The sequence below is a fragment of the Eubalaena glacialis genome, chromosome 13 (genome assembly GCF_028564815.1).
Source record: "Eubalaena glacialis isolate mEubGla1 chromosome 13, mEubGla1.1.hap2.+ XY, whole genome shotgun sequence".
NCBI classification, from domain to species: Eukaryota; Metazoa; Chordata; class Mammalia; order Artiodactyla; family Balaenidae; genus Eubalaena; species Eubalaena glacialis.
In genome coordinates, this window is record NC_083728.1 from 17601354 (window position 1) to 18697500 (window position 1096147).

At 43.5% G+C, this 1096147-nt stretch overlaps 3 protein-coding genes and 1 long non-coding RNA gene across 4 annotated transcripts in view; 1 reads left to right on the forward strand and 3 right to left on the reverse strand.

The window, feature by feature from the left end:
• Positions 1-175411: 175411 nt before the first annotated feature.
• Positions 175412-187653, reverse strand: LOC133104139 (COX assembly mitochondrial protein homolog). The gene is made up of 2 exons (XM_061209811.1): positions 187589-187653; positions 175412-175738 (listed from the first exon to the last, which is right to left on the reverse strand). The coding sequence occupies exons 1-2, from the start codon at positions 187651-187653 to the stop codon at positions 175507-175509; spliced, it is 297 nt and encodes a 98-aa protein (XP_061065794.1). The 3' UTR covers positions 175412-175506.
• Positions 187654-189643: 1990 nt separating this feature from the next.
• Positions 189644-965928, forward strand: PTPRT (protein tyrosine phosphatase receptor type T). Its single transcript, XM_061209812.1, has 31 exons — positions 189644-189833; positions 272297-272568; positions 284736-284817; positions 293125-293240; positions 312964-313138; positions 385480-385773; positions 559050-559346; positions 582970-583079; positions 689577-689778; positions 691113-691215; positions 727931-728204; positions 763084-763120; positions 805689-805824; positions 817625-817654; positions 845379-845527; positions 878810-879000; positions 897382-897469; positions 913390-913466; positions 923039-923075; positions 924426-924523; positions 926826-926885; positions 927594-927710; positions 931702-931856; positions 935291-935426; positions 936586-936735; positions 938251-938424; positions 941901-942032; positions 961449-961574; positions 962463-962626; positions 964203-964338; positions 965124-965928. Exons 1-31 carry the CDS (start codon positions 189644-189646, stop codon positions 965175-965177), a joined length of 4362 nt encoding a protein of 1453 aa, XP_061065795.1. The 3' UTR covers positions 965178-965928.
• On the reverse strand, positions 507359-508791 carry LOC133102997 (hsc70-interacting protein-like). The gene is given in 3 exon segments (XM_061208190.1): positions 507359-508410; positions 508412-508645; positions 508647-508791. Coding segments are annotated over 3 exon segments (1110 nt in total). The 5' UTR covers positions 508761-508791; the 3' UTR covers positions 507359-507648.
• A 68746-nt stretch (positions 965929-1034674) lies between the features above and the next one.
• Positions 1034675-1096147, reverse strand: part of LOC133103593 (uncharacterized) — a 330085-nt gene continuing 268612 nt past the window's right edge. The window contains exons 8-9 of the long non-coding RNA XR_009703328.1: positions 1037620-1037736; positions 1034675-1034932 (exon numbers count right to left, since the gene is read on the reverse strand). This is a non-coding gene — a long non-coding RNA (uncharacterized LOC133103593). The remainder of the gene's footprint in view (positions 1034933-1037619; positions 1037737-1096147) is intronic.

Below are 1096147 nucleotides of genomic sequence, written 5' to 3' on the forward strand. Positions count from 1 at the left end.
CATTTGTTCAACAAAGATTTATTGAGCATTTATTGTATGCTTCAGCTAAGCTAGGAAGATGGAGTGGCCATTAATTAGGCCAAAGGGTGGGGGTTGTGAATGGGGAGGAGCAGTTCAGGAAGAGAGAACAACGTGGGCAAAGGCCCTGAGGTCTACTGCCTTGTATATGCTCACTTTCATAGGTTTCTCAACACTGAAAGCCAACAAGGGATAGGAATGGTGCTTGGTGAGCATGGGCCCATCAAAAGGGTTACTGGGAGGTGGAATCCTTCAGTGTATTTTCTCCCTCTGCATATACTCAGGGATGATTGGGAAAGGGAATTGGAGTGGGTGCATTTTTAAAAAATTTTTATTGAAGTATAGTTGATTTACAGTGTTGTGCTAATTTCTGCTCTACAGCAAAGTGACTCAGTGTTACACATATAGACATTCTTTTTTAAATATTCTTTTCCATTTTGGTTTATCCCAGGAGATTATTCCAGGTATATCCCTGTGCTATACAGTAGGACCTTGTTTATCCATTCTAAATGTAATAGTTTGCATCTACCAACCCCAAATTCCCAGTCCATCTCTCTCCTTGCTGCTTGGCAACCACAAGTCTGATTTCTTTGTGAGGCTGTTTCTGTCTTGTAGATAGGTTCATTTGTGCCATACTTTAGAATCCACATATAAGTGATATCATATGGTACTTGTCTTTCTCTTTCTGACTTACTTCACTTAGTATGATAATCTCCCGTTGCATCCATATTGCTGTAAATGGCATTATTTTGTTCTTTTCTATGGCTGAGTAGTATTCCATTGTATACGTGTACCACATCTTCTTTATCCATCCATCTGTCGATGGACATTTAGGTTGTTTCCATGTCTTGGCTATTGTGAATAGTGCTGCTATGAACATAGGGGTGCATGTATCTTTTTGAATTATAGTTTTGTCTGGGTATATGCCCAGGAGTGGGATTGCTGGATCATATGGTAATTCAATTTTTAGCTTTCTGAGGAACCTCCATACTGTTTTCCATAGTGGCTGCGCCAACTTATATTCCCACCAACAATGTAGGAGGGTTCCCATTTCTCCACATGGAATGGATGCATTTTAAATTGCATGCATGGGTTCAGCCTGGCCTCCTCCACTTTAGTTGGAGACTTCCTGATGTCTTCTGGACCTTCTCAAAACCAAACTCTTAGCTTCAGCAAGGGGCTTCCCCGCACACATTTGGGGGTTTAGCTGAAGTGGGTATCATGAGTAGTGCCTTGGTATTTGCAATAAAATTTTGATCCACACCACCAGGTCCAGGTCCCCCATACCATCAGTGTTGACATCATATGGCAGACAGTGTGGCATAGTGGGGAAGGATGTGGGCTCTGTCACCTCTGCCTCTGCTACGTAATGAGCTGTGCAGCCTGTTTCCTGATTGACAAATAGCATAAATAATAATACCTGCCTTCTTGTTATGGAGAAGATTAAGTGAGATAATACACATAAAGCCTTTGACACTACTCCCTAGAGGAAGCATTTTGTAGATTGGATGTGATTGCTGTTATTATCTTTCACTCCTTTTCTTCAATACCTCAATCTCTGTATTCATCAAGTCCCACTGAACCTCTCCATTAATGGAGTGGAGTTGGAACCAGAAGGTGATCTGGACCAGATCACGTTGGCCCTCATAGTCATGCTTGGCCTTCTGAACCTTATCCGTTGGCCGTGGGGATCCAGCCCATGTTTTCCCAGCAGGGGCTGATGTGATCCCATGTGTGGTTTAGAACCATCACTCTGGGGACCCTGGGGAGGGAGGACCAGAAGTCCCGTTTGGAGGTTGGTTGGGATGGTGAGATGTACAGCTGAGATGTACAGAGGGCTTAAGTGAAGGCTATGGCTTGTAGAGGAGAGGAGAGGAGGGGATGGTGATTAGAAATGTTTAAGAGGTATGGTCATGGGGATCAAATGATGTGGGAGGTGTGAGGCAGAGAGGAATCAAGCTGGCCCCGGGACCTGTGTTGTGGATCTGTACCAGGCGGACAGCAGCACCATCACAGAGTGAAGGGAGGAGAGTGGGTGGAGGCGGTGGTGAGGGCTACTACGGATTTTTGTCTCCTCTTGGTCTCAACTAGCAGGTAGCTCCTGGGTTCTGGGGTTGGGAGTATATCCCTTGGGATCTTTTTTAGGGGACCCGACAAGACTCTTGAGAACATTTTTTCTCTTCTCCAATTAAGACCATATATTTACAGTAAAAGGTCAACTGAAGACCACATCAAAGTAAAAAGCAGCCTCATTAGTAGTGTTCTTTTCTAAGAGTGTTTTTTTTTTCATTTGGTTTGCATTTAAAATCAAGGATAATGAGATCAAATCCTATTAAACATATCACATGGTAACATTTTAGTTTAATTTCATGTTGTGCATCGTTAAGGAGACTTATGGTATCCCAGGTGAATCAGAGAATGTAGTGCTAGATTCCAGGAATCTTAGCCCTGGACCCCAGGAATCATGAGGAAACTGAGAAAGTAGGGATTTTCTTGGAAATATAGGAGGGAAAGATGTGCACAGAAGAAAAAGGCATTATCTGCCCACCCAAGAGGAATTTAGTTATACTCTGGCCACTGTTGGGTTAAAAAAAAACTCTATTGTATTTTTCCCAGTTAAAATAGTGGAAATGATTTTTAAATAGGGGATTTAAGATCACTGATAGAAGTGGATGTTTAGAAAACTTGCTGAGGGCCAGATAAAACTAAGCCTCTGGCCAGAGGTTCTTCAACTTTGTAGTTCATGGGATTCTGGAGTTGGTGAGTGAAAAAGGGGTTTCAATGCTTCGAGACCTGAGAACGTACAACTCTTGCTTTGCAAGTGAGCATAAAGCTCACATCACTGCTTTATGCAAAGGCTTGCAAAATCCTAACTGTGTACGCACCTGTTCTGTTAGCAGTTTAGGTTCTGCACATTTATTTGTCTTCCACATTCAAAGACGTGCTTTCCATTTCAGATTTTATTTGCTATTGGGTCTTCCCTGGGTCCATGCAGATTTAGCCCACAATGTAGCTGTAGATTAGTCAGGGGAATGACCCAAGTTGCCTGCCCAAAGTCAGAGAGGATTTATTGTGCTTTTACCTTTAAATTGAGTTGTTCACGTGAAATGAGAATGATTTCCAGTTGGGCAACACATGTCACATTTCCCTTCTGCTGGGGCACATCCGCGCAGGGATCCTGACTCTGTTGAGATGTGGCAACCAGTGGGATGGAAACTGACACACGTATATTACAGCAGAGCCTGGCTGCAAAATGAATTGCAATAGAAGAAATGCAACCAGCCATCCGGCCTTTCCAAGTGCATGCTGCCTTTTAGCTCCTTGTTAAGCTCCCAATATCTGGGTGTGTGTCTGGACAGGAGAGCATTCCTCACGGTGCCAGATACATCAGGAAAGATAGAGTGGGCCATATGCACTTGAAACGATGCCATCCAAGGATACCTTCTAAAATATGCGTGTTCTTTCAGCTTAGGGATGCTCACACTTTGCTGAGGAATCCCATGAGGGCTCGTAGTTCTTAAAACTTTCTTTTAATTAGTGGTCTTATGATGCTGATACATCTCTGCTGTTCAGTGTGAAAAAGCAGGACGATGGCCTGAAGAAAAACAAAACACTGTTCATTAAGGGCTGGATATTTATCTCCTTGCATCCATGCTGAGCTCTCCCCAGAGGCTCTGTGCTGGAAGTGAGCTTGAAAAAAAAGCTGGGGAGGGGCAGAGCAAGATGGGTGCTTTCAGAGTTGAAGTCAGCACAACCTTTCTGGAAAGCTTTGGCTCTGCAGGCGGAACCTCAATGGTGAGGACATATTACCTTCAAAATATGGCAGGAGGGTAGAAAAAAGAATGCTGCTGTTCCATTTTCTGGTGGTTTTGACAGCCTGGTGTTTGACCTGTGGACCCAAACGCTTAGCTACTTGATTATCTGGAAGCCTGGAATTGCAAGCCCCAATTAGAAATCAAGTCCAACCCTCTCATTTTAAAGATGGAGAAACTAAGTTCTAGAAAGTTCCAAGAGCAACTTCACTAAGGTTCTGTGGGACTGTGGAAAGAAGAGTGATGTTAGGACCATATCTGGGCTCTGTCTCTGATAAATGTATGACTTTGAGCAAGAACTTAAGTAAAAATTGGAGTCAGTGCACAGGCAAACTTTGTGGAGTTCTGCTAAGGATTCCCGGAGGCTTTATTCAGCGTTACTTTCCTTCCTGCTGAGTTGAGTTAAATGGTGGACATATGGAACTTGGGAAGTCCTTACCCAGATTGCCAACAAGTAGATCAGTTTTCATTTTCCCTGCTTTAATGACTCAGATTGTTGGAGGTCCAAATCATAGGGAAACGTATCTTTTACACTGAAAAAGAACATATGGTCATTAGCAGACGTTATAAAATTTTGTTTAGTTTTTGCTGTTAGTTAACAGTCTAATATCAAGCAGTAGTTTGTGTGTGTTGGCAGGTTTTTGAGAGGATTGGTTAAGTCACTTATATTCTAGTCATTTTCTACAGAGTTCCTCAACCTTTTTTTCCATGATCATCCCCCTAAGGAGCCTTTTAGACATGTTCCCCCTAATTACCACTGCTATATACAAATTTAATATGACAGATATACTGTATGTATGTACGTCTGTGCTTTATACATAAAAAGAATAAGATATTTTCGCTGCCACCCCCCACCCCCTGCAAGATTTGAGAATACTTGATCTAGAGGAAAAGCCCAGAAAGGACTGAAGTCAACCTCATCAAGTTCTTATTCTTGCTGGAATAAGAAAGAGACACATGCAAACAGTTTTGAACAATATGGGAAAATGTTGTACTCAGTGAGGGAAATGAGGGAAACGGACACAAAATATGATCTACACTGTAAGATATCCATTGTATATTCAGCATTAAAAAAATGGAAGTCTATGTTAAGAGTAGTTATCACTAGGTAGCTGATTTTATTCTTTTCTGCATTATATTAATCTGTATTCCCCCCCCCCACATTTTCTACAGTGAGCATGGTTTCCCTTTACAATAAGACAACTATCATTTTGCAAAGTAAGCAAGTAGTATTTGCTCCTCTTTGTGGACTTGAAAGGATCTTAGTTGGTGGCAAAAAGGCTGCCTGGAATCTAGGCTGTAGGCTGATGCCTTTTTGAACACACAGATGGTCTTTCATTCCTCTTGACTTCTTCAAATCTGCTTCTGCCTTGATCTTATGGGAAGGGACCACACCTGGACCATTTTTTGAGCTTGGTGGAAACTTAAAAGGATGTGGGCTTAAGAAGATACAAATTCCAGAATTAAGTACTAATTAAGTTCTTGGCCACAAGTCACTTCACACACTCCACTTCGATGATTTGTTTAATTGACTGAGGAAATAGTTTGAAGGGAAAGAGCATTTTTTTTCATTAGTGTTCAAATGAAGTGCAAATTATAGAACTTGGGCTCCATATTTACTAAAGATAGAAGCTTTGGAGAAAGGAAGAAAAATTAGGAATGGAACTTAGTTTAAAATCAGAAACAAATGCATTCCGGGTAGAAAAGTTTGGGCAATTTTCTGCATGGGTAATTTGAGAGCAGGCGGCTAGTGCTGGGTTGGCAATGACTTTTTGTTTTCTTCCAGAGCTCAGGTTTGCAGCCAGATTTTATTTTGTGTTTGTTTTATTTCATATTAAGCTTGATTCTTTAATAAAAAATGCCTCTCTGGGCTAAGAAGACAATGTGAATATTTGAACCATGTGTTAGGGGCCTGCAAACCTACTTTGAGGAATTAGATGTTAAATGAGTAAAGATGGCACCTGCAATTACATGAACTGGGATGAAATTACAAGGGTTATTAATCTGCATGCTTCGGGGCTTAGGATGACTACCAGGTGAATCAGTAACCAGTTTCTACTGCATATTGCATCCTTACACAGCTATAGCCAATGCATAACTATAATGTCTATAAGGTCATTATATTAATTTGTCGCAGGAATTGTTTCTTGGGTTCTTAATTGCATGAATGTTGCCTCGGAGTCTCAGAAATGTTGGCCAGTTTCAACAGACAGCATTGGTTCAGTTCACTTGAACTCAATAGAAATAAATGAGTGCGAGCTATGTGCCAGGCTATGAGGATACAGAGATGAGAAAGGCAAGTCCTGGTCTAAAGGAGCTTATAGTCTAGAGAACTAGATCAGATGTCCAGACTGGTCCACACAGACCAGACCAGTAGGCATGAGATAGGCTGGGGATAAACCAGTGGAGATCCATGGTGACTGTTTCAATGGGGCAGCAACTCTTCCAGGTCAGCTAATGGTTTCCCTGTGGGAAAGGAGCAATTTTCAACAGGAGCTGGAAAGAACAGATTTTTTTTTTAAAGTGAACTTTCCCGTTTGGGGTTGAGTTCCCTAGAAGCACACCCAAGATGGGGGCCCATGTGAAGGTAACTTAGTTGAGGATACACTCCGAGGCTGTGCTTTTCAAACCTTAGCATACATAAGAATCATGGGGATGGCTTGTTTATTTTTTAAATTAATTTTTATTGGAGTATATAGTTGATTTACATGTTGTGTTAGTTTCTGCTCTACAGCAAAGTGAATCAGTTATACATATACGTATATCCACTCTTTTTTAGATTCTTTTCCCACATAGGCCATTGCAGAGTATTGAGAAGAGTTCCCTGTGCTACACAGTAGGTTCTTATTAGTTATCTATTTTATATATAGTAGTGTGTATATGTCAATCCCAATCTCCCAATTTATCCCTCCCCCCCCACCTTGGTAACCATAAGTTTGTTTTCTACATCTGTGACTCTCTTTTGTAAATAAGTTCATTTGTACCGTTTTTTTAGATTCCTCATATAAATGATATCATATTATATTTGTCTTTCTCTGTCTGACTTCACTCAGTATGACAGTCTCTAGGTGGGAATGACTTGTTTAAACCCAAATTGCTAGTTTCAACCCCCAGAGTTTCTGAATCGGAAAGTCTCCAATGGGACTTGAGATGTGCTTGTCTCAGAAGTTGCCAGGAGATGCTGACGTTGTTGGTCTGGGGACTGTACTTTGAGAACCACTGCTCTGCGGAGAAGGGAGGTGAAGGAAAGGACTCACAGGGGTAGGAGCAAAGCAAGGATGTGACCTTGGCTAGTGTCCAGCTTCAGCCTGACCCTCCCAGGGCTTCCGGAACACAAACTGTGGCGAACTTGGTCCCACCTCGAGGTGATGTGGGCAGTGGGCAGGCCTTTTGTCCCCCTACATCCTCATGTTTGTCAGTCATGGGCCGCTGCTCTGTGGTGGCTTTGGGTGGCCCTAGTTTAGTGGAGGTCAATTTGGAGAAGGTGGCAGCTGTGTGCCATTCATATCTAGGGAATGGTCACCTCCTGGTGAAGAGGATCTGGGTAGTGGTGCCCCAGCACCGGCAGCATCCACTGTATCTCTCAAGTTTGAAGGGTTGGGAACACATTCAGATATTAAAAAAAAGAAACCAAAAACACTAAAATACTAGACTGGGCTACTAAAACACATCTGTAGCCCAGGTATGATCTGGCATATAGGCTGCCGTTGGTCACTTCTGGGCTAAAGGTTTTTCTAAAAATTTTTTCTAAGAAGACATATTCACATATTTGGTGAATTTCTTCCAAATAGCTACCTGAAGTTAGCTTGAAGTATTCACCTTAAGAGCCCACGATGAGCTTGGTTCCCCAGAACATTTTCCCTGGCAAAATAGGATGCTTTTCTAACTGATATTGTATAAATCGCAGGAAGGCTGTCCCAAATCTTCCAAACTGGAGGAACCATTATGCAAGTTGTCATACATGACTAATCCATTTTTATAGCCCTAGAGAAGCTGAGGGACTCCCACCTCATTTCTGGGGGAGCCCAGTTCACACCTGAATAGCTCTTATTTTAAAAAGTCAGCCCAATCCTCATTACAAACTTGACTTTGCTAAAAGACATCCCACTACTTCTACTTAAGCGCCTCCCTCCACCAACAAAGTCCCTTCCTTGTCAAACCAGAAATAATTCTTCCTCCTCATGGGGCTTACCTCTTTAGTTAATGTTATAAAGGAGAGATCAAGGGTGAATAAATAGAATGTAGTTATTTATTATAGCCTCTTTGGACTCCCACTTATGATAATAATGGCAAGTAAAATTCATTTTGTTTCTAAGGAATCAGTTTGCTATTATATGCCAAATGTCATCATTTTGAAGTTAATGTAATATTGTAGATGATTTGTTGCTGCAAATAGAAACAGTTATAGCACCGTCTAGTCGGTAGCTGCTGATGCCAGAAGGGTAGTGGTAACATCAAGCCATGACTATGAAGTATACCAGCTGGATTTACCTGTTCACCCAGGGGCCCTGGGGTATGTTGAGTGTGCCAGGGTTAGAGAGGTCCTATGCTTTGGGGATGAATTCAGTCTTGCAACTGGGGCCCTAGTTGGGACCAAGTATGTGTTGGAGGCTGCCTGTGCCGTCCCTCTAAACATGGAGCTGAGGGTCAGGGGAGGGCAGAGCTTACAGCCTTGGAGTCTTATTTCCCTTTGGGTGCTAAGCTGCATCCTCGTCATTTATTCTTATTCATAGCCTCGTTATGTGTGGCTAACTTACCCAGCAACCTCAGTTTCTCAGAAGAAAAATCGAGAATGAGGGTTTTGAGCAGTACTGCTACGCTGCAACTCCAGTGACCTTTCACCTCTTCCCCCTCCTCCCCCTCACTTTAATTGCATTTGGGGCCACCAGTTGCACCCTTTCCATGGCTCTTCTCACCTGGCCTTCTCCTGACCCTCTGCCCACACCTTTTTGATATTATTTCTGGCTGCGCTTTATCCCCCTGCCCTGTAAATATGTAGATTCTCCCATGTTTGCCCCGGTCCTTTCTCCTCTCTTCTCTCCTGGCAACACCACCGCCTAAGGATGACCCCCCGTATCTCTTTCTCTGGCCTTGATCTTGCTCTTAAATCCCAGTCCAGCACTGATAACTTCCTGTTAGGATTCCTCCCCCTTGTCTCACAGGTACACAAACTCAACAGGTCGCAAACAGAGAGCCTGCTTTCATAGTTTGCTGCTTCTCCTTCATTTCTAACTGTTAGTGGTGGTGCCCTCTTCCAAGGTACTCAAGGGTAAACTGAGGACTTCCCTTTTTATAAATATTGCTAGAGTTCTTGCCTGAAAGCAAATCTCGGATCATGTCACTCCGCTGTTCCAAAATCTCCTGACTCCTTCAAAAAAAAATGTTTTTTGAATTTAAAACATTTATTGAGGTGAAATTCCCACAACCCAAAATAACCATCTTAAAGTCAGCCATTGAGTGGCATTTAATACGTTCACAGTGTTATTAACCACTACTCTGTATAGTTCCAAAACCTTTCCATCATCCTGAAAGGAAATCTTGTACCCGTTAAGCAGTTTTTCCAATCATTTAGCCTTTTCCCAGCCCCTGGCAACCACCGTTCTGCATTCTGTCTCTATGGATTTACCCATTCTGGATATTTCATATAAATGGAATCATAAAATATATGACCTTTTCCATCTGGCTTCTTTCACTTAACATGATGTTTTTGAAGTTCATTCACATTACAGCATGTATCAGTACTTTATTCCTTTCTTATGGCTGAATAATATTCCTCTGTATGTATATACCACAGTTTGTTTATCCATTCATCCTTTGATGGACATCTGGGCTATTTCCACCTTTTGGCTATTGTGGATGGTACTTCTGTGAACATGTATGTATATGTATTTGTCTGAGTAGACACTGACTATTGCCGTAGAACTCGGTGTTAGGGCTTAACAAATATTTCTGTGAATGGCCAGATAGTAAATATTTTAGGTTTTGGGGGCCATGGGAGGTCTCTGTCTCAACTACTCAGCTCTGCCATTGTAGCGCAAAAGTAGCCATGGAAAATATGTAGACAAATGGGCTTGGCTGTATTCCAATAAAACTTCATATATCAAAAGAGATGATGGGCTAGATTTGGCCCACACGTTGTAGTTTTCTGACCTCTGCTGTAGAACAAAATGAAGCCTCTCACACTAGAATTCAAAGTCTGTCCTGATTCTGTACCCTCCGCAACTTTCCACTACTCTCTGCCAAGTCTCACGGTTCAGATGGAACAGGGTAGAAATGACCACAGGAGTGGAGGGTGGGTGGACAAGAGGGAAGTGTGATTGGTTGAAGTATGAAGGGGCCAGGAAGAACCCCAGGAGGAAACTCTGCTTTCAGCCCCTGAGGGCTTGAGTGCCAGGTTGATCAATTCTTATGAATTGTGCTTGTCTGCTATCCTTCTTCAGGCAGAGCATGGGCTTCCAAGCTATCTCAGTTGGGTAAAATGGTATGGAGATATTCCCACACCAGTGGGAATAAGAGAAAAGCTGCTGCTGCTTTTTTTTTTTTTTTTTAAACAACTTTACTCGAGTATAATTGCTTTACAATGATGTGTTAGTTTCTGCTGTATAACAAAGTGAATCAGCTATACATATACATATATCCCCATATCTCCTCCCTCTTGTGTCTCCCTCCCACCCTCCCTATCCCACCCCTCTAGGTGGTCACAAAGCAACGAGCTGATCTCCCTGTGCTATGGAAACGCTTCTTATTGGAAGCCCTTCACAGAGCCTCTGCAGTGTTCTTGGGTTAATCTCATTTTAAAAGGTGGAAGGAAAAGAGTTCATTGTCTGGAACGTCTCCTCGAAAAGAGTTGTAATTCTCCAAGCTTGCAGAGAAGTGCTCCTGTAGGTGAGAGGAAGGCCTCCGAGGACAAATAAAGAAGCGTTTATAGATGGAAACTGAGCTGAGTCCTTCTTGCATGAGCAGAAAGCTATCTGGGTGACACAGGCACCTGCCGCGCGTACAGTTGATGTAATTTTGGAAGGAGAGACTTTGGAAGAACAAAATGTCAGGATGGGAAACATGGTTTCCAGAGATCTTTTGTTTGAGAGAATCTTCTGGCTAGTCGTATTTGTTTTTAAGGCCCCCACTTTGGCAGATAAAGGGATATATAGACAACTGACAAGGTGGACTTTTTTTTTCCTGCTGGCTAGACTAGAAATGCTTTACCTCTCTGAACACCTCTGTAAGTGAGAGGTCCCCTACTCTGAGCCCTTTGATGTCTGCGAAACCATGAGTCTGCTGGTCCCAACCAGCTGGAATATCTGAGTCAACACAAGCTGTTTTCCATCTTCGGACCTTCTTGGCCCACTTTGTACACACATAACCCCTCCACTCAGATACCTTGCTCCCAACATGTGTGAGTTCCCACCTCACATCGGGCTCAGGCTGGTGGACATCATCCTGGTTTATTGTGCAAAGGTAACATCTCTTTTTGTGCATAGCTCTGGGAAGTACCGTTTTTCTCTCAGCAGATCTTTGGATTAAGTCCTTGAAAGCTGGCTAACTGCCTTCTGGGAGACATTCTCTTCCCCCACTGGGTTGTATACAGCTATGGGATCACCAAAATCCATTTCCTTTTTCCTTTTGAGCCACAGTTGTTAGTTGTGGTCTAGTCATTTCCTAGTCCCTCTTGTTGTTAGATGTGGGCCTGTATTGAATTCTGGCCAGTGGAATGTGGATGACCATGATGTATATTTACCACTTTCAGGCCTGGCCCATAAATGCCTACCACATATGACTTTTGTTCTCTTCCCTTGTCTGTGGAAGACTGAGGCCGTAGGACTTGGTGGAACTATAGGAGCCCGGGTCCGTGAATCTTTGTTATACTGTTGCATGAGTGCAAAGAAGATGTTCTTGTTATAAGCTACCAAAATGCTGAGATTATTCGATATAGCAGCTCGCCGATGCTGACTAGTACACCTAGTGCTGGGGATGCAGAAGGGAAGGAGGTGGTTTCTCCCTTTGGAGATGCCCCCAGTCTAGAGCATGGCTATTCAGGAGATGGCTTGGAGGAAGTCTTGGCCCTGGGTGGAAGGATCATCTTCAACAATGAAGACAAGCCATGTCAGCATGAGAGGAAGAAGCAAATGTGAAGACAGGAGAGAGCCAGGGTGATGTATGCTAGCTTCCAGAGCCATGACTGAGTCTAGAAATAAACTCTTCTATTTTCTCAACCGAGTGCTGAGATTTTCCTGCCTGTTGGCTCCTGACACATCCCATTAACCTTTTCTTGGGAGACAGTGGAAAAAGCTGTACTGAGAACCTTATGATGAGTAGGTGGTGGGTTATTGAAGTGTTACCAGGGGCAGCCTGAGCCATGTGGGCTTGCTGTTCGACACCAGCCAGCTCCTGTGAACTCTTGACTTCTAGAAGACTTACTTGAACTTGATGTTTGTGGGGAGTCTGGCATGAGGACACCGTAGACCGTTCAGAGCCTGAAGCTGCAGCTCGCAGGCCGACTTAGGGTGGGATTTGATCAAGTACTGTTTGTCCTACATAAGCTAGATGTCAGCATCCTTTTGTTGTTGTTGTTTTTCGATTTGAAATCATTTAATGGAGGTTTTGAGGGGATAACTATATAGGAGGAAGGTGTGTTTAGTCAGGACAGGATAACTCTTGGACCAATCAACTCAGCATGTCGTTGCCTTGAGACAATACAAATTTGCTTTTTTCACCCCATCCTGTGTGGGTCAACAGAGGAGCTGTGTTCCTCACAGTCATTCAGGACTAAGGATTTTTTCATCTTGGGGCTCTTCCATCTTCTAGGCCCATGGAATCCTTTCCATTCAATTGGTGGATGGGAAGAGAGAGGGTGTAGGATGGTGTGGGAGGTTTTTATGGACCAGGCCTAAGAATTGCTATTGTTATATCTATCTACAGTTCATTGGGCAGCATTCAGTTACATGGCTGCACCTAAGTGCCTGACTGCAAGGGATCCTGGGAAATGCGGTCTCACTGTGTGCCCAGGAAGAGGAGGAAATGGGGTAGGATGAACACGTAGCAGTCTCTGCCATAGCAGGGAAGTCATTTTTAAGAGTTGTCTGGGCCTCTTGAAAAGCTGTGGTTCACAGGTAAATACAAGGAAAGCCAAATCATAAAACAAAACTATCATGTGTCAACAAGTTTATTTCCTGAAGAGTCCACGTGGGGCTATGAGCCAGTGAATCTTTATTCCCCGAGACCTCTGGACAGTTAGGACCTGACTCGGGCTGGTGATGGAGCATAACACCTGGTGTCTTGCATAGTTTGCTCTTGGGTTGAAGAGCTATGTTTCAGTGGCCCCTGTCTGGGTAATAACTGCTTCCTTCTTTCTCTGGAGCCTTCCATAGGTCTTTAGAAGGCCCTCGATCCCCCAGTTTTCCTTATGGCATGATGGCACTGAGGGATTTCTACCAGAAGGGAGACAGGTCATGACATTGAGCTGATCTGTCCTAAGACTGGCACAGTGTTTATCGACAGAAGTTGGCTCTTCGGCTGGCTAGAGGCGGGACAAGGATGTTCCCCAGATGAAGGCTGGTTGGAGGCCTTTATGGAGGATGGGTTGACTAACACCTTTGCAACTCTGAGCACATCATTGTGTGGTCTCTCATTTCACATAGAATCACTATTATTGTTCAGTCTTCTGCAGCCTCACACTGAGAGTCTCCATTCTCCTGAGGCTCTGTAAACTTTCTAATTCACCTTTGCTCCAGCTCCAGGGAAGTTATTTGTAAACCTAAATAGCACTAACGGTTTCCTGCAAAGCGATTTCCTGAAGGTGGAAGGAGGTGACCAAAAAACAAGGTGATGTGCTCACAGCTTCTAGCTTTAAAACCCACCGAAACCAGATTGCTGTACGTTTGAAATTTGCCATGCTGACCTCTGTCTCGTCCCTAAAGAAAGACACTCTCAGGAAGAAACGAATACAAAAGGACTGTAGAGTCCAGAATTCTTTTTTTTTTTTTTTTTCCCCTAATGACCTTATTAGAGAAATTACACCCTGGATAACAATATAGTAGAAAACTCCCCATGGAGTGACTTAGAATGAAAATCTGATTCCTTGGAAAGAAAATGGTAACTGTCAGCAATGTTCAGGTTTGAATTAATCTAAGATTCCATGGCCCACATTCATATATAAACATGAATTCTTTCATCTACATACATTTGGTATTCATTCTTGGTTCTCTCTCCTGGTATAACATTAAAATGATTGCATGCCACAAAAGAGTATGTGTTGGTTTTTAGTGAGAGCTAATAGCAAGGAACATTTAGCAGTTTGAGATCCACCCAGCAAAGTGCAGTAGAGAATTGAAGCTGTTACTCAGATTATTACTTCTCATTATTATTAATTAACGGTAATAATAGAAACTGCAGTTTATTGAAGGCCTACTCTTTCCCCAGATGTTTGGCATGTATTATCTCCAACCCTGACAGCAGCCTGAAATCAAGGTTCAGATGTGTTAAGTGACTTGTCCGAGGTCACCAGCCAGGAAGAGACAAAGGGAGATTGAAAGCAAGGGCTGTTGGCTCCAGAGACTTTTCTTTGCTTCTGCATAAAAATATCAGCTTTAGTCACATACAGTACATGCACACTTTCAAAGGGTACAGATTGAATTTTGACAAGTGTGTACACCCATGTAACCACTGCTGGGATCAGTGTCCTACACTGCTGGTGTAGGACATTTTCATCACCTAGAAATTTCCCTCATGCCCCTTTATAGTCTTTCCTCTCACTCCCAGCCCCAGGCAACTGATGACCTGATTTTTGTCACCGTAGATTATATTTGTATTTCTAGAACTTCATAGAAATGGAATCCTATAGTATCTACTCTTTTATGTTCGTCTCCTTTTGTTTTGCAAATTGTTTTAAAGCATCACCCATGTCGTTCTGTGTATCAGTTGTTTGTTCATCCAAGGCTCCACTGTCAAGCTTTAAATTGAGCTCCTGTTCTGTATATACTGGACAAGAGTTATTCTTCCCGAGTTGTGGCAGCTCCTTTACAGTGAAGGGTGGGACAAAGATGTGGAGATCGGATTTGCTGATGGGATTTTGTGGGATCTGAAAAGACTGGGGTGAAGGGATACCTTGAAGTTCTGCTAGCTCATCTGTAAAACAGTGCTATGGATAGACTTCTTTACGGATTTATTGTGAGGACTAAAGGAATGAAAATATGTAGCAGCTAGAACAGTGCTGGGCATGTAGTAAATGCTCAGTAGATATTAGCAGTTATTGTGTTCCAAACCGAAGGCATGAGCTCAAGATGGCGGACACCATTTCACCAAGGCCCATGAGTTGAGTGGTGCATCCAGGACACACCCTCAACAGATGACATCTGGCAGACCGTCTGGGCTCATGGTCCAAGGAAGCATTGAGTGTGACTAGTACAGTGAAGGACTTAGAGATGCTTAGATGGAGGAGGCAGAGTAAGTTTGATGGTCAGGACCTCTGGGCTCTGTCATGAAGAGGAGATGGGCAGATTTCATCTGCCTGGCCCCTTGGGTGGGAGTGTCAGGGACCAGGATTCAGGAAGAGAGAAGGAAGCAGTTTCAGAACTGGCTGTGCCATGCATGCCACCGTAGCATGGGTGGTCTCTGGAGGAGAAAGAGTGGGAATGTTCATGTTGATTCCAGAATTCCACACACATATATTGAGCCCTTAGCATGAGCTACGTGCTGTGTAAGGTACTTTCACTGGTTTCTCTCTCTCTGTCCCCACACTTCCCCCCTTTATCTCTAGCTGTTTAACTGCTAGCTGTCTAGATATGTAAATATTATTTTATAATTAAAAATGTTTTGACGTATAATTTATATACTGCAAAGTGCATGGATATTAAGCATATGATTCAATAAGTTTTGACAAATGCATACAATCCTGTAAAACCTGTATCTTATCAAGATACAGAACATTTCCATCACCCCAGAAAGTTCCCTTATGCCCCTTTGCACTCAGTCCCCCTCCTTCCAGGAAACAGTTAATCTGATTTCTCTCTGATACGTTATGTCTATTCTAGAACATCATAGGAATAGAATCATAGAGTGTGTACTGTTTTTGCGTCTAGCTTCTGGGGAGAACGTGGAAGCCCTTGCTAAGTGCTGAATGCATGGTGGGTACCGTGCTGGTGAAATTTGTATGGATTATTTCATTGAATCTTCCCAATAACCTCACAAAGTATGTGTTTTTGCCCTTGAATTGCACATGAGGAGGCTGAGGTTCAAAGATATTAAATAACTTGGCCATGGTCACATAGATGAAAAGTGGCAGAGCCTGAATGCAAATTCGGATCTGTTGGCTACACAAGCGTTGCTGTTTCTGTAATAACACAACCCAGGTTTTCTCGGTCTTGGTGTATTGCAGTTTACACTCTATCATGTTGTACTGCAAACTGCAGCACCTTCTCAAGAGGTGAAAAGAACCTCTGATCACAGTCGGATAACTGGAGCATGGCAAGTGTGGAGCACAGTTTCCCTTGGTTATTCCTCATTTACATCTCATTGCTGACCATTTTTTTTGGTTTTGTTTGCATGAAGTATTTATTACTTAATGATAGCTTGTTCACATTGCAGTACCATTTCACAGCAAAGGCCTGGGTCTATGGAGTATGGCCATGTTGAAATTTGGAATCTGTTTGTTCAGTGTCACTCTCTGTGTCGAGGCAGATTTTCTCTTTCCTTCCCTTCTCTCCCATGCCCCTCTCCCCTCTCCCCTCCCCCTCCCCCTCCCCATCCCCTTTCCTCTCCACCTCCCCTTTCCCCTCCCCCATCCCCTTTCCCCTCCCCCTCCCCCATCCCCTTTCCCCTCCCCCATCCCCTTTCCCATCCTCCTCTCCCCTCCCCCTCCGCCATCCCCTCTCCCATCCTCCTCTCCCATCCCGTCTTTCTCCCTTTTCCCCTCTGTCCCTCCCTTGCTCTTGTTCTCTTTCCCTTGACCTCTCTCCCCCGCTCTCTTTCTCCCTCCTTCTCTCTCACTGTCACTTCTCTTGCCCTTGTTCTTATTCTCTCACTTTTTCTCTCGTGCTCCTACTCTTTATCTCCCTGCCCTTAACTCTTATTTCCTAAGATAAAGCAGCTATCAGAAATCTGAGCTGTTGAGAGACACATGGTGCTATGGAAAGGCCATCGGACCCTCCAGAGCCCTGAGGATTTTGCACCCATTCTGCCACTCTCCAGCTGTGTGCAAGAGGGTGGGGCACTGGAGCCTCTGCACACCACTCTTTCTTTGCAAAACGTGGGTAATGATTCCTTTCTCGTCTGTTGCTTCGTTCATTCATTCAGTCATTCACACAACAGAGATCTACTGAGAGTGTTCTTTGTACCAGATGGTAGGTTAGGCATTGAGTGGGGAACAAAACAGACATGGTCTCTGACATTTATATTTTAGAAGGGAGACAAAGAATAAATAGATGATCATCCAGGTAAAGGTGAGAGTCCTATAACTAGCTCCTAAACTCTCTGCAGGTATCACATTCACGTTGCCCAATCATGATGCCTATTTCCTGACTCAGAACTTCAAAGTCCAGAACTTAGGCTATCACTTAAAAATTCTTTTTAACTTTTAATTTTGAAGTAGTTTAAGATGCATAGGAAGTTGCAAAAATAGTATAGAGAGTTCCCTGTATCCTTTGTCCAGCTTCCCCCAAAGATAATATCTTATGTTACCTTAGTACATTGTCAAAACCAGGAAATTTTTAGTTCATGGAAAGACCTTATTCAGACTTTACCAGTGTGGACGTGCGTTCTTTTCTCCTCCTCCTCTTCTTCCCCCTCCCTCTCCTTCCCCTCCCCTTCTTCTTCTCCTTCTCTACTTTTTCCTCTCCTTCCTCCTCTTCCTCATTCTTTTTCGAGTATAGTTGTGTGAAATTTTATCACATGTGTAGATTCAAGTGACCATCCATCCCCACAGTCAGGAAGCAGAACTGTTCCAAAACCACAAGGAAATTCCCTTGAGTTACTCCTTAATAGTGACACTCTTCCCCCACCCCTAACCTGTGGCAACTACTTATCTCATTCTCCATCTGTAATTTTGTCATCTCAAGAATGTTATATAAAAGGAATCAGACAGTATGTAACCTTTTGAGGTTGGCCTTTTTTTCCCCTCAGCATGATGCCCTGGAGAGCCATCAAAGTTGTTGTGTGTATCAGTAGTTCATTTTGTCATCGCTTTTAAGATAAAAGTACTCATTTTGTTTTCAAGGCTAACCTTTACTAGGTTCTTTTCCGCCTCAGAGACCTGGAACAGTTAATCTATTTGAGTCTGATTAGCAAGTTGGCAAGTTGTTAGATGATTAACTTTATTATTAGATTTGTAAATGTTTTTCCCACTCTTAAAAGTTTTTTTCATGGGCCCTAGGTTTTGCTTTGATCTTTATGTATTTGAGAAACTCCCTTCAACTATAAAGTGTTCCTTGTACTTTTGAGGTTAATGCTAGGCGCTGTAATGAACAAACCCCCGAAGTTCAGTAGCTTTACACAGTAAAATTTTATATCTCACTCCAGCAACAGACCATGTATGGTTGCCTTGTCTTTAAAATGCTTTTCTCCATAAGATGATTTGGAGACCTAGGTCACTTGTGTCATGAACCTCTGCTATCGCTTAAGACCTTGAAGTCCCCTGGATCCAGCCATCAGATAGAGGCAGAGCCGTGGAGGTCCACCAGATTGCAGGTTTGCATAGGTCATGCTTGGATGTGGTGTCCTCCATCTCGTCCATTCCCGGTGTCTTTGACTAGAACGCAGCCCGATGGCTGGACTCAGCTGCTAGGTAGTAGAATACGAGCAGGTGGAAGGATGGGAAGATGTAATTCCTGGTGGCAGACACATCTTAAGGCAGCACTACACCCTGGAAGAGGGAAACCACAATTGTTGGTGGATGGCTGTCTCTGCCGCCATCCCCAGTTAAAGACCCCATTTCAGGTTAACAATACCAACAGCAGCGTAATGGGTGGGGATCTAAGAATTCAAGTTCTAGATCTGACTCTTCTTGAGCAACCAAACAAATCATTTCCCCTCTCTGGATCTCAGTTTTCTTATCTACAAACCATGGGTTAAGTTAGATATTTCCAAAGGTTCCTCTCTCACATGTAATGGTTTTACCATTTACTGGTCTTGGACACATTTGAAAAATCTCTCTGAGATCTTGGCTGAAGGGGGAGGTTCAGTAAACCTGGGCTAGTCTGTTCCGCCAACCCCATGTTTACCTCCACCCCCTCATCTTTAACCTACAGGCCAAGGGAAACATAAGAAACCCTGGGACCACACAGCACAACTGCTATTGGAAATGGGAGGGTTTTGACAGTTTAGTCATGAGGGCAGTAAATTCAGCTCCTGATAAATAATTTACTTTGAGGACAGGGAAGCTGGTCTCACTGTGCTTGCCTAGCTCGCTGCTTGAGAAATAACAAACAATTCTGGTCATGCCAGGAAGGAAAGAAAAATAAAATTGATCTTCTTTGGTGCCTGACTGCCTATCCTCCGTGCTTCTACCACCATTTCAGAGGAAGCCAGAGATCGCCCTTTGTGAGAGCAGCGAACATCTCACGTTTCCAGTTGGCCTGTCTCTGCCCAGCCCACAATCACCCATGGCTCTATCCCTCAAGAGTCACAAGAGAGACTTCGTATTAGTGGCAGTTGTGCTGATCGATACTGTGTTTACGTCTGGGTGAAAAAGATGAGGAAGAGCTAAAGTCAAAGTGCCTCCTGGACAATTCCCCTCCCCCTTAATGGACAGGATCTGGAGGAGGCGTGGCCACACTTGTATGTTTCCAAGTCAGGTTGCATTCTGGGCTGTACATTTCGTTTCTTTCATGTCTCTGAAGTTGCTTTTCTGCATACCTGGGGAACAGAGCAGCTCGCATTTAGTTCTCTTGCTGTCTGGGTTTTCAGGGGTGGATGAAACTTAGATGCTCATTAAGATTACTGCGCCTCATCATTTTTAATGTGAGGCCCAAGGTAATATTTAATGAGGCTGAAAAGTATATTAATAAAATTGCTTGTAGTAATTAGCAGGAAATTATAACGGTAGGGTGATGGGGAGATTTTAGAAATCAGTTAGGAGTGATCAAGACCAATCTCGAACGTCACTGCTTATTATTTTTTGCTTTCAATCATCATGAACTACACCTTTGCATTTTTACCTTTGAAAGGAAAGTCTTTGATGGGGCTCATGCATATTGTTATTATTTCATGTTATTTTGTTCCTTGCTGAGTATCATAGAGAGAGCTAGCAGGGTCTTTAGAATTACTTGTAAACCATCGTATTGCCCCATAATATTCTGCCTTTACGGCATCTTACCTGAAAGAGAGGCTATCCAGAGACCAGAGTCCACAAGGCCTTCTTTGAACATGAGATGAGAGCAAGAGTCAGCTGTGGGGCTTATCAACCCAGAAAATGTAAATGAAGGCAAAAACCAAAAAGCTCACAGATTTGGGAGGAAGATTAAGATCGAGGTCCCGAAAGCTCTGTAACATCTTCAGGTTTGACTGTTGTTTAACCCTTCTCTACCAGTCCCTATTTTGCTTTACAAGTAGGTTTGGAGGTAAAACTTCGAAAACGAACAAGATTCCAGGAAGGCAGGTCTTCTCATGATTACCCTGACTGGGATTTGAGCTGGGGTGTGTTGAGGGTTTCCTTGTTGATGCTATTGTTGTTATCAACTCTGATCTTTTATTTTATTCCTACTCAGTCTTGGAGGATCTGGGGAACACACCTAAAGAGGGCAGAAGCTTCTAATATCTGAGACAATAGTTATTTGTTAATTCATAAAATAGGTACCTAGAGGACTGAGATCTATGTATTCCTTTCCTCTGTCCCTTTCTCCCTCTCTTTCTGCAACACCTTTTTTTGTTGAGAACCTACTGTGTGCCAGGCAGGCTGGGTGCTGGTTCCTGGAAATATGGCAGGGAGCGGATACAGCTCCTGTCTTTCACCGGATGCTCACCCAGCAGTGGTCAATGAACAGTCCTCTAATGGCGTGAGGGCGTGAAGGTCGTGAAGGTGTTGGACAAATCATTGTTGGAGGAAGAGTGGGAAGGCTCGGACTGTGTGGAACATGGAATGCTGTTTCTGGGCAAGAAAGGTAAGGGCAGGCATTCCAGGCAGGAGGAGGAGCGCAAACAGAGGCGAGGACAGAGGTGTGTGAAAGAGTGCAGCATCCAAGGAGCTTTGCATTTCTGGGTAATGTTCGATCCCTGGGTATCTGTAGTGTAAATGCTGGGTGATGGAGCCTGGGAGTTTGTGTGTGATGCCAAGGGGGTTGCCTTAGTGTGATTGATGATGGGGATGCGTCTGAAGGGTTTTAATCAGCTTGGCCAGGTGTATGTTTAGAAAGACCATGCTGGCAGCTGGTGCATGGGATGGGTTGGAGGGGAAAGCCCAGGACCAGGGGACCAAGGAGGAGGCTATAGCAGTCACCAAAGTGAGAGCCATACTGAGTGGCCCTGAGGATAGAAGGGAGGGGGTGGGTGTGAGACATTGGGGATGGGTGGATGCTGGGGTTGAATGGAAGGGGACACAGGAAGATAACTTCTAAGTCAAAAGGAAGTCGATATAAATGGAATCATATAATATGTGGTCTCTTGTGACTGGTTCCTTTCACTCGGCATGTTTTCAGGGTTCATCCATGTTGTAGCCTGGATAATTTCTTTTTTTTTTTTTTTTTTTTTTAACTGATTCTTGTACTTTATTTTTTTCCCCATGGAAAGGCATTTTATTTTATTTTTTATTTTTAAAAAATTTTTTATTGGAGTATAGTTGATTTACAATGTGTTAGTTTCAGATGTATAGCAAAGTGAATTAGTTATACATATATCCACTCTTTTTTGTTTTTAGATTCTTTTCCCATATAGGCCATTATAGAGTATTGAGTAGATTTCCCTGTGTTATACAGCAGGTTCTTGTTATCTATTTTATATATGGTAGTGTGTATATGTCAGTCCCAGTCTCCCAATTTATCCCTCCCCCCACCTTATCCCCTGGTAACCATAAGTTTGTTTTTTGTTTTTACTTTTTGGCTGTTTTGGGTCTTCGTTGCTACCTGCGGGCTTTCTCTAGTTGCGGCGAGCGGGACCTATTCTTCGTTGCAGTGCGCGGGCTTCTCTTTGCAGTGGCGTCTCTTGTTGCGAAGCACGAGCTCTAGGCGCACAGGCTTCAGTAGTTGTGGCACGCGGGCTCAGTAGTTGTGGCTCATGGGCTCTAGAGGGCAGGCTCAGTAATTGTGGCGCATGGGCTTAGTTGCTCCTCAGCACGTGGGATCTTCCTGGACCAGAGATTGAACCTGTGTCCCTTGCATTGGCAGGCGGATTCTTAACCACTGCACCACCAGGGTAGTCCCATAAGTTTGTTTTCTACATCTGTGACTCTATTTCTGTCTTGTAAATAAGTTCATTTGTACCCCCTTTTTTTTTTAGATTCCACATATATAAGTGAGATCATATGATATTTGTCTTTCTGTGTCTGATTTACTTCACTCAGTATGACAATCTCCAGGTCCATCCATGTTGCTGCAAATGGCATTATTTTGTTCTTTTTTATGGCTGAGTAATATTCCATTGTATATATGTACCACATCTTCTTTACCCATTCCTCTGTTGATGGACATTTAGGTTGCTTCCATGTCTTGGCTATTGTAAATAGTGCTGCAGTGAACATTGGGGTGCATGTATCTTTTTTTAAAAAATAAATTTATTTATTTATGGCTGTGTTGGGTTTTTGTTGCTGCGCATGCGGCTTTCTCTGGTTGTGGCGAGCAGGGTCTACTCTTGGTTGCGGTGCGCGGGCTTCTCACTGCAGTGGCTTCTCTTGTTGCGAAGCACGGGCTCTAGGCGTGCAGGCTTCAGTAGTTGCGGCACGCAGGCTCAGTAGTTGTGGCTCGTGGGCTCTAGAGCGCAGGCTCAGTAGTTGTGGCTCACATGCTTAGTTGGTCCGTGGCATGTGGGATCTTCCTGGACCAGGGCTCGAACCCGTGTCCCCTGCATTGGCAGGCAGACTCTCAACCACTGTGCCACCAAGGAAGTCCCTGCATGTCTCTTTTTGAATTATGGTTTTCTCAGAGTATATGCCCAGTAGTGGGATTACTGGGTCATATGGTAGTTCTATTTTTAGTTTTTTAAGGAACCTTCATACTGTTCTCCATAGTGGCTGTATCAATTTACATTCCCACCAACAATGTAGGAAGGTTCCCTTTTCTCTACACCGTCTTCAGCATTTATTGTTTGCAGATTTTTTGATGATGGCCATTCTGACTGGTGTGAGGTGATATCTCATTATGGTTTTGATTTGCATTTCTCTAATAATTAGTGATGTTGAGCATCTTTTCATGTGGGTTCATTTCTTTTTATGGCTGAATAATGTTCCATTGTATGGATGTACCACACTTTGTTTATTTGTTCTTCCACTGATGGACATTTGGGTTGTTTCTACCTTTTGGCAGTTGTGAATAGTGCTGCCATGAAGATTTCGTGTACGGGTTTTTCTTTGAACATCTATCTTCATTTCTTTTGGGTATATACCTAGGAGTGGAATTTGTGGGTGATATGGTAATTCTATGTTTAACTTATTGAGTAACTGCCAGAATAGTCAAATCTATAGCAACAGAAAGTATATTAATTGTTGATTAGGATTGGGGGAGTGGGGGGGATTGGAGAGTGATAACTAATGGTTACAGGGTTTCTCTTTGTGGTGATGAAAATGTTCTCAAATTAACTGTGGTGACCACTGCACATATCTGGGAATATACTGAAAGTCATTGAACAGTACAGTTTAAATTGGTGAATTGTGTGGTATGTGAATTACATCTTAATAAATCTGTTTAAGAAAAGAAATAGAAGGATTTCATCCTTTTTGAAGTTCCTCACAGGGCATTAATGAACTTGGAGATTCAAATGTAAAAACACCCATTGCAGTTCAAAATTATACATTTGTTTGTACATGTTTGTTGTACCATAAGATTGAAAGCTCCATGAGGTCAGGGATCACACCTAGTTTTGTACTGTGTCTCCAGCCACTTGTATGGTGCTTGGCACATGCTAAATACCCAGTAAACATCTGTTGAGTCAGTGAATGATCTACTTTTGTAGTCCAGGGAACTGGTTTATTACATAAGAACATGACGCTTTTTTTTTTAAACAGAGTAGCCAGTTTCCCTGGGCTTTGGGTTCAGTAAATGTGTTCCTTTGTTCATTTATGCTACATTTTGAGTCATTACCCTGTTGTGTCTCCATATTTCCTGCCAACCTGACCACTATAAAGCTAATGGCTTTGACCTCATGCCAGTAAGGGAGGTGAGGCTGCCAAAGACTGGGCTTCCGGAAGGGACATTGGGGATCCAATGAGGGGGACCCAGGACTCTTGTATTATATGTACTCTGTTTAGCTCACCTCTTATTATTTTGTTTCCAGTAGACCATTTGTCCAAGTAGCAAAAGAAATTCCAGGGATTTTTCACTCATTCATATTTATTCTTTAAAATATAAAATCAGAGTTACCTTTAAGTATTTAGTTTTTTTAAAAAGTTCACTACGTTTCATGTAAAATATTTTTGGGTAATTTTTTTATTCTGCTGGAGGCATATAATTCCAACTTGATGAAAAAAGTCATTAGTGAATAGGACATATAGATTGATTTTAGTTATGTATATTTATATAAGTATACATATCTCTGTATCTGTGTCTATGTATTGATATATAAAAATTTTCCTTTAACTGTTTGGTTGTTTTAAAATTTGCTAAGTTTTATGGTAAAATATTGTCTTTAATAATTTTTCCCCTCTAGGGAGATATAGCTGCAGTTTAATCAGAGTTGCTTGAGAAATTACATTTGAAACACAGGAATTGGATTTATTTTTAAAAAGTAGTAGTCATTTTCTCTTTGATAGAGTGGCTGGAAGGATGATAAGTGACCAAGGACTGGGGCAGTTTCTTGGAACAGGTGGATTCAAGCAGAATTTTAAGAAATTCAAAGAGATGATTTGGCTTAATATTGTCTTACTCGTTCAACTGAATGACTTAGTTGTGTCTGTTAATAATATCTTGATGGCAGTTTAGGTTTCTACAGATATTTTATAGTTATTACTGGTTCTCAAATGCCATCCACATTTTCCCAGGACAAGGAACCTGCAACAAAAGGAAGGAGCATTTATTGAAAATGCACAATGTGTAGTGGCCTTACCACTTAATTGGGTCTCACTTAATCCTAGCAAAGTTGTCTTTCAGGACTCTGTTACAAATGTCACACACTCAATTCAGACTGAAATTAGCAAAATAAGGGCACTATTATTGGTATACATATCTAGGGAGTTTAAGCAGTGGCTTTGGTTTCAGGCATAGCTGGATCCAGGAGCTCAAAGAATGTCACTAGGAGATGCAGACATTCTTTCTGCTTCTCTCCACCTCTTCATGTCTTGTTCTATTATACTTTCTCTCTGTTGAGTGTATTCTCTAGCAATTTCTATACATACCTGTGTCACTTGTCAGTTTGTCATCCCAGAGAAGAGAGCTACTCTGTCCTGATAACTTCAAAAAAGTGCCCTGGGAGGATTCACATTGAGGGAAGTTGGGTCATTTGCTCATCACTGAATGTCTCAGTGTAGTTAGGGAATGAAATATGCTCTGATTGGTCAAGGATGATGCCTGTGCTCCTGCCAGGGGTAGGAGTGGAGGAAAGGAGTTAGACCTATCTGTATCCTATGGGATGAGTTCCCACAGCAGAGGGGGTTCTGTTACCAGAAGGAGTGAGTGCGTAGTTTGCTATTGAGATGAATCTTTTGGTTGTAAGAGTCATATGATTCCCATTTTACAAATGGGGTTCAGAGAATCTAGACCCAGGATCAAAGCTTAAGCCCCCCTAGTGTCAAAGGTCAAGCACCCCACCATTATTGGTTTTCTATAATGGATTTGGACCCCCTGTTATGAGAGAAAATCCACCAGCACGGGGCTGGGCCTGTCAATGGGCAGAAATGCAGTGACCGGGAGAGCTGGCCTCATATGGCCTGTGAATGCCCTGCTAGGGTGACCACGACCTCAGCAGTGATTGTGTGGGCCAGACCTCTGTACCTACAGTTTCCCTCTGCCTGGGCCTCCTTTCCTATCCTCTTCTCCAGCTGAAATTCTGCCTGAACTTTGTGAAGCAGCTCAATGCCATCCCCGGTCGTGGTCTTTCTTGTTAGCACAATCCTCCTGGAAGCCAGAGACTCGCTTTCTCTCCCGGTTCTCAACGGGGTCAGTGCAGTGCCTGCCATGTGGTCAGGGCTGAATGAACCAGCCCCACTGTGGGCTGCTTGTTAACTTGTGCCTGGTGCTCTGCAGCTCAGGGGCTGCCGCGAAGACGCCTGGGCTCAGCTTTCCAGCTCTCCCACTCATCGGCCTCCCTTTCCTCACCCACAAATTGGGAATCATAAAAGATCAGGAGGATTGGCTGAATTAACCTGTGTAAAATGCTTAGCAGAAAGCCAGTGACACAGAAGTAACTCAGTAAATATTAGCAATTATTGTTATCTGTAGACACTGGCTCAGGGAGGTTTCATGACTAGTCTAAGTTCATACCATCAGATAGCAGGTCTTCTGGCTCCTGTCTCACTTAGCAGATAGGAGTGTTAGTTAACAGGCCTCGTGGTGCTACCTAAAGCATATTTAAATCCAAAAGAAGATGCCAGTTGCTCCCAGGAGAGCGAAGCTTACTTGTCAGAGCGATTTTCCCAGAACACACTTGGGCAGAGGATACATAGGTTGTGAGAACTGAAATCCTCATGCCAGTGGTATAATTTAGGGTTTAAACACAGATCCAGTCTGGCCTTGATTGTCTGTGGCCCTGCTGGCTCTGGCGGGAATTCAGTTGCACATGAAAAGCACGTTCTGCAAAGCTCTAGGTTTACCTGTGTCTGCGATGGTTGGATGCAAGATGATAACCGGGCTGCATACTGCTGTTTATACTCCTATTACCGACTTCATTCCTCTTGGGAAATACATTGAAAAGATAATTTTTTTAGACACTGAAGTAGAGAGATGGGTTTGTGTTCTGAAATTTCAAGGTATTAATGTGTATAATATGTATGGATCTCTAATTTTTACCAGACCTTTCATGAATTCTAGAGATCGTCAATTAGACATATAAATTGATTCTTCTTTTTCCAAAGAATATTCCTCTTTTCTCGTTGCAAGACGGATGGAGAGGAAGCTGTGACTCTTAGATATTTGGATGTTAACCCTACCACCTGCTCTGTCACCGGGGCGTTTGGTAGGAGCAGAGAGGCGACTGGTTGTCTTTCCCGTGTTCCTGGGATTGAGGGGAAGACAGGACACACACAGGGTGACGGCCTCGGAGGCAGAGCAGCTACTGAATATTCAAGCCTTGTTTCTTTCTCTTGTTCAGCCATCAGGTATCAGTGTTGACGGCTGCCTCTGACCCTCCCCCTGCTCTGTGGAGTCCGGCCGGTGGTGTTGCAGGGGAGCAGCAGGGGCAGGGGTATCACCTGCAAGGGGAGGGTTTATGGCTGGGCAGAGGGGAGCCGGTCCTTCAGAGAGGGTCACTTGCAGAAAGACTGCTGTTGGTCAGTACCCCCTCTCCCACTCCCCCACCCTGCACTGTGGTGTCAAGACTGGGACGGGGCTTTTCGGCATGTCACCCACTTTGTCACTTTGTTGATCTTGTATCCCTCTCACTTGTAGAGCAGAGGGCAAAAATACGTTAGGAACTCACCATCACCAGAAAAAGAAAAGTAGAAACATTTTTTCCCCCAGGAGAATTTGGAGAAATAATGGCAAATATTCCTAAATGCCTCTATGGGCGTCACCAGCACCTGCTGTTTCTACCTCCTAATGTCTCTCAAATACCTCTGTTTCCTCCCCCCCTGGCCATTGCAGAGGGTCAAGCCCTCATCCTCTCAAGCCTGCCCAGACACCCATCAAACAACCTCCCAGGTGGGCTCCTCTCCCTGCATCCCAGATCCTAGCTGTGGGCTCACAGCTGCCACAAGGCTGCCTCTAAATTCTGTGGCTGGCTGTGCCACTCTGGTGCTCACACCCTTCCCTGGCTCTCCATGACCCATGATCCTTAGCCTCCCTGATAGGGTCGTCATGATTGGTTGGCACCTGCCGGCTCCCCAGCCAGCCTCCTGGACCATCTGTCCACCTACTGCTGGCCCAACCTCTTCTGCATATTTACGCTTCCCCAGGGACGGCTCACTGTCTCAGGATACCCCCTCGCCACTTTCTTTCCTCTGTCTGGAGCCCCCTTTCTCTGCAACCCCACCCCGTCTGCCTCGCCAGCTCCCGTGAGTTCTTTACTCCCTTCTGGGAGTGCATCCTCACGTATCCTCCACTTCCAGACTGAGCCCAGGACCTGCCTCTGAATTCCCAGATTCTCCTTCATTGCTTTTCGCAAATGATTCACACCATCGATTACTTGTCTGTTTTGCCCAATACACACAGTAAGTTCCTTGCCTCTGTACCTCTGAGAAAAAGAAGCAGTATGTCATGGTAGTGGTGAGACAATCTTGAGTTCCAATTGCACTTATGTCTGAGTGACTTTGGCTAATTTGGTAACTTTTCTCAGTAGTTCTGCAGTAGGGATGAAACAGCCACTATTTTACAGAGTTACCGTGGGGCTTAATTAAGGTAATGCTCGTAGAACTATACCTGGCACAGAGTAAGTGAGCTAAGTAAATGCTAGATGCCATTATTACTATTATTATCGTCATCATCATGATTAATACTAGCCTCTGGAAAATGCTGGATACTTGTTGAATAGAAGGACTAAACAGATGAGTGAGACGAATCATTTTGTTGAATTCTGACTCTATCTGAAATGGATTTAATGAAAGAATATTAATTCTCTCATGTCTCTTTTCTCTCTAAAGTTTATTTTTCTTTCCCCCCAAGAGTGAAGTTTTCTCAGACATTAGCAAAACACTTTAACTCGCTTAAGCGACCCAAGGATACTTGGAAGAGAGCGATTTTGCCCAGCAAGCTGATAGCTTGAGTCAGGATTCATCTCCCTGCTGGTTGAGTGACACCCCATTTTCCCCTCTTAAAAGAACTAAATCACCTATATTTCTTTTTTAAATTAAAGTGAATGAAAATGAATTTCACAACTCCCCTGGAAGTGCCTGGAGACACACTGGAATGTCAAACAAAAAAGTTGGGAATTGCTGTGCTCAAGCACATCCGGTCCTCGTGGGCTCCCCAGAAAGATGAAACCGAGAAGCATCAGCATGCAGGAGGAAGGCAAAGGGAGAATCAATGAAAACAGCGAGATTATGAGGCATTATGTGGGGGGAGGAGGGAGGGGAGGAAGGAGGGAGGACTGTATTGAAAAGAAACTGTTGGGTGACTGATCTTCAACTTTGGTGAAAAGAAGCAAAGCACATCCAAGATGTGCTGAATAATTGCCCAAGAATTATTCCTAGCCACCTTAGAAATGATTCCTCACTATGCAAAAATATTGAAAGCAGAAGGGAAATGATTGTTTTGAGCTCGGAAATTTCTCACTTCTCTGACTTTGCTAACGAGATTTGAACTCCATTATCCTTGTCTTGCTGTGAGCCTTCATCAATAGCAGAACTTGTATCTCCTAAGGGATTGTCTACTGAGTTCATTTCAGTTTAACAAGTGTTTATTGAGACCTGGGGTATGTCTAGAGCTGGGACGGGGACCTCGCGGCATGCTGGGGTTGTAATGACTGGTTCTGGCAGCCCGAGGGGATTCTGGGCAAGATGAGGGGAAACTATTTGAGAATTCATGTCCATGGGCCCCACCTCAGCCCCAGTGCTCGAGCCAAGCTCATCCAGGGAGGATGTTTTCCAGTGGCTTTTGGAGGCCTTCTGGTGGGATGGACAAAGCAGGTCAACTGGTCCGGGCCCCTGAGCGCTTCTCCCTGCGTTCCCACCACCCGCAGCTTTCTTTGTTGACAACTGCAGTGATCGCCTTGAATCATAAAACAGGACACATCACCCTGTTGACTCTGCCTTGCGCCTGGCTTCCCTTTGCACCTGGAATAAAATCCAAACTCATTATCATGGCCCACGAGGGCTCTGCATGACTTGGCCCCTAACCAACCCCTCATCCCCTGTTCTCCCCTGTTCCTGAATTCCACGTGGCGTGGTCCTCCTGAGCTCCCAGAGTTTGGCTTAGGCAACATCTCTCAGCCCCAGAATCTAAATTTACCTCCCCCGGCACCTACCCTCCTATATTCTCCCTCTCATCTGTAATTGCTATTTGTAATGAGTCTTTGTTTTCTTACTCTTTCTTCTCCCATGAAATTGTGAAGTCAAGTGGACAGGGCCTTTCTCTGTCTTGCTTGCTTCTTTGTCCCAGTGCCGGGCACACAGTAGATGCTCGATAAATACCTGACCTGCCTACAGCAGCTGAGCTGTAGCACTAATGAGATGAGAAGAGGGAGGGAATTTTAGGGACAGGAGGTATTACAGAAGGAGTGCTATTAACTTGGGAGACTTGGACCACATCCCCTGGCCTCTTGGGACCTGGAGAGCCTTGTCTCTAAAAGAAATTATGCTCAAGGAGCCTCCCTTCTGGCTCTCAAAATTCGTTGAGTGTAAAAGCTCTGAGACAAAACAGTTTATTGATTGACAGCTCTTTGGCCTAAGCCTGCCCCAGAAACGTTTTCATGAAGAGACGTTGCTCACTGCCTGCCTGTCTCACGCTGACATTTTCAGGCTTAATTAGAGGCTGTTACCCCTCCTTAAGCAGCCACATACCAGACACGCCACATAACCTTAGCACCAAGTGCTGGAGTAGGAGAGTGGCATAACAATTTGATTTCAGGGAGTTTAAAGCCAAAGGGCTCTACCCACAGTTGTTGGCTTCTCTGCTTTAACAAGTTAAGTGAGTTCGGTATGAGATTTTTAAATTTGTTCAATAATGTTTGATTGAGTCGTCTGCACTGGCTCGGACACCACGGGAGGTACCATTGAAAAAGGCTCCCCACCACTTAGAGCGGTTGTTGAGAACACCTGGCCGAGCATTTTACACACTTTGCTGCATCTCATCCAACAACTCCAGGGGGCAGGTGCGGTCAGCATCTGAGTTTTATAGGTGGTGAAACGCAGATTTGGAGAGACTGCCTTGGTGGTAAGGCCCCACGTCAAGCACATGCAGGACTCGAATCTGGGTCCATGATTCCAGTGCCAACAACCCTTGAAAGAGGGGATTATTAGATGGTGTCTGCTTCCGAGGAATTGGTTACGTGCTGATTGTAGTAGGAGCGCCCCTCTGGAAAGAATTAGCAGCTGTGCAGCCCACTCTCTGCATCGCTCATGTTTTCCTCTCTGGAGGGTTAGACGGCAGCCTCCCCAGGCCAGTCTCCTTGACCGGCACTGTCACCTCCAGGCTGCAGGGATCACCCTATCCCCAGGGTCTTCAGGTGGTCACCCCTGGTCAGCAGCCCTCCGGTCAGCCCTGCCTTCTTTATTTTCCTAGCCTCTGCCCGCCTGTGGGTGCACCCTTGTGCTGGGCTCCCTGGATGGATTTGCTTTCTGGTCTCCTTCCAGGATTAAAGGCTATTCTGGGCCCTGGATTCTGCCTGGGCCTTATCACACCCTGGCTCTGAGGTCTGGACTCCTGCTACTCTCCTGGGTCCTGCTTCAACCCCCATGGACCACCTGAGCCACAGTGGTGCCATCTCTTAGGCATTCCTGCTGGGCATCCTTTGAAAAGACCCCTAAGATCCCCTCAGCCCAGCATCGAAAGAGGCTAGACTTGGGCACATGAGTCGTTTTTGGGGGTGGAATTAGTGGAGGAAGAAGGACGTGTGGGTCCTGAAACTTGAGGAGTTGTGAGTCTGACAAATCTTACCCATTTTCCAGCCCTGTGATGTGAAAGTGCTTTATAAAAACCACATTCTTTGCATTATTCGGGCCACTAACTCACTGGGTGACCCTGGGAAGGTCATGTTCTCGCCTGGCCCTCCATGTACCCATTTGTTAAGTGGGAAGGCTGAACTGGATAATTTCACAAGTCTGTGGTCTGGGGTCTCAGTGACTGTTTTCTGGCCTCTGTCCTTGAACTCTCACAGACTGTCATGTAAAGGAACCTAGTAATTAGGATCCTTTCGAGGCATGGAGACTTGAGATGGGGTTGGCTGCCTGTAGGCTGTGTGACCTGAGGCCAGCCAGTTAATCTTGCCAAGCTTTGAGTTCTCTATCTGTAAAATAGGGTCAACCCTGGAACCTTCCTCAAAGGTTATTTGTGAGGATTGAATAGCATAATCCAGACAAGTTACTCAGCTTGTCTAGCACACAATGAAATCTGATTAAAAATTAGCTAAATGTTAGATACTATTTATTCTTTCTTTTTCCTTCTTGCCCTGATTCCTGACCTGCTTCCCTTTGGTTTCTCTGGATATGGAGCCCTTCACTGTTCTGTCTTTGACCTTGTGGGCTAAAAGTAATCAATCCATCACACAACTCTCCCAGTGCCTCCCAAGGCTGAGGGAAGGTGTCCATGGCTGACCTTTCAGACCTCTGCCAGGCACTCACTGTGCCCTTTGCTGTCCGCACCAACCCTGGAGGTACCAGGTGCCTGGCAGCTGGCAGGCCTGGCTCTGGCAGGAGAAGGCTCACCTGTCACTAGGACCAGTGCCCTAGAGGTTAGAGGTACATGGGTTTATCCCTTACAGGATGTCGCCCTTCCTTGTGATTCCGCTGGGCCACATGGGACCAAGGGCCACTGCCCAGCAGACCTGGCGTCAGGGTATTTGGCACTGATGATTGTATTAGTTTGCTAAGGCTGCCATAGCAAAGTACCACAAACTGAGTACCACCAATTTAAGTAACAGAAAAGTATTCTCTCACCATTTTGGAGTCTAAGAAGTCCAAGGTCAAGTTGTCAGCAGGGCCACACTCCTTTTGAAGGCACTAGGCAGGGATCTGTTCCACGCCTCTCCCCTATGTTCTGGTGGTTTTCTGGTACCTTTGGCATTCCCTGGCTTGTAGAAGCATCACCCCAATCTCTGCTTTCATGCTCACTTTGTGTTCTCCCTGTGTGTGCCTGTCTCTGACCAGATTTCTCCTTTTTATTAGGATGGCAGTCCCAGTGGATTAGGGCCCACCCTCATGACCTTGTTTTAACTTGATTGTCTCTGTAAAGGCCCTATTTCTAAATAAGGTCACATTCTGAGATACTGGGGGTTAGGACTCAAAACTCTCTTTTTGGGGGGTGACACATTCAACCCATAACAATGACCAATGATTCCACATGTGGATAGTAACATCACTGGGGTACAGGCAAATTAGGGGGAGAGGCCAGCAAAAACTAGGCATAGAACACCCCATTGAGATAGGATAGAAGCTCAGACTGGAAGGAGGAAGGGAGTGGCTTGGACCATTGGAGCTTGGGAGACACGTAATCCTGGAGGCACGAGCAATGGGCTGTCGAACAAATGTGTGGTCGCTTGGGTGGAAGAATACCTCCCCACACCCCCCCCACCCTGCTACTACCTTGGCCCAAGGCAACTCTCCTTGTGTGGTTGTTCTGGTATTTGACCAAGAGGCAGATTTAGTTCTCGGTTCTCAGACAGCTGGGGGTTATAAAACCTCCACTTGTGAAAGATCCTAAGGTCACCAAGGGGGACTCTTTCTGAGTCAGAGATTTCTGGGGACAGAGTGCTTTGTAGTTAGGGCGCTTTCTCTTTCCCTCCTGCAGCCAGGATCTGCTGTCCCTGGGAGCCCATTTTTCATTTCCAGGACTGAGCTGACTGTTGGCTCTGGGCAGGACAGGCTTGGCTTAGGAGATGATGTATGCTCTCTAAGTGTGCTGCCTGGTTAGTAAATTATCCCCAGGGTCACTGGACCAGGAGACATTTTAAACCACAGCCTGCGGGCTTTGTGGAACCTCTGCCTTCTGAATTTGCAATTTGCAGTGGGAATTGGCCTTGGATGATTAGACAGTGTGCCTGCTATGTGCCAGAGCTATGAAACTCACTGGTCTTGAAGAATGTCTCTACCTAAAGAGGAGAAGGAGGAAACTAGCCCTTCGTGAGTACCTACTGTGTGCCAGCCCTTTAGCATGTTCTGTTCCATCTCATCCTTACCCCAATCCTATGGAGCAACCATTATACCAGTGAAGAAACTGAGGTTAAGGACTTGTTGGAGGTAAGACTCCGGAGTTTAACAGACCTAGAATTTGAACTCAGCCATGACTGACTGCAAGTCTTTTCTCTCTCCATTGAGTGACAAACATGTGGACCAGGGGTTGGCATTCATTTTCTGTAAAGGGCCAGGTCGTAAATATTGAGGGACATATGGTTTCTGTCTCATGGACTCAACTTTGCCTTTGGATCATGAAAGCAGCATTGATGATACATCAACAAATAAGCTTAACTACGTTCCAATAAAACTTTATTTACAAAAACAACCAGTGGCCAGATTTGGCCTGTGGGCCACGGTGTGCCAACCCTTGCTTTAGAATATGTGGCATGACACTAAACACCTTATTGGCACAAGTAACCACGAGATAGTCAGGTTTACTTTTTAGAATGAAAATGATTCTCTTAGAAGAAGTAGGTCTTTGTGCAGCCATCTGAGGGTCAAAGGAGGCAGGTGACATGTTACTGCCATCCCTCCAGGGTGATGAGGCTCTTTTAGGTGCTTTTTGACAACCACATGTTGCTGTTTTGGGGAAATGAGGAGACTTATCCCCATGGTCTAAACAGGAGGCTTATGGTGTAGATGAAGTTAAATTAGAGAGAGCAAGATTAGCCTAATTTTCTGCTCTGTTGTCATCTTCATAACTTTTGAAAAGTCAATTCTAAAGCTAATCATAGCAACATTTAGGAACATTGTCTTTTTAAATGAAAACTTGTATTCACTGGCTTAATATCGAACGGGCAATACATAAGGAGATGGTATAGCAGTGTGTAAGAATATGGCTTTGTAATCAGAAAGATCTGAGTTCAAATTCCAGCCTTGCAACATTCTAGCTGCCCTGAGCAGGTTAAGCTCTGAGTCTTGGTTTCCTCAACTGTTAAGAGGCTTGAGAGAGGTTCTTAATCTTTCACACATTAGAATTACCTGGAGGGCTTGTTAAAGCACAGACTGGGGGCAGGGGTGGTCGGCTGTGCCCAGAGTTCCTGATTCAGTAGGTCTGGGGATGGGGCAGAGCCAGGAATGCATCTCTAACAAGTTCCCAGGTGGTGGTGACCCTGCTAGCCCAGGGACCACACTTTGAGAACCACTGGGTGAGAGGATTCTAAGTGTTCCGGATTCTGACTCCTGTCCAACGGACACGGGTTGTCAGAGGAGCATCTGAGTGGGATTGGGAAGTAAAGAATTGACTCCTGCACCTTCAGGAAGCACAGGCAGGGGCATGGAGACCCTTCCAGCTTTTGAAGCAAAGTAAAACCACCCATGGCTACCTGGAGGTGGCCTTGTGCAGGCCCAGCTCTCAAAAGTTCCTTAAGAGAAGTTTCTTTGAAAGAAGCTTCTGGGAGGGTTGGGTATGGGAAGGAGAGAGGGACAAGGCTTTCTCTTCTGCCCTCTCCAGATTGGGGGAGGAAACGAGAGTGGGAGTTTTTTTCTTTTAGGACCAAAGACAGGAAGGGAGACTGTTAACTCCCGGCGCAGAACTTGCCTCAGGGGTTATTGGGTGGTGTTGACGACTAAGGTAAAGTGCTTCGTATCACCGTGGCTGGTTCTCTGGGTTCCTCACCCAGGATGTGGGCTGTGGGCGCACTGACTGTACTTGCCATTTCATATAAGGGATTTGAGCATTCTTGGATTTTGGTGTCCGTGGGGTGGTCCTGGAATCAATCCCCCATGGATACTGAGGCATGACTGCATTAGCCATTATGATTTTGTGTATTGTAAAAAAAAACAAAACAAAACTGTTGCTTCTGGGATTTCCCTGGTGGTCCAGTGGTTAAGAATCCGCCTGCCAGTGCAGGGGACACGGGTTTGATCCCTCGTCCGGGAAGATCCCACATGCCGTGGAGAAACTAAGCCCGTGCGCCACAACTACTGAGCCTGCGCTCTAGAGCCCGCGAGCCACAACTACTGAGCCCGCGTGCCACAACTACTGAGTCCGCGCGCCTAGAGCCTGTGCTCCGCAACAAGAGAAGCCACCACAGTGAGAAGCCCGTGCACTGCAATGAAGACCCAACGCAGCCAAAAATAAATAAATAAATAAATAAATAAAATTAAAAAGCAAAACCAGAAAACTATTGCTTCATAAATGTATATGTGAAAGATCCTCTCCTTCCTCCCCAGTTCTATTTTGTATTGGTAACCACTATTGACAGATTTGGGTGTATCTTTCAGGCATATTTTTTATTGATACTCAAAATTCATAATTCTGAATAAGGCAAACAGCCATCTAAAAGAGTGGGCATTTTAATGCTCCCTTCCTAGTATGGTTGTCATCAGCCTTTTTGACCTTTTTATTGCATAGAGGAAAACATATTTTAAATTAGCATTGAGTTATTCGTGACATAGAAAAATATTTCCAAATATTTATTGAAGTTTTTTGCATTTTTCTTCCCTTCCTGTGACTTGACTTAGCTGGTTATACCTTTCACACCTTTTCCTTTCAGGTGGTTTTCTTCTTTTTCATTTGTTTGTTAAGTGCTCTATGGATATCAGAAAGAGTAGTTCTTTCTGTATCTATGTTGCATTATTTTTTTCTAGGTTGTTTTCTTTTTACTTGGTTATGGGTTATGATTTTTTTTATCAGACAGAAGTTTTTTTTATTGTTTGTTTTCTTAATTTGTAGGTGGTGAAATTGATCAGTATGCTGTTGTTTTTTGGTTTCATGTCACCATCAGAAAGACTTGCCTCACTATCATAAAGGAGATTTTCCTTTTTTCTCTGGTACCTTTATGGTTTCTTCTTCTTACCCTCCCTCCTTCCTTTTTTAAAAAATTCAAATCTTTAATATACCAGGCACTTATTTTGATGTAAAAGGTGAGGTAGAGATCTTGCTTTATTATTATTTTATTGCATGATGACAGCTAGTTGTTTCAATATCTTGTATTGAATAATCCTTATGTTCCCTACTTGTAGGAAATGCAACCTGAATAGCATATTCCCATGTATTTTGGAGTCTAATTAGCTTCTATTTATTTGCCTTCCTATTTATACAGTGGTACCATCTTGCTTTACTACTGTAACTGTTATATGTTTTAATATCAGAGAGGATTATTCCCCCCATTACCCTGAAATATCAAAAGTTTTCCTGGTATTTTTGCATGTTTATTCTATTGGAAACATTTTAGAATAATTTTGTCAAATGGTCCTTGTAAAATCCTGTTTGGCTTTTGGTTGGCTCTGCATTGGATTTATAGATTAATTTAGAGGCCACAGACATTTTTACATTGTGCAGTCCTCTTATCTAAGCATAAGATAAGTTTCACCACTTACATCTCTTGCATTATGTCCCTCAGTGGAGTTCTGTAGTTTCATCTTTTAGGTCTTGCACATTTCTTGTTTATCCCTACATCTTTGTTTCTTTTGTGTATGGGATAAATGTTTCTATTGTTTTTTAATTGGCTATTGCTGGTATGAAAAGATATGTTTTTTAGGCATGTATTTTGTATCTGGCTCCCAAACCAAAACTCTCCTATCAGTTTTAATAGTTTTCTGTTATGCCCCCAGGTTTTAAGGTAGACAATAATATCATCTACAAACAGTGGTGCTTCTGTTGTCTCCCTTTTAATACTTAATTGCTCTGATTTTTAATTTTTTTTTTTGCTTGTGCTAGAAATTCCAGAATGAGGTTCAGTAATAATGATAATAGCAGATATCCATTTTCTTTTTCCTGATTCAGTTACAATACTTTCTGGGTTTTATTAAGTATGATGACTTTTTTTGAGATAAATGTTCTTTATCATTTTAAGAAACCAGCATTCTATTATTAAGAGTTATTTTTTTGCATCAGGAATAAGTGTTGAGATCATCTGTGGTTTCTACCTCATTGACCTATTATTTTATAAAACTGTATGACTAAATTTCCAAATATAAAACCATTATTGTAATTAACTTTAATTGGTTATGGTTTATTATTCCTTTCATATAGACCTGGATTTGATTTGCTAGTATTTTATACAGCACCATAATCCCTTATCTAAAACCCTTTGGGTGAAATGTGTTTGCAATTCGTATTTTATTAGATTTGAGGAAGGTAATATGATGCATATACTGTGAATGTTATGTAATAACCCCAGGGGAGTCTGGGGAAGTACCCCTTAATCAAACACATTAATATTTATGCAGCCAAACATAGGAATGCAAAACTAAGTCAGATAAATAAATGCTAGAAATAGTCTCAGGTCAAGAGTGGCTGCAAAGAAGTTGAGGTCAGGTTTTCTGTCTTAGGATGGGTTCCCCAGCAGTGGACCCCCAGACAATGGATCAGGAAGTTTTCCCAGGAAAAACAGATGGACGAGTGGACAAGTGTGACCAGAAAGAGAAGGAGGCCAGTGATGTCCTTGTGGGGGTGACTCTGGCTCCATTTCTCAGGGGAGTTCTGGGAACCGGGACTCTTGAGCTGCCCCCATGGGTCAAGGGACGTACCCTGCAGTCAACAGTGTGCCCTCAAATGGATGAGAGTCACAAGGAAGGGAAGGGAGTTTTGACAGCACTCTCTAGTGCCACCAAATGAGTTAAAAAAAACCAGGTTTCAGAACTTTCTCACTTTCAGAATTCTAGATGAGACATTGTTGACTTGTATTCGATTTTGGCCTCAATATCCCCAAGTGATGCCGTTTTGTTGTTTCCAAGCTTGGTAGCCGGGTCTTCCCAGCTGCTTAAGATGCACGGGGAACCCTTCTCCCTTTATCTGGGCTGTGGAGTAGTTGATAAAGCATTGGAATCATCCGTTCTCTGAAGGCTTTTCAGAACTAGCCTGTGAAGCCAACTATCACGGCACAGGTTTTGGAGGTAAATTTTGACAAATAGTGAAGTTTTAAAGTAAGTGTTATTGATTTAGTCAAACTAGTTCTTGACTTTATATTCTCCTGAAAAATAATGCCTTTCATTGCGATTTGGTTTCCTGGTGTCGTTTCACAGAGTATAGTCTCTCATAAAATTTGCATGTTTTTCATAACATACCATCAATGCAATTACTTCTCTCTTCTCCTTTATAGTGAGTTAAGTTGAAGCAGAGATTTTGTGTAATTCATTGTTGTGTCACCAATTCCTGACATTTAATAAGGTCTCAATGAATATTTGCTGAATGAAAGAATCCATGAATGAGGTATATTCACTTTCTCAATTCCTAATTTTGCATGTTTATCTTTTTCCCTCTTGCCAAAAGTTTATTTTAGGGTCTTTGAAAAGAACCAGATACTACTTTGATCAATCCTATCATTTAAAAACTTTTCTAGTTCATTAAATACTTCTTTTATGTTATTAATTCATTGCTCTTTTTTTGAACTTATAAGTTGATTTATAACTTAATAGGAAAATTCAAGGTATGCATTTTCGTTTGAATACAGCTTTGGCTTCATCCTGAAAGTTTTAAAAGGTAGTTATTTTTTTTCTATTTTTCTAATTAGCCTATACTTATATTTTACTTCCTCTTTAATGTAATAGTTTAGCATATTATTTTAAAATTTTTGAATAGTTAGTTTTTAAATATTTTATATTTCATAACTTCAGATTTTATTCCACTGTGATCATAGACTATGACTGTATGATTTACTCTTTGGGAGTTATTTTTATGTTTAGTTCTTGTAAATTCTTAAATACAAAGTTAATTTTTCTCTTCCTTTTTCCTCTTTTATCTCTACCACACACCTACAAAAGTGTATGAGAAATTGGAGAAGAGTTATTCCTCCCACCAAAATTGAACAACATGGATTAGTTTGCATTTATTTAATTATTATGTGCCAGATTCTGTTATTCTTGTTTTTCCTTTCCTTTTGCGGGGGGGGCAATATAAAAATAACATAACACGCGATCCACCTTGACCAGCTTATTCAATTTTGTAGTACAGGTTATGGCATGAAATATCAATATAATGTCCTCTTTTCTTCGCCAACTCTGAAGGAAGCATTCTAGGAGAAGCTTTTTCTCCTAGCCCCATTTGCCTTTGTCCTTGGGGTCAGGCCCCTTACTGGATGTTGGGACAGACCCACTGGAACTCACAGGAATGGGAATTACTGACCTGTAATCACTGGTCCAGAGGTAGCACTCATTGTACATTTACGGTTCTGAGCAGACCTTTTCCACCCTCAGCTTCCAGACGTGAGCATGAATGTTACTCCCTTAAGTTATGGTGATGCCATGTAAATTTCCAATAAATATGCCTTATCTGGACTTTCTCTCAGCTCGGCAGCCTGCTGTGAGTGTGGAAAAGAGAGATTTGACACAGGAGAGCAATTAATCTTGTTCAGTGGACTTCAAATTCAGTTTTCTTGAACTGTTATAAGCTTCTTTGCACTCAGTTATTGGGTTTCAGCATCCAGGCCCACACCTAAGGATGCATCAGGCCTTATCAGCTATCTTCATTTATTTATTACCCCAAACAGAGTTCTGTCCATTATAAGAATATCATGTATTCTAACAATAATTAATCATTTTAAATTTATTATTATTATTATTATTTACCTTTTAATCAGTTTAAGCAGTTATCTTTAATCATCCAGTTCTTGACCACAAATTCCCCCCATCTTTCCATAAAGGGTCATGGAGCACCTGCAATGTTTAGAGGCAAAAACAAGGATGAATCAGACAGAACCCTTGTCCTCTAGAACAGGGACCAGAAAATTCCAGCCTCAGGGTCAGATTCAGCCCTGGGGCCATATCGGCTTAGCCACCTGAAGTTTTATTGGAACACACCCATTCGTCTGTGTATTGTCTGTGTCTTCTATGCCACAACGGCAGAGTCTCGAGCATTTGCCACAGAGACCATCTGGTCCACAAACTCTAAAATATTTACTATCCAGTCCTTTAAAGAAACAGTTTGCTGACCCCTGATGTAAAAGTCAAGGCAGAATTTACAATAGCCAGGACATGGAAGCAACCTAAGTGTCCATCAACAGATGAATGGATAAAGAAGATGTGGCACACGTATACTATGGAATAGTACTCAGCCATAAAAAGAAACAAAATTGAGTTATTTGTAGTGAGGTAGATGGACCTAGAGTCTGTCATACAGAGCGAAGTAAGTCAGAAAGAGAAAAACAAATACCGTATGCTAACACATATATATGGAATCTAAGAAAAAAAAAATGGTCATGAAGAACCTAGGGGCAGGACGGGAATAAAGACGCAGACCTACTAGAGAATGGACTTGAGGATATGGGGAGGGGAAAGGGTAAGCTGGGACGAAGTGAGAGAGTGGCATGGACATATATACACTACCAAATGTAAAATAGATAGCTAGTGGGAAGCAGCAGCATAGCACAGGGAGATCAGCTCGGTGCTTTGGGACCACCTAGAGGGGTGGGATAGGGAGGGTGGGAGGGAGACGCAAGAGGGAGGAGATACGGGGATGTATGTATATGTATAGCTGATACACTTCGTTATACAGCAGAAACTAACACACCACTGTAAAGCAGTTATACTCCAATAAAGATGTTAAAAAAAAAAAAAAAAAAAAGGCAGAGAGAGAACACAGCTCCCAGAAGCACTGACGTGCCTGGAAGCTCCACGGGCTCTTAGAGAGGGTTGGGCCCACTTCCTGGGTGATTTGGAGCAGGAGGTATTCTTGCTGCCTCTTGGGCTTTGTTCCCAGGGTGACCCGCTGGAACAGCCTGCTCTGATCTGGATAGCGAAAGGGCAGGTGTACCCCAAGGAGCTTGCTCTCACTTTCCAGGGGCCTCAGGGCTGCAGTTGGGTGCCTAAGCCCAGCCAACCAGAGAGTGGTACTCTGCTTTCCGTTGCCCCTACTGATATTTGCAAAATATCAGTGCCTGTTCTAAGCACAGAGACAGGGCTATGTGAAGTAAGTGAAAGTCTTCGAGGCCCATGGGGGCCATGGCAGAGGCCAGTGGCAGCCTCGTGTGCCCCCTTTCTTGCCCAGACTTAGGGGATCTCTTCCAGCAAACCCCACCCTGTGCCAGCCCACTTGGCCTCCTCTGGCGGTAAGTGAGGGCACGTGGGATGGTCAGTGACCAGCTTTTCTTCCTCTTCCTTCTAGTCTGCTGCTTTAGCTATGGGGCTGGGTCCATCTGCCTCTTACAGCTTGATGACCTTGAACAATAACACTGGTAAAATGGTAATAATAATAGTAACAACAACAACAGTAATAGCATAATTATTATGAGAGTAGCTATTATTCATTGAGGCTTAGTATGTGCCACTTACTTTGCCTCCATCATGGGTTGGCTTGCAGGCCAAATTCAGCCCATTGCCTATTTTTTATATAACATTTTATCAGAGCACAGCCATGAGTAGCCTGTGGCTGCTTTCATGCTACTGGGGCAGAGTCAGGTCATTGTGACAGAGACCTTATAGCCTGCAGAACCTGAAGTCGTTACTATCAGGGCCTTTACAGAAAAAGTTTGCTGATCCTTGGCCTACATTATCTCATTTAATCCCCCCACACACCCTCTGTGAGGTAGTACTGCCCTCAGCCCATTTTACAGATAGGAAAGCGAGATGCAGAGGTTAAATGGCTGGCCCGCGTCATAGAAACTCAGGGTCTTCATCTCTAAATTGGGTATGAAACTCTCTCTCCTTTCCAGGTTGCTCAGGGTGTGGCGGTGTCTTGGGAGGAGAGTGGCACAGGCAGAGGGAGGGACACTGAAGGGAGGGGTCAGGTTGTGGAGGTATCTGGCCCCTGTGTAGCCGTTGCCTCACACTGTGATGATTTTTGGCACCATGAGTGGGCCAGACTGGGGGAGCTCAAAGCCCTTCCCTTGCTGACAGGCTGGAGTTTCAAGCCAGGGGCCGGGGAGCGCCTGAGCTCTGGAAGGAGGGTCAGCAAAGCGGAGGCCTATCTAAAGATGGTGTGGTGGGTGTGCCCCAGGCAGCCTGTGGTTTCCGGGGGGCAGAGCTCAGAAGTCTGGTCTTGAATCTCATTTCCCCTCTTCCAGGCTGAGGCCTTGGGCGTGTTCCCTACCTCCTGTTGTGAACCTCAGTTTCATGCTTTGTAGAATGGGGAGTGTCGGGAGGGGGACATTTCCCCTTCTACCCATCTCGAGTTCTTGTGGTTGGACTAATAATAAAACTAACACAAGACAGATTCACAGGAGAAAAAGGAACGCATTTCAATTCATGAGCATGGAGGTCTCATGGAAATGGGAAGTCTTCATAACAAGTGGCCAAAGCAGGCAACTTTTATACCGAACAGTAAATTTGGGAGGAATTGACAGGACAAAGAAACTTAGGTCGTGGGTGCTCAATGAGTAAAGAATCTGAACAGAGTGTGGGTTTCGGGTAGTAAGTTAAAGAAGTAACAAGGTGTATTATGTAGGCTTCTAGGCCCAAATTCCTTGTCTCTGGTGATAAGGCTGTCCTACCTCCAGATGCAGGGAGAATACCTTTTTCTTTTTCCTTATTTTTTGTGCTTGTGACTTTTAAAATTTATTTATTTTACTGAAGTGTACTTGATGTACAATATTATATGTTACAGGTGTACAATATAGTGATTCGCAGTTTTTGAAAGTTATACTCCATTTATGGTTATTATAAAATATTGGCTATATTCCTCGTGTTATACACTATATCCTTGTAGCTTATTTTATACCTAATAGTTTGTACCTCTTAGTCCCCTCCCCCTATATTGCCCCTTCCCTCTTCCCCCTTCCCTCTCCCCTCTCCCCACGGGTAACCACTAGTTCTCTGATTTGTGAGTCTGCTTCTTTTTTGTTATATTCACTAATTTGTTGTATTTTTTAGATTCCACAGGTGATATCATACAGTATTTGTCTTTCTTTGTCTGACTTATTTCAAGTCCATCCATATTGCTGCAAATGGCAAGATTTCATTCCTTTTTTTTATGGCTGAGTAGTATTCCATTGTGTGTGTGTGTGTGTGTGTGTGTGTGTGTATACACTACATCTTCTTTATTCATTCATCTGTTGGTGGACACTTAGGTTGCTTCCATATCTTGACAATTGTAAATAATGCTGCCGTGAACATTGGGGTGCATGTATCTTTTCAAATTAGTGTTTTTGTTTCTTCTGGATACATACCCAGGAGTGGAATTGCTGGATCATGTGATAGTTCTATTTTTAGTTTTTTGAGAAACCTCCATACTGTTTTCCACAGTGGCTGCACCTTTCACATGAGATGTATTTCCTGCTTTCAGGGAGACAGGATGGTCAGAGTGTCCTTCTTGCATTGGCTGTTGCTTAAGTAACTTTAATTCAAAATAATCAATATGCCACTGTGGCATATTTTGGGGCAGCCCGCCCTGAGCCCCAGCAGGAGATTGGTATGAAAGCTGTCTTTCCTTTCCCTGGCCTTCTGCAGGTTCAGGGAGAGGTTAGTCCTTCACACAAACAAGGTACCCTGAATCCTCCCTGCAGGTTCACAGGGAGGACTGTCCTGCTCAGGTGGCAGGGCGTGGGTGAGGCAGGGGTTGGGTGGCAAGTCGGAGGGGTACCCTGGGATCCTGCCCAGGGACCAGCAGGTGAAATGGTACCCTCTGTGTATTTGTTCCAACACCTGGCTCTCAACCACTAGGGAAAACTACTGGAGACCAGGAGGGGAATGCAGGCGCCCTCCCTCAGCCTTCCCTTACATGCGCTGCATCTGCTGAGCTCTTTGTAGATTTGGGGGTAAAACTACCTTAATAATCTTTCTTTTGTAAATACCACTGTGAAAGAAGGGGATTTTGCATTCACTCATCTTTCCATTATTATGGTAATAGCTTTCAATTTATAACTAATTAATGCTGCTCCTTCCTAACCCAACCTTTATTAGGAGAAGCCAGGAGTGGATTCCAGCAGGTGGGAGTCTGGGTGTGGGTGATGGAGTAGTTCCCTGAGGCAGCTTCTGAGGGTGTGACCCAGATGCCTTTGTTTATGGGTCCTGGTGGCATGGGGGTCTGTTCCCATCCACCTGCAGGCTGGGATTCAGGCTTGGCTGTCCATCTCTCAGGAGGAGATTGGCACAGGGGTAGAAGACAGCCAGGGCAGGGGAGCAGGGAAACATCCAGAAGCCACCCTTGAGAGGACCAGGAGAGAGATCCGGAGACATTCCAAAGGGGAAAAGGAAGGCTCAAGGGGACATAACTCATGTCTTCAGAATAACTGCCATGTGAATCTGGACATGTTCTCTGGGTCCCCAAGGAGAGACCCAAGAGAAATGGGCAGTGGTTACAAGGAGGCAGGCTTGGATATGGTGTAAGAAGTGTGCCCATGTTGTGACATTCATAGGTATCTGAAAATAGAGCTGTCTTCTTTGGGAGGTCTCAGGTGGCCCTCTACACACACCCAAACATGCACTACTAGAGACATTCCATTTAGTTCAAGTTTAAAGACAGTGGCTTGGCATGAATTTTATAGATGCACAGTTGGATCAAGGCCTCTGTGATTCTGCACCACACACCAAGAATTTATGTTTGGGGGAAGGTGACTGGAAAGGGAGTTGGATATCTAGCTGTAGCTGTTTTGCTTTTATTTCTTGGTATCATTGTTGAATGAAAGCCTCGCTCTTTCCTGGCAGGCTAATGTAGGCCAGTCTTCTGAAATGAGAAGACTTGAAAACACAAGAGGAAAGGGGAGGAAATTTGGTAATGACATGCACGGATCCTCTTTGATCTCAGGCGTGGTTCAGAGCACAGGCCCTCCTGCTCTGCAGAGGAGGCTCAGATAAGAGATTCCAATTTCCCTGTGGACTTTTCTGGAACTACAGTCATTAGCTTTTCCCTGTTTATCAAGTGAACATAAATAGGTACAAAAAAGGTTTCCCTTCTCCCTTATGGATTAATTATATACATTCCCCACCCCCTTCAGATTCATTAGATTTATTTGCTACTGTTTTTTCCATGAAAAGATTTGGGACAGTGGGTGAGGGGCATGGAGAACATTTGGATCATCACTGAGGCCGCGTTGCTTCCTCCAGGGCTCCAAAGCAGCCCCCTTTCAGCAGTGTGCAATGGAGTGTTCCGCAATGATGGAAATACTCTACATCTGACCTACCCAATATGGTAGCCACCATAGCCACTAGCCACGTGTTAGTGGATGGGGTGGGGGGAAGTAAAGCTGTACCAGGAAGTGTTTTGAACAATAATAAAAAAAATGCCACAGAATGAAAAGGGAAACACAAGTTAACTGCCCAAGGGTCTTGTGGAGTCAGTCAGCGGAATACATGGCCACTGAAGGTAGGAGAATGAAGGCCTACATGGTGCATCTCATTTGTTTCTGGAAGCTGTCATTCTTGGGTGTGATGCCACAACCTCCTCTGCTGACGCTAGTGATGACAGCCAAAGCACTTCTAATTACGGCTGCCCATTGGTGGCCTGTAGGCACGACTTAACTGTATCTCACAAGCAGTCAGTGGACCATGGAGACACCTGATGGATGGCTGCTCCATGTAATTTCTGGGCCTATAACTTGTTGGGAGCTGTCAGAGCCAAGACAGCATGATTACTGGACCATCATGACTTTGAAATATGCCCTTTTGAAGACTTGTTCTAATCAGCCACAGGATGCAATAAGTAGTGGCAGGAGCTGAGAATCCTGACAAGATAGATCTCATGGTCTGGAGATAGAATTCAAAGCTTGCACCTCTGTGTAGGCTGCTGAGAGGAGGAACTGATGGATGACTGCCCCACTCTCATCCTTTCCTTCTCTGACCTGAAGATGCACAGCTTTGTTGGTTGGGGGAATCAAAGGGGTGATGCATAGAAAAATGGCCATGAGATGCCTGATCCTATGTCTTCCTGTCTCTCTGCACCCTCTCACACCATCCATTGCCTCCCTCTTGTTCCATTTCACCTATTCCTTCTACCCTGGCCCCTGATTTCAGTTCTCTTCTTGCTCTCAGACTTGGCATTTGCTGGAGGTTTTCTCAGGCTTAGCCCTTGCTGCTTCTAAGGCATTTAGACCAGATGTGATTCCCTCTGCTTTCAGCCCCTAGGGATCCGTACCTTTCCTTGCGCTGTAGGATGCTGTAGCCAAAGGAAGGAGCACTCAGCATCTCCTTTGGTGGTCCAGGGCCTTTTACTGGCACTTCATCCTTAAGGACACTTCATGACCCCAGCTTGGCTCCCCTGCAATATCAGACCTCTGGAGGGTAAGACCGTGGTGTGAAAGTTATTTTAAAAAGGGATCAATTTTATAGCACTGAATTCCTTCTTTCAGGGCTAAGATAAACCATGAGTGATGCCAGTGTGTACTGGATGGTGGAGGCTTCCAGAACTACATTGAAGAAGAGAGGGTATTTTGCTTGTGACAGTTTAGGGGAGCTTGGGTGTGAGATTTGTTTCTAGGGAAATATTACAGTGCATCAAGTTCAAAGGGCAAAGCAAGGGCAAAAGAGAAAATCTAAGAAGGGATGCTTGTGTCCTACAGCATCTGAAGGAGCGTGAGGTGGGCTATGTGAGGAAGGACAGCAGCTCCTAACTTAAGTCCATGTGTGGTGACTATGGGGCATGACCTCTGTTCTCTATTAGACTTAATTGGCGCTGCAGGAACAGGGATGATAGTTTAAAGCACAGAAACAGTGACCCTTGTTGCTTCAGGGTTTGCTAGTCTTGCTTCCCTTTTGTGTTGCTTTAAGAACAAAGATCTTAATTTGGAAAATTTTGGCCCAGATCACGTAAGGGACTTTCACTTTTCGTTTTAACAGAGAAATCACCGTTTCTTAAAGAGATGGACAAGATTGGAATGGAAATGATGATGGGGCTGTGTGCCATTCTTGGGAAGTTCAGAAAAGGAGCAGACCTGGCTCTGAGATTTATTCCAGAAAGCGTCTTGTCACTCACCTCTTGACTGGAGAAACTGGCAACTTAACATGCTTTTGGGGCTGAGTAGACAATATAAATGAGTTCTGTATGTAGTTAGTGTATGAATCTGCTAGGCCTGCCAAAATAAAATACCCCAGACTGGGTGGCTTAGACAACAGAAATTTATTTTCTCACCATTCTGGAGGGTAGAACTCTACAATCAAGGTATGGGGAGGTTTGGTGTCTCCTGAGGCCTCTCTCCTTGGCTTGCAGACGGCCACCTCTTCGCCCTGTGTCCTCACATGGCTCTCTGCTCTGTGTGCGTGCACCCCTGGTGTCTCTCTTTGTGTCCTAATGTCCTCCTCTTATAAGGACACCAGTCAGATTGGATTACGTCCCACCATAACGGCCTTATGTTTAACTTAGTCCTCTCTTAAAGGCCGTGTCTCCAAATACAGTCACATTCTGAGGTTCTGGGAGTTGGGGCCTCAATATATGAATTTCGGGGGACACAGTTCAGCCCCTAACAGTTAGGCAGTACAGAACTGTACTCTGGAGGACTGAAACACCCACTGGAATGACACCTGTTCTCCTGGACAGGCTCCTACGGTATACAGTCTCCTCGGCCTGGCTGGCATTCCCCCTAGGAGGGCAGCAGGGAGTCCTCCCAAGGGGAGGGTGCCAGAGTGGTGAGAGGACTGGGTCCCAGACAGAGGAGAGGACGCTGACGTGCTGGGTTGGGTCACGTCAAGGAGAGAAGGCTGGACAGGACATTGTCATTGTCAGTAGAATTTTGACAGGCTGCCGCTAGAAACCTTTGTGTGTTCCCGATAGGTGAGAGTCCTGGGTAAAATCACCTTCTTGAGAAGCAAATTTTAACTCAGCCTAAGAAGGGAATGTTTGACTGGTCAGAGATCTCTAGAAATAGTACAGACAGAAGATAGGAAGGTATGTATTCAGCCAAGGGGCTGAAGGACCCTGAGGTGGGGATTTTGCACAAGAGATTCCCGTCTCACCTGGGGAATTAGGCCAGGTGTTGCGAAGGTGTCTCCCCACCCTGGGAGTCTCTCTGTTTCCAGGTGCTTTGTAAACTAAGTACCACACAAGCCCAAGTGTTGCTAGGATTTTCTCCATCAGTGTAAAAGGATGGGCTACTTTCTGCAAAATTATGTTCTCTTTCTAGTTTGCTGTTGCTTTCAGATAGTCATTCGGAGGCCGTGTGCAGGCATGCGCGTGTATGTACATGAGAATGAGATTTCTCTCTAATACATCTTGCTTTCACTCAGCAAACCTCTGTAAAGTCTCTGAGAAGTGTCAGGCATGGTGAGCTGAGGATATAGCTCACTCGAGCCCCACTGCCTGACAGGAGAGCAGGTCACCTGTAATTGCGGTATCTGTGGATCCAGGTGCCAGCAAAGGCTCTGGGAACACAGAAGGTTCTGGCTGTGTTGGTAGCAGTCAGGGAAGGCAGTGGAGGGGTGGTAGTGTTTGGATGATCTTTTAAAAAGGTTTTAAATTTTTAGGGTGGCAGAGAAGGACAAGAGAACAGCATGCACAAAAGGTCAGAGACAAGAATGTCTGTGTGAGGTTCTAGGTATGCAGAGCAGCCCTGTGAGGCTGCAGAATCGGTTCTCCTGGGAGTGGGCTGGGGACTGAAGCTGGAGCAGTTGGCTGGTGCGAAGTTGTGACAAGCCTTGTAAGTGCCAGTTTGAGAAATGGCCATGCAGACGTTCTGAGAGGAACCTCATTCCCAGCTCTTGGGATCTGACACTGGTGACACTGGACACTGGGCAGGTCCAGCGGCACAGAGGCCAAGCCAGCATTTCTGTTAACGTCTATAATTTTATTATGACATAACGCATTTTACTTATTTACTTATTTACAAATTTACTTACGCATTTTCAGTTGCGTATTTGATTCACATGGGAATGCTTTGGGAGTGTTGTTTATTACCTATAGTAGTACTAATACTAATTCTAGTTACTCATACTAGCACTAATAGTGCTGAGATCGTGTGCCAAGCACCGCGATGAGTAATATCTACGCATTAGCTCATTTAATCTTCATGATAACCCTGTAAGGTTGCCCATCATACAGAGGCAGCCATCTTCAGAGAGGTTAATTAATTTGTCCACATTCTCACAGCCAGCTGTTGGCAGAGCTGGGCTTTGTCACCAGACATTGGGGTCGTGACCACGCTGCTCACTCTCCGACTCCCTGCACCTTGTTGCTGCAAAGACTGTGGCTTGAGGAGCTTGCTGGCCCCCGGGGCCCTGTCTGCTGACAGGCAGCAGAGCTGAGATGCCAAGTGATCCAGGGGCATTAAGCATTCCTGAGAACAAAATGCCAGGAAAAAACGGTACTTAGCAGAATACTCGTCTCTGGGGGGAAGCTCTGTGGGGTTGGAAGGGGGCACTTTGATAAGACATCTGGGGTAGAGGGTGAGGCTGAGAGATGATCTCAAGTAAGAAGAAATAGCCTTTGAAGTTGCCCTTTAAGGAGAAGGGTCGGAGTAATTGCAGGGCTTGCTGTAGAGGGAGGGATGGGGGTTTGCGCTGGAGCCGAAGTGCTCTGGGGGGTGGGGGGAGAGGGAGGAGAAGGAGCCTGTAGCCACCAGCTCCTTGCTCAGGTGGCTGTCTGCCTCTTCACTAAGTAAACGTAGACAGATATTTATAGAACATCAGTAAGAAGAGGTGCCAGGTAGCCAGTCGGCCTGGTGCCCACGTGTCTCTGTTCCACTCAGGAAGGCAGGGGATGCAGTTGGGAAGTCAAATTGGCTTTCTGGGGCTGGCGTGAGCAGGAAGGCAGGCAGTGCAGGCAGCCGGTTTGTCCCCCAGAGATGCGTCCCTCTGGTGGGTTTGTCAGAATGGGACGGGCACTTGGTTTTCTTCCATGCGGTTCAGTCTTGGATCTGGCACCTCTTCCCAGCGCACAGACGTGCCCAGAGCAGCGCGAGCTGTGTGCTACAGCCTCCCCGGTGTGGGCCATTGCAGCCCTCCATCTGGAGCATGCAGCCAGCAAGCACTGGGGAGGACGATTCAGGTTGCATCAAAGTCGCGATGCAAAGTAGGTCAAAGTTATTCAAGCAACAGACGCCGAGCGGTCCACCCTGTTTGGGAAGCTGGCTCCCGGCAGAGGTGTAGGGCAGTGTTCCCGCAGGGCGGGCACTGGTCCTGCAGACTCAGAGTGGTGGAGATCTCGGTAATCATCGGGCACAGAAGTGGTTCTCAGTGTGAGGTTGTTGATGTCAGGGTCAAAGTATCATTTCTCCTCCTTTCAGAAGGGACAGGCTGCAAGGTTGCAGGGACCCACCCTTTGCCATGAGGGGCTATGCCTCTGTGCCATCTTGCTGTGGCTGGGCATCTTTAGTGCCTTTGGGCAACAGAGTCCAGTTACATCCTGGTCGTACCTTTAAGTAACCCCCGCCTGGGTCCTGTGATGCCATGTTGCCGACTCTTCCGAAACAGCCCTAGCCAGGCAGAAGTCAAACCCTGGAATTTCTTACCTCCTGGCATCTTTTCTCCCAACAGCTGGCCTCTTCTTCCCCTTCTAACCTGCCCTGATACCTACCCCAGTAGAGGCTTGATGCCACATAACTCTATTTATGCTCCTTGCTTCCGGACTGCTGCTTGATAGGATGGGACAACCCCTGCTTCTTTGGCAGGGCAGCATGCTGCCTGTCCTCCCTGCCATGCCTCTGTTGTGGCCAGCCAGTGAGATGCCCTGGCACAGACTCCCCTCTTTCCATTGGACTCTGCTCTAGGAAACGACTCCCCCTTCAGGCATAGGATAAGCCATCTGACCTACTCAGTCCTTCGTAGGTTGCTGATGCACCCTCACCTTAAGTGATCTTTGAACTTCAACTGAAGGAAATGTACTCAGTATTGTCCTTCCTCAGTTCCTCCTCAGTATCCAGCCTTCAGGAGGACAAAGACAGACTGTTTGGGGAGACCACAGAAGCCAGAGCACAAGGTTTCCTTGCCCTCCTTGTGTTGGAGGACTCTCATGAGATTTCCCTCCAGTGCAAATATTGAGCCCATGGCCCCCAGCTCTGAAACTTTCTGTGCTGTGTGCCACCCATTCCATCATTTGTGCACTGAGGAATTCACAAAGTTTATTTCCCTAAGTTATCTGATAAAGTAGACTCTGCTAGTTTCTTCCCCAATATCCATTCTTCTCTTACTCCTCACTAAAAAGTCCTAATGTGTTTAGCTTAAAAACTACATTTCCCAGCCTTCTCTGCAGGGGAGTGACCATGGGACCCAGCTCTGGCCAATGAGGTGGAAGGAGAAGCTGTTGGGAGAGGCTTCCAAGAGAGACCACTAAAAGGGAGGCCGGCTCAGCCAGCTCATGCAGCTTTTGTCCTGTGTCTGTTCCTTCTTCCTGAGTGGAACAGGAGCACCATGCTGGAGGTGGAGTGGTGCCCAGGGACAGTGAAGAAACCACAGGGATAAGAGAATTGCAGACATCTCAGCCTGACGACCTTAAGCCTTTGACTCAAAGGCAGCAGAAATTTTTTTCTACACTTTTCAGTATGGGAGAAAAATCAAACCCTGTTTAACAGGCCGCATTATTTTGGTTTGTGTTAAAACCTGAGTGCAGTTGTTGAGATTTATATCTAGTGACACTGCTTCTCTTATCTGAATCTCTTAACTGTGCATGTCTCCTCTGTTAGGCATAGATTTGAAAGGGCTCTGGCCAGGATGAGTTAGGACACCCCTCGCACCCCACCCCCGCCCCTGAGATGTGCCCCTGCACCCGGCACAGCCTTCTCACATCCATCCAGAAGGATCCAAGTAGAACCTACTCACCTGGTCCTGGTCCCCTGCCCTTCTGGGAGTATGACTGACTCCATTCAGCTGAATTCAGATCTGTTCTTGGGTCACACGTGCTGGGTGGGCTTTAGGCAAAAGTGAACAGGTTTTTGCCTTTGAGAGAAAAGTGTGGAATTTTCTATAGACACAGGCTCGGCATTTACAGCCATGTTTTGTTTTGTTTTTTTCTCTCAGCAAACTGAGCTAAAGTATTTTTAGTGAGGGTTCTCCTTAGGACCTCTTTCCTCAGCCTCTTGGATCTGAACTTGGCAAAGGCATGATGTGTATGAGAGGAGTGTTTTCTCTCTGTTGCTTACTTTGTCAGGATCTTACAGTTTCCTCTGAGTAGATATTTACTGTGTGTTCTTGATTTCAGTAGTACTCTGGGTAAGTGGCTTTTGCACAACATCCTTGAATCTGGTTCCATCAGTGGCATATTTGGTCATCTTTAGGGCTCCCCAGCAGACTTGGGTTCAACTCCCAGCTGTGTCACTTAACCCTGAGTGGGTGCCTAAGATTCTTCAGTAAAATAGACATCATCATCCTTTACAGGACTGTTGCGAGGACAGGAGAGGTAGAGGCTTAAAAGCACAAAAATGAAGTAGGCATTCAGTACATAAATAGCAGACCCATCTAACTTTGGTTCAGAATGGGTCGTGGTTTCTTGAAAATCTCAAAACATAATTAAACTTAACTTAATTATAAATAACTGTATGCCAGGTGGGAATCTGCCTGCCTCAGACAGGCTACTCTCTTTGATCAGAGGGAATGGTGGGGCACAGCGGGGTTGAGGTGGGAAAGAGTGCTTTCCGTGTTCAAAACTGTCCTATTTCAAATCATGGTTGCTGAATACTTTTTTGGGGGTTGTTGTTGTGGAAATATCTTTTTCTTCTATGAAAATAGAAGTAGCAGGTACTCACTGTTTGCAAGTTGTAGGAAAATGCCCGAAGGGAAAAGTGAGTCTTCTGTAATCTCTCCCTCTCCTAGTGCAACCACTGTGGCCTATTTATATCTGTACTTCCAATCCTCTTTCTCTCTATACAAATACACACATATACACTCACACACTCTCACACTAACAAACAGGCACATGCAGTCTTTTAAGGGATCATGATATCTGTATTTTTGACATTTTTTTCCTTTGAGTACCTTTCCACCATAGTTCATATAGATCTGTTTCATTCTTTTTATTGGCTGTTGTCTTCCTTTGCTTGGAGGTGCTGTAATTTACTCAGTACCCAGTTGTAGGACATTTGGAATATTTCCTTTTTTTTTTTTGCTCTTTCAAACAATGTGGTGATGAATAACCTTGTACTCATGTCTGTGTGCAGGTGTGCATGTATTTCTGTAGGATAAGTTCCTAATAGTGGAATTCATGGGTCAAAAGTAATGTGCATTTGCAATTTTGATAAGTATTCACAAATTTTTCAATAGGAGATTGTAACCATGTCCACTCATATCAGTTCTGTAGGGAATTCTCAGCTCTTTAAACTCTTGATGACAATGGGTATTTAATTTTGCTAATCTAACAGTTGATAAATGATGTTTCATAGTTTTAATTAAAATTTTGAATAGTTGAGGGTATTTTTTTGCCTTTTTTCTTGTTTATTTGTCTTGTGGAAGTGCTTTTCCACTAATTGCTTGTTCAAGTTCTTTGTTCGTATTTTCTTTTAGGTTAAGACTTTTTGTTGATTGACAGGCATTCTTCACATTTTAAGGACATTAACCTTTTGTCATATAGATTGCAAATGTTTTCCCCATTTTTCATTTGTCTTTCAATTGTGTTTTGCAATACAAAACCTCTTTTTTTTTTAAAGTGTGAAAACAATCAACCTTTGCCTGTGTGAGTTTCATGTCATACTCAAAATAGTCTCCCCATCCTTCAGATCAAAGGCATACTCCTGTATTTTCCTCCAGGAGTTCCATGTTTTTCTTTTTTGCATTTAATTTTTTAATCCATTTGTAATTTATTCTGAGTGTGGTGTGCTCTGGGGATTGAACTTGATTTTTGTCCACATCATTTAGCCAACTGTGAATGTTTTCTGAAGAAGAATGGCCATGGGACCATTGGTCTGCCTTTATTTCTTAGTCTTTGGTGTATGTGAGAGGAAGTCAGCTCTTTAAATAGATAAAGTGGTAGAAGGAAAGGACTCTGGACCAGGAGTTCAATGTTCTAAATTTGAGTCAGGCTGTGAGCCCTTGGGCTAATCACTCAGCCTCTCTGAACGGCAGTTGCTTCAGTTGCAGAAGTAATCATACCTAAGGTGGAGTGTCGGATTAAATTAAATACAGAACATGATAGTCCCTGGCACATCCAGAGATGTTAGGCAAATCCTTTCTGCTTCACTTTTCTAGCTGCTGTTCTGAGAAGGCCATGTGGAGAGTGAATTGCCCTGTCCTGGGGAATCTGGGTCCTCCCCAGCCTCAGTGTCTCCAATTCTGCCAGCAGGCTTCCTCTGCTGGGGTTTTGCCCCTCGCTGTGCTCCTGTCTCCATCCTCAGTTTGGGACTCTAGCATCAGCCAGCTGCCTACTCACCTATGTCTGGGACACAGGACATTCATTGCTCAAGACGGGGTTGACAGGAGTGCCGGCAGATGGTGGCAGATCTGGAGGTCTGAGTTCAGAGCTCTTTGAGTCCTGCTTTCCTGCCAGGAGGAATCTTGTCTGTCCTTCCTTTGTACTCTTGGCAGTGTTCGGGCTTGATGGGTTGGCCACAGGTGCAGGCAAGATGAGGAGGGACGGGGAGAGTGGGAAGGGAAGGAGAGAGAGAAACTCAGAGAGACACAGAATGAGATAGAGACAGAGAGGTCCAGGAAAGAAAGAGATGTGTGCAAACACATGTCAGAGGAGGGGTGGGAGTGGGACAGAGACAGATACAGACAGACAGACAAAGGGACAGAGGGCAAGACTGGGGTGGGCAGAAAGGGGGAGAGAGAGACAGTTCTACAGAAATAGAGAAAGGAGGAGGAGGGGAGAAGGATAAACACAGGGAAAAAGAGAGAGGAAGAGACAGAAAAGGAAATACATAGAAAGGAGCAGGCAGGACCCCAACAGAAACATTCCCAATCCAGGGCAACAGCATTTAAAGGGATGCACAAACCTTGATAATCAAATAAATAATATTTTAATGCAGTGTTTAAAAAAAAAAATCAAATTGGCAAATTCCAGCCCTCAGGTTGGCCATCTGTTCTAGTAAATCAAGTTTTAGAGCAGAGATGGGTGAAGGTGAGGCAAGGGAGGGGGCGGTCCAAGTGCTGGGTCAGATTCTACCTTTACACAAATTTTTTTATTCTTTCTTCAACATGGATATTTTTGGCATTCATTTGGATTTTTAATAATATTACATTAAGATAATATTTATTTTGATGACTGAGTTGTTTTTTGTTTGTTTGTTTTTGGTACCTGCTTAAATTCACGCCCTTTATGCTAGTCCCTGCCTTGAAAGAGAAAGGGAAATACATGGGGAGAACGGGAGAAAGTGAGAAAGCGTGTGAGAGCCTGATGGGAAGAGAGGAAAAGAGAGAACTATAAGAGGGGATATTGTAGGGAGAGCAGTCGAGTGATGAGAGAGACATAGGAGAGAGAGAGTGAGAGGGGAGGGAGGGTGGAGGGAGCCTGCATTAAAGCAGTTGTAGAAATGAGCAGAGAAGCCAAGCAAGGCAGAGCTGGGGTGGGGGAGGGGAGGGCAGGCTGACCTAGGCAGAGGGAAGGGAAAGGAAAGACTGATGTCAAGCGAGAAAGGACAGAGACAGACAGGGGAGATGGAAGGAGAGAGAGGCAGGGGAAGGAGAGGGAACACGTGTCCAGGAACACGTGGAGAAAAGGCTCGTGGGGGGCAGTGAAAAGAGGCTGAGGCTGGTGGCAGGGTAAGGGATGGTTCTCCTGGGCAGTGAAGCCAGCCAGCCTCTGGTTCAGCAGTGCCCCAGGCTTTAGAGGAGATGCTGGGCAGGAGAAGGGGAGGCCATGAGGGCAGCTGTCCCAATGTGGCCCTTACCTCCCTCTACCCCGACCCTTGGACACTTAGCTGATCTGCAGACCCCCTTGGACAGGAACTAAGAGAGAAGGGGACAGGGGGCTGTCAGGTCTGACGATCCTCAGGAGGGAACAGGGGGGCACTCTCAGCTGGGGGATGGGCTAGATTCTGGCAGAAGGGACATCTCTCAAGGCTGGTGTGCAATGACTTCTTTTCCTTCTGGGGGAATGTGTAGTGTGCATGTATTTATTCTGTGAATCTTTCTGATTTGGGTGTCATTCCCCAGGCTTGTTCCCCTATCATATATATTTATGTCCCCAAAGGAATCTAGTGACAAGTGGCTTATAGGAGCTGCAAAGCTGGGGAGGTTGGTACAGTGGTTGTCCCCAGTTACAGGTGAGAAAACCAACGCCCTGGAAGTCACTTATAACTGGCAGAGCCTGGAGTCCAGCCCAGGAGGTCTGATTCCACAGCCCCACACCCAATTTTTACTTAGCGCTGGAGGTCTGCCAGGTTGTAGCGTATGCCTTACGCCAAGGGGAGCAAGCCAGAGAGCAGCGTAGTTCAGGACACCCGTGCTTATGTCTGTTCCCATCCCAGTATCTATCCTTGTCCCTAAACACCCCCTTTGGGGTCTTTTTGATTTGTGTCTTTCTTTTCCTGCAGACCTAGACCATAGAAAATTGGGAGTTGGGTTATTCATTGAATTATAGCATCCATAAAGTACTGCTTGGTCTTCCTTGATTTATTACTGCTCCCAGGAAAAGCAAAGAGAATGGAGGTAACACTTTGGAATACCTACTATGTTCTGATACATAAGTTTGACCTAAGAGATAGGAATTATCACTCTATTTTGCAGATGCAGGAAGTGAGGCTAGGAGAATTGGAGTAATTTGCAGTCAGTGAGAGGCAGGGCTGGGATTTGAACTCGGATCTATCAGATTTTGCATCCAGTGTTGGCTTCCCTCTACCTCTCTGTTTCCTAAGAACCAAACACTCCTGGGTCTTTGTGTACAGGTTCCAAGACCACGACCCTTATGGCACCCAGTGTTCTTTTGGTAGTGTTACAGCGGGACCAGACAAGGAAAGGTTATGTAGGTTATAAAAGAGAAAAATTATATGGTCATAGTGGAGACCCATTGTTGTTCGCTCACTGAGTAGGACACAGGTGACTGTAGAGGGATGTGTACTGTCAAAGTCTTGAGTAGGAAATGGAAAATGGTCCCTTCCCTTTCAGAGATCTTAGGCCCTGTAACTTGTGTGCACATGCTTTAAAATGCCTCCCTAGGCCCCCATTTCCACATCCCTTGTACTGTTTGACGTGCAGAGTGTCATATTCAAAAGCAAATTAGTCTGAAATGAATCCTCTTTTACCCTTTTTATTTCCAAAATCCAGATTTAGAATTTAGGTTCATTAATATGCACAAAACACTGCTTGGTTGAGCCTGTTTTGATTTCTCTCTGTGCTTTGTAAACAAGGATTACAAAGACGTTTGAATTTTCATGGCAGATTTTGGAGTAGTGTATACATTTGGGCCATTATCACATAATAAATAAATAACCCCCTGAAACTCAATGTTGATGATGCCATTCCCGGAATGTTGATTTTTTTATTCTCCTCATTGGGTCCTGTGAATATGTGGCTTTGGCTTTAGAAGTCACGGGGCGGGGGGGGGTCTGAATGGGGCTGAAAAAATACTGCTTTGCCCCTTGGTGTCCATTTGGCGGGCATATGCCAGCGTTAACACTGAGGGGAATGAAACCTCAGCTTGTCTCGCGAGGCTGGACTTGGAAAAACACCCCGTTTATGAAATCTCTCACTAAACGGTGACGGTGGTACGCATTAGTTACTCATGGTGTCTGCCAAATGAGCTGGAAGTGTAAGCTTATCTTGTTCTGTGCAGATAACAGAGCCTTGTAGAGGGAGGTTCCAGCCATCAGAGTGAGTGGCCAGGAGTCAGGACGGGGTAGTGCCCGCACAGAAACTGGGTCCTCAAAGATAGCTCCTTTCCCAAAACTGAGAGGGACAAGGTGCATTTTCCCGTGATGCAGCATGGCACTAGGCTTTAATCATTCTCTCTGCACCGGGTTCTTGAGGGAAGGAAATGTGTCCAGTTGGTAACAAAAGAAGCAATAACTAGTATCTGTATGGAGCATTTTCTGTTAGACAGTGAGCTATTGCCTTATCTTCGTTATCTTACTTAATCCTCGCAACAGCCCTTGAGCTATTTGCTGTTACTCTCCTCACGTCACTGATAAGGAACATAAGGGCTTAAGGAACTTGCCCAAGATCACAAAGCCATGGAGAACTCAAACCCAGCCGCTCTGCCCAGAGCCCATTCTTCTAGCCCTCTCTCTTCCTGCGTTTATGTTATATCCCCAGGGTTGACGCGGTGGTAAGTGATGGGAAATTGTTGCTGAGTGAACGAATGAATGAACAAATCAGAAAAAGCAGTAGATCCCCTTCTTTTCTTCCAGCCATGCTTACCCTATGATATCTCACTGAATTGATGTGTGTCTCCCTAGAGGATCTACAGGCTCCAGAAAGGGTAGGGTCTCTGAGCAGGGTGACCCACTCCCAGATATGTACCGTCACCTGCTTTATGCATTATCTTAGCTCTTGCAGCACCTGTTTGTTTAACTCTTAGCCGGCACACGAGCAGACTCAAGATTCTAACTTATTCATGATTTTTATCTATCTCCATGATCTAGCGTAGCTCCTGGGCACATAGGAGGTGGCAGATTGTATATTTTCTTGCGCTAGCTGGTTTGAGGTTGCTTGTTGTGAATAAAATCCATTAATGGTAGCAGAAATCATTTCAAAGCACTCCATGCTTTGGGGGAGAATTTCCTAGCCCACACATCAGTCACTTAGGTGTATCCACACTGTGTTAGGTCAGGTTTTCTAGAACATGCATTCTCAACAGGGGAGATCATGCCTCCGAGAGGGTGACATGGGGTATTAGTGAAAAGTTCTTACTCTTTTTACGTAAAAGGTACAGATATACATACAGTACCTAAACAGATGTACAGTGTATCTGTGTTTTTAAAGTATCGTGGGGGTGATTAGGAAAAAAAAATATTGAAAAAGGCTCCTTAGCCGGCACAGTCATGCAAAAGAGTTTGAGAAGCTCTGTTCTACATGCAGAGCCTGAGATGGGTTCATGTGAAAGTGATTTACCGAGGGATGGCCCTCAGGAGAAGAATGAGGGAAATAGGATGGGGCAGGAAAGAAAGTTAAGCAAGGAGGTGTTCTTAGCTGGAGATCAGCCTCAGCCGATCCCACAGGGAGCCCTGGAGTATGAATTGTACCACGGAGTTGGTTCCACCTTGAGGCAAGTGGCCTTTTGTACCCCACATCACTCAGCCATTGACTGCTGGCTGTCTACATGGAGGTGGGTGGGTGAAGGAGTAATCTCTCAGCTACCCCTGTAGCCAAGGAAAGTTCTCTAGAGAAGGCAGCAGCGGTGGGCCTTTAGCAGCCAACCCATAGAGGCCGGGGGTGGAGTACCCCAGCCCAGTAGAGGGGATCTGGGCAAATGCCTCCAGCCTCCTCTACAGCACAAAACCTTCCCCCCCATGGCACTGGAGAAGTCCTCTGATTTCTTCCTCTGATTTTTAAAGTAATCATTTTTAAAATAAACAGAAAATTTACCATTTTAACCATTAAGTGCACAGTTCCATGGCATTAAGTACATTCCCATTGTTGTGCAACCATCACTACTCTCTCTCCATTTCCAGAGCTTTTCTCATCCTCTCAGACTGAAACTCTGTCCATTAAACAATTCCTCATTTCTCCCGCTGCCGAGCCCCTGGCCACCATCATTCTACTGTCCATCTCCATGAACCTGACTACTCTAGGTAACGCATAAGAATGCAGTCATGTAGTATTTGTCCCTCTGTGTCTGGCTTATCTTACTTAGCATAATACCTTTAAGGTTCGTTCATGCTACAGTGTGTATCAGAACCTTCTTCCTTTTTAAGGCTGAATGATACTCCATTTTGTTTATCCATTTATCCATCGATAGACACTTAAGTTGCTTCCATCATTTGGCTATTACGAATAATGCTATGAACATGGATGTACAAGTATCTGTTTGCTTCCTCTCATTTTATGCTCAGATGCATTGTTGTCTTGGGTGGGGGGGGGGGGGCGGTACAATTGGAGGCTCTGATTCATCGTTGCATCCTCACCCCAGGCATAAATCTCCACCTGTCATTGATGTCTTGGTTGTGGAGCATGATGGCTTTGGCAGGGGTGGGTGGGGCCTTGCATTTAGATAGGAAAGACACCTGTTTGGGAGGATTAGCATTTTGGAAGTATTTATAGTAATTGAGTTGAATTTTTTATTCCATTTTGTAAACAACTGCAAGAGGAGAAAATTAAAATTGGTAAGGTTTTAGAAGCAGTCTGTCTTCGTATTCAGCACTCAGGACAGACCCTGGCCATTTATTGCCTGGGGTATTTTCTTAGGAGGCTATACTTGACTCTCTGGCCCCTCTTATTCTCCAGAACCTGCTTGGCGTTTACAGGGTATGTGGGAACATAGGCTTAGCAAAAGATTTTGAATGGATGAGTAAGTGAATGAATGAGTCTGAGAGTATGTGGAAGGTGACTACCCTGGATTTCAGCCAGCAGCCTGCAGCACGCTCATTTGCTTTCAGAGTAAGCAAAGGGCATCTGCCCGAGGAATAAGCAGAAGGGTGGTCCATGCTTCTTTAATTCCCCAGGTCTGGGGAGAGGGCAGCCTCCAGCTCTAGGGACAGCTGCCTTGCTTCTTGTCTCCGTCCTCACACAACCTGAGGACAATGGAAAAGAGATGCTTACCTGTTGCCTCTCTCTCAGGGGACTTGTGAAGCCAGGTGGAATGAGATCTTCTCAGCTCTTTAGTCTCTTAGGAAGAAAGGAATTTTATGAGGATAATCATATGCTGTCCTTGATACGTGAAAAACCGGCTCAGTACTCATGGTTAGTGGGGGCATTAATTTTGAAGAGTTTTTTTTTTTTTTTTTTGCTGTTTCTTTTTTTTTTCCTCCCTCCCTTGCAAGTGATGACTTGTTCAGCTCTGTGTTCCCAGCTGATGCAGTGCATTTGAAAATAAAGTTTGATGATGCTGATGATTGTTGATGATGATACTGTCCACCAATATACAGTGAGTGTAGCTAAATTTGAGTCTCTGTGCCAAATGCTTTACCTGCATGATCTCATTTAACCCTCATGACACTATGTGGTCAATGCTATAGTTATACCAATTGTATAAATGGGGAAACTGAAGTCCAAAGAGGTGAAGCGATTTGCTCAAGGTCAGGTCCCTGGTAAGGTGCAGAGTTTTATGTACATGGTTACAACCATGCTCACGATAAGAATACCGTAATGTAGACGTCAGCTGAGCTCTAACCAATCATACAGGAAGGGAGTAGATTTCCAATGGCTTGTGACGAAGAAAGACCTTTTGGAAAGGGTGTCATTGGAGTCAGCCTTGAAGGGCTAAAGGATTTTAGGGGATGGAAAGATAGAGAAGGGCAAACCTGCATGCGTGTTGAAGTGGGAGGTGCAGGGTTTATTTGGGATTCAGATGTGGCTGGATATTCACATTTGTTAGGATGGGTGGGATGGTACAGTGGATGGTGTGAGGATAATAAATGTAGAAAGGGAGGTTGGGGTAAAACGATGGAGAGTTGGAATACTGTGTATCTGTCTTCACTGGTGACTGCAGATATTTGGGTAGTGGTGGCTGACATTAGGAGGGAAGCTTGCGGACATAAAATAAAGCAATGATTAGCCTTGAAGAAGATTAACCAAACGCCTTCACTGACCCTCATTTGCAAGAGAAACACATCAGGAAGCTCATCAATTAGTAATTCAAAGGTGATCAAACTTGTGGCCTTTGGAACGTACAGCCCCCAGAAACCCAGGACTGATGAGACATGGCAGAGTTTTTATCAGAGGAATGGGAGAGCTCCACGGCTGCCTGCAGGAGCATGAGGAGTTTGAGGTGGGCCCTTGGGGAAGGTCCCATTGGGTAGGTAAATGGACAAACACTGACAATTCTAGGTGGTGGCCCAGGGCACTGTGTATCCGTTTCCTAGGGCTGCCATAACAATGTCCCAGTTTCTGCATAGAACAATAGAAGTGTGTTCTCCCACAGTTCTGGAGATCAGGCCTGCGATCAAGATGTTGCCAGAGTAGGTTCCTTTTGCAAGCTCTGAGGGAGAATCTGTTTTATGACTTTCTCCCAGCTTCTGGTGGTTGCCGGCCATCCTTGGCAATCTTTGACATTCATTTGCATCCTTGCCTTTTAGACACATGGCTCCAATCTGCACCTCCATGGTCCCGTAGCCATCTTCTTTTTCTTTGTGTGTCTTTGTCTCTCTTTGCTCTTCCTATGAGGCCAGCGGTCATTAGATGAGGGCCCACCTTCATCCAGTGTGACCTCACCTGCACTGGTTACATCTGCAAAGACTATGTTTCCAAATAAGGTCACATTCTGAGGTTTGGGGGGCACTATTTGACCCAGTCCACACTGTGAGCAAAAGGCAGAGTAGGAAGTGCCAGGTGGGTTGGGTGGTTTATTCAACAGGAGGACTCAGCAAGGTGAGTGTGAGGAAGGAGTCGGTGCTGGAAAGCATCGCTGGGGCCCAGCTACCTTGGGCCTGAAGGTCTTACCAACGATGGTCAGTCCCACACGGCTGGGAGTTTGGAGTCAGGAGTGAGTTGGCAGGGAGTGAATTGGTAATGCGAGATGGGCTGACAAGAGGCGCGACGGGTGGCAGAGCGCCCAGGTGGGTCAGAGCGGTGGGAGATCATGGGTGAGGTCACTATGGTCTCTAGGGTAGGGGCCGTGGGGCTGGGCGGGAAGTGGGGAGGTGGGGACATTTCTGAAGGAAGACACAGTACGCCTTGGTGGGAGGTAGGATGTATCGAGGAGTGAAAAGGAGTTATGGAACCTGGGTGACCAGAATGCTAAGAAGGAAGAGCTAGCTTTGTGGGAAAGATGATACTTTTGGTCTCAGATGCGTTGCGTGGAGCTGCCTCTGGGAGGTGGATGGGAGATGGGTATCAGCAGCTGGAAATGTGGTCTGCAGCTGGGAGATGCTTCTCCTCTCCACTCACGTAAACCTGGGGTGAAGGGACTGAAGCGTAAGGAGCCTCTGCGCTCTGAGGGGGTCGGATGATCAGAATTTATGTAAATGGAGCCACAGTCACAGATGCCCAGTGAATGGGATGAGTCAAGAGCGCACAAGAGGCAAAGATGGCTGGACAACCTTTCTAAAACACAAACCTGAGCATGTCACTCTCTTGCCTGCCCTCCAGGGGGTGGTCCCAATTGCCCTCAGGGTGACGTCCAGCTCCTTAGCTTGTGCACGAGGTCCCTTGAGGCCCGGATGGCATCTTACACTATTCTCCCATCTCCTCGCCACAGCCTCTCTGGACCTTGTGCAATTGGAAGGATGCACGGTGCCCCCCTCCCTCTGCCATTCATACCTGCTGCTCCCCTTTCCTGGAGCCTCCTCTTCATCCCCCTCTCTCCTGTCCTTCAACACCCCAGTCAGCATCTCATGGCCTGTAACACTCTGGGCTAAACGTGTCTCTTGACAGACCAGTCCTCCAATAACTTGTCGGTTCCCCAGGGACAAGGGATACCTCCTGGGCACCTCTGTGTCTTCACCTGCTCTCGCAAGGCTGGGCATGGGGTGTGCAGATGTCAGTGAATGAGTGACGAATGAATGGGTAGGTAAAGAGATGAAATGCCATCTGTGTTTAGTCTTTTTTTCGCGACAGCTCTTCTCAAGTTCTAACTTTTTTTTTGAAGAAATATTGGAGCTGCAGGAGATGAACACATTCAGGGACCTTGAGGCAGTCTCTGCCCTCTCCCTGACCTCTTGTTCTGCCTTGCCATCAGCTGTCCAAGGTATCAGGGTCACTAGCTCAATCACAAGATGCTCATGGGTCACCTGATAGGTTCCTGAGTGACTGGAGTAGCTTCCTGTTCCCTCTGACCATCACAGAGCACAGGAAATGAGCAAGGCGTGGCGGCATGTGTGGTCAAGAGAGACGTCAGCCTTTGCTTCTTTGTTTGAATGTAGCCACGTGTTGACCCCATGACCTCACCAAGAGACTGTATGGCCATCTCTCTGTCTTTAAGAAAAGTAATTCCTTAAGTCTTAAGAACATGACAAAGCTGTCACTGCAGCATTCTGCCTAAGGAAGTATAATCGACTAACATTTATTGAGTACTTATGTGCCAGGCGCTGGGCTAAGTCAGCACTTTTACTTGGATTATTGTATTTCATACTCGTGACAGGTTCTATGTCTTCACCCATTTTACAGTTAAGGAAACCCAGGCAAAGAGAGGTCATAACTTGGCCAAGGTCACACAGCTGCTAAGTGCAGATAAATCCCAAAGTATCAACCACTCTACTTAATACTTTTTTGAGCCTAAAGACTCAGAACTTTGCAAATTGGGTTGAGGAATGATTCTTCCTGTATTTTATACAGAACATTTGATACTAGTGTTAAAGTTACTAGACAATGTGCCATGATGATAAACTGAGAAGCATTTATGATAAAAAAAATCTTCGATTGGTGCATTTGGATGGTAAGTGGTTTTAAAGGTCTACAGAGTTCTGCCCAGATATTGTCCCTACCTGGTTCAAATTGGGCAATTCTGTTGGATTCAGTTGGATAAGCAAAAATCCATAATGAAAAATATTAGTGTTTCTAGATCTTTATCGAAATCATAACATTTGGTACAGTGGCTTTAATTTACATATCAAAGCCATTGAAAGTGAAATGATAAATAACTGATGAAGGCAAAAATGACTAAAGATAGAAGAATAATAAGATCTGATGCTGCATGTATTTAAAGTCCAGAAGCCAATATTTCCATGCTGAGAACTGTTAAAATTAGTTTCTCTGTTTCCAAGTAAAAGATCAGTTCACCCCACCACCACCACCAATACTTTTTCTTTTTGAGATGTTGTTCCCTCCGAACACTTTAAATTGTCCAAGGGAAGAGCAGAAGTGCTTAGCTAACAGACGTCTTTCACTTTTCCTCTGCTGGATGCTTTATTTTCTACTTAAGTGATGATGTTTCCAATCTTGTTTAACCTTTAGACTGACTGCATGATCTCATGAGCTGTAATCTGCTCTCTTTCTGGACTTCTCTTGACGCTGCTGTTGATGTCAGATTGTTCCAACTGCTATGATCGTCTGAGCAAGACTCATCTGGGTTCAATTCATGCTGATATGCAAAGGATTTGTTCCCCTGAATTAGAATAAGATACTATTTTTGCGGCCTCCCAGGAGCTTCACACTTCACTGTGGTCTACAGATTTCTGGGCAGACTCTGAATTGCCAAACCACGCCTTACCTCACAGCTTTTTTCTTAAGATAAGTTTTAATCAGCTTATCATCAGTGTCTGCTTATGTGCCGAAGTGCTAGACTTCTCAGCAAGGGCGAGTCTCTCTTCCCGGGGGGCCTCTCTTGAGGGGTGCTGATGGGCTACTGAAAGTCAATGACCTCCCGAAACAAAAATAATTTGATTTAGTTCTTTTTGAGGGAGATGTAAACAGATGATTTTGCTCCTCTGATTTTATTTTAATGGGAGGAAGCCATGAGAGTTTAGTAAATGCTTCTCATATATTTTCATATTGTGGCCAATAAAGGAAAAAAAAAGTAGCCCTGGGGAGAATCAGGGTGACAAGAATGCCAAGTTCAAAGGGAAGTCGAGGGAAGCTGAGCATGAAACATACACGCGAAGAGAGATGTAGATGGAGAAACCAGAGCATGGTGAAGGGATATTCTGAGCAGACAGTAAAAGGGGGATGGAGAGATGCAGGACTGAGAATTTCAGGATGTGGTGCGTTTCTGTAGATTTTGAGGTGGAAGAGTCCATGTTAATGATTTTTTTTCCTTGGGTTTTAGGAATCAGAATAAATTATTTTATGCTGTTACCATGCTTTGCATGCTGATAGAATCTCACGCAATTTTAACTGGAGCAATCTTCCTTGATTGGGTATAGCCATTCTGCTGTCTCTTCGAGTGTATTTGACAGTAAAAGTTTTTCTTTTTTCTTTTGGTGGTGGTTGTTGTTTTCAATTGTTTTTTTCTGAATAGATATTATGTTTACAAATACATCGTGATACCAGTACAAAACTGAAAAGATACAGAAAGACTTAGAGTGAAAAAAGACTCTCCCCCTCCTCCTACCTGCCAGGGCAGTAGATGTTGTGTGGTAGGCTTCACTCCACCCCCTTCCCCTTGCAGGACTGAGACTTTCCTTCTCAGAGTTGCCGGCAGTCTTGGCTGTTGACAGTTTCCTTTCCCATGAAACCTAAAGTTATACTCAGGGAGGAACAACTTGTTTTTAAAAAAAAAATTTTTTTTAAATGATGTTTACTTCGCATTTCTGTTTTAAAAAATGTATCCTGTTGCTCAATGTCAAAAATTAGAAAATATGTAGAATTAGAAAATGTAGGAAATAAATGGAAGAAAACAGTCATGACTCACGTTTTGGGCTATTTCCTCCATTTTACATGTGGAACTGTGTGCTCTGTTTTTATAAATTTAGGGTTCAACTGTATATTGTTTCGTACTCTTTTTTAAAAATTGACCACATTATCGTATACTTTATAATTGACTTTCTCATTCCATATATTAACTTATTTAAATATTTCCCTCTTGCTGGGTCTGTGGGTTGTTTCCAATTTTTGCTATTAGAAGAATGTTGTAATGAAAATCTTTGTGTACTTCACTGATTATATCCTAAGGATCGAGTCCCAGAAATAGAAAAAGAGAATCAAAAACATTTCTTTTAAACAGGTTTAAGGTTCCTGATGCACTGTTCAAAGCGGTGTTCACATTCATTTATTCATTTAACGGCATTTGAATGCTCTCAGAATGGTAGCTTCTGAGCTAGACTGCTGGGGATTCACTGAAGAGCAAAATAGACATAAGGTCTGCTTTCTGGAACATGCATTCCAATGGAGGAGACAGATAGTGAATAAGTAAACCAATAATTAATTTAAAAATTAGTCAGTTTCTTCCCCCCCCCCCAAAAAAAAAATTGTATTAAGTGTAGTGAAGGAGACAGGCAGAGAGTTGTAATACCTGATAATAAGAGGGCAGGTTAGTAGATGCTACTTGAAGGATGACAAAACCTGCTCTGAAAAGGAGGAGGGAGGAACATTGCAGGCAGTGGAGAACATCATGTGCCAAGGCTCTGAGGCGGGACAGAGCCTGGAAAGTTCTGGGAGTGATTAGAAGGCCTGTGTGCCCAGAGCACAAGATGTGAAAGGAAAGATGGAATGAAATAGGGTTGGAGAATGGGCAGTGGCCTGTCACCACGATGCAGGGCTTTGTGGGCCATTTTTGTTGGGAGTTTGTATTTTTGTGGTAAGAGCACTGAGAAGCCAATTGGATTTAAGGCACATTTTTACAAAAGAGCCCTCTGGCTGCTGTGCGAATGGGGACTTAGGAGGATGTAAGTATCAGGAGGAACAGTGATAAAGGCACCTGGGCGACCACCTGTGTATTTGAGTATTGTCCTGAGGACTTTTGTACTAAAGCTGTCAGAGGCACCTAGGCCTTGGACCTCACTTTCAGAAAGCTTCGAGTGATATTTACATCCCTAAATCTGTGTGTATTTTACATACAGGACTGAATCCTCACATAAATTATTCCATTATCATCATTTAAAATGTATTAGGGTTCCTGTTGCCCCTATATGTCTTGTCTTTATGCTGCAAAATAAATGAAATATTTCAAAATTATACTTTATTCTGCTATTGATATGATAAAAATAATACATGCATAATACATGAACAAATAATACATGAACAAATAATAACAAGCTATGTTATTTGACATTATTATGCCATTCTTCTGTTGATGGACATTTAGGTGTTTTCACTATTGTAAATAATGCTGTGATGAGGTCTTCATACGTATTTGTCCACTTCTTGTGGGTATATTCTGTTTAAAAGTATGCCTTTAAAAAAAAATTTGGCAAATTAAATGCCAGCAGAATTGTGTACTAGTTTAAACTCTGTCGTTGATATATGAGGGTATCCATTTCCTGACATCCTTGTCAACCCAAGATATTAACCTGTCTTTTTAATGTTTTCCTGTTATTTAGGTGAATATATGTCATTTGGCATTTCTTTGAGTATTTATTTGTTAAGATCATCTTGTAGGAAGTTACTTTGTTTCATTTGCTAGAACAGAACTTTGAATGTAGTACGCAAAGAGTAGTACTATGCTCATTTAAAGATTGTTGGTTGAGCAAATGAAGGCATAGACCTATTGTTTTGCCATTTGCTTTTCTTTTGTGAACTGGTTAATATCCTTCATCCATTGTTTGTTGGAGTGGTTGTCTTTTTCTTGGTAAGTTTTAGTAGCTCTTTATACATTGTAGATAATAACCCCTTGTCAGAGCTTCAAATATATTTTCTGAGTTAGTCATTTCTCTTTAAACCTTGTTGGTGATTTTAGTGATTTTTGCAATAGAGAATAAAAAAAAAAAAACAGCTTTCATGCCATTGCCTTGATGATTTCTGACTTGGAAATCATATTCAGAAAAGCCTTCCCCAGCCTAAAATTATTTTTTAAATGTAAGTTCACCCATGTTTTTCTTTTCTGTTAATAGATTTAATAATAAACTATTGTCCTATTCCTGGAATGAGCTCCACTTCTTTGTTGTATGGTATTTATTTAACAAAATGTGGATTCTTTTTGTTAGAAATTTTATTTTAGAATTTTGAATCTATATAAATAAAATAATCTGTAGATTTTTTGTGTATTATCTTAAAGAATTGTACTGGTTTTCTAAACATATCTCTGAGAATTGTGATCTCTTTTCTCTAGATCTAAAATCATGATGCTCAAGCTTTAACTTGCCTATGAATCACCTGAGGAGGTGGTTCAAATGTAGATTTAGTACATTTGGGGTCATCCTTTCCAATAAGCTTCCAGGTGGTGCTATAAAAATTCATTGAGCTGTACCCTTAGGATGTGTTTATCATTATATACATTATGCTTCAAAAAAAGTGTACTTACAGAACAATAATAAGCAACATTTAGAAATATTTAATGTGTGTCTGGAGTTACGCTAAGTGCTTTCATTTAAGCCTCTAACCTACTTCATGGAGTAGGAGGTTCTGTAATTACTCAAAGTGGACTACACTTTGAGTAGCAAGACCCTAAGGGATTTAAAATACCAATGTTTGGATCCTGTGCTCTTTTGAGAGGTATATGTATGCATGTTGTATATATTTAATTTTATTCAAGTTCTCAAATGTGTTGGCAGATGAATGAGTCTCTAACTTTTTTTCTGTAACTATATCGCCTCATTTCTGTTTTTTCTCATTTTTATTTTTTCTTTGATTACACTATTTCATGGTTTATCTGGTTTATTGTCTTTTTCTCAAAGGAGCAGCTCTTGAATTTATTTATTAATTTTGGTGTTTTACTGTTTTTTAAAATGAATTGATTTCTACTTTTACCTTTATGAAGCCCACCTTGCTATTTCACTCAACTTTTTATTTTCTAGCTTCTTGAGTTGATTTCTTAAATAATTGATTTATTTCTTGCTCAATTATTAAAGTATTTATGGCTATGAAATTTACTTTTAGAATACTGGTCACTTTCCATGTATTTTGATATGAGTTGGTTTCATTATTGCTATTCTCTAAAATTCTGTAATTGCTATTTTGGTTTTATTTTTGACCCAAGAATTATTTCCAAGCTGTTGGCATAATTATTTTGTTCTATTTGTGAGATTAATTTCCTGTTTATTATAGTCTGAGTAGAGAATATAATCTATATTATTAATTTCTTTTTGGGGCATTTAATGGGATTTTCTTGGTTGTTTAATATTGGTTGATTTTATAACTGTTTAATGGGCATTAGAAAAGGAACTAAATTCTTTATTTGTAGTATACAAAGTATGAATAAAGCTTTTACATTGACTTTAATAATATTAATCAAAGCCCCTACTTTCATACTAATAATAAGCCCCTACTTATTATCTTCCTGAATTAGTTGCTATTATTTTCTTTAATCTCCAACAGTTTTTAAAAACTAATGTTTGGTGCTATGTTATTCAGACCATGGATGTTTTGACAGTTATAGTCAGCTGTCTGTATTCATGGGTTCTGCATCGGCAGATTCAACCAACTGTGGATTGAAAATATTAGAAAGAAATTCCAGAAAGTTACAAAAAGCAAAACTTGAATTTGCCAAGTGCAAGCAACTATTTACATAGCATTTATTAGGTATTATAAGTCATCTAGAGATGATTTAAAGTATACAGGATTTGCAGATATGCCATTTTATATAAGGGACTTGAACATCCGTGGATTTCGGTATCCATGGGGGTCCTGGATCCATCCCCTGGAACCAGTAAATCCAAAATTTAGCGTGGATTGTGCCATTTGTCAGTTTAAAAAATGAATTTTTGGTATAAACTTTAATACTATTCCCTTCAGTGAATTCAACCCAGTTGTCTATAAATAGAGTAATCTCTGCTTTCATTTTCTTTGAATTTGCTTCTGGTATATTTTTGTCTTTCTATATATTTTTATCTTTATATTTTTGTCTGGTATATTTTCTATCTTTGAGTTACAGCTTTAGTCTTCTTCCTGATAAACATCATATACTTGTTTTTATTGGTTTTGGATTCATTTTTGAGAATCTCTTACTGCTGAGTTCATCCTTTCTGTGCTATTAGTTTTAATTGATGTCTTTGCCTTTAAATCTCTTTTCCATTTGTTGGGAGTATTCATCTTTGCTACAGGGAAGACCTATAATCTACTTTCATTTTCAACTACAGCTTATTTTTTATATTTTAAAAATAATAAAGTTTTATGATTTAAAATGTGATAACTATATTTACCACAATCATTTAGACTTAATTCTATTTTTGTATTTCATCAAGAATTTAAAATACTTTCATATCACTACTTACTTATTTTTGAAATCTATATTTTGATCAAGATTTTGGTTGTTTAGAGCATGTCTTTGAGTTGTTCTTTTCTGCAATGGTGCATTAGTATGAGCCTTCTCGAGTCCTTGTGTGTTTGAGAATATCATGATTTTCCTCTTCGTCTCTGCATTTTCTTCTTTCCTCTCTCCTTCCTCTTTCTACATGATCATCTTTCTCCCTTTTGCTCCTCCTCCTTTTTCTCCCTTTACACATGAGTAACTGGTTGGCTGGGTGTAGAAGAATACCTTCTTCCTTGCATCTCTGTGGACATTGCTCCATTGTCTCCTGGAATCTGTGATGCTAAGGAAAAGCCATCCCCTTTTTTCCTTGTATGTCACTCACTGGCCTGCATGCTTGTGCAATTCTGTCTTCATCCTTGATATGCAAGAATTTCACTAAGATATTTCTCCATACTGGTCATTTTTTCTGTAATTTTTTTTTCTAATGCTTGTGAGTCCTGTCAATAGTTGGGTTTTCTTTGAGATCATGAACCTTTTCCTCTGTCATATCACTGAATATAGTTTCTATTTTGCTTCCTCAATTCTCTTTTGAGCCCACTCATCTAGATCCCTAGTGTTTGTCTTTCACATCTAACATTTTCTCCCTGATTGCTTTTTATTTATTTATTTATTTATTTATTTATTTATTTATTTATTTATTTATTTATTTATGGCTGTGTTGGGTCTTCGTTTCTGTGCGAGGGCTTTCTCTAGTTGCGGCAAGTGGGGGCCACTCTTCATTGCGGTGCGCGGGCCTCTCACTATCGCGGCCTCTCTTGTTGCGGAGCACAGGCTCCAGACGCGCAGGCTCAGAAATTGTGGCTCACGGGCCTAGTTGCTCCGCGGCATGTGGGATCTTCCCAGACCAGGGCTCGAACCCGTGTCCCCTGCATTGGCAGGCAGATTCTCAACCACTGCGCCACCAGGGAAGCCCCCCCAATTTCAGTTTTTAATCACCAATTTTCCCAGTTGAAAAGACACTTAAGGAAGGTACATAGAGCAAAAATCACAAAATGCAGAAATCTGTCTACTCTTCTGCTGTTAAGGAATTCGTTGAGGGAGGGAGGGAGGAGGATATGGCTGGGGAAGTAAAACTGAGCGTCTGTGAATAATAAAAGCAAGCGGGAAGGATTTGCGTTGATTTGTGGGAGCCTGTGGGGTTTTGTGTAATAAGAAACAGGCACTTGTTTCTAGGGAGGCACACCCCCTCCTCCCATTCCATCTGGGTGCTCGCTGTCAGCCTCACTGGGAAAGCCAGCCTCCCAGCTCACCTGCTTGGACTCAGAAGGGCACTAGCCAAAGGCCAAGGTGTGCGCTGAGGACTCTGGCAAATGACTAAGTTGATACCCCTGGGTCATCCTCCCAAACCACAAAACTGTCAAGTTTTCTTATCTCTTACTGCCCACAAATGTTTTCTGGTCTCTGTATTTTCATGAAGAATCATGTCATATAGCATGCATATTGGAGGAAATCTACTAATTGTGCTTGCACCCGTGTGCAAGCCATTTAAAGGTGTGGTGTAATGTGAAAAGTGTCTTGGAATCAGACAGTTGAAGGTTCAAACCGAGCTCTACTCAATATAGCCCACGTGACTTTGAGCAACTATATAGACCTAAGTTTTCTATTCTGTAAAATGGGCATAATAATAACCATCTCATGGTATTCACCCACTCACTAATTCATTTACACAGTGGTTCCAGAGGACCTACTGGATGCCAGACACTGGGGGATGATGTCCTGAGACCTTATGGCTCATGACAGATGTGGATTTACTGTCTAGTAGGTGTTGCAGGGGTTAGGGATAAAGGATATAAAGTGCCCGAATGCATTAGGTGCTTCATACATGGTAGCTTGTTACTATTCCATTGGGATTATGCTCACTGGTGTTGGCAATCCCGGGTCACAGGGGACACGGTTGCCTTGTTAGAGGGCTGCCCTCATTCCTAACACGTCCTGCCAGTTGACCCTTTTACCTTTTACCCGCTCCAGAGATTGACCCGATCACAGGTTCTGACCAGGGGCTCCTGTTTCCCTGCAGCCACTGTCTCTCCCGGTTTATTGCCTGGGAGAAGCATTTAATAAAAAGTCAATGGCTCTGCTGGTCTTTTGTGAGTGTGTGCTTCCCTGCTGCATGGGACATATAATTTCACTGACTGTCATGAACCTTTCTGTCCCTGTGTGATGTAAGGCAGGGCTGCTGGCAGCACCTGGGCACCGGGAACCCTGGACTAGACTGAAGTCAGAGGGAGGGAAGCCTCGTGTGTTCCTCCCACCCCAGACCCTGTCCCTGAGAGAGCAGCCCTGTGGACCACACATCCACACCGCTTCATCTTCATGTCACCAGTGTAACTGAGAGCAGCACAAGCTCAGAGACTGTGCCGTCAAAATGGATGTTGTAGAAGGGAAGGAACATGAAATTTTTTTCAGGCCTGATTACTTGGTTTTGTAGATGAGGTAAGAGAAGGGCACTCAGTCATTCTTTCTTCATATTTACGGAGCACTTAGTCTGGTACCCAGCACTCTGGGGACATGGTGACAAGCAGCACACACAGCCTATGGTAGCCAGTCTCCAAGATGGCTCCCAAGGACCGTTGCCTTCTGGTCTTCGTATCCTCGTGTGGTCTCTTCCCACACTGTTGCAGGCCTGGTGTGCGTAACTGATGGAATTCGGTACAAGTGATGAGATGCCACTTCCAAGGTTCAGTTGTAGTAAAAGATTCTGCAGTTTGCATCTTGGCCTCCCTCTCTGTCAGATCCCTTGCTCTGAGGGAAGCCAGCTGCCATGTTACGAACCGTCACATGGAGAAGCCCTCGTGACTTGCAGCCAACAGTCACATACGTGCTCTTGGAAGACAGGCCCCAGCACTAGTCAAGCTTTCAGATGGCTGCTGCCTTCCGATGTGACAAACGTAGCAAGTGCCATGAAAGGAGAGACAGGCAAGAAGGAGAGATTAGAATAACTGCTGTGATTATGTGTGTGTGCATATATATGTATATATGTAAATTTAGGTTTTGGTGGGGTGTCAGGAATGATGCCTTGGAGGAAGCGAAGTTCGAAGCAGCTCCTGCAGGATATGGAGCAGTTAGCCTAGGGAGACATTACAGGGAGGGGCAGACCCCAAGGTGGGCAAGAGTGTGGTATGTTTAAGGAACTGGAGAAAGGACAGGTAGCTGGAGTGTGACAAATGGGACAAATGTTCCATCAGAGGAAGTTGGAGGGGCGAGCAGGGGCCAGACCCCGTGCGCCTTGTAGGCCTTGGTGAGGAGGTGGGATTTTACTATGTAATCCAGCTCTGCCTGGTAGAATGTTCTGTGCTCATGGCCATATTCTCCATCTGCACTGGCCAATAGGATAGCCACTAACCGTAGGTGGCTATTTTGCACTTGAAATGTGGCCGGTGCAACTGAGGCACTGAATTTTTAATTTTATTTAATATCATTGGACTTAAGGTAAGCCACATGTGGCAGGTGGATATCGTGGAGAAAGTGCAAAGAAAGGGGAGGTTTCCAGCGGGGCAGTGATGTGATTTGAGAGGAGCCTGTAGGACGAGCTCACTGGCTGTCCTGGGGAGAATGGATGGAAAGTGGGTACAGGGAGGAGTGAGGAGGCATATGCAGGGGTCCAGGTGACAGGTGGTGGCTGCCTTACCTGCCCCCCTAGGTTCTGTGGCCTTTTGTGTACTCTTGTAGCCTCAGGACTACAGGGGGTTGGAGACACCGAAGCTGGGGTGTCAGTGTGGGATCTTTCCCACCTAGTCTGATGCAGGGGCATGGCCTTCAAGACACCTGTGTCTTAGATGCTTAGAGGACAGACAGGTTCCTCTCATAGAGAGGGTCTGTCCCCAGGCCCTGGCTCCTGCAGAAGTCCCTGTTGTACAGCTCTCTTTCCAAGGCTCAAGCATCTTTAGGTGTCTGCATAGTCCTCCATTGCACGCTACTTATTTTCTGTGCTTTAGTTTCTTCATCTGCAAAATGGGATACTAATACTGTCTGTCTTTAGGCATCTCAGGAGCCTCAAATGAGATTAAATCCACGTAAACCACTTACCTCCATGAGTGGTACATGGTAGAATTGATACCTGTTTGTGTTGTTTGCCTTATCATCATCACCTGTGTCTTCTCTGAACTAGGCATCTCTAGCTCCATGTGCTAATCTCATCCGACCTCATGTGAGCCCTAAGGCTGGACAGGGCCTGATTCAGAAATTGCCTCTTAAGCTGTTATTAAGGGGGCTTCTGGGATTGGACTCAAGGGTCTGCTGCAGAGGGGAACAGATGACCCAGGATGAGCTCAGGTGGTGGGGAGATACCTGAATGTTCTGGTCCATTTTCATCAAATGCCGGTCATTGACCTGAAATGGACAGGTGGAAGTCCCAGGAAGCTGGCTGGCTTTGGGGACAATGGATGCTCTTTAGTGAACCACAGAGGAGCCGGGAACCCCCCAGATCTGTGCTCTCACAGGTTCATGCCTGTGATGCTTTCAGGACTCCAAGCATAACAAGAGGGCAAGCCCCAAGCACAGGTACTTTTAAAAGCCTCTGCTTGCAGCATGTTTGCTGGTGTCTTACTGGCCAAAGCAATTCACATGGCCAAGCCCACAGTCATTGTGGAAGGGAATGACCCAAGAGTGTGGTTACAGGGAGGTAGATCTTGCAAACAGTTTACCACTCTGGTTTATGGCAGGTAGTTGCATGCGCGATTTGATTCTTTTCTTGAAGATCTCATTCACTTCTTAAAATAAGGAGTTTCATTGTTGTTTGTCTTTCAGGGATAGAGTCTCTGAGGTTCAGGGAAGTTGAAGGAGGTGCATTCACACAGTTGGAACTAAGTATAAATTGTAGCTAAGTATAAATTGCACTGGATGAAGTTAAACAGTCAAGGAAGACATCATTCAAGACTATTGCAATCAGGGAGAGAGACTGAACTCAACGCTGAAGGGCTGGAGAATTTTTATGAGCTGAAATGGGGGAATTGTTAGGCTATCTGTGTTTGCTAATTGGTCTTACCAACTGAAAAGTAAGCTTTCTTGCATCTTCACAACAGGAGGTAGTTTTATGAGTTGGAGCAAGGTGCCCACTGAAGTTAGGCTCCTACATTCCCTCAGAGACTGGGAGAGAGGGACTTATCTCCTTTGCTGCTTACATTTCAAGGAGATGGTCCCCATGTCCTTGAGAAAGACATTTTGTTTCTTGGGTTGTAAAACTGGTAAGACCCTGGGAGAAAATTTCCATGCATTTCAAAGAGGCAGAGAAAGAATTTAAAAATTACAAGTTTTCTAAAGTAAATGCTCTAGGGAAAGGGAGATGGGAGGCATATAGTCAGTAAGAAACTTGTATAAAATTCAGTCAAATCCAGGATAACATTAAGACCATCTGGGTCAGAACTGACATTTGAACCCTGGTCCATCTGATTCCCGCACTTATGCTCTTTCCCCCATGATTCACGGTGACCACACACAATACAGACTGTAGTTTAAGAGGTAAACTTGTCACCCTATAGAGGCAGCTTGGGCAGCTTCTGAAGAATTTGAATAAGAGAATGTATTTAACACATCGATGGCTCCTATAAAATTGCAGATGCAACATATAGAACAAGGCGATCTTAAAATAGTTGTACAATTCAGATCTACAGTGTCAGAGCCCAAAGGGCTCAGGAATACAAGGTAATCCATTCTCCTGGCAGCACAGGTGGGAGAAGAGGTCTTGCCCAAGGTCACAGAGTGAGTAGGGGTCAGACCTGAGACTGTGCGTCCAGATCTCCTGAATCCCAATCCCCAACGCCAAGTTCTTTTGGCCCCATCCTCCAACGCTTTGCACCAGCGGCTTTTCCTGGTTTTTTTTTTCTTTCATTTCTTTTTAAAAGCTCACTGGCAGCTACTGCTCCAAGGCAGAAAATGTATTCATTTAAATGACTTGGTGTGGAAATAGAAGCTTGAATAATGATGTTACCATTTATAATTGCTCTGATTAACCACACCACATTTTGCAGTTCAGAATAAAAAAAACCTCCTTCCTTTTGTGATGTGAATTTTAATTGCTTTCTTTCAGGAAGACCCTTCCAGGCTTACCTGCCCATTCCCCAGCTCTTGGAACCTCAGAAGGACCCCTCTAGGCATACCTCTAGGCTCCCTGGGTTCTCTGGTGGAGATTTGGGGCTGGGCACAGAGCAGATATTCTGGGAATACCTGGTTGGTTTGAGATTTGGGGACAGAAACTACCTGCTTCCACACTGGAATGAAGTTTTATACTCCCTTGGGGGATCACAGCATTAGGGACTTCCCCAAGGCCCAGACTGAAGATCAGGGATAAGGGAGCTTCTCTAAGGTGTTTGATGCTCCCTGTGGTTGTCATTCCTGAGATCACAAAGGGGAGAGAATCATCCATAATTTATCTGCCAGTGAATGTGTCTTTTCAGATGGATTTACTTTTCTTTTTTTTTTTTTTACCTTAAGGATATTTTCACTTATTTTTCTATTCTTATTTGAGATTTCACCCATATGAAATAAGAACCAGCACAGTGCAGTGGAAAAGGAAAGAGTTTAAGAAAATATAGGTGAATATTTATTTGATCTTAGGAGGAACAAGGGCTTTCCAAGTGTCAGAGCCAAGAAGTGAACTATAAGGGGAAAGAATGATCGATTGGGTTACATAAAAGTCATAAACATTTTAAAGTAAAAATAAAATGATAAAAAAGTTAAAAGACAAACAGCCTGGGGAAAATATTAACAACATATACGATTCACAGTGGTCAACTATCTTTAATATATAAAGAACACTAATAATCAACAACAAAAAAATGGTTTCTTGGTAGAAAAAGAACAAAAGGATGTGACTGGACAATTAATGTAAGAAAAATTGCCACAGTCAATAAAAATCTGAAAAAAAAAATGAGCTTCACTTGTAGTTACTGAAATATAAATTAATACAGAATAAAGGTACCATTTTTCTCTATTTACATTGACAACAATTTAAACAGGGATATTGGTGAGGATGAGATGATATAGTTGTCAAAAGAGTATAATTTCTGCAGTCTTTCTGGAGAGCGGTTTGAAATGTGGTTTGAGAATCTTAGATAGGCATACCCTTTGGACTTGTAATTCCATTCCCAGGAATTTATTACTTCAGAGAAATAATTAGAGATGTACATAAAAGATAAGAGGATTTTTATCAGAATGTTATTTGGGATGGAGAAGAATGAGGAAAACAAATTTAAATGCCCAGTAATAGAAAGTAGCTAAAATAATTATGTGACTTTATGTAATGGAATTATCTGTAGACATAAAAGAAATGATAGTATCAAGTACTCTTGAATGCCATGTGAAAAGTCTTACACTAATGGTAGTCCTAGATTACTTACTGATTTAAAAAACAACTAAAACCCACAGAAAAATAGTAAAATATAAAAAATTAATGTTTTATAGACCCTGGGAAAAAGAATTTTCAACAAAGTACAAAAATTTAAATCATTCCTTTAAAATTTTAAAGCATAACTAACCTTCATATGCACTCTATTAATGATTTTATTTAAATTATATATTAGTCCTACATAAATGAATGGAAGAAAATGAACCCAAGTGTAGGCAATTCTTGTGTTTGAGTGATAGATTGTGGGCAATTCTTAATTTCTTCTTTAAAAGAACTTCCAAACTCTCTTTAAAATTTACTGTAGTAAACAAGTGTTTCTTTTAAAATCTGAGAACCTAATAAATGATATGAAAATCACTAAAATAAAAACAGAATGAGAAAGAATCAAGAAATTTAGGGTAGATAAGTTTGGGTTTAAATCTGAACTTTGGATTGAGTAGCTAGTTGGCCTTGTGGATGTTTATGAACCTTTTTTTCCCTGTCTAGAATGAGGATAAATGAAGCTCTGCAAAAGTTGGTTCTAAGGGCTAATTCAGAATGTAAGTACAGAACGTGACACTGAATAGACTCTTAGTAAATGTTACCTAGGGTCCTCCATTCTCTCTGTTGGTCTGTTTGGCATTTTGGATTTGATCTAGGGTCTGGGTTGGTCTTTGAACTCTCCTCTAATTTTGGGTTTCCGAATTTAACCACAGGCACTTTTTTCCTTTTCCCAAAAGAGGACTAAATTGGGCTGGTTGTCTAGCCTTGACATTGCTGTGGCTGAAAATTTGAATGGGCATGTTTAGATTCTATCATGCTAGGATATGGACTGACGTTTCTTTCCGCTTTCTCTTGTTAGTTTGACAGAGTATTCTAAAATTGCAATTCCCAGTGGTGGCAAAGATGTGACTAAATGGTTATTTGTATACCATGTTCATCGATGTGTAAACTCATACCACCTTTTTAAAGGAATTTTTGGGAATATATATCAAGAGCCTTTAAGCAGCTTCATATCTTTTGGTTTATTATTTCCATGTTTAGGAAATATTGTTTTAAGATCATAAACAGATACACAGCATAATTTATAATTCATTCCAACCCTGTGTCCTTTTTAGAATCTGAGGGGATAAGGCATAAATCTGGATGCTTGTGTTCATGAAACCCATAGAGTTTGGGTCCCTTTGGCAGGAGGCACCATGCAGGTGGTGTGCAGGGTTCCATGTATCAGACACAGTTCTTTTAATCATTTCAGTCTCGATAAAAGAAGCCGTGTGGGGTAGTGCAAAGGGTCTGATCATTGGCATCAGCAAACATGGATTTGCATCCAGACATTGATAGATGACTGACTTGGGACCTTGAACAAGGTGCCTTCCGTTTCTGTGTGTCCATTTTCCTCACCTGTAAAATGGGTATGATAATGTTAGCCTTGCAGGGATTTTGTGTGTAGGGGAGAAGAGAATGCATGCAGTGTGGGGCAGGAAAGACCAAGTGCTTTATGATCATATCTAAGTCAGTCCCCAACCCTTTTTTGGTGAATTAGACTGATAACTGTGGGTATGGTAGCTTTCTGTGTTGATTCCCTCGGGCTCCCTGGGGAACAGGCAGGCTGCCAGACTCCCCAGTCGTCTGTAGCCCCCATGAAGTAGTAGCTAGATCCTTAGCCAACTCTCCTAGAAATTGGGGGTGAGTATTGGCCTGGGCGCAATTCTGTCTTCTTTCCTCAAACATCATAATGTCACAAGGACACTTTAAGACAGAAGCTTTTGTAGAAAATGTTTTCACAAAATCAAAGGGGTTTACACATTTTAGATAAACTGTATTTTAAAATAAATATTTGCTGGATGAAAACATTTTGTTAAAAAATCATATGTACCTACTACACAAAGTTTGGAAAATACAGAAAAGTAGAAGGATTAGGAAAAGAAGGACGCATATATTTTCTAACTACCCAAAGATAACCATTGTTAGTATTTTCATGTATCTCCCTGTTGGGTTGTCTGTGCATTTTCACATAATTGAAATCATGCTGTATGTATTGTCATGCATCTTCCTTTCTTTTTTCATTTGACCCTATAATAAGCACTTTCCTCACGTTATTAAAAAACTCTTTGTAAAAATAGCTCTGAATAGCTGCATCTTATTCAGTGGATATTAGATAGAACAATTATTCATTTCAGTTATTTTCAAATCAATGGCAAACAATATTGTTTTCCATATCTGATGTTTTCTGTCTCTTATCCTTTATTCTGTATCAGATATTCCTCAAATTATTTCCTTGTTCGAAATGTCTGTATATCAGGCTCAGGGCTGGCAGAATTACACCTTCTTTCAATGTCTGTAATGACTCACCATTAAATCTTTAATACATTCTAGCTGTTTCTTTAATGTTGTCTGTAATTTCCATTGGAAATCGAGATGTTGCAGCTGCTCTGAGGAGGAATAATGCTTCAAAAAGTGAAGAGAATGGTGCATTCCTGATTTGGAATGATTGCTGATGGCAGATAGAAAGTGACCATTTGTGCCAGGAATAGCTTTTGTTTTAATTTTTGGGAAGAATTGGAATTAGTGAGAAAAATGAGAGTCGTGTTCCATTTTGTGGATAATGTGAATACAGTCGAAATTGAACAGATTTTTCTCCTCTCTGTCTCCAGCCTTAGTGGAACTTGTACTAATTTTCTGGAGTTGTTCACCTGGCGCTTAGGATTGCTTTTAGCGAAACGGTCTCATTTTGGGAGCCTGTGAAGAGGAAAAGGAAATGTGTTCTCACGACTGTGAGTCAGTGTAGAGTGAAAGAAGCTGCAGAGAGCTCTGCATGTGTCTGTGGGTGTGGAATTGTGTGTGAGTGTGTGTGTTGGATTGCAGAGAGAATGAAGTCTGTGAGGAAAGGAGAACGTGCGAAATAATGACCAAGTTGTGTGCAACTCCTGCTTGCCATACTGCAGTGGGAAAATGTGAAGATCTACTCCGGGGTTCAAAAGTTTTGGGGTGATATGGCTTACCTGGGGTTGCTGAGCAAATATCTAGAGGTCTTGGTTGACAAGGATTGCAGGGTCACCTGGCGTATGCAGGGCAGGGGGTTGGGGAGTGGAGACCAGAGAGGCTACTTGATTTTGTCAGGATTGCACAGCTCAGTTCAAATCAATATCTGCTTAATTGCAGTACTCCCCCCGCCCTCACCCCCCACCACTGCACCCTGCCACGTAGCACCTGTTCAGCCAGGATACAATCTGCCGCTGGTTGACGGGATGTAGGTGGGCAATGATGATGGATCCTGCTCCTAAGGACACTCTGAACTTTAAAAAATGGCAGCCCGGATTTACCCTGTTTTCATTTTCCACACCCTCTGCCCTCTCTCCAATAACTCTTGAAGAGAAACAAGACTGCAAAACTGGGAATCATGTCCAGATAAGCTTCTCACTTTTGCACCTGTCAGAGGAGGTGGATCGTTACCTGGAAATTATACTCAGTTTTCTGTATGAAAGGAATACTGATAAATAACCCCGAACAGAATTTATCCGGTTATACCTGGGGCAGGTGTGTGAGTACACATTGTTTTCTACTGTTTGATGTTGTATAAAGTCATGCTGGAAATGTACCTTTTTGTGACTTCGGCCCTATTTTTTGTTTTTTGCAAGATAAAGATATTTGTCTCTTGAATTAATTCAACACATATTGAAGTACCTGCTGTTTGCCAGGTGCCATTCCAGGCAAGTGTGTCGGATGAGGACCCATGTGAAGAGAGTTTACAGTTTAGAGAAGAGGGAGGCAATGCTTCAGTCAAATGATCAAATAATTTTAGATAGTAAGTGCGGAGAAGAAGGCGCCAGGACTGTATGAGAGAGAGAGTGATGTGGTGAAGGGGTGGGGTGGGTGTTGTGTGCAGCGTCTGAGGAGGTGACGTTGGAGCTGACATTTGAGACCCAAGTGTCAAGAATAACCTGCTGCATGAAGAGTTGGGGGGGGGCAGTGTTTTGCTGTTGCTGAGTTTTTGTTTCCTCCCCTAAACTTGCTTCTTCCTCAGCCTTCCCCTTATCAAAACGGTGCTACCATCCACTCAGTTGTTCAAACCAAAAATCTAGGAGGATCTCTGATTCCTCACTTTCCCTTTCTCGCTCTCACCCTTCTAGCTCCACCCCGGAAAGATATTCCCAGCTTGCCACTTCCTTCCATCTCTACCTCCAGCTGTCAATCATCATCTCCCCCCCGGACCACTGTAAGAGCCTCCCGATAAATCTTCCTGCTTCCCCTCGTCCTCCAGTAATTACAGTTGACCCTTGAACAACATGGGTTTGAATGCGAGGATCCACTTATATGCAGATTTTTTCCAATAGTGAATACACAGATAGTACTACATGGTCATGGTTGGATCCGTTGATGCAGAACTGTGGACACGGAGGAACTGTGGATACAAAGGAACCAAGGATACAGAGGGCCAACTATAGGTTACATGCGGATTTACAACTGTACGGAGGGTCGCAGGATCCTAGCCCCTAACCCCTGTGTTGTTTAAGAGGTAACTGTATTCTCCACCCAGCAGTTAAGGTATGTGGACCAGTGCAGTAGCTACCAGCTCTGTGTAGGTATTTAAATTTATGTTAATTAAAATAGAATAAAATAAATTATTTAGTTTCTCAGTCACACTGTCCACCTTTCAGGTGCTCAAGAGCCACATGTGGCCAGTGGCTCTTGCATTTGACAGTACAGATATAGGACATGTCCATGATGGCAAGAAGTTCATTTGGATAACTCTGAGTTAGAGAATGGTCTTTCCACAATACACACCAGATCACGACACTCCCTGCTTGAAACCTCAGATGGTTTCACAACTCACTGGGAATAAAATCCAAACTCTTTATGCTGAGTCTGTACAGTTTCCCACCTGACCTGGCCCTTTCCCACCTGTCCAACCTCATCTCATCCCTCTCCCCTCTTTGATCACTGCTTTCTAGCCATACCCCGACTTCCTGTTTCTAGAGCACAAAGAACTTGTTCATTCCTTGGGGTATTTTATAAGAGTTCACACCTTGGATTCCCTCTGAATGGAATGCCCTTCCTTCCCTCCCTAACCCAAACAAATGCTTTGTGTTGATGGCTCCTTGTTGCCATTTGGATCTCAAAATGAACATCAGCACCTCCAGAGGCCTTCCTTGACTACCCAGTCTAAGGTAATCATCCAGTCACTGTCACAGAACCAAGTCCAATTGTCTTGGCACTCTGGTTACTATTTGATGTTTTGCCTAATCATTTCTTGCTGAATTACGTGTATCAGCCCGCTAGTATATAGGCTCCCAAATGGCAGAAAGCTTGTCTATCTGATTCAAGGCTATAATCCCAGTGCCTAGGACAGTGCCTGACTTATAGTAGGTGCTCAATTAATGTTTGTTTTAGGAATGAATGAGTCATCACAGGGAGACAGGATGGCTGATAGCTCATATGGCTCCTTTGTATGAATTAGAAAAAGGCACCCTTTGCTCTGGCTGACCTTGTGTAGTGAACATGCTGGTAGCTGGGGAGGGGGTGATCTTCCCAGGCAGGAGGAATAGCAAATGCAGAGAACCTGGGGCAGGAATGTTCTTGAAGTGTTTGAGAAAAAGAAAGAAAGAAAAAAAGACTGGTATGTTTCAAATATAGTCTGTAGAAGGGAGAACAGAATGAAAAACACTGGGAGAGTTGGGTAAGGGACAGGTCGCCTGGGGCCCAGAAGGCTGCGGAAAGGAAATTATATTTTATTCCAAGCAGAGTAGGAAGTCACTGGAGGATTTTAAGCAGGGGAGAGGCATCGGATTTACTATTTATTTATTCTTACGGTTTTATTTCTTTGCCTCTATGGATAAATCTGTTTTAACATTTTTCTCAGATATATGATTTAGGGAAACTTTGAGTTTTGAGACTAGTTTTCACAAGGGGTGGGGACTTGCTTCTCGCAAGACTGAAAAATCCTCAGACAGCGCTTTCAGGTACTACAGTTAGATTCCAGACACATGTTGACTCTTCTTTGAAATACTTTCTGGCATGCACGGCTGCTAATTTTGAAGGTTAAAATCTTCAGCTTTCTCCGAAAGGTGACAGAGGCACAGAGTAAAACTAATTAGGAAAAATCCCAAGTAGTTGATTGTGGCCATTTGTTAGAGTTTTGAAATGCAAATAAAAATTTGCTCAGCTCTTTCTTTGGAATGCGGACACTTGTTCAGCCTGGTGTTTGGTTTTAGAATTCATCTGCCTGTGAACGGAAAAGTGTGACCTCTCTGCGGAGACACGGTGAGCACAGCTTGAATCTATATCCTGCTCTTGTCGCAGGTCTTTCTCTTGAGAACAAAGGAAGAATGCATTCAGTTCTTCCAATAATATTATTCACCATATTCTCTCAATTCTAAAATGTGGTAAAGAAAAAAGAGAACAAAGAAAAAATGCATTCAGTTCTTCCAATAATGTTATTCACCATATTCTCTCAATTCTAAAATGTGGTAAAGAAAAAAGAGGCACCATTGGTTAGATTGCTGCTTTCTGGGAACAACAACAACATACACATTGTACTAAAATTACACATCAATGGTAAGAAGGACTCCAATTTCAGAGAAGTTAAAATGTGAAGCAAAGTATCTTTCTCTATCATCATCTTTTTATGAATGAAAGGCTAATAAAGGACTTGCTGTTTTCTAAGTGCTTTAAATGCAGACTCATTTAATCCTCATGGCAACGCTTGAGATAGGTATTATTATTACTCCATGTTCTTGTTGAGGAAACTGTAGAACAGAGAGGTTAAGTAACTTGGCCAACCTCACACAGCCATTGAGTGGCTAAGCCAGGATTGGAACATAGGCTGTCTGGCTCCAGGGACTGACTTGACCTCTGTAGTATGAGAACATGTGATAATTTGGTGTGGGGTGGCCATCAGCAAAATGATGGATGTCTTTCTTTGCTTCTCAGCATAAAAATTTAAGTATGGATCCTGATCGTTGACAGGTAGTTACCTAATTATGACTGATGCTGTCATTGCATTTGACTTTAGATTCGAAACACAGGTCTTTATCCCAGGATTTGCTTTTTTTAAAAATTATTATTATTTTTTATATACATTTATTTATTTTATTTATTTTTGGCTACGTTGGGTCTTTGTTGTTGTGTGCGAGCTTTCTCTAGTTGCAGTGAGTGGGGCCTACTCTTCGTTGTAGTGCACGGGCTTCTCATTGCAGTGGCTTCTCTTGTTGCGGAGCACGGGCTTCAGTAGTTGTGGCTTGTGGGCTCAGTAGTTGTGGCTCGTGGGCTCTAGAGCGCAGGCTCAGTAGTTGTGGCTCATGGGCTTAGTTGCTCCGCAGCATGTGGGATCTTCCCGGACCAGGGCTTGAACCCGTGTCCCCTGCATTGGCAGGCGGATTTTTAACCACTGCGCCACCAGGGAAGTCCCAGGATTTGCTTTGATAAAACATTTTAATGATGGTCCTGTTGCTCTGGGAATCATCTTGCAGCTCAACTAAGACAGGAAATCCTGCCTTCTTGCCCAAGAGCAAGCAGGGGCTGGACTTCTGGGCAGAGAGGGTGGGGAAGGGCATCTGTCAGAGGTAGCAGAGCACAGTGGTTAACACACCAGCTCTCGGGGAAGACTGTCGATTCCAAACCCACATCTACTGTTTTTGAGCTGTGTAACCTCATGCAAGTTCTTTATCCTCTTTGAGCCTGTTTCCTCATCCCTGAACTGGGTTGAACAAGTTCTCAGCCCCTTATCTGCAGCCTTTGGGGCCAAATGTGTCTCTGAATTTAGATTTACTTTAGGAAGGCATTATAGTCCATATACTGTCGAATAAATAACACCCCCAGCCGGGTCTGGGATTGCATCCCCAAATCAAGCATGTTGATATTTTTTGCAGCAAAAAGTATAGATATGACCACTAAGAACGAGATGGAAAAACTACAAACAAGTCTACATCAGTTTAACCTAAGTCTTAGCACCAAATACGTTTGTACCAAACTTAGGAAAAAATCGTTTGGTTTTCAAAGCTTTGGAGAATTCAGAATTCTCAGATCAGAGTTGGTGGATCTGTCCCTCCCTCAAACAGTGATTGTCAGGCTTACAGGAAGGTAAAGTATTTACTCAACACATTCCATTGTCCAGAGTGAAGTGCTCACTAGTATTATCTGTTATTTGTATTTTCAGTCATCCTCATTGAACAGAGGTGAGCCTAGCTCAGCCAAGAGCCTGGTGGTCCTGGTTGAACTCTGAACACCTTCTAGCTGTGGCTGTTGGATTCTCAAGTTCTGATCTAGAGTCCAGGGTGCTTGGCTGCGTTCAGAACCCAGGTCCATCCTCTGACTTCCACCAGCATTTGGACCGGCTGTTGGTTGTTCCAGTCAAGAAAGAAGGAAATAAATCAGAAGGATGCCTTCCCTTTCTACCCCTAGGTAGCATCATCCTTTCTGCTGAATCTTTTCTTTTTTTATGGCTATAAAATGAGGGGAAAATTGAGGACAACCACAACAACAACCAAAAGAACATTTTCCTTTAGGCAAGCGTACGTCGACACGCCATTAACGATAAGTGACATCTTCTTCCGTCTAGCAGGAATCAGCACAACATTCACGTTAACCGGTCATCAACAGTGCCAGAAGTGGATGATGACTTGTCAGTTTCCATCCTGTCAGTCATTTTCAGGCAAACAGTGTGTGTCTCTGGGTTCCACATGGACACAGTCAAATATTCACTCCTGCCTTTATTTCTCTACAAGTGCTTGATGGACGGTCTGCGACTTAAAGCAGAGAGCAGGTGGGCCCCTCACAGAAAGAACATAGACTGAAGAGCTGCACAGACCTAGGTCCTGGGGTCCTGACCCGGTCCCTCACTGACTAGGAGACCTAGGCTAATGTCCACAAGCTCTATGGGCTTTGGCTTCCTTTTTGTGAATAGAGATAATAGTAATTCCTTACCTCACCAGGTCACTGAGAGGAGTACATGGCTTGAAGCATATGAAAGGGATTTATAAACTGAGAAGCTCCAGGAAATGCCAGTCTTGTTATGATGTATTTATCTTCAGTGAACTTTTGATTTGCCACCTAGAGTTCATTTGTGTAACTCCCAGCTAGTCCTCTTGAGTTCTGGCACCCTTCGCAGTTAACTCCTCTTTCAACAAGTTGTCCATATATTGATTCATTTGGTACTTTGCTAGTTGTTACATTCATCCACATACCCATGTCTCCACCCACCCACCCATTTCTCTGTTGGATCCCTGTTGTGTGCAGGTACCAGGCTAGGTTCTGGGATACGAAGACGAATCAGATAAGGATGGACCTGGCCCTAAAGGGGCTCATAGGCTAACAGGGAAATGGACAAGTCCACAGATGAGTATTAATTGGCTGCGGTTGATGCTGTAACTCAGGAGTGGGCTGCAGACAATGAGGACACGAGGTATGGGAGCTCAGTTCTGTTGTGTTGGCAGTAGAGGTAGAAGGAAGGACTAAATGAAGTTCTCGAATATGAGATGACACTTGAGCAGTCTTGACAGACAGACAAAAGAGAAGGGTATACCTGGAATAGCAAGTGACAGCCTTGCAGTCCTGGCTGGAGTAGAGGGTGTTCAGGGAGTTGGTCTTGGCAGATATAAGGTGCAAGAGACAAGCTGGGGCCAGACGGTGGTAATCCTCATACATCAGACTGAGCATCTTGAGTTATCTCGATGTCCATGATTGGGTTGCCAGCCATTGACTGAAGGTAGGAGAGTATCAGTCTTTGGTTTACATTTATGGAAGCTCTTCCTGACATTTTGTGGAGGTGGGGGGTTCGCTTGGAGGGGGCAAGGCTGAAGGCCGGGGGACCACGAGGAGGCTGCTGCAGTGGTCTGAATGACAGTCTAGGAGCGAAGGAAGAAGTGGGGGGATTGGGGAATATAACAGATGCCACAAAAGTATTCAGGCACCAATGAACAAGACTGGCCACTGTATAGATTGCCAGGGCTGCCGTAACAAATGACCATGAACTTGGGCGCTCAAAACAGTAAAAATTTATTCTCACACAGTTCTGAAGGTCAGAGTCTGAAATCAATATGTCATTGGGGCTGCACTGCCTCCGAAGTCTCTAGAGGACATTCTGTTCCTTGTCTGGTGCTGCTGGTAGCTCTTGGCATCCTTAGTGGCTGCATCACTCATCACACATAATTCCAGACGCTCTCATCTCCAGATCCTTAAATTATCAATAATTACATCAGTAAAGACCTATTTTCCAAGTAAGGTCACATTTACACTTTTTTACTATATATTTTTAAATATTTTTATTTATTTATTATTTATTTATTTCGGCTTCACTGGGTCTTAGTTGAGGCATGCGGGATCTTTAGCTGCGGCATGCGGACTTCTTAGTTGCGGCATGTGGACTCCTAGTTGCGGCATGCATGTGGGATCTATTTCCCCGACCAGGGATCGAACCCAGGCCTGCATTGGGAGCGCAGAGTCTTACTCACTAGACCACCAGGGAAGTCCCACATTTACACTTTTGAGGGATTAAGACGTACACATATATTTTGGTGGAGGGGAACCATTCCATCCACTACAGATATTGAGTGGGTTAAGCAGCTCCTGTTTTCAGGGTCCCCTTAAATAGCTGTGGAAGGAAGGGCTGGGCTCTTAGACGCATGTCCCAGCAAACTTGTATAAACTCATCGTCTGCTGAAGTGTCCTATCATCTCCCCATGGTGCCTTCCCACTGTCTGATGAGTAAATAATGCCAGACCAACTGCCTTTCTGAAAGGAGGTGCTGTAAAGACACAACAAATGGAAGTTAAAGAGGGGAACTCTAGAAATAAAGTAGAAATTCAAGTGACTGTTATTTGCGGAGAATCTAATTTTCTCTGATAGTTCCGCAGGTACCCTGGAACAGTCTCTTAAGCAAAACGTATTTTCTGAAGACAGTTCTCCTTGAATTTTACAGACTTTTCCCTGCCTGATGATCACATGCAATGGGATGAACTACAGCCTTGTCTGTTTTTGTTTTTCTCCTTGTTTGTGCCCAGTTGCTGTTAAATAATGTTGGCAGAACTGTCTCTGGGAAAGCAGCACCATTTTTCTGTGGTTCCGATATGGCCACTGCTGACACCCCAGTGAAGAAGTACCAAGGGCTCCAGAACCTGCTGTCTTGTTCATTTGGCACATGATGTCAGAGCATCAGTGCTTTGTGCTGCAGATACAGGGATGAAATAGACTCTACTCCTGACTTGCAGTCTTGTGGGGAAGATGGACATACACATGGCCATGACACAGTGTATAAGATACACTGTGGGGTGTAAGATACACTTGGGGGTTATAAGATAGCACGAGGGTCTGAGAGAGCATGGAGGAGAGACGGATTTCCACAAAAGTAGAACTAGAAACACCCTATGAGTGTATGAAATATTACCAGCCTCATTAGACATCAGGCATGGTAATTAAGATAAGGTACCATTTCCTGTCAAACTAGGCAAGATAAAATAAAAAAGACATAATACCCAGTGTTGGCAAGCATGTTAGAAAATAGGCAGTCTTACACACTTGAATTGGTACAAACTTTCTGGAAAGCAGTTTGATGAAAGATTCAAAGGACCTGAAAAGGCAAATCTATTCAGATGTCACTTCCTTTCTGTGACATTCCCGGGCACTTCAGTTCCCCAAAGTCCTCTTGGTTACCATCTTGGCACTTGCCACATGGGAGTGGAATTACCTGTTTGGGTATCTTTCTACCCCACTGGACTGAGACCACTGCCTCTGTTTCTTCAGTGCTTGGTCCCATGCTTTTCTGAACATTCTAGCCTAGTAATAACTTTAAGATCAAGTGCCTGCTGAATGTTGTCTTTGTAAGATTTTCCTAGGTATTCTTTTTCTTTTTTTTTCCACTTTTGAATATATTTTTTATTATGAAACATTGTAAAGTAGAAAAGAGATTATAAATATATATGTGCAGTTTAAACAACAATGATAAATTAAGTACCCACAAACCACTACCCAGCTTAAGAAATAGAACAATGCCAATATATTTATTATTATTATTTTTTAATTTATTTTTTTATACAGCAGGTTCTTATTAGTCATCCATTTTATACACATCAGTGTATACATGTCAATCGCAATTGCCCAATTCATCACACCACCACCACCACCCCCGCTGCTTTTCCCCTTGGTGTCCATACGTTTGTCCTCTACATCTATGTCTCAGTTTCTGCCCTGCAAACCGGTTCATCTGTACCATTTTTCTAGGTTCCACATATATGCGTTAATATACGATATTTGTTTTTCTCTTTCTGACTTACTTCACTCTGTATGACAGTCTCTAGATCCATCCACGTCTCAACAAATGACCCAATTTCATTCCTTTTTATGGCTGAGTAATATTCCATTGTATATATGTACCACATCTTCTTTATCCATTCGTCTGTTGATGGGCATTTAGGTTGCTTCCATGACCTGGCTATTGTAAATAGTGCTGCAATGAACATTAGAGTGCACGTGTCTTTCTGAATTATGGTTTTCTCTGGGTATATGCCCAGTAATGGGATTGCTGGATCATATGGTAATTCTATTTTTAGTTTTTTAAGGAACCTCCATACTGTTCTCCATAGTGGCTGTATCAATTTACATTCCCACCAAGAGTGCAAGAGGGTTCCCTTTTCTCCACACCCCCTCCAGCATTTGTTGTTTGTAGATTTTCTGATGATGCCCATTCTGACTGGTATCAGAATGAGGGGATACCTCATTGTAGTTTTGATTTGCATTTCTCTAATAATTAGTGATGTTGAGCAGCTTTTCATGTGCTTCTTGGCCATCTGTATGTCTTCTTTGGAGAAATGTCTATTTAGGTCTTCTGCCCATTTTTGGATTGGGTTTGGTTTTTTAGTATTGAGCTGCATGAGCTGTTTATGTATTTTGGAGATTAATCCTTTGTCCAATGATTCATTTGCAAATATTTTCTCCCATCCTGAGGGTTGTCTTTTCGTCTTGTTTATGGTTTCCATTGCTGTACAAAAGCTTTGAAGTTTCATTAGGTCCCATTTGTTTATTTTTGTTTTTATTTCCATTACTCTAGGAGGTGGCTCAAAAAAGATCTTGCTGTGATTTATGTCAAAGAGTGTTCTTCCTATGTTTTCCTCTAAGAGTTTTATAGTGCCCAGTCTTACATTTAGGTCTCTAATCCATTTTGAGTTTATTTTTGTGTCTGGTGTTAGGGAGTGTTCTAATTTCATTCTTTTACATGTAGCTGTCCAGTTTTCCCAGCACCACTTATTGAAGAGACTGTCTTTTCTCCATTGTATATCCTTGCCTCCTTTATCATAGATTAGTTGACCATAGGTGCATGGGTTTATCTCTGGGCTTTCTATCCTGTTCCATTGTTCTATATTTCTGTTTTTTTGCCAGTACCATATTGTCTTGATTACTGTAGCTTTGTAGTATAGTCTGAAGTCAGGGAGTCTGATTCCTCCAGCTCCGTTTTTTCCCCTCAAGACTGCTTTGGCTATTCGGGGTCTTTTGTGTCTCCATACAAATTTTAAGATTTTCTGTTCTAGTTCCATAAAAAATGCCATTGGTAATTTGATAGGGATTGCATTGAATCTGTAGATTACTTTGGGTAGTATAGTCATTTTCACAATATTGATTCTTCCAATCCAAGAACATGGTATATCTCTCCATCTTTTGGTATCATCTTTAATTTCTTTCATCCGTGTCTTATAGTTTTCTGCATACAGGTCTTTTGTCTCCCTAGGTAGGTTTATTCCTAGGTATTTTATTCTTTTTGTTGCAGTGGTAAATGGGAGTGTTTCCTTAATTTCTCTTTCAGATTTTTCATCATTAGTGTATAGGAATGCAAGAGTTTTTCGTGCATTAATTTTGTATCCTGCAACTTTACCAGATTCATTGATTAGCTCTAGTAGTTTTCTGGTGGCATCTTTAGCATTCTCTATGTATAGTATCATGTCATCTGCAAACAGTGACAGTTTTACTTCTTCTTTTCCAATTTGTATTCCTTTTATTTCCTTTTCTTCTCTGATTGCCATGGCTAGGACTTCCAAAACTATGTTGAATAATAGTGGTGAGACTGGACATCCTTATCTTGTTCCTGATTTTAGAGCAAATGCTTTCATTTTTTTGCCATTGAAAATGATGTTTGCTGTGGGTTTGTCATATATGGCCTTTATTATGTTGAGGTAGGTTCCCTCTGTGCCCACTTTCTGGAGAGTTTTTATCAAAAATGGGTGTTGAATTTTGTCCAAAGCTTTTTCTGCATCTATTGAGATGATCTTATGGTTTTTATTCTTCAATTTGTTAATATGGTGTATCACATTGATTGATTTGCATATATTGAAGAATCCTTGCATCCCTGGGATAAATCCCACTTGATCATGGTGTATGATCCTTTTAATGTGTTGTTGGATTCTGTTTGATAATGTTTTGTTGAGGATTTTTGCATCTATATTCATGAGTGATATTGGTCTGTAATTTTCTTTTTTTGTAGTATCTTTGTCTGGTTTTGGTATCAGGGTGATGGTGGCCTCCTAGAATGAGTTTGGGAGTGTTCCTTCCTTTGCAATTTTTTGGAAGAGTTTGAGAAGGATGGGTGTTAGGTCTTCTCTAAATGATTGATAGAGTTCACCTGTGAAGCCATCTGGTCCTGGACTTTTGTTTGTTGGAAGATTTTTAATCACAGTTTCAACTTCATTACCTGTGATTGGTCTGTTCATATTTTCTCTTTCTTCCTAGTTCAGCCTTGGAAGGTTATATCTTTCTAAGAATTTGTCCATTTCTTCCAGGTTGTCCATTTTATTGGCATAAAGTTGCTTGTAGTAGTCTCTTAGGATGCTTTGTATTTCTGCGGTGTGTGTTACAACTTTTCATTTTTCATTTCTGATTTTATTGATTTGAGTCCTCTCCCTCTTTTTCTTGATGAGTCTGACTAATGGTTTATCAATTTTGTTTATCTTCTCAAAGAACCAGCTTTTAGTTTTATTGATCTTTGCTATTGTTTTCTTTGTTTCTATTTCATTTATTTCTACTCTGATCTTTATGATTTCTTTCCTTCTGCTAACTTTGGATTTTGTTTGTTCTTCTTTCTCTAGTTCCTTTAGGTGTAAGATTAGATTGCTTATTTGAGATTTTTCTTGTTTCTTTAGGTAGGCTTGTATAGCTATAAACTTCCCTCTTAGAACTGCTTTTGCTGAATCCCATAGGTTTTGGATTGTCATGTTTTCATTGTCATTTGTCTCTAGGTATTTTTTGATTTCCTCTTTGATTTCTTCAGTGATCTCTTGGTTATTTTGTAACGTATTGTTTAACCTCCATGTGTTTGTTTTTTTTACGTTTTTTCCCTGTAATTCATTTCTAATCTCATAGCGTTGTGGTCAGAAGAGATGCTTGATATGATTTCAATTTTCTTAAGTTTACTGAGCCTTGATTTGTGACCCCAGATGTGATCTATCCTGGAGAATGTTCCGTGCGTACTTGAGAAGAAAGTGTAATCTGCTGTTTTTGGATGGAATGTCCTATAAATATCATTTAAATCTATCTGGTCTTTTGTGTCATTTAAAGCTTCTGCTTCCTTATTTATTTTCTGTTTGGATGATCTGTCCATTGGTGAAAGTGAGGTGTTAAAGTCCCCCACTATTATTGTGTTACTGTCAATTTCCTCTTTTATAGCTGTTAGCAGTTGCCTTATGTATTGAGGTGCTCCTATGTTGGGTGCATATATATTTATAATTGTTATATCTTCTTCTTGGATTGATCCCCTGATCATTATGTAGTGTCCTTCCTTGTCTCTTGTAACATTCTTTATTTTAAAGTCTATTTTATCTGGTATGAGTATAGCTACTCCAGCTTTCTTTTGATTTCCATTTGCATGGAATATCTTTTTCCATCCCCTCACTTTCAGTCTGTATGTGTCCCTGGATCTGAAGTGGGTCTCTTTTAGACAGCATATATACGGGTCTTGTTTTTGTATACATTCAAGCAAGCCTGTGTCTTTTGGTTGGAGCATTTAATCCATTCACGTTTAAGGTAATTATCGATGTGTATGTTCCTGTGACCATTTTCTTAAATGTTTTGAGTTTGTTTTTGTAGGTCCTTTTCTTCTCTTGTGTGTCCCACTTAGAGAAGTTCCTTTAGCATTTGTTGTAGAGCTGGTTTGGTGGTGCTGAATGCTCTTAGCTTTTGCTTGTCTGTAAAGCTTTTGATTTCTCCATCCAATCTGAATGAGATCCTTGCTGGGTAGAGTAATCTTGGTTGTATGTTCTTCCCTTTCATCACTTTAAGTATATCATGCCACTCCCTTCTGGCTTGTAGAGTTTCTGCTGAGAAATCAGCTGTTAACCTTATGGGAGTTCCCTTGCATGTTATTTGTCATTTTTCACTTGCTGCCTTCAATAATTTTTCTTTGTCTTTAATGTTTGCCAATTTGATTATGTGTCTCAGCGTGTTTCTCCTTGGGTTTATCCTGTATGGGACTCTGTGCGCTTCTTGGACTTGGGTGGCTATTTCCTTTCCCATGTTAGGGAAGTTTTCTACTATAATCTCTTCAAATATTTTCTCTGGTCCTTTCTCTCTCTCTTCTCCTTCTGGGACCCCTATAATGCAAATGTTGGTGCGTTTAATGTTGTCCCAGAGGTCTCTTAGCCTGTCTTCATTTCTTTTCATTCTTTTTTCTTTATTCTCTTCTGCAGCAGTGAATTCCACCATTCTGTCTTCCAGGTCACTTATCCTTTCTTCTGCCTCAGTTATTCTGCTATTGATTCCTTCTAGTGTAGTTTTCATTTCAGTTATAGTATTGTTTATCTCTGTTTGTTTGTTCTTTAATTCTAGGTGTGTGTTATTTAATTCTTCTATATCTTTGTTAAACATTTCTTGCATCTTCTCTATCTTTGCCTCCATTCTTTTTCCAAGGTCCTGGATCATCTTCTCTATCATTATTCTGAATTCTTTCTCTGGAAGGTTGCCTATCTCCACTTCATTTAGTTGTTTTTCTGGGGTTTTATCTTGTTCCTTCATCTGGTACATAGCCCTCTGCCTTTTCATCTTGTCTGTCTTTCTGTGAATCTACCTGGGTATTCTTGCATGTTTATTTTTACAGATCAAATTTAAGATAGCTTTGTTAGCCCCTCTCCCCTCCCCACAGCCATTGCCCCCAAAGCAAATTAAATCGGGATATTGTTTGTGATTTCTTAAATACATAGATGAATCTAAAGAGAGTCAGTATTTTGAGCATATTAAGTCTTCCCATCTATGAGCATGATATGTTTCTGTTGTTTTATTTTATGGCTCTCAGTGAAATTTAATAATATTTTTTACAAGTACTGAATCTTTCTGGTTGAGATTATTGGTTGTTTAAAACAGTGATGTGCTGGAGCCAGTCTATACCTGCTTGTAAGAGTTGATTATTAAAATTTCAGAACTTTGATAAGATGGTTTTTAAACACGGCCATTCTTAAAACTTAAATGATATAAAATTACAATCATATAAATTATATCAGAAAACAAAGGTAATAAATACTCAAACCTCATGACTTTTTATTATTATTATATGTTTATTATTATCTATGTTCTCAGAATTGTTTATGTTTATTGTATATCAGTAAGGTAGAAATACTGTATAATGGTATCCCATTATACCTGTCTTCCAAGTTCTACATTCACTGGTACCATGTTGGTCATTTTTAATCCATCATGGTGGGAATATTTAAACCAAAGAAATCTATAGCAAATGTGATAAGCCAGGACTTTTTTCCCATGAGAATCAGTTGTTAAACATTTGCAAGCACACTGTGTATATCATTTTGTGTGTACGTTTATTTGCATGCATTCAAGTGTGTATTTATACATGGATGTATGACAAATGGGATGTCTTCTTCCCCAGCTTTGTATTTTCTTATTGGTTGATCACGTTACATGATAAAGCTGTGAGTTTGTTTACTTTTATGCTGGCTATCTTGTTGAATTTGTGTGTAAGTTATAATGATTTTCCTATTGATCACCTTGGCTTTCCTAGGTAGATAATGACTTTCAAATAATGATAATGCAACTCTTTTACTAAGAATTTAAATCAAGAATGGATATTTATTCTAATCAGATATCTTTTGGCATCTATTGATTCACTTGTATAATTTTTAATTTAAAATTTATTTCTCCTTGGATTAAATATATCAGTTGATTTATTAATGTTGAAATATCCTTGTGTTGTGCAATGAAGTTTACTTAGTCATGTTACATTATTGTTTTCGTATATGATAGGACTTGGTTTCTTAATTGTTTTTAAAATTTTTGTTTGTACACATGATATTGGTTTATAGTCTTATACTTTTTGCAATTTTGGTCAGATTTTGTGTCATTATTATGGAAATTTTTGTGAAATGAATAGTGGTGTGTTCCCTCTTCTCTGCTATTTTAAAATTTATCTGTGGTTAAGTGTTACTTAATCTTTGGCCTTGTGATCAGATAATGCAGCTTATAAAGCACTTAAAAATTATCTGCTGAGGTTCTTCTGGGGCATTATTATCATTATTTTTAAATCATCATTTGAAAAATACTCAAAGCACAGTAAAAAGAATTCTCTGTAGGAAAAAAAGGTTTTGTTTATGTCTTTTATATCAACGTTAATAATTATACTGGTTACATTTCGTTATCCTTATTTAAATTTTGCCTTTTGGATTGGGCAAAGTCAGAGAGGTATGATAAACTGCCTTACTCATATTATGTTTCTGTTGATTTCTTGATTTCTAACAGTTTGCTTCATATATTTCAGTGCAGTGTTACTTGCTTCAGAAAATGTCATGATAGGATTTCTTTGTGAATTACATCTTTTATCAGTGTAAAATGACTTCCTTTGTATTATTTAATGCCTTGTCTTTGAATTCTACTTTGATATGGATATTGCTACACCTGCATTTTTTCCACTGATAGTTGCCTATTAAACCTGCCCATTCGTTCACATTTAACCTTTTTTGAATCTAATTGCTTAAGATTGTGTCTCATGGAAAATATTTAGCTATACTCTATTTTTGGACTCAGTCTGGGAGTCATTGTCTTTTACTAGGGAAATTGAGGCCATTTATACTGAATGTCACAACTGCTCTATTTTGTCTGACTTTGATCATCTCTATTTGATGCTTTCTGTTTCTTCTGCTTGTTTTTAGATTTTTCTTTCTTCCTACCTCCCTTCCTTTTTAACCCTAGTGCAGGGCTTTCCAGCCTACAGCCTATTTTTGTACAGCATGCACGCTGTGAATGGCTTTTTCATTTTTAAATGGTTGCAAAACAAAACAAAATAAAGAATATACAGACAATAACTGTATGTATCTCAGAAGCCTAAAATATTTACCAGCTGGCCTTTATAGAATGAGATTGCTGATTCCTGGTTTATCAATTTGGTATTCCTGTTACATCCTGCTTTTAGTCTCACTATTGGATACATTTAGCTGTGTTTAAAACAAACCTAAATTTAACTTTTCCTAAAACTTATTTCTAATAGGCTTCAAAATACAAAATGTTTTGTTGGCTTTCCCTGTGCCGGACAGGGCAGGTAGTGTAGTTTTCTATACTCTTATCTAATCCTTATTCATTTCCTCAGTTGCTGAGGATTTGGGATGCCATGTGGGATTTTTATCCATGTTTCTAATTTAATCATTATTTTTAAAAATTATATGTCTGTATATCTTTTTGAAAAGAATTAGTAATAGCATTTATATTGTTTATAACTGTATTTACATCATTTTTAAAGAAAAATCCCTATTTAGCTTGTTTTGGTGCTCACTACCAGGCCTTTGAAAATATAACTACCCATTCTCATTAAAAAAAAAAATATTACCCCTATTTGGTTAGGGTATTTATTTTAGTACTTTCCTGAGGAAAGTTAATTGGCAGAGGGAATGGGTGGATGGTGGTGGTGGTATTTCTGCATGTTCTTTCTGAGTCCTTTTATGTTTGTAAATGTATTTTTGCTTCTGACATATATGAACAAAGAGTGCTTCAAACCCTGTGGATATTTAATCATTAGCTTTTGCAGCCTAGTATTGTAGAGGAGAAGTCTGACATTATCATTTAATTATATAAATGTTTGCCCATATAGATACCTTGTTTTTTCTTCTTTTATGCTTGAAAAATTATTATTTAGGATATTTAGGACATTCTGTGCAGCTTATTTTTTAAATCTGATCTATGTTTTAGGAATTCTCATTATCCATATATCTCTCTTGTTTTTCATATTCCTCATTTTCTTTCTGGTAATTTTATTATGGGAACTTTCCATCTATACTGGTACCTGTAGTGACAGGCTTACCCAATATGCCAAAGACTCAGTCCTCTTTGAACTCTCTTTATGGAAATTCTACATTTAATATCATAGTCAATGTTAGTTCTTCAACTGATGATAGGAAAGTATCGAGCCTGTAAGTTAGGTATAAAATATAGAGGCTGGAATTAATTCTGCCCTCTATTCCTCTTTTCAGTAAAGCACCTGTATTAGTTTCCTAGGGCTGCTGTAACAAATTACCAGAAGCTTAGTGACTTATTATCTTAGAGCTCTGGAGGTCAGAAGCCTAAAATCAAGGTGTCAGCAGGGCTGTGTTCCATCTGGAGGCTCTAGTGGGGTTCTGTTTCCTTGCCCTTTCAGGCAAGGTGGCTCCTCTAGGCCTTGGTGCATGGTGCCACCATATTCAGACCTCGGCGTATGTCATCACATCTCCTCTGACTCTCCTGCTTCTCTCTTTTTCTTATAAGGATCCTTGTGATTACATGGGGCCCATCAGATAACCCAGGAGAATTTCCCCATCTCAAGATCCTTAACTTGATTACAGCTACAAAGTCTCTTTTGCCATGTAAATAACATATTCACAAGTTCTAGGCATTAAGATATGGACATTTTTTTTGAGGGGGGCATTATTCAGTCACCACAGTACCCTTCCCTGATGCATGCAGGGCCCTCTTCACCCATGCTCCCCTGGAGAAGGCAGTTGAGTTGGTCTGTTTTCCTCTCCCTGTCTCCTGTCCCCTCTCCCGCCCTGCACATCTTTTCTGATTTCTCTCAAGTGTCTGCTGTGTGGATACATGTTGTGCTAACCCTTTCTTCTACCCAGGACACCCATTCTACTCCCTTCCAAGCATCATCCTATTGTATAAAATAACTAAAATATCCAGTATTTCTGAGCAAGGATACTGTAATACATGGAGACTTGCTTTTAATGGGGGATAAAATAACGTTTTATGTTCCTCGAGAATCAGAAACACTATAAGGGTCTTCATCGACTTCTTTTTTTCTTCGTTTCTGGAAAGTTTTATTCTGCGTATCACTGCTTCAGGATTCCACAGCCTCAGTTCTGAGACTCATAGCTTTTAAATACATTAAAGTTCCCTGATCAACTGTTGAATTTCAGAACACTCTTTATTTTTAATTACCTGTATTTAAATTTTTTCTAGCCTTTTATTTATTTTTAAAAATATTTTATTTATTTATTTATTTGGTTGCACTGGGTCTTAGTTGCGGCAGGCGGGCTCCTTAGTTGTGGCAGGTGGGCTTCTTAGTTGTGGCTCGCCAGCTCTTTAATTGCAGCCCGTGTGCTCCTTAGTTGTGGCATGCAAACTCTTGGTTGCGGCATGCACGTGGGATCTAGTTCCCTGACCAGGGATTGAACCCGGACCCCCTGCATTGGGAGCGTGGAGTCATAACCACTGCGCCACCAGAGAAGTCCCTCTAACCTTTTAACTAGGTCCCTTTTTATCTCTGTTTATCTCAGTTTTTTAAATTTTTTTTTTCGTAGAAACCAGGTTTTCTTGAATTTATGGAGAACACAAAGCAGTTAGTCTGAAATTTAATGGCATTTCACACAACAAATCATTTTAGAAAAGTCTGTTTTCCCTGCATACTTTATTCTTTCTTGTTTAATTTACAGAATATCTTTCTAGGCACCATATTGGTTATATTTTTCTTTTGTAGTCATTTATAAATGGGGGCCTGTTCTACCTGTCCTGGTATGTTCTCCAAAAATAGGGAAATGAGTTATTTGGGATGCTGTTTGAGACATTCTATTATCCAGGCAGTGGCTGCTTGTGTCACTGTATTACCTGCTGCTTTTTCAAGCCAGCTGTTTAAGAGATGTGTATGCATGTGTGTGTGTGTGTGTGTGTGTGTGTACATGTGCATGCACATTAGTGTGTGGGGGAGGGGGCAGGGTGACAGGTGTTGTCTGATGACTACACCTACCTAGAGAGGGGATACTTCTATTGGTTTGACTAAATGCAGTACTTTCCTAACATTATCAAAATATACATGAATATACATTAAATGTACACATGACCTGGTCAGTGACTGTATCTGCATCACCTCCTGGTAGGTAGTAAGTGGATTGGGTGGCCAAGGTTCAGAGGTGCTCTTAGTTACCTGGGAACTGGAGATTTTTATCAGTGGAGGGGGATGGACCAGGTGCCAGGAAGTGGGCCAACCCTCGGAGGTGAAAGCCACACCATCCCAGCAATGGGGTAGGCCGGTGTGGTCTAGGAGTGAGCTCCCCGTGGAGGATTGAGCACTGTTCAGTGGCAGTGGTACCAGTTCTCTGCCTCCTGTGCTTGATCCCTTTAGATTTCTCCTTGGGGCTCAGGACATCTTTCAGAAAGTTCTAGCCAGTGTCAGCTCTTCACAGAGCCAAGGAATGGCTTGTCCAGGGGTCCTGGCTTTAAAGGGACAAAGCAGGGCCCTCTGGGTATAGGTGTTGATAGATGCTAGGAACAAGGAGAGTGCAAGCAGGTGAAAGTCAGCCTGACACTGAGGTTGGTTTTGCTTTTTCGTTTTTTAGGTTTTTTTTTTTCTAGTTGTCCCATCTGGGCTCAATTCTTGGGGGCTTTGGTTTTGTGGTATGGTGGAGGCCAGTCACTGCATCTGTCTGAGCCCCTTTTGCCTCATCTGTAAAATGAGGATAATAACAACTCCTACCTTCCAGGGCTTTTGTGTGGATTAAATAAGATGATGCATTTAAAGTACTTACCTTAGTCCTTGGCACCAGAAGCTGTGCTTAACCAAATCTGGTTTGCTTTTCCTTTGTTCTCCTTGAATAAGAGATACTCTGCTTGATTTAGGGTTAGAATTTAGTTTAGGGTTATTTCTTTTGGTCATCACTGCTTCTTTAGCTTTTTATTACAATTTTAAATTTAGCAAGTATGTATGTAGCACTTTCTATGAGCCACCGGTTTGTTTTTTTTTTAAGATTTATTATTTATTTATTTATTTATTTTATTTTATTTTTGGCTGCCTCGGGTCTTAGTTGTGGCACGCGTGATCTTCTTTGAGGCATGTGGGATCTTTCGTTGCAGTGCGTGGGCTTCTTTCTAGTTGCGGCGCCCGGGCTTCTCTCTACTTGTGGCGTGCGGGTTTTCTCTTCTCTAGTTGTGGCGTGGGCTCCAGGGCGCGTGGGCTCTGTAGTTTGTGACACATGGGCTCTAGCTGAGGCGCGTGAGCTCGGTAGTTGTGGTGCCCGGGCTTAGTTGCCCTGCGGCATGTGGGATCTTAGTTCCCTGACCAGGAATAGAACCCGAGTCCCCTGCGTTGTAAGGCGGATTCTTTACCACTGGACCACCAGGGAAGTTCTCAGCCGCATGTTCTTTTAAGCACTGTGTGTATTAACTCATCGAATCTTTGTAAGAATCCTTGGAGGTAGGTGCTATTTTATCTCCATTTTACAGATGAGAAAATTGTGACACAGACAGCTTAAGAAAACCTGCTCAAAGATACCTCGCTAGTAAGTTCAAATCCAGGTGTTTTACTTCAATTCACTCTTAACCATTAGGTTAATCATTAGGGGAAGAAGTTTGGTGCAATTCAGTAACATTTTATAAAATAATCGTTGGAAATGGTAAAATATACCATGAAAAAAGATACTTGGTGAACTAAAAAGTCTGAGACAGAAAGTGGGAATGCTTTGCATTTCCCTGATAATTGGTGAAATTAAACATCTTTTCATGGGCTTTTTGCAAATTTGTACATGTCTTCTTTGGAGAAATGTCTGTTCAAGTCCTTTGCCCATTTTTTTTTTAACATTTTTATTGGAGTATAATTGCTTTACAATGGTGTGTTAGTTTCTGCTTTATAACAAAGTGAATCAGTTATACATATACATATATCACCATATCTCTTCCCTCTTGCGTCTCCCTCCCTCCTACCCTCCCTATCCCACCCTTCTAGCTGGTCACAAAGCAGGGAGCTGATCTCCCTGTGCTATGCGGCTGCTTCCCACTAGCTATCTATTTTACATTTGGTAGTGTATATATGTGCATATATACACTACCACTCTCTCACTTTGTCCCAGCTTACCCGTCCCCCTCCCCGTGTCCTCAAGTCCATTCTCTAGTAGGTCTGCGTCTTTATTCCCGTCTTGCCCCTAGGTTCTTCATTTTTAAATCGTTTTTTTTTGTTTTGTTTTGCTATTGAGTTGTAGGAGTCCCTTATGTATTTTGGATATTAATTCCTTATCAGACATATGTTTTCCAAACATTTTCTCCCATCCTGTAAGTTGCCTTTTCACTCTGTAATTGTTCCTTTTGCTGTGCAGAAGCTTTCTAGTTTGATGTAGTCCCACTGGTCTAATTTTGCTTTTGTTACTTGTGCTTTTGGTGCCATATCTGAGATATTGCCAAGTCCAATGTCATGAAGCTTTCTCCCTATGTTTTCTTCTAGGAGTTTTACATTCTAGTTCTTATGTTTAAATCTTTAATCCATTTTGAATTGATTTTTGTGTATGATGCAATATAAAGTTCAGTTTCATTCTTTTGCATCTAGGTGTCCTGTTTTCCCAATATCATTTGTTGAAGAGACTGTTCTTTCTCCATTGAGATATCTCCTCACGCCCATTAGGGTGGCTATTATCAAAAAATCAAAAGATAAGTTGGCAAGGATGTGAAGAAATGGGAACACATGTACATTGTTGGTGGGAATATAAAATGTTGTAGCGGCTAGGGAAAATAGTGTGGTGGTTTCTTAAAAAATTAAAAACAGAATTACCGTATGATCCAGCAATCCCACCTCTGGATTTATATCCAGGAGAATTGAAATCAGGATCTCGAAGAGACATATGTGCTCTCACGTTCATTGCAGCATTATCCACAATAGCTAAGATATGGAAACAACCTAAAGGTCCATTGAAAGATGAATGGATAAAGAAAAAGTGCTATGTACATACAATGGAATGTTCTTCGTCCTTAAAAAAGAAGGAAATCCTGCCGTATGTGACAACATCATTGTATGGAAAGGACATTATGCTCAGTGAAATAAGCCAGTCAGAAGAACAAATGCTGCGTGATTCCAATTACTGAGGTGTCTAAAATAGACTCATAGAAACAGAGATTAGAATGGTGGCTGCTAGGGGTTATGGGGAGGGGATTCTGGGGGGTTGCTCTACAACAGACATAAAGTTTCAGTTATGCAAGATGAATAAAGTCTAGAGATCTGCTGTACAACGTTGTGGCTGTAGTTAACAATACTGTATTGTGCACTTTTATTTTGTTTCTCCTGTTAAGTGTTGTTAACACACACACACAAATGACAGAAAGGGGGAAGAGTAAGAGGTCAGAAGTTGCAGATGTATCATATTATTATCATGAATCGATGAGTGTTGGTGTTTCAGGCAAATATGGGCTCTATTAAGGCAGCAAAGGCAGAGCTGCCACCTTGAAGAAATGGTTCTCTCTCAGGAGATTTACAGGCTAACAGCCAGGGGAAGAGCGAGCTGGCATGGAGGTGATGGGTTGGGTGACAGTATGTCCCGGTGTGCTGAGGACAGTCCTGGTTTGCGTCTATTGTTGCCCAGCATAATTATTATTATTATTTTTTTGTCATATAGAGCTGGTTATTTATTTAGTCCAGGACCCAATCAAGGTGTACACATTACATTTTTTTTTTAAACATCTTTACTGGAATATAATTGCTTTACAATGTTGTGTTAGTTTCTGCTGTATAACAAAGTGAATCAGCTCTATGTATACATATATCAACATATCCCCTCCCTCTTGCATCTCCTTCCCACCCTCCCTACCCCACCCCTCTAGGGGGTCACAAAGCACCCAGCGATCTCCCTGTGCTATGTGGCTGCTTCCCACTAGCTATCTGTTTTACATTTGGTAGTGTATATATGTCCATGCCACTCTCTCACTTCATCCCAGCTTACCCTTCCCCCTCACCGTGTCCTCAAGTCCATTCTCTACATCTGCGTCTTTATTCCTGTCCTGCCCCTAGGTTCTTCAGAACCTTTCTTTTTTAGATTCCATATATATGTGTTAGCATATGGTATTTGTTTTTCTGACTGACTTCACTCTGTATGACAGTCTCTAGGTCCATCCACCTCACTACAAATAACTCAGTATTGTTTCTTTTTACGGCTGAGTAATATTCCATTGTATATATGTGCCACATCTTCTTTATCCATTCATCTGTCGATGGATACTTAGGTTGCTTCCATGTCCTGGCTATTGTAAATAGTGCTGCAATGAACATTGTGGTACATGACTCTTTGAATTATGGTTTTCTCAGGGTATATGCCCAGTAGTGGGATTGCTGGGTCGTATGGTAGTTCTGTTTTTAGTTTTTTAAGGCATGTCCATACTGTTCTCCATAGTGGCTGTATCAATTTACATTCCCACCAAGAGTGCAAGAGGGTTCCCTTTTCTCCACACCCTCTCCAGCATTTATTGTTTGTAGATTTTTTGATCATGGCCATTCTGACCCGTGTGAGGTGACACCTCATTGTAGTTTTGATTTTCATTTCTCTAATGATTAGTGATGTTGAGCATCCTTTCATGTGTTTGTTGGCAATCTGTATATCTTCTTTGGAGAAATGTCTATTTAGGTCTTCTGCCCATTTTTGGATTGGGTTGTTTGTTTTTTTGATATTGAGCTGCTTGTATATTTTGGAGATTAATCCTTTGTCAGTTGCTTCGTTTGCAAATATTTTCTCCCATTCTGAGGGTTGTCTTTTCGTCTTGTTTATGGTTTCCTTTGCTGTGCAAAAGCTTTGAAGTTTCATTAGGTCCCATTTGTTTATTTTTGTTTTTATTTCCATTTCTCTAGGAGGTGGGTCATAAAGGATCTTGCTGTGATTTATGTCATAGAGTGTTCTGCCTGTGTTTTCCTCTAAGAATTTTATAGTGTCTGGCCTTACATTTAGGTCTTTAATCCATTTTGAGTTTATTTTTGTGTATGGTGTTAGGGAGTATTCATTCTTTTACATGTTTATTTTTGTGTATGGTGTTAGGGAGTATTTCATTCTTTTACATGTAGCTGTCCAGTTTTCCCAGCACCACTTATTGAAGAGGCTGTCTTTTCTCCACTGTATATTCTTGCCTCCTTTATCAAAGATAAGGTGACTATATGTACGTGGGTTTATCTCTGGTCTTTTATCCTGTTCCATTGATCTATATTTCTGTTTTTATGCCAGTACCATACTACTTGATTACTCTAGCTTTGTAGTATAGTCTGAAGTCAGGGAGCCTGATACCTCCAGCTCCGTTTTTCTTTCTCAAGATTGCTTTGGCTATTCGGGGTCTTTTGTGTTTCCATACACATTGTGAAAGATTTTTTTCTAGTTCTGTGAAAACTGCCATTGGTAGTTTGATAGGGATTGCATTGAATCTGGAGATTGCTTTGGGTAGTATAGTCATTTTCACAGTGTTGATTCTTCCAATCCAAGAACATGGTATATCTCTCCATCTGTTGGTATCATCTTTAATTTCTTTCATCAGTATCTTGCAGTTTCTGCATACAGGTCTTTTATCTCCTTAGGTAGGTTTATTCCTAGGTATTTTATTCTTTTTGTTGCAGTGGTAAATGGGAGTGTTTCCTTAATTTCTCTTTCAGATTTTTCATCATTTGTGTATAGGAATGCAAGAGATTTCTGTGCATTAATTTTGTATCCTGCTACTTTACCAAATTCATTGATTAGCTCTAGTAGTTTTCTGGTACCATCTTTAGGATGATCTATGTGTAGTCTCATGTCATCTGCAAACAGTGACAGCTTTACTTCTTCTTTTCCGATTTGGATTCCTTTTATTTCTTTTTCTTCTCTGATTGCTGTGGCTAAAACTTCCAAAACTATGTTGAATAAAAGTGGTGAGAGTGGGCAACCTTGTCTTGTTCCTGATCTTAGTGAAAATGGTTTCAGTTTTTCATCATTGAGAACGATGTTGGCTGTGGGTTTGTCTTTTATGGCCTTTATTATGTTGAGGTAAGTTCCCTCTATGCCTACTTTCTGGAGGGTTTTTATCATAAATGGGTGTTGAATTTTGTCAAAAGCTTTTTCTGCATCTATTGAGATGATCATATGGTTTTTCTCCTTCAGTATGTTAATATGGCATATCACATTGATTGATTTGCGTATATTGAAGAATCCTTGCATTCCTGGGATAAACCCCACTTGATCATGGTGTATGATCCTTTTAATGTGCTGTTGGATTCTGTTTGCTAGTATTTTGTTGAGGATTTTTGCATCTATGTTCATCAGTGATATTGGCCTGTAGTTTTCTTTATTTTGTGACATCTTTGTCTGGTTTTGGTATCAGGGTGATGGTGGCGACTTGTAGAATGAGTTTGGGAGTGTTCCTCCCTCTGCTATATTTTGGAAGAGTTTGAGAAGGATGGGTGTTAGCTCTTCTCTAAATGTTTGATAGAATTCACCAGTGAAGCCATCTGGTCCTGGGCTTTTGTTTCTTGGAAGATTTTTAATCACACTTTCAATTTCAGTGCTTGTGATTGGTCTGTTTATATTTTCTATTTCTTCCTGGTTCAGTCTCGGAAGGTTGTGTTTTTCTAAGAATTTGTCCGTTTCTTCCAGGTTGTCCATTTTATTGGCATATAGTTGCTTGTAGTAATCTCTTATGATCCATTGTATTTCTATAATGTCAGTTATTACTTCTTCTTTTTCATTTTTAATTCTGTTGATTTTAGTCTTCTCCCTTTCTTTCTTGAAGAGTCTGGCTAATGGTTTATCAATTTTGTTTATCTTCTCAAAGAACCAGCTTTTAGTTTTATTGATCTTTGCTATTGTTTCCTTCATTTCTTTTTCATTTATTTCTGATCTGATCTTTATCATTTCTTTGCTTCTACTAACTTTGGGGTTTTTTTGTTATTCTTTCTGTAATTGCTTTAGGTGTAAGGTTAAGTTGTTTATTTGAGATGTTTCTTGTTTCTTGAGGTAGGATTGTATTGCTCTAAACTTCCCACTTAGAACTTCTTTTGCTGCATCCCATAGGTTTTGGGTCATCGTGTTTTCATTGTCATTTGTTTCTAGGTATTTTTTGATTTCCTCTTTGATTTCTTCAGTGATCTCTTGGTTATTTAGTAGTGTATTGTTTAGCGTCCATGTGTTTGTATTTTTTACAGTCTTTTTCCTGTAATTGATATCTAGTCTCATTGCATTGTGGTTGGAAAAGATACTTGATACGATTTCAGTTTTCTTAAATTTACCAAGGCTTGATTTGTGACCCGAGATATGATCTATCCTGAAGAATATTTCATGAGCACTTGAGAAGAAAGTGTATTCTGTTGTTTTTGGATGGAATGTCCTATAAATATCAATTAAGTCCATCTGTTTAATGTGTCATATAAAGCTTGTGTTTCCTTATTTATTTTCATTTTGGATGATCTGTCCATTCGTGAAAGTGGGGTGTTAAAGTCCCCACTATGGTTGTGTTACTGTTGATTTCCTCTTTTATGGCTGTTAGCATTTGCCTTATGTATTGAGGTGCTCCTATGTTGGGTGCCTAAATAGTTAACAGTTGTTATATCCTTTTCTTGGATTGATCCCTTGATCATTATGTAGTGTCTTTCTTTGTCTCTTGTAATAGTCTTTATTTTAAAGTCTATTTTGTCTGAGATGAGAATTGCTACTTCAGCTTTCTTTTGATTTCCATTTGCATGGAGTATCTTTTTCCATCCCCTCACTTTCAGTCTGTATGTATCCCTAGGTCTGAAGTGGGTCTCTTGTAGACAGCATATATACGGGTCTTGTTTTTTTTTTTTTTTTTAATTAATTTATTTATTTTTGGCTGCGTTGGGTCCTCGTTTCTGTGCGAGGGCCCTCCCTAGCTGCGGCAAGCGGGGGCCACTCCTCATCGCGGTGCGCGGGCCTCTCACTGTCGCAGCCTCTCTTGTTGCGGAGCACAGGCTCCAGACACGCAGGCTCAGTAATTGTGGCTCACGGGCCCAGCTGCTCCGCGGCATGTGGGCTCGTCCCAGACCAGGGCCCGAACCCGTGTCCCCCGCACTGGCAGGCAGACTCTCAGCCACTGCACCACCAGGGATGCCCGGGTCTTGTTTTTGTATCCATTCAGCCAGACTATGTCTTTTGGTTGGAGCATTCAATCCATTTACATTTAAGGTAATTATTGATATGTATGTTCCTATTACCATTTTCCTAAGTGTTTTGGCTTTGTTATTGTAGGTCTTTTCCTTCTCTTGTGTTTCCTGCCTAGAGAAGTTCCTTTAGCATTTGTTGTAAAGCTGGTTTGGTGGTGCTGAATTCTCTTAGCTTTTGCTTGTCTGTGAAGTTTTAATATCTCTGTCGAATCTGAATGAGATCCTTGCTGGGTAGAGTAATCTTGGTTTTAGGTGTTTCCCTTTCATCACTTTAAATGTGTCCTGCCACTCCCTTCTGGCTTGCAGAGTTTCTGCTGAAAGATCAGCTGTTAACCTTATGGGGATTCCCCTGTATGTTATTTGTTGCTTTTCCCTTGCTGCTTTTAATATTTTTTCTTTGTATTTAATTTTTGATAGTTTGAGTAATATGTGTCTTGGTGTGTTTCTTCTTAGATTTATCTTGTATGGGACTCTCTGCACTTCCTGGACTTGATTGACTATTTTCTTTCCCTATGAGGGAAGTTTTCAACTGTAATCTTTTCACATATTTTCTCAGTCCCTTTTTCTCTTCTTCTTCTGGGGCCCCTATAATTCGAATGTTGGTGTGTTTAATGCTGTTCCAGAGGTCTCTGATACTGTCCTCATTTCTTTTCATTCTTTTTTCTTTATTCTGCTCTGTGGTAGTTATTTCCACTATTTTATCTTCCAGGTCACTTATCCATTCTTCTGCCTCAGTTATTCTGCTATTGGTTCCTTCTAGAGAATTTAATTTCATTTATTGTGTTGTTCATCATTGTTTGTTTGCTCTTTAGTTCTTCTAGGTCCTTGTTAAACGTTTCTTGTATTTTCTCCATTCTATTTCCAAGATTTTGGATCATCTTTACTATCATTACTCTGAATTCTTTTTTAGGTAGACTGTCTGTTTCCTCTTTATTTGTTTGGTGTGGTGGGTTTTTACTTTGTTCCATCATTTGCTGTGTATTTCTCTTGTCTTCTCGTTTTGCTTCACTTACTATGTTGGGGGTTTCCTTTTGACAGGCTGCAGGTGCGTAGTTCCCGTTGTTTTTGGTGTCTGCCCCCAGCGGGTAAGGTTGGTTCAGTGGGTTCTGTAGGCTTCCTGGTGGAGGGGACTAGTGCCTGTGTTCTGGTGGATGAGGCTGGACCTTTTCTTTCCGGTGGGCAGGACCGCATCCGGTGGTGTGTTTTGGGGATGTCTGTGAACTTATTATGATTTTAGTCAGTCTCTCTTTTAGTGGGTGGGGTTGTGTTCCTGTCTTTCTATTGTTTGGCATGGGGTGTCCAGCACTGGAACTTGCTGGTCGCTGAGTGGAGCTGGGTCTTAGCGTTGAGATGGAGATTTCAGGGAGAGCTTTCGCTGACTGATGTTACGTGGGGCCGGGAGGTCTCTGGTGGACCAGTGTACTGAACTCGGCTCTCCCACCTCAGAGGCACAGGCCTGACACCTGGCCGGAGCACCAAGACCCTGTGAGCCACACGGCTTACGTGTAAATGGGTTAAATTCTCCAACCAGAGGCACAGGGTGGCCGGCCTTCTGCTCTCTGCTCGGTCCTCCAGCAGGGCGTTGTCTTCTGGGCCTGGTCGATATGGAGAGCCTGCTTTGGTTCTAGGTCCAGCTGCATTCCCTAGCATCTAGAAGAAGCAGCCGACACCCCCATCCTCCCTTATCCCTGCTGCAACTCATTACAATCCTGGAGCGCCCCTATAGTTATTAATAACAGTTCTCTTCTCTCTCAGAAGTGTCCTGTGAAATATGATAAATTATATATTCACCTTAGTAATGAGCTTGGGGGAGGTACAGGGAACAGGTGATGGTGAGACAAATATTCTAGATGGACATTCTGAGAGGTTGGTGAGGCCGCTTTCCTCTCTGGGCATCAGATCGCTATCTGCAGGTGAGTTGGTTGGACCAGCTATCACCTTTGCTTCTTTCTTTTTATTCGCAGCTTGCCTAAACTTTCATATTTTGGGGTGAAACACGCCCAAAGGGTGACTGATTAACTGCTTGACTGATTACAATGAATGATGTGTCATTTAAGAGTGGGTGATGTGGAAATTGCACGTCTTGGGCTGAAAGAACAAACTATTAATTGATTAAAAAAAGTAATTAATGAAAACCTAATTAAAGCAGACATTCTGAGCAGGGCACTCCTGGAATCCTGGGACGGTCTCAATTACCAGCTTTCCTCTGAGCTTATAATGCATAATTGGGAGGTATTAGGTGCTAATGGATGAGATTAATACAAAAATTAATTAATGAAAAAGGAAATTAAATGTGAGCTTGTTAAAAATTTCCAGAGGTGGGTATATTCCAGAGGAACAGTAGCTGGTAGAAAGTTTATTAATGAAAGTCTTCACAAGTGACAAAGTCTCTCACATGGGACTGACATTGGAGGCCCCCTTTCCATGACAACCTCACCCTGTGTCATTTGTCTCCATTAAGTGGCATTTGATGTCAGCTAGGGCTGTGAGAGCCAAGGGACAGTCTTACTGGAGAAGAATCAGAAGTTTGTCATTATCCCCGAGGAGAGAAAGTTCACTCTGGCCTTTCTTGGCTACAGCATCACTCATACAGAAAAAGGTAAATAGAGACGGAGTCTTTTGGTTGCTCAAAAAAGAAATAGAATATCAAATCGATGTAGAGTATGATATTAAAAACAAATTTAGTTTTCCTACAGCTATATGAAAAATTAACTTCCTTTCGTATCCAGGAGACCTGTTTTTATAAATATTTATGGGCAAGTGACGTTTGCTAGGGCCCCTAGTTACGTTGGCTTGCCTCGTGGACCGTCCTCTCCTGCGTGCTTCCGTGCACCATGGACTTGACCTTCTGTGTGGTACATTGCTCTGTTCTATTGATCTGTAGTTAATCCCTTCTGGGTTTCGATTTTTCTCCCTTGAAACGAGTCGGGGAGTTGAGGCATGCCCAGGGCAGTTCATGGTGCTGTTCTAGCTGCTTCTGGAATTTAGTGTGCACAAAAGTCTCTCTGGGAGCTTGTTAAAAGTACATGGATTCCATGGTCCCATCCCTGAATGAAGCTGCTCCTTTAGTTCCAGGGTGTGGCCGGGGGAATCTGCATTTTCAACGGGTGGTTTAGATACAGGTGCCGGGGTCACTGGGATCTTTGATGAGTCGAATGTTTTTTGCCACTGAATGAGGGAGCGCTTGCTCTTAATTCAAAGGCCTGGGTGCTGTGGACTGAATGTTTCCACCCAAATACATGTGTTGAATCCTGCTGTCCAGTGTGATGGTGTTTGGAGGTGGGGCCTTTGGCAGGTGATTAGGTCACCCTCATGCGCTATATAAAAGAGGCCCCAGAGAAATCCCACACCCCCTTCTGCTGTGTGAAGTTACAGTGGGTTCTCACCATACACAGAATCTGTCGGTGTTCTGATCTTGGACTTCCCAGCCTCCAACACTGTGAGAAGTTGATTTCTGTTGTTTATAAGTCATCCAGTCTGTGGTATTTTGTTATGGCAGCCTGAATGGGCTAAGACAGTGGGTGTCCTGGACTCAGTTTATGTGTCTACCACATTCTCTTGGGCCTGTCTGGCCCCCTGGCCTTGACTTCTTGCTCAGTGTACTGTACCCACCATGGTGGAAGGTGCAGCATCTTTGGTGCCCAAGTTTGAGCAGACAGGGCTTGGATGAGCCCTCTACAGTGAAGTGTGATCCTCTTTTTCCAAGGGCTGCCTGGAGGGACTTGGGTATCACAGCCTGTGCATCCAGGAGTCAGAACTCTCTGCAGGACAGACTTCAATGAGAGAGCCCGGAAACAGGGCAGCAGATCAATTCCTCTCCCTTCCTTTCTTGGAAGGAACTTTCCAAGGCAGAGTGGCTCCACACAGCTGCACCCACGCTACTGGCTGCATTATCTTGTGAGGCTGTGGCCCGCTTAGGGATGCACCGTTCTGTGTTGGTTTTCCCTCCTTCCCTGCTTCACTTCTCCTTTTCTCTCGCTTTTGTTGCCCTGGCATTGAATACAATCTTAGTGAGAGTGTGTTACCTCAGCCTTCGTTCTTGGGCCGGCCCTATAGCTTGCTGTCTGGGATCCTGAGCAGGTCAGATAATGTTAGGGAGCCTTCACCTCTCCATCTGGTAATTGGGTACAACAATCTTAGTACTTTCCTTATGGGGACATTTCATAGCTCAATAATATTTATATGTATTAATTTATATTTTAACTTATTATAATATAAATTTGTTATAATATTTAAAATATATAATTTAAAATTATATAATGTGTAAAAGTAAGTAGAATATAAATTATATTTTATTTTAATATAAATATAGTGTATTTTAATATACATATATTTTCATATGATTTATAATTATTTATAATTATAAACTTATAGTTTATATTTATCAATACAGATTTATGATTTATAAATACAAATTTACGAAATTTAAATGTAGAATTTAAATACAAATAGGTTGATGAGATAATAACCAAATGTTAATAATCATCATACTAATTAGAGTTATGCCTTTAAGTTACGACAGTTTAGGCTTATTTTATGAAGGCATCAGATATGCAGGTAGTAGGGTGAACCAAAACCTCCATTGTTCTAGAGCGTGCTTTCTAGAATGTTCTACAGCCTGTTAAACGGTGCTGCTTGCAAAAACAAGAACTGCAACAACAACCAAACAAACACAAAAAAGCAAGGGCGGGAAGTTCTGGTACTGTGGGCTTTTGATGCAGGACTTCTCAGGGTCTGTGAATTGCCTTGTTTCCCTGCCCTGCACCTTGACTAACTGGCTAGTCACATAGAGTGACCGAGTTATTTAATGTCTCTGTGTCTCATAGAGTCATCGGTAAGGATTAACGGTGTTGATACACATAAGTGTGGAGAATAATGTGTGGAACACACTAAAAGCTCAGTAAATGTTAATGGCGATTATGCACATGATTTATGCTGAAATGGCCATGTGCGTTGTGACTTGTTAAGAGGGGGACAGAGTATGCAGCGTGTCTTAGGCTCCTGTTGTCCGTAGAGAATGAGCTTGTGTGTAGAGGCCCTCTTTCCTGTTCTTCCTTATCCTCCACGCTCTCTCTCTCTCACATCCTACCTTTATCCCCTTCCACTCTCCTCTCCTCCCTCCTCATTCCCTTCCTCTCGTCTCTTCCTCCATCTTCTTCTCCTAGTACAGTGATTCCAAGATCTCCTTGGACAAAGGTGATCCAGAAAGAAGTGGGTAACTAGCATCATTCGAAGCCTGGATCCATTGCCCAGCTCAGGCCGGATTCGAGGGAGATTTTGCAGCCTCTCTAGAGCCTATTCTGTTTTCCTTCTGTAGCGGGAAGTCTCTTTTGCCTCCTTTCTTCCCTCGCCGACCCCTTTCTTTCAAGAAGGAGACTGCAAATGGTAAAGGAAGCAAACACACATGGACTGTGCATCTTCTGAAGACATGTATAGCATGCAGCCCTCCCCTTCCTGGAACCCCCAGGCCGTAAGACCTGTCTGATCGGCAAACTGTTGCCTGTACCACTAGGTTATCATTTAACAATGGGAGATACAGAAATGAATACGGCATGCTAGGATGCTTGCTCCCATCCCCAACCAGGGGAGGGAGCTTCTGCCTAGAAGGACTCCTGCATGTCTTCCAACAATCCCTCCTTCAAGTTCTTCTCACCAAACAGTGGCCTCGTCATGGTTCTGTTTCCCCATAGTTCTCTCTAGGGAAGAATGTGCTGATCAGATAGTGTGAAAATCTGGTGTGCTTGAAAGGTCTGTTTCTCCTGGAAAAGTAGTACCCTGGAATCTAAGTTATACATCAGCCTCTTGTGAGTTGGATCCATTAAGTTAGTCCCGCTGAGACCCACCAGCTCTGACAGGCTTGGGTTCACAGTGTGCAGTGCAGAAGGCCTAGCGTCAGCCTGCGTGACCACACCACGGTACAGCCATCCTATCCTATGCAAGAGGTCTTGGAGGCCCCATGGCCCCTGTGATATTTGTCTGGTGCAAGTGTGATCTCTCAGGGTGTGATACATCCACCCAGGGCAGTGGTTCTCAACTGGGGACAGTTTTGTCTCAGGGGACATTTGGCAATGTCTGGAGAGATTTTTGCTTGCCACAACTGGGAGAAGTACCCGTAGCATCTGGTGGGTACAGGACAGGTGTGATGCTCGACATCCTACGAAGCACAGGACAGGTCTCCACAACAGAGAGTTATCCAGTCCAAAACGCCGCAGTGCAAGGTTGAGAAACCCTGGTCTAGACAGGCTCAGTCATCTGGGGTCTGCCTTGGAGGGACAGTAAAACGTCACTAAGCGGGAATTCTGCTGTCTTTGCAGAAGCCAGAAGATTTAGCTTCTCCATGGGCTGGGAAGCCTCAGATTGATGACTCCTCTGAATCCTGGGGCCAGAGCATCTTTTAGGAGTCTGCTAGACTCTATTCGACAGTGGCTCACTGCACGTGGAGGTGAGAGAACACTTGCCCCACAGAAGCAGAGGCCGTTCAAATTCTCCTTCAAACAAGCAGTAAACTGTGGTTTAACTGCTGACTCACCGATGCTTTTATCCTGCATGATTTAACTGGGGACGGCAGTGCGTGTGGACTCAGATAAACCTGCTTTCGAATCCTGGCTTCACCTCTTACTGAGCTGTGTGACTGTGGGTAAGTTTCTTAACATCTCTGAGCCTAAGTCTTCTCATCTACACACTGGAGGTGGCCATGCCTGCCTTGCCGTGGGCTTGCTAATGGAGAGCTTGGCACTGGAGGAGAGGACGGCTCTGTCCACCCTTCCCCACCTTCATGCAGCCTCCCAAATAAGGGAACTGCTATTTGGTTTGGATTTTCTTTTTTTCCCTCCACCTCGTACTCTCTTTTGGGTTGGCTCCGTCCAACTGTATTTGTAGGTTCTGCAGAGGAAGGAGTGGTGCTGAAAAGAATAAAGCTGGTGGAAAAGGGACCTATTTCAGTCGTGAGTTGGAAGGCCATGAAAGTGTCTACCAAGGCACTATTTATCCAGCCCAAGATTTTTAAAAAGTTGAATTTTTTAAAATTTAAAGAAAACCTACCCTCTCTTTAGGTGCCTGCAATTTGTGCTTTTGTATCCATTTGAAAGGTAAGAAAGGAGATCTTCAGAGAGGTTCGGTCTACCCAAGGTCATACAGCAAGGTACTGGCAGATCTGTTTCCAAACCCCTTGTTCTGTAACCCACTCTCAGGTTTGTCCTGTGGACCAAATGGAGTAGCACATCTAAGATCTTAGTGAGGCAGCTGGGGTGTGTTTTTGTTCTCTGTTTGCTTTGTGGCTACATAAAAAAGCAGGACATGAACTACCTAATTTGGTCTGTGCAGCCTCATGATTCTGGCTCCATGGACGTTCTGGTTTGGTGATTGCCCCAAGTGGGATGGATGGGTCCCAGCGTCCCGGAAAGGCTTCACTGGTTAAGGAGGGTGGCGTGATGTGTGTGGAGCGGGCTTGTGGCAGCAGCTGATTGAAGCCTTGGGGGAGGAGAGGGACAGCGCTGGACACTGCGTGGCCAATGACCCTGCTTGCTCTGCCTTTGTGTCCTCTCTCTTGACCTTCTGCCTCCTCGTTACCCCTGACAGCTTCTAGCGTTCCTCATGGCTCATAGTCTGGGGGCTAGAACCAGGTGTCTGAATGTCTTTCCCTAAAATGAAAGTTTGGGGTCTTAAAAATGTTCTCTTGGCCAGACCCCGCCTCTGGCTCTTTCATCTCATCTGTTCCTCATAGCAACTTTAGGAGGTTGGAGCGATTATCTGCCATCTACAACTGAGGAAATTGAGGCTCCTACAGCCTGTAAGTGGGTGAACTGAGATTTAGACTCAGGGCTGTGTGACTCAGTCAGTCATCAAGGCCTGCTGATAACTCTTGAATCTACCTCTGCCTCCCTGTATCCACTGCTGTCATCCTGGGCCAAGCTACCGTCAGCTGTCACTGGGACCATTGTGAGAGACACTGCCTGACTGTCCCTGCACTCACTCGTGTTTCCTTCAGCCCATTTCCTACTCCAAAGACATTGAAATCAAGGATTGGGACCTTATCTCAAATATCCACTGCTGAACATCATGCCTGGCACATAGTAGGTGCTCAAAAATGTTGTGAGTGAATAAATGGTTGATTATATTTATATTTTAGAAAAATTATCCTGGTCAACGTGATTTGCTTATCCATCCATCCATCCATCCATCCATCCATCCATCCATCCATCCATCTATCCATCCATTCCCCATCTCTCCATCCATCACCCATCGCCCCATTCATCCATCCATCTACCCATCCATTCATCCTTTATCCCCCTCATTCATCTGTCTCCTTATTCTTGTCCATCTAATCGATCACTTATCAGAGCAGAAAAAAGGCAAAACACATTTAGTGCTATTAGGTCAGACTCAAATAAGTAATGTAAAAGGGCTCTTTGATGCAGAAAACATCATATGATTTCTTTTTCTAAGAGTGAATCAAGATAAAAGTAGGCACTTTTCATGAGTTAACATGTGTCTCAAAATTCGGACCTTCATCTAAAATATTAAAATACAACCTGTGCTTTTTCTAATTTTCTTCATAGATGATCAGAGACAGCATGATTAATTCAAATACAAGCTAAGTTCTAATCCCTTGCCTGTTAGAAAGCTACGTGCACTTTGGGGTGCAAAACAGAGATTGCAGACATATTAATATTTAAGAGCTTGGAGACTGTCTAAGCTAAGGTGTAGGCATGTAAAACAAGTACCCGATTACAGAGCGATTTTCATAAGGTCCAGTTGGGGGGCTGTAGAGCCTCACCTAGGGTCTCTGTCCACCATCCCAGGTGCTACCCAGCACACCAGTCAGCCTGGCTCTGCCGCTGAGCTTGGGGTTTGGAGCTATTGGTACCCCCAAAGGGATGCTGGGGATTCCACACTGCTTCCACAGACTTTTCTGCCTGTGGTCATAGTTAACAAAAGCAGCTAGGCGAGGAGGGACGAGATTACCAGCGCAGGAGCCTCATAAATATGAGATGAAATGGCTGGGATGGAAATGAAAGTTGAGATGCTCAAAAATAAAGCGTGAAAGAGTCCTGGCCCCGTATAAGAGCAGGACTGATCTCTGTACGCTGACAGAATGTATGATTTTCCCTTTGCTTTACTACAGTGCTTCTGTTTCTATAGAAACCACCAATTTTATAGACAGAGAGGCTGTGTGAGAAGGCGTGGGGAGTTCAGTTTGAAGCCAAGTGCCATCAGGGCACCGGCACTCCCAGCCCCGGGGAGGGGCCTTTCTTCTTTGCTAGGTAACTAGCTCTCCTGGGGATAGTTAATGATTACCAGGCTTGGAACCTGTCGCTATTATTATAATAACACTTGCAGTCCTTCTTCCTTCCGTGGAGCCCCCGAAGACTCGGCTAGTTCTAGGGTTCTTAGAGCATTCCTGCAGAGGGCAGTGGCACACAGCTCTCCTGGCTTTCATTCATTCATTTCTTCATCAGATACACACTGATATCTTAGCACCAGACACTGTGCCGAGCCCCGGAGGAGTACGTGCTATGGTAAGTAAGGGAGTCAGACAGGCAACATGACAACTTCATTTCGGTTCTACGAGAGAGGTTTTTCTGGCCAGGGCTCCCTTAGAGAGAAGAGGCTGGAGTTAGTTAGATCTCAGGGATGGCCTGGCAAAGGTAAGCAATATCTGAGTGGTTCAGTTAGTTTTTGCTGCATAACAAGCTACCCCCAATCTAGTAGCATCAACCAACAACTGCTCTATATGTTCGTGATTCTGTGGGTTGGAAATTAGGGCAGGGCACGGTGGAAAGGTGCCACCTTTCCATAATGTTTGGGGCCTCAGCTGGGGTGGCTCAAAGGTTAAAGATGGCTGGGTCCACATATTTTGAATGTTGGTTCTTCTCCATTTGTTATCTGCTGGGGCTGGGATGTCCAAGAATGGCTTTTCTACCCATCTGTCTAGCACCTGGCTGGGATGGCTAGAACAGCTGGGGGCTAGTTGGCATCACACCTTCTCTTCATTAGCTTGGGCTTCCTTACATCATGGCCTTCTCAGGATAGTTGGACTTCTTCCATGACAGTGGATGCTGCAAGGCTTATGATGACCTTAGCCTCAGAATTCCTAGAGCATCACGACCCCTGCATTCTATTGGGAAAACTAATCACTAAAGCTAGAGCAGATTTAAGGGGAGGGGAGGAATAGGCCCCACCTTTCAACAGGGGAATGGCATGCATGTCTGGGGAGGGAAGGAATTGATAGCAGACACCTTGGACATGAGCTTCCCCACTGAAGCTTCCTGAATTTCTGTTTTCAGGAATCAGGTGGGACCCTAATGGAGAGGAAGTCAAGGTTATAATGTTACAACAATGTGGTTGTTGGACAGTGGGTCTAACAGGTGGGCTGAAAACAGTGTGTGGGAGGGCGTTGGCTGGTCATGCACATGATGAGGGGCTCTCGGCTCAGGTTTTGATTCAGTGTGTTCCAGCAGCGTGTCCATGTGGTAGAGGTCATAAAAAATGTCCATAGGCCATTGTGGGTCTGATGCTGAGGGTGGAGTTAGGCCTGGTGACATAGGCCTGGGAGTGATTATTCTAGCTGGGGCTGCTGGTTATACACAACAGACTCCAAAACAAACTGGCATAAGAAAAAATGGAATTTATTGGGTCGTTTAATTAAAACCTCCTGGGGTTGGGTTCTTCAAGCATAACTGGTCCGAGGGTCTCACATGAGTCATTAGTTCCTGGTCTCCCTCATCTTTTTACTTTGCTTTCTTATGACCTGGCGGAACTCCTAAGCATGCTTTCCTCCTAGGGAAGGAAGAGGGCCACGTCCTTATAACTCTGAGTTCAGTGGAAGAGGGAGAACTGCTCATTGCCAACCATTCAAAGCCTGGGCCAGACTTCTACTGGCTTGTATTGGGTCCAGGACCATCCCCGAACCATTTACTCTGGCTAGGGGCATGTGGGGTTCTGATTGGCTGACCCTGGGGCAGGGTAGGGTGGGGAAGGGCAGCTCTCCAGAGGGTGATCCAGATGTTCTTAGAGACAAATGAGGAATGGATATAGGGCAGCCTGAACAGTACTGCTGTCTCCAAGGGGTAGCTGAGGCTTAGGGAATAAATGAGATGGTCCAGGAAGAGAGTGTTACGAATGAGAATGAGGCCCAGGACAGGGCCCTGAGGAGCATCTGATGGACGGGCTAAGAAAGTAGATACCATAAAGAAGGTGGAGATAGAGTCCCCAGGAGGGGTAAGGAGTGGTAGGAGAGCCAGTGATATATAGCTTTCTAGAAACCAAGTGAAGGATGCATTTCAAGAGGGAGGGAGTGGTCAGTAGTGAAAATGCCTTGCTGAAATCAAGTGAGATTCACTCACTCACCCATTCATTCAACAGATATATACTGAGTACCTACTATGTGCCAGGAACTGTTCTAGTAGTGGGGATGCAAAAGCAAAAAACCAGACAAATTCCCCTGCCTCGGGGATCTTACATCCTTGATGAGGATGAAGGGTGGTCATTAGATTCAGTGACAGGGTGGACAAGTGTTGGGGACCTTGGTGAGAACAGTCTCAGTGGAGCTCTCGGGTAGCGTGGCTGATTGCACCATGTTGGAGAGTGAGAAGAAGGTGAGATGATGGAAAAGGTAAGTGAGGGCAACTCTTTTTTTTTTTTCCTTCTGTATCTATTTTTTTTAAACAGCAGGTTCTTATTAGTTATCTATTTTATACATATTAGTGTATATATGTCAATCCCAATCTCCCAATTCATCCCACCACAAGCCCCGCCCCCTGCTTTCCCCCCTTGGTGTCCATACGTTCTCTACATCTATGTCTCTGTTTCTGCCTTGCAAACCTGTTCATCTGTACCATTTTTCTAGATTCCACGTATATGCGTTAATATACAATATTTGTTTTTCTGACTTACTTCACTCTGTATGACAGTCTCCAGGTCCATCCACGTCTCCACAAATGACCCAATTTTGTTCCTTTTTATGGCTGAGTTATATTCCATTGTATATATGTACCACATCTTCTTTATCCATTCGTCTATTGATGGGCATTTAGGTTGCTTCCATGTCCTGGCTATTGTAAATAGTGCTGCAATGAACATTGGGGTGCATGTGTCTTTTTGAATTATGGTTTTCTCTGGGTATATGCCCAGTAGTGGGATTGCTGGATCATATGGTAATTCTATTTTTAGTTTTTTAAGGAACCTCCATACTGTTCTCCATAGTGGCTGTATCAATTTACATTCCCACCAAGAGTGCAAGAGGGTTCCCTTTACTCCACACCCTCTCCAGGATTTGTTGTTTGTAGATTTTCTGATGATGCCCATTCTAACTGGTGTGAGGTGGTACCTCATTGTAGTTTTGATTTACATTTCTCTAATAATTACTGATGTTGAGCAGGTTTTCATTTGCTTCTTGGCCATCTGTATGTCTTCTTTGGAGAAATGTCTATTTATGTCTTCTGCCCATTTTTTGATTGAGTTGTTTTTTTTAATATTGAGCTGCATGAACTGTTTATATATTTTGGAGATTAATCCTTTGTCCGTTGATTCGTTTGCAAATATTTTCTCCCATTCTGAGGGTTGTCTTTTTGTCTTGTTTATAGTTTCCTTTGCTGTGCAAAAGCTTTGAAGTTTCATTAGGTCCCATTTGTTTATTTTTGTTTTTATTTCCATTACTCTGGGAGGTGGGTCAAAAAAGACCTTGCTGTGATTTATGTCAAGGAGTGTTCTGCCTATGTTTTCTCCTAAGGGTTTTATAGTGTCCAGTCTTACATTTAGGTCTCTAATTCATTTTGAGTTAATTTTTGTGTATGGTGTTAAGGAGTGTTCTAATTTCATTCTTTTACATGTAGCTGTCCAGTTTTCCCAGCACCACTTATTGAAGAGGCTGTCTTTTCTCCATTGTATATCCTTGCCTCCTTTGTCGTAGATTAGTTGACCATAGGTGCGTGGGTTTATCTCTGGGCTTTCTATCCTGTTCCATTGATCTATATTTCTGTTTTTGTGCCAGTACCATATTGTCTTGATTACTGTAGCTTTGTAGTATAGTCTGAAGTCAGGGAGTCTGATTTCTCCAGCTCCGTTTTTTTCCCTCAAGACTGCTTTGGCTATTCAGGGTCTTTTGTGTCTCCATACAAATTTTAAGATTTTTTGTTCTAGTTCTGTGAAAAATATCATTGGTAATTTGATAGGGATTGCATTGAATCTCTAGACTGCTTTGGGTAGTATAGTGATTTTCACAGTATTGATTCTTCCAATCCAAGAACATGGTATATCTCTCCATCTGTTTGTGTCATCTTTAATTTCTTTCATCAATGTCTTATAGTTTTCTGAGTACAGGTCTTTTACCTCCTTAGGTAAGTTTATTCCTAGGTATTTTATTCTTTTTGTTGCAATGGTGAATGGGATTGTTTCCTTAATTTCTCTTTCTGATCTTTTGTTGTTAGTGTACAGGAATGCAAGGGATTTCTGTGTATTAATTTTGACCAGATTCATTGATGAGCTCTAGTAGTTTCTGGTGGCATCTTTAGGATCCTCTATGTGTAGTATCATGTCATCTGCAAACAGTGACAGTTTTACTTCTTCTTTTCCAATTTTATTCCTTTTATTTCTTTTTCTTCTCTGATTGCCGTGGCTAGGACTTCCAAAACTATGTTGAATAATAGTGGCAAGAGTGGACATCCTTGTCTTCTTCCTGATCTTAGAGGAAATGCTTTCAGTTTTTCGCCATTGAGAATGATGTTTGCTGTGGGTTTGTTGTATATGGCCTTTATTATGTTGAGGTAGGTTCCCTCTGTGCCCACTTTCTGGAGCGTTTTTATCATAAATGGGTGTTGAATTTTGTCAGAAGCTTTTTCTGCATCTATTGAGGTGATCATATGGTTTTTCTTCTTCAATTTGTTAATATGGTGTATCACATTGATTTGCATATACTGAAGAATCCTTGCATCCCTGGGATAAATCCCACTTGATCATGGTGTACGATCCTTTTAATGTGTGGTTAGATTCTGTTTGCTCGTGTTTTGTTGAGGATTTTTGAGTCTATATTCATCAGTGATTTAGTCTGTAATTTTCTTTTTTGTAGTGTCTTTCTCTGGTTTTGGTATCAGGGTTGTGGTGGCCTTGTAGAATGAGTTTAGTAGTGTTCCTTCCTCTGCAGTTATTTTGGAAGAGTTTGAGAAGGATCGGTGGTAGGTCTTCTCTAAATGTTTGATAGAATTCACCTGTGAAGCCATCTGGTCGTGGACTTTTGTTTGCTGGAAGATTTTTAATCACAGTTTCAATTTCATTACTTGTAATTCGTCTGTTTATATTTTCTATGTCTTCCAGGTTCAGTCTTGGAAGGTTATACCTTTCTAAGAATTTGTCCATTTCTTCCAGGTTGTCCATTTTATTGGCATAGAGTTGCTTGCAGTAGTCTCTTATGATGCTTTGTATTTCTGTGGTGGCTGTTGTAACTTCTCCTTTTTCATTTCTGATTTTATTGATTTGAGTCCTCTCCCTCTTTTTCTTGATGATTCTGGCTAAAGATTTGTCAGTTTTGTTTATCTTCTCAAAGAAACAGCCTTTAGTTTTATTGATCTTTTCTATTGTTTTCTTTGTTTCTATTTCATTTATTTCTGCCTGATCTTTATGATTTCTTTCCTTCTACTAACTTTGGGTTTTGTTTGTTCTTCTTTCCCTAGTTCCTTTAGGTGTGAGGTTAGATTGTTTATTTGAAATTTTTCTTGTTTCTTGAGGTAGGATTGTATTGCTATAAACTTCCCTCTTAGAACTGCTTTTGCTGCATCCCATAGGTTTTGGATCATCGTGTTTTCATTGTGGTTTGTCTCTAGGTATTTTTTGATTTCCTCTTTGATTTCTTCAGTGATCTCTTGGTTATTTACTAACGTATTGTTTAGACTCCATGTGTTTGTGTTTTTTACATTTTTTTCCCTGTAATTCATTTCTAATCTCATAGTGTTGTGGTCAGAAAAGATGCTTGATATGATTTCAGTTTTCTTAAGTTTACTGAGGCTTGATTTGTGACCCAAGATGTGATCTATCCTGGAGAATGTTCCATGTGCACTTGAGAAGAAAGTGTGATCTGCTGTTTTTGGATGGAATGTTCTATAAATATTAAGTAAATCTATCTGGTCTATTGTGTCATTTAAAGCTTGTGTTTCCTTATTAATTTTCTGTCTGGATGATCTGTCCACTGGTGTAAGTGAGGTGTTAAAGTCCCCTACTATTATTGTGTTACTGTCGATTTTCTCTTTTATAGCTGTTAGCAGTTGCCTTATGTATTGAGGTGCTCCTATGTTGGGTGCATATGTATTTAAAAGTGTTATATCTTCTTCTTGGATTGATTCCTTGATCATTATGTAGCGTCCTTCCTTGTCTCTTGTAACATTCTTTATTTTAAAGTCTATTTTATCTGATATGAGTATTGCAACCCCAGCTTTCTTTTGATTTCCATTTGCATGGAATATCTTTTTCCATCCCCTCACTTTCAGTCTGTATGCTTCCCTGGATCTGAAGTGAGTCTCTTGTAGACAGCATATATGTGGGTCTTGTTTTTGTATCCATTCAGTGAGCCTGTGTCTTTTGGTTGGAGCATTTAATCCATTCACATTTAAGGTAATTATCGATATGTATGTTCCTATGACCATTTTCTTAATTGTTTTGGGTTTGTTTTTGTAGGTCCTGTTCTTCTCTTGTGTGTCCTACTTAGAGAAGTTCTTTTAGCATTTGTTGTAAAGCTGGTTTGGTGGTGCTGAATTCTTTTAGCTTTTGCTTGTCTGTAAAGCTTTTGATTTCTCCATTGAATCTGAATGAGGTCCTTGCTGGGTAGAGTAACCTCGGTTGTAGGTTCTTCCCTTTCATCACTTTAAGCATATCATGCCACGCCGTTCTGGCTTGTAGAGGTTCTGCTGAGAAATCAGCTGTTAACCTTATGGGAGTTCCCTTGTATGTTATTTGTCATTTTTCCCTTGCTGCTTTCAATAATTTTTCTTTGTCTTTAATTTTTGCCAATTTGATTACTATGTGTCTCGGTGTGTTTCTCCTTGGGTTTATCCTGCCTGGGACTCTCTGCGCTTCCTGGACTCGGGTGGCTATTTCCTTTCCCGTTTTAGGAAAGTTTTCCACTATAATCTCTTCAGATATTTTCTCGAGTCCTTTTTCTCTTTCTTTTCCTTCTGGGACCCCTAAAATGTGTTTAATGTTGTCCCAGAGGTCTCTTAGGCTGTCTTCATTTCTTTTCATTCTTTTTTCTTTATTCTCTTCCGCAGCAGTGAATTCTACCATTCTGTCTTCCAGGTCACTTATCCGTTCTTCTGCTTGAGTTATTCTGCTATTGATTCCTTCTAGTGTATTTTTCTTTTCTGTTATTGTATTGTTCATCTCTGTTTGTTTGTTCTTTAATTCTAGGTGTTTGTTCTTTAATTCTTGTAGATCTTTGTTAAACATTTCTTGCATCTTCTCGATCTTTGCCTCCATTCTTTTTCCGAGGTCCTGGATCATCTTCACTATCATTATTCTGAATTCTTTTTCTGGAACGTTGCCTATCTCCACTTCATTTAGTTGTTTTTCTGGGGTTTCATCTGTTCCTTCATCTGCTACATAATCCTCCACCTTTTAATTTTGTCACTCTTTCTGTGAATGTGGTTTTCATTCCACAGGCTGCAGGATTGTAGTTCTTCTTGCTTCTGCTGTCTGCCCGCTGGTGGATGAGGCTATCTAAGAGACTTGTGCAAGCTTCCTGATGGGAGGGACTGGTGGTGGGTAGAGCTGGGTGTTGCTCTCGGGCAGAGCGCAATAGAACTTTAATCTGCTTGTCTGCTGATGGGTGGGGCTGAGTTTCCTCCCTGTTGGTTGCTTGGCCTGGGGTGACCCAACACTGGAGCCCAAAGGCTTTTTGGTGAGGCTAATGGCGGACTCTGGGAGGGCTCACACCAAGGAGTACTTCCCAGAACTTCTGCTGCCAGTGTCCTTGTCCCCATGGTGAGCCGCAGCTGCTCCCTGCCTCTGCAGGATACCCTCTAACACTAGCAGGTAGGTCTGGTTCAGTCTCCTATGGGGTCACTGCTCCTTCCCCTGGGCCCTGATGTGCACACTGCTTTGTGTGTGCCCTCCAAGAGTGGAGTCTCTGTTTTCCCGAGTCCTGTCAAAATCCTGCAGTCAAATCCCACTAGCCTTCAGTGTCTGATTATCTGGGAATTCCTCCTCCCGTTGCCAGACTCCCAGGTTGGGAAGCCTGATGTGGGGCTCAGAACCTTCACTCCAGTGGCTGGAGTTCTGTGGTGTAATTGTTCTCCAGTTTGTGAGTCACCCACCAAGCGGTTATGGGATTTGATTTTATTGTGATTGCGCCGCTCCTACCGTCTCATTGCGGCTTCTCTGTCTTTGGATGTAGGGTATCTTTTCTGGTGAGTTCCAGTGTCTTCTTGTTGATGATTATTCAGCGTGTAGTTGTGATTCTGGTGAAGAGGGAGTGAGTGCACGTCCTTCTACTCCACCATCTTGAACCTGAGGGCAACTCTTATAAGAAGTTTGGCTGTCAAGGGGAGGAGAGAAAAGGATCAATGGCTAGAGTGGATGAGACATTGAATGAAATTTTAGGTTAGTTTTTTTTTTTTAAATGAGAGTGGGGCTCTCCCTTTCTGTGCGTATGTTAGTCTTCTATTGCCTCAAATATTGTGATACTGTGTATGGGCTAGTCAACCACGAGAAGACCTCTCTACTTGTTTATTTGCCTGAAGGAGATACAGGTAGGCACTTGGAGGGAGATTGGTAGTATTAGAATTTTCCCTGCCTCATGGAGAAGGCCAGGGTTGTCCTGCCATCCAGAGAGGACAGGAAGAGACCCATTCCCACCTCCCTTTAGTGCCTCTGCTCCGAGGGGATGGGGGAATGGGCAGCATTAAAGCACCCACAAGATGCAGGGAGGATGCATTTTAACATGTTCAAGTCTCGGCGTCCTAAACAAAACAAAATAAATTATCCAACTTCCTCGTGAGTCTGCATTCTTGATTTTTAAATTCCTCCTTCTTCCCCATAGTGCCAGCTGTTGTGATCCTGAATTGGGCAGACTGCAGGTAGTGTGGGGACAGGGGCAAGGGTAAGGTGGATAATTGGCCCCTGGATAATTGAGAGTTGTTTGTAATTAACCTGTTTTGTAAGCACGGCACAAGATCCCATACCTACCATTCTCAGACAACCCGGTCAGAACCCTGTTTGTTGCTGCGCGTGGGCTTTCTGTAGTTGGGGCGAGTGGAGGCTACTCTTTGTTGCGGTGCTCGGGCTTCTCATTGCGGTGGCTTCTCTTGTTGCAGAGCACAGGCTCTAGGCACGCAGGCTTCAGTAGTTGTGGCACATGGGCTCTAGAGTACAGGCTCAGTAGTTGTGGCGCACGGGCTTAGTTGCTCCACGGCATGTGGGATCCTCCCGGACCAGGGCTTGAACCCGTGTCCCCTGCTTTGGCAGGTGGATTCTTAACCACTTCGCCACCAGGGAAGCCGTCACCTGACTTTAAATCTGTGGTTCTCAGCTGAGGTTTGTTTTACCTCCCAGGTAACATTTGGCAAAGTCTGGAGACATTTTTTGGCTGTTATAACCGGGGAGGGGTGCTGCTGGCATCCAGTGGGTAGAGGCCAGGATGCTACTAAACATCCTACGATGCACGGGGCAGCCCCTCCCACCCCCCTCAGGACAAGGAATAACCTGCTCAAAATGTCAGCAGTGCTGAGGTTGAGAAACCTTGCTGGTTTTTTTGGCAGAAGGGAGTGGCCATGATGTTGGGGGAAGAAAGAAAGGAAAACTTGGAGCAAGAACTAGATAAGTATGTACCGCAAATGATGCTGAGGCTTCCGCTAGAAGATAATGGATGTTCAGCCCTGGGACTGATTTTTTTGCCAGAGAATTCAGCGGTCGCATTTATAGCCACAACTCGAGGCTCTTGTCTAAAGAACTGATAACATTCTGACCCTGTGTCATGTTCTCTGCTGATGCCACAGTGGGATCAGGCCACAATATGTTATACTAGCAGCTAAAATACAGCAAAATTTAAACTCTTGTTGTTGCTTAGTTCTTGGGATTGCCGGGTTTTGTTTTGTTTAGCAAAAGCGTACAGGCACATACATTTTTTTTTCTTTTTTCTTTTTTTTTAAACATCTTTATTGGAGTATAATTGCTTTACAATGGTGTGTTAGTTTCTGCTTTATAACAAAGTGAATCAGCTATATGTATACATATATCCCCATATCTCCTCCCTCTTGCATCTCCCTCCCACCCTCCCTACCCCACCCGTCTAAGTGGTCACAAAGCACCGAGCTGATCTCCCTGTGGTATGTGCAGGCACATAAATAGTAATGTTCCCCTTCCTCTTTATGATTGCTGGACCTTCCAGGGCTGGGCAAGGCTGGACTCTGGTGTCCCTAACTGGTCTAGCCCTGTCACCCTGTGGCACTCCCCAGGGTGATGCATGGAGGTGGGATGCATTTCCCCCCTCTGGGCTTTTGCAGATGGAGAAAGTTTCCAGGTGAATATGACTCTGATTCTCCCACTTCTCAGCAGGTCAGGGGAGGGGAGACAGGCTATCTCCTGTGCATTATCTGTACCCCTCACCAGACACTTTGACCTCTCCAACTGGCAAGTTGTCCAAACCCCAACGGACATACCGATCCATGCTACAACATGGGTGAACCTCTAGAACATGACGCTAAGTGAAAGAAACCAGACACAGAGGTCACACATTATATGATTCCATCTATGTAAAATGTCCAGAATAGGAGAATCCATAGAGACAAAAAGCAGATTCGTCGTTGCCAGGAGCTAGGAGGAGGGGGATAGGGAGTGACTGCTTAATGGTGGTGGTGGGGGTTCTTCTTTGAAAGTGATAAAATGTTTTGGAACTAGATCAAGGTGGTGGTTCCACAACGTTGTGAAGGTACTAAAAATGCCACAAACTGTACATTTGTAAATGATTAATTTTATGCTATGTGAATTTCATCTCAATTGAAAGAGAAAAATAACCCGACGGACAGAGAGGCGCGGTGGCCCATCTCTAGACCGCAGAGCTCTGGACCCACTGCAGGGTGTGTGGGCACCGGGGAGGGGGGGAAGCCCTCCCACAGGGGAGCCGGCCCCTCAGAGGCCCTGGTGGGAGAGGCCCTGCCCTGTGGGACACGGGAAGCAGGAAGCGTCTGCTGGAGTTTTGTCTCTTTCATGTTGCATTGGGAGTGATAAATGAAGCTTTGCATCTGCTTCATGGCAGATTAGCCCCAGGAGAGGCAGCAGACGCTCTGGCAGACACGTTTAAATCCTCCCTGGTAGCCGGCTTCCTGCAGGATATAAAATAGAGCTGGGGAGAGGGAGTAATTTGCCAGCGGCCATCACAGGGGCAGGGTGGCCAGCACGCCTTCTCCCTGGGCTCTGACACCCGAGTGGCCTAGCAGATGCAGGGGTGCAGAAAACAGACCTTTTCACTTACCACATGGCCCTGTGCTCCACCTTGGGGGACGTGCTTAGTTCCAGATCTGAGATCTGGAACTATCCACCAGAGGTGGTTACTGATCACAAAAGTCAGATTGTTGTCATTTATTAGCTATGTGACTTTGGCCAAATTATTTAACCTCTCTGCGCTCCTGTTTCCTTATCTGTAAAATGGTGATGATAATGCCTGTCCCACAGGAACCAGTGAGGCTTAGTTGAGCACATATAAACGTATGTACTTGTATGTATATATACACACACACATATGTATCAATATATGGTATGTAAATATCATACAAAACAATATATAAATACATTTAACAGTGTATTTATATGTTATAATTATTATAATATATAAAACCAGAAATATTTATAATATATACGTAGTATTTATAATATGTATTGTATGTAATGTGATACATATATGCATAGCTCCTTCTACAATGCCTGGCTCACAAATGATGCCAGTGAATATTCATTTCATCTGCAAAATGGTGGGTGAGCTCATTCATTTATTCATTCATTCAGCTAGTTTATTGAGCTCCTACTGTGTGCCAGACACAGGGACTAAACAGTGACTAAGATGAAAGATTTTCTGCCTTCATGAAAACTTATATGCCAGTGGAGAGAGAAAAACTAAAACATCAAAGGCAAACAAATTGCAAATTATAGTGAATACCGTGACTAAAAACAAGCAAGCACTCAAGGTAAAAACAGCCCTGTGTGGACTTTATATATGGTGGGTGGGAAAGGGTTCTCCAAGGAGATGCTATTGGGACTTGACCAAAGAGAAGGTGCTCGCCCGTGAAAAGTGGGGGGCTTCTTGGGTAGAGGGCACAGCAGGTGCAAAGGCTCTGAGGTGGGAGAGAGCCCGGTCTGTTCAGGGAACAGAATGAAGACCAGTGAGGTGGGGTTAGGGGCGGACAGCACACAAGGAACGTGGCTCCGGAGAAGCTGGAGGAGTAGAAGGGGTGCTCTCCACGTAGGGCCTTGTGGGCCATCTCCAGGGATACGGCTTCTATTCTAAGTTTCAGGTGAAGCCAGTGCAGGGCAGCGGTGTGGCTGGATTTGTGTTTTAGGAAGGCCGTGTTGCTCTTGTTGGGGAGGATGGTTTGGAGAGCTCGGTGGCGGAATAGGAAGAGCAGCTCGCAAGTTCTTGCATTTATCCCCAGGAGGGAAGAATCCACTCTTGCTTTTCTTGTCTGCTTGGGAAGACAGACATTCCAGCAGAAGCCCTTTTGGGTCCTCCAGCTCTGAGATTCTAAACTGGAATCTTCTCTACACTCTCATGTTTGCTTTTTAGAAATCTTCTTGACTCAGTGGGGAGGTAGTGGGCATAGAGGTGTGGAAGGTGTTTTTGGAGGTGGACAGGACCCAGATCCTCCCTTATTTTGACTGCTGTTTTCACCCATGGGTTGACCCTAATGAATGAGGTTCAACTCATGACCAGACTCCCCTGGAGCGAAGGGGGCTTAAATAATGGCAGTGAGGTTTCTTGTTTTGAGCTCTATGGTGAGAGAGATTAATTGGCCGCCTTCAGATCTTTTATGCAAGAAGAAGGGAATGCAGGGGATGTAGCAGCAGGGAAAGTGGGAGATTCTGGCCAGGGTGGAGGTTGTGCTTCCTGTTTCCTCTGCCTGTTTGCATCCTTCCAGAGAACTGAAACCAGTTGTTGTTGTTGGTGGTGCTCTCCAGTGCCTGGAGGAGGGGAGGAGTAAGCTGCTGAGTCTTCAGTGGGCAGTACTGTTCATTAGGCTGGGCTTTCTCGTGCCAGCTCAGCTCCAGGCATTGGGCAAAAGTTGCTAACCTGAAGGCTCTGCATACCCAGCCACAAGCCAGTCCCCCAAAAGGTTGGCTTTAGAGTGGTTGATTAAGTTCCAGCAGCTGGTGAGCTCTGATCTTACTATGGGCTGATAACCTCTGGGTGTCTGGGGACTTCTTGGTACCCCTTCTACAATGTCACATTTTCCTAACCTCAGCCTGTTTGGCAGCCAGGCATCTGGGCTTCTGCCTGTATGTCCTTAATACGAGAGTTTTGGCTGAGCCGGGAAGCCCTGTTGAAAGACCTCTTTCCCCTTCAAATCGTGTCTGGGTTTTGGTCTAAATAAATGGATGATTGAAATGGATGCTGCAGAAAAACATCACATGACGACGAGCCATGAGCCCTTCTCATGAAGAGTGGAAGTGCTAAATTTTAACCTCTGTGGATGCCAAGGCTCTGTTGCAGAGCTTAATATGCAATTAGTGTAAGCGTTTCTCCATTTATGCAACAAGCCTTTATGGACCCCTGACCAAAGCAATCAAGTAATGATAGACATTTATTGAACACTTCTTATAGGCCAGTGAGGACCAAAATATTCTATGCATTTTATCTCTTGGAGTCCTCTGTCAAATTTGAGGATGGTACTTACAATATCCTTTTTGGGCATAAAATAACTGAAACTCAGAAGAGGTGGACCCTGAATAAAAGTCATTGAGCCACAGCTAGTGGCGGTACTGAGTACTGGGGATGTGAGAGAAAATCAGAAAAGGCCCCTGGTTTTCTTTCACCCTTAGACTAGTGCAAAGAGGCACACTTTAGACAAACACTTATACAACTACAAAAATGATAAAGACATTGAAAGCAAACTACAGTAAGAGGGTGTGTTGAGGACCTAGCCTGTTCTTTTTTGGGTGGGGTTTGATCAAGAAAGGCTTCCATAGGGAAAAGTCATTGTAGCCTAAGAACATTCCCCATCTAGAAATACACACTTAGGCTCTGCTATTGGTTTGTACATGCTCTTCTCTGGGATCTGTGACTGGGGTGGGTGGATAGGGACCTGTCTTTTTTCTTGCTTGCTGACTGCCCCATCCTCCCCTTGTCCCACTTCGCCTCTGGTCCCTCTTGTTCCTCACCAACCAGTGTGGACATGCCACGCCCATTTCTCTTTGCAGAATGTCTTTGGTCTGGGCATCTGCAAATCCTCTGTGGTACCTTTGGAATTAGGTCCCTATCAGCTGATGTCTCAGCACAGTGGCTCCCCCTGGGTGGCCTGCATTTCTCTCCAGTCACAGCCACAGTGTTTCTGCAGCTTGAGTGTTCTTCTCCTGGGCTCGGCTCCTGCCTCCATCCCTTGAAGAGAGTTGTATTTTGCTGTTTTTGGTGAGAATAATGCCTTCTCAGATGAAATGTGCTAAGGAAGGGCCACTTTGGCATGGCCTCTTTCATGTCACTCCCTGGATTGTGCCTTTTAATGTTGCAACTACAGGGGCCACCGAGGGCAAGGCTGTTTGGGTGTGTCCCATCCGATATCATGGAGCCTCTCCTTCACGAGAGGTGTATGGACTTTTCCGATTTCAACATAATTTTCTTCTTGGAGGATGTTCCCATTTTACTAACACTTCCTTCCCTTGCCTCAAGGAGTTCAGGGCCAAGTAGGGCATGTGAGAGTGGCCCGTGACGTTTAAGTCCCACCTCTTTCTTTCTGGCATCTCGGGGAGTGACATCCCTGAGATGTGTTTTAGTAAGAGTGATCTGGGGCTCAGAAGGGCTGGAGGGTACAAACATGAGGCCTGGAGACTGGTTAAGAAGCCATCGCATCCATGTTACTGCACGTGGCACTATTTCATTCTTTTTTATGGCTGAGTAATATTCCTGTGTGTGTGTGTGTGTGTGTGTGTGTGTGTGTGTGTACATACACATGCATACTACATCTTCTTTATCCATTCCTCTCTTGATGGACACTTAGGTTGCTTCCATGTCTTGGCTATTGTAAATAGTGCTGCTATGAAGATTGGGGTGCATGTATCTTTTCAAATTAGAGTTTTCATCTTTTCCGGATATATGCCCAGGAGTGGGATTGCTGGATCATATGGTAACTCTATTTTTAGTTTTTTAAGGAACCTCAGTACTGTTCTCCATAGTGGCTGCACCAATTTACATTCCCACCGGTAGTGTAGAGGGGTTCCCTTTACAGAGAAAGAAAAATATCATATGGTATCATTTATTTGTAGAATCTAAAAAAATGACACAAATGAACTTATTTACAAAACAGAAACAGACTCACAGACATGGAAAACAAACTTACGGTTACCCAAGGGGAAAGTGGGGGGGGGAGGGATAAGTTAGGAATTTGGGAGTAACATACACACACTACTATATATAAAATAAACAACAAGGACCTACAGTATAGCACAGGGAACTATGTATATAACTGAGTCGCTTTGCTGTACACCTGAAACTAACACAATGTTGTAAATTAATATACTTCAGTAAAAATATTAAAAACGAAGCCATCATAGTCCAACCAGGTTGGAAGTTGTGGGAATAAAAGGAAGAATTGGATGTGAGAGACACTATGAACAGGAGAATTGGCAGGACTTGATGACCCATTGGATATATGTATTGAAAATGGTATAGGAAGAAGCAGGATGGTTGCAGGGCTTCTCGACTACTGTATACCTTTTATAGAAAAGGAGAGACAAGGGAGGCAGGTTGAAGCTGCTATTTACTGAGCATCTGGCATGGGCCAGGCACTATGCCAAGTCCTTTGCAGGATGACATCTTTCAATCTTAACAATGACTTTTGAATTCTTTGAGTCATCATCTTATTTTACTGATGAGGAAGCCAAGGCTCTGAGAGGTTAGGCTGTTCCCATCTAAGTGGGCTTTGGAGCTCTTTTCTGAACTTTTATTTTGCTGAAGGCCAGGCTTACCTAGAAATACAGATAACATTTGTGGTATTCAATGAAGCCAAGGTAGAAACCCACTACAGAAATCCTATTTTTGTGGTGAAATGTACCCAGCTTCAAGAGAAGAGAAAACCATAGAGTGGAGTCTTCATTTTCTGAGCGCCCTTATGGCTCTCTGGGCTCTACCCAAGGGGGATGCACATCAGGTTCTGGTCCCCTGGTGTCTGAGCTAGAAGTGAGCTTGTCCTTCGGCCCAAAGGCACGTGTTACATATGTTTTTGCATCTCCTATATGTCTAACGCATTGGGGATGCTCAATGGAGTAAATAGTCTCCCTTCCCTCATTCAACTTCATCTCTAATTTGTAGATCTATTCTGCCTTTATGAACCCATTTTAACCTTTCATGTTGCTTCCTGGGTCATTCCAACTCATCCCTTTTTCTTGTTCTTCAAATACATGTCCTCTTTGCCTTGGTTGTGGCTATGTGAATATATCCCATTTCTCCGGTGGCTTGCGATCTCTTTGACAAGGTCAAAGGCTGCTGTCTGACCATTTTACGTCTCCCATAGTATCTGGCATGATGCCTCAGGTCCAGAGCTGTTACAGTATGACACACAAAGCATGCATTTTAGAGGTAGAGGAATCTAGACTCAAATCTTGGCTCTACATTCTGTAGGTAGGTGATCTTGGCCAAGGTACTTGAATGACTTTTAGCCTCTGTATCCTCCACGGTGGACCTCAAGTAATAAGGACTGTCTCCTGGGAAGATTATATTTTAAGGATTAAATCAGATAACTGTGTTTAAAAGGTCTGACGCCATATATGACATGCTGACATACAGTAGACACTCAATAAATGCTAGCATATTCTTGTCCGTTGCCCATCAAAGAGTGACAGAGTAGTGGTGTTGAGAGGGGAGATAATTTGCTTTACCTTTAATCTCTTTGTCCAACAAGTCTTCCCTGAGTGGATAAGAAAATGCTCAGTGAGTTTTTGTTAGATGGATGGATGGATAGAAGGTAAAGTGAATTATCTCCCCTCTCAGCACTCTGTCACTCTCTGTGACTTTACCCTGCCTTTTTTCTTCAGAGCCCTTATTTCTACATGAAACGTTATGATTCATTAATGATATCATGTGTCCATGTATTTGTTTATTACCTTTCTCTCTCACTAATAAGCCTTTTGAAAGCCAGAACCTTATCTGATTCACCGAGACGGCCCCAGCTCTTTGTGGAGAACATAGCTCATAACAGGTAGCAAGTGAATATTTGATGAGTGGATGAAAATTGAACCAATGGATTGATTTCCATTTGATTTAGTGAACACTGTCTCAGCACCAGCTTTGAGCCAGGTACTGATATAGATGCTGGATACAGAGATGAACAAGACAGACCCAGCTCTCAAGAAGGAAGGGAGACGAGGAGAAAAGAAAAGGGGAAAATAGACAAGCTCCATTCCCCAATCAAACAGAGAAGCTGTGTCCAGCTTTTCCAATTTCTGAGCTAGTGCTGGTGGAAACACGGGCTGAATGGAAGGAGTAGGCATAAGCAACATCTGGAATGAAAGCTGTACGTTTTCAGAGTCACATTCCACTCTGGAATTGGCTCCCCTCCCTCACCCCGCAGAAGCCTAGAAGGCCACCTTGTCTGGCCGGAGAAATTGACATCACATTGAAATTGATGAAATATTTAAGCATTTTCCATCAGAGTATGCTAAGCATAGCCATTTGGGAAAAACGCACTTAAATAAGAGGCCCTGACGCATGCACATGTGTGAGAGCTGGTTGGTGTGTCTCCTCTTTCTGTGGATTATACAGAAACCAGCGCCGGTTAAGGGGGCAAGTGAGTTGATAAAAGCATCTCTGGAGAACAAGTACTAAAATGGCTGCTTTATTGCTCACCTCTCAAGGAAGCTTCTGTTTAAACTGCCGGCAGTAAGTGCAGGTTACACCTGTGACGTTATTATAAATGCCGTTCTTAAGCCTTAGAACTTTATTTTTTTTTTTCAAAGTACTAATGCAATAGGAAGAATGAAATTTTGTAATTTCTTAAGACACAGGAACTATTGAGAGAGAGAACAAAGAGGCTATTGAAACACTATAGACTTTCCCTAACACCCAAACCAGGCAGAACCCTTTACCTCCTTTTGCTGCACAATGGAGCCCTCTCTAAGGAGCGTGCAGGAGGGGACTCAGGCTGGAAATACCCAGCACAACATGTTATTGAATAAGAAATAGGCTGCTGGAAAGAGGAAGGGAAAGGCTATTCCTGACAAGGAAAAATGAGGACAGTCAGAGATGTAATGTTGTTACTGAACTCATTCTTTTTCGGAGCCTTTTCCTGCACCTTCTCTCCTATGCTGCCAGCAATTTAAAGTCTAACCATTTTATGATTGAGGCTTAAAAAAAGTCAGTGAATGTTTTAAACAGCTTTTCTTAGAGGACACTGTGATGAAGTGGAAAGAGTCGTAAAGAACCAAGTTCAGATCCCAGCTGTGCAAGGGTAGGGAGGAAATTTGTGCTTCAGTGGAAAGCTATGATTGTCTAGACCCTCCATTCTAGAGGATACCCCTCCGGGTCACCCGATTTTGATTTTATGGAACCTATTTTATAGGTTGTAGACACCTGATAGATACACACATTCTGAACTATCAGGAAGAGGTTCCGGTAACCCATGCAACCTCCCCCAAATAATTTTACCTCCATTTGCACGATTATTTGAATATTTCTTGTCTGTGGTTGTGGTTGTTCTTTGGGTTTTCTTTTGAACCAGTTAGAGTATCTTCCTAATCTTCATTGATTAATGATAGAATAAAATAAATTACTGATAGAATAAAGCAAGTCATCACATGTTCATTTTATGTCTGTATGATTTTACGTTTTTGGATTATCTTTTAATACTAGTTTACTCAGATATTCTAAGTGGCTTAACTTCTGGGTCTTGATGTCTCATCTAAAGAATTGGAATAATCATACAGGGTAAAATCATCACAAATTTTATCAAGGGTTTTGCCGTTCATTGTCCCATTTGGTACTGAGAGCTGAATAATATTTAGCAATTAATTTTTAGCTATTATGGATGGCGAATGGGATAATGTCTGTGAAAATACTTTTGTCAAGTGTGATTCATAAAGTATGATTCAGACGTTAGCTAATGCTATTATCATTGGCATCAAATGAAGATTTAAGGGTTGCTTTTAACTCTCTGAAAACTTGTGATTTGGAAAGGAGAGGAAATTTTCCTGGTGGCTCCAGAAGTTGAATGGGGGCTACTGGAGAGGAACTGTAGGATCAGATTTTGGTGAAGGCTTCCTACCACCAGCTGTAGTGATGGCATGGGCTGCCTCATGGGATAGGGAGGTTCTCATCACTGAAAGTACACAGGCAGAGACTAGGTTGCTAATGGTAACTGTTGTACTACAGAAGAGTCCCAGACTTGGCCTCCACTTCTGAGAAGCTTAATGTAGAGAAGGGACATATGGGGCAATAACCTCAGCACACAGCCAGGGAACCCAACAACTTCACAGTCCCTAGAGACCCCGTGAGCCCCATGCCTGTGTATACGTGTGGATAACATAGGAGCAGTGCCTGGAATAGTGCCTGGAACACAGTAGATGTGCCTACATTGAATGTTGGCTTTCAGTAATCTGTCCTCTTGGGATAGTTTGCATCATCTACCTGCACAGTAAGCCATGGTGTTTTTCTACAGCATCATGATATGCAGAGATGACCTGTAGAGCTGGAATTCCCACTTCACAGGTTTGGGCTGTTGACTGAGTCTGTGCTTTCTGAAGGACTGGGCATTGGCAGGTAAAGGGAGAAACCAAGGCCAAGGGTACTGTGTGAAGCACGCTGGACCACCCAGGTCAAGCTGATGCTCAGTCTCAGGGGCTCTGACTCCAAGTCTGAAGGTCTCCCTTGTTTTCTGCCACATCCCAGACAGCTGCTGACCTTCACTTCTAACTCGCCCTTCCCTCAACCTTTAATTCCATTCTTCTAGTTACTAGGCCCAAAGCCTTGAGTTGTCACTGATTCCTTTTTTATCACTCTCTCCATTCAACACATCAGCAAATCCTTGGCTGCACCTCCAAATATATATATGTATATATATCCATGTAGAATCTAACCTCCTCATCTCTGCTGCCACCACCCTGGGTTAATCCATCATCAGCTCGCATCTGAATTAGAGCAGCAGCTCCCTAACTATCTCCCTCTTTCTGCCCGTGTCACCCTACTAAAATTTGTTTTCTACCCACTATTCAGAGGAAGCCTATTAAGCTGTAAGATATTTTATGTCACTCCTCTGTCCCAGGTCTCCAGGAATTCCTCAGCTCATTCAAAGGAAAAGCCAGAGTTCTTACAAATGCCTCCAAGGCTTTATGTGGTCTGCCCCTCACACCCCTCTTGTCTCATTCTTACTCTCTCGTTCTCTTTCACCTAGGCCACCCCATCCCCACTGGCTTATACTCCTGCCTCAGGACCTTTGTACCTACAGCTTCTGGAGTGCTCTTCTCTCAGATAGCCAGGTGGCTTGTTCCCTCGTCTCTTTCATGATTTTTCTCAAATATCACCTTCTCATGGGGACCCTTCCTACACACTGTATATCTCAGCCCATACCCCTCCCCCCTTCCCTGCTTCGTTTTCTCCATAGCAGTTAGCTCTGTCCAGCACATTACATATCTTGTTTACTGTCTTTCTCTTTCCATTCGAATATAAGCTCTCTGAGGACAGGGATTTTTGTTTTGTTTACTTCTGCATTTGTTCACCTACCATTTAGAACAGTGCTTTTTCCATAGTGGACACTCATTAAACACTTGTTGAAAAATGCATGAATTTCCCAAATACTCTTATGTGCCAGGCCTTAGGCAAGCGGCCCTGGTGATACCTTTCTGGGGTTTATTGGGAATTTCTGTGGTAGGCAGTTTTTGACATGGTTCCCAGTCATTCCTATCTCCCAGTATTTGTGCCCTTGTGTAATCCCTTCCCTTCAATTGTGGGCTGGACCTAGAGACTTGCTTCCAAAGAGTAAAATATACCAAATGTCATGGGATGTCATTTCCTTAATTAGGTTACAAAAGACTATTTTGTATCCTCCTAGCACTCTTTCTTGGCTGGTACTTTCTCTTGCCCATCACAGTGAGTAAGCAAGCTGGCATGTTGTGAGATACTCTGTAGGAAGGCTCAGGAGGTAAGGATCTGAGGGAGACCTCCAGCTAATGGCTCGTAGAGAACTAAGATCTCAGGCTAACAGCCCATAGAGACTGAATCCTGCCAACCACCACCTAAGTGACCTTAGAAACAGGTCCTTCCCCAACCAAGCCTTCAGATGAGACCACAGCCCTTGCCAACATCTTGACTGCAGCCTTATGAGATGCTGAAGCAGAAGACCCAGTTAACCTGTGCCTGGATTTCTGATCCACAGAAACTGTGAGACAAGAAAAGTATATTACTTAAAACTGCTAAGCTTTGGGGGTAATTCGTTACATGGCAGTAAATCACTAACACACTTCTGTTTTATGCCTGCCCATTGGAAACTATATTCCTTTATTAGAGTTGAATTCTCCTTCCTGTTTCTCTCCTTGGCTAAGACACACACACACACACACACACACACACACACACTTTAGCTTGAAGCATTCCTGACAGTGATATTTGGCACAATTTCAAGCCCAGCAGACTGCGTTAGCATACCATAATAAGATGGGTGAATTCTCAGTACCTTCAGACACTGCTCAAAGCAGAGGCATAAGCGATGCTTGTTTGATAATGCAGAGGTGTGCCTCTGCCTCGAAGGCTGTCTGGTATTTATAGGAAGCTGAAAGTTAGGCACAGGGGAAAAATGAGTTCCAGACTGTTGCACTTACTTTCAGATAGCATCACACTCTCTGAAAAATTGCATAGGATGTTGAGCTGATAGGGAATGCACCATGATTGTATGGCTCACTGGGCTCGTATTGTGGTGAAGAAAAATCATCGTGTCGGGTTGGGTAGATGACAGTCACATCTCCTCAACTGGCAGGTGATTGATGTCTGGGGACAGGCTGAAGATGTGGCTGCATCCTCCTTCTCACTTGAAGCCACTGAGTTGCATTCTAAAGTAAATCAGTAGAACGAAGGGTGCTTTGACAGAACTGTGGTGAGGCTCACCCCATTGACGGCACAAACTGGTAGGCACAAACAGAAAGCTTCGTGATAAGCACTTGGAAATTTTTTTTTAAAATAAATTTATTTATTTTATTTTATTTTTGGCTGAGTTGGATCTTCGTTGCTGCGCGTGGGCTTTCTTTAGTTGTGGTGAGCGGTGGCTTCTCTTGTTGCGGAGCACGGGCTCTAGGCATGCGGGCTCAGTAGTTGTGACCTGCGGGCTCAGTAGTTGTGGTGCGTGGGCTCAGTAGTTGTGGCACGCGGGCTCCAGAGCACAGGCTCAGTAGTTGTGGCGCACGGGCTTAGTTGCTCCGCGGCATGTGGGATCTTCCTGGACCAGGGCTCGAACCCGTGTCCCCTGCATTGGCAGGTGGATTGTTAACCACTGCGCCACCAGGGAAGCCCAGCACTTGTAAATTTAAAGAGGCACTTTGTCTGTCATTAGTAATGGCTAAAAACTTGGAGGGAAATACAGTGTCACATGGAAGAGTTTGGGGGAGGTAAGCTTAGTCAGTCAATCAGTCAGTCAGTCAACCAGCAAACACCTACTGTATGCCTGTTTTGTGCCCAGAACCATGCTTAGTGATGGGAAAATGTAGTTCAAAAAGACTCAATCCCTGTTATCAAGGAGTTCATGGAATCATGATGGGCAAGATGCATGTAAACATAAAAATATTACAATATAGTGAAATTAGGGCTCAGGCTCTGTGGGAGGCCAAAGAGAGAGGAGCAAATGGATGACTAATAAGAACCTACTGTATAAAAATAAATAAATAAATAAAATAAAATAAAATAAAATAAAAGAGAGAGGAGCAGTTGGTCCTATACACGGGGAACAGGGAAGGAAAAGTGAAGGTTTTTTCTGAGCAGGCAAATAAACCCAGTTGGTAAGTGCAGGATGAGGATCTAGGGAAGCAGAGGGAATTCTACATTGAAGGGCCAGCCTGTGCAAAGGCCTGCAGGTATGGGCTAGCTTGGCTGAGTTCGGGAATTGAAAAGTTCATCAAGGCAGACGTGTGCAAGGCAGGAAAGAGGCCAGAGGGATGGGTGAGGCTGGTCTAGGATGGCCTTGTGGGCCAGGCCAAAGCTTAGATTCTCTTCTAAGGGCAACAGGGAGCCCAGGTATGGTCTCCAAAGGGGTGGCCTCATCAGATTTGGAGTCTGGAAGGGTTACTTTGAGGTTGCATGTGGAGCAGGGGTTGGGAGAGCAGGGGGCAGATAGACCAACGAGAGCAGAGATGAGGACATTGGTTTCTGTGCCTCTCTGAAACACACTTATCATTTGCCTTTCTGTGTTTTCCTCCTTTTGGATCAACTGCGGCCATCTCCAAGTGGCAGTAGATGCCTGCTTAGGAGGTAACTCAGGTGTAGGTAGTCATTTCAGAACTAACCGAAGTGTCTAGGGCAGACACAAGGTTTTCAAGGTCCTTCTCAAAGAACACGGTGAGGCCCCAGCTTGAGGGCAGGCTGGCAGTGGGGTGACTGACTGTCCCGGTTTGCCAGGATGCAGGACTTTCAGTGCTGACGTCAGGAATGTCCTGGGCAAACCAGGACGCGTTGGTTACGCGATTCAGCAAGGTGCCGCTGACCAGGCTGCCTGGTGTGGGAGATACAGTCCCTCCCCTTTTGCCCCTACCTCCCTTCTCAGCCAGACCTTCAGATACCACCCTCTTCTAAATTTTTGAGCTTCCTTGTCTGCATCCCATCTCAGTCCCCTGACCTTTTGGTCACAGATGTGCACTGGACACTTCTAAAGACCCGTGCCTTCACCTGTAACCTCAGCTGCAGCTGGGCCCTGACCTCTTTGTCCAGACCAGGCATGCGCCCCACTGGAAGGTATGGCTGCTTTATTGGAGCTGCCTCTCATCCAAGACCCTCTTGGGGGGAGCCCACATCTCCCTCAGACTCAGTTCTAGCCCTGGGCCTGGCTTCCAGCCTCCATCTTCTGCCCCCTAGAGAGTGAGCCCTGCCTTCACTCAACCCCAGGCTTATCACAGGCCCTGTGTTCCCAGAGTCACCCATCCCTGGTTTGCCTCTCTGCCCCCGGTTTCTTTCTCTCTGAGAGGATGGACTCAGTAGGACCGGTGCCCAAACCAGGCCTGTGTGTGGCATCCAGGGGGCCAGGAGGCTGCAGTGACCTCAGACAGTGGTTCCCAAGCTGCACGTGAGAACTGGGAGGAATACCATCAGGAACAACGTTGACGGGATGAGTGCTCAGTGCCGTGTAGCTAAGATGGAAGCCACCGGACGTGACCTTCACTCTGTGCATTCCAAGGCCACGGCTCACTCGTACCAGCATTTTGTCTGCCCTCATGGCTCCTCCTGCTAAATACTGTTAGTTGGCTCTGTGCATGCCCACTTTCCAATTAGAAGGAAAAAATACTCCACAAATATTTACTGAGTGCCTGTGCTGTGTTCTATCAGCTAACTCCCACCCAGTGCGGAGGTTTGTTTCATGGTAGAGAAGGCCAGTCCTAGGAATTGTCTATGAGAGTAGAGGAATTGGGGCGGTTACATAGGACATTACTGGTACCCATCACATTGTCGGGGTTCTCAGGGGAGTTTTGTCGAATGAATGATATGGGGCCAAAGGCCCAGGGACACATGGCAGTAGAAGCAGATCCTTAGTGGATGGGCAGACTTCTGGCTCCCTGGGGGAAGACTTCATAAGGTGACAGAAGGATTTGGCCCATGTCCTCCAGAATGTAGACCTGGAATAGTAGTGATTGGCCCCCTCAGCTGATGTTGTTGTTGGCCCCAGGAGAAACCTGGGAGGGCACCTTGGTGGTTTTCCATTGCACTGATGCTGGAAGCCTGGTGTCTGTGGTCGTGGGTGTTCTCAAGCAGGGCTCATCTTTCTCACCATCCACAAGCATCACCAAACCTTTGTCCTGATTTATCAGAAACAAGTACAGGGAGATGTTGCTTAAACTTTTCCCAAGTGACTGCTTCCTTGAATGGGTACCAAGTATGCTGATGGCAGGAGCGTAGAGCCAAGCTCCCTAGTTTGGGGACCATTTGTAGTCAGATTAGGCACTGATGGGACACACAGCTGGCAGTGATGAGTTACAGGACCATTCCAATACCCATTTACTAATCAGTAGTGGAGGAGAAATTTCAAGTACTTAACAAATTGTTTGCTAGCAGGTTGCCATGACAACTGCTAATCCTTGAGAGTCCATTCAGGAATGGGTTCTTAAGGCATTTTCTCTGACATATGCTTTCTAGGGCTGAGAACACTTGTATTCCTATGAACATCAGGCCAAATATTATCTGGTAGAATTGATTTAAGGGGAAAAGAATGTCCCCATCATTTGGCTCTGAGGGCTGTGAGAGAAAGGAAAGGTTTGCCCGAAGTAGGATTTGGGCTGTGTTAAGTCCAAGCATTCTCTCTCCTAACTTCTCTATTCTTTTTTACTAGTTTTTAAACTTTTTTTATTGAAAAAAGATTTTTTTAAAGTTTTTAGTAATGCATATTTTCTGTAGAAAATGTAGAAAAAATGGAAAGTATACAGAAAAAATAATCCTTAAGAAGAGAGGTGATTAATGTTCTATTCGGTACACTTCCTTCCTGTCTTTTTTTAATACTCACATTTATTCATTTGTATATTTTAAACGTAGTTGGAATAATTATGTATGTGACAGTCCATTTCACGTCCTGCTTTATTACTTAATGTTTTATCACGTGTCCCCCCCACTTGGGTTATTTAGTACTCGAAATTATTGAATTGTTGAATGGCATGCCCTTCAGCTGCTTGAGTTGACCATGCATATTCAAGTAGTGTCCTGTTTTTGAACACTTCTGAATTCCTTTGTATGAATTCATTGGTATGAATAGCCCTTTCCTGAGTATCCTTGCCTTCAAGTCATAAAATTCTTTGCTAGGAGAGAACTACTTTGTCCAGCCTGCGTCCCAGACTTCTTTCCTGGAATGTGGTAGCAGCTTAGACGCCCGATGGCAGTAACTCTTCCACTGCCATCTTGCCAAATTGATGGGCAAAGCAAAAAAGAGCACAGTAATGTATTCTGTTCTCCTGGACGTTTTGTTATTCTAGTATTTCCAGCTTGGAGTTATCCAAAGTCACTGATGGGAAAGATGTTAGATATGAAAAGAATCAAAAGATATGACAAGGTCAGTCCTTGGAGAGGAACTGTGTTTCTCTTCAGTATTGAGGCAAACGGGGAGAGGCTTTTGCATTGAGTGGCAATACCTGGAATGGCTGTGGCATCGGGGATGTTTCTCACCTGGAGAAGAGAAGGTGGTAGGGATGGGTAGAGGCCCTGTTACCTGATACCTAGGAGTTAATGCCACAGCGGAAGCCTTGAAGCCACTGTCACATGCTGTCTCTTAGCTGGCTGAAGGCCATTGCTCTGACACCTGCTTCCTGCCCCGCTGACCCCTTCTTGGCCCCCTGGGCAGCTGTGCCCACACTCCTGCCCTACCCGCCAGACACACCACCGCAGGACATCCCCACAGTCCTTGCTGTCATCCCTCCACCTTGTCACTTTCACAAGACATACACCAGATGCACAGCTTCTGTGGCACAAGGACAGGTGCACCCCAGAGGTTCCCTCCTCCTCCTGCCTCTTCCCTGTCCGTTTCATCCACCCCACAGCTCACAGCTGCAGGTGCTGGGGCTCCCTAGACAGCTGCAGTCATCCGCGTCCTGTCTGGACTGTGTCCTCCCTTCCCCGCCCTCTGCCCCTCTCTGGGCATCTCTGAGGGCCGCCTTGCCGGGAGCAGCTGTTGATTCAGATTTTCATCAGGACTTTGATAATTAAAACTTGAAGCTCTTCAGACATTTGTGTTCCATTACATTGAAGGAGCAGCTGTTTAAATTTGGGGCAGGGAATCAGAGCCTTGTGCAGTGGGCTTGGGTTTAGGTTAATCAAGTCTGTAGATTCGCTCCCCTTCTCATCATCCAGGTAGAGGCTTTGGGAAAGCAAACCCCTGCCCTCTGCCCCTGCCCCCGTTTATATGAACAACTGCCATGTTCCAGGCAGCATGCTGTGATGCTTATGGCTAACAGCAGGTGGCTTGGAGGCAGACTGCGTGGGTTCAGATCCTAGCTCTGACCTTGACTGGCTGTGTGACCCTGAGCAGGTTACTTAACCTCTCTGTCAAATAAGAGAACTCTAGTGATGGCTTGAGGACGGAGTGAAATGCACAGAGGCCTGAGCACAGCATAAATGCCTAATTAGTGTTTTAGACTATTAGATGCCTATTAGAATTTTATTTAATGCCCCTGACAGCTCAGTTCACCATATCATACTGGTTTACGCAAGAGGAAACAGAATCCCTTGGGGGTGAAGTCGTGGATGTGAGCATTTGCAGGAGGCGAGTGGGGCGTGACTTTGAGCCTTGGTCTGCTGGACTGCAGGCCGGGTCCATCATGCCGCATGCCTGACTCCCTTGCCTTCTTCCTCCCCTGCCCTCTCTGTGCCTTTTGCTCCTTTGCTCGACTTACGAGGCAGTGGCTTCAGCTCTGGGACTTGCCATACCCTACCCTGTTTCTGCAGACAAGAAGTCCTGGATGAGTGGAGTTTCTTCTTCCTGCCTTCTTATTGCAGGCCTTCAACCATTTCAAGAGCAACATGACGACACCACATGCACATCATAACCCATGTTGTTTTAGCTTCCACGGCTGTTGGGACCTTGAATGAGTGTGTGTGTGCACGCACGCGTGTGTGTGTATGTATGTGTATGTGTGCGTGAGCATGCAGACACACATGCACACACACGTGTGCATGCACCAGCAGGAAGACATCCCTTCCCTGGTGTTAACAGTCTCTGGGTGGCCTGGAGCAGGAGTTGAGATCACCCCACCCGGAGTGCTTGTTCCATCAGTAATAATAGTGCTGGTGTTGGCAGCAGCTGCCGTCCTTTCCTGGGAACACACTGTAAGCCTGGCTGCCACCCTGCTGGCGTTTGACATGCATTATTTAATTCCATTCCCACAACAATCCTGTAGGTAAATATGATTTCCTCTGTATTGAAGAGGAAGAAATGAGACACGTGGAGATCCAGAGACCCCGGGACACACAGGGAATAAGTGTGAGGCTGTGTCAACCTGGGAGCCCTTGTTCATTGAACGGGCTCTGACACACCTGGTGAATTCTTTCCTCGGGGATGTGGTCCCATTGGGGTGCACGGCCAGAGGTCAGGCCCAAGGTTTCCTGGGAAGTGCTTCCAGTGGGACATTTCTATCCCCCTCGAAACTGTTTTTCTTGATCCCTTAGTTCATTCTATAAGCTCCTTAAAAGCACCAGGTGCAGGGGAGTGAATTGCAGTAAGAGTTGTTTTGAAACAATATTTGTTCTTTGCTACCTGAACCTAACAGTTAGTGGAGAGGAGCCCGGAGTGGGGTCCAGGCTAACACAGCTCATTGCTGGGGTCTGTGACCTGGGGAAGAGCTGTGCCGGGGGTCCAGGCAGGTCCAGGAAGTGAGGAGAAGAAGGATGGGGAGGGACCCGGGGCGGGTGAGTCATGTGGGTTCATCAGCTCAGGCTTGATCGGAGAGGGAGGGCAGACCAGAAATGGTCCCTCAGGCAGGTGCAAAAGCCACATGATGGAGACAACAGGGTCTGAAGCAGGCACGTGGGCTGCTGGAGGTCAGGTTCGCAGGCTGGCCTGATCTGCTGTTGCAGCCCCAGGGGTCAGCGGGCATCACGGTAGCCAGACTTCTGTCCCCCACCCATCAGGAGTGACCATGAGTGGAGATAGCGCATCTGAAAGATGTAGCTGGTGGAGTCTAGTTCCCCCTGAGAGGAGGCTTCTGGAAGAATATTGGAGTCAAGTAATTGAAAGCTTTTGGATAACAGGTTGTCTGATGTTGGGAATCTACAAAGAGACTATAGAGATTACGAGTACCTGGTACCCACATGCAGGTGACAACCCCTCATCAGTGTTTGGGAGAGCCGGGAATTAAGCCTTCCTTTCCTCAACTGCTCTGCTCTCCTTAAAGTGGGGTCCCTAGAGCAGAGGCAGCAGCATCACCTGGGAACTTATCAGAAATTCAAGTTATCAGGCCCCACCCCCAAACCTACTGAATCAGAAACCAAAGCACGTTGTGATTCTCCAGGGGATTCTGATTTACCCTCAAATCTGAAAACCACCACATTAGGCCAATTACAACCAAATTATGGCACGTGGTGGTTAGTGAAATTTTAGGTGGTGGGTGGAATGGGCATCCCAGAGCATTGAATTACATAGAGAAAGCTCTTTTCGTTTCTTTTGCTATCCCTCCTCTGCAAGGAGAACCTCTCAGGTTAGGGGTGTCTGTAACGCCCTGCCCTACTAACACTTACTAATGCCCATTTTTATCTAGAAGAAAGCAGCTCTCAGAATCAGAAACCTAGGTGAGCAACAGTATCTAGCCAATATTTACTTACTGTTTTAGGGTTTCTGTTAATTTTGCTTTTAACCTCATTATGTGTTTATGGCAAATGAGAATGGGTTTCTATTTTTGGTAGTGCTATGGGGTTTCTTTTTAAAGTAAGTTAAGAAAAAGTGAGTCATTAAAAAATATTAACTAAATATTAGTACAGGTGGTACTAGGATTTATCAGAGCTTGTGCTGGAGGCATGGAAGAGTTTGGGAGGCTCGCTTAGAAGCCAACACTGCTGGAGAGACTGAGCTTATGGACCTGGCAATGAGCTCGTGGGTGGATTCTCATCATTTTTTGCATTGTGTTCATCTTGGAGGGTACTTTTCTCTTCCGAAAGGCAGCACGATATGGCCACAGTAATTCTCATATTATGGACAGGGAACCACCTGCATTGGATTCACCTGGGAGGCTCTTTAAAAGTAAGGATGCTTCAGTCTCACCCTTGAACTACTGAATGAGGATTCTGGAGCACAACCTTGAGAATCACGGGTGAGGTTGAAAGAACAGATTTGTGAATTCAGCAACCCGTGTTCACATCTCCACTCAGCCTCGTCAACTCACCTAACCTCTTAGAACACTATTTCCTTACCTGTAAAGCGAGGTGAGCAGCAATTGTTTTTCAGGATTGGGGTGAGGCTCAGGCAGTTTACCAGCTATGATATTCTCTGCCCCTATTAGCTGTTTCGTGTGAGCTCAGTTTTCTTCACCTTGAGGATGTAATTCAAAGCTATTTCATTTACACTTAAACCATCCTGGCAAAGACATTGAGATATTTGTGTGGGATTTAGGACAAGTTTGTTCCTCTTGCCAGTTTTTTGCTCCTGTAGGTGCGCTTTTGCACATCAAAAAAATTTTTTTTCCCCAAATTGTGGCTTCAGATGCTAATGAACACTGCATACCCTGTGTATCAGACCATGGCTGCTTCTGTTACCACAGTGAAAGGTGTCTTTCATGCAAATGCCACGGCCTTCCTCAGCTAGCTGTGTGTTGTTTTAACGCCAGAGATCTTCCAGGGCTTTGCAGCATAAGCTGTAATGGAAGAAAAAAAAAAATGGAGGGTTAAAAGGCAGGTTTAAAGTGGTGTTAATGAGAGTTCTTTCACAGGTCCAAAGCTTGTATCTGACTGCACCAACCATTTTGAAATGGGTGGGGTATTGCAACACTGGACACTGCTGGCCCAAGGGAACCCTGGGTGTCCCTCAGCCTGTGAAGTGTCTTCTGGCCCAGCAGTGCACTCGGGGACCAGGGATTGGTGCCAGGGTTTCGGGATCTTTCAAGTCCTCGTTGTGTGACCTTGTTAAATCATCTACCCTCTCCAGGCTTCAGTTTTCTCAAAAGCAAAATGGGGATGATAAGAACTTGCCTCCTGGGGCTATTAGAGGATGGACTGAGAAGAGATTTGTGAAAAGTGTGTTGTCACCTAGATGGTGATGTGTGGACCTTGTCTGCCCATCTGTCACCTGAAAAGTTATGTGCAGGCATTTTCTGTCTGTCAGGAAGCCGTCATTCAGTATTAATCCCCATGGTCTTGCACATTTAGGTAGGGACTTTGGATGTCATTTGGTTTAGAGATAGCAAATTCATGGACCATAAGCCCAGCTCATTGCACAGGCCTGAATTCTTCTGAGTACACAGTGTTCTTTAAAAATTGCTTCAGGATGCCTTTAGATAGGCACTGTGTTCTTTGGCTTGCTGAACATCCCACATCTCTCTATCGCTCCATTGGTGGCTTTGTGCATTTATGTTACCTGCGGACCCAGAAATTCCTGGAAGTGACCTCTAAATTCTCGATGTCCAGGTGGAGTCCCCAGGTGTAGGGGATGCCACAGATATGACTGGTCCTCCTGCAGCCGTGATTTGGCATCAGTAGGGCCCTTCCCCAAATAGCCCTGAGTGAGGTGTAGGGAACCACAGGGTGAGATACCAACCCAGCGTAGGGTGGGGGCGGGGGGGTGGTCAGAGAAGGCTACCCTGGGGAAGCCTGGATGCTGGAAGGACATCTCCAGGATGAGGAAACAGTGGGGGAAAAGGTGGCCTAGGCTTCACTTGCCTACGAAGATAAGGACACAAAGGCATTAAATGCTACTGTGTGTTTGGGTGACCCTCAGGTAAGGTAGGCTGAGATGAGGATCATTAAGTGGGTGGTGGCAAGGGAGGGGACTCTCCTCTCCAGGGACGTCGTGACATCCTAGTCGGTGTTCCTGCAGGAAAACGAAATTCTACTCAAAAGTGTGTAACTGGAGAGAATTTCATGAAGCGACTCCTGGCTGTGTAGACAAGACTAAGGAAATCTACAAGAGGTGCTGAGGCACCAGGGGAGCCTCGAGGAATAGGTTTGGAGGAGCATGGGGAATATTTGCTTTGGACACGTAGGCTTGACATATCTGTTGGACATCCATGTATGTATGTCAGGCAGTTAGAGACACAAGTCTAAGAGTCCAGGGGACAGGTCTACAGTAGACATGTAAAATTGGGAGTAATCAGTGTATAGATGATATTTAAAGTCACGGGCCTGGATTGAGATTCTTGAGGAAATAGGGAGAAGAGAAGAAATTCAAGGACTGACCCTGAGCGCTGCAACATCTAGAGATCAAGAAGAGGGAAAGATTCCAGCCTGGAGGCTGAGAAGAGAGAGGTGGAAGGGCAAGAGACAAGAGTGTCTGGAATCGGGAGAGGGGAGGAGGGAACATTCAACTGCGTTAGTATTGCTTATAGGGCCAATGAGTTCTGAGAAGTGACCTTTGGATTCAGCAGCATGGAGGTCATGGGTGACCTTGGGGAGTGTGGTTTCACTGTCCTGGGGGCAGCAAGAGCCTGAATGGAGTGGGTGCCAGATACAATGCCATGAGATCGGACACAGCAACTAGAGAGAACTCATTCCAGTTTTGTCTTGTTCTAAGGGGGAGCAAAGAGATAGTGAACCTGTGTGCCTTTACATGCCTGCAATAGTTTTTTATTTTTAAATATTTATTTATTTATTTATTATCGTTTTGTGGAATATCTTTTTCAGTGATCTCTTTATTCATAGATCCATAGATGTATAGACAACATGCATAATGTTACATAAGCCTGACTGTATTTTTTATTTAACTTTAATTAACTCAATATTTCATAATCTTCTTTCCATGGGAATAAATTTGAATCTACTAATTTGATTCTACTAAGCAATTTCTTTCTTCCTTCCTTCCTTCCTTCCTTCCTTCCTTTCTTTCTTTCTTTTTTTTCAGTGTTTTTATTTTGAAAGGAAGAAAAATACTAAAGAAATTTTGGGAAACGGAGAAGATGAAAATAATACCCTAGATCCACCTTTCTTGTACCATCACTAGTAGAATATATTTTATCTTGAGCCCCCCATCCCCCCACCTCCACCAGGCTTATAATTTTTTTTAACCACTTGTAATGTTAGTGCAGAATCATTTTTATACCTTGATTTTCTCACTTAACATTTCATCGTTAAGTGTTTTTCCGTGCTGTCTCTTTGCCACTGTAACCTCGGTAGTTAAAATTTGCATGATCTCATTAGGACCTGTTCCCAACCTCCATATTTCCTGCGGAGTCTGAAACTAATGAAGGGGATGAAGAAAATGTCTGTAAATATTTTGTTGTTTAACAAACACAAGCACTCTTAAATCCAGTTTAATGATTGCTCAGTTTAATTAAACACTCTTGGTATAACTTGTTACCCACTTCTCTGCCCTGATTACCGCCCTGATATGAAAGGAAAGATTCAAATGCACCTCTCACGTTTTCTTTTTTCTTTCTTTCTCCTTCCACAAATGAGAGAGGAGAAATCTGAAGGGAAGAATCTGATTCTGCTTTGTGCAATCTTCTGACCCTTACTGCTTAATCGTTTTGTTTGGGATAAGGTTCTCTAATCTTTTTGTGGGGGGATCGTGAGCTTTTCCCTTCCCCTTTTAAAAAATGCATTAAGATACAGTATTGCCAGACTATAAAATTTTTAGTGTACAGCATAGTGAATTTTGATCACTGTATACAATCATGTAGCCACCATCCCATCAAGATACAGAATCATTCCCTCATCCCAAGAAGCCCTCCTTCTGATGCCAAAAGCTCAGCTTCTCTGTACACCGGTGCCAAATCGAATCTCGGAGACAGAATTTTGGGTGAAGTAGAAAAGAATAGCTTTACACATAGTTTTTTGAGGCAGGAGCCCGCTGTGTCCCCCTTTGCCTGACAAAGTAGTAAAGCTATCTTTTTCTACTTCACCCAAAACTCTGTCTCCGAGATTCGATTTGGCACTGGTGTATAGAGAAGCTGAGCTTTTGGCATCACTTCCTCTCTATCCCCCTCTTTGCCTCCTATCATGTTCCCCCAACTCCTTGCCCCAGGAAACCACTTATCTGCTTTTTGATACTCTAGCGTGTCCATTTCTACAATTTTATATAAAAGGAATAACACGGTATATAGTCTTTTGCACTTGACTCTTTCACTTAAGTCTACTGTTTGTGAGCGTCATCCATCTCGTTGTGTGTATTAATATTTCATGCTGAGAAGTGTTCCATGGCAAGGATCTACCACAATTTGTTAATCCATTCACTTACATTTTGTTCCCTGTCTCTGACTCAACTCACTCACTTTATTCATCCTTAAATTGCGAGTGGCAGAGACAGCTCGAGAGCTTCTGTTCATATGTTTTTATCACCTAGGACATTCCGAATGCTGATGCTCTGCCTGTACCTGTGCTCCCTGCGCTTCCCCTTCTGTGATGATCATAAATTGTAACTCAGCGGACTGGAATCCTAGGTGGGGATTGGGTTCTGAAGTCAACAGATAAATTGGGTCTTGCGTATCAAGATTACCCTTGGAAAATCCCTTCAGGTGCTCGTGATAAAGTACGTTTGGTTGAGTAATTCTTATGCACACTGCAGTTTAAGATCCCTTGAACTAGACTCAAGGAAAGAACAAAAAGAAAATAACTATGCAGATGAGTAGACAAGGAAGGCATTCTGCATATCCTGGTGGAAATCTAAGGTCTATCTGTTGTTCTGTTTTAGTATTAAGTCCCTGTGACTTTAAATTAAATGCTTTTATTTATTTGTTTGTTTGTTTGTTTGGTGGAGGGGGATTTAATGAGATAACATTGGTAAAAACAGCCCAGGGGTTGGCACACAGTGTGTACTGCAAAATGTTTCAAGGATTTGTTAAAAAAGTTCGGCACTTGGCCCCCTGGTCTTGGTCTTTTGTAGCTGCCAATCTCTGCTGCAGCCCCACAGACCAGCCATAACTCTCATGCCTTTGAGCACTGGTCTCATAATCTGATGGTCATATGTCTGTAGATCAGTGTTCAGTCCTCAAAGGGATCTCAGGTGGTGGGGCCCAGCCACCATCGGTCACAGAGCTTTCCTGCTGCCCAACGCCCCCAGCAGCTGAGTTTCTTAAGACATGTGCTAACGAAACTGAGTTATTTGTAGCGAGGTGGATGGACCTAGAATCTGTCATGCAGAGTGAAGTAAGGCAGAAAGAGAAAAACAAATACCGTATGCTAACGCACATATATGGAATTTTAAAAAGCGGTACTGATGAACCTAGTGGCAGGGCAGGAATAAAGACGCAGATGTAGAGAATGGACTTGAGGGCACAGAGCGGGAAGGGCAAGCTGGGATGAAGTGAGAGAGTAGCATGGACATATAGACACTACCAAATGTAAAATGGATGGCTAGTGGGAAGCTGCTGCACAGCACAGGGAGATCAGCTCGACGCTTTGTGACGACCTAGAGGTGTGGGATAGGGAGGGTGGGAGGGAGGCTCAAGAGGGAGGGGATATGGGGATATATGTAAACATATAGCTGATTCACTTTGTTGTACAGCAGAAACTAACACAGCGTTGTAAAGCATTTATACTTCAATAAAGATGTGGAAGAAAAAAAAGACATGTGCTGTTTATATTCTCAGCTGCCTGGCCAAATCAGAGGGTGTCCCCTGATGTCTTCCTGGGGGGACCCTAGCCCTGAAGGGGCTGGAGAGATGATGGGTACCCCTGTAGCTTACAGAGGAGAACACTTCTCCAGAAGTGTTTTGTTTTATGCACAGGAGAAGCATCCGCTTTCATGTGCCTGCTCTGTCTCCGGGTGTCATCCCTCAGTGCCTGAGAAGTCGGAGGAGTCCACTCTTTGCCTTGGGACGTCTTGTTTTACTTTTAGGGAGTTGCATGGTGGTGTGGTGTGAGCTGAGAGGGTCTCTTCCAGTGTTCAGGAGCAGGAAGAGAACTGAAGAGGGAGACGGACAGAGTTCAGATTCTTGCTCACCTTTCCTCAGAAGTCTAACTGACGGAGTTGTCAGAAAGGTAGAGGTTTCCCACTCAACCCCTCTTGAGTTCTTGTGGCTGGACTAATAATAAAATCGACGAGATGGAGGGGCAAGATGGCGGAAGAGTAAGACGCGGAGATCACCTTCCTCCCCACAGATACATGAGAAATACATCTACACGTGGAACTGCTCCTACAGAACACCCACTGAACGCTGGCAGAAGACGTCAGACCTCCCAAAAGGGAACAGACGCCCTCAGGCAACCTACATGCAGAGGCGGGTCCAAATCCAAAGCTGAACCCCGGGAGCTGTACGAACAAAGAAGAGAAAGGGAAATCTCTCCCAGCAGCCTCAGAAGCAGCGGATTAAAGCTCCACAAACAACTTGATGTGCCTGCATCTGTTGAATACCTGAATAGACAACGAATCATCCCAAATTTAGGAGGTGGACTTTGGGAGCAGGATATATTAACTTTTCCCCTTTTCCTTTTTTTGTGAGTGTATATTTGTATGCTTCTGGGTGAGATTTTGTCTGTATAGCTTTGCTCTCACCATTAGTCCTAGGGTTAGGTCCGTCCGTTTTTTTTTTGTTTTTTTTTGTTTTTTACTTAAAAAAAATTTTTTTTCCCTAATAAATGTTTTCTTAATAATTTTTTCCTTATTTTCTATTTTTAAAAAATTTAAAAAAAATTTTTAATAAGTTTTTTCATATTTTTTATTTTAAAAAATTAAAAAAAATTTTTTTCTTAATAAATTTTTTCTTAATAATTTTTTTCTTATTTTTAGTATAAAAAATTAATAAATCTATTTTTAAAAATCAAAAAAATTTTTTTTCTTAATAAATTTATTCTTAATAATTTTTTTTCTTATTTTTTATTATAATTGCTTTATTTTATTTTATTTTATCCTCTTTCTTTCTTTCTTTCCATTTTTTCTCCCTTTTATTCTGAGCCGTGTGGATGAAAGGCTCTTGGTGCTCCAGCCAGGCATCAGGGCTGTGCCTCTGAGGTGGGAGAGCCAACTTCAGGACACTGGTCCACAAGAGACCTCCCAGCTCCATGTAATACCAAAGGGCGAAAATCTCTCAGAGATCTCCATCTCAACATCAAGACCCAGCTTCACTCAACGACCAGCAAGCTACAGTGCTGGACACCCTATGCCAAACAACTAGCAAGACAGGAACACAGCCCCATCCATTAACAGAGAGGCTGCCTAAAATCATAATAAGGCCACAGACACCCCAAAACACACCACCAGACGTGGACGAGCCCACCAGAAAGACAACATCCAGCCTCATCCACCAGAACATAGGCACTAGTTCCCTCCACCAGGAAACCTACACAACCCACTGAACCAACCTTAGCCACTGGGGACAGATACCAAAAACAACGGGAACTACGAACCTGCAGCCTGTGAAAAGGAGACCCCAAACACAGTAAGATAAGCAAAATGAGAAGACAGAAAAACACACAGCAGATGAAGGAGCAGGGTCAAAACACACCAGACCTAACAAATGAAGAGGAAATAGGTAGTCTACCTGAAAAAGAATTCAGAATAGTGATAGTAAGGATGATCCAAAATCTTGGAAATAGAATAGACAAAATGCAAGAAACATTTAACAAGGACATAGAAGAACTAAAGAGGAACCAAGCAACGATGAAAAGCACAATAAATGAAATTAAAAATACTCTAGATGGGATCAATAGCAGAATAACTGAGGCAGAAGAACGGATAAGTGACCTGGAAGATAAAATGGTGGAAATAACTACTGCAGAGCAGAATAAAGAAAAAAGAATGAAAAGAACTGAGGACAGTCTCAGAGACCTCTGGGACAACATTAAACGCACCAACATTCGAATTATAGGGGTCCCAGAAGAAGAAGAGAAAAAGAAAGGGACTGAGAAAATATTTGAAGAGATTATAGTTGAAAACTTCCCTAATATGGGAAAGGAAATAGTTAATCAAGTCCTGGAAGCACAGAGAGTCCCATACAGGATAAATCCAAGGAGAAACACACCAAGACACATATTAATCAAACTATCAAAAATTAAATATAAAGAAAACATATTAAAAGCAGCAAGGGAAAAACAACAAATAACACACAAGGGCATCCCCATCAGGTTAACAGCTGATCTTTCAGCAGAAACTCTGCAAGCCAGAAGGGAGTGGCAGGATATACTTAAAGTGATGAAGGAGAAAAACCTACAACCAAGATTACTCTACCCAGCAAGGATCTCATTCAGATTTGATGGAGAAATTAAAACCTTTACAGACAAGCAAAAGCTGAGAGAGTTCAGCACCACCAAACCAGCTTTACAACAAATGCTAAAGGAACTGCTCTAGGCAAGAAACACAAGAGAAGGAAAACACCTACAATAACAAACCCAAAACATTTAAGAAAATGGGAATAGGAACATACATATCGATAATTACCTTAAATGTAAATGGATTAAATGCTCCCACCAAAAGACACAGACTGGCTGAATGGATACAAAAACAAGACCCATATATATGCTGTCTACAAGAGACCCACTTCAGACCTAGAGACACATACAGACTGAAAGTGAGGGGATGGAAAAAGATATTCCATGCAAATGGAAATCAAAAGAAAGCTGGAGTAGCAATTCTCATATCAGACAAAATAGACTTTAAAATAAAGACTATTACAAGAGACAAAGGACACTATATAATGATCAAGGGATCGATCCAAGAGGAAGGTATAACAATTGTAAATATTTATGCACTCAACATAGGAGCACCTCAATACATAAGGCAAATACTAACAGCCATAAAAGGGGAAATCGACAGTAACACAATCATAGTAGGGGACTTTAACACCCCACTTTCACCAATGGACAGATCATCCAAAATGAAAATAAATAAGGAAACACAAGCTTTAAATGATACATTAAACAAGATGGACTTAATTGATATTTATAGGACATTCCACCCAAAAACAACAGAATACACATTTTTCTCAAGTGCTCATGGAACATTCTCCAGGATAGATCATATCTTGGGTCACAAATCAAGCCTTGGTAAATTTAAAAAAATTGAAATCGTATCAAGTATCTTTTCTGACCACAACGCTATGAGACTAGATATCAATTACAGGAAAAGATCTGTAAAAAATACAAACACATGGAGGCTACACAATACACTACTTAATAAGGAAGTGATCACTGAAGAAATCAAAGGGGAAATCAAAAAATACCTAGAAACAAATGACAATGGAGACACAACGATCCAAAACCTATGGGATGCAGCAAAAGCAGTTCTAAGAGGGAAGTTTATAGCAATACAAGCCTACATCAAGAAACAGGAAACATCTCGAATAAACAACCTAACCTTGCACCTAAAGCAGTTAGAGAAAGAAGAACAAAAAAACCCCAAAGCTAGCAGAAGGAAAGAAATCATAAAGATCAGATCAGAAATAAATGAAAAAGAAATGAAGGAAACAATAGCAAAAATCAATGAAACTAAAAGCTGGTTCTTTGAGAAGATAAACAAAATTGATAAACCATTAGCCAGACTCATCAAGAGAAAAAGGGAGAAGACTCAAATTAATAGAATTAGAAATGAAAAAGGAGAAGTAACCACTGACACTGCAGAAATACAAACGATCATGAGAGATTACTACAAGCAACTCTATGCCAATAAAATGGACAACCTGGAAGAAATGGACAGATTCGAAGAAATGGACAGATTCTTAGAAATGCACAACCTGCCGAGACTGAACCAGGAAGAAATAGAAAATATGAACAGACCAATCACAAGCACTGAAATTGAAACTGTGATTAAAAATCTTCCAACACACAAAAGCCCAGGACCAGATGGCTTCACAGGCGAATTCTATCAAACATTTAGAGAAGAGCTAACACCTATCCTTCTCAAACTCTTCCAAAATATTGCAGAGGGAGGAACACTCCCCAACTCATTCTACGAGGCCACCATCACCCTGATACCAAAACCAGACAAAGATGTCACAAAGAAAGAAAACTACAGGCCAATATCACTGATGAACATAGATGCAAAAATCCTCAACAAAATACTAGCAAACAGAATCCAACAGCACATTAAAAGGATTATACACCATGATCAAGTGGGGTTTATTCCAGGAATGCAAGGATTCTTCAATATACGCAAATCAATCAACGTGATACATCATATTAACAAATTGAAGGAGAAAAACCATATGATCATCTCAATAGATGCAGAGAAAGCTTTCGACAAAATTCAACACCCATTTATGATAAAAGTCCTGCAGAAAGTAGGCATAGAGGGAACTTTCCTCAACATAATAAAGGCCGTATATGACAAACCCACAGCCAACATTGTCCTCAATGGTGAAAAACTGAAACCATTTCCACTAAGATCAGGAACAAGACAAGGTTGCCCACTCTCACCACTATTATTCAACATAGTTTTGGAAGTGTTAGCCACAGCAATCAGAGAAGAAAAAGAAATAAAAGGAATCCAAATTGGAAAAGAAGAAGTAAAGCTGTCACTGTTTGCAGATGACATGATACTATACATAGAGAATCCTAAAGATGCTACCAGAAAACTACTAGAGCTAATCAATGAATTTGGTAAAGTAGCAGGATACAAAATTAATGCACAGAAATCTCTTGCATTCCTGTATACTAATGATGAAAAATCTGAAAGTGAAATTAAGAAAACACTCCCGTTTACCATTGCAACAAAAAGAATAAAATATCTAGGAATAAACCTACCTAAGGAGACAAAAGACCTGTATGCAGAAAATTATAGGACACTGATGAAAGAAATTAAAGATGATACAAATAGATGGAGAGATATACCATGTTCTTGGATTGGAAGAATAAACATTGTGAAAATGACTCTGCTACCCAAAGCAATCTACAGATTCAATGCAATCCCTATCAAACTACCACTGGCATTTTTCACAGAACTAGAACAAAAAATCTCACAATTTGTATGGAAACACAAAAGACCCCGAATAGCCAAAGCAATCTTGAGAACGAAAAATGGAGCTGGAGGAATCAGGCTCCCTGACTTCAGACTATATTACAAAGCTACAGTAATCAAGACAGTTTGGTACTGGCACAAAAACAGAAATATAGATCAATGGAACAGGATAGAAAGCCCAGAGATAAGCCCACGCACATATGGTCACCTTATCTTTGATAAAGGAGGCAAGCATATACAGTGGAGAAAAGACAGCCTCTTCAATAAGTGGTGCTGGGAAAATTGGACAGGTACATGTAAAAGTATGATATTAGAACACTCCCTGACACCATACACAAAAATAAACTCAAAATGGATTAAAGACCTAAGTGTAAGGCCAGACACTATCAAACTCTTAGAGGAAAACATAGGCAGAACACTCTATGACATAAATCACAGCAAGATCCTTTTTGACCCAGGTCCTAGAGGAATGGAAATAAAAACACAAATAAAGAAATGGGACCTAATGAAACTTAAAAGCTTTTGCACAGCAAAGGAAACCATAAACAAGACCAAAAGACAACCCTCAGAATGGGAGAAAATATTTGCAAATGAAGCAACTGACAAAGGATTAATCTCCAAGATTTACAAGCAGCTCATGCAGCTCAATAACAAAAAAACAAACAACCCAATCCAAAAATGTGCAGAAGACCTAAATAGACATTTCTCCAAAGAAGATATACAGATTGCCAACAGACACATGAAAGAATGCTCAACATCATTAATCATTAGAGAAATGCAAATCAAAACGACAATGAGGTACCATCTCACACCGGTCAGAATGGCCATCATCAAAAAATCTACAAACAATAAATGCTGGAGAGGGTGTGGAGAAAAGGGAACACTCTTGCACTGTTGGTGGGAATGTAAATTGATACAGCCACTATGGAGAACAGTATGGAGGTTCCTTAAAAAACTAAAAATAGAACTACCATATGACCCAGCAATCCGACTACTGGGCATATACCCTGAGAAAACCATAATTCAGAAAGAGTCATGTACCAAAATATTCATTGCAGCTCTGTTTACAATAGCCAGGACATGGAAGCAACCTAGGTGTCCATCATCGGATGAATGGATAAAGAAGATGTGGCACATATATACAATGGAATATTACTCAGCCATAAAAAGAAATGAAATGGAGGTGTTTGTAATGAGGTGGATGGAGTTAGAGTCTGTCATACAGAGTGAAGTAAGTCAGAAAGAGAAAAAGAAATACAGTATGCTAACACATATATATGGAATCTAAGGAAAAAAAAAAAAAGGTCAGGAAGAACCTAGTGGCAAGATGGGAATAAAGACACAGACCTACTAGAGAATGGACTTGAGGATATGGGGAGGGGGAGGGGTGAGATGTGACAGGGTGAGAGAGTGTCATGGACATATATACACTACCAAATGTTAAGTAGATAGCTAGTGGGAAGCAGCCGCATAGCACAGGGAGATCAGCTCGGTGCTTTGTGACCACCTAGAGGGGTGGGATAGGGAGGGTGGGAGGGAGGGAGATGCAAGAGGGAAGAGATATGGGAACATATGTATATGTATAACTGATTCACTTTGTTATAAAGCAGAAGCTAACACACCATAGTAAAGCAATTATACTTCAATAAAGATGTTCAAAAAAAAAAAAAAAAAAAAAAAATCGACGTAAGAGAGATTAACAAGAGAAAAACAAGTTTTTTGTTGGTTTTTAAAAAAAATTTTTTGGAGCATAGTTGATTTACAATGTTGTGTTAGTTTCAGGTGTACAGCAAAGTGAATCAGTTATACATATACATATATCCACTCTTTTTTAGATTCTTTTCCCATATAGGCCATTACAGAGTATTGTATAGAGTTCCCTGCGCTATACAGTAGGTCCTTATTAGTTATCTGTTTTATATATAGTCGTGTGTACATGTCAATCCCAATCTCCCAATTTATCCCTCCCCACCCCTTCCCCCCGGTAACCATAAGTTTGTTATATCTGTAACTCTGTTTCTGTTTTGTAGATAAGTTCATTTGTACCCTTTATAAAACAAGTTTTAATTCATGTGCACAGAGTTACCTAAAAATGGGACCTTCAAAGTGGCCAAAGCAGGCAACTTTTATGCTCTTCAGACAAAGAAACAATAAATTTGGGAGGAATGGACAGGACCAAGAAATGTAGGTTGTGGGTGCTCAATTAGTGAAGAATCTAAACAGAGTTTGGGCTTGGGGTAGTAAATGAAAGAAGTAACAAGGTGTGTTTATATAGGCTTCTAGGGCCGAATTCTGTCTTTGGCCAGAAGGGTGTCCTTCTACCTCCAGATGTGGGGAGGGCACCTTTCACGTGAGAGATTTATTTCCTGCTTTCTGGGAGACAGAGAGGAGGGTCAGAGGGTTCCTCTTGCGTTGGCCATCTCTTAAGTAACTTTAATTCAAAATAACCAATATGCCATTGAGATACATTTTGGGGCAGCCAACCCAGGGCCCCAACAGAGTACATACACACAGAGCTGGAAGCAGGTACCAGTTCCTTTAATCCAAGCCGGTGCTCTCTAACCCCTCACTGCAGAATGTCTGATAAACTGTGTTTAAGTTTCCAGTGGGAGTTAGGTTTCATCTTCCATCCCTCTGAAGACAGTGTCAAAGGAAAAAATACAAGTTGGACAGTAGTGAAGAGTTTATCAAGGGGGGCATTTGCGGTCCAGGGAGAAGGACTGTTGCGGTGGAGAGAAGTGGCCATGGTGGGTGGGGTGAGCAGGTGGCCTGATCCATTACAGGAGCAGGAAATGGTTTGTTTTGTTTTGCTGCCAGGTGATCCTCTCACGGGCCCTGTTGGGAGGAAAGAAGCAAGTTAGTGGGTATTTTGTCCAGATTGGTCAGTGGAGATAAACAGTTCAGCTGATTATTTCTGAGACAAAGAATGGGAATTTGCAGGGGATCTATGTCTGGCTTTGTCATAGGTATACAGAGGGGACATCCCAAGTCTTATCTAAGCCATGTGGGGAAGGGGTGGGTCTTTGTACTAAGCAGGTGCCCGAACACAGAAGGGAGGGGGTGGATTTCTTACCCCTCACTGCTTTCCAGGAGCACAGGGCTCAGGTAAAGCTCACCATTGTCACCTGAGCTCTGTCCTGACTCACCGCTTACCCTGTTGCATGAATGGGCAGCACTGGCTTAATTCTCACTGCTGGTCCCCGGGAAAGAGAGAGAATGATGGTGCTGGATCCTGCCCAGGTGGGCGTACTGCACCTGGCCTGGGAGGAGGAATGAACTGGGAAGTGGGAGATGAAAGCAGGGCGGACGACTTGGCTCCTGAGCTCAGGTGGGCAGAGGCTGTAGGGGCAGAGAGATGCACCTCTGAGACACATGACTGCCCCTAGTGAAATGTAGCCCAAGGAGTGGCCGGCTTACCAATCAAATGAGCAGTTTCCCCCCACTCTGGGAGGATGAAGGAGCAGAGAGAACCATTCCCAGCCAGCTTCACACGTTAGCTTCGTTCCTTATTAGCTGGATGGCTTCTGGAGGCAGTTTCCTTATCAGTAAGGTGGGGAGAGTGGTACCTGCCTCCCCTGGTGAGCTGCCACGCGCATGAGAATTCTCCTCCATTCTGGATTGATGGGCAGCCAGGAAGCAATGTGATTCCACTGGCTAATTGTTTAACTTTTCTGAGGTTTTCCTTTGGTAACAAGATGCTCCTAGTGAGGGAAGTGGCTTTCAAAAACAACAGCAATTTATCTGTCTCCTGCAGTAAAGCTGCAGACACTTTGGGAGGAGTGCTCTTCAGGCAGCCGCCTCCTACTAAGACATCATGGTGATCCAGGGACACAGCATCACGGCACTGCCCAGTGCAGAGCGCAAGGGGGAATCTGGCTCCCATCCTGAGGATGCACCCACATCCTGGGGGAGAGCCAGGCCTCGGGTACGAACCTGGAAGTGGGAGGTGAAAGAGCAAATCCAGAAGGCAGCTTGCAGAGGGCCTAAGCTCAGAGATCTGCGGTCGGGGAAGAGACCCACAGGCCTTACCTATAGCTGGGCCAGGCCTGAGACATGCTATGTGCCTCCTGCCGGGGTGGGTGGGGGGAGGACTTTTTTTTTTTTTAATTAATTAATTTATTTTTTTGGCTGTGTTTGGGTCTTCGTTTCTGTGCGAGGGCTTCCTCTAGTTGCGGCAGGCGGGGGCCACTCTTCATCGCGGTGCGTGGGCCTCTCACTATCGCGGCCTCTCTTGTTGGGAGCACAGGCTCCAGACGCGCAGGCTCAGTAGTTGTGGCTCACGGGCCCAGTTGCTCCGCGGCATGTGGGATCTTCCCAGACCAGGGCTCGAACCCGTGTCCCCTGCATTGGCAGGCAGATTCTCAACCACTGCACCACCAGGGAAGCCCGATAAACTTTTTAATAGAAGCTCAGATTTTGAAGCACATTGAACATTGCAGTTGAACTCCCAGGGAGGCCCTAAAATGGCAAAGGCTGTCATTCTGGGAGTGATTTTCTCTTGGCTCTGACCTCAAGACATTAACAAAAGCATCAGCATAGCCATTTTGCTTGGATGGGCCAAAGTTTGGACTGCCTCTGTTTCCTTAATTGCTATTCTCTGTTCCTCCTTCTCTTGGCTTATTAAGTCATTGGATAGCACACTCATGAAGTAGGCCGTTTAGGGAGGGCTAAGGCCTCAGATGATTGGAGTTGGAAAGGGTTCCCTAAGGCCATGTTTCCCAAGCCCCTGCTGGACATGCATTTGGCCTGTGTGTTTGTTTTTTTTAAGTGTATGTCTGGTAAGACCTCAAACATGTACCACAGAATAACGTAATGAACCCTCATCACCGGCTTCCATAATTATCACCTGTGGCCAATTTTGTTTCACTCATACCCATATCTGCTTACCCCTTATGTGGTATTGATATATTTTCCTATTATTGCCCAAATTTTCTCATGCTGCCCCTTTGTGGTCAAACACTTCCCTCACCCTCCACTCCTAGTAACTGCTGATATGTTTGCACTTCCTATATATATATTTTTTTTTATAAATTTATTTGTTTATTTATATTTTTGGCTGTGTTGGATCTTTGTTGCTGTGCGCGGGCTTTCTCTAGTTGCGGCGAGCGGGGGCCACTCTTCATTGTGGTGCGCGGGCTTCTCATTGCAGTGGCTTCTCTTATGGTGGAGCACGGGCTCTAGGTGCACGGGCTTCAGTAGTTGTGACACGTGGGCTCAGTAGTTGTGGCGCATGGGCTTAGTTGCTCCGCGGCATGTGGGATCTTCCCGGACCAGAACTCGAACCCGTGTCCCCTGCATTGGCAGGCGGATTCTTAACCACTGTGCCCCCAAGGAAATCCCCTTCCTATAGTTTTGACTGTCAGGGAGGAAGATAAATCCTCTACCCTTGTAGGTTCTTCTGGCTGGTCTAAGAATTAAATTGACATGAGACAGATTAACAGGAGAAATCAAACAAAAGTTTAATAACATGTATATGGGGGGAGACTCAGGAAAATTGAGTAACTCACCAAAATGGCTGAGGCTCTCACCTTAAATGCTGTCCTCAGCCAAAGACAGAAGAGGACGTTGGCGGGAGTGGTTTGAGTCAAAGGGGAGGAAGACAATTCCCAAGGAGCTGGAAAAGCAGAAGTTTGGTAGACAAATGTTTGCAGGGCCCCACAGAGACAATGGGATACAGAGAGGGCTCTGATCTCTAGGTTCTGCCGAGTTCCTCCCACCATACGCGGCCCAGATCCTCGCAGACATCTCTGGTGATAGGCCTATTCCAGATACAAGCCCTTTATCTAAATTCTTTAGGTAGCTAAGGGGAAGGTAAAAAGAAAGACTTCCTGAGTCACCTGTTTCTTTCTTTCTTTTTTAAATTTATTTATCTATTTAATTGAAGTACAGCTGATTTACCATGTTGTGTTAGCTTCTGGTGTACAGCAAAATGATTCAGTTATTCATATGTATTCTTCTTCATGTTCTTTTCCATTATGGTTTATTACAGGATATTGAATATAGTCCCCTGCGTCTTCTGTTTCTTGAAAATAATCAGCCTAAATTAATCCTCATGCCAAAGACACACACGTTGGGGTGACAGATTTTGCTGCTCTACATGACTTTTCTAGAATGTCAGATACATGGAAACGTGCATCATTTAGCTTTATGAGTCTAGCTTCTTTCAGTTCACATATAGCATCTGATACTTGTCCATGTTGTGTGTGTATCAAGAATTTATTCCTTTTTATTGCTAAGTAGTAGTCCATATTTGGACTGGATTCTAAGGATCTCAGGACCCTTGGAGACCAGTGACATCCCTTTATGGGTTATTCATACAAATATGTGCAACGGGCCAGTCTTCAGAGGAAGAAGGGGTTTTGAGCACAGGTAGCTTAATCACCCTGCCTTCCTTAAAATAAATTGACATGACTAAAGATTGTACCAGGCTGGGAACAGGAAAAGGTGCCATCCTTCTGCCTCGCACTTGGAGTAGTTGCTAGGAGATACAGTGATGGGATTAGATTGAAGAGGTGCACCTAGGGTTGATCCACAAACCTCTTTTCTGAAAAAGCAGAAACAATCCTGGTTGTGAAATTTGTCAAGGGAGTATATAGGACAGTGTCACAAATGAAGATGGATGCAACCATCAAAATGAACACCAAAACGAAAACTCTCAAATTCACTTCAATAGAATGTTTAAAGAATAATATAGCACTAATGCAACAGGATTTATCCTAGAAATATAGTGAAAATTCAACATTAGGAAATGCAGTGATATATATCACACTGATACATCACCACGGAATAATCATATGATTAGTTCAATAGTCTCAAAAAGGCTTTTGATAAAAATACAACATCCATTCTGGTTTAGCAAGCAACCCAATACGCTAAATGCTTTGGTCAACTAGAAGTTGAGAGAGGAGTCCTTGTAATACAAAACTCAAAACAAAAACAAAAACAAAAACAAAAAAACCCAAAGCTTTTCTAAACCTAAAGCTAATGTCATCACTTGCTATGAAAAATTAGAAACATTGACATTAAAGCCAATATTAAGTCTAAACTGTCAGATACTGGCATCATTCAACATTACAAAGGCTGTTATGGATTGCATTGTGTTCTCCAGAAGACTGTATCTTGAAGTCCTAACTTCAGTACCTCAAAATGTTACTTTATTTGGAAATAGGGTCTTTGAAGATTTAACAAAGAGAAGATGAGGTCATTAGGGTGAGCCCTAATCCATTATGAGTGGTGTCCTTCTAAAAATTATGACAGAGACAAACCTGCACAGAGAGAAGACAGTGTGAAGAGACACAGGGAGAGCGCCATGTGAAGACGGAAACAGAGATTGGAGTAATGCCATCTGTATGCCAAGGAAAACCAAAGATTTCTGGTAAACCACCAGAAATTGGAGAGAGGCTGGAACAGATTCTTCCTCAGCTGTCAGAAGGAGCCAACCCTATCAACACATTGATTTTTTTTCTTTTTTAAGGACAAATTTCTTTTTTCAGGATTTTATTTTATTTTACAAACTTATTTATTTTATTGATTTATTTTTGTTTTTTTTGCTGCATTGGGTCTTCGTTGCTGTGGACAGGCTCTCTCTAGTTGCAGCGAGCGGGGGCTACTCTTCCTTGCGGTGCGCGGGCTTCTCACTGCGGTGGCTTCTCTTATTGTGGAGCACAGGCTCTAGGCGCATGGGCTTCAGTAGTTGTGGCACGTCGGCTCAGTAGTTGTGGCTCACGGGCTCCAGAGCGCAGGCTCAGTAGTTGTGGCTCACAGGCTTAGTTGCTCCGCGGCATGTGGGATCCTCCCAGACCAGGGCTTGAGCCCATGTCCCCTGCATTGGCAGGCGGATTCTTAACCACTGCGCCACCAGGGAAGTCCTCAGGATTTTGTTTTATTTTCTTCTAGTCTTATTGAGATATAGACACATAGCACTGTATAAATGTAAGGCGTATAGCGTAACGATTTGACTTACAATCATCTTGAAGGAATTCTCACAATAAGTTTAGTGAACATGCATCATCTCAGACAGATACAAAATAAAGGAAAAAGAAAAAATCTGCATTTCTCCTTGTGATGAGAACTCTTAGGATTTACTCTCTTAACAGCTTTCATATATAACATCCAACAGTATTCATTATATTTATCATGTTGTACATGATATCCTAGTATTTATTTATCTTATAACTGGAAGTTTGTACTTTTTTGACTACCTTCATCCAATTCCCCCTCCCACCACCCCCTGCCTCTTGTAACCATAAATCTGGTCTCTTTTTCTATGAGTTTGTTTTTCAAAGTATAATTGACCTTCAACACTATGTTAGTTCCTGGTACACAACATAGTGATATTTCTATACATTTCAAAATGATCATCACAGTAAGTCTATTTACCGTCTGTCACCATACAAAAATATTAAATTCTTATTGACCATACTCTCCACTCTGTACATTTCATTCCCATGACTCATTTATTATCATTTATTTGTGGTTCCTCAAAAAATTAAAAATAGAGCTACCATACGACCCAGCAATTCCACTTTAGGATATTTATCCAAATAAAACAAAAACACTAATTCAAAAAGATGTATGCACCCCAGTGTTCATAGCAGCATTATTTACAGTAGCCAAGATATGGAAGCAATCTAAGTGCCCACTGACAGATGAACAGATTTAAAAAGATGTGAGATAGGGGCTTCCCTGGTGGCGCAGTGGTTGAGAATCTGCCTGCCAATGCAGGGGACACGGGTTCAAGCCCTGGTCTGGGAAGATCCCACATGCCGCGGAGCAACTGGGCCCGTGAGCCACAACTACTGAGCCTGCGCGTCTGGAGCCTGTGCTCCGCAACAAGAGAGGCCGCGATAGTGAGAGGCCCGCGCACCGCGTTGAAGAGTGGCCCCCGCTCGCCGCAACCGGAGAAAGCCCTCGCACAGAAACGAAGACCCAACACAGCCAAAAGTAAATAAATAAATAAATAAAAAGATGTGAGATATATATATATATATATATATGTATGTATATCTATATATAGATATATATATATGTGTATCTGTTACTCTGCTATAAAAAAAGAATGAAATCTTGCCTTTGTGACACCATGGATGGACCTTATGCTTAGTGAAATAAGTCAGAGAAAGACAAATATTTTATTTCTGTGTGGAATCTAAAAAACAAAACAAATGAAAGAACAAACAACAAAACAGCAATAAACTCATGAATACAGAGAACAAACAGGTAGTTGTCAGAGGGAAGGGTCGTATGGGGATGCCAGAAATAGGTGAGGGAGATAAGAGGAACCCATTGATTACTGACTTGCAGCCTCCAGAACGGTGAGACGATACATTTCTGTTGTTTAAGCCGCCCAGCGTGTGATGCTTTGTTATCACAGCCCTAGGGGATCGATACCACGGAGAACCTTTGCTGGGTGCTCACTATGTGTCAGGCATTGTTCTGAGCACTTTATATCCATAAACTCATTTTAATTTCCTCGATAATTCTACGAAGAAGAGATGATTATTATTGATGTTATGTCGATGAAGAAACTTAAGACACAGAGACGTTAGCAAACTTTCCCAAAGCCATCTAGCTGGTAAGAGATAGGACAGTGATTTAAACACAGGCAGTCTGTTTTCCTGAACTGATCCCTAACATTACCACTAATTATGCCATATTCAGATCCACAATAATTACAGCATGTTGGTAGTGATATATTTAGACACATAGATCAATGGAACAGATAAAAAGCTCTGAAATAGACCCATGTATATGTAAGCATGTAAAATGTAATAAGTTATCAAGGAGTAGGTGGATTACTCAGTGGTGCTAGAAAAATAATGAGAAGTATTTAAAAAAATAAAGTTAGATTCATAGGCCATATCATACATTAAAATTATTTCTAGGTGAATTAAAGATTTAAATATATTTATAATTTGATGAGAGAATCACCAATGCAGTTGAATATTTATTCTTCTGCAGTATCAAATACCAGAGTAGCAGATATTCTATGTAGGCAGTCCTGCCAGAGGGGGAAGTGATTTACAGATTTTACTTTATACGCAACAGTGGTCATCTGGCAAAAATAATTCAGAGGTGAAAAGAAATGAGAGGACTATTTATAACTAAAAATATAGAAAATGGGTTAATGTTTTTAACCTATGAAGAGCACTTTTAAGTTAGAACGGATACACAGCCCAATCATAAAATGAGTGAAGGGCACGAACAGGCAGTTTGCCAATGAAGAAATGCCAATGGCCAGTTGAACTTATGAAAAACATTCAACTTTCTGTAGTATTCAAACAACTGAAAATGAAAACAATGGGCCTCTGCATTTCACTAATTAAATTGACAAAGATTAAAAACAATGATCTGAGTACTGGTGGGATGAAAAGGAAGCGAGCACACACTCTCACACACTGCATATAGCAGTGTTTCTTGGAGCAGCTGTTTTGGAAGGCTCTTTGCCTGTGTGTATAAAATTATGTGTGTCCTTTGATTCTGGAAATTCAACTTTCAGAAAATTATCCTAAGGAAGTTAATGTGGACGTGTCTTAAGGGTTATCTCTTTACTTTATAAATAGCAAATTATGAAAACAACAAAAATAAGAAAATTTGGTGTAGTAAATTATAGGTGTAAGATGGCAACCATTAAAGTTAGGTTTTAGGAGAATGTTTAGTGAAACATAGCCCTGATATGGTAATGCACTTTAAAAGCAGGTTGCAAACCTAAGTGTCCATCAACAGATGAATGGATAAAGAAGATGTGGCACATATATACAATGGAATATTACTCAGCCATAAAAAGAAACAAAACTGAGTTATTTGTAGTGAGGTGGATGGACCTAGAGTCTGTCATACAGAGTGAAGTAAGTCAGAAAGAGAAAAACAAATACCGTATGCTAACACATATATATGGAATCTAAAAAAAAAAAAAAAAAAAGAAAAAATATATGGTCATGAAGAGCCTAGGGGCAAGACGGGAATAAAGATGCAGACCTACTAGAGAATGGACTTGAGGATACGGGGAGGGGGAAGGGTAAGCTGGGGCAAAGTGAGAGCGGGGCATGGACATATATACACTACCAAACGTAAAATAGATGGCTAGGGGGAAGCAGCCGCATAGCACAGGGAGATCAGCTTGGTGCTTTGTGACCACCTAGAGGAGTGGGATAGGGAGGATGGGAGGGTGGGAGGGAGGGAGATGCAAGAGGGAAGAGATATGGGGATATATGTATATGTATAACTGATTTACTTTGTTATAAAGCAGAAACTAACACACCATTGTAAAGCAGTTATACTCCAATAAAGATGTTAAAAAAAAAAAAAAAGGTTGCGAAGCTTATGTTCACTCTGGTTCTATTTTTTGTTTTTAGAAAATAAAATTTATATATCGATGGGAAAAAAACTCAAAATCCATAGATCACAAATAAATACCAGTGACTCTTCGAGAGAGAAGTTTAGAGGCGATTGTATTCTTAATTTTTCTACGTTATTTGCAGTAAAAAATGTATTAGTTTTGCAGTTAGAATAAAACTAATAAACCTGACATATACATGCATATATATAGATTTGTGTATAAATAGATGTAGGGTTCCTCTATGTAATGTACACACCTCTCAGATGTTAATTAAACCAAAAGGTGCCATATTGTGAAATGCGTTGGTGCTAGTGGGAATTTTGAATGTTTGTGACATTAGGGTAACCAGCATAGTTGCTAGTTAATATCTATCAACAGTTATAACTTGTTAAAATGTGGATTGTTAAATTATGAATGAATTTTATAGGCATTCCTAATAAGAACAGTAACAGCTAATATATATTTAGCTCTTAAAATGTACCAGAATTTTTCTAGGTTCTACATGTTCATTGTCTCTTTTAATTCCCCTAAGAAATCTAGGAGGGTGGGGGGTGTGTGTGTGTGTGTGTACCCACCAAGATTCACAAAGTACATAAGATAAATATGGTTTTTTTTGGAGGGGGCACCATGATTTAAGAATATGTGCTTTTGTGAGTAATTTCAAAGAAGATTTTGTGTTCTGTAGTCCCCTCCACTTCAATTTCATCCTTATTTTGTGTGGCGGCTTCTTAATGATGCTCTCGTGGATACCAAGGCCCCGCCGAGTGAAGGGAGGTCTCAGCGGGGCTCAGAGCAGTGTGCAGACTGTAGGCTCCCTGGGGGGCAGATGGAATGAATTTCCTTTAAGCCCACCCTCCATCAACATCATTTCTCCTAAGTTTTCAGTAAGACCACAGTTTTCCCTATCTTACATAACCTTTATTATTTCTAAAATAACTAGGGAATGATAAAGGAGAATATGAAAATTGCCATTGGTTCTACCATCGAATGCATTGCTGCTTCCCAACAAATTCCTGGTGTACATATGTTGCCGACCAGGGCCATAGCTCTATTTCTTAAGGCTTGCCTTGAGGAGCCTCCCAGGGCCATTGGGAAGCCGCTGAGAGAAATCTGTATAAAAGCTCATAGGAGGAGATCAGGGTAATTCTGGTGAATGGGAATCAAAACAGTTTCAAACTCCCAAGTGTGAAGCAGGGTTCCTGCGTGATCCCTGGGGACTGTGGTCTGGGGTGTGTCTTGTGATGTGCTTCTCATGAAAAATATCATCATCCGAGCAACCTGCAGGGATTGAAGGGGATAAGGTAATGAGCTTTATGATATCCGCTTAAAGGTTCAAAGGTGTGACTGAGGCATGGAGGGAGCTGCAAGGGAGAAGAGGCAGGGAGTGGGAAAATTAACAAGAGTCTAAAATACCGATTGGCCTCAGCATGTTTTAGCAAACCGGGCAAAAATATGAATTACAGTATTTTGCTGGAGCTGTGGACCATAGCAATAGCAATGTTTGCTAGCACAGGTGTTGAATGTTTTTTTCACCAAGATAAAATCTGAACTGTGTGCGTGAAAGTAACTCAATGTTGGTGGGTGTTACAGATCTTGCCCCCCAGGGCCCACCTCATCTCCTGCCTGAGGTCTGATGTTAAGTTAGAAGGGTGAGATGTGCAGCTTCGCAGGTAGAGGGAGGTTCATCAAGTTTGGACAGGTCTCAGATGCCTCCATCAGAAATGTGGCACGGCTGCACAGAGGGATATTGATCACCTCTGGAGCCAAACACCGTGTCACGCTTCTTTTATGCCTCCGGGGAGGATGTTTCAGGGCCTTCCACCTGTGAATCTACTGGGGTTCTCTCACTGTCGCATTACTCCTGCAAGGTCCTGGGAGAGGCCCTGGAAACATGTTCAGATAGTCATATATTTTATACAATTATCAAAAGAAAGGTAATTTTAACCATGGTTGGTTAAGACTGCTGTGGGATTCCCCTCCTGCTGTCCCTTTATCATACTTTTCTTTGGGAGGTGAGGAGTTGGGTGTGGGAGTAGTCAGGGGCATTTTAGGGACCTAGGTAAGTGGAAGTTGAAATTTAGTTTGAGTTAATGGGCGATATAACCATACATATATATATATATGTACATACAGATACATATGTATTTCAAATATATAGTGTATATAGTATATATAATATACATGTAAATATATATACATATATGTACCATATGTATATATGTATTATACAGTACATATACACATATGCAATATAGTATATATATACGTATACACATATGTTTCATATATATTTTTCCTGTGTATAGTTAAACCATTACTCACTGCCCTGGTGTGGAACTGACTGGCAGGAACACAGATGATATCACCAAATCAAAGATTATTTATGATTACCCAGTACACAAGTACACTTGTAATACCCTGAAGTATTACAGAATATACATGAATGAAATTTGATAGCGATTTCCCCCAATTTGACTACAATCCTAAAGTTTACACTGTAGAAATTAATGACTGGTGGACTTGAAGGAAACTTTAAGCAATTATAAATAATAATAAACAAATTTCAGTCAACCTGCTAGAGGGGATATTGAAGTTTCTACTCTCTATAAAAAATGATATTGTAAAATTATTGTCAGGAAGAGGTCATCCGAGGGAATGCAGCCAGGAAGGTAAGGGAATAGATTGTCAGGAAGATAATTAATAAAAATGTTATTCTTCTGGACTGCACAGTGTTTGTGGTACCTGTAGGCTGTTAGAAGTTTATTATTTGTCGTGATTTCTTTTCTCATTTCAAATAAATAGTCCCTTTTCTAAGTTTGTAGTCTTTTCCCTAAAGAATGTCCCCTCCTCAGATTGTTTAAGCTTCAGGCTCACAACACTCAGACCTACTACTGGGGTGGAGGGTAATGTTATTATCTTCTTACAGATGAGGAAGTTGAAACTCTGAGAGGTGAAGTGGCTTGTCCAAGGTCACGTGGTCATAGCCTGGGCTCCAAGATGCTCATCACCCATGTGCTGTGCCGTCTTCCCAGTGGGGTGTGATCGGGATGTGGTTTTGCTTCTCTCTGCATTAGTGGAGTTGCAGCTGCTAATGGCCAGAGGCCTGGGAAACATGGAAGGGCTCTCTGCCATCAGTTCTTTGCAGGCTTCTAGGTAGTTGCCCCTTGGGGAAGTGTTCATGCACTTGCCGGTGGTACCCGAGCCAGGTTCTCTTTCCCCTGGCTTCAGGGTGTCAGCCATGGGGGACAGTTGTACGATCCTCATGACCGCTGTTAGTTTGGTGGTTGCTCTTGGCCCTTGTCTGAAAAACCGTTTTGCCATTTCTCACCCCTTTCCTTCTGCCCCCAGCTCTTAGCCTTTCAGTCTGTGGGCTCTCCCTGAGGAGAGTAGGCCCCAGGGCCCCAGGGAGAATGGGTTAGAGGGAAAAAGCCAGAAACAGTCTAATGAGACCTTAAAATGCTGTTGATGCAAGAGGGGCAAAAGGCATCCAAATCGGGCATCCTTTCTCTCTTCCACAGCTTCTCCCTCTCACAGCCCCTGGCATCCCATCTGGCAAATACCACTGGATTTTCCAGAATTCCATCCATCAGACTGTGCAGTTCTCTCAAGAATGAGTTGCATGGTGAATAGATTGCTGGCATTTTGGGTGGGCCCAAATTGTCTTGCATCCTCTAAGTCCATGAGAAAAAAATACAACACTGTAAGCTTCAATATTTATGGTTTCTTTGCGACTTTTGTGTGGAATTTTTTCTTCATTTCAGTCAGTGTTGAGGTCGGAGGGTTTGAGAAATCTACTCTTATGCCACCATCTTTCTCACTAATGTTGGTTTTGATTCTGCTTTTTGCATTTTAACTTTTCCTGAAATTCTTTATTAACCCACAGGTCACCCAATCCTATTGTCTTTGCGTCTTACGTTAGTTTCCCTTTGTAGTTTTCTCTTCTTGTTTCCCAAAGCACTGGGTCTCTTTGCATCCTATGAGGATGCTGAATGTTTTTTTACAGCATTCATCAGGTTCCTGTAGTAAATAATCTTTAGCGATCTTCTCTTAAGTTTTCATGATGATTTATTTTGCGTTTTCCTCTGTATTCCTTTTTTGTAATCATAATCATTTTTATTATTTTTCCTAAAGATTTTATTTTGTTTTATTTCCTATTAGAGTATAATTGCTTTACAATGCTGTGTTAATTTCTGCTATACAATGAAGTGAATCAAGGGAGCCCTCTTGCACTGTTGGGGGGAATGTGAATTGATACAGCCACTGTGGAGAACAGTATGGAGGTTCCTTAAAAAAACTAAAAATTAGAACTACCATATGACCCAGCAATCCCACTGCTCGGCATATACCCTGAGAAAACCATAGTTCAAAAAGACACATGCACCCCAGTGTTCATTGCAGCACTATTTACAATAGCCAGGACGTGGAAGATTTTATTTTCTGAATGCAGGAAGGAGATGGTAAGGAAGAGACTCCAAGAGCTTGGAGCAAGTCTTCTTCATTAGAGGGCCAGTGACGTGGTTTCCTAGTTGTTAAGAGCTATGTATTTCTGAACTTGGGGGTTAACAGTGTGGAAGGAACACATGGTCTGCCTAGTGAATTCCAGGCAGATGAGGTTTAACTTTTCTTCTTCCAGATTATAACAAGGGTGTCATGAGTGGTCTGTTGCTTGAATGTTTAAATCCATTTCTGCTTCTTCCGGATGCTAATGATAGTTTTATTGTTTTCAGTTCTTTTGGAAGTTTTCACCTTTTCCAGTGTTTTCTTAGGCATGGTGTTGAGGTTCTAAGAGAGGCTGTTAGGAGCTTCCTGCCAGGTTGCATTTCAAAGGGAACGTGACTCGGCCAAGGTCATGCAACCAGCTGGTGGCAGAGACAAACCTGTAATGCAGGCTCCTTTCTTCCAGGCAGATCCTCCATCTTCAAGACCACCTGCTGCTCTTGACCTGTCAGGACCTGAGCTATGATGTGGTTTAGCAAGTAGTGGCTTTGTTAGAAGTTCATTTCTGTTCCGAGGAGTTTTAGCCTGAGATGGAGTCATGCTGGCAGGGGCTGCACTCATAGGATCCTGTGCGTTGGGACTTCTCAGATTTTTTTTTTTTTAAGTTTAAAAAAAAACTTTATTTCAGGTAAAATTATTTCCATAATTAAGGATAAAGCAAACACTTCTTTGAGTCCATCATTTCAGGTGACTGTGATTTCCATGAACATTGGCATTACTGAGTATCATTTGAATATTTGCCTACATGCTTGTGGGAAGCTTCTGCAGCCTTTTCTTGGTAGGAATTCCAGTTTTTCTGAATTCTTCCCTTTCCTTCAGGTATTCCATTTTGCATTCTTCATAAAAGGCTGGATCATTATAGTAAGCAGTTAGACATTCTTTCAATGCAGAATTTTCTTTGCGGCATTTTACTACCATAAGGATTCCAGAGTCCTTGCAACATTTAGTGAAATCTTCAAATAAGGAGATTATCCTGGATTATCCGGGTGGGGCTCAAGTAATCACAAGGGTCCTGGAAAGTTGAAGAGGGAGGCACAGATGAAGAGAAAATGTACATAGAGCTAGAAGTGGCTGAGTGCTTGTTCCAAAGATGAGAAACATGCTTATGTGTCCTGGACATGAACTCCTTGGTGTTAGAGAGGTGGAGACGGGGTTGGTGGGGGGGGCCTTGAGGTACTGGCTGTGTTTTTTGTACTTAGGAATCTTAGTGACAGCTCTGCTATCTTTTTTGTTTGTTTTTGTTTCTTGAGGAGGACAACAAAATGTTTATTATTAATCACAAATCTTCATTAGACTTAAGATTCAGATAGTAGCAGCATAAAGACCCACTAGTGACTAGCCTGTTACCATGCACTTTTTTTTTTCCACAAGAAATGTTTAACAAGGACCTAGAAGAACTAAAGAACAAACAGAGGTGAACAATGCTGTCTTTTTTTGAAATGTTCATCAAAGACCACTTCCTTAATTACTAGCAGAGTGCCTGCTTCCTATTTGTGGGTGCCTCTGTCTTAGTGAGGTTTATCTCTCCAGGGAACCGAAGTATCAACATTTGAGAAAAAAGAGTGCACAAGTTTAATGATTTAACAGGCTGACATGCTAGCACAGCTGAAACTGCAGTTACCTAAGGCACCATCACATCCCTAAGACCTCAGAACACACTCTTGGTGGACTGACCCAATCGTGGCATCCAGGTAATATGAGCTTTAGACTCACTGAGGCTCCTTTAGCCTCTGTCCTTAATGGAATCTTTCATTCCACATTTAATGCACGTTTAACGGGCCCTGGTAGATGGAGCCCAGCTGGCCACCACAGACAGATTTGCCAAAGCTTAACTGTTTTGAGAGAGCTCACAGCAACAATACTTATGATAACATTCAGACCTCAATAAATATTTTATCTACACAGTGATCAGTTGGGTGATTTATATATCGCTGGATGCTATTATTGAGTTTAATTGACTGTATGCAAACCTAATTTTTACTTTATGTAATTAAATGTTAATATACATATAAAAACTGAGTACATAAACCAGTATCGTCAACCAGTCTTAAATGTTTCTGAAGCTTTTGTAGGCATGGCATTGTGTAGCAGAGAAATGATGGCCTTTGGGGAAAGGGAAGAGAGGATCCACAGATGTAGGGAACTTGGACTGGGTTCTTATCTCATTGGAATCTCAGTTTCTTCATCTTTAAAATGAGAATGAGTAATTCCTGGATCATAAAATGACTGTTAGGATTAAGTGGGATTATGTGAAATGGCTGACCTGTTGCCTGGCAAGGAATAGCAGGGATCACTTTCTATACCCGCCTTATGGATATGTTTATTGAATGCCTATCACGTTCAAAGTATGATTGTATGTGACAAGCCAAGGTGGGTACCTTACCTGCTTTATTTCTCTCTATGTTTTCCTTGTTTGACTCCCACTAGAAGATGAGCTTTGTGAAAGAGGGACACACAGCTCTTAATCCCTGCTCTGTCTCTGGTGCCTAGAATGATGTCTGGCGCACAGTCATTACCCGATCTAGGATTATTGAATGTCATTCAAGCATGGGTTGTTAATTCAGAGAGATGATAAGGAGGCATGAGAATTGCCAAACTGGAGGAGTTTACTGGTTTTTCATGCAAGAGACATTATGATAGCATTGAGAAGGCTTGTGCTTTGGGGTCAGATTGAAAGTAATTTGATTCCTGACTCTGCCCTTTACAAGCTGTGTAGCCTTGAGGAAGTTACTTAACCTTTCTGAGCCCCAGATTCCAACTTTGCAAAATTGTACATTGAATCCCAAAGAGCAACTCACAGGGCTGCTGTAAGAGAAATAAGGTAGTGCTTGTAAAGAGCCTGCCACTTAATTATTTAAAGTTATACAGAGTAGGCACAGAAGGCTGATTTTTCCCAAGGTGAAACTTGGGAAAGCTTTGAATGACCTGAAGTTGTTCTCTCCCAGGGATTCTTGATGTGATTATTACAAGAGTCCACTCCTTGCTGGGCCAGGTAGGAGCACTTGGCTATGGTCTCTCCTGAGGTTCTCTAGGGCATGTCACTAGTGGAGCTGAGGTTTACAGTGAGGTCAAAGGGAGCACCAGAGACCCAGAGAGAGCCATGTGTGGACCATGTGACTCCTCATGACCTTGAACCTTCAGGACAGTGAGTGGAGACCCAGGAGCCTGACCTTGTTGGTCTTGCTGGACCAGGGCTCAGGATGTGCGGCTGCTTCTCTTTCTTTTTTCCTTTGAAAAAATTATATGTTAAAAATAAGTCAGGGGCTTCCCTGGTGGTGCAGTGGTTAAGAATCTGCCTGCCAATGCAGGGGACAGGGGTTCGAGCTCTGGTCCGGGAAGATTCCACAGGCCGCGGAGCAACTAAGTCTGTGCGCCACAGCTACTGAGCCTGCGCTCTAGGGCCTGTGAGCCACAACTACTGAAGCCCGCACGCCTAGAGCCCGTGCTCTGCAACAAGAGAAGCTACCGCAGTGAGAAGCCCGCGCACCGCAACAGAGAGTAGCCCCCGCTCACCGCAACTAGAGAAAGCCTGCGCGCAGCAGTGAAGACCCAACACAGCCAAAAATAAATAAATAAAATAAATTTATTGAAAAAATAATAAGTTTCAGAAGAAGAGGTGTTTAGCAAGCCAGATATTCCTGTAGAGGTAGCAATGTTAGTGGTCACTTAGGGTTATGACCTAGTGACTAAGACTGTGGCGTTTGGAATAGGACTGCCTTGGTTCAAACCCCAATCCAGCCATTTCCTAGCTGTGAGATTTGGGGCAGGTTATGTAGCCGGTTCTTAGTTTCATCATGCATAAAGCATGGGTAGTAATAGTACCAATATCATGAGACTCCTTGAGAATTAAATGAGAATATTTAATCACAAATTTAATCACTTTGTACAGTACACAGTAAGCACTCAATAAACACCAGCAGCTGTAATTATTGTTCCCACTTCACAGATGAGGAAGTGGAGGCTCGAGATTTTCTCTGACCCACCAGAGGTCATAAAGAAAGTGCCAGATCCAAGCTGGGCATCAACCTCTGTTGCTGTCTTGCACTCCTGACACTTCATTACAGTCCATTCATTCATTCATTCTTGAGGCATGTATTGAGTTTCCCTTAAGCTCTCAAGCACCAAAGTGCCAGGCTCTTTGATATGTCCTGAGGCTTCAGTGGCAAAGAACATGGACGTATGCTTCCTGCCCCAGTGGACTTAAACGGGTGGTGGGAAGACAGAAAATAAGCAAATGAGTAAATGAATAATTGCAGAGTTACTCAGGGGGTATGAATAACACCATCGAACAGAAGCAAGGCGGTATGTTAAGAATTGGGGAAGAGAGGAAGTTGATTCCCATGGAATGTTCAGAGAGGCTTCTCTGAGAAGGCGAAGTTTGATGTTTGTTGTGGAAGATGCCCAGGGCCAGCCACGTGATGCCACGTGAAGCGCTAGGGTGAGAGTGTTCCAGGCAGGGGGAACAGCAGTGCAAAGACCCTGAGGCCATCCAGCTGACTTGGGCTTCCGAGGTCTTCAGAACATGACACGACTCCTGCCAGAAAGCAGTGTCAGCCCTTTCTTCTGTGTAGAGGAAACCTTTACTCACCTTTCCCAGCCAATCTAAAGTTTCCCTGAAATGGGTTATGACCCTCGGCCATCTCTTTCTTTCACTGCTCCCTCAAAAATAAAAATGAAAAAAAGACATCACCATGGTGTGAGAAAAGATGAAAGATGCTATTCTGGCTTCTGAGTGGGCAGAGCTCTGGCCCGGGGCCAGGAGAGCTGGCTTCCATCCCAGCTCTGCACCCCTCTCTTTGCAGCCTTGTCCTTTTTATGCCTGTCTGCCCACCTGTAAATTTAGGAGCTGGGCCAGGTGACCCCTTCCCTCTTGAAACGTGGGAGAGCAGCGGAATCCCTGAATCTGCTCCCGGGTTGTTTGGAGGAAACAAAAACAGACTTGCTGGGTGGGGCCGCTGTTCAGGCTGGTGGACTCTCCAGCTGGTCTCCAAATTGAGCCATCTTCACTTTAACCGGAGGTGACCACTGTCCCTCACCCACCCCCATCCTCTTGGCAGGGTGAAGCTGAGTGCTGACCCCACACATGGGCGCCTCTTCGTTCTTTCCTCCTGGTCACAATGCAGAACAGCATCTGCTGAGACATCGTCTGCGACAGAGCAGACGGCCCTCTTCCCTGCTCTCTCCGGGAGCCTGGGAGGGCTGGCACATGTGAGGAGATGGAAATCTGCCTGCCACATTCCGCTGTGCTCTCTTCTTGTAGGACATTAAGATGCACCAGACTGAGGCCCGCGGCAGACACTGCAGGGAAGCTGGTCTGAACAGAGGCTTTTATTTCCAGGGGACACCTGGCCCTCCTGTATCCCACCAGCATCCCAGCAAATGTAGCTGGGTGATATGTGGATACACAGTCGCCATCTCCCAGGGTGTCAGAAATCGAAGTGCCCTTTGAGAGAGTTTAATTTATTCCTTTGTTACCTGGGAAGAATCTCTGGCCTGCGAGGTTAGGTGATTTGCCTGAGGTCACACAGCAGTAAGTGTCGAATGAAGCTGGGAGTGACAGCGCATATCAATAGCTTATCACCATAGGCACTGCTGATTCATACAGGATGTGATGGACCAGCTCAGATAGTTTCTTTAAAATATTTTATTTGTTTTGAGATTATGCAACGTGGACACAGATAACATAGTTATCTTTCCCATTTCTAATGCATACATTGGGGTTAAATATTCATTTAATAAATACTTACTTAGAACCTACTATGTGCCAGGCACCATTCCAAGTCTTTACATTTACCGAATCCTCATCACAACCCCCAAGGGATGGGCACTATGGTTATCCTCGTTTTACAGATGAGGAATTGAAGCACATAGAGGTTAAATAACCTGGTCAAGGTCACACAGTTAAAAAAAAAAAAATACAAAAGCTGGGATGCTGGCTCCAGAGTCCATACCTTTAAACCCTACGGATGCTCCGTTTCACTGGTCAGAAACCATCATCCACCACGCAAGGCGGGCATGCCCGAGGGACACTCATCTCCTTGAACTCTTTAGTTCACAGAGAGAAAACACTGGAGTCTGGAGAGGGTGTGAGGGTGTTGGATCAGGTTCTAGAAGGTCGCTGTTTCTGTTAGCCTTGTCTTTTCCTGCTCCACTGCGCTGCCTTGGAAGTCAGAACACATCTCTGGTCTAGAAGACACCCTGCAGCAAGGTCATTATTCTCCCTTGAAGTCCCTTTGCTTGCTTCCACCTTTGTTGTTTTCCTGGATTTATTATAATAGGCCAAATTAACCTGAGTTGCCTCCCGGAGTCTCTGGGAGAAAGAACCAAATAAGCAGATCAGACACTGTTTCCCTGGTCCTTGGGGAATGCCTAAGCCATCAGAGAGACATCATCTTATTTATAATAAGTTCACTGTTCAAAGAGCTTTAAAACATTTTTTTTCCTATTAGGAGTATTGTTTCTATCTGTTGAGTCCATGAGTGTTTGACATTAGATGACTTTATAAAACATGCTACTAGTTGGATTTGTTAAAGCAAATAAATCAAACACTAATTGGAACGTGCCCTGCCATTATTTTTGCTTACTGAATTAGATATAATGGTGTGAAGGCCTTCTTATCATATTTGTGCACTTATTTAAACACCCCCCTTGGCACAGACTTCTGCAAATTCAATTAGATATTCCAAAAAGGAATTCAATTTATGCCAGGCTGGTTTACATTCATTCCGGGGGGCAAGACTCACCTACCCACGATAGCCTGCCCACGATTAATAAGCCACTTAGATACTGCCCTGCCTTCAAAGTCTTTGTTGGAACAAGGGCAGCCTTTCGATGACTTGGAGGCCGGGGAGCTTTATCATTAGAATGTGTGTGTCCACAGAGTAGGGCTGGCTTCATGGGTCTGTGACTTGTGCAGTCACCCAGGGCCTGGCACTTGGAAGGACCCCATGCTTAGTTTAATGCTCTGCTATGGCCACGTTGAAATTCTTAATAGTTTTTAAGGAAAAGGCTTTGCATTTTGGTTTTGCACTGGGTCTCCCGTGAATGTAGTAGCTGAGGTCTGCCCTGGTTGTCAGACTTTCTGGCTAAGAAAGGAGTCCTTGATTTGAGTCTTGGCTCTGCCCCCGATTGACTGGGTGGTGTTGAGAATGTCACCTGCTCTGGCCTTGGTTTCCTTGTCTGTGAAGTGGTAGCATTACTCCTCACCCATGGAGAACACATGCTGTGATGTCGGTGAAGTGCTTATTTAATTCCAGCTACCTTTTGTGTTTCTCTCAAAAGAAGCCGGCAGTGTAGTTACAGGCTGGGAGTGTAGCTTTGGAAGGCAGTGGATAACATGTCCCCCCTTCCACTTCTGGGAGGAAGGAAGAGACGTTCTACAACTGAGAAATGGGAAGGAGGTATCAAAAGCACATGACGTCAAACACTCAAATGGTGAAACACGGTACTTTTCTGTTACCATGTTAAAATTGGAAATTTTTATGGCATCAAAGCAAAGGTTTGCAAACTACAGCCTGCAGGCCAATTCTGGACCTTCACTGATTTTGTACTCCACCCACAAAGGAAGATTGGTTTTTACATTTTTAAATATTTAGACAACTCAAACGAAGAATACTGTTTTGTGATGTGAAAAATTATAGGAAATTCAAAGTGCAGTGTCAATAAATCAAGTTTTATTAGAACATAACTCTGCCCATCTTTCTTTGTGGCTTCTGGCTGTTTCTGCTCCAATGGCATTGCTGAGTCATAGTGACAGAGACCCAGTGGCCTTCTGTGGTGGGCAGAATTCCAAATTGGTCCCCAAGATTCCTGGCCCCCAGTATTCATGTCTTGTATAATCCGCATCCTTTGGGAGGGACTCTGAATAGGATAGATTTCATTCTTACGATTAGGTTATGTTAGTGACCAAGGTGAAGGAATTTCACAGATGTAATTAAGGTCCCAAGTTGGTTGACTTTAGTTAACCAAAAAGGAGAGGATCTTGGTTGGGTGGGCCTGACTGAATCTGATGAGCCCTTAAAAAGGATGGAGTCTTACCCAGAAAGAGATGTGAGACATGAGAGGGTTTATGGCGGGAACTGTGGGTAGCTTCTAGGGGCTGAGAGTGGTTCCCAGATGATGGCCAGCCAGAGAGGCGGGACCTTGATCCTATAATTACAAGGAACTGAATTCTGCGAAACACCATGCAAAAGATGACCCGGGCTCCAGAAAGGAAAGCAGGTCCCCTGATACCTTGACCTCAGCCTTGTGAGGCCGTGATAAGGTGCAGCCTTGTCTGTACCTCTTACTTGTGGAAACCAGGAGATAATAAATGGGTGTTGTTTTGAGTTTGTGGTAACTTGTTGGGTAGCAAGAGAAAACCAGTACACCTGCAAGGTGAACATCTTTAATATCTGGCCCTCTACAGAAAATGTCGCTTGACCCCTGTCTTAGGGAGTGGGAGTAGTGAGACTTAACCTCCATTCATAGACATACATATATAAATATATACTTACATAGCTCAAGTACAGTGCCTGGGAAAGAGCAGAAGCCCAGAAAACTGTTAGTTTCTCTTCCGAACTCAATTCTGTTCAAGAATACACAGGATCATATCTGAGAAATGCAGAGGCAGACTCATTTATATTTTTATTGAATTCTATTCCTCTCTCATTTTCAAAAGAGGAGATCATGTTTAAAAAAATTCTGATTGGCACTATAAACTTTATTTATGCTTTAATGTATCTTAAAGTATGCTGCACTATTTTTACTTCCCTTACAGATGCTGATATGCTATACATTACCAAACCCAAATGGATTTTCAAAATCCAATTTCCTTGCTACAGTTTTCCATTTCTCTGTTGACTTTATATGCTTGACTCCCATCAGAGCATCTGGGGCCTTTGCTACATTTTGACCTCAACCTGTCCAGGGAAATAGCTTCTCTGTCCCTGTGTAGAGAGCTAGTGCTGGGTCCTCCCTCGGCCTGTGGCTGCACTGCCCTGTCCTCCCTCAATTATTTGGGTCTTCTCCAAACCAGGACATGTGCTTTGGAGGCTGAGCCCAGTTCTGGGGGTGGGGGTAGTTTTAGGAGATTTTTGTTTTCTTCCAAAATGATAGTGATGGAGTTGGTATCAGGTGAATGGGATCACTTTGAAACAGAATGAGGCGAGCATCCAAATGAGTGTCTTTGGGGGATCTCTCCAGTCATAAGTCTTCCCCAAGTAGCCTGCCACAAACACCTGCAGAGATGGTCTGGACCCTTTTCTAGCAGGTGTTACGTGCCAAGGAATTCCACCGAGAGAGAGAAACATAATTTTTGAAAGAGCGAGAGGAGCCACAATGAGACTCAGGATCATGCGTTTGAATATTTCATGCTGTGGGTCCATGGGAAGCTAGTCTTTCCTTCCTTCTCCTCCCTTTGGTGGCTCTCAGTAGCCAGTCCTTGGGCTGATGGCATGACTCTGCATTTGTGGGGCTCCTGAGAGTTCCCAGGTCGTTCTGAGTCTCTGGAATCCTTAACCTTGACCACTGGGAGGTTCCTTCGTGATCCATCTTGCACCCCAGAAAATGAAGGCCCAGAAAGGAGGAAGGAAGGTGAGCTAGAGGGGCTGCACCCTCTGGCAGTGTAGATCGCTGCCAGAGTGTATAATCTTGAGCCCATAACCACTCTATTTCTCAGTCTGTTGGCTGAGAGGAAGAAAATTCAGGGAGGCCTGCTAAAAAAAATATTTATCAAGTATATTTTCTCTCCTGAATAGCTTTCAAAACTTATCTCTGGGTCAAGTCAGATCGACAGGGAGCAGGTGTCTAGACGTATCATATTGGGCTCCAGTGAGTTGCTTTTCCTAAATTGTATGTTTGGGTAATGGTATCAATTTATATTTAGAATGATTATGAGAAATAGTCTCATGAAATTGGCCATGCACCCCTCGTGTGGATGTTGTTTTAGATATTGTTCATTATGGGATATGGGATTTCTGTTACCAGTACCCCTTTGGAGAAGTTCTTGTGTGATCTAAGCACCTGGAATGGTTGTAATTCACCTGAGCAATTTGGCTTTTATTGTATGAACACAGAGTGTCCAGTATCTGAACAGATTGTCCTTTTCTCTTGGCCTCCGGAAGCTCAGAGTCAAATAGGTAACTCCCTTTTAGCAGGTAGACATGTGGGAAATTGCGGGGTGAACTTGTAACTCTCTCCTTCTGTCCTGCTTGTCTTTCTTCTCCTGTCCTCAATTTGCCTTTTGCCATCATGCTGTACTTCCTGCTTCTGTGTTTGTCCATCCACTGTGGCTGGACTCGAGTTGATAGAGGGTAGATTGGTAACCAGTTACCATATGGTCTATGTTCTTGATCTACACAAAGCACAGGGACACTTCAGATAATCACTTGGCCATGCATCCTGCTTTGCTGGGAGCCCAGGAGCTGCACAGAAAAGTCATGAACTGTGTGTACCCCTGGAGTTTGGACATATATGTGTGATAAAGTGCAGGACAGGGGCCTGTTCCTAGAAACTCTTCTGTATTGAGAGACACTGAGGTCCACATAATAGATGACAAATTCTGGCGGCATGGAATAGAACCGACAGGTGGGCCTGGCTGTCCCAAAGAAATAGTGGCTCAAAATAGAATGTAAAGCTGCTTTCGGCTCTACTTTAAGCCAGCTCCCCTTCAGGGGAAAGAGAGGGCTGTGGTCTGAAAATAAGAACCAGCTCACTGGGGCCACAGGCCTGCTGCTGTGGGACCCCAGTATCAAAGAACAGACTGTTAGAAGGGAAAGACATTGGCTCAGTGGCTGCAGGTTGAAGTGGTCACCAGAGCTTTGCAGGTGGAGGCAGCGAGGTGCCCGGGGGTGGCTGTGAAGAGGAGAGGGGTCCCTACGCCGTAGAGGGCCAGGACCTGCCAGCACTCAGCTCGGGGGTAGCTGAGCAGGCCATCTACCATTGGGTGGAGGAAGGGAGGTGAGGGGTGGGCGACTGACCTGATCCAGGAGACTAGGGGCAAATTATTGATATCACCTTGCTTGGGATCTGTAAGGTGGGATGCCCAGAGGTGTAACTGTGAGCCCTCCTAAATCTTGTCTAGAATGAAGCTGAGAATTGGATTAATTAGACCATTAAGTAAAATTTATTAATAATTTTTCCTTTGAGCTTCGACATATCTCTGTAAAAGTGTGTTTTGCATCACACCTCAAGTGTATGTTTGTGTGGTTATCTTTCCCTGTCCTCTGCAAACCTTGTGAGGGTAAGAATCATATCTGTCAATTCTGTGCCCCTGCACAGACCTGTAAAAAAAAAAAAAAAACTTCATTAAATGTTCCTAGGATAATAAGCAGGGTAATAAATTCAAATGGAAAAGACCCAACCACCTCGGAAGCACTTTATCTTCCTAACCCCTTCTCATCACCTTGTAAGTGAAAGGCTTGGTCCTTGGTTTCTGGGGAATACATTCTTTCTCTGGTCTGTTAGAAAGAGCATGGGTTCTGTGGTTAGGTCACCATAGATTTACACTTGCCTCTGACACTTTCCTTCCATGTTACCTGAGTAGGTCGTTTAACCCTTTAATGCATCAATTACCTTATACTTAAGTAGGGATAAAAATCTACTTCACAAAGTTGCGAGGATTAAGTGAAAGCAAAGGTGATAGTGTCTGTAATCAGTGCCTAGTTTATTGCCTGACATGGAGCAAATGCTCAAGAGATCACGCTTCTTATATTAGTCAGGATGTGCAAGGCTCTGCTATGGTAATAACTAAGCCCTAAGATGTCAGTGGCATATTAAGACTAGAAAAGTCGGCATTTTGCTCCTATTATGTTGAATGACAGTATTACTGGTCAGGCGACTGTGTGGGTGACACTCCTCCAATGAATGTCTCAGGGATCTAGACATCTTTCTTCCTTTGATGGCATTGCCTTCGAGTACACCTTTGAAGGTCTTCACAGTGGGGTAAGTGAGAAGGATTGCTAGTAAGAGATTATTTTTGGGGGGCTAGTCTTGCACATGGTGAGTATCACTTTATTACACATTTCCAAGGTTTACCATGTGGTTTTCCCCAGATGCAAGGTGGCCTGGAAATACAGAGTTCTTGCGTGCCCAAGAGAGAAGACCTCAACAGCTTGCCATACACGTAGCACCATCTTGGCCATGCTTTCTTTCTGTAGCCCTGGATGCTGATCTCAGTTTAGGATGATTTGTCAGTTCTTCCCGTGAACACTTGAGATGCTGCAGGCTCCCCTCGCTTACCAGTTCCAGCACATCAGGATCTGGATGTTGTCAATGGCATTGACGTGGTTTGTTTGTCTTCCACAGGTTGGGAGACAGGCTCCAGTGAGGCAGCGGTGGTGTAAGGATGGGAGGGTGGCCCTCTTTGAGCAATTGGAACTGTTGCTGCTGCTACTATTTTCCAAATTTTAAATAGAGTGTGTTGTGTTTTTGTCTCTGTGGCGTTCACTCTGCTGTTCTGGTCAGAGAAGGTCTATAGAGGAAGTGATTTGGGGGAGAATATAGTTTGGAATTTTCAGATAGGCAATATGGGGAAGTAGCTTTCTAGGTATTAGAAGTGACAAGTACGTATGAGACTGGAAAGGGCAGGGGGAGCTTGGGGACTGCCGTGGGCTCACTGTTACTGGAACGTAGTTTGGTCTCTGTCTGGCATCCCATTCACATTTACGGGTTCATTCAGTCAACGGATATTTCTTAAGCCCCTTCTCTGTGCCAGTGCCATTCCCAGCCATTCTGAAGCTTACTGTCCAGTGGAAGCTGGTTGATTGCCTCTGTCCTTGCCTTTCAAAGGTCTCCCTTGTCCACTCTATCTGGGATGAAGTCTCCTCTGCTTTCTGCCCCTGACCTTTCCTCTTGTCTCTTGGGACTTCCATCCTTGTCTGTTGACCCTTGTCCATCCACACTGGGCATTGCCCTTCTTCCCTTTGTTTCCCGAAGCCCCAGTGACACATGGCTGTTGTATGTCGCCAGCTCTCAGTGTGGAGTTGGATGTAGTGGAGGGACGTTACATCACAGGACAGGCAACTGTCTCCAATTCATGTTCAGAAAGGCTTCCTGGACCACATCAACCTAGGGGTCCTCTCAGTCACCCCAACCGCATCCTTCATAGCACATACAGAAATGCAGAGTTACTTACTAGTTTGCCTGTTTACTGTCTGTCTGCCTCACTCATGCTAGTGATAGCATGCCTCTTTTGTAAACCACTGTATAGATAGCACCTTGTACTCTTCTGGATCTACCCTAAGAGCTCAATTAAATAATTGTGAATGAAAGAATGAATCAATGAAAGTAAACAGAAATTTTAGTTTCTACCAGTTCATCAGCCATTTCCCATCACAGGAAATTTCTCATTGGCTTTCACCTTCTGTAGGTGTCTGCTTTACCATGTGTTTCTTGGATCTCTCTCTCTCCCTCTCCTTCCTTCTCTCTTTAGGTGTCTGTACTGCAAATTCCTGTTGCTTTTTAGTGCAAAGCTATTTAATACTCTCAACTCAAGCCCCAACCCTTGCACTACCAAAACAGGTCCAGCTCTCCTTTGCCCAGCCCAACTCTTCTGGGTTTCCATACTCTGCAAGAAAGGAAGGGGAGAGAGCTTTGCCGTCATAGGTTTACTTTAGCAGTGTGTATAGGTTTACTTTAGCAGTGTGTATCAGATCTGTCAACAGGCCTTCCACCAACACTAAGCAGAGGGAAATCCCAGGTCTGGGGGTAGAGAAGGGATTTTGTCCTTTGTTGCTAATGGAGACAATGGTGCGATATTACATGAGGCTGCAGACACAGGAAGGGGCTGGCAAGGGATGGTTTCTGTACGTGGAGCAGAACCATGGATGTGGTTTGGATGTGTGATAGGGGAACCGATGGTTGTTTAGGGGAGGGAGATTGCGATGTGATGAGGTCTGAGCAGTAAGGAGACAAGAAAGGGCAGTGGAACTATGGACCCGAGTGTGCAACTCAGTCCTGGTGCTGTCTCTGTTCCTCTGTGCACCCTGCCAGCTCACCCTGGAGTGCTCTTCCTCTTGCTCTGTGCTCATGGAGATGCTCCTGAACTTTAAAGCCCTGGTTAGTTCTCCTCTTCCTCTTCCCCTTCCCCTTCCCCTTCCCCTTCCCCTTCCAGGATATAGTCACCTCCTGCTTCTCTGGACAGACCAGCATTTCCTAGTTGGAGCCCCAATTCCATACCACACATCTCCCTTAATGTCACCTGGAGGGGACTTAGAGCCCATAGCATATGCTCAGCAAAATCCAATTTACACAACTCATTGCAAAGTGGTGGGTGATGGATGGCTTGGACTTTTAGGGAGAAGCTTTCAATACTGTCAGCCTTGACTTTATTATCTTCCAGGTGCATGATTGTCTAACTCTCTACACATTTGATTTTTACTCCACGAAAACTTCTTTTATGGGGAAGGAGGTGGGTGTTGAGAATTTATTCTGTGCCAGTTTTCGTATGTTATTCCATTTAATCCTCCTGATATTTCTGTCAAGTGGATCTTTCCCTCCATATTCCAGGTGAGGAAACTGAGACACAGATGGCAGAGCATCTGGTCCAAGCTGACCCAGCTTTGCAAAGCTGAGATTCGTGTCTAGTTTTGCAAGACTCCGAAGCTAGTGCTTGCTCTGCTGCCTTGCAGCATCTCTCCATGTTGGAGGAAGCAATTACAGAGGCATGCCCTGGCATTCATTTTTCCTGCTTAGAATGAGACATTGCTGTTTACTTTCTCAGGAAGGAAGATTGAAATCAATGTAACTAGCCTTATTAACTTTTTTAAATAGGGGGCCTGCAGATGCCAATGTCTTTTCTGAGAGCACCAAAGCAAATATAAAAATCCAATTTGCTTGCCTTAAAAAAAAATCTCCTCCAGAGTTTAAAATTCAAAGCTGTAAATGAAGAGCTGATGAGATGGGGGTAAGGAACCAAGCCCCAGACACAAGGGTATATTTACTCACGTCTCTTTTGTCTGCAGGTGGCTGTTCCTTTGATGACCACTACAGCAACTGTGGTTACAGCGTGGCCCTGGGGACCAATGGGTTTACCTGGGAGCAGATTAACACGTGGGAGAAACCAATGCTGGACCCAGCGGTGCCTACAGGTACGTGACCAAGTGTGTTTGAGGCTCTGTTGAGGGTGGTAGCTTTTATGATGACTCATGGGGAAGAACTTTCTTCTGGATCAAGCTGTCGGGGAGGGCAGTAGATAACTTTGTTGGTAATAAGTTCCCCGTCCCCAGAGGTATGCAGACCAAGGCTGAGTGAATTCTTAAGTGTATGGGAGAAGTCATATGTCATCTGGATTCAGGAAATTTTAGGATTTCTTTTAGCTTTGAGATTCTAAGGTTTAGCTACCAGTGGGGCATCACTGAGTTTTGTCTGGGAGCCTGATAGTAGTGGGATTTTGGGGGAAGAAAGCTTCTCAAGAATTTGAGGTCATTTTTTTTTTCCTTCTGGGCCACACAGACATAGCTTGTATATATGCAGGGGAACCACTACAGTCTAAATATTACTCATAAAGTTGTTGTCCCGACATCCTGAATGCCAAGTTTATCCTTCACCAGTGGGGCTGAAGGCCTAATATACATTCCTGATGAATACCTGCGTGACATAGGCCTATGAGAGTCATAGCCAATGTATTCTAGGGGAGATACACCTGGAGGAGGCGCCTTTTTGTTCTGTTTGGGCTTTCAGAGGATTGGATGACGCCCACCCACATTGGGGAGCATTGTTTGCTTTATTCAGTTCTCCAATTCAAATGCTAATCAAGTCTGGAAACACCCTCATAGACACACCCAGAAATAATGCCGTACCAGCTATTTGGGCATCCCTTAGCCCAGTCAAGTTGACACACAAAATTAACCATCACACCACGGATGGCCTCAACTCTCCCCATGACTTCAATTGCCGTCAGACATCTCTTATGAACTTGTGTACACAGCCCACTGCCCGGATGCCTTGTCCTCCCAGCTGCTCTGAGACACAGCTTTGCCAGGATGTCATTAAGCTGGAGAGAGATACTCAGAGATGTCTAGGTGAGGGTGTGGCCTGTGTGACCTTATTCACTCTGAGTTTGGCCCCAAAGCAGGAGGCTAGTGGATGGCGCTATCTAGTTCCTATTAAGGGCATCAGTTGTTTGTGTACGTTTCTCCCGAGTATAGACACAAGCCCCAGGTATCATAAAGCTGTGACATGGTACAAAATTGAGCTTTTCAGATCTGGTAGGATCTTGCTTGACGTGAGTGAGCAGAGTCATCAACAACTACACGTGCCTGTTAGTAAGGTGACCATGGGACAACCTCTATGCCTGTGTCCCATCATAGTTTTTAAAAAATGCTGACTTTACTCTCAAAAATGTCTTGGTTTACGTGATAGAATCACTTTTTCCATTGGAAACCCCAGGCGTGCAGTGCACCTCTGCTGAAGGCTACCTACCGCATCTGCCGTGCTCTGTGTGGCCAGCTTTGACGTTGGCCAAATAAATTCAGATCTTATAGTGCATGTGTGTGCGTGGTGTGTGTGTGTGTGTGTTGTGTGTGTGTATTTGCATGCACACATAGGCTCTTTCAGCTCATCTTTAGCCCACTGGATGCCCTGTGGGGTCATGCAGACTCTCCAAACGCAACATCTCCCAAACTGAATTCTTTTTTTTTTTTTTTTAAACTTTGGGTTTATTTATTTATTTATTTATTTTTGGCTGTGTTGGGTCTTCGTTTCTGTGCGAGGGCTTTCTCTAGTTGCTGCAAGTGGGGGCCACTCTTCATCGCGGTGCGCGGGCCTCTCATTATCGCGGCCTCTCTTGTTGCGGAGCACAGGCTCCAGACACGCAGGCTCAGTAATTGTGGCTCACGGGCCCAGTTGCTCCGCGGCATGTGGGATCTTCCCAGACCAGGGCTCGAACCTGTGTCCCCTGCATTGGCAGGCAGATTCTCAACCACTGCGCCACCAGGGAAGCTCTCCAAACTGAATTCTTGATTCATCTCCATCTACTCACGCTCTAGTGCTCCTGGTCTCAAAAGGCCACTTCCTCACTCTGGTGCTGATTCAGAAACCCAGGGGTCACACTTCTCTCTGACCTCTCTCCTCTCCCCTCTCCTTGTCAATCACTCCGTCCTGCCCCTTTACCTCCTGAGCCCATCACAGGTCTGCTCACGTCTCTCTGTCTCTGCCGCCGCTGCCCTGGTGCCACGCACCATCTCCTCTCGCCTGGGTCACTGGAAGACTTTCACACAGACTACTCGGCTTCCTCTTCTGACTTTAACCCACTCTCTGCACAGAAGCCAGAGATTGTTCTAGAATGTAAGCCCATTCACGTTATCTCTCCCTTTCATTGCCCCCACCCAGCTTCTGCCTAGAATCTTTTGGAGGCTTTCCTCTTGCTCTGAGAGAGGAGACCAATGCCCTGCTGTAGCCTCCGAGGGGTCCAGCCCCCCACATCCCAGTTCCCCCCGTGTTCACTTCACACTGGCTTTTGTCAGTTGCCAGAATGCTCCAGACCCTTTCCTGCCTCAGGAACTCACGTGAGATTGGCACTCTCCATAGAACCTTCGCCTCCACCCTCTTCTCTTGTACTTCCCCTTCGTGTCTCAGCTCTTGCATCTCTGCCTTAGGCCGGTGCTCCCCAGATGCTCCAGTCTGGGTCAGCTCTTTCTGTAAGTGTCCCCCATTGCACCCTGCTCTTTTCCTCAGGAACAGGCATCACTGATGTTACTTGTTCAGTGTACGTTGTATCTCCAGATGAGAAGTTCCATGGGAACAAGGACCACGACAATCTTGTTCCTGGCCTATCTTTAGTGCTTCATTCAGTGCGTCATATGCAGTATATACGGAATACCATTTTGTTGGGTGGATGCATGGATGAATGGGCAAATAGTCTTTATCAAGTGTTTCTTTAATGAAGAAATGTCTGATAAATATTATTAAATGCCTTTGGGCCCTTTATTATAGCACATTTTAAATCTTTGCTACCATCCTTCCATTTTACAGATCAGAAAACCAAGGTTCCCGGCAGCCACATGACATTGCTGCTTTTCCCACCATGCCACTTTCGCTCTTGGAAGGAGCAACGCTTGCTCCTAATCTTAATTGTCTCAGACCCTTATTATGGCACAGTGGCATTTCATAAATATTGGAGTATACTAATACAGTCTTCTGAGCTTTTCTAAATAGAGGCATTTGATGATGATTACTGAAATTATTCTGTCGTGATGCACCTGTGGATTTCAGCAGCTCCGTGTGCTTCTTAGGTAAAGAGCCATGAAAGTGAATTTGGATTAGGTGAAATTGTTTGTTCTTCTCATGGGCAAAGGCTGAAATCTTCCTCTTCCTTATGTAAAGCCAGCAGTTCCCATCCTTTTGGAAATCTAGTGTGGCTCTATGTATTCATATGTCCCACAACCTTTTACTGAGCCCCTTCCATGTGTCAGGCTCAGTGCTAGGCTCTGGGTCAGTCAGCCTCTGCCCTTTGGGCACTTCCCCTGGCCCAAAGGATGAACCCTAAACTCCTCGCCACGGCCTGGAAGGTCCTGCATGATCTAGTGTCTTCTCTGAGCCCCTTTTCTTCTCTCTCAAAATGTTCCAGACACACTGGTCATGTTTCAGTTCCCTGGGCATGTCCGAGTCTTTCCTGGCTCAGGACCTTTGCATGTGCCGTACCCTCTCACTGCAGTCGTCTTCTCTACTCTTCAGTTGCCTGGTTTTGTCAGGTCTCAGCATCACTCCTTCTCAGGGAGATGTCCCTCACTGTTCCGTCTAATGAAAGACTCCCTCGATGTTCTCGCTCATAGCGTCCTGTTCTTCGCTTTCCAAGTCCTCGTCATCGACTTGTGACAGGACAGCTTATTCGAATCCTGCGCCATAGCCGACTGACCCTGGGCCTTAATCCCTCTGCCTCAGTTTCTTCATCGTTAACGTGGGAACCAGTGTGAGAGTTAAATGGGCTGATGTGAGTATGACGTGTCTGCACATAGTAGGACTTCGTCAGTGCTGGTTCCCTTAAGTTCTTTCCTGGTTCTTACAGTCTCTGGGACTGTTAAGTCTAAGTCCACCTTGGAACCTTGCCCAGGTTTTCATACCCAGGATACATGCTACCCCGAGGGAGAACACCTCTCCATCTTGACTCTGTTAATTCAGTGCTAGACACAGCCCCTAATCCCACTCTTTTTCCTCATCCCTCTCCATGGGAAAAGCCCTCAGGCTAACATTCCAGGCTTCAGCCCTGGTTTTGCCCCTACCTCCATCTTTACTGGGGCTGTCACAGAGGGTGGGGGTTACTGCACCCACAGACCCTCTCTCTAAGCCTCCATCTTGCCCAGGGAACTAACTGGAGCTGCCAGTGGTTCTCAGCTCTGCCTTCTCCAACCTTGGCATGAGTGTCCACATGTCCACCCTGAGGTCCAGCCCAGGGCCCAGCAGGAGGGTCTCTGGGGGTGCTGAGGGGAGATGCAAGTGCTGTAAGTGTTCTTTTAGAGGGACTGAAGCCAGAGGAAGCGGGGCTGGGAGGTTTACTTCTATTTTTCCTTCTGATGCTTGTCGGACATTAAGTGTCAGACTGAACCTCAAGCTGCAAACCCAAGTGCACAAGAAATGAGGCATTTACATCAACCCTGAGCCTCCAGGGAGTGAGCCATTACATTGTAGTCTTTATTGGGCCTCCCCTTTCCCTAGGGGTTTACAAACGTCCTGGGACTTAAGCAGGTCATTGTGGTTTCCTCTGAGAAGCCCGCTGTCACATTCCTTATGGTCCCTTTGGGTCTAGTAATTCTGCTTCTTCTTCCCCAGGCTTGGAGCCCTTCTCCTGAGTTGAGCCAGCCCAGGTGCATCACCCAGCATCCCTTTTGGGGTCTGTTCCCTCCACGAGTACTGTCATCCAGCAGTTTGGGACAAACAAATCCATCCCTTTCCTCTTCCCAGTGTAGGAACTTCTCCCCTCTCCTTCCTAGCCCTCAAAACCACACCCATCTTAGTCCAGCCCTTCTTGGACTCACAGTATAATCTGTTTAGTAAGTTTAGACCTTAAAAAAAAAACAAAAAAAAACAAAAAAACAAAGAAAGGAAGAAGGAACCCTTGACTTCAAGCAGCTTCTTCTCTCCATCCTGTACAAATCTCTAGAGCAGAGAAATACAAAGAGCCCAGTTAGTCACCTGATTGGAAAGGGCAGGTGTTGGGAAAAATCCAGAGTAAACATATACATGTACAGACAGGAATATTTCCACCAATCAGCCTGCCGTGGAAGCAGGCACAGATCCAGAATGGTACTGGCTTTTCCTTCATGCCACTGGCCCCTGGGCAGTGTGTTTCTGTTTTGCTCTAATTGCTGATATTTATAGAGAGAAGGTTGGGGTCTGTTATGGGTTGAATTTTGTCCTGCAAAGAGATAAGTGAAGGTCCTAGTCCCTGGCACCTGTGAATATGATTGTATTTGGAAATAGGGTCTTTGCTGATATAATCAAGCAAAGATGAGGTCAGGCTGGTTGTCCTGAGCCCTCATAGGGTGTTACTGGTGGCGGAGAAGCGACACACAGACACACGGGGGAAAAGAACCATGTGAAGCCAGAGGCAGAGATTGGAGCGATGCATTTACATGCCAAGAAAAGCCAAGGATTGCCAGCAGACACCAGAAACCAGAAGAGGCAAGGAAGGATTCGTCCTAGAGCCTTTGGGGGGTGTAATTCCCTGCCAACACCTTGGTTTCAGACTCCTGGACTCCAGAACTGTGAAAGAACAAGTTTCTGTTGTCTTAAGCCACCCAGTTTGTGGTAATTTGTTATGGCAGCCCTGGGAAACTATTCCTGGGTCAATTACACATCAGTACCCTGACCCCGTCACCTTTTCTACATTAGAACTCACACCAGTGTGCTGTCAGTATTGGAGCTTTTGCTTTCTTTTAAGAGAACTGGCATTTACTGTGTGATCACTCTAACCAAGAATGGGGTTAGGCATTTTCCTACACATTTCATCTAATGTGCCACCATCCCATAAGTTCAGAGATATTGTCTCCTCTTTATTTTTGAGAAAACCAAGCCCCAGAGAGAGATAAATTATATACGAAAGAGGAGCCAGGCTTCAACCCCCAGGATAGAGAAATATATATTGTATACGTGGTGCTGCCATCAGCTAAACATCTTTTAAAGTGATTTCTATGTACAGTCATGATTTACGATTGCAAAAATAATGCATATTCATTGTAGAGAATATGCACGTAGGGATTGCTATAAAGAACAGAAGTCATATGTGCACACGAACTTACATAAATATCTATTTTTCTCTTTAGTGCTATTTTTAAGAATTTTCCCATGGCATTATGTATTCCTCAAAAGCATGCTTTCTAAAGGCTTCATAGTTTTCCATTCCAATGACTGTTCTATGGTTTATTTAACCACCACGTTGTTGCATGTTTAAGTTCCTTCCACTGACTCCTCGGTCACATTGCAGTGACTGTTCTTTTACATAGATCTCTGTGCTCCTCTCCAATAGAAGTTATCAAATTTGCTTTATATATTTTTCTATAGTTCTGTACTCCCTTGTGTACCAAACACAGAGTGGTTATGTTTATTTTTGAGATCTGGAAGAAGAATATCATCCACATGTCAAACATAGAATCCTGGAAATTTGCCCGTGAGTCAATATTGGGAGAACGCTTTGTGAATTCTGAAGCCCTAAACACAAGTCAGGAACTGGTGATGGTCCCCTGAGTGCACTGCATTATAGCTCTTAGCACAGTGGGCGGAGACCTTCTGGGAATGAGCAGGAATTATGTTCTAAATAGTAATCAGTCAGAGCAGTCCAAGCACTGACCAGTCAAGGTGGACATCCGCTGTACAAAGCAGGATGGGCTCTCCAGTGCCAACCAGAAGAGAAGCCAGCCTCTTCATAGTCTGTGCGCTGAACTACTTCGGTTCTCCTTATAGGCTGGGGCACCATCTTATCTGCACGTAACTCCAGTGCCTGGGATGTAGGAGGTAGCAGTGAATGCTTGTTGAATGACCTGCTCTTATTAATAATTGAACATTCTCCTGATACGACCCCAGCATCTATCTCCAGCCTCAGCCCCCTCTCCTGCCCTCTCCTCTTACCTTTCCCCTTCTACATAATCACAGGAGAGAAGCCTTCATGCTTTTGTTTTGGGAGTCCAGCCTCCAACCCTGCTTCTTGATTTGGGGACTCTCTCATTGTGTGGGATCTTGGTGGAGTGTGGAGCTTGCTGCCATGTGAAGTTGCCAGACACTTACCACCCCCAGCAGCCTGGGCGTGGCTGGACATGTGACCTGGACCCAGCCAGTTAGACCTTCCTGCCCAGGACTTATCATCTGGGGGTGGGGGGTGAGTCAGCAGCCAGAGGCTTGTGTAGCAGGTGTGTCCAGTGGAGGGGTGGCATCTGTACCACAAGAGGTTGTCCTAAAAGAGGGCGCTCAACTGCCTGTTTCTTGGTCCCCCAGAATTGCCTTAGTTTCTGCTCTTTTTCAAGCTATCCTCCAGCTCTCTCTTCATGATGAGTTTCCCAGTATTCTTCCAGAACATACCTATTTTTGAGACAGATTGTCATAGTTTTTTCTTGTTTTCAACCACAAACCCTGAAGGCCACCGCATCATGCCTCTGGCTCGAGGGTACCTCCTGTTCCCCTTCTTTTTATTGATAGAGGATGTCACCTCCTCCAGGGGGCTTTCCCTGACTGCTCTGTGCTTCTGTGGCTGAGTTTATGACATGTTTTCTCTGATTCCTCACTAAGGCTGTGAGCCACTTGAGGGCATGGGCCACCTCTCATTGCTGAATTCCTCGGGCCCTGCATGGGGCTTAGAACAGGGCAGTTGGTCCGTATATGGACTAAATTGCCATTAGGATTATTAGTATTAGGAAAGTCAAGAGAGAAATGATGTCTGGAAACTTGGGGGAGAACCCGGAGAGGCTGCTTCTTTCTTTGGCATTTTCACGGGACACGGGGCATCTGTGGCTTTCACATCCTGAGTGCCTCCTCTCAGCTTGACGAGGCTGGTGACTGGCTGGCCAGGGCTCTTCTGATCTAGAGTTGATTCTTGGGGAGAATAAAGGGACCCTGGGGATTACCCCTTCTTCACTGTGGGGCCTGATCTACTCTCACAGATGTGGAGATTGACTTGTAACCCATGTAAGAGGTTCCCCAGTGGAAAAATGTGACTCGTCCAAAATCTGACCTACTGTTTCTTTAATGTTGTGCTTACATTAAAATGATCTGGAAGCATAGGCCCCTGAGTGTCCTTAATCACTCCTGATGGTATTGATTGGCTTAAAGATATAAGCTCTTATGTTCGCATTTAGTCACTGTTGAGTCAATACATTTTTTTCTCCCTTTAATGATAAAATATTATATATTCATTCTTAAAGAAATGCTGAGTTTGCACATATAAATTAATTCTCTCCATCCCCATCTTTGTTCTCTCAAAATATCACTACGGACAAATTGATGTGTATTGGGGTGGGGGGAGGGAGAGAGAGAGAGAAAGGGAGAGGGAGCCAGGGAGGGGGAGGGGAAGGGGGAAAAGAAAGGAGGAGGAGGAGGGAGGGAGGGAGTCAGAGAGCATATATGTATGCGGTAATAGTAACAATAATGGTAGGAAAGAGATATTTATATAGTACTTATTGTGTGGCAGGTACTCTCCTGAACACTTTAAATATATTAGCTTATTTAATCCTTGTAACAGTCGTCCAATGTAGATATTATGTTCTGCATTTTACAAATTAGGGAACTGGAGGCACACAAAACTTAAAGGACTTGCCCAGGTTCATGGTTAGCTTATGATGGAGCCAGGATTTGCCTGTAGGAGGTGTGGCTTCCAACTCTGTGGTGCCTGCAATCACCTTACTCTGGTGCCTCCTTAGAATGCAGGTCACGAGTAGGATCGTGGTTCCCAGACAGCTGGGTCATCGGTCACTTTTCAGACCACTGTGTTCAGATCTAGCTTTCACCGTCCAGGGCTGCATGGTATCCCATTGGATGCATGCACCATGGTTTATGTAACTGACACCCAAGAAATGGCAATGGGAGAACAAAAGATAAAAGCCAAAATATACCCCAAATGCTCAAGTAAAAGGAAAGATCTCTGCCTCCAAACAGTTCTCAGTAAAGTTCTTCTAAAGCATCTCATACTATGGGAGGCTTTCTTTTGCACCGTGAGCTACAAAATTAATTGGGGAAACAACATCAGCCTGCAGTGACCCCAGTCAGTGCTAGTTTGGGATGCTTACAGGGATGAACAGAATTGGTAGGAAAAAAAAGGCAAGAGAATTGAAGACAAGTTTAGTAGTGTTCTTGAGGAGATGGCCAAATAATGATGAGTGCTAAGGATGGCTTGGAGAAGCCACAAGGGATCTTTGCAGTGATCAGATAAATGGGAAAACACATCTGTTCTATACCCACGTAGATGCTTGCCTTGACATTCAGTTTTCTGTGACATCAGCCCTGGCTTCAAAAAGTATTGTATCCAAATGGTGTAAATGAATTAAGGTGATGTAGACCCATGCCATTCAACTTAAAAAGTGCTTCCTCCCATCCAAGTACTAACCAGGCCTGACCGTGCTTAGCTTCCGAGATCAGATGAGATCGGGCACGTTCAGGGTGTGAGGTGGATGGACCTAGAGTCTTTCATACAGAGTGAAGTAAGTCAGAAAGAGAAAAACAGATACAGTATGGTAACACGCATATATGGAATCTTAAAAAAAAAAAAAAAGGTTCTGAAGAACCTAGGGGCAGGACAGGAATAAAGACGCAGACGTAGAGAATGGACTTGAGGACACGGGGAGGGGGAAGGGTAAGCTGGGACGAAGTGAGAGAGTGGCATGGACATATATACACTATCAAATGTAAAATAGATAGCTAGTGGGAAGCAGCCGCATAGCACAGAGAGATCAGCTCAGTGCTTTGTGACCACCTAGAGGGGTGGGATAGGGAGGGTGGCGCAAGAGGGAGGGGATATGGGGATATATGTATACGTAGAGCTGATTCACTTTGTTATACAGCAGAAACTAGCACAACGTTGTAAAACAATTATACTCCAATAAAGATGTTAAAAAAAAAAGTGCTTCCTCTGATGACAAACCCAGATGTCAATGGCACATGTGACGAGTTTGAATAAAAGTTTCTATAATATATGGGAATGGATAATAAACCACTACTTTTTGGAGCAAAATTTTGTGTTATTTAGGTTGTTTTTGTTTACCAGGTACAGAGGAACACATACTTTTTAAAAAATTGAAGTATAGTTGATCTACAATATTGTGTTACTTTCTGGGATAGAGCAAAGTGATTCAGTTATACATGTGTATTATTTCAGATTCTATTGCATTATAGGTGATTACAAGATATTGAACATAGTTCCCGGTGCTATACATTAACTCGTTGTTTATGGAACACACATACTTTTAGATAACAGGTGTCAAATTAGCAAATGTCTCCAGGCTTACGTAAGGAGAGACTTTATTTGAAAGGATTATCGCAGGAGCCGGGGGAGAGTCTGTGGCAGTAGCGGGAGGCCTCTGCGGCAGTGTGGAGGATACCCCCCAACCATGAGATCTGCAAAGGTCTCAGAGGTCAGGCAGAAAAGGGCGTTTTGTAACAGGGAGAAGGGAATGAGGCTAGCAAGAACCATGGGTGGAGAAGTGGCATGAGCTGGTGACAAATAAACCGCTATTTTTTAACGAACACGTGTATTCCACTTAGTGGATGATGGTCTAAGGGCTTTACGTGTTTTTAACTCATTTCATACTTCAGCGGCACTGCGAGCTGGGTACTGTGATTACCCATGTTTTACACATGAGGAAACTGAGGCCCGCAATGTTGAGGAATCACCCACAACTTAGTAGTAAAAAGAGGAGCTGAGATTTGAATCCAGGCCGTTGGTTTCACAGTCTGGGCTCTGAACCACGACCTGTTTTTAAGGTAATATGTTATCTTATGAAACGTGATTTTAAATATGGAGGTGTAATGAAATCATATCTTAGATCTCATAGTACTAATTTAGATACCATTTGACTAATTCATTTATATGTGGGAAATTGTGTATATGGAAGCTGCCTGAAAACTTTTTTTTTTTTTTTAATTTATTTATTTTGTTTTTGGCTGTGTTGTGTCTTGTTTGCTGCAAGTGGGCTTTCTCTAGTTTCAGAGAGCGGGCTTCTCACTGCGTGCTTCTCTTGTTGCAGAGCACAGGCCCTAGGCATGCGGACTTCAGTAGTTGTGGCTCACGGGCTCTAGAGCGCAGGCTCAGTAATTGTGGCTCACGGGCTTAGTTGCTCCGCAGCATGTGGGATCTTCCCGGACCAGGGCACGAACCTGTGTCCCCTGCATTGGCAGGCAGATTCTTAACCACTGCGCCACGAGGGAAACCCTGAAAACTTTTTTGTGGGGTCTTCTCGCTGGGAGAATGAGGGGGGGGTGCCCTACGTCTAGTCACTGAGGGTTGACTGTCCTACTGGCTGGCTGAGTCGACTAAGCCCATCAGGGTCCACCTAAACGCAGGCATAACAAGCCTGTGTGTTGTTCTGCGTGGTTTGTCAGAAGGGAACATCACGGATGCCTTGGGCATCAGAGACGTGTCACTGGACCGCAAAGCTGACTCCCCTCATGCATCTTCAATCTCCTGCCGCTTCCACCTCAGCCACTCCCGGGCCAGCCTGAGCGGAAGGTCATGGTGATGCCAGCCTGGACCAGTGGGTGATGTTTTCTTGGTTTGTTTATCTGATTGCGCAGCTGCTCCAGGGGCTGGGGCTCCTTTAAGTGAACACCTTGTTTTTGAATATATGGATTGCCTTGTCTTTAATGAGGAAACAGGCTTTCTTTATGCTTTGAATATGATAGTATATAATTTGAATTGTAGTTATATATTATGAGAGATTTGATAAGAAAAGGAAATTATAGTTTAATATAAACACAGTGGTTTTTGGGGATAATTTAGTGAAATAAGATGGCTGTGTGACTCCATGAAATAAGGTCCAGTAATCTGGAAAACCCAATAATACATCACAGTCCTATTTGGGAGTGTCCTAGACCTGCAGTGTCCAATACAGCGGCCACCAGCCACACGTGGCTGTTGAACACTTGAAAGGAGCACTTGGTCCTTTATGTGTAAAATACACACCAGATTTCAAAGACTTAGTATGAAAAAAATTTTTAAATCTCATTTATAATTTTTATATTGACTGCATGTTGAAACGGTGTATTTTATATATACTGGGTTAGATAAAATAAATTATTAAAATTAATTTACTCCATTTCCTTTACTTTTTTAATGTGGCTACTCAAAAGTTTAAAATTACATACATGGCTCACATTATATTTCTGTTGTCCAGTGCTGCCCTAGATTATCAGATTTTTATTGGGCCAACTGTACTCCCACCCACAGGGATATCTCTTTTGATAATAATAACAGCTAGCATTTATCAAGCACTTATTACGTGCCAGGCATTTTAAATGTCTTTTCTCCGTTATGGTTCATGTCAACCCTATGTAGTATAGGTACAGTTTTTGTTTTGCTTTTATTTGGCTTCACTTTATTTTTTAAAAAATTTTTAAATGAAAAAAATTTTTATTGGAGTATAGTTGATTTACAATGTTGTGTTAGTTTCAGGTATACAGCAAAGTGAATCAGTTATACATATTCATATATCCACTTTTTTTTTTTTTTTTTAAGATTCTTTTCCCATATAGGCCACTACAGAGTATTGAGTGAAGTTCCCTGTGCTATACAGTAGGCTCTTATTAGTTATCTATTTTATATATAGTAGTGTGTATCTGTCAATCCCAGTCTCCCAATTTATCCCTCCCCCCCATCCCCTGGTAACCATAAGTTTGTTTTCTACATCCATGACTCTACTTCTGTTTTGTAAATAAGTTCATTTGTACCCTTTTTTTTTAGATTCCACATATAAGCGATATCATACGATATTTGTCTTTCTGTGTCTGACTTACTTCATTCAGTTTGACAATCTCTAGCTCCATCCATGTTGCTGCAAATGGCATTATTTTGTTCCTTTATGGCTGAGTAATATTCCATTGTATATATGTACCACAATTTTTTTTTTTAACATCTTTATTGGAGTATAATTGCTTTACAATGGTGTGTTAGTTTCTGCTTTATAACAAAGTGAATCAGTTATACATATACATATATCCCCATATCCCCTCCCTCTTGCATCTCCCTCCCACCCTCCCTATCCCACCCTCCCTATCCCACCCCTCTAGCGGGTCACAAAGCACCCAGCTGATCTCCCTGTGCTATGCGGCTGCTTCCCACTAGCTATCTATTTTACATTTGGTAGTATATGTAAGTCCATGCCACTCTCTCACTTCGTCCCAGCTTACCCTTCCCCCTCCCTGTGTCTTCAAGTCCATTCTCTACGTCTGCGTCTTTATTCCTGTCCTGCCCCTAGGTTCTTCAGAACCATTTTTTTTTTTTTTTTAGATTCCATATATATGTGTTAGCATACGGTATTTGTTTTTCTCTTTCTGACTTACTTCACTCTGTATGACAGACTCTAGGTCCATCCACCTCACTACAAATAAATCAATTTCATTTCTTTTTATGGCTGAGTAATATTCCATTGTATATATGTACCACATCTTCTTTATCCATTCCTCTGTTGATAGGCATTTAGATTGCTTCCATGTCCTGGCTATTGTAAATAGTGCTGCGATGAACATTGGGGTGCATGTATCTTTTTGGATTATGGTTTTCTCAGGGTATATGCCCAGGAGTGGGATTGCTGGGTCATATGGTAGTTCTATTTTTAGTTTTTTAAGGAACCTCTATACAGTTCTCCATAGTGGCTGTATCAGTTTACATTCCCACCAACAGTGTAGGAGGGATCCCTTTTCTCCACATCCTCTCCAGCATTTATTGTTTGTAGATTTTTTTTTAAATTTAATTAAATTAATTAATTAATTTATTTATGGCTGTGTTGGGTCTTCGTTTCTGTGCGAGGGCTTTCTCTAGTTGCGGCAAGCGGGGGCCACTCTTCATCGCGGTGCGCGGGCCTCTCACTATCGCGGCCTCTCTTGTTGCGGAGCACAGGCTCCAGACGCGCAGGCTCAGTAATTGTGGCTCACGGGCCCAGTTGCTCCGCAGCATGTGGGATCTTCCCAGACCAGGGCTCGAACCCGTGTCCCCTGCATTGGCAGGCAGGTTCTCAACCACTGCACCACCAGGGAAACCCTGTAGATTTTTTGATGATGGCCATTCTGACTGGTGTGAGGTGATACCTCATTGTAGTTTTGATTTGCATTTCTCTAATAATTAGTGATGTCAAGCATCTTTTCATGTGCTCTTTGGCCATCTGTGTGTCTTCTTTGGAGAAACGTGTATTTAGATCTTCCACCCATTTTTGGATTGGGTTATTTGTTTCTTTTTAACATTGAGCTGCATGAGCTGTTTGTTTATTTCAGAGATTAATCCCTTGTCGGTTGCTTCGTTTGCAAATATATTCTCCCATTCTGAGGGTTGTCTTTTTGTTTTCTTCATGGTTTCCTTTGCTGTGCAAAAGCTTTTAAGTTTAATTAGATCCCATTTGTTTATTTTTGCTTCTATTTTCATTACTCTAGGGCGTAGATCAAAAAAGATCTTGCTGTGATTTATGTCAAAGAGTGTTTTGCCTATGTTTTCCTCTAAGAGTTTTATAGTGTTTGGCCTTACGTTTAGGTCTTTAATCCATTTTGAGTTTGTTTTTGTGTATGATAGGTACAGTTTTGTTTCATATTTTGTAGATGGGGAAACCAAGGCACAAAGAGATTAAGTAACTTGACCTTAGTCACAGAGGTAGTAAATGACAGAGAGGGAATTGAACAAAGCAGCCCACCAGTGGCTCACACCGATGTCTCCCAGACTGGCCACCTTTTGTCAAACTGACATGGGACATTTGTCCCTGCCTTGCTGTGCTGACTTGACCCTCTGAACCTCGGTTTCCTGACTGAGGAGTAGGCTGGAGCCTCCCTCAGGCCCCTACGGTGCTGTTCTTCCTTTGTTTTCTTTGCATTTCCCTACCAGGAAATGGTGGGGCTGGGAATAGGCCTTTTGGTTAGCCTGGCCCTCTGTGCGTGGGGAGGGGGGTGTCTCTGAGCGCCTGTTCCAGCTCTGCACTAACCTGAGACTTTGAGCAGGCCAGTGTGTTTTCTCTGTGGCCTGCATCCTTTTCTGTGACATAGGTCTAAAAGTAAGGAATCCTGAGTTTTGGTTCTAGCTTTACCATTAACATGCTCTGTGACCTCAGGCCAAGCACCATCCCTCCCTGGGCCTTATTTACCTTATCTCTAAAATGAGGAGTCGATTTCCTCTGACTCTAGCATTCTTTGATTTGTAATTTACGACTCAAGAAGAAAAGGAGACATTTTTTAAATGTGGGAATTAAGTGATGCATTTACAAAATAGAACATCTGTGAAAAATTCTGTGGTCCTAGCCACCCCCCCATCCCCACCCCCAGTCTGCCTATCTGTCAGTCATGGAAGCTGCTTCTGATTCCTGGGCATGGAATTTGTCTTCATGAGTGTGTGGAGATGGGGCCCAGGAAGATAAATCTCCCAGATGACCTGATGGTACTTCCTCTGTTCTCAGACAGCCCCGCGGAGCTGTAGTGATTGACCCCATGCCCCCTTAATATCATGGGTACATCTTCAGATTTAATTTTCCCACAATTGCTGATTAGTGAGACATTGGTCATTGACAGAAATTTCCTTTTTTTTCTTAAAAAAAGACCTCCTATTCCTCCCCCACTCCCTTCTTAATCTATCTAGTCTTTCTCTTGCTCTGTGCTGTCACATTACACTTCAGCTTTGGAAAGCAACAGTTATTCAAACAAAGTGTTTTTAAATCCTTCCTGGAACTTTCCAATTCTTTTAAAATTGCTTTCTTACCTAAGTGTTCATCATTAAGAAACTCAAGTAGCACTTTCTCAGAATTTAGATCATTACTTGTTATCAGTAAAGCAACTTGTAAAAGCTACAGACAAGCAAAAGTATCCTATGCCCTTTGTTAACTCTTGAGAGTTTCCAAGGTTAAAACAGATTTATAGGTGGAAAGAGGCTTCTAAACTATAGCTGCTAAAACATATAAGCATGATGAGTCTATTAGTTGGGGTTTAAGTGGGAAAATAGAAACCACCATAGGTATTTCAATCAGGAAGGTGTTTAATATTGGGTATTATAAGACCTCCAGATAGTCTCATAAAACCTTGGGAAACCCTCACATATATGGTCAAATGATCTTCAACAAGAAGGTGCCAAGACCACACAATTGAGAAAGGACAGTATTGTCAACAGATTGTACTGGGAAAACTAGATATCGGCATGCCAGAGAATGAAGTTGGTCTCTTATCTTTTACCATACCATACTCAAAAATTAACTTGAAATGGATTAAATACCTAAATGTAAGACTGAAACAATGAAACTCCTAGGAGAAAACATAAGAGGAAAGCTTCATAACATTGGGCTTGGCAATGAGTTTTGGATATCACAGCAAAAGCAGAGATAACAAAAGGAAAAATAGACAAATGGGACTACATCAAACTTAAAAATATCTGTGAATCAAAGGAAACAACCAACAGAGTGAAAAGATGACCTATGGATGGGAGAAAATATTTACAAATCTTATGTGTACTGAAAGGCTAATATCCAGAATAGATGAAGAACTCTTACAACCCAACAGTAAAAAAAAAACCGCAAATAACGGTTGAAAAATGGGCAAAGGACTTGAATAGACACTTCTGCAAAGAAGATATAGATGGCCAACAGACATATGAAAAGATGTCCAACATCACTAATCATTAGAGAAATGCAAATGAAAACCACAATGAGATATCACCTCACATGCACTAGGATGGCCAAATTAGTAATAAGATTGACAATTATATTTAAAAAAACAAAAAATAACAAGTGTTGGTGAGGATTTGGAGAAATTGGAACCCTTGTGCACTGTGGATGGGACAGTATGAAGTTTCCATTAAAAATTAAAAATAAAATAAAAATAAATAAATAAATAAATAATAAAGTAAAAATTAAAAAAAAATTAAAAATATATTACTACATGATTCTGCAATCCCACCTCTGAGTATATATCCAAAAGGACAGAAAGCAGGATCTTGTGGTATTTGCACATTTATGCTCATTGCAGCATTATTCCTAGTAGCCAAGAAGTGGAAGCAACTCAGATGTCCATCACCGGAATGGATAAGGAAAACATCCTCTATACATACAAGGGAATATTATTCAGCCTTAAAAAAAAGAAGGAAATCTTGCTACATGCTACAACATAGGTGAACCTTGAGGACATTCTCCTAAGTGAAATAAGCCAGGGAAAGGGAAGTGGGGAGTTTTGTTCCGTGGGTACAGAGTTTCAGGTTTGCAAGATGAAAAAGTTCTGGAGGTCTGTTGTACCACGATGTGCATATAGTTAACACTCCTGAACTGTACACTTAAAAATGATTAAGATGCTGAAATTGAAGTGTTTTTACCACAATTAACAGGAAGATGTAGTTTCTAGGCTTCCATCCCCCGTGATGCATGAACGTGTTACTGACCCTTTTGAGTTGGGCCCCAACAAGGGTCCTTCTACCTAGTGTCATTGGAGCCGGTAGAACGAGACTGAGTTCATTCGGAAGCAGGGGAAAGTTTTTTTCTTTGATCAAAGAACGGAGAAGTGTTGAGCTCATGCTCTAGCGCACATGCTTTCCCCAGAAGGCCAGTGGTGGCGCTGCTTTATAGGCTTCTTGTCAGTGGGGAGGGCGTGGAATTCTAGACGCTCAGGTGCAGCTGTGCTGGTCATGGCTTGAGATGCGGGTGCAGCTCACGGCATGCCGCTGCCATTTTGAATTGCGGTGTCGTCTGCAGCATTTCTGCGCACGGCCCACTGCCGCCATCTTGAACTGAAGTGTCGTGCGCGGCGCTTCTGCACGCAGGCCGCCGTCACCCTCTTGAACTGCAGTGTTGTGCGTGCGCAGTGCTTCTGCACGCACCGCCCACCGAGGTGGTGCTCTGGGTGCAGCCTTTTCGCACTGGGGACTCTGGTCCGAAGTGCCTGGTGCGAGGCCTCTGCTGGCACCCGCCTGTGAGCCAGTGAAACTAGACTGAGCGCAAAGGAAAAGAAACCAAAAAAGGTTAGACTTTATTTTATTACCTAGATTCTGTTTTTATTTCCTGGGAATTGCTAATGGGCTTTGCTGGTGACGGAAGAGCTTACAAGGGTGGGAATGATGCAAAACACCAAGACACAGTTTCCAGTACAGTGAGTCCTAAGTGAGGAAGGACCTTTGCACTCTTTTCACGTGGAGGAAGTGAATGGAATGTAAACTTAGAAATCAGGCTGATCCGAGTTGGAATGCTAGTTCCACCAGTGACCAGCAGTCTGATCTGGGGCTGGCTTGGTAACCTCTGGACTGGGGTTAGGATTCCCCAGGGCTGAGAGGAGTGGAAGGCAGACCGCAGAACAGGCAGTTCCCACACTGTGGGGGATGGGCAGAGGACCAGGAGCCTGAGGACGTGGAGCCTGTCCGGGCTTGGGGCCCCAGGGGTGCCCCTTCTTTCCAGGTGCTATGGCTTCCCTTCCTGCAGCCTCCAGCTTTACCTGCTTTATTTTTCTGTCCTTTGCATCATTCCCATATTCTTTCCTTTGCCTGGGGGACCACCCAGGTCTCAGAATTCCCTTTGCACCTCCAGAAGCGGCCCCAGGCCACACACCAGAGAGCTTAAAGCACAGGAGCTATGTGTAATTTTGCATTTAACACCCTCTTCCTCAAATATAAGCTCCATCAGGGCAGGAATCAATTTTCCTGTTCATAGCTTTGTGTCCTCAGGCCCTAGAACTGGCCCCACAGTATGTCCTCAATTAATATTGAGTCAGTGAGTTTGCAGACGATTGACATGTTAAGCTACTTGGAAACAGGATTAAAGGAAACAGAAAATCAGGGATGGCTGAAACACAGGCTTTTGGTTCAGAGCACTGTGCCGTGTGGTTTCAGGAGGCCTGGGTTCTGGGCCTCCTGTGTTGCTGACTAGCTGTGTGGCTTGGAGCAAGTTGCTTACCCTCTCTGGTCCCCAGTAGCCTTATGCATACGGTGAAGGGCCCTGATTAAGTTTCACCCCCCCCCCCCGGTTCTAACTCAGCACAAAGGTTCTATGAGGCAGTTCTGCTGCTGCACAATTTGTTCTTTTACTGCAACCAGGGACCTCAAGAAACAAGAACAAGGAAAATCTAAAGCGTACGTGGGAGTGAGGTGGGACTGGGTTAAGGGAGGCTGGCCGGGGCAGATGGAGCATGGCAAACCCATGGGCCACCCCTAGTGTAGTTCCAACCTTTGAAAAATTAACCTCATTTTTTTTTTGCGGGGTATTGGCAGCAATTAGAAGAGAAAGTACATTCAACACTCATGACGAATGAAACAATTATCTAATTTTGACCATTTCAAGCAAAATGTCGTCTTTACAAGCCTGATTTTTAAGACTTCGTACTAAATGTTTAGGCTTTGCAATATGGAAAATAATAACAGAAAGGTTATTTGCTTGAATTGAAAGACTGCTTTCCTGCGTTGGAAATGAAACTTAAATAACCTCTGTCCTTGATTCTCTGAATAGTTGATGTTCAGAAAGGCTACTAGAAACGTACACAAAGTTCATAGGCAGTACAGCCAGAGGGACATTCGGGGAGGACCTTAAGCAAAGCTGTTTAGTTTCTTTATGGCTCTGGGTTTTCTTTAACCTATAAAATGAAGGTAATGTGATTGGAGGATATGGAGATGAAACGAGGTAATGTGACAACACGGAACAAATGCTTGGTGCGTGGGCACGTGGTAAGTCCCCTCTGTGCCCCCCTGTGCCTCCTTCCTGTCCTGTCTCAGCTGGGGCTTCCCATGGGGGTGTGTCAGCCTGTCTCTACTGAAGGAACAGCTGAGACCTTATCAGACCTGAGCTCTGTGTGTCCGTGTGTGCTGTGACACTGGTCTTTGAAATCCTTAGGCCCTTTATACTAAGGGTGGTTGTCAGAGGTCCCTTGTCCAATGTGCTTTCCTGGTCCTTGAATGGCTGGGCCTGGCCATTTTACCCTGGCCTGAGATGGGAGAGCCCACACGAAGGGTCTCATTTGCCAGTGTCAAGAGAGCCAGACCCCTTGGGAAGGGGGCCTGACCCTGTAGGAAAGGGGCAGGAACAGGGCTGAGGGGAGGCATCCCCTGCAGACTAGAGCACCTTGGCCAGGTGGCTGGACCCACTTCCTGAATCCACTTCAGCTCCCGATTCTTCTGACTCAGCAGTTCCTCCCTAGCCCCTCTTCCCTGCCTCACAGGGAGCTGGGGAGGTGGGCTGAACCCCAGGAGATGCCACGCCATGCCAAAGCAATCACCTGTGACTGTGATCTAGGTTTTACATCGTCTCGCCTACGCCACTCAGACACCTTAGGGCATAACCAGCTCTTCTCATTTCTCTTTCCTAGTTTGTTATAATTAACAAACTAGGAAAGAGAAATGAGAAGAGCTGAGCCTGGAAGACGAGATGAGGGTCTTGCCATCACTGACCCATCTACTACTTTCATCTTATTTAGGAAATGAATTTAACAAATCTGTAAGCTTTTAGGGCTGGGTTCTGTTGATCAGTTATAAAATTACTCATTAATTCATGAGCATTTGTGACCTGAAATCTGAGCATCACTGTGGGCTCAGCTTCTGTTTTCAAGGGGAAGAAAACATCCACAGAGAGTGATCCCCAGGCACAAGGCTAGACTGTGCTTTCCCACTCTCACGTCTAGGTAATCACAAACTGTGGCATACTGGGGTGGACCCTTCAGCAGGGGTGTGAACCCTGAAAGTCAGCATCCTGCAAGGTAGACTCAAGGAAGTAGCTCCCTTTGGTGGTCACAGCTGCTGTGGGCACGTCAGATTTGCACAACTTTAAGATCATGCCTACTTCATTTCTGCCAACATAACTAGGGTTTCAGGCTTTGCCAGAGCTCAGGCACTGTTACGTGGCACCATGGGTGTCCTATCCCATGCATCCAGGTTTGAGCCTCACTTCTTCTCTTCACCAACCTGTCACCATGTATGACTGAGAACCTCTCTGAATCTCAGTCTCTCCTTCTCTGAAATGGGAATGGGAGTACATGTCTGCCTCACCCTGTTACTGTACAAAGCAGTCAAGATAGTCGAAGTGAACATGCTTTGCGAGCTCAGCGTCTCTGTATGGATTGGTTGTTGCCACTATTATTGTGACCTTGATGCAGCTGGGCGCAAGCTTCCTGTTGCAAAGAAATGGAGCTTTCTCAGCTCGGAAGACCACCCCCTGCTTACCCAACCCAGCCCATCTGAGGGCGGATTAGAACTGTTGTGGCTGTAAACCCCCAAGCCGATATGGGCTGTAATACAGTAAATTATCACTTGTTTTGCAGTCTTGACAAGAAAAATAAATGCAATTACACTCATGAATGTTGAAAAATGAAGCAAAGCAATGTGGATTGGCGCATTTGAGGTGCTTTTCCAAATGAAAAGCTGTGTACAATGAATGCTAATGGGCTCCCTCCCTCCCACTCTTGGCATGTGGTGCAGTGTGATCTTTCTGAACTAAGGGAGCAGCTGTGCCAAGTGCCCTAGCCACAGGAGAGGTGGCCCCGGGTGGCCTCCCCAGTCGGAGACCCCGTAGGCAGACTCCAATGTCGAGACCCAAAATAGACCCAGTTTCCTAAAGCAGGTACCTGCGTGGTCTCAGTGGTGCTTCTGTACTTACAGAACCTGGCATCTCTCTGCAGTTCTTCTGTCGTTCTGGGTAGCAAACATTCACCGAGCATGTACTGTGTGCCAGGCTTGGTGCTGGTAGCAGTAGAGATGAATCTCACGTGTCCTGCCCCTCCCAACCAACCTCCACTGTCATCAGGCCTGATGGGCATGAGCTAGCTCTGTGCCGGCCAACATGGTAGCCACACGGGGCTATTGAGTACTTGAAATGTGGCCAGTCCAAACTGAGATGTGCTCTAGATGTAAAATGCAGACCACATCTCAGAATTGTAGGGTGTATATATATGTGTGTGTGTGTGTGTATATATATGTATATGCATACACATATAGTCTTATTAATGTTTTATATTGTTCAAATGTTGAGAAGATACTAAGGTGTTTTGGGTTACATAAAATACATTGAAAATAAAACTCATCTATTTTAACTTTTTTACTATGGCTACTAGAAAACTTAAAACTACAAAAATGTGGCTTGCCCTCTATTTCTATAGGACATCAGTGATCTGGCCCCTGCCGACCTGTTTGCTCATATCCTCCACCGCACTCCCTTTGCTGGTGGCCATCCTGTCAGTTCATGAACCACAGCAGGCTCGTTCATGTCTCAGGACCTTTGCACTTGCTGTTCTTGCTTTCTCACTGGTAGATTCTTCCCCAGTGCTTTCTCAAATGTCACCTTTTGTGACAAATGTTCTCTGACTATCCTTTCTAAATACACCCCCGCCCCCTGTTACTCTTCATCAAAACATTCTTTCCTAGTCACTATTGTAATATTAAGTATTTTATTATTAAATAATTGTATATGTATTTGTTTCCCAAGGAGAACTTCACAGGGTGGGGCAGGGAGCTCAACTATCTTTTTTTTTATCCCCCTGTTCTAATCTCAGTGCCTACCACAGCAATTAACACATAGTAGGTACTCACTTTTTTAAATGAATGAATGAATGATTAAATGTCACAAGAAAAATATTTTGATCATTTTGAGATGTTGCAAAGACACCTGAGAATACTTCATAGTGGGTCCTAATTTATCAGTCCATTAAGGAAGGTCTGGGTGAGAAGCACATGGCATACGAAGGGTTTGATGAAGAGCTTGATGAAATAGAGGTGGGATCAGGATTAAGGAAATTAACAAGGCATGGTGAAGCATCCAGGGGCTGGCAGCGGTAGGGAGCTCTTCCTACCCCTAGGTCTGAAGGGCAATGGTAGGGAATGGTGTTACAAGACTGCCTGACAGGCTATAGAAGAACACAGCCACCACCAAAATTCATTCCTCCCACCCTCTGGTCTTCTGCCAGTACTTGCTGTTGGTCAACTCAGCCAGAAGCAGAGGGTGAGGGAAGCTGGAAGATGCAGATCACAGAAGTCAGGCTCCCAGAGAACAGAGTAGGGTGGGGACAGGTGTGGATTGGGGGTGGAGTGCACAGAGAATAACTGTCATCCTGAAAAGGCATGGAAAGCTGTTTTCTTAATGTGCTAGAGCATGTTTATTCAAAACCAACAACCCGTATCCTAAAAATGTAAGGATGCATGTGAACATTCTTTCAGGGATTTCTAGTAGCAGAATTGGAAATATAATTATGGGGAAAAAAGAGATAAAGTTTCCATATATATGTGTTAGCACACGGCATTTGTTTTTCTTTTTCTGACTTACTTTACTCTGTATGACAGACTCTAGGTCCATTCACCTCACTACAAATAACTCAATTTTGTTTCTTTTTATGGCTGAGTAATATTCCATTGTATATATGTATACAAATAGCTGATTCACTTTGTTATACAGCAGAAACTAACACAACGTTGTAAAACAATTATACTCCAATAAAGATGTTAAAAAAAAGAGATAAAGTTATTATCTGCAGAGGATATTATTAACTACCAAAAACCCAAGAGAAATAAGTGGAAAACTATTAGAACCCATTAAAAGTCCAGTAAGGTGACTAGGTAGGAAATAAATATACAAAATCAACAATTTCCTAAATATTCACAATAACTGGTTTGAAACATATAAAAGGATTAATTCTATCAAAAAGACCAAAATACAAAAGGCAGAGGAATTAAGTCAAGAGGCAATATGAAGGATCTTTAGAAGGAAGCTATAACGCAAAACTGAGAAAATAGATAGATATCATTCCTAGATGGGAAGACTTGATATTTTTAAAGCTTGTCAATTTAATTTAAAATATGTAATGTGAATTATAATACAAATTTATAAGCAGTGTTATAAAGTGATTTTAAGGTTTATCTGGAAAAATAAATGGTCACAGAAGCAGACATTGAAAGAGAATAATGGGGGAAGACTTAACAGACTACTTCTAAGGTTTAGAAATATATCCTGGAATTAAAACCAACTAAATTAAAGCCCAAATAGCGTATACTAGTCCAAGAAGAGACAGATCAATAGAACAAAATATGTTTCTAAAACAGATGTGTGTGTGTGTATGTGTTATAGGTAAACCTAACATTTCAATTAATGAGATAAGTCATGGTGAAATTATAATGATAACCCACCAGGGAAGAGTGTGGGCCAGTCGAGGTAGGTCCTTACTTCATACTGTATACCAAAATATATTTTAGATAATTGTAATACATTCTAGTTAAATGTAAAAATTTGAAAACATCTAAGATGTGTGATGCATATATAAATCTTTAAATAATCTTTGGGAGTAGGACATGTTACTACTAAGTAGAAGCAATAAAGAAAAATATTTATGTATTTGTCCCTAAATACTATAAACAAGATGAAAAGATCCACAGCAAACCGAGTTCTGATGTTTGCAATATACATACACGAAACAAATGGTTAATATCATTAATATTGAAAGAGTGCTTCCAAATCAGTGGTTCAAGACAAATGATCCATTAGACGTATGTTCGGTGTTGGTGAGACTTCTGAGAAACAGACAAGTATGAGTGTAAGTTCTAATATTTAGGGAGGACAACTTAATATCTGTCAGAGACATAAAGTGTGCATATCTTTTCATCAAAAATTTTATTTTTGGAATCGTATTCCAGGGAAATAATCAGAGATAAGTGTCAAGTGAAAAATTCTGGGTGTGCAAACTATGATACTTGACCTCCCAGAGTGTTCATTTCTCCATCCATAGTACAAGAAGATAAATAAGCTGGCTTTGCAGCGTGGCTGTGAGAGTCATTTGAGATGACTGCCCTGGGAAAGCCTTGGAGCCATGGAACTCTGGGAAAACGGTGTGTGTTCTCGATTAATTTCGGGCTGTTACATTTTCCTGCCTTCCTCTCCTCCTCCCAGCCCCTTGGACACTACCTACTGGGGCACCTACTTCTGCTGGTTTAGCTCAAGGAGGAGCAAAAAAGAGAGAGCTCTGGACCTTTGCTCAGGTGAAACAGGGCGACTCTGAGGATGGATTCTCAGCTTAGCACAACAAGCATTTAGTTAATACCAGCCACATACAGGATGGGACTTGTGGCAGATTGGGGGTAACAAAGGCTCCTTGACCACAGTTTAGTTAGATTCCTCTGAGCCCTTTTCTCAACTAGGCCTTGACCTTATCCCGCACGCCCCACCCCCATCCTGTTTTGACCTGCCTAGCCCAATTTTAGCAAGAATCCTGCTAAGTCAGTATAATGAGAATCCCTCCATCCCTTGATATCTGATCAAATTCCTCATCCCTCACCCTTGATATCTGATCACCCTGGCTTGCCATCGGTAAGAACCTATTAAGCCAGTTTAGCAAGATTCCCCCCTCTCCTTGGTGTCTCCTCTTAGTAAATTTTCATCCACTGGCCCCCTCACTTTGCTCCTTGGCTGTAAATCCATAGCTGTCTTTACCATATTCAGAACTGAACCTGATTTTGCTCTCCATTTCCATGCCTCTATTCCAATAGTCTTGAATAAATTCTTCCTTACAGTTGTAACAAGTGTCAAAATAAAATTTTCTTTAATAGTGGTTACCATGGTGAGTAAATCCCAGCCTGCCCAAAGGGAGCTTTGGGTCTAATGGGTAGACAGCTAGGCAGACCCGTGATCAACTGTATGGAACAGGAGCTCATTCATTCAACAAACATGTACTGAGGACCTATAATATGTCAGGCATTGTGGGTACCACTGTGGGCAAGATACTCCAGCTCCTGCCTTCAGGAAGCCTACAGTCTGATAAGATGGATAGGTGATAAAAATAAACATAAAGGGAAAAAGTACAGAGAAGGGACAGGTTTCTGGTTCCTGGGGTTCTGGAGGAAGAGGGGGCAGCCCAGGTGAACAGGAAAAGCTTCCTGCAGGAGATGGCATCTGAGCCGGTCTCCAGTGAGTTTAACCTTTGCTTGTGGGATACAGGTGTCCACAGATTCAGAGCTGTGTAACCACATTTGTGAATAAGTATGATGTTGGGTGGCTCAGGAGCTAGCCTACAGTGTGCAGGCTGTGGGATGGAAGATGGCTGAGGTTTCCAGAGGCAGCCCAGCTGAGAGGAGACACGGACAGGGAGAGATTATCCTAATAGGATTTCACAGAGACCACTTAGCATTCGCTGAGCTCGAGGGAAAAATAGTTATGAGCTGAGGGTGGAGAAATAGCCAAGAATCTGGCAACTCTGCGAAAGCTTGGAGAGAAAAGCTGACAGCCAACAGACAGAACAAGATGTTGCTTGCAAAAAGGTTAACAGACAAGAGAAAGAAAAGTACACCGAGAGATATGGATGGAAATTGAAGCGCATTATTATAACTTGGGAACGTGCATTAAGATAATTCCAGCTCTATGAAGGAGCAGAGCCATATCACCCCGTCAGGGAATTCTTGGAATGAGGTGTGGGCAGTGGAAAGTCAGAAATGGTGAAAAGAAAGCAGGTGTGAGTGTAAAACACCATAGGCAGAAATGGGATAACTAGTCCTAATCCCTGCTCTTTGGAGATGTTAATTGAGACCCAGAGAAAGGACATGAATTATCCAGTTACTCAGTATAGAAAGTGGGAGAGCTGGGAAACTGGAACCCTGTTCATAGCTAATGGGAATGCAAAGTGGTGCAGCTTCTGTAGAAGAGAGTTTGGCAGTTCCTCAAGAAGTTACATGTAGTGTTACTCATATGACCCAGGGATTCCAAGTCTAGGCACATACCCCAAAGAATTGAAAACAGGTACTCAGATTTGATCCACTGTGGGTGTTCTGTCTACTAGTTCAGTGCTCATTCCGTGACACCCCAGCTGCTCCTTCAATCTTCCATTCTCTCTCCCTCTCTTCTCCCCTCCTTCTCTCCCTCTCTTCTCTCCTGTTTATATGGGGATAGTTGGGTTCTAAGTTGCTCTAACACTTACTAAATACATGACCTTGGTTTCACTGTCCTGTCATTGCCTGGGACCAGATGAGTGTCCTTCCAGCCCTGGTAGCGTGTACATTTTTCATACACTTTGCCAGCACATGTTCAGCAACTGCAGATCTGGTGCCGAAGGGGGACAGTCCCCTCCCAAACATGCAGACCTGGGAGGCTGTGCAGAGCTGATGCAGTCCTGGTCTTGACACAACTGTCATGTCCTCTCACCTTTTAATTGCTTGTCTCAGAGAGTTCATGGTCTCTTTAATTTTCCTGGAATTCCGAAGCAGTTGTGTATGTTTCCTGGAGTACCTCTTCTTCTAGAGTCACCCTTTTTTTTTTTTTTTTAAACTATCTTTGTATGTCTAACCCACCTTTGGGGGGGACAGAATGTTCGTTGAGGTCTTATGCTGGGTTTTTTAAAATTTATGTTTTATTTATTTATTTTTGGCTGTGTTGGGTATTCGTTGCTACGCACGGGCTTTCTCTAGTTGTGGAGAGCGGGGCCTACTCTTCGTTGCGGTGCGCGGGCTTCTCACTGCAGTGGCTTCTCTTGTTGCGGAGCACGGGCTTCAGTAGTTGTGGTGCGAGGGCTTCAGTAGTTGTGGCTCGCGGTCTCTAGAGCACAGACTCAGTAGTTGTGGTTCACGGGGCTTAGTTGCTCCGCGGCATGTGGGATCCTCCAGGACTAGGGCTTGAACCCGTGTCCCCTGCATTGGCAGGCGGACTCTTAACTACTGTGCCACCAGAGAAGTCCCTTTTGCTGTTATTTTTTTCCCCCTCTACTTGACTATATATTGAAATGGGGCCAGTTACATGACGGTGTTATTTGGTCCACATTGGGAATGCTGCAGTTTTTTTTTTTCCTACTTCCCCTGTTTATTTGGGCACAGTTTGACTCCACCCCTTATGGGAAAGGAAAGTAATGGGGACTTGGAAAAGCCATTAGGAGCCTTGTCTCTAGTCTCTGTCTCTTAGTTTATCCAAAGTCTTACATGAGGTCCAACTCTGCTAAGTCAGCAATAGGTCCTGTTCCTGGAGGTGGCGGGGGGGGTCCCCAAAAGCTTCTATTTGATTTTGAGTCAACTGCTTTCATGAGAAGTCTTTCTATTTCATGAACTTTTGTTTTTTGTTTTTCTAGGTCTTTTTTTTTCTTTTTTTTTTGGCCCATTTGAACCCTTGTATGAGGAAACTGCTTTCTGCCTGACATGTAGTTCTCAGGTGGGATTTGAGGAAGGATGTAAATGCATAGTGGGGAAAATAAACTCCAGTAGGGATGGTTTATATCTAGCCCATGGTTTGGCAATACTTTCCAATGCATTCCCTTCAGATTGGGAGCGGTCATTGAGGTTTTCTGTATATCCAACACTTTTCCCCTCCAACAACACTGTTCCATTAGGAAGGGGAAGATGGGCATGAATCCTTCTCCTTTCATTTTGGACACAGATGACACTTAAAATCTATGGCATGAAGTTAGGACTCTTTCTGTGTGTCAGCATTCATAGTATATTCTTTGTTCTTTTCACTTCTTTCTGGTTCATTTCAGTCAACTTTGGACATGGAAGTTCTGTGAAATGGTATTCAAGACACCATATTTTCTGGAAGACCTGGCATTCTTTCTACTCTGCCATGCTGTGTGATTATGAATACACACTTGCACAGCCAGTATGACATACTCTTACTGGAAAGGGTTTTCAATGACCGTATTCACTGAAATGGCCTATTTATGTGTCAAGTACATTATCAGATATGTGTTTCCATAAGAGTAGAAGAGCGCCAAACAGAAGACCCAGTTCCAGGTTGCCAAAAGAGACAGCAGGGCTTCTGCTAGCCCTCTACCCCGAGTGTTTTTATCAGGTTGCCACATGTGGTCTCAGTGGTGAGTGCCTTTTTAGCTGGGCAATGGGATTCGTTTTTTCAGAAGATAATTTCCTTGTTTTCATTTCAAGATCTTACTTTTTTTGATGGTGCTCTTGCTGTTGTTGGTACTGGTATAAATGATCTAATTTACTTTAATTTGCTTCCTTGCAAAGAAGGTGATCCCTCACCCAGCTGCTGCTCTGGGCAGAGAGGGAGCAGGCAGGCCTGGAGGTGAGCTCTGGACTTTATCAGACCTCTCCAAGGTTTCTGCTAATGAGCAGTGCTTAGAGATTTCAGAAACTTTTCCCCGGTGATTGTTTTAACTACCATGTTGCTTCCTAAGCAGCAAGGTATCCTCATGAGTCTCTATCTGTGGGGCCGTGAGGAAGGGGAGAGGTGAAGTGAAGGTGGGATCATCTCTTCTGGCGGGTCCGTTCCATTGATTCAAGGTGCCATGTGATGGGTGCAAGGCACATGTCAGATGGTAGTATTAGGAAGGGTTTTCTCTGTCCCTTCCGTCACTTTGTGCCTAGGCAAGCTTCATGGTATGAATTCTGAAGGGTAGCAGGTGCAGAAAGGTTAGGTAGTCCTTGATTCAACCCTGGTTGTACCTGCCTCATTTGTTTTCTTTGTCCAGTTGTTCAAGGTTGCTGAGTCTTGGCTTTCTTCAACCATGTGTGAATAGTCTAAGGTGAATAGACTAAGTGCCTCCAGGATCAGTCTGTCTCATTCCTGTCTGTATTCTCAGTACTTAGCAAGGTACCTGAGAGAGTAGGCTTGATAAGTATTTGCCAGATGGATGAATGAATGTGTGAATGAAGGAAAGGAAACAGATAGATACTTACAGAAGGGAAGATGGAATGTCATCATTGCATCTCCAGACGAACACTATTTAGGTATAAGGGATTCAAAATTATGCTGTGACAAAGGAATTGTGAGCAGTGATGGAACAGCATACCTCCCCAGTTCTACTCCCTGTGGTTTGATTTGACTGCAAAGGATTTGTTTTCATTTAACTAGACATGTACATGATTGAGAATAGGAGGTATAGAATCATCCTATTTTTCTGCCTAGTCCGGTCTAGATTTACTGTCACAGGTCCAGTCTTCTGGGGTATATGACTCACCTTAGTTGTATTTTAGGAGCCCATTCCTCAAGATGGTGGGGGCTGAAATCAGCCTGCTGGCCCATTCCTGGCAGGCACCCATTCTTGGGTTAACTTGTACTGCAGTCTCCCTTAGTGTAAAACTGTTTTCTTCCAGGTCTTTTTATGAGGCTTCTGCCTCACTTTCCTTGGCTAAGACTTTGGTTCCTGGATCCGACCAAACAACTCAGGGCTGAGCCACATGAGGCAGGAGGCATTGTTAATGTTGAATTCATCTTGCTATTTCAGACCAAAGGATGCTTGAGATTTAAATTCCTTTGTGGTTATCCTGAAGCGCACAAATCTATGGCTGGTTCCTCCATCATCCAGGATCTAGTTCTCAGCATCCCTGTCTCCTGATCCTCGACTTGAACCTCTGCTGTCCAGCTCTACCACCAGCTTTGACTCCTAAAGTATCCTGGCAGGCTGGGTGGAATCTGCATTTGTCATATTCTCCTGGTCACTTAGATTGGACTTGTGTCCACTGCCTGGGAGATCCAGTCTTTCCAGTGGGCTTCCCCAGTGCCGCCGAATTCCCAGTCTTCTTCCCCATCTAACCACGTTGAACTAGTATGAATCCCATCTACACCTCATGAACCAGAAGACTGTAGATGCTAGAACACATGTTGACAGGTCAGATGAGAGGTTATGTGAAGTAGAGGAGGCATGTAGACAGGCCATGGTGGGGATGGAATCCATGGGTGAAGGACATACCTCCAGAATAAGCCAATGGAGAAAAATCCTCCAACCAATGAAAACATGCTATGGCTCTGAAAATCAAAGGACATGGCCCTCTGAACAGGTGTGATTAGTGTTCTAAACAACGTATGCAAGAGCATCAAAGAAAAACCCATTGGCATTAGCAAGAGGTTTTGAGGACCAGATGCAAAATACATTTTTTAAAAAATGAAGATTTTGGGCTTCCCTGGTGGCGCAGTGGTTGAGAACCTGCCTGCTAATGTAGGGGACATGGGTTCGAGCCCTGGTCTGGGAAGATCCCACATGCCGTGGAGCAACAAGGCCCGTGAGCCACAACTACTGAGCCTGCGCGTCTGGAGCCTGTGTTCCGCAACAAGAGAGGCCGCGATAGTGAGAGGCCCGCGCACCGCGATGAAGAGTGGCCCCCGCTTGCCGCAACTAGAGAAAGCCCTCGCACAGAAACGAAGACCCAACACAGCCAAAAATAAATAAATAAATAAATAAATTAAAAAAAAAAACGTAGATTTTTAGATGAGCATTTTTTGAGTTGTACTATATAGTACAAAGAAAATCCTAATCATAATAGGACAGGATATTTTTAAAAGCCTGGGACTTGCAATGAAAATAATAAAAAAATGCAGGACCTACATGAAGACTTTAAAACATGGAGGCACATCAAAGAAGATTTGAATACTTGGAAAAATACCATGTTTCTGAATGGAGGTGTTTAGTCATGTAAATATGTCAGTTCTCCTTCAAATTGATTATACATTTATGTTATTTCAATCAAAATCCTTAAGGAATTGCTGTTTAGAACTTGACAAAAATTACTCTAATTTTTATATAGAAGCTTAAACGCATTAGACTAGCTAAACATAATGTTTTAAAAACAAAAGGGAGATTTACACAGTAAAAAGTTATAAAGGGTTATAAAAATAATTTAACACCACAACAATTTAGTTTAGTGGCTGGTGAAATGATATATAATTGGAACAGAGCAGAAAATAAAATAATAAAAAGATTTGAATGTATGTAAATATTTATTATGTGATAATGGTGGATTTCAGGCCAGCAGGGGAAAGAATAGATTATTTAATTAATGCTGCTAGGAAAATTTGGCTGTTTAGGGGGAAAGTTAGATCATTAGCTCAAGCCCCCATATGAAAATAGATTGCTTATGTGTTAAATGTAGAAAAGAAAACATAATACATTTGAAAGTTACATGATATTAGAGTGAGAATGATGTTTCAAAGGACAAAATCAAAGCTGGAAGTTGCAATGACTGATTGATAGTATATGTGAAAATGAATGTTAAAAATATCAGAAACAAAAATAAAATACCCCATTTTTCTATTCCCCTTTTTGGCAGTCCTCCTTCAGAGAACTCTTATTCTTACCACCTCCAGTGTGTCTCTGCTTGGTCTCTGCCTAAGTCACTCGAGGTCACAGAAGTTCATTTCTGCTGCCACCGCTCCACCAGCACCATTCTCATCAAGGTGGTCTCCAGTGATCTTCGTATTGCTAAATACTGTGTCTCTCATGGTACTTGACCTGTGAGCAGTGTTTAGTCCGTTGCCGAAATTCTGCCTCTGTACACCGGTGCTGGATTAAATCTCGGAGACAGAGTTTTGGGTGAAGTAGAAAGAAATAGCTTTATTGCTTTGCCAGGCAAAGGGGGCCACAGCGGGCTAATGCCCTCAACGCTGTGTGTCCCACCCTGGAGGGGGTAGTGAGGAGTGTTATAGTGTTCAAGGAGCAGGGTGCGATCAGCTCATGGACATTCTTCTGATTGGTTGGTGGTGAGGTAATCGGGAGACAGCATCATCAACCTTCTGGTTCCAGCAGGTCTGGGGTCTCCGTGCTTGTGGGCAGCATACAGTTAACTTCTCCCACCTGGTGGGGGTTTCAGTGTCTGCAAAACAGCTCAGAGGACACGGCTCAGAATATTATCTGTAGCCCTTGAAGAAGAACTAAAGGTCCCTGACTTCGTTTAATGGCTAAAGTATTTTTGTCTTGCTTGACTGTTTTCCTTTCTTTCTGCATGTTTTTCACTTCTCTGATTAAATTTATTCTTTGGCTAAAGTTTTTCTACAGAAGGCAGGCGGAGGACATGGGTGGGGTCTCTTCTGGGAAGGCCTCATAACGTCCTGCTCGGTTACAAGTCCAGTTGGTCCCTCTCTTCTTGAAACTTGTTCATTGTTTGGCTTCTCAATCACCACACTCTCTTAGTGGCCCTCCCACCATGTTGATTTTGCTTATTCTCCTTTGCTGGTTCCAGGTCCTCTTAGAGTGTCATGACCCTCTTAGAGCGATGTCCTCTTTTCTCTAGCTACATAGACTATTTCAGTGATCTTACCCAGGTCCGTGGCTTAAAGACCATCTGAAGGCTGATGATTCCCAGTTTTTTATCTCCAGCAAAGGCCTCTCTCAAACTCTAGCTTGGTATGTCCAGCTGCCAACATGACACGTTCATTTGGTTATCTGATTGGTTTCTCCAGTTTAACAGGTGCACCACCAAACTCATCATCTTCCCACAATCCTGCCCCAACTTGTACCTCCCATGGTCTTCATAAAGTGGGGGAAAATAGCAATCTCACTATCAAATAATACAAATACAAATTAAATACCATTTTCTTCTGTCACAGCAGTTGGCAAATGAAAGCCCACAGGACAAGTCTGATTTTAGAAATAAAACCTGTTTTTGTAGATAGTCTATTGAAACAGCCATATCCATTCATTTACATATGGTTTATGGCGGCTTTTGCAATGCAGTGGCAGAGTTGAGTAGTTGCAGCAGCGACAGTGTGGTCTACAAAACCGGAAGTATTTTCATTCTGGCTCTTTATGGGAAATATTTGCTGACCCCTGCTTTGTCACGTGGACAGCAGGAACTTGAGTAGAAGCAATGGCAGATCAACAGAAAGCATCTGTTCTCTATGGTTGGGTGACGATACATATTGTTGTCCTAACAGGGACACTTTTGAGAATGAAAGGGATGCCCCAGGCAGGCAAGGAGTTATTATAAGTACAGATACCTCTACATAATGGCTCTTTGAGAATTAGATTAGAAAGGGAGAAATGCAAGACAGTGATAATTAGAGTAAGGTAAGTTAATATAGTTAGGTCAGAATAATAGAAACCAGATATTGGTAAAAGCACAAAGTCTTCTAACAGCAGAGGGGAACTTTATGAATCTTGATGTATCTTTAGATACTGTCAATAGAAATAGTAAATCATGCAGTTATTCTCACCCCCACACTGGACAGAATGCTGTTTGTTATGCAACATAACAGGCAGGGGACAAAAACTCAGGTACTTCTTAAGCTGTTCAGGCAACAGAAGATGTAAGACAAGAAGAAAATGTTCAAGTCTAATGAGTGGATAAGGGGTTTAGAAGACTAGTAACTGGGATGCTTGCAGTCATGGAGAATGGCCGGCAGGAAGGAACAGCTGTAATTAAGTGCACATCTAAGGAAGTGGCAGGAAAAACAGTGCTTTGCAAGTTTGACTTAGCAATGAGCCAGCTACTGAGCGCTCTAATGAGGACCAAAGAGTGAAGGCACTTGTGGGGAATGAGACCTGAATAATCAGCTGGTTCTTTCCCATCTGTGAGCTTTCCATGTGATGAAAAGAAAGGGAGTTGGGAGGTAGATTGGACCCTGGGCTGCTCTGCAAGGACATCTGATCCCATATCACTCTGCATGGTCAGGAGAGGGTGTTTGGAGGTGAGCTCCTGGAGCACAACTTAGCAGATGCAGACTCTGAGCATTCTCCCTGCCACATGGGAATAAGGACCAGGCCGTAGGCTGTGGGATAAACCTATAGCCCGTGGCCTCACGACGGAATATGTACGTTTGGGTGCCTGTGGGGTGACACCACCACAAGGCAGTGGGTATGTAGCAATTGAACATAAAGGACTTTGGCTTCCTACTGTCAGGGGGGTGCCAAAAGGTTTGCCTCGGGAAGATGAATTCACAGCAGTGGACAGCAGCACTCAGCCTCCTAACAGAAACACCATCCTTCCATCCATGTGGGTCCAGCCTCTGCCAGATGAGCCACAAGCTGTTCCATGTTAGCAAATGCCTTTTCAGATTGGGCTGATCTTCCTTACTTATTCCAACTAGGATCTTACAGTGACAGAGTTCTTAGGAATTGACTAGTCCAGAGTTTTTCAACTTGAGGACCTGGGGATCTGGGAAGGAGAAGTGGTGGTCCTTGAACCACTTTTAGTATTTCAAGACGCTTGTATGATAATGCACTTAAGCTACACTGGTTCAAAGAAATCTCGAGTTCCTTGGGTTAGGGTTCCAGTGGAATGAACCCATTGAGCAAAGCTGGTGATCTCACACTGCTCAGGATTTCTGAGGAGGCAGTTATGTGTTTCTTTGATTAAGAGACAATGGACGCCGAATCTCCTGGTGGTCCCGTGGTTAAGACTCTGCACTTCCACTGCAGGGGGCACAGGTTTGATCCCCGGTAGGGGAACTAAGATCCTGCGTGCCCCGCAGCATGGCCAAAAAAGAAAAGAAAAAGGAAAACGGAGGAAGAGGTAATTTTTACTTCAGAAATTTCGTTTATATAGCAGACACATCTTTCTAAGCATGTGGTCCAGAGAGACGTATACCCATAGGGAAGGCTGAGAAGCACTTGTCTAGTCCATTGAATAACGCACATCCCTCCAGCTTTGTAGATGATGAAACTTAGACCCAGAAAGAAGTGAGACAAGGTGAAAACAGCCCAAGTTGCAGGAAATAAAAACAGGATTCACCAGCTCTGAGTCTGAGATTTCAAGGGAAGACATGGGAAACACCAGCTCAGGCACCTGGAGACCTGGACCTACTTGTAGGGCTGAGGATTTAACATTGCTTGAGGACCTACTTGGGCTACGTGCTGTTCTAGGAGATTCACACATCATCTCATTGACTCCTCAGAGTGATCCCGTGTGTTAGGGATTATTCCCCGAGAAAGTCAGATGAGGAAAACACGGTTCACGGAGGCTGACTGACTTGCCTAAGGTTATATGAAGAGTAACTAATGGAGCTGGGGTTCAGATCAAGGGTATTGTGGCCCCACGGTTGATGCTCTGCCCACTACTCCATCCAACCTTGGAGAATGTACCTCTCCCGGTTTGGACTGACCTAGGGACAGGTGGGGAAAGGGTTCCAAGATGGTCTTCTTGGAAAAGAGGAACCGTTGACAGTGCCTGCAGATGTGTCTGATCTGTTTCATGGCTCCCCAGAAGCAGCACCTGCCCAACTCTCTGTAAATGTTGGATTAATTGATTTGATTTATTCTCTTGTCACTCCAAGGAGCTCTTTTATAGAAGAGAGAGTTTCACTGTTTTGCAGAGCTCCGAATTCAGACCTAGAGCAAGTGGGAAAGACTTAGAAGGGAGCTGGTTGTGATTTAAGAGAAGGTGAGACTCTTGGAAGAATGGACTTCTTTTATTTGCAAGTTCCAAGGACTCAGTGAAAGGCTAGAGCTGTCTTGGCTGTCAGAAGAACCCCTGTTTTCAAATATGAGGATGGAAATATTCCCTGCTGCTGCCCCAAGTCACTGTCTCCAAAGCCTCGTCATCCTTAAGGTGACCTTGGTAGGTCAAATTGGTAGGTCCAGGGAGGAGCTGGAGAAGCGGTTCACCCAACAGCAGTGGCTACAGGCCTGTGAGAGATGTTGATGACTAGGGCATTGGGCTCTAAATTCCTGTTTAGTCTTCTCATGACCAGGGCTGGACCCTTGTAACCCCAGCGATGGTAATGGGTAGGACAACATCTCATGGGTATTGAGTGCTTATTTCTTGAGCACGTCATGTGCTGTGCCGGCGTCCTCCTTGTGACCCTCTTATCCATTCTCTTCCTTTCTCCACCCTGCTCACTGCCCTGCAAGGCTGACCTGTGGGGACCCCACCAATGTCCTCTGGCTTCCTCTGTATGGCTGGAGATTGGGAAGAAGGAGAGAGGAGAGTGTGGTCTGGGTATTTATTCCCTGGACACCTCCCTGTAAAATTGCCTGAGGCCAGCCATGGCGCTTGACTGAAGGTCACTGCTCCACTCAAATGACCTTTTTTTTCAAGTGACCACTCTCCTTTTCACCACTGTCCCTCTTGCCGGATTCCCTTCCCTAATCCCTCCTATTCCGAGGGGTGATGACAGCTCTGCTGCACTTGCGCTTGTTCTTGCCCTGCTCGTACCTTTGTAAATAGTGCCTTTATTAACTCTTGTGAAGTCTCCCCATTTGAACGTGCCAAGTGTGACCCTGATTGATACCTATGCGTTATCTAATTTGATCTTCCTAAAAGCTGAAGAGGTAGAGATCATTATTATCATTGTCCTCGTTTTTAAAGTGAGAAAACTCAGGTGTAGAATGGTCTGCTTATTTTTCCTGGAGTCACATCGTTTGTAAGGAGTAGGGACAAAGTTTACGTCCAGGTTGTTCGTATTTTTCACTTCTACACGAGAGTACTTAGTTCCATTGTCAGTTTTCCAAGCAAGCCTAAGACACGGGAGAAAAAAAGAAAAAAATAAATAAAGGAAAAAGCAGGCTGTGTAGCCTTTTTGGGACTTGTCCCCAGATCCATATCCTTATCTTGACTCTCCAGGGCTCACCACTGCAGAGGGTAGGATCGATCTAGCCACATGGGGGCTCAGAGCTCCTAAGCGACAGGCCAGGGGAGCCCTAAAGAGGTCATTTCCCAGAGGCCTGAGCTTTTAACCCCTTTAGCTAAGCTCAAACTTTATCCCTTCTTCATTTGAGCATCTGAGGCTCAACAAATGTCAGTAGCCATAGCGCCAACTTCATATTAAGCAACAGTGATGCCTCTTGTGCCCCTAGAGGCCAAGTGATTTGTGGCAGTTACTGTGGTTTTCTTGACTGTGAAGAGGGGAGAGGAGTACCACAGACCAGGGGAACACCTGGTGAGGATCATGCCAGCCCCAGTGCCTCCCTGCATGACTTCTGTGCTTTGGAAGCAATTGCCTCAAGCCTGGCATCTGCTTCTGTGATGCATTTCGCTGATCTGTCCTCAGAGGGGGCAGCCACCACAAGGTGTTTCATTAGGTGTCTTAATAAGCCTTGTAACTGCAGCTTGGTCCTCCTCTCCCCTGCGGAGCTGCTTTCTGCATAAGGCAGGGAAGGGTGGATGGTTCTGACATAATTTGCATTGGCAGCAGGAATGTTATTTTTGCATTATAAAGCACGGTAGGTGACCTTATCAGAAGTGGGAGAAACAAGTGGGCGTCCACGGTTCCAGGTGACACATGGAGGCTTGGCGTGCCTGGGGGTGATGGGAAGGTGTTAACTCCTTCAGAGGTCGGGCTCCATCCCTGGGCGCTGCAGACTGGTCGGCTCGCCGGCAGACCCCAAAGAAGTCTGTCTTTCTCTGGACACCCTCTGGACTCAGCAGGCATGGCTGTCTCATGACTGAGGGCAGGGATTTTGTGTTCTCTTTGGTGGCACCCTGAGGTCTGGTCCAGCTGGAGGTTTGATTCTTCTTCTGCCCCGTTCTTCTCAGTCCTCATTTCCCAGTGGCTTGCGGATGTCTCTGATTTTCCAAGATGTTCTGGGGTAATCTGGCCTGCCCTTGAGCATGTGCTCAATACTTGTTCGTTTCCCCAGACTAGACTGCAGGGTTCTGTTGGTGCTTGCCTTGGATTCCTGCATCCAGCCCGTAACCTGATAGCATCCTGACGTGCCCTTCACCCAGGTACATTCCCATGTAGCACATGGGTTGTGTGGTCTGTGAAGGTGCACCTCCCTTCACACTCACTGCAGAGGCCGTTTGTTCTCTACAAGGAGAGTCTGGGATTACTTTTTAAGGTGATCTAGTAAGTATTCAGCAGGAACCCAGAGTCAGATTTTTCACAGGCCACATGGACATACACACACGCACGTTTGCTCTTCGATTTATCATAAGATGGTAAACAGATTTAAATAAAATAATGAACCCCTCAGACATGGAAAGGATGACCTTGGAAAATCAACCAGTACCATCTTCCCATTTTACAGGTGAAGTAAAGGTCCAGCTTGCAGAAAGTGCAAAGGGTTATTGGCACTTGGTCAGTGCCACACAATAGGTTAACCCTTTGCACTTTCTGCAAGCTGGACCTCTTTCCACTATAGTGGTTGGCGGGGTGGAGGCAGGGACAAACCAAATAGAAATTACATGCATCTTAGAATAAGGCACTTGTTAGACTGCTGTGATGATCTGGAGAACATTCACATTCTCAGGCAAGGGAGCAGTGAGTTCCTTGCTGAGCAGTATCCAGGCCCTTTGTCCTTAGGCAGCACCTCTCCCTCATGGGATATCTCTATCCTCACCTGCGTATTAACAGGGGATGGGAGCTTAATGTGATGGTCCAAGGTCAAGCAAAGCATCAACCTATTCCCAGAAGGCTGGATGTCAGAGACCCCAAACTCAACACTAGCAGAAAATACTGAGAGAAAGTGCCTGGATAGGGAGGCTGAATGGAGAGTCATGGATGGACAGGCAGAGACCAAATGATCCCTCCAGAGTAGACAACTTGTCAAATCCCAGAATCCTATCTCTTAAAATGCGGTCTGACCCAAAGTAAGGGTTCAAAAGGATGGATGGATGAATGAGTGAACGAATGAATGAATGTCAGAGCAGTATTAAGCTAGCTCTGGATCTGTTGGAGGTACCCAAGGACAGAGTGTTTTGGTGAATTGGGAGAGAGCAGAGAGGGTAGGAAGGGAAGTGTAGCAGCCCTACATGATTACTGTCATAGAAGTAAATGGTCGGCATGAATGCCCTTGAGAGGTTCCAACCAGGGGGCCTTCTGCCACTGTAGGTAACCAAGTTGGCTTTCTGACAAAGAATATTCCGGACCACCAGGAAAAAAAATGAACCCCTGGCATTTCTGAAATCACTAATCCTGGGGACATTCTATACACCTAGAAATCATCTTGTAGAAAGGACTTCCCAATTCAAATGGTAAAATGAGACACTCTGGTGGTTGGAGCACTGACTCATCTGTGAAGATGAGTTTATGAGTTCTCATTTTCTTCTTCATGCTTTTTGAATTTTAGAGACTTCCTACCATGAACCTATGTTATTTTTTCGTCGCAAAAAATGTTTAAAAATACTATTCCTACTAGTGTGTTCCCTATTATAACTGCTACTATAACTGCCAAAGCTACATCATATGTTTTTTTAAGAGAGTGAAGTGAAATAATGAATTTAAGGTACCCAGCACGGAGTGCCTGGTACGTAGTTGGCACTCAGACAAAGGCTGTCCCCTCTCTTACGCTCATCTGCATAAATGTTGTCCCCAATATGTATATTTAACTTGACTGTTTCGTTTTAAACTTCTTCATTATCTTCTGTATTGTTCTGACAACTTTTATTCACGTGATCAATCTTGCAGTCTTCTTGGCTGAGTTTCTAAGATTTTTATACTCACATACAACTCACACATGTTTTGCTTTTTTTTTTCCCCTGGCCAGTTCCAGAATTTTCTGCCTAAGAAAGGAGATGTACTCTCTGAGGTCACCATAACGTGACGGGGTGTGGCCTAGTCCTCACCCCTTACTTCATTCTGATAAGAATGTGACATCCAGAATAATCCAGAGATACCTTTAGTCCAATTCAGGAGCCCCACATGCTCACTCCCCTTGTAGAAACCAAAGCTGCCGCCATGGGTATGGCCCCCTTTCTCTGTACATCTCAGGGAGCCCCCTCCCCTCAATCCATCTCCTCCCACTAATACGTACGCGTTCCACCTGTTGCATCCTCTGTATTTCTCATCTTTGGATTGAGGCCACCGGAGGTTGTCACCCTTGCCAGCTTTCTTTGCAGAAATGACAACTTGAGATGCTACCATCTGCCACATTTGTCTGAATTCCCTCCAGTTCTGGAGTTTCTGCTTCCAGAAAGAAGTAATTCCTTGGGTTGATTTCTGACAGGTCCCTGCTCGTGGCAGCTGCTCCAGCAGAGGCCATGTGGGAGCGGCCAGTCTCGGGGAAGGGGGAGGTCCGAGGAGCAGAGTCCCCCAGGTGACTGCAGAGCCACGCCCGTCTCGTGATCCCGTCAGCACACGGAAGCAGCGTGGGGTGCGCGGTGTGCGCTGTGTAATGCTTATTTACCTCCTGCCCGTGATTGCTTGTTGGAAGCTATCAATAGTGGCAGTTTATTTTCCACATCTCTTTAGGGAACCAAAGTTTATCTCACACAGGAAGAATCCTTTAATCGTGGAGTTTTTAAGCCGGAAACTCCTTTGGAGGGAATGTAATCCACATGCTTATTTGGGAGGTGGAGAATTTGAGGTCCAGGAAGTGAATTCCATTCTCCACAGTCACACGAGGCTGGGCTGGTTGCGCTTTCCTAACCTTGGCCTCATAGGGTTTAGCTGCTCAGCTCTCTGATAGGGGGCAGCTCGTGTTTTGCAGACACTGGGCCCTTTTCCTGTTTGCTTATCTTCTGGAGTTTTGGAAATGTTCTCAGTGCAGCCTCCGTGGAAACCACTTCCAACATGAGGAGGGAGACCTGTGAGTCCATGTCTGGCTGCCTTTCCTGAGACCAGGCTGCTGTTGGAGAATACGGGAGTTTTCTGATTCTGAGGATTTTTCTTAAGAGTTGGTCTTGTAACAGTGATTTGTGCCAAATCTTAGGAGATGGGGAATTGAACTAGAATTAAAAAAAAGAAAATTACAGTGATGATTAGAATGGACGTGGTTTCTGTAGCATGCTGAGGTTCCTCCTCTGAGCTATGATGTTCCTCAACAGGAAGCAGGTGCCAGGTCCCCACATGAGGGGATCTCTGCTTTGACGTTAGGCCCCGGCAAGCAGTAGGATGGGGGGTGGGCAGGGTACGGTATACCTCTCAAGGAGAGTGGGCCTGGGGAGCTTAGCAGCTGTTAATAGCTCGCTGAGCAGCCTGGGGTTGAGGACTCAGAAGCCAAGGGCAAACTGAGCCAGGGCAAAGACTTTGATCAGGTAGCACAGACACCTCCATGGCCATTAAAGAGAAAGACAGAAGCTCGATGAATAGGAAAGCCACTGGGGATCCCCCAAATATGTGGGGGGACTGGGGCACTAATCATCAACCCAGCTGTGAGCATGGAGTTCAGACAATGGGCAGGCAGAGTCCACAAACCAGAGGTGAGGGGGCTGCAGGAGATGGGACCTGTACCCATCATTGCGGGTTGAGTTGTGCCCCCCACAAAAAAAAAAACAGATATGTTAAATTCCTGGCCCCCGGTACTCAGAATGTGACTTTATTTGGAAATAGGATCCTCGCAGGTGTAATTGAGTCATACTGGTGTAGGTGGGCCCTAATGCAGTATGACTGGTGTCCTAATTAGAAGGTGACCACGAGAAGACACAGACACACAGGGAGAACACCGTGGGACGATGAGGCAGAGGTGGGGTTACACAGCTGTAAGCCAAGGAACGCCAGGGGTAGCCAGCAAAGCAACCAGCAGTTAGGAAGAGGCAAGCAAGGATTCTCCCACAGGTTTCAGAGGGGGCACAGCTCTGCCCACACCTTGATTTTAGACTTCTACCCCCCCCAGAACTATAAGCCAGTAAATTTCTGTCATTGTCAGTTTCCCAGTTTGTGGTGCTTTCTTACGGCAGCCCTAGGAAACCAACAAACCCATGTACATCACCAGGCAATGGTTTTCAACATTGGCTGACATTCGGACCTTTGGTACTCTTTTAAAAAGCCCTCATGCCCAGGCTGCACCCCAGTCCAATTTCGTTAGAATCTCAGGGGGTGAGACCAGGCATAAGGGCTTTTAGAGCTCCCCAGGTGATTCAATGCGAAGCTGTGTCTGATAACCACAGCCTAGAGTACTTGCTCTTCCAGGACCTGGGGCAAGGTGTCCAGTGCCCTGTAGTCACTGAGTGCAGGGGAGTCTGAGCTTGGCTCCCACCTGACCCTTGAGACACCTTGGCACACCTGTCACAGGATTCCTGGGGTCATTCTTCTTAACCCTGACTTTCTCTTCTCTCTTCTCAGCTTTCAGCCACCAGGGTTCAGGAAAACAGCTACTCTCCATCATATGTAATGCATGTAGCACTGTGCCTGGCTCACAGGAAGCGCTTTCTAAGTCCGCTGCTATGATTTCTCCAGCCACCTTTATAAAAGCCCTTTTTTCTTAATCATCACTTCCTGGAGGGTGATCCGAGAGTGGTAGGATTTTATCGTGGCTTAAAGGGCCATGTTTCTCTATGTGCTTGAAATGTGTACTTTACTTTCTTTTAATTAAAGGTTTTTTCCCCTCCAGTTTGCCTGAGAGCCAGATCATATGAAGGGTGGTTTTTTGGTGGTTGTTGTTGTTTGTTTGTTTTTAAGAGAATGAATGCAGAGTCAGTAGTTGAGCTTCAGAGTGACAACGAGCTGGCTTTTCACTCCGGGATTAAAGAGAGCCAGGGATTAGAATCCTGCCTGAGGTGGGAAGGGCCGATGGGGCTGGGGAGGCTGTGTGAAGCATATGCATCCAGCAGGCAGGCAGGAGAGACCACCTCCTGGTGCCCAGGCCTCCTCCTGCCGGACAGATCCCTCCTATGTTCTGGGCCTGGGGGAGCACAGGGAGGAATCAAGCCTGGCTGTGGTCTCAAGGGGCCCACAGTTCAGGTGGGGGATGCCGGCACTTAGAGGAGGAGCCCGTGCTGTGCAGTGGGACACAGGATACACAGGCCCATGTCCTGGACCCATCCCGGGGGCCAGAGGTGTGAGAGCCACAAGTACCTTCAATCCAGCCCAAGGCCCAGGCTCCCCTCTCCCCCAAAACAGGGTCTCCCAAAGATGCCACTAGGAAGGATGAGGAGGAGAATGGATGCTGGGTAGGCAGCCAACACTGGCCACTACATCAGTGAAGAAGTGGGAGAGGAAGGCTGGCACCCATTCATGCTGGACCTAGAGTTCCCTGCCAAGGAGGTCCATGCCCTCCAGAGCAAAGGACAGAACCACAGATCAGAGAAGGGGCATGATTAGTTTTGAATTTCATCCCTTCTCATTTTCTCCTCCATGAGTGGTCACTGGTCAAGGCCACTGGCCCATTGGTTTGAGCCCAACTTTCCCATGATAATGGAGCTTCAAGGTCATGGTGACCTTATAGTGCAGGGATCTCGTCTTCATTGGGTTTCCCTGATCTCAGAGAAGACATCGCCTCTTCTGTCTCCAGCTTCACAGACTCCAGTCCCAGCCTGGCTAGATCAGCCTGGGCTCCCTGATTAAAAGTGCACAGAAAGGGGCAAGGACTCAATATGATGGGCCCTTGTCAACAGACTAGCTTCTTATTTGTGCTCTCATTTCATCATCTAACAGTTTAGATGGGAGCTGAGTACTCCCAAGCTGGCACCCCTATTGGAAACTGTATTCAGTTACCCCTCCCACTTCCCTGGGAGGATAGAACGTACCATCCATCCAAGTAACAAATGAGACCAAGAGTCACCCTTGACGACTCCTTCCCCTCAGCCCTCAATCCTGTCCACTTTTCCTCCTAAACATCCCTTAGATCTGTTCTCTCTTTTGCCACCAGGATGCCGTCATCTCTCTTTTTGGCCTTTTTACTGCATTCGGCACATAGCAACTGGAGAGAACTTAAAACCAAACTCTGATCATGTCACTTTTGTGCCTAACAGCCTTCATGACTTTCCATTGTTCCGGAATAAAATCCAGATTCCTCAACAAGCTACAGAGCCCTGGATCACCTGGACCCTGCCCCCATCTCCATCCTTAACTGGGCATATTCACCCTGTAGCTCCAGGGACTTCTTTCAGTCCCCTGAATATGTGGTACGGTGGGTTCTGTTCTGCCGCAGGACATTTGCGTGTGCCATTTTCTTGGCTGCGAATACTTTCTTTTTCTGCCTGACATTCCCACCCTGTCTCACTGTTTAACTCTCAACTTATATGTCACCTCCTTGGGGTCAGGCCCTGTCAAGTGATCTTACAGTCCTTTTCCTTCATGGCACATGCCACAGTTTGTAACTGTATATTTATTGGAATGCTTATTGGTGAATGTTTATCTCCTGCCCCCTTCCCTGGCCAAACCATTTTCCTGACTCTCATATAGTCCAGTGCCTAGTACACATTAGGCACTGAATAAATATTTGTTGAATGAATTAATGATTGGTGAATGAATGGGAAAAAAACGAGGCTCTGTGATATTAAATAATTTGCCCAAGCTCACGCAGCTTGCCTGTGATAAAGCTGGGACTAATATCCAGGCCTACACATCCCAAGCCCCTTGTGTTTTCTGGTGGTAACTTCTGAGGGTCTTCTGTCCCACGCCCTGGCCTTGACAGAAGGGATTTAATGTCACCTTCTCCAGAAACCTGGGGGCTGCTCCAGTCATAACGACTCTTGCATGGATGGTGACCTGGAGGCTTCTCCATGGAACATCCTGATTCTGCTCTAGCCTTTCAGTTGCTGGAGACTGTCTTGGAGGACTTGCTGATTTATAGACAAGACTGTCAGTCTAAAGAGGTCTAAAGAGGCACATTACTCCACCTCCTTTAGAAAGTGATTTTTAAAGTGATACTTGGACCATTCAGGGGAAAAAAAACTCTTCCAGTAAAGACAGTTACTCTGCTGTGTTTGGACCTGGGTTTGTCTTCTTGTGGCAACGTCCCAGAGAGTCAGGAGACACAAGAGGGGATCATCAGTCTCTCCAGATTAAGGGTGAAGATGGGGATGAAGGGTGTAGCCTCACAGTTTATTCTGTCACTTAACAAATATTAATCGAACTCCTCTTTGTTGCCAGGCACTGTAATAGGCTCTGAGGATCCAGCTGTGGATGACTTCATGGTCCCTGAATAAATAAGTCATGTACATTTAGTTAGTGTAATGCTAGGAGGGAGATGAATCACTTGCCGTTGGAACAGTCTGTAGGCAGTCTAGACTCCAGCAGACCTGGTGGAGCCGGGACCCTGGGATTTGTCTGTCCCCCACCCTTGGTGGCAGGCATGGGTGGAGCTCTTTGTCAGCATGGAGAAGGGAGTTGAGATCTTTAGAGGGGTGGGCAAGGGCAGGTGTGACGATAGGATGGCAAGCCCGTGAGGTGCGCCTGAGCGTGGCAGGGCCCAGACCCTTGCTTTCCCATCCGAAGACGATGCGCATATCAGAACCAGAGGTGGGGGGGGGGGCTGTGAGGGTCAGAAATTGTGGGCAGGCGGGGGCAGCAGGGGGCTGAGAGCACTCACAGTGGGGGCCTAGGGGTCCTCTGGATGTGCCTTTGTGGGCTCCACTCTGTGACAGCATGAAGAATGAACTGGAGCCAGATCCTGGCTCTCCCCTCTTGCCCCTGTATGTGGGCCACCCATATCCTTGCTTCAGGCCTTGGTCTCCCCATCTGTATTATGGGCGTGGGAGAAAGGGTTGGTGAGCGTTCATCTCAGGAAGTGCCTGTCATTAGGGAAGGTGCTGGGCACTGTAGGTAAGTCTGACCTCACACTGCCTGGGTGTAGAGCCCACCTCCAGTACTTCTTTGCTGAGTGACACAGGACAAGTTACTTAGTCTTTCTGTACCTCGCTGTCTATTTTTAATATGCGGAGGGTAATACCTAATTCTTCATAGTGAATTTGTGAGGATTAAATGAAACAATGAATATAAAATGCCTGGCACCATGAGACAGACATAGCTAGTGCTCAATAAACACTAACTATTATATAATTCTTTGCTAGTCATTTTACATAGAAAGTAGACCTTTTAAAAATGAGGGAGCTTCTGTGGTGGCGCAGTGGTTAAGAATCTGCCTGCCAATGCAGGGGACACGGGTTCGAGCCCTGGTCCGGGAAGATCCCACATGCCATGGAGCAACTAAGCCCATGCGCCACAAGTACTGAGCCTGCGCTCTAGAGCCCGCGAGCCACAAGTACTGAGCCCGTGTGCCACAACTACTGAAGCCCGCGTGCCTGGAGCCTGTGCTCTGCAACAAGAGAAGCCACCTCAATGAGAAGCCCACGCACCGTAGCAAAGAGTGGCCCCCGCTCACTGCAACTAGAGAAAGCCCGCGCACAGCAATGAAGACCCAACGCAGCCAAAAATAAAAAATAAATAAAAATGACAAATTTAAATTAAATTGACAGTAAAATTGTCCCATTTTTATGCATGAGATGTCTGCCAAAAGGTGTCTGAGTAAGTTCCAGGAAGTAAGGGGCCAACTGGGGATTCAAATCTGGGCTGTTTTGTTCCAAAGCGTGCCTCATCACATTACGTTTTGGTGCGTTTTCTGGCTCACGAGCTCTAGAAACCGGATGTTGGCCCTTGTCCAGGTCTTACAACTCAAGGACTTGAGTTTTACTAAAGATGTGGTCTGTCTTTTCATGTTTAAATGCTCTGCTTGGCTCTGCATTGCCAAGCTTGTGAGGAATCATGAGAATCAGCCTTGAATGTGGGAGGGCTTTACAGAGAATAGAAACGTCCAAGGGGTTTCTATTTATTCAGCAACTGGGCGCACACACATGCCGGCAGAGACACCCAAGTCCCAGCAGCCATTTGTGATTGGTTTGGGGAACCTGTTTCCTGGGAGGTGGGCAACTGAGAGAAGACAAAATTGCCAGTAACCTTGCAGTGGATGGACCGTCTGGTGTGGGACCAAGCCTGGTTCTGCATGGACAGTGGGCAGAGGAGGCTGGGTGACTTGGTCCCGGCAGCTTCTTTGCTTAGAGCTTCTAGGATCAAATTCTAGAGCTAGAGAGAGCTGGCTGACCCCGAGCCCTCATCTTATGGTACAAATGGGAAAACGAGCCCAGGGGGAGAAGTGGAGAGGGTCATACTGGCGGAACCCCTGTTGTGTGCCTGCCCATCGTTCCCATCAGGCTGTCTGAAAAACCTTTACTCTGCACCCTGAAATCCCCACTTGCTAAAATGCAGAATTCCATCTTGAAAAGACATGGATAGTCATTGTGTTTTGCCTGATTAAGGAGAAGGAGAAGTATTGTTTACTTTTGATCTCGCTCTCTCTCTCTTTCTCTGTCTGTCCCTCTCTCTGCCTCCTTCTCTCTTTCTTCCCTCCTTTTGATTATTAAGATAGAAAGTTTGGAAGATTCAGGAAATTGTGAAGAAGAAAATGATAATGACCTGTGAACCCAATAACCAGAGATAATCATTGTTAATAATTTGGTATCAGTCCTAGTTATCTGTTCTCTTTCTTCTTATCTTTTTTTTTAAATCAAAAATTATATTCTTGTTTAGAACAGTTTTAAAAGCAGTAGATTCTACAAGATTCACAGTGATAAACAACCTCCTCCCTGTGATTCTCTCTCCCTCAGGGCAACCAGTTTCACCTCTTATTAGCTGCTGTTTTCTCCTCATGTTTAACACCGCATTTCTAAGTAACATACGAATTCTGCTATTCCTGTTTATTTCATTTTCATATTATCTACTGCCTTCTCTGGAAGCCTTCTTAAACTTCCCCCCTATGACACACGTTCACACACCCCAGCATGCTTCCCTCCTCCATCTTCCCAGTTTGGTTGGTTTATCATAATCTGGAGGGAAGCCAGTTTTCCAGGTTGGCATCATTTTCGATTTATTAACATTATTTACATCTGGGCGATGTAGTATATTGTGATTACATTCATTTTCCCATTACTCCTGTCATAGAGTTAATAACTCCCTTTTAAAACTGATTACTTAGTTTTCTTTTAACTGATCACGAAGTTTTTCCAACTTTTCCCCCAGAAGTGTCATCTCATTATGTCCAAACTCATCAAGTCACTTATTGGTTTCATTCTTTTAGTCATAAGCCTGTAGCCCTCTAACTTCTAGTTTAATCTGGACTGTGAACTCTGTGGACCCTAGGCAAAGCAGTTGTCCTGGGATTTCCTGTTCTCTCTCTCCTTTTTCCAGGTGCCATGAGTTCTTTCTGTGGTTTACCGCCTCGTTCTATTGGAGCACAGTATCTAGGAGCTTCCTGAGAAAGGCTTCGTGGAAAGTAAAAATTTTAAAAATGTCTTGTGTGGCTGACAATCATTTTATTCTGTCCTTACATTTGATAGTTTGGCTGGGTATAGAATTCTAGTAGATATAATTTTCCCTCAGAAATATATTTTTATGGACATACAGTAAAATTCATTCTTTGGTTTATAGTTCTATGGGTTTTGACAAATGTGTAGAATTATGCATATATCACACTAGTACATACAGAACAGACCAATCCCTTCAAAAAAATATCTCATATTGACCCTTTGCAGTCAACCTCTTCCTTCCCTACTCCCTGCCCTTGGCAATTGCTGGTATGCTTTCTATTCCAGTTGTTTTGCCTTGTTCAGAATGCTATATCAATGGAATCATAGAGTACATAGCCTTTTGAGTCTGACTTCTTTTACTTGGCATAATGTGTTTGAGAGTCATCCATATTATATTAACTAGTTCATTCTTTTATTGCTGAATAGTATTCTATTGCATGAATTTACCATAATTGCTTTGTCCTTTCACCATTAGGATATTTACATTGTTTCTAGCTGTTGGTAATTATGAAGAAAACTGTTATAAACATTAGCGCACAAGATTTTTGTAATAATGTAAGTTTTTATTTCTTTTCGGTAAATACTGAGTGTAATTGCTGCTTATATGATAAATGTGTATTTAACTTTATAAGAAACTGTCCATCTGTTTTCAAAAATGGCTATACCATTCTGCATACTCATGAACAAAGTGTGAGGGTTCAGTTTGCCCCACAACTTCATCAGCACTTGGTATTATCTTTTTTTTAAATTACTTTTAGCCGTTCTAGTAAGTGTGTAGTGGTATCTCGTTGTGGTTTTAATTTGCATTCCCCTAATAAGTAATGATGTTGAGTATCTTTTCATATGCTTATTTTTTCTAAATATCATCTTTTGTGTTGTGTTTGTGCAAATCCTTTGCCCATTAGAAAAAATTGTTTGATTTCTTATTACTTGAGCTTTGAGAGTTTTCTTTTAATATATATATATTTATAAATATATATATAAATATATATATATATTTATATATATATTCTGTAGCATTTTGTCAGATATGCGATTTTAAAATATTTTCTTCTGGTCACTGGCTTGTCTTTTCATTCTCTTACCAGTATCTTTTACAGAGAAAAGGTTTAAATTTTGATGAAGTCCAACTAATCAGTTTTTTATTTTATGGATGGTATTTGGGTGTTACATCTAAAAATTTCTAGCCTAACCCAAGGTTATAAAGGTTTTCTCTTATGGTTTTAGATTTTACATTTAGGCTTATGCTACATTTAGAGTTAACTTTTGTATCTGGGAAGAGGTATGGGTCAAGGTTGGTTTGTTTGTTTATTTATGCATATGAATGGTCAAGTATTCCATCACCATTTGTTGGAAAGACTCCTTTCTCATTGAACATTGAATTATCTGTATATTATCAATCCTTCAGAATTTTTTTCTCTCTGTAAACCTTTAGAATCTTTTTTTTTTTTTTTAATCTCAGTGTTTTGAGGATTTCATAGTGTCTTGGAGTAGCTATTTTTTATTCATACCACAGGGCTCTTTGGTTACCATTTCCATCTACAACTTCATTATTTTCTAGTTCTAGGATCTTTTTTTGACATTATTTCTTTGATAATGTACTCTTAATCCTTTTTTTTTAACCCTATTAGTTGACTTTTGGACCTCCTAGACTAATCTTCTAGTTTTCTTATCCTTTTCCTTCTCTCTCTCTTTTTCCCTTTTCTATTGTTCTATTTTCTGGACAGTTTTCTCAAATTTATCTTCTAAGCTATCTTCTGTAATTTCTATTTCAGCTTTCATATTTTTAACATCTGAGAGTTCTCTTTTGGTTCTCTGAATGCTCCTTTTTTATGGCATTCTATTCTTGGATGATATATCTTCTCTTTAAGTTTCTTAAAAATGCTCTTTGAATTGAATTTTGTTTTCTATCTGTCCTTTTATCCCTCTGTTTTGGTCTCTTTTGCTCATGTTAGAGGTTTCCTCAAATGCTGGTGATCATTGGCTGTCCATTCATCTTTAAGAGAGGGGGACTAAAATGTATATATTAGGTAGGAGGGGGCTTGTTCACTGAATGGCTTAACTGTACAGAGAAAAGCCAGTAAACTGGCTTTTCATTGTTGACCATTGGAGCGTTCATACCTAAGATGTTTTCCTGTCCATCTGTTCAGCTTCCCCAAAGATAAACCCTCTGCTCTTTGGAAGGGATGGGCAGTATATGTAAATCCTGGCTTCCATTGTTCTCAGAGCTAAGTGGGGGATGCTCTCTCCCCTCAATGTGTTGGTTTCCCTGGATTACCCCTGGTTTTGTGTGGCACATTACCCATCCTCAGCAGGTCATGAAATTCGATAAGCCAGATCTTTTCTGCTGGATCAGTTACCATTTGTCTGTTTTTCTTCTTCCAAAATGTTATTGACATCCCTCATTTGCTATCATTTCCTTTCCCATTCTCTTGGTACTTGTGGTTTATGTCTTTTTAATTCCTACACTGTCATTTTAGTGAGAGTTGTGGAGAAAATGGAGGTTAATGCATGTGTTTGTTATGTTAAACCAAGTTTTTCTCAAGTCCTTTTTTTCTATAGGTATAGATTACTATCTACACACATGTGCACACACACACAAGCTCCTATTTGCTAACGATATACGTTTTATTTTACAAAATTAGAAACAAGCTATAAGTACTGTTAGATAGCTTTTTCTCATTTAAAATGATATCATTAACATTTTTCTGTCATTGAATATTCTCTAATAACTGAACTTTTCCATCAATTAAATTATATCATATGCTGTGTTATTTTTTATTTAATCATGTTCTTACTCTTCAGCGTGGAAATTGCTTCCAATTTTTCACTATTGTAAATGATATGGCTGTAAGATTTTTCCATGTAAATCTTAGTTAAAATTCCTAATGAGTTCTTTTAGATTGAAATTGTCCATTTGATGGTGTGGGCATTTGAATGTGATCTGTAATTCATATTTTTATATGTAATGCATAATGTGATACATATTGTCAGATTGCCCTTCGCAAAATCTTTGTGCCAACTTTAGTCCAGGCGCCAAGTGATTACTCACTAAACCTTTGCTAATATGAGGAGTCATCACTGTTTTAAAATCTTTGTTAATTTGTTAAAAGGAAATAACACTACACATATTGATTTGGATTTTCTTTATTACTTGCACAGCCAAACATATTTTATATGTTTTGTTCTCTGTGAATTATCTGTTCATGAACATTTTTACATTTGTCATATATGTTTATAGGATCTTTATAGAATAAGTTTACCTGCTACTTATATTAAAATGTATTTTCTCAGTTTTTACATTCTTTCAGAATTTTTGATATTCTGATGAACAGTTTTAATTTTTAAATTGTCAGTTGTATAAAACAATATATCTTCTTTGGCTTTTGGGCTTCAAAACTTATTTTCCCATCCCCAAATTAGATAAATATTCTCCTATATTTTTTCCTAGATCTTTAATGATTTGATTTTTTTTCATGTTTCTCATGTTCAACTCTTTATTCTTTATATATTAATTAACTGGTTAATTAATTTTTGTTTCATCATGTGGATAGGACTCTAAGTCTGTTGTTTTACAAACAGTTAACCAGTATCCCAGCACCACAAATTAGTAGTCTAAAATTTCTCCACTCATTTGAAGTGGGAACTTTCTTATCAGACACATTCTTTTATTGGGTCTGTTGATGTTCTTTGTACTTGGTGTTATTAGTTTACCTGTTTTTATGTCAGTACAACACTCTTTAAATTATTATAGGTTTATCAGGTATTTAATACTTGAAAAGACATTCCATTCTCTTTACACTTTAGTAAAAAAGAACTGTGACTCTTTTTGTTTCCTTTTAGTTGATCTTTAGAATTATTTGACCAAATTCCAAAAAACTCTTGCGTTTTATTAGAATTGCAAATATTGTACAAATTATTTTTTGTGAGAATTTCCATCTTGACTTTATTGAGTCTCTGCATTTGGAATCATTACATGTATTTCACTTTTTTCAAGGATTCTTTTATATCCCTCAGTAAAGTTTTCTGTGTTTCTTCATCTGGCTCTCACACATTTCTGTTTAAATTGATTCCTAGGTATTTGCTACTATTGTGATTTAATTTATTCCCTGTTCGAGCTTCCAAGTAGTTATTGCTGCTATATAAGAAAGCTGTTGTGTTTTACTATTTATTTTTTAACTTCTCACCTTACTGAACCCTTTCACTGGTCCTATAGATTTTTGAGTTGATATTTGGGGTTTTCTAGGTATTTAATCATATCATCAGGCAAATAATGGTAATTTTATCTTTCACTTTTTATCGTACATTCCTTTCTTCCTTGCTTACTACCTCCTTCCCTCCCTTCCTTTTTAATTTCAATGCTTAGAAATTTCAAATAAATATTGAATAATATTGGTATAACCATGTTTCATTCTTGAATTTAGTGGAAATGACTTCAGTGTTAGACTCTTACACGTGATGTTGTCTTTTAGTTTCAGATGGGCACTCTGTTATTCTAAGGAAGTATTCATCCATGTCTAGAATACTGACTTTTAAAGCCATGAATGTTGAAAAGATTTTATCCAGAGCCTCTTCAGCAACAATAGATGGAAGATTGTTTTTCTCACCTTCATCCTGCTAAAACGATAACATATTAATACATTTCACATTTTCAAACAATATTTCTATTCCTAAAATAAGCATATTATCTCCGAATATGCATACATTTAAAAAAAATAATGATTAATTATGATTGATTCCGGGACGTTTTTGTGTGTGTACGTTTTTATAGGTGAGACTGTTGTATAGCGTTAAGTTTAATTTTCAAAAGAATTTTAAAAGGTTTGTTAAAACCAAAAAATAAACGTGGTTAACACCTCAAATAGCTCAGAAGGGCTCGTATTGAAAAGCCACCATATGCTGCTCGCTCCTCAGCCTCCCAGATCCCATTTCTATTTTTGTGTCTTGGTGGTTATGTCTACACGTGTAAATACTTCGCTTAAAGTGCTTTTCTTGACTTACTAACTTCAGGCATTATCTACTGGCTTTCTGTGGAGAGGAATAAGGACTTGCCTTCTAAGTCACCCCTACCTCCCATTACAGTAAGATTTTATTTTTTATGCCTCCCACAGGTAACCTCTGCCAATTCAGACAACGTGTGTAAACCTCCACTTCTTGTTCCAGGCTCCATCAGAGTCTCCTCGGTAAGAAGAGGAGGCCATTGGTGCTCTCCCCTTGCCCCCACTCACCTCTCTCTTTTCCATCTCTCAGCTTTGTCTTTACTCTTTTGTGTCCAAGCTTGGTAATTTGTAAACTTTTCTCTGTAACTGATGCTGAAAACTCGGCCTCTGTGCCCTGGTGCCGAATCGAATCTCAGAGACAGAGTTTTGGGGGAAGTAAAAAAAAAAAATAGCTTTATTGCTTTGCGGGGCAAAGGGGGCCACAGCGGGCTCCTGCCCTTGCAAACTGTGTGTCCCAACATGGGAGGATTTGGTGAGGAGTTTTATAGCACTCAGTTCAAGGGTGGGGTTGCTGATAAGATTAGGGTGTGTGCAGGGCCTACACTCCTTTACTCTGGTCTCAGGTAATCTGATGAGTTTCTGTGGTTCCTTTAATCTGGCCTCAGGTGGTCTTCTTGAAGAGCTTCTCTGGTTCCTTTAATCTGGAATGAAGAATGCTGATATCTTCCATTTGTTGGGGGTTTTAGTTCTATAAAGAGTTTAAAGATACTGTTCCATGTATCCCTTGAGTGACCCAGGAACCTGCCTCAAGGCTGCACTATTGTTTCTTGGCTGCTCCTCCCTTGTCTCTGCATCCCCTCCTTTCCTTGATTAGCAACTGTTCGAATCTTCCCTTTGGAGCTCAGGGAAGGTCATGGAGAATGGAGCCTGTACCCTACAAACAAGAAATGGGGGACATGGAAAGGCTTCTGTGCCCAGGAGGCCCACAGGGTCCTGCTTGGTTTCATAACTATTCTTGCCTTTCATGATTGATCAATTGCATGATGCTAAAAGTTGAAAATCCATAAATAGAAGGCCTATTACTGTGATTGTGCAAGTTGTGTCACTGCAAAGCCCGGCAGTTGTGCTAGGATCCTGTTTTGTCTTCCGCAGGACTCATGCACATCTTCTGTACCTTTCAGCGGAGAATGCTCCTAGCTTCAAGGTTGAATGAATTTTCTCTTTTGTTTGTAGTCCACTCTCTACTTTTATCATACAGCTAAACTAGCAACTCTTCCTGTTCTATGAGAGACCTCATTCACGTCCAGAGCCACTGGTCCTACCGTTCAAATCATTGCTTGACACTCTTCCTGGGCATCATCTGAGGTGTCCTTTTACAGTTAGTATCTTTGGTTTCAGCCCAACAAGGAAAGATTTCATTTTCTGCCAGTCCCAAGCCTGGAAGTTTATTTGCTTCCAAACACATTTTAGGGGTTCACATAACCCTGGTATTAAAATAAAATGCAAGAGAGCACAAAAAATTAAATAAATATTTTCATTCCAAACAGGATTACATTCTCACGTAATTTCCTAAGAAAGAGTATGTGGGAAGTAAAATTTTTGAGACCTTATGTAACTCAAAATGTCTGGGTCAGATTTAATTGATAGTTTTCAGCCAAAATTTATATACCCAGAAAAACTATTTTCCCGTAAAAATTTGGAGCTATAGTGACTTTTCTTTCTAAGACAAAGAAGTCCTAGATAAGAAAGTTGATAAGAAGTTGATAAGAAGTCCTATTAACTGAGGTTCCTTCTTGTCCTTGTTGTTTTTAAGCTCAAATACTACTTAATCCAGTTATCATTTCAAAGAGACCCTAGGAGATAACTGTAAATGGTTTGTTTGCTATTTTGGACTGAAAATATTTAAGTTTTGTCACCTCTTTCATTTGGTCTTAATATCAGGCTTGTGCAAAACTTTTAGAATGTGCTGGGAAGCAGACAACAGCCTCTAGGTTTGGGACTGGTGGAAAAATTCTTCCTTGTTGGGCTGAAGCAAATGGTACAGACTTAATTTGCTCCCTGCTTCCTTTTGCCGGAAATCAGTCTCTGGTTTTCATCGTGGTTTGGGCTTTGCTTCCTCCGTAGATGCTGGCAGTCTCTTTAGGTTCAGGTTAAAACTCATCTCTCCACTTAGTCACCTGGCAAGCCCTACACCCCTCCAGGCTGGCCCTCTATCCCACCCCGTCCCCTGCCCTAGGTATGTTTGAACCCAGGGAGGCACAACTGACCAACATATATTATTCAGTGGGTCCCACATCTTTAGTTTCTGTAAATGAATGTGTTCTGCTTGTTCTTTACTCAGATCTAAATGCATTCATGGGTGCTCCTTTCAAAGAACCTACTACAAAAACAACATCATTGAGTAGGTAGGCTTCACTAAATATTCCTTCTGTGAGAAGGAGAAAGTAAACACTTCAGAGCAAACAGCTGAAAATTAATATCAAACTTTTATTTTTCAGTGCTGACTCTCATCTCCACCGATTTTATTTAACTCTTCCTTTGTTCTTCCTCAGCCTTTGGCCTAGTTTGCTCTATTTCTTTTCTTTATTCCATTATATTTTTTCTCCCCTTGATTATGGAAAGCAATTAAGCTTTGTTTCCAGCTTCTATCCACAGGCTTGCATACCTACACCCAGCGTGGTATTAGGTAAGACAAGGGGGCTTGTGAATGATGGGCATTTGCTTCTAAGAAATAAATAAAAAATATTTTCCTCAAACATAAAGGTTATTCTCAAGAAGAATTCTTGTGAATGACATGGTTTCCATCAGATTACAGATCATAGAATTCTTGGGTCACCTACCTCTTGATGAAACGTGGTACTAAAGATGATAGCAAGGCATTTGTTTCCTTACATATAAAATAAATGGGATGGGCTACATGATTTCTAGGATTCCTTTAAGTGCTCACATTTTATAATCCTGTGAAATTAGATAACTAAGTTCATTTCCGTAGAGTAATAACAACTCATTCATTCACAAATACATTATTGAAAACTTACTTTCATATAAAAATTGAGAACTTGCAAAGCAATTTACATATATTATCTAATTTAGTACTCCTAAAAAAATCTGTGAGTTCAGTATGATAATTATTATTATCTCAACTTACATATGGAAATGGTGACTCAGATGTTTAGGTTAAGATCACTGATGGAAATTGCATTACAGAATTCCTTTTGCCCAATACCTATTGAATTGAGCAAACAAAAATACAAGCAAATAAAAACAGATAAAATTCACCACAACATCTAAACAAGGTAAAGAGAATAATTAAATGCAATAAACTCTTCAAACTGGTAAATAAGGAAAGAAACAGAAAATACTGTTGGGATGTAGAGGGATATAGCTGGACTTCTCTTTCCCCATCCACAGAAAGCATAGCCTGAAATTATTCACTAATACCCAAACAACTGGAAGAAAAGAAATTGAATGAGTAACTTGTTATCCTTTCCTTTGTCTGACTAAGGACTAAGAAAAGGGCCCTGGGCCAGGGGTGGGGGTAGAGAGGAGTGAAAGGAGAAGGGTTATGGCGATGATTAACCTTTTCTGATGGTAGCAAAGGCTTCAGGACTACATGCTGGACTGGAGAAATAATACAAAAATAGAGACTATCTCCTCATAGGAAGAGTCAGTGCCTGCAAATGGATGGAGTGAATCTGATTATAAGGCTATTTCACAGACTCTAGGAAGAAGGAATAGATCTTCAGTATTCTAACCATGACTAAGTATCACTCTAGCTGAGCTCTCACCTTCCTGTCACTGTACCATTAGGTTACAGAAATTTGGCAGAACAAAGAATACTCACTTTTCAAACTTCAGCTTCAAGGGGAAAACAAAATGTTCCCTGCTTTGGTGGGAAGGGAGTCAGGTGTCACTTATGCTATATATCACAGAAAATAAAATGTCAGGACAGAGCCACCCAAGCAGAGCAAGAAGGAAAGAAATGGCGAGGCAACATTAGAGCATACTACAAAACAAGACAAAACAAAACAAACAACCACAAACAAGCAGGAGGCTACAGCATGCAAGAGCAGTACTTCCAACCTAGATAGAAGTATAAATTAAGGAGCAGAACTGAATTATTCACAGTTGTTTTACTCTGTAGAATGCTATTCATAGTAAGGGAAGAGTTCAAGGATGAGGTGATAAATTCACAGAATGAGATTAATAGGGACAAAAGGAAACAAGTTGAGGCCCCAAAATAGCTTTTGTAGGATTAAAGAGCCCATAGATAAATTAGGAACAGCAAAAAATGAAGCACAACAGAAGCAAAATAGAATTACACTGCTGGAATAAAATGTGAAGGAACGTCTTGACAGTCACATGAATGCAGATGAAAGAGTGATGAAAGTCATCAGGGGAAGATTAAAGATAGCTAAAGGGAAAAGAAGGTTTATTCAAAGATAGATATAGATATATGTATTTATATAAACGTGGTTTATTCAAATACATAGCATAATATAGCTTAATTTAACATAATAAGAACAGATCCTTTTTGAGTTGACTGTACATGAGACCCTTTTTTTTTTTTAGAGGTTTACATGTGTTGACTAATTTTTCACAACAGGAGTATGAGGTCAGTTATTATTAGTATTCCTGATTTTTAGGTGAGGAGATTAAGACAGTTAAGTGACTTACCCAAGGTCACAGAGTTAGTATAGAGAGCAGAACTGTGATTCAAAAGAGTAGAATTATGCTATTCTGCCTCTAAATAGAAGAAATTTCCTGAAGTGAATACATAATTAAATTTGCAGTTCAAAAGACATTGTGTTGCAAGCAATGGCATCGTTTTACCTTCCCAGCAGCAATGTAGGAGGGTTCCCATTTCTCCTCATCTCCCCAACACTTACTATTTTTTTTTTAACATCTTTATTGGAGTATAATTGCTTTACAATGGTGTGTTAGTTTCTGCTTTATAACAAAGTGAATCAGTTATACACATACATATGTCCCCATATCTCTTCCCTCTTGCGTCTCCCTCCCTCCCACCCTCCCTATCCCACCCCTCTAGGTGGACACAAAGCACCGAGCTGATCTCCCTGTGCTATGCGGCTGCTTCCCACTAGCTATCTATTTTCCATTTGGTAGTGTAGATATGTCCATGCCACTCTCTCACTTTGTCCCAGCTTACCCTTCCCCCTCCCCATATCCTCAAGTCCAACACTTACTATTGTCTGTTCTTTTTTTTTTGATTATAGGATTCCACTTATAAAATCACTTATAAAATCAGTCTGTCTATCTATCTATCTATCTACCTATCTATCTGTCACATATACCTCTGTATATCTATATCTGTATATAACAGGCAAATTCATAGACACAGAAAGTAGATTAGAGGTTACCAGGTTGTCCCTATTGCTTAGTGGTCACAGAATTTCTCTTTAAGATGATGAAAAAGTTTGAGAAATGGGTACTAGTGATGGTTGCAAAATATTGTGGATGTAATTAATGCCCCTGAACTGTATGATTAAAAATCATTAAAACAGCAATTTTATGTTAGACATTTTACCACATATAAAAAAATAATAAAAAAGATGTGTTCCGGGAAAATTCGGTACAGAATGCTGAATGCTAAGACATATCCTAGTTAAGCTATTAAATCTTAGGATGAAGAGAGAAATCACCCAGTTTTCCAGACACTAGAATATCCTTCACAAGGAGAAGAAAAAAAAAATCTGGCTGGTCTCCAGCTTTTCTACAGCAACATTGGGTTTGGGGAGACAGTGGAATGTCTAATAGATTTAATGGAAAGAAAGCATAGCCCAAGAATATCATGGGCTATAAATCTAACAAACAGTTGTCCTCAAGAATACATGTACTTAGAATAAATATAACTTCCATGAGATCTTGAAAAAACACTGAGTCACAAAATCCAGCTAATTAAGAGTGAATAAAAATAAAAGATTCATGAATGCCAAACTCATGGTATAAGGATTGATGATGGCTAGTGACTCTATTTAAATATAGAACTAACAATAAACAACTCGGGCAATTACAGGTATAGATTAGGGTGTGAAGGTTATAAACCCAGGCAGCCACCAACAATTAAAGCTGAGAAATCAAGAGATAGGGACAAAGTGAGAGAGTGGCATGGACATATATACACTACCAAACGTAAAATAGATAGCTAGTGGGAAGCAACCGCATAGCACAGGGAGATCAACTCTGTGCTTTGTGACCACCTAGAGGGGTGGGATAGGGAGGGTGGGAGGGAGGGAGACGCAAGAGGGAGGAGATGTGGGAACATATGTATATGTATAACTGATTCACTTTGTTATAAAGCAGAAACTAACACACCATTGTAAAGCAATTATACTCCAATAAAGATGTTAAAAAAAAAAAAAGATAGGGAGAGGGAATTTGAGAGGAAGTGTGAGCGTACTAATGCAGTCTTTCACAGCATGGAGTCATTAAATGGTGTCTAAAATTACAATAAATAGTTAAAAAACAACATAATTACTCCAGACTCTTAATGTTTTCTTCGCAATCTGTATTCTTAACTTCAGAGGGATCTTTTGGCAAATATCTCATGGTGAAGAAACATTTGACGGTCTAGATTTCCTTCCATTTTGTTTTAATTACCTTTTTCTTCTGTTAGATACAAGTACAAATTTTTAAATAGTACATGATATTTTATCCCATATTTGATAGTATTTATTCGTCCATATTCTTCTGCCTCTCCACCCATTCGAGATCCATCCTTTTGTCTCTGCATATATCATAAGATATTTACAGTGATATTGGCCATATGTTAATGATAGCTATTTCTGGGTGGTGAGACTTGGGATTTTTTTTTAACATAGATCTTTGTATTTTTTGGCATTTCTCGAATTCTTCAAAGTGAATTATGTATCATTTTCATAGTAGCAATGAAGTGATCTTTCTTTAAAAATAAAAAGGCAAGCAAATATGTCAAGATGTTAATGGTGGTTATCTTGGATAGTGGAACAATGGTTGTTTATTACAGGTTTCCCCGCTACCCGAAAGTAGAGCGTTCCTATGAGACCTTTGGTAAGTCAAAATGGTGTAAAGCAAAGAAGCAGTTTCCTTAGGACGCATCTTGCTAATAGATACGCAAAATAAATGGAGATACAGCACAGATGCTGACAGACACAGTTCAAAGCTATGGCTGCTTGATGCTGAGATGCTGCATATAGTTCCCAGGGAAGGAGTTGGAGGTGCCTTTCTTGCTGCTCAGGGTGTGGTCTGCCTCTCTAACACTCCCTGCAAAACAAACGCTGAGCCTTATTTTCGCTTTTCTCCTTTTTTGCAAGAGTGAAAATCCTCTTTGGATTTCTTTCCATTGGCTTTTACGAAAGACCTACTTATATAGGTCTTTCGTAAAAGCAAAGTGGCGTGAAGCAAACTTCCGAAAAGCGGGGGAGACCCGTATTTTATTCTTTGTAGGTTTCTCTATTTTCTGACATTTTAATTTATTGAAATTTTAAAAACATTAAAAAAATGAGGTGCTTGTCCTAAGTTAGATAGGAAGTGGTGGAGCCATGATTCAAGCCTTGATACTGGAGGACGGGAAGATATGAGACAGGATGGGCCACGTCCTGAGCAAAAACAGGCAGCAGCACCGAGAAACTGCTGTCAAGTCTGATTTTCGCCTTATGGGTGGGGGACCGTATTTCAGTTGTTGAGTTACTTCCTTGTCATGAATCTAATGCCTAAACTTGTATAGAAATCCTGAAACCATAGGCTGTGAGAACTGGAAGGAATCTGGAAATCATCCCATCCACCCTGCATGTTTAACAGATGAGGGGCTGCAGACACCAGCGTCTATTTCATCTGTCATGGGTTAGAACTGCAAAATGTTTTTGAGGCAGTCGTGTGCAATCCTGAAGGTGAACTGGGCTTAGCGCTGTGTGTTGGCTCTGCATGAAATAGGTCAGTCTCCGAGTTCTAACCAGTCCTGGGAGGAGGCCATTCTGTGGCCAGGGGGTGGGGTGCCTGATGCAGATTCAACAGATGTGTAGTTCATGCTCTTCCTGTGCCTGGAACTGTGCCAAGTAGGTCTTCTCCTCCTCCCACTCTCTGTTTTGTTGGTATAGAAGTTGGGTCTCAGCCTGAGGGCAGGTGAACTGCACGGGGTCACTCAGTGTAGTTAGTTGTAAGGGGTTGAATAATGACCCATTATGTCCAAGTTCTAACTCCCAGAACCTGTGAATGTGACCTGATTTGGAAAACAAAGGTCTTTGCAGATGTAATCAAGTTAAGGATCTCCAGGTGAGCTCCTCCTGGATTTAGGACCTACATCCAGTGATAGGTGTTTTTGTAAGAGAAAGACTGAGGGAGATTTGGAACACAAAGACACAAGAGGAGAGAGCCACATGAGGATGGAGGCAGACACCAGAGTGATGCAGCCACCCAGAAGCTAGGCGGGGCAAGGAAAGATTCTCCCCTAGAGCCTTAGGAGAGAACCCAGCCCTGCTGACACACCTCGATTTCAGACTTCTGCCCTCCAGAACTGCAAGAGAATAAATTTCTGTCATCTGAAACCACCAAGTTCATGGTAATTTGTTACGACAGCCCTAGGAAAGTCATATATCTGGTAGGAAAGAACCAGTCTTGGCCCAACTCTGTTGTCTGTGATTTTGGCTCTGGGTCTTAATAGATCATTTTTGATCAAGATGCAAAAAGCAGGGTATAGCTTACTTGGTGTAGATGGTGAAGGAAAAGCTCAGAAAATCCTGAGAAGTGGATGAAGAATTGGAGCCACATGTTTGGAGTGAGACAGAGGGCACCTCGAGATCACAGGACTCAACACCTCTACTCTGGATGCTCAGAGTTCAGGGAAATAAACCTTATGATTCTTTGGGAATCCAGCCTCTTGCAGCTTCCCATAAAAATCCCCATGAGGATAGCCAAGGCAGAGATCTTAGCAACTAAGACAGGTAACCCTTGGACAGAATCTGGGAGAAATGTCCCTCAACTCTAAGACTAATTGAAATGGTCAAGATAAATGTTAAATCAGCCACCCCTCCAACAAAAATGAGATGTGGCTTTAATTCTTCCCTGTTCCTCTAGTAGAAGTCTGAGGTCTGTACCCACCTGAAATGGGACAGACATCCTTTAGAGCATGAACACGACTTTCTGAAGCAGTCCAAGTTGTATTGTTTTCCTCCCACTCTTTCTTTTTACATCTTGCTGGAGGCTGAAACTCGCAAATACAACAAGGCAAAAATTAGCAGGGAAATTGTGGCAGCACATTGTATCTTGGAAGGTGTAGTTTTCGCAAGTAGAGTGCTATAGGTGGGCTGGGAGGAAAGCTTCTGTGCATGGTGGTTTTTCATGTACACCATCTGTTCATAGTGTCAGAGAACCAGACAGTAAGCATAGGAGATGATCCAAACGCCATCCTTCTGAATCAAATCATAATGAATAATATCTAACGTCTATTGAGAACTTAGTATTTGCTGGATACTCTTCTAAGTAAGGGGTCCACAAACTGCAGCCCGTGGGCTGCCTCTGCCACTTGTTTTTGTGAAGTTTTATTGGTACACTGCCTCATTTATTTGCTTATCTATTTTTTATGGCTGCTGTCATGCTCCCACAGTAGAGTTGAGTGTGGCAAAGATCGTATGGCCTGCAAAGCCTAAAATACTGATTATCTGGCCCTTTATGAGAAAAGTTTGTCAGCCTCTTTTCTGAGCCATTACATATATTAACTCAGTTAATCCTCATTGTGATTTTAGGAGGCTGGGATTTTTATTATACCCATTTTGCAGATTGGGAAACAAAAGCATGGAGAGTCTAAGTAATTTGCCCAACAGTGCACTTTAGGAAATGGCAGAGCTGGGATTTGACTGCAGGCAGTCTTCCTCCTGCATCTGGATCACCATGCTGTGCTCCCAAGTATAAACCCACAGAATGAAAGAATCTTCTGTATATTAGGATTTAGGGTGTGAGATGTTCCTGTGTACCTGCTTCCCAGGTGTGTATACAAGAAGAGGATCTGACAGATGAGAGATCAGCTTGCTCTCTTTGTTCTGTTAGCAAAGTGTGGGAGGCCTGGGTCTGTGGTGTTGAGAAGCGAATAGGTTGAGACTCAAGAAGTTTAGTCTCAGACTCATGATCTATGCTATAAAAATGATACAGTATCAGAAATGCATGGGCTCAGAAACTATGCTCTTCAGGGAGCCTTGCTGGGGAAATAATCCCTGAACAGATACTTCAGAGCATCAAAAGATGAACCAGAAATCAAGAACTCAAAACGAAGAAATCATGGGATAAAAAGGCTGGTGAGCATCCTTTGGGGAGGCATCGACAGAAGCCCTATTCAACTTGTCCCAAAGCTCTAGAGGAGAATTTCCTTCTCAGCAAACTGTCTCTATGAAGTACTTTGGCTGCCTTGTTCACAGCTGTATTCCCAGGGCCTACAACAGTGCCCAGCATATAACAGGTGCTCAGTATACATTTGTCATAGAACAAACTGGTGGCATCAGTGAACCGGCAGCCCTGTGGAAGGGATGCTTGTGCTTTTCCCAATGGCATCTGGATGTTGCTTCAGTGCAGATAAGTCCACTATAAACTGTAATCCCTCATTAAGCCTCTTCTTCAGGAAAGTCTTACAAACCACAGTCACAAGCCCAATTAAATGCCACAACTCAGCAGAAAGCACTAACCCATGCCAGGAAATGTGGCTGCTAGGAAATACGGCAAGATGTTTGTGTTGTTGTCTTTCTATGGTGGGCGATTTTCTCCCCTACATTCTACTTTTCTGGGTTTTTTTCCCCCTGGGTTTCACTTTAAAATGAAAAACAATGAATACTACACCACATCTCCAAATTTGGCGTTTGGGCATCTCTACAGGAATTCTCGTATGTGATGTCTAGGCACGTCTTTGGGTGTTGAGCATCGTGGGGATCTAGGAAGCTTGTTACGGGTTGAAATTTACCTCCCTCCAATTCATACACTGAAGTTCTAGCCCCTCCCCCCCCGTACCTCAGAATGTGACCTTATTTGGAAATAGGGTTATTGCTGATGTAATTAGTTAAGATGCGGTCATACTGGAGTTCGGTGGGCCCTGACTTCAGTGCGGCTGGTGTCTTTAGGAAAAAGGGAAATTTGAAGACAAACACGTGGGGAGAATGCCATGTGAATTTGAGGGCAGAGATTGGGGTGATGCTTCTCCAAGCCAGGGAATGCCAGAGATTGCCAGCAACCCACCAGAAGCTGGGAGAGAGACATGGAACAGATTCTCCCACACGGCCCTCCGAAGGAGCCAACCCTGCTGACACCTTGACCTCAGACTTCTAGCTTTCAGGACTGTGAGAAAAAGCATTTCTACTGTTTCAGCCACTCGGTGTGTGGTCCTTGGTTACAGCTGCCACAGAAAAGAAGCACAGAGCTCGTCGCCTGCCTGGCGGCTTTCGGCCCTCGGGCTTCTGCACTTCATCTTGCCCTGCTCTGTCTTTCCGTCTGTGTCCCGGTGGAGCTGCCGGGGTCTTTGGTGGCGAGGAGTGTAGACTCCCCTGGACTGGATGAGGGAGAAAGCAGCAAGAGGGAGGATAACCAAGGGGTAGGGAGGCCTTTGCCTCGTGGTCAAGGAGTCTAAAGTCCAAAGTGGATTTTGGTAGAAAAAGTGAGACAAGGGAAGGAGACTGGGGCTGGATATTAGGGGAAATGTAAGATGGAAGTGGGAAATCAGATTTGCAGTTGACAGGATTGGAAACAGGTTGAGAAGTGAAGGGTGAGAGGGGAGGAGGGAGCAGTTTGGGGTGAAGGCCGTGAAGAATGTCAGGGGCTTCAGGGACTTGATTTCAAAGCTCCCGTCGCTAGCCAAGGGGACATCCTGGTGGCTTCAAGGGCACAGGTGGGCCTGGGAGACCCTCTGTGTCTGTTTCTGTGAGTCGGCATTTCCCTCCAAGTAGCCTCTTCCTGCCCTCAGACGTGCAGAGCCAACTGTGGTTGCCTCCCATGGCAATGAAAGCCCCCTCCCAGGCTGGCCCACAGGAGTGATGCTTGGAGGCCTTCCTGGAAGTGGGAGTTGGGAAGGCAGTTTCATGCGGAGCGGTGTAGGGCGATGGTCAAGAGCCCAGGCTCTGGCCCTGTGTTACAGTGTTGTGACCCCAGGAGACCTGTCCCTTCGTGGGAAATGCAGGGACCATCCAGTGAACAGGAGCTGGCCTAATACCCTGGGTTATCATGGTCCACCCAAATAGGCTGGGTCCCTGGGAGCCTGTTTGCACAAAAAAGTGGTTCTCAAACTTGAGCATGCATCCGCATCACCTGGGGCGCTTGTGAAAGCACAGGTAACTGGGTCACACCCCAGAATTTCTGATGCAGTAGGCCAGGAATTTGTTTTTTTTTTAATCAAGTTCCCAGGCGATGCTGATGCAGCCAGGTTGGGGACCACATTTGGAGAACCACTGACAAAGAAAAATGTTCCTTGGGGAAAACTGGGGAGAGCTGTGGCTTCCTGGTGCCTCCTGGGGTCATTGTGCATGCATGGGAAGTGAGACTGGGACCTACCTGATCCTGCTGGTTGGTAGGACCAACTATCTCACTCTCTGTTGTGGTCAGAGATCCACAGGAGGGCTCAGGGATGCTGCTGCCGCCAATGACCATGATAGCTAACATTACATAGATCTTACGATGTACCAGCCAGTATTCTAAGGACTTAACCTGTATACACACATTTAGTTCTCATAACAAACCTTTGAGGCAGGTACTCCTATTACTGTCATCATTTTCACTTTACAGATGAGGACACTATGGCTCAGAGAGGTTCAGTAACTTGCCCAAGGTCACACAGACTGTAGCTGACAGACCTGGGATTTGATCTAGCAGTCTGAATCCAGAGTCCACGCTCTTCTCCTACATTAATCCCCTGATCTCTCAGGAGAGAGGGGGCAAGAAATGACCCTAGTGACATTGGCCATTTCATTTGGCCTCTCTTTGCCCTCATTCTCACCTCAAAAAAGGATATAGCGTTTCCCATCTTAGATGAAAGAAATACCTTTACATTTTAAAAACAAAAGCTGTCAGGATTAATTGGATAACAGCTGTCAAATTCTTGCAGCTCCTTAGAGGCTGGTAAAAGAGGAGGAATAATTACGGTGCTATTTTCTATGCAGACCCTAGTACATTTGGGGGAGTAAATAAGTATCTAATGATATTCTTGGTAATTACCAGTGACTGAAGGGGGACTGCTCACGTCAGCAGAGAGGCCTCGCTGAGGTTGGGCCGTAGAGAGAGACTTCACCTTTGATGGTGGGTGGCCAGAGCCCTGCTGTCCCTAAGAGAGGTGCACAGGGTGTGGCCCAGGGTAGGAGGGAGCCTCCTCCAGCAGGCTAGCATACTTGCCAACCCTGGATGGAGAGACGGGACAGCACCGCTGGTCCACCTGCCCAAGTTCATGGACCCCTGGCTCATCAGGGCTGGCAGTTAGAGACCAGCTAGGCTAGTGGTTCTCAAAGTGTGGCCCGTGGATCTGCTGCATCAGCTTCACTTAGAAACTTGTTAGAATTCTCAGGCCCCACCCCAAACCTGCTGGGGGTGGGACCCAGCCATCTTTCAACAAGCTTTCCAAGTGATTCTGATGCATGCTTCACTTGGGGAACCACTGTTTTAGAGAAAAATAGCACTGACTTTGGAGCCAGACACACCTAAGTGTGAATCCTGGCACTGCTGCCTTCTGGCTGTGTGACTTTGGACAAGTCACTGCACCTCTCTGAATGTCAAGTTCCTCATCTACACAGTGAGGTTGGGAGGTTAGAGAGGTGGTTTGTAGGGTACTTGCTCTGCACTTACAATTCCTTCTAGTCCCACCACAGTTTAGAGACTGTCTTGTTTCTTGGCTTTGAAAGAGTCTATTTCATCTGCTGGGAACATGCTTTCTGCACCCTCTTCACCTGTCTGACACCTATATAACCATAGACCTCAGCGTGGAGTTTATTTGCTCCAGCAAGTTGTTGTTTTCTTTCTTTGTACACCTCCTCCCCCAGATCAAGTCCGGGCTAGATCTCTCTCCATGTACACGAGGTATCACAGGACTCCCCGCATCCTCACAACTGCCTTTTACCTGGCATAATCGCCACGGGGGCAAAAACAGTCCTGCTGACTGCTGTTTCTCTAGAGTGTCAGACACATGGCACGTCTGCAGGTACTATTTGATGTTAGAACCGATTTCACTCAATTTATAAAATGCTTGGTTCATGGGGGTTTGGGGGAGGAAACTGGTGAAGGGGTTAGCCTTCACACGTGGAGGAAACCAAGGCATGGAGGTACTAGCTGACGTAGGGATGCAGTGGCAGGGGAAACAAATGGAGAAGGTGAGCCCTGGTGGCTGAGGATTTGAGGGGAGGCTGCTGTGGAATCAGGGTACAGACAACCTGTAGCACATCTCTACAGGGCAGAGGGCCCATCTGATATCAGCATTAGAGAGTCTAATGCCTTCACCTCAACCAACCACCATCTGGTCTGCTGATGAAGAACAAAATGATGTGAGGGTATCTAGCCAGCACTCACAGTAAGTCCATCCTAGCATCTCCAGGGCAGGCATTTTGCAAAGCTCATTTATGTATGTATTTATTTGTTTATTATGGATAGGGTTATGGACCTCTTTGAGAAATAGATGGGCCCTCTCCCCAGAAAAAAGCACAAAAACACAAACCTTCCCCAGTGTTGACCTTGCCACTTTGAGGGGACGTGATGGGGTTGCTTTCAGAATCACACCCAGATATTGGGAGATAAAAGCGTCAGGTGAGGCCAAGTAGGCTTTAACACTTTACGTCTCTTCAAACCTTGGTATTTTAAAACTTGGGAGATAATAGCAATGACCCAATTTAGTAATGTGAAGGCAAGACAGCACTATTTTAACAGGCTTAGTCATTTCTTCATTTTGCATTTTTTCCCCCTTTTCCATTTGTGGCTTTTCCCATTGCACGTATACGAAGTAATAATCTAGTATATTCCATAGAGCATGGCAAACATGCTCTATATAAAACACCGTTGAACATTCTCTGAGTGTAATTGGAGCATAAATGTAACTAATCAAAATATTATCATGCCAACGGATGTGTGAAGAGTTTGGAGATTTAAAAAGTATATATATTTTAGTTCCATGTCATTTCCATTTAGAGATTTAGAGCTGCAGAAGCAAAGGACTCAGCCCAATGAATGTCAAGAACAATTTGGGGTCTGACAGTGTTCCTGGCAGACCTGTTGTTCTCTTTACTCTTTTTTTTTTTTTTTAATAAATTTATATATTTTATTTATTTACTTTTGGCTGCATTGGGCCTTCATTGCTGCACGCGGGCTTTCTCTAGTTGCGGAGAGCGGGGGCTACTCTTCGTTGCGGTGCGCGGGCTTCTCATTGCAGTGGCTTCTCTTGTTGCGGAGCACGGACCCTAGGCACGTGGGCTTCAGTAGGTGTGGCTCGTGGGCTCAGTAGTTGTGGCTCGTGGGCTCAGTAGTTGTGGCTCGCGGGCGCTAGAGCGCAGGCTCAGTAGTTGTGGCGCATGGGCTTAGTTGCTCCGCGGCATGTGGGATCTTCCCAGAATAGGGCTTGAACCCGTGTTGCCTGCATTGGCAGGCGGATTCTTAACCACTGTGCCACCAGGGAAGCCCTCTCTTTACTCTTAATGTGACAGCAGCTTGACAACTGGTTTCAGTTTTGTTCTTTCCTCCCACTCTTTGCCCTTCTTTCTACCTGCACCAGCTCCCCAGAGGAAGGCCAGCCAATCCCAGGGAATGTGTGATCACTCCTTGCTAGCAAATACAACACGCCCACTTGTGGTGTGGAGCCTAAGAGCTAAATGATGATTAGAATTTCCTGGGTTTGAATCTTGGCTCTGCTGCTAGCTGTGTGGCCTTGGGTAAGTTACCTAACCTCTGTGTGCCTCAATTTTCTCATTTGAAAGAGAAGGTTGATATTAGAATTAAATGAATGAATAGAAGTAAAATGTGATAGTATGTGTTTGCTGTTGTTGTTATTAATGAGCAGATGTGACTAATACGGGAAAGGAATTCTTGTGGGAAGATAAAAATGACTGTTTCTCCAGGAACCAGATCCAGGGAAAAGGGTCTCTCCTCCTTCACCCCTTTCCATAGGAGTCTAGTTAGAAAATCCAAGCCAGTCCTGGCTCCTTACTCTCCACTCGCTAGTCATGTGACTTTAACTCCTTGGAACCGTAGACGTCTCCAGCTGGAGGGAACTTCAGAAGCTCTAGCCGCACACCTGTTCTCCAGGTGAAAAAATGGAGAGAGAATTGCTCGCTCACAGAGGCACCATGTGTCTAAGATGGCTGCACAGGAAGGGGTCGGAGTCTGAAGGGAGAGTGACATTGTCTGCCCGTCAGTTCTGTCTTGACCTTGCCATAGAGTTCTGCGATTTCCCATATCAAAGAGCAACTCAGACAAACCCTTAGATTTCACCGTTTATGTGGCTGAGTTCTCATTCTGTCCTGTGTTGGGTTCCATTGCTTTTCCTACAGTAATGCTTGTTTTTCCTCCTGGGACGTTGAGATACTACACTGAGATGTTGGGGGAGGCGAGTTATGTAGTTATAGATGGGGAGAACCTGGTGTGCTACGTGATGTTTACCTGGGTCTGGTTTCATCATAAGATTATTAGAAGGTCCAAGAGGAGACTGTCCCGTGAACACTTTTGTTTGGGTTTTGGTTTGGGGAGCGAAGGGGATGAGAAGATGTTAAAGGGTTTAGATTTGGGTTTTATTCTGCTTTGTCTCCATCATGGTCCTCTTCTCTCCTGCCTCTCTGCTCAGCCTTCTTTTCCTCGCCTGAACTCATTTCCCTGGCGTCACCACTGCCCTTTCCCCTTCCTTCTTCCTCTGCACTCCCTTTGTGCCTCCTCTCCTCCTTTCCTTCCTGTCTGCTCCTCTGATTTCTCCCCCTTTCCTTATTTCCCCCACTCTCCCTCCCTCCCTTTTCTTTTCTCTCTCCCTCTTTCCTTCGCCTTTCATCTTTTTCTCAGGGATGGGGAAGGAATGCAGACCCCCAGGTACCTGGTCTTTGGGGGAAGGGTCCACGTTGAGAGCCCCCTTCCAGCAGCACCTTCAAATCCAACCACCTGAGTTCAATTCCATTTTTCAACTACATTATCCACACCTACATGGATTATCAGATACCTGTTTGTTGGAGAATTGTCTTAACACATTTGCATATGAAATGCTTAAACCTCAACTTATTGGTCTGAATGAATGATTACAGAAATAGTTATTACTTGTTCACATGAACTGACTCTGACAAAAATGTTCACACGTGTTCGGTGCCTTTGAAACTTCGGGATGTATTTTCTTTGTTCTAAAGAGATACTATGTATCCATTAAGCTGTAATTAATCCCTCCCCCCCATTTTCTGGTATATTAGAAAGGAAGCACATTTCTTTCCTTTTTTTTTTGACACATGATAATTAGAAGGCTTTCATTGATAGTATGAATAATGTCGAATGATATGTTTGTTACCCTGGCTATTGGTAAATTGTTATGTTTATGATTGACTTAATGATTATTAGTTTTCATGATACTACTGGTAGAACTCTGTTTCTCTTCTACATATATTCTCTTACTTTATGATGCATTGTATCTTTTGACATTTTTGTGCCCCCTGCCCTTTTATTGTGATCAGACAGCTAAACTTCATCATTCTGGACTTTTAAGTTAGGCCATGTCCAGGAGAGCTATAACAGAGGTATGTGTAGGGTCAGCAATGCAGGAATAACTGTTCTCTAGGCATTAGTGAAAGCCACAGAGAGAATTGCATTTAAGTAATTTAGTGAAGGACCATGGCTGGGCCAGGCAGTGTGGATTTCAGGAACGGCATCACCTGAGCGAAAACCCAGAAGCAGGGAAGTCTGGAGTGTGTATTAGTTTCCTATTGCTGCTGTAACAGCAATTTCTGGAGGTCGGAAGTCCTAAGTGGGTTTCACTGGTATAAAATCAAGGTGTCCACAGGGCTGTGTGCCTTTCTGGAGGCTCTAGGGGAGAATCTTTTCTTGCCTCTTCTAGCTTCTAGAGGACACTTGCATTTCTTGGTCCATGGCTTGTTCTTCCATCTTCAAAGCCAGCAGCATAGCATCATCAAATCCCTCTCCGATTCTGCCTCTTCTGCCTCTTCTGCCTCTCTCATCCAGAATAATCCTCCCATTGCAAGGTCATCTGATTAGCAATTGTACTTCCATCTGCAACCTTAATTCCACTTTGCCACATAAATATTCACAGGTTCCGGGAGATTAGAACATGGCATCTTTGGGAAGCCGTTATTATACTTAGCATAGAGTGGATGAGGGCTGTGTAGGGGCAGAGTATTCATATACAAGGCAGGAGATAGAGGCAGGATACAGAGGCCTCCAAACATCCCCATGAAAGACTCTGGACTTTATAGGAAACAGGGAGTTTCCTATAAAGGAGGACTTTCTAGGAAGTTTAGGACACATCATGGTCGGTTTTGCATCTCAGGAAGATAGTACTACTTGCAGTTGCATCGGTGAAAGAATTAAGGACTAGACTGATTAGGAAGTTGTTGCAAACATCCATGAAACAGACAGAAAGTCCATGACACAGATGTCGTGGATGTGAGCTAGGCCAGCGGCTGTGGGAGTGGAGAGGAAGAAGACGAAATGAGAAACACGAGGAAGCATCCCCAGAATTTGATGACCGATCAATTGCAAGGGGTGGGAATGGGGCAGCAGATTCTATTCTGTTTCTCAGTAGAGTCTTTGCCATTTTCTTCTTCAGTCTATCGAGGTCTCCCCACTATATTGAAAACTTTGGGGAATGGGAAGGACGGAAAGGAGCTAGTTTTTGAGGACCTACAATGCAGCAATCATTATCTAGATACGTTATAAACTATTTCATTTAACCTTCATGACCACAGTATAAGACGTATTTTTGTGGCCATTTTGCCAGAAAAGGAAACTGAGGCTCACAGAGTTTAGGAGATTTATCTGAGGTCATCCAGGCAGAAGAGGAGTAGCTGGGATTCCAATCCAGACCAGGTAACTCTAGGGCTTCCTTGTGAGTGTCCTGCATTATCCCCACACACCAGGACTAGGGGGCTCAACAGATCGTTGTTAAATTGCATTTCAGAGCTGAGGCTGTGAGTGCCCTGTGTGTGCAGAGTTCCCCTAAAAGGCATCGGGCATTTGGAATGCTTAAGAACTCTCTACCTCCTGGAGGTAACATGTGTTTTTTTCCCCCTCTTAAATAGCTCTTTGAGGAACCACTGCTGTGACCATACAGCTCAGACATGGTGGGCAGGATTGTCCATGGTGCAAACTGAAACAGGAGTCAGGAAACCTGACCCTGAGTCTTCACTGTGTTGTGTGACTTTGGGCAAGTCCCTTCCCCTTACTGGGATTTCTAAAGTGAGTTGTTTGGAGCAGTTAAGCTCTTATGTCTCACCTGGCTATAGTTTGTTATGCTTTGATGAATAATCTACAGTTTCTAGGCCAGCATTACTCAATAGAACTGTCTAGGATGATGGAAATTTTCTCTATCGTCACTGTACAGTATGGTGTCTACTGAGTCCTTGGACTATGGCTAGTGTGTCTGAGTAAATTAATTTTTAATTTAATTAATTTAAATTTAAATAGGCACATGTTGCTATTAGCTACTAAATCAGAGAGGGCGTTTCTAGACCCTAAAGTCTCTGCTTATTGAACAAGCGTAATTGGTGTGTTTATGACTTTCTACCCCTGTAGCTTTGGGCAAAAAGACTTTACCTCTCTCTTCCTCACTGTTCCTTGCTTTAAAACAGGGATAGCATGGCACCATCTCACTGGGATGTGGAAAGATGCTTAGACCAACGCCTGGCATGTACTAAGTTCTCAGTAAACATTATTGACATCAAACATGTTATAAATTGCATTGGACCCATTATCACCTGCTGCTGGCCATTTGTTATGAAATTAACATTTACTGAGTCAAGTCCAGTATTACATGTAACATACACTGAAAACAGATCAATAACAAAACTTGGACGTGTAGCTTTCATTATCCCATTTTATAGATGAGGACATTGAGGCCCAGGAAGGTTTATTGACTTGCTCAAAGTGAGGCAACTAAGAAATGACAGAAGTGGGACTGAAACCCAGTTTTCTTGACTGTATATCCAGGACTTGTTACATGCCGCCATAGCTGCCTCGGCTTCGGGCAGCATTTGGGTCCCTGCCGCCATCCGCTCCCTTCACGTAGGTGCTGGCGCTGGGGGCTGGCAGGGCCACCTGTCTGCAGGGACAGCTCTGAGCTCTCAGAGCTCCGGGCCCTCAGCTGCCAGTTGCGAGCACACTCATGTAATCTTAATGAACAATGTGCAAAGCCATTAAAAACTCAATTAGGGTTTTCTTTTTACTGCCGACGTGAGGAAATGCAATCCTGAGGTGCTCATGTGTAAACACAATAGCCACCATCTGCTACGGAGAAGCGTTTTGCCTCCAAAAAGGGGATCTATGTTGCAGACACATCAATAATGGGGCTCTTATCAAGGCATTATTATGCACGAAGGGGGAAAAAAATGCAAAGTTTATGGCCAGCCAGAGAGTACTTCCTGGTTTAATTCCACAGTTTTTGGTACTATGTATAATAACTGTGAGGAAACTAATGCTGTTTTATGTTTCTGATCACGCCGGTGGAGTTTTGGGGAAAAAAAACAAAGAAGAAGAAGGGAAGAAAATGCACTTACAGTCTTTCTCTTTCTTGTTTCTGACTGATCTTGGCATAGTGGCAGGCTCATTTTTGATCTCCAGGAAACTGACAGCCCTGGGATGATATTTATTAAGCCTACCTGTTGATCAAAGGGGGCCCCACTGAGCTGCTGATATATGAGGGCTTTTAGTCCCGAACAGTCTCTAAAACGGCAGGCCTGTGCTCAACTCAGAGATCTGGCTTCCTTTCTGGAGGATGTGGTAGACTAGATGCGCATGGGGTCTATAGATGGCAGGATCCCACCCTTCCCTGAGATACTATGCTTGCCTTGCTGGATGCTATGGTTTCCTGCCTCTGTGCCTTTACACATGCTGTTTGCTCTACTTGAAATGCCCTCCCAAATTACCACCAGGCCCACTTCCATGGAGGGTATCCCGACTGGGAAAGAGGAGAGGCTCTCATATTCTTTTTTTTTTTTTTTTTCACACACACACACACACACACACACACACACACACTGTATTTTATTTTTACAAGAGATAAATAGACTGATACCAAGCATTGTACATGGGTGACCACAACAAAAGCAACAATGATTGCAATTACCAAACATGAAACACTCATACTATGTCATAATATTGACATTCAGTCCAGTAATCCTCCACTGTAACAGCTCCTTTACTTTGCAGTGAAAATTGATTTGTATATTCTTTGCCTCTGAGTCCTTGTGGGATTTTTTCTTTTTTTAAATTCAAACAAAGTCACAAAAATTATACTCATCCTCATCAGTTCACTCAGTCCCATGTAATTAATTTTTTTTTTTTCATCTTGATCTTTTGTTAGCACTTTTATGAGCTCATCAGTTTTTCATTAGAGTTCTGAAAATGCTTATTCATTCAGTTCAGCAGTACAGTCAGGTACCAGAAACCTGTACTTGTCAGAGTCTTTTCCATGAATTTCCTGAAGATGAAACCCTTTTATAGGAACATATTTACAAAAGCATCAGAGTACACCCAGAACTGTCTGTAAATGACAAAAGACTTAAAAATGACCACGGTTAAAGATTTGATGAAAGTTCATAATAATGCAGTTGACAAGAAAATTAGTTATTTCTGAGATATACATTTTAAAGTAATAACTAGGATTATGACTTATAACATTATACCAGAACATATAAGATTTTTAGAAATTTCATGTAATGTCTGAAACATTTATATTAACATATTTCCATACAAATAACCCAATGAAAGTTTAGTATTAGTTGTTTTATTTGTTTGTTTGTTTATACTGCAGGTTCTTATTAGTCATCAATTTTATACACATCAGTGTATACATGTCAATCCCAATCGCCCAATTCAGCACACCACCATCCCCACCCCACCGCAGTTTTCCCCCCTTGGTGTCCATATGTCTGTTCTCTACATCTGTGTCTCAACTTCTGCCCTGCAAACCGGCTCATCTGTACCATTTTTCTAGGTTCCACATACATGCGTTAATATATGATATTTGTTTTTTTCTTTCTGACTTACTTCACTCTGTATGACAGTCTTTAGATCCATCCACGTCTCAACAAATGGCTCAATTTCGTTCCTTTTTATGGCTGAGTAATATTCCATTGTATATATGTACCACATCTTCTTTTTTTTTTTTTTACCTTTTTTTAAACATCTTTATTGGAGTATAATATGGAGGCTCTCATATTCTAATGTGTGGAGTTCAGCTCTGTACCACCAGTATCTCTTTACATCCGCTGATCTACACTAACCTGATGGGGCTGACAATATTCCTGGGAAAGGGATGTCAGGAGAGAAAACAAATTGAGCCCTGTGCAGTTAGGATATGAGAATACTGGAGGGAGCCTGTTGCAGGGAGTGACTGCAGGGCCACGGATGGAGGAGGAACTCCATCACAAAGGATGACGCCAAGTGGAATTAAGAGCTGACCTGTAGGGGGCAGAGGTGCCGAGTGAGCATAGACCCTGATGGAGGAGGGGAAAAAAGCCATGTGAGTTTGCAGAAAGAGCTGCCTCTTGAACCTTGTGGACTCTCGGGCCAAAGCAGTTCTATTGTGTGTCCCCTGAGTCTGTCCCAGGGCAGAGAGACAGTAACAAGGACCCACCCAATCGTGGAGACATCACAAATGATGACAAAGGCACATGAGGGATCTGCACCTGGAAGTGCCATGAGGACAAGGGGACTGGTGTCATTAATTGGGGTGCCTTGGGGACTTCTGGAAATACATAGGGAGTGTTGCTTGGAGCTGCGGTTTAAAGCTGGTCAGATTCCATTGTCAGGGTTCATAATATGCTCAATGATGGGTGAGGTTTCACGTCTATTCATTCTTCAAATTCCAGCTCAGCTTAGTCCATTCCTGGAGGATGCCCTGACCCCCCCTGGCTGAGTCAGTCACCACTGCCTCTGTGTGTACTCACGGCTGTGCTGCACTCCAGCGAGGCTGGATCTGCTGCATGGTCCACTGATTGCGGCCTCTGCAACTCAGAAGCACCTTCTTCCATGGCTGCTGCCCCCTCTACACAGTCTCTGCTTCACTGAGCTCTGGTTCATCTCATCACTAGTGTCCGGTTCAGAAATTGGGGTTGGGTGTGCCTTTTTGGTGGAACTCAGATCCTCTGCCTGAGTCTTAGCTACAGAGGAGGCTGGGAAAGAGGACATCTTTTTCATTTCCATAGAGGAAATGGGCTCTGCTTAAAAATTTGAGGGGTTCCCCCAGACATAGGAAGGGAGTTCAGATATTGAGTGGCATGTTTCTACTCCAGGTCATCAGTCTGCTGAGCTTAGAGGGTGGCCTGAGAACAGCCACCCACGGGGGGTGGTACCTGAGGAGCCACAGGTGACACGATGGGTTACATTGGCCAGCTGCCCTGATGAATTTCCACTACTTAAAGGTGGGTCTTGCCTGCCCTATCCCCAAAACTTACTTTTTTCTGTCCAGATTGGGAGCCAAATGATTTGACCCTACCATTTGCTTTTTATACCATACTCCCCTTCGAAGACATTCATGATGGGTTCTGATACCGCAAGGAACCTTCTACCCTCACATAGGAACACTCAGATTCCCTAGGGCACCTGCAGTTTAGACAGTGTATAGCTGCTAGCTTCTGATTCGGTCGGTAGCTTGGGAGTGTGTGTGTGGTTGTATTAACACAAATATCTGGAAAGGTGCATATGTTACCTTACATGACAAAAGATGTGATTGAATGAAGGATCTTGCACTGGGGAGATGATCCTGGATTGTCTGGGTGGACCCCGATGTACAGGGTCCTTATAAGAAGGAGGCAGAAGAATCAAAGTTGGAAAAAGATGTGTCTGTGGAACTAGAGGTTGGAGTGATGCCCTTCGAAGATGGAGGAAGGGGCCATGAGCCAAGGAATGCAGGCAGACACTAAAAGCAAGGAAACAGTTTATCTCCTGAAGGCTCCAAAAGGAAAGCAGCCCTGTAACACCTTGATTTTAGACTACTGACCACCAGAACCATAAGAGAATAAGTTTGTGTTGTATTAATCCACTGAGTTTTTGGTATTTAGTTATAGCAGTAATTGGACACTAATCCAGGGTCTAAATCTTGTGTCCCCAAGCCTCCACCTGCTTGACTGCTGGGCCTCTTTCTGCCCTCCTAAGGCTCTCCCCAGTCACTCGTAAGACTCCTTGGGCATGTTGTGAGCGCATGAGTATAAATAAGATCAGTTGCCCGTGTTGCCCCTTTCTGGACTCCTCATGGACGCTCACTGCCTGCATGGCGTAGGAGACCCTCACCATGGCTGCTGCTGTGGGTGTCCTTCCCAGTGTCACGGTACCCCTCCCCTCTTGTGGGGCGGGCCAGATACTGATGCTGCTGACCTCCCCCACCCCGCCACATCCCCAGAGGTTCCTCTCTCACACTGTGTCACTTGGACTCCAAGGCAGCACTGCTCATTCCCCCAGCCTCACTAGGACGTTCCTGAGCAGGACTTCTCCTGCTGTTCCCTTCTGGCCTGACCTTTCCCTCCTTTGCGGGTAGTCTAGGTGGGGTGGGGTGGGATGGGCAGTCATCGTTTTCTTTATTCTATTTTTTTTTTCAGTTTTCTTGTTTATCTCCCTGAGACTTGCGCCCAAACACATACCTTTCTGTCTAGTTTACAGGCCAGAGGATGCATATCAAGTCACACAAATCGCCATTAGGGGGTCAGGGTGGTGGTAATGGGGAACATGATTTGTTACCCTAACCCAACCCAACTCTGGCCCCGCGAGACACAAAGTATCTTAATGAAGGTCCAGGATGTTTCTTTCCTTCTCAAGGATTTATTTTTGGAGTCCATTATTTTCATTCTCTTCTTTCTTTCTGCTTCTTTTTACCCAAGGACACTGCTCTTAATGATGTCCCTATTTGGAACATCCTGCAGCCTTGCTTAGTAAGTGTTATCATTTCTCATGTTATCTCCTTAAATAAAGGGACTTGTAGGAAGTAGGGGCTCTACAGGGATGCCAAAATAATAACGATAGTGCTAGTTGCAGAAATAAACGTCAAATGTTCAACGGCTTAATGAGCCAATAATAGTTTATTCCTTGCTTACTTAAAGTCCAAAATGAATGTTCCTAATTGTGGGTGGCCTTCCTCGTGGTCGTGGTCATTCAGGGAACTAGGCTCCTTTCATTGTGGCTTTGCTGTCACTTAGGCTCTTGGAATCCTGTACTTTCAGCTGGTGGATGGGAAAAAGACAATGCAGCAGTGATTCTGGAACCTTAATGTGCATACAAATCACCTCGTGATCTTGATAACATGCTAATTCAGATGCAGTAGACCTGGGCTGGGGCCTGAGAATCTTCATTTCTTACCAGCTCCCAGGTGATGCTGAGACTCCTGGTCCAAGAATCATCCTTTGAGGGATGAGATAAAAGAGGATGGAGCAGTGGGGGTTGGGGGAGGGTGGAGGTTGTCTGCTTTTAAGCACCAAGCCTAGAAGTGGTAGACTTTGTACTCAGTCCCCATTGGCTGGAACCTAGTTGCACGTCCTCACCAAACTCTGAAAGGAAGCTGGGGAATATAATCCAGCTATGTGCCCAGAACAAAGAGGACAGGTTTGCTAATCAACCAGCAGTTTCTGCTAAGTACTTCCACCAGCTCTGCCTTCAGGGAAATGGCAGCATCCTTTATTAACAATCATGGAGGCAGCCGATGGAGAGAATCCCTAGACTTGCTGGGGTGGATGGATGTTACATGGCTCCATCTCCTCGGTGAGCCTGCTTCGCCACTGGAGCTAGGATGCAAAGAGGGGGAACCTGAGCTGGTGGACGGGAAACCTTCCCGACTCTCACTGCTGTGGACGCTAAGACCCCTGGTGTGAACTGGCAGAAGGATAGGGGCTTAAATGTCCATGGGGTGTCCCAGGATTCTGAGTGGAGAGAGCCAGACACCACTTGTTCCTCAGGCTGTCTTCCCTACCTGTAGCTGTGCCCCACCCTCCCTCTGTGGCCAGAGGCTTGTGGGTCTTGTGGGTCATCACTCATCTGTCCCAGGGGAACCTTCTGGAACCCTGTGGGGTGTAGGTCAGCAAACAGACATGGGCATGGATGCCAACCTCTCTCTGTGCCTCAGTTTCCCCCCTGCAGTGGTTCCTTCCTTGCTGCCTCAGTTGGGAGTTTGTGATGATTAGAGACAACATCTGACAAGGGACAGCTCTCCATGTACCCTGTGTTACTGCCTGGCTCTAAACTAGGAAACTTGACTCTCTTGGAAACATGGGGAAGATACCACTTCCGCTCCACTTTCAGCGGCTCCTACCCCAGGGGGTGGGTGAGTTTTCTGATTGGTGGGATGTTGAAAGTCTGTTAGCCATTGGTTCAAGTTTCTGTCTTTATCACCCTGCTTCTTGTTGGCTCATTTTTGGGATGAGCCCTAGGGATCTGGGTTGAGTTGGAAGGAAGGAGTCCTTGATCCTCCAGCTGCTTTGCATGCTGGTTCAGGGAAGAAAATGCAGGAAGCCTAATTTGGCCTCAAGTCCAAGTTCCTTTCTCTAATCCAGCTTTGTGAACAATAAAGTGGAGATTTTGAACGCTCTCTCTCTCTCCTGTGTCTATTTTTAAATTTGTTCTGAACGCAGAGGAGACAGGCTACGAATGACCAGTACCCTCTAGAACCCTGACAAGATACGGATTGCCCAGCACTTATTATCTGGCAGCTATTAGTCTTTTGGGGATTAGGGTGAAATAATGAGGCTACTTATAGCTACTGAAGTGGCTCATCTCCGTTGAGGATAAGTGGTCTTAAGGTATCATTCCAACTGAAGATTTTAGTGGCTAAAATAAGATTTCAAAACAGCAGTGGTTTTCTAGGTGGGAATATTCATTCCAGAATCACTTGAGTTTATCTACTGTGTTGTTGTTTTTTTTTTTTTAATAAGTTTATTTATTTATTTGTTTTTATTTTTGGCCATGTTGGGTCTTTGTTGCTGCGTGTGGGCTTTCTATAGTTGCGGCGAGCGGGGGCTACTCTTCGTTGCAGTGCGCGGGCTTCTCATTGCAGTGGCTTCTCTTGTTGTGGAGCACGGGCTCTAGGCGCGTGGGCTTCAGTGGTTGTGGCATGCGGGCTTAGTTGCTCCACGGCGTGTGGGATCTTCCCGGGCCAGGGATCTAACCCGTGTCCCCTGCATCGGCAGGCAGATTCCCAACCACTGCGCTACCAGGGAAGCCCTACTGTGTTTAAGATGCAGTTTATTTCATAGAATCATAAGGCTCTAAGTCACAGAGTTTAGCCCTCACAGTTGACTGTGAAATTTCCTTAGAAGGCTCCTCAATTTGTCCAGGCTCTGTTTAGCCACCTGCAGTGATGAGGAACTCACTTTGTCTCCCTGGCAGTCCATCCCATTTTGCATCTGCTTGACTTGTTAAAAGGTCCTTTGAACTGAAATGTGCCTCCCTGTGGTTTCTTTCATAAGTCTGCTCTCTCTGGTGACCTTCATCAGTGAGCTATTGCCACAGTAATGTGCCTAACAAACCAAGAGGACACTCAGTGGCAAACAGCAGTGTGTGTTTATTCTCACGTTTCTGGGTCTGAGCCTCCATGGTGGATCTGCCGATCCAGGTTGGGCTCGTTGGCTGTGTGGCTGTGCTTTCAGCTGTGTGGGTGGCTTGGCTTGGTTCTTTACCATCCATTGAGCTTAGTTCTCTTCCACGTGTGTTTGTCCTTGATCCCAAGCTGAAGGCGGCAGCAGCTACTTGGGACACATTCTTCTCATGGAGGGTGGCAATAGTGCAAGAGGGCAAGCCCAGCTAGGCAAGCACGTTTCAAGCCTCATTCTGTTAGTCTCCTGTTGACCAAAGCAAGTGGAGCCCAAAGTCGTGGGACGGGGACATGCTCTCTGTCTCTGTTGGGAGGGACTGCAAGGCCATAGGTCAAGGGCATGGAGCCAGGGAGAGGTGAAGAACTAGAAACAACCATTTAATCGGTCAAAGCAACTCCAAAGAGGCTCACTTCCTTTCTAGGAGATAGGCTTTTCCAGTGTTTGAAAATAATAGTCATGTTTTCTGCAGATAGTAAAAATAGCATAAACTTTGAGGTTGAAGAAAATCTGGGTCTCATCCCTCTCTGTCTGAGTGGTCCAGGGCGAGTCACCCAGTCTTTAAATAAAATGAAAACTCTCCTTCTCCCAGGGTCATTCTGAAGATTAAATTGAACAATATATAAATAGGCAGTCAGCATCACACTGGTACCCCTTAAGTGCTTAGCAAGTATTACTTACCCTCCATTCCATCTTTCAGTTGGTTCTCAAATTTCTTCAAGGTCTTCTTCACTTACTTGAATATACTGTACTTTTTATATGTCCTCCTCTGATATATTCCTTGTACTAATGCAAGGCTCCAGGTGGAATATGTTAGAACAACACCTGGGTGCTGTAGAGTTTCTGCTTCCATTGAGATAACCCAAGCTCGAATGAGGTTATATTTCACCTCATTGCACCCACGGAGGTTGCAGTTAACTAAATTCCTGAGTTTTTATTCCATGCTTCCTGTTGGAGCTACTGTTTTTAATATTTGCTGGGTTTTTTTTTTCTGTACATGTTTATAGACTGTTTACTTTGTAGAATACTTCGTGTATGTTACCATCTCTTAATTCTTAAAACCACCTTGGTGAGTAGGATTTTTTATTCCCAATTACAGAAGAGAGAGGAAATACTCCAGAGAGGAAATGTGGGTTCCTGGGGATCAACCATACCCTCCTAGAGGGACTGGGTTTCTGGCCACTGTGTTTACAGGTGTGACTGATTTTCAGAAAGATTTTCTTTCTCTCTCCTTGTCTCTACCTCCCGCCCCCTTTGTGGGTCTCCAGGATCCTTCATGATGGTGAACAGCTCTGGGAGGGCCTCTGGCCAGAAGGCTCACCTTCTCCTGCCGACCCTGAAGGAGAACGACACCCACTGCATCGATTTCCATTACTACTTCTCCAGCCGTGACAGGTCCAGCCCGGGGGCCTTGAATGTCTATGTGAAGGTGAACGGTGGGCCCCAGGGGAACCCTGTCTGGAACGTGTCTGGCGTCGTCACTGAGGGCTGGGTGAAGGCAGAGCTTGCCATCAGCACCTTCTGGCCACATTTCTACCAGGTATGGTGTTCTACCGTAGTTTAGTTTTTTTTTAGGTAATAATCTATCTATACACCTCTTGCCCTGTTTAGAGTTTAGGTCTAGAAAGGACTTCATTTACTCACTTGTTCAACTCGTGTTTACCAAGCTACTTCTCCTAACCAGGCCTGGAGGATGCAGAAGAGATCCTCTACAGCCCCTGCCACCCTGGAGATCACAGTCTGGAGGAGGAAACTGATTGATAAATAAATAAACACTTAGAACATAGAGGGGTGCATGTGGATTCCACAGGATGCTGGAGGAAGCCTTCTATACAATAATTTCTTACAACAATCTGATGAGGGAGATACTATTATCATGCCTGTTTTACAGATGAAAAAATTGAGGTTCAGAAAGATGAGATAACTAGTCAGATATTGCCCCTGAGGAAGACGGTGTTTGGGAGCAAGACAATTAAGATGGCTTCTAAGAGGGCCAGACAGCTTAGGCTGAGTCTTGAAGATGAATAGCTAATTACTGAAAAAGGAAGGGAAAGGCATTTGAGTTGACAGGGGTAGTGCACGCCATGGGCTGGAGGAGTGAATGAGAGATTTTGGCGGAGTTTGGGAACTAGGTTGTTTATAGGTCAAAAAGGAGATCTACTGGGAGCTAAGCCTGCAGGGATGGGTAGGTCATGGGGGGCTTTGAATGCCAGGCTAAGGAGAGTAAATTTATTCTCTAGGCTAGAGCAGCACTACTCAAAGCGTCTGTGGTGGAAGACCGGTTTTTTTGTCCTCAACTTGTGGACCAGTACTTTTATAAACTGCAGTAAAAGTGTCACAGTAATGCCAAATTGCTGGGACACTCTCTAAATGCCTCTTATCTCGTTGAGGAGCCTCTTATCCCGTTGAGGACTGATGACACACACTCTGCAGGATGTCACCAGCCCACAGAGCTCTAGTTAGAGGAACACAGCTCCATGTTGTGGCCTGGGGCTGTTGAAAGTTTTTTTTTTTTTTTTTTTTTTTAAACTACGCTATTAGGGTACAACTTACATATCATAGAATCCACTTATTTTAAGTATGCAATCCAGTGATTTTTAGTAAATCTATTGATTTGCACAACCGTCACCATAAACCAGCTCTAGGACATTTTCATCAACCCCATAAGATCCCCTGTGCCTGTTGAAAGTTAATCCCCATGCCCACTGATGGAAGGTTTTAAGTAAGAAAGTGATGTAGATCTACTTTTGGAGAGATTTCTCTGGAGTCTGAAGCAGAACAGGGACCTAAGGGTGGCAAGGTGAGTGGCTGGGAGATTCGTAGGCATCCTTCAGTTCAAAACCCATGGTATAGTTCTTTCAGATGTACCGTGCAAGCAGTTATAGACACTATGTAAATGAATGGGCGTGGCTGTTTTCCAAGAAAACTTTATTGTACAGAAACAGGTGATGGACCAGACTTGGCTTCCAGGCCATAGTTTGAACCCTGATGTAGGTGATAAAGCTGAGGTCCAGAGATGGACAGTGAAGTCCAAGAGCACAGAGCAAATCATTGGCAAAGCTGGGACCAGAATCCTGGTGCCCTGGTTCCAAAACTCCCCCCGTTTCACTGAGTATAAACTTCAAGTGTCTCCATGAGTCCATGGACCCATCAAGGAAGCCTTAGGGTTCTAATCTGAAAACCCCCTACCTAGGGTCTGATGCAAATGGATACAGGATGGGGCCACAGGTGCAAGTGTAAAGATCAGGAAAAGTGACCCAGGAGAGGGATAGACCTATGGTTGGCCATGCTCTCTGATGGGGTATAGAGGGAAAAAAGAACATTTCTTAGGCATCTCTTATGTCCCAGCTCTGTGGTAAGCATATTGCCACTCATTTATCTGACAGTAACTCCTGTATTGGGTAGCAACATGTCCTGTGTTCCAGAGAGGGGGATATTATTGGTCAATTGAGGTCCCCGTAATCCTGCCTAGGGTCCTCTGCTCCAAGCTCAGTTTCCTGCTTTTAGGGAAAAAAGCATGCCCCTTCTGAGAATCTTCCGCTCACTAGCTGTGCGATGTTGGGTCTGTCCCCTCATCATTCTGAATCACAGTTCTCCCGTTTGTAAAATGGAGATGTCAGTGGGTCCAATGAAGGGTTCTTATGTGGATTAAATGAGATAGTATATATATAACATCATATCAGGCTTGCAGTGGGCCTCAGCAGTTATTGGAAGGAAGGGAGGAGGAAGAGAGAAGAACAGACAAAGAGGATGGAGGAGGGAGGCCTTCTTTAAAGAAATACTACTGTGGTTGAGCTCTGAGCCATCCCTGTCCTGAGCAGCCTCATTGGGGAGAATGTTCTGGTTTCCAGTCTGTTGGGCACTGCGGCATCATTCCATTCCAATCCATTTTCTCTGCTTTTAGCTCTGCGGTGAAGAAGCCACTAATGCACTGAGAGCAGCGGTTTAGAAAAGACACGTGTGCCTTTCAGACACACACACAGCCACTGACAGATAGTCCCTCGGCCATATACACAGGGGAGCCCACACAAGTACACACGCACCAGCCTGCTCCCAAGCCCACCACAGACGCAGGGGCACCACCCACACATATATCGGGGGAGAGAAAAAGGGGCCCATCAGGAGATTCAAAGACACTTGCAAAATGCATTTTAAAATTCACCAGACCCCAAGCTCTGGCTCTGCATGCATGATTCTGTGGACTAAATACCATTTTGGTTCTCGGCACTGCTTCGCTTCAGACCCTGATGGCTTATGTATTCATTTATTAAAGTCATATTTCACAGTCCTAAAATTGACTGTAATAAGCAGGGACATTTCATCTTTCTTAGTAGTGGGCTCTCTGGCCCCAGGCCGTCAGCAGGGCCTGGCACGAGAATCTTCCCACAACTGTCCACCCCTCGCCCGCCTCTTCTCAGGAGAGCAGGGGCTCATCCAGTGCCGCTGAAGCCGCACTGCACGTGGCTGCCCCTTTCCAGGTGATGCTAATTCTATTTCATGTTTTTTAATGAGTCCAAACTTTTCTGTCCCAATATTTAAAAAAATAAAAGAACTTGAGTTGTGCAGCCACTTGTTCTCTCTATTCTCCATCACCTGCCTCGGTGAAATTACCTGTTATTCAGCTGTGTAGACCCCTGAAATTTAAGACTCACCTGACTTGGACTCAACTGGACTCGAAGCCCAGTCCCTTTCTCAGGAGTTCCTCTGGCATCTGGCGCTCTGTGGGTTTGGTAACTTCTTGCACAATTCAGGAGGGGGCGTCACAGGGAGGGGGGCCACTTTACCTCCTTCAGACTCCACCCCATCTCCTCTTTCATTCACCCACCACCCCTGCCCGCTAAGCAGCAAACGCTCCTCCTTGTCTTAGGCAGGCCTCCTTGGGCTGGTGTGGGAAAGAGCGTCTCTCTTGATTTCACCCCAAGCGGTCTCTCCCCCACCCTCACCATGAAAATATATGTGGTCCTCTTCCGAAGAGGAGTTCTGGTGAGCCAGCATTTTTCTGTCTCTTATCTTTTGAGAAGGTGTTTGCAGCCCCTTGAAACTTTTGCTCTACAAATTCTCTGCTTGAGGACTTCAGTGGTGAGCATAGGATGCCAGGCCCCTTAAACCGTGTCCCGACATATCCACACCCTCCCCCAAACAGGCACACAGCCTGCCTTTTGTGGAGGGGATGAGGGTGACTCATCTCTGAGCCTCTCTTGGGGCGTGACTTCCTGGCTTTGCCCAGCAGCTCCTGTGCTGGGAGAGGTTTGCGCCTTTCCATGCAAGCTCCACTTCCCCAAAACCAGGAGGCCTCTAAAGGTCTAGGGGTTGGGGGATGTGCAGTTGACAGTAGGGACACATGGCAACCTTGGGGTTGAAGGCTGTCCTGCAGGGAAGTTGGGGTTCCCAGCCCAGGCCTTCTGCTCCAGTCCCTGCACCCCAGTGTCCCTGCCTCCATACCCTGACATGGAACATCCCTGGGTGGCCTTCTTTTGGCCCCCTCCCCCCCGCCCTCGCTACTCCCTGTCAACTAGAGCTCCCTCCCTTCTCACAATTCTTCACTCAGTCCTCTGGCTCATCTCCCATTTCTGGCTCTCATTCCTCAAGGGCCTTGGTTTCCTTCCGAGTGTGCTTTGCTTGGAGATGACCATTCTCCTTCACCTCAGAACACCTGGGCAGGTCTTTCTGTCACTGAGGGTCTTGACATCACCCTGTCCCTTTGTGGTGTCTGTCCCCAGGAACTGGAGCTGGTAGGTCTTCCTAACCAGGACCAGAAGCACATTGATGGGATAACCATCTCCACCCGAAGCTGCAGATGTCTTCTGGGGCGCTTTCTGACCGGAAGGGAAGAGAGGACTCCAATGGTCCACATTCCCCAGAACTTGGTCGGCTGGGAACCTGGCCCTGGGGGCTGAGGTAGCTGTAACAGCTTCTTTTCCTGAACCACACAAGACAGTGCTCTGTACTGCTATTGCGTTTGTTTGAGAGGGCTTCTTCCTTTTTTATCAGCAGTGAGAATCCAGGGGGGCCCTCACATCTCTCCTGAAGTTTGAAAGTCCCTGGTCGTGCTGCTTCCCTGTGAGCTGCCCTTGCAACCTCTTGCTGCAGCCAAACCTGATTTCTCTAACAGTGTTCCGTAGTACCCTGCCCTATGGCTTCATACAGAAGCTCCTCGTGGTCAGAAACTTGAACCATGGATCCTAGCAGTAATTTGCATTGCCAGATTCCCATTCAGAACCCCAGCAATAATTTGCATTCCAGGATCTCGTTCAGAACTATAAAGCATGCAGCATGGATAAGGGGGTGTTTAGGGTTTGGGGGCTATATGTAATTTCTAGAGGCTGACCCTGCCAACTTAACCCCAGTACCCATTGCTTCTCCGTGGCTAAGGCCCACCATCCCATAATCTTTTGGTGGCACATTCTAGCCACCATCTGAGATCTCCGTCTCTGGTGCCTGGCATTGTGCTCCCCAGGGTTGGCCCTTGTTTCTGGAAGCAAGCAGCTTGCCCAGGAGGTGGCATGTGGGCCTCAGAGTCAGCCCCATTGTGAGTGTTCAGGGGACAGGCCTCAGCAGGTGGGTCCAGGTGGGCCCTTGAAGATCCAAGCCCATCCATCGTGGGCCTGCCTGCCTTTTCTTTCTGGGGAAGAATGGTGGACTCCCTGGCACTGTTCCTGATACCCCCAGCCTTGTGACCTTCTACTCTCATGCCATTGAGGGCTCTATCTCATGGCAGTTTGCATGACTTTAAAAAAAACCTCTGTCTCTGGAGTTGCATGCCAAGAACAGGACCCTCTTGGCTCCTGTAGGTTTTGTGAGCATTCTGCTCTGAGCAGTCTGGCGGTGATGGGGAGGATTTTCCCCATCTGTTCTGGGAGGTTCTTTATTCTCAGCTGCATCCAGGACCTGCCTTTTGTTGTAAACATACCGTGGACCCTAATTCTAATGTCTTGTGAGTCCGGAGCCTTCATCAGGGATTCTGTGGGTTGTCACCGTCTCCTTCCCCATGCTTCTGTGCTCTCTCCCCTCCACCTCCCCAACTGCCGTGGCACCTGCAACCACCTGTGCCTCTTTAATTTCCATGTACCTCCACATGGACCCAAAGCCCAGCCTCTACCAGTTCCCACCTGTCATCACTCACATCAGAGTCTGTTGAGTGTAGGAATTTTAGTGGAAACTTGGGATGAGGGCACAAGGGGTAGTCTCATTGGGAAGCCCATTACTTTCTTCCTCTCCCACCATTCCCTTGAATTTTCCTTCTCATCTCCCATCACTCTGCCCAGAGTAAGGGCAGTAATAACAGTAACATTCATCAGTATCTTACTGTACATATTGTAAGCATTTTACAATTATTCATTCATTTCATGAAAAAAAACAGTACCTTCTTCCCCTTGTTTCTTACAGAATATTACTCTCTCATATTTGAGAAACCCAAGACTCACCTACCCCAGTGCGTTACAGAAAAAAATTCCCCAGAGGAATTCTGATGAATAAAAGATTCTCTATCTCATTATAGAATTCTTATTTCTGCAACAGGAAGGAGAGAGAGCGGTGAACAAATGTGTGTTTCACTATCATACATCCACTCTCTCATGACCAGCCTTGGGTTCGTTCATGGAATATTTGTTAATAATTATGATCTAGGTTAGATACTGAGTAATGATTTGAGAAACAGAGTGTCAGAAGAGTTTAATAGAGTTGGACTTTGATTAACTGGGAAAAAGTCAGGACTCTGCTTAACCAAGTGTTTTGGTTAAATGAGAGTAGGGCTGCTTTTCATTGAACTCCAGTGATGGACATGGCTGCGAACCAGGAGACCAGGGCCTCCGTCCTCGATCCACCTCTGGCTTCCTTTCTGAGCTTTGGTAACTTAGTTTGCCCCACCCCCTAGGGTTGTTGAGAGGCTAGATTGAGACTACCTACTAATAAAAGGTTAATGTGGTTGACCTTTATTATTGTGGTTTTATTTCTCTATTTTTATTATTATTCAGTCTTAGTTGATGATGTGCCCCTCTGTTCAATACTGATACCTCCACCAGTATCCTGACCCCAATTGACTTCTGTCCCTTCTAGAATCTTGTTTCATCAGTCCCTCATTCCCTTGTATTTTATGCTATTTCCCTGACTCATTCCTCTCTACCTAAAAGCATGTTCCAATCTCTACCATCCTAAGAAATCCACTATTGGGCTTTCTGCACTTGGCCTTAGGCCCTAGTCCTTTCTCTGAACTGTCTACTCTGTCTTCCAAGGTGACCTCATCTAGTTCTATAGCTTTAAATGACATTTAGATGCCAAAGCTATCATATTTGTAACTCTGGTCCCAGATAACCCATGAGCTTCAGAATATAATGCCAGCTTCCTACTCAGTATGTCCATTAAGATGTTTAATTGGCATCTCGAACTTAACATGACCAAAAGAAATCGTGATGTAGCCCTGCCTGTGTGCCCAGACACACACGTTCATCTTCCTCATGTCAATAAGTGACACCAGAATCAGCCTAGAAGCTCAAGCCTTAAATTGAAGAGTCCTTATTGCATTTTTTCTTTTCTTCACTCTTCCCCTCTTAATCTAACAGCAATTATTTTCATCTCTACCTTGAAGATATCTCTCAAACCATCAACATCTTTATTCTTCATGGCCAACACCATTGTCCAAGCCATACTCATCGTTTGATTGGATCACTACTATAGCCAACTGTTAGGTCTGTTTGTTTCATTCTTGCTCAAGTGCCCCCTACCCCTGAGTCAATTTCCACAGAACAGCCAGAATGATCTTTTTAGAATGTAAATTAGATTATGTCACTTTCCTGCTTTAAATGGTTCAGTAACAGCAGAAAATTCAAGCTCCATACTAGGTCTTGTAGGACTCCATGTCATCTGACCCTCAACTAACATTCCAGCCATGCCTTGTGCTTCTCTAGCTTATTCACTATATCCCAGCCACACCAGGGTCTCATTCTCATGTTCCCAGCTCATCCCTGAGTTCTTTCCTGCCTCATGGCCTTTGCACGTTCTACCACCTCTTCCTGGACTTGCCAATTTCATCCTTCCGGTCTCCTCTTAATAATTACCTCCTTAGAGTTCTCTCCTGACCACTCTAAGTAAAGTAGACCCTCTCTCGCTTAGTTACTCTTAATCACAACATTTTGTTTATTTCCTTCATAATACCAATCACAAAATGAATTTAATTTTCCATATTTTTCTTTTTAATTTCCATTTCCATTCATAAAATGTAAAGTTTATCGGGGCTTGGCCCCTAACCTTCTTGTTCACTTTTATAGCCCCAGCATGTGCCTCAATGCTTGGTACAGAAGAGGGTCTCTATAGATATGAATGAATGAGACACTGTTCCTGTTCCCAATAGGTTTAGAGTTTAGAGAATGAAATAATTCATGGACAAGCAATTACAATCTGGTGTGATAGGTGCTATATATAGTAGAGTTAATTGTACTGTGGTACATACCTGACACAGGGATAGTATAACATGCAGAGACATATGAAAATGTAATGTACCTCAAAGCACTTACCTTTTATTGTAAATATAAAGGAGCTCATTTTTTATTGCAGAAAATTTGGAAAATCTAGAAAAGTATAAAGAAGAAAAAACATTCAACTGCTGTAATCTCCCTAATGTCATTAAAAAGATTACATTCATAAATCATTGCCAATCCTACTTCATCTTTTGTGAGTTACATGCTGAACTCACTTGCTGATTTTTCTTTTGGAGAGTTTGTTGATTCTCAAGAATTGTTTACACAAAACATGATATTTACCGTTTAGCTGGCATATATATTGATATTACAGATATTGTTCTCAACTTGCCATTTGACTTTTAATTTTGTTTTATTCAGACTTTTGTTAACATATAAAACATACTTTGATATTATTGTTATGTATTTAAGAAATATACAATATTTCAACTTTAAGAAATTGATTTTTAAGCTTTTGTCATTAATTTATTGCTTCAGGGAATTCAGTTAGGAAATGTATAGACCCAAACCTGTATGGTTTCCTCTTTGAAGGATTTATTGAAGTTATACATTAGTCTATTATATGATGTTTGTGTAAATAATCCATGAGCATTTGAACAGAAATTTTATTCTCTCTTTATATTTGTTTAGTAAATGCATTATTATTCATATTAGATACATGCTTGATATTTTATTTTTTCCTGTTTGGTCAGAGTCTAAGACAAGTGTTAAAATCTTCAGATGCTGGGGTTTTTTCCCATCATTTTCTCCTCTTAAATCTATTGACTCACGCATTTTTTTTTTAATGACCATTTTAGTCCACTTAATGGTTTTTATATTTCTTTTTGGTTTAAGTTCTACTTTGATGTTTTTGCATTATGTTTACAACAACTATTTTATGTTTATTTACATTTTCCTATTATGTCTGTTCAACTTGTTATTTTTAAGGTTACTGAGTCATTCTATATTAGGTGTTTATCTTATAGCATACGATTAGACATGGTTTATTTAGACAGTCTGAGAGCTTTTCTCTATTTTAACCTATTTATATTTATTGTCACACAGAATTTTTTCTTTTATCATTTTTACTATGCAATTTGAATGCTTTTATGCTATTTCTTTTAAATGTTTTTCTGTGTTTGGTGTATTTTCTTTTCATTTTTTCCTATGGACTTGGCTTTTGGTTTCCTTTGAATTATTAAAAATATAATTAGATACATAATTCTTCATTGAAAGGTCTTCTGTTGACTTCCTTCTCTGCAGGATGAGGCAGCTATCACACTTTCATTTCTACAAACTTTCCCCCTACCCTCTGCACAATTTTGTTTGTTCAGTCTCTCGTAAGGACCCTGCTATCTTAGTAAACCCCTCTTCTGGAGTGATTGTCATGCTGGTGCCAGCTGCTCTATGTTTGATGTGACTGTCAGCCCCAAGTCACTGTACATAATTCCCAGGCAGCAGTGTGTTGCCTTAGTGATAGATCTTACCACCCAAGGAGGCTGCCTCTTCACAGCCATCACCACCCTTTCCACCAGTTCCCTGCTCACTTGTTATAGCTGTAGAGCTCTGGACCCCACTGACACCTCTGGCCTCTGAATCCACTAACCTGAAGTGACCACATGGACCACAAAAAGATTCCACATGGGGGTTTTTCTGTTGATCTTATCACCCACCTTACATTCCATCCACAGCTTGAACTGAGGAGTAAAAGACAGGAGAGAGAGGATCTATTTGGTTGGCTGTTGAGATGATAGAGGTGAAAAGTGATGAAGATTTGAACCAGAGCAATGGCATTGATATCCAGCTGGTTTTGATCTACAGGATGGTTGCTTCATATGGTTCAACTTAACAGCAGAGATGGAAAGACATGGGCAGATAGGAGAAATACTAAGAAGACAGAGTCAAAAGAAAAAAAAAAAAAAGGATGTGAGGAGTGGGGCAGACGGAGAAGCCCAGGCAGATGTCTGCATCTCAGTTTTCAATGACTGGATGGGGCAACCCACTGAGGTCCATAGTTCAGGAAGGATGGCCCATTGGGCAGTGAGGGAGACAGCTTGATAGGGAAGCTGCTCAACTCTGTTGTATACAGATTGTGTTGGAGGATCTATGTGATATCTCGGTGGAAATAACAGATCTGTGAGCTGGATAAGTGAGACCCACGTTCAGGTGAAAGGTCTAGAATGGAGATCTGGGCTCGGGAATTATCAGTGAATTGATAGCCATTGAAGGAAGAAGAGTGTTTTCAGTTTACAAAAATGAATAGAAGAAGCCCACATTTGAAGAGTGGATATAGGAGAAGTGCTTACAAAGAAACCAATGGTAGAATAGACACAGATCGATGAGAAGAACCATGAGAGTGAAGTGTCGCCTGAGCCTAAATAGAAGAGGGACCCAGAGAGGGAGAAGCTATGAACATCAGTAATTGTAGGAAAATGGTCAAGTATGAAGAATAAGTATAGCAATCATTTGCTGAGAACCTACCATGTGCCACATATAGTTGTAAGTAGTGTATTAACTCCTTTCACCTGAATCATTACCCAGTGAGGTAGACACTATAATTACAGATGCAGAAACTGAGGCACAGAGCAGTAAGGTAACTTGCTCAAGGTGTGCACATACAAGGTGGTACAACCAGGACCAGAACCCAGGCATTCTGACCCAGATCCCAAGCCCTATACTATTTTCCTTCTTAAAGTAAGATAAAGATTGAAATACATGTATTGGATTTAAGCAGTAAGAGCACTACTGAGATTACTGGTGTCTGCCATGCAGTCAGTGTTGGGGGGACTGCTGAGGACAAAGTCCAGGTGACAGGGGTTGAAGTTTTGCACTGGGAAGTAGGGAAGTGTAGAGTGAGTGTAATTAAAACCATTGAGAATTTTAAATGCGATTGAAACACAATTGGACTCTAAATACAACTGCTGCCAAAGGGTAGCTTTTAAAGAGTAAGAGAAATCCAAGCATTTATGTTTGTCAGAGTCAGGAATAAAAGGGAGGATTTGGAGATATAAGATAGAGGACCAAGAACCAAGAGGCTGGAAAATGCAGCAGAGGTAGAGGTCAAGGGCGCTGGGGTGTGCCTTGCAGAGAGGGGGCAGTGGTTGGTGTGTAGTCATCTAACCCATGAAGATTAGGTTGATGGGTAAGAAGTTAGAAGTCAGCCCCTCTGTAGTCCTCTTGCCTCTTAAAGATGTGATGTGGGTATCTTGCAGGGATTGGGTAGGTGATGTTGAAAGGGGAACATTTGTGTGGGGTATAGGAGTGGAGAAGGCAGTTTTGCAATAGACTTGCCGACACTGAAATGAGGAACTGGGGCTTTCGGTGAGAATGGTATGGGTGATTAGTCAACAGAGTGGGGGAACCCTGGGTTTGTTGAGAATACAGGGAGGTCCATGCAGCATACAGTCTCTAGAAAAGTTGAGCTCCAGGATACCATGTGCACTGCAGAAGCAGGTTTAAGAGGGGTTGGTTGGGAGAGGAGCGTGTGGTAGTGGGCTGTGCCAAAATACACTGAAAATTCCAGTTTGTGGCGTGGAGAAGGGCAAGTGTGAGCATGTGGCTGAAGCTGATTGGAAGATGAGGCCATTGGAATTAGGGAGGTCAAGGGCATTGGTCATGCTGTCCACACAGATAGTCACATCTCCTTTGTGAAGGTGGATGGTGGGTGACAAGGAAAGCTGTTTACTGAAATCAGCAGTTTGAGTGGGAGTCAGAATGGAGGATTCAAAGAACTTGTTGCCCTTGGATTCCCAGATACCAACAGTGGTGCCTGGGGCTTATTTTCAAGAGGTGTTAGTAGGTAATTCAGATGGACTGTATTCCTTGGAGATGTGGCATTAAGTCAAGGTAAACCCTCCTTGGCTTATGGTGGCTTCTTCCTCATCCTTCGTAAGAAAGTTGAGATGTTCGGAAGTCATTCTTCTCTGTGCTTCCCTTGAAACAACAATGAAAAAGGTGCAGATCGGGGTTTCCAGGCCATACTTGGGTTGTTTTCCCTGCATCCCAGTGTTAGTTCTGAAAACCATTAGAAATGTTCCATGTGGCTGGTTATTCTTTTGCTAGCCACCGGAATGTGGCCTTTTTACCTTATTTTGAAAATCCACGTCAATTGCCGGGGTAGCATCCTAGCCTAATATAAGACCTCTTTTGGTAGTTCTAGTGGGAAGCTGAAACATAAACTGTTTGGGGGCTGGGCAGCTGTGATGAATTCCTACAACCACTTCTGCAAAATTGACTCCTGCCTTGTGTGTTGCAGGTGATATTTGAATCCGTCTCTCTGAAGGGTCATCCTGGCTACATCGCTGTGGACGAGGTCCGGGTCCTTGCCCATCCATGCAGTAAGTCTCTCCCCTCATCCTAACACAGCCTTGCTCCGTGCCAGACTGGGTAGCTTGGAGGCTGCAGTCCCCCCCCCCTATTCATTCAGCTCACAAACATCTCTCACTCTCTGACATACTCAATGCAATCAGTCCTGAATAAATCCATAATTTTGCTGGCCTGTTCAACAGGCAGCACCTCCAGGACTTTGCAGAGAGCGGCAAAACATCTTTGTTTGAATCTGTCTACATTATTAAGGGAGTCTAAAGTCCTGATTGTTTATTAGCGGGATTCAGACCACTGAAGTGGAAGAATTAGAGGGCTTTGGATAGAATCTTGTGCAATTGTCTCAAAAAAAGAACGACACCAAAACATTGAGCAAATTAGCACACTGTTCACTCACAGGGAAAAGCACCCCAAAGCTATTAGTTCTTTAAAAGTAATTTTAAATACCCTCATCAACTCCGTGTAGGCATAGGGAGAGATTTCTCACAGTGGTTAGTTCTTACGGTACAGTGTCGAGAGTTCTCAAAGGCATTCCGCTCCTCCAAGCCTAGCCAGTTTCCCCTGGAAGTTCTCTCTCTTTGTGTATTTAATCTAAGATATTTGAATGTGTCTGAGCAAGGAACTGTGGTTCCCAGGTTCACTAAATCTCAGAGGGGACAAGCCCTGCGTGCAGGTAGTTGAGATGGCATCATATCCAGTGACATTTGGTGGGGGAATTGTAATCAAAGGGATATGCCTGGGGATTATGGCAGCCCCATAGGAGGGCTGGTTAAGTTGCCAGCCCCATTAGTTTGTTAGTATCTGCAGATTGGAAGTTCCTATTAGTTTCTTGGCAGCCGTTGGGTAGCTAACTCCTAGCAGGGTTCTCTCTACTTCTTCCTTATAGCCATGAGTCATTGCTATGGGCTCTGGTGCAGTTTGCTGTTCCCTCAAGAGATATAATACGTCCTGTGCTTTTATGCCTTTCATGCCTCCCATTTTGAGGCTCTTCTCATTTCTGCCCCATCTATGTTGCTTTAATTGGAATGATTCTTTCAACTTCTGCTACAGTGAATTCATCAGAGCCCCAAACGTCACTTCCCTCCCCTGGCACTACAGTGACATTGTTTGACCCATTGTCTTAGAGCACCTTCTCTGGAGGAATTTGGGATGAGTTCCAAGGGGTTTTGGCAAGACAGTATTTTGGATAACTGTGTTTGGTGTCTGTGTAAGGGAAACCTCCTCCCCAGGAATCAACCAGCATCTCAGAAATGCTGAGATCCTATTAGATTCTCCATTACTCTGGCCTAAGGTTCCTACCCTCTGGGTTACTTCCTGAGTCTTTGGGATTTTCTCAGATGGATCTGTCCATTCGGTTATGCCCAGCAAATGTCTCTGCTGAAACAGACTTTATGTGAAGAGAGTCCCAGAAATCCCCCAGCTATGCAGGGTTTATGTACTGGGTATACACATGAGTCCCTCTTACCAGGATTAAGTCTTCCCCTTCCTTGGCTCCTGGGAATCAGCATCTGCTGCCCATTGGAGAATGATGGTTGACCTCAGACCATGTCGGGAGATGTCTGCTCTACTTGTGATGCGCTTAACCTCACACACTCAACCTTGCGCAGCCATCAGTTTTGAGGCAGTCTCTCTGAAACAGGATTTCAGCAATCCCCAAGTCTTGCACACATCGCATCCTCGGAGCTGCATCCAGCTGCATGCCTGCTGCTTACCATGTGCTGGATGCCTGCACTAGGTCTTTCTAGTAGGCTCTTCCTAAAAGAATCTGGCCTGGTTCTCTCTCCTGGGATCCCAGAATTCTGTCCTCTACTGGGAATTTTTACCTCCACCATGACACCCAACCTGACACCTGTCTCTTGTCTCAGCCTCAACTCTGCCTTAACTCTACACACTGTCCATGGTTTGCCATTGCAGCCCCATGCTTCCTTTTCTCAGAGAAATCTCCATGGGCGAGGGTTCTCTGGAGGGCGTTTGAATGCCTTTCCATGCCTAAAGTCTCATGGCTCCTCTTGGAATCCTCCTCCCATTGAGGCTGCTTCTGAATTTTGGATTCTTCCGAGAGCTTCATATGCTTCCCGCCAAGGAGTGTGCATTATGTGGTTATGGAATTGCTGAGAGCAAGTTACCCAGCAAATGGGCCATGGGACGTGACTCAGGAAGACGTGACCCTGGCTGTGTTCTTGTGTAATGTGCTTCACCTGAGTTCAACTTAGATGCTTAGGAGGCTTAAGCTTAAAACTTCCTAGAAATTAAAATGTGCAACTCTGTGAAAGGGGCTGGAATTCGAGAATTCCATTTAACTCCATGTGCAAATATTGGTGGTGCATATAGTCCCCTGAGTTCTGTCCATAGCTCGTGAGTCATGTGGGGTTGACCAGGGCCTAGCAAAGGCCCCTTCCCAAGGCCCCATGCTCAATCCATATCCAGTCAGGGTTTTTATTCATTCTTTCTTTCAACAAGTCAATTATTGAGCATCAGTTATGTGTCGGGAACTTCTGCTGGACACAAAAGATACTTAAGTGACCAAGATAGGTAGGTCTTTGTTCCCATGTTGTATACTTAGCAGAAGGACAGAGGGAGGAAGGACATTAAGTAAGTAATATAATTTCAGATAGTGATGTGTTATGAATATAATGAATGTGAGGAACTGGGATGTGGAGGGGCTCCTTAGATAAAGTGGTCAGGGAGATATCTTTGAAGATGTGGTCTGAGCTGAGATCTGAGTCATAGAAGGAGTTCACTGTATGAAGGTTTGGGGAGGGGGCATTCTAGGCAGAGGAAAGGGAAAGTGATCCCTGCAGTGGGATCAGCTTGATGCTGCCAGAGTATCCTGAGCGTGGGGAACATGGGGGAAAGTGTTTCTGAGTGAAAGGGAAGCAGGGCCCTGAACATCATTGTGAGTGGTTAGATTTTTTTTTTTTAACTTATCAAACTGTGTAATTTATTATTTTTTAATTGAAGTATAGTTGATTTACAATGTTGTGTTAATTTCTGTTGTGCAGCAAAGTGATTCAGTTTTTTTTGTATATATATATATTCTTTTCCATTATGGTTTATGATTGGATATTGAATATGGTTCCCTGTGCTATATACTAGGACCTTGTTGTTTATACATTCTGTACATAATAGTTTGCATCTGCTAAGCCCCAGACTCCAATCCATCCCTCCCCATGCCCCTCCCCCTTGGCAACCACAAGTCTGTTCTCTATGTCTGTGAGTCTGTTTCTGTTTTGTAGATAAGTTCATTTGTGTCATATTTTAGATTGTAATTGGTTAGATTTTTAAAAATTAATTAACTTTATTTTTTTCCTGCGTTGGGTCTTCGTTGCTGCGCACGGGCTTTCTCTAGTTGCGGCGAGCAGGGGCTACTCTTTGTTGCAGTGCGCGGGCTTCTCATTGCAGTGGCTTCTCTTGTCATGGAACATGGGCTCTAGGCGTGTGGGCTTCAGTAGTTGTGGCACACGGGCTCAGTAGTTGTGGCTTGCGGGCTCTAGAGCACAGGCTCAGTAGTTGTGGTGCATGGGCTTAGTTGCTCCGCAGCATGTGGGATCTTCCTGGACCAGGGCTCAAACCCGTGTCCCGTGCATTGGCAGGCGGATTCTCAACCACTGCGCCACCAGGGAAGCCCCATGACTGGTTAGATTTTAATCTAAGTGTAGGGAGGCATCACTGGAGGGGTTTATGCTGGGGATTGATATCTCATTTAATTGTTAAAAGATTACTTTGGCTGTTCTGTGGAGGAGGGGTTGAAGGGGGAATAGAGAAGAAGTCAGGAGACCTATGAGAAAGAAAGTTCTAGAGTCATGTAAGAGATGGTGATGTCCTGGACCACGTGGTGGAGAGACATTCATTCACCATCCGACGTGTTTACTGAGCATATGCTCCATGCCAGACGCTAGTCTGGGTTCATGGGAGTGAGTAAGACAGATTCATTCTTTGCCCTCATGGGCTTCCAGTGATGTGAAAGAGACTGAAAATAGAACAAACAATCAGGTAATTATCTGGTCTATAACAGATGGTATATTAGTCAGCTAAGGCTGCCGTAACAAAATACACAGACGGGGTGGCTTAAGCAGAATTTTATTTTCTCACAGTCCTGGAGGCCCCAAGTCCAAGATGAAGGTGGCAGGTTTAGTTTTGTCCGTGGGCTCCCTCCTTTGCTTGCAGACGGCCGCCTTCTCACTTTGTCCTCACATGGTCTTTCCTCTGTGCACATCTGCCCCTGATGTGTCTTTGTGTGTCCAAATTTTCTTACGAGGACATCAGTCAGATTGGGTTACAGCCCGCCCTAACAGCCTTATTTTAACATAGTCACCCGTTTAAAGTCTCAGTCATCAAATACAGTCACAATCTGAGCTGTTGAGCATTAAGGCTGCAACCTGTGAATTTTGGGGGGATACAGTTCAGCCCATAACAGATGGTAAGCAAACTATGAAGAAACATAGCGCGTAGAGATGGAGAGAGGTAGTGGACAGATTACAGATGAATTTAGGAGGTGGAGCCCACTGGTCCTAAGTGATGGGGTTAGAGTAGGGGCCAGAGGCATCAGAAATGGTGCCCTGCTAGGTTTCTGGCGTCATCAGCTGGGTGGTGTGATTCTGGGGAGGGAGGTGTGTGTGATCTTCCACGGTTCCCACTACACATGGGTCCTGGAGGCTGCTCATGGGATCGCGAGTCGTGCAGCCTGCTAGTAGCTTCTGAACTGTCCTTCGGCCTGACAGTGCTTTTCCCCCAACCCCAGCCTTAATGCATTTATGACTTCACTCATAGCTTGTGAAAAATTTAACTATATTAAAAGAATGCATCTCTTTAGGTCCTCAGGCTTGTAATTCTCCACTCCAGTTCCCTAAAACATTTTAAAAAAATTAATGGATGGTCAGAGTTTATCAATAAGCGATTCCACTAAGTCTTCCAAAAGTTCCAGGGGGCTTAGTGCATGATTTGCAATTGTATTCTCGATCGATTTGAGCTGAAGTTATGACTTTATAAACACTTGCCTCTCAGCTTCTAAAACAGTGACCGGAAGATAAGTGTGATACTCAACGGAAATTATTTTCTCCTACAAACTGAGACCTCTCGTCTGTATTTTATGTCCCATTTAACATTTTTGTGTTATTCTGCAAATATTTTAGCCATAGTTACCCTCTGCTGCCGTTTCTCCGTGTCAGCCGTTAGCAGGGCCACTGCAGTTGTAACTGTGGACGATAAATGTCAGCACAATTTTCCACTCAGTTTCAAAGTTTCTAGCTCCTAGGTTGACTTTTTAAATTGTTTAAACTTTTTTTTTTTTTTTTTCCCATCACAACCTTGTGGGGCCATGTCACTGAGCCCACGGTCTGCAGCACGTTTTTAATGTGTGTAGTTGCACTTTCTCCGCAATTGTGCGGCTTCCTGCTGAGCACACTGTCAGGTTTAAAGAGTGAGATAAAGGGCACAATAATACGTCTTCAGATGCTGCCCTGACATCTGCAGGAGTTTAAATGTCACCAACATCAAGGCATTTTGCCCCAAATGCACAGCCAGTTTTCTGTTAACTCCATTCCGCAGGGTCCCAGTTTGGGGGCGCTGGGTCTCAGTGGGGAGTGAGTGTGGGATGCTTAAAACCCCGAGCTGGTGGCTGGTCTGGGCCCCAAGGTCGTCTGTGCTTGGCCGAAGGTTGGTGAGTTGAAGCGGGTGGGATCATTGCCTTCCTGGAGCTGTGGATGCTGGGTGCAAATCACAGCTGGGAGAGGACAGGGCTCAGGAGTGGGCGGGGGGGGTGGGAGGAGGATTGGGGAGGCCAGGAGCTCAGAGAAGTGCACCAAACAGGTCCCCAACATCAGGAGGATCCCCCAGAGAGACAGAGAGAGATCTGTCATGAGCTGGAGATGAAGCCAGGGCTCAGAGAGTAAGGGCGTGTGGAGAGGGTGCTAAGCAGGCGGAGGGTGGTCCGGAAAGGTTCCCGTGTTGAGGACCGCGATCTAGGGCTAGTGTGCGCGTGATACCACAGCATGATGCCTGCAGGGGTGGGGACATCCCTGGTTTTATGGGTTCAGACCAGGCAAGACTGGCCAGTGGAAATTGTTCCATAAGAGCTACGTAACAGAGACAGCCACCTAGAAGAGCATGCCTGCAGTTGTGTTTTGTTAAGTCTACATAGTGTTTTAATAAATTCAGTCAAGATTTTAGAATGAGGGCTTTCACCTAAGGCTGGATTTCTTACTTGCCTTGAGAAATAGGATGATTGGCTACCTTGAGCACAGCACTGTCGCATGGCCTCTGTCTGCTGGATTTAGGGAACTGCTAGCTGCCCCCTGCCTATGGGGCATGGCGTCTTTATCCAGTTCCCCGAAGTCCCCACCACTCCTTATTGCCTCCTCATTGCTGAGGCTGGTGTCAGATACCAGTTATTCGTGTGCTTGTGATGTTGCTTTTCTGATGCAGAGAAATCTTTATTTTACCCAAGTCTCTATGAAAGGTAGGAAAATGAATAAGGGGGCAAGGAGGTGGCAGTTTTGTTTTTGTTTGTTTTACAACTGAACCACTTTATTCCTTTACATAACTGTCTGGCTCCTGAAGGCACGTGCTTTCAACATCTCTGCTCTCTGTAAACCCTTGGTGTTTCACCAGAATTATTAACACCAGGGGCCATTAAACCTCTGAATTCTCTACCACTGTACCTAGAAGGGAGGGAGGAAGAGGGTGGTGCACCCTTGCAGGTGGTGACACAGTTTGGTAGAGCAGACAGTTCAAAGTGTGAAGGCCATGGGGACAAATGCCAAGGAAAGGAACCTCTTGTGGTAAAATATTCCAGAGCAATGAGAAGAGTCTGGAGGGTCAGCACAGCCTTACCTGTGAGCCCTTTCTTTGGACCCTGGGCTCCAGGTGACACCGTTGACCTCCCGTTGTCCATGAGGCAAGAGAATGTGCTGGTTAAATGCTGAGTTTGGGGCTAAAATGGACCTGGACTGAATTCTGTTCCTGTCATTAATGCTGTGTAGTGTTGGACAAATTAAACTTGGTGAGCCTTGGTTTCTGCTTCTCTAAAAGGGAAATAATACTAGTGTCTGCTTCAGGGAATATTATGAAGTTAACTTCAATAAAACATGTAAAGCATTTTTCACAGTGCCTGGCATTGTAGGAGCTTTCAGTAAGTGATGTTATTATTATTACTTGTCTGTCTGGATATTTGACTCCCTCTGAAAAGATGGCCAAAGGCCCTCGTTGAACCTCCTGATCTTCTTAACAACTGTCCGTTTGATCGCATTCCAGGGGTATTTGATGCCTGGTTCATCACTGATTTGGTTGATGTGATAGGGATCGTTGGCACTTTAGTGCCTTGATGAAGAAACGCATTCTTCTAGACATAGATTATCAATCCACTCGTCTTTGGAGAGCTCACATAGGCAAGGACCTCTCTCCACAAACAAGAAAAGAGATGAACCCAAGTTACCCAACATAAAACATATTTTTAATTCTAGAACTGATTACCCATGGACACCATGAGTTTCATCTGAAAGTCCTTTCTCCTGTTACGCCAGGTCCCCGGAGTAAATGTCCCACCTCCATCCCATCCCTAGATATCATAGCTTAGAGTGGAGAGTGCAGACTCTGAATGTGTCTTGAATTCTCGGTGCCTTGCTTCACTCGCTGTAAAATAGAGATAATACCACCACCAGCTGCATTGGGTTAAGTGAGTTACTATGTGTAGACACTGCCACGACACCAGTCACGGAACCTTCATTCACGTAGTGCTTACTACTAGTGTTCTCCTCTACCTTTTCTCCATCCTCCCCTCTTTGCCCTCCTCATGATCGGCGTCGTCGCCAAGGCCAGGTGTGGAAGTCTCAGGCCCAAAGGTGCTTCACTTCAGTTTTCTTCTTTCTGCTCACCCAGGTCTACAGGGAGATAATCTTCTGGGGTGACCCCCCCACCCCTCCGACTTCCTTTTGCCAACATGGCAGTATTACCCAGCAGCTAATAATATGGATTTTGAGGCTCTCAGAGACATGGATTCGTGTCTTGCCTTCCCGAGTTTCTGGCTGTCTGACCATGACAAACTATGTAACCCTTCAGAGCATTAATTTTCTGATTGGTGAAATGGAGTTACTGCCCACCTTGTGGATTTTTGTGAGGTTTAAGTGAGGTGATGCATGTAAATGTCTTAGAACAGTAACTGGCTCAGGAAGTGATCAATCAACAGTAGCTTTTCACCGAGCCACACCATCTCCTAAGCACAAATTCCCCCCTGCCCAGTGCCCATCCTGAGCTCCCATCCGCCGACAGGGACATGGTCAGGCTGTTGAATTCTGTCCTCATATGCTTTTTGGCTTCTCTCTTAGGAAAAGCACCTCATTTTCTGCGGCTCCAAAATGTCGAGGTGAACGTGGGGCAGAATGCCACCTTTCAGTGCATTGCTGGTGGAAAGTGGTCTCAGCATGACAAACTTTGGCTCCAGGTAAGGATGGGAGGGGCCTCCTGCTCACACCTGCCCATCCCTTGGGAAGGGAAGAAAGTGTGTGCTGTGATAAAGGGCTTGGTGGGGAAGGGGAAGGGGTATTTTTTATGTACCTCTGCTCCTTGGATGATACTCTGCATCCATGATCTTGTTAAATCTTAACTCTAATTCTGTTATGTAGGCATCAGTAGACCCCATTTTACAGATGGAGAAACTGAGGTCACAAACATAAAAGTGCCAGAACTAGAATTTGCAACTATGAGCTTTCCAAACTGCCCTCTAACAAACTTTGTCCTTTAAGCCCAGAATCCCAGGACTAAGGCAAACTGGATATTTTAGATTCTGGGTACATTTGCATTTCCATATGACTTTTTTGTCAATTTCTAATACAAAAAAAAAAAAAAGGCCTGTTGGATTTTGATGGGGGTTGATTGCATTGAATCTGTAGATCCCTTTGGGGAAAACTGACAGCTTAACAATAATGAGTTTTTTCAACGTGAACATGGTATATTTCTTTACTTATTAAGATCTGTAGTAATTCCACTCAGCAAGGTTTTATAATTTTCATTGTTCAGGTCTTGTATATCTTTAGTCAGTCTTATCTCTAAATATCTCCTATTTTTGATGCTACTCTAAAATACATTTTAAAAAAACCCTCAATTTCTGATTTTTCATTACTAGTATACAGAAATACAATCGACTCTCCTATATTGATCCTGTACCCTGTAACATTGTTAAACTTAGTATGACTATTTCAATTTAAATTAATTAAAATAAATACAATTCAGCACTCAGATGCCCAGTTGCACTAGCCACATTTCAAGTGCACAATAGCCACATGTATTTTGTGGCTACCGTGTTGGACAAATGCAGATAGAGAACATTTGTGACATTGCAGAGAGTCTTACTGGAGAGCACAGCTCTAGAGAGACATCACCTCCAGTTCAAGGAATCAGGAATATTGCTTGAAAGAAGCTAACTCCTGTTGCCTCCAACCTCATATACTTAAAGTTCTCTATCATCTCTTCTGACTCACATAGTTAGGATGTTGGTCCTTAACCCATGCCCAGCACACTTTGATGGGAGTTCATAGTATCACTTCTCTTCCTGCATTTGAGCCCACTTCCTGCAGTTGGAAAGTCCCTGGGCCGAGAGAGCACATCTAGGAGCTTCTTTTCTTGCTTCTTAGCAGAGCAGTAGAATGAAAATAACAGTAAATAATAATGCCTGCTCCTACTGCTTTCCGGGTCTGCCTGCAGACCACAAGAGAGCACAGGAAACTTCCACACGTCACTCAAGTATTACGTAATGCTATTTATTCATTATAATTAGTATTAAAGTGCATCAGGCTCCCAAGAAGCTTTGTCATGTCAATGGCATTGCCTCAGTTGGGTCACAAGAATGAGAAGAGACAGTCACAGTACATTCAGCGTCTTTATTTGGGTTTTCCAATTATCTTATGAACGTTATTGCTACAGTTCTGAGTTGCGTGCTCTAAACCTTGAGTCTATCAGTGGAAGGATGTTAAAGCAGAATGTAATTGAAGTTTTGAAGGAAATAGAAACACATGGTTTAGAACTCTTCCACATCTTATTTATTTATCTACTTTTCAGTGTAAACCAAATCTTATTTCCAGAACGTTTTTCAGGTGGCTTACAATGGGACATAAAGCATGACAGGATAGCATAAATTAAGTGAGGCAACACCAAATAGGAGGAAAATAACACGTCGGAGCTGGTCATATGCTAAAAACTGCATTTCTGTACGTCTGCTGCTTCCTGGTGGGTCACAGGCAGAGCCCACAGCACCATGGCCACAGACAGAATAAGGAAAGCTTGTCAGATACACAGTTCACAGTGATGTCTCTGAGATGAACACAAACTAGTGGCTCCAGAAAATTCTGTTGTTCACACAGAGGCCAGACAGGAATTGTTCCCAGGAGTCCTCATAAAGAAAACAGTCTGTGATGTAGGGAACAGCATTTTCCACCACAGTCTTACTGAGGGCACACAGTGAGTTTCATAGGCTTGTTTCCCATAGTGATGCTCTGGGTAAAAGCAATTTGGTGGTGGGGGGGTGGGGGGGAGGGAGGTGGGGTGGGCAGTGTGATATGGCAGAGGTCCCCAGCTCTCTACCATCGCCATCCTGGGATACCTCACATGTATCTGGAGAGTGAATAGATTCAGTAACTATTTCTTCAAGGAAATCGCCAGAAATGTTGCCTCCCTCATCTATATTTCAGGAAATATTGGGAGGTAGGTGGCTTACACTATGCTCTCTGGCAAAATGCCCACTTGGCCAGTTAAGTCCAGGCTTATATTCAACAGTGTAGTTGGAAGTAGGTCAACATCTTTCTATAAAATATGAGACGCCAGTCATGATACCTGCCACCCAAGAGACAATTGCAGCCCTGATCTGAGATGGGCGAGCTAAGGCAGTGGCGGATTTCTCATGAGATATTGCTTTGGATTTATTCCAGCGCCTAGAGGACCAGCCTGCAGACTTGCCAAAGTTGTGTTCCATATAACAGGCTGGGGCGCCTCAGCCTGAGAATTTCCAAAGTGAGTGAAACAGACACATCGTGGCCAAGAGTCCACAGGACACCTACAGCAGGTGTGCCTTTCAACAATGCTATTTCTTGCTGTAGCTTCCAAGATAAGCTGACTATTCACTAAGTCACCAAATGTGGAAACTTTTTTATCCAGCAGTTTTAAGTCAGGGAAATAAAGGCGGTGGCTTTATTCTCAGAATAGTATGTCAGTGGCCCTTCTCTCTGGCAGTGGTTAGGGAAAAGTTGGTGGACTCGTATTTGGGGATAAATCCCTGTTGCCTGTTGTAGAGAATGCTTACCTTCTTTTCCTTTTACCTGCTTGTCCTTAAGTGCTTTCAGATCATAAATAAGTTAAAAAGGAAGACTCCCCATACCCCTGTTTTGCACCCTCCTGAAGACTTAATATGCTCTTCAGAAGACTCTGTCTGCTAGTGCCAGCTTTCTTGGAATTATAGTGCAAGTTTTACATAAAAATCAACAGACAGGACCTGTGCAGAAATGTGTATACCTAAGCCTAGAACAATTGTAGTCTTTTAGGGAAAAGGCGGATAAAGGCCAATACAAGTTATACACAAGCTCGTCTTGTTCTGGGATGATTTCTTCTTGAGGTGAAGCATGTAGTGCCGTGGTCTCCGGTGGAAGGGCCTCATTCATGACTTGCTGATTCCTTACGTGATGTGTTGTCTTGAGGAATCCAAACTTGTGATTCTTCAAGCATTTTTTTCAAGCGAGTAGTTGGTGTGCATCCTGACTGGAATGGCTACATTCATTTTTAGTCTGGAATGACTGGAATGGCTACATTCATCCTGACTAGAATGACTACAGCAAAGCAGCCTACGGTCTGGGGAGCCCCTTTTGGAAAAAGGAAAAAAAAAAGAGCAATATTCAGGGTACAACTAGGTGGAACTGTAGTGACAAATTATCAGTGTAGCACTGTGAAAATGTACATGGTACATCTTTTCTGGAAGGTAATTTGGCAGTAGCTAGCTAACACTTTTAAATGTACATATTCTTCCAGCAAGTCATTTTACGTTTGGGAATACACCTAAGAAAATAACCAGAGACGGAAAAAATGTATATGCAAGTGTGTTCAACAGGATGAAAAACTGAAAACAACCTAAATGTCCAGCAAAAGGGGACTGATTAAGTAAATGGGGCCATTAAATATCAGGTTATAGAAGTCTACTTAATGCCATTTTCACAGTATATATTTAAGTGAAAATAGCAAGTTATAAAATGATATGCCCAATATATTAATTTTATATCAAAAACCAACCATATGTATACACACATATTTACACAAATATATACATACCTGTATAAATATACACATATAACACTATAAAACACATATCAAGATACTTAATAATTGATTGCGATGGTAGATTATGTATGCTTTTTATTTTCATCTTTACTCTTTTCTGTTTCATCCAAATACTCTAAAATGAATATAGGTAACTAATATTAACAGAAAAAATGCTGTTAAAAGGAGAAAAATGACCACTTTTTCCTAGGCACAGAATATTCTAAGGATGGTAGGAGCCTTCACAGGGCATAGCAGAATTAGGGGTAGCTATTCCGACAGAAGAGGCAGCATTGGCCCCTTTTGAGAATACGGGTAAAATTACCCTCAGACTGCCCCACCTCCTCATCGCCACCAGGAGATACTGTTCATTAAGGTGGAGGTTTAGAAATATTTTTGTGTGTCACCTGGTCTTTACGGAAGATTGCTGCGGGATCCATGCACTCGTCAGGGGCTCCAGGGCAGACCCTGTCAGCCCCACCCCAAGGCTGACTTCCAGGTCTCCCTACAAAGGATTCACTCCATCGGAAGTCTGTACAACGCATAGCGTTCGAAGAGTCTCAGAAATGAGGCCATGTGTCTGAAGCCTCTGCACAGATCTCAGTAGGGGCAGCATACGTGTTTAGACAAATCACGGGCGTTGTTACACCCTAATTTGACAGGAAAAGGCTCCTGCCCTGGGAAGCCATCAGCACAGCAGTGGCCACACCAGGGCTGATGAGATAAGCAGTCGTGTCAGTCCTCTATGGCAGATTCTTCCCGTAAACCTGTTTTCCCGCTCCCCGCAGGGCTACCGCTGGCTCCTGGAACCAGCTCCCCCTCCTGCCTGCATCTCTACCAGGTGTCCCTTCCATGCGGGGCTTCTGCTGAAAACCTAGTGGTCACCCTACAACTACATACTAAGGAGAAATTCATGCCGATACTCAACACAGCTGGCACGTATTGAGTGGTTACACATACGATGTGTTTAATTCTCACAACCAGTCTTTCAGGTAGATGCTATTTGTAGCCCTGCTTTATAGATGAGGAGACTGAACCTTAAGGGTAAATGAGTCAGAGTTACCCAGGTCGTGAGCAGTAGAGGCAGGATTTGAATGCAGGTCTATGTCTACGTCCTGGGCTCATCCTCCCATGCTAACCTCATAGTCCTGCCCACCTGTATCTCCACTCCAGCCTTTCCTTCCATACAGATGGCTTACTATTAAAAAAAAAAATTCATGTATTTATCACCTAGTTACCCACCTCTAATTTTCACTGTACTAGGTACTTAAAGAGATTTGAGTCTCTCAAATCTACAAACGAAATTCCAACACCCTTGGGCTTTTTTTCAAATTTCTGCCTTCTAGTTGCCTTCTTACAGCTCTTTTCCCCTTCTTGGCCACATTTCTTAAACGTGATGTCTACACTTGCAATGTGGCTTTCTTTAACTCCTGCCTCTTCCCAGAAGTGGCTCTTGTGAAGGTCACCAGTGCTTTCCTTGTTGCTAAAGCCAGGGGGCGGGGTGGTGGCGGTGGTACTCCTCTTCCTTCTCCTCCCCCTCTTCCTCCCCTTCCTCCCCCCATCCTCCTCCATTATTATTATTATTCCTTACAGTTGGCTCTTCTTTCAGCATTTGATGATGCTGACCGCTCCCTCCTTGAAAATCTTCCTGCCCTCTTGGTTCCATGGCATCATCTGTCAGCAACTATGAAGGGTCCGAGAGTTTGCCTTATTTGCAAGCAAAGGGGTTAGGCTGCCCATTGCATGGATGCATGGATGCTGGCAGGAGACACGAGACTCTTGGGTCAGAGACAAAGGACTTTATTACTCATTACCCCGCAGGCAGCACAAGCTTCATGTCTGCAGCAGTTTCCCTTGTGCCCCCAAGTCCTGTGAAGATGATGTGAGGGTGGATCCAGGTTGGGTTTACACACAACAGGTCTGTGTCATAGCTGGGGAACCCCACGCCTAGGATACCCCAATCTTTTATTATTACCTTTGAGATATAATTTACAAACCATAAAGTTCAATAAGTCTACCATTTAGTGCGTTTTAGTGTATTTACAGAGTCATGGCACCATTACTACATGCTCTGTCTTTCCTTCTTTTCACCGGTAGGGACCCCAGATTAAAAAACAGCTCCTGTAGGGCGACCCAGGGGAGGGAAATCTAGCTGGGCTTTGGATTTGCACAGGGTTGGGTTCCCTCAGATTCGTCTGAAGCTGATGCATGGACCTCATCCTCCTCCGTCCTGTGCAACACCTCTCTGAGGACCGTAGGCAACTCTGACCTGGAACTGTCCCCTCACACACGTATTCTTTCCTCCTTTACTTTCTGATATTTTTTCTTCCTGTCTTCCCTCAGCCCATCCCCCGTTTATGTGCTTCAGGATTGATCCAGCTCATTCCCGCCCCAGCATGTGGGAGCTGGGAGAAAGAGTGGCGTGCAAGGCAGCCCTGCTTCTTGCCCTCATGGAACTTACCTTTCGGCAGCAGAGACAGACATTTAGCAACTAATCACAGAGCTACATATTTTATCACACATGTGACCAGGCTCCCAGGGGGGAAAAGGGTCTGCTGAGGAGGTAGGGAGTAGGGAGAGTGGGGAGGAATTATGAGTCTCAGAGAAGTGCCCGTGGAAGAAGTGGCCTGTGAGCAGAGTTCAGAGAGGTGAACTGGAAATAGTCAAAGGGCCATCAGGCTGCACAGGGCGACGGCATGTGTGCAGCCCCTTCACCCCCTGCTCATCCTCTTTGCTCAGGGCTGACGGCTCCCTGTAGGGCTTATGCCAGGACCCTCCTGACGCTGCAGAACTCTGAACCCAGAAATCAACCGTAAATGGGCAGTCAGCCATGCGTGCGGTGGGCCCTTGGGGGGTCTTTAGCACAGCGAATCAAAAATGATTTATGTCCACTTCTATTTCTTTTAACTTTTAATAAAGAATAATCAAAAGCTATTCTTTAGAGACTGCCAAAGAGGTGCAAATATGGTCTTAAGAGAATCAATGGGCCAGCTTTTAGCAAGTTTCCAAGTGTCATGCCATTGACGCAGTATGACTAGAAATGAAAAGAATATTTATTACGAATGAATTGTGGGAAGTTCACCAAATATTTTCTAGCCAGGAGATTTCTGGAGCAATTAGAATAATTTTCAACTGGAAACGCTGGCCTCATTTTACTTGTGTGTGTGTGTGTGCGCGCGCTTGCGCTAGGAGCTCAAATCAGCACACGGAAGGTTTCTAGGACCCATGTGTTAGAATATCTCCTGTGAAACAGTCATAATGTCAGTTGCACACAGTTTCCTTTTATTAAAGACAGTAATGTTTCTACTTCTGCCGATTATAAATCAGTTGCAAGCCGGCATGCACTCCGGCATGTCCGGAAATAATGACAGCCATTTTTGCAGGCTGTGTCTTATCTCTTTGTGAAGGGAATAATGTCCTGACACAGGAGCAGAGAGGATGGGGAATTGCAAAATGGTGAGGCCATTATAGATACCTTGATAGTCAGTCAGGTAATATGAAAACAGCAGGCTTTCCATGGCATCAGGTGCTTCTCTTGTCTTCCTTTCTAGATAGTTCCTGAAGATAGAGAGGTTTTTGCCTGGGGGGGTGGAAGGATGCACATATGCCAGGGTCAGAAATATTAAAGTGTGGGCATTTGCAGTCCATACTCTTGTAAAGAGTGTGTGCTCTCAAACCAAGCCGGCTTATTCCACATAACATAAAACAAGCTAAGGGAAGGTGGAATTTGAGTTGTTTTAAAGGAGAGAGATAAGCAGATGAAAAAGAAAGAAAAAAGAGAGGTTTCAAAGGGAACTGTTAGCATGATGAGTGAGAGAGACATGGGTATAAAATGGGATTAAGCAGGACCACCGATTAGGCTACAAAATGCCTTTGTTCAGCTTAGAACACATGTGCCCCCCTGGGTGGATGAACTGGAAAAAGGTTCACCCTGTGGGTACATGCAGCCCCGAGGCATATAGCCTGGCAGGCAGACAGAGCCTTTGGGCAAAGAAAGCGGGTAGCCTTCCTCCAAGTGGATTCGGTCAGCCTGTGGTCAGGACTCCTGCTTTGCCAGTAGAGCAGGGGCTGGATTTGGGTGCCGCACCCTTGGCCCATGGCTGGGCATCTTTGGTGCAGTGACCAATTACTCAACCTCAGGGAGTGGCCTGGATTTAAGGAATGTTTCCATTCATGTGTTTCGTGATATTATTTGGCCCCGTTCTTTGCACCGAGGGACTTAAGGTGACATTAGCCTTCAAATCTTGGAGACAGAGGACAAGGCCAGCAGCATCAGTGTCACTCTGGAGCTTGTTAGAAATGCAGATTATCTAGCCTCACCCCTGACCTACTGAGTCACTCTGGAGGTGATCGTTATGCATGCTAAGGTTTGAGAGCCGCTGCTTTAGACGGATGGAGTTGGGGTAAGAAAACCTCACCCAAGCCTAATAACACATTGGATATGACACCCCTTAATAATATATTCAGAAAGTCCGTTAGCCAGGAATGCAGGAAGATGCTTTGCCCCTCCTTACATAGATATTTCCGACGTCGAGACCCCTGAGGTTGCTAGAAAGCTAGGCATAGATCACATCAGTTCCCAAACTTTTCTGTGGAGCAGTCATTTCCTGCAAGATGGCGTTTGATGTTCTTTGAACAAGCAAAGTGAGTTTCTGGAACACTGCACACTCTACCCTCCTCACACAGAGTCACAGGGTAACTGTGCGCTGTCGTGTACTGGCTGGCAGCTGGGCAATGTGACTAAGGCCTCAGTGTCTGGAATCAGATCATCTGGGTCCACATCATAACTCCATCCCTCAGCAAAGTCATGTAAGGTTTTGCTTCTCTTCCTGTGGTTCATGGACCAGCATCAGCAACAAGACTTGGGAGCTAGCTGGAGATGAAGGGTGTCACGTCCCACCACAGACTCAGGGAATCAGAGTCTGCATTTTTAACAAGATTCCCCAGGTGGTTTGTATGCACATTAATTTGAAAAGTACTATTCTAAATCACGTTGCTTGACCTGTCTGCCTCAGTTTCCTTATCTGAAAAACAGGAATATTCTTAGGACCTATCTCATGCCTTATCATCCATGAGAATCACCTGGAGGGTCTGTGAAAGCAAAAATGGCCTGGCTCCCCCCATAACAGCTCCTGGTTTATTAGGTCCAGAGAGGGGCCAGAAAATTTGCATTTCTAACAGGTTCCCAGGGGATGCTAACGCAGTAGGTCTGGGGACCGCACTTTGAGAACCACTGCTTTAGACTATTCTAAAAGCATTGCTCATCCTCTGCTGACCGTGTTTTCCTCCTTGAAGGATGCTATTTCAATACTTGACTTTGTGTTTATGTTTTGCCCTTTTTGCTGTTTTGTTGGAATCTTAACGCCAGCCTGTAAATTCTTCTGAAATTATACGTTCCACATTCCACACTCTCTCATTTTCTGTTTTGTTAAATAACGAGTACATTTCCAGTGCGATTAATAATAGAATAAGGAAAGGGGAAAAGACAACTCAGACTACCAACCCCAATAGACAGCCTCCATAAATGGATATCAGCCCTGGAAATCTCATTAAAATTAACATTTCTCACAGGTTCCCAGGCAATGTCGATGCTGCTGGTCTGGGACCCACCCTTTGAGAAGTACTTTCCCAGGGATTTTAGAAGGATTAAGTGGATTCTATCATGTGAGCCAGTTAACACAGTGCCTAGCACAGACTGAGCACTCAGACATGTTCGTTAATGTGACTTTTACTTAATAAATGCTCAGACAAATCCCATTACTTTGAACAAAATATTTATCAAACTCAGTTATGGAACTTTATTCGCTGGGGGATAGATTGACTTTTCAGAGGAAGCAATGTGTTATTGCAGGGGTACTTGAGCTTCCCACATTGTCAGTGATCTATGGAGATCAGTTCCCAGCCCCCTGCCCCCTTTTTTTTTTTTAACATAGATTCAGGAGCAGACAACCAGCAAATCTCAGGGCAGTAGCTCATGGGCTTTCAGGAGACCCTATGTATAATATGCTGGAGGAGGAGATAGAGATAGGAAGGTGCTGGGAAGAATGGATTAAAGTGTCCTTTATGAGCCAGTGCCCCAAACTGCAGGGTACTGTGCATGTTGGCTGCTAAAGGCTCACAAATCCTCCTTTCCCAGAGAACTGTGCCCTTGGTCAAATGGGAACCGTTTCTTCCTCCCCGACCTGGTCATGACCTGTGACTGATCGACGTGGAGTGCAGAAGCTGGCTCCTTGCCTCCTGGTGGGATTAACTCTGGTACACTTCATGCTCTGGAGCTCCGCGGAGTCAGGCTGAAGCCAGACCCCAGTTTCCACCACATCGTTGCTCGGCTTCTTTCCTCACCCTTTCCTTCATCCCCTTTCTCCTGAGAGCACTCAGTAAATCACCAGGTCTCAGACTCTGCTTCCGTCTGGGGAGCCCAATCTAAGACACCCTTCTGAGTGCCCACTGGGAAATTTAGTCAATTGATTCATTGACTCAGAGGGGCTAGAAGATGATTCATTTTAGAACAACAGACATAGCTTTGAAAAACTTGCCACAAGAAGAAAGGAAGTGTGCCTGGAACTTTCAGAGGAAGGATGTACTTATGGATGAAAAATATTACAGGAGCCAAAAGAAAAATTCCAACAAGCCAAAGGGGTGACATGGGCCTAAGGGTTTGATAGAATTTTCCACAGGCTTCTATGTGCATCATCTGTGTCATGCTCCTCTCTGGCTTTTCCCAGGACTTTGACTTCCCTTCACTGTCCTGCTCCTCTTTCCTAGCATCCTGACATCTGCATCCCTGCGCACTTACATGGCACCTGGTGTCATGGCTGGGAAGCTTTACTCTCCCACTTTGCCTCTGGGTTGTGGTCCACTTCAGGCTCCTGGCATCTCCCCTGCACCACCCCTCCCTGTGCCCACTCAAACCTGCTCATTGCCTATGGGCTTAGGTTTCTGAGTCTTTTCCTGCTTCGTGAAACCTCCCCTTGTTTTCTTCCCTTGCATTTTGTCTTCTGCCTCTGTCTGGGGCTGAGACAGTGGCTGGCACCTGTGCTTCTTATGCCTCCTCTCTGCTTAAATCCCTTCTCCGTGTTGCCACAGCATTCTGGCATCTGAGCCTCTCACCATCCATTCCTGGTCTTCTAGAATCCCTCCCGATCTCGGCTCCTGGGCTCCTGGGTGACTGCTCAATTGCCTTGACCTTGAGCACCTGCTTGCCCTTCCATCTGGGCTCATCTCTCTGAACTTAACCTCCATTTCTCCTTGCCCTGGTCCATCACAGCCCTATTTCCTGTTGTGACTCTGGGCCCTCCTGCTCGTCCCTGTCCTGCTGTTGTCTGCTCCCAAAATGACAGGTGTGATTTATCAAAAGGCCTATTTTCTAGAGATTTTATTAGACAACCTGCAATTTCCTATCCTTCCGTGGGAGAAAGCCTGGTGGTTCGGGAGCTAAACAGAAAAATCTAAATTGTTCAAGGGGAGGCACTGAATCCTCTCTGGTTCTGCTGGAATCTGACATCATTAAGAAGAAAAGTTAAATAATACTGGAGGAGACACCAAAATAAAATTTAAACATGAAAAATTATGAAAAATTAATATTTTGCGTTTAATCAGTCCTTTGCCGTTTGTGTTAATTCCTTATTGCTGATGTAACAAGTTCCGCAAACTTAGTGGCTTAAAACAATGCAGATGATTAACCAAGATGGCGGAGTAGAAGGACGTGCTCTCACTCCCTCTTGCGAGAGCACCAGAATCACAACTGGCTGCTGGACAATCATGGACAGGAAGACACTGGACTTCACCAAGGAGGATACCCCACGTCCAAGGACAGAGGAGAAGCCACAGTGAGACGGTAGGAGGGGCGCAATCAGAGTAAAATCAAATCCCATAACTGCTGGGTGGGTGACTCACAGACTGGCGAGCACTTATACCACAGAAGTCCACCCACTGGAGTGAAAGTTCTGAGCCCCACGTCAGGCTTCCCAACCTGGGGGTCCGGCAACGGGAGGAGGAATTCATAGAGAATCAGACTTTGAAGCCTAGTGGGAATTGATTGCAGGACTTCGACAGGACTGGGGGAAACAGAGAACCCACTCTTGGAGGGCGTACACAAAATAGTGTGTGCATCGGGACCCAGGGGAAGGAGCAGTGACCCTGGGGGAGACTGAACCAGACATAACTGCTGGTGTTGGGGGGTCTCCTGCAGAGGCGGGGGCTGGCTCTGTTTCACCGTGGGGACAAGGACACTGGCAGCGGAGGTTCTGGGAAGTACTCCTTGGCGTGAGCCCTCCCAGAGTCTGCCATTAGCCCCACCAAAGAGCCCGGGTAGGCTCCAGTGTTGGGTTGCCTCAGGCAAAACAACCAACAGGGAGGGAACCCAGCCCCACCCAGCAACAGTCAAGTGGATTAAAGTTTTACAGAGCTCTGACCGCCACAGCAACAGTCAGCTCTACCCACCTCCAGAGCCTCCCATCAAGCCTCTTAGATAGCCTCAACCACCAGAGGGCAGACAGCAGAAGCAAGAAAAACTACAGTCCTGCAGCCTGTGGAACAGAAACCACATTTACAGAAAGATAGACAAGATGAAAAGGCAGAGGGCTATATACCAGATGAAGGAACAAGAAAAAACCCCAGAAAAACAACTAAATGAAGTGGAGATAGGCAACCTTCCAGAAAAAGAATTCAGCATAATGATAGTGAAGATGATCCAGGACCTTGGAATAAGAATGGAGGCAAAGATTGAGAAGATGCAAGAAATGATTAACAAAGACCTAGAAGAATTAAAGAACAAACAAACAGAGATGACCAATACAATAACTGAAATGAAAACTACACTAGAAGGAATCAATAGTAGAATAACTGAGGCAGAAGAACGGATAAGTGACCTGGAAGACAGAATGGTGGAATTCACTGCTGCGGAACAGACTAAAGAAAAAAGAATGAAAAGAAATGAAGACAGCCTAAGAGACCTCTGGGACAACATTAAACGCAACAACATTCGCATTATAGGGGTCCCAGAAGGAGAAGAGAGAGAGAAAGGACCAGAGAAAATATTTGAAGAGATTATAGTCGAAAACTTCCCTAACATGGGAAAGGAAATAGCCACCCAAGTCCAGGAAGCGCAGAGAGTCCCAAACAGGATAAACCCAAGGAGAAGGACGCTGAGACACATAGTAATCAAAGTGGCAAAAATTAAAGACAAAGAAAAATTATTGAAAGCAGCGAGGGAAAAACGACAAATAACATACAAGGGAACTCCCATAAGGTTAACAGCTGATTTGTCAGCAGAAACTCTACAAGCCAGAAGGGAGTGGCATGATATACTTCAAGTGATGAAAGGGAAGAACCTACAACCAAGATTACTCTACCCGGCAAGGATCTCATTTAGATTCGATGGAGAAATCAAAAGCTTTACAGACAAGCAAAAGCTAAGACAATTCAGCACCACCAAACCAGCTCTACAACAAATGTTAAAGGAACTTCTCTAAGTGGGAAACACAAGAGAAGAAAAGGACCTACAAAAACAAACCCAAAACAATTAAGAAAATGGTCATAGGAACATACATATCGATAATTACCTTAAACGTGAATGGATTAAATGCTCCAGCCAAAAGACACAGGCTTGCTGAATGGATACAAAGACAAGACCCATATATATGCTGTCTACAAGAGACCCACTTTAGACCTAGGGACACATGCAGACTGAAAGTGAGGGGATGGAAAAAGATATTCCATGCAAATGGAAATCAAAAGAAAGCTGGAGTAGCTATACTCATATCAGATAAAATAGACTTTAAAATAAAGAATGTTACAAGAGACAAGGAAGGACACTACATAATGATCAAGGGATCAATCCAAGAAGAAGATATAACAATTATAAATATATATGCACCCAACATAGGAGCACCTCATTACATAAGGCAATTGCTAACAGCTATAAAAGAGGAAATTGATAGTAACACAATAATAGTGGGGGACTTTAACACCTCACTTACACCAATGGACAGATCATCCAAAATGAAAATAAATAAGGAAACAGAAGCTTTAAATGACACAATAGACCAGATAGATTTAATTGATATTTATAGGACATTCCATCCAAAAACAGCAGATTACACGTTCTTCTCAAGTGCGCACGGAACATTCTCCAGGATAGATCACATCTTGGGTCACAAATCAAGCCTCAGTAAATTTAAGAAAATTGAAATCATATCAAGCATCTTTTCTGACCACAACGCTATGAGATTAGAAATGAATTACAGGGGAAAAAGCATAAAAAACACAAACACATGGAGGCTAAACAATACGTTACTAAATAACCAAGAGATTACTGAAGAAATCAAAGAGGAAATTAAAAAATACCTAGAGACAAATGACAATGAAAACACGACAACCCAAAACCTATGGGATGCAGCAAAAGCAGTTCTAAGAGGGAAGTTTATAGCTATACAAGCCTACCTAAAGAAACAAGAAAAATCTCAAGTAAACAATCTAACCTTACACCTAAAGAAACTAGAGAAAGAAGAACAAACAAAACCCAAAGTTAGCAGAAGGAAAGAAATCATAAAGATCAGAGCAGAAATAAATGAAATAGAAACAAAGAAAACAATAGCAAAGATCAATAAAACTAAAAGCTGGTTCTTTGAGAAGATAAACAAAATTGATAAGCCATTAGCCAGACTCATCAAGAAAAAGAGGGAGAGGACTCAAATCAATAAAATCAGAAATGAAAAAGGAGAAGTTACAACAGACACCGCAGAAATACAAAGCATCCTAAGAGACTACTACAAGCAACTTTATGCCAATAAAATGGACAACCTGGAAGAAATGGACAAATTCTTAGAAAGGTATAACCTTCCAAGACTGAACCAGGAAGAAGCAGAAAATATGAACAGACCAATCACAAGTAATGAAATTGAAACTGTGATTAAAAATCTTCCAACAAACAAAAGTCCAGGACCAGATGGCTTCACAGGTGAATTCTATCAAACATTTAGAGAAGAGCTAACACCTATCCTTCTCAAACTCTTCCAAAAAATTGCAGAGGAAGGAACACTCCCAAACTCATTCTATGAGGCCACCATCACCCTGATACCAAAACCAGACAAAGACACTACCAAAAAAGAAAATTACAGACCAATATCACTGATGAATATAGATGCAAAAATCCTCAACAAAATACTAGCAAACAGAATCCAACAACACATTAAAAGGATCATACACCACGATCAAGTGGGATTTATCCCAGGGATGCAAGGATTCTTCAATATACGCAAATCAATCAATGTGATACACCATATTAACAAATTGAAGAATAAAAACCATATGATCATCTCAATAGATGCAGAAAAAGCTTTTGACAAAATTCAACACCCATTTATGATAAAAACTCTCCAGAAAGTAGGCATAGAGGGAACCTACCTCAACATAATAAAGGCCATATATGACAAACCCACAGCAAACATCATTCTCAACGGTGAAAAACTGAAAGCATTTCCTCTAAGATCAGGAACGAGACAAGGATGTCCACTCTCACCACTATTATTCAACATAGTTCTGGAAGTCCTAGCCACGGCAATCAGAGAAGAAAAAGAAATAAAAGGAATACAAATTGGAAAAGAAGAAGTAAAACTGTCACTGTTTGCAGATGACATGATACTATACATAGAGAATCCTAAAACTGCCACCAGAAAACTGCTAGAGCTAATTAATGAATATGGTAAAGTTGCAGGATACAAAATTAATGCACAGAAATCTCTTGCATTCCTATACACTAATGATGAAAAATCTGAAAGAGAAATTATGGAAACACTCCCATTTACCATTGCAACAAAAAGAATAAAATACTTAGGAATAAACCTACCTAGGGAGACAAAAGACCTGTATGCAGAAAACTATAAGACACTGATGAAAGAAATTAAAGATGATACCAACAGATGGAGAGATATACCATGTTCTTGGATTGGAAGAATCAACATTGTGAAAATGACTATACTACCCAAAGCAATCTACAGATTCAATGCAATCCCTATCAAATTACCAATGGCATTTTTTACGGAGCTAGAAAAAATCATCTTAAAATTTGTATGGAGACACAAAAGACCCCGAATAGCCAAAGCAGTCTTGAGGGAAAAAAACGGAGCTGGAGGAATCAGACTCCCTGACTTCAGACTATACTACAAAGCTACAGTAATCAAGACAATATGGTACTGGCACAAAAACAGAAACATAGATCAATGGAACAAGATAGAAAGCCCAGAGATAAACCCACGCACCTGTGGGCAACTAATCTATGACAAAGGAGGCAAAGATATACGATGGAGAAAAGACAGTCTCTTCAATAAGTGGTGCTGGGAAAACTGGACAGCTACATGTAAAAGAATGAAATTAGAATACTCCCTAACACCATACACAAAAATAAACTCAAAATGGATTACAGACCTAAATGTAAGACTGGACACTATAAAACTCTTAGAGGAAAACATAGGAAGAACACTCTTTGACATAAATCACAGCAAGATCTTTTTTGATCCACCTCCTACAGTAATGGAAATAAAAACAAAAATAAACAAATGGGACCTAATGAAACTTCAAAGCTTTTGCACAGCAAAGGAAACCATAAACAAGACGAAAAGACAACCCTCAGAATGGGAGAAAATATTTGCAAACGAATCAACGGACAAAGGATTAATCTCCAAAATATATAAACCGCTCATGCAGCTCAATATTAAAGAAACAAACACCCCAATCCAAAAATGGGCAGAAGACCTAAATAGACATTTCTCCAAAGAAGACATACAGACGGCCAAGAAGCACATGAAAAGATGCTCAACATCACTAATTATTAGAGAAATGCAAATCGAAACTACAATGAGGTATCACCTCACACCAATTAGAACGGGCATCATCAGAAAATCTACAAACAACAAATGCTGGAGAGGGTGTGGAGAAAAGGGAACCCTCTTGCACTGTTGGTGGGAATGTAAATTGATTCAGCCACTATGGAGAACAATATGGAGGTTCCTTAAAAAACTAAAAATAGAATTACCATATGACCCAGCAATCCCACTACTGGGCATATACCCAGAGAAAACCGTAATTCAAAAAGACACATGCACCCGAATGTTCATTGCAGCACTATTTACAATAGCCAGGTCATGGAAGCAACCTAAATGCCCATCAACAGACGAATGGATAAAGAAGATGTGGTACATATATACAATGCAATATTACTCAGCCATAAAAAGGAACGAAATTGAGTCATTTGTTGAGACGTGGATGAATCTAGAGACTGTCATACAGAGTGAAGTAAGTCAGAAAGAGAAAAACAAATATTGTATATTAACGCATATATGTGGAACCTAGAAAAATGGTACAGATGAGCCGGTTTGCAGGGCAGAAGTTGAGACACAGATGTAGAGAACAGACATATGGACACCAAGGGGGGAAAACTGCGGTGGGGTGGGGATAGTGGTGTGCTGAATTGGGCGATTGGGATTGACATGTATACACTGATGTGTATAAAATTGATGACTAATAAGAACCTGCAGTATAAACAAACAAACAAAACAACTAATACTAAACTTTCATTGGGTTATTTGTATGGAAATATGTTAATATAAATGTTTCAGACATTACATGAAATTTCTAAAAATCTTATATGTTCTGGTATAATGTTATAAGTCATAATCCTAGTTATTACTTTAAAATGTATATCTCAGAAATAACTAATTTTCTTGTCAACTGCATTATTATGAACTTTCATCCAATCTTTAACCGTGGTCATTTTTAAGTCTTTTGTCATTTACAGACAGTTCTGGGTGTACTCTGATGCTTTTGTAAATATGTTCCTATAAAAGGGTTTCATCTTCAGGAAATTCATGGAAAAGACTCTGACAAGTACAGGTTTCTGGTACCTGACTGTACTGCTGAACTGAATGAATAAGCATTTTCAGAACTCTAATGAAAAACTGATGAGCTCATAAAAGTGCTAACAAAAGATCAAGATGAAAAAAAAAATTAATTACATGGGACTGAGTGAACTGATGAGGATGAGTATAATTTTTGTGACTTTCTGGTTGAATTTAAAAAAAGAAAAAATCCCACAAGAACTCAGAGGCAAAGAATATACAAATCAATTTTCACTGCAAAGTAAAGGAGCTGTTGCAGTGGAGGATTACTGGACTGAATGTCAATATTATGACATAGTATGAGTGTGTTTCATGTTTGGTAATTGCAATCATTGTTGCTTTTGTTGTGGTCATCCATGTACAATGCTTGGTGTCAGTCTATTTATCTCTTGTAAAAATAAAATACAGTGTGTGTAAAAAAAAAAAAAAAAAAAAAAAAAACAATGCAGATTTATTACTTTACTTTTTGTGGAGATCAGAAGTCAGAAATTGGGTCTTACTGGGCTAAAATCAAGGTGTCGGCCGGGCTGGGCTCCTTCTGGAGAAGGAGAGGGGAGAATCTCTTCCGTTACCCTTTCCAGCTTCTGGAGGCTGCCCTGCATTCCGTAGCTCATGGTTCCTTCCTGCATCTTAAAGCCATCAATCACGTCACTCTGACCTCTGCTTCTGTCACATCTCCTTCTCTGACTCTGGCCATCCGGCCTTCTTCCTCTTCTGCATATAAATCCTCTTGGATAATTCAGGATCTCTTGCCATCTCAAAATCCTTAATCACATCTTCAGCGTCCCTTTTGCCATGTAAGGTGATGTATTTACAGGTTCCAGGGATTAGGATGTAGACATCTTTGAGGGGCTGTTATCCAGTTTACCCCACTTCACCTGGCTAATTTCATGGTTAATTTAGAGAGCTCCACTAACACCAGAATATACCTTCATGTGTTAAATGTTTTACATGCCTTCTCATTTATTCATTGCAATAACTCCATAGAGCAAACACCAGTATCAGAGCCATTGTTTAAATGAGGAAACTGAAGCCCAGAGAAATGAAAGTGCCTGCACAAATGGTTTTGGCTTGCATTTGTTTTCCTATCAGTTATTGTAACTTGCTACTGTGAAAAAGGGCCTTATTCAAACTCAGAGTATCACATCTAAGATTCAGGATGGTAAAGACAAAAATGCCATGCTAGAAATGTTGATTCTAGAAATGTTTAGCAAGTCAGGAGGCTTCAGGGCATGGTGCTAGAAATGAAAAGAGCAAAGTCCTGCCCTCGGGGAGCTACAGTCTACAGTGGGAAACACTTGCAGGAAAAAATGTGTGGGAAGTTTGCACCATACATAAGAGAGTGAGGAGCTTCCAGAAGGTGTTGTGACAGTCAGGGGCACTTACTGGAGATGCTAATGAGCTGAACCTGTGTGTTTAAGGGAGAGGGAGTATCTCCAGGGAGACAGGAGGCACCAGGCAGAGGAAGAAGCATATGCCAAGGAGGAGAGGTGTTGAAAAGCCCCCATCCTCACTCTACCTGGAGGGACAGATTGGTCCCTGTTGGGGGGACTCAGAGCCTGTGGGTGGTGTACCAGGACACCAGCTGTTTATTATCACTTTGTGGGCTGTGTCTTCACTAACTTACCTGAGTCTGCATTTAGGGAAACCCTGTGGGTTTTGCTTAAGAGATGAAGGAAAATGGGAGGAAGGTTAAGGGGCCAAATGCCAACCCCAAATGCAGATGAGCAAGGAGCCAAGGTGTTTAGAAGTGGCTGTGCCCTCTCTTCCTATGGCCAGGCATCCACCCTCTTGAATCAGCTCATTAGCAAAGTTTATTCTTGAATCACATCACTTGCAGAAACCAGCAATGGAGACTCCTTATTATGGAAAGTCATGGGCCCCAGGGGTGTGGGGACGGGTGGAACTTCCATGCTGGGGTCACTCAGGGGTGTGTGATAATATGATTTCTCCTTCCCTTCCTCTGTCCTGTAGCAATGGAATGGCAGGGACACGGCCCTCATGGTCACCCGCGTGGTCAACCACAGGCGCTTCTCGGCGACAGTCAGTGTGGCGGACACTACCCAGCGGAGTGTGAGCAAGTACCGCTGTGTGATCCGCTCTGACGGTGGCTCTGGTGTGTCCAACTACGCTGAGCTGATTGTGAAAGGTGAGTGCCACCACCCGTGCCTCTCCCCAGGTGGTTGATTTCACGGGGATCCCTTGGCCCCATCCTTGCACGGTGGGAGGAGTTAAGACTCCCCCATTTTCTCATCTGGTGTTCCTACACCCATTCCGTAGACTGAAACACGATTTTCAATTCTTCCCATCAACACACATCAAAAAAATATAGAGGAAGTTATTGTGAAATCATGCGATATTACATTGTCATTCAAAGTTGAGTCTTACATATACGATCTGTATATGAAAGCTTATGGGATATATAACATAGATGACATCTCCAAATTTGGCTTTAATCTGCATTTAAAGTTAGAGTGAGCCAACGTCCTTGTGCTTCGGTGGCGTTCTATTACAGTGATCAGAGTACAATTGTTTCTGAGGGATTTTTTATTGAAAACTCGATATAATGACAATATTTTAGAAGGACTTTTGAAATAAATAACCTCCCACTCCACTGGCTTTGATTCAATTTTTTTTCAATTTTCTTTTTCACCTTGAGGTATCACTGACATGTTCTTCCGTTAAAATATGCACATTTTTCCTTTTCTGCTTCTTTCAAGGAGCTGGATAGTCCATTCATTTTTGAAAGACTATATAATCTTTGTTACCGTGCTTAATGGTTGTATGCTATTTCATCAAGTGAATCATCCTATTTTTAAAAATCTCCCTCATCATTTAGGTAATTCCAGGTGTATTTGTTTTTCTTTTATCTTTCCTTTGTGCATGCAACGATTCACGCCTCAATTGAGTTCTTCCGAAGAGAATATTTTTATTCTACTAAACCAGATTATTTCCTTGGATAAATTCCCTAGGGGTAGAGTTAGTAGGCCAAAGAATATGAGCATCTTTACGGATTTTTCTTTTTGTTGCAATATTGCTTTTGCAAAAAAAATAAAAAAAGAAGAAAAAAAAGGTTTGACAGCTTACACTGGAAAATAGCAGCGTATGGATGTTCTCATTTTCCACTGTTATGTTCGCCGATTAAAATTTTAATATAACATAATTTAGTGAATGAAATAATGAAGCTGTTCGTCTTAATGCTAGCTGTAGAACGATACCCAGTGTTTTGAAGGTAAAAGCATCGCTCCACCCTCCAGAGGATCCTGAGTTGGTTCCCTTGGTCAAAGGATCGGTTGGTGTGAAACCTTGACCTCTCTTTGCTTCCGCATGTCATGGTAACCTTGCCTGGACTGGTGTGAGTCTAGGGTCTCTAATCCTAGAGAGTGTGGGATTCTCTCTCCTGTGCTGTCCTGACTCCAGATGGATATTCACATGGCTGCCCATTTGTCATTAATCAGATCTCAGCTTGACTGTCATCATGCCATCTTCTCTGAGAGAATTACCCTCCCCTGACCCCCCCCCCCCCCATTCTGGTGGTCACATTCTATTATATCACCTTGTCTCTTTTTCACTCATCACATTTCCAAAGTATATATTTTTCTTTCTTTGTTTACTTGGCAGCGTCTGTCTCCCCCTTTAGGATATAAGCTCTGTGGGATTTGGGGCATCTTCCATTTGGTTCATGGTTCTCAATCAGTCCCCCGAGCTTAGCTGAGTGCCTGGCACGAGTGCTGAGCACACCGAACCATCTGAGATAGCCAGCGTTTGACGGTTCTGACCTGCACCATCGGTCATTTCATAAGGCTCAACCTTAAAATACTTGTTGAATGGTGGATAAGTGAAGGAGTTATTGGCCTCAGCAGGAATGCATTTCATCACTGTAATTCTATGAACACTTAAGCTGAAGATAAACAAATTGGGTAGTTACGAACAGAACAACTAACAGGAAAAAAAAATCATCTTTAAAATACTTTACATTGAGTGCCATTATATATAAAAGAAACCATCATTTTGATCCCATTAGGCTCGTATCTTGGCTTTTTGGTGCCATAAGATTGATTCGTGTGATAAAGTGGCCTTTGCAGGTCTTTCAGATAGTGAATATGTAATTCCTGAGCTGTGCCCTCTGGAACACTCACTACACATACTCTTTTATGGTGACCTCTCACACTGGAAAGGAAGCCCACCCTCCCCACCCGGAGAATGGATAGTGTTTTCTCCTGTTGTTCCCGGTCTCACCAGCACCTTGCCCGTGCCTGGCACAGAGTTGGTAATGATTGCATAGGGTGAAGGACTAGGGGGCCAGTGTAGGGCTCTGAACTTTTCACCCGCAGACAAATGGAACCAGAAAACGCTTCATTTAGTCTTACGTCCCCAGGTGTGGAGAGGGAGGTGTGGGAAACCAAATCCAGAGGGCTCTGGGACAGAGGATGTGATTTCCATGTTGAAGCATCATGGCCTTTATTTGGAGGGGTGGCCAGTGTGTCCTGGGACTGTGGTTTATCCTTTGTTGGCTGTGTGTCCTAGGCCAGAGTTCAGCTTGGACTGAGGGGTGCCCTGACCAGGTTTGTCAGTACAATCCAGGAGCTAACACTGCTCTGTCCCCTCCCCACCCCAGCCCTTGCTGCTCTATTTTAAGGGATGCGCTGGATGGTCTCCTTCAGAGGTCTCCTTCAGGGTGGGCGATGGTGGGTTTGTGCTCCTGGTGACCAGGTCCTCTTTTGTTATACCTTACTGAAATCCTTTATGGAATATCACATTTTTTTTAGTGCCCATTTTTCTTCCTGCTTGTGTTTTTTTTTCCTTTTTATACTCAGTTGGTGGTAAGCTCGAAGCTGGACCCCTTGAATGTAGAAGTCCCTTCACATCCGAGATCTCATGTAGTCCTGATTGTGGCTCTGCACCTTGGTTTTATTTTAGTTCATTTTACGGCTGTGAGAACAGTCACAGCCAGGTTGAGAAATAGAGACAGGTCCTTAGGGGCAGAGCTAGGATTGGACCAGGAGCTAGATCATGCTATTTTGGCAACACCTGGAGGGCCTGAGGATTGTGGCCTTGTCAGCACATGGTAGGATGATGTCATGAACAGTGTCGAAAACGTCCAGATAGCAGACAGGGTCATGACAGGGGTCCCCCGACCTGTTGCTAACTTGCCTTTTTAACTCATGCATCACCCTCCCACCACTCCCCACCTTTCTGGAGAGGGGTACTAACTGCCAGATTCGTGGAGAAATGGATTTAACCCTTCCCTACACACACTCACACACACACACACACACACACACACACACACACTCATAAAAAGCTAATGGTACCCAAGCCAAACAAGACAGTGAAAGACAGGGGACACCCAGAGGTGCAGCAACCAGAGGAAGCCTGTCACCCTGGAGTGTGCGGCCAGGAACCCACTTGAAGGCAGCAAACCAGAGCACTGGGGGGAAAGTGCTTTATGAAGAATGACTCACTCACATCTTAGAGCCCCTTTTTGTGGCTGAGCCGGAATGCTTAAATACTTTAATACTGAAGTATTTGCACTTGTTAAAAACAAACAACAAAAAAACGGAAAAAATAGAAATCTACCTTCTTTCAGGGAAGGGAGAAAATCTGAGAAAGAAGACTATTCTCAAGGGCCAAGCGCTCTCCCAGGGGATGGGGCTGCTCCCCAAATTGAATTTCCTGTTCCTGGTTTACACATCACACAGATGGTGTGGGCCAAGTGGCAGGGAGCTGACAGACACTGGGGCGTCACAGGAAGAAGACCATCCCTGGGCAGCATTTGTTCCAGGTTTCCTCCGTTTAGTTCCAATTCAGAGACAGGAAAGGACCCTGGAGCTGAGATGCCCGGGTTTGAATCCTGGCCCCTTCTCATCCCAGCTCAGTGACCTTGAACATCAACCTCTCCCAGCTTCAGCTGGTTTATCTCGGGGTGGAGGTAGAGCATTACCTCCCTCAGGGGTGTGTGTCCTGAGGATTACATAAGACAATGGGTGTAAGAGTTCTTAGAGGAGTGCCTGGCCCGCTGAGCTATAAGTGTTTGTTAAATAAAATAAATGACTTGAGGTGGGTGGGGTTTCCCCCGGTAAGGAAGTAAAAGGTGGTGACGACCTGAGTGGGTGGTGGGGCAGGACACCTGGCCCAGGTGCGGATTTGATTGCGATCTGTGTGGCCCTTGAGAGATCCCTTAAGGCCTCCTCTGCAAAGAGGGGACTGGTGCTTTCCCCCATGTGCTGAGCATACGGAAAGGGAGGGAGGAATATAAAAGAGGGGGCCAACATGTGGACTTGGGAACACTTGGGTCATTAGACTCCCTGGGTGCCCTTCTGTATCTGCCACCGGTGAGTCAGGTTTCTGGACCAGAAGAAAAGTAGCTGGTCCTGCTTGTGCTCAGCCGCCTGCCCACACGGGCCCCGTCCGCCTGGCATCATTCCTTCAGAATTCGGGCCATGCAGGGATTGGGAGGTTACAGGACCCCTCAGCGCCCAAGGGTGCCAGGAGCTGGAGGCCCCTCTGGTGGCATCTGTGGCAGGTGCTTGTGCTGGGCCAAGCCGTGGAAGGTGGAGACTCAGGCTGGGTCTCTGTCTTTCCCTAAGCAGGTGTGTTTATGGCTGGCTGGCTTGTGGCTCATGTATTATCCTGGGATTGTGAGCATCAGTGCTTCAGAGGATGCCACCTCGTTTGAGTATAGGTAATATCAAATTCTTAGGGCAACACACTGATCAAAATGAAAGCAAATTGGAATAACTTAATTCCAAAGAACTGTTTATTGAGTTGTGATAATGTACCTGGGTATACATTCGATTACTCTGTAGTTGAGGTTTTGCTCAGTTGATAATCTGGCCTCTCAACCTACCTGTTCCAGACCAGTGCTCATAAATGCACTAATTCTCTCCCTGTTTCTGGGTTTCTTAACGTCTTCGATTTCAAGGTGTTTTAGTTTATCCCAAAGACATAGGTGTCTTCAAAAATGCAGATGTGGTCTTTTTTTATTTTTTTTTTAATTTTATTTATTTATTTATTTATTTATGGCTGTGTTGGGTCTTCCTTTCTGTGCGAGGGCTTTCTCCAGTTGCGGCAAGTGGGGGCCACTCTTCATTGCGGTGCGCGGGCCTCTCGCTATTGCGGCCTCTCTTGTTGCGGAGCACAGGTTCCAGACGCGCAGGCTCAGCAATTGTGGCTCACGGGCCTAGTTGTTCCGCGGCATGTGAGATCTTCCCAGACCAGGGCTCGAACCCGTGTCCCCTGCATTGGCAGGCAGATTCTCAACCACTGCGCCACCAGGGAAGCCCCAGATGTGGTCTTAATGAAAATTTTCTCATTTATCAAAAATGTGTTGGTGGTGGTGATTTTTAAATTTGCCTTCCAACTCCATTTAACAACCTACCACGGGTTCAGAACCTTCTTATCAATATGCAGATTGGTGCCTAGAAGAAATCCAGTACTGGTGCTGAGAGTCAGATGTTCTGATTTACGTACTGATATGACTTCCTATCAAGGCAGCTGGGTAGGGTCAAGAGCATGGATTTTGGATGTAAACATCCCAAGTTTCAGTCTCAGTCGTGGCCCCAGCTGTCTGTGTCTTCAGGCAAATTATATATTCACTCCAAGCCTCAGTTTCCTCATCTGTTCAGTGAGGGTAAATATAGCTAATTGGATCCTTATTAGAGGGAGACAATATACGTATAGGTCCCAGTAAAAGTAGACACTCACCCAGTTATATATGTAACTATCAATAATCACATTTTACTGTTATTAAGGGGATATTGACAAAATACAGTGTCCATTTTTCCTTGTTCTGCTTCTTGTACTGTGGAAATTTAAACTTAGTCATCTTAAGGTCTCTTTCCTCTGGAATGGGCTTGGGGTCATCAAATGCAGCCCACTAGTCCAAATTGGTTGCAGAAATGCTTTCCTTAGGTTGCACTGTCTTTTTTACTTTGAACACTTGTTCCGATACTTAAATGCCTCTTGAAGTTGTATTGATTTGGCCACACTGAGCCTGCATTCTGGAGTGGCAGCAGCGGGCTGGTGTGGCTGCCCTGTTCTGGGGCATGTGCTCCACAGCTCACCCCTGTCCTCGCTTGGCCCATGTTGCTCACATCACTAGTCTGGTTCCTGTAGGCTTTTGAGTTTACCGCCTCTGGTTTAAAGACTGCATGGCTGGAGTAGTTGACTTGTTCTCATATTCATTTGTTTAATAGTTTATTGAGCCCCAACTATGAGTCAAGTAGTGTGATAAGCTCACGGTCTAGCGTGAAGAATTGTGCAAACCTGTAATGCGTGGTCATCTAGTTGTGTTGGGCGCCTACTATACTGTCTTACTAATCCTATCCATAATCCTACGATACAGGTGTTGTAGCATCCCCCTTTTACAAATGAGGGCGTGGAGGATCAGAGAGGCTAGACAATCATCCCAAGGTCGCACACCTGATACATGGCAGAGCTGGGATTCCAGCCCATGCCTGCTTGTGCCTCAGCTCAGGCTCTTTCTTCTGTACCACATTTCTTACAAAATCCAGTACGGTAGGCCTTGTAATCAGGCGTGAGCTGAGGAAATACAAAGGGTGGGACAACTGATGCAGTTTGGGAAAGCATCTACAACCTTCCGAGATGACCAGGGCTGCTGGTCCCTGTCCCATCAGTGAGAGCGGCCTAGGAGGGCAGCTGCATGCCAGGAGAGGAGGCAAAGCCAGTGACCACTCTGAGCATTTCAGCTTGGACAGCCACTGGAGCACTGCAGAGGTGCCGTCAGAATCATTTCTGTTCTCTGCCGGCCTTCAGAGGCAGAGCAGAGCTGGGGGCTGTATGGCTCAGTGGTCAGAGAGCCTGGGCTGGAATCCGGCCTCTGCCCTGTGAACTCCACTTCCTAAGCCTGCCTGGAGCCCCATCATCCCCACCACCTCTCCTGTCCACACGCTAGACCAGGAGGTGGCAAACCATTCCCGCACAGGGCATGGTAGTCAACGTTTTCAGCTTTGTGGGCCATCCAGGCTCTGTTTTAACTACTCAACTCTGCTGTTGTAGCAAAAGTAGCCCTAGAAAAGATGTCAGTGAGTGAGTGATGCTGTGTGGCAATAAAACTTTATTTACTCAAACAGGCACGGAGCAGGATTTGGCTGCCAGGACACAGTTTGTCCATCACTGCACGGGACCAACCCCCATCTCTTTGCAATTGGATGACTCTGCCAGCCTCCTGCCTGCTCCACTCCTGCGCCACCGAGGTCTGTTCTCTATGCAGCAGCCTCAGTGATAGTTTGAAAACAAGTTGAATCATGGTGCATGCTTGCCTAAAACCCTCCACTAGCTCCTCTCTTATCCTCAGAGTAAAGTCCGAACTTCTTAATGCAGTCTCTAGATCTGGCCTCTGTCTCTGATTTCTGACCCCCACAGCCCCATATTTTTCCTCTCACTCTCTTCTCTGGCCACACCGGTCCACTTCGTCTTCCTTGAACCCCAGCAAGTTAAGTCTGACCTTAGGCCCTTTTCACTTGCTCCTCTCTCTTGGCCCGAAATACTTTTCTTCCAGACGATTGTGTGGCTCAGTTGTTTTGTCCACTGTGGTCTCTGTGCAGGCATCAGCTCCTCAGAGAGCCTCCGTGTGACCACACTCCCTCCTGTGACTCTGTACCATTGTACTAGGCTGTGGTTTTCTTCCCAGCCCTTATCACTGCCCGCCATGGTCATTCACATCTCTGAGTTACGCACGCTCTTGAAGGAAGAAGCTCTGTAGGTCTTGTTTCCTGCTGGGTCCATGGCACCTGATACAGTACCTGGAGTGCAGAAGGTGCTCAGACATGGGCTGTATCCAGCGGGGAGTTCTCAGACCCTTTACTTCAGAAGCAGGCGGTGGCATTGCACACTCCTCCCCATTCCTTCCCTTCTCAAGGTTCTCGGTATTGTTTGAACTGTAGGTTCTTCTCCTACTTCTGAGGAAGTTCCATGTCCTTTCTGGGTGCTTCTTTTTTATCTTTTCCTTTAAGTGTTGTTTTTTTCCCTTATTCGTTTCTTCCTAATTATGGAAGCTGTAAGCTTTTTAATTCCCTGTGTCCCTCCTATGGCCTCCCTTTGTCCTGCTTTGGTTGCAATTTTGGGGTCCCAGTTGACCTGCCAGCATCATACTACTTATCCAGTCTACCGTGTGGCCATTATGATGGTCATTTTAGAAGCTTCTGGGCCTTCCTCAGTGGCTGTCAAGGGAAGCCTTGCCTCGAGGTGAGCCCTCTGTATTCCTCCCGAGTCCTGCCGACTGGCGTATACCTGCTTCAACCTGTGTCTACACGTTTAACACCTCTTTACGTCACACGTACCCACTTCCTCCCTCCACCCCATGTCTGACCTCGGCTTTCCTGGAAGATGCTATTGCAGAGAAACCTCAGCATCGACATCGTCTGTGTAGCCTTCCTTCCCTGTAGGAAAAATATCCTGATGCTCTTAGTTTTTGTCTTTCTTAGTCTTAACTTTTATTAATGGGTTGCATCCTTTTTTTTTTTTTTTTTTTTTAAACCACAACTGCTATTGGCAAGCACTGGTAGATTCCAAATCGTGTAGGTCTTGGGTTCAAATCCTGGTCTGCCTTGTGTTAGCTATGTGAATTCGGAACTTCATTCCATGACTCCTTAATTATAAAATGGAATAAGAGCACAGCTTCTCTAGATTTGGGGGAGGGTCATGGCTCTGTTCATCCTTTGTGAACTAACTGCCCCCGTGTTTATGCTTGTCTTCATCATTCTCCATCCTCCCCATCTGCCAGCTGCCCAGTCTTAGCCCCGGACTCCCTCACTCTTGGATGACGTCACTGTTAGTTTTCCAGGGGAAGAGAAAAATGGCAGACGGGAAGAAAGTGGGAAACTTACTTGAACATATGTGTGTGTGTGGGGGGGCGAACTGACAGATATCTATGTATATTGTATTCTATATGGGCACAAAGAACAGCTTATTTAAAAAAAAAACAAACGTAAATGTGGATAAATAAAACCTGACGAGTATTGGTTTCCGTGAATTATTTTGACTGCTTCATCAGCTGCATGCTGATGGGTTGCATTAATGCTTTTAACGCATTTGGAAATTAAATCAAATGGCAACTGCATTAAACCCTCATTCACTTGGAACATTAACCTCCTGTGTTCAAACGGAAGAATTATCTGGGATATGGAATGAGCTGTAAGGTCTGTCGTAAGCTAACATTTGTGGACCATTTATTGCATGCCAGACACTGCCCTGGATATTTCACGTGAGGTTCTATTTAACCCTCACCTGCTCCCATGTTTCAGATGAGGATGCTGAAGCCTGATCACCCAGCCTACTTGGAGTCTCATAGCCCAATGTCTGTCCTATTCCTATTATAATTAAGACATTTTTTTTCTGACCCTCCTAATGCTAATTTTCCATCACGTTCTATTCTGTGACAAATAGACATGGAAAATTGTTTCTGAGGACCTAAGATTCAGGCTCAGTTGGACTCAGTTAAACCGTGGGCTCCAGATTTGGAAAGGATGCTCTAGATCATTGTCTCTATCCTCTCACTGGTGCCTAATTTGCCTCTGAAATGTTACAACCTCTGCCTAGACCAGTGGTTCTTAGGGTGATTTCATCTACCAGGGGACTTGTGGCAATGTCCCGAGACATTTTTAATTGTCACACCTGGGAAGGGAGCACCTGCATCCAGTGGGGGGAGGCCAGAGATGCTGCTAAACTTCTACAATGCACAGGACAGCCTCCCTAACAAAGAACCGCTCAGCCCTAAAGGCCAGTTGTGCCAAGGTTGAGAAACTCTGACCCAAACCCCTCCCCATGGGGAGACTTCTTGATCCCTGATGCTCTGGTGTTCATCTGCAGTTTTGTGGACTTCTGGCCAGGTGGGGCATGAGATGTAGGAGAAAGAAGGGAGAGCTGGTGACATTAGCTGTGAAGAAATGATTCCGCTTCTCTGATCCCCAGTCTCTTAGTCTAAAAACTGTGACATTTGATTTCTGGTTTATTCTGACCTGGTGAGTGAGCTAGGGTGTCCCAGTGAACAGTACACACCAGTCCAGCTGGCCATGGGAGCTGTCATTGTGCCTAGAGTCCCCCAGCTTGCTGCCTCTTCAACCCAAGTCAGTCTGCCTACCGGTGGAGCCCAGTGATCCCAAATGGGGATGGGTGGGGTGGGGAGAGGGGGTGGAGTAAAGCATTGTGCACTTCAAAAGCAAGTATCACAGATCATTTAGAAATGATCCTCATGAAGGGACTTCCCTGGCGGTCCAGCGGTTAAGACTCCGTGCTCCCAATGCAGGGGGTCTGGGTTCGATCCCTGGTCAGGGAACTAGATCCCACATGCTGCAACTGAAGATTCCACGTGCCGCAACTAAGACCCGGCACAGCCAAATAAATTTTTTTTTTTTTTAAAAAAAGAAATGATCCTCATGAAAAAATTGTGGCAACATGTTTAAACATTTAAAAAGCAAAGGTGGAACAGTTAGCAGGAGGCCGATGCCAAAAAAGCAGTATCTCAGCAATTGGCGGGGCGTGGACAGTGGGCTTCCGATGTAATCAGTGGGGTTCCTTATGCCCACATTGCATTGTTTTTAAACTCTGTGTTCACGCCCACTCTAAGATGTGCTGCTATCCTAATCCAGGGAACTCAGAGCCAGGGCTTAGGTGAGGTTTATCTTAGAAGGAAGGGAGCCTCCATTTTGCTGCTAATTAGATTTGAATGACCATTTCTCTGGGCCTCAACTTCCCTATTTGTCAAAAGAGAAGGTGTATTCTACAGGTGGGTTTCAAACTTATTCTCTCTCAAACAATAGAATGCCTTCCTAAAATAGTATGAAAAACAAATGACACAGCTCTACAGAATCATGGGGTTCCTGCAATGGTGTAAAATTTTAGTTTTCCCACCACCTAGGCAGGTGGATTTCTTTGCTTCTTTAAAGGTTGTTGTTGTTGTTTTTAAGTGCATCATATGATCCTCCTTTTTTATGCTTTCCTGGACCCTGGTAGAGAATGGAGCTAGGATTTGGCCCCTTCTCTTTTAAATGAAATGTGCTTGCTCCAACTTTTCATTACTAATCAGAGTAGCAGGCCTGTTGCTTTAGATGTGTATCCAGAGGCAGATGTGACTCGCTTACCGCTGAATAAATGGAACTCTTCCTCTCTGATGGAACTCGGCCTGGCGGTATGGAGCAGACACTTTTTGGCAGAGTGGCTGATCATCTGTTCTCGGTGAGGGAAAGAAAGCCTCCTGTTTGAGTTAATCAGCGGCAAAATGTGCTCCGTGGTTTGCTCTTCTCATCTCTCACACACGTGAGTGGGGAACTGCTGGACGCCCCCGTGAGACAGGACTGGCATTTGCTGTGTCTTTGCAAGCAGTTGAAAATGGTCTTCCTAAGGAGAGGCGGTGAGGCTGCACTTTAGAGGCAGGTGGGGCTGGGGCAGACTTTTCGCTCTTTTTGCTGTTGGATTAAACTCTGCACGTGACCGAGCCTCAGTTTCTCCATCTGTAAAAGGGAACGAATGATCTTGCTTGCCTTACATTTTCTGAGGCTCAGTGAAATCAAGTGTGGAAATCACAGAGTGGGACCTACTTCGTACTAGCTGGGGAAGTTCAAAGTCATGTGACAATGTGATTTGTTCTCCGTACCATTTATCCTTCCTTCTGGGTGGGCAGGAAAGTTACACTTCCTTGACTCCCGCCTCCAGATGGGGTAGAGGAATGTGTGCCAAAGCGATACGTGCCCCTTCCAGGCCAGACCTATACAAAATCTCCCATGTGCGAGGCCCATCTTTCCCCTCCTGTTGTGACACTGGAGACCACGCACTGAGGCTGGCAGCACCTCCAGACAGAAGCTGGGTCCCTGAATGATATGTGGAGCCCAGCACCACCGCTGCCCACCCCATGACCTCATTGGGCTGTGACATGAATGAACAGTATCTGAACCAGCCACGACTAATCCAGCATATGTCGGGGGGAGTTGCTGTCCATTATCCTGGCCCTTCCTGCCTGATGGCTTTCAGACCTCATTCTCAAGTGTCCACCTGTATGGTGGGCAGACACCCACAGCATCAGGACTGTGCCATAGTTCCCACTCGGCATTTCGTGGGAGCCCAGCAGTGATGGAATCAGGCCTCACAGCAAGCAGAGTTAGCTGATTCTTTCTGCCCGGTGTCATCGGGACTGACTCGTCAGAAGGCTGTTCCTCCTCTCTGAGCATTGCAGCCGCAAGCACATCTGTACTGACCCCTGCGACTTTTCTTTTAGGAGTACTGAGCTGACCACCCCTTTGCCCTTCACCTGTCTTCCCCCCGCTAGGCTAATATAGTCCATTAAGTGACCAAGCCAGCTTGCAGGCCTAGGGACAAGTGTGACTCTTCCAGGCATCTTCTCTTGTCTCTGCTGAATCCTAGGCTCTGTTGATTTCCTTCCTTGACTTCTGCAATAAGCAGAGATGAAGGAAACTACAGGATACCCACCTTCAGGCCCTGACCCATACCCGGAAGTTTGCTGAGTGTGGACTTGGTCCTACTGCCTGTGCCTGGGGACTCCACATTTATGGCCTAAGCCGCAAGCTACCACCTTTCCCCCCGCCCCCTTATGCAGCTAGGACTGTAGGACTCCTGATTGGCTCCTGGGCCCCAATGTCATCAATGGGCTACCCTGTGTTTCCAGAAGCCCCAAAGAAGCAGCTCATAGATACACCTGTAGTCATTTGTCTTTGCACAGAGGGCCCATGCCAGGTATTCCTGGGGCTGGACCTGAGAAGAGCTCCCCTAACCCCAAGTTTATCTGCAGCCTGTGTGCCAATAGAAATCCTGCCCTTTGGGATTTGGGTAGAATGAGCTCTCTTTCTAATTTTTGCATGTTCCTAAGGCCTCATATTGTGGTAACTTCTAACTATTTGGTTTCCATTCCCACTGGCTTTCTATGTCAATTACCCCTCACTTCTTACACTTGTCTGCTCTGCACCATCCAAATTTGGAACTTAGTCCCCTTCCTTAATTTTTCTTCATCCTTTTCCCAACACACACACACACGTTCTTGGTGGTGTAGCACTTCTGAGGATTTAGGGCAAGGGAAGGGAGTTACAACACAGAAATGCGCATGCCCCCAAATGGAATATGAGGTGCACGTGCTCTGGCCACCCCAGCAGAAGTTCTTGGTGTCCGTGACCTTCTCCGAAGGCTCTGGCCTGCTGCTGTGTTGCCCTGGCCCCTCCCTTCTCTTGCTTCCTCAGAGGCTCAGCAACCTGGCAGCAGACAGTTCCCGGGGACCTGTTTGCACAGCTCGTTTCTGCCAGTCCTACTTGCCAGTTATTCCCCCACTGGCTTTGGATTAGTTCCCTCTGGCAGGTGCATGACTCTCCCCTGGCCTTTCTTTTGCATCTCAGAAGCAGGGCCCGTTTCACTGCCAGTGAGGATCGCATCCTCGCCTTGGGTCTGGAGGTCTCCGCAGGCCACAGCCCTGCCCACGCCCTCACTCTTGGCCTGCCTTACTGACATAATCAACAGCAGGAGGGCTCAGCAGAGGCTGCTCTGAGCTTGAGGATGGAGATAGAGGACCATTCTCCGTCTGGACCCTCTTAGTGGTAAGGGGCAGCAACCCAGCTCTTAACTGGGTACAGACTCAGAGGGAGATTACTGGCTCATGTCCCTGGGACGCCCAGGCACGGAGCTGCCTATGTGTAGAGCCAAGTCTCACGGCTCGAATGGTGGACCCAGGGCTCCGTCTCCTCTGCACTTCCTGTTCTGCTTGTTTGTCCTTGACGTTATTCTCGTACATGCTTATGGGGAGTGCTGGGGGCAAGTCAAGGGCTGACAGCTCCAGATCCATGCCTTCTAGTTGAACGAACTCCAGGGTAAGGGAGTTTACTTCTCTGCATTTCTGGGCATCCCGGGGAAGGATTGTGATCATCCTTGCCTGGGTTAGGTAGCCAATGCTGGACTAGCTGTTCCACCCAGTGGCAGGTGGAAGGGTCATGTGCCCAACTGTCAGAGCCAGGGGCCCAGCTCGGTGGCCAGCGGGGCAGGGTGTGAGGAGGCCAGGCTCTGCAGGAAGATGCAGGGTGGGGCAGGAGCCCTGCCCCTAAGGAGGGGTTCTGGGCAGACAGGAATCAGAAGGGCACGGGCAGGGCTCCCATCATGTGTGCCCCGCCCCAGTGGGCTTTCTACAGATTTCTGAAGATTTAGGGCTGTTGGTAGGTTGTGGTGGTCTACAATCTGGGCCCCCTGGTTTCCGGCTTAAATGACCGTGATGTAATTTAATTCTTTTGTTTTAATGAATTTCACACAGCTGCAAGGCCATTTGAGGACCAGATGTGCTCAGAACCAAGTTATTTATCTATGTCTGTCCATCCCAGAGTGCAGTCCCTCTCGGTGGCTCTGGTCTTTGCCTCTGTGTCTCTGCTTCCTGACATCCTTTCTCCACTCCCCCATCATCCTTTCTCCACTCCCCCATCATCCTTTCTCCACTCCCCCATCATCCTTTCTCCACTCCCCCATCATCCTTTCTCCACTCCCCCATCATCCTTTCTCCACTCCCCCATCATCCTTTCTCCACTCCCCCATCATCCTTTCTCCACTCCCCCATCATCCTTTCTCCACTCCCCCATCATCCTTTCTCCACTCCCCCATCATCCTTTCTCCACTCCCCCATCATCCTTTCTCCACTCCCCCATCATCCTTTCTCCACTCCCCCATCATCCTTTCTCCACTCCCCCATCATCCTTTCTCCTCCCATCAGTGTCTGCCCAGCCCTGCCTGTCACCCGCTCTCGCAGAAGGTCACAGATGGGTAACTCGGCTCTCTCTGCCCTGCTGGTCAGTGTCCTTGGTAGGATATTTCCTCCTGGAAAACACAGCCCTTCTCCCCGCTCCCCACTCTCCTCTCTCCCACTCTGTCCTCCCTTCTCATTGCCTCTGACTCCTGCACTCTCCGTCTCTCCCTTATGTTGCTTCTTAATACCTTGTTATATACACCAGCCTTGTCCACACCAATGGAGTTGTTGGCAATGGCTGCGCGATTCTGATACCTGGGGTACAGGATGAGGCCACACCGATGTGTGGCATTCGCATCTTCCTACAAGCACTCTCTGATCAAGGACAAGTAGCACCGTTTGCTATTTGGCTAAATCACTGTTACAAAGATAGACCTGCACGGTGCTGTCTCCAGACGCTGTGCTAATTGATCGATCAATGAGGCAGATATTCATTCAACACCTACTATGTCCCAGGAATCTTCTAGACATGAGGGATACACCAAAGAGGTCTATGGGGACAGGGCTTCTATGATCCAAAAACGTACATTCTAGTGGAGGAGAAAAGAGGTTAGGGGTCTCCAAATCTCTATCCACCGAACAGGAACCCCTGCTAGACCATAATGTCTCTGAAGTCAAAGGCTGTGTGCAGTTCATCTCTTTATTCCCAAGTTCACTGTGTCGAGGAAGAATTCTGTTAGTGGCTGCTTGCATTTCAAGTAGTTCTTTAACATGTACAAAATGAAGATGGCCCAAATAACCCCAAATTATTACAATTTCCATTTTCTAGGTGAGGAATCAGAGACTCAGAGAGGTTCAGTGACCTGGCGGAGAACATGCAGCTAGGGTGGAGTTGGTGGGCTGAGTGGCCCCCAGTTCTCTTGGGGGAGGCACATACTCAGGCACACAGGAGAGGCAGATGCTGGGGTGTGGGTGGCCCACCTGGAGATACAGGAAGCTCTGGGGGAGACCTGGCTCCTGGCCACGCCCTGTGGAGATGTGAGTACCAGGACCTGCGGCCGCGGGCCTCATCGTGATTCTCAGGAGACTTCTGTTCTAATTGCTCTTTTCAAGTGTCATTCCTGCAGTTCAGCGCGTGGGGGACATAGTGTTTGTAGCAACTGCTAATGACAGGGCTACTGAAAACGACTGTCTATTTTTGGAGTTAAGCTTCAGCCTAAAAGAAATAAAAATAAACATTAAGAGGTTTTTTTGTTTTCTGTTTTTTAAATGTGTAAAAAAAAAAAAAAAGTTAAAAATACCATCTTAACCTGCTCTCCTTCCTAGTGTGGGCAGAGTGGGAATTCAGTCTAGGAGGTCAGGGGGCCTGGGTGTAAGTCCTGGCCCTGCCATGAGCTTACGTTTCCATGAGATGCCACCTTCTCCAATTCCTCCTGGTCCCGAGGACAGCTGCAGGGTCAGTCCTGGGCTGGCTGCAGCCTCTTCCCTCTCCTCCAGTCACAGCTGGCTCCATCCCAGTTCTTAGAGCCAGTCGGGCCCAGGCAAGAGGTGTTAAGCTTTCCCAGGGCCACTGCCAAGTAGCAGCTCCCAAATTCTGCCTTATCTGCCTCAACCTTATTAGAGCGTCAGTGAATCATCAGCAAAATGTCACTGCTAAGAATGATAATGATACTAATGTGCAGCATATCTAACATGTTCTAAGAGATGCCCAGCCTTCGCTAACAAACACCTCTGGAAGATTGTATTGTTCTGCACATGTTTACTTTTCCTGGGGTGTAAGGAACAGATCTGAACCCAACTGGGAGCCAAGCCACATTGGCCCACAGACCTAAGAGCAAGAAACAAGTGTCTGTGAACTTCTTTAAGATTTATGGATGTTTGTATGCCGTGTGGCGCAGCCAAAAAAAAAAAAAAGAAAAGTCTGTATATGGGACTTCCCTGGTGGTCAAGTGGTTAAGATTCCATGCTTCCACTGCAGAGGGCATGGGTTTGATCCCTGTCTGGGAACCAAGATACTACATGCTGTGCAACTTGGCCAAAAAAAAAATTATGGATGTTTGTTACTGCAGCAAAAGCTCACTAATACAGCACTTTAAAAGGATGAGATGATCTTGGATAACTCTCACGGCACATCTTCCAACGTAGGTGTATTATTACTTCATTTTACACATGTGGTTGGACTAGGTCTTTTTCTTCTAGAATCCTACCCAGCTCTGATCTTCTATAATCCTAAGTCTTGGGATCTGGCAGCATCAGGTCTTTATTCAGATTGTGGTCAGTTGGCCTTGAAAAACAGCATCACTATATTGGGTATGGCTATTAAGGGTATACTGAGAGACATTCTGAAAGTAAGAAGGGACTCCATCTTTTGGGTTCCTGCTGGCCTTTGGAAGGGCTGAGAGTGGTCCTTTACATCCCAGCGAGGAACTGGCTTCTGGAAGGCGGCCCTGCAGAATTGGAGTCAACAGTGCTCCACAGGACTTACTACTGTCCAGTGGTCCACAAAAATCCCAGTTCCAGAGTCCTGTGGCTCAGCTGGAGTGATGGCCTGCCAGAGACATGGGGCCTGCTGGGCCATATGTAGAGCTAAGATTCTCTTGGGCCCTGGTGGCCATATGCAGGGCAGCTAAAAGGTGGTCAAGGCAACAAAGGGATCATCAATGGAAATATATCTCAGACACAGTGTTCCTGAGACCTTACGTGTGAGTGGGAGCCTCGGCTTCAGGGTCTCCAGCCAGGACTCCTGAGTCATCTCTGGAACTGCATGAAGGACCTCCCCATGCAACACCTATTATCACTGTGGCCTTCTGCTTACGTTGTCCCAACCCCTAGCCGAGGCCTGGACCTCCGCACCCAGCACATTGCTGGAAGTGCTTCTCTCCAGCTCTGGGTCTCGCTGTGATGGGAGCCCAGAGGATCAATGTGCAAAGGATGGAATGCCATTTCTTATGAAGTTAAGGCGTACGTGTTGATCAGCCCAAAGGTTCTCCTTAAAAGCCTATAGTCTCCAGTGGCTGCAAGGGCAGTGGATGGAGTGACTGCAGCAGCGTTGTATTGATTGCAGGAAGTAACTGAAGTGAGAGTTCACAACACCTTCTGGAAGGCAGGCAGTGCTTGGCTCTGATGAGGTGCTAATGAGCTCCCCAGCCAGCTACAGCTTGACCTGCATCTTCCCAGCCAAAGACCCAGGGCTGGCGTCAAAGAGGGCACCAGCGGGTGTGGGTGAGGAGGTGATTAATGCAGAGCAACTTCGTGGGCTCATACTGGCTCCTCTCCCTAAGTCTTTTGTTTCTTTTGCCTTTTATCTCCACAAGGCAAAGCAAAGAGCCAGGCTTGCACTGGGAATTCCTCCCTGCTTGTATAAATAAGCCAGTCTTTCAGAAGAGAGTGAACCCTCCTATTCTAAGGGGACATTAAGTGTAAGGATTTGCCTCCTTCCCCCGCTCTGTGATCCTCACCACCCTCCTGGCTTCCCAAAGCTGAGTCATCCATGCAGGTGTCAGGATGTACACATCATCTGGAGGGCAGGTGGCTAAACTGTGTGTCTGGGGAAGTAGCTGTTTGAAAGCAGGCGTGGGCCAGCATGCTGAATGGGCACCTTTACCTCTGCATGAGGTTGCATCGTCGTGTGTTCATGCCGAGAAGCCTTCTCAAGAGGGCAGCTCTTCTATTTATCCATCCTAAGATGGGTACCTTGTCTCCTGTGCTATCTGCGTGTGTTAAAGTTCAGCACAGAAGCAACAAAATGCAGAGCAGGAGAAGGACACAGGGATCTTTTATAGCTTATTAAAATATGAACATCTGCATTCCTTTTTTTCCTCCTTGGATTTTTTTTAAAAAATCTCTCTATTTTTCTTGCTTTTGAATGATATGCTTCACTAGCACGCATTTAAATTCTGGACCCTGAATCGAATGTCTCAGCCATGAGGCCCTGAGCATCAGACTTTCAAGGAAAGGAAACCTGAGTTCTAATCTCAACTCTGCCACCAACAGCACCACTACTGAGAAACTTGCCAAATCCCCGAACATTAAACCTTATGATCTTTCATTCTTCAGGGCCTTTACCTCTGCCATTCTCTTCGCTCTCTGGATAAAGACTTTTTCAACTTTCGTAGACAGGTGTGAACATTCTTTTCGTAGCTCTTTTGAACATACCTCTGTTGGAAATATTTGTTGTTGGTTTGTTAATTTTTTTTTTTCAAACACTTTTGGGTGGCTACAATATGCCCAGGCACTATTGCAAACACCAGGAATACAGGGGTGATCAAAGTGACGAAGTGTGTACTGTGGGCCAGTATTGTCCAATAGAACTTTCTGTGATGATGGAGCTATTCTATATCTTTGCTGTCTGCTATCTGTGACTCGATAGCCACATGAGGCTACGAGCCCTTGAAATGTGGCTACTGTGACAGGAATTGAATTTTAAATTTTATTGAATTTAAATTTAAATAACCACACAGGGTAGGGGCTACCATATTGGACAGTACCATTTGGCAGGACCAGATAGACTTTGAAAGAGTTAATAGAGAATATATATTATTATAAGGAGCATGTTAGAATCAAACAGAGTATAGTGGCAGAGAATTAGTTGGGAGACCTATTTTGGTAAGTGAACGAGAGAGACTTCTTGGGGGAAGTGACATTTGATCTAAGACCTGGAGGATGAGAAGATGTCAGCCATTTAAAGGGTAGGAATACTTTTCTAGGGAAAGGAGACAGTGAGTAAGAAAACACTAGTGGTAGGAAAAGCGTGGCACGTTGGAGGCATTGAGGGTGGTTGATGTGATTGGAATGGAATGGGTGAGTGGTGGGAGTGGAGGCTGGAGAGCTAGTCAGGGGTCAGATCATTCAAGGCATTAGAGGGGGAGGGGAAGGGGCTTGTTGGAAGTCCTCACATGGGGGAGAAAGAGCAGGGCATTGAGCCCGCATCTCCTGGCTGTCCGCTCAGTACTTCTGCTGTGCTGTGCTTCCCCAGAAACTTGGGCTCCCAACCTTCTCACACAGTGCTAGCCTTTGGCAAGCCTCATCTGCATTCTGTTTCCATCCCTGTCTCCAGCCTGACTTATTTAGGCCTATCTAATTTATGTAGCTGCTGAACACGGCTAGTACATGTCGGGCTCAGGGACCTGCCCGTGTTTGTCCCTGTGAAAGAGAAATACTACTTTCTCCACTGGAGCCATCTTTTCCGATCATGCCTGCTTGGTAGTTAAGATTCTGGGAGCATTTAGCACAAGGAGGAATTGCTGTAATGACAAGTGGATCCTTCTGTAACCTCCACTTAATTGGATGAAGTGACAGCCCCAGCAAAGACTCAATAAAATTTGGTGCAGTTAGACTGTGCTGAACGGCTGGTTCCAGAACCAGGGTGGAAATCTTGCAGCTGGTTCTTGGAACCAGGGAGAAATCTGGTTGGACAGGAGGAGCCTGTGCTCGGGGACCAGGTGAAGGTGTTCACCTGCTCATCCTCCCATCCTTCCTGTGAATTCTGCAGCTCTCTCTAGAAGTTTCCTTGAAGGAAGTGGTGAGAAGTGCTGAGGCAAAAGAAGTGTCTTAGATTGGATTCCCTGGGAACAAAACCCGAGACAGAGTTGGATGCAGAAGGTTTATTCAGGCAAGTTCTTTGGAGGAACACCTGTCAAGGAGTGAGGGAGGCGGGACTGGGCAGAGGGAGAAGTTGACTTGTGATGTGGGTACAGCTGAAAGAGTAGGGCTCAGGTGACCCTATGGGTGAACCCTGGAGCTTGGATGGCACTTCAGAGTTGTCCCGAATTGAGGCTAGAGGACTGGGCCTTTGTATTCCCACATCAACCGGTCATTGGCCATGTCCCCTTACCCCCAGCAAACATAGCCTTGAGGCAGTTCCCAGAGATGGATGAAGCTGTGAGCAATAAGCAGTTGACACTTCCAATAGCTGGGGGTGGGGCGCAGCTGCCTCCTTGTCAGCAGGTCACTACAGTATCCACTGCAAGGTCAGCTGGAACCGACGACCCATGGTTCCCTGGGTGTTCCTGATGATCCTCAGATGTAACTCCAAGGCACTGCACACATGTTGAACTCCTCTGCTTCTCTCTTCCATTTCTCTCGCCTCTGTTCTCTGCCTGATCTGGGTGAAAAGGAGCAAGTTCCTTGACTACTGGGACTCTAGTTTCCTCTCTCGCCTCTGTTCTACTTGCTTCTCACCCCTTCACTCGCCTCCAGGGCTCCTTTCTTACTACTTCTGCTGTTCCCCGTGGCTGATCAACTCTGTGTGAAGCAGCTTCTCACTGCACTTCCCACTTCCACTGTGATTCTCCCCTTTGGGTGGTCACATCCCAGCAGTGAGTCTAGAAGCCCAACTCCACCATCTCTCAGAGCTCCCTGGTGTGGTGGTGAAATGTGTGGGCTCCAGGTCACATACCGGAATGACGGTCCCTGCTCTGCCACTTTCCAGATAAGTGATCCTGGGAAAGGCAGGCTTTCTCTTTGTTGACATTAGGGACCTAGACATGGAGTCATATGTTTTGTGTCATACTTTGGTCATTTTGAACCTTTCACATCTATACAGTTAGGATATATCTACCTCCATCATAGAGCGTTGGTAAGAACTAGATATTGCATGACAGGCCCACAGCATGGAATCTGGCATATGGTAGGGCTTGTCATTCTTTTGTCGTCATTGAAAGCCATGGTCAACTCAGCCTGGCCAAGGGCAGTCCAGGCCAAATCTCAGAACCCAGATGCTGAAATGCATTTCTGAATGTAGTATAGAGTCTTCAGATGAGAGGAGGTAGCCGTGGTGAAACAGGTCATCCACAATTTGGTTGTAGGTCCTTCAGCCAAGTCTAAGCCCACTCCCCAAGAGATCTGAATGAATGGGTTCCTTGCAGGCTACATCTAGGTGCAAACCCACATCTCACAGCCAAGGGCAGAGCAGTATTCATTCCTGATTCACTCCTTCTCTCCACCTCCTCCCACCCATATCTCTCCTTAGAGAGATCAGACACAGCCACAGCCTCAACTTCTGTGGGGGGGAAGGAGGCTGTGAGTCGTGTCTCCCCAGTCCCATAACTGTGGCTCAGTGGAGGCATTTTTCTGTCCTTACATGCGATGGGAGCCGATGTGGACCTCCTCATCCCAAACTCATTCTTCTTCCATCATTGGACACACAGCAGGACTCCACAGGCAAATGGAAAAGAAAAGGCTTGATCACTGTTTATTTTCCTTAATTTTCACTGTGCCTCTTTTATTTTTACCCTTGATTACAAGCAACAGAAAAGTTCCTCTCTGTTTTTTTTTCCCCCTTTTGCAGCTGTTAGTTTGAATAGCATCCTCTAGACCGACCCTCCTGGAAGGCTCAGAAAGGAGAGAAATTAGCTAAAAGGGAAACAAGGGAAGCATTTTTAGTTTGGGGTGCGAGCCTCATTTTGCCAAACCTGCAGTCTTTTGCCTGGCTTTAGAGCCTTTGAATGCCAGCCCACAGCTTCTGGGGACAGAGTGTTTTTGTTGTTGTCATTGTTGTTTTGCTTGGTTGTTTTTCTTTATTTGGAGACAAACAGGCCTCCTCGAAGCCCCTCTATGGATCGTTCTGTGGGTCCTGTTTTATCATTTATAGGGAGGGGCAATCTTCTTGTCAAGTGGTTAAGATTTCGTTTGTTTTCACATCCTGTATTTACTTCTTAAGTCTTGTATATTTATTCATTCATCAAACACAGTTATTTATCTGCAGATTGCTTACATTTTGCCAGTGGCTAGGATGCAAGAGGAAATTAGACAATTTCCCTGACCTCAAAGATACAGTCTGGCTGGGGAGACTTACACATAAACCAACACTTGCAATTAAAGATGAACAACATCACATTTAGAAAACGGTCATTGTTAATGCATGAGCGTGCTGCCATTGTCCCTTGGCCCAGTTCTCCATTTTAACATATACTGCCTTGTGACCTTGGGTAAGTTACCCTTTCTGTGCATGTTTCCTCATCAGTTATAATGCGGGAGTGATAGAATTCCCCTCAGAAGATTGTGAGGATTAAATGAGATAATGTATGTGTCGTCTTGGTGGAATGCTTTGTGTGGAGTAAACTCGTAGCGAATGTCAGCTTCTCTCTCTACTTGTTGAGTAAGGAAGCTCAGGATGTGATTCCAGAGACTGGGGTTCAAAATTCGGCCTCATCACTGACTGATTTATCCCATGGCAAGTCACCTAACTTCTCCTCCCTTATAAAAATGGTAATATAATTTTACTCACAAGTAGGCAGGGCTATTCAAAGTGGGGTCATGGGCCAACAACATCAGCATTGCTAGGAGCTTGTTAGAAATGTAAATTCTCAGGCCCCATCCCAGACCTATTGAATCAGAATTTGGAGTGGGGTATAGGAATTTATGTTTTAAAACTCCTCCAGGGATTATGACACATGCTAAAATTTGAGAAACACTGTGTTACAGATGAGGTGTGAAAGTTGTCCAGCACGCAGTCTACCCAAATATCAATGATTAGTAAAGGTATTTCCAGCCGTTATTGCACCAAAGTAAAAATAACAGGTGGTGAGCAAGGGTGCAACATGCTTCACTGGAACGTTTTATTTGCGTCATCTCTAGAAAGATGGTTGGAGTTTTGATCAGGAAGGTCACTTCTGGAGGGAGGTATAGTGTGACTGAAGGCACAGTGATGTTTGGAGGATGGTGCCAAGTTGGGTGCTGCTCAGGCACAAAATTCAAGGAAAGGGGTGGCTGCAGACACAGCAGTAGAGATGTAGCCTGATAGAGCCAGATCATAAGGATCTGTTTTAACCAGGTCAAGGACTTTGAGCTTGGTCCCAGGGACTATTAAGATGTTTTAAACACAGAAGTGACAAGATCAAATTTGTTGTGAATCAGATGAGTCATGGAGGCCACAATATGGCAGCAGGAAGACCCAGTTGATCAGGGCAAACAGCGGTACCTAGAGTCTCCAGGAGAAACTTTCTCCTGAAATTGAACATTGACGGGTATACCAGTTGTCTTTTTTTTTTTTTTTAACTTGTTCTTCCATCTGGCTTCCTGCAGACATTCATCGAGTGCCTGCAATGGTCCAGGCATTCAGGGATACACACGTAAGGTAAGTGAAGGACCGTTCTTACCCATCCGTGGTCCACAGCCTCCTGAGAAACATGATGTGATTACTAGACACTGTGATAAGGGAAGGGAGCCAACTCTGTTGAACACCTGGCACACTGGAGATGCTATTGCTGATGCAATTGCTGCTACTTATTATCCCCTAAAGGTGTTCTTGGGGTGTCCCACGTGTAGTCTCATTTAGTCCTCAGAATGACCCATGTTACAGCTGAAGAAGCTTCGGTCAGAAGTGTCACGTGTATCAGGACTTGAAAAGGAATGTATATCAAAGAGGATATCAGGTTTGGGGATTTTTTTTTTTTTTTTTGCACGGGAGCATGCAGGTTGCAGGACAAAGCTGGACGGGCAATCAGGAGACAGGCACAAGTCCATATGAGGTTCCAGACAAGGAGGCCTCGTTTTGTCCTGTCAGCAGCACGCTAGTCTTTAAAAGATGTTAAAAAGGCGGGGGACATGATCAGAGCTGCTTCAGAGAGACGCTCTGACATCTCAGAGTATTTGCTGGCAAAAAAGTGAGGTCTTGGGAGGGAACATCTTGTGAGGGGCGCTGACATTTATTCACAGCGTTTCTACTTCTTTGCTAATTCTCTTAAGATCTGTGTCTGTGTCAGAATCTCAGCAGGTTGAGTGAGGAGCTGAAGCTCTTCTAGATACCCCCCTTCACCCCCACGCTGAAAAATCCCATTAGTAGCAGCCCATCAGTCCCCGGAGCACAGTGACAGCAGCCACTGCGGGATGGCACGTGGGCTGCACGTCTGTGTCCTGAGAACGGAAGGCAGAGGAGGGCCCAAGGGGAGAGGCGGAGGCTGAGATGCCCTACTCTGTGCTGGGGTCTGGACGCACACCACCTCATGTCTGTCCTCTTGACACAAGGAGCAGACAGTGTTCCTGTTTTACAAACAGCGAAGTAATGTTCAGAAAGGTTAAGTGTCTTGCTTAGGGTCACACAGCTGCCAGTTAGCTGGATCAGCCCCTTTTGCCAAAGGGCCTCAGAATCCTGGTTCTGTGTGTCGCTCTATGTAGGTGACATTGCTGCTAGTAATAACCTCAGCAATAGAGTCTGTCTGTGTGATGGGCAAGTTTCCAGCCACCCCAAGACCATAAGGCCCTAGGGTAGGCAGAGTAATGACTCTGCACGATGCCCATATCCTAACCTCAGAACCTGTGAATCTGTTACCTTACATGGTGAAAGGGACTTTGCAGGTGTGATTGAGGATTTTGAGATGAGGAAATTCTACTGAATTATCTGGGCCTAGTGTGATCTTAAGGGTCCCTATGGGAGGCAGGGGGGTCAGAGCCAGAGGAGGGAAAAAGAGAGAGAGAGAGAGAGAGAGGGAGGGAGGGAGGGAGAAAGGAAGGAAGGAAGGAAGGAAGGAAATGAAAGAAGGAAGAAAGGAAGTGAGAGAGGAAGAGAGAGAGAAAGGAAGGAAGGGAGGGATGGGAGAGAGGGAGCGCTTGATGATGGAGGGAGGGACCACAGGTGGCTTCTAGAATCTGATTAAAAACAAGGGAGCAGATTCTCCCCCCCCAGAGCCTCCGGAAGAAATGCAGTGCTGCTGACATCTTGATTTTTGGACTTCCCACATCCAGAACTGTAAGATAATACATTTGTTTTGTTTTAAGCCACCAGATGTGTGGTCATTTGTTACAGCAGCAGCAGGAAAGTAGTATAGGTTCCCATGACGTACAAGACAGCCGTCACCCTGCCCTGCTTTTGTACACGCAGACAAGACCGAATTCGTATAACCTCCTCCAGCCATCCCCTCCCTGAGGCTCATTTTTCTCATCGGTAAAATGGGAGAGGTGACTAATCCTCATGGTGCCAGTTTGTGGTTACCTCACTCCTTCTTCCCATGCCAACTGGGATTTGATTTTCTCAGGGCAAACCTCCCTCCCTCCCTAGATGATGTCAGCTGCTGCATTATACCTTCTCCGGGTACCCTACACTTTCCCTTCTGTGTTTGTTTCTTGTCAAGAGTTTAATGAAAAGATCACTTACAGAGATGTGCTCAGAGTTAAGGAAACGAATCGTGAGGCACCTGGGGACATGGCATAGCAAGAAACTGTTATTCCCTGGGGCTGAAGGGGCGGGGAAAGGGAGAGGTGGTCCTGGAGCCCAGTGGGAGCTGGGGCGGTGGGGGTGTTGGGGAGCTGAAGTCCCAGAGGAAGCAGCTGTCACCAAAGAGAAGACACTGAGGCAGGGAAGAAACAAGAAGGACATACCCTGAGTGTGCTTCCTTTTTACCCTCTGATCTCCTGCTGTAGCCTCTGGTTGGCTAGGACCAGAGCCACATTTGGAAGCCAGACCCCCGCTGGGAGCCAGAAGGCAAGCGAGCTGAGAGATGCAGTTGGTAAGGGTGGATCTCCAGGTACATGGGCCAGAACAGAGACTGGATTCGGGGGCAAACAGAGTAATCAACACAAACATGCAGCTGATGTTACTTCATTTTCGCTGCTCTGTAATATTCCTTCATAAGATTTATCTCAGTGCTAATATTACACTTATCACGAGATGATTAAAGTGAGATTTCTGAAGGTAGGAATTTTATTGCTTTGCCCACCATTTTCTCCGCAGGGTCAGAACACACAGTTGGTGCCCCATGAATGTTTGTTGAATGAATAAGTGAATGTTCAACTGTGAAAACACTTTGAAAGTCACAGATTGCTCTGTGCAAGTTCGTTTTAATTAATGGAGACCAACTCCAGAGAAGTCAAGTAATTTGCCTAGGGTCAAACAGGTAGTAAGTACGAGAGTCAGGATTTGAATCCTAGACTCCTGTCCCAGGCCAGGGCTGTTCCCATCCCGGTCCAGCTGCCTGGGCCCTCTGGTCTGCTCATCCCTTGCAGGCTCCTTGGGTGGCTGGCTCCCTGTGACAGGTTCTGCCTCTGAGTTACTGCTACTGTGGTTGGGGTGCCTTCTGCAGGAAGCACAAGGAGCCCATCTCAAGAGAAGCAGGTGGCATCTTGCTGGGGACCACTCTGGATTTAGAAGCACATGGCTAGGCTGTATTGAGTGGAAAGGGAAACGTGTCCCTGTACGGTAGAGCTGAGGAAGGGGTTACCCTGGGCCTTGAGGATCTAGCAAGTGGGGGACGGGGCAAGCCCTTGTCAGCCCCTGGGGGGGCAGGGCACAGGTCACAACTGCAACAAATTGGCGACCCCTCCATTGCTGCATGTGGATCACCCACCACTTCTAAGGGTGTGGACTTAGTGAGCTCTAAGAGAACTGTCCCCAGCACTCAGCCTCGCTGCCTGCCTTCCAGTTTCTGCGGTCACCATAGTCCACCGCGGAGGCTGCCCTGTGGGTGGGCACTGCAGCTCTGGCATGCATCCCACCCGCTGCTGGCTGCTGGCTGCTGGCTGCTTTGGAGCTGGGCAGTTCCAGGTTCAAATCCCAGCTTTCTGTGTGTTCCCGGGGTGACCCCATTTCCATCCTGGACCTCGGTGTCCTCATGTAAAACAAGGACAGTAAGACAATAAACTCTTCTTTGTAAGACTAGTGTGAGGATACACTAATAAAAATAGTAACAACAAGAAGATAGCATTGATTGAGCACTTACATGTGAGCATTGAGCTAAACGCTTTGTATGTTTCTACTTATTTAATGCTCACAGCAATTCTATGGGCTAAGGACTGCTATTAACCTTTGGTGTACATATGAGGACACTGAGACTCAGAGAGACTGTGACTTGCTAAAGTCGCTCACTTAGCATATGTCCGAGGCGGGATTTGAACTCAGGCTATCTGAGTCTGACAGGCATGCTTTCCATTCACTAACGTTTACTGCCTTCTGCGATGGCTTTGCAAAATTATTAGTTTGTCGTGGGCCCAAGAACCATCTGGTGTGTGATGAGACTGCCTCAAGACTGTCTCCTATAGATCTGTGCTGTCCAGTATGGCAGCCATCGGCCATATGCGGCTCCTTAAATTCAAATTTAAATTAATTAAAATTAAATAAAAACTAAAATTTTAGTTTCTTAGTCACATGAGCTGCATGTGCCTGGTGGACACACCAGATGGGACACTGCGGATAGAGGACATTTCTGTCATTCCAGAAAGTTCTATCCAGCAGCACTACAGGGGATAATGGCAGAACCTTGAGTTTGGCCAGACAGTGGACAGACTGACCCAGAGCATCCTGAGACTCTGAGAAGGGACAGAGAGGAGGATTCTATTCTGGCTCCCAGCTAGGATGGAGAAAATGGAATTCACCAGCATTCTTTTCGGGAGGGGGTTCCTGACTAACCCATTTAGTGTAGAAGCGGAGGACTTGAGAGACTTCATGTCATGTCGAAGGCGAGGGAAAAGACTATTTCAAGGAGTGGGAGGTTAAACTGTTAACACTCAGTGCCCTCAGCAACCTGGAGGCCGTTAGTGAACTAAGCACGTTGTTCTGGTGGTGTGGTGGGCGGTGGAAGCCACACTGGGTGGGATGTGAGGCAGTGGAGACAGCAGGTCTAGACGATTCTTGTTTGGCATCACCTGGGAGCTTGTCTGAAATACAGAATTTCAGGCTCCCCGCTCAGACCTACTGAACTGGAATCTGTGTTTTGCCAAGTCGGTCAGGTGATTCATGGACCCACTTACCTTCGAGAAGCGCTGCTCTAGTGGAGGTTTGGGTCTTTCCAGATAGGTGACAAAGCCAAAGGGAAGTACAGGTTGGCGAGGGAGGTTGGAACAGAGGACCGGGGATTCTGAGTTAGATGAGGAAGAATGTGCAGAGAGGAGGGGGTGATGACTTGGAGGAAGGAAAGTGGTCGGTAGGCAGGGGGCCCTGATGAGGCTGAACAGTGTCAGATGCTGTAAGCAAGGGAAGGGAATAGATGAGGAGGGGAACTTCTGGCAACATGGGGACATTGGCGTCCTTCCAGAAAGCTGCCCCAGTAGAGCAAGACAGAGGCAAGATCATTGCCCCCAGGGGGAAGTGGCAGGAGCCACTGAAGGGTCAAGGACTGGGTAGGTGCTCACCAAATGGCTTTTAATTGACTGATTGAAATGGGTTGGCCTGATGGATGGATGGAGGGACGTGTCTGTAAAATTAGGAGATAGAGGTGAGGGATGCATCTGTGTTTGGAAGAAGGGGTGTGTGTGTGTGTGTGTGTGTGTGTGTGTGTGTGTGTGTGTTAGGCATGCACATGGGTGCACAGAGCAGCAGGGGTCTCCTGGGAACAGGCCAAGTCCCTGTCTATGCAGCTGGCTCATGATAGGCATGAGAGGGGACCCCACTGCTCTGATATCAGTCCCAGGACCCCACAGAGCCTACAGGTCCCATGGGCCTTCCACCCCCCTCACTCCAAACTGAACCAACTGACCCTTTTCCCCAACCTGCTTCTTTGTCTGCGTCCTTTTTCTCAACATTGCTGTCCACCCACTCGTTCAGCCAGAAACCCGAGGACCAGCCCAGCTGTCCCCTCTGCACACCCATGCCCGGTGAGTCACCTGATCACACCAGCACTGTTTCCCAAATGGTCCCGCGCCACCTCCACACTTCCATCTGCCGCCCTGCTGAGGCCTGAGTTATGTCAGTGTCTTCCCATCATCTCAGTCATCCTCTAGCCCTGCCTCCCGCTGATCCACCTCAGCTCCAGGCCCCCATCACACACTTCTCTGGACATTCCCTAGGTCCTTGCCTTTCAGGGGCTCCCTGCTGCCTTTAAGATGGAACTCCCGAGCCTGGCTTCAACCATCCATTGTCAACTCAGTTTCAAGCACCCCATCCCCGTCCAGGCCCAGATACGTTTTGTTCTTGAAATTGCCCTGAAGATGCAGACTCCCCATCTTTGTCGTGCTGCTTGAGCCCTGTCTGTATCTCCTTGGAGCAGTGCTGCCCATTTAGAGGTAACACTTAGTTCTGTCCCCACGGTCCATTTCACACCCTTCTCATTTGACACTTGTCACAATTTGTCAGCTGTGTGTTACTTGAATGTCCTCTCTCATAGTCAGACTGTGAGCTCAGAGCGGCCGGGACGGTGTGCGGATACCTTGGAGGCCTCTCCGGTTTACTGAGTTTATTAGGATTACCCAACCCCAGCTGCAACAGGCCAGGGGTGTACGTGTGTTAGTTAGAGACAGTCGTTTTCAAAGTGGTCTCTGGGCCAGCAGCATCAGCATCACCTGGGAACTTGTTAGGGACTCAAATTTTTGACTCCAGCCCTAGACCTACTGAATCAGGAAGGTTGAGGATGGGCTTAGGACTCTGTAGGAAATACTGATGCACACGTTGGAGACTCATTGACTGAGGGTAGGTGTCATATAACAAATCCAAAAAAGTCGAATGATTAAAATGGGACAGGAGTTTACTCTTTACTCATGAAATATCTAAAATGGATGGCTCTCCTCCAAACGGTGACTCAGGGACCCAGGATCTTCCTATCATCTGTCATCCATCTTCACCATGTGGCTTCTAAAGTCACCCTGCTCTTCTGCATCAAGTATTGGAAGGGACAGCTTGTTTTGTGTTATTATTGTTGTTTTTGTTTGTTTGCTTTAATGGACCAAGCCTTCCCATGGGCTCGAACTCAGCTGCATGGCCACACCTCACTGCAAGGGGAAGCCAGGGGCGTCGGCCACTTTGTGCCGCAGGAAGAAACGGACGCAGGCTTGTGAACAGTGAGACGGTCTCTGCCAAGTGAGATGGTCTTTATTCATTTATCAAAGGACAGCTGAGCCCCGACCTGGTGCCAGGCCCAGTGCTCATCTGTGGCAATGTGACAGTGGAGGCACCTCAGTCACTGCATTAAATCACTTACTGTAGATAATATATATAGATAGCATGGTTAGGAGAGGCCCCTATAAAGCATGAGTAGGAACTAGACGGTGAATAGAAGCATAGTACTCATTTGAACTATTTGCAATTTAGGGGCCATACGTGGTAGGGTCAGGGTGAGGAAGGGTCCTCCTTATTGTTGGTTCTTTTGTGCCAGACACCGTATCATGGTACTTTTAACATTAAATAAGAAAGACTTATGGATGAGGGAAGCAATGCTCAGGGAGGTGAAGTGGTTTGTCCAGAAGGTTGGGTGGGGGGAGTTGAGTTTAAGGCTTATGACCCTACAGGGCTTGGGTTTCCATCTGTACCTTGATATCCATGTCAGAGTGCACCCTTCTAGAGGCTTCTTCTCCATATCAGTCTCAGGATCATAGAATTCAGAGCTGGAAGGAAGCCCTGAGGCCATTTTGCTGAAGGCTCCATCACAAGATTTGGGCATTCTACTTGCGAATTTCGACTTTCCAGAAGGAATCATGGACATGGTTGCCTCTGCAGCATCCAGATGGCAGCCTCCATCCAGGGTCTCTTTTTGCCCAGGTTGATGCTCTCAGCTTTCCCCAGGGTACCTGGTGTTCTTTGTCTACCTCACAAGCTCCAAGGCCACTTCTCCCACGATGCTTCGAGCACGCGGAGGTTGAGCAGCATCTTACCAAATCTACACAAATGCTCATCCAACTCCAGATGTGCCCCCTTCGTTGGTCAGTTGCAGTGGATCCGTGCAGTCCCCTTAGAACCAGACTAAATCACCCACAGATGTTCTTCTCCTACTAACGTACACCTGGGATCTCTCTAAGTGCTAAATCAATCCTGATCAAAGTCACGCTGGGAGGAACGCTTCATTTTGGTCAAAATTAGATTAAAGAGATTTCTTAAAAGTTAGGCGGGATTTTTTGAAGATGTCCTTTTCCATGGAAAGCAGTTTCCTCCTAAATGGAGAAAAAAATAAATGAAATCTTTTCTTGATCATTTTTGTTAAAAAAAGAAAATCAGAGTCATATATTTCTGCCATCTGTTCCCTATTATTTCTGAAACTTTGTGTTGAGTATCTGGGGTGTGGGAGAGACTCAAATGGCCATCAAAATTGTTTTAAGTAATTGAACCTGATAAAATTTGTTAAGTTTTTACCTAATCTCTGGATGATTTGATTGGAGTCAACCAGATGTAAAAATGCCTATGACAGATTATCCTGTGGCTATATGACATGCAATTTTGACAAAATATCTGGAAGACAGCTGCTAAGTATGTGATCTGGGGATTTGACATTGCAGAAGGACAATTCTGTGTACTCAGGAAAGCGTGGAGAAAATCCAGTATAACTTTGGTCATAAGAATGAGTTGTGCTTATTCAAGGAGGAGCTATATTTTGATAATGAGGAGGCATGCAAGATCTACAGATCAGTTCTCCCTAACTGGGAGGAGTGGGCTTTGGGGCACATATGTTCCGGTAACATTTGCACATTAGTAAACCTGTTCTTTCTCCTGGCTCCATTTCTTTTGGGAAAGCTCGTATTTCAAGACCTGACTTATATGTCAGTTTCTTCATTGACCCTTCTATAATTCCCATGTCAGTTTGCCTGTCTGTGACACCCATTTCACCAGACTGCACTATCATTATTCACTTAGATGCTTATCTTTTTAGATGGATTACATAGACCTACATGTGAAATGTAGAATAATATAGCTTCTAAAAGATAACCTAGGGACAGTAATTTTTTGATGTTGTGAAACACAAGTATTTCTTAAACATGGTAAAAAAAAAAAAACAAAAACCAACAGATGAGAAGATCGATAATTGGACTTCATCAAAATTAATACTTTTTTATTCATCAACACACCAGAATTAAGTGAAAAGGCAACCACAGAATGGAATAGGATATTTATGATATATATGTTACACATGGATTCATAACCAACAAATATAAAGAGCTTCTACAAGTCAATAAGACACAACTTAATTTTTCAAAAAACACAAATTAATACACAAATTTCATCCACTAGTAACTTTAACACTCACAACCCTGTGACCTTGGATTAATCACCTAGGTTTTCAAGCATCAGCATTCACATGTAAAATGGGGATAGTAAGTTTTACCTCCCACACGTTTATCACACATGTAAAGCCCATAGTTTGGTACATAGGAAATGTTCACAATATGTTAACTCCCCTTTCCTTCCTTATTGGACATCCTAGAAGAATGTAATCTCCTCAAGGGTAGGAACTATTTCTTATTCCCATAAGTCACATAGTAGGCATTTGGTAAGTGTTGGTCAAATGTGAGTGACCATTTGAATGATAAGTGAATAAGTGGAGCTTGTTGTTTCCTTGCAGTATCTCTAATACCTGCACGGATTGTCCCAAAGATGGGGGTCCTGCCCAAAGGCATGTGAGTTTTCTGTGGAATTCTTGGTAGGAATGACCCCTTTCATTGTAGCACTTGCCACTTCTTCATCAGGTGTGTCTGTCTCCACCTCTGTTCTTACCCAATGTCAGAGCAGCACCTGTGGTGCTGGGGCCTGTGCCTCCTGCTTCCTCTCTGGGTACTCCAGTGACATAGCCCTGCTGACTCTTTCTGCTTGGCCTGTAAACGTGTTCGTGTTGCCCCATCCTGGGAAATAACACCTTGCTTGATTTGCACATGCAAGGATCATGGTGATGACAGGTAATGACCTCTCACTATTTACTAAACACTGCATATGTATTATCTCATTTATTTCTCACAACCCTTTAATGCAAGTACTATAAATATTCCCTTCCTAAGAGTTGAAGAAACGGGGGCTCAGACAGGAGAAATAAATTGCAAGGACCACAGCTCCAGAGCTAAATCCTTGCCTTTCAGCCAAGCTTTTGGAGAGAACTGTCTTATCTTCATTGGCTGCACTTCTTTGCATCTCTTTAGGACTGGATTTCCATGACTGATATGTCCTGGTTTCCTTCCTATTTCTGCAGCTGAACCTTTTCTGTCAGGTCTGAGTTCCTGTTTCAGGGCCTCTCCCTTCAATGTGATGTTCCGCAGAGTGCCGCTCACATACCCCTTCATGTTCCATGTTCTCCCTGTGAGCGATTCCATCCAGTCTCATTATTTTCATTATGACCAGGGATGCTGATGTGTCCCGCACTCTTATCTCTTGCTGGGACAGTTCCACTGAACTCCCAGCTAATTAGCTGCCAGAGCTATTCCTGTGGATTGCCACAGGCACTCAAGCTCAGGATGTCCTTCCTGAATTTTTGATCTCCATCAATGGTCCCACCATTCGTTTCATCGCCAACACCAGAAAGAAACCTGTGATTTGTCTTAGATTTTTACCTCTCCCTCAATCCTTGCTCCACCCCATCCCCACATCTAGTCAATCAAAATGGACCTGCTGATTTATTGCCTGAATATGCTTGGACTATATTTCTTCTCTACTGTCATTATTATTATTACAGCAACTCTCATCAATTCCCAACGGGACTCTTGCAGTGCCTTTTTGGGAGGAGGGGATAAACTTTTATTTTAGAGTATAACGTAAATGCAGAAAAGGGCATGAATAATAACTAAACATACTAATATAAACACCACCCTGATCAAGATATAGAATATAACCAGTACCACAGAAATCTTCCTTGTATCCTTTCCAAGGCATTCCCCTCCATCTCAAAGGTGTTCTAAGTACTAGAGTAGTTTTTCCTGTTTTTGAATTTTATATAAATAGAATCATAAAGTACGTATTCTTTGTCTTGTTTCTTCCATTCAAAATTGTGTTTCTGAGTCTCATCCGTGTTGTATGTAGCAATAGTTCAGTTTTTGGTTCTTGAATGGTATTTCTTTTTTTTTTTTTTTTTTAAGAGTATTAGTCATTTTTATTTATTTATTTATTTATTTATGGCTGTGTTGGGTCTTCGTTCCTGTGCGAGGGCTTTCTCTAGTTGCGGCAAGCGGGGGCCACTCTTCATCGCGGTGCGCGGGCCTCTCACTATCGCGGCCTCTCTTGTTGCGGAGCACAGGCTCCAGACGTGCAGGCTCAGTAATTGTGGCTCACGGGCCCAGTTGCTCCGCGGCATGTGGGATCTTCCCAGACCAGGGCTCGAACCGGTGTCCCCTGCATTGGCAGGCAGATTCTCAACCACTGTGCCAACAGGGAAGCCCTTGAATGGTATTTCTTATGTGAATATACCAAAATGTATCCGTTCTACTGCTGACAGACATCTGGGTTGTTTCCTGTTTTAGCCGTAATGAACCATGCTACTGTGGGCGTTCTGTATGTGTTTTTTGGTAATCTTGGGTTCCATTTCTCTTGCGGGTATAACTAGGAGTGGAATTTTTTTTGGTTAAATACATACTGCCAAACAGTATTCTAATGTGACAAATTGGTGTTGTCGGTCTTTTAATATTAGCCATTCTGGCAGTTATATGGTGAGAGCTCATTGTGGTTTTAACCTGCATTTTCCTGATGACTAATGAGGTTGAGCACCTTTACACATATAATTTTTGGCAACTTAGGTAACCTCTTTTGTGAATTGTCTGTTCAAGTATTTTGTCTTTTTCTAAGTTGTGTCTTATTGACTTGTAGAAGCTCTTTATATTTGCTGGCTATGAATCCATGTGTAATATATATATCATAAATATCCTATTCCATTCTGTGGTTGCCTTTTCACTTAATTCTGGTGTGTTGATGAATAAAAAAGTATTAATTTTGATGAAGTCCAATTATCGATCTTCTCATCTGTTGGTTTTTTTTTTTTTTTTTTTACCACGTTTAAGAAATACTTGTGTTTCACAACATCAAAAAATTACTGTCCCTAGGTTATCTTTTAGAAGCTATATTATTCTACATTTCACATGTAGGTCTATGTAATCCATCTAAAACTGATTTTGTATAATGTGTTATGTAGAGATCAGGGTTCATTTTATCCACATGGATGTCAATTGACCCAGTAACGTTATTAAAAATATTGTCTCTCCCCAATACATTGGTGCTGAAATTTTGTAATATGTCACATATCCATAAATGTATGGGTCCCTTTCTGGATTCCCTGTCCTTTTCTATCACTCTCTTTGTCTATCATTATTTTGATATCTCATTGTCTTGATTACTATAGCTTTATCATAAGACTTGACACCAATCCTACAACTCTGCTTTTTATAAAACAAACAACAAACAGCAATTATTTATTTGCTCACTTGTCTGTGGTTTAGCTAGAGGTCAGCTGACCTGGTTGGATTCATCATGACCGCGCTATACAAGCTGTGGGTCTAAACAGTTCAGATCTCTGCTCTGTTTTCATACCGGGGCCCAGAATGAAGAAGCAGCTACCTGAATGGAAGATTCTTATGGCCATGAGAGTGCAAGAATCCAAACCCCAAACCCCAAAGTGCACAAGCACTTTATTAAAAAAAAAAAAAAAAAAAGGACTTTATTTTTAGAGCAGTTTTAGGTTCACAGCAAAATTGAGTGGGTCATAGAGTTCTCATGTAATTCACACACATGCTCTTATTTATCAAGATTTTTTTAAACTATTCTAGGTTCTTTGTATTTACATATTAATTTTAGCATCAATTTTTAAAAAAGGATTTTGACCAAAATTTACATCGAGCCTGCAGAGCAATTTTAGGAGAATTTACCACTTAGTAAATTGAATCTTCCAGTCCGTGAGTATGGACTATCTCTTGATTCATTAAGTTAATTTTTTTTTTCCTCTGCAGTGTTTTTAAGGCATTTTTTCTTTACTTTCAACTTTCATTTTTTGGTGAAATTATTCCTTTAGATACTGTTTCTTCCCATCCTCTTAGCGCTATCGCTCTGAGATGCCAAACATGCATATGTTGGCCCACTTGATATTATCTCATAGGTTACTGAGGTTCTTTATTTTTAAATCATTTTTTCTATGTTGTTCATATTTCTATTTATCTGTTTTCGTGTTTAATAACCCTTTCTTCTGCAGTGTCTGAACTGTTGCTAAGCCCAGAGTAAACTTTTCATTTCAGACCTGGTACTTTATAGTCAGAGAATTTACAAATTTCATTTTTACTTTCCATTCTTCTACTGTGATCCCCTATCTGTCCTTTCATTCTGTCCAAATTTCCTTTAAAACCTTTAGTACATTTATAATAGTTATTCTGAAGTTCCCATCTGTGGATTCTAACATCTGAATCATCTTGAGGTCTGTTTTTTTTGACCGTGTGTGTGTGTGTGTGTGTGTGTGTGTGTGTGTTTTCTTCCTTTTTCTTAATGTAAGAATAGTGGCTACTCACTGTGGAGAGCAGTATGGAGGTTCCTTAAAAAACGAAAAATAGAATTACCATATGATCCAGCAATCCCACTACTGGGCATATACCCAGAGAAAACCATACTTCAAAAAGACACATGCACCCCAGTGTTCATTGCAGCACTATTTACAATAGCCAGGTCATGGAAGCAACCTAAATGCCCATCGACAGACGAATGGATAAAGAAGATGTGGTACATATATACAATGGAGTATTACTCAGCCATAAAAAGGAACGAAATTGGGTCATTTGTTGAGATGTGGATGGATCTAGAGACTGTCATACAGAGTGAAGTAAGTCAGAAAGAGAAAAACAAATATCGTATATGAACGCATGTATGTAGAACGTAGAAAAATGGTACAGATGAACCGGTTTGCAGGGCAGAGGTTGAGACACAGATGTAGAGAACAAACGTATGGACACCAAGGGGGGAAAGCCGCGGGGGGGTGGGGATGGTGGTGTGATGAAATGGGCGATTGGGCTTGACATGTATACACTGATGTGTATAAAATTGATGACTAATAAGAACCTGCTGTATAAAAAAAATAAATAAAATTCAAGAACTAAAAAAAAAAAAAAAAAGAATAGTGACTACTATGCTGCAGGTAGCCTGGCTTATGTCATTTTATTTTAAATGGAATTGAATTTTATCTTGGCAGGAAGTTAAATTACTGGCATGGCCTCCTGAAACTGTCCGGATTGTTTATTCTTTGTTAGGATGGATCTACTTCAGTTTTGTCAGTCATCTTATCGTGTGGTCCTTACTTTCAGATGTGATACCTACTACTGTGACTTGTTTTTTCTGGGGTCTCAACTGAATTGCCACTGCAGCTGGACCAGGATTCCAATGTTTCCTATCCCTGTACAACCTCTGGTATTTCTGTTTAGCTCTCAGCCCTGTATCAACTACTTTCTTCTAGACCTTACAGAGTTTTGCCTTGCATATATGCAGCCCAGCAGTCACCCAAAGACTGGCATAAAATCCCCACATGTACTCTCTGGTATCCTGTCTTACAAATTCCAGCCACTTCAGCAGCCCCAAAACTCCAGTTCTGCCTCCTTAACTCAGCAGGACTGCCATGCTCTGCTTGGGCTCCACCTCCCTCTACTGGGGTCTAGAAACCACCACCTCCCTGCCCCCAGGACACTCATTGGTCCATCTAGGATGTTGACAAATTGCAGTGAGTAGAGTGGGAAAATACATGTGAAGTAACAGGTCCAAAGCTCTCTCCAGGATGTGGTCTTGCCTTTGCTCTATCCCATGTGATTCTTACAACTCTTGAAAGATAAAGCTGGGAGGAAGGTGACCTGAGGCATCACCTGTTCCACAGACCTTGTTGAACCAGTGGAGAAACTGAGGCCCTGAGAGGGCAAGGGGCTTGTCCAACAGCCTCACGGGGAATTGGCACTCTATCTAGACCCTAATTCTGCTTACTTATTTCCATGACTCCTTTTTCTTATATGTAAAGTCATTTCTTCAAAACTGAAAAGAAAATGTTAAAGGAATCTAAGAGTCCCATTTTAGGTAAATGGTGACATTTGTGAAGAACAGGAGTGATAAGAAGGCAGATAGTATAGTGTATATTGGGAAGAGAGAAGAGAGAGATTTTTGTCCTTGAGAAGCCTTTGGGTGCTGGGCTCCAGGAGGAAGATACTTGAGACTCTTCAGAATCTTCACAATGTGCTCTCAAGAATTTTCTTGATTCTTAGTCAACCCTCAGCCAGCAGCAGTTAAAAAACATTGTAATGTTATTACTTCTCTTTTTTTTTTTTTTTGAGGTAATATATTTAAGTGGTTCAAAAATCAAAAGACACAAAAGAATGTGCACTGAAAGTTCATCCTTCCATTCCTTATCCCAGCCACGCATTTGTCTTCCCTGGAGAGTGTTATGTTTTCTTGTGTATCTTTCCAGAGGTATTTTATGTGTAGATTAATCAAATTCCCATGCTATTGTCTTCTTTTTCTTACATAGACTGTTGCCTATTACACAAGCTCTTTTGAGTCTTACTTTTTCCCCGCATTTATTGTACCTTGGATATCTTTCTGTATTTGGACATAAAGAGTGCCCTCTACTTTCTAAAAGCTCCAGGGTGTTCCACTGTGGATGCACCATCATTTATTTAACTGGTTCCTATGAATGAGCATTTGGACTAGTTCCAGTCTTTTGCTATCAAACAATACTGCAATGAATAACCTTTTGCAAACGTCATTTCATCGTGCAAGCATACCTTTAGTATAGTTTCCTAGGTCCGGGGTTACTGAACATTTTTAACTTTGATAGATATTGTCTATTCATTCACCATAGGGATTGTGCAATTCACATGCCTACCGGCAATAGGTGAGAGTTGGCATCCATTTTGACTGTTGTATTTTCAAGTTGGAAATCACCATATGTATCAGCTTTTCCATTCCCCTTGTGTTATGGATAGAGAATCTGAGGCCTAGGGCTATAACCAGGGTCATGCTGATGGTCAGGTGCAGAGGTGGGCCTGAATCCCAGCATCCTAACTGCTTAGCCTGTGTGGTCTGCAGAACCCGAAGATACTTCGATGTGGACTGTGCCTGGCCAAGCATGTCATCTCAGTGTACATCCTCAACTCATTACAGAAGTACACGGAGCTTGACTCTTAGTACCCAAAGCTCTCAGGACCTCTTTTCTGGGATGCTGTGTGATGTTCTCTTCTCTTAAAATAAGTGTTAATCTACCGACTGGCAAGCCAGCTATGGCCTAAGAAAAGCTAAGCCAGTGACCAGGCTGGGCAGAACTCACAATTAGATCCTGCAGGGCTTGATGAAAGGGGCCACCTTGGCACCTGGGCAACAAGAGCCTCTTCAGGGGAGAAAAGAGATGTCATTCAGGATCCTTTACCTAATGACGTCCCTATTGCAGTCAAAATGCCCTTGCACTTGGTGGCTCCCACATCGCCTCTGACTCATTCGTCCAGGTAAAGAGAGACACATTATGCTCCTCATTTTGAAGTGGGACTCTTGTCAACATCCCTGCTTCCACTTGAACACGATGTCGGATTATTCAAGCATCAAGGTGCAAAGGAAGGTTTGCACAACGGATAAGAGTCATGGGCTGTAGAGTCAGGCCACCTGGACTTGCATCTCAGTCCTGTCGTTAGGACTTAGCATCTGTGTGAACTTGAGCCAATTATTTTCTCTCTCAGCCTCATTTTCCCCACTTGTAACCCTATTAGATGGGATGGGCTAGATAATGTTGCAATAATAAACAACCCCAAATGTGAGAGAATCTGAAAACAGGATGTGTTTTGTTCACATTACTTGGCCACTGGAGGTTGGATAGGGTTTTTACTCTATGCTTGTCCTTTTTTTTCTGGGACCCAGGATGGTAGAGCAGCCACCATCTGGAAATTTGCTGGTGACTGTGACAAAGACGAAAAGAGGATGTGGGGAAGTGTGCACTGGCTCTTAAAGTTTCTATCCAGAAGGACATAAGTGCCTTTTCACTCACATTTTAATAACCAAAGCAAGCCTGGTGTGTTTCTGAGTTTACATGGGCCACCTGGTCTTAGGGCTGTCAGTTACCAAGGCAGCTGCCACTTTCCACACCTCCCTGGTCATCTCAGTCTGCATTCGCTGCCCATCCTCTCCACTGCTCTGTGTGGAGTGGGATGTCTCCCTGGAGTCCTCTCCCTGGACTTGACCTTTGTCAGTGCAAGGCTCTTCGTTAATGCGAATGCTGATGTCATTCTTGTGGAGGTAGATGTGGGTAGTTACAACCCATTTTCCAGGTTATAAAACTGAAACTCTCAGAGACTAAGTACCTTCCCCAGGGTCACACAGCAAATAAATAGGAAAACAGTGAAGTATAATCTGTTGCGCAATTATCCTCCTGATCTTTGTTCTGGTAAGGAACTGAGGCCATGGGACATTAAGCAACTGACTCAAGGACACTCAAGAAGGCAGCAATGGGGAGATTTTAGGGTCAAACAGAGAAAGAGAGAGCCAGAGCCCTAAGGGAAATGGGCTTTGTAAGTGTGGAAACGGTAGAGCACACCAACCGCCTTTGGCCATTTGCACAGACTGCGATTTTAGACGCAAGGGTGGATGTCTGTGTGTTTTCCTCTTGGGCAAGGAGGTGAATGGCGTCAGGGAGCACTTGTGTGGAACTTCCAGAGGAAAGTCATTTGTGATGCGATGATATATTCATCTAACTAAGACGTTCCCTCCCTCTAGTGGAATTTTATGAAACCCCAGCTCTTGTGTGGCCCTCTCTTTCAAGAAGCTTGAACTCTTGGGAGACTGTGCTTCACTCTCAGACCCTATACTGGTCTGTTCAACGTGGGCTGGGGGCAAGAACAATCTTGTTCTTGTATAATTTTTACAAATTCTTAAAATGATATCAGAAGACTAAAGAGAACTTTGAACCTACAGTCTTGTCACCCTTGCACATCCAAAGTCCCTTTGATTTTCTTTTTTATGTCCACCTCTGTGTGTTTGGCAGAGATGCCAACAGAAGAGAGTACCATTTTAATTTCATGTATTTTTAAGTTAACGTTGCATTACACATATTTTGTGTGTTCCTTTATGGCCTTTGGCATATTTATATTTAACAAGTAAATGTACCTACATGTATTGGTTTTCTTTGGCTTCAAGACAAATTACCACAAACTCAACAGCTTAAGAGAACGTGTGATTATCTCAGGGTCCTGCAGGTCCCGAGCGCAGGCACGGTGTAGCCGGGCTTTCCATTCAGGAGAGGCTGAAATAACGGTGTCAGCGGGGCTGAGTTCTCACTGGAAGGTGCTGGGAAGAATCTGCTTCCCTGCTCACTCTTGTTGTTTTGGCTGAATTGTGTTCCTTGTGATTGTAGGACTGAAGTCCCCATTTCTTTGCTGGCTCTCAGCCAGGGGCCACTCTCATCTTCTAGAGGCCACCCACAGTCTTTGTCACATGGCCTCTTGCATCTTCAAAGCCAGCAATGGAGAATCTCCCTTGCATCAGAAACCTTCCTCGGGGCTTCCCTGGTGGCACAGTGGTTAAGAATCAGCCTGCCAATGCAGGGGACATGGGTTCGAGCCCTGGTCCGGGAGGATCCCACATGCCGCGGAGCAACGAAGCCTGTGTGCTGCAACTACTGAGCCCGAGTGCCGTAACTACTGAAGCTCGCGTGCCTAGAGCCCGTGCTCTGCCATAAGAGAAGCCACCGCAATGAGAAGGCTGCTCACCGCAACAAAGAATAGCCCCTGCTTGACACAACTAGAGAATGCCTGCACGCAGCAACGAAGACCAAACGCAGCCAAAAATAAATAAATAAATAAATATATGAAAAACAAAAACAAAAAACCTTCCTGCACTTCAAATCCCTTTCACCAGGAAGAGCCCCATCTCTTTTAAGGGCACCTGACTAGGTCAGGTTTACTCAGGATCATCTCCCTTTCTTAGAATCCACTGTGCCACATACCATAACCTACCCACGGTCCCAAGGATTATACAGGGCATGAGTACTGGGGAACATGAGTGCAGAGAGAGATCTCAGATATCTACTGCATTTTTATTAAAATTGCATTCACTTCCTAGGGCTGTGGCAATGAAGTACCGAAGACTGGATGTGGTAAAACAACAGAAATTTATTCCCTCACAGTTCTGGAGGCTGGAAGTCTTACGTTAAGGTGTTGTCAGGACCATGCTCTCTCTGAAACCTGTAGGGAAATCCTTCCTTTCCTCTTCCTAGCATCTGGTGGTTTGCCAGAGATCTTCGTTTTTTGGATTTTTTTAAATTAATTAATTTTTTAATTTTTAAAATTTTTATTGGAGTATAGTTGATTTAAAATGTGTTAGTTTCTGCTGTACAGCAAAGTGAATCAGTTATACACATATCCACTCTTTTTTAGACTCTTTTCCCACATAGGCCATTACAGAGTATTGAGTAGAGTTCCCTGTGCTATACAGTAGGTCCTTATTAGTTATCTGTTTTATATATAGTAGTGTGTATATGTCAGTCCTGATCTCCCAATTTATCCCTCCTCTCCCCGTACCCCCTGTTTACCAGAAGTTTGTTTTCTACATCTGTAACTCTATTTCTGTTTTGTAGATAAGTTCATTTGTACCCTTTTTTTAGATTCCACATATGATGCCGGAGACCTTGGCTTGTAGGTGCATGACTCCAGTCCTCCAACTTCAAATGGTGTTCTCCCTGTGTCACTCACTGTATCTTCACAGGGCTGTCTTCTTAGAAGGACACCAGTCAGATTGGTTTAGGACACACTCTATTCCAGTGTGACCTCCTCTTAACTCATTATATCTGCAACCACCCTATTTCCTAATAAGGCAAAATTCAGAAGTACTGGGGGTTAGGACTTCAAAATATCCTTTCACAGGGACAGAATCCAACCTATGACAGCAATAGTCCTTCATTGTTTCAAGATTCTGTATGGTAGATAATCTAGTAATGATCATTGTTGACTATGACGTAGTCTCAGTCTTCATTATTTCTTTATTGTAGAGTTCTTGGGATGACATCTCTGCACAAAAATTCTTTGCAATAGAGGAAGAAGGAGCCCAGTTTCTGAAAATGACTACTATATGCCAGGTGCTGAGGTGGATATGTGTCCATATGTTTTATATTGTATCTTTAGTACAAACTTTTGAGATATTAGTAACATTTCATAAATGAAGAAACTCTAGTGCAGAAAGAAACTTGCTCAAATGTATATATCCAGTGTAACTGTCAATCAAGACCCAGAGAGGAAAATACAAACTCTAGATATTTCAAACAGAAGGAATTTAATGTAGGGAATTGGTTACAAGGATGAGCCAATTCAGAGATTAACAATGACCAGAAGCTACTACCACCCCTAGGTTGGCTGGTCAAAAGATACAGTATTATTGGAGTTCAGAGCTTTGGGTTACTGTAAAGAAGGTGGAGCTATGGTGGAAATTCCAGGAGAAGCTGGGGGTGCCATAGGAGCCCCTGCCTGAGTCAGAGATAGAGAGAGAGAGGAAGAAAGGAAGAAAGAAAAAGAGAGAAAGAAAGGATAGAAAAGATAGGAAGGAAGGAAGAAAGAGAGGCAGGCAGGCATATATGCCTACCTGGGTTACATATATATACACATCCCTTCTGCCTACCCTCCAGTCTCCTCTAAGTGCACCTAACTGGTCAAATCAGAAGCCAACTGACAACAGGAGCTTGGTAAACCTGTTTCTACCCCCCGCCCCTCCCCCCTACCTCTCCCCTATTATACAGAGCAGAGCAAGGTCAAGGAATCTATCTGATGGTAAATGGCCTAGGGTCATCCTACTTAATAACAGTAAGAATAATGTTAGTAACATAATTATATTAATAGCTAAAATTTACTACATGCTTATTATTACTATGTGCCAGGTGCTGTAGAAATTCTCAACTTATATTTTCTCATTTAATCCTCCTAACAGCTCCATGAAGTAGGTACTGTTAAAACTCCTGTCTTACAGTTGGGTAAACCAGGGCTCAGAGAGGTTAAATACTTTGCCCAAAGTCACACAGTTGATGAGTGGAGTCTGGACTCATCCAGTTCTATGTGATTTCTCAACCATTGTTCAAACACTAGTGACGTTGACGTAACTATTTATATATTTATTCTAATGTATAACTAAAGGCAGGACAGATAGAACATGAGATTATAAATATCAGACGTGGTTCCCAGAAGACCCTTTGGCCGTGAACTTGTGAGCTGTTGGGGCCTCCAGTGAACTTGGAGCAACAACCGCCTGTCACCAGTTTATTCCCTGGTTGTGTCCCAGCCTTGAGTCCTCCAAGCGTGTAAGCGGCTTGGAAGAGCAAGCAGACATGACAGAAGCCAGGGCTGCCATGTGGATTGCATTAAGTGAGACAAGGTAACGAGGAAGTGCTTTGCAAATCAGAGAGCACCCAGCAGATGACAAGTGACACTATTACAACAGACCAAAGCCTGCATTTTCAGATGGGCTTTGATTTGCACATTATTATTTTGACTCTTCTTTGGAATATGAATTGAATAGGAAAGGCATTTGGTTCAGCGCAGGAAAAAACTGAACAGCCAAGTGTATCGAGCTTCTGTTCTGTGTCAGCCCCTGCCCTGGACATTGCACATCTCTTTATTTCAAAGAGCTTTGCAGTCTGGTGGGGGAGGGTCACCGAGAAGCGAACATAATTATAATTTGATGTGACCTGTGCTGTAATCATTGTATGTGAAGCTTAGGGAAGTGATAGGAAAGACGATTTATTTTCTCTAGCTGGGGTCAGAGAAACCTTCTCAAACTAGTTCTCCTGGGGGAAAGGAGGGGAGGGGCTTTCCAGGTGACAGGGTTTGCATTTGCCAGGACTGGTCCTTAGGGAGTGGAGGTGGACTCAGCTGGGGGGCCGGATCATGGATCAGTCTGGTCAGGCCAAGGAAGTGGAACATTTTTTTGAGGTACCAGTGACCTCCAGCTAAAGACCGCCAGGAACAGACCTGTAGTTGGACAAGTTGGGTTTATGGTTCATTGCTGTGAAGGAGAATGCAGACCATGGAGAACCACGATGCGTCTTAGTAAAAAGGTGTCAGAAAGGACTTATTATAGGATTTGGACTGTGGCTGGATGATTTGGGAGAAGGTCCAAGGAAGTGGGGATTTGCCCTAGACTGAGAGCTGTCAGGAAGTGGGGATCATTCTGTGATTTGCTATTTGGATGAATTTAATCTAGATGAAGGAAATACTAGAGCAAGACTACAGCTATAATTGGTAGAGATGTAGCAGTCACTCTTAAGAGCCAGGAGAGGGAGGTACCTATTGTATGGTCTGTGCAGTGATCTTGTCTTCGTCTTCCTTAGAAAAAATTACTAAGTGATCTTGTTTGCCTCCCTTCATAATGATCACAGAGTGACGTGGTTTGATCTTGGTCTTCTGTGAGATTAAGTCCAACAGGAGAAGAAAGTGCCCTAATGGGGGGGTGCCAGGCACCTTCCAGCAACCTCACATCCTAGCTGATGGTACCAGGATGGCTCCTGGGTATCAGGGGATGCTCTTCTCTTTCTCAGGGGTAGTCGGGAGCCACCGAGAGCTAACGGGCAGGGGAAAGTCAAGAGCTCATCTGCTTTTGCAGAGCTCCCTCGGGCAGACGTGTTGTCTCTAGGGCTGGCTCCTCCTCTAAATGGCCTTGGAAGAGTTCCTTCCCTCTTTGAGATCAACTTTTCTCCCTAGTATATAGAAGGAGTGAGGCTATGTGGTCTCTAAGCTTCCTCTCTCAAGAGCTGAGGTCTCATGATTCGCTCTCTGGGGAATGAATGAAGCCTGGGTTGCAGTGAGAAGCACAGAGACAGGAGCGTCAGTTGGACCATGAGAACTCTGTGTTGCTGGCCCACTGCACACAGCTCCGTCTCCCACAGATCACTGTCAGGCTGGGGTGTAGGGAGGCATGTGGTGAACACGGGTCATTTTGCCTCTCAACCTCCAGTCACCATACTCCTGGTAATATTTTTTTCTTCCTCCCTCCCTCTGTTCCTTCTTTCCTTTCTTTCTCTCTCTCTCTCTCTCTTTTTTTTTTTCCTTTCTATTTTTTGGCTTAATCAACAAGGGAATGCATTGGTTTATGAAAATAAATAACCAAAGATTAGTTCTCACAGGCTCCTAACGGGGGCTAAGCAAAGGCTCAGTGGGTCACACATTCTACCTTCTTGCGCTTTCTCCCGCTCTTCCTTTTCTTGTCTTTTCTTGTCGGCTTACTTCTGTCGTGTTCTCCTTGTCTGGTCCCACGTGGTTAGATGAAGGCTGCAGTGGTGCTAATCCTCACCTTCTCTTTTAATGGTTGAACAAACTACTTCTGCCCGCCACTGGGCAGATTTGGGTCCTGTGTCCATCCCTGCACTGGGTAGGGGTGCGGCGGGAGGGATGCTGATTCTGTTTAAAGGGCACGGAAAGATTCATTCAGCTAAGCCGAATCAGAACCCACTCCTGGAGTTGATGGCAGGGTCAGATCATAAGCCGTAGGGGCTGGCTGTGGAAAAGAGGTCTCCAAGAGAAACCTGGGACAGTGCTTAATCAGAAGAATTGTGAATTGGAATGAGGGGCTGAAACAAAACTAGGGTTGCCCTCCTCAGGTGTGCTCAGGGAAGTGGCAGTTGTGGTGAGCAACATTTTGGGGTCCAGGAGGTCTGTGATCTAGCCCAGGACTGCCACTGTCTTTCTAAGGGACCCTGGGTAAACGTCCTCTTGCTGTCTCTTGGTTGCCAGTTCCCACTAGGTCGCTGGGGCTAGAACGGCGCTCTCCCAGTTCTGTAGGGCTGTGGGTCCTTACCCTACTGTCCAAGGGCCTTGTGTTCACTACAGGACACAGGACAGCTATCCCAAGGGGGCTAGAAGCCCTTTGTTCACTCAGATGCTACAAATTGGATCTGTGGAGGGTTCAGTATGTCAGGGAAGCTCTCGTCAGGTGCAGAGCAGAGAACCCGTTCAGGATTCTGGAATCAAATGAGTTTTCACACCAGCCTCTTACGGCTCCTCCAGCCAGCTGACCCACACCTGGTGTCGCCTTCCTTGTAGCCATGGGCTCTCTGCTTGTTCTTCACTATTTGTGTCGAGCGCTGGGGATGTTACTGAGAATGACACACTGAGACGGTGGGGCAAACAAACACCTTCTGGGTCCAGCGACATGAAGACTCTCAGAACAGCTCAAAGACTGGCTGTCAGAGCAAGCCCGTCATTATAAAATCGCCAGTCGTGGAGGGCAGAGGAGAATCTGTTCGAAGTCCAGCAGGCCTCCAGGAGAGGGTGGGAGTGGCGGGTGTGGGTAGAAGGGGCTGTGGTCGGCGGGTACGGACTGTGTGGGCAGGTGTGGGAGGTTGGTGACGAGTGTGGGAGTGTGAGGTGGGGAAGCAGGACGTTGGGGGACGAGAGGAGGTAGGGCTGGGGTTATCCTCAGTGATGTAGGCTGCGCACGCTCCCTTTCTATTCTGTCTTTGACATGTAGCAGCTCAGTGGCCTTGGGCGTATCTCTCAGAATCTCAGTGTCCCCATCTGTGACCTGGGGAGAAAAAGAATTCTGGTTCTAGCTGTCCCGTGGGGCTTCTGGACACCCAAATATCTCCGAGACATGGAGATGCCTTGAGCCCTCTGACAGGCTACCGAGTGGTGAGGGCTATGGATATGGTGATGGCCGAGCTTGTGATCCTAATGTCTCCCAGCCAGGGCCCCTCAAAGTCCTTCTGAGTGGACACCGCCTTCTCTGGTCCCCGGGCATCCAGTCTCTGCAGAACTCTCCGTATCTTGCTCTGCCTTGGTCTTTGTTTTTGAAACTTCAGAGCCCGAATCCACCTGGCCATCCCTGGATGTGGCTGTGAGACATGTCATTCTCTACCCAAACCCTAGATCCACTTATTCCTCCTGGGGAGACTCTTTTTCCCACCAGCTTTATTTACTGAGCTCAGTGAAGGTGAGTGAGTTCTAAAGACTCAATGAAGGGTGGTCTCTGAGCCTGAAATCTGGACTGAAAAGGGGTCCTCCAGTTACATGCCCCATGGCGTTTTCTGAGTAACATCATTGAACATCCCACAGTAACTCCCATCATTACTGACTAATCCAACATTGCGTGGGTTACGAACGCCCACCGTTACCGCAGTAACCTTTCCTGCCTCTCTCCGCTTCTGGTTTGGATAATTTAACTTGCCGCTCCAAGATTTTCTCTGGAATGAGCAGGGATGACTCATGTTATTGCCCTAAAACCCCACGGAAATGTATCGCCACTTTCTTCCTTCCCAGTGTGATAAATCTGATTATAACTTGCGGATGGTCACTCGTGGCTATGCAGTGGTTTAAAATGCACTGAAAGATTCATTCAGCTAAACCGAAGTTGTCAGGTGGATTGCCAGAGGGAATTCTCGTTGCAGACACAAGTTGTGTTATGTCTGCTGTAGCCTTGTGGCGGCTTTCAAATTGCTCTTAGGAAATAAATCCATTAATCAGTGTGGACCTCCCCACTCGCTCTGCTAGGCTCCGGGCTCCTTGGAGGTGCAGTGTATGTCCTAGCCCTGTCTCACAGTGTCTGGCAAGATATGCCCTTGATAATTATTTTTAATTTTTTTTAACATTAAATTCTTAAAAAATAGAATCACCAGCTATCACAGCTGGAAACGACCTCAGAGAGCACCTCCTCCAGCCCCTAGATGCAGGTGCTGAGGACCAGAGAGGGACAGTGATAGCTCCCAGGTCACACAGCGAGAGCCAGTGAGAGCTGGAAATGAACCCTGACTCCTGACTCCCAGCCCAGGGCTCCGACTCTCCTTCGTGCTTTTCTTGGCAGCTCCTGTCAAGGAAGGATGCGAGGAATTCCAGTTGGGCTTTATTCTACTGATTTACAGTCTCTTCTGAGTAATAAGTTCAGCTTGTTTAGTAAGTTCAGCTTCAAAGTAGGTCAGGGATTTTATTTCTGTGCATGGGCCATTAGCATTCTTAAGTGAGAACACATTTTTTTAACTGAGAAAATATCCTCTGTGTCGATGAGGCGCTCTGTGTCTGCCTGTTTTCTAAGCTGTGTCAGATCCTTTTACACCACAAAGCCCCTGTGAGGGGGGCATCCCAGCCTCTGGGCTTCTCAGTGGGGGCTGAGGCTGGGTGGTAGGGACAGGGAGGGGACCGCGTGCTCTGGAGGGACCCCACGAGCTGCAGCCCGTGGAGCGTGAGCCAGAAGGGCAAGGTGACTTCCGCGGGCTTCTCAGGCTGGTGGTCACATTGACATGAGGTTTATGTTTTGTTTTGTCAGAGCCGATTCTCTGAAAAACCCCAAACATGAGTTTAGAGAGGGTCGAACGGTATGTCAAGAAATCTCTCAAATCTCTTGTGACTTAAGTGCCTTCCCAAATCCTGTCACCCAGTGGCCAGGCTCGTGGAGAAGGAGTCTGGGATGCAGATCTTGCTGCTATTTGTCAGGGAGAAGGATCGGGACGTGCCGGGTGGGGAGCTGGGGGTGGAGGGGGAGGAGGGTGACATGGCACCTCATCTATTTAGGGCTGCTCCTGAGGATAATATTAATTTTTTATTTTATTTTATTTTATTTATTTATTTATTTGGCTGTGTTGGGTCTTCGTTTCTGTGCGAGGGCTTTCTCTAGTTGCGGCGAGCGGGGGCCACTCTTCATTGCGATGCGCGGGCCTCTCACTATCGCGGCCTCTCTTGTTGCGGAGCACAGGCTCCAGACACGCAGGCTCAGTAATTGTGGCTCACGGGCCCAGTTGCTCTGCGGCATGTGAGATCTTCCCAGACCAGGGCTCGAACCCGTGTCCCCTGCATTAGCAGGCAGACTCTCAACCACTGCGCCACCAGGGAAGCCCCCGGATAATATTAATTTTATATTTTTAGCCATGACCTGAATTGTTTTGTGGGCTCACTCCTTTGTCAATTGCCTTTAACCTAAATGGGGCTGGTAACGTAATAAAAGAAAAATGGTTTCTATTCAGAGTTCCTGCGTAAGGCACTGTGCTTGGCACGGTGAGGAGTGTAAAAGCAGGACTGGCCACTCTCCCCACCTTGCAGTGACTCTGTGGTCAGGGAGGAAGGCACAGACGCAAACAACCGGTGCCATGCAGAGTGTAATAGGGCAATAGTGGGTCCCAAGGCCTCCGGCAGAGTTTCTCACACATCAGTCTTTTCTGTGCTCCCATCGCAATTCCTTTTCCTTATCTATTCTCTCATTTGTTTGACACTTTTGCTTTTAAAAAAAAGATATACTTCCCTTGTTTTTTCAAATGAGAATTCATATCACCATAATTGCTCTATCACTGTAATGAACAGAAGTCTGATAGGTTTCTATTACAAGCAAAAGTACATCTTCAACTATTAAACTAGTTCATAGATAAATGCCCAGTGGTGTGGACCTGGCTTCATCACAGGTACCACACTTTGGAACATGTCAGGGAGGCTTTCTGAAGCAGGTGAAATGTTAGCAGGGCCTTGAAGGGTGGAGCTCTTTTAGCAAGAGCATGACGACCCTGAGTATTTCTTACATGATTCAGTGTAAGTATGTAGGTTATCTCAGTGCACAAGGATTTCGTGGGGGGTGTAGAATAAGGGGTGACATATTGGCCCCTTAGGACTGCTTTTTACTGCTCTTAGGTTGTTGGCAAAGGAAATAGCATGAGATTGGATTTCTCCACCATCACTCACCTTCCCTGCCTCGTTTTTCATGCATTTCACTACATGTTGGGTTAATCAATTCAGGACCATCTGTGAGCGTTAGAACTCCTCTCTGGATCCCAAGCCAGGAGGAGGCAGATAGATGAGGAAGGCCATTCATTCATTTATTCATTCATTCATTCATTCATGTGTTCATCCACTGCTAACCCTAGTGCTGGAATTACAGACATAGACATACATACATTATTACTAACTAAAGAACAGGGTGGTTGAGGGATCCCCAGGGGCCATGCATATAATGAGTGTTCAGGAAATTTTTAAATTTTATTTATTTATTTATTTTTGGCTGCGTCAGGTCTTAGCTGTGGCACGCGCAATCTTCGTTGAGGCACACGGGATCTTTTGTTGAGGCGTGCAGGCTCTTTGTTGTGGCACGCGGGCTTCTCTCTAGTTGTGGCATGCGGGTTTTTTTCTCTTCTCTAGTTGTGGCACGTGGGGTCCAGAGTGCGTGGGCTCTGTAGTTTGCAGCACGTGGGCTCTCTAGTTGAGGTGCGCGAGCTCAGTAGTTGTGGCATGCGGGCTTAGTTGCCCTGCGGCATGTGGGATCTTAGTTCCCTGACCAGGGATCGAATTCACGTCCCCTGCGTTGGAAGGTGGATTCTTTACCACTGGACCACCAAGGAAGTCCTTCGGGAAGTATTTTGATGAATGAGTGAATGAATGGTGCAGCCCAGTGGTTCTCAAACTTGGCTGCACATTGGAAAAAAATGGGGAGTTAAAAAAAAAAAACAACAACACTGATGCCTAGGCCTCACTCCAGAGATTTTGATTTCATTGGTAAAGGGTTGAGACCTAAACGGCAGGGGCTTCAAAACCTTTCCAGTTGATTCTAATGTGCAGCTACGTTGAGAGCCACTGGTGCAACTGCTAAAGATCGTTTTTAAAGAGTGGGATAGCTTAATGCATAGGTCCTTTAGTAAAAATAGTGCTTGGGACTGTGTGGGGAATGGACTTGGAGGGACCCAGGCCATTGGCCATTTAGGGTGAGCAGAGTTTAGCCTTCTCAAAGGACTCCTGTGAGCATGAAGCCCTGCAGAGTTTTAATAGCGATCTTCCCATTTCTTCGAGGGGCTCCATTTATGCTTCTCTCCTGCAAAGGAACTGGTTACTTTAGTTTTTGAATTGGCCTTGAGACCCCCGGATGTTCCCACATCAGCCTTCTGCGCAGAACATCGGTAGTTTGGGGTCAGTCGTGAGTACATCCTAGCTGTTGGGAAACCTCATTGGGGTTTCCAACGACGAACATGTAATCAAAGTTATATTTCCTTTCCTTTAGGGGAATCAAAGGTAGGAGAGGAAATTCATGGGGCAATTTAAAGAGGCCACAAAGGCCTTCAAGCTGTGAAGAGCTCGGTAGGAATGATGCCATCAGATATCAATTCTTTAAAAAAAAATGTTAATACCTTGGGAAAATTGCTACATTAAACGTGTTTGTCCTTTGGTATATGTGGCTTTAATCAGATTGCTTTCCTGATTAAGATCTAGATGAGGTTTTCGGCAAGATTTTTTAAAACTTTGTGATTACTTGTATGTGTTTCTCCTCAATGAAGAATGGCAGCAATTTCACGGAGGCCATCAATGTGCCCCATTGAATAGGCCAAGATATATCTCTGAAGGAGGGCAAGCTTTCAAATTCACTTCTCATTTTATTACAACTATGACTACAAAGGTGAGTTTTAAACATGTCCTCCATTTTATATCACCCCACTAAGAAATAAAGAGGCAGATTTTAGGGCTAGCTTTTATTAGTAAATGATATTCTGCCTGCTAGAACATTTGAATTCATAGTACCTAGGTCTAGACCCCTCTGTTCTGCCCCATGGTTTTGTCCATTTTCCATTCAGTTCCATCCATGCAAACATCCATCCGTATCTTGCTGAAAATTCCTTCTTTATTTGAAGTAATTTGAAAATTAATACTTTCATAGGTATCACTATCATATAGTATATGGAAGAAATATCTAAAATGGCCAGATGGTAATTCCCTTGTTTGCTTACCACTGCAAAATAAAACACTGGGCTTACCAAGTGTTCAAGTACATTTTTCAGTGCATTAAAATGTCTCCTTTGAGGGCATCCTTCAATTAAGTAGGCGGCCTTCTTTTATTTTTATCTCAAATAGATAGAGCTGTGTCTTCCCCAGTCTTTTGCCTAGTTTGTGAGCTTCAACTTCAAAGGTAATTCTGAAACTGATCTTAAAGAAGCTTCGAGCATTTCTGTGCGTGTGTGTGTGTGCGCGCGCGCGTGTGAGCGTGCACACGTTTTGATTGTGCCTCTTTATCATACTAACTTCTAGCCAAGACTTTTCCCTTTTCAGTTACAAAAAAGTCTGGTGATAGTCCTCCAAATTATTAGTTATCTATGGAATATGTATGGTGTATCAGTCACCTGTGACTACATAAAAAATAACCCCCACATGTAGTGGTTTAAAACAACAAGTTTTTATTACCTCACGGGCATGGGTCAGGAATCCTGATACAGCTTGACTGGGTGATTCTGGCTTGGGGTCTCGCACACGTTGCAGTCCTTTTAGAGCTTGACTAAGGGAGGATCTGATCCCAAGTACACTCACGTGGCTGTTGGCAGTCCTCAGAAAATCCTGTTAAAAGATCGCTTACATGGCTGTTGGCCTCAGAGCCTCATTAGCTGTTGGCTGAAGGTATTATTTCTTTGTGACGTGTGAGTCAACATATAAGATAACTCACAACATGACAGAGAGAGAGGGGAAGGGACGAGAGAGGAAGTGGGGGAGAGAGAGAGGGTGGGGGAAGGGAAAAGGAGACAGGAGAGAGGAGGGAAGGGAGAGAGAAGAAGAGAGAGAAGAAGAGGAAAAGAGAGAAAAAGGGAGGAGGGAGGGATAGATAAGGGGAGAGGGGAAAAGAGAGGGGAGAGGGAGAAAGAGTGGAAGGAGAGAGAGGGGGAGAGAGGAAGAGGGAAAGAGGGAGGGGGTAGAGGAGGGAGGGAAGGGCAGGAGAGAAGGAGAGAGGGAGTAGGGAGAGAGGAGGAGAGAGAAAGGGCATGCAAGATGGTAGTCTTTTTATTACCTAATCTCGGAAGTACCATCCGTGCGTCACTTTTCCTACAGTTTGAAGTGAGCCAAGAGGTCTCGCCCACTCTCAGAGGGGCAGGGTTGCACAGAGGTGCAGATTCCAGGAGTAAATCACTGGGGTCATTTTAGAGACTGCCCACAACCATTGGGGTGGTTCTTAAACGTAGCCACAAAAGTGGTGATCTTTGGCAGATGTTCAGGATTTTCTTGTGCAAGAAATACTGAGTTTTAGCCCCTTGCAGGTCTACAGTAATAACAGTCACACGTTAAATAAGTATCTCAGTATATCTTACACTGTCCAGATTGACAGCTGCTTAATACTGATCACTAACTGAATTTGGGGTGGTGTTCCCATCTTCTTCCTAGTCAGGTTCAATGAGGGGATTCTGAAGGACAATGCCGTGTTGGATCCATGCCTCCCAGGTTGTTCTGAATTTTTCTATCTTACATCTTTTTGATAGTTTGGAGCATATGCTTCCTGTTTCCCATTTTTAACTATCCATCATCCTGATTGAAAACATAATTTTAAAAATATTGTACTTCTAAAGAATAAATGAAGAGTGTCACTAAAACTTTCAAAGCAAAACAGACATATTTTTTCAACATTTCTGTGTTGAAATGAGAAACCCGCTACTACGGCAGGATATAGAGCCAAGTATAGTTGTATGTTTGTCAACTGTATGTTTGAGCACAGTCAGGAATCTGAACTGATTTGTGAACACTGATGAATTTGAGTATAATAAAAAGCAAAAAATTAACACAGACTTGACATCAAAAGCATTATTTATAGCTGAAAAAACTGATAAATTGAACCTCATCAAAATTAAAATCTTTGCTTTGGGAAAGCTCATGTGAAGAAATTGAAAAGACACGCTATAGAGTGGGAGAAAATATCTGCAAACCACCTATATGACAAAGGACTAGTATCTAGAGTATATAAAGAATTCTTAAAACTCAACAGCAAAAAATCCAAACAATCAGTAACAACAGTCCAATTAGAAAATGGGCAAAAGTTATGACCAGACATTTTACTGAAGAAGATATACTAATGGCAAATAAGCACATGAGAAGATATCAGCCATTAGGGTAGTATAAATTAAAATCACAATGAGATAACACTACACACATATCAGAATGGCTAAAAAAAATGGTAACACCAAATGCTGGTGAAGATGCAGAAAAACTGGATCGCTCATACATTGATGGTGGGAGTATAAAATGTTATAGCCACTCTGGAAAGCAGTTTGACAGTTTCAAATTCCATATGACCCAGGAACTGTACTCCTTGACATTAATCCAGAGAAAGGAAAACTTCCAGAAATCTGTACAGTTACAATTGTTTATAGCAGCTTTATTTGTAATAACTAAAAACTGGAAACGGCCCAGATGTCCTTCAACAGGTGACTGGCTAAACAAACTCTAGTATGTCCACACCATAGAACACTTAGCAATGAAAAGGCATGAACTATGGATGTAGACAACCTGGATGAATCTTCAGGGAATTATGCCAAGTGAAAAAAGCCAATCCCCAAAGATGAGGTATCGTCATTTTTGAAATGTCAAACTTTTAGAATGGATTAGTGGTTCCCAGGGGTTCGCGGTGGAGTGCAGGAGTGAAGATCTAGTATTCATTTTATATTTCCCTGCATTTTGTTTGCTAATATTTGTGTAGGACTTTTGTCTCTATGTGTATGAGAGGGATTGGCCTGAAAGTTTCTTTTGTCGTGATATCCTTGTAACCTCTTCGTGTGGCGGTTATCTTGGGCTTGTAAAGTGAGTTTGGCAGTACTTCTTTTTGTATTCTATGAAAGAATGTGTCTCCAGGCGGTAATTCCTTGAAACCTTCTCATGTGTGTAAAAGTTCAAGCTTATTTCGCTCTATATCTACCAGTAGAATTTTGTCCTATGAAGATGTTCTGTCTAAAAACTCTGTCACTTTGTGGATCCCTCGGAAGTTGCTCTCTATTTCTTTGGATTCCCTGTGCCTGTATTTGAGAAGTACATGATAAAGATGTTAGAAATATCTAGAACAGTGCCCGAAATTTGCCTTCCGCTCCTTGTCTCCTCTCTTCCCTGCCCTTATATGCTTTACCTGGCACAGAAGTACGCAGCTGCAGGGACCCTCAGTGGACACCAACATGAAGCCCTTAACCCTGTTCTCAGAGCCCAGCGTCCTCCTGGCTGAGTCAGAATTGTGACCTTTGGGGATGGGGACAGTGGCCCATGGTTGGTGGGGCCATGCATTATTGTGTTGTTTCAAAGTTCTTTCCCGAAGAGAAAGTTCTGCTAAGTCTCTCTTTAGGCTGGATGTGGCAGAGTGCAGAGGCAGCCCTAGGGGAGCCAGGGGGGATTTGGAAGAGGCTGATTTTTCAGTTCCTTTACATAAAGGGGCCAATCATCTCTTAAACTCGCCCCACAAACTGAGCAAGCTGTTATGGATAAGCCTCTTAATCCATCTGGACACCCTTTCCTGACACTTCAGAGCAGTCAGTACTTCTAGTCACTTCCAGCCATTTCAGCAGCTTAGAGACTAATTATGCATCTCCCCCCTGCACATAGGGATATGCCAAGGAGAGAAATTTGCAAAATAACAATATCGCTAAAGCCCCAGCCCTTTCGTTCACTCACTGTGGCTGGCAGTGTAATAACTGATGAAGCTGCCTCGACTCAGGTTGTCCTGAATCTCACATTTCTTTCCTCCCTCCCATCACCCCCTCTTCCTCTATTCCAGCTTTTCTCAGACATGTTCTGTTAAGACGGCTGCCATGTTTCCACCCCTGGTGCTTGTTGAATGTGAGTTGCCCGTCCTGGTGGGAGATGAATGGCTTCCTCATGCGTGAAGCTGCAAATGATTTCATCGCTTGTGCTACCTGAGCCCAAGATGCCCCAAGCGCTCAGATGCTCCGAGTGGAGATCACAGGAGGCTTGAGAAGCTGCGTCCGATGGCCCATTAATGGAGAAGGCTATGGGGTGGGGAGAAGGACCAGCATAGGAGGCCAAGTGGGATGGGAGTAACTCACATTTATTTAGGGCCGGTCTTGTTTCAGGCACTTACATTTGATCTTCACGAGGACCCAGTGAGATATGATCCATTACCCTGGTTTTACACGTGAAGAAACTGAGGCTCAGAGGAATTATGTAACTTGCCCACAGTCATACAATTCTAGAGGTTGTAAGCCAACCTCTATCTGTTGGACCCAATGATCCTGCAATTTCAATACACCATACTGTCCTTTGTAAGTGAAAATGAATATGAAAATGCAAAGGGATGGAATGAAGAGTATTGGGCTTATCGTGAAGAAGTCGGTGTAGTGCACTGGGACGCTGGGCAGGGAAAGTGAAGTGGACCCCCGCTTATATGGACTGGGGGAGCTTTGTGGAGGCTGAGGGGAGACTGTGGCTCCACAGGCGTGCACATGCCCAGTAGTGACCCAGCCTGCTGAATCCTGGCCTTATACTGGTCCCATCGTCCCTTTCCCCTTACATCCATTCAGTGACCAAGTCCTTTCCAATCTCCTAGCCCCTCTGACTCTGCCTCTCCAACCCCATGGTCCTTATCTCGGTCCAGACCTCCATCATCTCTCCCCTCGGTAATGGACACGACCTCCCCCTGGCTCTGGTCTCTCTCCTTCAGAGGAGGACTCAGAGGAGGTGTCCCAAGAGACCGTGTGTCTGTGTCACACCACTGCTTACAAAACCTGAGGCTCCTCAGGAGGCCCTTCCTGATCTGGTCCCTGTTGACCTCTCAGATCACCTTGCTGCCGTCTCCCTGACTTTCATCTCTGTTGCAGAGGATGTGCCATTCCTGAGCGGCCCAGTGTCTTCTCACTTCTGGGAAGGCTCCCTTCTCCCCAGGTGCCTGTTAGACTCTCATCCTTTCATGATTTCATTATTGGATTTCTCCAGGAAGCCTTCCCTCACCTCCTCCATCTGATCTCCCCCTTGTGTTAGTTTCCTAGGGATGCTGTAACTAACGACCACAGACTTAGCGGCTTAAAACAACATGTGTGTATTGTCTTCAAGCTAAGGAGGTCAGAAGGCTAAAATGGGTCAGCAGGGCTGCATTTCTTGTGGCTCTAAGGGAGAATTGTTCCCTTGCCTTTGTAGTTTCTAGAGGCTGCCTGCATTCTTTGCCTTGTGGTCCTTCTCCATGTTCAGCTGTGCAGCCTCTTTCAATCTCTCTCTGACTCTGATTCTTCTGCCTTCCTCTCTCACATATTAAAAATGCTTGCGATTACATCAGGCCCACCTGGCCATTCCAGGATCCTCTCCCCACTCTACCACCTCCTCAAAGGCACTTCCACCATGTAAAATTCTGGGGATTAGGATGTGGACATCTTTTGGTGGCCATTATTCTCTGCACCCCAGTCCTCTATGTGTCCACAAGGGCCTGCCATTGTTCAGCCTTTACCACTTTATTCTGCATCTCATTGATTTGTGCATCTTCTTCCCTCTCCGGTCTCTTTGGTTCCTCCAGGGTAGAGAGAGCTACTTGTTTTGACTCACTATCCTCAGAAGGTAGCAGCATCAGCCCTTACTACATTTTTTGTTGAACAAAAGACCTTTTCTCCTTGGCTCCCATCTAGCTGCCTCACTCTCTGGCTGACTGGGGTGTTGAGGACACTGGGGCACTTCCGTGCATCAGTTAGGATCACAGACTGGAGCAGGGCAGCTGGGTATCCCAGTGACACCTCATCCTAGCTGCATGACCTTGGACAAGTTACTTAACTTCTGTGCCTTCATTTCCTCATGTGCAAAATGAAGGTAACTATAATATCTACCTGTATCAGTCAGGGTCCAGGAAGGAAACCCCAAACTATGCTAGATATTTCAGAGAGTTTTTTTAAAATTAGTTAATTAGGCTGTGCTGGGTCTTAGTTGCGGCACACAGGATCTTCGTTGCAGCATGTGGGCTTCTTAGTTGTAGCATGTGGGAACTTTAGATGCAGCATGCAAACTCTTAGTTGCAGCATGTGGGATCTAGTTCCCTGACCAAGGATTGAACCCGGGCCCCCTGCATTGGGAGCGTGGAGCCATGGCCACTAGATCACCAGGGAAGTCCCTCAGACGGTTTTTATTGAAGGGAATTACACAAGTGTTGGAAGATTGCTGGAGCAAATGTGGGACACAAAAATAACCAGGAGATAAAGGAAGCAGCTAGGGTCAGGGTAACAGAAGTGAATAGGTGGGACTATGGGACCTAGGAGTCTGGAGGAGGGGGCTTGCCGGGCTGATGCTAGGACCTCTGAGGAGGGAGGCTCCACAGATGGTACCACATTTGTAAGGGGGCCCGGCCAGCTTCCTCTAGTGCCTCCAAAAAGATTATGTGCTACAGGGGCCTCTGATTCTGAAGATGTAGAACCCGGGCTCTCCTAGGCCCCTCTCTGGGGGAGATAGACTCTTGATTCATACTTTCTTAGGACTCTTGATTAGCAGGTGAGGAAAGAAAGGCCCTTCTAGAGTGATGACTCCGCTCTTAATTTTGGGAAGTGGCCCAGCAAAGCGTCATCTCAAAAATGTCGAGGCTGTGGGGGAGAAAGAGGAGCCAGGAGCAGACAGAGTGTTGCAGATCACAAACTCTCTCCTGGTGCTAAGTCATTGCCGAATTATGCATTTTTAAATGACTTCATTGGTTGCAGCACGACTGTGTGAAGTAGACCGAGGCTGAGCTCGTAAATGTATTTGCTTGTGGAAGAGCTGGCAGGAGTACACACTGAGAGGACTGTGGCCCCTTTTCATTCTGACACAGCGAGGGGAATGCCTATAATGTGATCTTTGTGTCTCTCTATGGGGGGCACAAAATGGGGGCACCAGCTGTTTCCCACCCATTGCTGACTAGCTCCACCGACTGCTGGTTGGGATGAGGAAGATAACAGTAGCTAACACAGTGCACTTGTTATGTACTGGGACTATTCCAAGGGTATTGACTGCAATACCTTACATAATCCTCATGGCACCCTCCATGGGGGAGGTATTATTGTTGCCCCCATTTTACAGATGAGGAAACTGAGGCACAGAGAGGTTAAGTAACTTGTCCTAGCCTTCAAAATATCTTAATTTGAATTTCTCCAAACTGAGGACACCCTGAGACAAGGGTTTGCAAATAGTTTATTTGGAAGTTGAAGGGAACACTGGTTGAGTGGATGGGAAGTGAGGCAGGAAAAGGAAGGAAGGCACTAATGCAGTATGTCCAGAGTCCTTATAAGAAAAGGGAAATTTGAACATAGAGACACAGACACACAGGGAAGAAGTCCATGTAAAGACAGAGGCAGAGATTGGAGTAATGCATCTCCAAGCCAAGGAAAATCAAGATCAGGATCAAACATCGGAAGCAAGGTGCCAGAAGAGGCAAGGAAAGATTCTTCCCTGGAGCCTTTGGGGGGAGCTTGTCCCCTCTGACACCTTGGTTTCAGACTTCTCACTTCTAGAACTGTGCGGCAATACGTGTCTGTTGCTTTAAGCCACCCAGTTTGTGGTACCTAGTTACAGAAGTCCTAGGAAATCAGGACACTTGTCTTTGGCCACAGGGGAGCTGCTTGGCTGAGGGGCAATGCCTGCACCCCTAGAGCAGCCCATATCCAATTAATAACACAGGAGTACAAAAGGCTGCCCCCCTTGCCTCAATGAGGGGCCATGAAGTGGTGCATTTTGTGCTCCAGAACGCCCATGGAATCAGGATGACCTAGTCTGCATCCAAAATCACATCCTTGCTTCCATAGTCTGCCTTCTTCTGAGAACTCTCCTCCAATCAATCACTGCACAGAATCTTCGTCTCAAGCTCTGCTTCTTGGGACCCTGGGCTAAGACACGCTGGAGCACAGAGAACACAGCTAGGAGGGCATCCCAGAGGAGAGCTCCTGCTTTTTTTTTCCCCCCACAGAAGTCAATTTATTTTTTTATTTTTTATTTTTTTTAACTGTAGAACCAGCATGTTTTTTAATTTTATTTTTTTATTGAAGCATAGTTGATTTCCATGGTGTGTTAGTTTCAGGTGTACAGCAAAGTGATTCAGATATCTATCTATATATATATATTTTTTCTTTTTCAGATTCTTTTCCCTTATAGGTTATTACAAAATGTTGCGTATAGTTCCCTGTACAAAGGTCCTTGTTGGCTATCTATTTTATATATAGTAGTGTGTATGTGTTAATCCCAAACTCTTAATTTTTCCCCCCTCCCCTTTTCTGCTTTGGTAACTCTAAGTTCGTTTTCTGTGTCTGGGGGTCTATTTCTGTGTTGTATATAAGTTCATTAAAAAAAAACAAAAAACAAATGAGAGCTCACTCTTGACAGACAAGAAAAGGTGAGTCACCTGAAGAAGGGGAAGAGCGTTCCAGCAGAGAGACCAGCACAAAAGCAGCTCCTGCTACCCCTGCGTCACTTGTGTGTAAAGCTGTGGGTTGAGGGGAGCTTAGTAACCATGGAACCTGGAAAGGTAGGGAGAGGCCCACTCTTGGAGGCCTGTATGACACCCTGGTGGACAGCAGATGGAGGAGGACCTCTGGTATGTGTTTCAAAGTACTAGCTCACCATTAAAACTCTTCACCAATTGTGTGGACACCTAGTCGTAGCTAATGTTAGGGACTTCTGCATCTGGTGGGGAGCGCTCGATGACTTCCCATGTATCTTCCACATCTGTGGTTCTCTGACAGTTGACTCATGCTGCTGCTGGGTTAACAGAGTACTGGCTAGTTACCGGCTCTGGCTTCTCCTTCTCACCAAAACCACTTCTCTGTGACCTTGAAAGATAAATCACTTCATCTTCCTCAACTGTGGGGAATCCTAGTAGCAGGAGACAGTATAATGTAGTGATTATGAGCGCTGCTCTGGGATCTTCCTAAGTTTGAATCCTGGTTCCTTTTCTTACTAGCCTTGTAACTGTGAGCCATTAGCCTCCTTAAGCTTCAGGATTTTTAAAATTGATTTTTAAAAATGGGATTGATAATAACCCCTGCCTGAAGGGTGTGCCAGGATTGAATGTGATGAGGCAGGTAAAGTCCTTAGCAGAGTGCCTGGCGCGCAACTAGTCCTTGGTGAGCACTTTCATTCTGTTGAATTGACAGGCTGGGGAGCTGACATAGAAGCACGCTTTTTGTATCAATACTTGCAGCACAAAGAGGGTCTGTGCAGTGTTGAGGAAAGAGTGCAGACTTTGAGAAGGCCTGGGTTTGAACGTAGTTCTGCTCACTCACTGTGTGAGATTAGGCAGGCTACCTAAAGTAGCTGAGCCTTGTGGTCTCCTCACCTGTAAAATGTCTGCTTTGCGGGGTCACCGGAGGAAGAAAAATGATGAAGAAGCAGGTAAAGTACTATAAAATAATAGTTGCTATGATGAGAGGACCGTTTGGAAATCAAGTCTCAACTTATGGTGGAGACCTCTGAGCAGTGCCAGAAGCGGCCAGGATCTCTCCTTGTTAGGAGCAATGGGTGGGGAATTGGCTTGGCAAATGGACACAGTTCTGGTTCTTGATTTCTGGTACCTGGTACCTGCTACCTGGGCAGATGAGAGGGGAGATTGACTGTTAAATACTCCTAGTGGTGGAGGGCACAGAACCCCAACAGAGGTCCCACCCGGTTAGAAAAGCTCAACATATAAGAACACTTATTTAAAATGCTTGTCTTGGAGAAAAGACAGCCTCTTCAATAAGTGGTGCTGGGAAAACTAGACAGCTACATGTAAAGAATGAAATTAGAACACTCCCTAACACCATACACAAAAATAAACTCCAAATGGATTAAAGACTTAAATGTAAGACCAGACACTATAAAACTCTTAGAGGAAAACATAGGAAAAATACTCTTTGGTATAAACCACAGCAAGATCTTTTTTGACCCACCTCCTAGAGTAACGGAAATAAAAACAAAAGTAAACAAATAGGACTTAATTAAACTTAAAAGCTTTTTTTTGCACAGCAAAGGAAACCATAAACAAGACAAAAAGAATGGGAGAATGGGAGAAAATATTTGCAAATGAAACAACAGACAAAGGATTAATCTCCAAAATATACAAACAGCTCATGGATCTCAATATCAAAAAAACAATATAGTTAAAAAATGGGTGGAAGACCTAAATAGACATTTCACCAAGGAAAGACATGCAGATGGCCAAGAGGCACATGAAAAGATGCTCAACATCACTAATCATTAGAGAAATCAAAACTACAATGAGGTATCACCTCACACCCGTCAGAATGGCCATCATCAAAAATACTACAAACAATAAATGCTGGAGAAGGTGTGGAGAAAAGGGAACCCTCTTGCACTGTTGGTGAGAATGTAAATTGATACAGCCACTATGGAGAACAGTATGGAGGTTCCTTAAAAAACTAAAAATATAACTACCATGTAACCCAGTAATCCCACTACTGGGCATATACCCTGAGAAAACCATAATTCAAAAAGAGTCATGTACCACAATGTTCACTGCAGCTCTATTTACAATAGCCAGGACATGGAAGCAACCTAAGTGTCCATCGACAGATGAATGGATAAAGAAGGTGTGGCGCATATATACAATGGAATATTACTCAGCCATAAAAAGGAACAAGATTGAGTTATTTATAGTGAGGTGGATGGACCTAGAGTCTGTCATACAGTGAAGTAAGTCAGAAAGAAAAACAAATACCGTATGCTAACACATATATATGGAATCTAAAAAAAAAAAAAAAAAAAAAATGGTCTGAAGAACCTAGGGGCAGGACAGGAATAAAGAGGTACACATAGAAAATAGACTTGAGGACAAGGGGTGGGAGGGTGAAGCTGGGGCAAATTGAAAGTAGCTTCGACATATATACACTACCGAATGTAAAACGGTTGGCTGGTGGGAAGCAGCAGCATAGCACAGGGAGATCAGCTCAGTGGTTTGTGATGACCTAGTGGGTCATAGTGGGTGGGATAGGGAGGAGGGGATGGAGGCTCAAGAGGGAGGGAATATGGGGACATGTATATGCATATGGCTGATTTGCTTTGTTGTGCAACAGAAACTAACACAGTATTGTGAAGCAATTATACTCCAATAAAGATCTATTAAAAAAAAAAAACAGGTACATGTACACCTTCCCTATGCCCCAGCAATTCACTTCTAGAGAAAGAAAAACATACGGCCACAAAAAGGGGAAAAAAAAAAAAGTCACTTTGACTCCCGTGTTCATTGTACCATTATTCTCAGTAGCCAAAATGTAGAAACAACTCAAGTGTGTATCAACAAATGAATGCATAAACAAAATGTGGTCTATACATACAATGGGATATTATTCACCCATGAAAAGGAATACATTTGTGATATATGCTACAATATGGATGAACTTGAAAATATGCTATGTGTAATAAGGCAGTGATGAAAAGACAAATATTGTATGATTCTATTTATATGAAATATCTAGGTAGGCAAATTCATAGAGATGGAAAGTAGAGTAGTGGTTCCCAGTGGCTGGGAGAAGAGGGGGATGGGAGATATTGTCTTATGTTTATAGTTTCTTTGTGGGGTGATGGAAAAGATTTGGAAACACAGAGCAGTGATGGTTGCACAACAGTGCGAATGTAATTAATACACTGAATTGTACACTGAAAATGATTAAAATGACATTTTATGTCATATATATTTTATCATAATAAATATTTTTAACCCCCCCCCCAAAAAAAAAGTAAAATGCTTGTCTTTGGAATAAACACCCAGTTCAGGTTTATTAGAGGACATTTGTAGAAACACAAAAAAGAAAAGAAAACAGTACTCATTTCCTCACAACCCTAAGGAAAACACCAACATTTGGTCTATTTATGGCTAGGCATTTTAAGAGGCATAGGTAGGTGGGATTTTTGGGGTTCATTTTAATTTAGTTAAAATTGGACTTCTGTACCTTTGGAGACTCTTGTCTAAGGGAGAAACTATTCCAGAGAAATTTTTTGTGTCCATTTTCAGAATTATTGCCAAAGCAAGGGTTAACCATTCATAGTGAAGTTGCTTGCTTTTAAGCACAATCTAAATGCCATTGGGATTTCTGTCTTTTTTTTTAAAGTTTGGGTTTTGTCTCCCATTTGGTCTGGCATGAGGCAGTGATTCTCTTCTAGACTCTTTTCTGAGAAGGAAGAGTCCTGTGGTCGTAATTATCCCACAGGACCTATCCTTCTGCTATCCCAGTTCCCCCATCCTAGAGGTAATGATTTCGACTCACCCCAATGTGGACTAGGGTCTATTTTCAAGTAATTTTTCTCCAAGGAAGGGTGTGTAGATAATATGTCTTCTGCATTTTTCAGAATCTGAAATTGTCTATCTTTTGGCTTTCCCAATGCACCACAACTTAGCTGGCTATAAAATTCTTGGGACATGAAACATCCTCTTAAAACCTTGTGTGTGTGTTATACTATTGTGGTTGGGAATGCAGACCCCCCCAGTAAGGCTTCCTTGGCCTTAAGCCTGGTTCTTTAAATTACTAATCGTCTGGCATTGGGCAGATTACTTATTCTGCATCTCTTTCTTCTGTTCAGAAAAACGTGAATCACAGTATTAGCTACCCATAGAGCTGCTGTGAAGGTTAAATGAGTTACTATTTTAAGGCACTAAGAACAGTGGCAGGTGCATCAAAAATGGGCAGAACTCCTTAGCTGCTGCTGCTGTCATTTGTGATGATTATTACTATTATCACCTTCACCGTTATATCCCAGTGTTTCAAATTGAAATGATGAACTCTGGAAACTGATTTTTTAGTCTTTTTGTTTTGTTTTGCTGGAGATCTGTCTTTGTCTAGATGCTGTGGGAATTTTTCTTTAGTCTGGTATTTCAAAATATTGCCAGTATGTGCTTAAGTTTGAGTCTTGTCATTGATTTTTCCTGCAACCCACTGTGGTCTTCTTAGTCCACAAACTCAGACCTTCATTTAGTTGAAATAAATTTTTTTTTTAGCTATGTCTTTGATTATTGTTCTGTTCCAGTTGTTTGATGCCTTCTCCCAAACACATCCAGTTCCCAGCTTGGATGTACGTCCACTATTCTCTCTGCCACTCTTCCTTTCTCTTTTTCACCCCTTTCTTGCCGCCTCGACCTCTTATTTTGGGAAAACTTGTCCAATATTTTCTCTGTCCAGTAAAACGAGACATTAAATATTTATTGAACCTTGGCCATGTGTTAGGCTAGGACACAAAGACTAATTCTAGTTGGCACATACTGCTGGATTGGATGCTGTATCTACTTATTATGTCTTCTGCTCGGGGACCTCATGGGCCAGAGATGACTGAGACGGTGGAGTCTCCTACTGACAACACAGGCAGGGTAGAGTCAGTAAACATATCCACGTAGAATCCCTATGATCCTTGGCAGAAAATTCAGATACTTTTATAATTTGAACCATCTTTAATTCTAAAGATGAAAATACTGAGAACCACGAAGACTGGGTGGTATGTCCAGGGTCACACAGCTGACTAGTGGTGAAAGACAAAGAAAGGCAGACCCCGGCCCCAAGCTAGATTCCCTTCTCCTCTTTGATCGTCACCGCCTTATTTTATGAAAGTATTGCATGCCAATGGGTAGAAAATCTAACCATCATGATGCTTTTGAAATACCTACTCTGTGCCTAGCCTTGTGGTCTATGCAGCAGAATTGAAAAGAAAAATGGGCATGGTTTGGTTCAAAGCAAAAGAAACGATGTTCCAGTTGGGAAAAAATGTGTGCAAAAGTGTGGATGTGGGAATGATAAAATAGCCTGTGGGTATGTGTGGTACGTTGGCGGGTGGGGTAGGGTGGGGCATTCCCGTGGACTCCTATGGGTCAGTAAATGCAATGCAGTTGGAAAGGTGATCAGGTGGGAGGCACAGGGTGAGAGACAGTGTCAGAGGCCAGGCTGTATTCACCTTAAACATGTCTCAGGGCTCACTTCGCATCTTACTAACATTCAGTTTTTCTCAAAATATTTGATTTCTGTCTGGAGCAGGCAATACATAATCGCAAAGCTTGCTCTCCAGGTATCTGAAGCCCTGTTACTCTCTGTAGGAATTTCCGGGGAGTCACACTGTTATAAGTGCTCACAGCAGGAAAGAGAAAGACAGAATTGGTCTGGAGATTGCTGTCTGAGGATGAAGCAGAATTGCATTAAGGGGTCACCTCACCACCCACATGTTGAAGGAGAGCCTTGACCGGTCGGGGGCAGTTGCCGCCCAGGCCTCAGGGATGACGGTCCATGGGGTTCTTGTCCTCAAAGTGCCTTTATTCCCGGCCAGAGGGGGCCAGAGCCATCTCCCAACTCAGATCTCATCTCCCTGAAAACCAGGCTCCCTCCCTCTTGATTTGGTTCCAACCTTTGTCAGCAGAGAGGGCCATCAAATGTCAAACACTTCCTCCTGGCTCCACACAGCTGCTGGTGTGGGACCAGGTAAAGAGAGGGCTTGGTCATTTCATATGTGGAAGGACTCACGAATGAGAACCGATGTGTGCCTGAACAACCTCTTGTTAAGAAGGCTCACGGCAATCAAGCATCTGATGATGCTGATGGAATTGTGTGGACAGAAATGATACGCGATGAAAGGCTCATTCCCTTCAAATATTCTGGGGTTCAGTTCCAAGTAAGGTTTTGTGGCATTCTTCTTAATTTTGCTGGGTTACAGGCAAGCCATATTTTTGTTTGTTTTCCTTCGACTTTTATTTAGGTATCATTTACATACAGTGAAATACCTATATTTTAAGTGTACAGTTTGATGAGTCTTACACAATTCTAGTCAAGATAAGGAAATTTTTATCACCCCAGAAAGTTTTCTTACGCGTCCTTCCAGGAAATCACTCCACCAGCGTTAACACGGTTCTGGTTGTTATTATTTAATCACGCAAATCAATGTGTAGTACATTTTAACACCCCCAAAAGTTCCATTATGCCTCGTCCAAGTCAGTACCTATTCCCACAGGTAACTGTAATTCTGGCTTTTATCGCCATAGATCAGTTTTGCCTGTTCTTGAACTTTTCATATAAATGGAATCATTATGCATTCTTCTTTTTTGTCTTCTTTTGCACAACATAATTTTCTTTTGAGATTTGTCCATGGTGAGTATCAGTTGTTTGTTCCCTTTCCCTTGCTGCATAGTATTCTGTTGTATGTACGTGTATCAGTTGATTGATCCATAAGCATCAACCTAGGCCTGGCTTGTCCTATGATTTTCTCCTCTTCAGCAGCTTCTCAATTAACTTCTTTCTCTCCTTATTCCTCTTTCTCTCAGTCCTTGAGCGAAAGCTGGAATGTGAGCTCCTGGCAACCAGGACTGTGTCTGTTTTGTCTACTGCTGTATCCTCAGTGGCTAGGACTGAGTGTGACATGAAGCAGATACTTGATGTTTATATAATGAGTGAATTAATAGGTGTGCAGAGTACATAGTTTTTAAAAATTGTTTACCAGTCTGGCTCTGGGTGGTACCTTACCAAGCAACTCAGAACTACAGGATTCCTAGGACAGTCTCTTTGCTCACAGACTTAATGTGAATTTCTGGCCCCATAGATCATGCCCAGATGTTCTCTGCAAGAGCTTCCCTAAGCTCTCGACTAGATTAGGCCCCTTCACAGGCCTCATAACTGTTCCTGTCACCCCATCATGACTCTCATTCCACGTTATTGTCAATGCCTCTTTAATTGGCTGCCTTACCCCGTGAGTCCATGGGTACAGACAACCTGTATTTCTTTTCACCACTAAATTGCACACACTCAGCACTCTGTGTGGCACATGAGAGGCACAGAGTGCACACTAGTTGGGGTTTCTTTCACAGGGAGTTTCTCTCTGCCAGGTTGTTCATCTCGAGACCCCACGATTAGACAAAGCCCTTCATGCAGAGAAGGATGGATTTGAAAACATGGCCTGTGCCCATTCATATGTTGAAGCCCTCATCCCAATGTGATGGTATTAGGAGTTGGGCCTTTGGGAGCTGATTAGGTTTAGATGTGGTCATGTGTGCAGAGTCCCCATTATGGAATTAATCCCCTTGTAAGAAGAGGAAGAGCCCAGCACCATGTGAGGACACAGCAAGAAGGCAGCTGTCTGCAAACCAAGAAGAAGGTCCTCACCAGACACTGAATCTGTTGGAACCTTGACCTTGGACTTCTCAGCCTCCAGAACTGTGAGAAATACATGTCTGTTGTGTAAGCCACCCAGTCTATGGTATTTTGCTATAGCAACCCAAGCTACTAAGACAGCCTCTGTGGAAGATTTCTACCTAAGTTATAACATTAAATGGGTAGAATCATGTTTTTTTCCTTCAAATGTTTTAGCCCAGATGTTGAATCTATGAATGTGCTGGGTGGGTCATAGTCATGGGAACCTAGACATTTACTTGGCGTTGTCCTGGGGAAATCTTAGCATGTTTATTTTCACCCAAACGCTTACGAACCTGGAGCCTGGAAGTACTAGGTCTATGATCCCTACATCAAGTTCCATTTCCTTACATGATTGTGTTCCCAGCCTTTAGCCCCTGCAACAAAGGGTCAGGGTCCCAGAGAAGTGTCAGCTATTAGGGGCATGTGGGCTGTCATTAGAATCTCTGTGGATTTCCTTTATTTTCAGCATAGACTCTTCAAGCGTTCATGTAGGGGCTTCAAAAGGGTTCATGAATTCCTGAAATGATGTACAGAACTCTAGGTAGTAGGCTTATGTGCATTTTCCTGGGGAAAGTCTGGAACTTCTCACCACATTTTCATAAGGTCCTTTGTATCCCCCAAAGTTAAAGACTACTCTTATAGACTTCCTTCAATGATCTTTCTGATTAATTGCTTAAACATCTCAAGTACAAGAGGAGAAAACGATGGGCGGGAGTGCTACCTGGGCCCTGAGTTCCAAAGCTGCCTACACCTCCTTCTAGCTTCATGGGCTCTCCCTGGTCCTTGGTTTCCTGTCTGATGACTCTGGTGGTTGGATTAGATGTCTTCATAGAGTTCTTGCACTGTCCGTCTGAACAGTTCATCTCAGGACAACTGATACAGATAAACACGGTCTTTCTGTGCATTATTTAAAAAGGTGGTACCTACCAAAAAAAGTCATTCTGTGTCTCATTCCTGCTTTTTTCTCTTTGAACCACTAGTACATGTGGCTTCTAAAGAATGCCATTTATAAATCTATAAATTACTAAAAACAGAAATAACAAGAATAATCTGATGGCCTCTTGGTGCCAAGTACAGGAAACACTAGGACGTACTTCATGACAATTCTTGAGGGGTCCGGCGGAAGGACAGTCTGCACATGGACGTGTAAACTAGTTTGTCATTTGAGATGGAGACATTTATATCCTCGAGGCAATGTTGGCTACTATACTTGCACCTACCTTCAGAAATACATGAAAGGGGACTAAACATTTGGAAAGATTGATACTTTATTTTCTTTCTGGTGGTCAGCAATTTACTGCTAATGCCTGAAATAGGAGAGCAGAAACCATTGTGGAAAGTCAGTGGAAGAGAGTTTAATGTAGCCACTTGCTCAAGCCTTAAAGTATTAAAGCCTGCTGATCTTAATTCTGTCTAGGGCTGGTCTGTGAATAATTATACTAAGGAATTGGACAGAGTCATCACAGAGCTATAAAATATCACCCGTGGGGCCTCATTGGAGACTGATGGGAACTCTGGAGAGTTGATAATGGTGATCAAAGGGTCTATATATTTAAAATGCACAAAGGATGAGCCCAGAAATTATCTGCCTGCCAACTTAACTTCTCTACCTGGAACAAATTATCCAAAAATCAATTTGCAAACACCTTTGAGATAACAAGGCCTTGAGTAATAACCTCCATGGCTTTGTAAAGAAAAGCATCTAGCTTGACTAATCTGCTTAACTTCCTTCTCTGACCAAATGGCAGGCTATAATAGAGGCAATCTGAACTTGTCCCTGAAGATTTGCTTCGAGTCACATTGAGAAAATATTGTCCACCTCTGCTTCATAATGATTATTCTCTTTCTGGAGAATCTTTGTTGCTAGATAATTAATTAGAAAGAAAACACTGAATGAGCCCTATCTATCCCAGAGCTCTCACCTGAGTTCCAAACTGAAACCCATACCTGCCTTAGCCACCTGAATAGCTCAGAGGCTCTCCAAAAGTTCTTGAGCACAGCTACGTTGTACTCCACCCCCAAATGCCTTCCCCACCCTTCACTTCCTAGTTCTACTCCAAGAATCAATAACTTGTTCATACCCTTTGATAGATAATCCCCTTCCTAGAAGTTGGTCCTAGGAAAATATGAGACGAGATGGAGTGGAATCATTTGCACAAAGATGTTCATTGCAGCAAACAACTCATGTGCCCAACAATCGGAGAATAATTAGTGGAATTATCTGATGGACTGTTCTATCACTATTAAAGACAGTGATGGTAAAATCCACATAGTATATAAACAAAGTCCTTTGGATCTAGTAAGTGAGGGAAGGAAAGAAAATCTACATTGGGTCTATGTGTTACTGTAACCACAAAAAAATGGTTTAAGTATACGCATAGAAATTGGAATGGAACATGGAGAAATAAAAATGGTGGTTATATTGGGTGGTAGGGAAGGGGGCCTATTTCCTCTTTCTTCTCACTTCTTTATTGTTGTCCCGCTGCCATTTTTTGCTACAAATAAAAATAAATATATCCACATTGATCTGTAGAAAATGGGTATCGAGAGGCAAACAGCTTTCCAAAGGGAGAGCTGGTCTTGAAAGGCATCAGATGTGGGTTCCATCCTGCCTTACCTGCTCCACTATCTTGGTTAGGTGATCTGATCACTTGGGTTCTCAGTTTTTTAATTCATTAAAACGGAGGTGATAATGTCCCAAGAATTACACAAAGTGATGCAGGTGAGATTTTCTGGTAAATAAGGATAAAGTAAATGATAATTTGCCAGTGAGCTAAAAATTGCCAGAAAGAGGCCACCATTAATGCTTGCTGAAATTCTGGTCTGTTTAGCTGAAGTTGTAGAACTTAATGGAAGAGAGATGGCAACACATAGGAGATCCAAGATTATTCCGCATGACTTTTCCCTTGACCCTTGATTCCCACTTGGGTCACTGTGGCCAGTGCCCCTCTCTCTGCTGGAGGAAATTGCTAGGGTTGAGGAAGAAGCGGAATTCCTGCTATGCCATCATCCCTTTGCTACTTAGGCTCCTATCACTATTTGGAAGAACATCCACTAACAATCTATGTGTTCCTATAAAAGAAATGTTTGTAAACTCCTGACTCTCCTGGTTCTCATTTGAGGTTAGAAAAGAGACTATTACCCCAGGCAGCTTTGCCGTGTTCAAGAAAAAATCTTTTCCTCACAATGGCCATCATTCTTTCCTTTCTTTAAATGAAGGAGATACAATAGGTGTTGAATATAGTTACTTAAGATATACTGATTCAGGTATTTACATACAATTATTTAATTAAAGTAGGTCGTGAATGGGTTGAGAAAGGGATTTGGGCTGTTTTCTATGGCTGTCCAGAATTCTGTCCTTTGTCCTCACATGTTTGGAGTCTGCTCTACAAACCTTTTGGGTCTGACATCCCTTTGCTGATTCCTGTCTTTCAGAGCCTCCCACGCCCATCGCCCCCCCAGAGCTGCTGGCCGTGGGGGCCACATACCTGTGGATCAAGCCGAATGCCAACTCCATCATTGGAGACGGCCCCATCATCCTGAAGGAAGTGGAGTATCGCACCACCACCGGCACCTGGGCAGAGACCCACATCGTCGACTCTCCCAACTATAAGCTGTGGCATCTGGACCCCGATGTGGAGTATGAGATCCGGGTCCTGCTCACGCGACCAGGGGAAGGGGGCACGGGACCACCAGGGCCTCCCCTCACCACCAGAACCAAGTGTGCAGGTAGGACCCTTCTTCCTGACTCCGTTTTGAGAGGTTCGGCAGTTGCTGGGAGTGATTGCTCCTGTGACAGTCATTCCTCAACTTTGGTATGAGTGTGTTTCCTGTTGTGATAAAAAAAAAAAAAACACAGAGTTTTGGTCTTGCCTTAGAGGCTCCAGAGGCATCTCTGGGGACCTCTTGGCTTTGACTGGGAGTTTAAGAACCACCTGACTCTAGCTGTGTCATGGAGGGGTTCCTGATCCTGAAAGTGTTTCCCGGGACACTGGTTCCCTTTCTCCAAGGGCTTCCGGCGCCACTGGTGTGTCTGAGCCTTCCTAGTGCTGACATTGCCTCTGAGGGCTCTTGATTCTGTGTCTCTGAGGGCTCCTGGCCTTGTTTCTCTGAGGGCTCCTGGGCCTGCTTCTCTGAGAGCTCCTGGCTGTGTCTCCGAAGGTTCCAGGCTCTGGTTGTATCTCTGGGGGCTCCTGGCTCTGACCATGTGACCTGAGGCTTCATTTGGTCTATGTCTCTGAGTGCTTCTGATTCTTGTTGCATATGTAAGGTGTTCCTGATTTTATTTTTGTCCCTGAGGATCTCTGGGCTGGGCCTCTGACCCTAATGAACTCTTGGTTTTGACAATGTCCCTGAGGGCTCCTGGTTCTAGTTCTGTCTCTGAGGGGCTCCTGGTGCCAGCTACATCTTGAGTGCCTCCTGGCTCTGAAAGTGTCTCTCAGTGGATTCTGGAAATGCCTTAGTTCCTGAGAGCCTCCCACCTCTGTGTCCCTTGGGGGTTTCTGGCACCTATTTAGGAGTCTGGGCTGAGACTCTCTGTCCAACGGTCCTTTGCATTCTACGTCCCTACAGGCTCCTGGCTCAGTGTTCCCTCCAGCCAGGCTCCAACGGTTTCTCTGAGGTTCCTGGATGCTGCTAAAGAGTTTGCTAACTAAGACTATGTCTGGGAGTGTTCTTTGTATCTATCGCCAAGAGCTCTAGGCTTCTGTGGTGTTTCTAATAAGGGGTATTGTTTGGGATTGTACCCCTGACTGTACCCCTGAGATGTTCTGGCTTCAGATGCAACTCAAGAAATTAAAAGGACTCAGTGTTTTATGGGTTTGTTTGTTTGTTTGTTTGTTGCTGCAAATCACATTATTTTATCTCATTTTTCCTAAGTAACCATTTGATGTAAGTACTTTTATCTCATATATAAATGAAAGAATAGAGACTCAATATTTTTAAAAATTTTATCCAAAGTCATAGCATTGGCCAGCAGCACACTCAGGATTTGCCCTCAGGTTTCCTGACTCGAATGCCCTTGATCGTGTGGTGTACAGAGTTGGGGGTGCTCCAGTGGGGGACCAGGGAAGTGGCAGCATGAGCCATTGACTTCTGAGGGAAAAGGAATCCCTGATGGCTTGTGGGTGGGGAGAGAAGGACCCATCAGCACAGTGACTTCCATGGAACAAAAAAGTAAAACACAGTCAGTTCTGCTGTAATGCAACATACGTGTGCCTAAAAATCATTGCACTATTCAAAGTTATGCAGTAAAAACCACTGGGCTTATGGGGGAAAATGGGGCTGGGGCACAGCACTCATCAGTGACACACCAAAAAGAGAGGAACCTAGTAAAAATGGCAGCACAACTGTACACGTGTTAATGGCTAAGATACGCATAAATACTGTACTACAAATGGAGTGTTACCGTGAAAGGTCCTGGAGTTTGCCTGTGGAAGTGGGTATCAGAAAGGCTGCAGCCCATGAGCTACTGTGCAGTGGTGGAGGAGGGCTGTCTGAAAGTGGCAGTAAGTTGTGACACCATGTGTGGATCAATGCGGCTTGTAACACACACAGTGAACGAAGGAAGCAGGTAGATGTTTGAGGTGGGTGCGTCTTGTGTGTTCCTGCGTGACTCAGTCCAGCTGGGTGCGGTTTTCTGCTTCACTAGTGTTTCTGTGTACAAAATCTCACATAGCAAATGTGAAATTCATGTTATGCTCACATTGTTCCCTAATATATCAATCGTGTTGGAAGACATTTGCATTTTCAAAATAAGCGTTATAGCAGAATTGACTGTAACCATTCTTAAATATCTCAGTGGTGCGTCTTGGTAGCATGTAACCCAAAGTTAGTGAGTATTTCCTTTGCTTGGGAATATTCCTTTGAATGTTATTGAACCACCACGATGAACGGAGATGCCATTTTCTTGATTAGTTTCAAAAACAGGCCTTTGGTAAAATTCCTCATTGAAACCTGATTATAAAACTTACTACTTTAAAGAGACGTAAGGATATGTTATTAAACCAGGTAATGCCTTATTTCAGCTTTGCAATTCAGTATTCATCCATAAAAATAATTGATTTGATCCTGCCGATGAGACTTTTCTCTTTCTACAGGGTTTCCAGGGTTTTTGATCTTTATAAATGATATTCAAAGTACTTTAGCAGCCCCCATGGACTTATTTGCTGATGATCATATAATGCATTTTGAAATTCAATCGCAAGATGATCATCTCAATAAAAATTTACAATCTATTGCAAACTGTTGCCATGGCTGTGTAATGGATTTTACGTGTTGAAAGCATGATTGTCTGACTATCACTATAAAAATTGTGAGTTGAAAATGCTGTTTGTGGTTTTATATTTCAAAAAATATTGATTTTTAAGTAAGTTATGCCTAAAATCTTGAATAACCCACATTTTACAAAATGTGTCATCAAAGAGGTAATCTTCTTTTCCACATTGCTACTGATAGTAGAATGTTCTTTGCCTCATAATTAATTTTTAAGAGAATTCCAGGGCTGATATCCATTTGTGGAGGCTGTTTATTGGGGTTGGTAGTCTGAGTTTTTTCCCCCTTTCTCTATTCTATTATTAATCATACTGGAAATGTACTCATTATTTTACAAAACAGAAAATGAGAGAGTGTGGCGTGTGGAAGGTATAATTTCTGCCCAGAGGAATTTACAGACTGGGTTAAGATTCCAACAAAACAGCAAAGAGAGTAAAGCATAAAGTCAAGTATTGAAATAGCACACTTTGTGGAGAAAAACAAGTTTGGCGTGGAAAGAGCAATGCTGTTAAAATGATCTCGAGCAGTGGATTTCAAAGTTTTGTCCCTGGACGAAGAGCATTGGCATCACCTGGGGACTTGTTAGAAATGCAAATTCTCAGGCCCTGTTCCCTGACCTAGTGAATCAGAAATTCTGGGGATGGAGGCTAGAGATCTGTGCTATAAGGAGCTCTCTGAGGGATGCTGACGCACACCCACATTTAAGAACCGCTGATATAGTGTCACACCCAGATGCCACTTTGGTAGTATGCCCATTATATTGCTTGATCCTTGAGGCAGTTCTGAGACGTAGATGGGAAAAAACTGAGGCACAGAATCATCAGATGAAGCTCACAAGTCAGTTACCTTCTCACAGCTAAATCTCTTGGCCTAAGGAACTCTCCATCACATGGTTTGATGGCGTTTCCTCCGCAAATGTTCTCTTGAGGGTGGGACTGAGTGATAAAGAGACTGGTAACTATGGAGACAAGCTGAGCATGAATAGCCTCCATGCACTGCAGCTATAGTCCTGTTCATCATACATCTACTGAGTCCCTTCCATGTGCCCAGCTCTGTGCTAGGTACTGGTGGCAGCGGCATGCAACTGGAAGCTACAAGCTCAGGTATCAGGAAGATGCCAGGAGGCCCAATTCAGCAAGGGCAGGTGGCGATGATTCTGGTTCTGCCAGGTCTGCCAGGTCACTAGGTAGATTCTTGGGGCACTGGGAGCAGGTTCTAACCCTTAAGGGGAGAGATTGTCAAGAGTTTAGCTATAGTGCCGCATCCCAGGCCAGTAGTCTAGAGTTCATAGCAGGACCCTTAGCCAATTAAGCTAGAGCCTGGACAGATTTATCAGATAGGAACCTAGTAATGTGAGGATAAGAGAAGAGAGCCATAGATGACACTCCCAGGCTTCTGGTTTGGATGCCTGGGAGATGAGTGATGGAGCTATCTTCTGAGATGGAAAACACAGAAGACACTTTAGGGGCAAGAAAGCCAGCCCAGGTTTGAATATGTTGTGTTTGAGGTGACACTGCACAGCAGGTGATGGTATAGGTCAACCTGGAGCTCAGGAGAGACCAGAACATTCGTTACCTCTTCTTCTTCCAGGAGAACTACCTGGTTGCACCTGGATTTGAAAATCAAAAGGACGTCTTTGTACCAATGAAAGCAGTTTAATTCTCTTTCTTCACGCTGTTCTCTTGAGATGCCCCATTCATTTTTTTTTTTCTATTCGTCATTTTGTTCCTTTTGGTCAGTTTAATCATGAGCCGTCTTTCCTGAGATATAAGCCTGGGGAGCAAACACGATAATGTACATCAGAGTGCTTTGAAAAGCTCAAAATGCTCTTTAGATAACCTGTAATGAAACAAACCATTATTTGTTGCTATTATTGTTATGGATGTTACGATTATGAGCAATGATATCAAAACAGGAAGTCTTGCTTGTCCACTTCTCTGCACTGACTGGCATTTGGAAGGGTGGGCCATATTCTTTGGTGGTGTTTCATCATCCCATGGGAAATGCCATTTCAGAACACGATGATCATACTGTAGTCTGGACTCTCAGAGATTTTCTGGTCTAGAGCAACAGGTGGTTTTCTCCGACACAAACGCAATAGCAGATGTCCAGTAATAGGAGCTGGGTCCTAGAAGGGCTCTCTGGTGCCCATCCAGCCTCACCGTGAATGCCACCTCCGATGGAGGTGCTCATGTTCTCCCATGGGAGACCAGGTCACTGCTGGGGATCTTGGGCGGTTATTATTATTCACTACCCAGTGTTAGCCTAGTTATCATAAAACTCTGGATGGGGTCCTAGGTAGGAGCAGAGAGTATCCATTAGGTTGAAAGAGTGGGGGCAGTAGGCAGGCTCTTTGCATCAACTGTCTGGAGACCACAAGGAGAACCAAGGCCAATGGCATTGACGACGGGGCCCAAGGTCAGTAAGCGGGGAAGGCAGGTGAGAAGATAAGAGGTGCAGACACCATACTGGTCCAACCTGGCCCTGCATCTTTTCTGCAGGTACCGCTTTGAATGGCCCGAGCACCTGCTTGTTGATGTCTTAAAATGATCACTCAGAAACTCTCCCTCATTTTTACCCAAGTCTGCCTCCATGCAACACTCACTTATGGATTCTGGTTTTACTCTCGGGTGACCTATTCCTCCATATCTCAAGAACAGGTCTATAGCAACTAAAGTTTTCTCTCTTATGCTCCAGAAATCTCTTTCCCCAAAAGCTGTGTTTCAGCCAGACCCTGGGCGGCTCTCTTCACATCATGGCTATGGGATCACAACTCAACAATCCAGCAAGCCAAGTGATCATACATCCCCCTGTGATTGCTTACTCTTGTAAATCAAAGGGCCCTTGCCTGGGAGTCCACTTCATTGTGGTCTCACAGGGTTCAGGCTCTCTAAGTGAAAAGCGACTTGATAACAGCCAGATACGCGACATGCACTGCTGATTTGGAGAGCTCTCTTCCTATTGCCTCCACCTGAGGGTCGATTGCACATTATATTTTATTTACATATTTATGGATTTCTACTGGAAGTGATATGTGTCTGCCCTGCTTTTTTCTCCAAGGGGATAAAAAAGAGAAATTCCAATTGCTGGGCTCAATGAAGTGAGGGTAGTCATTAGAATTTAGTGAAAAGAATAGGGGCTTTAGAGCTAAAAAGATTCTGATTTTTATTTCAAGCTGGCACTTGTTAGCTGGATGATCATGGGTGAATTACTTCTCCTGTCGGTGCCTCAGTTTCTTTTCTTCCATTTGTGAGAGATTACAGTATACCACTGTGTTGTGAGGCTTCAGTGAGACAAGTTATCTGCCTAGCAGAGAACCCAGGACATAGAAGCCCCTTTTAGTGAACGGTTTTTAGAAATAATCTCAGGCCTGGGAAGATTCCCCTCACTGTAGCATCATGGGCCCTGCTGTAAAGGATTTCTCCAGTTGCTATTCTCTTTACTTTCTCAGCGGTGGATTCATGCAGAAGCTCTGATGAGTGGCTCTGCAGGTGTTCCGGAGTCTTTGACGTGTGGCTGCAGGACCTGGAGGTGGCTGCAGTGGTACTTGATAATGCGGGAGGGGGAGATGGGAATTGTCCTTTTATGATTCCGTCTCCAGTCTTAAGTAAGAGAGAGAAGCATGTTTTCCAGACCCTTCTCTCTTCTGGGAGGCCAAGGCTAGTGGGAATGAGGCCTTGGCAGACAGAGAGTGGAGGTGAGTCCTGACCCTCTGCAGTGAGCATCCTCAGATTGGTGTGTTTTTAGTCTAGCTTGCAGTTCTAGGGCAGAGTGGAGGGATAGAGAGAGGGAAAGAGGAATTTAGGGTCTAGAAAATAGAACAGAGCTATGTAACTAGCATTGCGAGGCTTTTATTTTTATTTTTATTTTTTTCATTTCTGTAAGCCTCAGTTTCACTCTCTGTAAGGTGGGGATGGCATAACCTGGCTTAACTCGTAGGGCTCTGAATTAGAAGTAAATGGAAACTTCCTTCTGGGCAGGATGGTGGTATGAGCACAGACATCTAACTCCTATCTCTGCCCTGCTATGACCTTGGTGGGATGATCCATAAATCTTAGGGAAACACAGCAAGATGAGCCAGTAGAAGTAGAATCACCATTCCGCCCAGAATCAAAGCAAAATTTAAAGACCCATGGAGAACTCATGAACACTGTGAGAAACTAGGGGAGGAGAGGTCTCCCATGCAGGCCATACCATGCTCAAAGGGACATTATCACCAGAGCAGTGCACGTGATCCCAGACTGAAGGCAGCCGCAGAAGAGGGTTTGTGACCACCTCTTCCTCAAAATGACTTGGGGAAGCGGCACTGACTGTCCTTCACTTCCCCTCCCTCCCCACGCCGTTGCCTCTGCTGCTTTGACACTTCCTTTCTTCCCCGGACTGTAGGACCTTGGAGAGAGTTACCTCCAAGGGGGTGAAGAGGAGGGAAGGCCTCTTCTCATCACACCTGGTTCAGGAGCTGCTGCATGAGACAAGAAGTGTCTGCAGAGGAGCCAAGCATCTGCTAGGGCACGAGATGTCCATCTCCTCTTCCTGTGGACCCTCTCCCCTCCCTCCCACTGCACACATAGTACCTACGAGTGGTTACCTTAGACCCCGCTCCCACTTGGCTTAGGGAAGAGGAGGAGAAAAGAAAGTTTTCTCACTTTACACCTGCAATTCACAACCTCAGGGACTTTCATCCCAGCCTGCACAGTCTCCTTACTGGATGGGCTGAGCGTGGTATCAGAGCAAAGAGTGAGGGTCCAGTTGGACACCTCTTAGCAGTCTCTGGAAGGGACATCTAGAAGTGTCTTAGCTGTTCTCTGTAGAACGCGGCAGCGCTTACTCCTTACTCTTCTTGGTTTTGTAGCCTTGGGTAAAATTCCAAAGTGACAAGAAAAGCCCTATTAAACATCCTGTTACGTTTAGATTTTTCTGCGACCCTCTGCTCCCTAGAGAACTAGGGCCACCTGGGAGGTGAAGTACCATAAGTCAGAGAACACACCCTGGTAAACACTCCCCCATCCCTCCTAACTTTGAAGGTTGAGTTTAAAGAAAAAGTGAGCCACAGAGAGGTATTAATGAGAATAAAAGCTAACAGTGTTTGTTTGTTTATCAAGCTAGCTGGACTAAAGACATGGCCCCCAAATATATTAAAATTGGAGGTCAGTCATTCCTGTACTGATGGAAATCTTGAAATAACAGCACAAAGAAAATGGATGATTATAGTAATGAAAACAGCAGCTACCCTTGAGTATGGTAGCTTGAGTATCTTCCGTACACGAGGGCCATTGTATTGAGCTTGTTACAAACAACTATTTTACTTGTAATTCTTGCACTAGGAGGGTGGGTATAATTTCCTCCACTGACTGGAAGGTAAGTGACTGACCCAAGGCTATATACCTGCCCAAGTGGCCCAGCTGGGAATTGAACTTTTAATTACAAAGCTGCAAAGCTCCAGCTCTTCCTCATATGACCCCTGAAATCCAGCATCATAATGAAAGCGTAAGGCACCATGATCAGAAATGCACCGATGAAAAAAGTTGGATATTAGAAAAACTATTGGTCTAATGCTTTGTATCAGTGGGTCAAAAGATGAAAACCATCTGATCTTCTCCGGGGAGACTGAAAAGTAATTTGAAAAAATTCAGCCTTCATTACCGATCAGAATTCTGGGTAAGCTAGGAATGGAAAGGCGCTTTCTTATTTCTAGCAGAAAATGTTCTTATAGCCTCAAAGCCTAAGAGAATAAACTAAACCAAAAAAAAAAAAAAAAAAAGCCATCAGAACTACTAAGAGATTTCAGTATTATGGTCGGACACAAAGCAAATAAATAAAAATCAATAGCTATATGCCAGTAATCACCATTATAAAAAAATAATAAAATGTATCCTATTCTCAAATGCAATTAAAATATAAATACTTAGGAGAAAACCAAGAAATGTGCAGAAACTATACGAAAACACACACACAAAACTTTATCGAGAATGATAAAACAAGACCTGAATAAATGGAGAGATATATCATGTTGTTGGATTAGCAAGTTTAATATTGTGAAGATATCAGTTCTCCCCAAATTAATTTATGGGTTTAATACAATTGCAATCAAAGCCCTAATGAGATTCTTTTTGGAACTTGACAGAGTGATTTCAAAATTGATCTGAAAGAATATATAGGAGACTGCAGTGAAGAACACTTTGAAAAGTGGTGGTTTGGCGGGGGTGGGGGGGGGCGGGGTGGATTTCACTGTGAAATATCTGCGTTTATTATAGCTATAATAATGAAAGCCCAGAAAATAATCCAGCATAGAGTGAAACTGACTTTCAAAGTTTATTTGAATGGAGAATTCATATAAACATAGTATATCTGTAATTGGTTAATAATTTGGAATTGAAATAGAATGCATTGCATAGATATCACGATATGCTAATAAATAAATTCTGGATCGATTAAGAAGTTAAAAGCAGAAAAAAGGAAGAACCAGAAGAAAATAAAGAAAATATTGTTCTGTATGAGGAAGGAATTACAGTTCATTAAAAGGAAATGCATCCACCATTGAGTCATGGCTTACAAATTTAGTATGTAAAAAAGGAAGAAGAAGAAAAATCTCCAATGCTATACTAACAAAATTCAGAAAGCAAATAGGTAAACTGAGTGTGGAAAACTATGTGACAAAATAGGGAAAAAAGGGATAATATTCTTACACATAAAGAGCTCTAATAAGTCAATAAAAATGTCATCACACTGATTTTTTTTTTTAGAAAGGGCTAAAAGGTATAAATAGGTAACCGCCAAACAAAATATGAATGGTGAAAAACAAATTTAAAATGTCCAGTGTCACAGATAATCAAATAAATTAATTTTAACCTGTAAGATTACCAAAATATATCTACTTTTAAGTGATAATAACCAGCACTGTCAAGGACAAAGGAAGCAGGCATTTCTGCAGGTGGGTTAGCTGGCACAGTGTATTTAGAGGACAATTTGCTCATTTTTTTCCTAACAAAATAATCAGAGCTGCTGAAAAAGAATTGTATACATGGAGGTCATCACTGTATTATTTATAAAGGCAAAAACTTGGAAATCACTTAACTGCCCCAATAGGAACATAGTTAAGTAAAGTTTTATGCATGCACACGGTGGAATTCTATGCCAATATTACAAACCATGTTTTCAGGGAATATCTAATGGCATGGGTTCATGCTATGGTAAGTTTAAAAAAAAAAAAAAAAAAAGCTTACAAAACCACATGTGTAATTACTGTCCCAATTTTTTGAAATATAAATACACAGGCCATATCTCAGCTGGTGCCCATTTGTCAGTTAGAGCTACAAAGTATTGAGCAGAATCCCCCATTCCAGGTCCTGCACTTGGTTCGATCCTGCCCGGAAGACATCTGGAGATTCCCAGGGGAGCACCTGTGTCCCCTGTTCACTGCCTGCTCTGAGTTCCAGAACATCACTCTGTCTTTCCTGGCTGTGCTAATGGGGCCAGATGTGAAACTGGCCCCTCTTCTCTACCACTGTCCCAAAGCTGCACAAGCGCCAGGCTGTTTCCTGCAGCAGCAGTACCTCTCTTGATGCTTGGGAGGTGGGGAGGGGCACAGGCAAGAGATGACATTGCAGGGCTGCCCAGCAGACAACTCAAAATCCTTTCACAGCCTTAAAAGTCCTTTCAGTGGGCAGGGATTTTTCCCGTTTTTCTCTCCTCTCTCTCCCAGATCACTTACAGGTGATGCAAAGTCTTCATCTCATTTCCGGAGAGGTCTCTAACTTCAGGTCCAGTCCTCTCTTTGCACATCTTTTGCATTGAGGTGAACATTAAAGGGGGAGTGTGGGGAGGGCAGCTAAGAGATCTTAACCGAGACCAAAGCCTTTCTTTTAATGGGACCAACCCTCCCTTAAAAAATGTATTTTAGTCTATGTGCTCTCATGCACACATACAGACAACACATACCCTATATATGGTATATATTTACATTTATAGAAATATATGTGTATGTATGTGTGTATATATAATATGTATATGTAAATGAGATTATGGGTCACTGTAAATGTTTTCTTTGTTTTGCTATGTTATATAAAATTTGTACAACTTGAAAGCAGGTTTCCCCCTTAAAGTCAAATGTGAATGTGAAAGATTGTTATAAATGTTAAAGCACTCTGTATAAATGTGAGAGATTATTTTTATCATAGTTAGTAAATCACTGACGTTCTTGGAAGGTGCGAGAACAGTTGCACATTTGCTGAGCCCTGGGATGCAAACCAAGCTTTACTCTCTGCTCAGATGGAGAAAAGGGTAGTCAGACGAGGAGTCTGCCTACAGCTCCATCTGAATTGGAATCCAGGTTCTGCCCTTAGGATGCTAGACAGCTTTGGGCAGTTTGCTTAACCTCTCTGATCCCGCTTACCCATCTGTTAAATGGGGATTATACTGCTTATCTCACTGGATAGAAATAAGGGTCATTAATATTAATGATGGCTAATATTGCAGTGAATCTGCTTGCAGCCCCAAAAAGGAAGGTACGTACCATCAGCACCATCACTACCAAAGCTTAGAGAGGTTAAGTACTTTGTTGCAAGTCGTGAAGCTTATGAGGAAGTGGCTGAGGTTAGAGCCTATCAAGCCTGACTCGAATCCCTGCTCTTACCCCACCTGGCTATATAACTGTAAGTGTGTGGTACAACACCTAGAACTTAGTAGGTGCTTAGTAGATTGGAGCTTCAGGCAATTTAACAGCCTAGAGGCTCTCTTTCTCTCTCCCTGCCCAGGCCCTCCTCACCGGTAAACCCTAAGATCTTCACTGCAGTGGGTCCAAGGGACAAAGGGTAGCCACTTGCTGCGTTCCCAAAGGGATCTGGGAGGGCCGACAATTTCAAGAGCTTGGCGTGCACCCTCAGCCAAAATTATGTCAGAGCCAGGGGAAATCCCAGGGTGCCTTGCCCATCACTGGCATTCTGAAATGCAGAGACCTCATTACACTAAGAGTGGAATAGTATGTGCATCAGGGAGCACAAACCTGGCTTGATGCGGAGGAATTGGCTGCGCATGCCAGAAAGCAGGGAAACCAGAGCATCAGTCAGTGGTGGTTTCTAAATCATACCCACCACTGGCTTGACCCTCAGTCATTTTGAGCTTCTTCAGTGGAGCTGTGGCAGGAGCTGAGAGGGGGCGTTGGAAGGTCTGTGGGGACCCACCAACGAGTGGATGTCCATCCACCCTATAGACTTCCCTAGCAGGGGATGTCCTGAATCATTAGAAGCATGTAACTCTTCCCACCAATCCTTTTCCAGCTGGGCCCAGGGCTAAAAGCAGGTACAGTTGCTGCAGCTGCTGTGGTATCTGCTGCTGTTCTTCCTCCTTGGTCCTCTTCATCTTTGTACTTGAAAAAAATAATGTAGTATCTACAGCAAAGCAAATTTTTGAAAATAGAAAATATACCTCATATACCAATTAATTTCTCTGTTAGTGCATATTCCTTTTCAATCACTGAACCCATTCTTATGTAATTATGCCTCATGTCCTATGTCTCCGCCTGTCACTCAGCACCATAAAGTAAATATTTTACATGTTCTTAAGGAATTTTCAACATTGTTTTAATGGCTCCATAGTGTCCCATAGAGTCTAATTGCCAAAATTTGCTTAACAATTCCTGTATTGTTGGATATTTGGGTGTTTCCAAAATGTCACCATCTTCCTGCCTTGTAACCTTTTGTTTGAATGACGTTCTAGGCTGAATTTCAAGGAGTAAGGTATTAAAAGGTAAAGATGTCCTTATGGCTTTTGCTACATTTCACAGATTGCTGTCAATGAAATAATTATGCTATTTTTTTTTAATGATATGAGCACTTTTAGTGTAACCCTTGACAAAATTATATACTATCATCTTTTAAAAATTTGTCCATTTCATAGGCATGAAGTGATATTTCAAGTCTGCTTTAATTCATGTCTCTTCATAACCTCCACTTCTGCATTCCCTCTGCCTCGCTCACGTGTGCCAGCTGCCACGCTAGTCTTTTTTCTGTTCCTCAAGTCTTTTTTCTGTTCTTCAAAAACACCATGGCCACCCTCTTTCCTGCCTCAGGGCCTTTGCCCAAGCTGTGCCCTCTCCCTGGAACTCTCTCCCCACTCATACTCTTCACCAGCTCATTCATCCTCCTCCTTTGCATGTCCCTTTAAAGGTCACTTCACAGAGAGACCTTACTTGACACCCTAATCTAAATTAGTCTCCTTCCCACTCCCCTTTCGAACAATTTATGACACTGTTCACAGAACTTATCCCAGTTTGTGTTTATCTAATTATTTGTGTCTGTTTGTTTATTGCATGCCCATCCATTAGACTTTGTGCTTCCCCAAGGACACTCTAGCTTCGTCCGTTCTGGTCACTAGTGCCTGGAATCGTGACTGACACGTAGTAGGCACTCAGTAAATCGGTGTTGAATGCATGGATGTTGTGGAGATATACCTGCTACACTGCAGAAAATTTGGAAAAGCAGAAAAATACACAGACAAAAACTTAAGTGACCCAACAAGGCATCCATCAGAGATAAAAACTATTACCAAGTTGGTGTTTCCAATAGTTTCATGTGTTACATTGAACTCATTCAGTAATATGGGGTTTATGTTGGTCTTTGGGACGCAGTTAGGTTTCAACTTGCTTTATAACCATTTGACCTATTGTCTCAGCACCATTGGTGGAATAAGCTTATAGTGCCCCAAGCAATGAGGAACTGGGGAAGGGAGGAGGGAATTCTTTATGGAGAAGGGAAGGAGGCTGGGAGCCTGACCCAAAGAAGATTTGCAAAAGAAAGCCTATCAGAGAAAGGAGGCCCCTAACTGTGAATCTCCTGACCTGGCGTAATAGCCGGGCGGACATCCAGACCACAGTTCGGGAAACTCATTTTGGGAGGAAAACCCCAGGCCCTGTCCAAGTGGCTAATACCACCTGTGTTTGTAAATCCTTTACAGTACTATCTTTCTAGAGCCTTTTATAAACATTATCGATCCTCAGCGTGACTCTGAGACTAACTGGGATAATCACCACCATTTTACTCTAGGGGACATGGAAGCTCTCAAGAGTTACGAGACCTTCCCTATATCTCAGATCTTGGGATAGCTGTGAAATAACATCCTGACCCCAAACTCTTCTGACTCCTGCCCTCTGGCTACTGTCGAAGGTTTCAATGAGCTGTGAATCTTGGATTAACCTGATAGCTTGGGGGAAAGGTGGGGGGCACAGGGAGAGGCAGGAGTTCTGATTAATTGATTCCTTTTTCGAATTTGAAGGTTAAGCAGAAAATCCATTTAAAGTTGGCCCAGACTATATTATATAGGATGGCATATGAACTAAGCACAATAAAATTGAGCCCAGAGGAGTCTCCCAAGGGAGAAGTCAATAATGTGACCCATAATTGCCTTTTACAGTGGGTATGGTTATGTGCCCTTGACCACTGCACCCACCCCAAAGCATTTAATCAAAGCCATGGCAGTTTAGGCATCTAAAGGCCTCTGTCAGGCAGTTAACGGCCATCCCACTGTCTTGAGCTGTCCTAGACTCTGAACTCCCTGAGGACAGAGCCTTGTGCATTTCACTTCCGTGTCTGGCTGGTACATCCAGAAGTTTGAAGCAAGGATGCGCATGCATCCTCAATTAGGTGTGGCTAACAAGATTAATGATATTCTGTGTTGTGGGGAGTTTAGGATTCAGAATGATTGGGCAACGGAATGCCTGTAATGTGCCAAGAGCATTAAACTTCATTCTGGCCGCATATTTTCAAAGATACCAGATAAAAGATACTACCTAGGAGAGTGCTGGTCCTCTGGGGATGAGCTGTAAACCCCATCATATGAACAGACTGGAGGGGTGCTGAGCAATATGTTTGCTTGCAAGTTAGAGAGACTCTGATGCCTGGAATTGTTCAGACTTCTGTACGTGGTGGGAAAGTTAGGGCAGCTCTTCACATTTTCACGGCATTTTGTAGTGATGGTGAAAGAAATATGTTTCTATTATTTATTTTGGAAGATACAGGAAAACACCAAAAGAATATAAAAATCACCCATAACCCCACCACTTGGAGATAACTACTCCGAATTTTGGTGTAACCCTTCCAATGATTTGTTTTTGTTTTTTCTAATGCAGAAATGTACATCTCTTTACACAAAATTAAGCCAAAGTGTACATGTTCTATAACTGATTATTTAGCAGTATATAGTGAACATTTTCCCATGCACTTATTATTTTTACTTCAATAAATACAAATAGGTATTAAATAGGTAGCGTGATGAAGTAAATAGAGATGGTCTTGGTTTTTATGGATCCTGAAACGAAGGGGGAGATGTATATTACATTGAATGTAGATACAGAAATACAGTCTGTCCTTAATATCTGCAGACTCCATGATTGCAAATTCATCTACTTGCTAAAATGTAATTGTGATACCAAAAGCAATACTCACAGTGCTTTCACGGTCATTCACAGACATGCGCAGAGAGGTGAAAAATTTGAGTTGCCAAATGCACACGTTCCCAGGTTGAACAAGGAGACGCTCTGCCTTCTTGTTTCAGGTCTCCTCCTCTAAATAATATCCTTTTCATGGTCTGTTTAGTGCCATGTTTTTCCCATTTTGGTGCTTTTTGTTGCTGATTTTTCTGTTTAAAATAGCCCCCAAGCATAGTGCCAAAGTGCTGCCTAGTGTCCCTGAGTGCAAGAAGGCTGTGATGTGCCTTACAGAGAAAATGCATGTGTTAGGTAAGCTTTGCTCTGTGTGAGTTACAGCTCTTGGCTGTGGGCTCAGTGTTAATGAATTAACAGTGTATATTAAACAAGGTATCTTTAAACAAAAACAGACATAAAACAAGGTTACGTGTATTGACTGGTTGACAAAAACGTTGTATCCGAGGCTCTCAGGAGCCTAGGAGCAATGGTTCGGTATTTGCTCATTCAGTGCAACTTTACAGAATGTAACTGTTGCAAATAGAGACAACCAACTCTATGTATATACAAATCAGTAAGGTGGGGGGTGGTCAGGAATGGAGACATACATTTGGCTCTAGATAGCTCTTAAAACTGTTGAAAAATAATTTTCAAGACAAGGTAAAATCACAACTCTCATACAGAAGTAAAATCAACATGATTTTATTTGATTCATTTACGAGGAAACGGGTGAGGTGTCACAACCAGTGCAGAGGAAAATCCAAAAATCGGAGACAATTATAGGTGAGGAATGTTGACATGAATGTGCAAACAGAGGCAAAACTGGCTTTCTTTTTTCCTTTGGTAGGGGAGAAGATTGTCCCTCCCTGAGACAGAGCCATTTCCATGTCTGTAGACAAAAAATTATTCTGCATTGCTCTCAGTAATCTACAACTTGCAGGGTTGTAAAGTAGGTCCCATAGAATCATAATCTGATAACAGGGAAACTTGTGCCTTAGACAATGCATAGTTGTCCACGAAAGCACGTGTCCCCCCCGCCCCCAAGTCATGGTGATGTGATCCATCTAGATAATGTATGGAGGTAAGAGAAGGGAACCCTGAGCAACGCCCCTACCATGAGATTAGAGGTTGGGTGGCTAATTCAGAGCCAGCAAAGCAAACTGTGAAGAAACAGCTAGAGAGGCAGAAGGAAAATGTGGTGCCTTTGGGCCAACAGCAAGACAGAGGATGGAGAAAGTTGTCAGCTGCCTGAAGGTTGAGTAAGACGCACTCTGAAAGGGTCCCCTTGGATTTGGCACCTTGGTGGCCACTGGTGAGTTACCATGAGCAGCTACTGAGGGGTACAAACCAGCAGAAGCCAAAGTGGCATAGGATAGGTGAAACAGGAGTGAGAAACTAGAAATTTTGATTCAAGTCTTTGCGGTTTTTTTGTTTTTGTTGGTTTTTTTTTTTCAAGTCTTTGTTTTGATTCAAGTCTTGATATGCTCTTAATATGGATGTGCCATTGATTTTATCCTAACTTCTATTTCTGGACATTTCAGTCTTTTCTAATTTTTCAAAAATTGTCATTAATATCCTTATAGATACAAATCAGTGAGCACATATTTAATATCTTTCCTAGAATCAATTTCTGGAAGTGTCATTGTTGCTGGGTCAGCGAGCATTTCCAAGACTTTGAGACAGTTCCTCCACAATTGGGTCAATTTACACCCTGCCCTTAACAGCGGATGAGCTACTTTGTTTCTTTGGACATCTCGTCTGTAACTGTTATAAGTCTGCATTCTCTCTTTATTCTTCTCCATTTCCCTGAGACAATAACTCTGCAAATAAGTCATTTGGTGTTTGGAGCTGATAATCGGTGGCTTTTATTTCTTATCATCACTTAACAAGTGGCAGCCCCCTGTTTGGAGCAGAATCAGTTCTTTCCCTTGTTGGCATTAACACACGTCAAATATTTGCAGGTTCTTATCTTTCTTTAGGCTTGGCTTGGGCAGGCTCTGAATTTTTAGCACCTGACATTTTCCCTCCCAGGTCCATTCCTCTGTTTTCCTGAGGGCATTCCTGTCTTGCCTCAGCTTTTCATCCACTTAAGCATGGCCATGCTTCTGCATCCCAAGAAAAGCCCATCTTAACCTGGGCTGGTAGAGAGGATTTCCACCCGTACCTCCCCGAGGGCTGCATTGTCAGCTGTTTTTAAATGAAATCTCTATCCAGCTTTTCGGATTGTATGCCCCCTGTTTCTCATCTCTGATTTCTATGCTTGTTGGTGTTTCTTAGGACTGTGTCCTCTGCCCAGTTCTCTCTTCATTACACATTACTCTGCCTGGGTATGTCTTACCTGTTCCCATGGCTTCAACAAGAGGTGGACACATTCCCATCTCTCTTCTGAGCTCCAGGTCTACACACCTAACTGCTTTTTCTGTCTGCCTTATACCCATCTCACCCCTACAGCCTGCCTACCCAGTTCAGAAACCTGAACTCATCTGGGATCCTTCCCTCTTTTTCTCTCTCCTCTCACACTAGATCAGCCATAAAACTGTGCATTTTCCCTGCTTCTGCCCCCCCTTCTCCAATTTTATTCTCCTGTCCACATATGTCACTTGAGGATTCTTTGCCACCAGGATTCACTGAAGTCTCACATTGGATTTTACACCTATTACCAATCTTGTCTTACCAGGTTTATGAGACCTGGTAAATTTCTAAGGCGGATTATTATTTTCATTTCTTTTCCAGTAAACTATGTTGTATTTTTAAATGTAATTTCATTTTGCTACTTCTGTATCTTTCCATTTTTGGTCCATTTCAATGGGCCCTTTCAGGGTGGGAGGTATTGATACATCTACAGACCCCATTGCCACTAGGATCAAATAGAAAATGACATTATCGGATCCATTGGGTTGTCATGCTGAGGCAACAGTCTCATGATGACTAAATGAGTAAATGAATTTAAGTGCGTTAAGACAGTAGTACAATAAGATGTTGCCTGTACATTGTTCTTCAATGCCAGCAGTAGTAACATTCTTGCCCTGATGTTAGTGAGCTTTGGAAGCAACAGGGTATTGTGGGAAGGGTGTGATTTTCCAGATTCAAACTCTCATCTCACTAGTTAGCCAGTGGTATGACCTTGGGCAAGTCACTAAACTTCTCTGGACTTTCATTTCCTCATCTATAAATTCAGAATAACAGTGTCCATCTCCTTGGGCTGTCATGAGGCTTGAATGAATAGATATGTATAAAGAGGGAAAAGATGGTGATTTCGGGGCTGGGAGGCTGGATGTGTTGAACCGAGTGTGGTAAAGATACACTCTTTTGCTTCCCGTCCCCATCTCCATAGAAACCCTCTGGCCTGAAGAGCTTTACGCCCTCAGTGAGCATATCCTAAGGGGGAGAGCAGCCCTGGGTGTCTGCTATGGAATGTTCTCATTTGTAGCCAGTGCCTCTTCCTTGTTCCCCTGGAGCTTTCAGAGATGCTCTCCCTAAGTCCCCTCCCTGCCTGCCTGCCTGCCTGGATTGGGTTTGTCTTCTCCATCCTACACTCTGTGCTGGGAGGGGCTTATCATGTCTCCCCTGGACCTGTCCACCAGCCTTCTCCTTCCTGTTCCCGCTTACAGCCCTGCCTCTCCCCACTGCATGTCCCCACCACCATCCATCCTCCACGGGACAACCATGGTGACTGTTCCAGTGCAAACCTGGCCTTATTTCTTCCCTGGTTTACATCATTCCCATGTCCCCCTACAGCCCTTAGAGTGTCCTCCGTACCCTCCCTGCCATTCAAGGCCTTTCACGAGCTCTCCCAGCCTTCCCTGTCCTGTCCTTTCCTTACCTTTCCTTTCCTTTCCTTTCCAGGCTCCTTTTCATCATTAGACACTGTGGCCAGGAGATTTCAAGGCTTCTAAAATGTTTGGAGACTGGAAAAGCAAATTATTGGCTCAAAAATGTGTAGGAAAACTGTACTGAAGCTAATCAGCATTTAATTCTATATTTATGAAATATATCTGCATGCCTATGTGTGTATACATATATGTATATATGTGTATATATACAGTCAATTTACTGTTCAAAAATTTTATTACATTTAGCAACAAACTATAGATTAGCTTTCCTCACAGGTCAAGAATTCCCCAAGGAACAAAGTGGTTGAAGAAACCAGAGACGATGATAAGTTATTGTTACTGGGAGCCACATAATATTGAAGGCAAAATTATTTTTTAAATATTTCAAAATAATTTTATGACAAAAAAGTTATACATCATGTTGGAGGTAGAACGTATGTGCATCTTTATATATATATATATATATAAAATATTTATTTATTTTTGGCTGTGTTGGGTCTTAGTTTCTGTGCGAGGGCTTTCTCTAGTTGCAGCGAGTGGGGGCGACTCTTCATCGCGGTGCGTGGGCCTCTCACTATCGCGGCCTCTCTTGTTGCGGAGCACAAGCTCCAGACGCGCAGGCTCGGTAGCTGTGGCTCACGGGCCTAGTTGCTCCGCGGCATGTGGGATCTTCCCGGACCAGGGCTCGAACCCGTGTCCCCTGCTTTGGCAGGCGGATTCCCAACCACTGCGCCACCAGGGAAGCCCTGTGCATCTTAATATGATATGAAGGTGGCCTCCAAAACTAGACTGGCCCATGAAGATCATACACGGCCTTGGGTTTCCCGTTTACCTTGACCTGCAGCCTCTCACTCCTTAGCTGCCTCTTGCCATGCGTTTGTACCCGCTGATTATAGGACCATCTACCATGATTTTTCTATCAGTCAATCCTGTGATATTTGTAAGGTGTTGGCCCTTCTCCATGCTGGTCCTCAGCACAAAGCGCAGAGCTTTGCGTACAGTGCAGGCTCTCAATGCTGTTAGTTGGAGGAGCATCGCTGGTTGGTCCTGGGGAGTCATTATGGAGAAAGGGAATGTAGAGGAGTTTGCCTTTTATGGGGTGCTCAGGGCTAGGCCTGAACGTTGCCAGACCCATGTAGGTCATTCCGTCACGTGTACGCCATGTGAATAAAAGGACACACTTCTCAGGAACTCTGCACTAAGCGATGTGACACAAAGATGGGGAAGGTGATGCAAAGGTGGGGCAGCATCCTTGGTCACGAGATCAAGCCCTTGACTTTGCCTGACCTCAGAGGCTCCATGGGTATCAAAGTCCTCTGTGACCTTCACTGCAGAGAAGAAAGGGATATGGCAGGTGGGATGGGTGCTGAGAGCACTGAGTGTAGCTTCCTAGAGGCCCTGGGAGTCACGAGCAAAGGGCAAGGCTGCTGTTCCAAGAGGGAAGCAGGACATCGGCCCCGATGGCAGGTGTGGGCAAGGACAGTCCTGTGGGCTGCAGTGGCCGTCACCAGACACAGGCCGGGGATCAGTGACCACAGCTGCTCTGTGCACCGCCCCTCAGCAGATTCCTCAAGGGCAGGGACCACAGTGTCTTTGAGGCTCTGGTGCCCTAGTGCCCAGCACTGCCTGGCACTGAGCAAGTGCTCAGGGAGGATTTGCTGGACTAATGAGGGGCAGAGCGGTCTAACCATGGAAACGGCAGTGCAGTTCAGAGCAGACCGTTCCCCCAGAGGAGTCTCTCCAAGTATCCTGATTTCATAATGAATGTTTCATAGGTCATTTTTGTCATTAGAATAGAATAGAAATAGAATATATGGCAGGCATTTTACCTCATTCTCTAATTAAATATTAATAGTACTTGGAGAGGTATTAACATGCCATTTTTTTAAAATGAGGAAAAAGCTCAGAGAAGGAGTCATCTGTCCACTAATGAGCTAGTGAGTGCGGACCCAAACTCTGAACCCTGGATGAAGCCTCTCGTCTGTCCCTGATCTACAGTATCACCTCACTTGAGTATTGTCAGTAATCTTCTAGAAAGGGAGCCTGCTCTTCGGAGCAGAGAGACCTCACTGGATTTGCAGTCACAACCAGTGGGTTCCAGACCTGCCCTTGCCTCTGTCCCTTAATGAGTGTTGCTAATCTCTTTGAGCCTCAGCTTTCTCATCTGTAAAATGGGAATAAAATGTGACTACCTCATAGGCTTGGAACAAGGACTAAATGGACACCATTTGTGAACACACCTGGCACAGCTGTTGGCACATAGAAGATAAACAACTGCTAATTGGTTCTGATGTTAGAAATCAATTTTATAGTATGCCTGTATTTTCTTATATATGACGTTGGCAAGCAATGAGGTTTGGACATGTTCCTTCATTCCTATATGATCCAGTTTAATATTTTTCTGTTGTCACATGCAGTGTCATCCCTCTTGGACTTTGTCTCTTTAAAGGCATTTATCCTATTCTTTCACAATGATATGTATATAATCCACTTTCCTTATGAAATGCTTTTTGCGTATAGAACCCTTTATAATCTAATGCCATCCAGATATAAGAGCCATTTAGTTGCACATGTAAAAGGACCCATTTGAAAAATAAGGGAAGAAAGTATCCTTTATTTTCTTGCAGACCTTTCTGGGGCGCTTCACCAGAAAAATGGAAGTACACACACTTCCTCAAGAATTTGAGTGTCGCTGGGGTCTCTTAATTGTGTTATTTTCTCACTGCACGTGAGGCCCCATTGCATTTGCTTTGTATCCTAGTCATTCTTTGCCACAGTGGCAGAGATGAATATTTTCTCCACTGTAGTTGTTTTCCTAAGAAGCTAAAAATATTGGAAGGAAATTGTTTTTTTCTCTTCTGCCTTATCTTTGCATAACTATTCTCAGGGATCTCAGAGCAGCGTAGGAGACGACCTCTTTTTTATTGTCGCTGTAGAGCCAAGACAGAAACACAAGCAGCAGAGAATAAAAGCAACCCTGACCTCTGTGGCTGTCTCCTGGAACTGTCAAGGTGATGGTTGGAATGAATCCACTGGTCAATTCCAATTTAGTCCAGTCCCTGATTTGACACGACCCCACCCCTGCAGGCGAGCGACGGATTGTTTTTCATGATCGATGGGGGTGACAGATTTATTTTCCAAACTGAGGCTGATTTTTCCTGACCCTGATGAGCCTGGGGAGGTGGAGGTGGGGTGTGTGTGTGGAGGGGGGAAGGGTTGGAGGGGGAGAGAGGATACTCCTTTGCTAATGGCCTCTGGCAGTGACTTCTGTGAAAGTCTCAACAGTTCAGAAAGCACGCTGTTAGGGAAGCAATGGGCAGGGAATAGGATATTGGGTAGGAAAACCCGGATTCCCAGTTCTGGTTCTACTGTTTCCTTGGACAAGTTTCTTAACTCCTCTGTGCTTTTGATCACCTGTAAAAAACATGAGCCAGGTGGAAGAGACTGCTAGTTGCCTATTCAATATTTGTTCTCACCTTCTTCCTTACTGAGATCAGATTTTATTCTGGCTGCGATGTGACCAGATAAAAGACTGCATTTCCCAGCCCCACTTGCAGCTGGGTGTGGCCACGTGACCAAGTTCTGACCCGTGAGATGTAAGCAGAGTGGTGGGCAGGACTTCTGGGAGAGCTCTTTCCAAGGGGGCCCCTGACTGCCCTCCTTCTCTTCCCCGTGCCTCGGGTGATGTAGACCTGAGGAGATGAAGTATTACAGGTATCCAATAGCTGGGGCAGGCTCTGATCGTCTCTTGGCTGTGGACTCTTGAGTTCTATGCAAACAGAGAGGCTCTCATGCTATGGCAGCTGCATTGTGTCTCCAAACTTCAGGGGGAAGGTGAAGGGTGTGTCTGACCTCAAGGGGCAAATACTTTTTGCGTCAAATGAAACTTGAACCCATGGGCTCTTCAGGGGCCTTCACATACTCCCAGAGGACTAGAAAGTTATTCCCTTAACCAGTAATTGTATCTTTTTGACGCCTAAGAACCTGTGGCTACTTCTATAGAGATGGACTTCAATCAGTGCATCAGTGAACTCACTTGTAGGTGCTGTGGTTTGAATGTGTCTCCTCCTCACCCTAGCACCACCTCCCTACCGCTGTTGTAACAATTAACAAATGCTTTAATACTAGACAAAAGATTGCTGAGGCTGACTTGTCCTGTGAGGGCTTCTCTCTGCCAGGCTTCGTCTGCTGGGAGGACAAAAGGGGTCTTGGAGAGCTGGAAGGGTGGTGTAGGAGCAGGGAAGACCCCAACACCTCCTTCTCTATTAATGAAGTACATTTATGAAGGACACCATGGCTGGAGTGACAGGGGTGTCTGCTCTTACTGGGCCATTTTGTCCCTTGATGGCTCTGTCTTCAATGTAGCTGCTGACAACCCAGACAATTAAACTACAGGCCCCAGACCTGTGGGTCAGGCTCCGGGGCTTTGGAAGAGCGTCATAAAAACCCCAGGCACCTTCAGGGTCAGCCCTTTCCCCAGAGCATCAGGGGAGAGTGTTCTCAGCTGGACTCTGAGGAAGGAAAGCACCACTGAAGGGTCGCATCTAAGCCACTGCCCCCAGGTGTCCCTGGATGCCATGATGAGTGGGGCCAGAAGTTTCCTGGGAAGCTTATCCCAGAGGAGAAAATCCTCCTTTTGTTATTACTTAATGATTTCTTTTTACTCTGACCACCTCAGATGTGATTTGCAGCATCTTGTGATGAAAACAGAAATCTAGATAGTCAGTCTTGTTTCCTGATCCTGAAATCCGAGAAGAACTGGCCCCAAGAGCCTTGGTTTAATGAGCATCGGCTGGTATCGCAGACACTGTCCTTGCCAGTGGGTTCACGAAGGTGCAGACACATCCTGCATTCTCATGTCTCCTGTTCCTGCCTCTCAGAGGCACCGAGGGTGGAATGTCTGCAGAGGTGGGGTCATGGGGCTGAGGGCTAAGATCCAGGTGTGAAACGTCCTGGGGATCTGGCCTCTTCTACAGCCCAGACTCAGGGGAACTTGCAAATTGAATGATTTTATCCATTAGCTGTCACAGCTGGACTTCTGGACAAGGCTGAATGGCTGAGAAATCGAGCCTGAATTCTGCAGTGGGACCAGGTCAAGAGGAGCTCTGGGCTGTTGGCTGGGCACCAGGAGTACAGCATGTGAGGGAGCCATTTATCTACCTGATTTATTCATTCTGTATTCGTTGAATGACTGCTCTGTGCTGGAGACGAGAGATTTAGGGGGGGAAGCTGACATTCTGCCCAGTGACTTAGTAGCTCACAGCCTCTGTCACACGAGAGGCAAAGATGTGGATCTGTGGATGCAAGGATATAAATGTCATGAGTCAGGTTCCCTAGAAGCAGAGCTTGAAATCGGGGTGCAGATACATGTGATTTATTGAAGGAGGAACCTGTAAGGGAGGGAGGGAAGAGGACATGGAAGGGGAAGAGGTAGGGTAAGAATGTGATCAGGGAACATCTAGCCTTGACCTGATCTGCGAACTAAGGGCTCTAGAGCGGCACTGTCCAGCAGAACTTCCTGTGACGCTGGGGATGTCCCGTATCTGTGCTGTCCAACAGCAGAGCCACCAGCCACATGTGATTGCCGAGCACCTGAAATGTGGTCGGTGTGGCTGAGGCACTGAAATAGTCATTTTATTTAATTTTAATTCAGTTTAAATACAGTACTCACAAATAATGAATGGCTGTCATATTGGATACTGCACCTCTAGAGCAGATGTGGGCAACCTTCTGTGAAGGACCAGTAAGTGAATACCTTAGGTTTTGTGGACCAGACAGCCTGGGTTGCAATTACTTAACTGCTGTTGTAGCAGAAAATCAGCCATGGACAACACCTGAAGGAATGGCTGCGGCTGTGTGCCAGTGACTACCAAAACAAGTGGCAAACTGGATTTGGCCCATGAACCATGAAGCAGACTGCAGAGTTGCCCCCCTCCGCAGCACCCAGCAAAGGGCCAGCCTTGCAGAGCCGGTATCAGACTGCTGTCAGTGTAGGTCACCTGGGGGAAGGATGGTACTTCCTGGGCAAGGCGACTCTGCCAGCTGAGGGCATTTCCCAGAGTAGAGTGAGCGTGGCGGCGGGGTGCTGTGATCCCTTAGGCACGTGCCACTGTGGCCATTACAGGTTGTGCGGTGGCCAGGTAAGGAGAGTCTAGGAGGAGCACTACGGTGTCTACTGCAGTAATGAACAATTCTTACCATGCACTGTGCCAGGCACAGTGTTAGTGCCTCACGTGGATTCTTTTCATTCAGCTCTCAAATTACCCTTAGGAAGAATGGAATGCAAGCATTTGTAATGCATTCCTAGAAAATTCATTGATGTTCATCACTACAATTTTGTTGGCTTAGTTACTGGTTACCCGCAAGATATTCTCTCTCTCTCTCTCTCTCTCTCTCTCTCACACACACACACACACACACACACACACAGACACACACACACAGTTCATCTGAAATATAGGTATGATGCCACCAAGTGGCAGTCATGTACTTTTTTCTGTCAGGTAGCTTTGCTCTACCTTCAGAGACCCCAGTGACCTGATCTTTTTTGTACTAGTTGCCTCCACTTACTTTGCCTCTCTGGGGTGTTTTTCAGCCAAGATTTCCTACTTGATAGGAAGCCCATTTCTCCATATCTTATTTAGACTTCTCATAAAAACAGATCTTGATTTGGGTTCAAGTAGTTTCCTTGGGAGGTGATTTCAGAAAGCCCAGTGAAGAAGTGGAAAAGGAGACAGGGAGGGAATAAAGGCATTGAAGGGTATGTTAACACATGGGTAACTGGATGGGTTACCACTGTGGCCAACTGAGGCCTATCCCCACTGGGGGCCCTGCTGGACACATACCGTAGAAAGTTAGAGTTTATCCCCCCACTGCCATCCCACATTGGATGAGGGTTGCTCCTGGAGTTCTAACTTCCCAACACTTCTACACAGCCTGGGGTCAAGCATATTCCCTCAGAGTGCAGCCCTTCCCCTCAAGCAGAAAGACCCATGAAACAGGCTGCCTGTGATCTCCAGGTGATGGGTAGGGTCCTGGAGCATCTGTCATACTCCCCTCTCCCGACTTACTAGTAGTTCTCCAGTTATGGGCTTTTTCAGTTTAAGAGATTTGTCGCCAGTGTCTACAGTGCAGTAGACTCTGCTTGACAGTTTGCATGGCGTGGAAGAAGTTATAGACTTATTAACTTGGGGTAACGAAATGAGGAAAGCACCACATGAGCCTTGGGTCTTACTTCTGATTGACCTAGCAAGGTTCTGAACTTCCCTAGGTCTCAGTTTCCTCCTCTGTGTAATGGGAATGATGGCAGGGCTTTTGCTGGACCTCAGATGAGGTACTGGACAAGCACATACTTCGTGATCTGTGAAGTACATGGGGATGCAAGTTATTGATTAAGGAGTAAGCGCTGTGATTAAGGCAGCATAAATCAACTAGTAATCATTATCCTAGGTCTTTCATGTGTGTGGAGCTGGGCTCCCTATTTAGCCTGCATCCCAGACACCCTTGCTTGCTCTCAGGGCCAGGTTCTCAGGGTACACTGAAGACCACTTTGCTGCGTCTGTGGACTCAGGGGGCTCATGGCCAGAGGGGAGATATATCCCAGACCATGGCTTTCCGTGCAAGACAGCTTATTCTCCACTCCATCCCACAGCCCCTGTTCCCGCACCTGTATACAGATACACGCTGCATAGGTAAGAGTCTGATGTGGTCATGAAAAGAGCATTTAAACCAGAGAGAGAAGCATGAACACGGGTGAAGGGAAAATCTACCCTCCTCTGGGAACAAGCAGATCAGTGCCCTAGGCCTGGGAGCATCCTCCCAGGATGCCAAATCAGGAGGGGACTTGAGCGCTGGATTCACCTCAGGGACACACTGCATGTACACAAGTAGAGAGTGACATATTTTGTTTGCATTTGGGGAAGATTCTCTGGTCTGAGGTGTAGGGTAGATTAGAAAGGCTGCAGGAGCCAAGAAGAGGCTCTTACAAAGGTCTAGAAGACAGAGATGATGAGGTCTGGGTGAAAACAAGGCTGTCAGTATTTTTAACCTGCTCAGCCAGTGGAAGATTAAGTAGCGGATTCTTGGAGTTTTGCTGAGAAGGGGCGGGAGTGCAGAATCAGGACCTCAGCTGGTTTCCCGTGGGCCCCCTCACGCACCTCACAGAGCTAGGGTTTTACGAGCACTACATCATGAAGAATACTTACGGCTCTCCACCACTGCACCCCTTAATCTTTGGATCTTGTGTCAGTAGAAGGCGTCCTTTCCTGAGCGTGTTCCCTCATCCCAGAGTAGCTTCTCAAAGAGTGAGATGGAGCCACAAGCTCAGAGAAGAAGATAGCCAGCCCTTGATTCACAGTCCCTGGCCTGGTGAAAGAGGGAAGTCAGAAGTGTTCTGCGCCAGGTAAGGGGAGGCTACACCTCCTTCTACAGAGCAGCATGCTTTGAGGAGCAGTCTTGCAGTGTACACGAGGCAGTGGTTGGATGTGAGGGCTCTTAAGCCAAACTGCCCAGCTTCAAAACTTGTCTCCATGACTTACTAGCTGTTTGACCTTGGGCAAGGTATTTAAATTCTTTTTGCCTTATTTTTTCCTCCTACAGTGGAAGTAATAATAGCATGTCCCCCATGGGTTTTTGTGTGAAGAATAAATGATACAGTCCATGTAAGTTGTTTGGGAAAATACTTGTTTACTAGGTGTGATTATCATATATGCAGGAAAAAGTGTCTGTGAGTTAAGAGAACTGGTTGCATCAGTCAGCTGCTGCCATAATAATGCACAACAAAAACGTTAAAACCTCAGTGACACACAACAAACATTTATTTTTGCTTATGGGGCTATGGTTTGTCTGGAAGGTTCTACTGACCTAGGCCAGCCCTGGCTGATGTGCATTTTGAATCAGCTGGCAAGCGTGCTGGAGCTGGATGGTGTAGGGTAGCCTCAGCTGGGGTGACGCCATTTTGCTCCACCTGGCCTGAAATCCTCCAACTTGAAATCCTCTAGCTTGTTCTCATGGTGGAAGCAGGAGAAAACTTTTTCAAGCCTCCATGTGTATAAAGCTTGCTCTTGTCCCATTGGCCAAAATAAGTCACATGACCAAGCTCAGCATCAGAGTGGAAAGAAGTGCACAGTTGCAGGTCTAATAGCTTAGATACAGGGAGGCCACTACATATAGTCATGGATATAATCAATACCACTTCGGTATTTTAAATAAACCTCCTAGGGGAGGGCCAATCCTTGAGGCAACACTCATTTCAGCAGTCCTGCTCGCCCACTAATTGGGCTATTTCTTTCTGGGAATTATTAGTATTAAAGATCATAATATTAGTTATCATTCACCAGGCACCTCATCGATGCCACATACTAAAAGTTCCTACTTCAGGAGGCTATTTTAAGGATTAAATGAGATAATGTATGAAAGCCCTTAGTTTATCTCAGTGCAAGCTTATCATATTAACTCAACAAGCGTTTACCATGATTATTTTTGTTGTTGTTGTCATCCTCATGACTATTACCATTATCTTACTCCTGTAAAAGCCTCCAGTGTAGGCATTTTTATTCCCATTTAACATGAATAACCGAGACTCAGGGAGGTTAATAATTCTGCCAAGGTCATACAACTAATAAGGGTCAGAGCTTCTCTAAGCATTGATCTAATTTGGAAAATGGTCTGAAGTCATTGTATAGTGCGGTGTGAAAGGAAGAGCACTGACCTGGGTAGAAAGTTCTAATTCTGAGCCCAAACCGGAAGCCCTCCAGCTTTGGCCCTATAACCTTAGTCCTGCTTCATAGGGCCTCAAGGAGTACGTGCAACCTCTTCTGAGTGGCAGCCTTGTAGAGATATAGGTCATTTAACACTCTCTTGTCTCTACAAGCCAAACTCCCAGACATATTTAGACAGGGTATTGGCCGGAGCACTGATGGAGGACGGACTGTCGGGTGTCATGCTATTTGTGGATCCTTGGGTCTTCCGAGGCACGCTCAGCTGCTCAGCCCTCTAAGCCCCACACCAGCTATGAGGCAGATGTCTGTGTCGCCTTGGATAAGAGGGAGCTCAAAGAAGGTGAGGAGTCAATATGAGGCCACATGGTTAGTAAAAGTGAGACTAGGACTGGCATTGCTTCCTTTGTGGATACCACGTCTTCCCAGATGTGCATCCTGCCATGCCTCCCTATCCTTTGCTTGATTCTCCTTATCACTTCTGGTCTCTGTGGCTGCTTGATCCAACTGCTTTGGGTTCTTCTCAAGGGACCATCAGTCATGAATGACTCACTCAAGCAATATGCAAATTCTCTCTGTCCACTGGAAAGAGTCGCCTTCAGCCTTTATCTGGCTCCCATGGAGGGAGAAGTACTTTCACATTGCTCGTGCTGGGGCTTTGGGTTATAGGAAAGCTGATTCCCCACCTGCAGTAGAGACCCCCATTAGTGGCTCTCTAAATGACATTCTAGCAGGAGCTGGTGAGGGAGAGGGGGGCAGGGGAGGATGTGTAAATTCTCCATCAAAGAGAACTCTTAAAGACTTTTAATCCGTCAAAATATCCTATGCTCTCAGCTCTCACTGCTGCTTGTTCATCCAGGATTCCACACTGTTCAGAGCACACAGTTTATCCGTTCTCATGGGGAGGTTAGAAAGCACCCCCCCCACACACACACACGCATTGCTGGCGCAGTAAAGATAGATATTCCTTTTGGAAGGAATTGGAAACGTGTACCAGGGGCCTTAAAAATAGTTCATACTCTTTAACCCACTAATCTAATGTGGGAGAAATTATCATAAGGAATTAATCCAAACCTAAGAAAAAGCTATAGGCAGGGCAATTTATGGTAGCAAAAATTGGAAGCAACATAAATGTCTGACAGTATGATAATAGTTCAGTAAATCATGGCTTATCCACTTAGTGGAATATTATGCAGCCATTAAAATGGTAGTTAGAGATGATATTAGGCAACCTGGGAAATGCTTATGGTATAGTGTTAAATAAACAAGCCACCAAGAGACAGCATGGAACGTACACAACAATGAAAACCATGTAGAAGTGTGTGTTTGCATTGACATAAATGATGTGGCCACAGCAGCAATCCACGTTCCAAATTCCCAGCTGCAGAGAGGGTAGTTCCCAGCTAGAAAGCAAGGCAGGATTGGCACAGGTGGCTGAAGCAAGCCGAGTGGAGAACCACAGTGTTGATTGAAGACCCCACACTAATTTTAAACCATTATTTCCGGCTACACGTTTCAAAACTTGTATTGAAGAAAATGAAGGACGCTATATACTTGAAGATTCCTCCAAATCTCTCATATTCTAACATGTGTTATGATTCACACTGCACATTGATTCAAGTAACAAAATATCCAGCGTGCCCGTTGATTTAGAATTTGTTGGCCTTGGCGAGAGAAGGTGCAGTGGAGTGGTGTGGGCAGAAACCAGGGTGCGGTGGGCCCAGCAGGTGTTGGCCAGTGTGTTTTGACAACTCTCTCATGAAGTTTGGCTGTAGAAAGAAGCCATCATATAGGTTCATAGCAGGATATCAAGTTAAAGTTCCAAGGTTCATTTTTTTTTTTTTTTTTGAGATTTTTCTGGGTATTTGTAAAGCAAAAGAAGGATAGGCATTTTGAAATGCAGATAGGCTGTGGCCAGACTAAAAAGATGGGCGAAATGCCTGCAAAGAATGGAAAAAGATCACCAAATAAGTCGAAAAGCAGCTCATATCTAAATATCATACAGGCATTCCATTGACAGGCCCTCAAAGAGCACGTGGAATCTTTTGATTGGTTTGTGTCTGCTAGTGTCCTGATATATAGGAACAACAGGCCAGGGACAGGGGCGTCAGGAAGGGAGGCGATGGGGAAGCTTGGAAGGGCTCAAAGGACTGTGGCCTAAGGGGGGACCTTGGGAAGAGTCCTCTGGGCACTTTTCAGTGAAATTCTAGGTTGTGCTAGGCGAACCCACTCTTCTGAGTCCTCTGCAAAAAGGTTAGTTAAATGCAGATTCTTCATTAGAGCTGAGACCTACAGACTGCTTTGGGGAATATAGAGAGGGCTGGTGGAGGGCGGGAACAGGGCTGCATGTAAAAGATGTCAGCAGGCAGGGTTTTGGAAGCCCAGGGATCTTGATGCAGATTTTAATTCTCTCTTTTACCATAAGGGAAACTGGGAATGAAAGAAGCGCATACTTTAGCCAAAACTGGTGGTTAAACAAAACAGAGGCCTAAACTTATATTTTAACCAGTGACTACCAGTGCTCCTTGTTCTATTATTTCTTGGTTTGTTTCAAAAAGTGTAAATTCCGGGCTTCCCTGGTGGAGCAGTGGTTGAGAATCTGCCTGCCAATGCAGGGGACACGGGTTCGAGCCCTGGTCTGGGAAGATCCCACATGCCGCGGAGCAACTAGGCCCGTGAGCCACAACTACTGAGCCTGCGTGTCTGGAGCCTGTGCTCCGCAACAAGAGAGGCCGCGATAGTGAAGAGGCCCGCGCACCGCGATGAAGAGTGGCCCCTGCTTGCCGCAACTAGAGAAAGCCCTCGCACAGAAACGAAGACCCAACACAGAAACGAAGACCCAACACAGCCAAAAATAAATTAATTAATTAATTAAAAAAAAAAAAAAGCCACTCCTTCTTTGCAGCTCTTTAAAAAAAAAAAAAGTGTAAATTCCATCATCAGGCTGGCATAGAGTACCTATAAGAGGATAAAGTTATATTTTATCTAAAAACTGGTTCTCTGCAATAAGAACTCAAATGAGAATTCGGGCATTTTCCTGAACTGGTTCAAACTTAAAGGTCAGCATGTCCCCCTGTTGAAGACATTAACGGCTAAAAGAAACAATTGGGAAGGTAATTTAAAATTTCCGTGTTTGAGTTATAAAAATCTATATGAAATCTTATAATTGCTATGGCAATCTTTGTTATAAGAGAGTTTTTTTCCTGCCCTTTCTTTAAATATGTGGTATTTAAATCAGCTCTACCATTTTAATTCCCTGTTAATTTGGGGGTATTTCTTAGATATCTTCTTTCTGGTATATGAGAAAACAGTTTAAAAACTGAGTAGAAAACTTAAATCTAACCTATGTATTATGGGTATTTTTAATTGAAAAGACAATATGACTAAAATTTAAGCAAAAATGTTTAGACAATGAATAAGGTCTATAACCACCAACTGTAAAATAACCTTTAATGGTGCTTATTCCATTCTGTCACTTGTGGCCTTGAGCACGTACTTTATTTACTTGTTCTCATGCTTGGGCTTGTACTATTTTGTATCCTGCCTTTAGAAAATATGTAGTTGTAAGTAAGAGAGAGGAAGATTTATTGACTCATTTAACTGAAAGTCCATTGGTGGGTCTAACTTTAGGGTTGATTAGCATGAGCCTGAGTCATATATTCTACCCTTAGACCAGGGATGGGGTCAGTTTCCCCACAGTACATGTGGAGCAGGAGGGAAGTGTGGATATCACATACAGAAAGCATGTGTCCCAATGTGCACCTGTTTTAGGGTTAGACTTCTCATGCAGGGCAGAGTAGATGTTCAGCCCCACTGGATGGACATCCCAGAGCAGGATTGGGATGAATTCTCTCAGTCTACCCCACTTTATTCTACTGATATGTCTCATTTTCTCTCCTTCAGTTGGTAACCAGCTCATCCGATGACAGGTCGATGGGCTTGGCTCTCAAACTGAGTACTGGAACGTGTGTCTCTATGGGTAGGACCAGTGGTGTGCTAATAAACAGGCTCTCTGACAAAAATAAGCCCTATTTTGTAGTGTTTGCCAATTCCTATGCTTTAAATATTCCCACCATGGCTAATTTCAAGCTGTCAATGTAAAGTCACGGAAGGTGGGATTGAGAAGAGACATGCACGACCAACTCTCGTGAGTAAATACACTTTATCCTACCTCCTGCCTAACAAGTTCTCTTACGCCCGTAATGCGCATTCATCTTTATGGGTTGTTTTCGTAGACCCAGATTTGGTTTTAAAACCTTATACCTTTACCCCATTGGCTTTGTCATCTTGGAGGCAGGTTAACGGCAATTGCTCTTTCTTCAGTGCATTTATTCAGTCAATCATTCATCCTTTCACTTCACAAAGAGGCATTGAAAGCCAACTATGTATCCGCTACTTTCCTAGGTACCCAGAATATAGCAGTGAACCAGAGTCCATGTTCTAAGGAGGAGACGGATGATTAGAAAATAAATATTATTTTTCCAGGTGAAAGTGATGTGAAAAAAATTAAGCCAGAGAAGGGGATAGAAAGTGGAAAGGTGGGGGAGGAGGATTGTGGAGAAGGGGAGCTTTTGAATAGAATGGTTCCCGGAGGCCTCTCTGAATAGAGAACTGAATGAAATGAGATAGCAAGCCGTTGGAAGATTTGTTGGAAGAACATTTTGAGTTAAGGGGACAGCAGTTGCAAAGGACGTGAGGTGGGAACAAGCTTGGCATGTTGAAGGAACAGCAGGAGGACCACAAGCCTGGAGAAGAGCCAGCAACAGGGAGAGTTGCAGGAGATGATGCCAGAAAGGTAGTGGGACCCAGATCATGGAGAGCCTTGCAGGCCATTGTTAGGACTTTGGATTTTAAGGCCAGAGAGAGGAAGTAGGAGTGGACCACTCTGGCTTCTGGGCGGAGCACCTAGACCAGTGATTCCCAATGTGTAGACCTCTGGCCAGCAGCACCAGCATCACCTGAGAACTTCTTAGAAATGCAGATTCTTAGGCCCCACCTAAACTTACTGAATCAGAAACTCTGGGGGTGGGATGCAGCAATCTGTGCTTTTAACGAACCCTCCAGGTGGTGCTGATTATTGCTAGAGTTCGAGACCTAGACTACAGACAGCATGGTGCTCTCACTTTGTTTTATCCCTCCCAGATCAGGGCCACCATCTTCCCTGAAGGTTAAAGCATTACTTTTCATCATGCATGTCAATAACTGTTAGGTTTCTGAAAGAATACAAGAGAGTCTGATGACATTTTCACAGGCCATCAGATCTGCTCCTGCTGGGATGGGTACTGGGACTCATATACCTGACACAATTCCCATCATTAATCTCCATTTTAAAATCCTACCTGTGCATTCTTTTTTTTTTTTTTTTTCTACCTGTGCATTCTTAAAGTGAATGGCAATCTCTAGGTCCATCCATGTCACTGCAAATGGCGTTATTTCATTCTTTTTCATGGCTGAGGATTTCTTGATTGCACGTTTGAAAGTAGCCAAGTATGGGCTTAATGTATCCTAATATTATTCAAACCATCACTCGACTCTATTAATTTCACAAGTACCAATTTTTAGAGACATATTCAAAATTAACTCAAGGACTTTACTTAAAAGCCAAAGGAAGAATCCTCACAGTCTAGTAGTTAATAATTCATTTTTATGAAATATATATAAATGCATTGCATGCAAATCCTTAAGAGTCTATGGGGGCCCTCAGCTTACAGAATTCTTTGTAATGATCTCAAACTGAAAATTCACAGGTATTATTCAACAGGTGTTTTGAACTCTGTTTGGATCTTGTTCTAGTAAGTAAATCTAGAATTCAGAATCCATTGTCTGAAAGTTGGATTTTTATCTGGTCTTAATCAAAATGAAAAACAAAACAAAACCCAAGATTTCTAGATAGAGAAGTTACTAATTAGATGTGTAATTCCAGAATCCTAGCATTTCTAAAAATAAGAATTATTACTGTGATGTTTGTTCAAATATAATCATCCAGGCACATTTCTATATGTATCTGTTATTCTTATTATAAGCAATACTAGCAATAAAAATAATAATTTTTCAAGGATTATAAATTTGTAAAATTGCGCTTCAGAGGAAAATATGGATATCAAAGCCTCTTAAGTGTTGAGATGTGGCACGTCGTTGCCTATAATAGTTTTCAATTTCTTGTTCATGAATTTCAGTTTAAAATGTATCTATTTTTTCATAATTATGCCCTTTTGTTCATAGATTTCAGGAATAAAATGAACCATGGCATGGAATTTAAAGCATTTCTTGTTATTGAAATTCTCTACACTATCAAGTGATGATTTCGAATTTTATTTACATAGTTATCATCTCTCATCTGAGGACACATTTATCTGTTTTCAATATACTTCTAAGTGTAACTTTCCGAAGTTTATTATCATTTATTCATTCATACTGAGGATTTTTCTTGTTCTGTAATGGTTCCTTGGGTGAGATTCTCATTACTCCATCATGACTAAGTTCAGGAGGCCCAAGGGACAAGGTCACTTCCATGGTGCTACTCTCCATGGTTGGCAAAACCTTAGTTACTTAGTATCTGTGGTGCTGAACTCCACGTGTGGTTGGTTCTACGGTCCTGAGGTCATTGACACTGATCCATGAATGACGCTCCAGATAGACAGGCACCACATACATCATGTCATGTAGTCATTGTGATTCACTCAGACCTGCATTCCCATCTCTAATACTCTTTTGTTTTCATGCCACTTGCTCGACGAGTATTTCTGTTTTTTCCCCTGTATGCACACGTTTACATAAAGATTTGTGGATAGATACTGTAGGTTTTAAATTAAAGTTCATTGAATAAATTACGTTTTGAACACTAAGGAATTTTTCAAATTGTCTTTACACTCTGAAGCAACACCAGAGCTGAGAATTAGTTAAGTGAATGATTAGCATGCTGGCCTGGTACCCATTTAGCTGCCTGATGGGGACCTGAAGTGATGCTTAATTACAACGTTTCCCCCCATGGTGGGAGGGCGGCGTGTGGCTCTTTCCCCTCTCCTGCCCCTAGTCTTGGGGGATGTATTAGTTTCTTATTGCTGCTGTAACAAATTACCACAAACTTAGTGGCTTAAAACTACACAAATGTAATGTCTAACAGTTACAAATTGATTATCTTCTGACCTTCTGGAGGTCAGAAATCAAGTGTGTTTCACTGGGCTAAAATCAAGATGTTGACCAGGCTGTGCTCCTTCTAGAGAGTCTAGGGGAGAATCCATTTTCTTGCCTTTTCCAGCTTCTAAAGGCCACCTGCATTCCTTGGCTTGACTTCCTCCATCTTCAAAGCCAGCAGTAGAGTATCTTCAGATCTCTCTCAGACTCTCTCTCCTTCCTCCCTCTTTCAATATAAGGACCCCATGATTACCTGAGCCCACCCAACTAATCCAGGATAATATCTCCATTTCAAGATCCTTATCACATCTGCAAAATCCCTCTTGCCTTGTAATATATTCACAGGTTCTGGGTATTAGGATGTGGACATCTTTGTGGGGGGTGCATTATTATGCCTGTCACAGCTGGGGCTCTGTATGAGCTGTGGAATCCAATGCCAAGAAGCATCATTTTTTTCCCCAGTAGTACAGGTGCTCAGCAGTGCCTGTTTTGAATCATGCCTGTTTCCCCCAGTCATGTCCTTTGGATCCTTGGTCTATGGCCAGGCCAGTTCCCTTATCACTACTCCCGCCTAGTTCTAAATTCTAGCCTCTCCTTGTTCTTTAGAGTTCACGTGTCAATCTTAAGTCACTGCTTACTTCTTAGGCTGTTTGCTTTGTGCAGGGGGTATCTTTGCACTGAGAGCACCAAGTGAAACATCCTAGAGCCTCAGAAAAATTGAACTCTGTAAGTATTGGAGGAATACCCAGAACACATCCTTTATACCTGGCAACATTAGAAAACAATTAAAGTAAAGCAATTGTTAGGGCACCATGATAGCAAATGCTGTTTGAAGCTAGATTTCATTGGGTGGAAATTTCCATTTCCATTCAGTCTCATCTTCCCCCTATTTTCTCCTGGCTCACAAGGTGCTCAGTAGCACTCGCCTACCTGTGTGTGTGCAAGATACACTGTAGTATCTCTCCTTACCATGTCATAATTGCTTTAACTTCTATTCTACCGAGTACACCATAAATGCAGTCAACTGATCTATGCATTCTTTGACAACTATAGTTCCATTTGCTTTATTTAGAAACAAATGTAATTACTTAAACTGGAGAAGACAGAACTACTTTTGTAGCAAAGTCAAAACATGCATCAACACTCATCTCTATAATTATTTCACCAGGAAAAAAAAGGAAAGTCCTCATTGGCTTTTCTCACTAGTGAAGAGGGTCCTCAACAGTGGTTGGCTACTTTACTAAGTAATGTATGTCAGTTCTGCTCTCATGACCGTAAACCTGGCCTGACCAGCTCACCCTAAGTTTCCAGGAGTCATGCAGATGAAGCTCAAGTATTTCTATTGTATGGCTTGTTGTTGAAGAATATAGCCTTTTGAGGCAGATGGATCTGAGTTTGTATCTTTGACTCTGCTGCCTTCTTGCTAAATGTTATTGGGCAAGATTAGGGGTGACAAAGTTTCCTGTAAAGAGCAAGGTAGTAAATATTTTAGCCTTTGTAGAGCACATGGTCTCTTGTAACTATTCAACTCCGCCAGAATTGTAGCATAAGTAAAAAATGGGCATAATTGTATTCCATTTAAACTTGACTTATGAAAATAGGTTGGACTTGGCTTATGGGCAATATTTTGCTGAGTCTTGGGCAAGATACTCAACCTCTTAAACTTTAATGATATTAATAATGAATATTAAGAGCTGACTTTTGGGGTATTATTAAAATTTAATGAGATGCAGTATATTAAATGCTCTAAACAGTACCTGCCACAAAGTGGATGGTCAGTACACCTTTGGATGGATAGAGGAATGAGTGGATGAATGGATGAATTGATGGATGGATGGGTGGGTGAGTGGGAGGGGGAATGGGAAAGATGGAAAGAGAGACAGGAAGGAAGGAAGAAAAAGAAGGAGGGAGCAGCCATTTTGAAACTAAATATATTGAATAATAATTTGCCAATTTCTGGGAGACAATTCTCCCTAGTTATAGGGATAATGGACCAAATGTAACTAACTGATCATGTGGCTCATGTCTTGTCACATGGAGCAGAGCAAAAGTGCTAACCAGGTAAGCTGCAGAGGCTTGTCACCACAGTAAAAAGTGTTCAGTTCCTTTTCTACTGTCCTCTTCCCTATCCTACCGGGAACTATTTTGTGTGAGAGTTAGAGCCATCCCATCTTCTTTTAGCTCCTGCATAACTTCCCTCAGTGAATCCAGGAAGATGATTAAAATTCCAGATGAGGTTGCCCCAGGAGTTGCCTCTGTTTTGGCCCCATTGCATTCCCATCTGCCTTTCTTCTCCATGCACGGTATCTTGCTGATGTCCAGATGGTTTGGGAGCTGCGATGGCTCCTGGGTCTTAGGGTTTTCAGATCTGCTTCTGCAAATGACTGAGCTGTTCTCCTGTGGTCCCCTCAAGCAGTCTGGATAGATGAAACCTTGCTCATGCAGTGTACTAGTGCCCAAGAAAAGACAACCCTTCACAGTATTTGAGCAAATCCAACGATGTCCCCCATTCATTATTAATCACCCTTGAAAACACATTGAAGAAACTCAGATGGGAACTTCTGGCTTTAAATTTTTATCTCTGACACAGACTGTTCCATCTTGCAACTGACATGTTAGTGAAGACATTAGAAAAAGAAAAAAGACAAAAGATGGAAAACAAGTAAATAAAACTACCCCATAACACTGAAAACTAAGCCTGAAAATTGGATCTTTTTTCCAACAATAGGCAGTGAAATTATTTTGTTGAAGCCTGAACAGATATAGATCCAAATATAGGTAAGAAGACCCTCTGCCTTACCCTACTGTCTAATTCTTAATTCAGATACATGTGGTCTATTCAAATGAGAAAACTGAGTCTGTCTACCACATGAGTGCTGCTTTTGAAGATGAACATATGATTAAACACTATAAAAATGGATCCAGAGCTTTATAAGAATTTGAGCATGAAGAAAAATAAAACTATATTAAAAATTTGAGGCTTAACGTCACAGAATCTCATAGATTTGTCAGGTCATCCAGGGCTTTGGTTCAAACAGTATGTTCATCATTCAGATGGGAAAAAAAAAAGATACAGAGGTTGGTGTGTACTAGGATGGAGGAGTGTGCAAGTTCAAAGGGAACACAGAGCAGAGGCTTCTCACTCAAGCCTGAAAGTAAGGAGAATCATTTGAAAAATGAGGATACCTACCTATTGCAGTCGCTTCATGCGGTGACCATATGACCCAGAATTTCTAAGACAGCTCCAAGGGTAAAAGTAATTTAATTTGTAGGCCATTGTGAATTTTTCTTTTGATGTTTGGCTTAGAAAATATGGTCACTGGGAACATGAGGGCCCAGTAGTTAGACTCATGCTGTTAGCTGAAGTCTGAAAGTATTTGGCACTAAGAGAGCCAATATTGCATTTCCTACAAAATAGAACTTTTCTTCAAGATCAGAATGGATTAGGTAGTGAATAATGCGTGCTCAAGGTAGAAATGTCTACCATAAATCAACACATTTCAGTACAAGATAGTTCTTCCTCCTAAGCTTTCGATGATTATCCATCAGTACTTCGCCCATTTCCAAGTTGATGCTCTCTTTCTCTGGCACCGTGCTAGCTGGTCTGGTGCCCATCACCATTTGCATCTTCTCGTAGTGCTCTGACATTTGCAGACGGACTCATCCGCTTGGGTTTCTGTACTTCTTTTCACTCGAGCATTCTGAGATTGAGGCTACTGCTGCCTGTGGAGGTTGAGGGGGAAGAGAGAACGGGAGGGGCAGAGGGTAAGAGTGAAGAGAGAGATGGAAACAGCCACCCAGATGACAAAGCAGGCCGCCATGCTCTTACTGCCAGATTTAATTTCACAGGAAGAATGAAAGAAAAGAAAAATTCTGGGAAAGGATCTAGCATATTTCAAGTTCCAGGAACTGGATGCTTTATATGTTTTGTTTCATTCATATTCACCTATCTTATTATTCCTCTATTCATTCTCTCTCTCTCTCTCTTTCTCTCTCTGACACATGACTTAGCAAATTAGATATTTTAAAATCTCTAGTAAGAATGTGCCTCAGAGGAATTAAGGGTCTTCTCCAAGGCCCCGCGTATTAACAGTTAAGCTAGCCCTTCTTGGAAGGACTTTCAGCTCCAGAACTCACATTCTTTCTCCTACACTCTCTTGCCTTCCATCTTATTACAATTTAATGGGCCTCCCGCCAGTGTTCATCTTTTTACCCTGCTTTGAAAGAAAAATGCTTTCATAGTCCTTGTTGAAGAGAATTCCGTAACTGACTCTGTCTCCTTTTCACTCTGGCTGCCAGGAAGCTTCAAGTCACATTTGAAACCTGACGATGGTACGTGTCAAGACGTCCTGGTCAGCACACGGGTGTCCTTCTTGCCATGGTGCTCACAGCTGTCTTCATGCTGGTCCCGATTCTTTACTCTTATTTACATTTTGCCATTGTCATATCATGTTCTTTTTGTAGGCTGTCTCAAATTCTTTGTGGAATATGGCGGTGAATAAATGAATGAAAATTAACTGAATACCAAGTGCGTTATGCACGTACCACTAATGATTGTTAATTAACTCTGATTTGTAGCTCCTGTCACAGTTTCTCTTGTCTCCAATCTGAGCTTCTGAACATCCATTGCTTTTCTCTTTTGTGTACTTTTTCCAGAATATTCAGGACTAAGAGAGTTGAGGATGAAGATTTCTAGCCCCCGTTCTCATTTCAGCTTAAGCAGTTCTGAAAAGTTTTTGCTTTTTGCACAGTTCTCTCCAAGTGCTGTTTGGCCCTAGCCTTTTCCTAGATCTGGCTTTTAAAAACCATTTGTTTTTTTCAGCAATTTGAGCACCTCAATGAATGCATTGGGCTACTTGCAATATTAATAACTCATGTCATTCTAACCTTATGTTCCTGATAAAGGAATTCTCTGCTGTTTAAGGCTCTGGGATGAATAATGGCTGAGTGTTTCTATTGTCCTCTTAAAATGGAGATTCCTGTATGTTGAATCACAACAGAACTACTTTTTTATAGGCTGTGAATAGCATAAAGGCCCATCATGTTATTCCAGACAGTGCCAAGTGAATAGATAATGGGGAGCCAATTATTATGAATAATGCCTGGTTTCCTTTAGGCCCCTGTGCAAATTTCACAGCGCAGGGTTCTATTAAAGGCTGGGAGATTAAAGGAGACAGTGTTAACGCCTGCACCTAGCACAGTGCCTGGCCCAGTCATAATCTGAGCTCAGCAGGGATGCTTTGGTTTTGCTTTGTTTTTTCATTCACTCTTCTTTTGCTGGGATAAGGGTTGCAAACATCCATCATTTCTCATTCAGGTCCATTCACAGGGCTGGGTCAGGCTGGGGGGCGGGCATGGGCTCAGGGCACTTTGCAGAGCTTCCGGGAGCCCAGGCTGGTGGGCAGAATGCTGCTTGGTGAATCTGGTTGCAGTAGAAGCAAAGGAGGAAGCAAACGGGAAGGAACATTCCAGCAGAGTAGATGAGATTAGTCTGGGAGAAGAGGCAAAGCTGGTTGTGGAAATGTGAGTCTAGCATTCAGAACCCAGGAGGATCAGGGTATAGAGTATGCAGTGTGGTATGGGGTTGACTAGGATGAGGGCTTCCGGAAGAAGCACATGGACGAGATGAGTGTGCCAGAGGGCCTGCTGGCTAGGATGGTGACGCCCTCTGCACAAATGCTGATACTGACAGGCTCTAGCCAGATGAGGCCATGTTTTCCAAGCCTCTCATGTGCTGATGGAATAAGCACCAAATTCTTCCATCACCTCCTCCCATTCCACAGAGTTTAACCTTGAGGAAATTTAACGAGTTTCCTCTCTGGGCCTCAGTATCCTTGTTTGCCGAAGGAGGGTGTTGGACTACATGTTCTCTAGGAGCCATGTCTTTGGGTTTGTTTGTTTTTATTTTATTAGTAATGACATGAGGCAGTCTCATGTGAAAGCAATTTGTTTTTTTTCTAGGCTAACATACGTCTTGAAGCCATGAACTTTTATATTCCTAACCTTGTTTTTTATTTTGACATCTGTTGGTCTATACTGACTTCTTTTTAATTCCTGGCTGCTAGCAATTGTAATTCCATCCAGCAACGGAGTCAAGGACCAAGCTGAGTGGGCAGCGGGAAGCATAATTTAATATGGATGCTTCACTTAAAATTGTACATATATATAGAAAAAGCAGTACCTACTCCATAGCTGGCATTCTGCAATTTGATGACATATCTATGATTTTCAGTGGACAGTCTCCATATGCCAGAGCATTGGTGGAGGAAAAATATATTTTCTAGGTTAGAAGCATATTCAAATTTAATTCATGTCAGGAGTGCCCTGTCCTTTAAGATACAGGTGTTCAGAAAGAGTAGCAAGGGATCAAGGACATTTGGATTTGAGAGCACTTTTTGAAGAAGTATCAAGTTAATTCAACTAACTGTCCCTTAGCTCTCATTTCATTGCTGCTTCTCTTTACCCTGCCAAGAGGATCTTTGCCCCTCCTGAGTCCATATCAACCCATTACTCTGTCTACTGCCTATTGGCTGTCCTCCTTCATAACTATCACTGGATGTGGATCATTGCAGGGGGGATATAATAGTAGGAAGGAATATGGACATCTTTAATTCAGGAGAAAGAAGTAGAGTTGGAAATATAGACTTGAGAGTCACCAGGACAGAGATAGTAATTTAATTCATGGGAATGGATGAGATCAGAAGGGGAGGAGAAAGATCTAGTACACAATACCAGTATAAAAATTGAACATATGGACAGGGGATAAGGGTCCAGCAAGATAAACCAAGAAGGGGAATTTAGAAACCTATAGGATCACTCAGAAGCCAAGGAATTAGGTATTTAAAAGAGAGACTGGTCAATTCCACACTTGCTGAGTGGTCCCTTAAGAAAAGGACCAAAAGAAACCCTTAGTTTAGCAACAAGGGGTCCATGGCAGGAGAAATTCCAATATATAGGTGAGGACAGAAGTCAGCTAGAATGAGTTTAGGACAAGAGAAGTAGAGATCACTTTATTTCGCTCTTTCAATAAGTGTGCCTGTGAGGTGGGCCTGAGTGTTTTGGACAGTAACCTGAGAGAAAAATGGAGATGAGAGGTTTTGCTCTTTATGGGAAAAATTGGGGCTTGTTTAAATGCTGATAGGAAGAGACCCATGGTGAGGAAGGTTGAAGGTAGAAGGAGGAGGGGTAATTGGCAAGCACGGGGCCCCTGAGGAGGCAGAGGATCCAGAGCCCAAGAGGAGGAATGTACCTCGCTTGATGACAGGACAGAGTGGGGAAAGAAGGGACACAAGTAAAGGCTTCATGGCAGGGAGCTCAGACCATCCCTTTGCAATGGCCTCTTTTTGCTTTGAAATAAGATCATCCGCTAAAGTTTGGGGGAATAGAGAAAGATTCAGGAGCACGGAGAAAGTTTGTAAAAGCAACAGTGGGAAATAGGAGGGGGTGGGTAACCAGGGAGCTGGGGAAGGAATGGTTCAACTGACACTGGAAACCATCTGTCAGTCTGGGGGTGTTGTTTTCTGGAGCAGAGCTCAGCAGCCTCATTGGGACATGGTTTGTGACCCTGATACAAGGTGTCATGGGTTGAATCGTGTCTCCAAAATTCATATGTTGAAGTCCTACCTCCCAGGATGTCAGAATGTGACTTATTTGGAAATAGGGTCCTTGTGGATGTAATTAAGATGAGGTCATGAGGGCTCTAATCCAATGTGACCAGTGTCCTTATAAAAACATGGAATTTAGACACAGATACATGCACACAGGGAAAATGCCATGTGCTAAGGTGAAGGCAGGGATTGGGGTCATGCTTCTACAGGCCAAGGAACAACTGTCAGCAATCCACCAGAAGCTAAGGGAGAGTCATGGAATGGATTCTCACTCACAGGACCTTGGAGGAACCAACTCTGCAAATACCTTGGTCTCGGGCTTCTGACCTCCAGACTGTGAGGCAATACATTTCTGTTGTTTGAGACACCCAGCCTGTAGTGCTTTGTTCTGACAGCCCTAACACACAAATACGCAAGGAATAGGGTTGTTTATTTTTCTTTTCCGTTTTTTTTGCACCTTCAAGTTGGGTGTAAAGGACTTAAGACAAACATTTTAAGAGCGTGCTCTAAAAGTGTTATTAAAGCGATAGCTCAAGGAATCCAAGATGGGTTGGGAAAGAAGGCAAAAAAATAGGAGAGAAAACACAGAAAGAAAAAGAAAAGGTGAAGGGATTTGGAGTTGATATGTTCTTTCAGCTCCTCCAGTTGTAACTGCCAGTAGTTCCTAGGATCTTAGTTTCCGAGAAAATCTCAACCCTCCTCAGAAGTTTCCGGTAAAGGTTAATCTTAGCCTCCAGGTTCTTGCTAAAGTGATCACTATGTTGCTCCTCAAATAAGAACTCAGCTTAGATCATAGCCAAGGTATTTGCAAATAATCGTATCTTGTTAGGCATTGGCTTCCATTTACATATGATAACTGCATATCGAATATATCCTCAGAGGGACTTTCAAGTTATCTGAGCTGTGTGAGTCTTCAAAGGGCTGTGTGACTTCGTGTGGATTTAATAGGCTCTTTGCCCCGAGTGTGATTCAGCATTTCCTAGGTTCCATCACTCAGGGAATTTGCTCATTAGCTTCGAGAGACAGTTTTTAATGGAATAAAATTAAGGGGAAAGTGGGTTGTGGTTTCAGAAGCTGCTGTGATTGAAATCATATGGACAGCTGCTGTTCAGTATAGCGTCACCCAGTGTGGATAAAGAAGTGCTCTCTGTCAGAAGGCCACTGGGCTGTAAATTCTGTTTACTGTACAAGTGGCCGCTTTCCGCAGAGTTTAAAGTTTCAGGAAGAGTGCGTGAATCGACCACGTTGAGCAAAACCAAGGGTTTTTTTTGTTTTTTTTTTTAATCTTATTTGAAAAAATAACTTCTTCATTGAAGAAAATTTGGAAAATACATGAAAATAAATATCTTTGTATAAAGCAGATAGTCTCTTGAGTTTTAACCTTTTGAATGTCTATCCATTTGGTCTTTCTCGATGCGTCCATATAGAGGCATATTTTTACGAACTGAGAATCATATTGCAATACAGTTTTGAAACTTGCGTTAGTTAACATATCCTTACCACATTCCCACGCCATGGAAACATTATTTCAGTGGTGTTCCGTGTCCCATTACTATAATTTATTTAACTAAGCCCTTCTCTTCGGAAATTTAGATTGATTCTAGATTTTTGCTATGATAGATGATCAGCGTACATTTTTCAGTGTATATTTTTTAAAAGCGTGAGGCTTCTGGGGATTGCATTAGAACCTGTTGCAGGTCATCCAGCAGTGCAGAGGGCTTTCGAATCCCGAGTCCCTTGAGCTGACTCCTTTGAGCTCTAAATGTGAGGTCTGTTAGCTGGAGGGCACTGCCTGATTTTCACTTCTACAGCATAGGGAGGGATTTGATACAAACAGAAAAGCACTTGGAGGTGGCTGCCCATAAAATGGGCTTAAGTGCGAAGCGTGATTATGTGTAGTAAGATGGCGGCCTCAGAAGCTGCATTGCTTCCTCTCTAATGAATTAAGGCTGTGGCTCACAGGAGCAGCAGGTTGTGGTGGGGTGGGGTTTTTTCTCCTATCCTCTCCGTTTCCTCGTGATGGAAAATTCATAAACTGTTCTTGGTGACAGTTGTGCAAAATGAAAAGCTCTGTGAATGTGTGGAGAATAGATTATCCTGACTGCTGTTGAGCATTTGACAAATTGGGAGTTTTGTCATACATCAGAGAACAATGGAGGGAGAATAAGGAACGATGGGCTTCATATAAATACAACACACCTGACGGCTCCCGGCGACATTTATCTTCCTGTGTGACGGGGAGCATGAGGGGAGATGGCTGGGCAGTGGGCAGGCCACTGGCCTCCATGAGGCTGTATGATGCATCCCACCATCAAGGTCCCCTTTCACTGTGAGTGTTAGGAGGTGTCAGCTTGTTTAGGGTCGTGCTCATTATAGCTTCTTGAACTAAAGAAATAGTTCCCAGGAGCCTTACGTGAAATATTTCCCAGGAGTCACCAATGGGCTGGACAGAGTCTCATGTGCTCCAGTAAGTGGAGGAAAATGCCACGAGCTGCCTGCAGCCCAGCGGAGCTGGATCTGGAAATCCACCCACATGGGGGTGGACCGAGCACAGGGATGGGCAGGGGCAGAGAGGTGTGTTGGCTTCTTTCCTGACCTCCTGGGCTCCCACCCACCCTCAACAGAAGGAATGCAGACAGTCAGAAGGGGATGCTCTCGAGTGAGCAAGGTTGGTTTGGGTAAAGTGCTGAGTTGCTTCTGTTCCTGAATATCTCAGCAATGAGTCACAGGTGGAGCACAGAGAGAACCTGCAGAGATGGCTCTGGGGGCAGAACTGGCCTGAGAGGATGGGTGGGGCTACAGGGCAGTGGGAGGAGCATCTGGCAGACCTGACAGCAATCTTCACTCTCCTTTCCCAGTGGTGTGACTTTTGGCAGGTAAGTGACTTGACATCTTTGAGCCTCAGTCTTGTGATCTATAAAATGGGATGATGGTAGTAGTAGATGGCTCCTGTAGTAATGCTGTGAAGATTAAATGAGGTAATATGAGGAAAGCACCTACATGCCTACTAACATGGCTCTGAGCAAAAAGACAATAATAAATGTTGGTAAGGATGTGGAGAAACTGGAACCCTCATACACTGCTGGTACCTATTTAAAATGGAGCAGCTACTTTGGAAAAGTTTGGATGTTCCTCAAAAAGTTGTATAGAGTTACCATATGACCCAGCAGTCCCGCTCCTAAGTATATACCCAAGAGAAATAAGAATGTACATCCACAGAAAAAAATGTACATGGATGTTCAAAGCACCACTATGCACAGTAGTCCAAAAGTGGAAACAACCCATATGTCCATCAGCTGATGAATGCGTAAATAAAATGTGGTGTATGTGTACAAGGGACTATTATTTGGCAGTAGAAAGGAATGGGATTCTGATACATGCTACAACATGGATGAACCTTGAAAACATGCCAAGTGAAAAGAGTGAGTCACAAAAGACCATATAGGGTATGATTCCATTTATATGAAATGTCCAGAATAGGCAAATCTGTAGAGACAGAAAGTAGATCAGTGGTTACCTAGGGCAGGAGGATTAAGGGGCAATTGGGAAGGTGATTGATAAAGTGTATGGGGTTTCTTTTTGAGGTGATTAAATGTTCTAAAACTGGTTTAATGATGGTTGCATAATTCTATGAATGTACTAAAATTCATTGAATTGAACACTTTGGATGAATTATGGATTATATTAGTTATATCTTAATAAAGGTTTTATTCCGCATACCCTCCATCCCCCCAAAAAAAGAAGCAGCAGAAGTGCCTGGTGCACAGCAGGTAACTTATTTAAACGATAGTAAGCCCTTTCCTATCTTACAGATTCATTTGGAAAAGGTTGGCAGGGCCTCGGTTCTCAGATTTTCAAGTTCAAGTCTTCCTATTCTTCTCTTTAAAATATCTGCTCAGGACTTCCCTGGTGGCACAGTGGTTAAGAATCCGCCTGCCAGTGCAGGGGACACGGATTCAAGCCCTGGTCTAGGAAAATCCCACATGCCGTGGAGCAACTAAGCCCGTGGGCCACAACTGCTGAGCCTGCGTGCCACAACTACTGAAGCCCGTGCGCCTAGAGCCTGTGCTCCGCAGCAAGAGCAGCCACCGCAATGAGAAGCCCGCGCACCGCAACAAAGAGTAGCCCCCGCTCGCTGCAGCTAGAGAAAGCCCGCACGCAACATCGAAGACCCAATGCAGCCAAAAATAAATAAATAAATGAATAAATAAAAATTAAAAAAAAAAAAATCTGCTCGAAAAAGAGACACCGAGCCTTCATTTAAATCAAAAGTGCTCACCAAGGGCCATACCCTTTGTGGAGTCTTTGTGTTCCATAAAATCTGGGGTATGAACTAAAATCCAGTTTCGATCAACTGGATTCCTTCCTCACACCTCCTGGGAGCACTCTTATTTGTCTGGGTGTGTATTGAGTCTACATTGCCACATTGCCGAAGAATCTGGAGAACCAAGCTGTTGTTCCGGAGACAGTTCTTCCCACTGTCTAACTTGGGTCTTCCTGCCGTAACTGGAGTCAGCTTCCCACCGCCTGTCTGAATCCTGGCATCTGTTGAGGCTTGGATGCCTGGAGTCAAATGAAATAAGTGCTTCTTTGGAGAACAACTCCTGGAGGCCACTGCACATTTGTCGCATGTCAGTGGGATCTGCATATGGGTGTGAAATGTATATTTTAAAATGTGCACACAGTCGGATGCACACGCATTCTGCTCCAAATGTGTTTATCCGATTGCCCATCACAGACCCGACCTGGGGGGCCGGGCCGACCCGCTCACCTTTGCCTGCCAGCCCAGAGCCCCCCCATCTGTAAACACCCCCTGACCACCTTGCTCCTTTCCCCTCTCCCTAGAGGGAGGGCGACTAGCAGGTTCTGTTTGCAGTGGGTTTCCCAGCTCTAAAGACAGATGTCTCACCTTGATAGAAAGGAACCGGCAGCTCCAGCTCTCCACGACGGCAGCTGAGGAGCAGAGTGAGGGCTGGATTTGGAGTCGGTGAATCCTGGCTGCTTCACTTAGCGGCCCTGTGACACTGGGTATAGCAAGTGACCTCTCTTATTCTCAGTTTCCTCAATGATAAAATAAAGGCATGGACCTAGGTCCCCAAAGGACCCTAACATTTGGAGAATTTCTTACTCTTCTGCCCTAAAGGAGTACAAAATGACATCATCCAGAGCATTAGAATATTCTGAATCACCTCCCCCGTGGGACTACAGGTGGTGTCTGGGACTAGGATATGCAAAATCCTATACCAAACTCTGACTCTGTCCTATACAAAGCCATATGGTGGTTTTTAAACATGGCCCCAAATTCTTTGGCATTCCTCCCACGAAGAACTAGACTCTCTGCTCCCTTCCCTGGAATCTGAGCAGGCCTGGTGACTGCTCCTTCCCCTTGAGAAAAGCAACAGTGATGTGACTTCCGAAGGTGGTCTCTTGGGATCCTTGTTTCTTCCGGAGATGCTGTTTCTCAGAGCTCTTTAAGCAGTGAGAAGCCCGGATCACGTGGAAAGCCCACATATTAGTGCTCCAGGTGACAATCCCAGCTGAACTGACCTTCAGCCAGCCCAACCCAGGCACCAGGCATACGATTGAAGTCTTGTTGGAAATGCATTCCTCCAGCCCCACCTGCTCCAACCCTGGGCCATCCATATCACCCATGGCTGTTTCAGTCTTCCTAGTCCATGTCCTAGACATTGTAGAGCAGAGCAAACCATCTCTACTGGGTCCTGACCAAATTTCTGATGCACAGAATCCATGACCATAATAAGATGCTTGTTGTTTTATGCCACCATGTTTTGGAATGTTTGCTATTGTTATGAATGTTTGTGTCCCCCCCACCCCCCGCCAATTCATATGTTAAAGTCCTAACCCCAAATGTGATTGTATTTGGAGGTGGGGCCTTTAGGAGATAGATAGGTTTTGATGAAGTCATGAGGGTGGGGCCACCATCATGGGATTAGTGCCCTTATAAGAAAATGAAGAAACATAGGAGCACATGCATTCTACCCACATCCCCCCCGCCCTTTACATGCATGTACTGAGGAAAGGCCATGTGAGCACACAGTGAGCAGGTGGCCTTCTGAAAGCCAGGAAGAGAGTCCTCACCAGAACCCACCCTGATCTCAGACTTCTAGCCTCTAGAACTATAGGAAAGTAAATGTCTATTATTTAAGCAACCTAACCTATGATATCTTGTTATAGCAGCCCAAGCTAAGACAGCTATGCAGCAGTAGAAAACTGGAATATATCCAGTCTGAGCCCTGTTTGCCACCTCACCTTTTGATCACCATGGGTGTGGTCTACAGAGTATGAAATGATCACTGAAAATACACCTCCAGGAAGGAAATCGTAGGTTCACTACACTTGTGATGTGAGTTATCTTTGCTGTCTTCACAAGAGGCTGCTATGAGGTGTCCTTTCTAGGGCAAGAGTTGGACTAAGTGTGTGTGTGTGTGTGTGTGTGTCCAGCAGAGGTGGTGTGGGGAGAAGTTCAGGAGCACAGACACAGAGCTGTCTGGGAAGACTGAAGCCCCATCCCCCTTCTCCCTTCCCCGGCCTGTGTTGTGTGAACAACTCAGCATTGTTTATCCCCAGACAGTCTCCTTCCTCCCTCCCTGCACCAAATTGAAGCTATTACCCAAGGACAATGGGGGGACTTTGGTCCTTTTCATTCTGCAACAGAGAGGCAAAGCTGACAACACAAGTATTTATATCACACTGTGGCTTTCCAGAGGCCTCATATTCATTAATGAATTAATCCTTCCTAACAACAGTCCCTTTATCAGGGTGATATCGTGATTCATGTTCATCAGACAAGGAGACTGGGGCAGCATCTAAGGCTGCTGGTGATACATGGGACTCCCCACCTGGAGCCATTGAGGTCTCACTTATTCTAGGGGTAGCTGAGGCCATGAGATGCCACACACAGAGTTTGGAACTTAGAACTGGGGGTCCGGATGTGAGTCTACCTTCCGGGTATTCCTTGGACAGACAGCTTTACTGCTCCGAGTCTCAGTTGCCTCATCTGTAAAATGGGTGCAGGTAAGAATCCCACCAGGGCATAGAGTTTTCATGATGAGTGAGTCATGGGAAGATGCTCTAAAGCTGTGACACATCACATACATTCATGTTCATTGTCATTGCTTCTGGGTCTGAGTGAAGATGCTGTAAATAGCTGTAGTTGTAGGAGGGAACAGCAGCTACTCTGAGGGTGAGGGTCAGCAGGGCAGAGTGAGGACCCTCCCCCTGATGCCCCAGGGCCACGAAGGTGATGAAGACCCTGCAGCAAAGCAAGCACCCATGGATCCCTCTCCCCCTGCCCTCCCCTCCCCTCCCCCTGCACTCCCAGCCCCTGTGTTAATCTGCCCCTCCCGCATGCCTCTAGCACCCTCACGCTCTCATCACCTTCACATGCTGGCAGTCTCCATCATTCAGGTTTTGTTATTTTATTTCTATGTGTTCAGGAAGCGTTTTGTTGGTCCAAGTGTAAGAATTGTCATTGATGAGTGATAAAAAGGCCACACTTAGGACAACCTCCTGCATAGCCCTGCTCGGCTTCTGAATCATGGTTTTGGCAGACATAAGAGTACACTTCTGTCCAGTGTGAACAGTCATCCCACCCGTGGTTGGTGGCTCGGTCATAACCTCCAATTTCCAAGATCTGACCTTGACATAAATGTTGCTCAGAATTGCTTTTTTTCCTCCCATTTTTTAAAATTACGGTAAAACACATATAACATAAAATTTATTATATTAACCATTTTTCAGTGTTTAGCTCAAGAATGTTAAGTGCATTTACATTGTCTTGCATCCAATCTCTAAAATTCCCTTCATCTTGCAAAACTGAAACTCTGTACCCATTAAACAACTCCCCATCCCCTCCTCCCCCAACCCTTGGCAACCACCCTTCTACTTTATGTCTCTGTGGACCACTCTAAGTATCTTATGTAAGTGGAATCACACAGCATTTGTCCTTTTGTGATTGGCTTGTTTCACTTAACAAAATGTCCTCAAGGTTCATCCATGTTGTAGCATGTGTCAGAATTGCCTTCCTTTTTAAGGGTGAATAGTATTACAGTGTATGGATAGACCACATTTGTTTATCTGTTCATTTACCAATGGGCACTTGGGTTTCACCCTCTGGCTGTTGTGTATAATGCTGCTATGAACACGGGTGTGCTCAGGACCACTTCTAATTCAGAACGAGTGGTGCCATCCGATGGGGACGCCATGGCAACTGAACATGGTGCTTCTCCATGATGGACACTCTCCATGGTAGACACTCATGGCGGTAAAAAAGGTAGAAGCAATTCGATGGTAATGTTCAAAGGGCCACGTACAGCAAACAAGCTGATCACGTTGGGTGTGAGAGCAGAAATCCTCTTTGTGTGGTGCCGTTACTTGGCTTTTCACTTTAACAGTGTTTTCAATGTTTTAAAAAGTATTGACCACCCCCGACTCCCCCAGGAGCCTCATTTTCCTGACTTCCATGAACATGTATGTACTGCGCTTTATACGTACATAGAAAGAGTAAGATTCTTTTCACCTCCAAAAACCAACCCTTTGCGGGTGCTCTTGTTCCCCTTGAGAACACAGGCTTCAGCAGACTGCTTTCCACTGAGCTTCTGAAGAGAAGCAGCCACTTTGGGGTCCTTCAGAAGTTCCACTACTGCCAACAGTGTTTTTTCTGCTTGTTCCAGTGTGTTCTGTTCAGATGCAGTAGAACAAAGAGTGATGGCCTCGTGACCTTCTATCCAGTGCTGTTCACTATGGGTGGCCACTGGCCACATGTGGCTACTCAAATTAATTAGTTAATTTATTTTCAAGAAGCTGATGAACTTCTCATGACTATATCTGTTTCAATGAATGTTGACAAATATTTGATAAGAATGTCACATCTGTCTTGTGGCTTGGAATTCTCTTTATTCCAGTGGTACCTTCATTGGTAAGGTCGTTGGTGTAGAGACTCCATTTTTTTTAAGCCAAGTTTTTATTCACATACCTGTAGAAAAGTGTACAAGTCAGATGTGTGCAGCCTGATGAATTTTCACAAAGTGAGCATACCCATATAACAAGCACCAAGATTGAGGAATAGCAGTTCCAGAACCCCAGAAGCCACTCTTGTATCCCCTTCACTGTCCTCACCCCAAGGATATCCACTATCCTACCTTTTACCACCTTAGATGAGTTTTGCCAGTCGTTGAACTCAATATAAATGACACTGTATAGTGAATATTCATAGGGTTTTAAAAACATGAAAATTCATTGCTGATATTTACAGAGTGGGTTGTTTCACCAAAAATCCAGATTTTCTGTGTCTTTTAAAAGAAGACTTGACAGGATCCTTGTGGTGATGGAGATGTTCTGTATTTTTACTGAATCAATGCCAATATCCTTTTGTGATATTGCACTAGAGTCTGACAAGATGTTGCCACTGGAGGAAACTAAGTAAAAGGCCTATTTCTCTGTATTATTTCTTACAACTGCATGCGAACCTACACGTATCTCAAAATAAAAAGTTTAATTAGAAATCAAAGATAATATATTAAGAATTTTAAAAAAAAGATGGGTTAGTACCAGGCCTGCCTTTATCAAGGCAGCAACTGGCTGGAGCTGAGGAGCAGAGGCATCTGTGGGTAGGGACATGGTCTCTCTTGTTTGTGTGGCTACAAGATTTAAATTAAAGTTAAATAAAGCTAAACAGTTCTTGGTGGCACTAGGCATGTTCCAAGGGCCCATTTCAATAGCATCACACGACTGGTGGCTAGAGGATGGGACCACACAGGTCTAGAAGATGCCCATCATCATAGGCTGTTCTCCTGGACAACATCTGAACAGATGGCTCATAAACTTGGCAAACAGAATGACCACAGATTCGCTGACATCATATGTGTTGGACCAGCCCAGTCACCACTGGGGGATCATCCTCTCCTGAGCTGTTTTAACCTTCTCTATAACAAAACTAACACCAGTCGGCGAATGTTGCTATTCTCCCCTTTAACTGCCTTCCCCTTTCCCTTCACTGCATTGACCAGCATCTAAAATCAGACGGACCTGGTGGGGATCCCAGCTCGAATGCTATTTCTTAATCTTGGGCAAGTTACTTAGCCTCTTGGCACCTCATTCTCAGCACTTGTAAAATGCGGATCATGCTTTCTGTACCCCAGCCTTGTCATGTCTCTGTTGCAGGTGCAGTTAAATGAGAGAATGGATGTGAATGTACTTTATCAACCAAAAGGCATTATATGAATGGCGTCTGTCATTCCCTCAGGGCCTGGCACCCAGCAGGTGCTCAACAAATGTGGGTTGCATGAGCGATTGTTGTTTTCTTTGCTGAAGTCTGTGAGCAGGCAGCAAGGCTGCAGCCTCCATATTTTTTCAGTGCTGAGTCTCTTGCCCTCAGATTGGCTCTGCCAAGGTCCCCGCTTTACAGGGCTATCCCTACCACATCAGTCCTGCTAGTTAGATGTGTGCGTGTCTCCCTGTGAGATTAGGTACAGGACAACAGTTGTATTTATCCCTGGATGGACGGAGTCCCTCAGGGAAGTAGAGGTATAGGGAGTGGGGTCACAGAGTCAGGGGAAGTCAAGCGCCAGAGAAGAGCTCACTGGGCTCACAGTGCGATCTGAGTTAGCACTTCTCACGCTGCAACATGCGCGAGCATCACTGCAGAGCCTGTGAGACGCAGGCTGATTCTGTAGGTCTGGGGTGGAGCCTGAAATTCCGCATTTCTACTAAGTCCTTTTTTTTTTTTTTTAAATAAATTTATGTATTTATTTTATTTTTGGCTGCGTTGGGTCTTCGTTGCTGCACGTGGGCTTTCTCTAGTGGCAAGTGGAGGCTACTCTTCGTTGCAGTGCACAGGCTTCTCGTTGCAGTGGTTTCTCTTGTTGTGGAGCACAGGCTCTAGGAGCACAGGCTTCAGCAGTTGTGGCACACGGGCTCAGTAATTGTGGCTCGCGGGCTTAGTCGCTCTGCAGCATGTGGGATCTTCCCGGACCAGGGCTCGAACCCATGTCCCCTGCATTGGCAGGCGGATTCTCAACCACTGCGCCACCAGGGAAGCCCCCTACCAAGTCCTTTGATGATGCCTTTGCTAACAGTCCAGCAGTCACACTTTGGACAGCAAAGGACCCACCTCCGTTAGGCTCACTGGCGATCTTGGTCATGTGCAGGTTCTGGAGCCTTGGATCACGTCTATAGAATCAGACTCTCTGGGGCCCGGGCCCCAGACCCTGCATGATGAACACGTTTTCCAGTTATTCTGATGCATCCTAGAACCTGAGAACCACTGAGTTGTGGACTGAGGTGGGAGGTTCTGAGCTCCCATAGTGGGGACTGAGACCCCCTTTCCTGGTATCCACATGTGACCCCAGAGCAGTGCCCCAGGGGCTGGTTCCTGTACCAGCTCAGTCTTTGCTCACACTGTTCGTTATGCCGATTTCTGAAACCCACAATCCTTTTAAGTCAATCTTTCACAGACTTTGCCAAGACCATCCTTCGCTCCAAGGTCAGGAGCATATTTGGATAGGATAGTGAGACATTTGCAAAAATTGAGGGTGAGAACCGATGGCTGGGTCGAGGCATTAGCTCATCCATGATTACTTATCCAGCCCTTGACCTTTCTGCGGAGATGTCTGAGAAGTGAGTAAATTAACACCAGCGGGAAGTGACAAGGGCCTGCAGACCCACAGCTCCTCTCACTCAGGGGCTGATGAGCACAGCTGGGCCTGGGAGGTCAGTGTCACTAGGTCCCACCTGGCTTTTGGATCTCTTTGCCTGTCCCCCCAAGCAAGGGCCAAGAGCCCCCCCACTGCAGGCTTTGTCCTGAGGGTCAGTCCTGGCCTGAGGCAGAAATGGATTGAGCCCGACTGTGGGGCATGGATTCAGCCATAAGGCCTGGCTCTGACTATGTCACCCATCTTCACAGGCTCCAGGGCAGGTGTAAATGCATTCTTTTTTTTTTTTTCCACCCTTCTTAAGGTATAATTGACAAATAAAATTGTAATGCATTTAAAATGTACCATGTGATGATTTGATATATGTATACATTGTGAAAGGTTTTCCTCCGTCGACTTAATACATCTATCACCTCACGTATTTACCTTTTTTGTGTGTGTGAGACCTCTTAAGTTCTTCTCTTAGCAAATTCCAGTTATATAATACAGTGTTACAACTATATATCACCATGTTATACGTGAGATCCTCAGACCTATTTCATTTTATATCTGAAAGTCTGTACCCTTTTACCAACCTCTCCCTATTTTCCCCAGTTCCGCAGCTCCTGCAACCACCGTTCTACTCTGTTTCTATAAATTTGACTTTTTAATTTTTTTTTAGATTCCACATGTGAATGAGTGCATGCAGTATTTCCCTTTCTCTGTCTAGCGTCTTTCACTTAGCGTAATGCCCTCCTGGGAGAGGAAAAAAAAAAAAGGGTGGGGCGTTCTTGTCCCTTCCTTCCTCTTCTTCACCCCCTTTTCCTTCCAACAAGCATATCTTGAGGATCTGCTGTGTTCTGGAGGGCGGACATCCCCAGGCATCGTCAGGGAGACTGGACTTGGTGACCTTTAAGTGTTCTCATGACTCTGAGTGTATAGGATCCTTTATACTGTGTGTGGTGCAGGGACAAGACATTTCACCAACCGAGTGGCTGGAGGGGGGGCCACAGGCAGAGCAGAACATGTAGGTGGAAAATAGGAGAAGGTCCGGGAAGAAAGTGGTCTTACGTGGTAAGACCAGCTAAGGAAGAGCATAGGCAGAGGGGCAGCAGAGTTAAGGGGTTGTTTTGGTTTGGTTTTGTTTTTCACTCAGTGTGTCTTAATTTTTCTGCAGCGACTTTGGTGTAAGGGGACTCTTGTGCTCTTTTTGGCAGCCATGAAGCTTTGGTGTTCATGAGTCATGTAGGGAACAGAGGGGCCTGGCTTTCAGGGCCTTAGGGAGGTTTATTGACCCCAGTGGGTGCCTGGACCAAGGGAAGTTGGGGTTCAAGCATCTCCACCTAGCTTCTTGGTGGATGGGTGCACAAGATAAATACGAGAAGGAGAGAACTTCCTTCTGGTGTGTTCTGTTGAGTCCTCCCCTTCCACCACCATAGCCACCCACACTGGTGCTGGGTTGGAAAGATCATTAGCAGGAGGACAAAGAGAAAAAAGTCTGCTTCTGAGGCGTTGTCCTAGGATACTACTCATTCTCTTTTCCTTACAAGCTAAAACCACAGTGTTCCTGAACTCCTGAGGGTTTAGACAAAGCACATTCCGTGTCTCCGGCAGGACTGCTTGGCCCTCCAACTCAGACCCCACATCACTGATGCAGATGAGTCTCAAAATGTGGCAGGTCCTGCGTATCAACAGAGAGAAAGGGGGAGGCAAAATATTGTAAAATCTGTGGGTTCTCACCAGATGACTGTTTAAAAGGCCAGGAAATGCAGAGGTGGGAAAAACACGGGGGAGATACATTAACTAGAGCATTGTTGACTCATGGCCGTCCAGCTTCAGCAGGAAGTCCTGATTCGGCCTCATGAGTGCCTGAAGCCACCTGCATTGGGCATCAGTGGTGTTGCAAAGCTCAGAACTGCTGACACACCCTTGGGTCTACTTCTCAGTTTTCTTACTTTGGGCTTATTTATATGCCAATCCCTTATATTTGATTTGTTTGTACAAATGTTTTTACAGTAAGGCAAAGGAAAAAGGGAGGAGATGGTTGGTTCTGTGGCAGCTGTTGAGTCTGGAGTTTCTAAGGGAGCCCCGGGTCGAAAAGAGCTGGGTACACACGGAGGAAGGGAGTCCAGTCAGAAAGGTGGCTGGAGATCGATTACTCACGGTTGGCTCCAGTTTCCTCTCTCCTAGGTGTATTGGGAAACCCACCTAGGGAGAGGAAGCAGAAATGCCATTCTTGTCCATCTACTGAGTGAAGTTTTGAAATCTAACATTTATCTCAGTTGCCCGGTTCTACCTCTCAGTGTATTCCACCCGTGTTCTCTTTTATTCGTTCTGCACTTCTTACCCAGAATGAGCTCCGAAAACATAGATCATGTCACTCCCCTGCTTAAAATCCCTTAAAAGCGCCTGTTGCGCTTAGGGTGAAATCCAAACTCCATATTTATTGTGGCCCGAGAGGCCCAGTGTGATCTAGCCCCTCCTCCCTCTCAAAATTCATCTGCTTCTCTTTTCCCTGCCATGCACTGCGCTTCAGCTGCACTGGCCTCACTCCTTTTCCTGGAACTCTTCAAGGTTTTTCTGCCTGTTTGCATTTGTTGTTTTTCTCTGTCTGGAATGTTCTCCCCGCTCCAGATCTTCCCTTGCCTGGCTGATGCTTCTCATTTCGGTCTCAGCTCAGATGTCATTTCTCAGGCTAGTCTAAAGCATCCTCTCCCTCCCCTCTTTCCCCCTGTTACTCTCTCTCATCACTAGCCAGTAAGCTCCATGACAATAAGAGTTTCTCCAGCACCCCATGCAGTGCATGGCAGATGGTCGGTTCTCAGTAAACAGTTGGTGGGTAAATGAATAACTGAATGAAGGGATGCTCTGTCCCCCAGCTCTGCCTTGGGACTTTTCCAAATTTGGAGCATGTAGGACATTTATTGTCTCTTATGTCTTAAATGTTTGCCAGGGTTCCTGGAACTATGTACCGTTTCCATTTTATACATGAAGAAGTTAAGGCTTAAAGAGGTTATTCGAGGGAATTTCCTGGCGGTCCAGTGGTTAGGATTCCACGCTTCCACTGCAGGGGGCACGGGTTCGATCCCTGGTCAGGGAACTAAGATCCTGCAAGCCACGTGGCGTGGCCAAAAATAAAAAATAAAAAAATAAGAAGAGGTTATTCAGTCTGCCCACAATTACACCAGTAATCTTGGGACAGCCAGGAATGGAGATAAGTTCTAACTGGTTATAAAGCTCCTTGCTCTATCGCTGTCTAATATTTGGTGTTGTGTAGGGGGTCACCAGGAGCGCTGCTTGGAAGAGGGGCATACGTAATTTTAGGAGAGAAGAAGAGTAGCACAGTAGTAAAAACATGTGGGACCACGCTGCATGGTGTCCAAGCCTGGCTCTACCCTTTTCTAACTAGTGTGACCTGCCAAATTTCTTAACCTCTGTGCCTTGATTCTTCCATCTATACAATAGACATGTGAATATCACCTCCCTCACAGAGTTGTCATGAGAATTAAATGAAAGAGTATATGAAAGCCCTTGGGCCAGTGTCTGGCACAGCTAAGCATTGCATAATAAGTGTTTACTACTCTTGTTACTACTATCATCATCCTGCAGCTCACCATGCACGTGGCTGAATCTTCCTCGGGATCCTTAAGGACATCTAGTAGCAGGTCTCTTTGGAACCCACCCCCCCCCCCCCCGCCCCCTGGTCTCTCTCTCTCTCACTCTCTCAAGACCTGCAGGAGGTTTTAGGAGTTTCTCTGGTGCATGTGGCTTTGGAGGAAGTGGTAATGTGCAGCCTATTGTGTGGCAAAGGAACATCAACTTTAAAAGCAGAGAAGGAAATGGATGTGTTAGTGACACGGAGTTGTGAGAAAAGCCATCCACTAAATTGCATTTCTGCACAAGAAAAGAACTGCTAGCAAAGTGGGAATGAATGACATTGGGGTGGCAAAGACATCAAGAAGTAGAGGCAGTAACGAGGCACGGGAGCCCTCTATTATTTCTAGCATCATGGAAAGTGAGGTTTTATTATTCCTTCCCCAAATGGTCTCAGTTCTTTTTTGTTGTTGTTGTTGTTGCTTCTTTTTCACAATCAGTACGGCTGATGTTCTCCATACTTGCGATCTACCCAGCCCAGGCCTTGGCCCGACAGCTGGTCTGCTGGCTGGAAATCTGTAGTTACAGGAAAGGGAGGTCCTGAGGGGTCCTTGGGAACCATTGCACCTAAACATGCTCATTTTCAGATGAGCATAGTAAAGCCGTGATGGAAAAGGACACTTACTTACTCATTAATTCAAGCAATGATGTATTGAGCAAGTTTGCAAGGCCCCAAGCTAGATGCTGGAGAAAGTCGAGAGGTTTTCTCTTTCTGAGCAGAGCATACACAATGAACTCTTATCAAAGACTATGTAATAGAGGTAATACAGAGAGCTCAGGCCTGCGAATTGCAAGTCTTGTGTTCCAATCTAAACCTCCACTTCTTATCTGAACTGGAGTAATCGCCTGGGCTTCGGTTCCTCATCAGTAAAATGGGGAAGTTGGTGTCTGGCCTGTGAATTACACTAGGATTTTACGAGCACCCAGATAATCATGACACATGCTGATGCTTGATGGCCTATGAAGCAATTTGTAGATGATGCTTTTGTTATGGGTAGGGTGATAGCTTGCAAGCAGGGAATTGAAGCCACTGGAATAATAGGAACATGAAAGGGGCTGTTGTGGAGGGTGGAGGGCACATTGCATGTTGGGGAACGAGTAGAGTACAGCCAGAGGTGGCCCCCAAGCCTTTATTCTAAGGGGCGGTCCTTTGTGCTGTTTGGAATAAATAGGAACTGATTCCACAATGGGGAGTAGCTCATTCAGCCAGGCAGCAGCTGCCGCTTGTTAGCATCTAACCCTGTGATAAGTGATGGAAGATGCTGAGACCAGGCATGGCCCTCTGAATTCAGTTCAGAGCTTATCAGGAGTTACCAAATCATAAACAGATGGATACGGTGCAGTGCCTTGACAGGGCTCAGGACAGAGGCACTCCAGACCCACATTGTTCAAGATGGGCTGAAGACTACCCAGACGATGACCCAGCGGGGTTTTGAAGGCTACAGAGGGCTTGACCACTTGGGTTACTCCAAGAAGGGCAGTCAAGGCTGAGAGAACAGCAGAAAGACAGGGTGATGACGGAAGTTTAGGAAACTAGCTGTGGCTCCAAGGAGTGGCCTGGAATGCAGGTGGGCAAGGTGGTAGGAACCGTTTTGCAAATAATTTGAGTGCCAGGCAGAACCTAAGCGGCCAAGGATGGTGTTCGTGGGAGGCCATCCTGCTATGATACCTTGGTGGGATTTGATTAAGGTCCTTTAATTACAGATGTAATTTACTCAGAGTCAGTCTTCTCATTGTAGTCTTTTTAAAAAAATATTTATTTATTTAATATTTATTTATTTATTTTGACTGTGATGGGTCTTAGTTGCGGCATGCAGGATCTTTAGTTGTGGCATGCGAACTTCTTAGTTGTGGCATGTGGACTTCTTAGTTGCGGCACGCATGCGGGATCTAGTTCCCCGACCAGGGACTGAACCCGGGCCCCCTGCATTGGGAGTATGGAGTCTTACCCACTGGACCACCAGGGAAGTCCCTCCTCATTGTAGTCTTAGAAGTCACCTACAGCTTTGTGAAATGTGCAGCCAATTCTGCATGAAGGGTTTTCAGTCTGGGGATGTAGGCAGCACACATTATCCCAGGAAGGCAGATGATGGAGAACGTGCTTACTGCAGAGGGGAGCCAGGCAGATGGGCATCTTCCCAGGGAGCACAATAGCAAGGTCTCAGTTGCACAGGAAGTTATCCAGCTCATGCAGTGCCCGAGATGCTATGAGCACCATCGTACCATCCTCCCTCCAGGCTTCAAGAAGTAGTGGAACCCTAAGGCAAGGGGGCATTTTATCCCTGAGGAGGGATAGATGGATTTTACTCATAAGACATGCATCTATTAAGTTCCTGTGGTTTGCAGAATCAGCCGTGTGTATGTGACAGCCAGGAGGGTGACGAAAGAGGCCCCTGGTGGCTCCACCTGGCTGTCACTCATGGACTTCAAACCTAGTATGTCCAAACTTGGGCTTGTCATTTCTTCTCTCTAAAAAAGGTTAGCCCCTTATTCAGGCAAACATTACCACCCAGTTGTCTAAGTCAGACCTTGGGAGTTGCCTTCGATGCTTCCCTGCCCTGAAGCCTCAACCTCATCTTCCCCCAGATCTGCCCATTCTACTTCCTGTGTATGTGCCTTGCTGTTGCCCTAGTGTTAGGTCCTCAATGCCCCACACCTTACAAGCTGGGCAGCCTGGTCTCCCTGCTTCCTGGTTTGCTCCCGAGAATCCGTCCTCCACCACTGCTAGTAAAGTGATTGCTGTAACACCTGACTTCACTTTATAAGCTTGGATGGCCCCCGTGGCCTGCCAGTATCCTCTTCCTTCATTGATTTGGCAGCCCTGGAGGACCCTCTGTGTGGCAGGCCCTGTGATGGGCACCGGAGGCAGAGAGATGAATGAGACAGGACAGAGCCATCAGTGCACTCTGCCTGATGAGGGAGACAGGGTCAAACCACTGAAGGAATTCTGTGTTCTGTGCTGAGGGGCTGGGGACTAGAGCAGATGTGAGAGGGCCTTTTGACTTACTCTTCTCTCTGCCTGCAGTTTCTTTCCTACATTTAAAAAAAATACCAGGGATTGATTTGAAAAAAACTATGAAAATAATGTTTGTGTTATATTGAAAATGCAGAAAAGCAGAGCTGAAATAGAAGCTGAAGACGTCCCTCATCTCAATCTCTATCTAGCTACTATTAAAATGTTGTGTCTTTCCTAACAAGTTTTCTTCTTCACATTTATATTTTACAGAAGTTGAAATGCCCTTGGGTATACTGTTTTGTACACAGCTTTTTTACTAACAGATACCATAGCATTTAAAAAACAGCTATAGGGCTTCCCTGGTGGCGCAGTGGTTAAGAATCCACCTGCCAATGGAGGGGACACAGGTTCGAGCCCTTGTCCGGGAAGATCCTACATGCTGCGGAGCAACTAAGCCCGTGCCCCACAACTACTGAGCCTGTGCTCTAGAGCCCGCGAGCCGCAACTACTGAAGCCCGCGCACCCAGAGCCCATGCTCCATAACAAGAGAAGCCACCGAAATGAGAAGCCTGCGCACCGCAAATGTAGAGTTGCCCCCGCTCACCGCAACTAGAGAAAGCCCGTGAGCAGCAACAAAGAACCAACTCAGCCAAAAATAAATGAATAAATAAATAAATAAATTAATTAAAAAAATAAAAAACAGCTCTATTCTTTTTTGTTATATGAGGAATACATAGCTATCTCAAACAATTTTATGACATGAAAACCACATGTAAAACAAAGATCACCTACTACTCCCATACCTGGAGATACCTTCTACCCACACCTGTGTGTATGTCCTTTCAGAATTTTATGTTCATGTACACAGTTAGGTATAAATATAAATATAGCTATAGGTGTAGACAGACTTGATCTTTAGCCTACCTTTTCCACTTAATACATTATAGCTCTCTTTTTTATTTAAATATATTTGATCACTTGTGTTCTTTTTTAAAACATCTATATGATAGATGATATCCCATATAGATATATCATAAATCATATAACTAATCTCATATTTATGGACATATAGGTTGCTTCTGTATTTTCATGTCTTCAGACAGAGAAATGATGAAAAAGCTTGTGTGAGTATATGTAGCCCATTTATTTCCTTGGGATAAAGTCCTAGAAGTGAAATTGCTGTGACAGAAATTGTGAACATTTTACATTTGGGTCCATATATGTGATTGGCAGAATTATCAGATGATCTCTGCTGACCTGTCTTTGTATAATTATCTCCCCATGAGTGTAAGCAGGACTTATGATTGCTTCTAACCAGCAGATTGTGGCAAAGGTGATGGGGTGTCACTTCTGTGATTATGTTGCATTAGATGGCAAAAGTGAGGGGATTTTGCAGATACAATTAACATCCCTAATTTATTAACTTTAAGTTAATCCAAAAGGAGATTACCTTGAGTGTGCCTGACCTAATCAGGTGAGCTCTTTAACAGAGGGAGGGTCTAGAAGTCAGAGGATCTCTCCTGCTGGCCTTGAAGAAGCAAGCCACAGTGAGTCTACAGCTGCAAGGAAATGAATTCTGCCAGTAATTACATGAGCTTGGAAGGGGACCCCAAGCCGCAGATGAGATTCCAGCCCTGGCTGACACCACTGCAGCCTTGTGAGACACTAAGCAGAGAACCCAGCTAAGTCATGCCTACACTCCTGACCCACTGAAACTGTGAGATAATAAATGTGTGTGGTTTTAAGCCACTACAGTTTTGATGATTTTGTTATATAGGAATAGAAAACTAATATATCAGTAATATAGAAAAACTGCCTCAGATAAATTATACACCAATTCATTTTCCCAACCAGTATAGTAACTCCCATTTCCATGAGTTTTTGCCAACACTGGGTGTTGCCAAACTTGTAAATCTGTGCCAATCTAAAAGGTTAAAAAAATACTTGTTTAATTTGTGGCCCTCAATTACAAGTAAATTTGCACATTTTCCATATTCTTATTTTCCATTTTAAAACTCATTTTTAGTATATTACCTAATCATATCCTTTGCCTGTTTTTGAATTTTGCTTATTGGTTTGTGAGAGCTCTTTACATATGTGGAGGACAATAGAGAGGCAGAAATTTACATATTGTTTTATCTGTTACAAATGTTGCAAGTATGTGCTTTTTGTTTCCCCAGCTTGACAGTGTCTCTTTTATTTCAAACGTTGTTTATGGTGTTTGGTGAGGAGGGATGTGGATGTTTCCTCATTCTATTGGGTTTTAGAAAGGCCCCTCTGTATGGAAGGTTGATTGATGGTAAGACAGCAGTGAAGAGGCAATTACATTAGTCCAGGTGAGCTAATGAAGCTGTTGCACTGTATCAGGTATGGTAGGGATGGAAAAGAAGGTTCTGAGCCCAGAGGCATTTCAGAAGTAGAATCGGCAAAGTTTGTTATTCTCAGAACTGACTTTTTTTTTTAACATCTTTATTGGAGTATAATTGCTTTACATTGGTGTGTTAGTTTCTGCTTTATAACAAAGTGAATCAGCTATACATATATATATCCCCATATCTCCTCCCTCTTGCATCTCCCTCCCACCCTCCCTATCCCACTCCTCTAGGTGGTCACAAAGCACTGAGCCGATCTCCCTGTGCTATGTGCCTGCTTCACACTAGCTATCTGTTTTACATTTGGTAGTGTATATATGTCCATACCACTCTCTCACTTCGTCCCAGCTTACCCTTACCCCTCCCCGTGTCCTCAAGTCCATTCTCTACATCTGAGTCTTTATTCCTATCCTGCCCCTAGGTTCTTCAGAACCATTTTTTTTTTTTTTAGGTTCCATATATATGTGGTAGCATATGGTATTTGTTTTTCTTTCTGGCTTACTTCACTCTGTATGACAGACTCTCGGTCCATCCACCTCACTACAAATAACTCAATTTCATTTCTTTTTATGGCTGAGTAATATTCCATTGTATATATGTGCCACATCTTCTTTATCCATTCATCTGTTGATGGACACTTAGGTTGCTTCCATGTCCTGGCTATTGTAAATAGAGCTGCAATGAACATTGTGGTACATGACTCTTTTTGAATTATGGTTTTCTCAGGGTATATGCCCAGTAGTGGGATTGCTGGGTCATATGGTAGTTCTATTTTTAGTTTTTTAAGGAACCTCCGTACTGTTCTCCATAGTGGCTGTATCAATTTACATTCCCACCAACAGTACGAGAGGGTTCCCTTTTCTCCACACACTCTCCAGCATTTATTGTTTGTAGATTTTTTGGTGATGGCCATTCTGACTGGTGTGAGGTGATACCTCACTGTAGTTTTGATTTGCCTTTCTCTAATGATTAGTGATGTTGAGCATCCTTTCATGTGTCTGTTGGCAATCTGTATATCTTCTTTGGAGAAATGTTTATTTAGGTCTTCTGCCCATTTTTGGATTGGGTTGTTTGTTTTTTTGATATTGAGCTGCATGAGCTGCTTGTAAATTTTGGAGATTAATCCTTTGTCGGTTGCTTCACTTGCAAATATTTTTTCCCATTCTTAGTGTTGTCTTTTCATCTTGTTTATGGTTTCCTTTGCTGTGCAAAAGCTTTTAAGTTTCTTTAGGTCCCATTTGTTTATTTTTGTTTTTATTCCCATTTCTCTAGGAGCTGGGTCAAAAAGGATCTTGCTGTGATTTATATCATAGAGTAGAACTGACTTTTTACCGGGTGAGAAGTAGAGACTTAGCGGTGAAGTAAGTGGTGTGTAGTCCTGCCAGCATCAGTAGGTGCTGAGTTCACTAAGGAAGTTTCTCCTTCGCGGAGCTGTACCACCAGAGGCGTTGGGCCTCGCAGATCCCCTGAGGTGACCTTCGTGGAGCTGTACCACCAGAGGCGTTGGGCCTCGCAGATCCCCTGAGGTGAGGCAGCACGTACCTCCTGTGATCACAGCTCTGCCTTCATTCCCACTGGGTGGATAAATAAATCAGTCCTGGAGGCTCTTCCTCCCTACCTACTAAGTCATAGGAGGCCTCGCTCTTTGCTGTGTTCTCCTTGAATCCCTCTCCCCAGACAGACCTGTGGTTTTGAAGCTGAGCAGAGGGGCAGGGGTGTTTGCTCAAACAAGGATCCAGTGAGCATGCCTGGCACTGGATAGATTTCTCCTTAAACACGCTGGGCAGCCTTGTCTTCAGGCAGGGGTGGGGGTGGGTGGGAGGAAAAGTGTTCAGCCTTGCAGCGATCCAGTGAGATGTTAGACATCACATGAAAATTGTTGGCAAGGGCAGAGAAGGTAGCCTGTTCTAGTCCTAGACTCTAGAAGATCCTTCAAACCATCTGAAATGAGGAAATGCTGCCCACAGTCTGTAATGGCAGAAATTAAGATCTTTTGGTTAGAGAGTTGAAACATGCTTGGGCTCTTCCGCTGGTGGGAGTAGGGGGAGACACCAGGGTAACAAAACAGATTCTGAAAGCTTTCTGGCACTGCTGAGTTCAGGCGTGAGTTATTCAAAGCCTCACTGGCTCCCTTGGTTCATTTAGTGCAGTGGTTCTCAACCAGGGCTCATTTTGCCCCTACCCAGGGGATATTTGACAATATCTAGAGACATTTTTGGTTGTTACAACTGGGAGGGTGCTACTGGCATTGTAGAGATACTTCTAAATGTCCTACAATGAATAGGGAAGTCCTCTATACAAAGAATTATCTGGCCCCAAACGTCAGTAGGGCTGAGGTTCAGAAACCCAGGTCGAGTAGGAAAAAGAAGGATGGTGTGAATTAATGATATGTCCAAGTTAGAGATGTGTGCAGTATCTCCCGAGCACTGCACCCGGCTCTGTGAATAGCCTACCTCCCTGAAACCTTTCCTCTTTCCCTGTGGTCTCTTCCAGGAACTGCTTGGGGATGGGGTGGGAGTGAGGACTCAACCCTCTAAGTTCACCCGCAGAGTTCTGGCCACAAGCAACACTGCTCATCCAAAATCTGAACAGGAGAGATTAAAAAGCAGATCCATGTGTGAAGTGTAGCACAATCTTTTCTCTCGAACTCCAAGTCTAACATTCATAAACCTTCACTACTGTTTGGCAAGGTTTCCATATCTTGTACCAGTACACAAAGGTACTGACATCAGCTTTGATTCTGGTGATTCATCCCCTTTGCCCAAATTGAAGCACAGTGTCAGCCAGATGAGGTCAGGAATAGGAGAAGGGAGGAGGCTGGATTTTTGAAATTCTGGAGGTGGATAAATGTTTGATATGTCTTAGCTTGAGCTGGACATTCTATACGTGACAGTCAGAACAGACTATTTGAATTCTCAGCTCCTGGGACAGTGCTCTTTTAAAGCAGTCTGGAGAAAGGTAAAACTAAAATAAATTAGCTTTACATGCAGTCTGCATCTCTCAAGCGTAATCTGATTTCTCTGTATGTACATATAGGCATATGTATACTATATATAGACATTAAGAATATTTTTAAAGATTGACTCCAGATAGAATAAGGCTTTTTTTTTTTTTTTAACTAAATTTATTTATTTATTTTTGGCTGCGTTGGGTCTTTGTTGCTGCGCGCGGGCTTTTCTCTAGTTGCATCGAGTGGGGGCTACTCTTCGTTGTGGTGCACAGGCTTCTCGTTGCAGTGGCTTCTCTTGTTGCGGAGCACGGGCTCTAGGTGCATGGGCTTCGGTAGTTGTGGCACTTGGGCTCAGTAGTTGTGGCTTGCAGGCTCTAGAGTCAGGCTCAGTAGTCGTGGCGCACGGGCTTAGTTGCTCCGCGGCATGTGGGATCTTCCCGGACCAGGGCTCAAACCCGTGTCCCCTGCATTGGCAGGCGGATTCTAAACCACTGCACCACCAGGCAAGTCCTTTTTTTTTTTTTTTTTCTAATGTTTGTTGATGTTGGCAGCATGTTTTTCTGACCCAAGAAATAGAGAACAGATATTACAAAGAATAAATATTGGCCCTAAATTGTCCCCTGTAAAAGATAGCAATGCTCGTGTTCTGTTTCCATGAACCAATTTTACAGAAAGAAATTTTTTTGTGTGTCTGGAGTCTGTTTCTCAGAAATGGTCTCCGTGGCACAGGATCTGAATTGACAGAGGCAAATGGGATTTACAGGTAGGCAATGTCTCCAGTCAAGAATCCCAAGAGGGTTCTCATCCTCCTCATTCTTAATCCCCCTTGGCAGGAGCTACCTCATGTCTCTCACTCCCCTCCCTTAACATTGGTCTCCCGATACTCCTGCTTTGACTGTTCTGACTGTTTCTACGTTGGCTTGTTCTCTGGGACTCCTCCCCTGCTCCATTCAACTCCTGTCTCTCTGTTATGGCAATTTCGCTAATTTCCAAGACCTCGACCAATTGACTGTACAGATAACTCCTAAATCCATGTCTTCAGCTTCAGTCTCTCCCTGAGCCATAGACCTGCCAGCCAGTGAGATGAAAACACATTTATAAGACTCAATTCATCTCCTCCCAAGGTGCAAAAGTCAAAGTGGTATTTGGCTTATCTTTCCCCCATAGGTTAGGAAGCAACCTTAAGGGAGCTTAAAATGTCTCCCTTTTTTTTTTTTTACTGCTGAGAGGTTACTGAGTCCTTCACGCAATCAGTGCGTGAATCAGTTATGAGGAGTAGAGTTGCCGTCTTTGTAGTTGTCAGTATCTCTGTTGTCATTGTTAACTTAATGGGATTCTAAGCAGCGACTTCCCACTCCTCTCTGAGAGTTTAAGGTTGTCAACAAATGTGGAAATAGCAAAGTTCTCACCTTCCTCCAAGCCCAGTTTTCGCAGATTAAACAAGCTCTCCAGCTCTGCCTACATGGCAATAAGCAAGCTACATGACATCACGCTTGTGTAACCCCAGCGTGGATTACAGCACCTAATGTAACTATTAAGAAGACAGAGTAGGATAACGTATTAGACAGTGACCTGGAAGGTGGATGGGGAGGTGACAGAAAAGTTGGTGTCTGAATGATGAGCACAACCTCCCTTCCTGATACTTTGAGTAGAGTTTCAGGCCTGGCGGCTGTCAGAGCCCGGTGGCCACTAGGTGAGGGAGGTACGCAGGGGATTTCAGCCTCCAGTAGTGACCAGGTAGGAAACATTTTAGGATCCTGCTCCTCCAGTGATTCCGAGATTGCATGATCACGCCAGTGCCTTCGCCGAGCTCCGAGTCACGCAAAGGCTCGTGAATTAGATGCTGCAGTTCAGTTTTTGCCTCCGTCTTTCCGTGCATTCACTGCCCTGTTACTTAACTGAAGACTCCCCAGCTCTTTGCTTTGATCCATCAATGGCCTAGTTGACCTCATACTATTCCAGTGGCTGAATTTTTCACACGCGGGCAATTCACCAACCATTTCATTACACTGGAAGTGGGAGAAACATCTGAGGTCTATCCTCAATGTCATTTTCATTCCCAAAGACACAGAAAACTTCCAGAAGCTACCTTTCAAATCCTTGATTTAAAGTGGCAGGGACTGAAGGCTTGGTTAGGCAGAGTCCTTGGAGGCCGCATGATGGAACCAGGAGCCAAAGATGACTGGCAGGCACCCCACACGCGAGCTTTGTTAGGTCCACGCAAAGGGCAAACTGCAGGGGGCCGGACGGCACCTCCAGAGCGGGCAGCATTATGTCTTCTGAGCGTGACTCGCCCCCGCATGTTTCTTTGTCCACCTTGTTCTGAAAACGCCTGATCCGTGTAATGCCTCCCCAGCTTTGCTGGATTAAGGGAGGAGTGAGACATGAAAGCCCAGGACTTTAATGGCTCCTTGTCTTTTAGCCCGAAATCCAGCCTGTGACGGAGCATCCTGTGGAGCAGCCCAGAGCGCCCCAGGGTCCACGTGCACCTTGTTCCCATGCGTCTCTGGTGACACGTTCTTTTCACCTACGCAACGTGGCTTAAAGGCAGGAAACAAAGAATGGGAAGAAACGGGCTCTCCTCTGGGCAGAGATGTGCAAGTGGAGATCGCTTACTGGCCTGCATGTTTGTCACGATGTTACTGGCAAAGTAACCACATGACAATCGTGGAGGCTGCCGAGACCACACACGCAGCTTGTGTTATGTCCTGTGTGCTGCTGGGCATGGCTTTCTATGTGCATTGCTCCCGTGTAAGCTCTCAAATGTTCTCTGAAGTAGTTGTCATTGTCCCCGTTTTACAGATGAGGAAATCAAGGTTCAGCCAGTTGTAGCCAGGTTCTAAATTTTGGGGAAGTGAGACTAGGGTTAGTGGCACAAGATATAATCCATGAAACAATGCAACCTTATTGCTGTTTTCCTGATTCTTGGGCTTGCTTGAATGCTGCTTCACTGGCTTTGCTTAGCAATCTCGATGACAGTAGCATCAACCCATTACCTTGAAAACAGTGACGGGGTTTTTCCAGGATGAGGTGGTAGGGCAGTGGGGAAGCAATGGACTGCCCTGCTTCCCCAGCACGTGGAACACACACACACCCCTATTAGTTTACGTCATAGGTCATAGAACTAGTCAGGACTGAACCAGAACTTAATCTTTATCTAGACTTCCATAAACTGCATCATCCAGTATATCCTATCAAACCCCTGCTCTGTGCCAGGCCCTGAGTTGGGTACAGGAAGCTGCAGGTATCTTAGGATTGCTCAGGGGAAGCTGCAGTTTTCAGGTTGACATTATACCCACCTTCCAGCTTGATGGAAGTCTTTAAACTTAAGCTTTTAGACTTAGCTTAATATTCACATTTGCTCGCTCTCTGTGTCTTTGTTTCTCTCTCTCGCCCTTTTAGAATTACATAATTTTTTCTTATGTAGTTGCATTTATCTATCTTTCTCTTAGTGTTTCTGGATTTTGAGTAAAAAAATAGAAATTCTTTAGGTACCCCAAGGTTTTAAAGGAATGCACATGTATTTTCTTCCAGGATTTCAATGGATTGATTTTTTGCATTCAAATTTTGATTGATTCGATCTTGTGTATAGTGTGCAATATGATGCATTTCTAGAAAAGTTCATCTTTGGAATGTCATTTTTTAACAAATACAAAATCCCTGTGGCATTTAGGTCTATTTCTGGACTTTCTGATCTTCCATTGGTCAGTTAGTCTGTTGGTATGACAATCAGTTATTGAGGTTTTAATTATTAAGGTATAAATTTTGAGGTTCTATAATGTATTTTTAAAGGTGAGAAGGCTTTCTCATAGTTTTTTCCCTATCTTGTCTTGCTGGTCTATTTCCCTTAAATTCTTTAGAATGCATTAGAACTCTGTCTCCTTCATCTAATTGACACTGATTCATTCTCAAGACTCAGTTTAAAAATCCTCTCCTCTGGTGAGCCTTCCCTGATGTCCTCAGGCTTTGTTAGCTTCCTCAACTCTGGTTTGTTCCCGGAGACCCCCACGTGCTCCTCTTCACCTTCTCATACGGTATAGGCTTGTGATTGGCAACTTTTCTGTCTCCCCCTTGGGCTATTCTCTCCTTGAGGGCAGCACAGAGTCAACTTCACTGCTGAATTTTTTTTAGCAGAGAGCAGAGTGCCTGGCACATAGTAAGTACTTGCTGCAGTTACCTATCGCTGCATAGTAAACCACCTGAAACTTAAGGGCGTAAGACAACGGTGCTTTATTTTCTACTATTTCTCATTGTTTTTTTTTTTTTTAATTTTATTTATTTATTTATTTTATTTATGGCTGTGTTGGGTCTTCGTTTCTGTGCGAGGGCTTTCTCTAGTTGTGGCAAGCGGGGGCCACTCTTCATCGCGGTGCGCGGGCCTCTCACTATCGCGGCCTCTCTTGTTGAGGAGCACAGGCTCCAGACGCGCAGGCTCAGCAATTGTGGCTCATGGGCCTAGTCGCTCCGCGGCATGTGGGATCTTCCCAGACCAGGGCTCGAACCCGTGTCCCCTGCATTGGCAGGCGGATTCTCAACCACTGCGCCACCAGGGAAGCCCCTTTGTCATTGTTTTGATGAACCGTGACTGGGCTCAGCTAGGTGGCTCCACTTTTGAGTTTCTTCCACTTTTGGGGTCCCTCATGTGATTGTTCCAGACAGTGGCTGGAGCTGGAGCCATGTCTAAGACTACCTCACTCACAAGCCTGATAGTTCATGCTGGCTGCCCCCTGGGGGCCTCAGCTGGGGCTGTTGACTGGAACACCTGTCTACAGCCTCTTCACGTGGCTTGGGCTTCCTCACAGCATGGTGGCCGGACTCCAAAAGCAAGAGAGCCTGGCGGAAGCTGTATCGCCTTCTATGACTTAGTTTCAGAAGTCACATCAAAGCACATCCACCATACTTTATTGATTGAGCCAGTCCCTGAAGTCCACCCAGTTTCAAGAGAAGGGGACATAAACCCAACCTATTGATGGGGAGTGGCAAGGTCACCTTGTAGAACATGTGGGATAAGTGGCATGGTAATGCCCATCTTTGGAAAATGTAATCTGCCGCAGTGCTCAAGAGATGTTTGTCAAATATTTGTAAATGCATCATTCAAGATCACTGGGATGGTTCCATTCTGGGCTCAGACTTGAACCAGGACTTCTGACTGACCAGCAAAGGTGCCTGGGGTGAATGCGCTCCCTGTGCAGCCAAGTTGCTGGGCTCCTGGGAAAGGTTTCCCATCTAGGAGCAGTCTTAGGAGCTGCTCGAGGATGTGTGCAGTCATGTCGGTAAAGCATTTTGAGTTCTTGATCATAAACTTCCTCTCTCTCATTCAAAGTACCAGGTTATTCGGGTTTGTTTTCCCTTCTCTACTTTCCGAAGTAAGTGCTTTGAAGAAGATGGGTGTAGGAGAAATGACACATTAAGTGTTTCTGCCGAAATGTGGGGTTTCTGCTCACATGGATGCTGCTGTGTTTATGACTGGCACACAAAGTGAAGAACTCGCTTTTTGAACAGTCGAGTGTATCATCTTTGCTCTCAGAGGCGCCTTTCACTCATGGAGGAAGCTGAATGGGTTTGAGGACTGTCCCCTTTGATTCTGCCGGGTAAAGATGACCTGGGCAACGCATGAGAGATGCAAGTGATTAAATGAGAGAGCTCCCCGCCCGCAGTGAGGAGCCCGCTGGGTCCTGACGAGTCTGAAGGACTGGGAGATGCCTGGTATGGCGGGGAAGGGGTGGCGGGCATCGCTGCTGCTTGTGTTTCGATAACAGCATTTAACTGTCCAGTACGAGCTTCTGCCCTGGAAGCTGACCCGTTTGGAGGAAGACAGCCTGCATTAGGCTGAGACCACGTTCAACAAAAGTGGCAGTTATCTGAGAATGTAGGTTCTGGATCCAGGCCTTCTGGACTCAAATTCTAGTCCTGCCACTTACTAGGGCTACAGCCTGGAGCGTGTCACTTCACTTCTTGGTGCCTTGGCTGTTCCATCTCAGTAATAGGGACAATAGGAGTACCTATTTCTAGATGTTGTTGTGAGGATTTCAGTAAGTGTCTGACACATAATAAGCACTTAGTAAATGTTAGCTATTATTTTCACTGTTGCTGTTACAGCTGTTTTCATTGTCATTATCACTCATAACCTGCTGTTCCTAGACCTCTAGACCTGTAAACCATATATGCAATTTAAAATTTTCTAGTAGCCACATTAAGAGAAAGGAAAATAGGGGACAGTAGTTTTTTTTTTTTTTTTTAATAAATTTATTTATTTATTTTTGGCTGCATTGGGTCTTCGTTGCTGCGCGCGAGCTTTCTCTAGTGAGGCGAGCAGGGGCTACTCTTCTCTGCAGTCCGCAGGTTTCTCATTGCGTGGCTTCTCTTGTTGTGGAGCACGGGCTCTAGGTGTGCAGGCTTCAGTAGTTGTGGCGTGCAGGCTCAGTAGTTGTGGCTCGTGGGCTCTAGAGCGTAGGCTCAGTAGTTGTGGCACACAGGCTTAGTTGCTCTGTGGCATGTGGGATCTTCCCGGACCAGGGCTCGAACCTGTGTCCCCTATGTTGGCAGGTGGATTCTTAACCACTGCGCCACCAGGGAAGTCCCTAGTTTTAGTAATATATTTTATTTAACCTAATATATCTAAACTATTATTTCAATGTGTAATCAATAGTTTTAATGATTGATAAAGTTTACGTTCTTTTTTTCATACTGGGTCTTTCGTCTTTGACATGTGGTACGTTCCTTACAGCACATCTCGATTTGGACTGGCCACACTTAGAGTTCAATAACTCCATGTGGCTGGTGACCATGCCCACATTGCACAGCACAGCCCAGAGGGGCTACACCAGAAATTCACCTGCAGCTGATGAGATGCCTACAAGGGCAAAGAGGTGAATTTTTATTGAGTATCTACCATGTGTCAGGTACTCTACATGGCCCATGTAATTTAATCCTTGCAGCCATCTTGCCAGAAGGTATTTTGCCCCCATTTTACAGATGGATCCCTCCAAATAAAAGAACAAATTCAACCAAAGTCCCCCAGCTAGACAGAGGCAGAATTTGCAATGAAGTCTGTAAGACTGAGGCCCCTTGCCTGTGGCAAGGCAGTAACTAGAGGCTCGATTTTAATGGTTGTGGGGCATGAACGCTGTCCAGAGCTGAGGCAGGGCTCACACACAGCCTTGTGCACATGAGTCTCAAGCCTCCTTTGTGACGCTATTTGAAGAGAGCTGGCTGGTCTCGGTCACGACCAGGCCAAGGGCTGAGTCTGGGCCCGGGGTCAGTGTTCAGGATAAATCTACGGCTTGGGGCTGAGTCATGACTCTGTGTGAGCCTGGGCTCTGGGTCCAGTCTGTGCAGGGGTCAGAGTTGAGTCTGTGTCCAGAATCAGAACTCAGTCCGCAGTCGGGTCAAAGTTTGATCTGAGGTTGAGGTCAGGGATCTGCTGTGAGTCAAGGTCTAAGCTCACTTTAGGTCTAGGGGGCAGAGTGGTGTGTGCAGCAAACTCACAAGGGTTCACACCTTTAAGGGTGATCCTGTCGGCCAAACTGCATGCTTGCCAGTGCCTTTGGAAATGCCAGGATGGTGTTCTTCTTCTCCCTTGTCGTGGGAACAAGCGACCAGGGCCACCTGGGGAACAATGCAAATGGTTTTTTGGAGGCACAGCTACAATGAGGATGATGGTTTTAGTAGCAGTGGTGACTTCCCTGGGGGATGTTAGGAACAGAACACCCGCCCTGGATGGGACCAAGATCTATGAAATTGATGCTCACAGCCGTGTGGCATGGCGGTCATGGTGAGGCGGAGGGCAGGAAGGAAGGCAGAGCTTACAGGGACTCAGCCAGTGTGGCTAGACCGTGCGGTGGGTCAGAGCATTCGGGGAGCCCAGGATTTGGCATGCCACTCGCTCCTGAGCACTGAACGGAGTGAGGGCACCACCAGCAGGAGCCTGGAAGGTTCCGTTTGTTAGAACAAGTCAAGTGCCAGGCAGTGGGCCACAAGGAGTCACCTGTGGCACAGGTTATACAAATGATGGTATAGCCATCCAGTGAAATGTTATTCAGCTGTAGGAATAAATGAAGAACAATTTTCAAATAAATCATTAGGAGAAAAGCAAGTTGGGGACAGGATGTATAGTATGCTGTTTTCTGTGTAAGCAAACGTGGAAATAAAAATATAAACATGAACGTTAAAGGATGTAGGAGATACTAAAAATAAAGAAGTTATCGTTACCTAGAGTTTGTCAAGGAGGGTCGTCTTAGCAAGGAGCAGAGCTCAGTCCAGGGACCAAGCTATGGGGTCTTGGGTAGCTTCTAGCCAAAGAAGCTAGAACTGGTACTTCTCCTCAGACTGGGGGCCTGTGGTTCTTCTTCCTGCCACCCACATCTTGAGGTCCACATCCTTGTCTGAGTATGGTGGAGACTCAGGGAGGAAGAGTCAAGTGGAGGAGCCCCACCTTTGGAGCCAGGTGAGTCCTGACCCACTAGAAGCAATTTCCTTGTAGTCTCTTCCCCACAGCAGGGTAGAAATGTTCTCTGTGAGCCTGACCATAAACTGCTTGCTTATTAGCTTGAACTGAACTCAAAATGATTTTGCAAGAAACCAAAAGCAGTAAAAAGTGATAAAGCTAAACATCCATACACTGTAGGTATTTCCTCTGGGGTAGAAGAGATTCCTGCATGTTGCTGTGGCCGCCAAAGGTCTGAAGCAAACTGTTTCCAAAAATTATTGTGCATTTATAATTCAGTTTGGGGGCACTTATGTTTTTATTTGACAGATACATATTTCATGAAGAATGTATTTAGTCAGGATTTGTAAGAAATCTCTGGTAATCTTTTTCTGTGTCTTCTTTATATTTCTATATTATAAATTTGCTTCACTGCACACACCACAAAATTATTCAGCAACTTCAAGATTGACAGTGCCATTGAACTGAATATCAGCAAACACAAACACATGTTTGTGTATGTACACGTGTATTGTGTGTGTGTATTACAGTATGTTACAGATATATTAAAAGTATAATTTTAATTTAGTGGCAGAGGCATAAATTATTCAATAAACTGTTGATATATTGGAGCGCTTGGCAACTATTTGGGGAAAACTAAGTGTATCCTCACCTCAAAGAAAAGCTCCATGGATTACCATTATTAAATAGTAATCACAAATATTAAAACAAATCATTTTTACAATGTAATTACAATTTACAGTTGTAATTTACAGTTGCAAAATTATAATTTACAATTGCAATTTTTACAATGTATAGATAAATATTTATATAATCATATAGGAAATTATTTATTTCATAGTGCCCTGCCTTGGGTTCTTCATCTGTATAATGGGATAGTAGTAGTGTCTGTCTCATAGGATTGCTGTGGAGATTACATGAGTAATATATGTAAAGTCTTTAGAAAAGTGCCTGGCATGTGATGAGTACCAAATAAGAGTTAACTATTATGACTGTTTCTAAACATGATATCAAATAGAGGAACTAAAAACATTAGATGTGAGTACACAAAATTTTAGAATTTCTGAATGTCAAGAAATAGCATGCACAAAATAGAATGCAGATGACAGCTTAAAATTCAACTTAGATAATAGAAAAAGTATAAATATTCTGTATGTGTAGTTATTTCAAGTCAGAAAGAGAAAGGAGATAGACTTCTCAAAGGAAATATAAAACAAAGATTCAATAGGCCAGTCATAAAGAAGATGTTCATATTAATTCATTCTTTCAACAAATATTTACCATGTGCCTGTTATACACTGGATTCTCCAGGATGCTGGGGTACAGCAGTGAGCAGAAAGAAGCGCTGTGCTCTCAAGGAGCTTAAATTCTAGTGGCCAGTAAACATATGAACAAGGCACCCAGCTCACAAAGAATCAAAGAAATGCAAAGTTGAATAAAGAGTTAACCTTGTTCTTTTTAGGTATCCAGACAGCAAATATTTCTGAGTGACTTTATCATGTATCAGTAGTGATGCAAGGAAATTAGCATTCTTACACCTTCCCAATACGAGCAAACAACAAAACGCAGTTCAGTTCAGTCTGTAGGGAATTTTGTCAGTAAATGCTAAAAGATTCTTAAATGTGTGATTCCTGCAACTCAACAATTAACTTATAGGAATTTACTTTGAGGGATAATCAGAAATGCATAGAAAAAGTTCTATGCAAGAACACGTTTCATTGATTGATTCATTCATTTACAAATATTTATTGATCACTGCTACACGCAGGGCGCTGTTCTAAGTCTTGGGGATACAGCAATGATAAAAGCAGAGGGAGTCCCTGCTCTCAGGGAGTTTATACTGTAGTATGTGCATTTTTTGTGGGGAGATTTGGGGCAGGCAGACAACAAACATGTCACACACACACACACACACACACACACGTACAGAGCCAGTATGAATATAGCTATAGCTTCATCTGTGTCAGATTGTGAAAGTACTATGAAGAACATTAAAGCAGGAGAAGGGGTGGAGAGGGGTCTCGCAGTTCCACAAGGGTGCTGAGATGGAGGGGGGGAAAATCCCTATTTTAGATAGGGTATTAGAGCACACCTCTCTGATTAATTGATCTTTGTGCAAAGACCTATATGAAGCAAAGGACCACACCGTGCTCACATCTGGGGGGAAGAGGGGGATTCTCACAGAGGGAATAGTGAGTGCAAATGTCCTGAGGTAGAAGGAGCATGTTTGGTGTGTCCAAGGAAGAACAGGGAGGCCAGTGTAGCTGGCAGAGGGTGGGCCAGAGGAATATCAAAGATTAAATCAGAGAGGAACAGAGGACAAGATCACATAGAGATTTTTGGGCCATTGCGAGGATTGTGAGAGCATCTGGAAGACTGACTGATGCTTAAAACAATAACTGTTTTAAAAATATCTCATGATTTTGTGGGTCAGGCATGTAGGCAGAGCACAGCTGAGGTATTCTTCTGCTCCGTGTAGCATTGACAGACAGAGGCCACTCAGGTGTTTAGCTAGAGGATGAGTTGGTCTGCAGGGCCAAGATGGTTCAAGATGCTTTCACTTGCATTGGCACCTTGGCAGGGATGATTGGAAGGCACAGCTGGATTGTTCAACTAGAGCACCTACATATGAACTGTCCAGCATGGTGGTCTCTGGATAGTCTGACTTCTTAGACGACAGCTTAGGGCTCCCGGAGAATGTTCCCAAAGGCAGGAAAAGGAAGCTGTCAGTCTCTTATAGAAATCGGTACAGGGTCACTTCCAGTGCGTTCTAATGATCATGTAGTCATCAAGCCAGTCTGGATTCAGCAAAAGAGAAATAGACCTCACCTGTTAATGGCAGGAATAGAATCAGCTACCATATTTAATCTACCATATAGAGTGAGAGAGAAAGGAGTCGAATGGCCAGGCTTATTTTAGTGTTGTTTAAAATTGTGACAATGTGGAAATTACCAAAATAGCCAACTGAGAAAAATGGCTAAATATATCTTACATATATTTACACTTATGTAATGGAATATTTGTTAACTAATAAAATTGTGTTTTCAGAGAAAATTGACAGATGAGGGAAGATATGCAGGGTGTGCCAGTGTGTATATGAAGGGGTGTGTGTGTGTGTATGTTTGTGTGCACAGGTACACACTCTTTGAAGAGCTATCAGTCAGGGGAGGGTCAATGTTCAGCCTGTTGTGTCACCAGCCTCTTTCAATAGTGATCGGGGGTCCCCAGGTCCCCTTGCATGGCCATTTAGACAGAATTCTCCTGAATGTGGGCCCCTTTAAAGTCTGCCTACTGACAGTTAATCAGGGACTGTGGAGTTTAGGAGGTAAGCAGACCATTGCTCAAATGACTCTGAGGAGACCTTTGTCATGACCCTAATCCAAGTGTGTATTTGATTTTAAAAACACTTCCTGAATCTGTAGAGACTGCCAAGTCTCTAAGAAAATGTTTCCATTGTCAAGGTCAGGCTCAGGATCATCTGTGTGGACCTGTTGGTTGGGGGAAGTTGCAAATAGCCTCATCATTCATTCCTTCAGTGGTCAACTTGCCAAATGTTTAAAGGTACCGGGGCAAGGTAAGGAAAGGACAGCTGGATGTGCCGGGCATGGTACTAAGCCCTGGGGCTATAGAGATGAGTGAGGTGGCTTCTTTGTCCATGAAGAGCTGGCTGCAGAACCAAGTCCATCATCTCTGTTTCTTGCCCTGGCCTAGGACCAGCACTTCATAGTAACCCTGTGAATACTTGGATGAATGAAATGAATGAATGATTGGGAGAACCATTTTGGAATGAATTTTGGAAGGTAGGGAGTCAAATGTGTAGCTCAAATCAGGAAATGATTTCTGGAATCTGAAATTCATCATCTGAAAATGATGTCTGGAATGTTCCATAGACTTACCATCTGTCCGTATGTCTAGGTCTTTGAGCAAGCCATCATTCCTAACTTTGCTGGCAAACCACTAATTTGCGGGCAATCACAGACAGCCACAGTTAGCAGCATTTTGGGGGTCTCTGCAAATTTTTAAAAGGCAGCCCCTCTTGGTGAACAAACTGCAAAATGTCCCTCCCTCTGGACTAACCCAATCTATGGGGGGATCATGGCTCCCAAGCTCATTTAGTTCCAGCCCCACTCACCCTCTTGACCTGTGGCTTTGTGCATTGCACAACCATAGCTGGCAGCCCAGGTACGTTGGATCCTTCTGGTCATTTCTTTGACCTGCTCTGATCCTATTTCTGTTCATATGAACTTTGGACAATGTGGTCCAGCCTGTGATTCTGTCTCTAGCCTCAGGACTCCGTCTGACTGACACTGGGTTTAAGGCTCATTCTTTTTTATTTTTTTAACATCTTTATTGGCGTATAATTGCTTTACAATGCTGTGTTAGTTTCTGCTGTATAACAAAGTGAATCAGCTATACGTATACATATATCCCCATATCCCCTCCCTCTTGCATCTCTCTCCCACCCTCCCTATCCCACCCCTCTAGGTGGTCACAAAGCACCAAGCTGATCTCCCTGTGCTATGCGGCTGCTTCCCACCAGCTATCCATTTTACATTTGGTAGTATATATAAGTCCATGCCACTCTCTCACTTCGTCCCAGCTTCCCCTTCCCCTTCCCCTTCCCCTTCCCCGTGTCCTCAAGTCCATTCTCTGTGTCTGCGTCTTCATTCTTTTTTCTACTGTGAGAGTGTCCACCCTAGGCTCTGCCTTTGGGACCAGCCTTCCACACTAAACCTGCAAGAACCTCTCCACACCCCAGCAAAGGGGCCTGCAAACAGGACCAAGGCAGGGGTCCCCCTCCTCTTTTCTCTCTGCAGAACAGACCAGATTCAGATGCACCTATGGGGACTGGGGGGAGAGGGCTGAGCTGACCCTCTCCCAGCAAAGCCACTGCTATTATGATCACCACTTCGTTCTTAGCAATTAACCAGAGTGCTGGGTTCACTGGGGAGAATCAGAGCCAGGATCCCAGCCCCTTTGTTCTTTCGCTGCACTCTTGTGCATTCATTTCAGTTATTCCTTTAGAGCAGAATTTAAATTGTTTACTGATCTGGGCTGTCAATTGCCCAATAACACTCCAGGCAGGAGCTCAGATAGCAGTAAGAATTCTACTACACCTAGCAGCACCCATTCCCCACCCCAACCTCTGTGCTATGTCCAGCTACAGCGGCAGGGTCTGAAGCATCTTTGCTTTTAGATGCCACTTCTTTTTCCATTTAAAGGCAATGCAATCTACCCTTCCCAAGAGCTCCTTTCCTATTCTCATTTCAAGTTTGATTTCCTCCTCTATGCAAACTCCTTTCCAAAGGTTACATACTCCGCTCCTCCTATTTTTGTTTAATTTTTTTAATTAAATTAAATTTAATTTTTTTAACATCTTTATTGGAGTATAATTGCTTTACAGTGTTGTGTCAGTTTCTGCTTTATAACAAAGTGAATCAGCTATACATATACATACATCCCCATATCTCCTCCCTATCCCACCCCTCTAGGTAGTCACAAAGCACCGAGATGATCTCCCTGTGCTATGGGGAGGGATAGTGATAAAATATGACTGTGTGATTTAGGAATATATCCTCTCCTGCAACTTTGTGCCTTTTTCTTCTACAGTTGCCAAATTGAGCACCTAGTAGGTGTCAGCCACTGTTCTAGGTGGTTGGGACACATCTGTAAACAAAACAGACAAGTCCCTGCCTTCATGGTGCTTAGAGTCTCATGAGGGAGACAGAAATATGAGGGAGCATAATAAATGAGTAGATGTCATGCTGTACTAGAAGGTGGTAGGTACTTTAAGGAAAAAGGCAGCAGAGTAAGGGAGATTGAGGATGCTTGTGGTAGAAGTGATTTATAGTTTTAAAGAGAGTGGCTAATCTTGGCCTCATTGAAGAGGTGATATATTGACAGACTTGAAGGAGGTGAAAAAGATTTAGCCAAATGGATCTTGAAGGGTGGGGGAGAAGGGAGGAGGAAAGACTGCATTAGGATAGCCAGTGCAAAGGCCCTGAGGCAGCAGTGTGCTTGCAGTGTTCAAAGAACAGCAAGGAGGCCTGGAGCTGAGTGTGTAAGGGGGAGGCCAGGAGAGAACTGGAAACTGGGTCTCACAAGGCTTCAAAGACCTGGGATTTAGGCTTTTTTTTTTTTTTTTTAAATTATTATTTATTTCTTTTTCCTTTTTTTTGGCTGTGTCAGGTCTTAGTTGCAGCACATGGGATCTTTGTTGAGACAGGTGGGATCTTTTTTTCATTATGGCACGTGGTCTGCTCGGGCTTCTCTCTAGTGTGGTACGTGGGCTCCAGGGCCTGTGGGCTCTGTAGTTGTGGAGCACAGGCTTCCGAGCATGTGGGCTCTGTAGCTTGCAGCACGCAGGCTCTCTGGTTGAGGCACGCGAGCTCAGTAGTTGTGGCACGAGGGCGTAGTTGCCCCGCGACATGTGGGAGCTTAGCTCCCTGACCAGGGATTGAACCTGCGTCCCGTCCCCTGCACTGAAAGGCGGATTCTTTACCACTGGACCACCAGGGAAGTCCCGGGATTTAGGCTTTTACCCTATATAAAATGGGGAGCTGTTGAAGGGTTTTGAACGGAAGAGTAAGATGATTTGCTCACAAGTAGAAAAGCGTCACTCCGGCTAGAGAGTTGAGAATAGACTGTAGAAGTCCATTACAAATCCAAGAGAGAGAAGATGTGACATCTGCAAGGAGAGAGCCGGTGGAAATGATTGGATTTCAGGTGTATTTTGAAGATCAGCCAACAGGTTAGCTGGTGGATTGGTGGTGGGAGTGGGAGAAAGAGAGGAGGTTTACGCCCAGGCTGCTGTGAGGGTGGAATTGCTGCCAACTGACATGGGGAAGAGTGTAGACGGGTTTGTTGGGAGAGATGAGCAGTTCAGTTTGGGGCATGTTAAATTTGAAATATCCCCTGGACATCTATCAGACAACATGAGAAAATAGAAAAGATGGCTTTGTAGTCAAACAGGCCTTAATTGAAATCACATCTCCACCACTGGTTAGCTCTGAGACCTTCAGAAAAGTACTAAATAACATCTCTGAGCTCTGAGTTAGGATTGTATACTCCTAACATGTAGATCATTCTCTCCGTATGTACTGCACTGGAGATTGAGGTGTGGATGAAATAATAGTGTGGGTGTGTCCTGGAAGCAAAGTAAGCAGAGCTGAGTCCCTGCTTATTATGTTTCCAGAAAGGCCAGGGATGGATTCCAATCTCAACTCATAGACTCTCCAGTAAGTCACTTCCTCCACTCTGGGCTTCAGTTTCCTCATCTCTCAAGTGAGAAATGGCATGAATAACCTTTCAGGTCTGTTTCGGCATGATGGTTGCATGAGTGCAGGGACCTCAGTGTTGGAAGGGCTCTACCTTCCAGCTTGCTAGTGTCCTGCCTCATGCTGGGAATCCACACATGTGTACACACACAGCCCAGTGAAGCTCTGCAGGTTTTCTCGTGTTCAGACGGATCTCATCTCCCTGGGCCTGTCACTGGTTGCATCTGGCCAAACCCTTTTTCATTTGAGACTTGCGGAGTCCTGTGCTGTTGCCCTCCTTCCTCTCTGGTCCATAGTCTGGCAGCTCTGGTCCTTCTTGTGGCCACACCAGACAGAGCAGTCCAGGCAGCCACTGTTCACCCAGTATAACCACCATCACTGCCAGGGGAATGCCCCCCCCACCTCTGTGCAGCAGTTCCGATAAGAGGGGGGAGTAAACATCACAAATCTGGAACAGCATTTCATGGAGGTGCCCAGGTCAGGAAAGAAACAACAGGCTTGCATTACCTCCGATGTCCTCAGACCTGCGTGTGTGTGCTCGGCTCTCCCTCCATGCCCCCTCTGTCCCTCCCTTGGGGCACCTGCACCACCCCACCCCGGGTGGTCCCTCTAAGCTGCCTCCTTCCCTGCATCCCATTAGGCTTGTTCATTCACTTCCTCTTGGGCGGTGACCTTGATGGGCACCTGTATGGCTCTTTTTGGAGAGAGAATCACTTTAGAGCCAGTTAATTTCCTTGCAAACCACATCATGCTTCTGTGATTCAGTTTTGCAAAGAGCTTGATGTTTCCTCTATGTTCTTTCTGTTGTAACAACTGTTGGTGTCACACTGACCTATCTAGCTTTATATATATATATATATATTTTTTAATTTTTATTTATTTATGGCTGTGTTGGGTCTTCGTTTCTTTGCGAGGGCTTTCTCTAGTTGTGGCAAGCGGGGGCCACTCTTCATCGCGGTGCGCAGGCCTCTCACTATTGCGGCCTCTCTTGTTGCAGAACACAGGCTCCAGACGCGCAGGCTCAGTAATTATGGCTCACGGGCCCAGCTGCTCCGTGGCATGTGGGATCTTCCCAGACCAGGGCTCGAACCCGTGTCCCCTGCATTGGCAGGAGGATTCTCAACCACTGTGCCACCAGGGAAGCCCTAGCTTTATTTTTTAAGTGTCTCTATGTTGGTCCTCTTTCTTGGTGCTAGCCTGTTTTTCTTCAGACTCAGGTCTACTCGTTTCTAAAATACTATGTGACCCAAACATTCCAGTATACTTTATTATCGGTTTTATTCTCCCTCCTTTTACTCCCTAGTATAGTCCCTGACTGACCATTTATCATAGCATTTACCACACTCTATCAAAAGGACCTGTCTTCCCCACCAGACAGTAAGGCAAGAATCGAGTATTGGCCATCTCTGTGGGTACAGCAGCCAGTTCAGGGGCAGAAACCCATGGGAGCACAGGAAACATTTGTAGAGTGAATGAATAGAGAAGGAATTAATAAACTATTAATCATACAGAGAAAAAGATGATTTTGAATTTACTTATGCCCCTACCCAGGAAAATATGTAAACATATGAATGCCTTTGTGTCTCTCCAAACCTTAGTCCATCTTATAAGGCACAGAAAGTTCTGGAAGCCAGGTTATTTTCCTGACCAGGATACCTCTTGGGTCAGAAAACAAGTTCCAGAGCACGCATGAGAGCATAAAGCCATGCGGACTAGGACGCCAGGCCATCGTATCTTCAGGTCCCTGGGGAAGGATGGCTCATTGGATGTGCTCTGACTTCCCCTCATCCTGAGAGAGTTAACTGATTGACTCACTGACACACCCAGTCAGTCAGCAGATATTTTCTGAACACGGGATTCGGGTTAGGCGCCTCGCTGTGAGGCACGGCTGCACTGCTAAGCTTACTCAGAACTCCCTTCCAGACCCTCACAGTAGCAGACAAGCCAACAGAGGGTCCAGAGGAGGCGCTGGACACCAACTCAGGACATAGGGAAGGTTGCCCAGAGGAGGTGCTGTGTGAAGTGGGGTGAGTCAACGTGAGGAGAGAAAGGGGGCACAGTGTGATGGAGAGACCTATGGGTCCCCACCAGCTGATCTAGGGGCAGAGACCCAGGCTGGAGAGATCACCTGATGCCCCGAAGGCACTTACACCGGCTGGATTACAGAGTGTGAAGGCTGGAGAGGTGAATATGCACTGATTTCTGAAGGGGCTGGTTGGCCTGTCCAGAGTGTAGACCTCATTGTGAAGGCAGTGGGAGCCCCTGAAGAGTCTTAAGCAGAAAGGTGATGTGATCAGAGCTGCATCTTACAATGCTCACTCTGGCTTCTGGGTGGAGAGAGGTAGGGGACAGAAGTGAATCAGAGCATCCAGGAAGGTAGCTGTTGTGGTCCTCTCCAGGCAAGAGAGGATTGTGTCTGGACTAGGGGAGTGAAGGAGGGGCTGGGGAAAACTGGGAGGATTCGAGAGATTTTTAGAAGGTAAAATTGACGGGCCTCAGCCATTTGATAGATCAGCGGTTGGAAAACAATAGTCTGTGGATCTGGCCTTGTGCCTGGATTTGTAAAGCTTTGTGAAACACGTCCACACTACAGTGGCAGAGTTGAAGTGTTGCTGCAGAGACCTTATGGGCTGCAAAGCGTAGAAGGTTTACTCTCTCGTCCTTAACAGAGAACTAACTCCTGGGTTAGATGCAAAGCACTGGGGAGGGAGGGAGAGGAAAGATTTGAGGGTGACACCCAGGTTTTTAATGTTGGTGCCTGTGGTTGAAATGGAAACTCAGGGAGAGGGAAAGGAGCTGTCTGAGTCCTTACAGCCGTGCTAGCCTTGCTTCTTAACGGACACTTCATCAGGCTCTTCCCAGCCTCCTCCCCAGGGAAACTGGGCTCTGTCCTCCTTCTCTGTTTAGCTGGAACCTGCTGGGAATTGGCCCCGTTCTTCAAAACCATGACCTTGGTTTCACCTGACCACAGTATTACCTGCTGCCCCCATCCACCTCTACCAAAGGACAGAGCCAGTGCCCACTTTCCTGGGTCTTTCCAGGCACATGTAACTCTATACAGGACCAGAGCTGGACCAGTCATTTTCCCAGCCCCGGGCCAGGCAGGTTCTATCCCCTTGCCTCCCCCGAGCCCACCCCCAGTTGTGTTGCTGAGGTCCCAGCAGCCTGTCCTTCCACCTGAGCCTATGCCAGTGGTCCAGGAATCACCTGGGCTGATGCTGCTCTCTGTCTCCCTCCCTTCCTCCCTCTCCCCTTCCCTCCCTTCCTCCCTCTCCCCTTCCCTCCCTCCCTCCCTCCCTCCCTCCCTCCCCCCTCCCTCCCTCCCCCCTCCCTCCCTCCCTCCCTCCCTCCCTCCCTCCCTCCCCCCTCCCTCCCTCCCTCCCCCCTCCCTCCCTCCCTCCCTCCGCTCCAGCAGCGGCAACCTGCAGGGACAGGGGCTGTAGCAGTCTTTCTCAGAGGCCAGGGAGCAACCCCTGCTGGCTCTTTCTAAACAGGTCACCCTTGGTGGGTGTGTAAATGCACTTTTCTGCTTGTCAAAGTGACATTTTCACGATGCTCAAAGTTATTAAGTGGCATCTTTGGGCACCCACTTTTTAACCAAAGTGGAGTAGGCTGGACAATGTCAATAGTGATAATGTACAGTTATGTCCCCAATACCATTTTGATTGAACGCATCGTGGAAACGGTGCAAACTGCAGAGCCCTTTGCAGGGAATTACCAGTTAAAGAATTTGTTCAGACTTACAGGTTTTTTTTAACTGTAAACCCTGAGTGTCTTAAATAAAATACCAGCTGCCACAGTCCTCTGACTGACTAGGGAATGTCAAAGGCTTAGCCTGTGATGCTCCAGGTGGCTCGGCAGCCCCCAGCCCACAGCTACAGGCTTAAGGCTTCCCTGGTTTTGGAGCCAAACTGCCCTCAGTCAGACGGATGAAGGAGTTTGTGCTGGTCTACTCTGAGCCCAGCTTGCTGGTAATGGATTTGCAGGGGGGTGGTTTGCCCCACCACCCCAAGTAGGAGGGCCTGTCCTGATACCTGTATAGACAGAGGTTTGAATGGAAGTTAAGAAGGAAGCAAGGTCTGGTGAACTCATTGGATCATGGCGTAGTCACCTGGTAAATGCCCCCAACTCCACACCTGGGCCACAGGCTAGACTTTCTTCCAGACTCTGAGATTGACAGATGCTGGCTTCATTCCCACCACGAGGCTGTCAAATGCTACCTCTTTACTGAGACCCCTCTCTGGGGTCCAGCAGCTTGTGTCCTTCTTCCAGGAAAGCTCTTACCTGCCAGGGAAGGGTATTGCATCCAGACGATCGTGGGTAGAGCAGTTTGGGCGGGGGGCTTGCTCACCAGTGGAGACCCCGTCTCCTCCGCTAGTGTCCAGGGTGCTTGCCTGGTCCAGGGCAGGCTGGGCTTGTGCTGCCAAGATCACTCCTGTCATCTTCCCGCCCTACATCCCTGCCAGCCCCTTCTTAGCTAGATGCTTCCCTTGTTCCCAGTGTAAACATCCTGCATTCCGCTCTAGTGCTGCTTCTGTCTCCTCCCTCTGGGTGGGTTTTATCCTTCAAGACACACCGTGTTTCTTACGTCCATTTCTTGTGGGTACCTTGCTCAGCGTACCTCTGACACCTTGTTGCCCATCTCCCACAGCATTAATTAATTGTTCATTACATAATGCACTCTTTAATTTGACAAATGTTTGTTGAGCAAAGATGTTGGACATTGGGCGTATGCTGGCAAGCAAGACAGGTGTGGGCCCTGCCCTCATGGAGCAAATATTCTAATGAGTGAGACAGACAAAAAAAAGACTAATGACAGCTATTGTTTATATAAAAAACAAATCTCTGCTCTCAGAGGTTGAGGTAGACAGCGTATTACCTTGGGGGCAGTTAGTGACTGGAAGGGGCAAGGGAGGGGGGGTACTCTTCTGGGATGCCTTAGAATGCAGAGAACATTCTGCTTCTTGACCTAGGTGCTATTTATACAGGTGTGTTTAGCTTGTAAAAATTTGGAGATTAGGTTACAGGCACACTTCTGTATGGAATTAAACTTTGATTAAAAGTTAAATAATGAATTAAAAAGTGAATTAATTATAATCATGCCAAGTGCTATGAAGGTGGAGAGCAGGGTCCGAGAAGAGGACCTGGCCTGGATGGCAAGGGGGCTTTCCTGTGGCATTTTACGTGCTCTCTGAAGGACAAGGAGTTATCTAGGATCAAAGGGGAAAGTGGGGAGAACAGTCCAGAGGAGAAGCCAGCATGTACTAAAGCCCTGAGGTAGGCAGGAATGTGACCTGTTAACAGAACCTGAGGGAAGACCCTTGTAGCCACATCAGAGAAAATAGGGGGGAGGGACACCTGTGGGAGGTGAGGTCAGAGGGCAGCCAGGAGAGGCAGGGCCTGGGGGGCAATGGGAAGTCACTGAAGGGAGTAGGCAGGAGGGCTGTTCTGATGAGATCCCTCAGGCTCCAGCATGGAGGACGGGCAGTGGCTGCCAAGAGGGGAAGCAGGCAGACTGATGAAGGGGGGCAGGCATTCTTTTTTTTATATATATAAATTTATATATTTTGTTTATTTATTTTTGGCTGAGTTGGGTCTTCATTGCTGCGTGCGGGCTTTCTCTAGTTGTGGTGAGGGGAGGCTACTGTTCGTTGCGGTGTGCGGGCTTCTCATTGCGGTGGCTTCTCTTGTTGCGGAGCATGGGCTCTAGGTGCGCGGGCTTCCGTAGTTGTGGCTCACGGGCTCTAGAGCACAGGCTCAGTAGTTGCGGTACACGGGCTTAGTTGCTCCCCGGCATGTGGGATCTTCCCAGACCAGGGTTCGACCCCATGTCCCCTGCATTGGCAGGCAGATTCTTAACCACTGCGCCACCAGGGAAATCCCAGGGCAGGCATTCTTATGGGGAGGGGAGGGTGGCCTGGATGAGGGTGCTGGCAGCTGAGATGGAAAGTGGGAGACCTTCCCAGGGCTTGGTGTCCTCTTTCTGGAGCATCTACCAAAGATGTCCTGTAGCCTTCGTAAAAGGCAGTTTGGCAACATCAGTCAAGAGCTCTCAAAACAGTCAGACTCTTTGACCCAGAAATTCTACTTCCAGAAATATCTCCTAATAAAAGTCTGATCTGTATAAAGTTTCATTTACAAGGATGTGTGCATTAGATTTTTATCTCTGCTGTAACAAATTACGACAAATTTCATGGCTTAAAACAACACAGATTTATTACCTTGCAGTTCTGGAGGTCAGAAGTGTGAAATGTATCCTGCTCGGCTAAAATCAAAGTGTCAGTAGGAATGTATTCCTTTGGGTGGTTCTAGGGGAGACTCCATTTCCTTGCCTTTTCCAGCTTCTGGGGGTCTCCTGTGTTCCTTGGCTTGTGGCTTCATACCCCAGCTTCAAAGCCAGCAGTGTAGCATCTTCAACATTCCTCTCCCCTCCCCCTCTCTCCTCCCCTCTCCCCCTCCCTTTCCCCCCTTCCTCCCTTCCCCTTTTCCTCCCCTTCACCTTTTCTCCCCTCCCCCTCCCCTCCCCTCCCTCCCCCTCCCCTCCCCTCCCCCCCCTCCCCTCCCCCTCCCTCCCCCTCCCCTCCCCTCCCTCCCCCTCCCCTCCCCTCCCTCCCCCTCCCTCCCCCTCCTCTCCCCTCCCCCTCCTCCCCCTCTCCTTCCACCTCCACCTCTCCCCTTCTTTCTCCTTCCCCTTCTCTCCGTCCTTTCTCTTATGATGACCCACATGATTACATTGGGTCCACCTGGATAATCCAGGCTAATCTCCCCATCTCAAGAGCCTTGACTTAATTAACTTAATCACTTAATTAGCTTTATCTGCAAAATCCCTTTGACAAGGTAAGGTAATATATTCTCAGATGCTGGGGAGTAGGACATGGATATGGACATTTGTAGGGGGCAGGGGCATTGTTCTTTTTACCACAGTAGTCATCACAACATTGCTATGATGGTGGAAGGTTAGAAACAACCTAAGTGTCCCTTAGAAGAAAATGGTTACATAATCTCTTCCTCCTCACCATTAAAATGTTTATGAGAAACTACTTATAACATGGACCCTGCTGATGCTATAATATTTGGTAGAAAATTGCAAATTTGAAAAACTATTATGCTTTGCATAACATGTTAGAAGTTGAACAATTATGAACAAATAGGATTGCAAGGAAATAGTGGTTCACATTTGTTATACCTGGTAGTTGAATCATGTGCATTTATTTGTTAGTTTGTAACTTTTTGCGTTTCCCTAATTTTTCTATAATAAACACATTGATTTAATAAAATCTATTAGCATTGCCAAAAAAAGAAACAAAGAAAAGAAAGAAAAAAAAGCAGGAAAGCTAGCTAGCCAGCCTGGAGTGAGCAAAGATTGGAAAGAATGGGGAGAGGTTCAAAGGACTCTCTAGACCCTAAGCAGATGGTTGACCCAATGTTCTGATAGGTTCTAACTTCCCATTTACCTGTTGAGGTCAAGGTGTTAGGCATCTGTCGCTGTGGAGGGGTGGGGGTGAGTGATAGATGAAGGACATCATTTGATTTGCTTCCCTAACTGGAGATGATGAAATTGCTACCCAAAGCTAATAGTGTTTCTTGCAGTGTGGTCTGAGATCCTGTGGTAGGAGCTTCCTGATGACAGACGGCACACCCACTGAGCACATAAAACCTCACTTAGTGGTTCCAGGCAAGGATGGCAGGACAGTACCTACAAATGGACATCTTTAGAACCGCACCAGTTGCGTTTACATCAAATCAATTCCATTGATGTTCATTTTTACATGCAGTTAAAGCTACTTACCAGTAACCCCGAAAGTCACTAGGTTTGTAAGGAAAATGAAAATGTGTGTTCTTGAACTAAAATTAGCTCATGAGTAGAGCTTTCTGAGGATCCGATTCATTATTCTGCTAAATTCTTGGCTGCCTTGCCAGTGCCAAGACTCAGACACCTTAAAAAGGTTATCAGTGGATATGCTCACTTACAAATAGTGGGAATCTCTACAATTTTCTAAAAGGGCATTTTGTTATACATCCTAATGTGGTCTTGGATTGGCTGTAATTTTCGATAACTCTTTTTCTTGCATTAAAATATCTACAGAATTTCTGTTAGGTTTTACTTTTGTTCTTGTGGAATTGCTGCATTATTGCAATTTTGATGATTCTGTCCACGTCCGACTTTAATATATCACCAAGTTCATCGTCAGTTAGAAAGACAGGGAAGAGCAGATGCGCTCAGGGGTCTTTTACCTCGTCTGTTCAAGTTAGCTGTGGGCAGAAAAGTTTGGGAACCACCGAGATAGAGGACCGACTCAGGTCATAGGAGATCAAAGTAAGATGACAAATAATGTGAATTTCCTTGAAAAATCTTTGGCGACCTTTCCTGGAAACATCGAAGTATAGGAGTAAATGGCTTATTAATTACAAGCCTCTCACCTTGGTAATTAAGCAATAAAGGCCCATCAGGCAATGCATTTGTGGGCGATTAGAGCTGGGTTTGGTGGGGTCAGAAACTTGCTGCTGAAGATTAAGTGGTTTTCACCACCTGAGAGATGCATTAATCACCTGGAGCTCCCCTACCTGCTGGATTTGGTCGCTTATTTGGAATGGCATTTAAACATTAAAGTGAGGAATATCTGTCCGTGCTGAGAGAGCTCTGGAGTCAAGGGTAGTTATTCAGCAAGGACAAGCAGGGTTTCCAGATGTAATATCCTGACTCAGCATAGCATCTGCCCAAGGATCACCTCTGTGCTACTTTCCAGAGGTACAAATGGGAGAGATGCCCCAAACACTGATGACACACCCTGGGTGTCCTGCCAGATGTAAATGAGCCTTCTAAAGGATGAAGGGTGACAATGAGGGGTAGCGGGAGCACATCAGTGTTAGAGAAACACAGCTCTGAATTTAAATACTAGCTTCTGCCTTTACCGTGAGATGTTAATTAATCTTGTAAATTACTTAATCTTGCTGATCCTCAGTTTTCTCCTCTGCAGCATGGGCATGTGAATTTGCAGTTGTCAGCTCTTACTATGTAAGAAATCAAGCACAAAATAGCAGCGTACAACAATGAGCTTCTGTTTAGTTCAGGTGTGTGCAGGTTGCATGATCCTAGCTGAGTTTGTTGACACATCCACCGGTTGACTGGGGGGTCAGCCGGTCTAGGTGGCTGGGCTGGTTCTGGTTTTGATGCAGTTCTGTTGATCTGCATCTGTTCTCAGGTCTCCCTTTCTTCTCTTAGGACCAGTGAGTTTGTCAGGGCTTGATCCTCAAGGTGAAGGCAGAGGCGTTGAGAGTGAGTGGAAATATGCAAGAACTCTGAGGACTAGTGTCCAAACTGGCACATCATCACTTCTGCCTCATCCTATCAGCCAAAGCGAGTCACAAGGCCAGACCCAAAGGCCATGCCATTCCTTCAGTGGGAAGAATTGGAAAGTCCCTTGGCCAAGGGCCCTGATAAAGGGAAGGTGGACATTTTGAGCTGATAGTAAAAACTACCACATAATTTTTTTTTTTATACAACTGTTTTTTGGGGGGGGAGGGGCATGCTCTGTGGGTGCTGGACACAGAGTTCTGAAGAAGACACTTTCTGTTGCAATTTAGAGCTTAGTGAGCAAGTCAGACATTAAGCAGATAATCTTGTACATGTGCAAAAATTAATTAATAGCAATTATTATAAATATTACAAAGGGATAGTAAGGACTAGTCAGGAATGCTAATAGGGACTTCTAATAAGGTTCTAAGGTGAAGTCTTAAGCAGAGTACCCGGCACGTGTTAGGCATTCAGTAAAGCCAGGCCCCTGTGTCCAGTTGAGTAGTGCGTGCATTGTATAAAGACTCCCAGCCGAGGTGGGGGTTAAGTGCATGCTCTGCCTAACAGGCTTTGCGTGCTGGTCTGGGGCTATGAGGCAGCCCTGCAGTAAAGGGTAGTGTCCTTCCTTCCCAGCCCCAAACATCCCCCCAAGCTGATGGTGCACCACTTGTAGAAAGCTCACAAGGGCAGTTATCTTGTGTCCCACATGAGCCTAACCTGGGATCCAGAGTCTGAATGTTCTACTGAACTGGTCATCTTGGGCCCCGCCTGCCCAGGCACCTGATAGCAGGAGTTTATACACGGAGGTGTGGGAAGGTTCTGTAATAACCTAAATGGGAAAAGAATTTGAAAAAGAATGGATACTTGTATGGGTATAACCGAATCACTTTGCTCTACACCTGTAACTAACACATCATTGTTAATCAACTATACTCCAAAATAAAATAAAATTTTTTAAAAAATTATAAAAATAAAACAAAAAAAACTTGATATAACCCAACATATGCCAAAAAAAAAAAAAAAAGAGGGATTAGAAGAGGGCTCTGGGTAATGGCTTCTGGATCATGGTAACTGTCTTCAGAGGGGGAACTTTGTGGGACCTTACGTACAAGTCATGCTAGCTCAGGGCCAAGTGATGGGAGGCCTGAAGAGAACTCACCACCGCTTGGCATCATGGAGATCTACCTCTCTGGGTGCTCTGTGGGAGCCCAGTGGAGAGGAGCAGACAGAAGTGGGTTGGTAGATAGGGCGCAAGCATGGACGCTTGGCTGATATTCACGTGATCACATAGATCGTTAGGTGATTCATTTAGAGCCTTCCAAAGATGCTGTCATTTCCCAGATTTCCTGTGACTTTGATCTTTTCATTTTATTCAGCAACTATTTATTGAACACCTATTGGGTACAGGGCTTTGATACACACTTTAGATACAAAGATGAGCAAGGCAGAGACTATCCCTGCCCTCAAGTGACTTGCAGACTATTGGGAAAGGAGGCACCTGATTTCATGGCGAATTATTTATTCACAGTAATTGTTACCTTATATATCTCAGGCTTAGTTCCCTCATCTTTGAAGTTGCAATAATCATGGAGTTGTTGCAATAATCATAAGGTTGTTGTGAGGGTTCCATGAGCTACTCTATGTAAAGTGCTTAGCACAGCAGTAAAAGCTGAAATACTATTCTCATTCCCACGTGACTCCAGGACACTTGAAGCCTCCTGGGTTTGGCAGCTCAGGCAGCTCTCTATGGGCTAGGGGGGGCACCTCTGACCCCAAGTCCCAGTTCAACATCTGGACTTCAGTTTACAGTAGTTTGAGTTCTGGCGTTCAGCTTTTATTTGAGGTTCAACCCAGAGGGGCATGGAAAAAATTGGATTTATTTTTATGACAGTTCTTAGTGGAGACTGGTGATCAATCATATGTCAAGAGGATGTTTTGAAAGGAAGCGGATTATAGGTGGACTTGGGAAATCAAGCCCCACTTACAAAGTGAGCCGTAGTAAACACAACCCTTTTTCTCTCTGCTCCTCAATTTTCTCACCTGTAAAGTGGAGGATAATAATACCGACCTCGGAGGGTTTTGCTGGGATTCAATGAAGTAATAGGAGTGAAAGCCCCCAGCACATGCTTGCTTGGTACCCAGTAGGCACTCAATAAATGGAAGCTCCTACCTTTAATGTCATTGGGTGTTTGATGGAGAGCATTGCATTGACTATTTAAGCCATTTTGTCGCATCAGTACTAATTAAGACAATCACAGTAATGAGCCCAAGTACCATGTATCAACGCAGACACTGCAGGCCACCAGAAAAATATATCACAACTGTAAAGCAGGCCTGGTGTTCAATAAATACTTTGCAACGGATTAATCATCCCCTACATCTGTGCAGTACTTCAGAGTTAATGAAGCAGGTTCGCTCTGGTTGGTGTAGTAAATGTTCACAACGAATAGGAGAGGTTGACATTAAGTCATTGGACAAATATCTCAGAGCACCATGAAGAATATTGTAGCTGTGAAGGAGACAGGGCTCCTGACTCAAAGAAGACTTCATGCTTGTTTGAGAAATGGGCAGATCTGTTAGTTGCTTCTCTTGAGTGTGATAGAAGAAGGAAATATACAGCGGAGGGGCACCTCACCCCCCCAGGGATCACAAAAAGCTTCTTAGTGGAGAAGATGTCAAATCCGAGTCTTAAGATGTGACTAGGAATTTTGTAGATGAAAAGGTCTGCATTAGTTAGGGTAGGCTAGACTGCAGTAACAAATAGACCCAAACATATAATGGCTTCATACATTTGAAGGTTTTTAAAATTATATTTTAATACAATTTTGGAATATTTTATATTTACAGAAAAGTTGCAAAAAGGGTAAAGAGAGTTCTCATCTACTCTCCACCAAGTTTCCCCTAATGTTACCATCTCACATTCCCATGGTACATTTTTCAGAACTAAGACATTAACATTGGTAAGTTACTATTAACAAAACACCAGATTTTATTTGGATTTCACCAGTTTTTTCCCACGAATGTGCTTTTTCTGTTCTAGGGTCCAGTCCAGGATACCACATTGCACTTAGTGAAGTTCACTTTTTGCTCACTCTGGGCGGGTAGACAGGACGACCAGTCCTCTGCCCAGAGGACAGAGGCCCTGACATCCTCAGGGACCTCGGTGAACAGAGGCCCTGACATCCTCAGGGACCTCGGTGAACAGAGGCCCTGACATCCTCAACCCATGGCTTCTTAGGTTGTCCTGGTCATCTCCCCCCCAGCAAGCATCATTGCGGGGGGGGGGTACATGTGAGGTGCTTGAGGGCAGAGCCAAGTCCCGCCCGTCACTTCCGCTCACATTTCATTGGTGAAAACTCACCTTGAGATTTTGTGCTTGCTGCTCAATTTTGCTGTGAACCTAAAACTGCTCTAAAAAGTAAAGCCTATTTAAAAAAAAAAGAAAAAGTCTTGAGGCCACCCATAGCCAAAATGAAGATAGAAAATACATTCTCTAGCTGAGTAGCTGCTTCCCAGCTGTAGCTATGTGGTCTGGAAGGGGAGAATAAATTTGGTAGAGAGCTAGTTGTCTATGCCACAGGAGGATATAGGAGGGTATTCGAAGCAGAAGAAATTGCATTAATGAAAGCAGAAAAAGGGCAGCTGCTGTTATTGCCATTTTATAGGCAGGAAGTTACAGGAGTCACCCCAGATGGCACAGCTGTTAAGCAGGGCTACAGCATCTCGACCCCAGGTCTGCCTTGGCACCCAGACCAAACTGTGCTTGTTCCCCTGATTCAAGAGGCCTTCAGACCAGCAGGCTGATCGGCCGAATGAGCCACGGGGATGCGTTCCCATCTCATAAATTTCTGCAAGGGCATCTTATCTGAAGTTTTACAACTGTTCAATGCCGGAGGAAGGCTTTTCCCCAGATTCCTTCATTCTCCCTGAGAAGAGCAAGTGATGAGAGAGGATAAGAGAGGCACTCTAAGGGCCCCAAACTGATGCGCTTTTCCCACCAGGCTCCAGGCTGCATCTGTGCCCAGAGGCTCAGCCACAACTGGGCACGAGGGGGATGGCGATGCATTACAGACAGTGTGTCTCCCTGGCATTCTCACATGCGACGCTGGTGTCTGTTGATTTCTGGCTGGACGGAATGTAATTGCTTCCCAGGCTGACAGTGACAAATGGTGGTGTGGGGCGTACACTCCTCTGAGTGATGGGATAGGCTTGAGCACCTAGACTGCCAAAAACAGGTACTGTCAGAAAGCTGCGAGGGCGTTGCTTCTCAGCTTGAGGCCTCCCAGGCATGGAAAGAGCACCAGGCGGGTGGGCTCTGAGCTGCTTCAGGAGCTAGCGTCTGTGTCTCTTGGGGCGGGAGGGGCAGCCTAGGGACGGTCCAGGTACTGGCCTCTCTCAGTTCCGACACGAGGGCCCCAGGGCACAAGTTGTAGCTTGATCCACATTGGAGGAATGCGCCTAATTCCTCTGTGTGACCATCAAAATGGAAATAGATGGGCTGGGCTTTTCCTCCCTTATTTTAAAAGTAATACATGTCCATTGGGAGAAATTCAGACGATGCAGAAAAGTGAAAGGAAAAAGCACAGTTGACCCCAAATGCTTCTCGCCAGACCTAACCACTTTGGAATTTTGCTCTGTTTCTGTTTCCTTACATGAAAAAGACTGGCTGGCTGCTGGGCATACAGCCAGGCGGCACCTTTCTGCCCCCCTCGCTTGTGTTAGGGTGGCCACGTGGTTGCATTTTAGCCAGTAGTGCGTGAGGGTAGAAAGGAGTTGTGCCACCTCTAGACCTGGCCCTTAAAATGCTCCACACCCACTGTCTTTTCTTCTGATGGCCAGAAGCAGAAGACCCAGTGGAGGATTTCAGACTCTGGGGGACAGCGGAGCCACCGATAGAAGGAGCTAGGGCTATTCAATGACCAAGCGAAGCCGGGCCTCCCTGCAGACCCATATTTGACTGTGATAGGAGAAAAAAATGAATAAATATTTCCTGTGTTCAGTCTCTGAGGTTACAGATGTTAGTCTACCCTGAATAAAACACCTCCCAAACACTTGCTGTGGGTCCGTGCATGTGTGTACAAACACACCCATGTGTACAATAATGGAGTCATATCTTCAATTATTTTTTGCAGCCTGCTTTAATCTCTGAAGAGTGGTGTGAATATCTATCCATGATAAAGATTTATTTACTCAATCACTTTAAGATCGACATATTATTCCATTATATGTATGTACCATAATCCGTGTAACTACTCCCCTATCCCTGGACTTTTAGGTTGCTTCTAACTTCTAAATTTTATGAGTGCTTCTGTTATTAACAGGCTGTACATGTCTTTGTGCACGTATCTAACCATTTCCTTAGGACATATTCCCAGAAATTGAATTACTTGACTATTTAAATGGTCTTTGCTCATCATAGGAGTATCTTCTTGGAAAAAAGACATTGATTTACAATTCCATCAGGAGTATGTGAGAGATGAAATTTCCCCAAATCATCAACTGCCTGAACATGAAGCTGATGAGTGAAAGCCAGTAGCTTGTTTTAATGTGTTCTTTGTTTATTGATCATGCTGAGCAACTTTTTCATGTGTATTGGACCTTATTATTACCAATTGCCTCTTCTTTATGCATTTTTTTTCTGTTGGGGCTTTATACATTTCTTATTATTTTGTAGGAGCTATTTGCATAGTAAGGATAACATATTACTAATATGTCTTTCAAATTTATTTAGTTTTTAACATATGTTCTTTGTATTCTTTTTATAGAGAAGTTTTTAATCATTATTTCAGTCTTTCTTATTTTTAGCATTATTATACTCTCTGGAAACTAAGGCCAGGATATGAACATATTCTCTAGATTTTATAGCATTTTTATGATTTTTTTCTTTAAGCCTTTAATCTTTCTAGAATGTATTTCCATATACAAGTGATGTAGTGGTCTGGCTTTAGTTTACTCTAGAGGCCAGGAAGGGAGACAGAACCAGGCATGTTCAAAGCACTTAGAAGAAGGTTGGGGTAGCCAGTCTGCAGCGTTGCAGGAGGACGTGGAGCACTGAGGCTGGCGGGATCGTCAGGCCAGTTCATGAGGGCGGTGGACCCGGGGGTCTACATGCTGATCCCAGGTGCCTGTGGGGCATCCACATATGCTGGTGGGGAACTCGGGTTTTGGATGAAGTTGATGCTTAAGTGTCGGAGACTGGACCTTGGAATAGACTCCTGAGAAATAAGTGCGTATATCCATAAACATTCTTAGGTCAGTATGTTCATAATAGCCCCAAACTGGAAACAACCCAGATGGTCATCAACAGGAGAGTGGAAAAACAAATTGTGATATTATATCCATATAATGGAATACTACTTAGCAATAGAAAGGGACAAACTATTGGAACATTCAGTAATGTGGATTAATCTCAAAACCTTTATGTTGAACAAACCAAGCTAAACACAAGGGTGCATACTCTGTGATTCCATTTATATGATGCTCAAAACTACTCTGATGATGATAAAAGAATAGTGCTTAATTTGTGTGTTTTAACAGGCTTATAGTTATGCAAGAGTGAGTGCAATGTTAAGAAGTCATCCTTAAAAAAAATTTCAATTCCAAAGAAACAGTGTTCCAGTATTATGGGAAGATAGTAATCTAAAAATTATTTTACACAAAATACGTTACTTGAAAAAAGCATTCATTTGGTTATGCTTATTTTAATTCAAATAAATTATTTTTAGGTTTTTTTCTTTTTTTAAAGAAAGGAATATTGCTTACCTATGAAGGTGTGGTATTACCTACGGTAGGGAACAAGGGTGCTTCCATAGTGATGGGAATAAATGGTCTCTGTATCAGTTTGGGTGGCAATTATGTAGATGTATACACGTATAGAAATTCATCAAGCTATACACTTAGGATTTGTAGATTTTACTGAATGCAAATTATAACTCAAAAGGAAAACACATCTTGGGAATGGATAAAACGTTCTACCTCATTTTACAGAGGAAGCAACTGAAGTCCATAGAGGTGAAGTGGTTTGCTCTGAGATGATGTTTTAGAACAGGGTTGCCTGATTTCAAGGCTGCAGCCAAGTGAGGATAGAATTGTGACTTCCTTGATCAGCCATAGGATGGAGATCCAGGCCTAGGATTCAAACCCCTGAGAGGACCCCAGGGGGAACCACAGCCAGTTATTAGCATCACAGTCAATGAGGCTGCAGTCCCAACAGAAATCTGCTGTGTTAAGTAGGGAAGCTGAGGCATGGAGTGCATGTCATGATGAGCTGGAAGTCCGTGCATGTTGGGGTTCAGGAGCAGAGCTCCCCTGATCTCCCTGTCCCCACGGCACATCTCGCTTGGCAAAGGCAGGCAGTGTGATGAAGTGTGGAGACCAGCGTTCTAACCCCACCCCCGCAAGTCCGCAAGAAACAAGTCTTGGCAAGAAACAAGCAAAAGTACACAGAGTTCCAGAACTAGAGAAGCGGCACAAGGATCTAAATATACCCTAAAAGAATTTTACACATGGCTTCGCTGGTACACACCTGTGGGATCATTCGTGCCAGTTTTTTGTCTTCAGATGTCCCCATGGCATTCATGGAACACTGATGGTGACACTAGGACGGCCTCGTAGATATTAAATACTCACTGATGACACTTGCAGTCCAGAAGTGAGTCAGACCAAATGCCCCTTCCTGCTGCTGGCTGGAATCCCAGCCCAGCCTCGGCCCTTTGCAGGGACTTAGGAATGTAGGCAGTGACTGAAGGCCTGTGCTTTTCCTCTTGAGTTTGTGGGAGGAGGCCAGTACCTCCTCATGGAACTCTCTAAGGAAACTAGCGCACACGTTTACTGATTCCAGAGCAGTTCATTGCTAAGGTTATATTTCCGAGGAAGAAAAAGCAATTGTTACAGTCCTTAAACGAAGGCAAAAGCACACCTCATTTAGAGGCGATGGCTGCATCCCGGGGACCGCCAGCCACAGGTTAACTGCCGGCCACAGGTTAACCGCAGGGCGCTGGGGCCTACCCGGAAGCCTCCGAGACCTTTCCGTCCCTGGGAGGAAATTGCCCACAGTCTTGAAAGGGTCATTAGGAAAAGAGACTGGAGAGTGCCTGGGGCAGCATGTCTTCTTCCACAGAGGAGGGAGCCAGGAAAGAAGCTTTCGCTAAAGCCATTGGGATTCCGGTTAGACACTTAGAAACACTCATGGGTGGGGATGTCCTAAATGATGGGCCCTGGTCCCTGTGCCCCGAGAAGCTCACAGTCTACCGAGGGAAACAACAGATCCTCAGTTGCTCGCAACAAGAATCCAGATTGAGATGCCTGTGTGCTGCTACGTACACGTCTTGGGGTCCCAGCTGCAGGCATGTGGCACAGTGAATGGGTGAGCGAAGGAAGGTAGAGAAAGGGCTGTTTACAAAGATGAAGGCAGTGATTCTCAACTGGGGGCAATTTTGTCTCCCAGTGAACATTAGCAATGTCTGGAGACAGTTTTTGGTCACCTTTTGGTCACAACTTGGGGAAGGTGCTATTGTCATCTAGTGAATAGAGGCCAGACATGTTGAGAAACGTCCCACAAAGCACAAGACCAACGCCCACAGTAAGGAATTATTCAGCCCCAGATGCCAACGGAGCTGAGAAAAACCCTGCTGTAGAATAAGGTATCCACTGCCCAAACCATGAAGAAGCAGGGGAGAGTGATTGTCCCAACTTCTCCATCCACCTGTCCTCCAGTCTCACACCCACACTTCCTATTAGCCGAACCCAACCAGAAGCAAGAGACCAAGAGAGCCCAGTGGGGCAATCTGTAGAAATTAACTTCCTCAACACTGCTTGTTGACGCCAACATCCATTACAAGGCAAGAAGGCCAACATTCTAAGGCAAGGGGACCAGACCGAATCCCTAGCTCTACGTGTGCCCTGGTCCTCCTGAGATGGCAGCACAGGTGCCCAGCATCCCTGTGCTGTGTCCTCTTTTTTGTCTTTGCTTCCACTGATGCTCTTTTAATGTTTGCTGTCAGAATGAGGGCAGGCCCTGAGGGTGGGAGCTTTCTCTGCGTTCAGAGAAGAGAGAGCGTGCAGGATGCTGGAAGAGAGCCCCGCGATGCTGCTGAAATGTCTCATGTGGATTTTCATACAGTTCAAAAACTTCTCACCTCCCACCCGGCTTGGATGAGAAAGTAAAGAATTAAGGAGCTGCGACATTTTTCTAGCACAATGAACTTTAAAAATGGAATTGCTGTGCAGAGCAATGACTGATATTTCGGTAAACAGGCTAAGTACAACTGCACTATGGTTATTTCAGCTTTGACATTTCTTTGCATTTAGAATAGCATCGGCAGGGATGTTTGGAGACCAAGTTGTTCTCTCTTCTCAGAGCCCAGTTTATTCCAGTCAGGATTCAAAGAGCGTCAGTGGAAGGGACTGTAATGTCGGCCAAGTCCTCCAGCCTCGAGGTATCATTCCATCCTCTTCCTGGTCACATACCACCCCTCCCTTAATAAGATGCCATGAAGAAGAAAATAAGAATGCATTGGAAATCTATTAAATGAACTTATTTTTCTTAACATCTTTATTGGAGTATAATTGCTTTACAATGGTGTGTTAGTTTCTGCTGTATAACAAAGTGAATCAGCTATACATATACATATATCCCCATGTCCCCTCCCTCTTGCGCCCTCCTCGCACCCTCCCTATCCCACCCCTCTAGGTGCACACAAAGCACCGAGCTGATCTCCCTGTGCTGTGCGGCTGCTTCCCACTAGCCATCCATTTTACATTTGGTAGAGGGGAGAGGAAATGTAGGTTTGTTGTTCACCTAGTGAGTGCCAGGCACTCTGCTAAGTGCTTTACATAAGTTATCACTTTTGCCCAAAACAGAGCTTCCTCCGACCACCCTTACTGCCCTGAGGCACTGGCCTCTGGGGTGACAAAAAGAAAGGTGGTAAGGACAAAATCCAGGGTGCTTTCAGATTCTCAGGGAACTTATATAGCTTGGAATCCCCTGTGCACATCACAAAGCAGGCAATGTGACCTTAAAATTAAGCCCAGTTCAAAGGGCAGAATTTTGAAAAGATTTATATAGATTAAATCCCTTTCTGTACTACAACAATTTTCCCAATCCCTCTGACTTTCTATCCCATCAACATAACAACCCACAGTTCAGGATAAGCCCTGAGGACACTAAGAGTTCAGTGGAAGGACCACACATGAACACCTGACCTTTGCCTCATTCTGGAGATGTTTGTCTTCATATAGCGTTCACCCAGCAAACTCATGCCATCTTGGTGTGGACCATCCAGTCATCACTCGACATCCGCCTTCTTGGTCACAGTGATCCCAACTCCTTCACACCAGGGATTCTGCTCAGAGTCTTAGAAAAGCTGAGCCCCGAGTTGACATGAATCTTAAGGATCCTATTTATGGCCAGCTAGCTTTGCATCAGCCACAAACTGACACTGAACAACAGCCATAAAGGAATGTGGCTGGCTCATAGGTGGTTACTTCAAGTCATAATTTAAAAGGAGAGTCACTCTCATCAAGTAATGACAGGGATGTCAGTAAATCCATGAGACATTAGTAGACACCCAGCTCCATTTGGGAATTCACTGAGTGTGTTAGTCATGGCTGCCTGGAGTTGGTCTTCTTGCCAGTCTTCTCAGGAACTATGGAATGGATCCCGGTCCCTCCCCTTGGTGCATGTGGGTCCATTTCCCTCTTTATGGGTTTGTCAAGACCAGTAATGATAATACTAACCACCTTTCAATTAAATGCATGATTCATTTAACTGAAAGGATATTTTGTATCTGTAACTGCTGAATGTGTTAGCCATGGCCAAGGTCTTGTGGATCAGATGAATGTCTGTCCCAGATTTCCTGAGCACTCTTGCCTAGGCATTGCAGGATCAGAGCTGGTCAGGTAGAGAAAACGAGGTGAAGCAGACATTTCTAAGTGTTCACTATGGCAATTCAACCATTTTGTTTGTATGACTTTTGTTTTTTAAACCAAAAGTTGCTACTTAAAATGACCCTTCTGTACCCTAGCCATTGATTATCTGGACCCATTTGCTCTTCCAATAATGAGGAAACAGACTGGCCAACGGTTTGACCTCTGGCAACGGGGTTGGCTGGGACTGGCTACCCGAGGCTGGTTGGTGTCAGAAGAGGTGCAGTTACACCACTGACAAAGGGATGGAGACTCGAGGGGAACACTGTATCCCTAGCACCTCCAGGTATGGGACCTCCCTATGACCTGTTGGACTGTTTTGCTGGTACAGAGGCCCCTTTAACAGAGCAAAGGGTGAGGGCAGAGTAGCCATTCTGTACATTCAAATGAAACAATGCTGAGCATTTATGGATGTTTGGAGAACGGGGACTGTCTACGTGTTCACTGCTGCATTCCCAGGGCATAGCACAATAACTGATATACAGTGGACACTCAGCATACAGTTGACGGAACGAATGAATCCATGAATGTGTTCTGGAACGAACACTTAAAGCAAGCCTTTGAAGGCATCGCGCAAGACCATACAGCTTTTCCATGGAGGAGCTGAGCTTCCAACCCCGATATCCCTGTCTCTGTCACACTGGGTTTCCTTTCATGTTTACAGGATGCTAGTAGCTCTCAGTTGGGAAAAGGGTCCAGCAGAGCAGAAGGGCAGAAGGAGAGGGACACACATTCCTTCTCACGTGGCTCATGGTGGTCTCAGACCCAGGTGGGGGGTAGCCCTGCCTGAATGAAGACCGTGACATATGGTTTCCTCACATGCACACTGAGTAGCTTTTCCCTGGGTATCAGCAGCTGTCTTTCCTGTCATCAAGTTAGGGATGAATTGATTAGGCAGTGATGCTCATTGAACTTCTTCCGACTAACCACAGGATGCAATGCGTTTGGTAGCCAACAGCCATAGTTCTGCATCTTCATAAAAAACTGCATGGAGAGCAGGGCCCCATGCTGCACACAGGTTCTGGGGTGAGAAAAATCCTTGCTTCTAATCTGGCTGTTCTAAGTTGTGAGATCCTCTGAGAGTTACTTCGTATCTCTGAGGTTTAATCTCCTCCTCTATATTCTATATCACAGGAATGACAAACCAACTCATAGCATGGTAATGAAGCTTGACTCCTCAAATGTATAAGCATTCTAGCAATCTAGTGATATTCATGGATTCAAAAAAGCAGGGTTGCTTCCCCAACATTCAACCTCCTGCATGATTTTTAGGACGTTACTTAGGTCCTAGCCTTAGCCTTCCCATCTGTAAATGGGAGGTGATGATAAATCACTATCCTGCCTTGCCTCACAGGCTTGTTGCAAGATTTGAGTGAGATGTGAATGAGGAGGAGGAGATGGAAAAATTCAGCTTCAGACTCTGTCACACTTGCCTGCACTTGCAGGAGAGGACAGTGTGCCTCATGTCACTTGGGGCTGGTTTGACTCTTGGGGGCTTTTTGCTTTAGGGCACCTTAGAGAGATAGGGTCTACAACCGACCAGGATGGAGAAACGTTGTGATGATGTGACTTCCGTGATCTGAGTTAGGTGGGTCTCTGCCTGAGAGGACAGTGTGAACAAACCAGATAGAAGGGTTTCCAACACAGTCCTTACTACTTAATAGATGTGTGACTTGAGACAATTACATCACTTCTCTGGGCCTCTGTTTTATGATCTTCTCTTCTTCCAGACTTTGCTTAAATGGCATCCTCTCAGGAAAATCGTTTTATATTAATCAGTTTTATTGTGGTAACAACAACAAAAATATCATTGGCTTATACAACAAACATTTTTTTTCTTGCTCACATGTCCCATAGATACGGGCCTGCTGGAGGTTGTGACCCTGCTGCACATGTTTTCTCATTCCAGAGCCCAGGCAGAAGGGCTGGCCCTCACCTGGGACTTTCAGTTTTCATGGCAGAAGGTAGAAACAAGACACTGAGCTAATCACACAAGTGCATTCAAAGCTTCCTATTGGACGTGTTATGGGTCACATCTGGTCACATTCCATTAGCCAGAGCAAGTCACATAACAAGCCTCCTGTCTGGGGTAGGGAAGGAATACAAGTCATGGCAGGGGCCGGATAGAGAATCACCTTGGAGGGGAGGAAGTATGGGACTTTTTACAATAATGCAACTTATCACAACTTCTCTGATGACCTTATTTAAAGTTACCCCCAATACCAGCATGCTTACCGTGATCTTCGTTTAATTTTTATGTGTCATCATGCTCTGTCGTCATTCTCTATCTTTTATTTATTTATTTATTCTTAAAGTTTATTTTGTTGATGTATAATTGATTTACAATGTTGTGTTAATTTCTGCTGTACAGCAAAGTGATTCAGTTATACATATATATACAATCTTTTTCATATTCTTTTTCATTATGGTTTATCACAGGATATTGAATATACTTCCCTGTGCTATACTGTAGGACCTTGTTTATACATTCTGTATATAACAGTTTGCATCTGCTAATCCCAAACTCCTAATCTGTCCCTTCCCCACCCCTCTCCCCCTTGGGAACCACAAGTCTGTTCTCCATGTCTTTGAGTTTGTTTCTTTTTCATAGGTAAGTTCATTTGTGTTCATAATTTTAGATTCTACGTATAAGTGATATCATATGGTATTTGTCTTTTTCTTTCTGACTCACTTCACTTAGTATGATAATCTCTGGGTCCATCCATGTTGCTGCAAATGGCATTATTTCATTCTTTTTTATGGCTGAGTAGTATTCCATTGTGTGTGTGTGTGTGTGTGTGTGTGTGTGTGTGTGTGTATACACACACACTACATCTTCTTTATCCATTCATCTGTTGATGGACATTTAGATTTTTTCCATGTCTTGGCTATTGTGAATACTGTTGCTGTGAACATAGGGGTGCATGTATCTTTTTGAATTATAGTTTTGTCTGGATATATGCCCAGGAGTGGGATTGCTGGGTCATATGACCACCCTACTTTTAGTTTTCTGATGAACCGCCATACTGTTTTCCATAGTGGCTGCACCAACTTACATTCCCACCAACAGTGTAGGAGGGTTCCCTTTTCTCCACACCCTCTCCAGCATTTCTTATTTGTAGACTTTTTAATGATGGCCATTGTGACCAGTGTCAGGTGGTACCTCATTGTGGTTTTGGTTTGTATTTCTCTAATAATTAGTGGTGAAGAGCATCTTTTCATGTTTTTTTTAAATTGTTTGTCTGTATCTGACTTCCCTAGAATGTCAGCTCCAAGAGGGCAGGAGTTTTTATCTGTGTTTCCGCAGATGTGCCCTCAGAGCCTGGGACAGGAACGTAACTACTCTGAATCGATGCGTTACTCAGTGTGTCATGTGAAGACAATGCAGGACCAGGAGCATCAAGTGCATCCCTGAGCATTGAATCCTCCCTTCCAGGCCCAGCGTGCTCTGCACCCATTTGATTGACATCTGTCCCCAGTTGCTCTAGTATTAGTCTCCTGAGTTCTTCTGAAAGTCACACCTGAGAACGTGTTTGTCAGTCAGCACCCACAAATGGTCTGCTGACATACTTCCCTTTGCAGATGAAATGTTAGGATAAGTGATTAGGACAGGCAGCCCCCACTCCAGAACACAATACATTCCTAAAAATGTGCTTGAAAATTGAGTGCCCACTGTTAGATCAGTCGACATAGATTTTTTTCTTTTTTTGGTAGGGGGTAAGGAGGCCTATTTCAAGACATTTAAAAATAATAACAATCCCCCAACTACCCTCACCTTTAACATAAAATCTTCAGTGCTCTATTTCCTGCATTAAATATATCTCTGTGTTCATGTCATTGACAACTGAGTGCAAATGTGACCAGTTTAAGCCCAACGAGCGTCCAATGGAGGCTAAACATTTACCACTTTCAGCCATGCTTATTGATTCCCATCATTGCCTGAGGTTTATGGAACCACACTTCTCATTACAAATGTGAGTGCTTCCATAATTTCACTTCAGTATTCTGTTTTTACATAATAATAATGAGTGACAACATGAAAAACGATTTCAAATATTCATTTATCCCAGATCTATTTTCTGAGCACCCATTAAGTGTCTGTTACTCTAATTGGCAGGTGGTACCTAGGGGTGAGTAGTAAGAACAGCCTCCCTGCCCTCATGGAGTTTTCAAACCCTTTGGGGAGAAAATTACATCAGTGATATCGTGCAAAGGAGTGATGCAGCCAGTATTTAACTGGTGGATGACAAAAGTTGCCATCATGTGATAGCTCTGGGTTTGTTTTTTTTTTTTAATATGTTAATGAAAAAAGCATACGTTTTGCAGAGAAAAGGTGTTTTAAGTATTGCTTCTGAACAGTATTCAAGATGGAAAACTGTCCAAAGTTGAATAAACAAAACTCAAGGACTGCCTATATGTAATTATGAATTCTTTTCTCTTCTTCCAAGAACTTTCTCTGTCTGAAAATGCCACAGGTATTTTCTTATCTTAGATAAAGTGGCTCTAAGACCAAGGAATGCCCAGGGCTGCTCCTTCCTCCACTTTCCCTGGCTCTTGATGGCATTTTCTACTCTGTTGCCCCAGCTAGAAACCTTGACATCACCCTAGATTCTGCCTTCCATTCATCCTCCATCCAAACATTTCCCCAGGCCCATCGATTCTACTTGAACCGTCTTCTATATACCTGGCTTCCCTCTCCAGCCCACTGCTGCTGCTTCATGGAAAGAGCTCAGCTCCACCCTGGAACATTGCAGCTGCCTTCCTGTCTGAGGTCTCAACCCAGTCCTGGCTACCAGGTGACCCTGTAAAACTCTGATCTGGCCACTTCACTCTGCTTAAAATTCTGTGGGTTAGAGAGGGAAAGCAAGAGAGTGTATGGAGAAGAGAGAATTGAAGAGTGTATAGGAAAGGAAAAGTAAAAACGTGGGAGGGAGTAAAAGTGTGTGACAGAGAGAGTGTGTAGGAAGGGAGAGAGAGAAAGGAAAAGAGCATGTGTGAGAGAGAAAGTGAAAGTGTGAGAAAGAAAATAAAAGTGAGTGAGAGAGAAAGCAAAAGTATATATGGGAGAGAAAGAGAAAGGAAAATTGAATGGAGAGAGAGAAAGGAAAAGTGTGTGAGAAAGTGAACGTGTGAGAGAAAGAAAGTAAAATGAGCTGAGAGAACGAAGTTGTGGAGGGAGATATAGAAAGTAAGAGTGTGTGAGAGAAAAAGAAATAAAAGTGGAGGAGAGAAAGGAACATTGCGTGGAGGGAGAGAGACAAAGGAAGAGTGTGTGAGAGAAAAAGTAAAAGTGATTGAGGGAGAGAAAGTCGGAAAAGTTGAGGGAAATTGTGGCTACAAGGATGAGAGAAAAGGAAGGAGGGAGAATGAGTGAAGAGAGGGAAAATGAGAGAGACAGACAGATTGACGTTATATCCCAGGATCATGTGTGCACGGAGCCCCTTTCCACAGTGTTCAGCAAGCTGCCAGGTCTCCTTTGCAGCTCAGTCTGGTTCTTTCCAGACTTCTGTTTTCTCAGACCAGACTCACACAGTATCAGAAGCAAGATACATGTGCACCTGGAGTTGTGTCCTACGGAGGTTCTGTTACAAGTGGCATCGTGGCAGATCAAATTTAAAGCTTTCACAATTTATGATTTGGGGTGCAGGTGTGGTGCATTATTTAGAGATGAGTCATTTCATGATACTAGTTGCCGCTATAAGGAACCTTTCCTGCTACGGGGACCCCAGCTCCTAGGTAAGGAAATGCAGGTATTTGGAGGGCTACCGAGGTGGAGAAAAATAAAGAGGATATCACCAGCCTAACCAAATTTGACTTTCAACCCATATTTCTTAAGGAGACACTAGTTGGTTTTCTGTTTAAGCCCTACCCCAGTTAAGCTTTATGTGTAGACAGAGTTAATGGTTGAAGTAGGGGCATCGGTGCACGTGGACACTGACATGAGTAGAGATGTAAAAATCTACACATGAACAGCTTGCTTTTCTACATGTTACCTTCCTTCTGTGTGTCTTCTGTTGCTATCGATTGGCTTCAGAGTGGAGGTGGGATGTAAGGGCAAGTCATTATTCTTTAGGGACGGGAGCAAGTATAAATGTCAAAGAAAAAGTGCAATATTTAAACTATGCCACAGAAAGAAACCATGTGAAACTGGACTTACTAATGAATGTCCAAATAGAATGCATTACACAAATCTCATGCACTATCATTTTTTTTAAAAAGGAAAATAGTATTCAGTGTTTCAGGCTACGTCAGTCCTTGAGACTACATTTTTTTTTACAAAGAACTGAATTGAATTTAAAAGGTTTGTGGTTTTATGCAAAGGGGTTTCTATAAGTAGACTAGAATGATTTTTTAAAAAATTATCATTGGCTTGCGCATGGTAATGTTTAAATGGTCAATTTCAAATTGTTTTCGAGTCAGGAGTTCTCCCACTGCTTCATTTATTCCTTTGACGATCAGTTTCTAAGGACCTACTGTATGCCAGCTGAGTGCTTGGCATAGAGAAAACAGAAATAATATATAGCCCCTGCTTTAGTGTGTATAAGCACTAGTGGTAGATTCTGACATGTCATTGGAGTATTCCCAAAATGTTTACACATCCCTTGACTTTCTCCAAAAGATTACCCTACATTCTGTAGTTTAGGTCTTAATTCCTGTTCATTCAAAACATGACAGGCAGAGGTATCCTTCTACAGACTGCCCTGTTGTTCATTACCTTCTCTTCATTCCTTCTGAAATATCTCTTGGACTTCTCCCTTCCTCTGTACAGGCATCCTCCCCTCACACCTGTTAAGTCAGTCACCCCTTGTGCTTACTTTATACACAGGCTCCTAACAGAGTTGACTATCCCCACTCTCAACACTTCTGACCTATCTTTTTTTTTCTTTTTTTAACATCTTTATTGGAGTATAATTGCTTTACAATGGTGTGTTAGTTTCTGCTTTATAACAAAGTGAATCAGCTCTATGTATACATATATCCCCATATCTCCTCCCTCTTGCGTCTCCCTCCCACCCTCCCTATCCCACTCCTCTAGGTGGTCACAAAGTACTGAGCTGATCTCCCTGTGCTATCTTTTTTTGTTCTTTAACCAAAATATAATTTCCTGTTGGTTTAGCAAAGTAAGATATTTTCTACAGAATAACTGAGAAAGGTTTAAAGAAGCAAAACTAATTAGAAATTCCACCACTCAGGGTGAATCCTGATCATAATTCATTCTATTTCCTACATTTTTTTCTCCCATGTATATATTTCCCTCCAAAATTGAGATCATGGTGTGTGAAGTTCTCAGTACACTATTTTTATAGCTGAAATAGATCAGATTGTTCTCCAGATTGTGACTATTGCTCCAAAGCATCATATTTAGTGAAGGAATAACATTCTATTTTATGGAGAGCCTATAATTGACCTAATTAATTCCCAGATAGAGGGCTTTTTTTTTTTTTTTTAGGATTTCCCCAAATTTTCACTACTGTTAAATGTTTGATGAGAGACATCTATATCTTATACCATTAATTTAGTATTTGGAATAAAGGCCAAGAAATTGAATGACTAAGTCAAATTATATTGAATCAGGCCATCATTGGATTTTATCATTTCTTTGTTCATCTTGGCCAATAACAAAAACAAAATGGATCCTTTGTTTATGGTTGGTCTTTCTTAGTTAACAGTGATGCTGCACATATACCATCAGTCATCTTAATGTCTTTTCTGAATGTAGATAGTCTGTTTACAGAGATCTATTTATGTCCTTTGCCCATTTATAAAAACATCCCTGACTGTCTTTTACTTATTGATTTATCGAGATCTTTACATACAAAATAGAAGCATCTTGTTTCATATGTTACCAATATCACCCTACTTTTTATTTTTATTGTGTTTCATATATGCAGAAGAATTTAATTATAATGTTTATTACTAAATATGCTAATTACAAAGTAAGTACAGGGACTTCCCTGGTGGTGCAGTGGTTAAGAATCCGCCTGCCAATGCAGGGGACACGGGTTCAATCCCTGGTCCGGGAAGAGCCCACATGCCATGGAGCAACTAAGCCCGTGTGCCACAACTACTGAGCCTGCGCTCTATAGCCCGCGAGCCACAACTATTGAAGCCCACGCACCTAGAGCCTGTGCTCCACAACAAGAGAAGCCACCCCAGTGAGAAGCCCATGCACTGCAATGAAGAGTAGCCCCCGCTCACAGCAACTAGAGAAAGCCCGCACACAGCAACGAAGACCCAACGCAGCCATAAATCAATCAATCAATCAATCAAAACAAAAGTAAGTACATATTCAAGTCAGAGAACTTAGAAAGAAATAGAAATGCAGAAAGGCAGCAAAACCAACCAGAGCTATGTAATTTTGTCTTTATCTTCAGTATTTTTTCTATATTATATAAACATAGTTTTATACTGTTTTTTACATTTCTGTAGCTTTTTTCATATATATATGTTTCACAATTATGTTAGGAAATATTCTGTTACAATAACTTTTTTTATAATTGAATAGGTTATTCTGTATATGTCTTTATTTCACAAACATGAGAGTCTACTAATTGCCAAGTGCTGTGCTAGCATTAGGGATAGATCTGTGAACAAAATCAGCACATTCCTTGTGGTCTGGACAAAGAGTTTCAGCAGAGCTAGGTGTTACAAAGGATACATACAGCCTGTATGTCTATGTCTGTGTGTATAAAAGGCCAATGAAAATCACCCTGGGGAGTGTTGGAAAGCTAAAGGAGCTGTGTTAGAGTTCTCCAGGAAAATAGAACTGACGGGTGATATATATTATAAGGAATTAATTCACATGATTATAGAGGCTGACAGGCTCAAGACTGGAGAGCTGATGGTATCATTCCAGTCTGAGGGCCCACAGATTCAAAACCTAGGAAGAGCCGATGTTTCAGTTCCAGTCCAAAAGCAGGATAAAAGTGATGTCCCATCTCGAAAGCAGTCAGGCTGGAGGAATATACTCTTACTCAGGACAGGGTCAGCCTTTTTGTTCTATTCAGACCTTCAACTGATTGGCTGAGGCCCACCCACATTAGGGAGAGCAATCTGCTTTACTCAGTCTATTGATTAGAAGAATATCAAGCTCATCCAGAAACATCCTCACAAAAACACCCAGCGTAGTGCTTGATCAAATATCTGGGCACCCCATGGCCCAGTCAAGTGGACACATAAAATTAACCATCACAGGAGGTGATGGGTGTTTCACCTGGAGCCAGAAGAACAAGCATTGACCACATCAGGAAGGTACAGGTGTGCATCCTGGGCAGTGAAAAGACCCTAAGGTGGGGATAAGCTCTGTGCATCCGAGGACCTGAAGGAAAACCAGGTGCCTCATCAGTGAGGGAGAGAGGGTATGCGTTGAGGATGGAGACACTGACAAATGCCTGTTCCTGGAAGGGCTCCAGGCCACGGTGGTGAATTTAGATTTTCTTCCAATACAGTGGGTAGTGTCTGGACTATTTTAAGCAGAGATGTAACATGATGTGATTTTCGTATTTAAAAAATACCTCTGGTTCCTGTGAGGAGAACGCATTGGTGAACATGAACAGAGTCGAAGCAGGGAGGCCAGTGAGGAGCCTTATGCAGAGATGGTAGTGAATTCTAACTGGCATGTTAGACGAGCAGATGAAGACATGTTTGGTGGGTTCCAGAGATTTTGGACTTGGCATTTTGCTGGCTATGGCGGGTTCAATGGAGGATGAAATCAAAGCTGACTCTGGAGTTTCTGCCTTGAGAAACAGAGGTTGGTGGTGGCCAGGGTTGGGATGGAAGCACCAGAGGTGAACAACTTGTGGAGAAGCTGGGGAGTTCATCTGGGGACATGTGCCTGAGGGACACCGAAGTAGAGAAGGTAAGCAGACCATGAGGCTATAGGTGAGGAGCTCAAAGAAGAGGTCTGGCCTAAAGACATCAGCTTATGAGCGAGGATGCTTCCATTTAGTGGGCACGTTCTCTGCCCCAGGACTAGCCCAGGACCTTGACATGGACTAGCTCCTTTTATCCCCGCAACAAGCTTAGGAGGTAGGCATAGTTATTGCCTCATTTTATGGGTGAAGACACTCTAGGTAGTCTGTCTCCCGTGCCCTTGAATGAGACCACTTGCTGTTCTGGCTCCTCTCACTAGCACAGAATGATGTACTATAGTGGGTCTTTTTTTTTTTTTTATTATTAATTAATTAATTTATTTATGGCTGTGTTGGGTCTTCGTTTCTGTGCGAGGGCTTTCTCTAGCTGTGGCAAGCGGGGGCCACTCTTCATCGCGGTGCGCGGGCCTCTCACTATCGCGGCCTCTCTTGTTGCGGAGCACAGGCTCCAGACGCGCAGGCTCAGTAGTTGTGGCTCACAGGCCTAGTTGCTCCGCGGCATGTGGGATCTTCCCAGACCAGGGCTCGAACCCGTGTCCCCTGCATTGGCAGGCAGATTCTCAACCACTGCGCCACCAGGGAAGCCCCCACTATAGTGGGTCTTGAACATTAATGTGCATCATTGTCTCTGGGAGGAGTTGCTAAAATACAGATTGCTGGGCCCCACCCCCAGAGTTTTTGATATAGTAGGTCTGGAGTAGGGCCCAAGACTTTGCATTTCTAACAAGTTCCCTCATGATACTGATAATGCTAGACCAGAAACCTCACTTTGAGAAGCACCAGTATGGAGAAAGAATAGGAATAGGCCTGAGGAAAGCCAGGGAACCCTCTTGCACTGTTGGTGGGAATGTAAAATGTAAATTGATAAAGCCAGTGGTTAATGAGAAGATATTAGGAAAGTAATAGCAAGGAAGGAGCACTGGTGATAATTAGCTTGGGAAGTAGAAAATTTCAGGAGAGAAAGGGCCAGGTATATAAAATGCTGCTGGAGTATCAGCTAAGCTAAGGACCAGAGCGTATACCTTGAATTTAGTGACAGAGGCCATTGGTGACTTTGTGAGTTCATTAGAACTTAGGGATGGAATAAAGGTTGGTATGAGTTTGGGACAGAATGGGATTTGGTGAGGAAGTGGAAATAAGTTTAAAGAACTCTTTTGGAAAGAGATTTTATTTGAGCTAGGCTATCTTTGAATTTTTATGCTATTTCCAATTTTCCATTATTATACCATTTCAGAGAGCATTGTTACACATGCATCAATGCAGATGCATATTTTTCAGATAAATTCCTAGAAATAGAGTTGCTGAGTGAAAAATTACTCCTGTTATTGAGGTTTTAGCTATAGGTATAGAATATAGAGGGCCAATCTGATCTCTAAAATTGACTGTACCACTAGTCAAGGGAGTTCCTTATTGCCCTGCCCCCTCACCAATACCTGACATTATTTTTCATTTTAATCCGTGACAATATCATATGCCAAAAACGTATTATTTTAATTTTCAGTTCTTTGGTACTTGAGGTGGAACAGGTTTTCATGTTTGCTGGCTACTTGCATTTCTTCTTTTGTAAGTTACAAATTTACCTCCCTCATACCTTTTTCTTTCATTTTTTTCTTGTTGATTTGTAAGAACACTTTATGTATTGGCAGCATCAATCTTGGTTGGTTCTGTGTATGGGAAATATTTTCCTCTTAGGTATGTACTTTTGCATGTGTTGAGTCTTTCTCATTACAAGAAAACTTTATCTTTTATGTGATTAAGTTTATCTAATTTTTAATGGTTCTGTCTTTGCAAGCTTCCAGTGGAGAGAAACATTTCATAAATATTTACCTAAATTGTGTCATTTTAAAATTTGCTTTTGTACTACACTGAGAGTTTTATTCCATCTGGCGTTTTGGGTGGGCAAGGTAGGCTATTTTTGTATATTTAACCAATTATGCCAATACATACTATTGAATAATCCAACATCATTTTGCTGCTTTGAAATGACACCTTTAGATTCTGAATTTTTATTTATATTTGTGTTTGCTTCTAGACATTATGTTCTACTCTATTTTCTTCTTCTGTGACTACAGCCAACATCCCTCCCAATTAAAGAAGCATTGTTCTTTCATATCTGGTTCCTAGGGTATCTGAAATTTCTCAAGAAGCTGGTTTGAAAGTTATGCTTTTCTTTTCTTCTTTTGTTACAGTCTCATCTTCATGATGAACCCCGCAAAAAACCTTCCAGTTTGTATGCTGTTGCAGGTTTCCCCATATTTATTCGCTTAATCATTTACACGAGAAACAGAGAGTCTGTTGAAGAGAATGGTCTAGATGTTAGAAAAGAATTATGCACAGCAATGCTGGAGTTACAGGTTGATATATATATATATATGGAGCATCCCTCTCATGTAGATGTGCTAATGAAGGTTTGAGACCCATCAGATTACCTGGAGGGCTGCTAAATAATAGAAGAGATTTAAGAATGGAAACTTGGGAAACCCAACAAGTAAAGCATCTGGAAGGCCCAGAAAAACAAAAAGTACTCAAAGATATGGGTATGGAAATCAGACCAGTGTTCATCTAGGAAGGCCAAAACAAGAGAGGGTTTCCCAGAGGCAAACCTAGGCAACCAGGTCCCCATTCAACAAGTAAGGCAATGGAAGGTTTTCTCAGGGAGTTAAAGGAGCAGACTGTGGGTTAACAAGTTAGAAATTGCCAATGCATAATTTGAACTCTGAGATTCAAACTCCTTTCTATCACAGATGCAGACAAGAACGCCAAAAGCTAGCTTATTACACTAGATAAGCATTGACTAACACATTTTGCATAAGGGGAAAATGTACTTAGTCAAACAAACAACAAAAAAAATCTCTGTTTAGCCATCCATTTCAATTTTTTATAGAAGATTGTGGAGGCAGCATCAATTATGCTTGGGCAAATTTAGACTAATTAATGGGTTGACTAAGATAATTATTGAAATTTGTCTATGGATGAAAAGAGGAAAGATGAACCATTTAAATTGCTTTTTGTGTGTGCCTGATGACTATTTCTGAAAGAATGAGCCTGCTGGGAAGTGTATGAAATGGGAGTGGCCCAGCTCTGTGCAGGGTATGATGATAGAGTAACAAGGCAGATGTTTTAATCAACAAACCAGGATTAATGCCTTAAAAAGTCTAATATGCATAAATACATATAACATACATCTTATAGAGGGAGATGTATAATTTACTGAGGGTCATCGATGTGTAGGCATTCTTCCAGATGTTTTATGTGTGTGATTACCTTTCATCTATAAAAAAAAAAAAAAAAAAACACCATGAAGAAGGTTACCATCATCCCCAATTTACAGGTGAGGCTTCTGAAAGCATAGGGAAGTGAAATAGGGTTATCAGTGTACACATCCAGTAAGGGAGGAACTAAGTCCAATCCCAGGGCTCACACTCTGAGCTCTGTCTCTTCAAAGCAGTCTCCCTGTGTGGTCATTTATGTATTGCAGTGAGGGGGCCATTGCTCCAGTAAGACTTGGACTCCCTGAGAAATGCCTTCAAAACCAAGTGTTTGACCTCTGATGTGTCATTCGTATCTCCTTCCAGTCTCACTAAAATTTTGAAAAACATTTTCTGGATCTTCTTTTTCCCTCCTACAGACCTAAGCTTGGGCAATGTTTAAAAATTTGATCTACCTATAATGGAGGATCTTGGCTCCATGTTGAAGCAGTTCCAAAGTGGAAGGTCCAACATGCTGGGAGCCAGGATGGCCCCTTAGAACCCATCTGAGTTTGTGCCCAGGCAAGAGACAGTGGGGTTCAGTGGGGCGTGACAAGGCTTTGGATCAGGAAAACAACTGGCTTGGCCATTTACTGGCTGTGTGATCTTGGGCAGGTCATCTGCTCTTTTGATTCAGTTGGTAGAAACCCAACTCAAAAAACTTTCACCAAAATGAGAACTTTAGGGCTCATGTAATTAAAAAGTTCAAGGGTAGGATTTACCTTGTGTCTCTCTTTTATTTTGTCCTTCTCCCTCTGTCTCTCCTTCCTTTTCTCAGTCATATTATTGCTTTTCTCTTTATTATCTTCATTTGCCAAGGGACAGAGATACTTTTAGTCACAGAAAGACAGACAGACTTCTATTGCCCTTGCTGAGATCACATACCTACCCCTTGTGCCAAGAAAGTTGGGAAGGTGATTGGCAACCCACCAGGATAAAGTGGGGAAGGAGAGTGATTCACAATTCACAAAAGCAAGGTGTGTGCAGAAGACAAAGCAGTAAACAGCTACCCACTATGGAACCATCATTTCTCATCTACAAAATGAGGTTGAGGTTTATCTTGTAAAATTATTTGTAGGTGTTATGGATCATAAATGGGGAGTGATTGGCACATAGCAGTTATTTCGTAAATGGTTCCCATGATTTTTCAATTTTAGATCAGCCCCCAGTCCCCTCCCCTGCCCCCCCCCCCAAAAAACTACAAAATCTCAAACCATTCACGGCCCATACCCATTTTTAATTTGAAGTAAACAAACTGGTCTTTGTTTAAGCACTTTTGGGTAAGTTCAAAATTATTCATTCAGTGATTTAATGAGGTTGGTCCTTGACGTAGAAATGAATCAGGGTGGAGTTCTGCCCTTGAGAACGTCCTGACCACAGTTTTCCCCAGTGGTGCTGAGATACCTTAGGTATGTCTGACCAATGGGAGAGAAGGCAGTGGGTCATAGCCAGCTGTTGGAAATTGTACATAACGTAAAGGACAATCTTTCTCTCCCATTCTGTACCAATGATGAAGGACTGTTACCAAAGGAAGTGCCTCTACACAGGGTTCTAGGTCGATGAGATGAATAAGTGGGTGCCTCATCACATGGATCATTTTACAGTATTTGCTCAATATTTCATAGAGGAAAGATGAAACTGACTTTCCTTTTGACCTCTATTGCAGGTAGTTGAGTTAACGATATCCTTTTGTTTTTGCCATCTAATCACATGGGCCTGTAGAAGACCCTGTCTTACTTCGTTTATTTGGTCACTCCCTTTTCCCATTTCCCCCTCCCCAACCCGCACTGCCTTTTTAATGTGTTTAATGTATCTTCCTTTGTTTGTGTTCCGGGGAAAATGCATTTTATTATTTTGAGTATTTTACATTTACACAAATCATTTATAGCTTATTCTGTTTCCCCCTTTTTTCCAATCAGCATTATGTTTTTAAAATTTCATCTGAGTTAGTATTTCACCCATTACTTCTGGCCCTGGCGGTATATCCTACACTTTTCTTATCCATTCCCCCAGAATGAGTGCCCAGGTTGTCTCCAAATCACCCCCAGCACATATGACATCCTGATACACTTTTACTCATGGAGTTCTGTGAGAAGTTCTTTGGACTATAAATCAGGGTTTGAGTTTCTGGAGCGTAGAGTATATTAGTTGGAATGGCTACACCGGTCTACAGTCCCGGAGTTGTGGTTAAGTGTTCCTAGGTCCTCACAACTCTGCCCTTACTCAGTGGCACTTATCCAGCATTCTTACATTTTTGTCAGTCTATTAAGTGTAAATGACAGTACATTGTTTTAATTTTCATTTCTCTGATTACTACTAAATTTAAGCATCAGTCTAATGCTTATTAGCATTTTAGGTTTCCTCTTCTTTATTAATTGTCTATTCATATAACTTCTGCTTGTTTTTTGGAGGAATGATTCCTGTCTTTTCTATTAAATTTTCACAAGTTGAATTTATATTCTAGATATTATTCAGCTGTTGATTTTAGGCATTGCAGGTATCTTTTCTGAATCTGTGTTCTGTCTGTTTCTACTGAACATAAATCCATAATTTTTACATAATAAAATTCCTCAATGCTTTTGTGATGTGTGCCTTTAAGGTTTTCCAAAGTACTCCACCTTTAAATTACAAAGGTGCTCTCCTGTATTTTTTCTGTTATCTTCATTGTTTTACTTTGCATGTTTTGGCATTTTATCCATTTGGAATCCACCTTTGTATGTTATATTTATCTCCATAGGGTGAGACAGTATTTCTAACACGTTTACTCATCTGTCCATTGCTTATTCATTGATGTGCAATGTAACCTTTATCATATAATACATTTTTATGTTTTCAATGGTCTATCTCAGAGCTTGCTGTTCAATTCCACTATAAGTATCCTGTTTTAATCTGTCTCAGTATTGGATAGGGCAAGTTTCCATGCCCCACCTTAGCTAGTCATGGATTTTTATTCTTTCTTATAAATTTTAAACTGTTTATCTAGTTCAAAAAAGAACCCAATTTGAATTTTTATGAGATTGCTTTGAGTTTATAGATTAATCTAATAAAAAACTGGCATATTGGTTATATAATTCCATTCTTTCCAAGAACATGGAATGCCTGGGTTTGTTCAGTTTTTCCATGTCCTTCATTAGATTTTTTAAAGCTGTCTTCATATAGGTCTTGTGAATTCTTGGTTAATTCTTAGCTACATTATAGTCTTTGTTGCCATAGTATGATATCTTTTTTTGTTATGTTTTTTAGTTATTGATGGTGTTGAAAAATGCTTTTGATTCTTCTGAGTTGATATTGTATCTGGCTACCTAGTAAAACTTTTATTTATTCTGTTATTTGTTGATTGTGTTACACTTTCTGTATGTATGATTGTATTATCTGCAAATAATGAAAATTATATCTCTTTCCTTCTAATATTTACAACTTAGTCTGTTGCTTTCCTCTTTCTCTGATAAACAGAACCAGTGATAGTGGGTATCTTTGTCTTGTTCCCAGTTGTAAAAACAATGTTTCTAAAGTTTCTCAAAAATATATACTATTTACTGTAGGTTTTAGGTATATAACCTACACCAAGTTAAGAATGTTATCTTTTATTCTTGGTTTGCTTAGAGTTTTTAATCAAAAGTAGAAGTTGAGCTTTATCAGTTTTTTTTCTATCATGGGATAATTTTATGATTTTTCTCTTTGTTTATTCTGAGACTCTACCTACTTTTCTATTAATAAAAATCACATACCTATTTCTTTGTGTGTAAAATAATCTGTTATCTGCTATGAACCTACAGTCTCTAACTATACATTTTTAATTCTTTCATTTTATAGTATTTCTTCCACATATACATGGAGAGCTTAATTCACATTAATTAAAGAAGGGAATAACTTCTGTGAATGTAGATACATAGGATCATTCAAAATTAATTTTATGTTTCTTGGTTTCCACGTCTACCGAGTATTTTCCACTTTTCTGAACTTCTTGCTTACTCTACAATACCTAAAATGGCATATTCAAAAGTTTTAAATTAATTCAGCATGTGTAGTTTTATGTAAGTGATGCATTTCTGAGGCTCAATTCAAAAGGCACAAAAGAATGTACAATAAAATGTAACTTTCCCTTCAATCTGTGTCCCTCAGCTGCACAATTCCCTTCCCTGCAAAGCAATTCCATTCCCTTAATCAAAGTATAGAGTTGATAAGTAGAGAAATATTTATGCATATGTAAGCAAATATGTACATATAACCTCCCAACACCTTTTTTTTTTAAACAAAGATATTAATAGACCTACTGTTTAACATCTTGCTTAATTCACTTATCACTATAGCTTGGAAATTATTCAATTACATAAAGAACTTTTCGTGGCTATTTATCATGATATGGATGTAACTTAACAGATTGACACTTTCATGCTAATAGATGTATAACCAGTTTGCAGTCATTCGTTTGTTTGTTTTGCAGTCATTTGTTTTTATAAACATTATTTCATGTATGTGTGAGTATAGTAGTCGGAAAAATCCTTAGAATTGTTGGTCCCAAGGTGTTTGCAGATGTAATTTTCGTAGATTTGCCAAATTATCCTCTCCATAGAGATTGTATAACGTTGCCGTTTTTACAGAAAAATGTAAAAGCACTTTTTTTCTCTACGCTCTCACCAACAAAGTACATTATATATCCATTTTTAACTTCTCCAGTATCATATTTGAAAGTTGTATCTCGTAAAATATCATTTCATATGACTGGAATTGTAAATTAATTTGAGCATCTTTTCGGGTGTTTAAGAGTCATTTATAGTTTTCTTCCCTGGGAACTATTTCCTATGCCCTTTTTTCTGTTGGGTAGTTGTTCCTGATTTTATTGATTTGTAGTAGTTCTTTCTGTATTAGGAAAACTATGAGCTAAAATGTATTCCAGTTTAAAGTCTGTTAACTTTGCTTTATAGTGATTTTAGCCATGCAGATTATTTTTTTTTTATTTTTATATAGTACATTGTTATTAACCTTTCCTCTTATGGCTTCTAGATTTTGTGTCACACTTGCACCTTCCCCACTCCAAATTTATAAATAAACAAAAGTCTCTTCTATTACTTTTATACTTTCATCTTTTGCATTAAACATTTGACGCTTTGATCCATCTGAAGTTTACCTGCGTGTCAAGTGTGGATCCAGTTGCATTTTTCTTCCCCAAGTGGCCACCCAGCACTATTTACTAAATAATTTTCTCTGTTCACATTGATTTTTTTTTTTTTTCCCCCCTGTGTGGAAATGTGAAACATTTATTTTAGGTATCAAACAACAGAGCTAAGTAATCCAATTTTACTGCAGCAGTATAAAAATCATCCTTTCACCACAGTGTAAGATATAAATACATCTGCACAAGGGTACACATTCTATAAAATGTAGTAAGATTACTGCTGCCCTGCCAAGTACTTCCAGTCCCTACCCAGGTCCTACTGCAATACTGGTGGTCCCAACAGTTTCATGGAAGCAAATCATTAAAAATAATAATAATAAAGCAATTAAAAAGACAAATCAAAATGCCTCAGTGACCATATATCCAACTCAAACTTTATCTATTTAAATGTTACATTTGTCTCCCACTAATAAATCTTTATTTCACTCAAACTTGAACAATAAATCTTCCATACTGAAGTATCTTCCTTGCCTAACTAATTCAAAGGAAAAAAAACAAAATGATTAGTAAAGACAAATGTAGGGATTAACACACCCTTTTAATTTGTTTTAAATATTTTTAAGATTTAAAAATTGTTTAAAGTTTTAAATTTCTAGTAAGAAAACATTATCTGAATGAATACCCTAATGGCAAACCACTGTAAAATGTTTCAGCTGCATTTGGAGCAGAGGGGTAGGGATTATCTTCAAAGCACCCCAGCTTTCTTCATGAGAAGATCAGAGGTACACTGGTTTGTATTATTGCGACATCCATTAGGTGATGTAAGTTGCTTTTTCTTCAGCAGGGGCTTTGTCAGAAGGGCATTATGCTTGACCTCCAAATTTGGCCGACAATTTACTGATGAGATTCATAACCTTTGGGTTGCTCTGATATTTTGACATATTTGCCGGGTTCTGAGCCACATCCTGGAAGGCCACCATAACTTCTGGATCCTGCATGGCTGCAAGAACCTCTGGATCACTAAGAATTTCATTGAGCCCAGGCATTCCTGCCATTCCAGGCATGCCCCCTCCCATTCCAGGCATTCCTCCAGGAAAATTACCAGGCATTCCGCCAGGAAAGCCACCTGGAAAAGAGCCATACTGAGCTCCTGATTGTCGTCTGGCTTCTTCCTCCCTCTGGGCTCTCTCATGTTCTTCCTGAGCCTTCTTGACCCTTTCTATTCTTTCTTTGATCTCTCGCTCTTCACGTTTTCGCTCATACTTTCTCCGATGTTCAGCAATTTTCTGGGCCCTTGGTTGAACTTCTTTCAGCATTGCACTAGCATCTTCATCATAATCCAGCTTACAGGCAAGGGCAAGATCATGGGCAGCTTCTTCCCAATGGCCCAAAAGTCTGTGTGCTTTCCCTCGCCACTTGTATGGCTGAGCAGAATCAGGATTTATTTCAATAGCTCTGTCACAGTCTCGGATGGCAGCATTTGGCTTCTGTAATTTGATGAAGACACTCGCTCTCTTGGCATACAGAATGGCCAAACGAGGATTTAGCTTGATGGCATCTGTGAACAAGTCAATGGCTTTCTGTAGTTCACCATCATTTAGGGCATCAATGGCAGCCACTTTTTTTATCATTTGCCTGATCCATCATCTCCTCGGTTATCTCTACATTTTCATCTCCCATTTCTTGAGGGGCATCAGTGTCTGGTTCAATCACACCTTCATTGTCAATTTCTAGATCACTCTCCTCACTTGATGGTTCGTCTGTCTTTATGTTTTCCTCCGCCTTCTTACTATCTGTTTTTTCTTCCTTGGTATTTTCTTCCAATTTAGTTTTATGAGTAGCAGGTGGTATTTTACCCCCCCATGCTCTCCACCCACTCCCTCAGGAAGCGCATTTCCTCGGTGTGCAGAACGCTCGGGCCCTGCTTGCACATTTTCACGAAGGCTCGAAGCTCGCTCACTTTACGGGGGTCCATGGTCCAGAGGCGGCGGGAGGCAGCAGAAGGCGGCGGGAGGCAGCAGGAGGCGGCGGGCGCGGCGGAGGCTGCGGCCCGATACCAAGCCCGGGCGCTAGTGCAGCGTGACCGCCTGCATTGATTTTTATTTCACCTTTATTCTAAATCCATGGTGTATTTTTATCTGTTTCTGTATTTTTTATATATTCCTTTTGTCCACTAGTGTAGCAGAATCCTACGACTTTATTTACTGAAACTTAAAATGTGCTTTAATATCTTGGAGAGCTAAGCTACCCCTCCTTCCCCTCTTCACCACCACCATATGCTCTTTTCTTTTTCCCAGAGTTTTTCAATGTTGTTCATTTCTTATATGAAATGTAGCATCATCTTAGTGGCATTTTTATTGGGATTACATTAAATTTGAATTAACCTAGGGAGTGTTGGCACTGTATTGGGCAACTTTCTTTATATTTAAAATCTTTTATCCAAGGTGCTGGTGCCCATAGTCGAATTGTTCTTCAGTGTGTGTTAGGAGTGAGGGTAGCCTCCCCCCGCCCCGCTGCAGCAAGCACGTTGCACCTGTTGTGATTGTGTTAATCCTGTATTTCTAAATAGCAACTTTTATCGGTACGTGTGATTTTTTCCACTTTACCGTTATCTATTAACTTCTCGCTGAGGAAGAGGATTTAGCTCTCCCTGCTCCCCCACCTAACACACACACACACACAGCCTTCCCACCCACCTTCCCCATCCTTCCAATCAAATTACATACTAATTTTGGTTAGATCAACATTCAGTGTTTACAATATTTTGACCATGTAAATGCCATTCAGAACTGAGCCATGTAGTATATTATGATTATTTTCCCTTCCGTCACAACTATGATGTTTTCCCTGAAGCTAACGTTTGCCTTGTTTATGGTTTGTTTGCTTCATTTTTATGTTTTTATTACTGATTCAGCCCAAACTCTCTGCCAGTTATCTAAAGCTCTTCTCAAGATATTCAGTTGCTTGTTTGTTTTTTTTTTTTTTAAATTTCATCCTCCTACAGAAAGCTCTCCCAGAGCCTCTGGCCTGTTCTCTTCTGCTGTTTTACTCTCTCCACTTGGTACACAGCTGCTGTCATCCTGGGATCTTCCTTTACCATCAACCCAGGGGTTCTCCGTGCTTCACTACTGTGTCGCTGCTCCCATGGCCTCTGACTCCTTTTTTTCTTGTTTTATTGCCTTGTCTTGGAGGGATCCTTCCTTCAGTAGCTTCCTAAGGAAGTGTGTCCAGGAGGTCAATATGTGAAGTCCTTACATAGTCAACCCTTAACTAAATGAGTGATTTGACTGGAAATAATTTCCTTCCAATGGAAGGCATTGCTCCTTTGTATCCCAGCACCCAACATTGCTTTTGAGAAAACTAAAGCCATTCTGTTTCCTGATTATGACCTGCTCCCTGCCCAAATTTGTTGGATGTTATCAATCTCATAATTCTAAAAATTCACAACTGCATACCTTAACGTGGATCACTTTTTATCCATTGCGGTTGGACACAGGGTACGATATTTCATTATGGCAATATCTGCCCTTTACTTCGAGGAAGTTTTCTTAAACATCTTTGCTAATTATTCCTTCCCTTCATTTTTCTCACTTTCCTTTTCTGGAACTTTATCATTTGTTTGTTAGAACTGCTGGATTGCTGGCTACTCCTATTTTTGTTATTTTCCAGCTCTTTGGCTTTTTCGGTTCTGCTTTTCAAGAGATTTCCTCAGCTTCCTCTTCTAACCTTTCTACTGAATTTTAATACATACCACCATATTTTTAATTTCCAAGGGCTCTTTCTTGTTTCTAGAATGTTCCTTTTATCCTGACATTTTGTTCACAGTTTTATAATATGTTCTCTTATCTCTCTGGGGATGTTAATAATAGTTTTGTTTTGTTTTTTAATTTGTCTTCACCCCCTGCATAGTCCATTTCCTCCAAATTGCTTTGTTCTGCTTGTTTTTTCTTTATAGTTTTGCGTTTATTGTATATAAATCATGATTCCCCAAAGCAGTTAGACCATGGGGGTTTTCTTAGTTTTTTAAAATTTTTATTGAAATATAGTTGATTTACAATGTTGTGTTAGTTTTAGGTGTACAGTAAAGTGATTCAGTTATACATACATATACCTATACTGATACATATATACATATATTCTTTTTTACATTCTCTTCCATTATAGGTTATTACAAGATATCGAGTATAGTTCCCTGTGCTATGCAGTAGGTCCTTGTTGGTTATCTAGTTTATATATAGTAGTGTGTATATTTTAATCCTAAACTCCTAATTTATCCCTCTCCCCCTTTGATAACCATAAGTTTGTTTTCTATGTCTATGAGTCTGTTTCTGTTTTGTAAATAAGTTCATTTGTACCCTTTTTTAAGATTCCACATGTAAGCAGTGTCATATGATATTTGTCTTGATCTTATCTCTTGTGTATGATGCATTCTGCAGATATCTGAATCTGGCGAGAAATGTTGAGACTTAGACTAAGGCAAGTCTGGTAGGAAGGGAGTTGACTAGAGAGCAGTTAAAGAAATAGATATATTGAAGTTGATCACTGATTAAAGCAGGGGAAGATAAAGAAAGGGATGGTGATTCCTGGTTTTTGGATTCACCAAGATCAGAAACACACAATGGGAACAACAGTTTTAGTAGGAAACTGTTTAGTGTGGGAAATGCTGAGTTTGAGTTTTCTGTGGCATATGGCATTTTTTCACCTGGTAAAAATATAACCAATCCTGTGTGTGGTATTTTCACATAATTCCCTGGCAATGCAAAGTGCACATTCCCTAAATCCATACCCTTGAGTCCAGAACCGCAGTCAATGTGCGCCCAGCCCGAAGATGCGGAAGCAATCAGTCAGTAAATTCTGAGCCTTATGGAATGCCGCTCATTGTAATTAGGATGTGAGGATATAGCAGTGAAAACAGCCTAATATGTGACCCTGAGCTTCTATTGCCAATGGAAGACTGGTCCCATAGTGTTGGTAAAATAGAAGTTTGTACATATCACTGTGGACTACCAGAGGAGGAGAATTAGAGATAACTCCACAGGTTGGCGACTTCTGGATCTTTGTTGGAAAGTGAACGGTTTACCAAAAGGCCATGAAGATCCAGGAGGATAATGGAGTGGAAGTATGGAAGGGTTTAATGTGGTGGGGGAAGGGGTTGGGGTGTGGGGAGGAGGGCAGGAAGAGGTTCTATGCTGCGGGAGATGGGAACTAGAGGTGACAGATTTCTATCAGTGAAGTAGCCCAGATGAATAGTTAGCCATCTCTCTCTGTCTAACACACTACACGTTCCTCACGATTCATTAGAGGAGTAAATGAGAACATCAAGATGTCCCTGTGGAGGCCAGTTGTCTTACCCTCTCTGTACTGAGCAGTAATGTTCCCGATAATGGCACAGGTTAGTCCCCATGTGGCTTGATGTGTAATATTTTTGAGTGGCCAATTAATTCTGCTAATCACATTAGTGACAATTAGCAAGATGCTTCTCTGATTAGGGGGCTGTGGTGAAGAGGCTCTTACACACTTGCATTTGCTGAAAAATAAGTCCCCTCTCTGCAGAGCCTGTTAATTTCTGCTAACAGGGGACAGGAGATTTAGCCCAAAAGAACCCACCCTTTCACCCTCTCTCCAGCCACCGCTGACTCTTAAAAAAGGAGAGACAATATGATATTCAATGAATATTGCTCAGATTTCATGGAAGACTAGGAGAAGGAACCTTGATGCGTGCATGTCCTGTCGGGCACTTTGCAGCATTTCACCGGGAAGGCAGTGGAGCACGGGGACCTCACGTTAGACATCGAGCTTGAAATGTTGCTGCATTGAACCTTGGCTCTAGAATTTACTAGCTGTAGAACCTCAAGCAATTTTTCTTTGTTTTGTGTTGTGTTTTCTGGTTTGTTTGTTTTTTTTTTTTCATCTCTGTGCCTCACTTTCCTCATCTGTAAAATGAGGATTGTAACAGCACCCACTTCATAGGGATATTGTGAAAATTAAATGTCAAAGCGTTTAAATGTTAGAATGATGCCTGGCACATAGTGAATGCTCAGTCACCATTTTCATTATTCAGGAATCTATTGGGAGAATCAGAATCAGCGGGCCACAGTAGTGGTGGACTTTATAGGTGATGAGCTAGACCCAAATCTAGTTGTTTCGTTGTGCTCCCTACTTCGTTTCAGACATCAGTAAAGAATAAGCCATCATCTGTGAAGTCCAGGCACGGCACCCTGCGTAGTAAAGGTGTGTGGCTCTGTCTGCTTCCCTCTCTGGACTGTGATGCAGTGAAATCAGGAAGCGCATCTGTCCTGTCCCCTGATGCACCCCCAGTGCCTCGCTTGGTGCCCGGGCTATGGGCAGTGCTCACACTTGTCGGATGAATGAAGAGATGGAAAGAGAACCGAACTTGGAAGCACACAGGCAGTTTTCAGTCCTGAATTTGTTCCTGATGAACGGGGCAGGTTGGCTAAGCTGAGCCTTACTTTCATTGTCAGCATAGTGAAGATGATTATTCCCGTTTCAGTTAAACAAAAAAAAAAGGGTGGCATGTAAAAGTGTGCTAATTAGAGTAGATACACATAAGCTTATTTATTAACTGATTTATTTTATTTTGAATGAAACTGAATACTCAGAGTTAGCACTTAATACATTATGATTATTACTACAATTATTATTATTATTTTACCCTTGTAAATACATAAATCATATGTGAATACAAATTCACCTTATGAAAAATTAGAACAGATTAGATAATACCAAGTCTACTTCGACCTGTGGCCCTCCCCCACTGCTTCATAGGTACCATACTTATCAATATAAAAGACTTCATCCAGTGCTTTTCATGCTTACATATGTATCTGTAAAACCTATTGTCATGTTTGAGTTTTTTTAACTTAAGATATTTGATTATATTCTAGAACTCACTTTTTTTTCCCATTTATCTCTGCTTCTTGGAGAATATTTCACATAAGGGATATACCGTAGTTATTTGGTCATTAGTCCATCAATAGACATTTTGGTTGGCTATACAGTTTTTTGTTTTTAAATTAATGAATTAATTTTATTTTTGGCTGCATTGGGTCTTCGCTGCTGTGCACAGGCTTTCTCTAGTTGTGGCAAGCGGGGGCTACTCTTCGTTGCGGTGCGTGGGCTTCTCATTGTGGTGGCTTGTCTTTGTTGCAGAGCACAGGCTCTAGGCACGCGGGCTCTAGAGCACAGGCTCAGTAGTTGTGGCGCACGGGCTTAGTTGCTCTGCGGCAAGTGGGATATTCCCGGACCAGGGCTCGAACCCATGTCCCCTGCATTGGCAGGCAGATTCTTAACCACTGCGCCACCAGGGAAGTCCGGCTATACAGTTTTGCCATTACCAAAATAAATTCTTTAATGACCCTCCCCTCACCTGCTTCTTGGGGCACAGGGCGTTTCCCTTGGGCAACTGTATAGAGGTAATGTTTTAGATTTTGTTAGGTCTTACCAAATTGCTCTCCTAGGTGGCTCTACCAATTGGTATGTTCATCAGTGGTGTAAAAGAGTATTCCTCCTGTCCTTCTCAACACTTGAACTTACAGGAATATTTTCATTTCTGCCAGTCTGTTAGCCCAAAAATGGGGTCACTTCTGCCCAGCTAATAGGGGGATTGAGCACCTCCTCATGTGTTTTGATAGATGCTCTGTGCCTGTCCTCATTTCATCTTGAGACAACCCAGTGAGTGAACTGTTACTATCTTCCTTTTGCTCCTGCATCACCAGAGGCCCATAAGAGTCTCAACAGCCTTATAGCCCACGAGGTTAATAATGGTAAAATGTCCACACACAGGAGCGCAATGTCTCCTAGCAGGTGTGCGGAGGCAGAGTAAAGAAGGGTTAGGAGCAGAAAGTAGAATGCAAATCATGGGTAAGAATACTGGAGCTGGATAGCCTTAGGTTCATACCTTGAGTTCCCACATTGCCAGCTGTCTGCCATTGGGTGAGTCATTTAATCTCTTGGGAAAATCAAGTTCTGACTTCTGTGAAATCAGAATAAGATTTATCTCATGGGATTGCTGCAAGGATTAAAGATAACATTTACGGCATAGGCAGCTTTTGGAGCATTAGCTGCTCTTTTGCTTTGAAAAAGAAAAATCTGCCTGGCCTGCGGGAAGCTGTTGCTTACGAAGTAGATGAATGTTGACATGCTTGCGTCCCTGCCCCCGCCAGAGCTCTCAGGCTTCTGCCTCGTGGGGCATTTGTTTTTGCCTTAAGCCCAGTCCAGGAAGTTGTTCTTCCCTCTGAGAGTTTGTGAGGAATAACCGGACTGGCCCATCTTAGTGAGTCCCCATAGCCTCCTATTGATAGACAAGGTAGGTATCTGTATGCCTAGTTTACAGACGGGGTCACTGAGGCTCAGGGTGATGACGTGACTTGTGACAGTCCCTGCTGTCTACGTGGGGCCCCTGATCTGCTCCAGCTACTCCTGGTCGCCTTGGAGTGGGCACTGGGCCTTCAGCTCCCAGCCCTTTTTGAATTAAGCCCACTTCAAAACTTACCCGGCCATGGGGACCCCAAAGAGGTGCCCTCAGTCTCTTCATGCAAGGCACCATCACTGCTGGGACCTTTCCCAGGCATTGTTACTAGTCTCATCAGCCCCTGACTCTCTCAGGTACCTTCCTCAGGCTGTGAGCCCTTTTCCTCCCCCAAAGCTTAGCACTTATGGTAGCTGCCAAAACAGCTGCATGTTTTTGAGTACTTACGATGTGCCACGGACTTTGTTGTGTGACTTTGGGGCAGGTTCATTAACCGTCCTTTTTCCTCTGTTTTCTCATCTGCACAGTGGGGATTGACAGCAGGGCTCGCCACACATGGGTAATGGGAAGATTCAGTGAGATGGTGTACATGAGGTATTCAGCACCAGGTGCATCGTGAGTGCTCAACAAGCACTAACCATGGTTGATATTACCCCTTCCATCCCCACATCGCCTTATGTTGTAGGCACAATAATTAGCCCCATTTCACAGAGGAAGCAATCGAGGCAGTGATCACATGGCAGCCAGTAAGTAGAGAAAAAGGCGTGTACACCAGGTACAGATGGTAAACAGCTGCGGAGTGAGGACAAGCACAGCTCTCGGCATCTAAGTCGCTGGTGATAAAGTTGACTAAGTGGCCAGTGTTGTTTGGGTGTGGTCTCCAGCACCACAGTTCTGCATCTTGTCCTTGATGTCCTTGTCATGCAAGATGCTGTCCTTGTGGAAATCCACGTGCATGTTCTGCTGGTATCTGTTTGCCAGGGACTCAGAAGAACTCTCAGGGCCAGACACGGGTGTGGTGAAAGCTCCCAAAGAGGGGGCAATAAAGGCAGCGACAGGCTCAAATAGTGTAAGATTCAAGCAAATAGAGCATGCCTGACTTTCTCCCTGATCCTCACCATTACTGGCCTGCAAGGAGGAAACGTAGGCTCCTGTCTACCCACCTTCTGTTTCCCAGGTGCGTGTAGCCCACCCTCTCCTGACCTGTTTCCCCGCTCAGGTGACCCTGCCTTCCCTCAGTGCTCTGTGTGCGTCTCTGTGGAAACTGCAGACATGGTCAGAGAGGGCAGCCAGCTAGTCAGAGCATTCACAGGGTTGGCAGCCTGGATGAGAAGACAGACAAGCTTCCAGCGTTTGTTCAGCAGGAGAAGGCAGCTGATGCTCATGGGACATCTCAGTGCCACGCCCCGTGCACCTTCACCAGTTCACCTGCACAACAGCCATCACCCTCAGTTTATAGAAGGGATCGAGGCTGAGAGATGCCACATGCCCACCCACGTGTAGGCAGGGAAGCTGGGACAGTGAAAGCAAACACATAGAGCATTCTCCATGACCCAGAGACTATTCAGGCACCTTAGACATATATGCAGTAAGGCATTTAATCCTCACAGCAACCTCTTGAGGTAGGTGCTATTATAATCACCCCCATTTTACAGATGAGGAAACTGAGGCACTAAGCAGTACCTTGCCCAAGGTGACCGAGCAGTAATGGTAGAGCCAGGATATCAACCAGAGTCTGTTCTCTTAACCATCACACTCACTTATAGATACAGGCAAGTGCACATCCAAAGCCAAACTCTCTGCCCTTCATGTCCCAGCCCCCAGCCTCTGCTGGTTCCAGGTAGATTGACTGACAGGCATCACGGTGCCATCACAGCTCCCTCTTCAGAAAGGAGAACAAGACCTTCGAGAGGGACACCCGCTGAGGGGCCCAGGGCTGAGAGCTGGCAGTACTCTCTTTTGATTGCCCAGTCCTGCACAGGAACACTGAGTTTGTGGAACAAGCCAGGCCGAATTCCTCTGCTTGATTTTCTGGAATCCAGTTAGGCTGGTGAATAGGCCAGTGACGTTTTCATCAGTTTCTCAGCCTTCCCTTGGAACTGAGCCTGATTTCCTTGGCCTCCCGTAACGCTGCTTGCTGTTTACTGAGCAAACCAGCTCCCAGAACCAGCTCCACTTAAGCAATGCAGCCGGGCAACGTGGTGGAGGGAAGATTACAGGTATTAGAGGCCATTTAGGATCATTTAGAATCGAGCTGTTTCTGAGTAGGCAATTAATCCAGTTGCATTAAAGGAGCTGCTGGAGCTCCCGCACCTCTCCCTGCGTTAAGAGGGGGATTTGGGATGCTTCTGTTAAATGACTTTCATAGCTAGCTCTAGGGCTTAATGGGACATCGTTTGGGGAGGTGTAGTTCTGGAGGCGTCTCCCCCTAGAGCTATAGGTCTGCTTTGGGAAGGAAGAGACATCTGTCTTGAAAGGTTGCGTTTGTTCCTGGTGCCCATGGCTGGCCAAGCTCAAGCACCTCCTGGGATCTCAGGACAGAAGTGCGGGGGCGGCAGGGGGTGTCTGGTCTCTGGTCTGGGGAGATAATTGGGGCCCAAAGCAGCAAATATACATCCTCAGGACCTTCTCCTTTATTTAAGATGGAACTGACCTCAGCTTTGTGATCTCTTTTATAGAAGGATATGAATGGATGTCGGAATGGCTAGAGTTCTTCTATTCACTGAAAGCCTACTATGTGCTGAGCACTTGTGCACCCATTATATCAGCCTTAAAACAATCCTATGAGGTAGGAACTACGTACATGGAAGCTGGGGCTCAAAGAACTTAAGGAGCTTGGGACTTGAACCCATGAGCCCATGGTGGCTAACCTCATACCCCGACATCCTCCATGTGGCCTCCCTCAGCCTTGATCCCTTCTATAAACTGAGGGCGATGGCTCCATTCCCATCCCTTGATGGTAACTGTTATCAACAGTAGGTCATCCTTACTCCCATCCTTCCCTCTGTGGTGTGGCCGTTCTTGGCTCACAGGCATCAGACAGCTCTTGAGACGTTGGCCGTCTTGGGGCACTCTCACCGGTGCCCCAAGACTGCCAACTGAGGCTTTTCACCCTTGGGATGCCCTTCCTTACCTTGGCCAAACAGATCCTTCGACTGACATTTTTTTGGGGGATTCTCTTCTTCTTTTGAATTCAGCAGTTATATTCTACAAGCCTTTACCGAGGACCTACAAAGTGCCATACACTGTGCTAGATACTGTCTAACTCCATCTTACAGGTGAGGAAACTGGATTGGGTTATGCACTGAAACTGGAGCAAGTAAATTTAGAATAAAAAAGGTCAGTTCTGTTTCACACAGAGGGTTATTAACTTATCTAAACTTCTTTCTACAAGACCTAGGCCTAGCAGGAAGCAAAAAAGGATTCAAAAAGAAAGTTGTGACAAACTGATGAGTGACAGGACCATAAATGGATAGTGGCCGGGTTTTATGAGAGGAAAAAAAAAAAAAGTAGGGCACAAAGCCGACAGGTGAGATGCACTTTCTAAGAGCAAGAGTCCAAATATTTAAAAAATAAGACTATCTCAGAAAAGTTTAGGATATATGGCCACAGTTCTGTAATGTTGAAGTGGAGACATCTAAGACTGTATAACCTTAAAATGCAATTGATTTTGTGTTCATTGTTTAGGCATTTAAAACTGTGTTCCTAGAGGAATAAGATAATAAACGTTTTAAATGACTTTTCAGGAAGTGCACATAATTGTAATAAGGGCTACTTGTAGCATTGGTCATCATGAGGGTGAAACTTGGAGTCATATGTAACATAGATATGATCCATCTGAGACCCAGAGCCAAGAAATCCAGGCCAAGGGCATCAGAAAATTCCCTCAGCTCCAGGCAAGTGAATTTGAGTGTAAGAGCTCTTGTCTTTGACACAAAACATTTCATCATTTATTTGTTCATTCATCTAACACATAATGGGTATCTACTATATGCAGGCACTGTGAGGGGTGTTGGGCATAGAGTCTTGAACATAAATAAAGACAACATGATGCTATTAGAATGTATCCAGTAGGGTTAGTTGGCTTATTTAAGGTCTATGAAGGCTACCCAAATAAATGAAATTTGGGCTGAGTTCTGAAGGGTGAGTAGGCATTAAAAGGCAAAATGCGAGAGAAATATTCTGTACAAGGATCTAAATATACAAAGGCTCGAAGCCTGGAAGAAGCGTGACACATTTCAGTAACAATAAGAAGGCCAGTTTGAGTAATGGTTCAAAATCAGAGGGCCAACAGAGCCAGATCATGGGCCTACTAGATGTTGTTAAGGATTTTGTCTCTAGCTTAAGAGTGGTGGTAAACTACTGAAGGATTTCAAGCAAGAGAGTGACATAGCTTTGCATTTTTAAACGTGCTATATATTCTATTAGCTAGAACTCGCAGTTCATTTTCCGTAGAAATAACTTAATAAATGGTAGTTCTGTGAAGCCAGAATAATGCTATTAGCACAATGTATCCAGCTAAACAACCTATTGAAAAGGTGGCCTTGGTTGCCAACTACCATTTATAACTTGGTTTCTATAAGAAAATGCATTCCAAAATCCAGACAACCTTATTACAAATGACATTTTGGGGGACAGCCTATAATCTACTTAGACTTGTGAAAAGCCTCTAACATTTTCCACATCAAAGGTTGTTAGGAAAGGTGAGTAACAGACTTCTGATTGTGAGATGGCAGAGTAAAGATCCTTCTGTCCCCTCTGCCCTCAGAAATTACCCCTCCATTAAAAAAAAAAAAAATTCAGAAGGAAAGGAAATGCAAGTGCTGTGGTAAAACTAAGTAGAATATATATGCTGAATAATAACTATGAGGACAGGCTGTAGTGTGCTGATCAAGGATGTGGTCAGATACTGGGAGAAGAGATCTGTGGCTGCAGACCTCAAACAGTGTCAGCAGGACGGCTTATGAGATTGGTGGTGTCCACTAAGGGGCAAAACCAATAATCTCTTTGCTGTCAATGCCAGGAATAGAGTACATAAGGGGTGGGATAATCCCTGGACACAGTTTGGCACCATAGAGAAGCAATGAAGGAATGACCACATAAAAAGCCAGGGTGGCACTGTGTTAGTGCATCAGGGTGGAAGAGACTGAACCTTGTGACCCTGACCTTTGCTGGGTAAAATAACTAGTGTACACACCCTACACTGCACCATAAGGGATTTTACTGTGAAACAGGGAGAATTCCTGCCAGCTTAGAACATGGCCCTGCCCCACTTCTAATAAAATCTTCTACAAATAGCTAATGCAAGTAAAACTCAACTCAAAGATTGGTAATAATACTTATTTAAAAAGGAACCAGTACAGGTTCTACACAAAGATAGTACAATAAAATTGAGGAAAGGAATGGGGAGAAGGCAAATAAACACACACACACACACAAACACAAACACTGCTAGAAGCTATTACCACAAATACAATGAAAATTGGGACCAAATATATCACCATTAATTTAAAAAGAAAATTAAGCAACTACCTCTTTATACCAAAACTCAACACAGAGGAAGATCAAGCAGGGGATAAAACATGATTGTGCTTATATAGCAAAATAAAACCATCACAGAAGTGAAGGAGCCGTATTTGAAGCATTAAAAAGGAGAATGAACAGTCCTAGAAATATTAAACAGCATGAATAGGAGTGGGGAAAATGAAATGGAAACCAACAAAACATTAAAAAGCATTAGGGAGAGAACAGTAATCATGGAAGACAAAGGAGATCCAATATGCACATGTTTGGTGACACCAAAGGAACAAAGTGAAGAAATATAATGGAAAAAAATTCAAAGATAAAAAAACAAGAATATGCTCCAGAAATTAAAGGAAACTTAAACCTAGAGAGTAAAAGATCACACTGTGTTCTAAGAAAACATCATCCAGAATATTCAAAACAAAGATATATCATAGTAAAATTGATGAATTTAAAATCTAAACAAAGAGTCATTTGTTGGTACAAGCAAACATGTCAAGTGGCCTTTAAAGGAAAAAGAAAAGGCTTTTCCATAGAAACAGTAAATGCTAAGTGACAGTAGGGTAATATCTTTAAATGTGTCAGAGAAATAGGTTGACCCTCAAAATCCGTATCCAGCCAAACTTCCATTCACATATAAATACAAGGGACTTGTATTTGGCTCTCTTTGATCTGACACACAGCAATTCCAGAGCACAGCCCCCATTAACATTTCTTGTTAAATTATTAGAAGATGAACTTCAACAGATAAGTGAATGCAGTGTTCTCTGCCTAGCCTTTTTGCTGTAATTTCTCCATTCAAAAAACCCACAACTCTTGAAATTAAAATTACAGAAATGGAAATGTGGAAATTACCCAACTGACTTCCACTATGGACAGTATTGAAAATAAGGTATTCCAAAAAGCTCCTCCTGTAGCACTTACCTATTTGTTGGAAAATCACAAGTGTACTTTTTAAGTGAATAAGTATGGTTGTGTAATTAAAGGAGATATTCAGGGACAAAAGTGAAAGAGAGCCAAGTAAAGAGTAGCAAGCAAATGTCAAACGCTGCCTGCGCAGGGGGACTTCCCAGTAAAAAGGACCTAGACTCTGAGTTTTTAACAGCCTTAAAGACAGTTAAAAGTAGGGCCCCAACCTCAATAAAGCTCACACACTAGGCATGGGTTACCCTCAGTGAACAGCTGAATAGAGGGGAAAAAAATATTTAAAGCATTTAAAGGAATAAAAGATGGCATAATGGCTCACGAAAGCACCAAATTTTGATGAGGCATATTATAAAAAGCCTCAAATATAATTTACATATGAAATTACAAACACAGTGGACATGTTATGGAGGAAATGAGACATACATGAGAAGAGAATTAATGACGTGGAAGATGGAAATTATTAAAGTACTCAAAATGTACTCAGAAAGACAAAAAAAAAAAAAAGGCAAACATGGAAGAGGAGAGAAGGGACATGAAATGAGGGTGAGAGAGTCTCACAGTTATGTTCTGTAAGTGGAGCCTGGGGGAAGAGGCAGTAGTCAAAGAGATATGGCTAAGGGCTAGAACCGATGTAAGACAACTCTCAGTTTCAAGATGCCCAGTTAATCCTAAGCTGGATGGATCAAATAAATTCTTAGAAAAAGAAAAAGAAAAAAGACTTAACTACAGAGAATTTCAGAGCCCCAGAAAGGTCTTCAAAGAAATCAGGAAAAATATACAGATCACCTTATCATGCAGTGACCAATCCAAAACAGCTTTTCAACAGCAGTAATGGAAGCCAGTGAAAAATCTGCAAAGTGCAGAGGGAGAGAGAGAAAAGTAAACTGTAAATCGAATACATAGTTGAAAATATGGATGAGAGAAAGGTATTCTGATAAATAAAAGACCAAGAATTGGCTGCCAATAAAATCTCGCTATAGGAAAGTCAAAAGGTTTTGGTTCAAGAAAAGGAACATCGATCCACCCTGGAAGAAAGGCCTAAATGCGAGAAAGAAAGGTGAGCCAAGAAATTGGTAGACAAAATGGGAAATTGAAATAAACATTGACTATATGAAAAAATAATAATGCTCAATTTCGTGGGTGTGTGTATAGAAAACGTGATAGAATTAAACTATTGGACAATAATAATATGTGAAGTGGGAGGGAGTTGATTGATATAAAGTACTCTGACATCTTTGGATTATTTGGGAAGTGGAGGAACTGATAATATTTGACTTTAAATGAAATATGCATAATAAAATCTGAAGTAAAAGATACAGTAGAGAGAAAATTGAATTAAAGAGAGTATAAAACACTGTTTAGAAATTGCAGGACAAGGTAAAAATACAAACTAAGATGAAAAACTAATACCAGATTTATCAGTAACCGTAATATATGTCTCTGTTGTTGTACTAAACTCACCAATTAAGAGAGACATTGTCAGGTTAAGTAGTTTGAAAAAGAAAAGAAAAAGCTACATGCTGGTGATGTAGTTTTTGAATTTTCCCCAATCCCCTCATACGAACAGACAGACAAACTCAACAAAACAAAAACCCATGGATAGTATCTACAAAATACTTAGGTGACAGGCTCTCTTCATGAATTACAAATTGTGAGTGGGGAAGGTCAAAGCACTGACGACCAGGATGGCCAGCACTGAGATATATTCGAATAAAATCTCTACACTTTGAAAGAAAAATAAATCATTTTGCTCAGGCAAAACAGACTAAATCACATATAAAGGAAAGATCAGATTATTATCAGGCTGACAGCTACAAGACCTGCATGGTATCAGAACTATGCAGGAGGAAGGAAAGGAAAGCAATGAGGCATCCTATGGGCTTCAGGATCAAAAAGAGCCAACAGGTACCACTGGAAAGCTTGACAATCAAATTGAGAGCAGCAGCAAAAACTCGGAGGGATCTTGCACACTTCAGTAATGGATGATTACAAGGAGTCAGCAATAAAATCTGGACCAGTCTGGACCTTGTGAACTCTCTAAAGGAACCAGGTAAAGCTCCCTTCCAGGAATAAATACTAGGACTCAGAATCTAAGTTGAGCAGCGCAGAGACAGTAGTGACAGGAAATTGAAGGTCTGGATAAAAGAGTGTGAGGAAAACAGAGCTGGGGCGTCTGAGAAAAGATGCCACCATATTGGCAAATTGTCTTTGAACATTATACAAAGAAAGCAAAAGAAAGAGCTCTGTGGAGTTAGAAATTAAATTTTAAACTACTACAACCTCTTCTAAATGCTTAGAAAAACTAATTTCACATAAAAGAGAGGACAGAAGTGATTGGAATCAGAACACCTAGAGAGGTGGGATAGGGAGGGTGGGAGGGAGACACAAGAGGGAGGGGATATGGGGATATATGTATACATATAGCTGATTCACTTCGTTATACAGCAGAAACTAACACAACATTGTAAAGCAACTATACTCCAATAAAGATGTTAAAGAAAAAAAACAACATATACAAAGTTAATATCAAGAAAAGGAATAGCATCCCTGCAGGCAGTAAAAGCATGCCAGAGAATGTGGCTACGAGTCAGATGAAAACTATAGTATACTATGGCAAAAAGTGCTAAAGACATTAAGAAAACGATATGAGATGTGAAAGAACAATAAAAATCAGAATTAGAAAAACCCAGGATGAGGTCATAGGACTCAGGAAGTAATTAGAAATTTAAGAAAATATATTTCAGAACTGAAGACTAAACTGGAAGTAACCCAAGAGTAAATCAACACAACAAATAATGCCTGCAGAAAAACAGATTAAAGTAGGAAACTTTTACAAAAGAAAGCAGTAAGTGGATTAAAGAGAAAATGAAGAAGTTAAGACAGGCTAAGAACATCAGAGCTGTAATAAAGTCCCCCAAGAAGAAACCCAAAGCAAGGAGACAAATATCACAAAGTACAATCCAAACATTACATACTGGAAGGGCACCACCCCTACTGGAGAAAATCGACTTGGAATGGCCAACACTGAGGCATGTTTTAATAAGAGTTTTTAACTTCAGAAGGAAAAAAATCTTTTGTGCTTCCAGGCAAAATGACTAGGTCACATATAAAGGAAAGAAAATCAGATTATTATCAGCCTTTTTGACAGCAATGCTTTGTGCCAGAAGAAAATGGAACAGTACATTCATGATACTCAAGTAAAGAAAATGTGAGCCAAGCACTTTATATACAGCGACTGACTGTCAAGCATGAAGACTGCAGACAAATGGCTATCAACGTGCAAGAAAGTAGAAAACACCGTTTTTCCTGGGTTCTTCCTGAAGAATTTACTCAAGAATTAGCTTAAGTCAATCAATATGATTAGAGAGCCATCAACGTAAGGGCTCATGATATTAAATACATATTTACCTGTATAGAAAAAGCACAGTATTAAGTGGCTATCTGGTCTGGCAATGCAGATTCAGTACAACTATTTAAAATGCAGGGATAGGGACTTCCCTGGTGGCCCAGTGGGTAAGACTCCGTGCTCCCAATGCAGGTTCGATCCCTGGTCAGGCAACTGGATCCCTCATGCATGCTGCAACTAAGAGGTCCGCATGCTGCAACTAAAGATCCCGCATGCCGCAACTAAGAAGCCTGCATGGCCCAACTAAAGATCCCGCATGCCGCAACAAAGATCCCGTGGAAAAAAAGAGACCCGGAGCAGCATGCATGCATGCATGCATCAATCAATCAATCAATCAATCAATCAAAAATAAAATGCAGAGATATAGGACTTGGATCTATGAGAAATTTTGCTGTTTCAGCCATCAAATTAGGGAGCAAGGACTGATACCATTACTGTTATCTGGAGACTGCTAAATACACAATATGTGGAAAAACACATGAATGATTATATGATATTCTAATTCTCTCTTACCCTTGCCTGCTTGAGAACTAAGATCTTGGTGAAGAAAGACAATACAGATGTAAGATAGGAGAGGTGAAGTAAAAACCTTGTAATCCTGAATATTTGAATCAGAGTGTTGTTATGAATTCAAGAGAGATTTTATCCTGACTTCATGTGAAATAGCTGGAATTGGTAAGGCAAGAATAAACAGTGTTAAATTAGGATCAGAGGTACCAGAATGAAATGATAAATTAGACAGAGAGAGAGAGAGAGAGAGGTGTGGGGAGGTGACAGAGAAATAAATATAGATGTGTGTATAAGCAAGAGTTAATATACATACATATTTCCAAGCTCTGTCTGCTAAGAAGACGTAGAAGCAATGACACCCAACAGTGAACACAGCTAGCACCCATATCTTGGTTTCTAAGTACCGTTCTCAGATAAAGGGAGCCAGGCCTCCTTCAAGAAGTAGTTGATTTCACAGCTGCAGCAGAGAAAATACAAGACGAAACCAGAGCACTGTAGATCCAGTGACCTAGTATTTTAACAAATAAATTGTACTGGAAAAAAAGGAGGGTAAGTACAATTGAGGAGGAAACCTATAGGCCAGAAGAGACTTAAGGCATATCTTTAAAAACAAAAACAGGAAAAAAAATGAACTGTGGTATTTGGGGATGAACATTTGGAAGATAAAGCTGTAAATAAAAGCAGGGAGTGATTATCATAAAAGTCAGGATACTGATTACTTTTTGGGAAAAGAAAGAGGGTTTGTGACTGAGACAGGGCTTCTAAGGTGACTAGCAAATTTTATTTTTTGACCCAAGTGCTGATATCAAGGGTATTTGCTTCAAAAACATTTATTTTGCTCTACATTTGTTTTACTTATTCAGTTTTCTTTATTTGTACTACATTTTAAAATAAAAATATTTTATTTTTTAAGTTCCGTGCTCTTTAAGAGACACATCTCAAACATAAAGATGCAAAAAGACTGTAAGTAAAGAGATGAGAAAATGAACAGAATGTTTTTGGAAATAGAATAAGATATTATGGGCAAAAACTAGCCAAGAGAGAGCCGTTGTAGCTATAGTAATAAGAGGCAAAACTGACCTTAAGGCAAAAAAACGATATTAAGAAAGAAAAAAGGAAACTGTATGATGATGAAAGGATAAATTCACTAGGCAGATATAATAATTCTAAACTTGTATGCACCAAATAAAGCAGCTTAAAACATGAACTAAAACTTGACTGTACTAGGAAGGAAAAAGTTCAAATGCACCATCACAGTGGGAGATTTTACATGTCTCAGTAATTGATAAATTAAGCATATAAACCACTAATGAGAATTTAAAAGATTTGAATAACAAAATTTATAAGATCTAGCAGAAATATAAAGAATTTTACATTTAGAAAAGAGAATACATATCCTTTCAAACACATATGGAAAGCTTATAAAATTGATCAAATAATGACTAAAATTTTAAAACATGGCTACAAACCCACATATATTTAGACCTCTCTCTCTACTATAAATGTAATTACATATGTATTTTTTAAATTCCAAATAACCACACATGGATTAACAATGAAATTCTATTAAATTAACATATACTTACCTACTATACATAAAGCTGCTATAAACATTTGTGTTCAGCTTTTTGTGTAAATAGGGTTCATGCAGAAAGTTGAATATGAATGTTCATGATAGCTTTACTTACAACAACTAACAGCAGGAAACATCCCAGGTGTCCTTTAATAGGTGGCTGGTTACCCAGACTGTGGTATGCACACACCATGGGAACACCACTCAGCCGTGAAAGAGCATGAGCTGTTGATACATGAGACACCTGAATGACTCTCCGGAGAATGAGGCTGAGCGAAAAAATCCAGTCCCTAGAGTTTACATACTGTATGATTCCATTTATATAACATTCTTGAAACAGTAATTTTTTTTCAATGGAGAATAGATTAGTGGCTGCCAGTGGTGAGAAGGGAATGCGGGTGTGACTATAAAAAGGCAACATGAGGAATCTTTGTGGTGATGGAAGTGTCCTGCATCTCGACTGCATCCATGTCAATAACCTGGCTGTGATATTGTATCATACATTATTGTAAGATGTTAAATTGTTGGGGAGAGGGGTCAGGAAAAAGGGTACATGAGAATCTTTCTATATTATTTATTACAAGTGTGTGTAAATCTGCAGTTATCTCAAATTTTTAAAATTTAATAGAAAACATATTTAAAAGTGTAGATTAAGGCATGTGTGGTACAGTGAAAGCAAAATTTATAGTCTTTAAACCTTATTTGTAAAAAGGCTGAAAATTTGTAAGCTAGTGTTTCAAACTAATACGTGAGAAAAAGAAACTATTAAATTAAAAGACCAGAAAAGAATGGACATAATTTACGTAAGAATAGAAATTAATGAAACAGGAAAAAAAAAAAAACGTAAAGAAGATGGACCAAGTCCAAAGGAAGAGAAAGAAGACACACACGTGCATACACACAGAGTGTTAAGGGAAACAATGGTTAATCTACAAATGTGGCACAATTTAAAATATAAGAGAATACTATGGATAACTTTATTCCAATTAATTTGAAAACTTAGATGAAAGGACAATTTTCAAGAGAAATAGAACACTATGACTAACTCAAAAAGAAGAACCTAAACCACGTTAATTGTGACCATTAAGAAATGTAGACAAACACAAAACAAAATGGTAGAAATATGTCCAGAACAAAGACAGAATTCTCCAGGGAGAAACCAAGCTTTTCCAACCAGATTTTTTTTTTTTTTTTTTGATCTAGCTATATGTTGTTTAGAGGAGTCACAATTTAAAACATAAGATTATGGAAAGGTTGAAGATTAGTGGAGAAGGGTATATCAGGAAACACTACTAAAAAAGAAAGCTTATGTTACCAGAAATAAATATAACCATATATACTGACAAATGTTCAATTCATCTTGAGGATATAACCCATTGTAAACTGGGTATGCCACTATTAATGTAGCTTCAAAAATTCAAAGCAAATGTTGGAACTGCAAGGAGAATATGACAAATACACCATTACCCTGGGCAAAGTCAACATACCCTCTCTCAGTAAGTGATATTTGAATCAGAAGAAAAGCGTTAGTATGGAGATTCAAACAACACAATTACAAAGTAGTGCTAGTAACTGGAGACTGAATTTTCTTTTCAAGCATTCGTAGGAATTTGTAAAAAAAAAAAAAAAAAAAAAAGACCATTTATTAGGCATGAATCAATTTTCAACACAAAGACTGCATTCTTTGACTATAAAGTAATTAACATAAAATCAATATAAAGGTAACTTTATAAAAATCTCTATGGAACTTAAATCCCTCCTAAATTACTCAGAGATCAAAGAACAAATCACAAAGAAAATTGGAAAGTATTTAGAACTGTGTAATAATGAAAATACTATATATCAAAATGCATGAAATGGAGTTAAAGCAATGTTTAGGGAGAAATGTAACTAATGCAGTGTTTATGTTAACAAAGACTTCCAGTTGAAATTTAGTGGACTTAGCATCCCACTTCAAAGTTAGAGCAAACAAAGACTATAGAAAGGAGGAAATAATTCAAGTAAAAGCAGAAATTAATTAAATGGAATACTAATGTGCAACAGAAAAGATTGACAAAGGGAAAGTTAGTTCTTTCGTAAAAGCTAAAATAATTGACAAACCTCTGCCAAGATTAAGTAAGAAAAAAAGAGTCGTTACAAATAAGCCATATTACACATGAAAAAGAAGACAATTATAAATGCCTCAGTGATATAAAAGGTAATATAATCCTTAGGGTAATCTGAAAAAAATAGGTGAAATGAACACATTTTAGAAAAATATAAAAACTGACCAAAGAAAAAATAGAAAATCTAAACAGTCCAGAAAATCTGAAATTAAAGAATTTACTTGATAATCAGTAGCTAGTATCCCCACAAAGAAAACATCAGGTCCAAACGGTTTAATAGGCAAGTTTTACCAAACATTTAAGGAATACAAAATTCTAATCTTACATAAAATCTTACAGAGAAGAGAAATAGCAGAAACTTTCCCTGATTGGCTTTACAGAGCAAATATAAACTTTATGCCAAAAGTGGATAAGGACACCAAGAGAAAGGAAATGAGCATTCAGAAACCCAAAATTTATTTGCAAAAAATTATTAGAGTGAGCCACGTACAAAAATAACATGACGACTGAGGTGAGTTCATTTTCAGCATGGTACCTTATTATGTAGATAAAATATTATATTAAAATGAATATGAGAACTTATCAGTGTTTCTATAAATAAGAAATATTAAAATGTCGAGAACAGGTTCTATTCTGACTGGATTTCTTATATACTGCAAGTGAATCGTTAAATTGCTACAGTCAATTTGGAAAACCAGAATCATATGGTGGGACCTAATAATGCTAAAGATACGCATAACCAGCAATTCTACTCCTAAAAGCAAATTAAAAGAAATGAGAGCATAAGTACACAAAAAAACATACTGAAAAATGTTCTTGGCAGCCGTATCTCCCAAACTATTGATAGAAACTATTTAAAAATCTGTCAACATCAGGATGCATAAATTATAGTCTCTACACAAAGTAAATCTGTACAGCAAAGAGAATGAACAAATTGTAGCCACACTGAACATGGACGTGTCTCACAGAAACATAATATTATGGGGGAGGGGGAAAAAAGCTAGACATGAGAGAATACTTTCTGTATGATTCCCTAGGTATAAAAAAGATGCAAAACCGATCTGTGGAAAAAGGGGTCAGCATAGTGGTTGTCTTCATATGGGGCAGTCACTGTTTGGGGAGCAGTTCTCGTGTCATAGGATGTTTTGATCCTTCATCTGGGTGTTGGTTACATGGGTGTGTGCTCTTTGAAAATTCATAAAGCTCTACACCTATGGCTTGTGTACTTTTCTGTATATTATACTTCAATAAAAAGCTTACACAAAATTTCTATACCCCAACTGCAAACAGAAAAGGTATTCAAAAATGATAATAAAAACAATGAAAAATAACTTTCTAGGACTGAACAACATTTGTACATGATCCTTAGGAAGAAAATTATACCATTCTATTGAAAGGCATTAAACATGACCTAAACAAAGTATATTATGGGATAACAAGACTCAATATGTTTAAGATGTCAATTCTTTCAAAATTAATCTATTGATGCAATGGCAATTAAAACTCCCAATGCAACTTGACAAGTGGATTCTCTAGTATATTCAGAAGATGATATCCAAAAGGAGAAAATCATGGAGGGTTTTGTCCTCCCCATAGTGAAACCATACTATAAGTAACAGACATTGAGAGAATGTGATATTGGTACTGGGATGGAAAAATGGAAACAGATAGAAAGTCCATAAATAGACCCATACATGTATAAAACTGGTTTGTAAATTGGCAGTAAAACAATCCAGTACGTAGCAGGGGGATAATTGATTTGGATGCTACCTCTCACTATGCACAGAATTAATTTCTGATGAATTAAGGACTCATATATAAAAAAGGAAACCTTCATTTTAAGAAAAATGTATAGAAAATACTTTATGCCTGTGGGTTAGAGAAAGATTTCTTAAACATTATATAAATAGTAATATTGGTAAATTCAAATATATTTGAACTTTGAATTTTTATCCCTCAAAAGACAGTCCAAATGCATTAAAAAGATGAGCCACACACTGAGAGAAAACATTTTCAACATACAAAGCCAACAACAAATAAGTATCTAGAATATATAGTGGATCCCAGGGAATCAATAAGATACAGGTATTTACAAAGAAAAGAAAAAAAATGAACAGACATTTTATAAAATGTGAATGACCACAAGGTATTGAAAAAGTGCTCAATTCTATTATCATGGAAATGGATATTAAAAAGTACTATGTGATATGATTGCAAATCCTACATGTAAAAAAAAAATTTTTTAAGTCTGACATTGATAAACATGAGCAAGAGTGTGGAGCAATAGGGAGATTTATACACAGCTGGGAGCTAGGGGTAAATTGGTAGAACCACCATGTATAAGATTTGGCATTTTATTGTTAAAGCTAAAGATGGATGTATTTTTCAGTATAGCAACTCCATTTGAAACTGGCTACCGAGATAAACTCTCATTCATGTATATCATGGGTTATGCACAGAATATTTTTAGTAAATTTATTTGTAAAAGCTAAAATTGGAAATAATCCAAATGGCTCATCAGTAGTAAAATGAATAAATAAACTGAGATATTTACACTCATGGGATATTATACAGCAGTGAAAATGAACAAACAATAGCTACAAATATCAAAATGGATGAATTCTAAACTTATTGTTGAGAGATAAATGCAAATTACAATGGAATGCATTTATTATGGCTCCATCAACATAAATGTAAAAAAATTAACTTTGCAATATGTATATAAGTAGTTGACAAATTAGCACAAAATTTGGAATAGTGTTTGCCTCTAGTTGTAGAGCTTTATCACTTGCCTCCTGAGGGATTTGCCATCATTCTCTCTCCAGCTGCCCCTGGGTTCTGCCCCTTTGTCTTAATTTCTTGCCCAGGGAGATAATGGGAAAGGTTTTACTCCATCCTTTGGAGCTGGAAAAATAGCTGCCTTTTTGGGGATCTGAGCTCCCCTGAGTTCAACATGGCACTTCCTGCATGACTGGTAAACACCCTTCCTCCTACCATGGGTTTCTGCTGGAAGCCCCTTTTTTGTTGTTGTTTTTGGTTTTGTTTTGTTGTTAATGCTTTATAGAGTATGGATTCATGCATGTGGAAAGTAAAATGCAGATGAAATTTAATCCAGCAAAGTCCCAGGAATACATTTCAAAAGAAACAATCCAGATTATTCAAGAATAATATAGGCTACAAACTACTGTCCCTAGAAAAGGAAGGGCCCCCGAAATGCACAGTCCTGCAAATTTATTGACACCGCTGTGGTCCCACAAGCCATATAAGGGGAGTGGGTATTAGAAACAATGTGATCCTAGATTGATGCAAGATGATGGTGCTTTTGCACCCAGCACACATGTGTATTTGAGGTCTTGTCTCTTGTACATGATAAAATCTAACTATAAACAACCTTCCCCCTCATCCCTGCTCTGTGCCTGGCACTATGCTGTGTATTTTCACATTCTCAACTTCTTGATTTTTAACAACAATGAGATATCACCTCACACCTGTCAGAATGGCTATCATCCAAAAGTCTACAAATAACAAATGATACAGGAGAGGATGTGGAGAAAAGGGAACCCTCGTACACTGTTGGTGGGAATGTAGATTGGTGCGGCCACTATGAAAAACAGTATGGAGGTTCCTCAAAAAACTAAAAGTAGAGCTACCATATGATCCAGCAGTTTCACTCCTGGGTATATATCTGGAAAAAATGAAAACGCCAGTTCAAAAAGATACATGCACCCCAGTGTTCATAACAGAACTGTTTAAAATAGCCAAGACATGGAAGCAACCCAAGTGTCCATAAACAGACAAATGGATGAAAAAGATATGGTATACACACACACACACACACACACACACACACACACACAAAATGGAGTATTACTCAGCCATAAAAAAGAATGAAATCCTGCCATTTGCAGCAATGTGGATGGACCTAGAGAATATTATGCTTAGTGAAATAAGTCAAAGTCAAATACTGTATGATATCATTTATATGTGGAATCTAAAAAATAATACAATTGAATGTATATGTAAAACAGAAACTCACAGATATAGAAAACAAACTTGTGGTTACCAAAGGGGGAAAGGAAGTGGGGAGGGACAAATTAAGGGTATGGGATTAAGACATACAAACTACTATGTAGAAAATAGATAGGCAACAAGGATATATTGTATATCACAGGGAATTACAGACATTGTCTTGTAATAATTTATAATGGAATATAATCTTCAAAAAGCATACTGAATCACTATGCTTATACCTGAAACGAATCTAATATTATAATATAGATTATACTTCAGTAAAAGAAATTCTTGGTGTTTTAGGGTAACTCTGTTGTGTAGAGGGGCTCAGAAGGTGAGGTGACACGTCCCACTACAAGTGGAGAAGCTAGGTTTCTGACTTCGTAGCCCATTTTCTTTTTCTTCTCAGGAATGTCTCTAATTCTGTGATCAGAGCGTCCCGGGGCTGTGGTGTCAGTATTAATTAACATTACCAAGACCCTTGACCACAGGAAGGAGTAGTTGAAAAGCCACAACCTGGACAGAACTGGTTATCCTCAGAGAGACTACCCTAAGTGGGTGCTCAGCACACATTTGCTGAATAATGAGAGCCAACAGTATTTTTCCATCCCTTCGGTTTATAAAATGGGAGGTACGGCCTCATTTTACACAGTAAGGAACTAAAGTTCAGAGTGATTTGCTTTCAGCAATATAATCAGAGATAATCAGATTATTTAAAATATATATCCTGAACTGTTTGGCAGAGTGAGATACAGTGAGTATGAATAAAGGTCAGTCCTATATCAGGCACTGAGAAAAGAATCTATAGAACACCTTATACCACAAGGCAGTTCTACTAGGAGCATATATTAAAGCAAAAGGTGTTTGGATACCATGTGAGGGTCAAGCAAGTTGTATATGGAACAGCCGTGTCCAGTCCAGAAGCCAGGTCTGTTAAGTCAAAATGGGCTTATGGTACCAATAACAGCAGCTGTAACAGCTGCATGGGCCCTGGAGGCAGATTGTCTGGGTTCTAGTTCCAACTCTGCTACTTCCTAACTGTTGAACTAGCTGTGAGTAGGTTGCTTAACCTGTGTCTTAATTTACTCATCTGTAAAGCAGGGGTATTCAGGGTACCTCTGTTGGTAAGCTTGCATTGAGGATTAAAGGAGTTAATATTTTAAATCACTTAGAATAGTTCCTGGTACATAGTAAAGGCTGTTGAAGTGCTTGTCAAATAGAATTACTTTTTAAGCATCTTTCTGTATCTTCATAGCAAATTTATGAGGAATACTCATATGCCATTTTACAGATTTAGAATTCAGCACAGAGGGGTCATGTGACTAACCCTCCCTTACGTGGCTGGAATTCAAACCCAGTTGGCTTGACACAAAAGCTGGGCTCTACCCCCAACCCCAGCTTGTCTACACGACATTTGCATTAGAATCCACACCCTAGAATACACCTTTCTTTCCACTATGCAGGCACTACTAAAACAAAACCAAATGCCAAAAATGGAATTTTGAGTGTTCTACCTTAGTCTTGTTTTTTTCACATACCTAAAAGCGAAAATTAAAAAGGAAACAAAGTAATACAACACACACACACACACACAAAGGGTAATTACTGATTTTATTAAAAACATCTATTACAGAACCACATAACCGTTGTTATTTCACGCCTGGGAATACAATGCACGCTATTAAGCTATTTGATGGTTAACGATAGAAGCATGATTAAATATATTAATGAAAGTGTCAGGCTGCATTGAGATGCATGCCATGCATTGGACTCCAAGAGGTGGGCTACCTTTGTGACCCCTTTGTGAACTTTCTCTTTACCTGGGCTTTCTAGAGGGTTAGTTATTTCCTGCTTAAAAAAAAAAAATCCTCTGGGTAATGAAATTCTGTCTGATCCTGGGGACCTGGCTGGCTACCCTGGCCCCCTGCCCTCTGGCTGCTGTTGCAGCCCGTTTTCATTCTCTTCTCAGTGGAATTAGAAATTGGGGCCCTGGCTTTCTTCTACCAGTTAATCTGTTTTCAGATCTAGAGGGAACGGGACAAAATACAGGCAGGAGGAAACTATATATATATTTTGAATTTTAGAATTTTATTTTTTTTAATACAGCAGGTTCTTATTAGTTATCCATTTTATGTATATTAGTGTATATACGTCAATCCCAATCTCCCAATTCATCCCACCATCACCCCCCCACCCCCCAGCCCTGCCACTTTCCCCCCTTGTTGTCCATATGTTTGAGGAGGGAACTAATATTTGTCAAGCTCAGCCATCGGCCATGCATTGTGCTGGGCACTTCCTGTACTGAAACATTAGTTCTCATTTATCCTATCGTTATCCTCATTACTGTCTTGTTTTAACAAAGAAGATGGGGGCTCAGAGATGTTAAATGACTTGGGGTGGTAGTCATTCGTGAGGCTTCTCAAATATCTTTGGTTCTCCTTCTGGGCAAATGATCAGATGACCCTTCTCTGCCGTCTTGGCTTAGGTGTAGCCATGTGAGTATAAGTGACATGTGTCTCATCCAGGTGGAACCTTAGAGAGATTATGGATCACTGTGTGCTCTTTCTCCACACCTGTTTCATCAGTTTAAGTCCACGTAACTAGGCTGAGCAGAGTCCACTTCTAAACGGCCCATGGATGTATAACACAATTGAGAAATAAAGATTTGTTGTTTTCAAGCCACTAAGATTTGGAGCTTGTTTTCACTACAGCATTACCTGGCCTGCCCTAATTAATAGACCTGGTCAAGTTTCTATACCTTGGGTAGATCTGGGAGCTGGGATTTGAAAGTAGTTCTTTCGTTTGCAAAGACCTTGCTCTTTCTACTGCTCCAGACTCTTTTAATGAGACACAGTCAGACCCTAGGATCTGGGAGGACAATCTCCTACACTAGCCCCACCATATGAGGGACATGGAAAGGGCACAGACATAGCCCCTGGTCAGAGGCTTTCTGTGGGCCCACCAAAGATGCCAGCAGGGGAAAGCATAGGGCTCAGAATTTTGGTCAGTTAAAACATATTGATTCATTCTGTAACCTTGCACCAAAATCACCTAATCTCAGTTTTTCACACATACATTGGGAATAACATCAAATAATTCGAAGTCCCTGGCCTCCAGCGAGCCTTGGTACCAAATGAGATCCTCATTTTCTCTCGAGTCAGGAGAGATATTTTCAGGGATTATACAAGATTACTGTACAGTATTGTTCACTACCTTGAATGGTAAAATATCCAGAAATATCTGGAACTGGGTGGCAATAACCTGGGTTTTGGACAAAGAGAGTAGGAAAGAAGAGAAGATAGGAGGAAAAGATGCTGAGAATAAATTCAGCTGAAAAGCATCAATGTCATCACAAGGAATTAGGTCAATAAAGAAAGGCCAAGATAGGAAATGGGATTGTGTGACTGAGAGGGTCCATAGGTCTGTGCTCAGAATGGTACACGGGCAGTCAGGCTTCCAGATCTGTCCCATAAACGAGTGGACTCATGGTTGGTTTGGTTTTGTTTTTTTATTTGCAAATCTCATCAGTAAACATTTCTGTTTTCTCCATACATACATTAACTTACTGATAAATGTACATATACATCACTAGAGTAATGTATTATGTGCATTATATACACATTTTTGTGTATGTAAAACATATACCAAAAGAGAAATGCTAAAAGGATGAATAAATAAACAGAAGTGGATGATCTAATATATTCTTTCCACACCCTCCGATGGATCACTGATGGCTCATTGAGCATAGAATAGGATATATGTAACCCTCTAATTGAGTCAACAGCTTTGTATCTTTCTGCCTGGAAGTGACTTTGTTACCACCAGTTACAGAACCCATGGGGAAGGAACACAGGGAAGCTTTTCAGCTGCCTGTTTTGACTCAACCTTTCACTGAGCTGAATGCTTTAAAAAGGACAAAGAACAAAGTAAAATATACTTTAATCAAATTCCAAGGGAAAACATAGTCAAAGGGCAAATATAACTCATGTTTCTTTTCTCTTTCCAATGTCATAGCGGATTGTGAGCCATCTGTGTCCCTTGGAAACCAGGCAGAGGGTAGACATCTTGCTATGCAGAGAAGTGTTAATTTACTCATTTAAAGCAATAGTTCCAGTTGCTCGTATCAAACTCACTCTCTACCTACGACCCTAAAAATCTGTCATCTCAACAAAAAACTAAAGAGTCCAATTTGTTGCATAGCCATTTAAAATAATGAAGTCATGAACTCTACCAGACGTATTTCTGAAACTTAAGAACCCCTTGATAAACAAGAGCAGTATGCTTGGTGACTGAGGTGTTTGGTTGGAGATAAAATAGGGAGAGAGAAAGGGAGGAATCACCCTCAGTGGAAACTTAAAAGTGATTTCCTTGGTGGGTGGAGTTAGTATTTGAATTCCATGAGATAGTATATTGTGACGACTCCCTGCCCAGCTCCCAGAATGTGGGACATGTTGAATGGATGATGTATGAATGCATAAAGTTCACAGACATTTCTGCATAATTTATCCCTGATGACTTGCAAAGTCTAGCAAAATATTTAAAGATTTTAAAAAAAGAGACTAGATTAATAAAATGGAATTAAAAACTCAGTAAGTTTAAAGCAAAACAAAAAAAGAAGAACAAAGCATAGAAAAAGCAAGACGACATAAGATGGTAAAATATTGGGTTGGCCAAAAAGTTCGTTCGGGTTTTTCTATAACATCCTACAGAAAACCCGAACGAACTTTTTGGCCAATCAGATAATTCTTAATAGTATTCTCAGCACATGCAAATAAGCTAAATTCTCTAGTTTAGACATGAAATTGTTACATTTGATTAGAAAACAAAAGTTACACAATTTTAAAAGAGACACACCTAAAACATAAGGCTACAGAGAGATTGAAAGTCCAATGTGGGAAAAAATATATCAGGGAAACAGTAATTTAAAAAAAAAAAAAAGCTGGTGAAACCATATTAATGTCAGATAAAATAGACTGAAAGTAAAATGATAAATTTTTGTTTTACTAAAAGAGGGTTTGATTTACCCAGTTACAAAAGATTTTTTTAATCTGTGAGTTCCAATGACTCTAAACTTCTATGCACATAATAACATAAAAATATGTCAAGTCAAATTTGACAAAATTGCAAAGAGAAAATTTCAGATATGTCAGCTGGAGATTTTTGATAGTCCTTCCATCCAATCATTAAACACATGTTTGCTGAACATCTGTTTTATTTAAGGCTTCCTTCTAAGTGGTGAGGAGATAACAAATACATCAAAATTTCTGCTCTTCATGAAGCACACATTCTCCTGGATAGAGTAGATAATGAAAACCAATATATTTAATGTGTCAGCTGTTGATAAGTACAAGAAGGAAAAAATAGATGAGGGTAAGAGGACAGAAAGTGATGGAGCAAGGGGGTTGTTGTTTATATTGTGACGAATGTATGACTCCTTCATGAGTGACCTGAATGAAGGGAGGGAGAAAGACAAGTACATAAAGTGGATAAAAGCATTCCAAGTAGTGGAATCAACAAGTATACTGGCCCAGAAGAGGCAGAGTTCTTGGCCTGTTTTAAGAACAGCAAGGAGGCTGTGAACAGAGCATAAGAAGAATGCACGGAAATAATATCAGACACACATCTCTCTGTAATTGACAGACCAAGCAGGCAAATTATTAATAAAAATAAGATATTTGCATGATTAATTAGATTAATAAGATGGAACCAGTTGAAAAATATAAAATGCTTCATCCAAAGATTAGAGAATATACATTCTTTTCAAGAACACATAAAACAGTTATAAAAACTGATAAACAGTCAATAAAGCAAGTCTCAAAATCTCTGAGTCAGTATTACACAAATTAGGTCCTCTGACCACAGTGAAATTAAGTTAGAAATAAAAAGAAAAATTTAACTTTATAAATACCCATACATTTGGAAATTTAAAAGCATTCCTACAAAATAGATAGGTCAATGACCATGTAATGCAACAAATTGTGTAAACTACTTAGAATTGAATGATAGTGAAAATAATGCAAATAAAACTTGTGGTATTTGGCTAAACCCTTGTGTTGAGGGATGTTATAGCTTTAGAGTTTACAGTAATAAAGAATATCCAAATATTTGATGATTTAAGCATTCATCTTAAGAAGATAAGAAAATAGCAACAAATTAAACCTAAGGGTAATAGAAGGAAAGAAATAATATCAATAAATATTAGAGCAGAAATTAATTAAATAAGAAAGAAAAGCTAAAACAGAGCGTATCAACTAAGCCAAAACAACTACCTCTGTCCTTTTTCTCTCAAGAAAAAAAGTTGGCATAAATAAATATTAGGAATAAAAGAGGATACCTAAAAATACAGCTGATACTAAAGTAATAAATACACTTATAAGATTGGCAATAATCAAACAGCCTGAATTACCAAATGTTGGCCACTCTTTAGAACAACAGCAACTTTTTTTTTAAGCATTCTTCATGAGAATGTAATTTCCTACAACCACTTTGATAAACAATTTGCCATTATCTATTAAATGGAAGATGTGCATACCATAATATCCAGTAGTTTCACTCACAGATATACAGCCTAGACTAGAGAAAGTCTTGCACATGAACTCGCAAGAGATATATACATGAACATTCAGAGCAACTTTGTTTACCATAGCTAAAAATGTGCTACTGACATAAATGTCTATGTCAGGAGAATTGAGGAGTAAATTTATTTAAACAGTTATTTATTAAACAGTTTATTTACATTCATATTGTCTCATCTTATAGGACAGTAAACATGAGTGAACCAACACAAAAATGAACCACTCAGTATGGATGACAGTCACAAACATAATGTTTGAGTGAAAAATAATGTAAAGAAGAATATATATGATATTCTTCTAATCCATATGCACAGGTTATCTTTCCATTTCTTTGTATCATCTTCAGTTTCCTTCATTAATGTTTTTTCAGTTTTCAGGGTATAGTTCTTTCACTTCCTTGGTTAAGTTTATTCCTGGGTATTTTATTCTTTTTGATGTGATTTTAAACAGAATTGTTTTCTTGCTTTCTTTTTCTCATAGTTCATTATTTTGGTGGAAATGTCCCCAAATGCTTGCTTTTATGCATTTTTCTGCATGTATATGTCAATTAAAAGTTTAAATTTAAAAAATAAAAGAGTAAATAGATGAAAGCAAAATTAAGTTTCATTGAGAAAATGCAAGGGTTATCTAACATTAGAAAATATGTTAATGTAATTACCATATTAATCAATCCAAATAGAAGACTAATAGATGAATAGATACATAAAATCATTTGCTAAAATTAAAAACCCATTGATAATAAGAAAAAAACTCATAAATCTAGGAATAGAAAATAACTTTGTTAATCTGATAACGGACATCTTCAAAAATCAGACAATAAGCATCATAATAAATAAGGAAATTTTAGAACATTACATTTAAAACCAAAAAAAAACACCAAAAAACAAAACTGAGGAAGGAATGCACCAACACTATTTCTATTTAACATGATATTAGAAGCAGCCAATATGGTTAGAGAATTTTTTAAAGTATAATTACTAGAAAATTGCTAGAAAGTATGCAAAATATATATATATATATAAAACACTTGTGTGTAACATGATTGTCTAGAGAGAAAAATATTATAAATTAACAAATTTGTAATTATAGCAAATTTTAAGTAGTAAAATATTATATCAATGTTGTTAGATTTCAGATCAGTATAAAAGTTATTTACTAAAATGATAGAAGCTGCAGAAGGATACATATATAATAGCAATAATTTAGTTCTCAAACCTTCACAGTAATTCTTTGTAATTCTTAGATACATATACGTGGAAAAGAAACATGAATAACTGCATGGGAATGCTAAATCTTAATTTCAGTGTTTAAGGTGCTGGGTTTGGGGGTGTTCGGTTTATTTCGACTTGTACTTTTCCATATGTCTTAAATACCTCATACTAAAATTATTTTTAGAGCTAAGCTCCCTCTTCCTTAAGGGAGCACTGAGACCCTGGTGACAAAGCTGAAAGAGGCTCCGCACACGTTTATCAGAAACCCACTTGGGATTGGTCTGCGTACCTTTAGACAGTGGCCAGAGAATCATTTTATTTTACCTTCTCCTTGTTAATTCTTTGGCCATAAAGGTAGGATGCCACATTTGTACATGCAAAATAAGGAGAGAAGGTGCAGCTCTTCTACTTGCCTGCCCTTCCTGCTTCTTCCAGAAACTGAGTAGGTGCCATGAGGTAGGGAATGTGAGTACAAATGCAGAAGGCACTGTGCTGTGACCTAGAGAACAGGGTCCAAAGGTCTGGATTCCCAGGAAAAGTGCTGGACCTTCCACAGCACTAATCCAATGTCATAAAACAATTTGAACAAAGAAAACATGACATGGAGAATGTAACATTTTCCTGCATTATCTTTGCTGTTAAGTTTAGATAGATCACCTCTGTGCTTCTCATTGTCCTCATCTATAAAATGGAAAGTTATACCTGATGATCTTTAAGTTCTTTTCTACTCTGACAGTTTATGAGTCTAACACTCAAGGACCTTAGATTCCAGGGAGGGGAAGACAAGTTATGCACACAGTTACAGTATTAGTATGACAAAGCCCAGTATCCAGTGAGAGGTATAAATACTTTTGGGAGATCAGAAGAGGAAGACTCACCTGTGCCTGAGGAAACAGGAAAGGCTTCTAGGAATAAATGATGCTAAATTAAACCTAATTTTTTTCTTTTTTTCCTAACCAGAGAAGGAATTTTTGCTCATTATAGGAAATTTGGAAATCACAGAAGATTGGGGACAGAGAAAAACATTTATTCCACGTGCCCATCCATTCATCCATTTAAATATTTGACTACCTGTTATGTGCCAAGTGTGAATCTAAGAACTAGGGAAAGAACAGAAAACCAAATATACAAAGTGCTTGCTCTTGTGCAATTCATTTTTCAGGCTCGGGTAGGGGAAATCAGGCAAGTAAACAGTTCTGTAAATAAATGAATGAGGTAATTTTTGCAAATGACAAGTGCCAAGAAAAGAACAAAGATTGGTGTGATAGTGACACGGTGGTTGGGGAGGGTAGTATTTTTGATTGAGGTCATGAAAGGCCTCTTTGATGACACATCACTCATGAACTCGCCACTCAGAGTTAACCATTCATATGTGCTGGGTTTCCTTCCTCTGTGTATTTTCTTTCCTAGGGACCTGCCTACCCACCACCCTCCCCCTCCCTCCCACCTTAGGAAGAGGCTCTCTTTCGTAGCCCCTTCATTACTCTTTAGAACTAGGGACTCCCCATGCACTGTCATAACATCTGCAGTGAGAAAACTTGTTTCCCTAATTTTGAAAGAGATCAATAAAAACAAATTAAAATAGAGGATTAGAGGTGTCTTTTTGCCACATTGTTTTCCCAAGAACAAAAGATGTAGTGATCTCATCGTTATCTCTCCAGAGGTCTCTAAGCATAACACAAAGACATTTAGTGCAGCTTAACATGGTAATAACTCACTGCTCTCTCTCATTACTCCAGGGAACCGTGGGGAGGGCAAAACAGCGAGTAGATAAAAGGGTCGGGATGAGTGAGAACAGCCCACGTCTCCACATTTAAAAGGTACTGTAAGTTGTATCTGGCTTAGCAGTCCTTTTTAGGGTAGGGCTTTTCCAGGAGAAAACAGGAAAGGATCAGCAGTGTTAAGGGGGTGGGGGGCAGGTGTACATGCCTAGAAAATGGGGAGTTGAGTTGGAGGGGGTGATGAAGAGGAAGAAATGAGCGAATAGTGTGAAAGCACCTCGGACAAGGGCTAAGGGTTGCATGTAGGAGTGTGTTCGCTTATGGAAAATCAAAAAAGGATGCTGTGCTTCAGATGACAAGCAATTGGAAGAAGTGATTCCATCAAGTAAGAGGGGCAGAGGACTTCTTTCAGGAGACCCCAGAGTCATCCAGAGAACCACTGGAAGCACACTACTTCCTCCCTCTCAACGCTCTTGTGGGGCTACATGAAATGTTGTTTGTAAAGCCTCCAGTTCAGTGTGGGAGACCTAGTGTAAGCAGATAAGTTAGGAGGTCCCCGGAGAAAGAGAACCAGGAATGGCTTTCTTGACATAAGAGAAGCCATTTTGGCCTAAGCCATTTTGTGATCTAAGCCTGGTGTCAATGGTTGTCCTTGAACAGGTCTCAGTAATTAACAGTCTTTGGCTTGGTTGTGTTTATTGACTCAACAGCCATCAAGAGGTGAACCCAGTTTTCAGGTAACACTAAGTCTAGTATTGTGATTAGGGACATAGGTCCTGGAGTCATCACCACTGAGTTCATATCCTAGCTGGGAACCCTGTCTGAGCCCTCTGTAACATTAGGATTTCAATACCTAACTTGTAGGGTGGCCATGGGGGATCATGCACATACAGTTCTTAGCACAGAACCTAGAACTTACATAGCAAGAGCTTGCCAAATATTAACTCGGACAGTGATAATGATGGAGAATTTCTTAGCCTAAAAACAAATCCTAAAGGTCCTCCGAGGATGGGGAGGCCCCCCTCCTTTTGCAAATGAACAAACTGAGTCTGAGAGTAGAGTCATTGAAAGCATGGACTTACTGGGAAAATCTGCATTGAAATGTCAGCTCTGCCATTTGCTGGGTGCATGATGTAGTCACTTTGCTTCTAGACCCACAGTTTCCTCATCTGTAAAATGGAGACATTGAGAATTATCACTGTGAGAAGTAAATGTGATATAAGCAAAGTGCTTAGTCAAGTGCCCAGGACACAGAATTTGAAACTGTGCATGAAATAATGGATAAGCATTCACAAATTATGGTTGTTGATATGGCAATCATTCTTGGTGGAAGCAAGTTAATGACCAAACTAGGAGATCAATCTATTTAAATGGAATAATATCAAATAGGCAAAAATAAACAGAGATGTTCAAGATCTGAAATATATAATTCATAAACTCAAGCTTATTAACGTATTGACAAATTGATAGTAAATCATTTTAATATATAGAACTCTACACCTAAACCAAGAAAACACATTTTTTGAGCACACACAAAACAATCACAAAAAATAGAATATGTATTAGTCCATAAAAGAAGCCCAAATAAATTCTAAAGAATCCGTATCACACAGCCCATGTTCCTCAACTATTTTACAATAAAATTAGAAATTAATAACTAAAGGACAGCTTTAAAAATCCCATGAATTTGACAACTAAATAACATGTTACTAAATAACACTTGGGTTAAAACGGAAATCATAAAGAATCATGAAGTGAATAATAATGAAAGCAGAGCATTTCTATATTGTACCATAGAGCAGAGCTAAAACAATACTTACAGGAAAATCTGGAGCTTTAAATTCATTTACTAGAAAACAAAAGTTAAAAACAAATGAGCTGGATATACAGATGGCAAAAAGCACATGAAAAGATGTTCAACATCATTAGCCATTAGGGAAATGCAAATTAAAACCAGGGGACATCACTATACACCTATCTGAATGGCTAATAAAAACAATAGTGATGGCACCAAATACTGGTGAGGATGTAAAGAAATAGGATGGCTGATACACCACTTGAGGGAAGGTAGTAAACTGGTTCAGTCACTCTGGAAAATAGTTTGTCAGTTTATTTTAAAACTAAAAATGAATATACTGTACAATTCAGCAGTTATTTAGGCATTTATCCCAGAGAAATGAAAACTTTTGTTCACACAGAAACTTGTGTATGAATGTCCATAGCAGATTTGTTCATAACAATCCCTGTGATATTGCAATTTAAAATAGGAAACATATATTTGGTCCCCATTTCTGGCACAGAGCTCCTAAAACCTTTGGAATTTCCTAAGTGATAAGGGCCCTAGAGGTGACTTTTGTTATGTGAATGAGGTGACTTTGTGCTGCACCCAAGGATGGAAGATGGTTGCCAGGGGGACGGTTGCCAGGAGAACCAACCTTGTGATTAGAGGGTTGGCACTTTCCAACCTCTGGGGAGGGGAGAGGTGCTGGAGATAGAGATCAATTGCTAATGGACAATGACTTTATCAATCATGTCTATGGAATGAAGCCTCCATAAATGTGTTTGGCCAAGTGCCTGGCACACAGAATTAAACCCATAAAAACCCCTAAGGAGAGGGTTCAGAGAGCTTCCAGGTTGGTGAACACACGGAGGTGCTGGAAGGGCGCTGAGAGGGCATGGAAGCCCCACACCCTTTCCCAGACCTTGTCTTGTGTATCAGTTCCATCCGGCTGCTTCTGAGTTGTGTCCTTTTGTAATAATCCAGTAATCTATAAGTAAAATATTTCTCTGAGTTCTGTGAGCTGCTCTGGCAAATTAATCAAACTGGACGAGGGGGTCCTGGGAACCTCTGATTTATAGCCAGTTGGTCAGAAGTACAGGTGACAACCTGGACTTAAAACGGGCAGCTGAAGTGTGTGTGGGGGGTGAGGGGTATTCTTCTACAAGAAGAACCCTTAACCTGTGGAATCTGATGCTATCTCAGGGTAGTTGGTGTCAGAATTGAGTTGAATTGTAGGGCGCCCAGCTGGTGTCTGGACAATTACTCGGTACTATGTGGGAAACCCCCACCTCCACATGCTGGAATTGGTACCAGAACCTTTTTAACCACAAACCAGAAACTACCCAGATGTCCTTCAGTGGGTGAAATTGGTTAAACAAACAGTGGGACAGCCATACGATGAAATACTACTCAGCCGTAAAAAAGGAGCCATCTATTAAAAGAGGCAACAGATTGGATGATTGTCAAGGGAATTACGCTAAGTGAAAAAGAAAATCTCAAAATGTTACGTACTATGTGATTTCATTTTTATACCATTCTTGGAATCATAAAATTATAGAGGTAGAGAACAAATTGGTGGTTGCTAAGGGTTTCATATGGTGGGGAGGAGAGGGTAATGTGTCTGTAAAGGGTCAGCATGAGGGAGCCTTGTGAGGAGACAGTTGAAATTAGGTGGTATCAGTATTTACATGGAGCTACGCACATGATAAAATTGCATAAAATTAAGCACAGTTTCTGGCAGTGATGAGTTGGAAACAAACTGCACGTCCATCAGTGGGGAGTAGATGGATAAGCTATGGAGGACGTACACCATGAAACACTGTGGAATATGGAGAGTAATGGACTGAGGGCACATGCAGCCTAGGCGGATGTCAAAATCAGAGTGCTGAGTAATGAAAAGGGGAAGGAGCTATAACATATTCCGACATAAATAATTAATATGCATGCATACTAAACAATTACATGCGTTTTGTAAGAACTCATTCAAGCAAAGGAACATATGTGAAACATATAATAATGTGCGTCTATGAAGGAAAGGCAATGAGAGTGAAGAGTGTGTAAAAATATAGAAATACACAGAATAATATTTGAAGGTTGTATTAGTTTCCTATTGCTGCTGTGACAAATCAACACAGACTTAGTGGCTTAAAACAATACAAACTTATTATTCTGGAGGTCAGAAGTCTAAAATAGGTCTGCAGGGCTGTGTTGCTTCTGTAGGCTCTAAGGGAGAATCTGTTTATTTGCCTTTTCCAGTTTCTAGAGGCTGCCTGTATTCTCTGGCTTGTGGCTTCTTCCTTCATACTCAAGGCCAGCAGCACAGCATTCTCTCCTCTTTCTGACCTCTGCTTCTCTCTTATAAGGCGCCTTGTGAGTACACTGAGCCCACTCAGATAATTCAGGATAATCTTCCTTAACTTAATTTCAAGATCCTTAATCACATCCACAATGTTTCTTTTGCCACCTAAGATAACCTATTCACAAGTTCTGGGTATCAGGATGTGGACATCTTTGGGAGGTCATTATTTTGCCTATCACAGGAGTTTTGATTTGGAGCAAAAGATAGCAGGGGATTTGGAGGGATGTGGTCTGAGCCAGTATTTGGGAGGTGAGGACAGGAATGAATTACCTGACCAGTTTGGCTGGTGGGTCAGAAGGTTCGTATTGAGATTGGGAAGGGACTTCAGAATGCCAGGTGTATCCTCCAGGTGTGTCTGTTAGCCTTCTGCCCCTCTCTCCCTGGGACACATCACAGAATAGTCCACATGGAGGTAGAGCAGGCAACCACATGTGCCTTGTGTTTTCAGCAGAATCTTCTGGCTCCCTAGAGACCAGACTCAAAGTCAGACTTTCCTCCCCTCAGGGGACCAAGTCTGTGCTATGTGAAGTGCTGGCTGGTCATGTTAACCAAAACATGAACCCATATTGATCTGTGATAGTTGGGGTTATCATTCAGCAAATATTCACTTCCTCAATCCCCACTTCCCCACTGTGGGAGGCTCAGCCCCCTTGATGTTGGGCTTGCCTAGACACTTGCTTTGGCCAATATGGTGGACATGTCCAATACTGGACATGACATGAAGGAGGCCTTACGAACTCTTGCATGGGTTGGCTTGGCTCTGGTGCATCTGTTGTAGAAAGAACATGCCCTGAGTAACTGCTGCCCTTTCAGCCTGGGCCCTGGAATAAACACACATGGAGGAGGCCTGAGCCCAGCCTAGATCAGACAAGAGCTCATGGACAAATGTCTCTTGTTATAAACCAGTGACTTTGGGGGCTGTTTGTTACACAGCAACATCCCACTAGTATATGCACATATAATTTCATTTTAATCTCACAAGAATCCTAAGAGATACGGATCATTAGCTTCACTTTAGATATTATAAAACTGGGGTTCAGAAAGGGTAAAAAGATTCATTCAAGGTCGTGCAGTTCGTAAATAAGTTTTAATGGGCAGGAGAGAGAAAGTGTGTAAATTTCAGGCACCTGAGCAGGAGTATTTACAGGTGGAGGGGAGATGAAGTGTGGGAAGGGCATTTGACTGATGACCCCTAAGAAAAAGCTTACATTGTGCAGAGGCAGCTTTAGAAGGGTAAATTGACATTGAAAATCCGGAGGGAAGGATGGTGACCTCTCCAGGATTCTGAGGTGAAGGATTATCATTTGGCGGCTTATGTAAGAGCCTGTGCTAGGATTGTGTTTCACAGTGTCATGGCCAGGAGCCACCTTCTATTAGAAGGATCATCAGGAAACACCATGTATACATTTTAGCCCCTCACCTTTGCTGAGAGGTGCTCACCGAGGCCAGAGGGTGCTTCCCAAGTGAGTGAGGCAGATAATCGGGGGTAGATGGGTCTTCTAGCTTCTGTTCTCCTGCCCCTGCTCTTCTGCTGGGGTTCTCTTCTTGGTGTTTTGCCACAAGGTGACTGGGATAGAAGACTTTTGCTTCATCACGTGCCCTTTCTCCTTGCGTAGGTGAGTCTCAAATGAGACTTGGCAGAGAATAAGCCACCTTTCACAGACAGTGGTTTTTGTTTGAAATTCTTCCTTCAAGGTAATGATACTCTTGTACATTTCCAAAAAAAAAATAAAGTGTTGGACATCATAAGAAAGCTTGGTAGGCATTTCTGGGGCTGCTGACACAGCAGGCCTCTCCAAGGTCCAGCAGTCCTGAGCAGTGTCTACAGATAAATGTGATTCCTTGGGAGATCAAGAATGTCCTGGGGCGGGGGCTTCTCTGTTGTGGGCAGCCTCCACTTTGAAAGACCTCAGATCTGAATATAAAAAGCTGAACTCTCCAACTGAAAGGGAAGGTGGTAGTTCTGGGAGAGGGGCTATCAGAGTCCAATCAGGAGATATTACTTTTGTTTGTTTGTTTGACATATTCTGGAAATAATTTGATTTACATTACAGATGGCTTCTCACCAGCATCACAGCAATGGCAGATTAGCTACACTACGGACTGTTTCCTAATTCCAGGGCCCACGTTGTTCACAGCCAGACTGTTTGTCCCAAGGAGAAGCAGTGTTTGGAATGCTAATACCTTACCTGGGCTCAGTGCTAGGTGGCTTTGAACCATCAAAGATGTTTCAGGTTTTATTCTTTCTCCAGCTTTTTTTCCCTTTTCCTTTTTTCTTTTTTTAACAGACAAGGGGACTTGCCATGAATTAAGTGTAAATTGAAGTGAAGCCCAGAAGATGCTATGGGCTCACCTTCTCCCCCCGCCCCACCCTGAAACTCTTTCTCTGGAAACTGAAACCATGTAATTTAGAAATTGCTTCTCTCTTTCCAACCCAGTTTCCTCAGCCACAAAAGTAATTTTTAAACATTCTACAGCTTTTATTTCCAGGCTGCAGTCTTGTGCTGGTGTCCATTTAATTCTTCCTGGCGTTTGAACACCTGAGCCGTTGATGTGACAGGAGGTGTGGCTGGCCACCCTGCTCCTCGCTCAGCAACCCGCCAGGTGGCTGCATCTGGATGGGGCAGAGAGGGAAGAGCCAGCTCTGTGCCAGAGCTGGGAAGCAGAGTGCGACCAGCTAGAACATCGGATTTGTAGGCAGGGGGTACCAAGGCAGAATGGAGCCTGGGGAGAGGAAGGTGGGAGACGCTGAATGATCAAGTTCAGGCATTGGGGTCCTGCATCTAGATCAGTCAAGGTCGAGTTCGGAGATTCATCACACCATTTACTTTAACACAGAGGATTGCCTGTTATGAGTTGTTAACTATCGTGGTTCTCAAACTGTGCTGAGGCAGCCCAGGCCACGGCAGTGAACTCACCAAGGCACCGCATGAGGGCATTTAGAATTTTAATTTTAAATGATCACGAAAAACAGTGTCATCTGTCAGACATCGTACAAACTACTAAGTTGAGGTGATCCACAGTTTCAACATTAGATTGGGCTACATTCCTTTCGGTGACATCATATCTTTGCCAAGCTAGCCTTCCTGTTGTTACTGAGGTGAAAAGCAAGTATTGCAGAAAAATCAACATGGCGCAGGCAACAAGAGCAGCAATTTCTAATCTGAATCCACAGTTTGAGAAGTTGTATAGGGCTTGACAGATGCACGTATCCCATTAGTAAGCAACCGTGGTTATTTAAGAATGGAATTAACATATTTTTTCTTTTGATTTGTGTGTATTGTTTTCTCAAACCACTATTAAGTGGTTAGGCTATAAATACTTATTAAGTTGTTTGGGCTAACGAATAAATGAAACTATTAGGTATTTCTTTGGTTAGGAACTCTGTGAAAAAATTACCAAAACACCAAGGTCACCATGAAAGTTTGGAAACCTCTGGTTAACTATATATAAAGAATTGGCTGGGAAACTGCAAAGGTAAAAAGAGAACATGAAAGTATTATACCAATATAGCAACTGTGGGAACAGGTACTGCTAGGCTTGGGGAGAGCAAGGGAACAGACTGGAATTAGAAGCATTTTAAAAATTGAAGAGGGAGCTCTTTTTGGCTGGTGCTGGTGTCTCTGAGGTTCTGCAGTGAAGCTTGCTCTTTCAGTGCTGGAGAAACTGCAAACTAGATCCAACCGCTGTGACGGAATGAACTTCCCTGTGGGGTGAAGAAGTGATATTGGAGTGATGCCCACAGGAACAGGAAGCACTCTCTTCTTCCTCCTAGAGCCCTGCAGGCTCCCTCTATCGCCCCCTACCGGCAGAGACTAGCATAGAGCCAGCTGATGGAGCAGAGATGTGATTTATGGAATACCAGCCCCAGCATCATGAAACAGGGCGTAGACGGGGTGTTGGAGCCGAGAGACAATGGCTTAATAACTATCCCAAGGTCCTTGGATTGCAGCTGTCATGCTCACCCTTGGCCTGAGGTCTGTGGCCCCCAGCGCATAGGTTGCCTCTTGAACCTGGGCCGTATCTGACTCTTGGCTCCCCATCCATACCCCAAGCTGCTGAGCGGTAGCACCCACAGGATAGGGCTGTTGCACCAGCCCTGGTTTTACCCTGTGTTACATTCCAACCAAGTTCACTCCTCCGTTCAGTGTGGGGATGTGGAGCGGGACACCTAACCCAACGATGGGAAAGATAAGCATTTGAAAGAAGGCTTTCCCAGAACAACTAAGGTTCAAAGAATGAATGGAAGCTGGGAGAAAGGAGGGACTAGAGAGAGGAGGGAAGGGTGATAACATTCGGTCCACATGTCAGCTCTGCAGAAGTATTTTTCTGACCGTCACACCTACAGGCCCTAATGGCCATTTTTATCCAGCTTACCCCCATCGCTTTCCTTCAGAACACTTATGACAACATGCAGTTTTGTCAGCTCACATGTTGGATTGTCATTATGATTGCTTCACTCTGTGTCCCCCACCAGATTTTAAGCTCCAGGGTGGCAGGGACCATGTTTCTTCTTGTTAACACTTTGTCCCCAACACTTAGCCTACCATTCCATAGGTGCTCAATAAATATTTCAAGCTAAGCCGTGTCCAGGGAAAGAGTAAGGATTTAAGTGTAAAGAGAGAGGAAAAATCAAGAAAGATCAAGGAGCTGGTAGCAGGACCTGAAATCAAAGAAGTGAAATTTTAGACCCAACCTTCCCTGAACCCCCTAATCTCCCTTCCCTGCTTGATTTTTCTCTAGAGCACTTACTGACATCTGATATTCTCATTTTTTGATTATCTCATATATTATTTAATCTCCCATGTCCCACGAGAACGTAAGCCCCTTAAGGGCAGAGAGGATTTTTGTTTGGTTCACTCCTACATCTAGTGTAGTGCCTGGTACATGGTAGGAACTCAAAAATATTCATTAAGAGAATGAATTTGTCCAGTGCTTGACTTTTGGCAAAGGATACTTGCATCACTCTGTTACAACTACTTTAGTTGCTCTTCTCACTTACTTCTTAGGAATAGTGGGAGGGACCATTACTGTAGTGTGTAACACTCAGACTGGCTTGACACGTCACTGCATGGAGTGTGCATTTGCAGTGGGAGGGAGGGGATTCCTGCTCCCGTGGCATGTCCATTCGTGCAGCAGAATCTTGACGGCCATTTGCTCCTTTATTCTTGTATCTTGGACTTTAAATGTGCTGACTCCTTTGCCTGGGGCTTAACCTTCCCACTCCCTACTCTCCATTCTCCGTCCCCCCCAAACCTTGTACCTTTACCTCGTTAAATCCCATCCATCCTTTGCCCAAGGCCCCCTCCTTCAGGACAGCCTTCTTGGCCTCTAGACTCCACATTACACTGTTGGTGATTTACTCTCAAATATTTACCAGTGGAATGTTATGGATGAGTTACGGGTTAAGCTGTAACCCAGTGCTGCCAGCCTTCCCATCAAGACCGTACTGGTTAGGGGAAGTCCCTTGGTATTCCAGTTGAGAAGCCCCTTCTCCAGAGACAACGCTACATAGCCCAGGTGTTTCTGATACCATGTCTTGATCCACAACCTTCATTTTGCTAATCAGTACACTCAATGCCAGAAATTGATTGTGGTGGTTGAAATCAGGGACCTGTCCACTAGCATAAGTATTGTAAATGGACTCTAATTGGTGAAATTGAAAGTATTCAAAATATGTGGGTTGGCCAAAATATTGTGAAAGCGCTTTCCAAATGTACATAACGTAGGAGAACCCAGTAAGGCCTCTAGCTCTTAGCCTTAGGGATGGTATCCAAGCCTTGATTCCTAAACAGTCCTGTGTCACCTGTTGGTTGAGAAGGATTCCTGGTTACCTGATGTGTCTGTAATGGTACTTGATTTGCCCCTAGACCAGGAGTAGGCAAGGTACAGCCCACAGCCTAGGCTATCTTTTTTTTTTTTTTTTCATGGAAAGGCATTTTATTTTAAATATAGCAGTGTGTACATGTCAATCCCAAACTCCCAGTTTATCCCTATTTTTGTAAATAAACTTTCATAGAATCACAGCCATGCCCATTTGTCTACAGATTTTCTGTGTCTGCCTTTGCATTACAACAGCAGAGACAAATAGCTGAAACAGAGACTGTCTGACCCACAAAGCTTAAAATATTTACTATCTAGACTTTTAACAACAACAACAAAAAGTTTGTCAACTCCTACCTGAGAATACTGTCATAACTGCCTTAAATGAGCCTACATGCAAGATAGGAACCAGGTCACCTAAACAGACTAAGACAGCTTGCTGAGCTTCATTGAGCTTTATGGAATGGATAGTATGACCTATTTTGTGCCTGCTTGCTAATAAACATTTGTGTAATAAATGCTCATCTGTGTAGTAGAATTTAGCCTGAGACGTGCTTTTATTATATAACCTAATAACGCAGTTATGGAGGAATCATTAACCCTCACTCACCTCAGATTTCTTTGGTGGCTTCTGGTTTCTATGAAAAAGAATGTAAGGTTGTGCACGAGTCATGATTAAATTGGCTCAGATGAGTTTCCAGCGTAAGGCTGTGTCTTTCTGACATGTGCTGCCTGGAAGCCCAGCACTTTCCCTGCAAAAGCTCCTTCAGGCTTCATCATTCCATCCTTCACAATTGTCGTGTCTGCATCCCCCTCTAGAGCATGAATCTCATGAAGGCTAGAACATGTCTGTCTCATTCCCCTGCATCCCTAATGCCTGTCCCATCTCAGAGATCCAAGACATGTTTGTAGAAAGGAAAGAATAGATAGAGCTATATCTGAACATGCATTAATGGGACCTTGCTAACTCCAAACTACAGTTGGTTAAAAAGCATGAACCCAGCAGTCAGCTGGACTGAGAACCAGGCCAGGGGTCCACGGTCACCTGCAGGACTTCTATTTTATCTCAGTGGCTCCCCTGCCTTGCCTCCCTTCTGGAGGTGGGAGCTGTATTTAAGGGAATACAGCTGGGTTAAGTACCATCTGGGAGCTTGGTGGACACTATCTCCTTAATTCACCTCGTAGCCCTAAAAGGCAGAAGTACCATCCCTGTGTTACACATGACAAAAATGAGGCAAAGACGCAGATGGGCCAAGTGACTTGCTTTAGGTCTAGGTGATGAGAGATCCAGCACTCTTTTTTACCATGTCATGATGCCTCCCTGCTCAAGAGTATTTTTTCAGTATTGGGTTAGCCAACGAACATGTGAATGACATACCTTCTCTGTGACATCGCTGCAAGAGGGTGACAACAGAGTCACCTGATTCTAGTGGTTGGGCTAGGTAAGACCCAGTGACCTTGGATGGTGAGGGTACCAGAATCCCTAAGTGAAGCCTCTGGATTCCTGTCCTTGCCTACCTTCATAAGGATGTCTGTGATAATATTCAGCAAATTCCTGTCCACCAAACATCTGTAATAAATTAGAGGAGATGGCAGAAAGGAAGCAAGAGAGTAGGTTTGGATGATGCTGAAAGAAGATGGATTTTATTTTTGTTCCTTTTACCTTTTTTCCCTTCGTGTAGCATTTCCATGCAGAAATTGCAAATTAATGGTCACATCGAACTGTCAATGTATTACTGCTCTTGCAGTATCACATTATGTCGGCAATGATGTTTCCAGCTGCCTAGGACTCCATTGCAATTTAATTTGAAAGGAACTCAAATTGCATCTCCAAATGGATAAAAAATTAATTTTACATACAAGCTATCCACCTCCACATTTTCAGCCCCATGCCCCAAATTATCTCAATTTAAGTTCAACTTTGAATAGTACGTATGTTACAGCCAACTCCACGTGCAAAGATGAATACATAGAAAATTCATGAATTGGAAATCTGCTTTGCTGCTCCTTTTTTTTAATAAGATGTTCTGCCTTGATTAAGGTCATTAGGAGATTCTACAGCTATTGCCTTTGACAGCAGGAATGGAGGCTGGGTCCATATAAAACAAGAGGCTGGAATTCTAACTTAACCACATGATTACCTTAACAATTGGAGTATAGAGAGAGCCCAGATTCACCCCTTCACTTACTGCATTTCCCCTGCAGGATGTTAAGGCCTTGATTCTGGTTTGGTCTTCAGTTATCCCCTGCTTTCTGTATTTACTCATTCTTCATTTATTAATCAGCTATATGTCCAGTTATAAAAATGAAGAGATCTAGGTGCTCACAGGTTAGCAGGGGAGGTGAGCATGAACCAAACATCCAAACATCAATCTGCAATTTGATAAGGACTATGGGAGAAGTATTAAAGAAAACAGATGATGATTCATTCTGCCTGGGCAAGAAAGGCTTTTGGAGAAAGTTACAAAGAAAGGGTGGCATTGGAGCCCGGCCTTGAATATATTGAATAGGGATTTGCCAGTGACAGCCCAAGCAGAGGGAAGCACGGAGGTGTAAAAGGATTCAGGATGCAACACTCACTCTGCTTTAGGAATGTAGGGTTCAAAGAGTGAGCAGTGGAAAACGAGGGAGGGAATTTGGAGGTGGAAGGGTACGTGTTGCAGGTTGGGCTCTGGTATTACGTTGAAAATGCTACTTCAGTAAGATCTAACATGGGAAGGAGAGGAGTGATCAGTGATCAGAAGTGAGGAGGCCCACCCTACCTTCCAGAGGCAGCTGCAGAATAAAGAAGCTTCTGAAGATATGAGTTAGTCAATCACACACACACATACACACTTGTCCCTAACATATGTAAGAACACAAATGGGTCTGGGACAAGATACACACACAGACCTGCAGCCTCTTTCCTTCTCCTTTCACCTGACTTCATCCCTCCCCACAAAGGTCTCCTCCTCCAAACAACCACGCTCTGGTCACCCGTTGGGCCTAGGGGTACACACATGGAGTATGGTCTGACCTTGGATGGCCAAACCAAGGGAAGAGGTTCACACAAGCCCCGGAAATGAGTTTGGAGCCACTGGGACAGGGAATTCTAGGGTGTCAGGTGTCTGGAACCTGGTCCAGAATGGGGAGCGCAGGGACCAGGTGGCCCATTGACTCCTGCTCCAGGAGGAGGGCAGAGTCTGCAGATGGCCGGAGTGTGCTCGCCAATTCACAGGGCTCGGGACAGGGCCCTCATTGCCAAGTCTAAGGGCATAGAGACAGTGAACCCAGAGGCCAAGCCACTTTGCTTGTCCATCAGAGGAAGACTTTCCAGCTTCCCAGATAAGCCACACTCTCTTCCCACTGTATGCCATCTCAGTGGCCTGTAGGCTGTTACTCAAGAAGGTCATATGAACGGAGTCTTATCTGGAGGCAGAAACCATAGGCTCTAGGCTTGGACATATTTACACGAGGGATGTAAATTCAACAAACCAATCTCCACTGCACACACAAGGCTTTCTCAGCAATTTCTAACTTGTTTGTACGAACCGGAATGTAAACCTGAGACTCTCCCTGCTGTAGGCAATTACCAGAGCAGAAGCTGGGTTTGGCATCTGAGGTTTGGGGGGGGCGGTTATAGTGAAAGCATGAATGCCTCCATCATGCATTTTGAAAACTAGTTTCCATCATGTAGGATTTTAGGACGTTCTCTTGCTTGAATTGAAAAATAGATGAGTTCACCTTAAAGACTCGGTGATGTGCTAGAGGGGACAGAACAGGGGACTGTGGAGTCAAGGGGGTCCAAGCTCAGTTCTCAAAAACAGGTCACCATCTGTTCATCTCAGTTTAAACAACATGAACTGGCCCACCAACAGACTCAGTGCCATGTGCTGGGGTTGCTGGACAAACAGCACATGGTCCCTTGCAGCCTGGGAGGAATGATGTATAAAGGAACAAGCAGTTCCTAGAAAGCGTGACGGATGCTGAGTGGGCTGGATAGCTGTGCAAAGTGCTGTGGGAGTCCAGAGCTGGGGACTTAGCTGTGTGGCCCTGGGCAAGTCATGTCCCTTCGTTGGCCTCAGTTCCCTATGTCGGACAGTTGTTTTCAGCACGCAACTGCCCAGCCCATAGTTACTGCTTAATAAAGAGCCACTGTCTTGCCCTTTCTTGAATGCGAGTTCTCGAACTTACAGAACACTTTCACCCACGTGTATCTAACCCACAGGGCCACCAGAGGTCTTGTCTTTTGCACTTGAACTGAGATGTCCTTGAACCTCTTAATTCCATAGCCTGAGAAAGCCCAAATCATCTCTCAAGGTGTCAGTAACACACATGGACATATCTTCCAAGTCCCCTATGCCTCTGGTCCCTTTATTCCCATGCAACATCTTATTTGGCCCAAGTGAGGCATGCAGATCTCAGAAGCCCCAGGAAATCAAATCACAGCCAATCATTTTGTGGTATTTTGAGGACCCTGTTGAAGACTAGGAGTCACATGAGAACAGTCCCATTGGGCTCCACCCAAAAATATACCATCTTGTTCACCCCCATCCTCTCCTATTCAATCCCAGCAGCCAGTGAGTTCATTTTTCTCTTCCTCTAAAGGCTAAGCACAGCCGATCCCAAGGCCCTGGGACTGCAGCGTCTACTCCAAACAAGCTTCTTAAAGCATTTCTCCAAGAAGGGCCATTCTCTCTAAGAGGAACGCCCACTGTTAGAGACAATTTTCTCTCTTTCTTTACAGTTCATTTTATACACATTAACGGCCCTCTGAGATTAGCGCAATAATTTCCACTTTATAGACGAAGAAATGGAGGCTCAGAGATGCAGTGCCCTTGCCCAAGGTCACACAGCTAGTGAGGTAGCATGGTGGGTGGGGCGGGGGGAGAAGTACACGGATTGAATCTCTAGCCTGTGCTTAACTACTCCCAGCGAAGAGAGTCTGACAGAAGAACTTATGGGGAATGCCGATCATAAAAAAAGTTACGTTTCTATCGTAACAAGTGCCTAAACCTTATAGAATGAGCTTTACATATGGGGATTAAAAAAAGAAAAGTTTTGTTTTTTATTATCTGTTTTGCACAAAAACATCTATTTAATTTGTGTAAAGTGTAAATAGAATATTCATAATAAAATAAACATAGCCAATGTTATATATGGGGGTCTGGGACCAAGATCAGCACTAGGGTGAGAAGGCATGATCAGATCTGTTTTTATTTTTTTAAATTAAAGTATAGTTGATTTACAATGTTGTATTAGTTTCTGGTGTACAACAAAGTGATTCAGTTATATATATATATTCCTTTTCATATTCTTTTCCATTATGGTTTATTATAAGATATTGAATATAGTTCCCTGTGCTACACAGTAGGACCTTGTTGCTTCTATATATAATAGTGTGCATCTGCTAATCCCAAACTCCCAATCCTTCCCTCCCCGAAACCCCCTCTTCCTTGGCAACCACAAGTCTGTTCTCTATGTCTGTGAGTCTGTTTCGTAGGTAAGTTTATTTGTGTCATATTTTAGATTCCACATATAAGTGATATCATATGGTATTTGCCTTTCTCTTTCTGACTTACTTCGCTTAGTATGATAATCTCTGGGTCCATCCATGTAGGTGCAAATGGCATTATTGCTTTCTTTTTTATGGCTGAGGAATATTTCATTGTATATGTATACTACATCTTCTTTATCCATCCCTCTGTCAATGGACATTTAGGTTGTTTCCATGTCTTGGCTATTGTGAATAGTGCTGCTGTGAACATAGGGGTGCATGTATCATTTTGAATTACAGTTTGTCTGGATATATGCCCAGGAGTGGGATTGCTGGATCAGATCTGTTTTTAGAATGATGCCCCTGGAGGGGCCTGTCTGGAAAAAAGTGGAGCGGAAAGAAGGAAGGGTTGAGGACTGTTGCGGGAGGCTAGGAAAGGAAGGGAAATTCCAAGGCATTGTCAATGGGTCACAGTGACCTGTTGAGGATGCTGTGCGTTGAGGATGCAATTTGATTTCTAGACTGTGCACCTCGGTGTGGTGAACTAAAGAAATGGGGCTGGTTTCTCAAGAGGAGGGGCTGTGGCCAGATGAAATGTAAAGAGGTAGATCAGAAGTCCAGCATCCTTCTCAATTAGTATTTCCCCAAAGTGGTGTGTGTGCTGTTAGTGGTACCCAACATGGTTCTTGGTGGTACCCTGATGAAAACAACTTTGCATTGTTTTACATGGTAAACATTTATTTATGACAAGTGCTTCAGGTTTTCCCTTTAAATAGTTATGTTTTCTTTTAGATGCCTTATTTAAAAAAGAAGAAGGAGTTTGATTTACAGAAAAATGGTAATTAAATTATACTCTAGGCGGCGAAATCAGGAAGGCAGTGGCTGAGTGATTGGGATGAGTTGAAAGCGCTGTTCTCCCCTGTTTTAGCGGAGCCTCCACCCCACCTTCCTGACAGCCTCCTCAGAGCCCCGTGTCTTGCGTGTGTGTCTTGCAGACCCGGTGCATGGCCCGCAGAACGTGGAGATCGTGGACATCCGAGCCCGGCAGCTGACGCTGCAGTGGGAGCCCTTCGGCTACGCGGTGACCCGCTGCCACAGCTACAACCTCACGGTGCAGTACCAGTACGTGTTCAACCAGCAGCAGTACGAGGCCGAGGAGCTCATTCAGACCTCCTCCCACTACACCCTGCGGGGCCTGCGCCCCTTCATGACCATCCGGCTGCGGCTGCTGCTGTCCAACCCCGAGGGCCGGATGGAGAGTGAGGAGCTGGTGGTGCAGACGGAGGAGGATGGTGAGTGCAGCGGTGCGCATGCTCCCTCGGGAACGGGACGCCAGACCTGCTGGGGGCGGGGCCATGCCTAGCGTTTAGGAGGTTTTATTTTTCCTGCGTCTTTTATCTCTCTGTTGGTATATCAGCCCCTTTTCTAAGCTCTTCAATAAAGCACCACACAGGCTGTGCAGTGCACAACTCCAAAGGGTGCTGTCCCCCTAGACAATGGCAAAGCTGTCGCAGACACACGCTCAAGTTTGACCTTTCTACATCCCCGTCTCTCTTCTCACTTTATACCACCTGCTATGCCAGCGTTTAACCACACTGATGCCTCCCGAAAGAGAAGCTGTGTATTGATAGGATTGTTGAAGCATGTTGAGTTTGGGAGTCAGACGGCTCTGGATTCTGTAAGAATAAGGATCAGAAAATACACTTAAAGAAATTGGCACACACATCGAATGCACCCAGAACCACATATTCACCTGGGTGTCCTACAGGCGTCTTCAAAAGTACCCAGAAACGAACTGTCTCCTCTTCTATATGGACTTCTCTCCCTGTGTTCCCCACGTCAATGAACTGCATCTACTAAGTCAAGATAAACACCTGAAGTCAGCCTGGGTGCCTCCATCTCTCCCTCCCCATCCCCCAGCTCCACGCCCACAAGGTTCCGATGAGTTTGCCTTCTGCAGTTTATCTTCCAGCATGCCTCTTAAGACTCCAGGAAGAGAGAGCCACGTGTACTTTCTAGAACACAGCTCTTTTTCCCACCCTTGTCTCCTTGCCCGTGCCGCTGTGTTTCTCCTGCTCAGAATGACCTCTCCTCCACATCTGTGGGACAAACTCTATTTATAATCTTTCAAGTCTTTGCTCACGTGCTACTTCCTCCAGAAGCTTTCCCTGAGTGCCCCAAGCCAACTTGGGTGTTCCTTCTCAGACCCCTGCTGTATTTTGCATGTAACTCCGCCACGGTGGTTATGTTATTTATGGTAGGACAGGACCTGCTGGTTCTAGGACTTATCTAAGAAACACTTCTCTGTGGCCGTATTTCAGTTTTCCTTCCAGCCAGACTGCTTCTGGCCTCGAGGGGTGTCTTTAGTTAGTTTCCTGGCATCAGACTCATGTGGATTGATCTGCAAATGATCGATTAAGGAAGGTTTCCCAGGGGAGACTGGGGAGGGAGTGGGGGAAGCAGGACAGTGAAGGGGAGGAAGCCTAGGTACAGCTTCAGGCCAAATCCAGGGGGCTGTGACCTGGGCCTGCAGGAGAACCCTACAGGGCAGGTTATGTATCACTATCGTTCCAAATCACGGCTGCCAGCCAATGGTTAGGTCTGGAGTGGGGATGGAGGATTGGGAAGTAAATTCTCAGGACCTTTTGGCTTTCTACACATGCAGACAAAAAACCGAAGGGCACAAAAATGGCGTAAAGTGATTAGAAGGGATCCGGGCAGAACTCTGTCATCGTTACTGCATGAGGCAAATCCTCACACTTGACTCAAAGCAGAGCCTCTTCCATGGCGGTCCTGTCTAGTACTCTTATTTCATATAAGCAAGTCGAAAGACCCCTGAGTGATGACCCCTGGTGGGATCCAGACCCACATCCTCAGCTGCAGTGTCCCACAAGGAGATAGAGGAAGGAGCTCCAGCCTCTCACCTTGTCTCCCAATTCTCACATCACCCCGTCCCATCCTAGACCTGGAAGTTTTATCAAACCTGCCTTCATAACAAACCCTTCCTGATCCCCTTTAAATTCATCCTCACAGCCACTCTGTTCGCAGTCCCTCTAGACTGTGCTTCTAGGTAGCAGTAGCAGTGGGGACTCAGCCTGTGTCACCTTGTTGCCCCATCTTTCTATCTTGTAATGAACCTCAGTCTTCTGTGGGTACAGCTCTCCCCAAGACCAGCTTCTCCAGAAGATCTGAGTGCCCTGTGTCCTATGAGCCTGTTCCCATCCAGCCTCCAACAGAGAAGGTCAGACATCTCATCTTGGCTTCATTTTGCAGCCCAGGACATGTGGCCCTGGATTTAGCTTCTGATGAAGCTGCCAGAACTTTCCCAAGATGTGGCTCCATTGTTTCAAAAATGTACAGCCCCTTCCTCCAGCAGGTAGAATAATGCACTCTTTGAGAAGGCAGACTCTGGAGCCAGATACGCCTGGAGCAAGTTGCTTAACCTCTCTGCCTTGGTTTCTCATCTATAAAAAGGAGATAGTAATAGTACCTACCTTACAGGTTGCTGTGCTCATTAAAAAGGATGGTGTATATAGAAATTGGAATCATGCTCATCAGATTGTAAGTTTTCATTAAATGTAGCTACTACATTTGCACTAAATAAAAAAAATTCTTGACAAAGAATCCTCTAGCACAACCAACCCAGAAACCATCCACCCATCTCTTCAGAGCTATAGACGTCCACTGTAACTGGTTGTAGATTATGACATCGACTTTCAAGGAGTGGCGATGTGGTCAGTGCCTGGTTGGAGAAGCAGAGTTGGGGCAAGTAGGGTGGTTTAGTGCCAAGTGTTCATGAGGGACCTGGTTGTTAGAGAGGGAGGAGCCACTGTTGAGAACCAGCATGAAAACTCAGGATGCAGAAGATGAACACGAGGGTTTGGCCCAGGAACAGCTCAGGGCATTTTTTGCCAAGATGCTCTGCCCACCTTGGGCTTCTTTTTGAGGATTACCTACATGTGCAACAGCAAATCCCAAATCCCATCCTTAAGGCATGCCTCAGCCTCTCCCTTTCTTCTTCTCATCATCAGGAAAAGAAACAAGCACAAGGTCTTTATCAAAACAAATTGAGAGCAGCAAAGCTTTGAAATTAAATTTTAATCAAACACCATTAACATCACATCCATTCCTGCTCTACCGAGATGTGCGGCCATTATCACGGTAAACACACCAACATTAAGACACCAGGCCTCCATCTTCTAGCCCTCCTGAGGCCCCACCTCAGGAACCACCGGGCTGCAGGAAAGTCTCAGAAGAGCACAGCGCCCTCTGCATGCCGGGATTAGGTTCCATTTCTCCTAAAGAGGGGAGAGGCACCATCTCCGTTTGCTGGGAGCTCATTCACCTCGAGGTCGAGCTGGGGATGGAGCTCAGCTGTAGTCCATTAACCGAAACCCCCTTTGGGGAACCAAGGAGCAGCCTTGCAGATTGAGCTGACTGGACTCACGCTGCTTTCGTCTGTGCTACAAAATTGTCTTCTGGGGAATATACGGAATTTGTAATTTCATCACCCCAGTGCTTTCGTGAGCGTGTGAAGCAATCCACCGCTGGTGAGAGGAGGTCATGGCCACTGAGCCCTGTTGTTTCATCTGGGAGGTCATCGTTAATAGGAGACTCAACAGGTTCTTTATTTTTCCCCTTTTCTTCACAAATGTCTCATACAAAACCGTGACTCATTTACTGGGTGGTTACTTCTCTGCCTTCAACCAGACCACAGCCAAGACTGTGAAATGGAATCTAGACACTCATAGGCATGTTATATTTTATGCAATGACTCATACCCAAGATCTTACTTTGAAATATTTCAAAACCATAGAAAAATTGAAAGAATAGTACAAACGAGATCTGTAAACCCTTCACTAGATTCAACATTTCTGAACACCTTGCTATCTATTTTTTCGTATATATGTGTGATACCTAGGTATGATATATTTGATATGGAAATATATATAAACATACATATAATATTTTTAACTCTTTGAAAGTAAGTGGCAGAAATCATGATACCTGACCCCTAAATTCTTTAGCATACATGACATGACCTAAGGATAAGGACATTCTCCTCCATACCCACAATACCATAGAACATCTAAGAAATTTAGCATTAATTTTAAAATAATCAAGTAGATAATCCACATTCATATTTCCAATAATATTAAACCTGATTTTATGTGACAAACCAGAATATGAGACATGTTTGGCAAAAATGCTATATGGGTTGGTGATGTATATTTCTCACTGTATCATGTCAAGAGGTACATAATGTCAGGGACCCCCTCTACTGATGTTGCTGCATTGGTCCCTTAGATAAGATGGGGACCACCCAGTCCCTCCACAGTAAATGCAGCACCTTTTCTCTTCGTAAATTAGCTCACCTGTGCAGTGATGCTTTGAGATCCTTGAGGATCCTATTCCCCAAGAACTTTTTAAAAAATTTTATTGAAGTATAGTTGATTTACAATGTTGTGTTAATTTCTTCTGTACAGCAAAGTGACTCAGTTTTACATATATATATTTTTTCTTTTTCACATTTGTTTCCATTATGGTTTGTCACAGGATATTGAATATATCAATAGTTCCCTGTGCTATACAGTAGGACCTTGTTGTTTATCCATCCTATATATAACAGTTTGCCTCCGCTAATCTCAAACTCCCAGTCCTTCTCTCCCCTACCCCCTTTCCCCCTTGGCAACCACAAGTCTGTTCTCTATATCTGTGAGTCTGTTTTTGTTTCATAGATATGTTGATTTGTCTCATATTTTATATTCCACATATAAGTGATGTCGTATGGTATTTGTCTTTCTCTTTCTGACTTAGTTTGCTTAGTATGATAATCTCTAGGTCCATCCATGTTGCAGCAGATGGCATTATTTCATCCTTTTTGATAGCTGAGTAATATTCCATTTGTGTGTGTGTGTGTGTGTGTGTGTGTGTATGTATGTGTATCACATCTTCTTTATCCATTTGTCTGTTGATGGACACTTAGGTTGCTTCCATATCTTGACTATTGTAAATAGTGCTGCTATGAACATTGGGGTGCATGTATCTTTTCGGATTAGAGTTTTGTCTGGGTATATGCCCAGGAGTGGGATTGCTGGATCATATGGCAACTCTCTTTTTAGTTTTTTGAGGAACCTCCATACTGTTTTCCTTAGTGGCTGCACCAATTTACATTCCCACCAACAGTGTAAGAGGGTTCCCTTTTCTCCATACCCTCTCCAGCATTTGTTATTTGTAAACTTTTTTAATGATGGCCATTCTGACTGGTGTGAGGTGGTACCTCATGGTAATTTTGATTTGCATTTCTCTAATAATTAGTGATGTTGAGCATCTTTTCATGTGCCTATTGGCCATCTGTATGTCTTCTTTGGAGAAATGTCTATTTAAGTCTTCTGCCCATATTTTGATTGGTTTTGTTTGTTTTTTTTGTTGTTGAGTTGTATGAGCTGTTTGTATATTTTAAAAATTAAGCCCTTGTTGGTCACATCATTTGCAAATATTTTCTCCCATTCTGTAGATTGTCTTTTCGTTTTGTTTATGGTTTCCTTTGCTGTGCAAAAGCCTGTAAGCTTGAGTAGGTCCCATTTGGTTTTTTGTTTTTTTAAGAGTTTTTTGATGTGGACTATTTTTAAAGTCTTTATTGAATTTGTTACAACATTGCTTCTGTTTTTATTATTTTTTTTGGTTTTTGGCCACGAGGCATGTGGGATCTTAGCTCCCTGACAAGGGATCAAAACTGCACCCCCTGCATTGGAAGGTGAAGTCTTAACCACTGGACCACCAGGGAAGTCCCAGTCCCCACTTGTTTTTTGTTTGTTTGTTTTTGTTTTTATTTCTACTGCCTTGGGAGACTCACCTAAGAAAACATTGGTACAATTTATGTCAGAGAATGTTTTGCCTACGATCTCTTCTAGGAGTTTTATGGCGTCATATCTTATGTTTAAGTCTTTAAGCCATTTTGAGTTAATTTTTGGTGTTAGGGTATGTTCTAACTTCATTGATTTACATGCAGCTGTCCAACTTTCCCAGCACTACTTGCTGAAGAGACTTTTTCCCATTTAATATTCTTGCCTCCTTTGTCGAAGATTAATTGACCATAAGTGCGTGGGTTTATTTCTGGGCTCTCTATTCTGTTCCATTGATCCGTATGTCTGTTTTTGTGCCAGTACCACACTGTTTTGATTACTGCAGCTTTGTAGTATTGTCTGAAGTCTGGGAGGGTTATGCCTCCTGCTTTGTTCTTTTTCCTCAAGATTGCTTTGGCAATTCTGGTTCTCCCCAAGAACTTTTGACCCGACGGTTTTAACACTCCTTGATAGTCCTCTCCTGAATCAATTATTATGCTGATATTTACAAAAGGGTGCTCTAAATCTAGCATTCCATCTACATATATTAATTTGCATTCTTCTTTATAAAAGAGCTTTCCTCTCCTCATCCCCCTCCCCATTTTTTTCCCCTATTGACTCATGGGTCATTTTTTTTTTTCCTGAATGTATTAAAATCCATTACTATCATTATTCTTTTCAATGCTCAGACTGTCTCATATATGGCTAGTGGGAGTCCCTTCAGATTGGCTCCTAGGTCCTTTGGACATGGTCTCATTAGTCTTCCTTGCTTCTGGTGCAACAAAATATTCCAGACTCTCCTTGTAATGTCTCTGCCCCAGACCTGGAGTTAACCACTTATCTGAGGATTTCTGGTTGTTTTCAGAGATGCATCTTAGTTGTGCTCAGTGGGGTGTTCTTGCCTCTAGGCTCTTCAAGAAGGTAGAGCTGGGGAGTATAATTTTATCTGTTTTAAATCATGAGCTCACACTAATTCAAATCCAACACCTCGGGATTCTTCTGCACTTGCCCTCAATCCATACATATCTCTCTCCCTCCTCCCACAGTGAAAACCCCAACATTCACGTATTTTTTCATTTGCTCCATGCTACAATACACACAAAGTAGTCTCAGAATTACAGTACCAGTCCTCCTAACAAACAAGAAAACTACTAAATCAGGTTAAAGATTTTCTTTTTAGTTTTTCTCTCCTTGAGTAGTCACGATACCATATCCAAAAGTTCATTCTTTTCTCTGGATGGTTATATTGTCAATGTGATACCCTATTAGGTTCATTTATTTCAATTTTAAGGTCTGCCTTCCCCCCATCCTTTTTTGTTTAATGTCATTGTTTCTAACATCAAAACAGTTTCTTGGTTCAAAAGTCAAAACTGTATAAAAAGGTACACTCAGAGAAGAATTGCCAGCATCTCTCTTTCACACTGTTCTTATCTGCACCTGAAAGGTAACCATTTGTATTTATTTCAGATATATCTTTCCTATAGTTCATTTTGTAAAAAAGTAAAAATTATCTTTATTTCTCTTATTTTTATATAAAAGATAGCATAGTAGGTATACTCTGCATCTTGTGTTTTTGTTCACTTAATATATCCTTGAAATCAGTCCATGTCGGCTTGTACAGATTTGTGTCATTCTTTTTTATAGCTGTGTGGGACTTCATTATGTGGATATACCATGGTTAATTCAAGTAGGGTCCTGTGGACACTTGGTTGTTCCCATTATTTGCTATGGCAAATAATACTGTATCCAGTATTGTGCATATGTTGTTTGGTATTGTGGAGATGTTTTTTCATGAGAAGTTCCTGAAAGTTGGATTACTGGGGTCAGTGGGTAAATGCATATGCATTTTTGTTAGATGATGACAGATACTCCTCCATAGAAGTCCTTATCATTTTACATTTTCATCAGCAATGTAGATTTGTTTAATCTTAACACCAAACATGAAAAAGCAAACGGTATCATTTTTCTTATTTTGCAATAAGGAATGTAGATTCCCATATAATTTATAATAATTGTATAAAAATCTAATTGATTATAATTAATCATAGAGTATATAATATATTAACATAATATGCTTAATCACATATAATATATCCTTAATCATGTATAATACATATATTATTGCATTTAGTATAAGACATGTACTTTCATCATAGAGAAGATTGATATTTTAGGAATGAGTGCTTGTATTTTATGTGCGTTTCTAACAAGGTTAATTATCTGGTTTCTCAGGTCACATGAAGCTAGAAGGAGGCTGCATGTTGCTAGGGATATGTACTTGTACAGTAACAAGATACAGTAACAAGAGGCTGAATGTTGCTAGGGACGTGTACTTGTACAGTGACAAGATGCAGTAACAAGAGGCTGCATGTTGCTAGGGACGTGTACTTGTACAGTAACAAGATGCAGTAACAAGAGGCTGCATGTTGCTAGGGATGTGTACTTGTACGGTAACAAGATGAAGTAACGAGAGGCTGCATGTTGCTAGGGATGTGTACTTGTACGGTAACAAGATGCAGCACATAAAATCTGGAAAAGAGGACAGTGAGAAGAAAAGTATAAAAAGCAATAACAACAAGGTAATAAGTAATGAAATCCATAGTCATTTAGTTAAGGATAAAAAGCTATACACATCTTAGTAAGTGCTGAGCCATCATTTAATTAGAGCTCAGTACATTTTTAATGTTTTCAGAGATGACCTTGAGCTATCATAAAGGGTAAGGAGAAGTGCAATTACAGTTTTTGAATGTCCATTATGAGCTAGGTGTTGTGCTGATATTCTTCATTCATACAATTGCCAAATACTGTGATGTAGATGCTACTGATACTGGGTGGAAGAGAAATCTGAGGCTCAGAGAGTTTAAGGAACCTGTCTAAGGCTACTAAGTAACAAAAGGCAGAGCCAATAAGTAGATCCCAAAATCTTATCTGTGCTTTTCCCCCAACCCTATCTAAGATAAAATCCTATTCCTGGCCAGTATCTCCCTAAACACTCTCTCTGTTTTATCCTTTTCTGTAGTACTTATCATTATCTGAAATACTGTGTGTGTGTATATGTGTGTTTATTGTCTGCCTGGCACATAGTAGATGCTCATTAACTATTTGTTAAACGAATGAATAGCTAATATCGAAACCCATGCCTCTTTCATGATATCACGGGGCCCTGCTTATATATGCTAAGAAGGTAAAGACGTGTATAATATATTTTATTTACACTCAAAACCAGCTGATACTGGCTTGATAGAGCTAATCATTCACCTCTCTTCTAACCTCTGAACCCAGTGATATCACATTCACTGCTTAAAATCAACCACGGTGGAGATATTTATACCATGGAAATCAGGAAACATATTGAGGTTTTATTTTGTTTTGCTTTCCTGGAGAGCTGGCTGTGAAACATTTACTAATACACCACTGTATAGTTCCATTAAAAAGGTATGTTTGACATCTTAAGATATAAAAATTTATCCAGAAAAACATTATCTTTCCTCCAGCAAGACTGGAAATTACAAGGTAGAGTGAAATTGTTTAAATCTATCTTGTCTCTATAAGACTCACAGTCTCCTCTGAACCATTTTCAAATTATTTCAACTTTTAAGTTAGTTCTGAGCCTCTATAATGAACAACAACCAACTAACCAACAAATATGGCACCTGGAATGGAGAGGCAAAAAAATAAATAAAAAAAAAAAAACAAAACAACCTAGACAAGATGATAGGAAGGGACACTTGTGCTGACTGTGCAGGGCTCTGTGCTTTTACATAAACTGACTTGTTACTTCTCACAACTACCCTCAAAGTTCACCATTAGCCCCACTTTTCAGATATGAAAATGGAGGGGAAGAAAGAAGAGGAAAGGATAAGACAGGAGAAGAGAGGAGAAAACTTCCCTTGATAACACTCTGTCCTCCTTTATGTTGAAATGAAAATTTCCCTTAAATTACCACCTGAGTTTTAGGCACAAGAAAACATCTGGTTTAATTACAGTGAATTTACATGAACCTACTGACAAGAAGCACAGTTAAAATTAGCAATTTTAGTGTGCTTTTTTTTTTTAAGAGAATGAAATTATAAAGTAATTAACCTTTGTTGTAGAACTCTATCAAAGGGATGGAAAGTTCCGTGCTGTTAGATAGAAAAAGAAATGAAATTGTGGGGAGGGAATATGTGGATCCACTAAAGAATTATGAAGAAAAAAAAGAAGGGTAAAGCAACTTAGAAGATAAGACAAAACAGGAATCTTTCCTCAAGAAGTCTTTTCACAGTGAGTAAGACGGGGAAGAAAAAGACCTAGTTGAATCAAAAGAAAGTACAGTTAACCCTCTGTATCCGTGGGTTCCATATCTGTGGGTTCCATATCCGCAGATTGATTTCGAAATCAGTGCACGGTTGGTTAAATCCTCCCACGAGGAACCCCCAGTGTGGAAGGTCAACTGTACTGCGCCGTTTTGTATAAAGAATTTAGCTTCAGTGGATTTTGTTATTTTGTTATCCTGGATCCAATTCCTGCAGACACCGAGGGTCGACTGTAAGTCGGCTTCACGGAAAAGGACTTCTTGACTTGTGGAGTGGTAGTGTGATGTGGTAAAAAGAGCCTCAGCCTGGGGCCGAGATGTGCTGATTTTTCCACTAGTAGGTGACTTTAGTGTGACTGTCTTTCAGCTTTTCTAAACCCACATGTCTACCAGGTGATGGAAGAAAGGGGTGATTCAGAAAAAACTTTGGAGTCAGAGGGATCTGGGCTATATCTAGGCTCCATTCACTACTTTGTTGTGTAACCTTGATTAAATTACTTGCCTTCTGTACATTTTAATGCCCCCATCTGTAAAATGGGGATGGTCATCCCACCAGTTTCTATATGGTGTCCTACGTGAAAGTCTATACATAAAGCATTTAATTTACTCTCCGCCAAGAACTATATTAAGTGGTGTGTGGCCGGTACCAGACTCAGCAGACTGCTTTTTAACCGAGGGTGTGTGACTTGGAAAAAACAAACCAGTGATCTATGCAAGATTTCTGTTAGTTATGGGCAAGGGACCATCTTAAAATTACCTATAATACCTCTGTAATCCCAATTTCAAACATCGCACTCTGACCGTAGAAATGAATGAGTGTGGCAGTGTTCCAGTAGAATTTTATTTACAGAACAAACAGCTGGTTGCATTTGGCAGTGGCCATAGCTTGTGACCCTTGATCCACACTCATTCCTCTAGTTATTTCCTCCAATCCTTTGGCTTTAAAATCTATCCATATGCTAATGATTTCTCCAGTTGACGTCTCCAGGCCAGACCTCTCCCCTGCCCTCCGGAGTCATTTATCCAAATTATCCAGTCATTTATCCTGTTAGACCTATCCACCTGCATTGCTAATCAGCCACTGGAATTAAACACGTCCACAGCTGGTGGCCTGATCATCCTTCAGCCACCACCAAACTCATTCTCCTCATGCTCTTCTCCACCTCGGTTAATGGCAACTCCATTTTATCAATGGCTCAAGTCAGAAACCTTGATTCCTCACTTTTGTCACATCTAAAGCCCTGGATTGCAAACTCCAGGGAACACACCTATTCTCAATTGGCGCCCCCTTGCTTTGTGCAAAGCATTCCTGTTCACTCCCCACATCCCATCCATAAGCACATTCTTTTGACTTGTCCTTCAATATATAGCAAGACCTTGATCATTTTTTACAGCCTCTACTGCTAGCTCTTTGGTCCAAGCCACTGCAGTCTCCAACCTGGATTATTAGAGGGGTCTCCACAATGGCCTTTCAGCTTTAGCCCTGGCCCCTGCTCTGTTTTCTCAACACAGTGGCCAGAAGGATCTTATTAAACCATGAGGCAAATCACAACATCACCCCTCTGTGCATAACCTTCCAGTGGTTTCTTGCGTTACTGAGATTAAAAGCACAAGTCCTTAGGGTGGCTCACGAGGTCCTATGTGACCACACTGATGCGGAAAACTTGGCCTCTGTGCACTGGTGCCAAATCGAATCTCAGAGTTTTGGGTGAAGTAGAAAAGACTAGCTTTACTACTTTGCCAGGCAAAGGGGGACACAGAGGGCTCATGCCCTCCAAAATCTGTGTCCCCCAATCCAGGAGGATTTGGTGAGGAGTTTTATAGCAGTAGTTCAAGGGTGGGGTTGCTGATAAGATTAGGGTGTGTGCAGGGCCTGCACTCCTTTAGTCTGATTTCAGGTAGTCTCCTAATGAGCCTTTCTGGTTCCTTTAATCTGGCCTCAGGTGGTCTCTTGATGAGGTTATCAAACTGTGATCTTCTTTGGAATGAAGAATGCTAACATCTTATATTTGTTGGGGGTTTTAGTTCTGTAAAGAGCTCAAAGATACTGTTCCGTGCATCCCTTGAGGCAGAACCAGGACCCTGCCCCAAGGCTGCACTGTTGTTTCTTGACTGCTCCTCCCTTGTCTCTTTCTGCATCCCCTCCCTTCCCTGATTATTACCTGTTTGAAGCTGCCCTTTGGAATTCAGGGCAGGTCAGGGAGGCTAGACTCTGTTCCCTACAAACAAGGAACAGGGGCCACAGAAAGGCTTCTGTGCCCAGGAGCCCCACAGGGTCCTGCCTGGTTTTAATACTACCACTTTTCTGGTTGCCTGTCTGACCTCATCTTCTTCTACGTCTGCCTTACTACATAAATCCAGTCACTGTTCTCCTCAAATGTGCCAGGTGTGTCCCTGCCTCAGGACATTTGCATTTGCCATTCCTTCTGACTAGAATAATCTTCCCACAAAAAAACAGGGCTGGTTTCTTCACCTCCTTCATGTCTTTGCTCAAATGTCACCTTTCAGGTGAATCTTCCTCAACCTTTCTGTTATAAACTGGACTTTTCTCACACCAGACTCCTTGTCCCTCTTCCCTGCTCTGTGTATCTCCCTAGGATTTATCATTTGACATGCTGCCTATTTCACTCTACATTTAATTATCTCTCTTCTCCCGCTTGCATGTATACCAAAGAGACAATGATGGTTTTTTTCTATTTTTGTTTACTGGTGCTTCCAAGCACTTAGAACAGTGCCAGGTAGATAATAGACATGTGATAAATATATTATTGAATGAATGAATCATGAGAATCTCCTCAAAGACAAAATAGATTTTTAAATAATTTACCATAGAAATCAGAAGAAAATTTTAGAAAGCTGTTAAACATGCCCAGTAAGCTACGAGAAGATACGGCTTCTATGATTAGCAGTACGACACTATTCAGAGACTATAGATAGGTGGAAGGACACCAAGGGAAATAGTAACAATTCTGATTTTGCAAAAGAATCAAATTGGTGATCTCCAGGCTGCACTAGAGCAGTTCTCAGAGAATGTGATGGGACCAGGGGGAGGAGCAAACACACAGAGTGTGAATCACCACAGTAGCTATGAAGGAGGTACTATTTTAATTCTCATTTTAAAGTAAGGAAACTGAGTCATTTTAAAGTAAGGAAACTGAGTCACAGAGAGGTTAAGCAACTTGCCTCAGGTTGTACAACAAATAAGTGGTGAGAATGGGACATAAACCCAGGCGGTCTGGCTCAGCCCATGATGTTAGTACTACGTTACAGGTCTGCATGATGAAAATGAGAGTTTTGATTCAAGATGGTCATCTGATCATTCTTCTTAAACTACCTTCCCAAAGGAATAGAAAAATGCCTTTCATTCTGCCCTGAGAACTATAACAGGATGTTATACCCATGCCAGAGGAATTAATGCAGAGCAATGTTGGGGGAGGGGGACCTACATGGAGAAAAGATGACTGAGCTGTGACTTCACTGAAAGAAACCACCCCCTCCACTGCCACCCAGTCCCTTGGGGCACAAGAAGAAGGAACTTCTAAGCGCAGTTGCATAAATACCCTCAAACTCTGCCCAAGGCTATAGGCGAGAGTGGGCTATGGAGCTGATAGGAGTGGGGGGGTCAGGGGTTCAGGATACTTAATGTTGAGGCATCTTTATATGCCAGTCCACAGAGCAGAGGATGAGAGCCCTTGGTCCAAGCCTGCAATGTGGTAAATCAGGAAAGCAGAGGGATTTGAGGCAAGAGTATCTTTGGGAAGAGACATTCCAGTTAAAGGTAGGGGCAGTGCTCCAGGTAACTTCAGGCTGCTCCTTCAAAAACCAAAATAAGTCCTCTTTTTGAAAAGAAGCTTCCTGTTGTGTGGTCATTTCTTTTCCCTAACCTTCCCCCACCAACCCTCACCTCCAAGCAAGCGGACCCTTTATCTTGCCAAGTAATGATGGGCATATCTAAATTTTCCCTTTCCCTCTGGGTTAGAAATATTTAAAACAGGGGCTCATATAATCACTAGCAGAACATATCTCAGCCCACCAAACTAGACTGGCCTGTTCCAGCTCTTGTAAGGTTGCATAAAGAAAGGTTACTGGACAGATGGGAAAATGCTTTCATTCTTTTTTTTTTTTCTTAACATCTTTATTGGAGTATAATTGCTTTACAGTGGTGTGTTAGTTTCTGCTTTATAACAAAGTGAATCAGTTATACATATACATATGTTCCCATATCTCTTCCCTCTTGCGTCTCCCTCCCTCCCACCCTTCCTATCCCACCCCTCTAGGTGGTCACAAACCACCGAGCTGATCTCCCTGTGCTATGCGGCTGCTTCCCACTAGCTATCTATTTTATGTTTGGTAGTGTATATATGTCTATGCCACTCTCTCACTTTGTCACAGCTTACCCTTCCCCCTCCCCATATCCTCAAGTCCATTCTCTAGTAGGTCTGTGTCTTTATTCCCGTCTTATCCCTAGGTTCTTCATGACCTTTTTTTTTTTTTCTTAGATTCCATGTATATGTGTTAGCATACGATATTTGTTTTTCTCTTTCTGACTTACTTCACTCTGTATGACAGACTCTAGGTCCATCCACCTCACTACAAATAACTCAATTTCGTTTCTTTTTATGGCTGAGTAATAATCCATTGTATATATGTGCCACATCTTCTTTATCCATTCATCAGATGATGGACACTTAGGTTGCTTCCATGTCCTGGCTATTGTAAATAGAGCTGCAATGAACATTTTGGTACGTGACTCTTTATGAATTATGGTTTTCTCAGGGTATATGCCCAGTAGTGGGATTGCTGGGTCGTATGGTAGTTCTATTTTTAGTTTTTTAAGGAACCTCCATACTGTTCTCCATAGTGGCTGTATCAATTTACATTCCCACCAACAGTGCAAGAGTGTTCCCTTTTCTCCACACCCTCTCCATTCTTATTAAAAAGGAACAATCTTTTAATGCAAAGCAAATGTCCCTTAAGAATTACAGCAAGAAACAAGATTTAAAAACACAGTAAAATCCACATTCTTAACAGAATGTATAAATAAATGCTGGGTTAGAACATGTTCATGGAATGGAAATTAGTGATGTAAAGAGAGAGGTTAGTTCTCCCAGACTGGGCTTTGTAAAAGAGTTTAGCACTATTTATTATATTTATTATTTTTATTTAATAATAAACTCCATAGTGCTTAGGGATGTGTGTTTAAAGAAGAAAAACTATAATGAAAAGCAAGGTCATGATTATTAAGAAGTTAAGAGAGCCCTTACCTGTTGCGGGTATGAAGTTGTCTGTTGATAAATTAATGAGATGTGTTTTTGTTTTATATGCTTGTTTACTGGTTCTTTCACAGTGAAAAAGATAAAATGTGGATATTAAATATCCTTTTAGACCAGTAAATTTGACGTTTATGGGCTATGAAAAAATTCCTAGCAAAATATAAATATAAAAACTTGACTAAAGGGGGAAAATGTATATAATTCTACAACAAATAGAGAAATAGAGTCAGTAGTTCAAACTTTTCCAACAAAAACACACCAGTCCTAGATGGTCTTACAAGTGCAATCAGACAAATACTCGAGGCACTGGTAATCCCAGTCTTGCATCTATACTTTTAGAGAGAAGAAGAAGAAGGAACACTCCTCTCCTCATTTTAGGATACCAGTTTATCCTTAATATCAAAACCAGACAAGTTTATTATGAGAAGAAGGACAATTAGATTCAAATCCCCCAAACAAAATATTAACAAACAATCCAGCACTGTATACAACTAGGAAAAAAATGGTTTATTTTAGGAAATTAATATAATATTTGTTCAACATTAACAAATACATTACTGCAATTCACTACTTTAACAAAGTAAGAGAGGGCAAAAACATATCATTACTACAATAGATACAGAAAAAGCTTCAGTTAAAGCTCAGCATGACTTAAAAAGAAAATATCTTTGTATACCAGGAATAAAAAAGACCTTCTTACCCTGATAAAGGATAACTATAAGAAACTTACAAACACCACACCCAAGGATGAAATAATAAAATCATTTCCTTTAAAGTTGGAAAGCACACAGATGCTTATCATTATCTCCACTAAATATTGTATTGGTGGCTTTGGTAGAAGACAAGAAAATTAAATAAATAGTTAAAAGATTGGAAAAGAACAAAACTATCATTAACTGCAGATGCTATGGTTATTTATTAGATAACCCAAAGAAATTTACACACAATTCATAAGAGAATATAGCATGTTTGACAAAGAACTCAACATTAAAAAATCAATTGCATTTCCATTCACCTAAAAAGTATGTGTTTTTTTTAAGATACTATTTATGATACCAATAAAAATATATGGTTTTTAGGAATAAACCTAACAAAAAGATTTCAAGATGTATAGTATATGTAAATGTATAAAGCACTGAAGGACATTAAAGAAGACCTAAGTAAGAGATATACCATGTTTATGGATAGGAAAACCCAATTTATAAAGCCATAATATATAAAGACATTAATGGTCTCCCAATTGATCTATAATTCATGCAACTTCAATAGAAAAATGAGACTTTTTTTTTGAAAATTTACAAGCTAGTCCTAAAATGTATATGCAAGGAGAAAAGACAAGAATAGTAAGACAGCCCTGAACACAAAATGCATATTTGCAGGCCTTGCTCTACCAGCTACAAAACTTACAAATCTTTGTTAATTAAGAAGACACGGTATTTCTAATTCAAAAAGATACATGCACCCCAGTGTTCATAGCAGCATTATTTACAATTGCCAAGGTATGGAAGCAACGTAAGTGTCCATCAACAGATGAATGGATAAAGAAGATGTGGTATATACACACAATGGAATACTATTCAGCCATAAAAAAGAATGAAATAATGCCATTTGCAGCAACATGGATGGACTTGGAGGGCATTATGCTAAGTGAAAGACAGACAAAGGCAAATACTGTATGATATCACTTATATGTGGAATCTAAAAAATACAACAAACTAGTGAATAAAACAAAAAAGAAGCAGGCTCACAGATATAGAGAACAAATTAGTGGTTACCAGTGGGGAGAGGGAACGGGGAGGGGCAATATCAGGGTAGGGGGAAAAAGGGGTTATTATGGGATTATATGAAATCATGTGTGTTAAACTTTTGAAAATTGTAAAGCACTATAGAATTTAAAGAATCATTCAATTAATAAAAAAGACATGATATTGACACAGGAATAGGCTAATACAACAATTGAAAAAATAGAGAGAACCTAGAAATAGACCCATATATACGTGGAAATGTGATGGAAAGCAGAGGGAGCATATGGCAGATCAGTTAAGTAAATAAAAATTTGTTTTCATTAAGTAGTGCTAGGATAGAGAGGAAGAATTGAAATTAGATCCCTACCTCACGCTATACGTGAAAACACAATTACAGATGAGTTGAAGACATTTTATAAAAGGTATGACTTTAAAACTGAAGAAAGTTTAAGGGACTATTCTTATGACTTCAGGGTGGAGAAAGTATTTCTTAAATAAGAATATTTTATTTGGATTTATTATTTTTGTTTGCATTTATCTGATCCTGAGACAAGGATTTAAATGCAAGTACTTTATTTAGGAGATGGTCCAGGACACACTGGTAAGTAGAGAGAAGTGAATCAGGGAAGGGAAGGAAGCCAATAAAACATGCATTATCAAGAAAATTACCATGGGACTCACTGGGTTTTAGAGCAGTGCCACTCCACCTGTAATCCAGAGACCAGCACTGACTCATGAACTCTTTCAGGTCCTTGACAAGATAATTACAGAAAAAGAGATTAAGTATTTTAAAGGAGGAGCTTGCATTTTCTGTGTTTTTATATTTCACTTTTACTTTTTGATTTTACTTTCCTATTCTTTTTTAAAATTTTATGATAGTATCAGTCCACAGTGGGTTGAAAATAATATTAAGAAAATTAATAATAATGATAACAATAACAAGGGTTTCGGTATTTGAGGTAGTTTGAGAAATATTACTAGAACATATCTCAGAGTTAACCCAACCAATGGTGAAGAGACCAGAATATTCATACATTAACTTCCTTTCATTGCTTGAAGAATGTTTTGGGGACATGAACTCTGGCACTTTTTGCTTACCCTGTGTGGAGACCAAGTTTGCTTCCACAGCCTTCAGGTAGAGTAGCAAGTGTTTTGCAGTGAGCATCAGGATATGGGCAGTAAGCACCCACAGCATCTGCTGCTATTTTTTTCCAGCTTTGTTGAGGTATATTTGATAAATAAAATAAAATCTACAACATGATGATTTGATGTAGGTATACATTGTGAAATGATTACCACCATCAAGTCACTAATGTTTCTTTTCCCCATACAAAAAAAAGAAAAACTGATAAATTTGTCCACAGCAAAATTAAGAACTGATCTTTCTCCAAAGGTAACATAAAGGGATAGGGAAGACAAAAACCAAGAGAAGATTTTTATAACACACATAGCCAATAGAAGGATCCATAGCAAAGATATGCAAAGAACCTCTACACATCAATAAGAAGAAGACAATAATGTCCAAAAAACACTAAAAGATGCTCATCCTCTTTAGAAAACAGACAAAAACAAATCTCAATGATCTATCATTTCACACTTACCAGATGGTCTAGAATATAAAAACCTTACAATACCAAGTGTTTGTAAGGATGTAGAGACGTAGGAGCTTTTAGAACATTGTTGGAGGGAGTATACATTGCTGCCACCACTTTGGAAAATCATTTGGCATTACTTAGGAAAGCTGAAGACAGATATTGCCCTTAGTCTACCTATCCTATTTCTAGGTATACCTTAGTGAAATCATATATATTTTCAACCAAATGTACAAAAATATTCATAGGAGCAATGCTGTAAGATAGCCCCATTGGGAAATAGTCTTAATGTCTGCCTATAGTAATAAATAAGAAATATAGAAAATAAATAAGACTCTATTCATAAAATTTAGATGAATGAAATACAACTGTGTGCATTAGTGGGGATGAATCTCAAAACAGCATTGAGTGACAAATGCAAATCATGCAATACAAACAGTCAGTTTTATGTATATAAAGGAAACCAGGAAAAACTAAAGATATTTTGTCTTGAGAGAGATGTACATACTTATAACTCCAAATAAAGAGAATGATTAACATAAAATTCAGGATAATATGCATTTTTTTTTGTTCATGGGGCAGAGAGTAGGAGTCAAGAGTGTAAGGCACAAAGGATGCTCCAATGATACAGTGATATTTTATTTCTTAGATTGGATAGTGGGTACATGCATGTTCATTTCATAATTATTATTTAAATATATATTTGTTACACATAATTTTGTCTTATGTTTCGTAAGAGAAACTCCTTAATGTAATGCAAAAATAATATGAACAAAAGTAATAAGATCCTAGGAATACAGTTTGTAAGAAATGAAAAAACATTTTTAACTGGGAGACCTAAAAAGAAAACATTAAGAAATGAGAATTAATACAATATTACTGGCAGGAGGACTTGTTCTAAAAAAGGTGTCATTTGTCCCCCAGAGAAGTGAAGAATGCAAGGGAAATAAAGATTCTGATGGAACATTTTTGAAGTTTTGTAAAATTATTCCAGTTTTCTTCTGGAAGAATACATGGGTAGTGATAGTCCAGAAAACTTTGCAGAAGAATGATGATATTTGGAAAGGACCTGTTCTACTGAATATTAAAACATGCTATATCAACACAACAGAGAGATACTGTCAGAATAGAAGCTATGACTCAATGAAATAGAGCAGAAAGCCAACAACATATGCTAGAATATAAAATAATTTAATGTGATAATAAAATGGCATTTTAAATCACTGGGGAAAGTTTTGACTGGTCAATTTATTGTCCTAAGAATATTGTAAAGAACTCCAGTGAGATTTCCATTTTGTACAGTACATAAAATTGATCCCAGATGGATTAAAATGTTAGGTTTAAAAAGAAAAAGTTGGGAATAAAGCATAAAATAGAAAGCAGAAAATACAGATGACTATTCATCTGATGTTGGGTAAAAAAGAGAATTTGCTCTGAGCTAGTACGAAAGGAGGAGCCCAGGTGGTGGTCCTAGCTTGATACTCCCCATCCCAGCCTGCATCTCATACAGCCTTCTGAGTGAACAGCACCAGCACCTCTCTGTTCAGCTCACCTTTCACCTCTTAAAGCTTCTCCAGATTCCTGACGAAGCTCCTCCTCCAGGACACTTTTGGTAGATGGTTTCACTCTCTCTTCTCAAGAAAGTAGAACCATTAGAGGACACCTCAACCTCCCTCTCCAGAGCACTTGCACATTTTCTTCCTCTTATCTCACAGAGGGAAGGATGCTCTCTTTCCACCCACCCCTGCCCTGGCATTTTCAGGACCCTACTAATGTCAGTTGTTTCTTCTCTCACATCCTTCTACCTCTTAACGTCAATTTTGGATTTTTCCTGGTTGCCTTTAATCATGCTATAACCTCTCCCTCTTTGGGAGGGGGCAGTACTTTAGCTCCGTGTCTCATTCCTGTTCCTTCTTGCATTCGCCTCCCCTTCACAGCCAAAATGTTTACTCATCTCAACACAAGTAAACATTTTGTTTGTTTACTCACCTCACCTTCCACTCTCTTCTCCACCCATTAAAGGCTGACTTATGATACCAGTGTTCTCCCTAAATTACCCTTGCTCAGTTCACAAGTAACCTTGAAGACACTACATTCAATGAGCAAACAGAAGGTTGCATCTTACCCAGCATCCACACCTGTCACTGTTAACCAATACCTTTTTGCTCCTCCCTTGGTTGCTTCAATGACAGCCCACCTTCCTGGTTTTCTGTTGCTTCTCTGAACACGGCTTCCCAGTTTCTGAGTTTCTTTGTTTTCCTTGCTAAGTTTGGAGTTCCTCTTGCCTTAGTCCTAGACTTGCTACTTTTGTTTTCCTCTGCACTCTGGCTACAAGATCTATTCCCTACCCATGGTTTCAGTGCCTAAACATCGCTACCCACTGCCCCCACCCCACTGCTACAACATTGCCCCCTGGGTGTTCTGCATACTTGTCCAATGAATTATGACAGAACTGAGCTTGCCAGCTTCCTTTCCAAGACTAGTCATCCTCTAAGGCTCCCTTTCTATGAACAACCTCTGATCCACCCCATTGGTATGAAACAGAAGAGCTGGGGTTTTCCTTGACGCGTCTCTTTCCTCCATCACCACCAAATCACAGGAGCTCCCCCAAATCTCTGACACAGTCTAATTCTCTTCTACACTACCATCACCCTGGTCCAAGCTACCATCTTCTCTCCCCAAGATGGCTTTTCTCCTTCCACACTTTCCTCCACAAAACCATCCACCGCACTCCAACACCCACCCTCCCCAGGATTGTCCTAGTAGCTTCTACTTATCCATCGACCCTAACTTACTTTCTACTCATTATCCTGATTTGCCAGGCTAGATTTTCTCTGCTGGTTATGATTCTTCCAACACCTTATGTGTTTACCTCAAAGTCCTGATAACAACATTAAAAAACTAATTATGAGTGCAATTATTTATTTAATGTAGTCTCCCTTTCCAGAATACAAGCTTTATCAAGGATTTGACTCTATCTTTCTTTGTCCCTAGTATATCCGTAATGTCTATCACCAAGTCCCTTGGTCGTATTAAGTATTCAATAAATATTTGTGGAAAGGATGACGGGATAAGGAAAAGCAATAAGAGATCTGAATACTTAGAAGTTTCTACATACCTAAAAGATTTAAAAAGTAAATGAAGAACTGACCAAAACTATTGTAACCTATGCAAAAAAGCTTAAGTTCTTAAAAACAGATTATAAATCATAAGACAATGATGAACAGAAATGAAGAGCCATCCAGGAAAATGAGCACAGGGTATAGAGAACATGTTCATAAAAGAATCAATGCAAATGGCCAATTAAACTGAAAAACAAATCTGTGCTCTCCAGTATTCTAAAAAAGATACAACTACATATGCTTAATCTTTTTAAATAGTCATTGTTGTCATGGATTGGGAATTGGCATATCCTTCTGTTTGGGGAGCCCAGAATTGTGTGAACTTTCTGGAAGGCAATCTGGTAATATGTGTCAAAAGCCTTAAAGATAAAATAGTTCATCTACTTTGGCCCAGTAAATTAATTTCCAAGAATTTATCTTAGGGACATCAGCAGAGTTGCATTCAAATACTTATTTGTAAGAATGCTCATTTCAGTGTTATTATAATCATAAAGAATTCAAACCAACTTTAATGCCCAATAATAAAGGATTGGTGACTATAATGGGGCATATCCTGCTCTAAGTAGCCATTAAAATGCATGGCCTCAAAGAACATTTAAGGATTTTTTGAAAACTGTTATCTGTTTAGCGATAAAAGAAGGTCACAACACAATATGCACAGTAGGAGTTTAATTTTTAAAAATAAAATATGTATATGCATAGTCATGTGAAAATACTGGAAAAGTATCTCCAGTTACAGGGATTATGAGTGATTTTGTTCTTTTCTTTTTTAAATATCTTTTTTTGTAGATTCTTAATATTCAACAAATTCTGTGTATCATGTCCGTAATGAGAAAAACTAAATATATTTTAATTTAACAATAGGGAACTGATTGCAACATATGGCCGTGGCTATATCTAGAGAGGCATAGCATGATGATTAAGAGTATATGCTTTGAAGCTCACAGACAGGTGTTCACTTCCCTCTTTGCAACTTAAGAGCCATATGACCTTGAGCAAGTTATTTAATTCTCTTAGCCTCAGTTCCCTTATCAGCAGAAAGGAGATAATACATACTGGGCAGAGCTGTTTTGTAGCTTAAATGAAATAATATATGTAGAATTCTGATCACAGAGTAAGCACTTAGTAAAAATACCTGCTTTTATAATGCCAAAATATAAATAGATTCTGTAATGACTTACATAAATTCATGATCCTCTAGGGGGTTATAACGGGAGGTTGGGGGAATCATTATTTTATGGTTCAGCATCTTCCAGACTGTCATAATGGTGGTGGAATTCAGCAGGAGGATGCTGGCAGGAAGACTTATCTGGGTACAGAAACAGCCCAGGAAAGGTTTTGCTCATTAGGGCAAAATGCTGGCATAGGTCATTGACTCATCTATTTGTCCAACCAGCAAATGGTTATTAAGCATCTACCACGTGTCAGGCGTCGGAGACTCAGCAGCGAGACAAATGAGCTGCCCTCTAATTAGACTGAAGTTTCAAGGCACATAGTTCCTGGTAGATTCAGGGATTAGGAAACTATGGAAACACTTCCTGTAGCTGGAGAAAGCTTGACAGGTTTGGGAAAATGATAGTGACATTCACGTTGCATTGCTCAAATACCAATCCTAAGGCAAGAGTCTAATTCCAGAATCCTGCCGCTGGCAGGGCTGGGACCTACAGATGTCCTCTTTACCCTGGTCAGTTTTAGTTCCAGAATAAACTTGCTCAGAGCCTGCAGATGAAAAGTCATCGGCCTTCCAGAAAAATGGTTAGCCAACTATGGCCCATGGGTCAACTCCAGCCCTTGCCTGTCTCTAGAAATAAAGTTTTTTTGGAACACAGACATGCCCATTTATTTATGGATTGTCTATGGATGTTTTTGTGCTACAGGTGCCAAAGTTGAGTAGTTATAACAGGGACTGTATGGCCCACAAAGCCTAAAATATTTATTATCTGACCCTTTACAGGATAATTTTGCTGACTCCTGTTCTAGGTCAATGAGGCTGGAGAAATGAGATGGGAGGTGACATCAAGTTCCTAATTTTTTCCTTCTGTAGTTCCAGGAGCTGTTCCTCTAGAGTCCATCCAAGGGGGTCCCTTTGAGGAGAAGATCTACATCCAGTGGAAACCTCCCAATGAGACCAACGGGGTCATCACGCTCTACGAGGTAAGGAGACCCCTTTGACTGTATCACTTGGCTTGGCTTTATTCAGTTTACTTCAGCCTGAAGTTGGCAAATACCTACTGTGTGCAGAGCTCCATCAAGGGCACAAAGGTGAGTGAGACACAACTTACTGGAAGGTTTCTGATAATACAGTGGGAAAAAAACACAGGGGCATCAATTGAGCTGTCTTGCTAGCCCTAGTGACAAAGAAAATTGGGCATTGAAAGGATTATTGATCTCTTCAGCAAAGGCATTAGGACTCAAGGAGTCAGGTAGTCCTGGCACAGCTGAGCAGACCCAGGCCTGGCAAACAGTACTTGCAGTTCCTCTGGAAAATCACAACACTCACATGATTCTCATGGTACCCATATCAGTCCCTGGGCTCCCAGAAGGATCCCAATGTCATCCTCTAACTGGGGGTACATGATTCTTGAGCTTTAACGTTGCGCTGTGGCTAAGGCATGTGGTGATGCCTTGGCCACAGAGCCAAGGTGATGGTGTTGAAAGCCCTTCTGCCAGGAGTAGCAGGGTCTTATATCAGAGATGGAGCAGGATGTCCTTGGACGGGAATGCTCCCATCAAGCCAACACGATGTGGCATCACTGAAAACTTTCACAATTCGAATAAATGGTATAGAAGCTCATTGCAGAGCAAAAGCAAACAAACAGTAAAACTTCAATAAGGCTGATATAGGTAAACGCTAATATTGGGATATGGGCGAGATTGACTTTCTTCCCACCCCTTGTGTTCTGAGACACCACAAGATTGTTGATACAGATTATAATAGAAAACGTAGCAATGCAGAGAAAGGGCATGGAAACTGAAGCTGGAAGGATGGAGTCTGGTACCCTAGTAGTCCTACCACCATCTCAAGTGACCTTTAGCTGGTTCTTCCTCTCTTCAAGCCTCAGTTTTCTCATCTGTAAGATGGGGGAGGTTAATCGTTGCTTCAGGGTTTCTCTAGGGAGTCTGAGGTGGGGAAAGGTGATAAGCATCCCAGGCTGAAATACACTATAGGCTTATGGAGGGACTAAAGACTCTCAGTGCTCATGAAGAAAGGTACATCTGTTGAGAGAGAGCTTGGGGAAGAATATCCCCGCCATAAGGGAGGATGAGCTCTGGGGAGGAAAGTCAAGGAGTATTGATGAGGGAGAAATATTCAGAGTAAATCTGATGGACACAAATTCACTAGAGAGACCTGGACGGACCTCAGAGCTGAGGGAAGAGAAAACTGTCTTATCAGGTACAGGGTGCTGGAGAAAACACCTTCAGGAAACACCTTATCTCACTCCATCCAGCGTTCCTCAGAGGCAGAGCTGTCTAACATCTCCATCTTGGAACATGGGCTTGGGAGAAGCATCCTTCCCAGGGATGCTGCTAAAGGAGAGGAGGTACTCATACTGATAGACGTTGCCTGGGACCCATTCAAAACCTTATTAGGGAAGAGAGGGACTGGAAACTCAACTGAAACAAAACCCAGTCATTTAAAAGCTACACACTGTTCTTTGTAAAGCACCGGCTGCGATCATACACACTCACATACACACTCAAATACACACAGATGAGATAGACATCTACCCACCTGCCCTTTGTAAAGCAGAGGGAAAGGACCCAGGACTTAAGGTGTTAAGTTGCTTGGTGTTGTTATCTAAATGGCTCTCAATGCCAGATGTTGAAGACTTTTGGAATTCACAGGCCAGTAACATTTCAGATGGTTTGGGGGAACCAACATAGAGTACTTTACCATCTTTCATTAACATTGTTTCATAAAAGACAATTTCAAAAATATAGAAAGGACATAATCTCAGAATAAAAGACAGTCCTTTAAATCGAATAAATTTAGCTTTATAGGTAACTCATGACATTCTCCTTAGTTTTTCCTCCTTTTGCCTTGAATTGAGGACAGCTCTGGCGTGAAAAGACCCTGGTTCTTGTACCTACCTGCCTTTGGAAACCACTGGTCTAGGCCATGTTGCAGGTAGAGTCATATCTCTACACAGATTTCTTCCACAGGAGCAGTATCCCTCTTGCTCTAATAGGATTATGCACTGCGCTGGGCTAGGAAACCCTTGATTGTGATTCCACAGTAAGAAGAAAGAAATAGATGGAGAGAGAACAAGAGTGCAGACATAACTGTGAGTTAGACACACGGAGCAGTAGCTCCCTGAAGGTGCTGCTGAACTCACGTTTGGCTGCCTGCTGCTCGAAAGCCAATACTTGAGAGACAGACGTTGGTTGGAAAGGAAAGTTTGCTTTATTCAGGAAGCTAGCAGCCTGGGGAGAAGGCAGACTCTTGTCCAAAAGCCAACGCCCCACTGCCAATCAGAGGGCAAGAGCTTTTAAAAGGGAGTTTCAGGGATGTATAGGCGGAGGGAGGGGGTTAAGTGCAGCAAAGCACAGTGAGCTCTGACAGTCGTCTTGGAATTGGTCATAGGGTGGTGTGATCAGCATCATATTGATTGTTTTAAGTACAGTTAATCTTCAGTTCCGGGGTCAGTTTGTTCCCATTTCCTTGAAGTTAGTTCTCGGAATGGTGTCAGATGGAGCAGCTTATGTCATGGCTACAGTCTGGTCATCGTGCAGTTAACTTCTTCCACCTGGTGAGAGTTTCAGTATCTGCAAGATAGCTCGAAGAATGTGGCTCAGAATATTATCTGTAGCCCTTGAGGAAGAACTAAAGGTCTTTGACTTTGCTTAATGGCTAAACTATTACTACTTTATTTGACTGCTTTCGTTTGTTTCTGCATTTCCTCCCTTTAAATTTATTCTTTGGCTAAAGTTTTTCTCCAGACAAGAGGCAGGCGGAGGACATGGGGGGTGGTTCTGTCCTGAGAAGGCCCCATAGGGTCCTGCTCTGTTCCAAAGGTGGACTCGTAGATGGTACGCTGTCTGGAACTCTAGGCACAAAGGTGCATACAGATTAGGACATCGCACCTTTCTTCTCACTTCTCTGTGAACCCAGTGCCTTGTGGATATTCAAAGACCAGTTGCTGGGATATTGGCATTCCCATGAGGGACTCTACTGGAAACAACTGTGGTGAGACACCTTCAGGTAGTTTCTTGGCTGCTCCTTGGGCTGTAATACAGAGAACCAGAGCTAGAAGGCGGCCGCTGTCTGACTTGTTTGAGCATTTGAGGTTACCTTTTGGGAATATGCCGGACTTCTTGGATGACGCTGTGAAGGGACCTAAGGAGGTCATGGGCTTAGGCCTTATATTTTGACCATAAACATGGCTGTGACCATGTGTGTCACAAACCAGTGAGGCCTCAGAAGGTAAGAATGTTGACTTTTGAGGTCAGGCAGCCTAGATCTGAATCCCAGCTCTGCCACTTCCTTGCTGTGTGTAACCTTGGGTACATTAAGAAACTGCTCATTTATATTTATTGATAAACATATGTTTAGTACTGTGTTTGGCATTTAGAAATAGCATTGAAAAATATTAGCTCTTGCCATTACATAAAAATGAGGCCACTGAGACTTGGAGAGGTGAAATGTAAAGACCAAGGTTATGCAACTCATGGGTCCTGAATTCAAGTGCAGGTGTCTTGCCCCTTATTCAGTGTGGTCCATGGACCAGCAACATTGGCTTTACCTGGGAGCTGGTTAGAAATACAGCATCTCGGACCCCACCAGACTTCCTGAATCAGAGTCTTCATTTTCCCAAGATCCATAGGTGATTCACATGGGCATTAAAGTTTGAGAAGCACTTCTCTAGACTGCACTATTCTTCAGAAGGTTTCAGCAGGATGGGGAGTCTCCCCCACGCTGGGCTCAACCCAATCCTGCCTCAGGTAGTGAGCAGGAGACCTTGCTTTTAAAGACATTTATAACAGAACATGTGCTTATGAGGCAATTTCCAAATTTAATTAGATGAAACCAATTTGATTTTTTAAATTAGGTTCTGGTTCTAATTTCTAGAGAGAAATCCATAAATTACAAATCACCCTCTTCTGATCTCAGAAAGTACATTTTGTGGCAAGGAAAAATCAGACAACACAAATGGAAGAGAAATCCAGGATTGTCCGTGCCTTCCTATGTACAATCTTGGACTCAGCAAAGTCAAAAGCCAAAAAAAGGAGGGAGTGAAGAAGAGTTATAACTTTGTAAATATTGTAAAAATTGTTAAACACAGCAGGTCTAAGTAGTATGTCATATGTTAAGATTAAATTCCCTTCCCCGTGGGTCCAAGTCATAACCTGTGGGCCCACCCTTGGACAGTTCTGCCCTCCAATATCGGAATGGCTTTGATTATGTCCCATTCATTCTCTGGGCTTCAGTCGCCTCTTTGTAATATGAAGATGTCAGACTGTTCCAGGCTTCTACTGAGTAAAAATCAAAGGAAAAGTAAATCCACGCCAATCCCACAGAACCAGAGTTTTACACCTCATTTTGGATTTGCTCTGCTGTTGAAACCTTGCCTGTGGCCAGAGACTTCAAAGGCAAAGCAGTGATGACACTTGAAGGAAAACAGCTAGTGTAAAGGCCCTGCAGTAGGAATGACTCTGGCCTGTTTGACAGGTAGGAAGGAGGTCAGAGTGACTGAAGCCTCGTGAGCATGGAGGACAGTGATGAGGCCATGTGGGGAGTGGGTGGGCGGAGTCAGGTTATGCAAGGCTTCTAGAGTTCGCGCTTTCCCCTGAGAGGAACAGAACACCCTAGGAGGATTTTAAGCAGAGGAGTGAAGGAATCATATTTACATTCTTAAAAAATCACCGGGCTGTTGCGTGGCTAGTGGCTGTGAGCACATAAGCATCTCAGGGACACCTGGAAAATGTGCCAGGAGGCGAGGACATTTAACTCATCTATGATACTGCAATGAGGGCTCAACTATTTGTTGGAAGCCCTTGCATCCAGGTGGAAGAGGTGAAAACTTTGTCACATCTGCTTCTTCCTTGCTACCTCTTTCTGGACTTTGACACCTTCCTTTCAGTCAGGAGTTCTTATCTTGAAGAGCTCCCTGGAACCATGGACTTAGATTCTGGCCTCCCATCCCTAAGGGCTGGGAGTCTAGCCCCCTACCCTGATGCCACCCCAGGGCTGTGAAACGGCCTGATTCTCCAACAGCCACGACCTCTCTCCCTGCCCACTGAAGGGGGAGCTCAGAATGCTCATCAGAGCCCGCTGAAGCCAGACTCGCCTCTGCTGCAGCAGGACGCGTCAGGATGCATAGCCCGTGGCCTCAGATCTTCGGGAATTTGTATTTTAGTGGAGATGCAGGGTGCACTTCTGTGGTCACTTCCCCAGCAGGGTGACAGTGCATGAAGAGAGGTCACATCAAAGGCCTCGTGCCTACGCACCAGCAGATCAGCGTCACCTGGGAGCAGGTCAGACATGCAGCATCTCAGGCCCCAGCCCATATCCACTGCTTCAGAGTCTGTGTTCTAACAAGGTGACTCACACGCACATGAACATGGGAGAAGCACTGGTGTAAGACACATCCTAAAATGTCCTAATCTGGCTCTGGAAAGCTCTGCTTGATGCAGACACTGCAGTCCTTGGATGAATAATGTGGCTGCTACATGAACTGAGGGATATCTCTGCTCACATGGGGTCCAGAGAGCTGAGGATTTTCACCAGGGATGTGGAAAGCATGCTCTTTGCATAGACTCTTCTGGAGCCCTGCTTGGGTTTGATGGGATATCAGGGTGCCCCAATCAGGGCCTGTACGTGAAGAGGGTTGGCGTGGCCCCTTCCACTCTGACTCTGCTCTTGTGAACAACAGGTCTCCCTAAAAGCAGGCCAGGCAACTGTAGACAGGCACGCACAGCCAGAATGCGGTCACAGGGGAAACAGTCCAGTCAAACAGTTGCCTAAAAACTCCTCAGTAAAATCATTCAGAGACAAGCTGTTCAGAGTTCATGAAAAACAATAATCAATATGTGTTTCAATTCAATTAATTGTTCTCGTCTCTGTCCAAAAATAAATATCACACAGTGTGAGGGAATTGGGCCAGAAGCTGTTACACTGGCAACTGGATTAACGACGTGTGAAAATATTTAAAATTCAGACATGTGAAGCTTCCCAATAAGCCTTTATGTTTAGCAGTCAAACTCACCAAGTTTCTAATTACAGTGTATAAATCTGAGAAGCTTAAAGGGAATGAGAGGACCCTAATGAGGCAGGAATGGGTGTCTTGATTATGCTAGAGTTGATTGACATTTATCCTGCAAGCTATTCTAGGCGCCTGGCGTTCAGAGTTAAATAAAACACAGACTTCGCCTCAGGAAAACAAGGCGGCATTCCTGTGCAGAAGCCCCTTTAAAAGGCAGGATAGGTTGGAGGGTCGTCAATATTTTTCCAGCATGCAGACGGTTGCATTTGATCTGAACCAAAAGCATGGGCCCCAGGAATCAGCATTCCATCAGAGTGCATTGCAGGAAGGCCAGGCATGTGTTCTGAGCCAGAGAGGAGTTCTGCGCAGGACCGGTGCAGACAAGCACTGATGGAGAGAGGGGCCAGCTGCGTGATGAGCTCAGAGCAGGCTCTCAGAGAAAGGCCCGGGGGAGGTGCTGCCTCCTTTTGGATGTTCATCCTCCTCCTTTCTCTTGGCTTGGCTGTAATGACCTCTCAGGGCTCGCTTACCCCAGACAGGCTTATGGCTCCAGTCCACAGAGGGTCAGTAGGGAGGATGGGATGTGGTCCTTGCTGGACAGGAGGTAGTAGAGGCAGGAAGTGACTAGCACAGCCCAAAGCAAGAATTTGCATAATTCAAGCTGGATCTACATTAATTACGATGTACAATTTGCATAATGCAGGCGGCTAGTGGGTGTAACATGAACCAGGCTGGTAACTAGGAAAAAGGCTCTTATTTCTTTTGAATCGTTTAAGCCATAAGCATGGGAATCATCCATTCCTCCCACCTGCCACACATCAAGTACTCTAGAAAGTTCCATCCAGGCCAGGTCATACGACACCACCTCCACCACCACTGTGTTCTGAGCACGAATCTGATGCCTGGACCACTTCAGAACCTCCCTGCCGATCCCCCGTCCACACTTCCCCTATTCCACTTCCCCACATTGCAGCCAGACAGAGCATCTTGAAAAGTAAATCTAGTCCTGTTACTTCCCTGCTTTGGCTTCTTCTTAACTTTAGAGCCCCGGATGATCTGGCCCCTCTAACTTCATCTCCTGCCTCTCTTCCCACTGTTTTCTGTGCACCAGCCCCTCTGGCTTTCTGACACTTGCTCCAGCTCATCCAGTTCTTTGCAGCCCATGTGACTTTGTGAATGCTGTCCCTTCTGCCTATAACACTTTTTACTTTATGTTTCTTGGGGCTGGTCCCTTCCTATTCTTCACCTCCAAGAGGCTTTTTCCCTGTACTGTCCATTTTATCCAGCAATTTGCTTATTTCTCTCATACCATTTTTACAGTCTACACTTATTTTGTTTGTGTGCTGTAGCATCATCTACTCCCCTGCAGGACTTTTAGCCCCATAAGCGTATGGGCCATGTGATGGTTATTTTATGTGTCAACTTGGCTGGGCCGCGGTGCCCAGATAGGAGGTCAAACATTATTCTGGATGTTTCTGTGATGGTGTTTTTGGATGAGATGAACATTTAAGCCGGTGGACTTTGAGTAAAGCAGATTGCCCTCCATAGTGTGGGCGGGCCTCACTATGGAGGCCCTCTGAGTTGAAGCTCAGAATAGAACAAAAGACTGAGCTCCCCTGAGCAAGATGGAATTCTGCCCACAGACGACCTTCAGAACTGAACTGTGAAACTAGCTCTTCCTGGTTCTCCAGCCTGGTGGAGAACTGATCTTGAACCGACACTGGCCATATTTATTTTTGCTTTTTAGTGTGTCCTCAGGACCTAAAAGAAAAGTTTGCACATCATATGTGCTCAATAAATATTCCTTATATGAGTGTGTAGATTTGTACTTTATCTTGATAAGGGGTAATGGTGAAATTTTGTCTAACAAGTTTAGTGGTTCTCAAGCCTGGCTGAAAATTAGAATCATACCTTGAGAGCCCCAAAACATATCATAAATACATAGGTAGGTGGGTACATAAATAGATGGATGGATGGATGACTGAATGTTTAGGCATCATTGTATTCCAAATAAATCAGAATCTCTGGAGGGAAAGTTCTATCCATGTGGAGTTTTTTTTTTTTTTAAGTGCTTTGGGAAATTTTAGTGTACATCCAAGGTTGGGAAGAAGCATTACATAACATGAATCCAGTCAATCCACTCTGATATGTTATCCTAGCTAAATACCTGCTAAATAAACACAGTCATGACTCTGGCTTTACCCTGCCTTCATTTTCACTCTTCTGGAATACAACATTGTCTGATGTTACACTGTAGCCAGCTCAAAGTCATGCACATGCAGATGCTAGGCACTGATTATGTTAAGGCTCAAATTCAAGAAACATTGGCTTTTTTTCCCTCAAGTTTGCTAAACAGTTTGTGGAATAATTGAAGACACACAAGGCGGGATCAGTCCGTCAATATCCCTTTGCATTTCATGAATGGCATCTTGCAGCTCTGACGGCAGAATCCACCATAGACTTTACCTTACAAATACTTTCCCCTCTCCTTTTACAGTAGAAGTTAGTTCTGTTGCTTATTTGTGAGATTTTTTAAAAAGGCATACGCACACACAGAGCTTCATAGATTTGCCCAGAGACTTTCCCTAAGTCTTAAAAGTCAGAGCCCTGGGATGTCAAGGAGCCATTTTTCCTAACCCTCAGCCCATTACGCAACCTCCATAGGATGTTCCTCTTCCAGAGACTTGAAAAATGCAGGGATCCCTGGGTAGGTGCCATATACAGGTCTGCTGGGCTGACAGGCTGGTTGACAGGTGTTTCAGTAGAAACAGCTCTGGGTTGAAAGGAATGATTTCTGGCACTCTGAATCTGGAAGGAAAGGAAGTTGCGTTCTGATGTGAATAAGTTGCATTTATGTAAGTGGGACCATTAGAGCTGCCTGTCATACACTTTTAGCATACCAAGAATGCCTATATATTTGCCTCGGAGTGTTTCTTTCTTTTTTTTTTTTTTTTTTTTTTTACAACGCAGGTATTTGTGATGGAGCCAGGTAATGTGACAGTAGGAATCAACAGATGCATGGCACTTGTTACCTAAAGAACAGCAAATCATGTTCTCCTGGCAATAAAAAGGTTTTCACAATAAACATTAGTCATTCAACTTAGCTGTGAGAAAGCAGTAGAAGTTACTGCATGGAAAATAGTCCCACAGTGAGCACACGTGGATCAGTATATTTGTCTTGATGTATGTGTTTATAAGCATGTAGGTTTGTGAGTGTATGTAGCTGTAACATGGCACGTGTATGCACATATGTATTTGTTCACATGTACGTGTGAAGCCTCTACCCTGGGGCTGTACCCATAGTCTCCATTGCATCCTTGGAATTGCTCTACTTTTTTTGGAGAGTTAACTATAGTAGATTTCAGAGGCACAGGGCTATGTCTGTTTTCTCCTTGCCTGGAGAAACTCCAGGTCACTTGCTATCCGTGTCATAGGAATGTCTCCATGGGCTCCCAGCTGTTTCTCATGAACTTCTGCCGTAATTCCTCTCCAGAGCTTTGGCTAAAGGAAAATTTTGAATTAAAAAAAAAAAACCTGCAGGTTAAATTTAATCCTGTGCATTTACAGTTGTCCTAAGAGAGTGGAGGGAGGCAAATGAAAGGGTAGTTCTGCATTTGGCCAGCCGGGCTCTCCTTCACGTTCCTTACGTGGGAGGGAAACTGTGTTTTGATGCACTGTGCACCCGGAGGACTTTGTGAGGAGTGGCCTGTACACACAGCCACGTGCCTACTGATGGAACCCTCTCTTTGGCTACCTTGTCCTCTCAATAAACTATGCCCAAAGGCGGTGTTTAAGCTGCCGAGTGTCTCTTTAAACACCAGAAGTTGTTCTCTTTTCATCTCAGATGTTTTACCTTATTACTCCTGTTGGATTTCCACCTGGACAGGGCAGTGTGGCATGGATTTGGCGATTTTAACTGGCTGGCTCTTTCCTTTCTGTTTTGGTCAGAACAGCTCTTTGTTTGGGACTAAAAAATGAAGGGGGGTTGTGAGTGTTCATCTATCATCAGGGTATTTGGAGCCTTCATCCTGAAGTCTCTGGAGGCTGGAATTCAAATTTATGATTCAGAGATTATCTTTTCATGGGTCTCAGAAGATGGCAGGTGGATTTCTTCCCCTCACTCTGATCCTCTTCTTTGGCTACTTCTTCTTCATTCTTCACCAAGAGAAGAGTAGTAGTTCCTTAAACTTTACACCCAAGTATGGGACGTTGGCCTATATCATTATGGACTCAATGCATGCATTCATGCATACCAGGTCTTTTTCAGAGCCCTTCAAAATATATGTCATAAAAATCACCATTGCTTTGCTTTCTTGGTGTCCCTTTTATTTTATGCATTGTTTTAGCATACGTGTATCATTGCAAGTCAAATAGTGAATTATGCTATTAGGAAATTTAAGGTCGACTTTTAGCTTGCCATAGCCAAGTAATATATTTGAGTGAGTCCCTTTTCCTACCTGATCCTTGGTCTCTATATCTCTGACCTAGGAGAATTGGACCACTTAGATTCAAAGGATCCTTCCTACTTTGACCTACCACTCAGGTGTCCAAAATTGAATTAATCTTACTCTTTGTTTCATGAAATACTTTCCTCATTGGTCTGGGCATGACCCCTTTTTGTATTTATTCATTATTTCATTTTGCAATTACACACCAGCTACCGAGACAACCAGAACTTTGACAATATCTTATAGACTTACGAACTCCTCCCACCCCAACCTATTGACTCCTCCCGCTAACCTGAATGTTATATACAATTCCTTTGTATTTCATATAGCTTTACTATTCATATACGTTCCTTAAAGGCGTATTATTTTGTTTTGTTAGTCCTTTAACTTCAATAAAGGATTTTCCGTTGTATATAATCTTTTAGCATTTTTATCCCATATTATGTTGCCAACAGTCGTCCCTTTGATGAGTGCGGCTGCAGCATGCTCATCTTGACTGCTGTATAATATTCCATTGTGTGCAGATAGTACCACACATTTATTCATAAGCCCTTGATGGGCATCAGGGTTACTTCTAGGATGTTGCCCTTATCAACTGTGGAGATATGAGCATCCTTGTACATATCTCCTGTTGCATATGTGCAAGATTTTCTTTTGAGTTTATATCCAGAGACTAAGTCATATGGTAAATTAATGTTCAACTTTACAAAAAGAAAGCGGAATTATTTTCCAAACTAGTGTCAACGATTTACCCTCATGTCAGCAAAGTATAAGAGCTTCTACGATTCCAAATCCTCTCCAGTATTGGTCTGGTCAAGATTCTTAATTTTGACCAGTTAAATAGGTATAAAATGGCATCTTTTTGTTGTCTTGCTTTGTATTCCCTCAGTCATTAATAAGGTTGAATATCTTTTCAAATATTTGCTACTCATTTGTATTTACTTTTTGTGGGAGGTGTATTCATGTATTTTGCCCATTTTCTACTGGATTATCTGCCCTGATCTTATTGATATGTAGTCTTTCTTTGTATACTTTTTATACTATTTTGTCAGTTATGTGTGTAACTTGCCATTTTTACTTCCTGTAAGGTATCTTTTGATAACAGAAGCCCTTAATTATAATGTAGTCAATTTTATCAGTCTTTGCTTATCTAATTAGCACATCCTGTGTCCTTAAGTAACTATTCCCCAAACCAAGGTGAGAAAGATGATTCCTTATATTTCTACTAAAAACTGTATAGTTTTGTTCTCTAAATACAAGTCCTTTGTTTATCCACAGTTAATTTTTGTGTATGGTGTGAGATGAGGTGCAAAGTTCATTTTTTCCTCTGTGGATAAATACTTTCCCCAGGTCCTTTTAATAATAGCCCTCCTTTTCCTTGTTCTACCAGCCCGTATCTGACATATGCCGAAGTTCCTTATATGCATTCATCTGTTTCTGAGCTTTCTATTCCAGTGGCTACCGTCTATAACAACTACACTCAGTCAAAGTTATTAGAGCTTCACAGTTAATCCTCATCTCTAACAGAGCTCGTCCCTCCTCCTCATTCTTCTTTAGAAATATCTTGGATATTCTTGCCCTTGGCTTTTCGTTTTAGAATTTAGTTATCCAATTTAATGACAGCCCCTATTGTAGTTTTGATTAGAATTACATTGAATATATGAAACAACAGGGTGGGTAATTTACATCTTTACAGTCTTAAATCTCTTTATATTTATGTAAGTTTTTGTTACTGTCTTCCAAAATTTTATTATGTTACCTATAGAGATAATGCATTTCACATTAAATCCCAATTGCTAACTTAGGTCTCAAAGACCTTGCACCTTGGATTCTCTTTTCCTCTTTAGTCTGGTCTCACTGACCTTCTTTAACATCCTCCAACAAGTCAAGCTCCCTCCTGCCTCAGGCTCATTGCACGTGGAGTTCTTCGTTGACAGAAAGCTCTTCCACCTCCTTGCAATAGCCAACTCATTCTCATACTACAGGGATCAGCGAGTATGCTCCTTCCTCAGAGAGGCCCTGCCTAACAGTGTTAAAGCAGGACTCCACCCGCTCTCCATTATTCTCTATCACTGCTGCCATTTCCTGAATAACATGTGTCACAATTCATAATTATTGTGTATTTAATTATAAATGTACCTCCCTATATTGTAAGTGCCATGAAGGCAGGATCCACATATATATTACTCACCACTGGAGAACCCAGTGCCTTACGCCCAGCCTGGAAAACAGCAGGTGAAATATGTCTATGTCTGTGTCTATGTCTATATCTATATCTTTATCTATATAAATGAATGAAGATTGGAGAGGTTTCCTTTGATGGTAGGAGTACAGTGATAGTTATGAGTCAGTTTGCATCAGTTAGCCTACAGATATGACCTGACATGACCATGTAAAATTGTAAGATTATGCCCTAAGTCCTATAATAATTTATAATAGGCCACATGAGTTTCCAATGACCAATGAGTTTACATTACACTCATAGAACTCAGCTGATAATGGTAAACTTGTCAAGGTTAGGGATCCTTTTTTTTTACAGTTGCATCTCAGGTACCTTAAACAGTACCTGGCATAAAGTAGGTACTCAGTAGGTATTTGTTTAATGAATAAAACTGTATTCCAAACTTGAATCAAGGTTAAGGCAACAGCTGCAATAGATATTGAAATAGCTAATTCCTTATGATTTCTTGATTTTTTAAAGGAATTTATTCTTTGTTAATGTTAGTGACATTACAACAACAGTACATGGTGTTAGAAAGATGGGGGGGTGGAAAGTCACCCCCAATTCCCACTCCCTCACAGACCAACCATTTTCACAAGGGTTTATTTTTTTTCTAGCCCTTATGCAGTGGCATCTTTTGCATGATTATGACCACGCTGCAAAACTTGGGTTTTCACTATGTCAAACATTTCCCAGTTTCAATGTAATCTATTTAACTATCCCATTTAATGGCTCTCTGCTCCCCTGAGCATATAGGCCATATTTTACTTTCTAATCATTCTATTTTGGGGTATGTTGATTGATCTTCCCAGAATGTAAGACACAATTTTTAGCATAGGGTAAGAGGGACCTGGATCTTTTTAAAGAGCTGGTTAGCAATGTTCGAACTTCTGCTTTCCTTTTGCTTCTCAATAGGTTTGTCAGTAGCAATCAGAGCCAATCACATGCCTTCCATTGATTGCAGAACTGTGCTCAAAATAATAGCTCTCTCTGTTCAATAGGAATGGATCTAAGGGAGCAGAGTAGAACAATATGTACAAATTCAGATAGAAATCTATAAACCCAGAGTTAGAAGTGGTGGTCGTATTTTCCTCCTTATTTTAGAATTTAAGTCTCCATTTGCTTATTTCTTAACAAACAGAGGTGAATATGGGGTATGTGTGTGCTCCCACTCTTCCCTAATACCATCCCTGTGATAGGCATCCACAGTTGATTAGGGTACACTCTTCCACTGAACTCTGACATGGCCTCAGAATCCCTCTTGATGTGGCATTCTAGGTGGTCATGGTGTCATTTGTGATGCTTAACTGCCATCTTTGTCCTTTCCCACCTTCTGTGTAAATGTGCTCTCTGCAGTTCTGGAAGGCAGTTCTTTTTAATAACTGTGGGACTGCCTGGAATAAAGGGCCAGTGCTATGGAGTCCTTCCTGAAGAAGGTGCCAGAGGTGAGAAAGTCTGCACTAGAACAACTTACCTAGAGAGTTTTCATGACTGTGTCTAAAACACAGAGCCACAGGAAGACAGGAGCATGTGTAGAGGTTTCAAGACCTTACTGGAACTTTCCCTAAGGACCTTGTATATATAACCAGCTCTGTGCACTTCCCGCCAACACATGCGTTCTGTAATCTTAGCCTTCCCCAGCCATTTTTTATAACAATATTACAGAAAGTTTGGATGGCAGAGAAAAAAATCACCCATAATCTCTCCCTGTAGCATAACAATTATTTTGCCTTGTATTTTTTTTTTTTAATTTATTTTTGGCTGCATTGGGTCTTCGTTGCTGCACAGGGGCTTTCTCTAGTTGTGGCGAGCGGGGGCTACACTTTGTTGCGGTGCGCGGGCTTCTCACTGCGGTGGCTTCTCTTGTTGCAGAGCACGGGCTCTAGGCGCACAGGCTTCAGTAGTTATGGCACGCGGCCTCAGTAGTTGTGGCTCACAGGCTCTAGAGTGCAGGCTCAGTAGTTGTGGCGCACGGGCTTAGTTGGTCTGTGGCATGTGGGATCTTCCCAGAACAGGGCTCGAACCCATGTCCCCTGCATTGGCAGGCAGATTCTTAACCACTGTGCCACCAGGGAAATCCTTTGCCTTGTATTTTATCTTTGTTAATATGCATACATCTTTTACCTAGTTATAATTACGTAAAATTTGCTATCATAATTTTTTATTAAGCATTTTATCACAACCATGATGCTTTTATAGCACCATGGAAACAGCTTATCTTTTCTAATGATTGCATAATTGTCCATTGAGTGTATATGCCCTAATTTACTTATCCATTCCACTCTTTTTTTCCATATTTCTGACAACACTGTAATGAACCTCACGCATATGGTGATGGTATATCATGATAGAAGGAACATGGCCTTCAGATCAGATTGACCTGGATCTAAAATCCTGCTTCTAACGTTACCTGGATGGAAGACTTCGGGGGCACATTAACCATTCTGAGATTGCGTTACTGTATATGCTTAAATTTTTAAAAATGCATGTAGGAGAAGTAATATCAAGCCTATAATTCGAGAATATCATAAGAATTAGATATATGTTGCCAGTAGCCATTCAATGTCATGGATGGTTTTCTTTCCCCTCTTTTTGGTGTATTTCTATTTTAGACATTCACCCACATGAAATTACAGGGTTGAATAGAATGAAGACTTCTGTAACTCTTGATACATATTGGCAAATTGTCCTCCAACTGGATTGCAGCGGTGTGCGTGTGTGCTTTGAGTCCCGCGTTGAGCCAGTCACTTGTCTGGGAAGCAGGCCTTTGGCAGCCCAGCAGAGGTTTATGTCAGCTTTCCCGATCCCCTCAGAGCAGGCTGATGTGCGAAGAGCTCATCACACATGTTGGCAGAGCCATTTGCACTCTCCAAGGATGTGCTGGAAACGCTTTGGGCTCATCAATTTATTGTTCACTACTCCTCCCCTTTGCCTTCAAGTAGCAAGTACAGCACCTGGCTTCCAAAAGTCTCCCAGAAGGTCTTGGGGACTCTGCCAGAGCTCTGAACTGGGGGACTCAAAGCTAGTCCCTGTAGGCTCCGCCACTGCTTTACTCTGCTACACTACCCATCACGCCCTCTCATGGCCTCTGTTAGCTCATCTGTAAAAGAGAAAGTTGAGGCAGTTGGCTTCTAAGGCTGAACCACTCAGTGTGTTCTTCTGTCATCAGCATCATCTGGGAGCTCTTTAGAAATGTGCCATCTTGGGCTCCACCCCAGATCTGCTGCATCAGAGTCTGCATTGTTATAAGATCCCTGGGTGATCCCATACCCATTAAATCATGACAAGTACAGCATTAAATTATCTTCTGCCCAAGATTTGCTATCATGCTAGGAACATTTGCTGGGAGCCTCAGTTTTAGAACCCTGCTCTCCCTGCCCTATGCCTGCACTATCTCAGGATTTCCCTAACCTGCAGTGAGGTTCTTCCCCTGCTTAGTTACATCTGTGGACCTAGATGCCAGTTCTTACGGGTCAGGGTCATAACAACCAATACCTTCTTCCTTGAGGTGACCAAAACCATTTTTGATGAAACACAGACCTTACTAGTCACTCCACTGTTTAAAATCCAGCTGTAGATCCCAGTGGCTCTCAAGATAGAATCTGAACTCTTCTTTAACCTGACTAATAGGTCCCTCTGTGAATGACCCAGCCCTGGCTGGCCTCCCTGGCATCCTTCCCCTTTTTTTTATACCCACCTCCTCAAATCCACAGTCTTTACCTAACAGCCATATCACACTCCCCCTGTTCTTGTCTTCCTCTGTCCAGGATGCTCTTTCCCAGTGCCTCCTTTCTTGCTTTTAAAGGCTGTGCATCCTTCGGGACCCTCGAGGGCTCAGGAATCCTTTCAGGAACACTGTTTTTCTGAAACACCTGGTTTAGAGGTTCCTTCTTGTTATGTTATAATAGCATCTATTGCCCTATACTGTGATCGTTTATTTCTACATATGTCTACCACTAGGCTCAGAATTCATAGACTTCTAAGAACGTATTTCGTTCCCTGTTGAGTTTCCAGGAGCTGGCCTGTGGCAGGTCTTCCATGAATGGCACTGGCCAGTGGTGCAGCTACCTCCCCTTCCTTCCCACAGGTCTCTCCATCCTGCTCTACCTGCTCTCTGGCTCAGGAGTTTGACTCTCGGGCATCACTGACCTGCCTTGCCTTCTTGCCTTCTGTTCAGCAAAAGGAGTGCCCTGCTACAGATAGAAAGGGCAGGCAGGGGCGGGAAAGAGGGGTCATTACTGCTCCAGCAACCTCAGGGAGGGTCACAGCTTTTCTCCAGGTGACCTTTCAGGTTCTTGAACTGCTCTCTCCCTTACTAAATCCCCCTCACAGCCTGTGGCCTTGCTCCCATCACCTCTCCTACAGTGTAAATAGTTCCTTCATTAAACTCTGCTTGGATTACCCATCTTTTTTTTCGCTAGGACCCCAGTGAGACCCTTGGACCATTTATCATTACCGTGGACCACTCAGGGTGCTTGTCATCATGGACTTTATCTCAAGCCTTACAGCCCTTCAAAGTGAGGATCATTATCCCTACTAACACCAAGGCTTAAAGAAGCAATATAACTTGCCTAAGATCACCTAACTAGTAATTAGGTGATAACTAGTCATTAGTAATTCCTGCCAGGTTTGATTCCAAAGCCTGTCCACTTAACTAGTTAGCCACTGTGCTTTCTCCAAAGGCACTCAATAAATGATCGTGAAATGGATCTGAATTTCCCAGTCATGCTCAGTCCACCTGACTGGGGTGGCCCTGAGCTGGTAGATGGGGGTTAAAGAGGCAGCCTTGGGACAAAAAGGGGGACTGAAGTCTGGAACCAGTCTTGGCCTAGAAACCCTCCATGTTGTGTCTTCCAACTAGAGCTGTCACAGCCTTGAGGCACGGTGCTCAGTCAGCATTGATGGGCTGGCTGACACAGGGAGGTGGGTGGGGGAAAGCAGGTGCATCCAGATTGGGAGGAGGAGACTTCACGGCCCTCAACAGAGGTGGCTTCATCATCATGCCTTTTATTTGCAAATCCCATTCAACTTGAACATTTCTGCAGCTGAGCAGAGGTATTCAAAGCCCTGCCCCTCCCGTCTTATGCAGCTGAATGGCATGCATGACCCAGTGGCTTTTGGGGGTGCGGTTCTGACATGAATTTCTGACACAGATATGCACCGTCTGGTGTGTCAGTATCAAAGGAAAACTGCAGAAGGAAAATTAAGATAATATTTTTCAATACTGGAAAAAAGTTTTCCATTCCAAATCAATTTTGAAAAAAAAAAATCTTTTGAAACATCTAGCAACGTCAGAATGGGCAGGGCTCTCTATAAAACAACCATGGCATTTTATGAAGTTTCACATTTTCAAATCAATTATTATCTTTAAATGTAAAAGGACACCTGTCCTGGGCCCCAGGATGATGATTTCTATAATCATAATGTTGACAGGAGAGCCCAGTGACCATGTTCAATGTGAAGTTTCACTCACTTTGGAGCAGATCCAGCCCCTGATACTTTATGATACTCAAGGCAGTGCTTCTCCAACTAGAGTCTCTGGAATCCTGCAGCATGGGGTACCCACACGTTTATGCTTCAGGGTATACAAGTTCTTCAGTTTGAGGAACACAGAAAGGATGAAAGGCCTTTTCCTTTTTCTTTCATCCTCTACTTCTGTGGTACTTTTTAGCCTTAATGAATCCTTGTTCTGTAGGAAGTACTTAATAGACAGTTCTAGAAAGGAAGAAAGGGGAGAAGGGAGAACAAGAGGAAGATCAGACCTGACAGTCCACATCAGCTGCTTTCAGACCTGGCTTTCAAACCCTGGAGTTTTGCAGAGACAGGGAGGTCCAGGTCCTCCTCAAAGCTATTGAATCAGAAACTTAAGGGGCAGAGCCAGGCAATACATATAATTGGAGCCCATAAGAGTCCCTTGTGCAGCCAGATTTGAGAGCCACTGCAGTCTCTATGAACTTTCCCCTGCCCCCTACATGGTCCTGGTCTCAGCTTCTCCAAGACTCCTGTCTCCATCACCTGCTAGATCTTCCTGTGCTTGGTCATCTTTCTCCAAGCTCCACCCTCCACATCAGCCATCAGAGTCACCAATCAAACACGCAGGCCAGCAAACATGGACAACCTTCCACCAGCAGAACATAGCGTGAGCTCCTTACTGTAGCACCTGGGATGCTCCCTGTACCCCATGACCTCTTTCGTCTCCTTTCTGGACGTCTCCTGCTTCTAACTCAATATTCCAGGAGCTCCAAACTATTTATTGGCAGCTCTTTACCGAAGCTGCTCTTTACCTCTTTTCCTTTGTGCACTTTGATACTCCACCTTCAGGGCCCCTCTGCTTTACCCACTTCCTGTTTGCTGGAGTGATGCTTGCTCCCCAGTCATCTCAATCACTACCTCCTTTTGAGATTTCATCTCACCTCCTCCAGCTGGTTTAGACACTCCCTGTACAGTATTCTGGAGTATATTTGTCATTGCACTGTAGGGATGTGTGGCTGTCATTAGACCTCAAGGCAAGGACTTTGTCTTATTCACCAATGTTTCCCCAACATCTGTAACAGTACCTAACACATAATGTATGCTCAAGGGATGTTTGACAAATGCATGACTTTACTGAGCCTTTCTTCTCCCTCTCTCCCCTCTCCCACCAAAACCAACCTATTCAATTTTAGCTGCAGCACTAAGTTACTTAATGTCAAAGAAATATGGAAAAGGAAGAGTGCCTCACATTTTCTTTTGCTGTGTTCTCGTCTAGTCCTTGTCTGTTTGCCTAAATCCATCCTCTTTCATGCACATATCACAGACCTGCCCCTCTCTTTAACTTAGGATTCTTACTAGAACCATCTCCCTGTGTAATATCTTGATGCCATCCTCGATTCCCTCCTGTATTCTTGTCTTGGGAAGAAAGATGTTGCTACAGACTGTTTTATACGTGTCCTCACCTGAAAAAAAAAATATGCCCATGGCGGCAATGGCAAAGTCTATTTCACCATGTCCAGGAGCGCTGCAATTTGCTGTAATTGCACTGCGCTTGGTGTGATCTGATGGCTGTCAACATCATTCCCATAGACACTGAATCCAATGACACCAGTTAATCATGCCAGAACTTCAGTCACATGTGTAAATGAGAAAATCATCCCCAAATTAGGCCCTGAGTAGGTCAACTTGCTTGCTGTTTGAGGCTTTTGAGACACAGAATTCCCCCTCTACAACTTGCAAACTCCATCGGACCAGTGTACTCAGCTGGCGAGTGAGATGGAAGCGTGAGCCGTTAATGATTAACCCTAGTGTTTTTCGGGAGGCTCTGAGGAATCCACCCGTGGGAGACATATATCCTGACCTATAGGAGTCTTAGGGTGGCAACACCCTTGGTATAACCTTGAAAGCCGCAATTCTGGCTTTGTTAAGTCTCCATCAGTAAATTGAGAGTGTTTGCACAGAGAAAGTGCACCTGTGACTTTGGATTCCGGCTGAGGAAAGCAAGGTTTTCTTTGTTGAGGTTTGGAAAAGCCTGGGTGTCCAAAGTCACTGATAGAGCACCAACAAAAATATTTTCTGGGACAAAAAAAACTCTTTGAGGTTGATCCCTCCCACATCTCCAAAACATTTGATTAGTTCAGCAGATGCCAAATGAACTGAGATCCATACAGGGCTGTTAAAGTCAGAGTTTAGCACAAACCTTAAATTTGTCATCAAAAGTTAGTGGTTTCTATTTGTAAAATGTAGTAATAGTAACAGAGAAAGAAAACACTTTCCGTTACTCAGAATCTCACATTGTTCTTTTTTCCAGGGTTCCCTGTCTATGTGCATATGAAATTTTTACATAGTTGTAATTATTGCATCTCTGTAGTTTTTAATGCTTTTTTCCTCACTGAAACGTATCTCATAGTTACAACATTATTAGCATTTTAATGGCTGCATAATGTCCCGTCAAGTGGCATGACCGCGATTTACTTAACCGCACCGTCTATGACATTCACACAGTCTCTGGTATTTCTCCAGTATAAATGAGGCTTCAGAAAACAGCTTCAGGGACTTCCCTGGTGGTGCAGTGATTAGGAATCCGCCTGCCAATGCAGGGAACACAGGTTTGAGCCCTGGTCCAGGAAGATGCCACATGCTGCGGAGCCACTAAGCCCGTGCGCCACAGCTACTGAGCCTGTGCTGTAGGGCCCATGAGCCACAACTACTGAGCCTGCGCACCGCAACTACTGAGCCTGCGCGCCGCAACTACTGAAGCCCATGCGCCTAGAGCCCGTGCTCCGCAACAAGAGAAACCACCGCAATGAGAAGCCCACGCACCGCGACAAAGAGTAGCCCCCACTCGCCGCAACTAGAGAAAGCCCGTGCACAGCAACGAAGACCCAACACAGCCAAAAATAAATAAATAAATAAATTTATTTTTTAAAAAAAACAAACTTAAAAAATAAAATAAACAGCTTCATGTATTTGCTTTTTCCTTTTACATTATTTCCTTTAGATACATTTCCAGAATTATGATTATGTCAAAGAGCAGAGCCACTTGATATTTTTCTGGGTTTACACTGCCCCCTTTAGTGGTGGATCATATCAACCTACACTCTGGGTCAAAAGGGCTGTCGGCCCAGAGGCCTCAGCTGGAAGGAGGCTGAGGCCAGCGAGGTGCCTGGAACAGGGTGAGCTCTGCAGGTTAAGACAGACTGAGGGTGCTGTAGAAGGGACAGTGCACTAGGAACCATGTAAATAGGAGAGACCCAGTCTGACTTGGCCACAGCCCCTGGGTGACGTTGAGTAAGTCATTCTTTGGGGCCTGGACCTGGCCCGTATGTGGGAAGCAGAATTACAACTCTCGCCTGTTGGTAACCCAGTCATTGCCTGTGCCGGGGAGAGGAAGAACCTGATGTAAAAGTACCTGGCACGAAATGAGCCCATCTCTGATTCGCTTTCCTCTCTCTGCTTCTCCTCCACACACAACGCCATCCATCAGCAGTCTTCAAAGTGCCCCTTCAGTGCGTTCAGGAAATCTGCCCTCATTACCACCCTAGGTGCCACCACCACCATCTCTTGTCCCAACTACAATAATTTCCTAGCTGTTCTTCTTGCCTCCATGCTTGGCCCACACCCAAGAGTCCATTCTCCGCGGATCGACCAGAGTGGTGTTTTTAAAATGCCACTTGGTTCATGTTACTCTCCCGCCTGAAAGCCATCAAAGGAAATGATGGTGCCGTCAGCAAGCCAGCACATTCCCAAAGCCCTCCAACACCTCCCCACACACATGATTTATTTGTCGGCTTATTGGAGACACACCATCAATAGCTTAACCGAACCCAGGTGAACCTGAACGGCACCCAGGAGCTTCTGTCCCTTCTTTGTGAACGCAGTGGGGAAGAGACCTAGCACCCCACACGGTTGAATCAAGTTCTTGCTCAGAGGACATCTGCTGGACATTAAATGTCAGTTCTTGGGGCTTCCCTGGTGGCACAGTGGTTGAGAATCTGCCTGCCAATGCAGGGGACACGGGTTCGAGCCCTGGTCTGGGAAGATCCCACATGCCGCGGAGCAACTAAGCCCGTGAGCCACAACGACTGAGCCTGCGCGTCTGGAGCCTGTGCTCCGCAACAAGAGAGGCCGCGATAGTGAGAGGCCCGCGCACCGCGATGAAGAGTGGCCCCCGCTCGCCGCAACTAGAGAAAGCCCTCGCACAGAAACGAAGACCCAACACAGCCAAAAATAAATAAATAAATAAATAATTAAAAAAAAAAATGTCAGTTCTTCTTTGGTTGTGAAGGATGAAGGGACCTGAAAACTGACTCAGTGATGGTGTATTAATTTCTGAGGGCTGCCATAGCAAATTGCCACAAACTGTTGGCTTAAAACAAGAGAGATTTATTCCCTCACAGTTCCAGAGGCTAGAAGTCCAAAATCAAGATGACGGCAGGGTTGGTTCCTTCTGGAGGGTCTGAGGGAGAACCTGTTGCATGCCTCTCTCCTCACTTCTGGTGGTGGCCAGTAATCCTCGGCATTCGCTGGATTGGGGTTGCATAACTCCAGTCTCTGCCTCCGTCCTCATATGGCCTTCTCCCCTCTGTGTCTCATTCTCCCCTTGTCTTCCTCTGGTAAGGACAACTGCTGTTGGATTTAGGGCTCACCCTAAGCCAGGATGATCTCATCTCGAGATCCTTGATTTAATTACATCTGCGAAGACCCTTTCTTTCAATAAGTTCGCATTCACAGGTGCCAGGCAGACATCTCTTTTGGGAGTACTGCCACTCAACCCACTACAGATGGCAGGTCCTTTGAGAAAGTATGGAGTAGGGAGAGCTTTCTGGAATACCATATGTAGATGTCTATAGAAGAGCAGGGCAGTCTGCAGCTCATTTTCCAGGAAAATGATATATAATCAGACTCTTCACTTTTTGAGGTTTCATACAGGAGTGGGGTCTGTCTACCTGACTCCAGGGAGAATCAGAATAAAGGGCATTTCTGGGTCTACCAGGAGCAAAGACCTGGGCTAATTCTGACCCAAATCTGGGAGAGCCAGGTATGGCCTGGGGCAGGATTGGATGTTCAAACTCAGCAAAAAGCAACAGCAAAATCCTCCTGGAGGAGGAATCACTTCTCTAATCAAGGTCAATTACTGCTCTCAGGGTCCCTTCAGCCTTTGCCAGGGACCTCCTCTACAGCTGTTCCGCTTTGACTCAGCAGCCAGCAGCCCTCACGCCAGTCACCATTTCCCAAAACGCCCCACACGTCGTAAAATGTAGGAGGTCCTAGACACATGCCGGGGGAGGCTGGTTCTAGAATCAAACTCCTGCCAATTTATTGGGGCACTTCACACTATGGGGACAGACCATGACAGACCAGAGCACCCCCCTCTCATCAAAGGGTGGGGACTTGGAAAAATCCCTCAGTGCCTCGGGCATCAGTAACCACGCCCACTGGGTCAGGTTCATGAGCAAAGCTGAGCTGCAAGGCTAGTTGAAACCTTTGTGAGCTAAGCCTAATGGGCAAAGAGAAAGAGAATATCAACAGTGATTTCCTGGGAGAAGGAGATGGAGGTGAATCATTTCTCCTTGATGCTTTGTTTGCTCTCTCGCTCTCTGGGTTTTCTGCTGTTTCTAACAAGCGTGCATTTTGTTCGTAATCTGAGCAAAGAATAATCATTTGCATGGAGTGGGGGGAGTGTGAACATGCCAGAATAGAGCACAAGTGCTCAGACATTTCTCTAAGTGGAAGCTAGCACAGCCTTCCATGGTCACGGTAACTCCAGACTTCAGATTTGATAGGAATTGGACGGTCGTATTCAGACCCTCAGATAAATGTATTCACATCACAGCTCGCTTTTTCTCAGCAAAAGTGTGCCTGTTAGTAACGAAGCCACCTGTAATAGCTGAAGACACACACACAATCACACACACTCACACAGCATCCCTGTATTCGTTGCTTGGGACTACCATAACAAAGTACCACAAACTAGGGGGCTTTAAACAACAGCAATGTATTCTCTCACAGTTCTAGAGGCTGGAATTCCAACATCAAGGTGTTGACAGGACCACATTCCCTCTGAAGGCTCTAGCAGAGAATCTGTCCTGTGCCTGTTCCTTAGCTCCGGGTGTTGCCGGCGGTCCTTGGCATTCCTTGGCTTGTAGCCGCATCATCCGGTCTCCACAGTGATCTTCTCCCTGTGTGTCTGTGTCTCTTCTCTTTTTATAAGGACACCCGTCATATCGGATCGGGTCCCACCTTAAAGATGTCATCTTGACTTAATTACATCTCCAAAATCTTATTTGCAAATAAGGTCAGATGCACAGCTAGAAGGGGTTAGGACTTTGACATATCTTTTTGGAGAGACACAATTCACCTACAACAAACCGCTAACCCATTCTATCTTCCAGGCTCACTCTGAGGTCTGCCCCACCAGACAGTGGGTATAATTACTCGGGAAACCGCCTTTCCCTCAGACCTCCCGTCCTCCCACATACACCCTGCAGTCAGCACACCTGTGGTTGCTGCTTCTCTGTCACTGAGCTACAGACTGAGGTGAGCCCCACCCACAGCGACATGGTCATGATTACGCTTTACACAGACACACTTGGATTTGCACGGCCAGTTACCCTGCAAAACCACATACACTGCCTGTGCTTAGGCAGCAGGAGAGCCGCCAGCATCCAGTTCCAATCCAAGCAAAGCAGCCCCTTCCCCTCAGGAGGGCAGAGAGGGGGATGGTTCTTTGCCAGTGCATCCACCTGTCGCATCTTAGACCCCAGCCCCCTCGCACACCTCTGCTCTGTTGGTCCTCAGCTGACCCTCCACTTCCGGAAGAGGGACCAGAGGGTGAGGTGGCCACATCTGGGGGTGGGGGGACCTGGAGGAGAGGAAGTTGGAGGAGAGGGGCCGGGCGGAGAGGGTGTCAAGCTTCCAGTTCAAGAGTCTACAGCATCAACCTCTAAACCACATGCCAGGGGCTGAGACAGGGAGGAGGGGTGTCTTGGGATGAGGCTAAGTTCTGAGGGAGGAGAGGGTCTAAAACAGAGCTATGCTAAAGCAGGAGAAACCCTAGATATACACCCCTCCCCATGCCCACCCCCGAATCTGGCCCTTTCCTGCTGCCCCTGCCCTTTGCCGGCACCTGGCAGCTCCTTCCTCCTCCACTCAATGCTGAGTTGCTGTTGTGTTCAGGCAAATCATGTGCACGTGCAGCTGGGCTCAGACTTGATTCCAGCCTGAGCATGCTGGGCTGGACCTCTGGCTGTGACACACATTGGAGAGGGTGGACCCGCGTGAGCAGTTGTAACGCTGAAACATAGCGGGGCCTGGGGCCCGCACATGGTACAAGCACACACAGAGTCACACCCGTGTACGGTCACAGCAAAACCCAGCCTCACGACAGCCATCGCAGTCTCTCCCTGTAGGCAGCACCCCATGGGATGTCATATTCATGCTTTCATTTGCTCACTCAGTATTTATTGAGCAGCTACTACGTGCCAGGCACTGTCGTAGGCCATTGGGCTGTATCACTGGACCAAACAGACACAAATCTGTCTCCTCCTGGAACTGATGTTTGAGTCATAATAGGAGGCAGCCCTTGTGAAGGCCTGGGGAGCCTTTGTCAAAGGCAAGAGGAGGCAGATTAGAGTTTTGTTTTTTTTATTTTAACATCTTTATTGGAGTATAATCAGATTAGAGTTTTTAATGGCCTCTGCCTCCACCTACCCCAGGGCCACATGATGGTGTCCCCCAGCCCGGACAGCCCTTCCCATGGTGGGGCTGGGGTATGTGCCCTGAGAGCGACTTCCCTGACTTGCCTGCTACTTCTGGTTGCCAGACCCCTCTCCCTGTCTGAGCCTCAAGCTCTTTTATTTCCACATGGCCCACTCCTGACAGTCTAGGAGCCCTGCTTCCCCATCCAGGTAATTTGCATCCCTACGTTCTGATCTGATTTGGACATTGATTCTGAGGGCAAGCTGATAGCCACATTCCTCTCATTTTTCATTTTATCAGCTACAAACTGCACACATTGATTGCGGGCTAGGTTAATTTTTCCCTATGTATTTGTTAACCATTTGTACATTATTTCTGAAACACTGTTTTCTAACTTGGGGTCTTCACTGTGGAGGCAGAGACCTAAGGGGGAAACACACAATCAGTTTTGGGGTCCTAATTCTGGGTCTAAACTAGACTCTCGTCTTCTCTGCTCTGTTGTGTTAGAACGACACCTTCCAATAGAAGAACAATGGGAGCCATGGGTATAATGTAATTGTTTCTAGTAGCCGTGTTAAAAAAAAAAAAAAGAAAAAAAAAGAAACTAAAAAGAAACAGAAAAAAAATTTTTTAATTTTAGTAATATGTTTTCCTAACCCAATAGGTCCAAAACAGTATCATTTTAACATGTAGTCAATATAAAAATATTGAGATATTTTACACTCTTTTTTATGCACAGAGTTTGAAACACAGTATATATTTTCCACCTATAGCACATTTCAATCTGTACTGTCCACACTTCAAGTGCCCAATAGCCAATTTTCAGTTTCCTCATTTGTACAATGGGCATATGAATGCCTGTTCTATATCACTGTGAGGATAAAATGAGTTTGTATATGAGAACTCCTGGAACATTGTAGGGGATCAATAAATGTCAGACTTCCCTCACCTCCATATTATTCATCCATTTTGAGTGTGTTGGGCAGGAACTAATGTTTGCCTCAAAATATAAATGAGCTTTTAAAACATCATAGGTTGTCCATTATTTTGGACAATCTATTGTCCATTAATCAGTAGATTGTCTATTGACAAAATAACGCTTGTCCATTATTTTGTGCTACTTTGTTATTTTTCTCCAGCTGTTATTTTCTTCTTATTTAATCTCTAAAAGGTCCAGGAAGCTCACTCTCTGTGGTAGTTTGAATTGCATCCCCCCAAGAAAGATATGTTAAAGTCCTAACCTGTAGTACCTATGAATGTGACTTTATTTGGAAATAGGGCCTGTGCAGATGTAATTAAATTAAGGTGAGGTGATACTGGATTAGGGTGGACCTAATCCAATGACTGTTGTCCTGGGGAGAAGAGGGAAGTTTGGACACAGAGACACACACGGGGAGACCATGTGACAACAAAGGAAGAAATTGGAGTGATGTATCTACAAGTCAAGGAATGTTCAGGTTTGTTGGCAACCATTAGAAGGATCCTCCTCTAGAGACTTCGGAAAGAGCATGGCCCTGCCCATCTTGATTTCAGAGTCTAGAGTCCAGAACTGTCAGAAAATAAATATCTGTTGTGGAAGTCATCCAGGTTATGGTAATTTGTTACTGTAGCCCAAGGAAACTAACACACTCTCAATGAACTTCTTCCGCTTCCTCTCCCTCCCATTCTTTCCTCAACCCACTGCACTTGGACTTTTGACTCCATCACTCATTAATACAGTGCTGTCGAGGTCACCCTGCCCTTGACATCACCATAGGCCATGACCTGAAAGCCTGGCTGCCCTGAGGTCCTTTGCCACTGGTCTAGGATATTAGAGATGCAAGATCAGGGAAGCTGGCCAGTCTCCATGATTTTGAGCTCCATGTGGCCTACTGGGATGGTGCATCTTTAGAACTCAGTGTCTTATCTGCACAAAGCCGAGATTTCTTCTAGAAGCACACCCGAGAAATGAGTCTGACCAGGGAAATCTCCAAAGACTTAAGGATGGGTTTGCACTCAAGCTGAGCCTTGAAGAATGGCCAGGTAGCTTGTATGTTCCAAAACAGAAGGGATAAAGGGACAGCCCTGCCCTTTTTGTGTGTTTTCAGGGAAGGAAAAAACAAGGGATGTCCAGGAACTAAGGAGGAATCTTCATGAGGAGGAGCACAGGTGTTTGGGGTGGGGGTAAGATCCCAGAGGGCCAGGTTATGGACGGCCTGGGACATGGGGTTGCCTGCAGATTGTGTCATACCCAGTGTTGGTAAGATTTACTAGGAATTTGCTGATCCAAGCTTGGGCCTCATTCAAAAATACAAGACTCCATACTGTAATACAAGGTGCCCAGCCCTCCTTCAGGACAAAATTTGGTAGGGCTATGGAACAGGGCCCTTTGCTTTGTGATGTTTTACCATTTCTTTTTTTTTTTTTTAACTGTAGCTTCTGAGGCATTCGGGTAAACTGTAGGCTCTGGTGACCATTTTGTTTTCTTTTTCACTCTAACATAAACGCCATTACATCCCTAAGACTCTAAGTGAAAGAATGAAGTACACCCACCATCCCAGGGCCCAAAAAATCAAGCTGTTTTAAGTCCTCGCCCACATGTAGGAAGAATTTTTTTCATACTTATTAAACTGTAGATATGATCTGATAACATACTTCCTTCCACTTAGTGTTATGTCAAAACCCATGTTCCCCCCACGTTGCTAGTCTTTATCACTATCTTATTCAGTGACTATGTAATATTTCATCAAGTTGATGGACCCTAATTTACTTACCCATTCCCCTATTATTGGACACCGTTGCTCTAATACAGATAACACTATTATCTCTATAACCAGTGGATCAAAAGCTGACAAAGCAGATACAGGCAGAGTCAGCCATGAATTATGCATAGGGTCAGGTCGCAGGCAGTTTCTTCTGTTTAACTTAGGGGCAGCAAATAGAAGACCAGTGGATCCTGGGGGGTGGGGCAAGGAGCTGAAGGACATGGTGAATGAGAGGGGATTTTCAAAGACAAATAATGGGATTTGACGAGGTTGGGAAGTATGTTAGTTTTCTGTGGCTTTTGTAACAAATTACCACAAACTTCGTGGCTTAAAAACAGCAGACATTTATTCTCTCACAGTTCTGGAACCTGAAGTCCAAAATCAAGGTATTGGCAGGGTTGGATCCTTCTGAAGGCTCTGGGAAGAATCTGCTCCATGCCTCTCTCCTAGCTCCTGGTGGCTGCCCACAATCCTTGCATTCTCCAGTTTGTATTCATATAACTCCAATCTCTGCCTTCATCCTCACGTGGTCTTCTCCGCCGTGTGTCTTACACCCCTCTCTTCTTTCATAAGGATTCTTGTCATTGGATTTAGGACCCACTCTGATCCAGGTCAGTCTCATCTTGAAATCCTTAACCTGGAAACATGTGCAAAGACCCAATTTCCAAATAAGGTCACAGTTCCAGCTTCCCAGTGGACATATCTTTTAGGGGTCATCATTCAACCCACTATAGGAAGAGAAGGCATTTAAATTCATGAACACAATTGTACATTGTGGGTTCATGTTACCTGTATGTCTGCTTGTCTTTATTCAACAATATGTTAGGAATATCCTTCCGTACCAAAGTGTAGAGATCCCCCGGGTTCATTTTTATTGACTGCTGAGTACTATATAGCATGCAGGTCACTACGTGTACACTTACCACATTTTTCTTAATCTTGTGAATTAATAATATTTCGTCATTATGAATAAGGGTAGAGATGAATGTTCTCATGAATGCATCATAAGCACATGTGCAGTTTGTCCAAGATATATAACTAGCTGTCTTAACACCATACCTTTCCTCTTTAAACTTATTTATAGATATATATGTGTCATATATATATATGTGTGTGTGTGCTTATATATATTAATATATATGTATGTATATGTATAATAACGTTTACTGAACATTTATCAATACTAAGTGTCAGATGTCAGGCCCTATGGTAACATTTTTATACATTATTTTATTTTATTATATCAAAAGCATTTGAGGAAGACTATTGTTACTCTGTTTTTCATCCACTACATAGGAGAAGAATACTTTACAGAAAAGTTAAGCAACTTCCCTATGATCCCATTGCTAGAAGAGGCAGGGCTGGGATTTGAACCTAGCACCCAACCATTTAACCACTAACCTCTACGGTTGCCCTTTACCCTGAATTTTATATACACACACACACAGATATACATATATATATATATAAAATTCTGTTCTATTTTTGGAATCTATTCCATTGTATTGTCTGTTGGTCTGTTCTGCACTATCACCATACAGTTGTTGGTTTTTTTTTAAATTAATTAATTAATTTATTTATTTTTGGCTGCATTGGGTCTTCATTGCTGCACACGGGCTTTCTCTAGTTGTGGCGAGCCGGGGCTACTGTTTGTTGTGGTGCATGGGCTTCTCATTGCGGTAGCTTTTCTTGTTGCGGAGCATGGGCTCTAGGCTCACGGGCTTCAGTAGTTGTGGCGTGCGGGCTCAGTAGTTGTGGCTCGCAGGCTTAGCTGCTCCGCAGCATGTGGGATCCTCCGGACCAGGGCTCAAACCCATGTCCCCTGCATTGGCAGGCAGATTCTTAACCACTGCGCCACCAGGGAAGTCCCACACCATATGGTTTTAACGTTGAACTTTTACAGGACACTAGTAATATCTGATAGACCTATCTCGCTTCACTTTTTCAAAAACTTCCTGGGTATTCTCACCTATTTGTTTTTCCAGATATGTGGTAGAGAATACTGTTAAGTTGCAATATAAACCCTATTGAATTTATATTGTACCTGCGTTGAATTTATATATTAATTTAGGAAGAATTGATACCCTTATAATACTGAGTTTCTTATCCAACATCTAGTTATGACTCCATAAAATTTTTTAATATTTCTGCATAGAATTGCATATCTTTATTCATGTAGGTACTTCACATTTCTATTTAAGCTTGTTCCTAGATTTCTTTTTCTGATGACTTATAGATATAGGATTTTTCTTGTATTACATTTTCAAACTGATCATTACTTCCATTACATTTTCTGTTTGTTGTATATTGTGAAGCTATTGGCTGTTTTATATTAATTTTGTAACCAGCCACCTTAGTCAATTTTTTTTTCTAATATGTTTTTCAGCTGATTCGCTAAGGCTGACTTGCAAATAATAATCATTTTACCTCGATGTTAGCAACAGACTTACCCTGTATTTCAACCTCCTGTTTAATGGCTTTGACAGTTATGTCCAGAAGAGAGGACACTCTCATCTGATTCTAATCTAATGGAGAATCTGGATTATTTCAACATTAAACATGAGGCAAGATTTGGACTTGAGTTACCTTTTTTATCATGTTAGAAAGCAGCCATTTATGTCCATTTTACCAAGCTTTCTATCAGGAATGGATGTTGAATTTTTTTCAAGAACTTCGTAGGTAGCTGTTGACATTCATGCAACAAGTAATGATTGACTGAGTGGGGCCAGGCACTCCTGTAAGCAGTAAACAAAGTCTCTGTCCTCCTGGTGAGTGACAGTGCTAGACTAGAAGGGAGGTGAAATTTCAAAGAATATAGTTTGACAAACTTATGGTGCCCAAAGGGGAAAGGGAGGGCAGGAACGGATAAATTAGGAGTTTGGGATTAACATATACACACTACTATATATAAAATAGATAACCAACAGGGACCTCCTGTATAGCACAGAGAACTATACTCAATACTTTGTAATAACCTATAATGAAAAAGAATCTGAAAAATAATATATATATAAAACTGAATATATATATATATAATTATATATATATATAAACTGAATAACTTTGCTGTACACCTGAAACTAACAACATTGTAAATCAGCTATACTTCAATTAAAAAAAAAAAAGAATATAGTTTGATAAGGCTGTGCTGAGGGGGTGCTATTTAAGCAGAGTTCAGTGTTGGGGGAGCTGTGTGAGATCTGGGGAAACATGTCAAACCTTGGAATCAGAAAAGATCAGGTGGGACCTCCCTGGTGGCGCAGTGGTTGAGAATCCGCCTACCAGTACAGGGGACACGGGTTCAAGCCCTGGTCCGGGAAGATCCCACATGCCGCGGAGCAACTAAGCCCATGTGCCACAACTACTGAGCCTGTGCTCTAGAGCCCGCGAGCCACAACTACTGAGCCCGTGAGCCACAACTACTGAGCCCGTGAGCCACAACTACTGAAGCCCGAGTACCTAGAGCCTGTGCTCCACAATGAGAGAAGCCACCACAATGAGAAGCTCGTGCACCTCAACGAAGAGTAGCCCCTGCTCGCCGCAACTAGAGAAATCCCACGCGTAGCAACGAAGACCCAACACAGCTAAATAAATAAATTTATTAAAAAAAAAAAAAGATCAGGTGACCTCTCTGACCTCTTAATGTTATAATGAATGAAGGCACATTTCCTAATATTGAATCATCTTGTACAGTCATATAAACCTCATTTCATCACAAGGTAGAGTTATTTTAATGGATTGTTAGGTTGACAGTATTTAATTTAGAATTTTTTGCATCTGTATATATAAGTTTGGGCTGGGAGTTTTTATGTCTAACTTTGTAAAATTTTGCTTTGTAAGACTGGCTTAAAAACAGGAATTCTTAAGTTGTCTTTCCTTTTCCCATGGCTTAGTACCATTTCATTGATGTAGACATTATGTTTCTTAAAGAACTGAAAATAGTCGTTCATAAAAGTATATGTCCTGGTGCTTGGAGGAGGGAATAGGAGGGGAACACAAATCATATGTGGTTTAGTTTAGTTTACAGTTATTGATTTATTCAGGATTTCCTTTTTTAAGTTAAATTTGTTAGTTTCTGGTTACTTAGAACTTCATTAAGGTTTTCAGATAGAATAGTGGTAGAGTTAGGGAAAGTACTGTGCTGTGTAATTTTAGTTCCATCTTTGTCCACATTATTTGCCTTTTCTCATAAAGTATTTTGTGTGTATTAATTTAATTAAGGTTTTTTAACTATTGCATATAATAAAAGATACCACTTTTAGCAGGACAATTTAATGAGTTTTTAAATATGTACAGTTCTATAACCACCACCACTATAGAGATATAGAATATTCCCCAAACCCCCAAAAGTTTCCCCATGCCCTTTTGTAATCAATTCCTCCGTCTCCCCAGGCCCTGGAAACCACTGATCTGATTTTTGTCCCTATAGTTTTGCTATTTCCAGAATGTCATGTAAGTAAAATCCCATAGGATGTAGCTTTTTGAGTCTGATTTCTTTCATGAGGCATAATGTTTTCAGGGTTTATCCACATTATTGTATGTCTCAGTAGTTTCTTTTTCTTTCCAGTTTTATAGATATATAATTAACATAGAACATTGTATTAGTTTAAAGTATCCAACATAACGATTTGATACATGCATATATTGCAAAATGATTACCACAATAAGTTAACACTCATCTCCTTTGTTTCCTATTTGTTGAGTAATGTTTTACTGTCTGAAAATACTGTGATTTATCTATTCATGGGTGGCAATGTAGGTGGCTTCCAGTTGTTGTTTACCGTAAACACAACTGCTATGAATATTTGTGTAGAAGACATTTGTCTTTATTTCTCTCATTTAAATATTCAGTATTGGGTGTGTCGGGTCATATGTAAAGTATATGTTTAACTTTATAAGGAACCACTATTATGCTTTCCAAATCAGCTCTACTGTGAATTCCCAACAGCAACATATAAGAGTCCCAGTCATTCCACATCCTTGTCAGGACTTTGCATTGTCTTTCCCTCTCCTTTGGCCATACTAATAGATGAGTGGGTGAGGGCTAAGATCTCATTATGATTTTAATTTGGGTTTGCCTGGCTAATTAATGCTGTTGAGTGTTTTTCTTGGGTTAATGCTTTCTAGATATGTTCTTTGGTGAAGTGTTTGTTCACATCACTTGCCCGTTTTAAAAATTGGGTTATCTTCATGTTATTGAGTTTCAAGAGCTCTTTATATAATATTCTGGATACTAGTCCTTTTTCAGATAGGTGTTTTGCAAATATTTTGTCCCTATCTGTGACATCTCTTTTTATTTCCTTGACAGCATCCTTGGAAGAGTAGAAGTTTTTAATTTTGATGAACTCCAAATAATCACAATTTTTTTTGTTTCATGCTGTATGTGCTTTATGGTCAAAAAAATGTTGACCTAACCCAAGGTCATGAAATGTTTTTCCTATGTTTTGTTTTGAGTTGATTATTTTATATGGTGTGAGGTATGGGTCAAGGTTCATTTTTTTCATATGGATGTCTATTCCAGCATCACTTATTAAAAATGCTCCATTTCTCTTGTATTATTTTTTTCCTTAAATTTTTGGTAGAATTCTCTAATGAAACCATTTGGGTCTGGATTTTTATTTGTGGAAAGGTCTTTAAATTACAAATCCAACTTATTTAATAGATAAGGGGATAACTGGGATTATCTAGTTCTTCTCGAGTGAGTTTTGGTACTTTGTGTCTTTCAGACAATTCGTTTATTTAATTTATGCTATCAGATTTATTGGCATAAAGTTGTTCATAATGTTCCCTTTTTATTTTTAATATCTCAAAGATATATAGTGATGTGTCCTCTCTCATTCTTGATATTAACGATTTGTATCTTTCCTCTTTTCTTTCATGGTCTGCCTGGCTAGAAGTTTGTCATTTTTATTGTTTCTGTTTTTGTTTCTGTTTTTTTAAGAATCAGCTTTTGATTTTATCGCTTGTCTCCGTTGGTTTTCTATTTTCAATTTCATTGACTTCTCTTTATTATTTCCTTTCTTCTGCTTCCTTTATATTTAATCTGCCCTTCTTCTAGTTTCTTAATGTTCAGCTTAAATTTTTGATATGAGAACTTTCTTATATTCTAATACGGACAATTTAATGCTATACATTTCTGTTTAAGTACAGCTTTCACTGTCTCCCCCTATTCCACATAGTTGAGCATACTATGTTTTCATTTTCAGTCAATTCAGTATACTTTAGCTTCCCTAGTGATTTATTCTTTAACCCATGGAAAGAATTTGGAAGTGTTTATTGTGTTTTACAAATATTGGGGGACTTTCAGGTATCTTTCTCTTACTGATTTTTAGTTTAAATCCACTGTGATCAGAAAACACATTTTCTATGTTTGCAGTTCTTTTATATTTGCTGAGATTTGTTTTATAGACTAGTATTGGGTTGGCCAAAAAGTGCCTTCGGTTTTTAAGTAAAAATAAAAGACACATTTTTCATTTTCACCAAGAACTTTATTGAGCAACATATTCACCCTTTTGTTCCACTTCCTTCTGCCATTTTCCAGGCAACTTCATAATTCCATCTTCCCAAAACTTTTTATGTTTTTGAACAAAGAACTGTTCCAGGTGCCTTTTACAGTCTTTCAGGGAATTGAAATGTTTTCCATTAAGAGAATTTTGTAAGGACCTAAATAAGTGGAAATCGGAAGGTGCAATGTCTGGTGAATGTGGTGGATAAATCAGAACTTCCCAGCCAAGCTGTAATAATTTTTGCCTGGTCATCAAAGAAAAATGCAGTCTTGCATTATCCTGATGGAAAATTATGCGTTTTCTGCTGACTAATTCCGGACACTTTTCGTCGAGTGCTGCTTTCAGTTGGTCTAATTGGGAGCAGTACTTGTTGGAATTAATCGTTTGGTTTTCCAGAAGGAGCTCATAATAGAGGACTCCCTTTCATTCCCACCATATACACATCACCTTCTTTGTATGAAGACTGGCCTTTGGTGTGGTTGGTGGTGGTTCATTTTGCTTGCCCCACGATCTCTTCTGTTCTAAATTATCGTGCAGTATCCACTTTTCATGCCTCGTCACAATTTGTTTTAAAAACGGAACGTTTTCGTTATGTTTAAGTAGAGAATCACATGCAGAAATACTGTCAAGAAGGTTTTTTTCGCTTAACTTCCGTGGAACCCAAACATCAAAGCGATTCACATAACCAAGCTGGTGCCAGTGATTTTCAGTGCTTGATTTGGATATTTTGAGTATGTTGGCTATCTCCTGCATGGTATAACATTGATTGTTCTCAGTTAATGTCTTGATTTGATTGCTATCAACTTCAACTGGTCTACCTGACCGTGGAGCATCGTCCAGTGAGAAATCTCTAGCACGAAACTTTGCAAAACACTTTTGACACGTTCGATCAGTCACAGCACCTTCTCTATACACTGCACAAATTTTTTTGGCATTTTGGTTGCATTTTTACCTTTCTTGAAATAATAAAGCATAATATGCTGAAAATGTTGCTTTTTTTCTTCCATCTTCAATATTAAAATGGCTACACAAAAATTCACCAGTTTTGATAAGTCTTTTATTTTTATTTTTCATTTATTTTTCTAAATTTTTATTTATTTACTTTTTCTTTAACATCTTTATTGGAGTATCACTGCTTTACAATGGTGTGTTTGTTTCTGCCTTATAACAAAGTGAATCAGCTATACATATACATACATCCCCATATCTCCTCCCTCTTGTCTCTCCCTCCCACCCTCCCTATCCCACCCCTCTAGGTGGTCACAAAGCACGGAGCTGATCTCCCTGTGCTATGTGGCTGCTTCCCACTAGCTATCTATTTTACGTTTGGTAGTATCTATGTCCATGCCACTCTCTCACTTCGTCCCAGCTTACCCTTCCCCCTCCCCGTGTCCTCAAGTCCATTCTCTATATCTGCGTGATATGTCTTTTTTTAAATGCATGCTGATATTACAGCTGTCACATGCAATCTAACAAAATTGTTTGGAATGAAATTAAAGACAACTAAATGCTACTAGAGCCATCTTACAGAAAAAACTGAACAAACCTTTTGGCCAACCCAATATATGGTCTACTGTGGTGAATGTGCCAGGTGCACATGAAAAGAATATATATTTTGCAACTGTTAGGTATAGTGTTTTAGAAATGCTAATTAGGTCAAGTTGGTTTATAGTTTCACTCAGATATTCTCTAGTTTTAGTGATTTTCTTCTACTGTTCTATCCATTACAAGGAGAGGAGTATTGATGTGTCCAACTATACTTGTGGATTTGTATATTTCTCTTTTCAGTTCTGTCAGCTTTTGTTTTATGTATTTTTGTTGGTGGATGTAGTTTTCTTTAGTTTTATGTAGCTCTGTTGTTAGGTGCATTTTTAAGTATTTTTATATTTCTATTTTTAATTGATTTTACTAGCTGTGGGCTCATCCCATCCTATTATCTGTTTGCTTTCCAACAAATTCAATCTTAAATATATCTTTTGAGTCTACTTCTTTCTTTTTCTTTTTTAATTCCTCCTTCTCCTCTCCTTAACTCAGATTTTCATGCTGGTTTTTTTTTTCATTTTGAATTAACTGCCTTCAATAATTTATTTTCATTCTTTTTGTATGTAATGAATCAATGAAATATGCAGTTTTGGTAACATGTTTTTGTATGAAGCATAATAGGTATTGCTCTTTTCTGAAATTCCTGGTATAAACTGTGGTTTTGATTTTTTCTTTGAATTAAATTTTGATTAGATTTTTTAAAATTTCCAAATGGTTTGGGTTTTTGTTTCTTTGTTTCCATTTTTGTAATTTCTTTCTAAATTTATTGAGTTGTCAGAGACTGTAGTCAGCTCTGTTTTTAAAATTAAACAAGTTTTCTTTTAACCCAAATACATAAAAATATGACTGTGAAAGCAGTCATAAACAATAGGTAACAAATATGTATGGTCACATTCCAATAAAACTTTACTTATAAAAACTAGGGAAGGTAGTGTTTGGCCCATGAGCTGTGGCAAACCCTGATCTGAAGGGCCCAATAAAACACTAACTTGCATTATTAGTTCTCCTATTTCCTTTAACATTTCCTTCTGAAACTAAACCAGAAAACAAAACAAAATACAGTCACAAATGACTTGAGGCTGCTTCACCTTTCAAATATTTACCTTCCAACAACATATTGGTACTTTTGTAACACATAAAATTGTTAATTCATCCATTTTTATGAATACTACATTCAATTTGACATTATTCCTGATTTGGTTCCAATTTTTTATTGCAATATTATAACTCCATCTTTTTCCCTATCATGTTATTGTTGTATTGTAAGATAAATTGGTCTGTTATCAGATTTAACTCTCTGGCCACCCATGTGTAGTCACTATATAATTTTCTCTTAACAAGAAAGAAATTCAGGCTGGATTTAATACGAAGGGACCGGTTTCCTGTCTAAGGGAGGGTTGGTTCTTTTGGAGGGATCATTCTTGATGTGCCTTGCAGATTCTCCATTTCCTAATTCTTTTGCCAAGAGAATAGTTTTTCCTTAAGTTTATCAAGAAAACTTCATCTTACATGATAACCAGACTTCTTCAAATAAAATATATTTATATTTAATGTTTCACTGAATTCAAATTCAATCTTTGTCACTTATTACGTGCTCATATACAGTTTGGATCCACTTTGGAAAACCTGTTCTGTTCCACTGAGTTATTATCTGGGCCAATAATGTACTATTTTATTTAATAGTGACTTTATTGTAAGTTTAATAAAGGAAAATGGTGATTCCACCTTTTTTATGTTTTTTTTTTTTAATTCCACTTAATTCCATATAAGTGATAACCATGCAGTATTTGTCCTTCTCTGGTTTTTTTGCCTGGCTTATTTTACTTAGCATAATTCCCCCCCAGGTTCATCCATAATGTTGCAAATGGTGGGATTTCCTTCTTATTTTAAGGTTGAATAATATTCCATTATGTCTGTGTGGATATATATATATTTTCTTCTTTGTCCATTTTTCCATCAGCAGACACATTGTTTCCATACCTTGGCTATTGTGAATAATGCTGCAGTGAACATGGGAGTACAGATATTTCTTCAAGATAATTATTTTATTTCCTTTGGATATATACACAGTAGTGAGATTTCTGGGTCATATGATAGTTCTATTTTTAATTTCTTGAGGAATTGCCATACTGTTTGCCATAGTGGCTCTACAGTTTACACTCCCACCAACAGTGTGCAAAGGTTCCCTTTTCTCCACATCTTCACCAGCATTTGCTATCTCTTGTCTTTTTGATAACAGCCATCCTGATAGGTGTGAGGTGATATCTCATTGTGGTTTTGACTTTCATTTCCTTGATAATTAGTGATGTTGAGCACCTTTTTATGTACCTGTTGACCATAAGAATACCTTCTTCAGTAAAATGTCTATCCCAGTCTTTAACGCATTTTTAAATTAGATTATTTGTTTTGTTTGTTTGTTTTTTGCTGTTGAGTTATTTATAAGAGTTCCTTATATATTAACCCCTTATCAGATTTGTGGCCTGCAAATTTTTTTTGGTGGAGTCGTTAGGGTTCTCTGTACATAAGATTGTGTCATTTGCAAACAAAGACCATATTACTTCTTCCTTTATGATTTGGATGCCTTTTATTTTTCTTGCCTAATTGCTCTGGCTAGGACTTCCAGTAGTATGTTGAATAAAAGTGGTGAGAGTGAGCATTCTTGTCTTTTTCCTGATCTTAGAGGAAGAGCTTTCAGCTTTTCACTGTTGAATATAATGTTAGCTATGAGGCTTGTCATATATGGCCTTTATTATGTTGAGGTACATTTTTTCTATACCTAATTCCTTCAGAGTTTTTAATCATGAAAGGATGGTGAATTTTGTTAAATGTTTTTCTGTATCTAGTGAGACGATCATATGATTTTTATCCTTCATTTTGTTAATTTAGTACACCACATTTATTGATTTGTGTATGTTGAACCATCCTTGCATCCCAGGGATACATTCACTTTGATCATTGTGTATTGACCCTCTTAATGTACTGTTGAATTCAGTTTGCTAATATTTTCTTGAGTATTTTTGCATGTATGTTCATCAGGTATATTGGCCTGTAATCTTCTTTTCCGGTAGTGTCCTTGTATGGCTTTGGTATCAGGGTAATGCTACTCTAGCAAAATGAGTTTGAAAGTGTTCCCTCTTCTTCAGTTTTTTGGAAGTGTTTGAGAAGGATTGGTATTAATTCTTCTTTAAATGTTTAGTAGAATTCACCATTGAAGCCATCTGATCCTGGACTTGTATTTGTTGGGAAGTTTTTGATTACTGATTCAATCTCTACTAGTAATTGGTCTGTTCAGATTCTCTGTTTCTTCATGATTCACTTTTGTTAGGTTGCATGCTTCTAGGAACTTGTCCATTTCTTTTAGGTTATCTAATTTGTTGGCATAAGTTGTTCATAGTAGTTTCTTCTGAACCTCAGTATTTCTTTGTTATAAGTTTTAAGGTCTCTTTTTTTATTTCCAATTTATTTGAGTCTTCTCTTTTCTTAGTTTGTCTAGTTAAAAGTTTGTCAATTTTGTTCATCTTTTCAAAAAACTAGTTCTTAGTTTTCATTGATTTTTTTCTATTGTCTTTCTAGTCTCCATTTCTTGGTTTCTTAGACATATAGTCTTCCATATAAACTTTAAAATAATTTGGTAATTAATTCTAAGAATTAAAGTCATAAAAATTCTGAATGAAATTATGGTCCATTAATGTATTAGTTTAGGAAGGACTGATATATTTATTGAGTTTTCTCATTCATACATATGATATTTCAGTTTGTTCAGGTCATGTTTTCATGTCTTCAATAAAGTTTATTGGTTTTTTTTTTTCAATATAGATCCAGAACCATTCCTGTCAAATGTATTCTTACTTGTCTCATATTATTTTAGTCTCTTTTATGAAAGGACTTTCTGCTTATTATTGCTATTGATTTTTGTGTATTTAGATCAGTTCTAGACAAATTAGCAGCTCCTGTATAAATTTCAGTAGTTTTTTTAATAGTCTCTCATATTTTCTAAGTTTACTGTCACGTCATTTGCAGATAGATACAATTTTGTCCCTTCTTTCTCAGTATTCTTCCTGATTGAGTATTTCACTTCTTGACTAAGTGCATTGGCTTAAACCACCAAAACAACATTAAATAGAAATGGAGATGGTGTGCCTGCCTATCTTCTTCCTGATTTTAAAAGAAATGACTTCCGTATTTTACCCTTTAATATGAGGTTTACTGAGGTTTATTTTATTTTAAACAGCCTTTATTATATTTAAGAAATGCCAATCAATTCCTATTTTAGAGTTTTTGTCAGGATGTCTACTGGATTTTATCAAATGTATCTTGGCTTACATATCAATGACGACTTCCTCTGTGACAAATGCCAAGAAATTGCAACTCAAATTTGCTTAAGCAAAAAGTGAATGCAGGGACTTCCCTGGTGGCACAGTGGTTAAGAATCTGCCTGCCAATGTAGGGGACACAGGTTTGAGCCCTGCTCCGGGAAGATCCCACATGCCGCGGAGCAACTAAGCCCGTGTGCCACAACTACTGAGCCTGCGCTCTAGAGCCCACGAGCCACAACTACTGAGCCCGCGTGCCACAACTACTGAAGCCCGTGCACCTAGAGCCCATGCTCCGCAACAAGAGAAGCCACCGCAATGAGAAACCCGCGCATTACAATGAAGAGTAGCCCCTGCTCGCCACAACTAGAGAGAGCCCACTCACAGCAATGAAGACCCAATGCAGCCAAATAAATAAATTAATTAAAAAAAAAATTTTTTTTAATGAATGCATTGGCTTTTTTTTTTCTGGTCCCTTTAAAAAAATTTTTTTATTATAGTATAGTTGATTTACAGTGTTGTGTTAGTTTCAGGTGTACAGTGAAGTGAATCAGTTATACATATTTATATCTCCACTCTTTTTTAGAGTTTTTTCCCATATAGGTCATTACAGAGTACTGAGTAGAGCTCCCTATGCTCTACAGTAGGTCCTTATTAGTTATCTGTGTTATATATAGTTTATAACTAAAAATGCTCAGGATGAAGTTGACTTGAGGCCAGCCTGATATCAGGGCTGAAACTGTGTCACCAAATCTGGTAACTCTTACAGACTCTCCCCCTGTGACCACTTGATAGGCTGTAGCAACTCTGAAACTCAGGTATTTAGCTTCAAATCCAGTGCTGGGGAAGTAATAGGTATTCCTAGGATTCCAGAAAGTATCTTATTTCTTCTCACTGGCTTTGGGAGGGCCATAGGCTTGCCCCTGAGTCAGAGCATCATTATCACTAGGGTCATGTGATGTGCTGATTGGCTCATGTGTAGAGCACAGGCTCCACTCTTGAACTGAGCAGAATCCCATCCAATACTCATTCACTGAGAGGAGAGGAGCAGGTGCATCCCCAGAGGAAAGCTTTGGTTTCAGTTACCAGAAAGAGAGAAAACAAATACCAGGAGGCACAATACCAGATGTCACTTCAGCATCTATTGATTCAATCATATGGCTCTTCCCATTAATTTCTGGTTGTAATACATTGTCTTGATATACTTGTTGATGATAAACCATCCTTGGAATCATCCTTGCTTAGTCATGGCTTATCCTTTTGATGCACTGATTGATTCCATTTGCTTAAAACTTTCCATCTGTATTTGTAAGTAAAATTGATGGCTGGTTTTATTTTTTGCATTATGTGTACCATGACTGGGCATTAAGATTATGTTTGAAAAAAAAAAAGATTATGTTTGATACAAAATATGAATGAGAATGTCTTCTTCATTTTTATATGGACTGAAATAATTTAAATATTATTAGGATTATGGTTTTTTTTAAAAAGCTAGATTTTAAAAATCAGATGGAAAAAAGATCTAGGCCTGCATGTATTTTTTAACATCTTTATTGGAGTATAATTGCTTTACAACTGATATGGTTTTTACAAGAGATATTTAAGTAACTTTCTTAGACTCTTCCATGGTTTTCTACTCCTTGGTTGAATTTAATTCTTTTTTCCTAGAAATAGCATCAAAAAAATTTTTGCTTTAGAGTTATACATAATAATCTCTTTAAAATTATAAATGCATTGAATCTCTTTCCTATTTATGGTTATACTGCCTTTTCTAGTATTTTGTATTATACTTTATCTTTCTTTCTTCACCAAATGTGCATATGTTTTTTGAAGGGCCAGCTTTGGGATTTTATTTATATACATAGTTTTTCCTTTTTTATGATATTATTTTCACCCCTCATATTCTCCTGATTTCATTTGGTTTGTTTTGTTACTTTTTTTCCAGTTCATAAATTTGAAATTCTTGGATCATTGTACTTTGAGTATAGCTTTACCTGCTGCCACGTGTTTTGGCATAAAATAGCCTCTTTTATTTTAAATTCATTACTTTCTCGGTAACTTATAATTTCCATTTGGAGCTCCTGTTTGATCTAAGGTCTGAGTATTTAGGATAAAGTTTCTTAACTTCTAAGAAATTAAGGTTTTCATTTTAATTTGATTAGATTATGACTAGACATATATGACCTATAAAAAATTACTCCTGATAAAAGTTATTATGACTTTCTTTTCAACCAAGTAATCATATATATATTCTTTCCTTACATCATATACATGTATATATGATGTAAGGAAAGAATGTAAGTTCATAGAACTTCAAGTTCTTTAAGTGCATAAGTGTTCTGCATGATACATTATATATTTGCATATGTGAACATATATAAGCATATATATAATTTTATTAATCCTGTATGTGCTGCATAGTTTTATATTTTATCTGTCAAATTCTGAAAAAAACTATATGAATAGATGGTCTCATATAGGTGAAAAATGGAAATAATGACAAAAAATATAGTTTTTGGTCTAAGACAAATAAATGAATGAATGTTGGAGAGTGTGTGGGTGTGAGATCTTCACTCAGTCATTCAGGGACCCAGGTTCTTTCTACTTGGTTATCTCTATCGTCCTGTAGGGCATCAAGTCATCCGCAGGATCTGGCGGGCAGACAAGGAAAGAGAGAGGGGGATGGATTCTACATGAGGTTTTATGAGCTGGACCTAGGAGTGGCATACTTCCACCCACTTTCCATCACCAGAACTCAGGCATATGCCACAGCTAAGTGCGTAGCTTTCTGTAGCTGTGTGGCCAGGAGAAGAATGGAGCTTGGCAAACATCTAGCTAGCATCACCGCATCCTGTCCTCGGGTGGAGAATAGCACTGAATATGGATGTAGGGGAAGAAGCTCAGTGGAGCCCAGGGCCCCTATTGATCTGGGGATCACCATGAGGTTCCAAACTGAGTTTGGAAAATTGAGCTTTTCTTGCAAACTGGGGAAAAAGCCTAGAGGACCCAGAAGGGTGAGAAGGTGGAGTCCCATACACTGGAGACGAAAGAGCCTGGTGTTGCCTTAGGTACAAAGGCATCAGGATAACTCCCTGCACCATCAATTGTGAGACTAGGTCACCTGTCCCAACCAGGCTGCTTTGGATGTGGCCGGGCCAGAAGGTTAAAGACATCAGTACTGGGAGTGAATGAGGGGTAGCTGGTGTGAGGAGGAGAGTGGTGGTGAGAGAGCTGAGACACATAAGTCCCTTTTCTGTAGGACTTTTTTATGGTTCCAGTCACTGAATAGGGTAATCTTGTCCCAAGATATCACTTAAGATGTTCGCATATTAAAGGGAGCAATTGAAGATTGAAAGTCTTCAGGACAGAGGGGACCTTCAAGATGGCGGAGGAGTAAGACATGGAGATCACCTTCCTCCCCACAAATACATCAGAAATACATGTACATGTGGAGCAACTCCTACAGAACACCTACTGAACGCTGGCAGAATACCTTAGACTTCCCAAAAGGCAAGAAACTCCCCACATACCTGGGTAGGGCAAAAGAAAAAAGAAAAAACAGAGACAAAAGAATAGGGACGGGACCTGCACCTCTGGGAGGGAGCTGTGAAAGAGGAAAAGTTTCCACACACTAGGAAGCCCATTCACTGGCAGAGACGGGGGTGGAGGGAGGGAAGCTTCGGAGCCACAGAGGAGAGCGCAGCGACAGGGGTGCAGAGGGCAGAGCGGAGAAATTCCCGCATAGTGGATCGGTGCCGACCAGCACTCACCAGCCCGAGAGGCTTGTCTGCTCACCCGCCAGGGCAGGCAGGGCCTGGGAGCTGAGGCTCGGGCTTCGGAGGTTGGATCCCAGGGAGAGGACTGGGGTTGGCTGTGTGAACACAGCCCGAAGTGGGCTAGCGCACCACAGCTAGATGGGAGGGAGTCCGGGGAAAAACCTGGAACTGCCTAAGAGGCAAGAGACCATTGTCTTGGGGTGCATGAGGAGAGGGGATTCAGAGCGCCACCTAAACAGGCTCCAGAGATGGGCACCAGCCGCGGCTATCAGCGCAGACACCAGAGATGGGCATGAAACGCTAAGGCTGCTGTTCCAGCCACCAAGAAGCCTGTGTGCCAGCACAGGTCACTATCCACACCTCCCCTCCCGGGAGCCTGTGCAGTCCGCCACTGCCCGGGTCCTGTGATCCAGGGACAACTTCCCTGGGAGAACACACGGCGCGCCTCAGGCTGTTGCAACGTCATGCTGGCCTCTGCCACCACAGGCTCGCCCCGTATTCCGTACCCCTCCCTCCCCCTGGCCTAAGGGAGCCAGAGCCCCCGAATCAGCTGCTCCTTTAACCCCGTTCTGTCTGGGCGGGGAACAGACGCCCTCAGGCGACCTACACGCAGAGGCGGGTCCAAATCCAAAGCTGAACCCCGGGAGCTGTACGAACAAAGAAGAGAAAGGGAAATCTCTCCCAGCAGCCTCAGGAGCAGCGGATTAAATCTCCACAATCAACTTGATGTACCCTGCATCTGTGGAATATCTGAATAGACAACAAATCATCCCAAAATTGAGGTGGTGGACTTTGGGAGCAACCGTAGACTTGGGGTTTGCTTTCTGCATCTAATTTGTTTCTGGTTTTATGTTTATCTTAGTTCAGTATTTAGAGCTTATTATTATCACTGGTAGATTTGTTTATTGATTTGGTTGCTCTCTTCATTTTTATATATATATATTTTTTTTTCCCCTTTTTCTCTATTTTTGAGTGTATATGCGTATGCTTCTTTGTGTGATTTTGTCTGTATAGCTTTGCTTTTAACATTTGTCCTAGGGTTCTCTCTGTTTTCTTTTTAGTATAGATTTTAGCATTTCTTATCATTAGTGGATTTTTTTTTTGGTATGGTTGCTCTCTTCTTTCTTTCTGTCTTTTTGTTTTATTACTTTTTTTAATTTTGAATAATTTTTTAATGTTTTATTTTAATAACGTTATTTTATTTCCTTCCTTCCTTCCTTCCTTCCTTCCTCCCTCCCTTTCTTTCTTTTTTCTCCCTTTTCTTCTGAGCCGTGTGGCTGACAGGGTCTTGGTTCTCTGGCCTGGTGTCAGGCCTGAGCCTCTGAGGTGGGAGAGCCGAGTTCAGGACATTGGTCCACCAGAGGTCTCCCAGCTCCACGTAATATCAAACGGCGGAAGCTCTCCCAGAGATCTCCATCTCAACACTAAGACCCAGCTCCACTCAATGACCAGCAAGATACAGTGCTGAACACCCTATGCCAAACAACTAGCAGGACAGTAACACAACCCCACCCATTAGCAGAGAGGCTGCTTTAAATTGTAATGAGTTCACAGACACCCCAAAGCACACCACCAGATGCAATCCTGCCCACCAGAAAGACAAGATACAGCCTCATCCACCAGAACACAGGCACCAGTCCCCTCCACCAGGAAGCCAACACAACCCACTGAACCAACCTTACCCACTGGGGGCAGACCAAAAACAATGGGAACTACGAACCTGCAGCCAGCAGAAAGGAGACCCCAAACACAGTAAGTTAAGCAAAATGGGAAGACAGAGAAATATGCAGCAGATGAAGGAGCAAGGTAAAAACCCACCAGACCAAACAAATGAAGAGGAAATAGGCAGTCTACCTGAAAAAGAATTCAGAGTAATGATAATAAAGATGATCTAAAATCTTGGAAATAGAATGGAGAAAATATGAGAAACATGTAACAATGACCTAGAAGAACTAAAGAGCAAATAAACGGTGATGAGAACAACACAATAAAAGAAATTTAAAATTCTCTAGAAGGAATCAATAGCAGAATAACTGAGGAAGAAGAACGGATAAGAGATCTGGAAGATAAAATAGTGGAAATAACTATCGCAGAGCACAATAAAGAAAAGGATGAAAAGAATTAAGGACAGTCTGAGAGACCTCTGGGACAACATTAAATTCATCAACATTCGAATTATAGGGGTCCCAGAAAAAGAAGAGCAAAAGAAAGGGACTGAGAAAATATTTGAAGAGATTATAGTTGAAAACTTCCCTAATATGGGAAAGGAAATAGTCAAGTCCAGGAAGTGCAGAGAGTCCCATACAGGATAAATCCAAGGAGAAACACGCCAAGACATTAATCAAACTATCAAAAATTAAATAAAAAGAAAAAATATTAAAAGCAGCAAGGGAAAAGCAACAAATAACATACAGGGGAATCCCCATAAGGTTAACAGCTGATCTTTCAGCAGAAACACTGCAAGCCAGAAGGGAGTGGCAGGACATATTTAAAGTGATGAAAGGGAAAAACCTACAACCAAGATTACTCTACCCAGCAAAGATCTCATTCAGATTCGCTGGAGAAATTAAAACCTTTACAGACAACAAAAGCTCAGAGAATTCAGCACCACCAAACCAGCTTTACAACAAATGCTAAAGGAACTTCTCTAGGCAGGAAACACAACAGAAGGAAAAGACCCACAAAAACAAACCCAAAACAATTAAGAAAATGGTAATAGGAACATATATCAATAATTACCTTAAATGTAAATGGATTAAATGCTCCAACCAAAGGACATAGACTGGCTGAATAGATACAAAAACAAGACCTGTATATATGCTGTCTACCATAGACCCACTTCACACCTAGGGACACACACAGACTGAAAGTGAGGGGATGGAAAAAGATATTCCATGCAAATGGAAATAGAAAGAAAGATGGAGTAGCAATTCTCATATCAGGCAAAATAGACTTTAAAATAAAGACTATTACAAGAGACAGAGAAGGACACTACATAATGATCAAGGGATCAATCCAAGAAGAAGATATAACAATTGTAAATATTTATGCACCCAACATAGGAGCACCTCAATACATAAGGCAAATGCTAACAACCGTAAAAGGGGAAATCGACAGTAACACAGTAACAGTAGGGGACTTTAACACCCCACTTTCACCAATGGACAGATCATCCAAAATGAAAATAAATAAGGAAACACAAGCTTTAAATGATACATTAAACAAGATGGACTTAATTGATATTTATAGGACATTCTATCCAAAAACAACAGAATACACTTTCTTCTCAAGTTCTCATGGAACATTCTCCAGGATAGATCGTATCTTGGATCACACATCAAGCCTTGCTATATTTAAGAAAATTGAAATCGTATCAAGTATCTTTTCCGACCACAACGCTATGAGACTAGATATCAATTACAGGAAAAAAATCTGTAAACAATACAAACACATGGAGGCTAAACAATACACTACTAAATAACCAAGAGATCACTGAAGAAATCAAAGAGGAAATCAAAAAATACCTAGAAACAAATGACAAAACATGATGACCCAAAGCCTATAGAATGCAGCAAAAGCAGTTCTAAGAGGGAAGTTTATAGCAATAGAATCCTACCTCAGGAAACAAGAAACATCTCAAATAACCTAATCTTACACCTAAAGCAATTAGAGAAAGAAGAACAAAAAACCCCCAAAGTTAGCAGAAGGAAAGAAAGCATAAAGATCAGATCAGAAATAAATGAAAACAAAATGAAGGAAACAGTAGCAAAATAATTAAAACTAAAAGCTGGTTCTTTGAGAAGATAAACTAAATTGATAAACCATTAGCCAGACTCATCAAGAAAAAAAGGGAGAAGACTCAAATCAATAGAACTAGAAATGAAAAAGAAGTAACAACTGACACTGCAGAAATACAAAGGATCATGAGAGATTACTACAAGCAACTATATGCCAATAAAATGGACAACCTGGAAGAAATAGACAAATTCTTAGAAAAGCACAACCTTCCGAGACTGAACCAGGAAGAAATAGAAAATATAAACAGCAATCACAAGCACAGTAATTGAAACTGTGATTAAAAATCTTCCAACAAACAAAAGCCCAGGACCAGATGGCTTCACAGGTGAATTCTATCAAACATATAGAGAAGAGCTAACACCTATCCTCAAACTCTTCCAAAATATAGCAGAGGGAGGAACACTTCCAAACTCATTCTACAAGGCCACCATCACCCTGATACCCAAAACCAGATGAAGATGTCACAAAAAAAGAAAACTACAGGCCAATATCGCTGATGAACATAGATTCAAAAATCCTCAACAAAATACTAGCAAACAGAATCCAACAGCACATTAAAAGGATCATACACCATGATCAAGAGGGGTTTATCCCAGGAATGCAAGGATTCTTCAATATACGTAAATCAATCAATGTGATAAACCATATTAACAAATTGAAGGAGAAAAACTATATGATCATCTCAATAGATGCAGAAAAAGCTTTTTGACAAAATTCAACACCCATTTACAATAAAAACCCTCCAGAAAGTAGGCATAGAGTGAACTTACCTCAACATAATAAAGGCCATATATGACAAACCCACAGCCACCATCGTTCTCAATCATGAAAAACTGAAACCGTTTCCACTAAGGTCAGGAACAAGACAAGGTTGCCCACTTTCACCACTGTTATTCAATATAGTTTTGGAAGTTTTAGCCACAGCAATCAGAGAAGAAAAAGAAATAAAAGGAATCCAAATCAGAAAAGAAGAAGTAAAACTGTCACTTTGCAGATGACATGATACTATACATACAGAATCCTAAAGATGCTACCAGAAAACTACTAGAGCTAATCAATGAATTTGGTAGAGTAGCAGAGTACAAAATTAATGCATAGAAATCTCTTGCATTCCTATACACTAATGATGAAAAATCTAAAAGAAAAATTAAGGAAACACTCCCATTTACCACTGCAACGAAAAGAATAAAATACCTAGGAATAAGCCTACCTAAGGAGACAAAAGAGCTGTATGCAGAAAACTATAAGACACTGATGAAAGAAATTAAAGATGATAGAAACATATGGAGACATATACCACGTTCTTAGGTTGGAAGAATCAACATTGTGAAAATGAATATATTACCCAAAGCAATCTACAGATTCAACACAATCCCTATCAAACTACCACTGGCATTTTTCACAGAACTAGAACAAAAAATTTCACAATTTGTATGGAAACACAAAAGACCCCGAATAGCCAAAGCAATCTTGAGAAAGAAAAACAGAGCTGGAGGAATCAGGCTCCTTGACTTCAGACTATATACTACAGAGTACAGTAATGGAGCCAGTATGGTACTGGCACAAAAAGAGAAATATAGATCAATGGAACAGGTTAGAAAGCCCAGAGATAAACCCATGCACTTATGGTCACCTTATCTTTGATAAAGGAGGCAAGAATATACAATGGAGAAAAGACAGCGTCTTCAATAAGTGGTGCTGGGATAACTGGACAGCTACAAGTACAAGAATGAAATTGGAACACTTCCTAACACCATACACAAAAATAAACTCAAAATGGATTAAAGACCTAAATGTAAGGCCAGACACCATCAAACTCTTAGAGGAAAACATAGGCAGAACACTCTATGACATAAAACACAGCAAGGTCCTTTTTGATCCACCTCCTAGAGAAATGGAAATAAAAACAAAAATAAACAAATGGGACCTAATGAAACTTAAAAGCTTTTGCACAGCAAAGGAAACCATAAACAAGATGAAAAGACAACCCTCAGAATGGGAGAAAGTATTTGTAAACGAAGCAACTGGCAAAGGATTAATCTCCAAAATATACCAGCAGCTCATGCAGCTCAATACCAAAAAAACAAACAACCCAATCCAAAAATGCACAGAAGACCTAAATAGACATTTCTCCAAGAAGATATACAGATTACCAACAAACACATGAAAGGATGTTCAACATCACTAATCATTAGAGAAATGCAAATCAAAACCACAATGAGGTATCACCTCACACCAGTCAGAATGGCCATCATCAAAATATCTACAAACAATAAATGCTGGAGAGTGTGTGGAGAAAAGGGAACCCTCTTGCACTGTTGGTGGGAATGTAAATTGATACAGCCACTATAGAGAACAGTATGGAGATTCCTTAAAAAACTAAAAATAGAACTACCATATGACCCAGGAATCCCACCACTGACATATACCCTGAGAAAAGCATAATTCAAAAAGAATCATGTACCACAGTGTTCATTGCAGCTCTATTTACAATAGGCAGGACATGGAAGCAACCTAAGCGTCCATTGACAGATGAACGGATAAAGAAGATGTGGCACATATATACAATGGAATATTACTCAGCCATGAAAAGAAACGAAATTGAGTTATTTGTAGCGAGGTGGATGGACCTAGAGTCTGTCATACTGAGTGAAGTAAGTCAGAAAGAGAAAAACAAATACAGTATGCTAACACATATATATGGAATCTAAAAAAAAATACGGTTCTGAAGAACCTAGGGGCAGGACAGGAATAAAGAGGCAGACGTAGAGAATGGACTTGAGGACACAGGGAGGGGGAAGTGTAAGCTGGGACGAAGTGAGAGAGTGGCATGGACATATATACTCTACCAAATGTAAAATAGATAGCTAGTGGGAAGCAGCCGCATAGCACAGGAGATCAGCTTGGTGCTTTGTGACCACCTAGAAGGGTGAGATAGGGAGGGTGGGAGGGAGACGCAAGAGGGAGGAGATATGGATATATATGTATATGTAAAGCTGATTCACTTTGTTATAAAGCAGAAACTAACACACCATTGTAAAGCAATTATACCCCAATAAAGATGTTAAAAAAAAAAAGTCTTCAGGACAGAAAGGAATTAATATCTCTACTATTAAAATTTAACCCTAGGCCACAATGCTTTAATCCCACAGGTCCCAAAAATGTTATCCACAAACCATGTCACCAGTCACTCACATGTTGTTAGTAGATGTAGCCATCTAGCCAGCACTTGAGAAAGGTCATTGTTTGTGATACACTCATCATTACAAGTCCAGCATAGGCTTAAAACAAACACTTGTGCTAACAAAGCTAAGCATTGTGGTATCACTTACAATTGTGAAAAAATGAAACTCCTGAAAAATCAAGAAATAGAAACTTGTTAGGTAAATGACGGTACTTGGCATGATGGAATATTTCAGAGTCATCAAAAATGTTTATTAGGAAGTTCAAGAATCGAGGATGCAGGTTTTATATAATAAAATAACAAAAGCAGAATGAAAATTGTTTATCTGGAATGATGGAAACTATGTAAAAATGAATAGGAAAAAGGAAAAAAGTAGAAGAGATGTGTAAAAAAATAAAAGAGATGCGTAAAAATATTTAGAGTGGCTGCTCGGATAATAAGACCAAGGCTTTTTACATTCTTTCTTCTTTTATGTGTTTTCCAAATACCCTAAGTATTGTATTTAGGATAATGAAACAAACATCTTTTTAAAAACTGTGTCATTGCTGGAGCTGCTTATTTTCACCATTCATGAAGTGAAATGTGGTTGCATTTCTTTCAAAACTCACATATTCATGCACGAACACACATAAGTGCATGTGCAGACACATACACACACACACACACACACACACACACACACATGCCGCAGTCCTTCTGAGACAGCCAAGACCCAAGGCAGCATGAATAGCAGATGTTCTTGCAAGTTCCTGAAGACTAAATGCCTTATAATCCACACTGTGCATTATTATCTCTTTTGCTTGTTGGAAACCAGATTGTTGAGTCCCCTTCTCTCTTGTTCTCTCTCCATTTCCCTCTCTCTCTCTCTGCCCCCCTCTCTCTCTATCATAAAGGCTGCATATTAATGGATATAGGCCATTGGGTCGGACTCAGTTCCATTCAGAACTGACTCAATACTGTTGCCAACTCCCTTTTTTACTGCTCTATCTTCCATGAGAAAATAAGCCATCTTTCTGAGAATGAGCATGTAAATTTCTTTGCATTTTTCACAAATATGTTGGTTGTGTGCTTGCCTCCAGCCTCTTGGGCCCAATTATCTGAAAATAGACCCTCATCTGTTTTAGCCCAGCCTTGGTTAGTTGCAAATAATAGAAACCTACTCCACCTGGCTTAATCAAGAGAGGAAGATTTGCTGGAAAGGTACAAGGATAACTCACAAATCTCAAGTCAGTGAAGCTTTGGGGAACTAAAACCTACAACAGTAATGGACGCAGCAGCTGGTTCTGTCTCTCTCCATCCTTCTCTCCTTCTCCCTTCACAGCTTCTCTGCTTCGTCTGCAAACCTGCTTCATTCTCACCACTGATCACTTTTCTCTGTGCTCCCCCGACTCCTTCGCATGGCAGAATGTACCATTCTAGCCCTTTATAACTGTTTTTAGCTTGATTCGAATCATAGGGACCCAGTTCCAAATTCTCAGGACAAAGAGTCTGATTGATAGGCCAGTTGTCCACCAACTGTGACCAGTGGGACAGATCGAAGGCTCCGGGCAGCAAAGGAGTCCTGCTGCCCAGCCAGTCAAGAGCAGTAGGTATGAAATATTTCAAATGTGATCTTAAAAAGTTACACTGAGATAGTGCATTCCAGTGGCTTCGGGTTTGTTCCAGTGATCTGCCTCCACTCCTGCCTGCTGATCGGCTGACTGTGACAGCGATGGTGCCTGGGATTTGAACACCCTTTAGTTAAGCCTGTGCTGGGCACATCCATTGCAGCGTGTGATCCTCACAACAACACTACTAACCCCATTTTATAGGACGGGCTTGGGGCTTAGAAAGAATGATGACGCGTCCAAGTTCACACATGTGCACCATCTGCAGAGATGATGTTTGAATGCAGTTCTAATTTAGTCCAGGCTTCTTCTAACACCCCATGGCTGCCTTTGTTTGTTATTGTGTGTGCGTGTTCTCATCTGTAAAATAGTGGTTAAGAAATAATCCTCGTATTTTCTTTCCTGGATTGTTATTACAGTGAGATGGATTGGGTAGAAGTATTTTGAAAACTACAGAATATGATACAAATATTACTATCACTTTACTTACCTAGCTCCCTACTACCCTGCCAAGGTTTACATTAAGTGATGGCTTTATGTGGCAAAACTTCCCTTGCATATTGTCTGTTAGGGGATATTCAGAAGGGATGATGGGCAGAGTGGGGGGGAAAAGAGACTAAATCAAATAAGCTTCTGAGATATTAGGCCAGCGATGCATTACCATGTCAACCCTGATAGAAGTTTTTGATTTGTTTGTTTTTTTTAAAATAAAAGTTGGGTGCTTTTTTAAATCATCTTAACATTTTTAGTTATTCCTAGTTGAAATCTGAATCATCAAAACTGCTTCTCCCCTGTATTTCTGTCCTGGTAAAAAGTAGATCCACCATCCACAAGCCAGAATCCTGAAAGCACCTTGGACTCCACCCTCTTCCTCAAACCTTACATCCAACTGGCCACCAAATACCTATTCCCTCAGTATAGGTCCATCATCTAAAATCCAAATCATCCCTTGCCCCAGCTATATAAATAGCCCTATACTGTTTGGCTGCCTTACTTTAATTTATCCTCCTAGATTGCTACCAACTTTCTAAGATGTGCATTTGTTCGCATTGCTCTACCTGCTCAGACCCCTCCAGTAGTTCCCATTCTCTAAAACCCAAGCACTTAGTGTGACTTGCAGGGCCCTTACTTTCTCTTCTCAAGCATCAGAACGCATGGAATGCCCTGAATGTACCATGAGCTTCCAGTTCTGGCCTTTGCAAAGACAAATCCTTCATCCTCTCTCTTCACTGTATAGTCTTCCTTATCCAGTAGGTTGTGACTTCTTTTTTTTTTTACATTTATTTATTTATTTATTTATTTTTGGCTGTGTTGGGTTTTCGTTTCTGTGCGCGGGCTATCTCTAGTTGGGGCGAGCAGGGGCTACTCTTCATCGCGGTGCGCGGGCTTCTCATTGTCGTGGCTTCTCTTGTTGTGGAGCACAGGCTCTAGACGCGCAGGCTCAGTAGTTGTGCCTCACGGGCTTAGTTGCTCCGCGGCATGTGGGATCTTCCCAGACCAGGGCTCGAACCCGTGTCCCCTGCATTGGCAGGCAGACTCCCAACCACTGCGCCACCAGGGAAGCCCTAGGTTGTGACTTCTTGAGAGCATCTTTTCTGACCCTCTTAGAGAAAGGGTAGTCCTATCCTCATCTGGACTCCTCTGGGCTCCCCTAGTTTTGCAAACACCTTTACACTGTCCCTTCTGACAACACATAGCAGTGATTTAAATATCATCTCCTCTCCAGACTTGAGCTCCTTGAAGACAGAAATTACAATAGCTGTACTTGTATCTATAGGACCTAGCACAAGGCCTAGAAAAAGATGAGTTCTCAATAAAAATGAATTAATCAATCAACTGCGCCCATCTAAAATCAAGCTTCCTTAGAGGAAAAGAAACCGTATTAAAGCCCCATTTAATTCTAACAAAGATGGCCCTGAATCAGACACTAGAAAAGTTTTGCCTTCAAAGTCAATGGTCAGTTTTACTCCACATTGCTGTCTCTTTAATGAAGAGAAAAATGTAATCCAGCCTTGGAAATGTGCATGGCTCTGACTAGGGTTAAAGACAATATGATATATCTTAGGACCATGTCAAATGTTGATGTGGACAGTACTGATGGGTGCATTCCAAAGTGGACTGAGGCTATTTCTTGTCTTCCTGGAATGACCATCTGGATTCAAATGTTAATGTTCAATCCAATTTGTTGGTAAGGCAACCAAGTTACAGGCCATCTTCAATTTACAAAAGGTGATATTGCCAAAGTCATTTTGTAAGTCAGATATTTGAAAAATACACTACATTTTCCATGATGAGAAGTGATATAAATGGTGGCTAGAACCTGCTGAATTGTATTTAACCTGTATTGTTGCATTACTTGTGCAAGATGAGTCAGTAAAAATATCCCGTATCTCGCAGGTCACAGCAACAGTCTTAAAGTGATCTGGCTGCACACCCAAGAGCTAGGGGAAAAGCAACCCCTCTTCAGTGTTCACCACAACTAGTCTGAGCCCTCAGGATACCCTGTGTTTAGTCCAGAAATTCTAAAACCTGGTTCAGCATCCGGATTACCTGGAAAGGATTTCATTAAAAGAGTGATTGGTTCAACTTCAGACCCATCCCATTAAAATCAGAATCCATAGTGGGTTCCAGGAGTATATACATATTTTTTAAAGCCCACCCCCCCGCCCCCAGTGATTCTGGTGCTATTTGTGAACTGCTAACCAGACCTCTTGGATAGCACTGCCATTTTTCCTCCTCTGATTTGGTACTGGGGGTAGCATCTCATATCACAGCCCAAGGTCAAAGCTGTAGTTATGTGGGTGACGACCTCTGAGGGTACCATAGCTCCTATTGCCAAAGAATGATACTGGATATTCTTGGAAGTCATTGACACTGAACTAATCATGACTTCTGGACCAGTACTGCTGATACTCACAGGGGCAGGCTCTTCCATCCCTGCTAGAGAAGGATAATTGTTAACCTGGACACTGAGACCAATGATAATATTGGTAACATTATCAATATCCTGGGAATCCATTTAAAAATAATTAAAATAGCTCATTTTTCTCCCCTTCCTTCTTATCCTAGGAATTAAGCATGAGCCTCTGGGGCAATCTGAATATAAAGCATCATATTGTACTCAGGATAGCTCCTCCCCAGACACTAACCCATGATCATTGAGTATTACATCTTTTCTGTAACTATCTTTGCTCTTATAATAAGCTACAATGATGAGCCCACTATGCCTTTTGTGCGTAACAAAGTCCTGATGGATCCACCTTACCATTGCCCAGAAAATCCCAGACAACTAAATCCAAAAATGAACCTAAATTGGGTTCAAGAGAGGATCCTGAGAAGGCCTGTTGAGTTGGGGGAAAATTAAATAATTTGTTATAGTTAATCTGTTAGATTTCTTTGAGTGTTACAATAATGGTTCTCAGTGAATCACACCTCCCTGTGCCCATGCCCCTTTGTAATGTGACATTGCTACTCTTCCCAGTAAGAGGTGGGGTCTAGTTTCTCCACCCCCTTAAATTTGTGGATTTCTTTGACCAATAGCATGTGGGAGAAGTGATGACATGCAAGTCTGGAAACTAGGTCTTCAAAGGCCTTGAATTGAAATGTCCATTCTTCCCTCCTTGGGCCCTGAGGCCACCATTCTGTGAAAAAGCCCAGTCTGGTCTTCTGAAGAATGAGAAATCAAATGGGGAGAACCAAAGTGTCCTAACCAGTAGTGAACACTAACTGCCAGACCTGTGGCGGGGGGGGCTGTCTTGGAACCTCCAGCCCAACTAAGCCTTCAGATGACTAACAGCAGCCATGTGGTGATGCTGAGCAAGTCCAGCAGAACAAGTCACAGAAATATGACAAATAATAAACTGTTGTCTTAAGCCACTAAATGTTGGGGTACCAACAGATATCTGATTTGGTACTATGTTTTTATATAAAAAATACATAAATGTTGAATTGAACATTGTCATAGTCTCTCTGTGCAGAGATAATTATTATTAAAACTTACATCCTTCCAGAATTCTAATATTCAAATAGAGACATAAACAAAGTGTTTTTGTTCTTGTTAATGCACAATTGGAATTCCACTGTCATCCTATTTTGTAACCTGCATTTTCCATGTCATAATACACTCATCATTTTCAGATCTCATAAATACACTTTTATATCATTTTAATGACTACATAATACTCCATCATTAAGATGTGCATAATTTATGTAACAAGCTTCTGTTACTGGATATTTTTTCACAGTTATAATCAATGCTGTGATGAAGAGCCTTACACATAAATCTTCCCACACATAAATGATCATTCTGTTAGCATATTATGGGTATTATTGCTTAATTCTTTTTGCCAATATAATATGAAAGGAAGAATATCTCACTATTTTAATTTTGTTTCATTTTGCTAACCACAAGTTAATTAGATTTATACATGTCTGATGGCTATTTTTATTTATCTGTTGTTTTATTAAGGAATGGCCCTTTCATCTATGCGAAAAGATTTTTTTTACAATACATATACACAACTTGAAGGAGTGAACCACAGAACATGGGCCTTCAAATTAGATAAAATTGGGTCACTTCCTACTACTTTACTATTTTCTAGTTATTTAACACAGAGTAAATTAACTATATTTCCCAAGCTTCAATTTTCTCATATATAAAATGGAGATACTAGTACCTATTTTCTAGGACTGTTGTGATTTTGATGAGGGATGAAAGTGCTCAACAAAATAACTGGTAGAAAGTGTTCAATAAATATTGCCTTTCATATATACTTGTTTTACAAAATCAGGACCATATATATTTATTTTTTTCTGTCTTGTGTTTAAATGAATAATTATTTTTATTCATTCAACGAATACTTACTTAAATACACACTGTGTGTCCGGCATTGTCCTAGGCACAAAAATAGCAGTTGAAAAATAGAATTTCTGTTCAATAAGCCATTAAATATATAGCATACTAAATGGTGATAAAACTATAGAAAAAAGAAAGGTAAAGAGGATATGGCGTGCCAGGTGTCTATGTGAGAAATCTTCAAAGGTGGCATCTGAGCAGAGATGTGATGGAAGGCAAATGTCTATCTGGAGGATAGACTGTTCCAGGCAGAGGTAACAGCAAGTGCAAAGGGTCTTATGAGGGAGCATGGCTGGTGCATTCTGAGAATTATAAGACCTGTATGGTTGGAATAAGTGAGTGAGGTAAAGAGTGGAAGAAAAGATTTGACTTTTTTTAAAAGGACCACTTTGTGTGCTTTGCTGAGAATAGGGTGAAGGAGAATAAGAGTAGAAGTAGGAATACTGATTAGGAGGCAGTTGCAATAATACAAGTGAAAGGTGGTGTCTTAGATGAAGGTAGGACAGAATGATGAGAAGTGGTGGAATTCCAGATCTGTTTTGAAGGTAAAGCCAGTAGAATTTGGAAACAAGCTAGATTTAGGATGTAAGGGAAAAAAAAGAAAGGAATCAAAGATGACTCCAAGTGTTTTGGACTGGGTAAACAGGAGGACGAAGTTGCCATTAACTGAGATGGGAAAGACAATAGAAGGAACATAATTTGGGGAAAAGATTAGGTTTAGATTTTAGGGTATGTTAAGTTTCAGATTAATGTTAGATATCTGGGGTGAGATGTCAAGTAGGCAGTTGACATCTGAAGTTCAGGGAAGAAGTTCAGTGTGGAAATGTTAATTGGGGAGTCAGCCTATAGATGACTAATTATAGTAGCCTATAATTCACAGCTGTGAAACTGGAGGAGATCACATTATCGATTAAATAGAGAGATCTTGGAATTGAGCTTCAGGACAGTTGGATTTTGGAGCTGGAGAATTTGAGGCAGAATAATTAAATGAGACTGAGAAAGATCAGCCAATGAGGTAAGAGGTTCAACAGAGACCAGGGTCCAGGAAGTCAAGTGAAAAAAGTTATTCAAGGAGAGAGGGATGAACTGGGTGAAAAGCTGTTTGTAGTTCATATAAGCTAAGGACTGAGAATTGGCCATTGGATTCAGCCATGTGGATGTCACTGGTGACTTAACATGAGCAGTTTCTATAGAATGGAGAGTAGTGAAACCTGATTGCAAAGGGTCCTTGGCAGAACAGGAGGAGAGGAATGGGGTAAAATGAGTGAAGAGGGGAACAGAGACGTGAGAGAATAGCTGGAGGTGATCTCTGGTCAAAAGGGGAGAGTTCTGTGTATTTTTAATAACAGGAAAAAGAGCTGATGAAAATGATCCAATGGAAAGGGAAAAATTAATCCTGTAGAGGTGAACTTTGCTGTTGAAATATCTTTTGGCAAGAGGAGACTCATGCACGTGTGGAGCTGGCCTTAGACATGGCATAGACTGTTCTTCCAAATAGGAGGGGAGTCAGAGTGTGGGCAGTTAAGCTGACATACGCCATGGTTAGAGCTGTGGAACTTCCGTTTTCTCAATGAAATAGGAAGCACAGTTATTAGCTAAGAGGGAGGAGAGAGCGGAGGTGTTAGGAGTTTGATGAGATTCTATAAAGCAGAGAATGGTTTGAGAATCCAAGAAAGTGACTGGGATAGGAGATATCAAAGGATCTCCAAGAAATACTAAGAGATCACTTGAAGTTAGAGGACAAGGGTTATAATGAAAGCAGTTAGCATAGTTCATTGTTTTTCTCACTTTTGTTCAGCCGACTCAGAGTAGGTGGGAATTTGGATTACTTAATGTTAATGTTACTTAATGTTTTGACAAATGAGTATAATGAAGGAAGGAGGGACAAGAACATTTTGAACATTACCAACTATCAATACATTTATATCATCATAAATCTAATGGTTTCAGAGGATTCCATAAAATGAACTCAACCTAATTTAGCTGATCTCCTCATCTTGGACATTTAGTTTTCCTAGTCGCTCATTATCACAAATAATGGTTCAATGAATTCCCTTTTATATCAACCTTTGCTTGTATTTTCAATTCTTTCTTTTGAAAATAGTGTTGGTAAACAAACAGGATAATAATCAGGATACTTTCTGCTGTAAGTAACAGAAAAGCCAACTCAGAATGGCTTAAACAATAAGGAAATGTGTAACATCATATAACAAGGGATCCTGTGATAGCCTAAGCTTTGGAATTGCTTTATTCATCATTTTAAAGACATCACCATGGACCCAGAGTTTTCTGCTCTGTCAACTCCAGTGTGCCAGCTTTGTCCTTCAGGCAGACTGTCCTCATAGTCAGAAAATAGCTGCCATGATCTCACACATCACATGTGGACATGACAATATCTGTGAGCGAATGTTCTTTTTATAAGTGAGCAAATGTTCCCAGAGGCTCAAAGTAAACCTCTCCTCTCATCTCATTGGCCAGAGCTTGGTTACATGCCCATACATAAACCAATCACTAGTGAAGGAAATAGAGTTTTCAAGATGAACAGATTATTCAGTGTTTATCCCTGAAATGGGTATAGGGCCCCCTTTACTGAGTTCATGGCCTTATAGAAAAGTTCAGATACCCAGCCCGATCAGTCTTTGCCAGAATGGAAGAAGAGAGGGCAGAGAGGAAGATGAACATTACATAAATGTGTCTTGTGCTTAGAAGATATGTATCTTTATGGTTTTTAAAGGTATATTATCAGATTTCCTATCAGTCTTGTACTCATTTTTTTGTCCTCATTCCAACTTTGAGTAGTTTAATTTTTTTAACGGACTTGTAACATCGTCACAGCCTTGGTGCATTTTTACCCTCCTGCTTATCATTTGGGAGCAGTCCTACCCTACTGGGCACCCTGCAGGTTGTAGTCACAGCTGTAGTCTTCCCTGACTCTTCCAGTGGGATTCTATTGATGTCTTCCCACCTTTACTTACCTGGCACTTGGGAATGTAGTCAGTTCTGATGTAACGTGACTTACGTATCCCTAAATATCACTGTGCTATGCAAGATTGCAAAATAAAAACCACAAGGATTAATGGAAAGTTGGGGTTAGGGACATAACACTCAAAAACTTTATCAGTAACAATAAAAACCCCACAAAAAAACATAGAAACCTAGTAAAAAATAGTAGCATAGTTTTACACATGTTAAATGGTTATGAAATACACAACTACTACTACACGTGATACTTTACCTTGAAAAAGATGAAGCTTGTGAGTTATTGCGGGGTGGTGGAAGGAAGGTCATCTGAAATCAGAGGGGAAGTTGGAACAGCAGATGTGGCTGATAACCTGCCGTGAACGAAGGATGCAGGCAGATGTCTGAGGCATGTGTGTGTGCATTTTGTGTATTCCTACATGACTTGGTTCATTCGGGTACAGTTTTCTGCATCACCTAGTGTTTCTCTTATGCATAATGACACATAATCAAACACTTGTGTTATATTCAAAATTTTCCCTAATACAGAAGTTTGCATTTTCAGGACAAGTGTGATAGCAGAGCTGACTATACTGAATTTGCCATCCGTGTCCCTTTCGAGCCAGGTGCCTCTGCATCCCACCTCATGAAAGTTCATCAAAGTTCCTTACATGTGGATGGTACCCTCTCCAAGTTTCCAAGGCCCATACAGGCTTTTTGCTGTCATTCTGTTGTGAAGCCCAGAATCTCTGGGGTTATGAAGAGAACTAAGCAGCTGTGATTGTGTTGCAATTTTTCTAGAACCCAAACCTACTTCTATCTGACTCTGTAGCATCTCTCTTCTTTCTATGCCAAGCCAAGTGACTGTAGGTCACCACAAAGTGGCAGTTAATTTTTTAAAGGTAAAGATGTGGGCTAAGATGATTTTTAATCAAGTGGAATTTTTTTTTTTGAAAAAGCATCCGAAGAAAGATTAGTAAACGTCGTCCACTAGAAAAAAATGTCAACCTCTATTTACTTATCAAAAACATATTATTTTACTTTTTTCCCCTTTTCTTGAAATATGCTGACAGCCCTCTTACCTTTCAGGTCCTTAGTTGACTCACAGCTAGAACAGAGGGAGGGAACCAAGACATTTCACACAAGGCCTCAGAAGAGGTAGGGGAAGAAACGTTTGTCTGTGTTAGAACTGAATGAGTATAAGTAAGATAGCCTTGGTTGGAATTAGCTGGAATGGAAGCAAGATAAGAGGGAAAATGTAGAGCCTGTTGGGAACAAATGAGCCATGAGGGTGGAGAGGTGGCATCAGATGTAAGAGTGGGATAGAGCCACTGGGAAGCAAGAGAGGGGATGAGCAGGTGGAAGGGGCAGGACATAGTGTGGTGGCGAGGGCAGGATGCCCCACTCTGGCTGTCTCCCATCGGGACAGGAAGAGCACAGCCCAGTGGAGCCCTGGGCAATCTGTTGTTGACACATGTAGGACATCAGACAATTAGAAGCTTTTCTGTTGAGGAGAGCCTAGACGGTATCATCAATAATTAACATGCTTATGCTCAGCATCTAAAAGAAATCCAATGGCATTTCGTTGTGCGACAGGGCATTTAAATTGTTTTTCAACATGTATGACTTGCTCAGTGATACCCAAGGGCAAGACATACCAGGTTTATTGTACTTTACTGAAATCAAACGAAACATCTCAACTTCCACCAGTGTGGCTGGCAGCTCATCCAAGTCCATTTTTGTTGCATTTCCCTCCTCTCATCCTTTAGGATCTTAAAAGAACCTCAGGCTGACCCACTTACTACAGCAAGGTCCAAGAAGGGCTCTGGTCTTTGGTCCCTCTGGGTTGCCTCTGAGACCTGAGTTGTCTGGGTCCTACGTGCCCTGGGACCTTTGCTGGCAATGTCCTCCCAGCTCACCAAGTTTGGCAACCAGGACACTGATCAGGGCTGAGATATTCCTGAGTCTGCTGAGCTTGGTGCTCAGAATATCTTCATTCTAGCATTAGGGGATCACATGTGTATCTTTGCAGCTCAAATAGTCCTGCTCCAGCCTTCCAGGCTTTTGCACTTGTGTTCAGGGTCACCCCTGAACCCCTTTCCACTTCTGGCTGCAGCATGAATGTATCCTCTTCCCTCTCTGTGAAGTATAGTTAAGGGGTATTAAATAGAAACTTTTCATTCCTCTCTGATTGAGGGAACTCTGAACTCACACTCAAAAGGACAATTGCTTTCAATTCTTCTTTTAAAGATTTCATAGTAACCCCCTTCTCTTTTCCTTGGCCCAAACCCAAATACCTCTTAATTTATGATAAGACAGCCTACTATGTATTATTCCATTTATTTAAAATTGTGACCCTTAAAAGTGGGTATTATTCTTACCTTAAAAGTAATGGGAAAAGCTAAGTAGTTTGCTTAGGGTCAATTACAATGCAGGAGTAATTTTAAATAAAAAACATTTTCAAACTCAGGCATGACTCTACAACTCAATTTCTTACCCCTACATGGCAACCTCCTGGTCAGTACTTGAGATAGTCCCTTTGGTTAATTTTTTTTTCCCCATGTAAAACAACAAACATCTATTATCTGACACAGTTTATGATGGTCAGAAATGTGAGAGCTGAGTGGTTCTGACTCAGGGGTCATAAGGTTGCAGTCCAGATGTCAGGGGGGCTGTATCATCTGAAGGCTTGACTGGGGCTTGGAGGATGTGTTTTCAAGATGGTGTCCTACATGGCTGTAAGCAGGAGACCTCAGTTAAGATCTGATATCACATGGACCTCTTCTCACAGCATGGCAGGTAGATTCCACCAGAGCGAGTGATGCAGGAAAGGGAGAAATCACAGTCTGTTTTATGACCTCGGCTTGGAGGTGGGAGGGGATTACACATGAGTGTGATTACCCAGAGATAGAGACCACTGGGGGCCAACTTGGAAGCTGACTATCTCAGGACGTTTACTTTGGTTCATTTTAGTAGTATATGTATTTGCCACACCAGGGTGAAAAATGATTCCTGGTTTATATTTTTTAATTAATGTATTAATTTATATTTTCCATTAATTTTTCCAACTGAAGTGGTGGAGAGGTGGATAATTTCAGAGGCACAACCCACCAATTAATTGCATTCCATATTTCATTATGCAGTTCATTCATCAACTGTTTATTGTTCCCCTACTATGTGCCACTGTATGTGCCACTACTATGTGCCACTGTACTAGCTGCCTGGATACAATAAGTAGGTAAACAAATGCTCTCCCAACTCCCTTAGAGCTGTCAGTCAAGCAGGGGAGAAAGCTATTAAATGAATAATCACACAAATGCATAGATCACTGCAAAATGGGATGAGTGCTATGAAACAAGGGTATACGTTGCTATGGAAACATACAAATTATGGGGATCTGATTTAGTTTGAAAATCAGGGAAGAGCCTATAGCAGGGTTTCTTGACCTCAGAACAATTGATGTTTTGGACTGGATAATTCTTTGCTTTGGGGGCTGTCCTGTGCATTGTAGGATGTTAGCAGCATCCCTAACCTTCATCTATTACATGTCCTCCACCGCTCCCCTAGTTGTGATGACCAAAAATGGCTCCAGATATTTCTAAAGGTTCCCTGAGGACAAAATCTCCTCCAGTTAAGAACCACTGATTTATAGGACGTTTCCAAATGAAAAGTATTAGGGGGAGGGGCATTTCAGGGGAAAGAATGTGGATGTTAGTGAAATTTTTTTGTTGACAGGAAATAAAACATCCTGGTTTCCTAATTCTCGTTCTCAATTTTAAATTCAGATCGGACTCATTCCTGTATGACAGATTATTTTCGCCAAGACTTGGCTTATTTCAATCCTGAACAGACAAGAATTAGCTGTGTGTTTAGAATCCTGAAATCTTGAGTGAAAAAGAAACTTAGAGGATCTTATGGGAAAAGCATGGTTTTTGGAACGCAGGCACTTCTGGGTCAGATTTGGCCTCAGCTTTATGATCTTGAACACATAAAATAGCTTCAGTTTCCTCATATGTAATGAAGATAATAATTTCTTACCTCACAGGTTTGTTATGAAGATATGGAAGAGTAAAGCAATGTCTGGCATACAATAGATGTTCAATACATGAAATGCCCCTCTTGCCCTTTAGATTATCCTCTCAAGCATCCCCAAGAGATGGTCCCCTGGAAAACTGGGAGCTAGGCTATCCACACCTCTTCCCTTACCTTCCACATCCATAAAATCATCCTATTCCCCCAATTTTATCTCCATGTTTTAGTTAGGCCACCATAATTTGTTTGGACTCTTGCAGTGATTTTCTAATTAGACGACTATAGCCACAGGTGAAGTCTAATCATGTCACCCCTTGATTGCTACTTTTTATTGGTCCCACAGGCTCCAAAGTGGGATTAGTTCAGGCTTCAGACTGGGATTCTGGCTCACCTCTCCAGTCATCTCTCTTAGGTCCTGCCTTTCATCCTGTTCTCTAGCAATGCCAATCTTCTGACAAGAGTCCTATGTGCTGTTTCATATCCTCATGCCATTTTAGAAGTTGTTTCCTTGGATAGAGATTCATCCCTCTCTCACCCTTATCCACGCACCAGAGTTTTACTGATCCATCCTCAAGGACTAGCTACCTGCCATAGCATCTTCTGACCTCCCACCGGTCTCCCCTCCAGCACCTCTTTGGTTTGACACAACCTCATGTACGTTTCTACTCTGACATGTGTCACACCTCATTGATTTAAGTATTTGTTTATGCATCTGTCTTCTCCACAGCAGCATGAATTACTAGAAAGCAAGAACCATATCTTATTAACCTTTGTGTTCCCAGCTATTATCACTGACCCTGTACTGGTCCATGTTCCATAAGCACGTGATGAATGAATCCAGATTTAGCTGGAATCCCCACTGTGATGGGAACTCCCAACATTTCAAGGCAGCAACCTGATTTTGACCGTGTGTCCCATGTCAAACCCAGATTGATAAGACTTCCATCTATATTGTCATATGTACCTCTCTACCTGCCTCCATCCACTGATCCTACTTAGAAAGAATACATATAATCCCTTAACGTGGCTGCCATTTGATTATTAGAATGCAGCCAACATCAAACAGCAACAAAATTTCTTCTTCTTAAAGGATTCTTCTAATTATTCCTGGTGTGATATGATGTCCACTGTCCTCACCTTATCTCCCTGATCAGGATCTGTTGTGGTCACCATGTCTAGAACTAAACTCAGGATGCTTGATGGATTCTGACAGCATGGAGAGCCTTTGTCCTAAATATGATATTGTGGCAAGAAAAGGATAAAATAGAATATGCTTGCATTTATTCTTATATTTTTAAATATTTATTTATTTATTTATTTGTATGTATGTATTTTGGCTGAGCCAGGTCTTGGTTGCGGCATGCAGCATCTTTGTTGCAGCACGCGGGATCTTTTAGTTACGGCTTGTGGACTTCTTAGTTGTGACATGCGAACTCTTAGTTGCGGCCTGTGGGATCTAGTTCCCCGACCAGGGATCGAGCCGAGGCCCCCTGCATTGAGAGCACGGAGTCTTACGAACTGGACCACCAGGGAAGTCCTTATAATAGTTGTAATAGTAGCTAACATTATTGAGTTCTTACCACATACCAAACACTGCAGGACCAAAGGTGTAAGATGGGTTAGCGTCTCTTTAGTCCCTGAGCTCAACTGTTTAACTGTACTCTTGTCCTCTCAGATACACCAGCTCTCTCTGTGAGCCATTGCTTCAAGGTCATCAGCCAAAAACCAAACAAAAGGGTTGGTTTTTGTCTAATAGTTTAGGAGCATCCTTCTACCCATCTGCCAAAAATAAAGCTGCAGGAGCTCACGGTGCTTACAGTCACTTGAGACCCTAATTAATTGAGCACCTAGACAAGGCGCCAAGGAGGCCAGAAGGTGCACCCTCAAAAATCACTGCTGAATGCATCATTCAAGGGTCACTCAGATCGGAGACCCCGTATTCCATTTCTCCGCTGGTGCTCCTTTGGTTTTCAGAATGTCTCGTTTCAGATGTCCTGTGAGCCATCCAAATTGCTAGTATTTTAAACCACCCAACTTTAATTATATTTATCACTCACATGTATTGAATGCCTTTTAGACCCTGGGAATTGCATTTCACTCTTCACATGCATGATCTTGCCTAGTCCTTCCAACTACCCTACAAGCAGATATATTTTTCAGTCGAGGAAACTGAAGTTCAGGGAGCTTAACTCACTTGGCCCAATACACAGAGCTTTTACTTAGCAGAGAGTTGGGATTTGGACCTAGACATAACTCCAGTGCTCAAACTCCTAAACATCACACCACACTGCCTCCTGAGTCACTTTGTTGTCATACTGAAGGGGTAGGTGGGGATCCCATGAGCAATACGCAGCTGGAAGCCTGGGTCAAGAGAAAACTTCAAGCACACCTGTGGGTGAGACCATTTACACATGGCGGGAATGGGGACAAAACATCTGGAATAGCAGTTACCGTCCTATTGGATTTCATCTGGGTGCCATGCCCACACCCTCTGGCTCCTCTGATACCCACCGTGGTACCCCAGTTATCCCTTCACCCCACCCTGCTGTTTTTCTGTATACTTGATTGCCATCATGTGTGGCATCGTTTGTTCTGCCTTATCCCCCATATACAACCTTTTCCTAAGCTCTAGAAGCATCCATTTGTCCAAGCATTTTTCCTCTCACCTTTGCCCCTAGACATATTTGATTGAAATCCTGCCTCCCTTCTCTTCTGGACAGACCTGGCACCCCTCCCCCCATGACACTCCCCACCTGGCCCAGGCAGTCCATCCTTCTGAAACCCACTTCTTACATCCCAGTTCCAAGATTGCTCCATCTTGTCCGCAAGGACCATGAGAGCTATTACCAAGTGTTGTCCGAGGAACCGGAAGTAGCCTGCCAACGGTGTACCCACGCAGGAGGCACTGTGGACCTCTGGTATCAGAAACATTTGGATGCTTTAGAACACGCTCCAGTCCAGGGAGACAGAAAAGCCATTTCTCCTAGTCAGAAAATATCCCTGAACCCCAGCCCCCCGGCAAAGGCCAACTCAGGCCCAGAGTCCATCAAAACTTCAATTTTATCAAAATCTCCTATATAAGAGGCCATTTTACGTGCTATTAAACAGAACAATGCAGCTCGCCAGTAAAAATCATCTGCAATAACAGCCCATTAAAAGCTTTCCTTTAATATGGAACTTTCTAATTAATGTAAATGGGGTGCAAAGCTTGGAAAAGCTGAGTTGATTCTAATGTTCAGAAAGTAGGTAAAATAAGAAAGGGTCTTATTTCTCATTAGCCATCTATTAGGGAATCTAATGAAATCTTTATGGCTTGGATGTATTACCAAAAAAGTTACAATTGCTTTGTTTCCTGCCTCATTTTTCTGCCACCTTTCTCTATAAATATTGCTGTGCTACACGTTAGATTGGGGAAAATAGAAGTCTGCATGGATTTTGTGTCTGACTCCGTCAGGTTCTCAGAGTGCTGGAGATGGAAGGCAGCACAGTCATGATTAACTCTAGTTTCCAGATTTCTCAGTTGGAAACTGAGGCCCAAAGAGAGTTGAAGACTAATGTAGCCATTGACTTCCTTCCCCCTGCCTCCCCCTTTGGTCCTTCCTTCCTTCCTTCCTCTTTCCCTCCCTCCTTCTCTTGCACCACTTCCTCCCTTCCTTTTGCTCTCATTGAACTATTTATCGAACACTGTCTGCATCAGGTTAGGCTGGGTTACACTACAATAGCAAGCAAACCCCACATCTCAAAAGTGTAAACATCAAACGTCTTTCAGCCGTACTGTGTGATAGAACATCAGCATTTCAACTCTCACCTACATGGCATGGTCCATTATGGGTCCACAGGGGAGCAGAGCCACTCAGGGACCCAGAATGACGGAGCAGCAGTCATCATGCCAGAGGGAAAAGAGAAAGTGGGCTCTGGCTCTTGAAGCCTCTACCTGGACACGACAGGTGACTTCTGCTCACCTTTCGTTGTGCACAGTCCGTTTGGCCGTGCCCAACTTCAAAGGGATCAGGGAAGTAGTATCCTACAATGAATCCAAAGGCTCTTCCTGTGAGCCAACTCCTGGAATAACCTGTGATGTCAAAATGAGTGAGAAAAAGAAGTGCTGAGAGTCCAGTAGGAGAGCTAAAAAACAAACACATTCAAGACAGAGCATGGTAAGTGGTGTGAGAGGCTGTACCCGCAGCCTGCGGACCAAGTAGGCTCACTCTCTCCCTACTTTGCCAACCTTCTCATGGAGCTTTGCTGCAGCTTGTTGTGTAACCACCTTCCTCTTTCTTATTGGGGTCCAGTATCCAGGAGGGAAACCCATGCTCGGATCCTGTTCCCCAGGTACCTGTCCTCAGTTTTGCAGACCCTCGATGCAGGGGCTTAGGAGAAGGGGAACCATCTGAGACCAACCAGCCCAGGCAGGCCTGGGGCTAAGGAAAGCAAGGAGCCCAAGGAGGGAATGCCCAGGTTCCAAGGCAGCATCATGGGTGTTGGCTACACCTGACATCGTCATAACCTGCTGCTCCGTACCTTTTTGCCTCGCAGTGCCAGGGAGTCAGGCATTTTAGAGGACAGGGTTCTGTCATCTGGAGGAGGTGGCAGAGTGATTTAGAGCAGGGATCCGGACCCCTCAGGGAGCTGGAGAGTGGGCTGGGGAAACTGAGGCAGGAACCCAGCAGACGGCAACCCTGAAGTCGAAGCTTTTCCTTAATCAGCCTGCAGTTAGCACTTTGACCCCAAACCTCTCTGCTGAAGTTGGACTTAAGTTCTTAGAGGACTGCTTACCACACATACTCACCCTTGGGCAGGATTGACAGCGGAACTCAGGGGAGCAAGGGATTAAACCTTAGGAAGGAAGAGAGTCCTTGGCTTTGGTGGGTGTACATGGATAGCCAGACATCATACACTTTATGTCCCTCTGCAACAGGCCTTTTAAAGCCCAGACAGAATGATCTGGCTGGCTTCGTAATCATGTTCCAATCAGCTTTACAGAATTGTGAAATTGATTATCCTGCTGGCCTCACACAGGCTTTAGAGCAAGGCAGAGGGGCACCTTAATTCTTTGTTGAGTTCCATAGACTGATTTGAGGAGACTTTTGCTTTTCCACCCATCCCCAAGAGGAAGGGAGTTCAAATTACCTTGAAATTACAATTTAGAGCTGTCAAGCCTTGGCCAGTCTGTTTCATTTTCCCGATCACCCAGCCGGGGCCAAGGCCGAGAAAGGAGGTACCTGGCATATTAACTCCTCTTTAGGTACATGAAGAAGGGGAGTGAGGGAGCGTGAGCTCAGGGTGCCCCACGCGGGCTCAGGCGGCTCCGGGAACGACAGAGTGAGAGGATCTGGGAAGCATGGCTGTGGTCTCCCAAATTTGGGTCCGGTAGTACTAGGTCTCCCCACAAGATGGTGTGATTGGGGTGTCAGAGTCAATTGAACTGAATATACTTTTCCTTTGTTTTCGTTTTCTGTCTTGATGAAATAGTTGGGATTTTTATGTTGCTGCAGGGAAATGAATAGAGCTTGGTGATGCGTGTTTCACCAGCCTAGGGGTTCAGAGAAGTCTTCCTGCGATACAGGGGCCTGACGTGGGTCTTGAACAATGACCAGGAATTAGTCAGTTGGAGAAAAGTGGAAAGTCCATTAGAGATGGAGGGGGCACCATATGCCAAAGCCCAGAGGCACTTTACTAGGACGAGAAGAGTGAGGGAAAGAATGGTGGGCATGAGACTATGGAGGTCTGACACACTAAAGAGATTAGAGTCTAAAGGCAGAGGCAAAGGCTTTGCGAGTTAAAAATGAAATACAGGATTCCAAGTGGAAAAGTGGAGGTATGGATGGCACAGCAGAAGCACGAAGTGTGGAGTGGTCGTCGTGGAGGCTTGCTGGAGCAAGTTGGCTTACTATCACATCTGTCAACTCATGTCTGGAATCCACAAGGAATTTCTTCTTCCTCTAAATCACCTAGTTAATTATTAAGCAGTGACAGTCCTGTTATAATGGCTGGTAGGTAGTGAGTGCTTATTATACATCAGGACTATTCTAAGAGTTTTGCATGAGTTATGTAATCTTTTCACAGTCCTATGAGGTGAATATCATTAGTATCCCCATTGTGCAGGTGACAAAACTAAGTCTCAAGGAGTTAATTCAATTTGCAGAAGGTCCCGGAGCCAGTAAGTGGTGGGATTGAGGTTCAAACATAGACAGTCTGAACCTAGAGCCTATGACTTAATCACTATGCTGTGATGCCTCCTGTGATCTTAAGAAAATAGAACCCACCATTCCTTCCTTCATTCAACAGATATTCACTAAGTGAAGACATACGACAGGCTTAGTGCTAAGTGTTGAGAGGACAGGGTTGAGCAAGGTGGCAAGTTACGTCATCACATGGGGCATCAGCCTAGTGGGGAGACAGGAAGTCGGTGACCAATTAATGATCAAGAGAATATCAGGTTGCAAAGAAAAAGTAAAATAGGGCATCAGGAGAGGAAATACCAGAGCTTGAAAGCATCTTCAATGCTAGATGAAGGAATGGAAGACAAGAAATGGAGAGTGACGTGCTCAGAGTCATACAGTAAATTGGCATCAGGTTTGAGAAAAGAATCCAAGACCCCTAATATATTCAGTAGCTACTTAATCTCATGCCTGCTCTATGCCTTCCACTGTTCTAGGCACCAGAACAAGACAGCCATGGTCCCTCCCCTCACAGACCTTACATTCTTTCCCAGTGCTCTGCTGCCCGGGTACCTGAAGCTTTGCAATGCACACTTCATTTCATCAATTGTTGATTCTACTAAAAAATGTCCTCCACTTTATTTCTCCTATGCTCAGCTCATGGCAGGAAAATCTGAATAGGGGTATTTCCTTCTTTGCATAGCCCAGATTCCCCTGCCATGAGTAAAACATTTGGAGAAGTAAGGGTCAGGGGCCTATGCCTTCCTCCAACTTCCTAAAGAGGGAAAATCTTAACAATTACATAAAATAAGATGTTTTCTACCTGCCACACCATTCCTTTGAGGTAATCAACAAGTACAGAGTTGATTATCTTGTTTGAATGGGGGAACAGAGAAAGGGGCCCAGAAGAGCAAAGGAACTTTGGCTAATACTTCAAAGCTTTTCCCTCAGGTGTATAATGACTTTTCTTTCCTTCTCTTCTGCTCAGCCAAGGCAAAAGGCACTGGACCCTGGCTGAGCCTACAGCTTCCCAGATGCCCTGCTGAGGTCCCCCAGCCCTAACACTACATAGGGCAGGCTGCTAAGGCAGAAAATAAGGGATTCCTGTAGATCTAATTCCTACTGTCGTGGTGCAGCAGGGCACTGCAGATCCGGTGAAGGGAAGTCTATTTCAGCAGCCTTCTTTGGATATAGAATAATTCATATCCTGTCTCTAAGAGCTTGGTCCCTTTCCCTACACCCTGACCTCTCTATTATATATATTACTCATTTAATCTTCACAACCACCCTACAAGATAGGTACCAGTATACAAACAAAGAAACTGAGGCACAGAAACATTAAGCAACTTTCCTAAGGTGACACAGCTAATCAGTGGAAGACTTGCTATTTAAATTCAGGCGGTTTGGCTCCAGACTCTGGATTCTTAAGCTGTGAGATATACTGTGTCTGCCACTCCTTCTATTCTGCCCTCACCCCTGCTGCTGACACTATCCTACTGCTAGTAAGGCCCCTAGTACTACTTCAGTACTATTAGTTATGACAATACTATTTTACTTCTGCTTCTCTACAGATGCTGCTATAGGATTTGTAATACTAACACTGCTGGTCCTGCCTGTGTTACTATTATTGAAAATAATAGCATTACTGCTGCCACTTCTGCTTTTTCTTCTCCTCCACTTCTTCCTCCTTTGCCTCCAAAACCCCCAGTATTTATTGCCCTGATCCCAGATCTTCTCCACGCCTTCTACAGGCATTATATACAGATGGGGAATTGGGGCACAGAGGTAGGAAATGTTTCATGTGTAGTCACAAGACTGACAAGGCACAGCACAGGATTGTAGGTCTGGGTCATTTATTTCAAGTCCAGTGTCCTTTCAAAGTGATACCAAGAACTTGCAGCTGAGGACCTGCTGGTATTTAGAACCTCTCTGTGCCAGGGATGGTCTATGGAGCACCTGGGAATGTGTTAGAAATGCGGAATCTCAGGCCCCACCCCAGGCCTGCTGAAGCAGAGGCTGGTTTGGTGGCGTGTTAAAGCTTGCAAGGCACAGAAAATGCCCACAAATCCGTGATGACATTGAATCCTTACAACCCCATAGGAAATAGAGCAGACAGTGCTCTTCCCTCTTGGGTCGGGCAAGTGGTTCAGAGCCATGAGTGTGAACTCAGAAATGTGAGTGTGAACAGCAAGCTAGGATGGCACTTTCCTGTCTCTGGGGGCCAAGATAAAGATGTGAGAGGCAGGGATCTGCAGGGAGAATGTGGAGCCGGCCAGACAGCTATCAGAGGTGAATCTGGATTTGTGGGCTTTGTACACTAATTTATGGAAGAATATTTGTTGGTATTTTAAATAACCTGGTGGGGGTGGTGTGTGTGTGTGCGTGTGTGTGTGTGCATGTGTGCATGGGTGTGTAGTGGGACGTATAATGGGGGACAGTAGACCAGCACCTGCCCTGGGGAACCATGGTTTGGGCATCTCTTCCCCCTGGGAATGCTAGACTTGGGTTCCATGCCTGAGGATTTCTGGCCTTAGTGCATACCCTGAGCCCTGGTGTGCCATGAGCCCTGAGCTCACAGATAGATCTCCTTGGCTTTCTCCTCCTCCGTGTGCAACTCCGCCCTGCGCCCGACTGCTGTCACCCATCACTGTTTCCGGTGAAGGCTGTTAAGCACAGGTGAGGGATGTTTACCGTTAGTGCCCTTGGAAGCTTTCTGTCCATGGCCTTGTGTACAGTGAAATGCAGGGCTTTGCTGAGAAGGAAACACAGTGGTAAGAATGGCATTCATCCAAGGTATCAAAGGAAGGTGGTAATTGCAGAACGAATCCAGAGGCAAGCAGCTCACAGCCTTGCTTCCTCTCTTCCTCTGTGTCTTCTCTTTATAGGGATCCAAATAATCACCGTTGTGTTCTTTCTTTAAAAAGGAAAATACGATAACGTCACTCTCTGGTTTAATTCCTGAGTTGGTTTCCCACTGCTTTTGTTCTAAAGCATGAACCCCTTATCTTGTCTTCTAAGGCCCTTCACTATCTGACCCCAACTCACCACTGTGTCTCATTGCCCCTGCCATATCCTCCACTGCACAGAATTTCTCAGCAATCCTCAAACTCCCTGGGCTTCTGTGACTCGTGGTCTTTCCTCGGGCTGTTCCTTCTCTCTGGAATTCTTTGCCCCAATCTGCTCCGAAGCTTCTACTCCCATTTTGTATCATAAGCAATGCCAGCATCTGTCTAACACCAAAGTCTGGGCTCCTAACCCTTGTACCTCCTGAGACTTGCCTTTCACCAGGGGCTAGTGAAAGAGTGAGGTTCTCTGACTGGGGTGAGGGTTAGGGCTCCGTGTGAATTCCCCCCAGAGAGGCAGCCAGGTCTGTGCCCAGGAGCACCTTGGCGTGTCTGTTCCAGACAGGCAGCTGGACCGTCTGGTGGACGAAATGGAACAAAAAACAAATCTACATAATGGAGCCACTGATCACTGTCACAACACGCAACCAGCTGTGGCCTGGAGAGAATATGTTTTTCGGAGACGTTCTCCTGGGGAAAGAGTATTCGTTGATATGAGGCTCTTAAGAATATGGTGAGGGTTAGTCAGTGTGAGGAAGATTCTTTCCTGGTGACATTTCGGAGATGGTTTTGCACAGAATCAAATTAAAAATGTCTCTTCGTCTGCTCTTGGAACTTGGGATTGCTGTTTCTTCCCTGCAGGGTGGGAGCATTCCGTCTCCCATCCGGCAGTCTCCTATCTTTTCAGCCCGTTCATCACAGTTTTCTAGTGGAATGGGGGATGCAGTTTTCCCCATCCATTGTGATAGTTTGCTGTTGGCAAAATCCAGTCTCTAGATTCTGGAACTATTTTAATTTTTATAGCTTTCACACTTCTCTTTCATAATATTTCACAATCTTTACACCCATGCTGCTTTATTTGTTGCTGCTGTTGTCTGCTTGTTTATTTAATTCTGAGTGCTTGCACTTTGAGAGCAATGTTGAATTGTGGTCTGAGCAGCGCCCTCCCCTTTCCATGGGTCTGACTTTTATGGGACTGTCCTGACTCCTTCACCACTGAGTGTGAAGTTGGCTATTCATATCTCTAAGCCTTCATCCTGATTTCCTTTATAGCACCTATCACTCACTTTAAAAACAAAAATGTTTTCACTCAACTGTTTCCTTGGTTACCACCTGTATCCCTCACTTGAATGTAACCTCCATGTGGGCAGGCACTTTGTCTGGCTCCCGTTGTATCCCCTGGCACACGGTGGGTACACAGTAAATGATCATGGATATAATACATGATTTCCCCCTCCCATTAAGAAAGCCTTCTTTCTTTCCTAGATTACAAATACATTGCTTTTTCTATGTAAATTGTTGTTGAATTTTATCAAATACGTTTTGACGTCTTTGGGGGTAAACTTCAACCTATGGATAAAATTAATGACTTTAGGAGAAACTTAATTGTATTAATTTTTGAATTTCTGGAATAGGTTTTTCTTGGTAGTAGTATATTATTCAAATATATATATATATATTTATAAAATACAAACATACATACATATATGCTGGTCTGTAGGTTTGGTTTGATTTGGTTATTGATTTGGTTTTGTTATAGTTCTGCTCTCTGTCAGCCTCTGGTCTTACTAACTTCTTAAATGAGGCTGCCAGCCATGAGCTCAACCCCAGAAAGAGATTAACAATCCCACAAGCAATGTTCAAAACTGCCCATTAACTCTCACTCTAGCAAGATTCTGTATTATTTTAAATTCTCCCTACTACTTAGGAAAGTAAACCTAGATATGTAAATTTGCATGAACTTGATTTCTAGTGAGATTGAATCTCTTTTCTCCCCACTGATATGTATCTTTGTGAATTTCCTATTCATGTCATTTATCATTTGTTTCCTGTTTGCATGTTCATCCTTTTATTGATTTGTAAGAACCTTTTCTATATTAAGGACATTGACTTACTCTGCTGTATCTATTTATATAGTTCCCATTTTGCTCGTTTCTCTTTTAATAGTATTGATGGTAGATTTTAACATTTTTATTTTTTCCCCCAATATTTAGTGATTGATTGATTGATTAACATCTTTATTGGAGTATAATTACTTTACAATGGTGTGTAAGTTTCTGCTTTATAAAAAGTGAATCAGCTATACATATACATATATCCCCATATTTCCTCCCTCTTGCGTCTCCCTCCCACCCTCCCTATCCCACCCTTCTAGGTGGACACAAAGCACCGAGCTGATCTCCCTGTGCTATGCGGCTGCTTCCCACAAGCTATCTATTTTACATTTGGTAGTGTATCTATGTCCATGCCACTCTCCCACTTTGTCCCAGCTTACCCTTCCCCCTCCCCATGTCCTCAAGTCCATTCTCTAGTAGGCCTGCGTCTCTAGTCCCGTCCTGCCCCTAGGTTCTTCATGACCATTGTTTTTTTTTTTTTTTAGATTCCATATATATGTGTTAGCATACGGTATTTGTTTTTCTCTTTCTGACTTACTTCACACTGTATGACAGACTCTAGGTCCATCCACCTCACTACAAATAACTCAATTTCGTTTCTTTTTATGGCTGAGTAATATTCCATTGTATATATTTGCCACATCTTCTTTATCCATTCATCTGTCAATGGACACTTAGGTTGTTTTCATGTTCTGGCTATTGTAAATAGAGCTGCAATGAAACATTGTGGTACATGATTCTTTTTGAATTATAATTTTCTCAGGGTATATGCCCAGATTGCTGGGTCATATGGTAGTTCTATTTTTAGTTTTTTAAGGAACCTCCATACTGTTCTCCATAGTGGCTGTATCAATTTACATTCCCACCAACAATGCAAGAGGGTTCCCTTTTCTCCACACCCTCTCCAACATTTATTGTTTGTAGATTTTTTGATGGTGGCCATTCTGACTGGTGTGAGGTGGTATCTCATTGTAGTTTTGATTTTCATTTCCCTAATGATTAGTGATGTTGAGCATCCTTTCATGTGTTTGTTGGCAATCTGTATATCTTCTTTGGAGAAATGTCTATTTAGGTCTTCTGCCCATTTTTGGATTGGGTTGTTTGTTTTTTTGATATTGAGCTGCATGAGCTGCTTGTAAATTTTGGAGATACATTTGTCAGTTGCTTTGTCAGTTGCTTCATTTGCAAATATTTTCTCCCATTCTGAGGGTTGTCTTTTCATCTTGTTTATGGTTTCCTTTGCTGTGCAAAAGCTTTTAAGTTTCATTAGGTCCCATTTGTTTACTTTTGTTTTTATTTGCATCACTCTAGGAGGTGGGTCAAAAAGGATCTGGCTGTGATTTCTATCATAGAGTGTTCTTCCTGTGTTTTCCTCTGAGTTTTATAGTGTCTGGCCTTATATTTAGGTCTTTAATCCATTTTGAGTTTATTTTTGTGTATGGTGTTAGGAAGTGTTCCAATTTCATTCTTGTACTTGTAGCTGTCCAGTTATCCCAGCACCACTTATTGAAGACGCTGTCTTTTCTCCACTGTATATTCTTGCCTCCTTTATCAAAGATAAGGTGACCATAAGTGCATGGGTTTATCTCTGGGCTTTCTAACCTGTTCCATTGATCTATATTTCTCTTTTTGTGCCAGTACCATACTGGCTCCATTACTGTACTCTGTAGTATATAGTCTGAAGTCAAGGAGCCTGATTCCTCCAGCTCTGTTTTTCTTTCTCAAGATTGCTTTGGCTATTCGGGGTCTTTTGTGTTTCCATACAAATTGTGAAATTTTTTGTTCTAGTTCTGTGAAAAATGCCATTGGTAGTTTGACAGGGATTGCACTGAATCTGTAGATTGCTTTGGGTAGTATAGTCATTTTCACAATGTTGATTCTTCCAGTCCAAGAACATGGTATATCTCTCCATCTCTTTATATCATCTTTAATTTCTTTCATCAATGTCTTATAGTTTTCTGCATACAGGTCTTTTGTCTCCTTAGGTAGGTTTATTCCTAGGTATTTTATTCTTTTTGTTGCAATGGTAAATGGGAGTGTTTCCTTAATTTCTCTTTCAGATTTTTCATCATTAGTGTATAGGAATGCCAGAGATTTCTGTGCATTAATTTTGTATCCTGCTACGTTACCAAATTCATTGATTAGCTCTAGTAGTTTTCTGGTAGCATCTTTAGGATTCTCTATGTATAGTATCATGTCATCTGCAAACAGTGACAGCTTTACTTCTTCTTTTCCAATTTGGATTCCTTTTATTTCTTGTTCTTCTCTGATTGCTGTGGCTAAAACTTCCAAAACTATGTTGAATAATAGTGGTGAGAGTGGACAACCTTGTCTTGTTCCTGATCTTAGAGGAAATGGTTTCAGTTTTTCACCATTGAGAATGGTGTTGGCTATGGGTTTTTCATATATGGCCTTTATTATGTTGAGGTAAGTTCCCTCTGTGCCTACTTTCTGGAAGGTTTTTATCATAAATGGGTGTTGAGGATTTTAACATTTTTTAAAACCTGATTTTAAACTCTCTCTCTCTTTTTTTAAGGTACCTTTTCTTTACTTACTTGCATGTTTAAAAAGTCCAGACCAGAGATCAAACAACTAGCCACCTTTATTTACTTCTAATTACTTTATGATTTCATTTATTTTAATTTTGACTACTTAATTGAGGGAGGTTTCTCGTTGTCCACAGATCATACCCAGCCTTCTCCTTGAACCTCAAAGCACAGCAGACCCTGCCTCTGTAAGGTTTATGAGGGAAAATAAACGGGTGCTGAGAGTGAGACAGATGGGGCAGGGTAGTACAGGGATGCTCTGTACTGAGGAAAGCTGCAGGATTTCCTGGGGCTGGACAGAAGATGAATATCCTGTGAGATCATCACATTCTTGTTCAGATGTGATGAACTGGGGTGAGGCAAGTGAGGTGCCCAGGGCACAGGATTTAAGGAGGTGCTTACTCTTGGGTGCAGACTTGCAATAGCTTGCAGTTCTGCTTCCTGGGCTATTACCTGTCCCGCTATATCCTCACCCCCACCATTCTCTTGGTAAGAGCAGCTCTCCAAACAGGGGCACTGGACCCTCCCCACCACCCCTGAGGTACCCCTCTGGCCTCAGTTCGGAATCCTCCCTGGGTACTGCATGACGCATGCTATGATGTGGCCTCACTGTCATCCTTGGTCTGCAGTTCCTTCCATCATGGGTTTCATGAAGGGTGTGGGATGGTGCTGTGAGCCCTGAACTTGGAATCAAATGGTGTGCATGTGAGATCTGACCTCTCGCCTCCTGATGATGGCACGTCCATGGCTTTGTCCTCCCCATACTCTGTCATGTGGTGTCACCGGCCTGCCACCTAGAACCATGGTCAAGGTCAAGTTGGGTCTGTACTTTGCAAATGGCAAAGCTCTATACATATGTCCATAATTTCTATTATTGCTCCTGCAACTTAATATTGGCATCAGCGGATTCATTTCACATCAGAGGCCGCTGCTGCTGGCCAGTGTTAGCATCAAACCTGTAAGAAGCATTGACACAGCAGAGAGGTCATTTGGGGACGTGGCAATCAAAAAGGAGTGAATTCTTTTCCCTCTGAGAGTTCCTGTCAGTGGCAGAGTCCTGCAAGTTTACAAGTGAAAATCTAAATATTTAGAAAGCCTAAGCCCTTGCCTGAAAATAAAGATTAAAAATGAATATTTATGAGCTAATAGTTCTGTAATTCTGTCTTTGAATGTTTCCTTCGGTGACACATACAAGCCTATTGTCGCCTGCTCTTTGGGCAGGAGCCAGAGCCCAGCCGGGGAGTGTATCACTAGCTCTGTGACCTAGATGAAATCACTCACCCTCTCTGAGCCTGTCTCCTCAGCAGTAAATTAAAATAGTAATACTTACAGTGCAAATTAAATAATACAACATATACCGGGAGCCTAGCATAGTGTCAGGCACATAGTAGGTGTTCAAAAAATTTGAGTGTCCTCTATGTGTTCTTCCTTGGCTGGGATCACTATCATTTTTTTCTTACCAGAATTTGTCTGAAGACTCAGTGTTTCTTCCAGTTTTTTTTTTTTTTATCATGGTAAAATACACATAACAAAATTTACCATCTTAACCATGTTTTAATGTACAGTTCTTTGGTGAAATACATTCACCACATTGTGCAACCTCACCGCCATCCATTTCCAGAATGCTTTTCATTCCTGTAAAACTGAAACTCTGTACCCGTTAAATGGTAATTCTCCATGCCCCCACCCCCTCACCCCCTGGCCACTGCCATTCTACTTTCTGTCTATGAATTTGACTACTCTAGGGACCTCGTATAAGTGGTTCCACACAATATTTGTCTTTTTGTGGCTGGCTAAGAAAAGTTAGCATAATGTCCTCAATGTTCACCCATGTTGTAGCGTGTGTCAGAATTGCCTTCCTTTTTAGGGCTGAATAACGATCCATTGCATGTGTAGACCACATTTTGCTTATCCATTCATTCATCAATGCACTTATGTTGCTTCCACATAAGTCTCAGTGGTTTTTTTATATTCTATTTAGACGTCCTCTAAATTGAATTAAGAACCCTTTATCAAAATGGAGCAGACCCCCTCTTCTTTTTACCAAAATTCCCGACTTGCTTTTTCTCTCCAGTCCAGAATTTCTGTTTCCTGACCAACTCTCTTGCTGATCTGTCTGTAATTATCTTTCTTCAGTTGGGAACATAGCCAAGATCTGAGGGAGCTTCTCATCGTTGAAGGTTGGACTCACTATTCCTTCACTGCATCTTGAATTTGTAGGGAAGTAAAGGACCTTTGGAGCCTCCTGGTGCCAGGTCTGTCAACTATCCTCCTTCTCCAAAAGCCTGAAGACAAACTGCACCAAAATCCCAGCAGTAGGGCAGGCTTGTCGAAAATGCTGATACCCTGGCCATGTTCTAGACAAGCTTACTTGGAAGCTTACTTTGACCGCCCCTATCTGATTTTCCCAGGGTGACCCTCGCCTTGCTTTCTGGTCCACCTAGGCAGGGGTAGGATGACTCAAGCCCAGCAGCTCACCTCCACACAACTGTCAGCGCCTTCCTTGAGGAAAGGACCGATTCTGGAACTTATGAGCCAGTGCGATTGAGGCTCCTGACTCTCTTTCCCTCAAACCAGGGGCTAGGCTAGAATTTCAGGAACTGGGCTTGGCATTTTGGGGCTGGAAGAGAGACCTGGGCACTGAAACTGAGGCTTATTCATTCATTCACTATATATCGGATTGGCCAAAAAGTTCGTTCAGGTTTTCCGGTTACATATTACAGAAAAACCCAAACGGACTTTTTGGCCAACCCAATATTTATTGAGGGTCTATTCTGTGCCCTTGTGCTAAGGTCACTGCCGTGGACATAGCAGATATGATCCCTCTTTGCCTATTGCTTAGAGTCTGGCTGGAGTGGCAGGTATTAATCAGAGAAGCAAACAAATAAATGTGAAGTTGCATATGTAAGATGGGCTATGAAGATTTGCTTCCAAGGTGGTTTTAGGAGAGGGTTTGAAGTAGAGTGTCAATTGCTTTTTCTTAGTGTACTCTCTGTAAGTGGTACCTTGGCTGTAGATGTTTAGACTGTAGTGGAAAGGTGGTAGAAGAAGCCATGTGAGACATAAGACTGGGTCATCAGTGCTTAGGCCCTGAGTCACAAACAAAATATTGGCCAGTGGTGATGTCTTCTTAATGTCCTTACTCCTTCACTGTCCAATGGTACAGTGCTGTGCAGAGGGAACAGCATGGGCACAAGCCCTAAGGTGGGAGATGCAGGGCCAGTACCTGTAGGGAGAAGGCTAGTGTATCCGAATGCAAGGTCAAGGGGGCATGTGCTCATTGAGGTGGCAAGGGAGCGACAGTAGCACCAGACAATGCCGGATCTGTGGGCCGCGGTGTAGATACTTGTTTTATCCTACGAGCAATGGAAAACCACTGATGGACTTTAACATTTTCACAGTAATAATAGGGGATGCCTTTATTGAGTGCTTCCTATGTCCCAGACACTGTTCTAAGGGCTTTATGGTATTATCTCAATGATTTCCTCAATCAGACCTATGAGACAGGGACTTCATTATCCCCATTTAACAGATGAGGAAATCTAGGTACCAAGAAGCTAAGCAACTTGTCCAAAGTCTCACAGCTAGTAAGTGGCAAAGTCCACCTTCTTAACCACTGCAGAAAGCTGTCTCCCACTTTGAGAAGAGGTGAGTAGGAGTTAGTATTCTTTTGGGGAATAGCAGGATAAACCCAGCCTCCTGAGGGAATGCCCAGTCCTCTGCCATGGACGTGGCCAGGCAGGGACATGTAGTGTGCCTGTGTGTACATGTGGCTCAAGGGGAAGACTTGACACCTGGCACAGGTGTCGGCCGTGTCACTGGCCCTTGTCTGGAGCTGGTGCCCGAGAACTCTGACAAGGCAGAGAAGCCCTTATCGGCCCATATAGCTGCCTCTTGGGCAGTTGCCCGTGGGGGATTACATGGCAGCAAACATTCAGTTTAAATGGCACCGACATTCAGTTCTGCTTCCTGCACAGGCTGTTCTGCATTGGGAAACACCAGGTGCCCCCTTGAATGAATATGGTTTGGAGTGTGCACTTTGGATGAATCCATGGCTCATAGCGGGGGGGGTGCGGGACTTGGGACGGGGTGGAATGGACTATAGATACAGATTGAGAAGGGGACACAGAGGCAGCTGCTGAGCTAAGGGAGCCACATTCTTTGGGCTGTTTGCTGAGGGAAGAGCAAGGTAAGGATGGAAAATCCAAATGAGCTGATTATTTAGATGAGATCGTCTCATCAGGGAAATATACTTTCAAGGAACCGAAGTCCATCAAGATAGTTCAGATTGGCTTTACAGACAATCCTGGGCAGTGGATGAGGAATGATTTGGTGTCATGGACATGTAACTGGAGAGTCAGGCACCCAGCTTTCTCTCTTTCCTTCTCTTCTCCGTTGTCTTTGCCTCCTACTTCCTTTGGTCTGTCTGCCCCCATCCTCCTTTCTGCACACTGACTTCTCTCTTGGCTTGGTTGTTGATTTCCCTGCCACGTGGTTGGAAGAGTGTATTTCTGCGGCCTGCAATGGGACTAACTCTGGCCGCCACCAACTCTGGGCCTTTGAGCTCCAACCCACCCTTTTGGCTCAGCGCAGTCTCTATCCTCCGAGCAGTTGAAGGCAGGTTGGCAGATGCGTCCGTGGCACATGGACTCCATTGACTCAGAAATGGCAGCTATGGTTCAGGGAACTGGGGGTACCTTTTAACACACAGCTTCAGGATGGAGAGGGCATGGGACATTATTAAATTTCTTCAGGGGCACCCAGACTGAGAGACAGGTAGGGTAACCCCCTTCTAAGGGTCCCGTGTATTGTTGGAGCATTCTTATAGTTCCCGATTCTTTCTTTGGAGGCAAAATCTGAGCCCCTGGATTGTTTGTCATTGAAGCAAAGATGTAGAGGCAGTAACTGATGGAAGACTCCCCCACCCCTCACCCAGGTTAGGCAGCCCAAGGCAGTATGGCTGAGCAGCTCCATCAACCCATCTGAGGCTGACAATGAACCTAGCACTACAGTGATAAGACAAGAAGCTAGACAGAACAGGTCTCCATGGGAGTGTTTCTATGTTTGTATTCAGAGTACTTCAAAGAGTATTTCAGTTGCTATTACTGTAGCAAATGTCTTTCATGCAAATTTTGATATCTTTCGATGAAGAAGGCTTCATCCGAATCAATGGAATGATTCTTTCCACCTCCCCCATGAAACACCCAGTGCCTTTTAGGTGATACCTTGTACATGCTGCTCGCATACCTTGTACATGCTGCAGAGAGAGTCTTTAAGTTGCCTTCTTCACACTTGAAGGATTTGTGAGTTCTGCGTCTCGATGGGAGGCTGGAATGCCAGGAGTGGACCTCGTAAAGAGTCTGTGTTACTTTAAATATTAGCCCAGCAGGATACCTTGTCTCGGAAGCTGTGCTGGGCTCCCGGCCCTGATCCCTCTACTTGAAGACCAATGGGTTTCAAGATCTCAGGCTTCTTGGGAAGCTAAAACTAAGGACTATACTTGTCAAAGCTTTGGGGTCACTGCCTTCAGAGAGCACTGCTTATAATAACCTTTGACATCTTTAAATCAGCTCCACATTCCTGGGATCCAGCTTGGGGATGGCCATGCCAGGTGGGCAGTGGGCATCTTCCTAGACACCTCTTCAACATCCCGAATTTGTGTTCATTTTTCCTGCCCAGGGCCTAGGGCACGTTCCCTGTTCTCCCGACTCACCCAGCAGGGGCCCTTGGAGGAAGCCTACCTGGGGGTTATTGCACTAAGCAGCTGACAAGGAGGCAGGGTCCAAGGGCTGGGCTCTGCAGTACCCTGTGGACCCAGAGGGCGTGGCAGTAGGACCAAGGCACCAGCCTGTCCTCCCAGGTGCCCAGGGCCCAGAGCGTTGGCCGAGGAGTCCCAGGGAGTCATGGGGCCCTGTGTCTCTGGCCTGAGTTAGAAAAGTCATTAATCACCATTACAGACAAAGAATTCAGTCAGTACAGTCAGTCCTCACCACCAGGTCTGTCTCAGGGGCTGAATCCCAGCCTGATGCTACTCATGACTTACAGTGGCCTCCACTCCACCTGGACCAAAAGCCCCAGCCTTGCAGGGACTCACAGAGGGTCTACACAGCCCCATTCACCACTCTCTCCCTATCTCCCATCCTTCCCTCCTTTGCACACTGGCCTCCAGCCACACTGGCCTTTTTGCTGTTCCTCAAATCAACCAGACATGATCCCTATTTGGGGCCTGTCCTCAAGCGGTTCTGTCTGTCTGGAAGGCTCTTCTCTTAGGTACCCACTTAGCAAACTCTCTTACCTCTGCAAAGTCCTTGCTCAAATCTTACTTTCTCAATGGGACCTGCCCAGAGGTTAATATCACAACCTGTATCACTTTCCCCCAGCACTCCCGCACCCCTTACTCTGCTGTTGTTTGTTTTCTTTTTGTTTCTTTTCCATGGCACTTATCATCTGCTAACATATTAAATAACTGACATATGTATTATGTGTTTTGTAATTTTCTCCCCTCCTCTCACTGCCCTGCCAACTAGAAGGTAAACTCAAGGAGGGCAGGGATTTGTGTTTGTTTGTTTACTGACATATCTCAAATGCCTAAGATAATGGCTAGTTTATATGACCGCTCAATACATAATTGTTTTTGTGTGTGTGTGTGTGTGTGTGTGTGTGTGAGTCTTTTTTTTTTTTTTAAGTGTTGGAAAAAAACCAATTTTAGGGCAAATCTGAGATACACACAGACACATATATACACACTTGTTATATATCAGAAAACTCAAAGTATATATTTACAAATCGAATTTTCTAAGTTTTATATATTTAAAATTATATACATGCAAATCTAAGGGGTTTTTTTGTTTTTTTTTTAATTTTTGAATTTTATTTAATTTATTTTTTTGTACAGCAGGTTCTTATTAGTCATCAGTTTTATACACATCACTGTATACATGTCAATCCCAATCGCCCAATTCAGCACACCACCACCCCCGTCCCCCGCCGCTTTCCACCCTTGGTGTCCATACGTTTGTTCTCTACATCTGTGTCTCAACTTCTGCCCTGTAAACCGGTTCATCTGTACCATTTTTCTAGGTTCCACATACATGCGTTAACATACGATATTTGTTTTTCTCTTTCTGACTTACTTCACTCTGTATGACAGTCTCTAGATCCATCCACGCCTCAACAAATGACTCAATTTTGTTCCTTTTTATGGCTGAGTAATATTGCATTGTATATATGTGCCACATCTTCTTTATCCATTCGTCTGTCTGTGGGCATTTAGGCTGCTTCCATGACCTGGCTATTGTAAATAGTGCTGCCATGAACATTGGGGTGCACGTGTCATTTTGAATTATGGTTTTCTCTGGGTATATGCCCAGTAGTGGGATTGCTGGGTCATATGGTAATTCTATTTTTAGTTTTTTAAGGAACCTCCATACTGTTCTCCATAGTGGCTGTATCAATTTACATTCCCACCAAGAGTGCAAGAGGGTTCCCTTTTCTCCACACCCTCTCCAGCATTTGTTGTTTGTAGATTTTCTGATGAGGCCCATTCTAACTGGTGTGAAGTGATACCTCATTGTAGTTTTGATTTGCATTTCTCTAATAATGAGTGATGTTGAGCAGCTTTTCATGTGCTTCTTGGCCATCTGTATATCTTCTTTGGAGAAATGTCTATTTAGGTCTTCTGCCCATTTTTGGATTGGGTTGTTTGTTTCTTTAATATTGAGCTGAATGAGCTGTTTATATATTTTGGAGATTAATCCTTTGTCCGTTGATTTGTTTGCAAATATTTTCTCCCATTCTGAGGGTTGTCTTTTCATCTTGTTTATGGTTTCCTTTGCTGTGCAAAAGCTTTGAAGTTTCATTAGGTCCCATTTATTTTTGTTTTTATTTCCATTACTGTAGGAGGTGGATCAAAAAAGATCTTGCTGTGATTTATGTCAAAGAGTGTTCTTCCTATGTTTTCCTCTAAGAGTTTTATAATGTCCGGTCTTACATTTAGGTCTCGAACCCATTTTGAGTTTATTTTTGTGTATAGTGTTAGGGAGTGTTCTAATTTCATTCTTTTACATGTAGCTGTCCAGTTTTCCCAGCACCACTTATTGAAGAGACTGTCTTTTCTCCATTGTCTATCCTTGCCTCCTTTGTCATAGATTAGTTGACCATAGGTGTGTGGGTTTAACTCTGGGCTTTCTATCTTGTTCCATTGATCTATGTTTCTGTTTTTGTGCCAGTACCATATTGTCTTGATTATTGTAGCTTTGTAGTATAGTCTGAAGTCAAGGAGCCTGATTCCTCCAGCTCCATTTTTTTCCCTCAAGACTGCTTTGGCTATTCGGGGTCTTTTGTGTCTCCATACAGATTTTAAGATTTTTTGTTCTAGTTCCGTAAAAAATGCCATTGGTAATTTGTTAGGGATTGCATTGAATCTGTAGATTGCTTTGGGTAGTATAGTCATTTTCACAATATTGATTCTTCCAGTCCAAGAACATATATCTCTCCACCTGTTGGTATCATCTTTAATTTCTTTCATCAGTGTCTTATAGTTTTCTGCATACAGGTCTTTTCTCTCCCTAGGTAGGTTTATACCTAGGTATTTTATTCTTTTTGTTGCAATGGTAAATGGGAGTGTTTCCTGATTTCTCTTTCAGGTTTTTCATCATTAGTGTATAAGAATGCAAGAGATTTCTGTGCATTAATTTTGTATCCTGCAACTTTACCAAATTCATTGATTAGCTCTAGTAGTTTTCTGGTGGCATTTTTAGGATTCTCTATGTATAGTATCATGTCATCTGCAAACAGTGACAGTTTTACTTCTTCTTTTCCAGTTTGTATTCCTTTTATTTCTTTTTCTTCTCTGATTACCGTGGCTAGGACTTCCAAAACTATGTTGAATAATAGTGGTGAGAGTGGACATCCTTGTCTCGTTCCTGATCTTAGAGGAAATGCTTTCAGTTTTTCACCACTGAGAATGATGTTTGCTGTGGGTTTGTCGTATATGGCCTTTATTACGTTGAGGTAGGTTCCCTCTATGCCCACTTTCTGGAGAGTTTTTATCATAAATAGGTGTTGAATTTTGTCAAAAGCTTTTTCTGCGTCTACTGAGATGATCATATGGTTTTTCTTCTTCAGTTTGTTAATATGGTGTATCACATTGATTGATTTGCGTATATTGAAGAATCCTTGCATTCCTGGGATAAATCCCACTTGATCATGGTGTATGATCCTTTTAATATGTTGTTGGATTCTGTTTGCTGGTATTTTGTTGAGGATTTTTGCATCTGTATTCATGAGTGATATTGGTCTGTAATTTTCTTTTTTTGTAGTATCTTTGTCTGGTTTTGGTATCAGGGTGATGGTGGCCTCATAGAATGAGTTTGGGAGTGTTCCTTCCTCTGCAAGTTTTTGGAAGAGTTTGGGAAGGATGGGTGTTAGCTCTTCTCTAAATGTTTGGTAGAATTCACCTGTGAAGCCATCTGGTCCTGGACTTTTGTTTGTTGCAAGATTTTTAATCACAGTTTCAATTTCATTACTTGCGATTGGTCTGTTCATATTTTCTATTTCTTCCTGGTTCAGTCTTGAAAGGTTATACCTTTCTAAGAATTTGTCCATTTCTTCCAGGTTGTCCAATGTATTGGCATAGAGTTGCTTGTAGTAGTCTCTTAGGATGCTTTGTATTTCTGTGGTGTCTGTTGTAACTTCTCCTCTTTCATTTCTATTTTTATTGATTTGAGTCTTCTCCCTCCTTTTTTTGATGAGTCTGGCCAATGGTTTATCAATTTTGTTTATCTTCTCAAAGAACCAGCTTTTAGTTTTATTGATCTTTGCTATTGTTTTCTTTGTTTCTGTTTCATTTATTTCCGCTCTGATCTTTATGATTTCTTTCCTTCTAATAACTTTGGGTTTTGTTTGTTCTTCTTTCTCTAGTTCCTTTAGGTGTAAGGTTAGATTGTTTATTTGAGATTTTTCTTGTTTCTTGAGGTAGGCTTGTATAGCTATAGACTTCCCTCTTAGAACTACTTTTGCTGCATCCCATAGGTTTTGGATCGTCGTGTTTTCATTGTCATTTGTCTCTAGGTATTTTTTTATTTCCTCTTTGATTTCTTCAGTGATCTCTTGGTTATTTAGTAACGTATTATCTAGCCTCCATGTGTTTGTGTTTTTTACATTTTTTTTTTCCTGTACTTCATTTCTAATCTCATAGTGTTGTGGTCAGAAAAGATGCTTGATATGATTTCAATTTTCTTAAATTTACTGAGGCTTGATTTGTGACCCAAGATGTGATCTATCCTGGGGAATGTTCCATGCGCACTTGAGAAGAAAGTGTAATCTGTTTTGGGATGGAATGTCCTATAAATATCAATTAAATCTATCTGGTCTATTGTGTCATTCAAAGCTTCTGTTTCCTTATTTATTTTCATTTTGGATGATCTGTCCATTGGTGTAAGTGAGGTGTTAAAGTCCCCCACTATTATTGTGTTACTGTCGATTTCCTCTTTTGTAGCTGTTAGCAGTTGCCTTATGTATTGAGGTGCTCCTATGTTGGGTGCATATATATTTATAATTGTTATATCTTCTTCTTGGATTGATCCCTTGATCGTTATGTAGTGTCCTTCCTTGTCTCTTGTAACATTCTTTATTTTAAAGTCTATTTTAACTGATATGAGTATTGCTACTCCAGCTTTCTTTTGATTTCCATTTGCATGGAATATCTTTTTCCATCCCCTCACTTTCAGTCTGTATGTGTCCCTAGGTCTGAAGTGGGTCTCTTGTAGACAGCATGTGTATGGGTCTTGTTTTTGTATCCATTCAGCAAGCCTGTGTCTTTTGGTTGGAGCACTTAATCCATTCACATTTAAGGTAATTATCAATATGTATGTTCCTGTGACCATTTTCTTAATTGTTTTGGGTTTGTTTTTGTAGGTCCTTTTCTTCTCTTGTGTTTCTCACTTAGAGAAGTTCCTTTAGCATTTGTTGTAGAGCTGGTTTGGTGGTGCTGAATTCTCTTAGCCTTTGCTTGTCTGTAAAGCTTTTGATTTCTCCATCAAATCTGAATGAGACCCTTGCCGGATAGAGTAATCTTGGTTGTAGTTTCTTCCCTTTCATCACTTTAAGTATATCATGCCACTCCCTTCTGGCTTGTAGAGTTTCTGCTGAGAAATCAGCTGTTAACCTTATGGGAGTTCCCCTGTATGTTATTTGTCGTTTTTCCCTTGCTGCTTTCAATAATTTTTTTTTGTCTTTAATTTTTACCAATTTAATTACTACAGGTCTCGGCGTGTTTCTCCTTGGGTTTATCCTGTATGGGACTCTCTGTGCTTCCTGGGCTTGGGTGGCTATTTCCTTTTCCATGTTAGGGAAGTTTTCGACTATAGTCTCTTCAAATGTTTTCTTGGGTCCTTTCTCTCTTCTCCTTCTGGGACCCCTATAATGTGAGTGTTGTTGCAATTAATGTTTTCCCAGAGGTCTCTTAGGCTGTCTTCATTTCTTTTCATTCTTTTTTCTTTGTTCTGTTCTGCAGCAGTGAATTCCACCATTCTGTCTTCCAGGTCACTTATCCGTTCTTCTGCCTCAGTTATTCTGCTATTGATTCCTTCTAGTGTAGTTTTCATTTCAGTTCTTGTATTGTTCATCTCTATTTGTTTGTTCTTTAATTCTTCTAGGTCTTTGTTAAACATTTCTTGCATCTTCTCGATCTTTGCCTCCATTGTTTTTCCGAGGTCCTGGATCATCTTCACTATCATTATTCTGAATTCTTTTTCTGGAAGGTTGCCTATCTCCACTTCATTTAGTTGTTTTCTGGGGTTTTATCTTGTTCCTTCATCTGGTACATAGCCCTCTGCCTTTTCATCTTGTGTATCTTTCTCTGAATGTGGTTTTTGTTCCACAGGCTGCTGGATTGTAGTTTTTCTTGCTTCTGCTGTCTGTCCTCTGGTGGATGAGCTCAATACATAATTGTTAACTCAAGTTGAATGAATCTTTGGTTTAACTATAATACCCTCAAAGACCCTCTCTAATGTTGTAAATTCAGGTCTAACTGGACCATTTGATGATACCCTACAAAGTTCTAGGCATTTCCAAGGGTTCTTATATACATGGACACATTTCAGATTCACAGTGAGCCTTTCCTCTTGATGATGTAACTGAGTCTTGTTAGAAGTCACCCAGCTGCTAAGCATCACAGCTGTAAACCAGCCCCATGCACCCAGGATCATGTCCACCCTGTTAAGTCTTCCAGAAATCAGAATTTTTCTTTTTGTTCTCCTTGAGACTTTACTGATAAGATTCAAAACAATTTCTTTCCATCCTGAGCCCCCTCCCAAGTGAAAGATAGGGGAGGGGTTATATCTATAAAGAAACACAAGAATTAGAGAAGTACACTTTACTATGAGGCAAGAAAAGAAAGGCAGAATCCCAAAGCCAATTTCCCTTCCAGCCTGCAGCTTGGCATCTCCCTACAGTGGATGGCCAATGAGGCACAGCTCTGAAGACCAGGCAGTCAGATGTCCACCACGTAGGTTTTACTCTCCATGCCCAGCTGAGGACACCAAGTCATTGTCTTTGCAGTAAACCCCACTCACGTGTGCCATGTAGAGTCAATGGAATCAGAGGGAGAGCAGAGTGATGAGGAGGGACTGAGGTCCCTGTCTCCAAAGGCATTCTAGATGATTCCCCAATGACCCCTAGCATTGGCTCTAGGGCATGTGTCACTCAGGTGGGACACAAGGAAGAACTGGGTAGAGATGGTTATCAGTGACAAGTTAGAACTCCTTGGGAGCCACAGGTGCAGAGATGGATCCTACTGGCCACTACGAAGGATCAGGCTGGGAAGGGAAGAAGGTGCCAGAGTCTCTGGGGAGCTGGGACATCGGAGCTGTATCTTCATCTGCAGAGGGCATGGGCTTTTAAAAAGGGGAGAAGCCACCTTAGCCCACACTTAGCAACCTCTCAGTTCTGGGGTAGACTGCAGGGGTCGGGTGGGTGGGGTTGGGACATGTGTCATGTGTCTCTGCAGAGATGGTAAGCCTGGGTACCACCCCCTGCCAGTGAGCATCCAAAGGAGGGAAGAGAAGCCTGTTTGAGGCGTCAGGAGACCTGGGCTGCCCCTCAAGGGTGTCGTCTGGCCCTTCGGCATCAATTCTGTGTCCAGTAGGGGAGGGGAGGCGTTGAAGCTGTGGTCCACAAGTTCCTGCTGCCATTGGCTGGGCTGTGGCCAGGCTGAAGGACAGCATCCTGGTCTCTTATGTGACAGCTTGGTGGAATCCCCTGAGGCAGGAGAGAGGACCTGGGCAGATAGCAAGCAGCCTGGAACTGCCTGCAGGGTGGGGAGGAGCCTAACTCCTGGGCCCCACCCCCCACATGGGAGGGAAAAATGTGTTGGAAGCACCAGTTCAACTTGGTTCTTAACATCTGTGCCACACTCGGCGCTACCAGATGTGTTCCCACAAAACCTGCCTCGTTTTGTCCACTTATGAATCCTCATTTTACAGATAGGAACCCAAAGTTCAGTGCTGTTACTACTTGTTCTAGATCATGCATTCTTAACAAGTGTGCTATTGCCCCCAAGAGGTGAAAATTTGTTCTTGGGGTAGGGGTGGTGAAAAAAATATTCCTCTTCGTATGCATTTCACACTATACATAAAGTACCAAAACAGTTATGCAGGTATGTGTAGAGTCCATATACAGCTAGACAACATACCTGTAGAATTAAAATTTCATGGGGAAAATTTTACTAGTGACTCTTGACTATTAAGCACTTGATCTGTGGCTAATCCGAATCAAGATGTGCAGGAAGTGTAAACTACACACTGATTTCAACCAGTAGCAAAACAGAATGTAAAATATCTCATTAATAACAGTGTGTTGATTATATGTTGAAATAATAACATTGTGGATATCTTAGTTTAAGTGAAATATATTATTAAAATAAATATCACCTATTTCTTTAAAAATTTTTTTAATTTTAAAGAAATATAAATTATTTCTTAGGAAGTATAAAATTACAGACGTGGCTCACATTCTATTACTAGTGGGCAGTGCTGCTCCAGACAACCATCTGTTAAGAGGAAGCATCAGGATTTGCACCTAGGTTTTCTGGTTCCCTCCCAAGCTGTTTCGTAATCCCACAGCTGCCTTCTCAGAGAAGATCTACCTGCTGTGTGACCCTAGATGTGCCTCTTAACCTCTCTGAGCCTTGGTTTCTCCTGACTGTTTGTAAATGGAAAAGCTCCCTCTGGCTGTAAGGTTCTATTCTAGACCCAGCTGAGAGCCTGGGGTCACCACAGAATAGGAGGTTCCTAATGACCTATCTCACCAGAAATGACAGTTCCATAAATAGCAACGTCACCTGCTGTGTGTCTGCTTCTGGGGAAATACCACATTTGCAAGATTAGAAGAGGAGCTTCTCACCTGAGACCAAGAGAAAAGAGTGTTAGAATAAAAGATGATTTTAATGAAAAAGGGAGAAAAACAAAAGCTTTCATCTCTTGTGGGGAGGAGGAGATACAACCAAAAAAAAAAAAAATAGACTTTCACAAAGCCTTCCCATAATAATAGGGGTTAATAATACATCTTACAAATGCTGTTCTGCTAGATGGAACTGATGCTCAGATCTCCAATATGCCCACCCTTTTTCCCCCCTTTCCTAATGCCTAATTTAGGGGAGGTGGGAGAGAAAAATCAATTCTATTTTAATTTCATGAGAAAAATCCTGAATGAAGGAAAAATGTGATGGAGTGAAACTTCAGCCTTCAGCCCCCTGCTGACCCAGAATGTGTGATTATGTGATCAATGGATTTCTCCAAGGAAAGGCTGTGCAAATCTGCCCCCTGCCTTCACCTTCTGACGAGGAGGCCAGAAGTTCCAAGCTGGAAGGAGGAAGGCTCTGGGGGGCGTGGAAAATTCAGTCAGGTAGCAGCCCACTGGGCTCCCTCCAATCTCCAAATTTACTTCCACCCCAGCTCTCCTTAACTTTGGCATCCCTGTCCCCAGCTCTTTAACCAGGAGCTCTCCCTGTCCTTCCAAACTCAAGGTGTGTCCTCTCACTCCAGCTGACCTTTTGCCAAACAGGTTTCCCCCAGCAGTTTCTGGTCTCCCAGCCCCTGGAAGAAAGACTGGCCACTCATCATGGCACTGAGGCACTCTTCAGAGCACTGAGGTTAGTTAAGCAGGTGGACTCTAGATTCCCACTGCCTGAGTTCCAGGTCTGGCTCTGCCACTTACTACCTGTGAGAACCCTGCAAAATTACTTATTCTCCCCATGCCTCAGTTTCCTCATCTGTAAAATGGGGAGAATAATGGTACCAGACTCAAAAACTTATGGTGATTAAATGAGTCATTCATGGACAGTGCTTGGCGTGGCTCCTGGCAGAGTTGAATGGCAATAAGTATTAACTCATATTGTTATTGCACTGAACTTCTACAAGAAAGTGAGAAGCAGAGGGTTGAGCCTTTGACTTCTCACCTGTGGTCCCATGATTCCAGACTAGCCAGTCAATGTGACTTAGCAAACATTTATTTTTGTTCTTTCTTTTCTAAAATATTTAATTTTAAAATACTTTCAGACTTACAGAAAAATTGCAAAATTAGTACAGTTCCCACATATGCATCATCCCTTAATGTTAGCATCACACATGGCCACAGTGAAATGTATGAAACCAGGAAATTAACATTGATGAATATTTTAAACTACAATATGTGAATGCTGTAATCTACAGACCTTATTTAAGTTTTACTTTGTTTTCCCACTGATGTCCTATTTCCAATCCAGGATCCTACATTGATTGCAATTATTATTATTATGCCTTCGTTTCCCCTTAGTCTGGGACAGCCCCTCAGTCTTTGTCTTTTGTGACCTTGGCACTTTTGAAGAGTACTGGTCAGTCATTGTGTAGACTGTCCTTTAATTCAAGTTATGCGTTTTTGGCAAAACTACCACATAAAGGATATTCCTTCCTCCAGAGCCTCTTATCAGGAGGCACCTGATGTCCATATTTCTCATTACTAGAGTTGTTAACTTTGATCACTTGGTTAAGAAGCTAGCATGTATTTATTGAGCATCTACTATGTTTCCTTTTGGGGCTACAGAAGTGAATAAAATGGTATCCATGCTCTCAAGAAACTCTCAAGTCTAATGGACAAATGATGTTCTACTTACTATTGCTGTGTAACAAACCACCCCCAAATTTAGTGGCATCAAACAACAACCTTATAATGCTCACAGGTTCTGTGGGTCAGGAATTTGAAAAAGCCTGGCTTGTTTCAGCCCCATGACATCTAGGGGCTCAACCAAGAAGACTCAAATGGCCGGGAGTGACTAGTCAGCTGAGAACAGGAATCATCTGGAGGCTTGCTCACTTACCAGTCTGGTGCCTGGACAGTAGGACTCAAAGGCTTGATTCAGCTGGGCCTGTTCATGTGCCCTGTGCTTCCTCACAGCATGGCCGTCCCACAGGCTTAAACTTCTTACACAACAGTTTAGACGCTGTAGACTTGAGCAACCCCTGTGAACAGGTCAGAAGCTGCATAGCCTTTTTTTTTTTTTTTTAATAAACTTCTTTATTTTATTTATTTATTTTTGGCTGCATTGGGTCTTCATTGCTGCCTGTGGGCTTTCTCTAGTTGCAGCGAGCAGGGGCAACTCTTGGCTGCAGTGTGCAGGCTTCTTGTTGCGGTGGCTTCTCTTGTTGCAGAGCACGGGCTCTATGTGCGAGGGCTTCAGTAGTTGTGGCACGCGGGCTCAGTAGTTGTGGCTCACAGGCTCAGTAGTTGTGGCGCACGGGCTTAGTTGCTCCGCGGCATGTGGGATCTTCCCGGACCAGGGCTCGAACCCGTGTCCCCTGCATTGGCAGGCAAATTCTTAACCACTGCACCACCAGGGAAGCCCTGCATTGCCTTTTATGATCCAGTCTCAGAAGCCACACAGCACCATTTCCTCCACACTCTGTTGGTCAAACAGGTCACAAGTTCTAGACTCAAGAGGGAGACATAAGTTCTACCCCTTGGTGGGAGGGCTGTCCAGGATGTGTGGCCATTTTTAAAAAGCACCAAAAATGGGAAAGCACTGAAGGGCCTTTCTACTTATACAGATGTGGAAACTCAGACCCAAGAGGACAAGAGCTTCAGCAACTTAGGCCTCGTTAATTATTAAATACATAATTTAATTGAGTCATGGACCCAGCTGCAGGGATGCTTGGTAAGTCCCTCTGTGGGGAGGCAGGCCCAGAGCCTTAGAGCCTGACGGTTGCCAATACCCACAGCCAATGGTCCCCCTGGCAACTGGTCACATACATGCACAGAGGGCTAAGGGCAAAGTGGCAGCTCTGGGTGGAAAATGCTGGACTTTGGCATCAGAATGACTTCATTTCAAACCCAGCTGTACCACATTCTGAGTTTATTACATTTTCATTATTAATCCTCATTTATTTGCAAACCTCATTGACTTCTACTCTGTGCCAAGCTGGGTGTTGGCAGTTATAGCAATGAATAAATAGCATCCAGGCCTTGCCCTCATTGAAAGATTTCCTCAGGCTGTCTCTGCCAGAAAGGCCATTGGTGGGGCTGCAGGGTTCCAGGGAGCAGGGTCAAGGGATTATTCAACTTCTCTCTCATCTCCATGCCCAAAGCCAACCGGAGAGGAATTGGTCACGCAACTTAGCAACTTAACCAGGTTAAACTCAGCAGCACAGCAGTCAGCTGAGTGTGAAGTTGGAAGGCAAGCAGCTTACACTTAGAAACCTGAGAAATATTGCAATGCAGAGTAAAAGCAATTGGGAATATCACTAGACAGACTTATTAAGCAAAAGGACTTCTATGAAAATAATAAAATCGTAGCACCCAGGACACCCCAGCACGAGATTAAAAGCTGAAAGGAGGTTTAAGCTTCACATTATTAAGCTGCATTATGACAGGTTAGGAAGAAAAAGCTTAGAGCCATCAGAGTTGATGGTGGCCCCGTTATGGGAATCTGACAGCATCTTTGAAATTCAGAGCAGTTTGAAAGAGTGAAACTGTCAGAATATCCCTCCCCTGTGGGGGAGAGAAGGGGAGAGGAGGAGACGGAGAAGTAGCCCAGTGGTGAGGCTTGGAGGGGCTGAGATGCTAGTAGGGGGATCGTGTATTGACAGAAAGACACCAGCTGAAGTCTGCCTGGGATCTGAGGGGCAGGGTGGTGATTTAGGAAAGAGAGTGGGGCGTGCATGGTAAGCACTCAATACATGTTAATTCTTGTTATTATCACCTACTGGCCAACCTTTCAGTTTTGGTTGCTGGGTGGTGAATACTAATGACCCTGGACCAGCTGTATTCGGAGCTTGCTTTCTCCTAGTGTTTGATCCCAGAGCCACCAAGAAACCATCTGAAAGCAGAGAACAGGATATTGATTGGAAATCAGCAAAAGCCAAGTTGGGGAAACATCTTTCATCCCTGGCGACCAAGGGAGTCCACACAAGACTAGAACAAGCTCCCTGCAGGGCGACAGCAGGACTTTTGTGCCCAGCAAATTGCAGGCATCATTCCCTGTGCTGGCAGCGCCTGGATAGGAGCATAGCCCAGGAAGACGCTGGCCCAGCCAGCCCAGCCCGCAGTCTGGGCCCCTGACTTCAGAGCTCAGCCTTAGGAACCAGAGAAGCCTGGCAGGGCCTACCCAGAGATTTGTGCCCCATCCCATAGTTAGTGGAGCGCTTTGGCTGGTGAGGTTACAAAATATATCCTAGTAACGCAATTCTTGGTATGTGGTGGATCTAGGTTTCAATAAGGTTCTGCAAGGCTAACATCCAATGGTCTCCCCTCCCCGACTCTTCTCATTCCTGAATGTCAGCAACGTCGGAAGGATCAGGCTGGTGGACATTCACAGATCTTCCCCAGTAGTTCCCTGAAAAGACTCATCCCCCTTCGGGCCCGGTGCCACGTGTGGGCTCTACCTCATTCCTACATCTCTAGGGACCTTACCCTTCCCCAGCCAGAACTCAACAGCTCTCAGATTCACCCCCTTCTCTCCATCCCCTCAGCTTCCAGTCCGAACCAGGCCTCCTTTGTCACCTGTCCTCTGGATGAGAGCCAGGCCCTGACTGTTCCTCCAGTCAGTTCAGAACCCCGTACCCTCGCCGGCGAAGGTGCCTCTGCAAATTCAACATGCATGAGCATCACCTGGAGAGCTTGTTAAAATGCAGATTCCTGGGGTTTTGTCTATAGACCACAATTTTAGTAGCACTATTCTTAATACAGGTATGATGCTGTATCCCTCCCATTTAATGACTCTATACTGCCCTCAAGATAAAATCCAAGCACTTGAACATTCACATAAAGACTTCCATGACCTGACCTCAATGCAGGACTGTCGCAAACTGTCGCATGGGTTGTACACTATACCACCAAGGGGATGAAACCCACTAAGCTACCTCCTGTATCTGTCAGGAGGACTATGGCTAGGCATTAAGAAAGGCATATTTTTTCCTTCTCACAACAGTACTTTCAGCTCACTGAAGTACAGGGGGCTGGAATTGGGGCGTGGGGCTCAACCTCTGCCTAGAGAAATGCCTTTTTCTTATTTGCACAAAAGCACTCATAGGTCAGTAGCCATCCTGTCCAAGAGCATCTCTCTGGCCTCCTCTTCCTTCACTCTCTGACTCCCATCACTTCCCTCCATCCCCTCTCCCACCCCCTTCATCTGGCTAACACCTTCACACTCTATGGTGAAGACTTCTGGACCCCAGAAGCCTTCTCTATTAGATGCTCCCAAGAACCATTTTCCCTTCCTTCAAAGCGGTAATCTACACGTGCCTTTATGACTCATTCCTGTGGTCATGCCCATCTCCTGCACTGGACTGTAAGTTTCTGAAGGCTCTCCAGTTCTTAGCACAGGGCCAAGTCCACAGCTCACTGAATATTTGTTGTAGATTCTATTCTGCAGCCACAGAGACCTCACAGGTACCAAAACCCAGCATGCCACATTTTGTTGTGGTTTCTTAAACATTTTATTTTGAAATAATTCTAAATTTACCCCCAAAAAAGTTGCAAAAATAGTACAGGGAGTTCCGTACCCTTCATACAACTTCCCCGAATGTTAACATCTTCCCTAGCCGTGGTATGTTTATGAAAACCGAGACTTCACAGGGGTGTCTGGTGGCGCAGTGGTTAGGAATCTGCCTGCCAATGCAGGGGACATGGGTTCAAGCCCTGGTCCGGGAGGATGCCACGTGCTGTGGAGCAACTAAGCCCGTGCACCACAACTACTGAGCCTGCGCTCTAGAGCCCATGAGCCACAACTACTGAGCCTGCATGCCACAACTACTGAAGCCCACGTGCCTAGAGCCCCTGCTCCGCAACAAGGAGAAGCCACCCCGATGAGAAGTCCGCACACTGCAACGAAGAGTAGCCCCCGCTCGCCGCAACTAGAGAAAGCCCTCGCTCAGCAACGAAGACCCAACGCAGCCAAAAATAAATAAATTAATTAATTAAAAACAAAACAAAAACTGAGACTTCACATCTGTGCATTACTATTGACTGAACTCCAGACTTTCCCCCCCCCCCCCCCAGATTTCCCAAGTTTTTCCCTAGGTGTTTTTTTCTCCTTCTAGGTTCCCACATACCATTTAGGTGTCGTGTCTCCTTATTTTCCTCGAATCTATGACGGTTTCTCGGGCTTTTCTTGTCTTTATGACTCTGACATTTTTTAAGAGTGATGACCATTACTCAAACTGGGCTAGTCTCATATTGTCTCATGAATGGACAGAGGTTCTGGGGAAGAAGACCACAGATGGTATGTATGCTTCTCATCACATACCAGGGAGCCCTTGATCTCAATGTGACTTATCATTGGCAACGTTGACCTTGATCCCTTGGTTAAGCCCTTGTCTGCCAGATCTCTTCGCTTTAAAGCTACATTTTTCCCTTTTCCATCGTAAGTCACTAGCTCCAGCCCACACTCAAGGAGAGAAATTAGGCTCCACCTTCTGGGAGGAGGGTTATCAAAGAACTTGTGGTCTTATTACATTTGAGGTGAGATAAGGTTATGCAAATATTCCATTTCTCCTTCATTTCACCCACCAACTTTAGCATTCATTAGTGAATCCTGCCTTCAGCAACTATCACTGTGATATGCCAATGGTGAGTTTCCAGTTCCTTCCAGCATGCTGTTCTAGGATACTTTTCCTTGGCATGTGCCATATTTCATAGTTCTTCTGCTTAATCGCCTTCATGCTTTAGGGCTCAGATCCAGCATTCTCAGCTCTGGCTGCCCAATCAAATCTCCTGGAGAACTTTAAAAATGTATTGATGTCCAGGTCTTTGTAGCCAAAACGTTCGATTCAGTTAGTGTGGAGTGGGTGCAGGCATTGGTACTTTTTAAAAGGTCTTCAGGGCATATGCTTTGGAGTCCAGGCTGAGGACCATCAGCCTAGCCCAACGCTCTTGCAGCTTCTCTGGGATGCCCTCCTCACTCTCTCTGGCAGAAGCAGTTACTCCCAGATCTGTGTTCCCAAAGACTTTGGTTACCTGCAATATCTACCAATGCCTCTGTTGGTCCCCAAAGTCAGGAACTGGGTCTTCTTCACCAGTGTTACTCAAGAGCTCAGAACAGAGTCCAGCACAGAATTGGTTCTTGGTGAACATCTGTTGATGGAGAGAATGATTCAGTCACAATGGAAGCAAAAGCAGTAGTTGTCTGTGCACAGAAGTTGCAAGTCCCTGCACTCCCTCACTGGCTTAACAGTGTTAGAAACCCAGGAACAGCAATATGTGTGTTGGTCATAATCATTTTTCTGCTGTTATTCTAGTCCTCAGCTCTCTAGGAAATCCAAGGGCCCTGTGGCTAAGAAGTCACTGGCATGTACATTGCAGCCATCTGTGCATTCACACTGCTCTTCAGAAGGAAACATGTTCACATTTTATCTTTAAATTGTCAGCGAACCAAAGCATCAACACTACACTTCTAACAAGAGGAGATTACCTTGAACTGGTCTCCTTTTATACATTTGCCTTGGAAGTCAAGAAGATGGAAAAGACCATGCCTGTAAACACTTTTACAGTAGGTAAAAAAAGAGGGACAAAAGATTTTAACCAGTTGTTCAGAGTTTTAAAAAAATTAACCTTTATCCATTGAACTGACCAAGTCCATCTATTTTACCTGTAGCCTTGTTAAAACTCTGCTCTCTTGAGACTTGCAGAAAATGGACGGGAAACCATTTGGAGAAAGTCAGGAGCAGGTGGAATGGATAACATAGGGTACTGAACCCTCCCTCCCCCGAAAGGTTTAGGATGAAGACACCACATGTATAGTAGCAAGAGGAGAGGATGCTAAGCTATAGAGGGTGCTTCTGGAGCTTCAAGCTGTAGGTGGGCAGGTCTTGACCCAGTTTATGCTATCAACACTGACAATTGATGCCATTGTGGGTTTCCTCAATATGGAGTCATCTGTTAGGGCATGAGCTCTTTGAATAGCAATCAGGTCCTTCCAGGGCATCCCTATGTTTCCAAATAGACTTATCCAGGTTCTTGCTGCATCGTGGTACCCACTGTGGTGACACTGAGGCATCAGAGAACACTTCATGAGTGGTGGGTCACCATCTGTCCTTCCAGCAAGCTGCCTGGTCGCACGCAGTGCTGTCCTCACCCTGGCTCGCACTTTGACCATGTCACCTCTCTTGGCCTCAGTTTCCTCAGCTGAGGAATGGGAATAACCATAAAGAATCCACACCATTTTTTTTTTTTAAGGATTAAATGAGATGATTTTTATGTGAGTCCCTCTTCACAGTGCCTGGCACAGAGTAAGTGCTCCAAAATGGTGTTTTTTTCATGACTGCATCTTCTGACAACCTGCTTCTGAGTCCTGGCCACTTCCCTCAGCTCTACTTTATCTCATATCTTCCCTTAACCACCATCCACCATCTCATCCTCAGGCCCAGAAACTTGTCACCTGCTCTCTTTGAACGTGGAACCTCTGTGGTCTAACCCTGTACCTGGCCCAGTGCCTGGAGCACAGCCTGGCTCAATCTAAGCACGTTCAATACGCAAGCAAGCCCTTCCTGATGGGCTCTTTGAGGGAAATTGTGTTCTGTTCTCCCCGCCTGTCTTGCCCCCTCCTCGTCAGCCCACGGTGGAAGGGCTGCCTGTTCTTCCCAAGATGTTCCCTGGTCCATGGCAGCTGGAGCCTTGATGCACAGGCTAAAGTCACTCATGGACTCCCCCCTGGGGCCTTACTTCTGAACAAAGGGGCTGCCTTCTAGGAGTAAAGAAGCTGCAGGTCATTCTGCAATATAAATCAAAACAGAAACTGGAATTAAAAGGAGTATTTTACCCTTCAAGAGCCCAAGACTCTGGGAGGTTAAGCACATTGCTCAAGCTACATAACCTGGTTTGATCATTCATTCATTTATCCAAGGGGAAAAATGCGGAGCAAAAACCGCATAAGATCTTTGCTCTCTTAGAGCTTAAAGTCTAGTCCAGGGCTCAGCAGACTCTTTCTATACAGGGCCAGAGAGTAAATATGTTAGACTCTGTGGGCTGTGGAGTTACAACCACCTAATTCTGCCTTTGTAGCGTGTCAGCAGCTATCACAGACAGTACAGAAATAATGGTGTGGCTGTGTTCTGGTCAGATTTTATTTACGAAAACAGACGAGCCAAATCTGGCTTTCAGGCTTCACTTTTTCAGCTTCTGGGCTGACGGAAAAGGGATTCATCAATGAAATAATTTCATGGTTCAGTATAAAAGTAGTGGTTCAAAGGAGAGCTGTGTGACTCTGGGAACATAAAATAGGAGGACCTGGAAGTCAGGGAAGGTGCTCATGAAAAGTGTCATTTTACTTGAGATCTGAGGATGAGGTGTCATTAACAAGGTGAAAGGAAGGAAAAAAGTGTCTGAGCTGGCAGAATAGCTGGTGCAAAAGCCCTGTGGCAAAAGGGACCATGGCTCTTTTCAGACACTGAAATAAGGCCTGGAATGCAAGCTAGAAGGGCAGGAGGGGACTTCCCTGGTGGTGCAGTGGATAAGCCTCCACGCTCCCAATGCAGGGGGCCTGGGTTCCATCCCTGGTCAGGGAACTAGATTCCACATGCATACTGCAACTAAGAGTCCGCATGCCACAACTAAGACCTGGCGCAGCCAAAATAAATAAATAATGAATAAATTTTTTTTAAAAAGATAGAAGGGCAGGAGAGGCCAGCTCATGCAGTGAGGTGATGGAGAACCACAGGGTAAGAATGTGGTCCTAATCCCGAAAGCTATGGGAAACCATTGCTCTTTTGATTCTGAGGGGTGATTGGATTCTTGTTATGAAGTACTCACTCTGGCTTGTGGCTGGGGATCCCACTGAGAGCGACCAGGAGAGACTGGGGTGGCCCTGAGCACTTCGTTGCAGCCAGAGCCCCATCCCTGGAGCCCAGGGCTGATATGCAGCTCAGCACTCTTTCCCCTACTACCTCCTTATTTTATGTTTGCTATTCTAACAAATCTTCCTCTCTCTCCACTTCCAAATGAAGAGTCACATTGCAGGATGCATTTTACGGTCCCAGCTCCATCCCATTCAATTTTTCTCACCTTCCTTCTTTCCCTCCCCAGCCCGATCCCGCACTAACTTCGTAAAACTTGCAAGTTAAATTTTTCAAAGACTGTTTCTGACAAAGCAGTGGGAATTAGATTTGGTGAAGCCCTTCATAAAAAATTGAAGACACGCTGTATTAACATACATTGATTTATTCATAGTGTTTCATTACAAGTAAGTGAGGATCCTGTAATAGCAGGAGAGGTTAGGAGAGCAGGGGAGCACAGTATATTATATTGACAGCTAGGTGGAAATTGAGTCGCTTTTGGATTGAATTTGGAGCACAGAAAAGGAATTGGCTAGTAAATAAGGCATGAATTTTACCACCCATTGTCTGTATATCAATGTAGTTGCCATCAGCCCAGGCAGGGGACGGGGGCAGAATTTCAAAAGGATGCTCCAGCACGTCTTCTCCCCTGGTGGCCTGGGTTAGCAGACACAGGCAGAGCTCTCCGAACATCTGCCTTCTTCTGCCGCTGTGGAGAACTGGAATCCAGCTGCACACAGCTCTCCTGTTTGCTCACCACTATCCAGTCAACACTGGACTTTTCTTGGTTCTCCCAAGCCTTTTCCCACCCCAGGTCTTTGCCTGGTTAGTTCCCTCCGCCTAGAATCTAGAGTGCTCCTTCCTCTGCTCTGACTCTGTATCACCCCCAGGTATTAGTTCAGTTCTCCCCTGAGATACCTCCCTGAGCACTTCGTCTTAGTCTGGCATTTCTCAGAAGCAGAGCCTGAGACAAGGATTTGAGCACGAGCTCAAATTATTAAGTGTGGGAAATACTAGGGAGTGGGGAAGGCAAAGAAGGTAGCCAGCGATGGGTGTGTTTTCCAGTCAACTACCCATGGAGGCACGTGGCGTGGCATCCCTCGGGGAAATCCCAGGGATGCTGCAGGGGTATCACAAGAGGAGCCGTGGAATGTATTTATCAACTCGCATTAATCCAGTCTCCGGGGGTGTGAATTAACCAGCACTTCCTGTGGGTACCCATGGAAAAAGCCCTCAAACAAAGAGAGGCAGATGTTTGCAGTGCTTGCCTTTGAGAAGGGCTGGAGTAGGCAGGGTGACCAGAGGGAACACTGTGACCAGGCCCCCCCCCCAGGGATCTGCTAGATGGGTGCCCCTGCCAGCTCTGCTAGCACAATGGCCAATTCCTTCAGTTCTGTGCATTTCTCCTCCCAGGCTCACTGCGCTTCAGACAAAGTCTGGCCTCTGTCCTCGACATGTGACATCAGTTGCTACACTGCACTGCTCCTGCTTCATAGGGGAGAGAGAAGTTATTGCTTTCTCCAGAACATTTGGTGCCCTAGCCAGAAACAGCCAACTGCTTATTTTTGAAGTAAAGTTGGTATATTACCTTTTCTGCCTGGATTTGGCCTTCCTGACAAGCATGGGACATTCCTGACAAAAGACAAAGTGATGTGAGGTGGCTGTGTAGTTGACTTACCTCGTTCTGGAACAGACGACCTTGAGGACAGGGCCTAGCTTGTGTTCATTGCATTCATTTGCTAGGGCATGGGAGCACACAGTGCAGGCCCTGGAATAGTACAGGAGTATGCGGGGAATGGTTGTGGAGGAGCAAATGAGTGAATGAATGAATGAAACCCAACAGATCTGGGTTTAGTCTTGGGTCAGTGATAGGACACCGAATAACCGTGAAAATGCCTGATCTATGGCTGCATGTGACAGCCGCATGAATCTCACACAGGACGTTGAGAGAAAGAAGCCGACACTAAAGAGTACACTCTGTATGATTCCATTTATATAAAGTTCAGAGCCAGGCAGAGCTAGTCTATGCTGTTAGAAATCAGGGTAGAGGGTATCCGTGCTGGGGGGAGGAGGGAAAGGATTGGAAGGGGGCATGAGGGGAAAATCTCTGGTCTGCTAATGTTGTGTCTCTTGATTGGGTGTGGTTAGATGGTCCTGTCCAGTTAGTAAAAATTCATTGAGCTGTATAATTTTCTGTATATATATTATACTCTAATAAAACACTTTTAATAGAACAAACTAGATAAACAAAAAACCCCTGAGTTTGCCTCTTTAACAACTGTGTAATTTAGAAATGTGGTTCTCAGAGTGTGATCCTTGGGGGCCAGTGCCAGGGATGCCAGCTGTTTTGTTACATTCACAGCAGGATAAGTGCAGAAGTTGAGAGTGAGCATCTAGAAACTTCTTAGGGCCTTGACATTGCTGTGACACCCATATGTGCGGTCAGTGGACATGTCTCCTTGCACATAATGTAGAACAATGTGGTTATTGCCAGACTCACATGATGAGTCACGTGTGATGTGGTCTTTGGATCATTATGGGTCTGCAGTGGACTGGGAAACAGAACTGGGTCTTCACCACAGATATTTCGAAAAGCACTGGTTTAATACAAATTGTTGCCAGTTGAGCCTCAGTTTCTCCAACATGAAAATGAGAATAAATATTCTGACGTCCGCAAGGTTTTAGGGAAGACAAACTAGATAATGCACAAGAAAGCACCGGAGAGCGCCACGTGGAGTAGGGGGATGCATGAGCTGCATTTTTAACTAGGCTGCCAGATAATTCTTATCAGGATGCTACACTTGGACACTGCTCTGTGGCCACATTGTCCAATGTGATGGCCAGTAGCCACACGGGGTCCCTGCACTTTTGAAATGTGGCTAGTCCAAATGGAGATGTACCATATGGTAAAATATATACTTGATTTCTAAGACCTAATATGAATAAAAGAATATAAAATATTTCATTAATTTTTTATGTTGATTGCAGGTTGAAATGACAACATTTTACATCTACTGGGTTTAACAAAACGTGTTGCTAAAATTCATTTTACTTTACGTTCTTACTTTTTTTCCTTTAATGTGACTATTAGAAAATTAAAAATTATGTATGTGGCTTAAATTTTATTTCTATTGGATAGCGATGCTCCAGAGCATCAGCCATGGAGTATTGGGAGGCTGGGATCATCTGTAAGGTGGATGCTAACAGCAGAAGTGCTGACCAAGCTCACACGCCTTGTGCTTTCCTCCCCTGATGTTCCTCCATATGGACTCCACCCAGCTTCCTGGGTGAGGCACTGATATGTTTGTTTGCTGGCTCCTTGTACAGATCAACTACAAGGCCGTGGGCTCATTGGACCCGAGTGCCGACCTCTCCAGCCAGAGGGGCAAAGTGTTCAAGCTTCGGAACGAAACCCACCACCTCTTTGTGGGTCTGTACCCCGGGACCACCTACTCCTTCACCATCAAGGCCAGCACAGCAAAGGGCTTTGGGCCCCCTGTTACCACCAGGATCGCCACCAAAATTTCAGGTATCTGTCCTAGAAAGGGGAAAGGAAGAAAGGTGGTGGTGGTGGTTTTTTCCATTCCTAATATTCCTGGGAGTGAAAAAGGGCAGAGCCAACCATCACCATGTGACTTTGGAGCAACAAGGACAATGCAGTCCCTTGTGTGTCACTGCTGTAATCTCATGAAGAAAACCTAATCCATGAACTTCCTAAAGTATAAAAAAATATATCAATTAGACTAGACCAGAGGGAATGCTGAGTGATTCACCAAATAATTTATCTAGCACACAGTTGCCTTAAATAGTACATTTTCCCCTTACAAATTGGTCTGTAAAAAATGTGATTGATTTTCAGGAGTATTCCTTTTGGCAGTGCAGGGCACAGCACAGGTTCTCATGAAACGTCTGATGAATGAATGAACAAACAAATGAGTGAATGACTGTTACAGAGCCATAGCAGTCCAGGATGTCACCTGCCATCACCAGTAGGGTGCCCTCCCCCACCAGACAGCATCAAAGCAGAATTATCTCAGACCCCTTTTTTACAATTTACGTTTTTTCAGAATACGCATGCAGTTCTGGTCTGCATCCATATTTTACATAGATACAGACCCACCGTGTTTTTTGTAGCTTAATGTTTCCACTTATCCTTAAACCATAAGCATCTTCCATGTTGCTACATTGCTTTCATTATAAGGTTCTGTCAAGTGGATGGACGTAATTTAATTAAAGATTCCCCTGTGGTTGGATATATTTGGTGCTTCCAGGTTTTTTTAAAGTAACGCTTCAATAAACATGTTACAGAATAAAGTTTAATTTCTTGGCTTGGATTATGACTTTAGTATTAAATTCCAGAAATTGAAATACTGAATTAAAACCGATGTGGGTTTAATAGCTCTTAATACAAATGGCTAAATTACCTTCCCAAGGGATTAGATTTAGTTACACTTCTATCAGAAGGGAGGGTCTCAGGCAGAAAAAAAAAGATAAGAGGAACTAGTTCATCACTGCTGTAATTTGCATTTGCATTTTAAATATGTTTAGGGTTGACTCTGCATTCACATCTTTAAGTACTTATATTTCCTGCATTTATCTGTTTATTTCGTATGGAACTTCTTGATTCATGAGTGTTACCAGCCACGTCATTGCTACCCTTCTCCAGACTCTTCTGTACCTTGAAGGAGCCTACGGGCAGGTTGGAAGTCAGGGCCTCCTTTGCTGAAAGCCTGGAATGCCATGTGACTCTCATCCTACCCTTCCCCAAACACCTCCCTTCTAGGCATCCTGAGTGTCTTGAGGGAGGTGATGAGAGGGGTTTGGGACCTTTGCTGATCTCCCTTCTCTCTGTTCTCTGTCCAGCTCCATCGATGCCTGAATATGACACAGACACCCCACTGAATGAAACAGACACGACCATCACAGTGATGCTGAAGCCCGCTCAGTCTCGGGGAGCCCCTGTCAGGTGAGGAGGGTTCTTAACCTGGCGTTTGCCATTTTCCTTCTCTGCACCGTGCACGCCTCCAGCTGAATGATGTCACTGGCAATGCCCGTGGGCAAGACTGGCCAGGAGCAAGGCTTCCTGGAGGAAAAGGGTCCGCAGCCCCAAGCCCCATTCAGAGGGGCTACTGAGCCAGGAGCCCTGTCTCCCTACTGTGGGCCACTGGGACTGGTTTAGCGGGAATGTGCTGATGGGGACCTGAGGAGGGCTGGGAGAGAACTTTCTGGAACACACCTATGGTAAATGTATTTAGTCCGGTTGGAGGCCCAGAAACACAGTATCCTGGCAAGATCACCTTTACGTGTCCAACTGCCATTAACAGACAAGTAGACAGATTCACTGAATGCTAAAAACAACCTGCTCAGAGATTACGAATGGGACACGACCTCAGGGCTGGTCCGGTTTAGGGCCTTGATGTTCCACAGGGGACTTGAATTCAGAATCATACTGCTGATTTTAACAAGAGGCTGCTGGAGTCCAGGAGTGTACCTAGAGCCCAGGCAGTGAAAGTATCTCAGTAGCTAAGCTGATCCCATGGAAGTCCATGGGCTCACGGCTGTCAGGAAGGTGGTCATCTCTTTTAAATAAGCTACACTCTGTACAAGGGCAGCAGCTCCGATGTTGACTGCTGGCTTTTGCTCAGAGCTCAAGGGACTACAGACCCTGAAAGCCAAGCAAGAGTGTTGGGTAGAACAGCTTTCAAATTAGCTCAGTTCAGTTCAACGAGCATGCATGGAGTATTTTATATGCCAGGAATGGAGCAGCGTACAGGGGATGAAAACGATTCACTTATTCATTCGTTCGATAAACGTTTCTTGAGCACTCACTCCATGTCAGGCACTGTTTAAGTGCTTGGGACAGGCTAGTGAACTAGCTGTGTATAACTCATGCTCTAAAGAAAGTCAAACTCTAGTTAGGGAGACAGAAATGTGAAAACATAACTGCACTACAGTGTATGCTTGTGGAGATGCACATAGGCCATTGCAAGAGCTCACAGGAGAGAAGTCCCAGAGGAGGTGACACTGACCTATATCTTAAATGTTGTCTAAGATTTCACCAGAGTGGTAACAGGGTCCAGCATGAACAAAGACATGGAGGAAAGAGGAAGCTTGCCATCGTGGGGAGCAACCAGGAATCGTTAAATTTGCCTTAGCATAAAGGTCAAGGCAGGAGTGGTGGGGTGGGAACAAGGGCCATGTTTGAGAAGCTCAGCCTTGTTTGAGGGGCCCTGGGGAGCCACTAAATAGCCACATGCAGTGTCTCTTTTATGATACTGTAGGCTGGGAGACCAGCCGGGAAGGAGGCTATTGATATGGTCTAGTTACCTGTTTGCCAACCTGGGTCCAACTGTACCCAGGAATTACAGGCACTGGAGCAGATAGAATCAGCTGCCAGTTTGGAAGTTCCCATCTATTCTGTAGACTTTGGAAAGTGTTCTATCCTAAGTAAGGTGGGTCTTCAGGCCTTCAAACAGGTGTGGATAGAGGTTGTGGGCACCTGAACTAAGAACGTTTGCCTTATATTCCACACATAGGTTGTTCCAGGACTGTCCTACGTGTGATGAGCCAGAGCGGATGGTGGCTCTGACATCAAACAGGGAGTTGTTGAGTTACTGTGTTTCTTCCTGTTACTCTTATGCCACATTGTCATTTACTTCCCACTATACACTGAGATACGTTATCCTCCTTTTCAGATGAAGAGACTGAGGCTCAGGAATGCGCAAGGGCACACAGACGGGGTAGGAAGGCTGAGCTTGAACGCAGGTCCTCCAGGTGTCCAATCACACATTCCATCTTGTCCACCCATGTCTCACCTCACCTTCACAGCTCTTACCTCTGTCATACAGCAGCATTGGGCATGTTTCAGAGTCTCAGAAAGCTTCCCAGATGGCAAGAGTCTGGCCCAGAAAAGAGAAGCCCAGTATTGTACAAGTTAGCAGCTGACCCAGGGTCAGAGGCCAGATCTGCCCTAAAACCCAGGACCTTTCTATGGTAGACCCAAGTGTCACCTTTCATTGCTACAAGCCTACAAAACTGTCAGCAAAAGAACCTGGTCAGCTGGCACCCCACTGTGTGGCTTCTTGGTGGCTGTGGGTTCAGCCCAGCTTCCCACAGTCTTCTGGCTGCTGTGTGGGGCAATGAAAAGGATGTGAGTTCGCTGGCAGTGAACCTGGGTTCAAATGCTGATCTAATGCTGCTGTGTGACCTTGGGCAAGATACTTAATCTCTCTGAACCTCAGTTTTCCTTATCTGGAAAGAATAGAGTGGAGATATTTCACCAAAGCTTAATGAGATGTACCTGTGAGCCAAAGCAGCGCAGGCTGTCAGAGAGTTAGTTCCTTTGTTAGCTTTGCTTCTTCTCTGTGGAACTTAGGAAGTTCTGTTCAAAATGGTTTTTGCAAATCCACCCCACTATAGGGTCACAGTGTTGCCCGCTTCCTTCCTGTTCAAATTTCCAAAGCTGTTCAAGACCCTGATTTCAGGGTGGGGAATGAGGTGCTTTGCTTTTTCCTTAAGAGCCCCTAACTTCTTTCTGGCACAGATTCAGAAAAATGTCTTTTCTAATTGTCCTGAGAAATAAGTAATCTGGGTCCTTCCTAGTGATAGGAATAAAATTAATTTTTGTACGGAGGATCAGGGACCCATCCTCAGGATGAATCAGATTATAAGTCTATGAACCTCTGAAAACTCCTCAAAGTCAGCTGAACACAGATGGGAGTAATTATCACCATGTTTTATTGGGCAACTCCTATGAGCCAAGAATTTAATCTCTACTAACCTATGAGTAGTACTATTATCTCCCTGTTTGAAATGAGGAAACTAAAGTTCAAGGTCACAGAGCCTGTAAGTGATGAAGCCAGGGCTCGTACCCAGGCCTGCCTGACTCCAGAGACCAGCAAATTGGTCTTCTGAGCATCCCAAACCAATGTTCTTGGGAAAGCTTTTCTAGTCTCCACAGAGAGAAGCCCCTTACACTTTCCTTCTGAGCCTACAGACTTAGTTCGCACATCTGTTTAATGAACTCGTGCATCCTAAGACCACAGTAAATTAGTAGGTGGGAATGGAAATGCCCCAGTAGCGGTGAGAAATGACAGTTGGCAGGGAGCGAAAAACAGGACAACTCTACAAAACCGACACAGGGACTCAAGAAACAAGGAGGTCCACATGCTGTAGCCCCTGCTGCCCCTCACAGCCACGGGTATTCATTTGTTGTTCCTGGTTCACCCTAAAAAATGTACCATTAGGTCCTACGTCTTCAAGTTAAAAGAGCCAGCTAGCTTCCATTTGATGAGCACGCAGCGGCCGAGTGCCTGTCACTGTATGTAAACTATTTGCATCCTCACAGCATTGCCATAATAGCCTCCCCATTGTGCAGATATTGAAACTGAGATACATGGAAGCTAAGTGCATTGACCCAAGCCATGAAAAACGCAAGTGGTGCAGGCAGAATTTAAACCCCGTTCAGCCACCCCTAAGCCAACACTCACATCTCTCTAGCCACGCCACCTCCCTAGGAGAAAGTCATACGTGATGTATTTTGGTGATATTTCCATTGGAAAAAAATTTAAAATAAATGTCACTGCTCAAAGGGGCAATGCCTGGTGTCTGGAAAAGTCTGGCTGCTTTTCTTCTCAAGGCTCTAGATCACTGAGGGTGGGTAGACACTCAGTTTCTGGAGTTATTTTCAGACTGTTGCTTGGGCATTTGCCAAGAAGGGAAGAGACTAATCAGTGCCAGCCAACAAGGCTTCCGGGACAACCGCAGTGACAGCAGTGGAATATCACAGTAGACTTCAGTTACTTTAACCCTTTGTCACCTTGAACTCTGGGCACTGGAGTGCCCCGTGGGAGGCAACTGACCATTAAGTCATTCAACAAATATTTATTGAGCAGGAACTGAGGTAAGCAATGAGGATATAGCAGGAAGCAAGAGAGACACACACCTGTCCTGAGGCTTATCATCCAGTAAGTGTACATGTGAACGGGGCAGGGAGGGGACCATTAAGCCATTAAGGAAACAGAATGATGAAAGCGGCAAAACAAGATAACATGAAGCCAGTAGAGACAGTGACTGTATTGACTGAGAGGAGGAGTAGATGGGCTGGAGAGATGGGCACAACCCAGGCAAGCGGACCAGTGTGGAGTCCTGCAGGCAGGGGAAGCACGAGCCTTGAGAAAACAGCAAACGCACTCTGTGAGCACAGGACACTAAGAGCTCTCTAGATGCACTGGGTCAAGGATGCCCGGAATCGTGTTTTATAGTTGATAGTTCCTTTAATTCCATTGTAGCATCTGACCGTCACTTACCCAGTGAGTAAGCTGCACAGGAAATACCCTCTCCATTTTAGAGGAGAAGCGGAAATCTAAGATGTTAAGTGATTGGCCCAAGGTCACGGAGCTCATTACACGTAGAGCCAGTCCACGGACCTAGCTTCCTGCTTCTGAGTTCATTGTTCTGAGTTCCTCGTGCCTGGGATGTCAAATGATGACTGGGTGACCTTCTGGTGGGATGCTGTGGAGTGAACCTCTTCCACCTAGGGAATGAGGGGTAGACAAGACAATTCTGGTTGTGTGGGCGCAGCCAGTAACTTGTGAAGCCCAGCATAACTCTCTCTGGGTGGAGGGTCTTCCTCTTCTCCAGCAGACTCACACCTGAGCCCCAGCCTCCAGGCCACGCCCACACAGGCTGTTCTTCCTCCTCCTGCCAGTAATGCTCTGACCCTGGTTGAGCCAAACTCCAGCCCCTGCTGTACTGCTTGCTGCCGCTCTGAAGCCCTGTGGCTCTGGCTCTGACTGGTAGGACTGAGCATGCAGGGAGGCGAGGAGGCAGGGAGGGGGGGAGGGAAGATTGCCGTGCGGGGCTCCAGCACCCTCATCGCTCCAGCCAAACCACCTTGGCAGTGTGGCCTCTTTTTCTAATACTCCGCAATGGAGATTTATTGCTTTTGCATTGCTTTCCCCAGGCCTTCAAAGATTTATTGGTTTTTAAGTGACAGAATCCCAGAATTGCTTAAAAGATCAATCAAATAGTGACTAGAATCTAATATTCAGCTCGGCACACGCCAAGCCTTCTTCCCCCACACCCCACCTGTCATGCTGATGTAACTGTAGTAACCTTCATCAGAAAGTAACTCGGCCGTGAATTAATCACCCATAATGCAGTCCCTGAAGGGAAGCGCAGGGCAGAGCCCCAGATTCTGTAGCAGACCCTCCTCTGGATCCCCAGCGGGCTTCCTTGGAGATGTCTTCCCCACCCCAGCCCCTGCTCTCTCCTTCCCATCCCGTCAGTCCCTGGGAGCTCTGGGATTACCTCTTTCCTCTCCCTCTGCCACTCTCCACCCCGCTCTCCTGACCTGCCAGGGCGGCTTTCTGGTCTGCCTGTCATAAGTTCCTCTTTCTTCAATCCGTCCCCCACCCAGCTGCTGGAGGACTGGTCTTTTGGAAGCACAGATTGGATCAAGTTAACTTTCCTGCTTAAAATTCTTAAATGGGTCACTGGCTTCCCACCGCATTATGTTCAAGCTTCTTAGCATGGAATTCAAGGCCCATCTGAATCTGGTTCTAACCTTCGTTTCTGATTCCATTTCCTTTTACTCTGTCCCTTTAGCAGGTTTTACTCAACAGCGCCATGTACGCTTCCTTCATCATTCTTTCATGAGCTTTTAATTGTGTTATACATTTGTTTGTGTGTTTTCTTTGGTTTCGTTTCTTGCATGCCCCTCACTAGACTGTGAGCTCCGGGCAACCTGGAAGTTTCACACTAATGGATTCCTTTCCCTGGGACTGGGTGTGGCTTTCGTAGGTAGTCCAAAAAACAAACAAACAAAAAACAGAAAAAAAACAACAGCTAAGTAAGTAAGGAATTCAGCCAATCGGGTGGTACCTGGTAGATACAGGGTACTGGGACGGTAGAGACGCACTTTACAGGCCCTGCCTTTACCTGCCTCCTTCTCTGTGAGAGCTCAGTCCAATAGAAATGCCTGCGTTGATGGAAATGTCCTATATCTGCTGTCTGATAGAGTCATCACTAACCACACGTGGCTATTAAGCACTTGAAATAGGAATAGTGCGACTGAGGAACTGATCTTTAAAATTTTTGTTTTCATTAATTTAAATATAAAGAGTCACACATGCTAGTGGCTACCGTTTGGATGTGCAGGTCTATAGGTAAGATAAACAGAAAAACAAACAATGCGGATGAGCTTGTGTACTTGGTTGGAGGTTCGTATGAGAGTTCAGTGCGGAGGCATCCATCGTTAGCCTGGTGGGCTCAGGGGCCAGGAGGCCTTCCTGGAGGCAGTATTGCCTGAGACCTGCCAGAGGAGGGGGAGCTTGGCCCAGGAGGAAGTGACATGTGCAGGAGCTGAGGTAGAGGAGCTGCATGTTGTGTTCGGGGAACAGTGGGCCGGGGCACAGAGATGAGGAGAGAGGCAAAGAAGCGAGCAGAAGCTAGGTAAAGGTCTTCACTTGGGATTTGGACTTTGTCCTGAAGGGTATGGGGAACATTGGCAGGCAGATGCCCAACTTATTGTTCTTCTCTAAGCAGTCAAGCCCTTGTCTGTGCCATTCTCTCTGCCAAGCACGGCATCCTCCACCTCCCCAACATCCAGGTCAAATCTGCCGCATCCAGGACCATCTCCCATCCTGCAGCAGGATGCATCAGCTCTGCCTTGGGCTCCCACGCTGCCCTGTCCCCTCCCCTGCGGGGGACTTGCAGTTTCAGTCTCTACCAGCCTGTGACCTCCTTGGGGGCAGGAACTGGGGTCCCCCAGGCTCAGACCTGAGATCTCTCATGTTCTTCCTGCCACAGCTGACTTCCCAGTTGGATACACTGGAACAGCAGAAGCTCCTAGAATAAGATCCCCTTATGCAATTGACTTATCTGAAGGCTTAGGGTCAGATTCTTAATTTCTCTGAACCTCAAGCTGCTTGTTGGTAAAATGGGAATACCCATGTCACAGATTGTTTTAAAGGTCAAAGAAGCTAAAATATGTAAAGTGTCGTTGGTAGTTGTTCAGTTTGCTCCTGGGGTTGGCCAAGCTGTTGAGACAGGCGGTGGCTGCCTGCCCTGGGTAGCCCTGGCAGGATTATTCTCTGAGTCCTGCTGCAGCTGATGCCTGTTTGCTAGGTGTCGTTTACCACTGTGTAAGAGTCACTGCTAGATTGTGCTGGCGTGCATGTGACGTGTCAGGGAATGTGCAGCTGTCTCCAAGGGTGTCAGAAAATCCTCACAACGATTCTCAAAAATGGATTCTCAGCTTTGAGCACCTTTCAGAAACACCAAATCAAGCAGGCAGGGCTAGGAGGTCTCAACCACTGAAGGGCCAGCAAAACAAGGACTAAGAGCAGTGCCCTCTGCTTGAAGGAGATGCCACTTGGTGTTGTGAAATCAAAGTGAACAGATCCAGAGCCCCTCAGGAAGGGGTGTGGAGACTCCCATGAGCTCCCTGAACTGAGACCTTATAAATACTGGGACCAGAGTGGGTACATGGAGTCAGAACCGAGCAGGAGAGGTGAGACCAGATCCTAGGAGATGAATCATGTTTATCTGTTCACTCATTCATTTGTTTATCAATTCATTAACTAACTCAGGCAATAAATATCTACTTTGAATTTCAGCAGACAACCCCATGCCAGACACTGTGCTGAGCACTGGAGACCCAGAAATGAGCTAAACAGGCCCACACGCCGCTGACATCCTAATGGCAGATACAGCTCTGAACTAACAGTGCCACGGACGCTCATGACAGACTGTTATCAGCTGTAGCCCATTCTCATGGGGCCCATGTCACCTCCCCATCCCACCTCTGATTTCAGCTGTGGCTAAGCTGGGTAGTTCCATGCAAAGTTATAGGATCCCACCTCCAGCACCAGCACCCACCCTTTTTCTTCTGCCTTTTGGCCCTAATTCTTTCTCCAAAGCCCCATGGATCTGGCTTAGTCTGAGCAAGCTGGTACAGCTCAGGAATGCAAATAATTTAGTGCTACAGGGGAACTCTCAGCCAATGTGGGATGAGAATCCAGGCATCAGAGCCTTGCCTCCCATCCTTTGAAAGGACCATTCTGAGGTGCATGCCACACGGTTCCTCACACATCCGCAGTAGGACTGAGCCCCGGGTTCCCACAATGGGAGCCTGCTCGACAGTGCAGACTTTGTTGGTTTTTCTTCCTTCTGTGTCTCACTTTTTCTTATAAGGGGTGGATCAGCCCCAGATGGGGCGGTCAAGAGATAACGTGAGAGAAACTGGAAGGAGGCTGGTAGGACTGCAGTGGGGAGAAAATGCAAGAGAGGACGGCACGTGATGAGGTTGCATGTGAAAGCGCCAGGTAACCCAGGGCTGTGTTATTACCGTGGCAAGGACTTTTATACTAAGAGCAATGAGGCATCAGAGAGAGGATTTGAAGCAAGTGAACAGTATGATCCATCTTTTTTAAAAGGTCTTTCTGGCATCGGTGTGGAGAACAGATCAGAGAGGACAAGAGCAGTTCAGAAGGAATAGTTAGGATCAGTTACAGTTGTCCCAGTGAGAAATGAAGGTGATGGAGGTCCAGTAGTTGAGGAGGTAACAGGGGCGAGCCTTGGTGATGACTCCTCTGTGGGGCGGGGGGTGGGTATAAAGGACAAAGACATTGTCCAGGGTGGCTCCCAGGTTTCTAGATTGGTTAATGGGATGGATGATGGTGCCATTCTCTGAGCGAAGGAACACAGAGGGAGGGAAAGGTCTATGAGGATACTTTATCCAGGAGAGGCCAACGGTGGTAAAGGTGGTCTGGGAACTGAAAGGGAGAGTTATGAACCAACTGGGCATGGACAGGCTGGGACCAGATGCATGGTTTGGTGATCCCTGGGGACCTCTGGGGGACCTTCTCCAAGGTGAGTTAGGACTTGCGACTCGCTTTCCTGGGCTGCTTGAGACATAGTGCACAGAGGGTGAAGCTCTAGCTTGGAGGACCAGGGGTATGTCACAGTGAATACTAGGAGACAGTGTGACATGGCAAATGGCTTCTAAGGTCACTGCACGTTCTCTTCACTGCCTGATGAGAATCCATGATCCAGCTGCATTTGACAGGTACAGCTAGTTAAGACTAGAAATTCTGAAATACAGAGTGATGAGCTACAGTACGAACTGGAGATCCAGCTAGCTTTTAAAGAAAGAAGAAAGTTTGTTGGGAAGTAAAGGAAACAATTGCCAGATTTCCTGCAGGATTCCTTTAATAACTGTGAAGCGCAGAGTGGGATCACGTGAAGCAACCACAGGAGGGTTTTGCTGGTCCATGGAGCTGCAGTGAGCAAAACTGGCATCATTACCATCTGATTCTCAGATATCAGCATGTGATGGTGTCCTATTAAGATAGGGGAAATGAAAATTCAGAGGACTTATTAACATGGGGCAGCCTGAGGAGTTCCTGAGCCCCCGTCCACGTTGGTAGAGATGAGAAACTGCAGTTACATTTAGATGTTCTTTCTGTAAACATCACTCGTTTCACTTAGTTCCCCAGCTCTCAGGGCTGCCTCTGCCGGGGTCTGGAGATGAGGAGTACTGTGATGTGGGGGCATGGGAAAGAGGCACTCCTCTATAAACTGTGAGATTTAGCTCTGCAAGTAATAGCACTTGTTGCCAAGTCTCACAGCCTGCTGGGATTTCATCACACCGGATTAGGAAAGAGGAGGAGGCACATACAAGAAGAAGCAACCCGAAATAAGGAAAAATGGGATAAATGCTACTGCAGAGCTATACCCACTGGGGCTGTCCCACACTCTAAATATGGCAGCTAATGGGACGTGTAACTATGATTAAAGAGACTTGTAACTACTACCAGTGAAACTACCAAGGGGACTCCAAGTGTGGCACAGAGCTGCACTCAGAAAGATCATCCAGGAAAACAAAAGGGAAGAAGGGCGAAACCCAAATAATTTAGGTGGGTTTGCATTCACTTCAGCACATCCTAACTGCATTGCAGGTCTTCTTTGATCAGCCCCTCAAACAACCCAGCTTCCCAAGAATTGGCTCTGGTATTAAATGATGCTGGATCATGTTCCTTAGGCTCAAACCAAGGAGGAAAAAACAGGTATTTCAGGAGGAATATTTTAAATGGAGCAGGCGCTGTTGCTGAAACATGAAGAACGAAGAACGAAGGAGTGTTCTATTTTGGACCGTCTGCCATCTGGACAGATGGAGACAGAGACTATTACTGGTGTGAGGGAAAGGAGAGTGTGGTCGTCATGTTCACCTCCTACCATAGGACTATTTAAGTTCCCAAAACCTGGAGTGCTGGAGAGGCATCAGAGCAGGGGGTTTAGATTTGGGAATCATTAACATCCAGGTGGTGTTTGAAGCATGGGAGGAGTGGATGAGCTTATCCAGGAAGAGGGTAGACTAACAAGGCAGAGCTCTGTGGAACTCTATCAACGAACCACACAGGAGATGGAGAAGGAGTGGCCAGAGAGGTAGAAGAAAAACCAGGGCAGAGTTAAAACATGAAAGCCAAAGGAAGAATAATTTAAAGAAAAGGAGATGGTTGACATGTTGTGATTTGATTTTCTCTAAGAGCTCCAAGCAGCTCTTACAGTAGAAAAGAAGGAAGACACATAACTTGACCCAGGACATGGGAAAAGGAAGATGATGATATCAGCCAAAGTGCTTAAAAGTGGACCGTATGGTCCAGGCTTGATTTAAAATGCCTGTGAAGGTAGATGTGCAAATAATGGAGATACTGAGGGCCAGGTGACCTCAATGCTGTTGAAGAGTCTGTGCCGAGGGTCCAAAGCTGGGAGAGGCTGGAAAGGCAAGATATTGATATTTAGATAATAAGATGGTGGAAGCTTCAGTAATGGAACCCTGCTATGGGATAATATGGCTCTGGGTGTGACTGTGTTGGCAGTGATGGTAGAAGGATGGTAATGGATTCAAGGTGAAGCCAAGTATTTTAAAGAACAAAGAGGCCAGGCTATGGATGGTAGGGCTGTCTGAGTAGATGTAGTTCTTATAATGCTAAACTTCCCACCCTGAGGAACTGGTGAGACCCTTCACAAGAGCACCAGTGACTTTGCGTGATGCTTCTCCTGGGTCTCACTTTTCCTCCCACTTGTTTTCTGCTGACCTTCACTTCTCACACTGTTCTGGGCCCTGTGACCGTTTGCATCACTGCTTTGCCTCAGATCTTGCACAGCTGATAACGGATGGCTCTCAGTTTCTCTATCTGCCATCATCCAAAGGTCAGACTTTCAAGTTGGCCTCCATCAGGTGCATTTCCCTAGCCCAGTCTCTTGATGTTCTTCCGAGCTAGTGCATGGATCTGTGCCACGTTAGAATCCAAGGGGGTTTCCTCTCATCCAAAAAGCATTCTGCACGATGCTCGCTCCTGCTGCCTGTGGGTGCTCAGACTTGCCTCCTTTCAGCAGCAGTGAGAGAGGTGATCCTGAAAGCCCTGGCTTTTTAGTAGGAATAGAACTACTTAAAGGTTAGAGTCTCCACCATTAGGCAGAAGAAATTTGTACTTACCCCCTTTCACAGTACAACCCATCCTTTTCGTGCCAGCTGCTTGGGGTTTGCTGTGTAACTAGTGCATTTCTACTTGGGTATAGGCTCACCAAGCAACTTATAAAGGTTACAAATGTATTAAGTAAATATTCATGGCCAGGGCAGGGGGTAGCAGCCCCAGTAGCACAAGGAGGAGTCAAGGGCAAAACTTCAGACCTACACAGTCCGATACTGTAGCCACAGCTATGTGAGGCTATTTAAATTTAAATTAGAATTAAACAAAATTAAAACTTCAGTTCATTAGTTGCACTATCCACATTTCAAGTCCTCAATAGGCAGAGGTGGCTAATGGTTACCATATTGAACAGCACTTCCATCATCACAGAAAATTCTATTTGACTGTATTGCTCTAGACTCTGGGAGGGCTGGTAGAAAGAGGTCAGGGCCCATATTTGGTTTCAAACAGGCTATTATATTAATGTAGGCATTTGAAGCCACAGGTAAAGGCCAGGAATCCTGTCACGAGAAATAAGAAATAGAATGGGGGCTTCAAAGGCAGAAAATATAAGTCTCACCGAAAGCCAGAGGAGACCTTTGACTGGGCTGACTTGCTGCTGAGACCCTGACCTACTGCACTGGATTTCCCAAATTCCATTGCATCACCCTTGCCTGGGATAAAGTCTGGGAAATGGTTTAACCCCAGAGTTTTCAAACTTTATCGACTATCAGAATCACCAAGAGACCTAGTAAATATGGAGACCCCTGCCCATCCCTAGGGGTAATGAAATTGGTCCTGAGAATCTGCATTTTGAACAAGCTCCCAGATGATGATGGTCCTGCTGGTCTTGAACCACAACTTGAGTACCACCGGTTTAGCCTATAGGTAGACTCAGGTTTGGAGAAAAGAGACTGTAACAGGAAACCAAGTATTATCCTCTGTGGTGCCAGTTGTTTGTTCATTCTCATGATATGGGGAAGCAATTCTTTTACATTTTATTGTAGAGTTGCCCCTGTGGGTTTCACAGCTTTTGGAACTCTTATGTCTTTTTTGGTGTATGTTTCAGCATGCACATCATCAGTTTTAGCTTGTAAGAGCTGAGCTAGGATTCCTGCCGGCTTATTTCTCTATCCCTGTTCACATGGGGGCTAAAAACATACCCCTGTTTTCTTATGGTGACGACAATGACTGGTGTCTGAAATACATGTTGTGTTGTTGCATGCTGATAGCATATCTGAATATATCACTTCTGTGCAGATATTGGGGCTTAGGTAGAAGATGGATGCTGGGTGAGACTGAGAGTCAGTCTCTGAACAAATCTGTATTCTTTCATGGAAGCCTAGAGCAGCCTGGGAGAAACAAATCCATTTCCAACTTTCACTCTATAAAAAGTTCCATATTTTCTTAGATTAGACAAAATATATTGAGTGCCAAAATGCTGCAGCAATATGGGTGCGTCACTCAGCTGGCTTGGGATCTGTATGCATTGTCCCCCCGGGCCAGTTTTGATTATGTTCTTTTTCCTTTTATTGCAGTCAGCAAATCTGAATTTGCTATTGTGGGGAGAGCAGGAAGAAGAGAAAAAAAAATAAAGGTTTTTAACCTTCAGAAAGCTCAGAGGTTCAGTCTGAATAAGCACAAAAACTTTTCCGTGTGCCTCTGAATTCCTTGAATTTGCAGAACTGCTCAGTATCCCAAGAGAACTACCTTCCACAGAGGATTCGGGCCCCACTTTGAGCTAAAAGGCAGAGCTGAAGTTAAGAGAGAGGATCAGAATTAGGGAAAGTGGGAATAGGAATCAGTGGGGAAAAAAAAGGAGTTTGGTCCCCATCCAGGCTAAGTTTCAGCCTATTGTTCAGTTTCTTCAATTCAAAGCCATCTGCTTCCCACGTCTCTCAAATAACGTCTCCCCTGCCAGGACACCCTTTTCCTGCTTAATTGAAGTTAGTTTCCAAGAATAGTTGTCCAAAGCAGTTCCCAATGGTGGGAATATTTTGAAAGTCACAATAGGAGTTGAAGTTTTTGGTTCCAGATGTCTACACATGAGCCAGATGTTCAAAAGGCATCACGTGGTCTGCAACAGCCTTCACATTTCCAAAGCCAGGAGTTCTCTCATTGGCCTCTGTGACTCACAAATGGCTCCTTTGAAACTGTCACCGTCTCTCCATTCGAGGACCTGTAATAACGCCAGTGTGAAGGGAAACAATCACTTCCACTCAGGTTTAGAGCAATGTGTTTCCCAGGCTTAATTATACCACAGGTATATAAATTACAGAAACATGTTAATGCTCCCATGATTAAAATTATAGAGTGCCTAATTGAAAGAGCATAAACTGAATTGAAGAATTCCTAATTATAGTTTGCTTTGAGGTGTTAATTTCCTCCATAACGAATGCGTAATTTCTTGGAACCTAAACAGGTAGCCTCTTGTGTCAGCATGTAGGCTGCAGACAGATGGGCTAGGGTTGTAATCTTTCAGTTCATCAAGTTGACAAGGGAGGCTTAGTTCAGGGGGGAGAGCATTGAAAGGGAGCTTGGGGAGGTGGTAGAACTGGTGAAGTTGACAGACCAAGGTCTACCTGGTGGGCATCTGGACCAAGGAAAGATGAGGAGCCCTTGGAAAACTTTTTCCACCTGCTTTTCTCTTCCTTCTCCAAAGCCTCAACACTTATCCCAGTTAGTTTTTTGTGCCTGTAAGACAGTGGTTCTCAAAATTTGGTCCTGGATCAGTGTTATTATCTGAGAATTTGTTAGAAATGCAGATACTCAGGCCCCTTCCCCTGACCTGCTGAATCAGGAACTCTGGGGATGGAGCCCATCTGGCTGTTTTAACAAGGCCTCCAGAAGATTCCGATACATGCCAGAGTTTGAGAAGCACAGTTCTGAGGAGTTGGGTCCCAGATAGCCAAAGTCACATCCAGCTCAGCTTTCTTGAGCTCCTTTTCTGGATCAGAACCTGTGATTGGTGACTTCCCAAGCATCATTTCATTTTATACTCCCAACATCACACTGAAGTAGACAAAAATGCTCCCCCTTTCTCAGGTGAGAAAACTGAGTTCCAGAGAAGTTGGCTTGCGCAGCTCATATCTTTGAGAGCTGTAGGCCTTGTCTGTAAGCTTTTATGGAGACTCAGATGCATTACATTGTCCCTTTTTTTCATTGTTGTTACATAGTTTTCATCAATATCTTTACTGATCAATGGGTTTTCTAAGCAGTGTAGAGCTGGAGGCTGAACCACTGCTGAGAATGACTTCCAGGTGAGCCACGACTTTGCTAATGTTAAGTCTGATTGTAGGACGAGGAAGGGGGCTCCTAAGTATTTGTAATAATTGCTATTAATGGCATAGATTGTTAGTATGCATTCTTTCTGAATAGTGATGTGAATTCTAAGTATAAAAGGCCACAGCTCAAAAAGATACCCCTTGATTTTTGGAAGGAACTCCCCCTGCGTAGTGACCCAAGCAGCTGTGAGTCCCCTATTAGGGACTTTGGGGACCAGACGAAGTAAGACACACTCTATCTCCATCTCCTCTGTACAGACATCTTGGTTTTTCTCAGGTTCCTGTTTTCTAGTCTAAACACATCAGGGACTGTGTGTGTGTGTGTGTGTGTGTGTGTGTGTGTGTGTGTGTGTGTATTTGCTTGTGGTAGGTTTTAGCCAATCCATACAATAAACAAGTTTATTGTTTCAGCCATCTGAAACAATAAACTTAATGTTTGAGGTTTATATCACTCCATCAGGTTTTTGTGCAATTCTTAGCCATTCCCATATGGTTGAAAATTTGGGTCATTTCCAGTTATTTGTTGTTATAAATAACTCAGCAATAAATATATTTATTCATGCTTTTCTTTTGGTATTGTATCTTTAGATAGGAAAAAATCCCCACGAGTGGAATTACTGAAATGAGTAAAATGGAACTAAAATATATTGAGTGCCTACACTTATATTCAGGCACTGATAGCCAATTCATATATATTAACCTTTTCATTCTTTAATTAAAAAACCTCAAAGTAACAAGCGCACATAGTTGGGAAATCAAATAGTCAAACCCTTCTCTGCTCCACATTTTTCAACCCCCTAGTCCTGTACCCCAGAGGCAACTGCATTTTAATTCTTTGCCATTTCTTCTGGGAATTGGCAATGTCACTACATAATGTGCTATTTTAAAGTTACTGATTACAGACATTGTCTATTTACTTCCCACTATTATAAATGAGAATTTGTCTGTCTTGAATCATCCAGCTTCCCCATGTAGTTATACCACTAGTTTTAGTTAAATAAATATACAATAGCTAATTTTATAATTTGACAAAAGCAGGCTACTTCAGTGCCAAGTGATATACTACTTTTATTGTAGTATTGTGTGATTAACTTAAAGCTCACTATGTACTAGACACTATTTTAAGTCCTTTATCTATATTAACTCAGTTAATTCTCATCAAAACTCTATGAGGTAACAACAAATTGTATCCCTGTTTTAAGATGGGAAACTGAAGTACTGAAAGGTTAAGTAACTTCCCAAGATCATGCAGCTAGTAAGTTGCTAATCTGGGATTTGAACATGATAGTCTGGCTCTAAAGCCTGACTCTTAACCACTATGCTATACTTCCTCTCATTATTCTTCCTATTTTGTGCAGTGTGTTTTTTAACATTCATCATAGAATGTACAAGTATTCTATTTTATGCAGGCAATATCTTTATTATACTATTAATACATTTTTCTTCCAACAGAGCTCTACCATTTCAGATTTACTATTAAATACTCTTTTTTTTCTTTGATTTTCTTGGTGTTGTTTCGGCCATTTTGTTCTATTTTCTGGAAAAATAACCAACCTTGTCTAGCATTTGTTTAAAACTTCAGCAATCATGGCTTTTCCTTTTAAGAGCTATTTACTGTTGTCTGATTTTATTTTTCTCATAGCATCACTTCTTGTTTTTGGAAGCAGTCATTTCTTTTCTGAGGATAATGTTTTGATTTGGAGAGTGATAAAGGTTTTGCTGACTCCTATATTATCTCTGTTTCCTCTGGAGTCGTTTTTTCCCCATTTGAATTGACTACTCTCTTTCATGTTAGGGCATTTCTCACCTAACTGGTGAGCTTTGGTAGTCAGTGTTTAAAAGTAAGGTGTTGTAAAAGTTGACCAGAAGTGCTGTTTTGCGGGGGTGAAGGCATTCAAACTCTCCAGAGATGAAACCTCCTATCTCCTGCCTGAGGGGTAGGGGGTAGATATGTAGAGGCCCATGTTCCAGGGTTTGATGGTTTCAGGTATAGACTTTTGATCAACACCCCTATTTTCAGCCCCGCATTTCACTTCCACATCCTCCACATTTTATTGCCACAAGACCAAAGTCTCACTTGAGATCCATCGTGCAAATCAACTCCATTTTTATTCACATCTCTTTATGATTTGACTTTCTTTATCCTGCCGCAACAGATATCACTCTTCTGGCCATTTTCAGTCTTCCAGAATTTTGTTGAACCCTCTCATCCACTAATGGCCCCTCTCCTGTTCTTTTTTTCCTTGCAGATTTATATGCTTTTTCATCTTTTACCATCATGTTAGTGGGGGTCTCAGGAGAGAGAGGAGGTAAATGGAGTGCATTAAATTTTCCACTTTTAACTAGAAGTTTACTTACATTATTATCTAATCCAGTTCTCACAATAATCATTTATGGGACATTATTATTGTCTTCAGATTTCCAATATCATTTAAATATTTAAAGGAAGGTCATACAACTAGTAAGATTCAGAGCCAAAATTCAAATTTGATGCAGATTTTTAGATTCTATGCTCTTTCTACTTCCAGGTCATAAAGGTGTTTATGAGTCTTGAAAGCCTTTGCCAAATTATTTCCCCAATTTGATGAATCAGTTTACAGTGCTGCTGGAATTATATAATCCTACCTGTTCTACCATAACTTCACTGAGATGGCATATTATAATTTACATTTACTTTGATAGTTTAATGGGTTTTAAATGGGAACATATTATCATTTTGATCTGAATTTCTCAGTGTACTGGCAAAGCAGAATTTTTTCCCTATGTTTTATACTGTTAATGTTTCTTTTTTGTGAGTTATCTTTTTAACATTCTTTAACCATTTACCTATAGCAGTGAAGGTGGTTCTTGACCAGAGTTAATTTGCCCCCAGAGGCAATGTCTGGAGTTAACTTTGGTTGTTACAACTTGGGACTAGGGGCTGCTACTGGCATCTAGTTAGTGAATAGAGAGAGACCAGGGGTCCTGCTAAACATCCAACAATGTACAGGACAGCCCCCTACAACTAAGATCATCCAGCTAAAATTCTAATAGTGCCAGGAGTGAGAAACCCTTGAGGATCTTGATAGCGCTTCTGTTTGTTTTTTTTTTCAATGTATGATTAGATCAGAGATTCTCAATCTTTTTGGCCCCAAGACCCCTGTACATTGTTAAAAAATAATGAAGTCCCAAAGAGCTTTTGTTCTTGTGGCTTTTGTCTAACAATATCAATATGCTCTATTAGAAATTAAAGCTACATTTAAAACATATTTTTAAAAAATAATAGTAAACTCATTACATATTAATATAAACAATGTATATTTTTTAAAACAATCAAATTAGGGAGAAGAGGTGCACTGTTCACATTTTTGCAAATATTTTTAATATTTTTAAGACTGACTTGTAGAAGATAACTGGATTTAATATTTTTAAGACTGGCTTGTAGAAGATAACTGGATTCTCATATCAGTTATGTATCAATTTATGTTGCCCATTGAATGGATATTTTATCCTTTATCCTTGATATTTTGTCCTTATTTTGTAACATTATGCATTGGTCATTTGAAAACATTCACTGAACCATAAAAATCATCCAAATGTTGACACATTTCATTATACAACATCAAAGTATTATATTTGCTAATATCACCACCAAATCTCATCAGTAAAGTTTTCAAGTATTGGGAACCTAAGTTCACAGTGACAGACAACAAGTTTTCCAAATTATAATTCTCACCTGAAGCTCAGTTATGAACAAATACCATCAGTGTCCCTTAAAGTGACAGATAAAATTCATTTATTTTGGAGGTGTTTATCAAATATCCAAATGTGAATAACCACAATTTGTTAGTTATTCTTTCAAGAAAAAAAAATGGTGCTTCATTAAAAATGTGACTAGTTCAGCATGTAACTCAAACAATCACAGAAATGTTTTTCCTTAAGAAACCATAGTACTTCAGTAAGCAGAAGACATGATTTAGGCTTACTTCCTGTTGTGTCACATGAATATTAAAAAGCTGTATACTCAAGGGTTGAAATGAACACTTTTTACTGCTTCATCCAGGACATTCTTAAGCAAAACTGGCATTTTTGTTTTTTCATAGCAAAAAACAAATGTGGTGGTGACAAATACAATGACAAGTACAGTTGGGTACCACTGCTGGTAAAACCAGCAGTTTTACTCACTATTGCCTTTGCATTCAGTGCAAATATCAACAGAGTGGAAGAGGCAAATAAAGTTGTAGTATACTATTAAAATCATTTTGACATTGCAGAACCACTGAAAGGGTCATAGGACTTAAGCTTTTATTCATTTGGGTTTTGTCTATCAATATCAATATGCTCTATTAGAAATTAAAGCTACATTTTAAACATACGATAATTTAAAAAAATAATAGTAAAGGTGTTCACAGACCACACTTTGAGAACTGCTAAATTAGATTGATTATATTGTATCCAAGGGTCTCTTTGCCTCACATCACAAATTCAGGGCAAGGCTTCCACAGGAGGGTCTCTGAAACGTGTTGTATATAAGAATATCCAGTGAGCTTGTGCAAAGTTCATATTTCCAAGCCCTACATTGAGAAATTCTTAGTAGGGCTCTGGAATTCACAGGCGATTCTGTTGTTAGATGGAGACCTGGCACCTACAGTTCTCCACACATAGGTGATTTGTATTCCTGCAGATAACCTCATCAGTGGGTTACATTTTCCCATAGGAAAAATCCTCTAATTGGTGTTACTATTCTTCTATAGCGTTTATTTGCCCTATCTGGCACTAATATGCCAGTTATTATGATTAGTTTAATGGTTAATTAATAATCATTCCATTTAGCTTTTTAGAGCTTAGAAGGTCTTTTTGAGGACAATTGATTTCAGATGGTCTTATAAAAAAGTGCTCAGAGGGAGGAGATATGGGGATATATATATATACGTATAACTGATTCACTTTGTTATAAAGCAGAAATTAACACACCATTGTAAAGCAATTATACCCCAATAAAGATGTTGAAATAAATAGATAAATAAAATATAGGAAAAAAAAAGTGCTCAGAGGATTTTCGCCACTTTCCTTTCCTTAAGCAAATGTCTTTGTTGCAAGTAGAGAATCCAAGGCACCCTATTGATTACTGTTTTAAAAACAGCCGCTGTAGCAGCTTCCTCTGTAAAAGCATCACTCTGGGTTTTAATCGTGAAGTTTGGAGACTGACTCCCTATCAGAGCTAGCCTTGTTCAACTTTATTTTTTTTCTTTGCTCCTTTCACAACATAAAATGACTTTAGAAAACAGCAGTGACATTTCAACTGAGAACTTGGCAGGAGGGTAAAGGGGTTGCTTCCCAGGACATCTGAGGAAGAAGGCAGTATTGGGAGACCTAGGGTGAGGGAAACAGCCTGGCTTTCCACTGGGGGACATAAAAAGCTTCAGAATGTTTATTAAAAAACAAAACAAAATAAAAAAGGAAGATTTTCAGTTCCCCAAAGTGGGTTTTGCTTTTTTTTTTCACTTTATGGCTTTTCAAAATTTAATATGTAAATGTATTAACCTGAAATCTTTTAAAATGAAGATTCTGATTCAGTAGATCTGGCATGGGGCCTGCGATTCTGTGTTTCCAGCACATTCCTAGGTGATGAGGATGCTGTTGGTTCATGGACCAGTGTGTAACAAGGTCTTACAGCATTCTACTTCTCCTGGCAGTTGTTGATAGGCACTGTTTGCCCTAAACATTGTTTATTACTTAAGTCGACGTAAGCTGTTTTAAAGTTTTTGTTCAAATGAGCCATTAACATTAGCTAATAGAGTTATTGGTCAGTGGTGATTATAAATTCTTCTTTATACGTTAACTGTATCCTTGATTGATTGAAATGATGCTTTGCAACATGAACCTGAAAAATAACACTCTGAAGTTAGGTAGGGGTGGAGTATATTTATTAAAAATTCCAAAGTCACATTACTCAGCGAGGTAGAAGTGTATTCGGCATGGATCATGCCATGTCACCCATGTGCAGAAATCCATTTGTCAATTAAAGATATGATACTACAGCTAGTTGTAGTATATTATATTAAATGATCATTTTCAAAGTTCTTTCATATTCCTCATTATCTTTGATCCTCATTCATAATACCGAGGTAGTGAATATAAGTATGACTTTATTGTATCATTTCATTTAAAATAGTTTAATTTAGATTCCTGACAAAAATAAGCTTATAGAAATTATAGAAAAAATTTTAAAAAGGAAAAAGTCATTATGATCCATCATAAAATATTAACATTTGGGATGGGGTTTTCTCATTTTTCTTTACCAAATTAAAAAATTAAGTTGAACGTAATTTTGATCCTCCCTTACAGTGTTGCATCCTACTTTTGCCACGTATCATAATAGCTATTATATTATCATTTTAACATTTTAATGATGTTTATTGGGTACATCTTATTTTATTTCTCCGAATTGTCAGCAGATCCTCTCCACATTTATTGAATACTTCTTCAGTACTGCTGATTTGTGATGCTACCTCTGTGTGTTTGTGTGTGTGTGTTTGTGGGTATCCCACTATATTCTTGGTTTGCCTACACTGTTCCATTAGGTCTTTCTCTTAATTGATCACTGTGTCTGCACCACCCATTTTAACTATAGCTTTACAAAACATTTTAATATCTGGTCCTTCTAATGATTCTTATTGTTCCAACTGTTCTTAGCTATTTTCACCCACTTCTGTTTTCCTGTGAATTTTAAAATCACTTTGTCATGTTCCCTAAATAATCCCCAGTGGAATTTAGTTTTAATTGATTTAAAACACTTACTTAATCCCAAATGGTTACATGAGCATGAACTCTTTCACACTGAAAGAGGGCAAACCTATCCACCCAGGTCTTCACTATTTCTTAGGAAATCTGCCTCGATTCCTCCATGTAGATGACATCAAGAGCTACTTCGTTAAAATTGTGGTATTTTCTGTTATCTTTCCACCATTATGTCTGCTAACTGGGTTTTGCTGGTATTTAGGGAAACCTTGTGTGAGAGTGTGTGTGTGTGTGTGTGTGTGTGTGTGTGTGTGTGTGTGTGTTATCCATCTCATTTGCTGAAACCTCTTGTGAGTTTCTTTAATTAAATTTTAGTATCTAGTTTACCAGTCTAATAATCACATCATCTGTGCATAATGAAAATTTTGTGTTCTCCTTTACAGTTGTAATATCTCTTATTTTGGTTTTATGTTTTGTCGCATTGGGTAGAGCTTTTTGGGCAGTGTTTGGGTAGAGCTTTGTGTTACTGCAACCTCCAAGACTTATCCTCCAGTAAATTCTTCTTACGTTTGATGTTAGTGGTAGGTTTGAAATAGCTTTTTTTTTTTTTTTTTTAAATTTATGGCTGTGTTGGGTCTTCGTTTCTGTGCGAGGGCTTTCTCTAGTTGCGGCAAGCGGGGGTCACTCTTCATCGCGGTGCGCGGGCCTCTCACTATCGCGGCCTCTCTTGTTGCGGAGCACAGGCTCCAGACGCACAGGCTCAGTAATTGTGGCTCACGGGCCCAGTTGCTCCGCGGCATGTGGGATCCTCCCAGACCAGGGCTCGAGCCCGTGTCCCCTGCATTGGCAGGCGGATTCTCAACCACTGCGCCACCAGGGAAGCCCCAAAATAGCTATTTTTAAACATCATAATAAAAAATATCTCTATTGCATCATTTATCTTTGTGCCTTTTTAAATCAGAAATGGATATTAAATTTTATCAAATGCCTTTTTAGCATCTATTCATATGATCATATTGGTTTTCTACTTGGACTTATTTATGTGTTATTTTCCTAGATTTGTTTTTATTACTAAATCTGTCTGTGTACCTGAGGTAAATGACCTACTTATGGGGAACCAATTTAATAGCATATTAAAAGAATAATTTGTAACAATTTGAGACTCTCTCCCTCTTTTTCTGTCTTATGTAATTGCTTATATAACATGGAAATTATCAGTTGTTGAAAGATTGAAAGAAATCATTGGAAAAGCCATCTGGCTCCAGTGTTGTTTATTCTAATTTTCTTTTTTATGGAATGCTTAATTAATTTATTGTCTTTCTTTTTTGTTTAATAATGGCTTTTCAGATTCTGAAAACAGGTTTTTGTCCTATCCCATAGGCATTACACATCATTGTTCTCATTGTAATAGTTCTAAAGTATATGAAATTGTGGTTTTGATTTCCTATTTGATATGAGAGTTACTTAAGAAAGTTCTTATTTTCCCCAATTGGAAGTTTTTATTTGTTTAGAAGTTTGGTTTAATAACATCTGGTTCCATCTCATTATACAGAGGTAATATAGTGTATGCCTTTCCATATACAGAGAATTTATTGATTTTTGTGAATGCCCCTTGACATTTTGGTCCTCCATCCCAAATATGATCACTTAAGTATTAAAATATTATTTCCTTCTCTATCATATTTTCTGGGAGTAGCTTTCATAATTTTTTGTTTTATTTTTATTCATAAATACAGACATTTCAAATGTATACATACACAGCCTTTTTCTTTTCTCTTTTGTGAGTTGTTCTGTTGTTAAGCTGAAAAATATTTGTGCCACTCCAGATTATTTTTTTTCGAATTTCAAATCTACAGGCTGTTACAAGAATGGCACAATAAACATCCCTATATCCTTCTCCCAGATTCACCAGTTGTAAATATTTTGTCAATTTACTTTATGTCTCTTCTCCTGATCTCTGAAATGCTTGCTAGGTTAGTTGTAGTAATCATGACTCTTTAAAGCCTCCAGTTTGTATATCCTCAGAAAAAGGTCAGCCTTCTACATATCCACAGTGCAGTCATCACACTCAGGAAATTGAGTGCAGTATCCAATCAAGAATCACACATTGCATTTGACTGCCATAGTCATTTTGAAATTTTTCAGTAAACAAATTAAATTTTGAACCGTTTGAATATAATGTGGTTTGTCATATATGGTGAAGTCTTAAATTTGGTGCGCTTTTTTCTCATAATTATGGAATTGTCCCAACACTATTTATTGATAAAATTTTCTCTTTTCCACTGCCTTGCATTGCCTCTATTTCTATATATAAAATTCGCACACACACATACGCACATACACACCTCTTTCGTTTTCTTTTAATCGTACTCCAATACCCATGGTTTAATTATTTTAACTTCATAATATGCTCTAATATCTAGTAGTGGTTTTTCACTCACATTCCTCTGTTTAAAAATAAGTGCTGAACTGTATTTCCTATTTTAAACAAACAAACCAAAATAATCCCGTTGACACTGTTAGAATTTCAAAATTGAGGTCATCTACATCTTCGGGCCTTCAAATTGTCACCTAACTGACCTCCTATTTTATACTATTTGCTTTTTCCAAAAAAAAAACCACATCAATTTGGCAAGAATTGACATCTTTACAATATGTGATGCTTTCATCCAGGGCTTTAGCATTTCTGTCCATTTATTCATCTTTAGTTCAGCACAATTATTTAACACCCACTGTGCCAAGCCCTGTGCTAGGGACTGGAGATATTCTCTTATATCACTCAGTAGAGTTTTTTTTTTTCTTTTCCTTTCCCAAGTCAGGCCTGTACATGTCTTATTTGTGTTATCCTTAGCTATTTTTTTAAAGGATTCTATTCTAAAAGGGTTTTTCCCTTACCTCTTCTAGCTTGTTTTTCATGTTGTACAGTTTATTTATCTCTATCTTCTATCAAACCACTTTACTGAATTCTTTTATTAATTTTAAAAGTCTTTCACTTGATTCTCTTCGACATATTAGGTCACAGTCATATTATCTACAAATGATGATAAATTGCTTTCCTTTCTAAAATGTGTATCTCTTCTGTTTTGTGTCTTATTGCATTGGCCAGAATTATCCCATTTTAGATACAAGTTCTAGAGGTGAAATGACTTGCTCAGCATGTCAGACAGAGCTAGTGAGTGGTAAAGCCAGAACTAAAACCTCAACCTTGCTTTTTTGGTGCAGTAAAGGTCACTAAAATAAGGCCATCCATCTAAATATAACTGACCCCATATCTATCCAGTTGCTTTTTCCTAAAAGGAAGGTTGACATTTGCAGTGCTTTCAGTCCTCTCTTTAAATGACTTAACCTCTTAGGTGCATACACAGACACACACACACACACACACACACACACACACACACACACACAGAGCGGGCATGATGATGATAAATGATATGGAGAAGAATTAAGCAGTGAAGTGTAACAGGGTGTAATGTGGTTGGAGTTGCTGTTTTATTTTATTTTTTTAATATATAATTTTTAAAATATTTATTTATTTTGGCTGCACTGGGTCTTAGTTGCAGCACGCGGGATCTTTGTTGCAGCACGTGGGAACTTTAGTTGCAGCATGTGGGATCTTTTAGTCGCGGCATGCGGACTCTTAGCTGCGGCATGCATGCGGGATCTGGTTCCCCGACCTGAGATCAAACCTGGGCCCCCTGCATTGGGAGCACGGAGTCTTACCCACTGGACCACCAGGGATGTCCCAAGGTTGGTATTTTAAATACAGTGATCATGTAAGACTTCTCCAGCAGAGGTGAAGAAGCAAGCCTTCCAAGGGTTATGTATATCTGAGGGAAGAGCATTCCAGGCATCAAGGATAGTAAATGTGATGGCCTTGAGATGGGAACATGCCTATAGGTATTCAAAGGACAGCAAAGAGGCCTCATAACAGAGGGCCTTGGAGACACTGTAAAGATGCTGCCTTTTACTCTACATAAGGTGGGAGGCATAGTGGGGCTTTGAGCACAGGAGTGTCATGACCTGAGTCATGTTTTTAAAGGGTCACTCCAGCCACTGTTTTGAGATTGTTGGGGGCAAGATTGGAAGCAGGAAGACCAGTTGGTAGGCTGTGGCAATAATCCAATCAAGAGATCATGGGGTCTTGGTAGGGTAGTAGCTGTGGAGGTGATGGAAGTGGTCAGATTCTGGGTATGTATTGAAATTAGAACCACGGGAGTTGCTTATGTACGGTATTGTGAATGAGAGAGGACCAGTGATTCAGAGAAAATACATGAGGGCTAAGTCTTCTGCATTATGGTTTAAAATATATCTCCATCCCAGTAAGTACATGCTCAATTAAAGCTAGTTATACTTCTTTTAAATATTTGAGAAGAAGATATGGGACTCTAGCCATCATCAGTTGGTTGTCTGGTTTCTCCTTTTAAGGTTTCTTTTGATTTTATCTGATAATAATTAAAACTTAATTTGAACTCTTCAGTTGAATTGTTATGGCCCCTTTACACAACATATGTTTCTTCCTTTAAATTTCTACTCAAAATCCACTTTTGTTAAATTTATTAAATGCAGTTCAATCACAGGAGAAGAGTCCAAATGGAAAACAAGGCAAATCTTTGTGGTCTAATTTGATAACACTGTAATAATAATGCATGCAGCAGTTGTTTTGGCTCCAGCCAACTTTTAGAAAAAGCACTTTACTCTGTAGAAAGAATGTTCTAGACACACTATCTCATTTAACCCTCACACTATCCTGTAAGCACCCCTCTTCTCAGAATCTTTCCCTGGCCAAGTTCCTCCTTCTGCCCTCCCCATATTGAATTGTACTGAACAGTTAATATCTGTCTCCCCCATCTCAGTTCTGAGCTCCCAGTGCCCAGGGGCCATATTACATTCAAATTTTAACCTGCTACACTGTAGTCACACAATAAATATCTGATGAATAAATGAATAAGTACATGAAAGACAGAGTGGGCAGTAGATCACACAGCTAGTCAGAAGCCAGGGAAAGATGCACATGCACATATTCCGATGCTAAGCTGCAAATGTATTCCTCTCCCCACTTCCTTGCCTCCTCTAATGGCTATTGTGACTAAGCAAATCGTGAACAAAAACAGGAATTCCCAGAGCCTTGGAGTAAAGGTTGGCTAACTAAGACATATCATTGTAAATTTCAGTTTCATAGTTCCAAGTGACCTTTAATGTGCGGAATGTAATTGCAAAGCTAGATTCTGTTGGGGATTACAAAGCTCACACTTGTTTCTTAGCCCATCTTGTACAATAATGCCAAAAGTTTATCATAGCATTTCTGTATTAAAATGTGTGCATCATTGAATACTAAAGCACAGACTCTTTTGAAGGGAGAAAGAACATCCAAGATCACTCAGTCCGTTTCCCTCATTTCTTTAAGAGCTTTATTGAGCTATAATTTGCATACCATAAAATTCAGTCAGTTTTAAGTGTACAATTCAATGATTTTCAGTAAATTTGTAGGGTTGTGCAACCATCACCACAGTCCCATTTTAGAAAATTTTCATCACGCCATAAAATACCCTGTGCGTGAGTGCAGTTGATTCCTGTTCACACCTGCAGTCCCAGGCAAACACTAATCTGATTAATGTCTCTATAAATTTGCATCTTCTTGACATTTCATGTTAATGGAGTCATACAGTATATATAGTGTTTTTCATCTGGCATCTCTCATTTAGCATAATATTTTTGACCCTCATCCATACTGTAGAATATATTAGTAAATTGTTTCTTTTATTGCTGAATAATATTTCATTATATGGATATACCACATATTGTTCATCTGTTCACCACTTGATAGACATTTAGATTGTTTTAGTGTTTTGGCTATTATGAATAATACTGTTATTAACATTTGTATACAAGTTTCTATATAGACGTAGATAGATAAATATTTATGAATGGAATAGCTGGGTGAATGGTAGCTTTATGTTTACCTTTTTAAGGAACGTCCAGACTATTTTCCAAAGTGACTGTACCATTTGACTTTCCCACAGCAATGTATGACAGTTGCAGTTTTCCAATACCCTTGCCAACACTTGCAATTGTCTCTTTTTACTGATAGCTGTTCTAAGTGGGGAGGGGGGTAGTTTCTCATTGTGGTTTCTTTTTAATTGTTGTTGTCTTATTTTCTTTTGTTCACTTTTGTTTTTATTTAAAAAATTTTTTTTATTGAAGTATAGTTGTTTTACAATATTATTTTAGTTTCAGGTATACAGCATAGTGATTCAGTATTTTTACAGATTGTACTCCATTAAAAGTTATTATAAGATAATGGCTGTGATTCCTTGTGCTGTACAATATATCCTTGTTGCTTATCTATTTTATACATAGTAATTTGTATGTCTTAACCCCATACCCCTAATTTGCCCCTCCCCGCTTGCCTCTTCCCTTTGGTAACCACTAGTTTGTTTTCTGTATCTGTGAGTCTGTTTCTGTTTTGCATATATATTCGTTTGTATTATTTTTTAGATTCCACATATAAGTTTGATTCCTTCTTTATATCCTTAGTTGTGGAAAATCTTTTCTGCTAGTCTTCAGGTCATTTTCAGAGATAGCTACTCTGTAAACAGTTGTAATTTTGGTGTGCCCATAGGAGGAGGTGAGCTCAGGGTCTTCCGACACCACCATCTTGGCCACACCTCTTAAGGTTGACCATCTTTTCATGAGTTTATAAACCACTTGTATTTTATCGTTAGTGAAATGTCTAGTCAAATCTTTTGCCAATTTTTAAATTGGGTTGTTAGTGTTTTTATTATTGAGTTGTATTGTGTCATTATGTATGTTAGATATGTCATCATACCTTGCATACCTTGCATACGTTGCAAATATTTTCTCTCAATATGTAGCTTGTCTTTTCATTGGTTTAATAGTGTCTTTTGAAGTCAAATTTTTTTTTTTAAAAATCTGATAACATCCAATTTATCAGATGCTTGTTTTTTTGAAAAGTCTTCTGGGATTCTGATAGAGATTGCTTTAAATCTATAGATAAATTTGATGAGAATTGCCATCTTAACAATATTGACTATTTCAATCCATAAACAGGGACTGTCTCTTCATTTACTTAGATCTTCTTCATTTTTTTCAGAAGTTTTTTATACTTTTCAATGTCTAAGTATTTCACATCTTTTGTTTAGATTTATTTTTAGGTATTCTTTTTGATACTATTGTGAATAGAATTGTTTACTTAACTTCATTTTCAGATTGTCCTTTCCTAGTGATAAAGATAATTCATTTTTGTATATTGGTCTTGTATCTTGTGACCTTATTGAAATTGTTTTATTTCAAGTTGTGTGTGTGTGTGTGTGTGTATATTCTTTAGAATTTTCTACATACAGAATAATGTCACCTGCAAGTAAAAAGTTTTACTTCTTCCTTTCAAATCTGGGTACCTTTAATTAGTGAATTAACTAGTTTCACTGGCTAGAATCTCTAGTACAATGCCTTATTTCATTGGCTTGAATCTCTAGTACAATGTTAAACAGATGTCCTTGTCTTATTACTGATTTTAAAGGGAAAGCATTCGATCTTTTACCCTTGAGTATGATGTTAGTTTTATGTATTCTGTAGATGGACTTACCAAATTTAGAAAGTTTTTTTTTTCTATTCCTAGTTTGTTAGTACTTTTTATCATAAATATGCATTGGATTTTTTTTCAAATATTTTTTCTGAACCTGTTGAAATTATCATGATGTTTCTTCCCTTTATTTGAAAAATATGGTGTATTGCATTAATTGATTCTGGATATTAAATCAACCTTGCATTCCTGGAATAAATCTCACTTAGTCATGATGTACAATCTTTTTCATATGTTGCTAGATTTAGTTTGCTAATATTTGGTTAAATATTTTTTAGATCTATATTCATGAAGGATAATGCTGTAGTTCACTTTCACTGTAATGTATTACTCTGGTTTTGATATCAGGGCCTTACAGAATGAGTCAGGATGAATTTCCTATTTTCTGGATATCAGAACTATTTATTGTTTTAATATTTGCCATATGGGCTGGGACTTTTTGAGGGAAGAATTTAATTACTAATTCAATTATTTTACTGGTTATATTGAAATTTTCTGTTTTTTCATGAGTCAGTTTTGGCAAGTTGTCTTTCTACGAATTTATCTATTTCATCTATGTTATCTATTATTTGGCATAAAGTTTTTCATAGCATTCCCTTATAATTTTTAAAATTTCTATAGGCTCAGTAGTGATGCCTCCTCTTTCATCCTTGATTTTGTTAGTTTATGTCATAGCTCTTTGTCTTTGGATCAGTGTAGAGAAAGAGTTGCCAATTATGTTGATCTTTTCAAAAACCAACTTTTGTTTCATTGATTTTTCACTCTTATTTTTATGTCTTCTATTACATTGATTTTCACTCTAATTTTTATTCTTGTTTCCTTTCTGCCTATTTAGAGTTTAGTTTGCTCTTATTTTTCTACTGTCTTAAGGTAGATACTTAGATTAATTATTTGAGATCTTTCTTCTTTTCTAACATAGTTATTTAAAGCTATACATTTTCCTCCAGTCACTACTAAAATTGTTATTGTTGCTAATACTGTTCAGTTTAATCATTGCTCTTTGGAGAGAGAATGTGCTGAGCTCCTCACTCCACCATTCAAGAAGGCCCATACCCTGATTTTTAAATATGAGGAAGTTGAGGCATATAGAGGTTATTTCAGGTTGGGTTCTTCCAGAAACAGACTCAGGGATGCTGGGTGGGCTTCCACTCCCTACTCTGGGCCACCATGGCTTCCCCCATCATGTACAGATGCCTGTTTGCTCTGCCCTGTCTAATGGCTTTAGGACTGAACCATCTGGGAGGGAACTAGAGCAGGGCAGTTCAGAAAATCTTGAACTGTACTTATAAGTTTTGAGGTTGGTTGTAGTGTTGATGAGTTAATTGTGAAACTGTTTTGTGTGTGTCATGTGACAATGTATATGAGTAAAATATTGATATTGAAAATGAGGGTTCTTGGTGTAGGAATTTGGAAAAACAAATATGGGAAAGGTAAAGAAGAATCTTGTGTTACTGGATTTGAATTGGCAATACCAGTATGAACTAATCAGTATGAACTTATGATGTTAAAAAAGGTATTTCACAAAAAAAAAAAAAAAAAAAAGGTATTTCACAACAAGGTCCTACTGTATAGCACAGGCAACTATATTCAATATCTTGTAATAACCTATAATGGGAAAGAATCTGAAAAAGAATTCACACACACATATGTATGAGTGAATCACTTTGCTGCACACCTGAAACTAACTCAAAATTGTAAATCAACTATACTTCAATTAAAAACTGTATTCCTTAATTCTGTCCAGTTAAAGGGCATAGAAGCAATTGTTTAACAGTACAATGAGCTTACTTGGTGCCTAGAAGTGCCTGATTATGGTTCCAGGGAAGGAGGGCACAGGTGAACCTCAAACATCTTGTGGTGCCTGCAAGCAAGGGTGTGCTCAGTGATCAATGGGGCCACCAAAGGATGTGCGAGCTGCCTGAAGGGGCTTCCACTGGACTTAAAACTATTTTTATTTTACTCTTACTTAGATATTTTATAGGAGAAGTCACTGTGATTGATGGAATGTTACCATATGCCTCAGCAGAGTTGGGCTGAAAACAAAGGTTGAAAAATACTTTGCCTAACTGGATCTCTGCTCTTATGCAAGTCCCATGTGGTCATTGGTCATAGGTGCCCTGTAGGGGAACTGTTGGTGCCCATACAGATCCCCTCATCTCCCCTTTCCTGCAATGTGCCCATCCTCCAGATTCTATGTGCTTTGATGCAAATGGCCCTTGACCGTGACCATCTTTGAAGGGTTGCCGTTAGGCTACAAGAGCCACCTTGTTTGACCCACAAAGTTGGGAGCACCTGGGAGTTTGTCTCTGCAGGAGGGTCCATAACCAATAACTGATTGGTATCAGAGGCTCAAACACCCTTGGCTTGAGATAAGACAAACTGTGGGGTACAATTTATGCTCCAGAGCTCCCTATGGGATCAGGTTGAGTCTGGGACCTGGCCTTGAAATCATATTCTTACTTAGCTTCTGCCCTCTTCTCTCCTCTTCCCTCACTCCCTTACTGGTTTCTCCTGGGACCACTTCTTTAACAGATTATTTGCATTGAAACTTTGGCTGAGGGTCTGTTTCTAGAAGAACTTGAACTAAGACAAACCTATTTCTGGGAGAACATTGGCTCAAATATGCCACTTTCTGAAGTTGGGCAGCATACCCTCCATCTGTCTTCTGACTTCAACATTCTGAATGGATATAGCCTCTGGCTGGAAACATCTTCCCTGGATATAGAAAGGGTGCCACAGGATGTGTCTATGATGGAGGCATGGGTCTGATAGGTCCCTGGTTCCCCTCAGTGGTACCTGGTCAGAGAAGCATGAGTCATCATCTAAACCATTAATTCGGAAAGCATGAGGGTCCAGTGGCAGGGTTCTTCCAAAGCCTGCAGAGGTTCCTGCAGGTTTTGCTCTTAAAGGCATCTAAGGCTATTGACCTCTACGAGCTGGGGTCTTGGACTTGGGACCAGAGTAGAGTATTCTTGTCTCAGGAGACACTGAAACTAAAATATAGAAGTTGCTGGCAAGCCTGGGTCTGAAAAGTCAGGGAGGAGAGGGGAGGGGGGTATCAGTCACTGTAGAAAGAGGATGAACAATGGACATTGACGGTGAGGGAACCAAAGCTAAGGAGGTGAAAGAGGTACAAATGCCCCTTGGTCTTATGCATTGAGGTGAGGTTGCAGCCTAGCTTTCAGGGTCCTGAAAGAAGAGACCCTTATAATAAATTATGCAGAAAATGTGGGCCTAAATGTCCACCTTCTCATTGGGAGAAATAGAGAAGGTATCACAGGAGGGGGAGATGTATGAGTAAATGTTGTATGTTGTGAGGTAAGCGTAGAAAAGAATAAGTTATTCTCGTACTATCAGGAATTTTCTACTTAAAAAAATCCTGTCTCTTTACAAATGATCCTGAATAGTTTATTCTAACCACTTATTTTGCACTAGAGTTAATGACTTGGTGGGGGGGAGTGGGTAGTCTCATTTAGGTATGATTTAATCATCACCAGCAAGCTGAAAAGAGCTTCGATAAATATATTTTCAAGAGAATGATGATGAGAATGAAGTTACCTCAGAAACAAAAATAATGCCCCCTCTCTCGTTTTTCTCCCACCGCTTCCTACAGTATGTATTTCAGGGACAGGAAAGTCTCATAACTTGCTCGGCCATTTCTTACCTCCTTCCCCTTAGTCAGAGCTCCCAGATCTTTGAGAAAGGCTGCATTCCCTGGCAAAAAAGATTTATATGACGAAATGGTTTACAGCTTTCTGGCTGCAATTGTAGATTTGCTTCTGAATGGACAGACTACAGACACAGTGGGCCTCAGGAAGCTGCTGGGTGTGCTCTGGCACACTGATCCCAATTGTATGTGAACCATATGTTGACAACACAGTTTAACGCAAAAAATACCCTTTGCTAGTCTTTGTGATTTCAGACGAGGCTGGGTGGAATAGAGCTATGCAATTTCAGCTGCCAAGCAAAACAAAACAAAAAAATGCTTGGAAGGCCCTCTGCACATTTTGTTGGCTTATGGAAGAAGAAGGAAGGTAGAGAAAATGAAAGGATACTGAACTGACTGTGAGTCTGGATTTCTACTTTTGCTGCAGTTTGACACCCGTGCGGCACTCAGCCTCTCAGCCTCAGCTGCCTCATCTGTAATCTGGCTGCTGAGTTTGGTTCAATTGACAAGTGAGTCCTCAATAAGCAGATTGGTGGGGAGGAGGGGGCAGTGGGGTCACAGGCTGACCCCTGGAGAGATGATTTGCCTCTCTCTGTAGCCCTTGGCAACATTCACGTGTCAGAGCTCAGTGAAGACCCCACTGCTTGGCTGTCCATGACTGCAGAATCTCATGCCACTCATGGGCAGCCCTCGGGCCAGCCTTGTGACTCTTCTATTTTTTTTTTTTTTAATTTATTGTTTGGCTGCGTTGGGTCTTCGTGGCTGCGCGGGCTTTCTCTCTCTAGTTGCAGCGAGCGGGGGCTACTCTTCGTTGCAGTGCACGGGCCTCTCACTGCAGTGGCCTCTCCCATTGCGGAGCACAGGCTCTAGGCTCACGGGCTCTAGAGCACAGGCTCAGTAGTTGTGGCGCACGGGCTTAGTTGCTCCACGGCATGTGGGATCTTCCCGGACCAGGGCTTGAACCTGTGTCCCCTGCACTGGCAGGCAGACTCTGAACAGCTGCGCCACCAGGAAAGCCCCTTTGTGACTCTTCTTGATCCATCCCATTATCGGAGGGACAGGGACAACAGAATGATTCTAGGGAGTGGAATCCAGCCCCAGTGAAGCTCCCAAGGTTTTGGGGTAAGGATGACAGAAGGATTCAAGGGTGGCATGAGAGTTCTGGGCTGAGAAACAGAGACAGAGGTCTTCTCGTGTGGGTGGGATTAACCCAAGTGGTGATTAGGGATAGGCTGGGCCTCAGGGGAAAGCAGGGGCCCACAGCTCTTTTCAACGTCCTGCTTCTGAGGATGAAGCTGTTGGTCCCTCCTGACCTGGTCAAGAGGGCATGAGGGCTGGATCGGTTGAGTGCCCCCCAAGCCCAGTGCAGAGTATTGTAGGTGCTATTGCAAGCGTGGACAGGTGAACCCAAGAGACTGTTGCTCCTTTTCTCTTAATTCCTTTCTGCCCTTCCCCTCATAGATTAGAGTCACATGAGTAACGGACCCTCAACAAGTAGTCCTTAGCACACTAGCCAGATTCAATTTTACTCGAGATTCTTGTTATACGTAAAGTAATACAGGTCCTGAAAACTGGCATAGGTGCTCCTCCACTCTCACCCCATGACCTCAGTTTGGGACTTGGGTCTTTGTGCTGTTTTTCAGGGACTGTTTTGAGCTTAACTGTCCTGATAACCATAGTGATGGTACCATTGAAAAGGACCTCAGAGTTGAGGATAGGATGAATATTAAAGTCGTAATTTAATTTAATTATTTGTTGACTTCAGTTTTATGTACACATACGGATGTCTCACACTCACACAAATACATACACACACTTTGGGCTGTTGGAGACACTCACTCAGATTTCATACACACTTATTTAGGTGTCCAAACACTCAGGTTCACATTTGTCTGGATGTTACACCCGCTCATTCAGAGAGTATACATGTTCGCTCAGCTTTCAGACACCCAGGTCCTACAGATCCTCATTTGGACATCGTTCACACTCAGATGTAGTTCGTGCTCCCAGAGAGGTTGGCCGCATTCACTCACATGTCACTCACATGCACTCTGGGCTGTTGAGTTCTTGTTCAGATGTGCACAGCAGATAGCAGGCATCTCATTGACTGTTGCTCACCTCCACTCACGTATCACTCATCCAGGGGCAGCACTCACATGCCCGTTTGTTTCCCATCCGCATTGCTGACCATCCCCATGCTCAAGGAGATCCAGGGGAAGACTTGACCTATTGATTGTGTCATGTTTCCTTGGGTCAGTCCCTCTGTAGCCTTTTTTCCCTAATTAAATAACCCTGTACCTCTGTCTCTACCAAGTTGTGCTTCTTAACCAAATGTCTTTAGATGGGTAGCCTGACTGAAGAATGGTAGCACTCACCACGTTCCATTTTTATAAACCATGTGTTCGTTCACTGTGCCATCTTTAAATGATTGGTTTGAGGCTATTGCTGCAGTCACTTCATTAATTTCCAAAAGTTCCTGGAGGTACTCTTGGGATAATTGGCTTAAATCATGAGTCCCAGAGATATGTGCAATAAAGATCTTCTAAAAAAAAAAAAAAAAAGCATTTATTCAAGAGAACTACAAACTGTGGGCATTTGAAGAGATAGTAAAATGTTATCAGAATTCACAAAATTTAGGATAACTTTTATGAAAGGAGCCTACCCATTTGGCATACAGTTGGTGTTTTAAAAAGGCTCGGTCATCTCTCTTCACACATTCACACCTTCTTACAGTCCTTCTAAGTTGAAGGGAATGTGTGAGATCACTAGACAGGAGCTCAGAAGAATCACTGTTTATCTTGATTAGGGTTTCTGCATCCTGTCAGATTGGGTGTCATGCTTATTTTCAATTTTAGTTCAATTTGGTCCATTTGAACAAGCATTCACTGATCACTATATAGGTATCAGGCAACCTGCTGAGCGGTATGTGAATGGAGGAGAGTGATACAGAGATAACTAAGCCACAACTTCCACTGCCTAAAAGGTCACAGTCTAGACCTAGAAACAGCAGTTCCATGCTTATGTTATTGCTGTCCCAAGCGGATAGCCATTAACGAGCAGTGGGGGAGCCGAGTAGGGGGAAAGTCATTCAGATTTGGAGGATCTATACTGGCTTCATAGAGGAGATGAAAGATAGGCTTAGCCTTTAGAGAAAGGCTTCCACAGGCAGAAGTTGAATGAGAGGGCATTGCAGATGGAGGAAGCACGAACTGGTGATGGCATAGGCTGGGATCCAAAGGAGGTTTGTGCAATAGCATGGGGTCTGCAGCAGCTGCAATGAGGGGTTTACCATAAGACTCTCTGAGGGGTAGACTAGAAGCCAGACACAAAGTGCCCCAAAGGTCAGGATGAAGAGTCTCGATTGTCTCATTTGAATAATGGAGAGCCTATGAAAGTGCTTGAAGAGGGACAGTGTTTATGTTTAGGAAGGTCAGTGGATTGACTGGTGAGTTGATCCAATCAGTTAGAGGCAAAGAGACTAGCTGAGTTCAGCTAAGAGGTGGGGAAGTGCCCAACCTCAACAATTTGATGGGAGCAGAAAAAAAGGGAGGGGCAGGTTCAGATGGCTGATGTCAAGTCAACAGAGCTTGTTGATTAAAGCAGAGTGCAAACCAAGGATGCAAGAAATGAGAATGAGCCCCGTATTCAAGATCTGGCCACTTGATGAGCAATGCTACCCTCACTAAGGAAAGAAATGTAGAAGGAGGTGCACACAGGTTTGTAGGGGTTGAAACTGAGTTGCGTTTTTGGACATACGCAGTGTGAGCTGGCTTTGGAACATCTAAATGGAAATCTGTTTCTACAAAGCAGCGGGTTTGTAAGTCTGAAGCTCAGGAGGGAGGTTTAAGTTGCAGACAGAAGTGACGATGATAAGTAAAAGTTCATCCCTCCAGGCAGTTGCTCATCTGCCTCTCCTCTTTCCTGTCCAGTGTTTATCAGCTGGTTGTCAAGGAGGAGCGACTTCAGAAGTCACGGAGGGCAGCTGACATCATTGAGTGCTTTTCGGTGCCGGTGAGCTATAGGAATGCCTCCAGCCTCGATTCTCTACACTACTTTGCTGCTGAATTGAAGCCTGCCAACCTGCCTGTCACCCAGCCATTTACAGTGGGTGACAACAAGACATACAATGGCTACTGGAACCCACCTCTTTCCCCTCTGAAAAGCTACAGCATCTACTTCCAGGCACTCAGCAAAGCAAATGGAGTAAGTATGGCCACATGGAGGCCATTTCTTGCCTTGTTTTTCCATTCTTAAATGAGAAGGCAGCATGGCTTTAGAGCAGAGGTTGACAAACTAAGGCCCGTGGACCAAATCATCCTGACCCATGCCTTTTTTTGTGAGTAAAGGGTTGTTGTTGGTTTTTTGTTTTTTGTTTTGAATACAGTGACGCCTATTCATTTCCATGGTCTGTAACTGCTTTGATGCTACAGCAATACACTTGAGTAGTTGAGACAGACTCTATGCTGCATAAAGCCTAAAATATTTACTATATGGCCCTTTACAGAAAAAAATTCTGAGACCCCTGTATTAGAGGATAGAAAGGTGTTTCACTTGGGCAAATCATATGCAGATCTGAGTCTTAATTTCCTCATCTATAAAAGAATACCTATAAATTTGATATCTATTAATGCACTGAACATGTTTTAGTTAATCAGTGACTGCTAACCCCTTTATCATTACCGTTAGTCACATTAGAAAGTATTTTTCTCCGAAAGACAAGGTAACCTTTTTGTGTCAAATATTTTTTTGGTTACTGAGGAGTGCCAGTCATAACATTACAAAATCACAGGGCTGTAAAGGATCTGAAAGGTCATCCAATATCTCCCTCCCTCCCCCTACATACAAAACAGTGCTTCAGTCAATATTACAGTATCACAGTTAACTGATGTTAATGATTATTCTTTTTTTTAAATTGGAGTATAGTTGATTTACAATGTTGTGTTACTTTCTGGTGTACAGCAAAGTGATTCAGTTATGTATACATATTCTTTTTCATTATGGTTTATTACAGGATATTGTAAATAGTTCCCTGCACTATACAGTAGCACCTTGTTGTTTATCTGTCTTATATATAGCAATGTATCTGTTAATCCCAAACTCCTCCAACCCCTTTCCTCTTTGGTAACCATAAGTTTGTTTTCTATGTCTATGGGTCTATTTCTGTTTTGTAAATAAGTTGATTTGTATCATTTTTTTAGATTCCACATATAAGTAATATCATATGATATTTGTCTTTCTCTTTCTGACTTACTTCACTTAGTATGATAATCTCTAGGTCCATCCATGTTGCTGCAGATGGCATTATTTCATTCTTTTTTATGGCTGAGTAGTATTCCATTGTATATATATATATACATATATACCACGTCTTCTTTATCCATTCAAATGATGAACATTTAGGTTGCTTCCATGTCTTGGCTATTGTAAATAGTGCTGCTATCAACATTAGGATGCAGGTATCTTTCTGAATTAAGGTTTTCTCTGGATATATGCCCAGGAGTGGGATTGCTGGATCATATGGCAACTCTATTTTTAGTTTTTTAAGGAACCTCCATACTGTTCTCCATAGTGGCTGCACCAATTTACATTCCCACAAACAGGGTAGGAGGGTTCCCTTTTCTCTACATGCTCTCCAGCATTTATTTGATGATGTTAGTGCTTATTCTTGAATACCTCCAATGACAGAGAACTCACTTCTTTATGTGGTAACTTTGCTGATCTTTGTGGAGGCTGTGGCTCTAAGAAAGCTTTTTTTAAACTGACTTAAATATATCGTTTATTGTAGCTTCTACCCATTGCTCTTGATCCATACTTTTAGGTCCCAGTAGAACCAGTGCAATCATCTTCTCAGGTGGTATTTTTTTTCAGTTACATAAGAACTTTTCCACCATTCACTTCCCCTCTATACACACACACCCATCTGGTCTTGTGTTCTGCAAGCTAACTATCTTTAAGTTCCTCTTATACTCAAGTATTTTCCATCTAGGATGCTTTTGTGGACATGTTTCAGGTTGCCATATTTCATCCAACAAATAGATAATGAACAGTGACGTTTGCTAGACCCGATAGTTCATATTAAGAGTATGTAGTATGTGCCCTCAAAGAGCTTCTATAAATGTAAGGGAATCTTATGTGCCATGTTGCACAGTGTTTCGCTCACTGGAGAAGGGAAAGCTGAGACAGAAGCAAGATTTGGTGAAGTTCTTACAGAACAGCCTGTGGCCAAGGTAGTCTAGTCTGTCAGTGGCAGTCATTACCTTATGAGAAACCTGGATTGAGAAACTAATTAACATTTAAAATGTCCACCTACCCATTTAGATTGCACATTGGTATTTCAGTTCTGCATTCATTACTGGTTCAAGCAACATTCCTCACAGAGAGTATAGAACTACAAAAAGAAGCCAGACTGCCTTCCACCTGTCCATCTGGTCTTCCCTCTGCATGCACCACTCTGAGGTATTGAGGAGGAAGACATAAAGATGGCCAGAAGCATCTGGGAGCTCATCTAGTTCTTGGTTCTCTGCATCCCATATGAGCCAGTTTCTTGGTTCAGCACAGCCCTGAGAAGGGATGGCCTTCCCTGCTCTTGGCAGCATATCAAGTGGTACTGTTGGGTTTCCATGCTGTGGAGCAGAGTCGTAGCTTCATTCAATTCACCTGCTATCACATTCCTACCAAGATTCTCCTGATGAAAACCCAGCAACAGACCAAGTTTGTAGAACCCAGGAAACTGGAAAATGGACCCCAGGAGAGATTTCCCCAACCTGAGCATGGTAGGTCCTAGAAGAACAGCAGATGAGGCAGGAGACATCGTATAATAGAAACCGTTTTCAAGACGTGCGGTTTTGCCATTGGGAAAAAGTCACCCCACTGTGAAGCTACCTCATCTAAGAAGCAGTTTCTACTACTGCTTCCGAGATAAACAAAGCCATTTAATTACTCATGCCTCTGATCCCACCCCATGTGTACACCCATTTGGGAACTAAGGTTTGCTGTAATGAAACACGAGCAGGGGTGGAACTGGATGGGTGCTTATGCCAGGTGTCTTGAGGGTGTAGTCGGCCTCACAGGAACAGAGAGGAAAAAGCTGTGGGAGGTGGCACTAAGAGTATTGTATTTTTCTAGCAAGAGAAAAACCACACACCATTTCAAATTACTGTGTAGTATTAAGTTTTACTGAAAAGAGTTGGGTGAAAGGGACACAGGAGCAGGAAAGTCATTCTCGGTCTAACACATCTCTGCTTGGCCCCCTCAGATTTCGCCGTATCATAAAGGGCGGAAGACAATGCAGTTAAGCCTGGAGGATTTTTGAGGAGAAAATGTTGTAACCCACAAATTTCTTATCAGCCAAGTTGTTGTTCTTGTGTAAATGCATCAGAAAGACATTCTCACCATCCTGAGGGTCCCACAGGTCCTGCTTCTAATAAATCATTCAGAGAGCAACTGACCAAGCAATGAATCAAAATAAAGAAATCAAGAATAGAGAAATATGAAATAAAAAGACCCACAGGGCTTCCCTGGTGGCACAGTGGTTGAGAGTCTGCCTGCCAATGCAGGGGACACGGGTTTGAGCCCTGGTCTGGGAAGATCCCACATGCCGCGGGGCGGCTGGGCCCGTGAGCCACAATTGCTGAGCCTGCGCGTCTGGAGCCTGTGCTCCGCAACAAGAGAGGCCGCGATAGTGAGAGGCCCGCGCACCGCGATGAGGAGTGGCCCCCGCTTGCCGCAACTGGAGAAAGCCCTCGCACAGAAACGAAGACCCAACACAGCCATAAATAAATAAATAAAATAAATAAAATTAAAAAAAAAAAAATTAAAAAGACCCACAGTGAGCATGGAAACTAATTAAATATCATATTAATGCTAAATAATTGCTCTAAACATGTTACAAAGAGGCTAATATTAAAAGCAATTACTTAAAGAAAAGATGTATAATGTAAAAAGTTAACAGTTGTGATCTGGGTCTGTAATTCACTCTTATGTCAACAAAAACTAAGGAAGAGTTGGAGGATTGATGAATGTAAATAAAAATCTGCTAATTTTCCCACTTTAGACAGGATGGAATAGCTAATGACTATTTCATTTTTGATACTAAGATTTTTTTTAAGTATACTTTTTTGGAACAAAAAGGCAGCCTTCCAATCTATCGTAGAAAAGCCAGAAGACAACAATCTGCAAAGAAAAGGGGGAGAAATAAAGGAAACTATAAGTAAACATGAAAATCAGCAACTATAAAGCAAGCCAGAAAACAGAAGCACTATGTTTTTTTTTAAGTGATGCTTTACTCCCTTCATAAAGGGGTAAAATGTCTTGAGTCAAGTAAAAACCAGAATTCAGCAAATCTATATCACTAGAAGATTAAAAACAAAGGTTAGGGCAGAGTTATATTACATTTAAAAAGTTAAAGGAAAGCAGATATGGCCATTTGTTGCAGGATGGTTGTGGGCAAGGTTGAATGATTTACTATCAGTCAGTTTCATTGCTTCCAATCCCATCTACAAGTTTCAGTCAAAACAGGGTAAGAGAATTTTAGGGTTCAGATATATTTATTCTATGAATAGTAAAGATGTTTTTTCAGCTTAGCAGAGTGGCTAAATATTCAGCCTTTACAATCAGACTGCCTATACACAAAACCCTAGTAACTGTGTGACTTTTAAGTAACCTATTAAAAGAGTTAGATGTGATTGATTAATTAATTAAGGACACATCTAACAAGCACACACTCTATGTTCCCCCCACCCCCTAAAAAAGACACCTTTTTTGAGTGCTGGGAATAAAGCAGTAAGCCAAACAGACAAAAAATCCCTGCCCTCATAGCATTTACATTCCAGTAGGGGAGAGACCAAAAATAAATAAGTAAAATAATGTGTCAAATAATTAGTCATTAGGTTTAGAAATGTGGAGGTCACTCATTAAATCTTGACTATTATTAGGATGGGAGTAAAGACATTTTGTAAACTCTACAGTGAATATAAATGTGGAGTAATTTAATCCAGCCCTATAAACACCATGGAGAGTCCGAGTATGATGTCCATTATGAAGCATGGTCCGCAGAGTCCTCGCAGGCACTTTCATGAAGTGTGAGTTGTTCACGGGCACTGGCGTTTGGAATTCTGATCAGATTAGTATTGGGTTGGCCCAAAAGTTCGTTCGGGTTTTTCCATAGCAACTTATGGAAAAACCCAAATGAGCTTTTGGGCCAACCCAATATCCCATTAACCCATTTATGCTTTCTTACAGATAACAAGGTCAGTCCCACCTGTTGAAGCACTGTCTTTGGTGCTGAATTCTCAGCATCTGTCTTTCTTGCGAATCAGGCCATACTGTAACTATTTGTTTTGGATACAACAATATTACAGACCTATAGTGGTTAAGAATTGGATGATTTTGAGGTGTCATCTAATCTACACCAGAAGCCAACATAGAAATCTCTAATAAAGTGTTCTTGGCAAGGCATTATATAGCCGCAGCTTGACCACTGCAATTCTTTGGAGGGAAAGAGTTGATTCCTTTGTTGAACAAGAAAAATTGTTAGAACTTTCTCCTTTCTATAAAGCCAAATTCTGTCCCCTTAACTCTCTACTCTTGGACACTTGTATTGATTGGAACAAATCAAATCATTCTTTACCATGTCAGCCTTTTGGAGAAAATACGACAGTATCAACTACCATTCCTGGCCACCCAGGCCATCTCTCATTGATATTTAATATGCAATTACTTCTGTGTCTCATATGGCATGATTTCCGTATCTCTTTCATCCTGTTTATTCTGTTCTCCTATAGACAGACTCCTTTTTTCCAATGCCTTCCTTAAAAAGGGGTAACCAGAACCTAGCATTGTACTCCAGATATAGTTAGACCATTCCTGCTACATTTCAACTACCCCTCCTCTCTTGAACATTTTCTAAGACATTATTTCTCATATGTTCCAAGATATTTTTCTCACTTCAGGGACCTCTTGCAGGCTGCTATATTATCCACGTCTCTCTTCTTCATTCTTTGAAGAACTAGTACCTTCTCAGTTTTCAGGCCTCATCTTCAATGTCATATCCTTTGGGAACTTTCCAATCATATTATCTAAGAGCCATCCACACCAGTACTCACTATATGTTAACCTGTTCTTTTGATTTACAACATTGTGCATATTTTTTTAACATCTTTATTGGAGTATAATTGCTTAACAATGGTTTGTTAGTTCCTGCTGTATAACAAAGTGAATCAGCCATACGTATACATATATCCCCATATCCCCTCCCTCTGGTGTCTCCCTCCCAGCCTCCCTATCCCACCCCTCTAGGTGGTCACAAGGCATGGAGCTGATCACCCTGTGCTATGCGGCCGCTTCCCACTAGCTATCTATTTTACATTTGGTAGTGTATATATGTCACTGCCACTCTCTCACTTCATCCCAGCTTACTCTTCCCCCTCCCTGTGTCCTAAAGTCCATTCTCTACATCTGCGTCTCTATTCCTGTCCTGCCCCTAGGTTCTTCAGAACCATTTTGTTTCTTTTTTTTTAGATTCCATATATATGTGTTAGCATACGGTATGTGTTTTTCTCTTTCTGAGTTACTTCACTCTGTATGACAGACTTTGGTCCATCCACCTCACTACAAATAACTCAATTTCATTTCTTTTTATGGCTGAGTAATATTCCATTGTATATATGTGCCACATCTTCTTTATCCATTCATCTGTCAATACACACTTAGGTTGCTTCCATGTCCTGGCTATTGTAAATAGTGCCGCAATGAGCATTGTGGTACATGACTCTTTTTGAATTATGGTTTTCTCAGCGTATATGCACAGTAGTGGGATTGCTGGGTCGTATGGTAGTTCTATTTTTAGTTTTTTAAGGAACCTCCATACTGTTCTCCATAGTGGCTGTATCAATTTACATTCCCACCAACAGTGCAAGAGGGTTCCCTTTTCTCCACACCTCTCCAGCATTTATTGTTTGTAGATATTTTGATAATGACCATTCTGACCCATGTGAGGTGATACCTCACTGTAGTTCTGATTTGCATTTCTCTAATGATTAGTAATGTTGAGCATCCTTTCATGCGTTTGTTGGCAATGTGTATATCTTCTTTGGAGAAATGTCTATTTAGGTCTTCTGCACATTTTTGGACTGGGTTGTTTGTTCTTTTCATATTGACCTGCATGAGCTGCTTGTATATTTTGGAGATTAATCTTTTGTCAGTTGCTTCATTTGCAAATATTTTCTCCCATTCTGTGGGTTGTCTTTTCATCTGTTTATAGTTTCCTTTGCTGTGCAAAAGCTTTTAAGTTTCATTAGGTCCCATTTGTTCATTTCTGTTTTTATTTCCATTTCTCTAGGAGGTGGGTCAAAAAGGATCTTGCTGTGACTTATGTCATAGAGTGTTCTGCCGATGTTTTCCTCTAAGAGTTTTATATTATCTGGCCTTACATTTAGGTCTTTAATAATTTTGAGTTTATTTTTGTGTATGGTGTTAGGGAGTGTTCTAATTTCATTCTTTTACGTGTAACTGTCTAGTTTTCCCAGCACCACTTATTGAAGAGGCTGTCTTTTCTCCATTATATATTCTTGCCTCCTTTATCAAAGATAAGGTGACCATATCTGCATGGGTTTATCTCTGGGCTTTCTATCCTGTTCCATTGATCTATATTTCTGTTTTTGTGCCAGTACCGTACTGGCTCGATTACTGTAGCTTTGTAGTATAGTCTGAGGTCCGGGAACCTGATTCCTCCAGCTCCGTGTTTCTTTCTCAAGATTGCTTTGGCTATTCGGGGTCTTTTGTGTTTCCATACAAATTGTGAAATTTTTTGTTCTAGTTCTGTGAAAAATGCCATTGGTAGTTTGATAGGGATTGCGCTGAATCTGTAGATTGCTTTGGGTAGTATAATCGTTTTCACAGTGTTGATTCTTCCAATCCAAGAACATGGTATATCTCTCCATCTGTTTGTATCACCTTTAATTTCTTTCATCAGTGTCTTATAGTTTTCTGCATACAGGTCTTTTGTCTCTTTAGGTAGGTTTATTCCTAGGTATTTTATTCTTTTTGTTGCAGTGGTAAATGGGAGTGTTTCCTTAATTTCTCTTTCAGATATTTTATCATTAGTGTATAGGAATGCAAGAGATTTCTGTGCATTAATTTCGTATCCTGCTATTTTACCAAATTCATTGATTAGTTCTAGTAGTTTTCTGGTAGCATCTTTAGGATTCTCTATGTATAATATCATGTCATCTGCAAACAGTGACAGTTTTACTTCTTTTCTGATTTGGATTCCTTTTATTTCTTTTTCTTCTCTGATTGCTGTGGCTAAAACGTCCAGAACTATATTGAATAATAGTGGTGAGTGGGCAACCTTATCTTGTTCCTGATCTTAGTGGAAACGGTTTCAGTTTTTCACCATTGAGAACGATGTTGGTTGTGGGTTTGTCATATATTGCCTTTATTATGTTGAGGTAAGTTCCCTCTATGCCTACTTTCTGGAGGGTTTTAACCCTAAATGGGTGTTGAATTTTGTCGAAAGCTTTTTCTGCATCTGTTGAGATGATCATATGTTTTTTCTCCTTCAATTTGTTAATGTGGTTTATCACATTGATGGATTTACGTATATTGAAGAATCCTCGCATTCCTGGGATAAACCCCATTTGATCATGGTGTATGATCCTTTTAATGTGCTGTTGGATTCTGTTTGTTAGTATTTTGTTGAGGATTTTTGCATCTATGTTCATCAGTGATATTGGCCTGTAGTTTTCTTTATTTTGTGACATCTTTGTCTGGTTTTGGTATCAGGGTGATGGTGGCCTCGTAGAATGAGTTTGGGAGTGCTCCTCCCTCTGCTATATTTTGGAAGAGTTTGAGAAGGAAAGATGTTAGCTCTTCTCTAAATGTTTGATAGAATTCGCCTGTGAAACCATCTGGTCCTGGGCTTTTGTTGTTGGAAGATTTTTAATCACAGTTTCAATTTCGGTGCTTGTGATTGCTCTGTTTATATTTTCTATTTCTTCCTGGTTCAGTCTCGGAAGGTGGTGCTTTTCTAAGAATTTGTCCATTTCTTCCAGGTTGTCCATTTTATTGGCATATAGTTGCTGTAGTAATCTCATAATCCTTTGTATTTCTACAGTGTCAGTTGTTACTTCTCCTTTTTCATTTCTAAGTCTATTGATTTGAGTCTTCTCCCTTTTTTTCTTGATGAGTCTGGCTAATGGTTTATCAATTTTGTTTATCTTCTCAAAGAACCAGCTTTTAGTTTTATTGATCTTTGCTATTGTTTCCTTCATTTCTTTTTCATTTATTTCTGATCTGATCTTTATGCTTTCTTTTTTTTTTTCCTACTTAAAATAACTTTTAGTGATAACCATTTGGTAGACTCCCAACTCTAGATGCATAAATTACAAATGTACAGAACAGTGATAGAAATCTAAAACCTTATGCTTTCTTTCCTTCTGCTAACTTTGGGTGTTTTTTGTTCTTCTTTCTCTAATTGCTTTAGGTGTAAGGTTATATTGTTTATTTGAGATGTTTCTTGTTTCTTGAGGTAGGATTGTATTGCTATAAACTTCCCTCTTAGAACTGCTTTTGCTGCGTCCCATAGGTTTTGCATTGTCGTTTTTTCATTGTCTTTTGTTTCTAGGTATTTTTAAATTTCCTCTTTGATTTCTTCAGTGATCTCTTGTTTATTTAGTACTGTATTGTTAAGCCTCCATGTGTTTGTATTTTTTATAGATTTTTTTCCTGTAATTGATATATAGTCTCATAGTGTTGTGGTCAGAAACGATACTTGATACGATTTCAATTTTCTTAAATTTACCAAGGCTTGATTTGTGACCCAAGATATGATCTGTCCTGGAGAATGTTCCATGAGTACTTGAGAAGTAGCTGTATTCTGTTATTTTTGGATAGAATGTCCTATAAGTATCAATTAAGTCCATCTTGTTTAATGTGTCATTTAAAGCTTGTGTTTCCTTATTTATTTTCATTTTGGATGATCTGTCCATTGGTGAAAGTGGGGTATTAAAGTCCCCTACTATGATTGTGTTACTGTCAATTTCCCCTTTTATGGCTGTTAGCATTTGCCTTGTGTATTGAGGTGCTCCTATGTTGGGTTTATAAATATTTACAATTACTATATCTTTTTCTTGGATTGATCCCTTGATCATTATGTAGTGTCCTTCTTTGTCTCTTGTAATAGTCTTTATTTTAAAGTCTATTTTGTCTGATATGAGAATTGCTACTCCACCTTTCTTTTGTTTTCCATTTGTATGGAATATCTTTTTCCATCCCCTCACTTTCAGTCTGTATATGTCCCTAGGTCTGAAATGGGTCTCTTTTAGACAGCATATATACGGGTCTTGTTTTTGTATCCATTCAGCCAGTCTATGTCTTTTGGTTGGAGCATTTAATCCGTTTACATTTAAGGTAATTATTGATATGTATGTTCCTATTACCATTTTCTTAATTGTTTTGGGTTTGTTTTTGTGGGTGTTTTCATTCTCCTGTGTTACCTGCCTAGAGAAGTTCCTTTAGCATTTGTTGTAAAGCTGGTTTGGTGGTGCTGAATTCTCTTAGCTTTTGCTTGTCTGTAAAGATTTTAATTTCTCCATCGAATCTGAATGAGATCCTTGCTGGGTAGAGTAATCTTGGTTTTAGGTTTTTCCCTTTCATCACTTTAAATGTGTCCTGCCACTCCCTTCTGCCTTGCAGAGTTTCTGCTGAAAGATCTGCTGTTGACCTTATGGGGATTCCCCTGTATGTTATTTGTTGCTTTTCCCTCGCTGCTTTTAATATTTTTTCTCTGTATTTAATTTTTGATAGTTTGAGTAATAATGTGTTTTGGCGTGTTTCTCCTTGGATTTATCCTGTATGGGACTCTCTGCACCTCCTGGACTTGATTGACTGTTTCCTTTCCCCTATTAGGGAAGTTTTCAACTATAATCTCTTGAAATATTTTCTCAGTCCCTTTCTTTTTCTCTTCTTCTTCTGGGGCCCCTATAATTCGAATGTTGGTGCATTTAATGTTGTCCTAGAGGTCTCTAAAACTGTCCTCAATTCTTTTCATTCTTTTTTCTTTTTTCTGCTCTGCAATAGTTATTTCCACTATTTTATCTTCCAGGTCACTTATCCGTTCTTCTGACTCAGTTATTCTGCTATTGATTCCTTCTAGAGAATTTTTAATTTCATTTATTGTGTTGTTCATCATTGTTCATTTGCTCTTTAATTCTTCTAGGTCCTTGTTAAACGTTTCTTGTATTTTCTCCATTCTATTTCCAAGATTTTGGATCCTCTTTACTATCATTACTCTGAATTCTTTTTCATGTAGACTGCCTATTTCCTCTTCATTTGTTTGGTCTGGTGGGTTTTTACTTTGCTCCTTTATTTGCTGCATATTTCTCTGTCTTATCATTTTGCTTAACTTACTGTGTTTGTGGTGTCCTTTTCGCAGGCTGCAGGTTCGTAGTTCCCGTTGTTGTTGGTTTCTGCCCCCAGTGGGTAAGGTTGTTGTAGGTTTCCTGGTGGAGGGGACTGGTGCCTTTGTTCTGGTGGAGGAGGCTGGATCTTGTCTTTCTGGTGGGCAGGCCACATATGGTGGTGTGTTCTGGGGTGTCTGTGAACTTATTATGATTTTAGGCAGCCTCTCTGCTAATGGGTGGGGTTGTGTTCCTGTCTTGCTGGTTGTTTGGCATGGGGTGTCCAGCACTGTAGCTTGCTGGTCGTTTAGTGGAGTTTGGTCTTAATGTTGAGATGGAGATCTCTGGGAGAGCTCTCACTGATTGTTATTATGTGGGGCCGGGAGGTCTCTGGTGGTCCAGTGTCCTGAGCTCAGGTCTCCCACCTCAGAGGCTCAGCCCTGACACCCGGCCAGAGCACCAAGACCCTTACATGTAAATGGGTTATATTCTCCAATCCAGAGGCACAGGGTGGCTGGCCTTCCACGCTCCACTCGGTCCTCCAGCTGGGCCTTGTCCATCGGGCCTGGTTATGGAGAGCCTGCTTTGGATCCAGGTCCAGCTGCATTCCCTAGCATCTAGAAGAAGCAGCTGACGCCCCTATCTTCCCTTATCCCTGCCGCAACTCATCACGATCCTGTAGCGCCTGAGGCTCCGCCCCTCATCCATTGTGCATATTTTTAATTGCACTTGTTTTTTGCAATGCATGCCTCTCTCATTAGTCTGAGAGCTCCAGGAGGCAGGAACTCTTGTTTGCTGCTGTATTCTCCCTACTGAGTACAATATTTAACACACAGTAGAAACTCAGTCATCATTTGATGAATGAATGAATGAGAGTACAGACTGTTTCTTGTTGTCTGTGAGTCTCAGTTCCCTCACTTATAGAATTGAAATAGTAATACACACTCACACAACCATTTTGAGGAGGTTTAAAAGAGAAACGATCTTGAATACTGAAAGGCACAAATTAAGTGTGAGTAAAGTCTGAATTTCCATTCAGTGTAGCATGAGAGATATGGCTCTGGGCTATTTTCCTCATAGAAAGATGAGCCATAAAGGACCTTCCTTCCATCATAGCAGTAATACTTTCCACAGCTGTCTCATTTCACAAGCTCCAGGCTCCTGGGAAGCCTTGATTTCCTCCAGATCTTCCAAATGGTACCCAGAGTAGTTGTCTCAGTTGTAAACAGCGGGTGGGTGCAGTTTGCATCGTTTCTTTCCCACTCTTCCCAGAATGAGGTCTGCTGAATCTACTGTTCTCTGCATCCCCACCACCATTAGCCATGATTGTGAAGTTGAAAGGACCATAATTAACGGTTGTATGCAAAACAAGTGTGGTGAATTCATGCAAATATCCATCAGAAGCCACCCTTTGTTGGGCAGTGCTGTTGTGCCTGTTCTATTTATGCGGAGGGAAGACTCCTTCCTATATCCTTTTCATCATGTGGGGGCACATTTAACCTGCATGATGCCTCCTCCAAATGGTGAGCTAAATAAGAGAAGTGAGAAGTAGAAGGGTGACCACTCTCTATGTTTCATTTCCTCTTCCAGCTCCTGAATTCAGTTGCCTCTTAAGAACAGTTGGAAGGCAGATGCTATTTTGAATGAGTCCTCGTGTTTGCAGCGTAATCACATTATAATAGTTGGGATGATCTAGGTAGAGCTGGGTTAGGGAAAATTCTGTGTCTCTGAATGAATTGGAAGAAACCATATTTAGTTGTGTCCAAGCCCTGTGAAAATAATATTTGCACATGGATGGGCTTACTGAGGCATGTTTGGGTAGACAGAACTGAAAGTCAGGCATCAGACAGACTTGGCTTTGAATTATGGCTGTTCCCATGTATGTGAACTTGAGCTGATTTCTTAACATCTCAAGATACCTAATGAGATTAATGATATACCTCCCCCAAACTTGGGGAGAGCAAATGAGACAATGCATATAAGGCATCCGTCACAGTTGTTGTAGTTCTAGTTCCCTTTTCCTTTTTGCTGCTTTCCTGAAACTCGTCTCTTGAGGGAGGGGAGGATTGAAGCACCCTTACCTGGTACATTCCAATTTGTCCTGTAGACTCCACATAGAAGCACATCACTTCCTAGGAGGACCTCAGGAACCATGTCTGTGTGGCACCTGTTGACTGCCTTAATTCACCCATGACTCAGTTGCTTTGTAACCCCACCCCAAGCTTTATTTCATATGTGGTTCCAAGCCTGACATCTGTTCCTGTTGAATCTTTTGATATAATTGATTTTGTCTTTGGAGAATGATCTTACCCCTCCCAACCCCATTTCCTGATTCTGTTTTTACTTTAGTGACTGTTCACATGAAAAAAGCTCAGATGGGCCATGGCATGAGAAGATGCGGGAATCCCAAGCTCAAATGAGTTAGAGTTAAGACCACACAGGAGATCACATGGCTTGGGTCTGAGATATTCCAGAGGGAGTTTATAAGAAAACTCCTATATTGGTTAGGATAAACTAATTTATGCTGTAGTAACAAGCAACCATGAAATCTCAGCATATTCCAGAAAAAATATTTTCCACTCTTTCTACATGTGCAAAATGGGCCAGCAGAAGGGCTCTGCTTATCCTAGTTACTCAGGGACTTAAGTTGGAAAGTCCATCTTGACATGTGCTTCCATAATCACCAAGGCAGGGAAAGGAATGTGGCAAACAAGGCAATGGTTCTAAAATGTTTCCACCCAAAATGATACACAGCACTTTCCATTGGCCAAGACTAGTCATGCAGCCATGCTTAACTTCAAAAAGGAATGAGGCAGTGCCTTCCAACTGTGTGCCCAGAGGGAGAACTGGGATATTTGAGAACATCCCTAAGGACCACCACACTTCCCCATTATACCCTAAGCTTTTCCTTCAAATTCTCATAATACCCAGACTCACTCTTGAAGCACCTGTGCAGTTTCTATCACAGATCCTGAGAACTTTCTATTTTTGAGCACCTGCTGCATCCCACACACTAAGCAAGGTGTTTTCATGTGTACTACCTCATGATTGGTCTCACAAAGTGACTCCTTTTAAATCAGTGCATGCATGGACTGCCAGAAGCACCATGAAATCTCATAGCATCTCAGTTACTTCATACTGATGGAAGGATTTTAGTAACAGCTTTCGCTTTACCTCCATGGAGATGTGGTCAAGAAATGTCTAACACTCCCTGTGACACTGTTGCACTTTAAAAGACTGTAGTTCTTCAAAGTCTACCATGCAGTGTGGTTGAGAGGCATTGGAAAGCCTTAGATCTCTCCTACCCATCAATAGCTGAGCCAAGGTAGCAGAAAACTGTGAATCAAAGGCCTCCATACGGGCTTCCCTGGTGGCGCAGTGGTTGGGAGTCTGCCTGCCAATGCAGGGGACACGGGTTCGAGCCCGGGTCTGGGAAGATCCCACATGCCGCGGAGCGGCTGGGCCCGTGAGCCACAATTACTGAGCCTGCGCGTCTGGAGCCTGTGCTCCGCAACAAGAGAGGCCGTGATAGTGAGAGGCCTGCGCACCGCGATGAAGAGTGGCCTCCGCTTGCCGCAACTGGAGAAAGCCCTCGCACAGAAACGAAGACCCAACACAGCCATAAATAAATAAATAAATTAATTAATTAATTAATTAATTAATTTAAAAAAAAAAGAGCAGGTATCTGGCCAGTGTTTTAAAAAAAAAAAAAAAAAAAAAGGCCTCCATACATCCTTTTTCTGACTTGTTGCCATAGTCCTACGTTAGGAACATATTTCTGGGTTTTATTAGCTCTGCGAAAATGGAAAGGAAAACTGAGAAATGGACATTTAGAACCCAGGGTTATCATCACACCTTTCTGTAACCATTTTGGAAAACTTTGGCCTGCTAAGTGTCCCCTCCCAGTTCTTGTCTGTCCCCAGAGCCTGGGTGCCATGCCCCATCTACCTGCCCAGGCCTCCTTCCCAGTCCTCAGTGGATTTTGTCTCCTAGGGATCACCCAGCCCCTAGGGTATGTCTACCTCCAGGGCTGCATTCTACCCTTTGAGCCTTATCACTTGCTCTTGAAAGCTCTGAATTTCTGCTGAATCCCTGTTAGGTCTCAAAATTCTCTTTCCAGGTAGAGAGAAATGCTCTGAGTGTCACCTTGTACAAATACCAAGATGAGCTCTCCCAGGTTGCTTTTTCACTCACTTACAGTTCCTACAGATTTTATTATCATGGTATGAGAGCTGAGGGACCAAGAACATTTTCCTTTCAATGAAAATATACTTTAAACTCATTTGGAGAAGGAAATGAAGGTTACCCAAATGTTGACAGCTGACCATCTTGTCAGCCTGGGCCTTGAGGGATCAATGCTGCAGACCCCCATCCCTAAAAAGTTCAGTTTCCATATAGCAGGGTTTCTGCCTTCATCAGGCCCCTTCCAAACTGAGGGTCTCCATGAACTTCAGCCCAGTTGGCTCCCAAATGGTGAAAAAGTGGGAAAACCTCTGAATTTGGAAACTGAATCCATGAGCTTAAGCCATTTTATAGCTACATGAACTGAATATTGACCCTAAACTTCAGTTTCCCCGTCTGTCAAATGGGGATGAGATATGCCCTCCCAGACTCACTGGGGTCTTTGTGAGGAGTAAACAATAGGTGTGATAACTCTTTGCACATTCATAAGCACCTTTCAAAGGAAGGTGTTGCTAACATGAATATGTGTTTGAGTACGAATTCAGCGTAGGTGTGTATCTACATATATACATCCATACACATAAACATTTTAGTGTGTGTGTGTATGTATGTACATGTACATATGAATATGCATATATACATATTCAGTTAAAATAAAAAGTTTATTTAGCTCAAGAATCTTAGTGGTAGAAAGGTTATCATTGTGCCAGAGTTATAGTGGCTTGGCCAAAAAGTTCGTTCGGGTTTTTCTGCAAGATGTTACAGAAAAACCCAAATGAACTTTTTGGCCAACCCAATAGTATAAGTGGTTAATGAAATAGAACATTACCTACACCTCTTGGGCTTCCTGGAAGCCAAGGCAAAAAGGGGCATGTGGCAGGTTCTCTTACTTGAGAGAAAGAAGTATACCTATTTTTCATCAAAGACACTAGAAGAGGTATGTATCATATATATCCTTACATAAGGGGCCTTGAGGAGATACCAGTCAATATCATAATATCATTTTTGCTCAAACACTCCATTATTTCCTTCTCCACCAATGTTGTCATACAGTAGTAAACTGGAATTTAATGGAGCCATTTACATGCAAGGATTCTCTTTCTTGTGCTGTACAACAGCATTAATGCTATAAATTAATGCCATTAAATAAGATGATTGGATCTCAAAGTTTCTTTCCCCTCAGCATTTTTTATGACTATGTTTAGTATGGGGTCTTTCCTATTGCATAGATTGGCACTAACTATCTGTGATCTTAGGCAAGTGATTTAGACTCTCTGAGTCTCATTCTCATTCGGAAAATTTTGATGCCCATAGTATCAACTTTATAAAAATGTTTGTAAATTGTTTAATGAGAAGATGCATTTAAAAATGCTTATCATGGTGGTTGGTGGTCAATAAACACTCAGTGTCAGCTATCATTATTAGAATATCATAGGTGATAAGTATGAAGCAGAATGTGGGAGTTCACTGAGGAAAGAAAAAGCAAAATCTATGGGTGCACAAACATTTTTAACCCATCGATCAAATTTGAATAGACTGTGGATAGGGGACAGGAAGAGGAAATTCAGGAAGGAGAAGCAAAATCAGTGAAATCCAGGGTGTGCAAAGATATCAGCTGACATGCTGGATGCATCGAGAGAGAGGGAGTGAGATTCCAAAGGAAGGTCTGGAATGTACTGCTTATAGAAAGACAGGTTCAGAAGTGAGGCAATTCTTCTGCAGGCCCTTCCTGGAGGCTAAATTTTGGTCAACTTCCATCTTTTACATCATGGACCTCAACTTTGCAAACTCATAAATTCAATTTATCAGGGTATAGAGTTGAGAGGAGACTCAAATAAAACAAACCTACAAGAGAATGGTGGAAATAGTAGGCAATTCTTTTTTAAAATAATTCCTTCCCTCCAAAAACATCCCTAAGTGTCTCCTATCTCAGAAGTCTGGGTTGCCCAAGATACCTCGCGTTCTATATCCAGTTGTCACCAAGTCCTACTGATTCTACACTCTAAAATTCTCTCCAATCCATGTACTTTTCTTATCTCCAGCGCCACCATCCTCATTCTGAATACCATCATCTCTTGCCTAAGAAACCTCAACAGCCGCCCCCTGCACCAAGCTGGTCTTCTCACATCCACTCTTACTTGCCTCAAACCCATTCTCCAACCACAGCAAGCATGATACTATATGTATCTTCATTTAACAGATGAGTAAGCCAAAACTCAGAGAGGCTATTGAAGCACATTCCACACTGACCTGGGTTCGAACCTGTACATGTAAAAATGCTATTAGTTGGTCCTGTGCAATTAGTGTCATGCTTCGTGCTGAGTCGTAACCCCACAAAGTGGAATCTGGCTAGACTGAGACCAGCAGGAGCCCCTAAAAGACCCCCAATCCCCCCACATCCACATGTTTCTTTCTCCCACTAAACGTGGCCAGCTTCAATGCCCTGCTCAATCTTGAAACACCTGCTGGCCCTGTCGTTAACATCAACAAATAATGAGCTGTACTAATAACAATTATCATAATAAATTGGCCTTTGATTACATCTGTCACCTGAGAATTTCAAAGACTTTACAAACATCGATTAGTAATTATAGCTAAAAGGATCACTCACCGAGAGCAGGGATCATTAAGGTCAGGTAAGAGCTGTGCAGGGAGGCATGAAGGACAGCTCTGGCTTAGGCTGGTTTAGACCTGAGAGTCACCAGTCCCTGGTGGCAGGTCTAAGCCTCTCTCCATGAGGCTCAGAGGAACCACAGTTCTGACATCCCAATTAGGGGACAATTTGTACAGCTGCTCCATCAAAGTCCTGGTGCTGAGGAATGGGAAGCATGAAATGTAGTTTTGGAAGGGAGCTTATAGATTGTGCAGTTCCTTTCTTTGTGCAGAATAAGAAACTGAAGTCCGGAGTAGAAAAGTGATTTGCCCAAGGTCAAAGCCGTGTCTTGAATCTAGTCTCCTGTACCTTGTCCGTATTTGTTTACTCTGCAAAATTATGACCATGCTGTCCTCTGTAGGGAGATATTGATTGATTGATTGATTGATTGATGATGATGGTGATGATGGTGGTAAAAATCCAACAATCATTTACTAAGGGCTTGCTCTGAGTCAGTGAGGGGATACACAGGTAAATAAGATACAGCTCCTGCCCTCAGGGAACCCACAATGCAATGGAAAAGACAGTCATGAAAACAAATGTGTACAATAAACTATATCAGTAATCACATTGGCAGAATACCAGTCTACAGCTGGAAGCCTGGAGGTGGAAAGGATCAGGAATCATCTCATATAAAAAGTAACATTTGAGCTGAATATTGAAAGATAAGTGGGCATCTCCCACACAGACAATAGGGCAGAGGACAGGGTGTGTCCTGCAAAGGGAGCACCTGGGCAGAAACCCAAAGGTTGGGAATTGTGTGATACATTTGGGGAGATTCGGTGTGATTGGTTCTGGGCTTATCGAGAGAAGGCCTGAGAGAGACAGAGAGCAGATAATGGCTGGCTTCACATGCCATGCTAAAAAACTTGGGATTTATTCTGTTGAAGACAGGGAAAATGATCTTGTCAATAATCCCAACATCAGTTTATTACAATAATAAAGCCATGCATGTACACTTCTTTGCACCTTTCAGGTATTTGTGCACTCGAAATTTTGTGCAACCCAATGAGATGTGCAGAGGATATTGCTACATTCTATAAATGAGGACCCTGTGACTCAGAAAGATTAAGTAATTTACCCAAGGAATTTACCCAAGGTCCACTCAACCAATGAGAAATGAAACTAGAATTTGAATGTCTAACTTCATTTTTTATGGCATATGTAATATGTGCTAGGCACTGTACCATCAATGAAAAAGATGGGCAAGTCTCTTGCTTTCATGGTCTTTACATCTGGTGGGGAGCATGGAAAGTGGCAATTAGTAAACATACAAATAAATAATTTCATCTTGTGATGGGTGAGAGAAGAGTGATATGATAGAGGGCAACTAGAGAGTGTGGCAACTGAGTGGAACCATCAGGGAAGGCAACTTTGAGGAGGTGACAGATAATAGAACTCGAATGATGAAGATGTGAAGGTCTCAAGGCATTCCAGGCAGAGGGAACAGCAAATGCAAAGGTCCTGAGGATGAAATAAATTCAGCAGATTCAGGAATTATAAACAGGATCAACAGGAAGGGGGAAGGTGGTAAGAAGCTAGTCAAAAGAGATACCAGTGTTGGTTTATGCAGGGTGATGAAGATAAGGGGATTTTACCCTTAATCCACTGGGAAACCATAGGAGAGTTTTAAACAGGGAGTAGTGGGATTTGACTTAGGTAATTACAAGGTGATCTGGGTCACAGGGGGAGGCATTAATTATCAGAGTCAAGAAAGGCTGTGGGTAAAATGGACCAGAAGCTACAGTAGCCATCCAGGCAAGAGATGGTGGCGGTTTAGACCAAGGTGGTGAGAGCTGAGGCCAAGATAACATGATGAATTCAGAATATGGAAAAATATTTATTCTCTCCCTTTAAAATCATGTTAATATGGAAAATTTCAAACATATACAAAAATAAACAGGATAATAGACTCATTTTATATGCCCCTCACTCAGCTTCAACAATGATCAACCCATGGCCAATCTTTTTTTTCCTCTCTATCCCAACTAACTCTCTCTGCTCCTCCAAATATTTTAAACTTCTTATTTCAGTGTAATTTCGATCTTACAGAAAAGCGTCAAGAATAGTATGAAGAGCTTTCACAAACTCTCCGCCCCAATTCCCTAATTATTCACAGTGTACCATGTTTGCTTTACTATTCCATTCTCTCTCTCTCTGTCTCCCCTTCTCCTCTGCCCCATCTGTCTATTTGTCTGTTGATCAATCTATCAATTGATCTATCGTATCTCTATACCTAAATGCTTCAATGTACATTTCCAATACAATACAATACAATATAATTACCAGGAAATTAATGTTGATGTGATACTGTTAGCCCCAATTTTCCCAATTGTCTCCGTTATGTCCTTTACATAAAAATTCTTTTTAATCTGATTCACAATCACATGTTGCATTTAGTTGTCATATCTTTAGATTCCTTGTATCTCAGTCTTTCATTGGCTTTCCTGACCTAGACTCTTGAAAATTACAGGCCAGTTATTTTGTATTTTGTAGAAGGTCCCTAACATTGGGTTTGCCTGAGGTTTGCTCACGATTAGATTCATGATGAATCTGATGTTTCTTTGGCAGGAATACCACAGAAATGACGTTGAGTTTTCAGTGCATCATATCAGGAGACACGTAATATCCATGTATTCCATTACTGGGATGTTAACTTTAGTCACTTAAAGTGTTGTTCATCTAGGTTTTCTCCATCATAAAGTTACTGTTTCTCTTTAATGTATATATATCTTATAAGGATATAATTCTACGTAAACATCCTGTTAGCCATCAAAATTTCATCCCTTAGTTTCAGCATTTGATGATTCTTGTCTACCTCAATTATTGGTAAGATGTTTACCAAATGATGATTATCTAATTCCATCATTCTTTCTACATGCATTAGTTGACATCTTTTGTGAGGATGAGCTCTCCTTTGTCTCATTCTTAATTAATTAATTTATTTCTAGTAGTAAAGACTCATAGATTCTTATTTTATTCAGTAGGTTATAAGCGATTGCCATCATTATTTTTAATGCTCAAATTATCCCAGTCTTAGCTAGTGGGAGCCCCATGCAAATTGGTTCCAATGTCCTTCATTTTTTCTTCTCTTTAAAAAAAATTTTGCCGACTTTTAGTTATGTAAAAACCATACAGATATCTTTTGATTATTGCTTTTATATGTATACATTTTTCAAAGTAGAAGGATGGAATATATTTTATTTAACAGGTTTAGCTTGATCTATCAATTCAAACATTTAAATAAATAGTATGTGGCTTCCATTTTTCCCTCTGCCTAAGCCCTGCAAATATAAGGAGTGTGCCTTCAGGGAAGTGTACCTATGTCCTTCTGACATGTCTCCATCAGTTCATGAAAACTTATTTTCTTTCTGGCACAATATATTGTGCTTTCTCTGCCCCAACCCTGTTATGGGGAACGGTACTTAGAAACCAACATCTGGGAACTAGTGGGTGTCATTGCTAACAGATGTCATTGCTTTTAGGCTCTATAAGTGGACATAAACACAAGATATGCATATATCTGTATATTTTCATCTATCTATCTATCTCTGTATTAAAACCCCAAAATTCATAATGATGCCCCAATTCCAGTTCAACATCAGAAGACTCATTCTAGTCTTTACCCTCCCCCTCATATTTTAACTTGTTTCTCTGACAATGAGAAACTTGCCTTTTATTATTCTCAATACATGTACTTATTTGTTCAACCCTAGACTACCCAGAGAGTCTTTTCAGAATTATTAACCTATACCACTTTGTAAAACAAATCCATTAACTAAGGTTCAACATATGCTTATAGTTCTTTCTGTCTTTAATCTGAGGCTGTATAAAATATTTTGTTCAAAATAGTTCTTTTTGATTGAATTCTTTTTTATTTCCCTAAGGAATGGTTATATATTTATTGGAAATACAGTTAGGTTTATTTGTTTCTCTTTGTTTCTAATTTTAGGTTCACTTTCCCCATCCTTATTGATGTTTTTGGATATATAAAATATTATAACATAGTTCCAAAAGCCTAATCTGTACAAAAAAGTGCATACAGAAAAATACACACCATTTATTTGACCCCATTTCCACTATCCCCTATGGGAAATTACTGTCATTAGTTTCTTATAATTTTTTTGCAAAGTTAAAAGGTTCATGTATATTTTATTTCCCCTTCTACTTATAGAAAAGATAATACACTATTGATACCTGGAAATCACTTTATATTAGTTCATAAAGGTCTTCCTCAATCTTTTTTACAGCTGCATAGTATTCCACTGTGTAGATGTATCTTAATTTATTCAATCACTCTTATGTGTGGACAGATAGATTGTTTCCAATATTTTTGAACTGCAGATATTGCTGCAATAAAGTATTGTGTACATATATGTTTTTTCATATTGTTGGAGATGTGTCTTCAGGATACATTCCTAGAAGAGGGATTGTTGGGTCAAAAGGTGGACAAATATGTAGTTTTGGTAGCTGTTTCTAAGTTTCCTTCCTTAAAGTTTGAATCAGTTTTCATTCCCTCCAGCAATGTTTCAAATTATCTGTTTCTCCACAGCCTCACCAATAGTTTGTGTAGTCTAACTTTAATTTTTGTCAAAGTTATACACAAGAAATTATATCTCAATATAGTTTTAATTCCCTTTCTCTTATAAAAAATGAAGTTGACATCATTTCATATATTTAGGAGACATTTTAATATAATTTTGGAACTACATGTGTATGTCTTTTTCTATCTGGATTTTTACCTTTTTCCCCTCAGTTTTTAAGAGCTATTTATATATCAGGGATATTAACTGTCTATCTGTGATATATGTTGCAATTTTCTAGTCTTTGCTTATAATGTTTTTGCCACCCCAAAAAAAGAATGTAGTCAAATGCATCAATTTTTTAAAAATTTCATCCAGACTTTGAGTCATAGTGAAAAAACCTTTTCTTACACCAAGGTTATAAAGGAATTCACCCATGTTTGCTTCTAGAACTTGTATAGTTTAAATATTTTTTACATTTAAATTTCTGATGTTTGGTGTTTGTTTTGGGCATGGTGTAAAGTATGTATCTAATTTTATCTTTCTTCCCAAATGTCTATTTAGTTGTCCTAGCAACATTTAAAAAGTCCATCTTTGCCCCAATAATTTGAGATGCCACGTTTCTCATATTTTAAATTTTCATATGTTCTTGTGTCTTTTTTTCTGGAAAATCCAGAAATTCTCTTCCACTCACCTGTTTGACTATTTATGTGCTAGTACCTCACAGTTTTAATTATAAAGGCTGTATGCCTTGATATCTGATAGGGCAAGTCCCCCCACCTGGATTTTCTCTTCCAGTGATTTCCTAGTTCTTCTTGTGTGTTCATTTTTTTGTATAAGCTGTAGTGTTAACTTGTCCAGCTCCAGAAAAAGCCTATTGGTAATTTTACTGGGATTGCATTAAATTTATACATTAATTAGGGTGAACTGACATCTTTAAGATGTTGAATTATTTTAGCTGAGAACAGAAGATGTCTTTCTGTTTGTTCAAGTCTGCTTTTGTGTCTTTCAGGAGTGTTGTAAAGTTTTCTTCATATAGATTTTGCAGTTCTTGCTAAGTTTAATACCAAGTATTTAATCTTTGTTGCCATTGTGAATGGGATTTGCTGCCATATCTGCTGACTGAGGTTGGTTGTGTTTGTGGTTACTATTCACTTTGTATGTTAATTTTATACCCTGCTACCTTTTATCATTGAGTCTCTAAGGATTTTCAGATATACTGTTATATCATCGCCAAACAGATATTCTAAAGTTTATTTTCCAATTTGTATGCCTCTAATTGATTTCTTTTATCCAATTGTACTGGCTAAAACTTCCAGTATGATATGAAGGAGTAGTGGAAATAGGGGACATTCTACTCTTGTTCTTGGTATTAGTGAGAATGCCTTTACTAGAGTCCCATTAAGTAAGATGATGGTGTTAGAACTCGGATATATATTTTTATCATATTATGAAAATATTAATTCCTAGTTTCTTGGGTTTTTTTTCTTTTAATCAGGAATGGGTATTAAATTTTGTCAAATGCTTTTTCTGCGTGAATAGAGATAGTATGACTTTTCCTTTGATCCATTAATATGGTATACTATATGAATGGACTTCTTAACATTCCAACCAACCTTGCATTTCTAGAATACATTCCACTTGATCATGGCATTTTATTTTTCTCAATGCAGTGTTGGATTCTGTTCACCAACATGTTATGTAATAGTTTTACACATTCAGAAGTAAAATTGGTCTATAATTTCTCCCCTTCTCCCCTCCTTTTCTTTTTTTGGTATTCTCTTCCTCAAGTTTAGGTGTCAATGTTTTGCTGGTTTCATTTAAAAATGAGAATGTTTTTCTTCATTTTCCATGCTGTAGAACAATTTATGTCAGGACTATCTTGTCTTTAAAAGTCTGATAGAAATTCCCTATGGAAACATTTCAGCATGGTGTTTTTCTTATGGGGTAGTTCTTTAATATCTTCCTCTATTTATTCTGTGAAATTAGATCTGTTGTTTTTGTTTTTATTTGTAATAAAATCTGTTTTATAAGCTATATTTTCCTAGGAAATAATCATTTCCATTTAGTTTTTCAAAATTATTTTCAGAGTAGTAGGAGTCTAATTTTAAGAAGTCTCTTCTTCTTCAGTGGTTTTTTCCCTGTTGTCATTTCTTCTTTTGTACATTGGTGCTTCCTCTCTTTTTTCTTTTTTCTAGTAGTTTTCTCTTCTCATTTCAATAATTTCTGCTTTTACCTTTATTATTCCCTACTATGGTCCTATTTTTGCTCATTTTTTTGTTTCGTTTCTAGATGTCTGTGCTGGAAATTTAGTTAATTTTTTTCATTCTTTCATTTTACCGATGTACTTTAATCTAGTCACTGCTTTACATGATTTTTGTAGATTCCAATATGTAGGTTTTTCACTATTTTGTTTAAAAATATTTAAATTTTTGTTTACAACTTCCCTTTCACCTAGAAGTTGCCCAAAAGAAATTATTTTGTAAATTTCTAGGTGGAAGGACCTACTTGGTTTTTTTTATATTCTTAAAAATTTCTCATCTTATTATATTGTAACCATAGAATGTTTCTTGTAATATTTCTAATCTATTCAACATAGCAATGCTTTCTTAATTAGCTAACATATGGTAAGTTTTTCTGAATGCTTCATAAGCTCATAAGAAGAAGGTTTTTCTCTATAATCAGGCTGTAGGGTTTGACACAGATCCACAAGATCTGCCTAATTATTTTAGCTCTTCTGTATCCTTGCCTGTTTTTTTGCCACTTGATCTGTCTTATACTGACAGTAGTCTTCTATTATTCTTGTATCTCCTATAGTTTCTACTTCATAAAGGTGACCATTGTGGCTTTTGGTGCATAGATATTCATGCCTATTATATTTCTTGTTAATCGTGGGTTTAGCATTAAAAAGTGTTCTTTGTTACATTTTATGCTTTTTAAATTGCATTTTATTTACTCTGTCTGATATCAGGATCACTGATATGGCTTTCTTTCTTTTTTTTTTTGCTCCCATTCCTTTATTGTTGCCTTTCAGAATTACTTTGTTTTAGGTTTGACCTTTATATATAGCAGATAGTTGGGTCTCACTTTATGAGACATTTTGAAGTATTTTTCATGTAATTATATGAGTTTAAACCCATTCACATGTGTTGATGTGACTGATAATGTTTGGTCTCAACTCTGTCGTGTTCTTTATATCATAATTTACTGTATTCGTTTTGTAACACTTACCAATATGTTTTCCTTACCCTTTTATTTTAAAATTTCTTTTGATATTTAGAAAGGTTTGTATTTTTGTTCTAGTAGTTACCTTTGTTCTTATACTTTTCAATATGTTTTATCCTCTCTTTTCTTATTTAACCTCTTCCTGGCAGCATGTTTTCCAGCATTTTTGAGGTGTAATTAACAAATAAAAATTGTATATATTTAAGGTGTACCACGTGATGGGGTTTTTGGTTGATTTGTTTGTTTTGGGTTCTTTGTGAAGTACAGTTGATTTATAATATTATATTAGTTTCAGGTGTACAGCACAGTGATTGAGTATTTTTGAAGATTATACACCATTATAACTTATTACAAGATGATGGCTGTAATTCCCTCTACTGTACAATATATCCTTGTTGCTTATCTACTTTATACGTAGTAGTTTGTATCTGGTAATCCCATACCCCTAATTTGTACCTTCCCCCTTCCTTCCACTGTGAAATGATCACCATAATGAAGCTCTCACAGTTACCATTGTGTGTGGTAAGAACACTTAAGATCTACTCTCCTAGCAAATTTCAAGTTTGAAAAACAGTAATATACAAATCTCCAGAACTTATTCATCCTATGTAACTCTTGGATCAACATCTCCCGATTTCCTCTACACTTTAGCTTCTGCATCCACTACTCTCTGATTTTATAAGTTCGACTTTATCAGATTCCACATGTAAGTGAAATCATGCATTACTTGTCCTTCTGTGTCTGGCTTATTTCACTTAGCCTAATGTCCTCCAGGTTCATCCATGTTGTTGCAAATGACAAGTTCTCCTTCTTTTTAGAATAATAGTCCATCGTCTGTATCTACCACATTTTCTTCTCCCTGGTCCTAGCTGCCTCCAGACCATTCAGCCATGCTGATCCCCTCTGTTTTCTGGTTGGGACAAAAAAGAAATGGGCCTCTTGAGCAACATTTTACATAGCTGGGGAGGTGGGTCACTCATGATGTTCTCCTTTCCCCCATGGGGTCTCTCTTGGCACTGAGCTGTGCCACTTTGGGGGACAGATGACACATGTGAAGTGAAACTGTTCTTTTTACCCTCCTCAGTGCTTCTATTATCAGAGTTTTTGCTCCATTGGGGTGCTGGGACCTCTCTTCTGGACTTTCAAGTTCCCACAAAGGCACTCTCATCCATGGGTGTCAAAATTATGTTTCTGGGGGATGATGAGTGTGAAAATTTATTCTGCCATCTTGCAGACATCATTGCTTTGTCATTGTTTGATGGTACCCACTGACTTTCATCTATTGCCTGTACAACAGTCAGAGTGAACTTACTCTGCTCTTCTCTTTCCCTATTTCTTCTCTTTCTCATTTTTACTTGCATTATTTTTACAAGAAAATAAAACATTTATATATTCTGCTTTCAACCATGTCCCTACCTTGTTTTAGTCTTAGATTTACAATTAAATACATTAAACGCTTTCCATCAGTCCTTTTGCCAAAATTTCTTCAGTCATCTCTTTGTTGAATGAAGTTTATCCTCTGGCGTATTTCTCAAGAAAGACTCATGAGTACAGGAATCTCTGAGTGATTGAATGTTGCAAGTTATTTTTCTATAGCTTTGATAATTGAAAGATACTTGGCTAGCTATAAAATCCTTGGTTCGTAATTTCTTTCTTTGAGTTCTTGAAAATGCTGCTCCATATTTCTTGGCCTTGTATGTTGCTTTGGAGACATCTCATGGCAGCCTAATTCTCTTGCCTTTGTAAATTGTTTGATCCTTTTTGCCTGGAGTCCTTGAGACTTTTTTTTTTTTTTAAGTTAAACAGTTTTGCTAGGATCTTGAAATTGATCTTTCAGGTCTTTGAGCCCTTTCAATATGTAGGCTCAGGTCATCTCTTAATACCAGACATTTTCCTCAGATTATTGTTATAAATCTTTGCTATTTAATTACTTAATCTGTCTTCTCAGGGATTTCAAGTAGACATATATTGGATCTTCTTTGTCTTCTCTTTAAGCCACTTTTTCACTGACTCTTGTTACATTTTTCTCTATCTCATTTTCATTCCCTTGGCTGTCTTTCTCTTTCTTTGATGCCCCTTATTAAAAATTTCCTTTGGGGACTTCCCTGGTGGCACAGTGGTTAAGAATCCACATGCCAATGCGGGGGACACGGGTTCAAGCCCTGGTCCGGGAAGATCCCACATGCCACGGAGCAGTGAAGCCCATGTGCCACAACTGCTGAGCCTGCACTCTAGAGCCCGCAAGCCACAACTACTGAGCCTGTGTGCCACAACTACTGAAGCCCACGCGCCTAGAGCCCGTGCTCCGCAACAAAAGAAGCCACCGCAGTGAGAAGCCCACGCACCTCAATGAAGAGTAGCCCCCGCTCGCCGCAACTAGAGAAAGCCCGCACGTAGCAACAAAGACCCAACAAAGCCAAAAAAATTTTTTTAATTAAAAAAAAATTTCCTTTGGACACCTTGTAATTTAGTAATTTAATCTTCATTTCTGATCACTTTTGGTTTTGTTTTCTTTTGTTTTTTGTTTTTTGTTTTTGCCTCTGAGTTCAATCAACTCTTTTTTCCTAGTTCTTTTATGTTTCAGTTATTAATCTTTGCATTTCTAATTCAAAGTTGTTTGAGGAAATTTAATTCAGTTTGGAGTATTATTGTGTTACAGATTCTTTTCTGGTTTGTAATTTTTTTGGAGGAGGTATATATTTCTATCAGTTGGGATGTTTTGATTTTTATTTTCTGTTCTCTTCGTATAGCAGCTTTATTTGGCTTCTTCCATTTATTCATTTTGTAGATTTGAGGTTCAGAAACACACTATTCTGATAAGGTAGTGAAGTATGTTTGTTTTAATGTATGACTGAGTTTTTTGTATCATGGGGGATGGGTGGTTATGTGTTCTCTGACTTGTCACTGTTGCTCTTCTCTTGTAATGTACAGAGTCTTAAAATTTCCCCTTTTGCCTCTTTCCCTTTCATCATCTAATCTCCCAAGGACACTTCTCCCTTCTTTTTACCCTATTTTCCCCCATAAGTGATACCTATGGAAGATTACCACCTTGAATTATGTGTGCTTTCAGGTTGTTTTCACATAGTCATTTCCTTATTCTAGCAGGATTCTCTTTCAGAATTTTCACAAATAGGAACTTGGTCTTTCTGAAGATCGTTTTATAAAATCTTACAGCCTCTACTACCTTACCTTTTTTCTCTTTCATGTTGTTTTTCCGTACAGCCCTGGCTCTCCACAAAGGCTTGTGTTGAGATCCTTAGAAATAGTTCATTCAACTGCAGTGCTTGTTCTTCTACTAACAGGGACTATGAAGTTTTGAGGGTTCTATATATTTTTTAAAAATTTATTTATTTTATTTATTCATTTTTTTTTTTTGGTCTGCGTTGGGTCTTCGTTGCAGCATGTGGGCTTTCTCTAGTTGGGGTTAGTGGGGCTACTCTTCGTTGTGGTGCACGGGCTTCTCACTGCAGTGGCTTCTCTTGTTGCGGAGCACAGGCTCTAGGCGTGCAGGTTTCAGTAGTTGTGGCATGCGGGCTCAGTAGTTGTGGCGCACGGGCTTAGTTTCTCCGCGGCATGTGGGATCTTCCCGGACCAGGGCTTGAACCCGTGTCTCCTGCATTGGCAGGTGGCTTCTTAACCACTACGCCAGCAGGGAAGCCCCTCTATGTATTTTTTTTTAATTTATTTATTATTTATTTTTGGCTGTGTTGGGTCTTCGTTTCTGTGCGAGGGCTTTCTCCAGTTGCGGCAAGCGGGGGCCACTCTTCATCGCGATGCGCGGGCCTCTCACTATCGCGGCCTCTCTTGTTGCGGAGCACAGGCTCCAGATGCGCAGGCTCAGTAGTTGTGGCTCACGGGCCTAGTTGCTCCGCGGCATGTGGGATATTCCCAGACCAGGGCTCGAACCCGTGTCCCCTGCATTGGCAGGCAGACTCCCAACCACTGCGCCACCAGGGAAGCCCCCCTCTATGTATTTTAATGATTTTGAGGTTGTGAGTTTTGTATAGCTTTTTTATTTTCTTGTTTTCCTGTGTTGTGTTTTTGAAGGATATGTGAAGAGATTTGATTTTAGATGGTTATCATTTTCTTCAACTACTAAGAGCCAGCAGGAATTGACTGTGGATTGGTTGTGGGAAATTATGGAACTAGAAGAATTCAAGGATGACTTCTGGGTTTTTTACTTAATCAACCGAGTAGATAATGGTAACATTTCCTGAAATGAGGAAAACTGGTGTGTGTATAAGGCCTGGAGTAGAAGTGAAGAGAGTAACAGAATTATCTTTTGGAGGTTTGTAACTTTGTTATGAGTATATGGATATATGAGCCTGGATCTCTGGAATACCATTGTTAGAAATAGAAATTTGAGCATTACAAGGGTTCAGTACTTAAAGCCTTGTAACTAAATGTAATCTCTTAGTGAGAAAATTGGGATACAGATGAAAGAGGATATAAAATGAGACCACTCCAGTGTTTGGAGGTCAAGCAGATGATAAATGTCTAGCCAAATAAAATAAAATTTAAATTTAAAAAAGAGGATTAGGAACAGACAGTGAGGTGGGAGAAAAACCTAGAGAGTAGAGTGACCTAAAAGGCAAGAGGAGAAAAAGAGTCAAAGAGAAAGTGTCAGTTGCAACTAATATTGATGAGAAATTAAGGAAGATGGGGTTGGAGCAGTGACCTTTAGAGTTGACCATATGAAAGTCTTTGTCGACCTGATGAGAGCAATCAGATCAAGGTGAGTTTCAGAGTGCTGGTGAGGTAAGACAATCAAGTCTGCATCTAGAGAGAGAACACAAAATATTTTCAGAGCTTGAGTTTAATCGGGAGTTTTCTGAATGGGCTTGCATGTTACTTGGGAGTTTTGTCCCTTAGAGTCGGGCTCAGGGCCCTGGCTATTGCCTGAAGCAGAGCCTAGTGCCTTCCAGGAAGATCTGATAGGGTTGGTGATGAACATGTATCCAGTTAGAAGAGTACGCCACCAAGAGCCAGCTCTCCTGCGTCCTGCAGCTTTACTTTGCCTTTTGTTGGTGACTGAAGATCTGCAGATTACAGCATGCATGCTTATTAGGGAGTTATATCTCAGAGGGTACTCTGGCCCTTTCATGCCTTAAAAGGCATTCCTCACTCATTTTTTTCCAGAGGATGAGCCTGCCAGGTGACCTAGTTGTAATGGTTCTGGGCTGCTCAGTTTCCAGAGCCTCTCTGCTTCCCTTTTCCATCCCTGGCTTTCTGATTGCTCAGGGTCCTGTTTCAAGTCAAAACAGAATTCCTTCATACAGATTGCTTGGCCTGTTTTTCAAAATATGGCTGTGCTCCGCATCACTGTGCCTGTGAACAAGCCAAGAAAGCAGGGCATCTGACCTCAGTGGCAAAAACATATTTGCCAACAGACACCTCAGAAACGAAGGCCATTTACTTCAAGGTTACTGTGTTTGGCTTACTCTCTGTGTAACCTTGGGAAATTTTATGTAATCTTGTTTCATTAGAGAAAAAAAAGGGAGCATTGTGGTATTCATCACATAGCCTTGCTACAAGAATGAAAAATAAAATGTTCGAAATAGGTACCTTAAGAAAAGAGAACCTTCCTCTTTTTTTTTTTTTTTTCTTAGTGATGCTTTCAGGGACTGACATGCTCAGTGGATGAGCCACACCGAGGCCAAACAACAGCTTAGGGATCAGGGCAATGGAAGAGCATCACAGGAAATTGGGCTGCAGAGAGACTAGACGGAGGACCCAGTGGGTATCATCCATACCAGAAGCATGGGGCAGGGTGAGGTGGTGGGAGGACTCTGGGATCAAGGAGAGCCAAAATATGCTTTCCAAAGGTTTGGGAGGAACAGGATCTCTGCAGCCAGGTTCTCCCTCCTGGTCCAAGCCACTACCATCATCGATACCACCACACTCTCCCCACCAACTAGTTTCTCTTGCACCGGAAGTCTATTCTCTATACCACAGCCTCTACATTTTGGAAAATGAAAGTCTGAAAATTTTATTCTTCCTACTCATAACTGGAAGCAACCTTAGAATATCCCACCTACTCTACCAAAGTGGCCTTCTCCATCCCTTTCTCTGTCATTTGATTGGTGGGAAAATTGAGGCACAGAGAGGGGCAGTGAGTTGCTCAGTGTCGCACAGCACTGGCAGATCCTTGAATAGAAGCGGGTCTCAACAGAAGCACAACAGTTAGGGCATTATATTCTCTCCCAAAGTGATATATTCCTGTGTGCAGATCTGCACGTCTAGAGTGGGAAATGGAATGCGAGTGAGGTTAAAATAATGGGGACGTGAAATTGTATTGCACTGTGGAGATGGAACGGAAAATATACCAAATGCTTTTCCTTTTCCCAAAGGCTTACATAATCTTGGCACAAGGAAAGTACTCATTTCCCTTTTACGGAACCGATTGGGAACTTTGAGTTAATGCCCACAGGCCAGACTTCCCAGATGATCAAATGCAGAATTTCAAACACGTTCCTGACTTGCTTGCTAACAATTCAATCACGCAGAAGGCCAAGAGAGTGACTCAGGACTTTGTTATTCTGTGCTTGATTCTAACCAACAAAGACAAATTGGTTATGGAATTAAAGATGTCAGGAACTTGGGAGAAAGCAGATATGTCAGAGTCATGTTTGTGAGAGCCAGGGGTAGTTAAACATAATCAGATGCATGCTCTAGATGATAGAAAACAGTTGAATAGATTCGGGTGGAGGAGGTGGTATTGGGAAATGGCTCACTTTCAGGCATGCAACTGTGGAAGGGAAGATGATTCTAAGGAGAATTAGAAAGTTCTACAAATGACTCAATGAGAAAGAAGGCAGTAGAATAAACCATTGTGGCTACCCAATATTCCCTTTAATGTGACACATTTTAAAGCGAACTTTCCCTCAGAAGACACATTAGCCTTCACCTTTGTGGAGAGAAAGTGACCCAGAAGGGGCATGATGGGTATTAGTTCGAAGGACTCAAATTCATATCGTATGAGGAATTGTTGACGAGAAGAAGGTTAATGAACCTGAGAACTGTCTTTCAATATCAAGACATCTTTCCTACACAAGCAAAGGCAGACTTTCTGTCGTCTGCAGAACAGAATCAAGACCACTGGGGAGTCATACTTGGGTTTAATAGGAGTGACAATTCCTAGCATTTGGAGGTGTGCATGGATAAAATAGACTCTGCTGTAGACATTATCATTGCTTATCTTCTTGGTGCCTGGAGGACTCCATTTCCTACCTCACTAAAGTCAGGCATGGCCCTGTGAGTGGCTCTAGCTGATGAAACCTGAGTCAAAAGTGTTATTTCTGATAGTTGCCAGTGCTTAACTCTTCATCATGCTTTTCTCCTGCCTCAGTGAACACTGAAGCATTGTGTTAAAATGGAGGTACCTGCCTTGGTCTTTGAGTGACTACAATGATTAGAGTATCCCCTAACCACCACCATTACCTCCCCCTCAGACCCAGCCATACACCTACATTGGACATGTAGCTTGAGTGGAAAATAAACCTTTGCTGTTTTTAGCCCCTGAATTTCATGGGTTTTATTACTTCTGCATAATCCTGACTAGCCCAGTGTCTTCAAGATGAAGTGGTTACTTACGTGTGAGCATTAGCAAGATAGGCATTGGATTCTTGAGCCTCACACACTTGCATTCTTTGCTTTTTTTTTTTTTTAACATCTTTATTGGAGTGTAATTGCTTTACAATGGTGTGTTAGTTTCTGCTTTATAACAAAGTGAATCAGCTATACATACACATATGTTCCCATATCTCCTCCCCCTTGCATCTCCCTCCCTCCCACCCTCCCTATCCCACCCCTCTAGGTGGTCACAAAGCACCGAGCTGATCTCCCTGTGCTATGTGGCTGCTTCCCACTAGCTATCTATTTTATGTTTGGTAGTGTATATATGTCCATGCCACTCTCTCACTTTGTCACAGCTTACCCTTTCCCCTCCCCATATCCTCAAGTCCATTCTCTAGTAGGTCTGTGTCTTTATTCCCATCTTGCCCCTAAGTTCTTCATGACCTTTTTTTGTTTGTTTGTTTTTTTCTTAGATTCCGTATATATGTGTTAGCATATGGTATTTGTTTTGCAGTTCTATTTACAATAGCCAGGACATGGAAGCAACCTAAGTGTCCATCAACAGATGAATGGATAAAGAATATGTGGCACATATATACAGTGGAATATTACTCAGCCATAAAAAGAAACGAAATTGAGTTATTTGTAGTGAGGTGGATGGACCTAGAGTCTGTCATACAGAGTGAAGTAAGTCAGAAAGAGAAAAGCATTCTTTGCTTTTTATTTTCCTTTGCTACACAATATTCAGACTCTTACTGGGGGTATAACTTAGTCAACTGGAATGTTCAACTGGTTCCACGACCTCCTAGGATATGATCCCAGTAATGCAGGCTAAAATGATTCTCTTGCTAAGCACACTCTTCTGTATCTCAACTGCATGCCCAGCAACATCATAAATTTATGGATCCTGTTCACTTGGGGAGCAGCCAACAAGAACAAAATAGCTCACCAAGCAAAGATTCTATTGCCACGCAAACACACGCACACAACATGATCTATGAAAACTGTAAGGTGTCTACCAGAGATCTCTGGGCCAAAGTAACTTTATGAACATGAATTTTGCAGTTTGTTTCTTATACATTCATATTGACTGGGCTATTCCTAAGTGTCTGTGTCAGTGTATGCGTATAGGTGCATTATATACTTTTAACTGAGCTTGCAAGGATGCCCTTGATACCATCTACTAACCCATGCAACTGAGTGAAGCACACACATGCCACAGTGTACCCACTTAGTGTTATGGTTAAAGTTGTTCTGTGCTGGGCAGTATTTATGCATTGGTTCTGTCTGGGGAAGAAGCTTATAAGGTGATGGGAGCCAGGAAGTGAAAGTAACAAAATATGTACCTAGCATGAAAAGAAATGAGATAGAATTAAAAGGTGATTCCAATGGTGGAAAAAATGGAAGGGACAAATTTTCAATTATAATTAAAAATACATATGCATGCCTGTATATGTATATTTTATATGTATTAAAAAACCAAACCCACGACAAATTAACTGAAGTCTCACTTTTGTTGTTCACAGGAGACCAAAATCAACTGTGTTCGTCTGGCTACGAAAGGTATGTTGGCATGCCCTGTGTGTCTTCAGCCATTTAAGTACTTCTCCCTCTAGCCACACAGGGAAATTTTAGGCAACAATGGCTAAAAATAACAAGAAAGAATTGTTATTTTCATTGGAGTCATTTGCATCTAGGTATTAATATATACTTACAGTATATATTAATAACACAGTGCCTAAAGCATAGGAAGAGCTCAAAACATATTTGTTTAGTCAATGGATGGCTGGATGGATGGACGAACTAGTACATTAATCAGTGGAGTGGTAAATATAAATTTACTCAAATAGTCTTCTGCTATAGATTTTCATTGTATTTGGGTCTGTGTTTGGGTATTTTTTTTGCATGTCAATTAGACCTATCTTCTGGTTTTGCACTTTATTCAATTGGCGCCTGGCTTTCAAAAACGAGGTGATTAGTGTTAGTGCCTTCGGTAATGAGAAAACAAACACTGCATCGTTATGTAGTTGGCATTTTCAACACTAATCCCCAAAACTAAGGCAGCATTGTTCAGGCTCATTATTTTTTGTTTCCCTAATTATAATTGAATTGCCTGGCTCTTTCAATTGGTACATGTTTCTGTTTATTATTCTTTAAAAACAAAATCAATGAATGGTTTGTTATCATTTAACCTATTACAAGGTTGAATGGTTAGAAATCAGGTTTATCTTTTTGTTATAGAATTGATACTTTAAACAGCTATCCTCCCTGTATAAACACACCAAAATTGGGCAATTGCATTCTGTTCCCTGCATTTATTGACAGCATATATAGTTTCATAGATTGCTTCCACGGCGATGAAAAGTATAAATATAAGTAAACATATAGTCATAGATATAAACTACAGACAGAGACAATGACTCAAGCATGTATACACATATGTGAGGATATACACGCAGGCACACACATACAGAGGAAAATGCACACATGTCAGGGAGGGGAAGAGACAAGAGACGGGGCGGGGGGGGAGAGAGGAATATTTTATGGTTATTTGGCAAAATACGCAGCGAGACCTATCACACATCACTTTTATAACTTTGAAGAAAATCACCTCAATTTGTAGGCAGAAAAGGGAAGATGCAGGAGGAAGAAGACAGGAGCACTAAGGGCTCACTGTGATAAGAACTCACTCTGGCTTCACATACGTCATGAGAGATCGACATGTCCCTAACGTGTTCTCTCTCGAGAACCCAGGCGACCAGATAGAAAGACATAAAATACTCCTTGTGAGGCAAGGAGAATTGATGGCCTGCAAACAAAAGTGACACAAATGATGGGCCTTGGCAGACCTCTCCACTGAAGAAAACAGATAATCTAGAAAGAAGAACCTGATCAATTGGCTAGCACTAAAGCTCTGGTCTTAAGCTGGACAGCTGGGTGTCTGCAGCATCCCCCCAGGAGGGGGGCAGGAAACACACAGAGAAACCTTCCCTGTGACGGTGCTCCGTGGCTCCCACTAGCTTTTGACCCCTAGACAAGGGAGGGATTGATGCCATTGCTCTCCCCTGCAGGAGGTGTGGGATTCTAAGGACACCCTCTGGGACATAAGCCCTCCTAAAGGGGAGTTTGTTGGATCGTATTTTCTGAACTGGGAATTGGGAACATGTGATCGGACAGGCAAAGGTATATGTGGGGACTTCGAGAGAGAATATTTAAAAGTATATGTTGCTGGCAATGTCAGGACCCACTGTCCTGATAGATATAGAGCCCACCATGCCACACTTCTCCAAAGTTGCATTGCTGATCTGCAGGATTACACTGGCCTTTAAAGAACTGGAACAGAAGAACTCTCTACCTCTTCTTAGCATAAGGATTTCTCTCCTTGTCTGATGTTTAGGTTACAGTCTTCCTTTAGTAGAGTGTGTTGTGTACACACGCCAGGTGTGGTGTGGGAAAGGATAGGAATGCATTAATGAGTATGAATGCCCAGCTGGCCATGCCCAGGCAGGGCTCAGAGGAGTCGGGAGTAAGCGGTGGATTCCAAGCTTCCACACCCTTGTTTTCCAGTGAGGGCCGTCACTCCAGCCAGGAGAAGCAGGCTCTAGCAGCACTTGGCAGTGGGGCAGAGGGCTGGATAATGCAGAATGCCCGTCTCCCACAGGTCAGGGAAAACTGTGTTTGGCTATGTCTACTCTGTACCCTTGGAGCATCCAGGGTCAACTAAAGGAGAACCCTATCTGAATTCACGCACTGCCCATGAGGACTTGGTATCAAGGATCTAAGTCCAGGAATCAATATTTGACCCACCCCTTTCCTGATGATGTGAATCAAATTTCCCTTTTTATGGGTTTGCTGAAAATATTGGTTTTTTTAATAGAGAAAATACGATGGTGGGAATCCTGCAGGCAATGGGGGTATGTGAAGTCCCAGCGGCAGATTCCGTGGGCCATCTGTCTCCCTCCAGGCTCCTCCACCTCTCTGTCATCGTGGCACCTTCTGCACGGGTCTGCCAGTGGCCAGCCAGCCTCTGGAGTAAGATCACACGGGCAGGCTTGAGGCCAGTGCTGTGGTGATGAAGCAACTTGCTGATGTCCTGTCCCTGACCCTGGTGACTCCAGGCAGCATCTGTGGTCAGCTGTGTGGGAACTGGAGAGCTGCCACTCAGAATGGAACAGCCTCGAGCTGTTCAGGGTCATTCTGACCTGACAGGACGCCCAGGGCATCTTCTATTAAATATTATCCTTGGCTCTAGCATGCAGCTCTAACCCTTGTCTGTCTGTAAGGTCGCTGTTAGTCACCCAAGCTCTAATTAAATGCTGCCCAGTTTTGAGGTTTGCAAAGCAAGGGACCTGGGTTAGTTTTTGGTGACTGCAGAGTCCCACAAACTAAGTGGCTTAAACAACAAAATTTATTGTCTTACATTTCTGGAGGCTAGAAGTCCAAGATCAAGATGTCAGCAGGGTTGGCTCCTTTGAGGGCTGTGAGGGAGAGTCTGTTACACGCCTTTCCTCCAGCTTCTGGTGGTTTTCTGGCCATCTTAGAACTATCACCCCGATCTCTGCCTTCTTCACATCTTCCTCTGTGTGTATCTGTCCAAATTCTCCCTTTTTATAAGGACACTGATCGTATTGGATTGGGGGGCCCACCTTACTCCAGTATGACCTCATCCTAACTTAACTAATTACCTCTACAAGGACCCTATTACCAAATAAGGTCACAGTCTAAGGTTAGGACATTAACATAAGAATTTGGGGGGAACACAGTTCAATCCATAACCGGCCCCATGCAGTTAGGGGCAGTGTCCAGTGGTTCCCATTGAAGCCTCTGACTCTTTACCATTCACAGCGTGATCCCGATAGCTTTTAAGGATGTGCAAGGAGCCAGAACGGGCCCTGCCAGAGGGGGCCCCGGAGGTGGGCTGAGGTCCAGATGTGGCTCCTGTTCCTTTCGGAAGCTGAGCGAGGCTGCCTCATGCAGAGGAGCTGCATGTTCTGTGGAAGGAGCCCAGGGCAGGGGGTACACATAGTGGGCCACCCCTACACACCAGATGCTGGGTCCGTGGCAGCAGGACCCTTCCCAGACCCCACATGATGGTGGAGCATCAGGTGCTGGGCAGGGCCAGGCCTCTGGGACAGGCACCAGCACTGCTGTTTGAGAGGAGTTCCGATGAGGAACTGCTCGGGCCTGACCACTAATTTCCCAGTCACATTGTGCCATGGCAGGAAGTTCCTGGCACATAGGTGACCCTCGAACAATGCCTGCTGAAGTAGGAAATGCATTTGGAGTCCGCATTTCACTGCAGCAAGGCTCAGAGACTCTGGGGGTCTCACTCCATCTTCTCAAACCTCAGCAGCACCGTATTTAAAGTGATCCCCATCTACCCATTCACACGACAATTTTTGAACGTACCTACTGCCAGTGGTTTGCTGATAAACCTGCTCTTTGTGAAAGAAAAGCCCTTATTTGTAGTGTTCGTCCATTTCCAGGGTGTAAATATACCCACAAATCCAATATCAAGTTACCAATGGTTTAACAACTGGCTTACAAGAAAGTCCTGAATGTTTAGCGACATTTCTCCTGCAGCAAGCAGATGCAAGCCAGCTCCAGCACGCCGAGACCTCGACCCACTAGTTTGTTATGAGGATCAAATGATATCATCAACATAAACGTGGTTTTATTTACTGCAAATTGTTTTGGAAATTTTAAAAAATCATGATCGATGACCATTATTTCTCTCATGTGGTCAGCTCACTCACTGAGCACCTGTGAGCCAGGTACCTTGTAAGGAACCAGGGATTTTGTGATGAACCAGCAGGCGTGCTTCTGGTCCTCAAGAAGCTCACAGTCTAGGGCAGAAACAGACATTAAGTGAAGGATTGTAACAGACAGTGGTGGAGTTATGATTGTGGTCAGTGCCTCTAAAGAGAAGTGAGAGGTACTGAGTGAGGACTGATGGCAGCAGAGCTAAAGCCCTAGGCACTAATGAGTGTGTGTTCCTGGGACACCCCCTGGGGCTCCCTCCCCTGGGATGGGTGCAGTGTGAGAGACTTTGTGCCCCCTCGTCCCATCACCACCCCTTCTCAACTAACACTGGGAATTGAGTCATGGCACAGAGCAAGGGTGGCATTTGAGAAGCCAGCGGACTCAGGACCTCACCCTGTGAGAGGAGCCACACCCTTGGCCCAGACTCCACAGGAAGAGCCAAGTCCCCTGTGTTTAGAGAGCATCTGGCCGGTGGATTCACACACCACCAGGGGGCGGTATTTATTTATAGAGCCAGGGCAGAACCTCCCGCTGAAGGCGCTGCTAAGGGACTGTGGGGTGGAAGTTTGGTATTAGCTAGTGGAAGGGTTAGTTCTGGGATTAGGACAGGCCCCTCTCAGAAGGCTGGAGGGCAGTCTTTTTCATTGATATGGAGGGGCGGGGTGTGGTGCACCATCCCAGATTCACATCTTCTGTACCTTGTTCCTCAGCCAGGGGTTGGCTCTTAACGCTGACTGGAGATTCAGAGGAATCAGAACAGGAGTTCAGCTGTAGTGGGGAAGAAGAATTTGTCAGTGAGCAGATAAAGAAGAATGGTAGCATTTTAAGACAGATTCCCGAGAAGCAGAGCCTGAGGCAGGGATTTGGGTGTATGGGATGTACTGAGGGAGAGCTCTTGGAAGAAATCTGTAAGTGCAAGAGGTAAAAGGCTGAGTAAGAATCTCTTGTCAGATAAAGTTAAATCTAGGCTAGATCCCGGGGTAGAGTGTAAAGTTCTCCAAAGTTGTTCTGCTTCGAGGCAAGAAACCAGGACTCCTCCCCCATACCAATCAGCCCTTGGCATTTTCCCTTCCCTTCCCCTTCTCCTTCCCCTCAGGAGATCTCTCAGGTAGCTCCAGAGGAAGTGGCACCTCTGAGCCTTGCACAAGTCTCTGGAGAGAGTCACAGGGGTGAGTCCTTAGCCCCCCACACACGCAGGAGCTGGAGGATGTCACACCAATCTGTAAAGTGGATCTGGGTGTGGCACCAACAGCGTTGACCACAGGGCTCTTATTATATGGAGGATGTTGCATCTTCGGGTTGAGGATAGCAAAAAGCTAATGGAATTGCCTCAAGTTCAAGATCTAAAAGAACATTTCAGAAGCCCTTTGCTTGGCAGACTCTAGCTCCGGGAGTCTGCTCAGAGCTATGTAGAGAAAACTACAGTCAGTGGGTGAATAGACATTAAGTTTTGGTTTGGAAACAGAGAACTCTGATTCAGACTTTGAAGGGAGGGCAGTCAGGGAGAAAAAAAGATCCATTTAAAAGTTAGGTTTTGTTCTTGTAGTTAAAACAGGAACTGTGAGAAAGGGCAAGTAAGAGGGAGGTGGACTTAGACCCATTCAATACTGTTCACTCTCCATTTGGAAGACGGGGCACGGGCTCATTGTAGGAACCAGGTTGAAGAGATAAGCGGAACATGCCTGGGAAAACGGAGCTTGTGAAAACTTGGGGTGGGAGACCTAAACTTCCAAGGTGCTGAAATTTAAGTGAGAGACATCTCTTCCCAGGCAAGCTGATCATCCTGTCTGTGGAGGATGCCCAGGGTTGCAGTGGCTGAAAGAGGTACCCAGTATCTCAATTCATGCCCTTCTGGCTGGGCCAGAGCAGGCCATGGGGCAAATGGAACTGAACACAGAGGCTCAGTTCTGGAACCAGATTGGTCCATTCCCCTTCCAGAAGCTGTGTGCAGTTCCATCCAAGCCCTCCTGCCTACACATTCTCCTACCTAATTCTTCCCCGCCTCCTTCCATGCACTCATTCACTTTGCTACTTTCTCCTGCCCACAGGCCCTGCCTCCACCAGACTTGGCTGCATGATCTGGCCCCTTCCTACCCTCCAGCTTCATCCAGGCTTCTATCCTCTTATTCACTCCACTCCAGCACACTGCTCTTCTTTCAAGCTCCTTCCAACCTCAGGACTGTTGCCGAAGTATCGGCTTCCCTGTGCACTGATGCCAAACAGAAATACGGAGACAGAGATTTTGGAGGAAGAGGGAGATGGCTTTATTGTTCTGCCAGGCAGAAGGGAAGACACAGCAGGCTAGCGCCTCAAGAACTGTGTGTGTCCCCCCCACCCCAAACAGAGAAGATTTTATATGTGGGGCTCGCACTCCAGGGTATATGATAAGGATCAAAGTAGTGAAGGTCTTGCATTCTTCTTCCTGCATTATTTCAAAACAGTCACAGCTGGCATCAGGCAGCCAGGTAATTGAGCCCATTTGTCTCTGGGTTATCGGCCTGCGACCTTTTTTCTGAAATGCAAATGCTAGAAGGGGTGATTTGCTACAAGGGAGTGCAGGATGTAATTCACATACTGTTAAAGAGTAATAGGTTAGCTTTGTGAAGTACAAATCTAGTTACAGACACTACAGATTAGTAACAGTTAAAAACTAGGAGTGATTAACTCTTTCAGGCCATGTTATGTTTCTTCTCTAGACTGTTCACTGTTCCCTTTACTTTCCTTGTTCTCAGGAGAGGGAAAACTTTATTTTTATTTTTGCTGCATTAAGACCTTTGCTCATCCTGCCCCCCTGCCTGAAATTATCTGGCTTAACAGATGTACATCTTTCAGATTGCAGCTTCAGTCCCGCCTCCTCAGAAAGACCATCCTAACCTCCAGTCTAATGTGTATCCCCAACGTTTTCCACTCTTATTATACCCTGTACTTTTTTTCATAGCATTCATCATGACTTATAAATATATATATATTTTTGGCTTACATGTTGAATGTCTGTCTCCCAGCTAGATTCTAAGTGAAGAAAGTGAAAGGATTGTGCCTATTTTGAGCCATGTTGTGTCCCCAGATCCTAGCAAACATTAGTGCTCAATAATATATGTTGAATGAACAAATAGATAAATGAATGGACTGATCAATCAATTAGTCAATTAATGTATGGATCAATGGCTAGATGGCTAGATGGATGGATGAGGTCTTCCATGACCTCATTTTTTCAAATACAAGCTACTTGTCAAAATGTTCTCTTGGGGACTTCCCTGGTGGTCCCATGGTTAAGAATCCGCCTGCCAATGCAGGGGACACGGGTTCGAGCCCTGGTCCGGGAAGATCCCACGTGCTGCAGAGCAACTAAGCCTGTGCACCACAACTACTGAAGCCTGCACGCTCTAGGGCCCACGTGTGGCAACTACTGAGCCCACGTGTTGCAACTACTGAAGCCTGTGCACCTGTGCTCCGCAACAAGAGAAGCCACTGCAGTGAGAAGCCCGCGCACTGCAACAAAGACCCAACACGGCCAAAAAAAATAAATAAAATTTAAAAAATATTTTCTAGATGTCCTCTTGGAAGGTAGGAATAAAAGTGGTAGAGGCAGGGATTAGCTACATGATCTACAATCCCCACTAACAAAAAGACCAGCCAGGCTCCGCTTGATTGCCTGTTGTGACAGGGACCTCACTACACCCCCAGGGAGGTCGTCCCACCATTGGACACTTCAGTTGAAGGAAACCTCAACATCAGGGGTCCAAATTGGCTCCCTGTTATTTCTGCCATTCGGTCTTTGGGGCCACATAAATCTGCCTTTTCTCCTTCCAGAAAATAAAATTTGCCTCCTCGGACTTGTTCCCCCCACCCCAGTTGGGGTCAATCAGGTCCTTGCTTGTCCACTGTCTTCCCATTGGAACCTCTCTGGCCACCTGCAGGCAGCCTCACTCCCATCTTGGCGCCAGCCGGCAAGGGAACACAGCTGGCTCTGCAGACTCCCGCTGGGTGTGCCCAAGTGGCAGTTGGAAAAATCAGCTTTGATTTGATTTGCAAACTGAGCCCAGTCATTGAGACAAAATAAATCCGGAAACCCATAAAGCCATTTGCAGAGTTGCTTTGCAGACGAAAGTCACAGTTTTAATCTAGTAAACACTCTCTATAAGGATCCCATTAAAACAACCCCCTCAGAGTAGGTGCTGAAAGCTGAACTCCAGAATAATGAAGCATGAGATAAGGGGCCAGTGTCACCCATAGTCCCGTGCTGCCTGGTGGTATTGATGGACCAAAACCACTGTCTCGGGTAACAAGAGGGTGGGTAATAGTCTTTCGTAAATGTGGCTTCTTTTTATAATGGCTAAGCCTGAGGTAGGTTTCATCCAGCATTTTCTCTCCTCTCTTCCTAATGGATTCTCACCCCTGCAGGGACAATAAATAGCCATTCTCCAGTGAGATGCCCTCATTTCACAGATGCTAAGACTGGGGCCCAGAAGGGGAGTGATGTGTCCCTATGTGTCCCTGGCTTTTTTGGTTACAAGAATAACCTGCCACAGGTTATGTGAGAAGCCAAGCAAGATGTAGGAATTGTCTGCTATCAGATAGGAAATACCCACTGCCTGCCCTCCCTGCTCCCATTGATCCACTTCTATATGGAAGATTCTGTCTTGTATAAATCTTCCTCGAGAGATTACCTGGAATAATGGGAAATCAGAGACACCTGGTTTCAAATCCCACATCCAAAATTTAGCTGTGTAACCTTGAACAAGTCACAACCTCTAGGAGTCCATCCCATCACTTTTAGGCCTAAGATCATTAGTTCTTTCCCCTGTTAATTTGGGATAATGCACATAAAAGGTCAAGAACATCATAGATGATACAGCTTGCACATCCTTTCTTCCTTCTTCTGGGTCTTGTCTTATATGAGACCTGGAGACCCAGGTCTACTAAGCACACGTCCTCTCTCTGCTCTTCCCCAAGGAAGAAAGCCAAAGCCTGGACCATAGTCGCTTCTCATACAGTTGTACAAACCAGGTATTTATCAAATGGATTCAGGCTAGATTCAAAGTGCAGAAACTGAGAGGGGACGGGAATGACGCTGGCCTTGGCTCTTAGCATTTATCCTCTTCATCTACAGGCCATTGTGTCTAGATGAGCTCCTACACAGCAATAATATATTTGCATTGACTGAGTGTAAGATTTTGCTCATGAACTTGCTAACCTTTCACTATGGCACTTTTCCCCGTCTCATCATCTGCCCAGCAATTTCAGGAGGGATCCAGAATCACAGGGTGCTCAAATCTAGCTATGGCAGCTGGAAGTAGGGGCTATAATGAAGGATCACTTGTGAGAGGCTAGGCTATAGTGAGCGAGTCTGTTGGAAAACTCTTGGTTATTGTTCAGTCCTTAGAAGTCCTACCAGACTTTCAGAGGAGAAAGCCCAGGTGTGTGTTTTGGGGTTAGGGCAGGGGAGTGCTACTCCTCTCTAGCCAAGCCCCATGAGATGAATTTTCCATGCTTGGGGTTCTCAGAATTACTTGAGTGTAACACGGTCTCTTTGTCCCTTGGGCCTCTTTGCTCTCAACCAGCATCTTCTAGACCCTAAAATGCCAATGGAATAATGTGGATTTCCTTGAAGGTTATGTGACAAGATGGAATAAGAGGATTATATCATGAGTATGCTGTAAAAGAACCTAAAGAAGACCTTTAAATATCCCAACCCTTTAACATTTTTCTTGCTACAACAGCTGGAACATCTCTCTAGTCTTCTCTGTCCTCGCCCTACTCCCTGCTCTCTAGATTTGCTCCGGCCACCACCCCGTAACACACACATGTGCACACCTTCTCCACACCCCACTCAGGAAGACAAAGCTGGTACAACAGAGTCCAGAAAACAAAAGCCAAGACCAATACTTGTCCTTCAAGCATATCCCTGGGGAGTCCTATTTCATCCCTCTAAACTAGAAATGAGAATTATCTACTTAAGACCTGAGACACCCAAATTGACTTTAGCTCAGATCTGATATCCCAAAGTTGTTGCATCTTATGAAGGGAATAGTGGGCCTTTTTAAATCAGGGGTCAAGGAAAGGGAGAAAACGTGGGTAGGCTGGAGCCAAGGGATAGAAATAAAAAGCATAAAGCTCCATTGGAGCTTTCTCTGATGGGGTTTCAATGTAGTGTTGGGAGTGTTAGCAAAAATTAACCATCTATTGTGTGCAAGTCATAGGGCTGTGAGTTCACATGAGTCTACAATACAATGATAGAAGTAAAGCCTGGCATTTATTATGCACTAAATAAATAGTGGTCATCAATATTACCCTTACTTAAGAAATGAAGCAGTGTAAGCTTAGATGGGTTAAATAAAGAGCTTAAGGTCCCTCAGAATTGTTGCTCAGATCTAACTCCAAAGCTCATGGCATTGCCATGGCACCATTTTGAATCTTGTCAGTACCACAGACTGGGTGAGATTCTATGAGCCACTGTCAGGGTCCTCTGTCTCCTATTTGTTAACCCCTTCCCATCCCTCTTTTCCAGTAACAGCTGATAATAGAACCTTTAGGGTGTGATGATGGGTCTTTGGCCTGTCTTCAGCAATATTCAAGCTAAGTCCTGGGATCTGGAGCAGAAGGTGAGGTACCTCAAGGAGCCCTCAGCTTTACTTCCACAATGTATTGTAGCTAATAAATCAAGAAATTAATTTGTCTTCAAGGTTATCTGATCCAGGGCCATCTTTAGCCTATCAGCATCTCTTTGCATTCAACCTTCATTGCTTTAGAAGGGAAAAAAAAACAGAAAGCAAGTCTGAGGCACTCAGTATTCAGACCTCCTTCTTCTTTGCATGGTCCCAATGTTTTTGTTAATGGCTGACATATATACATATGAACAAGCTCTGGAAGCTGTGAAGAGAGAAGGATCATGAATCCTCCAGTAAAAAAGCCACACTGTAGGCAGACCAGATGACAGAGGAGAAAGCAAGGGACTTCCATCTTTTGTTCTGCTGGATGAGTCAGGATAAGCTAGGCTTTGCTGCAACAACAGATTAATACCTAAATCTCAGTAGTTCAATGCCACAAAGGTTTCTTTGTTGTTATGCCATCTAGAATATAAGTGGCCTCAAAGGACCCCATAGCAGGGGAGAAATAAGTATGGAAGTGGTAACCTGGATCTTAAATACTTCACTTGGAAATAACTCATGTGACTTCCACTTACATGACCTTGATGAGACTAGAATTCTTCCACATGCCTTAAGGAGAGATGGGCCAGGCACCAGTAAACGCCAGTTATCTCTAGCACTAAATATATGAGTCCTTTTCCTATTTCTGCTTCCTTTGTGTCCTGCTGGGACCCATGATCCATCACTTAACTTCTCCTACTCCACCCACTGGGAAGACTTCTCCCCCTCCCAGCACCTGTCCAGATACACCTCTGTTCCTACCCCTCATAGCTGAGCATTCTTGCTAAACAGAGTTGTAGCCATAAACTGTAGGGTGGGGAGGCTCCTCTGGGCCTCCCAGCCAAACTAAGGCTTTAACTCTTTTTCATTTAATCCTCGAAAGAACTTCATGAGATACTTACTGTTATCCCCATTTTATATGTAGAGAAATTGAAACTCCAAAATGTGTGTAATTTTCCAAGTGACACAGCTAGTAAATGAAAAATACTAAACTAGAATTTCATTTATCCATTTAGTTTTGAGTGCAACTTAATATTGATATGTGGTCCCTCGTCTCCTAGAGGTTAAGAAGTTTGTCTTTGGATTTGGACGGTCTTTGACTCCAGGCTAGAAAATGTACTTAACTGCTCTGTGTCTCAGTTTCCCCACCTATGAAACAGTGACAGTAACACCACTTACTTCACGGGGCTAATTAAGAATTTAATGAGCTAATGCACATCAAGTGCTTGGTGCAATGCCTGGCTAATAATAAGCACTCAACAAATAGTAAGTAGTGGGAAAGCCAACCAAGAGTAATTATATCAATACACTATGATAAGGGCTATGATGAAGGTAAATTCAGGATGCTGTGGAAGCACAGAGAAGAGAAACATAAGTCAATTTAGGGTGTACCTTCTCAGGTATGTGGTCACTGAGACAAAGTTTTGCAAGAAGAGTGACAATTATCATATTGAACAAGGCCGGAGAGTAAGACAGGGAGGTCTTCTGAGCTGAGGAATTTGCACATGCAGATCACTGGAGGCTAGAGAGGTGGCCACTGAACTTGAATGGGACGGGGTTCCTTTGAACCATGGCTAGAATGCCAGTGTGACCACAGGAGGCTGGGAGGGATGAGAGGTGAGGCTGAAGTGGTAAGCTAGGCCAGGACACTGAGGTCTCTGCATTAGCCCCGTGGCACATAGAGGAGCAATGATTGTCCTGAGACAGTGCGAGCCCTTGGAGGTGCTTAGCACGCTGCCTTTGTCATGAAGGCTACCCTAATTACAGCTTAGAAACTGGACCAGAGAACGGAGACTGAGGCAAGGATAAGGCTGGAGCAGGGGGGAACAGGTAGGAGGCTGCTGAAAGAGGCCAGATGGGAATTTGAGTCACCTCTTCTCTCAGCCTTCTATTTCTTTTTCTGGCATGCCAGGCCAACAGTCTTTGTCTTGCCTACCTCAAAAGGTTGGGGGCAAATTTAATAAAAACATGCGCTTAGAACAGGGGTTGGCAAACTTTTCTGTGAAGTGCCGGATAGTGACTTTCAGTTTTTCAGGCCATATGGTCTCTGCCACTACTTCTCAACTTTGTCATGGTAGCACAAAAGCAGCCATAGATAATGCATGTAAAACGAGTATGGCTGTGTTCCAATAAAACTTTATTTATGGACACTGAAATTTGAATTTTATATAATTTTCATGTGTCACAAAATATTACTCTTCTTTTTATTTTTTTTTCCCAGCCATTAAAAAGTGTAAAAACCATTCTTCACCGGTGGGCACACAGAAAACAGTGGGTGGCCAGATTTGGCCTACCAGCTGTAGTAGTTTTCTATAAAACTAGAACGTGGTTTGAAAATGGTGAAGTTGGACTTAGAATGTGGTTTGAAAATGGTGACGTTCCCCATACCTTTGAGGGAGGAGTATTATGATTACTGTTGACTGGTGGTTACAGTTTGACGTATTTCACAGCTGTTGGTAAAGCTTGCCGTTTGTGTGAATTTTTGAAATTATGTATTTCCTGTTTATCAGTTGGTCTGGGATGTCCTACCCCTCTCTCCATTTTGTATAAGGACTTTATACAATTTTGTTGATGAATCACTAGAGAAACATGCAGCCTTTGACGGGGCCTAGGACACCGTCCTGCTTTTTGATTCAGTTTCTTTCGAGAGGCAAGTAGTGGGTTCAAAAGGACAGAACATTGAAGTCATACAAACCAGGATCTGAATACTGCCTCTGCCAGTTCATAGTTCTGTGACCTTGAGCAAGTTATATCAATTTTCTGATTCATCCTTCCTTCCTGCCTTCATTCATTTATTCAACAGATATCCCTGAGTACCTATTGTGCCAGCTTCAGCACAATGCCACAGCAGGACACTAGTAAATGACGAGTAAATGACAGTGACTGATTTCAAGGAGACTCAGAATTGCGGGGGTGGCAGCTACTTAAAATACAGTCAGGTTATTGCTTGGAGAAGGGAAGACCAGGGTGTTCGGGGAAGACAGAGGAAGGGCATCTGACCCATATATGGTGAGTCTCCCAGAGAGAAGGATTTCTGAACCGACAGCTGGAGGATGAACAGTCGTCATCCAGGTGAAGAGGCAGGAAGGGGGTATTTCCACACCAAGTGACCAGCCTAGGTAAAGCCTACGGACAAGAAGGTGGGCCGGGGAGCGCTGTTGATGGTGGAAAGGAGTTTATTGTGCTCGGGGCAGAGCACAGAGTGCGGTGGTGGGAGTGGAGAGAGGCTGGAGGGGCAGGCAGGGAACTCATCACTGACGGTCTGTGAACTGGGTTAAGGAGGTTGAAGTTGACCTGGAGCACAACAGGGTCACTGATGCGTCTCGACTGAAGGATGGAGAATGGACTGAAGGGAACAGGACGGGAGGCGGGAGAACCAGCAGGGACTGCTTCGATAACCCAAGCGAAACAGGAGGATGGCTTGAACGGAGTGGAGATGAAATTGGAGAGAAGGGGAGAGCTTCAGTACCTTTTCTGGAGTAGAATTAAGAAGGCATGCCAAGTGATCAGAAGTGGGAGGTCAGTAAAAAGGAGAGGTAAAGGACGACTCCCAGGCTCGTAGACGGCGTGGCTACATGGATGGTGGCGCCATTTACTAAGAAAGGGAAGACGGGGAGAAGATGTCTGGGTGGAAAGGCGATGGGTCCGTTTATAATAATACTGACCTTTCTGGGTTGTTCTAAGTCTTAGAAACATTGTATGTGAGGTAGCTGGCAGAGTCCCTGGCATGTCCTGGGTGCTTGATAAATGGTGACTCTTATTCTTATTTCATTTAAAAAAATCTATTTCAGGCCCTGTTTTGTTAGATCATGATGTTCTTTTGCTGTTTAGTGTGAGCTCTTCAGAGCCACGAGAATTGCAGTTTTGTTCACCGTACTGCACGTGTTCATGTGTGTTTCTTTCTCTCCTTCTCTTCTGCATGCTGCCTGGGGACTGGCTTCCTTGTGGTCAGCACCAATGGGCAGCGCCCAGGTGACCCCGGGGACTCCACTCTGCCTCCTCACCACAGGTGATCACCAGAGCCCTGGGCGGGGGGGAGGGGAGTGAGAGCAGCCTGTGCTCAGTGGTCCCTGCAGGCCAGGTGCACCGGAGAGGAACTGGCAGTCCCTCCACCCCACCCACACATCCACCCACCCACCCAGCCATCCCTCCACCCCCGCCATCCTTCCATCCCTCCCTCCCTCCCTCCCTCCCTCCCTCCTTCCCTCTATCCATCCATCCATCTATTCATCCATTCACCCATTCTACTAATGCATACAAAGTACCTACTATGTGCCAGGCACTGCTCTAAGCGTTGAGGTATATAGTGATGAGCAAAGGAAAACATATTCCTATACCTTTGGGGGAGGGGAAAGAGCCATTAGTCCAAAAAAAACAACTACACAAATAAATGGACAACTGCAACTCTGAGTCATGCTACAAAGAAGAGATGTGTGGTGTCCAAAATAAACCAACAAACATACCTGGAGCTCAGGGAATGATTCCCAGGGGAAGTGACAGCTGAGCTGTGGTCTGAGGTTGAGGGAAAATTGACCTACCTTCTCTGTGCTTAGATCTGGCTATGACCGCCCCCACCACCACCACCGTCTGCCATTTGTCTTGGACAGGTCACTTCAGTATGATGATCCCCACCTCTCCTCTCTGTTAAGTAAGAGTAATAATGCTTCCCTCTTAGGGAGCATCTTTTTCTTATAGACTTTGCACATGCAGAGCCTTCCGCAGCTGTATCCTGAGATGAAACAAGGTAATGAATATGAAAAAGGATGCTATGGGAGCACCCAGTCTAAATAAATAGTGTAGGTATTTATTTGAAGCAAATACCAGCCCCTTCCCTGTAGCACACTGAATTTCAATCTCATTTCATATAAACTTCCGCTGTTCTTCAAAGATTGGGATGCAGAACCCATCAGAGGCTGACGCCCATCATGGAGCCCCAGAGACAGAAGAGACCCTGCTGACATAGAGATCTCTACTGCGGGGGTCCTTCCCAGTCAGTGGAGGTTTCTTAGAGATTTCAAATCTTTAACTGGCACCTCTCTCAAAGTTCTTGCTCAGACAGCGGTCTCCTCTCTGTTAGTCCCTGACTGGTCAGTTTGTCATGGTGGGAAAGGGGATACATCATGCAAGGATGACATGAGTCCAGCCATCCAGGACCTCATGGTCCACTTCTGTTCACCCCCTTTCCCAAACTCAGAAACTTCACTGCTCATGATTGTCTTAGGCTGGGTTTCCCAGACACAGAGCCTGAGATGGGGATTCTTGTGCAAATTATTCACTGATGAGTATTCTCAGAAGAAGGAAAGTGAGGGAGATGGGATAGGGCCGGGGAAGAAGCCAAGGGAGGATGTGGAGACTGTGTCAGCTGAGCCCACGGGGGCTCTGGAATGTGGACTCTGTCACAGGGGTGTCCCCACTTTGAGGCAAGGGGGCCAGCATTTGTGCCGCTGTGTCAGTTCAGCCATTGCCCGTGTCCTGGCGAGGCGACTTCACTTTGCCTTATGGCAGTTCTGCAGGGAAGGAGGTGGCTGTGAGCTCTTAGCAGCCAGCATCCCCCCGCAGCTGGAGATTAGTGCACCAGCCCAGGAAAGGAGATCTGAGCAGAGCCTTCACAGCATTCATGACAGCCAAGGTCTGTCCCCGCCTTTGTGCCTGCCGTCAAGCCCCCTAGCCCAGCATGTCACCATCAACACCCTAGGAATGTCATCTCAGCCACTCCCTAGTTATATGACCTCAAGTAAGTTGCACAGCCTTTGTTTCACCTGCAAAATGAATCGTCACACCTCCTGCAGAGTCATACTCAAGATTACATTAGGTGACCCTAGAGAGGTACCTGCCCTCTCGGCCTTCATCAAATGTCAGGCTCCTACCCCATCCCATCAAAGGCCCCCAGCCTCACTCTCACCCCAAAGGAGGTGGCAGTTGCGGACGGATGCACGGTGACAGTGAGAAGAGAGTGGGTCCTACCACATGCCCCCACCCAGTGTACCAAGAAAACAGCGCTTCTCCGGAGGGTGCAAGCAGCTCCCTTCCTGCTGGGCCATTGTTCTCCGGGCTCTCTTCAAGTCCGCAGTCCTGTAATGTTTTCTTTAAACAGAGTCAATCCTGTATCAGGCACATTTGTTTTACCTCTTGCCTTCTGAGGCATCTGAATGCTCCCTCTCTGACAGGTTTATTTCATTGTGTTGCATTTATTTCCACGCCTTTCTCAGCCTCATTTGATGGGTGAGGTGCCCACGAGTATGTCCCTTTCCAAGGGCATTTTTGTTAATGCTCATCCCCTGGTAGCAATAACGGCTGGTGTGAATAATAACCACCCGGGTCTGAGTAATGGAAACGTTAGACTGTGAATACAAGCAGCCTCTTCGCATCAGCACCAACTCAGAGGACTGTGGAAGCCGGTTGTGGAGCAAGGGGGCAGGCTGGCTTTCAGAGTGAGTGGAGGCTGAGTGCAAGTCTCAGCTCAGCCACTTATTTGCAAGTCATTGTTCTAGTGTGGGCTTCATTCTCTTCATCAGGAGAAGCAAGGTTACCAGCACCCCTGGCCATCGTTGATGGTGAGAACTGTGTGTGATAACTCCGACTAGGTCTTCAGGTCTTTCTGACTTACTGGCTTTTCCTTCAAGGAATTCACGCTCTAGGGTAGGGTTTCTCACCCTCAGCACTAGTGACATTTGGGGACAGATATGTCTTAGTTGTGGGAGGCTGTCCTGTGCATTGTAGGATGTTTAGCAAATCCCTAAACCCATTAGATGCCAGGAGCACTTGATTCCCCAACTAGGACAGCAAGTACATCTCCTGACACAGTCAGATATCCCCTGGGGGGCAAAAGCACCCCCTGTTGAAAACCTCCAGAGTTGCACTGTGTTCAGTAGATATAGAATCTCAGCCGTGTATGTATTTTGAAATTTTTTAGAGTCACATTAAAGTAAAAAGTAACAGGTGAAATTCATTTTAATAAATTTTATTTAACCCAATGTCTACAAAATATTATCATTTTAACATGTAATAAATATTTTAAAATTACTAATGAAAGATATGTTGCATTATTTTTTTTTTAGCACTAAGTCTTTGAAATCTGGTGTGAATTTTATACTTACAGCACTTTGCAATTCAGATGCTACATTTTAAACAGTTAATAATGAAGTATAATCCTAAAAAGATAAACATTGTGTTTAACAAAATATACTTTACAGTGTTCCCGTGTTAAAATTTAAATTAGTGGAGATAAATTTTAAAATTCAGTTCCTCCTTCACACTAGACGCATTTCAAGTGCTCAGTAACCACGTGTGGCTTAGTGGCTATCACCTTGGGCAGCACAGATGTAGAGGTAATTAGGAATTTAGGATTAGCAGATACAAACTACTGTATATAAAACAGATAAACAACAAGGTCCTACTATATAGTGTAGGGAACTATATTCAATATCTTGTAAAATGACCTATAATGGAAAAGAATCTGAAAAAAGAATATATATATTGATATAAAACTGAATCACTTTGCTCTACACCAGAAACTAATACAACATTGTAAATCAACCATACTTCAATTTTTAAAAATTAAAAAAAACCCAACAAAATGGCTTGACCATCTGTGAGCCTAGTTGGTAGACAGAAGCGTAGATGCACAGAGTGCAGAGGGTCAGTAAATGTTCAGTTCTTTTTATTCCATTTAGACACACCCCCAGGCGACATTCAACAATATCTGGAAATGTATTTGGTTGTCACAACTGGATATGAGGTGTTACTGGCATGTAGTGGGTAGAGGCCAGGGATGCTTCCATCGAAAAAAATAAGGTAAAACCTCTTATGGTCAGGGTTGGGTGTTTTTCTGTAGTGGGATGACTTGAGGCTGCAGTGAACAGATGACTAGTTATTTAACATTTCAGCTGAAGGACCAGGTGGAACCCAGACCCACCATCACTGAAAAGAGTGCTTTTCTAGCCCCTGCAGTAGCTTGGCCAGGCCTCCAGGGGGCGCTCTGGGAGACTGAGCCCAGTAGGAGACTGGCAGCACCCAATCTGGAGGCTAGAATGGATGCACCGAAAGTCAGCCAGGCAGCCCTGCTCTGGTCTGAACCCGCAGGCTGGCCCATAGTCACTGCCTTGCCCATGCTGAGTGCCCATTGTCCATTCTCCCTGGGGAGGAGGGCTTTGGGACAAGCCCTCACGTGGAGCCCAACTCTGTTCCTTAAAACTGGGGAACTTTGGCAAATCACTCAGCCTTTCTGAGCCTTGGTTTCCTTATCTATGATGTAGTAAGGATGAGTCCCTGCCCTGCCAGGCTCAGTCATGACCAGGGTCAGCAGACAAAGTGGATGCATTTCCAGCAGGGCTCCTGGCTTGAGAGGGTGCCAGGTACAACTCCACTCTATCATTCCCTCCTTTGCACTTCAGGTTAAAACTCTCTATTGTTATTTTCCTGGCAATTCTTTAAATCAGGGCCTTGCCACAGTGACAGGATCCAGGTCATAATACGCTCTCTGGGACTGCCTTGCAGCTAACTGCCTCTAAAGCAACTTTGCCAGGGATGTCTTGTAAATCTTGGATCCAGGTAGAAAGAGTTTGAGCCTTTGGGGCAAGGCTGTGTGGCTGAGAGCAGATGGGGAAGCAGCACGGCAGCCTTAGGGAAGGCCCAGCAGGATGCCTGATGCCCCTGGCAGGCTTGGACATCCTGGGGAGTGAGCGACCCTCCCAGGGAGGTTCTGCCCTCTGGCAGGGGTTGATGGATGGTGTGAGAAGAGGAGCTAGAGGCAGGAGGACCAGATGAAGCTCTCTGGAAAAGACTTAAACCTGTACACCCACCATGATGGGGCTGTGCTTGGTGGAGAGAGGTGGAAGACAGGCAGTGGGAGTGCAGCCTGCCAGGCTGGCTGGAGCGAGGTGGCAGCTCTGGGGGACAGTGGCACCAGGGGTGTTCAACATGATGATGAAAAGAACAATAAAATAGTAAATATGTGTTACATCCTTCTTACGTCCCGTGGAATGTGCTGAGGGTTTCATATTATTAATGTACTGAAACTTCTCAACAACTCTACCATGTAGGGTACCATTAGCATTCTCATTTTATAGATAAGGAAACTGTATTTTATAGATAAGAAATCCGAGGCTCTGGTGACTGAAAATCACACAACTCGGAAATGATGAAACGGGATTTGAACCTAGGTCTCTGGAAAGTCTGTAATCTTACCCGCTATGCTTTATACCCATGGCCAATATTAGTGAGCACCCATTACATGCCTGGGACCGAGAACTACCATGATCCAGGACTGTGCCTCAAAAACTATATCACATACTAGCTGTGGGACTTTGAGCCTCAGAGAGATTACACAGTTTGCCCCATTTCCTTGATTGCAAAATGGGGACACTAATAATTGCTAGTTGTTGAGAGGAATACGTGAGAAATAAACTTTAAGTGCTTAGGCTTGTGCTGTCATTATTATCCTAAACCCATTTTACAGGTGAGGAAACTGAGGTCCAGAGAGGAGGGAAGCAGAGAATCTGGCTAGTGGTGACATTCAGGCAGGTGGCTGGGCCAGAACTATGGCCCAGCCTGAGAAACACAGAGGATGGGGCTGAGAGGTAAGAACCCATCAGAGCCCCAGGCCTGAGGCACCTAAAGTGCCAAGCAGGATTCACAAACCAGGGCTCATTAAGGAATTGGGACATACAAGGTGGGAGGCTGGACACAGCAACGCAGCAACCCCAGCTGCAGAGATGGCTCAAAGCAAGAGCAGGATGGAGAGTGAGGCAGCACAATGCTGAAGTCCCTTAGACCTGGGCATCCCAGTTCCCCTTGACGGAGGCTTCATTTGGTCCCAGAGCGCAGTCCGGGGCTGCACCTGCAGAATAGGGGCGGAATGCCTGAAGAACAGCTGGAGGTCAGGGAGGCAGGTGACGATCAGGAGCCAGGTGGTCACTGCAGAGCCTCCTCAGCTTTTCCGTTTGGCTGCTCAAGTGGCTGCAGGCAAACTCTATGGAGCAGGGAAGGAGTCTAGTACTCAGTCAAGTGCACCAGAGTGTCACCTTTGTCAATAGTCTTACAGCAGATGTTCACAGCCTGACAGACACCAGGGTCTTGGAACATCATTCTGACTGCCAGCTTCTGCTACCACTCTCCCAATGGACTCAAAAGACAATGCAGAAGAGGAAGGCATCTTGCTGGGGTGCCCTATCCCCTGTGGAGTGTTCTCCTGTAGCATGTGAATGTCTATGCTTCCTATAAAGCAAGCATCCAAGCAAGGAGCATATAGGAGACTGAGGCTCTCACTACACCTTTTTCTCTCTTGGGATATTCTCCTTAGACCAAGGAGAAATCAGTCTTCAGTCTGCTATCCAAACTGCCTTTAAATTCAGATTCAGAAACCCAGCGTCATCCTTGACCTCTCTCTCCCCATCTTTAATATTCAGTTAGTCATCAGATCTGTCCGATATTGCCTCCGAAATCTCTCTTGCATCTCTCCCTGCTCGCTCACTGCTGCGACTCATGTTTGAGATTCATAAAGTCTTCATCAGGTTAGGGTAACAGCTTCCAAAGTGGTCTCCCTGTCATCACGCTGGTCCTTTCCGACGTACGCTCCACAGAAGCCAAGTGATCACCCCGAAATAAGAGTCTGATCCTGACTAAGATGCTCCCAAGGCTCCCTTCGTGCTCGGGGACAATTAGCCTGAATCAAAAGCCCTTCGCTCTCTAGTCGCCGACCCTTCCCCATCTCCCCACCTCTATTTCCTCCTTGGTGCCCAGTGCCACACGCACACTGGTTATGTACATAGGACCTGCCTTATCACACTGTGCTCCCTTTGCTGGATGATCTCCCTGCATGGTCTGCCTTACTCACCCCCTGGAATCAAATTCAGACAGCGTGATCTCTGCAAAGCCTTCCCCGATCCCCACTGTCTCAGGCTGCACCTAATGAAGATGGTCAACTGGCCAGGCCAGTGGGCACTGAGGACACCCCCTCAGCCCTGCGTGGGGTTCCTCTCCAACAGGGCACGCGTTCTCATTACAAGCGCTTGTCTTGGCACTGTCTGGTTTCTGTCACCTCTTTCCCTCTGCCCAGCACATACACAGTGGTCATTTACCTGGCCCCACGCACGAGTGGACTAATAAATGAGCAGGTAGTTAACATTGATAGAGTACGTGCCAGGCATGGCACACCGCCCCGCCCCACCTTCGGCCTCCACCCTGTGATGCTTCAAGTCCCCCATCTACCATTTTGTTAGGTTTATTGTGAGTCACTGAGCACTGGTTTTCAGTCCAGTATTTGAACTCCATGCAGCCGCATCTGCCCAGCTTCCTAGAGACTGATTCTCTGGAGTCTTTGAATAGGATTCCCCCAAATCCACTGGTCCAGCCCTGCTGAGCCCAGTACCCAGCCTGGATCCGCATGGTGCTGACCCAGGAGAGGTCAGACTGGGGACAGGAATCGTGGGCATCACAGAGAGACCTGTCCCCAGACTCTGTGTCCGTGTGAGCGAGAACCGACCCTGCAAACATTCCGGACCTCAGCTTTTTCCCTCTATCATCTGCTAATAGCAGAGCTGCTTTTCTATCCATCCTTTGGGGAGGGGGGTAGATCAGCTTTTGGTACAGAACACGGTGATTCAGCGTTTCTGCTTTCAAAAGCCAAGGGGCAAAGGCTGGAAGAAAGAAAACATGTTCATGGTGGATTTGGCCGGAATCTCAACAATCGATGCGGCTCCCACTGCTGGGTTTATTACCCTCACCCAGCTGCGTTGCACTAATCTGAATTCTGTGCTGCATGTTCTCTCTCATCCTGCTCTCATGCTTTCACTAATCCCTGCTATAGATTTCTCTCTCTCCCTCCCACAAGCCTTCTCTCCTTTCCAGGCACCCTGATACTTGCTGTAAGCTGCGTATTCCAGAGGTATGATCTGGGCAGAGCTGCCCTGGCTGGGCAAATCTTCTCTTCCCCTCCCCATTCCTGCCCCTTTGTGGCAGGTACCATGGTCACCCCTTAGGGGATCAATTTGGCCGAAATCAGTTGGAATGAATTGGATTATGTTTCTGAGTAAGAGCCTTAGGGACACCTTGGCCCCTGGTACATCTTGCCGTGCTGTTCAGACAAATAAAGCCAGGACCTACTGTCCTTCCAGAAGCCTCCTGTTCCGCTCAGCCCATGACCAAGCAGGAGTCTCCCATCCCTCTTCCTGTGTGCTCTCCATTTGACCCCATTCGTGTTTGAATTTACTTAGTGAAATGCTAAGACCTCCCTCCCATTTGCAGCCCCTTCCCAGGCTGCTTGAATCATGACTCAGCGTAATCTGGGGTTATGGGTTGAATTGTGTCCCTCACAAAAGATGTGTTGAAGGAGAACTAACCCCCAGTTCCTGTGAAGGTGATCTTATTTAGAAAGAAGGTCTTTGCAGATATAATTAGTTCAGATGAAGTCATGAAGGTGGACCCAAATCCAGTATGACTGGTGTCCTTACAAGAAAAGGAAAACATCAGGTGAAGACAGAGACACACAAGGAGAACCTGTGTGACGACAGAGGCGGAGATTGGAGTGATGCATCTACAGGCCAAGGAGTGCCAAGGGTTGCCAGCAGATGCCAGCAGCTAGGAGAGGTGAGGAAAGATTCTACCCGGCCTCAGAGGGAGCATGGCCCTGCTGACACATTGATTTCAAACTTCCAGCCTCTAAATTTCTGTTGTTTAAGCCACCCAGGTTGTGGTAATTTATTACAACCCTAGGAAACTAATACACTTGGAAATGCGCTTGGAAATCCTGAGCAGCAGGCGGGGGTCCACCCTCCAGAGCCGTGCCTTTACAGCAAACAGACCTCAAGGCGGCCAAGACCAAGAGCCAACATCCCAGAGAATCCCTCTGGCCCCCCCTGCCCCCGCTGTGGGGTCTCCGAGTTGGCTGGACTCTGCGGTTGTCTCTCAGCGGGGCTCCCCTGTGTGGCCCTGACCCTCCCCTCTGTGATCTGCCTCCTGCATTTCAATAGTTTTAGCATCTGCGGTTGGTCACGCCCCGCCCTTGGCCTCTGCCTCGCCAACCAGCCTGTTTCCCATTGTCCTGACATCATTTGACCTGCAGGCCATCCCTGGTAGGCTTTTGTGCTGCCTCTACACTGACTGCTCCTGTGAAGGCTTCCCTTGTTCCACAGCTGCCCAGGACTGCTCTGAACTCCGCAGGAAGAATTAACGAGCCATTCAGTGTGACCATTTGCTCTCTCACAGCGGCTGCCAGAGAAAGTCTAAAGGGACTATCACTTTGCCGCCGGGCCTCCGAAAGAGTGTGTGTTCTCTCTCACATCTGCTCTTCAGACTAAATCCTTAATCCCCAGCGCAGGCCCTGGGTGCTCCTCACTCCCGCAGCGAAGCGACTTTGAGCCCGCTGGGCTCCAGGCTCAAAACACAAGTTCTGCCAGCAGGGAGCCGGCACTGTCGGCCCTGAGCTGACTCGGCCTCTCCATCCTCATCCGTGGGGCAGGCTTCTTCTGGACCACAGGGAGCCAGGGTGGGGAAGGGAGGGAGGAGGCCACTGGGTGGTCCACAATGTGTCCCACACCACTGATGCCATACGGACGTCAAGCTTGTAGTCTAGTTTTGCCTAAGCAGAGTCATACACTCCCTTCGCTGTACAGACCTCACACGGAGCTTTGATGTTCAGCTTGCGCACTTGTCTCCGCCACTGTATAGCGAGTTCTCAGACAGCAGGGTGGTCTCCTAATCACCTTGCATGCCCAGCACCTGGCTGTACCCACATCATCATTGTAATCCCAGCACCACTCACATCAGGCAATAGCTAGGACTTTTCCCCTGTGGCCAAGGGTTGAATGGGTGCTGAGGAGGCCAAGGGAATAGGTGTAGTCCATTTGGAGGTCACGTAGCTTTGCCCACGTCCATGGCTGTGGGCGAAGTTTTATTTCTGGCCAAGTCCAAGCACAGCTCTAAGCATACGTTGACCCCTCACCATGGATGCAGACTGACCAACAGACGCTCCTAAACCTCAGCCACAGGCTGGCTCCTGATCACTCCTTCAGATTTGACTCCAACTTCAGCCACATCCCAGGTCTTTAACCCTAATTGTGGCCTGACACCTAAGCCAGTTGACGAAGTGCACCCACCTCTGGCTTCTTAGAAGTGTCACCCCCAACTCTAGCCAGAGCTCACGGTCCTAGTCTGGCCACAAGCTAGGGTCCAACACTCATGCTCCAGGCCTCCCCTGGGTACAAGAGGGAGCAGCTGAGACCAAGTAGAAAGGGCATCTCAGCCCACCGATAGTGAAGGCCTTGAAAGGGCATGCCTTCCAAGGGATGTGTCCATAATGACAACAGCTGGCATCAACCGGGCATGACTGCTCTTAAATAAGTCTATTATGCTAAATCCCAAATGCACAAAAAATTCTTAGAATAAAGGAGTTGACTTGTACCCAGAAGAGATGCACCGCTAGGATCTTATATGTCCACTTCCCTACTGTCTGTAACATGACTGAATTAGAATTTGACCTACACTGAGCATTTGCTATGTAAAACAAGGTCCACCTGGAAACACAGATCCGGGAGATGCATGGAACCAAGCAGAATCAGAATTTGAGGAGAAATTTATTTGAGTGGCCGGAGTGCTTTCGAACAATCAGTTAAAGCTATTCCCATCCACAGGGTGCTAACCTCCATTTAAGACTGAAAAACAAGGGCAACTCTGTCAGCAATATTTAGCAGTTTTAGTCGTATAGGTTGCTGAAGTCAATTCCAACCTCTTAGGACTGGCTAGGTAATGTTGCGGGAGTCTGGGATATTAGAAATCTGTATCTACTTTACACTTAACTCAATACTTGTTAAATGGTCTTCCCCAGCAAGGGTAGAGCTATCTTTGAAGAACCTGAGTCTCTGTAGTTTTTTCTAGCTACTTGACATTGATTTTAAGTTAAATCTTGGCTAAAAGCAATTACTGTCATATGATGAATTGAGGCAATGTATTTATTACTTGAGAAACATCCTAGGTGATGTCACTTGGAAGAATGATGGCATTATCCTTCTCAAGTAGTCCATTATCAACCAGGTCTAGTGAGGGAGGCACTGTTCTGAGGTGTCGGGGAGGTAGTCAACAATTTTTAAAAATTAGTCATCGTGAGATCAAAGAAAGAGTATTGGAAATAAAGCAGAAAACAGTCGCCTACACTTGAGCTTGCTTGTCTCCCTGTGGGATTATATGGGATGCTTTGATTGCTAAATATCAAGAAAGATATTACAGAGAAAGCCCAGAGATTAATAATAAAACTAAACTCAATGTATGAAGGGCTTGGAGATGGTGGTTAATGTACAAGGAAAGTGAAAAGGATGAGGGAACTTAAGTTAAAAAGGTCAAGTTTAAATATCATTTGAGCAAAGTCTGTATAATTTGGCCCATATAACAAGATTCACATGACATGTTCATCAATCCCTTAGGTATTAGAATGTGATATATTGGTGGGAGGGCAGGAGGGGAGATAATCTTCAAGAAAAGCAGGTATGAAATAGAACTGCAGGATACAGCAGGTGGCAAACTCAGCAGGGACAGCCGTAAATACAAAGACGCCTTAGTCTGGCTGATCAAGATAAGATTCTAGATCCCCTAAGGATGCCCTAAAGAACCAGTCTGATTCTTTCTTCCAGATATTTGAGGAAAGACAACCAGATTTCTTTGTTGAACGATCCCTTCCCCTATTTATTGAAGAAGTGGCAAAATAGTATAGTGGTTTAAAGAGAATAAACTCTGTACCAGACTGCCGGGGTTCAAACCCCATCTCTGCCACTTGCTTCTGTTATTTAGTCTCTCTGAGCCTCAGTTTCCCCATCTCTGAAATGGGTATAATTATAGAACCTGCTTTGTAGGGTTGTAGTGAGGATTAAAAGGGATAGCCTATGGGAAGGGCTTAACATGGCAGCCTGGCTTGTAGTAAAATCTCCAAATGTGTTTAAACTCTATTATTAATAATATGGCTGTTTCACATGCGGTCAGGTATCCTGACTCTGCTGTTACCATCTTCTGGATACAATTTAACACCTGGCTGTCCTGAAAGCCAGTCACAATTTCTGCAGCTTGGGCTTGACTTTGTTGCAGTGAAGACACAGAACTGAACATTCCTCCTGATTTACAAGTCCAGACACCTCTCAAAAGTGGCAATGAGGTGCACCTAGCATCATGTGTTCATAGGAAGCCCGTGCTGGCCCTTGGCCCATTTGGCCTCACATCCATCCCTTGCTTTCCTTCTGCTGTGCGGGTAACCCCCGTAGGCTGTGTTTCCTGGGCCCCATGTCAATTGGTGTCTGGGTGTGGCCAATAGGAGACAGGAATTGTAGCATGAGAGGAAGGAGAAGACTTCTCTCTCTTGGCCTCAGGCCCCTTCTTTGGCAGTGACCGTGTCCCCTCTGTGGCTCCAGTTCTCCCATAGGTCTACTGGAGTTCCAGCTTCTGTTGGGTGGCCCCGACCTCTAGGCTCTGTTGAACCTTTGTCTCTCTAGTCTGGGCTGGGTAACGGCTCCTGAGGTTGCTGCCCACTGGGTTGCCTCACCATCCTCTCCTGACCCCTGGGTACCAATTCTCTAGTAAATTTGCTCCATTTTAAATCTTTGGAGCAGTTTCCCTTCTTCTGGTTGGATGCTGACTGATGTGGAGCCTGGGCTGCTTTCTAGTAATGAGTCCCTCCTTTAGTAAATGGTAAGGAAGAAAATCTGATTTAATCATCCAGTCTATATTTTTTCCTGTATCAACATCACACTTCCTTGTGTGAAATATATGGAATCTACATTTTTCCACTAAAAAAAAAAAGGTCAACAACAGCATTTGTTTCTCCCCAGGCTTCTCGCACCCCTTCTGTTTGCTACAGTTTCAGTTCTCAAAGACTGCCAAAGTAGTTCATGATCACAATTACAAATGCTCTCAATGCCTTGGGATGCAATTGGTAAAGTCTGGAGGCTTGAGTCTAATGAAGTATCCAGATGCTTTCCTACCAACTTCTTTCCTATCTTGGACTTCAATTCCATCTTAAAAATAGCCTACCATTCTGAGAATTCACTTCCAGGAAAAGCAAGAAGGGATATGGTGCATACCTGACTTTAGAAGAGCCAGAGACTTGCCCAGCTTCCTCATCTTCTGCCTGGTGCCTCCTCATGACAAAACTCCCCAATAATCAGAGATACCTGCAATGTTCAAAACCTTCACTGGCATAGAGGTAGCAGCTCAGAGTCAGGATTTCAGAGGTTTTCTCTACTGGGTGCCAGATGCATGTAAAGCCAAAGTAGAGACGGAAAAACTCTTCAACAAAAGAAATCATTAAATAGATGGGCGTAAACTGCCAGCACAGTAGATGTGGGGGTAAATGCCCTTGGATAGCTAAGAGGCAACTGTGTGTTTGAAAGACTGTAGCTTTTAGGAATTGTGTCCCCGAGAGCCAGCTTCCTTTTCTTTGTCATCAGCAACGATCACCAGCATGGGTTATGCGGCCGCTGGGATTTGCTTGGTTTTAACAGTTACAATTAGATGTTCTTTATCTGCAACTTCTATTTTTGCTCTGTTATCTTTACAGGGGAAATTCTCTGAAGTAAAGCTATAGAATTAGGGTTGTAGCCAGTGAGAGTACTTTGAGAAAGAATTTTAATCCCTTGTTGCCAAATTATGTTATTGCTGCCATTAAGTCATCCAGACGGAAGCCTGATACCGGCCTTGCCTATAGGAGGAAAGACAAGTGCATCACTCTGGGGTCTCTGCCTGCCTTCATCCTAAGGTTTGGATGAACCTGGGCAGCAGGTTGCCAGGAGGCAGCACCCACGGTGCACCCGCATTTGACAGACACAAGAATCCCTGCTACCACCTGGAACCAGTTCCAAGGTCGTGCCATCATTATGCCACATATGTGAGCAGATTCTCAGAGTTTATTAAGCGTTTTTACCTCCGTTTTTACATTTGATCCCTAGGAAGGCCCTGTGAACTTGTCATTTACTCCCTATTTTACAAATGAGGATATCAAATCACATTGTGGTTAACAGCTTTGATCAAGGTCACACAACTAGTTAGGGTGGAGTCTGGGTGCAAGCTCATATATTTCTAATTTGAAACCCATTGCTTTTGACCAATCTCATAAAACCATAGCATTTCATCATCAAAAGGGGTATAAGAGGTCACGTAGTCCCTTCTGCTTGCTGGGGAGCACAGCGAGTGCCCAGACAGTGCATTTCATTGTTGGTGACACATTCTCCTGCCATTGTGGGTAACTTGGGGGTTTGGGGGGTAGAGCCCCACTGGAGTCCCGTGGATCTAAGGATGACAGGGAGAATCTCTCTCACTCAGAGCATAGGTATCACTGTAATAAAGGGATGCTGGGTTGAGGTGGAAGGTGGGGTCAATAAGCAGAGAAGAAAGGTCAGCATCTCATGCAAGTGAGGTATTGAGGGCTTGGTTAAGCATCCAGGAAGCCCAGGAGGTAAGAACAGGTGGAGACAGAGTGGGCAGTCTGAAATAGGACCTGGGAACCACAACTGCTTTCGTTCTCCTCGCGACATCATAACACTGTATCAAAAAGGGCTGGGCTTTAGCCTCATCTGGGTGGCATTTCCACATTAAAACCTTTCCTTGTGTTGGCCCGTAATCTACCCTTGTCACTCCTACCGGTTTGTATTAGCTCTGCTCCTTAAAATTAAAGGGGCCAAATCTATTCCGTCTTCCACAATGGCCTTTCAACATTTTTAAGGCAAGAATTCAGTCTCATATGAATCTTCCCTTCTCTAGGGCAAAAAAATCCTGATTCTGACTGCCACTCCTCCAAAGTCAATGATGTCTGGATTTTTATGTGCACCAGAATCACCTAGAGACCTTGTAAAATGCAGGAGCTGATTCAGCAGATCTGGTGTGGAGACCGAGAGTCTGCATCTGTAACAAGTTCCCAGATGATGTTGAGGCTTCTGGTCACTGGACCACACTTTGAGTGGCAAGCCTCTTGGCCTGTCTTCACCCTGAAGGTCCTCTAGGGGTTGGGGTCCACACATGAACAAACCTCACCAGAGTGGTCTGACTAGTGCAGAGAAGAACAGAGAAGCATTGTCCTTATTGGGTCTCAGGAGTCCCTGGGGAATATAAACTGGGATGGTTGTTTGGTACCATAGGAGGAGGCTGGGGGTTGAGGGGGGAACATGGTACCTGGGCCTCATATATTGAGGAAGAGAGGCAGGCTTCAAAAGACTAAGAGCCCTGCCTTGGATGCCAGGTTTCCATATGCAACAGTCTATAGGTAGCACATTGAAAGCCAGATGTGCACTCTGGGCTGGAGCTAGGAGGGGACTAGATTCTAAGCCACCGTAGCTTTTGTGCAAAGAGTCAAGGGCAGGGGGCAGCAGCAGCTGCTTTGAGAGAACTGTCTCAACCTTTGGGAACGCTCAGAGCATGGAAGGCACAGCTGGCTGGGGTATAAGGCTGGGCATGCAACCTCGTATTGGAAACAGCAGTCTCCTGTCAGTGCAGACTGAGTTCACAAGATTATTTTTGATGACTGCATCACACAGGGGACTCAGGTAGAGCCTTGAAGCTACTCCAAATGGATAAATGTACCACCTGGTGCCTACTCGCTATTTCTGATTTACTTGGACTGTTCTTAGGTTGGCTCCCAGTGGAGGGCAGAGATGAAGAGGATGCATGCAAATCCCCCCCTTTCTCTCCATTCTCAGACTTCTAGTTCCTGCTTAGTAGACAGAAGTCGCCCAGGGCCAGAGACAGAGCTTTTTAGGGACCGGGGACTGATACTATGTTTAACTCTCATGAAAAGGGTGGGTTTAGGGCAAGAGTAATGCAGTTACCATATTACTAATGGGCTTCCAGACCCCTTGGATTTCCAGTCAGATGGCCAACTCTCTAGGTAGACCCAGGGCTGGCATTTCCTTAACAGTAGCTCCATCAAGGACAGTTCATTGTAATGATAAGGGGGTGAGCCTTGCACACAGAATCCCAGCTCTGAAACTCACCAGTTATATGGCTTTGGACAAGTCACTTCACCCATTTGTGAAGTTTCCTAATCTAAATAAAAGGGAAAATAAAACTAGCATCTTCTGTGTTAAGTTTTGTGAGGGTTAAATGACTTCATATATGAAAAGGGCTTATTAGCACATTTTTTGGCACCCAGTAATGCACTGATACGTTTAGGCTAAATTTTAAAAAGTAGTAGTAATTGAGCTTCTGTTTGATGAGGTGCTCAGTACCTGCCTGAAAGAGCTGGTTGCGTTGCTAGGAGGCCCCATCATCAGCGAACCCTGATGTGCTTCCCTGTAAGTCCTGTTGCAGGTTCTCATCTGCACTTATGACATGAGCCCCGTGGACAAGCTCCTGACTCTGCAGCAGGAGCAGGACTAGCCCATCTGTCTCTGCCCCTCCCTTCTTCCTCTCAGACGTAGGAGCCACACGTCGGTGCTATCTGGCCTTTGGTCCCAGAGCCAGTTCCTCAACACCTGTGTCACCGTTGAACACTGTCAGCACACTTCCGTTAGGAACAGAGGCACACATCTCTAGTGGCTAGAGCCAGTGCCCTTAAAAGGATGCTGAAGTGGAACTAGAATTTACCACGTCCCAGGGCAATTCCTGTATCTGGAGTCTAGTTGGACCAACCAATCATGGCTCCTCCTAATAACCTCACTGTACAGGGTCTGGGATTTCAGCTGGGATGCCTGTTTGCTGAACTCATGGAATTTGTCTAAACTGCTAGGCTGTGGCCTTTCAGATGGCCTCTCTGAATGTCTAGGATGTTCCTCTGTGACCCTCGGGTGTGTTCCACTGTTGATTCATGGTGATCACTGAAGGTTCTTCTGTTTAGGAACATCTTGCAATTTACTTGGGAAAGGTTTTCTAATGCTCATCCAAGATCTTCACTTTCCTTTGGGTAGAGGGCTTGATTCTATCCTAGGAGTAGCATTTGACACAGCTGATTACTCCTTCCCTTGAAACACTGTCTTCCCCTGGCTCTGGGACACTACACTCTCCCGGGTATTTTCTTACGTGTCTGGCCACTCCTTCTCTGTCTCCTATGCAGGCTAATCTTCCTCTTCACACTCACTAAATACTACAGACCCTCAAGTCTCTATCTAGGCCTGCTTTTTCATCCACTCTTTTTTTAAAAATTTTTTTTAACATCTTTATTACAGTATAATTGCTTTATAATGGTGTGTTAGTTTCTGCTTTATAACAAAGTGAATCAGTTATACATATACGTATGTCCCCATATCTCTTCCCTCTTGCATCTCCCTCCTTCCCACCCTCCTTATCCCACCCCTCTAGGTGGTCACAAAGCACCGAGCTGATCTTGCTGTGCTATGCGGCTGCTTCCCACTAGCTGTCTATTTTACATTTGGTAGTATATATATATCCATGCCACTCTTTCCCTTTGTCCCGTCTTCCTCTTCCCCCTCCCCGTATCCTCAAGTCCATTCTCTAGTAGGTCTGCGTCTTTATTCCCGTCTTGCCTCTAGGTTCTTCATGACCATTTTTTTTTTTAGATTCCATATATACGTGTTAGCATACGGTATTTGTTTTTCTCTTTCTGACTTACTTCACTCTGTATTACAGACTCTAACTCCATCCACCTCACTACAAATAACTCAGTTTCATTCCTTTTTGTGGCTGAGTAATATTCCATTGTATATATGTGCCACATCTTTTTTATCCATTCATCTGTTGATGGACACTTCGGTTGCTTCCATGTCCTGGCTATTGTAAATAGAGCTACAATGAACATTTTGGTACATGACTCTTTTTGAATTATGGTTTTCTCAGGGTATATGCCCAGTAGTGGGATTGCTGGGTCGTACGGTAGTTCTATTTTTCGTTTTTTGAGGAACCTCCATACTGTTCTTCATAGTGGCTGTATCAATTTACATTCCCACCAACAGTGCGAGAGAGTTCCCTTTCCTCCACACCCTCTCCAGAATTTATTCTTTGTAGATTTTTTGATGATGGCCATTCTGACTGGTGTGAGATGATATCTCATTGTAGTTTTGATTTGCCTTTCTCTAATGATTAATAATGTTGAGCATTCTTTCATGTGTCTGTTGGCAATCTGTATATCTTCTTTGGAGAAATGTCTATTTAGGTCCTCTGCCCATTTTTGGATTCGGTTGTTTGTTTTTTTAATATTGAGCCGCATGAGCTGCTTGCAGATTTTGGAGATTAATCCTTTGTCAGTTGCTTCATTTGCAAATATTTTCTCCCATTCTGAGGGTTGTCTTTTCATCTTGTTTATGGTTTCCTTTGCTGTGCAATAGCTTTTAAGTTTCATTAGGTCCCATTTGTTTATTTTTGTTTTTATTTCCATTTCTCTAGGAGGTGGGTCAAAAAGGATCTTGCTGTGATTTATGTCATAGAGTGTTCTGCCTATGTTTTCCTCTAAGAGTTTGATGGTGTCTGGCCTTACATTTAGGTCTTTAATCCATTTTGAGTTTATTTTTGTGTATGGTGTTAGGGAGTGTTCTAATTTCATTATTTTCCATGTAACTGTCCAGTTTTCCCAGCACCACTTATTGAAGATGCTGTCTTTTCTCCACTGTATATTCTTGCCTCCTTTATCAAAGATAAGGTGATCATATGTGCGTGGGTTTATCTCTGGGCTTTCTATCCTGTTCCATTGATCTATACTTCTGCTTCAGTGCCAGTACCATACTGTCTTGATTACTGTAGCTTTGTAGTATAGTCTGAAGTCAGGGAGCCTGATTCCTCCAGCTCTGTTTTTCTTTCTCAAGATTGCTTTGGCTATTCGGGGTCTTTTGTGTTTCCATATAGATTGTGAAATTTTTTGTTCTAGTTCTGTGAAAAATGCCAGTGGTAGTTTGATAGGGATTTCATTGAATCTGTAGATTGCTTTGGGTAGTAGAGTCATTTTCACAATGTTGATTCTTCCAATCCAAGAACATGGTATATCTCTCCATCTACTTGTATCATCTTTAATTTCTTTCATCAGTGTCTTATAATTTTCTGCATACAGGTCATTTGTCTGCTTAGATAGGTTTATTCCTAGATATTTTATTCTTTTTGTTGCAATGGTAAATGGGAGTGTTTTCTTAATTTCACTTTCAGATTTTTCATCATTAGTGTATAGGAATGCAAGAGATTTCTGTGCATTAATTTTGTATCCTGCTACGCTACCAAATTCATTGATTAGCTCTAGTAGTTTTCTGGTAGCATCTTTAGGATTCTCTATGTATAGTATCATGTCATCTGCAAACAGTGATAACTTTACTTCTTCTTTTCCGATTTGGATTCCTTTTATTTCTTTTTCTTCTCTGATTGCTGTGGCTAAAACTTCCAAAAGTATGTTGAATAATAGTGGTGAGAGTGGGCAACCTTGTCTTGTTCCTGAATCTTAGTGGAAATGGTTTCAGTTTTTCACCATTGAGGACGATGTTGGCTGTGGGTTTGTCATATATGGCCTTTATTATGCTGAGGAAAGTTCCCTCTATGCCTGCTTTCTAGAGGGTTTTTATCATAAATGGGTGTTGAATTTTGTCAAAAGCTTTCTCTGCATCTATTGAGATGATCATATGGTTTTTCTCCTTCTGTTTGTTAATATGGTGTATCATGTTGATTGATTTGCATATATTGAAGAAGCCTTGCATTCCTGGGATACACCCCACTTGATCATAGTGTATGATCCTTTTAATGTGCTGTTGGATTCTGTTTGCTATTATTTTGTTGAGGATTTTTGCATCTATATTCATCAGTGATATTGACCTGTAGCTTTCTTTTTCTGTGACATCTTTGTCTGGTTTTGGTATCAGGGTGATGGTGGCCTCGTAGAATGAGTTTGGGAGTGTTCCTCCCTCTGCTATATTTTGGAAGAGTTTGAGGATAGGTGTTAGATCTTCTCTAAATGTTTGATAGAATTCACCTGTGAAGCTATCTGGTCCTGGGCTTTTGTTTGTTGGAAGATTTTTAATCACAGTTTCAGTTTCAGTGCTTGTGATTGGTCTGTTCATATTTTCTATTTCTTCCTAGTTCAGTCTCAGAATGTTGTGCATTTCTAAGAATTTGTCCATTTCTTCCAGGTTGTCCATTTTATTGGCATAGAGTTGCTTGTAGTAATCTCTTATGATCCTTTGTATTTCTGCAGTGTCAGTTGTTACTTCTCCTTTTTCATTTCTAATTCTATTGATTTGAGTCTTCTCCCTTTTTTTCTTGATAAGTCTGGCTAATGGTTTATCAGTTTTGTTTATCTTCTCAAAGAACCACCTTTTAGTTTTATTGATCTTTGCTATCATTTCCTTCATTTCTTTTTCATTTATTTCTGATCTGATCTTTATGATTTCTTTCCTTCTGCTAACTTTGGGGGTTTTTTTGTTCTTTCTCTAATTGCTTTAGGTGTAAGGTTAGGTTCTTTATTTGAGATGTTTCTTGTTTCTTAAGGTAGGATTGTATTGCTGTAAACTTCCCTCTTAGAACTGCTTTTGCTGCATCGTAGGTTTTCGGTCGTCGTGTTTTCATTGTCATTTGTTTCTAGGTATTTTTTGATTTCCTCTTTGATTTCTTCAGTGATCTCTTGGTTATTAAGTAGTGTGTTGTTTAGCCTCCATGTGTTTCTATTTCTTACAGATTTTTTCCTGTAATTGATATCTAGTCTCATAGTGTTGTGGTCGGAAAAGACACTTGATACGATTTCAATTTTCTTCCATTTACCAAGGCTTGATTTGTGACCCAAGATATTATCTATCCTGGAGAATGTTCCATGAGCACATGAGAAGAATGTGTATTCTGTTGTTTTTGGATGGAACGTCCTATAAATATCAATGAAGTCCATCTTGTTTAATGTATCATTTAAAGCTTGTGTTTCCTTATTTATTTTCATTTTGGCTGATCTGTCCAGTGGTGAAAGTGGGGTGTTAAAGTCCCCTACTATGATTGTGTTACTGTCGATTTCCCCTTTTATGGCTGTTAGTATTTGCCTTATGTATTGAGGTGCTCCTATGTTGAGTGCATAAATATTTACAATTGTTATATCTTCTTCTTGGATTGATCCCTTGATCATTATGTAGTGTCCTTCTTTGTCTCTTGTAATACTCTTTGTTTTAAAGTCTATTTTGTTTGATATGAGAATTGCTACTCCAGCTTTCTTTTGATTTCCATTTGCATGGAATATCTTTTTCCATCCCCTCACTTTCAGTCTGTATGTGTCCCTTGGTCTGAAGTGGGTCTCTTGTAGACAGCATATATACGGGTCTTGTTTTTGTATCCATTCAGCCAATCTATGTCTTTTGGTTGGAGCATTTAATCCATTTACATTTAAGGTAATTATCAATATGTATGTTCCTATTACCATTTTCTTAATTGTTTTGGGTTTATTATTGTAGGTGTTTTCCTTCTGTTGTGTTTCCTGCCTAGAGAAGTTCCTTTAGCATTTGTTGTAAAGCTGGTTTGGTGGTGCTGAATTCTCTTAGCTTTTGCTTGTCTGTAAAGGTTTTAATCTCTCCGTCAAATCTGAATGAGATCCTTGCTGGGTAGAGTAATCTTGGTTGTAGGTTTTTCTCCTTCATCACTTTAAATATGTCCTGCCACTCCCTTCTAGCTGAAAGATCAGCTGTTAACCGTATGGGGATTCTGTTATGTATTGTTTGTTGTTTTTCCCTTGCTGCTTTTAATATTTGTTCTTTGTATTTAATTTTTGATACTTTGATTAACATGTGTCTTGGTGTGTTTCTCCTTGGATTTATCCTGTATGGGACTCTCTGTGCTTCCTGCACTTGATTAACTATTTCCTTTCCCATATTAGGGAAGTTTTCAACTATAGTCTCTTCAAATATTTTCTCAGTCCCTTTCTTTTTCTCTTCTTCTTCTGGGACCCCTATAATTTCAATGTTGGTGCGTTTAATGTTGTCCCAGAGGTCTCTGAGACTGTCCTCAATTCTTTTCATTCTTTTTTCTTTATTCTGCTCTGCAGTAGTTATTTCACAATTTTATCTTCCAGGTCACTTATCCGTTCTTGTGCCTCAGTTACTCTGCTATTGATCCCTTCTAGAGAATTTTTAATTTCATTTATTGTGGTGTTCATCACTGTTTGTTTGCTCTTTAGTTCTTCTAGGTCCTTGTTAAACGTTTCTTGTATTTTCTCCATTCTGTTTCCAAGATTTTGGATCCTCTTTACTATCATTATTCTGAATTCTTTTTCAGGTAGACTGCCTATTTCCTCTTCATTTGTTAGATCTGGTAGGTTTTTGCCTTGCTCCTTTATCTGCTGTGTGTTTCTCTGTCTTCTCATTTTGCTTAATTTAACTGTGTTTGGGGTCTCCTTTTCGCAGGCTGCAGGTTCGTTGTTCCCGTTGTTTTTGGTGTCTGCCCCCAGTGGCTAAGGTTGGTTCAGTGGGTTGTGTAGGCTTCCTGGTGTAGGGGACTGGTGCCTGTGTTCTGGTGGATGAGGCTGGATCTTGTCTTTCTGGTGGGCAGGTCCACGTCTGGTGGTGTGTTTTGGGTGTCTGTGGCCTTATTATGATTTTAGGCAGCCTCTCTGCTAATGGATGGGGTTGTGTTCCTGTCTTGCTAGTTGTTTGGCATAGGGTGTCCAGCACTGTAGCTTGCTGGTCGTTGAGTGGAGCTGGGTCTTGGCATTGAGATGGAGATCTCTGGGGGATTTTCACCTTGTGATATTACGTGGAGCTGGGAGGTCTCTTGTGGACCAGTGTCCTGAACTTGGCTCTCCCACCTCAGAGGTGCAGCCCTGATGCCTGGCTGGAGCACCAAGAGCCTGTCCTCCACATGGCTCAGAATAAAAGGGAGAAAAAAAAGAAAGAAAGAAAGAAAATTAAATTAAAGTAAATTAAAATTAAATAAAGTAAAATTAAATAAAGTTATTAAAATAAAAAATAATTATTAAGAAAAAAAAATTTTAAGTAATAAAAAAAAAAAAAACCGGACAGACAGAACCCTAGGACAAATGGTAAAAGCAAAGCTATACAGACAAAATCTCACACAGAAGCATATACATACACACTCACAAAAAGAGAAAAAGGGATAAAATATATATATATATCTTTGCTCCCAAAGTCCACCTCCTCAATTTGGGATGATTCGTTGTCTATTCAGGTATTCCACAGATGCAGGCACATCAAGTTGTTTGTGGAGCTTTAATCCGCTGCTTCTGAGGCTGCTGGGAGAGATTTCCCTTTCTCTTCTTTGTTCGCACAGCTCCCGGGGTTCAGCTTTGGATTTGGACCCGCCTCTGCGTATAGGTCGCCTGAGGGCGTCTGTTCTTCGCTCAGACAGGACGGGGTTAAAGGAGCAGCTGCTTCGGGGGCTCTGGCTCAGTCAGGCCGGGGGGAGGGAGGGGTACGGAGGAGGCGGGGCGAGCCTGCGGCGGCAGAGGCCAGCATCACGTTGCAGCAGCCAGAGGCGCGCCGTGCGCTCTCCAGCGGAAGTTGTCCCTGGATCACGGGACCCTGGCGGTGACAGGCTGCACAGGCTCCCGGGAGGGGAGGTGTGGATAGTGACCTGTGCTCGCACACAGGCTTCTTGGTGGTGGCAGCAGCAGCCTTAGCGTCCCATGCCCGTCTCTGGGGTCCGCGCTGATAACCGCGGCTCACGCCCGTCTCTGGAGCTCGTTTAAGCGGCGCTCTGAATCCCCTCTCCTCGCGCACCAGGAAACAAAGAGGCACGAAAAAGTCTCTTGCCTCTTCGGCAGCTGCAGACTTTTTCCCGGGCTCCCTCCCGGCTAGCTGTGGTGCGCTAACCCCTTCAGGCTGTGTTCACGCCGCCAACCCCAGTCCTCTCCCTTCGATCCGACCGAAGCCCGAGCCTCAGCTCCCAGCCCCGCCCGCCCCGGCGGGTGAGCAGACAAGCCTCTCGGGCTGGTGAGTGCTGGTCGGCACCGCTCCTCTGTGCGGGAATCTCCGCTTTGCCCTCCGCACCAATGTGGCTGCGCTCTCCTCCGTGGCTCTGAAGCTTCCCCCCTCTGCCACTCGCAGTCTCCGCCCACGAAGGGGCTTCCTAGTGTGTGGAAACCTTTCCTCCTTCACGGCTCCCTCCCACTGGTGCAGGTCCCGTCCCTATTCTTTTGTCTCTGTTGTTTCTTTTCCTTTTGCCCTAACCAGGTATGTGGGGAGTTTCTTGCCTTTTGGGAGGTCTGACATCTTCTGCCAGCGTTCAGTGGGTGTTCTGTAGGAGCTGTTCCACGTGTAGATGTATTTCTGACATATCTGTGGGGAGGAAGGTGATCTCCGCGTCTTACTCTTCCGCCATCTTGAAGCTCCTCTCATGCACTCTTCATTCTCTCTCTGGGTGACTTCATCAGCCCCCATGCTTCAAATACCATCTACGTGCATATGACTCACACATTTTTACTTCCAGCTTAGGCCGCCTTTAAGAGCTTCAGACCTGCATTTTTAACTGCCTACTTTCCTAGAGTATCTCACAAGCTCAAATTGCCCCAAACACACATATTTTCCTTCTAACTCTATTCCTTTTTAATTGTTTCTTGAACCTTTAAGCATCACCATTATCTACCTTGTTATGGTCATCCTCAAGAATTCATTTCTCTTTCCCTATGCCCTGTATCCCGTCCATCAACCGGTTTTATTTATATCTATTTCAGGTAATTATCTCTTTTATTGCATCTTTCCATCTTCACGGCCATCACCTGAGTTCAAGCAACTATTATCTCCCATCTGGATGACTATAATAGTTTCAAAATGCATCTCTCCAATCCACTTCGGCTTCTCCAAGAAACTGGAACGGTCCATTGGAAATACAAATCTGACCATATCATACCTCTATGAACAGCACTTAAATGACTCCCTGTGTTTCCTGGGGTAAAAAACAAAAGCTCTCACTGTGGCCTATAATGTCCTGCATGGACTGGCCCCTGCCGCCCTCGCCAGCTGCTCTCACCATGCTCTCCCTGCCTTCTCGCCCTCATTACGCCACAGTTCTTTCATATCTTGAATGCACCAGGCTCCTTGCCTCCATCAGACGGCCTTAGCCAGTGCTGTTTCCCCTGCCACCACTGTGTGCTTTTCTCGTGGTGCTCTATTTGCCTAGTTATAGCCTGTCCTCCCTTGGAGCCCACCCCATGGGCCACTTCCTCCCAGAAGTGATTCATTTCCCAATTATGTGTCATGTGCCTCTCTATTGACAGAGTTGAAAGCTTCCTCTTATTGAGTCTTTATTAACTCTGTTCCCTCAACCCCACTCACCACTCACTGTAGGCTCTTTGAGGGCAGGGACTGTGCCTGTTTTGCTCACCATTGTATTACTAAATGCCCAGCATACAGTGGGTACTTGTGATTATTCGTTGAAGGAATGAAGTGTGAATCTCATTAGAACAAGCTAATAACAGTGTTCCCAGGGTAATAGGATCCTCTCCATGGCTTTGCCTTTGTGCCCCCAGTCTCTAGAATAGGATCTCCTAGCAGGCATTAAGTAAAGTTTAGCCATTGCTACATCAGTGAGTGAATGCTCCAGAGCCAACACTTCCTCCAAAGCCAAATAAAAAGACTCTGACACTATTGAGGAAATTATGGTCTGAGGTGCTCAACCTCCTTTATGCTTAGTCATGTTCTGTGTCTGGGGGACTAGACATATCTCAGAAATCTTGTCTCCAAACGTGAAAATGGGGGCTACTCGGGACTTGCCTGCACTCTGGAATGTGAGACCCGCCTTCCTATGAGGTTGGCCAACTCTGCCAGGAATTCTCTGGCTGTTAAATAGGCAGAGCCTGCTCAGACCATCCTGCGATTTGATGAGCTGGGTTTGTCTCTACCTGGTGAGGGGACCTGAATAAAATCCCTTATTTGTGAGTCCTTCCAGGAGAAGGATCTCTGACCCTGTTGATAGCATAGTTGGGCACACAGAACATGGATGCTTAGTAGCAAATTAATGAATGCTTGAATGAATAAATGAAGCAAACGACTGTGGTCCACTAGCCTTTCTGTCGTTCAGCCATCATCTGTAAACCAACGATGGGGAGGAGGGAGACCTGTGCTAGACACTGGCTTTAGGGAGATGACGAGGACGCACTCTCTGCTCTTGAAGACTTGCCGTTCCCACTAGGGAGACTTGACTAAGTAAACGCAGTTTTTCTAAGTTACAAGAGAGTCTGGGGAAAGTGCTGTGGTAAAGGAAACACTTGACGCTCTTAATCAGGAAGAGGGGATGTGCCGGAGGACTGGTCTGAAACATCCATGAGTTTGGAGAATCAAAATCATAGCTTATGGGCATTAGCATCCCTTCAACTCAGCTGAGTTCTGCGAACACATGGCTGAAAAAAAGGAGAAACTCAGTCTGGTTTCATGAGAACAAATGTGTGTGGGCAGAGATGTCATCCCTTCAGCTAGACATTAAACCACCACAAACATTAAGGGAACACCAATTATGAGCCAGATCCTGTGCTAACATGGGGAAACAAAGATAAAGGACGCTTCCTCTTGCCCCCGAGGAGCTTGCAGACCACTGGAGGAGACAGATGGGGAAACAAATCACTAATAACATCAGCACACTGAGATCTGTACCAAGTGGTACAGAGTGTTATCAGAATTTGGAGAAGAGAGAGAGGGATGCTCCTGGGGCAACCAGGGAAGGTGGTGTCACTGGTAATGAATGAGCTGATTCTGATGTGGTAGAAAAGTAGGGATGGGTCAGGGAAAGGATGCTTTGGATTTAAGCTGCCTCACATAAACATGGCATCATTGGGAAGAATTCCCGGAGGTGCTGGTCCAGGACCACACTCTAGAAGGTTCACACAGTTTCCTGGGATGAAAAGTTGCCTCTGTCCCTGGTGCACTGCATGAAGAGGCCGGGCTTAGGCATTCTTTGGCTCCTTACTTTTGCTATGGCATTAGCCAAGTGGTTGTCTGGGAGGAGAAGGATTGAGGGTCTAGAGGACATGAAAGTTGAATTCAAGGCTTCTAACTTTTGAGACCTAGACTTACAGAAAACCTGTGGAATCCTGGCCCTGAGCTTTATCAGCCATGTGACTTTTAGCAAGTTCCCTTTGTTTTCTCATCTATAAAATGGGAAAATCAATATATACTTTAGGGAATATTTGCAAGGATTGGCCAAGCCGGATCCACAAAACGGCCCAGCACAGGGCAGAGGATATAGTACGTGCCCAGTTCTCAGTCTTCCTTGATGTGGAATCGAGTCAGTGTGTTAGTAGCTGGCAGAGCACGTAGCATCAGCATTAAATCCAAAAATGGAGTTAGCAGATATAAACGTTTTCTGAACCCAAGGCAATTCCCTTTAATCCCCACCATTTGTTTCACATAAGGCACAAAATAAAAAAGTTATGTTTTTATCTTTAAAAATCCAGTGCTCTTAATCGTGTTACCCTTACACAAAGCTGTTGTTTTCGCCATTTACCTGAAAGAATTAAGTAGGATTTGGAATAATTCCATGAACCTAAGATTCAAACCATAGTTCCATGGTTTGATCCTAGGGACAAACCGGTATGAGGGATAAAATTCTCCGCTTGATCTCATGGGAGGATAAGGGTTACCCTTATCCAGCATAGTGGTTCTGTAACCTTGGGCAAGTCAATTTCTCTGCATCTCAGTTTCTTCCTCTACAAAAAAGGCTATCATAATAATAATTCAACATCTCAAGGAATTAATCCTCAAAAGGGTTAAATGGGTCAAAGTGTATAATGCCCTCAGCACAGTGCCTGGCATATCGTTAGTACTCAATGAATGGAACCTGTTATTATGATTGCGTCTCGTCACGTATGTGAGGCTTTTCAGTTATCTTTCTTCTTCCCCGTTCCCTCCAAGGTGCCTCCACTCAGAATCCCAACAGCGTGGAACCGGAGAAGCAGGTGGACGGTACTGTGAAGATGGCCGGCGTGATCGCTGGCCTCCTCATGTTCATCATCATTCTCCTGGGCGTGATGCTGACCATCAAAAGGAGGTGAGTTTCGGTTGCTGCCCTGCAGACCCTGCCAACCCCAGGGGGCCCCAACACTGCCATATGGCCAAGTCCTTTCCCTGCTGATCGCTTCCGAGCAGGGACCTTCTGATACAACTGTTGAGGTCCTGAAATTTGGGGCCAATGGTGGCTCATGGTGTTGGTGTCTGAAGGGCATGTGCTATCTGCTTGGCGAGCAGCCCCAAGACGGCAAGTTTCTTGCGGGGCAGGGGTTCCTTGGAGTACCATGGGATTCCATGTATGATGCTTCTCAGAGATAGCTGCTCTGTTGTGATTGGTCACGTCATCAAGATTACAGGGGAGCCCCGGGAACACGGGTGAGCCCACAGATACAGATGCAGGAAAGCAATGCTTCGTTCCTTTCACCTTCATTCATCCTTGACTTTTCTTTGGTCAAGCAGCAGCATGCCAAGGGATAGATGCATCCTCGGCATCAAAGGGATAGAGCCACCTCTGATGGTGTGACAGCCCTGAGGGAAGGCTCCTTCCTACTCCACATCCCATAGAACCTTCCCAGCTGGATTGTTGCTGCTTGTCACCTCTCAGCAGGACTTCCTCCTGGCACCTCTGGTCAGCGAGCACAGTTATCTCCTGTTGCGTGCATTGCTCATGAAAGCCAGGGTACAGGTTCTTTCCTGATCCCCCGAATTCATTACATCAACATCTTCTGTTTATCAGACATGCGGGAGGCTTGAAGACAGCACAGAGGAGTTGCAGAGAAGGAGAGGAAATAGTCATCAGGGAAAGTTGAAGAATGTCAGCTCTCACTGTACCTGGGGTACACGATTATTCCTCCAAACAGGGGGTCCTCCTACCTACTGCACCTCAGCCACCATGTCCCCATGCCTACTGCCCATCTCAATTTCAATGCCAGGATTCCAGCCTTGGTCTCCACCCTCCCACTCCCCAGGCTGCCAAAGCAAACAAAACACTTATCTACATTATAATGATATGTGCTGCAACCTGCCCTGCCCCCAATTTAAAGAGACCTTTTAGTCCATTCTTCAACAAACTACTAACTCCTCAGCCTGAAGCTCTGGGTTTGGTTACTCACAGAGTTCAGGACAAGCCCAGTAATGAGGACCGGGACTTGCTTTCATCCCTGAGACAAAAACAGCTTGTGAAACTTGTTCCCACCAGAACAAAGGGACAGAATGCCCCAAAGACAAATTCCAGCTTCTACTCTAAGGAGTCCCATGAATATAAATGCATGAAGTAAACAAATGAAGACAGTGTCCTTATTTCCAGCCATCAGTTTCACTCTACAAGTAGTCGGCCTTCTTTTAGCCATTCTGGCACTGGAATGTCTCTGTGTGTCTCATGGTTCTGTTCAGAATCAGCCAGGACCCCGTTTGACCAGGACATCTTATTGGTAGGACCTGTTCTTTCTTGACATCTTTGTTCTGTAGGATCATTCCTTTCCTCAGGCTCCCAGCAGAATGACTGAAGAGTTTCGGTTCTCGTCCAGCTACTGATTTTCTGGTTGGAGCGGCTAGGGAGGAGGGAAGGTCCATGATAATATTGGGGGTCAAGAGCCCTCAGAGTCATCATCATCCATAAAGCGAGGCCACGTTTTATGTCTGTGACAAGCCAGCTGCTGTTGGATGAGGCCGAACATGACGTTTGATTTCTCTGGGGGTGAGTGAGCATATCGCACATGTAAGGTTATTGACACGTTCTCGGAGTCGCAGACGCTTTAGAGACACAGGTGAGTTTGGGCCAGTCTCCCTGAAAAAAGTAACCAATTTAATAGAATTGCATTCCTCTTTGATAGACCCTGAATGTTCTCATTCTTCGCCACTGATTTGTAAGTCAGATATGCTCTTCCAATTTTGCTCTTTCTAAAGCCTGGCTTAACCCACGTCACCATTGTCTGCGAGCTTGTGAAGAAATTTCACTTTCCTCTCAACAGCTATTTCTGAAACGTGTGACTTTCTGGGAGGGAGGAAAGGGCTTTCTGTTTTCAGGCTGGCAGCAAGGATAAAGTGAGCCCTTTGTGTGGTTTTATCCTCTTCTGAGTATCTTCATCATCTCTCACCTCTATCAAAACCATCCGTCAGACCCAACCCACAGACATCACGTGATCACCATTTCTTTCCAAGGGGCAAAACTCAGATGTAGTGGCAGTGGGCAGGGGGTAGGGGGTGCTGATCAGTGTTTGCATATACAGTATCTTTGGGAGAAAATAAGACATTTTTCTGGCCTAGTGGATGGTAATATTTTACAAATAGGTATAGGGGAAGGAAGGGGGAGGAGCAGAGAGGAGGGGAGGGGAGAGGAGAGAAGAGTAGGGGATGGGTCAGAGGGAGAAAAAGGGAAATTAAACATCAGCCTGCGCTCTTTCCACTAACCCACAGTGTCTTCTGATGTCTAGAGGTGCCCCCACCAAAGGACAGGGAAGAGCTTCATGGGCTCCTTTCCCTTTTCTTATCCCAACCCCATATATAAATATGGGGAAAACTTCACTGGTCAATTGAGTCTGTCACTAACTTACTTACTGCTCACCAGAATGATGTCCACAGCCACCTAAAAGGAATAGATACGAAAGGAAAAGAAACCCCCAAATAATAGGGGAATCATCACAACTCAGGATCCTAGTGTCAGCATCTCTTCAGTGTCCCTTTGTGACCTAGAGTTAGTTCCTGCATCTAGCAGCTCTCAGAAGTCGAATGCCGGCCACGCTCCCTGCACTGGCTTGTGCTGGGTCTTCTCCCTAACCTCCACAGACATGGCCGTGGCGGCTCCCTGTTTCCTCTGCTCCCAATGGATTCAGCTGTCTCAGAGTCTTCCCCAGAGCTGCAGGCACATGTCTCCAGTCCACTTAAGATGCCCCTCGTTTCTCCATACAGGCCTTGAAGCGTCCCTGTCACTCTCCAAAGAGAGTCTTTCTCTTACTGTTAGGTGTTTTTTTTTTGTGTGTGTGTGTGTGTGTGTGTGTTGTACTGAACTAGAAAGCTGGCCCAGAAAGGGCTAGAGATACAGAGGACCAAGGGAAGGGCTTAGTGAAAGACGCTAAAGCAATTTACATTCAGAAAGGAATGTAAGAGAAAGGAAGAGAGAGAGAGAGAAATATATCAGCATAGCCCAAGGAAAGTTTTGTTGTTGTTGTTTGGCTGCTTTATAATGGGTGGAGGGGATCTTGAAAAATGCAAGGTGGCAGAAGGGGGTATGAGATGCTGGTGAGCAATTCAAACAGAATTCCCTTACCGTTTGAAAAAGATGCAAATTAAACTTTAGACTTCTTTTAATAGTACCTTTGGCTGTTTGGACTGGGCTTCTTTGAATGCAGGACCATACAGAATCAGGGCTACATGGAGATATGGAGGATTGCATGAGCATTATAAGAAGGAAATCTGGAGCCCCTTCCGACAGAGTTAAGAGCCAGTGTGGTTATAGCCAAGCTCGTTGCAAAATAGTCCTTCTTATGCTGTCACTGGATAATGGCTCCATCTTTTTCTCCTGGCTCTATTGATCACATCTAGACCTCAGAACACTCTAAAATGGGTTCCTGCATGCCATTATGTAATGGAACGTACCTCCTTTTCATGAACACCCTGTTGAGTCCTGAAATAGAGAAAAGCTCTGATCACTGCAGTCCCGTTCATCTTCTTCCCTGACCTCCTCCCTTTAGAATTATCGAACATCCTCTGCCAAAGGAATGGGCAGCCAAGGCATTGTAAGGCCACCTCTCTGGTCCCTTGGCTTAACACCATAGGGCCCTGGGTGCCTTCAATGCAAATTAAGGTGGAAAGCTCAAGCCTTAGTGCCTTCACTAGTGTATCTTGATGTTTGAAGGTGTTTCTTGGCCACTCACATATGGGAAGTTTGACATGTTAATGTTTGTTCGTGGGATATGGACATATGTGCACGTGCCTACAAGCTTCCTGTCATCCAGTTTATTCCCTGGGACACGCTTCCTGAAATCTGAGCATGGTCCTCCAAGGTTTAAGGCATAGCAATGCACTTTTGAATGGGGAAACACTGGAGCCAGCTTAAGCAGAATTCTTTGGTAACAGTGTATCTCTACCCCAAGACTTGTCTGTATCCTACATTAACCTCAGCATCCCTTCTTACTTTTCAAATGTAAACTAGGCAGCTTTTAGGGAGACGGTTTCAAAGTCCTTCGCCACACATAGTTCCACCCACCCCCATCTCCTCTTCTCCTCTCCCTGCCCAGCTCTTTCTGGTCCAGCCTGAACTTCCTGCCAACCACGCTTTGCCTGTCCAAACAGTAACTCTTCCAAGAGTATATTTGGAGTGTCTTGAGTTTGAGATATGAGAGTCTACTTTGAGAGAAATGTGCATCTCTTGGTGTACCTTGCTTCTCTGTGATTTGTGTCTGCCCTCCAGTAGCTCCCAGTCTAATGGGTATAGACATCTCGTTAGCTGTGTACTGGGAAGCAGAAAAACTGGATCCGAATCTCTACAGCCCCATTTATCTGCTGCTAACCTTGGAGAAGCAACTTAACAAAGCTCAACCTTTGGTTTCTCAACTGTGAGGTGCAGCCAATCTCATGTAGCTGTTCTGAGTATCAAATGAGCTAATGGCTGGGACAGGCTTTACTTCCTGTACGTGCTTACGCACAGGTGATGCGTGTATTGCCTAATATCAACAGGGACATTCATCTCACACATGACCATCAAGTGTACCAAGCCAGCTCCAAACCCATCACTAATATGTTAAAAGGCAGTGCTGCAATCAATACACACACTCTGACCTAATTTGTTCATTTTCCATTTGAACTGCTGCCATACTCTGATTTTAATCCTACAAATAATCATAGAGGGTAGGACTGTTGATACTCCTGTTTTTTGAGAAGAGGAAACTGAGGTTCAAAAAAGGTTTTTATGAGTTAGCCAAGGTCTTGGGCAGAGTTGAAATGCAGACCCAGGGTCTGTGATGCCAGACCCCTTGCTGTTAACTTCTGTTCTATCAGTCCATGGAAACCAGTAGAAAATAAGTGAATCCTGGAACAGGACACAAGTGACCCAGATTCAGGTATCATTTTCTACTGTTCTCTGCCTTGGTACATGCTATTTCCCTGAATCAAATGTCCAGACATTCCTCTTCACCTGCAAGTCTCCTACTACTCTCTAACTCTCAGCCCCAAGTTCTTCCAAGTAGGATTCCTCCAAGTATTACCTCTTCCTTGAAGTCTTCCCACAAGCCCTCCATCCCAGGAAGATTCAATGGTCCTCCCCCGCATGCAGCCATTGTGCCACATGCATAGACCTTCAGCTGTGTATTTATCACACAACATGGTGGTTGTAGTTTTGCTGGACTGAAAGCGGAAATGGCCTGGGAGGGCAGGTCCTCTGCTTTGGCCCATTCTTGCCAGAGCTCTACTGCCCTGTATCATCTGCTCCTGGACATCTACCCTCAAAGTTTTTATGGTCAAAGACAAAATCATCACCAACATATTTCCAGTCATGTGTCCCCATCTTAGTGAGAGGTACTACCTCTCATTCCATCAGCAAACTAATGGGATTCCATCACCCCAGTACTTTTGAACTTGCATCTTTACATTCTCTTGGTCGCATCCTCTCCCCTCCCCCTCTCCACTGCCTCTTCCCTGGTGCAAGCCTCTATAGCTTTGTTCTATGAGTCTCTTCGCCAGCCTCCCTGACTCTGGCCCCACCTCTCCAACCCATCTTCCACACTGTAGCCAAAGTGATGTTTGAAAAATGAAACTTGTACTCCCAAACCTGCATTCTAGAATGCTTCAATGGCTTTTCCTTCCCTATAACAGCGGTTCGTAGGGTGGAAATAAGGCAAGGAGCACATACTTAAGTCATCTGGAGAGCCTTGTCAAGCTACGCTGTCCCCTTGCTCACAATGATTCTGGCAGATTTCCTGAAGTCTCACCCCACTCCTATACCTTTGCTTGTAAAGTTTCCTCCTCTTTCAATGCCTATGTTCCTCATTTCCATGTGACCAGATACTACCCATGTTTAAGGTCTAGTTTAAAAGACACCTTCTCCAATAATCCCTTCTGACCTTCAGTGTAGACACAATCTCTTCACCATCTGGATCCCCTCCATGAGGATCCATGTTATGTTCTGTCTTATGTTTGTTATTTGTATTCACATCTTATCTTCTCCACTGGACCATCAACTGTCTGTTCTGATTCATCCTCATCACAAATGTGCCTTGCAGATACTTGGGATTCCCTAAAAATGTGTTGAATCCCAGTAAAATTAGAACAGATGGGGCCCAGGATTGCACTCCATCTCTTGGGCAAGAAAGCTTCACTCAGAACGCAGATCCAAATATCAGTGTTAAGCATCAGGGGTAAACCCAGCCCTGAGGGGTGCGGAGGAGGGTCAGGCTGGAAGGGCAGTATGTGAAAGATGTACCATGGTCTGAGACTCAGAGCACACACTATCTCTCCAGGAAAAAGAATAATGAGGCAGTAGGAAAAGCTAACTACTGGGTAAGCTAAAGAAGCAGGGCAACTATTAGATTGTACTGTGCTACAGGTCACAAAACTGACACATGTAGAACTTAAAGAAGTTGCCCCAAATCACGTAGCTAGTAAGTGGAAGAGCTGGGTCTGAAACCTGGCCAATCTGATCAGAGTCTACACTCTTAACACCATCTAACCTGGATGAAATGTGAAACAGGATTTGCGGGTATGCTGAATTGTGTGACATAATTTTGAATGGTTCGTTGAGGTGGGAAAGCAGCCCCAAATTATTGATATTATCTTGTTTTGTCCACCCCATTCTAAACTGCTGCTTACTCCACACCCTGAAAAGTGAATCCTTCTTCTGTTTGCAGTCACTAGGGGAGCCACTCAAGCTAGAACCTTGGCAGTCCTCTTCAGAATGCTCACATTTAATCACCTATTGCTTTTGTGTTCTAGCCACCTTTCACATCACCTCTTCTTCTTCCTCATAGCCATTGCAGGATCGGCCCCTAACATCTCTTGCTTTGACCCTTAAACAGCAGCTTTCGTGACCCCAGTGCCTCTCCCCTCCTACTTTTTGCTCACACTCCTGCCAGAATCATCCATCTAGAAAAATATTTGACCACTTGGCTCTTTTGAGTTCTCCCTGTGACCTAAGTTCTCCCTGTGAGAGTAAGCTCCTCAAACTCTTTGGGAACTAGACCCTGCCAGTATCTTGACATTCCCACCTTGAAAACCCCCCACCCATTCTGTAAACACATATCCATCAGCCTGGAAATACCCTCCCTCCTACTCCACCTGGGTGTTCCTGGACTTTACAACTCCGGCATCATAGGCTCTAAACCAAATTACCTCTCCCCCACCACCACCCCTTACCCTCAAATATGGTCCCACAGCTCCCTGAACTGCCACTTCATACCATTTATCACTCCAGAAGATAATAACATAGTAGTTATTAATGCAGGCTCTTAAAGTTAGACTTCTTGGATTCTAATCCTTGCCATGCTGCTTACCAACTATATAAACTTGGGCAAGTTACTTAACTTCTCTGAGCTTCACTTTCCTCACCTGTAAAACATAGATAATAATGCTTCTAGTGAAGATTAAAGACAATAGTCCACATAATGTACTGAGAACAGCACCTGACACATAAGTGACCTCCTGCTATCTAAATGGTAGCTATTATTATCATCTATTTTATAAGTTTTTTGTTTGGCTCTCCCATGAGACATATTGGCTGGATCAAGATGGCATTTCTCTTTCAATCTCTGGTAGTTGGCAGACACAGTCGTATAATAGGTCCTTAAAAAGTTTTGGCTGTGATAGAAAGATGGATGAGTGGATGACGGATTGATTGTTGGATGAATGAGTAGATGAGTACATGGATGATTTGATGAGTGTGTGGGGTTATGGGCTACATGGATAAGTAGATGTATAGATTGTTAAGTGGATGGAGGGATGGAGGGATGGATGGATGGATGGAAGAGTGAATGGGTAGGTTTATGAACTAGATGGACAGGGAGATAGTCAAATGGATGGTTAAATAGACAACTTAGTCTTGTTTAAGTAGTATGAAACAAAGGGAAGCTATACCTCAAGTCATTCTTGTCAGCCAGCTGAAAAGATTCCACAGTATGTGATTTATTAAGTTTGGGTTTTTTTCTTTGTTTTTCTAAGCACAGCTGTCTTCCTGCTCAGGATCTTTGGTCTCAGGCAATCTGTTACTTGCAATATCACTGTATCCTTGTAAATTTAGACCTTCAGTAAATCTTCAAGCCTGAGAGAAAGGACACATGTATACTCTGTTTTGATCACAGAGTAAAGAACTGCAATCCTTGCCCTGGAAGACTTTGCAATTTAATTTGGAAAACATATTCAATTAATAGAAGCTTGTCAGGTGCCATCATTCTGGAGTTGCCTTGAAGCTGAGTCAGGGATAGCACTGGCTTTTGGTGACATCCAGGATAACTCAGCTACTTGGCAGAGGTGAGATGAAGGTTAAGGAAGCATGTTGGAATGAGGAGGTGGCCCAGGCAGAGGTGAATCCTGAAGATTGAGAGCAGAAAACCAGAGGGCCCAGAATGTCGAGACCCAAGAGTATAGCCTGGGGCTGCTAACTGTGAGAAAACCCTGGCTCAGGATGGAGGCTTTGCAATTCGTCCCAAAATACACAAAATATTAGACCTAGTGAGGGGTGACCTCTTAGAGCCTCAGATTCCTCGACTAAAAATGAGAAGACTAGTACCAGCTCCATAGGGCCAGGGGGAGGATTAAAAGAGATAAGGCTTGTGGCATCTCAGTGCCTGACCCACTGTGTTGCCCAACATATATCTATATTCTTTCTTCCTCGAAGCCAGCACAGGCTAGTGGTCTAGCACATGAGCTTTAGAGCCATGTTGCTACCAAATCCAGTTACTAACTGTGTGATCTTAGGCAAGTTACTTGACCTTCTTTGCCTCAGTTTCCTCATCTGTGAAGTGGGGATGATAATAATACGTATCTCTCAGGATGGTTGTGAGGAATACACAAGTTAATGTATGATAAGAGCCTACAACAGTGTGTGGCACGTAGTAAGTGCTACATAAGTATTTGTTCTTATTTTATTACTAATTTTTTAAAATTTTATTACTATTTTTAATATTCCTAAGTAGGTGAACACTTTGTTCCTGGTCACCAGAGTGAGAAGCAGCAAACCTTTTATCTGTGGATAAGGGGGGAACATAAACTCCCCTTTATTGAGGCCTACTGTATTTCAGATGTTTAATATATTCTAATATTAAATTAGATTAATGTATTTTACATAAAATACTTTGTGTATTACATACCATATATAATTGGAAAGTAATTTAGATTAGTATAATGTTAATGCCCACCATGCCTCTTGGGAATAGATCATTATTGCCCCTAAGGTTGAGATGGAGAAACTGAGGCTCAGAGATACAGCGATTTGCTCGAGGCCATGCAGTCAGCAAGTGGTGGTTCTGGGATGCTAAGACTTATCATATTTCCACTCCTCAAAGCTGTTTAAGCTGGCAGTTATCCATGCCATTCATCTTGGTACACGGATCAGGAAACAGAGATCCAGGCAGAGGCATCGACTTGCCCAAGACGTCACAGAGAGCAAGGAAAGAGCTGAGATCAGAACACTGGCCTCTCCACTCTCAGCCCAGTGTTCTTGACAATATGGAAAACAGAGATGTCTGTGAGTCTTCATCAAATGGGTCCTGAGCTTTCTGCCCCTGAGGAATCACATTCCCAGGCTCTGGACCACAGAGCCAGCAATGAAGAAGAGGAATGGTCACCTACAGTGCCAACCTGTTACGGTTGGTGGAGGGGCTTGGATGACTTATCTGGGCTGTTCCAGATCCCACCCATCAGTTAGAAGTTCTTCACCCCTTTCATCATCTGGGGCCACTGTTCATTTGGCCAAAGATACTGCACAGTTTTGTGAGTAACCAGATCTTGCTGCACTATGGTTCATTTTCCCCAGCTCAGCCTCCCAAGGAGGCACGGGGCCTCCCTTCTGCCATAGTGTCTTAGCTGTCAGATGTCACTTTCCTTCTGGATCTATGGAATTTGTCTCTCCTGATAAATGAAAGAAAGCCTAGAGATGGCCCTGCCTTGGGGACTTTGGCCAGTTCCTACTTAAGAGGGGGAAATTTGGGGCTCTGAGGACATGTTCCCATCCTGTGGATATAAAGACCGCATCTTCCTGTGCCAACCAAACTGGATAACAGTTGCAATTAACCAAATAACTCAAGAAGGAAGCAAATTATTCTTGCCTACTCAGGTGGATATTTGGGAACCTGAATTATTCAGCAATTTTTCTCAATCCACAAATGTATCAGTTATTGTCAGTGGAGCTAAGTCTGTAAAATAAAAATGTTCCTATTTGTTTTTCTACAAAATACGAAAAGTTATAACAAAGGGAATATCACGGACTTATTTGTTTTTCTTTTATTGTTCAGAAGCCAAGAGCTAGAAGAGACATCAGAGATCTATTGCAGGCAGCGATTTTTCAACCATTCTTTTGGAGAGTAGAATTCTTAGTCATGTGAAATCTTAAATGAACTGCCAATTTATGAAACAGATTAAAATGGAGAAGCTCCGAATGTGGTGGATGGCAGAGAAGCAGCAGCCCCACCTCAGTACCCGCCTCCCCATTACAATGATGCTGCTCTGCAGAATCCTGGGAACACGGTTTGAAAATTAGTGATTTAGTTCAACTCACCTAAGGATCATATAAGAAAATGCAGGCACAGAGAGTTTATTCAAGTTGTAGTCTGTTCAAACTGAAGTTTGGAATTCCTTTCTTTTAGTGCAATGGTTTTTCATGATGAAGTTTGAATGTTGTTCTGGTTTTCTCCTGATAATGTAACAAACTACTTCCCAAAATGTAGTGACTTAAAAATAAGCCATGAAAGTTAGTGATTTGTTTTTCTCACGAATCCATACTTTGGTCAGGGTTTGAAGGGAATGACTTATTTCTGGTCTATGATATCAAGGGTCTCAGTTGGTGTAATCCAGTTGGCTGCGGCGGGAACAGCCCAAGGTTGGCAGGATGTCTCTTTCCGTTCATACAGGCTTAGGGCCTCTGTGTGTGGTTTCTTCACATGGTCCCTTCAGACCACAGCAAGCTTAGGATACTTAGACTTCTTACATGGAGGCTCAGGGTTCCAAGTGAGAGTTCCAAAGACCCAGAAAAAGCTGCAAGGCTTCTATCTGTCCTATCCTAGAAAGTCTCAGAATGTAACTCCACCCACATTCTGTTGGTCACCCAGGGCCAACCCTGATTGTGTGTGGGAGAGCGCTAACATGGGCATGAGTGCTGGGAAGTATGGATCATTGGGGAGCCATCTTGGATGCTGGCTACACAATTTCCTTTCTTTTGGTGTGACGTTACTAAATAGATTCTGATGTGATTTGACCGAAAACAGAGAAGATAAAAGTCATTATGGTTTTCCTTAGATCTTAGGAGCACTGTCATGTGGAAGAGTGGTAAACTAGTTCTAGAATGCCATAGAAATCTGACCCAAGACCAAAAAGTTATAATTATAAGGAAGCTAGTTTTACTTAACTGTAAGAAAGAATTTTCAAACGACTAAAACAACCAAATGCGATGTGGCTTCCTCTGCATGAGTAGTGAGTTTCTCCATCATAGGAGAGGTCTTTCTTCTACCGCTGAAAGTATATGATTCTCGAGGACGATGACTAGTTGAGAAACCTGCATCTCCTTGAGCTTAGGGATGCTGAAATACTATGTGCATTTCTAAGAACCAAGATTTCCTATAAATCTAATTCTTGTTTGTTTGTCTTTTCTTTTCCCCCCTTTTTTGGACATTTCCATCATCTGACTGCCCATCAATATATAGAAGAAATGCTTATTCCTACTCCTATTACTTGTAAGTATCGATCCGGGGTGACTTTGCTTTGTGCCCTGTAAGGCAACCTGTAGCATGCATTTCCTGCACCAACCGTCTGTTGGTTTCTCATACTCACTTCTGTCTAAGCCATCTGTAGCCTCAGAGTTTTTATTTTGCCTAGATGTTTTCCATTTGAAAATGCACTGTCCATGTTGAAAATGTTCATGTCTGTTATGTTTCTGCCATCTTGGATCTTTTCCCCTGTTTTTGGAGATGTGAAGGGCTGTTTCTCCTTTGTCAGTGTAATTCTCTAGTTAGAAATCCTCAAATTCCAGCAAGAGGAAAACCTAATCCTCCTGCAGGATTTGCACACATAAAACAAAATCACTGATCTCGGCAACTTCAAAGCCCATTTATGCCTACTTGGGGAACGTGTAGCCCTAGGGGCTCAAAGATTAGAAGGAAATTCATTGGCTGTTTCCACTATTTCAGGAAGTCTACAGGGAATCGTGGCTTTATCCAGAATCAGCTTCACAGGTGACAGAAATATACGCGGTCTTTGTTTGGGACTGGAATTATCTCAGTCTGATGTTTATCATTAGTTATGTCATGCTATCAATGCATTTTGTTGGTAGTGATAGATGGCTGATTGCCTAACAGTTCTTTCTAAATAAAGATGATGATTTTTCTTATTACAAAACCAGACCTTTTCACAACATGAGGGTAATGGACAAAAACTCCATAAATAGATCCTTGGTAATGAAGGTGCCACTGAATTAGTTTCACATTTCTAATAGGCATTTTCCATATTTGAAAACTGAGGTCCAGAGAAGTGTGTGAAATCAAGCTCCAGTTAGCAAAAGAGTGGGATTAAAACTCAGAATGCCTCACTCCTTGTCAAGTCCATTATCCATCATTCCATGTCTTCCTCCACCCCTGGCAAACCCAGCTTTGTGAGAGAGACCATATCTGTTAGTGATCATCTGCTGAAGCCTTCATAGATGAGGATAGAGCCAGCAGAAGCCTCCCTACCCCTCTGCTCAGTGTTTGGGTCCCTGGTCAATAGGTCCACGCAGTGAGCAGCTGAGATTCTGGTATCACCACCCTCGTGTTATATAGCAACCAATGAACCCCGGCCACCGACACTGAAAATGCCAGAAAACTTGCTTCATTTGTTCATTCATTCATTTGACAAATAGGCATTGAACATGCACATTATGTTCCAGACACTGTGGATGGAGAGATGGCCAGGACTTTGAGCCTCACCCTCACAGTACACAAGCCTATCAGAGAGACTAGCCTAACATCAAGTATTGATACTTGAAATCTCGGCGGAGATGTACCAACGTGTACCGTGGAATAGGGGCACTTAGTCGGGTGACCAGTTTTTTAGTGGAACAGGGGATAGTTATCAGTGCTTTTAGAGATGGATTTATCCAGTACTGAAGAAGTAAGAATTCTGAGCAGGGAAAACAGCATGTGCAAAAGGCAGAGAGGTATGAGACAGTGTGGGCTGTTGTTGCTGTGGTGGAAAGAGTCATGCAGCTCTGGGTTCAAGTCACATCTCTGTCACTCACCAGTTATGTGGCCTTGAGCAAGATTCCTGAACTTTTTCAGCCTCATTCCTCTCAACCCTAAAATAGGGGTAAGAGTGCCTAACTCGTAGGGAATGAGGGATTTTGTAAGGTGCCTTGCAAAAAAATTGGCACTCATGAAATGTTAGTTTCTTTCTTTCCCCTTTCAGAAACCATAAGGAGTCAGGGCAGTAGTGGTGGCCCCTGGGGGCTCCTCTGGTCTTCTAGAGGTTCTCATGGCATCAATGTTCCACAGTAGGTGTGGGCATGCAATGCCTTCTGGGCAACTCACCCCCTCAGTCTGTTAGCCAGTGTACATAGCACTCTCTGGATGCCCACTTTGTCCCATTCTCTGTGCTGGACCCTGTGGTGAAATCAAAGATGAACAATGTAGAGATATAGATATGCAAGTCCTTATAGTTCAAGTTGCGTGATAAACAAGGGTCTTCCAATGGGTGCAGACTTGGAGTTCTAAGTGACAGATCCTAGATTGTGACACTCATGCCAGCTCAGGAGCTGGCCATGGTTAAAGATTCAGAGGGGGAGAAGAACTGGCGAAGCAGGCAGCAAGGTAGGAGGAGCACCATAAGAGCCAAGCGAAGTCCATTGCAGAAGGAGGACCTGACAATGGCAGATGCTGCAGAGAGATGGAAGTGGAGGGCTTGGGCATGGCCCTTGGCCATCAGAAGTCACTTGTGCAGGTCATGGGGTAGCCTTGAGGGAGGAAGCCAGCCTGCCTAGGGCCCATGAGGTAGATAACTTCTTAACCACTGGGCCCTAAAACAGAGGAGAAACGTGAGACTGGCCACTTGAAGGGCCAGAAAGTCCTGGGCACGTGTATACGTAGCGGAGCCTGTGCAGAAGGGAGAGCTAAGGATGCTGGAGGTGGGGTGCCTCGAGAAGGGAAGGTCTGGAGGCAAAGTGTTTGGGGACAGGGAGCCGAGGAGGGGATGTGTGACAGGTCTTGTGAAACCATAGGAGGGAGGGATGCATGTAGATAGAGAAGGGGGAACAGAAAGGAAATGAGGACCCCCATGGTCTGCAGATTCAAAACTCCACTCCGCCACGTCTTAGGTAGAGACCCTGAGTGGGTGCTTTAAACCCTTTCTACTCAAAAGTGTGGTCCATAGACCAGCACTGGCATCACACGGGAGCTTGTTAGAACCGCAGCACCTGGTGGCCCAGCTCAGACCTCCTGAACGTGCATTGTGACAAGATTCCCAATTCATTCATGGGCACATTAAAGTCTGAGAGGCACAGATTTACCCAGTCTCAGTTGTTTCATCTATAAAATAGGAAAAATAATACCATCCTCGCAGGGGTTAAGGCGTCACTTCGTCCCTCTAAAAGCCTCAAAATCTTCCATGAAAGAGAAAGCCTCCAACACACTTTGCCTGAACAGTCTTTTCCATGAAATCCATATGTATTCATTCAACAAGTATTTGTGGGGTTCCCACTTATGTGCCAGGCACTGGTCAAGGTTCTGGGATATAAGAGTTAGCTCAACAAACAAAAATCCCTGCCCACATGAAGATTTTTAGTGGGGGAGATAGAAAATAAACAACATACGTAAGAAAAGTAGTATAGGAATTATGTAATGACCAAGAGAGATAAGGAGAAAAAATAGATAAACCGGGGAAAGAGGATGTAAAGTGTAGGTGGGGGAGGAACAGAGGAATTTTTTTTTCAAAACCAAGAGGCCCTCAATGGCTCTCCCCCATTGAAAGGTCCCATACACGAGACCAAGGGTCCACAAACATTTTCTGTAAGGAGCCAGTAGTACATATTTTTGGCTTTATGGGTTCTCTGTTGCATCTACTCAACTCTGATGTTGTAACATGAAAATAGCCATAGACAATATGTAAATGTTTGAACATGGGTGTGTTCCAATAAAACTTTATTTAAAACAATCAGACAGTGGGCCAGATTTGTCCTGAGGGCCATAGTCTTCCTATCCCTGCCCTAGACTTTTGAGATAGGGAGAGGATGGGGTTCAAGATTCATCCTGCTTTATGAGCTCTTACAATGTGCTGCACCATGTGTTAGCCACTGCAGACACAAAGGTGAATGCAGGGCAGCTGAACCAGCCTAGAAGGAGGCAGAAGCTGAAAACAATTACTAGCTGGTAGCTATGATGTACATGGTTCATCTAATGCTCACAGCAAGCCCTGCGAGATACATGCTATCGTGTTGAGTGTATTTAGACGTTGAGACTGAGATTTGAGGACTTGTGTACATCCCACAGCCAGGAGGTGGCAGGGCTAAGGTTTGAATCCAGGACCACATACCCCCAAGCCCTGCCCATCCTTCTCACTAGACCTTCAGGGCTCCTGCCTGGACCATGTGCTTGGAGAGCCCTTAGCCAGGCTGCGGGAGAGCCAGGATTTGAGTGCAAGTGTGTCTGCCTCTACAGCCTCAGTTCTGTGCAGAGACATCTGTGCCTTGCTTGGGACAAGAAGTGGTAGCTATTCCTGGCTGGCAAGGAGGCCCTTGAGGCAATCCTGTCTTTGCTGTCCTGGGGACTTGCCATGTGGTCAGAGCTGAGAGCACAGGGCAGCCAGATTGGTGGTAGCCAAGGGGATAGAGTAAGGGGTGACCAAAAGAATGCTAATGACATGGATAAGTAGAGCTACAGGTAGAAGGCACTTTGGGACCCAGGGACAGAGGAGTGGCACTAAGACGTTTACCAACCATTCTGGCAGAGAGAGAGTACTTAACTATTTCACTTCACCTGTGTGCGTGTAGCAGAGGCGGGTTCCTCCTGGGCTGGTCCCTGTGTGCAAACACTCCAGAACACTTGGGCTTTTCACATCCATCCTATTTCTCTCCATTCCAGCATATTTAAATCCTACACCTCTTCTTCAAGGTCCGTGTCATACATTAGCTCCCACTGAAAGACTTCTCTGATTCTTTCCACCTGCAGGAATGTCCCTTTCTCCAATTCTCACCGCAGTCACTTTGTTATCATGGGCAGGAGCAAATGTGTCTTAAGGATGTTTCTTTTTCATTGCAGTGTTCCCCATGGTGCCCTAGCACGCACAGTGAACCCCCAGTAAATGTATGTGGAATGAGTGAAAGAACAAGATGAAATTGACATAACAGCTAAAGTCAACAGATGATCTGTTCTTAAAAAAAAAAAAGTAACAATTTTTAGATAATTCCAGACCCTGTACCTTCCTTGCTTCCATGGCTTTAAGGCAACCTTTGCTCCTGTTCAGCATCTGTGACCTGAACAAGCCACTTCACTTTTTCTAAGTCTCAGTTTCCTAATTTGTAAAGTGGAGATTAAAAATGCATTCCTCACAGAGACCTTGCAAGGATTCAATGAGGCAAAGTTTGGAAAATGCCTAGCACTTAGTAGGTTTTCAACCAAAGTAAGAAACTGCCTTCTTTTCTGAAATGCATACACCTTTTCACATCAGAGGCTGTTGGAAATCAAATATCATTGCCTCAATACATTTAAAGAGGAATTTGAAATGATGATATCAAGAGAGACTCAAAAAGCATTTTATGTAATTCGTCAGTCACTTCAAATAAAAATGAAGAAAAATAGGAATAGAAGGAAGCCATTTAAAGATGATAAGTATCAATTACCAAAAGCTGACAGCAAATGTGTTGACAGGTGAAAATAGAACACATTACCATAAAGGCAAGTCAAAGACGGCTGCCCTACTGCTGCTCTTCAGCCAAGGGGAAGACCTTGTGAGAATTCTGATTCCTGGGCCCCACCCCCAGATCGGCTCAGCTCCTTTGGAAGTTTGGCCTGGGAATCTGCATTTTACACACAACTCAGTTTAATATTTTGGATGCTGACTTTGAGAACAACTCCTCTCCTGATCCTCACATCAGCCTGATGTAACTGTCCCTTTCTCAGTGTCCCACCTCTGTACCTGCAGTGCCCTTTTCCTGGAATGCCTACCCACCGTCCATGCCTGGAAAATTCTAGTATCTTTATTTGTTTTTAATTTTATTGAAGTATAGTTAATTTACAATGTTGTGTTGATTTCTTCTGTATAGCAAATGTTTCAGTTGTACATATATATATATTCTTTTTCATATTCTTTTCCATTATAGTTTGTCACGGGATACTGAATATAGTTCCCTGTGCTATACAGTAGGACCTTGTTGTTTATCCATCCTATATTAATAGTTTGCCTCTATGAGTCCCAAACTCCCAGTCTATCGCTCCCCAGCCCCTCTCCCCCTTGGCAACCACAAGGCTGTTCTCTATGTCTCTGAGTCTGTTTTTGTTTTGTAGATATGTTGATTTGTATCATATTTTAGATTCCACATATAAGCGATATCATACGGTATTTGTCTTTCTCTGTCTGACTTACTTCACTTAGTATGATAATCTCTAGGTCTATCCATGTTGCTGCAAATGGCATTATTTCATTCTTTTTGATGGCTGAGTAATATTCTATTGTATATATGTACCATATCTTCTTTATTCATTCATCTGTAGATGGACATTTAGGTTGTTTCCATGTCTTGGCTATTGTGAATAGTGCTGCTGTGAACATAGGGGTGCATGTATCTTTTCGAATTATAGTTTGTCTAGGTATGTGCCCAGGAGTGGGATTGCTGGATCATATGGTAATTTTATTTTTAGTTTTTTGAGGAACCTCCATACTGTTTTCCATAGTGGCCACACTAGTATCTTTATTTTTTTTTATTTTTTATTTTTTTAACATCTTTGTTGGAGTATAATTGCTTTACAATGGTGTGTTAGTTTCTGCTGTATAACAAAGTGAATCAGCTATACGTATACATATATCAACATATCCCCTCCCTCTTGCATCTCTCTCCCACCCTCCCTATCCTACCCCTCTAGGTGGTCACAAAGCACTGAGCTGATCTCCCTGTGCTATGCAGCTGCTTCCCACTAGCTATCTATTTTACATTTGGTAGTGTATATATGTCCATGCCACTCTCTCACTTCGTCCCAGCTTACCCTTCCCCCTCCCCGTGTCCTCAAGTCCATTCTCTATGTCTGTGTCTTTATTCCTGTCCTGCCCCTAGTTTCTTCAGAACCGTTTTTTTTTTTGGCTGCGTTGGGTCTTTGTTGCCGTGAGCGGGCTTTCTCTAGTTGCAGCAAGCGGGACTACTCTTTGTTGCAGTGTGCGGGTTCTCATTGCGGTGGCTTCTCTTGTTGCTGAGCATGGGCTCTAGGCATGTGGGCTTCCGTAGTTGCAGCGTGTGAGCTCAGTAGTTGTGGCACGCGGGTTCTAGAGTGCAGGCTCAGTAGTTGTGGCACACAGGCTTAGTTGCTCTGCGGTATGTGGGATCTTCCCGGACCAGGGATGGAACCTGTGTCCCCTGCGTTGGCAGGCGGATTCTCAACCACTGCACCACCAGGGAAGTCCTGAAAGGTGTGTGATTCTAAATGCTTCTATTCTGTAAATACATCTGAGCTTTATAAAGAAGTTAAAAGAGTGGGGGAATTCTCTGCTGACAGAGAGACATGACCTAGTGAAATAGGGTTGGAAAGAGAAGTTTCTGTGGACAGTGTTGTGATGTGCTACTCAGATCTCCCTTCAAGAATGGACTTACCCCCCCCCCCACCCCAGTTGCTAGAACTGCTGCTGGCAGACAACTCTTGGATAGCAGCCTCCTTTGGGACTTCTTGATCTTCGGAGCTGCCTCACCCAAGGTCATCCAATAGCTGGTCAATAGCTGACTTTTACAGGGGTGTAAAAATCAGTCCAGTGTCAGAGCTTCCCATGGGGCTGGCTTAAACCATCACTGCAGCTACATCTCCATTCAGCTTCCCCTTCTGCCCACTTTTCCTCCTTTCCTTCCTTTCTCTCCCTTTCCCCTCCCCTCTCTTCCCCTACTCTCCCCTCCCCTCCTCTTCCTTTCTCTCCCCTAACCTCCCCTCCCTTCCCTTTCTTGCCCTTCCCTCCCCTTCCCTTCCACAGATGTTGTCTCCAGAAACTCCTCCTAATATATCCCCTACATGTCAATCTCTGTCTCAGAGTCGAATTTCCAGGAACCCAACCTGTGACACCCGCATTCAATTTGGTCACTGGAGACAAGTTAATCTGAGTATGTGTATGCCCCCCACCCGCCCTTGAACATGCGTACTTCATTGCCTACGGACACTTTGTATACAAACTAATTGGGTCACCACTTTGTTAACCACTGATGATAAGTAAACTCTAAAAAGTCCTTCCTTAGGCAATCATTCATTCATAGGCATTTGCTCCTCACCTGTGCCTTTGCTGGGCAGGTGGGCTGTGAGCATCTAAATACATAGCTCCTGCCTGGGGGAGCTCACGGTGTATCCCAGAAGAGTGTAGTAAGATCCTGTTGCTGAACCAGCCAGAGGAGAGAACTAGGGTCACAAGTGCCCAGCCACAGTGCCCCCTTAAAAATGTGTCACCAGGGCAGGAACAGATTTAGTTCTGAAAGCACTTGCCTTCAGCAAACGTCCCCAAACTGAGAATGACTCTTGCAGCTAGGGCTGTAGCGAAGATGGGATGCTGAGATGCACAAAGTGGAAAATGCCTTTCTAAGTGTTTTGGCAGAGTGCTTTTAGTGGAAGGAAGTGCTTTAGTTATAGCTTTGCAATGTTGATGATGATGATAATGATTACATCTTGTTTGTATATACAGCTTTATCTCTTCCAAAGTGCTTTCCCACTTATTACCTAGTTGTCTGGTTGGGCTTGGAGGTACTTAGCAAGATAGCAGACAGGTTTCTGTGCCGTGTAGGAAAGAGCCCTGGGCATTCTGGCTCCACAGTTTCAGTTAAGTCACTTAACTCCATCTCAACCTCAGTTTCTCATCTGTAAAATGGGGGTAATAACGCCTGCATTTCAGAACAGCCGTGATGTTTAAATGACATATTCTTTCATTCACGAGCATCTATTGAGCAATTCCTTTGTGCTGAGCACTGAGCTAGGTGTTAACTGTTTAAGAAGAAATACCTTTCTCTCAAGGAGCTTAAAAGGTGACTTGGACATGTTAACAAACAGTTATAAAATAATGTTGTAAATACATGAAAGAGGAGCAGTGAAGACATGACAAAGAAAAGGAAGTCACTGATTCAGCTTGGAGGAAAGATACCATGGGCTAAAGGGCCAAAAAGGATGCCTGGTATAGGGCAGAGGCAAGATGTTTTACTGAAGAAATAACACATTCACCCACTTTTCTCCTTGGCCTCATTATCTTGAAGTACACGCGCGCACACACACAAACACACATACACACACATTTTATAACTAGGTAGGTGACATGCTAGGAAAAACTTGGAAAGTAAAAAAGAAAAAGAGGAAGAAAGGACTGGAGTAGGAAGGGGAAAGTTTGAATCCCAGTTCCACTGCTTAGCAGCTATGAGTCCTAAGCACTCCAGGTCTCAGTTTCCCATCTGTAAAATGGGAATGATAGTGCTCAATTCATGGAATTATCTTAATAAATTAAAAAATATAATGTCCATGCCATTTTGTTTTCATTTCACTTGCATTTCATTAGATTGTCATCTATCAAATGGTAGAGCTAAGCTAGAACGTAGCAGTGGTTGGGTGTGTCGGGGATGGGGGAAGATAAGAGTTTTTTAACTTCCAAAGGTAAGTTAATGAAAGAAGAATTTGCCAAATAGAATGAAGTAGGGCAATTGTAGATGGTGGTTCTTAAACTTACAAAAATTCTCCTCTGAGCAATTGGATAGGACACCCCTCCTCCTGGTTTCCATCCCTGCTGATTTCAGTGAGGGATCAGAGTCAGCTCATGATTCTGCCAACAAAACCACACGGGTAGACAATGTCATTTTAACACAAGAAGATTTTATAGGCCAGTGAGAAGAGAAAAGGCTGGAGTTGAAACTAGAAGGGCTGTCACGATATTTCTAAATATAGGAGCTGGGGGACAGGCTTGTCCTTTATGATGTGGCTGCCAAAACCTGCCTTAAAAGAGGCATGGTGGCTTCCCTGGTGGCGCAGTGGTTGAGAGTCTGCCTGCCAATGCAGGGGACACGGGTTCGAGCCCTGGTCTGGGAAGATCCCACGTGCCGCGGAGCAACTAGGCCCGTGAGCCACAACTACTGAGCCTGCACGTCTGGAGCCTGTGCTCCACAACAAGAGAGGCTGCGATAGTGAAGAGCCCCGCGCACCGCGATGAAGAGTGGCCCCCCGCTTGCCGCAACTAGAGAAAGCCCTCGCACAGAAACGAAGACCCAACACAGCCAAAAATAAATATGAAAAAATAAATGAATAAATAAAAGATTACTATAAAAAAAAAATTCTCTCTAAAAGAGGCATGGTTCTCCAAATGGAGAAGAAGCTACTCTACTCTGGACAGTCTCTTCGGGAATGTTGCCTCCTTCCTGGGAACAGAGCTCAGAGGAACTGGAGTATGTCAGGGTCCTGGAAGATAGGCATTTGGAAGATTAGCATGAGGGCTTGGTCTGGCCACCTAACCCAGAACCTCAGATGAGAGTTTGACCCCACGGGATCATCAAATAGACACACGTCTGGTTAAAATGTTGGAACCTGAGTGTGGAGGGCAGAGTCTGTAGAAGATAACACGCTATTTGATGGCACCGCTTCCTCCCTATAGATATTGAGGTAGACAGTCCTTATGCTGTTCCTAAGTATGTAGAAGCCATTTAATAAATGGCGAAAATGCCCCAGGCACACTTAAAAATAGCATTTAATTTCTCATAACAATTACTCCTCTTACTGGTGTATGGTGGAGTAAAGACCCCTCAGCCACAATCAATCTCCTGAAAAATATTTGTTCATTAGCATTGTCTTCATTAATGAAACCTCAAGAAGCTCAATACTTCTTATGAAATCTTTTTATCAGAATTAAAGAACATTGGATGAGCTTCTTTCTCGGGCAATTTTTTTGTTTGTTTAAATTTTTATTGAAATATAGTTGATTTACAATGTTGTGTTAGTTTCAGGTGTACAGAAAAGTGATTCAGTTATACATATATATAAATATATATATTCTTTTTTTACATTCTCTTCCATTGTAGCTTATTACAAGATATTGAGTAGAGTTCCATGTGCTATACAGTAGGTCCTAGTTGGTTACCTATTTCATATATAGTAGTGTGTATATTTTAATCCCAAACTCCTAATTTATTCCATCCCCTCCCCTTTGGTAACTACAAGTTTGTTTTCTATGTCTGTGAGTCTATGAGTCTATTTCTGTTTTGTAAATAAGTTCATTTCTGCAATTTTTCCTTTCAATGCCTCTGAACCACTGTGCAGAACATTCTAAGTGGGAATTATTGGGCATATTACAGCCACCCATGTTTTTTAAGGGGAAAAATTGAAAGATTAGTGTGGCCAATACCCTGTTTTTACTGGGAGGGTTTAATTTTTTCTTTTTAATTTTTATTGGAGTATAGTTGCTTTACAATATTGTGTTAGTTTATACTGTCCAGCAAAGTGAATCAGCTATATGTATGCATATATCCCCTCTTTTTTGGATTTCCTTCTCATTTAGGTCACCACAGAGCACTGAGTAGATGGGAGGATTTAATTTTTGTAAAGAGTGAAAATATGGTTTTATTAAGGTTATAAACCAAGTTGAAGCCTCAGGATTAAAGAAGGCTTGTTTTGTTTTGGAAAACAGCTTAATGACAATGCACTTTTCTAGAAACGGAGAAAAGCTAAGACTGCCTATACTTTATTTTACTTTTTTCTTGCTTCCCTGTGTCATTTATTATTTGGACATCTACTGATGAGAGAGAGAACTTCTGGTGAAAAATCTAACCTCAGATATGGTTGATGTGGGATTTCATACATTCTTTTGTCTTATCTTTGCTTTACACAGCAAAACTATGTGGGATCTAAGGTTTTTCCAGGAGATCCGTGGCTGATGCAAAGTGTATACATCCACTGTATTGCTGTGCAGGTGTCTTCCGGCCATCGAGGTTGGGGGCAATTTGCTCAGTAAATCATACTTCTGTAATCTCATCTCCCACTCCTCAAGGGTTTTAAACAGCACTTTGCATTAGCTCTGAATGGTGAGGAAAATAATACTTAAAACCTAGGAGCAGCGCTGTAGTGAAAGAGCGTGGACTACACTTGGATTTGAATCCTGGACCCTGCTACTTTCTAACCTAACGTCTCTGAGCCTCTGTTTCCGCATCTTATAAAAGCGGGACAATAATACCAAATTTGGAGGGTTGCTGTGGGGATTTACCAGGATTACATAAGATAATACAATGCATGTACAACATCTGGTTCTGTGTCTGGTACATTGTAGATGCTCGGTACATTGTAGTTATTACTATTATTGCATTTTGTTTTCTATTATCATGTCCACTCATGTTTCTGCAGTTTACAGAGTACTTTCATGTAGATATCTCATGAAATTTTTGAGTCACTCCAGTGAGGAAATGTCATTTTAAGTGTAAGGACATGAAGGCTCACCAAATTGACCAGGGCACAGGCTACCTAAAGAAAGAAATCCATGGAACAGAGAGTTGCCAATTACTGGTGCTGTGTTCTTATCATGGGTTGGGAGGTGGGTGTGATGAGAATTCTGAAGGAGGTTACTTTATAAGGCAGCAGAACTGATAAGAATTATACCCTCTCAGACCTGGTGAGATAAAAGATGAATAAGGTCCAGAGTCGGTCCCTACCTGAAAGTGTATAACCATTGCTCCAAATTGTAATGCGGGGGGGCGGGGAGCGAGGGGAAACCTGTACCAAGCACTTCATTCCATTTAATACACTCACTGTATAAAAGGGACAAGAGTCAAACAGGAACAGGATCATTCATCTTTTTACAATCGTGTGACTTTTATATTCTGCACTGGAGAAAAAAGGACCGAGATTAAAGAGAGGATGGGGTTAGGGCTGTTTTTGTGACTTTTTTTTTAAATAGGCCTCTTGAGTCTCACTTTTAATTTTACAGAGCAACCTTTTGTCTCTTAACATGTTTTTGTTTAAAATGTCTTATAAATAGGGTTGTGCCATGGAGAGGATTTTATTCAAATTCAGCTATGCCAGACATAGAGAAATAATTTTATTTAAAGATGTACCCAACGATTATGATATTTAATATGACAACAGGTGTCGGGTTTCATTTTCTGAACAGTGAAGGTTTGAAGGCTTTTTTTGCCCCTTCTTTCTTTAAGAATAAATGTGCAATAGTATTTTAGAATCAGCTTGTGGATGTCTGCAAGAAATCCTACTGGGTTTTTTCTGATTGGGCTTGCATTGAATCTGTAGATCAGTTTGGTGAGATCTGTCGTCTTAACAGTATTGAGCCATCTGGCCCAGGAACATGGTATGTCTCTTCATTTGTGTGGGTCTACTTTAGTTTCTTTCATCACCATCTTGTAGTTTTTGGCATGCAGGTCCCATGCATATTTTGGTGGATTTATACCTGAATGTTTCATCTGTGTGTGTGCTATTGTAAATGGTGCTGTTCTTTTTATTTCGTATTCAAATTGCTCGTTGTTAATATATAGAAATGAGACTGACTTTTGTATATAAAAAATAAATGTACATAGAAACAAACCAAAAAAGACAAGAAAAGAGAGGTCTCGGGTAGAGAAATAGTAACTTACTTCACAAACACGAGGCTGTTGCATGAAAGATAGAGTAAGCTAACCCAGGCCAGGTACTTAGCAAAGTACCCAACACATGTTCAAAGTATTAGTTCTTGCCTTCTCATGTTCTGTATTGCTCTAAAAGCGAGACTCTGTTAAGAGGAGGTTATGGGACTTATATTTGTGTGATAGTTAAGATGTTCAGACTTCGTTTTAAGCAGACCTGGGTTTGGGTCTGGCTCTGCCATATACTAGCTATGTAGTCCTGAGCATGTTTCTCCCCTTCTCTGGTCTTCTGTTTCCTACACTGCAATATGAGGATGCTACAAGATAAGGCGGTAGCCCGACTGTGCCAGGGCACACAGTGCCTGGCGCCTAGCAAATGCTCAGGGAGCATTAGCTATTCTCGTTGTTTTAGTTGTTAAGTTTACAAGGAGGAAGATGCTGGAGAAGCATGAAGAAGAACTTTCTAACAATGCCTGTCCAACAGTAGAACAGGTTGAATGTGACATAGTGAGCCTCCCATCACCGGAGGATGGACCACCCCCTGTATAGGATGCCACAGGGGAAGTCAGGCTTCCCGAGGGTTTTCCCCTGGGTTGAGGAATTACGATACCATCATCACCCCCACCTTCGCCCATGGTGGCATTAGAAGCAAGTGGTAGCCATTCTGGGTCTCCCCAGAGTCACCTAAGACACTTGACCCACAGACACAAAGAGCTTGGAGCAGGAGACAGAAACAGTACCCGTGAAAAAAACAAATGCAGACCAGACATACCTTTCCATCAGCTGCGGCTTATGACTGCACACTAAATTCAGTTGCTTTCTTTAGGAGGCTGGTGTTGAGACCCATCACCTCCAGCCCAGTGCCATCCATACTGGCTTTCCCCAGGAGTACAGACAGACCAGGCGCCTTCCTAGTGTTGACTAATTAATTTATCTCATGCTTGTGATTTTACAGTGCTTAAGTGCTGGAGCATTTCTGTCTATTCTTCTCCCCGCAAAGCACCTCACATTGCATCAAGACCATGAATCTCCGTCGCAAACGCCGTCTGTCTTGGGCAGCCAGCTGGCTGGCTGTCGTCTTGCTGGCACTGCCTCTTACAGCCAGAGTAACACATCCATTCATTTATCCTTAATGACATTTTGACATTCCAGTCAATTCATCAGATGTTCCTTCTGCAAGACTTCTCCCCCACGGCCAGGCCAGGGTTCCAGGCCACTCTCGATGCATAATGCATGAGACCAGTGCACTGCTCAGTACCCTCTGACGGATGGACACATCTGCTATTCGAAAACTGTGTGTTCCTAACAGCCCTGGCTCCCCGAGTGATCCACACTGCTGCCTTCAGAGCCATTTTCTTCTATGCTTCCAGCTGGCTGAGCTCGGAGGAAACTGTCCAGTTCAAGGAGAGATGTTCTAGTTCAGAAACATACATGCAACAGTGCTATGGGGGGTTGGGAGAGTAAGAGTGTGCCAAACCCCTGCCTTACTCCAGGATTTAGAGTAGCCTGAATTCCACTAATTCAGGTGGAAGATGGAACTATGACAAAGCTAACATCTTGAATTTCATTACCCTGCTGCTACTTAAAAATAATGATCGTAAAGACATTCTGATAACAATAATGGATATCAAGAAGAAAGGAAAATTATCCTTAATACCTTCAATCTAACACATCAGCTTAGATATACTTTCTCCTAGTGATAATCACAATGTAGACACAGTTTTATTTTCCAGGTTTTTTTTTTTTTAACTTAATGTGATCCAGTTAGCACTTTTCTGTGTTGTTACATAGTAATCATTTTTAATGGCACTCCATCATTTTAATAGCTGTATAATATTCCATCCAGGGGACACACCATAATTTACTGAAGAGGCCCCCCCCATAGTTAGACAGTCATGAGGCTGTAACCGATCGTTTGCTGTCCAGGAGAAGAAACAGAGCAGGCTGTGGGAGCGAGCAGGGCTCTGCAGGCTGAGGAATGGGGGCCTCAAATCCCACCTGGTCCCTTTACCTGTTTTAGGAGTTTAGGATTAACCCTCTGGGCCTTGGATTCCTCATTCATAAAAGAAAAGAAATAATCACCACTTTATAGTGTTCCTGTGAGGATTACAGAAGGTAATCTTTGAAGGTACCTAATACATGGTAGTATTTACTAACTGGTAAACTATTACGTTCATATGTATATACCAGTGGTTCTCAATCAGGCACAAGGCAGTTCTGCCCACCCCCCGCCCCTGGGACATTGGGCAATGTCTGAAGACATTTTTGATTGTCACAGCTGGGAGTGGGAGGAGCCACTGGAACCTGTTAGGTGGAGGTCAAGGATGCAGCTGAATATCCTGCAGTGCACAGCCTGCACAGCAAAGAATTATCCTGCCCAAAATGTCAGTAGTGCCACCGTTGAGAACGCCTGGCATATACGAAGCTGGGTTTTCCAGTATTATCTACATAATATATGTATTCTCCTTTTTTTACTATTATTTTATTAGGATAAAGTCCCAGGAAAATGGGAATCCTTGACTAAAGAGTATATTATGCTTACTGGCAGTTTTAGGAGAAATGGGATGGGGTGGGTGATGGGAATAAGGTTTCAGGTGACCAATGGTGAAAAGACAGCAGATAAATGGTACGTGTTCCCCAATGGGGCAGGAGATGACATCCCACAGACCAGTAGTTCTCCAAGGATAGTCCCAGCATCTCCTAGGGAGTTGGAAATGCAAATTTTCAGGCCTTAACCTCGTACTCACCAAATCAGAAACTCTGAGAGTGGAGCCCAACAATCCCTGTTTTAACATGCTTCCTAGGTGCTTCTGATGTGCCCTCAGGTTTGAGAGTCACTGCCATGCACCATCTGCAGCAAAAGGCCAACTTGTAGAATAGCAAGCAGAACCCGTTCAAGTCCAACACTTTGTGCAGAAGTAGATTAAAAGTGTCAAGCCTAAGTCATGAGGATGCTCAAATATGGAATGGAGCAATGATAAATGAATTAAAAGTGCCATCCATCCATTCATTCATTTCATCAGTAAACAGTTTTAAAGCTTTTACAACATGGTGCCAAGTGCTGAACTAGGTGCTAGAGGAAATACATATATGAACTAATATGCATTATACAAATTGTTATAATGAGGGGCGATGAGAGTGAGGAGGCAAATGACTAGGATATAAAACAGAAGTAAGGCATGTCCTATAAGGGAGAGGTCAGAAAATGCCTCCTGGAAGAAGTGGTGTTTGAGATGGAACTTGAAGGATTTGTGATTATCTGTTAATACATTAATTCAACAAGTGTGTACTGAGTACCTCCTTGTGCCCAAAACTGTGCAAGGCCCTATCTACACAAGGTGAACAAGGCCAACATGGACCTTGCCCCTGCGGTTACAGTCTAGCAGCAGAGATAACCATGGAGGCTGACCATCTGGCAAGCAAGAGTGATTTCTGGATGGGGAGTAAAGGTCTGGGGTGAGCTGGGGGTAAAAGAGAGAGCACCCCTGGGAGCCCTGGGTTGAGATCTGAGAAGAGGTGCGGGTACAGGGGTGTGAAATGCAGAAGGAGGTTGGCTGAGCTGGGGAAGGAACACAGAGCCTCGGTGATCAGGAGAGACTGCTTGGAAGAGGTTGCTTGGGATAAACTTTGGAAGATGATAGCCATCAGTTCACCCATGCACAGGCTAGATGTGAAAAGTAGGCAGACCATCGACGGGTGTCCAAGAGGGCATAAGAAACAAGAGGCAGAGTCCAGCTCAGCCTCAGCTCAGAGACTAATCCTCATATAGGGACCTAGAAGGGGCTGCCTGAAGAGGTGATGAGTCCTTGTCTCTGGAGTTGGACAGTCACGGGGGTGGAGAGGGGGACATCCACTTGCTGGGGGTGTTGCAAGGGGTCTCCCAGCTGGGGTGGGAGAATGACTTTCCAGCCCAGAGAATCCAAGATTCTGTAACTTGTAATGGCCTGAAACTGAGGGTCAGAGAGTGACTGGGAGAAAAGTATCTGTCCAAGTATCTGGCTTGGTTTATGGTCGAATAAGCACAAGGTATGGATGGATCAAAAGGGGCATAGGAAGAAAAAGTATTCAGTAGTTTCCTTGGTTCCCTGGCGTGCTCATCTCAGGGAGCAGATCAAACACCAAGTTAAAATTAAAATAAAGCAAGGAAGAAGGAATGCAGATGGCCAGTATGAAGAAGGGGGAGAAAAAGCAATAGCATTTGCTGAGTGTCTGTTATAGGCCAAAGACCACGCTAGGGAATTAACACATATTATTTCCAATCATCCTAGTAACTCTGTGAAATAGGGCTTGTCAAATACTTTCTACACGTGAGTCTCGTAGAGACGGAGACACAGTCATGATCACACAGCTGGTTAGAACCAGGTTAGCCTGGGGTCCGTGATATTTCCACAACACCAAGAACAGAGGGCATTTCGCCTAGCCCAGGGGTTCAGAGCCTAGTGGTCTGAAAGCATTCAGGGAAGTTCCCACTGTCTGTGCCATAGATTCTGTCCTCGTGTTCCTTTGAAACATTTATTTCCTTCCCATTGCCTAATATTTAACAAACACTTACATGGAGCTTGTTTGGTAGGTGACAGATCCTATTGTAAGTACTTTAATATTTATAAGTCAGCATCTACTGCAAATGGTTGTTGTGAGAATTCACAATAATTATCCCTATTTAACAGATGAGGAAACTGAGTTACAAAGAGGCTAAGTAATTGTCCAAGGCTACGTAGCCGGTAAACGGTGGAGCCAGGATTTGGACGCAGGCAGTCTTGTTCCAGAGCCAATGCTGTTCCCACGAGGCTCTGCTTGAGGATCTAAGGGGTAGTGTGGCCGTGTACCCAGCAGCAGGAGGGCCTTGCATCTGTCTTAGGTCCTCTGCTATGCAGATTCCCCTGCCCAGCTCCAGAGGATGGTCAGACTGGGTCTGACTCTGTCCTTAGTGGAAAGAGAGCCCACCCAGGCAAGGAAGACAGAGAGGCAGCCACAGGCCGAGGAGAGAAGCAGAGGCAGGTAGAGGCACAGACATGGAGAGCAAGACAGCAGAGGGATGGAGGTGTAAGAGGCGGTGGCCAAGGTCCCTTGACCTTTTGAATAGTGATAAGATGTGCTACTATTGCTTCTGTAACTTTGCCATTCTGGTGGAAGCATGGAGAAGCCCCAAGGTAGGGTGATGGGGGTAGGAGAGGAAGGACCCACCAGTTATCTTCCAGGATTGGTACCCAACAGAGGTAATGAGCAGACAGGATGTGTAATGCCTAAAGGATGTGAGTGGATGCGAATGTCAGCTTTCTGGCTGCATGTATGTGCTTATATGTGTCACTGTGTGTTTGCCTGGAGAGGCAAGGAGCCTGCTGAGAAAGCTTTGGGACAAGGGTATACATGTGTGGGTCCTTGGCTTAGCGTGACATAACAAGGAATCTTAAAGAACATTCAGAGGCCTGACTGCCTGAGTTTGAATCCCAGCTCTATCTCTTTTTTTTATTTTTTTATTTATTTATTTTTGGCTGCGCTGGGTCTTCATTGCTGCCCGCGGGCTTTCTCTAGTTGCAGCGAGCAGGGGCTACTCTTCGTTGCGGTGCGCGGGCTTCTCATTGCGGTGGCTTCTCTTGTTGTGGAGCACGGGCTCTAGGCGTGTAGGCTACAGTAGTTGTGGTGCGCAGGCTCAGTAGTTGTGGCTCACAGGCTTAGTTGCTCCGCGGCATGTGGGATCTTCCCAGACCAGGGCTTGAACCCATGTCCCCTGCATTGGCAGGCGGATTCATAACCACTGCACCACCAGGGAAGCCTCCAGCTCTATCTCTTAAAGCATGTGTGGCTTTCGGTGAGTTACTTCAACTCTGCCTCATTCTTTCATCTACAAAATCGGGTTAGTAATACTATCAATCTCCTAGAGTTATTAAGAGAATTCAAGAAGTTAATACATTGTGTTTGTGATAGCCTTAAATAGTGCCTGGGAAGGATTAAGTGCTATATGCGTGTTTATTAAATAAATACAGTAAATTTAGGATTTATTGTTTCATGGTCATTGTATTCATTTCATAGGACTGCCACAACAAGGTGATGGTTTAAAACAACTAAATGTATTCTCTCACAGTTCTGGAGGCTGGAAGTCTGAAATCAAGGTGTCAATGGGGGTCAGGCTCCCTTTGAGGCTCTGAGTAGAATCCTTCTTGCCTCTTCGTAGTTGCTGGTGATGGCTGTAAAATCCTCAGCATTCCTTGGCTTGCAGCTGCCTCACTCCATTCTCCGCCTCTGTCCTTACACAGCCCTCTCCCTGTGCGTCTCTGTCCAAATTCCCCTCTCCTTGTAAGAACACCAGTCATACTGGATTAGGGCCGCCTTAACTGGATTACATCTGTAAAGACCCTCTTTCCAAGCCTGCATTGGCCACCAATTTTGCGTCTAGAAAACTTGAGAATAGTTGTGGGTTTTCCTTTTTTTCTCTGTATTATAAATATTTTAGTAGGATTTTAGGAGACGTTTTAGAAACCGCTATCTTATTAAGGAAACACTTCATAATTTTTCGTATTTTTCTAAAGTTGTATCTCCTTTTTAACTTGAGGTTGCTGAGAATGGATATGAGTGAACAAAACGAATGGTAATGACTTTTTTCCTGTCATATTAGTAAAATATTTCTAAAGTAAAATATCTAATTCTGTAAAGAGGCAATAAAATTTTTGAGATTATTTTTTTAAAAAAAGACCCTATTTCCAAATAAGGTCACATTCACAGGTACCAGAGGTTAGGACTTCAGTATATCTTTTAGGGGAACACAGTTCAACCGGTAACAGTCATTTAAAAAGCATCAGTTCTTGCTGTGGTTGTCAGATGCCAGCTCCCCCCTATATTGAAGTCAATACCAGAAAGTGGAAACGGTGTGTCCCTGGTAACTCGGTGAGGTATTTGGAGACCTGGGGCTGGCACCCAGGTGTCCTACCTCCTGGTCCTGGTCCTCCACTGTGATAGGGACTCTTCAGTAATTCAGATCAGCTGAAGAGTGGGCTCTCAACAATGGGGATGTCACACTTCAGCATGCATGAGGATTGCCTGGAGTGCTTATTACGCATCTGGAGTTTCTAATTCATGGGTCGGGGTGGGGCTGGAGAAACTGCATTTCTAGTATGTTCCCAGGTGAAGCCGATACTGCTGGTCCAGAGACTACTTGGAGAATCAGTGTTCTACATCAGTGGTGCTTAAGCTTGGTGGCACATTACGACCACCTGGAGAGCTTCTAAAAACCCAAATGCCCAGGCTGCACCCTAGACCAATTAAATTAGAATCTCATCAGTAATTTTTAAAGCTCCCCAAATGATTTGTGCAGCCAAGGTTGAGAAGCACGGCTGTAGAATACATCAAAGAATGTTTTTAGAGAAAAGCCATTCTTCAGGGTATCTATTTTAGAGGATTCGTATTTAATAAATAATGAGGCCATTTAAATCAACATGGCTGTTTCCTATATTTAAAAGATAACCAGAGAGCATTTATTGAGTGCTTACTGTGTACCATGCACTGGGGAAAATGCTTTGGTAACTACGCACCATTTAATCTTCGCAAACACTTTCCCTTCCCTGGGAGCACTGCTGCTACCTGCAGTTCTATAGACAGGAGGAAACTGACATGCAAAGGCATGCGTAACTTGAAAGAACTCACACAGCTAGTCTGAGATGGAGCCAGGTTTTGATGCCAGGCTGTCTGGCACCAAAGTTGATGTTAACTGCTGTGCCATCCTGCCTCCTGAAAGAAGAGAAAGTGGTGTGTTCTCCTTTTAATCCTGCACTTTTCCATATCCTCGTTTACACTGTCAACTCTGCTGTGCGGTAGCCCAGCCTCTGCCTCCATTACAGTTATTCTGAGTTAGTGGAGTTTGGATTAATGAGGTTTTGCTGCATTCATAAGGCGCTAGAATTGTTACCATGGACTGAACTTGCACTTCTGGTTTTATCCCGAAAGGAGAGGTAGAGGGACGTTGGAACAGGTATCCTGAGCTGGCAGGCAGAAAGCAAGGTTAGGGTCCTGTGGCTTCCACTGATATGCTGCATGACTTGTCTAAACCCCTCCTCTGTCTGGCCTCAGTTTCTTTTACAAAATAAGAGAATGGTGCAGTTCCCTTCCAGTTTCTGATGTATAAATTTAATTAGAGAGTCAATCATGTCATCATAGAAGTGTCTGTCCGGGCTTCAAAGAGCACAATGCCGACTTTTAATAGGAGTAGAGTTTCAGCTGTGTTTTCTTTGTCTACCTCCTATGGACTGAGATATCTCTCTGGCTCCAGGGTTCCAACCTTTGTGTTTTCCCAGGAAAGTCTGTCCAGAGATGCCAATGGAGGATGGGTTGGGGAAAACCCTATGGAGAAAGGAAAGAGTGCCTGGTCAGTGTCTCCCCTGGAAAGTGGGCATGGCTCTTCATATCCAGGGGAGAGCCCTGTGGAACCAACACTCTCCCTCAGTTGTCCGGGTCTCCTGTTCTCCACCCACATATTCAAGGGTTTTGCAGGATCCAGATGCTGGAATCCCTACCACCTCTTTCCTAGGTAGTTTCTGAGTCTCTCCGTGAACTCCTCCAATAATGGAGGGCTCATTACTTCCAAAAGCCTAAACAGAGCAGGGGTCATGTCTGGCTTTTCACATCATGGTCTCCTGCTGTCTTAACAGCCACTTCTGTCTAACCACCTACAAAGTAGGTGCTCATTAAATATTTTTCCAACCAATTAATGTGCAAAGAGAAATAAACTACTAACTTTAGGGAGGAGACAAAGACTTCTAAGAGTAGGGGGCCTTTGAGTTGGCCCCTAAAAGATGAAAAGAAGGTTGCCAAAGAAGAAAACGTGGGAAGGGCAATTCGGCACTAGGCGCTTCCAGAAGAGACCCGAGCAGTTCTTCTTTGCTAGAAATTTCTTCCTTGTGTCAAGCCAATGTGATGGTTCTAATTCTGACCCCTGGGGCCACACAGAGCCAGATGTCACGTGTGTGAAGAGAGCATTCCAAAATATTCCCTCTCCATGAGAAACATCCCTGTTTCAGACACTCTTCCTTCTCCTCTCGTAGCGTGATTCCAGAACCTTTCACAGCCCTTACAGTCCTCTCCGTGGAGCCATTCCACCTGCCACCCTCCCTTATCAAGAGTGGTGCTCAGGACAAACCACAGATGTCATGGTCCATCGTGGGCACATCCCTAGCCACCTACCCTCTCTCAGCTAACCAGCAAAAGTCGGGGGGACCTCCGAGTGATCTGTTAGAAGGAAGAATACCACCAGCCACGTCACATTGTCCCAACCTGTCAGAAGCAGGGAACTTCGGATTGCTGTGTCTTAAAACATTCTTCAGCTCTAGAGGTGACCCAGCAGAGGAATAGATAGGCTTGTACAATGCTGTCTTTTGAACAGCTCTTGGTACACCCTGCTGGTGAAATTGTGTGACCCAATTGGCAGGAATCTCAGAACAACTGCAGGAAAAAGTTCCAAGTTCGGGAAGTCACAAGTGCTTGAGTCTTGAGGGATCTGAGGACAGCATGAGTTATGTGACCATCCCATATATCATGTGACTATCTTATATGAGGTTTTTTAAAAAACATTCTATAGCTATGGCTATTCTGTGGGCTCTGAGGGAAAAAGAAGTCTCTGACTTCTGTGAACATTCCATCAATTCTTCAAACACCCCAGGAAGGAAATGCTAAGTTGTTAGACAAGAATAATTCATTAACTAGAAGTATTTCAGGTCACAAACTAATTTCATGCAGCTTTTTCTTCCTCTTTCCTTGCGTATATCTTTTTTTTAAGTGGTTATAATTTGTACTCAGAGTAGGATGACAGTCTTTTCTACACTTCAGATTGTAGACTTTTTTTTTTTTTCTTTTTTTAATTTTATTTATTTATTTTTGGCTGTGTTGGGTCTTCATTTCTGTGCGAGGGCTTTCTCTAGTTGCAGCGAGCGGGGGCCACTCTTCATCGCGGTGCGCGGGCCTCTCACTATCGCGGCCTCTCTTGTTGCAGAACACAGGCTCCAGACGCGCAGACTCAGTCATTGTGGCACACGGGCCTAGTTGCTCCGCGGCATGTGGGATCTTCCCAGACCAGGGCTCGAACCCATGTTCCCTGCATTGGCAGGCAGATTCTCAACCACTGCGCCACCAGGGAAGCCCCAGATTGTAGACTTTTAAACATAAATTTGCACAACAAATTTTTTGAGCACTGGCTGTGTGCCAGACACTCAGCAAAATATTGGAGTAGGTACAGGAAGTCCAAAGAGGTTCACCCAAGAGGTTCTTGCCTTCCTGGGTAGGAGGGTTGAATCACTGCAATTGGATTAGTCAAGTGCTTAGCTGACATGGCAACGAGGCCCTCCTTGATCTCCTGACAGGGTTCAAACCAGCTATTTGCTGCTCTCCCCTAGCTGTATGTATTTTTCCTTCTTGGATTTCATCACCTTTGTGATTTTATATCGATTTATGTACTTACCTGTTTAGTGCCTGTCTTTGCCACTAGTGTCTGTGTTCTGTGATGGTCAAGATCATGTCCAGTGTTTGACGCTATGATCTTCTTACATCTAGCAGAGACTGGCACGTGTAGGTGCTAAGTAAATTTGTGTTCAATGGGAGAGTCAACCCAGAAGAGAAAACCACACATCTGTTTAGGGAGCAAGAGGAAACCTCAAAGAAGATGTGACATTTGAATGCCACTGAGCCTTGAAGGATGAAGGGGAGGTGGTCCAGGGAGAAGAATGGGGGCACACTGAGGAGTAAGGAGTACTGAGGAATGGTTAGGACAGGAAGATGAGGTAGTTGGTGTTTCCTAAAAGGAGACACGTGTGGAAAATAAGGCTGCGTTGAAGCCTGGAACCATAGATCGTGTGTGCCTCACTCACAAGTTTGGGATGTTCCCCTCTTTTCAGGAAAAAGAGGGAGGGGGATCAACTAAACTCTATGACTATAGGAATGAATATGATTTTTCCTAAATTACTAAGAGGGTTTTTTAGTGATTAAATTTTGAATAAGATCCCAAAAGTATGGTTTTGTGTTTTATTTCCTTCTACATCCCTTCCATTTCCATTTTGTAGCTGAAGCACCTGTCTACATATTTTAAAATTTTACATAGCATCATCATCACCATGAAAACGTAGTGTCAACCATGGGTGAAAAACTAAGGATGTAAAAACCTGAGATTTTTACCACTCAGTTGTCCAGTTTTTAAATATCTATGTTTTAGAGAGGCTCCATTAAAAAAATTTTTTTATCCAGGGGTTCAGAGCTACCCAAACATTTCTGTAAAATGCCGTTTTTTCATAGATGGAGCAAGACCTTTTTTTTTTTATTCCTTTGGAAACCAGTGATGTGTGCCTAAGACAACTCTTTCCATATTATCTTACCCTGAATAGAATGAGATTGGTTGGGAGTTCTGCCCTAAGGAAATATCAAAGCCTCCAGTACCTGCTCATTTATAGTTTGAAAGTTAATTCTCTTATCGTATTTCCTTTTATTTCCTGCTGGGGCAGTGTGCACAGAACTCAGATGGAGGCAGAGGGTCTGCTGTATATCTTTTCAAATTTACGATTAAGAAGGTCACATATACATTTTTTTAAATAAATTTATTTATTTTGTTTATTTATTTTTGGCTGTGTTGGGTCTTCATTGCTGTGTGCGGGCTTTCTCTAGTTGTGGCGCGCGGGCTTCTCATTGCGGTGGCTTCTCTTGTTGCGGAGCACGGGCTCTAGAGCGCAGGCTCAGTCGTTGTGGCACACAGGCTTAGTTGCTCCGCGGCATGTGGGATCCACGCGGACCAGGGCACGAACCCGTGTCCCCTGCGTTGGCAGGCGGTTTCTTAACCACTGCGCCACCAGGGAAGCTCCACATATACATTTTGAAACACACTCCTTTTTGATAATAAATGAAGAATAAAACTTTGAAATGTCATCAGTAGCAGAATTACTCGTTTTTCTTTCATTTGCGTTCCCCCTGCCTGCTGGCCGATTGCCTGCCAATGGTGAGAAAAGGCGCAAGTGACCGAATGCTTCATTTCTTGTTGTTTTTCTGTCTGCCTGGAATAGTTTCACTAGTGGAGCAGTATGCCTGTGGCCAAAGAATTTTAACCAAAAGATGCACTTCTGTTCCTGCGCGCCCTTCTTTCCCCAGGCAAATTAAAAAAACAAAAACAAAAACAAAAAAGAAGAGGAATTCCATTTTAGGCTGCATTTGTCTTCAACTAGACAAAAGCTCTTCTCTTCCTGGATCCAGATTCACTCTCCACGCTTCTCTACTCTGCTGTCTGCTTACAGAGCAAGATCTAAATGGATGCCATGCCTTTGGCTTCCAGTTGGGTTCAGCTAATGTGAGCCACTCTAGGAGGTCAGATGGGGGAGGGAGGATGTAGTCAGGGAATCTGTGCCTCTGGTTCCCTCCCTGTGGGGGTCATTCAGGACTGGCTGGATCCCTTGGGAGAAGTTCACTGCTTCTCTACAGGTGGCCGCCTCTTCACAACGCCTTTTGGGTTCTGGTTGCTGCTTCCTCTGCTTGTCACTCTGGACCCACAGGTGATAAACAGCTCTCCTGTCACTGTATTATACCTTGGGTTCCCCTTATACCCTTCTCACTTTGTCAGTAGTCCTTTTATACATTTTCTCCCCTCACTTGAGTGTGCCATCTGCCATTCTTCTGTGCGGTCTACAGCTAGATCAACTCCATGTGAAGGAAAATACCATCAAACTAGAAGTGATCCTAGATGAAAGCCTCTAAAATACTTCTAAGTCTGGGTTTACCCTTGCATTTAATACCTCCTCTGACAGGGGGATCATTACCTCTTGAAACTGCCTGTTTCAGTATCAGATGGGCTCACCTTTGGATGTTTCCTAGGTGGTGCTGAATTTGACCTCTCTGGGACATCACGGAAACATGTCCTTTCCGTGTTGAAATAGGAGTGACCAAGATTGGATTGGAAACCAAGTCCTGTGAAAAATGGAGCAAGAGGACTTCCCTGGTGGCGCAGTGGTTAAGAGTCCGCCTGCCAATGCAGGGGACACGGGTTCGTGCCCCGGTCCGGGAAGATCCCACATGCTGCGGAGCGGCTAGGCCCGTGAGCCACAACTACTGAGCCTGCATGACTGGAGCCTGTGCTCCGCAACGGGAGAGGCCACGACAGTGAGAGGCCCGCGCACCGCGATGAAGAGTGGCCCCCGCTTGCCACAACTAGAGGAAGCCCTCGCACAGAAACGAAGACCCAACACAGCCAAAATAAATAAATAAATAAATAAATAAATAAATAAATAAATAAATAAATAAATAAGAATTTATTTAAAAAAAAAAAAAATGGAGCAAGAGACCTGGAAGAATTTACCCTCCAGATATTTAATGTGCAACCCATAGCCTTGCATATCATAGGAACAAAATTACTATATTTAGATACATAAACGTTGGGTAAACTCAGAGGGACCAGGTTGTTTATTTAGAAATATTTGAAAAACTGTCATATGCAAGTAGGGTTAGTCATATTTTTGTATCTCTGGCAATAAATCTGAGACCCAGTAGTTGACATTTAAAGGGAGTAGATTTCAAATCCATACAAAGAATTTTTTAACCCTCAGCCTCCCAGTGAGGTGCCAAAGTCTCCATCACTTGATATAATCCAGGACGGATGGGATTCCACAGCGGGACTGTTGGAGAGAGCATTCCAGCAGTGGAATGCAGTTGGACCAGTGGTGATGATACAAAAACAAGAACAGCAGCTGCCACGTGTTAAACATTCACTGTGTGCCAGGCACTGTGCTCCGAACACATTATCTCACTTAATCCTCATTTAATCCCTATGAGGTTGGCCTGTTAAGTTCAGAACTTACTGAGGTTAAGGAACTTGCCCTGTATCATACAGCCAGGCTATGGAGGTAGGATATGGACCCAGGTCTGTCTGATGCCAAAGCTGATGGTTTCAACCTCCAGTGGTTGGTGTCAGAATCACCTGGGGAACTTGGTGGCCAGGCAAAGGTCTAGTGCCTGTCCTACTTGTATGAATCTAGGATCTGTGTACTTTTTCAGCTCTCTAAGTGATTCTGATTTACACAAGTTTGAACATCACTGCTATACTTTGTCGTCATCATCATCATCGTCGTCGTCATCATCATTCCAAATGCCCATCTGGTTCTGAGGGTCTCTATGGGAATAACTGTGCATCAAGTTCTGCTTTAACCTTTATCCTTTTGAGCTGTAAGACTAACTCACCTCCACCCTTACCCACTGCCCACACCAGCCTCTACTTCAATCTACCTTTGTTTGGTGGGCTATTTCACGAGCTCAATCCCTGAGAAAGACCAGACTCCATTTTGAATCTCATTCAGAGCCATGGGAACAGAAAGGTCCCCCTGCCTCTTCTTCCCTTTCAAGGGAGAGTAAGGAAAGTGTTGTGCAAATCTCATTATTTCCCATTTTAAGCTCAAGTAAAGAACACACCCATTGCTGAGGATGAGGCAGGATAAATGTCCTATTTCTGAGCAAATGGAGGCCTCTAACAGTTTCAGGAAGACTTAGGTTTATGCCACCTTGACCTTGGAGGACCTGCCTTGACTCTGTTTCTGGAAAATGGACCAGGTTTGGGGGTTGAGGATGATGGGTGGGGAAAAAGAACAGTCTGATCTTCCAGTGCTTGGATGCAACTGTCACCATCTGACTGTGATTTTTTTCCCCTTGCACATGTCCCAAAGGAAGCTGGCCAAGAAGCAGAAGGAAACACAGAGTGGAGCGCAGAGGGAGATGGGGCCCGTGGCCTCGGCCGACAAACCCGCCACCAAGCTCGGCACCAGCCGCAACGACGAAGGCTTCTCCTCTAGCTCACAGGACGTTAATGGATTCAGTAAGTTGAGCCAACTCAGGGGAAGGGGACATCCGTACCAGCTTGACCCTGGTACCTCTGCTGTTGACCCCTCACAGTGTCAGGTGCTATAGGACCATGGAGTCTGGCTGCTTCCCTGGGGTGGTCCAGGATGAAGGTGCTCCCTGGCAAAGACATGGGGCCAGCCATCCTGGGGTGAAAAGGAGTATTTCAGAACCTCAAAGCAGATGGAAATGAGGGCAAGCCATCTTAACTGCTGCTTGTGTACACAGAGGCAGGTTAAAACTAATAATAGTAAAAAAAAAAAAAAAAGAAGAAGGAAGGCATGGTTATGCCCTTAGGGAGAAAAATATGCCAAGCTGAACTGAGTGTCTTACAGTCATCAAAACAATGCTGCACATAAACCACATAAAGTAGTTGAGTTATGCGTTATCACGGTCTCCATTTCTCAGCTTATGAAACTGAGGCTCAGACTTCTCCAAAGTCCCATGGCTGATGAGTAACTTATCCAGAACTGGAAGCCGTGCCTTCCAAGCCTTGGCCAGTTTCAAAACACAGCTAGTGATCCAAGTGGCATTTAGTCAAGAGCAGCGGTGTCCTCATGCAGAGTTAATACAGGATCCCAAGCTAATAGTAGTGGCTACAATTTCAGAGTTCACCCCATCCAAAGGAGAACATCAAGACTAGTAAACTAAAGCTCGTTTAGTTTAGTCTGATCTTGGGGATCAGACTCAAGCATGCTGACTTTTGCTCTTAACTTTCTGAAAGCCAGTTCTTTTTCTGAATTGCGTAGAAATGCTAGATTCCCCAGCCTCTGCTCCAAAGTGGGGAAAGCAGGAAATCTAAAGGAATATGAGCAGAGACAAATGTTCCCCCTACACTGTGCCAGTGGCAAAGGGACGAAATCGTATTTTGTAAAAATCACTTAGATAAGGTCAATTTGGGATGATGGAGATCTATGAGAGGATGAAGAAAGAAAGGAAACCAGTATTTACAGACCACCTTCGTCTGCACCACAGCCTTGTGAGATGCTTAGTGTGACTGTTCCCATTTTATAGATGATGTATCCAGAGCTCAGTGTTTGGCTGACCTTCCCACAGTTACACAGCTGCTTCCTGATGGATCCAGGATCCAAGGGTACCTCGGACCCACGATTCCTAACCTCAAGTGTACCACAGCACCTACCTGAGGCAGTTTTCAAAATCCGCATATCTGAGCCCCACACCTTACCTGCTGAATCAGAATCTCCTGGGGCAAGGGGAGTGGGATGGGGACTCAGGATGTGGATTTTGTAAAAGCCACGCAGGGGGTTCTTATAGGCACCCTGCTAAGAAGGCTGAACTTTGAAAGAGGCAGCAGCTATTTTCAAATACTGACATGCTACCTTGGGAAAGAGATTTTGTTTTAAACCTATAGAGACTGAAAAAATAGTAAAATGAATACTCATGTAGTCTTTACCTAGATTCACCAGTTGTTTGCATTTTGCAGTATTTGCTCTCTCTCTCTCCTATACACACACACACTATATGTATACATACATTATACATATATAATTTTATGAACCATTTAGCAGTAAGTTTTAGACATCATGACACTCCCCCTCCAGAGAATCCAGCATGTGTTTCCTGAGAACTAGGAGAGCTCTGCAGCATAACCACAATGAAATTATTTTACCCAAGAAATACAACTTGTTTCAATCTCTGATAGACCAGAGTCCATAGCTGAATTTCCCCCATGGCCCTAAAATGTTCTCTCTTATTGTTACTATCTTTTGATCCAGGATCCAGTCAAGGTGCTCACTTTATATTTGGCCACCACGTCTCCCATCACCTTTCTATCTACAACAGTCCTCCCACCTTTCGTTTTCCTTTCAGGATGCTGACATCTTTTAAAAGTCTAGGCCAGTTGTCCACAGAATGTTCCACAGTCCAGATTCGTCTGATTTTTTTCATCATGATCACACTCAGGTTAAACATTCTGGCAAAAATGCTGCACAGGTCACGTTGTGTACGTACTTCCCTTTGCATCATTTCAATAGACGCGTGCTATCACTGTGCCCACTCTTGGTGATGCTAAGTTTGAATACTTCTTAAGGTTGAGAAATGGCTTTTAAAGACGAAGCCTAACAGCACATACTGATTATTTCATGAGTAAATATTTAACTTCTATTTTCCTCAGAGAGCAGAGCAAGTTTGCAGTCTGCCTAAACACGAAGTCAGTTCTTAATCCATTCTTCACCCAGGTGAATTTCTGGGATTCATACATTCCCTTGGGTCCAGGAAAAGAGGATGCCGACAGAGGGAAGGAGAGGTGGAAAAGAGGGTAGCAAGGAACTGGGCTTGGTTTGTTCTTAAAGGCACATCCTGAGCACCGCCCCACCCCAAGCCTTTGGCCGTGTTAACTTGTCACTGACTCTCCTGCTTTTGTCCTGAGGCAAGGAAGTTCATTAGCAAGTCTAGCTGATGGCACTGCTGGCCAAGTGGTACCTATTCACCCAAAACCTTTCCTGTCCAGGCCAGGCTCTTGTGCACCTGTTTTTCCATTTCCATTTTTATAAAAATGTCCTGGGAGGACTCTGAATGCCAAAGAGATATGGTCAAAGACACATGACAAACATCATGACCCTAAAATTGTAGGTATTTGATCTTAAGCTTTCTGATTTCAGATGAAAACCTGGGTAACACCAATTTCTTGGATTTCAAGGGGAAACATCGCCTCCATTTTCCCCATGGGCTAATAAAACTTAGACTCTTAAGATAAAAGCGCCCAAGACTGAGGTAGATTGGCCAGCCAGAGAGGAAGAAGCAGCATATCCAATAAAATCTAATCAGATGTTTTAAAGTCCAGACACAGTCTTTCCAAGATTGATATATGTGTGTTTTACATTTATATACACACATATACATACACACAGACATAACACGCATACCCAGACATGTGTATATGTATATTGTATGTACATTCATTTTAATGATATTGCTTTTAAAAAGACAGAAAAAATTCAATTGATGTTACACTCAATTATTAAGAAATTTTGCATTTGTTTGAATCAGTAAATATTTTAGGATTCTGTCTATGCATCTGGTGTCCTCAGGCTAGAGCCACAAACATGCTCTGGGGATTCTTTTGAATGCCCTGGAATGCATCAGGTACCTTTTAAAATGCTCTATGGAATCACTGGGGTGTGATTTGAGGGGAAAAAAATGTAAGTAATGCTTACACTGGAGATGTAGAAATTGCTTCTGCAATCACCCTGATGTATGTAAAATTGAATCCATTTTCGTGGCATTAAGGAAGTGACTGTCTGGCTTCTCCATCGGGTCTTTAGGAGAGCCTGAGATTATTTGCAAATGTTGAAGCATTGCTAGAGGCAGAGCACAAGAATAGATGTCACATTGGAAAAGATTACAGAAAAACCTGCCCTGAGCAATTATTTCATTATTGAACAGGTGGGCCCTGGCCTAATTCAACCTTTGCATCCAACTGTGTGGGTTTGTTTTCCTGGGTTTTCGATTCCAAGTGACTGCTAAGTTCTGCAACATCCATTCCATCAAGCCTCCCAATTTTGTATAGGACCAGTGACCTCTGGGATGCAGGGGTGAGGGGGCTTTGTCAGGTATGGGCTGTTGCTCTGGAGCGCTGTGGCGTTCTTGAAAAAGGAGTGCCTGCCAGCAGTGTGCATTGTTTTCAGTTTAAAGAAATGCTGGCTTTTATTAAGTAATCTGATTTTGATCTTACTGCCTTGTGTACCTGCTTGTTATTTTTTTCTGAGATCTTTTGCTCCCTGGGATCATTTTCTGGGTCTTTCTTCTGCTGCTTTCTTTTTACATTCCTGCTTCAATCTTCTTTATGTCTTTTGTTCATAGTCTCATCCTCTCCTTGTTTATTTTAGTCCAAATCAAAATGCTTCAAAACAAATTGCTGTTGAATTCTATGATACGGGGCTTGGCTGTCTACCCTTCATGTAATAGCATTTGACAGACTCACTTGCCCATTGGGTACTGTTAGTAAACTCCATCTTCATTTTTTTGCTTCCATTCTATTCAGTGGTTTCATGGCTGGTGTGTGAAGGCAGTTTATCTCTAAGGAGCGTCACATGCTGGGCCATCAAGCTCTCTGCTAAATAAAGAAGCAGGCACCGTCGAGGGCTTGGAGGTGAGATTTAGTGGCCATTTTCGCAGTGCTTAGTACGTGCCTGTCCCTGTCCTGAGTCCCGAGCACAGTTTGGGGAGGGGTGTAATTACAAAAATGAATAAAACGGGGCATTGTCTCAAAAATAATAAATGTTCCTACTTTTAAGTTTTTCATAGTTTACAAAAGTCCTTTTGCAAAAACCTGGAGCCATAGATCCTTATTCCTGCACCATGAAAGAGCTGGTAGGTTTCTTACTACCCCCATTCTACAGATGAGGAAACTGAGGTTCAGAGAGACTCCGTGCTGCAAATCACACAGGCATTTGCAGAGTCATAATAAGGATTTGTCTCTCCTGACGTCAGTTAGGTTTTGTCCACTTAGTTCTTCAAAGAATTTAGAAAAACATCCATAAAAGTACCTACAATAAAACAGCTGTATGAGAATTAAATAATCAGGATCAGGAAAACATAAATGAAGACAAGAGGGTCAAGACCAGGTTATTTTAAAATATAACTCCATTATATGAAAACGTAATCTAAATATGCAGGCTGGCAACTTTCAAATTCCACTTTCGCGCTGCGCTTTCTAGTAACAAAAGCCCAAATAGGAAGATCACTTTTATTGGCATCTACAATGTGCTAGACTGTATGCTTTATATAAATCCCATTCTTAAGCCTCCTAGGAACCCTATAAATTAGGTATTATTCCCATTTCATAAGTGAAGAAACTGAGTTTCAGAGAATTGGAGTAAATAAGCCCAAAGTCCCACACACGTAGAGTGGGGATGGGATTGGAAGCCAAAATAGGGTTATCTGACTCCAGAATCCATGTTACCTCTCCTGCACCAGGAATGTAGCTCTCACCACTCACTGGTCTCACTGTATGAGGCTGCTGATGGCTTCTCCCCTTTTCTACCACGTGGGCAGAAGCTGCTACCACCACAGTGTCCTGCAAGGAGCCTGTGGCTGGATGCTGGCATGGAGCCAGTCAGATTCCCACATGGTGCCAGGCTCTGTGATAAGCATGTTCAAATCTGGCATCTTACTCTGTCCTCACAGTAACCCTCTCTAGTTGGTATGTTTGTTAGCAAACCCATTTTACAGTAGAGGAAACTGGTGCTCTGAGATATTAAAAGATCTTCCTCAGGTCCCGTAATGAATACATAGTGAGGTTTGGACCCATGTTCTACTTTCTAAACCAAGCGTCTTGTCTTTCCTCCAACCTTACGCTTTCTCTCCATCACAAAGCAGGGTGAAGGAAAGAAAGGAGATCAGCGTGAATAGCCTTGCTAGTTGATAGGACAGAGCCTCCTCTGGGTTCCTCTATCCACTTCAGGGCCCAAAATGCCTGTCGCAGGAAGGTAGCTGCCCAGTAATCCAGAAAGGACCTGTGAGAATTGTCCCACCAGGAGTTTCTTCGGAAGTGGGACTGTAGACCAGATGGTCCCATCCCATCCTCGGGCATTCCTGAGCTGGTCCAAGCCCTGTATAGATATAGAGAGAGATGAGCAAGAGAGAGAGATTGCAGCCTGGTGTGGGAGACTCATGGTCCCACAATGAGCATCTTTGCACAACCCAAATATGTATGTATGTATATATGAATGATGGACCTGGAATTCATCTAAGATCTTCTAGCTCCAAGGCCATATCTGGTTCCAGCTCTTCTGGTACTGGATTCTATCTTCTTTTAAGGTGAAATCTGCTCTCTCTAACTTCCATCCATTCATTCCTGATTTTGCACACAAAGTATGGGTTGGTCAGCAACCAGATGCTGGCCCTTGTCTGCCCTCTGGTGTCCCAGAAGGTAATGAAATCAGTCTTTCTCTTCCTGCAGCTCCCAGCCTCACCCCCAGCTATTGGACTGCAGCCAGCTGTGTGCCCTGCAGGTCCTGCCCTCAGGCTCAGCGGCCCTCACATCAGCTATCAACCTTCTTCAGTACACATACCTGTTTTCCAATCTGTTCAAAATCTTGATTGGCACATCTGTCTCCATTTAGTCCATGTCTATGGAGTGTGTGGTTTCCAAGTCTACCCTGGGCCGAACTACTGGAAGTTCAGGAGGCTGCCACCACCCTCACTCACTTTTCCAAACCTGGGTTCAGAACTCACTGCTCACGTTTGAATTAACCTCCAAATGTCCATCACGTATCTGCCTCATGCAGAGTTCATGGCTTCCAGCTCGGGGTTTGAGGGTCTCAAGTAAAGACTTTATGTTTCATCTGTGCTGTGTCCTCTTGTTAGATTTGACCCTGTTATCCCAGTGTACTGAGATATTTTTGATTTCTAGCTGGGTTAGCCAAGGAGCTCACTTAATCCTCCCAGTTTGGGGCCTCAAATTACAATAGTTATTAGATTATTAATATTCATCATACCAGCTATTATCTATTGAGCATTAATTATGAGCCCATTTCCAGCTGAGTGTTTTATATGCATTATCTTATCTCATTGGTATGTTGGGAGAATTGAATAAGTGTTATGATTATCCCTGATGATTTACAGGTGAGAAAACTGAGGTTTAAATACTAAGGAACTTGCCTAAGCCTTCATAGTTTTAAATGGCAGATTTTTAAGCTGGAACTTAAACCTGGGTCTGTGTGACACCCCTAAGCCTACAGCCAAGATCATTCCACTATACTGCCTTCTGTAAGATAGATGGTATTATTCCCATTTTATAGAGAAGGAGACTAAAGTGTTCAGTTTCAGCAAACATTGAGTCATTTGCTCAAAGTGTGGTCCCCAGACCAGCAGCATCAGCATCACCTGGGAACTTTTTGGAAGCAAATTCTTGGGCCCTACCCCAGACCTACTGAACCCCAAACTCCGCGGGTGGGGCTCAGCAGTCACTGTTTTTAACAAGCCTTCCAGGTAATGCTGACGCACATTCAAGTCTGAGAATCGCTGGCTAGTAGTAAAGCCCAGGACTATCAGACTCCAAAGCCCTAGTTCTTCTATGTGCGAAATTGTCTCTGATAGTACAGTTAGACACACTGAGAGAGAAAGGCTGATTTTCCCTTTCTCAGGGTGGATGCACCAAGAAGAGGGGCTATCTGGAGATGCTAGACCTGAAGGCTGCTAAAGCTCATATATAGCTGAGGGTCCCTAAACCCAGGGCTCCTTTCACAACCCTCTCTGGAACTTTCTGTCCTTTTGTCTGAATGGCAAACAACCCGATAGTCAGAATGGAAGGAGTGGAAATTTACAAGGAAGAGCAGTCATGGGTCCCACAGTGAAGCCATGAGCTCGACAGAACATCATGAAGAGGAATTTTTTAAAATGCACAAAGTTCTGTTTGAAGGGACAATTATATTTTCTGGTGGCTCCAGGATTAAACGGGATCTAGGAGAAGAATTGAATGTTACAAGCTTGCCACCTCCAGTTTTATTGAATATTTTATAGAGATTATTGAATATTTTGCAATCATCCTCTTGGCTGACAGATTAAAGGACACACTTATTAAGTTCCTGGCAACCCAAAGTGGAATGGAATTGTTTATTCCTTGGAAATGCAAAATGGAAATTTAAGTGGCCTTGAGAAAGTAAACAAATTGTCCATCCCAAGCATTAAAGAGTTAAACTAAGATAAGTGTCAGAGAAGGATATTAGACTCCAAAAGGAGACATAGTAGACTATCAAAACTAAGAATTACCTTAGACACCGTCTGATCCAACTTCCTCATCTTAAAGATGAAGAACTGAGTCCCTGAGAAGTCCCTGGTTATGGGAATAACTGAAGTATTCCTTTAAATATTCATTGACTGCCGACTATATGCTAAGCAGGGTAGGGATTGTAAAGATAAATAAGACATAGTCTCTGCCTTCAAGGATATTACTGTCCTCCAAGAGGAGATCCGTAAGTGGATTAGTTTCAATAAATGCGATAAGTGATAGAGAAAAGGCATGTATGGTGCCCCAGGAACACTGATCAGAGGCTCAGCAGGTAATTAATTCTGCCTAAGTGAGTTAGACAGTACTGTCTATGTGAGGAAATGGATTTTGATTTGAAGAAAGTGCAAGAAAAAGATTGTCCCAGATAGAAGGGACAAAGGCTCGGAGGTGTAAGGGGTATGGTGAACTTGAGGAAGGGGCCTTAAAATACAAGGTGCTTTGTTCTGAAAGCATATGACCAGAGATATGTCTGGAACAGTAGCTAGAACCTGCCCGAGAAGGAACTTACATTTGTAGCCTACTTAAATTCACTTTCCAGGAGGGGCAACCTATTTGGAAATTAGAGTGATCCCAGTGTTAGGTGCCCTTGCATGTTGTTGGAACCTGGCCTCATATTCTCTTTGATTTGTATAGATTCAGCTTTCCATTATAAATAAGTAGGGGTAGCATTTTATCAGCTACAGACCTTTACTTTCATTGTGAGCTGGCCCAGACATTCTTCCTCAATACCCTTTCAAAGAGACCTCAGTAAAGCTACAAAGCTGAACTTGTTTTTGACAATTTATGCTAGGCCACTACATCTTGAGAAGAAAATAGAATTGTTCTATACACCTCACAGGTGGTCCTGAATTGCAACAGGGCACTTAGGAAGTGCTTGTTAAAGTAATCAAGGATAAAGAAGTGATGTTGAAAATGTAAATATATAGTTGCTAGGTAGCAGAATAAAATGAGCTTAGAGACTAGGTTTTTTTTCCTCAGCTCAAAGCTACAGCCTTGATAAGTTGAAAACACAGATAATAATTCTACCAGCTAACATTTTGTGAGTAATTTCCTGGACAAAGCACTTTACATGCATCATTTCATTTCATAATCTCAACAATTCTATGAGGCAGGTCAGGGAAACTGAGGTTCAGAGATTTTAAGTAACTTTCTCAAGGGCACACAGCTACCAAGAAACCAGACTGAGGTTTGAACCTGGGTTTATATGATTGCCCTATCAGCAGCCTGTCCTTGAAATACTTTCTTTGCTTGATTTCTACTCTCCTGGGTTTTCTCCTTCTTCCCCAGCCATTTCTTCTCATGCTTCTTTCTTGGTTCTTCTTCTAACCATTCCAACATCCCAGGACTTAGTCCAGAATCTTCTCTTTTCTGCTTATTCTCAGTCTAAGTGGGCGGTGATGACATTAAATGAGATAATGAGCACAAGAAGAGGCCAGATTTGAAGCGGAAGAGGGGGAGTTCAGATCTAGACAGATAAGGTTTGAAGTGCTGTTGAATCACTGAAGAGATGTCAAGTAGGCTGTTGGATTTGTGGGCCTGGAGCTCAGCAGAGGAATCTGGCCTGGAGATATAAATGTTTGCTACATTGTATATACACAGTGATTGAAGACTTTGCCATGAATAAGGAAACTGAGGCACATTAAGATGGGACACGTTGCCTGGCATCACTTAGCAAGTTAATGGAAGAACCAGAGCATTGAACTAGGACTTACCTATTAGAAGTGCCTCCAGAAAAGGAGTCAATTAAAGCTGAGGGCAAAACAAGGGTCTATGAAAGGGGCTACGTGACTAGTCCAAGTGCAGACTTTCTGGTCATCCACCCAGACCCTAAGATGGACCTTGGAATGTGTGAATGAGTTAATGGATTAGGTGGCCTCATGGTTGTCTACTCAGCCAGGATCATGATAAGATCTCAGTATGCAAAGCATAGCTTTCTGAATCAAAATAGAAATTTTTAAAAGTCTGAAGTCTGATTTATGTATTAGTGGTTGGGAGCAGATCTATATACCTTAGAAATTCAGTGAAGGAGCCGTAGTGTTGACATCACCACAGAGGTTGAGGAGCCCACGTAAAGTTCTTACCCAGGTGGTAGGTTGTCCCATTGCCCACAGAGGTGGACAGCAGGTATAATACAGGAGGTAGAGGTTTGGAGAGGGAACGTCTTTGCAAAGCAGAATTCAAGGAAGTGGAAGAAAAAGATCAAGAGTGCCAAGGACAGGCAAAATCCCTCTGTCCCCTGCATTACCATCTCCATCATTCTCTAGGTGGTCTCCTACGTACTCCTGGAGTATGTCATGATGTTTAGTTAGGCTGACTCAGTAGGATGCTCTTGACTGGATCTAGAGGAACTGCCTACACCACCAGACATCTATTATATCTCTAACCTGCACCTACCTCTAGAGTGGACAGATGTCAAGTGAGGAGATCCCCCAACCACAATACTAAGTGTTGGTAACACAAACATGAAAAAGGCAGTTCTGCTTCCAAAAATCCCACGATATTTTAGGGAACACAGACACAGTGATATGGCATGATACATCTAGTAGAGGTATGTGTAGAAGCTGCACGGAGAATGGTGTCTGGTGAAGGGAGGCTATTCTGGCCCATTAACCATGTAATTCATCTGTCTTCGGGTGATTTACTTTTCACTTCACCAGCCATGTGAGTTGACTCCCTAATTATATGAAGGCTGGAGATGAAAGTAAAATTTCAATCCCTTGGCAGTAAAACAAGAGGAAATGTGTTAAACATGATATCAGAGATACATTTAGCAGAGATACAGTGTAGAGTAATCGTGACATGTTCCTTTCCCTTACCCTCCACATTTAATTCAATACCAAGTTTTGATTATTCTACATCTTCAATATGTGTAGAACCCATCCACATTCAATACCTCCATCCTCGTCCAAGTTACCATCATCTCCTACTTCAGTAAGATCCATAGCCCCTAAATAATCCTCATATCCATCCTTGTCATTCTCTAGTTCATTTTCTTCTTAGCAGTTAGGGAGATCTATTCAAGGCAAGTGTAAATATGTTGCCTCATATCTCCCTGGCTGAAAACAATTCTATGGTTTCTGATTTTTCTTAAGCTAAAAACTGAAGTCCCCATCCAGATCTTATATACAGATCTTGCCCTGCTTATTTCTTCCAAGTTCTCACATTTCACTGTTCCTTTCTCTGTGAGCTCCAGCCACACTACCTTCTTCTCTAAGTGCTCCACCTTTTTCACACTCCTTCTACCACAGGGCCTTTGCCCATGCCATTGCTCTGTCTACAGCAGGGTCGACAAACTACAGCCCACAGGCCAAATCCAGCCAACTCTTTGTTTTTGTCAATAAAGCTTTACTGGAAAAGAGCTATGCTTGTTTGTTTACATCTTGTCTATACATAGCTGTTTTTGTGCTCCTATCAGTAGAGTTGATTAATTGCTATTGAGACCATCTAGCCCACAAAACCTAAATATTTACTCTCTGGCCCTTAACAGAAATGTTTTATAACTCCTCATCTAGAACACTGGCTATACCCACACTCTTCCGCTAATTGGCTCCTTTAGATCTCAATTCATGGATTTCTTCCTTTTCTGACCCCGTTCTCCCCAGGCCAGATTGGATTCCTTTGTTAGGTGCTATCATAGAATTCTGTTTTCTCAGCACTGACCTCATCTTCCAAATGTATTTAAGGTCCAACTCTTCTGATAGTTGGCAAGATTCAAGAGGTGAGGACCATTTCTGTTTGCTTACTACTGTGTCCCCAGCATGTAGCATGGTGTGTGGCACAGAATAGATAGACAGAAATTCTTATTTAGTTGACTAGATGGATAAATGGATGGATGTGTAGATAGATGCGACTCAGGCATAGCAATACTAAGTCAGAATAAAAAGGAATATTTAGAAAGCCTGGTACAGCTGATACTATACACTGTTGACCCACTTTCTGCATTCAGAATTGAGTGCAGCAGAGAAAGGAATCAAAGAATGTTTCTTTGCCAGTCAGCTGATATCCAGATCTTAGCATGTCTCCACCCCTGTCACCAACCTCTAGTCTGCCAACACTGGGGGGAATTTTACAAGTCCCTTTTCATTGTTCCTGCAAAATTGGGAGCTGCTACTCAAAATATCCTCAAGTAGTTAACTGTTGGCTGCTCTGGTAATGTGATACAATCATTCCTCTATTCATAAGAAAAGGGAAGGATAACAGCTGGTGGTCTTCAGACCAGACACAAATATAGGCAAAGACTCAGATAGGCTGCTATCTGGCTCTGCCAGTGGAAGAAACAAGAAAAAGAGTGAAGTCAGGAGGCAGATATAACAGACTGTGAGTCTCCACTGGCTGGATGGCCTCACAAGTAGCCATGAGAACATCAGTTGTCTGGGAATGTTCTGAGAGACAATGGGCATCAATTACATGGATCCAATCTATATGGTCATGGAGAGCTGGCTTCCCCACATGATTTGTCTTGGGAGCTGAGATGTTTCTTTGGTTATTGAAACTCACTAAGTAAAAAGGAAGGGGTTTGAACTGTGTTGGTTTTTTAGATGAGAAGAAGCCAAAAGGAGTTGATAGAATATCAGTAGGAAATGGAATTAGGCTTCTTGGGCTGCTTCAAGATGATCAAGGAAAGTGTCAGTGCGGAGCTGAATCTTAAAGAATGAGTGATCAGAGATTGTCAAGGCAGAAAAGGAGAAACATGTTATTGCTGTCTTTGTTTTGTTATGACACACCACGTCAATACTTAATGGCATAAAACAACCACCATTATATTTTGCTCACAATTCTGTAGGCCAAGAGTTGGGGCAGGGGTGAGCAGGGATAGTGGTTGTGTCTGCTTGAAAATGAGGAGACTCAGATGGAATGACTTGAATGGCTGGAAATAATTGGAATGGCTCTCCGAGAGCCATATGTCTGGGTCCTCATTTCTTCCTCAAGTGGCATCTGCTAGGGACGGAATGCCCAAATGGCTCATTTATTTGTGTGTCTGACCCCTTGGTTGAAATGACTAGAACATCTGGGGATGGCTGGCCCCTCTCCCTATGCGTCTAACTTAGTCTTCTTTGTAGCATGGCAGACTTGTGGTAGTCAGACTTATTACATGATGGCTGGCTTCCCCCAGAGCGAGTGTTCTGAGAAAGCCAGAAGGAATGCCAGTCCTCTTAAAACTAGGTTGAGAACTGGCCAGCATTACTTCTGCTGCATATCATTATTAAAAGCAGTCACAGGTAAGCCTGAAAGAGTGGAGAAGCAGGCTTCACCTCTCAACAGGGGAAATGGCACATGCCTACAGGAAGGGAAGGAATTAATGGTAGTCAGAAGAGAATACATGTACATGGGCACCATGGTGTGAGGTCTACTTGGCTGATTAGAGTGAACAATAAATAGGAATACTTTCCAAATCTCCAGTTTCCACTTCGGTTACAGTGATAACTCTTCCATTACTAGCACATGGTTTGGCAAGGTCTCTGAAGATCTTCAGAATCTGGAAAGAGCTTTTGCTCTCATGTACAATCCCTTGTGAGTGTGAATGTCTTCGCTAAAATACAGAGTCCAAAAGACATCAATAAAATTATCTTTTCCCTAGAGCTTGAGAGAGAATGTGAAGGGCAGGAGACAGATGTTGGTGTCTCTGTCCGAGGGTCTGATCCTCCTTGAGACACCCTGACCCTGACCCCTTTCTCAGGAAGTCCTTTCCCTTGGACTTGTAATTATGAGTGGCTTGACATCCCTGGAGTATTTGGATTTTTAACTCCATGGGATTAGGTGGTGGGAGATGAACCTAGGAAAGTGATCAAGGGCTGTGTCTTAAAGATTGTCAAAAACTAGAGAGTTTGGAATTTATAATGTTTTCTGCAAGGAGCTAGCACAGATTTTAAGAAGCGGAGAAGCAGGATTGAGTCCAGTTCCAGAAAGATCATCCCACTGACAGTGAGGAGAATGTATTGGAGTGGGAGTTGGTAAGACTAATAAAAAGTAAGTATTGTTTCTGCATGTATCAGATCCAAGGAAAGTGACTTAGCACAAAACAGTAATGCAACGGACATTTATTTTACACATGCATCCACACCCACACCCACACCCACACCCACACACACACATACCTGCTTACAGAATTAATAGTGACTACAAATTGGTGTGGCCAACTGTTTGTAATGAAGCAGGTGATAGAGAGAGGATGTTCTACAACATTCCATCCTCTGGACTGTGAAGTCCAGAAGTATTGATTAGATATCCGTGCTTGCTCTATATTTTCTTGATCAGTCAATATTTTGATGGTTTGATGCCTGAAAATATTTGGACATATTCGATTTTTGAAATTAGTATCCTTATTCAGTTAATGTCTCATTGGGCCAATTCAGTTTTTCCAAGGTGAAAACCCCTTTCATCTTCAGGGTCTTTGATATAGGTTGGATGAAATTCCCTCTGATCTACAGATGTGCCAGAGGCTCAGAAAGTAAGAGTCACTCCAAAGTATCAGAGTCACTTCTGTTTCTGCTACAGTGAAGACCCATGTGGTCCTCCACTGAGTGCTCAGCCAGCTGTGCCCTAGCAAATACATGCACTTGTAAATCTGGTCCCCACTCTTATTAATAACCCTTCTTTTACTGTCCCATCACTCTCCTTGCAAATTGATCCATCAGCAGAGGTTTACCTAATAATTCAATGTCATTATTATGCTTTACTTATAAAAGAGCTATTTGCCAAGCCTGTTCTGCAATTTAAAAATGCAAGTCTTACCATGCCACCGTCCATCTGAAAACCTGTCACCGGCTCCCCATTGCCCTCAGAGTGAAGTTAAAATGCATCTCATGGCCTGTAAGACTCAGAATGATCTGATTCCTGTCTACATCTTTGGTCTCGTCTCTAACCACTCTCTGGATTTCTCAGTATAGTTCAGTCATATTGACTTTCCTTCTATTCTTGGAAAACACTAAGTATTTTCCAACATCATGGCTTCCACAATTCCCTTCCCTCTTCCTAGAACATTCTTCCTTTCTGTCATTCATTGTTTACCCTTATTAATCCTTCAGAACCATGATTCTCTGTCATCTTTTGAGGACTTCCTAATCTCTAATATAAACAGTGACCATTTTTTTCTAGTCCCTTCTTTCACAAGTATTATGTATTCAAATATTTATTTAACAGTATTTGGTTACTGTCTGCCTTCTTTACAAACTGTAAGCTCCGAAGTGCAGAGACCACTTCTGTTTTGACTATCGTCACTGTGTCCCTAGAGGCTAGCGTTAGGTGCTTGGTATGTGACAGATGCTTGATGAGTATTTGTTGAATGAACCGTTATGTTAATTTTGTGATCAAGATGGATCACAATGATTCACTTTTAACTATTCTGTATTTAACCGACTATTCTTGTGGACTGCGTGAAAAACGTGGTCCTGCAGTCGTGAAGATGACTAAGGTTACTCTTAGGTTTTGATACCATGGTGGAGGTGGGGAGACCAGGAGGAGACCATTGCACTAGTCTGGGAGAGGTAGATGAGGTGCTCTTTGCAACTCCTTTTCTTGGGAAGTCCTAATCCTAATATCTTTGTGCTCGTCATTAATTCTAAAGACCTCATGGCCAATAATGGCATCCTTGGACTCCATCATTCAGTGCAGGACTGGAACACAGAAGGAACACTCTTCAGAACTACTTTGTGACTCCTGCTGCCCCTACCCTTGTGACCTCCCCCGTCTCCTCCAGAGGGCTCTATGCTTCTAACAATTTTTTCCTTCTCCCCCTCGCACCCCAGTCACTGCTTACCCTTCTCCAACTTTAGTCACTTATGGATATTCCCAATATTTGGGAAAATCTGAAAAGTCAACTTACTCTTACGTTTAAGGAATATACCTCATTGTCTTCAAAGGGGAAAGTAGAAGAAACTAACCTTTATTTAGCCCTAACTATGTACCAGGGGCTATGCAGGATGTTGTGATATGCTATATCCTTTAATCCTTACAACTTTTGAAGTGACAGTTATTATTGGCATCGGGCTTCTTTCACAAGTGTAGAGACTGAGGTTCAGAGATATTAAGTAACTTGTTCAAGGTCACATAGCTCGTAAGAGTTATATCAGGGATTTAAACCTAATATTTATCTTGCATATGATCTGACTACTATAATGTACTCCCTCCCAAATAATGTGAGATATGCAGACACTTGTGAGGCCACTGGGGAGATGGCATACTTTGATGCTGATGTCTTCAAATCCCAGATTGCACTACTGTCTTCAGTGATTAGAACATAATGAGAACTCTCCTGCCATTCATTCACTCAACAATGTTTGTTGAGCACCTGCTATGTGCTAGACACGTGTTAGCTCTCCTGCTACATCAAGTGAATAAAGCCAGGAAAATTCCCTGTCCTCATAAAGCTTACATGGTAGTGGTGGTAGGGAGTGGAAAGAGAGAAACAGAAAATAAACAATGGACAATAAAAAGATAAGTAAATTATATGGCATTATAGAAAATGACAAGTGCTATGAAAAAAATGGAACAAGATAAGTGGTATTTGGAGTTATAAGTGGGGGAGCATTGCAGTTTTACAGAAGATGAAATTTGACCGAAGACTTGAAAAAGATAAAATGTCAAGAGTGTCCCTGTTCGAGGCACCCAAGGCAAGAGTGTGCCTGATGTTTTCAAGGAAAAGCAAGACTCTGTTCTAGCTGCAGGGGTCCAGAGAGCAAGGTTTTTCATGATGAGCAGTCTACACTGTTCTTTGTTGGACAGAACTTGGAAGTCCAAACCAGTAGAGCCCACAAGAAGCATGGACTTCTCTCAATCCACATCCTTTCAGAAGGCACCATAGTAAATAGGTTAACCCAAGATGCTTCCAAAGGATAACAAAGACCCTCGTACCTATGAAGCCACCGCTTTCCATATTTCTCTTTGGTGCTGATTCTGACCTTCCTTAGCCCAGTAAGGTCTGGCATTGAAGCCTTCCTCCACTTGCCCATTACTCAGTTCTGCTGTGACTCCAGTCTGGCTATACTGGACTTCCCAAGTTCTCTCTCTGTCTCTTTTTTTTTTATAAATTTATTTATTTATTTTTGGCTGCGTTGGGTCTTTGTTGCTGTGCACGGGCTTTCTCTAGTTGCAGCGAGCAGGGGCTACTCTTTGTTGCGATGTGCGGGCTTCTCATTGCGGTGGCTTCTCTTGTTGTGGAGCACGGGCTCTAGGCACGTGGGCTTCAGTAGTTGTGGCATGCGGGCTCAGTAGTTGTGGCTCGTGGGCTCTAGAGCACAGGCTCAGTAGTTGTGGCGCACGGGCTTAGTTGCTCCATGGCACGTGGGATCTTCCCAGACCAGAGCTCAAACCCGTGTCCCCTGCAGTGGCAGGCGGATTCTTAACCACTGTGCCACCAGGGAAATCCCTCCAAGTTCTCTTTTAGGCTAGTCACTCATGCTATGACCATGGTGATTTCCCTGCCCTCCCCCACTCCCCGAATCTAGTACATCCGCCCCATTCAGACGTATTTACTAGGTCCCTGCTTGGCAAGGAACCCAGTGTAATGTTGTTAAGGGTGTTAGCTGGCAGGATCAGTTCGGTCATTGTTTCTAAAAGCACCGTTGCTTTTTCAACTGACCCTAAACATGGTGAGCATTTAGTCACTATTCTAAGTCATTTATTTAGCATGAAAATTTATTAGTTAGACCATTGTTTAGCAAATTCATCACATTGCACTTTTTACTTAGCAGAATCACTTAATTAGTGTTTTATTACTGGAATCGACTGTCAATTATGTGGCTAATTCATTTACTTAGGGAATGAATGTTTTATCTGCGTAACGCAATTCAAAGTGCATTGTTAACTCTTTAGCGATTCAAGACTGTTGTCAGTGGCAATTCATGTTGTAAGGAAAATTAAATCATTTATTTCCCTTGAAGTATCAGGTATTGGAAAAATCTTTGGAAAAGTGTAGAGAGGGTAGTTTAGAACCTTTCATGAATTAAAGGACTTTCATTAACTGAGTGCTAATGAAAGCTAAATAAAAGTAGCTGGAGGGTTTTGATTGGACCCCTTGGGATAAATTATTATAATATGTATACCCATATGTGTATGTTGCTGTAACGTATATAAATGCTCTTTTATTGACATTATTTCTTTGGGCTCTCACAAAAGCATTGTGGGGTGACATTGGGGTTTGTAATTGGCGGCCTCTGAGATACCCCCGATGATTCCTGCCTGCTTTCACACATCCTTGTATTATCCCTTCCTTTGAATGCAGGCTGGATCTACTGACTGGCATATAATGAATAGAATGTAACAAAGTATTGAGGTGTCACTTTCAAGATTAGGTTATAAAAAGTCTGGGGCTTCCATCTGGGCTGCTTGCTTTCTCTCTCTTTTTCATTTGCTTGCTCCATGGGAAGCCAGCTACCATGTTATGAGTTGCCCTATGGGGAGACCCACTGGGCGTGGTTACTCCAATAACCCATGAGAAAATTAGTTTGCTAGCGACCACATGAGTGAACTTGGAATCAGATTCTTCCCCCCAGATGAGTCTTCACATGTAACCATGGTCACATCTGACAGCGTGAGTGCAGATTCATGAAAGACCTAGAGCTAGAGGTACCCATGAAAGCTGCACTCAGATTTCCGACCTACAGAAACTGTGAGATAGTAAATGTTTGTTATTTTAAGTTGCTTATTTGGGGGGTGGTTTGTTAGGTAGTGATAGATAATTAATACATGGCTTAATATGTGATATGTTATAAGAATTTACCAAAGGCTTTTTGGTTAATAAGTAGTAGAGCCAGGATTTAACCTTGGTTCCTCTGATGCATTTCTGTAACCAAAAAAGAATAGGAACTGTAGTTAAGACCTCTCATTGCAACTTTCAGGGGTCCTTAAAGCATTGACATCCCACAAGTGCTACTATTCAGAGGCAGTTTCTCTATAACAGTGATTCCCTTATGCCCTGCACACCTGTATTACCATGAGAAGAAGCCACTGGAATTCTGGAGAAGTTGGTGAGCAGCGGCCTTGTAGGATTGATCTTCTTTACTATGTTTCAATCAGGAATTGGGTCAAAATTCCCCTTTCTGGCCCCCAGTCACTGCCCTGACCCTCACTAAATGGTTGTAACAGTAGTTCCCAAACATGATTGGCCCCAAACTAAAGCTACTAAGTCCTTAGGTCTAGGGAAGAAATCTATACTTAACATGTTCCCTGAGTGACTCTTGTATAGCCCAATGGTTTGGGATCCACTACATAAAACAAAGTAGGTTGCCATTTCAGTCAACTTCTGTAATTCAACAGCTGAGGGTCTGCCAGGCTAACCCTTGATGTGCACACACAGCTTTATCAGTTCTTATGAGAGTGTTAGGTATCTGTCCTTCCCAGAGTAAAGGCCAGCAGCGTTGGTTGCTTGAATGTTTTTGTTTGGTTGGTTTCAAACAGTACTAAGGTGTACCACCTCATTCATTCACTAAAAGCAGAAAGGACAGTGCTTGCTTTATTGAGTAACTCCAGGACCATTAATGAACAAATTGTATTTCTTAACTGGAAGCTCCCTTAAAGACCATCTAATCTCTTACTACTCAAAGCGCAGGTCCATGGGCCAGCAGCATGACCGTCACCTGGGAGCTTGTTACAAATGCAGACTCTCGGATCACGTTCCAGACTCACTGAATTAGAATATGCATTTTAAACTATCTCTAGCGTGTATATTAAAAGTTGAGAAGGAGTGGTCTAACTCAACTCCATAATTTTAAAGTTAAGATCCAGAAGGTGAAAGTAATTGTGCAAGACAATTTAGTGGCAAAACCAGGATGAAAACTCAAGTCTTATAACTCCAAAACTGTGTTGTTTCTACTCTATTAATGTTCTGTTGTCTTTGTAGCTTATTATATCCACACACTCTGCTTAAGTATCCAGGGCATAGTTTGAAATGAAGAAAGCAGGCTTCTCTCCATCCAGGATAACGGCAAACGCGTTTCAAATAGCTGTTGCATATTACAAGTTTAGCATTTCATTTTCTCTTTCGTATACATCAACAAAAGACAAAGTCACCTGTCAGGCTGAAGACTGTAAAACCTGACAAAATTGAGTTTTTCTAGTTTAGCTAAGTATTACCCTGCAACTATTTTGCATACCTTTGTCTTAAGATGATTTTGACAAATGAGAGAGAGGAAATGTTTTCAATGTGAGGCATTATTTACTTTTTTTTCCCTTCCATCACGCACCTTCCTATGAGGATGTGGGTCTCAGAGTGCAGTGATACATACACAACACAAAATGCTGGGCTGGTTGTTTTTAGTGTGAGCACAACTGTGGAGCCAGGGAGAAATTCCAGATCATGCCCTGCCCAAGCTGGAGTCACAACAAAGCTGTAACCTTCAGTCTGACAGAAACCCACCCTTCCCCACACAATCTGTCATCCCCCCTGTACAAACCTCTCTCAAAAGCCACCCTAGAATCCCTCTCTTTCCTGTTTGCAAGAATATCAAAACCATACAATTTACTTTTCTTTATTTCTGCTTCAGGTAACTTACTAAGCAGGACATGTTCCTCTACGTTCTTTGGAATATCCTATCTATACTAACATGAACAGCCATATACAGACTTTTCTACTAATAGTATTAAATAACTTCACAATGATAATAATCTTTCCAACGTTGAGTAAACTCACGTTTTCTTCTTAATATACTTCATTCTCATCTGATAAGTAATATAATCCCCAGGAAGCCATTCCTTACCAGCCAAAATTTGTACCATACTTTATCATCCGTTTACAAAATTCTTTAGGCACATGTATCACTGCCTATTTATGGGGTATTTTTCTACTCATCGAAGTTCAGATAGTCCGTTACTTCAAACAGAAGTGCAAGTGGATGGTGGCTATGCAATAATTAAACACTGGACTTAGACGTTACAAAAAAGAGTTTGTGTTTCTGGTGAGCTGAAACATTTTAAAAGTCCGGCATTATACCCCTTCTCTTTTGTGGTTCAGCAGTATATTTCCAAGATCCCATACATACCCCGCACCTTTGTTCTCTAATTTCCTAGTTTGATCACTGAGCAGTTAAGACCAAAAAGCATTCTCTTGTTGCTACAGGTCTGTTGGTTCTGGCTCGCCAAGTGGTCTTCATTTTTGTTTGAATTAAGTTTATAAAACCTATGCTGTGAACCCTGGTATCAGCACTTTTGCTGTCTTGTTTTCCCGCTGATTTTCATGAAATTGTGACAAAATGAAAAAAAAAAAAAAAAAGACTTTCAAAGTCTTTTTTTTTTTAACAGTGAAATCCTTTCTTCAAGCACAATCATACCTAGAAGTCTATTTTATAAAACAGATAAAAAACCATTTACCTCTGGCTGCAGCAGAGGTGAGGGAAAACTCATGTGCTTGCTGAGCATTGGGTGCGTGCACACACACACGGGCACACACACACACACACACACACACACACACACACACACACACAAAACCCCTCATGAGGGTCCAATTCACTCCTGACCCACAGAAGAGACTCTGAACAGAGGTCTCCCTTCCTAACTCTGGCTCAGCTCTTAGGTCACTAAGTCCACAGACTAATAATTTACTTATTCCTTCCCCTGGAGACCACATGCATGAAACTTTCCACATTATGATTTACCTAAAATAAAAATAACGATCCCAACAACTGGTCACTTAAACAAGTACAGACTGATGGCTTCTGACTAAAAGGGCATGAGTCACAAAAGCAAGGCCATAACATGAATGGCACCCTCTAAAATCAAGCATTGCACAGCATGTGTGGCCACACATGGCCGCCCTGTGGACCCCTGGATTAGAGGAGCCTCAGGAAAGATGGGGCCCGGTTTATGGGGCTCTAGTGGACCACAGGGTTTCACTGAGAGACACTTTTTTCATTATTGCTACAGTCACCCAGAGTCCAGGAACCAGCCCTCAGCCTAGAGACAAGAGAGAAACTCAAAGGCCAGTGTTTTGTTTCATGAGGGATCCTTGGGCTGGAAGTACTTCTGCATCTTGGCTGTGGTGGTCACAGGAATCTACACCTGTGATTAAATTACATACAGTGTGTGAACACACACACACAGGTGCATGTAAAACTGGTGAAATCCAAGTAAGTTCAGTGGAATGTGTTCATGTCAATTTCCTGATTATGATGCTGTGTAATAGTTATGTGAGATGGTAAGTTGGGGAAAACTGACTGAAGGGTATACGGGGCCTCTCTAAGTTATTTCTGACGACTGCATGTGAATCTACAATTATCTCATAATAAAACTTCTTTAAGAAAAAGCTGGTGCTCTGGTAAAGGGCTGAAAGGTAACTTCTGACCCTGGCCACATCCATCAGAGTCTTCAGATGTGTTTCATGGTTTTCCCAATCAGTTACTCACTCGCCAATCCAAGCATGTGATAAAAGTGTTCTACCCGTTTCTAGCAATTGTGAAGTGGTTTCTGTGTGTCTTTTTTCTTAATCATTTTTGGCAGAGGTTTGTCTAATTTATCGGTGTTTTCGAAGGAAAGAACCAGCTTTTGTTTTTCTTCAGCTTCTCTGTTGCGTCCTTAACTTCTATTATGTCCCATTATCATCTGTTCTTATATTTATCTACTTACTTTCTACTTTCAGTGACTATATTTTTCATCTCTAGAAGTTAAATATGTATTTTGCAAAGTCACCCATCCTTTTTCCATGATGTGTTGCCTTATTGCTGTGGTTCACAGTCCTTCCATATTCTCTTTAATCAATCTAAGTGTATTTATTTTATTGTCTCTTACACAGTTTAATTATTTTCAATGCTTGGCAGGCATATCTCTCTGTGTATGATGTCTGCTGACTCTCCCTTGTGGGGATAAGCTGGCTCACGTGGCTGGTCATTCTTTTTTTTTTTTTTTTTTTAACATCTTTATTGGACTATAATTGCTTTACAATGGTGTGTTAGTTTCTGCTTTATAACAAAGTGAATCAGTTATACATATACATATGTTCCCATATCTCTTCCCTCTTGCATCTCCCTCCCTCCCACCGTCCCTATCCCACCCCTCTAGGTGATCGCAAAGCACAGAGCTGATCTCCCTGTGCTATGCGGCTGCTTCCCACTAGCTATCTATTTTACGTTTGGTAGTGTATATGTGTCCATGCCACTCTCTCACTTTGTCACATCTTACCCTTCTCCCTCCCCATATCCTCAAGTCCATTCTCTATTAGGTCTGTGTGTTTATTCCCGTCTTGCCACTAGGTTCTTCATGACCTTTCTTTTTTTTTCCTTAGATTCCATATATATGTGTTAGCATACTGTATTTGTTTTTCTCTTTCTGACTTACTTCACTCTGTATGACAGACTCTAACTCCATCCACCTCACTACAAATAACTCAATTTCATTTCTTTTTATGGCTGAGTAATATTCCATTGTATATATGTGCCACATCTTCTTTATCCATTCATCCGATGATGGACACTTAGGTTGCTTCCATGTCCTGGCTATTGTAAATAGAGCTGCAATGAACATTTTGGTGCATGACTCTTTTTGAATTATCGTTTTCTTAGGGTATATGCCCAGTAGTGGGATTGCTGGGTCGTATGGTAGTTCTATTTTTAGTTTTTTAAGGAACCTCCATACTGTTCTCCATAGTGGCTGTACCAATTTACATTCCCACCAACAGTGCAAGAGTGTTCCCTTTTCTCCACACCCTCTCCAGCATTTATTGTTTGTAGATTTTTTGATGATGGCCATTCTGACCGGTGTGAGATGATATCTCATTGTAGTTTTGATTTGCATTTCTCTAATAATTAATGATGTTGAGCATTCTTTCATGTGTCTGTTGGCAATCTGTATATCTTCTTTGGAGAAATGTCTATTTAGGTCTTCTGCCCATTTTTGGATTGGGTTGTTTGTTTTTTTGTTATTGAGCTGCATGAGCTGCTTGTAAATTTTGGAGATTAATCCTTTGTCAGTTGCTTCATTTGCAAATCTTTTCTCCCATTCTGAGGGTTGTCTTTTCATCTTTTTTATGGTTTCCTTGGCTGTGCAAAAGCTTTTAAGTTTCATTAGGTCCCATTTGTTTATTTTTGTTTTTATTTCCATTTCTCTAGGAGGTGGGTCAAACAGGATCTTGCTGTGATTTATGTCATAGAGTGTTCTGCCTATGTTTTCCTCTAAGAGTTTGATAGTGTCTGGCCTTACATTTAGGTCTTTAATCCATTTTGAGTTTATTTTTGTGTATGGTGTCAGGGAGTGTTCTAATTTCATACTTTTACATGTACCTGTCCAGTTTTCCCAGCACCACTTATTGAAGAGGCTGTCTTTTCTCCATTGTATATGCTTGCCTCCTTTATCAAAGATAAGGTGACCATATGTGCGTGGGTTTATCCCTGGGCTTTCTATCCTGTTCCATTGATCTATGTTTCTGTTTTTGTACCAGTACCATACTGTGTTAATTGCTGTAGCTTTGTAGTATAGTCTGAAGTCAGGGAGCCTGATTCCTCCAGCTCCATTTTTCGTTCTCAAGATTGCTTTGGCTATTCGGGGTCTTTTGTGTTTCCATACAAATTGTGAAATTTTTTGTTCTAGTTCTGTGAAAAATGCCAGTGGTAGTTTGATAGGGATTGCATTGAATCTGTAGATTGCTTTGGGTAGTAGAGTCATTTTCACAATGTTGATTCTTCCAATCCAAGAACATGGCATATCTCTCCATCTATTTTTATCATCTTTAATTTCTTTCATCAGTGTCTTATAACTTTCTGCATACAGGTCTTTTGTCTCCTTAGGTAGGTTTATTCCTAGATATTTTATTCTTTTTGTTGCAATGGTAAATGGGAGTTTTCTTAATTTCACTTTCAGATTTTTCATCATTAGTGTATAGGAATGCAAGAGATTTCTGTGCATTAATTTTGTATCCTGCTACTTTACCAAATTCATTGATTAGCTCTAGTAGTTTTCTGGTACCATCTTTAGGATTCTCTATGTATAGTATCGTGTCATCTGCAAAGAGTGACAGCTTTACTTCTTCTTTCCAATTTGGATTCCTTTTACTTCTTTTTCTTCTCTGATTGCTGTGGCCAAAACTTCCAAAAGTATGTTGAATAATAGTGGTGAGAGTGGGCAACCTTGTCTTGTTCCTGATCTTAGTGGAAATGGTTTCAGTTTTTCACCATTGAGGACGATGTTGGCTGTGGGTTTGTCATATATGGCCTTTATTATGTTGAGGAAAGTTCCCTCTATGCCTACTTTCTGCAGGGCTTTTATCATAAATGGGTGTTGAATTTTGTCAAAAGCTTTCTCTGCATCTATTGAGATGATCATATGGTTTGGCTTGTCATTCTTTATATTTTACTTTTCCGCTATGAATTCATCTTTAGTGGAGGCGGTTTTGTTCTGTGAGAATTAACATGTCTTGGATTATGAAAATAGCTCTATAGAGTGGTTCTCATTTGCTTGTCAGGACAGGAAGATTTTCTGTGATATTACACGGATTTTGTATGTTGATTTCTAGGTTTGCAGTTGCTCTGTCACACGCAGAGCACAAATGCGGACCCCAGACCAAAATGTGCTAGGGGTCCAGAGTTTCCTTTGTTTATTGCCTCTAACTATTTAAAAACTATAAACCCTTCTTTTTATTCTACTAATTGATACCTTTAACTTAAGTGTGCGCATACATACGTGTGCACACACCCACAGATATGGACACACAGGGTTGAAATTAGATCCTTTACTTAAGAACAAGATTAAAATAGTATATATTGACTGTCTGTTATAAAAGGTGAAGAAGCTGAATTTTTTTTCTAGTGATTCATCAGTCACCCATTTCCTCGTTTTTGTTAGTAACATTTCAGAAGTTAATCAAGTATTTTTATATTAGATGTTTTTACATGGTTTCTCACTAACAATTCTTTTTTATAGTTCATTGTGTTTCAACTCACATTTATTTTGATTTTAATACTCATATCTATGTTTAACTGATTTTGGTGTATAACAAATCAGTTCTTTTATAATACAATTTCCTCCGATCTTGTGGGAGTTTTTTATTTTTTTCACTAAAAAATTTTTTCCTTATTTCCCTATCTCCCCAAGCCTCTAGAAAAGAATCAGAGCCAGTGTAATTTCTGAATCTTTGTGCATCGGGGAACATCTTTCTGTAGCCTCACAAATGAAAAACAACTTATATCAGGGTATGATTTTGGAGTCACAGCGTATTTCCCTCAAAAATTTTGTTCCAGTGATTTTTGGCATTTAACTTTGGGCAACAGAAAATATGGTTAGCATTGTTTCTTTTTCTTTATAGATAGCCATTTTTTTCCAGCCTAGATGTTTATCTGAATATTTCTACATCAGTAATATTTAATAACATTATCAGGAGATTTGTTCTAATTTTAAATTGTACATGGAGAGCTCTTTACATTTTGTTCATTTTTGGGTTTTATTCTGCCAAAAAGCTGTTTTTACATTGTATCCTTTATTATTGCATCTGTTTTGTTTATTCTCTTCTTTAGTAATAGCAATTATCTGTCTTTTATATGTCTGTTTTTTCTCTGAAAATGTCTTTTTGGTGCCTTCACACGTGAACACACATGAGCAGATGATATTCCAAGGAAATAGAAGTCTCACTGTTCTCATTCCCTTATATGTTCACTACAAGGTTCTCAAATTAATTCTCCACAAGTTTCTGCCTGTTGCTTATTCTCATTACAGATTCCAATGTCCATTCAAATTCTGCTATTCCATTTTGGTTTCCTTACCATCTTTCCTTGCCTCACTCAGCAAATTTTCTTCTAGTTGCTTCTTCACTTGATCCATATTTTGGAAAAGCTGTCCTCTTATTGTTTAATCTTTCACTTTCTTTATTCTTCCATGTTTTCTTGAATTTCATGCCATCTAAAATGCATTTCTGTTTTCCACTGTGTAGGTTATAGAAAAAAATCAAATGGGCTTAAACAATAAATTAATGTGTTATCTTACAGAACAGAAAGTCAGGAGTTAGAGGAAGTTCCATGGATTGGTTGAATGAGATGCCCAAGAATGTCATTAAAGCCCCCTGTCCTTTGAAGCTCTCCACTTTGCCATCTTATGTTGACATTGCCCTTAGCCTGGATCCTTTCTTGGATACGAGATTGCTTTAGCAGTTCCAAGCATCAAACCCACACATGGTAATGTCCAGTAGAAGACAGAAGCCACTGGAATATCCTTCTTAGAAGTAAGGAAATCTTTCCTAGAAGAAAATAGGACTCCCCTAGTAGACCTTCCCTCCTAGCTCATTGAAAATTTTTGAAAATTGGCAAAGACGATAGGAACATCTGATTGGCTTTAAAAAAATCAAGGATTTTCCCCTATGTCTTGGAATAGGGTCATCCTCCTCTGAGTCACATGGGGAATGTGTGGGCACCCAGACTCGTTTGGGGGTTCTGCCAGAAAGGAAGAAGGTAAGGGATGGCTGTTAGGTAAACAGTCAACACTGACTACTTTTCTTTTGAAAATTTTATTTTTCTCAGCATCCAGAGTGTCATTTTTCATATTTTTCACATCGCGGATTTTTCTGAGACTCTGTGTTGTTTTGTTTCTGTTTTCTTAACTTCGAAGAAGGAGAGGTCTCTAGGGACTGGTGTTTGCCAATAAACAGAGATGGCAGATTCTTATTGTTGCTTTCGCTGTTCAACTGATGGGAATCCTTTTCTTGTGACTTAAGCAGGAGAAGTAACGGAGGTTCACAGTCCCCATCGCTATGTGATGTATCTTCCACCATCCTTCCATGTCATGTGAGAGCTGTGGAAGAAGGAATTCACACTCTCTCCACAAAGAGAAAGATGGATTTCTTTATCAGGAGGAGCAAATGAATCCAGAAGCACTTTCCTATGACTGTTGCCGTCACAAATTTTTTCTAATACTGAATCTGAGTTCTGGGGTACAAAGGTGTTTATCCACCCTCTTTTGTCTTAGCCAATGAAGGGGACTGAGGAAGAGAAAGGGCTTGGAGATGCCCTACCCCCGTATTTGCTTGCTAGAGCCTTTGATTCTCTGAGCCCAGGAAAGAAAATGGGAAAAGATGAAGCATTTCTTTTCTGTCCTTCGAGTCAGTGTTACCTTAAGTAACGAAGTATAACCGTGTCAATTGTCAATTGTATGATGTCCATTTCAGCTCCGTAGAATGTGGCACAGTGGGATGACATTCTACTTGACTATTAGTTTTACAAGTTCAATCCTGTGGAGTTGGTCAGATTTAAGACAGGGAGAGAAGGTAATTCCGTCTGTCATTACATTGAGTAAGAGCACGTTCCTGAGGGGATATGAGATGGGGGTATGTGAATCTACTCTTTCTCAAAGGTCACAAGTCTGTACACAACTATCTTAGTTTAAGTCAAAACTAGCATATCACGCCCATGCTTTTATATTTCACTATCATTCTTAATGAGATAAAGTAAAGCAATGGTTGAAAATTGATTGAAAGAAAAACTTTGAAGACATGACTACATAGATATGTACTATTCAATGCAGTAGCCACTGGTCACAGGTGGCTATTTATATTTAAATTAATTGAAATTAGGTTAAAGTAAAAATTCAGTTCCTCAGTCACACCAGCCACATTTCAAGTGCTTGACAGTCATAGGTGACTAGTGGCTACAATATTGAATGTGCAGATACAGAGCACTTCCATCATCATATGAAGTTGTGTTGGGCAGTGCTGTGCCAGAGCTGTCTTACACTAGATCAGTGTCTCTTAAGAGTTCACTCTAGCTCTAAATCAGCTCTCTTTAGAACTTGATTTGGCTCTGGATGTACACCCGCCCCGTCTAATACTATAGCCACTTACCATATGTTGTGTTAAGCGCTGGAAATATGGCTGGTCTGAGTTGAAATGCTTTATAAGTATAAGATACACATTGGATTTCAAAGCCTGAGTATGAATAAAGTCAAATATATCATTAATAATTTTATACCAACTCTACGTTGAAATATCATTTCAATGTATTGGGTTAAACAAAATTTCTTATTGCAATTAATTTCACTTGTTCCTTTTTACCTTATTTAATGTTGCTATAAAAAAATTTTAATTTACATATGTGGTCCATGTTATATTTCCACTGGACCTCTTTACCCTCTATGTAACTCCAGAATGCTCTGCCTTTCTCTGCCTCTTTCTCTAGATCTGTGCTTCCCAGTACAGTAACCATAAGCCACATGTGTACATTTAAATTGAAGTGAATTAAAATTAAGCAAAGTGTAAAATGCAGTTTGCCCATCACATTAGCCGCATCTCACACACTCAGTAGTCACATGTGTTCAGTGGCTACCATATTGCACAGCACAGATACAGACCATTTCCATCATTGTGGAGAGTTCTATTGGACAGAGCTGGTACAGGTTGTACACAGTGATGGCAAAAACCACAGAAGTGGGGCGTGAACGCCTAAAACTTGGGCGATGTTTGCACGGTGCCTAACTCTGCAGCACGTTATCCTCCCACCTCCTGGAGCCCATCCGTTCCACCTTTGTCAGACATGTTTATGCACATCTTATCTCCTCTTCTCTCCTGCAAGGGCCGTGGCAGCGTACCTCCCTCTGAACACACTTTCCTCCGCCCTCCTGTCTGTACTTATATCTAACACTGTGCTTTGTACGATATAGGTACTCAGTAAATATTTGTTAACCGATATAGGTACTCAGTAAATATTTGTTAACCGGCTGGAGTGGCAGTTCCTAGCAAGTGATTGGAAATATGTGGCTGTTGCTAGTGGGAGATCTCTAATGGCTTGGTAGCAGGGGGGATAAAAAAGAAAGAGAAGGTCAAAGCCAGGTTCCCAAGGAAGAAGGAAGAGCGACTGGCAGAGAGACAGAAAAGAGGAAATCAGAGGGATGGTGGTGACCTGGCATCTCATACACGTCACCATAATCCCTCGGCTCGCCCTACCAGCCCTTCACGGGCAGCAGCAAGACACGTTGCGGGGGAATTCACAGCCTTAGACAACAGCTATAGAAAAGGTGCAAAAGAAATCCAAAATATTATTATGTGATAAATAAACATGTAAGGCCTATAAATGAGCAGTTGAAATGGCATGAAAATTAAGGGTCTGGTGAGGAGACAAATGAAAAATGTTCTCTCCCTGGGCCAGCTGGTTTGAGTTACATTTTATGAACAGCATGTGGATTCCAGCACCCTTGTTGAATTAGCAGCAGAATCACACATTAGTTTTAAGGCTCCCTCTCGAAAAGGAACATCATAACGATTTTTAATTGGGGCTGATAAAAATGTAGCATTACTTGTAGGTTCCTGAGAGAAGTGAGTTGTGAAATTGGGTTTTCATTAAACCTAATGATGGAAAATTAAGTATAGTGAGTCTGGTGAAATGGGGTGTGATAAAAGGCATCTCTTCTGCATTATCAGAGGTTAATAGGGAATAGGTGAAGTAAGCTACATTGGAAAAGGGAGTCCAACTAGTTGAATTAATAAACCTTGAAACTCCCTTGGTTCCGAGTCTTCATAGCATCATTAGCACCCGCATTGACATTATTACAAATGTTACAGCAATACAAGTTGCTAAATTTCAGACGCGTTTGTTTTCCATTCCAGTGTTGGTTTTGCTGACACCAAGTTTACAGTCTGTCTAGCAATGTGTTTAGAGGAAAATATCCATATTGGTAGCTATTTGGTTTTGGAAACACTTGGCATCTCACAAAAATTGTCAGATGCTCTTTGCTAAGAAGCCTATCTCTGCCAGGCAGCTGGTCTCCCAGGCAGCCCAGGTCCCAGGCCCATGGGTCTCTGAAGATACCTGTCACCATATATGATAGTGGCTCAGGTGGGAGACACTCACAGAGCTCCAGGCATTGACCCCGGTTCATCCTGTCCTGGGAATCATGAAGTGCAGCATCTAGAGAAGCAAACTCAAGTGCTCCTTTTTTCTCCATTCCCATGAGTGATATTCACTGGAAGGAGGCCTCATATCCATGGCAGCTAGGACGCCTACAAGAAATAGCGTGAGTCTTTAAGGAGAAGGAGTCGTCTTAAAAAAAAAAAAAAAAAAAATCCTTCAATAGGGGCTTCCCCGGTGGCGCAGTGGTTGAGAATCCGCCTGCCAATGCAGGGGACACGGGTTCGATCCCTGGTCCGGGAAGATCCCACATGCCGCGGAGCAACTAAGCCCGTGTGCCACAACTACTGAGCCCGCGTGCCGCAACTACTGAAGCCCGCGCGCCTAGAGCCCGTGCTCCACAATGAGAGAAGCCACTGCAATGAGGAAGCCCGCGCACCGCAACGAAGAGTAGCCTCCGCTCGCTGCAACTAGAGAAAGCCCGCGTGCAGCAACGAAGACCCAACACAGCCAAAAATAAATAAATAAATTTTTTTAAAAATCCTTCAATAGTTTCCCACTGGCTTGGAGATTCTTAGACATTCACACCTTTCTAGGCTGACCTCACACCATCTCTCACAGCTTTACCCCCATCATATTTCCACCCTCTACCTCCACTCCGTCTTAATCTTCCTTGCTCTTACCTGGATGTGCTTGGCTTTTCCAGCTTCTCTGCTCATGCTTCCCGTGGTTCTTCTCGTCTGTCTACCCTACTAGACCATCCAGCCTTGAGGGTGAAACCTGTATTCTGTGCATTTCCAGTGTCTACCAGAGTCCCTGGAACAGAGTGGGGTCTCAGTAAATCTAACTCCTGATCACAAGGGTGTGATGGAGAAGGGAAGCTGTGCCCACATTTGCCAGCTCTATGTTTAAGCAACGCCAGTGAAGATGTGTTACCTGTTACCTCAAATCCCAGGAGAAAAGTGAGCAGTATTTTTCTCATGCTTGTCAGAAAACTTGTGCTTACATCTCACCTAGGCCCTTCTTCCTGGTGCATAAACCTATATATTCTAGATCCTTCTGTTGGCAATCCTTTCCTTACTAGGAAGAATTTTGCTCATGCTGTCGCATAGGAGGAAAGTTCACTTTTACATACAGAATCAATGTTTGGTGGATTATTGCGACAGAGAGAAACAAGCTGAAAGATACGTGGGTTTTGAAAAGACGAGTTGCAGAAAATGAGGAATGTATGCTAAAACTCCCAGGGAATGAGTGTGGCATAGGCCCCGTGGGGTCTGCCTTGGTACCTTGCAGTGCCTGAAAACATCTGGGTGAGACACATCAAATCTGGCAGTTCTCGTCTTATGCATGCCACAAACAGGAGGGTCTAGAGCATAGACTGTCCATGTCTTTGGGAGGAGGCTGGGGAGACCAAGCCTGAATGGTTCTGGATAAGACGAACTGGCCCTGAAAGACTGACAGTGTATGGCTGGCAGGGAGTTCATAGGGTAAGAAAGTGGTTTTACTGATCTAAGGGGAGCAGAGGAATTCAAATTTCAACCTAAGCAGGCATCAGTTTTAAATTTATTGATTGATTGATTGATTGATTGCTATGTTGGGTCTTCGTTTCTGTGCGAGGGCTTTCTCCAGTTGCGGTGAGCGGGGGCCACTCTTCATTGCGGTGCGCGGGCCTCTCACTATCGCGGCCTCTCTTGTTGCGGAGCACAGGCTCCAGACGCGCAGGCTCAGTAGTTGTGGCTCACGGGCCTAGTTGCTCCGTGGCATGTGGGATCTTCCCAGACCAGGGCTCGAACCCGTGCCCCTGCATTAGCAGGCAGATTCTCAACCACTGCGCCACCAGGGAAGCCCCAGGCATCAGTTTTGAGGGTGGCCCAACTAGTAGGGAGCAGTTAACGCAATTCAGTGTGTCTAAAGATTATTATCAGGCGAGATTATAGATCTTATACCAAGGATAGATGTATGAAGGCGATGAGGCGTAGGACCCAGGCCTGGGAGAAGTAGCTCTCAGGACTGAAGGAGGAGGCTCCTACCTGCAAGGTAGGTTCAGCATCACTCCTGGATTAAGAGTGTTAAATTCTGGGGAAACTAGATAGTAGGCAGAAGGTGATCATTGTTGCAGAGCCCATAGCTGGAGAGCAGCTGAGAGGGTCAGGGTCCCTGCTGTCTACTGCGGATCCAAGACTGGCTCCAGTTCCTCCCAGTGTATGACCCAAAGGAAACAAACTAGTAGAGAAACCCAGTCACACGGGGATGCAGGCAAATGGACCAGAGGCAGACACATGGCTCTGATCTCCAGGGACCTGAGGCTCTCCTCACCTGCAGGCAGGCACCAGAGACGATTCCAGGTAGTCTGCTTCCTCACCAGGAGGGTGTTCCTTGTATCCATCTTGCCTGGCTTCTCACTGGTTCTGGGATTGGCCTGGATTGGCCGAGACCACCCTGACAAGCCTGAAGGAAGGACAGAAACAGGCAGGAGATGACAGGCAACCTGGAACCTTGTCTTTACTCCATCAAGCTGCACCCTTGCAACAGAAACGAACCAAGGGTTATTGTGTCACTGGTTTGTTTGTTGTTTTAATGTTTAAATCTACCGCCACAGCCATGCCAGGGAAACCGTGTTTCTTTATTCTTTCTGCAGTTCCCTGATCAGCTGAGTCCTGAGTTAGTTCCCTCTGCCCTCCTGAGGTCAACCTGGGGGAGGCACAGAGGACAGAGGACAAAACTCCTATAGGTGATGGTCTGTTCTCCCTCCTTCTCTTTGAAGCAGGTGGCAGCCGTGGGGAGCTCTCCCAGCCCACCCTCACGATCCAGACTCACCCCTACCGGGCCTGCGACCCCGTGGAGATGAGCTATCCCCGGGACCAGTTCCAGCCCGCCGTCCGGGTGGCTGACCTGCTCCAGCACATCACTCAGATGAAGAGAGGCCAGGGCTACGGGTTCAAGGAGGAATATGAGGTAAGAGACCAGCCTGCGGGAAACTCCCTGATGGGCACAGAGGCTTCGTGGGTACTAAAGCTTCTCAAAGTATGGTCCCCGGACCAGCAGCATCAACACCACCTGGGAGCCTGCTGGAAATGCACCATCTCAGGCCCACCCAGACCTACCGCATCAGTTTGGAGCCACACCTTCCTTCAATGGGAAGATATCGATAGAATGGCTCCAGCCCCCATCCCACATGTTGTAGAAAAGCCAGCAGATCACCCCTGCCAGTGATTTTCAGCAGGCCTGCTTGCTCCTGGTCACCTCTTGCCTCGTTGTCATGCTTCTGTTGTGTTTTCAACACCCCCAAGTCAATATCGCATCTGGCGACTGCTGTCCTCCCTCTCTCTCTGTACCTCTTCCGCACCCCTGCCTTGGACATCCCTTACCTTCCTCCCCAGCAAGTCTGTAATGCCAAGGATTTGTGAGTAGCAGTTGTTGCTAAGGTTTAGGGAATCACAGAAGGATTGCAGCCAAGTACAGGAAGCACCTGAATACAAGTCCTCCTGAGGTGAGACTGTGGTCACCAGACAGGTCTCTATCCACTTCCTTCCCAAAAGTTCCTTTTAGTGTCCTAAAATTTTCCTCTTTTTTTCCTCCTCCTTTTTATAGCAGCCAAGAAAAGAACTCCACTCCCTCTACTTTATTATGCAGAACAATTTAGCTATCTTTATCTCACTCCTTTTGTTTCACTCCTTGCCCTTTAGGCCTCACCTTTTACAAACAAAAGGTAGAAGGAAAACTCATTAAGATGTTTTCCTGCACTAAAGAGCACCTGACCCCCCAAGAGGAATTTTGCATCCCTCCTGAGCCTGTCGGAATCCAGCTGCAGGCAGCTTTGGAACCAAGCATCTCTTTCTTCTCTTTTCCTTTCCTCTCTCTACCTCTCCTCCATCCTTCCCAAAATATCTTTTGAGCATTTACTGCGTGCCAAGCTCTGAGTTATTTGCACTAGATTTGTTGTTGTGGTGGTGGTGGTGGTGTTGTTTTTCTTTCTCACATGCATCACGTGGCCCAGATATGCTAGGTTCAGTTTCAGTGTGTGCAGTGAGAATGCATTGACTCAGACGCTACACATTTGGAATTCTTGACACTGCAGACTAAGTTTATCTCTCAGACTATATTCTGAGAAAGAGCTTACAAAGCAATATTTCAGAAGTTGTGTGAGGTCATGAAATTGTGCTAAATTTGGGAGTAGGGAGTGTCCAGACATCCAGATTCCAATACAGCAAACTGTGTGGCCTATCGTTTTGCTACCTGAGTTTTAAAGTTCTTTATTAGTTGAATGAAGAGTTTGGATAGGTGATTACTAAGGGCCTGTCTGGTCCTAAAACTTTATGAGAGTATAAAACATGGTAGCAAGGAGAACGTTTGACACATTTATGCAAACAAAAACATTTATGTCAATGGACATGAGTAATTACCAGTTCAGGAGAACCAGCAGTTAATTTCTTTTGTTTTGTTTTGGTTTTTTTGTTTTAACATCTTTATTGGAGTGTCATTGCTTTACAATGGTGTGTTATTTTCTGCTGTATTACAAAGTGAATCAGCTATACCTATACATATATCCCCATATCCCCTCCCTCTTGCATCTCCCTCCCACCCTCCCTATCCCACCCCTCTAGGTGGTCACAAAGCACAGAGCTGATCTCCCTGTGCTATGCAGCTGCTTCCCACTAGCTACCTACTGTACATTTGGTAGTGTATATATGTCCATGCCACTCTCTCACTTCGTCCCAGCTTACCCTTCCCCCTCCCCGTGTCCTCAAGTCCATTCTCTACGTCTGTGTCTTTATTCCTGTCCCCAGCAGTTAATTTCAAATATGGTCTAAGTAAAATAGTATTTTTCGTATACTCAATCTATAAATTTTGGGAGGATACTGGGATAAGAATTGCAGGTGATGGTCTCATCACCTCACATCCCTGGGCCTTATTTCCTAGGAGGTTGGTTAAATGATCCTGATCTCAGGGGGCCGTGGGGTCCAGCGGCTGGACCTCGGTCCTTGTCTTCTTTGAAAAAAGAATTCAGCAAAGAGACAGAGATTATGAAGCAGGTAAAATGTTTATTAGAAGCAAAGTACGTGTGGAAGAACACACAGGCAGATCAGAGTGGGTCGCGCCCAGTAGGGGTGGCTAAAATTGCTTATATGAGGGCAGTTTTCCAGGTTCCCTCTGGCCAGTCATCTTGCTCGTGCCCATATTTGACCTGACTCAGGGCCCTGCCCGATGTGCACGCACATCTTTCAGCCAAGGTGAGTTCTAGCGTGAGGGTTTCTGGGAGGTTGGCAGGACATATTATGGGCTGGCGCCCCCCCTCTCACCTTTGACCCCTGAGGATCTTTTCTGCACATGTGTGGTCTAGGATGTCTCCTTGACCACAGGAATGAGAAAAATGTGCTCGCCTTATCTTTTACTCAGGGCTCTGCTCCTGTCATTATCTTTATTTCATAGTGTCTACAGGAGACTGTTTGCAGCTGCTCAGCCTGGGGCCCATCTCTCTCCTGCCTCAATCCCAACCCCTTAAAGTATGGGGGGGGGGCATGTGTGTGTGCTCCCACTCACTTGTGTAGACCTGTGTGGTGAGTGAATGTCAGGAGAGGGTGTGTTGTTTGTAAAGTCGTATTCAATATCATGAAGGTTTAATAAGTCATTAGTCATAATATTTCATTTGTTTTAAAGTTTCAAATAGCATTAAGGGACATATGTGGCTTATCAGAAAGGGGGCCAAGTAGTCAAAGCCTGAGAAACACTGTTCTAAGAACTTGCAATCTAAAATTTGAAAACAGAAATACAAATACATTTGACGACTTTGGTGCATTTCCTTCCACAATGATATCTTTTAAAAGTATCCATCCTTCTGTGGTGGGATTTGGATTGATTTTTTTTTTTTTCATTTATTTGTTTGTGCCTTTTTACATTTTCCAAATTTTCTAGCATGGACATGAACTGCTTTTATAATGAGAGAGAAAACAATAAATGTTGTTCCATCATTTGAACTTCAACCAGAAATATCATTAAGTAGACTAGACTTGCCCTCAGTTAGTTCAAATTATATTAATCAGTTAGCTTGAATGCTTAGCTTCTAGTTAACAACATTTCCTGATTAACTGGAGGTTAATTGGAAAACGTTACTTCATAGGAGTCTTTCCACAATGTCTTTCCACTTCCTTAGACTATAGCTGGATATTGCTTTGATCATCAAGCCTCCTGTGATGTCTGGAATCTACATACTGAACAAAGAATCACAAATCTACTTGAGGACTGTTTCCTATTGTAGATATATGATTCCTGGGTCTTCAATCCTACTATCAAACCCACACGCTATGTGCTCTGTTTGTTGCCTGTCACTCCCCTACCCTGCTCATTTTTTTCATACAAATGAGTGGGTTTGACAAGTTGACATATAAGGGACCTCTCAGCTATAGCAAGCTGTGTCTTATAAAATTCACTTAAGTTTTACAATCACTTACAAATTTGCTCATTAAATATTTACTGAGTATTTACTGTTTCTAAGGACTGTTGGAGGTATTTGGGATACACCAGAGAACAAAAATGGACAAAGATCCATGCCCTTGTGAAGCTTGTGTTCTAGCAGAGGAAACCCAAAATAAACAGTAGACTTAAAAATAAGGAAGTTATTTTACAATAACTTACTTAATGTAATATGTTAGTAAATAATATAGTATGTTAGACAGTGAAAAACACTGTTTGCTGTGTTACAAACTACCCCAAATCTTAGTGACGTTAAAACAACCAATTTACTGTGCTCACTGATTCTGTGGATCAGGCATTTGGACAGGGTACAACAGGGATAGTCTGTCTCTATTCCATGATGTCTAAAGCCTTGACTGGGAATGCTCTAAGGCTTGGGACTGAAGATCTGAAAGTGTCTTCACTCAGATAGCTAACAACTGGGATCTCAGCTGGGATTGCCAGCTGGAACACCTACACTCAGCCTCTTCCGGTGGCCTGGGCTTCCTCACAGCATGGTTGCCTCGGGATCACTGAACTTCTTACATGGTGGCGCAGAGCTCCGCTGGTGAGCCCGCTAGCTAACAAGGTGGAAAGTGCGTCACCCCTTGTGACCTACAGTTGGACGCCACACAGCATCACTCCTACCACCTTATATTGGTTATACGCAAACAATAACTGCCTGTATTCTAGGGGAGGGGAATTAGACTCCATCTCTTGATGAAGGGAGGTGTAGCTGCAAGATTCTAAGAGAGAATATGGAACAGTAGTATTGGAAAATATAATCTGTGGATAATACAGTCTTCCACAAGTAAGTACCATGGGAAATGAAAGAGAAGCGCAAGGAAGGGAGATGGTATATTCCAGGGACATGAGGTGAAGGAGTTCCAGTATTCAACAGGCTGAAAGGGCAGTCTTTAATTAGAAGATGAGATTTGAGCAGAGGCATGCTGGAAAGTATCTGGAGGAAAAGAGTCAAGATCAAGGGAGTAATATATCTGGCATGTACAAGGAGGTCAAGCGTGGTGTGAGTGCAATGAACAAGGAAGAAAAGTAATAGAAGGTGCAATTGGAGAAATAAAGGGGGCCTGACCATATAGTGCCTTATAAGCCATTATAGGGACTTTGGCTTTTACTCTGAATGAAATGGAAAGCCACTGCAGAGTTTTGAGACGACAAGTGATAATTTTCTGACATTATTTTGAAAGATTGATTCTTGCTGCTCTGTGGAGAATAGACAAAGGGAGGAAAGGGTAAAAGCAGGGAAACCAGTTGCGAGCCCACTGCAGTGACCCAGCAGAGAGACAGTGCTGACTCACCCAGGATGTGGCAGCGGGGGTGGAGAGAGGTGGCTGGATTCTGAATGTATTTTAAAGATAGAGCCAACAGGATTTTCTAACAGATTACATGTGGCCTGGGAGAGAGAGAGAAAGAGAGGAATCAAGGGTAACTCCAAGGCTATTACCCAAGCCACTGGAAAGATGGAGCTGCCACCAGTGGAAATGGGAAGGCTGCAGGTGGAACAGACTTGGGGATAAGGAAGGAATGGGGAGTTTGATTTTGAACTAAGATGTCTATTGGATATCTTAGTGGAGATGGAAAGTAGGTAGCTGGATATATGAGTCTGGAATTTGGGAAAGAAGCCTGGACTGGGGAGAAAACTTTGGGAGCCATTGACACATAGATGATATTAAAAACACAGAATTGCAACTATGAGATGTCAGAGCACTTTTCATAGACCAGGCATTGTACTGGACTCTAGAAACTGAGGCGACAAGATAGAGTCCTTGCCTTCTGGGGAGCTTAGAGCTTATTCTTCGAGATGGGCATATAAACTAACTATTTCACTGTTTGGACAAGATAGAGTCCTTGCCTTCTGGGGAGCTTAGAGCTTATTCTTCGAGATGGGCATATAAACTAACTATTTCACTATTTGGCAAAATGTCACAGGAGAGGTATCCCCAGAGTGCTATCAGAACCCTTGGAGGTGGGGTGCATTAAGCCTAGCCTGAGGATGGATAACCAGTGGCTTTCTGGAAGATATAAAGCCTAAGCCAAAGCTTGAGAAATAGGAGGGAGCATAGAAGGGGATGGGGCTGAAATTGTTAGTAGGGGCAGGCATGGGGTGTGGGCAAGGGGATTTGGATTTTATTCCAGGAGCAATGGGGAGCCACTGAAGGCAGCAGGATTTTTTTTTAAGCTGGATTCGCATTTTAGATGCAACTGTTTGTCATAGATCAGAACAGGGATATCAGAGGCAGGTAGGGGGCTGGGACAGTAATTCAAGGAAAATATGGGTTTGCCTGAACCTGGAGACTGGGCCCCGAGCCTAGACAAGCCCACACACATTCTTTCATGTCGAGCCATAAAATCAGCTTGCTCTCTTTAGCATGTAAACTTGAACCTCTCAATGTATATATATTTTAAGTTCGGTGACTTGAAATAATGCATGAATGGTCCTGAATTGAGAGTCAAAATGCCTAGATTTAAGCCCTGTCTCTTTCATTAACTATCGGGGTGACCTTGAGCCAGTTCCTCCCCTTCTCTGGGCCTCCGTTTTCATATTTATGCAATGGGCGTGAAGACATTGGTCAAAGTGACCCAAAGAGTGCTTCTGTCCATGATATGTTGGGAGTCCCAGCGGGAACCAATTGTCCAGGCCAGCTGGATCTCCCATCCCACCTGTAGCTCCACTGGACCCCGCTCTCTGGGGCTACCACCCCCGTAGTTATGTCTCAAGTCCTAGCAACCGTGATTGACCAGGGACCTTGGGTTCCTAAGAACTCAAGGAGGCCTAAGGCAAATTAACTGCACTTCCCATACAGATCTGAGTCTTAAAGGCTTTCAGTCTTGACTGCACATTAGAATAACCCAGGGAAGTTTTAAAAACACCAACACCCGGGCCGTCCTTCAGACCAATTAAATCAGAATCTCTGGAAGTGGGATCCAGGGATCAGTATCTCCTAAGCTCTCCAGATGACTCTAATGTACTTTCAAGGTTGAGACGCTGGTCTGAGGAGACCCGTGGAGTCCCCAGCACATGCCCTGCTTGTGCCCACAGACCCTTCCCCTCACCTGCTGTACTTGCTGCCGGTCACATCCGATGCCCATGGAGGCATGTGAGGACCCCGCAAATCTGCCCTGCTATTGGACCACAGTCACATTAGAGTCAAGGGGCTTCTTCACGTGATCCTGGACTGCAGAGTCTTCCCTCCTCCCCCTCCTACCTCCCCCAGCCCAAATTCCCCCACCTTCCCCAGTTACAAACCAAAAATCCTAAGCATGCCATCAAATGCTAACAGATGTTGGCTGGAGAGTGGAATTGTCTGTGAGTCCTAGAACGCCAGCCACTGTCATGGTCAGATGAGTATCAAGTTTGGGAAGGATGTGGGGCAATAGGGTGAGGTGACTCTGTGATGGAGAGAAGGAAGAGAAGCATGTTAATCCAGTCCAATCCAGGCAGCTGTCATCATAATGAATAGAACAAGCCCAGTAGGGAAACCAGAAGGTATTGGTTACTACAGCTCCATTAAGACTATTTAAGGCAACAAGGAACAGCTGTGAGGAATATGATGCAGCCTAATGAAGAGCAAACATTTGTTCATTTTCCAGCTCTGGGCAGACACGCTATGTGCATGGCTTGTGTGGGGTGAGGCCAGTGTTGCCCTCTTTCTCTTAGTCATCTAAGTGATGGTGGGCAGGCAGCCTCCCGATAGAGTGTAACCAAGGAGATGGATGCTTCAGATCTCCCCAGGTGCCCTCTTCTCTGCTCAGAGCCACCTGAGCAGAGACAGAGTGGACCTCCTGCTTCTCCCACAATTTTTTTCTCCCCTCAGTTGGTAAAAGAGTCCCAGAACACGCCACTGCAGGTGATCTCTGAGAGATTCTGGTCCAGCTTCTCAATTTGCAAGTGAGTGATTCTTGGGTAGGGGCATGGGGAATTAGTGGCAGAAGCGCAAATTGTGAAAGGGAAAACCATGGTTGTTCTCCAACTCTGGAAACTCATAATGACTGAAATAGAAAGACTTGACTCTCTGCCTGCTCATTTCATTCCACTCACCATGGATTAATATAAGGAGAAACTGGGCCATTTCCAGAGGTGGCCAAAAGACATCAGGAACCATGTGGTTTCAGACTTGGAAGTTTTCCTAGCAAGAAAGAGCTCATGTACAAGAGACTATTAACGGAGTCCTTTCCTTTGAGCTTATTTTTATTTTTCCATTTAGTATTCTGTTTGTAACCCAGCAAGCAATAGTTTCTGTTTAATTGGAATCCTCCCCAACCAAGTGAGCAATTTTCAGGTGGTACCATAGAAAAGTGTCTCAAGTGAGAGTCAAGATGTGGTTCTCCATCTGCTACTGATATGCTGGGTGGACTTGGACAAGACTCTTCCATCTCTGGGTCCATGTTTCATCTTCTGTGACATGTTTGACTACATAGCATGGACTCCTGAAGGCTGATAATATATGCTGGTACTTCATTTGGCCAGAAACACTTACTGAGTACCTTACACTGTATAGGTTACTGGAGATAGTTAGAAAGATACAGAAAGAAAATAAAGACCCTACTTTGAAGGAAGCTCATGGTCTTACCACACCATGTAATCACATAACAGAACTCTAGTTAACATGCTTTGTAGACCCATGAGAAAGGGCGGTCCAGGGTGAATGCAAGTTTTTGTTGTTTATTTATGCTTTTTGTCAGTTATTACTGCCAGGATTGATCAGAAGCTTTCTAAAAGATGAGGCACTGAGCTGAAGAAAAGTAGAAGGCTGGGTAGAGGAAAAGCATGTGTGACAGAGTGAAACAGAGGTTTAGGGGCTCAGAAACATAAAAGAGTTGAAATGTTGCAAGCCAGCTCTTAGACGGGAAACAAAGATGCCTGTCTATGAAAAAAGAAAAATCAAAATGAAACTAGTTGGGGAGATAAATAGGAAGTTTTCACAGTTTTCCTGAACAGAATTAACAAGGTAAATCATGGCCTTTGACAGTCCACCCCTTAACTCTAGCTGACTTCAAGTTTAGGGGAGAGCTGTTGACCCAGAGGCACCCTCCCAGAAGCTCATGCATGCAGATGGAGAAAATGTGTGGACAGGACCAGAATTCTGTAGCCTGGAATGGGATGCAGGGGTCCACCAGGTCATAGGCTCAGAAATGGGAGGAGTAGATGTACCCTAGTATGAGCTTTCCCATCAGACTATAGGCCTTTTGGAAGTAGGGCCAGCATCTTACTCATCTCTCTTCTCTGAAGCATGTGGAAAATAGTATACTAAATATTAATTTAATTGATTTGCAGAGTACTGGTGAAAAACTTTATGGTTAAGAATAGTCCCATCAACGAAGTGAGAGAGTGGCATGGACATATATACACTACCAAATGTAAAATAGATAGCTAGTGGGAAGCAGCTGCATAGCACAGGGAGATCAGCTCGGTGCTGTGTGACCACCTAGAGGGGTGGGATAGGGAGGGTGGGAGGGAGATGCAAGAGGGAGGGGATATGGGGATATATGTACACATATAGCTGATTCACTTTGTGATACAGCAGAAACTAACACACCATTGTAAAGCAATTATACTCCAATAAAGATGTTTAAAAATAATAATAAAATAAAATTAAAAGAATAGTCCCATCCATTCTAAATGTAATAGTTTGCATCTACCAACCCTAACCTCCAGGTCCATCCCTCTCCGTCCCTCCTCCCCCTTGGCAACCACAGGTGTGTTCTGTAGGTCTATGAGTCTGTTTCTGTTTTGTAGATAGGTTCATTTGTGCCGTATTTTAGACTCTGAGTCACTTTGCTGTACCACAGAGACTGGCACAATTTGGAAATCAACTATACTTCAGTATAAAAAAACTGAAAAAAAAATTGTGCCATCCAGAAATTTAAAAGGCAGTATTTCTTAAAGAAAGACACGGACACAGAAAGACCCTCACATCGTAGGCTGTCTCTATAGGTGCATAGAGTGTCTTCAGAGTGAGTCTTCCCCAGGAATTTGCTGTTTCCAATCAGCTTCCTGCCTAAAACAGTGGTTCTTAAACTGTGTTATGTGTCAGACCCACCTGGAGTTAGTAAAGAATGTTGAGACACAGGCTCATGGATGCAGGACAGGGCCCAGGCCTCTGCATTCTACCAAATTCTCTAGAAAATCTGGATCCCTACCAAAGTTTGAGAACAGCTGACCTAAACTTTGTCATTTAAAAGAGATCTCGTAGCTTTCAGTGGGGCCTTTTAAAGGGTGCTTTGCGACTCTATATGCAGATAGACACTCAACTATTCTGCTTGTTCCAAACTCCTGTCACAGACAAATACCCCCATCTTGCCGCCCTCCGATTTTTGACTCAACATCCCCAGCAGAACTCATAAATTACCGTCTACTTAGTGACATGGCACACAATCATATTTGCTCTCCTGATGCCACTCTGAGTAGATGTCATTAGTCATCCTCTCCTGCCTTCTCTGTCCACATTTATAATCCCTAAGGCGTGTGCTTTTCAGCAGAGACAGAGGCATTTGTTGAAAGCGTGGTCTCTGCCAGGGCCACCGCTAACTCATACAGCACCTTAGAGTGAAATAGCAAAAGGTACACCTGTCTCAAGATACTTGACTTTATCACCTTGCAGAAGATGTTCATAATATATACAGAAATCTGTCATGCCTACCAGATGAATGGTGCTCCCTTAGATTTGGTGCTCTTGTGTTGTGCACAACCTGTACAGCCATCCATGGTAGCCCTTGCCATCCACCAGCTAGCCATGGTCTTCAGTAAACATGGGTATTTACTGAGCTCACAGACCTCAGTTGAGACCAGACCTTAGGCTTCCAACCGCCCATAAAACTCCTTCTCACTCCCTTAATACTGTGTCTTACCTGTGACCAGGTTGTCCCAGTTTTCCCAGGATGGTCCCAGTTTTAAACGAAAGTTCTACATCCCGGGAACCCCTTTGGTCTGAGGCAAACCAGGAAGGATGGTGCAAGGAGCCCCCCTCTTTTGTCTTGTGACAATAATCTGGATGTTTCTGCTCAATAGGAGTCAGAGATTGAATTCTGGGGGTGAAACAAGGGGGCTGGATAGCATATCCTTGGGATGGAAGAGTCTGAACACCTGCCATGTGCCAGGCATTGGGTTAGGTGCCCACAGGCCTTATCTCAGGTAATCACTAATCATCACAAAACTCCGTGGGGTGTATTTTTTTCATTTTTAAATTTATATGCTGCAAAATTTATTTGGGGGTCAGAGGGTATACAATTCTATGAGTTTTAACATGCATAGAGTCACCTAAACACCAAAACAATCAGGGTACATAAGAGTTCCATTGGCAAAAGAATTCCCCATGCTGCCCCTGTGTAGTCAAATCCTTCCCCCACACCTAACCTGAAGGGTGTATTATTGACTTAATTTTCAAAAAAGTTAATTGAGACTTGGAGTGGTAAAATGATTTGCAGTAAAAATATCCAAACACTCTAGTCTGTCTCCCTTTTGCAAAGCCCTGCCTTTTCCCTCTCAAATGCACGGCAAGAGATGTTTCTTGACGAGATAGATGTGTGAAAGACCCAGGTAAAATGGCTCCTCCTTTGTGAAGACTCTCTGGGATCTTCCCTGCATCAGGAGAGTGCAATGGTGGGTGGGGTCACGGGGAAGTCCTGGCAGGCCAGACTGATCACGGAGGAAGCAGGCCCTCGGCTGTGCCCTGAAGCATCAGCCAGGAACTGCCTGGTCAGCATTCCCTGAGCCTGGTTTTGCCACACCCCAGGGCATATCATATCCAGTTATCTCCAGGGATACAGTCAAGCCAAAGGGAGTGAGGAGGGCCTCATAGCCAACAGAATCTGCTGAGGTTAATGGGTGAACAGGTAAAGGAAACGGAGCAGGATACGCTCAGCCATGGATTGGAGGTGAGCTACCCTTGGAAACTCTGTGTTCTGATGTCTCACTATCAGGGGCCTAACTCAAGGAGGCTTAGGTACAGAGAAGAGTGTCCAAAGAAGGATGGCAAGCTTCAGAAAGGACTTTCATATCTCAGTAGGGCCAAACCAACAGGTAGGAAGAGGAATCAGCCAAGCAGACATCAGGGCCAATTCTCAGTTCTAACAAGAAATTGAAGTATTAAGGGGGGAAACCGGGGTAGGTTGCAGAGTCCTGTGACTCAGCATAGCAGGTCAGAAGAAGCCTGTGACTTGTGCTCAGGTGATCTGAGCTCCCCCCGGCTCCAGGACCTCAGCTCCATGACTGGGAGGGATGGTTGGTGGGTGTGTAGGTGGAATGCCTACCAACCATAAGAAGAGTTGGTCTGGGACAGCTGCCAGATGATAATCTTATCCTAAAGTCTATGAAGCCCGTCAAGAAGGATAAAGGGAGGGTTTAAGAGACAAGTGCTCTTAGCCACTTGTCACGATGCCGGTACTGGCTTCGCCTCCTCATTTTTACAAATGTCCAAAGCATCCCCATTGACTTAAAATAAAACTCTCATTCTTGGCCGTGGTCCACAAGACCTCACCTGAGCACCACACCTTCCCCATCCACGTGAAGTGTCACTTATATTCTCTCAGCTCTGTAGAGCCTCCCTTCAAGTTCTAGAACACTCCAAGCTCATTCCATCTCAGGGCCTCCACACCCATCGTCATCCTGGAACATTCTTCCCCCAGCTCTTGCCATAGCTGGCTTCTGCTCATCATCTATTTTTCAGCTCAAAGGTGTCAACAGGAGACCAGTAGAAATACACCTGGAGTTGAATAAGCTGGATTTAGGAACTGAGGGCAATCTCAGGAAGAGGGTGTCAGACAGGACTCATAGGATGTGAGCTGTGTTAGGTGATTTGGGGCTTTGTTCTGGATTAGACACCAATAGGAAGTGGTAGGATTGGGTACCTTAATAAATCTTAACTATTAGAAGGGGGCACAGGCTCGAGGCTACAGCTGAAATTGGCAAAGGAGCAGCGTCGCTCACATGAGCCAGGATAGGGGGTGGGTTGTTGGTTGTTTTTTGGGTTGTTTTTGGCTTGGGCAGTATTCCTGTTTGTGTTTGGATATGACTACAGAGTGGTCTAGTTTTAGCCTCGCTCCATCCTGGTCTCAGAGGAGCTTTGTCTGGTGTTGGCATTCTGTGAAATTGTTTAAGTTCAACAGGAAAACACCAAGGTCCAGCTGGGAGTGCCAAGCCAGCTCCTGGAAGTCAGGGGCTGCACTTTTCCTTCTCAAATGCCACCTTTTCGAAGTGTTCTGCCCAAGCCACCCGACCTAAAGTGGTGCCTTGTCCAGAGTCACTGTCTATCCCAGGACTTTGTTTGTTGCCTTCGTAGCACTTGTTTTAAACAATAATTATCTTGTTTATTGTTTGCACCTTCCCACAACTAGGACATAAAGTCCACGAGATCTTGTCTGCCATGTTCATTGCTATTATTTCTAGGACCTAGCGTAGTCCTAGCACCCAGCTGGTCATTGGAAAAGGAAGGAAAGAGAGAAGGAAGAAGGGATGGAGGGAAGAAGGGCTCACTTAATATGCATTCTTGGGTGAGTCATTTCATGTTTTCAGACCTCACTTTGCTGATCTGTAAAGTGAGGCAATAACATTCTCAAAAGATCCTTTCAGATCTGCCTTTTGAGGATTCTATGAATACCACAGCTCAGACCTCCAGAGATGCAGACATCCCCCAATACACCTTTTAGGACTTAAAAAAAAAAAAAAAGTGAAAAATGACTGCCTTAGAAAAGCAACACTGTGGAAGAGTTGGAAACATTTCCACACTAAGAGAAGAGTGTAAAAATAGAGCTCAACATTCTAAGGAGAAGAGAATGAGAAAAGAAAAGCGGAGATTGATAATGGATGAATATAATGAGATGGCAATTTTGGTTTCAGAAGAATGTGATTAGCTCCTAATGACTGCCACCATTCCCTGGTCAATCTACTGTAACTAGCCACTAATGCAAAAATAATCCCCCTCGGCTGGCTCACTTTGAAGATGGAGATGAGACTCCCTTTCATACTTTTACCCCCTCATATTTTTTTCCTTCCTGAGATTATCCCCTATTAGGTTGCAGCTCCCTAAAAATGGAAAGGGATGTGTGATCAAAGTCTGCAAACTAAGGGGTCATTACCACTCACTCCTGGGCGGCTGCGTGAGGTGTTACCTCTCAGCCTTTGTCAACATCATCACAGCCCCTGGGGCCCACACATTGTCCTTCATCCCCCACCAGTGGGACACAGAGGCTTCCAAGACTGTGCCGGGGGCCTGCATGATCTCCCACGGAGACGTGCCACTCATCACAACTATCTAGGATTTTTCTAAGGATATCTTCGCACTGGGTTTATCCTGAAGAGCATGGCCTGGATGTTGAAAGGACTCCCAAACTGTGCCATTTCAGGACTCTGAGGGTGAACAGGGACATTCATTAAACTTCTGCAGTATCGTGGTGCAGAGGGTACATGCATACTCTGTGGGGCCCCATGGATCAGGGCAAAGGCGAAGTACATGGAGGCAGAGTAAACAAAGAAATGCCCAGAGGGTCTGTCCAAAAGTGAGGCAGGAAGCTTTATGGTGTAGTGAGCTCTCCATCACCGAGGGCATCCAAGTCTGATGGTATCCACTTAACAGACGTTAGGGATCAGCTTATCAGCTGCCTGGAAGGCCACTGTGGAAGGGAGCACAAACAAATTATTTTCAAGGCCACTTACACCTCTGAGATTTCATGATCTTTGCCTCTGTATGCACAGAAACCATCTCACATGTTATTTTTTTTTTTCCATCTATCCATCCATTCATTTATTCAAAAGGGGTGATTCAAGCACATAGGAAATACAAAGCCAGTATTGGGTTATGAAGATACAGACATGAATAAGATGCTACCCTTTACCTGGAGTAGCCCATCACCAGGTTGGAAGACAAGACGTTCAAATTATCAGATGTAAAGGAGTCCAGCTAATAATAGAAGTGACTGACTAGCTGGGGATGCAGTGGGATGGTGGGAAAGTAAGCAAGGAAGCTTTCACAAAAGAGAAGATGCTTGAACTGGGTTTTGAAGGATATGTAGGAGTTTACCAGCCAGACTCAGATGGAAGAGAATTTCAGGCAGAGGGAACACTGTGTATATAGTCAGTCTCAGAAGTCTGTAACACCTGAAATTGTCTGTGGCATTGTGTTTAGTTGCTAATCACTGAAATATTGTTTTAAGGGTAAGAAATGAGGCTGGAGGGGCATATGGGGTGAAATCATTAAGGACCTTGTATTAAAGAGTTTGGAATTTATACTGAAGTGACAATGGCAAGGGGAGTAACTGGGTCCTATTCACATATTAGATCTCTCTGATTATACAGGAGAATGGATTGGAGGGGACAAAACCAAAGCAAGAGGAGACCTGTGGGAAAGTATTTCTCCAGGTAAATTCACTATTTGCAAGAATCATAGCTGCACATTAGAATCACCTGGGGAGCTTTAAATACTACTGATGCCTGATTAGACTCTGATTTAATGGTCTGGGGTAGAGCCGGGGAGTTTTAAAGCTTCCCCAGACAATTCTAATGTTCAGCCATTACAAAACCTTAATCTAACTGTAACCTGAATCCTGGCACATAATGAGTAGCCAGCAGATTTTTTTGCCCAAAAAATGAGTATGAAAACATTCAGAGGGTGCTATTCTCGGTTTCATAGCACTTTAGGTGGATATTAGATGAATAGTGGCTTTTATTACAGAGGGTTTCAGGTAGAAATCCATCCCCAGAATATCAGCTTAAACATCAAGAAGTCTAATGCTACCACTGAGACAAGCACGCCCCACCCCTGCAGAGAACCAGGAGTATATAGGCCTGGCAAGTTGCCTTAAAGAGCTGGAGCTACCTGGCTCGAGTGAAAGGATGAGGCCAAGGGTTGGAATCTGGGTTCTAAGAGTTCCATGCCAAAGCACGAACCATTTGTGGTCTACAGATGGTCTGCACTGGTGGCAAGAGGGATGCAGGGAGATGGTCAATTCTAATGAGTAAGTACAGGATGAGGAGGAGAAAAAGGAGAGACAAGCCCTCCATTTGCAAAACGAGCACTCTTCTGTCTCCATAGCACTTTTTCACACTCAGATTTAGGGCACAGCCTAGAACCTGTTTTGCGTCTCCTCCGGGGTACCAGTCTAAGGGTTTCTGACACACAAAGAACAGCATTCTGATCAAGTAATTGCCGGGAAGGCACTCTTTTACCCCAGTCTAAAACCCTGGGCAAAACTAAGTTAGAGAACGTGGCTTAGCCTAGGCAAGGACCTCTCACCCCATCTTCATTCAATCTGGTATGGCTAGGTAGTAGAATGGGCACCCATTCTATCTACCCAACCACTGCACAGATGAGGGGCATGGTCATGCTTCTAGAATAAAGGTCAGCAAACTACAGCCACAGGCTAAATCCAGCCCAACACTTGTTTTTTTGTCAATCAGTTTTTAGTGGAACACAGACCTGCCCATGTGTTTGCATTGTGTCTAGGGTTGTGTTCTCTCTACAACAGTGGAGTTGAGTATGGGTAGTTGGAACAGAGACTGTGTGGCTTACCAAGCCCATGCTGCCTATTATCTGACCCACTACGGAAAAAGTTTGCCAACTCCTGCTCTAGAAGAAGACCCACCCAGGCTGGCTTGGAAGAGACATGGGAGACTGGGAGCAAGAAAGGGGGAATCATGCATGGTCTGGGCTTTGAATAGACAGTGGTCCTGCCTGCCCATAAAACATTGCCCACTGAATGGCTGAATTTCTGACCAATCAGGTTACAGACTTCTCCTTGCTTAGGATGTAGACCTGTAAGAAATAGGTGGGCAAAGTCAAGGCTGGTGTGTTAAGATGACTGGAAGCTCCTCTCCCCTGCACTGCTGACAGGGAGCTATGTAGACTCAAGAAGAGGTAGCAAATTCAGTCTCAGAAGTAGTGCAGGGGCCATGAGCAGGGCATCCAGCCTGTTCTACCAGAGACAGGGTAGGGGCAGTAGTCAAGATGTGGTCTGACATTCATGCTTCTGCAGCTTTTCTAAAGCTGTTCCCACTCCCTGAAATGCCCATCTTCCTTCTCTGTGAGATAAGTGGCTGCACCCTCCCCAGTGTTTCCATAACACTTGGCTTATAACTCTGTTAAATCACGTCACATGGTTGTTTACTTGTCTGTCTTCTCTTAAACTGATGAGTCCCATCTCTTCCTTCCTTCTAACTCTGACTCTGAAGCTCTATGTCCAACTTCCTGCTCAGTATCTCAGCTTGAAAGTTGACTAGTCATCTCAAACATGCCTGCTGGTGCTGCTGTTTTTTTATTGTTTTGAACATGTTTAGAAGCAAGTACTATACACGGTTCTAAGTATTCAATACTTTATGTACCCAGAACACAGCATTTAATTCCTGCTTCCCCAAACCTGTTTCTCCCCCATCTGTTTCTTCTCCATCTCAGTGAAAGATGTGACTCTCCACTCAGTTCTTTAACCAGTCAGCCTTCATCCTTCTCTTTCCTTCATAGTCCACGTCTGTAGTAGATGTGTTGGTGCCCTGCCCACATCCCCTCCACACTCACTTTTCCCCTGTATGCCCACCCAATGCCCGCCTCCTGCAAGCACCTACGACTTTTTGCCTGAGTACTTCCTGAAGACAAAAGAATACGCACACCTTGTCTACAGAGCATGACAGAAGTGCCAAGGGATTTCCTAAGAGTTGTCCTCAATCAGTGATAGATGGGAACTGGGGGATAAATACCCCAACTCCCTTCTTCCTCCGGGAGAACAACTCTGAGCCATGAGATGGGCCCATGGGATTAAGCCTCAGGTGCAGTGGTTATTTGTTCGTTGATGTACCCTGTATTGGCGTTCTTCCCTCGACTGTCTGACTTTTCCCACTCTCCCACCCATGAGCTCCTTAGGATTGCCTCCCAAACAAATCTCATACTAGAATCCTTGTTTCTGAGGCTGCTTCTGGGGGAAAACCAAAATCTGCAATATTCAACTGAACATCCTAAAAGTAATCATTTCTCACCACATCCACTGCACCATCTTGGTCCAAGGTACCATCATCTCTTGGCAGGACTATTGTAACAACTTCCTAACTGATCTCCCTGCTTCCTCCCTGGGCCTCCTAGAATCTCTATTCCATACATGAGGCAGAATGTGCTTTGTAAAACATAAATCAAATTAGCTAACTGCCTTACTCAAAACGCTCGAATGGTTTCCTATCACACCTAGAATAATACCCAACTCGTTACCAATGACCACAATGCGTTATAAAGCCTGAACTCTCTCCCTGCCTCTCCAGATGCTTTTGTCACTACTTTCCCCACCTCATCCTTGAACATGGTCATTCGGTTACATGGACACCTTTGCATCCACTGTCCTCTCTGCCTGGAAAACACTTCCCACTTTTCTTGGCATGACTGGCTTTTTCACATCATGAAGGAATTAGCTTAAATGTTACCTTCTCAGAGAGGCCCTCCCAGACTGTGCAATCCAAAATAATTCTCATGCACAATCACTATACCTCTACCCTACTTTATTTTCTTCACAGCATTTTACACTATTTAAAATTATATATGTTTGCTTGCTTGTTTGCTGCATCTCCCAGTTGACTGAAAGCTCAAGGGGGCTTTGTCTATTTCGCTGTATCCCAAGTACCTAGAATAGCACCAAACACGTATTAGGGATTCACATATCCATCAAGTGAACAAATGAACAAATGACTCCCCTACTGCACCAGATTTGAGCTCATGACACACAAAAGACATCAATAACATTTGAGTCCCTGAACGAGTGAATAAGCCAGGGGGGGGACAAGTCTGTGTTCTCCCCAGGCCCCATCCAAGAACACACAGTGGGTCTCGTTTTCCCCATTGACACCCAGATAAAGCTCCTATCTCAAGCCATTCTAATCACTCTGTCCTTTTTTTCTAGGCCTTACCGGAGGGGCAGACAGCCTCATGGGACACAGCCAAAGAGGATGAAAACCGCAACAAGAATCGATACGGCAACATCATATCCTGTAGGTGACCTTCTGGGAGGGCTTCAGGCTTTGGGAACACAGACGAAAAATGGCTATCACTATTATTTACCTGGAATTTGTTACCAAATAATCCTTGATGTTTCCAGATTTGGGTCCACATGCTAAGCGTGGAGCTCTGTCTCAGCCTCCCTGCCATCCCTGGCCTGGATGACAGAGCATGGCTGATCTCAGCCAGAGGGGGCAGGCAGGGAGCTGGGTCCAGGCACAGTAGATGCAGGAAACCTCTGAAGCTTGGATCTTGCCCGCTCAAGAATTCTTCAGGTCGGGGAGGAAGCCCAGCCACAAGGGTGTTCCCAGCAGGCCCCCTCTGCAAAAACCCATCATGGCAGCATCTTGGGGTAGAGAGCAAGGTCCAGCCCATGAAGGAGGGGCTGAGAACACCTAGGTGGGAGAGAACGCTATTCCAAGGAGGTAGAGTCCCAACCAAGCAAGGATGGATGCTCAGAAGGAGCCGGACACTCTGGCCTGCACCCGAGGGTTTGGGCCAGCTCAGGGCTCAAGGGAGCCCAAGGTTACCCTGTTCACACAGGAGGTAGAGTTTAGGGCATCGCGACTCCTGCCAGACCCCACTGCTGGCTGGGGCAGGGCCCTACGGTGAGTGCCTGCCGCTCGGGGCCAGTGTCGGCATGAGTGTTTGGTGGCCCTGAGCCTGCAGGAGAAAGCTTGTTTTGTGTGGAGCTGGGGGAGGCGTGGAAGAACATTGCCTTTTGCTCAGCAGTGAGCTCTAGCATTCCTGGAAGCACCCCCTGCTGTGTGATTTGATGAAAGCAGTGGCACAGAGTAGTTCGAGCCCTCTGGAGTCAGACTGCCTGGGCTCCTATCCCAGCTGTGGGGCCCTGGGCAGGTGACCTGACCTCTCTGAGCTTCAGTTTGCTCGCCTTTAAAGTGAGGAAAAGAATAAAGATAGGATGGTTGAAAAAAGGTTCGTAAAACCCTTAGCACAGTACCTGGCACCATTACTCATAGCCATAGAGTTACTTTCTCAGGGTCACTGATGAGCAGTGCGGATATACCATCCTCCTTATTTTAAGCAAAATTCACTGAATACCCGTGTGGGGATGTGGAATAAGCCAGGTTGGGGCAGGGAAGCATAATCAGAAGTCTATTTTGGAAGGATCACCAGGGCAGCTTATTGGGAAGGTGGATTTGATTGAGAGAGGCTGGAGGCAGAGGGACCACTTATGCTACTGCAAGAGTCCTAGCAAGGGACGAGGGGGCCTGAACAAGGGCAGTGACAGTACTCGTGTGGGACCCTGCATGATATTCAGTGCTGAGAGGAGAGGGAGAGAGAGACTGCCATAGAACTACGCACCACACACAGTTCACACACAAGTATGATCATTGCCAAATACTGGTGTGCACAGCCTTCTACACAACATAAATACAGAGGACAAACTTACCCCACACGAAATGCCAAGCACATACTCTGATTAGAACAGGAGTCAACAACAGCCCCTGTCTGCCACGGCACAGCCAACCTGGACCATTTGACATCTCACCAGTTGGGTACGAAGCATCCCTTGGTCTCAGTTCTCAGAGTAACCCAGTTCAGCCAAAAAAAAAAAAAAATCCTGAATAACAAATTATTTCTAGCACAGTTCAGTGTTTTGTTTTGTTTTCTTTAACTGTCTAGACATTGCCTAAGAAAAAGCTTAGAGGAAGAAAGCGTAAGATACAGGCAGCTTGTAAAGGAAAAAAGAGGCAGAAGTTTTAGCTTAGCTGTTTCCTGTGCTGATTTAGAAATCGGCTATGAATAGGAGAACTAATCAGAAAAACATTTATAATTTGTCTCTTGGAAGAGAGTAATGCAGACAGCAAGATTTCTTAAAAAAAAAAAAAAAGATTTCTTGCAAATGTAGTGTAGGAAAGATACGTTCAAACAGTCAGGAAATGTGTATGAAGACCTATGATGTGTGGGCCTCCTCTGAGCCAGGCCCTGTGCTGGGCACTGGGACACTCAGTCTCTGCTGCCAGGGAACTCGCAATCCAGGCACAGGTTCTGCTTGCTCTGGCCGTCCTCTGCTCGAGCACCATCGTGTACTAGTGCCTGTAAATACCCGGTCACTTGTCTGTTCCCCACATCAGATGGTGAGTTCAGATGGGATCCACTAAATTATAGGCTGTTAAGACCTTGTGTACTCACTCTAAGCCTTAGTCTTCTCTCTGTAAAATGGGTATAATGATGCAATAGTATAATTAATAGAAAAAATAAACAATTAGAGCACAGTAAAGAGACCCTGTCCCTCGAGAGACAAGGGCATCCAGGCCGGGCCAGGTATCTGGTCCAAAGCCTGAGGAGCCAAGGATGAAAGCCTTTGTATCTTTCTGGACGTCCCACTGCCCACACTTTGCTCTCAGCATCCATGCCCAAGCCATCATCAGATCTCACCTGGCCTCTGCCCACCTTCTTCCTGGTTGTTCCACATCTACTTTGGCCCCCAAATGTATCCTATCTGATCTCTAACAGAAGCCAGAGGGACCTCCTCAAAATATGAATTGAAACATGTCATTGTCCTACAGAAAACCCTTCCAATGGCTTCCTTCCGTGTTGAGCCCTTCTTTTCCAAAGGCCCTCAGCCCTCTCTCCATCGCATTTCACACTGTGTCCTCTCCACCACAGTCTCCTCGGTTAAGCCCCACCGGCCTTTCAGTACCTTGAACTTTACCCGCTCATCCGTGACACAGGGCCTTTGCACATTCTCTCCTCTCTATCAACATGCCCGTCCCTCCTCTCTTTGCTCTGCTAAGTTCTACTTATTCTTCAGATCTTAGCTCAGGTATCACTTCCTCAGGGAATTCTTCTGACCATTATAATTTGGTCAAAACCCCATTATTCACTCCGAGAGCACAAGGCATGTCTTCTCCTTAGTTCTCGTCACTATTGTGATTTGAGAGCATTTGCGTGACTGTCTGTTGGCTGCCTGATCTCCTCACCAGAATAGGTGTCCTGCAACAACAGAGCTAGGGCTCTCTTGCACTCCTGTGTCCCCAAACCTGGCTTATGGCTGGTGCTCAGTAGACAGGACTGAATGTTGGAATGTACGGACTCCCTGCAAGGCCCCAAAGGGCCTGAGCCATCGGTCTCTCCCTTCTGGCTTCCCCCCAAAAATAGAGAACACCCAGAAAGGATGGACGGAGGAAGTCTGGATCAGGATGACTCTAGGAACAGTGATAGTGGATCAAGGAAGACATTCTGAGCCTGAATGAAGAGGGTGGAGAGATGGGACACAGGAGGGAGAGAGGAGGACAGTCGTATCCCCTTCAGGAGCCACGTCTGAGAAGGCAGGACTCCAGGCAGCAAGGAGAACAATGAAAAGGATTAGACTCCATCGCAGGGAGCAGAAGATGCTGTCCGTGTCCCATCCACACCCCACGGCGCCACCGCCTCCTTGTGCAGTAACTCCTGCTGGCATCCAGGGCCGGGACTAGGGTGAGGCAGGCGATGCACCCAGCGTGCCACGTTCCAGGGGCGGCTCAGTCTCAGCTGTTGACCCTGAGAGCTAAGCGCCTCCTTAAAGTGTGTGCCCTGGGGCCTCACTGGTTTCCCCCGAGTCCTGCCCTGTCTGCATCTCTTTGCCTGAGGACTTTCTCCAAAGCTGGGGCAGGATGCTCTGTCCAGGCACAAAGCTGTCTCTCCCTAGACCATGAAATAGCCCCGCTCCTCATCCTCGCCTTCACTGGGTTGTGTGTTCTACGCCTTTTTCCAGAGCTTCCACGGGGAGTGGGCTGCAGTTGCCCACCCTTCCTGGGCTGCCTTCTCTCGGCTGTCTCACTCCCCTCCCCCTTTCCTCTTGGTGTCCTCTTCTCTTCCTATGTAAACTGCTTGCACTGGAAACCTCATCTTATATCTACTTCTGGGGAAACCCAAACAGAGGCAGAGGAAATTCAGACACCTAATGATACCATCTTGGTGGGTTTAAAGAAACCTGACTCTCCTTTCTAATGTACGGGTCAGTAATTCTGCAGCAAATTGTGGCTGGACCGGGTCTGCCCTCAGTCCTGAGAGGAGACAGTGCCAAAGTAACCGGTGCATCCAAAAGCAGTGCAAGGCATAAAGGGGGACCAAGAAAGAAAGAAAGAAAAAAAAGTCCTGGAATTGAAATGAAAAAAGGAAAAGAGAAACAGCCCCAAGGATTGGAAAGTGTTCCTGCCCTTGTACGTTTCCCTCCCCGAGGCAAAGTCAGCGCTGGCTTGATAAATAGAAATATTCTTGGTGCAAAAAGAAAACCGGGAGTGATTAGCATCTTAAGGAACCCAGGGCACTAGGAGGCTGGAGTGGAGGACAAAGGCCCAGGCCAGGGAGAACAGAGAAGATGAAAGGGGAAGAGAAGGAGGGAGGGCACAGTCTGCCAATGAAACAATGAAAGAGAAACCTTGGCTAAATAAGCCCTTTCTTCCAAAGGATTCTGTTTAGAATTTAGCAATAGAGACAGTGGGGTTTCCAGGGAGTAGAAAAGAAAGGAAGTGAAAGGAAAGGAAATGAATGGGGAAAACAGAACAAAGAGTTCTTTACTTTTTTTAAGTAGCCCTGGGGCATATATGGTGGACAAGGGGAAATTTCAAGAATACCGAGCGTTCCCCATGTGGAAGTTGCAGAGGGTGCTTCCTTGACTGGAAGGAAATTACACAGAGGAGAGGAAGTGATCTCAGGGGTGCAGATTTTATCAAATGAGGCTTCCCTTCTGGCATCTGTCGGGGTCCCAGCAGGAAATAGATGGGACCTTCAAATAGGGTGATTTGAGGATAATTTAATCAAGTGACTTTTTTTTTTTTTTTTTTTAATGAAAATGTGAGCTAGCTGTGGGAGACTGCAGGGAATAGTGTGGCACCCTGGGGCTAAATGCCATGCCTAGGCTGCAAAGGATTCAGTAAGAAGAGGTTCCCAGGACCCAGAGAAAGAGGCTGGTCAGAGGTGTGACCTTTAGTGGCCTTGCAGCCAGCCCATGGTGACCCCAAAAAAGGGAACTGAGGGAATAAGTACCTCGATGGCACTCCCCACTTAATCCAATCTTCTGCCTGTACTTTCCAGTGGCTGAACCCAGCCAGAGCCAGAGGACAAGGGAATCTGTAGACAGAGTCCAGTGGTTCTCAAAGTGTGGTCCCTGGAGCAGCAACACCTGAGAACTTGCTAGAAATGCTCATTTTGGGGTTCCATCTAGACCTGTCAAAGCAGACATTCTGGGGGTGGCACCCAGCAATCTGTGTTCTAAAAAGCCCACCAGTGACACTGATACACTCTCAGGTTTACGAACCTCTCATCTTTTCTTTCTTTTTCTTTTTATTAAAAAGTTGATTTACAATGTTACATAAGTTTCAGGTGTACAGCATAGTGATTCAATAAGTTTTTTAGATTATACTCCATTTAAAGTTATTATAAAATATTGGCTATATTCTCTGTGCTGTACAATATTGTCCTTGTATCTTATTTATTTTATACATAGTAGTTTGTACCTCTTAATCCCCTACCCCTATCTTGCCCCTCCCCACTTCCCTCTCCCCACTGGTAACTACTAGTTTGTTCTCTATGCGAGTCTGTTTCTGTTTTGTTATAATCATTTGCCTTATTTTTTAGATTCCTCAATGATAATATATAGTGTTTGTCTTTCTCTCTCTGACTTATTTCACTAACCGTGATACCCTCCAGGTCCATCCATGCTACTGAAAATGGCAAAATTTCATTCTTTTTTATGGCTGAATAATATTCCCTTGTGTATATATACCACATCTTCTTTATCCATTCATCTCTTGATGGACATTTGGGTTGCTTTCATATCTTGGCTACTGTAAATAATGCTGCTATGAACATTGGGGTGTGTATATCTTTTCAAATTACTGTTTTCATTTTCTTTGGATATATACCCAGGAGTGGAATTGCTGGATCATCTGGTAGTTCTATTTTTAGTTTTTTGGGGAACTTCCATACTGTTTTTCCACAGTGGCTGCACCAATTTACATTCCCACCAACAGTGTACAAGGGTTCCCTTTTCTCCACATCCTTGCCAATATTTGTTGTTTGTGGTCTTTTTGATGATAGCCAGTCTTACAGGTATGAGGTGATATTACACTGAGGTTTTGATTGGCATTTCCCTGATGATTAGCAGTGTTGAGCGTACAAACCTCTGATCTTATCCACAGAGAGCAGCTTCCAGTTTAGAGAGGCAGGTGCGGAAGGCTGAAGGGCAAACAGGAGACCCAGGACATTTTCATTTTCTGAGACTTCTAACCCCCTAATTTAAGACAAGCCCCTGGGCTCAGGTGTACTGGAGTACTGGGCATAGGGTCCAGCAGACCCAGGTGCTAGTCTCAGTTCTGCCCTTTACCTCGTGCATGACCTTCAACAAGGTCACTTCATCTCTCTGACACTCAGGTTCACATCTTTCAGTGCAAAGCATGCAAATTAAGATGAATAAATATTGAATCTGAACCTGGTTGTATAGACTTTTAAACCTAGATGACACTAAGTCTAGCCTCTTTGAGTCCACAGGCAAGGAGCAATGGTCCAGAGATGTAGAACCCTGCCCACGGTCACGCAGAGTCTGTAGGACAGCGAGAAGCAGAGCTCCGGGCTCTTGCTGCCCAGATGCCACGAGCTCCCTACCAAGGAGTCCCTCTGCGTCTAGACTTATCTGTGCTCTTGGGGGAGCATGCACTGAGGTCTCTGACCTCAGCGCAGATGGAAGAGCAGGATGAACTCTTCAGAGGGGCTGTTTTCACTTCCAGGGAGGAGCTCAGATTCAAATCAAACTCAGGGGCTTCTTCTCAGAGCTGTTTCTCTGCTGATTTCTAGGGAGACCGTACTGGATGTCAGAATGGGTGCCTTGTTCAGTGTTCCCAACTCCCCCTTCTCCTTTGCTGTCTCTGAGGGTGGCTCCTGCCTGGGCCTTACAGAGTGATCCTGGCGTAGAAACCTTCAGTGCCCTTGTGTGTCAGAGGACTTGTTCTGGTCCCTGGAGCCCTCTCTGCCTGCTTGCCGGGACTGCCAAGAAATTAAATGTCCCCAGGAGCAGCTCTCCATCCATGACTGATGGGGGTGCGGGTATAAGTACCCCAGGTCCCTCCCCGCTGAGGCGGAACAACTTGGAGGTGTGTGTTCACACTCTCTCCTGGAGTAACAGGAGAAAGTAAGCCCCAGCTGTCTACAGCGGTAACTTGCTTGATGACGCAACCCTCATTGGTTTCCTTCCTCTCTGCCTCTTACTTCCCATTCCCCTTCCGGGGTTTCCCGGAATCATCTCCCAAAGCAAGTCCTTGCGTTTCAGTCCTTGTCTCAGTTTCTGCTTCGGAAGGAATCCGGATCAGAAACCTTCCTCTCTTTCTTCAGAAAGTCCCCTTAGTGGGGTGTGGGCTGGACATCCTGCCTAGGATGAATCCACAAATTCATCAGATAGACCGCTGCCCCCCTAGCTTCTCTCAGTGCTCTGCGCCTCTACGCTTAAGCCCCCTCCGTGGCCCCAAAGCTCTCATCTGTTGGAGCAGCTTCTCACAGGGCCCGGCAGAAGGGAGCAGCCCAGCCTCCGCCAGCAGGGAACTGACAGCATGAGGAGACGCACAGAATGTCGGGCTGTTTCCCTGTCATCCCCAGGCCACCTGCTACCTGGGTAATGGTAATTCAATCAAGATTGAACGAGGAGACCTTTAGCTTCAGTGGGGTACCTGGGCAGTCTCAGCGGGATTACCTGCCTCCTCGCTCTCCACTCGTGCAAGATGATGGCCTCAACATTTCCAGTACTCCTAGGAAATGATTTTTCAGCTCCACAATTCATTGTAATGAGTCAAATCTCTTTTCTCTGAAAAATTGCACCTTTTCTTTACCTTCCTCAGTGCCCAGAAGACAGGAAGAAAGTACATCCTGTATCCAAATGATATTGTCTTCCCCGCCCCACCTCTCTGAAGTGATGCTCTAAGTGGATGTGACTTGAGAAGACTGACTTATCGGGTTACCTCTGATGATGGAGGAGGGGGGACGAGCTGCGGTTTGCTTGGAGAGTTAGAGGTGTGCATGGGAGGACACTGCGCCCTCTCCCCTGGCCAGGGATGGGGGGCGGGATACACAGTGGGATGGGACAGTGTCAGAGTCAGAACCGGCATGGAGGGCTGTGGAGGCAGTGCGTCTTGGGGTTCCCGGAGAGGTAGGGACCCCACTACTCTACAAGGAAGCTCTCAGCCTTACACCTTCTAAGTTGTTAAACTTCTTGGAGCCTTGATTTTCTCAGCCACAGAATGGGTTACGATGAGAATCAAATGGCATAGCATCCATAGGCTTCTAGAATGGTGCCTGGAGCATCTTACGCACTCCACAAAGATAAATTTCTGTTCCTTACACCCAGCACAGGTGAGTCTCTAGTCTCACGGCCTAATTCCAGTAAAAACTTTTGGTCTTTCCCAAGACAAATCGAATAGCCAAGGCACCCCCTATGCTAAATAACTGAACTTCAGATGGTCTGTACATTGAAACCTGAGTGTGCATCAGAATCTCCTGGAGGGCTTGTTAAAATACAGATTGCTGGGTCCCACCCCAGAGTTTCGGATTCGGTGGGTCTGGGCTGGGACTCCAGTATCTGCATTTCTAACAAGTTCCCAGATGTCATTGATGCTATTGGCCAAGGAACTGTATTTTGAAAACCACTGATCTAGAATTACAATAAAACTGAATTCACACATTTGCATTGATTTCTTACAATACACCAGGTGCCTTCATATCTAACTGCTTTTCATCCTTGCAACAAGTCTGCAAAGGTAGAAAGGATTTTGATGTTGTCGTTGGGTAAATTGAGGCTCGGGAAGATACATCAACTGCTCTGGGTGATAGAGTTAGTGACAGACCTCAGGTCTGCCTTCAGAGCCTTCCCAACCCGTCCTTCTCTCGTGCTGAAGGCAATGATTGGCTGCCAGTCTTGGGTCTGCAGGTGGGGTGAGGGATCAGCTATGAGGCGAGGGAAGAATTTGAGCACAGGATCCAGGCACACTATGCCAGCCTTGTGTAGAGGAAAGAGCCTGGGTCCCAGGCCAGGTTACCTAAAATCAATTGTATGGCTAAAAGCAAGGGACCGGCTCCTTTCTGGTTCTCAGCCTTTCAGACACAAATATGAATTCATATATTGAACAGATAATTATTGAGCACTTACTGTGTGCCATACACTATAGAGGAGTTTAGTAAATAGGGTGCCCTTTCTTAAATAGGGCGTGAAGGAGAGCCATGGGTTAGTCAGATCGTCACAGAAATAAAACTGCTCTAAGAGCTCTGAAGACAAGTACAGGGAGCTATCAGAGTCTGGGGTGGAGAGATCATAGAAGGCTTCCTGAGGAAGGAAGATTGAGCTGAAGAATGAGATGTTGCCAGCCTTATGGGGTTGAGGGCATTCCTTGTGCAAAGGCCCTGTGGTCAGAGCAGACATCATTTGAGCAACAGAAAGAAGGGCACAGTTATCAGAGTAATATGTGGGGAGGGGGGCGTGAGGCTGGACTGGGAAGTAGGTCCCAAACCAGATCATGCAAGGCATTGTGGGGTCTGGTCAGGCTTTGTTCTCTGTCAGTGATGTCTTGGAAGTGATTCATACCAGCTTGCAAGAGATGATGGTTAAATTTTTCAGGAATTTTGTGAGCCAGTTGATACCACCTTGGTAGCTTGAAATCAGTCATGGTGGGAGTATTTATATCACAGAAATCAGATGTTACAGATCAGGGCCATTTCTTCCTCCAGAGAGCTCTTTGTTAAACTTTTACAACCTACCACTGGGCTTTGTTCGAAAACTACAGGGAACAGATTGATTCTAGAGGGACAATGTTTCTGTTCCCCTTGAGTTGTGTTCCGGGGCACTCTTTGGATCTCCATGTCTTTGCAGTTATGCCTTCTCTCTACCGGTGGCCACTGGTTCTCTCCTCCTCCGTGCAAGGCAGTGCTGGCCCACCTCCTGCCTCAGCTGAGAGCCGGGTGAAGCCAGGCTCCTGCACCTACTCTTACCTCACCGTTGAGGAGTTTGTTTCTCCTCTATGTGACTTCTTCACTCGTCTTGAATATCAAACAAGGAGTACCAGATTAGCTGTTTCTCCAGCTTGCAAAATGTAGATAGAGCGTACTGAACATTATGGGCTGCTTGTAAATTACTTTGTATAAACTCCTCTACATCGCCCACTGCCCCGTCTTTCTCCATGTGCATGTGCATAAACACAATTTTTTTGTCCTTCTAATTATATAAAGTTACAAGGAGAAGGGGACACAGAATAATATTAGCATCTCCCAGAAGGAATAAATAAACCATGAGGGCAGTGCTACTCCTTGCAATGCCTTTCTGGTGGACCTATAGCTGAATTCTGCCCTTTCACGAATATACACAGTAACTCTTTGCCTCTGCAGAAAGATGGATTTACATTTTGTACAGAAGGGCAAATGGAAAGCACTAAGTTTCTAACCGTCTCCGCCATCGGCTCACTGCCTGCCTCACAGCCAGCCCAGAACCGCCATTTATTAAGCACCTGCTGCATACCAGGCACTGTCCTCACCCTTTTTTTAAGAGCAGTTTTAGTTTCAGAAAAATTGAGTGTAATGTCCAGAGAGTTCCTGTTTACTCCTACCTCCCATCCCCCTTCAGTTTCCCCTGTTATTAACATCTCACATCATTGTGATACATTTGTTACAATTGGTGAACCAATACTGATCCATTTTTTTTTATAAGGTAGTATCTCATTTTTTTATTGAAGTTTAGTTGATGTACAATATAAGTTACAAGTGTACAATATAATGATTCACAGTTTTTAAAGGTTATACTCCATTTATGGTTATTATGAAATATTGGCTATTTTCCCTGTGTTGTACATTATATCCTTGTAGCTTATTTTATACATAACAGTTTGTACCGCTTAATCCCTTACCCCTATAATGACCCTCCCCTTTCCCTTTCCCCACTGGTAACCACTAGTTTGTTCTCTGTATCCGTGAGTCTGCTTCTTTTTTGTCATAATCACTAGTTTGTTGTATTTTTTAGATTCCACATATAAGTGATATCATACAGTATTTGCCTTTCTCTCTGTCTGACTTATTTCACTTAGCATAATACCTTCCAAGTCCATCTATGTTGTTGCAAATGGCAAAATTTCATTCTTTTTTATGGCTGAGTAATATTCCATCATATATATATACACCACATCTTTTTTTTTTTTTTTAGTGTTTGGTTTTTTTTTTTCTCTTAACATTTTTATTGGAGTATAATTGCTTTACAATGGTGTGTTAGTTTCTGCTTTATAACAAAGTGAATCAGTTATACATATACATATATCCCCATATCTCTTCTCTCTTGCATCTCTCTCCCTCCCACCCTCCCTATCCCGCCCTTCTAGCTGGTCACAAAGCACCGAGCTGATCTCCCTGTGCTTTGCAATCCATTATTGCTAGCTAAAGTCCATAGTTTACCTTCGAGTCCACTCTGTGTTGTGCAGTTCTGTAGGATTTAAAAAAGGTACAGTGACACATATCCACAATTACAGTATTATACAGAAGTTTCATTGCCCTAAAAGTTCCCTGTGCTCTACCTAGGCATCCCTCCCCCCAAGTCCCTGGCAACCACGGATCTTTTTACTGCCTCCCTAGTTTTGCCTTCTCCAAAATGTCATAGAGTTGGAATCATACACTATGAAGCCTTTCAGGCTGGGTTTTTTCACTTAGCAGTATGCATTTATCTTTCCTCCATGTCTTTTCGTGGTTTGAGAACTCATTTCTTTATATTACCAAAGACGTGGATGTACCATGACTTGTTTGTCCATTCACCTATTGAAGGACATCTTGGTTTTTCTTAAGTTTTGGCAATTATGAGTAAACCTGCTATAAACATTCATGTGCAGGTTTTTGTGTGGACATAAGTTTCAGCTCATTTGGGTAAATACCAGACAGTAATTGCTGGATCATATGATAAGAGTGTGTTTAGTTTTGGAAGAAATTTCCAAACTGTCTTCCAAAGTGGCTCTACCATTTTGCTTTCCCATCAGCAATAAGTGAGAATTCCTGTTGCTCTGCATCCTCGTCAGCATTTGGTGTTGTCAGGGTTCTGGATTTTGGCCATTCTAGTAGGTGAGTAGAGGTATCTTTTTGTTGTTTTAATTTGCAGTTCCTAATACATATGATACTGAACATCTTTTCATATGCTTATTTGCCATCCATATATCTTTTTTTGTGAGGTGTCCATTCAGATCATTTGCCCATTTTTTAATTGGATTGTTTTCTTATTTTTGAGTTTTAAGAGGTCTTTGTATACTGTGGATACAACTCCTTTATCGGATAGTCTTTTTCAAACTTTTTCTCCCAATCTGTGGCTCATCTTTTCATTCTCTTAATGTCCTCACACTTTTCATGCCTGCATTTTCTCATTTAATCCTCCCAACATTCTGTGAGCTATATAGTATTGAGCCATATAGCATTTTCCTAAGAAAACCAAGGCTTAGAGAGATCAACTGACTTGCTAAGTGATGGAACTAAGATCTGAACCCAGATCTGACCCATAGCTTCAGACCTCCCATCACCACGTCTACTGTCCTACTTGCCACAGGTTAGCCCATGTGGGAATAAATCTTGATCATTTTGTACTAAAGTACCCTTTCACAGTCTCAGAAGATAGTCTCTATTTGGATGCTCTGCAGAGCCCGGCATGGTGACTTGCATCTAAGTACCTGAATAGGGCGTAGAAAGCCCTCTTCAGTCTAACCCCCACCTACCTCCTCTGCCTCTTCTCCCACTGCTAATTGCCTCCCATTCCATGTTCACAAGACAAGAAACTGTTTGCAGGTCGCCGATATGCTTGCTTTTCCAGGACCTCTGCTCTCACTCTTGCTGTTCTCTCTGATGGAGAGACCCTTCCTCATTGTCCTTTGGTCAAGCCTTACTTTCAATTCCTCATTCACGTATCACTTCACAAAGCCCTCTAGTCCCCACTTTCTAGACCTTGAAATTTCACTTCTGTGTACAGTCTGTCTCCCCCACTACATTGACAAACTCCCTAAGCACTTGGAAAATACTTTCCAAGTCCCTTCAACAAGCCTGTGTGTAGTAGGTGCTCACTGAATTTGTTCTTAATAAATGAATAAAGAGGTGATATTGACAAACGCCATCATCTGGTGGTTAGAGGCACCTCTCATCTTTAAGAATATTTAACTAAAAGAAATAAGTTTGTTTCTTTTTCTTTTTAATCATGTTTGCTTTCAGACTTTCAATTTCATTTTATATTAATGAAAATTCCCTTTCAACGTTTTACACCAGAATCTCTGTTTCCAGTGCTTTAGACCTCAAGGGCAGGCATAACTCAATAAATAAAGGAGATTTTTTGAATCGATTAGTGAGACCAATGAGTGAAAACACATTATGCATTTTTCCCTCTTTTGAGCCTTACAGTTTTGGTAACCGCTGGTAACAGGGCTTAACAGTCTGAGCTCGGAGTCAGGTGCTGGGTCTTGTCTGAACCCCTGCTGGGTGGATGTCCCCCAGGACGTCCCACTGCAGGAGCTGGGGACCAGACACTTGCACAGACTGCAGTACCCGCGAGATGCTAGAAGTGCAGGGACAGCACATCGTGTGAACAGAGCAGGGATTCAGGATCAGACAGTCCTAAGATAGAATCCCAGCCACTTGTAGGGTGTGTAATGTTGGAAACTTGCTTAATCTCTCTGAGCCCCAGTTTCTTCATCTGTGAAATGGGAAGAATAAAAATACTACATCATTAGTATAATAATCTGTGGAGCAATTTGGAGGAATAAATGATTGAGTGAGATAATGTATGTGAAGCCTCTGGTATCTACCATCAACTCCATAAAGATTAGCTTCAGACTCCTTCCCCACTTCACACCCCACTCCGCCACCCACCCAAAGGGATCACTTAGACCTCCCCCCCACTCCCTCTGGTTGATTCCACGGAAACTCTTCCCCATGATGAGTAAGAAACATGGCATCCAGTGTAGCTCAGTATCTAGCATAGTGCCTGCCACATGGCAGATGCTCACTTAACTATTTTTGAATTGATTAATTAGTTAATGAATGAATGGACGTGGGGTGGTATCCTGTCCAGCCCCGGCCTGCTTGTCCATCCTTGGTCCCATTCCTTGCCTTCTCCTGCTCAACTTTCCATCATAGGGATCTGACCCTTGCAGGTTGCATTTCTCAGCCTCTCTTGTCAGCTGGCTGCTGTTTGGCCAATGACGTGCACTGGTTGGAGATTGGAAGGTGGGAGAAAGGAAGAAGCCGGGGTATTTCTCCCTCTCTGTCCCAATCAGAGGCACCTTCTTGAACAGTGAGGGAGTCTCCTCCTTTTCTCCAGCTCCCACCAGAGAGGCCCACTGCAGCTCCAGCTTCCACAGGTGGCCCCCAACCCTGGGCTCTGGTGCCCTCGCTTCCTCCCTCTGTCCCACCGACCCTGGGGAGTCAGTGTCTCCTTGTTGATGTTTATCTCTGAGTTACTTCTCCCTCCTCCCTTTAGCCTCTCAACTCTTCCATCACCCAGGTAACCACTTCTCTGTCATTAATTCCCTCTGCTGTGTACCCTTGAAGTACTTTCTACTATCCTGCTTAGACCCCTCTGGGGAATCAGGAGTGTCTGAGCTCAGAGTTAAGAGAATCCCACTCTTCCAAGCTCCACCATCCACTGGCCATGTGGCCAGTCAATCCTTGGGAGCCTCAGTTTCCTCATTTGTAACAAAGGTTAACAGCATCCATCTTAACTTCTCTCCCAGGGTCACTGTGAGAGTCCAAGGAGATAATCCACTCATGTACTCACCGAGTACTTATTGAGTACCTGTCACAGGTGCGTGCAGAGGATAGAACAAGGAGCAAAACACCTAATGTCCCTGTTCATGGGGGTTCCAGTTAGTAGTAATAGGTGGCCTTGTAAACTACCAAGTTCTGGAAAAAGCTAATGGGATATGGTGACCCAACTTCCTTGATCCCCATAAACCCTTGGGGGGTGCCCAGAGTTCTCCAGTCCACTTATGGGGAGCCCTAGCCCTGCCCTAGAGTAAGGTGGCCTGGCCAGTGGATGCAGCAACATGCAGTGATATGTGCATAGTGACGGGAAGAGAAAGCTGAGCCCCTCCCCCCACCAGGCCCAACCCAGGTGTTCTGTTTGCGTGTCCTCTAGCATATCGGAGCTCACTTTAATTAATTGTAAAGGATTAGCCTGATTCTTCGCTGTAATAGGTTTTTTTTAATCATTTTTATTTGGTGTTATTTGAAGTAAGCGTGCCATTGACTAAAGCCTGCAAATCTTGTTTGTGCCTAGATTGTTTTTGAAATGGTATTCTCTGTAACACGATTTTTAGTTATTGATGATCTCTTTTAATATAATGATTTAGTCAGCTTCACTTGAATGATAATACTGATAACAATATGTGGCCGACAGTCTATTTGCAGCAATATTCCAAGAGGCAAAAGGCAAGCATTTGTGCACTTGTGGAAAATAGGTAAATTTTCCAGTTTTAAGCAAGCATGAAAATGGGGCATATTAATTTGGATCTAACACTTCTCGCTTCCTGAGTGTTTTCATATGGTCTTTCCTGCGTTGTCCTCTGGAGAAGGCGTTTCCATCCCCATTTTAATGACAAAATCACTAAGATTTAAAGAAGCAGGTCACTCTCCCCAGTAGGTAATGACAAAACCGGAATCAGAAGGGCGGGTGGAAAAAAAGAGAAGCAGCATATACAGGCCCTTTTTAAGGCATAGTAATCTCCCTAAGCCTCAATTTCCTCATCCGTAAATGGGGATAATAACTGAGGGTGATGCTAGGGGTTAAATGAGAGCGTGTCTGTCAGTAGCATGGTGCCTGGTACATGATGATTGATAAATGGTAGCTCTAAAGCAGGGCAGAGCTCATCTGAAGGCTTCTCATCATCACCCATCCCCTTGTTTTCTGCTCTCTCTCTCTCTGCAGATGACCATTCTCGCGTGAGGCTGCTGGTGCTGGATGGAGACCCACACTCCGACTACATCAACGCCAACTACATTGATGTGAGGCTCTCCACGGGGCTGGGCAGCTGGGTTCTGGGGTTGGCTGCAGTAGGCTCAAGATCTGTGGCTGTGCCCCCAGCCACTCCCCCAGACAGTGGCCCTCCTAGAACAGGTCCAGAGGGTCTGGCTCCTCCCTGTAACTAGTGTAACCCAAGCTGATTAGCCATCTAAAGCTGCATCCACTTTCAGGCTGGCTGGAGTAGCCTGCTCTGTGGGAACCCAGCATTGCCAGTCTTGTTCATTCACCCATTAATTCTTTTGTATGTATGTCCGTTTACCCATTCATTCATTTATTTGAAGGTACAACCATTTATGCAACAAAAATTTCAGAGTACCTACTGTATGTTGGATGCTATGGGAACCATAAAGCTAAAAATGCCATGGTCTCTACCCTCAAAAACCTTAGCAGGAAGATAAGCTGTGCACATCAATAATTCCAGGGCAGACTAGGAAATGGTGAGTGTCATGAGTTCAGATAAAATGCTACAGGGATTCAGAGGTGGGAGGGAAAAAGTCACTCTTCTATCAGGAATGCGAAGTTTGATGTGAACCAAAGCTTCAAGCACAGGTAGAATTTAAAATCAAAGAGGGGGAAGATGGGCCTCTGGCCAAAGAAAAGCACAAGCTGAGATGTAGCAGAGGGTATGTAGCAGCTCAGTTTGAGGGGAGCAGAGACTCTATAATGGGAATAGTGGAAAATAAGGTTGGAGCTAGATCACTGATGCTTTGTGATCAAACGTAGGAAGTCAGACTTTATTTTGTAGGCAAGAGAAAGCTATGGAAAGTTTTTGATCAAGGAGGTGACCGGTTCAGAGCTGAGCTTTGGGAGGATTTATCTATTACCCAGGGTAAGATAGATGAGAGGGAAGAGGGTCTGGGAATAAGACCCCCAATTAGGAAAGGGGGCTGCTTCAGTGTTCCAGAGAATATGGAGGAAGGAATTAAATACAACAGGAGCCAAGATGGGCGTACACGGAAGTAAGAGAGTTTGTAAAAGGGAAGCATGGTCACTGGGACCAGAGAGACATCCCAGAATGACTGATGCAAACCAGGCTTCTGAGGACCTCAGCTAGGAATCCAAGAACCTTGACGAAAGGCTCAGAGATCCACCTTGGTGCCTCTGACTCCCAAGTGTTTTTATAGACAAGCTATAAGGCACTGTGGCATGCTTTTGAATTCCCCATTGTGTATTGCGCCTTGTGTTAGGCATTTGCCTGTTTGCCCTCAGATCTATTCCTTGTCCTTCCCTGTTCTGCTTTGTGTTGCTGGTATGCGTGTGTGTCTGTGTGCGTGCGTATGTGCATGTGTGCATGTTTGTGTGTGCATTGTGTGCTTGTGTGTGTGCATGTGCGTATGTGCAGGTGTGCACGTGTGCGTGCGTTTGTGTGCGTGTGCATGTGTGTGCATGTTTGTGTGTGTGCGCATGTACGTCTTTGTGTGTGTGTGCATGTGCGTGTTTGTGTGTGCATGTGCGTGTTTGTGTGTGTGCACTGCGTGTTTGTGTGTGCATGTGCGTGTTTTTGTGTGCATGTGTGTCTGTGTGTGTGCATGTGTTTGTGTGTGCATGTGCGTATATGCGTGTGTGCGTGTGTGCATGTGTGTTTGTGTGTGCATGTGTGTGCATGTATGTGCATGTGTGTGCGTGTGTGCAGGGAGGAGAGTGAGCTGACCCTTTAAGGAAGGTGCGATGGGAGATTGGCAGGTGATGGGAAGGGAGAAGCCATCGTATTTATCTGCCTCTCTTGCTTCCTGGGATGGCAGCTCCAGCAGTGGCTGCATCCCATCTGTGGCTCCATCAAGCAGGACCACCAGAGTGATCCAGCCTCGACAAGGTGGCCCCAGCTCCTGGGCTCTGGCGGCTTCTCTGTCTCCCGTTATCTGCTGGTTCTAGGGGTGACCACATCCTCTTGCTATTGCTGATCTCTGGGTGGCCTCACTGTTCCGTTTTGCAACTCAGCTCCTCCATCACCTGTATAACCAGCTCCCTGTACTGAATTCCCTCTGTCTGAAACACCTGGAGTGGTTCTCCGCCTGGAGTCTGGCTAACAAGAAAGTTCACAAGGAGATGGCCAGTTCTGAGCAGCCTGTCTCCAACCTAGAGAAAGCACTCAGCATTCACCCATCATGCCTTCAGCCTTTCCCTCATGCATCTAGTATTCATTTCTCACACACAGCAGTTCCTCCACTGTGTGCCGGAAACACAGACCTTAAAAGGGACTCAAGTCTGGTGAGGGAGTCAGATAAGGAAAGAGACCCTCGAAGAGCAGGGGCCGTGGGAATGTAAAGGAAAATCAAAGCCTCAAGGTGGGAGTGGGGTGGTCAGTGATGCCTTCCTGGAGGAGGTGACACAGTGCTGCTTTAGCCAATGAGTGAGAGTTAGCCGATGGTAGTCAGGCAAGAAGGACCAATGGTAGCTTAAGAATTATTGATCACCTCTAGTGTACCAACATTGCCTTAACTAGTATCACAACTCACAAAGTAAATGCCATTACTACCCATTTCCAGATGAGTGAACTGGGGCTCTCAAGGTTATGAAACTTCTCCAGGATGTGAGGGAGGGGACAGCAGGAGTCTGCATTGTCGGTGCCTCCCCAACCGTGCCCTGCTGGCTTTAATAATGACGGTAATGCAATGACAACAGCCCAGGGCTCTAAATGAGTCACTCTTGGGCCCTGTGAGGGGTGGTTTTAAATGAATCTGTTTATTGAGACCTCCCCATAGCCCTTTAGGGTAGGTGACCACCCCCATTTTCCAGATAGGGAAGCTGAGGTCTAAAGAGATTACAAAGCTTGGGCGTGGGCATCTGGTCAGTGGCAGAAGCAGGCTAGAAACCAGACCCGAATGACTCCCAGGCCAGGGCTCTTCATCCTGCTCCTCTCACCCACTCAAAAGATACCGCCTTGCACGCAGCACACAGTGGGGACTCGGGCAGCACGTGCTGAACCAAACTGAGTTGGTTCCTTCCATTTCTCCTTGACTTTGACTCTGGCTGAGTGGGTGTGGCAGCCCTGACAGCCATGCCCACGAGGGGTCTGCTGGCCCAAGTTGCCATATCTGGCATTCATTGCCTAAGTGCTAACCTCCGGCAAAAGGCATTTTCCTGGATAGACAATCCAAAGTTGAGTGAGGATGTGACTGCGGTCAGAACCAAGACGCACTTTGGTATTTTATAGGCAACAAAGGAAATTGCTTTAACTGCAAGTGAATCTCTGCAACACCAGTGCTAATAACAGCACCCATTTCTACCAGGTTCTTATCATCACAATGCATTCTGAGAGCCTTTAAGGATAAGAGGCCAGGGGTGGAGGTTAAGAGGCTTGCTCAAGGTCACACAGCTAGAATCCAGTTCTCTGCCCACCTTCGCCCTCTGTCTAGGAAGTAGATTGTGCAGACAGGCCAAACAGTCTCTGCTAGATGCTGTCTTAATAAGTGATACTGGACTCTGTGCTGTGGTTAGAGTCAAGGGCTCATGAGACCAAAGTCGTGACATGAATTCAGTCCTTATAGAGGCCACGTTGAATCCAGGCCTTTCTGCTTACTAGCTTTATGATCTTAGGTAAATTATTTACCCATTCTGATGTCTGTAAAATGTGATGATGCCAACCCACAAGAATGTGACAACTGATGTGAAGTGTCTATCTGTCAGGGTCCCATTGGGAGACAGAGGGTCACTCAAAGGGAATTTAATAAGAGTAGGAACAGGATTAAAGGAAACTAAAGGGGGAGGCAAAGTGGCAGGAGTTCAGTATCCCCAGGCTAGAACCAGCAGGAAGCTCTCAAGCTCCTGAGAGCAGGGAGAGTAGCTGTAAGGAGGGGGCTGCCTGATTGGAGCTGTAGCCTTTGATGGAAAGTCAAGGCCAAGCCATGGTGACCTGATAGGGGGAGACCCAAAAGAACATGCACCCCAACCTCCCAGTGGCCTCTGAGCTCCTGCTTCTGCTCTGCATTGACCAAACCCAACTAGCAGCTGGAGGGCATGGAAGCCATGGTGTCGTCCACATGACCAAACCCAACTAGCAGCTGGAGGGCGTGGAAGCCATGGTGTCGTCCATATGACCAAACCCAACTAGCAGCTGGAAGGCATGGAAGCCATGGTGTCGTCCACATGACCAAACCCAACTAGCAGCTGGAGGGCGTGGAAGCCATGGTGTCGTCCATATGACCAAACCCAACTAGCAGCTGGAGAGCATGGAAGCCATGGTGTCGTCCATATGACCAAACCCAACTAGCAGCTGGAGGGCATGGAAGCCATGGTGTCGTCCATATGACCAAACCCAACTAGCAGCTGGAGGGCATGGAAGCCATGGTGTCGTCCGTACAGGTCAACCTCCCAGGGCACGAGCAGAGCAGGGAAGGGAATAGAGAGTCAGTGGAGGGACAGAGAAGACACCGAGCCTGAGCTCCTTTTAGCACAGTGTGAGCAGAGGGGAGGGGAATCACATCAGTCGTGACCCCCTGTACACTCCAGCAAAGTCAAAATTCCCAGGGTCTCTATGGGGATTCCTGGCAGACACACCCTAGGTAGCTGTCTAGGGCTCACCCCTTGGCCCTGGTTTCCACCCAGCCAAAATCCTCCCTGCACTCCAGAGGGCTAACTGCCCATGCTAGAATCATTTATCCACAATTGGATCTTGACGATTCATTAAAACGACTCCATTTGGATAATGAGCTAGATGGGGCCAGCCCTGTCTAGGCCACCAGAGGCCGTGGTTCTCCTCCTGTCTGAACCATCCCTCTGGCATGTTTGTTTGCACACCCAAGAATGTATTGGCCACTTGAATCTGTTATAAATTACCAGTCTGGAAATAAATATCGTCTCTGGGTCCCCAGCAAGTAACAGATGCATGAGCGTGGAGTGAGATAAATGCATGTTGGATGCAAAGCTCTTTCCCGTTGCTCACAGGCGGATGGAGGCAGGCCCAGTGCCGGTTTGCAGGCCATGTGCGTGCTGTGTAGGTGGGACTTAAGTGAACTCAAAGTTCTTTTCAGGTTAGGAAGTTTTCTGTACCAGCTCCTGGGACATCCCCAGAGCAGCCCCAACTGAGCAGTACGTCTCCTTTCATCTCCATTGCTGAAGAGTCAGGTGGTTAGAATGCTTTCTCTTGGGGACTGCGTGGGTTCCTGGAGGCCAGAGAGGGTCTCTTGACTCGGCTGCCACGTGTGGACAGGGGCGCAGCATGCATGCGTTCATTCTGTGTGCGTTTATCAGCGCTGACCGCCCAGGCAGACTTCTCCATGCTGGGGACACAGCCATGAGCAAGCCCATTACAGCCCTGCCCTGCTGGAGCTCTCATTCGACTGGGAAAACAGACGATAAACATGTAAATAAACAAAGACTTTGGTGGTGAGTGCCCTGAAGAAAAGTAAACCAGAGAAAGCAAAAAAAAAACCAAGGATGTCAGGGTGGGCAGGTAAGGGCTGTCTGTGGAGGTGACTGCCGTCCCAGCAGAAGCCTGGATGGAAGGGGAGAGCAAACCACTCGGTTATGTGGGGATGGACACAGCAGGCACAGGTAGGGGCCAGTGCTAAGGCCTATAGGTGGAAACATGATGGCTGCTTCTGAAGAAGAGCAAGACAGCGAGTGAGCCATGGGGAGGGTGGTAGGAAAACTGAGAATATTGCTGAAGGGATGAAATGGGAATAACAGGGATGTTGAGATGCCCAAACTAGGCTTAAGAGGCCAGTTCAACTGCAGTGACCTCAGAGAACACTTCTCTGGCCTCCTTGCACATCTTCCTCTTGGTGGCCCTTATCCCAGTTTGTTGATGTCTACAAGCTGCTCAGAATCTGAGCCCACATCCATCAGGTCCACTTTTGTACTTCCAGTGCCTTGTACAGAGTAGTAGATGCTCAGTTAATACCTGTCAAGTGAATATTGAAGGACTGAGTGAGCTAACGAATGAACAAAATAGTGAAACCAAGTCATCTAACTCCCACAGTTGAAATGTGAATTTCTTGCTCAGAATTTCATCCCGTTGACGTTGAAGTGTGTTAGAATCTTCCAAATCCCATGCATTTTGCCTTTTGCCTTTTGCCTTTTGTCTGCCAATTAAGGCCTTAAGGGAATGCCCTAACCTCACCTCAAAGACATATTCATGCATGTATGCCACCGACCAGTCTCTGCTGAAAACTATACCCAGCTCTGGGTGGCCTGTCCCATGGCCCAGAAGGAGAAAGTATTAAAAAAAAAAAAAAAAAAACTTATTGCAACATACATTGTAAGGGTGTTAATTGGGCATCTACCAAGCCCTGCAGGGCTTAGGAGGAAGGAGGGCTCATTTGAAGTGCAGTGTGGGAAGCTGGGGCATAGGGTACATGGAAGGGACCGGAGAGGGAAAACTGGAAATGAGGCTGGAGATGAGGCTGGAGACAGGGGCTTAGTCCCAAGCTAAGGCATTTGGACATTATTGTCCAGGCAACGGGGAGCCACTGCAGGCTTTTAAGCGGGGAAACAACATAATCAGATGTACACTGGGGAGTTCACTCTGGCAGGAAGCAGATGGGCTCTGGGACTGGACTGGAGGCAGGGAGGCCAGCATGAGGCTGTTGCCTTGGCCCAGATCAGGGAGGATGAGGGCTGTAAGAAGGAATGATGTGGGGATGACAGAAGAGGATGGACTTGAGAAACCGCATCTTTCCACACTGTAGGGTACTAGTTTCTATTCCCAGGCCTACTCAAGAAGACTCCCGTAGTCTCATTCTTCCTGTGAGCCTGGGAAGCACTGTCCATCTTAACTCAAAGGAACAGAGAGCTCTTTGTGCCTCTCATCTTCCTTCCTACCTCTCACGGCTCAGAGAAGGGCTCAGTTACTACATTTATAGGCAGAGCAGGAAAGCAGAGGGGAGGGAAGGGCTTCCCATCTCAGGATCTCCCTGATGGCCAAAACAGACTTTTAATCATGGTAGGCACTCAATGAATGCTTTCCAGATACACAACAAAATAATAATAATAGCAAAGACATATATGTTAAATCCTAGACTAGTGCCTGATACGTAGTAACTGTCATATATTAACTCACAACCCTAACAGCAAGGCTGTAATATAAATGCTGTTATCCCCATTTAACAGCAAAAATTAATTGAGGCACAAAGAGGTTAAGTAACCTGCCCCAGACCACACAGCCTAAAAGGGACAGAGCCAGGATTCACACCCAGGCAGTTTAAATTCAGAGTCCGTGCATAAAACCACCATGCTATGCTGCCTTTCTTTTTTTTTTTAATTTATTTTGTTGAAATGTAGTTGGTTTACAATGTTGTGTTAATTTCTGCTGAACAGCATTATGATTCAGTTATACACATGTATATATACATTCTTTGTCATATTCTTTTCCATTATAGTTTATCACAGGATATTGAATATAGTTCCCTGTGCTATACACTAGGACCTTGTTGTTTCTGTATATACTAGTTTGCATCTGGTAATCCCAAACTCCCAATCCATCCCTCCCCACCCCCTCTCCCCCTTGGCAACCACAAGTCTGTTCTCTATGTCTGTGAGTCTGTTTCTGTTTCATAAATAAGTTCATTTGTGTCATATTTTAGATTCCACATATAAGTGATATCGTATGGTATTTGTCTTTCTCTTTCTGACTTACTTCACTCAGTATGATAATCTCTAGGTCCATCCATGTCGCTGCAAATGGCATTATTTCATTCTTTTTATGGCCAAGTAGTATTCCATTGTATGTATGTACCACATCTTCTTTATCCATTCATCTGTCAATGGACATTTAGGTTGTTTCCATGTCTTGGCTATTGTGAATAGTGCTGCTATGAACATAGGGGTGCATGTATCTCTTTGAATTATAATTTTGTCCAGATATATGCCCAAGAGTGGGATTGCTGGGTCATATGGCAACTCTAGTTTTTTTGAGGAACCTCCATACTGTTTTCCACAGTGGCTGCACCAACTTACATTCCCACTAACAGTGTAGGAGGGTTCCCTTTTCTCCACACCCTCACCAGCATGTTATTTGGAGACTTTTGAATGATGGCCATTCTGACCAGTGTGAGGTGGTACCCCATTGTGGTTTTGATTTGCATTTCTCTAATAATTAGATGCTGCCTTTCTGGTTGGTCTCTCAACAGCTTGTTTATTGGGCATTCGCTCTGAGTTTCACACAGTGCCAGGCTCCACAGAAAATTTTTTAAAACTTAGGAGGCAGTGTTTGTCCTCAAGAAGCTGACAACCTCACTAAGAAGACAGGACCACTCAAACAAAGAGTTTAGGTGGGGCTGTTGATTTCCTGGTGGTTAATCCAACAGTTGTAGCCATGACACTGGCCTTGGGTTGTTATTGACAGTCAACCCAGGTGTTACTAGAGTATGCCAGGTAATTATTACAAAGTACCTACTAAATATTTATGGAGCAAGTGGAAGTCTGAGGTAGAGAGATGTACAGGGGGACTCAGAAATGAATCTTTGAATCAGAAAGTGGATCCAGAACTTCTGAGACACCACGTCTGTTTCTCCATGAACCGTGCAGATGACTTTTCTGGTTGATTTCCTAAAGAAGAGGATCTTGAGGCAGCTTATCCTCCTCAGCAGAACATAAAGACTCATCAGCAATGTTTAAGACAAAACTAGGTGTTCCTCAGACTTTCGGGTTTGTTTTCTCCGGAGACTGTTAACTCTAAAAGAAAGTGGAGTTTCAGGACTTTCCAACACCCTCTCCACCAACAGGCTCCATAATTGGCATCTATATATTTTTTTAATTTATCCTTTCATTCATGTATTTACTCATTCAATAAATACTAATTACTTTCAATGTTATGTACTAAGTACAGATCTGTCTCCAAAACTTGAACTTCTACCCAATATGATGTACTTCCTCTCTGTAACAAGAAAGGGGACCCTCCATGTAGGACATGCCCAGACAAAAGAGAAAGTTGTCCTCAACCGTTCCCCAATGATTAGGATTATGGGGCACCAGAGAAACCACACATCAGAGCCCAGCAGGGCCTACTGAAGACTCTGAAATGTACAGGGGAATCAGAAACTGATCTCTGAATCCGAAAGTGGCTTTATCAGTCTCTAGGGTACACCTACCTGGGGTCCCCCCCCCCCCAGTGAAAGGAACTTCAGTTCCAAGCCCAGCCATGTAGCACAGAGAGGCAGTGTGGCATCTTTTTCAATTGTTACTGATGCAAGGAGCCAGCAAGGTGATTGTTTTCTTCTTTCAGGTGCCCTACGGGGCCTTGCACGGTGTTCTGCATATAATCATGGCTCGGGAAAGACTTGGTGGTGGTTGATATCCCACAGAAACCTGAAAATTCCCTCTCCACCTTTCTCTGGGCGCATAGCCATAACTGATGGCCATCTGATTTTTGCTGGCAGTCCATGGCTCCAAGGCAAGCCTGTACGGGCCCCTCACAAGGAACTATAATAATAGCTAACATTTAGTGATGGACTAAGCATTTTACATGCATTATCTTATTTAATCCTTGCCACTTCTCTGGGAAATGTCTAATGCTAGTTTCATTTTGCTTATGAAGAGACCGAGCCTTGGAAAGGATAATTATTAGTATTGTGCTGTTTGTAAGCTTCACTGTACTTTTTCTTTTGTTATCCAGGGGTACCATCGACCTCGGCACTACATTGCTACTCAAGGTAAGTGCCCTCCTTTTCCTCTCAAGGGCCCTTGCCTTACACTGGAGGAGAGGAATGAGCTTCTACCAGCCAAGAAGTCACATAGGAGCAGGGCTGGAGAGCCTCCCGAGGTCTCGAGATTGTTCATTTGTTTGGGAAGGAAGGAGGTGACAAGTTCAGCTATGGGGGGAGGGACGTAAGGGAGAGAGGAAGGTGGTGTCACTAGGAAATGGTCAAGAGAGGTGGGCCCTGGACCGAAAGCATCAGCCTCAGGCATATGTGCCATCAATATCCACCATCCGGAACTGGAGCTCTTGGTGCCTTATATCCTCGATGGGTGTGGGCACGGGAGAGAGAGGCAGCCAACGCTCCTAGAAAGCAACTTACCAGGATCTTAGACTTAAAAATGACTATACCTCTCAAACTGTGCTGGGAGGAAATCCTGTGGATGATTATACATGTGGACGGTGACACATATAATAGGATACCCTTCACAGTGTTATCTAATAGGAAAAAAGTGAAAAATCTTAAATGCCCATCAATTGGTAGATTGGTTAAAGTGTGACACTTCCATATTATGGAAAAGTATGCAGCTATGAAAAATGTCATGGCAGGTAAGAGTTTTTAAGGGCATGGGGAAATACGTATAATAGATATAATGCTTATTATAGCAAATACAATATATATACACATATATATATTTATACAGAAAAATGGCATTCAAAAGTTTATATCAGATACACTTATTACTCTTGTAATTTTAAAAATGATGAAGGCCCAGGACATTGAAAGAGAAATTTCCAAGGAAATTGCTTTGGACTCTCAGATTCTATCTCCCATTTCTTGTCTATTTATTTTCCCTCCTTTCTGTCCAGGCTCCAGACAAATGCATTTGTCAAGCTCAGAATTGGGCATCTTCTGTTTGTGCTGTCAGCATCTGACTCCTGGCAGCTCCTCTGCCCTGCCACCCCACCCCCACCCCAATTTCCTTCCCGTCTCTCACTGAGGTTCTGGAGCCCAATTTTTGAAAACTCCCTTAAGCTATGTCATTAACCCCTAATATACGGTGATGGGTTGGCGGGAAAGTGGGGCTGGTGGAAAGGGTCTGAGCAGGAGGACGACGAAGAGGAGAAGCTGCGGGCATTTCCAGGGGACGCTGCAGACCCTGCTACCTGGAGTGTGGCTTTTCCCGTGCACACTCTGACCTCACACGCTTCAGTCCCCAGTCTCCGCTACTTGTGTCCCAATAGGAATCGCTGACCTCACTCTTGCTCACCCATCCGGAGCCTTGACTGACCAGCCAGGAGGGACAAGCCTCTTGTCTGCTTCCTTGCAATTGCAATCTGACCCTGACACCTTCTCTGTTGGCAGGTCCCATGCAGGAGACCGTAAAGGACTTCTGGAGAATGATCTGGCAGGAGAACTCGGCCAGCATCGTCATGGTCACAAACCTCGTGGAAGTGGGCAGGGTAAGCCCCTCCTGTGGGTACCTGGATGGAGTTTGCTGGCTGGCGTTCCACTCCCCAGCATCTCTCTGTGCCAAGTGCCTCCCGTTCCACATTTCACCCTCACGGCACCCTACGAGGGAGAAATCCTCCCTCCTGTTCATAGTCGAGGAACATCTTTTCCCTTCAAAACCCTCTCACCCCTTTCTCCACCCTCACTCTCCGCTGATGGCGTCATCTCATAGACTTTGAGGGAATTACAGCCATCAGACGTGAATGCTCATCTTCACACCGCCAAGCTGCATTCTACTTGTGTCTACAACCATCTTCTCATTCTTCCCCTCTATTATCAGGCTGAACCGTAAGACATGGCTGTTTTTGTTGACCCCAAATGGTAGAATATCAGCTGTTTCTCATGGCGCAGCCTAATGTGATAGGAGAAGTGACTCTTGCCCTTTCAAAGGCAATTCCTAGTGCCTTGAATCACAGATTCCGCTCGAGAATTTCTCATTCTCCCCCTCTCACTTGGAAAGTAATTCTCTTTCCCATTGCTAGATTATTTCCCTCAGCATACAAACATCCTGAGTACCTTCCCCCTTAAAAATCTAAAGCAGGCAAACAAAACTGCTTCTCCTGTCCCTGCTTTTCTGCCAAACTCTGAAATCTCACACACAGGCTCTGCTTCTTCACTCCCGTTCTCTTCCACCCACTGCAGTGTAGCTGCTCTCTCCATCCCACCCACAGTGACTCGTCAGTATCCCCAGCATCCTTCATGTTGACAAATCCAATAGCCATTTCTCTCTTCTCATTGTACTCAACCTCTCAGCAGCATCTGACCCTTTGTTCCTCGAAACCTTGACATTCTTCAGGGTTCAGACCTTGGTCTGTCACTCTGCTCTGTCTCGACTTTCTCCTGTGTGCTCCTTAGCTACTCCTAGGGCTTAGAAAGCGGACTGCTCTTCCCAGCTTTTGCTTTCACCTACTTGGTAAACTGTGGCATGTGGGTGGGTGGGTGCTGGGTTTAAAGGCAGGGTGCACAGACACTGGACTCCAGAGGGCCTCTCTACTTATCACATGAGCTAACTAAAGACAGGGCAGGTAAGTTTTTGTTCTGGCAAGAACCAGATAATCCATTAAAATAAAGAGTCCTGGCCTCCAAGATAATGGGAAGGGGGAGAATCTGGGCTGTCAGTCATGATTCAGCAAAGGGCTTTGGACATCTCGTGGCCTAATAGGAATTTAGGGCCAGAAGAGACTTTGTCCTTGAGCCCACTCTTATTTAGTCCATTGCCCAGTTTTACAGATGAGGAAACAGACCCAAAGGAGTGGAGTGAATACCCTGAAGTCACCCGGCCACAGTCTCTGACTCCTGACTCTCGTTCTAGTGGTCATGGTCCCCCTACTCAAGACTGCACCCCAGGGGCTCAGGCCCAGGGAGCAGCTACTGTGGACAAAATGTCCAGCCCAGGATTTAAGAATTCAGAGGCACATTCCAGCCTGTTCTATAACATGTCCCCCCACTGGAGACAGATTCCCTTGATTGTGAATCTAATTCGAATTGGGAGAGGGGACAGGAGAGCAATTTCTTCATGAAACTCCTGCTAGGAGCGAAGCGCTGTGCCAGACACTGTTGTGCATTATGCATTACTTCACTTTATCTCACAGCAGTTGTACAAGGCGATGTTCCTGGTAATTATTCAGATGGCCTGGTTTTGCATCCTGGCTCCACCCCTTACTGACAGTTGACCTTGGGCAATTTTCTTAGCCTCCCTGTGCTTCTCATTCCTCATCTGTAAAATGGGGCTAATAATAATATCTACATCATCAGGGTGTGGTGATAAGTAATAATTAAAGTAATCTGTGTAAAGTATTTGTAGAACACTTAGTGAGCAGAGCTAGACGCTGTAAGCCGTTAGTAAGTGTTAGCTATCATTATTCATGGGAAGCTGAGGCTCAGAGAGGTTTCAGTACTTTCTGGAAGCTACTCAGCTACAGAGTGTTAGAACGAAGCAATGCATCCGTTTGCCTCCAAACCCTGTTGCACTAAATCAGCATTTCCCTAAGTGGGTTCCATGGGATGCTAGTCTGCATGATGCTTAGCGAACAGGGGGTTCCATGGTTAAATACGTTTGGGAAATGCTGTGTACTCTTTGCCCCTTTCGGAGAGTCGAAAAGCACATTAGCGTTAGCACGTGAACGAGCTGAGCAGTCCTGTAGCAAAGTGGCCTATTTAACTTTGTTTGATCCAGCATTTCCCAAACTCATTTGACCACAAAACCTTTTTTTGTTTGTTTTTGTTTCTTGTTTTTTACCTAACACCTATCAGCACCCAGCGGGACACACTGTGGGAAATGCCACTCTAAGCCGCTCGGCGTCCCCCGGAATGGTAATACTTTTGTTCTTTTACGGGGAAAACGATGATCTCTTTTTCCTCCTGCGGCATGTGAGTGAGAACCAGGTGTGGGAGTGGCTTGTTCATGGCCTCTGCACCCACCCCTGGGGCAGAGAGCCGTTGCAAACGTCTTCCTTTTGAGCCCAGCACCTTCCTTCCTTTTCCCAACAATGAGCCTTTCTCCCTCCAGCCCCCTTGTGATATTAATGACCCTCTCCCAGCCATGTCTGCTTCCACCTCCTCACTATTCCCACCTTTTATTCTCATCTCTGCTCTGCTGGTACTACTCAGCTGCCCCCAGCCTATCGCAGAAAAAGAGGACTCAGCCAAAGGTAGAAAACTGGCCACGTGACCTTGGACAAGTCACCAAACCTCCCGACTTGAGTATGATGTTCATCTGTGCAATGGGGAGATCGCCACCTGCCTATCTCACCCAGATCTAGTTGATCTCTTAGTGTGGTAATGGATTTGAAAAGTACCAGGAGCTCTGCCAAAGAAAGTACCACCATTATCCCCCGCGGCTCCAGTTCCTCTAGGAGTGAGCTGGTCCCTGTGTATCTTGCCCTCCCTGGCCAGCTGAGAACGCCTTGACTGAAAGTCCACCAAGGTCACCCTTGAGTTTATTTGGACGGGAAGCCAGATGAGATGGCCGCGCACGCTCAGCCACCCACTCACTCGTACTGTCCCTGTCCTTTCCCGCAGGTGAAATGTGTGCGATACTGGCCGGATGACATGGAGGTCTATGGAGACATTAAAGTCACACTGATCGAAACAGAGCCCCTGGCAGAGTACATCATCCGCACCTTCACGGTCCAGAAGGTAAGCTTCCCTGCGGCTGCGTGCAGCCTGCCCTCCAGGCAAGCCGGCTTGTTTGTTCATTCAGGACATGGCAGCGACCAAGGGGCTGCTCTGTACCCCCCCTGCACTGGGCACCAATGAGAGATCAGCAATCAGCTTAGACAGGAACCCTGCTCCAAAGGACCCCGCCTCTAGCAGGAGGGACAAATAGAATTCGCCAGACAAATAGAATAATGACATATGGTAATAAAAGCCACAGAGGAAACATGCCAAGCGGGGGAGACAGAAATCCACGGGAGGATGGGGTGATCAGAGAGGACCTCCAGGAGGGGGAGGCATTTAAGCAGACAATGAAGGATGAGAAAGAGCCAGCCAAGGGAAGGTCAGGAGGAATATTATCCCAGGCAGAGGGAAAGAACCATGCAGAGTCTGGAGGGGAAAGAAGATCTTGACATGTTCTAGGCCTGTGGTTCTCAACTGGGGGTGACTGTCCCACAGGGCCATTTACCAGTGTCTGGAGACATTTTAGTTGTCAAAACCATAGCTGCCATTTTCTAAAAGTAACATCATTAATGAACCAAGTGGCCACAGGCCTGAGGATGCAAAAACAGCAGGGACTTCAGTGCTCTGAGAACTGTGCCCTTGGGGATTGACAAGTCCTTGTGAGTGCCAAAGCAGGCACATGCATGGTGCCATTCCTGCATGCACGGTGCTGGCAGGACACACTGTTTGCTCCCAGCACTGCCCCCTCCAACCCCTGGGCTCCTAAAGGCCTATATCTGCAGACTCAGATGAAGAGCCAGGAGAGAAGGACGCCCCTCAGCTACAAGGTACATTGCTGTGATCTTAGGCTGGGTTCCTTAGAAGCAGAGCCTGAGACAAGGATTCCCTTGTACGTGGTGTATCAAGGGAGCGCTCCCAGAGAAACATGTAAGACAGCAAGGGAAGCTGGAGAGGAAAGAGGAAGGGGCAGGGCAAGTTCAGAGTCTCTGGCAAAGTCTAGCCTAGGCCTGACCCATGGGGGCCTCTGGAGCATAAACACACCACAGAGGTGCCCCCTTGCTTTAATCAGTCCACTGACTGACTGTGGACCAGCCACTGCAGGGTAACCTCCAGGGTGGGCCGGCTCCTGTCGGCTGAGGGCACTTCTCCAGAAAAGGGGACGTGTGTGAGTCACTAGCAGCCAGCACTCCTGCAGTTGAGGCCTGGAACATAGCACCACAAACACCAGTCTCAGCTAGCACACTTGCGGTTGGTGCTGGGCATGAGCTGGGTGACTGGGGACCCAGACTCTGAGCCAAGGGGAGGCCTTGGGGAACTGCAGCCCACCCAGTGTGTTGAGTCGTAGTCGTTTCTTAGGCTGTCTTTTTGTTTTTCTTTCAATCACCAGGGAAGCTATTACCCATAGGAAGACACCCTTCAAGGTCTCCATGGGCCTCGGAGGATTAACTCAACTTAGGCAGCCTCTCCACAGTACACAGGCAGGTGCTCAGCAAACACTGCCTGGGTTATCAGCTCAGAATCAGTTCCTGGGGACCCAGAAATAATAAACAGGAAGTGTTGTCTGCCCTTGAAGAGAACACAGTCCCACCAGGAAGAGAGGACCCTTGATAAACGGTTGCAGCGCAGGTGGTGTGGGCTCCAACGAGGGCTTCCAGGGGCTGAGTTGATTTGGAGGGTGGGGTGAAAAACCCTGAGTATTCTCGAAGCTGTTGTATCTTCTACTTCAGTTCTTCTGCAGCGCTTTAACCCCAGCCTTTGTTCACTCCTGACCAGACCCCGCAGCTGCCTCCTGCAGGGCTTCTGCCTCTAGTCTTGCCCCCAGTCTTAGTTTAGGTTTCTAGGAAGCAGAGCCTGAGGCAGGGATTTGGGTGCCCTTGATGATGTGTTGAGGAAGAACCCAGGGGAGAAGGGGGGTGAGGGAGGCAAGACAGGGCGGGGAAGGAGCTGAGCAAGGATGTGGCCTGGTCCCGCAGGGCGATCTGGGGCACGAGTTACACCACAGAGTTGGACCCATCTTGAGGCAAAGGGTTCTTTGGCACATCCATGAGAGTAACCCATTATCCTGGTTTGCCCAGGACCACCCTGGCTTTAGCACTGAAAATCCCATGTCCTGGGAAGCCCCTCAGCCCCGGGCAAACTGACAAAGTCGGTTGGTCACTGAATGCCAGCTGCCCATCCCCCGCTCCCAAAGGAGGGGGTTCCTGTCCAGCTGAGAGCAACTCTCTGAAGAAGGGGTGATTGTTAGCTGTCCCCAGCCAGGGTCAGGGGAGCTGGGGATGGGTGCACTGGCCCAGGAAAGGGAACCTGGCGCCCTCTGCACAGCCCACCAACACCCCCCCAAATCCTTCCTCCACGTAGCAGCTAGTGTGATCCTCCCAAAATGCCCGTCTGATGCATTTCCTCTTCTGTGCAACCATCTGGGCAGCCTCCCTATAGCTCCCCGATGACTCTGGGATAAAACCCAAAGGCCTTAAAGTGGGATACAAAGCCTTGCAGCATCCAGTACCTGCCCAGCCTCCCACCAACAACCCCCCCCCCCCGCCCCGCCCCGCTGTCCGTCATTGCCTGTCTTCCACTCTTCTCTGGAATTGCCCTGGGCTGTTTGTGATTCTTTTCACGTACTATGCTAAGTCCTGTCCCGAGGCCTTTGCCCCAACTGCCTGTCTGCCTAGGAATCCCTCCATCCTTCCACTGGGTAATACTTAGCCTCAGTGTATCATACGATTAGGAGGACAGCCTGTGGAGTCAGACAGCTAGGCTTTAGATTGCAACTTTACAACTTAGTAGTTGTGTGACCTTGGGCATGTTCCTTAGCCTTGCTTAGCCTCACTTTCCTCATCCCTAAAATGGAGATGATAATATGAGGATTGATATGGGATTAAATGAATTAATACATTGAAGAAGTCAGAAGAGTGACAGGCACATAGTCGATGCTTAATAAACGTTAGCTATTGTTTTCATTATTAATATGTTTCAAGACTCAGGTCAGGCATCCCCTCCTTCAGGAAGCCTTCTCTGATTTCTCCTCTCCCTAATGGGATTAGCTGACACTCCTTTATGTACTTTAATGGAATTAAAGGTCCACTTAGGGGCCTGCCTCCCCCACTAGACCATGAGCTGTTCCAGGAACAGGGACTTGGCTTTTATTTCCACCTTCCTAGTGCCTAACACAAGGCTAGGCACAGGTTACCCTCGGTGAATATCTTTTAACTGAAAAAATGAACCATCAAACACTCTTCCTATTCAGCGCCTCTAATACCTGCAGGAGATTGCTAGGTAGAGAAAGGTAGGTAGGGGCAGTGCATAAGCAAAGGCTCAGAGGCATAACCTGACCATAGACTAGTCAAGAACCGCCATTTGGCCTGGAGCATGTCTATGGGAAGGGTGCGGGGAGGGGAAGGGGAACGATGGGAGCTCCAAGCCCCACCACCCCCATCAGTCAGAGAAGCTCTGCTTTTGTTTGTTTCATATTTTATCATTCTAAATAAGAATCTAATTAATAAAGAAGTCTGCCTTTTTCATTTTGAACGTCACGGAGAGTATCATAGACCAGACTGGAGAACTGAAGGACACCAGTCCTCAATCAATGAAAGGCCTTGTATTCCCCTGGAAACAACTTGAACTTGGAGTTGAAGTCTAACATTTTTCTGAATCTGTTCTGCTGAATATAAGTCCTATAAAACACTTATCAAAAGAGGGTCCCCTGGGCAAACAGTGTGAATGTTATAAGCCCCCTTGGGAATTCAGCGTGTATGTTAGCACAGTAAAGGCTCTGAGAAGTCCTGCAGTAGAGCCATCAGTTTCACTTTATTTACTTCCGAAGTTCCCAGATGTAAGAGATGCAGAATCACTCTGCGCGGTAACACCTGTTAACCCTTTGAGGGCCTTGCCCTCCCTGACAGCAGGGAAGCTGGACCCTCAGTGCTCATGGCCTCGTGGCTCCCCATGGGTGCTGGGCAGGGTGGCTTGGGGCAACAGCTGGAGGAACAGAGGGCCGTTCTCTCCTCAGAAAGGCTACCATGAGATCCGGGAGCTCCGCCTCTTCCACTTCACCAGCTGGCCCGACCACGGCGTCCCCTGCTATGCCACCGGCCTCCTCGGCTTTGTCCGCCAGGTCAAGTTCCTCAATCCCCCAGAAGCTGGGCCCATAGTGGTCCACTGCAGGTAAGTGAAAGGCCCCGCCCTCAACAAGGAGGCCTTTGCAGCTCTTCTCTCTCGGTGAGGGGGGTACTCTCTTGTCCAGTGGTCTTTATTCTTTGCCTGTGTCCCCTCTTCCCAGCCCTTTCTGATGAGACCAGGGTCCTAAGTCTAACAACAATAATAGTAATAGTAGCAGTAGCAGTTGTCATTATTGCTGTTGCCCTGAAACAGTAAAGACCCTGAGGACGTGGGCTTGGCACTGACAGCGTCTGCTACACATGCACTTCACCCACATTACTTCATTTACTTCTCACCCAACCTTGAGAGGTGGCCATTATTGTCATTCCCATCTTACAGATGAGAAAACCAAGGTGCTAAGAAGGTAGATACTTTGCTCGGGTCACATAGGTGTGAAATGGCAGAGCCAGGATATTTAGCATGATTTTCTCAAGACGCTCGCCCTCAGCTCCTTGGCATGGCGGCAGGGTGCCCCCGTGGAAGTGTGCTTCTCTTCATTTCTGTTATTTTAAAAATCAATTGCTGGCCTGCAGGGTCCTTTGTAGAGAGTAAATGGACAGTGTCAGGTTTTACCTTATTATGGAGAAGGGATATTTTCAGCTCTGACCCAGAAAGTCACATTGGGAGTGATGGGCACATCTTGGAATCCTCCTAAACGGAGATGAAGTATCATGTCAAGGGCATTAGGAATTGGAGGAGGGCGGATGTCCAGACCTGAAGGCCAACTAGCATGCTCGCTTCCTCCCTCCCAGCGCCTCTCTCTTCCAGTGTGACCTTGGGCCCGGTCCATCTTTTCAGACCCCGCATGCTCTGAACTGCATGCAGGTTATCTCTGCCCTGGCAGTGTCCACATCAGGCAAGGTCTTGAGCCAAGTCAAGGAGAGACACCATAAGCTGTAGGTGTCTCAGAGCCACCCCTTTCTCACACAGCAGCATCCATTTACCTTCGCCACAACAGTGAGGTGTGAATTAGAAACCCCATTTCACAGATGAGTCCTTTGAAGATTAGGAGGTCATACTGATCACCCCATGGGCTCTCTAAGCATTCCGCATATAGTCTCTGCTTTACATCTCATGACAATTCGAGGACAATGAAATGTTCACCCCAAGTCCCATATCCCAAAGAGCAGCCAGAGCAGGGGTAAGGAAGAAAGGGAGATAATGGCAAGCATTTATCAGGCCCTCCTTGCATGATGCCCCTATGTCTGTGTCTCCATACCAAGTCACCCTGACACAGCTGAGCAGAGTGGTACCCACTCCTGAGGCTGTCCTGAAGATTAAATGGGTTGGCCACCATATACTAGGTACCTAAGAGAATTCCAGACATATAGTAAGCACTTAAAAATATTAGATACTATTCTCTGCCTCTTGATGCTGTCCCCCTCCCCAGACTGTTAATCCTTCAGGACAGGAACCATGTCTGACTTATCTTCACATCCCCACTCCCGAGCCCAGCATCTAGTGCTCAATAAATATCTGGTGACTACAAGTAGAAAACATAATAAATGGCTATGTAACCAGGCACAGGGCTAAGCAATTTATGCGCATTGTGCTTTTTCAGCATAATTTCATGCAATTCACGTGTATTGTGCTATTAATGCTATTGTCATCAGCCTCATTTTATGGAAGAGAGTATTGAAACCCAGAGAGATTGAGTCATTCACCCAAGGTCACACAGCTAGTAAGTGGTCGAGCCAGGGTTTGATCCCAGGGGTCTGACCCCAAATAGCATGTGCTTACTTGCTCTGTGAGGCTGAAACAAACGTATCAATCCTCCCAAGAACCCTGTAGGGAAGAGTGTCATGTGTGAGAAAACTGAGGCTCACAGACACCAGGCAGCTTGTCCACTAGTGGTGGATCCAAGATTCAAAATCAAGTCAGGCTGCTGCTTTCTCCTAAAACAGGTCGAGGATGAGACTTGGGAGAAGACGTGGACGAGTGGCTCTTTGGGTTCCCTCCTAGACCCTGAGGCCCAGCCTGCTTCCCCAGTCCTTTCTGGGGGTTTTGATTTGGGGGGAGGCATTCTGGGGCAAGTACAAGGCAGATTTTACTCAATTCAAACCATGAAATTTTACCAAGGACAAAGACTTTCCAGATCATGGAGGATGGATTTCCAAGGGTTTACTCTTCAGACCATTGTGGGTGTCGGTTGGTCCACTGGCCTGTCCTCCTTGGATTTATGGTCATTCAATATTGCTTTCTTTCCTGGTCCATCGCCCTTCCTTTTTTCGTTTCCTTTTATTTTTGCATTGTCAAGCAAAGACACTCGTTTCCATGAGGGAAATGAAATGTGAAAACGCAGTGGAGATGGGCCTCCTGGCAGTCTGGCCTTCACTTCCAAAACTATATGCATTTAAAGCAAATGCCCTATTTGTCTCTCGTTCAGTGCTATGATTTTGGAACCCACTGATCTGGGAAGGTCTGGCCATGGCCCATGGGGTCTCATTGAGTTCTTTTGCTATTTTGTACTTGGCCTGAGATTTTCCGAAAGGAAGCCACCAGTGGTCAGAATCGAGTATGTATCAGGGGCCTTGATTCTGGAGCCGGGTCTCAGGACTGTCGGCTGCTCTGGTTTACTGATGCTGCTGCCTCATGATCCTGGAAAAGCAGGTGCACGTGGAGCCAAACCCAAGGCTTTGGACATGGTGCTCAGGACTCTCTGTGAGTCCATTGGGACAGCTCAGAGGAGCTGGTTTCTGCCGTCTCAGTTACCTCCTCTGATCTCTCTTGTCTCTTCTTCCTTGCTTCCATCCATCAGCCCATTCACTGAAGAAGACAGAAGGAAGGGAGAGATGGAGGGAGGGAAGTGGGGTGGGGAAGACATGTTTCTAGGCATTTCCAGTGTGCCCGGCATATGTAGTTGGATTATCTTTACCCATCAGATGAGGAAACTGCATGCATCCGTGTTGTCTAAGCGTGCATTATCTTATTAAGAGAGGAGGTGTAGGAGCACAAGCTCTGGAGCCAGACTGCCTGGGGAAAAGTCCCAGCTCCACCACTTGCCAGCTGTGTGACCTTGGGCAAGGTCAGCACTCTGTGCCTCAGTTTTCTCACTGTGTAATAGGGTGAGAAACCTCCTAACAACCTCATAAGAGAATTAATAGGTAACACTGCAGAAGCAGTTAGAACAATGTCTGGAACTTTGTCACGGCTAAATACGCGTTCGTTAAATGAGTACAACAAAAATAAGCCAGTCCTGATAAAATAGCCCCCAAAGGCAAGCATTACTCTCCCATTTTACAGAAGAGAGGACTGAGGTTCTACGTTTAGTCACTTGCTCAGGATCTCCTGGCAGCACTGGGGTTCAGACCGTTCTGTCTGACCTCTGCAGTGTACTGCCTCTCTGCAGGGTCCTCGGGGACAGGGCTGAATGGGAGGGGCCTCCCCAGGGCTGCTCCCACCCCAGGGTCCCTAACATGGACCACCGTCCTCTCTTCCAGTGCTGGTGCCGGGAGGACTGGCTGCTTCATCGCCATCGACACCATGCTTGACATGGCCGAGAACGAAGGGGTGGTGGACATCTTCAACTGCGTACGTGAGCTCCGGGCCCAGAGGGTCAACCTGGTACAGACGGAGGTGAGTCCTGCGGTGTCAGTTGGCCAGCCACCTGCAGCCCTGGCCAAGGAAGAGCATGGTGGAACAGAAAGGCCCATGGGTGGAGACACCCTACAGAAAGAGACCTGGGCATGGGAGAAATGGGAGGGAATGGATACGTGGCTTGCTATGGTGAGATCATCGTAGAAGCTAGGATGCCCCTGCCAACCCTGAGGTCCCCCAGTGCAAGGACTCCTACCTGGGAGGAATGGTGCTGTGTGCCCCATCTCTGAGGGCATCTAAGCAGCAACTGAATGGCAACTTTCAGGTATTCTTTGAATGGTGTCCTTGCCTTGGGTGAAGGAGAAGAGAGAGATAGGGAAGGATTGGCATTGATTGAATGCCTACTGTGTGCCAAGCATCGCTTCAGGCACTGCAGAAATGGCTTACTCAGTGAAGTTATTGAGTTCCTGAGCTAGGCGCGGGGGATTCCAAGAGAGATAACTCATAACTCCTGGCCTCAAGTGAGAAGCAGACCTCCAGGCACTGCTCTGTCCAGTTGGAGAGCCCAAGATCCGAGGGACATGGGAGGGGTTCATCTTTATTGTTGAGCACCTACTATGTGCCAGGCATCACTCCAGGTCTTTCGTATTCAGGATATTGTTTCTACTCCTTACAACAACCCTATGGGGTAGCTCCTGCTAGTACCCCCATTTTATAGATGAAGAAACTGAGAAATGGTATCCCCAAGGCCTCATATAGCCAGACAGTGGTAGAACTTGGGTCCATGTGACCCCATGTCCCACGTGCTTTCTCCTTTCTCTCTTTGGCCCTGCTGGGGAAAAAGGCCCTCAGCCTGAATCTCAGGGATTTGCAGTAAGCAGCCTTCAGCAGTGAAAGGCGAAAGCTGACGGGGCCATGGGCAGGACACCACGGGCACTTGCTACCACATGTCCAGGAGTTTCTAATTTTTATCAGTGACTCTGCTGTTCAGTCCTACACAGGGAGCAAAACTCAGCACAGCTCAGACAGTCACCAAGAAACACGGCAACTCGGCCCTTCGGGTTACAGGATAGAAAGCAGTGATCCTGCAACATGAATCATGCCCATCCTTCATAGCCACAGGCTGAAATGTGGACAAGAAACTCCCGGGCCACCCTGCTTACCCAGTACCCTGTTCCCTCTCCCCTCGGCTTTGCAGGAGCAGTATGTGTTTGTGCACGACGCCATCCTGGAAGCGTGTCTCTGCGGCAACACGGCCATCCCGGTATGCGAGTTCCGCTCGCTCTACTACAATATCAGCAGGCTGGACCCCCAGACCAACTCCAGCCAAATCAAAGACGAATTTCAGGTACAAGCACATCCCAGGCTCCATGACCCAGCCAACTTCAGTGCCACTGAACACAGTCCTGGGGCTTTCCTTGCAAGAATGGCTATGTATATATCCTTCCAGTGTCTGCAGCTCCAGACAGCTGAGACGGAATTCCAGAACATGAAATGCACACCATGAGCAACTGCTCACCAATCAGTGACAGCTGACACTTGTTTTTTTTAACTATGAATATGTTTGGGAACCGAGGTCTTATTTAGTTCTAGTCTAGGTTGTATGTGGAGACAAGTTTATAGACACAGGTGTGAATTTCAAGCTCCTCGATCCCTGGAGGGTCTCAGGTCTTCTCAGTATTTCTGTACAATTGGAGTGTGTCCTAGATCCTCCCAATTCAAGGTGGGGTCTCGAGACCAGCAGCATTGGCTCCACCTGGGAGCTTGTTAGACGTGCAGAATCTTGGGTCCCACCGGACCTACTGAATGAGCGCCTGTGATTTAACAATATCTCCGGGTGATTTCAATGCACATTCAACTCCGAGAAGCATCATCTGAGGGCACAGCTCAGGCAGAACAGATCTGCCCCCTTGGAGCCCATGTAGCCAGAATGGTGGCAGCTTTGGTCTGGAGGCCTGGACTTGAATCACTGAGTGAGGCAAAACCAGAGTCCAGCCCATTGTCCTGAGGTCAGTGCCAGGGTCATATTTTGGGCAACAGGAGCTGTGAACAGGCAGGAGGAAGCAAAGAAGCTTCAGGACCAGAAGGGCCAATGCAGGTCCGTGGTTCCACGGGCAGATACCCCAGCCAGGTCAATGCCTTAGTCCTCCTTCAAACAAATAGACTTTATTGATTCGGAGTAGAGACCAAGGGCTGAATGGGGGAAGGATGGAGGACACGGACCCCTGGTGGTTGCACATAGCATCTAGTCTGTTGGCTGGGGCAGTTCAGCTCTAGCCCCACACTTGCAAGACTTCCTCTGCAGAACACAAGCCCTGAATTTTTCAGACATACTAGAGCTTGCTCTCTGGGGGTCTCTTACTCCTCCTGGGTGTCTCATCCAAGCATCCTTCCTTCCATTCTCAAACAGCTTTCTCTCTGAGAGGCATGCTGGTAAAATCATTTCTCTCATTCCATGGCACTTCAAGTGATATTTAAAAGTCATTAGGGATTCCCTACCCCCACTCCCCACCTTATGACCTCCTGGCTGACCCACCATTTTGTGCAGGATGGCGGAGAGGAGTAACTCAGCTCAAATGATTGGCAGGTGTTCAGAGCCTGTGTCTGAGCCCGCGTGAGTGTGTGCCGTCCCTGCAGCCTTGGCCCTGTGGTGGTGTCCCCCCAGCCCCGGGCAGAGGCTCTCAGCCCCCAGGGCCTGGAGCAGCCAGCAGGAGATGATAGAACATCACCACGGAAGAGAACAGTCCTGGGGAAAGGACTGGAGGGGCAGGCTTGGAGGATGAAGGGAGTTTGAACAGTGCTGCCTCCTCTGTTCAGGGCAACCATCTAAGCAGTACCTGCCTATCTGCCCTTGACCCCGTAGACCCTCAACATCGTGACTCCTCGTGTCCGGCCCGAGGACTGCAGCATCGGTCTCCTGCCCCGGAACCATGACAAGAATCGGAGCATGGATGCCCTGCCTCTGGACCGCTGCCTGCCCTTCCTCATCTCGGTGGATGGAGAATCCAGCAACTACATCAATGCGGCACTGATGGATGTAAGCGGAGCCCTGCCAAGAAAAGCTCCTGGCTGGCATTCCAGGGAAAAGCTTCTTCCCAAGGGGGAGGGGGCTGGAGCCCAGGGCCTTGACATCCCCCTGCCCAAGCCAGCCTCTCCTTCTGGTCTTTTTGGCCCACAAGACCTTTCTCCCCCTGAAGGCTCTGATCCAGACCTATATGCAAGCTGTGCTTTTAGCTCTTTTGCTCCCATAAAGGTCTGAAAGAATAAACCAAAAGCTTAAAGTGGGTCCCCTGATACCACAGTGAGGCTACAGGCCTGACCAGGCCCCTTCTTACTATGTACAGAGCTGACTCTCAGCCTTAAGTTCAGTTCAGGAAACATTCTACATGCCAGCCATGTTCCTACTATTGTCTTAGGGGCACTGTCTCCTGCTTTCTCAGCATCAAGTCCAAGAAGTGCACACCTACCTTGACCTGGTTTGGGATTAGGGGGTCATGTTCCTACTCCCGTGGGTCCATGCTCCTGACTTGTGTGCTTCTCCCCTGGGTCCTCCAGCTACTCCCAGCTATCATCACTCCACTTCCAGGATGTGAGATGTTTGCCGCTGGAAGGAACCGTGCATCATTCAGTCTCATCCATGCACTTTCCAGCAAAGGAAACTGAGGCCAGAGAAAGAGACTCACTCAGAGATACCCAGAGAGCTAGTGGCAAGCTGGACCCTTGGACTCCTGGCTCATACTCTAGAATTTATTCCTTGAGCCTCCCCTCAGTTTGCTTGATTCAGTAAGATGCAGACATCTTTCCTCCCAAGACTCAGGACCAAGAACACCATTGCTTGACTGGGGAAGAGCCCTTCCAGGTCCCTCTCTCCACCTATGCCTGAAGTCAAGTCCATCCAGCCCACATGAACCTCCCATCTTACCTGGAACAGGAAGGAACATGGGGTACTGTCTGCTGGGGTCAAGACCAACTACCTCTCTGACCACTAATCCTCTTAAAATTTATCCCCAAGCATCCTAAGTGTTAGAGGCAGAGGGGTGACAGGAAGTCAGTGCCTGTCGCAGCTCTGTGGGGGCCTGCCCTGGCCTCTGCCCACAGGGTGCCCAAGTCCTCCATGGAAACCCTGGCTCTGGGTCCGGAAGCAGGGAGTCTTGTCCTGTCAGATCAAATAGCTGGATGTGGAGGGAAGACTGCAGGCTTTAGCTTGGAGTCTTCCAAGGTCAATGTATGCGTGTATGTGTGCGTGTGTGTGTATGTGTGCATGCGTGCACACACATGTGTGTGGTGAGAGATGGGGCCTGGGGGTGCACCCACACTTCCAAGTTCCTCCCAGCGTTGTCTCCCCCTTGTCCCAACTTCCCCTCCTTTCCTTCCTCATCCAAGGATCAAACACGCTCCTGGCCTCTGCTTAGTATATTAGATGCTGCCTGGAGTCAAATGCCTTCTGCCAAGCTCTGATGCTGATTGTATTCTCTTTGTCCACAGGGCATTTCTCCTGTGAGCCATCACTGGGGTCTTTGCCTTTCTTATTAAAAAGAAAAAAAAAAAAAAAAAAAAGTCCTTATCTGTATTCCAGCTCGGTTTGGGCATTATCTGGTAACCATGGCAGCTTTGCTCCTAGCAGAAAAATATGAAGTCCTCTGGGTTAATTTTTAATGTTTCCCTTGGTAAAGGATGATGTTATCCATGAAATGGATTGCCAGCTGATCCCTGAAACCCGGCAGGAGCACGGATCTCGAACATATTTTCAGATAAGGCTTTGTCAGGTATGCTGGCCTAATAAGAGCATTTATCACAGAGACAGGGAAAATGGAAAGAAAACTAACATTCACTGAGTGTTGGGCAGCATGTCAGATCCTGAACGTAGACTATCTCATTGTGCATTTGGATATGATTATTCCCGTTTTCTGGCTGAGGTACTGAGAGTCAGAGAATTTCCATGACTGTCTCCAGGTCAACTCGATCAGAAAGGGTGGAGCCAGGGTCTGAACCCCAAGTCTTTTGACTCTTAAAGCCTAGATTTTTTTCCATGTCTGGAAATGTCTGCAGACCAGCTTCTGCCGCTAGAGTTTGGCTTTTGGGGGAACTCAACATTCTGTTCTCCTAGATTCTTCTTCTGACCATTCCACTGGCAGGAGAAGACCCTTCGAAGACAAGACCCCCTAGTGCATCTGTGGCATCCACGGTTGCAAGGCATTTTCTTTGCCATCAGGACACCAAGAGATAAAAGAACAATGGCAGGCGCTTTAGGTATTCTATTTGGCAGAGTCTTTTGCCAGACACTTTTCCTGGTTTGAATGGGCAAACTCTTCTTCCCTCCCCATCCTTCTGCTGCCCTGTGACTCCACTGGAAACAGGCATGAACAATCACTCAAGAAAACTTGTTGAGAATATGAGTTATTTCTCAGGTTTTACAAAACATTAATGAAGCGGAGATGCTCCCCAATCTTTCCAAATATCTTCTCACAGGTACTGTAATAAATAGCACCCAGTTGAAGCTTCAGATGTAGTCCAGACTCACACAGGCCATTTTCTCTGGGCCTCAGTTCCCCACCTGTAACATGGGACTGAGTTTATTCAGTTGTTTGCTGGACCTGTACTGGGCGTCTAGTGTGCCGGCCATGATGCTAGTGCCGAGGATGAAGAACCAAGTCAGGGATGGTCCCGCCCTGCCAGCGGGCTCACAGCTGGGTTCTTGCTTGCTGCTCTTTTCACGTGCATATCTTTTCAATCTGTACCACACCCATCCCTTTGGAGTTATGAATCCCATCTTCCAGTTGAAGAACCTGAGATTTGGAGAGATAACTTTCCAGTGCTCAGCACTGATTTTTAAAAAGTCACTCTATAAATGTGCTTGAATGAATGAATGAATGAATGATTGGGTGGATAGATGGATGGATGGATGGATGAATGACTTATAACGTACAACTGGCAAAGCTGGGTTTGAACCCAGGTCTGCCTGACTCTAAAACCTGAACACTTTCACTGCCCCTTTGGCTCACAGGACACAGTGCCCACCTTCTGCCAGACCAGCTCAGCCCGCATTCCAGCCTTGGGGCAGGAGTGAACCTCTTGTACTATAAGCCCCTTCAGGAGGCTCCCTGCCTCGGGCTGAGCCAACCCCTCCTCCAGCATTGTGGGCACAGGGACACAAAATATCCCTTTTATCCCAAGAGGTGCCTTGGCCAGCAGAGCAGCAAATCTGCATCCAGAATCTTTCATTTCATATTGTAATGATGATTATTTGCCGAGCTCCAAGACATAAATAATTTATTGGATAATCCCCATCCGAGTGACACCTTCCTAATGAAATGTCTTAGTCTGGAGGAGAATGAGTTCATTATGAGAAGGTCCCCTTTGCCACCAGGGCACCCCGAGATAAGAACGGGCAGTTGCTTTGTGTAATCTATTTGGCAGACTCGGGGGGCCTCTGGCAGCCATCCGGGCCTCATCACCATCAGAACATCGCTGATGGGTGTATATTTCATGAAGCCTGTGTCGTTCTTTTGTCAGAGCCACAAGCAGCCTGCCGCTTTCGTGGTCACACAACACCCTCTACCCAACACCGTGGCGGACTTCTGGAGGCTGGTGTTCGATTATAACTGCTCCTCTGTGGTGATGCTGAATGAGCTGGACGCTGCCCAGGTAGGAGGAGGCCCGGCCCAGCCCTAGGTGCTCAGGTGTGTTCGGGCAGCCGCGCCCAAGAGCTGGAGGGACAGCCCTCTGCTGCCTCTGCCCAGCCCAGCTGCCCTCTGGTGGGCACTGTCTGCCAGTGAGCACCAAGCCAAGCCCATTCAGCTTCCAGCTGAGGCCAGGGAGTCCCCTGCCAGGCCCTGCCACCCGCCGGCCCTCCCAGTTCCAGCAATGACTCCCCCTGTCTGTGGGCTTTATCCAGCCCCCTCACTGCCCAGGGCCAGAGTCTGTTGTTCCATCCCCCAGACACTGGTTAGGGTATTGCTCCTAATCATGCAGAGCTCACAGAGAAGGCTCCTCCCCCAGCTCTGAGCATCTCCAGCCGTGCAGCATAGCCTGATACCTGGCCACGCTCAACCACTCTCCCCACTCTGTGATGCAGCCAGACTAACAGAGCTTGGGGCTTGAACCATTGACCCTTTGCCCACTGATCACCCCGCCGAGGCCTGGCTTTATCACAGGTGACCCTTGTGTCCCCGCAGGCTCCATGCCTTCGCTCCTCTGCATGTGACAGTTCCAAGCATCGTGTGCCTACAGCACATCCCCATAGCCAGGCCACGGGACACGTGTCATGGGGCAGCTTCTGGGGCTCACACCCCTGTGGCAGGGCAGCCGTTCCTGGGTGGAGGCGGTGATGATGGCCTTGTAGGGTTTTGGAAAGCCATCCTATCACAATCTCGAAGGAAACCCAGAGTAACTCAGAGGATTCCCTTGTGAGCAGTGGCCTTGGGCAGGCCTTGTGTGGGAAGAAAAAAAATGGATGTGAGCTGTAGTCTCAGCCCTCCAGGAGCCCACAGTTCTGCTACAGAGACAGATGAGCAAATTGTCCCCACCTCGTGTGGCAGCACTATAATAGAGGTCAGCCGCAAAGTGCTGTGCTGGCCGGGAACGGAGAGCAATTACTTCTGCCCAGAGGGTGAGGGAAGACTTCAGAAAGGTGACTTTGGCCTGGAAGAAGGCAGCAGAGATCAGGTGCATGGGGGCTGACGTCACTGGGTAAGTCTCTTCAGGCAGAGGGAACAGCAGGGGCAAAGGCCCGCGGGGGTCACTGTGTCGGCTCGTCTGCAGGACAGCTTCGGTGGCAGTGGGGCTGGGGGGATGTCAGGAGGAGAAGAGGGTGGGGATGCTGGACGATACAGCCGGGCCAGCTTGCAGAGGGCCGCCCGTGCCGGGCTAAGGGGTTTGGGTCTTGGCCCGCACTATGGTAAATATCAGACTTTTTTACTCTTGGAAGCAACAGAATCCTTTCTGGGAATGAAAGCTTTCGTGCAAGCCCAACCTTTGAAACAGTGAAGCAGGAGGTGGGGTCGGGAGCTCCACCCACACTTGTCTTTGGGCTCCTCCTGGTGCCCCTTACTGGGAGAGTCAGCCGCTCTGGGCACTTTGGCGGAACCCCTGGTGTTCTAGGAACGCAGGTAGAAAGCCCTTGCTGTGCAGGGAGGAGAGACACTGCAGAGCTGAAGTGGGGGTGTGGCAGAGTCAGAACTCCTGATAGGAAACTGGGTCTGGGGAAGAATCTGGAAACAGGAGATGGGGGAAGGAGAGGGTTGCAAATGTGCAGAAGATAAAGGGAGGGGTCTGAACTGAGGAGGTGGCCGGGAGGCAGGAGAATTAGGGTTGGATGTGAAGATATTTCCAGAGTTGAGGTCCACAGGTTTAGGGAGCAGTTGGATGTGGGAGGTGAATGAGAAGAAGTCATGGATGGTGACACGGGTTCTAGTGTGGATAGTCAGGCATCTGGGATGCGACTGGCCAAGGTGGGGAAGGCAAGGGAGGAGTGGGAGAGGCAGCAGGAAGTTCGGGAAGGCAAGGAGGGGAGCAGATCACAGCTGACCCCTGAACAAAGCGGGAGTTAGGGGCGCCAGTCATCCATGCAGTCAAAAATTCGCTTATAATCTGTAGTCGGCCCTCCATGTACAGGGCGCCTCTGTGTACGAGGCTATTCTGTATTCGCGGTTACTCCGTATCCGCGGTTCCCCCATATCTGCAATTCTGTGTCCCACGGATTCAACCAACCGCAGATCCTGTAGGATATTATTTACTATTGAAAAAATCTGCATATAAATGGACCCGCACAGTTGAGACCCGTGTTGTTCAAGGGTCAACGGTTAGTAGGGCAGGGGTCCCCAACCCTCTGGCCACGGACCAGTTTTGGTCCTTGGCCTGCTAGGAACCAGGCCACACAGCAGGAGGTGAGCGGAGGGCGGGCCAGCAAGCAAGCTTCATCTGCCGTTCCGAATCGCTCCCCATCTCCCCCCCCCATCGCTCGCATCACCGCCTGAACCATCCCCCCCTCCCGGGTCCCTGGAGAAACTGTCTTCCACAAAACTGGTCCCTGGTGCCAAAAAGGTTGGGGACCACTGTAGTAGGGGACAAAATTGAGCGCAACTTGGGATGTGCATGTAGGAGTCGTTCAGGAGAGTGTCTGTTCATTCATTCAGTCCACATTTGTTGAGTAGCCGCTATTTGCCAGAAGCTATTCTAGGTGCTTGGAAATGCATCAGTTAACATGACAGAGAAAGCAAAACAGCAAATTCCCATGCAACTTCTATTCTCAAGCAGGAGAGAAATAAACAGCAAACACTTCGTAATGGACTTAATTATATGTTAAAGGTGACAAGTGTATGGAAAAAGAAAAATAAGAGGGCAGGGCTGGAAGACTGGTTTGGGGCACGGGCTGCACCTGTAATTGAGTGATGAAGGTGGGCTTCATTGAGAAGGTTGTATCTGAACGCAGATTTGGAGGAGGTGCAAGAATGCACCACGTGACCATCTCAGGGAAGAGCATCCCAGGCAGGGGCATGACCCACACCAAGGATTTATGGTGGTGGAACAGACGGAGGCCATTGCCACTGGAGCAAAGCCAGTGTGGACAGCAGCAGCAGGTGTGACACAGAGACACAGCAGGGCCAGGTCATACGGGCCTTGGGGATCATAGGAAGAACTTGTGATTTTACTCTGAGAGAAATGAGGAGCCATTGACAGGTCTTGAGCAGAGGAGTGACTTGAAAAAGTAACTGGACTTTTTTCTTTAAAGCCTCCCTCTGGTTACTGTGTGGAGAACAGACTGTTGGTGCGGGAAGGGGGAGGGTTGTTGCTAAGAGCAGAAGCAGAGAGGACAGAGAGGAGGCCCCTGCAGTAATCCAGGTGACAGGTGATGGTGGCTTGAGCCTAGGTGGTAGCAGTGGAGTGGATTCTGGGTATATCCTGAAGGTAGACCCAACAAAATATCCTGCCAGACTGAATAGGGAATGTGAGAGAAAAAGAGGAAACAAGGATGACTCCAAGGTTTAGGGCCTGAACGATGGACGGTTAGAATCTGAGATAAGCATGAAATGTAACAGATTCCCGTACAGAGACCCCTGCAGAGTTCCAAAGTCAGGAGGCATCACCACCCCATCCCTTTGCCTGAAAAAGTAAAACAGTGAACTCTGGTCCATGAGCCCATGAGTGAAGCAGAGCCCTTTTGCCAACATCCCATTTTGCAAAACCGGAGCTCAGGCACAGAGGAGGAGTTTCAAAGAGCCTCACTTTGGGACACGTAAAGTAGCAAGGGTCAAGGTCATTGGCTATAGCTCCCCCTTCAAGGGTGGCTCTTGGGTGAATGAAGATCTTTCAGCTCCAGATGTTGGTGCAGTCTTTGAGAGTTAATTCTCTAAACGCAAAAACACCAGGCTCAGAAGTGCCCTGAGGTTGGCTGCCATATGCAGCTGGCAAGCATCCCCTGAAATCAGCAGATGAATAGAGCACTTATTGATATAAATATCATCACCACAACAGCTGGGCGTCTTGCGAAAATAAACAATGACACAGCGTGAGCCTCAGAAAAGCCGCCCTCAGCACCTGGAGGGGTGGCGCTTTGAAGTGGCATCAGCACTTGTCTGCCAGCCTGCCCATGCTGAGGCAGCCTACGACTTTGGCCAGTCCAGCAACACAGACAGGTCTGCCATAGGTCCTGAGTATTGTTAGATTGCTCCCAAGAGGACCAGTGCCACATCCTGTGGTTTGACTGGGGACCAAGCGGTAAGGGCTTGTGTTGGTGACTACCTGTAATTTGTAGCAAAATAAGCTTGTGCAGAGGATGAAAGATCTCCAGGTGCTTTATTTTCTTGCGCTGCTGCCCAAATCTGTCTGCTTCTGCTCAGAATCCTATACCACGTCATTCAATCAGCCATCCCCAGCCGCGGATATTTCTCCATTCTCCGTAGTGGCTGCTGTTCAAAGACAGTTACGAGCAGTGGGGGGCTCAAGATAAAGACTCCCAAAGCAATTTCATTGACCTTAGAGATTTTTTTAAGCTCTTTGGGACTCCAAAGGGCTGTGGTCAGATTAGTAGGGCAAAATCCTAACCACAACATCCAACGAATGACACTGTGGTTTCTGATGGGCACATCGGGAAGAACCTCTTCAACTACACCCAATAGCATTGACAAGATCTCTTCCATCTTTGTGGGCTCTATGATGAGACCAGAGTCCATGGGGACCAGACAGCAGAGAGAAGCCCTCTTCTTGGTCAGGCCACACCCACTATCTTGTTTAGAATCCTCTATGCCCACCATGGGGTGGGTCTGTGTGGTAGACAGAATCTTGGCCCCCCAAAGATGTCCACATCCTAATCCCTAAATCTATGAAGGTATGAATGGTAAATGGGAATTTGCAAATGTGATGAAGTTCAGGATCTTGAGATATGTAGATTGTCCTGGGTTATCCAGGTGACCCTGCTGTTAGAGTCTTTATAAGAGGGAGGCAGGAGGATGAGAGTCAGGAACAGATCGTGTGACAGTGGAAGCAGAAATTGGAGTGATGGGGCCACAAGTCAAGGAATGCTGGCAGCTTCTAAAACTGGAAAAGATGAAGAATGGCCTCTCCTCTAGAGACTCCAGAAAGGAACACAGACAGCTGACACTTTGATTTTAACCCCTGAAGCCTCATTTCAGATTTCTAACCTCCAGGTAAGAAATTTGTGTGGTTTTAAGCCACTGCATTCGTGGCAATTTGCTACAGCAGTTCCAAGAAGCTAAGACAGGCAGCAAAAATGAAAACAGAAATTCAGACCGAGAAGTGTAGGAGTTAGAGCCCGCGCAGAGTGTGAGAGTGAAATCCTGGGGAAAGCCAGAATCAGCCTGGGGTACCAGACTGGAAAGTGGCTTGAGCTGGAGAAATCCATGTCTGAATCAGTGTCCAACGGGAGCCGTGAGGGCGCAGGCTGGGGAGAGGCAAGGAGAAGGCAGATGGCCACCTCACCAGTGGCAAGAGGCGTGCTGAGCCAGAGGGAGGTCTTTTAAAGGTCAAGGAGCACGCTTTCTGGGCCACATTCAATCACGCATTCATCAACATACATTTACTGAGAACCTACCAGTGTGCCGGGCACAAACCTAGACACAGCAAAGCACAAAAGAGGCACAAAAAAATCCCCAATCCCCATGGAGCAGGTGTTCTAGGGAAGTAATATCCACCTCCTAGACTCTCTTTGGCATCAGACAGGCTGGAAACATCTTTAGCTGGAACCATCGCACCAGGACCCTCAAGCTGTGGGGAGAAGCTGAGCAGGAAGCAGAAGGGATGGGAGAACCTGGTCCAGGCAGCATGTCATGTTGCCCCAAGCGCTGCGGGCAGGCAGCGCCGGAGGAACCAGCAGGGGATGACCACCGCGACCCCACCCGGCCTGGAGTCAGGTTTGGGGGTCAACGAGACCTGGCCTCATTTCTGTTGTTTCCATAGAATAAGTGCTGGGGCTTTAGCATTCCTTGAATATTCTACTCATTTATGATATTGGCTCTGCTTGGAGGATCCCCTGAGCTTCTCAGTATTTTACTTGTCTCTAATTCTAGGCAGTACACTTTACCTTGCTTACATCTTAGAGATTTTATAAACTAAGGGTTCTCCAAACACCTTTCAATATTTCCCATGTCTTCCCTCCAAAGACTTGCCACTTTGAAAGCCTTTATTTCCCAAACCGTATTGACTAATTAATAATGTATAACCGTCTCAATGCATTTCTGATCTGCAGGCCATAGACAGAGCTAAAACAATGGGGTGCTTTAAAGCCAGAGACTCGGTGTCCGCCACTCAGGACAACGGTGTGATCCCCTTTGGCTTTTAAGACCTTGGAGATAGCTCGTTGGCTTCTCCTGCCAACTTTATAGACGCCAGTGTGGAAGCCACCGGTCTGACCCAGGTCCACTTCCTCTCATTTTGCAGGTCAGGAAGCTGAGGCCCAGGCAGGCTTTGTGCAAAGTCCCACAGCCACCCCTGACCCAGGCCCAGGGCCCCCTGCCAGGGATGGTGAAGACTTTTGCCGCCGTTTACACAGCAGGATTTCCAGGGCCCCCGTGCCTGATAAGCAATGGCTTGCTGGTACCTGGGTATATGGAGCAGGAAGGAATGTTGCTTACTTTAAAACAAACAAGAGCCCCAGTTCTGAACTCCCGCCGTGGAAAGTCTGAGAGTTCAGGCGATGCAAAGCCAAGTGAAAAGGTGAGGGAGGTGAGGGCCAAGAACATGCCTTCCCACGGAGCTTCTGGAAGTGAGAGAGGCAAGCTTGTCATCCTCCCAGGAAGAAAGCGGGGGCGATGTTTCAGAGATGTCTTTTCTTGTCATTGTGCCTGGAAGGCAAATAGCAAGCACTGATATCCCCATTTTTATCTTGGCTTGTGAAAACACAGCCTAACATGCTAGCAAAATACACGGGATGCCCAAGTCTGTGTCTCCGCATTGCAAGGGGTCGTGTTTCTGTCTCAGCCCCCACTGGAACAGTAGAATAAGGAGTTTGGGGTCAAGAGACCTGAGTTCAAGTTCTAGCCTTGCCACTTGCTGCATTGCCTTAAGCCAGTTTCCTACCTTGTCAAAGTCTCAGTGTTATCATCTATGAAGTTCGTATAACTCAGATGCCAGCCAAGTTCACTCTATCTTTGAAGATTTAAATAAAATAGGCTCTGTTTCCTCTTCCCCTTCCTGTGGGAAATTCCACTGTCCACCCCCAAGATTTCTGGGAATTCCAAGGGGGTCCTGTATTCATGTCCACTTCCAAGTTCCAGCTCAGGCTTTACTGGAGGCAACGTGGGGTTCATATCCCAGCAACGCCCGTGGCTGAAGGTGGAACATCGCATGTCCCGGTTCTTAAACCCCACCTGTCTCCTCACACCTGGCGGCTGGCAGCACGTCTTCTCCCCCCACCCTGTTGACCAAACCACTTTCTTCCTTCCTCCCCTATTCTTCCACCCCTCCCCCAAAAGCTGTTCCATTCTTAAGCTGCATAATTCATCTGTCTCTTTATTACCTCCTTCCAAAACCTGCCCTGAGCCTTTGCCTTCCACCCACCCTACTTCCTCTGTAGATATTTTCCTAAACTCCCACCCTTCCTTCCCGGAAACAAACTCTGATGTACCTAAGAGTGAGTTTCCACCCACTACATGGAATTGCAGTATCACCTCGTGGGACGATGGATAGGTGAATGGAGAATGGATGGGCAAATGTGCTTTGATTATGGTCCATGTGCCTCTCTCTCTCTCTCCCTGGATTCACGCCCTCCTCTTCCCCTACAGTCTGTCTTCCTTACCTAGCCACAGTGTTAAAGCCAATGGTATGTTTTGGGCTCTTTATGGAAGTCTATTTAAATGAATTTTGTCATCACTGATCTGAATTTTAAAACCAATTCAAGTAACTCTTATATTTTTCTCTTAAAAATACTAATCCACTTCACCTTTAAGTGGCCTGGGATTGATTCCCTCCTATGGATCACAGGGACCTTGATAAGTAGAGTCCTTCATCTCTGGAAGCTATATTACTTGGCTTTTCCATTTTATCAAAGTATTTTTTTAATTAACAAAAGGCATAACTAAGGTGCACTGAAATTGCTTTAGAATTGTTTATTCCAAAAATAGGCCCATATGCTAGTTTTCATTTAACTCATCAGAGCGTGTTTATTTCAGCGACTAACAAGCTTTCTGATTCCATCAGCAAGAAAATGATGTCTAACAGGGAGGCAGCCTTGGTGTTTGTTAGATTTCATGTGTGAACGTGCACCCCCGAAGGACATCTTTCTGTGGCCCAAGCAGCAGTGGAGATCACTAGGTGGAATAATGCATGGCAGCTGTTGCAGGGCTATCCACACAGGCTTCATGACTTCCGCTTGGTTTAACTTGTTCTGACAATAAATAGCAAAAGCCCCTCTGCTTTTCCAGGAGAAGCATGGCCGTTTCTAAATCAGCAGCAGCAGGTGCAGTGGCTTCCCTCCCCGGCCCCCCAGGTGTGGTCATCAGCCCGGCCGTGTGCATCTGCAGTGGCGAGGCCCTCCCTATGGGCAGGAAACACCACCCCTCCTAGACGGATGGGTAAGAAAGGGAGGAGAAGCAGAGCACCAGGATATAAGGTAGGAAAAGGCTGGGCTATAGGCTAAAGGATTGGAATCTATCATGGAGACAACTACTGCAAAAGTTTCCCATCTAAGGAAGAAAGTAACAATGTTACATTGAGTGTATGTGTGGCCCCAGGTCAGCTGGGTCCTTGTGGTTTTAGACCGCCAAGTGGACTTCCTTGAACCCCCTATTTCCAGGGCCTTAAGAAACCATAAACTCCTCTCCCCAAGATTTCTATAACCTTTTGTTTCTCTTTTTAAATTTATTTTAAATTTTTAAATTTTTAATATAATTTTAAAGGTTACTTTCCATTTACAGTTATTACAAAATATTGGCTAGATTCCCTGTGTTGTACAGTACATCCTGGAGCCTATCTTACACCCAATAGTTTGTACCTGCCACTCCCCCACCCCTTGATTACCCCTCCCCCTCCACTGGTAACCACTAGTTTGTTCTCTATATATGTCTGCTTCTTTTTTGTTATATTCACTAGTTTATTGTGTTTTTTAGATTCCATATGTAAGTGATATCATACAATATTTGTCTTTGTCTGACTTATTTCATTTAGCACAATGCCCTCCAAGTCCAGCCACGTTGCTCCAAAGGCAAAATTTCATTCTTTTTTATACTGAGTAGTATTCCATTGTGTATATATACAACATTTTCTTTATCCATTCATCGGTTGGTGGTCACTTAGGTTGCTTTCATATCTTGACAATTGTAAATAATGCTGCTATGAACACTGGGGTGCAAGTATCTTTTTGAATTAGTGCTTTTGGGTTTTTTTGGATATATACTCAGGAGTAGAATTGCTGGGTCATATGGTAGTTCTATTTTTAATTTTTTGAGAAACCTCCATACTGTTTTCCACAGTGGCAGCACCAATTTACATTCCCACCAACAGTGTACAAGGGTTCCCTTTTCTCCACATCCTTGCCAATATTTATTATTTGTGTTCTTTTTGATGATGGCCATTCTGACAGGTATGAGGTGATACCTCCTTGTGGTTTTGATTTGCATTTCCCTGATGATTAGCTATGTTGAGAATCTTTTCATATGCCTCTTGGGCATCTGCATTTCCTCTTTGGAAAAATGTCTATTCAGCAGAATTTTTCAATCAGCAGAATTAAAAAATGTGAGTTGTATGAGCTGTATATATATATATGTTGGATATTAATCCCTTATTAGTCATATCATTTGCAATGATATTCTCCCATTCAGTAGGTTGTCTTTTCATTTTGTCGGTGGTTTCCTTTGTTGTGCAAAAGCTTTTAATTAGGTCCCATTTATTTATTTTTGCTTTTATTTCCTTTACTTTAGGAGATGGATCCAAAAAAATATTGCTGCAACTTATGTCAAAGAGTGTTCTGCCTATGTTTTCCTCCAGGAGTTTTATAGTATCTGGTCTTACATTTAGATCGTCAATCCATTTTGAGTTTATTTTTGTGTATAGTGTTAGAGAATGCTCTAATTTCATTCTTTTGCATGTGCTGTCCAGTTTTCCCAACACTACTTATTGAAGAGACTGTCTTTTCTGCATTGTATATTCTTGCTTCCTTTGTTGTAGATTAATTGACCATAAGTGCATGGGTTTATTTCTGGGCTTTCTATCCTGTTCCATTGATCTATGGTTCTGTTTTTGTGCCAGTACCATACTGTTTTGATTACTGTAGCACTGTAGTAGAGTCTGAAGTCAGGGAGCATGATTCCTCCAGCTCCATTCTTCTTTCTCAAGATTGTTTTGGCTCTTCAGGGTCTTTTATGTTTCCATACAAATTTTTTAATTATTTGTTCTAGTTCTGTGAAAAATGCCATTGGTATTTTGATAGAGAGTGCATTGAGTCTGTAGATTGCCTTGGATATTATGGTCATTTTAACAATATTTATTCCTCTAATCCAAGAACACAGTATATCGTTCCATCTCTTTGTGTCTTCAGTTTGTTTCATCCGTGTCTTATAGTTTTTGGAGTACAGGTCTTTTGCCTCCTTAGGTAGGTTTATTCCTAGTTATTTTATTCTTTTTGATGCAGTGGTACATGGGATTTTCTTAATTTCTCTGATATTTTGTTGTTACTGTATAGAAATGCAACAGATTTCTGTATATTAATTTTGTATCCTGCAACTTTACTGAATTCATTGATGAGCTCTAGTGGTTTTCTGGTGGCGTCTTTAGGATTTTCTATGTATAGTATCGTGCCGTCTGCAAACAGTGACAGTTTTACTTTTTCCTTTCCAATTTTGATTCATTTTATTTCCTTTTCTTCTCTGATTGCTGTGGCTAGGACTTCCAAAACTATGTTGAATAAGAGTGGCAAGAGTGGACATCCTTGTCTTGTTCCTGATCTTAAAGGAAATGCTTTCAGCTTTTCACCATTGAGTGTGATGTTAGCTGTGGGTTTGCCACATATGGCCTTTATTATGTTGAGGTGTGTTCCCTCTCTGCCCACTTTTTATTGTAGTATTGTAGAGAGTTTTTATCGTAAATGGATGTTGAATTTTATCAGAAGCTTTTCTGCATCTATTGAGGTCATCATACAGTTTTTCTTCTTCAATTTGTTAATGTGGTGTATCACATTGATTTACAGATATTAAAAATCCTTCCATTCCTTGGATAAATCCCATTTGATCATGGTGTATGATCCTTTTAATGTATTATTGGATTCGGTTTGCTAGTATTTTGTTGAGGATTTTTGCATCTAGGTTCATCAGTGATATTGGCCTGTAGTGTGTGTGTGTGTGTGGTGTGTGTGATATCTTTGTCTGGTTTTGGTATCAGGAGGGTGCTGGCCTCATAGAATGAATTCGGGAATGTTCCTTCCTCTGCAATTTTTTGGAATAGTTTCAGAAGGATAGGTGTTAACTCTTCTCTAAATGTTTGGTAAAAAATTCACCTGTGAAGCCATCTGGTCCTAGACTTTTGTTTGTTGGGAGTTTTTTAATTACTGATTCAATTTCATTACTGGTAATTGGTCTGTTCCTATTTTCTTGTTCTTAGTTCAATCTTGGGAGATTATATCTTTCTAATAATTTGGCCATTTCTTCTAAGTTGTCCATTTTATCGGCATGTAGTTCATAGTAGTCGTTTACAATCATTTGTATTTCTGTGGTGTCAGTTGTAACTTCTTTTTCATTTCTGATTTTATTGATTTGGGCCCTCTCCCTTTTCTACTTGATGAATCTGGCTAAAGGTTTGTCAATTTTGTTTCTTTTCAAAGAACCAGCTTTTAATTTCATTGATCTTTTCTATTTTTTTTTAGTCTCTATTTCTGCTCTGATCCTTCTTTCTTTCCTTCTACTAACTTTGGGGGTTTTCTTGTTCTTCTTTCCCTAGTTGCTTTAGATGTAAGGTTAGGTTGTTTGAGATGTTTCTTGTTTCCGGTGGTAAGTTTGTATCACTATGAACCTCCCTCTTAGCATTGCTTTTGCTACATCCCATAGGTTTTGGATCGTCATGTTTTCGTTTTCATTGTCTCTAGGTATTTTTTGATTTCCTCTTTGATTTCTGCAGTGATCCATTGGTTGTTTAGTAGCATATTGGTTAGCCTCCACATGTTTGTGTTTTTTTGCAGGTTTCTTCTTGTAGTTGATTTCTAGTTTCATAGTGTTGTGGTCGGAAAAGACGCTTGATATGATTTCAACTTTCTGAAATTTACCAAGGTTTGTTTTGTGGCCTAGCATGTGATCTATCCGGAAGAATGTTCCATGTGCACTTGAAGAGAATGTGTATTCTGCTGCTTTTGGATGGAATGCTCTTTATAGATCAGTTAAGTTCATTTGGTCTAATGTGTCATTTAAGGCCTGTGTTTCCTTATTGATTTTCTGTCTGGATCATCTGTCCATTGATATAAGTGGGATGTTAAAGTCCCCTACAATTATTGTGTTACTGTCGATTTCTCCTTTCATGTCTGTTAATATTTGTCTCATATATTTAGGTGCCCCTATGTTGGATGCATATATATTTACAATTGTTGTATCTTCTTGGATTGATCCCTTGATCATTATGTAGTGCCCTTCTTTGTATCTTGTAACAGTCTTTCTTTATTTTAAAGTCTACTTTGTCTGATGTAAGTATTGCTACTCTGACTTTCTTTTGATTTCCATTTGCATGGAATACCTTTTTCCATCTCCTCACTTCTAGTCTGTATGTGTCTCTAGAGCTGAAGTGAGTCTCTTGTAGGAAGCATATATACGGGTCTTGTTTTTGTATCCATTCAGCCACTCTGTGTCTTTCTTTTGGTTGGAGCATTTAGTCCATTTACATTTAAGGTAATTGCTGATATGTATGTTCTTATTGCTGTTTTGTTAATTGTTTTGGATTTGGTTTTTTCCCCTTTCTTCTTCTTTTCTTCTCTCGTGATTTGATGACTATCTTCAATGTTACGTTTGGATTTCTTTTTCTTTTTTGTGTGTCTATCTATTATAGATTTTTGGTTTACAGTTACCATGACGTTTTTGTATAGCAGGCTTTATATATAGATGTGATTATTTTAAGTTGATGACCTCTTAATTTCAAATGCATTTTTAAAACCCTACATTTGTACTCTCCTCCCCTCATGATTACTGTTTTTGATGTCATATTTGATCTAATTGTTTTGTGTATCCCTTAACTGCTTATTGTGGATATAGATGATTTTACTACTTTTATCTTTTAACCTCCCTACTAGCTTTGTGTGTGGGTGATTTCCTACCTTTACTGTATGTTTGCCTTCACTGGTGAGCTTTTTCATTTTGTAATTTCCTTGTTTCTAGTTGTGGCCTTTTCTTTTTTGCCTAGAGATCATTTAACATTTGTTGCAAAGCTGGTTTGATGGTGCTGAACTCTTTCAGCTTTTGCTTATCTGTAAAGCTTTGGATTTCTCTATCAAATCTGAACGAGAGCCTTGCTGGGTAAAGTATTCTTGGTTGTAGATTTTCCCCTTTCATCACTTTAAATATATCATGCCACTCCCTTCTGGCCTGCAGAGTTTCTGCTGAAAAATCAGCTGATAGCCTTATGGGAGTGCCCTTGTATGTTATTTGTTGCTTTTCCCTTGCTGCTTTTAATATTCTCTATTTATCTTTTTGTCATTTTAATTACAATGTGTCTTGGTGTATTCCTCTTTGGGTTAATCCCGTATGGGACTTTCTGCACTTCCTAGACTTGGGTGATTGTTTCCTTTCCGTGGTTAGGGAAGTTTTTAGCTATTATGTCTTCAAATATTTTCTCAGGTCCTTTCTCTTCTCCTTCTGAGACCCCTATAATGTGAATATTAGTGCTCTAGATATTGTCCCAGAGGTCTCTTAAACTGTCCTCATTTCTTTTCATTATTTCTTCTGTTCAGTGGCAGTGATTTCCATTACTCTGTCTTCCAGCTCACTGATCCATTCCTCCATATCATTTAGTCTACTATTGATTCCTTCTAGTGTATTTTTCATTTCATTTTTTGTACTCTTCATCTCTGTTCAGTTGTTATCTATTCTCTTTGTTTAAAACTTCTAACTTCTCCCTCTGTACATCCATTCTTCTTCTGAGTTCTTTGATCATCTTTATGATCATTACTCTGAACTTTTTCTTGGGTATATTGCCTATCTATCTATCTCCACTTCACTTAATTCTTCTTATGGGGTTTTATCTTGTTTCTTCTTCTGGAACATGTTCCTCTGCCACCCCATTTTGTCTGAGTTGCTATTTGTATTTTTATATATGTGGTTGGTAGGTTAGTTTAGTTTACGTTTCTCAACCTTGCATAAGTGGCCTCCTGTAGAAGATGTCCTATGCATCCCAGCAGTGCACTCCCCTCTCATCACCCAAGGTATATGCTCTTGGGATGCCCCCTAAGAGGGCTGCATGGGTCCTTCTGTTGTGGCGGCCTATGCAGGCAGTCTGGTAGGCTTGGTCGGCCCCTGGCCCAGTTGGTTGGTTGCCAAGCTCTGCCTTGTACAGATGCTGCTAGTTGGTGTGGCCTGGTCACAGGGCACTGGCTGCAGAACCCTAGGGGTGTCCCAGGGCTAGTGCTGGCTCACTGGTGGCCGGAGTCAGGGTCCCAAAGACTCTTGGGCTGTTGCCGATACCCTGGCAGGTAAAGCCAGGTTCAGGGGTTAGTGCCAGGCAAGCAGAGCCAGTTCCTGGAGTCTGGCTGCAGGGCCCAGGGATCCCTGAGCTCATTTCAGGTTGGAGGGGGGCAATTCCTGACACAGTTGGGTATGGGGTCTAGGGTATCTCAAAGCTTGCAGTGGCCTGCTAGTGGCCAGGGCCCAGCTGGTCCCAGGGTAGGCTCTTGCCTACTGTGGGTGGGCTGGGTCTGCAGGCTGTGGGATCATAGTTTTCTTGCATCTGGTGTTTGCCCCCTGGTGGGTGAGGCTGGTCTAGAGGCTAATGTGGGCTTCCTGAAGGGAAGGGCCTATGCCTGCCCACTGGGAAGTGGAGTTGGGTCTTGGCCCTCTGGTGAGCAGGACCATGTCTAGGGGCTTTTCTAGAGGGTTCAGGAAGTCTTTAGGCAGCCTGTCTGCTGATGGGTGGGGCTGTGTCCTTGCCCAGTTAGTTACTTAGCCTGAGGCATCCCAGCACTTGTGCCTATAGGCTTTTGGGTGGGGCTGATGAGCCAGGATGGCAGCCACCAACAGCAGTGTTCACACGGTAGAATGTTCCCAAATATGGCTGCCACCAGTGTCTATGTCCCCAGGGTGAGCCACAGCCATCCCCATCTCTCCGGGAGGCTCTCCAAGACCAGCAGGTAGGTCTGGCCCAGGCTCCTATCAAATCACTGCTGTTGCCCTGGGTCCCAGTGAGTGTGAGATTTTGTGTGCACCCTTTAAGAGTGAAGTCTCTATTTCCCCCAGTCCTGTGGGGCTCCCGAAATCAAGCCCCACTGGCCTTCAAAGCCAAATGCTCTGGGGGATCATCTTCCAAATGCTCTGGGGAGCCCAACGTGGGGCTCAGAACTCTCACTCCTGTGAGAGAACCTCTGTAATGTAATTATTCTCTAGTTTGTGGGTCGCCCACCCAGGCGTATGGGATTTGACTATGTTGTGAGTTTGCCCCTCCTACCTCTCTCTTTGTGGTTCCTTCTTTCTGTCTTTAGTTGCAGAAGATCTTCTGGTGGTAGGTTCCAATCTTTTTCACCAATGGTTGTTCTGCAGATGATAGTTGTGATTTGGGTGTGCTCATGAGAGGAGGTGAGCTCAGGGTCTTTCTACTCCACCATCTTGGTGGCTCTCCTATAAACTGTCGATGCTTATGTGCTCATGGTCTGGCCCTTCAGTTCACATAGAAGTGGAGCTGAGACCACATAAGTAAGTCACCAAGGGAGCAAAGCTCAGTTCCTCACCGGCTTCCACAAGAAACCCCCATGCACACTGAGCATTGTCCGTGTTTGTTATTATAAATTTGCTTAATATTTAGGAGTTTAGGAGTGGGGGGCTCACAGGACACACTGATTCACCTTCAGCCCTTTCACTGGTTCTCTTATGCTCCTACTTTTCCTCTTCCATCTCGTGGGTCCATCTCCTAGGTCCATCTCCTGAGTCCGTCTCCTAGGTCCCTCTCCTAGGTCCCTCTCCTGGGTCCCTCTCCTGGGTCCCTCTCCTGGGTCCCTCTCCTGGGTCCCTCTCAAGAACAACCCATAGGCCTCTCTCCTCCGACATGCAGAACAGTGTCCCCACATCACAGGTGGCACCTGTCCCCACTGCTCTATCAGGCTGGCTGACCAGGAATTTTCACAAGGGCAGTCCTTTGGGTATTATTATCCTAAAGAGAAATTTTCATACGGGCTGCTAAGTAGAGGGAAAAAGACCCTTCACTTTATCTACCTTGTTTTGAGTGACCCTCTCCCACACTGCCAAATAATTATAGCTTACATTTATTGAGTACTCACTAGCTACAGACTCCTGTGCTAAGTAGACACATTCAGATTCACAGCCACTCATCACTTAACCCAGAGATGCTAAGAGATTTGGCCAAGTCACTCAGCTAGGGAGTGACAGGGCTGAGATTTGAGCCCAGGGCGCTTCAAGCAGGAGCCCCATTACCTTTTGCTAAGCTGCATACATGGGCCGAAGTGGTGGTACCCACTGAGGCACAACCCCAGCACTTGGACACCAGGACAGTCTTGAGCTAAACCTTAGAGGACATTTCTTATTGACGAGAATCATTTCCAAGCCCCAAAGGGTCACCAGGAACAGATCATTGGCTTCCCCCATTCTCTCTCCCATTTCCCATGGCTAGATTAAGTGCAGCGTCCTGGCCTGGGGGCAGACCCTGATGATCCTTGGCAGCTCAAACACCACATCTGCCCACACATCACCTGGCTGAATGTCACCCACGCCATTGCTGATGTGGTCTCACGGATTAGGGAACTCAAGTGAAAGGCTGGCTCTGATGTAGGATTAGAAGGACCCTGCAACCTTTCCCAGCCCTCTGGACATCATGATGGAGAGTGACCTGGAAAATCAAATGCAGAGAAGTGTCCCAAAATAAAGGAGTCTTGTTTGAGGCAGAGTAGAACCTATTAGCTTGAGAAATTGGTCTGGAAATCTTATTAAAAGAGACAAATCGTTCCACATTCTCTCCAGACTGAAAATATTGGGGATAATAGACTTTCCTTGATGCCTTGGACCCATGTACCTCATGTCAGGATCAGAGCCAACCTCTGGCAAGGCACGATTCAATGCAGGTAATAAAGGCAATTATTTTTTTTAAATTGGCAGTTCTGATTAATTCTGGTTTCTCTGGCCAGCCACAGACTTATCTGTACCGGTCCCTCATTACTGTGAAGGTTGCAGGTCAGAAGAGCCAATGGCAAAGAGAAATGAAGTTCAAGTTGTGGATTTGTCATTACTGCACAGCTCAGCAGATGACTGTCCAGCCGCAGAGACCTCTGTGACCAGCACTCCCCACCTACACACACACACACACACACACACACACACACACACACACACACACACACCCCTCCTCTCTCAGTATTCTCAATTAATCCCCGATGGAGACGCCAGGAAAGCAAGGCACCATTGCATTATGAAACTTAATCTTGCTTACCTTTGCTATTTAAGATGGGTGATAAGAGGAAGAATTCTTCAAATTTATATGTTAGCTATTATCATTATTGTTGTTATTTTTGTTGAGCACTGAGAAGTTCAAGAATGATATGAATCGCTGGAATGTCGTGGATGCTGGCACTCTGCTAAGGGCTTTCTTCCCATGTGTTCTCTCTTTATCCTTAGAACAGCTCTATAGGACAAGAGTTGGCCAACCTTCTCTGCAGAAAGAACCAGATAGGAAATACTTTAGGTTTTGCAGGCTGTGTGGTCTCTGTCACAACTACTCAAACCTGCCATTATAGCTTGAAGGCAACCACAGAAAGTATGTAAATGGCTAATATAGCTAGATTTCAATAAAGCTTTATTTACAGAATCAGACGGCTGGCCAGGTTTGGCCAGTGGGCCATAATGTGAACAAATGTTATCCCTAAGCTGGAGTTTAGGTTCCACAGCTAGGAAGGTGGGAGATGTGTGCTTTTGTCTCCTACGGTCTCCCTCCTCCCTGCTCCTCCATTCTGCCTCTAGTTCTGGAGGAAGGATAGAATCAAAAAAGTTTTAGCATGTGACTACCCAGGGTGAGTTGGCTGTTCTCTCAATGAAAGGGAAAGCGATCACTTTCATGAAAATCCTGCATCCGTGGTGGTTATGAGGACGCCACCGGATTGCCGTGGGTAGCCTCTGCCCATCTAGGTCCTTGTCTGCAAGCTCAGCATAGGCTGTGGCAGACCCCACTGAGATGCCAGGATCTCAGAAGCTTTGGTGGGTCTTTGAGTCTCAGCTACATCTTCTGGGCAACCCCCAGGTGAAAAGGCTTTCTAACACGTGGCCTCTTGGTCCATGCTGGGGTGGTCCCAGCGAGCCTGCAGCCTCAATCTTAGCTCTCCTCCTTGCCCCTGGACAGTGTCCATCTCCACGCCCCTTGGGAACCAGGAGTTGAGGAAGCATGCTTTGCCTTACTCTGAGCCACAACCTGTGCCACCTACCTTAATATTCTTTCCCCAACTATAGTCATCTAGTGACTCAACAGATACGGGGCATAAAGTATCTGTCTCTCACTCTTGATGACACTATAAACTAAAGGGACAATTTATGATCTTAGGCCAGGCTTAGTCTCTGCACCATTGCGAACTGGGGCCAGATTCCTCTCAGGGGAGCCATCACATGCATTGTAGGATATTTAGCAGCATCCTGGCCTCTACTCACTAGATGCCCATAGCAACCCCCAGGTGTGATCATCAAAAATGTCTCTAGAATTGCCAAATGTCCCCTGGGTGACAGAGCAACCTCTGCTGAGAAGCATTGTCTTAGGTTGAAAAGCAACCACTGCCTTTTGCTCTCAGCTGTAGGTTCTAATTCCAAAAAAATAGGAAAGATAATAGGCAAGATCTCTCAATACCATGTTACATTATCTTTTGGTGCAAGGTAAGCATAATTAGCCCCATTTTACACAGGAGAAACTGAGGCCTGGATGGCACAGCTAGTAAGCAGCAGAGACTGGATTTGGACCCAAGCCTGTCTGATGCCAAAACCTATGTATTTTTTAAAACTACTCATGATCTGATGATGAAATAAACACCGTGAAGGTTTTCCTAGAATGGGGAAAAGTTGCTATGATTTGTGTTGAACTAAAGATTGTAGTTGCCCTACCTCAGAGTGTTCTATCTAACCCTTACAGCAGCACAAAGTAGACAGTATTTTCTCCATTTTACAGATGGGGAAAACTGAGGCCCAGCAAGCCTAACAAATGGTTTGAAATCAGCACAGCAAAGGTGTTTAAGCCTAGTGTTTCTGTGCTCAGAGCTCTGACTTTTCAACAACCAGAAAAATGGGTAGCTGTTCCCCAACAGGAAAGCTGAGCCTAATTTCCTACATAATACTCTACCTTTCTAGCCAATGTGTCCTGCAGGCAGTAAGAAAGGTTTCATGATAAATGAAACCAATGCCCCCGGCCCCTGACCTTGGCCTTTTTCTGTGACCCCTTTCCTTACCTCAGCTCTGTATGCAGTACTGGCCTGAGAAGACCTCGGGGTGCTACGGGCCCATCCAGGTGGAATTCGTCTCCGCAGACATCGATGAGGACATCATCCACAGAATATTCCGCATCTGTAACATGGCTCGGGTAAGTGTACGGCCACCACTGCTTCCCGGACTCCTCCTTCCCAAAACAGATGGAAGCTGCCGGGAGAGGACCCCACAGGCCAGCCAGGACTCTGTGCTGTCCTCTCCTGTTCATCTCGTCCTTGGGGAAGTGATGCCTTGGCCAATTCCGGCTCCAGACCCAGCAATGGCTCCCACACACAGAGACACACAGGGGGACATCCAGACTGCCATCTGCCTGTTTCCTGACACACTTGCTGCCATGTAGACACAAATTCTCAGAATGTAGTGCTTCCCTGCTGTGTCACGCTGTTTCGCGCTGAGTTGATGCAGCCTTTGATTGGATCCAGTAAGCTTTGGGCTAGATGGTGGGAACACCAAGATGGGAAATAATAAGTTGCTTCCATGAGGAATTTCACTGCTGGGTGGAGGAGTATTGGGTGGGAGGGAACAGATGAGTCATCTATGAAACGGTGGCTAACTAAAGTGACCTTGGTCTTTACTGGGGGCTCGTGGTGAACAGGATGCAGTCCCTGCCCTCAGAATTCGCTATCTAATGGGAAAGCAAAACGTGTTTTGGCTCATGAACTGCAGAAAGAGAGAAGAATCCTGCCCAGTATTCAGGGAAGGCTTTCCTAGCGAGAGGGGCATTTGAATTGGGTTTTGAGGACTGAGTAGAAGTTTTTCAGGTAGAGGAGGGATGCAGAGCAGTCATGGCAGGAGAATCAGTGTGCACTGAGGTGTAGAGGTGGGTATGGGGATAGTGTGTGACTCTCCCCATGAGGACATTATAGCGTAGACCCCATTTATTCCATCTTCCACTGCAATGCTGCAGCCTCCAGGGTATCTGGAGGGCCTGCATCCCTAAGCATCCCCAGCAGAACAGCCCTAATAGCCTCTCTGTTCTCAGCCACAGGATGGGTATCGTATAGTCCAGCACCTCCAGTACATTGGCTGGCCTGCCTACCGGGACACGCCCCCCTCCAAGCGCTCTCTGCTCAAAGTGGTCCGACGGCTGGAGAAGTGGCAGGAGCAGTACGATGGGAGGGAGGGACGCACTGTGGTCCACTGCCTGTGAGTATGATGGAGGGGTCTCCAGGGCAACAGGGTGGTGGGTAATGGGACATCCTTGAGGATGCCGCTGGCCACAAATACCAGTCCTAGGCATGCCTGGCCATACCACACCCTTACAGGCCAATAGGAGGGTAGTCAAAGCATTACAGTCCTTTAATGGACTGGGATTGCAGCCATAACGCTATGTGTGGAACAGCTGATTCACAGTCATTCACTTTGCTTCTTAGAACTTAAAGTGATTTGGGGAGAAGTGATGGAGAGGGCCTCACTCTTTAAAAAGGAAGTTGAATCAAAGTCTTCCCTTTTTCAGAATAATATTTCTGGAGCAGGTGGAGGCATTAATAACATCTTACCCTGGAATTGAGTTCAGTCATTTCAAAACCAGCTTATTGTGCCCCCTCTTTCATGTGGTGCACACATGTCAGGAAAATCGGAGAGCTTAGGGAGGGGTGGACAGGGGGCCCTTCCTACTCTGTCCCATGCGATTGTTTTTTAGCCTGCTTTTTTGCAGGAGTACCTTTTATTCGTGTCTTCCCTTGCCGAGGTGACCAGCAGTTTGAGCTGTAGGAAAGCACAGGGGTGTCCTTCTGTCAACAGAGACCTTGGCATCCTTGGAGGGCAGAGACACCAAAACAGACACTGAAATGCAGGCACTGGCCAGTGAATGGAGGGCAACTCTCTGTACTCGAAACATCTGGTCGTTGGGTGTCCTGTGGATAAAACATCTGGGAGGTAGACTCAGTGACTTAGTTTCCATCCAGATGTTCTCTAGACACAGACCATTACATGACATCATTAGTTGCTCTTGGCAATACGCCCAGGAGTTCCAAATCTGGCAGATTCCTAAAGAGAGTTTCTGTAAAGAGTTGGAGGGGTGTTTCCATGAAGATGACTTATGGAGCATCAGAAAGAAAGTGTGACAGAGGGATGACCCCGCCAAGAGCCCTCTTTCTCTATTTTCCAGGTCAGTAGGGTCTTGCTTAAACCAGGGTGTATAAATAGAGATGCGTCTTTTCGGGATTCAGCATCTGAGACCCATCCCAGCCCCACCCAAAACCTAGGCTGGCTGACCCCAGCTAACAAGAGATGTCTCTGGTATTGCTGTCCTTAGCGGATGGAAAGAACTAGGAGTAAAAGCACATGCAGCCTTCCGCTGTCTTCATTGGATGTGTAGGTGGACCCAGAGCATCCTTTTGGACAAGGATGCAGGCACCACATGTACAAAGACACTCTGTCTGTCCTGGGGGTTTGGGTCAGTGTGCCGTGACAGTCACATGCTGCTAGAACCAAGGAAACATCAAGCTAAGTGAGCTTTCAAAGGTTATCCCCTTCATTATGCAAATGAAGAACCTGAGGCTCAGACACAGGAAGTGACTTGCCCAAGGTCAAAGCAGGTTCACGGCACAGATGGGACTCCAACCATAGCTCATGGCTCAGGCGAAGACTTTCACCACTGCCTTCCCTTGCATTTGCGGGGGCAGCCACCCTCCACCACTGCCCGCATGGCCTTAGGCTCGGCAGGCGCCTGAGGGGTACCCAGGAAGCTTGCTCACCTTTTTGCTCTGTGTGTGTGTAGAAATGGGGGAGGCCGCAGCGGAACCTTCTGTGCCGTCTGCAGCGTGTGTGAGATGATCCAGCAGCAAAACATCATCGATGTGTTCCACATCGTGAAAACATTACGTAACAACAAGTCCAACATGGTGGAGACCCTGGTGAGTGTCCCAAGAACTGTTCTCCAGTAGCCAGGGGCTGACCGTAGTTCCCTTGACCTGAAGAAAATAGCATCAAAGAGTAAAAGCACTCAACAGCTGGATGCTTCTTGAGCACCTGCCGTCGCTGCCCTTTGCACACACAGTTACCTGCTTCCTCCCTCCAGCCTCACCAACTTCTCTTCTGCAGAGAGTCCAGATAATTCGTCTTGGCACACGCTACGTTGTTTTACTTTCTTTCCATGCCGTGGGAAAGTATCACTAATTCTGGCTTAGGGGAAGGGATTCTGGATTAGTAGAATGTGAATTATGTTTTTGACTCAGTCCAGTCCTATTCTAATTAATTTATGCTCATTTTTATCATATAAAGCATTGGGCTAGGACACTGTGAAGCAAGGGATAGGAGGAGACAGGGGGCAGAGCTCCAGATGTTAAGAAAGACCTGGTGCAGAGATGGAGACATACCATACACAGGGAACTTCTTTAATGAGTCTTTAAGTCTGTGCTAAGTGTGGTCTTACCCAAAGTGAGGGCCTACTCCAAATCTGGTCCACAGACCAGCAGCGGCAGTAGTGTCACACGGGAGCCTGGTAGAAATGTCGACTCTCGAGCCCCACTCCAGATCTATTGAATCTGAATCTGCGTGGACAATTTTGAATTGACTGTTAGTATAGACATAGATAACGTTTCCTCCGTAATCTGTATCTCTAAACTAAATGCATTTTCCCTTTCCTTTTCATCTCTCTCTCTCGTCTTCTCTTCTCCCTCTCTGCCTCTCCTCCTCTCAGGAACAGTATAAATTTGTATACGAGGTGGCACTGGAATATTTAAGCTCCTTTTAGCCCAATGGCATGGAGAACCAGTCCAGAGGCTGCTGCAGCCAAGCCCCCTTTTCTGTGAATGGCAGCGACTGGGCTCAGGGGCTAAGCGGTGGCACCCTGCCCAACTCCAAGGAGAAGACTGGTGGTCCTGTGGTCCACGGTGGGCTCTGTACCTTCGGAGGGGTCTCCAGTTGCTGTGGGCGACGCCGCCCTGAAAGACCCAGGCTTCTTTTCCAGCCTCAGGCACGGGCCCATACAGAAGTGCACCTGTATAGCAAGGCCCGGATTTTTCAGTGCCCAGACCTCTTGCTTTTGCTCTTTTCAAGTTTGTGAATCTCGAGGCAAGCTGACTGTGTGGGTACAGGGGAGTGACTGACAGGCCTGGCGGCACTTCCTCTGCCCTGCGTCCCCTGGGCAGTGGGGGGATGTGTGCTTTCCTCCTCCACGTGGTCGTGAATATGACCGGGCTCTTGGGGGCCACTGCTCTGCTGCCGTCTCCTTCAGGGACCTCTGGATCACTGGGGCTTCAGGATGCTCCCGAGACCACAGCAGAGGCCCCCATCCTCCCAACTAACCTGCATGGGGCTTGGCCCACCACCATTGTGTACCCCTCCCCCAGCCCAGGCCTTGACCTTCTGTCGTTCACTGGCGTGTCCGCGGCAGTCCTGGATGAAGGTTTTCTTTGCTTTTTTGTGGTCAGTGGGATGGGGCAGAACTGCAGGGAACTTTACTGCTCCTCCTTATCTCTCTCTGTGAAAAAGGACTACCTCCCTGGGGCACGGCTCTGGCTGACACTGCGTGTCTTGGGCGGTGGCTCCTTTGGGAGGGATGAACAAGTGAAGATTGGATGATTTTCCAAAGTGTATGTGAAAAGAAACTTTCTTTTGGAGGGTGTAAAATCTTTCTTAGTCTCTTATATCAAAAAAAGGTGGGGAGGGAAGTTTGGTTGTGTAGCTATAAGACAAATCTCTGGGGCCTGTTATCTCTCCTGGCAATGTCCTTAAAAGGTCCCAGCCAGGGACAGCACAGCCACTGAGCGAGGGAGAGATAGTCTGAAGGGCTAGTCTGAAGACAGTCCCTTTGGTTGCCTTTGGGGCAGATAGACAGAGTACCAGCATAACCTCGGATCTCCAAATTTGAACACCTTCCTAGAGAAACTCAGCTGCCATCTCAGAAAATGTCATCGTGGACCCAGCTATACTTTTTGGTTTAAAATAGGACAAGGGGATCAGACCTGGGAAATCTAGACTCTTGCCCAAAGTATGGGTCAGTCAATGACATGGGGGCCAGCATTGGCTAAGTATCTATTATATGCCAGGCTTGGCAAGTTCTTAGAACCCACCCCCGCCCTCCCTGAGCGAGCTATTCACCTGTTATCATCCTTATTTTACAACCGAAGACACTGAGGCATCTTCCTCAGTCATGATATTCTGGTTTCCAAAAGGCAGATAATAGTGATGAGACTTATTTGTAATGTTTTCTTCATCCTTTCTCAGCCAAGCAATTATTATATGGAGGGAAAATAAGGCCAGAAATTTCTGAGCAGAGAACTCCACAAATGGGAATTTAATTCTTTCTCTCCAATGCCAATTTTTCTGGGAAGCTCAGAATTTCAGATATATTTTAGCAACTCATTCCCGGCTCCCCAGGAAAGCTAGTCCCATCTCATTTCTTAGCCAGTGAAAACAATTCCCTGTGCCCTCAGGCTTTGAGGTCTGCCAGCCAGGGACACTCTACCTTGGTCTCTAGCTGGTGCTTTGGTACAGTACCTGGCAGCCCCCGGGTGGCCTGGGATCCAGGAAGCGTCATCTTGAAGGCTGGTCTAGCCCCACATGGGGCGCTGGTCTTCATCTTGAAGGCTGGTCTAGCTCTGTGAGGAGCACAGAATTCAATAAGGCACAGTGTTCTCCCTAAAGAGCTTACTGTATCCTGGGAAAATTGAACCACAGCGCAGCTTACAAGTGTTATACGAGCCTCACAGCAAGAGAGATTCAGCGTAGAGCTTTCTAGAGGAGGTGACATCCATTCCACTGGGTAGAAAAAGGAAGAAAAGGAAACTCAGGCCAAGGGATCAGCGTGTGCAAAGACAAAGAGGTGTGCAAAATCCTTGGGGGGGTGGGTGAGATGGCAGGAGGTCAGCCCAACTGGAGCAGAACATGGCAGGAGGTAAGCCAGGGTCAGGGGGCAAATGCTCCACCAACAGGGCAGACTTGGCCCCTGTGGGCAAGAAGGAGCCAGTGGAGCTTTGAGTGATGCGCTCAGCTCAGTGCTAGAGGAGGCTCCCTCTGGGGCCGGTGGGCTGCCTCTTTGCTTTCATCAGACACTGTGAAAATGGTCCCTTAAGCGTATACTTTTTAATATCATCTATTTGTCTGTCTGCTCATTATTTTGTTGCTGGATCAGGAGACGCAGCTTCTGTGAGAAACTCAGGGTCTCTGCTCTGCCACGAAGCAGGGTGACCAAGCCAGACCCCTGGGCCCATGAGGACGGGACATGGAAGGAGCCCACAGAAGCTGTTCCCGTCGGCATGGGCTCTGGAACTGTCTGGAAGTCCAGGGACACCAGACTCGATCAAGGAAGGGCTGTCACTTTGGAGGTTCAAAAGGAAGCATCTCAAAGCAAAGGAAGGCAGAGGAGCCCCACCACGAACTTGCTCTTCCCCTTTCATGGTCCCTTTCCCTGGTCCCCAGGCCCTGGCCCCCTGCTGGCCTCCCCTCGCTCTAGTCTCGGCCTTCAAGGATCCTGTGACATAGCAGATCAGCCAGCTATATGCTCCTCTCTCAGATCTGGGCTCATCCGTACAGAATGGGGGCTGGGAGAGGGGGTGCTGTCTAACACAAATAAACCCTAGGATTTACTCTGCTCAGGAGGGGGCAGAATAGCTGGCAGATGAAAATGACTGGCTTCTATCATTTCAGATGGTAGGAATTTAGAATGTGACTTTGGGGAGAAGGAATTTAGAATGAAAACTCGGGCCATGCTGGGTAACCCAACAAGGGCCAGTGATGGTTCCCCCAGCTCAGCACCCCTGGCCCCCGTCATTTCCTCACAACCCAACCACCCTCCAAAGGATGCAGGGCAGTGAACAGTCTTCGGCCAGTTTACACTGGAAGACACTGAGGCTTGCGGATGGGGATGCTTTCCCCAAGATCCCACATGGCAAGAATGTAGCAGGACGTGGATGAGACGGGGCGCTGGTGCCCGGGAATTTGGACTTGATCCCTTCCCCAGGAAAGCTCCTGGGCAAACCTCCCCTCCCTCGGGGTATCCTCCCACTCCTCTACACTTACAGGGCAGGCTCACCGTTCACGACGCAGAGGGAAGTGGAACTCATGCTCTCTGGGTCTCCACGACAGAGGCCAGCCTCCTGGCTCTGGGCTGCCCAAGAGAGTCCCCTCACTTAGCGCAAAGCCTCATGGCTCTCACCTCCTAGATGTGGACCCTGTTTGGAGAAGATGCAAGGAATTAACGAGAAGCCAGGTACTGTCCCCACCCGACTGCATGTCTGGCCTAGACATCTTCGGGATGTATCCTAGCTGCACTCTAACACGTTGTCCTCCCCTCCTTTCTGGTACGAAGGTCCTGGGGCCGGGGGGCTCTGAGCCTCTAGATGGCTACAGCATGCCTCCCTTTGTGGGAGCAGTAGGGATCAGCTTGCTTTTACACTGTCTCTTTGGATGTAGCCCGGGCAGTGGCCTGCCTGCCAGGTGTCAGCCTTGCCGTGCAACCAGCACACCCTGTGCTGGAGACTCTAAATGTGAGCTCACCGAATTCTTCCAGCATTCCTAAGAAGGCCTTCTAATTGTCACCATTTTATAGATGAGGAGACGGAGTTTCAGAGGGGTGAAATCGTTTGCCCACAGTTCCACCACAGCTGGTAAAGGAGGGAGCCAGGATTTAAACTGGTTCTTCTGACTTCAAAGACAATATTTTCCCACGTCAGATTTTCCCATGGGGGGGCTACCCGTAACAGCAAAGACTAGAGTGAAACAGGCCCAATGGATCTTGTAAAGCCCAAAGCAGACAACGGTAAGCTTAAAATTCCTTCAGTTTCATGTCTAGCAATTCACATAATATTTGCATTCTTCTCTAATTTAGCCTGATTTGTTTTCATAGGAGTGCATAAATATTTTTTTAACCACGTGTGCCCTGGTCCCTCATGTGGCTTTGATCCCTTCAACTCACTATGATGGACCCTAGGGAATTACAGCCCAGTCTAAGAGGCACAATGCCTGGCCATGCCGCTTCCTCCTGAGGCCAATTCTAGACTCAAGTCCAGCTCACCTTCCCCTTAGCAGATCCTATGGTATGGGGGTACCCTGACCTCACTGTTCATGGGTTGATCTCAACTCAAGTCTCCTTCAGTTGGATACTGGAAAAAAGCCATTGAAATCTACTAGAATTACAAGGACATGTCCATCTGGAGTGGCGACGGCTGAGCGCATAAAACCCTAAAGGGAAAGGAGATGATGAACACAGCCTTACTCAGCAGATTCCTGAATGCTGGGGCCTCTAAAAGGCGGTGCCCTTTGTCTAGGTAGAGTCACATGGTTGCTAATGTGGGCCGATCTGAGGACACACTTCACATGAGGGGCTGGGGGCTGGAAGCCTCGTCACTTTACTTCAACCCCACATACTCACTGGGTTCTTACAACATGCAGGACCCTGGAGGGGGTGCCATCAGGAAGCTCAGTTTACTATGGCACGGTCCATCCCTTGGTGAGACATGGGGTTGTGATAGAAGGACTCAGGCTTTGGTTCTAATCCAGCCCAGCCATTTCTTGGCTGTAGAATGTTGGGCCAACCAACCAATTAGTGGGAAAAGATGTAGAAAGAGGAGCCTCAGCCAGGTAGAAGGGGTAGGTAGATTTGGAGAGCTTTGGGCAGGAAAACAGGAAGGCAAAGCCAAGAAGTTTGAACCCGATAGGACTACTCAGAACCAAGGTTGCCTATGATCTACTGGGCAAAGTGGTCACTTCTGTGACACAGTAGGATGGGGGATGGAGAGGGACTGGCCAGAACCACTTGGAACAAAGGTGTTGCTTTAGAATGTGTCTCAGTGTCTTGGAGAAAAGATGATAATTTTCCCTCTGAGCCATCATGTTTATTCATCATTGGTGCCCCGTTGGTAAGCTAGCTCCTGGTGTGTATCCTCACCATGATCTACATTTCCTTAGTTCTGGTGTGAACCCCTGTTGTGTGCATAGCGGTGTTCAGTCTAGCAAGGATGCTGCAGACAAGTGAGGCCCAGGGAGGAGCAAACAGTTGCTCACCATGTCGTCTTTGCAGGAATAACTGCCCAGCCCAAATCCAGTGACACTGAAGGAGAGGGCAGCTCCCCTGTACCTCACAGGGGATGAAGAAAACCCCCTTCACTTAGCCTGCATCTGGCCTCTCCTGGGCTGGACAGAGAGGCCATCAGCACCAAGTTGAGTCAGGAGTAATGCCATGGAAAACACGGTGAGCCTGTGGGTAAGATGACCACGATGCTAATTCTAAACCACAAGGCCAACACACTGTGCTGGGCCAGGATCCCTGGGGACAGGTGGTCAACCCAAGCTGCAGGGTAGAAGATGAGACATGAGTCACACGGTGGCCGCTGCATCACCAAGCCCTGACTTGCCTTCCCCGTCATCTAACTAGTCTGAGCTCCTTCTCAGCCCATGATGCCAGCTCCAAATCACAGCCAAATAAAACAGGGAAATAAGTAATGTGAATCCAGCATAGAGGGAACCAGCTGAGACTCAGCCTTGTTCCTATATCCCCATGCAAGGGTTCCGTGTTGGAGGTTTTCAACAGAGACATGCCTAGCAGTGATAAAATACAAGGCCTTGGCTTCCATCCATCCAGGATCTGCCTTTGAGGTCATCCACTGTCTGAACAGCACGGAGAGAAGTCAGTGGCAAGAGAGTGGAGGAGGCTCCAGTTTGTCAGAGTCACGGGTATGATCCTCAGAAGCACAGAGAGATGTCTAAGCCATACTTATGCACATGAACACTCTCTCTCCTGGTTTACTGGTAACCAGACATAGACTTCTGCATCACGCTGGCTGTACAACACTCTTGTAGGTACCAAACCATCTCTTGCATCCCTCTTGCCTGCCTCCAGAAGAGGTGGAAAAAGGTCATCAAAGAGGCCACATTCACCCCCTCAAATCCACCCAAGAATGTTAGGTCCCCAAGAGGCGGGGTCAGCACCCATAACGGTAGACCCCAGGCTTAGCATCCAGTTATCTAAGAGGTTGGGCTAGTCGCTGCCGTTGACACAAAGATGTAGGACTTAGCATGGGCATAGTATAGAGTAAAGCTGCTGGGGCAGGGTTACCATGGAGCTTCCGTAGGTGTCTGAGAGCTGCTCTGGGCAGTGGGATTTGGACCCTGATCCCTGGTTGAAATGTTCAGAGAATGAGGGTCTGCAGTCCTTAGGAGTGTTGGTCAGGAAGGTATTGGTATGAAAGCCTGGAGCTCAGGGTAATTGTTACACCTTATGTTTCCTTGGTGAGTGGGATGCTTAGATTTGGGGGAGGAAAGGGATTACTAAGCAACCAGCCAAAACTGCAAAGTTGAGTTCCTGTACACATACTTCTGTGCCTTTGGGCTTATGAATACAAAGCAGTGGGCCCCCTTTGTGATGGTCCAACAAACTCTCAGTGCCCACCGTGCACCTGTCTCTCCCATGGAAGATTAATGATGTAGGCTGTTCTTTGGACCAAAGCCTCCAGGGCAGTCTGGAGGCTCAGAGGGCAAAGGCATGACATCCCAGGTCAGATCAGACTTCTGAAGAGTTAGGCAGAATACCAGTGCCCATACCCTCCACAGGCCTGCAGATCATTAGATAAATTCAAGCACAGTTTTCTAGTCCCGGATCACTCCTATGAGCGGAACTAGGACCAACGGGTGAAACTTCATAGCTGTAAGAGAGAACTTGCTATCTGCCAGAGATGAGCTTTCCGTCTCAGCAGCCGTTCAGCAAAAGCCAGGCATCTCTTTAAAGGGAAGAAGTAGCTTTGCTGAGATGGCCTTTAAGTTTCTTCCACCCTAGATGAATGAGGTATTACGGAGCTAGGACCTTGTTTGAACACCTTCCTTCCTGCAGAGCACAAAGCCAAGCAGGTTGGGCTTGGTTTGTGCTGGTTAAAGCCCCTACTCTCCTGCTGCCCCCACACCACGCAGGCCAAGATGCTGCTCTAGCCACGCATCAAAGGCTCATCCAGGCTGGTTATCACCAAACAGCCCAGAGAGAGCAGCTGCTTTGCCATAGAACCCAGGCCCACCAAGATCTGTGATGAGACCAGTCATAATTTCGATCCGCTGGCCAACAGGGCCATCAGTGACAGCCGGAATCAGTAAAGGTCCAAGTAGGACCCAGAGTGGGGTTTTGCTTACCATACACATTAACTCCAGAGGTGAATTCTACCCCTCCCCTCCCCAGCCGAGGCCTGTTAGAGCAAATTGCAAAAGCAAAAGCACAGTGACTCAGTTGACATGTGATCATAATCATCCCCGGTACATCCATTTCATTGCCAGGTAGATCCTGAACTAGCCCAGGCTAATCCAGGCTAACCCATATTGGCAATCAGACTCAAAGGCACTTTTCTACCTTCTCTTTCCACCCTACATCTTACCAGCCAATGAAAGGCAAAGATTGGGGCTTTTACCATTGCCTTGGCCACTGGACACCATCATAGCCCCTTAAGGGCCATCACGGGGTTTCCATCAACTCCAGGGAGACTGACATTTTCACGTCCACTGGGCATATGATACTGCATGAGACCAAAGTCTCCACACTGTTAGCAGCCTCTTCCACGAATCCCAATGGCCTGCACTTGTACAGTTTGGGTGTTTGATAGATAAAGCACGTATGAGAAGAGAAAACAAAATAAATCAACTTTTTAAAAAAGCCAGCACTGTGCTGTCAATGTTCTTTCTTTCTTTTTTTTTCCTTTCCAATTCTAGCTTCAAAAAGCAGAAGGTAAATAATGTCAGGTCAATGAATATCAGATATATTTTTTGACTGTACATTACAGTGAAGTGTAATCTTTTTACACCTGCAAGTCCATCTTATTTATTCTTGTAAATGTTCCCTGACAATGTTTGTAATATGGCTGTGTTAAAAATCTATACAATAAAGCTGTGACCCTGAGATTCATGTTTTCCTAAGATATTCGCACTGGTGTCTTCCTGAGGTTGGGTAGGGTGAGGTGGAGACAAGTTGAAGAAGGAGGAGAAGAAAAGCCTGTTACTGACTAGATTTCTTTATGTTTATTTAATCCTCACATCTATGATGCAGGAAATATGTATTATCCCCTCTTTGCAGATGAGAATAGTTGAGGTTCATAGATATTAAGGGATATTTCATGATTTCATATTCCACCTGTAAAAGGGTTGGGTCTCAAGAGTTTTTCTCAAGTGGGGTCCACAGAGTGCTGGCATCAGAATCACACCAGAAGTTTGTTAAACAGACAAATTTTTAAGACCCTACAGAATCACAGTTTCAGGATCTGCATATTAAACTGCCTGGATGTATCAGCTAGCTATTGCTGTGTAACATACCACCCAAAATTCAGTAACTTTAAACAACAGTCTTTCATGGTGGTCAGCTGGGTCTTGAGCTAGGCTGAGCTCAGCTAATCTCAGCTGGTCCACTCATGTGTCAGCTAAGGACTCTGCTCCAGGCCAGGCTTGCCTAGGACATCTTGGCTGGTGCAGCCGTGTTCCATGTGTCTCTTACCCTCCTCCTGGGACCAGCAAGCTAGCCTAGGCATATGCTTCTCCTGGTGATAGCAGGAACACGAGAAAGTCTGATCACATAAGTTGTTCTGAGTCATGTCTGCAACATCCCATTGGACAAAGCTGGTTGCACAGCATACTCAGAATCAAGAGTCAGGGGAAGATACTCCATCTCTTGACAAAGACCTCACCTCTCAATGTTGCAATAAATGCTGAGATTAGGTACCAAACCACTGGTGCCAGATGCAGACTTTAAACCTGTCATCTCAGAGCGTGGTCCACAGACCACCCACATCAGTTCACCTGAGAAGCTTCTAAACATGCAGAATCTGACTGAGTGGGTCCAGGATGGGTCCCAGGAACCTGCATGCTTAACAAGTGCCCCAGGTGATTGTAATGCATGCTGAAGTTAAGCAAGCACTCTTCCAAAAGCTCTTAGAAGGGGACAGATAGGGGACAAGGAGACAAACCCGTTCCCAAACTAGGGTATGAGGCTGCCAATCTCTGATGCACATGATGCAATGCTCTCTGCTTTCCAGGTAAGCAGAAGAAACAGCTGGAACCAACTCCTTGGAACTGACTGGCTTCCCAGTTCTTTGTACGTATCCAGATATAAGTACAAGCTGGAAGCGTAAGCCATAGGGCCAGAGCCCTGGTTCACTTTGTTCTCGTTCAGCCTTAGGAACCCTGGCAGTGTTCTCCAACCTAAGAGACCTAGATGTAGTATCCACCCCTGGCAAGCCAAGAGCCTGGAGAACGCACGCTTCCCAACTCACGTCCTAAGAGGGGAACCCGGTGGCCAGCCAGCTCGTAATCCTTGTCCCTTTGTCCTTGGTCATGGTAATCTCATTTATTCTGCCTGCTATGTTTATTCTTTTGCCACAAATGTAATAGTTGATATTGAGAACATTAAATTAGAAAGAAGAAAAAAAATCTCACGTATCTCCTAATAAAAATACTTTGGGGCGTATCATCTTCCCTCTCAAAATGGAAATACCTTTTAAAGAGTTATTATAAAAGTAGCATGTACTCACTTGAAAGAATTCAAAGTAAAGTTTTTTGAGGCATGAGGTAAAAGTCACTACTCTCAAAGGTACTTGTTTATATTTTTTGCTATTGCAGACCTTTCTATACATATATAAATATACATAAATTTTCTATATAACTGGCATATATGTGTGTGTGTGTGTGTGTGTGTGTGTGTATATATATATATATATATATATATATATATATATATATATATATATATATATATATATATATATATATATATAAGTTCTGAGGCAGGCTTCTTTTCACTTAACACCATGCATGCCATGGTCATATTTCCATGGCAGTATGCTTTGGGGCCCCCATTAACAGTGACGGATACCCACCCCATGTGTGCCAACCCTGGAGATGGGCCAGAGTGACACAATTCTCTTTACATATCTGTTGGAAGCCTGGCCAGGCCCTCCTGTCTGGCTAGACCTGGAGTGTGGGTCCATATCAAATCTCAGAGCACCTTGCTTGGACTCTGATGGGGACCTCCAGTTTGGCTTAAGAGCTTCCTCTAATTCCAAGGGTTCAAGCCTCCGGTCAGAACTCCGGGACATAGAAGCCCTCAGACCCTTGAGGACATGGCATGAGGTCACCAACATGCCATGCAATAGGCAAGAAGGGGGATTTGATTTTCTTTGGCAGGGCTTGGGGCAGTGGTGGGTAAGGAGAAAGGAACCAGGAGAAACGCAAAAGAAGCCGGCAAGATAGATAGGGTTAAGGAAACCACTCTTGGTTAATTTTAGAAAAATTTTGACCACTTAATCTTTAGGAAATGCACTTAGACTCCACAAGGATTTGGCCTAAGTAGCTTTGTCCCGAATTCTAGCAAAGGGACTGAACCTGAAACGTCCAATGACATGCAGTGGGATACGGCACCCACAGAGAGATGACACCCATAAACTGAAAATCTGGAGACAGAGAGGAGCAGAGGAATATAACCGACAGAAATCAGCAGAATCTGAGGTGGATTTCAGTTTTCACAAGCCATGGATTAGGCCTTGGAATGAAGTTGAACTAGTTATTCAAGGACATCTGGAGTATATGGCTAGATAGATAGACATACAGAGAAATACAGATGCATAGATAGAGAAAATAAATTGAGTATATAAATGAATGAAAGACTACATCAGTTATTAACAATGATTATCTCTCATCCTAGGGAACATAGGTAATTTTTGTTCTCTATGATTTTCTGTATTTTCTAAAATTTATGTTACTTTCATACATAGAAAAACGAATTCTATAAAAAGGTGGGGACAGCAGAACATAGAAAAGTGAAAGCAGGATAGATAAGATGATGCCAAGATTGAAATCATACCCAAAAGATTTGCCACACACCTGGATCAAGAGCTTCAAAAACTTGGCACTGCCCGTCTACCCAAGAAGGAGAACACAGTCAGTCAACTCAGTGTCCAAAAGGGAAAAATAAACCAGTTGCTCAGCATAAATAAAAGTATTTCTGCTACAGGGGCTGGAAGTTATTTTTTCCATGGACCCCGTTAATAAAGAATGGCTTCAAACAACATCCTTAGCAGAATGCAACACATTTCCCTCCCTGAAGGCTGATGGCATCGTGCCATAGAACAACTCGGTGAAATCTCTTTACTGGAGGACCAAAATGAAGGGGCCCACACACGGTTCTCTGCAAGGTGCAGGTTTGCAGAATCTTAGGTATTACACGGCTTGAGCGTCACACTGCTCTCCTCTCTGAGTGTCTGCGAGCTGGAGACTTTTATCCCAGACAACAACGAGCAAAGCAGCTATCTCAGTTGCTGGTTGAATTTGGAACCAGGGTTTAAGAGCCGGCCGAGCCAGGAAGAAGACTCACATCTCCTCTTGAATGATGAGGACCCTAACAGCTCTATGTGCCTCCATAGAAGGTGAATTCATCCCCCTATGGGGTGGGCAGGGCAGGGGGAAGAAGCCATCCTCATTCCAGGTGATGATCATAGCTGACTCCATCTCACCCTGCTCTCCTCTAAAATACCTACAAATACATAGTAAATGCTGGAATCTTGGCCACCACGCCACTGAGTGAGTCTGGAAGGAGTTAACTCTGATTACAAGACACAAGGAGCTAAAATGAGAATTATCATCAGTGGTTGATGATGAATCATGTTTTGCCACCTAGAAGATGGAAAGAAGCCTCAGAGAAGATGAAGCGGTTCATCCCTCCAGATGGTCTGCACTCACTCAGAAAACTGGTCAATCATCCATATCTATCTCCTGGGAGATGAAATGACATTACAAGAAACCTCTATGGGAGGGTGAATGGCCTGGAGCAACTTGCAGAAAAGCATGCTGAGGATTTTAGCTTTCACGCTTCCCTCCATTCAGAGCACCCCAGAGCGAGGCAGGGGGAGGAGGGAGCGCCTTGTCAGTTGAGTATGTACAAGATCGGGTAAAGCAGATGCTACACGACCAGGTAAAGCAGATGCCTACTGTATCGCTTTGAATATTCTCAACCTCACCTCTTACCCCCTACATGTGGCTGTGGTGACCATTTCCAAGCAGGTCTGCAGGTTTCATGCGGGGGCAGCCCAGGGTGAGAACACCCCTCAGACAGGCTCTGCACCTCTCGTTTCCTGCCCCATAGTTTCTGATGCTGTCCTCTGTGATGCCCACAGGAACCCCCTTAGCACTCATCTGTGTGCCACCCAGAAATGTCGGGGAGCCACCATTGACCAATAGGAGACTGGAGCCTGTAGGCAGATGCTTCCTCCTTTCTTTCTTCTGAAGGCAGTTCTGAGCTATATTTTAGGTCACTTGTCAAATGGTCCCAGAACAAGCAAACAGACCCTTGGAGGAATAGCGAACTCTGTAACACAGCCTTGTACTGCCTCTCCCTCCCTCCTCTGATGTACACCCCGTAACCTCATGGATCCCTGGAATCATACCTCCATATCAAACTTTGTATCAGGCTTATGCATTTCTGGAAACACTGAGAAACTGGGCTTAAGCTGTGCACACAATACTCCATCCTCTAGCTGTTAGTCTGAGATGGGACCCTGCCAAGACACAGAGAGGGCTGCCAGCTGTCCAGTTAAGCTTTTGATCCAAGGACAAAAATGGACTTGGTGTAAAGTGATTCATATACTCATGCCCTAGGATCATCCTATGTGACATGATGTTAATTTTCTACTCAGATTTAGGAACAGGAGTTCTGCCGTCTCATATGTTTGTTGAAAACAGTCAGCTTGCCCAGTAGACAGTAAGAAGGACCATAAGTGGCCCCACAGGGGCCCTACTGTGAGTACTAGCACAGTGGTGGGTAGTTGGCCCGTGGGATGGGGGAGTATCTGGACCGGGGATCCAGGCCCACAAAGTCGGGAGCCCGCAGCTATACTGACTCTCAGCTTGTGGCAGCACAGCCTGCAGAGGCCGCGGCCTCCTAATGGGGGAAAACGTGCCAGGGAAAGATGGGCGAGAGGGGCGTTCCAGCCAACACTAAAGGCAGATAGGAACCTCTTCACGGCGGCTGAAGCTCCCTGTGCTGAGAGCCCCAGCTTTGGCTAAGCCCCCGCCCTCCCAGGCAGTCGGATTTCTGAACTGGCAGAAAAAATAACAGCAAATCTTAACTTCCTTTCCTTCCCTCTTGCACCCTCCACCGTGCTCTCCAGAAGTTCCCAGCTCTGTGCAAGTTCGGAACTCCCCTTGTAAGGATGAGCAAACAGGAGAACACCAGACACAGGAAAAGATGCAAGAGCTCAAAGCAGAGGTGTTTACTTTAAGGAATGAGAGAAAGTGCCTGCCTATGAAATCAAGTCCCTGCCAGGAAAAGGAAGACATTTTACAACAAATACAAATGCAGAAAAACACTAGATTTGATAACTGATACTAAGAACTTTTTTTTGTTGCTGTATCCAGCAAAACAAATTGCTGATAACTTTAATCAAGGTAAAATGCAAATACTCAAAATTAGGAAATAGGAAAGGGACAAAACAGCGAATGAGGAAATTATACAGCATTATGAAAGGATATTATGAATAACTCTGGCTAGTAAATTTTTAAAAATTGGTCAAGTGGGTGATTTTGGAAATGTATGAACATTACCAAAATTGGTAAAGAAATAGAATACCTGAGTAGACCAATTATCAGAGAAAAAAATATAGAAGTTGTTATTTCTTTCCTAAAAGATACAAGAACAGATACTTTGATGAGTGAACTTGATTAAACTTTCAAACAAAAAAATAATTCTTATGCTGTATGTACTATTTCAGAACAAGACAAAAAAGGGAATAAACAGCACAGATACCAAATCTGAAAGAGTGCACACACACATTCCTAAAACCTCTAGACCGGTCACATTTATAAATGCAAATATTTTTACTAAATATTAAGTATTACACTTATCTGCTTTTCAAAAATTATATACCATGTCTAAGTGGCCTATATGCCAGGAATTTAAGAATTGTTCAATATTAGGAAGGCTATAGATAAAAGGAGAAAGACATATAGTCACCTCAATAAAGACTGAAAAAGCATTAACAAAATTTAACATCAATTTCTGAATAAATACAATAGTCTCAGTGAGCTAGTAATTGTAGGACACTTTGTTAGCATAAAAAGATAAAATCATGAATAGCAGGCATTACCAGAATTCACCCATATCTACTTCTCCATTCCATCCAGGCATAAAGGAAGAGTTACAGCTTCCTGCCCTCCTTGAAATTAGTGGGTTGTTTGACAAGTCCTGACAAACAAGCTTGAGCAAAAATGATGTATATTAATTCTAAACCAAAGTATTTAATTGCTGGTGAGAGACTCTACAGAATTTTCTTTCCCTGCCTCATCAGTCAAGGAGATCTTGTATTCCAGATGGTACAGCCACAGGATGGGGGAGCTGCCACCAGCCTGGATCACTGAATCACCCCATGGAGGACAGTTGCTCCTGGGAGTTACCTGGAGCTACAGAACTTTGTGGTACTTAGCTACTGAGAGTTTGGAGTTCTATGTTACTACAGAATGCCTAATATAAATAGCCAATGTATTAAATAATAGTGAAAAATTAAGTGTGTTTCCATTAAAGTCATGAATGCCTATATCATTGCTATTATTTAATATTTTTGGCTAATGCCAATGCAGCCAATGCAGCTAATGCAGTTAGGCAAGAAAAAGGGAGAGATTGCTGTTATGGTTACTATTGCTGTGTAACAAATTAACCCAAAACAACCATTTTTCTTTTGTTCATGATTTTGTGGTTCAGAAATTCAGGGAGGGGTCATCTGGCCATTCTTGCTTAGGGTGATTATTGTCAGATGTCGACTAGGGCTGGAGTCATCTTTAAGCCTTGACAGGGCTGGATGTCCTGGATGACTCATGAGCATGACTGCTGTTGATGCTGTATGTTGGCTGGAAGGTCAGTTGGGCTATCAACTACAGTGTCTACATGTGACCTCTCCAGCATGGTGGTCTCAGGGTAATCAGACTCATTACCTGACCCCTGCCATCCCCAGAGTGAGAGTCCCACTAGATTCTGGTGGAAGCTGAGTGACCTTTTCTGACTTGGCCTTCTAAGTTACAAAGCATCATTTTTATTGGATGCTACCGGTTGTAACGGATTCACTGAGGTCAGCCCTGATTCAAAGGAAGAGGACATACACTCATCCTCTATAAAAGGAGTGTCAAAGAATGTGCATATGTGTTTTTCAATTGAATGATGATTCAAAATTATCACAATCAATTATATATGCCTAGTAACCCCAAGCTTATTAAGAGTAATAAGGATAGGGGTATAGTAAAGATGGCAAAGTAGGAAAACCCTGAACTCACTTCCTCCCATGGGCACACCAAATCACAACTACTTACAAAGCAACTATCTATGAGAACAACCGGAAGACTAGCAGAAAAGATTTTCCATAACTAAAGATTTAAAGAAGGAAATGTGTAGGAGGGGCAGAGGGGCAATACAGTCATGACCTACATCCTCCAGGTTGGTGACCCACAAGCAGAAGGCATATCACAGTTGCAGAAGGCATATCACAGTTGCAGAACTCCTCCCCAAGGAGTGAGGGGTCTGAGTCCCACATCAGGCTTCCCAGCCCAGGGGACCTGCACCAGGAAGATGAGCTCCCAGAATACCTGGCTTTGAAATCCAGTAGGGCTTACATTTGGGAGAGCTGGAGGTCTATAGGAAACAGAGACTCCACTCTTAAAGGGCATGCACAAAATCTCACCACTCCGAGTCCCAGTGCAGAGGCAGTAGTTTGAAAGGAGTCTGGGTCAGACCCACTTACTGATCTTAGAGAGGCTGTCAGAGAGGTAGGAGGCAGCTGGGACTCACCCTGGGGACAGGGACACTGGCAAGCGCCATTTTGGAATTCTCCTTCTAGCCTATTATCACCAGGGACTTACCCACCCATCAGCAGGCCTAGAGCTGCCACACAAGGCAGGACCTCTCAGTCACCTGGGCTGGGGGCCAGCCCCATCTACCAGCAACCTACAGTCGTCAGGCCCACCACAACAGAAGGACCATGCAGCCCACACAGGAGGCATCCCTAGAGCATACAGCTCTGGTGACCAGAGGGGAGTATGCTACTGGATCCCATAGGACATCTCTTACATAAAGCCACTTCTGCAAGATCAGGAAACATAAGTGACCTACCAAATACATAGAAATAAATACAGAGACTTAGGCAAAATGAGGAGACACAGGAATATGTTCCAAATGAACAAACAAGACAAAAACCTCAGAAAAAGGACTAAATGAAGAGGAGATAAGCAATCGACCCAAAAAAGTTTCAAGATAATGACTATAAAGAAGCTCACTGAGCTCAGGAAAGAATGGATGAACACAGAGAAAATTTGCACAAAGGGTTAGAAAATATAAAGAAGAACAAGACAGGGAATTCCCTGGTGGTCCAGTGGTTAGAACTCAGCACTTTCACTGCCAGGGCCCAGGTTTGATTCCTGGTCGGGAAACTAAGATCCCACGAGCCACAAGCCACATGGCACAGCCAAAATAAAAAAAGGAAGAACAAGACAGGGATAAAGCACACATAACTGAAATAAAAAATGTACTAGAAGAAATCAAGAGTAGATTCAATGATACAGAGGAATGGATCAACAATCTGGAAGACAAAGTAACAGAAATTACCCAAGCTGAATAGAAAAAAAGAAAAAGAAATGAGGATAGCTAAGAGACCTCTAAGACAACATCAAGCATACTAACATTCACATTATAGGGGTCCCAGAAGAAGAAGAGAGAAAGTGGCAGAGAACTTATCTGAAAAAATAATAGCTGAAAAATTCCCTAACCTGGGGAAGGACACAGACATCCACTTCCAGGAAACACAGAGAGTTCCAAATAAGATGAACCCAAAAGGTCCACACTAAGACACATTATGATTAAAATGGAAAAAAATTAAAGATAAAGAGAAAATCTTAAAAGCAGCAAGAGTAAAACAACTAGTTGCATACAAGAGAATTCCCATAAGGCTATCAGCTGGCTTTTCAGCAGAAAATTTGCAGGCCAGAAGGGAGTGGCAGGATATATTCAAAGTGATGAAAAAGGAAAACCTACAACCAAGAATACTCTACCTGGCAAGGTTATCATTTAGATTTGAAGGAGAGAGAAAGAGTTTTACAGAAAAGCAAAAACTAAGAGTTAAGCACCACTAAAGTGACTTTACAAAAAATGTTAAATAGACTTCTCTAAGCAGAAAACAAAAGGCCACAACTAAAAATACAAAAACTGAAAATTATGAAAGGGAAAATCTCACTGGCAAAGGCAAACATACAGTAAAAGTAGATCAACCACTTATAAAGCTGGTAGGAAGGTTAAAAGACAAAAGTAGTAAAATCATCTATATCCACAATAAGTAGTTAAGGGATATACAAAACAAAAATATAAAATATTATGTCAAAAACATTCAACATGAGGGAGGTTGTTAAAAATGCAGGTTTGATAAAAGTGCTTAAACTTAAGAAACCATCAACTTAAAATGATCATATACATCATATATATGATAATATATATCAATTCAACAAGGAGGTATAACAGTTGTGAATATATATATACCCAACATAGGAGCAACTAAATAGATAAAGAAAATATTAACAGACATAAAGGGAAGTCTCAACAGTAATAATATAATAGTAGAAGACTTTAACACCCCATTTACATCAATAGGCAGATCATCCAGACAGACAATTAAGGAAACACTGGCCTTAAATAACACCTTAGACCAGATGAAATATATATATATAGAACAGCCCACCCCAAAACAGAAGAATACACATTCTTTTCAAGGATATTGGTAATATTCTCCAGGATAGATCACATGCTATGCTACAAAACAAGTCTTCATAAGTTTAATATTGAAATCACATCAAGCATCTTTTCTGACTGCAACACTATGAGACTAGAAATCAACTGCAAGAGAAAAACTGCAAAAATACACAAACATGTGGAGTCTAAATAATATGATTCTAAACAACCCATGGGTCACTGATGAAATCAAAGAGAAAATGAAAAAATATCTGGAGACAAATGAAAATGTAAACAAATCAATCCAAAATTTATGGGAAACAGCAAAAGCAGTTCTAAGAGGGAAGTTTATAGCAATACAAGCCTACCTTAGGATACAAGAAAAATCACAAATAAACAATCTAATATTACACCTAAAGAACTAGAAAAAGAAAAACAAACAAAACCTACAGTTAGTAGAAGGAAAGAAATCATAAAGATCAGAACAGAAATAAATGAAATAGAGACTAAAAAACAATAGAAAAGATCAATGAAACTAAAAGCTGGTTCTTCGAAAAGATATACAAAATTGATAAAGCTTTAGCCAGACTCATCAAGAAAAAAAGAGAGAGGGCCCAAATAAATAAAATCAGAAATGAAAGAGATGTTACAACCAATATCACAGAAATACAAAAAATCATAAGAGACTACTACAACAATTACACGCCTATAAAATAAACAACCTAGAAGAAATGGATAAATTCCTAGATATGTACAATACCCCAAGAATAAATCAGGAAGAAATAGAAAATACCAGTAATGAAACTGTATCAGTTAAAAAAACAAGCAAACAAACAAAAAACTCCCAAAAAACAGAAGTCCAGGACACAGCTTCACAGGTTAATTCTACCAAACATTTAAAGAAGAGTTAGCATCTATCCTTCTCAAACTACCCCAAAAAAATTGAAGAGGAAGGAATGCTTCAGAACTCATCTATGAGACCAGCATCACCCCAATACCAAAACAAAACAAAGACGCCACAAAAAAAGAAAATTACAGGCCAGTATCACTGATGAATGAACATAGATGCAAAAATCCTCAACCAAATAGTAGCAAACCAAATTCAACAATACATTAAAAGAATCATACACCATGATCAAGCAGGATTTATCCCAGAGATTCAAGGATGGTTCAATATTCACAAATAGATATTATACACCACATTAACAAACTAAAGAATAAAAATCAGATGATCATCTCAATAGATGCAGGAAAATCTCTTGACAAAATTCAACATCCATTTATGATAAAAACTCTTAATAAAGTGAGTATAGAGGGAACATATCTCAACATAATAAAGGCCATTTATGACAAACCCACAACCAACATCATCCCCAATAGTGAAAAGCTGAAAGCATTTCCTCTAAGATCAGGAAGAAGACAAGCATGCCCACTCTTGCCACTTTTATTCAACATAGTATTGGAAGATCTAGCCACAGCAATCAGTAGAAAAAGAAATAAAAGGCATTCAAGTTGAAAAGGAACAAGTAAAACTGTCATCATTTGCAGACATGATACTACATAGAGAAAATCCTAAAGACACCACCAAAATATATTAGAATTAATAAATGAATTCAGTGAAGTCACAGGATACAAAATCAATATACAGAAATCTGTTGTACTTCTGTACACTAATATCAAACTATCAAAGATAAATTAAGAAAACAATCCCATTTACAATAACATCAAAAAGAATAAAATACCTAGGAATAAATCTAATCAAGGAGGTAAAAGACCTTTACTCTGAAAAGTATAAGACATTGATGAAAAAAATTGAAGACAACTAAACAAATGGAAAGCTATGGATTGGAAGAATTAATATTGTTAAATAACCATACTACCTCTATGCAACCTCTATCAAAATATCAATTGCATTAGGAACAAACAATCCTAAAATTTTGTATGGAAACACAAAAGACCCCCCAATAGCAAAAGCGACACTGAGAAAGAAGAATAAAGCTGGAACATCACACTCCCTGATTTCAAACTATACTACAAAACTACAATAATTGAAACAGTATGGTAATGACACATAAACAGACACATAGATCAATGGAACAGAAATAAACCCATGCTTATACATTCAATTAATCTATGACAAAGGAAGCAAAAATATACAATGTGAAAAGACAGCCTTTTCAATAATTGGTGTCAGGAAAATTAGATAGCAATATGCAAAGGAATGAAACTGGACTACTTCTCACACCATATATAAAAATAAACTCAAAATGGATTAGAGACTTAAATGTAAGAACTGAAACCATAAAATTCCTGGAAGAAAACATGCAGTACACTCTTTGACATCAGTCTTAGTAATATCATTTTGGAAATGTCTCCTCAAGCAACAGCAACAACAACAACAACAACAAAAAGACAAATGAGACCAAATGAAACTAAAAAGCTTTTACACAGTGAAGGAAACTATCAACAAAATGAAAAGGCAACCTACTGAGTGGGAGAAGATATTTGCAAATGATATATCTGATAAGGGGTTAATATCCAAAATGCACAAAGAACTCACACAATTCAACATCAAAAAAATACAACTCGATTCAAAAATGGGCAGAGGACCTGAATAGGCATTTTTACAAAGAAGACATACAGATGAACAACAGACACATGAAAAGATGCTCAACATCACTAGTCATCAGGGATATGCAAATCAAAACCACAATGAGATACCACTTCATACAGAGTGGCTATCATCAAAAAAACAACAAACAACAAGTATTGACGAGGATGTGGAGAAAAGGGAACCCTCATGCGCTGTTTGTGGGGTTGTAAATTGGTGCAGCCACTATGGAAAACAGTATGGAGTTTCTTCAAAAAAATTAAGAATAGAACTGCCATCTGAGCCATCAATTTCACTTCTGGGTATTTACCTGAAGAAAACAAAAACATTACTCTGAAAATACATATGCGCCCCAATGTTCATTGCAGCAGTATTTACAATAACCAAGATATGGAAGCAACCTAAGTGTTCATTGATACGTAAATAGATAAAGAAGATGTGGTAGGGGCAGAGATCAAGATGGAGGAATAGAAGGACGGGAAGCACACCTCCTCCCACAGATACATCAAAAATATACCTACACGTGTAACAATTCTCACAGAATACCCACTGAATGCTGGCAGATGATCTCATACCGCCAAAGCTGCAAGAAAGATCACCATGTAACCAAGTAGGATGAAACAAAAAAAGAATCAAGATGGGACCTGCACCCCTGGGAGAGAACTGTGAAAGACAAAAGGTTCCCTCACCCTGGGAACCCCCTTCACCAACTGGGAGGTCCGCCGGGACAGATAGGGAGGCTCAGAGGAGAGTGCAGCAGCCAGCTTGCAGCAGGCAGGACAGAGAGAGACCAACACAGATGGTCCTGGCCACCTTGCTGCACTTCCAAGCCAGCGAGTATGTTCAGCAGCTGGGTGCTGAAACTCAGGCTTCAGTGGACAGACCCTGGGAGAGGACTTGGTTTGGCTGGGCAGAGACAACCTAAAGGGCCTGGGATGTGGTCCAGGCTGCAACTGGGGGTGTGCACAGGACGGAGCCCAGTTCAGCCATAGGAGCCACATTGTTAACACAGGCACAAGGGGAGGGGCGTGGCCCCACAATAGAAGCCTCATTCTCAGTGTGCTTACAGCTGGCACAGCTCAGCTGCTATGAGCTTTGGGAGCATGTAAGCACTGGCAGGTTGCCCACACATGGAGGCAGGGCTGAAATCTGAGCGGATTCCCAGCAGGTGCACGACTTCAGGAGATTTACACTGGCGGCAGCGCCTGGGGGACATCTGAGTTGATTATTGCGCTCTCATAGCTGAGGCAAGTCCAGTGCCAGCAGCAACAGTCTTTCCCAGCAGGAGTGCTCCAGTCCCACCTACCTCACACCACAGCTTAGAACTGGATCTGTGAACTTCTACTCCAACAACTGGAAAGCAGACCCTGCCCCCTGACAGGGCTGTGACAACCATAGAGCAAAGAGGAGGCCCTGCCCAACATCCAGTGCAGGCTCTGGTCACCACAACACTGGTACACCCCCTATTAAGGGGATAATGGTCAGCACACGCTGAGGGAAGATATGGCAGGCATCCACACCAAAAACAGCCCTTGCACCAAAAATATTGGACTCATGCAGGCTACACAGGAATGCTCCCACATAAAAACAGCCCTCTGAGACTACAGTAGATAACTGTTTCCCCTAAATTCATAGTGTCAGAGAAATAGAAGTAAAATGAAAAAGTAGAGAAACCACTCCCAATTAAAAGAATAAGAGAAATCACCTGAATGAACAATCAATGAAACAGACCTCTCCAGTCTACCAGACCCCAAGTTCAAAAAGGAGGTAATAAAAATGCTGAAGGAATTAAGAAAGGCTGTTGATAGAAATGCAGATCACTGTAACAAGAAACTATCAATAGAAACTATAAAGAGGAGTCAATCAAAATTAGGCAACTCAAAAGCCGAGATGAAAACCAAGCTAAAGTCAATAAACAGCAAACTAAATAATGTAGAAGAACAAATAAGTGATCTGGAAGGTAGAATGATGGAAATCACCCAATCAGAACAGCAGACATAAAGACAAATGAAAAAAATGAAAGCAACCTACAGGACCTGCAGAATAATATAAAGTGTGACAATCTATACACAATAGGGATCACAGAAGGAGAAGAGAGAGAAAAGGGGATTGAAAATGTATTTGAAGAAACTATGGCTGAAAACTTCAAAAACCTAAAGAAGGAAACAGATATCAAGTTACAGGAAGCACAGAGGGTCTCAAACAAGATGAACCCAAACAGACCTACAACAAGACATATCATAATTAAAATGGAAAAAGTTAAAGATAAAGGGAGGATTCTAAATGCAGCAAGAGAAAAAGTTACAAGGGAACCCCTGTAAGACTATCAGCTGATTTCTCTACAGAAACATTGCAGGACACAGCAATCCCACTACTGGGCATATACCCTGAGAAAACCATAATTCAAAAAGATACATGTACCACAATGTTCATTGCAGCACTATTTACAATAACCAGGACATGGAAGCAACCTAAATGTCCATCAACAGATGAATGGATAAAGAAGATGTGGCACATATATACAATGGAATATTACTCAGCCATAAAAAGGAACGAAATTGAGTTATTTGTAGTGAGGTGGATGGACCTAGAATCTGTCATACAGAGTGAAGTAAGTCAGAAAGAGAAAAACAAATACCATACGCTAACACATATATATGGAATTTTAAAAAGCAGTACTGATGAACCTAGCGGCAGGGCAGGAATAAAGACGCAGATGTAGAGAATGGACTTGAGGGCACAGGGGGGAAGGGGAAGCTGGGATGAAGTGAGAGAGTAACTTTGACATATATACACTACCAAATGTAAAATGGATGGCTAATGGGAAGCTGCTGCATAGCACAGGGAGATCAACTTGATGCTTTGTGATGACCTAGAGGGATGGGATAGGGAGCGTGGGAGGGAGGCTTAAGAAGGAGGGGATATGGGAATATATGTATACATATAGCTGATTCACTTTGTTGGACAACGGAAACTGACACACATTGTAAAGCATTTATACTCCAATAAAGATGTGAGAAAAAAGAAAGAAAGAAAGAAAAAGAAACATTGCAGGCCAGAAGGGAGTGGCAAGATACATTCAAAGTCCTCAAAGGGAAAAATTGCAACCTAGGATACTCTACCCAACCAGATTATCATTTAAAATAGAAAGAGAGATAAAGAATTTCTCCAATAAGCAAAAACTAAAAGAATACAGCAATACTAAACCTATCCTAAAAGAAATATTGAAATGTCTTCTCTAAATAGAAAAGAAGCAAGAATCTACAGGAAAGGGAAAATCACAATAGGAAAAGCAAATATATGAAAGGATTGTAGACCACTTAAATAAGCCAGTACATAGATTTAAAAAACAATCAAAAAGTTTTGGATAAACATGAAGATGTAAAATATACAAAATCATAAAATATGGAAGAGGGGAGTAAGAAAATATAGATTTTTTTAGAATGTGTTTGAGCTTATATGACTACCAGTCTAAATCACGTAGATATAGTAATGGGTTAACATACTTGAAAACCAAGGTAACTGCAAATCAGAAACATACAATAAATTCACAAAAACCTAAAAGAAGAGAACTCAAGCATAATAGAAAAGAAAACCATCAAACCACAATGGAAAAACAAAAACAAAAAGAAAGGAACAAAGAAGAAATACAAAATCAACTGGAAAACAATGTTTAAAATGGCAATAAATACATACCTATCAATAATTACCTTAAATGTCAATGGACTAAATGCTCCAATAAAAAGACATAGAGTGGAAGATTGAATAATAAAACAAGAGCCTACAATATGCTGTCTACAAGAGACCCACTTTAGGGCAAAGGACACGCACAGATAGGAAGTGAGGGATGGAAAAAGATATTATTTCATGCAAATGGAAATGACAAGAAAGCAGGGGTAGTAATACTCATATCAGACAAAATAGACTAAAACAAAGGCTATAAAAAAAAAGAGAAAGAAGACCACTATATAATGATAAAAGGATCAAACAAGAAGAGGATATTATACTCATTAACATATATGCAACCAATATAGGAGAACCTAAATACATAAAACAAATACCAGTAGACATAAAAGGAGAAATTGACAGGAATACAATAATAGTAGAAGACTTTAACACCCCACTGACATCAACGGACAGATTTTCCAGACAGAAAATCAATAAGGCAATAGAGATCCTAAATGACATAACAGTTAGACTTAATTGATATTTTCAGGACATTACATCCCCCCAAAATAGAATACACATTCTTTTCAAGCACTTATGGAACATTCTCTAGGATAGACCACATAATAGGACACAAAACAAGTCTCAAAAAATTTAAGAATTTAGAAATGATTTCAAGCATCTTTTTTGACCACAATGGCATGAAACTACAAATCAACCACAGAAAGAGAAATGAGAAAAAAAACAACAACAATTGCATGGAGACTAAACAACTAAATAACCAATGGATCAAATGACAATGAAAACACAACCATACAAAATCTATGGGATGCAGCAAAAGCAGGCATAAGAAGGAAGCTCATAGCGATACAGGCCTTCCTCAAAAAACAAGAAAAATCTCAAATAAACAACGTAACCTACCACCTAAAAGAATTAGAAAAAGAACAAACAAAACATAAAGTCAGCAGAAGAAAGGAAATAATAAAGATCAGGGAGGAAATAAATAAAATAGAGATTTAAAAAACAATGGAAAAAAATCAATAAAACCAAGAGCTGGTTCTTTGAAAGGGTAAACAACATCAATAAACCTCTGGCCAGGCTCACCGAGAAGAGAGAGCACCTAAATAAACAAAATATGAAATGACATAGGAGAAATAACGACCGATACCACAGAAACACAAAAACTATAAGAGAATACTATGAACAATTATATGCCAACCAACTGGACAACCTAGAAGAAACAAGTTTCTAGAAACATACAGCCCACCAAAACTGAATCAAGAAGAAATAGATAATTTGAACAGTCCGAACACTAGAAGTGAAATAGAATCTGTAATTTAAAAAAACAAAATAAAAAACACCTCCTTGCAAACAAAAGTCCAGGACTGGCTGGCTTCACTGGGGAATTTTACCAAACATACAAAGAAGAACTTATACTGATCCTTCTCAAATTATTCCAAAAGATTGAAAAGGAGGGAACACTCCCAAAGTCATTCTATGAAGCTACCATCACCCTGATACCAAAACCAGACAAAGACACTACCAAAAAAGAAAATTACAGGCCAATATCTTTGATGAAGATAGATGCAAAAATCCTCAACAAAATATTAGCAAACCAAATCCAACAACACATAAAAAGGATCATACACCATGATCAGGTTGGATTCATCCCAGGGTCACAAGGATGGTTCAACATACACAAATCAATCAATGTAATACACCACATCAAGAAGAGACAAAAGCCACATCATCTCAATAGATGCAGAAAAACCATTTGATAAGATTCAACATACATTCATGATAAAAAAAACTCTCACCAAAGTGGGTATAGAGGGAACATATCTCAACATAATAAAAGCTATTTATGACAAACTGACAGCCAACATAATACTCAATGGTGAAAAGCTGAAAGCCTTCCTGCTAAAATCTGGAACAAGACAAAGATGCTCACTCTCACCACTTCTATTCAACATAGTATTGGAAGTCCTAGCCACAGCAATCAGACAAGAAAAAGAAATAAAAGGTATCCAAATTGGAAGAGAAGAGGTAAAATTGTCATTATATGCAGGTGACATAATACTCTATATAGAAAACCCTAAAGCATCCACACAAAAACTATTAGAACTGATAAACAAATTCAGCAAGGTAGCGAGATATAACATTAACATACAGAAATCCGTTGCATTTCTTTACACTAACAATGAAATATCAGAAAAAGAAAGTAAAAAAAAAAAATCCCTTTTAAAATTGTGTCAAAAAATAAAATAAAATATTGAGGAATAAACCTGATGAAGGAGAGAACTATACACTTACACACTGAGAATTATAAAACATTGATAAAGGAAACTGAAGGTGATTCAAAGAAATGGAAATATATCCCATGTTCTTGGACTGGAAGAATTAACATTATTAAAATCACCATACTACCCAAAGCAATCTACAGAATTAATGTGATCCCTATCAAATTACCCGTGACAGTTTTCACAGAACTAGAACAAATAATCCTAAAATTTATATGGAACCACAAAAGACCCAGAATTTCCAAAGCAATCCTTAGGGGAAAAAAAAAGCTAAAGGCATAACCCTCCCAGACTTTGGACAATACTATAAAGCTACAATAATCAAAACACTGTGGGATTTGCACAAAAACAGACATATTGAACAACAGAATAGAATAGAGAGCCCAGAAATAAACCCCCACACCTACAGTCAATTAATCATCGACAAAGAAGGCAAGAATAAACAATGGAGAAAAGACAGTCTCTTCAGCAGGTGGTGCTGGGAAAGCTGGACAGCCGCATGTAAATCAGTGAAATTAGAACACTCAAAGACAAAAATAAACTCGAAATGGCTTAAAGACTTAAATATAAGACACGACAACCATAAAACTCCTAGAAGAGAACACAGGCAAAACATTCTTTGACATAAATCGTAGCGATGTTTTCTTAGGTCAGTCTCCCAAGGCAAAAGAAATAAAAGCAAAACTAAACAAATGGACCTAATCAAACTTATAAGCTTTTGCACAGCAAAGGAAACTGTAAACAAAATGACAAGACAACTTCTGGACTGGAAGAAAATATTCGCAAACAATGTGACTGACAAGGGCTTAATTTCCAAAATATACGAACAGCTCATACAACTCAATATAAAAAAAAATGAACAACCTAATCAAAAAATGGGCAGAAGACCTAAATAGACATTTCTCCAAAGATGACATACAGAGAGCCAACAGGCACATGAAAAGATGCTCAACATCGCTAATTATTAGAGAAATGCAAATCAAAACTGCAATGAGGTATCACTTCACACCAGTCAGAATGGCCATCATAAGAAAGTCTACAAATAATAAATGCTGGAGAGGGTGTGGAGAAAAGGGAACCCTCCTACACTGATGATGGGAATGTAAATTGGTACAGCCACTACGGAAAACATTATGGAGGTGCCTTAAGAAACTAAAAATAGAGTTATCATATGATCCAGCAACCCCACTCCTGGGCATATATCCAGAAAAGATGAAAACTCTAATTCAAAAAGATGCATGCACCTCAATGTTCATAGCAGCACTATTTACAATAGCCAAGACATGGAAGCTACTTAAATGTCCATCAACAGATGAATGGATAAAGAAGATGTGGTATATACATATACAATGGAATATTACTCAGCCATAAAAATGAAATAATGCCATTTGCAGCAACATGGATAGACCTAGAGATTATCATAATAAGTGAAGTCAGAGAGAGAAAGACAAATATCATATGATATCACTTACATGTGGAATCTGAAAAAATGATACAAATGAACTTATTTACAAAACAGAAACAGACTCACAGACATAGAAAACAAACTTACGGTTACCAAAGGGGAAAGGGGTGGGGAGGGATAACTTAGGAGTTTGAGATGATACACACTACTATATATAAAATACGTAAGCAACAAGGACCTAATGTAGAGCACAGGGAACTATATTCCATATATTGTAATAACCTATAATGGAAAAGAATCTGAAAAAGATACACACACAACTGAATCATGTTGCTATACATCTGAAACTAACACATTGTAAATCAACTATACTTCAATAAAAATAATTTAAAAAGAAAGAGAAAAAGAAGATGTGGTGTATATATACAATGGAATATTATACCCAGTCACACACAAAAAAGAAATTTTGACATATGTGACAACATGGATCGATCTAGAGGGTATTACGCTAAGTGAAAAAAGCCAGACAGAGAAAGGCAAATATCATATGATCTCACTTATGTGTGAAATCTAAAAGACAAAACAAATAAATAAAACAAACCAAAACAGACTAATAGATACAGAAAACAAATAGGTGGTTTCCAGAGGAGAGGGGGGTGAGTGGTGGGCAAAATGGGTGAATAGGATAAAGAGGCACAAACCTTCAGTTATCAAATAAATAAACCATAGGGATATAATATACAGCACAAGGAATATAGTCAATAACACTGTAGTAACTTTGTATGGGAGCAGGTTACTAGACTTATCATGGTGATCATTTCATAATATATGCAAATGTCAAATCACTGTGTAGTACACCTGAAACTAACATAATATTATTGTATGTCAACTATATTTCACTTAAAAATGTAATAAGTAAGGATATTTGGTAGAGGTACAGGTTATAAAATAAGTATGCAAAATAAATGGTTTCCATATTCATACTTACAGAACTAATGAATTAATTCATTAATATAGCATCCATTATATGTTAGAAAACATAATGAGAGAGAAAGATTGTATTCACAATAGCAGCACAAAATATAAAAAACCTAAAAATAAACTTAAGAAATGTGCAGGACCCATATAAAGAAAACTACAGAACTCTGTCTCAGGACCTAAAGGAAGATGAGAATAAATGAAGAGATGCAGCAGATGGGGAGAATAACTATAGCCAAAGCGCCAATTCTAGCAACATTTAAAGAATAAATTTAATTCTGCTTCAATCAAAATCTATATGAGTCTTTTAATAGGTAACTTGAAAAAAATCATTTGAAAGTTTATCTGAAAAAAATTAACACACAAGAATAACTGAACAACTTTGAAATGAGATACAATAATTAAAACTATGTTGTACCAAAGCAGGAATACAATCTGATCAATTCCTTGGGATTTCATGTCACACTAGATATTAGGAAGACAAGTTTCACATCTGTTAAGATATAATTTTAATAAAACTGGTTTGATATTCTTAACTCTCCACTGACCAAAGGCAAGAGAAAATGAGAGGGAAAACTCCTCTCTCTTACAAGTCATCAAAGCAGAGTCTTTGCTTTCTTTTGGGTTTAGTTCAATTCAATGCATTTTATTGTATTCAGCACAGTCTAACACATAAAGTGTTCAGTTATTCGTTTGCTTAATTTTTAATCACACAGGTAATACGTAAATATATCCCCCTGGTAAAATAATCAGAACATTAGTGATAAAGATAGGCCCTCTTTGGCCATTGTCCTCAGTCCCCAAACCCTTCCCCAGTAGAAATTGAAAGGTCTTTGGTCCATCTTACTGCTAGGAGTTCCCTCACTTCTCCAGGCAATCATGAGGGCCCATGGGCCCCAGAGCACTGCTCTGAGGATAAAAATCAAGGAAAAAAATTGCTCTACTTGGTTGAGAACATCCCACTTGAAGATGGAAGTAAGCAGAGAAGGACCAGCTTTAATAGACTAACCTGTGGACGAGAATGGTGGGTAAAGCTTCCCCCAGGATTTATGCTATATTCCACCATTCAGTTCCAGCAGGTTCTATGCAAAACAAGAAGCTGGGTAAGGAATTTTCCTTGGAGGTGAATACATCTGCCTCTTTGAGAGTGGTCTTGGAGAGCAATCAGCCATCAGTAATGGCTCCAAGTAGGGCCCTAAGGGGCAAATCAGACAGCCCTGACATCCAATTCTCCAGAGATAACTAATTCTGCCCCAGGGTTGTGGAATAAATGCAACCTAAAAGATCCTCAGAGAGGCACCACATGTCCAAACAGACTGTGGGTGCCTTCAGAGGGGAAATGTGCTAAAGCAACTCATGTCTTGTTAGAACCAGAAAGACAAACTGTGTGGGTCACAAGAGCCAAAGAGGACCATATAATATACAGAGAAAGGAAAATGTTGGCCAATTCTCCTTGACTATGCCACTGGAGAGATAAAAGACCTGAAATCGTGAATATGATGAGATGAATATTCTAAATTCCAGGCTTCTTGGAGAAATTAATATTAAAACCTACTCTTTAAGCCAATGCATCAGGATTTATGCCTTTACAGTCCCAACCAGATAAGTTGAGAAGAAATGCCTTGTCTCCGAGGAGTGTACTCAAGATTGATCACAGGATCTGAAGACGCAGGCCTTGTTATCAATAAAAGTCACAATTCCCTGAGAAGCAGTTCACCTTGACTCTCACAAGCCCAGCTCAACTGATCCAAAGTCTGAAACAGGTTAAGGAGATTGTAGTGTTTTTTGTTGTTTTTTTTTTTAAACTGGAATGAGGATTATTGGAGAATCAGCTGAGCAGAGAAAATTCACAGGAACAGTGATGTAGGGCCTATGAGTCTGGCACTCTGTCAAGAAAAGATGGGGGGAAATGCCTCTATCTAGGGTTGGGCAAGAGATGGGTTCTGTTGTGGGACCGGGGGTTGAGACATTTATGTGAAAGAAATACCATCCCTAGAGGTCATGGGGGCAGGGGAATTAGATGCATGATGTGGGGCATATACTGTCATCATGGCCTTAACTCTACGAACAGAAGAAATCCCTCTGCTTGGTGCCCCACCACACCCCACCCACCCAAGCTTCCCAGAAAGGGATCTATCAACCCTTAGAGAGACGGAGCCAGAGCAGAGAATCCTGGCCCTGACTCTTCCCAATGTCCCAAGTGCTTTCCCAGGAGGACTCCAGGGCCCTACTCTGCAGAGGGATCAGCTTCTCTTCTTTTCAGATTTTAGAATTCTCAGCCAGCTCACATTGCTTCATACTTTCCTGACAAATGCACTTGACCTCCCAGCTGACTCCATTCAAAAACATTACAGAGTTGGCCCCTCTTTGTGGGGCTTCTGCTGAACACTTCTCTTAAAGGGAAAGGGGTCAAGGGACCTACCCTACAAGGCCTGCCGAGGTGGGAGGTGGATAACTCAGGAGGAGGAGTTTTGGGGGCTGGTGGTGGCACCCACTTGTGGGTACCTGTAGGAAAAGTCAGCACCATTTGGCTCTTCACCAACACTGACCTGTGGTACCTCCTTAAATAGGACCTCTGCTAGCCATCCCCCCTGGGTTAGCTTGCTACTGGCATTCCCTGTTTGTCTTCAAAAGGCAAAGTTACATGTGTCAGAAACCATGGATTTTAAAACATACAGCACCTTGCATCAGGCAAGGAAATGTCAGTGGCAACACCTTTCCAACAACTCAAGTGTGCAACTACAGGAAGAAAATCAAAGCCCCAGTGAGGCTGAGCTGTGGCTCCCATACACATCCCAGGGTGAGATTTCTGGAAGAATAAGAGGACTCATCCTAGGGAACCCAAGGAGGTAGCTACAGAAGTAGCTGGGCCAGGAAGAATGGTGGCCTCTAGATTTCCCAGATGTTGATAGGGTTTCTCACTCCTACGGTCTCTGCCCAACTACTTATTGGTCATGATCAGGACAAAGCAAAATGAATGGAAAACAGAAAAGGATAAGAAGCCATAAAACTTTAAGTTGAGAGTAAAGTAAGAAATAATAAACAGGAATAAAATACAAAATGGCAATAAGAAGATTAAACTACCAACACAAAAAATGAATCTTCTTTAAAAATCATATTAATTTTATATTTAACAAAACTTACATATACTGGCAGAGACAATGGTGTTCACCAAATAGTTCCTGCATTTCCCAGACTCCTTTGTAATTCTATGGGGCCCATGTGGCTGATTCTGGCCAATAGACTCTGAGGGGAGAGGATATGTATCACCTTCAGTTATGAGCTATTTAAAAAACTGTGGAAACCATGTGCTGAGATGCTTCATAAGATGAAGGGAATCTGGATCAATTGAGTCCAACATGGAGGGCTCCGGAGGGTTACTCGACCCCATCACACTCAGCATGAGAGTAAAACAAACCTTTGTTGTGTTAAGCCACTGAGATTTGGGGGCTTATTGGTTTCTATAGCATTTAGCTAACATAAGTGCTTATAATTAACTTATTTAATCCTCCTTATAATCTTATAGCATAGGAACCATTATTGTCTCCACTGAGGGCAAGAGGCAGAGAAAAATATAGTAACTTTTTTTTTCAGGCCTCATATTTGGTAAGTGACAGACTGATAACTCAAATCTAGGCAGTCTGTGTTTTTAACCACTATGCCAGGCTGGCTCTCACAAATAGAGGCACCTTAAAGTAAAATGCAAGGAACTTCATGGCCATGCACCTTCTTCTACAGAAGATTTGAGGGTGTTGAAACAGGGTAGATTAGGGGTGTAAGGAGGAAGGGCAGCCCCAGAAAGGTAAACTAAGTGTTAATCCCTTCTTCCCATCCCTCGGGGATAAGCCCATCAATATTCATGTGATAAGATCAAGGGAGCTTGGATCCATGGAGGTCAATCCTAAACCCCAGCCTTTCAGATTGAGACTACTCTTTTTTAATTTCCAGCCCAATCTAATAGCAAGACTCTCATACTCGGGAGTCAGGAAACCTGAATTCTAGTTCCAAGTCTACCAGTAAAATGTCGTATGGCTTGAACAATTGCCTCGGGTCTTTTGGGCCTCAGTTGCTGCATCTGAAATTTGGGAATAATTATTTCCATCTCATCAGGTTGTGGAAAGTTCAAACCAAACAACATACTTTGGGATGCTTTGGGAAGCTGTGAAATGCTCTGCAAATGTAAATTACTTTCATTAGACTGAACCAGGTATCACAATTTCACATGATTCAAACTAATAAACACGGTGCTGCAAGTCAGGTACCTCCAGTGCTTCTCCCCATCCATGGAGCTGATTGTGACGCTTGGACCTCCTTCATATATCTGATGCACCTTTTCCCTTAGGGTGAAACATTTCCCATGAGGCTCCTCAATCTTTATGCAAAGAGACTCCTGCTGGCAATTCTCCAAACCTGCTTAGACACACCAACGCTATCAGACCCCAGACCCTCAGGCTGAGCATCTTTCTACCTTCCCTTCATCCATACACAGCCCTGGAAGGAAGGCAGAGCAAAGGGCAGCCCTGTGTAGTGGAAAGGGCCAGCAAGTCAGGAAGCCACTGGCTTGCTGTGTGGCCTGGGACAACTTCATCTCCTTCTCTCGTCCTCAGAGTCCTCACCCAGAAATGAGGCTTTTGGATGAGATCAACAGTTCCCACTCCTCCCCGTGCAGTTAAATCACCTGGGAAGTTTTACAAAATGCAGATACCCAGGCCTCTTCCAGGGATTAATTTTTAAGAGGTCTGGGCATCCGTACCTTTTAAATCCTCACCAGGTGATCATCGTGGGAAGCCGGGTTGACAGCCACTTGACTGGATGATCCAAAGGCCCCCTGACTGTCATACTGACTGAATCTCCAAGGAAGCCTGTGAACCCACTTGAGGCTCCAGGACTGAGGAAGACAAAGGGAAGGGAGTTCCTAAAAATGGGTCCAAGGCCTCACTCGACTTTGGGAGCAGGGTTGCCAAGCCCCAGTTTCGCACCCCCCGCCATGAGAAGGATGCCTGAGCTCTATCGGGGCCCAGCTGGAAAGCCATTTCGTTTGGAGAAAGATTTCAAGGTGCCTCTCAGCCTCCTTCACTGATCCAGGGAACTGAAGCTTTTCATTTTAATTTGCAAAGTCTTGTTGCAGCCGCTAGAAATGAGCCTCTGTTCTCATTTCCTTTACAGACTGTCAGCTGAGATGGTGAGGGAGTGGGTGGGGAGGTGACTCGGGAGCTGTTATCTGATACAATTTCTGGGCTGGTGGGGGGCTTGGAAGATATTAGAGTGGCTGAGATGGCAAGGAACCAAACTGTACACTTAAGGAAATGGCTTTGCGGATCCAGGACACGGTGACTCAGGTTCCAGCCTCTTTGTGGGACCGCCCACAGCCATGCTGTGGGGAAGATGAAGTGTTATCAGGCCCACCCAGGTTCCAGGGGCCCCGCAGACAGATAGGTCACATCTTAAACCATGAGAGCCTTATGAGGAGGGGAAAAAAAAAAAAAAAAGCACACTTTCAACAAAATACCTGTAGATGAAGAGAAATGAAGATGGCATTTGTCTGGTGCATATTTTATAAGCCTGTGAACTCTCTGCTAGAAAGAGCACTCACTGGTCATCTTGTCAGCACCTGATGGACGGCAGAGAGGCAGCCTTCCCAAGGTACCATAGATCACAGGGAGCCTCTATCGTGGGTGTCGAGCAGGAGGGAGAAACTGTGCATGTGACTCTGCTTCCAAAGTTCTAACTTGTTTGGACATCTAGTGGAAGCAGCACATTTTCTAGAACTAGCCCTTGCATCTCATATATGAGTTTCCCTAGCTGCTCAGCTTTTCCACAACTGAGGGAAATCTTGATCCAGATGAGGAGCATAAAAAGAGAGGGCTAATTAGAAGACATGTCCTTAAGCAATTAGCCAGATCAGTGAAAGGACCAAAAGGAATGATGACTTGAGGATGCCTTAGAGTTCATTTACTCAGACCCCATGCAGGAAAAGGTAGGGGAGGCAGCTGTAGCCCAGAGACCACGGGGTGGTCCACAAACCCAGCAGGATGTGGCCTCCCCTCTCCACAGCGGCCACCATGGTCCCGCCACCCTGTGATCCGGCCACACTCAGCTGTTTCTACCTCCCATGTGCACCATCCTGACACCAGACCCCACACCCCCCAGACCCTCTGCCAGAATACTCTCTGATTCCAGATCCTTCCCACCACTCCTTCTTTCTTCAGGTGCCCGGCCACCTGGCTAAGCAGGATAGTACAATGGTTCCCCCCGCCCTTATCCACGGGGAAGTGTTCCAAGACCTCCAGTGGATGCCTGAAACCACGGATAGTACCAAATCCTACATATACTATGTTTGTTCCTACACATACATACCTATGATAAAGTTTAATTTATAAATTAGGCACAGTATGAGATTAACAACAATAACTAATGATGAAATACAGCAATTATAGTGTAATAAAAGTCAGGTAAATGTAGTCTCTCTCAAAATATCTTATTATACAAATTTAATGCCTTTTCCATCTTCACTAAGCATTTATCACACACTGTGGCCATAACGTTTGCAGTTTGAGGTGCAACAGCAAAACAAGCACAATTTCTTTTTCCTTCTTCAGAATTTCACAGATAGAAGATTCATTTTACCATGGATCTTAGCAACCTCAGCATACACTTTTTTTTTTCTTTCCATCGTAAGCCAAGAATTTTCACCTTTTTAAAAGAAGCACTTCTTGGCTTCTCTTTGGCATATCCGAATTGCCAGTGTCACTACTCTTGCACTTTGGGGCCATTATTAAGTAAAATGAGGGTCACTTGAACACAAGCACTGCGATACCATGAAGTGGGTCTGACAGCCAAGGTGGCTATAAGTGACTGACGGGCAGGATCAGCTGGAAAAAGGGACGATTCACAACCCGGGCAGGACAGAGCGGGACAGCACCAGATTGCATCAGCTACTCAAAACAGCACACAATTTAAAACTTACGGATTGTTTATTTCTAGAATTTTCCACTTAATGTTTTTTAGACAGCAATTGACCACGGGTAACTGAAACTGCAGAAAATGAAACCACAGGTAAAAGGGACTATTGTATTTCAAGGCTCAGCCCATTCACTCTTCCAATATGTACTGAATATCCGTATATGGTAAACAAAACTGTCATGAATGGTCCCATCTTCAAGGTGTAAAAGGCAGATATACAGTGAAATCATTGCACAAATGCATGTAAAATCATCTCAGGGATAAGTGCTAGGAAGGAAAGATCTGTGGGGCTATGAGAGTGTATGAAGAGGATTAGGTCTGGTGGCGACAGGTCTGGGAAAGCTTCCCAGAGAAGGGATGATGAAGCTGGGACTTCAGTAACTGGAGGGATTCGGGAATGGATGGGGAGAGGCCATTTGTCTTCCGATCTTCCCTGTGCCGCACATTATGTAGGGTGACCATATGTCTTGGCTTGCCTAGGACTGTCCTAGTTTATGCTTCTTGTCTAGGGGTTAGCATTTGTCCCAAAGGCCCCAATTTAAATGATAAATTGTATGGTCACCTATGAGTGATGCTCTTATCACACTTTGATGTCATGGTCTCCCTGCCACAAAAAGGCACACCTACACATACACACACACACACACACACACACACCACACTCATACACACAGGGCTGTACATCATTCATGTGGCCCAGAATCCAGTGCTAATTCATCCTTTGATGCCCCGCACATAGCACAGACTGGCATACTCATGTAGTAGGTGTTTGGCGAACGACTTTTGAATAAGTGAATGATGCAGGGATAAAGATTCTCAGACCTCTCATGTCCTCCATCGCACCACAGTTGTCTATCTTTCATGCCTCCGGGATGCTCCAAAGCATATTTGGTGCATATTTTGAGTTTGTCCAAGGGCCAAGGAATCTGAAATATATTTTTTCCACAGCCTGACTTGGCCCCAGAAGTTGACAAAAGCATCATCTCATTAGAAGCTATTTGAATAGAAATTATAGGCTTGTTCTCTGAGTGTGAACTTGAGAGCACTTCATAAGACAATTACTGCTAAATATCTGAAGAGGAGCACCCTCACTGGCTTCTAAAAGCCCATCTCCGGTCAAACCAACCTAAATTCCTCTCAATACAATTAGAATTTCAATAAGAAAGAGAGAAACAACAAGCCTCCAAGAACACCAGGACCTCAAAGGGATGATAAACAGCACTGTTGGAGGACCAAGAAGGGGGTAACAGGGGGAGGGTGGAATATTCTGGAAGGCAGCATAAAGCACGTGGAGCACAAACCCACCCACGCTTTGATCAAGCATGATCAGCCAGCCTCCCATACAGGAGAGTAGACATGGATGAACATGGATCACTGGCCTCCTCAAGATTTACTGTCCCATTTTCTGCCCTTGGTTCCATGGAGGACCAAGAACATGTGCTCTGGCCCAGTTTGAGCTTCCAGGCCTTCCTAAATGCAGTTCCCCCTGCTCCAAATGCTCTGTTCTTCTTTCTGCACCCCCTCCTCTCCTATTCCTCTAGGATGCCTTCCCATTTCCCCCAGCCCCCACTGGTTCACCCTTTTCTCTAAGCCCAGGTACCATCTCCAGGACTCATGCAAGGAACATGAATGTGGCCGGGGGAGACAAGAGGGAGAGACAGTGCTCACCGGGGCAGGCTGCCCTGCCCGCCTCCAGGGGGCGCCACTTACAACATGGTCTATGTAAAAAGAGCCCCCAGAGTGCAGGCATTCAAATTTTTGCTCTTCAAAAAAACCAGTACTCTGCTGACCTGGCTGCCTAAGACTCCCAGCTCTGTCCCCTCTTTCTCTTGCCTCTTCCCCTCGACTCTGAGAATCTTAAAGGCAAGCTAGGAATCCAGCCTCCCTAAGAGCCATGCTCCAAGCCCTTAGCCCAGTTAACAAAAGACGAAATCATCCAAAGGAGGAATAAATTTAAAACAAGAATGGGAAGAACTGATAAACTAAGTTATTGATCCTACCTGAAGAAGGAGATATCACAAAAATTGGGAGAAAACATTCCAAAGTTATAAGTGCCATTTGGAAATGTTCTTTTATTTGTTTCATGGAAACATAAAACGTGACTGGAAGGTGTAATGCTGGGGTCTCACCTGTACATCCACCTTAAGCCCACCTTCTCACTGGAAAAGGAAAAGCAGTGTAACTTATGTAGAGAGAACCTTCTTTAAAACAATTCCTTTTCCATGGTGTATGCCTCTTGGAAGATGGAGAGACAGACCACACCATCTCTCCAGGTGCCAGGCCTCTGCCAGCCTATGCCCCTTGCTGCTCATGTGTCCACAAGAAGGATGCTACAGCCACTGCCTTGAAGGGCACCTATTCTGCATAGCCTCTTACCCACTTCTCCTCGGGTGATGCTGACACTGACACGGAGCAGGACACTGTGGGGCTCCTGGGCACAAAAGCCTTTCTGTGTCTCCCATTTCTTGATTACAGGAAATAGGCTTCATTCAGCCTCCATGACCTTCCCCAAGTTCCAACGGGCAGGTTCAAACAGATGCTAATTAAGGAAGGGAGGGGATGTAGAGACAAGGGAGGAACAGTCAAAAGAAACAGTAGTGCAGCCTTGGGGCAGGGTCCTGGTTCCCCATCAAGGATACACATAAAAATATCTTTGAGCTGTTTTGCAAATACTGAAACCCCCACCAGGTGGGAGAAATTAACAGTAAGGTGCCCACCAGCACGTAGACCCCAGACCAGTTGGAACCAGAAGGTTGATGATGCTGTCTCCCATCACCATCAACCCATGAGAAGAATGTCCGTGAACTGATCACGCCCTCTTTGAACCATTACTATAAAACTCCTTACTACCCCCTCTAGGTCGGGACACACAGTTTTGAGAGCCTTAGCCCACTGTGGCCCCCTTTGCCTGGCAAAGCAATAAAACTATTCTTTTCTACTTTACCCAAAACTCTGTCTCTGAGAATTAATTCAGTGTTGGGGTAAAGAGGCTGGATTTGGTTTCAACACCTGGACACTGGTGAAGAGTCAAGTAGGTCTTCCCTGAATGGGCAGAAATGCTCATTCCCAAGGGAGAGAGGGAATGTGGAGGAAGGGGTCTGGGGTGGAAGGTGGGGCAGGAGAGAGGCCGTAGGGCACCTTTCTTCTAACTACCTTGCTGTCTTAGACCATAAAAGGGACCCCCCCAACACACACCCCAAGCCCAGCATCTCTACAGGCACCACCAGAAAAATGGAGGATTCCAGAGAGCACAGTGTAAAGACAACTAACCAGAACCATCCCTGGATGGCCCCCCTCCAGCTCTGACATTCTGAGAGTTTAACATGGAAAAATATTCAGCTAAAATCGCTGGCATGGTTAGGCGGTGGCTTAGCAATTCCTTTTTATGAAATTACTGTCTCTCTAAAGTGCAAAATATCTTTCTGTGTCAGAACTCTGATTCACTCTTAAGATGAGCTGATCTTCAAATCTTACAATGGCTCTCATCCCAAAACCCATTCTACAAAAACAGGCCTTGTTGACCAGATTACTCCTCTCCAACACTCACCCCAATGATCAGAGAATACTGTAATGAGAAGAAGATACTCTGGACTCCTACTAAGCTCCTTCCCCACCTTGTTCAAGGTCACACAGCCCTGTTGCCTGGGAATGGATCTATCATGATTAAGATTAATGTCGCCGGTCCTGAGAAAGACAACCAAGGACGTCCACTCATGTTCAAGGCCACTCTGTGGCAATGAAGTTCAAGGAAATGGACTGGTGTGATCTAGTGACTTTCACCCCGTTTCTTGACCAGAGGCTGACCTCCGAACCTGGACCCCAGACTGACTCCTGATGCAGCCCAGAATCCTGCCCCCAACGAATCCCTAACTCTGATAAAAGACTGACCCCTCCCCCTCCCCCACCACTCATAGACGTATTCCCTTGGCCACATGAATCACAGTAAAGACAAAGATAATATCTGACTCAGCTGTATTTCCTGGATGCCAGAACAGGAGCTGGCTCCAAATAGGTGCTAAATAAATGCTAATTGAATACAGGAAGGAAAAATGAAATGCATGTACGAGTGAATGAATAAATGGGTCCAAGCTGAAAATGGCTCAGCCTAGTCTTCTACTAATAGGTTGATTTTTTCAAAGACCTGGGGCCAAGGAGATGGCCTGCTTTCAAGGTATCCATATCTCAGGTCCACTCCGGGGAGCTTTATGCTCTCTTCCATGTGACTTATTAATATTCTTGTCATTGGGCTTAGCTGTGCAGTGGGCAGTTCCTCCTGAGCTAAATGGCAGGCGACAGAACTAATGCCATTGTCCAAGCCCATCGATGCCCACGGCTGAGCTCATTACACCCCTTGTTTTCCAAGGAGTGTCCCTAGAATTCCCCAAATGGGCAGGTGGACACAGCAGGAATCCTGGTCGTGGAGGAAGACCAGAGCTCTGCTCCCCTCTCTGCCACTAATCCCACGGTGTGCCTGCTGTAAGTCCAGCAGTAAAAGCAGGTGAGTTGTACCACATGTCTAGCTACACTTCATAATTATCCATGAAATTTTCAAAACTACAGACTCATGGGTCCCACCCAAGAGCCACTGAGGCAGACCCTCTGGATACGGAACCTAGAATCTGAACTTCTTGCATGCACTCAATAAATGATTGCAACCAATGTAATTACTCTCAGAGTCGAAACTTTAATTCAGGGGTTAGCAAATATGGCCGGCAAGCTACATCCAGCCCACTGCTTATTTTTGTAAATAACGTGTTATTGGAACACAGCTATCCCTAGTCATTTACATATTGTCTAGGGCTGCTTTTGCACAGTTCCAATGGGGACCATATGACCCACAAAGCCTAAAATAGTTACTATCTGGCCCTTAACAGAAATGTTCAACTCCTGCTGCAGTTTACAGGTGCTTCCAGCAGGTAAGGAGGATGAGGTGTCTGACCCTGGCCCAGGTTTTTCAGTAGAGACGAGTGGGTTATCTCTGATCACCGTGTAAGAAGAAAGGAGGAGTGCTCTGGGCTGCGGGAGCCCCAAGGCTGACCTGTACGGGGATGGCCTTGTTCTATAATGTGGCACTGCCAGGTCAGGGGGAGAACACCTGCAAGATGAGAACCGGATGCCAAGGTGAGCCCGAGGCCCATCTGAGAACCAAGCTCCAGTCTCATCAACCCAAGTCCTGGTGAGGTGAGTGCAGAGGATGGACCCAGAGTTGGGTTTAGCTCCTCGGTTTTAAATTCCCACACCCCTGCCCCTGTGTCAAAGGCTTGCCTGATGGGCTAAAGAAGGTGTGGGAGGGGAGAGAGGAGAGAGGGACGCAGCCTAGGGGTAGCCCTTCAAAGCTCCAAATTTTCAAGGGAACCCTCCTACACGTTGGGAATGTAAATTGGTGCAGCCGCTATGGAAAACAGTATGGAGATCCCTTAAAAAAGGAAAAATAGTTACCATGTGATCTAGCAATCCCACTCCTAGGCATATGTCCAGAAAAGACAAAAACTCTAATTCAAAAAGATACAGGCACCCCAATGTTCATAGCAGCACTATTTATAATAGCCAAGACATGGAAGCTACCTAAGTGTCCATCAACAGATGAATGGATAAAGAAGATGTGAGATATATATATATATATATATATATATACACACACATAATGAAATATTACTCAGCCATAAAAGAGTGAAATATTGCCATTTGCAGCAACATGGATGGACCTAGAAAATGTCATACTAAGTGAAGTAAGTCAGAGAAAGACAAATATCATATGATATCACTTATATGTGGACTCTAAAAAATAGTGCACATGAACTTATTTACAAAACAGAAACAGACTCACAGACATAGAAACAAACTTATAGTTACCAAAGGGGAGGGGGGTGGGAGGGATAAATTAGGGGTATGAGATTAACATATATACACTACTTTATATAAAACAGATAAACAACAAGGATTTACTGTATAGCACAGGGAATTATATTTGGTATATTTTAATAACCTATAATGGAAAATAATCTGAATATATATATCACTGAATCATTTTGCTGTACACCTAAAACTAATACAACATTGTAAATCAACTATACTTCAGTTTAAAAAAAAAAAAAAAAGAGCTCCAAATTCTCAAAAACACAAGTAACTGAACTTGGGACATCACTGAGAACAACAGGATTTCTGAGGGAAAAAGAGGCCACTTAGGTCAACTGTGGCCCCAGTCATCTGCCTGGTCAGTCATGCTCTGGGCCCTGGGAAAGCAGGTCTAAGATAAGTCTGCCATCTGCCCTGCACTCAGAAGTAGACCCTGCAGAGTCCACTGAGAGCACTGGGGTCCCCAGGCCTGGTGGTTCCCAGAGGGCCCTCTGGGCACACGTAAGCCCAGGACTGTTGCAGTTGCGAGGCCCCCCCGATGAAACTGTCCGAGCCAGGTCTGGCTTCTTCCTATCCTTCCTGGCCCACTCAGACCCACCACCCCAGATGTCAGGAAACAAACTACAGTCAGTACTGGGGGTTAAAGCAGATTTGTGTTACTTAAAAATGACTTGAAATGCACACACACAAATCAATCAATGTAATCTGTTCAGCTGGCAAATGGAATGAGGCCTTGGGGAAATTCCAGATTGAACAGATCCACCAGGAGCTAAACAATCAGGGAGCTGTGTCTGGAAATAGCTGCTTGTGCGAAAACATTTGGGAAATGCAGCCTCCCACAAGCAGAAGACACCAGGTCATTTCGACTTGAGAACAACTCTCTGCAATTTTGCACTCATCCCAGGAAGAAACTGTGACTTAATTTTGATGTGAGTGTCAAGCCATATTTTAATTTTATTTGTACATATGCACCAATGACAGGCCAAGCTGGAAATCCAGAATGTGATCTCAGTATTTAGTGAGCTTCATTTCTTGCTTTCCTCTCCCCCAAATCAGAAGTAGTTTCCCAGCCGGTCCCCATGAGGTCTGACACCCACTGACTGCTGGTCTTAGCCCACCCCTTGCTCCTCAAGCCACCTTCACTGGGGGAGCCTGCCTATTGTCATCATAATCCCCTGAAGGAGGCTCAGGCAATGGTAGCTGAAGACTAGATTCTCATCATTCTTTTCCTTCCTTGTCTCGCTTCCCCATTTCCCCGTAGTGCTTTCTGGGGCCACCACCCAAAGAAACGACTGCACGCTTTTCTTGTCTGAGAGTCTACTTCTGCAGAAACTCAACTAAGACAGCAGGACTCAAACTGAGCAGGATCCTATGGGGTCTTCCTGGAGACACCCCCCACCCCCCCATGTCTTCCACCTGCTTCTTGTTTATGGGAAAACTTTAGCCTCTTAGGCCTTCCCAGTTCCAAAGAACAAATTTAATCAGAGAAGTGAGAAAATGCAAAAACAAAGGAAGACAGTCAAGCAAGACAAAATAATAATAGTTTAGCCATTAAACAAAGTCAAGGACATTTAGTTCCTCCTCAAGGGCTAGAGATAATATTCTGAGCCGCGTCCTCTGAGCTGTTTTGCAGCTACTGAAACCTCCACCAGGTGGAAGAGGTTAACTGTATGCTGCCCACGAGCACACAGACCACAAACTGGTTAGAACCAGAAGGTTGATGATGTTGACTCCCAATTACCTCACCACCAACCAATCAGAAGAATGTCCACGAGCTGAATCACACATCCCACAACCCCTTCCCTCACCCTGTCTTTAAAAACCTGTCCCTGAAAGCCCTTAGGGAGGTCAGGCCTTCTGAGCACTAGCTGCTTGGACTCTTTGCTTGGTGCCCTGCAATAAATGCTGTACTTTCCTTCACCAGAAGCCGGTATCGGTAGATTGGCTTTATTGCACTCGGGCAAGCAGACTCAAGTTTTGTTCAGTAACAGGACCGTCTCCTCCTCCCACGCCTGACCCCCGAGTACAGACCACCAGAATGAATCAGCTGACACCCTCTGCTGTCTGTAGGGCTTGGGGGAGAATCTGGGCTGTGCTGAGAGTGAGCGATGAGCCAGGACCCTCAGACTATGGGCCCAAGCCTGTCCACTGGTCTCGTTGATGGAGCTCAGATGGGACCATTGCCCCTCCCAGCATCCTGGAGATAATCTCCGAGCCGCTCCCGTGTAAGGCATTTACAGCAATCATGAGAGCTTTCTTTCTCCCATTTAGTTCTCAGCAGGTAGCATCAATGCTGCTTTTCTCTTCTTAGTTGAGTCAGTGTTTCTCCACAGGGAGTGCTATTTTCATAACTCTGTGGTTTTGGATAGCCCATGGTTCCTGGCCCTGCTTTTGACTCGTCAGTAACAGCCAGTGGGTCCCTCTCGGGGGCACAGCAACTCAATCACTGGCACAGCAGCCCCTGTTGCTCCTCCCCTCGACAGGCCCTGTGAGCAGGGAACTTCTCCGCCCTCCCTCTCCTCTGTGACTCAGAACAGGAGTGGCTCCCCCTGGTCCAGTCAATGCTTCTATGGTTGCACCGGAAATTTCCACGTGGAATGAAAGCTTTGCTATGACTCACACCTTGAGACAGACATCTTCCTTCATTAGGTACATCTGCTGGGCTGCAGTGTGTCAGGCACTGTGGTAAGTGTTGGGGATACAGAAAAGAGGCTGGTGAGGCAAATGCCCCTGGGATCACATGGTCCAATGGGGGAGGCATTGCAGCTCACAGTGGGCTGGGCTCAGCACTCAGAGGCAGAGGGTGGTTGAGAGCTGACTCAGAGCCGGACCTCCTGAGTTCAAAGCCAGTCTCTGCCCCTTACAAGCTTTGTGACCCTGGGCAAGGTACTTAACCTTTCTGAGCCTCAGCCCTTCCTTGAATACAAAAATGGAGGTATTCATGTCAAGTGTGGAGAACAGTGCCCAGACTTAAAATAGGAATCATTGGTAAATGTACCCACCCTTTGGAAGAGGTCAAGCGCGCAAGACAAGCAGAATGATCCCAGGCAGCAGCTCTGCTTGTATGCAAGAAACCACATCCTCAAGAGACCAGGAAAGGGAAGACACCCTCCCACTCAGAGAGCAGTTGCTAAATTCAACAACGACAAAGAGATATGACTGAGACCTACAGATTGGTAGTGGAAATAGTCAGGCTGTGCAGGCAAGCACCCCTGGAGTTCTCAAAAATACTTCAGGAGGGGCCCTAGGAATATCTAGAATGCCTGCTCAGTGTGCAGACGGGGGCTAAGAGCTGTTCTGTGAGCAGAAGCTGTAATGAGCTGCCCATCCACAGGCTGGTGGAGGGACATGGAGGTATCTGAGTTACGATGGTGAACTAGAGGGAGCACCGCACTGGGAACACCAGCCAGACCTCTGCTACTGCTCCCCCATCAACTCTCAGAGGGATGGTGATCTCCTTCCCTCTCAGAGCTAGACTTCCCCTGCCTAAAGGGTCCCTTGAGCTCTGAAACCTAGGATGGAGAGTCTCAAAGTGATGGGGTGTCAGTATCTCTTAAAATTAAAAGATTAAAAGATTAATTAAAAGATTCTGCTTTTAATTCTTTTGGATATCTATCCAGGAGTGGGATTGCTGGATTATATGGTAGTTCCATTTTTTATTATTTTCAGGAACCTCCATACTGTTTTCCATAGTGGCTGCACCAATTACATTCCCACCCACACTGTATGACTTGTTATCTTTGTTTTTTTGATAATAACCATCCTAACAGGTGTGATATGATGTCTAATTATGGTTTTGATTTGCATTTCCCTGATGATTAGCCATGTTGAGCATCTTTTTATGTACCTGTTGGCCATTGGTATCTCTCCTTTAGATGTCTATTCAAGTCCTTTGTCCATTTTTTAATTGAGTTATTTGGGGTTTTTTTGCTTTTGAGTTGTAGGAGCTCCTTATATACTTTGTATATTAATGCCTTATCTGATACAGTGTGCAAATATTTTGCCTTTTCACTCTATTGTTTCTGTTACTGTGTAGCTCTTTAATTTTATGTAATCACATTTGTCTATTTTTGCTCTTGTTACCTGTGCTTTTGGTTTCATATCCAAGAAATCATTGCCAAGACAAATGTCATAAAGATTTTTCCCTATGTTTTCTTCTAGGAGTTTTATGGTTTTAAGTCTCATATTTAAGTCTTTAATCCATTTTGAGTTGATTTTTGTGTATGGCATAAGATAAGTGTCCAATTTCATTCTTGTGCACATGGATATCCAGTTTTCCCAACATCGTTTGTTGAAGAGACTATCCTTTTCCCATTGTGAATTTTTGGCACTCTTATCAAAGATCAGTTGACTGTATATGCATGGGTTTATTTCTGGGATCTCTATTCTCTTCCATTGCTCCATATGTCTGTTTTTATGCTTGTACCATATTGTTTTAATTGCTGTTGTTTTGTAATATAATTTAAAATCAGGAAGTGTGATGCCTCCAGCTTTGTACTTCTTTCTTAAGATTGTTTTGGCTATTCAGGATCCCTTATGGCTCCATATGAATTATAGGAGTATTTTTTCTACCTCTGTAAAAAATTCCAGTGGGATTTTGATAGGGATTGCATTGAATCTGTAGATCCCTTGAATAGTATGGACATTTTAACAATATTAAGTCTTCTGATCCATGAACATGGGATATCATTCCATTTATCTGTGTCTTCTTTATTTGTACTCCCATGTACATTGCAGCACTATTTACAATAGTGAAGATGTGGAAGCAACTAAATGTCCATCAATGGATGATAAATGAATAAAAAAAATGTGGCACATAAATACAATGGAATGTTACTCAACCTTTTTAAAAAGGAAATCCTGCTATATGCAACAGCATGGATGAACCTGGAAGACACTATGCTCAGTGAAATAAGCTAATCACAGAGGACAAATACTGTAAGATTCTACTTATGTGAAGTATCTAAAATAGACAAACAAAAGCAGAGAGTAGAATGGTGGTTGCCAGGGGCTGGGGAAAGGGAGAAAGTGGGAGTTGCTATTCAATGGGTCATGCAAAATAAACACCTTCTACAGATCTGCTGCACAACAATGTGCATATAGTTGACAATATTGTATACTTAAAATTTTGTTAAGAGGGTAGATCTCATGTGAAGTGTTCTTACTATAATTTTAAAAGGCGGGGGCAAAATATCTAAATAGATATTTCTCTAAAAAAGATAGGAAAATGGCCAATAAGCACATGAAAAGATGCTCAATATCATTAGCCATCAAGGAAATACAAATCAAAACCACAATGAGCTACCACTTCATACCCACTAGAATGGCTATAATCAAAAAGGCATATAACAACATGCACTGGCAAAGATGTGGGGAAACTAGAACCCTCATACATTGTGGATACAAATATGAAGTGGTGCAGCCACTTTGTAAAACAGTCTGGCAGTTATTCAAAGTGGTGCAGCCACTTTGTAAAACAGTCTGGCAGTTATTCAAAGGATTGACCATAGAGTTACAGTATAACTCAGCAATTCCAGTCCTGGAAATATATACTCAAGAGAAATGAAAACATAATATCCACATAAAAATTTGTACACAAATGTTCAAAGAAACATTATTCACAATAACCAAGAAGTAGAAACAATCCAAATGTCCATCAACTGATGAATGAACAAAATGTGGTATATTCATAAAAGAGAACATTATTCAATAAAGAGGAATGAAGTACTGATAATGCTATGATATTGGCGAACCTTGAAAACATCATGCTCTACTTTAAAATGTATATCTCAGATTCACAGAAAGATAGACAAGATGAAAAGGCAGAGGGCTACATACCAGATGAAGGAACAAGATAAAACCCCAGAAAAACAACTAAATGAAGTGGAGATAGGCAACCTTCCAGAAAAAGAATTCAGAATAATGATAGTGAAGATGATCCAGGACCTCGGAATAAGAATGGAGGCAAAGATCGAGAAGATGCAAGAAATGTTCAACAAAGACCTAGAAGAATTAAAGAACAAACAAACAGAGATGAACAATACAGTAACTGAAATGAAAACTACACTAGAAGGAATCAATAGCAGAATAACTGAGGCAGAAGAACAGATAAGTGACCTGGAAGACAGAATGGTGGAATTCACTGCTGTGGAACAGACTAAAGAAAAAAGAATGAAAAGAGATGAAGACAGCCTAAGAGACATCTGGGACAATATTAAACACAACAACATTCGCATTATAGGAGTCCCAGAAGGAGAAGAGAGAGAGAAAGGACCAGAGAAAATATTTGAAGAGATTATAATCGAAAACTTCCCTAACATGGGAAAGGAAATAGCCACCCAAGCCCAGGAAGCGCAGCGAGTCCCATACAGGATAAACCCAAGGAGAAACACGCCGAGACACATAGTAATCAAATTGGCAAAAATTAAGGACAAAGAAAAATTATTGAAAGCAGCAAGGGAAAAACAACAAATAACATACAAGGGAACTCCCATAAGGTTAACAGCTGATTTCTCAGCAGAAACTCTACAAGCCAGAAGGGAGTGGCATGATATACTTAAAGTGATGAAAAAGAAGAACCTACAACCAAGATTACTCTACCCAGCAAGGATCTCATTCAGATTTGATGGAGAAATCAAAAGCTTTACAGACAAGCAAAAGCTAAGAGAATTCAGCACCACCAAACCAGCTCTACAACAAATACTAAAGGAACTTCTCTAAGTGGGAAACACAAGAGAAGAAAAGGACCTACAAAAACAAACCCAAAACAATTAAGAAAATGGTCATAGGAACATACATATTGATAATTACCTTAAACGTGAATGGATTAAATGCTCCAACCAAAAGACACAGGCTTGCTGAACGGATACAAAGACAAGACCCATATATATGCTGTCTACAAGAGACCCACTTCAGACCTAGGGACACGTACAGACTGAAAGTGAGGGGATGGAAAAAGATATTCCATGCAAATGGAAATCAAAAGAAAGCTGGAGTAGCAATACTCATATCAGATAAAATAGACTTGAAAATAAAGAATGTTACAAGAGACAAGGAAGGACACTACATAATGATCAAGGGATCAATCCAAGAAGAAGATATAACAATTATAAATATATAAGCACCCAACATAGGAGCACCTCAATACATAAGGCAACTGCTAACAGCTATAAAAGAGGAAATCGACAGTAACACAATAATAGTGGGGACTTTAACACCTCACTTACACCAATGGACAAATCACCCAAAATGAAAATAAATAAGGAAACAGAAGCTTTAAATGACACAATAGACCAGATAGATTTAATTGTTATTTATAGGACATTCCATCCAAAAACAGCAGATTACACTTTCTTCTCAAGTGCACACGGAACATTCCCCAGGATAGATCACATCTTGGGTCACAAATCAAGCCTCAGTAAATTTAAGAAAATTGAAATCATATCAAGCATCTTTTCTGACCACAGCGCTATGAGATTAGAAATGAATTACAGGGGAAAAAAACGTAGAAAACACAAACACATGGAGGCTAAACAATACGTTACTAAATAACCAAGAGATCACTGAAGAAATCAAAGAGGAAATCAAAAAATACCTAGAGACAAATGACAATGAAAGCATGACGATCCAAAACCTATGGGATGCAGCAAAAGCAGTTCTAAGAGGGAAGTTTATAGCTATACAAGCCTACCTAAAGAAACAAGAAAAATCTCAAGTAAACAATCTAACCTTACACCTAAAGGAACTAGAGAAAGAAGAACAAACAAAACCCAAAGTTAGCAGAAGGAAAGAAATCGTAAAGATCAGAGCGGAAATAAATGAAATAGAAACAAAGAAAACAATAGCAAAGATCAATAAAACTAAAAGCTGGTTCTTTGAGAAGATAAACAAAATTGATAAGCCATTAGCCAGACTCATCAAGAAAAAGAGGGAGAGGACTCAAATCCATAAAATTAGAAATGAAAAAGGAGAAGTTACAACAGACACCACAGAAATATAAAACATCCTAAGAGACTACTACAAGCAACTCTATGCCAATAAAATGGACAACCTGGAAGAAATGGACAAATTCTTAGAAAGGTATAACCTTCCAAGACTGAACCAGGAAGAAACAGAAAATATGAACAGACCAATCACAAGTAATGAAATTGAAACTGTAATTAAAAATCTCCCAACAAACAAAAGTCCAGGACCAGATGGCTTCACAGGTGAATTCTATCAAACATTTAGAGAAGACCTAACACCCATCCTTCTCAAACTCTTCCAAAAAATTGCAGAGGAAGGAACACTCCCAAACTCATTTTATGAGGCCACCATCACCCTGTTACCAAAACCAGACAAAGATACTACAAAAAAAGAAAATTACAGACCAATATCACTGATGAATATAGATGCAAAAATCCTCAACAAAATACTGGCAAACAGAATCCAACAACACATTAAAAGGATCATACACCATGATCAAGTGGGATTTATCCCAGGGATGCAAGGATTCTTCAATATACACAAATCAATCAATGTGATACACCATATTAACAAATTGAAGAATAAAAACCATATGATCATCTCAATAGATGCAGAAAAAGCTTTTGACAAAATTCAACACCCATTTATGATAAAAACTCTCCAGAAAGTGGGGATAGAGGGAACCTATCTCAACGTAATAAAGGCCATATGTGACAAACCCACAGCAAACATCATTCTCAATGGTGAAAAACTGGAAGCATTTCCTCTAAGATCAGGAACGAGACAAGGATGTCCACTCTCACCACTATTATTCAACATAGTTTTGGAAGTCCTAGCCACGGCAATCAGAGAAGAAAAAGAAATAAAAGGAATACAAATTGGAAAAGAAGAAGTAAAACTGTCACTGTTTGCAGATGACATGATACTATACATAGAGAATCCTAAAAATGCCACCAGAAAACTACTAGAGCTAATCAATGAATTTGGTAAAGTTGCAGGATACAAAATTAATGCACAGAAATCTCTTGCATTCCTATACACCAATGATGAAAAATCTGAAAGAGAAATTATGGAAACACTCCCATTTACCATTGTAACAAAAAGAATAAAATATCTAGGAATAAACCTACCTAGGGAGACAAAAGACCTGTATGCACAAAACTATAAGACACTGATGAAAGAAATTAAAGATGATACCAACAGGTGGAGAGATATATGTTCTTGGATTGGAAGAATCAATATTGTGAAAATGACTATACTACCCAAAGCAATCTATAGATTCAATGCAATCCCTATCAAATTACCAATAGCATTTTTTACAGAACTAGAACAAATCATCTTAAAATTTGTATGGAGACACAAAAGACCCCGAATAGCCAAAGCAGTCTTGAGGGAAAAAAACGGAGCTGGAGGAATCAGACACCCTGACTTCAGACTATACTACAAAGCTACAGTAATCAAGACAATATGGTACTGGCACAAAAACAGAAACATAGATCAATGGAACAAGATAGAAAGCCCAGAGATAAACCCACGCACCTATGGTCAACTAATCTATGACAAAGGAGGCAAAGATATACAATGGAGAAAGGACAGTCTCTTCAATAAGTGGTGCTGGGAAAACTGGACAGCTACATGTAAAAGAATGAAATTAGAACACTCCCTAACACCATACACAAAAATAAACTCAAAATGGATTCGAGCCCTAAATGTAAGACCGGACACTATAAAACTCTTAGAGGAAAACATAGGAAGAACACTCTTTGACATAAATCACAGCAAGATCTTTTTTGATCCACCTCCTAGAGAAATGGAAAGAAAAACAAAAATAAACAAATGGGACCTAATGAAACTTCAAAGCTTTTGCACAGCAAAGGAAACCATAAACAAGACGAAAAGACAACCCTCAGAATGGGAGAAAATATTTGCAAACGAATCAACGGACAAAGGATTAATCTCCAAAATATATAAACAGTTCATTCAGCTCAATATCAAAGAAACAAACAACCCAATCCAAAAATGGGCAGAAGACCTGAATAGACATTTCTCCAAAGAAGACATACAGATGGCCAAGAAGCAATGAAAAGATGCTCAACATCACTAATTATTAGAGAAATGCAAATCAAAACTACAATGAGATATCACCTCACACCAGTTAGAATGGGCATCATCAGAAAATCTACAAACAATAAATGCTGGAGAGGGTGTGGAGAAAAGGGAACCCTCTTGCACTGTTGGTGGGAATGTAAATTGATACAGCCACTATGGAGAACAGTATGGAGGTTCCTTAAAAAACTAAAAATAGAATTACCATATGACCCAGCAATCCCACTACTGGGCATATACCCAGAGAAAACCATAATTCAAAAAGACACATGCACCCGAATGTTCATTGCAGCACTATTTACAATAGCCAGGTCATGGAAGCAACCTAAATGCCCATCGACAGACGAATGGTTAAAGAAGTTGTGGTACATATATACAATGGAATATTACTCAGCCATAAAAAGGAACGAAATTGAGTCATTTGCTGAGACGTGGATAGATCTAGAGACTGTCATACAGAGTGAAGTAAGTCAGAAAGAGAAAAACAAATATCGTATGTTAACGCATGTATGTGGAACCTAGAAAAATGGTACAGATGAGCCGGTTTGCAGGGCAGAAGTTGAGACACAGATGTAGGGAACAGACATATGGACACCAAGGGGGGAAAACTGAGGTGGGGTGGGGATGGTGGTGTGCTGAATTGGGCGATTGGGATTGACATGTATACACTGATGTGTATAAAATTGATGACTAATAAGAACCTGCAGTATAAAACAAACAAAAAAATAAATAAATAAAATGTATATCTCAGAAATAACTAAATTTCCTTGTCAATTGCATTATTATGAACTTTCATCAAAAAAAAAACCCAAACATTATGCTCAGTGAAAGAAGCCATTCAAAAGGCCATCTTTTATGATTCTATTTATATGAAATGTCCAGAATAGGCAAATCCACAGAGATAAAAGCAAGTTAGTGGTTGCCTAGGGCAAGGGGAGTAGGGAGGAACGGGGAGGTAACTGCTAATGTGTATAGGATTTCTTTTTGGAGTGATGAAAATGTCCTAAAATTAATTATGGTGATGATTGCCCAACTCTATGGATATACTAAAAACCACTGAATTGTATACTTTAAATGGTTGAAGTGTATGATATATGAATTATATCTCAATAAAAGTGTTGTTTAAAAAATTCAATGGAACGGGTGTGCTTGTTTAAAAATTAGGATTTCTGGGCCACACAAAAATGCTTACTTCACGTTGGGGCCCAGAAATCTGCATTTTCAGCAAGCTCCCCACAAGATTCCAATACACTTTGAGAACCACTGCCCTAGGAATGGGGGAACTTCTTTTTTTTTCCTTCTGTGACTGCAGTTAGGCCCTGGGGGCTTATTTTTTTGTTTGTTTTATTTTATAGAAGTAGCTTCAGATTCCCTTTAAGAATTCTATTTATGAAACTTGCCTTCAGCCTGGCAGAAGTTATTAAGGTGCTAACAGAGAGTTTTATGATTTTAATTAGAAACAGGCAGTGGAGCCCATGTAAAACTTCCCTATTGCCTTGGCAGTAAAGGCCCCTATTCCCTAAAGGAGAGGCCAAAAGACATGGGAAGGCCCTTCTGGAAAGGTAGGAAACCATGATTTGCTGAGAACCTACTGCATGCTAGCAGCTTCAATATACATCACCATATTCATACCCTGTGAGGTGGATACTGTCAGGCTCTGTTTGGTTCAAATAATTTAAGGGTCTAATTCTGAGCCACAAAAATCAGTGACCATTTCACTTATATTTTGCTGCATTAAAAAAACTACCCTAGGGCTTCCCTGGTGGTGCAGTGGTTGGAAATCTGCCTGCCAATGCAGGGGACACGGGTTCGAGCCCTAGTCTGGGAAGATCCCACATGCCGCGGAGCAACTGGGCCTGTGGGCCACAGCTACTGAGCCTGCGCGTCTGGAGCCTGTGCTCCGCGGCAGGAGAGGCCGCGACAGTGAGAGGCCCGCGCACCGCGATGAAGAGTGGCCCCCGCTCTCCGCAACTACAGAAAGCCCTCGAACAGAAACGAAGACCCAACACAGCCAAAAATAATTAATTAATTAATTAATTAATTAATTTTTAAAAAACTACCCTAAAACTTAGTGGCATAAAACAACTCTTTTATTATGCTCATGTACCCTGTGGATCAGGCATTAGGCAGGGCAGAGGGAAGGAGGCTTGCCTGTACTCCTTCATGTCCATGTGTCCTGAGCTTCCTCACAATATGGCAGCTTCAGTATTCTTAGGTGATGGTTGAGGGAACAAAATGTGAGAGTCCCAAGAGAACCAGGAGGAAGCTATATCTCCTCTTATGACCTACCCTTGGAAGTCACATAGCATCATTTCCATCATATTCTGTCAGTCACCCAGTTGCAAGGTAAATCCAGATTCAAGGAAAGGGGACATAGACCCCAATTCAATATGAGGACCATCAGAGAATTTGCAGGCAGATTCTGAGCCGATATCTGGGCTCCTTGCCAGATTCAGGAAGAACTGACTTTTCCATAAGAAAAACATCATGTCTTAAATTTTATTATGAACTGTCCTAGTCAGGGGTTCATCACTTTCTTACCTCCCTCAGGGACTAGAATAAAGGGACTTCTGGCCCTTCCCAGCCTCCGAGTTGCTCCTTAGAGAGAGGAGCTAGGAATCAGTCAGAACTCTGAGCCTCAACCTATAAAACCCAGCAAGCAAACCAGAGAGCCTGACTCCTGCTGTTTTCCTCTCCTGTGTCAAGCCGGGAGAGTCTTGATGCCCTCATCCCCACCCGTATCTCCATCCCATCTTCTCCAGGGCAGAGCCTTATCTCCTGAAAGTCTGCGCTGAGAGATCAAGACTAGGAAGGTGAGATGGAAGAGGGATGGATAGGGAGTTTGGGATTAGCAGATGCAAATTATTATATATATGTATAACTAAATCACTTTGCTGTACACCAGACACTAACACAACATTGTAAATCAACTGTACTTCAGTAAAATAGATTAGTTAAAAAAAAGACTAGGGGGACTTCCCTGGTGGTCCAGTGGTTAAGACTCCACATTCCCAATGCAGGAGGCCCGGGTTTGATCCCTGGTCAGGGAACTAGAGCCCACATGCCGCAACTAAGACCTGGCGCAGCCAAATAAATAAATAAATATTTTTTTTAAAAAAAGGACTAGGGGGCTTCCCTGGTGGCGCAGTCGTTAAGAATCTGCCTGCCAATGCAGGGGACACGGGTTCAAGCCCTGGTCCAGGAAGATCCCACATGCCACGGAGCAACGAAGCCTGTGTGCCACAGCTACTGAGCCTGTGCTCTAGAGCCCCCAAGCCACAACTACTGAGCCCGCGTGCCACAACTACTGAAGCCCACGCGCCTAGAGCCCCTGCTCTGCAGCAAGAGAAGCCACCACAATGAGAAGCCCGTGCACCGCAACGAAGAGTAGCCCCTGCTCGCTGCAACTAGAGAAAGCCCGCGCGCAGCAATGAAGACCCAATGCAGCCAAAATAAATAATTTTTTTTAAAAAAGGACTAGGAAGGTGATATTGGGCATCAGGAAAAGTGCTGAATACAGAGTCAGCAGATAAAATATCAAGCCCTGCCTCCCTTGATACTAAAAGGTAATGGCCATGGGTTTTTAGACGGGCCACAAGGACCCACTGTCACCCAGAAAAGATGACTGACAAATTTCCCAGGATAATTCATCAAGTGTAGCTGTTTAATTGTAGCCCCAGTTTTCAGGATCTTGTCCTTGGCCACAACTAAAGGGTGTGGCCATCCCTTAAGGCTAGACTCACATTCACCAAGCTTACAATAAGCTGATGCATATACCCAAATGCTAACATTTAAATTCACCATGAGAAGTGCAATGGCTAAATCATCCATCATCTATCATAGAGAATCTGTAAGGGAGGCCAATTCATCACCAGACAGTTGTCATGTGATTTGGGCTCAATGCAAGTGGAGCTGGCTATGTGACCAGGATAGGTGATAAGCTGGATAGAGAGAGCCTGATGGTCTGTCTCCCAAAGAGGTACTTATCTCAGTAGCAAACTCTCTGACAGCCCAGACAGCAGTCCCCCAGTGGGGATCACATATCCTCAGCCAACAGCCTCCAGGGCTCCCTGTTTGCTAGATTGGGGCTGATTCTAGCCCCCCACCCCTACCTCACCCCACCAAGTTAATAAGCTTTCTTTAGACACGGCAGTGTCACCCGTTGGTCTGTACCAAAGATCTTTTCCCACTCCTGGTCTAAATGACATTATGTATTTAAGGCAACCTCCCAGACAGGTGTCTCTTGACCTCAGCAAGTTATTTTTTCACACTAAGCTTCCATTTTTCCACTGGAGAAACTAGGTAGGGTGATGTAAGAATTAGCTCACATGGCACAGCACAGAGCCTGGCTCACAGGAGGCACTCAGTAAATGGCAGCTGGCAATTCTATGTGATACATGAATGATGGTGTCAGATATCCCAGCTCATCTCAGGGAAGGTTGGCCCCTAGCTGCCGTGATGGCCCCAGGGGAAATGAGTCCCTTAGGCATATTTCTATGGCTGCAAGCAGAGCCAGGCGTCTTGGGTGCACCCCACCCCATCCGCCTACCTGCCCCCGGACACACACACTTTCATGTGACAACCTTTTAAATGTGTACACATAACCAGCAGTGTTCTTCCTCAGCTTAACAAAACAAATTGATCAAGAGTCAATACAGGTCATAATGACAGGCTCTGCACTGGAAGACTGATGGTGGAAGATGAAGAGGGGAGCACAGGCCCTCGATGGGCGCCTGTAATGAGGTGTCACTGGTCCCCACAGTAAGTCATTTATAAACATGGTCTCCCGTCTGCGGCTGTCAGCATCCCTGACAGAGCTTAATGAGCTGCTCCTTCCTGCCCCGGGGTTAATGTCAGAAGATGATCATGTTTTCTGTTGCAAGAGGCACTGCCTGATGGTGAGTTTTATCTACAAATGTCCCCATTCTCTCAGGAAATGCATTTCCCCAAAATTCTTGGCAGGTATACACACTGAATTTCCCACTGGGGCCTCTCAACCTCCAGGAAGTGCCATTGCTGAATTCTCCATTTGCAGCCTCTTTCCTTGGCTTGGGTGGATTCAGGAGAAGAGTCCGTCAAGCCTGGAGTTTGGGTCCTGGAGTGAGGCGGTTAAAAAGGGAGCCTTGGCATCTGACTATGCAGGTTTGGATCCTGGCTCTTCTATTCACAAGCTGCATGACCTCTCTCAGTTTCCTTGTCTGTAAATTGGGAGCAATAAGAGATGAAAGAAGGCCCTTCCATTTGGTGCAGCAGCACGGCGTGCTGTGTTTCACCACACTGGCTCTGACCAGCTGAGGCTAATAACCATCTATGGACTTGGAGAGACCCCCAGATCAAAAGACCATCCGTAGACCTAACTGAAGGCTCTTTCTTAACCAATACACAGTGAGACTTACATTAACTGACCATGTACAAGCCAATGGACTCATTCCATCCAATCCGGGTGCAAATGGCAATTCTTAATTAACATGGTCACAACGAACCTCCCTTCCCTAGCACATAAAATTCCCTGACATTTTCCCTTCCAGAAGCCACTCAATGAATTTCCTCCACTGCGTGTCTTCCATTGACTAATAAATAAGTAAACTCGGTACTCAACCTTCTAATCACTGAGATAGCCTTTGTCTTTCCTTTAACAGCACCTCCTTCCATAAGAGTACTTTCTCATGTAGGCAAAAATAAGGCTCCCCAAAGATGTCCATGTCCTAATCCTCGGGATCTGTGAATATGTCAAGTCACCTGACAAAGGATAATTAAGATGGCAGGTGGAATTAAGCTTGCTGATCTGCTAATCTTAGGATAAATAGATTAGCCTGGATGATCCTGGTGGACCCAGTGTAATCATAAGCATCTTTAAAGGGGGAAGAGGGAGGCAGGAGAGAACCAAAGCATCGGCAGCTGAGACGGACCCAACTGATGTTGCTGGCTTTGAAGATGGAAGGGGCCATGAGCCAAGAAATGCGGGTGCCCTCCAGAAGCTAGAAAGGGCAAGGAAATTAATCTCCCCTAGAGCTTCCAGAAAGGACGACAGCCCTACCAACACCTTGATTTTTGCCTAGTAAGAGTCAGGCGCCTGAGCTCCAGAACTGCAGGATAATAAGTTTGTGTTGTTTTAAGCCATTATGTTTGTGGTGGTTTATCACAGCAGGTGTAAGAGATGAATACAGGTATCCCCCTCATGGGGTTTTTGGTGAGCTCTTCCAGGTAAAGTGCTTAGACCATGCCTGGCAAATCCTAAGTGTTCAATTAATATTACTATGATTTTTAATAATGCCATCAATGTCTTCATTATAGAGCTTCTCACCTCCTCCCTCCCTTTGACCATTCCCACAGCTCAGCTCCCGCCAACAGAGGTGAAGGATGAAGAACTGACCTTTCCTGAGCACTTCCTGTGACCAGGCACGGTGCCGGGCACCTGGTCCAGCACTTGCCACCTGCCCTCTCAGTGGGTGTGTGTTCTGGAATCACCTTCTCTAGAAAACCAACCAAATCTGGGCCCCAATAATGGTAAGAGCCCAGCTACAAATCATCGGCCATCTGGGGCATCTGAACAAGCATCATCAATTACACTCATCCAACCCTTCTCCAAATACAAGTATGAGGCACTGCTCTGTTAGGCGTTCTCATAGCATCATCTGTCAGGGGGAGCTGAGCTGCCCTCGGAACCCAAGCTGAGCAGGTCTCTGCCTCTTCCCAGCTCTGGAGCTCTTGACTCATCCCCTCCTTTCAGGACCAATGGCCCCATGATTTCCTTATTCATCTGCCTCCTCATTTGACTGTGACCAACTCGAGGACCCGGCCAGTGCCTAGCCCTGGCACAAGTGTGTCAGCAAGTCTTTGTTGCATGAAGGAGGGGGAAGGTATAGATCATTTTTATTTGTTCCTTGAAAAAAAGCAGGAGCTCTCCACAGCAATGCTTAGATTAACAACTTGGGCTTCTCCAAGGTCCCTGCCGGGGCCAGGACCAGGGCCAGGACCAGGGTGAGGCAAGAGAAGAACCCAGGGTGTGAACTTTAAAAAGGTGCTCCCTCTCCGGGGCTGACCCCGTACTGGGACAAACCCAAGAGTGAGCGCTCCTTACATTTGACACCTTAAATGTCCCAGCCCCGCCCACTGCAGTCAGATACTGTGTCACCAGCCACTGTTACTGGAGCTTGAAGCAAATCTCATTAAACTTCTTAATGATAAATAAGTCAACTGTCCAACATCACTGAAAGATGAAGAATTTAGCTTGGATATTGGTAAGGATATGCTATGCTGTGATAACAAATTAATCCTGGATTTTTAGTGGCTTAACATAGAAGTTGATTTCCCACTCACATTCCATGTTCACAGCGGCTCAGCGAGGGAGCTCTGAGTGGTCTAGGGCAGTGACTCTCAAACTTTGGGATGCAGAAGCATTAGCTAAGACCTTTGTTTAAAATTCAGGTTCTTGGGCTTCCCTGGTGGCGCAGTGGTTGAGAATCTGCCTGCCAATGCAGGGGACACAGGTTAGAGCCCTGGTCTGGGACGATCCCACATGCCACGGAGCAACTAGGCCCGTGAGCCATAATGACTGAGCCTGCGCGTCTGGAGCCTGTGCTCCGCAACAAGAGAGGCCGCGATAGTGAGAGGCCTGCGCACCGCGATGAAGAGTGGCCCCCGCTCGCCACAACTAGAGGAAGCCCTCGCACAAGAAACGAAGACCCAACACAGCCATAAATGGATAAATAAATTAAAAAAAAAAAAAATTCAGGTTCTTTATCCCTACCTCCCAAGGTTCGGATTCGGTAGGTCTTGGGAAAGCCCAGGTGTTTATATTTTTTTGCACATTCCCCAGGTAATTTAGATGCAGGTGCTCTGTGGACTGGATCCAGCCAGACAAACCATTTCCACCTAAGAGCTGGGCCCTGCCAGTGCCACACATGGTCTGACCCCAGAGTACTCATGGATCTAGCAAAAGGCTGGGAGTTTTGGTAATCTTCCTGAAGGCACAGACTTGGATGGGCTGGTCTTAAGTGGGGACAGCCTGCCATCACTGGGTGTTCTCAGTGGGTAACTATAGCCTAAGGCATGGAACACCTGTTATAAAGACAACTGTAGCCAAGGGGGGAGGGGGCTACCCATCCCCAGGGAGCCAGACACCATACCACAGACATTTCTGTAAGCCAGGAGGGCTGTGGCACTGGACAGAGCAAATTCTGCAGCACAAGCCTCTGTGAGTTGGAAAAGAATCCAGCACTGAGTAGAGCTGAAAACACTGACAAGAAAGCTGGTCAGCGAGGGGGGCAATGACCCCCCAAGGCATGGGAACCCTATTTTGTGCAACTTAGGAAGAAACATTTAATCTCTCAGCAGCTGGTATGAGAAGTCATTCATAGGAGGGGACTTCTGTACTGAAAAGCAGTTCTGATGGGCACCTTGGGGGTTGAAGCGAGCAATATACCAGGGGTCAGGCAAAACATGGAAATGATTCCAAAGAACACACACACACTCCAAAAAAAAAAAAAAGGAAGAGGAAGGCAAAAGCCGAGGGAGGCCTCCCTGGCAAAAGCCGAGGGAGGCCTCCTGGCAGAAGGATGAATGGGAAGGAACCTGAGTAAGCTAAAAAAGTGTTTATCAGGTAGTTTGCTGCATGGTGTGCCTAAGACCACATCCTTGGTCTCATCTCCAGTGAGATCTCCATTGCTCGCTCACATTGGGAAGAGTGGGTTTTCTTTGGGGGAGGGAGGTGGAAGGCTCCCACCTCAGGAGGGCTGAGCCCTTTGTCAAGAGTGCAAATCAACGGGCGGTGAGCCATTCTCCCTGCTCCCCTCTGGGCCACTCTGCAGTCTAGAGGCTCTGGCCCCTCCAAATGGTCTTGGAAGAACTCCTGGGCCTCTCTGAGCAGAGGAAGGAGCAGCCACACCTGGAGAAATCACGAAGCAGCCCCCAGGGCCTGGCAGGACTGAGAGGGACAGTGATGATTAACTGAAGACTGTGCCTAACCGATTAGACTGTGATTAACCAATGAGAGGTGTGCAACCCAGGAAGTGGGCTTGATGCTACATGCAGGTGAGGCAGCCCCCGGAAGCTCTTTAAATATTTGGAGCAGGGTGAACTTATAGGGCTTGGAGCTAGTGCACATGCAGGAAGGAGCTGGGAGCCGGGGTAATTTGGATCATGCCACTAACCTAAACAATTGGCCATGAGAGTAAATGTAATAATAGTAATAATAATAATAACAATAGTAGCTAATGCTTACGTAGACCTACTATGTGCGCGTTCTGTTTATTAACTTATCCATCCCCACAACAAATTATGATTTAAGTATATTATTGCCACCATTGTATGAAAAAACTGAGCCCAGGGAGAGCGAGTTGCTTAAGGGTACACAGCCTGCAATAGCAGAGCCATCATTTGAATGTAAGCAGCGTGCCTTTGATATCTATGTTCTAAACCATTGCCCTCTGATATATGTAAAAGTGCTTTATTAAATAAATTTTAAAGTGCTGAGCAATGTTACGTATCACTAGGCTCCTGAATATCTAGACAAGAGAGATTAAAACATAAGAAAGCAAAAACCAACCCATAGCTCTTAAGGACTTTCAGAGAGGTAGAGAAAATTGTGACTTAAAGATACTCCCACCTAACCTGCAGCCTTCCCCAGGTGGGCAAAATTGTTCACAATGCCCAACATAGCTGCCCTGTTTCACAATAACAATTGCCGTTCTAGGCACTTCTCTTTGGCAGATCAAAAACAAACAAAAAAAATCAGTCAATCCTGAGGAATTGCTATGAACCAGATCAAGCATTGTTTAGACCCAGGAAGTCACAGAACTGGGCAAAGAAGACAAAAACAGAAGCCTAGAGGGTCAGTTCTGGGCTTTTTCAGCACGGAGAGTCAGTGAACAGAGACAGTGTTGGTTAAAGGGGGAAAGTTAGCACAGACCAATACAGAGGTCACCAGGAGATGCCAAAAAGGAGACGTCAAAAAGAGTAAGAGTTGAGTGACAGAAGCTGAGGATCCTGTGCGAGCACAGCCAGGAATAAGAGCGTCAGCTGCAGGCAGTCTGACCAAATCTGCAGAGCCCCATCCACTGGAAAGCCCCTAGTCCCAGGTGCAAAGGCTTTGCCCAGCATCTGAAAAACACGGCAGTGAAATGCCTCCTCCTGGTGACTCTAGGCCCAAAGATCAGAGCAATTCACGCTTTGCCTGCACCGTAGCCAAGATCAGGCCCCCGGGAGGCTCGTGATGTGTCCCTCCAGCTCTGACAGGGGAAGGAGATAGCACGGGAATGTCCTTGCATCATGTGAGAAAGGCTTTCCTGATTTCTGTGTCTGCATTTCATCTCTGTTGATATATTTATGTCAGATCTTGATCATCACACCTGCCTACAATTTAGGCTGTTTTCCTTCCAAACACACTAAATACGTGTTATCGCTAAGAAACTGACTTCTCAATTTACACTGTTTTGCACTCATTTCTTAAAACATCTTGGTGCCATCTCAATGTGAACCACAAAGCCAACCCTGACGGTACTGCGATCTGGACCACGAGGGAAGCAAGCAGGCATCCATCCCTAAGAGCTCCTTTAGAGATGCTTAGATCTCTGCAGTCATCGTCATGTTCCATAAATGCTAGGAACCACAGAGAAAGCCAAGAGGGGCCTTCGTTCAACTTTAAACAAACCCAGATAAGCAGACCCCAGGCCAGCCCATCCCGATTGCAAAAGACCCCAACAGTCTACCACCCTCCCATATTCCACGCACATGAGACCCAGGACAAAGATGTCCTGTGCGATCTCCCAGGACTGAACCTGCTCACACAGCCCATCCTCCTGTCCGTGACAAGTTTGAAGGTGGCTCTTGCGGTGTCCTCCCCTTTTAGAATGAAGCACTTTGACCTTGACTAGAATAGCAAGAAATCTTCTCTTGAGACTGTGCTCTGAGAAGCAAAGCACTAGGCAGAATGATCCCAGGCAAACCAGGTCTCTGCAGTTAGACAGCTCCCCAGATCATCCCCCTGCACCCCGAAACATAGCAGGACTCAACACCTGGGGGAGGGAAGGGAGTGGGAACATCACAAAAGAGTCTGCACTGGAAGAGTTTCCGTGCACTCAGGGAGCCATGGAAGTGCCTTCCTAGCGCCCACGTGTGAAGCCCACACTCCTCTCCACCCAAGCTCGCCACCACTTTCTACTGAGTAGCAGGGCCAGATTCTCCCCCTGGAGCCTGGGGCTCTCCATGTTTGCCTTGGCTTCATTATCTTCCTGTTCCCACTTTTCTAATTCGTCTGCTTCCATGCATTTGCCACCACGCAGGTGCCCTTCCACCCGAATTCTACTTTACCCATCCTTCCAGGCCCCACTCAAACCCCATCTTCTCCACAGTTCCCTCACGCATCCCCCAAGCTGGGCTCACGCTTGTGTTTCCGCGTCACACCTGGTACTCCTGCTGGGATTCTTCATTGCCTGGGGTATAACTTGGGCTCATTTCCTTTTCATGTGCTTGTAAGAACAACCTGTATTCCAGTCCAGGTTCCCCCCACACGTAAGCTATGTGACCTGGGGAAAGCTGCTTTACCTCTCTGATCCTGTCTCCCAATTTGTAAAATGAAGACTGTAAAGTCTACCTTCCAAATTGCTGGGGAGATGAAAGCAAATCACATGGATAGTTCACCTGTCACAGGGCCTGGCGTGCAAACATTGCCCCATGAATGTCAGTGAAGCGCGATCCTGTAGGGTTTAAGTGGATGGGCTCTGGGGCTGGGTTATCTGGATTGATTCCCTGGTTTTATAACTTTCGAGTTCTGTGACCTTAGACAAGCTACAAGCTACTCATCCTTTCTGTGCCTGAGTTTCCTGCTCTTAAAATGAGACGAAGAATAGAACCTACCTTGTGAGGCATGCTGGTGATGCAGTGAGTTCAATCTGATGCGGGGCTTAGAAGGGTGCATAAGCATTAGCTCTTGGTGCTGGCAGCCCCACCCTCCTCCTGGAAGGCACGGCCACGCCCCCAACGCCTTAGCAATCCACACCTCATTCAGCATCCCACCTGGTCGCAACAGAGGAACTGAGTCAAACCGCAATCACCCACCTCAATCCTCCTCCAAACCATGCACCTCCAGCCAGCAGGGAAGATTTTGCCAGACGCAGTCAGATAACACCCACGTCTTCAGTGTCCTTCAATCACCCATCTTCACATCCCGAGATGGCAAAATCAGAACAGTGAGCCATCTCACTCAGTTGTGCATTTCACAGATGGGGAGAGAGGAGCACAGAGGCCAAGAAACTCCCCTGGAGTCACACAGTAATTACATTTTCTCTCAGCCTGACTTTCCCCGGCAGGAATGGCTGCCCTTGTCAGTTTCTTCCCTTCCTGCTCCAGTCCCAGCCCCTGGGGCTTTGCTGGGCATTGCTCACAAACCAGGGGTGATAATTCACGCCAAGCTCGAGTTGCTGACAGGCCATGGTCAGCACAGGAGGAGCAGAGGTCTTATAGGAGAGGCTCCTCCTTCTGGGGGAAGGGTCCTCTGTGCCCCTCCCCACATTATTGCATTATTGGCTCCAGCTCTGGGCCCAGCATCCCCTGCAGATTGGGCTGGCCACAGGCTGGGGGCACCACGATGTGAACTCTGCACCAATTCCTGGATGGGCAGTGAGCGGCAGATTCACATCTTTCACATCCTTTTACCTTCACAGCCGCACAGCAAGGCAGCATCTCACTCCTTTTGAGGTCACGGGACAGGGGACGAATTGACTTGATCCAGTTTTCACAGTTCCCTCAGAGGTTCCAAGGATCCAGTTATATGTGGAAAGACTGGTCCACAGTGAGAACCGGGAATGCCCATCGGTTCCACTGTGTTGCCCTGGGGGAGGCATTTCCTCCAGCCACACTCAAGTTTCCCATCTGAACAATGAAGACTTGGTTAAAGAATCTCCAAGAGAGCGTCCTTTCATCTCTGACATTATCACCAAAAGGGTGATCCCATATATTTGGCCACCCATAGCCACCCCCAAATGAGTCATTCCAGCCGGAGGTCTTGCGGTCCCACTGATTCTTTATTGCTTCTTCCATTTGGTGCATTTAAGAAAAAAAAAAAACCCTCTTTCTGCTGATTTGCAAGTTGCCTTTAGGTGCACCTGGAGGTGTTCTCTGCCCTTCCTGCCACACATTGCGGATCCTCCTGTGTCCTGACCTGCACTGTCTTCTGCTTGCCTCTGGCTGCAGCCCCTTTGCCTGGACGTACACCTGGAGTTTCTCTTTCCCACTTCCTTGCCTGTTCATTCTCACCCAGCCTGTGGCTATCCCAGGCCTGGACCTCCTAATGCTGCACTTTTAAGTGGTCTCCAGGACTCCTGCTGTTATCGACTTTTGAAGCCAATCATCATCTTATTTGTAAAGCGCTGTGAGAGGTGCAACGGAGTGGAATGAGCACAAGCTGAGGAATCAGACACACCCAGGAAGGACGCCAGGCTCTACCACTCACCAGCCCGGACAAGTTAGGTAGCTTCTCTGAGCCTCAGTTTCCCCATCCTTAAATGGGACTGATGATAGCAATCCCATGTTGTGAAAACTACATAAGATCATACATGTGCCTGGCACATAGCAAGCTCTCAATAAACCTCAGCTGTGAGTCTTATTAAAGAGATTGCTGCCCCAAGGAGGAGTAAACAGATGCTGTTGGTACCCTGCTCACTCATCCCGTCATCCTACCCCAGACGTCATCTGCAGACACTTTCTGTGTGCACAAATGTCTGCAGGACAGTGCTGGGGAATTAACACCCCAGGAACAGGCCGAAATCACTGAGGAATGGGAGTTGGTCGATACATTTCCGGGCTTCCTCACCCCAGTGCATCAGTCCTGAGCTGTGCTCCATGCCACCTCTCAGAAAGCTCCAGTGGGATTGAGCCGCAGTTACCCACAGCCAGAACCTGCTCCCCCTGACTTCCCCCCTCGGTCACAGTTCATCCTGCTCTCCCCTCCCCCATAAACTACTTGCCCCCAAACCTTCATCTCAAGGTCTACTTTGGGGAGAACACAAACTAAGGCAGGAGGCAAATGAGTGAACATTCCACGGCCATCCAGTGAGGTCAGTGCTGTAACGGAGAGAACACGGAAGTAAGGGCATCATTTCAGTTTAAGGGCTGCATAAAGCAACCTGTTCTGGGAGGTCCCACTGGGAAATGGCTACAGTCATACCCCAAGCACCATCCATTTTTACTGAGTGCCTATTTGGTAGCAGGCACTCTGCCAGGTACTGGCAATAGTACCCAACTCCTACCCTCCAGAACTCGCAGCCCCGAGAGTGTGGCAAACACTTAGAATTCCATGTACCTGTGCTGCGGCAGGAGCCTGCTCAGGGACTGGGGCGTGGGGGCCATGTCAGCTGAAGCCTGGGGGATGGATTAGCACTGGCTGGGCTGTGTGAGGGGAGGGCGCTAGGCTAGGCTGGAAGGGTCTCTGTGTTCTCATCTGTTAGACCCATCGCCAGGAAGGACAGATGTGGACACTATCCCCCCGTAATTAGGACTTGTTAGAAGTTCTGGCTCTTGGGAGCGGCTACTGAGCTATATTTTGCAAACAGCCTAGAATTTGGAGTGTCCGGAATTCCAGCCCTGGCTCAGCCTCTTGCTTCCTAAGTCACTTCATCTCTCTGGATCTCAGTTCACACTTCATAACTTGGAGTCAACAATACATACGGCTCCTGACTGTTGTACAGATGAGATGAAATAAATTCTATCAACACAGTGACTGGGAGCCAGGAGTTAGTTGGAGGACATACCTGAGAGAGCAGTGGGCACTGGGGGGAGATGCTGAATGAAAACCTGAATGTGGACTTAGCTGACCTCTCACGTCCCAGACATAATATGGGCTTCTTGAGAGACGTGTTTCGAGTGGATGCTTGATGTGGCATCTGGGTGGTGGCGACTCCACTTGCTCTCCTAACCCTGTTTTGGATTCCAAGGTCACTTCCCCTCAGTGAACCCTCACCCCTGAGCCAGCTTCAGAGAAACCCCCTTCAGGGTCCTAAAGCTCTGACGGGGCTGGGATTCAAGCACCCAGTGATGGGCTAAGTGGGCATGTGACCACAGATTCTGAATGGAGAGAATGATCAGTGTTAAAGCTTCAGAAGGGTCTAAGATCTACAATGAACTTCATTAGATTCACTCCAGCTATTTTGATATAAAACGTGGAAATCAACCAGAAGCAGCCTTATCAAATAATTTAAGCTTCTCATAGAATTTTTCAACATAACAAAAGATCACCCAGTACAAAACAATCTCATCGATCTAAAGGAATCCCTCTTGGGACTTTCTTGGTGGTCCAGTGGTTAGGGCTCTGTGCTCCCAATGCAGCGGGCCCGGGGTTCAATCCCTGGTCAGGGAACTAGATCCCGCATGCATGCCGCAACTAAAAGATCCTGCATGCCGCAACTAAGACTCGGTGCAGCCAAATAAATAAATAAATAATTTTTTTAAAAGTAATCCTTCTTATTAATACACACCCCACACACACAATTGGGCAGGGGAGAGGGTGGGTGTTAGGGTAGAAGTTCACGATGCTTGACCCCTAGGTCAGTGCCGAGATAGCCTCTCTCCCTGGCAGCTCTTTAAGCCATCACTCTGGAGAGGACCCTACATGACGACTCTTATCACAATGAGGTCCAGAGCCTCTGACCAGAGACTCAAGCTACATGTATTGGGAGAGCAAGAGAGAGCACGGACTCCTGCCACGGAAGAAGTGTCATTGAGCTGTGAGCTTTTATCCTCAGTAAATCCTACCATGTTGGTATCGGTGTATATGCCAACTGCACTCCTACCATCTGGCTATAGGTTTTACATATGTGCAAATTAGGCACCCCTGATCCCAGTGGTTTCTGGTATTTGCTCTTCGGTATTCACTTCCTCATGTAACCCCACCTCTTGACTGGGGGCTGGATCTAGTCATTTGCTTTTAATGTCTAGAATATGGCAACAGTGGTGGAATGTCACCTCTGAGATGAGGGTACGAAAGATCACAACTCTCCCTCTTGCTGGCACTCTCACTCTGGCTCTTGCGCGCTTGCTCTGATGAAACAAGCTGGAAATGACCGTGTGGCAAGGAACTGAGGGTGGCCTCCAGGCAACAGCCACCAAGGAACTGAGGCCATAAGTCCAATAGCCTTCAAAGAAATGGATCCTGCCAACAACAAGTGAGCTGGGAAGCCATCCTTCCCCAGTCAGTCCTTCAGAGGAGCCTGCAGCCTCAGCCAACGCCTTTACTGCAGCCTCCAAAAGACCCTAAAGCAAAGGTTAGGTTGTTCCCGGGTTCCTGACCCACAGAAACTGTGTGATAATAAATGTGTGTTGTTTTAAGCTACTCAGTTTGGGGGTAAATTGATGCAGCAATAGCTAATAGTACACCTAGTCTACTGATTCTGAAAACATGTAATTAGAACTCAGAGTCAGGATTCATACACATAATCATTCTACAGTCAGCAACAGGGAAAAGGCAAGACAAAGAAAATGAGTTTGGGAGATAACCTTGTGTCGCATCACAAATAATAGTAAGCGATATTCCTGGCAAGGAAATCCTGTGCATGCACACCCCCCAGTGAGATTGAATGTCATCTCATTCAATCCACACCACAACTTGTAATGTTGGCACTACTCCAATCCCTGTTTTATAGATGAAGAAATTGAGATTCAGAGAGTTTAAGTAAGTTATCCAAGCTCACAAAAGATAGTGCTGAAAACCAGGATTTTAACCCAAGCCTCTCTAACTTCAGAACCTTCCCGCTAAGCACTGCATTATAACCCTGACTAGGCTACAAATAGGGTAGGACCCCTCTACAGTCTATGAGAAGGAGGGCAAGGGTCCACCCCTGACTCTATTTTCCACATCTATTATGTGAAGTACAGAAGTTCTAAGGGACCACTAAGATCTATGTCTGAGACTGGGGGTGGGGTACAGTGTCAGTAACTCTTTGGTTGAGCCCTATAATCATGCAATAAGATATATGCATTGCAGTTTATTATAACATTAATGACAATAAAGAATGATTAGGAGAAGAATAAAATAAAACTCCTGAGGCAGAGAGAACTGTAGCCTTGAAATCAATTGCAGTGAAGGTTGCTGAATTTACAGACTTAAAGGGTCCAGTATCCCAAGGATTTTTCAGATTCTTGGCCTCCCTATACTTTCTCATTCAGATAACCCACAAAAATCTCTGGACAGTAATTCTTTTTTTTTTTTTAATTTTTTTTTAATTTGACTGCACCGGGTCTTTGTTGCAGCATGTGGGATCTTAGTTCCCTGACCAGGGATTGAACACGGGCCCCCTGCATTGGGAGCGCAGAGTCTTAACCACTGGACCACCAGGGAAGTCCCTGGATAGTAATTCTTTAAGGGGAATCTGATTTTGCATTTAAAACTCCTTAGCCCATCTTATACACTTATTCACTTTTCTGACCTCATCTCCCACTTCTGCCCCAACCACACCTAAGACACACTCTATGTTCCATCCAGTTCAAATTTTGACTGTTTCCTCTGGTTTCTATGACTGTTCCACTGTTTAGAATACCCTTTGTCACTTGGCAAACATCTGTTGTTTTACATCTCAATTTGACTATAACTTCCTCTATAAAGCCACTCTGGGAAAACCTTTTGTGCTGTCATGTATTAGTTATCTATTGCTGTGTAACAAATGACCCCAAATGTAGCAGCTTAAAATGACAAGTATTTATTTTCTCAGGGTTTCTGGGAGCAGCTTAGCTGGGTGCTTCTGGCTCAAGGTCTTTCTTGAGGTTAGAGCTGAGGTGTCAGCCTGGTCTGCTGACATCTCAAGGCTCAACTGGGGCTGACGGATCCACTTCCGAGCTCACCCCTGTGGCTGGTGTTGGCAGGTTTCATTTCCTCACAGGCTGTTGGACAGAGGGCCTCAGTTCCTCACCACTCCTTGGGGGCATAGGTCTGCTCACATTGTGGAAGCTTGCTTCCCTTAACATATGTGATACAGAGAGAGACAGAAAGACAGAGACAGAGGGAGGTGTGTCACTTGTCACAGTCTTTTTATAACCTAACTTCAGACATGACATACATCAGTACTGCCGTATTCATTCATTAGAAGCAAGAGTATAAATCCAGCCCACACTCAAAAGAGGGGATCAGGTGAGGACGTGAATACCAAGAGACAGAGAATCCCTGGAAGCAATCTTAGAGATTGCCTTGTACATAATCACGTCTCATGATCAAGACATTATACTTTTTTATTTATTTGTCTTCTTCCCCTCAGGGACCAGACTGTGAGTACCCAAGTCAGGACTATGTCTTTTTATATAGTTTCCCATTTCTGACACATGCCAGGCAATAAGGAATGAGTGGCCTTGACACTTTCCTGCCCATTGAGCTGCTCTCCCAGAACCTGAATCAGTATGGGGATCTATGTCCTGTTAACCATCACAGAGAATAACAGTCTCTCTGATGATGTGTCTGTCCCTGGAATAAGCCCATTTGCCCAAGAGCTCCCTCCTCTGCCTGCTTTCTTCTGGGTCACTGAATGGAGAGATAATCTTCTTGAAGGCAGCTCCCTGCCCAGGTGTGTTTTAGGGTGACCATTACTTTCCTGGCCAGATTGCTCTCCCCCCGCTTCATGACACCTCCCATGAAGACCCCATCCCTCCTTGTGCCTTTCTCTTTCCTGTTGAGTCTGTCTCTCTTTCTTTCATTTCTTCCTTTCTTTCTCTCTTTCCACTGGCCTACTTCGAGTCAATTTCCAGTTTGAAGGAAAGCCAGAACATTTTGTCCCTCAGCGTAGTGGTTATGTACAAGGTGTATGGAATCAGACTGCTTAGCTTAGAATCCCAGGTCTGCTATTTATACTAGAAGTGTGACCTTAGGCAAGTTATTTAGTTTCTCTGTTCCTCACTTTCTTTATCTGTAAAACTGTGATAATCATAGTAGACATATCTCATAGTGTTGTTGGAAAGATTATGAAATACGAAGAACAGTGCTTGACACACAGTGTTATAAAGATGCCTGCTGGACGAATGAATGATCCTGCCAAAAAATGTGCCAGAACAAAATTAATAATTACATCTAAGAGGTTAGATGCCCTGTCCAAGGTCACACAGAGAGTTAGTGACAGAGCTGGAAGGAGACCCGGGTCTCCAGACCCCAATTTCTCTGCAACAAGCAGGAAAGCGATACTCTCCAAGCTGATGCTTGGGCCATTCTCAACTCACTGCATTTCTTGTTCTCTCATAAGGATAAATCAACACTTAAATGAGCAGCATGAGGTTCCTGTTGATGGAGTCAGCTCATGGTAACATCTTTTTCAGTATGTTGATTAATCACAGGAATCTCGAGCTACCTGTGAGGCTGGGAAAGCAGGTGATTCTATGCCCATCCTGAATTGACACAGACATGGGGCCCAGAGGGTGCTCTAAAGGTTCAGATTGGATCCATACCCATCCATCTTGAAGAAATCCTTTGCTGTCACAATATATTAGCTTCCTTTATTTTTCTTTTCATGATGGCTCTGCTGAGAAATGTTGTCAAATTGGTTTGTCATCTGTAAAATGAGGCTGGAACTTACTCCCACCTTGAGGGAAAGGATTGTTTCTTATCTAACCCTGAATGCCCAGCACCTGAGTAGTACCTGGTGATTACATGCTCTGAAGGTCTGCTGAGGAATGATCTTTGAAGTCCCTCCCAACTCTAGCATTTAAAAACACCGACAGCAAAGACAGAGACAGAAAAATAAAACTATTGAAAACAGACACAACAACTCAATGAGTACAGACAGCTCTCTGGGGTCACTCACACACAGGCAAATAGGCTCAAACATCTCAGCAGATTTTGAGGGTACCAGTGGGTTCACTACTTAGTCAACAAATATCCATAGTGATGATCCCAGGTCACACAGATAGTTCAGTCTTGTTTAAGGAGGCATTGGCTGGTGTTGTATGATTAACCATGTTAACTATAGAACACCTGCACTGAAGAGATGATCCATCAAAGCCCATATCCATCAAAGCCCATGATCCATCAAAGCCCAAAGACCAATAAAACCACAATAAATTCAGCTCAGCTGACATTTTTTTGGTATCCGCTATGCATCAGATACTTTGTGAGTTTTGGTTCTCTGAGAAGTAGACACCCAGATGGGATTAGGTGCAGGACATTCTTGGGGGAAATGCCTATGACAGGTAAAGGGAGCAAGAGCAGGTGGGGAGAGCCCTCAGACAGAGATGCAAGTCTGACACCCATGGGAGAGGGGAGGCAGGATCAAGAAAGAAAAGCTCAGATCACATGCACTTCTGAGTTAGAGTCAGCCCAGGCATGGAGGAGCTCCATGTCAGGCAAGAATGGTATGGCTCTGGTACTCCTGAAGTGTTTAGTCTTGGGCTAGAAGTGGTCCTAGGGAAGCTTGGCCTGAACCTGAGTGCAGGGAGAATCCAAAGACATAGCAAGGAGGCTGCCAGGTACCCTGCAGCTGGTGCCCTTGAAGGGAGTGGGACATGGACATGGTGGCCACAGACCCTCCTCTGTTTCAGAGGTACAGACCTGCCTAAGATCCAGTACTTTCCTTTGAAGAGCTTTCTTTTAAAGGAAGAAGATCATGAACAATGAAAAAAATATGAGAAGGGACTCATGTGGCAGAGAAAAATGAGTCATTAACTTACTTCGGCAAATGATGGCGCCCTGGAGAAGTCTTCAGAGAGGACGTGACCACCGGTCAAAGTGTTGAGGCATCATAGCTGGAAGAGGGTGGCAGAAAGTAGATGACCAGATGGTCTGCCCTATGGGAAAGAACAGATTTTAAGAATCAAACTGCCTCAGTCTGTGAAGAGGCAGCCTGAAAGGGGTCCTAATCAAAGTGCACAAATTTATAAAGAGAGGATAGAAAGTGGAAATGAATTTGCTCATCAAATCTGAGAACCAAGGAATAAGGAGAGAGTGTTTCAGAGCAGATGAAAAAAGGCCTGCTTTACACTGAAGGTTGTCATCTTTTACAGCTAATCAGAAGGAACTGAAGATGCTATATAGCAATGCCCCAGTCATCTGACCCTCCCTGGAGAGGAATTTTTCCATGCATATAAAATGTCCATATGGCAGGATGTGATTCTTTTAGGGAAAACTAAAACATAATCATGTTGGAGAGAAAGCTTTCCAGAATAAGTTGACCAATGCCCTGCCTTCTTAAGCACCATTTAGAAGTTCCCAGGTTGGGACTTCCCTGGCGGTCCAGTGGTTAAGACTTCGCCTTCCAATACAGGGGGTGCGGGTTCGATCCCTGGTCGGGGAGCTAAGATCCCACATGCTTCGCAGCCAAAAATCCAAAAACGTAAAACAGAAGCAATATTGCAACAAATTCAATAAAGACTTAAAAATAAATAAATAAATAAACGTTTCCAGGTGACTCAGATGAGCATGAGTGATTGTGCTCAGATTTGGTGATATCCTCACGTCCGATGAAGTGTGGAAGTAGAGAAGCTCCTACACCAAATGGCTCCAAACACTGCACTCCTGAAGTTGCCTTGTCACCGTCTTCATCCACTATCAAGCAATTGGCGTATCCTTCCCCCTTCTTTCAAGGAATTTGCTTATAGGAAATTTAGACACACTATCCTTTCTAATTCATTGCTTCTAATTTCCTTTGGGGTAGAAAACATGATAACCGTTCTCATCGAAATTATATTTAAGATGAGACTAAGTATGTTCTGAAGAACTGAGGTTCTCTTCTATAAGTTGGTTGATCCATGGGGAGTCCCTGGCATCTATTTTTGCCACAAACATGAGTTTGTACACATGCGTTGGTGGTAGACGGAGGGGTATTGTTTCTGTCTTGGTTCTGAACTGTATTCTAGATAAGGAGATCCTAGGTGATCTCATCATGATAGACAGTTAAGGGAAACTAGGGCTAACATTATTTCATATGCCTCTTCAAACCATGCTCAAAGCTTGAAAGGTAAAACCTGGCTTCGCCTCTGCTTATAGTTTGTGCCCTTGCTGAAAAGAGTTCAGTGGAGCAGGAAGAGCCATGGCGGGGTCTAGCAATCCTGATATGTGGGCTTATTACAAAGACCATAGAAACACGGCTGCCCCGCCCCCCACCCCCAAGTACATCAGCATTTGGGAACGAATGAATGAGCAAAGATTGCTAGAGTTTCAACAATGTGTCAGGCACTGAGTTAGATGTTTTAACATACATTATTTCATTTTAAAGATATGGAAACAGAAGCTCAGAGAAATTAGTGGAATTGTCCAAGGTCATGCAGCCGGTAAAGGACAGAGCTGAAGCTAGAAGTGTCGATGCCCTTTCCTTTACATATAATATCTTGAGGAGCCTGGAAATCCCATCCCACGTGGAAGCAGATTGGGTTAAAGGACAGTATTAGCAACTCCACTGTCACTTCCTTCCAAACCAGACATTTGACCCCATCCCTTGGTGCATCCCCAGGGGTCAGCTCGGAGCCCTGTTCCCCATCAGCCTCCGTGGCTCCAACAGTCCACACTTGCTTGGCTTGGAAAAGCATTACATGCCCCCTATAATTTAGCAACTTCAAAACCAGACCCCTCTCTGCCTTTCTCATTTCCCCCCATTATTTACAGCTCACCCTTTCTGACCCAACCAAGAAAACCTGCTCACAACCCTTCAGATGGTTTGTGCTTCCACTTCTTTCTACACCTTCTCGTTGGGTATGCATCTGTCTCAGTAAAAATACATCTCCCTCTCCTCCGTCCACCTGGACTCTTCTCCTCCTTCAAATCCCTCCTCAAACTCATCTCTGGGAATAACTGGTTAAACTCAGCTAACTCTTCTAGTTCCTTAGCACTTGGAAAAAACATGGACACTCAAGTCAGAAAGAACTGGGTTCTAGACCTAAGGTGACCAGCAATGAGCTGTCCGAAAGGCGAGTCACTTTTTTAAAACCTGTTTCCTCAGCTGTAAAACAGAGATTTAAGCACCTGCACCTTGCCCAACCACAGCAGACGCAGTATCTGTTGCATCTGAGTGACTGACTTTGGGAGCCAAACTTCAAGAGTCTGAATCCTGGTGATAGTGCCTTCAGCCAATTGCTGAGTTTCTCTAAGCCTCAATTTGCTCATCTGCAAAGAGTCGTGAGGACTGAAAAATGAGATAATACATGTAAAACACTCAGCAGAATATCTGCATATTGTAATTGCTCAACAAATGTTAGTTGTCGTTGTTATTATTATTATTTATCACCTACCTCGTCAGGTGAATGTGAAAGCAATTAAAATAAAAGACAATTAAACTAAAATGAGTCAGCCGTGTGCTGACGCTGACTTGTATCAGTTTACGAGACTCCGTAATTTAATGATAGGAACTTTGCAGACAGATCCGTGGCAAGTTAGTAGCTTGAGAGCAGCTGTGATGGGAGGAGTTCACTATAAAAATCAACAAGTACTACAAATCAGGGGTGGTTTGGTTTTTGCTTTTTTCTTTTTTTTTTTTTGAGAGTCTATTTTTAAACATTTACCAGCACACCCTTGACCTGTACCTGGAACACAGTAGATATTCTGTGTGTGTGTGTGTGTGTGTGTGTGTGTGTGTGTGTGTGTGTGTGTGTGTTTCTGTCCTTTTACAGTAATTCCAGCCGTAATTCATTCCTTTGAGTCCCCACCCATGATAAAGCAGCCCAGCCTCCGTGCCTCCTCACTAATGGAGGGGCGCCCTCTAGTGACAGAAAGAGTAATACGCTCTCTGAAACGTCTTCACTGCAAGAGGGAGCAGTACAAACTACCACCTGGAGGCAGAATCTAACCCTCTGATTCTTTTTTTTTTTTTAATCAGTCATCAATTTTATACACATCAGTGTATACATGTCAATCCCAATCGCCCAATTCAGCACACCACCATCCCCACCCCACCGCGGTTTTCCCCCCTTGGTGTCCATACTAACCCTCTGATTTTGTAAATAAAGTTTTATTGGCACACGGCCACAGCCATTCATTTACAAATTGGCTATGTCTGTTTTCACACAACAATGGCAGAATTTAGTAGCTGTAACAGAGTTCATATGGCCCACAAAGTCCAAAATATTTACTACCTGGCCCTTTACAGAAAACGTTTGCAGACCCCAACCTATAGTACAATTATGTAAGCTGATTTCTTTACTTTTACCCACCTAGGTTCACAGACCTCGATCCTCAGATTTATTGGCTGCATGGCATTTGATATCCTATTGTTGTAGACATAGGTCATTTCCAGTATCCGTATTATAAACAGTTCTATAGTTGATACTGAGCAGGGCCCTGTGGGGCTCCTGGGCACAAAGCCTTTCCGTGTCCCCCATTTCTTTGATTACAGGAAATAGCCTTCATTCAGCCTCTATGACCTTCCCTGAGTTTCAAAGGGCAGATCCAAGCAGTTGTTAATTAGGGAAGGGAGGGGATGTGCGACCAGGGAGAAACAAATAGTCAAGAAAAACAATAGTGCAGCCTTGGGGCAAGGGCCTGGTTCCCCATCAAGGGATACATGCAACAGTATCTTTGAGCTGTTTTGCAGGTACTGAAACCCCTCCAGGTGGGAGAAGTTAACGTAACAATGGTATGCTGCCCACAAGCATGTAGACCCCAAACTAGGTGGAACCTGAAGATTGATGATGCTGACTCCTTACCTCACCACCAACCCATCAGAAGAATGTCCACGAGCTGATCACTCCCTCTTTGAACCATCACTATAAAGCTTCTCACTATCCTCTCCAAGTTGGGACACACAGTTTTTCGAGGCAGGAGCCCACTGTGTCTCCCTTTGCCTGGCAAAGTAATAAAGCTATCCTTTTCTACTTCACCCCAAACTCTGTCTTCGAGATTCGATTCGGCACTGGTGTCCAGAGAAGCTGAGCTTTTGGCATCATAGTGAATCTGTTATCATTGCATTGGAAAAATGTCGAGATATCCCCGAGGTAAAGAGCTCACTCTGTCACTGGAAGAAAAGCACTCACAGAGTCTCTGCTGCTCATTGTCTGTGGGATTTGAAGCAAAGCACTTAACGCTTCCTGAACCTCAGCTCCCTCATCTGTTAAATGGGACTAACAGTATTATTTGCCTCCCTGGGTTGCTGTGGGGAGCAAATAAGATCATTTATCAGCTAGCCTTTCCCAAGCTACAAAAACAAGTTCACTAATGTTGGTTTTTATCACCTACATAGCCAAGGGAGGTATACATAATTTTCCTCGTGAATCACCTAGGACTCTGTGTGGAGAACACAAATTCTTATTTTGAATGCGCTTCTGAAGCCATTTCCAACCTCCCTGGTCTGGTCCCTAAGTCCCATTTACTCCCTTAGAATGTGAGCTCTTCAGAGCTAAGAGGTGAAGGTTATGCCTGGGGAGGGGGTGTGGAGGACGAAGGTCAAGTGCCAGAGGTGAGAAACTCGGGGAACAAGATGTCTTCGGCCCGACGGTGTATTAGAGGCTGAGCCTGAGAAGTGAGGCCTCATTGCTAAAAGGAAATGGGGCTGGGGGCTCTCTCCTCAGCCTTGCAGGGAAGAGGCATCTGGTGAATGTTCCCAGGAGAGCTGCGAAGCAAGGTCCACACTCATACAGGTGGGACTGTGACCCTCAGGGATATGGTCTGCTCCTCCAGCTTCAAGCCAGTCCCAGGGCCAGCTGCTCCCAGCGCCAGCCCTGGGGAGGGTGGCCCCCAAAGGATGGCATTTTCCTTCTTTTTTTCTGCCAATATCTTTGGCATCCCCTCCTTCCTTTGTCCTTGCTCCCCTCATCCCGAGCAGGCATGCGTGGCTTGTAGTTGGGATATCGGATGCCCACCGTAGTGGATACCCTAAATGCCCCACCAATAGTGCCTGGGCACTGCCTGTTCCCATGTACACAAACTGGGAGACTTCCAACTGAAAACGCATGTGAGACACCGCCTGCTTGGCCCTCTGAGCAGGCTGCAAGGGAGCGTTCATGCCTCCCATTCTCAGCAGCAGCCTTCAACCAGTGACTGATGGCAGTGGTAGAAAAACACCTCTGCTCCTTATCCCTAGGTTAGTAGTATAACGGAGGAATGCTGGACACTCCCTTCCAGAGGTTTCCTGAAGGTTTGAGCCCCAGTTGCCCACAGCAGTAACGTGCAACATGTCTTACCTTTATTGGCTCCTTTTTTCCCCTGTCTTTTCCCCCACTTATATATTTGTGCTCCCCGAGATCCCCACCCAAAGAAACTGCTAGCACTCACTTTCATATCTCAAGGTCTGCTTCTAGGGTAGCCAATCTAGGACTTCCAGTTATTACCACCTACTTTGTGCCAGACTCTGTGTCAAGCAAATAATAATATAAACTCCTTATAGTGGCCAGCATGGGCTACCTTTATGATCTTACCTTTAATCACTCCCCCACTCACTCACTTTTTTCAGTCACGTGAGTGCCTCTGTAGTTCCTCCAACAGGCCAAGCTCTTTCTGGCCACAGGCCCTTTGCACATGCTATTTTCTCTGCTTGGAACACCCTACCCATCCCATTGCCCAGATTTACAGCCTTGGGGTGTTAGCTTAAATGTCACATCTCCAGAGAATTCTTTTCTAATCACCTTACCTAAGTAGAATCCTCCCTTCACCCCGCTTATTCCATCTCAATATTTTATTTATTTGCTGATTTTACAGCATTCATCAAAATTTGTAATTACGAGCTTCATTGCTTGTTTGCTTCTCTAATAACTATCTTCCTTTCTAGACTGGGCAGGGATGAAATCTGCCTTATTTACTCATATCATTAGTGCCGATCAGAGTACCAAGCACATAGTAATAAGCACTTGATATGTACTTATTGGATCAATGAATAAATGAAGATCGGAGCAGATACATTTTGTCTTCCAGTATCCCTATTTGTGGACTCACCTACCTTGCTCTCACCAAACACTCACATGCATGATTGCAATCTTCTTAGATGTATTACCATGTTTTTTCCTCTCTGTGCCCCCAAAGAACTTTAAATCAGTTCATCAAAATATATTTGTTGAGACGACAAATGGAAGTAGAAAGATGAATAATTCAGAAGTTCAGAGCCCTATATCTTCCTTTAGTGCTGTTCTACGACCACAGAATAGGAAATGTCTTCCAAGCCTCAGTTTCATCATCTGTACAATGAGCACAATAAACCTGCCTCAATACCATGGAGCAGATGGTGTATGTGAAAGGGGCTTGCAGACTGCAAGGCACCACACAAAACTCTTACTGAATTCCCTTGTGAGGTTTTGTAAATTGCCACACCAATCCCTTGCTTTCAACATGGCAAATAGCAAAATGCTCTAAGCCTTAAGAGTTCGCTTACAGTTATTAGCCGTTCCCCCTGTATTTCATGTTCCCAAGTGCACTTGAGGCAGAAAGCCAGAACAGAAGCTTCCTGAACCAAATGAGGCTTAGTCGAGTATGAGTCCTTAATGGACTCCAGCTGGATTCACTAAGCCAGACTCCTGGTGGGTTGTTTCAGTACTCTGGACAGCTGCAGGACCCACAGCAAGCCCAGAAGGGGCCCCAGGGAGGCACCACAATCTGGTATAGGATATGATCCAGGGGGAGCCTGACTTGATGGGATCTGTCAGTGAAAGGTCAGTAGAGAGGGCAAGGATAGCAGATATGGTAGTTGACCTTGGTTTTGCATGCTGTGAATCCAGGGAAGGCCACAGTTTGAGGGAAGGGGGGAAAGTGGGAGATCTAAATAGGCAAATGAATCTTAAATTTTGTCAACTTCTCACTCATCTGAGACATGAATTCTTGGACACAGGAGCACATAGATTGATGTCAGGGAAGATTTCAACAGCCTCCTGAAGTTAGAATTCATCGAATTCTCTCTAAGAATCAAATCAAGAGGGAAAGCATGGCCCTTGGTGCCCAATAATCCTGGATCTGAATCTAATCTCCATACCTTACTTGCTGTGTGATTGGTGCAATTTGTTGAACCACTCTGAATTCATATTCCCCATATACACACTGAGGTAATAATACTTGTATTATTGAATCACTGTCCTCAATTCAACACCCTTTGCTACATCCACACCTGGCCATGGCCTCATCATGGATACAGCATACTCCCCTGCCCTTTGCTTTTATATTGGTCATGTGACTTTTTTGGTCAATGGTATATGAATGGAAGTGCCATCCACATGAGATGAACATATTCTGGCTAGCTGAGTGACAATAGGATTAGGAGAGAGATATGTGGACCAGAGCCACACCAGCCAACCCATAGACTTGCAGTGAGAAGCAAAGCTGTCCCAGCAAAGTTCTGCTTGAGTAAGTCAAGCTCTAGCCAATCTATGTGATGGATTTCAAATGATATGAAATCCACATATCATTTACAGACATGTAAATGATAATAAACTATTCTTTTAAGATACTGAGCTGTGGGGTGGTTTGTTACACAGCAATAGCTAACAGATACAATAGCTAATATTACCCACCTCTAGACAATATGTAAGCTTCCAGTATGGTGTCTGACACGTATGAGAAGTCCAGTAAATGGAGGCCCTTTCTTTCCCTACTCTGAAAGTGAAGTTTGTCTGATGGTTGCTGCTTATCCTGATGTTCCCAGCTTCTGCTTCTGAGATACCCCCAATGACGTTAAGGAGAAGATTATTTTCCTTCCTGTTTCATTTGCCTGGTGCCAATTAAGTCAAATTTATGGAATTTGTTCTGGTTGGTAATTACCCCGGGAAATTTATTTTGGACTGTTTAAGAAGACATTTCACTCTCCTCCTCGAATTTACTGCCTGTGGGACAGAATTATGACTGCTCAGTCTCAATTGCAAGGGAAAGAGACTATTGCATTATTTATTTCCTTGTATTTATCAAGACAGGTAAGAGATATCAGGCTATTCAAATCTCTTATTAGAGAGAAGGGAAGTCTCAAGGATGTGGTTTCTCAGGCTGCTATAACTTCCCTATGACCAAGTTCCAACTGAAGCTAATTATATCACTAAGCCCTGAGTGGCCCAACAAGGCCAGGTGACTCATGAGTTTATTCTTTTATGTATTCATTCTTCCATTTTCTCTGCTGTATGAGATAGTGGCGACACACATGAGATCTGGGGGTCCATTGCCTGGGTTCAAAAACTGTCTCTGCCAATTGGCACATGTGTGATATTGGGTAAATTACTTAATCCCTATGAGACTCAGTTTCCTTGTCTGTAAAACGAGAATAATAATAACGGTCACCTCATACAGATATGAGATTAAAATGACATAGGGCATATAAAGACGTAAAGTGTTCAACACAGAGCCAGGCTTAATAAGGGCTTACTCCATGTTTCCTGTGAACTCTGCTCTGCCCCAGGGATACAGGAATGAACAAGACATCACCCATGCCAAGGGGAAGGCACAGTCTTGTGGCAGGAACAGAAAAGTGAGTCAGGCTAAGGACAGAGGGCTTTGGGGGCAAAGAAAGCCCACCCAACCTAGCTTGGGAAGTAGAAAGTCAAGAAGGGCTTTCTGAAGGAGGTGACATTTAAACTGAGTTTTTCTGAATGGTCTCTTTTATTTGTCTTGATCCCTGCCCAGGATCCCACAGTCCCTAGAGCCCCATTTAGTTCCACATGTACCAGATGGAATGGGAGAGGCACAGAAGGTCTAGAAAGAAAGACAACTGATTCATATTTAAGCCCCTAGGATGAGTCATACGTATTCTAACTTGATCCTCACAAGCCTGCAATGTAGCTCTTTGTTGGTTTCCTTCTACATGTGAGGAAACTGAGACTCAGGGAGGTTGACTTGCCCAGAGTCACACAACTAATAAAAAACAGATCAAGGATTTAAGCCCAGATTTCCCAACTCCAGGCCCATTTCTGTCTTTTTGGTGCTGCCTAGAACATTCTGAAAGGAAAAGAGAACCAGTTATTGGTTTGCTTAAGACAGAAGAGCCAGATCTGCCAATGCAATTCCTCTTAACTATACGTCTGCAATGCAGTTAATATACCATCATCAAATTAATCAAAATCTATGGGGCTTCCCTGGTGGCGCAGTGGTTGAGAATCCGCTTGCCTGGTCTAGGAAGATCCCACATGCCGCGGAGCAACTAAGCCCATGCACCACAACTACTGAGCCTGCGCTCTAGAGCCCACGAACCACAACTGCTGAAGCCCGTGTGCCTGGGGCTCGTGCTCTGCAACAGGAGAAGCCACCGCAATGAGAAGCCCACGCACCGCAACAAAGAGTAGCCCCTGCTCACCACAACTAGAGAAAGCCCGCACGCAGCAACGAAGACCCAACGCAGCCAAAAATAAATAAAATTAATTAATTAATTAATCAAAATCTAAAATGAGTCAGAATTAAAACTTTAACATTCCCAGATGTTTAGCAAGGGTTCCTCATTCCCTCACCCCCTTGGGGGAAAAAAAGTCAGGAATCCCATTAAGAAAGCATCTTGGTTTAGGGCTGTTGTTATTGGGGTGGTAACTTTCTTTGTTGCTCCGAGAGAATGAAATATGAACTCTCCATTTCCTCTGCCTTTAAATTCAGAACAGAAAACACAAAATACTAAACACATAACAAGGATGTAAATATATTTAACTTTCAAACTATGGCAAATTAAGGTAGAGGGAAGGAAAAGGAAAGGCATGAAATGGGAAGGAAATCATGCAGAGCGAAAAAAAGTGAGGAGGCTGAGAGAAGAAACAGACAACAGACAGGCTGAGCGTGGTTGGAAAAGAAGAGACCCAGAAAGAAGGGAGAGAGACAAATGCAAGAGAAAAAAAGTGGAAGAGTTACAGAAGAGAGGGAAGGTGGTGGGAAAGAAAGAGGGAAACAGAAAACACCAGACTCAGAGAGAGAGGCTGAGAACATTGTGAAACAATTTCAAGCACGACATTGCACTTGGCCGTGGCTTTCCCAATGCGCTCACCTGTTTCCCCTTTAAAGGACCTTTACACAGCAGTGCATCCTACAGGGAAGAAAATTATTCTCGGGACAAATGTAAACACACCCTGAGGAATGGGTGAAATAAAATATAGGGCCAGAGTTTTCCCTGTCTATTAATTTGGGGTGTTGGTAGAAAATCATTTCACCGCATATTCAAGACACTTCCTGGAAGACCAAGGCAATGAACCATTTCCCCCGGAGGCCCTTTTAATCTCTATGACATTGAAAACAACTTCGACAAAATCAGTTCTTAGGTCAAGAAGAGACTCAAGTGACACAGAGCAGAAATCAATGGATTTTTCTGGAATCCTGTAGGTTTTCCTTATGAACTGAGATAACTGGCCATGCTGGCTGACGACTGAGCCCTCCTCTGAGTCTTTAGACGTTTTCTTCCTCCTGGAGCTCAGGCTCTTACAGCCTTCCGTGAAATGTAAGCAGAAGGACCTGCTGGAGACCAGGGAAGATAAATAAATTTGGTCTGATACCTGATATTGTGGTCTACGTGGCCACGAGGGCTCAAGTGGCCAGAACCAGTTCTGATCCACCAGACTTAAAGGGTCAGGGTGTGGAAAAGCTTGAGAGAGTCCCCTTGTCCTTCCAAGTCCCTTCGACTCCTCCTCCAAGCCCTCATGCAGTCAGTCAAGGCCAGCCTGGGTCCCTGAGATGAGACAGTCAGGAGTGGCAAAGGCCTGGAATCTTCCCCACTGCCCCGAGACCCTCCCTGACCTGGGTGAGGAGGAAGAACCTAAGATGTGTGTGTACTCAGTTCCCACCATGGACCCCAGGAACCACTACCATCTAGGAGGTGGTCAAAGCTAAGAGAATCTTTAGATCACGGTCTTTCATTTTGTTACCCACACAGAAAAAGAAAGAAAAAAACTGAACAAGTAATATATTAATGCAATATCATAAAAATTAAAGCTATGCCAAAATATATAAAATAAAAAGTGAAAGTGTCCCCATCATCCACCACTCCCACCCCTTCCTTCTCCCCACAAGTAACTCTTCATCAGACTCTGGTATGTGGCCTTCTAGATCATTTTTACGCATTTGACGCATTTGCCTATATGTGCCAATACATGTGTAGGTTTAGGGATAATTTTGTTTCGGCAAATAGATTGTGCTATATATATAATTCTGTCACTGGCTTTGATATTCAACAATGTATCTCTCCTTGTTTTCTCATATTTCCGTGTCAGCACATAAAGTTCCCCTTCATTATCTTTATACGCTACAATAGTTTGACAGATAATTAGATCATTGCCAATTTTTCACTATTACAAGCATGGTTGCAATAAACACTCCCAGTACTTAGATCTCTGCACAAGAGCTTCAGGATTTCTGCAGGATCAACAGATATCTTGAAGGGGAATGGCTGAAGCAATTTTCCATTTAGGGAAACTGAGGTCCAAAAAGGGAGAGTTTCTCGAGGTTACATAACATGTTAGGGGCAGAACTGGGATGAGATGTGAAGGGGTCCGGGTGCCAGGCCAGCTTCCCCCATGACACCATCCTCACTGGGACTGTGAACTTGGACATGCCTGATCGATTCCCAAGGGCTGTGGGATTTCAGACCCGGTACTGAGCAGACAGGAACAAAAGCTCAGAGCGAGACAGTTCTAGCATCAGCAGGAAAAGGATGGGGTGGCCAGAAGGTTCCCAGCAGAGGACAGCGAAGGAGCATTGAGTTTAGAATTTAAATCCTCCAACTCCCACCCTGGCTCCCCCCTGCTCCCCCCACCCTCTACCTGAGGCATTTCACACGACTGAGCCTCTGGTTCTTCTACCGTAAATGAACAAAATTTCTACCTTCCAGGTTTACTGTCAGAGCTGAACAAAGTGATCTACTGACACCATGATAAGAGTTTACATTGCCTGAGCTCAACTGTGTGCCAGGGACTCTGCTAAGTACTTTTCCTAAATGACACTCTTTGATCCTCACAATTCTATGAGGTCAGTCTCATTTTTGTTCCCATTTTACAGATAAGGAAACTGAAGCACAGAGTAAATCCTTGCCCAAGGTCACCCAGGTAGCAAATGACAGGCCCAGGAGCTGAAGCCAGGCCACCTGGCTCCAGAGCTCAAACTCCCAGCCCTAAGAAAGGGGCTCAAAGCTCGTGGGTGCCCCAATATGGGCATGGAGTCCCCCGGACAGGGCAGAACATGGCTCTGGAGGTACAAGGCCCCAGGGAGGGATCAGCTTCAACATGCTCAGCCTCAGAGGTTCTGCAGCCCAACCTGCCACATGGGCCTCTCCCCATGGCTATCCTGTGCTGTAATTAACCAGCCCCGCAGAGGCTGCTGGTACCTGGGGCTGGCGGGGTCCTAATGGAAGCGAGCTGGCGGTAATTGCCTCCATCCATCACCTTGGTCCGTGGAAGGGGACACAGAGTCTGGCTGGAGATTTAAACAAGCTGTTTCTCTGCAGAAACGAGGGCCAGTGACATAGCCCGGCTTGCGGAGAGTTTGAATAGGCAAGGCAGACCAAAGGACAGAAGATGAGGAGAGAGGAGGAGGGAGAGAAGAAGCAGAGGGAGAGAGAGACAGACAGACAGAGACAAAGACAAGGAAAATCAGAAATACGGAAAGATGACGAGCTTGGTAGAAGAGTGAGAAAGGCAGTGTGCCAGGAAAGTGCTTCTCAAACTGAACCCCTTTGGGGATAGAGAGCCGGCGGGGGCGGGGGGGAGGGAGATATGCATGTGTGTATATGTTATATGTATGTTTGTATATATAAGCAAACACCTATACACATATATTTATGTGTTCTCATTTTGATGATACCTTAAAAAAATAAATGTGATCATATTCTGGATTATTCCACCTACAACTCTGGAGCAGAGTACTGCCATCCAATTTAACTATCCAGCCTTCCCCCCCGCCCCCCGCCCTCCTTCAGCCTGTGAAATAGGGATAAGAACCCTTCCTTTTCCAGGTGAGTGTGGACACTGAGTAAGACCATATATATAAAGTACAGAGTACATGTTCCTTAAATAGCTGCTATTATGACTATTCCTGTTTACAAGATGCTCATAAAGAGTAGTTATCCGTGCAGGCTGGGAAAGTGTATTCAGGGGCTTTGAAGAATGAAGAGATCAAAACCAGGTCAAAAAGGAAAGGAGTCAGCTTTCCAAGTAGAAGGGAGGAGGTCCTTGAAACAGGAGTGGTCAGGTGTGCTCCAGGGGACGCTGATGGGAGATGAAGCCAAGGAGGTCAGCAGGAACCAGAACCAGGGGCTCTGGCTTTATATCCTTGGCTGTGGGATCCAGAGCCTTCCCCAGGTCCCACATTCCCAGGCCCAGAAAGTACTCCACACTCACCATGTTAGCAGGTAGGGGGATTTCCATGGCAGACCAAAAGAAAGGCATTAAATAGTCGTAGTATTCCTTTTGGAAGTTTCTGTCACTATAAATAGGAGCTGAGTTGTACAATTTGTATTTTACCCAGAACACATGGGGGCATCCATCCTCCCTACCCCCATACACAGTCACACAATATGAAATAGTCACTTATGCTGTGTTTACTGTATTTAGAGACAAAAGGGACTTTGGTTGAGTATCATGTAAAAACAAATGAGAGGAAGACACTGCCATAATTCACCGAGACCCATGTTTTTCTCTTCTTCCTGAGGATGCAAATAGATTGCATTTCTCAGCTTCCCTTCCAATTAAGTGTAGCTACACGTAGCACACAATATCCATGCTTCGCCCCATCCTCTTGGATTCCATTCACTTTTCCTGCATGTCTATCCTCCTGCTTTGTAGTGCTCTGATTCCAAGGATTTGCCCCTGCAACTTTCTTTTGAGGCTGGTCCTTGGCTAATGGAGCCCTGTACTGGCAGAGAGCCAGAGATGCCTGGGAGTTCCCATGTTTCTGGAATAGCCCTTAGCTGGTGTATGAAAGCCTGGACACCTTGCCTTGAGGTGAGACCTACTCTCAGGTGTAATTCACAATCCAGAGCTCCCCAAAGGATTACGCCAACTTTGGGGACCTTGTCTGAAATTACATCCATGCTCACCCTTTTTCCCTTTCCAGTCCTGCCCGCTTCTTTACTGGTTTCTCCTGGGAATACTTCCTAAAGAAATCACCTGCACGTGAGTCCTCGCTGAGGGCCTGCTTCTGGGGACCCCAGCCTAAGCCACCATGTGACTGAATGGACAGGACTGCCACTTCCTGGCCTTACAGAGAAGTCCACCTGTGCTCCTCCCTGTTCTTTTCCCTTCAGGCTGACGGGAATAGAAATAACTCCGAGAGTCACCTTGGAAGACAATTATTTTTTTTTTTTTTGTTTGTTTTACTGCACTTTGCTTTATTGTGCTTCATAGATATTGTTTTTCTTACAAATTGAAAATTTGCGGCAACCCTGTGATGAGTCAACCCTGTTGGTGCCAGTTTTCCAACAGCGTTCGCTCACTTCCTGTCTCTGTGTCACATTTTGGTAATTCTCACAATATTTCAATCTTTTTTCATCATTATTATATTTGTTATGGTGATCTGTGATTGGTGATTTTTTTTTTTTTTTTAAACATCTTTATTGAAGTATAATTGCTTTACAATGGTGTGTTAGCTTCTGGGAAGACAATTATTGATGATGGCAGAACCTCCAACAGCCTGGACCCTGGGTTACTGCAGGGAAGAAAGATTTGTGCCAACCAAGAACGTGATGCTGGGCTGGGAGGTGAGACGGGAACTTCTCCTGTGCTACGCCACTAAAATATTTGTATTTACTTGTTATGGCAGCTCGAGTCATCCACACTAAAATAGGAAGTGACTTTACTTGAGCCCTCAGTGAAGTCTAGAGTGGATGAAAGGCTGTTTAGGAAACCATTTACACCCCCAGGTAGGGCCCCAGGGAGTCTGAACAAGCTGGGCCTGTGAGCTGGGACACCTGTTGCAAAACGACAGGATTTAAGGCCTCTTCCATCAGAACCAGAACTCCCAGAAGACAGCTCTGCATAAACTGCCAAGCACCTAGGATTCTGATGAAAGGTGACCCTTCACAAAGCAATTCGCACAGTGCCCATGTATTCATAATAAGGGCAAAAATTATTATTAATACATAACTGTTCACAGTTGTCCATTCTCCCTCTGGAGTCTAAGGAAAAATGATTCTTGCTGTCAGAGAAGATCCCTAAGATCACCTTTGTTGAGGAGACTCTGGATAATAGGCCAGCAAATGAAAATATTAATAGAAGTCAGAGAGGCTAAAACAACAAACATAAAAAAGGACTAGGACAGTATCACTGGAAGGTCAGAAAGAGAAACAGAGAAGCCACGTGAGCTGGGTATTAGAGAGGGTTTAAGAGTTCGGAGTTAGATATAAGGATAAGAAAGAAAGTTTAACAGGAGCAGCTGCCATCTCGGTGGAAGGTGACAATAACAGCAGTGATCTGGAGAGAGGAATTTTTGTGATGTTTTCTCTGCAATAAAGATGTCCTCCATTATTGGTGTTTCCTTAAGAGACCAAGTATAGACTTGAAACACTCATGATTAATATTTGGTTCCTGGATTGTTCCTGGGAAGGAAACACCATGAGAGACTGGTCCATTTGGAACCCTGGGATATATTAGGATCACACTTCTACTTTCAGAGGTCTCCAGTATTCTGTAGAGGAATCCAGAACCTTTCATCTCTCCATTCCCATGATTTAACTAACACAAATTTAAAACATCCTAGCCCTGGACTTCCCTGGTGGTGCAGTGGTTAGGAATCTGCCTGCCAGTGCAGGGGACACAGGTTTGAGCCCTGGTCCAAGAAGATCCTACATGCCGTGGAGCAACTAAGCCCATGCGCCACAACTACTGAGCCCACGTGCTGCAACTACTGAAGCCCGCGCGCCTAGAGCCCATACTCCGCAATAAGAGAAGCCACGGCAATGAGAAGCCCGTGCACCATAACGAACAGGAGCCCCCGCTCACCGCGGCTAGATAAAGCCCGCATGCAACAATGAAGACCCAACGCAGCCAAAAAAATAAAATAAAATAAATAAATTAATTTAAAAAAAAACTTAGGGGAGGGGCAAGATGGCGGAAGAGTAAGACGCGGAGATCACCTTCCTCCCCACAGATACATGAGAAATACATCTACACGTGGAACTGCTCCTACAGAACACCCACTGAACGCTGGCAGAAGACGTCAGACCTCCCAAAAGGCAAGAAAATCCCCACGTACTTGGGTAGGGCAAAAGAAAAAAGAAATAACAGAGACAAAAGAATAGGGACGGGACCTGCACCAGTGGGAGGGAGCTGTGAAGGAGGAAAGGTTTCCACACACTAGGAAGCCCCTTCGTGGGCAGAGACTGCGGGTAGCAGAGGGGGGAAGATTCGGAGCCACGGAGGAGAGCGCAGCCACATTGGTGCGGAGGGCAAAGCGGAGATTCCCGCACAGAGGAGCGGTGCCGACCAGCACTCACCAGCCCGAGAGGCTTGTCTGCTCAGCCGCCGGGGCGGGCGGGGCCTGGGAGCTGGGGCTCGGGCTTCGGTGCTAGCCGGGAGGGAGTCCGGGAAAAAGACTGCAGCTGCCAAAGAGGCAAGAGAATTTTTCTTGCCTCTTTGTTTCGCGGCGCGCAAGGAGAGGGGATTCAGAGCGCCGCCTAAACGAGCTCCAGAGACGGGCGCGAGCCGCGGCTATCAGCGCGGATCCCACAGCAACAGGGACGCAGAGGGAAAAACGGAGAGATTCCCGCACAGAGGCTCGGCGCCGAGCAGCACCCACCAGCCCGAGAGGCTTGTCTGCTCACCCGCCGGGGCGGGCGGGGGCTGGGAGCTGAGGCGCGGGCTTCGGTCGGATCCCAGGGAGAGGACTGGGGTTGGCTGCGTGAACACAGCCTGAAGGGTCTAGCGCACCACAACTAGCCGGGAGGGTGCACGAGAGAAAGTCTGCAGCTGCCGAAGAGGCAGGAGACTTTTTCTTGCCTCTTTGTTTCGCGGCGTGCAAGGAGAGGGGATTCAGAGCGCCACTTAAACGAACTCCAGAGACGGGCGCGAGCCGCGGCTATCAGCGCGGACCCCAGAGACGGGCATGAGACGCTAAGGCTGCTGCTGCCGCCACCAAACAGCCTGTGGGCAAGCACAGGTCATTCTCCACACCGCCCCTCCCGGGAGCCTGTGCAGCCCGCCACGGCCAGGCTCCCGTAATCCGGGGACAACTTCCCCGGGAGAGCGCACGGCGCGCCTCAGGCTGCTGCAACGTCACGCCGGCTTCTGCCGCCGCAGGCTCGCCCCGCCTCCTCCGTACCGCTCCCTCCCCCCGGCCTGAGTGAGCCAGAGCCCCCGAATCAGCTGCTCCTTTAACCCCGTTCTGTCTGGGCGGGGAACAGACGCCCTCAGGGGACCTACATGCAGAGGCGGGTCCAAATCCAAAGCTGAACCCCGGGAGCTGTACGAACAAAGAAGAGAAAGGGAAATCTCTCCCAGCAGCCTCAGAAGCAGCGGATTAAAGCTCCACAAACAACTTGATGTGCCTGCATCTGTTGAATACCTGAATAGACAACGAATCATCCCAAATTTAGGAGATGGACTTTGGGAGCAGGATATATTAACTTTTCCCCTTTTCCTTTTTTTTGTGAGTGTAGATGTGTATGCTTCTGGGTGAGATTTTGTCTGTATAGCTTTGCTCTCACCGTTAGTCCTAGGGTTAGGTCCATCCGTTTTTTTTTTTTTTTTTTTTTTTTTTTTGGCTTAAAAAAATTTTTTTTTCCCTAATAAATGTTTTCTTAATAATTTTTTCCTTATTTTCTATTTTTAAAAAAATTTTTAATAAGTTTTTTCATATTTTTTATTTTAAAAAATTAAAAAATTTTTTTTCTTAATAAATTTTTTCTAAATAATTTTTTTCTTATTTTTAGTATAAAAAATTAATAAATCTATTTTTAAAAATTAAAAAAAAATTTTTTTTCTTAATAAATTTACTCTTAATAATTTTTTTCTTATTTTTTATTATAATTGCTTTATTTTATTTTATTTTATTCTCTTTTTTTCTTTCTTTCCATTTTTTCTCCCTTTTATTCTGAGCCGTGTGGATGAAAGGCTCTTGGTGCTCCAGCCAGGCATCAGGGCTGTGCCTCTGAGGTGGGAGAGCCAACTTCAGGACACTGGTCCACAAGAGACCTCCCAGCTCCACGTAATACCAAACGGCGAAAATCTCTCACAGATCTCCATCTCAACATCAAGACCCAGCTTCACTCAACGACCAGCAAGCTACAGTGCTGGACACCCTATGCCAAACAACTAGCAAGAGAGGAACACAGCCCCATCCATTAACAGAGAGGCTGCCTAAAATCATAATAAGGCCACAGACACCCCAAAACACACCACCAGACGTGGACGAACCCACCAGAAAGACAACATCCAGCCTCATCCACCAGAACACAGGCACTAGTTCCCTTCACCAGGAAACCTACACAACCCACTGAACCAACCTTAGCCACTGGAGACAGATACCAAAAACAACGGGAACTACGAACCTGCAGCCTGTGAAAAGGAGACCCCAAACACAGTAAGATAAGCAAAATGAGAAGACAGAAAAACACACAGCAGATGAAGGAGCAGGGTCAAAACACACCAGACCTAACAAATGAAGAGGAAATAGGTAGTCTACCTGAAAAAGAATTCAGAATAATGATAGTAAGGATGATCCAAAGTCTTGGAAATAGAATAGACAAAATGCAAGAAACATTTAACAAGGACGTAGAAGAACTAAAGAGGAACCAAGAAACGATGACAAGCACAATAAATGAAATTAAAAATACTCTAGATGGGATCAACAGCAGAATAACTGAGGCAGAAGAACGGATAAGTGACCTGGAAGATAAAATGGTGGAAATAACTACTGCAGACCAGAATAAAGAAAAAAGAATGAAAAGAACTGAGGACAGTCTCAGAGACCTCTGGGACAACATTAAACGCACCAACATTCGAATTATAGGGGTCCCAGAAGAAGAAGAGAAAAAGAAAGGGACTGAGAAAATATTTGAAGAGATTATAGTTGAAAACTTCCCTAATATGGGAAAGGAAATAGTTAATCAAGTCCTGGAAGCACAGAGAGTCCCATACAGGATAAATCCAAGGAGAAACACACCAAGACACATATTAATCAAACTATCAAAAATTAAATATAAAGAAAACATATTAAAAGCAGCAAGGGAAAAACAACAGATAACACACAAGGGCATCCCCATAAGGTTAACAGCTGATCTTTCAGCAGAAACGCTGCAAGCCAGAAGGGAGTGGCAGGATATACTTAAAGTGATGAAGGAGAAAAACCTACAACCAAGATTACTCTACCCAGCAAGGATCTCATTCAGATTTGATGGAGAAATTAAAACCTTTACAGACAAGCAAAAGCTGAGAGAGTTCAGCACCACCAAACCAGCTTTACAACAAATGCTAAAGGAACTTCTCTAGGCAAGAAACACAAGAGAAGGAAAACACCTACAATAACAAACCCAAAACATTTAAGAAAATGGGAATAGGAACATACATATCGATAATTACCTTAAATGTAAATGGATTAAATGCTCCCACCAAAAGACACAGACTGGCTGAATGGATACAAAAACAAGACCCATATATATGCTGTCTACAAGAGACCCACTTCAGACCTAGAGACACATACAGACTGAAAGTGAGGGGATGGAAAAAGATATTCCATGCAAATGGAAATCAAAAGAAAGCTGGAGTAGCAATTCTCATATCAGACAAAATAGACTTTAAAATAAAGACAATTACAAGAGACAAAGATGGACACTATATAATGATCAAGGGATCGATCCAAGAGGAAGGTATAACAATTGTAAATATTTATGCACCCAACATAGGAGCACCTCAATACATAAGGCAAATACTAACAGCCATAAAAGGGGAAATCGACAGTAACACAATCATAGTAGGGGACTTTAACACCCCACTTTCACCAATGGACAGATCATCCAAAATGAAAATAAATAAGGAAACACAAGCTTTAAATGATACATTAAACAAGATGGACTTAATTGATATTTATAGGACATTCCACCCAAAAACAACAGAATACACATTTTTCTCAAGTGCTCATGGAACATTCTCCAGGATAGATCATATCTTGGGTCACAAATCAAGCCTTGGTAAATTTAAAAAAATTGACATTGTATCAAGTATCTTTTCCGACCACAACGCTATGAGACTAGATATCAATCACAGGAAAAGATCTGTAAAAAATACAAACACATGGAGGCTACACAATACACTACTTAATAACGAAGTGATCACTGAAGAAATCAAAGGGGAAATCAAAAAATACCTAGAAACAAATGACAATGGAGACACGACGATCCAAAACCTATGGGATGCAGCAAAAGCAGTTCTAAGAGGGAAGTTTATAGCAATACAAGCCTACATCAAGAAACAGGAAACATCTCGAATAAACAACCTAACCTTGCACCTAAAGCAATTAGAGAAAGAAGAACAAAAAAACCCCAAAGCTAGCAGAAGGAAAGAAATCATAAAGATCAGATCAGAAATAAATGAAAAAGAAATGAAGGAAACAATAGCAAAAATCAATGAAACTAAAAGCTGGTTCTTTGAGAAGATAAACAAAATTGATAAACCATTAGCCAGACTCATCAAGAGAAAAAAGGAGAAGACTCAAATTAATAGAATTAGAAATGAAAAAGGAGAAGTAACCACTGACACTGCAGAAATACAAACGATCATAAGAGATTACTACAAGCAACTCTATGCTAATAAAATGGACAACCTGGAAGAAATGGACAGATTCTTAGAAATGCACAACCTGCCGAGACTGAACCAGGAAGAAATAGAAAATATGAACAGACCAATCACAAGCACTGAAATTGAAACTGTGATTAAAAATCTTCCAACACACAAAAGCCCAGGACCAGATGGCTTCACAGGCGAATTCTATCAAACATTTAGAGAAGAGCTAACACCTATCCTTCTCAAACTCTTCCAAAATATTGCAGAGGGAGGAACACTCCCCAACTCATTCTACGAGGCCACCATCACCCTGATACCAAAACCAGGCAAAGATGTCACAAAGAAAGAAAACTACAGGCCAATATCACTGATGAACATAGATGCAAAAATCCTCAACAAAATACTAGCAAACAGAATCCAACAGCACATTAAAAGGATCATACACCATGATCAAGTGGGGTTTATTCCAGGAATGCAAGGATTCTTCAATATACGCAAATCAATCAATGTGATACATCATATTAACAAATTGAAGGAGAAAAACCATATGATCATCTCAATAGATGCAGAGAAAGCTTTCGACAAAATTCAACACCCATTTATGATAAAAGTCCTGCAGAAAGTAGGCATAGAGGGAACTTTCCTCAACATAATAAAGGCTGTATATGACAAACCCACAGCCAACATTGTCCTCAATGGTGAAAAACTGAAACCATTTCCACTAAGATCAGGAACAAGACAAGGTTGCCCACTCTCACCACTATTATTCAACATAGTTTTGGAAGTGTTAGCCACAGCAATCAGAGACGAAAAAGAAATAAAAGGAATCCAAATCGGAAAAGAAGAAGTAAAGCTGTCACTGTTTGCAGATGACATGATACTATACATAGAGAATCCAAAAGATGCTACCAGAAAACTACTAGAGCTAATCAATGAATTTGGTAAAGTAGCAGGATACAAAATTAATGCACAGAAATCTCTTGCATTCCTGTATACTAATGATGAAAAATCTGCAAGTGAAATTAAGAAAACACTCCCGTTTACCATTGCAACAAAAAGAATAAAATACCTAGGAATAAACCTACCTAAGGAGACAAAAGACCTGTATGCAGAAAATTATAGGACACTGATGAAAGAAATTAAAGATGCTACAAATAGATGGAGAGATATACCATGTTCTTGGATTGGAAGAATAAACATTGTGAAAATGACTCTGCTACCCAAAGCAATCTACAGATTCAATGCAATCCCTATCAAACTACCACTGGCATTTTTCACAGAACTAGAACAAAAAATTTCACAATTTGTATGGAAACACAAAAGACCCCAAATAGCCAAAGCAATCTTGAGAACGAAAAATGGAGCTGGAGGAATCAGGCTCCCTGACTTCAGACTATATTACAAAGCTACAGTAATCAAGACAGTTTGGTACTGGCACAAAAACAGAAATATAGATCAATGGAACAGGATAGAAAGCCCAGAGATAAGCCCACGCACATATGGTCACCTTATCTTTGATAAAGGAGGCAAGCATATACAGTGGAGAAAAGACAGCCTCTTCAATAAGTGGTGCTGGGAAAATTGGACAGGTACATGTAAAAGTATGAAATTAGAACACTCCCTAACACCATACACAAAAATAAACTCAAAATGGATTAAAGACCTAAGTGTAAGGCCAGACACTATCAAACTCTTAGAGGAAAACATAGGCAGAACACTGTATGACATAAGTCACAGCAAGATCCTTTTTGACCCAGGTCCTAGAGAAATGGAAATAAAAACACAAATAAACAAATGGGACCTAATGAAACTTAAAAGCTTTTGCACAGCAAAGGAAACCATAAACAAGACCAAAAGACAACCCTCAGAATGGGAGAAAATATTTGCAAATGAAGCAACGGACAAAGGATTAATCTCCAAGATTTACAAGCAGCTCATGCAGCTCAATAACAAAAAAACAAACAACCCAATCCAAAAATGGGCAGAAGACCTAAATAGACATTTCTCCAAAGAAGAGATACAGATTGCCAACAGACACATGAAAGAATGCTCAACATCATTAATCATTAGAGAAATGCAAATCAAAACTACAATGAGGTATCATCTCACACCGGTCAGAATGGCCATCATCAAAAAATCTAGAAACAATAAATGCTGGAGAGGGTGTGGAGAAAAGGGAACACTCTTGCACTGTTGGTGGGAATGTAAATTGATACAGCCACTATGGAGAACAGTATGGAGGTTCCTTAAAAAACTAAAAATAGAACTACCATATGACCCAGCAATCCCACTACTGGGCATATACCCTGAGAAAACCATAATTCAGAAAGAGTCATGTACCAAAATATTCATTGCAGCTCTGTTTACAATAGCCAGGACATGGAAGCAACCTAGGTGTCCATCATCGGATGAATGGATAAAGAAGATGTGGCACATATATACAATGGAATATTACTCAGCCATAAAAAGAAATGAAATGGAGGTGTTTGTAATGAGGTGGATGGAGTTAGAGTCTGTCATACAGAGTGAAGTAAGTCAGAAAGAGAAAAACAAATACAGTATGCTAACACATATATATGGAATCTAAGGGGAAAAAAAAAAAAAAAAGAGGTCATGAAGAACCTAGTGGCAAGATGGGAATAAAGACACAGACCTACTAGAGAATGGACTTGAGGATATGGGGAGGGGGAGGGGTGAGATGTGACAGGGTGAGAGAGTGTCATGGACATATATACACTACCAAATGTAAAATAGATAACTAGTGGGAAGCAGCCGCATAGCACAGGGAGATCAGCTCGGTGCTTTGTGACCACCTAGAGGGGTGGGATAGGGAGGGTGGGAGGGAGGGAGATGCAAGAGGGAAGAGATATGGCAACATATGTATATGTGTAACTGATTCACTTTGTTGTAAAGCAGAAGCTAGCACACCATTGTAAAGCAATTATACTTCAATAAAGATGTTTAAAAAAAAAAAAAAAAAAAACTTATTCTTAAAATATCCTAGCCCCAACAAACTTCTTGAATGTCTGCTATGAAAATTAACCACCACCGTTCACCATTCTATTTTGTGCTCCCTTGGCTATTTGCCTGTGCCTCTAGCACCTAGTTTTATCACCTGAGTCAAGTTAACTGATAATGTGTTTGATTTTTCAACTTGATTGTAAAATCTTTGAGGATGGGTTTTGTAAGCATCTGTCTTATACTCAATAAATGTAAAGAGGACTTCCCTGGTGGCGCAGTGGTTAAGAATCCGCCTGCCAATGCAGGGACACAGGTTTGAGCCGTGGTCCGGGAAGACCCCACATGCCGCAGAGCAACTAAGCCCATGCACCACAACTATTGAGCCTGTGCTCTAGAGCTCGGGAGCCACAACTACTGAGCCCACGTACCACAACTACTGAAGTCCGCGCACCTAGAGCCCGTGCTCCGCAACAAGAGAAGTCACCGCAATGAGAAGCCCGCGCACCGCAATGAAGAGTAGCCCCTGCTCACCGCAACTAGAGAGAGCCCGCGTGCAGCAATGAAGACCCAACACAGCCATAAATAAATAAATAAATAATAAACACATTTATATAAAAATAAATAAATGTAAAGATTTCTGTCTTGTTCATCACTCTCTTTCCAGCACTTCCAAGATTATATGATCGATGGTAGATGTTTAGTAAATGTTTATTGAATGAATAAGTGAAATAATCAATCATATACATCAAATTTGAGTTGATAACAATCACGTCCTCCAGATTAAGCAGATCATAACATTGCCTCACTGCTACTCAGGTGTTCCCACTAACATGTACCTTTCCAAACAAATTTGCCCTGTGCTGACAGGTGGGACCTCTCTTACATCCTCAGCAGCTAAGAAAGATAAAGATTGGGAAGGGAAGCCAGAGCTGAAACAAACCTCATCTACTTCCTGGATTGCTGGAAAAGCCCCAATTACAAATATCAAAAAGGGTACAAATGCCCTCTTTACCAAATGAAAATCTAGCATCTGTATTTTTGGTTCACAAAATATACTCCCCTTGCTTCATGTAAGAAGCAAAACTCGGGGACTTCCCTGATGGTCCAGTGGGTAAGACTCCATGCTCCCAACTCAGGGGGCCCGTGTTCAATCCCTGATCGGGGAACTAGATCCCACAGGCATGCCGCAACTAAGAGTCCGAGTGCCGCAACGAAGATCCTGAGTGCTGCAACTAAGACCCAGTGCAGCCTAAATAAATAAATAAATAGGCAAAACACAGACCCTAGAATTGTATATATTCACTCTGGTTACTAGCCAAGCGGCTTTGGTCAAGTTATGTAACATATCTAAACCTCAGTTTCCTCATCAGTAAAATGGGCACAACCACATCTACTGCACAGAAAAGCTGTGAAGATTAATAGAGATAATTGTAAACTACTGACCCAATGCCTTCAAGGGGCACATCGTAGTAGTTCTGAGAATGCTTGTCTCCTTCCTGGCTGATGGCACAGACACAAATAGAGATTAAAAAAAGAAAACTCATTCTGATATTTTCTGGATGATACAAAAAGGAAGGAGCTATGGGTCTTTCATGTCCTTTAAGTTCATCTAAGGAAAGAACACGGCCACGTGCAAACTCAGCAGCCAAAATTAAGTCTCCTCCAGAGCTCACTTCTTCGTGAGTTAGCATTTGAGACGTTGTGTTGACAAGGGGAGAGGGTAGGACACCGATTCCTTTATGCTGTAAACCTGACCATCTCCTCAAGCAAGGACGAAATGATAGCTTTCTCCATCTATCCTAAGGACAATTTACAATTACGACTCAATTTGTAACAGAAGAGAAACATGCTATTTATTTGCTATTTTTATTTTTTTTAAGGGAATAGTGGGAGACATTTACATAGCTAATGAGGGCCAAAGGTGAAATCCTTTTTATGAGAACACAGACAGGACCAGACTTCATTTTTGGTAATTTCCTTCCAATTGAGATGTTGCTGATAATGCTGGACAATGTCCAGCTTTGAAATGGCCCTAATCATAGTCCAAATGCCATGGCAACAATCTCTTGAGAAATATCATGCACACTCAGGTGATCTTATGCCTGAGTGAAGAATATAATTGTTACTCTAAAAAATATTTGGTGTGTTACAATTATATGGTATGTCAAAATACAGCATTCTCTCAACGATAGTTAAATTTTAACGGGTTTTTTACTCTCTCTCACAATATTTAAATAGTTTGACTATGAGACTAAACTATTTAAAAAGGTAAGTTTACCCACAGCATTTATAGCGCTTCATACAGACCCACATCCAAAGGTCTGACTTCTCTTTTAGAAACTCCTCATTTATGTTAGAAAAAAAGAAGAGAGGGGCCTGCATCAACAATATAGATAATTTTAATTCAAAATTGCTCGTGAATTAAATTATTTAGATATTTCTGAGGGGAAAATAATCCAGGGGCCAGAATGACCTGGAAAATTACCTTCATTATTTAAGTCATTCTGGTAAATCTGGCCTAAATTACTGGCCTTCAAGAGCTTTTGAAGGAGGCATTTCAGAAAATCAAAACACTCAGAATACTTAATATTTTTTCCACTGGATTTTTTCCACAGGCCCACGTGATGGAAAAAGACAATGACTTATTTAGACAACCAAAAAAAATCTTAGACCCAAGAGAGACCTCATTCTCAACGGTTCTGCAGAAACTTACAACTTACAAAAAAATATTTTGCGAGAACATTTTATCTTTTAATCCTAACAATCACTGTGGGAAACACAGACCATAATCTCCATGTTTACATGGAGATGAGAACACAGAGATTCAGAGAGGAAAATGTTCAAGGTCACACAACAAGGAAGTGACACACTGGGGCTGGACCCCAGATCTTCTAACTCCACATCCAGAGCTCTTCTCTTACCAGTAAACTAAGCAACCCATATAACTGATAACTAGAATCCAGAATCAGTAAGAAAAAGACAAATGAAGAACATGAAACTAGACAAAGAATATGAATAATCAAGTCACAGAAGCAAAAACCCAAATAGTCAATAAATATAGAAAGTCAACCTTGTTAGTAAACAGAGGAAGGCAAAACAATTTTGAAAAGAATAAGGGTATAACTGAATACTGATTAGATTTGTAAATTTTAAAAGTTTTGTGATGTCAATAATTGTTGAGGATGTAGCAAATGTGATGTTTACATTACTGATGGGAGTATAAACTGGTATCACCCCTTTAAAGAACAGTCTAGCAACAGTTAGTTCACTTGAAGGTATATACGCCACGCAATAGAGCAATTCTACTGCTAGGTGTCTCACCTGGAACTATGCTCACAGCTATGCCCAGGGAGATACATTCAATGTTCATTGCTGCAATTTATATAATAGAGAAAAGTAGAAACAACCTAAATATTTCTCAGTAGAAGAATAAACTGATTATTCACACAATATGTAAAGTAAAAGGGGTAGCTTTTATGAAAAATGGATAAATCTGAAGAACATAATGTTGAGTGGGGAAAAAAAGCAGTTTGCCAATGATATGTACAGTAGGATACCAAATGTGTAAATCTTGAAAACACAAATAACATTAGTTTATATTGTTAATAGGTTCATACATATGAATAGAAGTCCAAACACAGGAGAGGAAATGATGCAGAGGAACCTCAGAGTTCTGGTTGTCTCTGAGAGGGGAGGGTTGGGGAAGAGATGAGGAGGGTAGCTATTTCTGCAATGTTCTATTTCTTTCTTTAAAATTCTGAAGCAAATATGGAAGAATATGTAAGACTCTTATACCTGGATGTATGTTTTCTTTATTTGTATGTGCACATGCATGTTTTTGAAATATTTCTTATAAGTTAAAAGTGATGCATTTGAACCTCAGAGGGGCATCAAGAAAAGAAGGGGGGCTTCCCTGGTGGCGCAGTGGTTAAGAATCCGCCTGCCAATGCAGGGGACACGGGTTCGAGCCCTGGTCCGGGAAGATTCCCACATGCCGCGGAGCACCTAAGCCCGTGTGCCACAACTACTGAGCCTGTGCTCTAGAGCCCGCGAGCCACAACTATTGAGCCCGTGTGCCACAGCTACTGAAGCCCGCGCGCCCAGAGTCTGTGCTCCACAGCAAGAGAAGCCACCACAATGAGAAGCCCGCACACCGCGACGAAGAGTAGCCCCTGCTCGCTGCAACTAGAGAAAGCCCGCGCGCAGCAACGAGGACCCAACACAGCCAAAAATAAATAAAAAATTTATAAAAAAAAAAAGAAAAGAAAAGAAGGGGGAGGGAAGGGTAAAGAAATTGATGATCCCTTAAGGATGGTCTGCAAGGGGCTCTCTGGTAGCCAGATCCTAATAAAGAGGTCACAGGGCAAACGAGGAAAGGGGTTAAGTAGATGACAATAATGCAAGCTATGGTTTCCATTAAAGGAGAACGAGGGGGCGTGAAAGGATGGGAGAGGGTTGAGTGGCTTCAGAAGAAAAGCTGAAGGGGGGCTGCCTGGGGAGAGATAGGGTCTGGTTATCTGTATGCCTCTCTTAGGTTGCTATGATATGGCTAAACGCCATTGTTTTTATGGAGGTCTTCACTCCCACTGAATGTGCCGGCCAGGATCTAAAAGCAGTCAAGTTCGGCACTTCAGAATTGTCTAGTTACAGAATATGCCTGAAACATTATTATCCTATCCAATGGAATAACAACAGTAAAGTAACAGCAGGCTCAGAGAGGTTAAACGATTTGCTTGAGGTCACACAGGAGGGACCCCTGGCATCCTCACTCTGATTCCAAGGCCTTCCTTTCCCCTACACTACATGCTTCCTCTCGGGGTTCAAATAAGCCTTTTGCAAGTTGCCTACTTCCTGCAACAGATCCCAAGCAATTTCAACATGGCTGAGGATATCTTTTTGTTTTTTATTTTTCTCCCTATGGCCAGAATAAAGCATTATTTAGAAAGCATAATACATTGTTAACACCCAAGGTATGGAGTCAACAAGCTTAGATCTGGGTTTGCTTAGCAGATCTCTTAGGAAAGTAACCATGGAGTCTTCAGGGCTTGATGGTAATTGGTTTCAGCTGACCTCAGGGAGCAAACTACTCTGGCAGGGACAGATGTCCTCTTGGTCCCCAGATGAGGACCGCCTGCTACCTAACTGGCAAGAAGTCTCAAGCACTGAATTCTCTCCATGGTAAGAGCCCTTTTTGAAGCTGATGCTCTCTGCCTGCTGAGGAAGGCAAGCTGAGTCCCTGCTACCTGCTCAGGGCATCACTGATAGTTTGATTCAAAAGTAGAAGCTGTTCTACTCCAACAGTTAGAGCGGCAGATCAGCCAGTCCTCTCCTTTGCCTCGTACAGGAGCAAAATTTGCCACCCCAAAATGTCTCTATGGCATGCGGATTATGTCAAACTGAAAACAATCAAGACCCAAAAGACTCGGGAAGAAACTTTTGACCCTCCCCCTAACTGCCTGAAGAACGTAGATGGAGGGCCTGGAATAAACCTGTCACCAGAGACCTCTGCAAAGAATATCGGCTAAGTGGTGGAGGGACACATAGCAGAGCCTAGAGATCAGAGTCCCCTCTGTGTCACACTGTCTCTGCAAAGCCCAGCGAACATTTGTTTACCAAATATTTGCTTTTTCATCTCCATGTGAATTGCTTTCCTCCCCTTTGAAGTCCCAAACCACTGCCCTCACCATCCTCTTTTGTCTTTGGCTGTGGATGGTATAGGTGAGGGTTTCAGCCATTTTGGTGAGTTACTCAGTTTTCCTGGGTCTCTCCCACGTACAAATGTTATCAAACTTTTGTTTGATTTCCTCCTGTTAATCTGTCTCATGTCCATTTAATTCTTCAATCAGCCAGCCTCTACAACAGTAGAGGAAAATCTCTTCCTCCCTGACAGCCTCTCCTGGATTTTTAGTCTTGTCTAACGAGATGGGTTCCATTTGAGCTGCAGTTCCATTTGAGCTGATTGTACCATTAGGAGGAAAATCAGGACTTAAATTAGAAAACTAAAGGTGAAAAATAACCATTCAACAGCAGCAACAAAAATATCCTCCTGCACTTTTTATCTTGTCAAGCAGCTCAAAAACTCAACTGAGACATAAATAATCCTCCTCTTGGTATGTTTCTTCATTTTGTCTCGGCATTTTGTGTCCAGGAATTGCAAAGAGTCAAGAACGTTGGGCGAGAAATGAAGAGCTTGGCGTCTTATTTATGTCTCTGACGTGGGCAAGAAGCTGCGTGAGCCTGGACTCAGGCTAGCGATTCCCATCAAAACCACACGGAGCAAGACAAGAGCAGTTCTCCAAAGCAAACAGGAGATGCCACATCAGGAAAAAGGGGAAACAGATTCTGGGCAAATAGCAGTATCTGATAGAGTGCTTCACATCTGGGAACCCCATTTTGCAGATGAGAAAGCTGAGGCTCAGACTAAGTAAACTGCCCAAGGTCACATTTTAGAAAGTAGCCAAATCCTCACCTAAATCTGGTCAAACCAACTGCCCAGAGCTGCAGCTTCTCTCTTCTCATTTGAAAAGTAATGCATGCACATATTTTTTAGAAAGTGGAGAGCATTTTAGAAAATGAGAACAAAATAAAAATCACCATCAGGAAGAAATAATCGCTGTCAAAATTTTGGTGTGTTTTGTTCTAGGCTCTCTTTCTATGGATCTATGGTAGATCTTTGGCATTTTATCATTCACGGTCTTCACTAATCCACAAAGCAATCCCAAGGGCCATGGCTGTAGTAAGATCTGCCCAGGTCCTCTTTATAGACCAAACAGCTCATCCCCCAGCTGCTGTGACTTTGGCAGCTAACAGTCCACAGCTGCTCCCATCTGAGATGCTTGGGAGGTTTTGCCCCCTTTAGGGCCCCCATTGAGCTATCAAAGCTCAGCTCCTCACCCTCAAGACAGAAAAACTCTAGGGTCCCATTTATATTCAAGCTTCCTGTGGTATCAAGATGAAGCTAGATTTCAGTCTGAAAGGGCATCTTTGACTTCTTTTCCTCCCTCGTCCTGCTTTTTTCACCTCCTTCGACCTGTCCTTCAACTTATCGCTTGCACAGGAATTCTCATCTCAGGCTTTGATTGTAAGGAGCCCAACCAAAGGTAAGGATTGAGAAAATTTTAATTGTGCTAAGGCCTGGGTTCTAATCACCCGCTCTTTGAAGGTGGAGTGGTCATTTAACTGCTGGCCAAGCCCAGTCAACCACCAGCATTTGCATTTCAACCTGGTTTTGCCATTTTCTGTTCCTTTTCACCCTTGCAATAACTCATATAAAGTGCTAAGAGCTGTGTTTCCTGGTTTAAAAAGGCAATTACTTTATACATTTCTATAGCCGTGTATTTATAGAATCATTAAGCCTCTGAAGAAAAACATGCATTATTCAGTTAAATTTTATTGCATTTTATGGGAGGAAAATATATGCTGTAGTAGAAGTCTTAATTTAAAGATTCATGAAGATTTTGAACTTACTGATTATCATATTGCCTCCATTCTAAGATATACAATTTAATGTTTTTGAAAGTCTTAGAATCAATGAATACATTTAGTGAATGTTTTCTCTCCCATCCCACTCCCCTGAAAACTTATTAATAGTTTCTTTTTATTCATCCACATGAATTCCAGAATCACCTCATTGGACTCCAACACATCGCTCACTGTCCGCTTCCCGGAATAAAATTTATAATAAAATTAACTCAAACCTATAAGTTAATTTTGGAAAAAAAAATGACATCTTTAGGGCTCCCCTGGTGGCGCAGTGGTTAAGAATCCACCTGCCAATGCAGGGGACACGGGTTCGAGCCCTGGTCCGAGAAGATCCCACATGCCGCGGAGCAACTAAGCCCGTGCGCCACAACTACTGAGCCTGCGCTCTAGAGCCCGTGAGCCACAACTACTGAGCCTGCGCTCTAGAGCCCGTGAGCCACAACTACTGAAGCCCACCGGCCTAGAGCCCGTGCTCTGCAACGAGAGAAGCCACTGCAATGAGAAGCCCGCGCACCACAACGAAGAGTAGCCCCCGCTTGCTGCACCTACAGAAAGCTGCGTGCAGCAACAAAGACCCAATGCAGCCAAAAATAAATAATAAATAAATAAATAAATTTATTTTAAAAAATGACATCTTCATAACACTGAGTGTTCTCAACCAGTTTACAATAGGCCTCCCTATTTATTCAAGGTTTTATTTATTTCTCCCAGTTGATCGCTATCATTTTCTCCGTGTGTATCCTATACAAACTTTATTAAAGTTAGTATTTTGGGTTTTTTTGTTTGTTTGTTTGTTTTAATTTATTTATTTTTGGCTGCGTTGGGTCTTCATTGCTGCGCGCAGGATTTCTCTAGTTCTGGTGCGCGGGCTTCTCATTGCGGTGGCTTCTCTTGCTGTAGAGCACGGGCTCTAGGTGCACGGGCTTCAGTAATTGTGGCTCTAGAGCGCAGGCTCAGCAGTTGTGGCTCACGGGCTTAGTTGCTCTGAGGCATGTGGGATCTTCCCAGACCAGGGCTTGAACCCGTGTCCCCTGCATTGGCAGGTGGATTCTTAACCACTGCGCCACCAGGGAAGCCCTAAAGTTAGTATTTTGTATTTGCATTGCTAATGAAATCTGAGTCATTTTCCATTATATTTTCTAACTGGTAATGTTAGTATACATAAATGCTATTTTTAATATTTCTTAAACATTCAATTACCTTGTATATCTATCTTACTGCTACTATTAGTGTTTCCGTTGATCATCTGGGGTAAGCTGTACAGATAACTGTATCACTTGCAAATAAAGATAATGTCTTTTCTTCCACCGTTAATGCATTTTATTTCTCATCCATGTCTTATTACACTGACTAGAACTTCTATAAAAATTTTAAATAGAGGTCAAAGAAATCATTGGCAATGACTCTGGTATTTCACCACTAAGCATGAAATTGAGTGCTTAATATATTTTTCAGTATATTATATCAAATGTGCCTACCCTAAGTAACTGAAGGATTTTCATCAATAATGGGTTTAAGCATTATAAAATACAACTTTAAGCATTTATTAAATCAGGCTCAAGATGACGTGTGGAATATTTTTACACTTTGGAGTAAGCTGGACCTGGTGTTGAATGTCAGCCCTAGTGCTTACTTTGGCCTTGACCAATCTAACCTCTCCCTGCTTCGATTTCTTTAACTATTAAATGATGATAATATAACTCATAAGGTTCTGTGATCACTAATCAATCTAGTTTGTATGAAGCGTCTAACACACTGATGATCCCATGATAGATGTTCAATTACTCAGAATTTCCAAAGTAAATCTTCCTTGGTCCTGGCATAGCATTCATTTAATACACGAATGGATTTAATTTGCCATCAGCTTATTTAGAGTTGCTGCTTCCATCTTTGTCACTGTGTGCCAAATGGAAGCATTATATTTCCTCTGTGTTTGTATCACTTAGAAGATAACAATGCCTTAAAAATTGGAAAGGATACACTTAAATTCTTTTCTACTGATATGTAACATACATACAGAAAATTGCATGAAGGAATGCATTCATAAATCCAGTTGGATCCAGGAGTGCCTGATGATTTCTTTTCAATTTCTGCTCAATGTCAATGGCCCTCCTGTATTAGACACTAACAATGGGCCGGCACTGTGATAAGCATTTCATGTGTCTCATTTAACATGGAGGTCAGGGCTTCCCTGATGGCGCAGTGGTTGAGAATCTGCCTGCTAATGCAGGGGACACGGGTTCGAGCCCTGGTCTGGGAAGATCCCACATGCCGCAGAGCAACTAGGCCCGTGAGCCACAGCTGCTGAGCCTGCACGTCTGGAGCCTGTGCTCCGCAACAAGAGAGGCCGCGATAGTGAGAGGCCCGCGCACCGCGATGAAGAGTGGCCCCCGCTTGCCACAACTAGAGAAAGCCCTCGCACAGAAACGAAGACCCAACACAGCCAAAAATAAATAAATAAATTTTAAAAAAATAAAATAAAATAACAAATGTTCAAGTACAATTGGTGTCTAAAAAAAAAAAAAAAAAATGGAGGTCACAAAAACACCATGAGAGGAATATTACTCCCCCCATTTTATAAATGAGAAAAATGAGGCTGAAAGAGGTGAGTATTGTGCCCAAGCTTACACAGTAACTGATAAAACAAGGCTGGATCTAAAATAAATCCTCCTATGCGTTAAGCAATGGTGACTTCGTTGAAATTAAGAAATCTCCATTTATCTAATTCTTTGTTCATTTTTGGTAATTCATATTTGCTCCCCAAATCATGCACTTCTTACATAATTTCAAATGTATTGGAATAAAGTTGTCTGTAAGTAATATTTCCTTAGACTACATAATCTCCCCACTATCTACTTAATTCCTTTGTTAGTTCAATCCTAATTGTATGCATTTGTGCTAGCTTTCTCTTCTTCTAATTTATAATTGCCATAAGTTAATTTATTCTATTGTCATTTTGAAAAGTCAACTCCTGGGTTTATTTATCAATTTTATTTTTCCTGTTTTCTAATTAATTTCTGATTTTATCTTTATTTCCTTCCCCCCTGACTTATTTGAATTAGTTTTGAATCTCTTTATTTTAATGCTTCATTCCTTTTATTTCTCACTTGTTTAAATTGAAAATATTAAGACATAACTTCCCTTTGAGTACAACTTTGGCCATTTTCTATGTTTTTAAATGCAGGATTCTCATATTTCTAATATTCAAATAATGCATAATTGTAGTTTTGATGTTTTCTTGGACTTAAAAGATAAGGAAAATTTTTTTCAAGGACTAATTTTAATCTTACTAGAATTTAACAAGAACCATTTCTAATATTCAGATTGTCAGTTTTCTTTGTAAACTAATATAAGTTAATTATGGTAAATGCTATGAACAGTGAAGAATATTTTTTCTATACATTTTCAGAACACAAAATTTAATCCCAATCAATGAAATCGAAATCAACATTTTTTTTTTTTTTTTTTGCGAGGGCTTTCTCTAGTTGTGGCAAGCGGGGGCCACTCTTCATCATGGTGCGCGGGCCTCTCACTATCGCGGCCTCTCTTGTTGCGGAGCACAGGCTCCAGACGCGCAGGCTCAGTAGTTGTGGCTCACGGGCCTAGTTGCTCCACGGCATGTGGGATCTTCCCAGACCAGGGCTCGAACCCGTGTCCCCTGCATTGGCAGGCAGATTCTCAACCACTGCGCCACCAGGGAAGCCCCGAAATCAACATTATTAACCATCCATATTCTTTTCTATTTTTTGCCAAAGACCATGTGTTGGTTTTCTTATTTTTGTTTGGGTTTTAGTTTTTGGTCTGTTTGTTTATGGCCCCAACATCTGAAGGATACAATATATACCTATCAACAGTGATTCTGGATCATGTAGAAATGGGATTACCCAGCACTCTCTGAATATCAGGGTTGTTGTGAGTTTTAAAAAGACTTCTCAGAAACTCAGATATGATCTTTTGGACGTTTTATACCATCTTGTTGAGAATCACTGAGTTAAATAAATTAGCGTCATAGCATTCTTGTAAATTTTACCTTTTATCAATGTAAAATAACTCCCTGTATCTCAATAACTACATCTGCCTTGCACTCTATATTTTTTTCCTGATATTAATATTGTCACTCCTATTCTCAGTTTTATTTTTAACATTTTTTCCTCTCTTATGTGAAGCTTTGACAAATAGCTGTAATTGGCTTCTGGTGCATTTTGAACAAAATCTGAGACAAACTGTCTTTTAATAGGGGAATATAATCTGGTTCCATTCATTGTCATAACTGATGTTTGGCTTTCACATATATAACAGATATGTTTGACTTATATCAGTCAAATCAGCTTTTGACTTCATCAGCTTTTGGTTACAAAATGCCTCCTTTACGTTGTATGGGTCTATTCTGCCCCTCTTTGCCCTCATATGCATCCCTTATCCTTCCCTGCTTGGCTTTGTGCCACAGAGAGGCTGACCCCTACAGGCTGCATGTCCTGGGTTCTCTGATCAGCTGGCTTCAGGCTAGGTTTGGCCAGTAGGAGACATTGGCAAAAGAAGCAGGAAGAAGTCAGGGTATTTCTCCCTCCCCTCGCTGCCTTGGCTGCATCCCTTCTGTAACTCCAACTCCTGCTGGACAGGCCCCCTGTGGTTCCATTTTCCACTCGGAGAGTACTACCTACCCCTGGGCTCAGCTACACCCCTGCCCTCTTCCATCCCTCCAGCCCAAGAGTCCCATTCTCTGTCCTCCATATACCCTCCCTTTTTATAATTGCCCTCTTTCTCTGGGCTTTTTCTCTGCATCCAGAGAGAGCATCTTAATTTTGTCCTCCTTAACACTAATTCCATTTTCTGCAGTGTTGTTTTTTTTCTTTACTGCTTCTAATGCAAATGCATGTTGTATTATACCATTGCATTTTCTATGTCTTTACAGTCTTTATTTCAGATTTTCTCTGTTTGCATCTCGGCAACATTTTTAATCTTACCATTTCATCTGTTGTTGCCTGTATCTCAGAGCTCATATTGAGAGCACAAAGAGTCAATGCTTTTTTTACTTTTCCATATTTTTTCAAAAGGTTTGCTTTCCTGTTCAAAACAATATTCCCCCCTTTTATGTTCTCTTGTTTTGTTTTTTTTTATGCTTTATAAAAGACAGGTCGGTTCAGGTGTGTTGCCGGCAAATGGTCTGGATGACCTTCTTTGTCATTATTAGTAACCATATGATGACTATTAGAATCCATATCCAGACTTTAAGCTGATTAATAAGCGCAGACTCGAAATTCCTAGTGGTCTCATGCCTGTGCTGAACCAGAAAGGGTTCTCTGACTTTACTGCTTGGCCTCCTGAACGTGTGGAAGGGAATTTATTCTGAGATAACTATGCAGGCTTCTCTTTGTGAAAAGCAATGCATGGACATCAGCACTAACCAGTGTGCAACCGTGTCCCAAATCTACCTCTATTCCTTCATCCTCTTGACTTCACAGTCTGGCATACAAAGACCCATACCTATTCTCGTCTGCCATGATCCCTTCCTTTTTGTAGATTTCTGGGAAACTGTAGTCCCACAACGGTTAAATACATAGGGAGTGTTGGAAGGTCAACAGCCTCAGAATTAACTTCTGTGTAATAAGTGGGGCTTTCCTTCCTTTGGCTCAGAGAAGACCCCGTGTCTTTAAGGCAGGAAGTAGAAACAATAACCGAAAAAGTCCTCTCATGTCTCTTGCCCTTTACCCAAGTGTGTCATCCTTGCTTTGTTACACAGAAATATTTCCCAAAGTCTAGAATCCACGTTATTGAAAAGTAGCAGTATTTTCTCTGATTTCATGAGTATTTTCACAGGAAGGTGCTGGGGGGAAAAGCTAAACCAGTGTCATCACTATATGCCATCTTAATCTGGAAGTCCCACCCATGTTTCTTGAAAAACCATTTCCTTCTCCCCCTCCAGTATTCCCTGCCTGACCCATAATGCCCCTGTCCAAAGGGATGTCAAGATGTTATCTATACTGTTGCCTCCTAAGAGGTCACTATTGAACTGCCCCAGGTCTGGAGGCTTTATGCCATTCCTTCCCCACGCCCCAATCTTCCAGCCAAGCTCTTTATTCACTTAAGAGTATGGGGGATGCCCAAACCCACTCCCCATATTGATATCCTGCTGTTCCCACAACATATCATTTCTACTCAAGAAGATTATCGTGAAGCTGCCACATAAATTCAGCATTCTGTGATATTGACCCAGATTTGGATAAACAGCAAACAAAAATGTTAAGGGACTTCCCTGGTGGCTCAGTGGTTAAGAATCTGTCTGCCAATGCAGGGGACATGGGTTCGATCCCTGGTCCAGGAAGATCCCACATGCCGCGCAGCAACTAAGCCCGTGCGCCACAACTACTGAGCCTGCTCTCTAGAGCCCACAAGCCACAACTACTGAGCCTGCTCTCTAGAGCCTGCGCGTCTAGAGCCCATGCTCTGCAACAAGAGAAGCCACCGCAATGAGAAGCCCGTGCACAGCAACGAAGAGTAGCCCCCGCTCGCCACAACTAGAGAAAGCCCGCGCGCAGCAACAAAGACCCAATGCAGCCAAAAATAAATAAATTAATTAATTTTTTTAAATGTTAAAATAATGTTCCCATTTTAACAAACTCATTTGTCAGGAACTAAGAACTCACACACTAATAGGAACAGAGGAAGTGGATGTGAGCAGAAATTTTGCAATTTATTATGACCTAAGGACGAGCACGCTATTTTTTTACTCCCTCACCCACAGCCTCCTAAAATTGCTGTACATACTTTGCTCTAGCACTTACGTAATTATGACTTGTGTTTTAGTTACTTGGGGGTGTGTGTGTATCTCCCAGTGAGGTCCCCTGTTCATGCAGGACAAGAATGGCGTCTTTCTCATCTCTGTATCCACAGTATCAAGTGTTCAATTCCCCCCTGAAGGAAGAAGCTAGGAGCTAAACTAATTATATGGGTAGAGTCGAGACTAGCAGGTGTGACTCTAACCTGGAGATGCATGTGTCCCTAAACAGTAGAGGGGAGAGAACCAAAATAAGAACTGGGGGAGGCAGGACAAGGGGTAATCGGAGAAGGGAGGCTAAGTGTAGTTTCCAAAGCAAGAATGAGGATCTTAGGGCAAATATAATGGGTTAGAATATAAACCAGAATATCTATGAACTAAGAAGGAGGAACAGAAACTGGAAGATAGGACTGTTGTTCCTTTTTAACATGTAATGTGGACAGATAAGCTATATTTAAAAAATAGCCAGTGTGGCTGTGAAATAGACCCTTGGTGAATGTTTATTAAATATACACAATCAAGATAAATTGATATAACCTTCAATTCTCTCATCCCTCTGCCAGAAATCCTGCCCCCAAAAAAGTTATGTAAAAGTTATCCTATAAAGAAGATGTGGTGTATATATATATATATATATATATATATATATATACACATACAATGGAATGTTAGCCATAAAAAAGAACGAAATAATGCTGTGTGCAGCAACATGGGTGGATCTAGAGATTATCATGCTAAGTGAAGTAAGTCAGACAAAGACAAATACCATATGATATCACTTATACGTGGAATCTAAAATAAGACACATATGAACATATCTACGAAACAGAAACAGAAGACTCAGACATAGAGAACAGACTTGTGGTTGCCAAGGGTCAGGGGTGGGAAGGATTGGGGGTCTGGGATTAGCAGAGGCAAACTATTATATATAGGATGGATAGACAACAAGGTCCTACTGTATAGCACAGGGAACTATATTCAATATCCTGTGATAAACCATAATGGAAAAGAATATGAAAAAGAATGTATATATATATATATATATATATATATATATATATATATATATATATATATATACACGTATGTATGTATAACTGAGACACTTCGCTGCACAGCAGAAATTAACACATTGTAAATCAACTATACTTCAGTAAAGTTTTTAAAGTTATCCTATACCTAATAACCTCAAACAAACCAACCAACTTGGTGTGGAAGATTTGAAATTGCACCAGATATGTTACTTCAAGATCCAGCCCTCGCTTGCCTCTGACACTGAACCACTCCCCTTTCTGAGCTCAGTTTCCTTAGCTGTAGCATGAGAAGAATAATCCTTATGTCATAGGGCTTTGTAGAGGACTGAATCACATATAAAGTAGCTAAGCACACCAGAATCATTCAATAAATGTTCCTTTTCATCCTTCATCTGGAGGCCTCAAGAGCCTAATGAGGGTGAAGAAGGGATGCTTACTTAACAATTTGGAGCAGAGCAGTTCTGGTGAGCAGACGTGCATTCTCGATTTCATTATGTGCCAGAGGATGAAAATGAACAGCCCTGCGGATTGCACCCCAGCCCTCACAGCTGCCTCTCTACTGAAGGATTTACATTCTGCGTGATTAGGCCTGAAATGGACAGAAAGCTTTATTGCGCCAGGCTGGCAGGGCATGGAGGAGCAAATTGATAAAGACACCTGGGCCAGTAGCAAGCGGGGGCGGGGGGGTTTTCCTAATTTATAGAAACACCTCTAGTTCCATTACTCAGCTCCTCCCTTCCTGCTCCCATCTCCTTGCCCCTCCTACTAGACCCTTCTCTGCTCCTCCTTGCCAAATGGTGACTTATTTATGGACGGAAAGAGGATTTACTGATAAAGATGAGGCATCGGCCAAACCCACAGCAAGTAAATTCCCAGAGAGGCAACATCTGGTAATTTGACTTCATATAGCAAACATTTGCTGGACTCCCTCTGACAGGTGCTGGGACATCAGTGATATGGGGGACACATAGGTGAGATCTTGTCTCAGCTTCTTGGGGATGTAACCTCTCTGAGCCCCAGTTACCTCCTCAGAATAAAATGGGGATAATGCTAGCTCCTGTCTCACAGATAGTAAATGCTCCGTGAAAAGTAGCATTAATTATCAAGGTTGTCCACCCACGTTTCCAGACTCCAAACCTTGGCATCTTCCTTAAGAAACCTTTCCCCACTGACCACATGAAGGCTCCAGATGTCAGATTTGCAGAGAATATCGTTTCCCTCTCAGATCAACTGTGCTAGTTCATTTCTTTGGAATTTTGCTTCAGGGAAGGAGGAGGATATGGGAGGCAAGGGCCGGGCACTAAGAAACTCCTTTGGATCAGGCAAGATGGCAATCATTTTAGACCATTCCAGTTAGTAGCCTTCTAGTGGGTCCCCTGCCTTCGGTGTCACCCTTTCTCTCATCCTCCACATGAGCCAATATATATTCCTCAAACACAATTCTGATCTTATTGGGGGCTGAATTAAAATCTTCAAGAGCTTGTTATGAGCTGCCATATGAAGGTCATTGTCCTTGGTCTGGCAGCCAAGGGTCTTCATGCTATGGTCCCCGGTGGACATCTAACCACTGCTCACCACCAACTCCATAATGCACCTAGATTGCTTACATTCCAAGCAGTCAACTTTCACATCATCCATGCTTTTGTGCATGCAGATTTTTATTGACAATGCATTGAGTGTGCATATTAATTTGGGAAGAACTGGCATCTATAAGCTACTGATTGACTCTTCCCATCCAGGACCATAATACATCTCCATTGATCTTGGGCATTCTTTGTGGCCTTCTGTAAAGTTTTATAACTGCCTTCTTATAAATTTGGCATATTTTTAGTTAATCCCAAAGATTTTTCTTTTTTGTCACTGTTGCTATTATGAATGGGGTCATTTTTTACATTACATTTTCTAATTACATGTTTCTGATCAATAGGAATGCTATTTTTTCTTCATGATCATCTTGTATCCAGTTACCTTATTGAACTCTCTTATTAGCATCAACCCCTTTTAGCTGAATCTCTTGAATTTTCTAAAATAAAACAGCCAAGTCATCTATAAATTATGACTTTTTAAAACAGAATGATAGAATTTATCATAAGGATGTTGAGGCAACTCACAAAACCCAGGGGCTCAGGAACAGGTAGAATCAGATTTTCAAATGCCATGAGAATTCTATCTCTCCATCTGTCCCTATGAACCTAAATTCAGCCCTTTCATGTCAATTTATTTTTGTATGCATTCAAGTGTACAATTCTTTCCTTGTTTGTTTACTTTAGTTTATACATTAATTCAAAAGATCTTCATGTTATAAAAACACACATATACATACATACTTAACTGAGGATTGCTTTTTAAAGACATGTTTTTCAAAAGTCTGAATATCCAAACAATATAAAATGAATTTTTTTTTCACTCAACACTGTGAGAGGGATAGATGTTGATACATGTAGCTGTAGTCTATTTTTTTCTTTTGTTTTTAAAAATAACATAGAAGAAAATTGGATCTTTTTTTGGTGTACAGTTTAGAGTTTAAACACATATATAGATTTGCATAACCACCACCAAAACCAGAATACAGAAAAATTCCAAACAATTCTTCTGTGCTGTCCTTTTCTAGTCAACGCCTCCTTCCATCCCCAACCCCTGGCAAACCCTCATCTATTCTCCATCACTATAATTTTGCCTTTTTCAAAATGTCCTATAAATTGATTCATATAAATCATGACATTTTGTATCTTCCTTTCTAATATTTATCTCTCTTTTTTTTTTTTTCTTGTCTTACTGCTTTGGTTAGGATGCCATTGGATTCTGTTGGTTTGTTTGCACCTGCCCAACTAAACTTTCAGATTCTAAAGAGTGGGTATGGTGTCTCCTTCAGCACCTAGACCAATTCTTAGCCAATGGAGGTGCTCACTACATATTCGTGGAATACATAAAGGCATTGGCAATGGATGCGCTTCCTATGGGGCCACCATGCAAGCTTCCCAAAATGCCAAAATCTTTTTCCAAGAAAGAGGTACCTTCTAGTGCCTAACTGGCTCGTAGGCCTGGGAAGGAGTCCCCATCCCCACTTTCATTAATTAACTTGTCAAGACACAAAAGGAAAATCCCGCCTATTACATGCTCACTGTGCCACATGGAACTGTCAGCCTCCAATTAGAATTAATTAGCTAATGCGGGTTTCAAATTTGGAAGACAAGAAACTCTGCTTGTGTACTCATTTGGTGTTAATTATCATGGAAACCTGTTTCAACCCAGTGACATGCTCAAAGCACTGAGACACTTCTTCCCACAGGCCCCAGGAGGTAACCAGTGTGATGCTGGCTGCCAATCAACAGGGCTCTCTTGTTATGTCAAGATCCTGAGGAGAAGAGAACTCATGGCTCTCCAGGAGTTTTATTAATGCTTTCCTCTCAAGAGGACTTTTGTGGAGAATCTGAGCTATTCTGGCAATACCAGACCAAGAGTTCCAAGTTCAACAGGCAAATAAAAATAAAGTTAGGATGGGCTAGGTCTGTATCCAGATGCCCCCATTAAATGAGGCAGCAGGAAGTGTACCCCAAACCACTACCCATTGGAAGGACTCTATCCAAAAGATATATCTCCCCTCCTAGACTATGTGGGATGATTGCTTCTTGTACTTGCCAAAAAATGAATGTAACAACCTTCTTGTCTTGAAAGAGATTTGTTACATTTCACACAGAAGGATGTACTATGAGAGCGTATGTATTAGGGATTCATCTCCTAACACAAATGCTCATCTGGTACTGACAACCCATAATGTGTGGGTCTCTTCCCCTTGTTTTACAGCCAGTGATGGATCTGGATCCATCCATTTATCCAGGCCACGGCCAGAGCAGGGATCAGAGCTCACATTGGTACTGGTTGGGCAGCCTGTAGATCTGATTTCCACAGCTGTGACAAGTCCTACTTTATCATTCCTGTAAAATGCCCCCACCTATTGATCATTGGTTAGTCAGAGCTGGTAATGCAGTTGCTCCCATTACAAATATGATGAGGAGAGATCAATGATTGACTGATGGAAACTATCTCAGAATCAAGGATTTACTTCTACCCTAACCTCAGCACCATGGAAAAATAATATGACATTGAAAAGGTAAATAAAATTTTTAAAATAATTTTTAAAACTCAGGTCCTCTATTGGCCAGAGTTAAATAAAAGTGAGCTGGACAATAAGAGAGATGTGGGGGAGGGCTCATTCATCCTTCTGTCTCACAGTGAAACTATTTTCTTCCCTTGGGCTGGGTCCTTCCTAATCTGGATTGATTCAAATTGCAGCTAAATCCACAGGTAGGGGCCCCAGGGGAATATGAAAGCATGCACATTAATATGCATTAAAATCACCTGGATTTTGTGTTAAAATGCAGATCTTGATTCAGTAGCCCTGGGGTGGGGTCTGAGTTTCCTTGTTTCTAAAGAGCTCCCAGGTGATGGCAATGCTGTAAGACCATATTTTGAAGGGCAATGTGTATTAGTTTCCCACTGTTGCTGTAACAAATTGCCACCAATTTACTGGCTTACAACGACACACATTTATTCTCCTACAGTTATGAAGGTCAGAAGTCTGAAAATGGGTCTGACAGGGCTAAAATCAAGGTGCTGGCCAGGCTCTGTTCCTTCTGGAGGTTACAGGAGAGAATCCCTTCCTTGACTTTTCCAGCTTCTAGAGGCTGCCCATATCCTTGACTCACAGCCCCCTCCCCACAGCGGCAGCACTCCAACCTCTGCTTCCAATGTCACATCGCCTTCTCTGAATCTGATCCTCTTGCTTCCCTCTTATAAAGACCCTTGTGATTACATTGGCCCCTAATGGATAGTCCAGGATAATTTTCTCATCCCAAAATCATAATTCTGTCCACCACACAAGGGATTAAAGAAGCTGAAGAAGATGGCAAAGGATATGGGTTGTGATCCAGGTAGATAGATGGTTAGTATGTGGAGCTGGATTGGGTTGACACAATGACTAGGGGCTGCAAAGAGGCAATATTTGAAGTTCCTATTATTTGGGTACACAGATGGGCAGGCTGTGATAGCCGTCAGGGAGTCTGAGAAGAGGTATTGGGGTCCTGGGCTGAAATTATGGCAGCACTTCAGAGACTGCAAGAGAGCTGAGTCTGGTAGGGACTCACTCTAGAAGTGATGGGAGATTTAACATGCCTGCTCCAAGTCTCAACTGACTCAGGACAGAGAATTGAAAAGTTCCGGCTTCTCTCCCTCACCTCCCAGTGGGACCTGCTTCTCTGGCCCTAATTATGACCATAAAAGAGAACTGGCTGGCAAAGTGTAAGTGACAGGAGCCTTGAGGGAAAGTGACCATATCAACTCAGAGTTCCTAATGGCCAAGAAAAGGTCGGACACACACCCTGAAACTTAAAGACGGTTTCAGAACATCCAGATAAAATTGGCATAGGCTGTGACAGAAAAGACGGGCAGCTCTCAAAGCCCCAATTCTGTCCACTTTTGACCCCAGGGAGAGAGTGGAGCATATGCATAGGATCTCTCCAGGGGCCTTGGGTTTTTAAAGGTCAAGCAAAGATGGAAACTTGGCATAGCACCGAGGGATGCTTGGTATGAGGATGGCACTGGCTGGTTAAAATGGTTGAGGTAGCTAAAGCCCCAAAGAGCTGGGGCTGCAAAAATTGTTCAAAACAAGATAGGCATTCATAGTTCAGTTTAGAAGAGCAGCAAGATCAAGCAAGGGAGGAGGTCTAAGCTTGGACCTTGTCCCGGATAATCTCCGTTTACCCATCCCTGCCCCACCCCCACCCCCACTTCTCTACTCTGCTATGAATCCCCTAGAATGACCTCTAGGGGCCTCTCTTGCTCTCTGGTTTTTGGCTGGGCTTGACCAATGGGAGACACAGGCAGGAGATTGAAGGGTGGAAGCAGAGAAAAGTCAAGGTTTTATTTTCCAGCTCCCTCCCTGCTGGACCAGAGTGGGCATTCCCCCACCCCAGGCCATAGCTCCTGGCAGAGAGCCCTCTCCTAAAGTTACAGCTCTCTCTTGGGTACTGGTACCTGCTCCCACCCCTTACCCTCCAGATCTAGGAATGGTAACAGCTTCCCAATGTTGCTCAAGACCTTCGGCATCTCACCGTCTCTTGTTAGTTTCGTCTAACTTGCCCTACCCCTTCATTAAACTCTCTTCATTACCCCTCCGACGGTCTCCTTCCCTCCGGACCCCAGCACAGCACTTCTAACCTGCCTTGATCCCCATCCCTTAGTGTTGCCTTCTTCTCACCCTCTTCCCATTCTCCTCCTTCAAGACACTCATGGTCTCTGTTCAACAATTCCCTCCCTTCCTCATTCTCAAAGCTGCTTCTCCAGGTGCCTATGTTGATGCACTAATATGTCTACAAACTGGGGCTTACTAAAAAGGAAACAAGTTGTATTCAAAGCTTGAAAAATTCCCCCAGTTGGAGGAATTAGCAAAGTCTAACTTCTTTCTGAAAAACTATTTGGCCTGAAGCAGGTTGTGTCCTTAGTGTCTTGGTGGGGTGGGATGAAGCTCCATCTAGGGGTAGTGGGGGTCTCAGATGCAATCCTAGTTCCTTGATGAAGTATCTGTGTGGCCTTCCCTAAGTCACTTCCCTCCTCTGAGCCTCAGTTTCCTCAACTGCAGAATCAAAGTGTTGGATTAAGAGATTGCTCAAGGTTCTTCCAATTTTATAATTCCATTTTGCTTTGCCATGTTCTGTTTGGGTCTCTGGAGCAGAATTAATTCTAATTATCTACGATTGGAAATTATCCTAAAATAATCCTGGAACCCAACAGTCCTACAACCACTGTAATGAAGGCTCTGACTCCATATATAGATATATATCATCATTTTTTCCAAAAAGAAAGCTCTTTCTTCCTGTATCCATATTGATTGACCCCATCCACCCATAACCTACTGGGGCCCAGGGTGGGCCACCCCAAAATATGCCTCAGTGGCATATTATTTTGAATTAAAGTTACTTAAGAAACAATGGATGCAAGAGGAACATTTTAACCCTCCTCTCTGTCTCCCTGAAAGCAGGAAATAAATCTCCCATGTGAAAGGAGCTCTCCATGTACCAGGAGGTAGAAAGACATCCTTAGCACCAGAGATAGGGAATTCAGGGCCAAGAAACCTGTATAAACAAACTTTGTTACTTCATTATTAATTTATTACTCATGCCCAGACTTTGTTCAAATTCCTTACTAATTAAGCACCCACACCTAAGTTTCTTGTCCTGTCAATTCCTCTTAAGTTCCTTGTTTCTTTGTCTAAGAAGTATAAAAGCTGCCTGCTTTGGCCACTTCTTAGGTCCCATTTCTATCAGAGCTCCGTGAACAGAAATTAAATTTGTTTCTTTTTCTCCTGTGAATCTGTCTTGCATCAATTTTATTATTAGTCCAGTCACAAGAACTCAAAAATGGATAGAAGGGGACATTTCTCCCTCCCCAACAAACCTAAACCAGAGACCTGGGGATCACCTAGACTCTTAGAGTCCTCACTTTCCCCCAGCCCCCAAAGCTGATGAACCACCAAGTCCTGTTCAGTCTAACTATACAAAATCTCTCCTGTCTCAATCTTGTCTAGCCATTACCCCTGCCCACTTCAGGCCCCTATCGTTGCTCTCTTAGATTATTGGAACTACCTCCTATCTGATTTCCTGACTCTGGTTGTTACACACACCCTCCAATACCAGCTGCCATGGTTAAAATCCCCAAAATACAAAACGTATGCTCAACACACCCCCCACCCTGCTACTCAAGAACCTTCAGTGGCTCCCCAGTGTCTAGAAAATAAAACCCAAACTTGGAACATGACCTTTGAAGCTCTTTGTGACCATGAAACTGAGTCCCCCTAAAACCAAGTTCCCCTGCTGAGTTTATGATTAACTTCTCTATCCAAAACTTTATTCCCTTTTTTGTCCTGCCCCTATTCCCCCACAGGATTGAGAAGTATCAAAGAAAAAGGGAAATTGAAACCAAGCAGGACCCTACGGGGCCCTCCTGGTACAAAAACCCCTCCAAGTCCCCTGTTTCTTGTTTGCAGAAAAAGTCATTAGTCTCCTAGAATTTCCCTGAGTTCCAAAGAGCAGACTCAAGCAGTTACTAATTAGGTTAGGGAGGGAATGCAGAAACAAAGGAAAAGCAGTTAAGCAAGAAAAGTAGTGGTAGCCTAAACAATAGTTCAGCAATAAAAGAGTCCTAGTTCCTCCTCAAGGGATATAGGTAACAACCTGGTACACATCTTTGAGTTGTTCTGCAGAAACTAAGACCCCCACCCAGGTGGAGGATGGTGACTACATGTTGACCACCAGCACGTAGACCTCAGACTGGATGGAACCAAAAGGTTGATGATTAAGATTCCTAAAACACCACCCTGTTACCTCACCACCAACCAGTTAGAAGAAAGTCCATGAGCTGCAACCCAAATGTTGCCTTTAAACCCTTCCCTGAAAGCCATCTTGGAGCTGTGGTCTTTAGAGCACGAGCTGCCCACTCTCCTTGCTTGGTGCCCTGCAAATAAACACTGTACTTTCCTTCACCATAACCTGGTATCAGTGGATTGGCTTTGTTGTGTGGCGGGCAAGCAAACCCAAGTTCAGTTCAGCAAAAAACCCTGCCTGTGTAACTGTCAGAGACTCAAAATCAATAATGATGACCATACTACCTCCAACTGATGGATTTTGTGCCATGCTCTGCACAAGGACATTACATGGAATATCTCAAGTCTTAGCTCTGTGAAGTCATCCTGGTTGCAGATGTCTCCAACCACTCCTTGACTTCTAAAACCTTGCAATATTTTGAATTCTGATGTGAATCCTCAATTCCATAGTTCATGCATCCTGAAACTCAAATATGAAATGTTATTTAATTGACAGAGAAAAATCCAGGTCCCTTTCAAGAGGACCATGAAAATGCAGAATAATGTGGGGGCAAGTACCCTGAAGCAATTAGCTAAGAACAAAGACAAACCATTATAGAAACACACAACCATTTAGTTTCATGCAGATTGTGGTCAAGACACTGAGACCTAGGGGAGGGAATCAATCCAAAATTTTTTTTCTGCCTCTTCTCCCAGTTCATTCTAATTATCTTTGAAAATCAGGCTTCCATTTGGTTAATATGAGGTCTCTGTAGCATTAGGAATCTGCAGCCTTAGCTCATTAATACTCATTAATAAGAAAGGCTCATAATAATAACCCCTTGCATCTGTGCAGCCCTTTATGGTTTTAAAGCAATGCCATAGGCATTATCTCATTTAATCGCCTTTAATCTATGGGATGCAGGGACCAGCTAAAGGAGTTCATTGATTGAGGAGAAGGCTACCCCCACTCAGGGACCACAGGGGAAGATGAGAAGACCAAGGGGTGCCTGAGATGTAATGAGGAGATGAGATGAGTAAATCAGTTTAGTGATTTAAGGCTCTGAAATACAGGACATTTTTCAAAAGAAATGCTGTCAATGCTGCTTGCAAGTGAATAAAGGAACAGGAATGGATTTAACAAGGGGCTGCCTAGAACAGGTCTGGCTTTAATGAGCAGGTAAAGAGTTAACTAATAATTAACACAACAGAGTGTGGCCCATCAAAAACTAGACTTGACTTCTTTTGCAGCAATGTGCGTGAAAAACCATGCATTCACTGGCTGAATAAGGATCATTCTTGCCTGTGGCCTTTGTTTGCTCCATAAACCAAAAGTGATGTTCCTGCTTGTGTAACATGGACACCCACACTCACACAAATGTGGTACCATGTAATGAGGAGGGTAAAAGTACCAGCTCTGGAATCACAATGACTTGTGCTCTGTTCCTTTGAAATCCCTCCCATTTGCAAGTTACATCAGCTCTCTAAGCTTGAGTTTCCTCATCTGTCAAAAATGATAACAATACTTCTTATTTCATAATGTGGCAGTGAAAAATCAAGGCATATCATCCAAATGATGATCTGACATATAGCACACCCTCACCAAAGTTTTACTGTTATCACTCTTTAATAATGATGCTTGCTTGTCTCCTCCACTAGACTTTGAAGTCCCTGAAATGCAGGGACCAAAGAGGATCTTGAAACCGAGCAGGACCCTGTGGGGCTCCTGGGCACAAAAGCCTTTCTGTGTCCCCCATTTCTTGATGACAGGAAATAGGCCATGACCTTCCCTGAGTTTGAATGGGCAGGTTCAAACAGTTGCTAATTAGGGAAGGGAGGGATGCAGAGACAAGGGAGGAACAGTGAAGAAACAATAATGCAGCCTTGGGGCAGGGTCCTGGTTCCCCTTCAAGGGATATACATAACAATATCTTTGAGCTGTTTTGAAGATACTGAAACCCCCACCAGGTGGAAGCAGTTAACTGGTTGCCCACAAGCACGTGGACCCCAGACCAGCTGGAACCAGAAGGTTGATGATGCTGACTCCCACTTACCTCACCACCAACCAATCAGAAGAATGTCCATGAACTGATCACACCTTCTTTGAACCATTACTATAAAATTCCTCACTACCCCCTCCAGGTCGGGATATACTGTTTTGAGGGCATTAGCCCTTGGCCTGGCAAAGCAATGAAGCTATTCTTTTCTATTTCACCCAAAACTCTGTCTCCAAGATTTAATTCAGTGTTGGGGTACAGAGGACGGATTCAGCATCACAGGGACCACAGTGGATCTCTGTATCTGTCTGGCAGTCCAGTGTCGGACAACCCTCATAGAATTGCTGCAAGGGTTAGATGGGTCAATCCAAGTTCCAGGATTGAAGAGCTCCCTGCATGTAGTAAGTACACAATCATTGCTGGATCTTATTGCTATGGTGTATTAAGTTAATATGTGTGGCCTTGAAATTTTTCTAAACTCAAAAGTAAGGCTCCTTTACTGACTATTTGGGAAGCCCAAGGTCCAGGGAGGTCCTACTACAGTAGTTCATGTAGTAATGACGGGTCTGGAGAAGGGGTTCTCCACCTGCCTCTACCTCCACCCCACTGTGTAACTTTAGGCAGCTCACTCTGGCTCTTCCTGGGTCTCAAGCCCTCTGGCCTTTGAACTAGAATTACATCATCAGCTCTCCTGGGTCTCCATCTTGTGTCAACTGCAGATCTTGGGACTTTTCAGCCTCCAAAATCATGTGAGCCAATTCCTTCTAATAAATCTATATATCCTATTGGTTCTACTTCTCTGGAGAACTCTAACATACTGAGGCTACAAGTAGACTGGAATAAGCATCCCATTAATGGTGCCCATTCTGATTATTAGCTGCAGATATCACTGTTAATCAATGCCTCCTGAGAGGAAACCTGCTGGCCCAGCCCCCAGACTGGAATCCTCTGCAAGGGAGGTCTTGGCTGAGTCCATGCAGCAGGAAGGGAAGTGCTCTGGACCAGTAGTTCTCAAAGTATCAGCATCACCTGAGAACTTAGAGATGCAAATTCTCAGACTTCACCTGAGATCCTCTGAATCAGAAACACTGGAGGTGGAGCTAGCAATCTGTGTTTTAACCAGCCCTATGTGTAATTCTGATGCACACTCTAGTTTGGAAACCACAGTTCTCCAAAGCTTGGTAATGCGGAGAAGTGCTCTATCCATGGAACTGAGGCAGCTGGAAAAGGGGGTTTAGAAGTCTGGGTTCAGATCCTGACCCTACTACTCACTATTCATGGGACTTTGAGCAAACCTTTGTAAGCCTCAGTTCCATCTTCAAACAGACCTCATAATGAAAGACTTTCCAGATACTTGTAGTTCCTGAGGGATTACAGTACCTCCTAGGGTGGCTGTGAGGAGTGAACAGGCGCAAAGTAATAACCTGGACCTTATACAGAGTTCCAGCTCTCCAATTGTTACTTTCCTTTCCCCTCCAGCCAACGAATTCTCTTCATGTTTCCCTGAAAATACCTAATTCTTTCTCATCTTTGCAGTTTGCTCATACTGTTCACTTTCTGTTGGCGATTCCCTAATTTTAATAGGGCATATGAATTTCCTGGATATCATATTAAAATGCAGATTCTGATTCCTTAGGTCTGAGGTGGGACCTGAGAGTCTGCTTTTCTAACAAGCTCCCAAGTGTTGCCAATGCTTCCAGTCCGTGGACCACACTTTGAGTAGTAAGGGTCTACACAACACGGCCGGCTCCCAACATCCACCTGATAGAGTCCTACTCACCTTCCACTGCCCAGCTCTAACGCTACAACTTCCACCAAGACGCTGAGAACAGATTAACGTATGGGTTGGAGAGCAGAGAGGCTGAGATCAGACGGAGCCCTTGGGGGAGAGGAAAAGTCAGTATTCCTGGCATGACGTGGTCAGTGCTCCATCTAGGGAAGATGGCAGGAGGAAGCAGCTGGGGGAGGACATGACTGAGAACTGAGAGCAAAGGTCTTGGGCTTATGGTCAAAGAGTTGTAGAGAATTCTTACAGAGAACCAGCCTGAGCAGATGATACTCGTTGAGTCAGAGAATAAAGGAGGAGGAGCAGGTGAGTAGGGAGGAAGCATGTCATCAACTTGGGCATGGACACACGGGGTTTGGGGTACCTGTAGATCATCTAAGAGAAGGCACCAGAGCTATGCGGACAGTAGGGTGCATGCACCCACCCATCCATGCCTGTCCTATCTCACAACCCCCATAATCGACTGCTCTTTATGGCCATCTATCCTTAACCCAGGGGCTTGGAGGGGCTGGAGATCTAGAGAGGGGCTTAGATATCCCCTTGGAGGAAAAAACATGTGAGGACATTGTGGTGCCAAAGCTTCCCCAGGTGTTTGCTCAAAACCTATCAACCCCACTGTTAGCAGGAGTGAACATAAATCTTTAAGTTAAAGGGTCCAGAGATACAAAAGGAAACTACACACAAAAAAAGAAAACAAACAGATGGAACCAGCTGGGACCAAGATGGCAATGAATCTGACCTCCAACAGACCCTGAGTCTCCTTATATGCTGATTTTATTACATTGGCATATTAAATGACATACCTACTGGCAGCCAGGACCAGACATTAAGGACCGAAAAAGGATTGAAAAGGGGGTGGCACCCCTCTCCCTCAAAAAAGCCCTGCCCCTTCCCTGGTAGACTAATGTATATGCTTCCCCATCATTAGCCTCATTTCTCCTCCCTTTGTCTTTACTCTTTTTTTTTTTTTACATTTTTTTAATATTTATTTTTATTTATTTATTTGGTTGTGCTGGATCTTAGTTGCGGCAGGTGGGCTCCTTAGTTGTGGCAGGCAGGATCCTCAGTTGCAGTATGCAAACTCTTAGTGGTGGCATGCCTGTAGGATCTGGTTCCCTGACCAGAGATCGAACCCCGGCCCCCTGCATTGGGAGCTCAGAGTCTTAACCATTGCGCCACCTGGGAAGTCCCTGTCTTTACTCTTTAAAATTAAATCCCTCTTGCCAGGTGGGGGAGAAGTTGATTTGTGAACTTAGTTCCCACTGCTACATTCTTTGGCCACTGAATAAAGCTGTGCTGTGTCAATCTCAGCTTCAGTTTCCTTATTCGCCTACTCAAACCTGAGTGGAAAAAGAACCCTCCCCCGCCAAGGCAGAGAGCCTCGGCCAGGCTAGGGCCCGAGCAGGGTCCACACGACTTAATTCAGTAACAATTAGAAACAGTTAAGTCTGGGTTGAAGCCTCAGCTCTGCCACCTACTAGCTGTGAGACTTCAAGCATGTTGACCCAATTCTCAGAGTCTCCATTTTGTTATCTAAAACCGAGCAATCATATTGTTGACTGAAAAAAAAAAAAATGCACACCCTAAAAGTTAAGAATTATGTTTTACTTGGCGGACAAAACTGAGGCCTTAAGCCCAGGACACAGCATCTCAGATAGCTCTGAGAGACTGCTCCGAAGAGGCAAGTGGGGGGAACCAGGATATACAGGAGTTTTTGCAACAAAGACCAGGTAGCCAGAACATCAAAAGATTACTGTTAATTAAAGAAAACCAGACATCTCAAGTTAAGGAATTTAGTGCCTTCCTATGTATGGGAAGATGCAAGAGTCCGGGCTCACTGAAGTCATCCCTTTGATACGCACCTCAGCTATCTGGGGCCAGCATCCTGTGCTTTCTCATCCTGAGTCTCCTCAGGGTACACCATGGTGGGTGGCTACAGCGGCTGCTGCTAGAAGGTGTGCATCCTGTTTCCACCCTGAGTTCCCTCAGGGAGGCTGTAGTGTGATGGCTTGATGGCTGCAACATCCTTTATTTACTGATAAGGCAGGCAATATTTTTCATTCACAATATCTACCCAAGCAGGATAGTTGGGGACTCAGTACAATGAGTGTATGCCTATGATGTGCTTCCTGGCACCCAATAGGTGTTCAGGAAACATGAGCTCTCTTCTCCCTTCCCTCCCCATTTTTGCCACACGGCCAAGAATGAAATGATTCTTGGTGATGACACTCTTGGATAGTGGCCACTTTCAAATCTGCCTCTTCCAACCTCTACTGCATGAGACCCAGGATGCTGGACCTACCTGAAGCCGAGGTTTCTATTACCACCTTTCTATGTCTCACCAAGGGGCAGAGTCCTATGCACTTCTCTTCTGGCACAACCCCATCTCCATGCCTGATCCTTAAAACTATAGCTGCCTGTATCCTCAAAGGCTATAGCCCATCTTAAATATTTGTTGAACGAATCCATTTACTTATGAGAAATACAGGCTGAGAAATGTCACTAAACCTTCCCAAGATCACACCGCTGCCTTAAATCCACTCACACAGTTGAGTGTAAAATCCATGCAATTTTCACATTTCAATGATATCTGAACTTGTTTTCACTTCAGTAAGACTTAGATTTATTTTTAATTCTGCTTCTCTCCAGCCAAAGTTTTGGGTCTGCAAATGGAGCTGAATGGCTTCTGCATTTGCCAAGGTCATTCTCTATTTGTCCGAAGAGGAGAGCTCTGCCCAGGGGTCATGGTGTGTAATGCTGCCTCCAGTAATGTTGCTGTAGGGACATTTTCCCGGGGCATAATGGACTTCGGGGGTCAATGCTGTTGTTCCTGGCTTTACACTGCCTCTTCTTAATGCACTTACTATCTCCCAAGGAGAATGCTCTAGTCAAAGGGGTTGATATTGCATTATGCTCTTGAGAACTAGAAAGCAATTCACAGTGATAAGAAAAAGAAAACAGTTGATGGGAAACAAATGGAGCAGCTCCATCCCTCATGTTTTCAATTGGGCTTCCTAGGAGGGGGTAAACAGCATGGTCCTTCTCCCCATCCCTCTGGTGGCCCCCACCTACTCTGGAGCTGAGCTGGGTCTCCATGTACCCATCAGACTCCATTATCGCCAGCCGGCATCTTCCTAAGATCTGTTGGGCTCTCTTGATTTCAGAAATCACTGCATGCCCTTGGTAACAGGTCTCTATTTCCTAAAACCTTTCATTAAACAAGAAGACAAAGCATCCCATTCAGGGCTCAGGGTTCAAGTTTAACAGCATTCAGCCCAAGCTGCAGTTCATAATTAGGAGGGAGGGATGGCGTGTTTGCTTATTAGTAATGCACCAGCTAGAATTGCCAGGCCACCACAAGACCAGCACGCTCGCCCAGCTCCTGTGTTCTCTACCATACACTGCTTTTCACCCTGAAATTTACACAGAAGAATTTGCAAAGGCCTAGGCAGTCTTTCCAAAATATTAAGAAGCAAGCAGTCTACACAGATCCCCACAACAACTTAGTACAGAGTTTGTAATTACATATATGTATGGTTATTTGAGTAAAGTCTGTCTTCCCCACTAGGCTATGAACTGCATGAGGACAGGGCTGGTGCCTGTTTTGTTCACATTTGTTTCACAGGGGGCCCCCAATATTTGGAGTGTGAATAAATGAATGAAAGATGCACACAGAAAGGGTGGAACTTCTTTTTAACCTCTTTATCACTCTGCCACAAGGCATGCTGGGAGCCAACGCGGAGGAAGCTGGAAGATTGAATCTCAGGATTTCAATCTGCCATAATGATCTGGCTCAGAGGGTCAGCAGCTAGAATCATAGTGTCTGAAGGGAGTTGCAAACCATCTCTCCCTAAGGGTCTCCGCTGATGGTCCCAGAGCAGGTAGATTTATTTCACAGTAATAATGGACGGGATGGAGTAGTTCAATGGTCAGAGAGGAAGGCCGTGTGCACACTCAGGCTATCTTGGGTTATCAACGTCTATTGCCAAACATACAACCTGTCTTTGCCTGAATGAGTGAACCCATCCATTTCCCAGGACCAGCAAGTAGGGCTACACCCATGTGAACCCAACCAAAGTCTCATCTGACCCTGAGCTGGAGCCTATCAGTGCTTGACTCATCATCCCCTTTAGTACCAGGGGCTTTCTATTTCCAGAGAGCAGCCTGTGTGACCATGAAGTCAGATCAAAATCGGAGAGGATGTTGGGAGGTCTAAGCAGAAGGAAGCTTTGGCCCATGTGGCTGGGTGACCTACTCGTGGCCCTTCGCCCTAAACCACATCAGGGTGGACTTCCAACTGCCAGCACCTAAGGTTCTTTTCCTGGGGGCTTTCTCCCTCTACCAAAGCCCACTTTTGCCCATCTAAGTGGCAGGCCAGGAGGTGCTATGAAATTACCACCTCCTCACCCTACTCCCTCCCTGCATCCCCAAAGTAGCCTTCAACCAACGACTGATGGGGGTTGGTGTGTAAATACCCCAGTTCTCTCACCCTTCAGGTAGGATAATGCTGAGGTGTGTTCAACACTGGCTCCTAGAAACTCCCCAATGGACTAAACTCCAGTCACCACAGGTTTGATAACACACCTTCAATTGGCTTCATGGGATCAATTCTCAAATAAACTACTGGCACCTGAATCTTTGCCTCAGGCTCTCCTTCTAGGAGAACCTAAACTAATAGAGGACGTATGTGTAAAGGCAGATGGTGAACTAGGGGAATACCAAGTGGTGATTTGTGGAGGTGGAACAGAATACAGGTGTGAACGGGGGCACTGGGGCAGGAGAGGTTGGCCGGAGCAAGCCTTCAGTACCAGGCTGAGGAGTCCGGTTTCACCTGAAGGACAATCACCACCTGTTCCTGGAGAACAGTGTGGCAGCCATCGATGTGAGGATGGCTCTTGAGGCAGGAAGGGACCCAACACCATGGAGTCCCGCCCTCATCCAATATTTGAATCCCTTCCACGGCATCCCCGCATCTACTCAAATGATTCCAGTAGATTGAGAGCTCACTCTCTCGCCAGACTGCTCATACCAGCTAGGTCTGACTGCTATCAACTAACTTCTAGAAAGTTCTAGAAATATCCCCCTTGTTTGTTAGAAAGACCTAATTGTTCTCCCGTATGAAAGTCCTTCAACATACCGACTAGTCTCTAACCTTCCTCTTCTCCTCTCCAGGCTCAATCCAGTTCCTTCCACCATTTTCCATGTGACAAGGTCGCTTTTCCCTGTTCCATCCCAGGCCCTGTCCCCTCCATGTACTCTGGACTCCCACCTTTGGGAATGATATTCCAGTTGTGATCCAACCAGCCCAGAGAAAAGGAGGCATCCAGTATCTGCTCCCTCCCTGACCCATAGGAAACTGGTGACTAAAACAACTTCCGGTCCCTCATTTATTCCATTCATTCGATATATATCTAGTGCACACTTATATATGCTAGGCACTGTTCTAGAAGCTGGTTATAGATCCATAGATTTTTTTTTTAATCCCTGCCATTATGGAGCTTATATTCTAGAGCAGGAGTCAGCAAACTACTCCAAATCAGGTCTGCTGCTTCGTCTTTTAAATAAAGTTTTATGGGAACAGAGTCATGCCCATTTGTCTGTTTACAAATGGTCCGTCTGTCTTCACACCAGAACAGCAAAGCTGAGTAGTTATGACTGAGACTGCACGGCCCACAGTGCTGGAATTGTCTACCATCTGTCCCTTTACAGAAAACGTTTCCTAACCCCCATTCTAGAGCATCCACTAGAATGCTAGATACTGAAGATACAGCAGTGAAGAGACAAGGTCCCTCCCTGCTCTCTGAGCTTATGTTCTAGAAGCCCAGCTATGTATCAGGCGATGTTTGGGATTCTGCAATGAGCAAAGATTCTTTCTACTCTAATTCAAAGAGATACATGCACCCCAATGTTCATAGCAGCACTATGTACCAGAGCCAGGACATGGAAGCAACCTAAGTGTTCATCAACAGATGAATTGATAAAGAAGATGTGGTACATATATACAGTGGAATACTACTCAGCCATAAAAAGAATGAAATAACGCCATTTGCCGCAACATGAATGGACCTAGAGATGATCATACTGTAAGTCAGACAGACAAAGACAAATATATGATATCACTTATATGTGGAATCTAAAAAATAGTACAAATGAACTTATTTACAAAACAGAAACAGACCCACAGACATAGAAAACAAACTTATGGTTACGAAAGGGGAAAGCGTGGGGCGGGGATAAATTAGGACTATGGGATTAACAGATTCACACCACTATGTATAAAATAGATAAACAACAAGGATTTACTGTATAGCACAGGGATCTATATTCAGTATACTGTAATAACCTATAATGAAAAAAATCAGAAAAAAATATAGGTATAACTGAATCACTTTGCTGTACAACTGAGACTAACACAGTGTTGTAAATCAACTATACGTCAATAAAAAATAAAAGCTAGGGCAATTTTTTTAAAAAGGATTCTTTCTTCAGGGAATATTCTAGAGGGCCTATTATATGCCAAGCTCTGTGTATGGCGCTGGTACAGAGGTAACCAGACTGACGAAATCCTTACCCCCATGGACTTCCCAGTCCAGCTGAGGACAAGATAACAAACAAACAAACAAAAACACAGCTTCGGATGATAATAAAAGCTCTGAGTAGGCATAAAGTAAGCAGGAGCTGGGATTTCCTTGCACAGACTGCCATCCTGTATTCCCCAGTCTTCTCCAGTGCAGTTGCTTTGGGTACAAAGGGAGGCCCTGGAGGCACTGAATTCCAACCAGTGGGGCTGGGCCTTTGGCCCCAGGTTGTTGAGATGTGAAGGGGGACAGATCCAGTACTGTCAGTGTCATCGGCCACTCAGGCATGGCACCCAGTGGACAGCCTGACCCCCCAGACCTTAGGCAGGCAATTCCCACAGATGCACAACACACCCTGTGTATCTTCTTGTCTCCTCCTTTGAGAAGGAGGACAGCTAGATGGGCATGTGAGTCTAACACTTTGAAGCAATCTTTACTGCTTCATTTAACTAAAGTATTTTTCCACCCAAGTTCCCCTGCTCAAGCGTTCCTTCTAATCACCATTTCCCTTTTACAGTATGTTGTGTAGAGCTCACAGGAGTAAGCTCGTGGGAAGCAAGAGCCCCTAGGGTAGCAGGAAAAATAAGGTCTGGCTCTTAGGGGGTTCAGTGAAGCAGCAGCTTCTCCAGCTTCCTGGCAGGGGGCAAGGAACGGCCCAGAAACCGTA

What these genes read in the sequence shown, in the direction of transcription:
- LOC133104139 (XM_061209811.1), bottom strand. Translation starts at nt 187,653, where the DNA reads ATGCCCAGTGTGGATGGACAAGGGTCAACAGACAAGGATGGAAGTCCC. An exon ending in CCCAAGAGACAAGAGGAAAG is followed by an intron (nt 175,739 to 187,588) that starts GTCAGGGGCAGA and finishes CGGATAATCCAG; the next exon opens with GATAATCTCCTTATTTGAAG.
- PTPRT (XM_061209812.1), top strand. Translation starts at nt 189,644, where the DNA reads ATGGGGGTAAGGAACCAAGCCCCAGACACAAGGGTATATTTACTCACG. An exon ending in ATGACAAACTTTGGCTCCAG is followed by an intron (nt 293,241 to 312,963) that starts GTAAGGATGGGA and finishes TCTGTCCTGTAG; the next exon opens with CAATGGAATGGCAGGGACAC. An exon ending in CACCAGAACCAAGTGTGCAG is followed by an intron (nt 385,774 to 559,049) that starts GTAGGACCCTTC and finishes TGTGTCTTGCAG; the next exon opens with ACCCGGTGCATGGCCCGCAG.